Below are 1,030,480 nucleotides of genomic sequence, written 5' to 3' on the forward strand. Positions count from 1 at the left end.
CAGTGCGCGACCCATACAGTCCGGCGTCTATTATATTGCCCTTACAGGGGGGATCATCCCCGCCTTCATGCGTGCTGTTGAGCAGCGATGGATTTTCCACGTCTTCGCATAACTCCCCTGGTAACCTGGCTCGGACTTTAGTTCGGTCCCAACACCAAGACTCCAGCGGTGATAATGGCCGCTTGAATAGTCAACGGATGCCGTCAAGCTCTTCAGACTTTCCACATTACAATCCTCTTGAGCATCTTGTTCAAGCTTCGGCCCCTTCCCAGCTTCCAGACTATAATCCGCTCGAGAACCATGACCAAATTTCAGTCCCTTCCCAGCCTGCAGGGGATACTCCGCGGGATTGTCTTGATCAATCCTCGTTTTCTTCACTGCTTCCAGGTTATAATCCACTTGAGAGCACTAACCAAGCTTTATTCTGCTCCCAGCTCCCAGATCACAATCCACTTGGAAACACTGCCTATGCTTCATTCTCTTCCCAGCTTCCAGACTATAACCCACTTGACAACTTTGTTCAACCTTCTTTCCCTTCTCAGCTTCCGGACTATGATCCACTTGACAACCGACATCTAGCTTCAGCCCCTTCCCAGCTTGCAGACTATAGTTCGCGTGAGCATTTTGTTCAATCTTCAGTGTCTCAGCCGTTTCCAGATTACAATCCACTTGAAAAATTTGTTCAATCTCAAGTCTCCTCACAGTATGAACCCACTGAACACCTTGCTCAATCTTCACGCTCTCAGCTGTTCCCAGATTATAATCTGTTTCATATGCATGCCGCGTTTTAGCAATTCATTTCCCGTATACTCTGAAACTTGAAACTATACGAGCAATCTCTTTCTAATTATACATTCACTCTGCTTGAAGGTGTTTTTCCTTGCCATTACACCTTCGTAAAAGTTGTTTCTTCTGCAAGGACGACGACGCCAACGTCAACACCTTTCCCATCCTCGGAAATAAGCGTTCGAGAGTCTTCCAGGTACTGGTATGATCCGGGTGATAACAGTCCGCCGGGGTCAAGAATTGAGGTTCCACGTATTTGGATGAGGATTAGTCTCCTCGTAGGATTCCCGATATTTGCGCCGCGGGTAAAATGAGTTGCATGGCACTCAACAACCTAGCGTTGCTTCATTAGAAGGAAAGATGGACGACAACACATCATCACTCACTTCATTACCGCCATCAGTCATCGCCTTTTTTAGTTTAGCGATCTGTTCTAGAAAACTTTCGCCAGAGTACCGCCATCCACCGGCACAGGCTGTTTTTGTTACCTTTCCCTCGCTGATAAGGCTCCCCATCTTATCTATAATGGGTCTAAGGGAGAGAGAAAGTGGTTCAGGCATAGCGGATTCAAGTGCTTATGCCATGCACAGTCTGATGAGGACTCTAGAAAAGTAGTTGAGACCGTGGCCTCTCATAATATGTTGTTTGTTTGTTCTTGGTATATCCCGGGAGGGGCAAGGAGGGGTAAGGATGGTTGCATTGGGGCCCGACGCGATTTCCTACGGTTCCCGAAAGCTGCCACTTGCGCAGCTAACGGAGTCATGCGACATTACCGAACCTGACCTAATCGTCTACTAGAGGCACGTGACCCGAGTCCTATATGAGTTGTCTTGATCAGAAAAACTGGCTGTAAATAGGCATATATTGGATGCAGCTACCATAGTCTCTATTGCTGATGACCTACACTCACTTTTAACACTGTCAATCCGTAATGGGTCATCCGTCTTTCAAGGCATCCACTGTAGCCAGTGTGTTACGCAGACCTAATATTCTTGATCAGTCGAAAGCGATCCAGCATAAGCGAGCCATCAATATCTGTCGACTGACGAGCTGCCTGTAACCTCCAGAACGATCAAATCATGTTAAAGAGGAACAGAGACAAAGAACCTGTGTCCGGCAAGAACAAGAGGAATGCAGAGTGCACGTCTCATTCAAGAGAGCTGACGCATAATGATTACACTGTGGGATGGGTCTGCGCGCTGCCAAAGGAGCAAACCGCAGCAACGGCAATGCTAGATCAGATACACTATGATCTACCGAAGCCGCCAACTGATCACAACACATACACTTTAGAATCCATTGGGAGGCACAACATTGTCATAGCCTGCTTACCGAAAGGCAAGTACGGCACTAATTCAGCATCGGCAGTCGCGACCCGGATGGTTGGCACTTTCCCGTCCATCAAGGTCGGCCTTATGGTTGGAATTGGCGGCGGTATCCACCGAAGGTTAGGCTTGGAGATGTAGTGGTTAGTACGCCGGTTGATCAGTTTCCTGGAGTGGTCCAGTGGGATATGGGCAAGGCAGAAGAGGGTGGTAGCTTCAAAAGAACCGGTGCCCTGAATAATCCCCCGAGCGCGCTGCTGACGGCATTGACAAAACTGGAGACCAAACATGACATGTGCGGGTCAAAGATACCTCAATATTTAGACGGCATGGGAAAAGATGGCCAAGACTAGTCGCGAAATACACCAGACCCGATTCACTCAACGATCCTTTGTCCACTTCAGACAGCTCCTCCAACAGACCGAGTCAGCCTCGAGAAGTACGTTAATCTTAATTTTTTTGTACCCCTCCATTCAATGATATTGTACAAAGCCAGTATCCAGAAACATTGTAGTTCTAGAGTTCCCAGGCAATCGGTGCATTTCTTCTATGGCGGGCGATCGATACATTATAGAGAGTCCTCGACCGGTAAACTAGAACAGGAAAATACTCTGGGACAATTGCATGGTTTAGAATCTATTATAGACAAGCCGCGCATGGTGCTGGCTCATTATTCTCCCGCTCAAAGCGTCGGGGTCGGGCAGCGCCAGCGACTGCGCACCCGATGCTCATCAATCGCGTGGCGCTGGAATGCCATTTTATGCAACAAGATCACTTCGCACCAGTTACACTTGAGCGGCTCTTCCTTCAGATGAACGGCATCAAAGTGGCGCGTGACACAGCCAGCATTATGAAACATCGTCTGACGCTATTTGTGCAGGTCTTCATAGCATCCCGGGGCGCTGACGTCCTGCTGGTTTTGGGCAGCGACATCTCGGGTTCTCGAAGACCGATTGTCAAAAAAGAGCGAACCATTCTAGAGACTGGGTATACGACAGTATCCGCATGAAGACGGCCGACGCTCCCTCATGCCCCGACTGAGTGTGAAGTAGTATGACAAGTCATCGTTGTGGTTGCTGGGTGTTGTTTTCGGGCCACTTGCCTCACCCAGATGTGTTTACTGGTACCAAGGGAAGACAAGAAATCGACGCCTAAACAAAGGATATGTCTAAGGTTTGCCAGCTCCCCTTCGTCTGGATGACGGCGGTTCGTAATCCTTGTCGGATGCAGCAGTACGTTCCTCCGCTTGCGCTTCCTGGCGGCGACGCTTTGCCTCATCGTCGGACCTCAATTGCTCAGCCGGAGATGATGATCTCAACTTCCGCTTCCTGATCGGCCGCTTCGACTCAATGCCGCGTAGACCGGGAGCTGACTCTCTTGCCTGGTGAATCCGCTCTGTGCGGTTGAGAAGGTTGACAAGAGTTCCGTAGCTTATGGATAGCTCTTTCCTCTCATACCCGTCGGATAGCTCATCAGGACCAAAATCACTGAGGTTGAGACTAAGACGCCTGCCCTTGTTTGCAGGACGACCATCTTGCGTTCGGAATACCTGGTAAATTCTAGCGCAATCCTTCCGTAGGGCAGATGACCGCTTATCTCAGCTTCAACGACTTGGTCGACTTCCAGGACATCAAATTCCTCGCCTCTTCCTGCACATAAGCAGGACGCCACAAAGATACAGTATACTCTTTCCCATCATATTTGACATTTATGCCAACAACGACCTTTATATTTCCGTTCTGAGTTCATGATATAATCCCAGGCCAACTTCCTTAGGTTCCATTCTGTGAATATGAGACCTCAACAACTACACCAGGATATGCTGCCAAACAATGCTGGAATTGAGCATCCGGTTGGCGTTGTAGGCATATTTTTGTGTCATCTGATTGTCCATCCTCGGACTTATCCGCACGCAGAAGAATCCGTGAAGATCCTCCATTCGTAATTAGCGCTGCATTCGCTGGCAGGCCCTCCTTCGTCTATAATGGTCTGAAGTTGTTTACTTATTTCACCGGCGACGGAGGCCACAAAGAAGTCATGTACCGGACTTGGCATACGAATCTGGAGCTGCTCAGATTCCGGGTCGTAATCCCAGCTAAATACCTTAGCTACAAAAAGTGAAGGGTCGGACTGGAGACAACTTACCGTACTTTGTCGTTGACGCAACTGTGGAGTTCTTCGTCCTTATTAAGTCGAGAAAGTAATTCCGAAAATTGCTCGCGTTGCAACTTAGTACTTGGCGAGTGTGAGACCACTGGACCAGAACCGCTGCGGATGCAGTTGAATATTCTCAAAACACACGCAAACGACTATGTCGTATGCTTGGCGTTCTGCGGTTGGCGGAGGTGTCAAAGGAAACTTGTGCTGTTCTGGGGGCGTGCTCTCATCCGCATTCAAATTGCACGATGCCTGCGAACCCCGATGTGTATGGATGGACACTGGTTTTGCCATGTTGGCCGGGAGTTTTGGCAAGGAAACGAGGGGTGTTTGTTATGCAGCTTCCCGTCTCAAGCAGTTTGCAGTTTTATTCATTCGCCGTCCCAGCCTATCATAGTCGATGGCTATGCGGGAATCGACCCACCGCTTAAGGGCGGTGAGAGCGATTAGTAATAATTATTTACACCTCTAATGCTTGGCTTGACTGAGGGCTTGCCTGGACGTCTGCCCAGGGTTCCCCAAGTCCCCTTTGGCTTCAATGTACCCATTGACCTCAGTGCTCTTCCTCATCTATTTCGTCCTGCCGTACAGCTCCAAATTGCCCGAGAAGCCCTGTTTGCAGCATGAATCTGGCCGCCCGGACCGCAAGCCTGGGCGAGTTTAATATCGTCTTCACATCTCCTCCTCCTTCTAATCCTCCACCTGGCTTCATCAGATACTGTTGGCGTAGGTCTCTGAAAAGTGGGCAGGCGAGAAGAACGTGCCGTACGGTCTGGGTGGCCCTTCCGCAACGGCAGTCTCCGTCTTGGATATCCGGTACCCCTCGTTGATAAAGATAGTATCGGAGCCCTATCTTCCCTGTGCGCATCTGTACGATCACCGTACTGAGGGGTCGAGGAAGGCCTCGGTGTATCCTCAGGACCTGCTTCGTTGGGCTCGGCGTCAGCTCATATACAGTCCGGCCATGGGGGCTTGTTCGCCAGTCTTGTTCCCACTGGTTATTTGCCACCTGCCGAATTCTGGTCTCTACTGCCGAACGAAGGAGTCTCTGTTGGACCGGCCTTGGCGCTGTCGCTGTGGTCATCACTTCCTTCACCCTGCCACGGTGTCCACGGACCTGTCGCAAACCTGTGGCTTCTTTTGCTGCTTTGTCGGCTAACTCATTGCCTTCGATTCCGCAGTGTGACGGTATCCATCGAAAGGAGATGATGAGTCCACCTTCCCTTGCTTTATCTAGGGCCGCTATGACCACCTCTACGAGATATTGTCCAGACCGCCTATCTGGGTTCTGTATGGCGCGCAGGGCTGCCTGGTTGTCAGTGAATACCACCGCCCGACAAATCCGATGCCTTATGATGATGATCAAGGCGAGGAAGATCCCTTGCAGTTCCGCCGCATACACTGTGGTTTCTGACTGTTCACCCATGTAGGTCGCCCGCGCGTCCAGGTATTGCGGGCATACCGCCGCGGCTCCTACTTTGCCGTTGATCCCGCTCCCGTCTGTATACACTGCTACCGCCGTCTGGCTGTGAGCAGCGATGATATCATGCTCTGCTATTGCTTGTTCCGCGCTCTCATCGATGGTCACGTCCGGTGGTGTCCAATATGGTGCCGTGATATATGGTTGGATGCACTCCAGGTTCCCAAAGTTGACCTGTCCCAGTCTCCGGATGGCGAGCTCGTCGATCCTCTGTAGTGGGCTCCACTCCCAGCAGCGCCAGTCCGGCCGAATACGTCCCCGTCCTATTTCCTCACCACCGCGTACGTTCCGTATATGATCTCTGGCTCTGCTGGTCGCAATCCGTAGCAGTGTCTCCAGCATCTGTTTTTCCAACAGCCATTGTATTGGAAGCTGATATGTTTCTATGTTTAGTGCTGCTGCTGCTGTTGTTCTATACGCGCCAGCAATGGCCAACATTGCTCGGGTGTGGATTTTATTAAGACTCCGTAGACGTGTCTGTTGATGCTCGCCGTCGTGCTTGAGGGCGTGCCATGCTGAGCATCCGTAGAGGAGTGCTGGAATGATTACCGATTGGTAGATTCGCAGTAGCTGTATTAGGCCTGCGCCCCAAGTGCTTCCGGCTAGCGTGTTGAGGGTTTTGAGAAATGGCGTTGCTTTCCTTTCGACCTGTTTGACCTGGTCGGAGCGCAGGGTCGAGCGTGATACCCAGGTATGTGGCTGTCTTGGCGGGCTTGATCTCTGCTCCGGCGACTGTCATGGTTTGCGTCTCGTTGAATTTTGCCCTAGCGCGGGTGAAGTGCATGAGCTGGTATTTCGCGGGGGAGGATTTCGACCCATGGGTTCTTGCCCATTCTTCGGCTCTCTGGTGTGCCCGTTCCAGATTTTCACAGTTCTGTTCCGTTGAAGTGCTCCTTGTGAAGAAGTAGACATCGTCGATCCATCCCGATGTTCGTACATCACAGTCAGCCGCGGCCTCCAAGAGGTCCGCGTTGTAAAAGAGATAGAGTATGGGCGAGAGTGGTGAGCCTTGTGGGATTCCGACGGCAACCGTGCACGGTTCGGACTCTATGTCCCCCATTCGTATGGTGGTTGTCCTATTGCCGAGGAAGCTTGCGATCCATGCCACGGTGTCCCGATCAATTCTCCGTTTCCGTAGGTTATGAAGCAGCCGCGTGTGTGATACATGATCGAACGCTCCTGAAACGTCTAGGAACAGGACACTGGCGACATGGGATGGCGTCAATTTCCAGGTCGTGTGTATTCTCTCTAGAAGAACGTGGACGGCCTTCTCCGTCGACACGCCTCTCCGTCCTCCCATGTGCTGTTCGGGTAACAGATTGTACTTCTCGACCACGTAACTCAGCCGCTTCGCCAGGATTGACTCCATTACCTTGCCTAGCGTGTTCAGGAGCGCTACCGGTCGGTATGCCTTCAGTTGCCCGTAGTCGCTCTTCCCGGGTTTCCTGAGCGTCACGGTGACAGATTCTCGAAAGTGTTGGGGACAATAGTGCAGCCGGAGGCACGAATTGTAGAGGTGCTGGAGGGGCTTCGCAATATATGGTGAAATGCGGTGTAGCAGGTGGCTTGGGATGGTGTCCTTTCCCGGCGCCTTTTTACCCGGCATACGTCGGATCGCTTCCGTCACCTCTCGCAGAGTGATCGGCGGTAGATGTATTGTGTGTGGATATTCGTAGCCCTCGATGTCAGTCAGGTCGACATCCGGGGGTGGTGGGAAGAAGGCTTGTTTGAACATCTCCAGCCTTTTAGTTGCATCTGGTTCCAATCCTCTATCCGGCCGTTGGAGTGGCGGTACCAGTGTAGTTCGCGGCCCTCTGCTACGGGCCCATCTTGCTATCCTCCATAGGCCGTCTAGGGAACTCGTCGCCTCTTTGACCCGTTTCCGGTGGTGATTTCTTAGCGTTTTCCTGATGAGTCTAGCTTTGTGGTTCCTTGCGCGACGGTATGCTTCCCAGGCCTCGGGCGTTCGTTCGCGTTGGTACCTCCGTCTCAGGCGTCGGGCGAGCCGCTGCGCCTCTTTGCATTCTCTTGTCCACCCTGGTATCGAGCGCGGGCTGGCTCGCGTTTTGGGAGTGGACTCGTTGGCTGCTACTAGGACGGCACTTACTATAGCCTGGGTGGCGTTGTCGATGTCTTGCTCTGTGGTCAACGTCGTCAATTCGGGCAGATTCTGTATCAGGACGCGGTGGAGCCGTATCTGGTCGGTAAGTTCCCAGTTCCACTTCTCCGGAAATGTGCGCTCGCGGGTTGGCTTTGCCAATACTGTCTCTAGAGGGATGTGGTCCGAATCATGATCCAGGTCATCTCGTGGGAGGCACCGGATGAGACTGTCCTGGAGTCTAGGTGTGGCTAGCGAGAGATCGATCGTCGATTCTGAGTCTCGGGATCGGAAGGTGACGGTTCCTGTTTCGTAAAGGAGGCCTAAGTCGTAATCCTCAATCAGTCGTAGCGTTTCCTCTGCTTCAGGGTCCGCTCTTTGCGCCATCAAGCCACCCCAGTATGGATGATGCAAAGTTGAAGTCTCCCACGACGATCCGTTCTGCCTGTCGCCATCGCTCCATCGCCGTCCGGAGCACCGGGAGGGTACTGTTTGCCGGTTCCATAGAAGGGACAGGGTTGTACACGTTGTGGATGACGATCTCTTCGTCCTCTCCTTCGCCCCAGCGTAACTGTAGCGTGCTCAAGTCGGGGGAATGATGTGTGACTGACCAGCGTCCGGCTTCGATTTCCCGTCTCAAGCCATATGCAACACGGAACGGAAAAATACTCGTGCCGGAGTTGTCAGGCGCCTAGGAAAGTCCCAGGCAGGGCAGGCACCTCTACGCACTGTTGGGGAATCGTACTCCTTACAGAACCGTTTTTGCAAGAGGAAGCTAATGCGCAGAAGAGTGGGTGGAAAATGGAAAATGTTGTCATGGCGGTATAGCGCGCCCATCCTACTCAACGATGCATATGTTGCACCAGTTTCGGGAGACCAGCAAGGTAGTCGGCGAGAAATCGCTCAACCTGGCAGCGATTCATCGACACTTCTTCGATATCCGAAATTGCTTTCCAATTTTTGAAAAGCCCATAGCTAGATCAGTCCATGCGTCGTGGCTCCAAGTGAACTGACTTCTTGGCCACGCCACCACATCGGCCACTTGGTGAACCTGCCTGCTCAGCCGCCAAAAGCCCAGCTAACCTTTGGAACTAATACGGCTAGCGCAATTCAAATGATGACTAACGAATTCAGCATCAACGTTCAACCACTGAGTTCAGCCAACCGTGAAGGCTCGATGAGCAGCGAGCTTATAGGGCAATTACGCGACATGGTTCACCCAGCAATGCACACTCGGGACATCAGCGACATGGTTCAACCACCCGTTCTTTATAGACGGATAGCACAGTCTTGCTCAGAGTGTTGAAATTCGCAAATATCGGAGGCTCTGTTGGAATGTATATGTTCAGAGCGGCAGTGCGCGCTCATTGACCGTGCTGAATACTCAGCTGATAAGGTTCAATCATCCTTGGGTGTACGCATCTCGCATCTACCTCAAAATGCTCAACGACTCTGACGCTGACAACTCCACCAGCAGGCCCGCTCTAAGTGCATAATGTGCTCATGGACATGGTTCAACCATCCCCCTTCCATCAACATTCTACTCACAACCTACCAGTTATTTGGTGTTGACAAATCAGTTCAACCATAAGCTGCTGTACGCGATCCGGTTAGGGCGACGAACACTCACATGAGCGACCTTCTCGAGGAGCAGTGAGTAGCTTTCGCTATTTTCCTATATGCATCCTTCCGGTATACCATTCCACGGACTTCGTTCTCCACTCTGAAGTGGGGAAGAAGCTCATCACATTCTGCATACTGTACAACTAGGCCTTACCGGCTTCCATTCAACAGCTGATCATTGGGGGCTCGTGCGGTTTATCCGACGACATTCGGAATCTCTCATCGTGGTTTTCATACTCTCTCTGGCCTTTATTTGTCGGAAAACTTAAATTGCAGCTGGGTGGTCATAGAAGCATGCTTCATATTGCTTTCGGGGAACCGACTCGGTTCAGGGCTTCTTCGTCCACTGTATGGCGCAGGTCATCGTAACTTGCGTCGACACGAATCTCACCGTGCAACCCATACAGTAGTATTTCCGGCGTGCATTAAGAAATCTTTCCGACTGAGAAAGCAGTCGCCATATTGCCCTCTTGCTCCGTAGGACCGTTCCTTTTGCCTCCTTGCCTAAAATATACTGGCTAACGTAATATGGTCGATACGATGAGGGAAAGCCACAGGATGGAATTTTGGAAACGACCAAGGTTACCCTTCGAAATGTCACCCTGTAGAAGTCTATCTTACCTATGCCTGGAGGACTCGTCCTAGATGGCTTTCGATCGCGAGGATGTGGGGATATGGAAGATCTGGCTTTACATATATATGCGTCCCTTAGTCACAGGTGCTGTGCTCCCGATATCCGGAAAGTAAATTGGCGGGGAGGGTCTTTCTGCCGCATCTAAGTCAGCGGCGAGATGTTTCCATGTTATTGACAATATAATAAGAAATTGTCATTAAGAAGATCCAGTAGAATGTGACAAGTCTACCACAGGTATCAAGACCTTGTGCCAGTGGCATTGACAGATCATGAGACAGTTATGGAAGGAAGAAATTTGAGGATGAGAAATACAGACTTGAAGGAAGCGTGCAAACAGTCTCTCAGGCTAGGGAGGGTCCGACGAGAGATCAGTCATTCACCCATGGATAGAAAACGCGTAAACGGTGAAATATGTGAAGACGTAGATGGGTCACGCTGGAATAAAAGAGATGGCAACTAGTGGGAAAGGGTCCATATAGACAAAAGAGACAGACGCATGCATGGTCAATACATGACATGACATACATGGTAACTTTATGTGACCACAGATTACCAACATTATATTTCCACTTGGTCGTCTCGTTTTGTCAGATATGTTATGTGGCTGTGCAAAGGTACATATCGTCAGAGACGGAGTTCGTAAGGTAATGTATTTGAACGCAAAGCGGAAACAGCTATCTAGCAACGAGTCGAGCCTAGCTGGTGGCCACGCATCTCTTCTTGCCCTACTACGTCGGCACAAAATATGCATAACTCTTACAGAAATGATCACTTTTGATTTTCCCACTGTTAATACTACGCATGCGTCTGGCATGTTGTTCATATCAGGAGAGACAAGAGATCCTGGATCCTGTAGCCCGTTTATGCATTACTATACCCGGAAGCAGTATTAATAAGATGTTGTGATATCGGACTCTTGGAAGCAAAAATTTTGGATGTAAGCAAAATCAATGCCTGTATAACAATGAGGATACGATATACTAAAGTAACCTGTACACAAGTCTAGCAACGCTTATGATACATGTCTAAGCAGTCTCGACCTCGTCGACCACCGTACTCGCGGCTGAATTTGCAACCAACGTTTCCTAAGGGAAGCTGTGGATCGGTCCGGAAAACGCCTCTGAAAGACATGCGCTATTCCTTCAACACGCCCTGCATTCCTCATTAGATCTTTCAGTAACTGATCCTCTTTCTGGCTGTAAGTTCTAGTCTTCTGAGCCGAGATATGGGTACTTGTAGAATGCTGACGGATCTTCGCTGCGTGGTCTCTTGCTTTGGCTCGCGTTAATGGCCTAGCTGATGCTAGACCTGGCTCTATCTCGCTTCCGCTTGCGCACACGCCAGGCGAGTTTTGGGTAGTCGCAGACAGTTCCGCAAACGCTGATAATTTATCTCTTGTCAATCGTCGCAGCGGCTCTTGGATCAGTGGATTTTGAGGTGACGATGTGGGAAAAATGAGAGCGTTGCCGGTCTCAGAAACATTGTCGCCGTGAGAATTAGTACTGTCCGGGGCTGGACCTGCAGACAACATTTAAGATGGCGAATCGATCCCGCGCCTCTCTGCCAAAGAGCTGCTTGTCAACTGTTCTCTGAGGTCACACTCATCGAGGTGTTGGTGCTTGTCTTCTGGCCAGACTAAGTTAGTGGTAGATATATCCAGGATCCGCGGGTCGATTACGGTAGCGCTGGGAACAGAACTGATTGCTGCGGGGCAAGGACTATCAGTGACATCCATAACCTCAGTTAAGGCCGAGTGGATACTGTCATCATCTGGACTTCTACAAAGCGTTTTATTAAAGTACTCGAAGTGAGTGACCGCTTGAGAGTCCAGATCCTTGGGGCACTCTTCACTTTCATGCTCTGCCTCGGCGGAGGGAGGGAGCATGGCCAGGGATTGTTTTGTGGGCGGTTCCCATAGAATTATTTTCAGGTCCTTTCTATTAGTATGTGAGAGCGACGAAGAATTCTTCTGTTGCTTCCAAGGACGTCTGCGCTGCTTTGGTGAGTTCCCGTCCACGACAGATTCCTCGTCAATTTCAGAAGAAGATCGCTTCTTCAGAGTCTTCTCAGATGGCACGCAAATTGCTTTGTTATAATGGTGTACGTCACGCAGGTGTCGCCGGTAATGCTGCTCATCAGTAGAGACGTGGCTACAAAGAGGGTCAGAGCACTTTGACGGCCACGACTTTTCGTTGATATGATCATCCAGGTGCTTCCTCAGGTTTGTGCTTCTATCAAACGCTGTCATCCTGCGGGCAGCGCTTTTTCCGTTATCCCACATGCAGTCAATACAATATCCGGCACGGATGATAGTATTGCGATACACTATCACTTCGTAATGCTGACTAGTCATTGAGGGGAGATGGCTCGCACAATGCTCTTCGAACTCAGGGCTCCTCCCATTATAGAAGGCGAAGCACTCCCAACAATACTTGACGTGATTGGGAGGAATTTGCTTAGTACGAGACACTTCTCCTCGAACACAACTATGGATGTGGTTGCTCCTCTCGGCCTTTTGAAGCCTGTAAAAGGTCAGTAGAGGACATTTATATGATATCAGCAGGCGGGCTCACGTCTCCAGATATTTACCACAACTTTTCACCGGGCATCGGCCCTCGACGGGCTCCTCTCCCGGACGGTACACCACGTCAAAGTCGCGGAGGCATTGAGTGTATAAATCTTTCACCACAACGACCTTTTCATCAAACGAAAGAGACTCCTTTGACGACATAACGGCCGCCAAGCGGCCTAATTCAGGCATGAGATTGCATTGAGCTTGCTTCTCCGCAGTTTGCTGAGTATGTTCTGGGCGTTCTCGGCCTCGCGTCAAAATTTTCCAGTCACGTTGACTCCGGACCCATTCCGTTTGATACCGCTGAAGCGCCTTGGCATAGATCTTTCTCTTGAGGACGTTGTACTCGTACTTCAGGCGTTTAGTATCCTCGTCATACTTAGCATTCTGAATTTCCGTTGCTTTGGCGACCAGATGCGGGTCCGCATTGATCTTCTGTTCCTCTTCTATAGGCAGCTGGCGTGGGAGGCCATGTTCATGAAATTGGCCGTAGCCCTGAAAATATTCAATGTGAGTGTGGTCGGCGAGTCTACCTCTCAAAGCATTGAACACATCCACACCAGAACAGCTGGCGAGATAGTCATTTCCATAAACAGACTTAGACTGGTGTGTCAGGATCTGGGCGACATGAGCGGAGGAGTACTTGTCTGCGCAAGATGTTAGCCAACTTTGAAGACACCTCAGACGGGAAAGAAGACCGACTCCTAACAGCCTTCCCCAATGCGCGACGCATTGCATGAACCGTGGCAGTCACAAAATAACCGGCATTTGCGAGGATTTTCCTAAAATCTTTTTGATACTTTTCTTTCGTTAACGGGTCTTCACTGACCCCGCCTGCCGTGGCGCCTCTAATAATGCATCGATCTTCAGCTTCTTTGTTCCATCTGAGAACCAGCTCGTCCTCCCCCTCCGGTATCCTTTGCTCAAAGACTTCTTCAGGAGATGAAAACCCATAGAGAGCATCATCGGCAAGGGCAAGAGCTAGGAGATACAGTGCCCCTGAATAGATGGGTTCATCACAGTCCCAAATGGCAGTGCCGAACCTAGTAATATCTATATCAGTATTCCAAGCAGATTCAGGGAACAAAAAGACCAAAGGTGGGCGGTAATCTGCATACACCGTATTTTCGGGATCTTTGTTGTTTTTAACGAACTGTTGGTCAAGCCGCCATCCAATCCTCCAGGGAGCATTCTCAGCACGAAATAATACGAGCTCAATATTCTGACTAGCGTTAGCATTTGAGAAGTGGACTAAGGCATGATAGAGCCCTTACTTTGTAACGGAGCCCTCGTCCATCATCCTTTTTTTTTGTGGATGCAGGTGTGAAAGAGGACACCCGAGAACCTGTGCATAAAAACTGGAGAGTAATAAAATGAAACTCAACGCGATACCGCCCCGATATAAAAAAGGGGTCATCAATAGTCCAGAGAACAACGATGGCGCGCTCGAAATCCCTCAGCTGGAAATTGTACTTTGGCTTTGTGATCGTTGACAGGAATTTTTTTTCAACCAAGTCACGGTCAATCCACTGTCACAATCAGAAACACTCTTTGAGAGCATAAAGAACACTTACTCGGTAGAGTTCGTCTCGATCATTACGAGCAATCTCATTTCCGGTCACAATGTAGAAGCCCGGGACGAATTCTTGAGCCCGGTTCAAAACAGTGTCCCTGGTCGGTATTCCATCAGGAGCAAGTCTGCCTTGCGTACCTTGAATGAGCCAGCGGAAAAACTGTTTGAGCTCTTGTATTGTAGGAGCTGGGTGCCCATCCCCAACTTCATATCCTTCAGGCACCTTCTTTTGCTGGATAAGATACCTGATGATTAAATGAGACCTGGACGGCATACACCCTAGGAATTAGTGACTTACTCCTCGTACTTACGCACTCGTTCTCGATATCTGTTTTTCGTCTCCCCTGATGCTCTACCCCTACTTCGTTCAGCATCTTCCTGTTCATGGGCATTTGCATCATATCCCCTCTGTTGACGAAGCTTGCATTCAGCCTGCCGTCTCTTTTCACGCTGCAAAGCCTTCCATGAATCAGAGCGTGCGACCATTGTCAGGAGAAGTCGAAGCGACACTGGTATAGGAATCAGGGAAGAAAATATAGTAGATGATGCATGGAAGACGGCATGTAGAAGTAAGAAACATCAAGGCGTATGAATTGTTCATATTTATAGTCAGGGCGAAGTACATTTTAGACACACTGTTAGTGGTAGGGACCCACATCCACTTTGCCCAAGTCCGACTGGAGAGCATCTTCTAGTAATATGTAGTACACGGTGACCAAAAGATGACAATCAACACTTGTCTTTGTGATGCCCTCAGGAAAGTTATGGGTTGTTGCCATATAGACTAGGGAGCTTTAGTCTACTCAGTTTTAAAGACCTCTAGTAGTCACGTGAGTGCCAAAGTGGAGTGAGCAGGAGCCGCTCACCTGATGAGTCAGTGAGCCTACAAGGGTAATCCGGGGACTGCCGGAGTACTTTGTGCGTGCTCAGTGAGCAATCAGTGAGTGTTCTGTAGCACTCACGGAGCGCTCACGTGCGGCCCTCATAAAAGCGGCGGCACCCATATCAGGCAATCGGATAGGACTTGCAGAAAAACAGTTCACTTATGCACAAATGACCCTGCTCATCATTCTTTTCGGCTTGTCAGCATTTGTTTTTCTTTTAGTAAAAGATAAATCCACTGTCTGATCACTATCTGGAAGCTAACATATTGCGATTGTATTATTAGGCTTCTCGGCGGCATCTTTTGCATCGATGAGGTGACGTCCAGCCCTCTCAACAACTATATTGCCTCTCAAGCTGGTACTTGGGGGCACTCTCCTTCGTATGCCCCTACCCCCGGTGACTTCGGCCGTGAACGTACGCCATCTGAATATAGCCTCTCGCCCACCCATCAGTTTGGTGAACGTTCCACGCCCCTGCCTCAATCTCAACCTAGTAGACTGCGCTTCCTTGACGATCTTGAATCGGATAATGGGGCAACAGACGATGATCACCCGACTTATATACCATATGTGATTGAGTGGAGGGTGACTCTTAACCACCGGGTCCTGGCAAAGGATACAGAACAAGATTTGGTTTCAAGACCCAGTTCATACTGGCGGCAGATTAAACAGAAGGCTGAACGTGTGCTGCGTCAGAAAGTAAACCATAATCAGCGTGTGAAGCCAGACGATACTTCTGTTGTGGTTTCTGTAAACGGCCGCTCACAGCGTGATCTTACAAAACACTTCGAGAAGACAAATATTGACTGGACAGCCATAAATAGGCAGATCTTCATGTGGCAGAATCTGCTTCATCAGTGCGACAAAAAACTCGGGATTTCTATCTCTATTAACTATATGGAGGACAACAGCCCCCCGACGAGAAGAACTAACAAAAGAGGAAGCTCCTCAGCAACCAACAGGATGCTCCGTGAACGGGATGATCGAATTGATGCTGAAGATTCCTCTCGACAACCTTCAGTTTGGCGAGATGTATATCAGAAAATGCGATGCCCTGGACCACCCTGCCACCATGAGGGGCAGTACTGCTGGCAGGATCCGGAGGGAAAGAAGCACTACAAACTCAGGACCCATCATTTGACAGCCCTTGTCAAATATGTGGAGCAAGGTGGCATTATCGAGTCACATGATGATATTCCTGACAATGTACGTGAACAGCTGTATGCTGAAGAGCGTCAGCGACTGTCAAAACAAAATAAATCCACCAATGGCTCGACTGGGTCAATGCCGCCGCAGATAAACATCAATGTCCTTCCGGCGCAGTCATCTCAACCATCGATCTCTTCTTGGGGTGCTGAAGCAAATCCAAGTACCGCCCAGGGTGAAATAGTTGATATTCCCGGATTACTTGATCAAGCAGTGGAAGAATATACTGATTGGCATCTGTCACGAGTGAGCGCTGAGACCTTCAAAGCAAATATCAAGAAAGCACGTGATGTAGCACTGGACAACTGTCTCGACCTCAAACAAATCCATGGTGAAAACCCAGAGTTCTTTGTCAAACAGGGGGTGAAGATTGGTGCCGCGCGCAAGTTCGTTAGCGACATCAGCCTCTGGCTCAAGCACCGGGAGCAAAATAAGGAGAGTGGGAACCACTAGTGATGGGTGTATGTCGAGGCTGCCATAGTCGCTATATAGAGAAGTCGCCTACAGTGGCATTCATTTTATTAGTTTCTGTCAAAAAACATGTAACATTTCAATCATTGGTCCAGTACGGCGGTAAACTTTCGGACTGAGCAATCAATTCCACACGTTCTTTTAAAACATTTATATCAGTAAAAATAAGCGAGGTGTCCAGGCTTTTATAGACGTCGTTGACCTCTTAGGCTTGCTTCTGCCAAGGTTGGCTGTATCCATGAGGGAGTAAAGAGATCAAAAACAGAATTGCCCGAGTGGGACTGACAAGTCCTAAAGTCGGATGTTGGAAGGATCTGGGGAATTGACCCAGTTTTGGAACCGATAAGGATGCCATGTGATTAATATGAACACGGACGAGCACTGCGTGGCTAGACGTTGCTTAAGTGCTTCCTCAGGTCAGATAACGTGACTTGCTTTGACACACCCGTCTTGCCGTTAGAACTTTATATCGGATCGGTACGGGTTATTTGTGAGGCACAAACCGCCGTGACCCGGGATTAGTCAGTTCCTTGACCACCTGCTTCAAGACCGCCACAGTAAATTTGGGGTTTTTGATAAGAATATCATTCAGACTGTCCTGGTTTAAAAGATACTGGACATGGGTCGAGACGATCTCCACAATCTCGTCACGCAGCTTATTCTCATGAGGCGGGGTAGAGCGCCATATCTCTTGGGCGACGTCGGGGAAATTTTCCGTTCTCCAATTTGATTTTGCCCATTTCACAATTCGGGTTGTTGCAAGTTCACGGAGAGGAAACATCCCGAACTTATCGGCGGCTAAATTTACTCGAAGATGATTGCGAGCTATTTCATCCGATGCTGAATCAATAGAATCACTTGTTTGACCGTAGTTTTGGGTATAACAGAATGACAGAACGCAGGCTATAGTATCGCCATCGTCGGGTATGTCGACTTGTGATAATTCCGCTTCCTTAAAACGACTGTCAGAAGTACGACCATGACTGCAACAACCAAGTCCAGAACTCCACTAACCCGGAATCCACCCTTTAGAGCAGCATCAAAGAAGGGTGACTGAGAGCAAATGATAGCACGGTGGCCTTTAAATTTGCGTCCTGGACAAGATATTGTCATGTCTGCATACTTGTCTTCGTCAAGAAGACGCTTCATCACAACTTCAAGATCTGAGAATCCCATAGCGTAATATACGAATAATTATCATGAACCACTGCATGACTTGTGGATGGAAATGCTCCCCAGAGCAGGTCTAAATACCGGGCGCAGAAGTAACTACGCTGCATAGATTACATCATAATGAAGACGACGCGAAAGCCAAATAGTGCTAGGAAAACCTCAATCCAAAGTCAAAGAATCAAGCAATCAGTGGCTACTTCCATTGATATTCTAATGAACAGACGTCTCTCCGAGCCTGAACCAAACATAATCATCGAGTCGGGTTGATCCATTCGGCATCACTTCGCCAGCCTCCATTTCCTCTATATCCCGAAGGATATCATCAATACAATCACCGGCAGCGCTGAGATGAAGGATGCGTCCAATAGCAGCGTGAATTTTGAGAAGCTGAGGAGAAGGCGGATCTATACTTCGATCTGGTGTAAGATAAAGTGTACGAGTCACTGGGAGCCTTTCCATCCGACCCATGCGGTCTGTCTCTACGTAGTTAATTTTGTAGGTGTGGGGTTGGGAGCCAGCCGGCTCAAACGCAATATCAAAACGCAATATCAAAGTTACCAAATAACTTGTGAAGGTCATGAGTCAGGGTCAGCGCATTCATCGGCCGATCGATATCAACCCCATTAATTAGGTGGATAGCGCCGGGGTTGAACATCCTCAAGATCCTATAAGCCATCAGCTTTGAATCTGCCTAAATATCGTCAGCCAGGATAAGATTCAAATCGCCCAGAACATGCGCACTTACAAGTCTCCCCTTCGCCTTCTTCGCTGGTAAGTGACATAAGAGAGTGAGGTATAATATGCGCGACTTCCAAAAATGCCATATTATCACGTTCCTCAAGCAATGACTTGCCATCATCATCCTTCAAATTAGGCCCATCCCGCTTATATCGTCTCTGGCCTTCTTGGGCTTCGAATTTCCGATTAATGGCACATCGGTGGCGGTCACGTATAAGACAGGCTTGTCGCAAATTTGAGACACGTTGAGGAGTGCCAATGGTGGCTTCCGGAGTCCTAGAATGGGAAAGAGCCGGGGTGGGTTGGGGAGTTTTTACTGCCAACGCTTTTACTGGGAAGAGTAAGTGACTTGTATCAGGTGTAGCGCCTGGAAACTTACATGGTAAGAAGTTGTCCACCAAGTACTTGGCGAAAACAACAAGACAGTCACGTAATGCATTTGTCTCTTCAGCTGACCAGACACAAAATCTGTCAATGTGGGATAAGATTTGCTCTAGACCAGTCCCTTCCGTCTCACCGAGCAGCTCTTGCTGAATAAAAGTGAAGAAGAGGTCCAGAAACTCATCCTTTTCAAAAACCTCATTATTCATAAGTTTAATGAGTGTCACTGGTTCATAGCCGATATCGCTCGCCTGACAAGGCTCAAGGTGCAGAATGATTTTATCAAAAACTCGATTCAAGGGTTGAGACGAAGGAACGATAACCCCTTCCAGAGATGAACGGTGCCGGTGAGGTCGATGTGGTCGCTCCATTGAAGCTGGAAAAGTATTCAGGCAGCTTGCCTGTCGAGCATAACACCATCACATCATTATTGGTCGCTCCGATGATAATGCTGCTGGTACAGTCAGGTGAAGTTAAACCAGGTTGTGGTGTTGAGATTCGGAACCGGAATAATTTATTCCCGCATGTCCCAAATTGGCTTAAGAGTTGATGATGTGGACGAGAGGCCTGAGCGTTGGCTCAATTGCCTGACTATCGCCACAGGAGACTTGATATTGCAAATGTTTTGCCTCACCCTATCGTCGTCTTAGATGTTAATAGCTGCATCTTAGAAGCGATCATGTTTGCACTCCCAAGCGAGCCAAATTTCTCCTGAATAAAACCGAACGAAGCTACTGCCTGTATCCCATTCTCGGTAGTCTGCTGTCTCACTTGGCATTAGCAACGCCCAACGCCTAAGCCCGTCGATACCAGCAGCGTGACCATGTAAGGGTCGCAACATGAGGGGCAAGGGTCTTTGCCTATCCCTCAAGCCACCAGAATTCGCAAGAAGTCTATAGGTCTATTTCCATGCATTGCTGCCCAGAATTGACTCCCAATTTATAGTATTTTTTGGACTCGAAAGGCCAGCCCTGATGCATTCATAATGTGGGGTTTGGTTATATTTGCGCCACATGCTCTCCACAGCTTACCACCCAGACCTACATTCACTCTCCCATCATTTCTCTGGCAATATAATCATACCCGTCTATCAGCGAGATGGCCTCTGTCACACCCGAGGATGTTGCAGTGCTACCTGTACCTCCGCGTCTGGACGAAGACGCACACCACCTGGCATGGGAGGACTGGGCGAGAAGAGCCCCAGGACAGAAGCTCACCACGGAGAAGGAGGGATACGCCCTCATCATCGCGGCCGAGGTAGTCCGAAGCGTGGAAAAGGGCCACTTCAAACCAGAAAACTCCCGCAAAGCTTATGAAGTCATGGTCCTTACTGCGCACCGTGAGTCCGATCTCAATCCGAGGGCCAAAAATCACAAGAGCTCGGCTACCGGCGTGTTCCAGCAAATTGAAAGATTCCATGAGCGGAGTCCACTCAACCCTCCTAGCGTCCGGAAAGTGCCACTCACGGTTGAGCAGCGCATGGATGTGGCGACAGCTGCTGGGTTCTTCCTTAGGCAGCTCGCACATAGTCATAACTGGCATAAGATGAAGATACATGACGCGGCGTACGAGGTGCAGAAGTTCCATCGCAAGGATATGCACCGCTACGCGGATCCCGAGATCACCAGGGAGGTTGTCTGCTTGAGTGGTGCTTTGTTTCCCGGGCAAGCATCAATGATCGATAACGCGGTATACTCAGATGAAGAGAGGGTCAAGCTCCGTTGCCCGAATTCGAGTCGCTCCAGTTGTAAGGTCGGCGGCTGCGATGATGACACTCCCGCGGCGTCCGACTGGGTACCGTGTGAGGAGCGAGGGGTGCCAAGACTTCATATACCCATGGACGTTCCGCCTATAGACCAGACACCAAAGGATTCCATGCCAAAGGATGCACGCGACAAATGGGATCGCGCGATACAGACGGGGAGTACAGGTGTTGTGACTGCGATTATGGGAATGGGAGGAGGGGCGGTTCTGGGTGCGGCCACGTCGGGAGGGGTTACTGTCGTGCCGTCAGGTACGGCCCTAGCTCTTTCATTCAATCTACTTCATCCTGCAGGCCAGGTCGGTGCCTTGATAGGGCTTGGGGTTGTTGGTACGTGCTGGACATGGCATTATTTTACCAGTAATGATTAGGGTAACTTTCAGTAGACGCAGTAGGACTCTAGCATGTATGCCTAAAAGGAGAGATTGGCGTTCATTACGGCATGGAAGGGCTGACTGTAGCGAGGTGGCTGTACTTAGAATAAGAAAATTGATTTTGTTGCTTCTGAGCAACTCCGGGACCACCCCCCAACCCCCGGCCGGAAGGGGGAAGAAGGACAGCTATTCGTATTCTCAAGAGCCTTTGGAGAAATCCAGCTGTGGCATCCTCATTAGTCGCTTGCTATTCTCAAGCGGCCTAGTGGGTAGGAAATATAAATAATGTATAACGAGACGTTTTGTCCAAAGTACATGTGCTCACTATGTTGTATCATGATTATTCTCCGTCTGTTTCGATCGATCGAATGCAGAGAGGGTCCTCCGCTTTTGCCAATGGTGAGAGCCAAATGATAACCATGATATTCGCATCACAATTTTTCGATTGTCAGACCAGAGTTTCGAAAATGTCCTTCTGCACTTTGTTCCCTTCTGCCCACAGTATCCACGCACCATTCAAGGAAAGTATCGAATCCTTGTTCGGGATTGTCTGCGTAGGCTTGCCGATGACGTTTTATGAAGGCCTTTAGCTCAGCAAAGAGCTCCTCAATCGGATTCAAATCGGGCGAATACGGAGGCAAATACACCAGCTTGACTCCTGCTTGCGAGCACATTTGCTCTATTTTCTCGGAGTGATGAAAAGCAGCGTTGTCCATGACAAGAACAGACTTGGGCTCTGGCCATCTTCCACAATGATGAAGCAGCTCTTCAATAAAATCTTCAAAGATGGAGGCGTCAGTTGAGCCTTGGAAGACCCGTGATAAGACAACCCCATCTTGAGCGTAGGCTGGAAGAATCTGATACCGATGATCACGATGGAATTGGGCCACCTGGGAGGGCGCTATGCCAAGAGGAGACCAGCTTGTTCTTCTGAAGCCTATCCTTTTATCACATCCAGATTCATCCACATAAACAAGATGATAGGAACAGAAATCAGAAATAAAATGAAAGTACTCATCCCGCAACTCTGGATTTCGCTGTCTTGCCTTCTGCTTTGCAGTCTTCTTCGACCAGCCTTTATATTTAAGAGCACGACTAATGCTGGAGTTTGTCACTTGCACTTGGAACTCGTCCCATATGAAAAGTACCATCTCGTCAAGGTACAGATATGGCTTTTCAAGTAAATGATCACAAAGAGCCTGAATCATAACTGGCGTGAGATTCCGTGGACGTCCTCTTCTGTTGGGAGGCGCCTTCACGCTGCCAAATAGGCGCATGTTGGAGCGAAGCCGTCTGATCGTACGCTCATTGCAGCCAGCAGCCTCTGCCATCTGGGGGACAGTAAGTTCATTGCTGACAATCATATCATGGATAAATGCTAAGGTCGATGCAGCAAGGTTAGGCGCCATCTCCGTCGCCGCATAAGGATGATCGACCGGGTTCTGCGGGAAGATCATCCGGCGAGGCTTGGGAAATATTAAGCTATGTGTATACATAGTACAAGGTACTGTAAACTATGCTGGTTAGAGATACTTTCATAAAATACAATACAGAGATGTTGCAATAGTGGTCTTCGGAAGAATAACAAAAGTAGTTTAGCTGATCTTGGCACTGGGGTACAGAAAACAATCGAAGAGTATAAGACCCGGGCGCCATTTTTGCAATCAAGTGTACATAGAGCCGGTAGCGGTAGCGTAGTGGTAAGCGCTCCGAGGCAGCCTCTAGAGAAGTAGGATTGGTGACCCTGCTTTTTTGGAGGTTATGGGTTCGATTCCCGTCGCTGGCACAACATTTACCACCACAATGGAAGATCACTTCCCACAATGGTATCAAGGCCACTCCCTTATCGCAAGGTGGTGGGGAAGTTGGAACAATCACAGGCCTGTAAGGCGAGGCTCTAAATTCGCCCTCATGTAATGGAACAAAATGTAACTAGACACACAAGGATTAGCTATAGTCGATACCTGCATATCGCCCAAGGCGAGGGGTCAGCGTATGAGTACTACTACTACTACTACTACTAAGTGTACATAGAGGTCGCAGGACTCTATGATCGACAGTGGCGACCATTGTTGATATCAGTTGAACGTTGAATATCTGAAAGGCGGGTGATTGTGTGCCGAGCGGGAGCTAACTACGGACCGATGGCGGCCCCACCCGAGGGCAGCGACCCTGAATGGCCTCCCACAAACACGCAAGGGGCGAGCACCGAAATAATCACCGGGGATTTCTCACCACCATCCGAATTTAGAAGGGTTACGAGGCAATATAAACGACGTAAAGATGGAACCACAGCGAAAGAAATTACTCGAGGACCACTCTTTGAGTTCTCAGGAAGTGGAGACGGAAGATCAACATGCGCGGGTGAAATCCTGCGGGTGATCACAGACCTGAGGGAGACCATAACACAGCAAAACGAAACCATACAAAAAATAGCAAGCGACCTAACTGAAATCGAGGCTGATCAACAGCACCTAAAAAGCCAGAATGCGGAACTGCAGGAGGAAGCGCAGGCCCTAAGAGCAAAACTCAACACGCTGCTGGGAACAGGACCAACCAGATCATGGGCGGAGGTGGCAGCCCGCGAACCCCTGCAAGGACCCAATGTGGCCCCTAAACCGCCCAAGAAAGAACTCAACTGCGTCCGTATCAGCACACGACGAACCCCTGACGATGACGAAGATGGAAACGACCGCTTCGGAACATACCTCCCAACAGACATGGCCAATGCAAAAATTAGATCAGCCCTGCTGAGCACGGACCCCACCAAAGACGCACAAGTAGCAGGAATCGGCACCACAAAGACAGGATATGTAATTAGGTTCAGGGACACTCAATCAGCTGAAAAGGCTCAGAACAATACCGAATGGCTGCAAGAACTAGGCAACGACACTAAGTTGGTAAGACCTCGGTTTGGCGTGGTCGTCCACCGCACACCAACCGAAGACTTCGACCTCGAAGGAAATAAGAAACTTGGGATAGACAAGCTCATGGAGGAAAACGACCTCAGCAGCAAAGGATTCCAAATTGAGGACATTGCATGGCTGAAGAAGAAGGACCACCCTCTGGGGACATCAGCGTCGCTGGGTATATGGCTAAACACGCCCGAAGCAGCAGAATATCTCATTGCCAATGGACTACTAGTAGGCCAGAGGTACATCGGGAGTGTGGAACCATACCGGATTGACCGGAAAAGATGCCATCGCTGTCAACGATTCAGCCATCTAGCCTGGGCCTGCAAACAACAGGCAAGGTGCGGATACTGTGCTCAGCAACATGAATACCGTAACTGCCCTCGAGAAATGAGACCAAGGTGCTTGGGCTGTGATGAAGAACATCCCACCGGAGACCGGAGGTGCCAATCGCCTAATCTCACCTTACCACAATGAGATCCACGAATCTCCGTCTACTACAGTTGAACATCATGAAATCCAGGGCTGGTATGGAGGCCCTTATTAATGATCACCAAACCCAGAATCTCGATGTACTCCTAATCCAAGAGCCGCCAGTCACTGCGTACCGCACCCATGTGAACGACAGCGCGTGGCGACTCTATCGGCCGACATACACCGATGATTCAGCAAGACTCCGCAGCCTTCTCTACATAAACAGGAGGATCTCAACTGCGTCACATCGTCAGATTCTCTGCGATCATCCAGATGTTACCGCGGTCAAGATATGGACTCCTACGGTGCAATACCTCCTGTTCTCAGTGTACATCCAACCTGTGGCAATATACCAACCAGCAGATGTGACCACTGCCCAACTGATACTGGAAGAGATCCAGTCCAGCATCCAACAACACTCCATAGGCATAGACAAGGTGACAAAGCTCATTATCTCTGGAGACTTCAACCGCCATCACCCAGCATGGAGCCATCAACCAGTCCACCACACCTTCGCAGAACATGCAGAAGAGCTGATCAACTTCTTCCAAATGCACGAGCTCCAATGGTGCCTACCCCAAGGCACGCCAACCTTTTGGTCTATGAGCGACCCAGGAAAAGCGTCAATTCTAGACCTCACAGTGACTAACGACCCGGCGAGACTCATCAAATGCCACCTCTACCACGACCACTATGGGTCAGACCACCGCGGAACGCTCTCTGAATGGAACCTACAGCCAGAACGCAATGTAGGCCGAAAACCAAAGAGAGCTTATGATAAGGCCGACTGGGCGAAGATCGGCCAAAGAATACTGGAAGTGATGGGACCACTACCCAAGATCCATTCAACGGCAGACATTGACAGAGCAGTCGAAAGGCTCGTTGAGTCTACTTCTATAATCATTAACCAAGATGTTCCAGCACAAAAGCCATCACCCTACGCAAAGCGATGGTTTACCTCAGAGCTTAAAACCCAGCAGATTGAGGTAAACCGGGCGCGGAGACGATGGCAGGACAGCTGCGCAACCCTGGGCATTACCCACCTAACAACTGCGGCTCTCTTCCAGGACATGCGACAGAAACGCCGGGAATGGACCAGGACTGTGGAAAAGGCCAAGACCACACATTGGAAACAATTCCTGGATGAGGCCAAGGAAGGACAGCTGTGGAAGGCGGCGACATACATGCGACCAAGGGAATCCTACGCAAGTATCCCATCTCTGAAAGTGGGCGAGGAGGAACTCTCCGACAATGAAGACAAAGCCAAGGCATTCCGAGAAGCCTTTTTTTCCTAAGATGGCGGAACCGGAAGAAGGAAACATAGCGCCTGCTCCAGCGGAGATACTTTGGGAACCAATCACTAAAGAAGAGATCTACCGATCCCTTAAGGCCGCTAAAGGAACCACCGCCCCGGGGGAAGACGGGATACCCACCCTAGTTTGGAAACATCTATGGAAATACCTCCAGACAGCAATCACCCACATCTTCGCCAAATCGGTGGAACTCGCGTACTATCCAAGACGGTGGAAGCAAGCGCGGATAGTGGTACTGCGGAAGCCGGGTAAGCCGGACTACACAGTACCCGGGGCCTATCGCCCCATCTCATTACTAAATACTCTGGGCAAAGTACTGGAGGCCGTCATGGCCCAGAGGCTGTCATTTTGGGCAGAGACCTATAAATTGCTTCCAGAGACGCAATTCAGAGGCAGACCAGGACACAACACAGAGGAAGCACTCCTAGTGCTCACAAATGCAGTCGACCGAGCATGGTCACGATCAAAAGTGGTCACGCTCGTTGCGTTTGACCTTAAGGGGGCCTTCAACGGAGTTAACAAAACAAGCCTTGACACCCGCCTGCGGGCTAAAGGTATCCCAACGACAGCCAGGCTCTGGATTCGCAGCTTTATGGAAGACCGGCACGCCAGCATCAACTTCGATGACTTCCAAACAGAGGTCACCCTGCTCGAGAATGCAGGACTCGCACAAGGATCACCACTCTCCCCAATCCTCTTCGGATTCTTCAATTCCGATTTGGTGGATCAGCCAGTGGACTACCATGGCGGAGCGTCGGCGTTCATCGACGACTATTTTCGATGGCGAGTAGGCACTTCTGCGAAGGAGAATCTTAAGACGATCCAAGAAGAGGACATCCCCCGGATTAAGGCATGGGCCCGGCGAACTGGCTCCTCTTTCGCCGCGGAGAAGACTGAATTAATCCACCTGACAAGATCTAGAAAGGAACAGGCGACAGGACAAATCATCATGAATGGGAAGGTCATTAAACCCAGCGACTCAGCAAAGCTTCTGGGCGTCATCTTCGACAAAGAGTTGCGATGGAAAGAACATGTACAGCAAGCAATTAAACAAGCCACCAAAGTCAACATTGCACTCGGTGGACTACGACATCTCCGCCCAGAACAGATGAGACAGCTTTATCAAGCATGTGTGACACCAGTGGTAGACTACGCGTCCACGGTTTGGCATAACCCGCTTAGGGATAGAACCCACCTAAGGCTGCTGGGAACGGTCCAACGGACCGCGTTGCTCCGCGTCCTCTCAGCATTCAGGACGGTCTCAACCCCAGCGCTCGAAGTAGAATCCTACATGCTGCCAACCCGCCTTCGTCTTAAACAGCGAGGCCAGATTGTGACCGCCAGTCTCAGCATGCTACCAGAAAGCCACCCAGTGCATGGCGTAATAAAACGAGCGAGAACACGCAGCACTCATATAGGAACGGGCTCTCGGTTCCCTCTAGCAGAAACCATGCGCACGATGGACCTTGCCCGGCTACGAGCCCTGGAAAAGATTAACCCCACGCCCCTGGCACCATGGCGAACCCCAGCTTTTACTGAAATCGACATCGAACCGGACAGAGAGAAGGCAAAAGAAAATACCGCCGCCAGGCAGAAGGCAGCCGGTGTCACAGTGTTCTCTGATGCATCAGGCCAACAGAACCATCTGGGGGCCGCAGCAGTGGCCCTTGACCAAGATGGAAACATTATCCAGTCCCGGCAGATCTGCGTTGGCTCAATGGAACATTGGTCAGTGTACGCTGCAGAGCTCATGGCAATATACTACGCTATTAGTTTGGTCTATCAGATCTCACAGAAGAAGCAAGAAGCCCTAGGCACCGGCCGTGAGCCAGCAACTATCCTGACGGACAGCATGTCCGCGCTACAAGCAATAGCAAATTCATGGAATAAGTCGGGGCAGCGCATCATCCAGGCCATCCTCCAATCAGCCAGGGAATTGAACACACGTGGGATTCCCCTCCGTCTCCAATGGGTCCCGGGCCACTGCGATGATCCGGGAAATGACACAGCAGACCGCCTTGCCAAAGAAGCAGTTGGCCCTGACAAGCTGCACCCTTTCCAGCACCTTCTATCACGGGAGAAAGGATACATCCGCCGCAAAATCCGGGAAGAATGGGGACAAGAATGGAGAGCGTCTAAGAAAGGAGGGCACCTCCGCCAGATTGACGCGACTCTACCCTCAATCCGCACGCGGCGGATGTACGGATCGCTACCGCGAAGTCGAGCGTACATACTCACACAACTCCGAACCGGCCACTCGTGGCTGGCGACGCATGGCAAGCGATATGGCCTCCAGGAAAGTGACAAGTGCGAATGTAGAGCGAAAGAAACAGTAGTCCATGTGCTAGTGGATTGCCCGAGACTGAAAGACCTGCGGAACATACTACGGAGGAAAATCGGAAGTGGATTCAACAACATCTCAGATATGCTGGGAGGGAAAATGCAAGGTAAAGAAGGTAGGTTAAACGAGGCCGAGCATGACGGTAGCATCCTAGGTGCTGTACTGGACTTTGCGGAGGCATCTGAGAGGTTTCGAAGCCGCGGGCCAGAGAGGCCGCAGAACAGAACAACAGGCACTTAGGCCACCATAGGCCAAGACGAGGCTCTAAATTCGTCGGGATGTAGTGGCTAACTGTAATTAAACAACGATAGAGATAACCTTAGTGGATATCCTGCATATCGCCTAGGCGAGGGGTCAGGGTATGATTCAAAAAAAAAGTGTACATAGAAGCAGGAGTCTTATGTTGCTTACCAATCGCAGTTGAACAGCGGCTCCCCAAAATGATATTCTACGCCATAATGGTTGTCAACCATCGGTCGCATATATGTCTTCACACCACTTTCATACCAACCCCTGACAGAAATAATCGTTCCCTTATATCTCACCACTAGGTATTTTGAATGCATATTTATATATTCAGATAGCCTAGATTTAGGGCTATCTATTGATAGCAAAATTATTGGAGCAAATCTAGAAATCGGTGATTTTGATAAATCCTCAAAAACCGTAACCATCGGTTCAACCGAATGGTTTCAATTCGGTGCCAAGAGAAATCGAAACTGGTGCGCTTCCATAGGCTAGGAACCATACCCTCACTGCTCCAAGTTCGGTGAGGGTCGGATTCGACTTTAGCAGTTCGGTTTGCAACTCTAACGTGGAGACTAGAGAAGCCCCCTCTGCACGACTAACCCTAGACAGCTACCATCACACTTCGGTTAAGACATAGTCTCGCATAGCCCATAACCACTGCCCCCATCACCAGCGTTGCGCCCGTAAACATCGACAGCGATAAGTATCCATAGTGGCCCAGAAGTTGACCGCCGATGGGTGAGCCGACCAGGACCCTGCATGGGAAAGCGAGTGAGATATGATTTGTCTCCTATGAGGTATATCCACTTACGTTACAGCCAATGAACCTTGCAAGAAGCCGATTGCCTTGCCTTGATTCTGCGGTGTCGCGATTTTCCCTGCGCAGGCGCCCTGCAGACTCAGGATGGCCTTCACGTTTGCGACAATGAGCACTGATGAATCGCTTGCTAACTGACGCAGGGGACAATGGCTGGTTGACAACTTACCCCGGAAGAGAACCCATATGCGATAGACCAGATGACAAGCCCGGTCAGGGAGCGGACTTCAGTCCAGCAGAAGGAGGTAATCCCTGAGGCCAGCAGGACGAAGATCATCACATTGTAGTGGCCTACACGGTCCGCCACGATTCCGGGGATCACGCGACCAAAAAGGGTGGCTGCGTTCATGATGGAGATCATGTAAGAGGAGGTTTGTGCTGACGCGCCATGGCCCGCGGCGTACGACGAGATATAAAAGAAGGGGTTGAACAGGCCCAGGAAGGCGAGGCCGAAGCCAACGCAGATGGAGATAAAAACGGTACTCCGGAGCAACGGGAGGGACGCGTACTCCGGCTTCGGGGTTGGAGAGGCCGAACCGCCTTCTACCGTGGCCTCCAGGGCCGGTCTGGGTTGGGGTTGGGATTGTTTGGGTGGCTCAGTAATTGAAATGCATGCGAATGCCAGGAGAGGCAGCATCGTAAATCCCAGCACACGGACCGTCCAGGGAAACCCGAGGTTTCGCTTGGTCAGGAGCTCCTCAATCATGATCGACCAGACGATTCCGCCCACAGAAGAACCCCCGGTGATCACCCCCAAGGCGAGGCCACGATGGTGTGGCAGATTGCGGGAAACCACCGCGAAAGGCGGCCATGTGACAAAACCCATACTGATGCCCAGAAGCACTGCCTGGGCTAGAAAGATTTGGTAGTATTGGGAGCAGAGAGAAATCATAAAAATCGCCACCAGGACCCCGATCGACCCGGCGATGAGCAGAACCTATGACGAGTCATCGGCATGAAGGATGGTCCAAAATGCAACGGACAGATGATCATTACCTTGGGCCCAAACCTATCAACAAGGACGCCGCAGATGGGCGCAGATACGTACAATAAGAAGATCGAGGCCGACCCAATCCATGGGATGTCGAACTCGCTCATTCCTCGAAGGAGGTGCTCGGTGTAGTATCCTTGGAAGACACCAAAGGCAACGACAAAGCCGACGGTACACAAGAGCGCGCAGGTCCCTCCGATGACCGACAGATAGGCTCTTGCACTGTTGGAAACGGAATTAATTAGTCCAAAAGAGCCATAGAACGGGCCTGCTCCTTTGAAAGAGACCAACTTACCTCACCGGCGGTGCGGCCGGGTTGGATATCGCCACGGTCATCTTGTCAAGCTGTCAAGCAACAAGTGAAATCTTCCCTAACGTTGAGCATGTCCACCATCACTGGAGCAGATCTTCTGTACTTTTACCGTAAACAAATTGACAGGTTGGCGGACCTTCCACGGAGACAGCGTATTCACTGAAGGAACTGAAACACGCCAGTCTGAGCGAGACGAAAATAAATAATGAACAGAGGATTAGATTTAATAAATACATAAAACGCAGCATAGTCTCTTTCAGGTAGCCTCTAAGGGTTCATCCACCAGATGCTAGCCTAAACAGTTCTCGAGGCTGCATACTGGCCCTCGTATTTGACCGGACTTAGCGGGATGATCCCCGAATCCTCCGAGCTGAGACATCATGAGCACTAACTGCACGTCCTGTTCCTGATTGCTGCTAGGAATAATATCTGCATTTGACACTGAACAACGGACTAGCAAGCCGCGCACGCCGCTCCCTAGACTGAACTTACATGGAAACAGCTTCCGAATCATGACCGCTTTACGTGCTCCGCGAACACCCAAGCTCGGTGGATTGGGGCTTATGGGAGATCGTGATGAATGATATGTGAGAGGCTCGCAGAAGATGACAAAATTGAGGGTGTATTCTCACCCTATCTTTTCCTATTAAGAGAGGAAACACAAGAATACAAATTGTCCTCTGAATGTATGGCACATCACCGCGAGAATATATATAGAACAGCGTTGGTCTACCGTGTACTCCACGATGGACCTCCCCAATCACCTCGTTTGTGGTACGGCACGGCTCCTTATCTCTAGGGGTGCGGTGATACAGAGAATATTCAGGACATAGAGATGGGATGGTGGAATCGGAACACATTCTCGGGGTCCCACTCTTTCTTGAGAGCACGTAACCGGGGCAGCTTCCTGGCCGAGTACAACATCTCGTTGCTTTCATCTCCGTGTCCGTAATTGACGTACAGTTGCGGGGGGTTGAATCCCGCTGACTTCAGGAACGCTGCGCGCCACTCTTTGCCGAACTAGTCAACGAGTTGCTGGTTTGCGGGGTCGTTCCAGGCGTAATTGAACAGGCTGCAAATGGTTAGTCAGTGGCCATGTCACGCATGGAGTGAGATATCAGGCAACACGTACAGGTGTGCAGTGATATCGCGCCAAGGGTACGCCGAAGTGTGGTCCGGGATCTTCTGAACCTGATAATTACTGAAATGTTCGATGAAAAATACGCTGCCTCGGAGGTCCGTATTGGTCGTCACGAGGTCTCCGAAGGCCTTGAGGAAGTCGACGTACGTGGCCTTGTCGTATGTGTTGATGGCCCCGCCGAAGATGCTGCGGTTGACTCCTTTTCCGGAGCAGGCGATGGTCGAGTTCCCCTGCGAGCCAAATGTCGCGGCATAGACGAGTTTATTTTCAGGCACCACGCTGATATTTTGTTTGATCAGAGTAGCATTCTGGAGGAGCGGCGCCAGCAACTGTTCGGCCTCGCTCTGCGGGCCGGCGTAAAGCCCACTGACGATGACGGCGAACTGGAAAAGGGAGGGAGGTATAGTATTAGCGCTCTGTCGCCCGCGGTTTGGATCAACGCAACCAGGGTCACCTACTCCGCCGAACAGCTTCTCATTATAGAGGGCTGCAATGATGAACGACAGCTTTGGGGGCATGTTCGGACCGAACAAAGCCAGATAGTCAATGATCGCCCCGGTGTCATTCGTGGAGAAGGCATAGTCCAGATTGACCACTTTTTCCGAGGTCAGATCGGTGACCTGATACACGGCCTCCACCACAATGCCAAAGTTGCCGCCGGCACCCCGCAGGCCCCAAAACAGATTGGAATTCTCCTTCTTGGAGACAGTCACCAGGCTGCCGTTGGCGGTCACCATCTGGACGCTCAGTAATTGATCTGAGATGATGCCATGTGTGCCGCTGAGGCGTCCGACCCCGCCGCCTAACGTGGGGGAGATCATGCCGACACAGGCTCCTGATCCGGTGCCTACTTGATGGTCAGTTTCGCTGGTTCCTTCAGCCCGGGGGTTTTGCGAACGAACTAATCTCCTTTCCCGCATTGAAGACCGGATCGAACACGTCCATGAAGCGCACTCCGCCGCCAACGGTCAGGGTGTTCTTCTTGGCGTCGACCGAGACGTTCCGGAAGGCTGACAAGTCAATCTCCATCCCGTTCTGCAGCTCGGCCAGTTCAGTGTCGAACCCATGCTGGCCGGAGCTGGCAAGGAATGGAATTTTGCAGCGGGTGGCGAACCTGACCTGTGTACTGTCATTGACAATTACTGGACCGAGGGCCAAGGGGAGGAGGGAGGGGGAACCAAAAACTGGACGTACTAGAGCCTACACGTCTGAGACATGGGCTGGTCGGACCGAAACGGCATAGGTGGGAGCCATGTACTTTGTCCAACGGATTGTCTCGCTCTCCCAGCCAGAGCCGTTGGGGAAGAAAATCTGCGAATTCTGAGATAGCCCGATGTTGGCTAGGGATATGTCGCACGAGGGGAACTGGGGCAAGGAAGCGGCTGCAGCAGCAGCTGCACCTGCGACCCAGATCGCCAGTGGGATCAACGTTGCACGTCGCATTATGAAACAGTACAAAGGAGAGGATTGGACAATGCAGTTGAATCTCCGATCCATGAATCATGAAATTTACTGCACGCCTGGGGAGGACGCTTCCAAACAATCGTCTTATATACAAGTTCCCTTGACCCCCAAACACCAAAGAATCAAGTCGATTGGGAGGGCCGATGCAATTGTTGAGCTGAGAGAACTTTAACGGCTTCTTTTCTTCTTCTTCTTCCTCCTCGTATTGACCGCGACACGAGAAGCTGACGTTAGTCCGACAACTGTAGGCAACTTTCGGATGATTAGCATGGAGTCACCACATACTACTCTCGGAAATGGGGGCGGACGCCCTTCCCGGCTCGCCATGAGCTTGAGGGACATCTAGGACTAGATCGATCCATTGGAAGGGAGGTGGCCGCAATCTGACTTGATGGAACCTCATATTCGTCATGCAGCTGACATGTTGTATCAAGTTACTATAGCTCATAATTTTTTTTTCTTTTCTTTTTCTTTTCCTTTTCCTTTTTCTTTTTCTTTTTCTTTTTCTTTTTCTTTTTTTTGTTTGTTTCCCTTTCCAAAAATGAATCAATGTGGTTAGTTCTGATACCCCCTGTTGCGCTCGTATTTCGCTCAGACCGACCCCTGTTCCTGAACACGAAGGTATCCTACACAGTACACGTTTCTACCACCTCTCGGTTGGAGAAAAGGGGGTGCCTAAGAATGCAGACACTGCCAAGGGCCAAGGACGGCTTGCGGAAGCTTGACTTCCTTGTCCGTCTCCAACCAAAGTCTTGTTTTTATTGGCTCAGATCAGTGGCACTGGGCCTGCGCTCCATACTATAATCGGTATATATGTTCGGAACGACGCGAACGCAATTTAGCTCGGGTCCACATTGCTTGATATGATAGGTACCTATTCTGATTCTGTACAGAAATCACCACGGCACAACACGCATCTCCCCCTCCTCATGCTCCCATTGCATGGCGTGATCAAACTTCCCCTCCTCATCGCCCATCAGCTGCACGATACTCTCCGCCCCCGCCTGCGGCTCCTTCCCCCACGCAATGTAATTAGAGAACGCCGTCTTCAGTAACCCTGGGTTCGAGATAAAGAAGCGGATCCGAGGCGCTTTCGCCTCCCCCGCTGCCACCCTCTCATTCTCGCTCACCTGCAGGTGCGCTGTCAGCCCATTCATCCCCACCTTGCTGGCGCCGTACGGCGGGACGCGCGCCATCCGCCGTGGCGACAACACGTTGGTGATGCTCCCCAACCCGGAGGTGACGTTGATGACCTTAGGCGCGGGCGACCGGTGCAACAACGGGGTGAAGGCGTGCGTCACCACGGCCACCGATGTAATATGCACATTCATGTACTCGTTATACGTGGCACGCATCTCCGAGAGGTTCGTGTCCTGATGGCCGAGTCGGACGAAACCTGCGTTGTTGACGAGGACTGCCCTCGCGCGGAGCAACGGTCTTTCGTTAGCCTCGCCTCGTCTCTTGCTCCGTCTGGGCAGGACTTGAAACGAAGGTGGATGGCGTGCTTACCGTCGAGCCGTCCGTACTGCGCCTCCACATGTCTGACTGCGGCGGCGATGTGATCGTCGTTGGTCACGTCCAGCTCCACCAGGTCAATGGCGGCGACCCCGCGGTCACGGAGCTGATGGACCGCCTGCTGGCCCTTCTCGATGTCTCGCGCACAGAGAATGTACGTATTGGACGGATAGCGTACGCCGGCGACTTCAATAACAGCGAAACCAAGACCTTGGTTGGCCCCCGTGACCAGCACGATCTTGTTGGAGCTGTTCGAATCCATGGCCTTGTCGAGGGTTGAGTGGTGTCCCGGGAGCGAAAGTCAGAAAGTTTGGATGGACGGAAGACGAGAGGGATCAAGCCAGGGCTTTTCGATACTGGGTTTTGACCCGTTCTACAATCCATCCGGAGTTAAGCCCGGAGTTCGGACTTTCCTTTCAATGTATGCATGCATGCATGCGATATATTGATTCCTTTTCATATCGTCTGACCTCTAGCAAGGAACAGAGGTGGAGTATGTCGGCGTACTTGATAACTCTTATGCATCGTTGTGGACTGATTTTCGCTGCGTTATTGTAATTCGTCGGATCATGTCACTTTATTTCACCGTGTCTGGCTTGTCCCACGCTTTATTGACTTCTCCCTTGTGCTTAGCGTAGTTAGGGAGTAAGGCTTCCTTGCCGGGGTGTCGTGCCAGCCAATTGAGCGTCTGTCGTCGGAACAGGGTGGCAAAAAAGGCTGTTTGCTTGCTTTTGTCTTGGGCAAGCCCGTCGTTAGACCGAAGTTTGGCGCCAAGTTGTAGCAGTTTCGAATTCACCTGGTTGTCTGTAAAAAAAGTGGGACTTTTAACATTTCCCATGTAGTGAATGTCGCTGCCTGAAGTGGGTTGTGCTCATGGTGGTCGATGATTCGTGCAGCTTTAACTCTGTAAAGGCGTAATGTTGCTTATCTGTCCATTTCCATTGGTTCCCAGTCGCCTCATAGAGAGAACTGGCGATCTGCGCGTAGCGCAAAATGATTGTAATTGCCTTTTCGTCTTAGGGACGGGCCGCGGACCGCGGTTGATGATCCTCGGTTTCAGCTCCATTTCCAAGTTCTTGTGGGGTATACTCGGGAGGGGGACGGTAGGGGGGAGGGGGCAGGGGGAGTTTTCCCGGGTCATCGACTAATGCTTGTGTCGATACGGACAGCCAGCCCACAAAGCCCGTCAGCCCCTTAACCCACACTGAATGGGGGTGGGTCCATTCAACAGGGATTCGCATCCTCCTGCGGTACTTTTGTACCTGCACTTGTGCATGTGCACAGTTAGGATTAAAAAAACTAACCACACTGCAATGATCTGCGGATTACCATTCCGGTATTACTCGGCATAGATCATAATACGAAGGTTACTTGCATTGAAATGGTTAAATGAGTGGACGCTATCCATCTGAGCTGGAATCTGGATCCTAGCTACATACAGTGGATACGATTGGTAGAGAAGCTTTAGGGGAGAGATCCAATCACGGGATGATCAGAACCTCCTGGCGCTCGGTTCGGGCCTTAACCCAATTGTTGAAGCTGCCGATATTGTGCGTTCCCCACTGGCCACTGGTCATCGTAGCGATCTCGGCCGCCGCAGGATCCAACACGGGCGAGATCTGCGGACTCTGCAACGGTTTCATGGGGAAACTGTTGGCCGGGCGCGTGCCCACCAGCACGCTGTATCGGTCAAACGGCAGCTGCTCACCAGGGGCGCGGACCACGCGATGCAGCCCCGACGTCAGCGCCTTGTTGGTCAGGATCTCCAATGCGTTGCCCACGTTGACGATGGCCGTCCCGGGCACCGGTTGCACCCAACGCCAGGCGTCCTCCGCGATGTCCAAGGGCCCCGTCATGGTGCCCGACGTGACGCCCGGGGCACTGGCTGAGGCCAGGAGCTGGAGGCCGCCCAGCCAGGTGAACAAGATGCCGAGGGAGGTGAAGTCTTTATGCGCCGGGAAGCAAAGGTCATCGCGTGGCTGGCCGGGCTGAAGGCCCGGGTAGCGTAGCAGGCGGAGGAAGTCATCCGACGGATCCTGGATGCGGTGCGCGTCGGTGAGGGCGCCGCGCGGCACCTGCAGCCCGACTTCCAGTGCCGCCAGGACAATGTTGGCAATCTTGTTGCCGCTGCGCATGGTCCGCTGGAAGAGCTCCCGGTGCGGGCTGAGCCAGTCCGGGAGATCCACGGTGCTATCACCGTAGCCGAGCATCTCTGTCATGGGAAACTATATCCAACAGTGAGAAACCGTAGAGGAACGGCGGGAAGGGGAAAAGGAACTGCTTACATTGACCGTCTCATTGTACTTGGGTTGCCCGTTCGGCAGGACGTCATAGACTTGGTATCTGCTCCAGGTTAGAGAACTGGCTTGCGAGAGTCGCTGTCAAGCAAGCCCATACCCCTTGCTGTAGACGCCCACTCGGGAATGCTGCTTGTACATTCTTTTCTCCTCCACGCTCATGTTGGGAAGCAATTGTTTCATCAACCGCGCGCAGTCCACCGCGTCTTGCAGGAGCTGAACGCCCTGCTCATCATCGGTGAGATCGAGCTGGAAGAACCCCGGGTCCTTGCAGTTTTCGTAGATGCGACGGAGCTCGTCCTCGTCCCTTTGGAGGAGCTTGGCCAACGAGAGAGTCTCCAGATGGACCGTCTTGACATTGGTAGGAAACGGGGCGGGGAACAGATCACTCATGTCGATGCCCGCAGCCACATACTGGGCATTCGGACTATCGATGTCTTTTCCGTTGACAGTCATGTTGAAAGATGCAATCAGTTTCAATCAGTTAGCACAATCAGGGCGTAAGTGGGACGGGGAAATCTCGTAAGAGGTGGGCACGAAGGTGGCGGAGATGTCGAGAGCACCGCTGATATATTTCACGACCGATGTGTGTGCCAATGTCACATGCCGGATCTGGGCCCACCATACATCCCAAGCACAGGATAGAGTATTCAGTCAAGTCCTCGCTCACTTATCTTCTCCCCGTGACGAGGGGAAGTATCCTATCCCATCGTTCAGTCTCGTCCGCGTCGCTTCTGACAGAGCTAGGAAGCCTGCACCGCAGATACGAGCTGCACCCCTGCTCCTCTGCATATATCTCGCAAACTGCCACTATTCTAGGATAGAGTTGCGACGCTCCTAGGCAGCTGAATTTGGATGCGAATGCAACCCTCCGTTACAGAAAAACACGACCAGGTAACCGCTCCTCTCGCTTAGCGCGCCGGGAGCCCAGATATTTCTGCGTTCTTATTTACCTACACCGGTTGGAGAACGCTAGACAGGGCTCAATGCTCCTAGATTAGTTGATTCACTGCTATCAGAAATCCGGTGTTGCAGATACGAGCTAGATTTCACTTGAGCTTCTTTGATTTTGGAATATGTTTGAAAAGCCGCGCCATCTCGCAGGGATGTCGTGTCCACCATCTGTCACTGACAAATCACGTGCTAGGATCGACAGCAGCTATCCCGTCATCGGACTGCGATGACCCCAACTGCAAGGCCTGGAGTCTCTTTGCTTGTCCCGTGGAGACTTCATCCTTCCGTCGGATCATACTATCGTAACGTGAACACTAGTTTAGGGCGCACTATGTGTGTAGTAGGATTCCTGGAAAAGGCTGGAATTAACAGTCGAAGAGGTGCGGTTCCAGACATCATGTCTAGGTGCAAATCCATATGTATATAAAGGCCCATCAACCACTGGAAGCAGTGGGTCTTCAGAGCTTTAAATTCCTGAGTCAATAACAGATCATCTGCAATATCTATCTTCTTTTTTCCCATCTATCTATCTCAAAGATACCATGTCTTTCCCGCAGGTTGATGTCCCATCGTTACCAGTGGGGAGTGCCTCAACTCAGGATACTTCGCCTGTCTCTGGGCCTTTTAACTCTTCAGACTCTGATCACGACATTGTGAACGGAGGCCAGGCCAACGGTTCACCGTTCACTGAGCCAATTGCAATCTGTGGGCTAGGATTGCGTCTCCCAGGAGGGATCCGGGATGGGGATTCTTTCTGGGATCTCCTGGTCAACGGCCGAGATGCTCGGATGCCCATTCCGGCCAGTCGGTACAACATCTCTGGCTTCGACGGCTCCCTCGACGGCAGAGACCCCATTAAGACTACGCATGGCTACTTTCTGGATGAAGACCTGTCCAGTCTTGATGCTTCTTTCTTTTCCATGACCAAGACAGAGCTCGAGAAATGTGATCCGCAGCAGCGTCAGCTGTTGGAAGTCACTCGAGAGTGTCTCGAAGACGCGGGGGAGACAGACTATCGTGGTCGAAATGTCGGTTGCTATATCGGGAACTTTGGCCACGATTGGATGGAGATAAGCCTTCGGGAACCGCAGCATAGTCGAAGCTATAATGTGCTTGGCTATAGTGACATGATCCTCGCCAATCGAGTATCATATGAATATGACTTGCGAGGGCCGAGGTAGCTTTCCCTCACCTCTTGCCACTCCCGTTTATTGATTATATTTTTTCATTCTTTGTTTCTTTCTTTCCTTGACACCTGCTTCTGTTATACAATCACGCTGACAACCCGCAGTGTGGTAATCAAGACCGCCTGCTCAGCGTCACTCGTCGCCCTCCACGAGGCATGCCGGGCTCTACAGGCGAGGGACATACCAAGCGCAATTGTTGGCGGAACGAGTTTGATTCTAGCTCCGACGCTGACATCCAATTTCTTCGGAGAAGGCATTCTCTCCCCCGAAGCTTCATGCAAGACGTTTGACGAGTCGGCCGACGGTTTTGCTCGAGCGGAGGGCGTCACGGCAATCTATGTCAAACGTCTGGACGATGCCCTCCGGGATGGGAATCCGATCCGCGCGGTCATTCGGGGAACAGGCACCAACAGTGATGGTAAGAGCATGGGAATCATGAGCCCCAGCGCCGAGGCACATGAAGCCCTCATGCGCCAGGTTTATGATCAGGCTGGGTTGAGTCCCCGTGAGACAGCTTTCGTCGAGGTATGTTTCAAGCTTCCAGGAAAAAAGACGGTTGAGTAACGCATCGAAGTGCCACGGCACTGGTACTGCAACAGGCGATCCCATCGAGGCCACTGCAGTAGGCAACGTCTTCAGTGAACGGGGCGTGTATATTGGCTCTGTGAAGCCAAATGTTGGGCACTCTGAAGGCTGTTCCGGCATCACAAGCTTGATCAAAGCAGTTCTTGCCTTGGAGCATAAAACAATCCCGCCAAATATCAAGTTCAGAAACCCCAACCCCAAGAGTAAGTCGACCCCTACTCTACTGATAGTAGTGAGCTGACCCTTCCAAGTTCCATTCGTTGAGAAGAAGCTCGTTGTCCCCATACAACCCACTCCCTTTCCGTTGGACAAGGCAGAAAGGATCAGTGTCAATTCTTTCAGCATCGGCGGCTCTAATGCTCATGTAATTGAACCAGTCACCTCTAGATCATAGCACTAACTGTCACAGGTGATTGTCGAATCAGCGGCTCAACACCTTGCACATGGACATGCTGCCAGGAGGACCAGCCGCGTTGGCCATTCCCCGGCGACTGCAAGCCCGCAGCTTCTTCTCTTTTCAGCCAATACTCAAACATCCCTCTGAGGGCAGATCGATGCGTACAAGTCTTACGCCCGTGACCACCCGGACGCCATTTCCGACATCGCGTATACTTTAGCCGTCCGCCGAGAACGGCTTCCCCACCGGGCATTTGCCATCTGGCAAAATGGCGAGCTCCAAACATCCAGTCTCTCCAAAGCCTCCGCGGTTCCCCCAGCCATTACAATGATCTTCAGTGGCCAAGGGGCCCAGTGGGCAGAGATGGGAAAGAAGCTTATCGAGACAGAGGCGAGCTTCCGGCATGACTTGGCTTCCATGGATAGCATCTTACAGAGTCTCCGCAAACCTCCCTGTTGGTCTATACTTGGTATGTTGACGGGTTGAATTGGGCCAGGCTCCTGGCTAACCGTGACCAACTAGAGGAGCTCCAGAAACCAGCCGAGGACAGCCAGATCAACCGGGCCGAGATGGCCCAACCGCTTTGTACGGCATTGCAAGTGGCGCTCTTCCACCAGCTTAAACGACTCGGTATCAAACCCACTGCAGTTGTCGGTCACTCGAGCGGTGAGATCGCAGCGGCGTACGCCGCCGGGTATATCACGCTCGAGTATGCCCTTGCGGTAGCTTACTATCGCGGATATATCACTAAGAATGCGGATCGTTCCCGTGGTGCCATGGCAGCTGTGAGATTATCGGCTACCGAGGTGCTGCCATTCCTGCGTACTGGTGTGTGCATCGCTTGTGAAAACAGTCCCAGCAGCACGACCATCTCGGGCGATAAGGAAGCCCTGAAGGAGATCCTAGCACGCTTGAAGGAAGAAAAACCGGATGTCTTTGCCCGTCTCCTCAAAGTTGAGATGGCGTACCATTCTCGTGCGTCTGAGACCCTCCTTTTAGTTCTTCGGTCTACTCACATCTTCGCAGATCATATGAAGCCGTTGGGCATAGAATACTTGGAGCTGCTCCGGGCAGAGAACAATTTTGGCATCCCACGTTCTGCAGACAAGGCTCTGTTCCTCTCAAGTGTCATATGCAAACCCATGGTTGACACCGCCTCTTTTGGTCCGGAATACTGGGTTGACAATCTCAACTCCCCCGTCTGATTCCACTCCGCCATAACGAACCTAGAAGCAAGGGGAAGCAGTGTTTTCCTGGAAGTCGGCCCTCACTCGACACTTGCCGGACCCCTCCGCGACATCTGTTCGACCCTATCGAAACCCTGTAATTACACCCCATGCCAGATCTGGCACCAGGATAGCACCGCAACCTTCCTGTCTGCTCTTGGCAGAATGTATCAGGAGGCTGTGCCCCTTGCTGTTAAAGCTCTCTTTCCAGAGGAAAGACGAGCCCTGTGTGGACTGCCCGTCTATCCTTGGGACCACAGCGAATCATACTGGTATGAAAGCCGCCTGTCCAGCGCCTGGCGCCAGCGCCCATTTCCACATCACTCTCTTCTAGGAGAGCGGACGGTCGACTCGCCTGATTTCTCGCCGATATGGCGGAATATGCTTAGTCTGGAAGACGTGACCTGGATTGCAGACCATAAGATCCGCCGGGATGTCGTGTTTCCTCTAGCTGGGTACATTGCGATGGCGGGAGAAGCCATTCGACAGACTACCGGAGTCGACGTGGGCTACCGTCTGCGGGACGTCGAAGCCCGCAAGGCCCTTGTGTTGACCGATTTCAAGGCAACGGAGGTGGTGACTGTATTGCATGCGCACACAGGTGTTCCAGCAGAGGGTCCCTCTTGGTACGACTTCTCAATTGCTTCGTGTCACGGCGGGTCCTGGTTGATCCACTGCACTGGTCAAGTATCGCCACTGGCTGAAACTCTAAGTCTCTCTTGGGAGCCAGAGTCTGCCAGTCAGAGGAGCCTGCCTCGAGAGCTCACGCCCATGAGATTCTACGAAGCCATGGCACGGGTCGGGGTCGTTTTCGGGCCGGAATTCCAGCGTCTCGTGGATATCACTTCCTCCGCGACAGATCCCCTGGCAGAGGCTCGAGTCATGAGCCCCGCGCCGCGAGAGAACAAGAGGCCATTTGCCCTGCACCCTACAGCCATCGACGCATGTATCCAACTACTGATCGTCGCAGCTGCTCGCGGCTTGTGCCGCAACCTTGACCAGCTGGAGGTACCCGTCGTGGTTGGGAATGTCGAGGTGGTCTCCAGAGGCTCGGCCAACCTGAGGGCCCTAGCACAAGACTTCACTCAGGGCGTGGAGTGCGTGACCGAAAACAGCAAGTTAGCCTTGCGGATGTCGGGGCTGCAGCTGGCTCCTCTGGCGGCGGAGGTGGCGGATCAGATTGATGTTCATGCTGGCGCCCGCCTGCAGTGGCTTCCTGATTTCGATTTCGTGGATCACAGCGGCCTCTTCAACAAGCCGCAGCGACCGTCACTGGAGATCGAACTCGAAGAGCAGCTGACTCTGCTCTGTGTGCTTGAATCGATGGACAAGGTGGCTCATATCCCGCCGTGCCACCCACACCTGGCCAAATACCGTGAGTGGCTCGCGCTGCAGGTGCGTATGGCGGAGGCTGGACAGTATACCCTTGTCGAGCATGCCAAGGAATGGGTCGGACTCCCTCGCGTTAAACGGCAGAAACTCATCCAAGACACATACGCGAAGATCCTGGATCTTCCCGGCCGACACGCTTACTCCGTCGGCATTAAGCGCATCTGCGAGCATGCAGACCAAATCTTCACCGGTGAAGCTGACACGTTGGACTTGCTGATGCAAGACGACATCCTCGCCGAGCTGTACGACTCGGTGAGCTTTGGATACGGCGACTTTGTCCGTCTGCTCTCCAGCAACCGACCGAACCTTCGTATCCTCGAAGTCAGCGCAGGCACGGGAGGCACCACCGAGCAAACCCTTCGCGGTCTGGTCGACAGCAGCAGCCTCCCTCCCTACTCTGTCTATACCTTTACCGATGTCTCCGCGGGCTTCTTCCCGCAGGCCAAAGAACGGTTCGCGTACGCGCCCAACATGGAGTTCCGGACCTTCGACATCTCCCAAGACGGTCTCATCCAGGGCTTCGAAGCTGCGTCCTACGACATCATCCTCGCCCCGAATGTCGTGCACGCGACCGCATCCTTGAAGGAAACGCTGTCGAACCTGGAGCCGCTGCTCAAGCCCAATGGATTCATCATCCTGACTGAACTGTGCTCTCTCATCAAGTCGCCCAACTACATCTTTGGCAACTTCGTCGGATGGTGGCTGGGCGAGGCTGATGGCCGCGACTGGGAGCCCTATGTCCAGCCGGAGCAATGGGATGCTGAACTGAAGGCGGCTGGCTTCACCGGTGTCAATGCCGTTGTGCCGGACCAGGATGTGCCTTCCTACCGGCTGGCGGCCACCATCATCTCCCAGCCTGCGCGGAAGGCCGATGTGCCGGAGATTGACCGAGCGGTCACCTTGCTATACCAGAGCGCGGACGCAGACATTGTGGAGCGACTCCAATTGTATCTGCGGGACAGTGGCTGGCAGGTCGACAAGTGCCAGCTGGGGGAAGAGATGCCGCCCAAGGGCCAGGACATCATCGCCAGCGTCAGATTGGAGAGCGACTTCTTTGGTGAAGACCTGTCGCCTGATCGGCTGGCCGCATTCCAGGCCCTGATCCGACACCTGGATGCCGAGAAGGTTTTATGGCTGTGTCCGCGATTCCAGGTGCGGTGCAAAGACCCACAGTCTGCGCAGACGCTGGGCGTCGCTCAAACAGTGCGGACAGAGCTGAACCTCCCGCTATTCACCCTGGAGATCGACACCAACGAGACCCGGTTCGAAGAACTGGTCCACAGGGTCTTGCAGAAAATTCGGACTACCAAAGATGAGGCTAGCCTCCATGCGGACAAGGAGTTTGTGGTCACTGACGGCCAGGTGTGCATTGGCCGCTACCACCCGTTTGACCTGAAGAAGGAACTCCCATCGCGAGCCCTGACCCTGGACTCGGCGGCTGCGTATCTCCTCGTCGGAGGCACGGGTGGTCTGGGTCGATCCATGACCACTTGGATGGTCGAGTATGGGGCCACCGAGTTGATCTTGCTTTCCCGACGAGCCGGCAAGGACAGAGAGAGTCAGAGCCTGTCCCAGGAGCTCGAGCAGATGGGATGCAGCGTCCACTTGGTGGCGGGAAGCGTCGAAAACCCCGAGGATATTGCGCGGTCTATTGCAAGTGCGAAGAAGCCGATCAAGGGCGTGTTCCAGCTGGCCATGGTGCTGCAGGTGAATTTGCCAAATGACCCAAACAATTTCATTTAACTGACATGGCGGTAGGATGCGCCTCTCTTGGAGATGACGTACTCGGATTGGGTCAATGTCAACGGGCCCAAGGTGACAGGGACGTGGAATCTCCATCACGCGTTGAAGGACCAGCCGCTGGATTTCTTCTGGTTGGCCAGCTCCATTTTGACCGCCGTGGACACGCCCGGCCAGGCCAATTACCTCGCCACGGGGACGTTCCTCGAGGCATTCTGCCAATACCGACATTCCCTCGGACTGCCGGCCTCGGTGCTGAACATCTGCCCTGTCGAGGGGGTCGGGTTCGTCGCCGAGAACGCGCACGCCAAAAAGAACATGAAGGCGCAAGGGATCTACACCTTGCGGGAGCGCGAGTTCCTCGACTTTGTGGAGCTCAGTCTCATCGACAGCACTCCGTCCGCTGGTGGGAATACGAGTCCAACAGCCACCCCCCCGGGGCCATGGGTGAACCGATCTCAAGTCGTGATGGGACTACGCTCCGAGCAAGGCCTGGGCGACCCGCACAACCGGGCCAGCTGGCGCCACAATCGACGCATGAGGCTTTACCACAATCGGCGGACGCAGGAGTCGGAGAGCGCAAGAGACGGCAAAAACGGCGCGAAGGCGAGCGCCCTGCAGGCCTTCCTGGAACGTGTGCGCGAGATGGGGGACGAGGGTCTCTTACGCGGGGAGGGGGTGGATTTTCTCGCCTTCGAAGTGGGCAAGAAGATCCACGACTTGATGCTCAAACCGGATGAAGAGGTCGAGATTGGCCGGACGCTGGCGCAGATCGGGCTTGATTCGCTGATGGCGATTGAGTTGCGGCGATGGATCAAGCAGGTGTTTGGACTCACGATGAGCGTGTTAGAGATCATGGGCTCTGGGTCGCTAAAACAGTTGGCCGAGGATCTGGCAGCCAAATATGCCGAGAAGATCCAGCAGTGAGCCGACCATTGTCCTCTGGATGAAGGGATGGTGGATATCATTCGATCCTTGATAACATGAATAGAGAATACTTGTATGCCTCAGAGGGTTCATAGCTATAATTCCTCGACCGGACAGTCCTATCCGTACATTCAGGATGCCGCCCCGTTTAGTAGCCTAAAAGCAGTCTATTAGATATACAGACGCCTGCAGATTGACAGGAAGCATGCGTCTCGTCTTAGGGATTGATGGGCTACTGATGTATACTAAAAACGTCAATTGTGTATAGGTAGGTCCATGTATTGGAGGCTTCGACCCGCGAGCTACCCCTTGAGGCCAAGATAGTCACCGCTGTGACAAACTTCCCCCTCATCACCATTCTCATCATCGATCCAATCACTTCCCCGCGATCCTATTTCTTGGACATGAAACTATATGCGCGCATTCTTCCGGTGTTGATACTTTCGAAGGATAGAGCTCCCCACGAGACGTAGGAGACGTATCGAAGATCAGATACTTGGGAAAGACGGCGTCAGGGCGTCTGGGGCGCTTGTTAACGAAGAGTGAAAGTTCCTGATGACGGCGGTACCATAACGCAAGCGAAATGTCTCGTCCTTGTCGTAGTCTCTTTAGAGCCCGCCTCGTAGTTACGGTGCTGGTCGGTGGTGAACAACTCCGTTTGAATGAGCATAAATATATAGAATCGTCAACCTACCAGGCTGCGACCCTCGCAGCAATTATTCTCCTTCTGCGTTGTTGGCCACAGTGACGGTTGATACTTAACTAAAGGAAATTCAGCTTACTCTCTGATTTATCTCTCCTGCGTTAGTAAAAACAGGCTGACCAGAAATAGAGATGGTTTTCTTTAAGTATTGCCGATGGACCACCCTCGCTGCTTCTCACCGTGGCTCCGATATCTAGGGGAAGCTCAATTGTACAGGAGATACAAATTCAAAACGTAGCAACCCCATGTCCGACGGATACTCCACTAGTTCCAGCGTAAGGGGTGTCCTGATCTTCTAAGAAACAATTAATTTGTTGGGGATAGTCGAAAGGCATCACCTGAGCATATTCAGGGATATGGCGATGTCCGCTGAAGGGCAGGACACGAGAATCCAAGCGCTGGCACCTCTCAGCACCTCTCAACAACTCTAGGAACTCCAAGCACATTAAGCACAAGAACCGAATTAAGGATAGCGCAAAGTGCATGGCGGTACAATTTAGCTTCTGCTGCACCAACAACTAATGAGGTATGTACACACGCTTTCGAATGCTCTCATATATGTCAGGGGGATTAAGTAGGCGCGGAGTCATAGAAACCGCTCGTGAGCAACATCTTCATTACTGTACGGCCATTTTGATTGAAAGAAATAGATATAGGGACAATGCCATTAATTTCTTCAGGCAAATTTAATTGCTCCAAACCTCGAATCTCGTCCTGTAAGCTTTTCTCTGATATGTGCTGGCAGTTTTTACTTTCACCATGATCCGAAAACCTATGAACAGGATGTGAACTATAGAAAAATGCCCCATCGCCGCCGCGATCGTGGTGCCGTAGCTGTCGCTCTACATTTGTTCTAGAGACTCTCTCAGTGAGTATGCTCCTATTTCTTAAGAGAGTGATACCATGGAGGAGGACACTAAAGGCATTGAAAACCGCTGCAAGGAGACATATCCAAGACCGAAAGAAATACAGAACCGCCAGTTCACCAATCAAGCTGCGGGGAGAAATTCCTAGAGATAAGCTGTGTCAGCAAGCGTCGCGCACAAACTCGGTGGTGCCACTGATCGTTGTTACCAACGTGGACGGAAAGCAGGCTAAGCAAGATTCGTGGTGACCACGGCTTGCGAATCTGCTTAAGGCGTAAAACCTCGCCATTGTCTAAATTTTCCCAACTAGGAGTACTCCTTCATGCCCACGTCTGCTGGCAGATTGGGAACCCATTGCAGAAAAGGAGATCAAGACGTTCCTTCGGTAACCCAGCGCGTTGTCAGTAGCGCTAGACAGTAAACGCTTGTTCACTCGGCAAAAGCCCTCACCCAGGCCTATCCGTGGTAGCGGCGACTGCAACTTCGTTGGTAATTGAGAGATATCACAGAGATGCTTACCCACATGATGCTGGCCGTATCTGAACGGACAGGGTGCTCACGGGTGAACGCATGTGCTGTGTCCTTTTTGCTTTGTTTATGTTTACTGTGCCATTTCCCCTTACTACTGTCCTCTCCCTAGTATTACCCTAGATACTGAGGTGTGACTCTGAGATTACCTTCTATAAGAATTTGTCGTAGATTCACGCAACCATTATAGTTGGATGATTCTTTTGATGCTTTGAGGTGCAACCTGTTCAATCATGCGGCTTGTGTTTGTTATTGATCGCGACTGAATGAACTTCTTGAAACACGCTAATTCTAGAACGTAGAGAAGTAAATCAAAGAGGTCCAAATCGTCGTGGGAAAATGAGGCTGCACCAGTCAGCACACCCCGCCTCCCGAACGACAGTAGCTCAACCTATTTACACGGTTCAACCCTAAAGAGACAGTCAAACACATGCTGTGTGGTTCAACATGTTGATCCACGCCCGCAGCATTGTTCAACCGTGACGGACACCCAAAAGTCCGTACCACCTTCCAGGACAAAGCTGCGTGCTTTGCTGTTCGTGCCATGTACGGCTTAGGCTTGGCCTATCTAGCGCCAGCCTCTTGACGACCTCAGAACGATTAGATAAAGATCGCAAGCATGGTTCAACAAGAGAACGAAGCCTCGTCCTACCCGAAAATCGGGGAGACAGTCTCCGATTGGCTGGCAGCCCCACTTGGCATTCGTTGAAGCTCGCTCTTAGAATCGACAATCACGAACCAACAGCCACGTTAAACCAGTTGAACCAGTTGAACCACGTTAAAGCGGCATGTTCAACCCTAAACCATCAAGACTTTCCAACCACGATGAACATTCGCGCAGCTCTTAAGGCTCAGGGTCGCCTGTAGTACAACCAAAAGTACAGGCCGCCTCTTTGCGATGACTGCTTCAGTCAGCTGCAAAGCTCAACCGTGATAGATTATCAAAGATAATCGGCATGGTTCAACACTTTGAAATCAAAACATCAGCTGGCATTGTTCAACCATGATGAACACTCCTCCTAGTCTTAAAGGTCCAGCGTGTTCTACAGCTATCTTCGTAAGGATGATCTTACTACGCCTTGTAGGAATCGCTCTAACTTACAGGGTAAAGAGAAAAGTCAAGGGTGTGTGTTTAACAGACCCTCCTCTAGGTCCAGAGCCAACTGCTAAGATCGGCAAAACAGGCATAACTTTCCATATTTCAATGGTCATCTACTTGCCCTAACTGTAACTTACAAATCATACTAGCGTAATCAGTAAGCGAGCGGGCCACCTCTGTATTTCATGGAAAATGGCCCTTTTTAAGACTTCTATATCTCGCCAAGGCGAATATTATATAGTGTAAGTTAGATATACAGTATCACTAAGTATAAATAGTTCAGAATTTATTTTTTAAAAATTTTACAGGATATTCTTAAATTTACTCAGAGTTTGAAAATAACAGGTGTAAAATGGCCGCCAGATCGTACGTGGTGATAGGAGCTTCGCTACCGTGAGTTCCCGGAACTATGGCGATGACCGTATAGTGGGCAGTTAGGAATGACGGGGCATCGGAAGAGAGGGTAGTGGTATCCTCACCCTTCCCTGGCTTACCTTTGAGATCTGGTACGGTTAGAGAAATGTAATAGACAAAGCGTGGTCTTCTACAACGCCAGATTGACTTCAGCAGTAGTGACCGGGCATATAAATTCTTACATTCCTGATGAGACGAGGAACAGTCAATCATCAGCGTACTTCGTCAGAAATATTCTCTTTGATTAGAGCAGGTTGGACCCTGAAGCGCCACATAGAAGATATTATAAGGCAAATATGGCTGTATATGGCTGTATATGGCTGTATCTTCAGCTGGCAAGCAGATTAACTACCGCATCCATATCCTACACCTTAGAGCATCCTGCCGCCCCCTATTCTTTTTCACCTTAGGAGGTGAGTGACTTCAGAAGGAGAACCATATAATAAGCGACTGATCTATGGTAGAGGTGTCGATATATGCGGGAAAGGAGTGAAACAAACTTCAAGTGCTTTACCCTTGAAGAATGGCAGCTTGCGCAGTTGCATTTATAGAGCCCTGAGCCGTGCCTTGAAGGCGTTTACGTATCCTCCGCGCTAAGAACGATTTGAAACTCTGGTCTCGGGTATAAAATCATGAGATGTCCTTTGTGACGAGGCAATATAATATGCTATATAGCTGACAATTTATCAGACGGAGTCTGGTCGCAGCTTAATTCTATATCCCCCCGCCTACAAGGCTCGTCCTAACCGGGCGTATGTCGATGCTAGTCATTTTACTACTACTCCAAGCCTAGAACCAGCGAAAACCCCTGCATGCTACACACAAGAGACTACAAACCAGTACCAAAGAGCAAACCAATCCCGTGGAATAACTTTCACAATGTCTGGTTTTCTCCATTCCCGCAGGGTACGTAAGGCGAAAAGCAACGCTATGTCCAAGCTTGCGGGTGCGGTTGTCGTCTCTCTTATGGTCGTTCTTCTTCTAGTGTCCGTTGCGTTATGGTTTTGGGGCTGTAAGTGTACAAAACACCAAGTCTAACAAAGTCCCGAAACTCGAGACAAGAGACCGGGAGCCGCCAGTTATGAGGACGAATCACATAGATTCAGCGTTGACTAGCTAAGTGAGTATGGCTATGCGCATGCTCAGACGTACAGTATTTCAAGTTGTTTTATAGTAAGGGATTTTGTTGCTAGATTATTTGCTAGTCCTACACTGATCTAAACCTCAGCGTATACATTTAGTGCCTTCTTCTTCTAGCATACTATTTATCTCTTAATATAGAATCTAGTCAAGGACCACGGTTGCGCACAATTAATAAGGTTACTCTTTTGCTGCAATTACTATAATCATCTGGCTGCAGGCCGCCAACTCGTCACCTTTACGGTCCACTTCAAACTGACAACCTGCGAAGCATTGGCAATGGTAATAAAGGCTCCCGCCTCTCTAACGTAATTCCCGGGCGAGTCGGCCACCCGGGCGAGCCGGCCACCTCTGTACACCATATAAAATGGCACATATCAGGGCTTTGATATCTCAGCCACGCCCATATATGCTATAATATAAGTAAGATATCTAGAATATATCTAGATCAAAGTATCTGAATACTCTTTCACAAGGCCCTAAAATACTATTCCTCTCTCTTATTATCTAAAAAGTTAATATTACCAAAAATACAGCTGTAATTTATGTTACCTGAGTATTTACATATACTAGGAGGCTGTAGCTTATAAGTATAACTTTGTATGATTATACTAATACCTCCTACCTAAACTTAGACCCTGTAGATGCTTGGTTGTTGAGATATTAAAGCCCTGATATGTGCCATTTTATATGGTGTACAGAGGTGGCCGGCTCGCCCGGGTGGCCGACTCGCCTGGGAATTACGTTAATGCTAGTATTTCGGCGATTACGTAATAGGTTCTTGACCTTTCACACATTCTTGTTAGACCAGCTTATATCCACTGTAGCTTTACTGTAAGTGTTAAATAAGGACGAAACTTGCGTTTCAAGAAATACATTTCTAGAAACACTTACATCATACAATTGGCACCAGCCGACTCCTTGCCTGATGCAGAAATCGGGAAAGTAAGCCATCATTGGCTCTCAGCCGTAGGGAGCCTCGGTCGTGGTGATTAGGTTCCGGTAAAAAGTCACGCGTCTGAATCATGATATATGCCCTCAATCAGGAGATCTTCCAAAGACGGCAGCTCGATTAATATCAGATGGCGAAAGAAATCTACTGAATGCTGCAATACCAGGCTCCGGAGCTTTAGGAGTTTGGTCCTGTGCTGGGGACTGTGGCACAATAGATTTGAAAAATTTGCCTTAATCTCCTTAATATTTTGTCCAAATTTGTGAAGGTCCAGAAGATTAAAGTCTGACTAGCTTATGGTGATGCTTCTTATCGCTAGTGCATCTCCTGAGATGAGCAGGGTCTGAGAGTCCATGTTCTCCAAACTAAATGTTGATAGCTGAGGCAGCCTTAATAAGTTTACTTCAACATAGCCAAGATCGCAGTAAAAATCACTGTAGCTGATTATTAGCTTTTAAAGCGCTGGCAGCTCTGGGATAACTATTAGATTTGTAGAGGCTTGGAAAACCTTAAGAGCTTCTAGAAACTGAAACGGGTAAAGCGAGCCAATGTCAGGAAAGAAGCTGAGGCTTCTAGGAAGCATACCACTAGGATCACGGTGCTCACCCAGTTTCGATGTCTCATCGCGCTTATAGGTTGAGTTCCGCTCGCACTCAATCCTGAGGAAGGTTAAACTAATGCAAGAGTGGGCGGCACCGCAGGGGTGATAGGAGATTTAGGCAATCTCACATACAGACACCATTTCAGTTTAGGTATTCTACCCAGTAGACTAAATAACTTATATGGCCCAGACTGCGAACAGCGAAGTATGTGCACGCTTCTGATATGCAGTATCAATAGCCCTAGGATTTCAAATATTCGTCCTGCCCGCAGTTGTTTATAATTCAAGACTGTGGGCTGAATGGGGTGGAAAGTTATCTCTGTATGCTTAAAGAGTAGTCCCAGCACATAAGCCCAAAGAGTCATTGATGTGATGTAGAGTGTCCACATATACTCAAACGAAAGCTATATTATTTAGTTCTGACACGGCGGATTTCGGAGGGTTTGGAGGATTTCCGTATATATTTAAGAGTCGCTCTTAGCAACTCTAAAGGAAGGTTTAGCAGCATCCTATCTATAAGGTATAAGGAGATAGTTATTGAGATAACTGATAGCCAAGGCTCAGGCTTAGCAGGGCATCGACATCAGTGGGAATTTAGCAAGGGATGCCGTATTATTTGCTGCTAAAGGATTAAATAATTATATATTCACTATTACAGTCGAGTAATCACGAACATGTAGTAGAAATCCTACTTCTATTTTGAAATTCTCACAGATTCAACAAACTCTCTAAATAATATTAATTAAAACAAGAAATAAAGCAGTAGAACTAATAATCACTTATAATCATCAGCAGACTCATCATACGAATCATTAATAACCCATTTTCTCTTGAACCAAATTCCACCTTCACCAACTGTGAATCTACTAACACCAACTGCGCCTCTAACTGGATCTGCATCAAGACTAAAGTAAAAACCAACTCTGCATGTAAGATGATTATACACATCACATTCACCCCTAAACTCACTGATATCTTCAACTTCCTTACGCCTCACACGTAAAAACCCCCGCTGACAGTACTTATCCTATGCTAACAACTCTGTCTCCTCCTGACTATGCAATACCACTATTTTATGCTTTAATGTAGTCTCTAGAAAAAGACAATAAACTCCTTCCCAAGTCATAAAATTCATTAAATGTGTTCCCCAGAACATCTCAAGGATATACCTGACTGGGTCTTGCCGAACCATAATAATCTAAACCAACATGCCTCTATCACTGTTTCTGTACATATGGCACTGCATAAATAAGCAAACACATCTTGCTAATATACAAATAAGACACACCTGTCCAAAAGACTGACCACCCTATCCTAACTAATGACTCAGTCCATACCCTTCTGCTTTGAGATAATCAAACCAAGGCACCATGCTGTCTTCACCTAAACACTAATCTCAAACAAACAAATCAAGATTACCTGGTTCCTAACCAGGAGAGTCTAACAGACTGTGAAGAACAGCACTACTAGTAGCGACTGTATTAGTCATCTTCATAACATGAAGACATCTATCGACACTTAAAAAAAACTGTCTAAACATCCTACCCTTAGGGGTAGAGCCCATACTGGCGTTTATATAACGCATCATAAAAACAACAAACAGATTATAACAAAATCTGTTTAAACTAAAGTAACACTGACAACAGCAAACAATGACAGATACTTATACCTGTCATACTATCTACGACACTTATGCTATGAATATCTTCAGACTAGTGTACTGCATTATCTCTAAGTCGGGTTATGGACCTAGGAAGCTAGCCAATCAGCAACAAGGAGTGTGGTGAACGTGTGCTGGTGTCTGGGTTAGAATATCTACTTCTTTGCTGAAGTGTTTATTCAACCAGAGCCACGCAGGAGGGGGGTCACCTCGAAATTGTACTATAGGATTACCTGTCTCTGAGTTCTTGAACTAATTAACAGTGAAGCAGTGGACTTCAACAGGTTTATATCTAGTGATATGAATGCGCATGATTTGCTTCACTTTTCAGCATCTGCTTGTGATTTCATGTTTAGTAATTACTCAGGCTGCTGCTATTAGCAATGTTAGGTTGCCCTGTCATAACTATAGGCATAATCTCCTGCTTTGAGTTTAGCCTGAATATATAACTCTACAGAGTGCCAGCAAAAGGGCTAATTAGTAGGAATCAGCTATTAACGCATGCTAAATAGACAGAAGCGATGATATACTCCCGGGAAGAATGTCATAACTTGTCTTAGGTGAAGAACTTACATTGGCTTAGCCTCTTTGTAGAGGTAGACAAGCAGCGTACCTAAGAATTTCAGTTCTCGTGCGGTTGAATTGAATCAGCCTAGCCTCTAAAAGTAGTGAGCCAGTGGCAGGGAATATCATCCTCATTCGTCCAACTACCATGAATATGGCTTTATGGTGATAAATGCCACCTGATTGAACGTGCAGCAAAACATGTGGAGAGACTTTTAGGAATATATTACTCGTGCTCTCTGATTGTGCAGTCATCTGCATTATCAAACTACTTGTCTCTTCTGTCTAGTCTTAACAGAGTTAATGCTGGTAGGAAAAGCAATAGTGGCTAGTAACATTCCCTGCTCAACTCACGTTGCCTTATGCGTAGCACTCCAGAACATAAATAGTTTAAGGATGGTGCTTCTCCCGCTTCTGTATATTACAAGCTATTTTCCCTATTTAAGCAGAGTCACATTGCACTTCTTAAGCACACCCAGTAATCCTTTCTTGAAGAGGCTTATATCCCAGAGTATTCTACCAGCCTGGACTCTCGATTGTTTCAAATGGCTATGGTTATCAAACGAAGTTTAGAGCTCAAAGCTGCTCTAAGGCACCTCTATCATGCTATCTAGGCAATGTTGATTATCGGTCTATTTTGCAGCGCGATGTCCCTATTTGCCAGATTAAAGATGAAGTATTATATTGGGAAGAAACTCTATGCGGAAGACTGTGAGCATATCCCGCTATTTAGAAGACTACACCCCAGCGGGTACTGTGCAGGGGAATTTCTGATAACCCAAAATCTACCATACACTAACTGTACGTAATTATTAGTATGCCTCGCGGCGGCCTGGGTACAGTCATGTAATTTAAGCATATCAGTGCCAAATACACTGACCTTAAAGACAGGCACTCTGCGCGGGAACGCAGGCCCTAATCCTCTGTAAGCCCCAATCATCAAATTAGTGTAATAGTTGTCTAAGGAATGATGATCTTGAAAGATGCTGTGGATAATATAGGACTAGGAATCCACATCTGGAACTTGGCTAAAACCACGGTTAATACATTCTAGAAGGTTAGCTTCTCTCTGAGAATAATTATGGAATTCTAAGACCCAGCTGAAATATGACTATAAGCTATTCACAGCAGCGGCATGTTTGTTTGTGAGTAGCCTATGCTTAGCTAGGCTCTTGCATTTGATCCTATTTCATTAGTTGATGAGTGCTAAGAGGTGTCTTCATTATTATTTACTAGCAGTGACTATATTCACAGTTAGCGGGTTGGCTGTTCTGACTGCTCTCTTGATTTTCACTTACTAACTAATCTCTAAATCATGGAACGTGTTATTAAAAGGCACATGTATTAACAGAACCGTGATTTTTGTGGCAGTCACTATTCAGAATATTATTTCTGATGTTTGTCTTATTTTTTTGCCAATCCCAATGGTTTATGAGTTACAGATGTCACAGTCCCAGAAACTTAAACTTGCTCTTCTGCTGGCAGTTGTCTGTTTGTACACCTAACTATACCACCAGCAAAATAGCGCTCACTATTAGTTTTAAGGCAGCACATTCATTACAAGTGCGATTCAGCTGCGCGTCACGGTGCCGCTTCTAGGGTCTAACGATCTCACACACGGCCTCGCGCCCGTTGCTCTTCTGGTGTACGGGAATCAATGTTCTAGATTCATTTGTGTCACTGGAGCTAACAGGGAATAGAGGGGTTGAGTTAAACCTCATCATCATAGCTGCTTGTGTTCCGGCGATTAGGCAAATTATTTACTTGTTCAGAGGAGAACCCCGGCCATTTAGAGCAGTAGACTCACTGGCACATCCTTTGCGAAGTAGCCGGCAGAGAGCAGTTGTCCTTAGTGATGGGTCTAACAGGAGGTATTGAGGAGCACATCGAGCCTCATACATGCGCGGTCAAGCTCACTGCCTCTAGCAGAAGCCCTAGCGTGACCGCTTACTATTGAAAGTGGTCGTGGACATAATAGAACGGGCAAATTCGAGTCGGCCGGGGCTGCATTTGCAGAAAAGATTCCCTTTGGGTCCGTTCCCTCGAAGCGAAACAGAAGACATGTGCATTACTCCCCCTCAATCGCCATGGACAATACTATTCTCTCTTGAATAAAGCTTTAGGGCGGGATTTCACGCAAGTCACCAAATTCACAGTACCGCAGGACCATTCGTGGTGCGATGGCCCATCTTACATTCCAGACAGTACTGGAGGTGAGCGATGAAACGATCAAATGCGATCATTTTTCCTAACCTTCCATAGAATGTCCTCACCATGTTGCCTACTGAGTTTGGTCCCGTTACAGTACTGGCCAAAATGGGCTGAGGCTATTATATGTACGGGATCCTCGCTTTTAAGATTGCGAAATGAAGCTACATATTTTCCTTCAAGATATCTTTGCTCAACTGGGTTACAAAACGCTAATCTTGACATAGGTACTTTACAGCTGGACGCAGTACCGGTGCAAATGTTTATACTTCAGGTTTCTTTTCCGCGACCTCATTTGAAGCAGAGCTAAACTGTAACTGGCAAGTCCGCGGAATATCAACTCTCCGTGTATTTTAACGGTATCGTATAAAACCGTAATATGCCGTAATAACGTACGGACATACGTATGGAGCCTGTACGGGCGATCCTCGGCTGCCCAGAAGGTTCCACACAAGCCAAACCACTAACTGGAGTGCTTGGCGGATCTGCCAAACTGTCAACAGTGACTTTGCTGTCCGTGTCCTGCCATCCTGGAATTAAGATGCTTACTACAGACTATGCAGGAGCTTAGTGATACAACACAATGACTCTCCTTGTTATTAATCATAGCTTGTCAGCATCAGGCACCCCACTAGAAGATAAATTCCCATCGGAAAGCTAACGAACAATGCTAGGCTCCCTGGTGACATCCTATGCCTCGAGGTGCCACTCACACCTCTTAACAATTATATTGCTTCCCAAGCTGGCACTTGGGAACCTTCTCCATCGTATTGTCCAAACCCCAGCGACGTCTGCCGCGAATGTATGGCTTCAGAATATAGCTTTTATTCTCCATGGTGAACCCTAATCTGGTCGACTGCGCTTCCTTGACCAAGTCAAATCGGATGGTAGAACAACAGATGATGAACATCTGCCGTCTTATATACCGTGTATAATTAAGTGGAGGGTGACTCAACAACCGGGTCTTGGCCAAGGGTACGGAACAAGACCTTAATTCAGCACCATGTTCATACTGCCAGCAGATTAAGGAGAAGGCTGAACGTGTACTACGCCCAACCGGCGTGTGAAGCCGGATGACACCTCAATCTCGGACCCCTAAAACAAGATCTTAAAGCTCTGGAACTGATTGTGGGCGAAGAAATACTCAAACTGCGATTATTACAGTGTGGAAAACTCCTGGAAATTCGAGATGCCACCAACAAATGCGATTCTCATTCAGCTGTTGAGGAAAGCATCCCAGTCAATCCGTTATTGTTGTTTGCATTAACATCTGTACCTTTAGCAATAAGCAGCTTCGCGACCTCCTCATGGCCACGCAATAAGGTGCGCGATAGTGGAGTCCATCCATCACTATCACCGGCATTGACATCTGCTCCCTTGTCGATAAGCAGTTTTGCTACCTCCTCATGGCCACGTATTGAGGCACGTGATAGTGGAGTCCATCCCTCCTTATCACGGACATTGACATCTACCCCCTTGTCAATAAGCAGCCTTACTACCTCCTCATGGCCCTTTTCTGAAGCATGCGATAGTGGAGTCCATCCATTATTATCACAGATATTGACATCTGCTCCCTTGTCGATAAGCAGTTTTGCAACCTCCTCATGGCCACACAGTGAGGCGCGTGCTAGTGGAGTCCATCCATCATTGTCACGGACATTGACATCTGCTCCCTTGCCAATAAGCAGCTTTGCTACCATCTTATAGCCACACAATAAGGCGCGTGATAGTGGAGTCCATCCATCATTATCACAGATATTGACATCTGCCCCCTTGTCAATAAGCAGCCTTACTACCTCCTCATGGCCCTTTTCTGAAGCATGTGATAGTGGAGTCCATCCATTATTATCACAGATATTGACATCTGCTCCCTTGTCGATAAGCAGTTTTGCAACCTCCTCATGGCCACACAGTGAGGCGCGTGCTAGTGGAGTCCATCCATCATTATCACCGGCATTGACATCTGCTCCCTTGTTGATAAGCAGTTTTGCAACCTCCTCATGGCCCTCATCTGAGGCGCGTGATAGTGGAGTCCATCCATCATTGTGACGGACATTGACATCTGCTCCCTTGCTAATAAGCAGCTTTGCCACCTTCTTATAGCCACACAATAAGGCGCGTGATAGTGGAGTCCATCCATCATTATCACAGATATTGACATCTGCCCCCTTGTCAATAAGCAGTTTTGCAACCTCCTCATGGCCCTCATCTGAGGCGCGTGATAGTGGAGTCCATCCATCATTGTGACGGACATTGACATCTGCTCCCTTGTCAGTAAGTAGCTTTGCTACCTCCTCATGGCCATGTATTAAGGCACGTGATAGTGGAGTCCATCCCTCCTTATCACGGACATTGACATCTGCTCCCTTGTTGATAAGCAGTTTTGCAACCTCCTCATGGCCCTCATCTGAGGCGCGTGATAGTGGAGTCCATCCATCATTGTGACGGACATTGACATCTGCTCCCTTGCTAATAAGCAGCTTTGCCACCTTCTTATGGCCCTTCTCTATGGCGTGTAAGAGCGGAATCCATCCATAATTATTGCTCGCATTGACATCTGCTCCCTTATGAATAAGCAGCTTTGCTACCTTCTCACGGCCCTTCTGTAAGGCCCGTAAGAGTGGAGTCCATCCTTCCTTATCACTGGCATTGACATCTGCTCCCTTGTCAGTAAGTAGCTTTGCTACCTCCTCATGGCCATGTAATTGAGGCACGTGATAGTGGAGTCCATCCCTCCTTATCACAGACATTGACATCTGCTCCCTTGTCGATAAGCAGTTTTGCAACCTCCTCATGGCCCTCGTCTGAGGCGCGTGATAGTGGACTCCATCCATCATTGTCACGGACATTGACATCTGCTCCCTTGCCAATAAGCAGCTTTGCTACCACCTTATGGCCACACAATGAGGCGCGTGATAGTGGAGTCCATCCATCATTATCACAGACATTGACATCTGACCCCTTGTTAATAAGCAGCCTTACTACCTCCTCATGGCCCGTTTCTGAAGCATGCGATAGTGGAGTCCATCCATCATTGTCACGGACATTGACATCTGCTCCCTTGCCAATAAGCAGCTTTGCTACCACCTTATGGCCACGCAATGAGGCGCGTGATAGTGGAGTCCATCCATCATTATCACCGGCATTGACATCTGCTCCATTGCCAATAAGCAGCTCTGCCACCGCCTTGTGCCCGTTCTCTGAGGCCCGTGAAAGTGGTGTTCTGCCCTTCGCATCCATGTCATCAACGGGCGTCTCTGTCTGGAGAAGCAGCTCGACAATGCTTGTTCGACCTTCCTGCGCAGCCCAGGATAGTGGTGTGCGATATGCGTACTGTTTCAAGTCTTTCCTGTGGTTCAGACCCTCTGTAATATCGACTCCATTACGCACACTCAAAGATGCGTTCAGAAGAGCAGCAACGACGTCTTTGTTACTGTTGGCCAAGGCGGCAAATAGCGGATATCCGTATCTCTCCCCAGGAACATGAATGTGCGGATCCTCCTTGAGCCTTGTGCGGATGAGCTCCGGGAATCCTTTGTCTGCTAGAATATAGAAAAGGCTTGCATCCTGACTGTATTCACAGACTTTGAACTTCTCGAAAATATTATTGACACTGATCCAATTAGACACGGGAAAATGGGACAAAAACTCGTCTTGAGGAACTGCTTCCGCCGCAGCGTTGGCGTGATAGAGAACATGCTGACTGGCATACTCCAAAAACAGGTACCTTTTTGAGATCCCCGTTTGCAAGTCAGCTTTGGCCTCTGACAACACGTTACTAATATACGCACGCACTAAGGTATGATTCATGTAGGAGTCACAGCATTGTTTGAGTTTCTCATGGCTTGAGCTCTCCCAATCAAATCCAAGGTCAGGCCACAATTCATGCAAACCCCTTTCTTTGAGGAGAAAGTCTCGGACAGATTCATGGATGAATTGAACTGTTGGCTGCTTAGATTTCGTGATTTCAGCAAGACCCTTTGACGAGCCAATAACACATCTTTTAAACCTGTCAAGGCTGTCAGAGGCATCTGGGACGCTAACATCCGGAATTTGAGCATCGGCCAGATCCTCCAGAGACAAACCAGACCAGAGAGCATGGTAGAACTCTTTCGGTTGCAGGGGCCGTTTTGCAAAGAGAATCCAAAGGATGCAAAGCAGGAGACCCTCTATGTTCTCATTGTCACATCTCAAGATGTCCTTGAACAGTTCGCTCAAATCACTCGGTATTTCCGCGAGTCTCCTTCTCAATGCCAGCCCATTATGTCGATATTCCTTGTTCAGGATATCAATGACTAGGACGACCCACATAAAGACACCAGCAGCTTTCCTGAGGAGTTGGGTCTGCAGATCTTCGAGAAGTACAGGATCTTCGATTTGGAGGCGGTTTGCGACGTAGGTTGCCAGGTCTTCGCCATGACCTGACTGATCCTCCAGTGTAAGTCGGATTCCCCGGTGAATAACTATATATGGATAATGTCGACTGGAGAAACAGATCCGGAGCAGGATGCCTTTATTCATGGATTGTTCTGCCAGCTCTTCAAAGTATTGGACCATGTCCACAACTTGTTGTTCATCACACTCATCAAGAGCATCGACGAAGCACATAAACGAGCGTTGACCAAGGGCTGAAACTGCGCTGCGAAAGAGGTCCTTAAGCACGTCCAAGGAAGGGCATCCATTCTGGCCTTGGGAATTAATGTCAGGATCATCTAGAACTGCCTGAAGATCGGGGTACCCTTCAAGCAGCTGAAGAAGTAATGATCTGTACAGCCCTAGGATAGACTTCTCCAGATATTCTCCTCGAGCGTTGAAGAAAAAGGACGCGGTGATAGCATGCTTGTTGCGGGATTTGCTCCTCATACTCGAGTATGCGAACTTCATGATTGTTGACTTGCCCGCGCCAGGCTTGCCACTGATCCACAAAAAGCCATGATGTCGCGTTAGGTTTTGAGGATCAAGCCATGCTTGGTAGTCAGGGTGACTGAGAAACCATCGACATGTTTTGGCGAGGGCGGTCCTGATAGTTGATTTCCGAGAATCCATTTGCTCGAATCTGAGGGAATTCAGCAAGCGCTGCCGGCGTTCGTGCAATGGAAATTGATCTGGCGTCAAGTGTGAGCAGCAATTACTCTTCCCAGGACTACTAAGCTAACTTACGAGGATTGGGCATCCAGGTCAAGTTTAGATGTGCTTTGGCAACCGGTAGCTCCTCGAGTAATTCCCTAGCATATGCGGCCGCGGTTGCTGCAGCATACCTCTGCCATTCCTTGCTCTTGTGGGAATCCGAGTAGTCGCATATTCCCCGAATTGAGAGACAAGGAAGAATGTCCATTAAACCGGCAGCCTCCATTTCGAAACACATGACATCCAATTTTCGAGCAACGTTGTCCCGGGTAGTGCCACTTCTCATGACTTGGTTCCCTGAGGCGATCGCGCCGTAATGAATCATTATATTGTCTGACGTCCGTCTGCTTCTCAGAACCAGCTTCGACTGGTCGCAGCCCTCACAACCGGCCGTTGTAGACTCATGCTCATACGTCGCGTGGAAAAGTCGATCCGGGGAGCTCGGGCGACGGTATTCAGGGTGTCCATCCAGCTTCAGCCGTAGAATGGATGGGACTCGACTGGGGTTCAGCTCATGTATTGAATGGAGGGCGGACACAGCCGTCCCAAGCGAATGGTGAGGAACCTTAGGGATCGCTGTTGGTTGGAGCTCTCCGTCTCCTATGACTTTCCCAAGGTCATACTGCATCACCCTTGTTCCAACGACAACGTCACCTAAGCGCACATCAGCCTTGCTCAGCACGCCACCACTAATCCCGACCAGCAAGCCCGCGCGGATAGCGGGAAATGTTCGTTTCATATTTGTCATGACGTTCGCTGCGTTGTTCGTTCCATATTAAGCTACTGGCAAGCACGAAATGACGACATTGTGCTGCTTGATTCTCCCAAGTACATAGGTGTTGCTGTCCTCTGCATGCCTGGGTAGGGCTTCGTAGATCTCATCCAACATGGCTCAAGCTGCTGCCATCTCTATGTGCAGCGCGCAGATCCAGGCGATGGTATAATGATCGTGCCGTTGGGTGGATGAACTGTCGTAGTAGACAGTCTTTTGTCGCTTTGGAGTGTGACACAATCTTGTCTCAGTCTCCTCTTCATTCCAAACACCTCTCCCATCCATCTCAGCGAGATTTCGTCGGGCTACAATGGACAGGCACGACCTTACTCCGCGGTATGGGTAGATGCTAGATGGTAGAAACTTGTCTGTCAAAAGGCGATTGTCGCAAGGATATCAGGCCTTATTTGGACCTGGTAGGAAGAGGAGTCGAGATTTCGAATGCGCATCAGGCTGACATCAGGCTGACCATGCATGCACAGCCATTACAAGTTGAGTGCGCAGCCTCTAAACTTCTGAAAAGGAGGCTGGCACGTCAATGTGTTGGCTTCCACAGTAGCTCAAGGGCGCGTAACTCTACCGTATATTTTCTTAAGAAGCTGTCGTTGAGCGAGCTTAGCTATATATACTTCACGTCCCTTCTTCTAATTCTCCTGCAGTATCCGCAGTTGTCTATTTCTCTCACTTCATATAGATATTGTCCAGGGACAGCGCCAACGCGACACCGCTGATTTTCACCCACCCTTTTTTTCTACATCCTTTTATTTATGATCCACCATACGATCCCAACTTGTCCACACCCTATCTAAATGGAGAATTCAACATACTAGAAAAGTTCTATAAATCTTCAGCAACTTGAAAAGAAAAGGATTCTACTCCGGAGAATGGTGAATTTAAGATGCTGCAACAGCATTCAGCCGTATAGCAGGGCGTAGGTACTTTGCAGCATGACGAGGCTGGGCCGCCACGTCAACAGTTTGTTGGCTGATGCAGTGGAGTCGGCCATTGGATCAGTTAACTGCAAGAACCGCCCACATCACCAATGAGATCCAAAGTCAATGGTAGATTAATGCCAAGGTAGTAACTGTCTCTAGGGAGGAAGATTGTTCTTGTTTCAGATGACCTTTTTTTGATTCGCTATTTCGTGTAGCCCTTGATTTCATACATCTACTCCTGCTAAGCACTGTACATCCTAGTGACAAGCTCTTGCTTTTCGAATATACTGTCCTGCTCCTCGTGAAAAGATAGTTGGCTTCTGATGCCGCTGTGCAAGTAGGCGCCATCGAATTTGCCGAAAAGCCTTTTCTACGTATATATACTATAAATAACATGTTCACTACGAAATATATATTGACATCATATCTAATTATGAATGGCCTCAAATATTAGCGCCCTGGTATTAAGGGTTGGAAACAATGTTTGCTTGTGACTGATTGATTGAATGAGGTTTCAACCACCACTGTATGAGGATGATCGACGTGATCTTCCAGGAGGGATCGACATGGCGTGAAGGATGCGCATGTACGCTTGGATACAGGTTATGTAAAATACTCTGCGTCGGCAATAGTCCTTACTATGAAATACAGAAATACATAACAAGTGCTCTTCGGACGCTTTAACAAAAGCGGCTTAGCGTGTTTCATATAAGGGCTCCTGAAAGTAGTCAAGTATATAAACATTTGCACCGGTTATGCATCCGCCTGTACAGGACCGAGCTCTGGACTAGCGCAAAAAAGGGTTGTTGTTGATTCTATTGCGATATAAGAATTGTCGTGCGGTGTGCCGAACGGGAGCTAACCGATGGCGGACCCACCCGCGGGAGGGCCCGAGCCCCATCCCACAAACACCCAGGAAAGCAACACCAGCTTCTCGGTTGAAGACTTCCAGCCCCAAATACCGCTTGAACCGCTCCCTGGATCCCGCAAAAGGACACGGAGCGGAGATACCTTCATAGCATTGGAAACCACTGGCCGGATCACCACTAGGGAAGTGTGGAAGCTCATCGATAGTCTGAAGCTAATAATCCAACATCAAACTGTACTCATCGAAACCACTAAGACCGAGATCGAGGAGGTCAAACATGGTCAGAATATCCTTCGCGATCAGAATGAGAAGCTCCACGAGGAAGTCAGAGCTCTGCGAGCTCAACTCGAAGCCAACCCACCAGTGCCCCAGTCTAGATCATGGGCGGCGGTAGCAGCCGACGGCATCAGCGCCGCCCCCCAGCCGAACCACCGTCCTACCAACAAAACCGAAAACTGTGTCTGAATCAGCACCCAGAGAACATTCGTCGACCCTGCCGACAACGACAATAGCAACGGAAACGCCTTCGGATGCTACCTACAGACAGACACCGCCAACAGTCACATCCGCACCGCGCTCCTCAGCTGCCCCTCCACGCAGGACGCTCAGGTGGCCGGGATCGGCACCACCAAAACAGGCTATGTGATTCGGTTCAAAGACCCAGAGTCAGCTGAGGCGGCGCGCACAAATACCGAGTGGCTAAATGAACTAGGAAACAACACAAAACTGGTAAAGCCGCGGTTCGGCGTCGTCGTGCACCGTACCCCGACGGAGGACTTTGACCTGGAGAACGCGAACGCCGAAGCCATTGAGAAAATTATAGAGGAAAACGACCTAGCAGGACAAGGTCACCAAATTGAAGAGGTAGCATGGCTCAAGAGGAAAGATAAGCCATTGGGCAAGTTCGCTTTGCTTGGTATATGGTTCGACTCCCCAGAGGGAGCGGAACGCATCCTGAACAACGGCCTGCTGGTCGGTCAGCGGTACATCGGCAGTGTAGAACGCCGCGAGATCAAGAAGAAGAGATGCTTCCGGTGCCAACGCTTTGGACACTTGGCCTGGTCGTGCAAAGAAGCACCACGGTGCGGCCATTGTGCGGGCCCACACGAGCGGCAACAATGCCCGCCGGGAGTCCGAGCCAGATGCCTCGACTGTAGCGGCGAACACCCAACCAGCAATCGACAGTGTTCAACCCCCGCGAATTCCAACCCCTCTTAATGTTAGAAACGAATCTTCGCTTGCTACAGTTGAATATCATGAAGTCGGGGCCCGGAATGGAAGCCCTCATCAACGACCACCAGAGCCAGGACTTGGACGTACTCCTAATTCAGGAACTGTCTATCACTAGCTATCAGACACACGTCAACCACAGCGCATGGCGCCTATACCGGCCGACAGTTGCGTCTGACGAAATTCGGCCACGTAGTCTGATCTATGTCAACCGAAAACTCTCAACTTCTTCACACCGACAGATTCGGTGCGACCACCCTGACATCACCGCCATCAAGATCTGGACCCCCGACACCCAGATCCTCCTCTTTTCTGTTTACATCCCTTGTGTCCCGCTGCACGCCCCTGATGAAGCAACGGCAGAACCCACGCTCACGGCAATCCAAAACACCATTTCAGCCGCCCGTTATATCGACCAGAAGCCCACAACCATCATCCTGTCAGGAGATTTCAATCGCCATCACCTAATGTGGGGTGGCAATCACATACAAGCGAGGTTTATTGAGGACGCAAGTGAACTCATCGCCTTCTTCCAAGACCATAACTTACACAGCTGCCTACCTCGAGGCACAGCAACCTTTTGGCCCCTCAACAACCCAGGAAAAAGCACTACCATTGACCAGACTGTGTCGGACCGACCGGACCTACTCATCAGATGCCATCTTTACCACGACAATTATGGCTCAGACCACCGGGCAACATACTCGGAATGGAGCCTCAAAGCCCGCCACGGACCCATCGCCAAGGCGAGGAAAGCATATGAAAGAGCAGATTGGGACAAGATTGGGGCCGAAGTGCTTCTGCAGATGGGCCCATGGAAAGAGATCAAGACGAGACCGGCTCTAGATGAGACAGTAGAAAGGCTCACAGAAATCACAGCATCAGCAGTGGAGAACCACATTCCAAACCGACGACCAACACCCTACTCCAAACGCTGGTTCACGCCAGACCTCAAAGTCCAACAGACCGAGGTCAACCGCTTGCGCAGGAAATGGCAAGAAAGCTGTGCGGAGCATGGGTGAAACCACCCACGCTCAGTGACCCTCTTTGAAGAGATGCAGCAGAAACGTCGAATCTGGACCCATACCATTGAAAAGGCCAAAAAGTCACACTGGAAGCAGTTTCTGGATGGAGCTAGGGAAGGCATGCTCTGGAAAGCTGCTACCTACATGAAACCCCGGGAGACCTGGGGGTCCGTTCCCTCCCTGCAGGTCGGCTGCAACGAGCTAGTAGATAACAAAGACAAGGCGCGTGCGTTCCTGGACACCTTCTTCCCCAAAATGGACGAACCCAACGACGACCCACCAACCCAGGCTCCCCTGGAGCTACCGTGGCCACCGATCACGGAACTAGAAATTGAGAGAGCCCTCAAAGCAGCCAAAAGCTCCACAGCACCGGGCGAGGACGGTTTACCAACCCTGGTGTGGAAGCACCTCTGGAAATTTCTGAATAGGTTTATCGCCGGGATCTTCACAGCATCAGTCAAGCTAGCGTACCACCCTAAGCAATGGCGGAGGGCAAAGATTGTGGTGTTGCGCAAACCGGGGAAACCAGACTACTCGAACCCCGGGGCCTATCGTCCGATCTCGCTCCTCAACACACTCGGTAAACTCCTTGAGGCAGTCGTAGCCCGGCGACTATCATACCTTGCTGAGAAACACAGCCTGCTACCCGATACACAATTTGGTGGGCGGCCAGGCAGAACCACGGAACAAGCCCTGCTCGTTCTTTCCAGCGCGATCGACCGAGCTTGGTATAAATGCAGAGTAGTGACACTCATTGCATTTGATCTGAAAGGAGCCTTCAATGGGGTCAACAAAATCAGCCTCGACGCCCGTCTCCGAGTAAAAGGAATTCCAACCGTCGCTCGAAAATGGATTGCAAGCTTCATGAGCGACCGCTTCGCCAACATAGGGTTTGACAACTTCCGTACTAAGATTGCGCCACTAGACAACGCAGGACTGGCACAGGGCTCACCCCTCTCACCCATCCTGTTCACATTCTTTAACTCTGAGTTGGTAGACCAAGCGGTCACCCCTCATGGTGGCGCATCAGCCTTCATTAATGACTACTTCCGCTGGAGAGTAGGCCCCTCGGCCGAAGATAACTTGGCCAAGATACAATCCGAGGATATCCCCCGCATCAAAGCATGGGCGCGACGGACGGGTTCCCACTTCGCAGCTGAGAAGACGGAGCTCATCCACCTTACCAGGAAACGGAGCCAGCATCTGCAAGGCCAAGTGGTAATGAACGGGGAAACAATCAAACCGTCGCCCACAGCCAAGCTACTGGGTGTAGTCTTCGACCAGGAGTTGCGATGGAAAGAACATGTCCAGCAAGCCATCAAGCATGCCACCAAGGTGTCCATCGCCTTGGCTGGGCTACGACATCTGCGCCCAGAACCGATGCGACAGATCTACCAAGCATGCGTCACACCAGTTGTGGACTATTCGTCAACGGTCTGGCATGATCCTCTACGGGATAAGACCCACCTGCGCCACCTAAACTCCGTGCAAAGAGTTTCCTTGATCCGTATCTTGGCCGCATTCAGGACCGTGGCAACCACAAGCTTAGAGGTGGAAGCACATGTCCTTCCAACGCATCTCCGCCTCCGCTACAGAGCCCAGAAGGTTATTGCAAAACTGCACACTCTACCTCATAGTCATCCCATTCGAAGCGCACTATCACGTGCTCAAAAAAGAAGAAATAATATCGGGACATCCTCTCGCTTTCCACTGGCGGAGGCGCTGAAGACCATGAACTTAGAGAGACTGGACGAACTAGAGACAATTGACCCAAGCCCACTGCCACCGTGGCGAACCGAGCCCCTCACGGAGGTGGAAATTGGATCAGACTGGGAAACGGCCGTGGAGCGAGCCGAAGCCACACGGTCCACGTCGGACATTGTTGTCTATTCAGACGCCTCTGGACGCGAAGGGCACCTAGGTGCGGCCATCGTGGCACTCGACAACGACCTGCAAGTCGTCGAATCCAAACAGGTCTAAGTGGGACCAATGAACCGGTGGTCGAGTCATACAGCAGAGCTCATTGGTATCTTCTATGCTATTAGCATGGTGCTCAAGGTCGCCCGCCAGTTCTCTAATCGCTTTGAGCGCAGCCACAAGATTGCGACAATCCTATGCGATAGTAAATCGGCCTTGCAGGCCACCCAAAACGTAAGGAATAATTCGGGACAACGGATCGTTCACGCAATCCACCAGGCCGCCACAGAGATTCAAGTAGCGGGAATCGCACTCCGCCTGCAATGGGTGCCAGGGCATTGCGACAACCCAGGAAACGACGCTGCGGATTAACTAGCCAAAAACGCTGCATGCCGGGGCAAAACCCATCCCTTCCGCCCGCTGCTCTCCAGGGAGAGTGAGCGCCTCCGCTGTAATATCCTCAATCAATGGGAACAGGAGTGGAAGTCATCCAACAAAGGCGGTCACCTACGGAAAGTCGACGGCACCCTACCAGCAACCCACACGAGGAGGCTATATGGTAGCTTGCCCAGGAACCAGGCGTACTTGTTGACACAGCTACGCACAGGTCACAATTGGTTATCTACCTACGCCAGGACCTTTGGCTTCCGCGAGGACGACAAGTGCGCGTGCGGCGCACAGGAAACAGTCACCCACGTATTGGTAGACTGTCCAAATTTAAGGGATATTCGAAGGAAGTTGCGGAGTGAAGTGGGAGATGCATTTAGCAGCGCCTCGAGTCTGCTGGGAGGCTCAACCAAAGGTAAGAAAGGTAAACCAGACACCGTCTCGCGGGCTAGAACGGTCGCGGCTGGGTGGTCCCGTAATTGAGTTTCGCCTGAAGCATGTGAGAAGATGTATCAGGCATGGTAAGTATGCAATACTTACAGCTGATCGAATGACTCCCGTCTAGACATGCTAGAAGATCCTTTGCTACCGCTGCAGCGGTCGCTGCTGCATACTCCTGCCAAACATCGTTCTTTTCGGCATCTGCCCAATCACTGATTCCTCTTACCACTGCAACCGGTAAGGTATTCATCATTCCCGCTGCTTCCATTTCAATCGCAAGGGCATCGTATTCACGGGCTAATTGATTGCGTATTTCGGCAGACTTTATAACACTGTTCCCGGACAAAATACAGCCATAATGGATAAGAGGCTCGCGTCGCTGCGTAAATGACCCGCAGGTGACATTTGGCGGGGGTACAGGACATTGAGGGAAGCTCGTACTCCTGAACCTATTGAGGTTCGACATGAATCTTGCAGTCGTCTCGGGGGAAGCCCGGAGATTAGTCATTGCGGAGCGTATATGTCTATCGGGCGCATTCTGCCATTGCTTGAGAACGATTTGCTCCGGCTCAATTTTGACCATATCAAATCCAAGAACACCGGAGTTATTATCGGTTGGACTAGCGACCACCACATCACCTAGACGCATATCACGTCCATATCGCGGTATACCCGCACCTATACCAACGAGGATGCCAGTCTTGATGTTCCGCAGGTCACGCTGGATCTCGGAGGCCATATAGCCGGCAACGCCAATTCCAATTTCTCCAGCTGGAAAGAAAGCGATCGCAACATTAGTCCTACCCATCCGCCCAAATCTGTAGCATAGCCGCTGGCCTTCATTCGGAAGCGGACTTTGGTGGTGTTCATCGAGCATGAGGATGGCAGCACTAGCCTCAAAGTGCAAGGGAGCGAACCATGCTACTGTATAGGCTTCTGTAGCTAGACGAAGTGACATTGTTAGAGAAATTGTCGGAATAATGCCATGGAGTGAAAGAGGAACGATCGGTGAGCTGACGTCGGAGCGAGTAAGACACGCTTATAAGCCCAATATTCGCCATGAAATGAATGACGGCGCTATTTTTCTGTTTTCAATCCATCCGCAGAGCCTATTTGTTTAAAAATTACGAAACGCTGCGTGGCATTACCTCGCTTGGGGCGTAGAATAGTCTGCATGCATATATGCTTGCATGTGTTGGCGGAAGTAGCAGCGACCAACGTGTGATGGAGGGGAAACGAGCGTTCTCATCAGCTGAAGGTATTGTGCATAACCTTGTGATTGATCACACGGCCGAAAGTGGCGTAGCATTCCAACCTTTGCGCTTTCTATGATCATCTACTGGCTGGGGATAAGACAGGGATCTTGAGGGAGGCTGACGTATCATCATGCTGCTCTAATATCCCCCAGGGCCAGATTGAGGCCAATGCAGACCAGCAAACAATGATGAAAGGCAACTATTTGAGGCTCAATCGGATAATGATGGATATAAGAGGCCATCGTAGATCATTTCTGACTACTGGAATCACTTAGAAGGGATATTTATCATTCTTCTTTCACCTTGACCATAGAGACAGCCTTCATGCTTATCTTACCATGGAGTCAAACGCAACACACAACTTTAGACGTGTTAAGTCAATTCAGAAGAGAAGTGTCATCAAAGCAAAATTCATTCTTCTAGGTCGTAGACTAGGCGAAGAGGGCTTCATTGAGCGGGTAAAGTCACGTAAACTGTGCTTGGATTAGGTTGATACCACATATAGGAGCAGGATGCAGGCTATGAAAATCCCAACAAATTAGAGTTCGCAACTATCTCATGAATATCTCTCCTGAGCTCCCTCGTGCATCTGGAACAATAGTCAATTGACATTCTTCATCATGGAACGTCAAGCATCGAAGCCATCCGAAGGTCGGCGGCGCCGAACAGTCTTCCGCAAACTTCGCCAAATGTGTGGCGAGCTTGATATGGCAATGGTGGTGGTCTTGAGTGACAGTATGAACCGCCAATGGATTTACAAGTCACATGATTACGTACCAGCTATGAGACAGGCAGAATCCTTGAATTAACGATGTGAATGATGAACTAATAATAAGCAGGCGTTCTCCCATCCGCGGACAAGGACCAACGATGACTTCCTCATTTTGATGTCAAACTGCGAGCCCAGATAGTCTCGTCCTCTACAGACCTCGAGGTAGAAAGAGTGGGTTCATACTCAGGCACTGCAAGTCTTTGGAGAACAGCCAGTTTATGCCATCGCATTTGTTGTCTTGACATGTCCAATCATTGAGATAACGCAAGTCCAGAGGGAGAATGGAGCATCAAACTTCAAACGGTATCTCATTGGTGAATTCTCATAGACATCCGAGTATCTTGAACCAATTGGGCGAGTCGAGTCACTCTACCATTATGCTGCGTTGCTTCTCATTATTACAGGACATCATTAGGATTTCAGTCCTCGTTCTTTATAAAATACACAGTCAGAACCGAAGCTATAGCAAAGTTAAAGTTCATTTCAGAAAAGATTAATCGTTAGCCTTCTCTCGCTGACGACGACGTCTGATATATTTGACGCGTGGCCGACATGCGCTGTTGGGCGAGGGTAGACAATCGTGACTCCTAGCCCGGCCGGGGCGTATGGGGCAAGGCTGTCCTCGTATGAAGCGCTCATGGTAATATGCTCCCCGGGATTTGTGGAATCCGTAGTAGTACAGTCGTCGGATGAGAGAGGAATAAGAGACGACGGATAGGCGGGAAAGCAAATAATGGGGAAATTTGCTTTCTTCTACGAGGAAAAATGAACAACCATCCCTTGACCAATGCATCGCAGCATTACTGCTCGGCTCGTTGAGAATACTGTCCCGATATGGTGAGAAGACGTTGAGCTAGATTTTCTGACCCTTGGCAATTGACTTACTCGTGGAGGTTCAAAATGAAGTCCAAGTGCGGGACTCCTGCTTGCACACTCTCCGGTGCCATAGCTGCACCTGGAATGCGTGGACTACCCAGGTCTATCGATTTTTGACTTCTGGTCTCACCTGGGCCAGATATATCGCTTGCAGTGCCTGTTGAGTTAGCTTGGCAAACTTTATTAACGGCGGTGACCGCGAAGGCTTCGTGAGAAGAACAATCAGACGAATCTTTACTGTGAACAGTTGCACTGCCAGCATTAGCTGTGGTAGGCGTAGGGCGCTGCTCGCCTGAACGAAGTTGGTCTATTAGGCGCTGGCGACTCCTCAATTCGTTCTCAAGGAACGCGGATTTCTCAAGAACTAGACCAAAGCAGGTTAGTATTTAATATCTTGCGGAAGTTTACGTTCTCACCTTCACAGATTAGCTGCTCGGTGTCAAGTAGTTCGTGTAAAGTCATCTCAGTCGCTCTCAGTTCTGCTTCGCAATCGTCTCTGTCTGGCCAAGGAGACAGGAATCGCCAAGGCCGACCAGAGCGAATAAGCTCCAGGTCATCGCCCACGACCTCGACGAGGCTTTCTCCTACTTTAAACTGCGATTCTCCGTCAAAGTGAGGTCCAGCAGAAAGAACGAGTGCTGTCCAGGTGATCGCTGGACCTTGTATCACCTCCGGTGCTTCTGTCGAGAAAAGAGCTGAGAGGCTTCTGTCCAAGCGGACGCTTGCCAAAGTCTCCCCACGGCCAAGCGCAATACTGCCTCCCTGCTGCAGTATAGTTCGATAATTATCCAGAACAGTCATAAATCCAGGCACAAAGATATCGGCACTTTTGAGGGAGCCCAAGCCGAGGTCTGGATGACGAGTGGTGAAGTCAACACTCCTGGCCCGCTCAGGGGTAGGTGGCTCTTGTTGAGCACCTGTGTCGGAAGAAGTCATTAAGATAGCCATTGGCCAGTGAGCGTAGGTCAGTACACCCGCTGAGGCGGAGTGAACGAAGTTCTTGCGGCTTCCTACTGTTGGACGCGCACCCCGGCGTGGAGGGAGTGAACTGAGTGATAGCCTGGAAGGCGGTGAACTAATAATGTCTACCTCTGCGTCTCTTCAGGACCTCACATTTTCGGATCCGTGGTCCTAGAAAAGCTTTAGGCAGATCACAAGCCCGCACTGGCTGCCCCCACGAAAATCAAATGTGTCCCTACCTCAATAAGCTTTGACTCTGCAATTGATATCACGATGCAGTCTTCCGGCCAACCTCCCTTGACACAACAAGGCGCACAAAACTATTTCGTCACTGTACCGAGTGCCGCGACATGGTCGCCAGCTTGATTGGTGCCCATAACACACCACCAGCATGCCAATCCCATCAATGTCCCGATACCACAAACAGCTGCAGCTGCAGCAGGCAGCTATTCCAGTGATCTAGCCACGGGCGGTAAACCCAATGCAACAAGTAGATCACCAACGAACAAGAGCGACTAATAATTGAAAGTCTTAAACAACAAACAATGCAAGAACTGAGGCAGGAATTCCAACAAACAGTGCAGAAGAAGTTAAGGAAGAGCTACAAGCAGCTCAGCAAGAGATACAGGTGTATTTCAAGGGAGAACTACAAGCAGCTCAGCAAGCAATGCAGGCGAAATACAAAAGAGAGCTACAAGCCCATATATCTTCGGGCCGGTTCAGCAGCAACTGGAGGAGCAGCGGAAGCAAGAAATGCTGCAGGAGGTGCATCAGGTCATACGGCAATTCCAGCAACCTGTTCAGCAGCTATTTCAGCAGCTATTTCAGCAGCTAGTTCAGCAGCTAGTTCAGCAGCTAGTTCAGCAAGGAGTCCCGCCACTGGTTCAGCAAAAGATAGCCCATCTCGCTCATCAGGTGCGGATTCTTACGCAACAGACATTCTTGGAGGGAGCTCACCGACGAATCTGGGAACTAGAAGAAGAGATTCAGCAACTTCGCCAAGGAAGTACCCAGTCTGGAAACGCTTCTGTATGATCCAGCGGAAGGGAGCTTTCACCTGGAGGGGCCAATCGCTGCTTGGGGACTGGCAAAGGAAATGTCCCAATAACGTCCATTAACATGTATATTATATAGATTTCCAAGCACATAAATTTTTTTCTGTCTCGCTTAAGCCCAGCAACGTACCAGAGAGTGATTAAGAGTGCCCACCAGCTACACTACACAACAATGCACATATTACACCAGTATCGAGAGACAAGCAAGGTAGTCAGCGACAGATCGTCTAACCTGGCAGCTTTTCATGGACACTTCTTTAACAGCCGAGATTAATTTGCAATTTTTGAAGAGTCCAGAGCTAGATCAGTCCACGACCGCAGTGAACCGACTTCCCGGCCACGGCACTACATTGGCCACTAGATGAACCTGCCTGATCACCCAGAAGCCCAGCTAGTCTCTGGAACTTGTACGGCTGCCGTTTGAATGATAAACTTAGCGGATTCGTCGGCCAACGTTCAACCACTACGGGGTTCAGCCACCCATGAACAGTCAATGAGCAGCGAGCTCTACAAGACAATTCCGCACCGTGATTCAACGAGCATTGAATGCTCGGGCATCAGCGACATAGTTCAACCACCGGTTCTTGATATGGCGATAGCACAGTCTTGCTCGGATTGTTGAAATACCTAGATATCGGAGGCTCCGATTGAATGTGTATAGTTCAGAGCGGCAGGGCCGCTCTCATCGTGCCGAGTACTCAGCCGACGGGGTTTAATCATCCTTAGGTAAGCCTCTTCGCATCGACCTCAAAATGCTCAACTCCTCTGACGCCGACAACTCCACCAGCAGGTTTGCTCTAACTAGATGCCGTGGCCCATGGACATGGTTCAACGATCCTCCTTCCACCAACACGTATGTTCCACTCACATCCTACCTGTTTTTCGCGTTGACACATTGGCTCAACCAATACTCCATAAGCTGTTACGCCCGATGCGGTTAGGACGAAAACTCACATGAGCTACCTTTTCGAGGAGCAGTGAGTAGCTTTCAGTATTTTCCTACGTGCATTCTACGCGTACACCATTCCACAGACTACATTCTCCACTGAAGAGAGGAAGAAGCTCATCGCGTTCAGCGTACTCTACAACTAGGCATTACCGGCTTCCATTCAACAGCCGATTCATTGTGGGCTCGTGCGATTTATCCGACGATGTCCGGAATTTCTCACCGTCGTTTTATACTCTTTCTATTTGACCTTTATTTGTCGAAAAACTTAATTTGCAGCTGGGTGGTCATAGAATCATGCTTCATATTGTTCTCTACATAGTCCAAGCTTCTCTAACATTTGGCACGAATGTACCCCTGCGAGCCATGGTATTCTGGCGTGCATCAAGAAATATTTTTTTCCGACTAGAGAAAGTAGTCGCCATATTGCGCCTCTTGCTCCGTAGGACCGTACATTTGCTCCCTAAACATACTAGCTAACGTAATATGGTCGATACAATGAGGGAAAGCCACAGGATGGAATTTTGGAAACCGATAAGGCTACCCCTTGAAATGCCACCCTGTAGGAGTCTATCTTACCTATGCCTGGAGGACTCGTCCTGGATGGTTTCAATCGCAAGGGTGTGAAGATATGGTAGGCCTAGCTTTACATCTATATGCGTCCCTCAGTCACAGGTGATACTGTAACACGACGATGAGCTCCAGCAAAATTTTGCCGGCGGTGTTGGAGAGCTCGAGCAGTTCGTTTGCTAGCCAGTATCTTTTCGCAGGTGGGCAATATCTTGCATCACGCTGTGCTTGTACAACGGTGGTTCTTGACGTGTCGTTCTTACTGTGCTTGTCGATATCCGGAAAGGTAGGTTGGGGGGAGAGTCTTTCTGTCGCATCAAAGTCAGCGGCGAGATGTTTCCATGGTATTGAGAATATAATAAGAAACTGTCATTAAGAAGCTCACAGTAGAATATTACAAGCCTACCACAGGTATTAAGAGCTCATGTCAGGGGCACTGACAGATGGTAGGACAGTTATGGAAGGCAGAAAGCTAAGGAAGAAATACGGACTCGAAAGAAGCGTGCAAACAGTCTCTCTCAGGCTAGGGAGGATCCGACGAGGGACCGGCCATCCACCACGGATAGAAAAACGCTTGTCTGGTGAAATATGTCACAGGCGTAGATAGATCACGCTGGAATGGAAGAGTAGCAAACTACTCACAGGGGTGCAAGATTGGGCAAAGAGACACGTGTCCATGGTCGATACATGCCATGACATCATAGTAACTTCTGTGACACCAACCTTACCGACGTTATATTACCAACGGGTCGTCTCGTTCTGTCAGGTATGTTATGTGGCGGTGCGGAGGGATGTATCGTCAAAGCCCGGTTCGTAAGGTAATGTATTTGGACGTAAAAGGGAAACAGCTATTCAGCAACGAGTCACGATTACCACCTACTGCCCACGCATCTGTTCTTGCCCTACTCCGTCGGCACAAAATATGCATAACTCTTACAGAAGTAATCACTCTCGACTTTCCGACAGTTGATACTACGCATGCATCCGGCGCACTAGTCAGATCAGAAGAGACAAGGGACTCTGTAGCACGTTTATGCATTACTATATCTGGAAGCGTCATTAGATGATATGATAACGAAGTCCCTTGGAAGCAGAAAGTTGTGGATATAAGCAAAATTTAATCGCTGTATAACAATGAGCATATGATATACTAGCAACGCTATGAAACATGCCTAAGCGGTCTTGGCCTCGTCGACCGCCGTACTCGCGGCTGAATCTGCAACCAACGTTTCCTAAGAGAAGCCGTGGATCGGTCCGGAAAGCGCCTTTGAAAGGCATGTGCTATCTCTTCAACGCACCCTGCATTCCGCATTAGGACTTTCAGTAACTAGTCCTCTTTCTGGCTGTAAGGTCTAGCCTTCCAAGCTGAGATATGGGTACTTGTAGACCGCTGATGAACCTTCGCTGTGTGAGCTCTTGCTTTGGCTCGCGTTAATGGCCCACCTGACGCTAGACCTGGCTCTAGCTTGCTTCCTCTTGTGCACACGCCAGATGAGGTTTGGGTAGTCGCCGGCAGTTCCGCAACCGCTGACAATTTATCTCTCGTTAATTGTCACACCGGCTGTTTTCTTAGTGGGTTTTAAGATGATGATGTGGGAACAATAAGTGCGCTGCCGGTCTCAGGAACATTATCGCCTTGGGATTCCGTACTGTCCAGGGCTGGGTCGGCGCACGACATCTGAGATGGGAAATCAATCCTATGCCTCTCTGCCAAAGAGCTGCTTGCTAACTACTCTCTGGGGTCTAAATAATCATGTTAGTGCTTCTCTTCTGGCCAGGATAAACTAGTGGTAGATATATCTAGGATCCGCGGGTCGATTACAGTAGCGCTGGGAACCGAACTGATTGCTCCATGGCGAGGACTATTAATAACATCCATAACATCAGATAAGGCCAAGTGGATACTGTTGTCATCTGGACTTGTACAAGGCATTTATTCAAAGTGCCCGCAGTGATTAACCGCTTGGTAGGCGAGATCCGTGAGGCGCTCTCCATTCTCATGCGCCGCCTCAGCGGGAAGAGGAAACACGGCCTGGTGTTGTCTTATGGGAGGTTCCCAGAGGATAATCTTCAGATCTTTTAGACTAGCGTGCGGTGATGCTGAGGACTTCTTCTGCTGCTTCCGGGGGCGCCTCTCCCGCTTAGGTGGGTCCTGATCTCCGACACATCCCTCGTCTATGTCAGAGAAAGATCGCTTCTTGCGGGCTTTCTCGGATGGGACGCAAATAGCCTTGTTGTAATGGTGTACATCGTGAAGGTGTTCCCTATAATCTTGTTGATCGGTAGAGATGTGGCTACAGCCAGAGCACTTGGACGGCCATGACTTTTCGCTGATATGCTCTTCCAGGTGATTTCTCAGATCTGTGCTTCTGTTAAAGCTCCTCATCCTAGCCACGGCATTTTTTTTATTGTCCCACAGACATTCGATACAGTATCCTGCACGGACGGTGGTATTGCGAAATACCATCACTTCATAATGTTGGATGGTCATCGACCGTAGGTGGCTTGCACAATGCTCCTCAAAATCAGAGCTCTGGGCATCGTGAAAGGAAAAGCACTCCCAATAATACTTCACTCGCGCAAGAGGAATACCCATCACACGAGATTTCTCCCGTCGAATGTGGGATTGAATATGGCTGCTTCTTTGGGGTCTCTTCAGACTTCAAAGTGTCAGTCACTAGTCCACGCAGAAATGACAGGCTAGGCTTACTCTTGCATGACTTTACCGCATCCATAAGCAGGGCATCGCCCTTCGACAGGCTCCTGTCCAGGAAGATACACCACGTCGTAATCCCTTTGGCAATGTATCACCAAGTCCTCCACGACAGCCCTTTTCGCCTCAAACTCAAGAGGTTCATCGGAAGACATAACAGTCACCAGACGTCCCAGCTCAGGCATAATGTCGCACCAAGTCCTTTTCTCTGCGCTTTGCTCCCCGTATATTGGGCACTCTTTTCCCCTTGTTAATATGAACTGATCCCGCCGCTGTCGAACCCATTCCTTCCGAAACCGTTCTAACTCACGTGCGTAGATCCTTTTTTTCTGGGCCCGATACTGGGCGTTTAAGCGTTCACGATCACCAGGGGTCCCCGCATTATCGATCTCAGCCCTCATTTCGACGAGCAGAGCATCCGACCCAAGTTCAAGTTCCTTCTGTATTGGCAACTTGCGAGGAAGACCTTGTTCATAGAATTACTCGTAGCCTTGGAAGTATTCAATGTGAGTATGATCAGTCTCCTTGCCTCTGGCGGCATTGAGCCCATCAACACTACAAAGGGATGCAACATAACTTTCAGCTGTTACAGACGTCGACTTATGCCCGAGAAGCTGAGAAGCACTCTGTAGCGTATATTTCTCTGCTTGAACTATTAGTCACCATTTCCCATTGGCGTAAACGATGGCCAGGATCAATAACAAACCCTTAACGGACTCTGCTAGATGGCGGCGGTAATCATGAATGGTGGGAGTATTAAGATAGATTTTCCGGAGGATCTGGCGGAAAGCCTCCTAGTATCGTTCCTTCAACAGTAGATCCTCGCTGACTCCTTTCGCTGTTGTGTGTCTGATAATGCATCGATTCAAAGCCTTGTCATTCCATCTGAGCGGAAGCTGATTACATCCAGGAGGGATCACTTGCTCGAAGAAATCGGCGGCAGACGAATAGCCAAAGAGAGCACCATCAGTGATAGCAAGAGCGAGCAGCAAAAGTGCTCCGGCATAAAGGGGCTCATCGCAGTCCCATATTGCAGCGCCGAGTCTGAGGGTCCAACGGTCAGCTTCCAAGATATTAAACGAAGAAAACATAGACGGTCGAACTTGACATACGCTGTATTTTCTGGGTCTACGTTGTTCTTCACCCATGTCTGATCAAGTCGATATCCAATCTTCCAAGGAGCATCGACAGTACGAAACAGGACAAGTTCGATATGCTATACATGTGAGCGTTTGATAGGAGGCCGTAGATATAAGAACACTTACCTTATAACGCAGGCCTCGTTCAGCTCTGTGCTTGAACTTAGGGCAAATCGCGGCCACCCTTGCACCTATGCAAAAGTACAGGAGAGTAGTGAAATGGAATTGTACCCGAAACCTCCCAGACATGAAAATTAGGTCATCATCTGCCCAAAGAGTCCTCATACCCCTTTCAAAATCGCCAGGCTTGACATTATATTTAGGCTTCTTAATTACTTTGATAAACTTCTGTGCCACCAAATCTTTCTCAATCCACTGCCAAAGTCAGACAGCACTGTATTCATCATGGGAAGGTCGGCTCACGCAGTAAAGCTCAGTGGCATCCTGTTCAGGAATGCGCTTTCCAGTTTCGAGTGCAAACCCGGGAACGAATTGTTGGGCTCGGATAAGAGTCGTCTTCATGGTAGGCCGTCCTTCGGGGTCGAGTTTGCCCTTCGTAGAATCAATGTACCATCGAAACAGTTCCTTGAGCTCATCGAGCGTTGGGACTGGATGTTCCTTGCCAACTTTGTAGCCTACAGGCATTCCCTTCTCCTCGACAAGGAAACTATCAAGCTCATCTGAGCTGGTGTAGTTCTAGTATGACAGAGCGCGGATACTCACTTCTCGTACGTGCGCACCCGTTTAAGGTAATCCTCTTTCGTCTCCGGAGATGCTTTACTCCAGCTCCGTTGAGCATCCTTCTCTCGATAGGCTTTCGGATCATAACCTCGCTGTTCGCGACGTTGACGGGCCTGCTCTCTCTTTCTCTCTTCGCGGGCAGCTTTTTGGGCAGCCTTCCAAGCATCGGAAACGCCGGCCATATTGGAAGACGAAAACGGAAAGAAAAGTGGTGACAAAATATAGGGGACGGGACCAGTAAAAGTACGATCAACGCAGGACCAGGAAAGTTGAAATTCCCCCGTTGGCAAGCTTGGGAGAATATCATTTTATACCTGCGTAGCATGGGGGGCCGGGGAAACACAGGGTAATCCTCTGTTAGGTTTGATTGCTTGTGATCCATCAGAGCCTACCCCTGTATTCTGTCGTGAGACTATGTTGAACAAAGACCAGGCTAAGACGTAATCTCCCATGGCCTTTGTGATGCCCTCATGGAAGTGATGGTGGATCTCATAGATCTCCCCAGTTTTAGGATGTATGAGGTTTAGAGAGCACTAAGTCATCACGTGATTTACCACATGGGTGCGAGCCTGAGCTGCTCTGGATTACTCAGGCGGCATGTCGACGGGATCACTGAGTAATCCGGGAGCTGCCGGAGAGGTTGGTGCGTGCTCAGTGTGTGCTCAGTGAGTGTTCGATGAGTGCCCGGAGCGCTCACGGCGGTCTCACGTGAAGCCCTCATAAAAGCGGCGGCACCCGTATCGGGCAATCCAAAGGGAATTGCAGAAAAACAGTTCAGTTATACACTACTGCAGTCCTTTTGCAGTAGTCCTTTTTCTAACCAGGCGGGATACGGAGTGTTTACTCCACTGCCTGTATGCAATTTATTGAGTACTGTTAGTTGGTATTGACGACGAATGGAGAGGAGGAAAATGATGCATTATCTGACTGATTCGACGTGATTATCTCTGACTCGACTCGGAGATTCTGGCCACGTTGCTATACGGAACGCCAGGTGCAACCTCGAAGCTGCTGAGATCCATGCTACAGTAGTATAGTCGGACACGCCGATTAGAGCCCCATCCCTACTTTCTTCAGTTCTTTTTGGGGTCCGGTACGGCCTCTGTCTACTTTAGGGCCCAACTGTCGTCGTACGGCCGCAATGTCCACAAAGAGCCCAAACCAGAACCAGGGATTGCTGCATCGGACTATAATTGATGTTCTATCGATCTATATCTATCTATCCTTCTCCCTTTGTCTCTCTCAAGTGTTGTTTCTACTCTGTCTATCGTTCCTGGCCAGGTAGGACGGCACGGCGCGGGACCCAGCCCTTGCAAAGTAGCCATGCTATATAGTCCCTTGTATAGACACACCTCACCTAAAAAAAAAAAAAAAAAAAAAAAAAAAAAAAAAAAAAAAACCCTTGCGTTTCAAGAGTGTAGAGTCAATCATGTAGCCATTTCTCAAGGAGTATTGCCTATTCCCAGTGTATATGTTGCATCCAGAGCTTTATCTGAGTGGCTGCCATTCCATATGTCAAGATGATCTTGATAGGCGGCCCATGTGTTAATCTCAGCTGCTTCAATCGACGAGCAAAGGCTGTCATCCGTGAAAAATGTATTATCAAAAGTGTGCTCCAACCCTCCCGCGAGAGACCCCCTCAGCATATCAACCGGGTTCGCGGATGATGGAGTAGTTGAGGTTACAGAGTCGGGTGATTGCTGCAGTGTCAATCCCGGGGCAATTCTGCCGCGGTCGTTTGTCTGCTCCTGCTCCGACTTTTCATCCAGGGTGGTCAATATGTCATTCAGTTTCGTGACAAGTGATTTCGTGAGAGTTTCAGCTCGAGCAGCGAAAGGTTCGGTTGCTGCGAAGGCCTCAAATACAGCCAAGGCCTTGAAGATCCACTGGATTGCCCTCCGTGACCGCGAAGAGGACGGGTTCGCTACAACGAATCCAAGAATAGTTACCGTGGCGTTCCACAACGGGTGCAGAATTGCGGGCCAGCCAAAAAAAAGGTCGGAAGACGAGCAGAGGTCGTGGACGATAATTATCATGGTTATGGCGTGCTGGAGCGAACTGCGAGCATGGTGGTCCGTTTGTGGCTGTTGGACGGGAGATGAATTGGAAGGTTGTGGGACGGCTTCTCCCCGCATTTGATGCGGAAGGTACGGCATCGATCGCATGCCCGCGATACTTTCTGTCGTTGTCTGGATGGCAGTGCCGAACTCGGAGCGCGCGGATCAGGACCATGTCGCGCTGGCGCGGTCAGATTGAATGTGTGAAACATTGGAGGCGAGGCCCTTGGACGGATTTTGGGGTGGGACGGTCCCTACGGAGCGAAGACAGAATAACTGGGGAGGATTGTAACATTGTTTGACGGACGTCGGTTGATCAAGTCCGGCCTACCATACTCCCACCTTATAACGACCACCTGGCGGGGTGGTGGTCGCTTGCAGGGGTCGAGACTGCAAACATGGTTGACAGGGTTCAAAGGCACTCTTCTTGTAGACACTACTCCGTATTCCTGCAGACAACTATTACTGCCGACAACTATTCGTGCAGACAGCTATTCCTGCATGCACTATTCCTGCAAGATACGGGCCGGCGGCTCTCGGTCCACTTATTCGAGCATCTGACGGCCCGTCTCCGAGATCGGACGCCCCCTCTCCCACTGTCCGTTTCTTCAGCGCGGCCGTATGCTAGTGTAACACATGTCCGCGGAAAGGCCATGGCTCAGCTCAATGTAAGCACTAATAACATAGGCGAGGTTTAGTGGCGGGCGATCTGCCTCACTGTGCGCACAGTTGCACTAGCAAGATAACTAATATGGGTTGTGAGCAGTGGCCTTTGTTGGCCCCCATGCAGATCTTAGGGCTTATTTGAGGTGTTTAATTCGCGAGCCCCACTGCCTTCACCATGGTGCTGCAACATCTTAACCGCGGCAGACTGCTCCAAATTGACAGGTGGTGGGAAAGACTTTAGGCTTTAGCAGTGTTGCATAAAAGATGTGAGCTTTATAGTCTCTAACAACCTCTCCACCTAGCATACAAGTAAATCAGGCAGGTCTGACGAGACACGCAGCATCTTTGTCCTGCTATTAGAATCTTTCTATAGCAAGCAACAGCAGCAGCTTATCTATGTATAGCAACACAGTGGGAATCAATGAAAAATCATCACCACTATGAGCACCACAGTTAGTTACTGAGCCTCACAAAACTGTACATAATTAATTGCAATATCTCCTCTATCTACTCTGTATAAGATGATACAATCGGGCCGAAAAGTCCGTCATAGATGACCTCTTAAGTACTCCGTCGAGGGGGTCGAAAATAGTAGGATTCGCCCATTACAGTAAGGATTCCAAACCAAAAGTCTACGAATCAGTGAATGGGAGAGATAACACGACCGATCCAGACTCACACCTCATGAACCATGACTACAGCCTCACGACTGGAGGAAACTCGCTCTGCAGGTAATTCGTGCAATTCCGGTCGGAACAAGAGATAAGGATCAAGCTTAATACGTGGACAAGAAGACGCCACCATTCCTTCAAAACGCCAACAGTGGAGAAAGAATTGGAGTAGCAGCATTCATCCAATGAGGTGTTCTGCAGTACTGCCAGTAGTATTCCACATCGCCAGCTATCACCTCTTATCTTGTCAAGGCGCAACTTTACTGCGAGATCACGATAAGTAAGATTCATCATCAAGGGAAACAGCAAAATAGAATTGTCAGCAGCCTCTGGCTGTGATTCAGGCATGTGAGATGTGACAAAGCAAAGGAAATCTGCCAGTGGTATTGCTTCTTCCATCAAACTTCTACAGAGCACAGCGGCTATTTTCCGCGTGCTGCAGAAGGTCACTTATCAAGGCGGATGGGCCTTTGGCAAGGTGGAAATGTGGAATCGAAGCTGGAGCCATACAAGGAATAGCCTCCTGCTTGGCAACATTCAAACGCTAGCTGATTGACTTCTCAGGATCCAGTCCAGAGCCACATGCTCCAATTGTAAGGCGCAGCAGCATTGCGGAATGTTTCGAAAAGCGAGACGGGCACCCCAGGCAGAGAATGTCTTTTCCCGAGTGTATTATCATGTGCTTGTTTCTATTACGCCGAACACATGTACATAGTAGAGAGACCAACGCTGTCTCGATTTGCCGGGCGAGGAAAGTACCGTCGACATCTCATATGCATATTGTGGTTAGCAACTTTGTATTGAGCCAGCTGATGAGAAGAATAACTGTGATCATCGCAAGACATGCACATATTGTGCCCAATTATCGGATGTTCATCTTGTTTATCCTCTGTCGCGTAATCAGGGTGGGATGCGCAAATATGGCAAATATTGCGGTTGGGTCTCTGAGATGCTGCTGCTTGGCGGAAGCAAAAAAAGAAGCTTTTGCGGCATCGGGAGCAGTAAGACGACTACTAGCTTGGTAACTCAAGTGATCCTTTTGCAGTCCAAATTCAATTCAAGGCGACTCGGGGGTTTTCACTATCACGGGCAAGGCGGGGCATGGCGGGACCGGCCCGGGGCCCGTGAGCTTAAGGTCAATTTGCAGTCATTGGACCTACGGTGGCGTATGCTGACCATTTCTATTGTGGCCACACTATCCGGATAGTAATTCGACCGGTTCTGCTCCACCCAGCAGGAACGCTGATAGGTAGAATCTTCTTTTCTCGCATCCAGAAAGTACATTCTGGACAAGTGGACATGCAGGTGCGTCGTTTAATTTTAGATATTGACTGATGGCTAGGGCCTTTTCTAGGGCGTGAGTATAAACCTCTTGCGCTTAATGGGCCGAATAATACTGAACAACATTTTGCGTGGGTAGCTCAGAATCCATTGGAAACTGTATTAATAATCTCCTTTTTCCCGGCCATGTAGCCTGTTTCGTACAATTCTGCCAGCAACACTATCAACAGTCTGATTGATAGCGTCAAAATTCATTCTTTCACTTAGCTTCTAAATGCATATGCGGGAGTAGCATGATAAGTAAAGAAGGTGAAGCTGTGGTGATGCCCCTTTTATTAAGTATCACCAAGAAACTTTACAAAGAGATAAAAGCACCTATGAAAAGTAACTGTTCTTAGACAGGTGTGTGTATAGCGCCTTCTAATTATACAGGCCAGCTGAATCAACTCTTTAACATGTGATGACTTAAATTATACTCAGAAGGTAGTGCCATGGCTTTTACATTTTATATGAAGTCGTGTGAACCATCTTAATTAATCTAGGATTGTTACAAATCTATCTTTATTCCCCTGGGCATAGTCGCAATCATGTCGGTCCTAGCCTTGCATGAACTATTGGTCTTTCTCTACATGATAATGCCTGTTATGGAATGATTATCTCAGGATAAGTTGAATAGCATGGTGTAGGTCTGAATCTCAGACCTGCACTACCAGCTCCAGCACGGTCTTGAGCGCAATCATGACCACGACAGCATTTTGAAACCTTCCACGGCTAATATGAGTAGGGGTTAATTACCGAGTCAGCTCATTTGTTCTACTGAGATCGTTAAGGGTCTGCAGAGAATTGACATCCCAACCTAGAACTGTTTCTGTGTTGCGGTCTCAGCGTCAAACTAGTTTCAGAACGTATCCAATTCAAAAATCTAGGCATAAAGCAGAATCCATAGTCAGTGAGACCAGTGCATTTATCTAGAAGATCTCCCTGGCATCTACAGAACCATCAAACTTGACCACATTGGCAGAGACAGACAGCAGCGGCACGTCACATCAGACCAGCTTGGCAGGTGTTGTAGCCTCCAGCTCCGTTGGACTGTCGTGATAGAGTAGGGAAAAGTTGTCACATTCTTAATTATTAATTAGCCACATGTTTTGCTTGTTCTCTAGATATATTTAATATCTGGGTATAGACCCCCACTCCGCTAGGGGTGCCTGTGAGATAAGGAGACATTCAGGGCATCTCTTCAGAAAAGTCGCTCTTGTGTGTATTAATTAATCAGTTCTAAGGCCCTAGGAACCCGCGGCCTAGAGTTAATATTTGACTTGCCAAATTCAGAGAAGCAGTCATTCAAACATCGTCTTTAATTATCTCTCTTTATGCGCCTAGGCAACATAGCTGCACAGATTTGCACCTTTTCCTGTTTAATCCAGGTTTCCTTGATAAATAGTGCTCATTGATTATTGTTTCCTACAATAAGCTTCTGTGAGTCATAGATATAACTATCAGCCAACTGCGGCATGTCTTTGTTCATGGTATTACTGTTGCCAATCTATACTCATTAATGTTGCTCGTCAATTCAGATACTGTATGATTTAGTTTCGTGGTATGTACTGATAGAGTTGAAGATCAACTAATTATTTGGACTGATGAGGTAAGAAACTTCCGCAATAGCAAAATGCAATCAAGCCACCGTCTCGGTGGTGAAAAATCCAATCGCACCTGCGTCGATTTACACACGCGGGTCCTTCACTGACGACAGCTTTAGAAGGCCGACGAGATTACCAACGCAACCAACCAAGAGCACTGCTACCACATCTGCGTCGTGAGTAGTTGTCTAGAGACGTTGCCAATTAGTCGATGTTCTGCGACCGATTGACGGCCTCCAAGACACGCGTAGCGTCTTTGGCTTCGATAGAGAGATTCATCAAACTCTGATGGCTGCCCACGCGAGTGGGCATTGACATTTTTACAACGTAATTGAACACCTTTGCTAGGTCGTCGATTGTAAGAGTGAGATTCGGAGGTGTCGATGTGTGTATACAACTACCGCCACCCGCTACAACAGCATTCGATTCAGGTGAGATGTCTAGAACATGGCTCATGGCTCGGCGATGGCTGATGAAGGCCAGTCTAGCCAAAAAACCAGCATCTTTGACAACCGTACAAATAAAGTCTGCCACCTTATAAACACAGGACACGGCATTGTCCCACACATAACCCCAATCAACGCCCAAGAACCAATGTTAATATTGAGACTTTCGAGTTTTCAACTTTGTGGCTTCTGCGGAGTTCATTCTTCGACATTTTATGCCTCCTTCGAAGGAGATTTGAAAGCCGAAGTCGTGGCCAACAGGCGAGTGACCTTGGTCAGTAGAAGACCTGGGCCTTTGTCTAGCCCTTGCGACGTGTAACAACACCAGGGGATGGACGTATCTGCGGCCCTGAGGGTCCTTTACAGACTCGTTAGAAGACCCAGTAATTAGGGTAGAGAGCTGGTTCAATGCCGACGCAGCTCCAATAAGATCGTTGAAGTCAACTTTAGGACCTGCAATCTTTGCCATGCCTTCCTTTGTGCAAGTCTGCAAAATGTATGCAAATCCTCTACGGCAGGTTGAATGTCAATGCGTGTGTCTTCATCCATTCCGTCAACCCATACCCTACGCCCTCTTAGCAAAATTATGAATATGAACATATACATGGTTATCTTCCGCCTGCGCCCAGACGACTCATTCTTCATAGCCAGTGGGCTCAAGGGACTCTGTGGAAGCATCGCAGTCTACCTGGGCCGGCACGGAGCAAGAAATTGGTTGTTATCTGTCGCAGTGTGTACGAAGATGCGCGATCGTAGAAGATCATCTACGGCTGCCAATGTTTCGGGTGCCATGTCGATCAGGTAACAGGGAATATCACGTCCCTTGGCGACGTCCGCCGTGCCTTTACTACGGCCTCGTTGCCCGTCATCGGCGTAGTTCAAGGCACAATGGTCCTACGCGACCGCATGTTCTCGACCATGACGCCCGACGAGTTCCGACAGCCATCGCATCAAAGTTTCCGGAGCTTGAAACCTGCGTCACGCGTCGCTCGAGCTATCAACTTCATTGCATTTCATTATCCTCCTATCCAGCGTGAGTAGTTTAGTCGGGCAGCTCGGTCAGGCCCTAGAGGGCCATAATATAGCCAAGATCGGCGGCGTCGACGGTAAATCGAAATTCAAGCTGACGCTCCTCAGGAAGGGCTCATCGGGCGACACGGACCATGCCATTTACTCACTGCCGCCGTGGAGCTGGCGAATCCGGTCCTGATGCGCAGCTTGGGTGTTGTGGAGCCGTTGAAACCGACGCGCCCCCTAAGCAATTACGGAGTTGACTCGCTGGTCGCCGTGGAGTTGAGGAACTGGGTCCCTCAGCAGTTGGAGATTGACATTAGTGTGTTGCAGATTGTGAGTGTTAGGACTCTGACGGCGTTGTGCGAGACGCTTCTGGGCAAGTTGGTGCGGTAGACTCGACTTTACACCCATAGGCCATTAGCCCTGGATGGCTTGGATGGGCCCCCTTGCAGTATGCTTCTTACCTTGCTTGCTTTTAGTCGGGTAGTCCTAGGTTCCATGATCCTTGGGCCATACATGTCTCCGACCTAGGCCACAACCATAGAGTAATGAAAAAATACTCTATAACTCAGTAATATCATTTTTGTTCTGGAGATTGGCTACGTCAATACCAGTAACTTGATTTTCACCTGTTTCGCAGGGTAGCGGCTGGCTGATGGCAATTCCTTGTGCTGCTGTCCTAGTGGATGTATCCTGCAGAGTGCTGGACCGGTAGAGCAGTCATACTGGTTGAATACCTTTTGGTCCTTTGTCATTATAGTCTGGGGGTGAGGCCTATCTCATTGAGCGCTCCAGATGGATGAGGCTAACCTATCAGCCACAGTATGGAAATCACCTTCCCTGCCTCTACTACTATCTTGAGTGATGCCGTGCCTTTTCAACCCACCTAGAAGTCAGTTGTACCATGCTTAGAGTCTTTAAACCCTGAAGCACCATTGCTCTTAGCTTTTAGTTATTATAATAGACCGTCACACCAGTTCTGCAAGTATCTATCTGGTCAGACTTAGCAGAGGTTAATAGGTTAATCCATCTACTAATCAGTTCTTGTTACTATGCTATAATATATACACTTTTGGTCCTAATACTACAGCCTTTACTCAGGAGCATTACTATAGCTTACTAAGTTTTAATAAGTATCTAATATTCGCCCAGCAGTGATAGAAGTACATATATGATAGTTGCAGCTTTAATAGAGGCCTTTAGTCCAACATCGGTCCCTTCAAAGTTAACATTATGGCTCCTCAGTCCTCACTAGGGGTGTCCTGGAGGCTAGAGTTACCTTAAATGAGATTTCTTCTACCGCCAGCTTCTCCTACTATTTCAGGTATTGGAAATTTATTCAGTCCTGCGCTGGAGGCAAATCTTGAAAACGCTTGTCTGGCCTGACGCGTGTTTGACAATAAGCTAGAGACCCTTTGGGGTCTGTTGTAGGGTAAATCTAGCCAGCACTACTACCGAGAGATGACTTCACCGCATGAGGATCCCACTTAGCCAAAGAAACACATAACTTCCTGACCTACCAATCGCTTCATCGCGGGCAGACGGAGTGGTTGAGCCTCAACCAGAGCAGTATCCGACCTTCTTTGGCTCGCAGTCACCTGCACAACCATCATAAAAGACACAAGGATGGGCAGAGTCGGCGCACACATTCTTCAGAGTGGCCGTGTCACCGTAGTTGAGGTTGATGCCAACTACTTCGCCGCCGTTGCGAGCAGTAGTACCCTCAACATAGACATTCCGTTTGCATTGCTTGTCACAGTTACCGCAGGAGCGAGGGACTTTGCCATAGTCTTCGGCATAGAAGTTGATGATCTACAACATTAAGCATTGGTTCAGGGGGAACAAACAATCATCACTCACATTGACAGTACCACAACCGTTGTGCTGGACGATCTTGTCCGAGGCGTGATAGGCACCACCGCCGATGATCCAAGTCTCCTGGCCCGCCTTGTCGTTTTTCTACCCTATCATCAAACCTGACCGAGTAAATATGTATATGTGCCTGCAGACTCACAATGGTGATGGCGTCTTCGCACACATCCTCAAACCAGACGAACTGCAACGTGCATGGACCGTCACAGTGCACCCCCTCAGCCTGGTTGGCGCCGATGATGACGTTCTTCAGAGTAGCACCAGAGTGAAGGTAGAATACGGCATCCTTCCAATCGCCCTCGGACTGGCCTTTACAGGCGCCAGAGCCCCGGTCGTACTTGGCCCACCCAGCGTCGAAGACTTGCCCCGCCGCAACCTCAATCACAGCGCTATTCGAATGATGAGCGGTGGGGGTAGGAACTCCTCCCTCGTAGCCCAGACATGCCAAAGCGACAGGAACAAGAACGGGGAACGCAGCAATGCTTGACCACATAGTGACAGACTGATAATGGGGATCGAATGTCTGGTCTTCGACAAATGTTTGCAGTAGATTCCGAGGCTCTTATAGCCATGAGTACACAAGGATACTACCGAGTTTGAGCAGTCATTGGTGGACCATACTGCACCTCGATATTACTTTAATTTAGGTGCAGTTTATGCTACTGGTCAACAGTGGAATTATAGGGATAGCTGCGAGGCCTTTTCAACAATTTTCCTATCATATCATCCAATCAAAACGGGAATCCTCCTTTCGAAGCAAGTGTTGTCGAACGACAGTGCCTTCGCTTGGCATGAGATAGGCGGATATAGAGATGAACGCTGTAGTCCATGTTGCCAAGCACGGCGTCCGGAGTAATGTTTGCGTCTACTCGTGATCGCTCGCACAAATCACAAATGATCACACTTGCGAGATATACACATTGTCACCGGAGAATATGAGCGGGATGACGGCCAAGGGCTTGGCTGAAACAGGGATGCTCGACACTTCGGCATTTGAATGGCTCTCCCCTATCAACCAGCCCGGTTTCTGCATTTGATTTTAGGCGAATGATTTTCTTCCCCACTCGATGTCTTGTCTGTACTTGCTTATATCTGTATGGTCTGACTGTCGGTGTGTCAACACTGGCGGAGAAATAATCCTCGTTTGTGCTATGACCACACCCTGGCGTGGTTTCCATGTATACCTTGATGGCAGTATCCTCGAGGAGACGTCAAATTGGGACATCGATTGTAAGACTAATATCTGGGATAGCTTTCTTCATCTCAAGCTCATCTGGACTGCGGATTAATTCGTAACACCTCACCTAATGTCTCAAAAAAGTGCCAGGCGCTCCTAGCCTCCCATGTGAAGGTAGACTGGAAGCCCTATAAATGCGCGTGTGGTGGACAAAGGCAAGCTGCACCAAAGCTGAAGTTAGGAGAGACAGTGTCTCCTTACACAGGCGGCGTGTATTCAGTGACAAGCACATTCAGTCAGTGGTGATATTAGGCTCTACAAAGAATGAATCATTTGGGGCTTGTCTGGTCGACAGTACCTATATCTGTATGTGGTGGTGAGGGAGGTATGGATGATTTGCCAAGCCTGTCGGTATATGGACAGATGTAGCATTGTTGGACCTGGCCTAAACGCCTGACTACATAGTGCTAAGGTTGTTTTGGCTTGGCTCTGATTTAGTTTGTGCAAAATGACATGCTCGAAACAACCACGTAACTGGATATGTCATGTGTTCATGACTCGTTCGATTTGCTGTTATCAATTGAAGCGATATATTATCACGCGTCAACTGGACGGTTTTCCACCACGCGACGAAATGTCCTATTTTCACTACTTTCCCTCACTGCCAGCTGAGATTCGCCTGCAGATCTGGAATCTCTCTCTTCCCGCCAGCCGTGTCATTCGCATCACCTGTGATCGTGGCATTAAACCGAACTCCCGACGCTATGCCCGCGGCTTCCGCGCCAACCATCCCAATCCCGTCCAGCTCCAGGTCAACCGAGAAGCACGCGAGGAAGCCCTACGGGAGTTTGTCCCCTACTTCCGTACGGAAGTCTCGCCACATGCCTGCATTTACCTTGCGCCCGAGCGGGACACGGTGCGCCTAGGAGAAGCGGTGCTAGCCTATCTTGGCGAGGCCGAGCGCCACGCTCTTCAACGCATGATCATCGAGGTTAATGATTATTTATTGTTTGAGACGTATGGATTGGAGAGTCTATGGTGCATGCAGAGACTAAAGGAGGTGGACTTGATTGTCTCGCAGACACCGGTGGCTTCGTACCACCGGCGTGATATTGTTGAAGTGATTCGAGATGCTTTTCAGGAGTATGTGAGAAATCACCCACAGTGGCAGATACCTCACGTCAGGATGGTGTCTGCTTTGGGAAAGCAGATGGGCAGTTTTACCATCGATCCTGCAGAAATGGATACCGTACAACCATCGGTCCTTTTCGATGGACATGCGGGATGAATTTCGCGACATGGCATCGACTTGTACAACTGCTTGCAAGGGTAGGCAACAGGTGTCAAATCTTGTACTCTCAAGGCAATCCCTGCAGCATCGAAGCAAGCAGTCGCACACCTGGTGTCAGTCATTAGGGTATAATCTGGATTCCAGACTGGCAGTGTGACATACTGCACTGACAGTCTGTCAGTATTAAGACGTTTTCTCGATATTTAGATATAGTCGGTCATCTTCGCGAATGCTTTTGCATGGCACTCGGAATGTATATAATGGTGCGCCTTGATCATCACTGATCTGAAAAGACATGCAATGCAATGCATATGCTAAATCTACTGCAAGGAGACAATGGTGAATGCATGGACATCGTATCTACAATGAGAGACCCGTCAGGTGAATGATTATACAGCCTCCCAGTCCATCGCATCGACAATAAAATCCCAATCGGCATTCGAGGCGTCAGCTTGTGCCTGAGTATGGTTGCTCTTGTCGAGGTTGGCCACGTGCTGCTGCGCCAGACGACATCCATCCTCCAGGCCGTCAAAGATATCCGCCAACATCCTGTCAAAATCGTAATTCTGCAGCGGCATTGTCGCTTCTCGTCTAGATGACCATATGGACTCTTGTTTTTTTTCTTGCTCCGTCAAATCGGCTGTCTTCCAGCGGTTCCGCAGTTCCTTTGCTTTCCTCAGCTGCTCAAAGACATTTCCTTTTCGAAACACAGAACGTAGAGGACAGTTCTCGTCCTCAAGAGCTTCCAGAACATTCGCATGATATCGATGCGTGCTCCAGACAGAATTTGAGCCAGAGCCTTTGCCGACGGCCGATACGGCGATGCCGAAGACGCCAAGCAAGTGGACCAGCGCCCGTTCCAGAAGCGCATAGTACTCGTGAAAATCTATCTTGAACATGACTTCAGCGTGAGCGACAGCCTCAGGAGAATCAGTGCGGAGTGTCGCGAGACGGTAGCCCTCGGCCAGGAAAGGTAGTTTCCATTTTAAGCGAGCGACGATCTTCATGAAGCGCGACAGTTCTCCGGCGGGAGAGAGCAGCATGCGGCGTCCTGGGGAGGGGGACGCAGGCGCTGGTGGGCCAACTTGGCCTTGTGTTTTGTGCTCGTTGGGTTTAGGAGCCCAGCGGGACTGTAATAAGCTTGACATGATCTACCTGTGGATATTGAGGTGGTGGAAGTTGATGTTTTAGTGATTGACAACAAAACACCTTAAGAGCAGTCAGGCTAGTCCTATTTAGGTAATGCCGTCATGACAGGCTTGACCTCAGGAGGAAAAGGGAAAAGGATCATCATTACTTTCATCAACCAATCTCTGTGGAGATCTATACATAATCAGGCAGATCTATGCATCGACAAATCGAATTCTGCCTTCTACAGCGGGTTTCACAACAGGCAGTGAGTCTGACATGCTGCGTCCTACGATAGTCAGATTCCGGGCTCGCTCAACGCCCAGGGCATGCGAACTACTCTCACAGTCGCCCCCGTACGGATCTTCGCTGTGTCCGAATATATCGAGGAGCAAAGCTGTATCCGTCATGCCCGCTTCCTCGTTAACGATGGTCTCCAGCTGAGGAAGCCAGGTGAATCCGTCGTGGCCCTGCGCGATAAAGGAGGGCATCGCGACGGTATACATACGTCGCGGATCAAGCGGTTCAAGACGACCGTCTGATCTTTCCAGTTGGACGTCAATGATACGGGATCCCTCAGGCCGGTGCCAGCTTGCTACGATCCTTAGTCCGGAGATCTGAAGGAATCGTCCGTCTGTGTGCTTATCGGATACAGAATTCTCTAGCGACTGGCGGATAATCTCACCGGGGAGCTTCTTCACAAGGAGGGCATTCCCAAAGGGACAGATGTCATACGCCGACAGAGAGGCTTTTGTCAGCGTGGGAAGTCAACATACTGATCACATCTCTAACCCGTAAGGGCTCGCAGTCTGGGACTGTGGCTTTTAAGATCTTGTCAAATCGGATCGCGCCGCTGTTGAAGAAGCCCACGTCGGTCCCGTACAAAGCTCGAACCGCGTCTGCCAGCATGTTGCCCAGATTTGTCTCCTCCCTCCGAATCGTAAAGTTGCGCCCGTCGATGGGGACAGCCGAATGCAGTAATGGCTTTTGGACCAGTGTGCCCACTCGTTCATGGATGGTGTCCAGCGTTTTGACAATTTCCAACGGGACCTGTGGCACTGCTATCGCAGCTTGAATATCGGTGTATTGTCGTACTTTGACCGTCAGCTTTGGCAGCGGCGACTACTTGCTCAATCACCCACATTTCACTGTAGAGCCTGTCACAGCACCGTTATCATCTCTCTGGACAATAAGCCGTATCAAGGATAACCCTCTCCAGTCGGTCCCGCTTTTCACCAGTCTGACATCGCCCTCGGCATCAGGGACCAACCCGTTCACTTCGATGTCGGAGACTTTGCGTCCTTGCTCAACGTTCTCCGCTTTGAAGTCGGTATCGCCGGCAAACCGTCGAATCACATCATGATCATGACCGCCAAGCAGCAAGTCAACCCTGCTATCCCCACGGGCGGTTGCATTAGCGACTAGCATATCCTCCGGAACACGCATGTGCGTCAGCGCAATAACCAGGTCACATTTCTCACTGAATCGGAGATAACGGGCCAGACGACGAGCAACCTCCACCGGCGACTCTATCTCGCAGGGTGGGAGATCTTCACAGTTTGAGGGCCAGTCACTGTTCCCAGTCACGAGTCAGCTGCAGTAGCTAACTCAAACACCAGAATGGGAAAACAGCGACATACGTGCCAGCAAGTCCTATAAAGCCCACCCTGAGTCCATTGTCCAGCTGTCGCACGATGTATTCCTGCGCAGACCCAAGAAATCTCTTCGTCGGACCGAGTGGGCGATGAAATGCGTTAGAAAGCAACCAGGGAAACTTCAACCTGCTGGAAAGGTCGATCAGTCGCGCATCGCCAAAGTCAAAGTCTGGCACTCCCGTCAGCAAAAGCAGAGCCGCGGGTGTCGCAACTCGAGGTTCACGGCCCGTACCATGGTTTCCATAACACCCGATATCAACACCCACAAGATCCAGAACCGGACAAATCTGCTCGCCTTTCAAGACACTTGCCTCGAGGGACGGCGAGAAGGCGTCCCCGCTGAAGAGAGTCAGAGTTTGCGCTCTTGGGTTGGACGCTGCGAAGTTGCGTTGCAGTTGCAAAAACCCCGCAAGCAGACCAGCTGGGGGAACGTGATACTGACGATGGTCAGACTGGAGCGTTCCTCGACTGGGATATTGCTCAAACTCACAACGTCATTGAAATGAACGAACTGGACCTCCGCAGAGTGCATTCTGGCGCGGCGTGAAGTTGTGAAGGTTGGCCAGCAGCTGGCGATCTATATCAAAAAGAATCTGAAGTGTCGCCTATATGTTGGCAATCTCACTCAATACGAGATGTGGGGAAGTTTTACTAGGCAGAAGTTCTCTCCCTTGTGAAAAGCCGCCAGCCGAACTCAACACTCTTGAAGTGAAAAAAGTGCTAACCAGAATATATTGAAAGACACAGACTTCATTCCACGTTTTCCATCTGTTGCTGCATGGTTGAGGTCGACATAGAGATAATCATAGTACAAAGTAGGGGGAGTCGTTGCTGGTGTTGATTCTTACTCCGACCCAACACGTCATCTTAGGCGACTCGCAGGGAAGCCCCTGTCGTTTGTCTGTATGTACAGTCAACCATTATTCCATTACAACCTTTGTTCCTTGTCACGCGTGCATGGCCCTGTGTGGCGCTGTGTTCTGCTCTGGGCTCTTGTTTTTGAATCTCTGGAGTGCCTGTGGAAAGTCAGGAAGTCCATGACTGCACCCAAGGTGATAGCGAATGTCTTCCGCGGCGTCTTTAGCTACAATAACTAATGGGACATTTCTTCCTGGAGGACTAGGTCAATGCCGGTTTTGCTCAGGAGCTGACACTAGCGAGGAACACAGAAATGCATGTCCTGGTGAATTGATTATCCTACAGACCATCTAAGTGACATCTAACATGCTGAAGTTATTGAAAAAGTGCCTAAGAGAATTCTCGTTTACGCAACTGACTGTATCGAAAGATTTTCAGATATACATAGACTAGCGTGATGCCGGTCAACTTGAGCAATGAATTAAACACCCCAAAGTTACTGATATTGATATTTCATAACATATTGCCTTATTCTAACGGTAGCTAGAGCCATAAAAATCTATTTTATATGATACCAAATGTTGATTATGTTGATAATTGCACACAGTATTGAGATCTTGCAGCATTGGATGTCATAAACATAGACCTTCACAGTAGATGCAACATCGACCGCGATACCGCTGCCGTGAGGTAGTATCACCACAACTCTCATGATTCTTAATAAGCCATAGCCTCGAAGTCTAGCAGTCATCAAGTATGTCTCTCTTGGGAAACGTTCTGTGGAGTGACATCTGTTTTGTAAAGACCTAGTCCTCGGTATGATCCTGGTATGCGATTAATATATACCACAACATGCCAATCCTCTACCCTCCCTCTAGCAAACGACTCTTTGAAACCACACATTGTCCACTCACTGCAAGATCCCGGAATGCGATAGTGACGCTTACGACCTGTATCCCAAGTTCCGCTGGATCTACAATAAACTCACGGTAGCAGAACTTTAGGGAATCGAATGCGGCCCGGACAGGACGAAACCAGACACTGCAATTTTTCCCATGTTCAGCAAGCCCATCAACAACCTTAGCGGGGCTGGCGCGGGGGCTCGGATAATACATACCTTGGATGAGTACTGGCGCAGCTTCGTGCCGGGGCATATGTGGTCTGCCTTGCTGACAGGGGAGCATATCAGCACCGACATAGCGGTGGACGCGGGGAGGGCAGTCTGGTTTGCGCATACGAAGGGAGTGGCCGGTCCGGACAAGACATGGGAGTACTGGGAAGTCAATACGCCCGTCGAGCCTTCGCTAGAGAAATATATCACTGATCTTGTGGAACCACATCTCGCGGGATACACCGGCATGATGAATGTCGAAACGATCGGAGGCAAAATCATCGAGGTGCATCTGCGTTTCTCGCCTCAGTGGCCGAACATGTATGGATCGTGGTTCATTGCTTCTCTTGTGGACCTTTATTGCGGGAAGGGATGGACAGGGCCGTCGGCCTCGAAGATTGCCTCACCAGTTGGGTATAGTGTTCCACTGTGAGATGATGAGAAATATGCTGAGACCGGTACGACTCTCACGGAAAACGCTGTGCGGCGGCTGGAAAGCATGTTCAATGTCGAAAGCATCGTCGAAAGCACCACTATGCAGTATGGTCAGGAGAAGCCATTGGAAAGTACCCCAAGGGCGTCTGGTGGCTTTAGGATTGCTTGGGTCAACGGCTATGACCTTGCGAGGTGCAAGTTGGCCAGGAGTGCGTTGCAGGCATACCTCTATCAGTTGGATGATACAGACAAGGGATACCAGGTACTTTGATTTTCATCTATCCTCGCACCACTGTGAATACAAGTCTATTCCACTGAGTTCCGATAGTTCAAGCCCTACAAGGACTGCCTCTGCCCAGGTGTGGAGCACCTGTATTGATTGCTGCATACATGGCATACTATTATGACTCTGCAACGACGTTGAATCAAATGTCAAGATGCAGAAAACCGCATAGACTTTTTTCCCTCAGATATGAAACAACACCACTATTTACGGGACTATTAATGAAGCATATACACTTTTAGTACAACAGGGTAACCCTGATTACAGCCAGTCAGCCGCAAAACTGGAACGTAGCGTACAACATAACCTCATTAACGACTATTTCTGCGCCGGGATACAATACATCAGATCCCCATGGCCTTCTCTCTCCGTATACGGGATCATGGATATCTTGGTCATCCCGCACAGGGCCTGCGAGACCATGTACTCCAGCTGCTGCGGGACAGGCTTACAGAAGCGCTCGAGTTCCCGGCCATCTTTGACGAGTAGGAGGGTGGGCTTCTCCACCATCGCCGTGTCGGAGATGTCACGGTGTCGCGACATGTTGATCTTGTAGAAGTCGATCATGTCGTCGGCGTCGGCAACGGCAGAGGCCATGTCGTTGTAGGTGGGATCGAGGGAGGCACAGTGGTCGCAGGAATCGCAAAAGTAGAGGATGGCATATTTGTCTCGGTGGAGGATGGCGTGATATTCGCTTAGACTAATGCATGTTTTAGATCAGTTGGCGCTGAGACTGGACGTGAAAGTCTTGCCTGTTGACAGCGACAGACGCCATGGCTGGAGATGGACAGATAGTAGTTGGGAAAGGATCAGTGAGATGGATATAGATTATTATGCGACTGAGGGCCCCTACGAGTTTTGTACCAGCTACCTACATGATGCGGACGCCTTGAGTACGCATATACAAGTGACGATGACGGCTGTACATACGGCGGTGGTCGTCTCGTTGAGATCTCGTTGGTCTGGGAGGGTGGGGTCCGCGGTCTGGCCAGTCCTCAAGGCTATAAAGCAGTGGATTAAGGATGTGTCAGTTGGATTTGGATGACACCAGAGTATCTCTGGTCGTCCTGCGTTTGGCTTCGCATGCGATACGCTGGCGCGGAGAATTCCATCTACGGGGTACAGCACTCATTGGGAGTATTACGAGGCGAACCTGGTTAGAGCAGTGTGCATTACTTCATCTGTAGCTTATTTTCTTATCATTGCCCTTGTACGGAGTGACTGTGATGGTTTAGAGCTGGGAGGTGCGTCGTCATTATGTATGATATGAGAGTGGTGACATCATGCATCGAAAGTGAGCCACCAATGGAGTCCCCGTGGTTGCATATATCTGCCACATAAACCAAGACTTAACGATTTTGATAAAATTGGAAACTTGAATTGCATGATCGACACTTGTTGATCTGTATGTGGTGATGATGACGAAGGCAAGCGCGAATCTGAATAGGTACCAATCTGCCTAATAAACACCAATCTATATGGATTGTCAGGTCTCGAGTGTGTCGATCGCTCGAGAAACGGCACTGGCACACAGAGCCAATCATTCGGAAGTCAGTCTGGTCGAGCCTTGCATAAGTTGAGGCGAACAGCTTCGAAGCCAGGGACTACTGTCTGGTTGACACGGAGACAAGGACTCGAACCAATCATTGCATTTCTGGTATCTTGTTCTATGTACAATTGTGCGCATGATATTAAATAGGAAGTCTATACACAATTATATCTTCAACATCATCATCATACCGGTCAGGTCTACATTGGATGATCAAGTTCAAGCATGGCACATGCGACCCGAGTCGTCAACGGTCCAGTAGTCGCTGCCTACAGCCTTAAGAGCGTAGAAGAAGTAGCTGGGATCCCACTTCTGCTTGATCTTGAGCAGGGGAGAGTAGTTGACGCCGAAGAAGGTGTCCTTCCAGTTGGGTTGGCGGAAATTGGCCTCGTTCTGGTAGCAGCCGCTGCCGGGGGTGACCGCCTCCAACTGGGGCACATACTCGTTCGTCATCTTGTACTGATCCTCCAGCATCTGGGACCAAGGAGCGGTCTCGTTCCAGTGGGTACCGATCTGCATGGTGATGGCAGCATTGCGCAGGGCGGGGAAAATGGCGTTGGAGACATCGCCAGGCTGGGAGACGTTCATACCGACTCCGACGGCGATGACACCGTGCTCGGTGATGTTACGGATGACCGACGCAAAGCCAGCAGCATTGTTGTCGAGCACATCCCGGGGGATCAGACGACCGCCGTACTGGTACTCACCCACGCCGAGGTTACCGTAGGGCAGGGGGCCCATGTACTTGTTGTAGTGGTCATAGTATGAGGCGTACTCGGTATAGGAAACAGTGTAGGGGATGCTCAGGGAATCCAGGACGTTGATGAAGGGCGCCAACAGAGTCTTGACATCGTCCGTCGTCTTGTTGTACGCGGTGATAGGGTTGATGGCAAAGAAGGAGGAAGCGACCTGGTAGATGACGGTGGCACCGGCATCGATCATTTCGGGTAACAGACCGTGGAACTCGGAGATAGCCTCGTAGAACTTGTCTGCGGTCGTCTTGCTGGAGAGGAACTGCAAACCAGCGCCGGCCACCGTGGCGTCGGGGTGCGCCTTGATGGTGGCCGAGATGACCACACCATAGTTGCCGGCACCCCCACCGCTGATAGCCCAGAAGAGGTCGGGGTTTGTGGACCGGTTGGCCGTGACCAGCTTTCCAGCGGCCGTGACCACTTGGAACTCCAAGGCGTTATCGGCTCCCAGTCCGTAGGAGGTGCTGAGGGCGGAGTGTCCACCTCCCTGGATATATCCACCAGCCAGACCGACGGTAGGACATTCACCTCCGACCACCACCAGACCCCTGGCGTGAGCTGCCTCCAGCACCTGGAAGCCCATCACACCAGCGCCCACCTTGAATGCGGGACCTTTGTAGTGAGAGTCGGACCAATCCTTGTATTGGATGTCGTTGAAGTGGTGCATCCAAACAGAAAGAGCACCAGCACCAGACGAGCGAGCAAAGTAACTGCACCTCCCGTTAGCAGTCTCTCGGCCATCCTTGTTCCCTAACCAACTTACTCATGACCAGTGTTGCGAATGACAAAGCGGATGTTGTTCTTGCGGGCGAAGTTAACGGCGGCAATCACATCGTTGCTGGAGGAGACATTGACGGCGTAGTTGACGTAGTTGCCCAGAGTACACGGCTTGGACTGTGCGGTGAAGGGATCACAGCTCTGGTTGGCAAAGTAGGTCTGCATGATGGACGAGGAGGATTCAATGCTGCACACAATCCAGTCAGCTTTCCCTTCCCTTGTTGCGATGGAGCATGCCAGGATAGCGCAGTTCGACATACTGAGTTTGAGGAAGATTCCAGGCATCCCGCAACGCCGCACAGGCGGCCGCATCGTAGGTGGGATCATGGCAGGGCGATCCGATAGGGACGGTAGCGACCAGACGACCACCAACAGTGGAGTTGAGCGCGGCCCACGAGGCAGGAGAGGGCCAGCAGCTGTCACCGGGCAAGCAACGGCACTGCGCACCCTTGGAGCCCTTTGCGGAGGCGAGCGCGACCAAAGTGGCCAACGCCCATGAGGTCTTCATGGTGTCGCGACGGGCGTGTGTGGGGAAGGGAGGAGACGACGGGGAATCGAGAGGAGTATATAGGTTAGGCGGATGGGAAGATTCTCAAGATCGTCGGTTGATCATGCCGATCCTGAGCTTGCTCGATATTTATACCAGATGGTGGAGAGATGGAGGAGGAAGCGCTGATAGGGAGATTATTCTTGTCCAGCTAGCTACCTCGGCATTCTTCCGTAGAGCAACGGGGGTGTTGATGGGACGATGGCCTGAGCTATGTGATCGGACGTATTCTTCGGATTCTCCATTATCACTCTCCCGGTACCTGCACCGCGATGAGAATCCTAGAAACACGGCAAACATCCATGCTTGGGGTGGTGCACGCGCGGCGATGTTTCCCAGGGAGGCCCTAGATGACCGGATTGGGTAATACAACCGAGTCCACCACGGGCAGCGGTGGGGGGGGAAGATCGATAGTCGTCGGGTTGCGATACACTTTTAAATTTGTCCGATCTCGAGTTGCTCCATGGCTTGAAAATGTGACTACAAAACCTGGAAAAGAATATGCTGAAGAGTGGTTGTGTATTATGGATCTCGAGTCTCTTCAACAGTTGATATGCTCGGTGGTCTGCCGAAGTGGATTGGTTTTGTTGCCCACATGGCAGTGACTAGCTATGGAGTCCCACGTGTGTAATCTTCTTCTGCACGAGATGGGTTTCATGCATCTAGACGCGGGCTTTCGCTAGATATGCCCCCTGACAGGCATCCTGCATCCGTCGTCCTGTCAGCCCCTGATAGTGCAAGGATCCAGCAACTTGGCTATGCAGCAGCACTAGTGGCGGGGTCGGAGATACCGGAACTCTCTCAGGAGAGCGAGAAACAGCATCCTCCAAGAAATGAAAAGCATGGTCAGTCAGAGTGGGTATTTCCTTCTTGGTTTCCAGCTATTCCGGCCTGCAATGGCCATACTACTCCGTCCAACATTGGAAAAGTTCTGGTAGTTGACGGAGGGCGACATGCTCAATTTATATAATCAGGTAAACAGGGTGCAGAAGCAAATATTCAGGTAGATTGAGCCTTTGATGACGCGTCCGTCCTTAATTTAATTTCTTTGATTAACGATGTTTTATGTGAAGTCCTTGGGGTAAGCTTATTCGGCAGAGAAGGAAGACCTTCATGATTACAGCCAACCACAAATCCTGAATCATCCTTATCAACAGTTACAAATCGTATGCTCAAGCCTGGCCACACTGATGCTTCCTTCATAATAGAATCGGCCATTGTTTGGTTCGGTCCCACTGGCTGACGGAGCTCCAAGGATATCGAAAAATGAGTCTCGCCAGCCAAAGGAGGCCAGAGTAGGGCTATCCGGGCGCAATGATGGAGCTCAAGTGTCTCCGTCAGCTTCTCCAATGGTACTAGTAATGTGGTTTCCTCAATAGAGTTTCGTATAGAAGCGCATGTCTCATGTCGACTGAACGCCACCGCCAAGCGGCCAGCAAGACTGTGTATGGAATGAAGGGGTACGGCGACACATCCTCACTATGTTACTCCTAGCGAAGATCGTTCTGGAAACAAACACCAGAGAATATCATAAATGGAGTTTTGGTACCGACTGTATCTTATAAATAAGATCTTCACGCATTTCAGTGGAAGCAAGCGGACAGTCGCAGTTGGTGACTAGGGACGGAGTAGGATCCGGAGCAAATATGGAATCTTGAATGACTCGCCAGGACAGTGGAGAATGGAACGTTGGCCCACCATTCCCAAAATCGAGACGCAGTAGAACCACCAATAGAAGAGGACTATGCTGCCAATGTCTCATTCATTCTGCTCTCGCCAATGGATGTCCCTGCAGCGCGTGAGAGTTTGTCCGGTGTATCTTGCTCCGAGTCTAGTATAGCAAGTAATTATACACACTACGGAGTACACTCGACCTTCGTCTCCTCGGTCGCATATCTCGGCATCTGCTCTCTAACCGTGGGGATTGCAACCCGGCAAATGCAACGTTCAGGTCAAGAGTCAGGCGGAATTACGACGGGATAGCTTCCTGACTCTCAAGGTCTGATTGTACTCCACTCCACGGCCATGTCCGCTTCGCCTGCCTCCAGGCCGACCAAATCAGCGACCAAATCAGAGTCTTGACCAATCTATGACTGATAAAAATACCAGAAGAAATGAAGTGTACACTCGGGCCCCTCACACCATGGTCCTTTGAGTCCACCACCCGACTGCACAATGGAGCTTGTTCAAAACCCTATCCACGGCTCGGGCTTCGATCTATTGCCAGGCAGAGTCTTGGAAAACCTTCTACGGATCCCCTTTTTTGCCGTAGCGAGATGCGAGATCCCCATTGACCAGACGAATGCATTTTTTGGCTCCGTCCAGGACTCGCTTTGTCCTTTGGCCATGCTGCGAAGTCTAAACCGTCGGAACCCATTGGAGCTTCCGGTGCCTGGCAGACACTTGGCAGCAAAGGTCAGTCGTTGTCTTTTGTTTCTGCGAGGTGAAGAATATTCTGTGCCATTATTATTAAGCGACGATTCCCCGTGTCGCAATTTCTCTCGGTGTCGCGCTCTACCAAAATGCCCACACCGATCATGATCTGATCGCCTGTGTGGTCCTCTTCTTGATATTGTCTTCGCCCGACAGTCGACTTATATCCCCCCACAGAGTGCAAGGTTCGGTCGATGTCCGCAATGGCCCAGGACTCACAGACCACAGCTGATCTCGGGCCGGCCCTCGTAAGGGGCATCTGGGCCGCAGTGATCATCGCCGTGATCATCGTTGTCCTGCGAGTGTTTGCAAAGGTCAAAATTGGCCAGTTTCGTGTCGACGATGTGTTGATGATTGTGTCGCTGGTATGTTGCAGCCCGGCCCTGGCGGACCCGATCGCATTTACTGATATGTTGGTCGCATAAGATCCTGGTCGTCGTGGCCACCGTTTTCCTCACGCAATGCGTGCAACATGGCTTTGGCAAGAATCTCCTCCTTCTCGTCAAGGAAAAACCGCACGATGTCCAACTCGTCCTGAAGTACATCGCCATCCAAGTGCCGATTGTGACCATCAGCACCACCATCGCCCGCTGCTCCTTCGTTCTCTACCTCCTGGCCATTCTCGGAAACAATAAAAAGTACCAGATCGCGTTATGGACGGTGATGGTGCTGCAGTTCGCCGGCAATGTCGTCTCGGCTGTGCTGCCGCTGAGCATTTGTCGCAATGTGCGCATTCTCTGGGACCCCACGACGAAAACCACCTGTGGGGATGTCCACGCCGTCATCAAGTTTGCCTACTACTCCAACAGTAGGTCTCCATTGCTGTCTCCATGAGTCTATGCTGACGGGTGATAGCCGCAAACTCGGCCTGTGACCTGTTTCTGGCCGTTTTCCCCACCCTCATCTTCTGGAATCTCAACCTGAAGATGCGCATCAAGATCAGTTTGATCATCCTCCTCAGTCTGGGCATTCTGTATGTTGCATCCCCCCCTCCTTTGATCATCATGATACTGACCCGTACAGTGCCATGATCGCCTCTATCATCAAAACCACCAAACTCAACGAGGTCCCCAGCGTCACCAATCTGGGCGCCAGCGGAGCCGTCGAGCTCATCCGCTGGGCCTACGTCGAGAACGCAATCATCATCATCACCTCTTCTGTTCCGTGTATCCGGCCCTTGATCATCTCCTCCGTCCGCAAGTTCTCCAGCCGCGGCTACTCACGCTCCTACGAGCTCACCGGGCCCGCGACCGGCCAGCGACGCACGGGTCATGACGAGACGGCGCAGTCCCGGCGCACCCGTCGCTTCACCAAGAATGGTCCCCCGGATACCGGCAGCATTGAGCGGATCCTGGATCCCGTCAGCAACACGAATACGAGCGTCAGTGGTCGGCGGGATTCGCCGCCGCATCTCGACCAGGGCATCACGAAACAGGTGGAGATTTCCGTCATTTCGAATGATCAGTTAAGTCGAGATCATCCTTGATCGCGGGTCTGCTCTTCTGTGTCTCGGCTAGCCGTGCTGGAGACGGTTGTCATGTTGTTACAGATTTCTTGTATATATCTTCCAGGAGCTAGACGCTTGCCTAGCTTGGTATAATTTTACAATAATGGGAATATGTGCATGAATACGTTCATTTGATAGAATTTAACAGTGGAACCGTACATTGAATAGTCAAGTTTACCGAGTTTGCCATTACATGTTGCTGATATATGTCCGATGCTTCGGAAGTATATATTGCGCAGGAGTACTGAGCACGAACACCCGGACATGCCTCTACAGATGAGCTGCTACAGCTACCTTCAGCAATCCCCAGTAAACGATCCTGGGCTATGGCTGGGCTTCAGGCGAGTCGACGGTCGACTAATGAGGCACAATTATTGTCAGGATAAGCTGCCGGGCAAACTCCGGTAATCCTTCCACCACCATGACCATATTCTTCAGGAACAGTCCCCCACACCTCTGCAGCACCTTGGGCCTCGTTTGTTTCTCGGGGGGGATCCGGGGTCGCGGGGTCGAGAAATGGTAGCTATAAACGCAAATAATCGCATCTGTATTATTAGACGCCATTCTCATTCCATCCCACCATCACAATGTACCACCGCAGTGCATTCGGCCTCGTTCTCGCCAGCATATTATTGCTCAATCCAGTCGCTGGCAAACCGCCTCTAGGCCAAACCCCCCAAATGGGCTGGAATTCATGGAACACCTTCAAGTCCCAGATCAACAGTTCGGTAATCGAGAACACCGTCCAGCTGTTCGAGCACCTCGGCCTCAAAGACGTGGGCTACGAGTATATCCTCCTGGATGAGGGATGGTCCGATTACTCGCGCACCGCAGACGGATACCTTCAGCCCAACCTGACCTCGTTCCCGAACGGCATCAAGCCGCTTATAGACGATAACCACGCAAAGGAGCTGAAGATTGGTTTGTATGGCGATAGCGGGATCCTAACCTGCGGCTTTCGGCCCGGAAGCTGGAGCTACGAGGAGCGGGATGCGCAGACGCTCGCCCGCTGGGGCGTGGATTACTGGAAGTATGACAACTGCGGCGGATTCCAGGCCATGACTGAGCCGCCGCAGGTGCGCTTTGGGATCATGCAAAAGGCGCTGGAGCTGTCTGGGCGGCAGATCTTCTACTCGGTCTGTGAATGGGGCTATCAGTTTCCGTGGCACTGGGGAGGGAGTACGTTCTACCCACCATCCGCAACTTCTGGAAAGTGGCTAAAGAAACGCAGAGATCGGCCATTCCTATCGCATGTCGGGCGACATCACCGCCAAATTCACCAACGAGACCGGCTGCGCCTGCAAGACCGCCTACTGCCTCAACACCGGGTATGCGGGCTGCTCGGTGCTGAGCATCATCCGCAAGATGCGCGAGATCAGCCAGTACCAGACCCCGGGGCACTGGCTGGACATGGACATGCTGGAGATTGGTAACGGTGAGATGACGCTGTACCAGCAGCAGACCCATTTTGCGTTTTGGGCGGCGCTCAAGTCTCCGCTGATTATTGGGGCCGATTTGTCGAAGCTGTCGGACGAGAGCGTGGCAGTTCTGAAGAATAAGGACATTATTGCGGTCAACCAGGACTCGCTGGGCCAGGCGGTGCATTATATCGAGTCTGCGAGCAAAGAGGGAGCATGGCAAGTCTGGGCGGGCCCGGTGAACGGTGGATTCGTGGTTCTTCTGTTGAATGAGAAGAGCTATCCCCAGGCTCTGTCGGTCTCGTTTGCGGATCTGAGATTGGGCCTTGATGGGCCCGTCCAGGTCACCGAACTGTGGTCTCACAAGTCATTGGGGAAGGTGGATGGTTATAAAGGCGTACTGCAGCCCTATCAGACGCTGGTGTTTAGACTACGCTTTTAGTACTGCGAGTAATTCAATTTGAATGCTCTTATCCATTCACATGAGACACATGAGACAGGACTACATAACAGATTGCTTAGCTGATGGAGTCACTCCGAGATGGATTGATTCTGGCAGTTCTGATACTATGCAATAGCAGCCAATTTCCGTACTGTAGTGCATACTATAGTGCATATCTCTGTCAACAATATGGAAGACTGGGGTTCGAGCAACTGCCAGGAATAAAGGCCTGCGAGATCCGAAGCAGATCACTCTCGAAGATTTGAGCCGAGGGATCAAGAATGTGATCGATAATATGCACAATTCCCTGAGGAGCATTAGTGATCGACCTCCTGAGCAAATGTCCAGCCTACCTGGGTAATCGAAATATCCTTCTCTACCACCCTTGCAACTTTATTCAGGAGAAGTTCCCCGTTCTGAACCTCTGCTCCCACATATAGATAGGTTGCAGTCTACCATTCTGTCAGTCAACCCGTATGTCTCCTGAGTCCTGGATGCTGGATCACCTGGAACTGTTGATAAGTCTCATTGAAGCTGGACGACTTCAAGTTCGTGTTGGGAACGTAGTGATGCAGCATGGTATTCCCCAGCCACCATCTCCCTTTCCTATGAAACGTCAGGGACACGCGCATTCACTCAGTCCGGTGGCCATACGGAGTCGACTCAAACGTGTTGAAGTATCTGCCAACATTCTTCTCAAAGGCATCGTTGTTCGGGGCAAAGAAGGTAAATTTCCAGGTGGGATCCGTGTCGAATGCTTCCGAGAAGCCGCCGACTTTGTCTAGGGCTTCTGAGAGTCGGCTCAAATCCGAGCGGGATTTGATGTATTCCAGCAGTGTTGTCGTGTTGGAAGGTTTTGGAGCGATGTAGGGCCGCTCAATATTTCGATAATTAAGAGGATCCTCTGTCGCAGCGAAGACACTGCTGCATGCTGTCAAGCAGGTCACCAAGATGGTAGAGCTTAGCTTCATGTTGGTCCTCTCAGGTCGCGACAATCTTCGCCAGATTGCCACACGCAGGAACAGAGCTCATGTTATCTAATCTCGAGCAAACTCGACATTGGTTTTCGCCCTTCAACGCTGACTGCGGGGCGTCAAGTCCGGGGAATGGAGTTGTTAGAGCGCTCGGCGTAGACGCCGGCCTTGTCCCGGCAGTCATGAAGAACGGTCAGAGAACAAGCTGAACTAGATCTAACTTTGGACTGAGCAGCAGTTTGAACTTTGTCGGAGAATGCGGGGCCAAAAAGTGAAGTCGTTATGTCCCGCAATTCTTCCGATATCAGCGAGAATATTGCGTTGCTTCAGAGAACAAGCCATGTAACAATAAAAAAGTAAATACAAGTACTCTAACAGACCCTGTCCGCGTCACAGAAGATAGCCTGCATCGAAACCATGTGGAAGATATTCCTGAACATCCTCGCCCTAGCAGGCGTCTGTCACTCCATAGTGAGCGACATCCCTAGCGTCTACGGCCCCATTCCTCATGTCGGCGACTTCTCCGGCGTCGACTCAACCAAATATCTCAAGAGACGTCCCGGAGACTTTGTCCATCCGGGTATTTGGCACACACACGAGGACTTGGAGCGCATCCGGACCAACGTCATATCCAAGAAGGACCCTTGGGCCTCGGCCTACGAGAAATTCAGCGCCGACGAATACTCCCAAGCCAACTATCAGATGCAGGGCCCGCACGCTGTAATCTCCCGCGGCAAGATCAGCAACTACACCTCGTTCGCGCATGACGTTCGCGCTGCGTGGCAGAACGCGCTGATGTGGTACATCACCCGGAACCAGTCGCACTGGGATCGGAGTACTACCATTCTCGATGCTTGGGGGAGCAACCTGACCGACATCATCGGGACTGACCGCTCGCTGCTGATCGGGCTCGACGGGGACTTGTTCGTCAACGCAGCGGAGATCATGCGCTGGGAGGGCAATTGGACAGAAGCCGGGGCCAAGTGGCAGGGTGGTTCGGGGTTCAGCAACCAGCTGTACTGGCTGTTCTCGCGGCAATCGGTCGTGGTCGGGCAGGCCAACTACGGGATGGCCAGTATCAAGGCGATGCTCAGCTTTGCCGTCTATCTGAACGATGTCGAACTGTACAACTATGCGATGAATGCTTTTATCCAGGATAACTGCGCTGGTCTGTTTGCGCAGTATCATCCGGAGACGGGGCAATCTGTGGAGGCTGGACGTGATCAAAGTATGTGTCTTCGTCTTTTACCGGAGCGAGTATCCACTGACATACGCAAGGTCACACCATGTCAGGTATTGGCTGGGCTGCGTACGGCGCACGAGTTGGACAGAGCCAGGGCGTCGATCTATACAGCCTGGGCCATAATCTCTTGCTCAAAGCGTCCGAGTACGCAGCCAAGTACAATCTGAACGAGACAGTCGAGTACGATCCCAAGTGGTCCCGTTGTGAAGCGGTCCTTGTCAATGGTCCCTGGGCGACTATCTCTGAACAGAGGCGCGGCGTGACGAACCAGAACCCTATTTGGGACATTTTGTACTACCAGTACGTGGTCAAGAGAAAGGCAAAAGCACCGTGGACTACCAAAGCCAGGGAATTCGAGGGCTTCGAGGGTGCTGTCTCGTCCAACGATCATCCCAGCTGGGGTGGTCTGATCTGGGCATACTAGCTTAAACGATTTGCCAGATTTGTAAACTGAGGTAGAGAGAATCAAATACATATAAGGACATGACTATCTCAATCCTTAAAATATGGTAAATCATCCTGAGAATTCTCTTCACCCGTAAACGAGACAAGGCTGCATCGTTCCACAGGCCGAGATACATATCTTTCGCCGCCAAAAGAGAACGGAGACTCCATAAAGTACGATATGCTGCTCCATAATCATCAGCAGAGAGGAGACATGGCCTGACTATCATTGACTTGTCTGAATGGATTTCGACCTCCATTGTGCCGTCAATGACCGGATTTTCCCCCGGATGATCCCCGGGATGCCATCTACGATTATGGCGAGGGCAGAAGGAGCCAATTGCAGACCCCGACCGTAAGGATTTGCAATTATAGTTATTCCTAGTCAATAAGCCTGCTATATATACTTATACGGACCCCTGCATACATTGTTTAGATGCGATGAATGTCGAAATAGCACACAGCAATGAGACGGTTCACTTTGTTCCTGCTGGCCATCCAGAGCTGGGTGCTCACCACCCTAGCAATCCGGAATCCCATTATCACCGGATGGAACCCTGATCCTTCGATTCTCCGTGTGGGAGGCGAGTATTTCCTCGCAACCTCGTCATTCGAGTACTGGCCTAGCACACCGATCTACAAGTCCAAAGACCTGGCCAACTGGGAGCTCTTCTCCCATGCATTCACCAGACCGGAGCAGCTTCAGCTATACGGAACTCCGACAGGTGCAGGTTAGTATATGCTTGTCATTACATCTTGACCGTCTAATATCAGGTGGACCGGCAGGTGCTTGGGCTCCAACGCTCTCCTACATCAATGGAAAATACTACCTCGCTGCAATGACGCGATGGACATACGACCCAGTCGCCCGAGTGTGGCCACGAGTGATGTGGGTGTCGTCCCGCGACCTCAGGACCTGGTCGGACCCCATCTGGGGTGACCCATGGGGCATTGATCCCTCATTATTCCAGGATCCTGTCTCGCAGAAAGTGTACTTGAACCTGATGGCCCCCAACAACAACAAGGACCGCATTTGGGGAATTTACCAGTGTGAAGTAGATATCGACAGTGGTCGCTGTATCGGAGAGTATCGCTCCATGTGGAATGGCACGCTCCCGCATAACGCCAGTGCTCGTCCTGAAGGCCCAAAGATGTTCAAGCGGGACAAATGGTACTATCTTCTCATTGCAGAGGGCAAGTATCTCCCTATCTCCGAAGCGGCAGACGACTGACAACCGGCCAGGTGGCACAGACGACCTTCACCGTGCCAGTATCGCACGCTCCCTGGCTCCAGAAGGTCCCTGGGAGCCCGCGCCGCACAATCCGATTCTTTTCAATGGAGCGTACGGCTATGATAACCTCACCGTACAATCCACTGGCCATGCGACCATCTTCGAGGCGGCAAATGGCGACAGTTACGTGGTTTACCTCGCGCGGCGCAAGATCAATGGCTCGTCGCCTCTGGGCCGGGAAACCTTCATGTCACCAGTCACCTGGAAAGATGGATGGCCGATGATCAATGGCGGGAATCCAGTCCTTCTCAGTGAATCCTTCGGTGCTTCGCACGACCAGAAACCACCACCACCACGTTTCATCGACACATTTGACCAGAAGACGCTTGATCCCTCCTGGTACACATTGCGGACTCCGTACGCGCCCATCTACGACCTGAAGGACGGTGGCCGAAAGAAGTCTCATGGAATTGTCTTCCGACCGAACGTTTTCGGTCTAAGCGACCGAGACACCCCAGCAGCAATTCTACGAAAACAAAAGTCGCTGAATATGACCTTTAGCGCGCAGTTGCTACCCACGACGTCCGGGCTGGGTTACGGCGAGACTGTCGGGATCAGTGCCTATTTGAGTGAGCTGCAACATCAGGACATTGGAGTGTCGGGCTGTGTGAATAGTACTGGCATGTGCATCTTCACTCAGTTGATGATGAATGGGACAACTGAGGTAATTGGCCTTCGTGATGAGTTGACAAGATAAGAATGCCGCTGACGCACCACAGTATAAGCAGGTCAAGCTGAACTCGACGTCGATTCCATCGGATCTGACACTCCATATCCGCGCAACGCCCCTCTCCTACAAACTTGGATACAGCTTTGGATCAGATGAGACCATCACCTGGCTGGCGTCGCTGTCATCGTCTTGGTTGGCATTCGCTCCATCGGGTTGGTTTGTGTTCGAGGGAGCGAGTTTTGCTTTGTTTGCGACCGGCACTGGACAGCCGTGGCCGCCACATGCGCCAGAAGTAGGGTTTTCGCAAGTCACGGAGACATACTATGACGAGGATATTCCTAATTATGACCAGTGGTCTGTATAAGGCTCATTTGCTACGAGTTAAGGGACGATGGGAACCCTGTGGAGGGGAGATGCGCCAGCGAGTCATGTGATAAAGGCAAATCTCATCAGAAATTCCCACAGGATCCATCAATGTTTACTCTCTACATCCTCATTGAACGAACGAAGAGTTTCTCCATCAATTACCAAACCAACAGGAACCTGTTTATCATTGAATAGTGTTGCTGATGAACTCTAGCCCTGTCAAATCCCTCAAGCAAGTAATCATTTAGAACTGCCTTCAACCGAGTTTGAGATAACTCCGGTGGGGAGTCAATCACACGAACGCTGCGGAGAAATCTCCGGCAATTAATCCGCCAGTAGTGGCACATCACAGCCCTCACAGAACCTTTGCTGGGCTGGATTGAGTCGTCAACTACAGAGCTCTGTAGTATGGACGACACACACGCGCTCGATGGTCCAATCATCAATGATCCATCCCTGGTCTTCCCCACTGCCCTTGCCGGCAAATGGAGAATGGCCGAACGACTACTTTATTGACAAGTGCGGGGAAAGCGTTATGGCATTGTCAGGCGCAAGGACACGAGGCGTCGTTGACTAGTTTAGTGGCAGGTTGATCGTGCTTCGATACCCCATGGGGTTTGAAACTGGTTCCTGCACAACCCGATGGGCGCCAGGAGAACCCAAAAAGAATATTTGATGATCCCCTAGAGGATTTACAGAGTCTCTTTCTCGCCATTCATGACAAGCATCATGAGTTTCCATTGAGACTACGTCCCTCTGTCACAATGTCCCCAAGGCCAACAGCACCCCCGCCGGATCTGGACCAGCTGGACTGCAACAAGGACAAGATCCCTGCATGTCAATCCTGTCGGCGCAAAAAAGCCAAATGCGACCGGGAGCAGCCATGCTCACAATGCGTCCGCTTCAATGTAATCTGTCTATACGAGAACGGCCGCCTGAAACCGGGCCTCCGAGCCGGGGCGGTCGAACAGCTGCAACGTCGGGTGGAGACACTGGAGAACATGTTCATCGGTCAGGGGATTCTGTGGCAAAAGATTTGGGATACAGTCAGCAACTCAGCAGTCGGTGTTGAGCAGAACGACAGAGACTTCGAAAGGATTGGAGTAGATCAAGTCCGTCATCGTGTCAAGGACACTCTACTGCAGCTGGCAGAGGATAATGGAGGGTCCCTTCGTTCGGTAGTCGACAACGTCCCAGAGGACAACATTGAGCGAGACGCCCCTCCAGTGAAACGCAGAAAGCTCGATTCTCAATCCAGCGCGACTGAGCGACCAAGTCCGTCGGGTCATTCTGCGTCGGCTCCTCTCAACGCGCATGACCTGCCCTCTCGAGACGTAATGAACGATCTGGTGGAGTTCTACTTTGCAAATGTCCATCATTGGATACCCATTCTACACGTGAGAAAATTCCGGGAGCAGATACAGACCACCGAAGGTTGGGACAAAGCAATCCACATTTTGCATGCTATCGTGGCGACCTGTATCCGCTTCAGCCATCACCCTGGCGCTGGCACCATCGAGGCTCGTAGGGAAATGGCGGTTGCCAGTCGACAAAAGGTCATACTTAACAGTATGGAGTCCTTCTCGGTCGAGAATTTGCAGGCGCTGGTCATAATTGCCTTCGATACTGTAGGTCATATCGCTAGCTCGCACAACAGGATTCACTGACGCCAATAGATTGGCAGTGGCCGCGGGCCATCGGCGTGGTCGATTGTCGGTAGTATGACTCGCACAGTTGAACAACTTCAGCTCAGTGTAGAAGAGTCGCAGGGTGATCGGGGATCGGGGGAGGGCGAGTTCCTCATTCAGCGCATGGTCTTCCTCAAACCCTCCAAGTTCTGGTGGCAGGCCGAGGAGCGACGGAGGGTATTTTGGACTGTCTTCCTGATGGACCGATTTTGTAGCGTGTCGACGGGATGGAATCTCAGCCTCACCAGTGCCGATGTCAAGCGTCGACTGCCCTGCGAAGGTGCTCTCTGGGAAAAGGAGTACGAAGTGCGCGCACCATTCTTTGGCATCTCCGACAAAAGCACTTTGAGCAGCAGCAGTCCGAATATCGTCGATAATGACCCTGCCAAGGGAGACCCGGAGCAGGATGCGATCGGGGGATTCGCATATTGCATCGAGGCGACCGAGTCACTTACCCTCGTCATTAATTTCTTTCTGCAACACGCCTTGAATCTCCAGAACGCGCAAAAGGCGCAGCTATGGCTGATGAAGTTCAAGGAGCTCGATCTACGCCTCGTGCAATGGAAGCTATTCCTGCCACCGAAATGGCGAACGGCGTCGGTCTTGAATGAGGATGGAGTGATGGATCCGAACCTCACTCTGGCACATATGACCCACAACACCGCGGTTATTCTCCTTCATCAGAGCATTGCATATCCGCCCTCGCACTGGAAACAGTGTCCTGTGAGACTCCCATCCGTTGCCTCTGCGGAAACCTGCATCGAGGCTGCGGCGGAGATTGCCACCATCGGCCAACAATTCCTTGATCATTCACCTATACTCACCAATCCGCAATTCTCGTTCTGCCTTTTTATCGCCGGTCGCATGCTGTTGACACATTCCACATACACCAAAACTGCCATTCCTGATCAATTGGACAGCATTGCCACCAGTCTCTGGGAGATTTCCCGAAGATGGGCTGGCCCGAACACACCTGGCCTGGAAAATCTGGCATCCGTGTTCGCAAAAAGACTACTCAATGCGCGTAGGCATGCGTCTGGTCGGACCAGCCTGGATATCCGGCGAACTGTATATTCGGACTCCACAGAGCGCGCGGACCCAGTGCCGGAGCAGAACTCGGACGGCAACGAGGGGCCTGCCGATTCGCAAGCTCGGACCAATCTTCCACGTGGCTCATTCGACGGCTCAGGTCACTCAGCAAGCCCAAAGCTTCCGACATACGCAGGGGATTGGAGCAATCGTGACCCTATGCAGAATGGGCCATCTCCAAACGGCTCGCTCTATAACGCTCTTAGCCTCGCTTTCCCACCACTTCCTCTCTCGCTGCAGCCACAGTATGCGTCGATATCGGAGGCGCATATGCTCGACCCGGCTCTCCTGCCCAAGGATCATGTCCCCTCTCTGTATCCCGCTCCGCCTGTAGAAACGTTACATGCGCAGCCGCTGTGGGACCCGGTGGCCCAGTCTTATAATGATTGTAATAATAACCCGAATCCTGATTATGCGAGTCGTTTCGTGAACTTACCATCCAGTCCAGGGCATCGAATAAGTCGCTACGGGGATCCGTCCATGAACGGCGAAAACATTCCTCCCAACGGCGAGGTACCGGGCAACATCCGATGAAGTCCAACTCCAGTCGGCTATTTACCACGGCCTACTGGGGTTCAGGATGAGAGATCTAATGCTAAATTCGGTAATGGAAATTTGAACAAAGTCTGTCTTCTAGAGAGCCGACACGTCAGCTACAGAGAGTCGAAGTCGGCCAATCGTCCCGATTATGTATCTATGGCAACGAAGGCACCAAGCCCAACTCAAGCAACATGTTCCCCAGAAGCATAAAATAATAATCCGCATAGACTAGACCGTGGTTGGCCCATCTTCTGGGGGCAAACTCGTAGTTGTTGATTGTGGCACCGGTGAGGATCGTCTCTGCTACTGGCTTCTTGCTCTCAGTGCCATTTACCCCTCTGCCATTCATCCCATTCGTCGCAGCAGACTCGCTCACAGCCAAGAATCCAGGTTCCGGCTTCTCCTCGTGATCGCAGGGCAGGCCATCCTCGTATGTCTCGATACCTCGGTTGGAAGGCTGGACAATGAATTTGAAGGTCGGAGGATTCAGAAACTTGCTCAACGTTCCTTCCACAATGCGCTTGACAGCAACGAGATAATGCTCCGATTCATCGTATTTGCCCTGCGCTCTGAGGGCTTTGTAGATCAAGAGCATCCCGCACGATGCGATCATCGCAGCGGACGTATCTCTCGGCGAGTCACTCGTGACGGGTGCATCAAAGTCCCAGTACGGCACACCATCGCCAGGCAGATTTTTGATGAAGTAATCGGCAAGCTGTCGTGACGTCTGCAGGAACGATGGATCGCCGGTCCACTGGAATGTCTGCACGAACCCGAGGATACCCCACGCCTGCCCCCTGGCCCAGCAACTCTCGTCGCTGTAGCCCTGGTTCGTCAACTTCTCCTTGGGCGTGCACGTCTCTTGGTCGAAGTTCACCACGTGGTATGTGGAGTGGTTGGCCCGTATATGGTGTCTCTGCGTTGTGCGAGCGTGTGCCAGGGCAACGTCATACAGGTGCCGATTGCCCGTCTCCTTGGCAACCCAGAACAGCATATCGAGGTTCAGCATGTTGTCGATGATGACAAGGAAGTCCCTGGAAGGATCTGTGAATGAATACCGCTTCGTCACACAGGTATCCCAGCTGCGGATAGACTGAACCTTGGGACAGAAGCGACTGGCAAGAGTATTCGCTGCTGTCACCAGGCTGCTGAACGCCCTCGCATCCCGGTGTAGCTCCCACGCTTTGATGGCCCAGGGCGCAATCATGAAGCCAAGGTCATGTGTTGTGTTGAGGGTGGCGTTCTGATGCAAGTTGACGGTCCACCACTGGCAGAGGTGTTGCAAAACGAGAGGATGGGGAGTACATGGCTCTGTACTGCTGTTATTCTTGGCCTGGCGCTCAAGTAGCAGGTACAGGGATCCGGGAAAGAAGCCAGACGTCCAGAAGCTCAGGTGTCGATAAACGTATGTGGCTCCATCCTTGCCTGTGTACTCGGGGAAGAAAGTGGGAGGTTCAGCCTAGACGGTGTCAGCATAGTCCTTCCTCTCTTGATATGTGCAAGCACCTTTCCCAAAGCTCGGCTGGCCACATTCCACAATTTTGCCGTCACCGATTCAGAGTAGAGTGCGTGAATCACCCACTGCGGGATACCACTGGACTCCGCACATGTTCCATTCTCTTCGTGTTTCGATTCGCCTCTGAGTCTTTTTGGTGCAGGTTCCTTAACAGAGCAGTCAGTACAATCAAAGTGTTTCTTTCATCATTGAAAGCTGGATCCGAGAAGCATACATCCATAGTGTCGGGTACCTTCGCCAGAGCCTTCAATATCGCAGCCTGTATTCCTACTCGACGTGAACGCTTGAAGTACGAAGGTGAAGGAGATAGGAAATTCTCCTGTGTTTTCAATCTTCCTCCATAGTCTACCCTGGTAAAGTCATCATGACAAACCATGTAAGACCGAAATACGTAAACAGGAATGCAGCATCGTTCCAGCCCAATTCCCCACGACCCGGATAGCATGCCGACTACTGTTGTCAGTGTTCATCTGGCTCATCAGGTTGGTATGATCGCAGGGCTGCGCGGGCCAGGTACCGGACTTTCTCCGCCAGCATCATCTTTGCGGGCTAAGGAGCGATCCCTCGACGATGCCTGCCCCGCATTAAACAACGTTCGTGACTTTTCAGCAAGACTCCGGAGAGAATAACGGAGCTTCCCCGGTCAAATTCTCTGTGAACCCTGCTGCTGTCCCGATCGATGAACTGAGTTGTCTTCGGGGAACCATTGGGACACCACACCGGGGCCTCCATCACCCCAGATCATTTACCACTCGACTCTTGGTCCGTAGTTCACTGGGTATATAGGATGTCTGCTGCGGATCGACACGAAGTCGCACACCTAGCTCAAGTTCACATCCACTGAGATACACTAAACCACTTGACCAAACATTGACCATGCCTGACATCGAAAGTAAAGCCTCCAAGGCCGAAGAGCAGGAGACAGTCAGTCCTATGAAGCCCTTCCAACATGGAGAGCTGGACCAGGAAACAGCAGCGTACGCGAATTCAACCGCCATTCACGTCGATAAGGCGACTAACCGGCGATTGTTCTGGATGATCAACCGCCGCGTGCTGGTGTGCATGCTTGCCGTATGTCCACAACCACACTGGAGATGGTCAGATCTAACGACTGCAGACGTACTTCTGTCAAGCACTCGACAAGGGCACACTCGGCTTTGCTTCGATTATGGGAATCCAGACAGACGCACACCTCGTCGGAAATGAGTATAGTTGGCTGGGAACGATTCTCTACATTGGTGTGTTGGCAGGGGAGTATCCGACCAATTTTCTCTTGCAGAAGCTGCCTGTGGGCAAATACATTGCGAGCAAGTACGTTTGTTGACCTGATTGGAATGATTACGAGAACTGACTATGCCCCAGTGTGTTCCTTTGGGGTGTTGTGATTGCTGTAAGTGGTTCAGTCAAAGGTCCGTGATGTCGTGGCTTACACTATGCAGTGTAGTGCTGCGGCGACAAACTTTCCTGGTTTAATGGCCGTTCGATTCCTTCTTGGGTATGACATTAGCCTGGTCATAATATGCGCCTGCTGACAAGAGTTAGTGTCTTTGAATCCTGCGTTCAGCCATGCTTCATCCTTATGACATCGATGTGGTACACGAGATCGGAACAGACGATTCTCACCAGTCTGTGGTATTGCAGTATGTTCCCCCCGATCTATAACGCAAGGCTTCACTGACATATTGTAGTGATGGGTGTCCAGCTCATGGTTCGTTCAAATACTCCGGTTGAAGCATCATCTAACAGTAATAGATCGGTGGTCTGCTCGCCTACGGTGTCGAACACTACAGGGGCCACTCCATCAAATCCTGGCAGCTTCTGTTTCTTGTGCTCGGAGTAGCCACCTGTGCCTGGGCTTTGTTCATGGGCTGGTATCTGCCCGACAGTCCGATGAAGGCCAAGTGCTGGAGCGAGGCGGACAAGCGACTGATGGTCGAGCGAGTGCGCGCCAATGAGACTGGTATTCAGAACAGAGTGTTCAAGAAGTACCAAGTGCTTGAGGTGCTCAGAGACCCTGCGATCTGGCTTTATGCTCTATTGCAGATGACCAGCTGCTTGATCATCGGCGGACTAGGTGTCTTCTCCAACATCATCATCAAGAGTTTTGGCTTTACCACTTTGCAGACGCAGCTGCTCAACATCGCACAGGGTGGTGTCACCATTGCTGTGATGGTCGGCGGTGCGTCCCTGGCGACCTGGACCAAACAGACTATTCTTACCATGCATCTGTGGACTATGTAAGTTGTCCTCCCGGGCATTCGAACCAATCTCACTGTGTAGACCCGCCATCATCGGAACGGCCATCATCTTCACTATCCCTCCCACGCCGAAGACCCGTGCTGGGCTACTCATCGCATTCTACTGCACACAGTTCATCCTCGCCGAGGGCAATCTCCTCTTCTCCCTCATCTCCAGAAACGTGGCCGGACAAACCAAGAAGTCTACCGTCCTGGCAGTGACCTTCATCGCCTGGTCCGCCAGCAACGCCGCCGCTCCTCAGGTCCGTCTCTCATCCCCTCCAGAGGGCAGTGACTGACATGCCGAATGTAACAGATCTTTCGGTCCGACGACGCCCCCAGATACCACAAAGGCCTGACTGCCCATTTCTGTCTGTACGCACTCTTCAATATCATCCTCCTGAGCCTGCGGACTGTCCTTATGGCGCGTAATCGGAAGAAGAGAAGCGCTGCGGCCGCAGCCGGCCAGGTTTCGCCGTCTGAGTCCTCAGCAGACGAGAAGATTGAGCACTCTAACGCCTTCTTGGATCTAACGGACAAAGAGAATCCGGATTTTAGGGTACGTTCTCCCACTGCTACGTCATGGGTCTATGGAAGCTAATGTCGTGTAGTATGTTTATTAAAATGGCTTGAGTATGGCCGGCATGGTTGCCTGTTTATTTGAATATCACTCAGCAGGATACAAGTTCTACCGACTTCAAATGTCCATTGATCATCGTGATATATATACTGAATAAACCAAACATTCATACGGCTTCTGCTTCTCAGACCAATAACTCGCCCGCTGACTCATATCGTCAGTGCAAACTTGCTTCGCTTCCGAATAATCGGGCCTTTCCAGTAGAAGATGTACAACGGGACAAGCACAAGCACACCGGCGCATCCAAGCAGAGTACTCGCTCACTGCAGATGGAACCAGTTATAGCGAGAATATACTGTGTCTCTGGTTCAGCTGATCGAATAGCACACTTTATTAATCTTTGGCTGGGACGGCCTATTGCATCATTATAACAGACAGCAGGCCGTGCACCTAATGGATCACTTTGCTTGCAGCGTTAAAGAGGCTGGAAGGCATAGCTCGCATCAAATCAAGTGCATTTACAGATAGTTTAAGATTTTACACTATACTTACGAGGATTGGATATGTAATGTGTTCATGGTTTCCTCTCTTGATCTCATAGAGTGTCAAGCAGAAACAGGCAGTTCAGGAGACAACAGAAGGGATTGATGTGCTCTCAAGACATCCCAGTCGACCGAGTTTGAATTGATTGGCTGCTGGAGTCTGAGGCCTATATAGCTCATGCCTATCATTGTTAGCGTGTTCCATGCATAGCGGGTCGGGAGAGACACGGACGCTACAGATGCTTGTCTGGATGGGGCAGGGAGAAGCCTTTTCTAACCATGATTGGCATGCTTGGCGGACGCGAGGAATGCATCCCTATCTAGCCGTTTAGGCTGTAACCGAGAATTGGCTAGATGTTGCTGATGGTGCGTCCAGTTGGAGGCGTCCACAACTTCTACATCCGCTCAGTTTATCCATCAGGAGCGCCGGAGAGCCAATGATTATCAATATCTGGGTTCCCTCGTCCACGAACAGCAAACAGGCCAGTGCCTGGCGCTCCATTCCTCGAGTTGGTTCTTTGTGGGCGCAGACGACGCACGAAAACGTCCTCCCCTGGCTGATCTCCCGCGCCTTCAATACATAAATGGACCAACGCCTCGAAAGACCAGGGATTCTCTCCGTTTTCCCGTCCAGCGCCCTTCCACCCCTCTTTTGAATCTGCCGTCTTCGAGGCCATGCAGCTCTAGTTCGATTGGGAGGCTCGATGGTATAGGCCCAGGCCAATCGACACCCTGGCATGATAGCGATAATATCCACACCCTTGGGGATTCGCTATTGTCGGCCGCTTTCTGTTAGGATGCTGGGATGCTAATGCAACTGGGCGCTCCTCGCCAATGAGGAGCAGCCAACACAATGCATTGTGATGCGTTATATAAAGCAAAACAAACCTATCAATGACGGTCACTCCTGCTCCTGGCGAGATTCTATTGATTGCTCGAAAATTGACAGGTCACGATGTGTTCGACTGACAGCCCGCAATGTTCCTGTTCCCTAGAGAGCACCAACACATTGCAGTTCATGCAGTGCTTGCGTAACTTTCTTAGACATCATTGTATAACATCCATTGGACCAGTTCATATCGATGCTCACTACAACACCCGACAGTGGGGGGTTTCTCATCATCCAAGGGAACTTCCAGCGGGACAGCTTCCTATGGCAAAAGATTGACTTGCCGGAACTGTTGGACGACTCTCATCACGCGCATGGGAACTGGCCTTCGAATCAGGGATTCTTCTCACAAGGGAGTGAGCTAGAGAACTTCTTGGACACTTCGCCAGACGCCTTTGGAGATCTGAGTCCCGACAGTTCCAGGACGACGGCGAGCTTGCTGCCATTTGAATCTTTTGCACCAGTGGACCGTATGTATCACAGCTCTTTCCGGTGCTCTTCAACAGAACTAAGGAGAGTGGATAGTCAATAATCCAGGCCCGACCACAAGTTCGAATACCTCGATTTTCTCCTTCCTCTCCGAACGTTCGTCCCAGACCAGCCAATCTGCTTGTAGCACTTCGTCGCTGTTCGGAACAGATACACCATGCACTCCGTTAAACGAATTGACACATGCAAATGCCGTGGCACTTCATTATCAAGACTGTTCACTCACGTTTCCAACTGCGACGACTCCGGCCAGTCTTCCTTCGCATCATCCAGTGTCTTTTGACCCGAGACCTTCATCGCCCGAGAATATGACAGCTCCCCCTCCATACCCACCAGAAGAACCAAAAATTGTCGAAGAGCTCTTGGAATTATCTCCTGTTAATTCGAATGCCTCTGATGCGCTGATCCAGTCGGTATCCAAATGCATTCTTTGTGAGGACTACATCGTATGGCTGGAGTCTGAGCTCCCGCGCTGGACGAGAGAAGGATTATGGTGCGAGACGGGTCAGTCCCTGTCCCCTTCTGCGGGAACATCTCGGTACCGAGACCTCGAACCGGCTTACTTTTCTGTCTGTCAGTTGGATGTGCGGATGGGCGATGATGTGATGCCATTCGAAATCGCATGGCATTGATTCGGCTTCATCTGGAGGACACAAAGGCTCGTCAAAGCTGGAAAAATGACTCTCGTCAAGCGACAGTAGCTTCAACCATTGGTCGGGGTGACGCGACTCGAATCATCGATACAATCCTGGAAAGTATCCACGAGGGCTGGAGACATCTGAGTCCCAAACGTCAGTCTGACTTGCGGGCCAAGTTTCACGAACGCAAGAAGTACGGCAAGCGTTGGTTATTACTCGCGGACAGGCTGGGACCGGGGATCTTGTTGCTTTGCTCCACGAAGACGGCCAATCTGGTGTATGTCCTTGCTGTTTGAGACGGGAAGTCCCTTTGCTGATGCCTCTTTGATAAGGAGAAATACGTCGGTCACAGCGAAAATGCTCGAGGACATTGCATCGCAGGTACAAGCGTCGCAGGCGGAAACCATGCGCACCCTGGCCATCATTAATCCACTGGCCCAATGCCTGTTTAGAGACGAAGGCTACTCGGAATATGACAGGGCGGAAATTCTGCGGCAAATCCGAGATGTAGGGTCAGCGACTGTGTGATGTGTGTAAATAGTGGCACGAATAGCAAATGGGTTCTACCAGCATGGATTGTGGATATGTCGGATTTTTTTCCAGTGAAGTATATGCCAGAATAACCAACGTATGCATCGTCTATCTGCGGCATTTTTGGCGAAGAGTAGCCAGTGGACACGGTCCCCTCACCTGAGCACGACTAATATACGTGATATCAGGGCTTCCGCTATGACTTATATTTAAGAGGAATCCACTCTCACATCCCTTTTCACGCAATCATCAAGGATTCCCAGGCAGATGTCGTTCCTCATGGAGAGCTCAGCTGTCGGTCAACCGTCACCTCTCAGCTTCAGTAACACCCTTAATGCTCTTCCGGGTGCAGTAAGGACTCAATTCACAACCCCAGGACTGAAAAGGCTGACACATAACCTAATCTTACGCAGCTCGTCCTATATGCCGCCCTGCACAGTCTGTATAACATCTACCTACATTCTCTCTCTCGCTTCCCCGGCCCCAAACTCTGGCAAACCAGCTACATCTTCCGCCACATTGCCAGCATCAGAGGCACTCTCGACGTATCTATCAAGGCATTCCATACCGAATACGGACCGGTGGTCCGCTATTCACCCGACGAACTCTCCTTCATCTCCGCGGAAGCGTGGAGGGACATCTACGGGTTTCGCGAGAACGCCCTTCCCAAGGACCCATCCTTCTACGGCCTCATCCAGCTCTCTCGGGATAAGAGCCCGAGCATCTTCACAGTCGACCAGGATCATCATCCGCGCGTCCGAAAGGCTCTCTCTTACGCGTTCTCAGAGAAAGCGCTCCACGACCAGGAGCCTTTCGTCAAACACTATGTTGACCTGCTTATCCAGCGACTGCGAGGCATCGCCGACGCAGAGGATAACAGGGTCGATCTTGTGAAGTGGTACAACTTTACCACCTTTGATATTATCGGCGACTTGGCCATTGGTAGATCATTCGACTGCCTCCAGGATTCGGCGTATCATTCATGGGTGGACGCATTCTGGAAGAGCATCAAGATGATAAGCCCCTATGCCAGGGCCATGGCCACATACACGGACGTGCCGCGGCTCCTCAGACTGTTTGCCCCGCGGGCATTGAAGGAAGCCAGACTCAGACGTCTCCAGTACGTCGGTGTCCATATGGAGGAGCGACTGGCGCGGGGCATCCTGCGCGACAAGCCAGACTTTATCTCGTATATACTCCGGAGCAAAGGGACGGCGGACGAGCTGACGGACGGTGAGGTCGAAGCAAACGTCAGCTTCCTGCTCCTAGCCGGGACGGAGACTACCGCGACGGCACTGTCAGGGACAACGTACTACCTGCTCAAAAACCCGGAGGGGCTAAGAAAAGCAACGGCCGAAGTGCGAAGCGCGTACAACAGCGAGGATGAGATCACTTTCGCCACCACCGCCGAGCGCCTCCCCTACATGCAGGCCTGTCTGACAGAGGGGCTGCGCATCTACCCATCTGGCCCCATTGCCGCGCCGCGGCGGACCCCGCGAGGCACAGTGACGTGGATTGCAGGCCATCCGGTGCCGCCGGTGGGGGGGGGTTAGTGTGGGCGTGCATGCATGGACAGCGTCGAATAGTCCGTTGAATTTCCACCGGCAGGCCGACTTCATCCCGGAACGGTGGCTTTCGCCCTCGACAATGGACCCGGCCTCGCCGTTCCGGCGCGATAATCGTGCCGCCTCGCAGCCGTTCAGTGTGGGGCCGCGTAATTGTCTGGGAAAGGCATTCGCGCTGAATGAGATGCAGGTCATTCTGGCACGGATGCTGTGGAATTTTGACATGAAATTGTTACCACAGAGTGACGGGTGGGAGAGGCAGAGGATTTTCACCCTGTGGGATAAGGGACCGTTGATGGTTGAATTGAACGAGGTTCGATCAAGCCTCCACAACCAACTTTTCCTCCAAGTTTGTATGGTAGTTTGTATGGTAGTTCACCAATCACGAAGCCTACAAAGAGCCGTTCATTCAAGTGGACCTGCCCGTAACCTAACAGGATAAGGCTAACTGATTACACATGCTGCGCTGTCCTCACGAGGATTTTCCCCTTGGGGTCAGGCGTGTTGATAGTCTGGAATAGCCAGGTCTTGGGTCTTTCTTCCCCGGTGCGGAACTTCAAGTCATACTTGAAGAGAATCGCCTGCTAATACCATTTTGATCAGATGTGCGGCGAACCATCGCCCGGGACAGGCATGTCGTCCTCCCCCAAACTGCACCTGTGTTTTGCTTGCCGCGGTGAAATAGATGATGTTGTTCGCCTTGGAATCGTTTTGGTGTCGTAGTTTGTAGAACCGAAGTTCGTCAAACTGCTCCGGGTTTGGGTAGATATTCGGGTCGAAGGCGATCGCGTTGCAGGGTGCTAGGGCCAAAGTCCCGGGTTGCAGAACTGTGCCATCGCTGAGGGTGATGCGCTGCACGGCCTTGCGTTGAAACGTAGCTGTGTCAGAGTCAGCCACTGTGTCCTCGGAGACTCTCTATAGAGGTCTTGGAGAAACGACGGGGGATGACCTGTTAGCGGAGTGTCGAATCGCAGCGACTCCTTCATGAAACTATCCAGCTTTTCCAGCTTGCTCATGCTGTCCAACGTCCATTGACCGTCACACGACGCAAGCACATTCTCAATCTCCTCCTTCAAGATGGGAACGTACTCGGGATACGCGATCAGATTCAGTACAATATTGGTGAGTAGTTGACTGGTTCTCCGCACCGAAACGGCTGCAATGGCTAACTGCGCTATGCCTTGATAGCCGTAGTTCTTCTTATCTTCATTTGGAACTAGATCCCATATCCATTCAATGGCATCGTTGGGCTTTGTGTATCCTGGTATCGTTGCCTCATCCTTCTCTCGCTGCTTCACAATCGATCCTACGAGCTGCCTGGCACGAGCGTTGTGCTGGTATACACGCTGGACGTCGGGGATGAGGCGATAGACCAGCGGACGAAGGAAGAGTAGCCTCGTGTGATCCCAAGCAGATCATACTCACACGCAGAGATCTAGTTGAAATATATAGAGAATAGGCTTCACCGAAGTGACAGTGTGCAGTATATTGTATCAGAGCTGGTTTTCTTGTTTCTACTGTGTGTGCGTTGTGTTGTCTGTCACCTGGTCTCCTCCTCTCTTCCCCGGCAATATGGCTTCAAACGGGTGCTTGACTCCCTCGGAGCTCAATGGACAGAGCAATGGCCATATCAACGGGGCCACAAACGGATACTCGAATGGACATATCAGTGGACTCACGAACGGATATGCCGACGGTCATGTCGACGACAGAAATGGCCACGCCAATGGGTATACTGATGGTCATATCGAGGATTACACACGGCATGAAGACCACAAACCTCCAGCTCCAGTTGCCATTTGTGGCATGGGGATGCGACTGCCCGGCGGGATCCGTGACGAACAGTCCTTCTACGAATTTCTCATCAACAAAGGCGACGCTCGCTCTTCTACGCCAAACGACCGGTATAACGTGGATGCATATTACAGCCCCTCATGGGAAGCACGGCACAGTGATCACCAAGCATGGCTACTTTCTCAAGGACACTGACCTGACCCAGTTCGACCCGTCCATGTTCAGCATCACGGCGGCAGAAGCTGAGCAGCTGGACCCGAGTCAACAGGAGAACCAGGAGCACATCAAAGCGATCGTCGATATTCGAGTGGTGATATCCATTTCCGCACCGCTGGACACCAACGCCCCCGAGCTGAGGATCCCTCGTCCGCGGACGTTCATCGGCACTCGGCCGCCGCCGCCGCGAGAGGCAGAGGCGCGCATCAGGGCGTATATCAAGAATATCCTGCCCGGGGCGATTCGGACAGAATCCAAGCCCACGGCGGAGATGTGGGAGCTGGTACTCTGTGTGTCGCAGCAGGCGTATCTGCCGCGCCTATTCGGTGTCAAAGGAAGTGGGCAAAAGGCTGCATTGAGTGGGATCATGGAGAGTCTAGAGAAGTGGAAGGAGGAGCGAGGCAAGGGTTTGCCGGCCCTGTGGATTGTTCATGGCAGTGGGGATACGATGGTAAGTTGAACGTGAGCCCTGCCGTTGTGAAGGAGTCCATATCCAACATCTGATCTGACACAGATCCCCCCGGTGTGTTCGACGGGATTTGTACAGCGGTTGCGGGAGGTGTTACCGAGTATTCCTGCAAGGTTGGACGTGCTACCAGGAGAGCATCTGTTCGATGTCGATATCACTATGGAGGAGGAGTGGGTGACAATGGGAAGAGGCTTTCTGGAGCACTACTGGCCCTGACTGTTGCATATGCAAATGCAGCAATCAGTGCGCATGCGCACTACAATTGTGAGAAAGGAACGTGCTGTTTGAGTCAGGCCATCTCAGAATAGCAAAGATGACACTCTCCGTCCGCATCAATGTCAGTGAACGTTCCCTCAGAATATGCACTCATCCGTACATTAGGAACGAGAATTGCTGCCATCATGGCTGTCTTCAATAGAACACCGCATACAAGGAGCAGCTGTGAGACAAGAAGGTTACTTCTTCACGATAATATAACACCGCTTGACTGGTAGATGCCTTGGATATCCAATTGCATGGCATTTGCCAGCATCTTGGAGATTTTAATATGACTAAGTCGTATGGTCTCCTCAAGCAATGCATCATCCACGCTACTTAGAGTGATTCTGCTGCGACGCAGAGCGAAAGACCGTACTTCGCGGGCTTCTGGCATGTACTCTTCCTTTCAGCCAGCGACAGGCCTGGGATTAACCACCATGCCAACTTGGAAATTCATTTGTCTCTGGAGACAAATAGTAAGCAGTTTGAATATACCAGCGTAAGAGCAGAATACTCTAAAAGAAAGCTGACCAAGAAGCAGCTCACTCCCGTCCCGGTTGACATGGCTTGAGAGCGTCACCTCTCTCTGTCTCTTGGAATGTGCTTGTCCGCTTTGTTACAGCAGATGACAGCCACTGCGGATAGAGAACAATCACGAGGCACCTGACGGACTGATACTAGATTCCGGTCGTTATTCCGTTCGAGGATGATCCCATGCCAACCCTCCGCCTACGCCTAGCACGCTCCTGGTAACAGGGCCACGATGTTATACCGTTGTAGACAGTGTCGTGAGATTTGTCTTTAGCGTCCTACCTTGGCAAGGGGAACATTTCGTCAGGTCGACGATCGTCTGCATACTCTGGGAGACGGCCGGCCAATACTCCGTTAACCTTAAGCCAGTCAGGTGAGGACCATCACGCGCAATTCTCCCAACCGTCGAAGAGGAGGGATCTACTGGTATAAGGGGTCATGAGGCACGGGATATCTACGGAGGAGCGTGGAAATTGGCAAGGGTGCGACACCCCACACTTTTAATGAGCTGACAACGGGGGTCAGCCCCAATCTGGAAATAATCTTCATGATGACGCGGGGCCGTTTCTCCTCCCCCTGTCTTCCTCTTCGGGAGTATGTGGCTAATGACAGGATGGATATGTATATCTCAAACAGAAGAGCCGGTGTAAGAACCGGAATCGACCCGTGGAGTATGAAGGTGGACGTAAGAGTATGGGATGGAAGAGGGTATGGCGGCCAGCTATATAACACGTTAACAAGGCACAGCTGAACGACTACTATCGGAGCAGTTATCCTGAAACAAAAGGAAGATGAAGTTCACTATCTGGTCGAGCTTACTGGCACTGCCAAATGCCCTGGCACACCCTCGCTCCGTCCAGGAACGCAGCAACTTCGCTCATCCAGGACTCCTCCACACAGCCGCCGACTTCTCTAGAATCACGAGCAAGGTCAACAGTAAAGCAGAGCCATGGTTCACCGGATGGAACAAGCTGTCCAGCAGCTCGTACCGATCGCTGAGCTACAACGCCAATCCACAGGCGGTCGTGTACCGCGGCAGCGACGGGACTCACTCGGAGAACTATGCGTCGCTGTATAGGGACATTGCAGCGGCCTATATCACAGCCATCTACTGGAAAGTGACCGGTGACACGGCGTACGCAGACAAAGCAGTCAGCATCCTCGATGCCTGGGCTGCCACCCTAACGGGGATCTCCGGATCGTCGGACAAGTTCCTGGCTGCGGGAATTTACGGCTACGAGATAGCCAATGCGGCGGAGATCATGCGGACATACAACGGCTGGTCTGCGCAGAATATAGCCAAGTTCCAGAACATGATGGTCGAGGTCTTCTATCCACTCAACCACATCTTCCTGGAACAGCACAACGGTGCCGCCATCGACCACTACTGGGCGAACTGGGACCTGTGCAACATCGCCTCGATGATGTCCATCGGGGTACTCACTGATAATCGCACCATGTACGACGAAGCCATAAACTACTTCAAGACCGGGGCTGGAAATGGCCAGATAGAAAAGATGATTTGGAAGCTGTACCAGGTGGACGGACAGACACTGGGACAAGGGCAGGAAGCGGGCCGGGACCAGGGCCATGCGATGCTGGATTTCGCTCTGCTGGGAGTCATTGCCCAGACCGCTTACAACCAAGGCGACGACCTGTTTGGATACTTGGACAATCGTATTCTTGCCGGGTACGTCTCCATGATCTGCCCATGCGCATGCCATACTGATCTGAACAGAGCGGAGTACGTCGCCAAGTACAATCTGGGCAACGATGTGCCCTATACGACCTACACGAACAGCGACGTTGCCCAAACCGTGATCAGCAATGCCAGCCGTGGGGATATCCGGCCCATATGGGAGCTTCTTTACAACCACTACGGAGTGCGGAAGGGGCTGAACGTCAAGTACACCAAGCAATATCGTGACCTGGTCGTGGAAGACGGCGCTGGTGCGGAAGGAGGCGGAGGAAACTATGGACCAAACAGTGGAGGGTACGATCAGCTGGGATTTGGGACTTTGATGTATACTTTGTAGTAATGTGCGGTAAATGCCAGTTAACCCTCCAACACGGGCGCCAATCGCTTCCATAGACTACACCGATCCCATTGGACGGCAGATACTGTCTCCATGGCGGTTGCATTTGTTTGGACTTTCAATCTTTCTCCATCCCCCCATGGCTTCCAGAATGGAGCGCTATCAGCCTTGAGCAGATTCGGGTTCAGTGTTCGTATGAAGCTGATATAGTAGTGCATCACAACTGGAATGATTGGCGTTATATCCCTCATGCTACTGCTGACACTACTGCCATAATTCAGACCGAAGATGGCCTGGAGGTCGAAGGTGTGCGTGACACCAAGCCCGGCAGCAATCCGCGGCGGATCCTGGACATTATAGCGGTAGTTCCACACCTTGTCAGACCCGTGTTCGAAAAATCTGGCCATGTTGTTGGTGATATGGATCCCTGGACATACGATTGTCGCATCGCCAAAGGCGGCCGAGACTGAGGGAAAGTATGCTGCATGTTGCGGAACAGGGTCCATCTTGGGGTATGCATCGTTGATCGTCTGCAATTGCTCGGAGTTTAGGCGAGGATAAAAGCTCCGCAAGAAGACAGAGACCTCGGCCGGACTGGTAGCATTATATGCAAACGAGGACCCTTCATCTGTTATCACTCGCCACCATCAACGGCACCCGTATGAACTTTCCCTTCTCAAAGGAAGCATAGAGCCGATCTCGAACAAGATCCCCGTCTATCACGGGCCAGAACTTTCCCAGTCCGGCCGGATAGCTAATTAAGCCTTGGTCTGGTGCGTTCAAGTTGGCTTTTTGGATTGCAGAGGCATCCACCGCGCGCAAGCACGCGAGCGTCGAGCACCCCACGGCCTGCAGTAAGCGGTTGTAGAGTATCTCAGACTCGGAGATGGTCACTTGAGGGGCCCACCAGGGACTCTCAGGAATGGCGCCCACGAAAAGGCCATCGTTCCGGCCTCCATACGCTGTGAGGTGAAACGAGACTGAACCACCGCCAGCCGATGCCCCGTGTATAACGACATGGTCCGGATTGCCGCCAAACTAGCCTGTTAGAAAGCCAAAGCCATACAATCGACGGTATGCCTTACCTGACGAATATGCCTTTTCACCCACTTTAATGCCTCTCTCTGATCGAGCAAGCCAACGTTTAAATCCCCATGTCGTTGAACTTCCGCGCCCGCTAGGAATCCAAGCGCTCCCACGCGGTAATTGAAGTTGACAAAGACGATATTGTTTCCAGATTCCCGGACGACCTCGGTCCCGTTGTAGTTTGCATTCGAGTTAGTCGCATAGGCACCGCCCTGGATAAACACCCAGACGGGCAGCTTCGAGTGTTCGGTGGCATCGGCCGGCGTAAACACGTTGATAAAGAGACAATCCTCCGCTCTCGTCGATGTGGTGCTCTGGCCCGTTCCAACACAAATGGGGCCGAACTGTAGAGGGTGAGCTCTGGAGCTTATTTGGGGTACATGATATGTTCACCTCCGATGCATCTTGCAGAGTGGAATTATGAACAGGCCCTCGCGAAGCTCGGAAGCGGAGGGTTCCTAGCGGCTGTGCCGCATACCGCATGCCTAGGTACTGGTCTACTCCTGCTGCAAGTCTGACTCCTTGATATCGTGAGTAGCCGAGATCGGCCACGGGTCTGGTTGAGTGAGAAGCAGCATGGCCGATTGATGAGCCGGACAAGACACATAACAAGGTGGATATGATCATATTGGTATTGAATGAATCGCTGATGAGCCAAGCTTCAGCAAGGCCTTTCTCGAAGAATTAATACCCCAGTCATCCCCAGATACCCCGCCTCCTTCTGGATGCTCGGGATATCTCGACCCGAATATATGCACAGCATGCAAGTACCATCCATGATGCATTCTTGAAACCTACGCTAGCCATGGCTTTGGAGGAGCACAGGGATATTAACGAGGACGTCTTGAATCCTATTTACATGCCTCTGATTACTACGCACTAAAGGTAAGGTTATAGACATGCTCATTGGCAAACATAGGCACAAAGTCCGCAGTGTAGTACCAAGTCGGTTTCTTCATCCCATCGTAGATCTTCTTGCCGTTGACCACCAGATCCTCAAAGGTGACGTTAGTGATGTTGCGCTGACTGTCATACCCCAACATGAGCGACGGATTAGCATTGGCACCGTCGTAGTGCAATCCCTTGATATAAACATTGCGGATCCCCCTTCCCGGCGACGTATTGTACTTGGAGTTATACATGACGCGTAGGTTGATTAATTGGCCCTCGCGGAAGTTCTCGACGCGCATCCCATCCACCAACACGTTCTGGATGAGGTTGTCGTCCCCGGCATTGATAGCCAAGCATCCCTGGTACCACATCTGCGGCTCGCGATGGTCGAGCACGTCGATGTTCCTGATAATGACGCCGTCCATCGTCTCGGGGTTGGGTGTATTACCATGTGTTCCGATATTGATGGGGTGGGCATAGTCCGCCCAGAGTACGGCATTCTGGATAGTGAGGTTGCTCGAGTCTCCGGACCAGTTGTTCCGGTGCTGGTAGAGTGCGATATTGTCGTCCGAGTTGCGCATGAACACGCTGTCCACCAGCACGTTGCGGCTGCAGTAGCTGTCGAATCCGTCGGCCCATGCACCGATGGAAAAGGACCGGATCCCGCTTACGGTCACATCGGACGAGACTGCGACACCGATGTTTGTATTGATGAGGACTAGGTCGCGGACTGCAATGCGAGACGCATACTCGATTGTGATAGGGGCTTTGAGCAGCAGTCCTCGGCCGCGGATGCTGGCGTCAGAGATATTGTGGAAGGCTATTGGAAGCGTGATGGTGGCCCCCGAAGCTACATAGACGGTTGTCCCAGGCGGTATGAGGAGTGATTTGTTTGTCGTGATCGCCGTGCTGTTATTGATACCAGGGTGAAAGTAGATGACACCCGGATCCGAGGGGTTAGGCATCTCAGTCTCAATGGGGTTGGTGAGAAGGGTGAGCACGTCCCAGATATCATCGTTGACCTGGATCACCACGTTCTTGGGAGAGTCAAGCGAAAAAGTGACAACGTCTCCGTGCACGTTGGGAACGATGTTGTAGGAGTGCGGACGGACGACAACGGAATGTATGGGGCCATTGTTGGAAGTCAACGATACCTGGACGGAGCCACAGAAATCAAAGTATGCGACGGAAGTGTTGTGCACGATACTCGCTCCGCTGGTGGTATTGGCCTCGCCGACTTGGACAAGGAACGGTTGCACAGTGTACTCTTGTGTCTTCTCAGCATTGGAGCGCACATGAACCGCAAAAGAGTCATATTTGCTAACACCGGGAGGAGTCGGATGTACCACAACAGGTGCTGTACTGTTGCATAACTCTCCAGCGACGACGTTCAAGACTAGGAAAGCCGCTGCAGTGGCTAGCAATACATGCTTAAGCATGGTGACCATCGAGTACGTGTCTGCACTTGATTGCACTCATGGTCCTGGTCTTATCCATATATTTGAAGTTGTAGACTGGTTGGATGCAACGACGAGAACCAGCTTTATCCGGGGCATTTGGCGGTGGAACTGCTGAGTGTCCTTGATGATAGAGGCAAGGAAATAATAGGTTATCCCATCATCTTCCTTAATTGAAGACGCCGGGAAATCTGCGGAGGCTGTGGGGGATGATCATGCGGCATCAAGCATATTTGGGTATACAACGGTGGATATCCCGGCGATTCCCCGGATCCTTCAAACAATGCAAGAAATACTCAATTCGTATCTACGTCATTGACTATGGTTTGTGCAGTTCTTAGATCACATAGACAGTACCGAAAAATGAAAACAGGGACCGCTTCGTCAGCGAAGCAGGCAATGGCATCTCAATGTGGTGCAGAGAGGTGTCCGTGGTATTCAATCATTTCTGCTGCGCCCTCATCACCTCGGCCAAATCTTCAAACGCCGCGCGTCTCTGGTCTATAATTGCATTGAATCTCTCAGCAGGTCCAATACTGCCTATCACGATCTGGTCTTGTCCCGCAACGAGACGTTGGAATGCAAGATCAGCAAAGGTGTCCAGAGGCATGCCCAGCTTGCTGCCAACCTCCTTGCCCATATAGTCGTGTATCTCAGCTATCACAACATTAGCCAATCTCCTTGATCAAGGGTGCTGGGATGGCATACTCTGCACTGGCGGAGGTGAAATCTCAATCACTGCCACGTTGGAATTCCGCAGCTGATCACGGAGAGACAAGGTGAACACGTTCAATGCAGCCTTGGATGCCGAATATGCTGGCAAAGATGCAGCGGGGACGATAGCCACGTTCGATCCGGTGCTATTCGGTCAGATAAGCACGGCTCATGCAGTCATGGACGCTACTCACAAGATGATACTGGTGGGGCTCTGTTTCCCGACAAGGAAGGGTAGAAAGGCATGCGTCAACGCGACCAGACTAAAGTAGTTGACATTCATTTGCTTGCTGAATGGCTCCAAATCGAACTGGCCCCGGTCGTCGAGTTTAAAGGGAAGTTGAATTCCTGCGTTGAGGAAAAGGCAGTCCACGTCGGGGTACGAGTCGATGATCCTGGCCCGTCAGCAGGGCCATATGGCGATAGGTATTACTTACTTAGCTGCAAACTTTGGTATATCCTCGTGCACAGTGATGTCAAACTGCACTGCGCTGGCCAGTTGCTCTCCATGTTTTCGAACAAACTCGTCTAGGCGGTCCTTCCGACGACCAACAGCTGTGACCTTGATCCCAGCTTCGACCAGTCGGTCGGCCATGGCACATCCAATGCCAGAAGTGGCGCCAATGAGCAGGACATGCTTATACGGAAAAGACATGTTTAACCTGTTGTACTGGACCAGAAGTTGAAAGGAAATATGCACACGATGAGAATATATATATGATAATGGTGTTGAGGAAGACTGGACTGTGGGGGGAATGCTTACAGAAGAAGAGAGTAGACCGTCTGAGCACTACCATGACCTCCTTTATATATCCGAAGATCTCTCTCTCTCTCTTCTTGTTCCATCTTTCATCATCTACTGTCTTCTGCTGCCATATGGGAACGTTCCACTTGGCGTCGAAATGCTTGCCCAAAATAGCTTAGCGTGGTTTGGACGCCTGCCATTTCGCCCATTCCCTCATACGTGGACTTTCTGCCTTCGTTACAACAACATGTCTATCTATCTATGATTAATCCTGATGGTCTTTCGCGGTCGTCCTTCAAAGGCCTGCGAGCGCTGTCGGTCTCGGCGCTTAAAGGTATGTTTTCCTCGCGCACGCAGCCCAGATTGTATGTGTAACCGAGACCAGTGTGACTACCGTCCGGATTCATGTACCCCATGCCTTCGTGCAGCGGCGGCCTGCTATGGATATCGGGACCCACAGGCAATCCGTATCGAGGATCAGACGGAGGATGCGCGGCGCAAGGCTCTGCTGAAGTCGAAACCTGCTCGGCTGGCAGAGGCTTCGCTATCAGTCTCCATCGACGCTCGGGCCCGTATGGTGTTCTTCGCCCATTATGTGTCGGTTGGCTCCCGTGGATGGGACTTTCTGATTCGATGGGAGCGTGAGACGGAGGTGGCGCCTCGTTGGTTGAATGTGAGCATTGATGCAGTCAGCCTAGCTCTTCTGGCGCATCACCATGCCTCGGCTCCTTTACTGTCTTTGGCTCGTCAGCGCTATGCCTTGGCTTTGCGCGTGATGAAACAAGCTTTGAACTTTGCCCCGACTGAGATAGATAGCCTGATCGCGGCATCCCTACTATTGGACCTATTCGAGAAGATCACGCACACCGAAGCCAGCGTCATTCAATTCTGGCCGAGCCATGTCAACGGGACCCTCGCTTTGATTCGGAAGATCGGAGTAGGTCATTTTCAAGATCACTATGCTCTACGGATCATGGCACGGTTTCTAACCAACTATATCATCAGCTGCGTGGCCAGCGCGCATGCCCTCTCCAAAGACGTTCTCATACTCCGTGACCATCTCGAGCGTCATTTGGACTTGAAAGACGATCCGAAATGGAAGATCTCGGGGCTGACGATAGAGTATGCCTCTTTCCTCCATGCAGTCCACACTGGCAGATGGTCGCTTCAGGATCGCATGGCCCGCGCACAGGATCTTGACCGGGCCCTTTTAGCGGTCTCCCAGGACATGCCTCCGGACTGGCAGCCGGAACGGCGGATTCTGCAGTACACCTTGCCCCATGTGTATGGCCAGGAAATGGACCTCTATCGTGATCGGCATGTCACTCAGACCTGGAATGTTGTGCGGCAGGTGCGCATCCAACTCAACGAATATCTCCTGGACTGTTATGAGACGTTGAACGCGGTCCACGGAGTTAACCAGCTCGCTGCATCTGAAGCTGCCTTGAGCGATATTGCAGCGCTGTCGCTCGAGGTTTATGCCTCCGTTCCACAATATGCAAGCTATGCCTGCCGATCAAAACGCAGCCAAGGCCAGGCAGATAACACCGATCTCTCCGTTGTCTCGCAGAAGGGCTGCAACAAAGTGCATACGCCGTCTGAGCTCCTCGACTGTTACACTCTTCTGTTTCCGATGTATGTTGCCGCTCGATCCAAGGCTGCCACAGCCGATCAGAGACGGTGGGTCTCGTACATGTTCCGTTATATCAGCGATCACTTTGGCATTCGTAATGCCTTGCTACTGGCACAGTTACTCGATCAGAACAGCGATATTAGTCCTTGGTGCATTTATGCTATGCTAGGGGGATACGGATTCGCCGCTTGAATCTGGCCGCTGAGAAGATTACTACATAATAGCACGTCGACACATTGTGCCGATCCTCGTTCCGCTGTGTAGTTGAGCATCTGCTCTGGAGCTGCTGAATGCACCCAAGTCTATCCGACTGTCCGGAAATCCTACGTCTACGACAGTCAAGCGGAACTCAGAAGGCATGCATATCCAGTGGCTGGCATCTTACAGGAAGTAGGCTACTCGTGCTGCAACAAGTGATTCAAGTATGTCATTGACGGCATGCCTCCACAGCAGCGATCTTGTCTAAATTTATTTCACCTATGAATGGCTGCAGCATTCGGGTTGAATCAACGGGTCTTTCTGATAGGACAATGTCTAATGACGTCGGTGGCATTTCCCGCTCGGTGATGACATTTGATCCCGATTCAGGAATCCGCACTCTACTGCCAGAAACGTGTCGATCATCCCCACCTTTATAAACATCGTGTGAACTGACAGCTCGTGGTTGTCTACATTCATTCCAGGCCACAGTGATCACAATGGCTGCATCAGTTCAAGACACAGGGCAGCCGACGGCTCCTACCCCGCAGAAGAAAAAACCAGCCAAGCTGCGCCAGCGAAAGAATGCACAAGATGAAGCTCATGATGATAAACCAAATGGCACTCCACCAGAAACCAACAATAAACCTGTCGAGACTGAACGACATCAAGGCAGTGAACCAGTCAGCTCGCCCGAACCCGAACCCGAACTCGAGCCAGAACAACCTAAACGACGCGACCGCCGCACGCGTCGACCCCAGCGTGATCCCGACGAACAATCCGAAACTGTGTCTGAAAATGCGGAACAATTTGACCCCTTTACCCATCGTGAACGCCGACGTCGGCCCCGCCGGCGTGACGAGCACCGCATAGTGCCGTTCGGAGCTGAGAGCGTAGGGAGAGAAGTCGGGCGGAGACAGGATGCCAGCGGTCCTCTGGATAACATCAGCAATGTTCAGGGCGCAATTATGGGACAAGATCAACCAAATCCAGCGCAGCCCGAGAAGGAGCAGAAAAAGTCAAAGGATAATACGCTTTCGTTACGGCTAGACCTGAACTTGGAGATCGAGGTACAATTGAAGGCCCGGATTCATGGTGATTTGACGCTGTCTTTACTGTAGGTGTTCTCTTCTGCTGCATTGGGTATGTGCTAACCGGTCATAGGAACTAAGTATGGGGTCGCGGGAGTTGGGTGTTGAGGGTATATGAATATTCGCTATGGTCACTAGAATCAGATACTACCAATTTGATACGGGTATCATCAATCTATATAGCAGAGCTTCATTAATTGTCGTACATCATGAAACCATATCAAACAACCACGCTCAATCCTAGCCAGCCATCCGAATGTCCTCAAGCAGGACCGTAGCGACGATCCGCCTCAAGTATCCTTCTTCACTTGCAGTTTCTTCGGTCTCTTCTTCTCACTCTTGTCGTCCTTCCCTGTCATCTCATCCTCCTCCCCCTTCTGTCCCTCACCCTCAGGCCCATCCCCTCCATCCTGATCCTGCCGATTCGCCAACCAAAACCGAGTAATCATCCCCCCCAGGAAATGCTGATCAATAAACTTCACCAACCCGTACAAAACCCAGCCCCATCCCCAAAGCGACACCCCCATCATACTGGCGACCAACAAAATCGGCGCCGCCAGAAGCAACGACAGCACCGCCCAGAGCAACACCGCAACCGCCGCAAAGAGGAACACACCCGCCAGGAAGACCAGCAGCGGGACCCCACAGCAGACGAGCTGGCAGATGATGAACGAGGACGCGATGGGCCGGTTCAGAATCGCTTCGTACATTTTGGCTTGTCGCGGGGGAGGGAGGACCCAGGCGACCAGCGCCTTGATCCAGTTTTCGAAGCGGTCGAGAACGTTGGGGAAAAGGGAGAACAGCCAGGTCTTGGAGGCGGACCAGATGGATGAGAAGGAGATGTCGGGGGCCGGCTTGTCATATTTGGTGTCGGTGTCGTCGGAGGGATATTCGCCTGGGATGGTCTGGTCGGTGATGTGGTCGGCGGTGCTGTTGACTGTTCCTGAGGCGGTTTTGGTGACGCTGTCGGTGGGTAGGTCTTGGTTTAGGCCGCTGGTTACTGTGTTGAGGGACATTTTGCGGTGATTGCGTCTCAGTTGCTACCTGTAATGGATGCCAGAAGAATGGGAAGTTCGGGTGAATCATATTATCCTGTGAATTCCTGTTCATTGTGATGGTCACTCATTGATGACGTAGTGGGCGTTGCATTTGGCCAGTTGGCATCACGACAAAATCTACCATGGAAAACAACAAAGACATAACATACTATAACCTGATCGGCCGAGGGTTGTCACCATGAATCAAGGGAATCAATCCAGGATCCCCCTTCGCCATAGCAGTCTGATACGCCTCCCGCTGGCTAACCCTCTGCAAATAGCCCAGAATCCCCTCATATCCCGCCAATCTATAAGGGAAGAACAACCGCGCAGTCGTCAACGTGAACACGTTCATGACATCGGCCGCTGTGAACTCCTCCCCCGCCAGCCATGTATGCTTCGCCAGGCGATCGTCCAAGACCCTTAACGCCTGCTCGAAATTGCGGCGTGCGAATCTCGCGCTCGGATCGTCGCGGGAGATCCCCGATCGGAGGACCGTGGAGTACCCCACCAGCGCGGGCTGGAAGTATCCGTTGGCAAAGTGTAAGAAGTACAGGTAATCTGCGTAGTTGTCTGCGGTGGGAGGCACGGTCAATTTCCCCTTCCCGTATTTGGTCAGGATGTACTCGACGATGGCGCCGGATTCGGCGAGGGTGGTGGTGCCGTCTTGGATGACGGGGGCGGCTTGGGTGGGATGTCTGACACGAGTCAGTCGTTTCACTTCGATCGGCTGATTCCGGGAGACCCGTACAACTGCTGCAATTCTGGCGGTGCTAAAAGGGTTTTTGCATCGCGCTGGTAGGTTCTGAGCTCGTAGGGGATGCCCAGTTCCTCGCACAGCCAGACAATGCGCTCGGATTGAGATCGTTGCAGATGATGTACAATGAGCATATTGTATGTAGTCGCTAAGAAATGGTTGAGGAAAAGATGGATTCAGTTAAATTGACTCTGTCAAGGTCCCTTTATACACTGGGAACGGATTTCTAATCTACGGAGTAATGGCCAGATCTGAAACTGCGAAATACCTCGGGACAAGCGATCGTCGCCGTGATCTCGGTAAGCGAGACAAGTTCATACTGTCAATGCCATTATAAGTAAACATAATTGAGGGAGAGAGGTAGACTAGTCTAACGCTAATAACAAAGAATGCTAACACAGCCATGGTAGGCTCCACCCATGCCAGTGGTTCTTGCAACCCTTCCATGTGCCGCTGAAATAGTGCTTCACCAGCACATCGGGTAAAGTGTGATCTTCCCCCTGCGTGACCGCAAATGATCGTTTAGGAAGGATCATCACGTCGCGAATTCGCACCGGGTCCTTCAAGTCGCGTAGGTTTTGTATTTGCTCCTCCGAACAACCCAGGTAATCGAGAATAGTATCGGTCCATACACTCGGCCCCGTCCAGTCCATAACGTTGACCTCAGCATCACCCTCCAAGGCCTGCGCCTGTTTCACAAAGTTGGGCGTTCTCTCCGCAATACGAGTAAGTAGATCTCGGAACATGGGGTGCAAAGCAGTCGATGCCATAGTCCACTGGACGAACTGCGGCGAGCGAGGGAGACCTTTGGTGGTCGCGTCGCCTTCCAGGCCAATAATCACATTCGGCGGACGATGATGCCGGTCTTCCGAACCCATCACAGTCCATGGCAGCGGCTGGACGAGGTGGACATCAAGATCGCTATAGACACCTCCTCGCCCGAACAGGACCAGATAACGGCAAAAGTCCGACTTGAGCACCGCATAGGGAAGTTTCTCAAACGCGGCGGCAAAGGTTCCCGACGCGTCCACCTCGTGTGCCAGCTCGAGGCAGGCCTCCTCACTCCAATACTCGACTTTCCAGCCGGATTGCTGCCACGAGATTACATGATCACTGGGTTCAAACTGCGAGATGGGATGGTCGGGCATCGACAGGAGAAGCTGGTGGACCGTCTGGGGAATGGCAAGCCCCGTCACCGGGTGTGCCTCGGTGACGGCAGACAGGTGAGAGTGGTGGCCATAGTAGCGATAAAGCAGCCCCAGGATGCTGAACACGACGATTGCCTGGATGGCAACGAAAGGCCGCATCGGTGTCGCGCTCCACAGATCCCAATCTTTCGTCCAGATCCAAACAGCCACGAGCAAGTATCTTTATCCTACCGCAGCGGTTCAATCCCAGCCAACCGGATGGGCTGCAAGAGCGGAGATCTTGTGCCAAAATACCTCTCTAGTCGTCCCTGGAGCTCGAGCGCATGATGAACTGGCGTTCCCGTGCTGGTCGATCGGCGGTGGTGGGCCTTTTCTCTCGGATATCGTCTCCTGCAGTGGAATATCCCTAACTGTTGGTCGAATTTCTCTTCAACCACCGAGTTGTGGTTAGAACCGTCAGTGAATTGCAAAGAGGATTCCCGGCATTTTGCACTTTTGCACGGAGCAGAGATTCTCAATCTCCGGAGCACGAGGGAATCACCTGAAACTAGCAGCTTGGCGCGTCTCTAGTCTCGGAGATTGCGGCCGTTTGCAATGTTTTGGCCGATTTGGGAATGGATTGGGTGGTGATGCCACACTAGTCTGTATGAGGGATAGCGTGGCACGTTTTGCCCAGAAAGGAAGGAGCCTAAAATAGATCCTCAGGCCATCACCCGTATCATCCACTACTGTGTACAATGATGACCATGACAATCATCAACCATCCACCCTGTCTTCGATATCGAAAGTTTCATCTCCTAACCAGCAGAGCATCATTTGAAGCGCAATACTGATCCGAACGTACGGGTTACGACTGCAAGCCCCAACTATATGCACGCCATGGCTGCTGCCTGATCCGCGTCTTGGCTTCAGCACGACGGAGTGATGAGATGAGCATCTTGCCTGTGAAATTCTTCATATCGGGTGAGAAATAGCGTATTTGAATGGTCCTCACTCGAATGATTTATTGCAATGACCCATGCTACGGCAAGGAGGAAATTACAGCCAAATCTCGTTATACACCGAAGTTCAGACGCACTGGGGTGTGGGCAGAAGAAAACACAGACTACTTGACGGTCGGGATCAATGACCCCTAGTTTTGCCTGATAGTGCGTTCGTCAGGCTTGACTGTAACTGCTGGATTGTTTCCCTTGCTCTCATTACCTCCCACACGGGCCCATTTTTGTCCCGTATCCAACGTTCATATTTCCCCAGAAGCATCGAGGCGCGAGTCTGACATTCCACATCTCCGTTGTGGAATCGTGCAACGGCTTCCCTTATGTAGCTCTCTGCCTGCACCAGGTCATTTTGCGCGGAAGCCATTGTGGCTAGTATCTGGGTCGCAAATGTGTAGTACTGTGTTAGCATGTTCCACCGGCAAGGACCGTGCAGTCGTGCGCCAGCTCTGCGCCGCAATTCAATGGCGAATGCCAGAACCTTATCGGTTTTCATATCGGCATCGTCTTGAAGAGAATAGTAAGCATAATATGTGAGGTCGTGGAGAATCGAAATCGCTTCGTCTGAGCTGGTGCCCAGGGTCGTCTCTGCTGCTCGAAGGGTTTGGAGGTGGTGGTCGACCAGCATATCGTGGTGCCTCCCATCTTTGATACGCCACTGCTTCATGTAATACACTCGCATGGATAAGACCATCGGATGACGCTCGCCAATGATCGACTGCAAGGTCTGTATGGCTCTTAGATGGCCAATCCGAAGTCCCCATATCGCATCCTCGAAGTCCATTTTTGAGAAAGCATCCAGAAGGAGATACAATGGACTCTGCTCTCCACTATTCAATCGCGCGAGGTCTCTGAAGCGCGTGATGAACAACCTCAGTATCTGCCCGCGTGGTTGGCTAGGTTCGTTTTCGGTCGAGAGATTGATGCCGTGGAGATACCGGCACAAACGCCAGAATCGGACCAGTAAGTGGGGATCCGATGCGTTCCCAACGGCTTCGATGCCTTCTAAAATACACTGCAGCTTCATGATTGCTTCTCTGCGTTGGCCGTGGTTCCGGGAAAGAATGCCTGCACCAAAGCATTGATCGCTTAGGTCTTTCCAGATCGCTCCAAAGTCCTGAGAGCCTTGTGGCGCATAGGTTCTCAGTGGATCGAATTTCCACTTCCGAGACTGGAATACTCCCAGGGCATAGTTATGGACACTCGAAAGCATCTGCTCTTGGAGCAGATAGGCATCGGGGCTCTGAATAACCGGTATGGTTTGCAGATCGTCTCTGTCGCTAAACTTGGTCTCATTTGGAGTCCCTAGCATCCCGCTGCGTGCCTGCCTATCCCCACTGCCTTTTGGCTTGCGCTTGCGATTGCTAGTCCTGGCCCCAGTTGCGTCCCCATTTGATTCGTCTTTTGCGTGGTTTACTTTGTATCCCCATCCCCTGATTCTCCTATCGAACATGTTCTGTCTGTGTCTGATTGGTGCCCAACGCTCCAGAGTGCTTGGAGGGTATAACTTACGAAGCGGAGAATCCATACACTAGCTTCATAATCTCCACGACATCCTCCAATCTTTGCTCATGGCGACAGTATAGCCTCTTGATGGTGGGTCTCATCACGTTCCAGTCGTTTTCTGACGGTCTGGTGTCTGGCAAGCAACCTGATCCCTCCGGAATAGGCGATCTGAGAGGCAAGGTGGAATATATCTGGAATTGGCGTGATCGTGCGGGAGAGCCTGCTGATGGAAATATGGTGCACCAACCAAGAGGTCGCCTTGTCTCGGGATCTAGCAGATGCCTCTAATCAGTGTCACTCCTTGGAATACTCGTGGACGGCATAGCAGTAAGAGCTCGCACCTGAAACTGAGTATTGGCGGTTATGGGCCCGCGTTGAACGCTCGTCCCCATGGGTGTCGGGATGGAAAGACTGCACGATTGCTATTGATTGCATATCTGACTCATGTAGATGAGTTACGTCGCATTGGGATACAGTAAGAAGCAGGTTCGATTCCAACTGGAAGATTTGGAGTATTCCCTCTCTGGGTAGACAGGTTGGCAAACAGCCTATATGTCGAACCACATCACGTTGCAATCTGCAGCCAGCAGCCCAAGGGATCGTTCTCTATTGGACATGATAAAATCGTCGTGCAGATGGGACTAGTCACTGCATATTCCATTGGACTACACCCCACTCAGACCGGCAAATAGTATTCCAGCATCTAGGTGGGCATCTCAAACTATCAGAGGCTCGTCAATACGTCTATCGTCTTTATCGCGCGATATGATCAATCCAAGGTCATTTCCATGCCATCCAGATGCCTCCGTATGTGCCGACTCGAAATATCTGCAACCCTTCCCAACTACAAGTTATGCTGATTGGGTAAACTCCTAAAGTGGCTGTCTGGAAGAAGCCCAATGTATGTGCTAATGGCGCAGAGAGGAATCTGGGGACATCATGAAGACATAACAAGTGGGATGGATTGTATCGATGGTCAATTTCCCTGCACTCACGACCCATGCCGAGCATTCAACAAGCAGTTTTCTGTGCCGCTGCTCGTCTATAAAGACCCCTTCCTCTCCCTGGGCTCAATGGCATTACTCCAAGCCTCTATCAAGTCTTTTCCTTCTACCTGGATAACTGATCAAATTACCTCTACTTCTGCAGCTGCCATCTGCTCAGGAAAGCTATCAAAGCCAACGATTGTCTAAAAGCTCACCCCCAATGTCATCCTCTGACACCATGGACGATAACTCACCTGGCCAAGACAATGCGCACAGCATCTTTACACGCCATGCGGCGGACCTGCAGAAGTCTGCCCAGGCTGTAACGAAGCGGATCTCCGAAGATCCAAGGGTGAACCTGGATTGGTCGTTATCCGCCCAGGTTTTCCCCGAGTCCGTCATCATCATGGCCGCTTGCTCCGTGGCAGGCTCTGATCCACAGCTGGGTGTTGTCCCTCTCTCGATACCGATACCAGGATCGACTGAGACGTGAGTCTTTTCAATACATGTATCATTCTTTCTGTCTGTTCTGTTCTGATTCATTCAACTGTCGTCTTCTTCCAGTCCCTCCGCTATGAGTGCCTTGCTCGATAGCTGTAGCCAGCAAGGGCGGAAAGCTTTTTCGAAAGCAAGCAGCGAGATGACCAGACTGAACTTGCGAGCATCCTCCGCACTTGGTCCGAATGGAATGGTATGGTGATGCTGTTCATGTCCAATGTTGTCTCAGGCTAATCAGCAACTTGATTAGATTACTCGGATTATGCATCTCGTCAAGAGCTCCAAAGCCACCACACACGCCCTGAGAGACGAGATACTTGCACTTAGGGCTATGTCCGTGGAATCCTTGCAGAGTATTCGCGACATCAGTACCTCTTTTGCCAATTGGTCCGAGTTCATTAACCAAATCAGTTTTCATTTCGACCAGTATTTACTCGTCACAAGGTCCGGTCAAGAATCGCCGGTGGATCTGGAGTGGGCCAGGGCCGAAGTCGAGCGCACAAGAAACGATCTCCTCCAAAAGGAGCACGCCCAGAACGAGGCCGGAAAAGTACATGCCCGGGCGCTGGCCGCTGATGCCGACAAGCGCTCTCCAAGCAGGAGATCCTCAGTTGTATGAAAAGGATATACCCCCAGGAAGATAAGAGTATGCTTCGTGTCTGCCTAGCCTATGTCATGGCCTAACTAACCATCGATGCAGGATGGCCTGGAATAAAGAACTGCCTCGCTTATCTCTGGAATGGTGACCGAAAGGAAGAAGACGATATTGACGCTCGGGTCAATAAACACGTGAAAGAAGTCCTTCAAATCCTGGAGCAATCCACGCAGCAACAGAAGCAGCAAAAGGAAGACGCCCAACTCAGAATCGAGATGAGCAGTAAGCACCTGGGTGAAGCTGATAAGAGAGTAGAGGCAGCGCGGCATGAGCATGAGAAAGCCTGCCAGCGCTTGTCATCCCTCCAACCATCCAGGTGGCAAAGAAAAACTTGCATTTGTTGGCAGAGAAGAACCTCAACCTGGTATGTCCTACTAGCAGCCACCCTGGCTGGACGGTATTTGCTGAAACGAAGTATAGCAAGAAATCGACCGGATTCTACGAACGTCGGCAGTTGAGCTGCAAAAACTGAGCGTTCAGGTAGCGAGTTTCGAGATGTGGTTTGAACAGCTATCGATTCTCATAGACAATATTGTCAATGCGCATTTCGGTAGCGTTAGCCGCACGCTGCGCATACATTCTCCTGTGGCGCTCGATGTTGACGCAGATGAGGGCAGGCGATTGAGCAGAGAGGATAAGGAGGTCAGTATGCATGTCCCGTCCACCTTGGTGGTATGTTCGCTGACTAGCAATCGCGCAACCAGCACCTCCTGCACCACCTCTTTCAGATCCAAGGTTATCTCTCGGCAATCGAGGAAATTTCTCGTCTGTACTCGACAATCTCAGAGAAATATATCCAACCTGGCATAGATCACCTGGATTGCCTTGACCGCTCGGATCTTGCTATATACCAGCTCAACCGCAAGAGACTGAGCGAGTGGCACCAAGTAGCCAGTCATGAGATTCATCAGCTGATGATCGAGGTAAAAAAGTTGTCATTCCCTTGAACTAGAACACGGCTGACGACCAGTCCAGGGTACCCAGACGATTCCAGCAAACGTGAACCTACACGTAAGAACCGTTGTTGACAAGGCAATTGAACACCAAGAATTCTGGTTGGCGTAGAGCAGACACGATACGTCTCAGACAAAGGGTAGGAGCTTTGATGGCATCCATTCAACATGGAGCATCCAGCAGGCAGAAGCGGTCAATTTGCAATATAGGTGGAAGGGTTGTCGAACGAATGGGAGGTAACTTCAACAATTCATACTTGATTATGATAACGAGATAGTAAGAGAATGTCAGATTTTTTTTCTTCTTTATGATGTGGTTGTCACTGGCTGGTTCCCTAATAATACTGGGGACCTTATTCGACTATCAGGGACGCATATCAGCTTTACCGGTGAATCAGCAAGGCACAGGAGCCATACACAGCGTCATGGGTTGAGACCCAGTGGTGAACCAGCGCTGTCATAGCTGAAACTTGCGTAATGTGAAGTATAGGTCAATGGCAGTGTTCTCGATGATCAGTCTCAATGAGGTTAATTGGCGGAAGATCGCATGTACGGCCCATTTTGGCCTAATCAGGCCCCCCACAGCTGACAGATCCCCAGCTAATCACTGTGCGTTGAAGGCCATGCTAACTGGCTGTTAGTGAGTGATGCAGATGAGATTGGATATGTTTAGGCGATGATCTTGTCTGTTGCTCGGGAAGGGTCAGGTTAAGTTCATGCATCGCCGTCACTAGCATACTGAAGCTGACGCCTTGGGTTCTACAATCCAAATATAGAACTATTGTATTTTGTAGATCTCGTGTGAGATGGGCGAGATTCGAATATATAAAAGACGCTGCATCTGCTTGTAATACATCCAGAGCATGGACAACCGCCAGTCTAAACAGCCATCAACTTCTCAAGTGACTTTATACCAAAGCTTCAATATGAAGAACGTCTCTCTTGCCACTCTTCTCCTCTCTCTTTCCGGCTCCCTCACAGCAGCCTGGAACGTCACCGCATACGGCAACGCCGACTGCACCGGCTACCTGACCTCCATCGCGGGCGAGCAGGGCTGGGGCTGCTACTGGCTCAGCGGCGTCACCAAGCCCATCCAGGCGATGAGTGTCGAGGATCTTCCTGAGGGATGGAGGTTCATCGCATCGAGTGGCACCGCCTGCGATGCGTTTCACCAGGCCGGTGGCAACGGATGCTACACCCAGAGCCAGGGATTCCAGTCATTTCAGATCATTGGGTCGAGCAGCTGAGTATGTTGAACTATGTGTACCATGCGCCCCTACTGACCGGCACTTAGCTTAGAGATCACGGTTGTATAGGACAATGTCTGTGGGGGTTACATACGGCTTTTCGGCTACGTCCTACTTGAACTATCTCGCGGATCAAATACAATGTTTCGGTGAAGTGGATTTTCATGTATTGAAAATGTCGGGTTCTAGCTGCCAATAGAGTTGAACAGAAACATACCGATATCGAAGGACTGCCAGTTGAATAACTCTGGGCTACCATAACCGCACAATCATGAGAGCAGATGACGAAGGAGTCAGCACCGTGACCCAGAAATAAAGTAGATAATAGGGACCATACACCTGGACATCCTCACAAACCCATCAGGATGCCCGGGCAACCCAAAGCCCCGAGCCGAGCTCGTCGACGACCAAGTCACACTGCACCCCAACCGACTGAGCCATATCCGCCGCTTCAGCCAGGAAGTCCTCGTTTGGCCGACGAGGATTCGTAGCCCAGACACGAAGCGTCACTCGTTCCAGGCTAGGAATGCGTTTCTTCGTCTCGACAATCCGCTGGTCGACCGCAAATACCATCCCGTACGGGTCCCACGTGTAGTTGTCAAACCCAGAGAGATCGTTGCGCATGACTAAGTGCCGTAGCTTTGGGGGCAGGTACTTGTGGAAATCCGCCCAGTTCTCGTTTGAGAACCATCCCAGGAGAAGCGGCATTGGGACTTCGAGCTCTTGAAGCTTCGTGAACTCGCTGAACAGCATCAGGAATGGATCCGTGAGCGTACTGCCGAAGGTATTGTCCTGCTCCCAGGAGAATCCGCCAACGAAGCTTGGGTCAGTATCGAGACCGATGGATAATGTCTCCAGGCGATCCTTCAGCGGCTTCAATGCGTCGGCTAGTTCCTTGCTGTCAAGGAGTGCCAACTTCGAGACCAAGTTGTAGGAGACTCCCAGGTGCAACTTCCTGAGCTTCGGGCAGGCGCTGAGAATCTCCTTGATATCGGCAGCGTCGACGCTTGACCTGGCCAGAACGAGGCTTTCGAGCTCTCTACCCGCCAGCTGATCCTTGTATTTATCGAGCTCAAACGTACTTCTAAGCCACATCTCCACGTGTTTCAGCTTAGGCAGGGCAAACCAGGGGGCGAACTGATCCGTGTTCTCGAGTACGGGAATGGCAGCCACTGCTTCCTCTGCCTCATCGTCAAGCTTCTCCGCTTGGGGAACGTCGCCGCCATATTTGAGCTTCTCCAGCCTGTTGAACCTGGAGATCCCTTCGAACGAAGAGCGCAGCGCAATTTGAAGAAACAGACCAGGGTAGCCACCGACCAGAGTGTACGTATAGTCCAACTCGAGCACTCTCAGGTTATGCAGTTGAAACATCAGAACTGCTGCATACGCATAATAATCCCCCTGGTATAGCAACGCCGCGTAACCTACCGTGTCGAAAAGCCCGATCTGGCTCACGAACTGGATAGCTTTCCTGCTAACAAAGGCAAATCTCGTGGCATGCTGTCGAAAGTCAATATCCAGATCGGGCAGGATCCAGGCCGGTCCGGTGTAAGTGAGCTGGAGGTGCTTGACATACCCTGCACACTGCGGATTGAGGAAGATCTGCTCCAGAAGCAGAAGGACCCGTCGGAGAGGCGTAGATGTGTATGCCCAGAGAATGTCCCTGAAGACGAGGGGTTTTGCCCATTTGCGCAGGTCTTTGGAGACATTTGAGACAGCCAGGTTGTCGGCGGTGTCGAGGTGGTCGAGGATATTCACGAGGCATTCTGGGGGAAGCATGCTCAGCGGGCTGAAATTGTCAGCTGCATTCTCAGGGTTGTTAGCAGAAGCTACTGACCCCTCCTGCATATCCATCTTGTGATTTTCGAAGGTCTTGGAAGGAGCTTGACGGGTTAAGTTAGTATGAAAATCGACAGTATTGGTAGGGGAGACGGTGAAGTGTTGATCAAGTGAGAGTAAACTGTTTGAAGCTAAAAGGGCATTCTTATATACCGTCCACCACTAAAGTGTCTCAAAATTCTCTTGATTGTCTGTTAACATGAGGAGACATTCACCGCGACAGGACATTGTCCATGAGACATCAACCTTTGTCTTTCAGACACCAACCCGCTTTGTCTTCCGCACTCAGGAGGGCCCTACCACGGGACTGGGACGGTCTGAGACGTCTCTCTTTTTCATTCCAGACATGAAACAATTGGCCTTAGAGAAAGAAAGACTACTGGGAAAGTCCCTTATGCTTTGAAAAGAATGGTATGGTACTGGGTTGGAGACTGTGGTCTGGTCCCCTCGACGGAAATCCCCAGGTATATACACGTCGACCAGCTGTGCAGTCGCGAAAATCTCATATCGCTGCAGGATTGGTCTTAGTCAATGATCAGGATGCTTCTCGATGAGGAGTCTCATAGCTGAGAGCAGAGAGACGCACTTGACTCACGATCTAATTACAACCCGGGCCCAGAGAGAATACTGTGCTGAGGACTTTAATGTCCGTTGCAGAGTGCATAGTTTTATTAATCTAAGCCATCTTCAAACTAGTTATTCTCAAATAATGCAGCAATCTCCTCCTTGTAGAGCTCCAGACTCGGTATCCGTGCCACACTGCCCTTGATCGTCCGAATGAAGGGCCTGTCTCTACTGGCGACGATCAAACGTTCAAAACTCAGCTTCACGCACTCATGGCAGTTCTCGTTGACCTTGTCAAGATAGGGCTGTAGGCTTTCGAACATCGCCTGACGACCAGCGGCAGATGCCACCTCGGTTTCATCGTGCAGCTCCACCAGAAGCACCGGGAGTGGCCGTCCATGGCCCCCGATCAGCGCCGCTTTCACCTTCGGATGCTGTTCGATCTCCCGCTCCAGCGACGCAGCATAAAGCCCATCCGCATGGCTGAGAGGAATATAGTCATCCACGCGGCCGACAATCTTCCACAGCCCTTTCCGTGTGGGATGCTCAACCCACAGGTCCTTCGTCTCGAATCGGTCTTGGTCCGGATAAAGGAGGAAGATCTGCTGCATTCTACATTCGGGCACACGCACAAAAACAAGCTCGTGGAGGGCTCCGGAACGCGGCTCAAAGACAGCGCCGGATTGTTTCTGGAATTCGAGGTAATCCCAGTCCTTGTCATCCCGGCGGAACTTGGTGAAATAGCCGCCTGCTTCGGTGCTTCCGATGGCGGGCACGAGCTGGACGTGAGGAGCGAGAAGGTCGCCGGACATTCGTGAGAGGGGAGCTCCGCCGTAACTGACCAACTTGAGGCTTCTCAATGCAGAGAGGGCTCGGTCGTTGAGGCACATCTCGTCGATGAGAGCGGGTGTGAGGAGGGCGCTGTCAACCCGCCCGTATTTGAAGATATCGACGACGGTGTCGGCGGAAGGAGGCGCAGGCGGGCCGACAACGAGGGTTCCGTGAGCATATGTCGGCATCGAGAGAACCATCATCATTCCGACCAGCTTTGTAGGGTCAGCTAGAGAAACAAGTGGTTCCAGAGGTGGTTACACACATGCAAAGATGGTAGAGGCGTGTACCAACGTCTCCCGGGAGCGTGGTGCAGCAAGAACTCATCAATGTCCGGCAGAGAGGCGGCCACGTCCAGGGCAGCCATCATCTCGTGAGTGTAGGTAATGGGTTTGGGAAACCCTATCTGTGTCAGTTCATAATACTTGCCAAGGTACATCCCGATCAACTAACCAGTGGTGCCAGACGTATGAGCCACCAGCCAAGGATCCTTCTTTCCTTCTCCCCATGACCTGGGATATACGAAAGGTTCAGCAGGAGTCTCTTGTAGGAGACTGTCAAGTTCAGGAGCTGCAATCTGTTGGATATGGGGCGCATCCTCCAGAATGATCCCGACTGCCTGCGCCAAACTGGCCGGCCTGATATAAACCTTACACTGTGTCTTCTTCAGGATCAAACGCTGCGCTGCTGGGGTAATCAGCGGCGATGGGAGCACCATCTGCAGGAATCAGCGAGGAACAACTGTCATTCCCAGCATACTCACCACTTTCTGCAACTTTCCAGCCGCAGCCGCAAGAATGGGATACCGAAGGTCCTTAGGGCCGGCATAGGCGAAGGATTGGAACGGCTCGTCGGATTCCGGGAGATTTTGCCGCAACCAGTGCACCGCATGGTTGACCGCGTTGTTGAACTCTGCAAATGTGATCTCCTTGTATCCTTTAGATAGATCGTTATTATCTACTGGCATCGATACCCAAGAGCTGTCTGGGTCGTTCTTCGCTCGTTCTTCAATCGTCGACACCAAGATGCGCTTGCCATGCTTGATGCCAGGAAGTGGAAATGTAGCTATTCTAGTCATGGTTACTGATCCTGGGAGGAAACTGTCAATTGCTGAGTGACTGGTAAATTTGCAAGTGGGAGTCGATTAAGACACTAGGTATATATATATATATATATATATATATACAGAGCCAGACAGGGATCGACGCGGGGTCGTCCAACTACAGCTGTAAAGAAATGCAGCTAAGACCGGTCATTCGGTCCCACCACGGGTATTCGGATGCTTGATCAGCCTTCCCTGAATTCATCGGAGGATTTATGCTACAGCTTTCATGCTTTGGCATGAATAATAGTTCAGATGACTCTGCCTCTCGTAGCCTTAGGTTGTGCTTGAGACGGGGATTAGCAGGACGGTGCTTGACAGCTGACGCGCGGTCGATATTCTGGTCTACTTACGTTCAACAACCGTTCTAGAACTAACTATGCATGAAGACTCTGTCAGCGTGGAACTAAGGCATACTGAGTAGACCCGACTTACGAGGTAGCCGATTAGATTACTCTGCTTGAATGCCCTCACACTGGCGCTGTTGTTTGTGAAGTGCAGGGGAATTGATGCATGCGGGATTTCCTCAGCCAATAGAAAGGGAAGTTATGCGCAACAGAGGATGGTATGACAAATTATAAGACATTCTTTGCAAAGCTTCTTGGCTTCTGTTATTAATATGGGGCTATACTCTTAAATTGTGCAGAGCCGCCCAGTTCTCCTCTGTGTCCCTGCGTACATCGCCATGTGCACCCAGCGCCCTGTAGCAGCGTTGGCCACTCAAGATTGTCCTCAGTCCATCTTGAAAAGGCCAATACATGCTCATACCATGTAGGATAATAGGCTGCGTATTTCCATTCGAGGATTTCGACCAGTCGTCCGTCTTGAACTATGATGGGCCCAGATTAAGATCGCGACGAGCGAGGGCACATGGTTCGCATCGAGGCATACGTTCCCTCAAATTCTCCAAGGCTCATTGGGAAAACTACTTCCCAGTGGATCGTGAAGGGTGAGGGTTATAGCATCTCAGAGTTCAAGGCCGGGTGGAAAGGTCCATGGGGCTCGCGGTCAGAAAAAAGTAGGACTGGATACAACGGCCATGATCAACATTCTGTATAGCTTCTGATGTGAGTGAAAGTAGCCACTGGCGTACTTCAACTACCTGATCTGCGGTGGCCCTTCTCGGGGATTCTGATAGTGAGGCCAGGCCAGCTTAAGTGTCTGTCTGTGCATCCGTTCGAGAAGAATAAAGTATCGCCTGTTGGCACCGACCCAGTCTCGCAAGACTTGGGAACTGGGAAACTGGTATTTGGGCTATATGCAAGGTACTCCACTGTTGTCATGTCAGCCTTGGACCCTTGTCAGGCCGTTCTTCAAGATTACATCGGACTAATCCACCAGGCAGCCAGTCGGCCCGCACCGTAGAAGAGTTGACATGACTTGAATAAGAGCACTGCTCTTGCAGCTCGGGCGTTGATCCACATGCAAGGTAACCTTTGGATGACTCCTCCGTCATGATGGTAAGTAAAGTTGTAGAACCAAGGGGATAAAGAAGGGTTACTGGAATAGAACGAAGGAGAGCTGCTCTCATCGCCGCCTTTAGACAGTCGAGACAGGACTCTGGTAGTTGATATGTGTGGAATCCAAGGGTGTCTAGGACTCATTCGCTGTTATCTCTCTACTCTGCCTTCGATAGTTTGTGTGCTGGGTGGGTAGTGTCCTTCAAGTTGCACGACAAGGAGAACCCAGGACGACAGAAGTACTACATGTAATGTGCTGCATTAAGTGCAAGTGAAGGACGACTCAAGGCTACATGGCATTTATCGACTCTGAATGCCGATCTCCGATTACACGTGTCAACTTGACATTCCTAAAGTTCCGCGGATCAGCCTAGTTGGGATACTCCAGGCTTTCTCCCCGGCTTCTTTGGGCAAACGAAGTCAGCACGTAATATCGCGTCGAACAGCCTCACTTGGCTCTTGAGATTCCTAACCTTTCCTGCCTAATTCACTCATGTCAATCACCATCATATCCTACACGCTTTGACCAAGGTATCCAGTGGGACAACGCGGTACCCCGCAGATCTATTAAGTAGCCCCTGTCTAGTGCGAGGATAGCGCTGACGCCAGGCTCCCATCAGCACTGCCCCATGGCGAACCCCATTCAAATTCAGACTCTTTCGACTGACTCTTTAGACTCTTCGTCGCTAAATAGACAAGCTGGTCAACAATGACGTCCCCTTTCAGGGTTGTTGAACATATCATCCCCGGACAGCATATCCGGGAGCATCCACATGCCCTAAGAGGACGCCAGGAAACGGCTTTGAAGCTTGCGATCAAGCAGTATATTCCGTGCGATCAAACGGAGCCAATTCTCGAGAATGCAGTGACGATTATCGGAGCACATGGAAATGGATTTCCCAAGGTTACCATCCCGTGCCAGGACTTACAACGTACCTGTTCTAAAGACGGATAGGAGGTATATGAGGGAGGACCTCTACGCCCAACTCAAGAAGCGATCAATTCCAGTGCGCGGCATCTGGATCGCGGATGCCTCCAATCAAGGCGCAAGTGGTGTTCTGAACGAACATGTCCAGGGCGACAACAGTACGCTTCACTTGATGTTATTCCAACCTCCAAGCGGATGGAGAAAACTGACGGCCAGCAGCACCGTGGCATGATCATTCCCGGGATCTGTTGCATATGATCAACCACTTCCGGGACGATATTGCTCGTCCAATCATTGGAGTCGCCCATAGTATGGGATGCACACAGCTGTAAGTGATCTAGTGCGTCACTGATCGTTCGCTGACAACCCGCAGCATCCAGCTATCCATGATTCATCCTCGTCTTTTCTCAACGCTCATCCTCTACGAGCCCATCATCTTCGGGGACCAATTCCAGGGACCAAACCCAGCCATCACGGCAGTTCTCCGGCGCGATATATGGCCCTCGCGAGAAAAGGCCGAAATGCAGCTTCGGAGAGGCTTCGCCAAGTGGGATCCCCGCGTCGTGGACTGCTACCTTCGCTTCGGTCTACGACCTGTGCCAACACGCCTCTACAATCCCGAGAACGACCCCGATATTCCCCCGACTGCCGTCACGCTCACGACCAGCAAGCACCAAGAGGCCTGGACATATACCATTCGCAACCTCGAACCCGAATCAGCGGGGCTGAACGACCTCCTGCTTCCGGACTGGGATCCGGTTCTTGAGCGCTCTGCTCCATTCTCCCGTCCAGAAGCGTGGGCCGCTTTTCGGAATTTGCCCTTTGTTCGACCGAGTGTATTCTGGGTATACGGTGGCCGGAGTTGGCTTGCTCCACCCGCGGCTCAAGAATCCATGGTACGAGCCACCGGCACGGGCATTGGAGGAAGTGGAGGGGTTGCGAAGGGAATGGTGGATCGCACTGTTTCACCGAAAGCAACGCATCTGGTGGTCTTTGAAGAAGTGGGCTGGTGTTCGGAGGTCGCGGCAGCCTGGCTAGAGAAGTGGTTTGCGCGATATCTGCGAGAGGAAGAGTTCTGGCGAACGTACCAGAGCAAAAAGTCGGACCCGGAGATGCTCGGAATTCAGAGAGCCAGTATTCGCGTTGCTAAGGTGGTGGTAGGGCCCCAGGGGGATGTCGCCAAGGCAATGCTGTAATCTGTAGTACTCTATAAGCGGCTCAAGACAATAAGTGTTTCATTCGTCATCAATCAGAGCAACTCAACGAGCTGAATACCGGGGAGTGTTCTCCGCGTTTGGGTTGGCCGATAGCAGACGTGCCTATCTGCATAAGCATAGAATGTCAAGTCAGTTGCCAGTGCTTCCGAGGATGAATGTTCTTGCTGCCCTGACCATAAGATTTACCCGTATATCATCTTGACTCACCCTGAAAGTATGAATAGGTGGTTTGAAGGGGCGAGTCTGCGAATACTTCATTGTCGCTGCACCTACAGATCAACTATACATGGTTCTCACCAATGTTAGTTTGTATTCAACATAGCTATGTACTAATCGCTATAACCGCAACCATCCAGATCCTCAACCCCGCTGCATAAGTCATGACACATCCGGGCATACAACATCAGAGCTTATAGAACAGAAACAGGCTTCCCAGGTGTCAGCCAGCACACCTTATCAAGGATACCCTCCTCCTCAAAGTCCCTGCGGAGCTCCTTTCCGAACTGCGTGAAGTGGCCCCAGGACTCGTAATGCATGGGGACAAGAACATCCGCCTTGACGTCGCGGAGCAACCGCACGCCAGACTTGCCGTCCATGGTGATCTGGCAGGCGCCCTTGCTGGGGTCTGTCTTGTCGACGGGTCCGTAGGCGTTGCCCAAGTTCATGATGGCAGCGAGGACATGGTACTGCTCCCCGACCTTCTTCAGCTCATCAATGTACACGGTGTCCCCGGTGAACCAGATCGCGTTGGGAAGACCATCCCGGCCGCGTCCGAATTCCTCGTTGGTAATGATGAAGCCAGTGCACTCATCTCCAGCAATGTGCTGGGTCGGTGTGGCGATGATCTGGAACTTCTTTCCGGCAATGACGGTGTCGATCTTCTCCCAGGGCTTGAGTCCGTGGACGCCAGGGCGCGGAGACAGGTTCTTGGCTCCGTCCACGGTGGTGAAGACGCGGCGGCCGTCGAGCAGACGGCGACCCAGCTCATCGAGGTTGTCAACGTGGTCTTCGTGGCTGAGTAAAACGGCGTCGATGACGGGGAGTTGATCGAGGCGGAGAGCAGGATCGTCGCTCACTTGCAGCGTTATCGTCTCTGTGACGGGCCAAGAGGAGCCGGCGGGAGAGAAGAAGGGATCAGTGAGCATGTTGACGCCATCGATTTCAAGAACAGCCGTCGCCGTGCCGATGTGGGTGATGTTGAGCTTGGGAGCCATTGTGGAGGATTAATATACATCGGATTGTTAGAGTCTAAAAGGATGTACAATGTCAAGGAAAGTGATGGTGTGGAATTGGGCGCTTTGTTGGCCGGGAGGGGACAATATATATTTGTGCCTCTGTCCGGTAGCAGTCAGAATGGAATTATTCATTCTGACAAATAAAGACATTGTAATTCTTAGAAACGGATGGAGAGAATCCTCCGCCACCATCTGCTGAGCCGTGGTCGTATTCATGAACGAGGATGCAATTCTTAAACGGGATACAATATTCGCCAAGAACAGTGGGGCGAAGGGTCGGAAAAGCTTCTCGTTCAGCCGTTCTGCTCCATGGGATAGACCCACGCATGAGCATCAGTGAGTCTGTTCAAGTGCGAATAATATGCCTGAGAATGCACCTGGGAGCTGCGTGACTCCCCTCAGCGCAGGTCTGGAAGCTCATGAGCCACAGTTGTCCGGCTACCAGCTCTTCTCGCAATGAGCTGTTCGGTATTCTTCGAGTCATCCACATAGAGGAGAAGCTGCATCGGCAAGATACTGTCATGGAAATACGCTGTTTGCCCTCAAGTCGAATAGCCACGGTGTGACATTTCTAGGACCCAATTGGTCACGGAGACCGTTATAGATCACACAGTCTGATTCTAAGTCCGTGGTTAATGTCCGTCCGCGGACGTCTGTGTACTCCGTAGCGCCAAGTCCTTCACTACGGAGTCCGGATATCTTTGGCATTGTAGGGCGGCAGAGTCCCAGTCTGGGTAGATATTCCGCCGTAAGGAAATGTTGTGCTTATTGTGATCAGGAGTGATTATCAGTTGAAGGCCCTATTTACCGAGCTTCATATCTATGTGAATCCTGGTTCTGGCCAATTCCCAGAAATGCGCAAGTCACCACCAGGAGGTTCTCTGGGTTTGGTAAAGTTTACATGCCCGTATTCTCGTCTTCAATCAATCTTAACATGATCTTTCAAAGAGCATGAAAGGTTCAAGAAGGTTCCAGTTCCTGCTGAAAGCGACATGGCGGCAGTTGTGGCCAAAACTGACATTCTCCCCAACCTACTATCATGATCCAAGTCCGCCATTGGACATCCACCATTAGGGAGATGCCTGGACTGTTTAGATGTTAGAGACGCAGAGATTTGAGTTAAGGGTAATACCACAGGTATAGCTGTCCTTCCCGCCTGCCAAAACTATCTATTGATCTCTTGATCCCAATCTATATCATATGGCGGAAACAAAGGTGTAGGCACAACGGCTATATACTTCCATCACTGCTTTCCCGCTGTCTCTCCTATCATATTCATGCTCTCTTCCATCTGGTTGTATTTGCGGAAGCAAAAGTAGAACACGACACCTGTGGCAAACATGACGATGCTGAGAGACACATACTCCACCAGCAGCTTTGGATCAACGGATACAGGCGACAGAGTAATTCCCACCGTGGAACCGATGGTGCAGGTGAGAAGGAAGAGCGCGGAGACGATACTCCGCATCGACCTTGGAGCTTTGGTGTAGGCGTATTCCATCGCTGACAGGCTGGAGAAGAACTCGGAAAGTCCTATGAGTGCGTAGACTGGGATCTGGAGGAAGATGCTAACGTGAGACGGCGGTTGTCGATATATTACTGCATTCTGGCATTAGAAAGTCCTCCGAAATGCCCGAAAAGGGACGTACGTTGTTGGATGATAGCCGCAATGGCAATGGCAAATGCTATGGCGACGAAACCGGTAGTCATGCGACTAATGGGCTTGAAAGGGATATCGAAGCGTCGGAGAGCAGGGTTGATGAGGCGTTCACTGTTTTGTCAGTATTGGACGACGTGGAATGAAGTGAAGCAACATACAATAGAGGGACGGCAATCAAAATGGTCAGAGGGTTGAAGAGGCCCACTATAAACATTAGACAGCGCTCGAATAACAAGCTCAATTGACGACATACTCATATCATGGGGCATCCCGTATGTCTTAAGAGACGACGCCTGACTGACGAGATTGTTGTTGGCCTGGCCATTGCATAACCAGAAAATGGGGCTGCAAAGTCAGCATCATCAGACGAGTCGAAGGAGTGTGAACGTACTATAGCAGACTGGCATGGCGTTAGCAGGGCTACACTAGGTAGGCTTCGGCGGAACTTACAACACCCGGCAGGCAACAAGAGCTCGTTTCAACTCATCCACAAACGTGTCGTCCCAGCATACAGGGCTTCCAGTGGCCTCCATGGTCATAGGTCTTGCTGCATCCATGTTGCCATTGTTCTTCAAGCTAATCCACAGTACCCGAAGAGCTTTGGTAACGGCTGAGCCATGCGGTTGTTGAACCACTACCACCACTTAGTCATTTCTTTAAGACGGGCACCTTCACCTACCATATCTCTTGCGGCCAGCTACGAAGGCCATAATGGCCAATAGCCACAGACAGAGCGGCATCAGGAAAGCTGCCCAGAAGTCCACCTTAAGCTCTAGCCACTACTGTCATCAGCAATGATCTGACAGACCGAGACGTGCACTAACCGAAGCAGGAATGATTGAAAGAGCTCCGATGTTTATGATCCTGGAGTATATAAGTATATAGACACGCCTTGGTAATGCTCGAGACTCACCAGTAATATCGCGCATAGACCGTCTGAACTGTCAAGTTGGGATCGACAATGACCACCTCTCCACTTTGCAGGGTCTTGACTCGTTCCGTGCGCATTGAGTACTGCTCAGCGATTAAAGGGCCAACATTGCTTTTGATACCACCGCATCTGATCCATTAGCATACATGACACCTCTAAAGTTCCTCTGCAAGGCATACCCCAGTCCAATCAGTATCAAGGCAAGCATTAACCCTGGTAAGCCTCCTCCGTGCTCGAGACTGGGAGGTAGCGACGTTATGAACAAAACCAAAACACCGCACACGGAGAGTCTATGCACGGTTAGTCGTCTAGTTGTCTAGTTTATTCATGGAGAGAGTAAAAGGGGACGTACCCCGCCCCTAGGAAGATGGTCTGGAATCGACCTAGATAGCTGTCTGCAACAACAGCCCCGAGAATTGGTGCCAGGTAGCACCAGCCCACGAAGAAGTAACTAATCCCAGTTGCGACTTTTTGGCCCTACTCCTGTCAGCTTATGCAGAGGAGGAACGAGGGTACAATCATACCAATCCAAGGGCGCCGTGGTGAAGTACATCGTCACGACCATGCTGTATGTAATTTTCTATGCCTGTCAGCAAATTCTCCCCAAAGCACTATCGATTGGACTCACGCATTGGCGCTGTGATGGAACGATATGTAAAACGCTCAGCCAACTCCACTCCAGCCACGAGAAAAACATCTAGTGAGATGTCATCGCAGACTCGCCTGAGATTTCTTTTCTCCGGCTCTGCTATCTCCACATGATCACATTCGAATGAATCGGCTGGTTTTACTGTGCAAGAGAGGGCCATGTCTAATATCTTTGCACCGACAGACAATCCTTTTAATGAGTGACCGCTTTAGACACAGGTCTTGGATAGTGGATACATATGCAATATATATAGTCGATGAGATTTACACGAAACAGTACCATGATGGCATTGGATATCTTCGTGGCCCAGGAATGGATTCGCAATCGATGGACGATCTGCGTGCAAGGACAATCTGAGAATCAACGCATTTGTATCTGCCAACCTTGAGTCCATTGCCTTGATCCAACTGTAGATCTTCTGTTACTGTCCACGTAAGTTGTGGCGAGAGTAAGGTTGCGTGTATAATGGCACCGGGCCATTGTCCTATGACGATGGAACATGGATTGAGTGTATAGAACCATTGCCTCATAATGTCCTTTCCCAAGATGCTGTACGCATTGTTGTCCAGATATTGTCGGGATAGAATCCTTGCGTATCCACCGAGATTCTTGCCGCGTATGTTGATATCCATCAACCCACCATTGTCAGCTGCGAATCCGTGCACTGATAGGGGAGAGTCATCCGGCACACTAACTATTCTGTGTAGACAATATATGACGTCAAAGCATCCAAAATAAACAAGAGGACGAGATCCGCCTCCAATTCTAGTAAGGAATGTGGACTGTACAAGGGATGTTTGGACTATCCACGTTTACAAATCCGCATTTCTCTTTCATCGATCGCGTCCACTCTCACATGTGCCATCAATGTCAGTCATCTTGTTTATAGCTTGAACATATTTGAAAGATACACAAAAGCCTCACGATGCTTTTGTGGAAATGTTGCAGCGATATCACGCCAAACTTCAACGCCATCAGGAGCGGGTGAGAAGCTTAGCCCAGCCATGAACTTTGTTCAGAGACATTTAGTCATGGCCGTAGTGAGAAATGCAAATTCCAGGAACAGTGAATTCTTCATTCTCAAGTTCGAAGCATGGGTTTTGAACGTGGCCACCGCAGGCTTACGCGGCGTAGACAGCTACCACGAACAACAAGGATAGAGAAAGTCAGATGCCACTACTCTGGAGACAAATGATGAACGCTTCGCGTCAGTGGGTTTTCAACAGTCATGAAAGAGTGTGAGTAATGAATCGACGTAAATAAATGAAGGCAGTCATCCACCAATGCGCAGTTTCAGACCTGGGATCTCACTTCGCATCTCATAAAGACCGGGATGAAGATATCTACAGACACAGTCAGTTGGAGATATGATGAGTATACAAAGAGAGATCCGTACGCTGCATTCCTATTTTAGCGTCTCTAGCTGGTTGGATCATTCCGCCAGAGGCAGTTGCACAGGTTCAGGTGCTCTAGGACATCAAGCCCAGATGCAATGTTAGCGCATTCCTCAAGTGCGCCAAGCCAGTGATTACGCATTAGTTGTAATTTGGGTCCCTTCCTAGCATTTAATAAGGCGTTTCTCCTGGCTGGCTTGCCGTTGTGATCCTGCGGTCGAGCCTGGGTGCTACCACCTGGAACAGAACGCTTCCCATCCGTTTGGTGCCATCATTCCAGTAGTGTTTGATACTGGGAAAGCCACCGATTCCGATTACAGGGGAGGGTCTTCTGTTGTTCAACAGCTTGACCCAACAGCTTCACCCTAGCTGGTCCATATTTCCCTTGTCTTACCAGCTGTTGTAGATTCAGACAGGCATCAGGCCATACTGTAGCAACCCTATATCGGTCATACAGAAGCTTACTGACTAATCAATCCTATTCATGCCGTTTCTTCGTTGTCGTGAAAATCTAGATGTTAGTGCTAAACCACATACATGTCTATCCTTAAGCCCGCTCTGTGTCGTTCTCTTGAGGGTGTAACATATTTCTGCTTCCACTTGATCTCTCGGATCTCATTTAGATGAGTGTCTTCCGTTGTTCACGAGACGATCTTTATCATGTAAACCCTAATTGTATGCCTTTCTACCTATGCCAATTGACTGTTGGACTTGGAGAGTTACATCTATTGTGGGAGAAGATCACTCCACACTCGCAATATGTCCACTGACATCAATGTCACTGGGTACGAATGGACAGACTCTCCCACAAGACATGGCAAGGACAATACTCTTAATCCATGACCACTCGGAACCAACGGAACCAGATGAATAACCTTGTCCCAGCATAATGGGCGGGGATGACACCACGACTTTCTCTTTGTGGGGCCGAGTCTTAATCACCACAGAAAGAAACCTCATCTCAGCGCGTTCATCCAGTCACAAGAGTTGCAGAGCGTCCATCCGATATATCATTATTTTCGGCCCTAAATGGAAGAAATACTGTCTACGAAGCTGAGAACGACCTATATTATCGTGTCAATGCATTTGCCAATTGCTGATGGCACAGTTACGGTACGCCATAGAGCATCCAAACTGTGACCCATTGACTTCACAGGAGCCAAGGTCGACCTCTCGCGGATCCAAGGATCTTCTATTGATATGATGGCATGATACCGGATAGGGGAATACGATTATCTCAGTATCTCCTCAAGCTTGCTTGCAATTCCAACCGCCATGATGTCAGTATTGCAGCGAGCGTGGTCTCTTTTGATGCAGCGATATAATACTAGCCTATCGATGGTGGCCTCGTCTCACTCGACACCTGCATATTTGATGTGAGATGATTTTCTTCCATAACTACTGTATGATACATTGGACATAATTGTATACCCGTGATATGGTTCCAGTTCGAGTCGGAGCGGACAATGCTCAAGGGAGCTCTGGCCAGCTCCCCATACTCCGGGAAATGGTTCAAACTGTTTCCCGGGAGTGCGAACCACGTCTGGGCATGTCTGCCAGTGCTATCCAGGCCAAAGCCCCGACTATCGATACGTTCTTTGACGCAATCGCGGCGGAACGTTTGAGGCGCATGCCACCAGACGGAAGCCGGCTCGACGCGGCTCTTCGACGTGCATCCAGCCTCGCCTTTGCCGTGGCCTCGTTACGCGATGCGGTTGTTTCTTTTATGGACGGGGCGGACGAAGCCACTAAGTTGGTCTGGGGTGGGCTTCTGCTGACCTTAGAGGTAAGGCACATCCAAGTCTCTCGGACTAAGGCTAAACAATTCCAGATGGGTATCGAGCAGGTGGATATCCTGGATGCCATTTTCAGTCGCTATGGGCGAGTCACGCTCCAGATTTCTCTTTTGCTACAGCAAGAGAGCGTCTTTACAGAGTCAACTTCGCTGCAGAACGAGGTGGCCAAGACCTACGCCAGTTTGCTGCAGCTGGTGCTACACGTTGCCATGGAGTACTCTGACGCCTCGCGCTCTTTGGACTGGTTGATCATGGGCGAACACGTCGATGCAGCTTTTTTTCAGTTCCACAACAGCTGCAACACCAATTGGCGGAAACTGTCAGAGCTGGCCTTATCCAAGAGGACGACGATGGATGTTGCTTCCATCTATCAGTTCCTTGATCTGCAGGATCGTCCACTCCAGATGATTCTCGAAGGACACAACCACTCCCTGGCGGATGGTTCGTTTGCGTGGTTTGACCCGCATCTCACGACATTCGCTCTCAGCAACCGTGAGATGATGGTAATAACGGGCAGTCCAGGGGCGGGAAAAAGTGCGCTGGCGCAATGGACGGTGGAGCGGCTGCAGGTCTCATCCGAGTGTGACATCTGGAACGTCATTCCCTGCTGGGTGCGGGAGGATGTACCTATCACCACGTTGACCCTTACCATCCTCAAAGGCATTCTCCTGCAGATGCTGGACCGATGTGTCAGCTCATGGAAGACCCAAGAGGGTATTCTGGCACCCGTTCAACAGGCTGCGGACATGGCCTCAACTGGTGCTACAGACTCCCAGGTGGAGGACGTGCTCTGGTCCGCCGTGCGGACGGCAACGCAGTCACACATGCACTTCATCATCGTCCTGGACGGCCTTGATCAGATCAAGAATGCCAAAGCCACCATGGCTGGGTTCCTTGCGCGCCTACAAGGTTCCATCTCCGGCACGTCATCGAAGCTGATCATCTTTTCCAGAGAGCTTCCCGCGCAGCAGCAGCTGGGGGAGAGCACTCAACAGCTCTCGCTGAACCCCTCATTGACCCAATCCGACATGCTTGCGGCTGTTACCGACGCTATCAGGTCAGACGGCCAGTTCTACGGGCTAGCGGGCGATCAGATTGACATGATGGCCCAACGCATCGTGGCCCGCGCTAAGGGATGCTTCGTTTGGGCGCAGCTCACTCTCGAATCTATGAAGCACGAGTCGACCTTCAAGGGCATGATGACTGCAATCCAGCAAGCACCAGGCAACGTTAGCGAGCTGATTGGCAACCATCTAAGCACCACGGACATCGCACGGCCTGACATCCGCTGTCTCCTCGCGTGGCTGGTGGCGTCTGAGCGTCCTCTGCGCGCCAAGGAGGTGGAAGAGCTGCTTTCAGTGGACGCGGAGAGTCTCAAGCTAACGCCACGTCCTGCCGGGGCCGAACGGAACATATTCAAACCCCTGGGCCGTCTGGTCATGGTCCGTGATGGGTTCGTGGCATTCCGCCACTCCATGATCCGTGAGAACCTCCGCCAACGAGCCATGTCGGCAGACAGCAACTATTCGGACAACCAGGGATTCCCATTCAACCTTGAGGAGGCGCATTATGATCTCCTTACCCGATCCCTGGCCTGGACCCGTATCTGTGTCAAGGAAGAGGTTGCGATCTCCATGGACAAACTGCCCGTGCAGCAGCGCGACGGTCTCTTCGACGCGTATATCCTCCTGGAATATACTTCGCGCTACTGGTTCGCGCATCTACTCTCGTCCCCGATGACCACCGCCGACCGTGAATTCGCCTTTACGCCGGTCTTCAAGAGCGCCTTGCCCAGTTCAGTTCTCTTCGCGCAGCTGGAGCTGACCGGCCGGGAGTCCCAGTTCACTCGATCCAGCATCCTAGAGCTGTACCGGCTATCGGTCGCGGTGCGCCGTGTAGCTCTGGGTGAGAAATCTCCGGCATTCTTGCAAAGTCTTATCCTCAGCGCTCGTGCGGCCAACCTGGCCAAGGCTAGCTGGGCTCACGATCATCTGTACGAAGCATGGATGCTCAGTCGGTCGCAACTTGGGACGTCCTCTCCGATCTCCATGGAGTTGGAGCAGCTGATGCTGACCGCTCCTCAGCAAGCAGGCCGTAGCGACAAGTTAACGCGCCTGCGCACCGAGGCCCTTCGGGAGATGACCTTATCCCACTGGGAGTCGACGGAGGTCACTTTTACCCGCCGCTTGGAATGTCTCACCAGCTTGGTCACAACCTACCAAAGCAGCAATCAACATGACGAGGCTTACAGCGTTTCGAGACAGTTCTACCGGCAGACACTTGACACGTATGGTAGTCACTCGCCAGAGAGTATGCAGGCGGCGGAATTCATGACCCGTCACTTCCAGATCGCTTCCTCCGACGACCTCGCGCTGGAGATTGCGCGTCTCAAGTACGACAATATGGTTCATTCGATGGACGTCACCGACCAGCGCCGCATCTCCTACTCCTTGTACCTCGCTCAGCTATATGAGAAAAAGCACAAGACCAAGGAGGCAGACGCCATCTTGACCAGGCTCTGGGCCGGGATCTGCTCGCACGATATTGACTCGGAATGGACATGGGAGAAAAAGACAAAAGTCGCCTTTGCGTACTACCAATTCCTTCGCCGTCACGGCCGCCACGAAGAGGCCAAGATGGTCCTCGGCGAGTTATCCTCGGATCTGGAATCGGGCGGCATCCACTCGCAGGCGATGGCAGACCGCGCCACAAGCCTTCGAGCAGAGGCACGCGCGCAGGGCCTCATCGGCATGGAGCGGTCCCTGTCCATGCTCATTTGGAACTACTACCTTGCCAGCGGGGATCAGCACTCGCCCGAGGCCGTCACTCTGGCCGAAGACCTCGCCGACGAACTGATGTCCACCCATACGACGGTTGACAGTCTCGCGGGTCTGTCTCCAGAGGAGCGTATCTACATCCACAGTCTGATGGACAGCATTGCGTCGTCGGGCAGCGGTCGCCATTCCACGTCTGTTCTGAGACTGTGTCACGACCTCTGCACCCTGCATGGCCGCGAGGGACAGTGGAAACAGGGCAGTGACTGCGCCTGGTCAGTCCTGAAGCATGTCTGGCCGGATGTCCACAATCCTACCTCCGAGGCCAAGTTCCGATCGGACCGCGCCCCGTTGATTGCGAATATCGTTCTCGACTACGCGTACTGTCTTTTCCGTCGGCTGGACGTTGCCAATGCCACGACGGTCTATGGAAACGCGTTCAAGGCGTCTATTACCGCGGAGAAAGTGACCGTGCCACATCTCACGGCTGTTGTCAAGACCGTGGTTGAATTTTATGAAACCACATTCCAGTTTTCTAAGGCGCTCGTCCTGCTGCACCAGGTCAGCCAGTTCTTCATTTCCCGTCTGGGCGATTCCGACAAGCATACGATCGACAGCCTGTACAGTGAGGGGGACTTGGCCGCTCGTCTGGACCGGAAGGACGAGGCCGAGGCTGCGTATCGCCATATCTACCGGGTCAGTATCCAGGATGGCAAGGTCGGCTCGACCGGCGTTCGAGCAGCCATTGACCTCCTCGTTATCTACGAACAACGTCAGGACCGCGAGTCCGCTCTCCAGGTTTACCGTCATCTGTGGCCGACTCTGATACGCTTTGACGAAAAGGATGGCTACGACCGTGCATTGCTGGAAGGCCTGCTAGACAGGACCTACCTGGGATACATGAAAGTCTTAACCGCCGGTACTGCGGAGGAGGGCCACGCGGAACGCTACACCGTAGCCTCTCAGTACCTCAACCTGTGCAAGACGATCCACGGGCAGTCGAGCCCAGCGACTCGGGATGCTACTCTCCGGCTGGCGGAGATCTGTGAGCAAAGCGATAGCCATCTCGAAGAGGCACTGGCCCTTTACCGACATGTCCTCCAGACGAAGGAGTGGGTGCCTCCAACGCAGGCCTCCCGGGCCTTGCCTGATATGACGGATCCGACGGCGAAGATGGTCAAGCATAAACTCGCGCAGATCTATCTCCGCAAGAAGAGCACCTCCGACGAGGCTCATGGTTTGTACATGGAAGAGCTTACCCTGTCCAAGCAGCAGCGAGGTCTGTCATCCTCCCCGACAATGTTGTGGCTGCGTGAGGTGGCTCTAGTCTACGCGTTGAAGGACACGATCGAGGCGCGCAACCAGGGAGCAACTCTCTTACGGGATCATGTCAACGAGGTCATCCACGTCACTGCCAGCCGCGAAGCGGTGGTTGAGCGTGCTCACCGGCTGGCCGAGATCTATCTCGAATGCGGATACAAAGATGCGGGCTACGACTTGATCGACGAGCTTCATAAGAAGGTCATTCACGACACCCCCGCCGCACAACGATTGGCTCTGAACGAGTACCGACCTGCGGTCTTTGTTGCCGCGTTCGAGGAGAAGTTCGGCAAGAAGATGACCTATAGCCAGATCCTTGACGCGCTGTCTCAAGAAAGCGGCGTGTACCATGAGTACCAGACGAGTCTCTCCAGGCACGACCTCGTCACCACTCTAGTTGCCGGCCAGAAGCTCCATGTCCTGCAGACCGAGCAGCGACGCACGACGGCAGCCACCAAGACACAGGGCAGCTTGTACGAATACTTTTGCAACTCGCTGTCTGTTTCGTCCAGTTTGCGCTCCAGGGACGTGGTACATCAGTTCTACAACCTCTGTCGTCGAGAGGTACTCAATGCTGACTACAATATCAACATTATTACCGAGACTACCCACATGGTCCGCGACTTGTGCGACAGCTCCCGCTTCCAGGATGCCGCCGAGTTGACCGGCGTGTTCCATTCATTTGTGCACCTGACCGACGGTCTGAACAGCCACGAGGCCATTTTTACCGCCATCAAGCTCTGCCTGTATCTCAACGGTTACCAGACGAGCAAGTGCTCGGACAGCGGCACCGCCAAGCACATGGCGTTCGAATCCCAGATGCTCCTTCAGGAGATCATGGACAGAGCTCGCCATCTAAAGATTGAGTTCTCCGAACTTCCATTCGCTGAACTGAACGATCTGGCCACCGTCTTGGGTGAACATGAGATGTTTGACGATCTCGAGGTATATGATCCTTACCCCTTCTGCCTCCCAGATTACATGCATATGCTAATTGCACCAGGCCATCCTCACCGACCTCTGGACCTCGCGTCTCGTCCAAAAAACATGGTCTTTCAACATGATCGTCTGGATCGGCCGGCGTCTGGTGGAAACCCGTTTCTGCCGCGGGCACACCGACGCGGCAACGCAGCTCGGTAGGGATATTTGCTACAACCTCCGACAGGTCTGGGGCAACTGCGACCCCGTCACGCTGGAGATGACCAAGCTGCTGTCCGGCCTGTACACGGCGTCGGGGAACCACCTGGCGGCCGTGGCGCTGCACGAGACGGCGCTGCACGAGCTCCTCAACGACACCGACATCGACCAGGCGCATGCGGCCGACGCCGCCAGCCAGCATCTGCGGCTGCTCATGCACGCGCAGTCGCGGCTCCGCAAGGAGAGCAGTCAGGCCGTGGACACCAGCGCGTACGACGAGCTGGTGCAGCAGGTTGGCACCAAGTTTGGCGTGAGGCCGGAGGGTCTGCAAGGCGCAGGCGACGATGTGGGAATGTGGCATCGGCCGAGGCGGTTCAGCCTGGATATGGGCGAGGAGCAGATGCATTCGAACCACCTGCGTAGCAGCAGTGGCTCGGCGTTGCTGAATGGGAATGCGGGGGCTAAGCGGATTTCGATTACTGCGTTGTAGGCACTGCGGATCTTGTAATCTTGTAATTTACTCCCCCAGAATGTGTCCGTATGACCTTATCTGTTGAAAAGTGCTGGTATATAGTCGCAATTCACGTGCTTATTGCAACCCTACATACTTGCCCGCTCTACGCAGTGGCTACAGAACCACCAGAATCCATGGACATGGCTTTTCCATCGAGCCAATACCCATTCGAATGAAGACTAATAACCGATAGGAGAGAAGTGTCTTGCGTGTGATGATGTCTGTCAAGGCAACAAACAGTCACGTCACTAGCAAGAGTAGGGCCCACATGAACTACGGACTTTGCGCTATTCCTGTGCGCCATCAACCGGGGATCCCCACTACTAACTCCATATAACCAGACCATAACCCCGAAAATGATACACAGTCAGGAAAATAGGAATATTTAAATGACGGAAATCTCCTACAGAAGGCCACATTCATTCCAGAGAACATCAGCCATCGTCACCGGCACATCCGTAGAAATGGGCTTCCTCTACTCTCAACTTTTCGTCACCCCAGCCTATCCCACCCACTCCTTCAAAGACCAAACCATCATCGTCACCGGCTCCAACGTCGGCCTCGGCCTCGAAGCAGCACGGCACTTCGTCCGGCTCAATGCCGCAACCGTGATCCTCGCTGTGCGCAACCGCCCCGCCGGCGAAGCCGCCAAAGCGTCCATCCAGGCCTCCCATCCCGACTCCGCCACCTCCGTCGAAGTATGGGACTTGGACCTCGCGTCCTACGCGTCCGTCCTCGCCTTCGCCGAGAAAGTCTCCAGTCTCCCCAGACTCGACGTGCTGCTCTGCAACGCCTCCATCTCAACGTCATCCTTCCAGCTAGCCGAGGCCCACGAGCGAACCCTCACCGTCAATGTGATCAGCACCGTTCTGCTGGGTCTTCTCGTCCTCCCGGCCCTCCGCCGAAGCGCAGCGAGGAGGGGAAACAGGTGCAGGCGAAGGTTTGGGGGGAGTTGAGGGAGATTCTGGAGGAAATCAAGCCGGGGGTGACGGACAATGTCTGGTATATCAAAGGTAGTAGGGCTCTGTGGCAGTAATCATAATGATGTATTCTACGCATGTATAACAGATTGAAGTATAAGCGTGTGTAGTAGCTCTGCCTGTAACTGTGTACCTGGGTTTAGCGGACATGAGAGATATAATAATGGGTGTGCTCAACATAGTAAATTGCAATTGACTGTCTAAGGAATGTAAACGAATGTGATCCAAGTTGCGATAACAACAGCGAGCTCAACTGTAACAGCGAGTGACACTATCAGTGGTGAATCCATCGAGGCTGTCCATTGACCAGAGCAGGATTAGATGGCGACAACATCAACCCAGAATCGGGTATCATCCTTCTTATACTTGGGGTCACTCTCAATCTGCTGCCTGATCCACTGAATGGCACTTTTATAAGCTGCTCCGATTAGCCCGTATGTCCACCAGAAGCGAAGACAGAAGACCTACTGTTGATATCATCCGTGTACGGATGTTGCAGCCCAGTAGCTCCATTGCGATGGCCCGCCACCCATTTGTCGAACCCATAGTACTTCTCACTGTCATGGCGGGCCTTGATGTCCTTCTTCAGGTCATGGCTGTACGATGTTAGCTCTTGATCCATTAGGATGGGACGCGGACATACTTCAAGACAGCCCCGTTGGACACCTGACTCTCGGATTGACCCTTGAAATCGCTGGCCGAAGTACGCAGCATCATCCAGTTTTGCTTGAAGATGCCAAAGTTGGTGGCATCACCGCTTTTGCCGTCGCCGTAGACGTAGTCGGTTTTCATGTGGTCACTGGGTCGGGTCAGTTAAGGATGTACAGCATGGAACGACAGCAAGACTTGTACCTTTCTAGCATGGCGATGGCCATGTCCATGGTGTTGCCGCCTGCCCTGAGGATCTCCTGCTTGCGCTGGCCGAGGCCAGAAACGGTGTAGCTACCGCGGTCGGCACAGAGGGCAAGCTGGGCGAGGCCGAAAAGGCTGACGATGGTGGTGAACTTCATTTTGACTGGCAGGGGATCGTGCTTTCGATGTTTCGTTGGTGTGATGGTTTCTGGATCTCCGGAGGATGTTTCTTTGCTGTGATGGGTTCGAGATACCCGGACCTGTTCGTCCTTATATAGACAAGACAGACTGCTCCCGGGGACTCAGAGAGCCCTCGACTCCGGTCCACCCGCTTCATACATGAAGCAATTCCCGTCTCATGCTTGCCATGTCGCCTACCTGACGAAGGACGGCACTCTGGCAAGACCCCGCGGTATGGTGAACTCGGCAGGACGGAGGAGGACGCGCCGATCAGTCAAGGTACCGGCCTGTCGGAAGCGGCCCAGCAACAAATTTCCGAGACATTTCCCCATTTGCCACGGTGTGTCCGTTATCCAACTAACAAGACAAGGAGATTGGGTGGTGAAAGAGTGGCGAAAGCCTCGTTCAGGTGGATACAGCGGGAAGTGGACGTTTCAAGGTGCTTCACTACAGCGTGGCCTAGTTTGTCCTCCGGCAGATCGTCATCAGTCTTGTTTCTAGAAGATAGCAGAGCCTAGCGTAGGAATGAATTAACTTCACTCTAACTACGCCCGACTGCTTGGCATGCTTCTTTGTGAGACCCCTGCGCCTCGGATTATGGTTGAACCCCCATTGACCATTTCCATGATTGTCAACAGTCTCATCATGAAACTGTCGATACTCTGATGCCTGGCATGTTGCCCTCGTTCGGCTGTGTCTGGAATTTTGAGCTTTTGATGTCGATCCTCAAAAGTTGGATCAGCAACATCAGGCCACTTGGAAAACGGCTTGGATGGAATGGGTCCCTCGGCCTTTTCTCTATAGTATCCTAGAAATTCGACAACTGCTATTATCAAGGAGCGCCACAAGACAACAGTTGGCGCAGCCGGTGAACAAAGCAGGCAATGGACCCTCAGTCTGATATTGTCTACAATCCTCCAGGATCAAACATGTGCACTTGAGCATAGTATAGATGCACGAATGAGACCGGTAGTACTTGACAGTCTCTTCAATGTCGGTGAACTCCCACCGGATTCCGGCGGAAAGATGTCTGATGACTTGTTGAGCTCACATCTCACAGTTGCCTCCGGACGATGCAATTGGCGTGGCTGGCAAGCATACCCATGATACATCGACCTTGGGAAGAGAGCGCATTTTCATCTTGATGATCTGAACCTACACAAGCATAGCATCTTCACTGTGGTATCATTCTACATTGATATTATCCAGCTTGGTATCTGGAAGTATTTACTTGGAACCCTAAGGGGTGAACCGTAGCGGCAATGGGAAGGACCTAGACGAACAATGTCTCAACCATCGATTCAGCATTTCCTTTCAAAATCTTCTGATCTGCTTCGTGCTAGCAGACGTAACCCTAGAGGAACCCCTTTGAGTAGGATAAGGAGTTGTGGTGGATATTTGTTGGCTGGATATGGTGCCATGTGGCAATCAGTTGAGTGAAGACTGTAGTAGCTGGGCCAGACTTGATCGAGTTATCAGAACAACTGGTCTTGTCCAGACGGAATCAGCTAGCCAACAGAGGAATATGGTGAGGACAGCTGATATTGCCAACCAGGGAGCCATCTGTAGTCTTCTTTCCAAGATGCACAGAATGAGACAGCTGATACAAAGGCGATGAAGAACTGTCAGGTTGCTTGAGCAAGGAATGCCGATTTGGACAGTGAAAGATATATAAGCTGGTTCTGACAGGTCAGGCCAGACATATATTTCTATACATTGCCGTGCACCTACACCACTCGAATAAGCAATAGGACTCCAGGATCGTAGTTTGATCTAGAAGAAGCCAGCCTTGCAAAAGTTCAGTGCTCGCTGTAATTCAGTAGACCACCTCCGACTTCCATTACCATCTTTCTTGATAATCACTACATGGTGGTTGAATATGCTGCAGCATGGCTGGAGTGAATGCCTGCTGCCTGTGAAGTACCTAGTGTGAAGTACCTAGTGCGAGACATGCATGCAGTAGTGCGTGCAGATAACCTCACAATACCCCAAATAGGCCATGCCACCTCGTATTCGCAATCTGACCCCAGCACCTTAAATTTGGATGACTCACAGTCTGGCTACATAAGCCTTCTGCCTCTCACTCTATTCGAACCACCAGCCATCCATCCGTTTACCAGCATGACCATGTCCACAGACAAATCCGCCAGACACTACATCGAAACAATCTCCACCCGCCCCCAGAAACCCATTGAAATCGTCGACTACGACCCCTCCTGGCCAACCACCTTCGCCTCCATCGCCCAGCGCATCCGATCCGCCCTCGGCGCCACCGCCCTCAGTGTCAGCCACGTCGGCTCAACGAGTGTCCCCGGCCTGCCCGCCAAAGCCATCATCGACGTCGACCTCGTCGTCCCAGACCCCACCGCCGAGGACGAGTATGCCCCGGCCTTGGAGGCCGCCGGGTTCCAGTTCCTCTTCCGCGAGCCGAACTGGTACGAGCATCGCTTCTTTGGGCTGGCGGAGCCATATGCCAATGTGCATGTGTTTGGGCCGGGGGCGGCGGAGCTGAGCCGCCACCAGCGGTTTCGGGAGTGGTTGGTGTCGCATCCGGCAGATCGGGAACTGTATGTGCAGGCGAAGAGGGAGGCTGCGCGGCAGAGCCAGGAGAAGGGGGAGTCGGTGCAGGGGTATAATCTCCGCAAGGAGAGGGTGATTGAGGAGATTATGGTGCGCGCGGGGATCCCGTTGCCTGGGACCGATTAGTTTGGCTTCCAGCCCACTGTTTGATACAGGCAGGCTGTTTAGGCGAGCTACGAGGTTGTGTGGTTTTTCTTCTTGGGCTGGAGACGATGGCATTGACTCTTGTCTCCTCGTTCTCAGGATGACTCCGAACGCTCCGTCTGAGCACTGACGTTCGGCAAAGCTAAATCAACCCGTAGAGAAATCCCAGCTGATCAATCTCGTCCCCGTCCTGCCCGTAGAATCCCACAATCTGCCACCCTGGCGCCGCCGCAAACTCCTTGCAGTCTGACGTCGCCGTCCCCGCACTCACCGTCCGGCCGCTGCTCGTCGTCGCCAGCAGGTAGAAGTTGCGCGTGTGGCCGCGGTACTGCCCCTGGCACAGCTTTGCCTTGGTCCAGTACTCGTTGGCCGCGAGGGGGAGTTCCGAGAGCTGGCCCCCGGTGCCCCCGTGGGTGTAGCTCTTGCCCGAGGCCACGGTGAGGCCGACGCTGTCGAGTCGCTCGGCACCGCGCAGGGAGATCTTGCTTGGCTTGTTTTGGCCGGTGAACGCCGTAGGGAGGGAGTCGAGGTCGTTAAACCAGGTTCTGCTTCTTGTGTTAGCTGGCCGCGTTGGGAGTTTCTGATGTAAAAAATCTGCCTTACCCGTGTGGGCCACCGAAGATGTCACTCTGGCGGAAGGCATTGGACAAGGTCCAGGTGAAGTTGGTCGTGATGGGATTGTGATCGGAGAGGATCGTCCCCTTGTCGCTGAGGAACTTGTTGCTCTCGTAGTTCCAGAAGACGGCCCTGAGGTCGACCGCACGGCTTCCCCGGTAGCTAATTCCCGTCAGCCCTCCTGTCGTGCAGTCACAAACGGCTCGGGGATCGGTTACAAGATCTTATCGACCGTTTCACAGTCACTGGTTGTGCTAGGATTCTGGCAGAGCAAGGCATTGCTCCCCTCGGCCGGCGCGGCTCCCTGGAGAATCAGCTCCACCCACGGGTTGACCATGCCATTCTGCGTCTGGAAGACACGGATATTGTCGCCAGTCCTTGTATACCGTGCATTGGTGTCGCCAAACACCAGCACCGCATTGCCGGCCGAGTTGACCTTGATGTAATCGGCCAGCTGCTGCAGATTGGCGCTGCGAGCCTTGACATCGTCGTCTTTGGATCTGTGCAAGTCAGCTTTGCTACAGAACGGACGAAGGCAGGAAAGAAATACCCGGCGTCCGCGTGGAGATTGTAAAAATCCACGTAGACCCCCTCCTCAACGCGCACCCGCATCGAGGTGAACCCCTTGGGGGTGAGACAGTCGGCCCCCTCGGCATTCGAGCAGGTCGCCCACTTGGTCCGCACAAAGTTGGTGAATTCAAAGTTGGAGAGCGTATTCAAGCCGGAACCGATCCCCGCGCCGCCCGACGTGGGAGTGCGGTAGGGATGGTTGTCGGTTTCGTAGATGTACGCGTGGTAGTTGAAGTCCTGTTGCGTCAGCGAGATCAGGGCGATCGCAGGGACGGACTCACCTCCTGCACATGAATCACGTCGTATCCGTACTCGGCGAATTTCCTGCCAATCTGCCGAGAGTTGTCGGACTTGTCGCCGGGCACGTCGTTGCCGTTCAGGATGGGGGGGAGTCCTGCGACGTTCAAGGCGAGTATGTTGAACTCGCCGGCGGTGGCAGCCAGGGCAGGAATGCCTGCGGCAAGGACAAGAGGAAAGGATCGCATTGCTACTGCCGATTGACGCTGTGCTGGACAGGCAAGCTCAGGTGGTTACTAGCCTGAGAACTTGCAGGTCTGCGCCAATATTTGTACCTCGGCCACCCGGTGAAGACAGGGTAGTGCCAGACGCTAGCAGGCGTAGGGTGAGGCATGTGAGGCCAATTAATTAATCCTGCAGAAGTCGTCGTAACCAATTGGGTTGGGTCTGGGTTAGCAGACTTGGCAGTCATCTTCAGAGGAGTTCCTATACCGTCCACGTGGGGGACTCTGTGGTGGATATCCAGACAAAGGATTCGTGTCTTAAATGCTCGGCTAATCGGACAAGGGATCGCTCCTTGGGCGGATCAATGTCTCACCTTGGTAATGTACATGCCAGCAGGGTACGCTTGGGCTACAGTCGGAAGAATCTGGTCGTGCAGGATCTTCCTTCAATAGAAACGTTTCCGTCCCGATGGTTACGCGGTTTTTCATGTTTCGGAATGAGCAACAGATAAACGGCCTCCAGGTCCCTTTGACAGCGTCCAGCTTTTCGATCCAACGTACTCCGTACCTAGAGTCTAGTACCCTTTAGTGCCCTCTATAGGTCAAATGGCCCCTATAGAGCTGGTCTGATCGAGACCAGGTACAGGAACATGAAAGATATCGTCGAGGGGGCGAGGATACTGCTCTATAATACCTGGCCGACGTCCTTTCTCGGTGATTGATGGACAGGCAGACAAGCTAGAATTATAACTTATGGCTAAAAGATAAATGGGGAGGATAGGAGACAGGGAGGTCTGACGAGAGTTAAGAGCTGAGGCTTTTACTGTCTGAGCCTTTATTTATACATGATATCCATCTGTAATCTATACTTCTGCATATCGGGAGATGATCGAGAGTAGACAGTGTATGGCTTAGGCTAACCTAACCCAGTAGGTTCGGGCCCTCGATATATTAACGCGCTGAGTTTATGAATGACATCTCCTCTGCAGTATCTTGACTGTACCCCGTAGTCAGGATGAAGTCGAGCAGATGCGGGATGACAAGGCTGGGACTTTACTGGCGCCTCGAGGCACCGCTACAACCATGTGCATTGAGTTAGTGGTTACTCCTCCCCTCATCCAGCTGTTAAAACTCTTTAACACTTGCTATTCAATTACTGGACAAACTCTATAAGTTGCCCCGCTCCTGTCCTGGTCGCCGATCATTACGCCCACTTGCCTATCAACGCCATCATCCCAGCTCCCAGGAGTGTACATCCCAGCATATACAGGATCTGCCCCCGCCTCTTCGTCCGACACGGATCAAACAAAAAGTCTCGTGCCAGCAACTCGACCAACCCACTGTATATCAAGATCCCTGCCGATAGCGCGTCGAGCACCCCCTGCACGATCAGGGCCGTCCTCGAGCCGGGGCTGTACGACGTGCGTACACCGAGCCCAATCGCAATGGCAACCGGCGTGGTGAGCCCGTATGCCAGGCAGAGAATCCAAGGCAGCCAGCGGCGTCGGCCGAAATGGAGCGCTGACATGCGAGCTCCGATCCCCAATCCCTCGAAGGACTGGTGGAAGACTAGGACAGGGTAGAGCGCTGCGAACTCGTCGCCGGCCACGCCGAGGTTAAGCCCGATGATGACCGAATGGAAGATGATGCCGAATTCGAGGACCAGGAAGGCGGCGATGTCCTGGCGGAAGGCCCGTTCGGAGGCTACCGAGAGCTCGTCGGCGCGGGGATAGAGATCCTTGCCTCCGGTTGGGGATGACGGTTCCGTCGCTGTCAGTCTGTCGGATGATTCGTGCGGGCTTGAGCATGCGGGCTGGGTGATGAACGTCGCGGTGGCATTCGCTTCTCGCGGGACACTGTACTTCCACTCGACGTACACCTCCGCCCCGACATCCAGGAGAAAGACCAGTATGACGGACGAGAGGACAATTGCGGCGCACCAGGAGTACTCGCCCCAGGCGCCGGACATGCCGATACATGTTCCTGGTCCGATGCTTTGGTAGGCGGGGTCCAGCAGGTGGATGAACGCAGTCGCCACGATGACGCCGGTCCCAAAGTATCGCCCGAACAGGTATACATGATGGGGAATACGCCACTGGGGGAGTCGCTGGGCCACCACCGGGAAGAGGGTAAATACGGTAGACGTGATAAAGATGACGAAGATGGAGGAGATGCGCGCGCCTAGGTGGCCGTTGTACTCATTTTCCGACAACGAGAGGAAGCAGATGACATCCTCTTTGCTGGCGGTGTTGAGGTCAACGTTGGAGGGGTCGAAGGCAGACATGGTTGCATCATCCGCATCGAAGTGCTAGACACTGTTTCCTTTATATGGCGCTGGCACGCTGGGTACCTTGAGGTCGCACTGATTCAGTCTACTGCCAAGGTCCTTCGCCTGGTCGGTGGGACGCGGTGATGGTCGAGAGTAGACACACCTTGTGAGCTACCTCTAGCTCCTGTGGGCAAGACGAGAAAGAAAAGTGTCATCACAAGCGTTAGCCTGTTTTCATGTCTGGGAGGCCGGAGACAGTTGTAGGCTGAGGTCATCCGAGTGAGGGACGTGGTTAGAATCCCACTACAAGTAATGGAACAAGATAGCTGCTGGGATTAATTGACAGTCAAGTACGTTAGCATTTCACCTACTGGAACATATACCCTTCATGCACGTCTAGTTCGTACGGTTCACTATAACCGGGCGCCATCAGTCCATTTCCAAGATGGAACTATTGATCGCAACGTCTGGAATATACGTCAACGCATTGATGTTCGAAATCTCAATGGGGTTCGCAATGTGATCATCCATAAGAGTCACATTCTGAGCTCAATCCTAGTACATCTGGCTGGGGATATAACGCCGTAGATGGAGCCGACACTGTGTGGATTGACCATGTCAAGGTTTCCTTGTTGGTCGCCAGATGATTGCGTCTGGTTAAGAACCGAGTGACCATGTAAGTCTGACCTGAATAGCCCCAATTGTGCTGATCCTGATGTTCACTCACACCTCTGGCTGCTCCCGTAGGCTGGGGCTCGCCAGCTACTCGCAAGTGGAATATCTACTGGCTCACCAACGCTGGCCACAGCTGACATGGGCAAAGGCACAAATGCTCTCATCGAGGGAAAGCACCGCGTCAATTGTCCATAGCAAGAAATCGTGAAAGGCACCGGAAACAGCATTGCTCGGCATCAGTAATATGACATACCTGACGCATCCTCCAAGCACAAACGACTCTCATGTGCCGCATCCCGGAGCGGCCGATTGAGTGTAATCGATCGAACCGGTCGATTGCCGGCGATCGTTCCCGCAGACGCAGGTGGATGCAAGGGAAGAACTCGCCAAAAGTACGACTTGCAGGTGCTTGACTTGACCATTCTTGGCAAGTCGTTACGAAAACGAGGGGATCAGATTACTGACAGCCGGCGGCTAGAGTCGTGGGGATCGTGTCTGCATAAAAAGTACGTCCCCATTATGCAGCGACACAAACTGTACGCTGTAGTTAGTTGAATGCTGACAAATACTGGCTTGATAACTAACTAGTAAACACTAACTACCTAGCTAATGATGATGTAACCCAATCAGACCGGCGTTGTCGAGCGATGCATGATCCTCTAGCTGGATCATGTCTTCGATCACATAGTGAGTGCCCCTTCTCGTATGATTGCTATTTGCTCCTTATCCATGGCTTGGCCTCTAGATGAAGATTCCCGCACATCACCCATGAAGAATCACCGTAAAGCACAGAATAGTCGAGGCATCTGCCAGACTCGACCTGTAGCTGCACCATAAAGCAGTGGTTGCCTCGGGCAATGTGATTGTGAAACCCTTGCCACCACCACCACCACCACCCCCCATTCCCTCGACTGGTCTCGTAGTCTGGTATTCACCAAAGTTCTTTGCATTCGAGATATAAGGTTACAATACGAGAATAGGCTGCAGGATAAGCCACAGGAAGCGCCCCGCGGAGGGCGGGAATTGGGGCCCCGATAATAGTGGCCTTGGACCGTCTCCACCACGATCCACAACAATCATAGATAGTGCTGGACACTCGCACCGACCCCTCGACACTCCCCCCCCCGTGCTCTTGAAGACTGATCAGGGAGATCTCGAGTCAGTCAATCCGCCATCATCGAGCCATGAGCGACTCGCAAAGGGGCCAGGGACAGCCAAAGGGTCTGCCCGCGTGGACGGCGACGCGGACCGCCAAGGAGGGCGCACGAAAGAAGACCCGAACCACCTACTCTTGTCTGAACTGTCACAGACGGAAAGTCAAGGTATCAGAGTCGCAGCACACACGGCCAGATTGCTCGCTGACGGGGTTCGAAGTGTGACAGAGTGAAGCCATGCAGTGCCTGTTGTCTTCGAGGCACGCCGTCCGAGTGCGAATATGGCACCAGCAAGCGAGACCACCATTACATCCAGCAGTCGGCTCTGATCGACAGTCTGATGAAAACATGCGAGGACCTGAAGAAGCAGCTGGCCGAAGCGCGCGCGTTGGCCAATCTTCCGCCGGTAAAGCCGGAGGAGCCATTCTCGGTCTCGTCGCCAGAGGACCACCGCGAGAAGACGGTGGACGAGGAGCGGTCGCAAAACCCGGAGTCTCGAGCTTCTTCCTCGTTGATCAAACAGTCGGCCGACCCGGCAGGTCGATCCTTCGCGCAAACCACCAATACCCCATGCACGACCGATCGGTCGTCTCGATCGCTCAGTGACGACAAGCGCATCCTGACCGACCCCGCGGTCGCGAGCTCGTTTGTGGAAGTGTTCGTCGAGCGTCTCATTGACAATTTCAGCCCACAGCCAGCCTCCGTCTATGGCGGCACGGTTGCCCTGCGCGAGGCATCTCGCATGCGCATTCTGTCGCCGATGCTGTGTACCGCATTCGAGGCTGCCTCCTTGACCTTCGCCGGGCGACGCGAGCAGATCCGCGAGGTGGAAGCCGTCGGACATGCCCGCTACGTCCGGGTGCTCCGACAACTGCAAACCGCCCTGAACGACCCCAAGCAGAACAAGTCGACGGAAGTGATGGTCGTTGTATTACTCTTCACCATCATCGAGGTCCGTGGCGTCAGCCCTTGCCGCATCCGATTCCCACTAACCAGTCGGGCAGGCCTTCAAGCACAGCACCAAAGATTCCCTGCTGAAGCACCAACTCGGCGGACTGCAATTGCTCCAGGCGCGGACCCCGTACCGACATCGGTACGGGATCGATCGGTCGCTGTACGTCGATCTCCGCTTATACTGGGTAGGGTGCGCTCTTCCGCTTTTTTTTTTTTTTTTTTTTTTTTCAGGACACCGTGCTCACTGGCTTAGGTTACCGCGGCGCTCGTCCAGAGCAAACCCACGTTCCTCGCGAGCAAGGAGTGGCTGACCGTCCCGTGGCCGGGCGACGCTCCATCCAAGGACATCCTCCACCGACTGCTGGACATCGCGGTCGACATCCCCGCGTACCTCGGACAGATCGACCGCTTCACCGCGGCCCTCCACAGCGGCACCGTGCCCTCGACCGAGCTCGTCGCGCAGCAGACGGCCCTCTGGGACCGCGCGACGGAACTGCAGTCCCGGCTGAACCGGTGGAAAACCATGTTCGCCGATACCTATCCCCCCGGTCAAGCTTGGGAGGAGCCCACCGCGGACACCGCGACCAGGCCCGAGTCCGACCCGCAGACGACCTTCCCGACATTCCTGTACCGGGACCCGGCGACGATGCGCCTCCGCCCGGCCCCGTTACTCGTCTACCCGGACCTGCTCTCGGCAACCTGCATGACCTTCTACTGGGCGCTGCACCTCATCCTGTCGACGGCCGACAGCGGGCTGGGGAGCGTCCTCGGCCTGCAGGAGCGATACCAGTATGCGTGCAACATCTGCCGCAGCATGAAGTACTACGTCGAGAACACCCCGGGTGGTTTGGTCTCGCGCATCATGTTCGTGCTGCGGACAGCGTTTGATGCGTTTGCGGACGGGATGGTCGAGAAGGCGTTTGTGACCGAGGTGTTTCGGCATATTGCAGACAAGTTTCATTTTTCGGTTTTTGCGAACCAGTGTGCGTCGTTTTCGGTGAGCGGTTAGCGATCTATCATAGCACGTCCATTGCCACATACTGCTAGCTTAGATTTCAGATCATCATCATTCGTCCTGTCCTATGTACGTGGTATATATGTATGTAGGTAAGGTTATTGTACAAAAGTAGCTTTTGTCATATTTGCTCCCGCACGGCCGTGCCTTTCAGCTAGCTCTGAGGCGTGATGTATCCCATCCATCGACTCGCCATCTCCATCTCTGAGACTAGGATGCGTCTGAGCGAGCGGAGTCGACCGCGTCGTGGTGCGGTCATCGGCCGGACCCATTTCTCAGCGCAACTGGCCGAGGTCGGAGGGGCACGAGGCGAGGGGCTATCTTGCCTCGCTCTTGCTCTCCTCTCCCTCAGGGGGTAGAATTTCTCCGAATAGGAGTCGTAGAAATAGGAAAAAAAAAAAAAAAAAAAAAAAAAAAAAAAACCCAGGCTGTTGCAGTTCTTGACCAGTTCTTAACCAGACTCACACCGGCGCCGGGGCAGGCATCTGGATAAACGCCTCCTTGCTGAATTCCATCGCAAGGTCTCCCTCTGCGTAACCATACCCGTACGCCCGGTCTTGCGGGCTGTATCCATGTCCGTACGGATCTCCGACATCCATCGCCGATGCAGACGCGGACTCTGGTGAATCAATGGTAAACCCACCCGTCGGGTCGACCGGCAGCCAATTCGCGGTGAAGCGGGTACTGCCGTCGGGCATTTCAAGAGGCGTGAGTGCGTCTTCGTCGTCGGCGGCGGCACTGGCGCGGTGATTTATCCGGTGGAGAGAAGGCTGGGTCGGGTGGTGGTGAGGACGATGCAGGCGGGGTGGGCGGGGGGAGGAGGAGGAGGAGGAGGAGTCGAGCCTATCGGGCAATTTGTAGAAATGCATGCCCATGTCCATACCCAGGGCCGTGCCAAGCGACGGGTCCCGGTCGCGGTCGCAGTCCCAGTCGTGGTCTTCGTCTTCCTTGCTTGTCGAACTGGTGGCGCTGGGGGTGCAGGGATCTAGCGACGGAGAGGAAGAGTTCCGGTGTGACGAGGGCGATGTGGATGCAAATGACGGTGAAGATGAAGATGAAGATGGGGAGGTGATGCCGGATGGAGTCATGAACAACGCTCGTTGTGTGACATCGTCCGATGTGGAGCGGAGGAAGGATAGCTCGTCGGGGGCCTTTTGCCCGTGGCCGAGCGAGAGATCGGGGAAGGGAGGTCTATTCAGTCAGTTCGAATTCCATCCACTGAGTCAGTCGGACGCGTGCAGACTCACTCTGAGATGAAATCCATGCCCTGAGCAAACATCTCCATCGTCATGTCCATCTCCATCGCCATCGCCATATCCAGGTCCATTCCCATTCCCATTCCCATTCCCATTCCCACCTCAATTGGCGGTGAATGCATTTGCGCCTGCACTATCCCTGTGGCTGCGGTTGCTGCCTTTGCCGAAATTTGCCCGTCTGGCAGGCAATTATCCGAGCTGAGCAACGCGATGTCGTTCTCGCTGCGACCATGAGAAGACAACTCAAAGGCAAGGCGCAAGTCATCCTCGGTCTGTAGTTCCTGTTGCAATGGCGATGCTTGCCCGATCCCCTCGAGGAATTGCCAACTGGTGTAGTCGTAGGCGAGTGAGTCGGCCATGTTGCTTGGTCTGTGGGATGTCGACTGTCCGAGGAGTGTCACAGCATCCCAGTACTGCAGTAGGAGAAACAATAGAAGTAACTGTTATGCCCTCTAGTGGTGTAGAGTATCTTCCAGACGCATAGCATTCAGCAACAGACATAACCCATGCTCGAAGAAGGGACGGGGACACGCCCTTAATAAACCCTGACCAGCCCATCCCCGCAAAAAAAAAAAAAAAACAACATCACAAGCTCAGGAGTATACTCCGTAACAGACACAAAGGATCAATATGGGGAAAATGGGGAAAATCGACCACCAGGAAGCTCCAACTCCAACCAGGCACGAACCACGCTCATCGGCAGCAGCATTGCCCAACTCGGCAAAATAAAATCGAAGCGAGAGCAGTGTAAACTAATCGACAGAATCTACACGGAGCTTCCCAGCTCAACGCCCCAATTACGATCCCGCAATGGAGCACAGGAACTATCACATTGCCAGGTGCATGGAGCAGGACCATTTAACCGAGCTGCCTTTCCCCGGATTTCAGACACGGCCAAACGGCTCGAACCAGAGACAATCAGAAACACGCGTGGGCCGAGTGTAGAGCCAAATCATGCCTCTTCTGGCCTGATCCCGGGTCTGGTGCCTTTGTAGCCCTGCCGCACTAGTACCAACTGGTCAGCTTCTCCGCATCGGTTAATTGGCGCCTTTCGGTTGATTGTTTTTTAACCGAAGCTCACCGATTGCTCGGTCCGGGGTGGCGATTCTAGCCGAGTGTCTGGGGATACCTCCTGTGTTTCTTCATATTCAACCGTGAACAGGGTTTGAATTTTCCGAGATAGAGTTTCCCTCCGGACTACATGGGGTGTGCGGGTGCGGGACGAAGGGTGAAGCTATGACTTGCCAGGTCCATCATTCTAAGTCATTATCCTAGTAATATAGTAATATTGGCAGTAGCAATGACTAGTACGGGTGAACTGTGATCTGTGATATGCGTTCTATTCAATTCTAGAGCATGGTGCGATGCACAGACACAGATAAAGTACATGATGACACCGCAAGTGCCGACGGCAGCTGCAGCGCGGTTCAACAGTCAATATCGACCAGTCAACCGACTCGCCAGAACTAGTGGAGCCTGTGGACACGGCCCCTGCAGATGGCAGCGGACCCAAAATGCTGGGGCGAAGGCAGTCACTGCCGATCAATCCTAGTGCATCTCGCGATGGCGAACTGCGAGGGCGAATTCCCCCGGCAGTCCTCCGTTAGGGCTCCTCCGCGGACGGTGGAGTCCCGGGAACGAAAGTCGGGCTAAATTTAGAGGGCCAACCCAGTACCTTTTCGCGTCCACCGGTACAGTGCCAGAACGGCCTTGCGTCGGTGTCGGATTTCGCTGTGGTTGACCGGCCGGCCCCGCGCCTGTGCAACCGCGCTCCGCATCACTTGGCGGAAATTCCGCTGGTATTCCGTGTTGAGGGTGACGACGCAGGATTCCGTCGCGCGGATCATCACTTCGCACGCGTTGAGGATGCCCTCCCCCGCCTCTTTCTGGAGTCGCTCCACGATCAACAGAAGAAGAAAACTGCCCTGGAGGAGCTGGATGCCAAAGAAATAAGGCATGAAGCTGATATCGGGGTCGTAGCGGAGAATCTGGTGGACCGAGTCGGCCGCATCCAAGGCATGGGAGATGGTCGTGGCAAAGGCAGGGGACGAGGTCCAAAAGTCCTTGTCCTCGATGAGCGAGACGGGATCCCACTTGCCGACCAGGAGAATGTGCAATACATGCACCAGATAGGATGCGTACGCGATGACGGTCTGAGTATGCCATGAGAACGCCTGAGAAAGAGAAGGTTCGACAGGAGGATCGGGGCCGGGTGGACGATAGGTGGTGGCGAGCGGCGCTTCAGGGACCGCCGCGGTCGCTGCAAAAGTGGTCAGACTCGCCTTGTAGATCTCGAGCTGCCGCAGCACCTCGCTGAGATGAGCGTCCCAGCCGTCCTTCCCGTGGAGTCGGGATCCAAGCATGGGATGATTTCGTGCCTGGTTCAGATCGATCAATTCGCCCGTGATGGTCATCAGTGGGAGAAAGAAGCCGAATATCGAATGGTCATGGCAGATAAAGTCCGGGAACACTCGGCGCTTGTTCTTCTCGCCGGAAATGGGGCAATGCGGTCCGTCCGGCTTGGGGCTGTTGCTGTGCACGTTTCCGGCCTGCCACGAGCCCTCGTCCAGCGGTAGCAGCAGGTCTTCACTTTCGGCATCCAGCAATGCCAGTGGGCGATTGTAGCACAGGGCGAGATGGCGGTCCATAATGTACAGCAGCCACCAGGTCCGCCGACGTTCCTCCCGGTGCTCCTCGGTGATAGTCGCATGGGGGTCATGACTATGGTCGCAAACGCAGTTCAAGCTGGGTCGCGTGGGATTCGAGTAATCGAAGAAGGCGCCCGTGTCGACGCCACTCCAGCCGGGCAGCGAGTAGTCAAATGCGGGGCTCGAGCCTTCGGTTTGGCCATCTGCGTTGGGTATCACCTCGATTTCTTGGTTGAGTTTCAATTCTCGGGCGAGAGTGAAAGCAGCGTGCCACCTGGACTGGTCAGTCTCGACGCCTACAGCCGCGAAAAGGTGACAAAACAAACCATCGCATGCTAGCGGCCTTTTGTTCGCTAGAAGAAATTATAGATGCCACATGTATATAGGTAATCACATCATCCAAGGACCCCGCGGGCCCGACTAGACCGCGATCGTCGCCGCTCGATTCAAACGGATGGTGCACGGTGGTGGGAGGACATTCCGGAGCAACCCCAGTGAAGGTCGGGTCACTCGCGTTGGAACCGGCCTGCTCCTTAAAGGACACGTGAATCAACGGTCGGAGTAATCGTATCGTCAAGGCGCACAAGAATTGACAAATCTTCTTGCGCTGCGGCGGGGAAATGGAGAGTGCAAACGCCCGATCGTCCAGGGCAGCAACCCAGAGCATGCTTGCCAGCAGAGCCGGGCTACTCGGCCGCGGGTTCTCCCGGCTCAGGAATGAGGCCTTGCGAAGGACATAACAATGGATATGGTGGCACACGGGGTGCATATGCGTGGAAAAGGCGCTCGTAAAGTACAACTCGAGAAGGTCAAAAACCAGCCTCCGCGGTAGATTCGCCTCGAGAAACGGCATGAGCGGCTGTAATACGGGATACTTCAAGGTTGTAGATGAAATACTGGGGGCCCGAGCCGCGCCAGCAGGCTTCGAACTCTGGACGGTCGGAGCACTGTACCCGGCCAGGTCTGCGCCGTTCCAGATGTCCAGCACCCGGGGCAGCGGACCGTCCCCCCAGGCCCCTCCCCCTAGTACTTCGTAGGAGTCTGGAGATACATGGGCCGCGGACAGCCACTCCTCCGTCACGTTCCCCGTCGGTCCTGGTCTCCGCGCCGGTAAGGATGGATCTGCTTGGGAGCGTCGGTCGTCGATACTATGCGCGGAGACAGTCATCTCGTTCGTCGCCGGCGACCGATGCTGGAAGGACGTGGTCGGCGAGGCATGATTCGGTAATGGTGTTGGCGCCGCATCTGCTGGCACCGCCGCTGGGACTGGAGGCTGCACATTGGGAGCCTTGGGCAGCTTCTCCATCGATCCGCCGTTCGGGACTGTTGCCGTCTGTTTTGACCGTGCAATCCGCCCTCGTTTCCGTCGTTCGCGCGTAAATTCGCAACGGATCTCACTGCGAAGACAGCGCGAACAGGGAAATGCCCGGTCGCATCGTACCCGCCGCGAATGGCATGAGTCACAGGCTATACGATTTCTCCTCCATCGACGCTTTGCGGTGCTGGACGAATCTTCAAGCGTCCCTGCGGTGTTTGTGCTAGTAGGCGGTGCGTCCCCCGGCTGGGCAGGATCCATTTCAGGCCGACATTGAGTAGGATAACGCGAGCGGGGATAGGGTCTGTCTAAGAAAAAAGATAAAGGACAAGGAGTTAGCGGTGGGTCAAAAATGTCCGCGCCGGGAGTCTGGCGGAGCTGATACCGAGGCACAAAAGGCGTGCGGTGGGAGGTTCAAAATCCCTCTTGTCAACAGAAGAGGTTCATGAGAATAGATCTGGATTCTGGTGGTGAAATCGATGCATATCCAGTTTGCGATTCACGAGGCGAAGGTCTCGTCGAAGAGAATTGAAGTTGAACAGAAGGGCCGAGGCCGTGCAGGAACTAAGAGCCCACGACGACGCCCGGCCCGATTGTGGGGGAGACTCCCAAGACAGGGAGCAACTCCGCATCGAATCATCGGCTGACCTCTTTGTTTTTGGCCTGGGATTCTTGGCAATGCGGTCCAAAGTGGAGAAACCGTGTAGTAGCAACGGCCTGGCCAAGGTCAGTTGTTTCAAGGCCAGGTAAGCCTGGAGTATGGAGTATGGAGAATGGAGAAAAAGAACGGATACTCAGAACAAGTGTGCAGTTCTTTGCTGCTGGCACGTGGTTGGCCACTGCATCCTGTCATTTAAGGACTCCTCTCTCCTCGGCTCAACAACGGTCGTCCCCTGTCTCAACTCATGCTCCTGAAGATCTTACGGTACCTAGCGTAGACAATAATTGTTGTCTGCACTGTGTACACCCGACCGATCGGTAGTGGGAAACCTGCGACCGGCAAGAATACCTTGACAAAGCCACGACCAGGACTTCAAACTCAGGTCTTCGTTGAGAACGACAGCTAAAACATCGAGATAGAGAGATAGATAGATGGAAAGAAACTAATCAATTTCATGATCCTACTAATACGCGAAGAGCTTGTTCTAGTCCACCGTCATCGTCCACTCTCACTAGCTCGTTTATATCGATGCAATGCCAGGTCCCTACTCTGAGAGTGATTCAGCATGGGGCGGGGATACCCATTCTTCGCTGCAATAGCCCCCCCTCCTCGTGCGTAGGGCTCATGTATCGCCGCGCCTTGGATATCTCGCAGCTCGGGCACCCATTTTCGTATATACTCTCCATCTGGATCGAACCGTTCGCTCTGAAGGAGTGGATTGAAGATTCGAAAGTACGGCTGAGGATCCACCCCGGTACTCGATCCGAACCCCCACCCGCCATGGTTGGACGCAAAGTCCCCATCAATGAGAGTCTCCATAAAGTATCGCTCGCCACGGCGCCAGTCGAGAAGCAGATCCTTCGACAGAAAAGACGCAACAATCATACGCGTCCGGTTGTGCATCCATTTGTCCTGTTTTGCCTGTCGCATGGCGGCGTCCACTATGGGGAAGCCTGTTTTCCCTTCGCGCCACGCGGTGAACCTGTCCTCCTCATACTCCCATTCCAGATTGGTGAATTCGGGTTTGAAGCATTTGTTCATGCTGCTCATGTGAGATACATTTCGAACAAGGGTGAAACTGGAGCCTTACCAGATGAATGGCCAATGCACAAGGACATGTCTGTAGAATTCTCGCCAGGCCACCTCACCAATCCAGCGAACCAGACCAGGATCCCCATGCTGCAGGGAACCCTTGTTAGCTCTACGCGCGTGCTCGATTGCCGTCCTGGCGCTGAGCAAGCCCGATGCGAAGTATGGACTGAGGATCGAGGTCGTCTGGCCAGACACCATGTTTCGCTCCTCCGCATAGTCCCTCCCTTTCTCTTCCAGGAATGCCTCCAAACGGCGCAGCGCCTCATGTTCGCCTGCCGGATATAGGTGACCAAGGTGCTGCTTTTCCTCCTCCGACAGCTGCTTGTGCTCCGGTGCGGCTGGAACCTCACTCTCGAATAATTCTTTAAAGTACTTTCGCGCATCCCCCGGATTCGATCCCGGCTCCTCCGACACTTCCAGACAGCCGGGATTCTCGTTCAGATAAGCGACCCACGTGCGGTACCAGGGACTATACACTGCGTACTGTTTACCCTGCTGACTGGTCACCTGCCCGGGGGGAACGACGCATGCATCATGGGCGGTCTCGAACTTGATTCCGTTCTTCGCACACAGCCTCACCAGCTTCGCCTCGCGTCGCAACTCGTCCACCTCATATTCGAGGTTTGCGTAGAGATGGTTTGCTCCCCACTGCTGACACAGATCCACGATGCGTTGCGGTATATTTTTGCGGATTTCCTGCGTCTCCATGTACAGGGGGATATCCAGCTCGCTCAGATCGCGCTTTAATTGATGGAGAGTACGCAGGATCAGATCCACCCGGGCCGGACTCAACAGATGAGCCGTCAAATCCTGCGGCGACAGAATATACAACCCGATCAGCGGGATATTACATCCCTTGGCGGTCTCGTATGCCATTCGCAAGGCGCGATTGTCGTAGAGTCGAAGATCAGACTTGAACCAGAACACCACTGCACTGTTGGCCCCGATGGCCCTACGCTGGTCGGCGGTCTCCTCGTAGGCCCGCTGGAGCGTCTCGATCGGTCGTTCCAGCCTTCCATCGTTGTAGGCCTGGCACCGCTCGTTGCTCATTTCCGGCGGATAGAATTCTCGCAGCACGATGCCAAAGTTCTCGGCCTGTTGCGCATTGGGATGCGGACGTGACAGGTCCAGCTTTTCGCGTTTGCTCGGTTGTTGTGTGGTGCCATCATCGCTGCTTGGGATCGCTGCGGTCTTGCGTTTCCGAGGGGCCATTCTACTGCGCAAGTTGAGGACCGATGTGCCTTGTGTTTCTTTAATACTTTGGTTTGGCCGATGATTGCGTCAAGGGTGGATTGGACTCACGATCGATTGGATCTGATCCAATCGATGGGGTCCGATCGTGTCACGATCCCATCCAGGTCAAGATCCATGGCTCGTATGAACTTGATTCCGCGGGTTTTCTGTAGGGACCAACCTATGGCCTACGGGTCGATAGCTTTGGGGTTGCATTGGGTCGTCCTTGCATAGTCGAGGTGTGGCGTCATGCCCAACGCCACTCTTCCGTCCTGTCGGATTATCAGCAATTTTATCCGGAGAGTGGCCTTCAATGTGTTCTGCTCGTGTATTATAGAGGTCGAACGGGCGAAATGATTCTCTTGCGCGTATATCTACTCACTCTACCTGAAAATACATAACCTATTCAGCCATTCCTAACCTCCATTATGTCTATAGACCACTTTGCCATAATGGCACTGCATGTCCACTAGCCATATCTTAATTCTGTTAAAAATGAAATCATGTCCCATTCATTGAATCCACACGTCGAAAACATCTAGCCCATGGACTCCTTCGTGGTGATACGTCTAGGGCAGATCATCCACTCGGTCAAAGGAATTCTATGTCTGCCTTGGAGATCCAGACCTGTCGGTCGCAATTGGCATATCACGATAATTTGATCCTTCAAAGGAAACTACACGAGACCTTGACGGAATAGGAGATGTACTCCGTAGGGCAAAAGATCATCTGGAGTATAGACTTGGCGGGGGAAGTGATGAAGTCAGAGAAACCTTGTGTGCCTACTTCATTCCAACTTCTCCGTGCTGTTCCTAGGGATGAATCCCGCCAAGGGTTACTCCGTACTGACCTCGTAAACGGGCGATTCAATATTCATTAGTCCATTGGGGAAAAGAACCGGACTCAGACGTCCCGATTTCGGCCGGAGCTGTCCCTTGGGTGCGCAGATCCGTTGCCCTTGCATCAACCTATCAGACTGCACGGCTTCCCATATAAAGTTGCAAAGAGACCCCTCTGAACACGGCCTCCTTGTCGAATCTGATCTCGTCTGCGTAAGCGTGCTCGGTGTGGACGGGAATTGAAATACCCCACGGGGGTTGCTTGTCCCACATTGCTTTATTTCCTTGCCCTGTTGACTTAACCGGTGAGGAAAAAGCCGCAGAATGGACGACAAAGTTACCTGCCATATGCCATATATGGGTCACAGTATCTCCAGGGGCCCCAGCTGATCGTCCTGAGACTGAGAATCTATCAAGTTCTCCGGATTGACCATATCTACACAACACCGGCACCCAACATGGGTGCCTCATCCCGATGGCATCCCCGCCGCCAGTCTCAACCGCAACCGCAACCGCAACTGGATCCTCGCATCACTTTCCCAATGACTCCGTCCTTAAGTATAGCCACATCGGACAGACCGAGAAGTATGTCTTCTCGGCTTTTGCCGGCGTGGTCTGGTACAACGCGATCGAGCTCATTGTCCTCTGCCTGACCACCTTCAAACGCTACCGTGGTTGCTACTTCTGGTCCCTCCTCCTCGCTTCCATCAGCCTCACCACATACATCCTCGGTTTCTTTTTCTTCTTCTTTCTCTCCATGTCCGTTACCCCCTATGTCGCCGTCGCCTTCATCGTCCCGAGCTGGTGCGTCATGATCACCGGCCATTCGCTCGTCCTCTGGTCACGTCTACACCTCGTCATGCAGAGACCAAAGGTCCTCCGCGCCATCTTAGTCATGATCATCGTCAACGCCATCACCATGCAAATCCCCATCACCGTGCTACTCTTTGGCGCCGTCTCTGCCCACCCGAAGGTCTTCACCCGGGGATACAACGTAATGGAGCGGATCCAGCTGATTGTCTTCGCGGTACAAGAGTGCATCATCTCCAGCACCTACGTGTACGAGACAATCAAGATGCTCCGCCTGCGGCCTCCGGAAGCGCGGCACCGACGGATGCTATTGCAGCTCCTCGTCATCAATATTGTGATTCTCGTGCTGGATGTTGCCGTCATCGGGACCCAGTATGCGGGCTACTACCCCGTGCAGGTGATGTTCAAGCCCGTGGCGTACAGCATCAAGTTCAAGCTCGAGTATGCGATTCTCGGGCGGTTGATCCAGATCGCCAAGGGGGAGGGCCTCGACCGCGAGCAGGTGTCGTCGAGCGTGCAGGGCTTTCAATCGTGTCTGTCGGATCAGACAGCCACGGTGGGAAACGGGAGTCTGTCTTCCCCGCGACCGCCCCCTGACAGTCCAGGAACGGGTATGTCGTATATCCGTGATGAGGATACATATGCCTCGCTGAGATTCCATGAGAGGCGGACGCTTTGATCGATTTACCTAGGTAGACTTTTGGACTGTAATATATCTGTCCTAGATACCAGAATATGACATAATGTATGATCTATCTTCCTTAAGGTGAGCCGGAATGATGGTATAAGTCTATCTATATATAAACATCCAAAAACAGCATTCGAGCAGGTGAGAGTATGCAGTGAAGAAGTCGAGCTTTGGTCCACTTGGCCTGCCTATAACGTCGTACGCATGTTCTTTCCGAGTCTTGGCTTAAGCCACAATGGGCTACGAACGCTTACCCGTTGCCGTCTTCTGTGCATTATTGGTTGGGAGGATCAGATACGTGTAGCCGTCAATCATCGCATTGGAATGTGAGAATCCTGGAAGTCTGACTGTGGCTACTTACACAGCTTGTGAGGTTCACCGGGAGTGCAATGAAGCTAGAGAAAGTGTCTTCAACTTCGCTCATACCTCTATAGAGGACATACATTGTTGTCTCGATATCCCATCCACTATTGACTGAAGGGCCAGAACCAACAAGAAGAAATGCATTATTCATGCGATCGGTCAGACAGCAAACCCATATCAGCAGTTAGAATTGCATTTGCAGGGTTTCTGTGCAGGTCAATAATGTATCATTAATGTATATTGCTCCTTTGGCCCCGAAGCGCCGGCTCTTTCCCTGGGTATTCCAGAGCACTCAAAGGGACCTCGCAAGCCGCAGATGAACCTATATCAGGCAGTCTCAATGACACATTCGAGCAGGTAGCACCTTCAGACCCCTGTAGATGGTGGTCTGACAGCATTCACCTACTAAGTCACTCTTGAGGTGCTGTCTTCACTGACGCTTTTCTATACTCTCATTCGCATGTAGCTTTCGTCTTTAGGCCTTTAGGCCTTTAGGCCACATATATTCGACGAAAACGGCACACTCAAAGTCGTCTCATGGAACGCATATACTTGGACGGCCCAGACCATTGCCCAAACCGAGGCTGACATACAAGCAGGGATCTCTATTAATATGGCTAGGCGCAGCTTAGTACCCTAATCCTAGTGGAGCTCTGACATCAGTCGCTGAGTGCCAAGAAGTAGCATTTACTAGTGCTCCACGACAGCGACTGCCCACCAATCCTTTGATAAAGGATGTGTTAGTGTCTCACCCTTCTCACTGTGGTTGGTGGTGCCTTAGTTGCTGGCTGGACGCCTTCACAAGGACTTCACAGCGGAGGTGAGAAGTTTTTTCCTTAACATCGATCAGAAGCTGTACAGAGCACAGTCTCACTCAGCCTACACCGCCGTCTAATATTGGAAAATGCCATTGTAAACACGCAAGGATTGTTCATGTCGGAAGTACCAATCCGTTGCAGATGGATCGAGGTGCTGCCCGTAATTAGGAGTACCTTGTGGAAGCCCTAAATGAAAACTGAACGATTGGTGGGAGCCATCCGGGGGCTTCCAGCTCCAATTTCAATGGCCAACCGGAATGATGAATCGATGCTTGTCATGAACACTATCAGGACGGACCGTCAGTGGCTCGAAAGAACTGGCCATGACGGCTATAACCGCTTTGGATGGTGAAACGTTTTGGGGTCCAGACAGCTGTTACTGGACCCTAATGCGTGGAAATAGTGGACCAGGGCTATTGCTTGTCTGCATACTGGATTGTCTCAGTAGTAGCGTGCCTCTTGAGTCGGCACGGCTGATGCTTCTAATTTCATGGTGACATGATTGTGAGCTACGCATACAGCTCTCCGACACTGTGACAATGTGGAAATCGCCGGTTAGGCGCATTGATCCAATCACCCAGTTAGTAGGCGCCGCGATATCAAGCAGCCTCCTGAGGCACCATCTGTTTGCAAGGGAAAGTGAACTCTTGTCTGAGGCTCTTTCGTGGATGATCTTGCCCGCCATCCACTATTATTGGGGAAGTTCACGGGTTCGCAGCGGCTCGAGGGCAACAGTATCAGGGCCATTAGAGCATGCACCTGCATCTGGTGTATCCTTGTGGGCAGCTGCTCTCGCTGTGTCTTCGGCGTCTCTCTATCAAGCAGAATATGGAATAATCGCTTTTTTGGTAAATCACTTCCTCATTCCTGAACTGACGAAGACTCCGAAGCTAACTTTCTCTTGGTATTACAGCCAGCATTCAGTCCGCTGTTGGCTGCAGTGCAAGCATACATCGAACCAGGCGGGATTCAGGCGGGATTAAGAGCTGCATCGGGCCGAGACCGAGTCTGGATCACAGCTTTTATTGCTGTGCTTTGTATAATTACGCTGACCAACTGGGATTTCCAAGTCAGTGCGCTGTCGGGGATCCCAGTGGTGGGACTGCTGGTTATCTACCTCGCCTTGACGCGGCCGACCAAGTGTGGCGAGAGCCCTTCACCCCGTAGACCCATTGCTACTGGGCTTGTCATACGCCCGCTTGCATTCCGTGTGGTGGTCACTCTGTTGGCTGTGCTAGGCGTGGAAATTGCGCTTTTTGGGCCCCCAGGGACCACTATTGTGGGCATCATCCTGACAGGAGTCGCTAAATCATTGATGTGGCATTTCCTCCTGCAAACAGTATGTTCTCCCACCGCTGTTCTGTTATCAACGCTCACTAGTGTCAGGCTGAGCATTGTTCCTGGTCAGTCACGGCGGCCATCGGGACATTTAGCATCGTGGCTACCAGGAATCCATTCATTTTGACCTCGAATGTTCAGGCATTCTCGCATCTCATCGCATCATTACTTGCCCTAGGGCAGGTTATCTCCTTTCTGCCGGATAAGGCGAAATGCAAATCCGCCCTCTGGATATGCATTGCTGTCTATTTAGTCCCATACCTATTCAACAACTACTCCATCCACGTTGCAAAGTCTTCAGTGACACAGTCCTCCACGCATCCGATCGACCTACTCAGACAAGATGCCAAGGCAAATTTTCAAGCCTTGCTCGAAAGACAGTCAACCAGTTATGCCGCTGCCTGTGAGGAATATCGCCGCCGCTACGGCATGGAACCACCGCCCGGCTTTGAGGGTTGGTATAATTTCGCCAAAGCGCATCAATCACCGATCATCGATGACTTCGATGTTATTTACGAGAGAGTATCCCCGTTCTGGAGTATCAGCGGGGTCGAGGTGACTGAAACGATCAGTCGTTTACAAGAGACGCTAAACAGCGATGTATGTGTTTGTACGTTCTCGGCTGCCGAAGCAAGGACGAGTTGCAGCCATCCTCACCGCAGCGTGGATAGAAATATCCAAGGATTCCTTAATGCGGTACTGGCAGATCTGCGTGGCCTTCTCCCTGATATTAGATTTCTTGTCAATCACCTCGATGAGCCCAGGGTTCTGTTACCGCCGTCCTCTGAGAGGCCTGGATCATTGAACATGACGAACTATTCCAGGCGACCGGTCTGGGATACAGTGACCAAACCGTGTTCCTCAGCGGACAGAAAGAAAGTTGACCGACCAAAGGTGCAAACGTTTGGTCTCCCGTTCGTGACCGACCATCACTCAGCAATAGACCTATGCCGCCATCCCGAGTACCGCGACTCACACGGGCTATTGATCAGCCCTACATCATTCCCGTTGATCGAAGGTCTGGTTCCTATACTGGCCACCGGCTCGCTGTCGACGATGGGAGATATCCTGTATCCCAGCCCTGCCTATCTTGAGCCGGAATTCGAATATGTAGCGGCCAAGGATGGCAGCTGGGACTCCAAACACACCAATCTGTACTGGGCGGGCTCAACCACCGGTGCCTTTGCGGTGAAGAATGACTGGCAAAGCTTCCACCGAGAGCGATTTGTCAAGCTAGCACAGAATCTGGGAAACGGCCTCCATTCCTATCTTCGGGAAGGCAAAGGCGTGGTCAACCTCGTGAAATCGTCCTTTCTAAACAGCAGACTATTCGACGTGGCCTTTACCCGGATCCTCCAATGCGAGACACGCTATTGCCGAGACCAACGAGCCCTCTTCCGGATTCGATCCTGGGCCGACAGGGACGAAGCCTTGCGTTCGCGTCTGGTGTTTGACATTGACGGCAATGGTATCAGTGGCCGGTACTACAAACTGCTTGCGTCGAAGTCGGCGCCGCTCAAACAGACACTTCTGCGAGAATGGCACGATGACCGTCTTCTACCGTGGGTTCATTACATTCCCGTCAGCCAGAGCATGACGGAGCTGCCTGAAATGGTCATGTATTTCACCTCTGAAGCTGGGCAGAAATGTGCCCAGGAGATTGCCGAGCAGGGACAGGACTGGTTCTCAAAGGCCATTCGTAAAGAGGATATGACCATATATATGTATCGGGTTTTGCTTGAGCTGGCGAGACTCCAAGATCCAGAGAGGCCAGCAAACAAGAGCTGAACCAGGGCTGACTTGGTTGTCAAGGACACTTGATTCCGTTATTCATATATGCAGCTTGGCTTATATCCCATTGGAAAGAACGTACTTGGATCAAGCAATGAGCCCGAAGCAGGCACATCACATATGCGAGTTTCCCGTTCTGAGTGTGTGGCCTTGGTGGTAGTGCGTGTCCCAAAAGACCCTGGCAACGCTCTACGTCTACAACAGGCAACACGCGAATGGACTCCGGGAGTGAGGGACAGCTTGCGTAAATAGCGTACCCCGTGAAGTATCGTGTCAGTCCGACGACCAATTGTCTTCTAGGGCTCTCCTGAGCTTTCGCTAACAAGTTACATGGCTTCCGTCATTGCCTGATGCATCGACCCACCTAAGACCTGAATCAGCGACTGTGGAGTAGATAACCCTAGTCATTCCCATGTGAAGTAAGCATAGCCTCAATTTAGGCAGAGACCTTGTGAGTGGGGCTCATTGCAGCTGGTTTTGCTGTTATTCTACAGGGCATGTTTCACTCTGTAGTATCCTGCTTAGACCTGAGCTGGCCGCAGACTCGGCTGGATAGGTACAGAGTATGCTGGCAACATTTTGAGCTTCGATCGCTACCACGATTTTTGCTCACAATGTGCTCACTACACTGAGCCGCAATGCTTGAGCAATACTTGCTGCGTCCATGGTGGTATGTTTTTGGTCAACTGTCGGCGAGATGGATACTTTCTAGTTCAAGAACAGATCATAGCTTGACCATAAAATCATAAGAATATGTATCGACACACACAACTCCACCACCGGTGAGCAGCGCGCTCAAAAGTAAGAATAACCGGCCTCAATCATCTCCTTCGCATGCTTGGTCCGCTCATCGAGGTCCTCCTGCGGCAGTCCCAGCACATCATTATCCAGTCCCCGGCTGCTCTCATAGTCACCGCCCCCATTCGGATAAAAGACGCGCGCATACATGGCCTGCGCAAAGCCGTACCGGTCACCCTTTTGCATCCTCTCAATGCCCCTCTGATACCGCACCGCGGTGGGCTCATACTCGATTGTCCAATCCTCCTCCTTATCCCCGGTAATCCTCTTCCAGCTCTCAAACATATCCCTCTGGCTGACTAGAAAGCTCGAGATAAACAGTGGCCGGTTCGCCCAGCCACGCACCGTCGGGCTCGTATCATTCTCATCCTCCGGCAACTCCTTGAACTTCAGGAACGCCGCAACGGCCCTTCCGCACTGCTCCCACGTACTCACATTAATTCGGACCGTTCCCTCATCGTAAAACGTCAGCTTCTTCTGCTGGAAATCAAACCCGAACCACTCCGGCCCCGTCGACAGGCTAAACTCGTACCAGAAGCCACAAACCAGCGCCACCCACGTCGACACCCCAGTGGCTTCGATCTCCGCACAGGCCTGCCGCACCGGCTCGCCCACCAGCATCTCCTTCCGCAGTTTCTCATTCGTGATATCGCAGCCGTAGCAGTTCGGCATCACGTACGGGACCCCCGCTTTCGCCGCGGCCTGGATAAGCTTGCTCTGCGTGTCCTTGGGCGCTGAGACGTTCAGCGTAATGATGAGGAACTGCTGGTGTTGCAGGGCTGCAACCAGAGTCGACTCGTCCTGGTAGTCGACGGTGGCGGTGCGGACGCCCGCAGGGAGGGTGCTTTGGCTGTCTGCGCGCGTGAGCGCGGTTATGGTGTGTTGGCCTGTCTTGAGGAGTTCCTGGGTGATGTATTTGCCTACGGTGCCGCCGGCCTGGTGGTGGTGGTGGTGTTGTTAGTGAGGTTCTCGGAGGAGGATGGAAGCAGACCTACGCCGACGATGGCGACGCGTTCGATGCGGTTGGTGAAGCCAGACGGCTGGTCTCTGGCGTACTTTTGGGCCATGTTGTCAAGGTACTGTATCGGGTGCGATGGGTCTGAATAGCTGGTTCGGGGGGTGTCGTTCTGGGTCATGCTGAAGGCCGGCCATATAGTTTATATGTCTGAGCGCAGGGGCCATAAGACCGTTCGGGAACAGGTCGACTCAGGGAGATAATAGAGAGGAGAGAAAGTAAAACCGATGCCCACAAGCAGCTGTTTGATCTGGCCCGCATCATACCTGCTGGTGTCCTAGTGCTCATTCTCTGGGCAGACCGCGGACATAACGGAGTTAGGGCTGGTCTACGCAATTAATGAATAATGACATTGTCGGTTGATATACGGAGTAGATGGTCATGGTCGGAGGATAAAGCCCGACATACCGATCATCATTTGTCAGGCAGTTGAACGATAATCATTACAATCATTCCTGATGCGACATTGGATTCCAGCGTTGGGTTGTTCGAATAGTCGCATACAAATATCGGCCATGGCAAAGTGATGCCTGAGGCACAATGGACGGTGGAGTAGTATCTGGCTGCCTTAGGCATGACTCTGTTTGAGCAGCCAGAGAACAACCATCAACGTAACAAGGGAATTCAAGACTGACACATTGCTTTCGCTGGGACATGTGGGTAAGAGAATGACATGGCCGTCACTACCGTCAATATTGGTGATTCACTAATATCATCGGCGGTCAAGGCGGATTGCCGTCAAAACGATCTGCTCCACATCGCGCTGCTGCCTGCTGCTTAGTCCTTAGTTGGGGCTATTTCCAATGTTGACTTAAATTCAAGTTGATACCCTGTTCAAGTGCTCCAGAACGGGCAAAAAAGATAACAAGCATGCAATCAATCAAAGTCTTCGTCCGCTGGCGTCCTCTCGCGCCATCCGAGGCCAACACCCCAGAAATCGCCCGGACACAGCACGCGCATCCCACCAGCAACACCTCGGCGCTCTCACTCACCCCACCGCCAGCGCACAAACTATCCCGTCCCTGGAAAAGCGAGTCGGCGTTTACCCGCATCTTCACCGCATCTGACAACAACAAAGCCGTCTTCGAGGCTGTCGTAGCCCCGACCCTCCCCCGCGTCTTGAACGGGCAATCCTGCAACTTCTTCGCCTACGGCCACTCCGGCAGCGGCAAGTCGCACACCATCATCGGGTATGACTTCGAGCACCCCGACGAGTTCGGGCTGTGCCTGTCGGCCGCAAGAGCGCTGTATGAGCATCTCGACCAACGAAATGCCACGGCGGGCATGAACGAGCCCGAGAAAAAATTCCTTCTCGGGCTCCGCATGTACGAACTTCGCAAAAACACGGCATTCGACCTCCTCAACGACAGGTGCAAATGCCACATCCGCGAAGGACCAGACGGCAAAACGCACCTCCGCGGCGAGACGGAGACGCTCGCCGACGGCAAAGTCCGCGTGCGCCCGATCGTCACAAAGGCGTGCTCGAGCTTTGACGAGTTCCACGCGCAGTTGCTGGCGGGGATTGGGCGCCGCGCGACGGGGTCGTCGACGGTGCATGATCAGAGTTCCCGGACGCATGCGGTGTTCGAGGTGGAGATTGTCACGCGGGAGCTCCTGGCTGCGAGGGACGCGGTGGTGGAGCGGCAGTCGGAGCTTGTTCCTGTTGGGAAGCGCGCGACGGATGTCTATCTGGAGGAGAATTTGAAGGGGTTGATCCGGATGCCGGATGGCACGTTTGCGCCCAATCCGGAGTATCAGATCAACCAGGCGGCGATTGATGAGGCCGAGGCGAAGAAGGCGGAGTTCGAGTCGTATGTCCGGAAGGCTGAGGAACACGTGGAGGCTGTCAAACGATCATGTCGCCACACGTGTCTGGGTGGGAAATTCGTCTTTGTGGACTTGGCTGGCTCGGAATACTACCACGACAAGCGCACTGTTTCGACTTGTCGAGCGAAGCAGACGCCGCAGGAGCAGCAGGAAGGGAGGCAGATCAATACCGATCTTCTGTCCTTGAAGGAGGTCATCCGTGCGATGGCCCAGAAGCAGAGTCGCATTCCGTTTCGGTCCTCGCCGCTGACCATGGTCCTGCGTGAGCATTTCTTGACAGGTGAGGGGGATGGCGGGTTTTCGGCGATGATTCTGACGGCATCGCCCTCGTCGGAGCAGTACACGGCGACGATTGACACACTGAAGTATGGAAACCTGATTGGCGTGGCTGGAGAGCATGGCAAGGGACGTAAATAGGGCAGTACAGGCTGACAGGGTCAAATCTACCACAATATATGTGAATTTCAATGAAGGTGTCCGGACTATCGGCCATCGGCGATTGAGACCAGTCACAAGGCTCCAATAGCAACGCTGAGCAGAAATATAGCTAGATCATTATCAGTCGTATGCTATGATACAACAAGAACCTACCAGTTAGTGAAATCTCTGCCTCTTTGCTGGCTCTAAACTCAGTTAAATTTCAAGTCTACCTAGCTAGATACGGCATTGTATTATCCAAAGCAGCTACTCCGTATACTCTGTATTTCCATCTAGTCCGCTTCTAGTTCACTTTCTACTTCTCTTTCTAGCTTTCTTCTAGTTCTCTATATAGTTACAGTGATATTGCAAGCTCGCAGCCAATCAGAGACGTCCGCATCCGAGGAATCGTTAGCGTGGACAGCGTTTGTCCGAAACGAGGATAGCTGTTGGCCTGTGTGCCACGGCCCCTGTGATGATGTGAAACTACTGTGTCCTGTGTCCTGTGTCCTGTGTCCTGTGTATGTGTGTGTGTATGTGTTGTAAAGGAGTGGCCTGACTCCTTGGACGACGCAACCATGGCCACTCGTCCACACCAACCCTCACAGGCAAGCCGCCCCAGTATGGCCGTAACTCGTCCGCGAGAAGGCCGGGAGCGCAAGACCCTGCGGAGGTCAAGATTCGGCTGCCGGAATTGCAAGCTCAGAAAAATCAAGGTGCGTGCGTGCGTGGCTGTCAGCTTGTCCTAGCCGAACTAGTGCTGAGCTGAACGAAGATAGTGCGATGAAAGCAAACCGCAATGCGAGAGATGTAGGTCGTTCGGGGTATTATGCAACTTCATGTCGAATATCCCTGACCTGCAGCCCATCGCTGCGGAGGCAGGCAAGTCATTGGCCGTGGAGGTTCGAGGAAAAGCAGACCTTCGCCCCCCGGTCACCAGCGCTGTCTGGACGTCGGACGGATCCACATTCTACCAATTGAATGCAAAGTGTCAGGATCTCATTACCCTGTATCTTGGTCGGAGCCTCATGGCCCCCACCAACCCGATTGTGAGACAGGTGAATCGCAGCCTCCTGAGCCTAGCCTTCTCCGTAAGTAGATTGCAGTGGCTGCATTGCGTCTGTCACCGTGCGGGCCGGGACTCGGCTAACGGAGCTGCCAGTACCCGTTTTTGATGCATGCCAGTCTGGCCGTGGCATTTATGTATGACCGCCATCTGAATGGCCCGTCAGGCGATCGTGGCAGCCTCGAAGAGTGCTATCATCGGGCGCAAAGCATAGCTCTGCTCAACCAGCGGTTAAGGGACCCAATTGAAGAGAAAGATAAGGATCCCATCTGGGGGACGGCAGCCGCTCTAGGGATCTTGACTTTCTCGTCCCCCGATGCCCGCACGCCGGAAGAATCGTGGCCGCTCAAGTCCTCGGGTCCCTCCGATTTGGGCTGGTTGCGGATGAGCAACGCCAAAATGACCCTGTGGCGCATCGTGAATCCGCTCCGATCCAACAGTCTTTTCCACGTCATGGCGGCAACCTTTGCTGTCATGCACTCACCCTTCCCCGAGAGCGGCATAGACGGGATCCCAAGCGAGTTGGCCGCCGTCTGTCTTCTCAACGATTCGTCCACGGCGATGAACAACCCGTATTTCCATGCCGCCCACGCAGTGTCCCAGATCCTGCTCCTCCCGGATAGCGAGGTCACGATAGGTCAAATCCAAGTCTTCATTCGCTGTATCCATGGCGCGTTCGAAGATTTGCTACAGAAAAGGGACCCAGTCGCACTTCTGCTCCTGTATCTATGGTACCGCAAAGCAGGTCGCAGTGTGTGGTGGGTCGAACTGAGAGCTAGAGTGGAGGGTCCTTCGATTTGCTCGTACCTACAGCTATATCACCACGGCAATGCTGCGGTACATGCATTCCTTCCTGGCGGTGCTCTCGCCGACCGATGGTATTAGCTATTTCCAACGGCTCTGGAAGTTGTAATATGAAGACCTGCAGCAGTGGCTTTTGCAATTCCCGCGGAATCTCCTGGTTGAGCGGATGGCATTACTACTGCCATGGGCAAGACGGCAGCTACAAACATGCCCAGGGATATCATGTACCATACTGACAGGCCTGCCTTATCGGTAGACAGAAGGACCACAAATCATAAGATGGACTATGGCCCATACATTGACATATCCTGGCTTACCCACAATTCAATGCGGGAGAACCTCGGCAACCCCGCGTTCAACCCCATATAAGACAGAGTACAAAGTTATTAACCTGCCCTCCGGATGTTGTAGATCTACCTCTCGGGCCAATGACCTCAGCCAATCAATACTACCCCTCTTGGGGAATCCTACGCTAGACACGTTCATCGGCTCTGGGCTTCTCCACATATGACGATCCCACCTCGATCAAGCTTGTCTGCGGAGAATGGACGCAGGAGTCCGGCATGTTGATCCGCCGAGAGCATTCTTCGTGAGACGAGAGACAGTCTCTGTTCTCGGGGAGGACTTGTCCGAATTCCCTGCAAAACGTCATACTGGCCGGAGAGATGGGCGGGGCAGATAAATGTCCTGGTCTTTCCAGCAGAGGGGACCCAGCCCTGCTCCTGACGAGGAACCAGATGTAGAGATGCGATTCCTAACTTTCTTCGTCCTTGCAGCAGCAGCCTGCGCTGCCGTTCCATATGAAGAGTATATCCTAGCACCAGCCACTCGAGATTTAGTCCCAGAAAGGGTGTATCAAGTCAGCGGCTCCATTTCGGACCCCTCTGCCGTAACCCATGCAGAAGGTGGGAAAGCGACGTTCCATGGCGTCTCATCCGTCACTTATGACTTTGGGCGCAACATCGCCGGCATTGTCTCGGTGGCCGTCAGCCGGGTCTCCTCGCCGGATGCCTTCATCGGCGTCACGTTCTCCGAATCCAGCGCCTGGATCAGCCACGAAGCGTGTGACGCAACTGCCGATGCAGGTCTTGACTCACCCCTGTGGTTTCCCGTCGGACATGGCCCGGGACGATACACCGCAGAGAAGAAACACAATCGCGGAGCCTTTCGATATCTAAATCTCATCACCAACACATCTGCCACTGTTGTTGTTGACAGCGTCCAGGTCAACTTCACGGCCGCTCCGACTCAGAATCTCCGCGCGTACAAAGGTTACTTCCACTGCGACGACGAATTGCTCAACCGCATCTGGTACGCAGGCGCATACACAAACCAGCTGTGCACCATTGATCCTAGCATGGGGAATGCGCTGCCGTTGCTAGGCGCCGTGACCTCCCGCGACAATATCACTCTCCCGGAGACTGTCCCCTGGTGGAGCAACTATACCATCGCCAACGGGAGCAGCGTGCTCACGGACGGAGCGAAGCGGGATCGCCTTGTCTGGCCAGGGGATATGTCTATTGCGCTGGAGAGTGTCGCCGTCAGCACATATGACCTGTACAGTGTGCGCATGGCGTTGGAATCACTCTTTGCAATGCAACAAGCCGACGGCCGTCTTCCATACGCCGGCAAACCCTTCTATGACACCGTCAGCTATACCTACCATCTCCACAGCCTGGTCGGCGTGGCGTACTATTACCGCTTTGCCGAGGACCTGAACTGGCTTGCCGCACACTGGACCCAGTACAAACGCGCCTTGCAATGGTCCCTGTCCAGTATCGACCACACCGGGCTCGCCAACGTCGCCGCCAGCGCCGACTGGCTGCGTTTCGGCATGGGAGGCCACGTACGTCCCGCACCCCACGCCCCCACAAGGATCTTGACTAAACACAAAGCAGAACATCGAAGCAAACTCCATCCTCTACTTCGTCCTCCGGGAATCCCTCCTCCTGGCAACAACCCTCAACGACACCGCCTCCTCCTCGTCCTGGTCCCGCATCGCAAGCACCCTCAAAGCCTCCGCCAACGCCCGACTCTGGGACCCAGCCGTCGGCCTCTACCGCGACAACGAAACCACCACCCTCCACCCACAGGACGGCAACGCCTGGGCCCTCAAAGCCAACATCACCTTGTCCGCAACCCAATCCGCCGCCATCTCCGCCGCCCTCTCGGCCCGCTGGGGGCCCTACGGCGCCCCCGCCCCAGAGGCAGGATCCACCGTCTCCCCCTTCTCCACCGGCTTCGAGCTGCAGGCCCACTTCCTTGCGGGCCAGCCGCAGCGCGCTCTGGATTTGATGCGCCGGCAGTGGGGGTTCATGCTGGACGATCCGCGGATGACCCAATCGACGTTCATCGAGGGGTATAGTACGGATGGGTCGCTGCACTATGCTCCGTATAGGAATGATGCGCGGATCTCGCATGCGCACGGGTGGGCTACGGGCCCGACGGCGGCGTTGATGTTCTATGCGGCCGGACTGCAGATTGCGGGGGCGGGTGGGGAGAGGTGGCTGTTCGCGCCCATGCCGGGGGATTTGCAGGCTGTTGAGGCCGGGTTCGAGACGCGTTTGGGGAGGTTTGCAACGGAGTTCACGAGGGGGGAGGAGGGATATACGAAGCTGGTGTTTACGACGCCGGAGGGGACGAGTGGGGAGGTGAGGCTGGAGGCGGAGGGCGTGCTGGTCTCGGGGAATGGGACGAGGGTTAAGCTTGTTGAGGGGGTTTCGACGGGGTTGCATGGTGGGACTTGGAGGTTGACGAGGGTGTAGTGTATTCTTCATGTGCCTCGATCCCATGCAATCGGACAGGTGTTGGACAGGAATGGATAGAGTCGAGTGTGTGTGTGTGTGTGTGTGTGCTCGTACGGTGCTTATGCCAACAGCAAGAAAAAAAAAATGCATTCCACTTTCGACTCCGCTTGACAGCTTGCAATACCAACCGTGGTCATCGGAAGTAGATAAATGCAATCCTCTCTTGCAGACCTCTGACAGAATATTGGAGACGCGCCAAAACGACGAAGCGGCGCTGGTATGACTTCATATCCCGGCTCTCCATTCCGACAGTGACAGTCTCTGCGATCATCGCAGATTGCCACTGATACCGCCGTCAAGCATATGGGATCTTCAGACTCCATGGCATTCTCCCATATCAAATCAAACACGTGCATGTCAATCACAATAGACTCTCTCGATCCCACCCTCAAATCCTGAATCTGACATTCAGTCCACAAATGACGACCGCAACTCCCAAGTAAACCTCCCTCAAGCTTCCTCCAAACCTCCGACTAACAGGATCAGACCAACGACAAGCACGCTCTACAAGCCCCATCCCACCGAGCAGATGAAAGCCGCGCAGTGGATGGGCACGCGCTTGATCCAGCTCGGCACCGTCGCCAAACCCACCATCACGGACCCCGCGGACGCCATCATCCACATCACCCACTGCACCATCGGCGGCGCAGACCTCCACCTCTACGACGGGGAACTGAGTGACATGCTCGCCCAGGGCGACATCCTCGGCCACGAGGCGATCGGCACCGTCGAGGACGCCGGCGAAGCGGTCCGCAGCATCTCCCCGGGCGACCGCGTCATGATCCTCCCCGTGATCGCCTGCGGACACTGCGAGTTCTGCAAGAGGCAGGAGTTCTCGCTGTGCGACACGACGAATCCCTCGCGCGAGATGGAGAGCGCGTACGGACACCGGGTGGCGGGCATGCTGGGGTTCACACGGCTGTACGGCGGGTATCCCGGAGCGCAGGCGGAGTACGTGCGGGTCCCGCACGCGGATTTCTGCTGCGTCCGGGTGCCGGCGGACATGGACGCGAAGGAGCTGCTGGGGCTGGCGCATGTCACCACCGCTGCGTGGCATGGGTGCGAGCTGGCGGACGTCCAGCCGGGGGATACCGTGGGTGTTTGGGGGTGTGGGCCCGTCGGGCTATCGGTGCAGCGGCTGGCGGTCCTGCGCGGGGCGACGAAGGTGTACGCCGTTGACAAGGACGCGGGTCGCTTGCAGATTGCCGAAGGGTTTGGGATGATTCCGGTGGATGTCGGCGTGCATTCCGAGGTCGGGGACTATATCCTGTCGATGGAGCCCCGAGGGTTGGACTGCGCGGTCGAGGCGAGTGGGTTTCGGAGTACGCAGAAACCGCAGCATGCGGCGATGCGGGCGATTGGGCTGGAGCATGACAGCAGCGATACGGTGTCGGCGATGATCAAGGCGACCAGAAAGGGAGGCCATCTCGCGCTGCTGGGGGATTTCTTCTATCGCACGAATGATTTTCCCATTGGGCCGTTGATGGAAAAGGGATTGACGATCCGGGGCGGGCAGGTCAATTCTCAAAAGGCATTGACCGTCGCAGATATGCGTGTGAACTGATGGACACTGATGAGGTGATATAGTACCATCCCCTTCTCTTGGACATGGTGACGCACGGAAAGTATGATCCGTCGTGGGTGTTTACATACGAAGGTATGTGTCCAGCGTCCATCTGGCTGGTGCTGACAAGACAGATGAATTCGAGAACATCGTCGAACACTATCGCCGGTTCGCACGGCATGAGATTCCTGGAGGGTTGAAGGTGTGTTTGGCGACGGAGTATGGTCGAGGCCATGCTTGATCTCTGTGTGAAGCTATACAGAGTACACGATCGACGGTCTCCTGATTGGCGGTTGATTGTGGAGAACTAAGATCTCCCTGACAGTTGACCGATGACTCATGGTCTGACCTCAGCTGCATTAGTGAACGAGCTAACTAAATAGCTAACTGTATAACTATTTGGAGTTGACATGAACATATCCATAAGGTGGTAAGGATAAGGTACTCTTGCATGCCAACGTGGATGCGTAGTGTTGTTCCCCGCCTGGCCCAATTCATCAACAGTCGGCGGAATAAATAAATCACCCCTCATCCTATCGTCATCCTTCTGCCTTGACATCATCTCATCATCTCTCATCTTCACTTATACACATCAGCTACTCAATTCATATACACAATGTCATTCCCTCCTCCCCCCGTCGACACCATCGACTGGTCCAACGTCGGCTTCAAAGTCCGTGACGGTAAGCTCCCTTTCCCCCCTTCCCCCACCTCAGCTCCCACCAGCTCCCGCCAGCTAACATCACCTAGTAAACGGCCATGTGGAATGCCACTTCTCCCACAGCACGGGGGCCACATGGTCTCCCCCCAAATTTGTCTCCTCCCCCTTCCTCCCCCTCCACGGCATGGCCCCCGGCCTCAACTACGGCCAACAAGCCTACGAAGGCCTCAAAGCCTTCCGCCACCCATCGGGCCAAATCTCCATCTTCCGCCCCGACCGCAACGCCGCGCGCCTCCGCCGCTCCGCAGAGTTCGTCTCCATGCCCCCCGTCCCGGAGGATCTCTTCCTGCAATGCGTCAAGCTCGCCGTCGCCGCCAACGCCGAGTTCGTCCCGCCCCATGAAACCGGCGCCGCGATGTACATCCGCCCCCTGCTCTTCGGGTCGTCCGCGCAGCTGGGCCTCTCCCCGCCAGACGCATATACCTTTGTGGTGTTTGTGATGCCGACCGGCGTCTACCACGGCGTGCATGCCGTCGATGCCCTGATCCTGGAAGACTTTGACCGCGCCGCGCCCCAGGGCACCGGGTCCGCGAAGGTCGGGGGCAACTATGCGCCGGTGCTGCGGCATAGCGCGCGCGCCGCGGCGGAGGGGTTCGGCATCACCCTGCACCTGGATAGTCGGACGCGGTCGGAGATCGATGAGTTCTCGACGTCGGCGTTTATCGGGGTGCGGAGGGATGGAGACAAGGTCACGCTGGTGCAGCCGGACAGTACGAACGTGATTGATTCGGTGACGGCGCGGTCGGTGTGTGAGATTGGGGAGCGGCTGTTTGGCTTCGCGGTCGAGAAGCGACGCATTGGCTACGATGAGATCAAGGAGTTTCACGAGGTGATTGCGGCGGGCACGGCGGCGGCGCTGGTCCCGATCCGGAGTATCACGATGCGGTCGCGCGGGGAGAGGTTTACGTTCGACTGCGGCGCGGATGGGCAAAGTGGGGGCGAGATCTGTATCAAACTGTTGCAGACCCTCAAGGGGATCCAGGCCGGGAAGATCGAGGATCCGTTTGGGTGGAATTGTCTCGTGGATCAGGCCCCGCCGGCGGCATGGCTTGAAGGCGCAACGGGGCATGAGGGTGACACCGAGGGGATCAATGTTCCATAGTATTGTAGCTGTAGCCAATGAATCCCGACGTTGAAATCTTTCATGATTATTCATACATACAAGAAGAGCGTCATCAAAAGTAGAGAAGTCAAATGTAGATACATGACGCAGAAAAGACTGCGATCGAGAAAACTAATTCCGCAGGCTCACCTTGGTCCCATTCCTCGAACACAACGTCAGGGTCAAATTCTCCTCCCACGGGCCCGGATCCCGACTCTCCAGCACCGCAAACTGCTGCGCCAGCCGGACCGTCACATACCCTGCCTCAGTCAGCGCGTACTGCTGTCCCACGCAGATACGCGGGCCCCCGTTGAAAGGAAGATACTCCCATCCCGGGCGAAGGTCCGCCCAGCGCTCCGGCCGGAACTCGTTCGCATCCGGGCCGTAAATGTCCTCGCGGCGGTGCATCGACCACACGCTGTACGTGACGATTCCGCCCTTGGGGACGAACACGGGGGACTGGCCGTCCGGCCCGCCGCCGACGGGGAGGACGGTGTCGGTGATGGCGAAGCGGGCGTTTCCAGGGACGACGGGGTGCAGACGGAGGGCTTGTCAGTGTTAGCATTGTTTTTTAGTTTTTTTATTTTTATTTTTATTTTTTTTTATTTTTTCCCCCCCCTTTCTTTTGGAGATTCGCATCAATCTTGGGGACGGTTACGTACATTCGTTCAAACAATACTTGACATAGGTCAGATTCCGCAGCTGCTCGTACGTGGGCGGCCGGCCGTTCAACGGGGCCACCTCGTCGCGCAGCCTGGCCCAGATGCGCGGGTGCTTGGCCAGCATGAAGAAGAGGTTACTCAGCAGCGAGGCGGTGGTGTCGCGACCCGCCAGAAGGACATTCATGACCTCATCGCGGATCCGGCGGCGGTCGCCCGTCTGCTGCGCCAGGCCATGCAGGAACACGTATCGCGGTTTCTTCTCGCCGTCCCCATCTTCGAGGGTCTTCTCGTCGACGCGCCCGCCCTGCGCCCGCACCTCGAGCGCCTTGTCGACGAACTGCTCCACCAGCGCGTGGCAGACGCGATTGCACCGCTCCACCTTGCGGTCGCGGTAGAAAGCAGCCAGAGGGCCCAGCCGGATGCGCGTGGCGATCGCATGCTGCGCGTAGTTGAATGCGCTGGCGAAGTCGTCCTCGGCGTGCGCGTCGCGGCCGCCGGAGCGGCGCTTCTTCAGGCTCTGCACGCTCTGGCCGAAGAGGAACTCGGTGGCCGAGTCGATGGTGTAGCTGAAGAAGAGGTCCTGGAGGTCGACGGTGCGGCCGTCGTTGGGGATCAACTCCAGCAGATCGGCCATCTGCGCCTCGAAGATGGCGAGGTCGGCCACCTGTTCGCGGACGAAGTTGGGGCGGATCATGGCGCGCGATTGCGCCCAGTGCTCGCCGTCGGTGGTGAAGATGCCATGGCCGAGGAGGGGGCCGAAGGTCTTGTACCGGTGGCCCAGCGCGTAGTCCTTGAACCGGAGTGACAGAATGGTCTTGATGTTCTGGGGGTCGCGGGTGAAGATGATTGTCTGCAGGAGGCGGCGCGTTTGGATGGTGTGGCCGACTGCATCGAAACGGGCCTGCGCGCGCTCAAGGAACTTGTGTTCCTTGACGTTCTGGACCGTGGCATAGATGGTGTCCAACCCGAATAAGGGGTCCTTGGAGGCGAGCCGGGGGGGTGCTTGGCAATTGTGCGCACGGGCAAAGCGATACTGCGTCCATTTGCGGCGGAGGACGCTAAGCGTGTAAACGAAGACGGCGATCGCCCCGGCGACGAGAGAGATGGAGTAATTGGAAGTCATTTTGCGATGGTCGTCGACATTCTTTCTAGACAAGGGGGGGGTAAGGTGATGATGATAAAATAAACGCGGCCCACAATCCGTGACTCACCTTACTCCAACCGGGCCAACAATCCTCCCGATCAGAAAATCAAAAAGCCAGATGTTAATGGGGTGAGACCGATTGATGGCTGCACCGCCAGAAACTCAAGTCTCAAGTTGTGCCTGCATCGGCCCAAAACGAGGCCGAGACGCCGTTATTCATCGGACGGAGGAGTCCTGGATGTCTCTCGCCAGACACTCTATCTACGCCTCTGGGCTTCAGCCAAGAATCGATTGGCCATATTCATGTGTCATCTATCAATCGTAGGTACACTCGACTCTAGACTACTCTGACTCTTCTGACGCAAGATCCATGGGGAGGGATTGCATATCCTGCAGACCTGCACAATCCTTACTTGTACAGAGTCCAAGTTCTTCAATTGGCCCCCATCTCTTGCCGTCACTCCACCCGTGCACGTCCTCTAGGCTACAGATGTGCTCATTTAACGAATGAGGTCCTTGGATGGAGGCTGTGCTGAACCGAGGGGGAGGGGCTGGTGCGCAGTCACCAGATGAATTAAGACAGCCCTCAGTCTAGAAGTAGCTCAGCCTCCGACTATTGGACGCCTGTTCTATCAAGCTTGCGAGAGCGGTTGGCAGTGCAGTGATGGGACTGTCAAGTCGCAGTCACAGGTCAATTGTACAGGGTCATCACCACTATGCCGAAGAGCACCAAGTCGAGCGCAAATCTAAGAACAGCCCCAGTAGTCCCAGTCCGGAAAAAAAAAAAAAAGAAAAAAAGAAAAGAAAAAGAAAGAAAAAATAAAAGGCAACCTCGCCAGCAGACAATGCACGAAATGATTACAAACGAGGCTTGAACGCACGACCTGCTACAGAAAGAAGGGAAGAAAGAAAGAAAAACAGCCAGCCAGACCATCTGCAAGGCCCACATTACTTCTTGCGCGCGGCTCGCAGTTTGCCCACCGTTCCACTGGACATGATATCCCCATGATCCGCACTGCTATGGCTCTCGTTCTCGCTATCACTGTCCTTGTCGCTCTCGCTCTCACTCGAACTGGAGCTGGAGCTGGAGCTGGACTCGCTCTCGTCGGAATCGTCGTCCGATGGAGGCGAGAAGATATTCCGCGGCCGTTTCGGCGCGGCGCTGATCTTTTTCTTGGCTAGCTGTGCCTTCTCCGCGGACTCTTTCTTCTTGTCGACGAGGAGTGTCTTGAGTGTGGCACGGCTGCGACTTCCGTTTATGGGTTGGCCCCAGGATTGCGATGCCGACTGCGAGGGGGCGGGGGACCGCGCGTTACTCTGTGATGAAGGGGTTACACTGCTGCGGCGGAGGAGGTCAGCCTTGCTCTGGGCGGGTTGATCGGTGCCGGTCTGGGTTTCGGCCTCGGCGTCGGTCTCGTCGTCATCCTCGTTTTCGGACTCGGAGTACTCCGAGGATTCGTCAGAGGATGAGGAGGTGGTGGAGGACACGTCGACTGGCGCAGAGGCGGGGGATTTCTTCGTGCCATTAGCCTTGCCCTTGGGGAGGTCACCGCGCTGGATCGTCGTCATAGGAGGCAGCTTAGCGTCTTCGGTGGTGTTCTCTGGTGATTCGCTCGGAGTGCCCTTCGCTTCCTCTTCAGTCGGGCGGGTTTTGGGGGCTGTAGGAGTAGCCGTCGAATCTGGTCCCTTCTTCGCCTCTGTTACCTTCTTAGTTGAGCCTTTGCGTTCAGCTGTCGTAGGAGTAGATGATAGCTCTGCCCCCTTCGTCGCTTCAGTTGCCTTTTTCACGGAACCATTCGGTTCAGCAGCTGGCGTCGACTTCTTGGCACCTTTCGCTTTTGAAGCAGTCTCCGCGCTGGATGTGTTTGCATTGCCGTTGATCTTGGCCGAGTCTGCCTTCTGTTGCTTATCCTGCGAAGAAGTACCCATATCTGCTTCCATTTTAGCAATTTCTTCCCGCTTCGCCCGTAGATCAGCCCGGGCTCGCTCAAGCCTGTCTCTCTCGCTGGAGCGGTTGCGTTTCTCGAGTTTCTGGACCCGGTCCAATTTGGCCAAGAGCTCTTCCAGATTGCGCACGTATGCCGGGTCCTTATTCTGCTCCTTGGCCACCTTAATCATCTCCTCGACTTCTTCCTTGTCCTTGTGATGCTTGGCAAATTTCTGATTCGCTTCGCGCATCAGCTGTTCCACCCGTTCCTGGGGTACACCGGTTGGGAACACCATCTTGCTCGCTGTTGATGACTTCTTTCCGGGCTCAGAACCGGGTGTCGCCTTGCCCTTGGGGTTGGTCTGCGGAGTCGACTTGGGAATCGGCGTCGAGGTGGAAATAACCACGTCCTCTCCTTCGGCAAAAGACACAGAACGCCGTTGTGCCGACTTCTCTGCGGGCGAATCCTTGCGTAAAGCCGAATGTAACTGCTTCACTCGATCCAGAGCAGGAGTTTGCTTCGATGGCGTGGCATCGTTTTCCACCAACGACGCACGGCGGATCGTAGACGCTTTGCTGGAGAAGAGGGGAGTCCCTATCGACGTGGTCGCTTCCTGGGACAACGGGACCATCACCTGCGGTTTGCTAGGGGGGCTCTTTGTGATACCAAGGCCGAGACCGGCTTTTGCAGACTCGGGTTTCTCAGAGACGCTTGGCCGTCGGCCAATTCCAGAGAATGACGGAGCTCTCTCGTGTCTTCGCACCAACGGACTGCTGACGGGTGGCTCGGACAGCGACTGGCTGGGGTTGTTCTCCTTGTCCGACGATCCAGGGCTTCTGGCCTCCAATCGAGGCTCCTTGTTTGGTTGCTCTTCCTCCAAGCTCTTCTTTCTCTTGCGTTGTCGAACCGCGGGCAACCCCCCCTTAGACGAGCTCTCCTTGCTCCCATTCACCACCGGCTCAACCGTCTCCTCAGCCTCAGCCTCAGCAGGCACTTTGTCCAACGCCGCAACATCGCTGTCATTCATCGCAACATCTCCATCGTTGTCCAAATCATTAAATTGTTCTTCTACTTCTTCTTCTTCTTCTTCTTCTTCCTCATCCGACTCGCGCCCCTGCTGAGAGATGTCTGTTTCCACTTCCTCTTCCTCGTCCACCTCGCGTTCTGGCCGAGACGGTGCTTGTCTTGGACTCAGGGGCGATTCCGATCCGATGCGCTCACGTTCCGTTCGATTCGACGTGGGAAAGTCCGGTTCGGCGACAAACTGTGATATTGACCGAGTGGCCGGCACGTGCTTGGAGACGGAGCCGCGTTTTGCGGGGGATGTCTGCGTCTTGGGCGTTGGGGCCCATTGCCGTTCCGGTGAAGGCGACTCCCCCAGCTCCTGGCTCTCCATGCGCTTGTGTTGTGGTGTCGCCGCAACAACTACACCCTTGGGATCCTGCGAGTCGTTCTCATGGACGGGCGACTCCCCCCACCGCGGAGGCGACATGGGGATCTCCTCTTGTTCCACGGAGGAGACCGGCACGTCCCTGCGACGCTCGCGATCGTCCACGGTAGCTGCAAGTGTACGCCCCCCGTTTACCTGGGCACTGGGAGTATCGCGTTCTGAAAACGACTGAGACTCCTCAGCAATAGTAGGGATCTTGCGCAAATTCGCCTGCACTGCCTCCTTCTTGATCTTCATCTGGCGCTCAAACTCCTGCGCCGCGGCATCCCAGTCCTGCGAGACAGAGGGGAACCGGACAGGCGCATATGGCGCTGGTTTCTGAATCACACGAACTGTACCGCGCTGGTCGGCGCCATCGGTGCGGGCCCGGCCGTTATCCACAAACACATCGGCGACGGTCAACTCGGCATCGAGATCGTCGGAGTCGTGCTCGTCGTCGACAAGTTTCTTAATCTCCAGGGGCCTAGTCACAATACCCGTAAGCGCTGCTCGACAATACCAAACCTCCTCCAGATTCAATCTCGTAGGACGGATGGGACTCACTCAGCGTTCGGCCGTAGCTTCGTCCACTTCTCCCGGATCATGCCTGCCAATCCACCCATCGTCACCTCCTCGGGGTTCTCCAGGACCAGCAGGAAGGAAGCCGGCTTCCCCGCTGCCTGTCCAGAGTTCTGGCCCGAAGCATCTCGATCACGGTCACCCAGGAATGAGCGGATCGAAAAGGACGACGAGGACTGGGTCTGTTCGCGGGGGTAGACCTTGACCGTGAGACGTAGGAAAACCATTCCGGAGAACAGTTATATGTAAATAAAGTCGCTATGCGAAAGTATCACGGAGTATCATAATATTGCGAGCACGGCTGTAAATCAGGTACTGGTGGGTTCTCCAGATAGCGGACAGTCGAAAAAGGCGATGGGAAGAATTTCCGTCGGTGTTGTAGAGCGCGAAAATGGCGGACGAAATTTCTCAATAGCTGGATCAAAGAATGTGTAGCAGGCAGGCTAACACAATGGAGAGATCAGTTGATATTCAACGTTGAGGAATGAGCAAGACAAAAGGATGGTGTCTGGTGAAGATACAGCAACGTGAGAAAGCGACATGGAGAAAGCGCGGTGACCCACGCGACTGAACACTTTAAAAAAGTAACTGCTCAGGTTGGTTCCACCATCTGCGCCAGCCACCAAAATTTACCGGGGATTTAACTACAGGATCATCCTCAACAGAAATGTGACAGATGTCGAGTTCTGTAGAGACGGATTTCGTGTCGTGACTGATCCTACTCTGTACTTAGGTACTGTGCAGATTTTCTGTCCATCATTTGTCAGTAGTTTGTGACATGTCTCCGTGCAAACAAACCGCAGGCGGGGCTGCCGCTATGCCCAAATAGAGTATGCAATCATCATGAACGATCACGATTTATATGTCCAGTAAAGATCTAAGTATATATATACCGTATTTCAATAATCATGCAAAAGACCTAGCCTACTCAACCGGAGTAAAATATCGTTTGAACCGGTCGATCTTCGTCAAACGCAACTCCACAATAACCGAGTGGCAGCTCATCAAAAGGCTAGGAAACCGAACGGTCCAAAAATTCAGGTATCCCTCTGGCAAGCCCCCAATATGTGCCTTGAGATGTGCCGGCATGTCGTTGTAATGATTGCGCTTGTTACGTAGCGCCCGCAGGAGATCCAACATCTTCGAGCCCGTGTACTTGCGCTGCTTGCCGAGGTTGTCCTTGAAATCCTTAGGCAGCAGACGTAGGAAATCCATCTCAGGGCCCATCACACGGCAAGCCACGGATTCGAGACACAAAAGAGCGTCCGAAGGAGGGTCCCGTGGCTCAAATTCAAAATGATCCGATACGTCGCAGAGGAAGCTGAGACGGTCGGACGGGTTCCAGAAAAAGGGATGCATCAGAACAGCACTGGCGTCGGGTCTGGGGAAGAGGTCAGTAAATAAGCGAAAGGCTAGAGAGGAGCAGAGAGGAGCTAACCGTTTGCGAGGGTCAAGAGACAACATGGATCGGATCAGGTCATCTGCCTCAAAGGCGTAATCGCCTAGGCGCTGAAGTTCGTCCAGGTTGAAGTTGCCCTTGACGATATTCGCCTCCCGCATGAACTTCCCGTTCTTATCAAAGGGATGACTCCCCCGTGTCAACACGTAATAGAATACGCAGCCCAGGGAGAAGATGTCGATAGCACGAGTGGCTCGTCTGTTGGTTTGCGGATCCACTACTGCTGGCTCAGAAGACTCGGTATGCTGAGACTCGCCCCCTTGGATGGCCGAACGGTTGTCGTCGTCAACCAGTAATTCTGGAGCTCGCCAGCCAGACGTACCTGCGGCATGCGCCGTAGTTGCTCGGAACGAGCTCTGGTTATCGTCAAGCTTCTTGCATAGACCAAAGTCAGAGATGAGCAGCCGCAAAGAGCGCGAGCCTGTGCGTCCTCGAGGCATAGCCACAAGAATATTTTGCGGCTTCAAGTCTCGGTGCACAATCTTGAGTGAATGCAAGTACCGAACACCGGCGATGATCTGACGCAGGATATCGGGCATATCCAAGCCACCCTGAACCAGTTGGGGGTAGTCACCCGGACGTTCAATCAAATCCTGGAGAGACGCAGGGCATAGTTCCAGAGCAATATAAAGGAAGCCAGCCGCTTGCTCGCGACAGAAATAGCGAATTACGTTGTTATGGTCGTCACTCTCCTGCAACAGTCCAACTTCATGAGAGGCGATATCGTAAAACTCAACCAACATGCGTTTGACCGCAACATCCCGACCATCGAAGGATCCACGGTACACGACGGTTCCGTGGCTACCATGGCCCAGAACAACGTCACTGAATACCCTGAGACGACCAATTTGAAGAACACCGTCCATTTCAATAATATCGTTTGATACGGTCCGCACTAACTGGAGGTCGGGTTCCAGACGGGACTGAGGCTGCAGGTTGTTCACTTGGTCCACGACTCGGTCCGCCTGATCCTTTGATTCTCCTTCCGAATCAGGCTTCTTCCCACGTCGGTGGTTCTTTCCGCCCCGCCTACCTCGACGGGCCTTTTTCTTGGGCTTCTCAGGCGAAGCGGCCTGGTCCAGTTCCTCGACATCGTCGTCACTGTCAGGGCCGCGGGAGGGTTCGCGAATTTTCACGCGAGGGGTGGAATCGGGGCCAACGGCACTCCTGTCTCGTTTCGGTTTCGGGGTTGCATCGCCTTCTTGTTGCTCTTCGGGTACTGTGACCTCGACGGTGAGATTCGATATCGGCCTGCTAGGACTCGAATCACGCTTGAAATGAGTGCTTTCGACAACAGGAGTGGAGGGAGTCGACAATGGTGGCTGAGCATAGGACGCGATGATATTCTTGACGTCCAGTTTCTGTTTGGCGAGTTCCTGTATGTTGTGGGAATTGAAGTAGATGAAGGCACCAAAGAACAATAGTAGGATGGTCACGAAGATATCAACCGCGTTGTCCCAGCCCTTTCGGATAATTGTACTGTGCCGCAGCGCCGGTGGTAGCGCCAGTTCGGAGGGGCTTCGCATTAACTCGCGTGGAGTATCATTGGCTAGCTCTAGGGGCGATGGCCCGGAGATACTAGGGGTATTGCGGACAACCCTGGGGCCATTCAGCGAGTGAACTCCAGCCAGCGCATCACGCTGCTGACTGGTTGGCAAGCTGGTCAAAGGCTGGCCATGCCGCAGGTAGTCTTTCTCGTAACACTGGGCCATTTTGGCGCGTCCTGTCACGAGAGGGTAAGTTTCCTCGGACATTGCAAACCATCCGCCCGCTGAAGTGCAATCAACAAACACTCTCGCGTCTCTGTCATCCAACGAGCCGTAATCCGGATCAGGTGGCTGCAGGGGTTGCGATAGAAGCACAAGCGGAGTGGCGGCTTCGGGTGATTCGACGTTGATGGGGCGGGCGACATCGAAAACACGAACCACAGGAGACGAGAAGCGCTGGGTGTAACGAGGACGATCCATTCGGGAGTGATCAAATCCCAACACCACGCCATCATGCATGCTGTAAATATGGCTCTGGTCCATCGTCCGAAAGTACTGGCTCTGAAGATCCATGTCGCGGTTGTTGGCCGTCCATTCGGAGTACTTCAACGTGCAGATCGGATCACCGGTCTCAGTGTTTTGTATCGCAACCGCATACTCGACACGACCAAGCACCAGGGTGCCGGAAGGTGTATCACACTCCTCCGCTTCCAAGTCAAACCCGTCGACCTTGCGGCACCCGTGCCCAGAGGTGATAGGACCTCTGGAGCTGAAAACCTGTAGGATATTACCCGTCCGCGCATCCACGGTATATAAAGTTGTCTCCTTCCGGGCCGTATAGGTAACGGCGGGGTCTGTCCCTGAGTAGGGAGTCTGTTCCACCAATTCCTTGACGGTCAACCCCAGCTTCTGCAGCCCCGCATCCGGGCCGGGACTATATATATATAGATTACCATCTTGACTCGGCTCGACAATCCAAAGAAAATCATCTTCGGGCTGAGCCCGATCGAAGCTCGACCGGTTGGCTCGATGGTAGATGCTCTCGACCATGGGGCTGCTTGGGACCTCCAGGGCCCAGCGAGCTGCGCCGGTCCTGCGATCGCGTGCGTGAATGGAACCGTCGACGGTCGCCAGTAGGACAAAGTCCTCAACCTCCCAATCCTGCAGAGACCGCGCGTGAAGCTGCGGTGCCAGGCCGGCAGACGAACTGCTGGCCTGGGCAGGACGGGCTCGAACGGCGCGGCCGGGGCCCGCCAGAGCCATGGTTGCTAGGGCGCTCGCATCGTTGGATTTCACGTTTATTGTGGGAAGAGGGTGATGGTCGAAAGAACGCTGTGTCGGAGAGAGAGGAACGGACAAGGTCGAAGGGAGGTCATCATGTTCCTGCAGCTGCTGCGGAGCAACAAGAATAGGGAGCAGAAGTAGGGCGACGCTGGCGGGGAGGGTCGTACGGGCGCCAGGCAGCCGCCACCGCATGGTGAAAAGCTACAACGTCGGCAAAACGATGAGGCTTTGCAGGTAATCAATCGCTGTAGGATGAAGATGGGGGTTTCATCAGGCTCTTCTTAAGGAGAAAGGGAGAAGATTCACGACGGGATGGCGAGAAGCCCGGCCGGTGAACGAAGTTTGGAACTGTGTGGTTCGGACGGACAGTGCGGAGGGGGGCGCCGTGGTACTAAAACGGGACGCTGTAGGCGTCCAGGAACCAATAGTGATGCGATACTAGTGGGTGGAGGGGAACAAAGGACGATCTGGCCTCGATGGAGGAGACTGGAGATCAACTATAGATCTTTACTTTCCTTGTAGTTGAGCAACCGAGCCGATTGGCATGGGAAGAAAGAGGAGAAATATATGAAATATATGGCAGGCGATGTACCGAGCAGGAATGAACGGAAGAGTTGGGAAAATCGCGAGTGTGCGAAGTCAAACCATAAAAGACCCGTAGCGAGGATTCAAGGAGAAGGAATGAAATCGACTAGGGGGGAGTTAGGGGCACTAAAGAACTGAAATAACGCGAGGCAGACCAAAATAATAGGCCATTTCACACCAAGAATTCGCAATAATATATTCCGCAGCTCGATTATGGAGTACGGAGGACGGGAGTGCATTAGTCTACTACTCCGTACTCCGTGTTTCTTGTGACAGCCATGGAAGGCGACCGAAAAGGCTGAGTCGTGTGTCAGAGCGAGTCTCGACTGGCGCCAACCAACGGAGAATTGTCGCACTGCCTCCGCATCGTACACAATAGTACATCGCCCACTGTCAATTTGCGCAGAGTACCGGATCACGCCCCACAGACAGACATGCTCAAAGCAACATCTACTACCGAGTATTCATGGCATGCTCAAGCCTGTCTCAAATATACTTTCTGTCCAATAGCTGCACACTCTGCAAGGTAGATGGGAAGACAAGATGCCTTGTGAGAGCAGCCTAGCGGGAGACGGAGACTCGGGAGAATCCAGGTTACATTACGCAGTACGAGATACATCCATTCCTTTCCAGGTGTGGGTGGGGCAATCCCTTTATACTCAATGCTTATTGATTGGAAAATGAAACACCGCGCCTCGTTGGTAATGATACAGTACTGAAGTTCTTTGAGACAGAATCAGCCGAGATCATTTCACATAAAATTCTCTTCAATCGCAATTTCGGAGGCGGAAGGGTATTCATTTATTTTTGCCGGGATAGCCTGAATAGGTGTAGCAACCTTTTTGTTCGAGATAGGAGATCTTCATCATCAGTAAGGAAGTTCCATCATCGCATCAGTCAGTTAATCTGGCGGGAAGTCTTTCAAGATGAGCGGAAGATAATGGATATTTATAAGAGCCAAGCACATATACTGGGCAATGCAAACATTGTATTTGTCACTCACACAATGCTAAGATAGTCAGAAAAGCCATGATCAACAAGAGTTGACGATGTCGAAATTCCTCGCTCCTCCGGACGCCTCAACTCCTAGCACAGAGAAGCCTAAATCGGAGTCAAACAAGTCCCCCTAGAATACAAATAGCAACATGCACCCGTAGCACAAAAGAACGCGGATTGGAGGAGGATGCGGGTCCATGTGATCTCCTCCACAGGATACCAATCATTCGCAAGTATATACAGATCAGGATTGCGCGCCATTGAAGCGGATTGTTGGACGGTCTTATCTCCCGTACACCATCCAGGTCACTGCTGCGATCCAACCGCTGAGGAAGACCACAGTCACAATTCCTGCACCAGCACGATCACCCGTTGTGACTGGCTGCGGTTGAGGGGCGGCTTGCTCCGACCCTGTGCCCGCGCTCGCGTTACTCTTGCTCGTACCTCCAGTGTCTACGGTCAACGGCGCCTGAGCCTGCATCCTATGCGCAATCATCGAGGACGAAAAGACGCTCAAAGCGCTCATCTGCTCCTCTAATGAACTCGTCCCATCAAAGGTATCCTGATGCCAACGCCGCCCGCAGAGAGTGCGATTCTGACCGCCAGAACACTGTTTGGCTGCCGCAAGTGCCGACTGCTGGATCCTTGGGACAACCTCGGACGACGTATACGGGACAATGGTGGTCATAAAAGTTAACCAGGACGAAAGGAAGCCCTTGAAACAGTCCTGGTTGCGATCACACTTCATGTTCGGCTCACAGGCAATTTCAGACATGACCATGCCATTTTGAAAGGGAAAAAACCGCTGGAACGTGGTGTTCAGTAAGCCATCCAGACCCTTCTTCCATTTGTCGCCTCCATTCGTCTATGTCTTTTGTCAGTTCGGCTCCTCATTTTGCACCATAACACGGTCTCGACGTAGAGAGTTCGGAACGTACGAAATTATACATATAAGCAGCACCACTGATATAGGTGCCATAGTTGTAGGTCCATTGAAGGTCTCCATGGTCTGTGCATCCAGTCTCAGGCGACGTGGTATCGGCGATGGTCCAGTCCGACTCCTTGAGCAGCGGGGTTGTCGCAGACCAATCCCATATCCTCTCCGCCCACTGCGAGTATGTCTCGTTGTTGGTATACCGCGCGAGCCGCGCCGCAAGCTGGAAGAGACCGCCATTCGAGATGGCGTTCTTGGTTCGGTAGCCGTCCTGGTAGGTAGAGATCTGCCAGCGTAGGCCACCGTGGCAGGTCGACGTGTCCCAGCGCGGCACCTGAGTGTTGAACACACCCTGCGCAAGCGACACCCACGACGGCTGGCCATCTTCCTCGGGGAAGTTGAGCTCCGCCGCAGTCATAGCGGCCAACCCCCAGAACACCTGGTCGTCATTGCCGAGGTAGTTACTGTAGTTCGAAGGGAAGTAATCGTTGTTGCCCTTCTGCCAGAGCATACCCTGAGTGGTGACTTCGTTGTACGATGTGTCACCGGTCCAGAACCAGTACTGAATCAAAGTCATGAACATGGCGCCGCCCTCCCACCACGTATCTGGCAATTTCCCAGGAATCTGGCCGGTCTGGTTGCCAGTGTAGTTACTCATCATGTTGTAGGCTGTTGTCGCAGCCGCATCCTTGATCGATTCTGCGATCCATCCATTGAATTAGCAATTGCGACACAGATGATCATACCCAAGTCAGGACGCCAATGAGGCGGGTACACATACGAACATCATTGATGTCCAGCTCAAGCGCGGTGACAGCCCCTTGGCCGGCAAGGACGACGGTCACCAAGCTCGTCCACGTCCGACTCGATAGTTTCATTGTCGGAGACCCGAGAGGATTAGAATCCAGCAAGAGACTGAACGGATCGGAGCATCGAAGCGAGGTCAACAGGAGCGCATGAGGCGCCGGCAAGCGAGCGCAAAATCGCGAGACGAGCGGGTCGGGCGAAGACTGGAAGTACTAGGTAGGACCAAGTACTAAAGAGTAGTTTGCGACGTCACTGCGGAGCCAAATTTACCCAAAATAAAAATATAAAAAGAAAAGGGAGAAAGATCGGCGACCGAGGAAAGACGAGGCGAGGCGATTTTAAGACACAAGGGATGCAGGGCGGACAAACGAGTACGAAGGACCAATCCTCACAGTAGTTGACAAAGCAGAAGTTGGAAGAAAAAGATGGAGGAGGAAAAAGAGAAGTGAGCGCAGGTGGTCAGCGGATAGTTGAGTTGAAGGGACTAATTATTGGTTACGTTAGTCTGTTAGTTATTATGATTGTCAGTGTCAACACGAAGACGGGTAAAATGTAAATCAGATGTTTCGTTCGCTGAATGCAGGGAATCCACTGCGACATCACCCTCGGGTAGCAGCTAGAGTAAGGTAGTAAGAGGTAGCGTCAACTTTGGCAATTGCAAAGCCAGGATGGACAGGATAATGAAACCCTATTCGGTGCGAAGTAAGGATGGCGCTGGAAATCAAAATGAAAGTGGTACCCCATCCACCTGCGTATTAGACAGTTATCTATCTACAAATCCAGATGGACAGAAAAGAGGGTCGAGACAAGCCTCGGGGACTCAGGGCCTTGGTCCTCTTGGTCCTTTTGCAGAGCAAATCCCCACTCGAAGCAAAGATCATACCCGCATTCGGACTGTCCGGGTCAGGGACAGTCGCAGTGACACGCCTTGGTACTGCAAAAAGAACGCGCAATGTGCCCCAGAAGCCTGTTCCTCCAGGCTCTCACTGGCTCCAATGGTCCAACATCCGAAGGGTTGTGGAACCTGAAATCGCCTTGGCTACTACTACAGTGTACAAAATAGGTAAGTAATCCTCCTGCTTCAAATACTCTCGGGAGCACCACAATTGTGGAGATTCATGCGTCAAGCATCAAGTAAACGGTTGAATAGAAACTCTAGGATATTCTATTGCTCATCATGGCCATCAAGTGCGGAGTCGAAGCGTCCTGCGTCAGAACTCTCAGATTCCCCCGCTAAAAATAGCAGCAGCTGACCACCAAGATCTTGGCCCTGTTGCTTAAATCGCCCAGCCATTTGACATGTGTGCCCTGTATTTCTATCCGTAGAAGCCTAGACGCCATGTGAATACGTTCGGATTGGGCCACCAACTTGGGATGATGCAATCAAATAACTTACAAAATGATAATGAATGACACATTCAGCGCGTCTGCTGTTCTACTGGAAAAAAAAAAATAGCATGTGCGTCGCTGGATATGCACCTAGTTGGTCTGAAAACTCACTGTCTCCTCAAGTACATAAACCAGCAAGCTGGTCCAGAAAGGTACAGCGACCTACGGAATATATGTTTACGCATCTCCTTTGGGTTGACGGTATACAAGAAGGTCTACTTGAGAATATTGACTCACACCTACTGCTCAGAACCGGAGATATTCAATATGTTATCATCATTCGCGCTGTATCATAAACCCTATACTGAAGACACGCTATTTTCGCCCATTCTTCACATACGCTCGCGTTTGCGAGGAGCAGCCCGGATGATGTTGTCGACACGCAGGAGAAGCTGTAGACGGACATAGTTAGCTAAGCGTTTGTGCAAAAGCAAATCGACGACCATGCTTACCTCTGCGGCTTCTGATGCCGAAGAAACAACTGCCCTCTTTAGCTTGTAGCTCTCCACAACACCCAACTCCCGCATATCAGCAATACCACCGCCAGGGGTAAGCAAATCCAGACCAGAACTGGTCATGCCGTTGTTGATGGCCTGGCGGAGTCTTGTAACCAGGTCGCTGGAGTCCAGACCGGCATTGTCGGCCAAGATAGTGGGCAATTGCCGAAGAGCGTAGGAGAATGCGTCCACAGCCAGTTGCTTCTTGCCGGTAGTGTTCTGAGCCGCCTGCTCAACGGCCTTGGACATCACCATCTCAGCACAGCCACCGCCCAGTGTGACCCGGGGATCCTTGACAGTCTGAGAGAGAACAGCCAGAGCATCGTGGAGGGATCGTTCTGCCTCGTCGAGAAGCTGCTCGGTGGCACCGCGCAGTACAATAGTGCATGCCTGACCGGCAGCCACGCCCGAGAACTTGATGAGGGTATCCTCGCCGATGATGACCTCCTCAATAACATCACAATGGCCAAGCTTGACCTGTTCGGGGTGATCGAAGGTTGAAGCAATCTCACCACCAGTGACCAGGGCAAGACGCTCAATTCCGTCAAAGTCGGCATGCTCGATGGACATGATGCCGGCCTCGGTGAACAACTGCTCGGGCCAGTTGTAGATGAGTTGACGGTTGACGAAGCAGTTGATGCCGTGGGATTTGATCCGCTCAACCTTGGCTCTCATCTTTTCGCGCTCCGCCTTCTCCAGCTCGGCTAGTTTGCCCGTTGACTCGACCTTGACCCGTGCACCGAAGATCTTGACCTTGTCAGTGTCCATGGCGGTGTTGGCCACCAGGATCTTGGCATTCTCCAAGCGCTTAGGCTGGTTCACACCGATCTTCTTGTCAAGGATGAAGCCTTCGTCCAAGTACGAGTCGCTGAGCTTGCCGCCGGCCTTCTTTATGATCTGGATGTGACTGAGGTCGGTTGAGCCCTTCAACCGGAGAACTGCATCACAAGCGAGAGCAGCGAAGTGTTCGCGGTCCTGAGCCAGAACCTTGGAGCTAAGGGTCGTCCGAGCGATAGCGTGCAGATCTTTCCGGAAAGCCTCCATATCCTTGCTTCGATCGACAGCAGCCTTCTCAAGGGCCTCCAGAGCGGCCTTGCTGGCTATCCGGTAGCCCTCGATGATTGTCTGAGGATGAATCTTGCGGTTCACGAGCTTCTCTGCCTCACGCAGCAACTCCGCTGCCAACACCGTCACGGATGTCGTTCCGTCACCGACTTCGTCATCCTGGACTTTGGAGATGTTCACCAGCACCTTGGCCGCGGCGTTATCGAGGGCAATAGACTTGAGGATCGTAGCACCGTCATTTGTTACAAGGATGTCACCGGTCGACCTATTTTAACCCGAGAGTTAGTTCTGGCAAACTCGTTTTCCAACAACCCCCGCATTCCCAGAAAACCACCCCACGTACGCTGACTGAAGGATCTTGTCCATTCCCTTAGGACCTAATGTGCTTTTCACCAAGTCACCAACAGCGATGGCACCGACAAAGGCGGACAGACGGGCATTCTCTCCCTTTTCCTCGACGACATCGTCGGCAAAGATCTGCGTGGGATTGGCGAAGGACGCCTGGAGGTGGTCAGCATTTTGTCATTTAAGAAATTAATATAGGAGACAACAAACCATGATGGATAGTATATAGTAAGAAGGTAGCTACCGGCAGGAGGAAGGCAGGCAGCTCAGGGGGGAATAGTGGTTCGAAATCACTGACGAGGATTCAATAATAATGCGGGACGTCCAGAAAAGTTCGCGATGTGGCCCGAGCTCAGGCTATAGCTACAGACCGCCCGCCCAAGGAGTTTCTCTTGACGATCACATTCGATTCACTTCAAGCGCGCCCCTCGCTGTACCCTCTTAAAAGAAACTTTCATTTTTATAATTCACAATGGCAGATACTGGTGAACAAGCGAAACTTGCAGTGAATAAACGTCCTCATGCTGCCATTGAGGACGAAGAGGATGGTGCGTTGTACTCTCCTCAAGCATCAACGGATTCAGACTGAAAACAGGAGACTGATCTAGGCTTTCAGGAAATGGATCGTCCTCAGACGATGACTTTGGTCCTGCTCTACCATCCGCCGATGCGCCGAAGAAAAAGCGACGCAAGCTACCGTTCGAGAAGGTCTACGTGAATGCGCTACCCGCCTCTCCGCGGTACTCGAAATCGCTTATGCACAAAGAGCAGCTATCCTTCGTTACGATGACTCCCTACACAGACTTTCTTATCACGTCATCAATGGACGGTATCGTGAAGTTTTGGAAGAAAATGGCCGTCGGAGTCGAGTTCGTTAAGGAATTCCGAGCGCATCCTGCGGAGATTAAGAGCGTCAGCGTTAGTGCCGACGGGAGGAGTTTTGCGACGGCTGGTGCGGACAAGACGATCAAGATCTTTGACGTTATCACTTTTGGTAGGCTGGGTCCCCTGCTGTTGATTTGGTTATGCCAGCTAATCGGCTGCCCAGATTTGCTGGCCATGCTCTCCTTGGACTTCACACCGCGCTGTGTCTGCTGGGTACACCCTCGTGGCGCATCCCTCCCATTGCTAGCCGTGACAGACGAAGATAGTCCGATGATACAGGTCTTTGATGGTCGTGGAGAGCACACCACTCCCTTAAACACCGTCAAGTCGATCCACCGCAGCCCCGTGGCAGCCATTGCCTTCAACAACGCATACGACTGTGTCATTTCAGCTGACCGGTCCGGAATGGTCGAGTACTGGCGCGCGAGCGACGGCTCGTATGAGAAACCAGATAATGTATTCGAACTCAAATCCTCCACGAACCTCTTCGAATTCAAGAAATCCAAGTCGGCACCCGCGTCCATTACAATATCACCATCAGGCGAGCAATTTGCAACTGTCTCGTTTCCCGACCGGCAGGTCCGAGTCTTCGACTTCGCGACGGGCAAGCTCTACCGGAAATACGATGAATCCATTACTACTATCACCGAAATGCAGCAAGCCGGCACAGCCCTCTACCCACTCGATGAGGTGGAATTCGGCCGCCGCCTCGCCATTGAACGTGAACTCGAGAATCCCATCACCCAGCCCAAAATCAACGTCATCTTCGACGAGTCAGGCCACTTCGTGCTCTACGGCTCCCTTTACGGCGCCAAGTGCATCAACACCTACACCAACCGCGTGGTCCGCGTCTACGCAAAGGACGAACCCTTCCGCCCCCTCAACCTGGCCCTGTATCAGGGCCAACCACAAAAGAAAGGCGTCATGACAGTTTCCATGGCCGCAAGCGCCAACCCCCTCCTGCAGGAATCTGAAGAACGAGACCCCATCCTCGTCTCGACAGGCTTCGCAAAGATCCGCTTTTACCTCTTCACCAACGAAACCGAAATCTCCAAATCCAGCCGGGACGTGCAGAACGAACGGCCCACGCACGCCGACGCCCGCGAGACAACCGCCAAAAAGGCCGCCGAGACGGGCACCTCTGCCATCCTCCACACCACCATGGGGGACATCCACCTGCGACTTTTCCCGCAGGCGGCGCCCAAGGCTGTTGAGAATTTCGTCACCCATGCGCGTAATGGATACTACAACAATACTATCTTCCACCGGGTAATCCGCAAATTCATGATCCAGGGCGGTGATCCGCTCGGGGACGGGACGGGCGGCGAGTCTATCTGGGGTGGAGAGTTCGAGGATGAGTTTTCAAGCCTGAAGCATGACAAGCCGTATACACTCTCCATGGCGAATGCGGGACCCAACACCAACGGCAGTCAATTCTTCATCACGACGGAGAAGACACCTTGGCTGGACGGTAAACATACTATTTTTGGACGTGCGGTGCAGGGGTTGGACGTCATACACAAGATCGAAAACACCAAGACGTACAAAGAGAAGCCGGAGCAGGACATTAAGATCGTGAGCATTACTGTGACTTGAGCGAGAGCGGTCAACAATCCTCTCTTTTGAACACTTCGTATCGGCTGCTGTATAATCTGAAGCCATCTATTTGCATGTAAATTACCCCCCGCGTATCTAGCAAGAGCTAAGAATGATGTTTTCTTCCAGATTTTGAAACAGCAAGATTAGCTTAGAGACCCATTGTAGAAAAGTCCGCTCGGCCTTGGAGCAGGACTTGACGGAGAGTCTGTATCCTGTTGCGTCTAACAGGAGAGAGCCAAGGAATGCCCTAGCTAGACAATGCAAGCCAACTAGAATCCCAAGCTCGGGGAGCGCCACGCGAGAGAAATCAAAGGTCCTATATCTCGCAAAAGATAGAACAGAGAAAGGGAGCCAAGAAGGCTGCACAACGTATTGACAAATATCGTACCACACCATGGAGTATGCGCATAAATTCGACAGCGAGGGGAAACATTTGCAAGAATTTCAAAAAGATGGACACATAAACGCCGGATATATGCAAGCTGGAGGTGTTGGTCATACCACTCAGTATCGAAACACGAAACAAATCCAGGGAGGTAAGAGCTCGCAACCGCGCTGAGCTGGCCAATGAACCTTCGCATCGTGCGACTCAAGAGTCTGTCAATATTCCCAGAAATGACAAACAGCTGGCCGCAAATCATCGAGTAACCTCCCGAATCTCGACGTCGTCGTCCGCCGACTGTGGTGTCTTTGCTAAACGTGACGACGGGTGGCCAGACCGCGATTTGGGGGGTACGACCTCCGTTCGCGAACTGCTGGCAATTGAATCGGAGTTTGGGTAACTTGACCGGGGCGGGGGTGCAAGACCGCCCAAGGTCGACGAGAATTGGCCAGGTTGGCCGGGACCTGGACTCTGGTCACGTACGCGACTGGCGAAGAATCCGCTCTCCGTGCCACTGCCGCTGCCGCCGACGCCATGATAGAGATTCGGATATTTCGCATCATGGCGTTTCTTAAGCCATGTGGCTACCGCGGCAATGATACTGAATGCGATGACGAGGACAATAACCATGATGACCCATTGGTAGTGGCCGTCCCACCTGCGACAATGCTGTCAGCAACGGGATTTCGAAGTAGTCGGGGCGCAATCCTGCAGTATGCTTACCAGGTCTGGGGTTTGGCCTCTTTGGCCTGGGCCTGGGCGTTTGAGCTTGAGGTAGATGTGCTTGCCGCAGCACCTGATGTGACTGTTGTCGTGGCCGCTCCAGAATTGCCTCCAGAATTGCAATAGTTAGTGTACCATGCCTGCAACAACTGTCTATCGGATTCGCTGGTACAGGACGAGTCGCAGGTCCCATCAGGGGAGGTTTTCAGCTGAGATAGCAGAGACGACTGGCAGAAGCAAGAGACATGGACTGCGTGTGTGTCCTCCGGACTAGCCAGGCAGCTGTCCGCAGCCTGTTGAAGCTGCGTGCATGACAGTCCACATTCTGGAAACGAAGCGGAAGCGGCGGAAGGTAAAATAGTATCGGTGCTCGCGAGAACAATGGTCGTGAGGAAGAAGACGATTGTCAACGGGTAGAATAGTCGACAGCTTGGCTTGAGAACAGCATTGTTGGCGGTCCAGGCCAACAGCCCAGATGCCATGACGACGCAGGTTGAGACTCCGGTGGAGACCGTCGGTGGAAAGCTCACAGGAATAAACGGCCCACCATCATACGAAAAGGCGAGGAAAAGAGGATGAAAGGCGACGGAGGGACAGGATAGTTAAATGTTCAAAGACGAAGAGGATCAAAGGAATGACAAGTAATAGCCGATTAGATGAGATCGAAAGAATGCGTCAATCAGATGAGATAACGGATGATCAACGAGGGACGGATTGGGCAAGGAAAGGAAACGAGAGAGAAGAGGAGCAGAAAGACAGATAAGACAAATACAAGGAAGAAACAAATTTGGAACAGGGTGCAGGGCCCAGCAGCAGAGTATTTTGCCTGACTCGTTAATAATTATGAAATCCAGGCACAGACAATCGATTATGGAGACAGCACGGAGTAAATTAAAAAGACCGCGTGGGTAACTAAATGGTGGAATCAATAATCGTCAAATAGGCAGGAGGAAAAAGGCGTCTCCGCAAGCGGCCGGAGCCAACATTGAAGACTAGGCACACATGACGACCTTAGTTCTTGTCTAGCGGATGAGTCAATGCAATTGATTCGACTGAATGCTCAAATCCTGGTTGACAACGGCCAATGTATCCTTGGATCTAAATTGGTCTTCCAAGTTGATCCAATTTCCCCAGGGTCAGGCACTGAGGCACTCCAGGCGACTAGCCTTGAGGCACACAGAAGAGTTTATCCACTTTTCTGTCACCTTGGGGTTACACTTGACGCTTTGTAGTAGCATGTCGATTCAAATGGCTGTGTCCGGTTGCGGCACAATCTCATTACAGTGTCAACACGAGTTGTCTGTCGATTAGGTAGAAGAAACTTCGAACCTTGGCTCATAGTCATACAATGTGAGTTGGATGTTGTGCTCCCTGCGTGTACAGTACTTCTGTACTCCATTCTGCGTAGGCTAAAAAAAGCAAATGCAACGTTCTGTACTACTAGAATTCCCACTATTGTCTTCGCCGATGTTCTTGGCGTGATCTGTTCGATCAGACTCAAACAACTCCCACCATGGAGCTTGATGGAGATTGAGCTTCTGAGCTATCATGAGATCAGTCACGGTGACTTCATATCCAGATAGAAAATACTCGCTTCTCGTGGCCTCTGACAGAGCCTGCATTGTTAGAAGGGGAAAGGATCCGCGGAATGGATCGACAGCGCAAGCGGTCCGGATTTGAGAACCGTGAGAGCTTCGATGGTCGACCTAGCCAGACCGCCAGGGGGAAGAATGTCAGCCGGAATATCGATCTTGAAGAAGCTGGATTGAATCTTCGATTCTTGAAGAATTAATTCTTATTTTGACATCAAACCCGTGGCGTTTCTTTGGTGATGATCTTGATGCGATCCCATAATTGCCGCTGTCGTCATTCCAGCTGAGAAGTTTGTTCACCAAAGACCTGAAAGACTATGCCACAAACAGACGTGCATTAGCTATGCTTTCCCGGTCCTCAGATTGGTTGAGATATGTTTTCTGGACTACTCCGAATGTTTGAGAGCTTGGAATATTGTTGTGTCCCAGCCCTCTGCACCGATATGGGGATTGCAGTTCAAGGGAGACCCGATCGGCAATCGTTCTAAGATTTGCCCTTTCAGTCTATATCCGCCCATCATCTGTGTACTTGTAAGATGATGATGATTAAAGCCGGAGTTGACGGATTTTGCGACATCTTAGCCCCGTCAACGCTGACCGATTTGAGTCATCAGTCGCAACACCTTTTTTCCGGTACAAAGTATATATATCATAAATAAGCTATCACTCCAATAAAGAAAGACAATCGAAGGATCGATCGCAATAGTAAAAGTCAGAAACACCCGATACGATGGCAGCACCTCAGACCTGGCTCATCACTGGCGCCTCATCCGGCTTCGGGGTCGTCCTCGCAGAAGCCGTGCTAAAAGCCGGTCATCGAGTTGTCGCGACCGCTCGAAACCCTACCAAGGCAGCGCAGACTTATCCCCAGATCGAGTCTTTAGGCGGGACGTGGTTGCAGCTTGATGTGACACGACCAGACACAAAGGAAACAGTCGAGGACGCCATCCGGAAGCAAGGACGCATTGACGTCGTTGTCAATAACGCAGGCTATGCTTTGCTCGGGAGCGTGGAGGATATGAGGTATGCCCTGTCATGACTCGCCTGAACTTGGAGTGGAGTGCATCAGCATTATCTGACGATTGCAGCGAGGAGGAGATCCACCAACAAATCAACACCAACGTTTACGGGCCTATGCGGGTTATCAAAGCCGCTCTCCCATTCATGCGTGCCCAGAAGTCCGGTACGATTGTCAACATAAGTAGTATCGCAGGATTACAGGCTCAGCCTTCCTGCTCACTCTACGCCGCCAGCAAGTTCGCTCTGGAGGGTACGTTCAGAAGGAAGTCCGAAATGAATCCTCGACTGACAATCAGCAGGTTTCTCAGAGTCTCTTTCGAAAGAAGTCGCCCCATTCAATATCCGAGTTCTAATTGTGGAGCCTGGTGCCTTTCGGACGAACTTCCTATCGGCCTATGCCACCCCAGCCGCTGGACTGAACCCGGCGTACGAAGGCACGACCATCGACCAGGTACTACAACTCTTTCAGAGCCGCAACGGGAAACAGGAAGGGGATCCGGTCAAGGCAGTTGAGCGGATCATTGATGTAGTGCAGGGAACAGGTGTAGGTGCTGGCAAGACCAGTTGTCTCCGCTTGCCGTTGGGACGAGACTGCATCGCACGAGCCAAGACCAAGCTGGAGGAAGTGAGAAAGAATCTGGATGAGATGGAGGATATTGCCTGCAGTACTGATATGTGAATGTCAATAATATAGATTGGAGACAAAAGAGTTTCTTCGGGAGTTCACTGTGCAATAAAAGCGAGTAGTGCCCGTTTGTGCTACCCAGCATGTTTCGAGGATGAAAGAAATTCATCGAATATGCTCTCACCACTGAAGACCAGTCTAAAGTTCCCATGCAACTCGTTTCCACATAACGAGTGACGCATTGGTTCATCGGGAATGAACACGATCATTGCAAGTCATCAAGACGGACAATATGACCGCCAATAAGGCCATAGTCCAATAGTAACAAGTTGTTACCGGTGTCGTCGACGCCATTATGTCCTCAACGCGTGATAATGACTTCATTCAGACGTTGCATGCGATATAGAAGTCTTACGACGGCCTGTCAGGGAGGGAACAATATCACCTACCCATCCACAGCAGAGTCCAGAATCTTCATTGTAAAGCCGTGCCAATGTCCAAAGCGATCGAATTCAATGTCTTCAAAGGCTCCGAGAGCGGAGACGTCATCCCTGACACGATTAGACGCACAATCCAGCCCTCGGAAGTCTTCGTTGAGATCTCCCACGCAGGCCTCTGCGGAACGGACCGGCTATTCAAGCACAAGGGTATTGCCCTGGGCCACGAGGGCGCAGGCACCGTCCGTGACGTCGGGAGCGCAGTGACTACCTTCAAGGTCGGCGACAAGGTTGGGTTTGGATGGGTGCGCAAGGTGTGTGGTCATTGCGACTTCTGCGTTAGCGGTATGTACTTTTACTTGCCTCTACACCCTTACGATCGATGGTAATGTTATGATGCAAGGCCACGATCAGTATTGCCAGCAGCGCGAGCAGTATGGCAAGGGGAACACCGAAATCGGGGCATTCGCTACCCACGCCGTCTGGCACGAGAGCATGCTGGTCAAGCTTCCGCATGATCTGGAGCCTGAGTATGCTGCTCCGCTGATGTGCGGCGGAGCGACAGTCTGGTGTGCTTTGACATGCTACGATATCAAGCCTGGGGAGCGAGTTGGGATCCAGGGGATCGGGGGACTAGGGCATATGGCGATTCAGTTTGCGTCGAAGCTAGGATGTGATGTGGTTGTGTTCTCGAGCTCCGCCGCAAAGAAAGACGAGGCGAAGGGCCTTGGAGCGAACGAGTTCCATACACTTGAGAACGGTGCTGTGGGAGATGCTGTGCGGCCGGTAAAGCATCTTCTCTGGTGTGGAAATGAGCCGCCTGATTTTTCCAAGTTGGTGCCTCCATCCTTGAGTGCAGGAGACTGTAACTTACCTCTGTTCCAGAGTATTTCCGCTCATGTCTCCTGACAGTACGATCTATCTACTGACAGTGAGCATGCAACAACCCCCGCTGCCAGTCATGCCGCTTATCTCGAACGGCATTCGGGTTCAAGGATCCGCGGTAGCGTCGCGTGTCTCTGTCCGAAAGATGCTGCGGTTTGTGTCAGTGCACAGAATCCGGCCCATTATCATGACTTGGCCGATGACCAAGGATGGAATCCAAGCTGCATTCCAGATCCTGGAGCAGGGCAAGATGCGGTATCGGGGAGTTATTGTTGGCCAGAGACATTTGATGGGGAAGCCGGCTGTAGAGAAAATGGGATGATAGTATGAAATCAAGGATAGGTTTGATGACGATGATTCTGTATCTCTGCCGTGCCCGCGCTGGTTGAAGACCGTAGAGTGTATGTAGAGTAAGACGGTACTTAGCAGAGAGTTGGATTTGCGCGGCCCGCCCCGTCGCCCACTAACTCCTAATCCGCCAGAAATTATCATCACACCACCTCATCTGAAGGTACCGAATTGTCAACATCCACACAATTGATGGAATACCCAACATGACTGATCCAACACCGTCCTGTCTCCTAACTAACTCCACAGACACCATGCCTCCGAATCGCGTCTCGAACCTCTCCCCCAATCTCCTGAACGGCATCTTCGCCTCCCTCAGCCAACCGTCCCGCCGCTGGTCCCTCCTCCGCACCCTCCAAAGCGACAACCCCCGTGACATCAACGGCGAACTCCGCGGCACAGCATCCTTCCATCCTCTGCGGCACAGCTCCGCGGCGTCCGACCACCGTGATGTAGTCTACCGCGAGGAGGGCGAGCTACCGAAAACATTCGGGCCGGGACTACGCTGGACGAAGAAGTACATCTGGCGGCAGGGGGAGAACGGGGGGATAAGTGTTTGGTTTGTGAAGGTGAAGCCGACTGCCAAACAGCCGGAGGCCCAGGAAGAGGAGGATGAGGCGGATTACCTGTTTCACAATTTTGATTTCGAAGGGCAGGGGCAGGACGAAGCGGAGACGGTGGACGCGAAGGAGTCGACGTTTGTCACGCCACCCGTGCCGCCGCTCGTTCCTTCAGAAGAGGATACGGCTGTGATTATGGCAAGGGGGGACCATCTGTGCATCAATGATATGTACCGGACTGCGTATGCGTTCCGGGTACGGCCTGAGTCTGGGGAAGTTGTGAGCTGGTCGAGTCGGCATGTTGTCAAGGGGCCGAAGAAGGATCAGGATATTGTAAATTTTTATCAGATGGAGGGCTGAGGACGCCGAGGGCGGAAATTACGCCCGCATACAGAGCGATATATTCTACGCGTATACCCAAGTCTGTGTTCTTTCTACATCAAGCCGAGGCCACTTGCCACTAGCCCCATGACGATTTGTCTGATATGGTTCCAGAGATACCCCAAAGATGCAAGGATGGATAGTTGGCACATGCGACGTTTCCCTCAACTACCAGATGCCATTCGTCAGCCTCAACTAAGGAAGTTGTATATCTCATTGGTATTCATCGATCATCAGCAACCATATCACGTTCACAGCGTGTAAATGAAATCCGGCCGCTTATCTCCAAGAAGCTCGATTTGACTGCGATCCAGTCCCTGAATCCAATGGTCCCTATCTCCGCGCAGACGCTTACGATTCTCGAGTCTGAGGAGCAGATACTGCACCAGGGAACCACCAAACTGGAACAGGACTAGATACGCCAGCACGGTACCATGGCCAGGGTAGAAGTTGGGCGCGTCCTTGCCTCGGTAGATGTTGGAGGATACAATTCCGTTGAGATTACCCCAGCCAATGACGATACCAAGAGTTACACCTCGTTTGTACACACCTAGTTCATGCTGTTAGATGTTGCAATATTCATGAACCTGGGGATGCTCACCTTCAGTGTTGTTGCTGGCCCAGGAAATGGTATTCGAAATGGCAGGATAAATGCCCATGGCTCCAAGGAATGTTCCTGCATACCGTGCTCCGGCTGTTTTGCAGCCGAGGAGCATTGCAAAACCAGTAATGCCAACGAGTGAGACGAGGATGTTGCAAATACCACGTTGGCGCGTGCGGTCAGCGATGAAACCTACTGTAACAGTCACAATGGCCGCTGCTGCGTATGGTGGAACACTGAGCAGCTGGGCCTTGATGGAAGTGTACCCTGTTCTAGTTAGTCGATTCACTCGATGAAGATGCACCGTAACATACCCTAGACTCTGTTAGCATGTGGCATCACGAATTGACCAAGCAAACTCACCAGCTGGTTGATGATGGTCGGCACGAAAAGCGAGAATGCATACAAGGATCCATCAGCCCCCATGTAAATGATAGCGCTAACATAGGTCTTCCAGTCTTTCAGGCTAGCCCAGAAATAGGACATCTTGAACTGCTCATGCTCCGCACTAGACTGTTGGTCCTCCGCAAGGCGGCGCAGAACACGCTTACGGTCCACCTCAGACAGGAAGGTCGCCTCATCGGGAAAGTCATGGACCATCCAAAGCGACAGGACGCCAATTACGATGGTAGCCAGACCCTCGAGGATGAAAATCCACGACCAGCCTGGCCTGCCGCCAACTCCATCCATCTGAGCAATGGCAGCAGCGAGAAGACCTCCGAAAGACCCAGCGAGCGCAGCCGCAGAGAAAAAGATGGCCATGCGTACACCGAATTCTGTTCGCTTGTACCAGCAGGAGAGGAAGTAGCCGACCCCTGGGAAGAGACCGGCCTCGGTGAGTCCCAGAAACCATCTGACCTGCTGATTGTTAATATCATATCGGATGACAACAGACATAGGAGCCTGATCGATGAAGGAGCTGTAGGAAGCCACGCACCGCCATCAATCCAGACCAGTTATGCACAACACCCATCAACGTCATGCATAGGCCCTAGATTCCATTAGCTCGAACTTGCTGCATGTACAAGTAGCATCTACCCATCCGAACATGATAGCAGGTATGAACCTGCTCGGTCTCCATCTCTTGAGCAGGACATTGGTGATCGGCTCGAAGACTGAGTACGAGATGAAGAAAATGGTCAAGCTGTCGTTATATTGGTCATTGGTCATATTGAGATCCTTCTGCAGACCCGCGAGCTTTGCATTTCCGATATTCGTACTTTGGAGAGTCAGCATAGCGCATCGCGTTCAAGTGAGAAGGAAATACCGGTCTAAAAATGAAATCAAGTACAACAAGCTGAGCCATGGGATCAATCTGATGTCGAGCTTGCGCACGAGTGCGCGATCCTAGGGCCCGGTCAGCCAAAAGTAGTCATTTCAAATATTAAAGTGATCTTACTATCTTAGCTCGTTCCTCCGGACTGAGCCCTTCATCAGGATCTTCAAAGAGGTCGAGCTTTGATTTTGGGGCGAATTCATGCGACACAGAACCCTTCTCCGCATCGGATTCTCGGGGTACCTGGTCAACAAACGCTTTTTCATCCGTAGGATGTGACATGATGATATCTTGCCGGTGATCACGGCAGTACAGGTATCTACCTAGGAGTAAAGTAGGGGGAATAGGGATGGGAGACAAAAACTATAGACAGGAGAAGAGACAGGACAAGATATGGGGAATAGGCGAGGTAATGAAAGGGAATCGAGTTTCCGATTTCAACTACTGATCTCCAGGAGCTCTTTTATACCGCGTGGAATAAGCAAGGTCTCTCCCCCCCTACATACGACATTGACAAGGATTATCATCCCAGAGGGGTTCTGGCTGAGCTGCGATGGATGGCAATTGGCGAGACGCCATCGTTTCCACAAATTCCCCGACAAGTCTCCTCTCAATGGCAAGTGTGGACGATCAACCAGGAATTCTCCTTCTAATTGATAAGCAAGAAGCACACGTCTCATACTAGAGGAGTGCCAAGTGCGGGCCCCCATCCCTCGTTTCCGGAAGCGGGAGGCTTAGCGTGGGATGGTCAAAACCCCGCGGGGCATCCCCAAGTTTGTCGGCCCACTCAAGCCTTGGACTGGACCAATTCCGTCGCCATATATATATACATGGTGGTGTTGTAGATATGGGTTGATGCACTGAATGACTACAGACTTGAGGAAAATATGAACGGCCTCGTCGCGGCAACCTATTTTCCAACAACTTAAAGGCACCGATGGCCAAAGCATGGCTAGCAGAAATCGCACAAAGTCGAAGTTGGAGACAAAGTGGAGGAATATGTAGTCCTTTTCCTTAAGTCCGAAGAAAAGAATGTTCTTGGCTCCTTGCCGCGCGGGATTCTGCTGAGACATGGTGGCTTGACCGCAAATACGAAGTGCAATCTATGCTAGCCTTTATTGCCCAGATGTCAACCGAATTCTTTGAAACTGGGCGTCCTCGGCTCGGGACTTAAGAGAGGGGATCATGATGGGTCCCGCCACTAGTTAGTTACTGGATGATGATGAATAATGAATGAAAATGAGAGATGTTTCCAGAACCTGTTTAGAAAATACCAACGCCTAGACCAACCGCCAATCCGATTCTCAACACCATGGTGACTAGCCTTCACTCTGCCGCCTTTTTAAGAAACTTGGTGCTGCATCTTTCGAAGCTTGGATGGCCTTGAAAAAGATCATACGCTGCTGCTGCCATTTTGACTGAATAGAAACGAACATAGATATCTCCCACCACCGGTCCTTCCTCCACGCTTTCAATATAGTTGTAGTAGGCAGACCGCTTCAGTACGCGGTGAATCTCCTCCCTCAGTGACCTCCGAAGATGGCTGATTACCAGACACCGGGTGTAGCCCTGATGAAAGATGAATTGGCTCATCTGGAACGTCATGGGGTAAGTCGGAGTGTTCACGAGGAAAACGCTGGCCACACAGAAGCCCAAAGGTAGCCCTTCCTTCGATTTTTGAACAAAGTCTAGTGCGTCCTTCTCGAGCACAAACACAACGATAGCAGTGTTATACCCAGTGATAGGGCTTGTGTTGCAGAGAGAAGCTGCGTAGATCTCGCCTGGAACGGATGGCAGTACCTGGTTCAGATTCACGTTCGACGCGAGCCTCTCGATGCGGACAGTGCGAAAGACATTTGACTCCCGTCCATCGGGGATGTATCGGAGCCCGTACTGGAATATCCAGAGATCCGAGATGGGCTGCCGAGAAAGGAGGTTCGGACGATAAGAGAAGGCAGCGGCCTCTTCTTGCTGACTCTCAAATATACTACATCCCTTTATGGCCCAGTGGATATTGCCATCCCAGGGACCGGTGTTCATTCCTGGTGGGTAAGGCTTCGGGATGTCAGAATCCTTGCGTACACGAGCAATGATCAGAGGTTTCTGGGAAAGAGGTGTCAGAAGCAGCACAACCAGCTATTTCGTTAACGCTGCTCACCCGCTCAGGCTCTAACACCGGAATCATCAGGTCCTCTATGCCGGCATCAAGCAGGTCATCGGAGTCCGTACGTTGCAGCGACACCTTTCTCAACTGATTCAGATCGGCGGCAGCAAGATGGAGCCGTTTCTGAGGCGTCCTAGGTTGCAAAGTCGGGACTCTAATATCGTCCAAGTGACTGTCCAGGATGTTGGAGCATTTTCGTGGATTGAGTACGACTACTGCGGTCTTTTCGAAATAGACAGGTGAGATAGAGAAGCTCTTAGGGGAGACATTTTCAGAGGCAGTGTTGTCATTGTCCTCTGCGCTAGTGTTGTTTACACCAGGCTGAGTTTCCTTGTTCGCCGGAGAGCAGAAGGGTTTTGAAGCTTGAGAGGCTTGAGCCATTGCCAGAACTACGGCATCTAGATGACGAAAGAGAATGAATAGGCAAAGCAGAAGAGAAAAAAGAACTATAAGAGAGACGATGGAACTGGTGGTGAGTGTAACACATCCTTCCATTTTGGGAAAGAATTAAGTGGAAATCTGCAGCGGATATGAAAACAGAATATAGAGTAGACTTCTCCGGAATGTTCACTTCTCACTTATAAGCGAATTCTTGAGAAGAGATTGTGATTATATATGAGAAAGTCGTCAAGGCGTCTATTACGGCCTTTACCCAAGATGTTGCAGAATGTGCATCAATCCGAAAGCTCCTATATGTGAGGCTGAGGTTAGTATAAGCGGAAGAACGTGGAGTGTCTAGTGAGTCGTTTTGGAGGCGAGACATTGAAATTATGAGTGACAAAGACAGCATATACCCCTCTGTTAAGACACTATCTTATAAATGTCTCAGTGAGTTGTTAATGTAGGCAATGTCTCGGTGATCTGAATTTGACTTACGCTTGCTTAGGAGGTCCACTGGAAATATGATGCTGATATATGAACCCTGTGAGAAGTACTTGACTGGAACCGAGGTGCAAAACGGCTCTATGGTGAGCTGCGTGGTAGAGTGGATGAGAAAAGAGAAGAATAGAGCAAACTACAAATACCTTGATATCTAGCACTTATACTGAGTTGGTGGGCTAATGATGAGCTGATTGAGATACAGTGCCCTATATGTCCAGGAAGCAGTTACAACGTTGGTAAATGCTCAGTGCAATGCCTTAACTATCTTTGTTACTCTCCAAAGCTGAGCGTTTCCACCAGATATTGGGGACTACCTTACTAAACCGGAGAGATGGTGTCAGCAGCACAGAGAAGGCATGAAGACACAAGTGATGAACACCAATCCATTGTCCTTCGGCAACACAGTGACTGAGATCTTGATCTATCAGGCTTAGAACATCTACGGTATGAGTGTGATCTGGCAGTATGTGCATTGTCTCATTAAATATGTTCTGATATACGCAATGTCTGAAACTGAGAAACAGCTCATCCTCTCTTGAAACCCATCACATCCGACATTCTGGCCGAATGCCAGACAATGTCTTGCTGTTTGCTAGCTGCGTATGTTGTGCCAGATTGGATGAAACAGCGTGTTTCCGAGAGTAGGTCATGCTTCAAATGCAAAGTTAATGATAAACATGTCAGGACCAGGGACACTCTCATCGAGTAGATCTATCGCTTGTGTTGGGGCCGCGGAACCCAAAAATATCTTTTGAATGTGGGGCCTCAAAAAATGTCATCGCAAGTCAACACTCCCACTGGCAATAATAAACCAACTACAATGAAGAAAACAATATTAGAAATAGTCAAAGACTGTGATAAGTAAACTTTCCTACCCTATATTAATTAGATTACTACTAACAACGCCAGTTTCCCCTACAACCAACCCGGCGAAACAGCCGCCTACGAACAACAAATCTCCAAACTATGGAAATTCTTCCTCCCCAACGACCGCAGGCCCCACGGCTACCTCGTGGAGTCTGTCGTTGAACGCATGCCCTGGACAGAAGATTTCCATGTGCTTCCGGCCCCGCACAAGGAAATCCATCTCCTTCCACAAGACCATGCGCGGGAGCAAGAAACCTGGACAGAGCGCTGCGAGCGCAGCCTCGATGCCCTTATCGCGCTCGCCAGAGCAAGAGGAGTCTTCCCCAGACTGGGCAAGCCACGCGATGAGCGGTTTCCCATTATCGGGGCCCAGTTCCCCGTAAGTATCGAGCGCTCGGCTATATCCCTGTTTGGGATTGTGGGGCGCGGAGTGCACATGACTGTGTACACGAGGACGAAATACGGGTTGAAGATCTGGGTGCCACAGCGGAATCCGAAAAAGTCGACGTATCCGGGGATGCTGGATAATGCTGTCGCGGGGGGTGTTGCGGCGGGCGAGAGGCCGATGGACTGTTTGATCCGCGAGGCGGAGGAGGAGGCAGGGATGGAAGAGAGCATGGTCCGGAAGGCGCATGCTGTCGGCACGGTGACGTGGTTCAATATCAGTGATGACCGGGCGGGTGGCGAGCCAGGGCTAATGAATCCTGGTTTGCTGTACGTTTACGATCTGGAGGTTGGCCCTGAAGTAGTCCTCAACCCGGTGGATGAGGAGGATGTTTGTGCGTTTCATCTAATGGATGTGCGAGAGGTGCTTGATGCGATGGCAGAGGGAAAATTCAAGCCCGCGAGTGCGAGTGTCATGGTGGACTTTCTTGTCCGACATGGCTTGATTACAGCGGAGGACGACGATGATTACCCAGAGATTGTTTCAAGGTTGCATAGATTGCTACCGTTTGCTACAAGTCCTACTGCTGGGAGGACATGACTCTTTCTCAAAGTAACTCAGCAAAGATACTTTTCCATGTGTGATGGTCAATCTCCACAAAATTAGACGCTCATGACTGTCTCAATTGTTTTTTTCCTAGACTTGGTTCAAATTTGTGGAATTAAGGGCCTCGGGCTATCCCAAAAATTCTCCTTGCGCCAGGGAACTCCAGGGCAAGTCTTCATCCCAGCAACGCTGCATGAGGGTACGAGCATTTTGAATCTGCAAAAAAAGTGTTAATTATTGCGCTTAATCGAAATTCTTCAACCACGTACCTGCTTCAAGCCTGTCTTCTCCAAGTTCTTGACTCTCTGCATTATATCGGCCTGTTGTTGTAGATCTCGGGTTTCACACCCAGCGGTAAAAAGTGGAAACAAAGCTCCGACTTCGGCCGATCCACCGGATTCTAGTTGCCCCAGTGCTTTAAATAAACCGTCCAGAGCCTCTAACACGGGAGCGGATGCTGTTGGACTGCAGAGCACGCGACGATGAAGGTGAACCAGCCCAGCGTACCGGAATGATCGATCGATCGCTAACATGTCCGCAGACACGGGTTCCTGGTGATGCCGGCTGTTGATCCGTGCCATATTATCGGCTACCTGAAAATCTGCAAGTAATGATTCGGCCTCAACAACGACTTCCGGCGAAGGCCTCTGGTCAGGACCAACACTAATCATATTACCAACGCGGGTTCTCTCGCACTGGTGAACTAGTTTGGCCAAGCGCGACAGTAACAATGCAGTCTTTGGTGTGTAGCCGGTAAAGCAGTCGATGAAGAAATCGTCGTTTGCCGGAGCGGAAGAGCATGCACTAACAATCGATTGGTACAGAAACAAAGGAGGCTCAATGTCTTGGCAGGAGAGAGATCCCATGACATCAATATATTCCAGCCAGCGTGAAAGAAAGGATCCGACTCGATTCCCAGGATATGCCATTTGCACTCCGCGTGCAAGGTAGAGGTCGCGAGCAAGCTTCAAGTGGCTCTGCCAAGGAATTGGAACTTCAAATGTGCTTGGGGAAATAATCTTCAAAGATAAGAGCATAATGGCGGCAGCAAGATGATTGTCGGTGATGTTCTGGTCCGGGTCCTCAAGTGCTATGCGCAGGGTCGGAAAGACATTGCTGACCCAGTGTGCTATCCGGTTGGCAGGTTCAGGGTGGTTCAAATACCTGGCTCGGTGGCTGGCGGAATAGGCTAGCATCAGGTTTAAGATATTGGAATCCCCAATTGCCACTATCTATTGTCAGCCATATCACAAATAATGAGATTGCAAGCAGCGTACTTGACGGTAAAACAGTTATGAAGGGGTTGTCCCCACAATCATGCGCAACCAGCATCTTGGCTGTATGGTCGAGAAAATGATGAAAGTACATCAAGTTGATCGGTTTTTCTACCAAGGCCAAAGGCAATGGTGACAGGTGCCGAGGAATGTTGATGGGAACCGGGGACGCATAATACCCGCATCCAACACTAGTTGCAAGTCCATGGCCGGCAGATGCTGATTCGAAAGTAGTCCGGGTCTGGCGTTCTGGATTGATCAGGTCTAAAGCGTAATTGATGTCGACAGCCGAATGATCGTCCATTTGATTCAAATCCAAGTCGGGACGGCCATGGTCGAGGCCGTAATTATCAGTCACACTAGTCAAGTAGGCAGACCACTTTCGTTCCGAGGATGAAATTTCGGAAGGTTGGTATATATTACGCTGACAAATTCCTTCAGCATCACGTTGCAAGCTGTATATGTAGTCTTCAGAGGCAATGGGGCCATTCATGACCTTGGTAAAATAGGTGTCTGTAGGAGCGGAGCCGGGAGTTTTTGTGGTAGTCTCAGTTCGTACTGCACTGAGAGAATCTTTATCAACAGTATCTGGGTGTGTGCATGCGAATCGGTGGCGCGGAAAAGGTATCCCTGCCTGTCGGCTGTTGTCATCGGTGTCAAAGGGAAAATACTTATGCGATCCACTTGAGACTGAATTTCGCTCTCCTCGGCTCCCCGTCTGACGCGGATGCACTACCAAAGAACGCACGTAGGGATCGGTCTCCATGGCGGATTCCCGTAGGTAAGAGAGCGATGATGATAGAATGGAGGACTGTGGGAAGTTTAGCATAGCAGGAGACCCGATATTCAAGCTTGCATCTGGGTAGGCAACGTCTCCAGAACCGTGAAGGGCTGGGAACGTGAAGGGCGAAAGCGTCTCCTGTGGCGTTGCCATCATTTGCGGCGTCGTATCGGGCCGTGAGTTGATCGAATCGGTCATTTGTGATGACGTTGCTACAGAAGTTCTATAGCTCATATATGGGAAGCTATTGCCCAAATGATCTGAATAAGCAGAAGAGGTCAAAATTTCAAGGCCATTCTCAAGCTCCCTGGAGCACGATGTCTTCGCTACCAGAGATGATCCACAAGCGGTGGCCCAAATTGTGTTGTGTGGAGCCAACTCCTGTGGACTGCCCTCTCCTTGACCTGATTCAAGGGGATCTACCTGTGCGAGATCTGAAGGCAGCACAGCCAAAGAGACAAGATGAGCAGAGTGACCACTAGACTGAGAACTTGGGGAGCTAACGGAGGACTTCCGCCTTGTTCTACCCTCCCAATTCAGCCTGATACTGTAGTCACAACTCTCATTCTGACGGCGGCAGTTGAGACAAGATGGCTTCTCTTCGTCACTAAATCCGTTGTCAGATGGAGAATTCTGATGATGTGGAGCAGAGGAAAAGTAGCAGGAAACAGAAACATACCATTTGACTTTCCGTGCCTTACAAGGCCTAGGTACCTATTCATTAGGCAAGTGACAAAACAAAAGACTTGGTGAGATTGAAACTGCTTACCAACAACCCTTCCGGGATCTTCGTTTTGGCTCAGGTGCACCGGGCCTTCTAGGACGAGGCATTGCACTTCAAGCGCGATTTGAGTGATTCGGCTGAGTGCACAGATCCGACATAAAATAGCAGTAGCGACTGGATGAATCGATAACTCGTACTCTGTAAAGTATGGCCGCCATACGGACGCGGTAAGACTTCAAGACACCTGGAGAATGACAATCGGTGACTTTTTCCGTCGTGGGGATCTTTTTGTCCAGCTGGATAGGTAGCGATAATCTATAAGACACCCGCGCCTGGTGTTCGTACTCATCGAGCCGTGGACTTTGATAGACGAACTGACGCTGTTATACCACAGTCAGCCAAGCTTGACAAGGCGTGCAGTGGGTAGGGGAAGCACCGGTTGGCGACACTGAGTAGATTGCTGGAAGGAGAGAACAAAGAGAAGAGATGAAACTGAGGCAAGGAAAAGCGGAGAAGTTGGACAAACGGAGAATAATGAACGGTAGATAGAGATGCAGAATCATAGATAAACCCAAAATAATCAACCCCCTTCGCCATTGCTCGTTGGACACTTCTGTTATCGGCACTTTCGATCAATCGTGTCCCGCTTTGCGGGTTTCAAATGTGGAGAAAACGATAACCAGAGCTGATAATGGCTGAACTAGACTGTTAACTGCTAAGCTGACCCAGAGCAACTTGATTCACGGCCATGCCATTAGCCAGCATCTCCGGGCAACAACGGCTAGTGATCAATCCGGTTAGCGGCGGTGCCGGTCGGATGCCTGGGGACAATGGTTCTGATGACGCAGGTCGATCTGGTTAGCGTCATCAGCTTTTATTCTGCTGACACTCTGCCAAACGAGTACCTTACCTTCAAGGGGGTAACCATCTTCAATTTATAGAATTTGGTTCTGAAACGTAAATTTTTTAAACATGGCCGTCGCCGTGGTTGCGAAACATCCTGTCCAACGGATGTCCAGCCCTTCCCGGGGATTCTCTGCCTTGGTACATGTGAGCTTGTGCCCGTTTGGATGTTGTTCCCTTGGGTGATTGTTCCATGGCTGATGTTGCGCAAGTTATTCGGTTTAGCCAGCTTTATCGGCTCGTTCAAATTGTGGGTGACTCGAAGTTTCCTTTATATCTTGCATGATGATGATAGGGATCTGTATCTGGAATGGTTATTGGACTAACTTAATACCTCAGTATGCACGAGAATCCTAATCGCGCGTAAGCTTTTCCATTGCCACGGGCTCGGAATTCCCGCATATTAATACCTCGATTGCTCGGCAGTAACGAAGCCTATGGTTGGCACTTTCAGTATCTAACCGTTATCGGTCTTGCCTTATCGACTCTCACTTTTGCTGTCGCGCTGTTGGCCGATCTGACCCTGTCCGCCCGGCTGTTCCTCGTTAAGAACCTCTTGTCGATATGTAGTGCTCCGATGGAGGTGCTTATTAGTGTTCTATACTGGGGTCTTCGCATGGTGGGTAGTCGAGCACCCGTATACCCACAGTACTGCTCCTGACGAAGAATATAAGATCGACGAGCGCTTGGTGGTACCGGACTGGGCTTATATTCCAATGCACGCTGGCAAGTCCTCAGGCTGGTCTCTTCTTCAGATGTATCCCTGAGCTAATATCATATCGTTCTGCAGATATTGGTTTTCACGCCGTACCAGCCATTGTGTTATTGATCGATCTCCTACTTCTTTCCCCTCCATGGACAATCAGTATCGTACCCGCCCTTGGCCTATCAAGCGCAATCGCGTTAGGTTACTGGGTTTGGATCGAGCGATGCTACAAGTACAACGGATGGTGCGCTGGATCCTTGTCTCGGTCATGAGCAGTCGGTGACTAAAAATGGCAGGTACCCGTATCCGATCTTCGAGCAGGTGCCCTTCGAAGGCCGCGTCGGTCTTTTCGTGATGAGCGCCGTTGTCATGGCGCTGAGCACTGCAACCCTAAAATGGCTTTACGGTCGTGTCAATGGCTTCGGGACAGCCTCAAAACCCAAGGTTCGTCCTGGTGCTCTGAAACAGAACGGCGCTTTGAAGCATAATTGAGGTCTTTAAACGCTAAGATGCCGTCTGCGCTGTTTGCCGGACCTCGATATACGACGGCTTGGAATAGACGTCAGATTTCCTTTTTGAATATTCAGTTGTATCTAGATTCTTCTCCCGGAAGCTCTCTGAAGATTGCTCCACTAAAGCGCGTATATACAGACGTCTAGGTAGACGTTTGCAGCCTAGATTATATATTATTAGAAGAGGTCCATTAATGTATATGAGTGATTTCATCCGACAATGGGAGTATCAACAAGCAGTTCCAGGATATAGCTCGTAAAGTTTCTCATCAAAGATGCCCACTCATCACCGAGATGTTCATCGTTTAGAGCATATGTGGTACAAGATACTGCGATAAAGAATTGAGGAATCGGGGAATGGCCTGGATGCGGTCGCTAGAGCAGTTATCGGTGAATTTTTTGTAGGTTGAATATACGCCGTACGATTTGATCCAGCATCCTAGTAATCATGTAGTCTCCCATAAGACATGGCTGTTTTCTAGTATTTTCCATTCTCCTTCTACAGTAAACATTTGAATGTCTGAGCCAACGATCCATCAGTGACCTCACTGTCGGAAGGTTATGTGCGCCAACCTGCTTACATAAACAGACATACCTTCTTCCGCCTGTTCACTGCACCTTTTCAACCGTCAAGAAGTGTTCGCAACCATAACACTCCATAAATCCAAAAATCTTAACATGCACCTCACTTTGATGAACGGCACACTGCGTACGGCGGCCCTCAGTGGCCGGTTTGCCCTGGCCTCTCCCTCCCCTTTGCCCACCGCCACGCCGTTATTCCAATGCTGCCAGAAGATGTCACTCAGAACACAGGCTCGGCCAGTCAGCACATCAACCACACGCATCCTTTTAAAGCCATCGCTTCGTCCTCAGACAAGCTCTATGTGCCTGTCTCCCATTTTCCGCAAAACTGCTTTTCGCCTTAATTCGACCGCCGCAAACGCATCCCGCGCCGAAGTCCCCAAACTCGATTGGAATTCATTCTTCAAACTGCGCGCATCTCGCCGCAGATACACCCTTGCCTCGTCGATAATTGCCTCGATGGCCAGTACAATTATCGGAGTACAAATTCTTTCGGAGCAAGATCTCGAGTCCCTCGGGGCGCAGGTGATGGGCTTGGACCCCTTCGTTGTCCTGGGATTGGCGACCGCTACCTGCGGTGCGGTGGGCTGGCTCGCGGGTCCCTTTTTGGGCAATGCCATCTGGAGGCTGGTCTATCGCAAATATAAGCCAGCTTTCTTAATGGTGAGTTCTTGATGTGATATGTCTCCATGAGACTCTTGCCGGTTTTGTTCGGTGCTAACAAATGGACAGAGAGAGAAGGAGTTCTTTGACAGAATCAAGCGGTTCCGTGTCGATCCCTCGTCTAACTCGATTGCCAATCCAGTGCCGGATTACTATGGTGAGAAGATTGGTAGTGTTCAAGGTTACCGGCAGTGGTTGAAGGATCAGAGGGCCTACAACCGCAAGAGACGCAGTTTCATCATCTAATTCTATAAATCAACTCTAGCATGTTCCTTTTCTTTGACATGGCAGTTTCATTGGATTCCAATCTCTGGGCGTACTTCTCATCTAGGCTCCTTTATCTGTGCGTGGAGTTGTCTACATCAGTCTTTCAGCGATCGGCATGAGTTTCTCTTCCACGTTGATCTGCTTCCTCTACAGAGGCTACTTATCGGCAATAGCATTCCACCTCTGTCCTGTAAAGTTTACGCTCTTGAATTTCATATCTGCTTTCTAAAAGAAACCCCGGTCTTGATCAATATAAGGCTCGTTCACGAAACCCAGATTAATTAGGACCAGCAGGCAGCATCTGTTCACAACTTAGATGACTCCTTTGCAGCTTTTGCTGGCGGGTCGATGCTCGCCTCCGACCACCACGGATAGTTGGCTGGCCCATCATGCTCGAGAGTTGCCTTGAAGTTTGGCTTGCGCTTCTCGAAAAAGGCTGAAACGCCTTCTCTTTGGTCCCTGTCCAACGATGAGCATGGAGATTCAAATACGACGGCTGCTACTTACCTAGCCCCAAACATATGGTACAAGATCCCCGACTCGAGCAAATGCGCTTCTTCGGGGGATTCAGGCCCGCGCCACATCAATGCCCGATTCAACGCAGAAGCCATCGGGCTGACGTTCTCGGCTATTTCGGCAGCCAACTCTAGAGCTCGTGGAAGGACCTGGGTCCCCTCCGGTAGAGTCTCCGCAAACAATCCATCAAAGTGCTTTGAGTTGGGCGGGTAGACACCCCCTGTTGAGACAAGGAACATAGCACGAGAATATCCGATCAGACGGGGGAGGAAGTACGAAGAGCAAGACTCCATGGTGATTCCTCTTCGGGCAAAGACGAAGCCATACTTACTCGATTCATGGGCGATCCTGCCTCTCTTTAGTTCCCGCTGCTTCAACGACCCAAAAGAAATGCGCTTACCTTATAGCTGCCGGAAGAATCATGGTCATGCCAACTCCAACCGCAGAACCCTGCACAGCAGCAATCGTAGGCTTTCGACATCTATGGATCGCCAGAGCGACTCGGCCACCACTAACGGCGCAGATCAACTAATGAATCTTCCATTTCAACAGCAGAGAACCAACCTATCCCGATGATCCGCTGTCCTCTCTCGTTCTCGCCCGCCGCCAAACCCAATCTCCAAGTCCGCGCCGGCGCAGAAGGTCTTCCCCGCACCGGTCAGCACGACTACTTTTACGCGTTCGTCGAGGTCGAACATGCCAAAGACGCGTTCCAGATCCTCTGCCATGGCCAGTGTGAAGGCATTGTGCTTGTCTGGACGGTTCAAAGTGACGATCACGACTGGGGTTACGGTAGGGGAGCCGGCTGGGTGGTGAGACACCTTAATGTGGGTTGTCTGGAGACTTTCGTACGACGTTGGAATGGCAACTGGGGGGGGATTGGGATACATTTTGGGAGTATTATATTGATGATGCAATTAAGTGATTGAGCTGCGCGGCGAAGGTTTCCTCAATTTACTGCATACTCGATTTTATATGCACTGAATCCTCCGGCCCAGATCGGTAATTGAGAACTGGCTTGATATTCTAATCTTGACATGAGATTCTGATGATGTTATCCCCAAGTAAGGAATGGATAAAATCGAGTATGCACTGAGTTCTCTGGCCCCGATCGGTAATCGAGAGCTAGCTTGATATTATAATCTTGACATGAGATTCTGATGATGTTATCCCAAGTAAGGGATGGACGAGCTGCCTCGGTTGTCCGGCTGTGATAAATATAACGTTCACTAGGTTACCCCGCAAGGAATGCGGAGAAACGGGTCTCGGCTTGACGATCCAAGATCTAGATAGTCTCTTGACGATTTATGCCGTTTTCCTTATATTCGATGACATGTCACATGCTTCCTTAAAGGTATAGAGAAGTTCTAATGACAATTCTTACTAACATCATCTAGTATGGTTGGAAAGGGCAAAGCGATCCAGCAGCAGCCATCAGATCCACAATGGTAAGAGCTGATTACCAAGGCATCACGGCTGGCCCAGCCATTGCGTAAACCAGCTGACAGCAGCAATCTTTCCACGAGTCATCGCCTCACGCTCCCCGGTCTTGTTACTGTCACCGCGAGTAAAACAGCCATGCTCCACTCCGGGATAATGTTGATAATCGAACGGCACACCGAGCTTCGAAAGCGTGTCAAACGTATGTCGCTTGAGCTCGGCAGTATAGACCGAATCATGTTCCGGGGCAAGAATCTGCACTGGAACTGCAATCTCGTCGATATCCTTCTTTGTCAGAAGCGACGGATGCCCAACCGTGATGCAGTCAACAAGCGGAGGCTGGTGTTCTTGTGCGCCTAGGCGGAAAGCAGCCCATCCTCCGTAGCAGAACCCTGCAACGCCCACTTTCTTGTACCTCTCCCGCAAAGCTCTAGCACAGTCGAAGAGCTCCGGTTCTCGTATCTCCCTGGAATTCCTCCCCAAGAAACCGCGGACATCGAGCCTCTCCCACTCGCCCTTGAGAATCAGCTCCATCGGCAAGACTTCGCCGCCGAAGAAATCGGGGATGTAGACGGTTGCGTTGGCCTCACAGGCATAGTGATCTGCTAGCAAGCGCACATTTGGGAAGGTCCAGCCCAGAAGATCGTGGATGATGATGATGGCGACGTCCGGGTTGTCCCCAACTATGTAGACGTCGTTCTTGGCGAGCTTTGCGGTTCTCCCTGAGGGAGAACCTGCCCATTCGAATCCTTTCAGACAACAAGATGAGACGGACATACCTTCTGATATCACTTTTGTTCGGTTTGGGGGAAGCATACAAGTTGAGTTGGCCTATTGTGCAAGAATAGGATGGGTAAGCAGCTTAGGTGGGGGCTAAATGTAATCAATAAGCGAGTAAAGTGGCCATTGTAAGAAACTGGCCGCCTCATCGTGTATTGCATATAAAATAGCACCTTTTCAGGACCTCAGTATCTCAACCAGCGATAGAGATTTATCTTCAATAGTTAGATCAAGATAATATACACTGCTACCTATAAAATACTATAAGACTAGATCATATTATAAAGTTTTGGACACTCTCTTAGCATTGCGTTATTGACATAGTGAGGTTCTGACAAGTGCCATTTTATATGCGATAAATGAGGTGGCCATTGGCTTACAATGGCCACTTAGTGATTACGTTAATGTTAAGTGCTGCCTGCGAACGACAAGGTACCTAAATATCAAACGACAGGATAAGTTCGGATACTTAAAATCTTACAAGGCAGTACCTAGGCGATCTCGCCTCAATCTGTTTCAGTTGAGCATGTTTCCCAGTTTCTCATTCAACTTGCTAGTGATGTTGGCATAAACTTATGATTGATGACATTGATATGTAATTGCAATGTCTCAAGGGCAGAGTCCTCCGAATCGTTTATTAGGCGATGCTTCTGTATTTCAATAGCTACTAGCTATAACAATGATACTGAGATTGGACAAATAATTGTCGCAAAGCAGCTGAGTCAACTGGCAAAGCGTCGGTCACTGTGAAGCAGCAGCCCCTGACCGTCCGTGAACCAGATTGGTTGCGGGGTCCCGAAATGTCATCGTCGAGAACTTGGGCCCATGGCTTGGGCAATCCACATCCACACAACCAATCAATCCAACATAAACAGTGGAAGTTAGAACCTCTTGGCTTTTCAACCTGCACTATGAATTGCCCCATATGTGGGTGATCCTTTACCCTGTTAGGCTCAAGGGTCTCAGGGTATTTGTGTATCCAATTTCTCCTGCTCCTGTGACAAGGTGGAAACCTGTCTGACCTCGTGTTCTCCAGATAAGGTCACTTTCCTTCAACAACCCCCTCCTCTTATCATGTGTGTGACGAGATGTACCTGTTTAACAAAAATCAGAGGCGGCTCCTAGTCTATTTCGCGGTTTTCTATGTCCTTCTCTTTATCTTTTGCCATTTCAACTCCGCGCGCGACCCTGGTTCATACTTTTTCCGACCAGAGGAAGGCTATCGGCCGCAATACAGCGTCAGGAGAATTCTGGAGTCGCGGCACTTCATATCACGGTTCAACCAGTCAACCCCCCAACCGAAACAGTCCCTTCAAAATGTCACTTCGGGAGGACGCGATCCAACAATTTGTGCGGGGATCGTTACCGTAAAGCGTCCTATACAGCAAAATCTCGATACGGCCGTTGGCTCGCTACTCGATGGTTTATCGCGGGAGCAGCGCGCAAATATCGTGGTTCATGTGCTCTTTGCGCTCAGTAATCCTTACGATCATCCAGATTATCCGCAACCATGGGCCTCAAATGTCATCGATCGCATCCTCACGTACAAAAACTCGGGCGCTGATGTGTCCCAAATGGAACGATGGGAGAGGGAGAATATGATAAAGGACAAATCTCTTATCGATTATCAGCTCTCTCTCAAATCCTGTTATGAAGGCACGAAGGCGCCTTGGATTTTGCTGCTAGAAGACGACGTGGTGGCACAAAGGGAGTGGTACCGTCATACCATGAGAAGTCTGGGGACAATCAAGCACTGGAGGTCGCACGGGAAGATCAAGGACTGGCTATACCTGCGTCTCTTTTACACAGAAAAATTCCTAGGTTGGAATACGGAGGAATGGCCCACTTATCTTATCTCAAGCCTTGCGGTTATCTCACTCGTGGCACTGGCAGGTGTCTGTGCGCGGCGACGTTTACGGCCTATGCAAGGGATATTGACGAACCCCTTCCTTGCGGTAGTTTGTCTGCTGTGTGTTCCTTTACTTATCGCCTTATATTTCCTGGCAGGCCGTGTGACAGTGCAGCCCATGCGGCCCGGCGTCCATCTCATGAACAGCCACGGATGTTGCTCACAAGCACTTCTATTTCCTCGAGAGAAAGCTCCCTTGCTGATGGACCATTTAGAGAAACTGCAAAAGACAAGACCAGAGCCTGTGGACAGTGCCATTGAGATTTTGGCCGACCAAGAAGGGTTGGACCGTTGGACTATGTCGCCGTCGCAAATGCAACATGTTGGTGCAGCTTCGTACAAGGAAAATCGCAAGTCGTATGAGCTGGATGGGCCTTATTCCGTCAAAGGCGCTCACGGCGTGTGGAGTATGAGCTTCGAAAAGGCGTATCGGCCGCCTTTTGATCCAGACGCTTTTTGAATAAAGCCGAAATTCCTCGACCCTGTCATCAGTGTGGTTGAGTCAGGTTGACACTGACACAAGCTTTTCCGTATGTAATTTGGCGTATACCTGTCGGGAAGGAAATTTTCACATGCCTGCAACGGCGAGAGAAGATTTAGTAGGGCCTGACTACTTGGTAAAAGCCTTAGCGAATGCTCAGTATCATTTTTTAGCAGTGACTGAAATGGACTCCAGGACCAGGAAAAGTAGTTTGGCTGCGGGACAAGAGGGCAGGATTATCACTCCTCGCCAGTGAGGTGACAGATAACATATTAGGGGAGGCCGCTCAAAAATTCGACCACTGCGTGTATAGTTGAAAGAAGGTCACGAGTACTCCGTTAAGTTATAGGAAGCGGCAGATCTCATCATCTTCATTGGTAATACCCAACAAGGTACGTAGCCGTTCAATCTGCGGGCACGATATATATAATATAAGTACCATACTACTAAGGCTGTTAGTACACAGTCTGGACGTCCTTTTTAACTTAGTGGTAATACGTACCTAGTTGATATAACCCAGAGCTAAATAACGCCACACACCGTACTGAAAGCGGCATGGAAAACTTATAACCTTTAAATGGAGCTTCAAAAACAGTTAAATGAGTAAACACAGAGGGAGTAACACTGAACTCATTAACGACAGTTCAGCAAGGGAGTGAGGTCCCCCATGCACCTCAGGTGGAGAGCGAAATGCCGGACCATGGCAGAAACTGAGGGCTGGTTGGTTTCTAGATACAGAGTATATTGCGATGCCTCAGGATATGACGATCTGATTGGCTGAGAAATGTACGCTTCGGCGATGTGCTTAGCGAATTTGAGTGATTGGAATGCCTATGAATTGGTTTGTATAGTAAATCAGATGATATTGAATCCTGCTTTAGATCGAACAACCCTGGGTAGTTCTTTCGAAATCTAATTGAGTTAATATGTGATGGAGTGGAACAAGTCTTGGGTCAGACTCGCAGCCACATTGTCTTCAATTATGGCCCTCAAATGGCGACCTCCTAAGATACTACGGAGCAGGAAGGATCTTAATGATATTCTCAATTTCAAATATCAGAATTTTTTTTGGCATATCGTAGTGGCAAAGTGGTGTATATAGCTCTCGCGTGTACAGCACTGCAAGAGAAATAGGAAGAATGGAAGATCAATCACTGGTGTGAATAACATAGATAATGCGACTTTTTATGATTTGACATGGCATTAACTGTTCCTTGTATAATTAATGCCCAAGTGGAGCTGCTAGAAAACTGGCTTGGGGATAAGGAGTCATGGGTGAGTGTTACTGTGTTAGTGTTAGAGAGGTGAGCAAAATCACCACAGACGGCTGAAGGATTCACCTTATAGGCATGAGTAAATCACCTTACTCACCCAGCTCACCCTTTTAAAGCGGCAATTACTAAAAGATGAAAGGAAAGAGTCCTTATGATTTACATGATATTACAGTATTATCTACCTAGGTGCCTATATAGAAGGATAAGCGCAACTTATGCATGCATTGATCTATGCCATGCAGCCTATGCTAGAAGAGCATCACGGAGCTAAAATTCAAAATACCAATCACAGTCAATACTGGTAATATGTTTATGTGCCTATGATAGTGTAGGAGAGACAATCTAAAGTATTGCATTGCAGTTAATCTGATGCAGTTATTCTTAACCCTGACCTATAGATATGCTTAGGTACCTATACTTGGCATGTTGCCACCGCCTTCGTAAGCCCCCAAGCAGTTCAAAGTAATGAATGATTATCTCCAGCTGAGCATAAGTATTACCCAGTCCGGAAGAATGGCAAGGTCCCCCATACATGTGGGATATTTTTAAAGTGCATGGGACTGGGGAATGCTCTTACAATATCCAGAGTATGTGGTATGTCAAATAGTTTCAATACTGTGTGTTTACCGCTAGCCTGATTAGGAGTCCAAATAGATTCTCGCGACCAGTAATAGTCCCAAGAGGGATAGGAGTACTGTACCTAATATTTTCTGTGGATCCTACCTAAAATGAAACTATTAAATAATACAGAGCCTATAGATGTACTCTGTATAATCACATCTACAGTGATCTTTCTTTATGAGGGGTCATGATGTTCAATAGTGAGATATCTAAAGTTTGAATTGTACGAATCATATACTTTACCATTAATGTTCTTTAAGTTTCCATATCCAATCTAGTCCTGTATCTGTCGTGAACAAATGAAGCATAGGTAATTGTAAGCATGATATTCCATTGAGGCTTTGACGCCCTCAGCCCCAGCTGGACTACGTATTATTCGACGCTCACCCTCCACCATTCGTATATCCCAGTCTTACCCGTATCGACCCATGTAGTACGACAGCATTAGGTTGCATACATGCCATATTCGTAGCAACAGTTTCATACCAAGGTGGACAAGGCTGCAGATCCCGTCTTCTTAAAGCTGACCATTCCTGCCCCGCATCTCAAACCAGAGTGCGTAGATACAAATGTCACCATGTCAGCAGTTGCAGCACATTCCAACTCAGATTGATTATTGTCAGGGTTATCCCAGTCTCAGCTATGATGATATCAATTCAAGCTTTCGACTTAAATAACTTGCAGGAAGGGCGAAGTTTAGTTTGATTGCGTCAAGTCCTCGACTCTACGCGGTCGATCTTCCAGCATCTCGAGAAATTTCCTTCTCAGCTTCGCTCTGCTAGATCCGTCTGCTTACTACTTCAAACCAGAATGGAAGATTCATCACTAGGAGCAGATCCAACTAAAACACCTGTTGTCCCTGCACCTGCCGGGCAGCAGTCGAACTTCGACAATCCGGCCAGCCATGCAAATGATTACTATATCATCGCAGGCATCTGTACTGCGTTGATGACATTTCTTGTTTTTGTGAGGCTGTATATCCGGTTCTTGGTTACTCGTACACCATGGTGGGATGACTGTAAGGCTCTCTCAACTGGAATATGGGATGATTTGCTGATATTGTATAGTGACTGCTGTGCTTGCGCTGGTATGAATGAGAAACAACAACCTTTCCCCACAGTCTGCAGCTCACAGGTGTACGACTCAGCTCTTTCAATCCGCATACACTGGAGTAGTCATGAAAGGTTATTTATTTAAAATCTCTATCACCAGTGGCAACATCAATCCTAACATGGATATTTAACAGAGGGATCCCTCGGGCTCGGGCGACATGCTTGGGACGTCACGCTGGCCAAGTTCGCCGAATTCGATAAAGTGAGTCGACTAGACTGGAGCAAAGAACTACGGTCCATCAAGCTGACGAGCCATAGTATGCGAGACCCCTCACCGCGCCGGCGATCTACTTCACGAAGCTGACCCTGCTCCTGCTATACCTGCGCCTCTTCTTGCTGAATCGTCCCGTGAAGTTCGGTATTTGGGGAGGTATCGTGTTCTGCACAATATACTACACCGCTGCGTTCTTTCTCAACCTCTTCTTAAGAGATCTGCATGCGCTCTCGAAGTTGGCGTACAGCGTAGGTGTTTTCAGTGTTGTCAGCGACGTATACATCATCACACTTCCGTTGCTGGCTATTGTGCAGCTGCGCCTGAGCAGGGCCAAGAAGTGGCGCGTTGCTGCTGTATTCCTCACTGGACTTTTGTGAGTTCCATCCTCGTCTCATGATAAATTGGCTAAGTTAATTGTCGCATAGAAGTGTGGTGATGAGTTTTCTGGGCTGCATATTCCGCTTCCAAGTCAACGTCATGGACATTACTTACTCCCTCCTGCCGATCTACATTGTCAAGTACATATCCCTCCCCCCTGCCCCTTAACTTCTCACCTATCCTAACCCTGCCATTCAAAACCAGCACCGTGGAAGTCGACATCGGCATAATATGCACCTGCCTCCCTCTCCTCGGCGCACTTTTCAAAGAAAATACGAAGGAATCTCGGCAACCGACCGGCTTCCGATCCATCCACAACCATCTCCCGTCCTCACGCTCGCGATTTCCACGCAGCGTGGATAGGAAACATCAGAATCACAACTCTGATAATATCGAGCTTATTCCGCAAACCTCTGCCGCAGGCGTGGTTCCAGAGACTTATCCTGTGTCACCGCCGTCTAGTTCACCAAATGCGATTTGGCGCATAACCACGATTGAACAGAAGTGGGTGGAGTCTTCCGTGCCGCAGCAATGAATCAGCGGGTCCACACCTGTACTATCCTATCTTATTTGTACGAAAGTCTTATATAATTGGAATTCTCCCAGGACTACTCCGTACACACCTATATCATGACAACTGACAAGTGTCCTTGGCTTTTTACTAGGTGATTCGTACAGGGCTCATGAAAACGGCGTAGTAACTAAGTCTATGGTGTTGTAATTCATTCGGATCATCACTCATGAATGGTCGAAAGGCGCAAAATGGCTCCCATTATCCCATATCCCATAGTCTGTTTTGCGATTCCAAGAGAGCGGTCCGAACACGTCGTGGCTCTTACTGCTCAGATCCCTCTAGGGAATCTCATCTTTGCGAGGACTGGCCAATGAAAGAGATGTCCGGAATAATGTCCGTTCTCTACGGGTCAAAGGAACATAATGAGTCGAGGCGAAATTAAGTAGCCTAAGAAGCAGGGCGCACCTGTTTAAAGCTGTCGAACGCATTTATGGCGTCTGATAAAGTCAGCCACATAACCAAGAAGTCTAACAGCCACGTAGAGTGTATCAGGTCATATGTAAGTCAACGCATTCAGGCTAGTAAGTATTATTCCCCGAGGGTTCAGAAAAGGCTATCTAAGCCCATGCAGGCGTAAGCAATTAATATGCCTAGTAGTGGCAGTGTATGTGTCCTAATATACACGCTGTTGGACATTCTTGGAGATAGTGGATACCAGCAGATGAACATAGAAAAAGATGATGTTGTAGCCCTTCTACACTATAGTCTATACATCGAGATCTGCTGTACGGAAAACGGATAATATTAGCCATCCGATGTGGGGCACCGAATCAGCGTTTCTCCCTTGGCTTCTTCAGTACTGAACAATGATATAGGTATGGCCATAGCAGGTCCGGTTATACGCGTAAGAAGGGTTTCAAATCATGGTTATGAACTTATGCGCTTATGCTTCATATTCGGATCACCCCCTATCCTGTAGTAGCAGTTCCTTTTATAAGATGATTGCAGATCGCCTTCGACTCCCTTGGCAGGATTCAATTTGGTTTCCTTGTCATTCGTAGGCGGTTTATTATATTTCTCATCTTCCTTTCTCTTTAACCGGCCTTGACTAAGAGCATTTTCTCATTTTTGATAGCGACTGCATCGAGTTCTGATTGCAACTGTCTTCTATACCTTCCCTCATCCGTTTTTCTACGACCTACGCCCTAATTTCATGGAAATGGAAGATCTGGAGAAGCACCGATCGTCCAGCTTTTCTCCAAACGAGGATGCAAACAAATCCACACCATTACTCCATGAGGACCATACATCTGCTCACGGAGCAGTGAGCTTGTGGGACAGCGAGACCAAGCGCTTCCCAGAAACAAACCTCTCTCGTGGGATTGTCGGATGGGACGGGCAAAATGACCCTGCGAACCCCCAGAATTTCTCTGCAGGCCAAAAATGGGGTCTACTCGCCCTCATGAGCTCTATCACCTTTCTTTCACCACTTGCGTCGAGCATGTTCGCCCCCGCCGCTAGCTATGTGGCTGTTGACCTCGGAGTCACGAATGAGACGCTACTTTCCTTCAGTGTTACAATCTTCCTATTAGGTTACACGGTGAGAATCCGTCCCATTTACATCTGGTTGAGGAGCACACAGAATAGGAGGCCTAACGAGAAAGTCATAGTTTGGTCCCCTGATCCTCGCACCCTTGAGCGAGATTTATGGCCGAAGAATAGTGCTCAGCTTCGCCAACTGGTTTTTCGTCGTTTGGCTAGTCGGATGCGCCCTGGCTCCCAACATTGAGTCTCTCATTGTGTTTCGATTTTTATGCGGAATAGGAGGCTGCGGCTGCATTACCCTCGGGGCAGGTCTCATTGCTGATCTGTTCCCCGTCGAGCAACGCGGGATGGCAACATCTATCTGGAGCTTGGGTCCGCTGGTCGGCCCTGTCGCCGGGCCTATCTGTGCTGGTTTTATAGGTGAATCAATCGGCTGGCGCTGGATCTTCTGGATTCTACTGATTGCAAGTGGAGCCATCTCATTCGGAATCGAGTGTCTGAACCGTGAGACGTGTGCTCCCGTGCTTATACGGTGGAAGACAGCCAAACTGGCCAAAGAGCTGGGTCGTACAGATTTGCGCAGTGCATACGAACCTGACGGCCAAGGCGTATCAGTGGCGTCAACCCTGAAGCTGGGCCTTATGCGACCTTTGCAGCTATTCTTCAAGTCGCCCATCGTGTTTCTGCTTTCGATCTACATGTCTCTCACCTACGGCCTCTTATATCTCTTCTTCACCACCATACCCTCGGTTTTCCAAAAGCAATACGGGTTCAGTACGGGACTCTCTGGACTCGCCTACCTAGGCATTGGCATTGGTTTCTTCGTCGGCCTCGCGCTCATCGCTTTCACGAACGACAGGATCTTGATGAAATTGACAGCGAAGAACGGAGGCAAGTCCGAGCCTGAGATGCGCTTACCCACCATGATCTTCTTTTCCTGCTTCTTGCCTGTGAGCTTCTTCTGGTACGGATGGTCGGCAGCCAAGAAGGCGCATTGGATCGTGCCTATAATCGGCATGTGCCCTTTCGGCATCTCGTTGATGGGCTTGTTCATGCCAATTCAGACGTATGTCATCGATTGCTATCCTGCTTATGCGGCTTCCGCGAATGCCATCTTGACTGCTACACGATCATTGGTGGTTGCGTTGGTGCCCCTTGCCGGGCCTAGTATGTTTAACAGTCTGGGCCTGGGCTGGGGAAATTCGTTGCTGGGATTCCTTGCTCTGGCTTTTGTGCCGATCCCCATCCTCTTCACCAGATATGGCAAGGCTATTCGAGAGAAGTTTCCGGTCAATTTCGATGGGAAAAAAGCTTAAGGGGGGATTAACTAATGCTTGCTGGCTCTTCGGATTGACTGCTGAGTTGTATAAATATGTACAGGGAGGACACGAGTGGCTGGTTTGGTTTTCTGTTCTGAATTTCAGAAATCGCATATAGAGAAATACATAGTTCCGTGTTCAAATCACTGTCAGAAAAACTAATGCTAGATCCGAAACGGAGGTAGTCAAAAAGTTGTCATGCACAAGTGCTTTATGTGTGCATAACTTTATTTATTATTTGGTGGCCTAACGGACCCAGTAATCTAGGTTCATATAAAGTCCGTAACCGCGCTCCCCTGTGAGTCCTATTTTCTTAGCATACGCTCAAGATGTCCTTAAACTCTCCAGGCGATCATAATGGTATCAACCCGCCATAACGCATCATTATCTTCGTCAGAGAAGAAACGTCTCCGAGACAGGAGAGCGCAAGAGAATCTTCGAAGAAAACGAGAAAACCATATCAAATACCTCGAAGAACGGGTGCAATTTTGTGAGAGGCATCATGGAGCTTCATCAATGCAGCAGCTGCTTACGGCTGTCGATAGCCTTCGCTGGGAGAATGAGTTGCTGCGAGCTCGGCAGGACCGATTGCGGAACATGATTGTGTCCTGGGATGCAGATGAGATTGGAGTAGTCTCATCGGTGACATCCCAGCAACCGCGACGGTTAGAGAATGCAGGACTTGACATCAACCCAAAAACTGGATGTCTGTGTGATCAGGAGAAAAAGGGATTAGCAGTGACTCCAAGTGTAACTGCCAATGTTGGAATACCAGATCTTGGTGCTCAGAATGAGATCTTCACTCGAACGACAGGACTGACTCTGGAGTATGCTGGGACTGGCCCAGGATTTGGTCATCTGAACGGCGTACCAAATGTTGCAGCTGCTGGACCAAACATACTCCCTTCTATTCAACTGCCCGAATTGCCTCATTCTTCCGCTACCCAGACTCTGCCTAGCACTGTTCCCACTTGGTGTTTGGTTCCAATGAACGAGTACGGGCATGATCCGTCCTTGGTGCCAGCCACATCGCCTTGGTTCACTCGTCCCGACCTCATCATTGCGTGTCCTCCCGTCCCAGACCCATTGGACCTCCTCCACGGGACTCGGCGCAACTACTTGGCCAACGAGATCCACTGTGCAATTCGGCGGCGAGCGATCCGCGATGCGGAGTGTCTTGCACTGGGCTGGCTGACCTATGTCTACAGTAAATGGCGCGTCTCTCCTAACCCGGCGACATTTACACGCCTGGCACCTTTCCAACAACCACTCATGACGCAGATCCAGCAGGGTCACCCGATAACATTGGATTTGATAATTTGGCAGCAGCTAAGGGTCAATATCATCAGAAATTGGACCAAGTACGACTTCGCCGAACTCACGGGTTATCTGGGCTGTTGTGCCAAAGTGCGTTGGCCGTGGGGTAAGGATATGCTGGAGCGTGATGCGGATAATAATCTGCAGATTCGTCAAGAGTTCTTCGAAGTGTTTACCCATGAGAGCGGATGGGGCTTGACGTCGGAGTTTATTGACAAATACCCGAAGCTGATGGAGGGGCTGGATGTCGAGGCTTTACGATTTCGGATGATTCTTCCTAGCAAGGCAGAGTTATCAGTTGTGCCACATTGGGATTCCAGAGTTGAGTACTCTTGCGAGCAAGAGCTGGAAGTTCAACCTGATCACTCTGTGCATATCTAGAACTCAAGTCCAATCAATGGCAACTTCACCGTTAGTGACGAACAAGTCAGTCGCTTGTCAAAGGGCTCTTAACGTCTCATTGATCAGAGTAATAAATTTCAAGCCTCTTGAGCATTATGTCCTCCCTCTCATAATCTCTCGTAATGAGCACGGCCCTGCTGTCAAAAGGGCTCGATATGTGGTTTCTTTTGATAGAAGTCTTAAACAAGCCGTCCAAATAGGTCGTGACAAGTAATTATAGCGAAGAGGAATGTCAATTCCGTCTTCTTAATGGCAAACCAAGAGCTTGATCTGAGGTCGAGTGAGAACAACCTGTCTGTGATGCTCAACTCTTTTCCAGAGTATATCTGGGTCCCTTGGGTGGGTATAGCGAGAATTTACCACGGTCTCGGTCTGTTGCAAGCACATCAGCATGTTGTGTCGTCGTCTGCAGCTTCCTACTGAATGAGCTAGTAGTCATAGTTCTTAAGTGTGAGAAGCAGCTCTCAAGACAAATACAAATCATCTACCACTCAGCCTTGAGGTTTGACTTTCTTCTCATTGATTACCTGTCTCCTCTCAACATGCTTTGCTTTCTGCATACTACTTCCTCATTTTGCCGTATTCCAGTCATTACAGGATTTTAGCTTGGACTTTTATTGCTTGCCAGCTTCCTGCTGACTGAACTTAGACCCGCTGCCTCCTGGTGTTCCCAGGGCGATTAAGAGGGAGCAATTCTCACAATCCAAAAACAAGACATTTCTGCACAACTCGTTAAAGTCTCAAAACTTCGTTTCAAATCTTGCCTAGCTTACTCCTCATTCTCATCTCCATTTCCTCTATTTTCAGCTTATCTCTATCACTTCATCTCCAGTTTACAGACTAATCCTTTCTCATCTTCCCACAATGGGAGAGACAGACGAGGCAGTTGGCGAGCTGCAGACATTTATGCGGCTTTTAGGTTGTCCACAAGTCGCAAGACGTAAATGATGTCAAGGAGTGTTATCAGAGTATTTCCTTTCTTGAAGGGTGCCGAATCTTTCCCCTGAGATAAGAACAAACCCTGCCGCTCACTCAATGTTTCCTGTACGTTGATTCTAGTACCCTAAGTGGTATGATTGGCGGATTACGAACGAATCATGAGACGCATAACTGCAAAATAAAGATGGCAGCTGTGAGGGAATCTGTTCAAAGTAGAAATAAGGAGTTCAGGAAGCACACTCTGATATTCTTCGTGTATCTGTGACCTCAAACGTTCAGCATGGGCCTCGTCAATGAATTGAGGCAAATGAAGCCGCTGTTGAGATTGCGCAAATCCATAGTCCGGGCTGTAATGTCGAGAGTGCATACTTTCCTACTTGCGATGAGCGAGCTAAACGAGCGGATACGCTTCGCAAAGATCGATGCATGAAGTAATTTCGCAAAGTGGTGCTCTGGGTCGGAAAATTTGCTTTCCAGATGGGCAAGATGCCACTACAGTACCCACCCATGCCTTCGTGGCTTTCAGAACCGTCAGCACCTCACCTATGCTTCGAATTGCAAACTGGTACGCGCAAATTAAGAGAAGCCGGCTACATTTGCGCCCATTAGAAAGAGACTCGGATGAGCCAACGGTTGTGACGCCGCGGCATCAACCAACGAGTAATTCGCCCGTAGGAAAAGCAGTATTCCTTGCTAGAAGCTCCCAAAGGTACGTGTTTGAAGGAACCTTGTCCTCTCTCATCCATGATGATCTGTGTCACTCACTCTGTATATGTGCGAGCCAGTTACTAGGACCTTCTCGATGGCTAGTCAATTACTGCCATTGGCCGTAATAGTGCAGCAGGCAATATTATCCCAAGGTCTGGCCATAAACTCTCGGAGATAGCCCAGAGAGCAACTGTCGACTGGCCCCAGTTGGGAGGATGGAAAGGCTCTTTCCCCAAATGTCTCTCCTCTGTGGAAGACGGAGGATCTTGCTGCTTGTTTCAGAGTCGCTTTGCTCCCAAGCATACCTGGAAGATGATTGTCGTGGCCTGCCACCAGAATATTCCAGCTAGGCCCCGGATCAAAAGGGGATGAGCCAGAAACCCCTGCTGCCCCCGGGACTTACCCCACCATGCGGAGCTACAACTGAACTCAGAGGATCGCTTTCTTTCCACCATCCTTTGACGACATATGGATAGGCAGCATTTAGTAGTTCAGTTTAGCAAACGTACAAACTAACTTAGCCGTCGCACCTGGCACGACGCCATTCCAAGCTGAATGCAGTCCCAAGGTGCCCTGACTTCCCTTTCGTTCAACATCACTTCTGGTAGTGCAAGACCAGGCTTTGGGCCCGAGTGAGAGCCGGGTGAAGCGTTATCTCCAGTTTAGTGTGGTTGTGGCAGAGGCCATGTACGCGGTCACTCTAGGCAAAGTGCGAGGACTCTTTAGGGCCGGTTTTAGTGATGGCCTCACGCTCGGAGATGTGACACTCTATGTGGGGAGGTGCATGACTATGAGACTACGAATGACCAGAAAATCGCGGGGAAGAGAACCCACGCGCAGGAAAGAGATTTCAGCAGTGGGTCGAAGAAGCAGCCAGTGCTAGCCACAAAAGCGACCCGAGGTCCTTTGGCCCGTCCGTGTAGTAGCCCTCTAGGGCTTGGAGCCAAGCAAGTGTAGTAGAGGAGCTGTACTGAGTACTCGGTAGTTCGTAGTTGCTGAGAGCCCGTCAACCTGAGGAAGATAGAAAAGGGATTGAGTGCAAGAACAGCTCGATTGACAAGGAGGAGCAAAGATGACGCCAACGGACGCCAAGCCAGTAGATGCCTTAATTCCGCCGTTGAGGGGAAAACCGCAAAGGGCAAAGGGCAAGATTGAAAGCGGTCATGCCAGCGAAAAAGAAAAAAAAAGTAATCACCAGACCCCTGCACGAAATTCTAACCTTTGCCACGGCTTTAATATCGTCATTTTAATCTTCAACTTTTCTTCCTTGTTAAAGGAGTCCATCTTTCGTCTGAAGCACTCAATCCAAGCCCTCAACAACGGATAAAAGCCTTCTTGCTTCCCCTTGGTCTCCGAGGACGGACCGCCTGCGCTAAATTCCGCAGAGCTCCCCATCACTGTGGCTCGCTGCTTGTTCCCAACCACGATCGCAAATCGGTAATCCCAATCACAATGACCGGTCGAAACGTTTCTCACGGCCGTGGAGGCGCAGGTAAGAGACCTGATTGATTGTCTGCCCTGCAGCGCACTTATCCTTCCCAGTTGAGCTAACCTTGAACCCCCTCACCAGGAAACATCTACTCCACCGCAAACCCCACCTCAGCAAAGGATCTCATCACCCCGACAATCAAACAAGATACCTTCACAACCGGTCGCGGCGGCTCAGGAAACATGGTCCAGTATGATCCCGAGCGTCCAGAGATCGCACGCGAGCTGCAGGACGTAGAATCGCCGCCGCAGCGGGTGGAGGAAGCCCCGCACCATACGGGACGGGGTAGGTTCTGCCTTTTCTTTTCGTCCCCGCGTTGATGGCATAGGTGATCTGACGGGTAATTATTCTAGGTGGTGTTGCGAATGCGTACGTTCCGACTCCCGAGGAAGAGAAGAAGGTCCGCGAGCAGGAAGAGGAAAATCTGCAACGGGTTCGGACCGCATCGAGGGATCGATTGAAGGATGTCAAGCTGGCCAGTGAGAAGCGCGCTGGCTCATCATCTCCGCGGTGATATATTATTTATAAGATTATTCCTGAAGTTTTCACAGTTTTGGATTCAACGTGGGAGGTGGGATGCTGTCAAGAGCTGGCCTCCCAGAACGCCCAGCGAACCTGCCTCGTACTTGGGGGAAATGAAAAGTGCTGCTGGCGGTGCTTGACGTCCCACCTGAGTTACTGGGAACTGCATTTGGGCAGGGTTGTCCTGAAATTTGAATCCTGCTCGGGTGGCATATTTTTGCTCTTCCTGTTTGGTCGTCGTTTTCTTCACTTCTCTTCTTTCTCCATCTTTTTCACTTCTGACTTGTAATCTGATAATACCCTTGGTCTGAAAATCAAAATTTGAATGACAAAGCGCAGTTTTTCTGGATTGTGTTGTCCCAGGACTGGATGGATTCACTCTAGCTGCTTTACCTTGGTAATTTGGTGGGGTTTTGGATGGTCTTTTCCTGCCTATATATATATATAGCCTGAGACTATCTCAGCATTAATGCATACCGGAGGAGCTAGTACGAGCTCCAATAGAACCTCGAATACTTATCAATATAGGTATCATATACTTCGTTTCTTTTTTCGCACTATTTACCGATCAGAATCAGAAAAGCTTCCACATAACTCTCTATGAATTTCTTTGCTAGACCTAGTAGCTGCTCATATCGTGTATATGTTGAGGATGCAATTAAACCAGTATCGGCTGGTATCTATGTAAACGACATACGGCCGCGATCAGTCTTCCTTGTTCTTAAGGCACTGGTATCACGAGGGACGCAACCTAAGCACAAGGCATCAGGTGCAAAATATGTCGAGCAATTCCCTATGGTCTATGGAATGACCCGATGACACCACAATAGTCGCAAAGTGTCGACTTTGAGTGGCGCGACTGAGAGCTTGGCCCCTGAACTCTCATCACTATGTGGGTTTTGTCGTCGAAATTGCCAGCAAGAATGGGCTTCGACGGCGTAGGTCTGGGCATGTTACATTGTCTTTAGACACCAACTAGGACCGAGGTGACGGCGATCGTCATGTGCACAACAGAGTCCTTGCTGCAGTCAAGTTGGTGCAATATAACAGCCGGTAGCGTCCAATACCCAACTAATGGATTGTCGCCATTGAGAGTCCAGCAGTTGACCAACTTGTTGGATGATTCGTGCACCCCAATCACCCATCCACCAGCGGCTTCTCATAAAATGGAGGACCACGGCATAATGAGCCAGGATGACCAGGGCGAACGGATGTCGCTCATGCACTAGGTCCATGAACCTCGGCGGAATGTGGTGCATCCACTGGAACGCCACGATTGAAGCTTCCCTGCCTTGCGCAAGCTTTTCTAGAGACTGCCCCAACTGTCTGATTGTTGCTTCAAACATCTCCCTTTCGTGCTTCGGGTTCCGGTTGACGAGCTGTGAGTTCGTCATCGATAGGGACATGATTGCGAGCCGCGAAGTGTCGGGCATCTTGGGGCCCCCTTCGTCCTCCTCAAGTAACGGCTTCAACTCGCCACTCTTAACTTGGTCGGCGATCTGGACCAGAACATTCATGGAGTTCCTTGCAACTTGGAAAGCTACACAAATATCATCCAGCGCCGTGTTTGTCTGGCCCTGTCCGGCAATCAGAGGAAAGGCCAGCGAGGATATGGTCGTGAGACTGCATAAAGCAAAGGCTGCATCGCAGTTTGAATGGTCGATATTTGTGAATCTCTTTCTGAAGCCTGACAGAGCCAGGTCTTTATGGGCCTCCGCCGTTTTAATATATCGTTCGTACATGCTTCCTCCGGTTGAGGAAGCCAGATGCAATGCGGACAGCGCGAGAATACCATGCATTAGGGCCGGGTGCCGCATAGCCTCACGTGGAATGACAGTCTGCCAGATGCTCTCAACATTGCTGCTATGAGACAATGAACGATATGTCTTAGTACACCACTGCATCATCAACTCCAGATCGTGGACGTTGAGGTTGTCTTTGGCACCGTTTGGACCAGTGGGACTCATCTGACTCTGCGACTGAGCGACGCAAGTCAAAACAGAGATAGATGGTAATGTTTTCATTGACGACCGGTTCTGTGTCGATGTAGAGCGTGAATATTTCCAGGACGGCATATAGTGGCATAATATATGCCGCTTCATGCAATGAGAACATCGGGGATGCTCTTTCCCACACTGTCCGAGTCAGTTAAAACTGAGCAAAGACCAATAAAGACGAGGAATCAAGATGAATTAGGTCCATAAACAAAGGAAGATAAAACCCCGGTCCGGACAGACACATTTTCCAATGCACCGAGGCTCTCAGCGTCCCTGTCATTGTCATGTACACGATGTTGTCGACAAGAATAGAAACACCATTGGTCTTGGAAGTCGGAGTCAACAACGCCATGACGCATCGCACATACCTTGACCCGTCGGCTCCTGCATTGAATACAGCCATGACCCCGGTGCAGAGAGTTCCTAGCACTTATTGTCGGAGGCATCGCGCAAGCCAGCTCTGTCGTCTGAACCACTCACACTTCTCTAATGATCGAGGCTCCAGAGTTCAATATAATTTTCCGGTGAATCGATTGCCTCCACAATTGTCTTGTGACCGAAGACCGTCAGGGATGTCCACGAATCTACCCATCAACGCCTCAGAGGCACCGGTGCTGAGGTCTGGTATTTAATCTATTTTGATTTCTTAGCCAAAAGCACGAGTTAGACCCTGTCAACAGGCTAACGAACGGATTTTCAGTTCAGTGGGTCTGAGATCGATCGCCGTCTCAACAGTTACCAAAAGTGATACTCCCCCGCGACGCTCTGGGTGACAGAATAAGTAAATGCTTCCCTACACCGTACAAGTCACTTCACCGGCTGCGGTCGGATTTTTCGGGCCCTGGATGGACAGATACATGCATCATGCACTCAATACTGAGTCCTGGCAGAGGTTGACATTTACCGTTGCAGGGCGAGTCACCACATTGACCGTACTAGGAAAGAGGTGGACAACTCCTGAATGGAAGGAGTTGGTTAGAAATCTCAGGAACCTACTCCGTACATCCCCCTTTGACACCTTTGACTGACAACATTACAGATCTGTGTCCACAAGAACCCTTGCTGGCAACAACGGATAAGACACAACAGAAATAATGCAGTCGATTCCCGCGAAAGCTGAATTGCAGATCGGACTGAACTATTAAACAATAATTATCGAATATATCGATCACCGGAGCAGGATATCTTGTGTCGCCAATCGGCTACCTCCGATTTGCCCCTTAAAACGATTCCTCGAAGACCTACAAATTTCCCTCGTCCATTTGTTCACACATTATCTAATCATGATACGCATGATGCCTCTCCTACTAGTTAACGCGACTATCGACTCGTATATCATTGGATGATCGTCACATAGATCCCTATTCCTCGTCATGCCTTCTTCGGACAATCCAGCTGCAACTCCACTCGTTCGTTGTTCCACTGGCCGCACCTAGAACCCCAAGTATACCACCAATCCGGCGGGCTCTCCACTTTGGCGCTATCCTTATCGGAGCTTGGAGCCAAACTTGCTTTAACCCTTTCGGGTAATTAGTACTCTTGGTCTGCGTGATCTACTCTGTACCATCATTGGATCATCGTTTTTAGTGCATTGAGCCTCTGACTTGTTCGCGTACGGCGGGGTGCGAATTTGTGAATTTGTCCATTTAAACAAATGCAACACTGTCAGTATGGTGTCGCAATCCTTACTGATTCGCCTGTTCAGTGCTGAGTATGCTCACGTCTAAGCGAGCTAACCTTGACTATGTCAGGAACTACTGATTCGCATACGACCAAGATTAGACATGGTGGATTATTAGTCCGTATGCAGAGTCCATTCCGCAACATCAACGCACGCCTTTAGCTTCAGAAACGCTCCGCACCCCTGTTCGACCACCTTCCAGAAAGCGCACGCAACGGCTTTTGAGCCATGAAGTATGATGAAAGCCTCAGACGTTCCACCGCTGTTTATCCGTTTATATCATCTTGAAATCCATATGGAAGGTCTCGCGCCAATAAGGCCAGCAACTACCAACTTGAATGAATATAGTGTCTCCATCAATGGTTTCACGCACGACCACCATATCCCTGCCATTCTTGATCTGTTGTGACCAATACTGAGTTGTTCGTGACAACTAAAACTGCAAGGCCACCTAAGTTTGGATCTTACCAACCTTGAAATTTGGTCGCATTCGCCGAAGGGAAAAGCGACGGTCTTCTATGCACTGTCTGTGGCGCCATGTAGTGTCCAAGTTGCGACGACAATTGGTGATATCTTCCTACAGCTGTCGTGTTCGCCTGGCTCCTCCTGAGACATTTTTCAGGAGGACAAAGGACAGTTTCCGTTTTCCGGTCGACAGGCACATGCCTGTACTCGTTGCTCAGTCTCAGACCCTTGCGAGCAGTATTTGACAATCTCTCTATTCCCAGAAGGAGCATCGCCGGCCAGACCAGTTACTATCTGTAGTAAGAATGATCCTGACCAAGTATGCGTCTGAGAAATACGGTGTCGTGCGGGATTTGCTTTTTGACTAATACGGGCTCTTGAGACTATTGTTGACTAAACCCCTTTCGAGGTTTGTTTCCTTGAAAGAGATAATGGGCGCAACAGGACAAGAGAGTGAAAAAGGCCTTGTTGAGGCATCTGTCTGCCAATGAACGCCGATCTCACACAAAAAACAACCTAATCATGGACTAAGTTTCTAGTTAAGGTTGAATAGACTTATCGTTAGTGCTCGCCTCACAATCATATATTCAAGCAAACGAGCGATTTTGACCCCAGAGGCATATATTATGCGCGAAAGTTAACAACAGAATTTCAAACGGCGCATGTGTCATCGCCATTTTTCTGGATCACTTGTGACTCTCGCTGCACGGATTTTCTGATATAACGTCGTTTTCGTTTCCAGCCTTCTAAATTGGTGGCCCTCTAGGAAAAGCGATGACCTAACTTGCCCTGAACTCCTTCTGACCCAGCCCGCTTCATTGAGAACCTTCGACTTCCGTTTCATCGGTTGTCATTGAGGTCAGGGCAAGAAGAGTCTTCGCGAGTTGCCGCTCTTCGCAAGAAGGATTGCAAGAGCTGTGGTGATAAGATACAAATGAAATGTCTTGTGTGGTGAGCATCGAGCCTTAAACTCAGAACAGGTAAACCTAAAAGCAGATGTCTCTTTTGACCTTGATTGCTGAGAACTTAACCATGCTGACAATTGAGCTGAGCAAATCTTAGCAAATAACCGATATAACCTCTCGGTCAAAGAGTCACCGGTTTATTCGAAAGGTCATAGGCCTCCTTGACACGAGCATAGCAGAAGTCCCGGTTTTCGTCCAGGCTGTGCTTCGAGTAGTGGTCAGTTAGAGCGCCAATAAGCTCGGAAGGCGACCATATTTAGTCGAGGCTGCACAGGGACTTGAGCTCGGCCAATTCTTGTACTCAGCCTTGGAGGTTGAGGTCTATGAAACCTGGTACTTGGGAGTCAACATCTGTCAGAGATATATCAACAGACTCCTTTCTCGTCGTCACAACCGTGGGTATGGGAAATGTCAACCCGCCACGAATCCTTGTCGTCGATTACAAATTGACCGTTTACATTGTAGTCATGTTGCCGATGCCTTTCCTTGTAGGCGGGCCATAGTTGTCGGCATGCCTTGCCCGTTATTCTATGACATTCCAATAAGATGCACTCCCGGTATTTGACTCTCTGAACCTAGGCACCACCAACTCGACCAGTGACCAAGGCCAGCAATGCTTGGTATAATTAATCTCACTGGAAGGGGGAGGGAGACTATGACCGGAGGTTTAGCGTTGGGCTGGTACTGCCCTGATTAACGAGTCGTTGGGCTAGACTCGTATTGCGCTCATGTGCCGAGACCTCCTACATCTCCTCGACGCACTCGCCGACCACAGAAGCGTGGAGCAGATGGGCCGACAAGACGTCGAGTTTCTCATCCTAAAGGCTGCCAGGGGCAGACTATTGGTCAATACTGATTTTGGCAAATGAGAAACTTCTTGACGCACATTGCGTTCGACTCAATAATGTGTACGTCATCGTGGCATCCACTTAAGTTCTGTCGAGAGCTGGAAATACTTCATATGGTGATGTCTCTGTGAATGGTCACTGGAAAGATGAAACGCATTGCTTCTCTCAGGTCAGGGCTTGCTTTTTTGAAGTGGTTAACTGCAAATAAACTGCTATCTAGCAGCCACTGATAATAGGAGCTGCCTAAGACCATGATGGGATGTTTCCTTGGGAAGGGACTACTCTTCAGGGTATATGGCCTGAGGCCGCCATGTCTCAAGTCCAGCATAGGACGAATATGAGCAGAATTCCAGGAGCCGGTTGATTGTTCCCATTATATAGGTAATACTCAAGAAACATACATAGCAGGGTACCTAGGTAGTAGCCAAATTGATTAGATATGTTACCACTTTCTATATCCTCTAATCACTGCGGCACTCTCCACCACAGCTGCTTATCAATTAGCATTTCGCATAGTGGAATTCTAGTACTTTCATCGTGCTCAAAGCTAGACTCCTAGATATCTGCTGCTAGAGATCCATGACAAAGAAGAACAAAGTGGGCAATGTGATCTTGGATTACACCATGAGACATGAACATCCTATGTGAATGGAGATATCACCAGCCTATAGCTAGCCATCGGAAACAGTCACTTGCAGCATCTAGTAACACTCTCAAATACAAAGGAGGAAGATCTTCATGATCCGTATTTCTTGTACGGGATTTGCTATATTCTAACGCAAGCTCGCCTTTCTAAAAGAGTGTCTTGTATGGCCGCATGATATCACATTGATGGGTATTCATCCGCTGATGATCTGACCTAAAAAGGACAGGTGCATCTTGGGCCGCAAAGAAGATGCCAGCAGTCTATCTTGCAGCCAGACGTCGGGCTTGATGGTCTTAGAGTATTGGAATAATAATATTCTCCGACAGCACATTGGCTCGGAATTGATGGATATCTGCTTGCCATCATGATTCTCTTTTGCATAGGAACAGGGAGGTGATGATGAAAACGACCATACAAGTTACGATCGGCGGCAGGCTAACCCGATGCGGACATGACTGGTCCTTTCTGCATCGTGGTATCTAGGATGCTAAATCCGTACTCTGGAGATAGTCACAGATAGACAATGCTGAAACTGCCGCTCTCGTTATTTCTCTGTTCCTCAATTCGTACAAAAGACCGAGTTGCCCGACCCAGCTGGGAGGACCACCAGTCAACGTTGGACAGCAGACGGGAGGATAGTTAGCCGGTCGGTCTTGTCAGTTGGATTGGTGATCCGACACTCCACTTCTCGCAGAATGCAGCAGTTGGGCGTAAACTCTTGCCAAATCATCCTGTCCCCTCGCTATATTTCTGATTTCAGCGGGCCCCACAACCTGGATGATGGTAGTCTGCCCTTGGGTGCGTCGACAACGAAGTGTGCATTGGTGAAAAGGAAAATAGCGGTTTCATTTTTCCCAAAAAGCTTTCAATAAGGGGAAGAAGACAAATCAGGACAGTGTTAGATATTAGATGAATGATGAGCGGAAAAAGTGATACGTCAACTGTTGCTTGGAATATGGAGACGGCTATGTGAAGCTGATAAATGGAATATTAACCTGAGGAATGAGGAGGGAACCCGACCGTCTGGGTCGAGGTTCCTGCGCCGGGCTGATCACCTCCTGATCCGTGTTGCTCATATTAATCATAGGTAGTCTAAGCTACTTTGACTCCGTATGTACTCTTCCGTACTGACCACTGACAAGAGTCCGGCATGTCTTGGTTGGAATTCAGATAAACTCACCTTTGGTCAATTAAGCTCACGTCATCAAGAGCAGAATATTACAATCGCCCTCCATTAAAGTGAGAAGCAAATTCAAGACAAGGAAAACGTGGTAAAGCACGAGCGCAACCTTCCAGTCTAGATCTCCCATACCCGTGACCTTCTCTCTTTCCCCTCCACCGTCCGTTTTTGGTCTCTCCTCACTCCCCAACTTCTTTCACCCCGCCATATCCTACGATCGTCCTTTCGTTGTGATCTTTCGACTTCTTGCATCGATCCTCATTAGTCCCCATTCAAGGTTAGCGGTTGACGGACCGGATTGTTGTTTCTGAAGCTCATACATCTTCTAGTGGATCAGCCTTGAACCGTGTCGGCGAACCCTTGGTCCTCAAGCGATCCGTGGGAGGCTCAGCGAATCTCCCGCACTTTGACAGCTTCTCACTACGGCTCACCCGAATCGATCGCCTTCTGCGTCCGTTGGAAGCTCTCAGCTGCGTTGCGCCAATTCCGAGCTGGCTGATTGTGTCTCTGGCTATATTCAACAGTATTGCGGATCGGAAGAGCTATTCAGTCCTGGGGCTTTCGAGCTGGATTTGCAACTTGAATCACCTCACTGAACACTACCCTCGTCATTTCCGAATATTTTCCGTTCAGAATTTGCCACTGCCGCTTTTTCTACCGTCTCAAACTACACCTCGCGCTCGCAGAAACTACACCTCTGCGACCGTCGAGACATTTTTGCAACACCGGCTCTACCACAAACATCCGGTTGAAATTCTACAGTCGAAGCCCCGACGACAATAGAATCTTTGTCGGCTTTGTGCGATATTTATATATATTTTACAAATCCTGTAGGACACCTCGCTTTGCGACGTCAGTCCGTTGCCTCACGCGCTGGTCGTGCTGAAGTGCAATTTCACCGTCCTCATTCCGATCGCGGAGGCATCACCCCTCATTGCGGCCTACAGTCGATGCTTCAACTGTGACGTTGAACTCCCGCTTCGTCGCATGTCACATATATATCTGTCCTCTTTTTCCGCTTGACGCAGCGCTCTATAACTTACGAGAAATAACATCTTTCTCTTCTCTTCATACCTGGTGTCGTCCTCGGTTCCTTGAGTTCACGAACCATGTACGCCGTTGAGGAGAGGTCCCATCCAGTCCCGCCGCCACCACCTCCTCTCTCTATGGATCGCATTCCTCCTCCGTCCTCTGCATATCCGACCCCAGGTTCAGCCGGTCCGATGCGATCTGCGGACCACCTTGCCCCGGTTTCGACCATCCACGAGGGCCGCATCTGGTCTCTCCAGGTGGTGCAACAGCCTATTCGAGCTCGCATGTGTGGCTTTGGCGATAAGGTCAGTAGAAAAGTTTCGGACGGTTCATTTTATCCTCAGAAGGTGTCTCTGACTGCTCCATCAGGATCGAAGACCAATCACGCCTCCTCCCTGCATCCGCTTGATTGTCAGAGATGCACAGACTGAAAAAGAGATCGATATCAAGTAGGTCGACGTTTGCACCTTTCTATGCGACGTCAGCTTGCTAACTTGCATACTCCAGTGAGATCGATACGTCCTTTTATGTCCTCACGGTCGATCTGTGGAATGCAGATGGGACCAGCGAAGTGAACCTTGTCAAACACTCAGCCACGTCGCCATCAATATCGACGGCAATGTCCTCATCATACCCGCCACCTCCGCAAAATCTTTCTCCTACTTATCCCGCCTTCACACAGAACCCGTACGGCCAGCCTGTCGGATACCCGCAGATGAACAATTATTACGGGGGAAATGCTCAGTTGGCCTACCAATATGGGACCAATCCACAGGCTTCCTACTATCCGCCCTATTACGCTGGAGGTCAGATGCCCCCGGCTGGCATGTCGCCTGCGCAACAGCCAGTTCCGGCGGGGCCCGGTGGCATGTTCACACGCAATCTTATCGGAAGTCTCAGCGCCAGCGCCTTTAGACTCACTGATCCCGATAACAAGATTGGAGTATGGTTCATTTTGCAAGACTTGAGTGTGCGAACCGAGGGAACTTTCCGGTGAGCATCCATCTTCTCTAGCCATCTGTGCTTATGATTGTCCTAACTAATCGGGAACATAGTCTGAAAATGAGTTTCGTCAACGTCGGCACACAGTCTGGCGACTCCACAAACAACACGCCTGTGATCAATCACGGTTCTGCCCCGGTTCTCGCTTCCGTCTTCTCCGAGCCGTTCCAAGTCTTCTCCGCTAAGAAGTTCCCCGGCGTCATCGAGAGCACGCAGCTAAGCAAGTGTTTTGCCCTTCAAGGCATCAAGATACCTATTCGTAAAGACGGTGTCAAGGGTCCTCGGGGGCGTGGTGGTGACGGTGATGATGACGCTGATGATTATGAATAGCGGATGACAGCGTAAGCTTGCTGAAGTCATTCCTTTGCTAAACTGCGCAACAAGTGAGTCCTTTGAGATTGCTACTGGCATTAACGGGGTAAAATTTGGGTTCCTTATGCGGTGTTCTCGGAAGAATTTGCTTGTCAAACAGGATGGGTTTGTATTGCTATATCGGCTGGTGGCGAGGGATTAAATTGCTTGTTTTCTTTTTCTTGTGTTCTAATTCCCTTTCTTTGCTTTTATGACGCTTCTTTGAAAGAACACGATAACTCTGAAAGTGCGTTATATCCTGGATTGGTTGTCTCCATGCACATATCAGGCTAGGTGAATAAGACCAAATCAGTCCGATCTCACACCACAGTACTATGAAACAACCATGAACCTGACAAATCTAAGAATCCATAGATTGAAGTTTCGCTTTATTGCTGGTATACTCGCCGTAGGCCTGGAGCTCACGCTGGTGATCGCGTGTAACTTTGTACTTGGTTGTCTCACTCTGAGGGTATATATATCCGCAGAAGACATAGAAACACCCCGGATTCAAATCCCTAAGGAAAGCAGGTGCTGATTGGACCACATATTGTAGTAAGGAAGGGGACCTGCCGGGCGATCAGCGACTGGAGTTCAGTTAAAGGGCATTTTGAGTTCAACGAAGCTATGAGCTGCATGAACTGCTGCCATGCATTGCGACATGGACCAGCTGTTTCCCTTTAGAGTTAGATCCTTCTTTCGGCCTTCTCCGGACAAGTCATTGTCAATAGGACGGAGGGACCCCGTGAGGTAAGATGATATTTCACATATTTCATAATGGCTGTGGGTTTGAGATCCGATGCCGCAATGATGATGCCATGGGTAAGTCCGACGTGCCCGCATATTTGCGTTCGCTGAGAATATGCAGATATGTTCGCAACGTTGCTCAAGGAGGTAGATAAAATTGGATGGACGCGAAGCGACGCATTCGATTGTCGGTTCTCCGTTTATAGAAACGTTTGCAGGTCATTGAGACCGCCAGGCGGCACTGCCTGAGAGCACAGGGCACTCATACATGCATTGTCGCTTTCTGGGATCGAAGACTCAAAGGACGAGATTCCATGGGCCTTAACTTTAGCCGACTGGTTCGGGTGCTCGAGGCTCACAGATCACCATGACATTTCAAGATATTTGTGCTTGAATCATGACTCAACAACAACTCTGCCGAACCGACACGAGCATTTTACATCCGAATGTGGTCATGATGATGAGGTTGGTCTAATGTAGCCAGACCAATCTACTCAACGGAGGCAAGCGGATATAAACACTACCTTAGCAGCCACCGCACCTGTATCCCCTTGCTCACTATACCTTATACCAGCGCGCTTCTTCAGTCTTAATCGCTTGTACAGGAAGACAGCCACCTATCCGGCCATGAGGCTAATGCTACTCTCCTTCCTCGCTGCATTAACAGCAGCAGAGAACCAAACCGCCGGTATCCCCTTCCAGGTCAGAGCCAGCGCCCCCGGGACACCCGTCGACAATCGCATGATGACCGCGTCCAATCTCACCTTTTTCCTGAACGGCCAAACAGCCTCTACCTGTCCTCTGTCGTCGGGCTGTCCACCAGGTAACCGTACCGTCCTCAATGGCGATGCTAGCTCTTTGGTACGTCTCTTACTCCAGATACCTGCCCAGGAAGCCGACGACAACCCAAGCTCCATACTGACCACGTTGACGCCGACAGAACGTCGTCGTCCCCGGCGGCCAGCGAATCTACGTCACCGGCGATGGTTCCGTCCACTTCACCCCGGGTCACTCGCCCTCTATCCCTCCCGGCGCGTCTACGGGTCCCTTCTCCCAGGCCGGCGGGGCCTGGCATTTCAAAGGCATGGGGGCGCGTGACTTCGTGGCTTGTCCCGTGCCGATCAATAGGTGGAGGGTGTTTGCGGCATTGCAAAATGCGACTGTGCCGGGGGTTAATGTCACTGCATGTGTGCCGTTCGTGGCGACGGTTATCCCGTTCATGTCGTCGCAGCCTGCTGCGTACCAGTATACTTGATCCTTTTGGTAGGGGTTCTGTAGTGGAGTGAATGGTGGCGCTGCAATCCAGTTGTTTTCATAGCGTTAGGTGCGATAGAATCAAGACATGTATGAGTGTAATAGAGTGATATATAATAATAAATTTATGCCATAGGGTATCTGTGTTCGGGTCTATGATGAATCTATGTTAGTTGGTCCATATCCGCACAGCTTTGTCCTTTCCTCCACTGCCCACTCTCTGTCCGTCTGGACTCCAGTCAACGGCGAAGACTTCGTCTTTATGTCCCGGCAGGTCCATGGCGAGTTTGCCTGTGCGGACATTCCAGACCTTCAACGTGGTGTCCTTTGACGATGACACGAGCAGGCGAGAATCGGCGGAGAAGCAGCACTGATATACAGCGCCTACATGGCCCCGGAGAGTAGTGATGAATCTAGATGGCCTGGTTAGCCGCTGAATGATGGTGAAACATCCGATCTCACGACTTACTTTCCGTCCCGTCCATTCCAAAGCTTCACATGATTGTCGAAACCCGCAGAGGCAATATAGGCCATGTCTGGAGAGAACGTGACATGGTTCACCTCCTTCTGGTGACCTAGCAGCCGCGCGATAGGTTTGGTAGAGTTTTCGGGGTCCCAGAGATACATAGTGAAATCGTCACTGGCCGATACCAGCTTCTCGACGATCTTATTGTTGACCATGGCGGCTTGTTCAAAGCGCTTCTTCGCTACAGCCACCTTCTCCGTGTCCGATCCTGGAACCTTGCCGGTGTGGTCATGGTAAGCTGTTCGGAGAGCAAAGTCTGTTGACAACGCCAGGTGATTCACGCGATGCGCGTGGGCTGATAATGTCTGAAGCAGGGAACCGTTCTGTGCGTTCCAGATCTTGATCGTTCTATCGTGGGAAGAAGTGTAAATCTTCCCTGTCCCACCCCAGCGTACGCAGGTGACCGAGCCCTTGTGTCCCGTGAGGACAGTGTCAATCCTTTTTCCAACCACATCCCATATGCGGACCGTCGAGTCTTTCGAAGCGGACGCTAATCGAGGCCTGCCAATTTCCTGCGTATGATAAGGCTCCCACGCCAGACTGGTAATCCACTTTGCATGGCCCTTAAGTGGTCCTCCTAAAGCTGTTCCTTTTGCCGCGTCCCACAGTCGCACAGTGTTATCCATACTTCCAGTTGCGATCATTGCTCCGTTGGGCGAGTAGGACACAGCCAAAACCCAGCTGGTGTGGCCCTTAAGCGTATGCTTGGGAGTTCCTGTGTCACAATCCCAGATCCGCGCTGTCGAGTCACCGCTTCCCGAGACCATGGTAGACGAAGAAACTGGGGAGAAGGATGTCGCAAGAATCGCCTCTCCGTGTCCGGCGATCGAAGCGGAGCATCGCGAAACAGCTTTAACCCGGAAAACGGCCTGCGGCGTGAAATAAAGGTGAATGGTATCTTCAGTAGTCTTCAGACCTGGCTTTAGCAAGGAGTGATACAGGTCTGCCTGAATATCGATCGTTTGGCCATCTTTGTCGTCGGACTGGTAGGTGAATCGATATGGTACACGTTCGTCATCGTCCTAGATTCAACGTACAGAGCTTTAGTTTCGAGATTCTTTCGCAGTAGATTATCGCTGCGTACCTACATTGCCTTGTAGTGTATTCAAAAGAGTCTCAAGATTCTTAATGTTGGCATCAGCCACCGGAACGGAGACTGAAGGCCCAGTTGCTGACCCGGTTGCTTGATCAAAGAATTGCACTCGGACGCTTCCCAGGTTGTCCGGTATGCTCTCGACTTCCTGCTGAAGTCGTGTCTTTTCGGCAGTCTCCAGCTTTTGGCGCTTGCTCGGAGGGGGGACAAGAGTCGCCATCTTGTCAAAAAGGAATTATTAGTAGCAATTTGTATGGTTATTGTCTTGAGCAACAAGACCGACCCTCGAAGAGAAAAAAAATTCATCGAGATCCGTTATCGCGGGGAGTGGATATCTGCGCTAAACCGGATATGGATAACTTCCCTTATCGTATACAACAGTAGTTGTTCGAAGTACACAATCCGCCATTCTCCTCTTCCACCTCTTGTGCTCGCATTTCTGATGATAGTCTTCTGTTGGTTGTTAATTCTGCGAGGATTATGAGATCATTGTCCTGTGTTTCCTCCTTTGGAGATGCTAGTTCTTTTACAGCTCTTACCTCTAGACAGGATAGCGACCGACCCCGGACAGCAAGGCCAGCCACAACTGCTACAAGTATTGCATCTCAGGACATCATATGTGCAATCAGCGAGTCTAGAGGAGTATCATCAACTGTTGGGCTTGCATTCGTCAATCTTTCAACAGCCGAAACAGTGTTATGCCAGATCTGTGACAGTCAGACCTATGCCAAAACGGTCACCAAAATCGCTGTTTTTGAACCCACAGAGATCCTGTTCATGAGCTCTGCCAGAGAATCCAAACTCTTCTACATCATCCAGGAAAACATTCCAGATACTGCTTACACGTTCCTCGACCGCAGGTATTGGTCAGAGAAGGCTGGCCACGAACATGTGGATCGCCTGGCGTTTCCGCAAGATGTTGAAACAATCAAAATCACTCTTGGAGGAAACTACTTTGCATCGTGCTGCTTGGCTGCTGTAAGACTTGTATTGATAAATACTAAGTGCCATGACTCTGATTCCAGAAGGTGCTAAAGTACATCGAACTCGAGCTTAACCGGGTATTTACATCACATTCTCTGCGAATCAGATTTGAACCTTCTCAAGGCTCCATGTCAATGGACTTGTCAACCATAGTCTCACTTGAATTGATTCAGAATCTTCAGAATGCAAAATCGGAGGATAGCCTCCTTGGCCTACTCAATGAAACTTTGACTCCAATGGGTGCCAGGCTCCTTAGGGCCAACATTTTGCAGCCATGTACAGAGAAGTCGAAGTTGTTGGCAAGATACGACGCCGTCGAAGATCTTTCAACCAAAGAGGATATGTTTATCTCTGTCAGACAAGGTCCGTTCCAGTTTGATCTGATCTGCTCGAAAAAAAACACTAATCTCATGAGGGCGTCATAGCCCTGAAAGGCTTCATCGATGCAGACAAAGTTTTGACGTCTGTCAGTTCCCTTGCTCTATATTGCAGATACTAGGCAATGGCTGACATCGCAGCTCATCCTCGCTCCCACAAAACGCACCTTTCAATACGTGGAGCAATCAGGTAACAACGTCATCATGCTCAAAACGTATGTATCATCAATCAACTCAATATATAAAGCACTTGCGACAGCTCAGAGTAGCCTTCTCATGACTATACGAGAGGTATACCCTGGCCCAATATATACTGTCTGCTGACCCACTGACGCCTGCCAGTTATGTGGTCCAGCAGGCCACAGAGCAATAGAACAGCTTATTGAAGAGACATTGAATGAACATGTAACGTACCAGACCAAGCCACTTGATCTTAGAAATCAGCGTATATACTGCGTCAGGGTATCTTTACTCTCGCTGCGGTCCGTATATCATTGACAGAAGCTAACGACCACCTCGCTGCAGGCCGGAGTCAATAGTCTCCTCGATGTCGCACGGCAGACATATAAAGAAGCAAATGTAGATGCCGCGGACCTTGTGGCCAAAGTATCAGGTACATTACAATGGCTCTATTTTCTTCTGGTCGATATTAATTACCTGTCCTTACGCAGAATCGCACAACCTCACTCTAGACCTCAAGTTGGATTCGGCTCGTCAGTATTATATCAGTGTGTCCGCTTCGGAGGTAAAAACTCTCTCAGGAATCTTCATCAACATATACCGCAGGAAAAATCGCATAGAATGCCAGACCCTTGACCTCGTCAAGCTGAACCAGAAGATTATGGACGCGCATAATGAGGTCATCAACATGAGTGATCAAACGATTCAAAGCCTTATCAACGATGTCTGCTCGGAAATATCCGTCCTTTTCAAAGTGAGCGAAGCTATAGCCATGCTCGATATGCTTGCTGCCTTTGCGGAGCTCGCCACTTGCAACGAATACATCCGGCCTGAATTGACGGATGTCCTTGCCATCAAATCTGGACGACACCCAATTCGTGAAAAGATCCATACGAAGAAGTTCATCCCCAATGACGCTTATGCAACGCAGCAATCGCGTTTCCAGATAATCACTGGCTCGAACATGAGCGGAAAATCCACTTATATCCGCTCACTTGCACTGATGACCATCATGGCCCAGATTGGCTGTTTCGTCCCAGCAGAATATGCATCCTTTCCGGTAATGCACCAGCTCTTCGCTCGGGTCTCTACATCCGACGATCTCGAGGCTAATGTCTCAACCTTCGCCGCGGAAATGCGCGAAATGGCGTTTATCCTCCGTAATATCGAGCCGCGGAGCATTGTGATTGTAGACGAACTCGGCCGGGGCACAAGTACTACTGATGGCCTTGCGATCGCCATCGCCATTGCTGAAGCTCTCATCGAAAGCCACGCCCTCGTCTGGTTCGTTACGCATTTCCGTGACTTGGCTTTGATCCTGGCGGAGCGCAACGGCGTGGTCAGTCTCCATCTGGCCGCGGAAATATCGCCGGACATATCTCAGATGGTTATGCTTTACAAGATCGCAGAAGGACCAGACACAACGCAATTCTACGGCCTTGCGGTGGCAAAGCTCGTGGATCTGCCGCCAGGTGTGCTTGAACGTGCTCAGACGGTATCGGAGAAGTTGAACAGGATAGCACAACGCCGGCATAGCAGGTCCAAGGCGCTCATGCTATCACGTAAACGTAACCTACTTCTTTCGTTGAGAGAGCAGCTCTTACAAGCGCGCAACGGAACATTGGAAGGGGACGCTCTTCGAGAATGGCTGAAGGAATTGCAGGACAATTTTGTACTGCGTATGGCCGCCATCGAGGATGAGACCGCTGAGATGAACAATGAAGAAGTCGATTATGATTCAAATACTGCTCCGGCCGAAAGTGCGCAAGATAACTTTGGACAACTGTCTTCCTAGGAGTGTGCTGAATGTGCCTCGGGGGATGAACCACAAGCTGACATTCTGATCTCATCGGCTCCTGGGGAGTCGGTAGCAGATCCCTCTTCACCGGAAATGTCTCACGATGAGACCTCAGCGCACTAATGATGGCTCTGATCAGACACGGGCACAGCGAAACTAATTATATGACAGGTAGCCACGTTGCATGTTGAGTTCTGTATCATATATAGCCGCATAGCATTTCACATATCTTACTTGGCAAACTCGTGAAGGCAACAATGAGATTCGTAAGGTCTAGCTTCCATTGCTCTAGTTCCTATGTAAGGCTCCTTCTTATTTGACAGAACACTGCATACCTATCAAAATTACCTCTAACACAATATGTAATCGCCTGAATACGAATCTCAGACATCGACATAGACAAGCATTCTACCCAAAATGGAATAGTGTCTGCTTGCCTTTTTTGCCTTTGCCTTTTTTCCCTCCAGCTGACGACGACTCCCCGTGTTCATCCTCAGGCCCGTTCACAGACGCGGAACCACTTCCGGTGGACGATGCCCAAGCATTGACAGGTGGGGGCTGTCGGTCATCCCATCGAACTGTCCCGCGAGTGAGGCCCGCCATAAGCACGTTCGGCTTCGGCGCTGCGGGGAGAGCCGGGAATGCCTCGGAGTCATTTGTATTCTGCACGGTGCGGGAGGGGGTAGGTGCGGGACGGGAAGATGGGTTGATGGCGCTGGCCATGGTTCGAGCAGGAGTAGGGGCCACTGTGGCCCAGGGTGAACTTGTTGTGGTCGCTCTAGGCGCAGAGCGGGCTGTAGAGGAAGAGAGAGGCGGGAAGGGGTTGGTGGATGAGGATGAGGATGTCGAGACGATAGAGCCACTTCTGCCAACAACGGAGCGGGAAGATTGTGCTGTCGATGACTTGAGCCGGAGGACACGCTTTCCGCCGACACCGCTTCCATTTACTGTGCCGGATGACATGCCTGGGATTTGGCCTCCTGGGCCTGGTAGAGCGGGGTAGTCTTCATTGATCGCGCGCCAATCGTTCCAGGCCTTCAGCAAGGCGTTGCGCTTGGATTCATCCTCGTAAATTTCCGCGAGCTCCTTGATAAGCTTTCCGAGTTCAGTACTAGAGGTATCGAATAAGGAGAAGAAAGCATCGATGAGCCCGGTGGGTGAAAGTGCCGACGTGCGGTATTGAGAGACTTTGGAACGAAAGTCTGCCAGCTTGCTTGCGTCGTTCCGGAGGAGGTTGGAGGCACGTTCAATCACAGCAGCGTGCCGCAGACGGCGAGCTTGATCCTGCGGAGTGGCAGGCCCAGACGGAGCCCCGACATTGAGAGCCTCCATTTCCGCAACTGGCGGGCCGGCGGGAGGTGTTCGAACCGGTGTTGCAGCGCCAGACCTGGCTGGCGCGCGAACAGTCTGAGTATCATTGCGAGTGAGCTGGCCGCCAAAGCTGCGGGTAGAAACAGACTGTGCGCTCTGAATAGCCATCTGTCGCTGATAAGCTATCTCATCTCTCCTTAATGGCTGAGTGCTTGATACTGGCAGGGGTTCCGCATTCGGATCACGGCCGCGACCAGCACCACGGCGTTGTCTCTGGGACTGATAAGGTGCTCTCAGGTCAAAGTCTGATAGATCTACCGTCCGCGCGTCTCGTCTCGCATCCTTAGAGAGTCCGTTGGGGTGGCACTCCAGCTGGTGGGCTTTCAGGTCCATCTGTGACTCAAAAACGACGAATTTCTTCTCTAGACACTCTTTGTCCAGGCAGAGGAAATGATCCTTCTGAAAATGATCCTCAAGGGCGTTGTAATCAATGTAGTACTGCTGCTGCCGACTCCCCGAACGGCGGTCGCATATGTGGCATCTCTCATGACGGTCACGACAGTGGGCGTAGAGTTCGTCATCGCCGTAGAATCTCTTGCGGCAGAATCCACATTCGGGATGTCCTTTGAAACCACTTTGATCCAAGGCACCTGGCACATCATCGCCGTACTTCTCGTGTTTGCGCAACTCTGCCATAGTGAAAAGTTCATGCTCATGCGTGAAGACCTTCTTGTTCCTAGTGCAAAGATCGCTGAATAATCATTAGCAGCTCTTCTATCACTCAACGCGCGCAACAACTGAGTACATACCACATCACTTTGCCATGCTTGCTCTTGACGTGACGATGCAGGTCAGGCCAACCCAAGCAAGCCACATCACAACTCCTGTCAGGGCAGTTGTACCGCAGCAGTAATACAGTGTCCTCGAAAATGTCATTATTCTCGTACTTGATTCCCAGATTATCATCTTTCTGAGAGAAATCCGCATCCGTGAAATCCTCATATCGTTTTGCCGGATCGTCCGTGAAAATTACATAGCTGGACTCGGTCTGGCCAGAAAACACACACGTTAGTGGACACTGGAGTGGAACATTCAGCCCATATGACGAAACGTACCCTGCAATGCGCACAAGCCTTGTTCTTATACAATGCTCGCAGTCTCAAAGCACAGATGTGACAAGTCCGGTGATTGCACGGCGAAACCGAGCTGTGTGCGACGTTTGACGCACAAATGAAGCAGATCTCGCCATCGTCCGCATCGTCTGTCTCCGCTGCAGCTACCTGCCTCCCTTCACCTTCTTCCGCCATTGGAGCGCCCTGCGAGGGTGTTTCCGCATTAGCCTCCGGCGTTACGTTCTCATCAGCGGCTTGACCTGGGTTGGCACCGCGATTCTGCTTATCGCGTCCCCCGCCTCCGCGTCTGTGTCCCTGACCGCGGGATCGTGGACCCCTCCCAGCGCCATCAGACGGACGCTGTGTGCCTTCTGTCTGTCCTGTTTGATGAGAGAAGCCTCCTCGGCCGCGTCGTCGGTTACCACCACGGTTCTGGCCTTGTGATGGGGTCGCTCGGGGCTGCTCGTTTTCAGACATGACAACAGCTGGCCAAAATGTTATTAAGGATCTTGGGGTGCGAAGGATGGGGCAATGCCCAAGAGGCAAACGTAGATTTTGAAGGGCTCAGCTATCCACTTTGAATGCGCGACGAACGATTATCTGGGGCGTTATGCGGAAGATTCTTTTGAATGCAGGCTGTCTGTACTCTGCGGTGGGGGTGGGCAAAAAGTTGTGGTCACTGCTTAGTTATCACCAAGCTTCTGGGAATATAACAGTACACACAAAGTGACTAGCTGATCCCTCGTTGACAAACCTTTCCAAGTCAACTGGCAGATTCGTCGAGAGTAAAATTTAATATCTCCCTGTATACAGTGTGCTTAGAGCATATTATATTATTTTCCAGCCGGCAATAATTTTTTGGTCCACTGTCATGGTGGCCAATGGGTTGATTGACGGACAGATACGGAAAACAAATATTGAATGACTCATGATGATTCGTCCTATGAAGCTATAGAAAGCCATCGACTATCAATTTCTAACAGACATCCTCCGTCAAGTACTGTGTTGCGGAGGCAGTGCCAACTCCCCCTGGAGAAACATATGAAAACGAGCATGGGCAGTCAAATCGCCAATGAGAGTAAGTATAAAAATTGAAATTGAACGGTAGCGCCTGGAATCCAATGCGATATGGTGGAGAGATAAAGAAGCAGGATATGAAAAGAAAACAAATGCTCAGTATGCTGGTGATGGGTAGCAATGGCCAGGCTGCAGTTGAAGCGGAAAATATCGTCGTGTATCGGTCGTATAAATGAATGACTATTCGTCCGGGCTGTACAGATTCTGATTGAGGATCTTGGTCATCGTGAACATGTGTATGCGATCTTGTTTGAAAACAGCGCGCATGGCGTCGTCGCAACGAATATGACGTCGGTCGTTTGGATCTTGTAAATTGTGTTCACGAATATATTGCCAGAGTCTCTTTACCGTTTGAGGACGGGAAAGCTGCTTAATGATTAGTAGAAGTGCCAGGTATCAGATAAAGCAGGATCGCTGTGTGAGGAATAGCGTACCGTAGTCTCGCCGTCCAGCAGTGCTGAAAGCGCTGGAGACAGGTTCAACGGTTTCTGTCTAGTTGTCAGTCGAGACTTGCATTCTAGAGAAAGTGCTGGAAACTCACGTGAAAACCGCCAGATCGGTTCACTTCCTTCTTTGTTTCAGAACCAGAGTCAAGATCCGAATCGTCCTCCGCTTTGACTTTCTTGGAGGTTTTGGCCTTCGCCTTCTTCTTCACTGGTGCTGACCTACGAGCACTGGCACCTCTAGTCGGTCGAGCCCGCATGTTCTCCTCTGCTTGCAATTTGGCAGCATAGAGGGCATCTGCGTCGATATCGTGGTCCGGCTTCTTCTTCTTTGCCGGGGGGGTCTTTCTTGGTGGATCGGACTGGTCGTCGCTCTCCGCTTGACGCTTCTGAGGGGACGAGGACGGAGCAGGAGGTGAGGGCTCTGCAGGTGTTACTGAATCATGGTTCTGTAGTTGACCGTTGGAAGTAGGGGCGGTCGATGATGCAGCCGCATCAGAAGACCCTCCAATGCCGCTTTGTTCCGCAAATATATCGAACCTTTTCATGATAAGCTGCTTAATCGCAGCCTGTGATAACAACGCGCGTTAGCGGAAACTCTGCAGTGCCTAGGGTGGTCTGATATTGAGAGGAACGATTTGCGACAAGAGTCGAGAACGGCGTTACGGACCTTCTGAGGAGTGAGATCATAGCCAACCACTTCCTGAAGGCCTTTGCGAATGCGCTTCTCGGAAATGGTATTCAAGTCGCTCTTTGCAAGAATTGAATCTATGACCTCTGTGTATCGGGCCTCAACGTCGGGGGATACTATCGCGCAAGGCATGATGTCAGTAAATACCGAGTTCGGAGCTTATACAAAATACAGAATGGTGATCGTACGCGACATGTCGTCCAAGAGCTTCAATTTCTTATTTTCCACAGATGCAGAGCTGGAGAAGTTCAAATTGACGTTGGAGAAATCGCTACAGATCACAAGTAAAGTGTTGATGAGAGTGGAGTGAGACCTATGGGTATCGCGATGGTGATAGTTGCGCTCGTCCAGATCTTAGCGGTCACTCACTTGGCGCTTAAGATCGGCGGGGCATAAGAGACGTAGATAGGTACCTATATTTAGGGAGACAGGACGGATGAGAAGACGCATATAAGTCATTTAGAAACAAAGACAGGATGAAGACAGTTCGCACCACAACAAACAGGGTATTCAACCTGCAGTAGCAAAGAAGTCCGGGATGATGCGTCGGTGTTGTTGCTCTTTCCCAGTAATAGTAGTGGCAGTACCTTAGGGAAGCGTGGAGTATTGACGAATCTTAGGGTAGTTACCAGTTTACCATACTTCCCTCACCCATCGATGTATGTACCTTACGAAAATACATGTATCAAATACCACCACGGTCTAGAACTATGCCGAATGAGGAAATCATGGATGAACGCCCAGCCTGAGCCCAGCTGGGGTTAAAGATGAGGTAAGCGTGCACGTGACTCATGAAAAAGGTGCTGAGTCAGCACAGCGCACACAGAAGCGGCTGCGCTTGGGATTTGCTCTTTTTGCCCTAAAATCGAAGGCCAGCCTAAACGGGATTGACCAGCAGAAAATTAGACAAGACCTCATCCTCGATATTCCCACCTCCCCATCGCCTTCGCTCCACCGTCCCCCCGGTCACGAACAGCCATGGCGCCCAGTTTTGATACTTTGTCTGAGCAGGACCTCCACGAAGAGGAGGAGGAGGAGATTGACTTCTCTGGTGAGTGCGACTGTTTTGGGTGGACGTTTGCTCGCTTTGTTGCCCCTCATGGCTAACACGGCTCTTTCTCCGACATTAGATCTCAAGGCGCAATATGAAGTGAAGCTCGAAGAGGGTTTGGATACATTCGTTGTGATCGATGGACTCCCGGTTGTGCCCGAGGAAAGCAGACAAAAGCTCATCAAGTTCTTGTTGAGGAAACTCAACACGGTGGGCCACACGTCTGAAGATGCGGTCTTTATGCCTCTTAACGACAAGAACATGTCCGAAGGGTATGTAAAGGTGGAAGAACACGGAGTTCCAGTTCGGGTAATTGACCTTTTACTTCTTACAGATATGCATTCGTCGAGTTCGAGACCCCCGAACAAGCTGTCGCCGCAGTCAAGCAGCTGCACGGCACTCCCCTTGACAAAAAGCACACCCTTCTCGTGAACAAATTAATGGATATCGAACGCTACGGTCGCGAAGGGCGCATTGACGAAGAGTACAAGCCCCCCGCCATCGAGCCTTTCAAGGAGAAGGAGCATCTCCGCTCGTGGCTTGCGGACCCCAACGCGCGTGATCAGTTTGCCCTTTACCGTGGAGACAAGGTTGGCGTTTTCTGGAACAACAAGAACCATCCGCCCGAGAATGTCGTCGACCGTGCGCACTGGACGCAGCTTTTTGTCCAGTGGTCTCCCAAGGGGACTTACCTCGCATCCGTTCATCCTCAAGGTGTTCAGCTCTGGGGTGGTCCCGCTTTCTCGAAACAGAAGCAATTCCCCCATCCTTTCGTCCAGCTCATCGAGTTCTCGCCCGGTGAGAGCTATCTGACGACCTGGTCCGCGCGCCCCATTCAGGTTGAAGAGGGCCAGTCTATTTTGACTTACGAGGAGGAAGGGAAGAACATTATCGTGTGGGATATTGCGACTGGAAAGCCTCTACGTTCCTTCGTCTCTCACGATCTCACTGCTGGTCCTGCGGGAGACGCCGAGCCCAAGAAGAAGGTGCAGTGGCCTGCATTCAAGTGGTCCGCCGATGAAAAATACGTCGCTCGCATGCTACAACACCAGTCCATTTCGATCTACGAGCTTCCACGAATGAACTTGCTCGGAAAGACATCGGTGAAGATTGACGGCGTCATGGACTTTGAGTGGTCACCCGCAACTGTGACTCGGGAGGGCGTCAAACAATACGAACAGTTGCTCTGCTTCTGGACTCCTGAAATCGGCAGCAGCCCCGCTAGAGTCGCCATGATGAGCGTGCCATCAAAGGAAATTGTACGAACACGTAATTTGTTCAATGTTTCCGACGTCAAGCTTCACTGGCAGTCCCAGGGTTTGTATGTCTGCGTGAAGGTGGATCGACACTCGAAATCGAAGAAGTCTATGGCCACCAACCTCGAGATTTTCCGGGTACGCGAGAAGGGTGTTCCTGTTGAGGTTGTTGACAGTCTTAAGGATACTGTGATCAATTTCGCTTGGGAGCCCAATGGCAATCGGTTCGTTCTCATCACAACCGGCGAGGCTGTCGCTGGTGCTGCTGTCGCACCCAAGACCGCCGTGTCGTTCTTTGCCCCTGAGAAGAAGGGCGGAGCAATCGGTAACTTCAAGCTTATCCGCACCATCGAGAAGAAGAACAGCAACGCGATCTACTGGTCGCCTAAGGGTCGCTTCGTTGTCGTTGCTACCGTTCACTCCCAGACCAGCTTTGACATGGACTTCTGGGACATGGACTTTGAGGGAGAGAAGCCCGAAGCCGAGAAGGACTTTGCCGCCAACCTTCAATTGATGAAGACCACTGAACACTACGGTGTGACGGATATCGACTGGGATCCTACCGGTCGTTATGTCGTCAGCAGTGCCAGCGTGTGGACACACCAGGTAAGAAGCCTTTTGCCATCTTTTTTATCGATATTTTTAGCATTGCTAACTTACTTTTTAGTTGGAAAACGGCTGGAACCTGCACACTTTCGCTGGTCAGACCCTCTCCGAAAACCCCACAGACAAGTTCAAGCAATTCCTCTGGCGCCCTCGCCCACCCACTCTTCTCAGCAAGGAGGAGCAGAAACAAGTGCGCAAGAACCTTCGAGAATACTCCAAGGAGTTCGACGAGGAGGACAGATACGCCGTCGATATTGCCAATACAGCCGTTGTCGAGAAGCGCAAGCGGGTTCTCAACGAGTGGATTGCCTGGATCCGCCGGGAGAAGGAGCTCCTTGCCGAAGAGAAAGACGCTTACGGTCTCCCCGAGGAGGCCGACGACCCCAAGTTGGCCAAGGACGCCGCTGCAACCACACAAGAGCAAGGCGAGACTGTTGTGGAGGAGATTGTCGAAGAGATCATCGAGGAAAGCGAGGAGGTTATCGGTTAATTGGTGTTCTTTTTTCGTCTCTAATGCTGTCCTCTATCTACCCTTTTTCTTTTCACTCTTCTCTGTCGACATCTTCGCCAATTTCTCTCCCAACATATCGGGATTTCTGTTTTTCTCTCCGCCTTAAGCCTCTCCCCACGATAAATTTGGCTTGGTTTCAGTCCAGGAGGGTCTGGAACGTTCAAAAAGTGAATAGATATAAGTGCTATCTCCTCCAGCTGGGAATTTATGTACGCGATGTTGGTAGTACGAGAGATGACAAATGCATGAGCCAGCGGATCTTTGCAGAGCCGTACATAGATATAGGTTTCACATCTTCACTATCATACTAAATTTATAAAAACTATGAGCCCAACAAAAGCATTCTGATACTGGTCTCTCAACCGCCCATCATACAATTCCTCAACACCACTGGTCGCCGTAGCCGTCGCGCTCCCACTCGCACTCGCACTGGTCCCAGTGGCAGAACCCGCCGTCTCCGGCCCAGAATATGTACTCGTCGGCTGCACATTCACCCTGAAGAAAGCATTTTGGTTTCCAACCACGTTCCCCGCAGGCGAGTACTCACACACCACATACCAGCCCTGCGCCCTCGTATACCGACCCTCTTTGTTTTTCGCATCATTCCCATTTTGATACCCGCAATTGAACGCCGCGCATCCGACTTCCCTCGTCGCCCTCCACACCAACTGCGTGAAGTGCCCCGTTTCCTCGCTGAATCCTGTCGGTAACTTGTAATCGTATTTCTGGCCCTCGTCGCCCCAGGCCGCGACGGCGGCTGCCGGATCCTGGTAGCCAAAGGCGAGGTTCTCGCCGTATGGACCACCCTTGTTTATTAGTTCGGTTGCTACATGTACTTGCTATCGGATAAGGAGAGCGTGGCTCACTGAGTGCTTCCATTTACATCCCTCTGCCCAGCGTTTGGCGTATTTTGTTAATGTCTCGTTCCAGGTTAGGTGGCTTGCGTTGTGCTCTCGGCGATAGGCGTTACTGGTTGAGAGAACTGTATCTTTGAATATCTCGAGGGAAGTGTAGGAAGCTGGATGGGGGATTGTGGGTGTTACTGTGACTATGACCGTGGTTCCGGCTGTGTTGCTCGCGTGTATACTGGGGAGTAGTTGGAGCCACAGAAAGATGGAGACAGCGAGCAGCAGATAGGTGGTAGGGATCATTTTGTTGAGTCTTCGATTGATTTTTGTACGTCGTCTTTGGATTCATCTGCTCTTCTTTGGGGATATTTGACAGTTATCGGTGCGAGACACAGATTCAGTACAAGTGCTGTGCTCTGCTCATGTCGCATCAGCGAGCAAGTATATGACAATTGAAATGAGACAAATGCAAAGCCAGATAATTAATTTCTGTGGTCCATGTTTATCTGTGATTCTGTACGGCGAGAGAAGAGTCGGAAAGTGTACTGGATGGCTCAGAGACAAGACGTGTATTCAAACAACAATAACTCCAGTACACTACGGCGAGACACAGTGAGAAACATGATGTTTTACCCAGGATGTCTGTCTCCAGGCAGCATCTTCTTTTTATAGGATGAAAATAAGCCAGCGTGCAGTGGTGGAAGTGTGTGGCTGAGACCGGTTGCGCTATGTATCAACAGCCGCTCATTGACGTCAGTTCGACTGGTGGAAGTCGGCATCAAATCAAGACAAGTTCAACTTCTCCAGAGATGCCTTCTGGATGATGCTAGTATTTGAAGATTGAGTTCCTCAGAACAAACCTAAAGTTTTAAGTTGCAGGCGGTCGTATCAATTCAAGCTCCTTCTTTCCAAGGTGGATAATTACCATCCGTCCCATCCGTTGATTGATGATGACTGTATAACCTAGTGGGTATTCTAGCCTGTCTATCCGATATCATCATATATACTAGTCATACTGAATAATCACATAATGTTACACCCAATCCCGTACATAGCGCGTTCCACGTCACGTTTCACCTGAAACCAGTCCGCTCGTCGTTCAGCGAACTCGTAGACTTCTTCAACCCTCCATATACCGTAGAACCGATCCGCATCAGCAATGATAGTCGCCAGTTCCTTAGCGTCAGATGAATCGATCAGATAGATCTGTGCTAGTTCCCGGAAGGCTTTGAAGTAAAGGAGAAGATCGTTGTTCTTTAAGCTTTGGATGAACTTAAAGTAGTGGTTCATATCGCTAGTATACAGTCAATAAAGAGCAAGCACGACCTATAAATAACCTGGGTAGTCTCACCTTATAAGCTTCAAGGACCCTTCGATGCTGATCCTCTGACGCTTCAAATGCTTACACAACGCTGTGAAAAGTCTTAAACCGACCTCCTGGTTGAAGACATCTAGCGTGCTCTTGTCGGTGCTCCCTACCAACATCTGTGTATGTGACGAAACGACGTCAACCACAGCCGCGGCCGCCTCACTGACAGCTACATCCATGGTCTTTCGGTATGGATCCGTAGAGGCATCGGGGTTGAAGTCAGTAGCCTGCTGTCTGGTCGCGAGGATATAATCTACTTCCTCCATGAGGACATCGATACCTTTGTTCAATCCGGCAGCGACACGTTCGTCCAGGATCTGCTCGAATTTCTTCTTTTCCTTCACGGCAGGATCGAGAAAATCATTGCGATCGGTGATCTTGGCCCCAACAAGCTCTTGCTCGTAGAAGACATCCATCATTTGCAATATAAGGTCACCAACATTCACGAGCTCCAAGAAGGTAACTAGAGGCTCAACCCCTGCTTGGTCGCGCTCGCCTTGTTCACGAGGTCTATAGTTGGATAGATGGTCGACTGCTTTGTTGAAACCAACAATAAGGTGCTGATGTCCCAAAATTCGTAAGAGCGAAACGAAAATTGCCTCACATTGCTGTTTGGCCGCCGCTCCAGTCTCACCTCCTATCTTCACAAATTGGGCGGCACGGTCGAGGCTGGACTTGGCCGAGTGAATTAGGCTAAGAGCGATTTCGATACTAAACAGAGACCGGATGCCCTCCAACTTTGATTTCATGACGGCCGCCTTAGCTGCAAGTTCTGTGGTAGGAGGGGCCTCAACCGTAGGGGTAAGAGCAGGGGATGCAATAGTGGAAAACCTGTTCGGGCTCTTGAGCGCCGAGGACGGTTCGCTACCGATGGACTCATGATCGGATTTCGTTTCGCTTGACTTGGAGCTCGAAAAGCTGGGGAGAATGTTGACAGGCGCCATAATCACTTTTTTAAACGAAGTCAAAAAGTCACGCTTGTCAGCCTGTCGATTGACATTGGACATCAGAAATGATTCAGTCGAAGCAGCCTGCTCTGACAGTTGCCTATCCCACTCATCCACTACAGCTGCAGACTTTTTCCGGAAGTGGTCGAGCTCTTCTGCAAGGTACAAGTCAATGTGAGGCTCGTATACTTTCGCCACGATATGGCGCAAAAACTCGTCAAGCGTGTCGGTTGTGTTCTGGATTGGTAAAAGTGCTTCAGACAAGTTCAGACACTGCGCAAATGTCCCCGAGACGGCGATAAGATATGACTCAACATTTGAACGATGCAACTCGTCGAAGATAGCGGTCAAGAACGGATATAGCACGTCTTGTGCAACCTTTTCAACAAAAGTTGGTCCAACAGTCATGCTGGGGGGAAAGGCGCGGTTGATTATCGAGACTTCCTCATTGTAAGCCACACTCAGCCTGGTGAAGAACGCCTGGGTATGTTCGAGTTTGACCCGTTGGTTCAAGCCGTCAATACAGTCCGCTACCCTGCCCAAATCAGATTTCTGAGCTATCAAGTGGTTATGGTTGACGAAGAATTCTATAGCGGAATCTCCGCCATTCAGAGTGAAGAGAATATGAGCGTATCTGCGCATCGCGCCGTCAATATCTTCACTCTCGTAACCTTGTCTAAATTCTTTCATAGCAGCTGTTTCGAACATTGATATGGCAGATTGTAGGCGCGCGTTCCTTTCCCGCCAACCTTCGGTTGTATCGCACTTAGCGAATAGCCGCAATTGAGATAGGATTTGCGCTTGATGCTCAGGGTCCGGATATTTCCTGAATAGTAGATTATCTGGGGAGGGCCCAGATGTAACGATGTCGTCGTAGAACGGCGCCAATGCAGCATGGACCTTTCCATACTCAACGCGTGCTTCTCCACGCACTGATCTCACTTGCTTTAATGCGCCCAATACAGGGTCCTTCTCCAGCTCGTGAACCTCTTCGGAAGGAACAGAGGTGGAGAGTTTAATCTGATCAAATCCATCCGATATTGTATTCAAACTGATCGCTGGGCCTTGTTCACTAAATGGTTGTCCGATTTGCTCCGCAACCTGTTGCTGCTCGACAGACTCCACACTCGCGATCGTCCCAAAAGTCTCTTCAATATGTTTCCGAGCTTCAGACTCATTCCAGCATCCCATGCGTTTCAGTTTTTGCACCCATCTTGTATCATCGTAGGCCATTTCGCGCAGGAGTTTCGAAGACCGCGCTGCACGGATCAGATCGGCAGGCGAAAGGTAATCGAGAATGGAGGACATGATCTCTGAAGGTGGTCAAATTTGTTAGTATAACTAGATATACTACCGGCAACATGGGCCACTTGATCAGTTCAGCATACCTGCTGGAAGGGCAGCCCGGGAGATCTCCTCCATTGAGGCCATCTTGAGTGAAGCCAGGACGTCTCTGCGCGGTTTCCCGCCAGCTTTCGGCCCATTCCTCGCGTTCGCCATCTTGTTGTCTCGGGTTAAACATCGGGAGTAAAGATTTTGAGACGTCCCGATGATAGCTTTGAAAGCTCGGGGGCGCGGAGTCACCCAGTGCTGTTGAGCTGCTAGCGAAATACTGCGGTGGCAGGATGGGTATGGAAGAGATCCAATGTTGAGCAGAGAGGCTACCTATTCAAACACACATGCAGACATTGTTAATTAAATCCCCCAAGGTCCAACAGAATGGACCGTGGTGCTGATCGATAATATGTGTTTGCGGCTGAAGGCTGGCTGCCAAAGGACCCTGTGGCCTTGGCCACTATAAGTTCACCTGTCGAGTTCCCCGGAAAATCCACACGACAGATCGGTGCCGCCCCAACCAACAATACCCAGGAAGTTACCAGAATGATGCCACCGTACACAACCTCCTCTGACGATAACTATCTCTGGCTAAGAACAGAAAGTTTAGGCGATATGGCAATCCAGTGACCAGCCTTTTCACTGAAACTCTGACAAGGCTCATCTTGGCTTCCGAGGATGGAGGGAAGATATATTTTACAACATCAGAGCTATTCCAGCACTGTAGATGAAGTCCGAAGAGAGTACCCTAGAACCCTGCAAGATCATACATGGAAAATCTGGCATCGATCAGAAAGGATCCGCCTGTAAGTTTCTAAGAAGTAAATATAGAATGAATTTCAAAGTATCTCGTAGATGCTATAGATACACTCGGCAAGCAGGTGTACTATGAGCTGTGTCAGGACGGTCTGTACTGCACCTGGCTCTTGGGGATCGTACGCAATCCTGCTTAGCACTCGCTATTCCACTCTGTCGCCCATGTCATCTTTCCTCGAAAGGCAGACAGCTATTTTGGCTGCCCCATCAGCTAGAAGTTACAGGTTAGAGAGTACCTCATCTTCTGCCAACAAGGAATGAGTGCTCCTGTTTGTCTTCTATAATCTATCCTCGATGAAACTCCTTCAACAGCCGGTTCTCCATGTGGAAGCCCGCGTCAAGAGCAACAGAGACGGCATCATTGTCCGCACAGATCTGGTACTTCACTTCCCGTACTTCTCATCAACTTGTCGAGGTTCTAAGTCAGAGTAATACAGATTAGGGATGAGATCACACAGTGGTTGATTGACAATTTCGTTGTCCTATCCCTGGGGCAGGAGATAAAATCCTTCGGTATGTCTAGAGCAAGAAAAAGCAACAGCGTCTGATACCAGCGTAGAGGGTCTGAAGGAGCCACATGCACAGGCACTAGAGTCGATACTCATCACTGAGTGTACCGGGGGTGATCTTGAGTCCGGAGCATACCGTCTTCAAAACGTCCAGCTAGATGTCCAAGCCTATCAACTTCGCACACACCTTGATCAAGAGAGAAGCCACCATATCTTGCACGACGAGGAGTTAGTGGATAATGTGGAAGATCTCGGAACGACCAAAGTACTGATATTACCAAGCACGGAATTGGATGGGCTTTGGGAGTCGTATGTGATTTTCTTTTCATGCAGCATAGGCAACAAACTAACGAATATGAGCAGTCTGCAGTACGACCAACCTCTACAGTCAACACTGCTCCGCGCCATAACTCGAATGGGTGGGTAATCTTCACTGATACTGCATTATTAGGAACGTCATGTAACTGTCTCATAGTGTCCTTCTCTGCTCGGAAGCTTGATAAATGGACGATCAATTGGAATAGGCTAATCCTCCTTTGGGGTCCCCCGGGAACAGGGAAAACGAGTCTGTGGTACGTCAAATAGAGAATCAAGTTATGATCGTTAACTGACAGGATCAGCCGTGGCCTGTCCCAGAAGCTTGCCATACGCCTCGGAAAGCATTACCCACAGAGTAAGCTGGTTGAGATCAACGCTCACTCTCTCGGAAGCAAGTATTTCGGTGAAAGTGGTAAATTGGTCAGCAAAGCGTTCGAGAGCATTGAGCTACTACTTGAAGAGGAGGAAGATTCTTTTGTCTGCGTGTTTGTAGACGAAATCGAAACGCTGGCAGCCCGAAGGGAACGCGCTTTGAGTAGCAAAGAGCCGTTTGATGCTGTTCGAGCAGTAAATGCCTTGCTCACAGGACTTGACAGGCTGAAGCACCATCACAATGTGATCGTGATCTGTACAAGCAATTTGGTGACAGCCTTGGTAAGTGTATCAAGCAAAGCCCTGTCGAGGGATTTACTGAAGAGCGTCCAGGACCAGGCCTTCCTCGATCGCGTCGATATCAAGCAGTTCGTACCTCATTTATCAAATAAAACCATTTATGGGATCTACAAAGAATGCCTGGAAGAACTAAGCTGGCGAGGCATTATCGAGGGCGCCTCGTTTGACGTTTTTCAAGTCAAACCGGAAGATCCACAGACGGCCTTGCAATATGTGGAGCAGCCTGCAAGGTTCCTGATGCTACCAATGTTTGAAGAAATGCTTCTCAACTATCAGATCTTCCCGAACGCCATACCCAAGCAGCTAGCGGATGCCGCTTCCGCCAGTGTGGTGAGCAACAGATCCCGAGTTGAAGACATCACGGCAGGTGCCTAATAACACATTTCATAGGGGCTGAGCGGCCGTACTATAAGAAGATTGCCCGCTCTATCTTTGGTGCTTCATTGCAGCAGCAGCCAATGTGATATTCGAGCCGCGCTTCAAGCATTGCGAAGGTGCATAACGTCGGAGATCCAGGCCAAGACTGAGGCCATGTGACGAACCGCACACTTCCATACTACTCCGTACGGCAAACTACGGGACCGGAGGGTGGTCAGATAGTCTCGAGCCACCAACTGACTGCAATTTAACGTGAAACGTATTATTCAGATGCTGTAATTGTGGTATTGTAGATTATTTCTGCTAGGGAGGAGAAGGGCCGACTGTGTTTGTTGCTAAATGGCTATGGTATTGCTCTCTTGATCACTGAAATTTGTTGTTCCGAAAATTCGCGGTTTTCACCGAAGCCAGCTAGAGCCGGGGCGACAGCCAATCAGCGCGAGGGTTTAGCCAATTCCAAACCCAAGAGAAACTTGACGGTTCGACAACCTCAACTTCACCTCCAAAAGCACATCCTCCTGTGCGCTGAGTCTATTCCAACCCCCCTCCCCTCCCCTCTCCACCGTCTGTGGCTATTGTGCCTTCCTCCTATCCTATTGTTCGGAGGGTTCCAATCACCGTCAGTATGCTGGCACGTACTGTTTTGCGCAGCGTGCCCTCCCGGGGTATCGCCCGCCAGTCGTTGAGCAAGACCACTACGGTACGCATTATCCTGACACCTCGCGCCCATTAAGCGGAGTCGAGAGGCCAATCGCTTGAGAAACGAGCTTGGAGGTCTCAAGACGCATTGTTTGCTAACAACCAACCCAGCGTGCGTCTTCCTCGACAGCCGGTACCGAAGCCGCCAGTTCTCCCTTCCACCTCACACTTACTGCATCTGTCGCAACCGCTGCCGCCATCGGATCCGCCGCGTGGTACTACAGCGTCTATGGAAAGGAAGCTTTTGCCATGACACCCGCCGAGGAGGGGTGAGTGAACCGATCGCGATCAATTGGACGAATGCCATCTTACTGGCCTTTTCCGTTGCTCCGATACCGAGTGTCAATATTCGACTGCAGGTTGGCGTGGAGGCTGACACATGAGATTATAGATTGCATCCTACCCAGTACCCCTGGGAGCACGCCAAGTGGAATAAGACCTTCGATCACGCCGCGTGAGTTTGCCCTGACTTGGAACCACTTTTCGCTTCTAGTTCAAGCCGAGAACGGTTTACTCATTTCATATTCTCCAGTCTCCGCCGTGGTTTCCAGGTCTACCGTGAGGTCTGCGCCAGCTGCCACTCTCTTACCCGTGTGCCCTGGCGTTCGTTTGTTGGTGTCATGCACACTGTCGACGAGATGAAGGCCTTCGCCGAGGAACACGAATACGATACCGAGCCCAACGACCAAGGCGAGATCGAGAAGCGCCCCGGAAAGCTCTCTGACTACATTCCCCCTCCCTACAAGAACGAGGAGGCCGCTCGTGCCGCTAACGGTGGTGCTCTGCCCCCTGATCTCAGCTTGATCGTCAAGGGTCGTCACGGTGGCTGCAATTACATCTTCAGTCTTCTGACCGGTTACCCCGACGAGCCCCCTGCTGGTGCTCAGGTCGCCGAGGGCATGAACTTCAACCCTTACTTCCCCGGCACCGGTACGTTTTCGTTACCATACTTGATCTTAGTCTCGACTAATCCGCATCTTAGGTATTGCCATGGCCCGTGTCCTGTTCGATGGTGTCGTTGAGTACGAGGATGGCACCCCTGCCACCACCTCCCAGATGGCCAAGGATGTCACCGAGTTCCTCAACTGGGCTGCCGAGCCTGAGATGGATGACCGCAAGAAGATGGGTGCCAAGGCCCTCGTCATCCTGACCGGCCTGTTTGCCCTTTCTGTCTGGGTCAAGCGCTACAAGTGGGCCCCCATCAAGACGAGAAAGATCGTGTACAGCCCACCCGTTCCCCGGCGCTAGATGCTGCAGTGGACATGTATGAAATCCCAAAAGTGAAGGCATAGATGGCGAAATGGCGAGCCCAGAAAACGTCCGGTTCGGGCCGTCGGCAGTCCTTCATACGTCGGTTTACTTGTCTACGCTTCTACTGCATGTTTGTTTGTTACAAGTTACTCAGGACTCCTGTATCTGTACCCTAGATATTTCTTCCCCTTTTGAAAATCTCGTTCGAAGATCCAAAGATGTCAATTCATTTTCCTTTGTCACATTAGAGCCTCTTTTCGTGCGCTTTGCGAGATTCAATTTCTGCGATATATAACCAGCGCAGTATCCATCCGAGTTTAGATCTACCCTGTGGGCACGGATGGCTTCGTGAACGGGTCAAGATGTATGTACTAGTCCATGAATCTTCTCTCGTCTATCAATTGCTATATACGAAGTTGAATTAAATGACCAACCTGATGGACAGCGTAGTCCTGTTGTTTATGAGCACGTATCTTCCATAGTTCGCTCTCCATCACCAAATATGGGTGCGAAAAAGTAGTCGTACGTAGTCCACATTACATTGAACAATAGATTCGACCCTTGCACAAGCCACGGCGGACTGCGACCATCAGGACCAGCCAGCAGTTTCGAAAGTGATATGATAGTAATGAGAGCAGGTACCCATAATGCAACGAATATGGCTTTGCCGAACATCTGGCGCACGGTCGTGATACGGTACGGCTGGAACTGCGAGAGGTACCTACGATAGGGAAGCGGGAGGTTATGTTCGGCTGCACCGGTGTTGATCAGATCGAGGTAGCGAGCAGACGGCTGGGCGTAACAAGATTTAGGACGCCTGTATGGAGGGGGGAGCTTGCGATCTTTGCTAGTCAGATGAGAAGGATCTGGATCCTCGCTCGGAGATAGAAGAGTGTGAGCTTTGAAGGGCTTCGTTTCAGGATGTTCGGGTATTGGATCGGTCGGACTTTGGGATTTCGGGAGGGGATAGCAATCCACCACGATGTCCTTGTATCCGCCCCCACCACCCTCCGTTGCGATTATCTTGGCGTAATCGGTGATAGTCACTTCATACACAACTCCGACAAGAGGCATAGATGCAGAGCCTTCCGATAGGAGGGCGACTTGCTCAAACGTATCTGCGTCCGCCGGGCTTTCGACGGTTCCAATTTCTCCTGCCTCTGCCTCCTTCGATAGGTGCGCACGGCGCCGGGTTGCTGCAAAACATGGCTCAACGTATGGAATCCCGGGCATGTCGAAGGTCAGTTGCAAGCTGGGAACGACGACATTGATCTGAGACAGAGGCCTGATCCCTCGCTTGCCTAGGAAGGTCTTCGCACACAAGTTCGAGCCATAGGCGAGGTATAGAACGGTCTTCTCGGGAGGTACAGTATCCTCGATCCGGTGACTTGTGACCTTCTCAGCGAGGTGTTCGTCTCGGTCAAGTGACTGATCCGCGATGGATTGTCGGCGTCTCTGAACGGTGGTCTTGGGAGGATGGCAATCGGTCTCTCGGGAAGAGATATCCTCGGGGCGAGCTGGGCTGACAAGTTCCCATAATCGCCGGAATGTTTGAAGGGCATTGAACTTGGAGGGTGAAGTAGCCCCAGGGTCTGCTTCCCCGTCCGAAGTAGGAAACTGTACGGTCATTTTCGCCAACCAATAATGCGGTAGGACAGCCTCGCTTCTGTGGTCAGTTAGCTTATTGCGTCAGTTCATTTCACGATTGCGACAGCGAGTGAGGCCTTTTAAAGGTCTTAGTTTACTCATGCTACGACGCCCAGTTAGGCCAATCCCTGCTGAGCAATCAAGCGACAGGGGTCAGAATGGGAAAGAACTATCGGCATCCGGAGAAACCGGAAAGACTATGCTCGGCACGGAGTGGCCAACTCTCCATCGGAGGGTTCATCGTTCCATCAACCACTAGAATCAAGGCAACAGAAGCACGAAGCTGGGGCAGAAATTCTTGACACGTTTGAGTTGGCAATGGCACCTCGCTAAGCTTTCTATGACACAGTACATATAATCTTTCCCTTGGTCTGATTGCTTTCCATCAACTTATGCGCATCGATAATTTGCTCCATCGGAAAGACCTTCTCCACAAACACCTTGAAACTTCCATCCTTGAACTTGGGTAAAGCATGCTCTACAAGGGTATTGCGTAGCTTCTTTTGGTATTGTTCGTCTCTGCTCCTCAGAGTGCTGCCCTCAAATCGGAGCCTCTTGCGAAGAAATGGGGCAATGTTTACACCTTCAGGTAGCTTCACACCGCCCATAACAGCAAGATTGACAATGCGACCGTCTTTCGCAGCAGCATCCAGATTTCCTTGGAAGTAAGTGGCGCCAATGAAATCGACAATGATGTTTACGCCCTCTCCGTTAGTGGCTTTCTGGATTTCAGCGGACCAGTCCTGGGTATGATAATTGAATCCAGCAGTCGCACCGAGCTTCTTGACGCAGAAGTCTATCTTTTCATCGGAGCCAGCGGTTACATAGATTGCCTTGGCTCCGTCTGCCTTTGCAAGCTGGATACCAGCGATAGAGACTGACGATGCGCCTGCATGCCACAGGACAGACTGGCCCGGCTTGTACTCACCAACAAGATAGAGTGCCTGAGTCGCTGTGATCCAAGTCTATTAATAGCGTAGAAGTCAGATTGAGCCGCTCAACAAGGCCGGGATCGTATAGAAGTCACCTCTGGAATCCCCGCAGCTTCCTCCCAAGATAATTCCGCAGGCTTGTGAATGAGCATGTTAGTAGATACTGCAATGTATTGAGCATAAGCCCCTGTGCGTCGAATTGTCAGCTGTGGTAAGACAAATAGCAGTTTTCGTAAGCTGACCTCCATAAGCCAGGCCGAAGACCTCATCTCCAACTTTGAAGTCCCTGTTGGCGTCTGGTCCCAGGTTCTCGATAGTCCCTGAGAATTCCACTCCCATGGTTTCCGGCGCCTGAGGCGGAAGCGGATATTGGCCCTCACGCTGAAGAAGATCCATCCGGTTCAATCCGAATGCTTTGATCTTCACCAGCGCCTGATTGCCACTAATAGGCGGAACCGGGATGTCATCAATATAGAGGGCATCAGCAGGACCTGTGCCGCCTTTCACAGCTAAACTTCTGTCAATAGCAGCTTCTAGACCAAAATCAAAGCAGACAAGACGAAGACTGACCGACTGCTTTCATTGTCCTTGTTCCCGCCATTGCTCGCATCAGTGGTACCAAGCGAGCGTATATTTAGCTGAAATCTGGATTTCGAGAATTCAAATGAGCCGTCTTGACTTAGAAAACTAGCGTCGGGCTACAATATAGGCACAAGTGACGTCTTTCAAGCTCCATGAGCAATGAATGACCTTATGAAGCTCCGCAACTACATTGATTGATAAGCATGCACCACTGTCGTCATTGGTCAGGTGCGTCGTCAAACAGAGAAGCTCGTGGCCTTACTGTGAGTCTCCATGAGAGTGGGGTCTATTGGTCAGGTTGGCAGTACAAGGCAGATTACTTAACCGACACGGACACCCATCAAAACCCACATCTTAAGTATGTTTCGGATGTCCAACAGCCGAGGATGTTTCCATTTTCGGCTCTGGCATCATGACAATGGTACACAGATATTTTAGTCAGCCTCAGCGGCTCAAGTTCAGCCGACACTCCAAGCACTTCCTTGAGCTTTTTGGAGCAGTTGGAATATTCCAGATATCTGCTCCATGACTTCTATACACCCCTCTGCTCGCTTCCGAGCTTCAGGCACTGAGTGGATCATATAAAGATATCAAATAAGTGGGACTGGACAATGTCTTTCTTTGCAAACCGTAGTTGTCGGACGCGTTCCTGTTCCTTCCAAGGCATAAACAAGCCAATTTGCTGATTCTTGCTTACTGCGAGTTCGTTGATGGCGCTGTTGCTAGTGGCTTTTGGGCGGATTGGCGTCGAAGCAGATCTCCCAATACCTTTGTGCCTGAGGGTTTTCCCTCTTATCTTCACACATCATGAGTGTCTGCTTGCTTCTCAAAAGCTTGGTCTATGAGAAATCTTAAACCAGCAAGCCCGCTCTTCTGAAGTCTTTCGTCTATCCCAAAGCAAGGAATATGTCTAGGGCAGTAGGGATGAAGACTCAGGGTAAGGCTATGTTTTTGGAAAGGCCGACGCTATATCTTGTTGACATGACGGATAGTCAACCGCAGGTTGTTTAATGTGGGTGAGATGTGACTCGGACTTTCTGTACCTGAAGACCTCAAGTTAAGCTGATTGCCAGGCTTACGCCTCTGTAGCTCCACTTACCTGGTGTACACAATAATCTGGATCCAAGGAAAACAAATGTGTATATTGGCCAAAGAAAAGAACTTCAAGGCCATGCGAGAAACCAGAGGAAATGGTCATTCAAAGGGCTCATTCTGGCCAAGCGCGTGCAACGCTCCTCAAGAGTCAGACCCATCATGTGACGGGACATACCTCATTCTCCTTCATCCATTCACTCTTATTCTACCTGTAATGAATTGACATCGAGAATTGGATTCGGGCATCAAAGTCATGCCTAGAGCTACAAAATGCCTCCCTCATCCCTACAGGCAGTTCTCACAGACGAACAACTGGCTGACTTTACCGAATTGGCGACAAGGTTAGAGCGCATTTTCACCGGGGAGGCAAAGGATAAGGAATCTCTGTCAGTTTCCGACTCAAGCAGGATGTATTCTGATGAGCTGACGTCGTGCAGTGTTCCTAGTTACTTGATCGACGCTTTTCTACGCATGGAAACGCCTGTCCGCGCACAGCATCTTCAGAAGGTCGTTGACGTTTTACATAGATACGAAGCAGATATAGTGCAAACGTTGAACACCACCTCTGTGCGTTGTCTAGCATATTTACTTCTCAATTTGGACGTCGAGTCGGAGCAGGAAAATGGGCTGAATCTCTTACTTGTCGGTTTGCCTATGCCTTTGAGTCAGCGAGGAGCACGATGAAGCTAATCTCTGCAGGACGAATCAACCTATATTGTCGGGGCAAAAAGGAAAGAGTCTGAAGTGACACTGCTTCGTTTTCGAAATCAGCTGCAGCTCGTTCAACGCAAGCTGATTCAGACTCTATTCGGCTTATTCATAGACGAAAAGCGAAACAAGCACACCCGACGACTGGTCTGTTATCCCTGTCTGTTTGCTTAAGCATGTATTGAAATCTTTTCAGGCGGGCAAATTTCTCGTGGAAATATGGCCTGGAACTAAGGATGCTAGAAATCCGCCTCTTGAGATCCAGGATGAAGATATAACTCAGTAAGCAAAAAAGTCGTCATGTACTCTTGGCTTTTCTAACTCCTAGGACTCCGCAGACTTATCTCGATTATATTAAACGAAAATGATGCCGTGGTCAGATTCTTCGCGGGGGTCTTTATGCAGACACTTCACCTTTCGCCGAAAGACGTCGAGCGGCTCCGTCATGCGCGCGACTGTAAATTGCTGGATATGCTTTCCAGGAGCATGATCGTTTTCCCAGAGGAACCGATCAAGTTCTTCCATCATTACGACTGCGAAGTGCGGCGTGTACAGCCGGAACCTGGGACATGCACTATTCTTGTGCCACCTTGCGACCTTGTCCTATCGGGCAATGGCGAGAATAGGCCATTAGCACAGGGATCCGAGGTACTCGGCGTAGTCAGTCCGGAGTCTTTGATATTCGTACTCGCTGTAACTCGCCCATCCGGGGAGCTCTACCAATTCATCGATATCTCGATGCGCTCTACTCTTGAGTCTCTGCGCACATCCAGGCAATACACAGGTGGCGGAATGTCCCGCTTGATTTTACAATTTGATGTTGATGATTCACTCTCAGTTAACGGGAAGAGACAAATATCAGGAGGATCGACCCTTAGTTTATCATCGCGTCATGATCTGACGGATTTGCATACGGCGATTGAGCCGAATGGCAAGCAGATGAAAAGGCAAAGCACAGATTTGAGCACGCTGACCCGGGTGTCATCTTCCATTATAATATCGCTTGATACTAATGATGATGATGATGATGATGATGCCAGCGGGCCATTTGACCATAGCCAGGCTCGATTTGAAAATGAAGAGCAAAGCCTCGTGTATTGCCTTCGATCGAATGGGAATCTGCCTGAAAGTAAGTCCTGTGAATCACAAACGACGTCCGGCACCCATGACCGTACCGTCTTGTCTCAACAATTTGAATCAGCGCGTGGAATCATGGGAGATAACCTCCAGGGCTTTCGTCCGTTTAGTTTTAACCATAATGTTCCGAACCAGCAAGGTTGTGAGTGGCCATCGTTGGCATTTGAACGGAAGTCACCAGGACGAAATATGATAGAAGAAGGTGGAAATCCTCTAACTCTGAAGGTGCATTCTGATAACTCAGCCGAGAACCAGCACAGAGGACTTTTTGATTGCGCCCTCTCAGAGACCAACACTGGCTCATGGAAGAAGAGTCCGCCGCATGTCCATACTAGTCGTTCTCAGGTGCCTGAAGAAAGCGATGCTGGCTGGCTACCCTCGCGAACAAGTAGACCGCGTCCCAGAAGGCACCCGCAGAAGAGAGGATTAACAAGTAGTAAAAGGGCTAGAGGCAACATGCCTGACACCCAGGAATCCCCCATCTTTCCGATGCGGCATTCTACAAGGAAGATCTACGCTCATGCCAGAACCTCTGTCGACTGGGATGAAGATCTACGGCCGAGCGATGAGCCTGAAAAGCTCGAAAGTCAGAAAAGTATTGGGGTCACATCCATTTCGTCTCCTTTCCCCGGAGAGAACTTTATTTTTGGTCAGACTTCCAGTACAGGGACGAAAAGAAAGTCGAAGCGCAAGACATCGTTCTGCAAGCGCCGAAAGACCTCCAGAAAGACGGGTAGGGACACCGGAAAGGGCCGGCATGAGATTGAAGAAAGTGGTTTGGGCCAAGAATCAGATCTGAAAGGTACGGTGGATGCAACCTACATGCCTGAGGTGAACGCTCAGAGCGAGACTTCAAAAGGAAGTCACACCAAGGCGGACAGAGCGTCTATGGATGACAGTGATGAAGAGTGCCCTCCCCGACAGCTTGAAAGTCTTACCGACGAGGCACCGGAGGCTGCACTGGTTGCAGTCATGGAAGTATCAGGGGTCGAGCAAAGTGTTGCATTCCTGATGGATCAGGCACAGGAGATAGGCTGCCCGCTTATTTTCGAGTCGTCCAGGGGTACAGGCGATCAACATGCAAGCCAAAGGTCCAATCCGCAGATTCAGATGCCAAGTTCGAACTATGAAGGAGATATTATTTCCTATCCTGACTTCGAAGAGGGTGAGCTTGGAGGTAGAGGAGCAGTCGTGGGTAAGAAGTTGGCTTCTGCCTTTCATCCTGATTGCACTTTTTACCTCCAGGGAGAGGAGAAGGAGGATGATAACACTATCCGTGACGGAGTCACTGGCTCAGTAGACAAAGAAGATGATGAAAGCCACGCAATGAGCGCTTCGGCATTACAGCATAATGATTTTGAAACGCGTGCGGTCAAGGTACAGTCCCAGGCGGCCATGGGGTCTCGGACGAACCGAACAACACATCTCTCTCCAGATTCTGCACAAGCAGTGGCAGAGAAACAAACTAGCCGAGAATATCCTGGGAGTATACAGCAGATTTCATCAACGAGGCTAACAAGAAGGAAAAGTAGGGTTGTCCAGACAGAGAAAAACAATGCATCGCGGAAGAAGAAAGCACAGACAAAGCCCTCAACGGTGGCCAGCAGTGAAAAAGAAAACCAGGCTGATGAGATTGAATGCCAATCCCAGGAAATTTGTGGTCTAGGGCAAAGGAAGCCCGGCTTATATGCTCTGAAGAAGCCAGGCCACGGAAATCGCAGAGCACAGACTTCGACTAGAGAAAGGGAAAGGGTCACGTCTGGTTACCACAGTCTCAAGTTGATCCACCGGATACAGAAACCCGAAGAAGGAAATTCATCAGATTCAGACAACCCGAAGATACTCTCTCGTACTAAGACCATTCCGAGGCTGACTCCCAGGAAGGCCATAGTTGACAACAATGGGAGTCCCCGGCTGGTCTCACGACACATTGCTGGATCCCAATGCTCTACCCACGCAAACCTCAACTTTACGCAAAGATCTGGAAAATTGATGCGCGCAGGAATGAATTTGGTTTCGCAAAGATCTAGCGAATCTGGATACGAGGCGGATTTTGATGAGCAACTAGAACAGATTCCGCTTGAGACACATGAGATCTCTTCATTTCGTACGAAGATGGATGCTCATCGCGATAAATATGTTCACAGAAATTGCGAAACAGCAACCCACGAGGAACTTTCTGAAAATCCTGTGACTGGTTGCAGAGAAGGGTTGGTCGCGTCAAAAGTCGTAACCGCATCAGGAAAGGAGTTTATGATGCGCTTTTCAACGAAGCCGCCCAAAAAGTCCCCAAGAAGGTTGGATAGGTCAAATGCAGAAGGCGATGGACCGACACAGCTCTCTTCCAAGGAAGAAGGGTGCTTCATAGATTCCAGCTGTGACCCAACTGAAATGAGTCCAAGAAGCGAGGAGTTGCCTCGTCAGGCTGACTTAGTATCATCATTGCAGTCACTGTATGAGAGCGCCCATGATATGCTCCTGATTACGAACGAGGTATGTCAATGCCATTATACAATTCATTATGACTGTGTATTGCTAATGCAGCGCAAAGCACCTATTGCACGGACTTGATAAGGAAAGGGCGGCTATCAACACATTCCTGAACTCATACCGCCAGCAATACAACCGAGTGCTAGACCAACTTGTTACGAGGCAGGAAGAGCGGATCAGGCTATGTAAACAGCATATGAAAGCGATCAAAAGCCATCACTCAGCTCTTTGTCAGGAGTTGATCCATCGACTTCAGGAACATGAGCAGCGTTTACTGAAGGATCTCAGTGAGGAGGATTGATGGCTTAGCGTTGAAAAGATTCTAAAGGACTCATGATTAATCACACACGCAGCTCGCATAATGATGGCAACATCGCAGGGACCATGGTTGGGATCAAAGCGATGGGAGGGTCACATCATTGGACCTTAGTAGACGTCGTCGGTTCAGATCAATAATGTTCTGAGCACCATGTGCTACGTATAGTAGCGGTGTTCCGTGTGATATGGTATTGCAGGAAGACAGATATGTGATGAGCAGTACGGAGAACTTGAATGGTCGTCCTTTGGTTGTATCCAGCTACCTACCAGAGCAAAAGCGAGTGTGAAGGAGAAGAATGCATCAAATGTCCAAGAGCGCAGGTATCCCTTGACTCATTGAAATCACGTGCATGGGCGATCGGTGGCCGAAGTCGCAGCAGGACATTCAAGCAAGGGCACCAAAGACGTGGAAATTTTTGAGTCATAGTGAAATTCGGGGATTAAGCTGGTCTTCAAAAATCGTGGCGGGATCTTTTTCTTTCAATTCACCTCTCAAATAACCTACAGGCGACTCGGTCTGCTCCATCCCTCTATCCCCTTCCATTTACCCCTCTCTTAATTACCATTATCATTCTCACTTGAGACGCTTAATTTACCCCGCCGCCCGCCATGTCTGTGAGTCGAAGTCCCGCCCAAGCTTGTCGTCTCCTATGTAACGAGGAAGCTCATTCAAGCTTTATAGTTCTTCATCGAAAACCCTAATGTAGGGAACAGTGACCACCTCGAAGATTCGCGGAGTATGTCCCTTTTTGCCCCGATCTCCTCGACCTTCATTGACGAGCTTTCTTGCAAATGAATAGTTCGAGGATATAACCCCCTCACACCTCCTAACCTCCTCCAACATGAAATCGCCATGACAGAGAAGTCCAGGCAAACGGTACTGGAAGCTCGTCGAGAGGCTGTTGCGATTGTCCATGGCACAGATACCGACAAGCAGCGTTTGCTGGTTGTTATCGGGCCATGCTCGATTCACGACCCCGACATGGCGCTCGAATACTGCGATTGGCTTCTGAAAATGAAGGAGAAATACAATGACGAATTGCTGATTGTGATGCGCGCCTATCTCGAGAAGCCCCGCACAACAGTTGGATGGAAGGGTCTCATCAACGATCCCGATATCGACAACAGCTTCAAGATCAACAAGGGTTTGCGCACCTCGCGTCAGCTTTTTGTCGATTTGACCAACAAGGGCATGCCTATCGCCAGTGAGATGCTGGATACAATTTCTCCTCAGTTCCTTGCCGATTGTCTCTCTGTCGGTGCGGTTGGGGCGCGGACAACCGAGTCGCAGGTCCACCGTGAATTGGCCTCCGGTCTTTCTTTTCCCGTCGGTTTCAAGAATGGTACGGATGGCTCGTTAGACGTTGCCGTGGACGCCATTGGATCCGTCAAGCACCCTCATCACTTCCTTTCCGTTACAAAGCCTGGTGTGGTCTCCATTGTTGGCACCGTGGGCAATCCCGACTGTTTCGTCATCCTTCGCGGTGGAAAGAAGGGCCCCAACTACGACGCTCAGAGCATCGCCGAAGCCAAGGCTAAGTTGACCTCTAAAGGTCTGCCTCCTCGTCTCATGGTCGACTGCAGCCATGGAAACTCGCAGAAGAACCACAAAAATCAACCCAAGGTTGCTGCCGTTTTGGCCGAGCAGATTGCCGCGGGAGAGACCGCTATCATGGGTGTCATGATCGAAAGCAATATTAATGAGGGTAAGCCGCAGTTCACATAGTGTGAGACATGAACTCCAGTTGACCAACTGGCCATTTAGGTAACCAAAAGGTTCCTCCTGAGGGCAAGGCGGGTCTCAAGTACGGTGTCAGTATCACAGACGCTTGCATCAATTGGGAGGACTCGGAAATTGTCCTCGAAACCCTCGCACAGGCCGTCCGTTCCCGGAGAGAAAAGCTTGCTGTCAACGGAGCTTCTCAATAAACTTATGACCTTCTGCCTATCATCTTTTCTCGTTGGCCCTCATTGGCCCTTTCAACAAAAGCATTAGATACATCGATGCGGGCGATGCTCGATGAAAATAGCGTTGTCCACGAAGTCTTTTTCTGGTTTACATACTTGAGCTATTTAATCCAATGGCGCTATGAAGCCTTCCTTTTTCCTTGTCCCTTCTGGAATACACTGAACGCTAGGTACCTCCAGAGAGCTTCTGCTTCCGGTCTCGGCTACCTGCCATTCAAATCTTGATAGTGTGCGTTAGACCACAGAGGCTCCAGTGATCCTTGACCTTCGAATCCTCTACGGGTTAGAGTACAGGAGTGTCAATTTTCTTGACTTTCTATCTGCTATCACTACTATCAGCTTAGAGGGGTCATTTGTGCATAAGGCACTTCCAAGCCCGATTGATGAGGATCAACTGGTGCTATCCACTGAATACCAGGAAAGCCAACATGCTCATGCAACCGGGCCATCATGATGTAGTAATCAAAGTTCATTGAATCAGAGTGCTCGCAACGTCATCTGGTCTTTCATAGCCCATTGGATCGGTTCAGAAACGTCGGACCCCGACCATTCGGATGCCGATTATTGTCCGCTACCTGATTGGGATCAGGGAGGGCGCTGATGCAGCAAGCCCCAGGCTTGGGATTAATATAGGATATCACGCACATTGTCAGTATCCCTCCTTGTTAGTGGCGGAGTTTTTGTTATATACATATACATATATATATATTCATATGGCCGTAAAGGGTTAAATGCAGAATCCTGGCGCAGGCGCATTCCATTACTGTATGACATAAACGATTAGATGTCCCTCCCATACCCTAACATCTTGCGTTCGACGAGGGTTCAGATACAGATACATCTTAGGGGTCGCTTGCTTGGATCCCTCCTTCCCTTTCCTGCACCAAACCCCCTCCTCTCCCAACCCAAATTGGGGAAGCGAAGTAGAGACGACATTGATCAAGATGTACTCTAGGAGCGTTCGCTTGTTGAGTTACGAAGGCCTTGTTGCTAACATACTCTTGGACTTTATCAGGTAATTCAAAGTATTAGTGCTAACTAGGACTGAAGACAAGTGATATGGACGGGTATAATAGATTATAGACCAAATACATGCGCCACGCTGTGTTGCTTCCATGAAAAACCGAAATCAATCCACGCTGAACGCTCTTCCGTATTTACTCCTCAAGCACAAGCACCATCTACCCAGGTACATTCGCGCTGGCCCAGCTCGGGGATCTTGAAATCCACGATGCACGCAGCGAAGGATGGGCGGCGTGCAGCAGCGCCGGGAAGCGCTGGGGGTAGTATAGTGTTCGTAGGCACGTATCCCTCATGTAAGAACCGCGGTAATGGACAAATGGCAGACTGCTGACCACCAAAGTCCTCCCGAGAATCAGATAATTTGCGCTTGCTCGAGGATTCTGAAGATAACAACCAGGAGTCGGATCTGTCCACCCATTGAGCCGAGGCGATATTGCCATCTGCAGCAATGGTTACTGACTTGCAAGGGATGCTGAAACTCTGCTGATTGCTTGAGCTGAATGTGTCGATATCAATGATGTTTGTTTCACCGTTAGCACCAAAGGCCCAGACTCGCGCACCTCCAAAAGCAGACTGAAGAGCCAGTTCGGCCACGTTTTCCATGCGAGCAATCTCCTTGCCATAGATCTTGAACGGCCACATCATCACTGTTGGTCGCCAGCTGACACTGAGAAGGAACTCCCAGTCGCCGCTCTGGTCTTGCACGAGACTGTCCCGTCGCTTTGCTGACCGCGAATTGTCGAGGAAAAAGTCCCTTGCTAGATCACTATCTCCCATGACACCGTCTCCTTGTCTCTCACGCTCTTTTCGGATGACGTTGTACACATCCACAGGTACTGAGTATAGTACAATCCGGTCGCCATACGCAGCGACCACGCGCAATCCCCAGTCCAGGTTCCATCCTGAAGCAAAGACTGTAGGGGCCAGATCATCCTTAGAAACATTTAAGCAATCCTTCCCAAACGGTGGCACACAGACAAGTGCCTGTGTTAAGCTGGTCGGTCCACCGATAGGCGCGTCAGAGCCGATACAGAGTAGACCTGTGCGGGGCTCAATGAACAGGATATGCAATCCATCGTTGATTGGGATAGCTCGATAATGGTGACAATGGGTTGCCCTAACAATACTCAGACTGTCGTTGTTTGATGGAGTCCATCGAGTAAGGGATTGTACGTCAGTCAGAAGGTGAAGCTGACAAGGGGCACGCATTTCCCCGTACGACACTTTGTGGCACTCGCAGCCCGGCATCCCAGGTCCAGCCAGTGATGAGATGAGCCTCATTTCCATGGGTGTTTCCGGGCGATTGGGAAGGAAGTGTAGTATTTCCGATGGTTGCGACATGGGAAACCGCTTTCTCCGATTCTCTCTTGTCTTTTCGTCAACCCAATGCAGCTCGATGCTAGTACCGGAGCCAAAAGCAACGCATCGACGGCCTGGACAGATCGACACGCTCCGGGGAGGATCTTCTGGGGAGCATATATCGCGAAAATAGTGGATAAATGAGGGATCCAAGAGTTGCATGACTTCTGATTGCGCAGAGGAACGTTCACTTGATGCATTCAAGTCACAAACAAATCCCAAACGGTCACGCAGCAATGCCGCAATCACAATCCTCGGAGTGCTGGTGTCGATGCTAGCTGATATTACCTCGACAGGACAAATGATGCTGGTAACAGGAGCAATATCCAAATCTGTTAAAGCGTCCATTGTTGTAAAAACATCGCTTCCAGATTTCCGGTAGAGTAGGTGGTACACGTATATCATGCGGCCGGAGGTAACGAGAAGATAGTTGGCACACTTGCTAACATGGAACCTCGATGTGGCCAGAGGTCTCGAATCAGGGTTCATGACACTGCCAGCAACTGAATGGGGCGCAGAAGCCCCGTGCTTCGCGAGAGACTGCCCCTGAGAAAGTCGAGAGAAATCAACGACCCCCGTTGTCAAAAAGCCAGCTCTTTCCACATTAGACTTGCTACCAGACAAGGTACATTCAGTCGCAAATCTCCTGCTCATTCTCCACACCAGACTCTGCTCGCTTGCAGAAGGATCAACTCGGTAATTGTGGCAGTCCTGTTTCCAGGCGTCCCACCACCCTGCCCGCTTCAGCATGCTCTCCAGCAAGTTCTTATCGAGACTGGCACGCATCCATTGAGAACATGTTCGCCGAGCATTGTCAAAATCTCGCGGATTAAGTAAGTAAAATATTTGCAGCAGAACCTCTGGCGGCGTAATGTTTGCTGCAGGTCGGGAGAGCATTGTTGACATCATTTTTTGCGCAAGATCAGAACTACCTTGGAAGCGTGTGAGAGATCAATCCTTCTGATTCTGATCCGAGCACAAGACGTGCGATTACTGCGATGTCGTGCTGGACCCCCGGACTGACTTCTAACAGTGTCGGATTTGGAGTCGTCTGCAGAGCTTTGGTTGATTGCAATCAATTGCTGATACCAGTTGTTAAGAATTACGTATCAAGCGAGGCTTTACAGCTGTCGCATCTGAGAGGCAATCAGCACAAGTGCCCTACGAGTGCAAGAGGGCGTCTTTACAAAAGGCTGGACGTAGGAAGCTCGGTACCTTTTCCACTTAGGCTAACTTGCCACAACCGCCCTATCTCAAGTTTTTCAGCAAGCGTTGACCTTCCAGCAGGTGGCAACAGGTCGAAGTTGTCAACGCGACTGAAGAGCTGTGAAAATTGAACAGGCAGGCTAAAGCTCTAAACAATTGCGAACAGGCTGGTTGTCGAGCAGAAGAAGTTTAGATAAGACTTGTGTATAAGAGGCAAATCCAAAATATCTGCATAAACGCGCTAGATAAGATTTCTATTGTTCGCCTCCGAGGACCATGGATGGGCATAAATATTCCCGAGGGAACCGTTCTGACGTCGGCGACAGGTCTCCAAACACCAACAAGCAATAGACATATTGCGTGTCTAGATAGTCACCGTAGTAGAGAGACAACCTTGTTTGAAATGCTGGAGAAGTGGAGTACCGAGTGTGGATAACCCGGATAGTGGAGCCAGTCAGCCCATGATTACCAGGCCATGGCGAGAACGGGCAACTACAATTTTGGCATAAACCAGTCGTGAACCCGAGGTTGCATCGCTCATCCCAGGAAAGCGTTTGATGAATCATGGAAGAGCTGTCTGGGGCGAATCAGCACAGTACTCGGCAAACCCCAAAACTCAGATAGTCGGGAAGGCCAACTGGAAGGCTAGGGCGGTCCTGGGCGGGTCTCGTAGAAGGCGAAAAATAGATCAACTTAGCTCATTCATCACTTCCTAATAATCTGCGTCGCTGTACCTGCACGCATCTAATCCGAATTTCCTGCAAATCTCCTCTAATCAGCTTACCTGACTGGCAAAAAATAATTGATGGAAAGAACTCCGTACCATCTTGATTGAGTCGTGAACGGCGATGATTTGCTGGTATGCTTCCGATGAGCGAATAACTTGGTTCAGGGGCCACAAATCAACCTCGAGATGGCAAATCAATGCCTGACCATCCCAGCGATCAAAGTGCGAGAATTACCCGAGGACACTGCAGCGTAAACTTGGACGGACGTAAGTATGCACATCGGGAGGGTATGAGGCTAGTTGAAGTCAAGACAATAATGGTCCAGAACAAGGCCGTCTAGACCATCCCGACACCTGGAGCCATTGTTGATCACTTGATCGCATTTGGCATATTCTAGAACAGAGTCATTATATCCCCATATCACAGTCACACTGTATCGACAGGAGGTTGGAAACTGTATTGCCTATGATGGCCTGATATTGTGCATGCTGCAGCGATGGTTCTGGAATTTCACACGGCTTGTCCACGTGCTCTCCCTCAACGGCTGGGACTTTAGGCATTGCGTCTATCTATTGTATACAAAATCGGCCAAGATAGGTACAATATTTTGTAGATATGCGAGAGTGGAACTCAACTCCATTCATTCAGCCATTCAATAAGCCAATAATCATGTTTTTTGCATTATCAAACTGAATAATGCTCTCATCGATTATGCATAACGCTTTGGAAGAATCAAACCATTCTATTCATACCCTGGTTTACCCGCTGCGCAGAAAGGCACCTTAGATCAATGGAAGATTCCACTAGTAGAAGCCGAAGGAATGCGACAATTGCCCATAGTTCACTTTCTGCATTGCCTAGAATTCTCCTAAAATAGTCAGAAGCCATGTCTCAGTTCGCTATACCTATGAGTGCGCGACGTTAGCGTCAAACTCAAAGCGAGTGCCTCTCTGAGGTATAATCAAAAATATTATACCGTATCTGTTCATTTGGGGTGTGGACAGTCAGACTTCATCTGAGGGCTTCAAGTTGCTCGCCGTCATTCCACCGAATGAGTAGGTACATGTGGCAGTGTAGAATCCTCCTACACCATGGCTTCGAGTAGTAATGTTACATCTAGCCTAGAAGACTATTCTGGAAACTTCTGATGGAGGAGTAACAGACAGCGAGATAGACCTCAACTGAAATGGTCTAAGAGCCAGCATATATGAAAAAATAAAAGCAAGTGATAAGAGCATGTGGTTAACACGAACAAGCAATAACTAGTACAGTACAGTTGTCTAGATAGTGTGCGTAGAGAGTGGATCGCTGCAGTCAGAACACTTAGATTGAAGAAACTGGAAAAGCAACATCAAAGCATGAGTCTTGCATAAAGCATGATAACAAATAGCCACCAGAAATCATTAGAGTGTCCATAATCTCACAGAAAGGTATCGCGGTCATTCACCATGAATTCATGAAGGTTGAAACAAAATCGGGAAAGAGCTGGGATGATGAGGTGAACATTACATATGATATAGCGTCTATAAGTGCAAGAAAAGAAGCGAAGCTGTGCATTTTGGCTCCTCAGATGAGTCGATGGAAGCCCAGTCGAGCCCGGAAGGTTCGACAGTGCTGACCGGGTTAGACTGCGGAACCATTGCCGTTACGTGTCTCATGCGCGTCAAAAGCCCCCTGATATTCACGAGTAGCAGAATGTCCTGGAAGCCACGCATCATCCAGAGGTAAAATGAGACTCGGATTGACATACTTCTTCAATCTCAGGCCAAGTTGTTGTCCGCCGATCTGTATGGGAAGAGCGTCACGCTCAAGTCCAGAAGGAGGCGAGAAGGTCGACGATGGGGAAGGCGAGATATCTCCGCCACCAGGACGATTACGGTCGATGCTCTTCAATGCAATGAACTTCATTAGGGGTTCGTAGTGCTGCGCAAAAAAATAGCTGAACCAGAGAGTCGCCCCAAGAAGGGGTACAAGCAGCAACGACCGAGTTATCGCTCTGCGCAGAGCGAGTACGCCGATAACGGCTAGCTGGAAGACAATCAAGCCCAAAAACACTCGACTGCAGATCATCGGCCAAGCTCGTCCGGTAGAGTGTTGCTGGTGATCCATAGCGTACAGTAGCTGGTATTTATAAATGAATTTGCCGATAGTAAAGTAGACCAGCCCGAAAAGACAGATCAGCCAGGAGCTTGGGAAAACACTATATACCACGCAAATAATCAAAATAAGGATTGTCTGCGGAATGGAATATCCATAGCTGAACGTTGGGGGGGTTTGCAGCTCAGCATAATCGCGCGGTGTTTTGGCACTGAGGAATAAGAAGGGATATAATGCAACGCTTCCGAACTCCAGAAGTCGGAAGGGAAATAGTCCCAGACCCTGTAGAATGATTAAGTTGATGTAGAAAGGAGCGAAAGACTCGAGCGACTTGGCCAAAGCAAATGCGATGGCGGTTGCATCCTTGAAAGCGTCTCGAAGCGTTTCCCAAAACTGGTAGAATGTTGTCGCTGTACCGAAAACAGTGAAGATTAGGAAGAGGTTGAAGAATGAGAAGAAGAAATTCTTCGATATCACAGAGAGTTCGATATCGCCCCGCGACACCATACCCTGCTGGTTCGAGAGCCCTGTATTATGGTCAGTTTATCAGGCACTCACCGCCAAGAAAAAAGTAAACATACAATTGTATAGGTAAGGGACAGCAACCGTCAATAGCGAGAGGACCAAGGTTGGAAGACCTGTCTGCACCAGCGAACTTAAAATAGGGTTTCGAGCCAGGGCCTCAGCAAGCTGAGGAAACACCTTATGCAAAGTCTCGAGTTCCAGCAAATAAGCGACGGGAATCAAAAGCACCGACCAGAAAACAGTCAGGAAACTAATAACCCCTGTAATGAACCATGACTGCATCATCCGTCTGGGGCGAGAAACATAGGTGTTCTTCCAAACAACGTCCGCTGGGGCTGGTGCCAGCCTTGCGAACAATTGCATGGGATGCGGATCAAGAATCGCTTGAACGACCATCTGAGATGAAGCGATAGATTCCATTGTCACGAACGCCATTTCCGTGGGTGGATATTCCTTTTCACGAGCAGCCTGGATCTTCTCGTCTATCCTTCGAAGTTTCTCCTCGTAGTAATCAATCGCGTCGACGTTCCTGTATCTCAACTTCAGCGGCCCGTACCAAAGTCGGATGGTTGGTCGCCTCTGGACATGTTCAGAAATATGTGCCCTCCCACTTTCAGAAAGAAGCTGTGTGTGCTCGCTATCCCCATCCGACAACAGACTGGAACCTCGAGGTTGCTGGCGCGTCAAAGAAATCGAGTTTTCGGAGTGTTTTGGTCGTTTGTACCCCAAATGTTTGGTCCAGGCCCATTCTAACTTTCGCAAGATCTTTAAGCGTTCATCGATCAGATGATCAAGCTCGCGCCAGTCGCGGCACAAAGTGACACTCTCCACGTTTCCAACACGCAACCCTTCCATGAATTCCTTGATCTTCTCTTCAGATGCCAATTCCTTGGGTATGCCTGAAAGACGGATAGTGCGATCCGTTGTACTGGTCTGACTGCCAAGATAGTATTGTCGGATGCTGATGATCTTGTTCGTCTCCTGAAGAAGCATGTATATCGCCAGACCGCTGAAGATATACGTGAAGACCACATACATCCATAAATAGTTCGGGTCCGAGATCAACTTCTTTTTTCCGTCCTTCCCGTCATCGCCATCGTCATGATCCCAATCCGGCATCCCATATTTGCCGGTATACTTGAAATGAACTGGGCCAATAATAATGACGGCGAACACGAAGACAATACTAAGAAACCGGATTGCGAATTTGAAGAACGAGAGGAACTATCCCGGTGGTTTTCTGTTAGCCATAAACATCATGGACTCAAAACCAGTAGCGAACTTACGACGAACGCATCCAGCCCCGCAGAATTGAGTACTTGTTCGTCCGTTATCCGAAACAGAACAGGCATCCAGCCAAAGAAGGTGTCAGGGAGTTCGGGCAAGTGAAAAGCAGCGCAGCGCTGTCGCCTCCGCGCAGCATACAGCTCCCTCCACTTCGGTCGTAAGATCTATTCGCGATGCTCTATTAGGAAGTAACTTGGACGCAAGGATCAGTTCAACATACACAGAATGACATGAACGCGCTGAGCCCTAGCACCAGACTTATCACAAGCTGCGTGTATGTATCCCGCTGGTTCTTCGTCTGATCTGTCCATCTCCGCCCATGGTCCCCGGTCTCAACAGCTGTTGCTGCCGCGACCGTTCCCAGAGCCGTCACGGCGGACTCTGTGAGAGACATGGCTCTCGAGATGCACCAAGCGTGTGCTGAATGTATGTCTCAATGGTGGCGTTCACGTATGCATCCGGCACGTGGTTGTGTCCCAACGGAAGTGGTTTGGGCAAACGAGAACTGACGTCAGGGGTGGAGTTTCGTATAGAACACGATGTTGCGGTTTGGCTAGGGATGCAATCGCTCTGCAGAGAAATGGTGCTGGTAAAGAAACACTGAGGAGTAGTCGCCTGCGTCTTAGCTGCCGTATCGAGGATCTCTGAGATTTTGAATCACGTTGGGCTTCTTTAAGCTCAAACAAAGCCATCGCCAAAGTTGTACTAGTCGGGAGGATGAGTTGTGCAGGCTACTTAGTCAGCAGATGGTGTTCGTAACCACGTAACTACTATGCACACAAATAGTGCACAACTTCCATGAATGAGATAAACGTATGGGACTGAGAGTATCTTCTATGGTATACGGATATCATAACTTTATCTACTTTAAATATGCAAACGGTATATCCAATCCTCTTCAACAAATCATCAATATCAAAGCTTCTCTCACAAAATTCCATGTCTGGAGGCGTCATAATATAGGTCAAGTAAGCAACCTGCCGACCATGACTGAGTGGGACACTATAGCAGAATTGCATCAGCTTTCTCGTATGGAAGTACAGCAAGTAGGGTAAGCATCTTACAGAGTCTGCACAGTGAGCCCCATTCTTGTTTGTAAGCTCTGTGAGGCCCTTCCATGGACTCTCTCTCAGCGCGCGCTTGCAACCCTCTAGGCGTCGAGTCACTTGCTGATACGCCTCCGTCCGTTCCTCTGCTGTCTTCCGGCGCTCAAGATCAAAGTGCAGGAAAGCACGAAGGAAGAATCCCCGCTGCCAGACCCATTCGGGTCCTTGGTGGTAGTTCCTACCCTTGGCAGTCGCGAAATTGTCCGAGTCTTCCGAGTTGTTGTAATTTGGATTATAGTTGAGATCGGATGGATCCAAAGTAGCGACACCGATGGGGCCGACAATGACAGAGTCTGCGAGAGCCAGAGCTCCCAACGCTTTTGACGGCGTAAAAAGGTCTGGAGACACGGTCATGGCAATGGGGAAATTGGCGCGGAGCTGATAGTCCTCATATGGCTTGCCGGATTTGTATAGATCCTTGTAGATACCCCGGCGATTGACTACGCTGGGGTCAACATCATACTGACCATCTTCCTCGGGGCTTTCTGGGACATAGTAACAGCGTTCAAAGTTCTGCTTGATCTTCGCCGCCCATTCCTTGAAAGTAATGGACCTCCCTTCCGCAATGTCAACCTTATCGTGTGGGTAGAGCCCGCGCTCATGCAAGCGGGCGACCCAAGTCAAAGCGCTATAAAGCAGCCCGGTGATCTCGATTGCGGCACCATCGCGAGGCGTACCAGGCACGCCCTTGTTTCCCGCCTTTCCGCTTTCTCCCATCTTGTCTTGCCACGTACCGCAGTTGTGTTGACTACCACCGAAGATTATTCCCGTCTCCCAGTCGACTTTGACATCGATCTGAAAGCCTTCCGGCTTCATTTGCATGTCGAGATCGGGCCCAGCGTTGTACTCTCGGAATGACAATCCATGCGCGTGTCGTTGGAGCACTTCTTGAATAACCTCCGAAATAGTCGAATGCTTTGAATATGCCCTAGGGTCATCATACGCAAACCAGGTATCGTCATAAGGCACAAAACGTCTGGCAACCGTCTCGTTCAAGATCTCAATGCCGTTGGGTGCCATCTTGGTGTAGTCTTGGATGGCCTGGAGGAAGAACCACACGGAATCCCGGGAGTTGTACCGGGGTAACTTCCCACTACTTAGGAGATTCGGGATCATGCCGTGTTTGAGCACGCTGGCAAATGCTAGGATATGCTCCTTGGCGTCATCAAAACGGCCGGTGCAAAGAAAGAGGCCACGAAGGGATATGAAGATGTCACGGCCCCAGCATCTCGCCCAATCCACTGCAAAATGCGGAAGACCAGCTGCAAGGCTGGGGACAGTCTTTGTAGGCCAAAGAGATGCGGATTTCACAAGGCCAGTTACCTGCACACTAACCATGCCCAATTGATGGATGAACTCCTGTCCCTGCCGAACATCGGGCCCCAGCAGCTGAATGCCACGCTTCCAAGCAGCATTGTATGCTACCTGGATAATGATACCGAAGTACCTCGGTAACAGAAAGCTTGGTAAATCACGGACTGCCTGAAACTTCTCGTGCAACCATTTAGCAGGCTTCTCCAGTGCAGTGTATCCTTCCTTCTTTGCGGCTCTCTCCATGCGCCCGACGATGAAATCTAGGGCCCAGTGGCCGTGACGGAGATGGTCGCAAAGTGGATGGCCTAGTGCGTTGTACTTGATGATATCTTCCAAGACGCTCCACCATCCCTGAAGACCAGCGTAGACCAACGGTCCATGGTTGGGGACGTTGTAAACCCCGTCCTGGCCACCGCTCAAATCCCTTTCTTCCGCGTCACAGCGGTAAAGGACGAAATTGAGATCGACCAGACTAAGCTCTGCAAAAGCTTCGTCTACTCCCTCAGTGATGTTATTCTCCAAACCTGCTGCATGCTCAGCCTTGGCGATGGATGTCTCAAAGAGTGCGATAGATCCTGGAGCGAACGTATCGAGAACTGAAATAACGGTATCATCGCCTTGCTGTTCGGCCTTTGTGCCTTCGAATTTCCGAATTCGACTAGGCAGTCCTCGCAGGTGATCTTTGTCCGATAGGATTACTGCTCTCATGCTATCGCTTGCGTCTACTTCCAGGTTCCACGTTCCGATGTGCTTGGCCTGCGTTCCAACGAGATGAGTGGGCGCAAGAACCGCATTAGTACTATGTCCTGGGAAAGCAGTGTGAGCGATCAGGAAAATTCCTCTGCGCGTTTTGGGATGCACTCTGTGAACGGTGATGTATTCTCCGTCATGGTGGATATGCGTTTCATCATATCCCTCCACTCCCATCATCGCGTGAAGTTCATTCAACAGCTTCTTGACACCCCCAATTCCGCCTCTTTCGCAGTCATGACGAACCTCGGCCGATTGCGAGAACTCCGAAAAGTATAGCCGCTTTTCGTGAACAAGGTCCACGAGTTTGGGATATATCTCGTCATAGCCCATGACGCTTCCGACGGCAGAGGCGCACATCGAAACCAGAGCAGCATTGGGCAACGTGTCTCTTGCATCACGTTTCTGTGCTGGTGTTTCGTTGTCATGTGTACAATCCATGAAAAGTGCTTGAACAGGACAGGGACGAATATGAGAAATCTTTTCCTGGTTTTGGTTGACCCCGGCGGAGGCAATTGCATGACTGCTTCCCGCTGACGGCAGCTCAACATCGAAACTGCCTATGGGGTGCCCGCCATGACGATGGACCAACCGACTTAGCTCGCCAGTACTCCAGGCTTGCATAGCCTCACGAATCAAAGCATTTATACCAAGCCGCTTAACGAAGATGTAGTCCGCTTCTTCGGACCCCGTAAAGAGCTCGGCAAAGACTGTAAGATTTGGTCGGACTTTACGCGCCTCGTCCAACAGATATTCTGCAACTGCCAGTGGCGTTGAGTGGCAGTTATCGATCCGGAAGCCGGAGAAGTGTTTGGCCATAAGGCGGGTGTACTTGGCCATATAGTCCCAAAGGAAAGGATTATCCTCAGGAGATGAGCCATATCTGAGCTTGACACAATCGCCCCAAACAATGACTTCACGACGCAAATAGGCTTTTGATTCAGGACCAGCATTATCACGCATAGCATCCGCATTCCAGATCCAGCCGTTGTTCACAAGGGCTAGTGCTTTGGGACTATGCTTCTTTGTGATATCATTGAGAGGTAACCTGGTAAAGTAAGTTTCAATCAAAGGATTTTCGTCCGTGACAGGCCCAAGTTTCGGACCGTGATCGTCAATCCTGATGTACTTGATTCGGTTAAACAGTTGATTCATGATTTCAGAGACGTCTGCATTGTACTCCTCGTAGAATGGCACATTGACCTCATCCAGTATAGTTACCAGCGCCTTCTCAATCGAGGCAATATCGGAGTTTGAAGAGTCATACTTCCCGAACATAGCAGTCAAGACCAGAGACCCGAATTCAGGGTCAAGCGCTCTGCCGAACCGTCCCAAAACCTGCTTGATTGTGGGAATGGCATGTTGACGTATGAGATCTGCCTGCTGCTTCAGAGGCCTATCTTTGAATCCGCTGATATCCACTTCCGCATATTTCTTGGACGCGGAGTGTTTCAATTCAGAAGCTTTCCAGTTCTCTAGGATATGCCCAGCGTTTGCTGTGACATCAATGACATAGTACTCCCAGAGACGGATGCCACTGATTACCTTCTCTTGTAGTGCGGTCATGACAGCTAGCAAGTCATTCACGGTCTTAAATTCAGTGGGCAACCCTAGTTCCTCAAGGTCCCGACCGAACTTCAATAGGGCGGTATCCAATTCTAAAGCTGCCTCAAGCCATGGTGCAGTCTCCACGCTATAACCAGCCTCAGGATGCTCCTCGAGCCACTTGCTATTATGAGCAGTGTGATTCCACACAACATCGGTCAGTGACAAAAGTCCATATTCCTTCTCCATTTTCGAGATCATTTGCGCAACATCTACCTCACCGTTGGGAAAAGCACCGTCATCGAACTGCAACTGGTCAAAGATACTGTATGGAGAATTTGAAGCTCCGCGTTTCATCAACGGTGTAAAATGCACCATGTTGTAGTTGCGCTGGCTGATACCATTCAAGTGTCTGTCCCAATCCGTGGGATATTTGCCCATAAATTTCGACAACACGGAGAATATAGAGAGCGCATTGAGAGGCAAATCTTTACCACGAAGGGTCAACCTAGGTGCGACATCGACGTAGTAATCAGGTGTTCTTGCTGGTTCAGGGGTCGGAACAGGGTCGACAGAGAATTGAGGTAGGGGTGTGAATGTGGTATAGAACACAAAGGATCCAGAACAGGTAACAGGAACATCTAATTGAATATTCTTGTTGAAATCTGGCTCCAATCTGCGACTTAATTAGGCATATGACGGGCTTCTCTTCGGGTCAGGGCTTCTTCTGACCTGAAGCTCCGAAATGCCGAGCGATCAAATGGCTTGCCAGCCTCAGGAATGTTCACCCATAGTGTTCCTTCCCTGCAAATGGAACTGCTTCCCTCGATCACGAAACGCAATAGATATGCAGGATCACTGGGCGGTGGGAGATATATGTATCCCCCAGGCACATCTGGAGAGCCATCATCTTTCAAAGGGAGCAAGTAAACCTGCTGCGGAGAGGCCATTACTTCTGACAGTAACTTCGAGATCGTATTTGCTGATCCCGAATACCCTAACAGAACAGTCGCTCCGTGGGGTAGCCTCCGATGTTGGCCTGCCGAGAGTTGTCGGAGTACCGATCTGGTTTGATGAGCCGAGATAAGCCACCGAGGAACACCGCAAACAGATTAATAGCAACGAGCAAATCGAAAGAGATACAAGTAGGAAGTCAATTGGGGGAGAAAGGATGGGTGCAGCTTATCAACGATTCCACGGATGTGCCTGAAATCTGAAAGTCACCCAAGCCCCGCGGGGGACCGTGTGACATCATGCATCCAGCCATTCCCTGGCAGCGGGGGGAAATAATTCAAGCCACAGGGTTGGGTCTGGAACGAAACAACTCGATCCACGGACCTCCTCGAAGTAGAACTCACTCCCTAGATACTTGTTTAGGATTGTTAATGAACCAGGACTCTATGCGATTATGTCATGATAATAGTAATAATAATGATAATAATAATATGAAGCAAGTGATTGAGATTTCCAGTCTTAACAGTCGAGAAATGGAGTCGAAGGTGACTAGAATTGAACTGTATTGCTTTCTACGCTCAACTTCAATCTGTTCTATGCGCTGAAATTAGACAGTGACAAATCATTTACCAGATGAAACAATGAATGCCCCCAAGGAAACGATATTGTTTTTCCATGTCCCCAAAGCAGGCTATCATAACCTGGCCATGACAGCCTGACTGGCGCCACCACCTTTAACTCCATCCACTCCGTCAGGTACAGAACTCGGTTTGCTGTCACAAGGAAGAGAAGCATGAGCACAAAATAAAAAGACATGACATCGGGTCCTAGGTATTTACCGCTCAATATAAGATGGAATAGACTCAACAGACATGGAGCCCTCAAGAATGCCTACCACCAGGTTAGTAATTGCGAACGAATAATGCAGCACAGAAAGGAGAGGGGCTCATACGATAAACTGCAGTGAACAAAGGAAACTCGTCCTCAAGACCTTGCTTTTTCAGAAACTTGTTCACCTCAACGGCGGTCAAAGTACCCTGAAGCTTCTGGCCATTGAGCTCCGTTTCCTCGATTTTGTCGATGGGCTGCTTCCTCTCAATGCTAAGTTTGGCGCAGCGGAAATTACGCCCACCGCTGCAGCTTGTGATCAAATCGGCAACACCTGCGCTCTCCTCGGTGAAAGTTCTCGTGTCGATAGTGGCACCAAAGAATTTTTCACCGAACTTGACCATTTCAAGAAGGCCAACTCGCATGATTGCAGCTTTGGCGTTGTCACCCCAGCCCATGCCATCAACCCATCCCGCAGCGAGAGCAACAATGTTTTTCAAAGCCCCCCCCAGAGAGACTCCTGCAACGTCACTCACTACCCTAATGTGGAAATAGGGGCGATGGAAGAGGGTCTTCAGGACAGTGTGGTCAATTGGCGGATATTCGGACGGTAGTGGCTGCAGTTTAACCTGCGAAAGCTGGCCAGAGACATCCTTGTGCTCAAAGTGAACTACATCCACAGTGGATGCAGAGGGGGATCGATTCGGAGACGGGGCCTTAGAATCCAGGTGTGGGGGATCATAAGCGATGCTCGACTCGCACCACTTCTCCTGGGCAACCTCATTGGCGATGTTCGCACCAGAAAGCGCGCCGCAGTAGATTCCTAGGGTCTTGCCGATAGTTTCGGAAAACAGACTGACGCCCTCCTCGGTCACGTCGACGCCCTTGATACAGGAAATACCGCGGGCATAGGGTAAAATTTTGCCCTTGATTTGTTCACAGGTCTTGTTGATGAATTGGTGAGGGAGATTGAAGATGAGGATGGTGCTGTCTTTCACAGCATCCACCACAGACGGGTTGGCGTGGATGTTCTCAGGAAGGGCAATTCCGGGTAGGTACTTGACATTTTCATGTGTCTTATTGATTATCTCGGTCAGATTCTGGGGACCCTGACACAAGGGCGAAGATGGGTCGTAGTGCCGGGAATTCTTGGGAATCTCGACCTTCTCCTCGAATACCCACATTTCAACATCTCTCTCGAAGAGGGAGTCGTTGCTGGCGGTATTCTCAGCGACAATCTTAGCGATAGCAGTACCCCTATTCAAGAAGATGGAGTCAGCTTCCAGTTTCGCATTCGAGCTGCAACCAGCAGTCATAAGCATACCAGTTCCCTGAGCCAACTACGGCCACCTTGTGCTTCCGGAGGTGCGGTGATAGGGAGCCCATCTTGGATGCTTCGACCGTATTGTTGAATGTGAATCTGATACTGCTCCCAGACATGAACCGAGCAGAACTGAGAGTTAGCGGTTTAAAAGCCCTTGAACTGATCGACAGAGGCGAAATTTTTCTTATGATTCGAGTGGTTAGGAACTGAGAAGCCGGGGACCGAGGCAAGACAGCAGTGGCACGAGACTCAGGAAAGCAGGTCCGACAAGATAAAAGGCGTGCTGGAGACAGCATCCAAGGACCTCTGCAGGCGAATGGCAAATCTTTCAATCAGAGACCTTGTGGTGGCTCTCTGATGTAAGACCGAAATGGACAAGGGCGGGTTTGGTGCCCGTGAATGTGGATCTTCTTGTCCCGATTCCGAGTCGGCGGCTAGGGTGCTAAGGGAAATCGAAATTTCGCAAGTCGATAGTGTTCAATTTTTCGGTCGGCATGAAAAGTACTTTACTATCTATGTAGCCGTACGTCTCGTTGGTTGGCTAAGCCAGTAGTGATTATCTGTTAGGGGCACACCAAAGCAGACGGAGGAGGTTTATCCGGACTACTAGACTGGGGACTACTTGAGGTCGCACTCAAAGGGGGAAAATCACGCACTGTTGAGGTAATCATTTGGGCGGTGAATGAGGGGCTTATCGAGAACGTCGGGGTTATATACACTAGTCCACAACAGGATTAGCAGGGAGAAAATAATTCCAGCTGCGATGACCGTCGACACCCAGCTTTTTCATAGTTTGCTTGGTACTCTTCGGTACACAATCCTCTTGCTTTCAACATGGTAAGATTCTTGTCCCCCCCAGTTGACATGTTCTAATAGGTATGCTACCTCAAGGCTCCCATCCGCCCGAACAAGAAGTCAACCGCCGCCACCAACAAACTCTCTGGCGGAAAAGGTGCCGTTCCATCCACCAAGTCGGCTTATTTTGAAGACGACTTTCGCACAACGAAAAGAGATAAGCGTATAATCAAGCATGCCAGCTTCGTATCAAAGATTGAGAAAAGCTCCCAAAAGACCCCCAAACGGCGTCGCGCATCAAAGAAGCTCGTTGCCAATCTCGAGTCGCTTGCCGATGCCTTGCCTGAAACAGAAACGGAGAAAAATGATTCCAGCAGTCAAGTGAACATCATCAAGCAGAAAACTTTGCAGCATAAGCCAGGTGCGATGAAACGCAGACAGAAGCTAGAGAAGGTGGAACGGGATCGCTTCGCAAAGAACATGGCTCAGATGGCGACAATTCAGACGAATGTGCAACCCGTTGCAGAGACTCAAAATGAAGCCAGCTCCATTTCGAATCGGTGGGCAGCATTGCGAAATTTTATCTCACAGACAATGGAGCAGCAGCCCGCTTTCAAGGCGAAGCCATGAGCGCACGTTAAATACCTCGATATTCTACAGAAGGGTGTTTGGCTAATTACATCTGTCGTGTTCTGTACAGATGAGAACCTCGACCGACCTCCACCCGAAACTGTGACCTATTCTGATCATAGAGGCCATGCCCTATAAGACCGGGATCGAGCTGTTCGAGGACGCCTTTTCATCGCCCAGTCGGTGGAAGTGCTGCTTTGTCGAACCGGGCGTCGCTCAGGTTCCATGGGATGTGCTCATAAAGTAAAGCTCATATCCACACTAGAAATAGCTCAGGGCGATGTCTCTTAAGCCTTGAATCGCCGAAGCCTCGCCCTTGAGACTCAGTGCTGGGCAGCACCCTGGGATTCTGCTGGATCTTGAATCAGTGCGTCGGCTGCATTTCTAGCCAACCTTGAACATATTTGTCATTACACGCAATGACAAATGGCACTACGAGATAGTGTCGAGAATACTTCTGAAATAATAGAAATGATTCGTCTAGCTACTGGGGTTCTTTTCCTCCTGACACAGTTTAGAATATGTGGCTTCACCTTCGCTTTGACCACCGGATCATGTGTAGGAACCTTTCCTTTTCCTTCTTGGACTCATCTGTGCTGCCTTTCACTGCCTTTTCAGACTTGCATGGAGCCATCTTCTTGGGTAGAGTGACCAGCTGTGACGGCCCGTCGGATACCGTCGGCCGATATATCACTCACGTGCTGCGGGGAAAGCTATCAATCCCCATCATCTTATCAGCGTCATCCTCGCTGCTTCGCCAGATTTCAAGGGCTAAACTTGCGTTGGCCTTCGATACACTTACCTACTTTGGAATCCTTCCTGAGATCTATTTAAATATTCTGGTGCCTGGTGATGCTGCGACTACCGATCCGCGCTCATGGCCTTAAATGTGCTTCAAGAGCACATCACAGTTCACTGCTCCGTTATCGGCATGTAGCTATCTGCCAGACTTGTTGGGCAAATCGCGGGTTTACATCTACTGCTAAATCCTTTCCCACTTACTCTGAGTTTAATAGATCGGATTTTACAAACCAGCCCTGGTCTAGCATCTATGAAGCTGGGTTACCAACCGCTGGCCCTCTGGGGTCCACTCCAGCGTTTGGAGCTCCTCGCATAACACCCAAGACCTTGAAACAATATTTAGATCAGTTTGTGGTTGGACAAGATCGAGCAAAGAAAATTCTCAGTGTCGCTGTATTCAACCATTACCAGCGAGTGCAAGAGCTTCAGCGAAGGGAGGAAGAGAAGGCGGAATTGCTAGCAAGGCAAGCCCGGAGAGAAGCATTGGAGCATCATCCTGCAGAGGGTAAGCCTTATGTCCCTTGGAATTCTTCTCAAAGTACGCTAAACATTGAAAAGACGAGTTTCCAGGACAGCAACGCACCGTTCATTTACCCACTAGTCCCAAGTCGACGACGTCCAATGAAGCACTTCTTAGCGATTCGTCTCCACTTCAATTGGAGAAATCCAACATCCTCCTACTGGGACCATCGGGGGTGGGCAAGACACTGATGGCCAAAACGCTTGCAAGAGTTCTCTCGGTTCCATTCAGCATATCTGACTGTACGCCGTTCACGCAGGCAGGATATATCGGAGAGGACGCCGAGGTATGTGTTCACCGGCTCCTCGCGGCTGCGAACTACGACGTGGAGCAGGCCGAGCGGGGGATTATCGTGCTGGATGAAGTGGACAAAATAGCGGCCGCAAAAGTCAGTCATGGGAAAGATGTCAGTGGGGAAGGAGTGCAGCAGGCACTGCTTAAAATAATCGAGGGCACAACAGTCCAAGTTCAAGCGAAGCAGGAGAGAAATGCTCACAGAACAAGTGGCACCCCGAGCTCATATCCATCAAACAACCCTTTCGGAAATTCGCCGTTCTCGCAATCTCCTACAGGCAACGCCCCCCAGAAAGGGGAAATATACAATGTGCGCACTGATAACATTCTGTTTATATTCTCAGGTGCATTTGTGGGGCTTCATAAGGTCATCATGGACCGCATATCACACGGGTCAATGGGATTCGGCCAACCTGTCCGCTCACAGTCGAGTCCAACCCATCGACCCGGAGATCCGCTCGCCACTACACCCAACCAGCCTGTTCCCATCTTACCGGGATCCGAAGAGGAAGCTCTGTACAAGAAACACCTGCCATTCTTCACAGCAGCTTCACCCACATCACCAGACGGTGAACCACCCTATTTCAACGCCCTGGACCTCCTCAACCCCACAGATCTGCAAAACTACGGCTTCATTCCAGAATTAATAGGCCGTATCCCGGTCACTGCTGCACTATCAGCCCTCTCTCAACCCTTACTTGTCCGGATTCTAACAGAACCCCGAAACTCACTGCTTGCGCAATACACCACTCTCTTCTCCCTCTCGGGCATCGAGCTTCGCTTCACAACCCCGGCCCTGCACAAGGTCGCTGCCAATGCCTTTGCAATGGGAACTGGGGCACGCGCCCTCCGCACGGAGATGGAAAATATTCTAAGCGATGCCATGTTCGAGACACCTGGTTCAAGTGTCAAGTTTGTGCTCATTACGGAGGCTGTAGCAGATCGTAAGGAGAGACCGATATACCTTTCCCGAGGCCAGGGTGGCCGTTTTCATTCCTTGATTGCAGCCGAGGAGAGCAAGTGGGAGGAGAAGGTGCGGAGGGAGAAAGGCGAGAAAGAGAAGAGAACAAAGGGTCAAGGGTCTGAGAATCAACCTAGTATTGCCAGTTTTCGAGAGTACCGGACTCGTGCAGCAGGATTTTAGGCGGGATATGCTGTGTGACGTGACGGTCGTCTAAGCGAGTTCTGATTATATATTCGACGGCGCCACGCGATGGAACTGACCAGGCAAACTTCAAGCAGCGAGCGGTTTGGGTTTTTATGTTAATTACGTACGGCGTTCAGAGAATTCTGGAATCTAGCGAAGTATAGGGATCTTGCCTCTCCTCATTGTTTTTCTGAGCACTGGCCATTGTTCTGTTGGCTTTCAATGTAAAACATTGGTACTACATGGGTATCTGAACCAAAGGGCAAAGAAAAAAAAATAAAAAAAAAAACCCACAAAAACACAAAAAATAGGGGACTATGAAACAGTTTGTCTAGGCATAGAGCAAAAGTAGAGCTTTTTCAGTTCATTGGTATGGTTGAGGGTATTTCAGCCTCGAAGGACCGTGAGAAAACTCGCCAGCCCTCGAAACATCCAACCCATCGGCTGAAGGACCATTCGCTCCAGGTGTCCGCGGAGTATAGGCAGGGTTGTGGTTCTGGGACTTCGCCTCCGATGACAGACCTGGTTTCCCTAGCCTAGGCTTCACTTTGTCCCAGTACGTCTTGTATTCCACCTTGAAGGTCTTCATAAAGTCTTTTGCGCCATATCTGATCTCAATATGTTGCCAGGCTTCCCATCTCGGTAGAGGTTTCACTGCCGTGAGCATGACGAACCGCCTGAACCTGTGGTTGTTGACTATTGCCCAACCGGCAAAGAACTCTCCAAGGTGGTCCGCATTCCTTTGCTCCTGCGTGAGACCTTTATGTATATCCGCATCATCATCTTCGGTGGGAGACCCATAGAGTGGGATGGCGTCGAGTGAAATCACAGGATCTTCGTTGTGCTCACCACTGGCGCCGCTGAGATTATTTCCACTTGTCCGTTCTGTGCTTGCCACACGACTGTTCAACTGAAGGATTAGAGCATACATGCTCAACCATCTGAGCTATCGGGTTAGAAGGGAGAAAGCGACAAGGCTACAGAAGGAGCTTACATTCCCTGCCTGAATGGATCCTTCGATTCAGATTGCTTCAGGAGCCAGTCCAGGATATTTGGACGGAACATGATCTTCCAACTCCCTGGAAATTTCTGCTTTATCCAATCCTTTAACCACGCCAGGATGATGAGTGTGGCATCTGGGTCCCTAAGCATGAAGTCTTCTGTGATGAGGATGACACCACCATGAGGGAATAGGCGTTGGAAATACGTGGGGTGGTCAGCGTATTGTAGTGGCGTTCTTAAAGAAAGGCTCCAGAAGCTGACATTTCGATGGATCAGGTCCTTGATGAAAGGGAGGGCATGGTAATTCATAAAGCTTTCATGAGCCTTCACTGAGTCAGCGCAGCTGTTGGATTATTAGTAAATGGTACTTCCTGACTGACCAAGACAACCCCTTTGTGTATAGTGCGTGCAAATCTCTCCCAATCTTCCGGAAGGCGGTTTGAATAAGTCACAGCATTGTGCCTTCTCAGAAACTCATGCATAACTTCGTACTCTTCCTGCACTACTTCGGACCCGGCAGGAAACATCAAATAAAATACTTGAGCTTTCGTAGGTTTCTCAGCATCGTTCACAGTCGCCAGGAGATCATAAGTAACACCAAATTGTTCTTTGAAGACCGCATCCAGATCAAGAATATTCTCAGACGGCTGCGACGGCGATTTAACATTGCCTGCAATAGACTGAGCCATACTCGCGTCGTGCCTGCCGAGGCGAGGAAACCCAGGGGCTGCCTCTGGCGCTGTTCGAGCCTCAGAGGTTATAGGTGAAGTCTCGGTTGCTGCTTGCGGAGTTCTGTGTTTCGGCAATGGAACCTGCGATGTTGATAATAGTTCGCCGGTTTGTTGTGCGGGGTCCTGTACAGCTACATTCACAAGCTCTAATTCTCGCAAAGTGTTTTGGGGTGCCGCGTGCAAATTGTCTGCGCCAGAGTGTTGAGTTGATAATTCTGGGGTTACACTAGTTGTGTTTGTTGAGCCTAAGTGATTTGCTGCATCGGACGGTTTTGCCACGTCTGGCGCCGCAGATGCTTTTGGTAGCAAGACATCGCTATCCCTCGATATATGAATGGGATGGTTGGACATGTCATTGACAGGTCTCGCGGCTTCCGGAGCAGAAACATCAGGAACGCCCACAGAACGTGGCCGAGTAGCCAAAGCCCCGGTGGGAGTAGCTCTGCTTGGAGGATCTGAGGTATTTATGAGCGCGAAGGGTACTGGCTTGCGCGACCCAGCATGAAGCCGTTTCCTTTCACGCCGAGCAGTGATGGTGTCAAACCCTCGCAACTGGCTTCGGACTGCGACATTTAGGAAAACGTCCTCAGAGGTTCTAAAATGGGCAGAATCTGCATTGAGAAACGCAAAGTCTGACGACTTCGGGGAATAGGCAAGTAACACGTTCGACATTCTGCTGTCTGGAGCTGGATATGATATGGCCACAAGCTCATTGCGACGAAGTTCTTCCCCAATTCTGTAGATGCTCGGCTCTGTATCATCGAACCCTTCTAACCAAGCATCGGAGTACTTATGATTGTTTCTCTGATCCCGATCAGCAACAAGCGTTTCAACGGGAGTAAACAGAACCAGACCGCAAAGCAGAAGAAGGTAAATTTGAAAGAGTGTTCAGAGGAGCGAATGGGAAGAAAAGTCGGAAAAAATTGACTTACCGTGTTCTCACATAGGACATTATACTCTTCCAGGTTACACGTATGTTGAAACCAGATATTGATTCGGCTGCCCCTTTTGGTAGACATGAGCCTGCTTCGACTCTCAGGACTCAGACCGCATAGCCTGGCCGAACCGATTTCCTTCTTTTCAAGGCCGTAATAAAGATAGACAAGGAGCTCACCCGGGTTCCAGAAGTACTGTTGTTGGCTCTTGACGATGTAGGCGCCCGGTTTTGGTTCCCTTGTTGGAAGCTTGCGTATCGGATAGTCTTCGAGTTCCTGGCGATGGATTGGGGGGATGGTATCGGGTTTCACACTGTCATGGCTTGCACACCAGCTATCTTGCAGTGGACGGGCCGGTATCCATGTATCCGCACCGCACGCTGGTCTGTATGTGTCTGGGATGCTGTCATTCGGCTTGTATGACCCATCCTGTACGCGTTTCGGTGAACTCAGGGCCCAATCCTCCCGAGTTTGGCTAATCTGGCCTTGAGTCTCATTATCCGAATCAAGGTCCATTGGCGAACTAACATCTTGCGATTGTGGATCCAAAGCACTGTCACTGATTCCATGTGACCCGTTGACGTTATTCGTGGCTAGTCTCCCCCAAGTAACCGACTTAGGAGAGCTCACATTATATAGGCCTAGGTTCACCAGACTTGCATTGGATTGCTTCGATGAATTAAGGTCGTGCGATCCAGCCTTTACGCTACTCAAGTCACTCTCATTTGGCGAGCTAACGTCATAAGTACCTAGCTTCGCCGACCTTGAGTCATCCCGCGTGGGTGAAACCACCTTATGAGATCCGAGCCTTGCGGTATTGGCGTCATTCTCCGTGCTAGGCCGGTTGACGCTGTACAGCCCTGTCTTTGTCGCGGTGAGCCCAGTCCTGGCTGGCCAGTCAGATGGTCGAATGAGTTGCAGCTTGTTCACATCAGGAGGTGGCTCATAAGTTTTCGCCTTCTCGTACTTCCATCTCGTCGACAAATTGAACAGCTTTGGCGTCTCAGAACTGTTCATCCTTTTCGGGCGCGTGGGAGCCGGAGCAGTTCCAAATAAAACAGGTGGAGGTGGTCTTTTTGGAAGTTGCTGAGTTTGTAGTTGCGCACTTCCTGTGCTGGCGTTCGTTCGGGGAGTTTGTCCGGATGAAGCCTTTGATCTGTCGACTTCGATATCATTGAAACCAGTATCACCAGGAATTCTTGGGTCAGGCACGTTATTACTCGAAGGACTCTCCGCAGCAGGATGACTTTGCGGGGCTCCGTCAAGACCCAGGCGTCTCCTCTTTGCGGCTCTCCTTTGCTTCCTGTCATGTTTCGCCCTCTCAAGGGCAGCTAGATGATTTTCAAAACTGACAAGATCGAATGCCGGACGCTTCCCTTCAGCAATTGAGTTTTTCTTCTTATTCCAGTCGATCAATGTCTGTTCATTGCAAAAGGATTCGGGCGGTTCCCATGTGCATCTTTCAATAGGGTAATTGGCCCACTTCACCAAGTATTTGATACCATCGTCAAATTCGAGCTCAGCCAAGATAGTTTCAACTTCATACTCAGACTCCTGCTCACTGGGTGCAGTTGACGTAATCGAGATATCATCATCGTCGCTCATGTCGACATCAGGCTGAAATGGTCTTTCCTATCTGAGCATACAGAAGCGAGTTATGGAAATCTAGAGCGATGGCAATAAGACTAGAAGGGCCCAAAAGAATCGATATTAAGATGATCTGATAAAGGATGGCCGTAGTTCAATCCTGGTGAGAAGATGTCACGGAGAAGTTATAGAGTCTACCATGATGTTCTGAAGTCTCATGGGCTGTAAAGTATTTGGTCTTTTGGGTGTTTCAGACCATTAAGTAGAGAATCGAGCGGGAAAGAGAGGTTCGACCGAGAATACAACGGAAAATGCCACCGAGCACATCAGAGAAGGACCCTTTTTCTGAGTGGCTTCTTAAAGGACTTTTCTTTCTGTTCAACAGATGAGAAACCTTCAACCTCATTGCATCTTCTGCTGCAGATCAACGCAAACAACCTATGCAGCCTAGGTAGAGATAGTGGTCACGTGATATATTACTAGTCCCGAACAGGCAGCGTCAACTCGGCACCGCAACAAGCACGGGAAGCAGGAGGGAGACAAGGACGCTTTCATCCCCAGAGGCATCAGGATAACTCCTATCCTTCTTTCCACTTTGCTCTGTTTTCCCCTGTGAGTGTTACTTTTTCTCTGTGGCCTATTTTGCCTCTAGGCTGTTTATCGATTCTAGAACTGACCGTCTTACGCCCCCAGGGCTTTAATTTGGTCCCACTATCCCTTAGAGTTCCTCCAACCTCCAGTCGGCCACGTCGAATCTCCTCAGAATCTCCTTGTAGAGCGTCCTAGCTCACATACTACTTACCAACCATGGCTAACGATGAATATGATGTGAGTGACTCGTTTATCCATCGCTATCTGCTCCAAGATTTCCATTTCACTAATCTGAGCATCTGGGATAGTTTCTCTTCAAGGGTAATGTTGCCACTTTCCCCGCGCACTCGCCGCAAGTTTCATGTTTTCAGCAGCCTACTCCCCTCAAAAGAGCTCGTAACTAATCTGCGATGACCGTTTTAACAGTCGTCCTTATTGGCGATTCCGGCGTTGGCAAGTCCAACCTTCTGAGTCGATTCACCCGCAACGAGTTCAACCTAGACTCCAAGTCTACCATTGGTGTCGAGTTCGCAACCCGCTCAATCCAGGTGGACTCTAAGACAATCAAGGCGCAGATCTGGGATACTGCCGGTCAGGAACGCTACCGTGCCATTACATCTGCCTATTACCGTGGCGCCGTCGGTGCCCTTCTTGTGTACGATATCAGCAAACACCAGACCTACGACAATGTCAACCGCTGGTTGAAGGAACTCCGTGATCACGCCGACTCCAACATCGTCATCATGCTTGTCGGGAACAAGAGTGATTTGAGACACCTTCGCGCCGTGCCAACAGATGAGGCTAAGCAATTTGCGAGTACGTTTGTTGTCCAGGCAGCTCCTCAGGGATTGATTTACTGACATCTGCTCGGAACACAATAGGCGAGAACAACCTCTCTTTCATCGAAACATCTGCGCTTGACGCAAGCAATGTTGAGCTTGCTTTTCAAAACATCCTCACAGGTTCGCTCCCTCTATTCATGACCCCTTGTCCCACTGGACTCACATGTTGCTAGAAATTTACCGCATCGTCTCCAGCAAGGCTTTGGATAATGGTGACTCCGGACAAGCCCCCCTCAGCAGCGGCCGCACGATTGAAGTCAGCAAGGCTCCGGATACTGAGTCGAAGCAAGGCTGCTGTTAAAAATCGCTGAATTTGCTGCTGTAAAGGAAGCCACGCCTGTCGGAACGACTTTTTACTCTGCAATGTGATAATTGAATGGTCTTGATCTTTCTTTTTGTCTGTTACTTAGCCTCCACGGATATGATACACAAGAGGAATGTTGGGAATGGCAATTCAGGGACATGGGCACTGTAGGCGATCATTACTCCCAGGACATTATTTTGTCGACTTCTTCTATCCCCCCCTTTTTTTGTCCTTATTCGCCCTAACTACGAAATTGACTCTTCCTTCTTCTGGTCACTTTCCCTTTTCTGCCCTTGTCTTTCACGGCTGTTTTTCGTTAGATTCCTCATCCCTTCCCGTTCGCTTGTCCTTGGCATGACAATGATGGTCGCTTTGAAGGTTGTGCTGGTCACAGGCGTCGATGAGGATGGGTGGGTTGTATGCAATCATTGGTCAGGCGATATGGATTCAAATGGTCATTGCAACGTTACCTCACAATTCTCTACTATTGTTTTCACCAAATATTGATTATCGGGGCATTTTGAACCGTAATCACAACGTGACTTTCGTTGCGACTGCGAGCCTTCAGCTGTTGGCTAGAGCTAAACTGTAAATTAGCATCGACATGCTGTGGACCTAGGCTCCACCTTCCTAAACTGTGGAGCGACCCACGCGACGCCCAGTAAGCTATGGACAACACTGAAATTCCCCGATGACCGCTTCTGCCCTGGCCTTGTTTAATCAGATTACACCACGGAGTACTCCGTACCTCTCATGTAGTTTATTGCCATGGCAATCATAGCAGTCCAATAGTCACCACTGAAGCTTATCATCGTCTGCAAAAAAAGACGATTTTCACTTCAAGCTTCAACCCCGATCCCGACACTAGCTAGGCCCTTGACCAAGACAGGATTCTAGTCCATAGCGGACTCCCCACCTGCGCATTGCTGATTCGTGCGCATAAGTCTGACTAGTCCGCTTGAGTTTCATGACACTTCTGGCTTATCTAGAGCGAGGTTGGCGTGTTCGTTTCTCTTCTCAGGGGTGGTGTAAGCGAGTCGGTCAGAGGATGGGAAAGTCCAGACTCGATGTTTGTCTCCAGATGCGGTTAGCCTCGGCGGCAGGTGCTACTGTAATGTTGGGCACACAGGTGTTAGATATTTTGCGAGGCTAGGATATTATTACTAAGGACACATGACTTGAAGGGAAGATCGCACGTGTCTACATGAATCTGCGATGGTTTAGGTTCATAAATTACTAGCATTGTCAGACATTCTCAGCTCCGAACCGCTTCATAGATTGACACCTCGAATAGAGAGCACCTGATATATGAAAACCCTCAACTGCTTCAACTCTCCAGTCTCTATAATGTTATACATGACGTAGTCTAAATAGAACTAAGGGCACACGATCCCCAGTTCCCGATCTGCTATAGCAGCCCTAAACTCCTCAATGTCATCACCGCGCTCATTCATCACCCACTGAAGAGTATCTCCGAATGTCTCTCCATTATCGCGGAACCAATCGCCCAAGGACCGTATGAAGGCTTCAACTTGCTCCTTCATGGGCGCATGTTCGCGCAACCAGAGGACCTGCCCGGGGTCAAGCTTCATCATGTCCTGGACTACGTAATAATGGGGAATTTCGTCTCCCCATCCTTCGAAGCCAGGATCGTGAAAGAAGTCATTGCGAAATCTCGATCTATACTTTGCTGGCGATTCCGTGATACTTGTAGGATGAGCGGAATAGAAGTAATGGTTGACTGTGTGGTCGGCCTTGTCCGGCCATTCGGGTAGTCCTGCAGGGGTACTCGTTCTCGGGTAGTTCAGATGAATATCAAATGACAGCTGGTGATTGCTCTCAGGATACCGCTTGCGGAACTTCCGCTGTATAGTCCCGTTGCTGGGACAGATGTGATTTTGCACGATGTCGGTGATGATCAGCCGAATATCCTCAACCTCTGCCAATTCGACTGTAGACCAGTTGTGCAGAAGTTGTGCACGCTCAGAGATGACATGCCGAAGTTTACGCGAGAAACGGTCGAAGTTGGAAGTATGGAAAGCGCGATGATATAGCCAAAGGCGATAAATAGCACGGCGCAACCGAAACCGTTCATCGTCAGTCAGGGAACGCCGATTCTCGAAGTCGACCTTCCATTTCTTGACCGGGTAGATCGCCTCCCATTTCCGTGCGACGAGTCCGACCTGCACTACCTGTCGGAGAAGCGACTCGGACATGGGAACTCGGCGGGGGATGTGTGCTGGTTGACTTGCATTATGTGTTACGAGCTGGATGATCTCATCTAGAGGCCCAAACTCGAATTCCGCGACATCAATAAGAATTTGCAGCTTGTGGGACTGGTTGAAGACACGGCGAAGCCTTCGGCAGGTCGATGCAAGATTGAGAACGTCGGAAACGCTCTCGCAAGAACGAAATATATGGAGCAAGAGCTCCGTCGCCAGGCGATCCATCGGTAGGGTGTATATTCTGTTATCAAGTAATATGTCAGCACAGCGGATGGGAACAGCAGCGTGTAATGTCAGAGCTACCTACTAGAAAACTTCTTAATAGTTACGGACACGGTATGTTTGAAGACCGGAGAAGCGTCAACCTTGACAGCGTCGTGATATCAATGAGTCAACGCCGCCGCCGTCGCAAATAAGGGTATCTAGTTAGGTGCAAACCCCGCCGTTGGGGCTGACAGAAGAGGAAGCGATCTGATATAGAGCAAGCATACTGAAGAATATCGTAGGTGATGCAAAACGAGTATCCCACAGCTGCGAACAGCTGGATGGCAAATGTGCCGCCATGGTGGACGGAGAAAGTTGGAGTCGGAGTGTCCCTCCAGGATGTCCAACCCCGGTTTATAAGTAACTATACACCCCGCTTATCTAATCTCCGCCCCTTGCTTTACTAAAACTCCTTGTTGGGTCGATATGGTCTCAAGTACGGAGCCAATTATGGCTTTAGATGTTCTTGTTTCCATAAAGAAACCCCCTTTTTTGGTAATTAAATCCGTTCAATTCTCTAACGGGCAACAAAACAAGTTTGTAGCATACAATGTCCCATATCTTGCCTGAAATTTGGGATTGCAGCCACAGCCTTGAAGAGCATATGAAACTTTTAAATTATACTTCACACCTAGACGCCGTAGAATGGATCGAAACAATGTACCCTCGCATCACATGTACATCCCCTCAGGATATCAAGTCTAATGCTGGTGGAAGAAAAGAGACAGAAACGACAAGTGGACCGAATCGGAATCATGATGACCATAAGAGCTGTTTAAGAAAAGAGGCTCTTATTGTCGAGAGGACCTGGCTTCCTCTCGCCTTCTGCCAAACCCAACGTAGAGCGCTTCGAAATCAAATTGGTTTGAACATCCCGACGTTTCGCGTACCGCGCAGCCTTGCTCAAACGGATCTCACTACGGACCTGGTTGGGGCTCACATACTCCTTGTTCTCGTAGATGACAGGGCCACCGAAACTGCCTTCAAGGATGACAATTGGCGTAAGGACGAAACGAGGTCCAATCTCAACGAGGGAGATCTCAGGTTCAGCATTCTTGCCCTTGGGCGCGGGCTTGCTGTTCTCCTCGTCCTTTTTGGCTCCACCTTCGGACTCTCTAATCTCATAGACGCGAATCCAAATCTTGCCATCCACACCGAAGACACCGATGACACGGTCAATAAAAGGCTTCATGCCCTTGACACCACGCTTGGGCACACAAAAAACTCCACGCAGCATTTCCCTGATCAATCCGCGGTACTCGTTTCCTGGGCTGCTCATCACCGGACCCTGCTCGTCAAACGACCGATCGAAAACGACAATGCCACGGCCACCCTTCAAACAGTTACCACTAAATCCAGTGTTCAATTCGCCCATCGTGTGCAGGTTTGTGACGTGAAACTTGATCGTAGGTCCATTGGGAGGACGAGCCAGCCACAGATACAAATCTTGACCGCGCTTACGTGCTTCGAGGAAGAAAATGACGTTGCATGAGTGGAGGTCTGCGAGGGAGTTCAAGAGTAGATTGTAACCGGCCGTCTTCTTTTTCGTATCTAATTTGCTTTCTTTGTGCGTGTGAGGGAGCAAAGCGCAGAGATCGGAGAGCAAGTGCCGGTGGCTAGAATCGCTCGTCAGTGTCTGAAAAGTAAGTCCGAGTTCGCGAAATCCCTCAACATACCGATATGTCACACCTCTTGAGGTCAACATAAGAACACGAGTCTTGGGCATGAATCCAGCGGCCAGCTGCTTCTTGGCCGATTCCGCAGTATGCTCATCTTCGTCTTCGTCGCTGTCGCTTGTATCATCGGCTCCAGCGAGGAGATCTTCCATCTCCACGTCTACCTCATCCTGATCTTCGGCAATTTGCCGAGGCTTCTTCTTAGTCACTGTCTTGTAAACGGCAGCCATTATTATTGTAATAGAATATTTCGGCTGAACTTTTTCGATTCCTGACTGTCGCAGAGAAAAGCTCCACAAGGGTACCAAAAATATGCAGGCAGAATATTTTTTATAATTCACCGCCTTTGGAGTATAAGGTCACGTGAACTATCCACGCCTACAAATTCTTGGCATCCCCATATCGAGAGGTCTTGATATATTCCCAAATGTCTTGCTCGATTAGTACTATGTCTCTCTTCTGACACAGGCTGGAACGACTACTGCTACCAATCGCCAAGTTTATTTCCTCAAGCAGCATTGTTGATGAGACATACACGCTCGTAAAAGCAGATATTCCCCGTTCTCTGAACGTTTTATTTTCAAAATGACTCCAGTGCCCTGTCCAGATCAGAAAAGCCTTCCTGTCCCACTTTCATGCCTGCAACCCGGTTCGCGAAGTGTACTTTCTTCTCGAGATCCCAATTTCCCTGGCAGAGCCAAGCATATAACATTCCAGCTATGAATGTATCACCAGCTCCGATAGTACTTGCATTGATCAGTATTTCTATCAAAAGCCTTCAAAATATGGACTTACTCAACAACCTTAAGGTCTGGTGCTGCGTACGCAGGACTTTGAAACAGTTCACCGGTTTTAGTATCTAGAGCTACAGCTCCTTCGTCTCCCCATGTACAACACAGGAAAGACCTGATGAAGTATAATCAGTCGACCACAGCGCCCCATGGATAAGGCCTAAGGACTGTCTTACGCGTTGGTTGTCATCGGCTGTTGCTTTTGAAGGCATTCTTCGGCTGATGCATAGCCTTGACCCTGGACGCAGTTTAGCAGACTGTATCTGAGAGACTCCATGACGGCCGCAGTATGCAGTCATACCTGAGCCCAGCTCTTCGAGTAGAAAACCACGTCTGCCTCAATCGCAAGCTCCTGGAGACCGTGCCGTGCAGGTTTCTCTACTTCGACGCTGATCTGGATTGAAGGATAGCATCGGCGTAGATAACGCATGCATGCCAATGTCACCTCTGGTATCCGACCCTACAATTTGAACATGAGTATCCTGTATGCTTTACAGAAAATGAAAGTCGCAGACCTCAAAGTGAAACCAGGTAGCAGTGGAGCCAATCTTATCTGCAATTGCTGTAAATTCCTCAATAGTCATTTCCGGAAGCTCATTGTAGTTAACAATCGTCCTGCTTCCGGACGCTTGACTTTTAATGATATAACTCGATGCCGGTTCACTGAATTGTTCACGATAGATGCAATGCCCGAGTTGAACTCCAGGTCCAAAGCTTGCCAGGATCTGCTGCGATGCAACGGATGCCTTCGCGGGCAGAACTGCGACAAGGTTCAGCGAGACCTTTGAGGTTGTCTGGCTGTGTGCTATCAATTGCTGCAGCACCTCCAGGGTGTTCGGACAGTTTCCTCCGCGGCGATGAGAGATACGAGAAGCACGCAACTTCTCGTCTTCTCCCGGGTAGTGAGGAGCTCTGCGTTGATGGTAAGCTCTTATTGGTTTGTCAAGAAGATGCGGGGGACGAGTTTCCAACCAACGTTAAGATTGTGTCAGCATAGCATGCACCTACTGTGACCAGCGACATGTTCCCAGACTTTAATAAATAAAGAACTCGATGTTTAATACTCCCAACCGGCAGTAAGGAGACTGCAGTTACGGACGTGTGGTAAGAATGAGACTTTGGGGAGAGGTTGTTGATTCGCATATTAGTCATGCCCCACAGGCGACATCAGTGTCGACGACATTGACAGTATGGCAGCTTGCTGCGATAAAATATGCTACATCCGGGTTTCTAAGTACTAAGTATCTGCGAATATACCATTTCATAACGTTTTGCCGCAGCCTCATGGTCAAGGCAGTACATAAAAAAAGTACGAAGTAGTCAAAGGACTTCAAATAACAAGCTACGCGACATCAAGATACAAAGCCAAGAACTAAGAGTTGTGCAAGATATTGTCTCCCTCTTGCCTATTCCCAACAATCATCGCCTGAATGACCTTTACTGTCAGTGAACATTCGAGGGAAACGCCGATGATCAGGCTGCTCACGAGATATCCTCAACGTGATGACGAGAGAATTTTCCTGGCCATTACATGTCAGAGGAGGGTTACATGCGCCATCAGATCGAGATGTACTTACAGATTGCATGGAGCTACCGCAGTTGGGCTCTTAGTCTTCGTCATTCGAGTTTTGAGCCGGCTGGTTAGGTTGGCCGCTCGGTGCGGACGTAGTATTTGGGAAATTTTCTCTTTTGAGACGGCCGACCTCCAAGCTTTCACTCTGTCAGCAATCTCAGGTCACGAAGGATGTTTACAGAGAGGGTAGAATCTGTCTATCAGAGCGAATGAACTCTCGGAAGGGAGGATGAGTCAAGGTGAGATATTCACCCAATTTAGAATACAGACTTACCGAGCGCCATTCCAAGAAATGTTAGGCTTCATTGGTCTGAGGGTTTCAGCAACCTGGTGCCAGATCTTCTCCGAGATCGTCTGATCCAGTTCCTTCAGAACGGCGACAAGCAAGGCGATCCTAAGTTCGTTGGTCCAAAATTTGGAAGGTTGTGGGGTGGGGGTTTCTGGGGACTGCAACTCCTGATCACTGAACGCAACAGATGCGTGTGTTTGGGGCAACTCAGAACCATCTGCAGCAGCTGAGGTACTTTGGGCGGGGGCAGATGACTGAGTCTTTGGCTTTTTTGCGCCGCGCTTTCTGCCAGGCGCCATCTTCTGCCGGTGACTGGCGCTGTCATCTTCGCCTTCTAGGCCCTTTCTCTTAGCAGATACCATTTTTTATATTGGCGATTGGTAATATTCAGTCAATCAAAATAAGTTGTTGTGAACGATCGAAGATCTGCTATGATATGATAGTTGAGTCTTTGAAAGAGAGAGAAGCAGAAGACGCCCATCTTAGTTTAAATAACCAGCGCCGAGAGAAATGCATGAATATTTTCCATGTGTGCTGTATAGTATGGCACTTCACCAGCCCTATTTCCATGCGCAGTCGCACTGCTGGCATCAGTATATCTTTTGGCCTGAGTTCATCACTGGCCCATGACCATGGTGCGATTCACTGAGGCCCAGTCAGCCCACTCCAAACATTGCATCCCCCTCTTTCCTCCTCTTTGCTCAGGCAGAAATAATGATATAGAGAGATAGTAGGCAGCATATCATAGACCATCTCTTACGGAGCTCTTCTCCCTGTTTTACTGATCCATGTCTCTCGTCACATCAAACTAGCATCTCATGACCCTAGAAGCGGTGTCAACTGATGTCATCCGGGAACACATCACTGAGAGAAAACACATAATATTGCACTTACAGTTCTAAGATCCTATCTTTTGACAAGAGTTCCCTCTCTTCAAATTATCTTCTGCTGGGGCATTGTTGCATGTCGACTACACTAGAACCACCTAGCTGGCAAGGTATCTAGACAACGATTTCTTGTTCGTAGAAGTAACACTGCAGTGCAAATTCAAGAATGCATCAAAGCAATAAAGTAGAAGTAGTGAGATATGAACTTCAGCGATGATAAACTATTTTATAAGTCGGAATATATTTCCTCCGTCTAGCCCTAACATCATGACGAAGATGTATTCATTCCAGTGAATCCTGACTGCTTTTTGAGAATTTAATCCCTGTACTCTCATTGTGAACTATTTATCAATATCATATTTTAGAAGCACGGCATGTAAAAGACTGGCATATTTGCCCTTTCGTGCTCCCCCAACGCAGGTTTGGGAGGATGAGATAGACAGGTGAAGGGCTTGACTCGCATCAATTATCAAATGAACTTAAATTGAATTAATGTAAAACAGAAAATATAGTCTCGAAATATCCCTCGAGATGTACAAACAGAGTACCATTATTCGCAACAAATGCATCGCTAACATTCTATACAAGCATCGACACGCAAAGGCTTCACATTTAAAATCTGGTATGTACAGGCCCATGATTAATTTCGACCCGGGTCATCTGGGGAAAATTGCGCTGACGGTTGTTTTTATTTCGCGGCTTAAAAGACCTTCCACCAGTATTCTTAGTCCTGAGAGTCTGATCCCAGCCTCGCTCTTGCTGTCCACGAGGAAAGTCACGTCCGCGTGACGGTATTTGAGGAGAGCTGCGAGGATGGGTGTACGGACCAGCCGTGGAGGTTGCTTCGTGGGAGCACCGAGGACGGCGTGCAGGGTGTACATTTGGATCGTATTCCGAACTCGTGTGATGTTGATATTGTACGCCGCTGCTCTGTGTGTGGCGACCAATGCTGGAAGGCTGAGAGTTCGGTGTAATAACTTCCGGCATGACTCTCTCTGTCTGTTGAGGACAGCGCCTCGATTGCATGCTGGGGGATTGCTCGCTCGCGGGCGGCGTAAGCTCGCTTCGTAGCGTAACCTCTCGGACGACCAGTACATCCTTATCTTCTGGACTGTTCACGGCTCCGGACATCATAGGAAGAATTTCGTCTGTCATTTCTCGCAATTCGGCATGGCGCTGGCGATCACGCAAGATAGCTGCAGCCTCTTTGTTGAGTCCCTGAAGCGGTTTCTGTAGTTTGGCCGCACCTATTAGTCCTCGATCGTGGAGTCCATTGAATGATTATCGTACCTCAAAGCGTGCACTGTAATCTCCACACATCACTTTGGAGACACGTTTGAAGTCGGGAGAGGTCATGTTCATTTGCTCGAACACTGCCATTAGCATCACCTTGTCCTTCCAATCGTCCCACCTTATGCGAGAGGCAGGCATTGTTTAACGTTGCCGGTCAAGGCTCGACAAGGCTTCAGGTAGAGCGGCCTTTAAGAGACAGAAAGGAGATTGGAGATCGGAGCGACGTTAATTGAATGGATGAACCTGAGGTTTCAACGGAAGTATAGAAGATAACAGCGGCCCAAGTACTTATAATCTGTCCAAAAGGAGCTTGATGGCCATCACACGCCTTAAGACGCGCACGCGTGTCTATACCACAGTCGAAGATGTCATAATAAAAAGCAATCCAAGATGCAGGATTAGCTCAAGACTGATTAAATTAGTGGAGCCGGAGCTGCAGGAACCATGTGTCGTCGTTGCCATAGTCTACAGCTCCTGGAGGACTAGAATGAATGGCTGTCCTGACAGCGAGGTAGATTTTGTGCTACCAACTGGAAACTAAACCGTACTCAGTGAGTCTATTTGCCTGAATCGCTCTGTCAACGTGTGCAATGGATAATTTTCCTGTTGTGAAATTCTGAAGAGATTCCAACCTAACCTACAGACTCTGAGCTGTCATATTGATAACCATTGTGGGGACCAAGCGGGCATGACAGGTCTATCCTGACTTCCTTGCAACACATGCACCAGCTGCCACCATCCTTCATTATGTCTGAAGCCATTGGCGACGGTCCCATGACTGCTAAAAAGTCCTGTGGGTTCTGCAAGTTGGGCTGCGCATCCACCTTTGTCTTGGAAATAGTATGCCGCGATCACAAAGAATTCTGTCCTGTTTGGACATATACCAACTCTTTTGAATGCAATTCAGAAATATTGGAATGATTTTGTGTCAGTAGCATGGGACCTGACCAAAATGGTAAATAATCTCAGAATGGGAGGTAAAATTCTCTCCGATGTTTATGCAGAGAAATATATCCTTCAATGCCATGTGGTTAATTTCATCGACGAGTAACCAGATTCATGATTGAGAGTTTTATTTGCGGGGAGATTCTCGCTTGATCGACATCAAGACATAGCTATAGTCGCCAACTACTCCCAGGGTATCAATTCGGCTAGAATGTCAAAGAATCAACCCACCTGCTTTGTTTATTGCTTCGTCCACTCATGCCTGATCAGCTTCTTTGTTGTTGTAAGGAGCCGTTGTGGCGGACACCAACAGCATTTCTTCTGTTGGTCTAAGTTCAATACCAGAGGCTTATATATCCAGCGTCTGTGCAAGAGAGTGCATGTTCCCCCGTCACTCTCAATATCCCAAATTCCCAAGCACAACTTGACCTTCTATTGCAGGCTTTCTGCTCGGTACCTCTCTCATCAGGAAACCATTCACTCCCAAGTCAGCCATGTCGACCGTTAGACGGAGCAAGGCAATGCCAACCGATAGCCCTACTGCCAAGTTTCTCTACACAATTATCAAGCAATTGGACTTGAAATCCGTGAGTCGGCCATTCTTCCTTTGGCACTCCCAGGAGTGTGGACTGCAGCTAACAATGTGTCTCCACAGATTGACTGGAATCTTGTTGCATCGCAGCTTGAGATATCCAACGGCCACGCTGCTCGGATGCGTTATTCTCGCTTTAGGCAGCAAATGGAAGGAATCTCATCTACACCGCGCGCCTCTCGCCCCAGGAAGACTCCCACGAAGACTGGCAAAGGATTTGCCAGCAAAGCCGATATGCTGAAGGACAAGGGCTCCCCTAAGCCGCCAGTGAAGCAAGAAAATGCGGGCCCTGCGTACGAATCAAACCCTTACATCAAGGTTGACCCATACGGTCATGAAGTCCAGAATCTAGCAGACATTCCTCATGTTTCGACTCAAGTGATGCATCCGCAGCCCATCCAGCCGCAGATAGTTCCGTATACTCCACTCACCGCGGCTCCGGGAACATTGACCATGTATGCGCCTGTTCCTGCTTTCCCACCCTCAACGCCTGTGACCTTTCATCAGCAGGCTGGTCCAAGCACATGGGCTCCTATCAAAACCGAGCCTGAGCATGAACCCGAGCTGGAAGCCGGAGGCAAAGCGAATGACGTTCTGGTGAAAGTTGAACTGCCCCAGAAGGAACAGTAGGAGAGTATTCGATAAGGCTGGAGGAGAGCAGATGAGCGGATTCGTGACGAAGAAAACCATCAGTATGACTTATGGTGAGGCGTTAAGATGCTCGGCTTATGTTTGTTTGATACTTGATGTGTGAAATGGACATATTTCCTGACAGAAATGGCGTTGCAATTGTCTTCTTTGGCCCGATTTTTCCAATGACGGTAGACTAGCGAATTTACTTCTTTTGAAGCTTGAAGCCATGCACCCTGACTGTCCTGTCATCAGGACTCTTCAAGATTCTGTTTGGGCTCCGGAGCCATATCAGAACCGTGTGTCTTACCATTTCTTCCAACAGACATGACCGGAATGAAGGATAGAGACAGTCTACTGTCCCTACGATTGACTTGATGTGAATATTGATTTACTGGGACTCCGGGCTTTACTTCACTCAATTCCTTCGCATTATCCATATCTCAATCCAAGCATAGTTGGACTTTGTTCTGTGTTGCAGTAGCGATCAATCACCCTCTACATCTCGGCGTACTAATATCAATAACGTGGTGTGTATGTGTTTCCTTTTCTTTCTCTTCTTCATTCTAGCTATCACTCCCTATCACGATCTTCTCATTTGTGATCTCATTTTGTTCTCATCCTCATCACACTTTGCCTTGTCTCTACGTCATCTCGTTCAACTTTCCCTTCAGGCACTTCTACTACCTGAAGATTCTGTTGCCTTTCTCAAAGACGTGCGTAAAAGTTCTTAGTACTTTATTTCGCTGAAAATGTCCGCCAACCCCGAGACCAACGGTGGGGACATCAGTAGTGCCGATGCCCATTTCATCATTGAATGCCTCAAAAATCTCAACGGATCTAAGCAGGTCAGTCAACAGAGTTCCTCACGTTTTTATCCTCTACAGAGATGCAATACCCCTAACAACACACCAGGTCGACATCGGTAAAGTTGCCACTGTCTTTAAGTACAGCAATGTGCTGTCAGCCCGCAACCGTCTTCGCAACCTGAGCAAGCGCTATGGATTTCCAAACCTGGAGTGCAGATTTCCCTCTACCCCTACTAAGGCCGGCAAAGCTGGTGCTATTGTCGAGGCTGCCAAGGATGATACTGCGGGCGATGATCCTTCTTCTTCCGGCGAGACTGTCCAGTCCACTCCTTCCAAGCCCGCTCGCAAGCCTGCTGGACGCAAGGGAGCCAAGGTCAACTCAAAGCCGATTCCCGCCACGGGCCCGGTGAGCGCCGATGGCTCTACCTCTCCTTCAAAAAAGCGCGGTCCAAGAGGCAAGGGCAAGCTAGCTGTTGCCCAAGAGGCCGCCGTCATGGAGTCTGTTGAGATTCCAGTCAAGAAGGACAATGGAAACGTGAAGATGGAGGATGGTGGGGCTATCAAAGTTGAAGCTTAAAGACCTGCAGAGAACCTTGCTACTGTAAGTTGTCTCGCCGTCTTCTTATATACAGTAACACCATGACTGATAGTGTAGGTATGAACCTGGCACACTCTTCCACCTTTCGGATCTCCGTGACGAACACCTTAGGGCTTAGGATGGAAACAGCCATTGCTTCGACTGTTAGAATTTAGGAACCTGGAGGATACGAGCAATAAGCTGAGAGAACGATGGTTTGATTTGAGCTTTGATATTTCCTTTTGCGGTACTATCTCCCCACGGAGATGTTCTAAGCATTGAATTTGTTTGGAACTCGTCATTAGGTTTAAGAATAGGTACCATCATATTAGGAAACAATGACAGTTCATTGATGACTGTTTGATAGCATGTGGAGAATTTGTAAAAAGCCCATTCAAGACCTATCGCTAGTCACTACACTCGAGAGGGAGACATCACAAAGACGTGAGTCCAACTTGAAAGCAATAGACTCTTCTGACTATACATCCCCTACTTCAATACTATTTCCCATAGCATAGCAACACTTGGGAAGCAAGTCGTCTTGTTTCCTGACTGTTTCAGGAGCTCAGACTAAGTGACCTGGCCTACTTCACTCATTCACTCATCTCCGGCATCAACCCCCGAAGCCCTGTGTGAGTGTCGATCTGCCTCTCACAACACCTCTCACTCACTTCTGTCTTCCAATACCCTAGGTCATCACTCGCTCTAGCTTCTCGCTCTATTAATTCTCTTTACAGATTCCTCCTCTTGAACTTTCACATCTTTCTTCTATACAATCTGAAATCGAACACCATACCTACACCTACCCTCCAAACACCAACCCATCGGACCCAACAATCAAAATGGCACCCGCAAACCCCGACGAAACAGTCAAATTCCTCTTAAGCTGTATCCGCTACTCAAACAGCGGCAAGGTAAGCCCAGTTCCCCTCACCCCGGTACCCCAACCTCCTAACCAGACCCTAGGTCGACTTCAACGAAGTCGCCAAAGCATGCAACATCGTCAGCAGAGGAGCTGCGTACGTGACAACCACTTCCCAAACAGTTCACACCCCCAGAACTAACCATCCATCAGCGCAAAACGCTACGAACGCTTGCTCAAGGCCTACATTGAATCAGCGAACACTGGCGCAACTGCCAAGGCTGGTCCTCCTAAGAAGTCCAAAGCAAAGGGGGCAGGCGAGAGTTCGGGTTCGAGTTCACCCGCGAAGCGTAAGCCTGCAGGGGAGAGTAGTAAGGGCAGAGCCAAGAAAGCACGGATGTTGAAGGAGGGGGTCCTTGAGAGCGCACACAGAATGATTGAGCAGAGATTGAGTCCTGTGAAGGAGGAAGAGGGGTCCGATGCCGAAGAGGAGAAGGCTCAAGGCGCTAACGCTGATGCGACTGCTGTCGATGATGAGACGCTGTTGGGCCAATTTTGAACCTCCAAGGGCGACGGTCATGATGTGACCAAGGAGACTGAGGAGATAGCTTGACTCTCTGATTTTGCGCCACGGGTTGCTGTTGCAGAATGATACGCGATTTGGAGGCTGGACATTTGACTTCTTCCATTGGCCTCTCGAATTAGTTGATTTACAAGTCGGTATTTTGCATCAAGTCCTATGTCATGGTGCAAGCGGTTCTCATAGAGATCACCGAGGAAATACAAAGGACTACTTATGCTTTCAGATGTTCTACGCCGAGTTGAAAGGTCCCGTGTCATATCTTTAAGCGTATCATTTGCACAAGGGGTATCTAAAACACAAATCGAACTTCAAAACCCAGCATCACAAGATTGCGACTACTGCAGATGACACCCGTAACACGTCAAAGTATCGACTTGGAAACAAAGCCCAGGTGGCATCAAAATGTGAAAACCAAGGGTATCATTAAGTGTTCAGATACATGCAGGCGAATTAACATCGCGTTGGCGCAAACCGACTCAGAATAGGACAAGCCCGTCGGCGTATTTATATGTCTGCCATCACAGACTCGAGGATCTTGCGTTTGTATTGGGACAGCGACCGCTCCCGTTTCTGCATCTGTGCTCGTAATTTCATGTAACGTTGTTTCCATGTCATTTCAGACGCGGTGCTTTCTGCACCATCGACTTCGTAATCCGCATCGGTCATACTGTCAAGTTCAATAACGCTGTTGTCCATATCCTCCGTCATCCGTGACGATCCCTCAGGTTTACTGACATCTGTAGTCGAAATGCCGGTATCACTGTAGACGACCTTTGTGGAGAACTGAGAATCGTGTCTGTATTCATGGGAAATTGTATAGGTGAGATTGGGCGACGTCCTATCGGCCGCCATCGACGGACCTTCCCCAGCAGCTACGGGAACTCTCTCAACATTCACCGTCATGGAGCTCAAGACGGGGTTGGTAAAGCCAAAATGCGCTCCAAGCCCGAGGTAAAGAGCTGACGCAAGGGCCGACAACCCCGAGGGAAGTCGCATGTAGTTAGCACTCAAGCGCCTCAGGATGGAGAATGCCAAGGCGCGAGCCTCCTCAGCGCTCAGAGGTACTGCTCTGCCTGTGAGCTTCGCGCGGAGTAGCTCGTCTGAGAGGACACGGGCGACATCGTCAAGGCTAATGTCCAAGGTCGCGTTGTTACCAGACAGAGAATTGGTATTCGTATGCGGCATGACGTTTTGTACAGTACTCCCGCCGAAAAAGTCACTTGAATGAGCGCTAGAGCCGTTCCGATGACTAGGTTCCACCTTAAGGGATGCAGACGGAGTACTCATTCCATTGACCATTAGCGTCGGTGGTGTGGCAAGGCGGACAGGTCCGCCCAGGTGTTGTGGAACTTGTAGCTGAAGCTTGTTTGGTCTGGCAGTCGCATGAGGAAAAGGAGTGGGCGACTGTTGATACTGGGAGTCTGCGCGAGTTGTAGAATTCCGCTCTACCACCATAGCAGGCGAAGATCTTGACCCCGGACCCTGACTTGGCCTGGAATCAGTCCGACTAGGATTCACGGGAAACGTGGAGAATGGACCAGAGACAACGCCTCTCTGCGGAGGCCTACCCCGAGTCTTCCCTGTGATCGAAGCATTGCTGTTCGGCCAGGCAGAAGAAACCGCTGGACCATGCCGCCTCCGAGATCGCGACTTTTCACCAGAGGACGGATCGATCGCCGAGCGTGGTTCTGCCGTTGGCAGAAGAACTTCTGATGGATGATGCCCTCGTGGAATTATCGCTGACTGTGGATATCCAGCAGGCGATGCGTCTCGCTCTAGAGGTCTCCACCGAAGCTCTTGGCCTTGCTGGTTGTCGGTAGATCCATCAGCTGGGAATGACGATGCAGCGGTCATCCATGGATCGTTGTCAGGGAAAGCACTAAATGGGATGGCGCTCTGCGGAAATGTTGCAGACTGATCTGTAAATGAACCCGCCTGCAACACCCCCACGGACGTATCTAGCTGAGGTCGTTTCGTTGGCTTCTCGTTAGCTTGCTCCCTTTCATCGGCCCGTTTGCGCCCACGTTTCGGTTTCCACTCAGGGACAAGCGCACGCAAGGCAAGGTCTTCTTCTAGCGGTACGCCGTCGCGAGTGTCACTGACCGCGGCATTAGAGGCCGGAAGCTGGGTGTAGTACGGATGAGGATGGCCAAGGCAGTATTCGAAAAAGGCGTCTACATGCATTGCGCGCATCCAACGCTATAAATATTAGCATCTTCGGGATATCTTTGGCCGAGCGCAACTTAACGAACCTTGAGTCGTACCGCATATTGCTGAACCTTTTGCGTACTTTGCTTCTTCTCCGCCGAAGGGGGTTCTACGCCTAGTTCAATCGCCAACTGAATCCAAGTTTTCAGCTCCTTATTGTCCAGCTTCCGAATAAGCTCCCAGAGGGTGAAGATGCTGAAGCTTTTGCCATCGCTTCTAGGCGGAGACCGGAAAGTCTTTCGCAGCTCGGTGGTGTCTGTGGACATTGGAACGTTTGGGTTACAGTAAAGAATGAACGACACATAAGCATCGTCAATGGTTTCATCTCTAATATCGCGAGAGGGCAAGCCCCGCGAGACTGCCTGATCCATTGGTTCCCGAGCCTGCCTCTGGCGAACAGTATCATAAACTGGAGGAGACATCGATGGTCCAGAGCGCGTAGCTGACGTGGCAGGCGCAACTGGTCGTAAACCAGTAGGGGAAGATTGCAGACTGCGAGGGGTCGCTTTGCGATGTAGGGGAGGAGACTTTGACGCCCCTAACCGACTGCGGGCGCTCCCTAACGAAGAGCCACTCTGTAATCCTGGCTCCAACGTAGACGAGTATCTCGCATACTGCTGGATAACCGCCGGAGTTCCTCCAATATCATTCGGTTCCGACTGTGGTATCACACTGGTGAAAGAGCTTTCCATTGCAGGTAATGAACAAATCGAGACGAACAAAAACAAGGACTGGTTGGTTCCGAATTCTGAACGGTTGAAGGGGATCTGAGTATGAATAGAGAGTCCGGAGTCATTTGCAATGGTAGTAGATCCACCAAAAATGCCAAAGCTCAAATGCGAATAATTGGGCGCTAAATGCTATGAGGTCGAATGTTGTAGGTCAGGGACCAGCCCAGATCGAGCGCATAAAATATGCCTTATATGTCAACAAAGAGTGAACAATTTACAGATATATAGTCAGCATTGATATCGATGAGGTGAAGATTTCAAGTCTGGACATGTAAACGCCATCATCCCGACCTGGAACTGGGGGGAAGAGGAGAGATGGAGTGGCTGGACGATTCACGCCTTAAAAAGAGAGGCCGCTGACTGTTTCTATTTCGGGATCCTGATTGTTACTTGTCTTGGACTAGCATGGCGGCCTCGGGGCGGGGGAGTGGGTGCCTGGGCCTTTTGGCTGCTGTCACATGCACCACTAGACCACATTTGACCTCTGATGGCCTCAGGCATTCAGAATGTGCGGATTTTCTCTTATCGATAAACCTCTGTAAGGGCGATAATCGAACGGCAACACCAACTGACCTCATCGTTTCCTCTCCGTCCTCTCAGCCCTCCTGAGGCATTCCTAGTTAGTCGTTCTCATTCAATTATCGCTCATTCAGTTATCTCCACTGCTAAAGTTCAGTCCACTAACGCATGATGCTAGCCCCTGCGTGCTCAGTGGTATCTGAACTTCCAGTGCTGAGGAACTGACAGGCAGGTGGGCCATGTTTTATCTGCTGTTGTCCCAACCTTCTATCTGAAGTTAGGGCGAATCCTTACTCTACGCAATCATGTCTTCCTCAATGCGCTCATCCCGTCAGAGGATATCGAGCTTGTCCCGTCCTATTCGCACTAGTCGTACCCGAGTGCAATCATATCTTGAAGATAGTAGTTCAGATGATCGACTGGATGAAGACACAGACTCTGATCAGGAACGATCTAGACGAATGTCGCTTTCGCTGCGTCCACGCAGTTCAAACAGAGCCCCCGTTTCTTATCGCGAGGAATCTACAGATGATGACTTTGAGCGATCTTCTAACGAGGACCATTCAGCGGTCGCACCCGTTGAAGCTCCAACTCGATACACCTATCCGTTTCCCCAATCTGCTGGTAATGGCACATCTTCCCGGCCCAAACGCAATCGTACGGTCAAAACCAGGTCCCAGACTAGCAAGTCCAAAAGGCCCCCTGCCAAGAACCGCCTGGAATTGGGTAGGCCTCTCAACAAGCGTCCAAAAGTTCAGGCAGATGACATGCTCCCAATCGGCTCTGGAGTCATCCCACCCTGGCACACCCTTCCGTACCACATATTGTTTGACATCTTCTTTCGGGCATCGTTTCCATTGATGGATGAGAAGACAACAACCAGAAACAGTTCGACGCAATGGCTTGTGAGTGTTGCCTTGTTGTGTCGCGCTTTTCATGAGCCAGCATTGTCAGCCCTCTACCATTCTCCGCCTCTGATACCTATCAAATGCCATGCTCTGCTCAACCTGCTATGTCAGCCACAGGAGACACTTTCAACCAATTATAGAAATAAGATACAAGAGTTGCACATCGACGTGGAGATCCTGTTGCTCCACAAAAGCGGACCAACGCTCGGTTATTTTGATCTTCCTAAGCTTATCGAAAAGACACCTCAAGTAAAGAAAGTGCGGCTGTATCACAAAGATGACTTCATTGTGGGTCTCGCACCATGGCAGATACAACGATCTAAATGGGTCTATCCGGAGAGTCTATTCGAATCGATCAATACGAGCTTGATACACCTGCGCAGCTGGGATTGGAACAGCCGGTTTATGGAAGCGAAGCAACTCATTCCCTTCCTCCTCGGCAAACATCATGACCAGGCGTTCCGGGGCTTGCGCGAGTTACGACTGTTGCATGTCGCTTCAGAAGATATTGATCACGATGGAAGTGCAGAGCCATCCAACGAGCGGGAAGTGATTCTCGCTACCGCGATTAAGGAGCTCCCATATCTGCGTCGTCTGGAATTTTCCGAGTGCTCGATTGTCAACGAGCATCTTCTCCTCAATATGCCCTCGGCACTTACGTCCCTCACTATCAACAACTGCGATGAAGTGACCACCTCGAACCTCAGTGCATTTCTCGCTGCTCATGGGCAGCATCTCCGGGAACTCAACCTTAATCACAACAGGCATTTAAGTATGTCATTTGTTGTAGGACTAGCGGAGTATTGCCAGGTTCTTGAAAGGTTCAAGATGGACATATCTATGCATGACTGGTCCAGTTATCACGATGTGGAACCACATTTCCGCGAGTTGCTTGGTCCCTCTGAGGTGCCAACCTGGCCCTCCACATTGCAAGAGATTGAGCTGATACAATTGCGAAAATGGGATGATATGACAGCTGAGGTATTTTTTACGTCTCTTATCGATTCCGCAAGGGAACTTCGAAATTTACGCCGTTTAATTATCAGCGCCATCTTGAAGATTGGATGGCGTGACCGCGCAACTTTTAGAGAGAAATGGATTGGAAGGATGGAGAGGGTGTTCTTACGAAGAAGTCCTCCTCCGAACCCTGATCTTCGCAGCCTCCGTAAGGGAACCCCTCAGCTTGAACTGAACGATGCTGCCACCCAGTCTGAAACACACCATAGCGGCCTGTCGACGCCGTCCAAGCGCAAAAGCGCACGCCTTGCGAAACGTAAGCATTCAGAAACCGAAGATAATATGGAATTGAGCGCACCAGACCGAGCATCTGATGGTGGCGATGGAGACCTCTTTATCCAAGGCATGTGCGATATTGTCATGGTCAGAATTGACAATTTGCGCCCGACTGAACTACAGTTCAATGAACAAGATTTCCTTGATGATGAGCTTAGTGGTGACGAAGACTGGAATGGTAATGACTTTGACGCTACTGCGGCAGGGCATGCATGGTAATATGAACGTCTTCGGGTTCTTTGCCTTTCGTCTCTACGTTATTTCCGCTTTGTTCCGGTGCTGGATGGTCTCTTTTTCGCGCAAGTTCTGATACATGTGCCTGATTGGTTGACGGTTGCGCCTTCAGCACTTTATTCTACAAGTTTGAGCGCCGTAAGGTGGCGTTCTTGGCAAGGTGTTGGGCTACAGGATTAAAGATGGTTATTATCATGGTCAACGGTATGGGCGCATTAAGTGGCATACCCTGGTGTATCATGTTTCTGAATTTCTTTTCTCTAAAATGACTGTTCCGCATACTGGGGATATTCTCCAGTGAGAAACCACGCCAGCCCCTCCTTTGCGAAGCTATCTCTGAGGTGGTGGTAGAAGTACCCTACAGCATCACCTGGTCAAACAATTCATAATCTCATGTACAGTGCCTTGGACTCGTCATCTTATTAACAATGTGCGCAGACTCCGCCGCGACTATTTCGAACCGTGTTAGGTAGGCGCAACCGGTCTGCGGAACCATGCATGAACTCACTTCTCAATCAGTGGAAAACGAATTCGCCATTGATATTTTCAATACGCTCAGACAGATTCACGTCAGCATCTTGGAATTCGCCGTCCTGATTTGCCAACTGAGCCCGGAGGACGGGAACCTGGCCACCTCCTTCGATGGCGAAGTGAACATCCTGGGCAGAATGAGAGAAGTCGACACCGTCCCATTGAAAGTGACCTGCATCGATAAGTCATCTGGCACTCTGTATCTGGATCATTTATAGAAGGCGGAAGTACCGTTGTCGTTTCCGAGGCAGGTGTTTAGGTCAATCGAGGCGTCCTGCAAATCACCATCGGCGTTACGGAGTCGAGCAACGAGTCTGTGGCCATCCTCGATACGGATGTCTTCAGCGGTGAGGTGGAAGCTCATTTTGAATGTAAAGATAGTCAAGAATGTCTCTTGGGGGGAGATGGCACTGATTGATCTGGAATGAAGATGAGTATCTGTACTCTTTCGCGGGGAACAGCTTTACATTTATACCATCGCCGTCCTGAGATGTGGGCCCTTGCCCATACAGTTTATAGCATGATGGATCAGCTAACCACCTGGCCTTGCCCTATTTGTTCCCATATCGCGCAATTTTACAGAGTAGACTCTAGTGGGTAGCGCTGTGGCAGTTGCGACATTGAGCAGCGAACAGCGTCCCTGGCTCTGTGCGGACATATCCCCTTTTGGCTTCGAGCTGCGAGAATCTTAGGCAACAATATTTCACCAGCCACGATTGTACTGCAGCATGCAGTCACCGCCATATTGGAGCTGGGGGTTGACTCCACTTTGTGTGCTGCTATCGAGGCGCTTGGCGGCCACTTGAGAGGTGGACCCTGAGGGGCATTCAATCTGTCTTATTCTGACCCCGCTCTTCTGACTTGTCCCTTCGAAAATCACTAGGTGAGGCAGGAGGTACGGATAGTCCCATCATGATAAGATGCTGTATGCATGTCGTGTATGAGGCTATGCTGTTGTAGTTCGCTATCCGCTGTCGCACATTGTCATGTCGACTGTTGCGCGCAGCAAATCAAAACAGGATGAGGAGGCGGGTGTAGGTAACGTTTACAGGGCTGATGTAACTGTTAATTATTGGCTCCACAACGGATTATATCCGACTTACAGGGATAAAGGACGCAGCGGTGGGGGAAGGAATGGTAATATTGCTCCTTCCATGTGCCAGTCACTGAAGCAAATGGTCAACTCCGAAACATGCCCAGGGAAATGAGGGGTACGGAGGGGTTGATAAGGGATGAACAATACTCTCGACGATATCTTTGGGTACCTCTGCATTCGATCTTCTGCATCACTTTATCGGCGCTATGTAACGGTGTTGTTCGTCCGCTCATGGTCTAGAGACAGGGTGAGATATCGCTGGATATCCAAATCATCGAGAAAGAGAGAGAGAGAGAGCAGGAAGACTAAGAATTACCAATATCCAGACATTTGTCGTAACATGTTGCTGGTGACTCGAGAGACCCGAGGTCTCCGAAGTCGATCCAAGACATGAATCCAAAAAGCAATGTATTGCAAGACTTTGTGCTGTGGTGAAACTGACAAGGTATCACTATATGGTTTTCGAATGAGCAGGTAGGTCCAAGTCTGCTGATTATTCGGACAGATTCCTCTGAGCAAACACAGTCGACTCTCAATGTTGCCTTTTGTTAATCCTTCACAGATATAAGGCGATTCTTTATCCCTTACCCGGGATGGTTTCCTATCTAACTGAAAAGATGCACATTCATCACCTCAATATTTCCACTGCTGAAATCTGCAACCCGCCATGCGCCTTTCATGTCAATCGTAGGCATGATAGAAACAGGCTCCATAGATTGCCTCCAAAGTCAACACGTCCATAACCTTGGGCGTTCTGCGGAGAAGCTATCCTCAGAGTTGCCGGTCATGGTAAGAGATGCAGCATGGTCATAGTACAATCACCTTTTGTTATAAAGAGTCGTTACTCACTGACGTAAACTTGCTGATCGCATACTCTCAAATTACCAAGTCCTTGCAGATCACTCGGGCCATACTGCTTCTCAAGTCACATCATTGGCGACGACATTCATGACAATCTTGAGTGGCAGAAGCTGCTCGTTATTACTGCCCGTTCAGTGTGCAGCTCAGCTTTTCGCTTGCTCCATTGTATTCGCTTCCAGGCGTCAGGGAAGCCCGACCTCAATGATGATCAAGTCTTGTTGTGCTCTGATAAGAGAGTCGCTCTCGATGATGCTGGTAAATGAGTCACAACTAAAGTGTTATCTTTGTTTCACACATAGATAACACAGGCGGAAGTGGTTGTTGGGCTTTCGTGATAGGCACGAAGCAAGGGTAGATACATGTGTATCTCGGCGCTTTCGCTCTAAGGCCGCATATGCTGGATTTCATAGAACTTGTCGGATGCCGTCATGTCATTGTTTGAGCACACCGTCTTCGCTCTTATTTCAAACCCTGTTGAATGCATGCAGTGACGCAGTCTACGGAGGGTCGTAGGCATCAGGAAGCCTTGCGTCGTGATCTGAGAATCCTAGATGAGATCCATGCTGAGCTTTGAAGAGATAGCTTGAAGAAACAACGGCGTTGAGACTGATCTACCCTCGAATCTGTGCCAGCCACTTTTGTAGCTACTCCTTGCAGCCTCGGCCATGGGCTTCCAGAAAGTAGAAGGGGCTGCAATTTTCAGGGCCAATCACTACGGGAAACACGACGGAAAATATATCGGCGATCAGAAACTCTAGGATGTATTGAAAGCTTAATGATGCTTCAGCCCGACGGTTATTAGTCAACTTAGATGCATCTCATGCAATATCATGCAATGCGCGTTTCTGTGCATGGTTCATGCATTAAGCTCATTCTATAGTCATGAGGCTAACCAACCCACGCTGCTACACAGGACCATCTCTCAGCGGGAGTCTCATCGATAATGCAGTTGTAATACTCACTGAACATTGTCAGTAGCATTATTTAGGAAACGTGGTTGGCGTCCTGCTGGTATCTTGGCGCCTTCTGGATGATCGAGATGCTTTTCAGAATGAAAGTTCGCTACATATCCTTGGTAATCGCCCGACTTCTTGGTCGCTTTTCCATTCTTCAACCACCCTGTTGATTTCCTTTCTGAAGTTGTTGAAGTAGGACCCCAAGCGTCAATATGTTTATCACATGGTAGATTGTAGGCATTCTTGTCGCTGTGACCGTGGTGCGGGCTGCCTGGGTTATCATTTATCGATTGTTCTTCCGTCCTTTGGCAAAGGTTCTAGGACCTTTTCTCGGAGTGTTCTCCTTTTACTCATTGTGGTACAACGCACACAGAGAAAACTCTGTTCAGAGAGGGAGAAGCTCCATCAAAATATGGCAATTCAAATCCCCTCATCATGGACGATATCTTTCTATTGACCAGTCTTAGGCCCAGGAGTACGCATCAATACTAGGACGTGGTCCACCTCAAAGACATACCTAGGAGACCTTGACAAGATCCAGTATTTTGGATCTCGGTTCGGCAAAAGCCCGTCTTTCTACGTGTGCCCTTGATTTAGATAATTACAAGTTGACTATTCCCGATAACGACGTCCATCAGGTCAGACGAGCAGCTTTAAACCTTTCTTTTCGCGCACAGATAGTCTTCGTGCTAGAAAAGTCGTACAAGGTCAGGACAGAAGTTGATGAATCGGGTGCGATTGGCGTTCGAGTCTACGGGGAATATTGACCTGCATTATGGATTTCGAGCAGTTCCCCTTGACGTTCTCATCAACTATGCGTTCGATATTTATAATGACTCTTGGGCAAGGAGAACTTGGGCGTTGAGATACCCTAGATGCTTCGTGACATAGGCCCTACATTGTCGTTCTTCCAGGGATTTTCTTCCATGCGAGACCTGGCTATTCAGAGTCCGTTCTGGCTCGCCAGGTTGATGAGCAAGTCACCGTCAAGAATGACGATGGATCGCGAGGTAAGAAACACCTGCTCATAATCCATTTTGGTCTGTGGTATGGTTTGATTCTCATTGTACTCCGTGTTGCAAGCACCAGATCTCGAAAGTCAAAGGAGCCGTGGAAAGAGGTGATGAAGTCTCACGAAAGACAATCTTCCACTAACTCCTTCGACCAGCAGACACGGAAGGATACAAAGTGCCAACTGCCGAGCAACTCAGTGACAATGCCTATGTCCTTGTTGCCGCCGTTGCTGATAAAGCAGGTAACGAATGACAATTGCAGCATATAATGTCGTCACCAATCTGGGTTGGCACGTTTCATTCTACTCACAGTACAGGCAAATATGAAGAGCTCTGTAGACGATGCCCTCGGTTCATATTCAAGTCCTCTTAGAAAGATAGGTATCTCGAGATCTCAAAAAGCCACTGGCTGAATCAACCACATCTAGAGCGCTGGAATACAAATTGTTGTGTTTTTTTGGGATGTATGATGAGAAGTAGTTCTTGTATAATAATCATTCTCTGGCTTTCCTCGACGTCTTCAGATCGTCACGTTGCCGAAATACTCGACCGAGGGTGACATAGAGCTCTGCATATGTGAGTCTACACCATGTCAGTGTGACAATAATCACGATCCAAATACAATTGAAGTCAATACGCACTGCATCCCAACACATTGCTGTGTGTCCTTGCCAAACGAGAAGAGATTCTTTTCGAGGGCGCTTGTGTGGTAGGGTCTCACCAGCGTGCCGGATCAAGCTTCGCTGTGTTCAGAAAATGGCCCTCCTTTCGATGCACTATCCAGGAGCTCATACTAACAGTAGTCTACATGAATCAGTATCACCAACCAAGAAAAGGATACACCTGTTATCCCCCCTTTGGGACATGGTAGCCATGGACCTCAGCACCCGGCCCGGGAACGGTTCGTAAACGACATCGAAGCACAATCTGGTTGTGTACGTGGAAATCTTATAGTACGGTGAGATATGCTTACTGAACCCCTTTTAAATCCGGTGGAGGCTCTACCTGCTTGAATAAGGCCCGTGTGTGCTGTTTGAGCTGAACAATAGCTACTTAGCCCCGGTTCCGCTTCAGGTCCTTGCTAGCCACAGCCCACAGCTACAGCAACACAGATAAACAGCCCAGCTCTTTCAGACTCGTCTCTCCTCTTCTTCTCACTACGCCATCATTCTCTTACTCTACGTATCCCACTTCATCGACCAGCCCTCCAACGAAGCCTTACTTTGATTTAGCCACAACCACACTTTACAATCAACATATTCTCTTGAATCTCCAAAAAATCTAACATCATGCCTATGACCTGGGACCACGAGGCTGATGCCAAGGTGCGCCTCAGTTTAACACGCTCAATCAACACTAATGCTGACAGGAACAGCTTCTCCTCAGAATCCTCACCACCAGTAACATCAAGCTCGACTACGAAGACCTTGCCAAACATATGGGACCCGGTCAGTACCCACATAAATCAAATAACTACGAGCACTATCAAGAAGCAGAACTTGTTGACACAAATGAACACAGATTGCACTATATTTGCTATCCAGCGCAGACTCCAACGTCTCAGAACGGATCCTAGGGCTGGCAGCGCTACCAACGGGGATTCCTCTACTCCTCCTACTCCGGAGAAACGCAAACGCGGCTGCGCAAAGAAGGACGCCAACGGTGATGGCGCAGAGAAGGACAAGGCCAGCCCTAAGAAAGCTAAGAAGGCTAAGAAATAGGAGAACGGATCTGCTGTCGACAGCGCTTGAGCTTGGCTGATTTGCTATTATGTATCAGTTCTCTGATGGTCAGGGCTTCTTTCTTGCCTCTGGTTGTTGCGTTGTGTTCTAGTTTTGTAGCTGGATATGGGGGGTGGACACGGGCTTAACGCGGTTCCTGTGGTACTAGTCTCTTAGGGCAGCCGTTATGAAATACAGCTTGGGTTTAATTGAGTCATTAAATTCAGCTACTGCGTCTCTGTTGCCGGCCTTGGACGTAGGCAACATTATATAGGCGCATCTGCTTGTCTGTAAACGCAGCTGGACTGTCCCCTCATAGCTGAGTTCCATGTCAGGGTCCTTTGCATTCACTGATGCAGTGCTTTAAGGACAACCCGTGTATCACCTTATGCGATAATAATCATAGAATGGATTGCGTGCTTGTCACAACCTTAGATACAGGAAGAATAAGTAGACCCTGCTGCCCTCGCAATTTCCAAACCTGCGGCCAACTCCCAAGCAACGAAAACCATGAACCATGTCGCCCAACGGCATCAAATCAAGCATAATTCATCGTGTCCATGTCTTCCATTTTCACACCCGCCTCATCGGGCAGGAACTCAGAAGCAGAGCTCTCGGGATCATCTTCTCCCTGCTCGTCGTCCTCGTAGTTAACCATACCAGCAGGAAGAACGCTCGCCTTGCGGGAACGCTTAGTAGGAGTGGTTAGAATACCAAAGACGGCTTCATCAGATTCCTCGGTCTTTACGAAGCCACTTTGGACCTGAACCTGGTTTCCTGAAAGAGTGGGATGGAGCGGCTTCTTCTTAGTAGGCGTGTCAATCTCGTCCTCAGCGGCTTCCATCTTGACTAGACTGGTTTCATTCTCCTTGTTTTTAAGAGGGGTGATGTTTTCGTTATCATCAGCAGAAGTACCGGCTTTTCCACTGCGCTTCCGCTTGGAACCGGGGGTCTCAACGGGAGTAGCGGTCTTTTTGGCCTTCTTAGGGGTGGAGGTGTCGCTGCCGCCAATGGTGAAACCACCGCTGCCAGACGCCTTTACAATTTGGCGCATTTTGACGAGACGTTCTCTGATGGCACGGGGGGTAGGCTTATCATTATCATCAGTGCCAGCTGCTTAGCGTTAGTGATTATCATATAGAATATTCGGAATACGTGACTCGAATGGGGAACTTACGCCAAGCTGCAGCAACCTTGTTTGTATCAACGGAAAGGTCATGGGTTTCGAGGATCTTCAGCAAGAGCTGGGTTTGAGTCCTGGTGTCAGTCTTGAGTCTCATAGTGAGGAGAGTGTACTCACTAGCTGATCATTCTCGGGAGTCCAGCGCATAGGCATCGTGGAGTTATGAGTGATACGTAGGGTGTTCAGATATGGTGATTAACGGAGTGGAAGAAGAGCACAAAGTAGATAGCTGGAGAGTATGGCCAAGAGTAGAAGTGGGTAGAGAGAAAGCTGAGAGGAGTAGTGAAAGTAGATGTCAAGGAAGGTCGAGGTAAGAAGAGTAAAGAAGATGAAGAGGTGACAGAATGTGTTGCAGAGTACCAAGAGGACAACAAGAGGACAAGAAGAGGAAGCAGGTCTCAACCTTCCACTTCTCTGTTAGTGTGACTCTATAGTTCTGGCAGTGAATATCCACGGATCCAAGTACAAGATCACCCACACCTCACTGGTGTTGTTGTAATTCCCTCATCTAAATCCCTCGGACGGTGACAGACTGTGGGAACATCTCACACCTCTCCCACCTATTCTGTATGCCAGAGTTGTCATCTTCGACAACCTGCTGTATCCCAAACGTGTCACTTATACTGATGGTTTAACCTCATCCATCTGTCACTTTTGTTTTTTACAGCAGATAAGCGGTGTAGGGATACAATCCAGCCCAAGTCCTCAAATCTACAAGTCAATGTCAGAATCCTTCCAACTCTGCATCATCAGTGTCCAGGATGTTCCTGCATCTTTGTCTGTTAGATGGATCTATCAACTGTCTAAGTATCTAGCATGGATGATGGCGTTGGATTATCTGCATCAGATGTCTAGTGCTTTCTTCCTGCTCGTATGTTTGGCCAATTGTTGGGATCGCCATTGGTTTAAGTTCAAGGATGTGTTGCCAATGCGCAATCACAAAGTCTCAAGAACTACAATATCCAGTGCGGATTGTGGCAGTTTTGTCCTTTTTCTTGTGGGTTTAAAGATTGCATGTATAAATCTCTGTCAATTACTCTGTTCCCCTCCTTACTACCTGTTTGGTGCTCTGATCATTCATGTCTCCTTGTACCTGTACTCGACCTTGACATTCACAGACTTCTCCAGTCTGCATCTTTGGTACAACTTGGTATTTTGACAGAGATATCCAGTATTTCTGTGTTGTAATTATGTCCTTTTCTCTAATCTACCAGTCAATACACATATAAATCAGAGTCAAGTCTGTGGTTGGCTACTTGAGCTTTAGGTCTCTTTTGTGATTCCTACCACCACATACTACTATCTTCAGAAACACACTTCTCTCCAAATCCATATAAATGTCCCTGAGCTACATTGATGCCATCTACTTCACCTAAATCAAGCAGTTTGCATCACGATTTCTTCCAACCAACACTTAAGTACAAGTACCGCTACCAGTCCCCGAATCTCCTCCAAAAATCCACAAAATGGTCAATTGGAAAGCCAGCGAGTCTACCGACCGTCTGATCGCGGTGCTTATCGCAGCTCATCCAGGCCTTAAGGTTCCCTTCCCTTCCCCCCCCCAAAACACAAAATACCAGGCTCACTTCCCCTAGCTCGAATACCAAGCAATGGCCACCCTCTTCGGCCAGGGAGCCACCTACGACGCCATCGAAGGCCGCTTCCGCCGCTACCGCAAAATGGCCGACGATGTCAAAGCCGACGCGCTGAGCAGGGGCATCACCGAGTTACCGCGGGGGCGGAACGGCACCACAAGCAGCACCAGCAGCAGCCTCACGCCTCGGACCCCGCGCGGACCACGCGGCGGCATCACCAAACCTTCGTCTTCTACTGGGAAAAGTAGGAAGAGCACTGTTAGCCAGGTGCTCTCGACGCCGACTAAAAGGGGCCAAGGAAGAGGCGGTAGCAACAACAGCAACAACGCCAGCGGCATGTCGTTCATGGAGGCGATCTTCCTCGATGGTGGGCTCTCCGAGGAAGACAAGAAGGTGAAAAGCGAGGCTGCTGAGATACTGACAGGGCTGGTGGGAAATTCAGCCGTCGTGTATGATCTGACGAGTGCCAGTACGCCCACTGCGTCGTCTGCTTCAATTACCTCCATGAAGATGGAGGATGCCGCGGAGAGTTTCTCGTCGGCGTTTGGCGATGCTGTCAAACAGGAAGGTCGGGGGATCGGTCATGTTACTGGCGGGGATATCGACGTGCCTGCTATTGAACATGATGGGTTCGATATGGCGGGTTTGTACTTTCACGGTCATGGGGGGTACGGCATGGATGATATCTATGGCGGGGCTGCGTGAATACTGACGGATAGTTAGTGGCCAGGGCGGTCCATCTGTGTCCAACGTCAGGTAGCAGGGGGGAAAAAGGGGGAATACGAGCTGGATTGATAAATGGGGCTAGAAATTGTACTGTGCGTGATGAGGGTACATTAGGTGGGCGGAAGCAGGGAAAGATGTGACATATCACAACAAGAGGAGGCATACATAAGTGGCCGTGGAGGTGCATCGTACTTTTGCCGTTTTGTGCATGCATTTGCCTAAAGAAAAGTCCGGTCCTTAATCTGGTGTTTCAGGTCTGTCCTTGGTAGTACTTGTCTTCCATTAAGAAAATTGGACCTAGCCCTAAGCCCTATTCCCAATCAAGATCATGCCGTAAGGAGAGTACTATAAAGGAGAACAAGCGTAGACAAACACGGAGCCGCGCGTGTGAGATCCAGAAACTTAGAACGGTCGAATGCAGTATTAGGACAAGGGTGGCTTGTTCGTGCAAAATAGCAGGCTTTTCCTGTAATTATGCATATAGAGCGTGGCAAGTAAACAAAGGCAAAAGGCGAGACAAATCTGTATCCAAGCCAAATGAAATTCAGTGCTACATCTTAGCCCCCTTTGTAGCACGTAGCTCTGAGATATACAGAACATGATTGCTGAGAGCCAGAATTTCGCCGTTCTCCGCCAAGATCTGAAGGTTAACATCGTAGCGGCCATTGGACACCATGTGCGAATTCGACCGGATCATCACCCACTGTGTGGACGGGTCGGGCCGTTGCTTGAACTCCACGGAAATGCAGAGCGTGGATAGTGCGTAGTGGTTGTAGAAGCCTGGTTGGTGGGTTGCGGCAGGCTGAAGCGGCTGTTTGAGTCAATTGGTCAGCTTTCAGAACGGGGTGGTAGATTCCGTGTGGGCTTACCATATCAGATAGCAAGGCTAGATGTAGACAGTCGGAGATCTTCGACCCGTCCCGGAAGGATATCCAGACCTCGCGGTTATGTCCTCCCAGTCGATGACCCCAGAGCCCGTTTGCCGACCTCGGCGCTAACCAGTGCAGTTTCCGTGTGACGGGAGTCGAATCAACTACTGGGTCATCGATTGTGACGCACTCAGTCTCACGCGGAGGAACAGGGATCCTCAAAGCAGGGTCGCTTGCCTGTGACAGACCTCTTTCCTTGGATAAATCACCGTATGTGAAGATTCCGACCGTAGCCGGAAGTTCCGGCTTCTTCCACAGCGCAGCAGAAGAGCGTACCAGTTCCACATTGACCACACACTGCCGTTTGGAAACACGCAAGAATTTGCAGGTGATCGAGACCGGACCAGGAGGAACCATGCTGAGAAACTGCACAAATGCATGCACAGGGTCGGGAAACCGTCCATCGCCGAGCTCCGTAACGATAAACTTTTTCGCGACGGACAGCATCAACGCGTGCAGGAAACCTCCTAGTACGGAGCTGCTCTAGTCAGCTTCTGGGCTGCTGAGATCGTTCATCACGGCACAAGTCCGCTAAACGTACTGCTGGGTAGTCCATTCCTGGGATATACTGGCCAGGAACCGTTGGGGGGTTTCTTCATCCTGAGAGACGGCAGACACCGCTTCCAGAAATGGGGAGGAAGAAGGACTTGATTCCATCGTACAAGCAACACAACGACCGCCGAGAAGCGGGGGAGATCCAGTGACTAGGGGTGTCTCCAGGTATGTATGGCAGGAGCACTCTGAGACTCAGAGTAAATCGAGTATTGGTGCAGTGATCACCCCCTCCAAACTCCAGCTTTTGAAGACCAGAACTGCAAGGCAAGTTTGAGCGTCCGCCTTTTCTCAGTCTACCAATATTAGTTCGAGGAATTGTTGCGCTGGAAATAACCGACATAGGTGTATAGACAGGGGTCTATTGAACACCGATTCATCAAGGAAGATGGATTGGCTAATCAAAGAGACTCTGCTAGCGCCAAGGACATCAAGTTTGATGCCTAGACAAAATAGCATCGAACCCCTCGATGACCTTAAGGTAGAAGTTGTGTCCTGTGGACGAACCAGATCTGCGCACAGAAAGGGGATTGCATCGAACGGATCGCAGCCGAGGTAGTATTTTAGCCGTACTCCGTGACGGCTCCGTATCGATTGACAATCGCTGGGCCTAGACAGAGTCCTAAGGATGTATTCAGGGGCATGAAAGTTTGCGAACGAAATAGATACAAATCCTCAGGCGATCAAGTTGAGGAATTGTACGTATCTATGCCAAAGACATTCCGATCCGGAGTGGATAGAGATCTGATAACCATGAATGATGACAATGACGATATCAATGAGATAATGATGGGTCTTGCTACTGTTACTGTTAGTCAACGGATCCAAAATTCGGTGACTGATTCTCGGTCTGAATCAATCAATCAATCAATCAGTCAGTCAGTCAGTCACCTCAAGGCGCATGGCTGTCGTACGATCGGATGCCCAATTCCAAGGCCGAGAGTTCTCCCCAATGGATCATAAGATCATCCCGCAGCTTTGCTTTTATGCACGGAGTTGCCTTGTCCTGAAACCTTGCTCATCTTTCGACTTTTGCCCAACGATTAATTGATAGAACTTAGAGGACATTCATTGCATTTATTCTCTTCTAATTGTCGGCGTGTACTCACTCAACGGGCATCACGTGTTTCTGGGACGCGAAGACGCGGTGCCACGCGGAAATCCCGACAACAAGTATTTCCAATAATATGGGTGTCGATAACTATTATTATTAGATGCTTGGCCGGAAAATTTGCAGGAGGCAAATACTACCGAGCACTACTAGTCTAGGTAGTGGCCCGTACTCTAAACGAGATACATGAGGTTACGGAGGATTCTACGGAGTACCTGCGAGAATTTTCCCAGTTTGCGGTGACCCCGATCGCTCGGCTCTTCCGCCCGGACTCCGTATATCCTCGCCTCTCGCCTTTATTATCCTCTTGATTCCTCCTTTTCTCCTTTTTTTTTTCCCTTTTTCCCTCTTGTACTTTGATCGGGCAGCTGGGCTGGAGTCAACAGGAAGAAGTGTGGGTGAGGAAGGCTACATCACAGACAAAATGATGCTCAGCCCTGCCCCCCAGCATCGGTCGGGCCTCACACCGCAATCCCCGTTCCACCACGATCTGCACAATCACCACCACCAGCACCACCACAACCCCTCAGCCTCGACCTCCAAACCGCCCTCCATGGTCGTTCCCTCGACACAAATACAGGAACCTGCTCAATTACCCACTCCCAATCAGTCGGGGCCGACTACAATGCCGACTGACGAAGATGGCAACGATGGCTTGCCACAGGACTTTTCCGGTCGGGGGAAGCGCCTGACACTCGAAGAGCAAAAGTCTCTCTTCCGCCTTTGCGAGCAGTACATGAACCGCTACGACGCACACGAGTACCCCAAGAGCTTCTGGATGAAAATATCCGAGTTGCTCCTCAAATCCACCGGTCGGAAGTACTCCTGGCAGTCCTGTCGGCGACGGATGCAGCAGTACGTTGAGAAACGAAAGACCTATTGGGCAGCATTCGACGCCGATAAAACCCTTCCCGATCTGGGCGACATGGACGAAGACCTGGCCTCCGACATCGACGACTGGATGGGACGGTGCGAGCTACGGCTCCAGAACGAGGAGAAAGAGCGCAGGGACAAGGCGCAGAAGACCGAGCTGGAGCAGGCGGAACTCGCGCGCGCCCTCAAGCTGCAACGGACGTTCGAATGGGCGAAGAATCTGCCTCCACCGGAGGAAATGGAGCGCCAGCCGACCCACTGGGGAATGCCTCCGCATCGATTCGTCACAATGAACGGCCGATTGCTTCAGGGTCTGGATCTCGCGTTCCATCTGTCCAAGGTCCGGCCAGATGAGAGCCGACAGTTGGCGCTCGACGCTGTCCTGCTCCACGGCCAGTTCGGCTACCCATCAGCAGCAGCACACGACCAGAAACCGAAACCGGATCCCTCGGGCCCTTGCCTTGGGATATTTAACCCCGGCAACAGGAAGCGACCGTTTGATGCCATCGACGGCGCTGCCTCGGAGCGACCCGCGCGCCAGCCCCGTATGGATCTTGACCCGCATACCCAGTCCCAGTCCCAGCCCCAGCCCCCGACCCAGGCTCAGCCTGCTTCCGGCGATAAACCCTCCGAGAAGAGAGAAACTCCCGCTGCGATGCTGGCGAGGAAGAACGTGGACCGCATTGTCAACCACCTCTGGCTGCAGTTTGCCAAGGGCATCGCGCCGTACTACGAGGAGCATAGGGACCAGCCACAGACAAACAAGCAGTTCGGACTGGTTCTGTACGATCTCTACCGGGATCTGGGCCGGGCTTTCACGAAGGCTGTCAACCGACTCGTGGATTTGGAATGGGATTCCGAGTGTGAATCCGCATCGCAGTATTGAGTTTTTCTTTCTTTTCTTCTCAGGCTCCATTTGGTTTGTGGGACATGTTTATGTTGATGTGTTCTGACTTTTTTCTTTCCTCCCTGCACACCTTTTTTTTTGGTTTGTTGTTCTCTCTCAGTGCTTCATCTATTTGAATCTTCTCATGCGCACCAGATTGGCTAGAGATACCCATTGCATGACTGTCCTGTTCAGCGTCTCTCATGATGATCCATGTCTATTCTGTTTCACATCGTTTCATTCTTGCATTACATCATACCAATAGACAGGCGGAGTTTTTGCAATCGATGACTACGTATCTATCTACCATTTTTTCTAGGCTTCAGGATGAGCCGGGGGTAACGCTCTTCGTCTCAATCTCATTTTTACACTAAACAACGTATTTGTTTGCACCTTAAGAACTACACGGGGCGCAGGCGCTGCAATCTTGCCACTACATATGAACCACTACAGATCGGACATGAAGACCTTCGACAGGCAAAAGGCGAGTATATGGACCACTGCAAAGTCATAGATATCTGCCTCCGCGGCCTTTGTCTTAACGTTTCCGTTCTCCACCGTCTCGGCCTTGATTCCAACATCCCTGACGTGTAAGCCCTCGCGAACCTCTCCGATTAGGTGGCCCAGCTTCTAGTGGCCGGGCTTGGTATGCCATGGCTCTGGTCCGTTCTTGCTAGAAATCCCCTCCACTTCTTCGAGGGTCTTGCCACAGGTCTCCGGGTAGCTTCAGGATATGGTTAGTGATGGTGCCGTGCTGGAATGGTCTCCAAAGACCAGACTTCCGCTGCGTAGGCCCTGGCAACGGGTGCCAGGCTCAGGTCATAGATAATGATCAGGAGGTATGAGAATTAATCACGGTGTGGGTGATGGATTCTGTTACCTGGAGTAGAACATTCAAATTGCCGTCTACGCCTCCTTCGACATATGTTCCCGAAGTTAAGCCTTTGCAGGCGAAGAAGTGGCAGGCAGCCATTCCTAGTGGTCTCCAGATGGGCAGCCTACGATGACCGAGATGAAGAGAGGGAATACCAAAACACACACACACACACAGAGAGAGAGAGAGAGAGAGAGAGAGAGAGAGAGAGAGAGAGAGAGAGCTCAAACACGGCCAGCCATCAGCTTCTCAAAACAGGACACACCAGACTGGATAGTAGTATCAACTAATCACCACAGACAGGCAAACGAGTAGAATCTCTGTGACTGATCCAGTCGGAGATGGAACCAGCTATGATGGAGCCGAAAACCGGCCCTGCGAGAGGAGCAGAGTTCAAAGCACCTTGGCGAACTCCAAGGAGATGTCAAAGAATTCGACATACCGCTTGGTTCACATCCCAGACCATGTCGTTCTCTCGTTGGGAAAGACTGTCCAGGCACACACGAGAGGTAAGCACACTGCACAATTCGCCCACCGGAATTCTCCATCTTTGGAGATATGCTTGACGACACCTCTTGGCTCGAAACGCCTTGGTCTGGTCTTGTCACCTACAATAGCTGTGTGATGAGGATATCTACTGCAACCTTGGCCATCCCTGAAGCATTAGAGTAGTGACTGTAGCGCCAAGCCGCGTAGGTAGCAGACAAATAAGGTCTGGGGTGGCTTGGGGGGCCCCAGCCTATCGTAATCTCACCCTGTTCGACAAGAGCATTCCACTGAACGGCGCATTCCTGTGTGGAGAGCCGAAAGCTACACCTTTTGGGGGCAAATCCGAGGGTAATGGCATTTACCTCGAGGGTTAGCGCTGTTCTGCTGCTGGCCTAATTCCTCAATCATCTTCCTTGGCCAAGGAGCTCTAGCAACCATCCATCAGAGGTATTGCTGGCGTAATATGATTTCGATTGTTGAGAGATAATGTTGGCTTTTAGCGGGTAGAGGTGAAACATGGGCAGGCTGGGCATTCCTAGAGTACAGAAGAACGGTTAATCTGCTCCTTTAGTTCACGGGTCGTCAAGGTGATCAAGCTTACACTCTTCAATGCTCTTCCTCTGAGGAAACAATCATGTCACTGCCAAGGAGTAAGAGATTGCTGATTGGGCCGTCGTTGACTGTTGAACGGGATCCTGACCACAACAAGCGGTCTACGCTAAGCCCAGTCATGTATTCTGCTGTGTTTGTTCTGATGAAAAAACATGTGAGTTTTTATCCCAAGGCAGACAGTAATGAAGAATTTGACATAATGCCATTTACAATCTCAGAAAAGACCTATATAGCATGGAAGATCTTCTCTGGGGTCAGGGGTTCCTACCGCGGAGGCAAGGAGAAGCGAGTAGGTAGTAGAAATATATATTACCATAATTTTTATGCTAACCCGGACAGCAGCGAGGATTTAACTTGTATCTCTGCAACCACTAGACCTTGGACATTTATACAGTATCAATATCGAATCATCATTCAGTAGTGATATCTAATTGTCATCGAGTATCAACTTCGAATCCTCACCTAGTATTGGTATTGATACCCCTTCTAGATCGCATTCTGTATCAAAACGAGACGAGAATTCGATGTTGATACTCGATGACAATTAGATACCCTGCTATTCAAGAATTCAACGCTGTCACTAAATCAAATTTGTATAAAACGAGGGTATTCACAGCTCCTTTAACTCCACCCACTCCTTATACAACACATACACGCGGGTCATATACAGATAGGTCACAGGAATTCTCAATGGCATAGTCTGATCCATTGGTCTACAATTTCCTCCATATCGTGTGCGATTCCCCATTGAGAGGTGAGGCAGCGGAACAGCTTTTGCATGGAGTTCATCTCATACAACAAATTCCGAACCGCACCCATACCTGCTGGTGAGTCCGTTAGACCTTGTTCAACGAAGCGCCGAGTCTCGGATGTACTCGACGGCCTGACACTGTCGCTTCCGAGGTTAAGGTCAGAAATCGAGAGAAGAGCATCCTGCCATACAATTGTCCGCGGAAGGTGGATGGTTGCCACGCCTGCTAGCGAAAAGACCACATAGATCGTTGCCGCTGCAAAGAGAGAGCTCGGCATGTGGATTACATGGGCCCGGCCCCTGGGTAGTTGCTCAATAATATCCTGGATGGCAACAGCGTGCAACAAGGCGCGGCGAGCGTCTTCCGTGTTCACCCACTTTACCATGTCGAATCCGGGCCTCAGTGTCCGAGATCCTCCAGACACTTGTTGGGAAATATTGTAGCGTGAGCAAACGTGCCTACATAGCACAGTTGAATTGATCATGGTGTCGAGACAGATGGTATGCCAGCGTAACAGAACCTCGAGTCGTTCCGGCGCGGACAGGTGGATGCTCATGTTGATAGTTTCATGGACCTGAGCCAAAGCCCTTCGTACGTCAGGACGGCCAGGAGCACCAACGGTTGCGACGTCGCTTTCATCCGAATCTGAGACAAGAGACTGCAGGCCTTCTAAGACTACACGAAGCGCAAAGGGGGAAAATTGATAGTCGAGGGGGCGAAGACTGCCAATTGGAGGAAATAGAGAGCGAAACACCAGCCGAAATGATGGCTGTTCGGTCTTTTGAGAACGCACGTGGGCCAACCATTCGTCAGGGTTACTGGCATCAAATGCAGTCTCACTGCTAGGGAGAACAAGCGGATTGGCGACATGTCGTGTAGAGGCCCCGTCGCCCGACATTTGCGCCACAAGGCCATCTAGGATGTGATATGCGAGCAAAGCACGCTGCTGTATTTCTCTTGCAGCCCATACCCGCCATTGGTGGTCTTTTTCGGCATGAGAAGCACTGGGAAAGGGAAGTTGATTCACAGAGAAGGGTTCGGTGTCAAACATGCCACAGTGCCTTGCCCAGAAAAAGCCAAGCGGACGGAAGACCTGGCTTGTTGTCCGTATCACGCGATTCTAGAAACGATGCCAACATGTTAGGGGTTGATTAGCGAAATCACCTGGCAGAATAATAACCCACTTTTGATAATGCACCATAGATCTGCCCCAGAAGAGCGGTGACGAGCAGCTGGACGCCTTTGCAAGCATCGTAGGGTCCGCGGTGTGTGATTAATGACTGCCACTGGGACGAGTCAGTAATTGGGCTGTGGATGTGGCAAAGTATTGCACACTTACCGAAGTAGCAACAGCAGTATGAGCCAGTCGCCATAAGGCCTCACCCTGTAAACAAGGCTTAGCGCAGTCTAAGAGATAAGAACAGGGCGTCATGTTACCTTTGCGACAGAATCTTTCGGCCCGAGATACAAAGAGCCAAGCGCCATGGCGTTGAGCAGAAGAGGATGCGTGCACTCGCGAAAGACAAAGGTCGCCCGGTGCAAGATCGGAAAGGTGGGAATGAACCTCACAAAAAACATATGCAGACATTCATCGAGAAAGACAGATGTGATTGAGGTCGCCTTGATGGCCGCTGTCACACTCGAGGACTGTAGAACAATTAGGTCTTCTGCGAATACGAGAAAATACTGTCAGGATGCTTACTGAGCTGGTCACCATTTCCGTCACATCCCTAACAGCTTGATGACTACCACCTGAGGGAATCGCGCCTATTGAGGAACTCCGATCGTCGAAGGAGTTGGGAGAACCGAAATTGATGGTGCTGACGTCCTGTACCACGGGAGGAAATGGAAGTGTTCCCAGGGGCATCTGCCAATGCTCCGTCGTATCCGAAGACATGATGCTATGGAACAGATTCTCCGAGTCAGGCCATATCAAGGAGAAGTCGAGATCTGAGGCAGCCTGCTGGAACCCAGGCTGCTGCCCGGACGGAGAGGTGTTCCATGTGTGACTAGGAGCAGGGTTTAACGCCGCATTGTCTGTTACAGCTCTTGTGGAATCCCAAGTATGGGCGTCTGAGGCAGTAGTCTGGGGAGGAAGATGTATAGCAGTGTCCCCTTGGGTCACTTTGATTGTGGGAGTTGAGCTTGTTGCCCTAGTATGTAGCTTTTCATGACGAGTAAGAGCATCTTGGCGGGCGAATGGTCGACGACACTCTTTGCACACGAACGGCTTAGACCCGGTATCTTTTACATCAAACAGTCAGCTGTTCAGGCCTTTAAGTACGCAGAGAAGTGAACAATGTCAATCGAGTAATTGAGTTATGTGTGACCAGGCAAGGCGGAGATGTTATCTTACGGCAACGTTCATGCCTCTATTTACTGACACAATTAGCGGAGTCCCCACAAGGATGTGAGAAGGGAGCGTAACTACCCTCAGATGCTCGGCCTTGGAGAAGGCCTTATGACAAACTCGGCACACTAAGCTCTTCATGCCTGTTGCTGTGGTGGGCACGACTAAGGGTGTGGGTGATAATGATGACCTTTAGTTGATAATGCTGGTGATAAAGTCACATTATCGTGATCAGCCAAAACCGGCGTCTAAATGAATGGATGAAGATGGGGAGTCGGGTTGGGGGGGGGGAGCGAAGAGCGACCTCGGACTTGTGGGGGTGTACATTATACTTGTGGGGACATGTGGCAATAGAGTTCTAATGTGTGTGTATAAGAGCAACTTTGAGGTCACACTCCGTCACGCCTCAGGCAGGAATTCGAGCCCGATAAAATAAGCAGAAGCCTCAAACAATTGCATTCTCGAAGTAAATGTTGCAACAACTCTCCAAGGATCTGGTTGTGATGACCTGCACGGCGACCACATCTACACGATTGTTTCATTAGTCGTCATCTCACATTCTCACAGTTGTCCACTTCACTCATTTTGTGTCTCTTGTGCTATACGAAAGTCCGTAGCATCATCCCGGTTTGTGAACAATCTTAAATTGATGACTTAAGCATCGGCTCAAAGTTCGGCAAGCGACCTTCAGCTTTGGGAGGTCAGGTACAGAGAAGCAGTGCCTAGGGAAAACTCAATCACGCCGAGGATGCCCTGGAGAGCCAAGATTCGCCTCACAAACTCAAACGGGTATCGGCAAATATGCTTGTCAGCTTAGCTGCCTCTTTGGGGCTCAGCAGCAAGCTAGCTAATCGTTTATTTGTAAGCCTCATCTCATGCAGAATATCCTCACGGTCATGATGCAAACTGGACTTGATTAACTGTTCGAGGGCATTCGTTAGTATCTGGATTTGCGAGCTGTGCGACGTGAAATCAGGTCAATCTTCGAACCTGTCGGCTGAAGGACACCACACCATGACTGCTATGGGTCCTCCTAGTTGGGGTCAAATGTCTGAGCACGGTTCGTCCAATGAATGGAGTCGGCCTATCCAGCAAATGGCCGTCTCGACACCGGGACTGTCAATTATCGGCTTTCTTACTCGACCGTCTTGACGATGTGCCATGGGGAGCCCTCCGCAATCCACGTCTTCTACTCCATAAAGGGTGTCCCAACTGGGCCGGTCTCTGGTGAAAAAATGGAATTACCCCGGAGCGCAAATCAGAATGCTAGGCGATAGGTCGCTTTCACTGTTAACACGACTCGTGGAGATTCCCAACATTCTTTCGGCTAGAAATTGTCACTCTATATGGCACTAGCATGGTTTGATATTAGTCATCCTAATGATTCCTCATCCTTCTTCTCCCCTAGTGCCCTCCCTTCTCCTTGTGTCCCAACTGTTTAACAAGACAAAGTCACCGGCAAGGCTATTAAACAACTAAAACAAATCTATTGGTCTCTCTCAGAGTCTTTGCAGCGAAGCAAAGGTTCCTTTTGAGGAATGAATGCATCTATGGAACTCCGGCCGCACCGAGCGGACGGTGATATTTTGGAGACGCCTGTGCCTGCAAAGGCCGATATCAATCTCGTGGAGAGCATAGAGACTGGCATCCCTTCCAAACATGCCGATATAGTGGCCTCCCGTCTCTCCAGGTCTCATAGGGACTTCCTGATGGAGCATCACGGCACACTGGATCTCGACCCTATTCCAAGCATGGATCTTGCAGACCCTTATAATTGGCCCGCATGGAAGGTCTGTAACCTCAACAGTATTATGATAAATGGAGGATGTACCCCCTGGTGGCCTATACTAACCATCGACTATTACACTCTTAGAAAATGGCGAACCTGATCCTGGTGGCTTTTCACGCATGCATGGGAACGTTTGCTGCGAGCGGAATCATTCCAGGCTACAGCATGTATGCTCCCTCATGATACTGCTTAAAGCCGCCCAATGAAGGTCCAGTTGCTGATGAGGCATTTCAACAGCATTGCGGAGGACTTTGGCGTCTCTATCAACAAAGCGAGTTACCTTACCTCTCTTCAGATCGCGATCCTGGGCGGAGCACCATTGTTCTGGAAACCCTTGTCTCAACGCTACGGACGACGCCCCATCTTTTTGCTGTCATTAATGTGCAGCTGTGTCTGTAACATAGGATGTGCCAAAAGCACCAATTATGCATCAGTCGCTGCCTGTCGAGCCTTACAAGCGTTTTTCATTTCCCCGGCTTCCGGTAAGTCTTGTGTAGACGCAGATGAGGAAGGTTCTCGGCTGACTACTGTGACAGCCATCGGAAGTGCTATTGTGATGGAAACAACTTTCAAGAAGGATCGCGCCAAATACATGGGAATCTGGACTCTAATGGTCACAGTTGGCATTCCTTGCGGTCCATTCATCTTCGGCTTCGTGGCGCACCGTGCTGGTTACGTGTGGATTTACTGGGTGCTGGCAATGGTTAGTTGGACGCATCGACCACACAGCTCACCAGCGGCTATTGACCTTCATCACAGATCAATGGCGGTCAGTTCATTCTGTACCTCTTCTTCGGGCCAGAAACCCGCTACATCGGCGGCGACGAAAACCCGAAAGAGCCCGCCTGGAAACGAGAGTACCTTTCTTTGCGACGAATCGATCTAACTCCTTTTATGTGGTATGAGTTTGTCAAGCCTTTGACGATGGTCATGCAACCATGCATTGCCATACCCGCAGCGGCCTATGCCATGGTCTTTTGTCTAAGCAATGTCTTGGCCACAGTTGAGGTACCAACGCTTTTGGAACGCAGGTGGGGGCTCAACCCAGAACAGCTGGGACTACAGTTCCTTGGTCCTATTATTGGATCAGTACTGGGAGAGCAACTTGGTGGCAGGATGTCCGATCTATGGATGAGACAGCGAGAGCGCAAGACTCGTAAGAGGCCTGAGCCGGAATACCGCCTGTGGCTCAGCTATATTGGGTACTTCCTATCCATTGTCGGCCTCATTGTCTTCCTTGTATGTACCCAATTGTCCGGGAACCGCTGGGAGGTTGCTCCTATCATCGGCATCGCCATTGGCGCCGCTGGCAACCAGGTCGTGACCACAGTGCTCATTACGTTCGCTGTCGACTGTTATCCCGAAGAAGCCGGAAGCGTTGGCGTTTTCATCACGTTTGTTCGGCAGATTTGGGGATTTCTCGGGCCGTTCTGGTAAGTTGCCCCTGAAATAGTCTGTTGTGCAAGGGCTGATGTCGATACAGGTTTCCGGCTATGTTCGAGAATGTCGGAGTTGCTGCCAGTGCTGGGGTCGGCTGTGCACTGATTGTAGGAGCCAGTGTCGTCCCAACGATCATCGTTCACTGGCAAGGCAAGAAATGGCGTCCCAGCCAGTGAGCAAGGACTTGCATGAACTTTCCCGACCCCAAAAATGCTTCACTTCGAGAGGAGATAAGTAGGATTTATTAGAGCGGAACAGATGACAAGACGGGTATCTGTTAGGGTCGAACATGGCGAATAGAAAAAAAATGATTAGAGGAGTAATTGGAGACAACAACCATCAAAGAAATTCACCGAAAAGATGCGGAAGACCATGTATCCCATCAAAACAGTTTACATACTCCCACAGGGTCTCAGCTTAGCAGGCACCCTCTCGCCTCTCCCGAGCGACAGGCCGACATCAGACCATCGGGGAAGTCCAGTCAGACCACGTCTAGTCCTCTCTTCACGGCTGCCCGACGCCGGTTCAGCAGGTCGGGATTCTTGTCACTTACTCAAGCTCAACTTTATCTACAGAGTACAAGAAGACAAAGAGCATGTTGAAGCGACAATCATTTCTCGATGTCCGAAAGCGGGCGCAAATTTTCTACGCCATAATCGCGAAGCTTAACCACTTCTTCCACCGAACTATGAGAATAATATTGTTGATACCTCAGGGCTCAGGCACACAACGCCGCAATATGCCTACTACGGAGTATATGGAGTAAACAGCATGTATAATGTTCCCCCCCGGGGTATCCACAAGACGGACAAGCTCAACTCCGCGCGGGATAAACATATATCCACATGGATTGCCCGAGATCATCTGAAAAACAAAAATTGCCGATGTGGGTTATTTCCACTTGAATGGTGACTCAGAGCAGTCTCAGGAAGCTCGGCCCGGTATGCGCAAATGAAATAATCTGACAATGAGAACTTAAACTATTCTATGTCTTCAAGTCGGCGACGATTGGTGTTCTGTTTAATAGTTACCATGCTCGGCTTTTAGCGGTGGGTGTGTGAATGTGGGTAATGAATCGATGGACGCGTGGTGTGTGGAGACAAGTAGCTCGTTAATGGCCTGAGCGCGTGGGGATTCGTAGCAGGCATTTTGCCAAAAGGTCTACATCGCATCGTGATGATACGCATAGTAAATACGCACATGATGCACCAAGCATTTTCCAATTCTCCACAGGACTTTAATTGATGCTGTTGGCCTTTGGCTCAGCTTCTGGGGATTATTTGATGCGGGTAGTATGTACAATCCTTCCGGTCATCGACGATTCTATCGGACACATTCTCCGAATCATTGCTGGTGTTCGATCTTCGTGATCAGTGTTCCGACATGAGGGAGTAGTTCGACAGCGAACTCATCACCCGCCGTCAAGAACTCCTTGGGGTTCTTGGCCGCTCCGACACCGGGAGGAGTACCGGTCAGGATAATGGTACCGGCCGGCAAAGTTGTTCCCTGGGACAGGAAGCTGACGAGTTGAGGGACGCTGAAGATCAAATCACTATTGGAGCACGGGTCAGCGTGAGAACAAGCAAGTGGATTCGTAGATTGATGTTTCCATACGTCAGAGGGCAGTCCTGCATGACCCGGCCGTTCTTCACGCCGCGAATGTGAAGCTTGCTGGCGTCTGGGATAAGAGCCGAGGAGACTAGGACAGGTCCTTGTACCAGGGGCGGTCAGCGCAGCGGTTCCCGGTGATTTGAATGACGGAATAGCTTACCAATGGGGCATGAGGTATCGAAGCCCTTGGAGAAAGACCACTGGCTTTGGTTCATCTGTGATGTCCGGCTGGAAACATCATTGGCGGCGGTGTAACCAAGAACGTAGTCCAGGGCCTCTGCCTCGCTGACATCCTTCGCATCACGGCCAATGACAATGACCATTTCAGATTCGTAATCGCCCGTGTTGTCGACCTGTGTGATCTTGGGGAGAATAGTCGGTGCCGGCCATGGGTCCGCAAGCGCGGTGGACGGCTTCAGAAAGAGTGTCGGTACATTGGGAATAGTCAGCTTCATCTCTGCAGCGTGCGAGACATACTAATGGACAAAGAATTCGCAAATGATCAGCACCCAGTTGCATCCAGGGCAAGAGTTTGCGAGACTCACGTTCAGCCCAATGCATCGAATGGATCCAATCTCGGTCTGCGATAGAGGAGAAAGGATCCGCTCAATTGTCTCCGTCGCGTTGGTCCTCTGGCCTGGGTTGAGAACAGATGTGCCAGTGAATGGCCGTACAGAGACATCCTTGCCCTGGTAGACAGCCAAACCAACATCCACCTGCGGATCTACCGGCTCACCGATCAGGATCTTAGAAGGGTTGGATCTGGGAACAAAGCGCACAAGGCCTATATGGTGTTAGCATGATTACGCTGTCGAAATCTCAAGATGCGTGGATAGGACGTACGCGAAAAGGTGGAGGCAATCTTAGACATAGTCTCGATGGAGGAAAAGAAGCTAGACGGACTTATTGGAATATCAAGAATGATTTCAGAAAGGAGTACGGCTCAGTTTTCCTTATGAAGCCCCATCTCGGGACATTTCTACCCCAGCACCGGTGCGGAAGCATTATCGCTCAGGACTCGGAGTCGTGCCGATAACAGCGCAGGGCGGGGATGTTGGAGGAGGGGCCCCTTCAGCAAAGTGGGAGATGGGATTTCGGGAGCAAAGGAATTGCCGTTAAGAACTCTAAACTTAGCTGCAAAGGTCAAAAGTTCCTTTTTATCGCACTGAATGAGTTCGGATATCGCAATGTATTTGGATCACTTTCAACACTTGAGTCCACCAGGTCCCAGAGATCCCCACGTTAAATTGTGGGGATGCACCACTCCCGAGGGGAAAATGCGGATACAACTGCTGCGGTAGACACAAACATCCGTGGCTATCTCCGAGTATTGAAGATCTCCCTTGGTTTAAAGAGCTGGGAAGTCGCTGCTCGTGAAATGACACCAGCCTCGTTATACTAGATCGAATCTCATTTTGCGTCAACCGTCACAATGGCCACGCCGAAGGGACCTTTCCGTCTTGTTACTGTCAACACTGCTCCCGAAAGAGCCAGGCGTCTCATCGGACGTGTTGTCGATACCCTCAAGGATCGATATACCATCATTCATGTGGACAACTGCGAGAGTGAGAGGGCCTTGTTGCCGATAATAACCAGGGTAGCAGAGTGCTGACTGTATCATCAATGCAGAAATCGAGGAGGTTGCTCCTAAGGTGAAGGCGCATATGCCTGACGTTCTGGTATGCCATTTATCATGCATCTCATTATTCTCATTGCTCCAAATTCTCAAATATAAATCCTTCCTTCACTGCATTTTCCTAATCCTGCGATTGTAGAGCTGACGTGTGTCCGGCTATAGTTCAGCGCCTCCATGTGGACTGCCGAGGAAGCCCGCCAGATCCACGAGATCGCCAGAGAAATCAAGCCTGATATCAGGCTACATGCCATTCCCACCGGTCTCCAAGTCGAACGGGGCCCCGATGCCATTGTCGAGTATCTGTGCGAGAAGGTGCCACCACTTCTGGATGCCTAAGCCACGGATTCCGGGCTCCTTTTTCGACAGTCGACCATTTGAAACCAGCGCCATCGACCATGATTATGTCTGTTCTTGTATATATTTTCTGTAAACAAACTACAGCGAGATGAGTGAGCGCTAGACTTTGTATCTCTTGCAGTACTTAGCATTCAAAAGCTACGGTACCTGGACGACAGTTTTGTTCTATAAAGCCTGGGGGCCCATTGTTTCCTGTGGCTCGTGTAGTATAATCAATACAACTTATAGTGGACTTCATTATAATAGTAGGTACAGAGGTATGCTAATAGCCTATTTTTGCGTCCTTTCCACTAGCTGCCAGACGTCCTCAACGAAACACCGAGAGAAGGGAAAGGCACATAAAGCCAAGCTATGAACAAATTGTCGAAACGGGAATCAATAATTGACAAGACAATAGAGATGCTGCAGCATTAAAAAGCCAGAGAGTGCACAGGTTCCTTTGAAATGGCATCTGTATTGCTATGATCTGATGCAAGATGATATGGAGTAACTAGCAATTCATTCTGAAAGGAAAATCCTCCTGCCCGATTCCAATAGGTCTCGTCTGGTCAACACCACATCACAATCACCAGGCCGGTTGGGGGCGGCTGATAAGACGACTGTATTGGAAAGAAAGGGCTAGGAGACCTTGATACGTTGGCGTATCACAAAAGTCCATCTTGACCTCCTCGTCCTCTCTCCCGGCTTCAAAGTGTCGGGATAGCGCTACGCGAGCGGGTATTGGGCCTCCGGGGGAAGGGGGGGATATTTTTCACTCAGTAACCCGAGTCTCAACCTTGATCATTCGTTGACTGGGTCTGACCCAGACAAGAATGACCAGCATAATATGCTAGTCTTTAGCCGCTCGTTGTTTCGTAAGGGTGATAAGCTCTTGTTTAGTACATAGTCACATATAGCTAAGTTCATTCCATGTGCTGGCGAATTCCAACAGGAGTCTCTGCAAGGCGATTCTCCATCGTTCAGCATCATGCCAACAAGGGTGAAAATTTCTCCCTGCAGCGTCTCCTGGTATCTCAAAGATTGATAGACAGGCACATGAAGCGAAGCGGAGTAACGGTCGTAGTATTTTTATATGGTCTGATTGACAAACAAGTTCTTTTCATGCTCCTTTGCGTCATCATTATCAAGCTCTTCATGGTTCTCGGGTAGCGTTGCGGCTTTGAGACCTTCGGGCTTCGGTCCCTTGTAGTCCAGGAGAGAGCAGGGTGCGTGACCTGGTCAAAGGGGTGCAACATTGGCATTCTGCCAGACAATCAGCCCATAATGTCCGTAGTGCCTCTCAGGGCCCACGAAGATGTTGTTGAGATCTAAGTCCTTGTGCCACAGAACAGCCGCTTGACAGTCGTCAGGCGGCAGGATTTGACCGAGAGCCTTTACAACGTCGTGACACGCCGAAAGCTTGAGAGCACAATCAGGTTGATACCCCACAGGACAAACAATTCCTTCAGTTGGAGGGGCCGCCTTGCGTCCTGAATGGCCTCCATCTCCCGACGCTGGCATGTATTCTTGTGCAGTGCTCCCTGAGTTAAATCAATTACTCAACTCAGAGTACGCAGTAGGAGAAAAAATGCAGAAATTACGAGGGCTGCTGTCCAAACAGAGCTCTCCTCTTCCATCATCAAAAGATCAACGGTCAGGTGTAGGTGAGGACCCAGCGTTGACAAGTAGCATGCGAGTCCAGAGCCATGCGCTTAATCCTACTCGGGATATTGTCAAGATAGTACAGAGAACCAATGACTCAAGGGAGGTCATCGAACTGAACAATGGCCTGGATAAGATTTATATCCCTCTATTGGACATTGCTCAATTGTGGCTAGATGCGTGCAAGAGAAGAGCCAAGCACGTTCTCCACACTGAAGTGCTCTGCCCGCTAATCAAAATCTTCACAATTATCTCGGAAACACATAGCACGAAGTACATAGCGCATCACCATCTTCGTTCTGTTGCCTTTTCTGGAATGATCCGAAGTTATAGGCTTAGTCATCGATTTTCTTGGACTCCGCGGTCTACGAAGACTGGGCCCCGTCTTCATCTATACAAATCTTCCATATTCATGAACATTCCGCAATGTCGTTCGCAAGGGTACAAACGAGGGTTGCGTCCAGCATCCGAGCGTTCTCAACATCTCGTGTGCTTGGGTCAGAGCTCTCGTATCAGGTTTTCGGCCCAGAAAAGGAACAAGCCACCCGAAATCCTATTGTCTTCTTGCATGGTCTCTTCGGCTCGAAACAGAACAACAGAAGTATTAGCAAGTAAGTCAAAGGCCCTGACGACCAGACTCTTACAGATTCCATAGTCAACTGACTGACTGACCTCCCAGAGTTCTTGCACGTGACCTCAAACGGCAGGTCTTCACTCTGGTCAGTCTCTCAGTGCATCTTAACTGTGGACGACGAAATCGCTCATGGACTTCAGGATTTGCGGAATCATGGCCACTCTTTCCATCACCACGAACATAACTATTCCGTCATGGCCAAAGACGTGGAGAAATTCATCCATCAGCACGATCTGGCCAAGTGTGTCCTGATTGGCCATTCCATGTATGTTTCCATTTTCTAGGGCTAACAGAAAGGCCGGACCGTACTTAACCCTTCCTGCAAACAGGGGAGCAAAAACTGCAATGACAGTTGCTTTGCAATCGTCAGATCTAGTTTCGGCTCTCATACCTGTCGACAATGCTCCTGTCAATGCTCCGTTGAAGAGTGACTTCGGAAAGTATGTGCGAGGCATGCAAGAGGTCGAGGCGCAAGGAGTCACCAAGCAGTCGGATGCCGACAAGATCCTTAAAGAATATGAGGAGGTAAGTTTCTCCCTCTTGTGCTCAGACTGGGTCTTGGGTCAAAGCAGTAAAAGCAGTAAAACTCACACCAATTGCACAGTCCCTCCCCATCCGTCAATTTCTCTTGACCAACCTAGTTCGCGCGGAAGATGGTCAGAAGATGAAATTCCGTATCCCTTTATCGGTGCTGGGACCGGCTATTCCTGCTATGGCTGACTTCCCCTTCCTCGAACCGGGCTCCGTCACTTATGATGGGCCGACGCTCTTCGTCAGAGGCACGAAGAGCAAGTATGTCAGCGATGACACGGTTCCTGTGATCAAGAAGTTATTCCCCAATGCTGAGATAGCGGATGTTGAGGCAGGTCATTGGCTGATCTCGGAGAACCCCGAGGCTTTCAGGCAAGGTATGTATAAAATTAACCTTATTGGCCTATCAAGTTTGTTGACTAAGGATATTCCAGCTGTTGTGAAGTTCTTGCAAGATCTGCCGTAGAGTATCTAGTCTGCATATCGAGGTAGAAGGACGGCGTCTGTGTGCATACGTATACGTTTGTCCATTCTGTATCACTTTCAGAGTGATCAATGAAGATCTATTCATAGACACTTGTATGAAAAGGAATAGACAAAGAAGGAAAGAAATGATACAAGTAATAGTGATGTGACTCCGTACAGCAAGACAGGGCAAAGAGGTATCTCGATGATAATCCAACGCGTGTAACAAAGTAATCGTGAGGATCGTGATTGCTGGACCAGTAAATGCTTGAAGACGACGCTGAACTTAAAAAAAAGGAATCAAGACTAGTCTATGGTGATGGGACCCTCCGTGATCAACCTGCGTTTTTTCTTCTTCTTGGTCTTTCTCTTGTTCTCCGAAGGTGATGCAACTTCATTGTCCAACGTATGAGCTGGTGAAGAGAATATCATGGGAGACTCGTTTCTAGAACCAGATGACCTCTCATTTTCATTGTCGGATAGAGTTGGAGGGCGTGGTCGTTTCTTCTTTCTTTTCTTCTCGCGCAATGCCAACGCAGGATTGGTCTCGGTCATCTCAACAAAGTTCGTGTGTGGGGCGGCATCTGATCCCGAAGGGCTCTGTTCTCGCTTGAGTGATTGCATCCCACTGGCTGGGAGACAATCTAGCGCCTGTACTATGGATTTATGGGTTTCCAAAGAATCCTTGAGTGTATTAATCTGCTCTGACAAAACCCGATGATTGACCGGCACAGATTCCTCTAAGCAGCGGAACCGATCATCGAGCGATTGCAAATCCTTTTTATTTAGGGTGATTTCACTCATCACGACTTTCATCTGGTTGAGGCCACTGGATAAGTTTTGGACCTGGTCTTTCAATTCGCGGAAGGATTCATTCAACTCAATTCTGTTTTGACCATCGGCAACCTCTTTGCCTTTTTTATCTGGCAAAGCACGTACCTCCTCTAGCTGTTCCGTGAGAGCAGAGACCTGATGAGCAACCTTTCCAAAAAGGTCCCTGAGATGGGTTATTTCTGCTGAACGCTGGCCGACGTCGTCTTGAAGGCAATTTACCAAAGCCTTCTGACTATTTTGGGTCTGGACGAGCTGCTCAATGGTCTTTTTCAGGGATGATATTTCTTTCTCAGCTTGATTTTTCAAGGTTGTGATCTGCTCTGTCAATTGGCCTGCAGAGGGGTACATCTCTTGCATGGCAACAACCATGTTCTTTACGACCATTTCAGTGGAGAGGTGGTTGTAACGTGTCTCCAGGGAATGGAGGCCAACGCGCACACTCTCGAGTAGGCGATTAGAACTTTTCAGTGCCGCATCGACTGTGTTGATTTTCACGTCTACCGTGTGAATTTGCTGAAGGGCTGCTGCGGGGTTCCACTGGCTCATTTTCTGTATATTTTCAGCGAGACGGCTGCAGGTCTCTTTCAATGACTGTATCTCAGCTTTATCCACGGCTATTGCACGGTCCGACTGGATTTTCTGTATTTCTCCTGCGAGGCGGCTGTAGCTGTCTTTCAATGACTGTATCTCAGCTTGATCTACAGCTCCTGAACGGTCCGACTGGAATTTTTGTATTTCTCCTGCGAGGCGGCTGTAGCTGTCTTTCAATGACTGTATCTCAGCTTGTCCTACAGCTCCTGCACGGTCCAACTGGCTTATTCTCCGTGTTTCGTCAGCAAGGCGGCTGTAGTTGTCTTTCAATGATTGTATGTCGGCTTTGTCGACGGTTGATTTCTTAATCTCCTCCATTTCTGCGAAATGAAATTCGTCTTTCATCGCCTGAAGGCTTTGCAATTGCTGGAGTTGTTCTGATAGATTCTGGACTGTCGACCGCAAGGATGAGTCAGGTCTGGGAATCATGGCTAAATTGTCTTCGACATTCTTTAAACGCAACTCAATTTTAGATGCGTCAATTGGAACTGTTGCTGGACCCTCCGGCGGGATTACATGGACCTTTTCTATTGGGGCCAGGCGCTCGTGGATTTCCTTGAATTTTTTCTCAAAAGTAGCAGAATTATCGTTGCTGGCATCGAGACGTTTCCGTTGCGCATCGATAATTTCATTTACTCTTCCGAGAGAACCCGAATATTCCTCCTGTGCCCTTTGCAAAGAGCTCAGCTTGGCATCCAAGGCAATCGTGATCCTTTTCAACTCCTCAACTTCTGTTGAAAAGTGTTTCAGTATGGTTTCCTGAGAGGCAAATTGAGCAATATCTGAACTCAATTTATCAACACGTTCCTTATTCTCTTTTTCGTATCTCATCTGAGTGTTGATGGAAGTCGCATAGTTGTCGGAAGTCTTCTCGAGTAGGACGACACGATCTTGAAGCATCTTCATCTTGGTCTCTAGCAACTGATATTTCTCACGACTTGCACCTGATTCTGAATCTCCTGCTCGCTTCTTGAGTGCCCGAATTTCATCCTGTAGTTTGTTTATCTTCTGGTCCGAATCAGAATGGTTGCGCAGAAGCAAAGGCACCCATTTGGTCGTGAGAGAATTTTCTAGTTGTCGATAGTGTGCTTGGTGTCTAGAGATAGTCTCATCCATTCGTGTCAACTCAGAATCTTCATCCTTGCGAGCTTGCTGGAAAAATGCTGTGGTTGATGGGAAGTTTGGCGCAGCTTTTGCCTTTCGCAACAGACCCTCTGTCATGTCCTTCTTCTTCAGCAACTTATCCTTTTCGACTTCTCGAGCAGCTGTGTCAACAGCAGCTTTAATCAATTCTGAGAGCGTGCGAATGAATTGATCTCCAGGAGCCTCATCTTGCCTGTCAATAGGCGGAGGATTGTTCGGTGACCGTGCCCCTAACTTATAACCATTAGGAGAACCCCATATGCCAGCATCTAGAGATGCTGTCCTAGCTGGCGCTGGCCTGTTTCGACTGACGAGGCGAGGATCGCGTGAGGTGGGGGTATTTGGATTGTCGACATCCATCTTGTCTGCCATACATTCAGAGGGCTAACCTATGAGAGTGCCCGTCTCTAGTCATGTGTAGCCCGCACCTGATGGCAATTAGAGGCGAGAATGTAGCTTGTGCGCAACTGTATCTCACAAAACTTAATTCTCTCATCGCGCCCTCAACTAGGCAGGGATAAGGACGTCGACGCGTTGTAAAGCGTGTAGAAGGCAAGTTTGGCTGACTCTGTGGGGAAATTTGGACCTCACAGATTATTTTCGCTGGATAAATGAGCGAACAGTGAATCTTCTCTCCGTAAACAGAAATTCGTTGCCCAGCAAGGATGGACAAAGACCAGCTCATTAGACAGGTCACAATATTCTGCCGGGCGGTAGGCGGGGCGGCTTACCAAATTGTGCCTTTCTGCCCCAAATAGCTCTTTTATCTACATTCGCAAACTGAGAAGCTAGGATTGCGCTTTTTCGGTTGGTATCAGTGGCAGTACAGAAGAGATCCAGCTGAACTACGAATCAATATGGCCGTGGTAAGTGACCTTGCCAGAGCTCAAATCCCTTTAATATAACTGATTTATTTCACAGCCTATCTCAACCGTCGCGGAGACGAAGGAGCTCCGTGGTCTGAATCTCATTGCTGCTCATTCGCATATCAGGGGACTTGGCGTCGATGCGGACTCGCTTCAACCTAGAACATCCTCTCAGGGCCTTGTAGGCCAGGAAAAGGCAAGGAAGGCGGCCGCGGTTATATTGCAAATGGTCAAGGAGGGCAAAATCGCTGGTCGCGCAGTTCTCATCGCTGGCCCTCCCAGCACAGGAAAGACAGCCATTGCCATGGGCATGGCCCAGTCTCTTGGATCCGACGTCCCTTTCACAATGCTTGCAGCCTCTGAGATCTTCTCTATGGAGATGTCAAAGACCGAAGCACTCACACAAGCCTTCCGGAAGTCCATTGGTGTCAGAATCAAGGAGGAAAGCGAGATTATCGAGGGTGAAGTCGTGGAAATCCAAGTTGATCGCAGCGTTACTGGAGTGAGTGCAGACTCTTGAAATCTCTCTGGAAGTGCGGTTGCTAACCGGTGTAGGGAAACAAACAAGGGAAACTTACGATCAAGACTACCGATATGGAGACGATCTACGATATGGGGACCAAAATGATTGACTCAATGACAAAGGAGCGTGTGATGGCCGGAGATGTTATTTCTATCGACAAGTCATCGGGAAAGATCACGAAGCTTGGACGTTCCTATGCTCGTTCTCGGGATTATGATGCGATGGGCGCTGATACCAAGTTCGTCCAATGCCCTGAAGGAGAGCTTCAGGTCCGCAAGGAAATTGTTCATACCGTCAGTCTCCATGAGATTGATGTCATCAACTCACGGACACAAGGGTTTTTGGCCCTTTTCTCTGGTGACACTGGGGAAATCAGAAGCGAGGTCAGAGATCAGATCAATACTAAGGTGGCTGAATGGAAGGAAGAGGGAAAGGCGGAAATCATTCCTGGTGTTTTGTTCATTGACGAAGTGCACATGCTCGATATTGAATGTTTTTCCTACATCAACCGCGCGCTGGAGGCGGAGCTTGCACCCATTGTTATCATGGCCAGCAACCGTGGTCAAGCGCGGATCCGCGGAACCACATACACCTCTCCCCATGGACTACCGCTTGACTTCCTCGATCGTGTTGTCATTGTCAGCACGCAGCCTTATTCTGGCGATGAAATCCGGCAAATCCTTGCGATTCGAGCTCAGGAAGAAGAGATCGACCTCTCGCCGGACGCTTTGGCTCTCTTGACGAAGATTGGCCAGGAATCGAATCTGCGATATGCTAGCAATATCATCACTACCTCTCACCTCCTTAGTCAGAAGCGAAAGGCCAAAGAAGTTAGCATTGACGATGTACAGCGCAGCTACCGCTTGTTCTACGACCCTGCCAGGAGTGTCAAGTTCGTCAATGCGTATGAACAACGGTTCATAGGGGATCAAGGCGCTGTGAACTTTTCAGCTCCTGCAAATGGAGATGCCATGGAAATCTCATAAGGCCTTGTTGGTCGTATTGCTCCGTGAAGAAGATTGCACCAAAAATATAGGTAATACGACATGGCAATGTGGTGCTGCTTCTGAGAGCGCTTCTCTTACTCTCAATCCTCTGTTTACCTTTGATCCTTTTTTTTACACATCTTATGATGTACGATAAGGCTGGCGCTTCTTCGAGCTCATGTGCATGGTTGTTTGGTATTTGGGCTTCGAACTGGGAATAAAAGAATATTTACTTCAATGATAATCATGACGTTGATATGCCCTCTCAGAGGAGTATCTCGACTCCTAGATTGCACATAGACATTCGTTTTTAGGATTAAAACCGAGCTATTATCATAGGAAAGTGGTCTCGCTTGTCCAGTCTCCTGTATCGCCGACTTTTCGAAATTCGACGCCGTCGCCGAAATAGCCAGCACTTTTCCAAGACTCCATTGTTTGGCTGTCATATGGGCCATGCTCGACACCGCCGTCTCGAGCGTCAGACCACCGAAATTGCCACATTGCAGGCTCTTCTTCAGCACTGGTGGGAGCAGCGGACTCCGAGGGAGGATCAACCCAGTCCTCGCCTGTTTCTTGACGATACTGTCTTGTGAGCATCTCACGCTCTATGTCATAAATATCCGTTTGTCCCCGTGTCATGAGGATATCCGCCGCGCCGGTGATGGTCTCTATCGCTTGCTTTCGAGAAGCCTCGTTGGGGTCGTCTTCCGTCATTTCGGCATCTTCTACTTGGGTGCCGTTTTGCTTCGAGCGGTTCTTTTTCTTCTTGGCCTGCCATTTTGGTTTCTTTGGAGCCCCTTTGCCTATCCTTGCCAAAGCCTCTAGAGCTGTTTCTCCCCGTTGCAGGTGAGTTATTAAAGTCTTCAGTGCATCGGCCGTAAGAATACTGTCATTCAATCGATCTCTCTCCTTTCTCTCAGCCTCTCTTTTCTCTGCTGCCTCTTTGGCGCGCCGTATATCCTTTTTCGATACTCCCTCAAGCCAAGAATCGTAAATCTCGTCGGGATCTGCCGCTTTTCGTATATAATTTCCCTGATCATCAAATTTACCCTCTTCCTGCTCGGCCCGCATATTAAATGCATCTAGCAGTGGCGCATGCTTCTTTTTAGCTCCAGCACCTAATTCCTCGTCCATGCCCTCATCGAGCCTCGCACGATCTTCGTCTGCAACATCGCTCTCGCTTTCCACCTCGTCCTCCTCGACTGTGTCCCCTGTTGCGTTCAGATCCGCACGCAATGTCACTCCACCTTTCGATGAAGCTACCTGACCCTCAATCTCATCATCTCGCAAGAAACGCACTGTTTTCTTGTTCTTCCTCAGTGCCTCATCAGCATCTATTTCTTCGGCGCCGAAATCTTCCTGGAGCTCTGCGAACATGTCGTCATCTTCAGCGTCGTGTTTCGCGCGACTCCTCTTAGCCTTGGCCTCGATGCGCGCGCTGAATCCTTCATTTTCACTATCCGAATCGTAACCATCCAGGTTCACGGCCTTGCGGCGCACTTGTTGTCCGCGACGACCGATCTCGTCTGCGTCTAATACCGGGTCCTCGTCGAGCGCGTCCGGTGCAAGATTGGAGGGATTCCGCAAATCGAAGCGTGGCTTCTTGTGTTCGGAAGGGCCGTTCGGATCGTCTTCATCGTGGTGGTGTGTGCGTGTGAAGTCTTCACCTGCCCGCTTTGGGCGCGGTTGAGAGGATATCATTTTTGATGGAAACGATGATGAGGAGCAAAACTACTTGGGATTGAAGAGATGAATCAATAAATCTGTGGCAGTTAAGCATCCCAGAAGCTCAGAAATAACGGAAGTTAAGCTTATGAGCTTGATAAGAGCTGCGGCTTGATGCTGGTTTCCTGTCTTTTCTGGGGTCGGCTCGGAAAATCATTGCGGAGGCATTTGCGTCACTGTTGGTCCAACGATAAGAAACAGCTGCTGTAGCTTCCATCTCCAACGGTCAACAGTGGGGGATCACTGATCCGAGCTACAAATTTCTGTCATACTTGCTTTGCTATCTTTAAAAGAACGACTTGGATATACTTTGAATAGAGCCAAGTATTCAAATCTCCTCAACACCAACTTCTTGAACTTTCCCTACTGGCAACCCTCTCAATGGTAAGCTCACGTTCAGCTCAACTTTAAGCTACGAGTTTCACAAGACCTAACAACCTCAGTTTCGCCCTGGCTACTGGGACGACGACCCGATGGACGGAGTCCTAGGGTCCTCCATGCTCCGCCATGGAGCCACTATACGTCGCTTCGATGAATATTACCGCTGTTACCCCGTCGCAATGTTGCCTGGTCCAGAGCGAGAAAACGTCAACCATGGCGGCAAGGTGATCATGCCTCCCAGTGCTCTAGACAAATTAACTAGGTTACATATCACATATCCCATGCTATTCGAGTTACATAATGGCGCAAAAGAGAGGATGACGCATGCTGGTGTTCTGGAATTCATTGCTGAGGAGGGGAAAATTTATCTGCCATTCTGGGTTAGACAGTCCATGTCCTCTTTTGATTATATCGGTACAGCCATCACTGACATTGTCTGGTCTCTCCATAGCTCATGCAAACTCTCCTCCTCGAGCCTGGTGACCTCGTTCAGGTTAAATCAACCGATCTCCCTCCCGGCCAATTCATTAAACTTCAAGCCCAGTCAACCTCTTTCCTTGACATCAGCGATCCAAAAGCAGTGTTAGAAAACGCTTTTCGGAATTTCTCCTGTCTCACGAAGGGCGATGTCTTCACTTTTGCTTATAACGACCAGGTCTACGAAATGGCGGTTCTTGAGACCAAGCCATCGAACAATACCAACGCCGTCTCTGTCCTGGAGACTGATCTGGAGGTTGATTTTGCACCGCCGGTGGGGTATGAAGAAATCCAACGCCCAAGTGGCACCAGCACACCCCTCAGTGGGGTAAGCGGTAAGCTCCCCTCTGGGGGTTTACTTCATCCGCACGGGACAATGGCTCAAGCGATCAACTATGCGGCCATTGCTCCAGAGTCCACCGACGCCGCTACAGGTGCAAAAGCAGTATCATCAAATTTTCTTCTTGGAGGGCAGCGCTTGAATGCGAAGAAGGGTAGTAAAGCCCCGACTCCGAAGCCTTCAACCCCGGTGCCAGGAGCTACTAATCCTCAGCATCCGCCGCCAGCTAGACGCACCAATGGACCGCAGCCACTCAGGCTTCCACCCAACCAGCTATTTTTTGGATATGCAATCAAGCCTGTGAAGAAGCGTGGGGAGGACGGACAGGCCATCGAAAAGCCGCGCTTCCAGGGAACCGGACAGACATTACGAGGAAAGAAGAGAGAGCCAGGAAACTCCGCTACACCGACATCGGGAAGTGATGCGGAAAATCACAAGGGCAAAGAACGCAACCAGAAGTCTCACGGGAGTGGGCGAACCCTTGGCGGTACCAAGCGCTGATTTTCAGGTTGATCACTCTCACAAATCAATGCTTTAACGACTTCCGTATTCATTTCTTCCTTCAAGGCGGCAAGAAATTTAAGTCGAGACGGCTTCACATCAAGCATACCAAAGGTGGCCGGCGTTTAATAGGGATCGTTTTCTTTCTTCAGCTCTGTTCCATTCTAGACTATGGACAGCCATCATTACTCGATTTTCCCTCGTAACTCTCCACCATCAAAGACAGTCACCATGAGTGGTGTCTCTTCACTGTAATGGCTGGCTGCTGTAATTCGCACTCTCACGAGACCGGGTGGAGCTTGCCGAGGCCCAACGATGTCACCCGCAGCCATCTCTCTGGCGAGAGCTGCTGTTCTTAATCAAGGCGACTCTCTACTTCTCAGAACACCGATAACCTCTTGCTCGGCTTCACCTGTGTAATCCTGGTTAGCGGGGACATCGTGGCGTTCCGATACTGGTGTTGGCGACTTGTAAGATTGTATTTAGTGGAGCTTTCGCGTCAGCTTTTAGTGTGGCTTGACACACTGACACTAAGAACACTGCTTCACAGAATTGTCACCCGAATCTCCTCAAGTACCAAATTCTTTTCCAGTGACCAAAAGGACGGCCAGGTGTCTGCCTCCTTTTTTCGAAGGCTGTCGCATAGATACCGTCGGAGCCGAGCAAACCTCCCTCGCTGCGACTTGCACAATCACAATGACTTCAAAAGTCCAGGAGAATCCGCTGGCCCCTTTTGTCAAACTTTCTGCATCTATCTACCTCCAAGACCCTGTTGAAGCAGTTGGTTACTCTGGGAAGCAACCCAGAGTCATAGTTCTTGCTTTTTGGATGAACGCTTCCTCACGCGCACTAGTCAAGTATGTCGTCGAGTATAGACGCCTGGCACCCTCGGCCAGAATAGTCTTCATTCTCAGTTCCTCAAACGATTTCATGCTTCGCGCTTCGCAGAAGGCGCAGCATGCCCGTCTCGCTCCAGCTGTTGAGGCCATCCAGGCCTCCGACCGTCCTGAAGGTCCAGTGTTTCTGCACATGTTCTCAAATGGGGGCGTCGCTTCGACAACCCATCTCCTTACAGCGTACCTGAAAGCAACAGGAAAACCGCTGCGTGTGTCATCGATGATCATAGATAGCGCGCCTGGAATCGCGACAATCTCCTCTGGTCTCAAGGCGTTTTCGTTCGTGCTGCCCAAGATGTGGCCTTTGCGCTATTTGAGTAAATTCTTGCTGTTTGTCCTCCTGGCAGTGGGGTATCTGGTACTAAGACTCACCCGGACTCCTGATGCTGTGAGCCGTGCTCGAAATGCGATAAACGATCATGGCCTGGTCCGTGGATTGAGTCAGAATAATAGCCCGGCACGTTGCTACATCTACTCCGATGCGGATGAGCTAGTTTACTGGAGAGATGTCGAACAACATGCCGCGGACGCGCAGACCAAAGGTTGGGTGGTTCAGTGCGAAAAGTTCCTCGGGTCACTCCATGTCTGCCATATGAGGTCGGATCCTGAACGGTACTGGAACATTGTGAAGACATATCTTGAGGAACCTACATCCAAATGAATGGTTGATTGTGGCAGGACTTACGTCCTTGTGATTCAAACAAGGCCCAATCCCCTCTGCGTTACCCCACAACCGTAAGAGATTCCCAAGATTACCGAGCGTCTGCGGTTAGTTTGAAGTCGCCTTCGTCTAATCTGGCACAATCGGCTCTAGTTCTAATGTATAATAACTACACCACTTCGCTCCGAGGTGACAGCCCATTCCCAGTCCAGAAAGCCGATCGAACCATGGCTTCCAGCAAGAACCACGGATCAAAAGTCGATATCAACCTTCGTGTCTCTGCCTCGCTCACTTTTCTTCACATTCTGGTAAAACTTCCTATTGGTCACCCTTTATGACTTCACTCCTCCTACAGCATTATCGAGGCAAACGGAGCAGGGTTCCGCCAACTTATCCCATCAGAACCTATGTCTGGACGACAAGCTCTTTGAGAAGCATCGGCTCCCTCTAGATCATTGCTCAGGCTGACGATGGTCAATTAAACCGCTCAAGGCAAACATCATACTACAATCACAATGACTCTGAACTCTGTCAACACGTCATGAACCTAGTGTGTCCGATCAGTTTCTCTCCATTCTTCACGCATGGAATCTCCACACTCGTTGAGAAGAAGTCAGTCTTGAGAATTGGTTGTGGTGGTGACCTCCTGAAGGCCGACTTGACAAGAAAAAGGAATTTATAGACAACTTGGCAGGTGTGTCCGCAACTAACCGGAGATAGTGTCAGACAGGATCCAAATCATCTCAACGCAACGTGTACTAATAGGGTCTATGTGGCAGTGAGATTTCAAATCATCCAGCAGCATGTTTCAGAGTGCACCCAGGCAGGAGCCCTTCATAGTCATTCCAAAAATTCAGGACTCCAAGTTTCTACTGCCTGGATTTGGTTTGCCGCTTGATTATGCACCGATGGAGCCGAACATCTATGGTGTCCAGAATCGGAGCCTGTTTCCAACAAGTGTGGATGATCGGGATATAGCAAAAGGGGATGTCGAGTAAGGCGCAAACCAGCCTGACAAGCTGGATTCAGCACTTGCTACGAACAATTCTGACTGAGCGCAGTCAACCTGTTTTGACCCTCCGTGAAATAGGGATGGTAAGGGTGATGGAGCGCATCACAGATATGCCTGATTGGCATAAGAAGGTAAGCTTGCTCCATCTTTGACTCGGTTGAATCGCGTCCTGTTTGCCATCCTGCGATGCCTCAATTCGGCACCGCCGGTTTTTTTTTTTTTTTTTTTTTTTTTTTTATTCAACGCGACTGACATCTTGACAGGTATTCAATCATGACGTTACTGAAACATGGAAGAAAGAAGCAATGGCGGGCCCGGAAGATATCTCAAAGAGCATGGCCGACTGGATTATCGACGAGCTTCGATTCAAAGCGGTCATCTACGAGCATACCAACGTCGTCACGTTGTATAACGGCGACGTTTCCAAGTCAGACCACAATGTTCCGGAATCATTCCGGACTCAATTCTGCCAAGCAATCAAAGTTCTTGAAGACGTGCCACCGGGCTTGAAATTCTATAACCCGGGGAGTGACTATGTGCAACGCGACCTTGCCCCGATTGCATTGTTTCCTCTTGTGTATGGGCGGACTCGTATTCTCAAGGATCGAATCATTGGACTGGATGATGCATTGGACAGCATGGGCCAAGGGGAGGTGATCCCTGTCCCTCCGGAAACAATCACGCGCGAAGACATAGCATGGAGAGTCGCTGCTCACGCTGACATTGAGGCAAAGCCTTTCAGTCGCAGGTTCCAGATTCTCCCATTTGACCTCGAGTTGAAGGACGACGGCAGGTGGCACATTATCAGTTATATCAACAACCTACATCCAGTGCGTCACCGCAACATATACAAGCTGATCGAGGACGTGTTCAACATGACAATCCCTCAATGGAATGCGTCCCTGACTCCGCTCAAGGATATGCTTCACTCCCGTGCACGGCTTGAGTACAAAAAGGCCCAGTACCATCCTATTGCAAAAGAGGTCGAGGAACAATCGCCTCAGCCAAAACCCAGCGAGGCGGAAGTAGATTATCAAGATAGACTTAATTCATGGAGGATGGAGCACTGGGAAGCCGTCCAACCCGATGCTGGGAGATTCATTCCCTGGGCTGTACCACCCTGGATGATGTGCTTTCTGCCAGCGGATCTTCCGACCCCGGTTCGAATTGAGCAGGGGGTTGAACTGAACAGAGATTATGGGAAACGGGGGCTACAAATGATTTGTAGAATCACCAGTTACGATCTGACGCCTGAACATCCGTATACTGAGACGGGCTATCACTGCGAAGGGCAGATGGTGAGATTCTTTCGCAATTGCACATCCAGTGCCTCTCTTTTACTGATCGTCACCGTAGAATGAGCATGTGGCCGCGACAATGGCCTACGTCTTCCATATCGACAACGTGGAAGTTCCGTCGCTGGAATTCCGGCAAATCTCCGAATCCGCCAGCCTGGCCGAGGTCGAACACGACCCCGACGACACAATCTGGCTGAAACAAGTCTACGGCCTGGAAGACGGAGAACCTATTGTCCAAACTGTCGGCAGGATCAGAACGCCCGTCGGCCGAGTTATCATTGTGCCGGCAACCATCCAGCACCGTGTGAACCACTGCGAGTTGATTGACAAAACCAGGCCTGGGTCCGTTAAGGTGCTCTCCCTATTCCTAGTCGATCCCAACATTCGTATCATTTCGACGGCCAATGTCCCGCCCCAGAGACTGGATTGGTCCTTTGACGATATCGATCCCCAGGAACTGGAAGGGCTGGATCAAATGCTGCAACAGCTCACCGTTCGGTTCTCGGAAAGGAAGGACAGTCTACCAATCTCTCTGAACGAGGCTAGGAAACTCCATGACGAAGTTTTTTGGGAGAGGTTTCAGTTCACCAAGTATGAGCAGGTTGCCTTTGAATCAAACGTAGTCATTCTTTGATGCTGGCCGCTGTGTCCTGCGCTGCTCATTAACAGAATGATATTTCTATCTACCATGTTGCCTTCTCAATCGAATTGCAGACCAAGACCCCAGTTCCAGAAAATCACACATCGAAGACAAAAGGCTCATTTGAAAAAAATCCACATTTCTAGTTTTAGTCCGTTCAAAAGACCATATCTATCTAAATGCTATGATAACAGTAGCTGATGCAAAGAAAATCGCCGTGCGCTATGCAAGCAAACTACATGTACGCGGCAGATGAGTACATAACCAAATGACCTTGAGCGCCAAACGACCGACACAACACTTTTCTCGGACGTCAAACATCATATACATGAAACTTTTCCTTTTTGGACAAAGCCTATACCAATGCCGTGCAACATGGTTTCAGCAAAAAAGGCTCATTACTAGGTTCCCTTCCACTCCGGGAACTCATCATCGAGCTTCAGGCGAGCAGTTACGTTCATACTCATCAATTCCTGAATGAGAAGCTTGGCCGCGTAGGGGATCGTCATCTTCACGACGCTCCGAGACGACTTGCACCGCTGACACCAGTTCAGATAGCCCATGAAGCCGCACTGCTCGCAGACGTCAATCTCATGGCGATCGGAGGAGATCATGAGACGCTCGAGAAGCAGTTGGCTGGTTCCGTAGGCGATAAGACAATCACGTTCCATCTCTCCAAGACGGAGACCACCGTCTCGAGAACGACCTTCTGTGGGCTGACGGGTCAAAATTGCGCGAGGTCCTCGCGCACGCGAGTGCATCTTGTCTTGCACCATGTGCTTGAGCTTCTGGTAGTAGATGGGACCGGTGAAGACGTAGAATGGAAGAGCTTCGCCGGTGATGCCGGACGTGAGATAGTCTTTTCCTCCATAACTGAAGCCGTGGTCGATCAGAACCCGCGAGGCCTCCTCCACGGGGGTGCCGCCGAAGCAGGTTCCGTAACCGTGGTGACCGGCAAGCACACCGGCTTTTCCAGCAACGAGTTCCAGCATTTTTCCGACTGTCATACGGGAGGGGAAACCGTGCGGGTTCATGATAATGTCGGGATTGATACCGGAATCTGTAAACGGCATATCTACCTGGTCGGCGATGATACCAACGACACCCTTCTGACCGTGACGAGAGGAGAATTTATCACCTACTTCCGGTCGACGGGTCTGGCGAACAAGAACCTTGACCAGTTGGTTCTCGTTCTCCTGTACGGAATACATGACCTTGTCAATGTATGCGGGGTCATGAAGCTTGTAAGTCATGGGCGTCGGTGTATACTGAACTGGTCGGCCAGCATCGGAGCCGATTCCCGACAGGTTGGATTGCTCGGGTGTGCTCTTGTTGATATAGACCTCGCCAGCATTCACCTGCTCACCGACAGCAGCCAGACCATCCGCTTCAAGTAATGCATGCTTTCTGATGGGTGCACCATTCTCGTACGTTGGGGGATTGAGTCTGTCCTTTGTACCGTTCGAATAACTCTTCAGATTGGTCACGTACTTCCGGAACACTTGGCAACGACCGAAGCCACGATCGACGGAACCCTTGTTCAAAACTAGGGCATCTTCAATATCGTAACCGGAATAACTCATGACCGCCACCATGGCATTCTGACCGGCGGGAAGTTGATCATACTTGACCAGTTCAATTGTGCGTGATTTAACCATGGGTTTCTGTGGGTACACCATGAGGTAAAGGATAGAATCGATACGAAGGAACTGATTTGATGCAATGGCTCCAATAGCTTGTTTACCCATCGCACACTGATATGTGTTACGGGGCGATTGGTTGTGGTGCGGGTACGGGATCAAACCAGCGACAGCTCCAAGCACCGTAAAGGGCTCGATCTCCAAATGTGTCGTGGTATCTGTGATGTCCTTTTCATAAAGAGCAATCAAGGAGTCGTTCTCCTCGTTGACATCAAGGTATTCGACCAACCCCTGAGCCAAGAAATCATCGAACTGCATCGTGCCATCACGCAGTTTCTCCAAGTGGTGGTCTTTGACGAGGGACCTGCCATTTTCCACAACGATGAGAGGTCTGCAAATCCGTCCATCGTCAGTGGCGATATGTACTGCACACTGGTGATGGTTGATGTAAATGCTGACAAACTCCGAGATACGACCCATGCGCCGTAATCTGCGAAAAGCGTTGAGGAAATACTTAGGACGACGAGTGAGTGCTATCGGCGTTCCGTTGATGGAAATTGTGTAACTGCCGGGGATGTATAACTGTTTACCACCCAAGGCCATTATGTCTTCAGCTCCGAGCATAAAAACAAGGTTCTTGATTGGACCTTCCTCATCATTCGTCGTGATATGGGTCATGAGCGCCAAGTTCTTTACCAAACCACAGGCTTCACCTTCAGGGGTGTCTGCTGGGCAAAGCATACCAAATTGAGACGGCTGCAGAGCTCTGGGGCCACTGACTTTTCTGGTCTTTTCGAACTGACTGCTGATACGGGTCATCATACCCAACGCGGCGATGTAGCTAAGCCGACTCAGAACGTGGGTAACACCAGCACGCTCCATGCGGAAACGCTTCAAACTCCAGTTACCCGTCGAGATGGCACGGTTCATGCCCTGAGTGATATGGTTGCTGTGCATACTCATGACAGTCCACGCATCGAATTGTTCAGCACGGTTGCGCTTATTCAACACTTTATCGATGTTCATCTTTATGTCGAAGCAGAATTTCTTGAACAGATCTTCGAAAAGAAGAGCAAGAAGCTGCCCAGCCAATTCGAGACGTTTGTTTCCTAGGTAGTCACGATCATCAACCAGGGAGGGGTCATTCTTGGCCATCAGAACTCGACGCGCCATGTGAGCGACGTATACCGCCTTTGGTCGGAAGTTCATATTCTTGACTTCAATGTGGGAAATGATTACAGAGGCGATAGCCTCAACGGCTTCTTGAATGTGAGTTCGGCGATACGATGACTGTTTCCGGTTGATCTTAATCCGCGCACCGATCCAGTCCAACGCTTGCTGTTGAGTGTAGATTCCCAATTTTATGCTTTCTTCGAAGTTGATGGCAAAGTCATCCTGGTAGAGACTGTCGACACCGGCAACTAGGAGCAGCATCTCCTGCTCCGTGTGTATACCCATGGCTCTCAAAAGGATAACGATGGGGATGTCTTCGCTGAGCACGTTGTGCTTCACGTAGAGCTTGTCCTTCTTGAGGATAATATAACTCTTGGATTTACGCTCGTTGGACGAACTGCAGCAACAGGTCAGATAAGCGGAAAACCGGCATGCAATGCGCCGACATTACAAAGAGCAACTTACCTCGTGACGGACGCCTGAACAATTTCCTTCTTCGGGTCGGTTTCGACGATGATTCTGTTCTTGCTCAACTGCTCCTGGACAAGGATGACCTTCTCTGTACCGTTGACAATAAAGTATCCCCCAGGGTCCAGAGGACATTCGTTCAACACCGTCATCTCTGAGGGAGTCTTATTAGCCAACACACACTTTGAGCTTCGAAGCATGATTGGCATTCTGCCAATCGACACGCCTTTCCGAGTAACCCTTTGACGTCCACGAATGTACTCAAAATTTACCAGAATGGGGGCCGCATAGGTTGTATCACGGAGGCGGCACTCGTGCGGCGAAACGTCCGACGGGGTAGCATCGGGGGTTACATCCTGGGGCTCATCCGCACGACACGGCGAGCCGACGTAGATATCTGTAAATTTGATATAAAAGGTATGATCGATATCGCTACGGATAGTAGAGCTGGACTCGACGATCTTCTTCAGTTGCACCTCGATAAAGTAGTTGTATGAGTCAATGTGCTGCTTCACCAATCCCTTCACTTTCAGGAAAGCCGGCAACAAGTTCCATTTATCCTTGGCGGTATTGATTGGGTCCGTAAGTGATTTGTTATAGTAGAAAGGTTCGAGAAGGGCGTCGAAGGGATCTCTATAACGGTAGGTCGGTCCTGAAGGCTCATCCGCACGATCATCCTGCTCAACGTCCTCCGCGGCCGGCGCTGAGTTTGTAGGTGGTTTGGACTGAATAGAACGTCTTCTCTTGCTAGAAGCGTCAGTAGACCCTTTCCTAGAAGGAGCTGCAGACTGTTCGCATCAGATATAAGTCGTTAGCACGAACAAGGATACTGAAACGATTTGTGCGGAGAAACTTTTGCCATACCTCTGACGGCTGCGCAGATCGCGCCTGGCTGGCCGCAGCGGGCTGGGGCCTCCGACGAGGAGGCATTGACACTGTAGAGATACAAGATGCTGCGATATGGTTGTGGTGAATGACAAATCTAGAAAGGAAAAGACTATTGAGGAAATATCATGGTGTCTCGGAAATGTTTGCTGGGCAATTTCTTATCGTCGAGGGGAAGATCTGAAATCCGCATTAGAAATTCCATGCAGAGCGGAGGGGAGGGTTATGTAAGCAGAGCACCCATCCACATAAAGTTAGCCTAAGGCAGAGACTTGGTGCTAACCAGATATGGCTGGATATTCGGCTCCAACAGTGGCTCTCTTAACTATATGTTCCATTATGGCCCTTACATCCCATCTCCTACAAAACGACTGTGATGGCAACATTGAGCGATTCAAGATGACTCGACTTTTGCCTTTCTGGATTTACAACGGAGACCTGTAATGGAGAATACCTTCAATTTGTAGAGGACATGCAATTTGTCTATTACTACCCTAACCATTGGACCACCCGAAACAATGCGAGACCTGGCTATCGTGGCTGAACTCTGGGGGAAAGAAAGGTTCCATCGAATGGTCTCAGTGAGAATACAAAAGTGAGAGCACAGCTTAAGGATGCCTTTCAGAAATGCTACAGTAGAGCTGCAGAGGGGCATGAAATTGTATGCGGTGAGAGAAAACGAGCCTACACAGCTTCAAGGGTTGTTCTTCTCGTGCTGTGTTGAGACCCTTTGAAGCGACACCGCTGGTTGGAGTTAGTTTTATGCACTATCAATAGACTAGCTGATGGTAAGCTTACCGAAGTCCTCGAGAGATCTTTGTTTCACGCTTCGGCTAAAGCTTTTACCATTCATGAGATTGTCAAAGCCCGTAGAGCCCTGCAGCAGGTAATAAAGACCACCCATGATGCAGAAAACACCAAACGAGAAGACCCAGATACGAACCACAGCAACAATCGAGGTTTGGCCACCGACGAACCAACCAAATATGCAGAAAAACGTAGCGACAAGATCGACAACTAGAATGGCTCCTGTCAATTGCCAAGAAGGAATTGATGACCAGAATGGCCCGTTCGCGCGGGTGATGAAAATGAGCCAATTCTCGGTCAGTGATATCTCGAGGAACAGAACCTCGTCGCGTTCTCCGAAATTCTGGATGATGCCACCTTCTTCGCCACTGTTCATGATAGTGGTAAGCGCAACCCACGTCCCTGCGGCAAGTACAAGACCAAGAAGAATAGACATGCCCCATAGCTTGGGGAGGTTCCACTTCACAGGGGTCTTGGAGTACGGGGCGTTATCGTAGGCAATGGCAAGTGTGGCAATGTCAGCAAAGATGGCGATGAAAACAACGAGCTGTAGGTTGAGACTTTCATTCAGGATTGCAATCCACAAGCCCAGAAAGATCTCGAGGTGCAACGACAAGGCTATCCGATACACCACATATGCATACATGCGGTGGAATATCTGACGTGAAGTTTTCAGTGCATCAATTATGGCAGACAGGCCGGGAGCAAGGAAGACAATATCAGCAGCAGAGCGCGCCGCATCAGAGGATCCTTCAACGGCAATACCAGTGTCAGCTCTCTTGAGCGAAGGAGCATCGTTGACGCCGTCACCCGTCATTGCGACAAGGTATCCACGTTGCTGTAGAATCTCCACAACATTGTATTTATGCTGCGGGAAAACCTCCGCGAAACCGTCGGCAGCTTCGACAAAGTCATACACCTCTGATCCAGGCATTGTTCCTCCACCTCCAAGACCGAGCCGCTCCGCATTATACACATTGGTGCCGAGCCCAAGTTGACGCGAAGTCTCCCGAGCAATTCCCACCGCATCACCGGTTAGCATCTTGATCGAGAGCCCCAGGCTCTTCGCCTCACTAATGGTTTTCGCAGTGTCGTGCCGTGGAGGGTCGGAGCATGGCATGATACCGAGGATCTCCCAACTGCCCTGATCGCGTCTGCGAGCAACTCCAAGTGAACGGAAACCGCGAGTTGCAAATTCAGCGACTTTGTTCTTGTATGCAGTATCAATCTCTTCTGGAATGGGATGGTCCTCCTCGACGGTCTTGAGAACGAACAGAGGCGCGCCTTTGACACACGTCATTCGGCGACCTTGGGGAGACTGCACTACGGCCGTGACTTTCTTTGAGACAGGATCAAATGGATGGAATTCCAGCACCTTGTATTTTGTAAGCGCCGCTTTTGCGCGTGGATAATGTCGGAGTGCCTTGAAAAATGCTTTGTCAATGGCATCCATGCCCTTCTTCTTCCTCGAGGCGGCCAAGCAAGCAGTCAACATGAGGTCGTCCGGTTCAACCCCAGCAACAGTGTACGGCTCCGACAATGAAAGCTTATTTTTTGTCAGCGTGCCGGTCTTGTCAGAGCACAGGATCTCAACACCAGCCAAAGACTCAATCGCCGATAATCTTTGCACGATGGCCTGTTTCTTAGCTAGGTACGCAGCACCTACCGCCATTGTGGTTGTGACAACGGCAGGGAGACCGACAGGTACACCGATGATCGTAATGGCCAAGGTGAACTCGAGTATCGTGGTGATTCCATTTGAGCGGTAGAAGGACGAAACCCACACAACAAGCAAGGTTATGATGACCAGGACAAGGAGAACGGCGCCGATACCATTGAGGACTTCGGTGAAGTGACCTGAGCCAGAGGATGCAGCATTTACCAATGCGGCAGCCTGTCCGACGAAGGTATAGTCACCAGTCGCCGTAACAACAATTATTGCTCGACCACGCTTGACGGCAGACGAGGCGTAACAGGTATCTCCTTTGTGTTTGTCAACTGCCAGAGATTCACCAGTGATCGAAGACTGGTCCACCTGAATAAGGTTGGCCGACACTATCCGGCCGTCGGCTGGTACGATTGTGCCCTTCTAGAGTCAGCAGAGCTTATCCTTCATCTGAAGTTGGAGCTTTGGTGGTACGTTACCTCCTCGATTCTGACTATATCTCCAGGCACGATCTCCGAGGCGTCAATTTCATTGAACTCTCCTTCGCGGCAGACGATTGCTTGGAGAGCAAGTGTTTTCTTAAGCTCATCGACAATGGACCCGGCCTGAAATTCCTGAATAAAGCCCACAGATGCGTTGAGCAAAAGAAGCGCACATATGACACCGAAATCCACCCAATCTCGAAGCCCGGCGGCCAAGACAGCAGCACCCTGTGCTCACAGATTCAGTCGTCATTTAAGAGATGAACATAAGTCGCATGATGGTTTCATACCTCCATTACAAATTGGACAGGTCCAACGAAGAATGACAAAAATTTGAGCAGAAGGTTTTCCTTTTCTTCCTTCATCCGATTGTGGCCGTACTTTCTCCGTCGATGCTGAGCCTCGATTTCGCTGAGACCTTTTTCTGGGTCTGTCTGTAGCATCTCATCGGAAACTCGACGAGTAATGACACCTGTGTCAATGGCTATATCATCATCCCCGTCGACGTCACCATCCACTGTTTGGAGATCGTCAATGAGAGCGTCCATGTTCTCCTCTTCGGCAGGTTCACCATCGTCCTCGTCTGTAGGGATCGGCTGCTTCTCATTGCTGGCTACAAGAGGACTCTTGGTGTTCACACCACTTAGTCTCCGAACAGGTACTGTGTTTTCCTGGTTCAGAAGGGCCCCAAGAGGGTCCCTGCCGAACTGGCCAACCATTGTGAAAGATAATAGAGTAGGAAAAGGTAGACAGATTGAGGCGTATAACGTATAGAAGTATACAATATGACTCATAGAACGATCAACAACAGGCCATTAAGAACAATCTGTGAAAGGCAGTAGAAGCAGATGTTGACGGAGTCACCCAACCGAGTAAGGTCATCGAGAGATTGATATCGGAAGGCGCAAACAGCACAATCAGGGAAGGGACCAACCTTAAGCAATGAAAGGGCCTCATCATCTCCTTCTTCGCAACATTCAGTCAAAGGAGATAGCAAGCGAGGGTTTAGAGAGATGGCTGATGCAGGAAAGGATGGAGAAGATAAATTGACTGAGTGTCAGGTGTTTCATTACCTCCTCCTCATGGAGACCCCATATAGCCACCTGGTTTTTGTGACCAGTATTCAAGTACACCCTACGCTAAACCTTCATCATTTTTTGGAGCTCCACATAGACACGGTGCCTCCATTGATGATCTGGGTGGAAATATAGGTTCATCCTCCGTCTGGAAGCAGAATACTCTGTGGTCTGTTTCACCAGTTGCGAAGTCAAGTTCGCAGGCACCCCTGACTGAAGCATGATAGAAAACACATCTAAGAGAGCACCAGCAATGCTTATCAACAAAAATCCACACTTGAAAACGAAGGGAAGACTGCTCTATTCCCTTCTCGTGTATTGAAGCCGTCGCCATTTAAATCGACAGACTTTCGACGCACTCTCCGGTGCTGGTGTCGACTGCAGTAAAAGGACTCATGTTACTGCCAGATACCCCATGAATAGAGAACCCTTTGTAGTCATCGCCAGCGACGGATCATAGAAAGGGAGGTACAACCCGATGAAAAAGCCTTCATGGATCACGTCGAGATTCGAGAAATAGTACTGGCGCCTTCATCCCGCCAATTGGAGATCCTCCTCAACTAACCTTTGCTTACATAACTGGGTTTCTGTTGTGGACGTCATTGCGGCCCCAGCGCACACAGCTGCGTCTGATGAATCTATATCAGAGAAGTTTCACGGCCGGCAAATAAATTCGAATAATGAGATTTTTGGAGAGAAGTACATGCTTCTCTTAGAGCCAAGTTACAACAAAATTAACCACGCAAAATATCCACTCCCGCAAATTTGCACTCCATGAGAACGCAATCCCAGTGGCTTCGGCGAGCTCAGCTCACCTTCACTTGATGATCATCATTATTAGCGTATATTCAAAGAAATTTCTCTGAATAAACTGGAGTCCTAATTCTTAGGTCATAGTACTGGCCGTTGCTTATCCTTGGCTCGGCACCATGAATCGAGAGATTCCAGGGTTCTACTATGGTATGTGAATGTTCTCTCAAAGGTTATGTCTGCTAGCTGGGGCTCTTGACTGGAACTCTCGTTGATGCAAACAGATCCCGACAAGAAGAAGTATTTCAAAATCCAGGCTAGCCATAAAGCCCCCGCAGGAGCACAGTACTCAAAAGATGCAGTCAAGAGGAAACGGGTAGAGCACGAGGTTGTAGACTTGGTCTTAAGCTTCCAAATGGACCACGGAACTGACTATTTGCTAGAAACGTCAGAGGAAAGTCCAGCTCACCAGGAGACTGGCAAAGGAGAAAATCAGAAGGTCACCGTTCGTGCGAAGTCCCCTTCTCGGAGTTGAGCGAGAGATTGGAGCGCAGCCGATATCAAAACCCTTGCGACAAGAGCAACAAGGTCTCACGTATGCTAGCCAAATCAGTCGAAAACAGCTGCACCGATTTGAACCGTGGCCAAGTGATTATACCATTAAGCACGTGCTACGCAACAACAGCTCTGGAATCCTTATTGCCAGTGAGTTCGAGCCCCGGCCTCGTATCTTCGTTCCCGGCGCTGACTGCTTCCAAAGGTGGCCACCGTGGTGGTGAATCTTCGGTCTCGTAAGTTTGATGCTGCCATAGTACTGTATGACGCTTTCCTCTTCATTGACACATCCATCAGAGTATGCTTTCCAGATACCGACCAAGAGATATGGACATATAATCGGACGATGGAGCGAGTGCTCTTCCGAGAGCCGTACAGAGTATGTGTTTATATCGCTCTTCCCAACCGATTCAGTGATGTGAAACACATGCTTATACGCCATCGTACAATCTCAGCTTTCTTCTATCTCCTTGAGCCATACCGGATACTTGCTGTAAGTCCATATAGAACCCACCAAGGGATCAATCAGCTAACAAGATTAGAGCCACGATGGATAGTGGCCCAAATGGCGACTCGTTCCTTGCCCCTCGCATGTTGCCTGACCTTGGTGAAGGCGGCGATTATCGCTGGCCTGCTTTCTGTACGTACATGTGCCCTGTTGGCAGTGTTTGGGGAGCGAACGTTGATTGACGTTCATCCCAAACTAGTCGCCCATCCAATTCGCATTCGTACTGAGTCATCCTTGTGGTGCTCGTCACCATGTCCAGAGGGAGACAAAGCACTCTTCGCGATTGGCACTTCCGATGGTCTGTATACCCTAGAAGGATTGGGAAGTTTTTGGACTCTATCCAGGAAGCCGTTCGCCAACGATGTCTCCAACGGAAAGACAAATTTCCATCGACGTGCAGATTCCTCTCACGCACTTGTTACTAGCGTTGAATGGCTGTCTTCGACTGTCATTGCTGCTGGTCTGAAAGACTCAACCGTCTTCCTTCACGATCTCCGCAGCGGGGGAACTGCAACGCGTCTACAACACCCCCATGCAATCACTAAGATCAGGAATCTTGATTCTTATCGAATCGTTGTGGCAGGGATAAACTCGGTACGCACTTCGGCCATGTCCTTGTCTTTGCATCGAAAGAATGACGATTCCACTTTCCTCCCATTTCAAAAAGAAAGCAAGCTAATAAATATTTATATATATAGCTTCAAATGTACGACATCCGGTACGCACCTAACGGTCTACAACACAATCCGAGACCCAATCATCCCCGTCACACTTCGACTCGGCCATATCTCTCTTTTTTCGACTACTCACCGGAAGTCATCCCGGATTTTGATATCAGTCCTGAACTTGGGCTTCTGGCCAGCGGTGAGGTCACTAACCATTTTGAGCTCAGGCGAGCCTACTAATCCTGCGTCGATAGCTTCCGACGAGCGCAAGGTTCAATTGTTTTCCCTTCGGACTGGAGAGCAAGTCTCTTCCCCTCTAACGAAATACCAATATGCAAATCCTATATCGTCGCTACGGTTCGAATCGGGTGATGGATCCCCGTATGGGCCTCTGACCCCCACTCTCCTGGTCTGCTCTAGTGCTACAGTTGACGAGTGGGTTTGGTAGGTAGATTCTCCGGATATTGGCATTCCATGACGGGCATTACAAGCCTAGAACTAGGTCCTGTATATTTTGAGTCATCGCATTATCATGAGTTATGATGTAACATCACTTCTATGAATATAAACCAGCCATTGTGACACTAATGAATGGACCAGTCCTAGTCGATTGACAGGCTTTTAATCCAATCCACCTGCTAGCCATTCCCCAACTTCCACTCCGATCCCTTTGGCCATTTCCCCAATCCAATCGCCGGAGACATTAACACACCATTTCTCACCAGCATCAGAAGTCGTATTACCGCTGCCCGAACCCCCAACACTCGCCCCCATGCGACTAGAGCTATCCCGACCCGCTGCCGGCACGACCAGCCGCAGACGCCGGAGAGTAGCCAACTCCGCGTATATCGCATCAGCTACAGCCGTCATACGGATGGGGTTCGCAGGGGGATTCGGATCGATAGCGTGGTAGATAGCTATTAATCGCTCCAGGGGAAACGGACGGGCAGTGAGGATAGTAGACGGGCCGGTGATACCAGGGGCGCCGCCGGAGGTAGTAGCGGAGGTGGTCGCGAAGGCGGACTCGAGCGTGGACTTTGTGATGCGCGTCTTCTGCCTCTTGCCCTTCTTGCCGGGGGTGGAGGGGTCTTGGCCGGCTGTTCTGGCGTCTTCGGCTTGCGCCTGGGAGAGGAGTTTCAGGCGTCGTCTGTGATGGGCGCGCTTGTTGCGTGCCGATAGCGAGGACGAGGAGAATTTGGAGAAGAAGATTGTGTCGAGGCGTTGCGGGGTGTGTGAGGCGAGGTAGGCGGAGGTGAGGATTAAAGTAGGGAAGTAGGGGAGGGAAGGGAGCGGGGAGGGGGCAGACGCTGCAGTCAGCGAGGGTTTGAGGAGGCTGGAGCCGGCACCGTTGGTAGTGGGTGCTGAGTCCTCGGTGACGATGTGGTGTACCAGCGCAGCTTCGCCTTGCTGGCGAAACAGCGCGCGGTTCTTGACCAGCAGCCGGGAGAAGTCCCATTCGTTGCCTCCCGGGGCTGTCTCACCGGTGACGATTGGCGAGACGAACTGCGGCCAGAGTTTCTCGCATATCGACCGGAAGGTAGGTATCGAGCTGGCCGTAGGCCCGACCAGCGAGTCATAGACGGCAGATACGAAATGGGGGTATAGCTTCGCAGCGGTTTCCTGAGGGAGTCCGTAGACGGGCGGTGATTCGGAGTTCAGGATGATGGTAGTTGCCTCTTTGCGCGTGTATGGAGGGAAGTTGATATGCGGAACAGCGGCAGACTGCAAGAAGAGAGGACGCGGTGTCGAGCTGAGGATCAAAACGACACATAGTGAGGGGATCTGGCAACACCAAGAGAATCGAGTTAACAATCATTGTCCACAACACTTCTTAATTCTCTTATAAAACAAGCGGCTTACCACCTCCCCAAGCCTGGCCAGAGCAGCAAGAAGCGTCTGCGGCGCCTCCCGCTGCCTATCGATCTCATCTAGCACAAGCACAAACTTCTCTGTCTTCTTCCCGGCATTCGGAGCGAGGCACTCGGCAAGTAGCACCGCGAGTGTACTAACATGCTCGCACCGGCCCTTTCCGAACTTCTCCCACTCATCCTTGAGCCCCAGTGCCTCCAGCGTCGCCCAAAGAATCTTCGTCAGCAGATGACGACCCGTAATACACTCTGTGCTCCGAACAATGGCGTGCGGCACCGCAAGGGCGGAGAGGACGGCGCGGACGATAGTTGACTTGCATGTTGCGGAGATACCGTGGACGACAACAGTAGACGGACTAGATATCCCAGGCTAGGAGGCAATGTTAGTCCTAGATGCAATATGTATCCCATTACTTGGCGTGGACAACAAGCTCAACGTGACTGTAACAAACGTACTCCAAGAAGACAGGCGAGCTGCCTGGTCTGGACCTCACGACACGGCCATCGCTGGCTGATTGACCGGAGATTATCCGCGCAGAGCATAGGGGTAATGGAAGACAAGTGAGAGTTGCCTACGCTCCAAGCTCTGAAGCTAAGCAATGAGGTGTATCCCGTACGTAAATGATGTGGTTATGTACCACCCTGCTTCGTTGGATTAATTGATTGGGAAGACACACGCGGAAGCCTTTCACATGCCAAGTCACGTGGATCTCCGTACCGTTTATATGTACGGAGTAGATGTGAGAGACAACTCGAATTGGTGTCTTGACTACAAGTTTGCACATGGGAAATCGTGGATTGCAGAGAGTAAGTCACTTAAAAGTATGGGTACATCTATTCTACCGAATGTGCTATTGTGACAATCATGGAAGAAAACGGCAGCAATCAGAGATAAGACAACAAAAAAACCTGAACTGGCAGAACACATAGAGGAAGGTGCTTGGGCCTTATTTCCTTGCTGAGAAAACGAAGCCAGCTCAGGGACCAGTCTCAAGTCAAATCCAATGACTGCCTTGCCCGCGTGGTCGGAGTAGCCAGGCTCCTTAACCAGCAGCACTACCAAATCTCGATTGATGGTCCATATCACAAGCGAAACGAAGAAAAAATGCCAAAAAAAGACAGATCTGGAATGGAAAGAGCTAAAAGCACATGTGGAGTTCGTAAAAGATGCTGTATGCATGTGACGCAAGATTGCAGTAGCAGAGGCCAATATGCAGGATAGTGTTGCAAAAAGTACAGGGCATAATAATAATGCACGCGTGTGCATTGTCATCAACTGCATCATATCATCATAAAATAGCACAAAACGCAGATGGATTGCATGGAGGTTAAAAATCTTGCTGTGGTATCAAAAGCCATGTTCCCCTAGTTGACCTTGGGTTAAGGTGGCCGTAAGTTCATCAAGATCGTAGCATCATCTCAATATGAGTACATGTGCCCAGCAAGAGCTGACGACCCGGGAGACAGCGTAGCAATTAGAAGTAAGCGTACAGCTGGCTCTGAGCTCCGATATTGCCGTTCGGTTGCTGAGCAGCAGGGGCATAAATGCCGGAAGAGTTATCGCTAGCACCGCCAGATGTGGTGTTGGAAACAGAGCCGGAGCCAGAAGCGGGCATGAAGTTCTGACTTCCAAATTGGGGTCCGACAGTGGGAGCAGGAAATGAGTTGTGTTGATACAAGAATGGCTTCTGTGGTCCTTGCAAAGGACCCGGAAGCTGGGCAGAATTCATCTCGTTCGGCGTGACCTGTCCGCTTGTCGCGGCACTTCCCCTACCGGAGCCTTCGGATGCCATCATTTTGCCGGCGATGCGGCGGCCATGAGGAGTCTGCCGGATGGAAGGCAGGATTGGGCGAATAGCGTCGACGATACGAGCTCTGGTTTCTGGGTCTGCGAAGTCCATAGCAGTCTGGACAACGTAATTGGCGAAGGAGTCGCGAAGCATCTTCTCAAGCTCAGTTCCTGCCAGCATTTCATCGATCATTTGGCGTCTCATCTGGAACTCGGCGGTACGCAGGCACTTCTCGATCACATTGGAGCTGAACTTTTGCTTCGACAGAGCTGGGATATTGCCACGGAAAGCTTGGCAGAGAGGCTCTGTGAAATGAGGCTCCGCAAGATCCAAGATGTATTGCACAACGTAGTTACCAAATGGATCCTGGACCAATGCGAAAGCATTGGCCGTAATTTGAGCGATCAAACGAGCTCTCTGCTCGCCAGAGGCGTGGTCAATGCAGCGCTGCAGGACACAGCATCCGTGTCGATGGGTGCCGACAACCACACAATTGGCGCCAACGGCGTCATAGATGAACTGTGCGTCTTCGGCAGAAAGACGGTTGAGACACTTCTGGATGACATGGTTGCCATTCAGGTCCTGAACCAGCTCCACAACATGATCACGTAGAGCTTGGATGACCGTCTGGATTTGTTCGGGGGTTGAGATGAATTCAATCATCTTCTGCAAAGCTCTAGTGCCATGCTGGTTCAAGGCTATTTTCACAAGTTGGTTGGCAGCGTTATTAATTAGAGCGGTTCGCTGCTCGTCATTAGAGAACTCAAGCAGTTTCTGGCACAGGTAGTTGCCGAATGGATCTGTTGGGACAATGTTAGAAGACAAATGTTTCTCCAGATGCAAGTGGGGTAAGTTTTACGAACCAGTCATTAGCTCAACAACGTGCATATTAGTTTCGTCGAATATGAGTTGAACATGTTCAGGGTTACGTTCCTCCAGCTTTCTCTGCAGATACCTACAGCCATGCTGATCTTTGCAAAGGGTGTACAGCTCGCCCCGATAATGCTCCAGCGGAAAATTGGTGAAGCGAGACAGTTGGTTAGAGTCTCCGTCACCGCTTCTGCGAGCAGCAACGCCTTTGGCTTGACCTTCTGCCAGTCGATAGTTACCGTAAGGAGGATAAGCACCGTAGGGGGCGGTGGGGCTGAAGTTCTGGAGTTGGCCATTGACCTGGACAGGGTTTCCCATGTATGTTTGGATTCCATAGCCGTAGAAAGGCGCTGGGAACGCAGTCATCGCAGTCGGAGTAACCGTATTTTGGGTTACTGCGGCAGCAGTAAGCTGTGGTCCAAAAGGAGGAGCACTAGCCTGCAAGGTCGTCTGCTGAGTCAGGGAATTCTGAGGCTTGGGCTCATCATGTTGCACGGCGTCCTTCTGCTGAGTGCCAATGGAATTGGCTGGAAGTCTGCCCAGGCTGGTGTTATGTTGCTGAAAACTCTCAGCATGCGCCTTGGGGGGCGTAATCGCAGGGTTGAATCCGTCTCCCTTGATAGTGGGAACGTCGTTCGTGGAGTAAGACGTCTGGAGCGAAGTTGGACGACTTGAGACAGCTGGACCTATATTTCCGTGGCCTCCCTCCTGGCTGTGTAAGAGGGTTGCTTCCAGGGAGTGTCTCGCAATGTGACGAGCAGGGTTGGACGCTTGAGCGTGGCTCTCGCTAGTAGAGTTTCCGAGCTGATCAAGACGGAACATGTTCAGGGCGTTCTGAGGCATGCTCTGATGGGAGGAGCGATGGCGGCTGTGTGAGTTCCAAGTCTCTGGGTTAGGAGTACGCGAATTTGCTAGATCCAACGCGTCCGAGTTTGCAGACAGCTGCGGATAATAATCAGCAAAGTCGACCAGATACAAAATGACAAAGAAAAATGGTATCCACGGGGTGAGAGCGGGATCAGAGGAAGGAACATTGTGTGGAGAAAGAGCATGTACCGACAACCCATGCACACGATAATTCACTGGAAACTTACCAAGCCAGAATCGCTCCTGCGTGACAGTGTAGGAAACTTGTCGTCGGGGTCTGTCAGTTTGAGGTAGCTCTTGATGTCAGGGGTAGGAATTCGATCCTCCTCTGTCACAGTGGCTCTGTCGTCCTCGTTTTGGAACAAGTACTTCGCAGCAGAGAAGGAGTCCAGGCCTGAGGTGTTGCTGAACGCAGCAATATTAGGACGAATCTGTGATCCTAGACCAGTGGAGGGCATTGAATAGCGGTGAATCCTGGGGTAGAAGAAGTCAGTCAGCTACCCCAGATTTAACAATCATGCAGGAGGCCGTGAACCAATGAGCGTTTGTGAGGAATGGCAAGCGAAAGGACGCTAAGCCAGCAAAATAGATGAATGCAGGCCTTTTGCCAGATCTTGTGGGGAACCCCAGAAGAGCTTAATCAAAGCAAGCTTTGTCAAAGCAACCCAGCAGCAGCAAAGCGAGATGTGTGAAAGAAGGGGGAATCAGCTACTTACGAAGGTCCAGGACGAAAGGGAGAAGTAGTTTCTTGAGCAAAATCCTCCTTTTCGGAATTTCTACGAGATCCAGGAACCGAATGGACAGAAAAACGATTGGTAGGTGTGTGAGCAGAGCTATGTGTTGTTTGACTTGGCGGAGATGTAACTTGAGAAGGTGCGAAGACGTTGAAGAAGCCGGGAGAGGAGGTCACGCTAGAGGTAGAGAAGCGAGTTGGGCGAGTGAATGCACCAGCAAAGCCTCTTTCACGGTACTCTGGGGGGGTAGTAGGCTCGCTGACGGGTCCCGACAGCCCAGCTTTGGCCAAGTCCCTGGCCAGCTGATCCATCTCCTGCTTCTCTTTCTCGTGCTGCATATCCAGCAGCTTCATATCTTCTTCGAACCTTCTCCTCTGCTCCCGCATATACTCTATATGTTGACGTTTCTTCTCGAACTGGAACAGAGTCAGAACCACAAAGGAGCAAGCACTGATTTCAAAATGACATCATTCCCAAAGGTGTGGAGGTCATGCGCGGGATACAATCGGCCTGGTCAATCGAGGTCGGGTGAATGAAAAATAGTAACCAACAGTGAATGACTACAGTAGCGGGAGGGGCGCGCGTAGGGCACGTTCAATAGGGGGATGCAGAACAGACAATAGCATAGCGCATGGATGGAAAGCAAACACTACAGGGCAACTCAATTCATATCGAAAGGTCGGTTGCAAGGCTGACCAAACTGGGCAAAATACAATAGCCTATTGATATGGGAAGCTTACCGATGAGAGCAAATCTAGTGGATCGGCGACTTGAGAAGGGCCTCCGACTTGGTTCAAGTAGCTCCACGAAGAGAGCTTACTTGAGTCCGTGGTAAATCGTCGTTGGAGGTTGGCGCGCACATCGCCTGACGACCGCGGGAAGGCCGAAACGAAACTCGTATGGCCCGGAGAGAGCGAGTTATAGCCAGGGAACGCGGACTCGGAGGGGGGAGACCGTGGGGAAGGGAAGCGCAGCTCATCGAGGCGTTCACTCAGCCCATTCTTGAAGGCCATCTTGGGCAGGATAGGACAGGATTCGCGCACTAATTCCATTCAGGGGTTGAGACAGGTTAGAGCACAAGTCATATTCTGGCATTTTCGGGTGACGCGAGAGATTTAAGGAAGCAATAACAACAACTGGTACCGATGCCATCTAAGCAAACAACGGCATTGGGCATAACCACCAGGAAACCAGCGAGGGAGACATCGGTTGGCGGTGTGCTTCCTCGGACAGCAGTGTGCAAAGTAAGGAGTTTCAGAGGGGCAAGAGGGGTTACTTCGGCGGAGCAAATCTTCGGGGAAAAAGGCCACAACTTACAGACAATGAACGCCTCGAGAGCCTAAATCTCAGTATGGGGAGGAGCTTCCGTCGACAGTCGTCTGATAGAGCAGGGGGGGAAGCGATCGTTTTGTCGCTTTCAGGCAGTGAGTTGGATTCCCAACGACGTGGTCCTAAAGGGTGCGGAGATCTCGATCAGTGGTGCTTTGAATCACAAGGCGGGTATTGGCATTCTTACAGCTGCTTTATCCGTACTCGCTCGAAGAACCGAGCGGCCGGAGGCGACGAGGATGAAACGAATGAACAATATAAAAAGAGAGTATATCCAAAACCACAATGACGAAGGGAAAATAGATGTTATACAGATGATTTGAAGTGGAGGAAAAGGGCAGAGAGGAAACAGTAAGCCAGAATGGGCGGGAAATGGGAGGGGAACTAACTATTAGAGACAAGCGGGCGGCTGGGACTTCCAGAGCGGGGAGTTTCGAATACTCATCCAAGTCAGAACAGAACCGATTCGACTTGAAAACCCGATTCTTTGAGGGGATTTCATATCTACCATTATTACTTATTAACTTTGATATATGCTGATCTGTGCCTGTTGATTTGGTTTGATGTAGACGCAAAATAATCTCCAAAGGTATCTTCGAGCTCTTCGGCGCAATTGTCAAGAATGATAACGCAGCAGGTCATCGCCATCAAGTCTACTACTAGCATACTTAGTTGGAGCTGCATATCCCTTGGGGTCTGTGAGCTGGAACATCCTAGCTCTTCTTATTTTTTGGGAGATTCGTATGGAGCAGTGCCTCAAGGCGTGTTCGTGATCATCCCTCTCTTGGCCGACAGGGGAAGTTGATGACTTTTCCATCGCCAATTCGCCATGCAATTAATTAACGGAGATCCTCAGCCTTTTCAAAGCCCAAGACCAAGCAAGCACGGTGATGAGGTGTCATCTCTGTTGATGACAAGCCTCGTTGCGACAATGATTATCTTTCTGACGGATCCAAAATGTATGACTCCTGGACGGCCCTTGATTGGACCTTGCTTTGCTGCTCCCTGCGTGGATTCTGAGGCTACTGCACGCCTTTGTTGGGGTGTGATGGTAGGCTTGGTAGCTCTCTCTAGGGGCTGAACTGGGCTTACTGCGGCTTGTAAGATTGGTCCTTATCTTTCTTCATCATCGGCCACTTTGAAACGACCGGCACCAGCTCAGACAAACATGCTCTGTAGCTTTGATCAGCTGCGAATGCTGAGAGTATTTGATCAGTACTCTGTAGACAGGCTCGTGCAAGGGGTCTTCTCCCAGCTGAGTTGTGCTTGTCAGGAGCGTGGGCCCCTGCACGTCTTCGTCTGCATTGAGCGGAGACATTTAATTCTTCCACAGATGTGACAGCAGATCACATCTAATCAGTGTAGGTTGTGATCACACTTGAATTATTCCGTCAGAAGAAAGGCCTGACAAATACAAGGGTATCAAAGGAACATAAGAAAATGGTACAAGGTTCAGGTACAATCGAAAAATACTGCCATTACGGTCTTGACTTTAATAGACGGACCAAGAACAATTTTCCATTATAGATATAGTTCAGGCAATTCGGATTAATAGGTTACTACTTCTTCGAAGTTCTTCCTCCTAGACAAGGCAATCAACTTCTTTTCTTTTCATTGACACTACAAGTACGGAGTAGTAGCAAGTCATCTGTGGTATTCCACAAAGTACCTATTATTCAAATAAGCGCAGCACAACCACACAGGACGTATATGTGGTTTGCCACGCGTGTCTGAATGGTTCGCGACATTGGAGCTGGGTTACCTAACTTTCCCCAGGTACTAGACCCATAGTATCCTCTCTTTGGGCGTTTTTTTCCCCTTTTTCTGACTTGGGTGTGTTTTGTTTTTATTTGTAATCGAGGGAGCAATTGGGAGGTTCCAGGGTTCACTGTCGGATAGCGTGAGCGCTACCCACGATCCTGGTTCCAGAATCACGACGTACGCCCTACTTCGAGAATCCAGGGGATATTATCGGCCTAGTACCACGGATCAACCGATTCTGCGGTCAACAAACATCGGTTGATTGCTGGTCCAAAAATAAGAATACTACTAGAAGATGCCTGGGTCAGGTACCTATGGAGAGTGCTGCATTCTTCGTCCTTAGAGACTTAGGCCCTTATTAGCCTGACTGGTGCAGCACAGGAAAGGCGGTGTACAAATAAGAACTATCCGTAGACAAATCATCGTTTGTTGCAGATCCCAATGGGCGTGCAGGTGAGCCGAAGAGCCCCTTGATTGGAAGGGCTTGAAGGTGTGTGTCGCATGGGAATCCCTCTTCACTGCGGAAATTTTGAGAATTACCTATTGTAAGTAATGGGGGCAAATACTGGCGATCACTGGAGTCCCGGATCTCCTCCGTAGTCCATACTCCTCTTCTGGATATCCGAACTGATGGTGACAACTGGAAATGGTGACAAAAGAGGCGAAGTTCTCTGGACTCTGTGTTAAGATCTCCGTCAGATCTCCATCCTCGATGCCACTTTAATAGACTAGCTGGCGCACAACTACTATTGCGCTACAGGTCAGCTACATATGTTATTGATCTTTAAGACGGATAATCATGTCGAATTAGCGACCAGAACCAGATCATGCGACACTTTGATGCTTGATACTAGATCACTGAATCTTACAATTCCGGCCATGGAAATAGGGAGGGTCAAAGCATGGGCCTGGGCCCTGCGGGCGCTACAGTAGACTCTATCTTACAGACTGCGACACACACCTGAGTTCGTCGCTTCATCTTTTTCCAACCTTCCTCGTTATTGGATGTCTGGATTCTCATCCCATTCCTCAGGTTAGTCAGAACGGGAAGTCATGCGCAGCGCATGGCCTCTCTACAGAGTACATGCCTTAGGAACTCCATACAGAACTTCCCCTCACTGCTTTGAGCGTTATCGCTTATCAGTGGGGCGTTTCATGTTACGTGACTAACCTACCGAGTAACTAGGTACAGGCTTCCACATCAGCCAGACTCTGGAAGTCTCGAGTCGTCCTTGACGCTTTTACCTTCATCGATGCAATTGTGACTTTCTTCTCGACATGAAGGGCAAGCTATCTCTAGTCCATCGACATGTTATGGCTGAACCTCATTCCTGCATTGTTGATGGCAGCTGCTTGAGAACGAGGTCAACTGCGTCTCTCAGTGCCCCACTGATGATACAACTGTCGTTGACTGGTCAGAAACTAAGGCCGCTCTACCCCGACTCTGCTATTTGCTAATCAACAATTTTGGCTCTCTGTGTCATTGTAGTGATCTCCACACTGCTCTGGTCCAATGGCGACTGCGTTATGATCCACCTGTCTGTGCGATTTATGTCCGTCAGGACGGCACTCGCATAATGGAGAAATGCACCGTCCGTTCTCGAGACCAACTTTAATACCGTTGGATACACTTTCAAACGCATATACTCGTCTTGGAAACTTCATCTCGGAGCTCGCACGTGATGAATTTGCCCGCCACGAAGCGGCATGAGCTTCTTTCAACTCATGAGAATAGCATCGAGAGACATGACCTTACCTTACCAATGTCCACCGCACAGTGCATCCGAACTAGAGGACAGCGAGCTCTCGCAGGACACCGGTGGGTTGCCAAGTGGCAAAAATAGTGAAGTTGCGGTCAGCGGAATCTCGCGCCACAAGCTTGACGAACCCCACATAGGCAATCCGGGAAGGGTTGACAAGGCTCAAGACTTCTAGTGTTTTGCTAATGAGATCTTGCGAATTCGGGAGCTCTAGGCCATTGTATACGTTGAATATTTACTGGGTGGTGGTATCCATTGCCCAGCGTTACACACTGATCAAGTCATCAATTGAATTGGCTTTTGCTCCGGTCCACCGTCACGGATGGAGGCAGGCCTTGGAGTGAAGGCCCAAAAAGATCACTTTAGACGCCTTCCAGATTGTTGCCCAACCTCGCTAGTCTTTAAAGTTGACTCATTCTTCAACAGGAGTGGAGATGGCAGCGCTGGCTTGGCTTGAACTAGGTGTCCTTGGTGAACGTTAGCGAGTCTTAAGTCGTAATACCTCTCTTACGGCTGCAAGACGTCAGGAACAGGTGAAATTAGTATGCCACCACAAGTGAGAAAGGAGATGCCGTTTTGAAAACTTCCCAAACCCTAAACTGGCTCCTCCACACACCGAGGACGAACAAAGGACAGTGATCATTCGACCGCCATTTTGCCGTCAGTATTCTCCGAGAAACAACTAGTCTCGAAAGCTCCTGCCAGCTCACTCTGCTTGGGCCGACAGGGCGAACGCTCAGGTCAGGGTGGTGATGTTATGCGGCCAGAACCTGTCGCATGTCTTGGACGTGCATCCTGGAGTTGGGTCGAGAGCTCGTTCCATTGGCTCGTAATGTATAACAGACATTTTGAGCAAGCCAGAAACTGCAACAGCTCAACGGCAATATCAAGTCAAAAGCTACGAGAGTCTGACAGTTGGCCAATGGCAAGTCCTTGATGCAGCCAGCTGTATTTGGGACAGAGTTGCTTCAAGACAAGGCCATACTTCCATAGTGCACTTGGACTGGATGTTCCAGGCTGCATACACACTATACACACTGAGATCTTGCATGGCTGTTCCCAATTGGCTACGCCGCTTGATAGGGTCTCTGTTGTTTGATCTCAAGAGGTCTTTGAGGCAGATGAATGCCCAATCTACAAACAGAATGCATTTGCCCATCTTGGATTCGGGGCTTTCCGTTGACCATATCAGACTGGTGAACGCTCAACCTGCCCTCAGCCGAATTTTCCGTTTTTCCCTGCCCACAGAGTAGCTAGACTCAAGATAGGTCGACAAACCATCGATGATGACTGTGGGAAACTCATCCACCCTTTCCTAAAAAGGCCGTTTACGAAGCTGTGCAGCGGCCGGTCCATTGGTCAATCCAAAGCCCATAAACCCTAGACTGCAAACTGCTGGTCAAGACTTCTGTGCCCTTGTCTAGTCGGATGCGGTGGCATTCCCTCATATCGAGCATATTCCCACATCACAGCTGTTACAATGACGCCAGTCGGATCTGAATAAGAATTTTGCGCTGATACAGCGTCTGCCCTATCCATAGTTTCCCAGCCGATTCTGCAACAGTACTGGTCACAGGTGCAAGGAAACCCGACTCCCAACCTACAGATTGGTGGGCGCGATGAAGTCCGGGGGGCTGTCACTTGTAGCCCCCAGGGCGACCATGAGAGTCCTAAGATTCTTTTTTAACGTTTGCTGGAAGGGGCCACTGGTGGAGGCTTTTCCAGTCGAGGGCGTCGCTAGTCCCTTGACTGGATCAGAAGTCCTCTATTGCCCTTAGGAGGGCGAAGGCTGCATTGCTGTAAATCGTATCATTGGTATAGTTGGGAGTGCTTCTGAGGGTGTGGTTTATAGCGCGGCCTGGGGTGTTCCCCATGGGGCACTCCTTGAGCGATGAATGATCTATCTAGATTCTCGAGATGTATACTTTAGGGGCCTCAATTCCCTCAAATCATAAATGAATGAACGATTTTCGCAAGACGGGAATGGTCCAGACTACGGAGCACTCTTCGCCCGCGAACTCCTGTCTGCTAAGAGAGACCGCTGGACATTCCAGACACCCCTCGCCATCGACAACTAACCCAAGGGAACAATTAAGCTCATCCTATGTAAGTAGGTTGGCAAGAGTGTGACTGGCTCTGAGGTCTTTCAATTCATCGGTCTGTGTGCTCTGAGTGAGACTCGATCCTCTTCTTGACACAAGCCTTGAGAGTTTGGCTGTCCACGAGGATAGTCTAATGTCGAATATCATCTTACTCGGTATTGAAGGACTACATGAACTTCTCCGTGGAGCATCTGGACAATGATTGTACTAACAGCCCATGCAGCGCGCCATACTTCGTATTGGAATTGACTTCAAGATCTCTTGGCTAGCGGTTGGCCTTTGACAGAAGGAGATTGTGAGCTGCCTTGGACGACGAATTCAGCAAGTCCCTGGAAAGACTGCTGATGAAATGCCGTAGAGCAAAGCATTATAGTCCAGAGTCGTTGAAGGACAGTACGTATCCTGCATATCTGATGCAGTCGCGAAGAACTGTTCGCGGAATATGTTGTGCTACTAGATGGGGGCACTTGTCCTCCTCGCGCGCGTAATCGTCTTTGGCACTGCACGACGGGAAGAGGTACTCATGAGCTGCTTTATTTACATTTGGTGCTCCTCAAGTTCTGGAAGATTGGACACTAGCAACAGGGTTAGCCAACCAAGTACATGACATGTCATTCAAGATGTGAGATCTTTACCTCGGGATGCTGCAGATTGACATAGTGGTAGCAGTATTGCCCAAAGATACATTCCTCTGGTGAGCAGTAATAGCAGTCCAACAATCTTCCAGCATGATAACGTGCGCATGCTTGTGGCTCTCTGGCAATTTGAGCTACGCCTTGTTGCCAATGAGCAGTTAGGTGTTGCCAATCGGAGATGTCAGATCCCCAGACATGAAGCTCCCAGAGGTCAGGTTCTTGGAACACCTTCACAGCACCTTTGGCTGTATCTTTGACATTGTCGCTGAAGCCATCATAGATAATCCCCACGATGAATCTTTGAAAGGAGGGCTCTTAGCTTTGGGTACGGCGACCTGTAAGCTGATCTGACGCGAATATCCTGCACTGATAGCTGATTTCAGAATCCGGCTGCCTCGTAGTGGAAAGCACCATCTTGGCCGTCATGAAATTAGCGCCGTATCCTGCGTCTCATCCTTCGAATGCCACAAGGCAAGCTCCGTTGGCTTTCAGTGCATACCTGGGTCTGGTGCGGATCTCTGGTCTGCTTGGGCTTCAAGGCTGAAAAGCCGAAGATCGCAACCAGGCTGGTGAGATGACGTGTAGCCTATCATTAGCCATATGCGTACAAGGTACCCCGTCGACTCTTGAGTGAAGTTGTAGTATCCACGGTAGAAGGGGCTTATGAACTTGTATGCTAGTTACCCTGTAGGCCAGCGGATTGTACGCGGGCCTCACATTCTTATTGAAGCCTCCTGATGAAACCATACCAGAGTTCTGCGGGTACCCAGGAGGAACGCAAATAAGAAATGGTATACCATTGCTGGAAGAGGAGAGACGTAGTTTTCCGAGTTTTTTTGGGAATGAGAGGTGATATATATGTCTACGAAGACTACCTCAACGGCTAGCCAGTCTACAGTGATTAGATTTGAAGCAAGATGGAACAAGAGAAGGTTAGCAAGTTGTTTGCCATGTCGAGCAGCAATTATTTTGAATAATCACTATATACTTTCTGAATCCCCACATGGCATGTCATGGGGATTCTCCATATTCTCCGACTCCAACATTGTCCCCGTGCTTCGGGCCATACCACTCCGAACTTTTTGGTTTCTTAACAAGCTGCCAATCACCCCTGACTCGGCGTTGCTTGAAAATGTTCTCGGCCCTTGGCCGGCTCACTCTCATATGTGGGACGCTGTGACTCACTCTAAGATACGGATGACCCTCCACAACGCTGCGCTGCAGCTCATTGTCCATCCAATCCATGCCATGGCTCCAGCAGCCCCCAGTGGGGGGCGGACCGTGGCCATCTGGTCAGCTGGCTCAATGGACTAGACTCCATCGACTGAGGAAGAATTTTTCTACTTTTACTAGGTCCCTTCTTTGTTGCTTGGATGAGTGTGTGCGATGGTATATATCTCTGCTCCTGACGCGCTCTGCTGGGTTGATTTCTCATCCAACACCATCTCATTCATTCTCAGACAATGAAGCTCATGCAATGGCCCCCGAGATATGTCCTCGCTAGTATCCTCTGCTCGTGCGGAGGGTTACTGTTCGGGTAAGGATGTCACCATGATACACCGTGCTCTTTGAAAAGACTATTGACAAGCTAAACAGGATGGACACTGGCGTCATCGGCCCTGTCACCGTCATGGACAGCTTCGTGTCGAAGTTTGGTAGTCAATCTGCCACCGTCCACGGATTGATAGTCTCATCCATCCTCATTCCAGCAGCTATATCGTCTTTCTTCGCAGGCTACTTAGCAGATAAGCTGGGCAGACCCACAGGAATCAGCATCGGGGCTTTGATATTCGGTATCGGCGCTGCTATCGAAGGTGCAGCAGCCCGACTTGCCATGTTCATTGTCGGGAGGTGCATTGAGGGTATAGGCGAGGGCCTGTACCTGGGTACGCTGGTCGTGTACGTCCAATTCCCTGACCACAAATGATCCACCGTCTTGATTCAATCGCATGGAATTAACTGAAACAGGTACATCTGCGAGATCTCTCCAACGAGCGTAAGAGGCGCATTGGCCACCGGGCCGCAATTGCTCATCACTCTTGGTCTAGTAGTGGGCTTTTTCACCTGCTACGGAACCGCCCGGCTTGAGTCTTCCTTCTCATGGCGCACACCATACCTCATCCTCGCATGTCTCTCCGTCCTCTTCTCAGCCGCCTCATTCCTCTTCCTCGTCCCGTCCCCCCGCTGGCTGACACTCCACGGCCGCCACGAGGAAGCCGCAAGGACGTGGGACCTCCTCGGTGTCGGCCATGCCGAACGCGAGAAGGTGGAAGTCGAACAGACCCGAGAAGCAAGAACCCAGATCCAGATCCTCCCCGCCTGCCCAGCAACTACTCTCACCCCGGACCTTACCCCCCACACCCCCGCCCCGCCGCAAAGACCCCTCAAACTAGCCAGCCACAAGCTCCTCGACATCTTCTCCAAGGACGTCCGCGCCCGCACCGCCCTCGCCGTCTTCCTCATGGGCTTCCAGCAGCTCTCCGGCATCGACGGCGTCCTCTACTACGCCCCGCTCCTCTTCGAACAAGCCGGCCTCACCTCCTCGACCGCCACTTTCTTCGCCTCGGGCGTCTCCGCCCTCGTCATCTTCGCCGTGACCATCCCAGGCCTCCTCTGGGCCGACCGCTGGGGCCGCAGACACAGCATCATCGCCGGCGGCATCGGCCTCAGCACCACCATGTTCCTCATCGGCGCCCTCTACGCCGCCGACGCCGTCCACCCGTCCTCCGGCCCCGGCCGCTGGCTCGTCATCGTCGCCATCTACCTCTTCGCCGTCATCTTCTCCCTCACCTGGGCCATCTGCATCAAAGTCTACGCCGCGGAGATCCAGCCCCAGCGCACCCGCGCCTCGGCCACCAGTCTCGCGCACGGCAGCAACTGGGTCACTAACTTCCTAGTCGCGCTGACCACCCCCATCCTCCTGGCCAAGAGTAGTTTCGGCGCGTACTTTCTCTTCGGCGGGTGTACGCTGCTGACGGCGTTGGTTTGCGCTCTCTTCATGCCGGAGACTAAGGGGAAGTCGCTTGATGAGATCGAGGAGGCGTTCAAGTCCAAGTCGCTGGGCTCGCATTTGGCAAAAGCCATCAGGCCCATCACCCGGTCGTCGAATTGATGGCTCCTTTTGCTTCGGTTATACTCGAAGAGAATCGTGGGACGAGAACAGAAGGCCGAGGCATGGCTACTCACGTACCGTACAACCTAAGAATGCGAAGCAACTGTGAAGTAGTGAAGATTGGCACAGGCTAATTCAAATCAACAATTACTGAGTTAAAAATCGAGACTGGCTAATGACTAGGACATACGGGCACTCTCATCTCTTCTGGAGTCTTCCATCCTGTACACTCCACTCCATCTTCAGGTTCTAAATTATGTTGGGGCTCTGTGCACTAGATTGTGGGCATGGCTAGGGACCGGCGGGAAATATACAAGGGTAAAGTCGGGTATGCTATGCAAATCGAATAAAATTCTGGAGAACTGGTGAATGTAGGAAAAGGGAGTAATGAGTGAGATGGACAATGTGCAGGAATGAAGGGCCATTAAGACTTGGAGGTCAAGAAGTCCACCGCCTGAAATTAGAGAAGAGTCAATTCAGCGTCGTTTGCAACCTGAAAGAGTCGTTGTACTCACCTTGTCAATGTTGTAGTCGAACTTCTCTAATGCAGCGAGCGATTCATCGCGGGGAAACCCCATACCCGTGAGCCGTTGAAGGATTTGGTCGTCTTCCACAGAGTCAGCCTGAAGGGCCCATCCGGGCGGTTTGCCATCCCCAGACGCCGCAGGTTGCGTTGCCCCATTGGTACCTGTGGAGGCGCCTTGAGCATTGTCCAGAGGCGCGAAGAGGGCCTCCCAGTCGTGCGCCGCTGGTTGCGAGTTGGAAGCTGCCGGTGATACGGCGGTACCTTGATTTGAGGCGTTCACCTGTTGTTCAAAGCTGAAGAAATCAGAGTGGTTGGCATGCTCAGTGCTTCCACCGAGTACCCCCATCTTCTGCTGTGAAGGCGCGTCGAAAGAGAAGTCGAAATCTGCAGTATTCTTATTGTCAAACGGCTCAGTCTCGGCGTCATCATCGTCTTCCGCTTCTTTCGCGGGGGCAAGCTCCATTCCAGCAAAAGCAGCCTCAAAATCGGGAGCACTAGGCTTGGTCGCGGCCAAAGCAGGTGCAGCGCCGGGGGCATCCCGCTGCGGCTCTCCGCCAACCATCGGGGCACCAGTGCCTGCTTCTACTGAATGAGGTGCATCCGGAGCGCGTGTGGGATCTTCACGCTTTGGCAAAAGGCCGTTGAATTCAGGTGGCATACCGCCAGATGCCTCCTTCTCTGCGCTCTCATCATATTTTGGTGGGCTTTTCTGGGCCTCAGTGGAAGGAGGCTGACTAGGAGTTATAGACCCTGGAGCAGGAAACGCTTCCAACTGAGATGGCTCAATCGGGTCCGTCTTAGACGTTTGCTGTTCTTGGGGTGGAACAGTCGGTGTGAAATTGTCATCGAAACCCAAGGGTGCCTCGCTATCAGAGCTGTCGTCGTCATCGTCATCATCGGCGAGCTCACGGATCGGCGGGAACTCGGAGAGCGCAGCAGGAGCTGTACCATTAGGCTTGGTTGCTCCAGCACCCTGTTTCATAGCAGCAAAAGCTTCTTCAAAATCATTCGCGTTCTGAGACCGTGACCTCTGATGTGCTGGACCGCCAAACAGCTCATCGAAGCTGGGGTCCTTTGCGGCTGTCTGGTTCTCGTTGGCAGTAGCCGAAGTGTCTGCTCTTGCTGTTTCCCCAGAGACGACTGGAACTTCGGGGAAGCGCTTAGACTCTTCGAACTCCTCGAAGGGAGACCGTACTTCCCCGTGTTCTGGACTCGCAGAGGGAATTTCGGTGGCACCTGCTGGGGCTGGAGTCCCTACAGTTGATGACTCAGGACCACCAAATCTGCTACCTGGCGGAGATGGCTTGGTAGATGAGGTCACAGATTGTGTCTCGGCTAAGGGAAGAACGTTAGGGGTGAACTGCCGAGACTGCGGGGGTTCAGGCACGGTCCCAACCGAAGGTGGCGGTGATACAGAGGGGGTTGGTACCCCGGATGTAACAGGAGAGTGGAGCGAAGCCTGCCGAGAGTCGGCGCGGAATGAAGTGGGAGGTGGGGGTGTAGCAGTGGTCGGAGGAGCAAAGGCAGTGCCAAAGAGGCTGTCAAAAGCACGTTGCTGTTCGCTCGAAACCTGGGGGGACGCTCCCTGCCCGTCGCTTGATGCTGTGGTAGTCCGCCTGAAGAATGGGTTGTTGTTTTGACTGGCCGTGGACAGAGCAGGGCTTGCGAGCGCGGGTGCAGCGCTTTCGTCGGATCCTTGAGGTTGTTCCTTCGAGAGCGTGTCCATCTCCTCCTGGATTTTGTCGCGTTCACCTTCCACTGTAGCTAATTGCTTCTTGTTGATCGCGACAAGGCCTTTTTGCTGCCGAGCGTCAGAGCGCGCTTTCTCGAGGGCAGGCTTAAGCTGGGCGACAGCAGCATTAGCTTGGCGAATTTTCTCTTTCAAGTTCGCATTCTCCTGTTGGTCGGCGGTCAAAGCAGCAGAAACTTGGTTATATTGAGTCTGCAAATCTTGCCTACTGCCCTCGATCAACGCATATTCTTGTTGCAACCTCTTAGTCTCCGCCTTAGAGGCGTTCAGTCGCTCCTCAAGAGCTTTGAAATTTTTGACCTCCTGTTCATACATCGCTCTGGCTTGCGCTAAGCGAGTCTCAAAGTCACGCTTTTGCTGAGATGTCTGAGACAGCTCGTGCTCCGCAGAAGTGCGCTTCGTCTGAACGTTTTGCATCTCCTTGGCGAGCGAGCCTATTTGGTTGGATAGATTTGCCAGCTCGGCCGTTTCCTGTGTGAGTTTACTGGATTCCTCAGGGTCGTTGTCACCTAGAAGGTCATCCGATGGAGGCGGTGGTGAACGGACTGGTGGCGGGGCACCGGCTGAAGCGCCAGTTATTTGAGGCTGGAGACTCTGACCAAATGAGGAAGTCGGAATGAAAGGCTTAAAAGTCGTCGAGTTGGCTGGAGGTGACGCTCTGGAGGTGGGTGAACCCGGCGTCTGGAACGGCGTGTTGGAACCTCCTGTGGACTGGGGTACTTGTGAAGGTGCTGCAGGTGCGGGAGGAGCAGAAAATGCGTCAAGACCGAAGAGGTCATCCGCAGCAGACCGGACACTTGGGGGAGGCGGCGGCACTGCCTGCGCCGTGGTAGGACGCCGCATACTAGGAGGAACCAAAGCGGGAGGAAGCGTCTGCGGCAAGGGCTCCTTTCCTGTACGCTGTGAACGAACCAGATACATTGCGACCGCAAATTCGTCCTTCGTCAATTGCCCGTCAGCGTCAATATCCGCGAGATCCCAAATCTGAGCTAGGACTTCTTCAGGCAATTGAGCTTTCATGAAGAATCCTACGGCCTGGTCACCAGTGATGACGCCCAACTTCGCAGTATCAATCGTTCCAAATATGGTATCGAATTGTGCCTTCTCTGCTGGCGTGATAAGCCAATCTCCGCCCGTCGACTGCGCAGTGAGCGGTGTTCCGAACTGGGACCTATTCAGAGGGCTTTGAGTCCGCTGGGGTCCGGTGAACTGTCGCGGAATGGCAGGGACTGGAGGAACGTCGAGGGCGGGTCGGGACCCCACGGAGGTTCGCACCGGGCCCCTTCGTGCTGCCGCCTCATACAAGCCAGGAGGTAAAGTCTGAGGGATGCCCCTCATGGCGCCCGACTTGTAGGAGGTCAAGAGGTGCATAGCGATGATGAATTCTGTGGCATCGAGGGCGCCTCGTTGCTTCGTGTCTGCTAGGTTCCAAATGCGGCCAAGAATCTCGTTTGGTAACCGTGCGCGTTCAAAGATTTGCTTAGCGATGTCGCCTGTAATGCAAGCATTATTAGCCTCAAAGCTACATACTTCCTCGTTTTGCGGGATGCATGCCTGAGATAACCCCGCTCCTCGACACATCAGACTTCTCAAATAGCGCTGTGAATTTATTGACGTCTTCCGGGTTGAGTGGAGGGACTCGAATTGGCCCACTAACTGGTGGTGGGCTGGTCGCACCAGCGGAGCGAGAGGTGGGAGATGTAGGTTCAATAATGACGCCTTCAAACTTAGGCAGCGGCCCAGCTAGAGAGAGAATTCAACATCAGCGCTATTTTCCCTTCTCCCTACCATAGCAAGAAGATCTTCAGGATGCACTCACGTTGCAAGGCTAGCTCCTCTGTAGGTGCGCGACCAGCCTGGGCGTGTCCAATGAGACGCAAAACGACACCAAAGCCAGATGGGGTCAAGAGCCCCCTGTTCTCCTTATCTGCGATCTGCCATATCTACACATTGTCGGTGACCAGTCAGCCAGACATGCGCCGGAAGACACGATCCATGCAAGGCAACTCACCAGTCCGAGTGTCTCCGGTGCAAGCTTGGTCTTCTCGAAGAAAGGAACGGCAACCTCGCCGGTGATGACACCGAGGTTGGTGGTATCAGCAGCCTGAAAGAGCTGGTAAAACACCCGTTTCTCTTCGGGTGTCAAATTGAGATTTGGATGGCGTTGTGCTAGATGGTTGAGACACTCTGTCAGTCCCACTGCGCTTGGAGAAGTTGCTGTTCGATCGGGGGGTCGGTCATTCTCCTCAGGAGTTCACCTAACCACAGCGTGATCTACCATTGCTGGTGGGGACGCTTACCGCTGTCAGCCATGATTGTAGCTCAGGAGGAGTGCGCCTCCTCTTTCCTTCGGCCAAATTTCGCGGATACTCGTCGAATTGTGGCTTATGAGGTGGTAGAGCGGAATGCTGTGGACTAGAGTGAAGATGATGCCACGAGCATAGATCGTCAAACTGTAAGGGGAATGAATGGGGAACGGAGTAGACGGAATGACGAAATGGAGGGGGATGCGGACTTATACCGATTGCTAGATTATAATAAGAGAAAAAGATCTCGTGGAAAGTAGGAAGAGAGGAGGGAACAATAGTCTCGAGGACAAGCAGGCAACCAAGAAATGGAGCTTCGTTCTTGGGAGGAGAGAGATGAGACTAAGGTACGGAGTACAGTAAGTAGTTAGGTTGAGTGGAGGTGAGGGAGGGAGAGATGATGTCCTCCTTAGCTTAGCTTCCCTTCGGCTTCCGGGGGAGTAACCCAACCATAGCACAAGGTCCCTGAACAGCGTACTCTGGATCCACCATTATTCTCTATACCTTCTTCACCTTTTATCAATAATCCCGGAAAAAAAGAGGTTTACTGCCATGGCATACTATTGTCTGCTTGTTTTCTCTTCTTGGTCACTTCTTGTTCCCGCTGTCTCCCTCTCCGTAATTATAACCTTCTTAATCATCGCTGTTGACAAACCTCCAGTGGATCTTTTTTTCTCCCCCTAAAGTAAAGATAATTACAATTCCGTATTTTCAGGTGCTGTTTATATGAACGAGCGGGTAAAATTTCATCGCTGCTTCGGGATATTAAAAATATATCAGACAAAGAAAAACATAGTCTGTGAGCTAAGCCAATCTTCTTCTCCTATGTATTTGCATGCAACATGAGTCGCGCAGGTCCATGGTATATCACCTTGGCAAACGCCTGTCCCCAATACAACAGCACAGAAACGGCCAGAAGCAGCCTCTGCATCAAATCGGACGGCCAAACTCTACAGCCATTCTTCGGAATCCTGCCGAGTGATGACGTCCGTCTAGTACTCGGCCTCGACTTCCTCATCCATCGAGTCGGCGGCGACCTCCTCGTAATCACGCTCGAGGGCAGCCAGGTCCTCACGGGCCTCGGAGAATTCACCTTCCTCCATACCCTCACCAACGTACCAGTGGACGAAGGCACGCTTGGAGTACATGAGGTCGAACTTGTGGTCGAGAGCAGACCAGGCCTCGGCGATGGCCGTGGTGTTGGACAGCATGCAGCTATAGTTGCCGTTAGTTCACTCACTATTTTCATGCTCCATTTGTTTGGTGAGAAAAAGAAAACAGGAATGAAACTTACACAGCACGGTCGAGCTTGGCCAGGTCACCACCGGGAACCTGCTGAGGAGGCTGGTAGCAAATACCGATCTTGAAACCAGTAGGGCACCAGTCAACGAACTGGATGGTGCGCTTGGTCTTGAGGGTAGCAACAGCGGCGTGGGTCTCCTTGGGCACAACATCACCACGGTAGAGCAGGCAGGTGGCCATGTACTTGCCGTTGCGGGGGTCACACTTGACCATCTGGTTGTTGGGCTCAAAGCAAGCAGAGGTGATCTCGTTGACAGAGTTGGCCTCGTGGGAAGCCTTGGCAGCAGAGATGACGGGAGCGTAGGCGACCAGGGGGAAGTGGATACGGGGGTAGGGGACCAGGTTGGTCTGGAATTCGTTCAGATCGACGTTGAGGGAACCATCGAAACGCAGGGAGGCGGTGATGGAGGAAACAACCTGAGCGATCAGGCGGTTCAGGTTCTCGTAGCTGGGGCGCTCAATGCCGAGGTTGCGGCGGCAAATGTCGTAGATGGCCTCGTTGTCGACCATGAAGCTGCAGTCGGAGTGCTCCAGGGTGGTGTGAGTGGTCAGGATGGAGTTGTAGGGCTCAACAACGGAGGTGGCGTTCTGGGGAGCAGGGTAGACGCAGAATTCCAGCTTCGACTTCTTGCCATAGTCCACAGAGAGACGCTCCATCAGCAGAGCACCGAAACCGGAACCGGTACCACCACCGAAAGAGTGGAAGACCAGGAATCCCTGGAGACCAGCGCAGTTGTCGGCAACCCTGCGGACCTTGTCGAGAACCTGGTCGATCATCTCCTTTCCAACGGTGTAGTGACCACGAGCATAGTTGTTAGAGGCATCCTCCTTGCCCGTGATCATGTTCTCGGGGTGGAAAAGGCTACGGTAGGTGCCGGTGCGGACCTCATCGACCACATTGGGCTCGAGATCACAGTAGATGGTACGGGGAACATATTTGCCCTGGCCTTTACGTTGTCAGATCATAAGGTCGTAAGTAGGAGAACGAGTGCAAACAGCAAGCGTACCAGTTTCAGAGAAGAAAGTGCTGAATCCGTGGTCGGGGTCGGCCTTCTTGCGCTCCTCGGTCAAGTAACCATCGGGCTGGGTAACAGCAAAAAAATGTCAGTCAATCTACGCGTCAATTCGAAGAGATAACATCCAGTCGACGTACCTGAATGCCGTGCTCCAAGCAGTAGAGCTAGAATTAAACCAAAGTTAGCCCACCCTCCAATGTCCAATCATCCACGTATGTTTCATCCTCCATTCCCATATGTGAAATATCACTCGGTGAACTGATGGTCAATGCATACCTCCCAGCAAGAGTTGGCGATCTGGCAACCAGCCTGACCGACTGTATCGAGGGAGAAAACATTAGTAACACAACCCGGAGAAAAACAAACAACACGTCAAACGAAGACGATAGAAGGGAGACAAACCGTTCAAACTGATGACTTCTCTCATTTTGTTGAATTCGATTGACTAAATTCCGTTCACAAAGGATAAATTAAGAAAGGTGGGTGGAGGAGGGAGGAATGAAGGACGAAAAAAACCCAAGACGATCTGCTGTATGGGTGTTTCAGGGGTTAGTAAACGGACACCACAAAACATAGAATGTGGTGGGCAGGACAGCACACAACATTGAAGAGGGGGAGAAAGGGAGAACACTAACCCTGGGGTTCGAGAGGTAATTGAAGAAATCTGGAGAAGGTGGAAGGGGGAGAAAGTCGAGGTCTAAGAATGATCAATTCAGACGAAGACAGACCAGACCTGTTCAATTTGTTGTGGACACTCCTTTGGGATGGGCTTCAATAGGTAATGCGCTGTCACCCCCCAAGCTGGCGTTCTTGTTCGTTGTTGATCCGTCGGTTGGGTCGCGTTGGGATCCGCCGGCTGTGATTGGCTGCTGGAGACCCGTGACCGCCAGATGCCCGAGTCTCGCTCGCAGTCCCGTGATGAAGATCAACAATGCTTATTCAGCGCTGATAAGAGTCACGTGAGCGCGTGACGGCATACATGTGCATTGAGCGTTAATATCCAGCCCACTGCCTCAACTCGATATATTTCATCAAAAATCGCTTCGATAGAAGGTATGTTGTCTGTCAATCTTCCTTGGCATTTTGATAGTATTGCTGTAGTATCTGTCAATTCATTGATGCGGTGTCACCATTTGCTGCGGGAGTTCCCAAACTGGCAATGGAAACCCAAGCAATGAATAGCTCTGCATATGATATAGAATGTATTCGAGATTTGGCATCCTTGCTCCATGCTGTAATCTGCTCTTCCAATTGTATCCCTAGACGAGTTTTAATTTATTCAGAGACATATGCTAACAGCTTGTTTAGATCTACTCTATCTCATATCAAGCCCAACATGACCATATAGACCACTTTTACAGCCACCAATACATCAGAGTGGAGGACAATAGTATTCTCAAAATGAAGAACTTTAACCCCCTTGTTCTTCTCTCTCTCATCCCCCTCGTCGTTGCCAACGTCGAGAAAACCATCTTCGTCGCCCCGCAGCCATCACATATCCCCTCAACAGATTCCACCCTCGACGACCTAGGCCTCGAGCGACTCTCCCCCTCATATCCAACCCTACGAACCTTCATCAACGCCTCATTTCCTACCCCAGACTCCCCAGGAACAGATTCTTGGTTCTTTCTCGAAAACCTGACGCCAGGCCAACGCTACGAAGTCCGGATATGCTATCTGGCAACTGTACGCCGCCTCCCTTCCCATTGCAATCAACACTAACACTATTAAGCAACCCACATCCTTCACACTGGACACATTCACCCTCTCCAGCACAATGGAAGACCCATCTCTCCTCTCCTCGATCAGCCTCTACTCCTCAGCCCGTCTTGCAGCGCTCGACTCTTCAACCTCATCCTCAAACCCCCTCGTCCGCAACGGCAAACACCACCCACCGCCCTCGTCCAGGGATCCAGCACCAACCTCCGACTCGGTGTTGTTCTTGCGGATTCGCGCTGCGGCGGATTACTTCTCGCTTGACAGGGCGCTCATGGAACATGTGCCCCCTGTACTGGTGGATGTGATCCTCGATCCGTTCCTGTGGAATGTTTTCCCGCGGTCTCTGGTGCCGACGGCGGGGTATCTGTGTGTTGTGGGGATGGTGGCTGTCTTGCTTGCGAGGTGGGTAATGGGGGCGTTTGGGGCGATGGTAGAGCGGGAGGTTGGCGAGAGTACGACTGTTGACGGTGATGAAAAGAAGACGCGGTAGGTAGGGGCTATTTGGTTGACCTGCATGGCTCTGATCACCAGTATTGTATAATATGCTACTCTAGGCCTAGGGAAGATAATCTTGATATAGTCAACGTTACAGCTACCCCCCTTGGTACATCATAATTGACAATATGGCGTTGGCTTTAATTACAGTTGGAATTGATGACTTTACAGTAGTAGATTGTATTATGGGACACGTATAACTGGACAGAGCAAAACATGTAAAAACGTTAAATCACAGACATCAGGGGGAATAAAGTGCATTGACAAAATTGGGTCTTGAAACAACATGAAAATTATTAGGCACATGTATGGTTGTAGATCATTCCCAAATATCTCGCCTCGAACCAAAAGTCTACTGCTGGAAATATGTCATAAGTGTATCCGTCGTATCCACAAATCGTGTCACAACAATCCTCGTGAGTGGATTTGAGCATAAGCTAATTCGGCGGGTTGGGCTTGGTACATCTGCCACTTTAGTCTTCAAAGAAGTGCAGAACCGCCCGAATACCCCTGGAACCCAGCCCATGCGGTGGGTATGCGATGTAGAGAGGTTCTTCATGAGCCCCCAGTTTGGCCCTGAATTCACTCTTGCGCACGAGATGGAATTGCTTGGCCAGAGTCTCATAGGTGTGCTGGAGCATCTTGATCTTGGCTCCGTGCAGGTTATGGCCGGGCGTCAGTGTGGCAGTTGCACCGGCTCCGAAAGTAAGTGACTTGGTGCCGGCCCTGGCAGCTGTTTGGATGGCATGAGTCACGATGTACTCAATGACCCCGTTGGGAGAGCCTGGAAAGTCGAAGCTATACTTGACCTGCATGCCGAAATGAGGAGACAGCATGGCCAAGGCAACAAAGGCACAGATGGTGCCCGACTTGTCCACAGCGTAGAAGTACCAACGGTGCTCCGAATCACGCCAAGGATGGATCTCCGACAGATGCACCTGAGTGCCCTTACGATTCGCCAGCCAATCCTGGATCCGTGCATCAATCTTCTCCCGGACGTCGTCGGGGACCATCTCGCCGTACTTCATCTCGACGATCTTGATACCCTCGTTCTCCGCGCGCCGAATCTTCCGTGCAATTTCGCCATCAGACGCGGCCTGGTTGCGGGACGGATCCACACGCTCCTCAGCAATGCAGGACAAGCTGCGCCATCCGAGCTTGTCGCCCAGAATACTTTCAACTTCTGGGGAGCAAAGAAGCCAGATAGGTTTGTACTTGGTCTCACGTCGCATCCACTGCAGGAACTGCGTGATGATGCGGTTGTACTGCGAGGGATCACATAAAGGGTTGCCGGGAATCACTGCATAGTTGTTACTGCTGGGGACGTATGAGACGGCGGCCCCGGTGGCCATGTCTCGCCAAATCTTGAAACGCTCATCGCCCCACGAGGTGGACGTGGCATCTCCATAGTTGGCGATCAGGTGCTCCAATGGCTGCAACTCGCTTTCGTCCTTCGCGAGTGATCCGCGTCCCTCCCGTTGCCACGGTGGCTCAATCGTGGACGATTCGGGATGACGAAGCAGCAAAGCCGGGGGCTTAGGCGGGAAACTCTTGGGGTCCCGGTGGAAGAGCGACGCGAGACGAATGTTGCCCAATTTGAGAAGAAGCATCAGCAACCGCTCCAGGCCAACACCGGCTCCAGCGTGCGGAGGAGCGCCCCAGCGAAAGCCCTCCAAGTAATCCTCCATCGTGTCCGGATTGATGCCCGAGCGCCGCATGCTCTCCTCCAGCATCCGCGGGTCGTGAATACGCTGCCCGCCAGAGACAATCTCCTGGCCTCGAATAAAGATATCAAAGGAGTTGGTGAAGCGCGGGTCTTCGGGATCGGGCATTGCGTAAAACGGACGAGCTGCGACCGGAAACTTGTCAAGAATGTAGTAATCGGTCCCATACTTCTCCTTGACAAGCTCACCCAACCGTATCTCGTCTCGGGTATGCAGGTCATCGTCTTCCGGCAGTGGGTTGCCATCCTCATCACGCCATCCGGACTCGTTGAGCATCTTGATGCCATCCGAAAATCGGATGATGGGTGTCTCTTCGAGCCACACAACGTCCTCCGAGGGGAACTGATGCTTGACAATCTCGATCTCGCGGCGGTAGCGGCCATAGACCCCCTTCAGCATGTTCTTGATCACGGCATCCAAAACGTCCAACATCTCGTGATAATGCTCCTCGATCGCCATCTCGATATCGAGACCCGTGTACTCGGTCAGATGGCGGTGAGTGTTGGAGTTCTCGGCCCGAAACACAGCACCGATCTCGTACACTCGCTCAAAGTCGGCTGCAATAGCCATCTGCTTGGCGAGCTGGGGACTCTGGGCCAAGAAAGCATCGCGACCGAAATAGTTCACTTGGAAGACACTGGCACCGGACTCGGTGGCAGAGCCTTGCAGCTTGGGGGTGTGGATCTCTATGAAGCCTTGCTCGTCAAGGGAAGATCGGAAGATATTGCAGAGCGCAGACTGAAGGCGGAAGATGGATTGCGACGTTGGAGTGCGCAAGTCCAAGATACGGTTGTTCAGCCGTGTACGGTCCGGTAAGTGACTGCGGCGGCCTTCGACCTTGTCTTCCTCTGCGGTGCGAATTTCGGCCTCGTAGACGCTAAAGGGAACCGGTTCCTCGCGGTGGACGACCAGGTGAATCTGTTCGACATCAAGCTCGACGTCATGAATAGAGCAGCCCAGCACTGGCACCTGGGGCGTTTGGACGATGCCGCGCACGCGCACGATGGAACCCAGGCGTAGATGTTCGGCCCACTGAACCATCGCAATGGATTTGGCCCCAGGTTTCTCGTGAAGGACCCCTTGGAAGGTAGTGAGACGCTGACGGAAGACGAGGAAGACTAGCCTCGCGCTCATCCGGCGTATAATGTGCAGGCGGGCTGTGAAGAAGACTTCCTGGCCGACACTGCTCGAAGAGATATCCTCCAGACGAATCCGAGGTTCTCGCGGACGGCTAGTGGACTGGAGCAAGGGCAGCTCTCCATAGCGGGCCTTCATTTCGGCTGTCTCTTCGCGAGCCGCCTGCGCGATCTCTTCCTTATGACGCCGCTCGGAGTCATCCGATTGTTGTTCCTCGCTGAGTCGACTGCGCTGTTTTCGACGCTGTTCGCGAGCCAAGCGCTTCTGCTGGTTTCTGCTCAGCGAACCCGACCCCGAATCGTCGGAGCCATCGTCAGAGGAGGAAACATAATCGCGATCGCGTAAGAAGCTACTGAAGATGCTGCGACGCGGCGAGGACCCATTAGATAGGTTTGATTTGCTCGAATCGTCATCGGCTTTGGGCCTGATCTTAGACAAAGCACGTTTGATCGACATGGTGACGGATGAGAGACCACCTAGATTGTCACTGGACGTGTACAGTTAGGCAGGTGGCCAGTTTTCATCATCCGAGACCGGTTTTTTGGTTTCTAGAATGAGAAGAATCTGAAGAACCAGAAGGGAAACCTCGTACCAAAAAAAAAAAGGAGTACGACGGGAGAGTAAATATATATATTGTAAGATGTAAGAGTAAGCCTTCGACCCTCAGTAAGGTTAGCTCGAGGAAGTAATCGGAATAGAAAGGAACACGAGTGACTAGGCCCAAGGAGAATATTTACCTTATGTATCAGTTGCTTGGATGCATGGGGATGGAAGAAGAATATGATGATGATGATGGTGATGATGACTTCCTGACGAAGAGCGATCGACAGTCTAGATAAAATCCTAAGGAAGGGCCTAGAGAGGTACTAGACAAGTAATTCTGTTAATATGCCGAGGAATTCAGGAGGATGTTAGGTAATTTCGAAGGTTTCTCACTAAGCAAGCAATTGATAGAGAGCACAACCAAGAAACGACGATCTCAGAACAAGAAGACTGGAAAAAACGCTGGTGGTGATGTCATCGCCGGAGGAAATGTGACGCAGTTTGTCAGCCTTAACAGAGGGGCAGATAGACACTTTCCCAGCCCCATAGCTGTAGTTAGTAATATTACTGTCTTATTATCAATCAGATACCGTGTTTTTTATCGATTTACTCTTTATTTGATAAGATCATACCACTCAATTGTCAGGTAGCTAGGTTTTTTAATGCAATTGAGAATGCTTTGCTACGGATATAACCCACCCTTCCATCTACGTAACTGCAGAGTCGCCCGCTAGAAGTACATCCCGTTGTACTCCGTCCTCCGTACATCGGCCGGCACCAAAGGAGCGAGATCCGAGGAGTAAAAATTTCGATCAATCGACCCTATTTTAGGACACACTAGGGGGAAGCAAACTAGGCATTCCCTGATATCATTGAACCTTGTGAAAGCCCATTTCTTTCACGTACCAACGTACTAAATAATGTACTCCGTATGGTACCTTGATCTCCCTCGTCATCCGACACTTTCTGGATGTCTTGGCTGGCGTCTTGTCCACTCTGAACATCGTACCGATTTCTTCCTTCAATTCCCAACCCCCATGATCCCTCGGTTCACTTCATCCATATCCAATCTCCAACATTCACGTTCTCCTCCTGTTTATTATTAGGTTTCGGGTCTTCGAGATACTGATTTAGTTAATCGTCCCCTTGGAGCTAAATCCCTGCGGGACTTTTCGCTTCCCGCGTATGCATCTAGACTCGTGACGGTCATCGTTGTACTAGATCAACGTCCATGGCCTCTCATGCCCCTCCTCGATGGTGGCTCTACATCCAGGCCGTCTTTTGGCGGTTCCTGATGCGAATAGGAATGTTCTTTCACAACTTACCGGCTCCCCGTCCTCCCCGTCCAGCCTTTGTCCGATCCGTTCGTTCCGGCAACTCGCAGATCCGTCTACATTTCTACTGCCCACCTGACTACCAAAAAATTCGGAGAGAGGGCCGCCGGCTACCCGTAGTGATTAACTTTCACGGAGGCGGGTTCACACTGGGATGTCCCACCGACGACTCCCGCTGGGCTCAATGCATCCTGGAGGATGTCGGAGCAGTGGTAGTCAGTGTCGGGTACCGTCGAAGTCCGGAGCATCCGTTCCCCGCTGCTGTAGATGATGGTGTGGAAGCACTGCAATATCTGGCCGCCCATGCCACCGAACTGGGCTTGGATGTGACCCGAATTGCTCTGAGTGGTTTCTCAGCGGGCGGCAACCTCGCTGTCACTGTGCCTCTACGGCTGCGAAGCTTGATGGCCAAGGAGCAGCATGGTCCCCCACTCGATCGGGCGAATTCGACGCAACAGCTTCTTGATACGTCGGGCGATATTAGCATCGTCGCTCTCTTCTGCTGGTACCCGATCCTGGACTTTGAGGAGTCGCGTGCTTTCCGCCGCGCGGCGAGCATCATGCCAGAACAGACGCTTCCGAAGTTCCTGACCGATCTATTCGATAACTCCTACCTGCCGAATCATGAACACCGTCGCTCGCCCTACGCATCCCCTGTCCGAGCGACAGACGAGATACTGGCCGACGCTTTACCCCACGATATCTTTCTGTACATCTGCGAATGGGACATGCTGATGAACGAGGGCCAGCTGTTCATGCGGCGACTGAAGGATTCCGGCAAACACGCTCGGGCTATGATGATTGAAAAAGCCCGACATGCCTGGGACAAGTCCCCGAATCCCTTCCGAGATCAAGCCAAGGTCAATGTTCTCTACCGCGATGCCTGCGCGGACATGAAAGCGATTTTTGACAGATAGATCTCGCGATACAGAATCAGTATCTTCATGTGCCATACTTCTTTCTTTCTTTCCTGTCCTTTACCCACCCTTATCTGAGCGTTTTTGTCCATCATTATACGGAACCATTGGAGGGGAAATGCGCTACTCCTGGCACTGGCCCGAATCTATCGGTTTAAGGCGTTATAGATGTAAACTATACTCCAGCAGTAACACGAGCAAATGACTATCTAAAAATGACAACATGTGACCCTTATCAATTATATAGTGTCTAACAATCAGAACCAAGAAGGTAAACAACCTCGAAAGTACCGTGTTTTGTAGATCCCAACATCAGCACTCCTTCCCGCCAATCATAATCTCCATCCTCAGCAACCTTAATATTCATGTCCAATTCCATGTCCCTGTCCATGGTAATATCGTCATTTCCTGTTGACATGTTTCTCATCCCCAGAGTCGAAGCTTATGGCTGCAGGTCTGGTATCAGGTATCGGATGCAGGCATGCAGGTATGCTATGACATCATTCTTGAATGTCACAGGTATCTCCTGTTCGTACCTCTGCACCGAGGTCCACGATACGAGGCTTCGCTAACATTCAATACTCATGGCCTTCCAAGTGTTGGTTGACTCGACTGTAGAGAATGAATCAGGTTTCTAGATACAGAGGGAATATAAGGTGGAGGTAATGTAGCAATTGCATCCTTGAGGTTGTTGCCATGTGCATACAGGTGAGTGTCTACAGGTTTACTGGTCTACTGATATACAGGATACTGGCATTGGTTCTATAAATTTTCCAATGTTTTGTATTCCGTTTAGATAGTTGTCACTACATTCACATCATAGCACCATTATCGAGTCAAAATGCCATCGTACTAAACATCAAGGGACAAAACATGGCTGATATCCGAACGAGATATAAAACGAGATCACACCCATACGCCACGCTAAACAGCCATGCATGATGGTGAAGAATTGGATTAAATCACTTTTTCTGCTTTTTTCGGATCAAACTCGTCCAGACGCGGCCAAGATGCAAGAAATGATAAAGACGCTGTGGGGTATTGAGCATGAATAGAAAAATCGAACAAGGGTTTTTGGTTCAGAGTATTCAGTCGTCTTCGTCGGTCTCAGTGACGTCGCTCAGGTCTCCTTCGGATTCGCTCCCGTCGAGGTCACTGTCCGAATCGCCCTCGTCCTGGTCGTCCACGCCAGGGATACCACGCCAGTGGACGTAATCATCCTCCAGCCAACGGCGGCTGCGAGGTAGCTGGTATGGGTCAAAGGGAAAATAGGCATCAAGCTGATAACCCAGGTCATCGCCGGCACGAGTTTCTCGCTCGACATGGCTGAAGCGCGGGTCTGCCATGGCTGAGATGCTCCGGAACGAGGAGACGCGCAGTCTTTTGTTCGTCTCGAGAATGCTGAACACGTACATGAAGTTGAGGTGCTGAGCCATACGGGCGAATTCAGACACAATCGCCGGCGAGCATACTTTGAGGGGGTTCAGTTTGGAATGGATTGCTTGGTGAAGGACCTCCTTGACCGAGGGAGGGAACGTGATGTCTTCTGGCTCCAGTTCATCAATTTGTTCAGGGGTATCGCCCTCCATCGCTGCGGTCGTCAGGTCTCGCCAGCGGAAGCAGAAGATATACAGCAATGCCTGTGCCGTGGAGTAGAAAGGACCGTAGCGGCGAAGATCAGGGCCTCGACAGGTGGCTTCATAGTCAAGACGGAGGTTGTTCAGATGGGTGCCTAAGAGGTCAAAGACATCTCTTACAACCTCGCCAGAGATGTGCGCACCACGGGCAACGAAGCTAGCGAGGTAGGCTGCTGCGGACTGCCGTAGGATTCCAGGTTGCATCTTATTGAAGATGAGCTGAACACAGGTTGCGGCAAATCGATCCACCAGAATAGGCGACGACTGGGAGAAGTGGAAGAGGAGGAATTGAGAGTGGCGGGAGCGATAGGTCGGAAGGATAATACTTTGGAAATGGCTCAGAAGTAAATCCAGTGCATTCTCCTTGTCATCCAAAGTGCCCGTGGTGAAAGGCGGGGCGTAGTATTCAAACAGCGAATCGATCATGCCATCCAATTTGAGTATGTTGTCTTTGATGGCCTTGACTCGCCGGGACTCCACGTCTAGGGAATCATCGCTAGCGACGGATGCATTGTCGTCAACTTCATTCTCGTCATCCTCCAACATCGTGGCTTCAGGCGAGACTGCGTGGAGAACATCCTCGCCCACTTCGTCCTCGATGTCTTCCATATCTACCTGAATCTGGACATCGATCTTCACGACTTTCTCCGTGATGAGAGCTAGAATGTCGGCTTGAAGCTCAGGGGCGTAACTAATGACCTTTAGAAGATTCCGCGTGTACGCAATGTTGGCCTTTGCGGAATCCGTATCGAAGGGAAACTGCATAGACAAGATGGGGGATAGGGTCCCACTACCAGAAGGAATCAACTGCATCACATGACGTAGAGCCATATGAGTTCTGCTATAGATCTCTGCAGCTTGGACTGGGGCGTAGCCAGGTAGCTTGCCCGTCCCCTTTGGGATCTCCCCGAAATTGTTGGCCAACATCTTCAAGACCGCCCCGAGATAGCTTCCCTGGGCTGCCGCAAGGTTACCTAGAAATCGAATGTACAACTTGATATACGACTCATCCCGCCCGAGCCATTCACTGTGCAGGACTGCATTGACCAAGCCGTTGCAATTGCGATCCAGCGACGCAACATTGGACAGAAGACCCATGAGATGATGCTTCAATGTAGTGTGCGTTGGTAAATCTTCGGGAGGCAAGCCATCTTCGTCCAGACGGCGAGGATCTGCCGAGAAAATCTCTTTGATACGATCGTAGGCTTCACTATCCGTTCCAGAGACATGCCGCTGGATAGCTCTGCGCACTTCTTCACGAACCACGGCGGCGCTCTTTTCCGTACTCACAGCCATTTCTTTCTCTTGACCACTCCAAGACGCTTCTCTCATTTCCACATCCTTATCAAATTGAACCCGAACCCGCTTCCTTGGACTGGGCGTGCCATCGCTGCCATCGGAAGCGACCGAGGACGAGGGTGACAGCGAAAGATCCATGTCGGCCAACTTGTGTTTAGCCCCGGCAGCTGCCGCGCTGTTCGTCTTGGAATTTTTCAATATCGGCACTGGCGAGGGGTTGGCCAGCATTTTGGGAGGGTTGACTGATTTGATCGCCCCGGTAGGGTTGCACGCAGTGGTGGCGAAGGAGACCATGACAGTCTCGATTTTATCGGGAAGAAGGTTGGGGTGAGGTTAGTCGACGCGAATCCGAGCGTCGTGTCATTTGTTGCTCTCGTTCTCGAAGACAAGAGAACGGAAGGGTCTTAGTGGGAGTCTTCTGACTCCTGAGAATTATTCAGGATGATAATGCCGATGAAAAATCCAGAGCATACGACACGGCCAGTGCCTGTTGACACCGTGGTCCCCTTCAGAGTGCTACTGAAATTGATAATAGGCGCGCTGGGAGAGAACTGACGCCGAAGGCAGCTTCATATGTCTGCCGGATGAATAGCAATCTAAGGTGATGTAGTAAAGACTGCTATATGTGGACAGGTAATGAAGATTGAGAGCCGCCCTGAAGAGCGAAGACGAGAACGGTTGTAACCAGCGGAGAATTGTACACTGGAAATTTTTCATTCTGTGGGGCGGTGTGGAGTCTTGGGCCCCTTTGACTCGTGACCGCGCGTGACCACGCGTGACCCAAGCTTCTTTGTCGCGCAAACCTACGTTTCTCCGATTTAGGTAACATGTCATTATCGACTCGTAAGAATATGCAGTAACACCATTGACACCTGTGCACCGATCGAGGAGCAGATTACCTATAATAATTTCTAGGACTACACAAGGATGTCATGGAAATGGTAGCAGAAATGGATTGCAACAGAACTGCATCGTTCATCACATATCATGTTTGTAGCAGATCCACAATCTGTACGGAAACAAGTGACTGCAGTGAGGTTGATAATATTTACATACAACGCAAATAGATGAAAACCAACTCATGGTATATAGCGGGCAAAACAAGAAAGGGTTGAAACCAATGAACGGAAACACATGGCACACGTAACGATTGAATAAAGTAGGTCGTAACACAGTCGGAGTTGACAGGGAAGGGAATTCCAGTTCTCCTTCTTCGGTTCGAATTGCGCCGAGTTGAGGATATCACAAACGATGGTGCAGATCGAAGCAAAACTCGACAATCTCAAAGCCAAGACCCAGTGGCTACCGGCCCGAGATGATCGTCGAAGATGCTCCCATAGAGTTCCTCTATCTCGACAAGATAGTCGTTCGCTGTAAATTTCCTCAATCCTTTGTTGAGCAAGATCATCTCCTCCTCGTCAAGCACGCGATTAGCGCCACTATTGAACTCCTCTGCCACTTCGTTGACCTGCTCCAACTCCTTTCCGAACGGATGGGGCTCCGATTTGAAAAAATCTTGGGTCGTTCGGATGGAGGGGCTGCTGCGCATGGAGTTCAATGGTGGCGGGGACAACCGTGACAAGGAACGCTGGCGAGCCAACTCTTGGTGGGACCGTTTCGTATGCGATAGAGCACGTTTGGGAACCAAGGGTGCATCTGTCGACGAGGTGGTCGAGGTTGACGACCGAGGATGGCTAGTCACTGTTGCGGATCGCTTCGGGAAATATGACGACAATGGGTTCGGCTCAACCGGTGAATCGTCTGGAGTTGTGATGGGAGAGCCAAAGCTTCTCTGAGAGAAAGACAGCTCGGAGTCGTCGGGAGACTGCAGTGAAGAAGAAGATGACGAGACAGCCGAGTGAAGGTCGGGCGCATTGTAGGCCAACATGTTCGTTGTAGAGATTAACTCGACTGGTCCAGAGATCTTTCCCCGCTTAATAGTCCCCGCAGTGAACTTGACCTGACCTTCGCGATAGGGCATTGGCGCAGAGACCTCGGGACGCTTGTGGCGCTTGGTGAAGGCTCGAGTTAGGGTCGACATTGTGGGTTGCAATTGGATAGAAACCTGCTCAGTGTTGTAATCGAATCGGCAACGGACGCTTGTCGCAATAATGAGTATAGATCAGTCGTAGTAGAAATTTCGTTCCCGTAATCAAATATCCTTGTCGCTGGTACTCAAGCAGGCCTTCTTAATTCTATAGGACTTCTATACGCTATAGCTGCGCACGTCAAATTGGCTTCGAAAGAATGCGTGGCTGACGTTGGCGATCGCAGGTGGGGTGTCAAGGAAGGAATGGAAGTCGATCGACGGAATGTCCGCTATCAGATATGAGTGGTAGAAGCTGGTCGCTTCAAGTTTTCTCGTCTATGCTCTTCAAGAGAGACGAGAGCGAACTTAGAGACCGGATGTCCTCGTATCTATTTGCACAGCAAAAGAAAATGGGATGGTTGGATCTCTCGCCTCCAGAGTCAGACCGTTTCAAGTGACTCAAGGGGGGTCACAAGAATGCTGCAGCCAGACCGTACAGTGTACAGTGAAAGTCAGAGGCGGACAACCAGGACGCGCCACTGAGAGATTTGCAAAAAGGAAGGGAAATTCCACAGATACCAAGATCTAGGGAAAATAGAAAAATGATCATCAATGGATCAGAAAAAGAAGAGAATAACATAACATGAACATATATGAAGAAGGATAGTCCCCCAGGGAGGAGTGGTCAGAAAGGAGAGAGGAGGGAGGGAATGGAGGAGGAAGTGAAGGAGAAAAGGGAAATCCCTGAGGGAGACCCAAATGCCAGCGGAGGCGAGTGAACAAAGTATGGGATAGAATGAATGGTTCTGGCCTGTTCGGTCGGAGGATCCAGTCCAGTGACGACTCCAGCCAGTGTACGAAGGCCCAAAAAAGAGTCCCTCCAGGCTCTCCGGCTTGTCCGCCTCAGGATTGGTCGTCCAGACTCTCAGGCTGTTCCTTACGGTGGATCTTCTCTTCAAAAGGTCCAGAGCCCACAATACAAACCGTGGAGGCAAGTATGTACGTGCCTTGCCTATAGCCAACAGCCACTGCGCCAACTGTCAGAGTACCCAGCGATTACCCGTAGCCTCGACGCAGTTTGTTCGATGAGTTTTCTTGACAGCTGGCTGAAGACTAGCGAAAGAAAAGGAAATGTTTGCCTTGCGTTTTCCCAGTGCAGTATTTTGTTCTTTTGGTTCTTCCTGTTCTTCCTATGGCGAGATCAGCACGAACGGTGGTTCTCACGGTGTGTGGTACCATGGAACCCGGGCTTCCAGATTCTCAGGATCGTTTAAATCATTCGATTCTAATTTTCCATCTACCTCGTCTACAAGTAAAAGTGAAATGAAGATTGATATTATTTCTCCGCTGCTCCGACGGATCGGCTCTACGAGTCAGGCTGTGATTTCTCGAATCATCGGCGGTTTCGACGCGCTAAATCGCACACTACAATTTGATGTGTCCAAGATAGCAGTGGATCGATCTTTGTCTACTACATTTGCTACGCCGTCACATTTTCATTATGATGCTACATGAAGGATCACATTCCCGATGGCAAAAGATCAGGTTTCTCAACTGCAGGAGAGTGATACATTGAATGCCACCTCTTATGATGACACAGTACTTCGGCCCTGGTAGTAACATTCCTATTTCCCCTCAGGAGACACCAAATGCCTAATAGCTGTCTGCATTATCGGTTGCGACAGATTGTATGTTCCTTACATGGTTGTTGTTCTTCCTGTGACAACGAAGCGGCCGGTAACATCGTATGGTCGAATCACAGATACTACAGTGCCTTAGTCTGCCGGCCTAGTCAAAAAGGTCAAGCAACGGTGTTGGCCTGGCGCCAGGAACCACCACACGACAGCCTATAAGAAAGGCCATGTGCCTCCCCCTCAACCGCTGACCAGTCAACATGAAACAACCCTGACGGATGACTTGTCTCATGCTGATAACTCTATACTCAACTGTGACCTATGACATCTGACTGATGGCGTCCTGCAGTTCTTCGAGGCTATGGCTTCTTTCACAGCCTTAAGCTTCTGCAGTTTGACCCTTACAGAATTGGGTGGCACAGAATCAGAGTCATCTGTGGGAATCACTCATCCAAGGCCCTCATCTCGGCGACCAGGCGGATTTAAACAATGGGTCAATCGGTCGTGGTGGGTCTGCCCCACTGTGGGAGAAAACTTAGCAGAGCGCCCCTTGGCTCAAGGATTTGGGGCTTTGGACCTCAGTCAGTGCGCTGTACTCCATAGATAGGCACTTGCATGACTATGGGTGCTGTTTTCGTGCACCAGGCTTAACATCAAGGCAGAATTTATGTAGACTGAGGCTACCTGGAGCATCTTGGATAACAGAAAAGTGCCTAGAGTAAGATGTGGACGAGGAAGAAGAATGATGGCCTCGTTCCTTGCATGTGATACATGCAGGCTTTGATTTCTGAGGCCGGTACTTGTTCTCGCATTCGCATGTGGCTGGCAGACCAAACTAGTCAGTCCCATACGCTGATGGTTCGCTTCCCTTACAGAAAGAGGCATGTACATCGTCAACTAAATGTAACCCTTCGGTCCTTCAGTCACACAAGACGGTCTGATAAAGGAAAATCAAATGGTTAGGTATTCGTGGGAAGCGCTTTTTCCATTGACCGTTCCTACATGGACATGATAAGCTCGACAGCAGGATTCGTTGCATCAGATGGAATCATCTGAACAACCCCGACACCGCCGCCCGTCCAGTCTACACATTTTAAATCATCCCAATGTCTAAGTAACGATATTCCTGAGTCCGAGAGGCCAAGGGAAAGGAGTATGATGAACTTTGTAGCCTGTCAACTTTGCGGCTGACCAGAGAGCCAAGCAGTTCCAACGCATGAAAAATTCCATACGTAGCCAGCCAGTTCGGTATGTCACACACACATCATATTTCATGAAGAAGCATGTAGATCACGGTAGTTAGGGCGCAGAGGATCTCTGGGTACTCCGTACTCCGTAGACTTCCAGGTAATTGCTGTGTTTTTACCAGTTGGTGCCTATCGTAATCGCCGAGCACTCACCACATCTAAAGCACTCACCTCTTCCGCCCGGCAGAAAAAAAGTGACCGGCCAAAAAAAGAATTCGGATCAAGAAGAACGTCGCAGACCCTACTCGCAAAACATAGTCGTATCACTGCGCTTCTCTTTTAGAGGCTTATTGGCTTATTCAAGATGAGGGCCAAACGCTCCAAGAAGTATCGCAAGCTGATGCATCAGTATGAGATGGCATTTGGCTTCCGCGAACCATATCAAGTCTTAGGTATTCCACCTTCACAAGAGCACATGGCTGTGTTGAAATGGTGTCTAATACTAACATTCGAACCTCTCCAGTTGACTCAAATTTCCTCCGCGCCGTTCATACATTCAAAATGGAACTGATTCCTGCACTTGAACGTACACTCCAAGGAAAAGTCAAACCATGTATGTCGTCGAAATTAGTCTGACCACGTACAATGGACCGACGAGCTAACATACCAATTAATAGTATTGACGAAATGCTCCCTGGCGGCGATCATGGCATCTCAACCTATCAACCCAAAGACCAACAACCCCTACCGCCCAACTCATCTCCCTCCACCCACGATCCTCCCATTACGACACTGCTCGCACAACGAAGACTCAACTCCCATCGACGAAGTGGAATGCTTGCTTTCATTACTGTCGCCTTCTAAAGAAGTCAAGCGGAATAAAGAGCACTATACTCTCGCGACTGCAGACCCACCTGCCCCTGCCAAGGCCGACTCCGGCGATGGGAAGAAGAGAAAGCGAGGGGCTGATGAGGGACGGGATGCGCTGCAACGGGCGCAGAAGTTGCGTATTGGGGCACGATCAATCCCTGGTGTACCGATTGTTTACGTGAAACGGTCTGTTATGATTCTCGAGCCAATGAGCACGCCATCTGAAGAAGTACGAGACGGAGTTGAAAACAGAAAGTTCCGGGTGGGTTTGAATGATGAAGCAGTGTTAGGCAAAAGAAAGCGGACCGAGGACGGTGAGGAGAAAAAGAAGAAGCGAGGGCCGAAGAAGCCCAAAGGCCCTAATCCCTTGAGTGTGAAGAAACCGAAGAAGAAACCAGCAGAAACGGCCAGTGGACCGAAACAGGAGAAGCGGAAGGAACAGAAATTAGACGAGGCGCCGGACAGGACAAACGATGACGGCGAATCAGGCGCACCCAAGCCGAAGAGAAGACGGCGCCACCATAAGAGTTCCAAAGGGGATGGAAATGACGACCACGCCGGTGAACCCTCAAATGGGGCAGATGCTGCAACGGCTTCGAACGAATAACTGTTCCTCAATCAGTATGAGGCAGATCTATATTCATTGGTAAGGCGTTTGGTTGGCTAGTGCGCTTAAAAGTACCGTCCTCAAGCTATGTATATTCCGAATTTAGACAATGTGATATCCGTCAGTCTCATTGACTTGTAGACGTGACTCGTCCAGCGTATATGTACAGACATGTAGTGTTACACTGAGTAGAATGAGTGACACCACTCAAAAGAAGAGAAGAGAGAACAAGACCACGAACGCCGCCTAGCACCGAACCAATACAACAACTCCATCATGCAAAACAGCCCCATCCACCTTCTCAACCATCAAACCTCCAACTGGTCAGTGGAACCCCCTACTGCTGCTTCGATTCCCCATTGAGCGAAATACCCTGCTCAAGAGCCCTCTCCTCAGCCCAGATCTTCTCAATCCGCTTCCGGTTATCCCGAGCCTGGTCCCGGTTCTTCTTTGCGCGCTGGTAGCGCTCCGCAGCGAGGCACTTGTTAACGTCGCGCTTGATATCGTTGCAATTGCCCAGGGCTTTGTGAAGGAATCCGCGAGCGTGACATTCGTCGAGAGCGGTCATAATCTCCTCGCAATCTGTTGATACCGTTAGTATACTGACATCCATCAGGTTAGTGGGTTGGCGTACTGGCATTGTAGGGGGTGTGTAGGTGGGAATGCATTTTGTGTGGATACGTGTAGCTTTATTAGAATTATGATTGATTGCGACGGACAAAGTACTTTTTTCAATAACTGTTTTGAACCTGTCCTCGAGCAGTAATAGAGTCTCGGCCTCTAAGAAATATCCGAAAGCGATGCCGAGCGGTGAGAGCCATGAGAGGGGATTCTGCCGAGCGGGGAGAATAGTCGACCACAAAAAAAAGTAAAAGCGAGAGAAAAAGTCTGGTGATGCATCTATCGTTGAGTAGGAAGCGACATAGCCTTTTGGGGTAAGGTTTTTCATTAATTGATCTGAAGTTGCAGTCTACTGGTCAGCTGCTGCGAGGATTTTTCTTGGACGTGCCTCAAATCTTACGCCTGACTGGCTTAACAGTCGCTGCCTCCACCAAACATCACGGAAAATACGATTGATTGAGGAAAACACTTTACGATGTCTTCTATGATCACTACGACCGCTTGGGTGCGGCGGGGAGTCGCTGCCCAATTCCCTACCAAATATGAGATTGACGAGGAGGAAATGAACCGGATATCCAAGCTCGCTCGGATGCAGCTCGAAGAGGCCCAGGGTGATCTGGAGGCTGCCAGGGAAGGAAAGGACCAGGACGGCGAGACCATGGAGGAGGATCAGAAGGAGGAAGCCCAAGACGCGATGGAGGACGATTCCGAGGAAAAGAAGGGAAAGACAAGTTTCAATGAGTAGGTGCTAAGCTTAGTGTCGCGATCTTCATATAGACAAGGCTAACACTGCATCTCGCTTTGCTTAGTGATGAAGATTTGAAAGAATACGACCTTGATCACTACGACAGTGATGAGGTCGATGAGGATGGAGAGAAGATCACCATGTTCGGAAACGTCAAGTCGCTAGCGTACCACCAACCCAACGAGGAAGATCCATACCTTGTGATACCGGAAGAAGAAGAGGATGAAGAGAGAGAGGAGTTGCAGATCCTTCCCACCGACAACTTGCTTCTTGCAGGTAAGGTCGAGGATGAGGTGGCCCATCTTGAAGTCTACGTCTACGAGGACCAGGAGGCGAACCTTTACGTGCACCACGACATTATGCTGCCCGCCATCCCTCTGTGCCTTGAATGGCTGGATTTCCCTGTTGGCGCACACACGGATGACCGGACTACCGGCAATTTCGTGGCCGTAGGAACCATGGAGCCCGACATTGAGGTCTGGGACCTGGACATTGTCGACTGCATGTACCCAAACGCCATCCTGGGTCAGGGCGGTGCGGAGCTCGAGGGAGACATGAAGAAGGCTAAAAAGTCCAAGAAGAAGACCAAGGCGAATGACGAGTTCCACGTCGACTCCGTGCTCGCCTTGGCTGCAAACCGCCAACACCGCAATCTGCTTGCATCTGCATCCGCTGATCGTACCGTAAAACTCTGGGACCTCAACACCGCCAAGTGCGCCAAATCTTACACCCATCATACGGACAAGGTGTGCTCGCTGGACTGGCACCCTAAGGAAGCTACCGTTCTCCTCACCGGTAGTTACGATCGTACCGTGGTGGCGGCAGACATGAGAGCTCCCGACGCGAAAGCGCGGTGGGGAGTGGATGCCGACGTCGAGAATGTGCGGTGGGATATTCACGACCCAAACTTCTTCTATGTCACCACAGATGCCGGTATGGTCTACCGCTACGATGTTCGAAACATCCCTGCAACGCCAAAGGAATCGAAACCGGTCTGGACCCTGCAGGCGCATGACACCTCTGTGTCATCCTTTGACATCAACCCTGCCATTCCTGGCTTCCTCGTAACCGGATCAACGGATAAGCAAGTCAAGCTATGGAACGTCGAGAATGGCCGGCCTAGCATGGTCGTCTCGCGTAAGATGGACGTTGGTAAGGTGTTTTCGACCACCTTCGCTCCTGACAACGAGGTTGGCTTCCGGTTGGCGGTAGCTGGCAGCAAGGGAACCGTCCAGATCTGGGACACCTCGACCAACGGAGCCGTTCGTAGAGCTTTTGTGTCTCGCATGCCCGCCCTGGAAGGCGAGGTCAAGGAGCGCACAATCGGAGTGCAAGCCGACGATGATGAATCGGATGATGATGCCGCAGGGGAGGAGATCGGTGCTCAGCAAGGTGGAGATGGCTGGGAATCGATGGACGAGGACTAGAGGGTATGACAGAGTTGGGAAATTCTATTTTGGAAGACAAAAAGTTATATCATGGGTACTCGAGCATGGAATGATTGCTTTTCTTATGTTGATACACCTCACACATTTGTTGTTATAACATATTCAAGATACCCGGTCGGATGCATTGACCGATTGATTGTGACTTTCAAGCAAGCTACAGTTACTCGTAATTCTTTATGAGGCTGGCTGGGGTTTAGGGCCATCCCCTGGCATGATGCATAACTTTGAGATCCTTTATAAATCCAAAAATCGAGCATTATAATATCTCTCATCCTCGATGGTCTAACGGTCATGATTTCCGCTTGTCACTCAACAGAGAACGAGCGCGGGAGACCAGGGTTCGACTCCCTGTCGGGGAGGATACATTTTTTCTCCATCTTTCAAGGTTAAAGCTTGGACTGGTTCTATCCGTATAACAATGCTGCCTTTTTCTTTTTTCATAGGTTTGAAGAAAGAAACATGGCTAAGCGACATGTTGGGCAGTAGTAACTTGCCCTTGGACGATCAACTTTGGCACTTAGTCAAGTCCTGTGTATACAGTCGAATTCCGTGGTTCTGCCACCATGTATAACTGCCTAACCGTTATCTGAATGTGTCCCCAGATTATAATAACATCTCTGACATAGAGCACTTGAGGTAGTCCAGGTTGGAAACATCCGATGACAACACGGCATAGTAGAATCACGTCGATACAGCTCGAGAGCCTCCCTATGGAGAATGAGACTGTGGATTTTCCCCTGAGCAAGCAAGGAGTTTCGGACGATGGTTTCATAGAGCTCTTCGCTTCTCCTGGGCAGATATGGAAGTCGGATGTGACGTGACAAAGGCATCCTATAGACAAGAACAGCCACGGTAATGTGTTTACTAGTCCTAGTTGACTTCAGCATTGCGCTCATCCGCCGCTACAAGTCTTGATCAGATGTTCTAGTGCTGTAGACTTCATGTAATGGGAGAACTATTGCGTGAGGCCTTGAACTAGGCATGCACTGGCCGTGTTTTGCCGTTGACGGAAAATCACTCAGGGGCAAAGAGGCCCGGACAGTGCCAGACATGGATTTACCTCCTACGGTGCTGGACCCATGGAAGGATTCGGATCAGAATCCTCTTAAGCTCGGACTAACTGTCCACGTGTCGAAGACTTTACACATTCTCGAATATGGTTGCCTATGGAAGATACGATATTTAACTATATATCGGGAACAAAATAAAGCTAGCCATAGCCGGGATACAAAGCCATCATAGCTCGCCATGACATACTCTAAGGATATTTGTTGAACTGACATGGCCTCGAAGGCACAGCGTGTCGAGTGAAGTTGGTTAGGCAGGGGAAAGGGGATTAGATACCTAAAAATGTTCGTCCCATTATTCTGAAATGCTAGCAGATGGAATCAGAATCAAAAATAGAAAATAATTCTCCCCGACAGGGAGTCGAACCCTGGTCTCCCGCGCTCGTTCTCTGTTGAGTGACAAGCGGAAATCATGACCGTTAGACCATCGAGGATATTTATTGACCAGGATTTCGAAATCTAATACTATCAAATTTGTGGCAGTTTACACGAAATAGTTGCCTCTTGCGGACGTGGCACAAGCAACTGCGATGCCGTTGGCCATTTCCGTGCCAAAGACTCGAAGAAACCATTGCCTGTATATAACAGAGTATTGTATCATGACTCGACTGATTGTTCAGCCCAGTGTGTCAACGACCTTGGAGCATATCATTATTAACATATTGTAATGATAGTAGAAAGGACCAAAAAGAAAGACCAAAAAAGCAGTCAGAGAGATGTGACATTAGAATATGATACAGCCAAGGGACTAATCCGCAATGAAATTTCGTCAAACACGAAGGCAATCGACTGTTGAGGTATCAAAAATCTATCATTCATTTCATAAAGGGTATCAAGGCTCAAAAGACCGTGGTAGCATCCGGGGGCATTAGAGAGCAATATCAAAGACCTCGAACCGTGGGAAAGGATGGCGGATTGGAATTCGTTGAATCGACCAAAAGGTGCAATCAATTCTCTCAAATGGATAATCATGGGCATTTGAAGGATTTCCGGGTATCCGATATGCCTAATCGTAATGAAGATGGAACCAAGTTGGCCGTCGGACTCAAGTCCAGGCAGTGGACGGCTGATAGAGGATTCCTCCCATGGGACTTCTTATCCTTAGAGAGGCTCAAAGTCATATTCGTGACCGGAGGGAGGAACTGGGGCCAGGTAGCTGAATGCTGAAAGAATCTCCGAAGCGGCTGTCTCAACGCTCTCTCTTCTTACAGGCACCGACAACAACGCTAATGTCATCCATCTTCCCTAGGTTATTGTCAATAACATGGAACGTGACGGTATGGCTAAAGGAACCTACCCCCTTCGATGGCCAAGCCCTCCTCAATAGCTTTTTCCATATATGGGCTCTCTGCGAATGGATCCTGAGCAATAGCTAGCGCAGCTTTGAGGAGCTCTCTGGCTACGAATACCATACGTCTATCTGCCAGATGAGCTGGTGTTGCCCAGTCGATATCTTTCTCTTCGAGATGTCCTCCGTCCCATTTCTTGAGGCTGTCGAGCGTGATCGTCACGACCTCATGTTCCCAAAGATTATCGAGGACTCCATCAGACACAGCCAGCACAAGGTCATCCACCTCAAGCTGGACCTCAGAAAGTACTGCATCCTTGCGTGGAGTATCCACACTATTTGTACCTAGTTGCATGGGGCAGTCAAACCAGTGCCATTGTTCGGTGGTTCGAAACAGGACCTTTTCCTCACTCGGACGTATAACAAGAACTTTACAATCTCCCAAGTTCGTCACGTAGAGTAGGGGCTTTGCATTCTCTGCGTTGTCGCCAGTGAAGTGTAAAAGCGCAGTCACCGTCGTTGTGGTGCCCAGCCATTCATTCGGTGAGGTCGTCGCGCGGATAGTCTCCTCGTAGGCCCGTTGTAGGTATTCGATCGGATCTAATTTTGAGGTTCTGTCGACTTCTCGTTCGGCCTCCAGGGCCCAGAAGTGAAGCAGCAATCGAGACCACAGCCTGGTTTGATCAAGGACGATATCAGTGATTAAATCTCAGCGGCGCAGATAGGACGCTGATGTCGTGCACTTACGCAGCATGGCCCCTTTCTTTGGTAGCCCACGCCCCCACGCCATCATTTACCCCGATAAAATTGTCCGCAACGAGCACTGCATCGTCACCATTGTTCAGGCCGCGGACCAGTTCACCCCCGACGGATAATCTCTTATCCTGACTCTGGTAGTGGGTTGTCAAGGGGTCGGAGAATGAGGACGACGGCGGAGACAGGAAGGGTGGGGGAAACGGGCGCGAGGGCCGTTTGGCGCAGAGAGCGTATCCTGTCTGGAAGCAGAATGGAGACTTCGAATGTGGATGACGATCGGGAACCGGGGTGGTGATGCCGTAGGAAGGCAAGACGGCGGCTCGATACTGCCGCACAGGCGTTCTGGGTCGGATTAGCCTCCTAGAGCTTGTTGTACGCGCTGCGGTCCACTGTGGGCTGCGTATCATCAATAATATCGTGGTTACTGTATCCTGAGTCACCATGCCCGCGTGAAATGAGATGTGCACTATCTCAGCGCACTGAGATTGCCTCGCGGTTGGGGGAGAGCGCTTCCTCTCTTTTACTTTATCACTGATCCAGACTTATGGTGAGATTAGAGTTGGTAAGGCGGACGGAGATTGCTGGCTCACTATGGCTTGAGCGCAGCCAAACACCCACCGGAGACGAATGATTACAGCAGACAATATGTAGCAGAACTTCCTCCGAGGGCCAGTCATCGCTTGAGTTTGATTGCATGGATTTCATATTTGACTAATACGATAGATACATCTCTATGACCTCGGATTTGCCCCTTGAGGCCCTCAGTCATCCATCCCTGCAAGTGACCTTCCATCGTGTCAAGAGTAATAAAAGAGAAGAAAGGAGAAATAGAAAGAACGGCCTGCCAGCTCAACTGGACCTGCCAAGTTAACTCAGTACCTTCACGCGAGTCGAGTGCCCGTGGCGGCGGCCTGGCGCTGCTTGCCCACTAATTCTTCGAACAGTTGCATGGCGCGGTGCAGCTCCGCGACGAGCTCATAGTGAGCAACTTCGCGACCGACCATCGCCAGCCCTTCAAAGAAGGCTCTCGCCAGGCTGCCGCATCTGGGGCCGAAGTCCTGCTCGCCAGCACGCTCATAGCGCTTGGCCTGCGCGATGCACAAGATGCGCTCAGAGCAAGGGCAGGGCAGCACGACGTCCATTGTGCAGTCTGTCGCGCAACTGCAAGATGAACGGCAGATGCATTTCTTCTCTTTGACGAAATCAAGAAGGCGGCGTCTGCTGTCGTCACGTCTCATGTCTCCGACGCTCCTGCCCTCGAGCTTCGCTAAGGTCGCCTGACGGTTGTCGAGGACGTTCTCGCGCTGCCAAATCTCTGGCTGAATTGAATCGCGGTCGATAAAAGGAAGTTCAATCGCTGGAAAGTCTTCGGTAGCCGAGACCTGCGGCATGATAGTCAGGTACTTCTCCGACATCGCGGTGATGGTTTCAACGCCTGGCATCTGATACAGGTAAACGAGACCTCTCCACTTGAGAACGAACGGATGAGTCTCGTCGGAGACAATCTTTAAGGTGGATGTACGATAACCGATAAGATCGTGCGCAGAGAAGCCGGTGATGGCAAGCTTGTCGGTAGCATTGCGAATGATCGAATCCTGGTGCTGTTTAACAAGGTCGTAATCAAGGCCACTGCAAATTTCTGGGGCATCCAGGATATCCTTGAATGTTATGAATATGTCGCGGAGATGACTAGTTTCAGGAAGGGTGAACGTTTCCTTAACGAGCATGCGGCGCAGGTTAAGGTCGAAGTGACTACAGAGCTCAACGTTGGCGATCTCCATAACCAGTCTCGCATACAGAGAATAATAAAGCTTTTCGGTGACATCGATGAGTTCAACAAGAGACTCTGTTTTCACAGCCGCTTCGGCGTCCCTGAGGCGAGCCAGAAAATCGCCAGGAGTGTCGTCTAACTGTGGAAGGAGAGCCGCGATCAGTTTTCCGTGCTGATGTACAGAGTTTACTGGAAGGTCTCAGTGTTTATTCTACTTACCTCTACACCATACATCCTGACCGCCCAAGCAAAGATCTTGGCAATGGTGTAAACCTTGGAAAAGATGCTGATGGCACTGCCGATTCTCTCTGCAGTCGTCCCGCCGCAAGGATTGTCAAGAAGCTGCTCACGGGAAGCGAAAGAACGCCATTCAGATGATCCTATGGTATAAGGAAGAGTGGGGATCTCGTTGGGTGGCATCTGCTGACTCTATGTTAGTTTCTTTTCCCTCGCTCTGTTTGGCAAACTACCAGCTAAGGATGTTGCGTCCACTCACAGCTGAAGCGTAAGAAGTTTCGGTACTGTCTGAACCACGCACGCGAGAAACTCTGACAGTGCTACTGACAGTGCTATAAGCACGCATGTCATAAACTTCAGCACTGTCCAGAGCACGCATCGTGGGAGGTTCGAACTTTCTGTTTTTCTTTTCCAGCACCTCTTGGGAGTACTTGTAGAAGCCGTCCTTGTGTTCACCGATTTTGAAATCATCATCCAAAGCAGGTTGTTTACCCTTCGACTCGGATGAGCGTCTGCGGAATACCTTCTGCAGGGCAGACTGCCAGGAGTGAGAGCTAGAGCTTGATCTACGCATGGCTGGTAGAGAGCACTGGTTTGTCAATGAAATTGCGGGTTAGCAGGCAAGCCGCGTGGTTGAGCACTGAGCCAAGTGCGGCTGGGTATGTGATGAGAACTGGACAGGGATGGTGAGTGGTGTTGATGTGTTGAGTGATGTGCTTTGCTTCTGGTTAGTGAATGTTGTCCTTGAGCACCTGGTGCATCAATCCCACCTCACTGTGAAAGACATGCTGAGTGCCTATACCTATCATCAGAGATGATCATATAAAGCTTTCTTACACCAGACAACCTTAGGAACCCACTTATTAAGCTACGGAGAATAAACAGTCATGATAATGCTTCACAGCAAAGCGGAGGAATCGATATATGCGAACATTACTGACCAGTAAAGCCTTGTATAGCCACTTCTATCCAGAAAATCTGCAAGACATATAGCTAGCATCAGTATAATTACTCTTCCAGTAGTGATAAGAGACTATAAGACTACCATCATAAATAAAACTAGACAGGATCAAACTGTGATTCATGAGGCAAAGAAAGATGAACAATGCGCAGAAGAGTATCATAGTCTATTAACAACAGAGGATGGTTTCATACAAGGGCTATGAAAGAAGAGGGTCAACCTCAATAGCTGAATTCTGTGTAACGAAGGCATAGGGTAGGATAACTTCTGCAATCTTCCAGATGGCTTTGTTAGCCCTGTCGACATACTCCGACGATATACACGCACACTCTCTGAAGGAAAGAGACTGGAGGGAAGAATCATTAGCATGGTCAGAGTTTCGAGAAGAAGGGCCAACTTCTGGAAAGGGTGTAGCCGCGCGAGAGAAAACTTACTTGCAGGTTTGATAGATTTCTGACCCATTCAAAGCCCTCGTCAGACGGTCTGGCTGGCAACTGCTTAACTTTTTGCTCATCTATTGGAGGGCTAAGTAAATCGTGGCAATTCTCCAGCCAGAGAACTTCGAGCGTCGCACCAGGTGCCAGTCTCTGCCTTTTTATCACTGCACCGTTTTGATCCTTTTCAACACCCCCGAGCCAATTCAAAAAACTCCGGCTGTGCACCACGGCAGGTCCTCAACTTCAAGACTCTCAGCCTAGGATTCCTCTCCACAAGCATCGCCAACTGCCATGGCGTGATGCCTGATCGTTCCAATATCAGAGTCTCAAGGCCAGTGACCCCTATGTCCTTGGGGTTCCCTATGCCCGCTAGTAAGTTCCAAGCAGTGCTACCTGGCGCAGGATAGTACCAAGCAGTTGGCCTCATCGGCCCGTCGCGGATATGTGGATGCTCGAAACGCAGTGCCAGATAGCGCAGCGTGTGTCTACATCTGGTTCCGAGCGCTTTTGCCCCGTTGACATCAAGATCGTAGGCCATGAACTCGAGCTTGACCAATGAAGGCCCGTATCGGTCCACCAGTCGCGCAAGAACTTTGTTCTGTGCCTGTACCGTCTGCTCCTGAGCGTCTTGTGGGCTTATGTCCCCCCTTTTTTGCAGTTTACATTTAGCATGCGGCTCCCGGTCAAACTCTTGTTGTGCATAGATGCCTGGTTGGATCACGGAAATGGTATAGTCACTCTTGGAACCATCATTCTCACTGGACGATGAAAGTTGATCGGGAGTAGCCCAGCCTGCCTGAAGTAGAGATATCATGGAGTGGACTCGCTTTTCGAACACTCCGACGCGAAGACGTCTGAGGCAAAGGGTGTGAGACTTGAAATTCGCGCGAGACGTTTCTCCAAAGGCAAGGAGAGACTCAAAAGGTAGGTACGCCAGGATGGAGAGAAGTACTTCCAATGGTAGGAAACTGATCTTATCCGACATATTTAACCGGAGTATCCTCGATCCCATCAACGAACAAGCTTAGATTCCGTGTAGCTATGACCGTCCCAACTTTAGCAGGTTCGTTGTTTGCTCCTTCAGCAGCGAGCGATGTAAAGGCAACGCCTTGAAGCACCGAATAGTAACTCCAAGAGATGTTAGTTAGACGTAACGACGAAGAGCAAGAGCATCCAATTGCCATGTAAACAAGGGCAAGTTCAGCGTGAACAACCTGAGGACTTTCAACATCGATAAGCCGTCCCGCAAAATGACAATGCCTCGACCAAAAGGAAAATATACACAAATGTCTGCGACTTTATCAGAGGGTTTCCCTGGAGGAACCTGATCGTGGCGTCAGACGCAGTAAGGTGGAAGTTATGCCAGTGGAGGCCTCGGGTCAGGATCAAGAGCTTCTATCTTTGGCTTATAATCAGGGTAGAAAAGATGGTAGCTGGTGAGCGATTTCAATGACCTGAGTGAGCAAAGTTTGGGAACTTCTTAAATATCGTAAGTGAGCAGAAGGTAACCAAGTTGTATCGATGTGCATTGCTCCTGTTGCTTGCAACGCAATTGCAGCGGAAACTCCCCAACCTTTTCACTCAACTGCCCCTTTCCTATATCTGGAGTATTATGGTTCTCCTGCCTTATTTTTTTTATCAACATCCAAGCCTGATGATATGTTCTCTGAGGAATCCTCGAATTTGAGGTGGTCCAGGAATGTGCCTATAAGACAAAGAATGATGACAGTCTGTACAAAGCAGCAACGGAACAATGTGCATTAGGCGAGGCAACCAAGGCCATGAAAGTCGACTTCGGTCTAAAAAATGCTTCGAATCTCAATTTTGGCTCTCTCTCTCTCTCTCTCATTTACGAGATTAAGTGGTATAGCTGGCGAAACAACATGACCGCTCTTCCACTGGCTGCGTATTTTCTCACATGGAAAAGGACGTACAACTGCAGAAAGCGGAGAACAGAACAGGCAAATGCCAATGATACTCTTGTATGCCTGTCTAGCACAGCACTGCGCATGCTGTTTGCACTTGGGATACGTTTGGGTGCTTATTGACCCATTGCGACGAGATGTCGAAGAGAATGCAAGAGCAATGAACGACTGTCAACTTGGTCGAATAGAATTGAGGGAAGCACCTGAATCCTATGTTCCATTTTCGATTTGGATTTCTTTTTCTTTCCCTAGAAAGGAATTCTCGAGACATGGTTTTACGTTTTTGATTCTGCCACGAAGTCTGAAAACCCAGGTATGGCAGGCCATTTGCTGCGCAGAAATGCGGCACAGCAATCGAAACCCTTTGTCCGCAGAGACTAACTAGGATCGTGGTCAGAGCCACTATAATGGCGACAAAGAACATACAAGCGTGGTGAGCCTTCTCCAATGGACAAGTCGCTCGGTATTGCTGTGGCTTGTGACAGATAGCTGAATCATGCATCAGCGCGTTTGTGTTCTTCCATCAGCGACCAACCAATGATACCAAGACACCAGATTGCACTGCATGCCCGGTGCGACTCCGACCCAGGCTGTTGGTTCCATATACCCGAACGATACATTTAGCATCCTGCGACTTGCTTGGTGACACGACCAAGGGGATGTGAGTCGTCATTGGGGGGATATTCATAACATCCAGATCAAATGATTATAGCTGCCAGGGTGCTGCTCTCGAGGCTACTGCCTGACATCCGCTAGTCTACTGGTCGCAAATCACAATTGGGAAACTTAGCAGTGAATCAGGCATCTGCTAGTTGAATCTGCAAGTCCGTCGCTTTTTCTGGTGGTATCCGATTGAGCAGTTTGGTATTTTCGTGACCGAACAATTTCGCCCCGGCAGTGCCATACCTGCAATAAGGACGTTGTCACACGTGTTGGCTGTGATTCAAGAGGCTCGCATCTACCCTAAGGAAGCAAGGACGACAGAGACCAACAAGTGGCAGGGGCCCGAAAAAGATTCATAAGTCTCAATAGGGAACCCAAGATAGCGGTGAAGTCTCTCGATACGAAGAACCCAGGATGATGATCAGTCTTCATCATTGCCAAGTGGATATCCACCCCGTGCAGATTGACAGATGCAGCTGCAAAGAGGAAAAAGCAATTACACCTGAAACCCCGGCAAGAATGCTATCAAATCTTTTGAGACACGTCAAACCCTCAAGACACCCCCTTGCCTTTTGCTGAAACGGCCAAATAATCGTACGATAAGCTGCTCTGTGTATCTGATAAAAATTGTATGTGCACTTTGCTTGTTCAGCTTCAAATGCGTCGTACTGCCTTCGAGCCTTAATATACAACAAGAAACACGATTGACCGCTCTATCCATGAACCCTGAACGTGCGACCACTGGCCGTCTTTCGCTCCCGCTCCTCATTTTCAGGTCGAGCTCTGTTGAGGACTGTTATTGTCAGCAACAATCTAGACCACGGTACCCAATGCGACTCACCTTGGAGGAAGTCTGCTGTCCTTTTACGCATTCTAGTGTGGATATACGCCTATACAGAGTCAGTGATTTGGAGAAGAGAAACAATGATATCATTGAAGCCTACCTTGGACGCCTTGATGTGGTAATGGAAATAGTCACGGAAGGTTTGGATGTGAGAGATATTTTCGTAGCGTCGTTGAGGAGTCAGGTGTCGAGGGAAAAGGACTGTGAGCTGTCAATCAAGGCTCGCAGCATATGCAACGAGGTTTGCTTACCGAAAGTGACATAACTCATTTTACCGTCCCCAGCTGTCTGCAGACCAGGTACCCCCTGAAGTTCCAGGGGAGGGTCGCTGCGGAAGAGCACTTGCGGCGCATTCTGCAACGTCACCACTCGTCTTCTCGCGTCGACAAACTCCTGTAAGAAGACCTTGCCAAAGATACGATCCGTCTCTTCGCGGAAAACAGTGCTAAAGATCACTGTGACACGGTCATGACTGGCCTTGATGTAGATTGCTTCCTCTTCCCGGTAATGAATTGCCATCAACTCCCCACCTTCCTTGACTCCTTGGGGTGCGGACTCCGACGTATACCTGGATGCCTCTTCTGACAACTTCGCAAATTCGTCGAATGCCCTTTCGAACGGAGCAGCCATGGCGTTACGCTTCAGCAACGCAAGTCGCATGATGAGCTCGTCTCGAGCTTCCTGTTCTGCGGGCAGATTCTCCAAGTCAATCTGTACCGAGAAGTCATAGCCAGGCTCTGGTGTGACGATATAAGGACCATATTCTCTTTCCAATACCTCTTGGGCACCGTATTGAACTAGTTCTTTGAAGCATTTCACGTGGATGGAGATAAGGATCTTGGTCTTCGATTCCGGTGTCGACAGGTGGAACGTCACTCCGTCAAAGTCGGAGACAACTTGGTCAATTGAAACAGGCGCACCTCTATTGCAACCAGCAGAAAAGCCAATTAGTTAGCTGACATCGTAAAATGACGGGACCTGGGTAGACCAAAGGAGGCGGGGAAGGGACAGCTATACCCGGAGAACCGCTCCGTCAGGAGGTTCTGAATAAGGACGTTCTGATAATCAAGCAAAAGCATGACGACAGACCGTGTACCACAGCTCAGTCAATTTCGATAGCAAAGATAGTACCTGTCAGGCACCTGTAAATAGTCGACCAAGTTAGGGAGTTGGGTGGATTTGGGTGCCTTGGGGGGGAATGACGGCAGGCGGTGGGGATTTGTCCGGGGTGGTCGCTCTCGCCGCCCGTAGTTTTTTTCTGGCGCATTTTGGCCTATCGATAGCAGACAGTTTCGGAGCTCTTAAATTTTCCTTGCTATCGACTTGGGCATTCCAACGATGGTGAAGTCATATTTGTATGTGCAGCTTGTTCGACACACTCATGCATTGTGGAATCTTGAACGCAAGGGGCTAATTTTAACAGGAAATTCGAGCATTCGAGTACGTTCGGGCTCGTTGCCTCGGGTTCGTCGAATGCGATTTGGACCCGAGACGATGATCTCACTGGTACTGTGCGTCGCACAGGTGCTGGAAGGGCCATTGTCGGTGCCGGTGAGGAGGTTCTCTGCTGGGATGTCAAAAAAGGCGACTTACTTGGACGGTGGCGTGACACATCCTGCAAGGCGCAGGTGACTGTGATCACTCAGAGTAAGGCCGATGAGGACGTTTTCGCTGTCGGGTAGGTCTTCCTCCCTTATCAGAGATGGGACAATTACCTTCTTGGTGCTTACATCCAGAATTGGTTTTATTTAGGTACGATGATGGAAGTATTCGTATCTGGGACTCGAGAACAGAGACAGTGATCATTTCGTTCAACGGCCACAAATCGGCCGTCACTCAGCTCGCCTTCGATGCTGCCGGTGTGCGCGTCGCTAGCGGCTCGAAGGACACAGATATCATCGTGTGGGACTTGCTAGCGGAAGTTGGACTTTTCAAGCTGCGTGGACACACCGACCAAGTCACTTCGCTCCATTTTCTCAACCTGTCTTCCGAATTGCTACACGCCGCTGGACTGAGCGAACACGCGGGATTTCTGCTCACTACCGGCAAGGACTCCTTAATCAAGATCTGGGATCTGTCTACGCAGCACTGTATCGAGACACATGTGGCCCAATCGAACGGCGAGTGCTGGAGCTTGGGCCTCTCCCCCGACCAAAGCGGCTGCATCACTGCAGGAAACGATGGAGAACTCAAGGTTTGGTCGATTGATGAAAGCGCTATGCTCGAGATCTCGCGAGAGAAAGTTGGTTCTGAAGGGCGCAAAATTCTGACAGACAGAGGGACGTTTTATCGGAACGGCAAGGATCGAACGATTGGTATCAGCTTTCACCCGCGTGCTGACTATATCGGGTTCCACGGCTCGGAGAAGGCAATAGAAATTTGGCGCATTCGTTCAGCGACGGAGGTACAGAAGAGCTTGGCCAGGAAGCGTAAGAGAAGAAAGGAGAAAGAAGCCCAGCGGGAAGGGGCGGTGGCAGAAGTTGATAATGAGAAGGTCGACGATGTTTCGTCTGCGCCGGTCACTGAAGTCTTTGTTCCTCACGTCATTGTTCGCACTGGCGGCAAGGTCCGTTCCTTCGACTGGATTCGAACAAAAACTACGGGCAACCTCCAGCTTCTGGCTTCGACTACGAACAACCAGCTGGAATCGTACAGCGTCACCACTGCGAATAAAAAGAAGGATGATGATGGCTCCGACTACAATCGCAACCTGGCTGTTGACATCCCGGGTCACCGTACCGACATCAGATCTATTGCCCTGAGTTCCGACGACCGAATGCTGGCTTCTGCCTCCAACGGCAGCTTGAAGATTTGGAACGTTCGTACGCAGAGCTGTCTGCGTACATTGGAATGCGGCTATTCCCTGTGCTCTGCCTTTCTCCCTGGTGACAAGATCGTTGTAGTCGGTAATAAGAACGGCGAACTGGAAGTTTTTGACATTGCATCCTCGACTCTGCTGGATACGATCAAGGCGCACGATGGACCAGTCTGGTCTCTGCACGTCCATCCCGATGGCAAATCGATGGTCAGTGGTAGTGCTGACAAGTCCGCGAAGTTCTGGAACTTCCAGGTTGTCCAGGAAGAAATACCCGGCACCAAACGAACTACACCACGCCTCAAACTGGTACATACAAGAACCCTCAAAGTTGCGGATGACATTCTCAGTCTCCGCTTCTCACCTGACGCTCGGTTGCTTGCAGTCGCCCTCTTAGACAACACCGTCAAGGTCTTCTTCACCGACTCTCTAAAGCTCTTCCTCAATCTTTACGGCCACAAGCTTCCTGTCCTCAATATGGACATTTCCTATGACAGCAAGCTCATTGTTACTTGTTCCGCGGACAAGACAGTCCGACTATGGGGTCTGGACTTTGGTGATTGCCACAAAGCATTCCTCGCCCATGAGGACAGTATCATGGCTGTCGCTTTCGTTCCAACCAACAAGGAGGGCAACGGCCACAACTTCTTCAGCGCGAGCAAGGACCGTGTCATCAAGTACTGGGATGGTGACAAATTTGAGCACATCCAGAAACTCCAAGGCCATCACGGTGAAATTTGGGCTCTGACTGTCAGCCATTCCGGCGAATTCATCGTCAGCGCTAGCCATGACAAGAGCATTCGTATTTGGCAACAGACAGATGAACAGCTCTTCCTGGAAGAAGAGCGCGAGAAAGAGCTCGAAGAGATGTACGATAACACTCTGACAGCGTCTCTAGAGCAGGACGAGGATGCAGACGGCGAGAAGGCCGAGGCAGTCGATGCTGGGAAGCAGACCACTGAAACGCTCATGGCCGGTGAAAAGATCATGGAAGCTCTAGATTTGGGCATGGCAGACCTCGAGGTGATGCGGCAATGGCGCGCCGTCAAAGCCAGCCAGCCAAACGCGGCGCCACCGGCTCGCAACCCTCTCTACATGGCACTGGGTAACATCTCAGCCGAGCAACATGTGCTTAGTGTGGTCCAGAAGGTCCCTGCTGCTGCATTGCAGGATGCTTTGCTCGTTCTGCCGTTCTCCAAAGTCCCTGCGCTTTTCACTTTCCTCAATATATGGGCCAACCGGGCCTGGAATATCCCTCTCACGTGCCGTGTTCTGTTCTTCATGCTGAAGACGCACCATCGTCAGATTATTGCCAGTAAGATGATGCGACCTATGCTGGATAGTATCCGGTCAACTCTGCGTCGAGTCCTTACCCGTCAAAAGGACGAGATGGGGTTCAACCTTTCTGCCTTGCAGATCATAGGCCAGCAAGTGCGGGAAGCAAGCACCAAGGACTACGTCGATGAGGAAACGTGGGAGCAGGAGCACCCACAGGTGGCGGGTACAGGCAAGAAGCGGGCATTTGTCCAAATTGCTTCTTAGGGCTTGATCTACGAGCATGTATTTTTTTTATCGGTGCATATATGGCGTTGCGATTCTTTACACGATGTTGGCTGAGGTCGGCTACGAAAGTTCTATATCCTTGGAGTTTCGAGAAGGGCAAAAAGTTGGTCTGTTAATAGAGTATCTTGATTTCTAGATATATATATTCCGAGCCTGCACGATGAAGGAATTCAATCTCAAAATATCAATCGCACAAGTGCAGAAGTTGAGGCATTCGCAACTGAGCGAAAGACTAGTCTAACCTATCACTTCAAGCAGTCAGCACGATCCATTCACAGAGGCAGTACTGAAATGGCAAAAGCAATGCCACCAGGGTCCAAAACCTCGTACCGCATGCCTCCAGGAACAAGAAAGACACAAGCGAAGCAACAAGGTGTAAATCATCAACCGGAACTCCACTCAGCAGAACCATTATAAGCACCGACGACAAGGGAGACCCCAATTTTGAAATGGTAATCTCCTCCAGCCATACCTCTTCCGGCTCTTCCTAAAAGTATCGGTTCAAGAAAATGTTCTCATCATATAGGAGGAGGTCGTGATTGGGCTTTTGTTTGCTTTTCGAGCTTGTTCTTGTTCCTGGGGGGGTTCGGTTAGAGTTGGGTGGGATAAGGATAATTGCATACCAGAGTTAGTAGTAAGTTGATCTGTGACTCAAGTCATTGGAATGAAAGCTGTAGGCATTGTACAGCTTTGTTGGCTGTCAAAAGTGAAGCTTGATAGCTACAAGGAAGAAGAAAAAAGTGGAAGAAATTGTTGTTGGCCGGAAAATTCAAGTGCCAAGCATTGCTGTGTGGAGAATATCTGATCACGTGATTAACATCAACTTCATATCCACTTGAGAGAGATATTGGAAAAAGTGCAACTATTACAGTTTGAAAGCTACATGGTTGGATAGTGGCATTAACTCTACCGTCGCGCTGGAGTGGGTGAAAGATTAATTGATGTTCATCGTCGATTGAAGTCTATATCAACAATTTTAGAGCATGGAGTCGTTTATCGTGGGGATCATCACATCATACAGTTCATCAAATCAATACGTGCGATTGACTCATGAGTTCTGCTTCATCATTCCGCAGTTCGAACAAGTCCACCATTCAGTTTCCATGAATGTGCCGCATGTTTGACAGATCCAGCCCAAGGGTCGCTTGGCGATACTGCTGTCAAGGGCAGCGAGAGTTTCCACGGCCCTAGTTCGGTTCTTGAAGATAGTCTGACTGGCAGATTGGCTTATCGGGCGCTTCTTCTTATTGTGATTGTCTGTTCTGCAAGATCCTGTGGCCGGAGGTCCAGATAATGATCTAGTAGCTGAGGGTCTTGGGCGTTCCGAGGCACAAGCATCACAGCACAGAAAGTTGGCTGGGTTCTCAAGAGTGCAGGTGGGACATGTCCAAGGTTGTTCGTAAGAGGCATTGTCATAGGTGAGATCAATTGGGTCCTGAGGCTCAGCCGAGCTAGTAGACCTGGTGTTTTCTAGGACAGGAGGAGGGGAAGGAGCTGACCGAGGCCCGGCAGGAATCTCCTGGGAAGGAGGAATGTAAGAAGGCCCATATCTCTCCCTTTCTTCTTCCTGTATCAAATCAATGTAAGCTTCCATGATAGCCCGTTCGTTTGCGTCATCTTCTTCGGCTTTGGTGCGAAACCCATTCCTGGAGGCTTCCTCTGCAAGCTCAACGCTGTTGTCTGCACCGGAGGCACAGCCTTTGGTCACGTCGATACGCCTCTGCGCAGCATCAGCAATGACTCTGCGCATATCTGTTCCCCGTAGTACCGGGGCACCGCCAAGGCGCTGCCCTGATCCTGCTGCAAGGGTCCGTCTCCGCTCTGCAGCCGCTCTAGCTACGCGGCGCGCCTCGTCTATTGGCATGCTCCGACCACCCAAGCGTTTGCCCTGGGAGAGGAAACCCTCTCCGGTGTAGCCTTTCATGACTAGCTCTTCATGCTCATCACGTAGCTGGTTCCATAAGGCGTGAAATTGTTGATTATGTGGTCCATGTACAATATGACAGAGTCTGGATATGTCAATCAATGAGCTTTCTGAAATCTGAGCATCAACTTACTCATGCAGCATCGTATCAACTACCTGCTCCAAAGGTAGGAATTGACGCTCGTCGGAGGGGTACCGTAAACGGAGACATATTTTCTGGCCTGCGTTGATATTCAAGCCCAAGAGATTTCGTTGCTGTGGGTAGAATTCACACAGTGTCCCTACTCTCCAAGCCCTCTGACGCATAATCGGTTTAACTAGGGAAGCAATTTTCCGGAGCATCAGCAAAGCCTCTGCTTCTCTGGGACGGTGTTTGTCATGTTGGTACTCAGACACCAGCGGATCTAGTTCGCGCATCTTGAAGCCTTGAACAAACCGAGTCGAGTTGAAGAGGATCTGAGGATGAGATCGAAAAAGCAGGACGTGAAGGAGACACTGCTTGAGAACTCAAGCTCTTTCAAAGAGCATATATGCCTGGTGACAATGAATCCGTATACCTCTCTCTGTCCAAGCGGATGAGAAATATCTATCAGCCGCGGGCGTACAAGCCTGTCCAAAATGGCAGCGTGAGTTCCCCAGTCTCAAAGAGATATCAAAGAAAAAAAGATTTTCGCGACATTCTATGTGAGCCAGTAACTTGGGGAGAGTGTGATTATGCCGAAGGGCCCTGTCACTTCATTCTTTTGGATTGATAATCAACAGAAGTGATTAGAATTAATGCTGCCTTCGACCATAGTCACGTGCAAGGTTCACTCCCTTCTCTGAACCCAAGAAGTGGATGTTAGGCATCACAGAATCAAGTGAGGTCTGTAAGACGACTCCTGAAGATACAGATGACCAACCAAGGGTTGAGAAGTTGTGGCAGTTTGATGCATAAAGCAGCTACGTAGATGTACTACAGAGGAGGCTAGTACAGATACTGACTAGTGTACAAGAAGTCATGATCAAAAAACGTAGGTGGGGATCAGTTATAAGTACTGTACTCCATAGTCTGCGACATTTCACAGTGAACCACTTAATAACATGAATCTAGTTGTTCTCTGGCACAAATAGCAGCTTCCATATTAAGTACTTCTGCGACTCGTAGCTACAGTTGACAGCCTTATCCTTATCCTGTGCTGTGGAGTATATCGTGCTCATGTGACTGGTTGATATACTATTACATCTGCTGCACTTATCAGTGGAACTTTTTCGCTTTTTATCAACCTCTGTGGCATCAAGCATTTCGCTTCTGATTTCAACTTCCAATCAAGATGACAAGCGATGACCAGTTCTTCTTCGATTATGTGAGTCACTGTCTCTAAACTATTGCAAGTCAAAAGGCTTACAAGATGCTTCAACCTCCAGCTTGCGTCGATTCCGCATGACGTAAGAAGATACTCGCTCGAGGTCGCAGATTCTATCGACCGCCAAGTCGATCACATCGCGACAGTGGTTCGTGATACACTCTCACATCAATCATGGCTCCCTCCTGCGATCCGACCTTCACCCAAGACATATTCAAGCTTCCATGCGCCGCGGTCGCAGTCTTTCACTGATCGCGCGTATGACTGGATGATCCGAAATCGAGCATGGAGCGCTGCTTTAATCGCATTTTTTGGCACAACCAGCGTTCTGTATTTTGGGAGTAGCAAGCTGCATGGACGCCGGCGGAAGGCAAGGAGAGCTGGAAATGGTGCTCGAAAGGAAATAGTTGGTATGTTACCGAGATGGGAAACTTGTACGGGTTGTCCATAAGGGCTAATTACTTTGTCAGTTGTCGCCGGGTCTCCCCATGAACCTATGACCAGAGCGATTGCCACTGATTTGGAGCGCCGAGGGTACATTGTGTTTGTTACTGTCACATCAGCCCAAGAGGAACAGCTGGTTCGGTCGGAAAACCGAATGGATATCAGAGCCCTTTGGCTTGATCTCACAACAGTGAGCCTGTATTCCGCATCCCAGAGGACGAACTATTACTGACCTTGTTAAAGACTCCTTCGCCTTCCGAGATTCATCCCTCTCTGCGTGACATACATTCCCTCATTACACAACCGCAATGGCCGATGCCCGGCGTACCTCCCCATACCTGCCAGCTAAGCGGTCTTATCCTGATTCCGTCTCCCATTTATACAACGGGCCCGGTTGCCACTATTCCACCGTCAACCTGGGCCGATACCATCAATACTCGACTCCTTTCTCCTATACTGACCACTCAGATCTTCCTGCCTCTTCTTACACTTCGCAACACCAATAGTACTATTCTCGTCCTCTATCCCTCTATATCATCGTCACTTTCAGCTCCATTTGCCGGTCCTGAAGTTACTACTGCCCGCGCTTTGTCGGGGTTCGCGACGTCTCTACGGACCGAGTTGCGGCTCTTGCAGCATAAAAATATTGACGTTGTGGAGCTGAAGCTTGGCAACATCGACCTCGGGCCCCAGTTCCGTGATGCGCAAAGTCATGTCACTGGGACTGAGGTCCTCGCGTGGAGCGCGCAGCAACGGTCTCTCTATGGGCCGCAGTACCTTTCGAGTATCGAACAGCGGCCCGTGGCATCTGCAGGACCCCGTACGGTGCGAGGCTCACCTGCCAGAACGCTACACTATGCGATTTTGGATGCGCTGGAGCCAGCATCGAAAGATATTTTCGGAAGAAAAGTGCCTAAGAAACGCGTCATATACGCTGGACGGGGCGCGAGGTCATATAGCATCATTGGCGAGTGGGTTCCCGCCGGTCTGGTAGGATGGATGATGGGCCTCCGAGGCGGGCATCCTACAGCGTCGGACAGTGCCAGCAATAGCAGCAGTGAGACTGGCTGGGAAAAAGTCAATGAGGCGCGGTAATTTTCTTGCCGTATTCTTGGTTATAATTTGGATACTGATCCCTGCTGACATGCCTTGGTCTATTAAATCACATCTCCTCTCTGTTCTGGACGCAACGGGATATCTCATGAAAAGAAATACTCAATGGCACTTCAATTAAGATTGTATATCGCAGCGTGCACAAATACATGCTCATTAATATTATGTAATATCCTATATACACACACCTCATAATCGCCCGACTAAACTCCAACATACCGCATCTCCGGAACGTCCTCCTTGTCGTAGACCGACCTCTTGATCTTTCCATGGGTGAGCCTCCGCCTCAACCAAATGGCAGCCCACGAGAGAATGAAAATGACCAGGATGGCTGCAAAGATCCCAAAGCAGTAACCCGTCACGCGACCACTATGCTCGCCGTCCGGACCCGGATCCAAGAACGAGTAGGTGTAGAACCCCTCAGTGTGGTAGGTCAAGTACGCGAGCGCGACATACAGCAGGAGAATCAGCACCAGGACCGGAAACGCCAGAAGCGAATGCGGGTTCGTGGTGGGGAGGATGATTTCCAGCAGGGCCCAGAGGGAGTTGAGGCCGTGCTGCGAGATCTACAATCATTCATAGCGTTAGCGACACTGGACACTCACTTTGCGACACTTTTTTTTTTTGAGTCTTCAAACATGGACAGCATACATTCGACCAAGCCTGAAAAGTCCGCGTATACCACGGCGGCTCAAACAGAATCGCCCAGAATACGATCGTCACGAGAAACGGGAAGGTGGTGATGGTGGTGTAGAAAATGGCATGCAGGGCGCGCAGCGCACGAGGCAGTCTGTCGAAGAGCACGGAGCGCCCTGTGCGTGCGTAACATGCGGTATGGATCGCCGCGACGAGATAATAGAAGCCCAGACCCCAGTACGTGAGCCAGGTGAAGTAGCTGAAGCTCTGGCCAATCGCGTCGGAGTCGCCGTGGGTGCCGTTCCAGCCCCAGATGAAAAAGATGGTGACGAAGATGTAGAGGGCGATGAGGGCGCGGAGGAGAGCGAAGGGGAGAGGAGGGAGGAGCCAGGAGGTTTCGTAGCAGTGGCGGGAGTCGAGGGAGGAGTCGACGCCGAAGGAGGGTTTGGATAGCTTCATGTTGGCGACGGCGGCGACAGTAGCAGTGGTGCGCGCATGGGGATGGGATGTTGCGCCGGGGGGGAGAGGTGGGAAAGGAGTGGACGAAGAGTTTATTTAACGGTCATTCTGGAGTTTATTCAAAGAACACTTCCGCTAGGGAGGCTCAGACTTCGGAGGCTGAACTAAAAAATTGTTCGTCGTTTCTAGTGTTGTCGCCATGCCAATGTTTTTGTCAGGTGCCTTGGGAACAGCCCGTCTACGAAAGTACTGTACGTATTGTACGTAAGTCTACACTGTGGATACGTGGTTTGAACCTAACCGAAGGCTGGTGGAGACCAGAACTTGACTCTTTTAAGCGTACTCCGTAGAGACTCCATACGCTGCCTCGGGTGTGATCCGACTGTGGTTTATTGGTCTGGACGAGGGAGGCCTGATTCCGTCCCATGAACACCTCCATTGATGGAGAGAGACAGTGCATGCCCTATTCACTCCCTGAGCAGTTTGGGCCCTCTACTGAGAGTCCATAATTATCTTACTATTGATGCCCGAATAGAGAGTGAGTAGGATCTATTATTCGCCATACGCACCACAGCCTCACAGGATAGCGAAATTGAAGTTGTTAAGCTAAGCCCAGGCATTATTCCTCCTTTTTAGAGGTGGCAGGATAAGTTTCACTTTGTCCTAACACTGTACACAGTAACTTTAGGAATACAACAGACATTCAATAATCACTATAAATAGTGCAAGCTTGTTATGCTGAGGTATGCTATTAGAAATTACTAAACTGTACAGAGATATTTACGTCTGGCAGTTCAGCGCTTCACCAAGTTCTCAAGTTATCTTTCAGACTCTGGCATATTCTCAGGTCTCGTTGAATTAAGTTTGATTAGACTGATGCAAGCCACTCTATATTATATGTATACTTGAGAGGCAGGCGAGGTCTGCAATCAATATACTCCAGCACTGCCACTGGGGCGCCTGTTAACCTCTGAATGCGCTTCGCCTCCATCATTTTGCTTCTCTTGGAGTAAGACGCCAACTCCCGAGGAGAAAACAGGGAGGGAGGGAGGGTGATGATTTGATGAGAGCTGCCTCATCAAGCACACAATCAAGCTTCCATGGAGAATGATGGCCAACTGGGAGGAGGACATTTCCACCTACCCAAATACCTAGTGAACAGGCATGATTTTACCTAAGACTGCGTTGATGCCCATTCTTCTGGCTCAACGACGATAGACACCAAATATCAATCTGTATCTCCACAGTTTAACACGATGGCTACGATTACTCCGTAAGATTACCGAGTAGTCTATTACCATTCATCTTCAGGTCGTCCAGGAAGAGGGCCTTTCTCAGAGAGGTCGAGAGGCAGCGTCGCACCGAAGATCCTGTGATGCTAGCTATGATTATACCCATCGGCCGTAATAATGCTTAGGGCTCTACAATTGCCGGAATTGATATCGGCATAGCGTTCGGTGCCCCAATGCGAAACGCCGAAGATCGGACAACCACATCCAAGCCGAATCAGGTTTGCATCCCTGTCTGAGTGTGACAGACAGCATAGAGAAGGAGTCTCCTCTCGCCCGTTTCTGGCCAGTGTGGAGAGATATTGGTACGTGCATGAAAAGGCAACTCAGTCGAGTCTCCAGAAAGAGAGGCAATCATGGACGTACAGGTCCGGATGTGACTACCGATTCTTCTCAGTGAAAAGAGATATAAATCGTCATTCAGATGGGTAAAGTGAATGCAAGCATCAACCGGAGGGCATCCGCCATCAGACCTGAACTCAGGCTCCTCAAGAAAAGCCGCCTGCCGGAATGTGGGCACTCGCACGTTCCAGAGTCCTCGGAAGTCCACGTCCATCTTCACAGGAGCCCTTCATTGTCCCGGGCATACAGGAGAGCCGAGTGATGTTCGACACCCGGCCAAAGGGCCTTAGACGTCCTTACAAAGTAAGGTGGAAACAACTTCAGAGTCATGTAGCTGTTCTCACAACTACGGAATCCGAGACACGCATACTAGCCGAGCAGGTTTGCAGGGCCCGTACCTCGGTAAAAGGGGTTGTGCAGTGAATGAAATAGGTTTTGCTACATCTATCTCTATACCAAAACAAGTTACCCTCCCGTCTAGAACATGCGAATTTGGCATAATTACAACAGGCTGTTACTTGGCGATCTCCACACCATTAGTCGCACCTAGGGGTACAAATGTCAGCCTTTGTGATCCACCAAGAAAGTAATCAGACTTACCAAGAGCCTTCTTAATGTCACCATAGATGGCAAACTGCCCAGCAGTAAGACCACCAATCATGAAGAGACGAGTCGGAAGACCAGCAAAGGAACCACGAAAACCAAGCTCACCCGCAATCTTGATGAGACGGGAGACGGTGCTCTCCCCAGGGAGACCCTTGGTCTTGTTGATCTTGGAGAGCATAGTATCAGCTGGCTGAGAGATGATGGCAGCAGCAAAACCAGCAATGAGACCAGATCCCAAGTTAACACCAGTCTGGGCGCTATTTGACAGCTTAGACTTGTCAAGACGAGCAAAAACAGCCTCAGCAACCTTTTCATAGACCACAAATTTAGTCACTGTGTAGGGCACCCTATATCATGTCAGTCAGTCAGTCAGTCTATTGCGATATCTCTAAGTAGTTGAACCAACGTACTGCTTCAGTAGAATAGGACCAAAACCACGGTAGAAAGCACCAACGCCCTCGTGCTTGAGGATCTTGCCGAAACCGCTAAATAGGCCATTGGCAAAACCGGGCTCAGAGACAAGACGGATACGTGTAGCCTCCAGAGGGCAGAGAGCGATCGAGGCAAAGAACTCAGCACAAGCAGCCGAGACAGAATAAACAGCGGTACGGTTCTGACGGGCCGTTTCAAGCCCAAGGACGTTGATGGATTGCTGCTTGAAAAACTCATAACCACCAAATTTAAAGGCGCCCTGCATAAAGTAACCAGCAAACGTCGGGCCAATACCCGTCAAGAGAGCACCAGCGCCCTCATTTTGGATAACCTGACGGAAACCACCAATCATACCACGGTTGTAGGTCTTTGGGTCGAGTTGGATCCTGGTTTTGACACTGTAGGAGGGTTAGCAAGTCATGCACTTATTAAATTTTGGAGCTGAACCTAAATGGACAGCATACACGTCAACCGGAGTGAAGGCACCATGAGTAACAGAACAGCAGACGGCACCAGCAAAAGCGAACCGCGAGTAAAGGCCAAGGCCCTCGACCTTGCTCTCAGGGGCGGTCGGCGCTATAGCAGCAGGAGACGCAGCCATTGCGGTGTTGATATATGCACGCAACACGAAGGATTGGGGTTGGAAAAGGAACAGGTGTTACTGATCTGGAAATTGGGAAAAAGTTTGAGAGAAAGATGCATTCTGACAGACTAGCAGCCAGCCCCCACGTGTTTTGAGGTGACCAGCGTTTTCTTCGGTGTTTTTCTGCTTCCTTTCAGCGTTTTACGCTTGTATTTAAGACATTGGACGCGCTAGTGAGTATAGAGATCTTACAAGACGGGTGGAGGGGCCGCCGGATATGCGGTGCCTGCGAGGTCTCAAAAAGCTGCGCAAGGTCTTGAATGGAGATCACGAATTATCTAAAGACTCGATGAGCTCCTCAGGTACCACATAGTGTACCAACACCCATGCCTCCTAACCGCCCTATATGAGATACGTTATTTCTAACCCGGATCTATCCTACACCTTGACCACTTTGATGCCCATAATCCCCCTAGTGACCCCCTTGCCCTTGCGTACTGGATACGGCCGGAAGCTTCTCCCCCTTATCAGCGTGATATCTGTTATACCATAAGTCCGTAAGAGCCGGCACCGAAACTGGACAGAGCGAGAAGGGTAGAGTATCAAGTACTGTTATACCTCCGATCCTATAGTTAAATGTAGCTTTCAACTCAGTTCACACCCGCCCGATGGTCCTTGAAATCGTATCAACTGAAGAAATAAATACCCTGGACTGTAGGTACATCAAGCCCTCGATTTGGCCCCTGATCCAACATCTCATCCTCCACTCTTAGCACCGGGTTCCTTGAAAAGATGCTCACAATCAACAGGTGCGCGTCCGTGACCGCCTCGGCATCCTTTGGTCCATACCGCTCCTTCTGCAACTTGACCGTGATCAAAGGGTTCTTGTTAGGGTTATGGCTCATCTCCAAGGTGATATCATAAGGCGATCCTGCCCGCGGCGTGCACGGATCAATAATCTTCGCCTCACCACATGGCGTGCACCGCGCTCGACCATGAAGCGAGCAATAGAACGGCCCAGATCACCAGCAAGACCAATTATCAGGTACTTCTTGTTGTCGACGAATGTCTGATCTATCTCCATCGAACGAATACGGCTGGGGATGATCTGGCCTGACTTCCAGTCGACAACCGCATTGATCTTGGGACCTCGTTTCAAAGACACTATCTCATTACCCTTGAGTACAGACCCATTGTGATCGTTACTGACCTTGTTTGCTACCGTGACAGCGTCAACCAGACACTGAGTCGCGTTTCGAATGCTTTCTGCGGATGTCAGTGTAGCAACGTTCTGGAACAAATAGTCAAGTCGGCGAATAGAACAGCTACACGGAAGACATCTCTCTAGTCTTTGGTTCAGGCTTGCCGGACCCTTTCCGGGAGCCAAATCATAAGATACTGAAGCGTGTAGCACCAGCTTCTGGCAACGGTTGCGCTGCGTCTCTTTTTCGCGCAGTTGAATCTAGCGAATACCGCCTAATTTTGGAGCGGCCTTGGTGGATGTGAAGATGAGTGGGATACCAGCTGTTGCTGCTCGATGGCTTAGAGCCTTTGATATGGGGCATGGAAAGCTCAAAGATAAGTACGGATGAACCTGCGGTGAGGTCTGATAGCAGAGTCTGTGCGAGGAAGTCTCATGAGATGCCTGGAAGCACGGACTATTCAGATCCGCCTGGTTTGTGATGGTAACAAGCCGGTGGAAAGGGACTTGAACACAAGTCTCGGAGAGAGCGACCACCGTGCCGTCTATTCCAGCAACCCTGTCCTGAATTAGATAGAAGTAGCCCAGCTGGCCAATTCCGAGAGCTTTTGCAAGAGAGTACTCCGTCTCCGCCTGGACCGTCACAAAGGTCTCTTCAACAGCTAGGGGAACAAAGCGCTCCCCATGAAACCCGAAGAAAGACTCGTTGTTGCTGTTGTCGTCGTAGCCAAGGGCCCAAGCCTCCTCCGGATCCTGGTTAACTAGGATGGGATGGCGGCCAGAGTGCAGACGATTGTTTCTGCCGACATCTGGCTTGAGATGTGAGTGGCAGTGCACTTCCACTCTTAGCTAGAAACATCAATCATGTTGATTGAGGTAATACAATACGGTGTGCCCAAGGTGCGTGGACTGGATTTCCTTTGAATACACATATTCATCCCCTGATCTATACTATTCTATTCTATCTTGCCGCTGCTTAGCCGACCAGCCTATGGAGGAGCTCGACTCTTTATCTATATAAACTTCTTAATTTGGTGTGTTTATTGCTGAGATTTCCGACAGACTAAAACAGCCCTATCAGCGGACACATCGGGATTGTTCGCTCCATGGGGCAATAATATCATTAGTATACTCGCCTCCACAAGCATGTACTATGGGCCCAACAGACCGAAACGCCGAAGAACGCCGAACGGACTCGCAAAGTGTGCCTCGGGGGAGCACGCCGGCAGTTTCCCGCTTGCTACTGCGTCACCTGGGTCGTTCAGTCGGCGTGAGCATAACGTAATGAGGTAGCGGCCAATGGCGCTCATAGTAAGACACGGGCCTTCGATAAAGATTCTGGTGGACCTTCACCTACACTGAGTGCAGAGTCGCATTCCTTGGTACCTGTTCAGGTCATCAAGACCCGGAAGGACACCACTGAGAATGGAGTCGGTTGATACTGTGGCTCCTGTGCTTCCAACAACTCAGCGTACTGTGATCATAGAAGCTGGAGATCGGGTGCGCGTCCGAGACGATATGCCTTTGCCTACGCTTGAGAAACACCAGTTCTTGATCCGAACGGAGGCCGTGGTAATCAATCCTAGCGACACCAAAACGCGTGGCCCCTGCGTGACTCCTGGTGGTGCTAGGTCCTGATTATACCGCAACCGTCGTCGCTTGTAGGCCAGAGGTCACAGAGGTCAAGGTTGGTGACAGGGTGTGTGGAGCTCAGCATGCCATGAACGCCAACACACCTCATCGTGGATCATTCGGAGAACACGACATTTCTAGTATGATTATCAAGGAAGATGCTGCTAGTTCAAGTCCGTGACTATGTCACTATGGAGTAAGGAAGGATATGTGGAGGGATATGTTGGCAGAGTGAGTTATACTACGGTGTTCATACATAGCTGTTGAGAGATATGTCCTTGGAAGTGGTTGTCGAGTATACTCTGCGGTTCTCTTTTTATTCACTCCTTTCCTCAGGATCTGAGGATCCTGATCCTTCTGACAGATACGCCAATAGCCGTGAACTGAGAGAAGTGTTTTTCTGTAATAATACTGCTAAACTGTTCAGTTCTAAATCAGACCCTTACCCTATACCAAATTTCTGGAATCCTGGTCTCAATAACTTCCCGAGTTTTCTCATTCAACCACAAAACTACTCATTCTGACACACGGAGTGGTTTCTTATGGTTGAGTGCTTGTTCTCAGTCACTAGATTAGCTGTAAATAAATAAAGAGGGTAATGAAAAAAAAATGTTTTGTAAATGTCCAATTGAAGTGTGCTGGAAATGAAAACCATGACTTCTAGACTTTCGACTGAACCTCTTAAAGCTTAGGCCTTATGGTATACCAGGGGACATGGGGAGGCTGAGGAGATAAAGCTTTGGCTAAGATCAGAATCCCATGTTCAAGGTTTGCCTGCCCTACGATGATCTCCTATTTCTGTTGATACTTATGTTGACTCCTAGGGGAAGAAGGACTACAATTAGGGCTGGAGTACATACTAAAGGATCTAGGCTAAAGGGTAACGGCGGAAGAGAGTGGCAAAGCCCTAGCGATCACAGAGCACTGAGATGATGGAAGGTGTCTGGCCCTGTGGAGCCTGGACTGTCTGTTGTATTCCTAATATTATAGGTAAATAGAAAAATTATAGATCCTTCTACCCTATTAGGCCAAAGTGAAATCTATCCTGCCACCCATGAGATTATGCCAGAAGTATGTTGATACGATAGGCCAAAATATGACCTATTACAATATACGGCTAATATCGATGCTAGTTTATATTATCCTAACGGATATATTCTGGTGTTTCTACTGTACGATTATTGAAGTCTTGAAGACTAGAAGATCAAGGCCGGAGTTGAAGTAACTATACGAGTACAACTAGTGAATACTACACACTCAATAGGAAAACTCGAGTCTATTTAGACAACATCTGGCAGGACTAAGTCAGGAATTACACCAATAAGAAGTCAATAGTCATTATTGCAACGCTGCACTTGATAAATGTCTCAGGTGGTAATAAAAGGCAGCAGACTTATTATGGGGTACCCCATTTAAATAGCTTCAGAGCACAACAATAACCATAACAAAGTCCATTTCAATCTGGCAGTAGAGTCTTGATAGAACCAAGGCGCCTATGATTCAAGATCCTAATTCTGTGTTTTGGAGCGAAGAATTGTTGGTCTCGGTCGGTTATACCCATGGCACAGGGGCTCGGGCGATGATTCAAAAAGAGTTATATATAGAGACAACTTCCCCACTTTCGGGTCTCGAGTCACGACGAACCAGACTACGAGACTGTCTATCCTTGGTAAGGCCAAGGCCTGAACATCGACCCTGTGGTATGATTTGCCGATGGGAAGTTTCAAGAGACATCAAAAGGGATGATCATCGTATGTTGGGAAGAATTCGACTGTTGTTCTGGAAGCTTGGTAGTCTAGATCACCATCTCAATTTAAAAAAAATAGTTGTTCGCGTACTGACTTCAGAGACATAGTCTCTCTTGGGATTCAACGAATGGATTGATGTAATCGTGATGGCCATATTAGATGCAAAGCCATGTACTCCGTAATGCAGCCCCTGACTCTAGCAGTAAGAACATGACGGTTATTCCATGCTTGTCATGTAAATAATGTAAGTGTATGTGTTTTCTCTTCAGACATTTTCTGGCTTGGCAATCTGAATGGTACGCTCAGTGTGGGTATTGAGCCAAGACAATTTGAAATCTGATTACGTACAGAACAGCATACAGTCCGGAAACGCGTCGAATACAAGCATCGCTCCGCGTGGAGAATGCCCAGACTGACTGTCAGTTTTTCCCTTTTAAACCCACTCTGCTACCGCCCCTCGTTTCGTTTAGTGATCGTCAGGGCGTCGAGTTGAATGGTCGAAATATCCCATGGGTTGTGTTTGGGACCCATCGAGGTATCATCTAAGTACACAATAGTTAGCTTGTTAGGTTCCCTACGACTACTCTGTACCTAGGAAGCCTATTCCCTCTCCCTCCTCGACGTCCGCCATCAATCATCTGGCTAGACATCCCAGTCGCTTTCTCGGAGTCGCGATGCTTGATCATCGCTGCTCTTCTTGATTTGTGGCACATTTCAACTCTTTGATCTCTTTCATTGTTTTTGTTTATTTTCTGGACTTCATCTTCAATTTTCCAACTACCCTGTCATTCATTGAACCTTCACAGGAATTAGTATCACCATCCAACTAAGCCTGGTCTGCTGCGCTCCTTTCACTGTACTCGTCATCCTCACAGGATCGCCCTTCCTTTTTATCTCCTGTAATTCTTCCTCCTCTCTCATTTTATTATATGCTCCCGCATCTCTTCCTTTCTTCTTGGTCTTAGGGCCCTTTTCACAGTTTTATGCGCGCCTCATCTAACCTTCGATTTCGACAGAGAACCCTCACCAATGCGAAAAGTTGCATTCACGAAGTATTACAGCGACTCCGGATAGATGAACTGAATGGAACATATTCCTCTATACAGAAGAATATCTCCTTATCTCGGATTCCAACGCCTTGAAGCCCTTGTCCTCAACCATGGCCTCCCGGCCGCAGTTTGGTGAAACCCGCTCCCAATCTTACGATGCCCTCCGGAGCCCCTCGCCGCGCATTGAACATTTTGACGGCGAAATTCCTCCTGCGCTCTCCCCTCTTGATGCATTCGCTGCTCAGGGTCGGCTTCTGGCCCGGCAATTAGAAGAGTCGAAACGGGGAGAAAGGCGCATGAGCAGATTGCCCCCTTCCAGCGTCGCACGATCTTTGTCACAAGGTCGACCAGGCTACTTTCGGGCCCCATCATCCGGCGATTCTCACAACTCTCAAGGTGGAAGAGGCGGGGAACTTGCAAGACGTCCTACTCAGAAGAACAATCCGGAGGTTGAGGAGCCGAAGTTTCGTCCACAGTCCGAGCACCCTCGCATTAGTGCTGTTTCGTTTCTTGCCAGCGAGGATGGCTTCGCCGAGGATGACGAAGAGGCCACGCCGACTGAAGGACCTCCGTCGCTTTCTACAGAACCAGATACTTTTGGAGTCCCGCGTGCTGAATCTCCTGACGAAGATATGTCTACGGGCAGTGCGCCGGAGGCGCCTCCACGGTTCTATGCTTCCGGTCCCTCCAGCCCTGTCTCCTCTGTTGGCCTTGCCATCGCTGCGCCATCTCGCAATTCATCGACTGATTCTGCTTCTCGACTCAATGTCCCACGCAGCCTGGCACCGCCTCCTTCTCCTCTGTCACGGCCATCCACCAGCTCCAGAACCACGCAGCCGGAAAGTTCCGATGACGACTATAGCAGCTCGAACGCAGGGTCGACCTTTTCAAAACCGCGTAAGCTATCGTCCTGCAGCGCCATGTCGCTGCCGTACTCGCCAATGTCGGCCAATCCCCGCTCACACCCTCGGTCCCCATCCTTGAGTTCGGAGACGTCAAATACTACGGGCTATCTTCCCCGACCGTCGTTCAACTTCTCGCGTCCCTTGAGTAGGTCCAGCACATCCCTTTCTGCGCCAGTCAGCATTGGTGGTATGGACCAAACGAACCAACCGAGCACGATGCATCGCCAGCATAAGCCTAGTCCCATTATTGTGCCTACACAATCGGACCTAGCCAACCATGCGCATGAGGAGCCGTCGTCCGCAGTGTCTTCATATATCTACACCAAGTATTCACTTCCTCGGGGTCGCAAGGTCTCCAGAGACTCTGTTGTGTTCTCCGGTCTGCAGACTCCAAACTTTGAGTGGAAAGAGCCGCTATTCGAAAGCCCACCTCCTGCCAGTACGGAAGCGCATCTGAGGCCCTCTCGGACCCCATCTCCGCCGCCCTCAGGACATGAGTCAGTATACTCACAGTCCATGTATTCACAAAGGGCGCATTCAATGTGCGGTACTCCAACAACAACCGGACCGACGCCTTCGGCGAACGAACCCGGCCTGCGCTCTCAGGGGGCTGAGGCCACGCCTGAACCTGAAGTTGACCAGGTAGAGCCTCCATCTGTTGAGAAACAGAAGGCGGTGGCGCCTCCACCAGGATTGACAACTTCGAACAAAGAAGATAAGGAGGATACGACTTCTTCTGCGGACTCCGCCTCTACGATTCGACCGCAGACGGGCAGGGCAGCCTCATCATCTGGTATAATCACCGCAGAAGAACATGTGGCCAAGGGGATTGAATGCCACGAGAAAGGATCTCTAAAAGAATCTACTTATCATCTGCGGATTGCTGCCAAGCAAAATCACCCCACTGGGATGCTTCTCTATGCTCTGGCATGCCGCCATGGCTGGGGTATGCGACCAAACCAACGAGAAGGCGTGCAATGGCTCCGTAAAGCCGTCGATTGTGTGGGACTCGAGCTGATGGACGATTCGAATGGCACTATACCTCAGCGAGCAAAGGAGATGCAAAAGGCCTATCGTGCGCAGTTTGCCCTCAGTATCTACGAGCTTGGCGTGAGCCATCTGAACGGATGGGGTATCGAACAGGACAAATCTCTGGCTTTGCGCTGCTTCGAGATTGCAGGTCAGTGGGGTGATGCGGACGCTCTAGCAGAGGCTGGATTTTGCTACGCTGAAGGTATCGGCTGCAAGAAGGACATGAAGAAAGCGGCCAAGTTCTATCGCCAGGCGGAAGCGAAGGGGATCAGCATGGTTGGGAACAGCTGGTAAGCCGGGATCGGACACTAGATAGATCGATCGATGATACTAATGCGCACTCATAGGATTTACAAGGACAAGTACAAGTCGGATGACGAATCCGCCCCTCGTTCGCGTGGCCGAGGTCGACAGGGTGGAACGCCTGAGAAGAACGCCCGCAGCAAGTCCCGAACTCGCAGTCTTTTCCATCGCAAAAAGTCTCTAGCAGCTGAAGCTTGAACATTGTGCACTTGTCGTTGCCCACCATTTGTCAGGAATCAGAAAAGCCTTTGCTATCACTCCTTGTGCATTTTCTCTCTATCTTCTTCACACCCCTCGTTCTTCTGTTTATTTTCGCGCTTTGCCCTATTCGACTATTGCAGCTCAGCAACAAGATACACTACCACCACTCTGAGTTGAAGCCTATTCTTGAATTCGTGCGAATGTACATCTAGAGCTAATGCTCGTGATGCTTATCACTTTGTTCACTTTTATCTTTCTGCCTTTCCCTTCTTTTTCTTGTTCCTTTTCTTTCTTTCTTTTTTCCCCCCACTTCATCAACCATCTCTTCCATTCTCCTGTTCATTATTGAGGTTCGAGCAGTATTTTTGTCCGCTGCCTCAGTCGACTCTGGCGCGGGTGCTGCGAGATCTGCCAATGACCATTTGGCTGCTTTGTGAGCTTTGCCTCTGGCTTTCTTGGATACCCATAATTTCTAATCACTGTGTGATGCTGTTCCCTTCCATCACCTTTTTTTTTCTCCATCTATTTCTATCTTTCTTCCAACAATTCGTGCCTTTCTCTTTCTTTATTCTTTATTCTTCCTTCTTCTCTCAGCTGGCGATGTATATTCTGGCACAGTTTATACCTGATGATCCTCATGATACTCAATTGAAATGTTTCGCAGTACAGGTGCCTTGGCCGCCCAGTTCTGGAACGTCTTGCGACATTTTGAACAGTGTAGCGACTTGATTTATATCTTTCAACAGTTATCAACTAAGCTATATAAGCGCAGGATAGGCTGGAATCGCGGAAGGCGATGTAGCGCCTTGGTTTTATCTCCTCGTACGGTCACACAGCAGTTTTGATTGGCATCTTTGCCCTCGTACTCAAGGCTGTCCTTTCCGAGCCATTTAATAGAACTGGACTGCTAGAATGCTGGAAACAGAGAGAGCTGTAGGTGATTGGCGACTTTTGGATGACTCGAAACCCCCGTCATCAGCAGGGGCATCCTACCTTAGGTAGGTTGATCGTTTAAGTACTGTGTAGATCATCGTCTCAGGTGTGGCTAATGCAATTATTTTTTATCTTTTAGTATGTAACAAACCTTCAGGATTATGGCGCCATAGCCCTTACTAACATGAAACTGACGGTCTGAGGTAGTCAGAGTAGTTGGTCTGCGATTTGGGACTGTCGATCGATCTCACGAGTCGGAGCCTTTCACGTCGAATCAGCATCGCCTTTGCGATGACTGATGGTTGCTCTATATCACAAAATTCTGAAACTCTTAATTGGCGAGTTTGAGTCTCCAACCGAAAGTTTATAACCAAGGAAGATGACTCGTATCCAGGATGGCGCACGGAGGAATCACCTAAAGCGGCCATTCCCGCCTGTAACCCCAGGTCACGCACTCGCGCTATCTCCTCGCTTCCGCTGGTGGTTGGCTAGTTCGACCTCCCTGGCTTCTGCGCCCCCGCGAATCTAACCAAAATACTTGTCTCTTGTGGTTGCTTCTGTCTTGACTGCTCTTTTTGGGCCCATTGCATCCATTCTTCCATGTTTCCCATCATTCCAGCCCACTGGGCTCCACTTCTCCTCTCTACCCCGGCCTTCCAGTCCAATCAGTTCCTGAGACTTTCTCTCCCCAGGTAAGTCAGGATCGACCATGGGGAAATTGGACTGTTTTTACGAGAGGTAGCATTGGATCCTCCCATCCACCAACATCCGGCCTTGCATCCAGGGTACGGCGAATACCAGAGCAGTACCCTCTAATCCCGGCCAGCCTGCAGCAGTACAAGTCGCCCCCTCGTTTAGACTCAGCACTATCAACCGCATCCAATCCAATCAAATCCAGACTGCTATGCTGCGAACCAACCCAGGATTATGCTTCCTGGGAATGAGCCCTGGAAAATCAGCCATCTTGGACGCCGCTCAGCCTCGGCTGGATTGGGAATATGCCTCTCAAAGCTAAACGCAAACCATGATGCATCACCTATAAACTGCTGTTCATCAGCCTGATCGTGGCCATGGCTCTGTCTCATGCTTGCTTATCCCTCATCCGCCGAGGTCATCTCATTTTATCTACGAGGTTTCCCGTAACGGTTCTCGCCACGCTGCTTGTCTAGTATCCATCTTTCTTCTAGTCTCTCGCACCTTGGGTCCTGGCGTCCAAATCCCAGTCACTTAGCTCCCCCTCCCCCCCCCTTTTTTTCTCCACAAGATCCAAAATTAAGCAGTCGGGAAGGGCAAATGTTTCTGTGCAAGTCTCCGGATATTGGTCAGATTTCATCTCCGTCAGGTAAAAAAGATCCGCGGTGCTTGAATCTGGCTCCTTTGTATTTTTCTACATGTGATAGAACCTCGCCCCTCCGTGGGCATAGATATAGCACTTGACAGGTCCCTAGGGGTTGGGTGGTCCGTCGTCTGGATTCTGGACTTTGACCATCCATCCTCACTACTTTTTCGCCTTCCCCTTCGGTGGACGAACTAAAATAGGTAGATCCTCTCTTTGAAGCAATTTTTTAGACCCCTTTCGTTTACCTGTGTTCCTATTGTCTGCAATAATTCTTAACGGCCTTGCTTTGTTTTTAATGCATGACTCGGTATATCATTAACCATAACGTTGTTCTGGCTCTGAACTCATGCTAATCATTTGAACAGTGTATGCACTATTAAACGACTGACTCGTTCGACCACTTCTACATACTGACGCGCCGAGGATAGACCGTTTGTGCCACACGCCATCCCGGTCCTACGTCAGAGCGTCGGACAGACTACAAAAAGCACAAAGCGATCCAAAATGGCCGGCGACAAGCCAGAAGTCTCCGAAATTGGGTTTGTGGAAGGCCCGTCTTCCAAACCGAGCTTTGGGAGACGTGTGCTCAACCACTACAAGCGATGGTGGTGGGTTCATATCATCGCGATCATTGTGGTCGTCCTGGTGGTGACCCTTCCCTTGTATGTTCTCCTCTGCGTGATAAACCCAAAAAAAAAAAAAAAAAAAGACACGGAGCTGACAAGACAATAGGGTGTATGTTGGCTATCCAAACATCGCACAAGGCGACATCAATGATTCCACATTGGAAATCAAGGAGATGATCATCTCCGACCCCAAGCCGGATTCGTTCTACTTGGACCAGACACAGGTCATCGGCTCGCACAGCATGTTCCATCCGACGATCTATGCCTTCGATGCTGCTGTCAGCTTGCTGGGCGCTGCAACGTTCGCAACCGTCAAGGTTCCACAGGTGAAAGCCAATGACGGCACTGTAGTCCATATCAGCCAGACCCTGGACCTGAGCGATGTGGGTGCCTTTGGAGGATTTGCTACAGCGGTCATGCAGAATGAGGAGATTAAATTAAACATCTATGGCAAGCCCGACCTGAAGCAGGGCGGCCTGCCTAAAATCGATGTGACGTACAACAAGACTGTTACTATGAAGGGTGAGTGATCAGGGCTCGGTCAGACTCATGGCGTTCGGACACAGCTGATTATGCAAACTCTAGCTCTCAACAAGCTCGAAGGTTTCGCCATTACGGAAATGCATGCCTTGTCTGGTAAGTCGGCGAATGGCGCCAATTTTGGTGGAACCGTGTATATCCCCAACCCATCTCCGATGACCATCAGCATGGTATGTTGCTTTCTGTCCTGAATTGTAGCGTCGACTGATTGACCTAGGGTAATGTCACTCTCGACCTCTCTTGCGAAGGAACCTCCATTGGTACCTCATACCTAAACGACCTGAAGCTGGTTCCTGGCAACAACACCCTGCCGATGACAACCGCCGTCAAACTGTCGGCAATTGCACCATTCTTCGACAAGTACCCCAACGGTCTCCCTGTGTCGATCTCGGGAAGCTCGACCAACTCGAGTGTCTACAACGGCCAAGCCATCCCGTACTTTAGCGAGGCCCTGGCCTCGAACACACTTGAAGTGACCTTGGACCTTGCTAAGTTGCTAACCTAATCGATTTGTGACGATGTTGAGAGATATCCCTGCCGGTGGATAGATATACCACTGGGCTTTTCTTTTCACTTCTTGCCTTACGAGGCTCATGTACAATCCAGTGTTGATACATATATGCTAATGTGATGACGATTGGATGGATTCATTCCACTTACTGTTGCACATCTTCTTTCTTGACTCATTTTGTTGACCATGTGGTAGTGATCGCCGACAGAGACAGACTCAAATATATATGATGCCTTATCTTCCCGTGCTGTTCCGTGACCTACCATCACTTCGGAGATTGACTCCGACGGGAGGTTTTTGTAGCCAGCTTTGGACCAATCAAGTGAACCGTGAGAGCAAAGGAGATAGGACCTCGACATATCAAAATAGGCCAAATTACTGGTGATTGTTCCAAAGACAAATGCAATTAGCTGCGGATAATCCATGGTTGTGCCTGAGACGATAAGGCGTCTGGTCAGGTGACTCCACCGCCAGAAGTATTCAACCACAGGCTGGACCTTCTCTTCTATTCTACATAGATAAGACTCATAAGGGCGCCACATCGTCTATCGGCATCGTTCGGACGCTTTCCGTTGAGAGATTCGAGAAATCCGAGAAATCATCCATGCGACGATCTTATCAGTAGTGCCAATGCAATGAATTCTCCGATGTTTCTCCAATCTCCAGCACTTATCGCTGATGGATAACGGCTGCCTCTTGGCAAAGAAGCCAATTACTCACAGAATGGAGAGCTGTTATCCTGGTTCCTGCATCGAGGTTAAGTTCCAGAACTCCTCTTTGCAGATAAATGCCCCATGCCAAGCAGAATTTGGAGTCGATCCCACATGGCCTTTGAAATGACTCCAATCGATATTGATTCTCATTACGAGATCTCAGCAGTATCGCAACGATACCTCCTTATCATGGCAATCGTGAGCTGGGACAATGTCTTAGTTTATGGTTTGTCGTGCCGTCGACGGCTAAATGATGACGAGATAACTATTTAAGGATGGATGCCCTACGATACTTTGTTGATACCGTTGCCTGGCGTGTACAGCGATTTCACTCCCTCGAAAGCAGAGCAGTTCGCCTCGTCAGATCGCAAAGATGACCAAACTCAGCTTCAAAATCATCACACTCGCGGCTATGATAGCCGTTGGGAATGCCTCTCCGTTTGTCTACCCCCGAGCAACCAGCCCAAACAGTACATATGTCTTCACCAACTCGCATGGCTTGAACTTCACCCAGATGAACACGACGCTCCCTAATGTCACCATCCTCGCAACCGGCGGTACCATTGCCGGCTCCAGCAACGACAACACCGCCACAACAGGCTACACGGCCGGCGCGATCGGCATCCAGCAGCTCATGGATGCCGTCCCTGAGATGCTAGACGTTGCTAACGTGGCCGGCATCCAGGTCGCCAATGTCGGCAGCCCCGACGTGACGTCTTCCCTTCTGCTCCACATGGCCAGGACCATCAACGAGGTCGTCTGCGACGACCCCACCATGAGCGGCGCCGTCATCACGCACGGCACCGACACGCTCGAGGAGACGGCCTTCTTCCTCGACGCTACAGTCAACTGCGGCAAGCCCATCGTCGTCGTCGGCGCCATGCGGCCCGCAACCGCCATCTCCGCCGACGGCCCGTTCAACCTCCTCCAGGCCGTGACCGTCGCCGCGCACCCCACTGCGCGCAACCGTGGTGCGCTGGTCGTCATGAACGACCGCATTGTGTCCGCGTACTACGTCTCCAAGACAAACGCCAACACCATGGACACCTTCAAGGCCGTCGAGATGGGCAACCTCGGCGCCATCATCTCCAACAAGCCGTACTTCTTTTACCCGCCCGTCATGCCCACCGGTAAGACCACTTTCGACGTGCGCAACGTCGCCTCCATCCCCAGAGTCGACATCCTCTACTCGTACCAGGATATGCAAAACGATACGCTCTACGACGCCGTCGACAACGGCGCGAAAGGCATCGTCGTAAGTCCAGCCCCTTTCTAAAGCCCTCACCGGATCAACCGCTGAAATTGAACCTAATCCAGATCGCCGGCTCCGGCGCAGGAAGCGTCTCAAGTGGCTACTACGATGCCATCGACGACATCGCATCCACGCACTCCCTCCCTGTCGTCCTCAGCACTCGCACCGGCAACGGCGAAGTCGCCATCACAGACAGCGAGACCACAATTGAGAGCGGCTTCCTGAACCCGCAGAAAGCGCGCATCCTGCTCGGTCTGCTGCTTGCTGAGGATAAGGGATTCAAGGAGATCAAAGAGGCGTTCGCGAAGAACGGGGTTGCTTGATTATGTCCTTCCTTGTTTTGGGTGGCATTTGTGGTTTTCATAGACTTCTTAGACAAGTTTTCATAGCCACGGCTATGGCTCATAGAAATAAGTTTATAGACTCATCGCTTTTAATAATACGCTAGATGATCACGTCAGATACCCCCCCTTATGGAGCAAAGGTGACGTCCAATCAGACCTGGAATGAGTGTTTCTCAAATATACTAGAGGTGGTGTAGTTTATCACGCCATATCTGTGCAGATATCCTCATTGTACGGTGCACACCGTACCTTCGCGGGTGGACAATCAGCCGCCTGGGCGCTGTTGGTCATAGGTCATACCCTCCAGAGTACTAGGATACTTCATATTGCGCTAGTCGTCAGGATCGGGGTCAGGATCAGATCTATCTGCTGCTGCTGGAGATAAGACTCCGACGAGACGAATAAGATGGGAGGGCCGTAATCGCATGGACGATCGACGCACGGATGAATTCTGACCGTCTACTTTTGTTATCGGCTAACTGCCCACCTATGGACAGGGATTGTTGACCGTATAAATAAATAGGAAGGGATATCAACTTAATAATTTTTATATCGGAATGAACTTCAACTCTTGCTACGTGGCAATATAAAACAGACGATGCCTCCCGTTTTTCCCCTCCGCCAGTTTTCAATTCCTCGCTGATGTTGCACACACGAACGTCCAAACCGCCTCCGACTGAGTTGGATATCCCACGATCACATATCATGCAAGGTCTTATACCCTGTCTCGATCAGGCTACGAGGTCCTCTTGCATCACCTCCGATGTGCCAATAAAATAGACCGCCCAGTTTTGTCTTTGTCGCAAATTTGGCCTTTTGTTGCACCGTCTCCGGGGTGTCGTATGTGACAAACCCACCGTCGCCGCCAACACACCAGGCAGCGCCGGACTTTTCATCGTAATACTCTTTTGCACCGGGCCGCGGTAGGTCGCAGTAGTCAAAGACACCATCCTCCCCTCCACAACCACTGTAACGCTGACCGATGTGATTACTGCCTAGGAACGAGCGACCATACGCTGGGATCCCGAGTAGAATCTTCTTGGGGTTGACGCCTTGCGCGATGACATACGCGATGGCCGACTGACACGAGATGCCCCCCGTTGGGTCTCGAGATGGGCTATACAGCTGTGCCTGGTGTCCTGTTTCGCTGGTCCACGGCCCGGAGAAATCATACGCCATGATGTTGATCAGGTCGACATAGTTCTGTGCCTTGCACAGATCTATATTTCGCAGGGCCCACTCACCAGCTGGAAGGCAGGTGGCCAGCACATACCGCGGTGAGGGTAGGACTTCACGCAACCGCGCGAGAAGACGGACATAATCTGAACCCTCGGCGGGGGTTGAAGGGTGCTCCCAATCGACTGCAAGTCGTCAGCATCAACCTAAGCAGCTCGAACGTACGGTACTACATACTATCAATCCCATCGAGTCCAAACTCATCTACGAGTCCCTTCGCGGTCCGTACAAAGGTCTCCAGACTGCTTTGACTTCCCGCTACAGCAGCAAAATTCTCACTTCCCTTGCCTCCTCCTCCGACTGAGAGAATAACCTTCAGCTTCGAATATTGTGTTTTGAGTTGTGTGAATGCCCGGAGGCAGCCATTAGTGCCGTCGACGGGCATCTGAGAGTCAGCCCATTCATCGCTCAACTGCACAACCAATCTGTCAGCGGGGTAAGAACAAATGATGGACAGAAGAGGGAAATAATAAAGGGCAGCAGAAAAAAAAATATCAAGTCCGGGTTGGGAATTCACATAAACTGTGCCGTCTTCTTTGACCCTAAAAGAAAGAAAGACATGATTGTTAACATTTGTATCTACCTAGACCAGGCGATTAATCGCTTCGGCTGTGTGTATGACTAGTACCAAGCAAATGCATAAAAGATATGAGATATAAATCCCAATCTCAAGGACGAGGGAGGCTGTTTCCGATAGATCCTCCAATTCGCATAGTAGGCAGCGTTCATGAAGAACGGGACTTCATACGAGCTGCTGAAATTGTTGGATCGTTGTGCCGCCTTACGACGCCAGTGGGGGAAGATGGATCCGGAGAACATGATGCGAGGAAGCTCGGCAGGATTCCGCCGAATCTGTAGGTATTCTCGCAAATCGACGAAGAGGCTGAAAAGGATTTCACAGGAACAGAGAAACCCATTCAAAGTGAGGCTGAATATTTGCAACTGAGGAAGTAAGAAGCAGCTGCCAAAACTGTTGACAGTGTCACGTGTGGAAGGTCCTTTTTTGGGTCTGACCTGTTTCTTTTTTACGGGGTTAGAACTCCATCAGAGTCATGTTACTCCTACCACACACATTACGTTGAACAAATAATGCTAATGGATGACAGGGACGGAGAAACCCCTCGACGCAGTGGCCGAAAAGGCACCCAATGGGCAGCGCGCCTCCATGGCAGTGAAAACCCAAGCATCCAAAATCGCTTGCTTGATCCATCCTGGTATGTTCGAGGCCGATCCAAAGAGCTTTGACTGTCAGAGAGCTATTGCGAAGCACGACACTCGACACTTACGGACATTTACGCTGCGGGATATAGGTAGCCGGCAACATAGCGACCCTCACCTCCACACTTCCCTCATTTAATCTCCTTCGGTCGCAAACATTAATTTCAACAGGAGACTCAAAGACATGCGTCAATGCGGCGAGAGTGTGCAGAAAAGGGTTAGAAGACTGAGTTGATCCATCGAATCAGCAACTCAGGCAACAGGGAAATCCTCATCGTGACCCGGTTTAGTGAGGATCCAAACGCCCCGGATGATCATGTCTAGCCCCGCCTTTTTAGATCCGGGTCCAATGGCTCCCTGAGAGATCAAAGCTTAGTGGAGCGATTTATCATTGGGTATCCCGAAAGCTTCGTCAATTTCTGCTGGATTCAGCTCCGCAGAACTGGGATGACTCGTTTTGGCTTCTCCTGGTGAAAACCTCACCACAGGTATTGCATTATTATATTCTACTGGTGGCAATACCCATTGTCTAGAGCACGAGACTCAGCTGGCCTCATTTGTGGACCCCGGGGATATTTTCGCTCTCAGTACTGCTAATCCTAGCTTGGTAGGGGAAGACTGTGCATCATGTTCATGGGCCGTACTTCTAAATTTGGAGGTACTCGAGCTTGTGGCTTTGGGCAAGGTAACTGAGTATCAGACCATGTGAAAGATGTCAATTCTGTTCCCATCTGTCCTTGGCTCCCATAAGCCGCCTCCGTTTGCTTTTTGCTCCTTCTGGCTGCTCAGGGGCGATAACAAGCCTCAAACTAGTGATCTGATTCTCGGGCGACTCACAAACCATCAGCACAACCAGAAGCCATCCTTGTTATTGGATATAAACAGATATTGGAGCCCAGTGACGGAACTTATACTGATAGAAAGGCCATGTATTATATTCTCAAGATGCTTGCAAGAAGAAGAGATGGCGGAGCAAATTTGGCAGTGTGTTCTGTGGGGGCCACTCCATGATACTTTGTCAGCAGACTGCCAGGCGACACCCTCATTGAAGAGAAGAGCCGAGATGATTGATTGATCTTGGAACTAGTAAGGAAAGGAGATTCTACATGTGTCCTGAAGCGACTGAGGTTGAGACGTAGAAGGTTCCTGTCTTCTCCTAGGACCAACCAATTAATAAGGTTGCAATGGCCGAGGTACTGTATTTCTGGCCGGATATAGCACAGACTTTTGGGTAAATGATTACCCCTTGTGCCCTACATATGAGCCTTGTAGATACCCATCATGACTTCGCACTTACCATATACAGGGGGAAATTGTCTCCCACGGGACAATTGTGGGTTATCAGTTATCCATTGGCTGTTTCTCCTCCTCAGAACGGGGTAGAGGTCAACAGTGTCTTTGTTTCACAGCGAAAACCACGAGACTATACCATACAGTGTTACATTGTTGATGCATCAGCATAGCAAAGATGAATAGACTATTATTGTTCTTGACTTGAGGTTAGTCAACTCATGTCCGTCGCGAGTTTGGCCCGACTTTAGTAATATAATTTGCCACCGCCTTCTGTATTAGTACTAGTTAGTTTTATGCCTCAGGCATTAAAGTTCTCTGTAATCTGATTATCCTTGACTACCTTAGCTATTTCACTTCTACAACTACTGAATTCTACCAACTCATCTCCCGTACGGTCATTTTGACGACCACCACAGGACTTAACGTCAAGTTGACTATCAAGACTGGACAGTCATATTAGGAGCAGGATTTCTTGAACGCATACCGTGGCCAACGAGCCTGGTGAAACCCGCCGAATACTTATTGGATTTCATATCATCCGAGCTATAATCCACCATGACAGCAGACGTCAAATCGGCTGCGGCACGGATTCTATCCACCGATAGCTCCCGAGATCCGAGCTTCAACAACTTTTCCTTCACTCCCTTCCTCCGCAAAAGCTTCGGTTTTGGACTCGCGAGCGATGTACCCGTCTGCAAAGCCTACAGTGAAGGGCATTGCCCCTTAGGACCGGCCTGCCCAGATCGGCATCCCACACCCTCGCGGGTAACAACGTCAACAACAACAGCGTCCGGGCTGGCGCCTTCTACAACCCATGGCTCTCTAGTCTGCAAACACTTCCTCAAGGGGCTTTGCAAGAAAGGTCTCAAGTGCGAATATCTTCATGAATACAACCTCCGCCGCATGCCGGAGTGCCAGTCCTTCTCGCGATCAGGCTACTGTCCCAACGGCGATGATTGTCTATACCAGCACGTGCGCGAACAAGCGCGATTGCCGCCCTGCGAGAACTACGATCAGGGCTTCTGCGAGCTGGGCCCCTTGTGCTCCAAGCGACATGTTCGGCGGCGGCTTTGCAAATACTACTTAGCGGGATTCTGTCCGGAGGGTAAAGCGTGTCCCGATGCTCATCCGCGCTGGTCAGAGAATCTCCCAAAACCTACGATGAGAGTTGAAAAGACCGAGGAGGAATTGGAGCGCGAAAGGGCTCTCATCCGAGAGGAGCAGGAGAGAGAGAAGGAAAGGGAACGAGAATGGAGGAGCGAGCGTGGCCGTGGAGGTGGGTTCATGCGTGGCCGATATCGAGGACGTGGACGGGGGTAGAATCAGGCTGCCCGTATCAGGCATGGGGGGTTTATGTACGGCTCTTATGGAAGTTTGGCTGGTTTCACATAGTTTAGAAGCTTTTACAGGTCGCTAAGATACCCATTTGAAGTTATAAAAGATGTTTAATGACAAATGTGCTCATGGTGTCAATGTAGGAGAGTTTCTGAAGGGATGTTGTGCCCTCTTCTGCCCGGATGTGGTAGGTTAAAACCACCACCGTAGGAAAATAATACCGGAAGCTTTTTCGCGTTTGTTTTAGCATGGTTGACTTCTTCGAGTACGGACAAGGGAGATCAAAAGTTTAATGTATGACATCATGACTAGCTGGACGACGATTAATTGCAACATGATCTCATGTCTTTCCGCTTATCATCAGCTTCATGATCGGCATCCTTGATAAAGCCTTATTGAGGAATCATTCAGCAATGCACTCGGGAAGACGAACCGCTCGAAGATTCCTAAGAATCGGGGCATCTGTCAGGTGTTTTTGCTCCAGATTAATCCTCAGCAAATCTTTGTCAGAAATGCGTAAGAATCATCTAATGAGCACCATGTCTAGGGCCAGTTTCTGATTGGCCCTTGAACTCCATGGTGGGTCGCGGAATGACAAGACCGGATTGCTGATCGACAGCGGAGCATGAGAGAGGTCCTGGAATGGTGCAATCGACGAATCAGCATGGCTTTCTTTTCAACGAGGAGGACTTGTGTAATAGATTACACATGCAGCAGTGAAGGATGGCATAATCCAGAATCTCCCAAAATCTTAATGAGGGGCACTAGAACTGGAGGGTAGCTTAACAGGAGTCGAGAGTTTCCTCCGTTCGCATATATATAGAGAGAGAAGGAGAGCATCTGCAAAGACCCCTGTGATCCTTCAACAGACAAGTCTCTACTTCTACGAATCTGTCCTCTAGTATCCTGTTCGCTTTGGACACTTCCAATCAGTCACAATGGCTCCCAAGGTCGCTATCGTCTTTGTCGGTGACCCTCTTCTTGAACTTTGACACTCAGCGTTCGCTAATCGGTCAACTGCGCAGTACTCCATGTACGGCCACATCCTGAAGCTGGCTGAAGCCGAGAAGAGGGGTATTGAGTCAGCTGGTGGCCAGGCCGACATCTACCAGTATGTCTTTGATCTTCGGGCTATACTCTAGTCGTTCAGTGATTGACCAGTACTTGTGCTTAGGATCGCTGAGACTCTTTCCGATGACATCCTCGCGAAGATGCACGCTCCTCCTAAGTCGTCTTACCCCGTCGTCCAAGTCGACACTCTGAAGGACTACGACGCCATCCTTTTCGGTATCCCCACTCGCTACGGTAACTTCCCCGCTCAGTGGAAGACCTTCTGGGACAGGACCGGTGGTATCTGGGCCTCTGGCGGCTACTGGGGCAAGTACGCCGGTCTCTTTGTTTCCACCGGTACCCTTGGTGGTGGCCAGGAGTCGACTGCCATTGCCGCCATGAGCACCCTCGCCCACCACGGCTTCATCTACGTCCCTCTCGGCTACAAGACCGTCTTCCCTATGCTCGCCAACCTGGAGGAGATCCACGGCGGTAGCGCTTGGGGTGCTGGTACTTTTGCTGTAAGCTATCTTTCCCCCTCGTTCGTCGATTAAGCGAGGCTTGTGGCTGACTCCTGTCATCTAGGGTGCCGACGGCTCCCGCCAGCCCACTCAGCTGGAGCTCTCCATCGCTGAGGCCCAGGGTAAGGCGTTCTACGAGACCGTCGCCAAGGTCAACTTCGCGTGACTACATGGTGGCGAGGAAGTAAAGCCTGCAGCGGCAGCACAGCAAGCCACGACTGAGGCCACTCCCAAGCCTGCACAGAGCGGACAGGGGAATGGACAAGGCACACAAGGGGCGAAGAAAGAGAAGAGCAAGGAGGGACCTTGTGGTCTTCCCAAGTGCACTATCTCGTAGTTACTTTCGATATATACCCTTTTGTTCTTGGTCATGTTGACTGGTTCTTCTTTGTTGCGAATGGCGTCATCGGATATGAGAGGTCAAAATCTGCAATAAATATATGGATGTATCTAGTTATGTTAAAAGAAGGATCCATATACACACATTAATGGATTTACGAAGATCAACTCGGGCAGCTTGTCATTGGAATATTTGAAGAGATCAGTTGACAAGTTTATGTGAAGCTTATCAAGTTACTTGGATCAGATTGTCAATGCAGATAGTACCACAACACATGTCTTGCCAAGACCTGAAGAATAAAAGGGAAAAGAGAAGAAGACAAAAAGAAGAGCAACAGGGGAGAAGAGGAATCGTTGAATATCAGCAACAGTGTAGTGTGGTTACCAGCAGATACCAGATGTAACCTCAATACCATAATTACTTCAGAACTCTGGCTTGCAATGTGGCTGCAGTGTAACACACTGGTAACACCGTGACGGGCGATGACGATAGAGCTCCGTTGCCTTTTGCCCGCCTTTGGATAAGCACCTCCACTGGAGCTCTCACACCTCACTCAATCGTCTCCGTTGAGCGAAAACCAGTCCGACAACAACCTAATTCTTCGCAGTCCTTTCCGGCACGAGCTTATGAGATCATACTACCCCCAACAACCATCCCAACACGCCGACCGACTTCTCTTCCAAACATGGCGGCTGCGCGGCCGATCATCCTCAGATTTGAGAGCCGCAACGGCCAGTTTCGCCTCAGTGTCAGCCCGCAAGAGCAGTTTCCTTTCCTAAAGGAGAAGGTAGGTCATATAATATATGGCCAGCGTAGCATAGAGATCACAGTTGCTTACTCTCTATCTTTGGCAGATCCTGGAGAACCTCCCCAAAGACGTTGAACCTTCCTCGCTCGTGCTGTCCAACAAACCCATCGGCACTGGCGGTCAGGAAAGACAGTTGAAGGATCTCACTGGGGTCTCGATTGAGCGGGTTGGTTTGAAGTGAGTATTCAGCGGTGGTGTACTTGGCTTTGGCTGACGACTGTTGACTCAAAAGGCATGGGGACAAGCTCTTCATTGGCTACCAGGATAAGCAAGCATCGCAGGCTGCTCCAGCCCAGAAGCATGTCACGGCAGATGTATCACGGCGGCTAAACGGAGCACCAGTGCCAGAAACCGAGACTGTCGCATTTCACCCTCCCACCTCCCCATCGGCGACGATCAAGAATCCCTGGGAAGTTGTGCAACAATCGCCGCTGGACGATATGCTGGACAAGAAGGACGGGAAAATATATCGTCCCCGTGATCCGAAGATGTGTAAACACGGCCCCAAAGGCATGTGTGACTACTGCATGCCGCTCGAGCCTTACGACCCCAAGTATCTCGCAGAGAAGAAGATCAAGCACCTATCGTTTCACTCATACATGCGGAAGGTCAATGCAAGCACCAACAAAGCCGAGCTGAAGAGCTCGTTTATGCCACCTCTTACTGAGCCTTACTACCGAGTACGGCGCGATTGTCCCTCTGGCCATCCGCCGTGGCCTGAAGGGATTTGTACCAAGTGTCAGCCGAGTGCGATTAGCCTACAGCCTCAGGAGTTCCGCATGGTCGACCACGTGGAATTCGCTTCGCCCGATCTGATCAACTCACTGCTTGACTTTTGGCGGAAATCGGGTGCTCAGAGGCTGGGTTTCCTGTACGGCACGTATGAAGAATATACCGAGGTACCTCTGGGTATTAAGGCGGTGGTACAGGCAATCTATGAACCGCCACAGGTGGATGAAATAGACGGGATAACGCTTCACGAATGGCCGAATGAGAAAGAGGTGGATGAAGTAGCTCGTCAATGTGGACTAGAGAAAGTCGGCGTCATCTTCACGGATCTGCTCGATGCGGGGCGCGGAGACGGTTCGGTGGTATGCAAGCGACATATCGACTCGTACTACCTATCGTCACTGGAAATTGCCTTCGCATCTCGGATGCAGGCAAAGCATCCTAAACCGACAAAGTGGAGTCGGACCGGCCGTTTTGGCTCGAACTTTGTGACGTGCGTCCTCAGCGGCGACGAAGAAGGGGCCATCACTGTCAGCTCATATCAAGCCTCTATCTCTGCTGTTGAGATGGTGAGGGCGGATATTATTGAACCATCTGCCGAGCCCTCTGTCATGCTGGTGCAGTCGGAAGATGAAGACACGGATAACAAATCGCGGTATATCCCCGAGGTTTTCTACCGGAAGATCAACGAGTACGGCGTGAGTGCTCAGCAAAATGCCAAACCCAGCTTTCCGGTCGAGTACCTACTGGTCACCCTGACCCATGGCTTCCCTACTGAGGCGTCTCCTATATTTCCTGCGAGCACTTTTCCGATTGAGAACCGGGAAGTCATCGGCGAGAGTCAGGAGTTACGCCATGTCGCGAAGAAGCTGGTATCCCACGGTGATCCTGACAAGGCAATTCGAGAAGTATCAGATTTCCATCTTCTGTGCTTTCTGCATTCGCTATCCATGTTCAGCAAGGTAAGTGTGGCTGGTAAGAGATTGCTCAAAGAGCTTGGGTCTGACTTCACAACGCTTTGTCACTGTTTCCTAACATTTGAACCCCCAGGAGGAAGAAGCACTGCTGTGCCGCGTCGCGACGACCCATGATCCCACAGAGGGGCTGAAGCTGCTAAACACCCCCGGCTGGGCGACCCTGGTTACTGTTCTTCAGGAAAGTGGTGAGCGCCCCCCTAAGCGCCCCTGGCTAAACCCGGCCGATCCTCCACGCCCATTGTCCCAACAAGGGAAACGTCATCTTCCCTCAAGACCTGAATCTCCCAAGTCAGAGAGTGAACAGCTTGCTAAGAGGTTCAAGGGAGCTAGCCTAGAGTGACCGCTCGACAGCTCGATAATCTCCAGCGCCGCCACACTGGATCTGAACCCTCTGTTTTCTGGCCAATGATCGCCCCCCAAGAAACAGCCTTTTGGCTCATGTCCAGCGGCGAGGAGGATATCAATACAACATCCTTTGCCTGCCACTGCCCCCTTCCTCCTTTACTCAACCTTCAACCATTGCCGCCTTCTCCACGCTCCGTCCCAAACCCTCTGTCAGCTCATGCGTATATGACTCCACCAAGCATCTCTCGCGCCTTCAGCGTTTAAAGACGTATCTACATCTATAGCCCTGCACATCATCGCCATTCACTCCGGCCTTATTGGTTAAGAAGGCTTGGTTTTAGCCTCTGGTGAAGACAAAATGGTTTCTCGTTCTCGGGAGTTAAGGTCTAGATAGAGAGCAACCAATATACTGCATCTTCACATTTGAGAACCCATTACCCCTCGTGTAAAGGTAGAAGGAGGTTAGAGCTGCGAATCATTTACTATATATGGCAAGCAATACACAGGAAAAGCTTGATGAGAGAGTCGTTTTCCAAGCATAAGCAGCCAAAATGTGGCCGAAGACGTCTAAAAGCGAGTCTGGAATACATTCGGCAGGGGAATATCGCCAGATAAACAACCAATTGTGACTTGTGAATCGAAAGGTGAACCACCACATTCTTTTCTCAAATACATAATCATCCCAAACCATAAATTTCATTTGATCATCAAGCATTCGCGGGCGAAGAGGGTCGTTCAAGTGCATGAAAGGGGTAAGGTAAATCAGGGATGTTGATAGAACCAAGGGGTCAAGAGGACAAAGAATTCCAACGCTTGCATGAGCTGGACCATTCGGGGTGAAGAAAACAAGAGTGACGAGACAGTGACATCGAAAATAGGGTAAAGGCGGGATACTAGGTAGCATACTGCAATAGTGCATTACACGTTCTGTACAATGATAACGAGGCCGGTAAGCACCCAGCCACTCCGTCCAGGATGCTCAATCATGTGAAATCAACACTCTGTTGTCTTTCTTGCCGAGCTCGAGCTCTTTCCGCTCGTCTTCGCCGGCGATTGTTTGCATAGTCGCCACTCGCATCTGTGCCGGTAAATGTGCCCGGGGACCCGATGCTGCCGTAGGGCAAGCTGGAGGGTACAGGGGGAGGTGGGGGAGAAAAGTGACTCGAGGGCGGGACAAATGATGGGGGAGGAGCAGCGCCCAAAGGAGCAGCAGAACCGGCTGCAGCCACGGCCGCCTGCTGTTCACGTTGGATTTGTTCCTGCTGCTGGCGCTCGAGTTCCTCCACCCGGCGCCATCGATCGTAGCCACCTTCGTTTCCCGATAAAGAACTCGCACTTCCGGCGCGACGACGTGAGTTTCTCCTCTCCCTTCGTCGTGCTTCACGACTGGCGGCGGCTTCTTCTTCGGTCAGTCTCCTCAGAGTGACGTGCCGTCCGTCATTGTGCATCTTCACTTTGACTGACACAGGCGGAGATTCTACATGGTCGTCCCGCTGTCTACTTGTACTGCGCTGACGGCGATGGCTGGACGAGGCATCCATGGCCGTCGCTCCGGCTGCCAGACCAGGGACCACCTCCGGCAGTTCATGTCGAGACTGGACGGGAGTTGGCATCTCTGAGATTGGCTCTTGATGAATTGGAGGGGCAGGAGGGGCCCCGGAATATGGCACGTCCCCGGGTCCAGGTGTCGCGGCGCCGGCAGATATAGCGGATTCGCCATGCAGAGGCCCACGTGGTGGGCGGGTCATGTCAGTCGATGAGAGGTCGGTAGCGGTGTATGAATCGGCCCTTCTATGCTTTCGTGGGTAGAAACCGTCTCCTGTATATCGCCGCTTACTGTTTGCTCGAGCGATTCTCTCCTCTTCTATATCATGACGGCGCATCTCTTCCACACGCCGTTGCTCGTCATCTTTATTCCGACGTTTAAAGAGACCCCGAAGAGCTGCGAAAGCTCCGGCACCGAACAAGGCGTTACGAACTCCATGAGACGGCTGTGGCTCTGGCTCTGTCAGATATGTTGTATTGTAATAATAAGATGATCCTGGACTTTGTGGTCGACTGGGGGGTCTGCTTGGGGGTCTGCTTGGTGGCCGATTGAGAGGAGTCTGATAGCTTGGTTCTGGCCGTCGTCCGTCCTCCAACCTACTCATTGTGGCTTCTGTCATACTGTCAGTTCGTGTATGCGCCCGACTATAGCGACCGGATTCCGTATCACTATCTCGATCGCGCCTTCTGTCGAATAATCGTTTAACGAGAAGCGCACCACCACCGATAGCTCCTAGTTTGAGAAGCTTGTTTCCCCAGCCACCACGGCGTGACTCCTCATCGGAATACTTGTCTTCCGAATAAGACATCTGGGAGTCTTCGTGACGTTCTTTCGGACGTGAACGGCGTCGGAAGAGCTCAGCCAGACCCGCTCCTGCCGCTCCTGCCGCGGCCATGCGGCCAAAGCTGCTATGACGTCGATCTTCCACGCCTGAAGGGCCTGAAACGTAGCTGTGCCGAGCGTCATATTCAGTTCCTGTCGGATATCCCTCAGAATCGTACAGGTACGAGAGAACGAAGAATGTTGCCAGAAGTGCGAAAACAGCTATTGAGTATAAGATGAACAAGGATTTCGGGGAACCGTAGAGTGTGAGTCCAAGGGGAATTTGCACGACGCCTAAGATCGCAAGAGCACGACCAATCCACCGATGGATCTATGGCAAATTAGCTGAATGGTGCCAGGGTATAAAAAGACAATGTCTTTATTCGTCGCAACTCACAACTAGCTTCAACGGGACATGGTATCTTTTCCGCTTACTCTCAATTCTGTGCACGAGATACCCCCATAACACCTGGAAAATGACCATGACGTAGATCGCTAGCCCTATGCCATGATGTGGGTTCGTGAGACTTCTCTCAGGCCCAACTGCGAACCATCCGAGAACAAAGACCACGGTGCTCAGCAAGAGTGTCAGAACCTGGAACCAGACATGAAGTTTAAAAGCCCAGAAAGGGCTCCATCGCGAATAATATCGTATGATTAGGACGGATATGGGCACCAGACCGAGGAACACAATTGTTGCAATGACACCGTGAGCGATTATCAAGGTGCGGTACTGGGGCATATCTCGGAACCGGTTCCCCATGCCTGGAATGTATGTCAGAAAAAGTTTGACGTTCACCCAAAGTATGCGACTCCACTTACCGTTGTATCGCATAGTCTCAAAGTTCACACCCATCAAGTTGGGCAGAAGAAACGTATCGCGACCCGAGTCCCATGTTCCATCTCCGACATGCAATGTATTGGAGGCATACGTGCTGCTCCCTGGAGGCGTGAGGTCCGAATTTGACGACATGATTTCCGTATGCAACCCCCTTCGCAACAGCGACCTGCGAGACAAGCGAATGCGGGAGCCACCAAGGAGATCTATCTAGATCCCCCACTCCGAAGAATGCACCATGCGCTTGAAGGAAACACAATAGAAGCGTGATAGACGGTCGGCTGTGCCTGTCAATTAGCTCACCAGACCCAAAATGGAAGAATTTTAAGCTTCTGAAATGTTGCGGACGGAGTATTTACTTGTGTATACTCGTGAGGCTGGCGGTGGAGAGGATCGAAGCGGGGACAAGACGATAGACTGAAAAGGCTGGAAGAAATACCAAATATGGTGTCAGACAAAACATCAAAAGTGGAAACATGCAAGATAAATGATCTTACCTGAATCAGCGACAATGAAGCAATACTGGCAATAATAATCATCAGCCTTTGGAAGGGAGTAGATGGCTGGCTACTTGGGAGAGTAAGCGTTCGATCAGCGTAACAACTATTTGCCAAATCAGGTTTAGTGTGCCAACTCATATCCCGAGCAACCAGCCGCTGACTCAGTGAAGCTTATCTACACCGCCTGCTGTTTATGGACTTGCCTTGTGCCTAGGTGAACTTGTGATCCTTATCAGCTGGACCCGTGCGTATTGTAGCAGCGTAGGTTGGCGCTGGTCCTCAGTCCTTTAATCCTCATTGCCTTTTAATCTGTTCGCAACTCAACGTCATTCTGATCTGTCCTTTCTATGATTCTTTTCCACGCAAGTCAAACTGTAGAGATATGTCTTCTCAGCTTGAGATCTTCGTGAGGGCTCTCTCGCGGTGAGTATCGATTATCTTTGGTACTACTGACATGTGCTGATAAGCCCTTCATAGCCTGTTAGGATGGATATAGTATGTGACTGCGTGCTTCCAAGTCAATCTGGGGCAGGCATATCTCCTGAGAGGCTTCTATTTCAAATACTGCTGGTTGCTGACCTTATGGCTAAGTATGTTCTGCTGGTCGGCATCCTTTTATCCGCAGCCTATCAGTAATTTTCGACGACGTTCAACTGTCGGGCTGGCCATTGACTTTCCCACAATCAACGTCCTGGGCTTCGTCTGCTATACAGCATATACATCTGCCTTTCTTTACTCTCCTGTGATTCGGCGGCAATACGCTGCCCGTCACCCTTCGGATGAGGAGTCGACAGTGCGCTTCAACGACTTTGCCTTTGCCTTGCATGCTGTCATCCTCAGCACGTTAGTTTACACACAATTTTGGCCTAAGATCTGGGGCTTCAAAGTCTCCCGCTTCCAGACCGTTAGTAAGCCGGTTCTTGGCCTCTTCTGGGGCTCCAATGCAGCAATAGGTATAGTAGTTTGCATTGTGTTGGTTAAAAGCCCTGACCGAGGATACGATCCATCCACCTGGGCATGGATCGACGTGGTAAGTGGTTTGGAGGATTGAAAAAGAAATATAGAGGATAATTTGTCGATTCTGACTCCACATTCTAGATTTACGCTCTTTCGTACGTGAAGTTGATCATCACCATTGTGAAGTACGTCCCTCAGGCGTGGGTCAATTATAAAAGAAAGTCCACAGAGGGGTGGAGTATCTCCCAGATACTTTTCGACTTGACTGGTGGGGTCTTTTCTCTTCTGCAACTAGTTTTGGACTCTTCATTTCAGAGCGACTGGAGTGGTATTACCGGAAACCCTGTGAAGTTCTTATTGTCAAACGTGACCATTCTGTTTGATTTGGTCTTTGTTGTGCAGCACTATATCCTCTACAGAGACTCCATGGAAGGCAAGATCGATCGCCATCCAGACCTCGTCACCCCCCTATTGTCGGACCCAAGAGGTGCTAGCGCTTGACCATTCTCTACTTGATATATCTCTTCATACTATGCTCCTTTCGACAATGGCTCGACCGTAATCACTTCCTTTGAACCTGCTTGGACTCATCTGCACCACGAGCATATGTAGTCTCCTTCTGGTCAGCGTAATCAAGAGAATTCTACGGGAAGACAATCTCGTAAGGCCTCCTAGCTGCCGAACTCCAACCTCAGCCGGGCAGGAGGGAAAGAGTCAGCTATCTCAAAGAGGGCAAGACAGCAGTGAACCGGCCAGCATGATCAAAGACAAGCACTGCTTTGGAGGCTTGTTGATACATCATGACCCTTGTTTTGCTGACACCGCTCTTTTTACAGCCACCCGGCGGGCTTTTCTGGGGCCGTCCCGTATTTCCATTTTTATCCATTCTTTCTGCACAATATTTTCTCGGGAGGATAAGCACTGAGATTAACACAGTGGGGTTGCATTGAAACCAGCGTTCGCTTGATGGGGCCATCACAGTGAATATGACCGCCATCTGCAGGTAAGACAGGAACCGAGAGGATGTAAGACCAAGGTAAGTGTATCCAGTCCAGTGACTCCAGTCACCAAGGTGCGGGGGCCCTTATCAAGGAGAATTGCCATGCATGGTTGTGGCTTAACCACAGTGAGAAAAGTATATTTCTTTTATCTTCTCCTAGTTGTGGTGCAGTTATGCTCATTGTCCACACCGCACGGAACCATGCATACCTAGGGATAGGTCCGAAGGTGGTAAAAACCAAGTCACGTGACTCGCTGGTGGTGGCCCAAACAGGAGTCTAAAGAGGCTCTAAGCCTCTCTGATCGGCCTGGATCGACCAGGCAAAGGACCTCTTCCCCTTTGTGGAAGCCGATATCCTCTGTCAGCGAAAAAAGGGTCGTTTGTTTGGTAGGTGGTCTGTGACTAATTATAACTTCCAACATGTGGACCAAGTAAGCCTTTCCGGCGTAGTTAAGACAATTGCCATGCCAATTGCTGATTGTAGAGCATTCCCGCACCTCAGCCCTACCAGACATCCAATGATGACCCCTGATTGCCAGAACCACTCTGACCCCTCTCAAACTCGGTAGATAACTGGGAGTCCGTGTTGTCAACCATAGGTAGATCTCTCGAGCTGTGATGCCTCTGGTTCGGCCGTCGATGCAAATAGTCTAACCAGGTTGAACCAACTAATCAGCACAAACAGCAACCCCAGTGTTCGAACCTGATTCTGCTGTTATTGGCTCTTGCGCCAAGCCTCGTATGCATCTAACTATATGCAGCCAAGTCCAAGCCCACAAGAAGGCTCGGGAGCCACAGGTACCGAACAGCGAACAACCGGTATGGGGTATGTGTCTCAGCACAGCATCAAACCAACAGACTTCTGTCTCGGTCACTAGTTCATGATGTTGATCTCCGAGCGTAAATCTACCCCGACGCTATCTGGAGTTTCAAGTTTGAGCTTACCTGGCCTTCTCACATAGTTTCAACGTGCTGTGTGAATGGAAGAGATACAATAGGAAGAACCCAGAAATAGGCATATTCGCACGTCGACAACCAATGGAATCGACTCCAATGGCATCAACCAGTCCTTTGCAGGTTGAAGAGTAGTGCACGGACATTGTGAAGAGTTAACAGCTGCTAATTCAGTCAACTCTGGTCAGCGTGCCGAACCATAACATAGCCACGTCTGACGTTAAGCAATACCGTTCGGCTCTAATGAAGAACGCATTTCTGGGTAGATCATTAGTCAAGGGAAAAAGAAAAGAAAATTAGGCCTCATACTGACTCGACTCATCAAGCACGGAAACATTCCGCTTCAATAATGATGGATCGCATCGCAGGAACTATTTAACTGCAAGATCTCATGAGCAACCTTTGCTTGGAAGACAAGAATTGAATTGACATCGATTGATCCTGTGGGTTTTCCTTGAACAAATCAAGGATCAACTACAGCATTTTATCCTGTGACCCGTGACAACAATGACCTTATTCACTACGAACCACCAAACCGCCTTCGCCATGTCTTCGCACCAGTATACCTTCCCAGGCATGCATGATGTCCCCGAGACCTATCCATACCACATGAGCCAAGTAGATAGCGAGGAAGACATGGACAGCCTCTACCTGTCAAGTGCGCCAGAGCCCTCATACACACGCCTCGACTTCGAGCCGACCATACCAGCCATGCCAACGAGCCAAGCCTACAACACCACCATGCGCGCACCCATGAGCGGATCCTACCTCCCCTACAGCGATCAATGGACCTCCCAAGTCCCCCCAACGGCAGCAGCGGCACCTACAACAACACTATACCACCCCACCGACATCTACCCATCCTCAACAATGACATACAACCCGCAAAGAACAGCCCCCACTGCCCTCAACCCCAACCCGCAAACCTACTTCTACCCGGACCCTTCAACAAACACCAACCTCGACCTCGACCTGAAACTACCCTCCTCAGACCTCGACACCAAAGACCTAACCAACTATGGCATCCCCAACCCCGACGGCTCCTGGAGCTGCGCCTACCCAGGATGCACCTCGACTGCGACGTTCCATCGTGGCTGCGACCTCCGGAAACACTTCAATCGGCACCGGAAGCATCTGTTCTGTCGGCACGAGGGCTGTCCGCAGGCTGTTACGGGCGGGTTCTCGAGCAAGAAGGACCGCTCCCGGCACGAGGCGAAGCATAACCCCGGGGTTGTGTGTGAGTGGCCGGACTGCGGGAGGGTATTTAGCCGGGTAGACAACATGAAGGATCATGTGCGGCGGATTCATAAGAGGGGGGAGGTTTACTCTTGACTTTGACTGATCCTTAGAGAATGTATGTATGTATGCATTTATGGCGGGTCTGGGTTGGTATTAGCGGCGGATGTCATTGCGTGGGAGTTTTAGACAATTGTTGCTGTTCCTGGCTGTTGTATTCGATAGACGAGCAGCGTATTTTGATTTGTTAAAATTGAATCAGGTTATATTGGCTGTATCATATCTTCGCAAATATGAACAGCTCGATTCCATTGATTTCAGGCCAAGATCAAGACGCCGAAGCTTCCAAAAGAAGAAACAATGTATGTATAGGCTAAAGTGCAGCTCAGACAATAGAAAAAGAAACACTCAACGCCGGCTATCGCAATCCCAAGGCAAGTCCCCTTTCCGGACACCACGCTGTACCCTATAGCGATGGAAAGATATATGCTAATACAAAACGAATGGCAGCATACAACGAACGCGAACGCAATTTTAAGAATATGGTATCATGTAAGGTACGACAAACAGGAACTCGGGAAAGGAATTCGTCAATGCATATGCAGGTTACACGAATGGGCGGTCGATCCTATGTGGTGATGCGACGGGAGAAGGGGTTTCGACGGCCGGAATACTGAAGGCGATTAATCATGAAGTATAATGCAGCGCATGAGCTACTGAGCTGTGGTCCGGCGGCGTCGACCTCGCGTGCTGCCCTCGGGCCTTTGAGATAGCACGCGTCTGAGCTCGGGATCGTCCTTGCTCTTATCAACATGGTGAACTCGCACGTGTCTAGATTCAGTCAGGACCTGAAGGACGGTCAAGAACAGTAGAAGCTCACCTCTGAAGGTTATCCGGCCGGGGGTATTTATGTTGCTGATCCGGACAGAAAGGGCATACATAACCTGGCGAGTTATGGACAAGGCCATGTCGAATCATCTCATTCTTGCGTTTGAACCCTTTGCCGCCAACTCCTCGAGCACACCCTTCGACTGGACAAAAGTGTGGTCGATCCTGTGAATGGACATTTGCATGAGAGCTGCGGGAAAAAATAAAAATGAGCCCATTTCTGTCAATACAACGGGGGTCATCTTGGCTTACTTAAGCAAATACTGGGTCTGAAAAGGTGGCGCAGTACACCCTGGATGCCGGCATTTAAACGTGCCTGGGGGAACCGGTGCGGTGGGCGGCGGGCCTGGATTGAAAGGCGCCCGTTCGCCCGTCGGCGTCTGATCAGTGGGAGTGGGATAGTTGGTTGCCGGACTTTTGGCCGCCGATGGCGAAGGTTCATAATGTGGCGTTGTGAGATAAGTGATGTCGGATCGTGTATGCCTCCACTGCGATTGTTGCTGTGATGCTGGAGAGGACACGGCGGACATCCCCTTGGAGCTCGCAGGGGAAAGATGTGAGTAAGGACTAGGGGGAACCTGTGGCGGAGCAAACTGTCCGGGGCGTTGATGATCCCACGCTGATTCATTCCTCGGTATTGAAGGAGGGGATGTCGAGACTGGAGGAAGAGAATAAGGCCCCGAGATCTCAGCCAAAGCAGTCTGTATCGACGGCAGGCTATGCTGTTGGTGGTTCTCTGGCGATTTGGCAGTTGCTAATGGAGGAGACGTCTGGAGTGCCGGAAGCAAGGCTTGGACTGGTCCATCCGAAGGTGATATTGCAAACTTTTTTAGGGGTGAAAGAACGGGAGACTTGCGTTCGGCGGTGAAATTTGGGGCACCGGGCGGATGAGACTCTTTTGGAGATGTTACGTCGACTTTGATGCTGATTGGTTCGGCCTGTGACACAGGCGGTTCCAACAAGTCCTTGATCGATTGGAGCGGCGATGCGCTCTTGAGAGTCTGAGGTGATACCAAATTCTCGGGTGGTTCGGACGACAAGAGTTGGAGAGCTCTCTCCGCCACTGACGAAGCCGGTTCCTGAAATTTCGCATCTTCCCTTGGTTGAGGGTCAATTTTCGTCTTTTGCAGACTTGATTGATCCTCTAACCAGGGATCCCGAAGGCGCCGATGTTCTAACTCGTAGTTGGCAATATCCGGGCGATTCGGATCTAGATGAGAGATCAGTACCGAGTCGCCCTCAGCTGTTTCGGGCTTGGATGTCGGCGACAGCTTACGGGGAAAGTCCGAAGACGTTCCCTCATCTCCAGAGTATTTAGCAGTAACATCTGATTTAGAGAGCGAATCTTGGGTTAGAAACGGGGGCAGCTGCTCGTCGGGCTTATAATTGGGTTTCTGAACCTCTAGCCCTGGAGTGAGCCGGTCGTCATCTGGTTCGTATGTGTCGGTCATGGAGGCGGGCTTTGAAGGGGCATTAGGAAGCCCCTTCCTGATGGGATTCCGCGTCTATGAGTGTCTTTGCCTCCAATCTACGTCTCTGTACCTGGCTTGAGGGAAAAAGTTGATCTCAAGCTCACTTTCCCGCGACTGAGCGGAGCAGGTGAAGAGGGAATCAAAGCACATAAGACAACAGTGCTTCTTCAGAGGAATATCTATTGACATCGTTAGTACATACGACTGACAGAAAGAGGAAAGCATGTTAAACAACAGCTTATGAATGAAACATTGAGCGGGTAGCTAATTCAGCTGTTTGCGCAGAGCCAGTACGCTTTCTGGGGAGAAATCTCCGCAGTAAATCATCGTCCATTTAAGAGTCTAAACCAGACCTGAACTGATTTTGAGACTTTTGCAAGAGGACTACCGTTGACTAGCCAGAGAGCAAAAGAAGGGCGCAATTTGCGTTATGGAGCAGTTCATCAATGGTGGCGCCAATCCACGCTCCATTCCCCCGGAAGGGTAGAATGCGGGAAAAACCGAAGCAAGTCAAGGTTGGGCTCACCTTAAGGTATTGGGAAGACCTTGTGGCTTGAAGCCTACCGGTGATTGCAGATGGGACCGATGATGGTTGCACGAGCCGGTCACTTGCAGTGAGGCTCAGAAGAAGGCCGAATCGCACAGTCAATGGCGCAGATCGAATTGATATACCAGGCGCATCGGCTGGCTGGGAGTGCCAGGGCAAAAATACCGAAGATGTAGACGAATGAAATGCGCAGGAGGATGATGACAGAACTGTTATGTTGGGAAGGAGGAGACAAACAAGAAGTTCACAGGGCGCAAAAAAGTTCCAGAATCTTAGAAAAGCGGAGTCGCCAATGGGGGTAATAGTTGGGAGTGTTATAATAACGGCCGTGGAGCTGTGGACATGTGCTGGTGGTGACAACGCTGCAGTAGCGGCTTTCGTTGCAATAAGAACAGGTGCGGTAGCAGTAGTCGAGGTACTTCGCAGGGAGCAAAGCAACGTAGAAGCAGAATACAGGTTGGGAAGGGTAATAAGAGTGCGAATTATAACAACAATGATAGCAGTAGCCAAGTCGTGCGTGGCCAGAGGAAGAAAGATCAAATCAGAAAATACTAAGGATAATAAATAATGATCAATAATAGGAATAGTTATCCAGACTATGGGCCTTCCAGATGATGAGGCTACTGCCTCTGAGCTAGTTAGCTCGAGCGGGAAGAGGTGACGCTGGCTTGGCGGAACGGTTGAAAAGGGTTTAGAGTGAGGAATAATGGAGGAGAAATGAACAGAGAGAGGATCAGAGAGGAGAGAAGGTTTAAGCGGTCAAAGGTAGATCCATGGACCGGTATTACTTCCACAGACACCGATAGAGAGATAGATGGTGAGGAGGAGGAGGAGATTGATGAGGATGATAACCACGACAATTTTTATGATGGGGATGAAGACGAAGAATTGCAGGAAATTTGCTGTCTAAATTATCGCAAACACTTTGAACCACGAATGCTTGGGCAAAATTCGCCCAATATTCACTCTCTCTCCAGATTTGTAAAATGTTGTCGGATTCTCAATCATTCAAGGGAGAAGGAGAAGGCAAAAGGATGAGATGCGAAAAGATAGGAGAGAAGATCATCCTTGAGAAGGGGAAAGAAAGAGAAAAAGGTCGACGTCCTGACACTCACAGAGTGCTGGGTTTACAGTCTCCAGACGCGCCACAGACAGGCAAAGCAAAGTGGGGTTTGAGGCAGAGGACGGAATACAGTACGACTATTCCTTTATGGCGCAAGTATGGAATTCAAATTAGATGAATTTTAGTAGGGAGGGAGGGAGCAAGGTAGCGCTTGTCCACTGTCCAGTCATCTATGATAATCGACAGCAAAGTATGGCCATCAGTCATCATTATAATGCCGCCTGATATTATTTGGAGGAAAACAATGCAACCGTCCAGCACGGACAGTAGTGGCATTAACTACGGAGGACGGAGTATACTATGTTCCTTGTTAACGAGATTGTCTGAGTCCTTGTTTTATCCAGGTAAAAAGTGTGGGATTCATCATTTTATGGACATCCTCAGATACACTGACTTGTGACAAAAAAGGCGGTCGTGATCTGATCCTCAAGGAGCTGACGCCTGGACCTAGGCAGCTCTATTTCACAGTTGCACCTAGCACCGGGTTCTAAGGACCACGAGCCTCTTCCGGCCCAGCCGCACCATTCAACCAAACAACCTCCACGTTCGGGCCATTTGAGGCTCTCTGCAGAAACGCCTGTGTATGATTGGTCGGCTAACGAAGGCAAAAAGAGGAGGCTGAAGTTGCTCATCTGCACCGAACCGGCGTAGAAAGTCTATGAATCCCAATTACGTGTGCGTGAATGGTATTTAAGAAGTAGTCCTTCTCTTAGTGTTGATCTGATCGGTCTTGTGATGTGCATGGCTCCCATGATGAACCAAAGACCGTCGAAAGAGTATCAAACTCTCCGGATTCTCCAAAACTTTGAACTCCGGAAGCTCTGACCACAAAGGTCAGCCTGCTGCGATCTGCCCTCATTCCCCTCACGATTACGAATTATGGGCTCGTACTAAAACGAAGAATTCCAGGGTGACTCTCGACTTCCCGATTGGTGCCTAAGGCGACAAGGCTGTACGCCTTGCATTGATTAGGTAGTTTTTGTGCCTTAAGGCTTGTTTCTTGCATTAAACACTGACCGTATATTCTTTGGTAATATTAGCTCTACAGCTTACAGGAAGAGAAAGCATCATGAGGATTCCAAGAATATTGAGTTGTAAACAGAATAAACTTTGGTGGTTAGTAGCAATTTCAAGTAGACTGATCCCCAGCATGAAAGAAGTCTCCAAATTCAGGACATATGCTACCCAATAAAAGTACAACGGGGACTTGGTGACTTGCCCACCTACGGAGAAAATGAGGCTGGAAAGTCGCCGACACCAATCCGCCCATGAGTAGACGCCGGATGATATTTCCGCCACAAGCGCCTCGACGCCGGATACGACCTATACGAGACAGTCCGAGGTTTCGGGGTTTGCGATGTCGGAGACTCGAAGTTCAGTGTTTCATCTTTCTAACCAGATAGAATGAAAGATCCAGAAGATGACAGTGGGTAGGTAGATATTTAATCATTGGTTTTGCATTCGCCTGTGCTGACCTGGCAGGCTGGCAGCATAGCCATCAGTATCAGATCAGCATCAGCGTCCAAGTGGATTCCTGAGTGCAGCATATCCATGCAAGCGAATGTAACACAAATCACGGAGCAGGGTATTTCCGGAGTCCGAGCTGAACTGATCGACAGCTGTTTTCTGCAGAATTTTTGGCCGTACTGATTGGTTCTGAGCCACTTTCCCCCTCCCGTGTGCTCCACTTTACTTATTGCCTGAGGCCCAACGCACTAGAAGTCCTCCCTAGGCAGCTTAGGTATGAGACCAGATGTGACAACCAGCCTAGGGAGTGGCGACAAGCTTATCTCGTATTCCTCCCTTTCATTCCAAATACGACTTTTGACCGAAGAGTCTAAGTAGTCTAGTGTATTAACAGGTTCGTGTCCATTGTCCGACTCAACTGATTTACGTTAGTACTACCCATCTCCTGTGCACAATCTTGCCTACCTGACACCTTGGCTCTAGCCCTGGTCAGACAACCCTTACAATCCCACGCCTCGTGCACTAACCCTACTAGGGTCCCATTGCATGATTGGCTTGATAGTATTTCCCCCGTCTGATCTTCATTTGGCATAATCCATTAAGCGCTCGAGTCTCGATCATTCTCAACGAAGGCAGATTTATAATCATACCATGATTGATACCTAGCCGGTAAGCGGATCTATCCATTTAACCAAGTCAAGCCAATAGAGCGGGCCGCCCCGATTGACCCGCCTGGTTCATTCCCATCCCAGTTGAGAAGTAGATATGAGGCATCAACTTTTTATTCCGGGATTACTAGAGGTAGACATGAAGTTCTTGCACTGCAAGGTCTCACAAAATAGTCACCGCATTGCGCAGGCCAATCCTATGGAGGGTAACACACCGGTTTGGTTTCCCAGCTGCAACGTGAGCGATTCTAACCTGGGCATACGGCATGGCATCTGTTAGTTCTCTGGAGTATAACAGTAGTGATGATGATGGCTGTATAGCTTGGTTAGCTATATAACACTCCTATAGTACTAGTGAAAATATCTGTCAGGATCAGTCCAGTTTTGCTGTGCTTTATTTATATCTTTAACTTGAATTCAATATGCTCTCCATCTGGTGGTCCTGTCACCCTTGTTCACAGACGCTAGGAGTACTCAGAAATCAACCTTGTCACCGGAACACAGTCTTTGCAAATGGACTGGTATTACCTTGCATAGTCCCACAGCCCACCGGTTGTAGGCAGCACAAACAAAAGCCCCCCGGAGCCGCACCCAATTATCACCGCAAGCAGACGGTGGCTTGATCCGAGGGGCTTGATTGGAAGACTGCCTGGTACTTTGGTGCTTTTGTTCCGGTTTCTCCCTTTCGTGCGTTGTTAGATGTCCGTGCTTACTGCTCGTTTATACAGCAGAACTGGTCGATGGAGTTTATAGATTCCGTTGGGAAGTGGTCTGGGCCGATGACGTTGACACCGCCAGCTGGCAGTGTGAGTTTCTAGCTGTACGGAAACAAACACTTGATGCTTTAGCCGACACATACATGCTAGTTACGGACGGATGTTTGTACGTATTATCGTACTACAGCAGATGATACTACAGCTTCCCCTTCTGGCGCACCTGCTCCTGCACCTTCTTGACCCGTTCCCACGCCTCTAAGGCAAAGGGTCCGGTCTTCTGCGCGTATTCTTGCGCACGCGCACTGCTGGCTTGGCGCAGAGCATACCGCGCCGCGATTCCCTGCATGATCACCGAGCTCCTCCACGAGAAGAACGCATCCCCCCAAGGGATATCCGGCGTGGGGTCCCACCCGGCGACCTCGCGGTACCACCGCAAGCAGTCCTCGCGTCTCGGCAAGCCTGGCACCACCCCAGGCTGGAACTGCTCTGTCTTGTGGTCCGTCCCGTCAAGGAAGTAAGGACTAGTGAGGTTACAAAAGTCGGATAGGGGGTGGCCGACCGTCGCCATCTCCCAGTCCAGAATGCCGATGACGCGCGGCTCTGTCTTGTGGAAGATCATGTTGTCAATCTTGTAGTCGCCGTGCACGAGGGTGCCTCTGTCGAGTGGCTGGGTAGCCTTATTGGAGAAGAAGCGCACCATGTCCATGAAGTGGGGCAGTTCGCCAACGGGCTTCTTGGTCTCGACGTCGACGGCCTGCGCCTGCGCATTGGACACGGCGGTAAAGGTCGCGATCTGGCGGTCGTAGTAGCCGGACGGCTTGCCAAATCGCTCCAGGCCGACAGACTTGGGGACAACCCGATGGAACTTGGCTAATGTGCGAACTGCATCGCGCCATCTGCGGCACTTAGTATCTGTCTGTCCTAAAGTAGAGGGTTAGACGTACAGTGCGGTTCGCTCTTCCGCGCTTACGCCGGGGATGGCAGGATCTGTGAATATCCGGCCGTCCAGGAACTCCATGATGTAGAACGGGGTGCCGATCACATTGCTATCCTCGCATAGACAGTATGCTTTGGGAACAGGGACGTCGGTCTTCTCTAATGCGTGGATGATCTTGTATTCTCGTTCGACTTGGTGCGCCGTTTTGGACAGGAGCTTGCCCGGAGGTTTCTTTCGTAGGACATATTGTTGTTTGTCGGAGCCGGTAATTAGGTACGTGGGATTGGATTGCCCGAAGCCAAACTGTTGAAGTCAACATCTCAACTAAGGGAAGACAGAGATATCAAGGACGTACTTGTTTCACATCAATTGGCGTCTTGATGATAGGCACGTTCTGATCGAGGTATCGCTCCAGCGACGGGATATCAATCGGTTGGCGGACAGCTCCAGCCATGACGCCAACTGCCAAACAATACAAGGGTAGGTAGTCGATTTAGAGATCCCTGCTCCCCAGCGTCAAGTCGGATAGGTGTAGAAAAACCGGAGGAGCCTGGGGACAGAAATAGCCCCGGTAATGAAAAAGCAGGACATGCTCCAGGTCAGCTCCAGAGCTGCGGACCGAGGCAAAACAGTCCAATTGGCAGCAACCCCATCTCTCTGGCCCGAGCTTGGACTTGCGGGGCGTCGGAGCTCGGTCTTTTGAAGTTATGCCTGAGGCTGAGATCTAGCGCAAAGTTAGCAAACATGCCAAGTCAATTAAACAGCGCGGTGCGCGTACACCGCCAGACGCGTCTAACCAACACATGCATCTTCCTACTGGGTCAATTAGCAACACTTCTGGATAAGTACACCGCGATTTCCCTCTCTTCCATACATCTCACAATCTCAACCCAAGTTATGACAAAGGAGACCACACCGCCGCCTCAACAGTCCAAAGCTCCTACCCACGAACCTCCCTCTCTCCCCGCCTCTCCCCTCGCCAAACGAACAAAACCCGACTCAAATAACACAGCCAACAGCAACAAGATGACCACCGGCACAGCACCCGCCGTCACCTCCATCTCTCAGCCCCTCCCTCCCCTGCTCGTCAAGAAGCTCACCGAGTCCGCCCAAGCACCTACCCGCGGGTCCGCCTTCGCTGCAGGCTACGACCTCTACAGCGCAAAGGAGACCGTCATCCCGGCCAAGGGTAAAGCCCTGGTTGACACTGGGCTTGCGATTGCTGTGCCGGAAGGGACATGTATGCCCCCCTTCTCCCCGTACTTTTTGTGGAGCGTGTATGCTAACCAGTTAACGAACAGACGGCCGCGTTGCCCCCCGGAGTGGTCTTGCCTCGAAGCACTTCATTGATACCGGGGCGGGCGTCATTGACGCTGATTACCGGGGTGAAGTGAAGGTTCTGTTGTTTAATTTCTCGGATGTCGATTTTACAGTTAAGGTGGGGGATCGGATTGCGCAGCTTGTGCTTGAACGGGTGAGGCTTTTTTTGTGTGTCATTCTGGGTGTGTTGATGCTGACGGTATCTAGATCTATACGCCCGACGTGATGGTTGTGGAGGAGTTGGAGGAGAGTGTCCGTGGAGCGGGCGGATTTGGAAGCACGGGTGTTTAAGATAAACGAACAGGGATTATTTACGATATGGATAGACATGATGACTACTGAAAAAAATAATATGACAGGTTTCTCTCATAACACGTTCTATTCATGGGTTACGTCTATAGGGGAATAATACGTCTATACGGAGTAGTACCTCTAAATCATACACTTGACTATTGAAGCCCCTCAGGCAGATCTTCCTTTTTCCATTCCTGCGCCTGGAACTCCACATCCGGCTCCCGCAGGAACCGCCCGTTTCGCACAACCCTCACCTCGGCGGCTTTCGTCCGCCGCAAGTACTCCCTCTTCTGCTTCTCCTCCTCACTCAAGCCCGGTTCAGTCTCTTCCGCAGACGCAGCGGCCCGGAGCTCCGCATCGCGCGCTTCCAGGGTCCTTTCCAAGACACTGTGCATGCTCGCCAGAACCTTCACGGTGGCCTTGGCAAGCGGTAGATCAGTGGCTTTGACGTCATCCGGGGAAACCCACGATTTAGTCGAGCGGAGGGTGGAGTCGGCGGCGAACACAGCCTCGCGGAGCCGGGCGACCGTCAGGGCTGCGAACATGTCGCCTGTTCCGCTGAAGAAGCAGTCGAGGGCGGGGACGTCAACGCGGAAGAGCCGAGGGGAGCCGTCGGATTTGATGGTGGAGCCGATAACGGTTAGGCTGTCGGTGGTCGCTTCTGGGGATGACGAGAACAGGGAGATGCGGACAGAGGTGATGATGACATGGGGGATGGAGTAGGTGGCGTGGATGGCAGTGATGGCCTCGGCGAGGGTGCTGAGGGAGGTGATCTTGATTCCGGAGAGGACTCTGAGGGTGATGTGGTTAACGAAGGGTGTTCCGGACTACAGGCATGGCTGCATGCTTACTCGGCTTCGAATTGGTTGGGGAGAATCAGATCAGCGTGGTGGATGATCTTTTTATATTCGGGCACTACATCATCGTTGACATATAGCCGGCCCTGGTCGCCCATAACAGGGTCTAGGACTGTGCTCCGTTCACCGTTAGCGGGCAGCTCGACGAGGATAGGATTGCGCATACCCCAAAAGAATGAGCCAGGATTTGACTCGGCCTTGCGCTGCAGATCTAAGCCGATAGCCCCTATTGCCTCTACTGCCGCAGCACTGGGGGCATAACCCGACAACATGACATCAAAATCCGTGAGATGGCTCTGGCAGAGACCCTCATATAGGTCTCTAATCTCTTGAGCTGTTGACCGTGTGCCTTTAAACTGCCTGTAGCCAGTGTGGTTGCCTGTTGAATGTTAGTTGACTCAACCTGACGGCGGATATTGGGTTGATTACTGAAATGGACAGTATTCAGGGCGGCAACATCGCACCCTAACAACTGCATGACCAGCGTAGCGATTTTGTTGCCAACATATCTGATGTCATTAGTCGCCGCTCAACTCATATTGCCACGGGTGCACGATATGGATGACGAGAGGTCTATATCCTAGTGCATTTGGACGGGTACAGTGACAGCAGAAAGTACGTACCCGTAGACAACCTGGCTCTCCTCGTCAGTCCTTGTACTCCACCCATGGTCCCATCAACCAAAGCTGGATCGACGTGGGCGAAGAGACTTACATGACTCGCAATGGCGAGTACCCTTGTTTCAGGTACTAAGCTGTCGGAGGACATGGTATTGCAAGTACGGGGATATAGGACGCTAATCTTTCAATGTATAGGAAGAGAGTCGATCGTGAAAAAAACTGTAATGTTCCGTGATCATATGCCGCTCATGATAGTCTGAGTCGAGTTAACTACTGCAATTGCATCTGATACAATGAATCAATGTTACAATGACTACTTAGTTATCTGTCCGGAGGATGACAAAATTGGATGGAAGAGGAGGGAATTTTCGGGCGGCATGATTGGCCAATCAAGGCTCGGCTTGATTTCCTTCACTGCCCATGTACCCCGATGTACCTCCACAGTAAATGGCCAGCGCAATGGTACTGACGGGTACTTGATCCTGGTTTTCCGCTTTCTACTCCGTAAGTCAGGGGTCAATTGCACACTTTGGTCGCTTTTCTGTATGAAGGAGTACTCTGTAGATAACTCATCTAGTCTTATGTCCTCGTTCCTACGAAGCTTGGTTGCACCTTAAAGAGCTTTGCCTGCTTTGCGATCGTCGCACGTTGGAGTCTAGACTCTGGATATATACTCCGGTACTCCCGTAGATCACTGACCATTGCCAATGGCCATGGGGCATGGACAGGCCCTAGCTCTATGGATGCTCCGAAGATACGGAGTAAGATGTTCCCCTTTCTTCTCTTCTAGTGTCGACTTCTGTGGAAGAGATAGTCGGACCTCTGCAGACAAGAGATCCACTCGTCCAGGTTCTACTCGTGGCCAGACCGTTCCTTGGTCCGTTAATGGCTGCTAAATTTATACTCAGTGCCATAGTGCCCAGTTTAAGGCAGCTGTCTCAATAGACTGACGCCAAAAGCACTGATTTTGAAGGGCGGTCGGTAGCACCAGAAGCCCTAGGCTGAATAGTCCAAAGTTAAACTCTGTAAGTCACACAGCGATTCTCGTTGTTGTGGCAGGTTGTCTGTCTCCTGAAGGTTTCGTACTCTTCCTTGCTTTATGTCAGACAGACACCCTATTCTTTCTCTCTTTTTTCCTGTCTGTCAACAGAGGCTGGACCATGTTTCTCTTATGCCTCCGCCGGGGCAGTCTCTATTCTTCTGCTGTCCTTTCTTGATTGATGATCTGGGTGGTTTCTTTGTTCTTTTCCACTAAGAGTCGCTCATTTTCAAAGTCGTTGATGATATACCAACCCCAAGCAACGACTCCAGAGACCATGATTACTACTGGCCTCTGACACACTCTCCCTTATCGCCTTGAGGTCAATTCCGATCCATTGTGGGCAATGTCATTCATTCAATTCTCTGCCAAAATGAAATCATTCTCTCATTTTAGTCCATATTGGCCAAGCAGACCGTCGCAGTGGGGTGAAACTATGGGGCCTGATGTCTGCAGTACCTCACAACATCACCAGTCCGGCAACCCGAAAACGACTTCCCGATTGTCGACCTTGATCACGCTTCTGATGGTACTGCTTCTGTCGTCGGTGGTTTCTGCGGCTGCCATTCCAGATGACTCTCCCCCACTAGCTCATGGTGCGTTCCTATCGCGAACGGAGGCGTTTCCGGGCGATCATCTGGATAGTGGGCAAGCCCGATACGGCAAAACCTGGGTCATCGAGAGCAGTCTAGCCGACGAAGCAGCCACGCTACCCATCCTCGTTGCCCCGGAGGAGGTCGTTGAGGAGCATACTTCATCGCACCTGCACGCTCGCTCCTACCCCGGCTCCGACTCGCTGCCGACACCCTTCGACACCAATCTCTCCAACAACTTCACAGCCGAGAGCTGCCCCCAGTTCTTCAACGACTTCCTCTCCAACTCAACGGTCACCTCCTGCTATCCCATCTCGCTCCTCCTCCACGACTCCACCTCCTTCTTCCACACTCTCACCTCCGCAACCGCCACCTCGCACGTCCTCGACCTCTCCTGCGCCGCCTCCGTCGACACCTGCGCCTCCATCTTCAACCGACTTGCCACCGACCTGCTGAAAGCCGACGCCTGTGGTAAAGACTACGAGCTCGGAAACCCGCTCGTCGCAAGCGCCTACACAGGCTTCATCACCTACGAGCCCGTCTACCGCGCCGCCTGCCTCAAGAACCCCGACACAAAAGATTATTGTTTCGTCGACGCAGCTACCAACGCCTCCTCCCCGCAGAACCTCGACACCTACTCCATCCCCGCCGGGTACACCACCGACGAAGCCCCCTGGCCCACCTGCAACGAGTGCCTGCAAGCCAGCATGGATATCTTCAGCCGCTGGGCGCAGGTCGACGGCCAGCCGCTCACGACGTCCTATCTCCCCTCTGCTTTGGCGCTGAACCGGCACTGCGGCGATAACTTTGCGAATGTGAACATCACTGTGGGCGAGAAAGCGAAAACGACATCGGGGGCTTGGAAACCGGCCGCGGTTGATTGGCGGCTGGTTGGGTGGACGGTGGCGCTGAGTCTTGGGACGTCGCTGCTGTGATTTTCATCGTTGTAATGCCTGTCGCTGTTATTGTATAATTCGCTTCCCCTCCTTACATATTTGGCGTCTGTCGTTTCTTTGCTCTTCTTCAGGTCACGGTTGTATGGATAACGACAGCGAGTGTGAATTTGGCATGTTGTACTTCCTTGGAATGTTCACCTTACTGTCAGATTTATATAGGTTTAATGTAATCATAACACCTACGTGCTTTGTGCCTTAACAATTTTGATTGTTGGAATCAAGGAACATGTTCATTATGCTGCGTAGTATCCCAAGTATCGACACTGAATTGAATAACTTCATCAAATATCATACCGCCATGTCATTGAATGCCGTATCGCCTAGAACAATACACATGAGGTGGAACCCACCTCCCCATCCACATGAAAGAGAAAGAAAAAAAAAAAAAAAAAATAAAGAGAAAATGATATCCAAGAATTGTATAACCAAATAGATATATTCACTGTCGTTATATGTAATATAGACGGGAACATTGTAGTCGTGTTGTCAAGATGTTTAGGTGAGTTCAGCTTCGCCTTGAGGCGTTGCCGGTGGCAATTCCAATGAGAGATTGCGGCGCCCCCGGGCTCGACCCTGTCCCTGATACAGGACTTTGCGCTGCATCCCTCTCGCGTCGGACTCGGAAGTATGCCAGTTTATTGAAGCGGCTAAGTTGGGCCCAGAAGTGTCGGCCGGCGGGGTGAGCAGCTATTCGATCTAGAAGATCGGCGGTTGCTTCACGAACCGTTTGATCAGGATGGAAAAGACCCATGCTGATGTAGAACAGCCCGGCTTGGCTTTCTGGCGTCACCGTCAGCAGCTGGCATATGCCTGCGTAGTCCTTGACAGCTTTGGAAAAGGCAAGGTAAATAGCTCCAGCGTCAGCATGAGATAGCCGCAAAGTGCGCAGTCGATCATGGTGATGGTGCAGGTCAGGTTTCTGGATTGGTCTTGCGGGGTAGTACATGGCCGCGATGTCCTGTATAAACGAGTAGTAGGACCGTGTCGTGCGCCAGCCTTCGATTCGCGACACAGAGGCGATCAATTCTCGCTGCTTCGTTGCCTCGTCGGGCCACACATAGCCATGGCCACGTAGCGTTGTGGGGTCCAGGGGGTCGGCTTGGACGCCACTCGGGCTCTCCGGAGATAGCTCCTCGTTCGGCCCGATGATGTAGAGATTCGACGCTCCGTACACGGTCTCCTCAAACGCAGCCGCGACGCGCGTAAATTTGGTAATGTATGCGCGCCATTTTGCACGAATCGCATTCTCTCCGTGACGGTTCGTGATACTCCGTTGAACGTCTTCCATGAAGGCGTTGTCGCCGGTGGGATCCGGATGGGCACTCGGCGTGTAGTTTTGGAGGAAAGAGCTCTGTTGAAAATACAGTAGACCCTCCGTAACCGGGGCGGGCTCGATGTGGCTGCTGATTTTCATCCTGCCGGTGGGAAGGTCGCACAGGAGGTCCCACCATTCGGGATGATTTGCGAACGTGGGATTAGTTACTCCAGCGATAAACCCAGGAACTTTCAGCAGATCATCGATCTTCGTCAAGTCGGTATAGGGAAAGGCATGCCTCGTGAAGCCACGCAAGATCCCACCGGATGCAAGAGCGCACGCAGCCAGAACTGCCTCTGCTACTTCGCCCGAGGGCCGATTGTGGCCCAAGAAGATCACCCGTTTCTGGGTGAGCATGGCGTTGACAAGAACGATGATCGGGTGCGTATAGGAACCGTTGGTGGTCAAGTGCGGGTGAAGCGGAAAGGCCTGAGGCGCTGTGGCATGAACAGTAGAGAACGTCTGGATGAGCTTGATGAGAGAGAAGTCTCCCACAATCTCAGGCCATATAACAGTTGGCACTTTGACAGGGATGGGAATGTCATTGTAAATGACTCGCGATTCGAACTCGTGGGTGTCGCGGGGAAGCGCATACCGAGGGGCGGGCTTTTTGGGTGATGGTGGGGAATCTTCCACAGGCTCTCCCTCCTCGATCAGTCGCTGCTGGATCATCTGCTCGAATTTTTCGATGAACATGTCCTTCGCATTACTAGCCTGCAGAATCTGTCGTTCTAGGAGCGAAAGCTTGGGCATCAATGACAGATCCATCTCATTGACGGCGTTGTACAGCGTCGCTAGAGTCTCGGGGTACGGCGACTTGAAATAGTCCTCCAGCGCCAGTAATAGCAAGGGCTATGACACCAATGGTATAAGCACATGGTCATCTCAATCGAAGCTGGGGTGAAATTACCTTGTAGATATGAAGGAATGAATGACGTGTACAGATGGCCATCGCCTTGACGACCGCACCTCTGCAGTTGAAATTAGTTCAGTGGTTGATGAGGCTGTAGAGCAGGAGAACGAACCGTCTGACTGTGTTATCTTGCTTCGTATTCACAAGATTAAGCACGTACATCAACGGTGGCCCCTCACCACCATCGTCTTCCTCGTCGCTGCTCTCTTCCGTGAGAGCATCAGTATCTTCGTCCTGGCTCTCATCGTTTGGGTTCTGCTCTGCCCTTGCCCTCTTCCGCCGTTTTTTCTTTGCTGTCGTTGAGTCCTCATCCTCCCCCTCCGCACTGGTGTCTTTGTGTAAGAAAAAAATGGTCCAGTCCTGGCTCCGTACATGTGTCTGGTCTGGCAGCATCAATTCCGCGAGCATGCTCTCATCTCCGCTAATGGGCGCCGGGTACTGATGTTCCATGATCGGACCCCGGTCAATGTGGAAAGACGCGACAAGGATGTACTCGACATGGCGCTCCGATGAGTCTAAAGGGTATTGTGACTTGCATCGTCGGGGTCTGGAGGCACGAGGAGCAGCGAGATGATCTCCGGAGGGCCGACGCAAAGATCTTGAGCTGCTGGGAGATCTGTTCTTGATGACCGATGGGGATGGAGACAATCGGGGCAGTCCATTGGACTTCGAGGGATTCAATACGGAAGGAAATGAATGTGCAGCATCGTCGGATGGTCGGAACGGAAGAGTGGTAGCCATTTTCGTAGCGAGGAAGAATAAGCAATGGGAGGATAAGAGATATGGGGTAGGACTGCTCCTAGCAGAGAAATGGGTATAATCACCGCATATCTCGCATCAATGGACATTACAGAGTCCTGAGTAAGTAGGATGCCATGGTCAATCTGCTAGCTAGTCAGTTTGTGACCGATCGGAAGCTTAGTCGATCGTCGTTCGTCCGTTCATTTTCAGGGGTTTCACTTGTGTAGTCGATCTGAAGGGAAAAGGGGACGCCTCAACCCATCGGACCAAACCACCACGTACCAACCATCTCCACAGCGGGGAAAGTCGACGGGAAGCAGTGCCAGAACCAGATCAAATCCCATCGTGAGGTCGCAACAATACTCCGTTGCGCCCTTGCATGACAGGAAATTATTCTAAGACCACTTCAACCACACCCGGTGTGATTCGCGAATCGACCATGCAGGTACACACTGATCCGACGTGTGTTTTAGACTCACAATCTCCCACTGTCTAGTCCCGCAAAACGACCACTTTCACCCTCAGCACATGCTACGTTTGTAAGTGTGATTCCGATCTTTTTGCCAGATTGTACAGACGGGGAAACTGTTTGTTAAGATTGCTTTACAGAGTACTGATAGATGATTGCTAATGCGATCGTGAACTGGGGCTGGTCCGCATTCAATTATAAAGGAAACTCGCTAAACCGACGATAGTATCTGTCTATCTGCGCTACAACTTGAGCGCTACGTAGTTCTATCCAATAACTTCTTCCCTCGTGGCAATCCCAAAGGAGAAAATCCAGTCCTTTTCAACTCAGAAGAGCGTACCACCGTACCGGGAATATCTCCGAATCGCTAGGGCATTCGCGCGTTTGTTGTCACAGTCAGAGGGCCCTGCTGGAGGTGGCAGAGGTCTGGAACCTGCCCTTATCAGATAATGCGCATCCTTTTTTTCTGGAGACCAAACTCCTTCGTCCAGTTCCCATGTTCGCAAACAGATTGTGCGGGTTCTCAGATGGGCTTGTCAAACCCACTTGTCCACCAGAACATACGCGTTCGACTTGTGCAGATATCCACCAGCGATACATAGCAGTATGCAGAATTGCCGGGGAAAGCAAAGTAAACCGACCAGATGGCTGTCAATTAATACTCCTCCCAGACCTGTTCGGACTTCAGGATGAGCGCTATTTGGAGCATGATTTTCCGTCCCTCATGATGCGGGTATCATCTAATTCATATTCCGGAGGCCTCGATTCGTTGCGGTCGACCTGAGCGTGGCCGTTGCCTCCTCTTTGGCTATGAAGACCATCCCCATGCGGATTTATTCTGTTCCAAGCCCAGCTTTCGCATGCCGGCCTTGGACATCTCACAACTTCGTCCCATTCATAGACGAAGCAAAGAATAGATCATCGTAAGGATGTACGAGAATCCCAAGGAAACCCAACCCATGGAAACACTTGTTATCTGTCTGCTGTAGGATTCAGCATCAATTGGAGGATCAAAATCCCCGCAGACCCGCACGTGCTGAGGAGCGGGCCGACTATATGCCGTCATCCATGTGCTGTTTTGTTTGTTTGTCTGGTCTGATGCATGGTTACGGTATCGCCTTGTAGACCCAGATAACCTCAGGGTCCAGTGCAAAGTGAACTGGTACTACTTACTTTTGCTACTGGCGAAACTCTGGAGTGGAGTTTACGAAGAATACCAATGAACATTGAAAATATCTAGATCAGAATTCACCAAGATATCATACCATGGTGTGCTGCTTCCCCTCATCGCAGCAGCTGATAGACAGAATCATATCCGGCTGACCAAGAGTAATATTGCAGGTCTCAAATACACCTTTCCGCCCATCGCCCTTATCCTTTGGATCTCCTCGAGCTTCTCCCTTTCGTCGACCATCCACACCAAACTCGCCGCCCACACAGATCCGTCCCAGCACACCAGGAACTACAGGAAGCTCTCCGGGGCGAGGATTTACTCCAGTACAGTCACCAAGCAAGTTAAACCAGACATATACTGTCGCAGATGACGATGGGTCCTCTCCGAAGAGCAATGACCGAATCCCACAACCCAGGTTTACCAGGCAGGTACCGTCCTCGCCAACCAAGGGGGCAGACACCCCCGATGATTCCTCCTCTATCATGGAAGCAAATACTACCAACATGATGGCTGCTTCGAGCGATGCAGCTGCCAGATTGGCCCCTGCACAGCTGAGAGAGATTCGCGAGGCTTTCCAAGTCCTTGACAGGGACAACGATGGGTCGGTCAACAAGGACGATGTAGCTGATGTACTTGTGAATATCGGTAAGTCAATGGCCTTCTCTGTTGTTCAAAGAAATTCGACTTACCCGAGTTATAATTCAGGCCAGGATGCGTCGATAATATCGCAATTCTTCCCTCCAGGAAGCGATCAGACGATCAATTTCCCTACATTTCTGAATATTTTGTCAAGTCTCCTTGCGCCGCTTTCATCTCGGCAGGAACTGATGAATGCCTTGGCTGCTTTTGACGACGATGATAGCGGACAGATTGATGTTGCAGAGCTTCGCGATACCCTCTTACACACAGCGTCGGAGGATGGACAATTACCCCTGACGGAGAAGGATATTAACGAGGTATTGAGTGGATTTACCGGACGCAGAGTATTTAGTAGCAAAGCCGGGAAACTGTCTACAGGAGGGAAGAGAGGGGAGGTCTTTCGGTATCAGGAATTTATTGACAGTGCCATAGGAGGATCAGCAAGTGGGCGCAGAGATCCTGATACTGTCGCGAGATAGAACTTTTTGGTCGCTGTGATTTTGGACCTGGCGTTTTGGACGGCGAGCTTGTGTTTGACATATGAGATATGTACCTCTTATACTGTATACTTAAACCTCGGCTCTGGAGGCCATGCAACGACGTATGTTCCTGCTAATCACATCCAGAGGCAAGTACCTAGTATTCGAGACATCCATGGGTTGCTCCTCCACATGACGGTTCTGTTGGCGGGCCGACGGGATGTGTACAAGAACCCAACATAATCCATCACAACCAACATCTGCTATCTTTTTTTTCCTTTTCTAGACGAGGCCTTGGAATATAAATACAGAGGTAATCTCCAAGTCGAAACATAAATAATATTCTATTGGTGGCGCGTCGCGTGTCTCCGCATTCCTCGATCGGGAAAAAGCCCGCCACGCCCAGAGATGCATATTGGGTGCGGATCGTCCGAACCTGCATCTAACTACGTTTCTTATCCCCGGATACACTACTAGATTCTCGGCACTAATACCTGCTTATTTCTTTCTTCTATCCTTTTTCTGGCTGCTGTCTTCATCGCCAGGAAGATGGTCACTTCCTGCGATCGTCTCAGCAGAGATTTGTGCTAAAAACAAACCCCTCTTCCATAGTCGCACAGGACCAGCCATGTCCCAGCCAACACAAGCCCAGCTGGATCTCGCCGCTCTTGTTGGCTCTTCTTCGCCCCGGACAATGCGAGCTTTACGGAAGATCCAATCGCATCAGATTCTTTCGTCGAAAACTTCTGCGTTTAGCGGTCCAACATCGCATCTTTCCACAGCGCGCTCGTCCGTCAACGCCGAGGCGCAACAGGCACATTTGGATTCCCCTGTTCGGCTGCGGCACCGGCGAGCTAGGTCAAATAGTGACGCTGGCTCTGGAGAACGACCCATCTTGCAGGCTCAGAAACGATCGGGAAGGAAGACAGGTTCTGGGTTTGGGATCAAGAGATCCGTCTTGGAGACCCTGTTACGGGATGGGCCGCAGAATGGGGACGTCGAGGATGCACTGAAGGAGCTGAGATACCTTGTTCTGTCGACACGGGTGGAAGCAGACGGTGATGGCATGGTATGTGGACGTTGCAATAGCGCCGTGACCTCTAGGCGGAGAATGGGCCTGCCATGCTAACATGTCTATCCTAGTCGACATATCGCGTTTACCTATGGCTCACACTACTTAATATCCCTCCCCTGCCAACCGACGAATACCTCTCACTCATTCATCGTGGTCGTTCGCCGGCCTATACCAAGATCCGCAACGACACATTTCGGACCTTAGCAACCGACCCCTTGTTCAAGCGACGTGTCACTGAAGCCAGCCTGATCCGACTACTCAACGCCACAGCATGGAAGATTCACGATGCGAAGGCCAAAAAGCGATCAAAATCGCGCCTATCGACGTCCCGCAGGCGGGAAATGGAACTTTTGATCAACACACCACCGAGCATCGCAGAAGAGGAGCCAACAGACGACCATGCCAACTTCACGGCAACACCCAGCAGTGAAGCCATAACCAGCGAGTCGGCGATCTATGTGCAGGGCATGAACGTTCTCTGCGCGCCCTTTCTCTACGTGGCACGCAGCGAAGTCGAGGCCTTTGCATTGTTCCACTATTTCATGACCAGTGAATGCCCAGGCTATATCCGTGGTGCCATGGACGGCGTCCACCGGGGTCTGCGGCTGGTCGATCGATGCCTCGAGATTGTCGAGCCGAAGCTCGCTGCCTATCTCTTCTCCAAGGGGATGCAAGCAGAGCTCTACGCCTTCCCATCTGTTCTGACACTGTGCGCCTGCACGCCCCCACTGCCTGAGGTGCTCCACCTGTGGGATTTCTTGTTCGCATATGGCCCACATCTGAATATTCTATGCATCGTTGCGCAGCTGATCCGGATGAGGGATACCATTCTCGATAGTCCAAGGTATGCTTTCTTTTTTCTTTTTCTTTCTTTTTTTCCGGCGTGAGCAATATCAACAAGTCACATATCACATCGCTAAGCATGGACAAATTGAATCTGACCAATCACATAGCCCAAACAAGATTCTTCGGTCCTTCCCGCCACTAGATGCAAAGGAAATCATTGCCCTGACCGTCCTTATTGTGCGGAAGATTCCTGATGCTCTCTATGCGGAGCTCATCGATCATGCTAAGTAGGCCTGTTGAGTCGTATGGCCCATGTAACATATCAGGTAACATGTATTATCTACAGCTTGCATATTGCCTTTCTTTTTTCGTCACCCGATTGGGTTTTGATGTTTTCCCTGTTGCTTTGTCGTGTTGTGGCTACCTGAGGGCTTTCTGCCTTCGGCTAGCGCTTGTCATACCACAATGGGCTGTTACTGTTATACTGAACGATTAATGAGGCAAGGAAAAGAGACGCGAAGATGCATTGTATGGAACGGGACGAAATGCATGTGCACGTACTGTTAAACCAGAACGATTGATGAATGATGACTTTACTGTTAATTAGTCTCGGCAATGAACTTTTGACATTCGCAAATGCGACAACCCATCTCACCTCCTCTATGTGTTCCCCGACGCCCAGCAGCAATGGCATGCTAAGATTTCAAATGGAAAGCAACCATACAGGAAAGCAGACCCAACCCATTCCACTCAGCGGACAAAAACAAAGAAAACACGCAAGTATACATACGCTCAACACCCAGATGCTATGCATTAGATCAAATCGCCACCGCCGTCTTGTTTCCCAGCCCGGACCCATTCACTACAAGCGGCTGGCATCTATCCCTTTCCGTCACCCTCTGCGGCCCACTACTCTTCCTGTCCACCGTCCCCGGCGCAGGGGTTATATCGTTCTCAACCGACTTCCTCTCAGGCTGGTTGGGTCTATTTGGTAGGTAATACCCATCCCTCGCCGGATAACCCTGGCTCTGACCCGAAGGAAAATACCCACTCCGATCAATCTTAACCCTGATCTTCGCGCCAAGAAAAAACGCCGTGTTGTAGAGCGAGATGGCGCGCTTTGCCTCGTCAGCCGAGCGGAAAGTAACGCGCGCGAAGCCCTTGCAGCGACCTGTGTCCGGGTTTAATGGCATCTCGCACTGCTCGATTGTGCCGGCATCTTGGAGGAAGAGGGTCAGGTCGTGCGGGGTGGTTGTTGGGCTAAGGTTTTGGATGAAGATTGTGCGGCGGGGGCTGAAGCGAGGATTTTGTTGGGTTTGGTCGCTGCTTGAGGGTTTGCGTGGGTGGAAGGTGGTTCTTGGTCGGGGGTTGGTGTTGCTGTTGTTGCCGTTGGTGTTGGTGAAGGAGTGGCCGGGGTGAGGAAGGTGTAGCGGAGGAATAGGGTATGTGGGGAGCATGGCGAAGGCGAGAGTGTCGCAGAAAGAGTGGGCCAGGGATGGTGAGTGGGGGATGCTCGGCAGTTGGTCGGTGAAGATGGGGATGAAGGGTTGGAGATAGGGGGGTGGAGGAGGGGGCATGGCCACTGGGTTGATGACTGGTGCATACTCTGGGCCCTGGCCCTGGTAAGCTGGGGCTGGCGCTGCAGCTGGAGTCATTGAGACGAGGGGGGTGCTGTTCTCATCAGTTGGATTACACTAACCATCAAGGAAGGGAACGCACTCTGGGGAGATTGGTGAAGGAGGGATGGCCAAGTTCTGCGCAACTCGAGGGGGAGTCGAGTAGCCTGCCACATATGCCGGGGGAATCACACAGCTGGGGCTTTTTGTGGGACCGGCAACAGGCCTTGTAGGTGAGCTCGTTCGAGCCAGAGTGACGACGAGACTCTGTCCATCCCATCCGTTGGTGGAGAGTCTATCTGAGCATTCGGTTAGCCGTCAATCCCTCTTCATACTCGGTCTCACGTACGGTATGTGCGCCATGCTTCATCTTCGTTCTTCACGATGATTTGCCCCAAACCAGTTGGAAACCCGTGCTGGTCGTCGTATACGACCGCCTGTCGGATATGCAGGGCTGTCTGGCGTACCATGTCTTTGAGCTCTTGCCAGCGGCAGTGGGCTGGGATCTGCTTTTTCAGTAAGACATGCCATCTGGCTGAACTGGGAGGTTTGATCAGTGCTTACGCCCTGCAGAAATAGAACGAACTCTTCATCTGAAGCTCGAGCTCGAGCTCGTCCTCTGTCGCGCGAAGGCATGATGATAGTTGAGTTTGGCCAGGTCACGGATCTAGAGTGATTGAATGTTCCGGATGTGTCTTTCTCCAAGTACGAAAGTCAAGTCAAGTCCTTGAATTTAGGCAACCTGCCCCTCTATATGCAGCGAAACGCGGATAGTCAGCCTGGGTCACTGCCCGAAAAAGCAACGGTCTGAAAAACTGGAAAGAGTCAGCATGCGTGTCTGACAGTCGACACTCGGTCAACAACTAACCAACAACTAATCAAGGTAGCAAGATAATCAGGATCAGTGATTCCTACCTGAAGGCCTGACTGTTCCTTCACGTCAGGGGTACTGGTGGCAAAGTTGGACCTGATGGGTACCTGATGGCTGTAGAGGACAAATGGGGTTGTGACAGGATATAACTTGAATCCCTAGCTTTCTTGACAATGAAAGAAAGAAAATAGAAGATCAAGAGGGAGCGAATGCGAAATCAGGTCGTTTTATTCTCTGCAAGTTTTTAGGGAGATGATCGTACCAGATATGAAACCAATGATGGAGAGACGGCGATAGTGACAATAGTAGACAGGATGAGATCTGGCATCAACAGCCACCAGTTCGTCTACTCGTCTAGTGTGGAGTGAAATTGGTGACTTGCCGGTCCACAGATGGGATGTATCAATTTCTTGTTGGAGGAAATCGAGCCCGTCGGTTCTGCACAGAGCAATGAGTGGAGCGTTCCAGAGAGAAGAAGATATGTCATGCATCGATCAACTATGACAGATCGGATAGAAGATACGGAGAACAATTCTCGAAACAAAGGAGCACTTTTCATGAAGGTTCCTTTGGTCCTAGATATTTTATGTGGTGTAGAGATGGTGGTCTAAGTTGTCTTACATAGTCCGACTGAGATGAAACCAAAAGTGGTCAAAGTATGCTGGGAGCGACGCAGTAGTCACTGTCACTCAGTCACTGTATATCTACGACGAGGACATAGCGCTTGGCATCTCCAGGTTACACCGCCAGATCTGGAGGAAGAGAAAAGAATGGCTACTGGTTAGAGAAGACGAGGCGGTCCGTCACCTGCATTTCGTTCGACTGATTCAGGAGGAAAGATGGTTGAGAATGGGCAGGTATTCTTCGTTCGGGTGCCAGTCCATCTTTCTTCGATGAGTATCCCTCGACCCAACGCGAAAAGATGACGATGGTGACGAGTTTTGCAGACTAGAGATCCTCTAGAGATTCAAATCTGTCCGTGTATGTGGGTTTCTCCAAAAATAGGCATGATCACTATGGCCTTGTCAGCCATGACCAAGGACGAATGATGCGTCGGTAATCAGGCGATTAACAATAATGAACTGTCCGACCACCGAAGGATTGCTCTGGAGCCATCCCTTGATTCGGTCCAATTTAGCCTTTCAAGAGAATCCATCCATCATTCGAGGCCCTTCCGAGATCTGTCAGGGATCACCCGTGGACCGCCTTGGTGCATATGAGCCATCAACCACCGCCTCGCCACAGTCACCGGTACGATTTCTTTGCTTTTGCCAGTCTGTCATTCGTCCACATCCGACTAGCAAAAGAATGTCACACAATACGCAGAGACACCTTCAACAGACAGAAAACAAAGAACGCTGGTCCTCGAAAACCGGAGTTGAGGGGGAAAGGGAAACAGGCCCCCTCTCCGCTCCCAAAGAAAAGATCTGACTAAGACTAAGGGGCGCTGAAGCTGTGCAGGATGCATAGATGTCAATATGGCTCAGCTGAGATAATGATACCTGAGCCGTCAGAGACTTTGAATTCCCGATCCCGATGCCGTTCCGCGAGAATTTCCTTGACATGGTGGATATCTTAGCTTGCATTATTCGACGATTAGACACCGATGGAATAGGAACAAACGACTTAACCTTTCAATGACATGAGCTTATTGTTGTTGTCATGATATCATCTCCATGTAGACGTGCTTATGATTTAGAGGTACGTTCTCTGCAGATTTTAGCCTGTTCGTGGTGCCCAAGTTGTCGCCTTTGAGCCTCTAAGCATGTCTAGTTTCTGTTTTAGTCATCCAGACTCTTTTAGAGATCGAGTAGATTTGTTAAGCGTATATTGTCATTGTAAGAATATGCCTTGATTTACTTTCTATGATTCTTACTGTCATTTGTGTGTGCTGTGTACTAGTAGATAGGAATCTGATCTTCAACTTTCACGACAGAGAGCCTCCATGTCTTACAGTAACTTCTGAACATAAAATACAATAGTCATGCAGATCAATCAATAGACACCCCCTGCTGTTAATCTAATATTTCGCTGGATAATTGCGACACCCCTTGAGATTGGTTTTCGCAATGCCACCGATCCAAAATAACTTATTGCCGATCATTGTGACAAGTGGACATAGCATATATCACTGCACGCTACGGAGTGTGTTCACAATCTTGCAGACTCGTCACGATCTGGAAATGGGATGTCTGTGGGATCTTCCAGAAAGTCTTGCTGCTGTTCCTTCGTCATCCACCACAAGAACAATGGAGTGATCCACTCGAATACCCTAGAAAACACCGCGCCCATGTCATGGGCCGGCATCCAGCCTCTAACAGCCGCCTGGTGAGCGGCTTCCACTTTCTTTCGCTGAATGTCTTCGAAGAAGCGGAAGCTGGCCTTGGGGTCATCTACCCCGTACCGCGAGAGGACCTCGGCGAATTTGATCGCATCTTCGAGCGCATGACCGATGCTCTCGCCTTTTGGAGGCATCTAGTGCAGAGTGCGTCAGTATGACAGTTTCTCACGTGGGAAATAACCATTACGTACCGCATGGGCAGCGTCTCCCAGAAGTAGCACCCGATCTGTGGCCCACTGCCCGTTCGGCGGGAGCAGGTAGATCGGATAAAACGTCCAGTCCTCCACAGCCTCGATGAATTTCTCAGCGTCAGGAATAGCCGACTGCTGTGTGATCCTCCTCCCTTCCTTCCGGACCATCTCCTGGTCCTTCTCCAGCAACTTCCACCCTTCGCGGGACCCTTGCTCCTCCGTCCGCATCAGCACAACCACGTAGACGAGCTCCCGAGCATGGTCGCAGAAGGTCGTCATGACAGACCCATACCGCGACATCAGCAGCGCTGTGTCCTTGAAAAAAGGCTTGCCGGTCTCCCCAAGCACACCCTTCGCCTCGACAAAGCCATACGCCGCCGCTACCCCAGAGTACGTGGGCTTCCGATCCGGCTGTATATGTAACCACCGCACAGCAGAATGGATCCCATCGCAGCCCAGCACCATATCCCCCGTGGCGCTCGTGCCATCCTCAAAGTAGACGCTCACTGCAGTCGCACCGGGGCGCTCCTCGACCCTCACCAGCTTCTTGCCATACTCGATCTTCACGGCCGGTAGCCGCGCAATCACCCGCAGCATCGCTTGCAGGAGATCGTACCGCATCACCCGCCAGCCCTTGTACCCGCCAAACCCGGTCCCCTCGGGACCAGTATAGTCGATCGTCCCGACCTCCTTGCCCGTCCGCAGGGACAGAATCTGGATGGTGTCGACCTCGCAGCCGGCCTTCGCCTGCTTTAACTCGTCCAAGACGCCGAGCATGTCCAGACATCGGAGGGCCTTCGGGGTGAGATTTACCGGCCCGCCGAGGGTGCTGGGGACGCTGCGAAGCTCGTAGACTGTGATAGTCAGGTTACTTTGAGATGGGAAGATCGCCTTTGAGATGGCGATGGCGGACGCAAGGCCGCACATGCCCCCGCCGACGATGATGATGCTTTTCCCCATTGCACCATATCCGTACTTTGGACTCTGTATTCATTCGGGTATTATTTCGTGTGGCGTATGGCCATGTCAAGGGAAACTGGCCCGCCTTATCTTTATACTTTGACCCGAAAAAGATGTTAGTAACTTACAGGAATAGGAATGCGAACACGAGGACTAAAGAACAGTGCCCACGCCACAGCCGCTTACTCGTCCACTGCCTTTGCTGTGGCGCTCATCTCAATAGAATCAATACGACAGAGCTGACCTGCTGAAGTCTGCCTAATTAATGTGCGCAACAACATTTCCAAGAATAGATAGGCCCCAAGCTTGTTTGAGCTTAGTAAAATAGAACTCTTCAACACAATCATCAGACAGGAGCGGTCCGAACAGCGCCGAGGGTGAAATCGAGCAGTCGTCACACCATTTATCCAGATCTCAATGAACCGAAGATGAGTGCGAACTTGCGACTTGATATGGCCGCACCATCCACTAAAGAACTACAGTTTGTAAAGTGTATTTCCGTAGGGTTCAGACCCGCTGATCAGCGCCTTATCCTAATTAACAATCAATAGTCGAATCTTCACCCCACAGGCCCACCACATGGGCTGATGCCGGGGCTAAAAGGGGCTCCCTCGTTTCCCTGTCTGTGTCTTACACTGTTGACTGATATCCTAGGCAGAAGCATAAATCAGTAGGGAAGAAAGACGGTAGAACAAAAACAGGAAATTCTCGAGACGGCCCGTTGTAAAATGCTGTAGCGTGCGACCCAAAGTTGAAATGCAGGTCACGGGGATCGACAGCAAGGGGGAGGGGGGAGGCGTAGCTGGAGATAAGCCCCCTCTGCGGAGTACAATAGTAGTATCCCCCATCTAACAGGGGAAGATCCTAGTGGAGTACCCCCGTGGACAGTCTTCCTCTGGAGTTGGAAATTGGAATGAATGAGGGGTGCCTGGAGAACTCTGTATGGCATGTTGCACAGAGCTTCTACTGTATTCCTCCCTCATCCTGATGCCTTTCGTTCCCCGCTTGTAAATGTGAGGGGCAGGGACTCTGCAGAGTGTTCTGCTTGAAGAACAGACGAACCAAGAGCGCGTCGTTCTGAAATGGGGAGGTCGAGTTCCAACAAGGGAGTAGGGAATGAGGAGTATCCATCGACACATTACTTGATGATTGGTACCGAACGTTGGATAGCTGATGATTTACATTATGATAGACATGGAGGGCATGACGCTATCTAGACTGGGGAATTTATTGGCTCATCTGCTTGTATGCTTATTGGCGGGTTGTAGTCCGCACTAGCTAAAGTAGCCTCCTAATAAAACACAGAGAGGGGAATAAAGTGTACAGTAACATGAAGGAAGCCTTCTGGGTATTATGATGATGACAACACGTCGCTAAGCTCAGACTGAACAAGAGGAAAACTCCAGTGGCCATACAAAGGAAATAGGAATAGTACACAGGGTACATTACGATCCATCAATTCGGTGTCGCTAGCTGGACTCCTTCAATCTCTGCCATCGTCTTCATGCTTGTCACGTTTCGGATTGGCTGCGTAGGTAGAGCTGACAAGCTGGAGCCAACACGACGTCGCCAATGTCTCGATGTCAACACATATGGCATATCATCTTGTGAACCATATCGTCAAAAGGATGTATCGTCGGAGTGCTCCGAGTACCGTACAACCAATGCATGATGACAATGAGGTGAGTAATTTTTTTCATGCGATGAGGCGGGTACCTTTGGGGAAGCGATCGAAGGAGTGCGAGAAAGTCCGCGACTCGATATTATGCAAAGGATCAACCGTCCAATGTATTCCAATAATATCGTCGAGCGAAAGGCGAATAGAAGAGGCATCAGGAAAACCACGTCAAAGCTCCGTTTATAGGTAAACAGCGAAAGAGTTCTGTTCCTTATGACGCGACCAGGTTGTTCTTTTCGACTCCATATCATGTAACATTTCCCGCATTTCATGATCCGTTGTCAGAGGCGGACTCAGCGGATGAAACCGACCATGGATGCACAGCGACTGCAGTAGTATGAATTCATACCGAAACGAACGATGCCTGGGGTAGATTCGTTTTCGAGGCTCATAGAGCGCTGGCACCTCGAGCAACGGACGATATCGAACTTCGTTGAGGTAGGTCCGGGTTCGGCTGAGGGCGAGGTAACAGTCTTGGCGCCGCTGGAGGGTTGATGTTGAACCTGGACAGAGGGCGAACTCATTGTCACTATCCAGAAAATCGGAGTTCGTGGCAACCAGAGGAAGAGTTGTGCCCGAAATGTTCGACCGACTAATTCGTGAAAATCAGGCCCAGACTTTTGGGCGCTTGGTAGAGTCGAGAAAACGGAGTCAGAGTCGATGCGTTGGTAGATAGATTAAGTGGTGGAGAAACCGAGAATAAGCTCCAGTCCAAAGCAAGATTTGCAGAAGGAATCCACTATATATGTCGAGTAGTGCCCGTAGTCAACTATGTATTTCAGTGAACCCTTGAGCAAACATGATCTGCTGGTGTTGAGAGAAATAGAAAGGGAGGAAGAAAGGTATGCGACTTCAGGTGTGGATAGATATACAAGACGTTGGTCAGTGGGGAGACAGCGGGACAGCAGAAGTCAGGTATCTCCAGGTATAAATTATTTATTATCGGTAGCGTACCGCTAGGGATTCGATGCCAAGGGAACCGCCCCGTAGATTGCTGTCTAAAGGGTCAGATCGGTCCACTTTCCGGATTTTCTTTCTGTCTTTTTTCTTTTATCTGCCTTCCTTGGTTTTCTTCCAGCTAGTGCTAGTAGAAGAGGAGGGCGCAGACAATTTCGACTATGAAAGAAAGGGGAAAAAAGTGCAGCAATCAATCCCCAATTGGGTCAATGATATAGTACAGAGTAAAGTGGTCTGCAATGAAATGTAGCTTCGGTTTCAAACGGTGTCCATGAGATCAATAAACCTGCTTTGGAGGTCTGAAGGATTAACCCTCTTGATATGAACAGTGATGGTTGTGGATTGAAATGATGATATGGATATCAGGGCATGATAATAGTGAGCATCATGATGCAGTAGGTAAATAATATGTAGTACAAAATTCCTGCTCTGAGTGAAGAGTGTGGATGGAGGTTGATAAGTATGAACTGTGGAGGGCAGACTAGCAGATTCTAGATTAAGGCTGATATTGCTTGATGATTCTTTAATGATTGAAGAAAATTACGGCGGTGACTTGATACATCAGGATACACAACTACCACGCCACTCTCGATAGAACCATGCATATTAATATTAATATTGCCATCATACCATCATTATTATTGTCATCGAGTGCTATGATCGATTAACTCGACTTAGGCTGCCCTGAAACTTGTTGTCGCATCGCGGAATGAGAGCGTTTGTTGACTGGCTGGTAGCTCCTCGCCAATGAAAACGCCCAAACTACCTACTTTAGGTGTTTAGGTACAGAGATGGCATCGGAACCAATCCCTTTCTGGATCGTTCCATGTGCCTTCACATTTCTTTACAAAAGTTGTTCCGCACAAACCCCCAATAGAAATCTTCCATGGATCTCCGAGGCTCGACGGTCATGTCGTCATGACCTGGCTTGACCAGGTTTATTGATTAAAACTCCTTTTTTTCCTCGTCAGCCGTTGACTTCAAATCGATGGTCCCATTTCCGAGTGACTCCAGCTATTGACAATACTGTAGAGTGCAGGAAAATTCAGACTACTAAATGCTCAAAAAGGCCTAGTGACTATACGGACGGAGTACGAAGTAGAAAGCAAACTATTGACCTTTAGCAGTACTATTTGAGACAAGTTCCACCGGGGCACGAAGGAGCGCCAAAGATCATGATAATAATCGTTTCCAGATCTCAATTCTCACATGTAATATCTCGAACTAAGGCTACGGAGCAGATACGGAGTGTGGCTGTCTATGGCTTGTAAGTGGCTCGTTTAGTAGATCATGTACCTTCGGGGCTGGAGGATGCTGATGTTCCATGGCTCGGACTACCCTTGATGTCCATCTGGTATAATTGGTTGAAGGGTGGGAATTATTTTCCAGACTTGCAAACATGACGGTTCGGATATTTCTTTCTATGCACAGTAGGTGACTTTTGACTCGTAATTTGGCTAATTTGGCTCTGGAGATTCGTATGAAACTTAACGTTCTCTTTGTGGCTGGGGTATAAAGGTCAGCAACATGTACGGAGTAGCCGATACCAGGTGCTCTGCTACTCGCTACTGAGAAAAGACCAGTAAATATTGGCGGCTACTTATGCTGCATTGCTTTTGAATCCTTGGGCTTCAAAGTACCCCCACTCCGGGCGTTTCAGAAACTCGTCTGACATGAGCTGAATACTCGCTGGAGCAGCGAGTCTGGGTCGCTGTCAGCCCGTCAGTGGCTGATCATCACTGTCTATCATTTCTCATGAGTGACGGGAGCTACTTTCGAGGCTCATATCATATTATTTCTAAATCCATCTGTAAATATGTCTCGGAGATGTCCATGTGTCCAATCTTGTGCTGTTCTGTGTCTCGGCAGGATTACCAGTGCTCCGTAGTCCAGTACTTTAGTCCAGTTGGACTCACTCCGACTACTTGGCCTTTGTGTCCCTAACAGCGTCAAGGGTATGGTGAATATTTACTTCCCAGCTGTTAGAAAATGATTCTTCAGTTTTCCAAAGTTCAGGTAGACTATTTCCGAAATCTTTGACTTAGCGTCCCACTTCGCTTGGCTAATTGGAGTTAGGACTGCGACCAGCGCTGAAACTAGTTGAACTACAGGGGCCTGAGCAGACAAGAGAGGAGACGTTCATGAGTTTGAATTTGGGTTGAGAAGTAAAAAATCTATCGATAGTAGTAGTACAGGGAGACGCTTGATTAAGAGCATTGATTTTACAGACTACAGAAAGTATAGATGAAGAGTGTCCGGGATAGCATAGTCGAGACTACGTATGCGGCAATTTAGAGAACTAAACCCTCTGTTGAGTGATTTTCTCTCATCTATCCGATTTCCGAGAGATCCATGCTAACAATGTGGCAATCGGGCAACATACAACACAATCTCGATGTAATGCGTGCTATAACTGCTGGCTCGAAAGGGCCAGTAATATTTTCGATGCCTGCTTAGACATGCCTCGTCTCTCATCTTGCGACATCTCACGACATCTCACGAATCCGATCATGAGTCAGTGCCGATAATCATCCAGCTGCCTAGCCATCTTGTGATGGTGTATACAATCGGCATCTCGAACAAATCCTCCCAACTATGGAGAGCATTGTTTTTTTGCAGGATACCCGAGTCCGGCTCTTCCGTCCAGCCGCACCTGCGTCTACGTCCGTCACTAGATCAACTTGAGAACGGGCCGCTTTCTTGTGTATACATTTGAAGCGGTCGAACTTCCAAGTACAGCCAACTCTCTACAGAAGATTCCGCTGAAATCGACAGTCCGCACATAAATTAAGGCTGTCCGGAGTAACTGTAAGATTTCCATCTGCAGCATCTGCAAGGCGTCGTAATAGTGTAACATTGAGAAGGCCGTCCCTTTTGCAGTAGGGCGGCATGTAGGGGGGCGAAATGTGAATTGATTCGATACTTTGAAAGTTCACAACACACATATCTAGACCATAACTGGAAACCATTATGGCCGGGATGGTGCGTGCTCAATGGTCTTGAATTCGAGGAAGTGATGTCGCTTTGCATGATTTTACCCATCTAATTGTCGGACTCTTTCGTATCTGGAAGCCAACGTGAGATACAATGCTGCCACTGTGACATCATCTCACATGTTGTGATTGATTGCGTTGGCTGTGGACAAACCACCCTTATTCGCGGTTCTCAACACGCATTCAGGGACAGTTTATGGTTATAGATAGGCCGGATAGACAAGAGAGCATTACTGTTCAGCCTTGAGAGTGTTTTACTTGGTTTTCAGCTTCATCCGATATCATCCTCTTCTCTTATCAGCGGGCCAGTTGGGTATGGTTTCCCCTGGAATCATTCCGACGTCATGGAAACATTCAGAACAGCAGCCCACCATCGAGAGTGCTACCTCGAATCACCCAACCACAGACTCGTATTGGAGCTTCTTTCCCCTTCGATCGCAACATCACCTAGGTAGCACACTACTGCGAGCTCACAGTTCGAACTACTTGAAAATAGACCCTGCTGCAAGCCGTCTGCTTGATCCGTCCTCGGTGGATAACTCAGGGCCAACTAACCACCTGTCCCGCTACTGTACCTACCCCGCCAGAGCGCACTGTTGACCGAAAATCTACCAACAACTCGCCCGTGCTCCCCTCTTCACACGCACGTCACAAACAAAGTTGCAAAACCTTCTTGAGAGGGTGCAGCATATCCTTGTCCTACGAGCCTTGCGCATTTGTTCAAGCGACGAACCTTCCACCATGACCGGCACATCCCCGAATCTCTACAGCCTTCCCAACACCGACGCTTTGGCCCCGCACTTGAGGGCCTATGTGCTCCGGTGTCAGAACTCCGCCATCAATCGCCATAACACGTTCCGTGTCGCTGTATCAGGCGGTTCTCTACCAGCAGTTCTTGCCAAGGCTCTTCTTGCACCTTCAAACGGTTCTCCCGAGGACACTGTGCGGTTCGACAAATGGGACGTTTTCTTCGCCGACGAACGTGCTGTCCCTCTTGACCACCCTGATAGCAACTACCGCCTGCTCAAGGATGAGCTTCTAAGCAAGATCCCCGCCGAAATGGGCACTCCTAAAGTGCATCCCATCGACGCCGACCATGTCAACGATGATACGCAGGAGCTTGCCGACCTGTATCAGGAGGAATTGATGCGCTCGTTCGCGGCCAAGGACAGCGTCAAGCTACCTGTCTTTGATCTTATTCTTTTGGGTTGTGGTCCCGACGGTCACACCTGCAGTCTCTTTCCCGGCCATAAACTGTTGCGAGAGAAGGATGCCTGGGTGGCCGCGGAGACAAACTCTCCCAAGCCCCCACCGAAGCGCATAACTCTCACATTGCCTGTCGTCACACATGCCGTTAGTATTGCTTTCGTCGCCACTGGAGCGGGAAAGAAGGAGATCCTAAAGCAGATTTTCGATGCGGAGGAGGGACGGGAACTGCCCTCGGCGCTCGTCAACCAAGGTGCTGGGGAAAAAGTGAGCTGGTTCACCGATCATGCTGCCGTTGATGGGGTCTCCTTCCCCAGACGTGGAAGCTTGTAGGCTGTTGTGTGCTTATGAAATGACGTTATGTTCTATTTGCTATTTTTGCTTTTGAGAACAGTCAGGGGCGAAAAGTACCTCCACCTTTTACACAAGTCTTCTAGGTTTCCTGGCTGGCGTTACGGCCGAGAAATTGGATTAGTGCAGGGACAGTGACTTTGAACTGAGATTAGTTTTATAATGTGTTCGTTCTCGATACAATATGAGTTCGTCGAATGGTTCTTTGCTTCATCTAGAAGTTAAGAGTGACAGAAAAGGCTGCATAGACGGCGGTGAGGGTCGTGAAATGCATAGGTGAAGAACATCGAATGTTTTATGAATGATTGTATACGGAGCCTTTATCGTCATCAAATGGAAATTAAAACCATCCGTCCAGGAGAATGTCCATAAGCCTCAAGCATCAGTATTTTGATAGTCGGACAAAATACTCCATGCGACTCGTGGAGATCGTCTCCGCCAAGCTTCATTGTTAGTGTTTACAGATCGTCACCACACGGAGCTGCGCCACTCCTGATCTACCTCACCTCCTAAGCCTTATACATATCCAGCTCAGAACCCAGATATACACATCTTGATCCCTCCACCTGAGTAGTGATGGATATGATCTAAACCAACCGCAACCATGCCAATCCCCACGCGCTCCCTTTCCCTCCGCGGACAAAGTAAACAGGTTAGTGTTGCGAATCAGAACAAACCCCCTGTCCAACCAGCTACACAGTCAGTCCAACTCCGTTTTCATTCCCGCGAATCTACGTGGCTATTTTCTAGAATATCTTACTCACTATCACCAAGTCGACCGCAGGACGCACAGCAGCGAGCAAGATCCCACCAGAGGAGGGCGATGGCGATGGGTCCGCAGACTCACACTCAAGCACAAGCGCGAGCACAAGCGCAAGCACAAGCACAACCGATCGCAGGAAGAGCCTCCTCCCTCAGCGCAGTATCCCCAGTGGGGATCGAGATCGAGATCGAGATGGTGCTGCCCCGGTGCGCCAGCAGCAGCAATTGGAGACACGGTTACAGCGGGGAAGTCGGATCTTGACGAAGACGCCGGGAGCACAGAAGAAGCAGGAAGAGGGCGTTTCGGTGTCCAGCACAGCAGTGCCAGCCACAGCTACGCTGGCGAATACTCGACGACAAAGTTTGATACGACCTAGCCCGTTGAAAACGGGGACAGCTACAGCTACAGCTACAGGCGCAGGCACAAGGACGGGAACGAATCCGGGCGGGAGGGCTGCTACAACGCCGAAGAGCGCGACGTTCAGCGTGCAAGGATTGTCGACCTTTCCGATGAAAAGGGATGGGGTTGCGTCAATGTCCCCGAAGAGAACGGAGATGCCGCCGCCGGCGCGGCCGACTCGGTCGGCGTCGATGAGACAGCCTTTGAAAGCTGGTACTGGTACTGGTACTGGTACTGGTACTGGTGCTGGTGCGGGTGCGGGTTCCGGGACCCCGGCGACTGGGGTTAGGCATGTGCGGCACCGGAGCCAGATTGTGGCGCCGTCGTCGAGCCAGGGTCAGGTTTCCAGGAGGAGCGACTCGGAATCTTCTGGGTCGACGCCTATGACGACCCCCGGGTTGGCGGCTGGGACGAGACCGAGCGGGCAGTTTACAACGTATCAGCAGCAGTTTTCGCCGAGGAAGGTAGTGAGACCCGCAGCTTCATCGGTTGCCAGCGCGTCCGCGCATGGGGAGGATTCACTGATCCCGACGTCGTGGCCAGAGATCGCGGCGCTTCAGACGGAATTACTACAGTTGAGCTTGCTACATTCGTCGTCACTACAGCAGATGGCAGCACTGGAGGCCGAGTCGGAGGAACAGCTACAGACCAAGTATGACGCGGTCGCGAAGACGTATCGCGCGATGGTCGGGGAAGAAAAGAAGCGCCAGCGGTTGCTGAATGGACAAGCCTTGAATCGCTGGCTAGAGAATGCCAGCGAACATGGTGGTCGCCCGAACTTCGCCGCGCAGATCCAGGCCTTTTCGCAGCTCGTGCAGGAAGTGTGTGATTTGACCGACAGTCTCGAAGGGAAGTATACGATGCTTGTCCAGAAATTCGAGGAATGGTTCCGGAAAGTGCAAGCGATCGAGAGCATGCGACTTCATCGACAGCAGGGAGATGCAAACCACGTGGTTTTCATTGACCCGCTCGATCGCGTATGGAAGGACGAGGTGCACGTCATGATTGTGAAGCTTGAACAGGGCTTGAGGCAGCTTCAGAGTCTGGATATTACGGACTACGACGGACCAGAGCCAGCGCTAGCTGATGCTGCACTTGTGCGCACAGCTAAGGGACTCGACGTGATGATCGCTTCGATGGTGGACGAGTTGAAAGTGATACGTAGGTTCGAAGCGCAAATTGTAAGGTCGGAGAGGCAGTGGGTTAGTCAGTCAGCTCGCAGCCAAATTGGCTGCAACCCACCCACAAGATGCGAGGGATGCGAGGGACGCGAGGCCTGGAATGTGGAGAACTGCACTGTTGAGGTCATAGACGATTCTATTTGGATTTTTCTGATGGATCGACCATGGAACTCACTGAATATGTGAGAATTAAGGCTCGACGTTCAGTAGCCAGCACTGTACCTAGCACCTCCGCCGCAGCTGTCTACTGGCAAAGGTCTGAAATCTAACTATGGCTCATACGTAGGATGCTAAACAGCACACCAGTCGCTGGGGAAGGGTTAGAAACGAGAGAAGACGGGGAAACAGCGACCAGCGAGAGAAACCAAGTCAAAGAAAAGCTGTCTAGAGCAGGCCCACAGACAGAAGTCTCGGCAAAGGGGCTTCACAATGACACCTTGAACGCATCCAGAAATGCTGTCTGTCTGTCGGTACAACAAAGTGCCATGGCCAGGGACGGTAAAACCAGTTCGGTTTCTCGTATGATCCATGATCCCAACCAATCCGCATTCCCAACACTGCTCAATTGTTCTTTTCCTTTTCCCTCTCTCTGCCATTCTTTCCTTAGCCCGCCAACGGTTCTCGACGGGATCCATGAAAATCCTAATCAGAGCAATGGGTCGCGGGTAGATATTCGGGCTAGTATTCCTTGATTTGAACGAATCGCCTCAGTCCAGGAAAGTAGTCCTCTTTTTTTGGTCGATCATGCACTCTACTACCTTGGGTTTTACCCAACCAAGCAAGTCTCTGAATTCGGACGGTAGAGGGGCCGCCTAAGAGGCACCGAAAGTCTTGAAAGTTGCGATTGTTCTCCATAAAAATGATAGCAATCAGCCAGTGAAACCTGAATTGTACGGTGCGGAAAACAGGACTTTGCAGTGTCCGGGATTCTGCCAGGGTAATTCTTAGACCTGTTTTGTGTCTACGATCACCTTTTCGATCAGGATTTTCTGTAGAATGGACGCCGACGAGTAGATGAAATGATGAGCATGGGATGACTGTTGTCACGAAGATCTCCAAGGTGCTGGAAAGGTATCGTCATTATTATGATTGACAAAGTTAAGATGTAGAAGCTGGGGAAACGAGGATAACCACTGAGACAGTCTCACAAGGAAGCGTAAACATCCTTTAGGCAGTCAGCAAGCTAAAGTATCTTCCCTAGTACTATTTATCTACTCTGTACTACCTATATATGAGACAGAGTAGCAGACAGCCTCAATAGGACACAGACCTCTAGATTCCGGAATTTCCTGCAATCTGCTGGCCATTCAGAGCGTTTCAATCCGCATTAGAGAACGTTGACGGGCGGGTCTGGTTCGACTAAGCGGTGGGGTCCCTGTCAGCTTGAACATCATCGTCGGGTCCTACTCAGGGTGGGTGCTCCATCTCAAAGAATCTCCTGCTGAAGAATTAGACTAAAGTGAGACGACGGGATCCTTTTGCAGATAGTGAAAGAGAAAGGCAACAGCAAAAAGAGGAACTAATTCTTGCCGAGACAGTGTTTAAGCAGTGATTGGCAAGTACTCCGTAAAACGCTATACATACCTTAGTATTTACCGTAGAGGTGGTCCCCAAAAGAAGAATGGATCCAGCGACAGTCCGGAGTACAACCTAGAAGTACCTAGCAGAGATGCTTCGGCAACCAATAAATACATGGAGAAAAGTAAGTTCGGTGGATTTCTGAGTCTGGACCTGGAGCGGATGGATGGATCTATCTGGCTTAAACAGTCGATCAAGCCTTAAGCCCCCTCTTTCGGTCCTTTTCGTGTGTTCTTCTCTCGGTTTCTATCTATTCCACCTGCCCTCTTTCACTCGCCTCGACTTTTCTCCTTCGCTCTCATTCCCCAACCCACCCTTATCGACTCGATCTACTGAGATTAGCTTCATCGGATCTTGCTTCTGCATTGATCTCTTCCCCGGATCTTCTTCCTTATTGTTTTCTTACAGTACTTGCTTCATCTCTCTATCGACCACATTCCTTCCTGGCCAACTTTCTATCGCCGGGACTGACGTCACTTTTCCCCCAACAGAATCCGACGGCACAGCAAGAAGAAGCGGAAGCTCTGATCGCCGGGTCGAGATGGTCCACACGCCAGGAGACTAGAAAACCGCCCTTCCGTTTAGATTGAGTATCTGGCCTTAGCTTCTGCGTCGCGTCAACCATGAAGGACTCACTGTATTATCGCATCTGGCGCCGGGAGTCGGGGTACACTTCACCCTCGAAGAGTATTCGTGGCATATATGGCTCCAAGGAATGGATTGACGATTTGGATATTGTAAATGAACTGGGAGGCCACACGGGCTGCGTCAATGCGTTATGGTATGTGCTAACTGCGAGACCACTAACCTAACCATGGACTTTCTCTGATGAGGTTTCTTGTGTCCGGCAATAGTTGGTCGCGGTCTGGTCAGCTGTTGGCTTCAGGTTCTGACGATCTGCATCTCAACATCTATTCGTACCAGCCGGAATCCTCGTCCGCACCGTTTACGCTCAACACCACCGTTTACACCGGCCACAAGGCGAACATTTTCTCCGCCAAGTTCATGCCCCATTCGAATGATCGCACGCTGGTGACTTGCGCCGGTGATTCTCAAGTGCGCGTCTTCGACATCGAGTATTCCGCAGGTAACAGCAATGTCGCCGCCACGTCTGCCTTTTCTGCGTCAGCCCGGAGCCGTCGCTTCAACAATTTCTTTAGCAATGCGCGCTACTTGAATGAAAGAAATACCAATTGCAGAGTCTATCGGAGCCACGCGGATCGGGTCAAAAGGATTGTCACCGAGTCGTCTCCGTACCTCTTCCTCACGTGTTCGGAGGATGGCGAGGTGCGTCAGTGGGATTTGCGCCAGCCCTCTTCGGCCTATCCGCAGCCGCGCGGAGGACAGGGCTTCATGGCGTATCGGCCGGGTCTGGAGCATGACGATTCGAATGTGCCTCCTCCACTGATATCGTATAAACGGTACCATCTGGACCTCAACACCATCTCGTGCCCGTCGAGTCAACCGCATTACATCGCGCTGGGCGGCGCCCATTTGCATTGCTTCCTGCACGACCGGCGAATGCTTGGACGGGATCTTCTTGCGGAAAAGGGCCATCCAGGGGGTCTTTCCGACAGCGGTAGCCACCACGATGATGAACTCATGGGACAGGCGACGAGATGTGTTCGGAGATTTGCCCCCGACGGTAAGAGACGAATGCGCCCACGGGATAATGGCCATATTACCGCCTGTAAGATCAGCGACGCCAACCCGAACGAGATGGTCGTCAGCTGGTCCGGAGACCATATATACAGTTTTGATCTAGTTCGGAGTCCGGATGCGAACGACCCGGCGTCAGCGGCTCAGAGATCCGTGCATGGCAGTCCTTGTTCACGTAGGCGCCGAAACTCAAAGAACAGAAAGCGTAAACGGCAAAAGGGAGCTTCGCTGTCGTCACAGTCTAGCGGCAATCGCCATCAGTCGCGTCGGCGCTCGGCGGAACACGATGACAGCGGTGAGCTAGCCTTCAGAGTCCGCTATGGCAATGGAGAGATGGAGGATATCCCGTTCCCTTCGCTATCCGAAACAGTGTCGAGCGCTCCGCCAAATGTGTTGGAGCAGGCGCAGTATTCGGTTCTGAACGAGGCACAGCGGCTGAGCATGCGGATCGCCAAAGGACTTGTCCAGCTCCGCAAGGCTCTCTTCTCCTTGGAAGCATCTGTGCGCGAAGCCACCGAGGCCGCAGGCCCATCTGACCTGACGCCGTACACTGCCTCATTTTCTACTGTGCTGACACTCGCGGCGGAGCATTTGCCGCGAATGGGAGAAGTCATGCGGACATGGAGATATCCTCTCGATCCGAGTCCCGAGGTTGTGAGCTTTCAGCAGTCTCTTCGTCGTAATCGGGAATCTGCCTGGAGATTTGTCCAAGCTGCGGGAACACTTGCACGGTTCCTGGGAGGTGAGATCCAAAGTCTGCCCGAAATTGAAGATTCGACGATGAACCTATTCCAGCAGATAGTACCTGCACCTGGTGAAAACAACGTGATTGACACAAAAGAGCAATTTGGCTATGACTTCATCAAAACCATCTTGCTCTTCTTTGAAGGAGGAAGGGCTGCTGTATTGGCTGGGTTCAAGAGCAATCCTTTCCACAGGCGTAATCTGGCGCGGTATCCGATTCCCGAAACAGCTGATGACAGTGATATTGAATCAGTCCTGATTCCTTACCTTCAAAGCTTGGCAGGGGACTATCCGGTGGTGAATGTCGATGCCTCGAGATTTGAACATGACAGCACTCGCACACTGTTTCCGACGCAACATGCTGCAGTTGCCGCCTTTGCAAATGCCTTGCAATTGCCACTGGAGGATTTGGGACATACTGCAGCCAGGGTTAATGGCGATGGTGGGACATCACATCAAGTTCGGTCTCTTGACCGGGCTTCGGCAACTAGGTTCTGGGTTCTCAGGGTAGGTCGAGGCATCTTGATGGAGACGGGTACGGGAGTCAACTACGCCTTTGTAAACCGGGCTTTTGGTGGGCTACGCACGGAAATCGAAGATAACTCGGACAGTGCGTTTCCGCAAGAGAGATTACAAGAGGATATTGACGGCAGCGTTGAGGAGGAGCCAATCCAAGACGTGAACCTTGTGACTTTGGGTACCTCTTTGAATGGAGACTCACGAACCTCCAACGCGAGAGAACGGCGGACGAGCCCCACTAACGGCAGGTCGGGCGTTGAAGATGGGGACTCCATTGAGCACGGTGATGCAGCGGTTGTGAGTGAGGATGGCTCCGATGTGGCAACAGAAGACGAAGGCGAAGATGAAGAAGAGGACGAGAACGAAGAGGAGGACGAGGATGAAGGAGGCTTCGACATGGAACTTGATTCTTCGGACGAGGAGGAAGATGAGGACGAAGCCGAGGAGCACCTCATCAACAGATATGGTTTTCGACGAACGCGAAGAGAGGATGTCGAACTGGACGTACCATGTTCCTCCCATACTAAAGTCTATCGGGGGCATTGCAATATCAAAACGGTCAAAGACGTCAATTACTTTGGGCTGAATGATGAGTACGTCGTAAGCGGCAGTGACTCGGGCCATATATTCATCTGGGATCGGAAAACAACGAACCTGGTCAACATACTCGAGGCAGATAGCGAGGTTGTCAACGTTGTGCAAGGTATGTCCATTCTGACCACATATACGACATTAGCTCATACTTGTTTCTTAAGGACACCCGTACGAACCGACCATCGCCGCTTCTGGGATCGACAACACCATCAAGATCTTCTCACCCGATCGCCATGCACAGGACAATGCACGCCGTGGTATCAACATCCTAGACCCCGATAACCCAGCTAATACGCTTGGTTCAAATGTTGCCAGTATTGGCGGCCTCAAAAGTTGCAAACGCATCCATGATAGCTACCGGATCATGAGCCAGAACGACGTCGATCGTCAAGGAGGCATGAGTGAGGCGTACATCACGGTAAGTCATGGGCTCCTTCGTTCTTGGGATTTTATCCTTCCTTCATATTCTGACTCCGGAATCTTCAGAGGAGTATGCTGGCTCGGTTAGCCGCTACATTACGGCAAAGACAGACTACTGGGGGTACACTGGTTGACGGGGCGGGCGAGGGTGCGACCATCGTTCTGGACGAAAATTGCACTGTAAGCACTTGGTTGATTCTTGGCATTCTCCCTGGCATGAAGACTAAAAATATTCTGTGCAGGTGATGTGAGTCCGCCTCACTGGATTATCTCGAAGCGTGGTCAACTGGCCATGCGTACGGTTTTTCGACGTTATTATAGACCTAAGTTGCCAACAGTACGTATTAAGAGTATATACACCATTTTCTTCGGACTCTTGGCAGCGTATTGTAATGAGTAGCCCTTGGACATGGTGTAATCGGTCGACAGAACAGACGCAATTGCTGCGTGTATGATTGTAAATGCTCTACCTCATCCATAGTCCATATACCGCTAGAATTGTGGTGCGACCTGGCCGGTTATGTGCTGTGTTTGTGATCTGCTTGTTAGCAAGCATCAGCGGTATCTTTATCTTCACGTGATGATAAAGATACCCCACGTTAGAAAAAAATTGAGACATAGATCATAATGGGTCGAAGACTTTCGTGAAGCAATGACAAACTATTGCCATTCCTGAATATACGTGTATAGCATCTAATGTTTCTCTTTGTCATCATTGATTTATTGGTCTCCCCCAGAGAATTTTCCGAGTACACTTACTGAAATATACCTTCATAGTCCGGAACACAGCATCTACCTCACATATAAAAAGGAACGATTGTGAATTTCATATAGCAGCAGCGCTCAATTCCAGATAGCTGAATATACCGTCTGATAGCTGCTCGTTGCTCGCAAATAATCGAACATAAACATGGACACAGACACAAATCTACTCCTCCGCGAACGCTCCGAAGTAACTGCCCAGCTGTACTCAGACCCACACAATCCGCACAGATACCTCGCCCGAGGCCGGATACACGAGCGCCTGGGTTTCTCGGATCTTGCATCGGCAGATGCGTACCGGGCGCTGTCATTGCTGGAATCCGTTGTTGATCCGGATGGGTGCGAGTTTCAGGCTAGGCGGCGGGTGGATAGTCAGCACGAGGATCAGGAGGATGAGGATGAGGAGGGGGAGTTTGAGGAGATATCGCAGGAGGAATACGACGGTATGATCGGGAGCATTTACGGGTTGCTTGTGAGGAACTTGGTTCGGTGTGGGTGTTATCGGGATGCGTATGAGTTCTGTGTGCGTGGGCTGGCGTTGTTGGAAGATGGGGATAGGAGTGTGGTTGCGGAGAATGAGATTGCTGGGTTGAAAGAGCAGCTGAGAATACTGAAGAAGGTGTATGCTGCGAAGCATGGACGGAAAGAAGGCGAAGAGGAGGAGGAGGTTGTGGTGGACGCAAGCGTGCTGAATGCGCAGGGCTACGCGAGGCGGGTGCTTTACCCGTGGAACACGCATGAGCCTGACCGCAAGGTGCCCGAGACGCTAAACTTGCTGAACGAGAGGCTGAAGGATGTTGCGCCCAAATGCGAGGTTAGGGCCGTTGCTCTGCCCGCGTTGCATGGCACGACTACTGCCCCCGCCTCGTCTGACCAGAGTCCAGCAGAGGTCTCCGTTCAACTGGGCCTGTTCGCAAAGGAAGACATCGCTCCCGGCGAGATTCTGCTGCGCGAGTCGTCGCTGCTAACAGCCACCAACCGCCTCCACGATGATCTCTGCGACGCCTGCAACGCTCCCTTGCCGGAGCTCTCGTCCGCAGAACCCCCCGTCGCGTGCGACGGCTGCGCCGACACCATCTTCTGCAGCCAGAAATGTCATGACACAGCCCAAACCATCTACCACGGCGCCGTCTGCGGCCTCATGGACAATCTCGAGTCGATCGGCAAGGATATCCCCGATCCGAAGGACAAGGCCGATTACCTGTACCTGCTACTCCTTGGCCGGGCGATCGCCATGGCCGCCACGCAGGATATGCATCCGCTCGATCTCCCAGAGGTGAAATACATCTGGGGTGACTTCCACGACCTCGACATCAACAACCCTTCAAACTCGGACGACCCCACCGCCACCCTCCCCTTCTCCTTTCAGCTCAACATCCTCCAGCCGATGCGCATCCTCGAGGAAATGGAACTGGACCCGTACGCCAACCTCGCCCGCTACGATACCTGGGTGCTCAACACGCTGTATGCCAAATTCCGGGGCACAGCGTCAGGCCGCCTCTCCACCTGGGACGGCGGGCCAGAGCTCTGCGCCGTGCACCCGCTCTGGTGTCTAGCGAACCACTCGTGTGACCCCAACGTGCGCTGGGAATGGGGCGGCGAGATTACGTTCCGGGCGCGGACGGAGGCCGAGCGAGCGGTGTGGAAGGGGGAGGGAGCGCCTGTGCGACGGAGCGGCGAGGGGATCAAGGCCGATGAAGAGATCCTGAACCACTACTGTGATATTGGGCTTGATGTGAAGGAGCGGAGGGAGTGGGCTAGGGGCGCGCTTGGGGGGTTGTGTCAGTGTGAGAGGTGTGTGTGGGAGGCTGCTACAGCGTAGATGGTTAGACGTGGTGTATAGAATGGTTGCGGCAGCGATACAGCATGTGAGATACCCGATAGATGACTGAATGATCATGTGAATCCTACAGAAACTTGATATACAAGACCCAACAGGCAGGACTGGGATTGGGTATAGCAGTTTGTTATGAATTCACAGCCTAGAAATATAGATACACCTTCAAAGCCTTTGCCCGCCCATGTTGTCCAGTAATTTAGACCATTAAAACCTGCTGAGTCACTGTGCAATGTCCAAGAACCGAGGCCATAATTTCAATGAGCTTTTCTCTTGTTACAAATAGTCGGAGGCGCGGCCCCGACGAGGCGGAGTCCTAGATAAAGACCGGCGCCTGTTGGAGTCGCGATGTGGAGGCGAGCGAGATGCCGAAGCAGAGCTCGAATTCCTTCTGCGCCTCTGTTCACGTGCATACCGCGGAGGGGGACTGGGGGATCGCGACAAAGAATCACCACGGGGACGGCGACCAGGAGGAGGACGTTGAGGGGACACACTTCTTTCGGCACGCCGACGAGGAGGAGAAAGAGACTGCGAAGAGTAGCGTCTACCACGCGCCCTTGCATCCACAGCTCGGAGTGGTGGGGTAACAGAGCGTGACAGTGACCTGGAGTAAGATCGATCTCTCCGGCTGTAAGAGGTTCGCCTTCTTGGCGGCGTGACGGATCGCGAAGGAGAGCGAGAGTCGTAAGATTTGCCACGGACACGTCTAGGTGGCGTACGAGAGACTGACGACCTTCTTCGGCCAGCTGGCGAGCGTGAGCGACTATAGGACACTGAGCGCCGACGAGACTTTGGAACTGGAGATCTCGATCGACTGTAGCTTGGGGTATAACTTCTTCCTCGAGAAGATCCAGACACTGATCTTGAGTAAGACCTTCCACGGCTAATAGAACGACGCCGGCCGCGGCTTCGTGAAGGAGATCGTGAATACGAATATGATCGCGAGCGAGACCGAGAAGAACCTGTGCATGTGGAGCAGGTCGAATGCGAACTGACAGACTCCGAGTCCGACTCTGCGTCACGTGCAGGCAGGGCAGGAACAGTCGGTTTGGGAAGATTCTTCAAGTGTTCCCGCATGTCTTCCGTCAGAATACCAAAGCCAATGCTCGTGAAGTAATTGATGGAAAAGCGGGTGTTGCGAGGGTTGTCCAGGGGGAAAAGTCCCTCGAAGCTGGGTCGCAAAATTTCATCCCTCATGCGCTCCTGCAACTTCGCAAGGCCAAGATGTTCTCCTAGATCCTGGAACAAGATTTTGATAAAGATACGACTGCTAGAGGTCGTCTCGTCTTCATTAAGGTGAATGACAGACATGACATGCCAGCCGATGGCGTCTGTACTCAGCATATGGCCAAAGAAACGGGCTATATTGCGTAAACGATTAGTTTCGTATCGATGGATTGTATCGTAATACTTGGCGAAGGCGGCTTCAAAAAGATCAGACCATAAACGGTTTATTTTCGCAAATCGCTCTCCAATCAAGCCGTAGAATTTCGAGTATGTTCGCTCCTGGGAACAACATTCGATGATCATCGAGGGGAGTTCTGGCTCCAGGCCAGGCGGCAACGAGATCTTCATAAGTTTGTGACAACATTCTTCAAAGTCGATACTGGACATAATAGTCAAGTAGATTGTTCGCCGGAGATTGACGAGATCTGTATTGCTCTGATCCTTGATTTCCATCTGTCGTTCCTCCTCTTCCTCATCAGAACTCTCGTCCGTTTCGTCCTCATCTTCTTCATCATCATCGCTACCCTCGCCAAGGATTTCAGCCTTGAGCTTCTTGTACGCCTCTTCATGCTCCTCCCACTGAGGATCATATTTGAAGACATTGAGGCCATCCTGAGTATCAATTTCATCGTCCAGACCGATACGATGTGTGATCTGATCTTCCTCCTCAACTAGGTCGAGTTCGTCCTTGATCGCGGGGTTGTCCTTGTATCTGTCCTTGCGAACCTGGAACAGGACCTCGATCATGTATTGAACTCGTTTATCGATGTCGGCCTCGTGCAAGATATTCCTGAACTGATCAAAGACAGCCAGAGCGATGGGAGGGCTCATTTCTTCCAAGTGCTGACCAACTTCCCTGGTCAGACCGACGGCAATCTCCACACTATCATCTGTAGGTTTATGTAGCAGAAGAAGGAGAATCTGGGCGGCAAGCATCTCGTGAGCGACTTGCTGGTTACACAGATGCGCAATGAATGTGGTGGATGAGATGCAGACGGCCTTATCGTTTCGCTTGAATGCTTTTCGGAATTGGACAATTAACCTATTGAGCAGCAACTCGCCGACTTGAGGCAACTTGGTATTGACAATGGCCGCCATCGCCGCGTAGATCGGGGTAAATGGTAAACTCGCCGCTTGCGCCTTCATGATGCTCCTGCAGAACAAACCTCGGCCACGCACCAGGTTCTCCCCGAAGAGCTCGGGAACGATAAACTTGATGTTGGACACGTTGACTTTGTTGATGAGACCGTTGATGGACTTCTTCAGAGCTTCCCATGCCATACGCTGGTATTCTTTGCTGTTCTTATCCGTGATCTGGGCCTGCAGCGCGCGCAATCGAGCTGGTGGTATGTATGTGCCCCCGGATCGCATATTCAACAATTTTTCATACTCAGCTTTGGCGGCAGCTTGTTTCTCCTCCTCCGTCATGGGCTTCCGAGCAGCTTCCCGCTTCTCATGCTGACGAAGGCGTTCGGCCAGCTGTCGCTCTCTTTCGACCGCACGTTCGGGATCGATTCGTGGCGCATCGCCATTTTCCTTCAGCGAGTCACCAGGTGGCGACCGACGGCGACGAGGGGAAGGCGACCGAGATGGAGGAGAGCGTTTTCGCGAAACTGAGGGCTGTGGAGAGTAAGAGGTGCCTGGAGGAGGTGTAGGCACGCGAACGGCGGATTGCAACACGACAGAATCAGTCATTGTTGCACTGTGTCTGAATCTACAACCCTGGAGTTCTCGAATAGGTATCAACTCCAGAGCTTGAGATGCAGTATGTGATCCAACAAAGTTCTAACAGTCGGGAACGTGAGGCGGCGAAGGGAGAAAGCTTTAGCGTCCAATAACATCACGTGACCTCGGAGGAGCCAAGCTGGCCTGGACTGATCATGGGCAGTATCAGAGGAGACATTTCGTCGTGCACTTCCTGCGTTCTGTTAGGAGGGAATTAACCTGATTCGAGCATCCATTATGGTGAGTCTTCAATTCCTCCTCGGCCATACTCCGCTTTTACTGACTGAATCTGATCGCAGCTGGGCCAACTCGTGGGATCCGCCATGCTCTTGGTCGCTACCGCGATCTTTCTCTATTATACGGCTTGGACTCTCCTTATGGTGCTTAATCCACGCCCTCTTGACGACCACACCTGACACGAAAACTAACTATCAAATAGCCATTCGTTGACACCGGACACCCTCTTCACGACCTCTTTCCTCCTCGCGTATGGGCTATCCGCATACCCGTCATTCTGACACTACTGGGCTCGGCCGTGGTTGGTACCTTTATTGGGTTGGTAATGATCAATAGCAACAGAAAGAAAGCTGCCAAAGCGGCTGCTGCGAAAAAGAAGACCTGAATATTGCCGAGAAGAGGTGGCATACAAAGGATCGGTGCACCAAAGCATTGTCTGCCGGAGTGTGCAAGGAAGCTTCCCCTTGATTTTATTTAATAAACTTGTATCAATATTATTTAAATCCTTTTGACTTTCGCTTTGCCCCTATTGAGTTAGAGAGAGGAATCCGTCATATTATCTCATCATGAAGATGCTGATGTTTGTCAATGACGAACCCATAGGTCATCGGCAGGCACGCAAGTCTACGGGTATGATGTGTCATAGTGAAATGGCACGTTGAGGAAGAATTCCCTGGACGATGACAAGCATAGATTTGATATGACTGGCAGGAATCATGTCTCAGGCATCGCTTGAACCTCCTCCACCAATGACACCTTGGGGCCTTACAGATCATGGCTATGCACAAGTGACCCCGTGACAGGTCAACGAACACCTGACGCCTCACATTAAGTCGAAGAGACTGGCGATTACCTCCTGAGGCAACCGTGGATACGTGGAATGTTCGATCCAAGTTTCCACATCCAGTTGATGATGGTGATGGTCATGACCTGCCACCTTTTCCTATGAGGACAACCCTTCAGGCAAATCACGTGTCGTATGCTGACCCCGTGTTTCGGTCGAGCGTTGTTTGCAAGGTTTGTCTTACCCCTCATGCGGGATGGGGATGGTTAATTGTAATGTCGTTACCAGCAAAGATACGGTACCTCGTGCCAGATATATAGTCATAGGCATTCATGTTCCAAGATCAGCTGTCGAGAAGCTGCGAGGGATCCTGTAGCTTTGAAGTATAGGTCCTGCGTGGATACCTTATCATATCAAGAATTAGTACATATAAATGATAGAGGAGACCTGGTTTATGAGGGGTGCCAACTTAAAGTACCTCCTGATAAGGAAATCAGTCCTGGAACTATGGACTGATACCTACTAGCTGCTTCCAGATAACGGGTAAACTTTGGTTTAATTACGTATGAGCAGTCAGCCTACCATGGAGGGATGCCATCTACCTATGCTCCTGACCTGCATGGATTCCCCCTCCCCCTCTCTCGAACCGTTTACTGCTCTATATCTCTTTTCAAACAACTATCTGAAATCTTTCCTGAGTCCTAGTTTTGGAACAGTCATACGAGACTGTAGCTCAGAGATACTGGAAATATTTACTGGGTTGGAGGCTTGGATGACAGAAGAAAGTCTGGCATCCGAGTCATACTGAATCCCGCATCTACAAGGCGTATCCCAAGGGTACACTTCCCCAGTTACGCTGGCTCGCGCGACAGCTCCGCACTCGAACAGAGAGAGTGCAGTAACTTAGTCTCTCCTTCCTCTGGAGATTTTGTCACTTCAATCAACAAACAATAGTATGTTTAATGAGAGCCCGCAACTGCTCTTGCGATGACTCATGCTGACGCGTTCTGTACACAAGGTTCCACGCAGTCTTTAGATAGGCTCCCAACTCATCGATTGTCTTTACCAATCAACATCATTGTTTGAACACCCGTTCTCAGACTTATTAGAGGTCTTGAGGGCGGTCTCCTTAGCGAGGTTCTCTGTTGCCTCCTTTTGAGGCACTCCTTTCAGTTGAATGCCCCCGGCAGCCTCAGACGACTTATTTCGCCAACAGGGCCGGGATTCAGGCGATCTCAGCCCCCTTCCTCCAGAATTCACCCGACCAAGTCCCGAAAACAATGATAATATTGGAAAAACGAAGAAGAAGGGTAAAAACGGCAAAGGAGGTAAAGGGGCCAAAGCGGTAGCCAAGTCTCCGCCTGATGACCTGTATGCATGAAAATCACTCCTCTTCAGGCTATAAGTGTCCATAAACTGACAAAGTCTGTCCTTGATGCCACAGGATTGACACTTCGCCGCCTGTGCTACCTGAGCCGGCGTCTTATTCGGATCCTCCGTCGGGTCCGCCTAGTGATCCAGTTGCCTCGGCCATTCCAGACGCTTTTGGGTCTCTTATGGGAACTGCAGAGAATGATCTTGCCGTCCGTACGGGAACATGGGCAAAATCAATTCCATATGGAAAAAGTCCTCCAAATGATGGCATCAATGGGGAGCTCGCAGGCGGGTCTCCCCTTAGCTTCCCTACGCACCTAGATAAAGGTGGTTTCAGTCAACCGTCGTCAACCTCTCCCCCTCCTCGAAGGAGACCACTGAGCTACGGCAATGGATACCTGAGCAGCAATTTGTCCAGACAGCAATCCGTAGACAGGCAGAAGAGCCATTCTCTGAGTGGCCCGTACGACGGTCATATTCCCCTGCCTCATCTGCCGCAACCTCACTTTTACGGTGCTCCAGATATTGATCTCCCTCCATTTACTGGTTCACACCGTCCAGCTGGAGACGAAGGTTACTCATTTTGTTGCTTTGACACTTTGTCCGGTCCAGCATTCAAATCCTCCAAAATGGGTGGCACCGTAATGCTTGTTGGCACTGACGGGGCCCTGGACGTTCTTGCAATCGAAGATCGCAAAACGCGTTTAGTGGGAAAGCTCAGTGGGCTCAGGGGCCGGGTGATAGAGGCAAAGATCCTAGCCTCTACCTCATCGAATGATCCGTTCATTTCGTCTAGACCACACGTCGCCATCATAATACATGGACCCTGTGCCTCATGTGAAGATGAATGCCGGATATCTTCTGCTGGTTCGGAAACAAATGAGATACCACCTAGTCAGACCGGAAGGCTTCCGCCGGGTGAAAAGCGTGTTAGCAAGGATGAGCCGAAACTGTACCAAACCAGAGTCGAGATTTATTCTCTCAGGAGCGGTGATCAGATCGCGACACTCTTCACCACGAAACCTACTCCATGCTTTGAGAACATTCCCGGATTGCCTGCTCTGGCCCCATCCCCTATTGGGAATCTTAAGCTGCTCGTCAGCGGGAATTATATAGTGTTGGCGTCCGGTGTCAGTGGGGAGGTGTATGTATACGGCTTAAACCCTTTCTCACAGTCATGTGCATATCAGTGCTTGGGTAAAACTTGGACAAGTGTACAGACACGAGAGGCTCGGCGATACTCCACATCATCCAGTTCCACTGATCCGGATGCATCTCGCAACGACTCCCCACATGGTTCAGCCGTTTCAGATTACCCTGTGGTGGCGCTTAGAGGACGATGGCTAGCAATAGTGCCACCATCCTCAACTTATAGAGCCTCTATTTGTGGAAGGGTGCCCGCCTCACTTATTCAAGGCAAAGCTTTTGGGCTCGAGACGCGTAGTCCTCCAGCCAAACCGCCAGTCACCTCCGCAACGGACGTTGGCGAAGGTGAGAGCCTCTTTGACAAAGTAGCAAGGGGTGTCACACAAGAGCTGGTACGTGGCGCCCGCTGGATGGGTGACCAAGGGCTTCAAGCTTGGAACAGTTACTGGAATAAAGACCAGTCTCAGAACACGTCCTCGCGCCGATCTCCAAATTTTATGGATTTGCCGCAACAAGGATACAGTCTCTTCCCTCCAACACACGCCCAGGAAACTCAAACTACTTCCTCTACAGAACCCGATTTTGTCTCAATCCTGGATTTGAGACGATTGGATGATGGCGGCGAGGCAAAGAATGCTATTCTCAATCCCATCGTTACCTTCCAGGCCCCTAATGGATGTAGCTTCTTGTCATTCTCCCCTAATGGTTTGATGTTGCTCACGGCGAGCAAGAAGGGGGATGTACAGTACGTTTGGGACTTGATGCAAGCCAGGCATTGCCGGGCAGGGGTCTTCTTTTCCGAGGACTCCACACCGCCATCAGCCAATGTGCGACAAGTTGCGCGGTTTGCACGTCTTACTACGTCTTCTATTGTCGACGTGATCTGGTCCCCGCCATCCGGGGATCGCCTGGCAGTGATAACCCGCAAGGGCACAGTGCACGTTTTTGACCTTCCTCGCAGTGCTTTCCAGTGGCCTCCGTTCCGGCGAGCTCGTCCCCAACCCCACAAGTCACAAGCCAACAATTCCCCCACGGACGAAGCGACTGACAGAGGGGCTGTGACGAATCCGCTATCCGCCGCTTTCAAACTCGTTGGTGGGAAAACACAGCCTATCCTGGCTGCAGTTAGAGGTCGCACTCCTTCCGCTAGCTCTGCATTTCCTGCAGTCAGTGCGTTCGCAATGCCCTCCGCAGCTGGAGTGCGAAGCGGAAGGGCGGTTGCTGCTGGCCTGAGCAAATCCATGGGTGCAGCAACTGGTACAGTCAATACTCTCCGGCACGCTGGTGAAAATAGACTGCATCTTTCCGGTCTCGCCCGTGACCCAGCCGCGTCCCGCGTTGTCTGGATTTCGAACAAAGGGCTGTCTTTCCTGGGTGTGGTAGACAATGGATTCTTCCGGCTGTACCGGGTCAAAAGATCCATGTCTTCTCACAGGAATCGCCAACTGCAGTCGGTTATTGGAAACAAGGAAATTGAGTACAAGTTGCCTGCAAACCTTCAGATTCCATGCGGTCCACTGCTGATTGGGACATTCGCCCATGAACACACTGTGTCTGCCATCTTAACTCTGCCGTCTTTAAACTCGCGGCCCCACAATACCTCAAAGATCAGATGCCAGCCCCTGTCCCAGGCCGAGATCGAGACGAACGCACCTTACCAGCCCTTCCACACCGACCACCGGGTCAATCTCTTCGTTTTCTCGAATGAAAACGAAGTATGTGATCCGTTGACGGGTGGCCCGGGCGGTCAGTGGATATTTGGCGACTCCATCTCGCTGACCAAGCTCCATGTTCGGCCATTCAGCGCCGGCAGCGGCACCGGGGACGAGGACGATATCGTGCATGAACAACACCACGGCTACGGGGGAGAAATGGAGAACCTTATCAGTCTGGGCAACAGCACCGGCAACGTTGAAGAGGTTGTTATCACCACTCGCAGGAAGAAGAGACATTCCACGGCAGTCTCCGCTACTCCTGGTGCTAGTGTTGACGACGGATTCTTCGAAGACGACTGTGAGGTGCTGGATTTTGCTCGGGATCGGGTTTGAGATTCAACTTCAAACCTTTCTGTGCTATTGCGAAGCACGCTGTGCTTTTTCCCCCCTTGCGCGTCCGAGAAGACATATTTCTAGACTTTGATATAATTTTTGGCGTTTGGTTTCGATGTGGCGCTCATGCCTATTCATAGATATCCATATGAGCAGAGCAGCACGAGATAATCTGGCGGTTTCGATGTCATTGGAGTTTATTACACAGTGGGTCTTGTGTTTGGTTGGTTCTTCTGGCTTTACGATACCTTTCTTGGATTCTACGACGCTCACTTTGGTTCTGGATGTTTGCTGTGTGCTTGATACTCTTGCAACTACATACTAAATACCCAAACACTGTACCTCTTTACTGAGATTTGATAGACAGAATGAAATCTATGGAATGATTGCTTTTTCATGCACGTGCTGAGAGGCCCTGGGGTAAGCTGCGACTATCACCTAAGTAATGTCCTTCTCAAGGAATATGAGTTGCCTCCTCCATCTCCTCCTCCCACCATTTGCGAAACTCGATCAACCGCTGTGTCCGCACGCGAGCCATTTCCCTCCCCGTCTGCGTTTTCATCATCCCCTCCAACCGCTCCAGCTTGTCCTGAAAGTGAGCTATAGCGTTATTCATATCCCACGGTTCTTCAGGACTAAGATACTTCCTTCCCTGCGCGCCCAGGAACGTAAAACACCGCCCAATCCCCACTGCCCCTAATGCATCCAACCGGTCCGCATCCTGCACCACCGCCAGCTCCACATACCCTTCCTCGTCTATCAACCTCCGCACCGTCGCAGGATCTTTAACCTCCTTCGAGTACGACACATGCGTCACGATGGTCTGCACCCTCGCCGCGAGCGCCACGTCCGCTCCGTGCGCTAATAGCGCCTGCTCCACCATCCGGCCCGGATCAACCGCCGCCTGCTGCTGCTGCTGCTCTCCAGCTGCGGATGTGGCCGCGGCGACCTGCGTCAGATACTTCCTGTCCCCGATGTCATGGAGCAAGGCAGCGAGTTTGACGACATCCTCGTCGTAGGTGATGTCCGGGTGCAAGAGCTGTTCTTTCTCGAGGATTGTGCGGGCTAATGTGACGACGCGGTGGACGTGGGCTGGGTTGTGGGAGGGATCGTGGGCTGACATGCAGGACGTCACGAAGGCGGCCATGGTGGTGTAGAGGTGGTGGAGTTCTGTTGGGGGAGCCATTCTGTTTCTCTCGCAGCCTCGCTTTGCCTTGGTTGAGGTGGGTGTGGTATAAGAAGAGGAAGGCGTCTTCTGCTGGGGCTTATGTGACTGGGGCGGGGTCAGGCTGTGGGCAGTTGGTTATTAGAAATGAGGAGATATTAGTCGTGTGTTTCTCTTTACCCATTCATGATGTGATTTACGCGTTTAAGCGGGGAGTTGACGCGCAGCTTATCAGTCAGCCTTATCGGGCTCCAGTGGATCTTTTACCCCATCCAAATCTCCGCGGTCTATGGAGTAGATCTCTCGCCATTCATCGTTGGCATCTACTTGATACATGCAGGCATGCACTCTGCGACTCGCATAATGTCAAGAAAGCGTCGATTCAAAGGAGAGGAAATGTCAGACATTAGTGTGGAGAGACGCCGGAGACCTTGGGAGAGATCACAAACGGTTCCTGAGCTGCAAAGTGTTACGAACAAATTCCAAACTCCTTCAATGGCGTTCAGAGCTTATGGTGCCTAGGTGGATGATGACGGGGACGGTGGGTCAACTTGAACAGACCTCGCTGGGTTGAACGTCTGTTGACAATCGCCCTTGGTCTCTAGACAGTCGAACAAGGCAACACCCCCCATGTTGATGTCGACGCTCATACTGTGATTCGCAGTAGACTGTCCATGAGTCAAGAGTCAGTATTAAGCATCTTCGAATTGGTATCTCAAATTGGTTCGAAAGTACTACACATGAAAGGCAACTATGGCACAGTATTAGGTGGCATCCTTATTAGTACTCCAATGAGAATGGAGAAAAATAAAATCAATCGACCCATGTCCCGTAACCCTATTAACTCCCGTCTCGAGATTCATTACCGTCTGGGACGCAGTCGTAGCCAAGAGGCGTATTCTGTAAAGAACAAGACATCATTTACAGAGCCCAAGCAGCAAGAACGAAGCCAAGGAGACCAGCGGCAGAGACACCGAGCTGCATCTGGCTAACAACAGCAGCGTTGGGAGTCGAGGTGGCGGTAGAGCTGCTGGTAGCAGTGCCGGAGCCAGAGGCGGTGGAGTCGGAGCCTGCAGATTGTCCAATTAGCTTTGGCATCCTCGACAAGTTTCAGAAATGACCAAATAGAACCAGCGACATACCAGAAGTGCCAGTCTCAGAGCTGCTGGAACCAGTGCCGGTGGTGGTCGCGGTGTTGGAGCTGACACCAGTCTTGGCGGAACCAGCATTCGTCATGGTCGCGGGGAAGAAGTGGCTGCTGTAGCAGCTGTTCTGGCAAGCGGCATACTTGTCGGTGTCGCTAGGAGTGCCAGAACCCTGAGGGCACGCAGCAACACAGCTGATGGTGTCGTTGGCTTGCTGGTCGCTAGGGCAGGGAACGTTGTAGCATCCAGCAACACAGCAAATATCATTAGAACCGCCTAAATGCAATTACAAGGTTAGCTTTATGAGACGGATAGTTCAAGAAAAGATAGAAATACGAACATTTGGCGGCGCAGGAGGCCTCGGGACTCAGGCTGGTGGTGGTGGAGGGCGCGCTCTCAGTGGTAGACTGGGCAGTAGCCAGGACCAAGAGAGAGGAGACGGCGATGATGTTGAACTTCATTTTGATTGTGATTGACTGTAGAGATTCAGAAGCGACAGACTTGAGATCTCACTGCAAGAAAGAGAGAAGGTTGCTGCTACAAACGAGAGACTGGTGTTTGTTGATGAGGAGGAAGAAGAAGAAGGGAAAACAGAAGTAGTTGGGGGAGAGGAGTAATAAAGTAAGACCAGTGACAGTGATAGAAGATACCCTCAGGCCATGAAACCTTCCTGGGAAGGGCTCTTTGTGACCTGTGGATATTGGACACTAATGATTCCAAGTCTTGTCGCTCCCAGGTTTCTTGTTGTTACGCGTTCTCATTAGTAGGGTTTCAGTCTTTCCTGCCTGTAAGTTAATACTTATTTTGAGTTTTAGAACTATCCCGAGTGCTCTAATTATCCACTGACAACGTTAGTAAGGCTTCATGCTGTAACTCCCCAACTAGCTCAGCTCTGTGGACGATTGTGGTTGGACAGAGCTGTTGAAGAATTGGAGAAAATCAGGTTGTTGTCTTTTAGTCTGGATTATTCCAGCAACATCGGCCGTACGAAACACAACGTACAACAACAATACATGATAACAACCTATGGTAAAGAGGAGCCGATCATCGCCACCGACTGCTATTTCCGAAGCAAGCCACCTTGTTTTGGCTGATATGGTGACACTCAATAATAGTGACACTCAATAATAGTGCAAAGTTACCTAGTAGTGGTCATACTAATGATACTCGACCGATTAATTACAGAGGCGTTCATTCAGTGTAACCATATTTTTTGCGAATTCCTCCATCAGGTACCTGTATGTCTTCAATCTTCAGCTGAAAAGTGAAGGCCCTTGCTGATTATTATTAGTAAAATAGAAGATCAGAGACATGAGGAGATTGTGGCTGTGGAATCTGGGGTCGGGATTCAAAAAAAAAATATGTGCCTAAAATAACCAGATCCTTAGTGTGGCCCTGTCCGCCTCTAGCCTGAAGTCATTTGACTCGGACCAGGTTTCAAATCTGACTTCTGTGCCTGTGGTCTCTGATTGAAATGGAATTGTGAGGTAAATATGGGGCCTGCCTTTGTTGATCCTGGACACTGCTTCTATCAGTGGCCTTAGTTTTTCACCACGACAATTGAGGATCATGAAACCTGGTGTGAACAGAGTGACTGTTGCCTTGGATGAGGTATCTCGAATCTTCCTCGTTCGACCTCATCGCAAGACCCAAGTGGAGCTGCTAAGTTCGTTTCCATGACTCCTCTCCACCAGTAACACTAAGCCCAGAAACAAAGGACGTGCGCGGCTGATTCAATCCAGGCGAGGAAATGCATGTGCAAACAGGACAAAATCCAGAGTGTATCTCAATTAGTCTCACGTGATGTCGCGATACCGTGTCGCGTCCCTTCATCACCAAACAATGAGCCTTAGAATCCTACGAGGGGCTATTTGGTTAAGATCAATTGAGTCGCGACATGTCAGTCTCTGGTGACGACTTTGATGATTATTTTGATGATGAGATTGACGACGTTATCGTTCCTGGAACATCCGATACAGTTGAGTCAGTCCAGACGAACAACCGTCCAGCAAAGCGTCGGCGCTTTGACGCTGGTGTTTTTGACGATGCAGGCAAGCTACCGCGACCTGATTCTCGCTTACAATCTGGATCTGATACCTCTTTGACCTAGAATCCGATATCTCCATAAGTCAGGGCAACGAGGAGGACGAATTTCAATCGCCCGACCGACTGTCTGGTAACGCTGTTCAATTCGAGGATGTCGAGAGAACCTCCAAGTACAACGTCTTTATACCAAAATGCAAGAACGTCCAGGAGAATATCTTCGTCACGCAACTGACCCAGCCGCCTTCGCCCCCGGAGATGATTCGTGGCCCTCGATGGAAGAAGCCTGGCCCCGAACCTCTTGCGCCCGAACCTGCAACGACCAGAGTAGGCGCTAATCATCAATCGGATCAGTATCATGATGAAGATAAAGAAATGGAGGCTGCTATTGCAGCATCATTGCGCTCATTTGAGGAAGAGAATGGGGGAGATGTCCCCTCCACTGCATCCGGGTCTACGCCGGCACGGACTGCTGCCGCACCGTGCGCCGCACCGAAAGGGACTGCAGCGGACGTGCCATTCGATCTTGATGATATACCAGATGACGCCTTCGATTCGGACCTATCCTTGTCGCCGCCCAGATCGACATCTCAAGCGACACGCGGACCACCTGTTCAATCTCAATTTAGAACCAATCGCCCACTTGGCCTACGGCAATCCACGTTATTCGACATGGCTGCACGAAATCCTGACATTTCCTCGCAGCGAGGAGAGCAAATATTCTCGCCACCGGAGAAAAGCGAACCTCCTACTCATCACAAACTCAACGAAGAGGCTCTAAACACATGGGTCTACCCCACTAATTTGGGGAAGACAAGAGATTACCAATTCAACATCGCACAGCGAGGTCTTTTCCATAATCTGCTGGTTGCGCTTCCTACTGGTCTTGGAAAAACGTTCATCGCTGCGACCATTATGCTCAATTGGTATCGATGGACAAAGAGTGCTCAAATCATCTTCGTAGCACCGACAAAGCCCCTGGTAGCTCAGCAGATTTCTGCTTGCTTTCAGGTGGCCGGCATCCCGCGATCAGAGACGACCATGCTGACAGGTGAAGCTGCACCAGGCATTCGCGCGGAGGAATGGAAAAGCAAACGTGTTTTCTTCATGACCCCTCAAACCCTCGTCAATGATCTCAAGTCAGGAATAGCCGACCCGAAACGTATCGTCCTGCTCGTTGTTGACGAAGCTCATCGTGCTACTGGCGGCTATGCATACGTGGAAGTGGTCAAGTTCCTCAAGCGGTATAACAAGAGCTTCCGGGTCCTCGCCCTTACTGCAACTCCAGGTTCCACTGTGGAATCGGTGCAAGCCATCATTGATGACCTGGGTATTGCCAAGGTGGAGATTCGCACCGAGCAGTCTCTTGACATACGGGAGTATGTACATGCTCGCGACACCGAGGTGCAAACGTTCCAGAATTCCGACGAAATGGTGCTGTGCATGGAACTTTTCACAAGGACTCTGCAGCCGCTTGTCGACCAACTTCGTAACCTTAACGCCTACTGGGGAAGGGATCCTATGGCTCTCACCGCGTTCGGTCTCACCAAGGCCCGTCAGCAATGGATGGGTTCAGATGCTGGGAGGAATGCGAACCTTGCCCTGAAGGGCAAAGTCAACGCAATTTTTACCGTCCTCGCGAGTTTGGCCCATGCCATCGATCTCTTGAAATATCACGGTATCACGCCATTTTATCGACACCTTTTACACTTTCAGTCTAACACTGATGGCCAAAAGGGGGGTAAATATCAACGCCAGATTGTACAGGACGAAAGCTTCAAGAAACTCATGAACCATCTCCAGCCTTGGACTAAGAACCCAGATTTCATCGGCCATCCGAAGTTAGAATACCTCAAACAGGTCGTACTCAATCACTTCATGGATCGTGGAGAAGGGACGGCAGCCAATGGAGACCAAAGTCAGTCTGCGACACGAATCATGATATTTGTACATTTCCGTGATAGCGCTGAGGAAGTGGTCAGAGTTCTAAAGCGGCACGAGCCTTTGATTCGACCCCACGTGTTTGTAGGGCAGAGCAGTGCGAAAGGATCAGAGGGAATGGATCAAAAGACACAGTTAAGCATTGTGCAGAAGTTCAAGAAAGGCACATATAATACTATCGTCGCGACCTCGATAGGTGAAGAAGGTCTCGATATTGGCGAGGTCGATCTCATTGTCTGCTATGACTCTTCGGCGTCGCCCATTCGCATGCTCCAGCGCATGGGACGTACTGGCCGTAAGAGAGCTGGTAATATTGTGCTGCTTCTGATGCAGGGTAAAGAAGAGGAGTCTTATATTAAGGCCAAAGACAATTATGAGAAAATGCAGCAGATGATAGCCAGCGGTACTCGTTTCACCTTTCATGACGACAAATCCCCTCGCATTTTGCCCCCAGGAGTTCGTCCTGTGGCTGAGAAAAGGCAAATCGATATTCCGGTGGAGAATACGCAGGCTGATTTACCAGAGCCCAGAAGGAGAGCAAGGCCCCCAAAAAGGCCGCCGAAGAAGTTCCATATGCCAGATGACGTCGAGACTGGTTTTGCAAAGGCGTCCAGTCTAACTGGGAAAGTGACGAAGAAAGCAGAAACTAAGAGAGCCGTCCGCAAACCGACTCCAGAGCCTGTGGAGGTTCCCGCCCTGGAAGAAGTTCTCCTTACGCCAAGACAGCAACAGGATCTTGAGCGACGCTATTGTCATATTGCAGGCACAAGTCCAGAGTTCATCCGGAACCCACGTGTTGACGCCTACCCTCGCCTGCAATCTGTTCCTAGGCCGACAAAAGCTGTTAAACATGGTTCCTTGACCTCCCGCATGATTGGTACTCTCCAAAAAATGGGTAAGGTCAGTGTTGATTGTGAAAGCCGATATAGGAAAGTGTTGGCTCTGGATTCAAGCAAGGAGATTGTGGACTCAGTTCTGTCTCGCGACCCGTGGCCCCCAGCGAAGAACAGTGGAAGGCTGGGGGAAAAAACACACGCCTTCAAAAGGCCGTCGGCCACTCCGCGGCCAAACAATGTACATGTGCGGGAGGACGAGAATGAGGACAATTGCACTCCCGAACTGGTGTCTCCAGAGAAATTGATGTCATCTTTTCTGGAGCCTCATACCGAAAGACCCCCCTATTCATCACAAAGAAGCCAAGATGCTTTTGAACTTGATTTCCCTGATGTTGAGACACTTCTCAATCGTAGCGCAGAGCGGCATGTTTCTCGCAAACGGAACAGATTTGTTCTCGATGACGACAGTGACGAATAACATTTTGGGTCAACAATGGGCATTTTTGGATATTTGAGCTTGGCTTTTGGAACATTATCAATCTCTAGATACCCAAAATCGCATAGCAATAGATGAGTTTTGAGTCTCTTCATTGCTTTTAAGGGCAGTATGTTCACGGGAGCGTTCCTCAAGCTCAGGGGGGGGGGGGAGCCTAAATGCCACCCCCACTTTCTCCCCGCGCACGCACCTTAGTCGGCCAAGTCAAGAGGAACGTCCAGTTTCACGTAGAGCTTCACCAATACAACACTAATCCAACTCCTCACACCATGGCAGACATCCAATTTGACAGTGCGCTGTAAGTACCTAATACCAAGCAATCGTTTACATACCTCATATTCCATATCTTGGGCCCTCAGAACGAGGACCCGGACAGCGGAGTGTCACCACAGCTCGGAGTCAACAACAACATCAACAGCTCAAGCTAACCATAACAACCAATCTCTAGCGATCTTCTTCGGCGTCTCAACCCCCGTGACACGAAACAGAACCTGCAGGCCATTACGTCGATCGTCCCAGACCTGACTGAAGACCTCCTATCCTCCGTCGACCAGCCTCTAGAGATCCGCCGCTGCCCGAAGACCAACCGCGATTACCTGCTCTGCGATTACAACCGGGACGGGGACAGCTACCGCTCGCCCTGGAGCAATGAGTTTGATCCGCCACTGGAGGATGGCACGGTTCCCAGCGAGCGGGTGAGGAAGCTCGAGGTTGCGGCCAACGAGGCCTTCGATGTGTATCGGGAGCTGTACTATGAGGGCGGCGTGGGCAGCGTTTACTTCTGGGATTTGGATGATGGGTTTGCGGGCGTTATCCTCCTGAAGAAAGGTGGGCTTTGTTACGCTATGTCTTGTGAGGTGCGGGCTTTGCTAATAGGCATGGCGAATAGGTGTCACACCCGGAGCGAAGAGCTCAGGAGAGTGGGACAGCATTCATGTCTTCGAGGCGACTGATAGGGCGCGCATGTCTCATTACAAGCTAACGAGCACGGTCATCCTGCACTTGGCGAACGAGAATGAGGCCCTTGGCGAGATGGATCTCAGCGGCAATATGACCCGGCAGATGGAGGTTGATCTTCCTGTGGAATCGGATGCGAGCCATGTCGCCAATGTCGGTAGGCTCGTTGAGGATATGGAGTTGAAGATGCGGAACTTGTTGCGTATGTGTCACATCTGTGAAGATTTGTTCTGTCTTGACACGTCACATGCTAATATGACTTGCGACGGCAGAGGAGGTCTACTTTGGCAAGGCCAAGGATGTGGTGGGTGAGCTTCGAAGTAAGCCACTTCTCTGTCACGGTAGAACCAAGGCAATGGATGCTGACAAGAATACAGGCCTCGCACCGCTTTCGGAAACCAATAAAGAGAAGGCTGCACACCTGGAGATGATTAGATCCATGCAGCGGTAATGCATCGGCCAGCTATTACTCGCTGGATTCTGCGAATCAGCATCTGTACTTTGCTTGCCGTTACCTTGAGCATGCCTATGTTCTTACTCCTCATTTCGCATCATCAAAGCTTCTGTCATACGTGTCAAGACCGGTAATTGCTGGCAAAGGCCAGATTAGATAGGTCTCGTCTCTTCTGAACCTCCGCCGACTCATCTCGTTCACAACAGCATCCGGGAACTGATAATTGCTTCAATTCAAAGTGTGGGTATCATATAACTATCCTAGTTGCCCCGATAAGATGTAGCTTGACTTGTAGACCTAAAACTTGAGCGCGCTGAGATAGGTTGAGTAGTCGGCCCCTCGAAATGTTCAGGGCCTCTCAATCGACCTCCATCTTATTTATGTCCATCTTCTGTCTTCACCCCCGCAGCTGAGGAATCGCCAAGTTGTTCCACAAACTGCCTCGCTGCCGCCCATAGCTCAGCTTCCTTATCCTTCCCTACAGTGTCCTTCCTGCTATTCAGCCAGCTGACATCCAACGGGTTCGAAACAACCGTTCCCCCTACGCCAGCGCCTGGTAAATCACCGGTCCTCGAGGCCGACTCCGGCGCTAGGATAGCAGCTTCCTCCAGGGCGTATACCTGGCGACGTAACCTGACATCAATGGAGGAAAGGAGCGCGAAGTACTGCGATGTTGCTTCTTTGAACCGTGCTTTATGCGACTCAAGGGAAGTGTCCTCGGGGGAGTCACCCGTTCTGGCGTTTGTGAGGGCTTGGATCGCGAGACCAGCCGAGTGTATCAGTTTTGCAACATCCTGCGGGCAATCAGCGTCCGCTAGCTAATTGACGACCTTGACGACTGCGCAAGCTTGTTTGCGTCTGTCTTGATAGTGGCACGGAACTACCTCCTTACCTTGTCCACCTCGTTCAACTGCCGGATTCGGTCCGCTGAAGTAAATACTTGGTCTGGTTGTGCAGAGCTCTTGCCCTCAGTCATCTCTTTGACATTTGAGGGATTTCACCCGGAAATCTATTTCATTGAAACCCACTTGATGATGAAGTCAAAGCAAGAGTAACTGGAGCTATGTCATCACGTGCAGTGATGCCAGGCAGCGATGGATCTGATTATATAAGCCAGCTCACAGCGCTAACCCAAGTCAGTCCTAGCTCGATATCAGAAACGTGACTTTGCAAGCCTCCCGATTTACTGAACCATCCAAAATCAAATCACTTTGGCATCTTATCCTCGCTATTCGTTCAGAACGCAGCGAAGCCAAAAAAAGACGTGACAGTCAGTATCTGGACATCTAGCGTCGCGCCATGTCTGCGCCAGGCGGGGCTCCGAGCCCTGCACCTCGAAGTGCAAGCATCGGCCCCGGTGGTGGTGGTATGTCTATGCCTCCCCAGCAGCCCATGGGAAATACCACTCCAGTGGGAGCACCGACTCCGGGTCCTCCACCGCCGCCACCGAGTGGTGCGATGTCGCAGCAGAATTTGAACCAAATAGTGAGTACTGAAGATCTTGATGCATAAGTTTCGTGGGTTTTGCGCAGACTATCTCTCATGTGTTGGTGTTTTTCGTCGTTTATGAGCGGCTTGTTTTGGCTGTGTTGCGCTTGAACAAGCATGTGTTCGTTTTGAGACACCGCTGCGGCCGTTCATGTGCCTTGCAGACGAAGTCTGTAATGGTTCGGTGCTCATTTAGCGGCTTGGTTACATCATGTATGGAGCTTTTCTTTACTGCGTTGCTAATGATATCTAGGTCATTGATTACCTGGCCAAGAAAGGATACAGCCGTACTGAAGCCATGCTGCGCATGGAATCAGCTAACCAAGAAATCGATGGTCGTCCTTTGCCTCCTCTTGGCGAGGATGCACGTCCCAAATATAGAATGGGGTTCGGTGAGTATCACTATAAAGCATATTATTAGTGATATACTAATGCGGCATACATCTAGATATACTGAAGGCCTGGGTCGAAGACAATCTAGATCTGTACAAGGTAGGCTACTTTGTCATCATTAACACGGGCAATGCTTATCTTTGGACAGCCCGAACTTAGGCGCGTTCTGTGGCCGCTCTTTGTCTATTCTTTCCTCAACATGGTGACATCCTTTTACCCTCAAGAGGCCAAACAGTTCTTTGATATCAACAAGAACCTGTTCCTTCCTGAGCACACAGACGATATCCGTAAACTCGAGCCCATCAGTCTTCCTGAGCATGTTCAGGACAACGCCACGGCCAAACTCTACCGGAATAACAAGTATCGCTTAGTACTCAGCAACCCAGCATTTTCAAACCTTATGCAGTTTCTCGAAAACAAGTCGAAAGAGGGAGGCTCTGTTATGTCCGCTATTCTGAGCAGCTACTGCACCATCATTACCAAAGAGCGTGCGTCAGACGATCGTTTCAGCTTTGCTGCTATGTTAGGCCAAGCTGGAGCAGGGCAGACATTTCCCGCTGAAGACGAAGGTATTCCCGGTCACCATCCTGGATCGGCCTACACCGGCGACAATCCGGCAATGGCTGGAACATTACCCCGGCTCCGGCTGGGCAAGCTTCCTATGGAATCAACGCTTGAGACCGACGTACGAGGAGAATTAGCAGACGAAGACGTGAAGAACCCTCCGGCACCAGGCCACAACAGTCTCGTGCAGGAGTTTGACCAGATGATCAAAAAGGAAGAAGATGAAGAAGCGCCCAGTCGTGCCGATATTCCATACCCTCCCTCGACTGCTCGCGATGTGGCTCTGGAAGTTCAAAAGGTAAAAGAGAATCGTGATCGGTTCAGGATTGAGGGCCGGACGGGAGGTGTTGGTCCTGCAGTCAGTGTTTGCATGTTCACATTCCACAACACTTATGACGGGTGCGTAATGACCGTTTCTGTGACTGGAAGTTTTTATTAATGAAGTGAACAGAATCAATTGCCTGGATTTCTCCGACGATAATATGCTCGTTGCAGCTGGTATGCAGGAGTCGTATATTCGTGTTTGGAGCATGGATGGCAAGAAAATCCAAACAACCTACGACAACGTGGATGATGCGCCCCCGTCGAACTCTCGTCGTTTAATTGGGCATTCTGGTCCAGTTTATGCAGTTGCATTTGCGCCTTCTGCCACACGCTCAGAGGGCGCTGTCGCGCCGACCAACGCCCGTTGGCTGCTCTCTTCGTCTGCAGACAAGACCATCCGACTCTGGTCTCTTGATCTATGGCAGTGCATGGTTGTCTACAAGGGCCATGATCAGCCTGTTTGGGATCTTCAGTGGGGCCCTTTTGGTCACTACTTTGTTTCTGGCGGACATGACAAGACAGCTCGTCTCTGGGTTACCGACCATATTCGTCAGCAGCGCATTTTCGTCGGCCATGACCAGGACGTGGACTGCGTCTGCTTTCACCCGAATTCCGCCTACGTCTTCACTGGCAGCTCCGACCATACGGTCCGCATGTGGGCGGTCACCACAGGTAACGCTGTACGAATGTTCACTGGTCACACCGGCAATATCACAGCCTTGGCTTGCAGCAGAGACGGCAAACTTCTCGCATCCGCAGACGATCAAGGATCCATCCTCTTGTGGGATCTGGCACCAGGGAGACTGTTGAAGCGCATGCGCGGTCATGGAAAAGGAGGCATCTGGTCCCTAAGCTGGAGCGTTGAGTCGACTGTCCTGGTCTCTGGCGGCGCCGACGGCACTGTCCGTGTGTGGGACGTCACCGGCCCAGCCCAAGATCCATCCCAGGGTCGTGTCGTCGGAGACGGCGGAGCCGGCACAAAGGTCGATGGTGGCAATCCCTCGGCCGCTTCAACCCAACCCTCGACCTCGGTTGCTCCGGGAATGGGCAAGAAGAAAGGAAAGGATGTCGTCGTGACTCCTGACCAGATCAGCGCCTTCCCAACGAAGAAGAGCCCGGTCTACAAAGTCAAGTTCACCAACATGAATCTGATCATTGCCGGCGGGGCTTATCTTCCTTGACGAGAAATTGTGTGTTTCGTTACGTTGCAAAAAGTGGCGCCAGATACCCGTATTGTATTTTGATCTGTCTTCCCTTGCATTTCCCATTTGCTCACTGGACCATCATGAGGCTTGGTGGCTTGATATTTGGCGGCGTCGTGGGAGGAGGCATCGGTGTTACGTTGGCAATAGTAGAAAGAAAGTCCCCGGTTTTCCTCTGTCCAATAATGGTTTAATCAAATGGCGTTTGTTAAGTCTACAGCCGATGGCAATCCTTGCAACATTAGGGGAAAAAAAAAGGATATCTGCGCTACTCTACGGCTTGTGCAAATGTCCCGCGCTGCTGCCACCATGCAAAGCACTAAAGGAAGCACCAGCACCCGCCCCCTTCTGCATGGCAGCGGAAGCCCGCATATCAGCCACCTTTGGCGGAAGCACCAGAGCGCTCCGATCATTCCGCTTATAGAAGTCCACCAAGATCTGGGCCGTCTTCGCTGGCATATCCTCTTGAATGAAATGGCCCGCTTCGGGGAGGACCTGGAGTTGATATTTCCCTGCAGAACATACTGTCAGCTGTAGAACGCGGCCAACAGCCAGCGAGAAGCCTAAAACAAACCTTGCATCTGGCCGATCATCAACTCCTTATCCAGTCGATCTGTGCCGGCCAGCAGGAGGAGTTTACCGCCGCGCGCCTCCAGGAACTTCCGACTGAGGCCGATGAACCAGTCTTCCCAGAAGGGCTTCGTGGCGGAGAGGTTGGTTCGCCAGACCCATGGTTTTGCGGGGTCTGACGGCGTTTCTTCTTTGTATAGGAGGGATGGGACGGAGACTCTGGCAGAGGCTCTGTTTCGGATTGTTCGGGAGCGTGTGCTACAGCGATATGTTAGCTTCTAGTCAATATTTGTTTCAGCAATGTTGAGGGAGAGAGATTGGTTGACGTACTGCCACTCGACGCCCGATGTCAACGAGGGGAATCTAGAAGGACGCGTAGAGAGATATTTCTCCATGCTTTGGAGGGCATCCATGGCCGATCCTGTGTCGCTTATCATCAGTAAAAAGAAAAATCCTCGAAATTGACAGGCCCAACATACCCTCGACAACATCCAGCACCGCATAAGCCAAGACTTTGTTGCCGAGCTCCCCCTTCTTCGCAACATCAGTGATCACCGCACCCCCAAGACTATGCCCCACAAGAACCAGGTCAGGAAGCTCCTCCCAGCCCATTTCCGCCTGGGTCTTGCGAGCTACGTAGACCAGGTCTTGGTTGAGCGTCTCAAGACTAAGATCTAGTTCGGCGGCGCCTCCATCCGTCCGTTGCACCGAGGTGCGGCCGTGATCGCGTGCGTCTAGTGACAAAATCCCTGCTTTGGGCAGGATCTTGCGGATTTCTTCTGCACAGGTTGCGAATGAGAGTCCTGAAGAACCAGCGCCATGGTGCATGACGAAGAGTGGACCCGAGTCCGTGGGTGGCGTGAGATAGACATGGTGGATGATGCGGAGAGTGTCGGTTTCGCGGGTTAGAAAGAGCTCTTTAGCAAAGAAGTCTGACCAGCTCAGAGAGGAGGAGTCGGAGGATCTGGATGTCATTAGCAGGATTCTCAAAACATTTTAATGAGTCTGTGGGGTTAGCTGGTGAATGCATTATGCACCAGGATGCATATGCATCTGCAGTATAACCGTGCAAACGTACCCCTGACTAGCTCTAGCAAACAGCTGCCTGCTCGGCGAAGGAATCACAGTTCCTGTAGATGAGACTGAAGAAGAGTCCTCATCATGACTGCTTTCCGCGGGGTGGTTCATTGACGAAGACTCGGATAGAAGAGGGGCTTCGGGCGGCAACTTGGCCAGCTTTGATTTGGCAAAAGCCTTGTGAAGATCGCTCATGAGCAGTCAATGTCTATGGCTATGGTCTGATTATAATGCTTCTTTATCGCTGTCAGAGCAAATGCGTTTCAGGGAGCGAAGTTCAGTTGGCCATCTATCCGGAGATGGCGTTGTGATAATGTGGGGTTGGTCCAACCTGAACAGGGTGTTCTGAAAACTGGACTAGATATAGCGGATAACGGGAGAGATAGGGCTGACGTCTACAATGGTCGTTTATATAGTTGACTCAATTTTTTATCTTAGTATCGAATCTTTGTGTATCTGCAAAGCAGATGTTTGATGAATGTGGTGTTGTGCTTGTTATAGTAGGTGGGCAGTCTAGGCGGGTGGGTGAGTAAGCACCATTTGCTACTATAACTAATTGGTATACACCATCACCTTCACGTAGACGAGGATGGTCGCTTTCATCGTGTCCGGCACGATAACACGACCATTTATAAAGTCAATCCAATCAATTCTACTTGTTCAATCCGGCCGTGGTACAGTGGTGCGAGATTGTGGCCCGGTTATCATCTTTGTGTTGGTGCGTAGGTCACAATACAAAGTACAGTATATATCTATGGATGATTGTAGCAATGGCATTTTTGCATATGGTACACCATTTCTCCGCCATTTTTGCTGCAAAAGTAGAGAGGTAAGACAATCACATATATCAGGCCGGAGGCGGGCTTCTTTGTACAGGAGGGCTTCACCATTGTAGATGGCTTTCGCAAGGAGTTCACTCATGCTCTGCCCACAGGCGCCTCGCCAGAGCACCTCTTCCTTGCAGGTGGGCGGTGGATGATGATCTTCGCTCTGCATCGGTCAGTGAGAATGGGTCGTTAATTACGCAGTTGCAGAGTATCCGTGTCGCCTCATTCAGGGCGAGAGGGCTGGTGTCTGTGTTGACTGTGGTAGCTCCATCATATAACTGGAAAGACATGATGGAACACAGGACAAAACGCAAACAAGACTGATTATGCAGGAAAAGGCGCTATATGAATGTCGATTTCGGAGGTGATACCGTCTTCAGGGCTGATGTTACACCTCGTGGCCTAAAGTTCTGCATACTGGTTGATGAAGTACATTTGAGATGGCGATGAGAGCTTGGGGGGATGGGAAGGTCTTCAAGAGGCGTGTTTCCTGGTTATCTGTGTTAAAGCTGCCCAAGTAGATGGTTCGGTGGTCTCCCCAAAGCGGGAGGGACTTATTGAAACAATAGCCAACAGAAGCCGTACAATTAAGACCATCTCCAGCTGTGTAGCCAAGCGAATCCAAACATAATGCCTCTATAGGTGCCTCAGGCACTATTGCTGTAATGAGTAATCGATATCACGTGTCTGGAGGATTGTCGATGACCTCACTGCGTCTGCAAATTTGGGATCTGCGGGAGCTGTGGCAATGGATCATTAATGAATGCGTCTGTCTACCGCCAAGGAGGGGAGATCCCGATGATCAGCTGGTCTCACAGCTCCATTTCCGGCGGCAAACATGGGTTTATCTACTCCCAGCTCCTGTTCGGTATTACAAGCTCGACCTAATGAACCACTGTCTGCTGCGTTCGCCATGACGTCAATTTCACCTGGCTTAGTATCAGTAGCAGGTACCCCTCTATTGTAATTATATATTGCCTATAATCTACCTATTTATTCTTAGTCAAGTCCAATTTATTATTCTTTGCGTGATATCTCTGACAGAATAGTCATAAGGACTCAACTGACATCTATTACCGAAGTCCTACCTATGACCTAGACCGCGCAGAGCTCAATGGTTTCACTGTGGCGCAGGAGCGGTGACTCGGAGCGAGAGGAGCAAGGCCGTGATGGAGATGATAGATCCAGAGGACAGTATCAAGAAGCAGATGAACGGACACGGCTTTTACCCAGAGAAAACCATGGATATCTGAGTCCCGATGATCCTGCAGTAAGTTGCCGATGCTGAAGATAGCAAACCTCCTGCGTTCGTGTTTCTCTAACATGCTTTTACTATCAGGTATCCCCTTACAATCTGTGGAGTGTCAGGGCTCTCAGAGCCTTTTCCTCGTTCTGTCTCGCGGTCAGTTTCGTCTGGTGGACCTTCCTGCTCGTCTCCATCTTCGTCAGCCCTCCGATGATGCACAGCCGTGGCTCTGGCTTTTTCAGCTTCGCATATACCACACTCACCGTCGGCTACCTCGTTATCGCGCTGCTATTCTTTACAATCCCATCAAAGGCCATGACCATATCCGGCATAGTGTTGGCCGTCTTCCTCTTCGTGGATATGTGCATTATCCTCGGTGTACCTCAGCTGCGCGTCGAAGAGGGCTGGGTTGGTATCGCCTCGGTCGTCTGGGCCACCCTGATATCCATTTTCAACGTCCTTCAAAACCGGACCGTTGCTTGGGGCAAGAGGGAGGAAGAGGAACGCCTTACCGGACGAGAGGAAACCCGGCGGTCCCTCCGGGAATGGATCGCTGTGCTTATCGACACGATCTTCATGGTTGTATTTGCGATAGTTTCCATCCTCTTCACTGCAACTCTGATCATCCGCGCCCGCGATGCCTCCCTCCCCGCCCCGGGACAAAAGTACCTCGTCCACGGTGAGAAGTACCAAGTCCACCTCGCCTGTGTCGGTCCCCTGAACGGCACCGCCGACGGCAACGGAAAGAAACCGCCCACTGTGCTCCTCGAAGGCGGCGAAGGCCCAGTCGAGCACTCCCTGCAACCCTTCATCGATGACGTCTACAAACAAGGCCTGATCGACCGCTACTGCTACTGGGACCGACCAGGATACGCTTGGTCCGACAATGCCCCCTCCCCACACTCCGCCGGCATGGCAGCTGATGCTCTCTCCGAAGCCCTCGCGCTCGCCGGCGAGGAAGGACCCTGGATCCTGGTTTCCTCCGGCATCGGCTCCATCTACAGCCGCATCTTCTCCAGCCGCCACCTCCTCGAAACACAGGGCATCATGCTCATCGATGCCATGCACGAGGACTACCTCGGCCAAGTGGGCAACGCCGGCCGCGGCTTCCTGCTCTGGCTCCGCGGGGTCCTCTCCCCGCTAGGCCTGGACCGCCTCTTCGGCGCCTTGTTCAAGGGCCGCACACGCGAGGACCGCGTCTACGGCCGCAGCGCGTACCAGACGGACAAATTCCTCAAGGCCAAGTTGCAGGAAAACCTTGTCGCCGAGTCCATGACTGCCTCCGAGATCCAGACGGCGCGCCATGTCCAGATGCCCGATACGCCACTTGTCGTCGTAAGTTCCGGGATTGAGGTCCGCAGGAGCGACAAATGGGCCAAGACACAGGAGGATCTGACGAAGATCACGAAGAATTTGAAGGAGTGGGATATCGTCAAGGGTGCGCCCCACGAGGTGTGGAAGACCACTGAAGGTCGACAGGTGCTGGGAAAGAGACTCAAGGAAATGGTAAAAGGCGAGTGATGATACACAGTTCTGGGATGATTACTATTCTCCATTTCGGGTTGTCTATCAATTTGTAATGTATCTAAATTGTCTTACGATTGTGATGTCCTCATGTTTGTCCTTCTATATGCGGTCCATCTTTCTTTGGATATCTGTGTCTTCTCTCGGGGATCTACCATTTCATGTAATTACTACCTAAGTTATGATGACAAAAGCAATTAGTAAGGTAAATCGTCCTGTCTGATCATTGCAGTCACTCTCGTGACGATCATCAAGCGCACTGGTATGGTGCACGCATAGACAACGGAGAAAAGCCTCTCAAATCAGAAAGACACTAGCTGTAAAACTATTACAAGTAGGTAAACTATTACGACTAGGTATACACTCAATGGAGCTCTCGAACCGTGATCTACAAAAATCAGCCATCATTTCTGGAGTGCAGCGGACTGCGGATCTTCCTCATCCAAATAAGGGCGGTCTTCATGAAGGCTGGACAGATTCTGAAAGCCCATACCAGCAAGGAATCGTAGGAGGAACGCAAAGACACAGATGAATATCGATGCAATGGTCACGAAGATTGGATGCCGCATACCAACAATGAATGGCTGGACGATCTCTAGGCATAAGGTCGGCACAAAGAGGCGTAATTCGAAAAGACGCGTATACCCATCCATTGGAGTATGGGGAGAGGGTACATTTTGTTCCGAATTTGCAGCACGTTTCTGATAGGCGGATAAAACAGTTTCCACATGCACCATGTATGAAACTTGAACTTGTGGCGAGGTGCACTGCGAGCTGTGTAGAGGCTGGTATAGGGTCAATGTTATCGGAGTAGAACTGCGTAGCTTCTGCCAGTGGGGAACCAATCTTGAGGGACGTGACAGCAAACCGGCTAGATGCTTCAAAAATGTGTCCTCTTTGGATCTGCTAGACGAGGCTCCATAATTGGTGCTCAGTGACTGCAAGAATGCAGCTCGAGACTCAGGCGAAAGGATAGCGCGAAGCAGTGGTAATCTATCACTGGTGGGTATTGGGGCTGGAAATGGCTTGTCCGGATCCCCTAATAGAACACGATACGCATTCTCAACACCGCCATGGGCGAATCTCTGCTGATCATGAGGCTTATGAGGGCTCGAATCGATCCATGTCTCTCTTGGAACAATCGAGGAAACTTTCTGTTCGGATGGGAAATATTCCACACAGCGAGAATGTGGCTGAGGCCATTTTCGAGACTGGGGAAGACTGGTGTACTGTGATGGCGTGGGATGCTTGTGCTCCGGTGAGATTGTACTTGCTCGTGGTTGTGCGTGGCCAGAAAGCTTGAAACCCTCTCCCGCAGCATCAGCGATGAAAGGAGGCTTCGGTGGCCTTGGTGGTCTCCGATTACTCTCATCTTCATTCGTCAAGCGCGGAGCTTGGACGTTCTCTGAGCTGCAATCGGGCCAGGTGATCGAGGTGATGTTACACTGATGCAATGAGAGGGCGCTTTTTCTGTTTCTTTCCTGGTATAGGTGTGCGGGCGAAAGCTGCTTTACCTGTCCGCTTTCAGACGCCGGACTATTAGTTGGATTCGTGGGCAAGGGCTCGTCCAAGATGAAGTGCTTATCAGGCTGCCGGCTAGACTGCACTGTTGGAATAGTAGATTTTGCGTTCGTATTTCGGTCATTCCGAACTCCGTCGAGCTCGCACACTGGAGACGGATCTGAACTGCTCGGGTAATCGCCGAACAAACTGCAAATGTCGTCCTCCGATTCCGTGAGCTTGGTCTTGGTTCGAGATTTTGAAGGAGTGAACGGTGCATTCTCTAGCAGATGCTCCTCCAGCGTGAACTGCAATGTATGTGAAGGGCTGAACTGTCGGTGCGATGTAATATGGTCCATTCTCAACTATTGTAGGTACCTAAAAATGGGCAACGGCAGAAAAAAGATCTGTGAAGCTTGTCAATTAGCTATAATGAATCGAGGAGAACTTGGAGAATAATAAGATTGCGGGCCAAGTAAGGAAGTTTAGATAGGTTCCGAATCCAATTCGGGAAGGCATGATCCAATCCACACAACAATCTCCTGAGGGTTAGGTCTCTATCCTTCACAGAGTAGGGCACATGGTAGGGTAAGGTGCAAGTATTGTTGAGAGAACCTTGCCGGAGAATTGTTATAATTCTACAAGTTCAGAATTGCAATCGCGAGTGGTTATGTACATCAGGTATCTATTTCAGGACGGCTTGCAGGGTCTCCAGAACCTGTGACAACATTAGCAATTGAGTATAGCCTCGTGCTAGCGCGTTCGTGGTTGACCTACCTCGAGCTCAATCTTAGCCTCAGCAATGTCCTGCTCACTGCCACTACCATTGGCAATCTTCTGGGCCTCGGCGATCTGGGATTTGACAGCCTGTAATTGAAAGATTGGGTCAAAAAAGTATATCAAGACATTTTCTTCGTTTCCACAACTTACATCGGCGCTGAAGTCCTCGAGGGGGTAGGCCTCCACGGCGTTGATGCTCAGAGCAGAGTCAGGCTGAACGACGGCGAAACCACCAGAAACTGAAGAACGCAGACTCGTTAGTGCGATGCTATAGGAAGCAATGCGACATCTTCGTGGTCCCACGATATCGCAGCGCAAAGCTCAGCGGGGTTGTCCGGACGTACGGAAGAACTTCTTGTTGGCACCACTCTCCTCAACGATCTCAACAAGACCAGGCTTCAGCTGCTCAATGGAAGGAACGTGGTTGGCGAGGACACCCATTTCTCCGGACTCGGCGGGGATGTTGACCTGGACACTGTAGGGGGAGGTCATCAGTACGCATTCAAGCCATCTTCAGAATTGCCGATCGTGAACGAGGGAGGAGTTGGTCGTCACGTACACGTCGGCCGACTTGAAGATAGTCTGTTGCAAAGTTCTCATATTAGTTTCCAACCTATTAAGACGAAAAGGGTGCGTTCAGTTATCTCGGATCTTACCTGGTGAGGAAGGGCCAGAGAAAGCTTGATCTTGTCCGACACAGCCTCAGCGTAACCTCTGCGCTGGAGAGGAACGCGGAGAGCAGAGGGACGAGCCCTGAGAGCAGAGCGAGCGAAACGAAGAGAGCTCATCGTGCAATGGATGGAAGGGAGAATGTGGTGATGGTATCTCTCTTGAACCTGGGTCAAAGTTGAAAGGTCGAAGTCCGACTGCCGGTTGTTCCCTAGCGGCTCTTCTAGTCACGTGATAAACGCGGACCCAACGCCCGAGAATTCAACACTGATATTAGCAAGTAGTTGAACCACGAGATTGTTTTTTATGTACGAGGTCTTATCTATCAATTGGAGACACAAGAGTCTTTCCTCTATATGAAAGATTAATATCCCTCGCCTATTACTGGGGACTCCATCACGCATTGTGACTACATCGACTGCTAAGCTTTCGTACATTTCGGTCAGCAGTGTCAGTCTCAAGGCGATCGGCAGATACTTTTAAAAGAACATCAATGGCAGTTGCTCTACTGATGAATACATTGATCCTGGAAACGTACTCAGTACAACATTTAAGTGCAGATGTCTCAAGCACCGACAAAGCAAAGTCGCGTGATGGGCAGCCTACATGCCGTTTTAGCCCTCGTAACAGATATCCCACCTTACGTCAATGTATTTGAGCTTGTTGAGCACCCGAGTATTGGTGGCTTGCTCTACCACCCTCCTGGAAGAAGCAAGCAAACGATGTCTGGCATCACTATCATCACCATGAGAAGCGTATATACTAAGTTACTGGGATTCGTCTTAGTAATCCGGTCACGGGACATCGTTCACTCTTACGAGGCGCTAGTACTCCATCTTGAAAATCGATAGTTGCTCCATACAGATGTCAAAACTGAAACGGCATATAGACAAGCGGCCTCACAGCATGTAGAGGGGCAATCTGAATGTGAACGGCAGGGTGCTGTTGTGAGCATAAGGTAGACACTTGGCGCTGCCGCAGTTGGCTGGACGGAATGGACCAATGACGCTAGCCGCTGGAGCAGTAAGCGAAATCCCACACAAATCCTTCCCAGCGGAACCCTAGCCGGAATCTTTGGGGGGTCTCTAGCCTTCTGCTCAGTCGAAGGACATCTTCAATCCGCCAACTCATCGTCAACCCGTTTCTTGTTGCGACACATCCCGTCAAGATGGCCAGTACGTTACCTGAGCTCCGGCATTTTGATATTCTCAAAACGATTTATACCAGCACAATGTCACCCGGATTTCACGGAAGTCGCTGACGGTCATTTTCACTTTAACAGAGTCCAAGAACGCGTCCCAGCACCACCGCAGCCAGAAGGCTCACCGTAACGGGTTCGTACAGTCCTCAGCAATTTGAATCGAAATATTTTGGTTGGAAGGGGGAAGATTTCGTTGCAGTGGTTGTATTGACATCACCGGGGTTGGTCCTGAATGGCTTGCGACCAGCTGTCAACATACCTACCAACCACATGTCGAAGGAGGGAAAGACAGTTCGCTGATATTTTCCGTTTGATTTCAACAGTATCAAGAAGCCTAAGACTCACCGTTACCCTTCCCTCAAGGGTGTTGACCCCAAGTTCCGCCGCAACCACAGACACGCCCTTCACGGCACCATGAAGGCTCTGGTACGTTGGCCTTGCTGCTGCTTAGGTCGAAAGCAGCCGGATGTCGGAGGACATGGCTAACTATTCCTACAGAAGGAGCGCAAGGAGGGCAAGCGGGAGGTCGCATAAATTGATTCATCGAAATAAATGGGAAGCGATTCGAGTTGGTTTAATGTGCGATGACACAGCGTCATGTTGGAAGAGCCTGGCTGGGTTTCCGCACGACGGTTTGTTAAATAAAACAAAAATGGATTCAATTCCACGACTTGGCCATCATGGGTGCCGGGAGCATTATTTCGATTCTGCGATAGGTCATGCTTTCTTGCCGACTTGAATCTGACCTTGCTTTTTTTATCAGGAACGATATGCGGTCACCCCGTCGTTCATTCAGGCATATGTGTGTACAGCTTCGTGTCTTTTCCATGCGCGTTTGCTGAAGGATTTTTAACGTGCCGAGAAGAGATCTCATGCCCTCCTATTACCAAACACCCTTTCCCTTTCTCTCCCGTGGCGAGAGGGTGCATGGATGGAGGGCTACATACTTGTAAGCAAGATAGTCTGAATACCAATATGAATGGATCTCCTTTGTTTTGCGAGCTCCATGCGCTTCGTTCAAAAGGACCTGCTTCAAGAGCTCATCGAGCCAACCGTTTTTAGATCTACACCCTCCAAACAATAAGCCTCTTATCAAACCCACCACTAATAAGCCACTCCTCTTTCACCACCTTGCCATCTCGCTGCACCTGAACCCAACCAGCCCAGATAGCCCGTACTTTCGACCCAACCTGATGCCCATCTTTCAACGTCGCCGTCACCTTCCCTGTCCTCGCCTCAACCCCCCGAATCACCCCATCATCCCCATTCACCCACACTCCCGAACCATCGGGCCGCCAAACCACCTGCGGAGTGGAGTAGACCGTCTGCGGCGCAAAGGTATTAGCCTGGATCATGATGGCCGCATCTTCGCGGTTCTGAAGCGCAAGCGCCTCAAAGGCCTGCGTGGCTTGTGTCTCTGGCTGCGCGGACGTACCGCCCATGGACGGGGTGGGCTCCGACGGCCCCTGGTTCGGGAATAGCAGGCGCACGATGATGACTTTCATGTGCGGGAGGGTCGAGGCCGCGACGGCTATGAGGCCGGGATCGTGCGGGCTCAGAGCTAGGCATGAAGGAGAGAAGGCGACCCAGGCGTTAGAGTGAGGGGCTAGGTTCTGCTTGCCGAGGAGCTTGCACTCGGTGGGAGCCTCGGTAGGCGTCGACGGCGGGACGGCGTAGTAGAAGAGATAGGTCGAGTCGCGGCGCGAGGCGAGCAGGACGAGTTCCTTTGTATCTGGGTGGCGGACGAAGAGGATCGATTCTGGGTTGGTGAGCAGGTTGATGGAGGTGATGGGCTCCTTGAGCTCCACCGGGGCAGGATCTCCTGCTCTGCTGGGAATACGGAGACGGTAGAGTAGGATCTTGGAGTCCCAGCCAGCGGTAGCGACCCATACGGCGTTGGACGCAGTTTCGCCTGGCTGTTCGTCTTCATATGCGATCACCTTGACTGCATATTTGGCATGATCTTTACGGCGCGACAGAATCTCAGCTCCCCGTTGGAGAAGGAGCTGGCCGGACATATTGGTCATCAGGACGTATTTGCCATTCTGAATCGTCGCGTACGATAGCACCGGGGAGTCGGAGTGTCCAGCAAACGAAGTGACAACGTCGTTGCCTTTGTCTGCCTTGAAAAGGTGCACTTGTCTATCTGCGTCCGTAGCGACAATGTAATGTGACGCGCCCTCTTGATTCTCCTCCTGGCTAGGATTCTGCCATGGTTCTACCGAACATGCTAGGAGATTGGCAGAGGATGGCGTTTGGATGACATTCGGTGTTGAAGGTGCTGGGTCGTGTCAGCAAACATAAATATGTATGCAACATCGAGGCTGCAAGGGAGTGAGGGACGATTGTTGGCTAACCTGGAACAGTCCAGACGTTTTCCTCTTCACTTTGACCGTATCGCTCGAATTTTACGCTCTCATCAAATACTTGTTTCTCCTGAAGGACCCCTTCGATGGTCCACTCGTTCTTGTCGGTCTTCCCACTCAGCTGCCCCGCATCAGCAGGAAGTCCCGCTTCTCGGATGAATACATTCAGGGTCTCTGTATAATTATTCGAACGAAGGAAGCGGGCTACTAGAACACTAGCCAGTTGTGTTGTTGTCGTCATCCCGCCAGTCTGGTGCCTAGCGATTTGAGATATTGACACAGGAAGCCGAACGATGTCAAATCGCTGAGAGTTCCGCTCCTCGGCGATATCAGTTCTTCCTAATACAAACAAGGAACATTATATTGAATTTTCAACAGCTTCATTGCTTAGATTTATTCGTCAATTGTTATAGTACAGATTGAATAGAGTTTGAATAATATCGAAAGTTCGGATGAAATCAGCTATGCAATGGTATCAGGCCATCCCTAGATCTTTGGAGCAAGAATGAAACAAAACAGTAGCAGTGTCCAAAATTTGTTGCTTGATGCAAGAGCTGCCTATCTTTAGCCAAACATGTCCTCTGCCCTCCGTCGAGGACCGCCCCGCCCTTCTATCTTATCAGAGAATAACTCTTTGCCGGCATTGGAATTGTACTTGGAAGGGAACAGCTCCCGGACAGATGAGCCTCGGCCCTTGATTGACATGCCATTGGCAGCACCTCGAATTGAGATACCCTGGTCTTGGCCAGCTGCCCCGCGAATGCTGACCCCGGTTTGATCCTCCGAATCCGGAAACAACTCGATGTTCTTATTGCGCGACGAGTTCTGGTCCCGAGCGCCATCCGCCCGGGGCACAGAGATTCTCCTCGAGAACAGATCTGCAGTCTCATCCGCGGCATCGATCGCATCTGAGCGGCGATGATTGCTTTGTTTGCTTGGAAAAAGCTCTTTCTTGAGGTAACTTGACGCTGGCTTGTTTGGAAAGAGCTCGCGGGCATTGGAGTCACTGTCGCTAGTACGAGAGGGGAAAAGCTCTTTGCCTTCGTTGCGACGGATAAGCTGTGGCGAGCGCTCCCGGAAGCGACTTCGCGTGCCGCGTTCCTCTTGTTCTAGACGACCACTCTCGGCCAGGGTATCGCGACCTGGAGAGGCGCTCCGATTCCGAAGGCGGCCAGATAAACGACCTTCGTCAGGGAATAGTTCCCGCTGGCCTCTCCGTGTTCGTCCGTTGCGACCTCTCTCTGAGTCTGAATAGTCGGTGCTAGCACGCGGGCCTTCGTCGTCGTACATATTGGCACTGAAGTTGTCGTCCGCGTCACGGTCTCTCCGCCGTCTAAGCTCCCGGCCGTCAAACCGTCTTCGTTGATAGTCGCCATCGCTTGAGCCTTGGCCACCTTGACGACGTCTTTCTGCGAGTTCTCGTCGTAGTTTCTCCCGGGGGTCGTGTTCTGGGTGCATGAGATAGAATCGACTGGCTTCGTATGCGCGGGGCTTTTTGCGATCGGTCTTCACAGCGGACCTCACTTGAAGCACGGATTCGGGGTGGGTTGACAATGCCTTGGCGGACCGTAAGCGCAAAGGCGGAAATGAGGATGTATCTTCCTCTTCGCTGGCCTGTGTGAAAGCTGCCAGAGCTTGTAGACCAACTTCGGGAGATGAGTAGATGATATTTGCAGACGTGTCGTCAATCCACTCGATGCGGGAAGGGGTCTCGCCGGAGAAGTAATCCGTCGCGAATTGTTTGATGTTATCTGTAGTTAAATCATCAACGCCTCGTATGTGAACTTTCTCGTACTGCGCTTCAGCCGTTGTGGGATCGACCAAGCCGTCTTGAGTAGTAACTGTTGTCGTCGCGGGTTCCTAAGGAAGGTTGAGACACGTTAGTTATAAGGGAAAGGCAAGCAGACAAAATGGGGCTATTGTCGCTCACTATTTCAATTGATTCCGGCTCTGGGAGCGGCCCGAGGTCAATATCCATGTCGATATCCATAGAGGCGTCCATGGCGATGGAAGTTAAGTGAGCACCGTTTGTCGGGTCAGGCTGTGTCATGCTGGCAACCTCCATGACGGAGGAGACAAGATACGTGGGCAAAAAAGAAAAGAAAAGAAAATCGGCAGACACGTAGGGTCGAATAAACACTGATGGTAGAGACAATCAATTGAGGGGCCGTGAAAAACGTGGAGTCGATAAATATTCAGCGAACTGAATCTGCAGCGAGTCCAACTGCAAGATGAAGTTACTTTGATTGCCCAGCTGGGAAAGGCGTCGGGCGGAGTAGAGCTCCAACTCCGCCACATCTCACCCCATATAGGGACACTGGAAGGTGATGGGCTTCAATTGAATGATGACATGTAGCAAATTTTACTTGCAAATATTCAGTTTGACTTCAATGAGCAATCAGATACAGACTACCTTTTGTCGGTGAAACTGAGAGCATACATGGAATCGCATTCGCCTCACAACATGCTGCCAGGACTTGATGGGCCCATTCAAGAGGCGTCAATGCCTCAGTCTTTGCTCACGATTAGAGTCTCAAGTCAACTCTGCCGGCTTCGCTCTACAACTTTCGTCCGAGCACAGATGCGAACAGCAGCAGCGGGTTACCGTTGCTTCGGGACTTGTCGAGATGGTGTCTGACTCGAATCTCCGTCGCATCTTTCCTGAAACATTATTTTAATGCTGCAGAGTAACCAGGGGCATTATAGCGGACATTCCTTGAGTTTATGAAACAATACTGTGTTCTTGGGCCTCAGGTCTATAGCAAGATAACTTGCTTGTGCCCGTCATGACTCTGAGGCTACCTCCATCTTTGGATACGGCTATGGCAACTACGGGGAATTAGCCCCATCTTTTCCGTCGGCTCGCCCCAGATCTGGGGCGTTATCTACCTGCAGTCAATGGGATCAAAGCCTTGATCAATCACGGATAGCAACTACCGTCAATCCACTAAGCCGCCCATCAACTTGCCTTTCGTATGATACACTACAGAGTACTTGGTGATCATGAAGGGAAACGCGGTCATAGTGGGTGGCATAGTCGGGGTAGTGTAAGTATGTAAGCCTTGAGCCTTGATAGCTCACACCCAAGAGCCAATTGCTGCACATTTTGTAGATTCCAGATCCCCAGTGTTTGCAAAGAACACCAGTGTGGGACCGGACAACTAACAAGCTGCATACTTTCGGCTTCCCCCGCTCAAACATCGTCCTTCCCCCCACTGCCTCAATTAGGCTATTCTCCAACGCTCATCCTCTGGTAAGCCTTTGATTCAGGCTCTAATCCAGTCCGATGGACGAATAATGTGGATACACGGCGTGATCCCGCTTCTATATGCTCCAAAGAATAGTGTAGGTTGGTTGCTGTCAACTGGTCCCCCCCGCCTCCACCTCCGCCTCCACAGGGCTTTTTCCGAGGACATAACGCGATTAATTGCAGCCATATATCACGCCGGAAAGGCTCTCTTGCAGCGCCAACATGATGACAGGGTCATGGACCGCTGCTATGGAGATGATGTGGACCTCGCGTTCCACATTTACAGATGATGCTCTGGCCAATCTGGATTCTGACCGAAGATGCAGTGGAAGTGGCTAGCTTTCCATATGAGTGAGCTGTACCCCGAAATAAACGTGTTTCTTTCTGGACTCGCTCTTACTTTAGTTTTGAAGACAATAGCGGACGTTATTATCGACCTGTCATTGCTAGCCCACTGTATCAATAATGCTTTACGCTGAAGGTGATAAGCTCATCTACCGATTTGATGACCACATTCTTTGGATCCAGCCATGGAGCGAGAATGCTTTTCGTATAAGAGCCACGAAGCTGGCGTCTATGCCCTCTGAAGATTGGGCACTCTCCGCAAAACCGAGCACACAGCAGCCGATTATTGAAACCCCCGCTGGCAAAGAGGCCCGCATTTCCAATGGTAAGATCAAGGCAGTTGTCTCCCAGCGAGGCAAGATCACAATCTACAACTCGAACGGTAAAAAGCTTCTGGAAGAGTATGCCCGTCATCGTCGTGATCCAATGGACCCGAAATGCAGCGCTCTCGAGATTGAAGCGCGTGAGCTGCGACCAATTCTGGGAGGGGACTACCATCTGACGCTGCGATTGGAGTCGCTAGACCCGAAGGAGAAGATCTACGGTATGGGCCAGTATCAGCAGCCTTATCTGAATCTCAAGGGAGCCGACTTGGAGTTGGGACACCGGAATTCCCAAGCTAGTGTTCCGTTTGCTCTGTCCTCCCTTGGCTATGGCCTATTGTGGAACAATCCCGGGATCGGACGAGCCGTACTCGGAACAAACATCATGAGCTTTGAGGCATATTCGACCAAAGTCCTCGACTACTGGATCGTTGCGGGGGATACGCCGGCGGAGATCGAAGAAGGATATTGCAAAGTGACAGGTTATGTCCCGATGATGCCAGAGTATGGTCTTGGATTCTGGCAGTGCAAGCTCCGCTATTGGAACCAGGAGCAGTTGCTCAACGTGGCTCGAGAGTACAAACGACGCAATGTTCCTTTGGATGTTATTGTAGTTGACTTCTTCCACTGGAAGCACCAAGGAGAGTGGAGTTTTGATCCTGAATTCTGGCCGGATCCAGGTGGGTCTATTTCGGCCACATGATATGCATGGGTGATTGCTAATAGGGCTGCGACCACAGATGCGATGGTGAAAGAACTCAAGGAGATGAATGTGGAGCTCATGGTCTCTATCTGGCCTACGGTCGAGAACCTCTCCGAGAACTACCCGGAGATGCTCGAACGCGGTCTGCTGATTAGACATGACCGCGGCCTTCGAGTAGCTATGCAATGTGATGGCGACGTCACACATTTTGACGCGACGAACCCCGAGGCTCGCAAATACATCTGGGAAAAGGCGAAGAAAAACTACTACGACAAAGGGATCAAGATCTTCTGGCTTGACGAAGCCGAGCCTGAATACTCGATCTATGACTTTGATATTTACCGTTACCAGGCTGGCAGCAACCTACAGATCGGTAACATCTTCCCCCGGGAATATGCGCGGGCCTTCTACGAAGGCATGGAGGCCGAGGGACAGAAGAACATCGTGAACCTGCTCCGGTGCGCCTGGGCCGGCAGCCAAAAGTACGGTGCTCTCGTCTGGAGCGGCGACATCGCGTCGTCGTGGGGTTCCTTCCGCAATCAGCTAGCTGCGGGCTTGAACATGGGCCTCGCAGGAATCCCGTGGTGGACGACGGATATCGGGGGCTTTCACGGGGGCAACCCTGCTGATCCTGCGTTCCGGGAACTCTTCACACGGTGGTTCCAATGGGGTACGTTCTGTCCCGTGATGCGTCTGCACGGTGACCGGGAGCCCAAGCCTGAAGGCCAGCCGACTGCTCCGGGCGCCGACAATGAGATCTGGTCGTATGGCGAGGAGGTGTATGAGATCTGCAAGAAATACATCGACATTCGAGAGGAGCTGCGGAACTACACCAGGAGTCTGATGAAAGAGGCGCATGAGAAGGGCACGCCGGTCATTCGCACTCTATTCTATGAGTTCCCCGAGGACAAGAAGTCCTGGGAGGTTGAGACGCAATATCTGTTTGGGTCCAAGTATCTTGTTGCGCCAGTCCTTGAGGCCGGACAGCGAAAGATCACGGTGTATCTGCCTGAAGGAGCTTTATGGAAGCTATGGGGGGAGGAAACGGAGCGCCCTGGAGGGCAAGATGTTGAGGTTGCATGTCCCATTGAGACGATGCCGGTCTTTGTCAGGGTATAGGCAGTAACATATACCAGCCATTTGGAACCTTATTATAACAAGAAATTTAGTCTGTCGGAATTATCTCGCTATAACAAGGCTCCCGGTGATTAGTATTACTACAGGTTCCAAGCTATTTATTAGGCGTCTACAGGAGATAGTCCCACCCATGACCTCCGGAGCTCATCAGATTTGGACTTTGAGATTGCATTCAGTCAGGAATAATCACCCCTTGCTTGGGTCCCGCCTTATTTGTCTTCTTTTGTCAATTAACTGCCGACCATTCGGGCTGACGTCGGCGAGCTCAACGTGCGAAGTCCACAGAATCACCAGCACGTCGGTTAACAGAAGCGAATAACTCAAATTAGTCACGAAAATCCAACAGAACGGGAGCTGAGCAAGGAGCAGAAACGAGGAATTTGTCTTTTTGTCTGAGACAGAGCCATAGTCTGGATGATCCAGAAACTTCAACATCTGGCTATGAGCCTTTGTGTGTACTGTATGATAATGTACAGAAACAAAGGAGTCCGCGGCTCCCGTCGGCCATCAATCTCCCGGCTCGGACCACTAGGCTCGCCTTCTTGAATTATCCCTATACAAGGGCTACTTTTCATACAATTATAAAACTCCCAGCACCTCAGACGATTGAGACTCCCACAGCGGCTCCTTTCCCCCGTGCCTCGGTGGGTTTCCTGGTAAACGTATGGTCTTGCGACAGCTGTCATCACTCCAACGCTACCCCAATACTTTGTCTTGTTGACGTATATCCCACCCGATCTCGGGCGAACATGGCACCAAGAAAGGATTTCGAAGACAAGGCTACGGTTCCAATACAGCCAGTTCCAGGAAAACGGGGCTATGAGTTTGGGGGCCCGTATGTTGTTTACTGTATTCGCATGCTTGAAACCCGGAATTGACTTTTCACTAGTCTCGGCGCGTTTGTATTCATTTTTGGTCTCTCAACTCTTATCTACTGCCTCACCTTCCTGTGTAACGATGTGTCAGGCTGTCCTGTTCCGTCGCTGCTGAATCCATCGACATTGTCCCTAGACAAGCTGAAGGAGGAGGCTGGCTGGCCACAAGAAGGCCTCAAAGCGTTCTTTGACGTTCGGGTGACCGTGTGGGTGCTGAGTTATTACGTACTCAGTCTGGTTCTGTACGTATTTCTACCAGGTGAGGTGGTGGAGGGCACGGAATTGGCCTGCAAGGGAAGGCTTCGCTACAAGTTCAATGGTACGAAACTGGGAGCTGTCTTCTACGTGGTGTCGACTGACGGATTATAGCCCTTCCTTCCGCCATTCTGATCCTCGGTGGTTTAGCCCTGGGCACATACATGCACGGTGCTGACTTCGTCGTATGGACTTTTCTCTGGGATAACTACGTGCAGATCATTACGGCAAACTTGATAATTTGCGTAGTCCTCGCCATCTTTGTGTATGCGAGAAGTTTCTCCATCCCTGCACCTGGTCAACCCAACCCGGAGCTGAGAGAATTGGCACCAGGTGGTCACTCTGGAAATGCTCTGTATGATTTTTTCATTGGTCGGGAGCTTAATCCTCGGGTGCAGTTGCCCATTCCCTTTGTTGATGAGGCCTCACGAACGATCGATATCAATGTGTGGTGCGAAATGAGGCCAGGTCTGCTTGGGTGGATCATACTGAACCTGTCCAATATTGCCCGCCAATACAGGACGTACGGCTACATTACCAATTCCATCGTGCTCTCTACCGTATTCCAAACCTTCTATGTTCTGGATGCGCTGTATATGGAGCCGGCCGTGCTAACCACGATGGATGTGATTATGGACGGATTCGGTTACATGCTCTCTTTTGGACACCTGGTATGGGTACCGTTCATCTACAATATCCAAACCAGGTACCTTGCGGTTTTCCCGTTGGAATTGCGCTTGAGGGAAATCCTTCTGATCTTGGCTGTTACTGGCGCGGGGTACGCCATTTTCCGCGGTGCCAACAATCAGAAGAACCGATTCCGCAGGGACCCAAGCGACCCACGCATGATGCATATCAAGTACATCCAGACGTCTAGTGGCTCGAAGCTAATGATTTCTGGCTGGTGGGGACTGGCACGCCATATCAATTATTTGGGCGATTGGCTGATGTCATGGTCATATTCCTTGCCCACCGGGATTGCTGGCTACACCATCATTGAAAGCATCAATAGCAGTGGCGACATGCAGAAGCAGGCCATACAGACTCCCGAAGTACGCGGATGGGGAATGATTTTTACCTATTTCTTCTTGGTTTATTTCGGTGCCCTGCTCATTCACCGGGAGGGACGTGATGAAGAAAAGTGCAAGAGCAAATATGGCACTGACTGGGAGCGCTATACGTCTATTGTTCGCAGCCGCATTATTCCTGGTATTTACTAGTGCGTTTGCCTACAATTCTGTATATAGAACTGGTACAGACGGACTCGACAATCCAGGGTTACTGTTAGATTTACGATATCATGATAAAGTTTGTCAGAGTAAGTCACCAGATGACACTACTTCTATGGAGGGTTTCGAATGTATGGGACAGCATGCAGCATCAGCTGGGCTCTTGCCTGGATCGGGTGGCTTCATGATGCTTCCGCATTCATCGCGGCGTTACGACTATACAGCACCAGGAATCCAAGTTTAAGTGCCAAGTTCATTTACTGGCCAACGTGAGGATAGCATCACGCTGTTGTAACGAACTCTGTCTCCCTTGCCCGCGAACAGGGAACCAAACCGAGAAGATTGGCGGAAAAGGTGTCTGTTGCAGTACAATCAGGTCGTTGATGGCCGTCAACTTGTGCAGTACTGCACCCTGCTCCCTGGGACTGGCAGTTTGGAATGGCTGGATGCAGGACTCAATAGTTTGCGCAATTTCTGCCTATGTAAGAGACCTGTCCATGTCTACCTTTCCCGGGATTACTGGAAACCAGCCTCCCCCGGCACGACGATTCGTAAAAATAAGGACGACACAGAGATCCCCTTGCCTCATGCTGTTGGGATACTTCCAGCCCCGTCCGGAGCGCATTCTCTAGTTGTAAAAGGGGCTCCATGCTGCAATGATACACAAGGCAAAATCCAGCTGTAAACTGGCGAGGTTGGCAATGATTCCAGCCAAGGCGGGCTTGTTATGGCCGGTTTCCGTGCTGACCATTTCGGCCACCGAAGCTCCTTCAAACTGATTTGTGATAACCCACGACGGCCACCACCATTTACGCCTACGCTACTCTCCTCTGCGAGGATCCAACCTCCTGCAATGATGGTGAACAAAGCTCTTATGCAGCCGCGGTTGCTATTGCTAGTGGAATTGCCCATGTAGTAGCCATTATGATCCTTGGACCAATGGAGCGACTTGTAAAGAAGCATTTACAAGCTGGCCTGCGAATCTGGATTGTGTGCCGGGCCACCAGTGTAACGTGCCTTGTTGTTGGAGGTAGTCAATTTCACCAATCTTAAGATTGTTGGCTGACCATGGCTGGCCATAGCAGTATCCGTCCGTAGTCTACCCATCGCGGTGTCAGGACGCATTTTCGAGGGCCTTGCATCGGATAACCTGCTTCATTTCAACCTTAACACCATCTATGTTTCTCTAACCTTGCCATCCTCAGTCTCTGGTCAAAAAGCCTCGCAGCTTATGGCGACTTCACTCGGGCTATATATGCTTGGGACGGCTGTTAGTCCTGTTGCAGTGAGCCTCTTTCAGAGCTATACAGCAAGTTTCGCTGCAGCCTTGGCCATCTTTGGCATAACACTGGCATACCTGGTTATTTATATCGATATACCAGCTCCGCAGGCTATGCCTCAGGTGGAAACATATTCATCAAAAATTCTTTCAGGCGTTGGTATCCTGCTCTCCCCACTTCGATCATTCCTTGACCATCCCCATGCCATCCCCTACGGACTGTCCCTGCTGCTTTATACCGCTGTCCAGGCCCATCTCTTCCCGGCAATCATGGTATTTGCCTCAATCCGGCTGCATTTTAGTGCGTTTCAAAATGGCCTGCTTGTGTCCATTGCTGCTGCGTGTGCCAGTGTGTCTCTTTTCCTTAAAGTATTCATCATGCCCCGCGTGCGATGGCTAAGGCTGAACTCAGAGAGGCCTACAGACAGCACTGCTATACTCGCAGCACTAGTCATACAGATGCATGCTCTCATCGGCATCACACAAGTACGGAATGCTGGTCAACTATACCTAGCTGTCTCCGTTGCAGCCGCAGGGCTAGCTCTGCCAGCGTTCTTCAAGGGCCATTTTGTTTCACTCACGCCAGATGCATCGCGAGCGATCTCGGCATTGACTTTTATGGAGAATCTTGGAGGTTTAGTGTCGCCATTCGTACTTGGAAGCTGGCAGTCTTTTGCTCCAGGACCTTCTGTATTTATCTTTGCGGTTGCGGTACTGGGGGTAAGCCTAGGGTTGTTTCTTTGGGGAGAAGTACTTCGCTTCATTACACCAACTGCACAACAGAGCGATGATTGATTTGTCCGTTCGCCACTGTCTGTCGGCTTATAAATACCGGGCTCCAGGCATATTATGGTTCGGTCTCGCAGTAATTCGTATTAGATATACAAAGGTTTCCAAGGAGCATTAAATTAGAAAATATCCCCCAGCATGGACTGTCTCATGCCTGGCATCCCTCCAAAAGCCACCAAACCATGCACCAAAACAAATCCCATTGACCCACCGCATAAAACGCATCATCGACAACCGGCAAATACTTCCAGCCTGATACGCCAGCCCCTCAGACCCAGGACCGATGATTTGTGGTGGAAATTGGTGTGCAGGTGGTGGATGGCTTGCCTGACGAGGACTAAAATCTCATCACAAACTGCCAGAAGCTGGCACCAGTTCTACCAGTCTCCGGTCGTGGGGGTTTCATCATGGTGGTAAAGTGTTATATTACGCCGATCGGTTGAAGAGGGTGTAGGCAGTGGAGGTGTCATGAGAGGATTCTGAAGTTGGATACACTGGATCTGTGGCATACACAGGTATTTCAGGGGAAGGGGCGCGCTGATGGAGAAGTCTAAGCAAACTAGTGCATGCATATCCTTATCCAGTTAGGAAGTGTTGGTCGAGTCATCCTTTAATAACAGGATCAAAGCCACAAGGGTCAAACTTGACAGACAACGTGTGCGAAGATATCTTCCCAAGGATTGCGGCTTATTCCGAGAATCAAGGAGAATCAAAAAAGTTATGGGATATCCAATGGACAATCCAATGATATCTATCCTATGCAGGTCCCAGCGCCTACTCTGTACTCTCAACTGAGCCTTCAAGCCCCATTGCTTGTCATGCCATAAGCTGCCATAAGCTGCTTCCCTGCCACTCAGTTTAGCAGTCGAACCCCACATTATGCCGAAAAGCCCATTACATGACGCCATCACCGCATCTGTACTCCGTATCCCCGCCACGGGGTTAGGGCCCCCTGTATCGCCTTGAAGGATGCCAGAGTCTCATGCTTTGGTACTATTCTGGTGCATCCCGATACCATATTCGGGCTAGTGATTGGTTGCTCCCCACATGAGGCGACAAGCCCATTGCAAGGCTCACAAGGCTCAATCACCGCTTGTGGACCGGGTCCACAGGGTTACGGCCCCCAATATTGCGAACGGCACATAGGAGGAAACCTTTAGCACATTACAGATGGCTGGAGACCTGTGGAAATATTAAAGCGACTCGCAGTATGGAAGGGGAATGGAAGGTGCTAGCAAAAACAGTCCTGATCATGGCGCATCTACTCTTCTTTACGGTCTTGAATCTGTTTCTGTCTCTTCTATCATCCATGGTCACAGGAGCAGCTGCCTCTGCTACGCGATCCACGACCCATTCGAGAAATATAGACTTTGACGCGGCTGGATGGCATCCGTCCATAGCAGAACGAGATGATGCCCCGAAAGTCCCGTTACGAATCCTCCCTCTGGGCGCATCAATCACCTGGGGATACCTATCCTCAACCGGAAATGGATATCGCAAGCCTCTACGTGACAAACTCCGCTTCGAAGGCTGGGAAGTCGACATGGTCGGCAGTAAATCCAACGGTGACATGAGAGACAATGTATGTATCTCCCCCTCATCCCCCTTCCCAACAGCAGATAGACAGACATTTAACATATACACATGCGGGGGTGGGGAAAAAAAATAGGACGTAGAAGCCCACAGCGGCGACGTGATAACCCAAGTCCACACAGCTGCCACCAACTCTCTCGTCTACAAACCGAACGTTGTGCTCATCAACGCCGGCACCAACGACTGCGATCGCAACATCGACCCAGCGAACGCGGGCGCGCGCATGCGATCCTTAATCGAAACCCTCATCCATGCCCCCGATATGGCCCGCACGCTGATCGTCCTGTCAACCCTGATTCCCTCCGGTTCCACATCCGTCGAAGCCAACAGGCCCTCTGTCAATGCACAATACCGAGCACTGGTCTCGAACATGCGAGCCGGGCAGAATGTCTCCATCGTGCTGGCAGATATGGATCCCCCGGCCCCGAGTCCCGGGAATAACTGGATCAAGTACCCCGATAGCTACGCCGATAACAAGCACCCCAATGACTACGGGTACTCCCAGATGGCGGACATCTGGTACAATGCGATCTACGACGCCGCGAAAGCGGGACTCATCGTCGAGCCGGCGGACCTCAGTATCTCACCCCCGGGGACCTGCGATAAGGAGTACGGGAGCGGAGTCTACGCGGGCGGGTTCACGCAGCAAGGGACTGGTGAAGATGACGGGATCTATCGACACGACAGCGAGTATAGCGGGGCATTGTTCAGTGTGCGCGCCGGAAAGGGAGCCCTCGATCCCTACCGAGATGATGACGAGCTGTTCTTTTTCTTCGGCAGGCTTTATACGAGGGAGTATGATGACTTGATCATCTTCCAGAAGGATACTGAATCTGGGGCGGTAACGTTTGTTCCTTACACGAATCATGTTCACACTGAAAAGAAGGAGTTTACCAAGGGGGGTTCATTCTCGACTCATAATAACTGTAACCCTGGAGGTGTGCATTTTATTGATGTGAATGGTGAGCCCTGTGGTCTGTCCGCGGAGGAAGGATTAGCTGGGACTGATTTCTTGGTCGCCACATTATAGGTGACGGGCTTGACGATTACATCTGCATTGCCTTGGATGGGACTACCTACGCAAGCATCAACAATGGAGACGGGGATGCTGGCAGGAACAAGCCTCCATCCTTCACCGATATCGGACTCTGGAAGAGTTCGGAAGGACACGATCAGGCGCATGTGCGTCTTGCTGACATCGACGGCGATGGCCGCGCCGACTACTGTGTGTTGGCGGATAACGGCGACATCACATGCTGGCGGAACGGATGGATCGAAGACGTCCCGGCATACTGGCAGCCGCTGGGCAAGCGCTTCACCGGCAAAGGCATGGGTGACCCCCGCGGCGTGCGGTTCGAAGATATAAACGGCGATGGGCGCGACGACTGGATGTGGGTTGACGATGATGGCGCGACAACAACCTACACAAACTCCCGGAGCTGCATCAAAGGAGAGGTTGGTGACGGATTGAACGTCGTCTGGCGCCAGGGGTTCTACCAAGATGCGAATTCTGGCCCGACACATCCCGGGATGGGAGGGTTATTCGGGACATCCGGATTACGGGATCAGGTGTACTTTGCTAGGATATATGGAGAGGCGGCGGATTTTGGAGAGCTCGGGAGACAGGACTATGTGTTCATCGAGAAGGATACTTCTGACAAAAATCTTGGGCCGATGTATCGCATTCATGTGTGGAAGAGCAAGGGGGCGGGAGGGGCTAAGATCAAAGGTATGTGAGTGTGTGCGAAGAAAGTTCTTATATAAAAGACTTAATTGCTAATCGACGCAGCCGACGGAGACAGGTATTGTAATATGATGGGCCACAACAACGGGATGATGGACTACGTGTGGATCCATTCAACCGGCCGTATGCGCCTCTATCCGAATCGCGGCCTGGTTGAAGTACCCACGGACGGGTCAAGCTTCTGGGGAGGCAATCAGATCATCTTCGACCCGACCAAGGAGCAAATTGGCACCAAACTTGACCGGCGCGATCTGCATCTCGCGGACTGGGATGGCGACGGAGCCTGCGATATCATTTGGACCGACCCCGACAATCAGAACAAGGTCCAAGTGTGGCGGAACATGATCAAAGAAACCGGGCGGTTTAACTGGGAGTACCATAGTAGTGCCGCAACCCAGCTCTACTGCCCCGAGCACCGAGGCCTTGGTTTCTTTGACCGTCCGGTCCATTTTGCGGACGTTTCTGGGAACGGCAAGGCCGATTACCTGTGCGTTGAGAAGGACGGCCGCACCTGGGGCTGGGTTAATGGGGACGATGGATGGGAGTACATTGATCAATTCAAGTCCTCCGAGCAGAAGGACAGGGCCAATCTCCACTGGGCCGACGTGAACGGCGACGGAAAGGCAGACATGATCTGGACCGACAAGTTCTCGGGAGACGGGTCGGTCTGGTATAACCTTGGCCGCCGGGATATCAAGGGATCCCGATACGAATGGGGACCGCAAGGCCCCAGGTACCAAGGGGCTGTGGAAGGCTCGTGCACTTATTTCCCTGATCTCGACGGGGATGGCCGTGCCGACATGCATAGCATTTGGGATTCCATCAACAACACCGCGCAGACATGGTACAACCAATGTGCCATCAAAGATCACACAGGCGATGACGGCCCAATCACTGACCCCAATCTACCTGTATCTCCTGCCAGCATCGACGTCGTCCCTCACTAGGGCCGAGGTGCAGACGATCCTAGAAGGAATGCAAGATGCGGCTGATCCGCAGGAGTCTAATGGGACGTATTGCTCTAGTTGCTCTAGTAGTAGTAGCAATAGCAATGCGGCGGCATTGATTACTTGAAATAAACATAAAAGGGTTGGCCAATTCGATATGCCGCCACCTGGTTCGCGTTTCGTTACCAGGAATGTGGATGATAGGTGTCCAGTTGTTGTTCCAGAGATTTGAGCCTGCATTCGTCCAACGCGCAGTAGGGATTGAGTCATCACCTTTTGTCGATAAGAATACACAGTGGGACTGAAGGACTGAAACCTGTCCATCACACACCAGGAGAGCGCTGCTGATAGAGGACATGTCAGCAGATAGGGTTGAGCAGTGTCACTACTCACTAGGCACGTAGTATCAAGCTTCAGGCAGTTCAAGTCAGCTTCAGTTGAGCCGGGAGACGAGGTGTGAAGAAATCAGCATGAACGAAGACTAGGGAAAACATACAAAAGCTGGGATTCACTACTAACCAGCCAGGATATAACTAATCCCTATTTGAAGATTAGCTAACCTCTATATTTATTAACTTACCTTATTTACTTGTCCTGATAATCATGGCCTCTAGAAGCCTATAACTATAGACTGAAAGTATGCAAATGCAGACTTGGTTTTTGATTGCTTTCGAGACTTAACAATAGCGTCCTGGCCCATGATACTGACAGAATGAATACTGCTCCCCTCAATTATACCAGAATACAGAGGATATTAATAGACTTGGCATTACCCTCGAGATGATCTCGTCTGTGAACCTCCACAAGAAAGAGGAAAACTGCGCATGAAAGGCTGCTCCGGTCTAATATGTATTGCGCACGCCCTGCAACGCATATTGGATGGCTTTATTTCCCGAGGCCCCTAGATGCGCACCAAGACAGGTAGTCAGCCTTTTTTGGTTGGGGTTGTATATGCATCCCGTCGGAAAGCCAGAGCTTAGACCAGCTGGCTAACACCATTCGGGAGTCTCATTCTCATGTAAACTGGTGAGAACTTACACCGTCGGTTGCACGACTACTACTCTCGCCGGACCAGGTACCAGGGGTAAAAACATTGGTTACGGCGGAGAGCCCATGAACCCCGGAGATATACAGACCTGGAGCGAGAGGCTATCTTAATAAAACTGCTGCAGAAGGCTTCATGGAACAGCCGCTGTCCTGGCCCTCGGCATTTCCAGTCTTCCAGTGTCACCGATTCTACAGGACAAAAGACTTGGTGAGGTACAACCCGGCGGCCGGCGCCCTTCAAAATGTTTGCCGTGAAGACAATCAGGTCAAGAATCATGGTCAACAGATCGAACTCGCTACTCCATCGAACAGGTGATCTCCCCTACGACAATGCTGACGGCCATTTGTGTTTTTCTCAGGGGAAGGTAACCAGGTCAGGCTCCATGGACAAAGGATTGAATTGCAAGACATTGGATCAACGCCCAGTCGGCCCTATTAGCTCTGACAGCTGGGTCCTGCTGCCACGCTGTCGCAGATTTGGTTTACTTTAGCTCTGGGCCCAAGACTGTTCTGTATTTCTTCCGAGGATCAGACTCAAGCAACCACCAGTCTAGAACCCAGTCTGACGAAACGAGCAGACTGGTCTCGCACCGTCGGAGGTTGATCTGTCTGTAACTGAGATGTTCAAAAAAAAAAAAAAAAAAAGGCGGACAAATCACTTGGTTCTCACCAAGCTGTTCGTTTCCCCTATTTCTATCTTATATATGTTAGTTCGGAAAACATGTTCTTAACGGGATGCTCACCAACTCCTAGCCACACAACATGAATGCATTATCACAAGGCAGATGTGACGCGCAGAGCCTAAGGATTTAGCAGTTACTACGCAGTAATTAACATAATTCTTGGGTCAGCCGCCCATCCCATCCGCTCGACGTGTTCGAACGTTTGGAGCCATCCAAAAACCAAAGCAATATGTTTTCATTAGATCTAGATAGTACGCTAGATAGTACGGTGTGAGGGCAGCTAGTCCTAGTATACCCTATATTGAAGTAATTTGAAGTAATTAGAACACTTCAGTGGCGCGCGTTCTGGGGCTTGAGCTTCTAAATGTACAGGCACGGAACCAGCAGATGCCCTTTATATAGTTGTGCTGCTGTATATGGACATAAGCTACTACCACTGCTTCAACATATGAGTGTTGGCCTGTTAAACTAAGTATCAATTTACTTAAGTAGATACCTCAATACTACCTTGCATGCCATGGATTACATCCTTAACAGGATTATATCACATGATCCATGATATGGATCTCATCGCCAAGAACGCCACGTGGGGATCCAGGGCCAGATCAAATGCATGGGTGGAGAAATTCGATGCCACGAGGCGAAAATGCGTTGCGTCGGAGAGTACTTGGCAATGAGGTCTCTATTTACATTGGCTATGGTTGCGGGGATGTGGCCGTCTTGTTCTCCCGTAGCGATTGAGACATGTACTCTGTCATAAAACAGATCAAGAACAACAGATTATGCTGCACAGAAGAGTTCAAGATAACCAGCGAGGCCCGAATCAGTGATGCTAGACTCGTCAGAGGCGCCTGCAGGAGAACGGGTGGTCTTCCTGAGCAGATTCTGACGAGGGCCGTGGTTCGCTCATTATTTTCGTTGTCTTCTCGCGACAGGCGTGGTGCTCTCGAGGCCACGCGCAGCATGGAGTGAAGACTCTCAATAATCGTACTAAGGCGATTATGGTTAGAAATAGAGAGGGAAAAATGTCGAGCGTTCTTAACGGTTGCTTCAACATCTCCTAACATGAGCGTGGGGGCAGTGAGAGGTATTTAATTAATAAATCAAATCCAGTAAATATATGACATCGACCTATCAATTATACGTGTACTTGGATTTATCCCTCTTAATGATTATATGTTCGGGTATATGATGAAATCCTATGGGTTGTGTTTTTAATATATATATTCCCACACCCGACAACACATGAGCTCTCTCCACTGAAGAATTGGACTTAGCCCAAACTTGCTCCAGACCTTGGTGTGGTTATGGCCATGTCTCACTACCTAAGAATCGACTATCTGACCAGAGACATTGTCGTTGACGTCTGAAATCACAGTTGCCAACAAAAAGTTGTATCGTCATGGCGCAAAAGCTCGAGTTCACTTCGACCGAGCAAATTTATCTTCTCGCCATGATAAGTGACATCAACCACGAATACATCAACAACAGGCAAGGTGGCCGAGTGGTTAAGGCGTCAGTTTTGAATTTGAGCAAACTCAATAGCTGATTCCCTAGGGATCGTCGGTTCGAATCCGGCCCTTGTCGTTTCTTTTTTTCCCTTTTTTTTTAATCCGATTTCAATCTGGAACTTGAATTATGGTTAGAAAGATGGCTGAGTAATTTCTTTGATTCTGATTGGGTGATGTAAATGAAACGGGCTCTGTCGAAAGTGGAGTCCAGTCTTAGGGAGGACGACTCAATACCTGGGTGTTTTCCAAGTAGGATATCATCTCTTGCCCTCATTTCTCTTGAGAGTCGCGTTCTCGCGCGGTTTATCATTTTCCAAATTCCCAGCTCTTTTACCTACTCCATGTAAATGGTAACTCCCGCTGTGTCAATCATTGGATCGTGCCCTTGAGTATTTTACCTTGTTTGAGTCCCGTAAGTATGTACCCTACTGCAGTAGTGTTTAGTACAACCACGCAATAACTAAGCTCTTTGCCGGTGTATATCATCCAGGCATTCTATTACCTGACAAGCTAAGCTCAATAGTCCGCAATTGCAGCATGGTGGCCGAGTAACGCCTGCTCTTGGTTTCTGCCATGTTGATTAAAGATAGATGATCTATATATGGCCGAAAGTATCCTATAGCACTAACAAATCCTCCTACAGATTCCGTTAGACAGGGCCATCTGCCTTGAATTCTGAATTCCACTAGACCTTGCTACACAATTGCCTCTGTAAGCTGTACTTAAAGTGTGGCCTCTTCGTCCACCCTGACTTTCGCTGATGCATAAGATACGTCTGCTCTCACTATAGTTGTCTGCAGGCCCAGTAGCTTTACCCTTCGAAGCTCAACCATCGAATCATGGCAGAGGCACCATGCCCACAAACTGATCAGTCCCTTCCACAGGACTCAACCAGCTTACACGTCCGCAGGTGAATATTTCCGCTTCAGGCTTCCTCTGATTCAGAACACCAATATCATCGAATATCCCAGCCCGGAGGATGGTCGTCTGATCAAGAACGCCATCAGAATTCATTCTCAGCCCGTAGAGCGGTGTGCCTAGGCGATCTCATCAGATACCGTCTTTCCAATTCCAAAAGGGGGGGTTGGGGGGGGGGGTAGGATAGGACTGGATTGGACACACCGCAATCTCCGCAGAAATAGTTCTTGATATGTCTTCCGCTGTCCGCTATCTTGGGCAGTTCTTTCGGGCTCCCGGTTATTTTCAGGTCGGTCCGTTTGACGACCAAATTGTATGAGTAGAGAGAGCCGGTGAGCTTCCGGCAGTCACGGCAGTGGCAGAGTCCCTAAACGGCAGAGCAGGGGAAATATTAGATTAGGTCAATCACAACGAGCTGACACAATTTGTTGGAGCTGGAGATAGACCAACCGACGTCATGGGTTGGCCGCTATATTCAATGCGGACATTTCCGCAGAAACAGCCGCCAGTAGCGGTAGTCGGAGTAGCCATTTGAGCAGGAAATGTCTGATATATGAACCTGTGATGCCTGAGAAGGTCTTCGTGAGGAAAATTTCACACTTTTCTACTACTCAGCCTGAGCGAACATTTATCTACTGGGAGCGTAAGCTGTACTTGGACTCTTACCCGAGCGACCCAATAGTATGACTGTAATCGCCGGCATCGTTGACCCCAACATGTGATTGTTGAGAATAGTAAGCATTGTAGTCAACAATTGCTATGCAGGAAATAATTACTACTTCCAACTTGTCCCAAGTTCTTGCGGATATTTTTGGTTATTGTTTTGTTGTATTCAGGATAGGGCAGCCTCGGTGTCATGCTGGGCTTAGGGTTATGGTACTGCGGCAGATGTATACAGGGGCAGCGAGGCAGAAATGTATTAGATTTTGTGCATCTACCATCATGCATAATAATAATGCCATCATCCTGGAGTAAGAAATCTATTTTTAGACAATGATTTAGTCTGACTACCTGATTATAGAGTAGCGTTCTTTGGTTATGAGCTAACAAACCGTGCGAGTATCTCCAGAGGGGAACTTTTCGACAGCCACCATGGCATATGATCCCTTTGTATCATTAATCTATTGCCTTTGAATGTAAGTAATAAACCGACAGCAAGCTTAAGGGGCATTAATGAATTGAAGAACATTGGGTTAGCTGACCAATCAGTTGAACAATTCCTGCTCCTCCGTGCCCGACTAGAGGCATCTATGAACGACTTGGCCATCAACTGTGTATTCTGCATTACAACGGCATTATAGACGACTGTGTTGTGGCTCTGAGGGCTGGAATTCGACCGAGATTGATGAGTTATATGCTGTTAGGACGATTACCTATGAAACTGCGTCGGCCATCAATGCCGAATCCGGTCTTGTAATCTAGGACAGTTACTCTTGTGCTGATCGGTCAAGCAGAAAAATCTGGAATCGTCTGTGCTGTATCCAGGGTGTAATTGGAAAATGTTGCTTGAATGGAATTCAACTGCTGGGGAAGTTGTATGTGATCTGACGATAGATGCGCGGAGAGCGGACCACGAGGATTGTCGTAGAAAGATTTTATGTTGCCTAGGAGAGCCATTGCAGCGTCACTGGTCTGTCCTTGAATGATATACCCCAGCTGATATCATACAAAAGTGCTGGGAATATGACTCCGTGGGTTTATGACAGATATAGGCTGGGAAGTTGATGGTGATGAAGTCGTCGATTTCAGTCTCCTGAGCATTTCAGTTCTTTCTGGATGTCTCGCCTTTCATTGAAAGGGCCAGCTAGCCATTTCAGTCTCATTGACGCCTGGTCTAATAGCGAACAAGGTTAAAGCCCCCAGGGCACGTCTTGTAACGGATCACAGCCTTGTGTCTGCGACACTCCTGGCACTCGCAGTTGCATCTTTGCTCGTGTCCACTTTGTCCACTGCAAGAGGCCCCACTGCATTGGCCTCTTCCGTCTGCCTCTCTACCAGGTCATCTTTCCCAGGCCAATAGCAAACCATAACAGTCAACGCGGCAGCCCCAAGCACACCAGCTATCAACCAAAAGGCGTTCAAGTACCCGTCTATGGTAACCTGCCTCACCCCCTGTACATTCGCGCGGCTCCTATCCATCAAAGCATTCGCCCCGGCCAGAATGACGCTCGCACCCACCTGGTAGGCGGTATTGAACAGCGCACCCGCAACCGCATGGTTCCCCGCTTCGACCTCGCGGAGAAGAATACTTTGAGTCGGCACAAGAGCGACGGGACTGCCGATCACAAAGATGATGGCTGCAACGATGGAATACCAGTATCCCTCCCCGTGGTGGGTACCGCCGGCCCGATCCGGGGTCCAGCAAATGCCCAGGCGACAGCACCAGCGGCGGTGATGGCTAGCCCGGCCACGAGGATGTTCTTCTCCCCTGCGAGTCGTATGAGGGGGGTAGCAAAAACTCCGCTTGCGATAGCGGCAAAGGCAGCGGGCTATGTGTGGGTCAGGCACGAGCACCAAATCTGAGAGAGAGAATGGAATGGAGGCAGACATACCAGAAAATACACGGCGGTTAGGATTGTAGAGTAACCAAGGAGATTGACACAGAGTTGGGTGGAGATGAAGAACCACGTACTAAAGCTCCCTCCAAAGGCGAAAATGGCAACCAGCATCACGAGAAAGGGGCCAGACTTCCACAGGTAACTGGAGATAGCTGGGTTGGAAACCTTGGCCTCCACCCAGAGGAAGACAAAAAGGAGACAAACTCCCAGGATAATCCCCGTCAGCATTGCAGCGGATGTCCAACCCCTGCGCGAGCTGTCATTGAGGCCGTAGACCAGTAATGCTACACCAGCGGTAAAGACAACGGTACCGGGTATATCAATAGGCATGTCCTTTCTCTTTGCAAACCGTGGCAGAAATAAACAGGCCAGTATTGTTGAAAGGCCTGTGAGGATCAGACACAGCCAGAAGATTGATCTCCAGCCTGCTGCTGAAGCTATAAAGAGTCAGTCGAGACGATCAAACCTCTACACACACTAGGCCGACGCAGACACATACATGCCAGATGAGAACCGACGACAGTGCCGATAGTCGACCCAAGAGGGCCACATGCAGTGTAGATGGCCAATGCTTTGTTGCGGGACTCCGGATCTGGGAATGTATTGCTGAGGATTGCGAGTCCATTCGGGGCCTCAAGAACGATGAGGTATCAGAATCATATCCGTTCGGCCCTGCTGGAATTCACTTACAGTCAACCCAGCACCGACTCCGGAAATGGCACGACCGGCCAGCAAGGCACCTTTGTTTGGTGCGGTCGTGTTGATAACGTTGGATATGGTGAGAGTAGCTGTGCCGGCAATGAATATCTTTTCCAGCCCGAACCTCTGTCCCAGTTGTCCAGCAATCAGAAGGAACGCTGCAAAAGTGATGTTGTATACAATCAAAACCCAATTGATATCTTCACTCGCGAATCCAAGAGCCTGCTGGATATTCGGAAGGGCAAAGAGTACCGAGGAAAGTTGAAAGAGATCCAAGAAGTTGACCACTGTGGTTGTCAGCAGAACACAGTTCAAATGCACCGAAGGGCTAACATGCTCGCCCGGTTGATATGGGGGAAGCCTTGATTTTTTGTTGGACGTCATCCTAGCCACCTCCTGAACAGACAAGAAAACCGCCACGCAAACTTAGGAGCAGGAGAGGCCCGCAGAAAAGCAATTTCCTTCTTAAAAGGTTCCCTAAACTCTCGGAGAATATTGTCTTGACATCTGACGGGGACTAGGGACGAACCACGAATAGTGCTGAGTCTACTCCCGGTTAACGGCTAATATGCCTACACTACTAGTCGATCAGACAGATCATTTTTGGAGGATCATCCAGATGCTGCTTGCGGAGGCAACCTTTCCGGGTCACGCCAGGTTGCTTTCTGATCTCTACTCCTTGCACAACGTCGAGCAGCGTGAACCGACGGGTCCCGACATCCTGGTAGAGGCTCTCAACGACGGCTGATCGTCATTTATGTGGCGTACATCCATATGGAAAGGTACATATGCGTACTCGGCCATGTGTCGCCAATCAATTGCATTTGGACAAGCCATGTCTACTAGCACCATGCACGGATTGCCTGTTAGGGACCAATGTACGCTGGAGATGGCTGCCTGAAAGGCTGCGACATAAGCCCCTGGTTAATCAATGCTACATGCCTTGTTCTTACCACTGTCCGAGGCTTGTCGGATTGGCGAAAACCGGTGATGGGAATGGTTATTGTAAGTGGAAAGAAGCAACTAAAATAGCCCACCCCACACTGAACGGGGGCATTAACACTCCTTGAGTCCATTCTTAATGTACGACTATAGTCTGATTATGAGAATTACCCTTGTTTTACTATGATCAGAGATCGCTAACACTAGTCAACTTGCCCATGTCCCCTCTCAGAGTGCTGGAGGCTGGAGCATCGATACGAGGGAACTTCGAGGGAACTTCGAGGGAACTTAACGGACCAGCATTGCAGCTTTATTCTAAAGATTCAATCTATACAAATGATTCTTTCAAGTCCTCGGAGTACGGAATATGCTGGTTTCAAAGAACACTGATTGTCGCAAACAAGGTCTTGTTAGATTATTTAACTATCTATGAGGTAGCACATGCTCCGCCATCACTTTGCCCACGTTGCATGGTATTCAGCCACTGATGCAGCCGGGCCATGGTAAGCGCCAAACCACCAGGGTACAGTCTGTTAGTAGCCAAGGTGCCTTGGCCGGTGGGTACATGAGGCGCTCAATGCATTTGGAGTTTCACTCGTCCATCAAAGAGACCAATGTCTCCTATCACTCATAGTGGTTTCACTGGAACAAGGGTGTCACATTTTACCTTGCTGGGCCGGAAAGCGCGAAAAGCGCTACTGTGTCGCCCAGGTGCCTCAGGGTAGACGTATCCCTGGAGCTACGTGTGGTTGGTCTCCGGTTTGATCTCCAAAGGCTAACCAAACCTTCCCAAGATACACATCAGTTGAGTCGAATGTCGATGGATACTCTCAGTTTAGATGCAATGTTAGGAGTCTCTCCCCCAATAGCCAGTCAGACTGCGGACTCTCAGGACCAGCCAGAGGATAATACCGTTTGCACCAGAGCTCAGGGAAAAAGCTCATGCAAGCTTCGAGCAGCCTGTGATGGGTGTCACGCAGCCAAAACACGATGTACAGGAGGGACTCCGTGCGCTCGGTGTTACAGAGAGTAAGGTAATCCCCCAGCCAATCATGAAACAAGGTCTAACCCTGGGCGGGCGCCAGCGATCTTCGATGTCACTATAGCTACAAAGCAAAAGTCGGGAAACCAAAGGGCAGTAGGAACAAGAAAACGATTGAACGGTTGCGGCGCATGAGAGAAGCCAAAAAAAGAATCCATGAAGCCCAGGGAGCAGCGCCCACACCGCCGGCCACATCCAACCCAACTACAGCAGGTTCGAGTTCGGATGCAAGACCTCATTTACTTCAGATCCCATCTGAATCGGGTGATATTAGTACCCCGACCAGTTCATTTGAGCCCGCGATAGAAGACCTTTTCCTTTCTAATGAATACCTTCTTGGGCTCGACAACCACTGGCCATTGACTACCGCACAAAGCCCTTCTCGCACTGTATGTCTCTTCCAAAGTGTTTGTTGTATGTTGCCACTAATGGGGCTCGAAGGATCAGGACAATGTTCAACTGCCCTTGAGTGCCATAGCTCCCCAGTTGGAAAACGATAATACTAAGCAGGATGCTAGACCAACCATCGAAAAATTGTCTTGTGAGGAGGGGCGTCATGAAAATCTCTCTCGACCTAGCACAACCCCTTCTGAGTCGAGTCTCGCATCCCTACCATTGGATTCCCATGTTTTGCCAGTAAACCAGGAAGTCGGGGCACAAGGCATCACGAACTCGACGTTGCTGAAATCCTGTGTATATGACGATTCTCTCTGCGGCATCACGTCCTGCACCCGTTCGCCCTGTGCCTGTTTCTCCACCGTAACCAACGACCTCTGTAGCCTGCGAACTGCACCGAGGAGCGCTGATCAATCTAGATCGATTGATACTTTACTGATACACTCGCGACGCATCCTTTCGTCTATCCGACACCTCCTAAAGTGTCGTTCTTGCACAGCAGACACTCAGGCGATGATGGTTCTCTCCCGCTTGCTGGAATGGAGTCGCTCCTCCCTGTCTGCTCAAGGAGTGTGCGCAGAAGTGCGTCTGGGCAGATGCTGTGCTTCCGTAGAGATTGGTACCTTCATAGCAACAATGATCATTCAGAAACACTTGGCAGATATCAAGCAGACTGTGGAGGAGCTCAAGAAGAGGGTGGACGAGATGCCGCGGGGAAATCTGGATGCGGCTTATCTGACCCTGCAAGTGAAGGGCTTTGAGGTTGAGCTGAACGGACTAGCTGGGAGAATACCAAATGACAGTGTTATATTGGTTCGTTAGTATATATCTGAAGTGCAGAAGTTGACAACGAGGAGTTTGCTAGTGGCATCACGGACTGAATGAGTCATGTATCCCTCTGCGATGTGCTTGTTCAGTGCGCAAATACACAAAGGAGAGCAAAACTGTCAGCGTGGTCATCACGTGTAACCAATGGATCTACTGTTTCTATGGAAGTAAGCTAGAAAAGGACTGTCTTGGAGAGCATCATTCATCACTCATGATCGTTCATGCACTTATAAGTGGAATGTAGCCATGATGTCTGCATATCGAAAACCTGAAACTCGCCCAAGAGTGTCTAACATGCCACTGGCTCGCGCCTTATGGAACAGGCTAAGTTAGCAAGACTCCGCAGGCTGCCTTGGTGTCAAGAAAAGCCTCGCATCCAAAATAGGCACCCATGTGTTCTTGACATTTTGTACCCGCCTAAACTTGCATCCCGTTACTGGAATGCTACGCTGCACCTAGGTCTGTGGCATGCCTATCAGCATAACAATCTACCGGATGTTCGTCAACGCTAAGCGTTACTGGGTTTCGGAACAATGTAATTGATGGGAGTGATCTTCGGCTCTTAAATTCGATCAGGAGGGCTATTTAGATGATCTGTCACTTGGCGACACGTACATTGGTCTAGACTGGGTACCTTCGCAGTGTACTCCCGACTTGATTCATTATTGGCCTCTTGTTTCAAGCGTGGCCACCAGAGAAACAATTCCAAATAACTGAGGAAAGAGAGAGTAGCAAGCATTGATCATCGCCTCTGTTTCTGTATTTGCAACCTGCTAGGTGCCTTCCTCAAATTTTTGACCACCCTCTTCCTGGCTTTGGTTCTACTCGCCGCTTACCTCTCAATGAGATATTATGCTAAACTCCTTTCTAAAGGTTAGAGGATCTCCGTCCTGGCTGGCCGGTCTTAAATGTCTATCGTTTCTTAGACCTGATGCGCGACACGCTTCTCGCCAACTTGCTTAGCTTCTTGATCAATGTCCTTCAGACTTTTCTTCCAGTACATCCATCTCCAGTGACTGAACCCCAAGGGAGACTTTGCCTAGCTCTGACTCGACAAGTATGGCACCGCCTCGCCCAAGATCATCCAAACCGTCATGCCTTAATCAATTTGAGAGCCGGACTATCTTGTGCCTCGCTTCCTGCATCTAAGAGTACACACAACCAGCAGGAAGTCAGCAACCGTAAGGTCTTCCATCCTGCGATTGGGATTGGCGTAACTGGAGCCATCAAGGCTACCAAAGCGGCCGCACGGTCTCCAAAGCATCATTCATCGTTGGGCAGTCATTGAACCAGTAGCCCCGTCATGTCAGCAACAAGAATGGCATATCTTCCCAGACGACGCCAGCGGTGGTTCTGGCGATTTCAATATCCTGGTAGTTCTGCTTTCCGGACCTCTTCAACGGACCTAACTCCAATAACCCTAACTCCAACATGCTTGACAGCTGGGACAGCCACTAGGCTAGTTGTTCCAGACATGACACAGTAGGTCGAATACGTTGAATTCCACAGATCAAATCCTTGCTTGTGATCAGGCATTTATCAGTGCAAAAGGTCAGGATCTGCTATCATTGTGCAGACGGCATTGCCTTGAAATACTCTTCACAGTCCCTGTTCTTAGGGCAAGCGGAGATAAAGCGGAACCGGGGCGGACTCGGCTTCGACTTTCCGGATTTGGCAAAGCTAGCCCGAACCTCTATCCTGTTCAACCCATCGCCATCATCCATCCATCCATCCACTCTTTCCTTTTCATCTCAATTACCATGTGATGCTCAGCATGGAAGTTGTGAATCGCTGAAGTTGATGGCCAGAATGCCTGTATTTCTCTGTCTCCATGACAAAGTTCATGATTCTGTCTGAGGGGCGGCGCAAAAGGCCGACAATGTCATGTACGCTCTGTCGAAGACGCAAAATCTGATGTAGTCGAGAGAGACTATGTAGCAATTGTCTGTGATCCAGAAACAGCTTGCGTCCACGAGGATCAAGGTCCTCCGCCTCGATCTCCTGGACAAGGTCTTACAGTCGAACGGGAGAAGTCGATGCAAATTGGCAGTGCATCAAATGCCAGTTTGTCAACTCCACCAAGCCTTACTGAGTTCGGTGTCAGTCGATACATCGAATGTATCGATGCTTACCAGCGAGCAGGCTAGTCAAGGTGCCGAGATCGCACGGTTGAAACTAAGGATCCGACAACTTGAGGATCAACTAGCCCAAGCAAGTGCCGGCCCATGAACCAGTCGTCTCATGGTTCAGATCCTGACTCGGATATCGAAACAATGAGCTCTTGTTTGGGTAAATGCTTCATATCCATCGCAAGAGAGGCGCATCGGGTCACCCAGTGCACATTCCCCACAATGTGAGCCTCAAGAAACGCTTGTGGCCAAAGCCATTGGGTCGTCAGCGGTGTCCTGTCTGGTTAGTGCACACACTCTTCTATTTTTTTATTGCCCCGTCCCTGGATCACGCAGAATTAAACTGCAATAAGGCTCGTGACAACTTTAGTATACTTGAAACTTACCTGCGCGACGAATCATCTCAGGCCTGGATAGGTATCAAGAAATGCAAAGACCTGGCTTGGTGCATCAAAGTTGCACGAGCACCTGTGTGACTGTTACTGTCGACGTCCACACTGCCTCCTAAAGAGGTAGCTGACACGCTCGCTGATAATTACCCCAGAACGACGGAATCTATCAACCGAATCCTGCACGTTCCCCCTTCCGCGGGGAGTATGAGACACTCTGGATATCGGATGAAAGGCCCGACACAACCTCCCTGATGCAGGTTAAACTTGTGCTTGCCCTCGGCGCTGTCACTTACAATGACCGGTTCTCGTTACGGGCCTCGGCCATTCAGTGGGTCTACGAAGCCCAGCTTTGAATCTGGGATCCAAAGTACGAGTTAAAGCTGAACATTCAATCTCTCCAGGCCAACGGCCGGCGCTCTGTTGCGGAAAACGATCTACATGGGCCTTCCCAGGGATTCTGGCCGCCTACCCCAGATGACGACCTTGGCAATAGAAATGCGTCGACGACTCTGGAACATCATTCTCGGGTTCAATCTGCAGATGACTCTGACCTCTTGTACTCCTCCTTTTTTCTCTCAACGACTTTGACAGGCCCCTCCTGGCAACTTTGACGATGAGCAGTTCGAGCCTCACGATGCAGATTCGAGACCTGAAGGACACAACCAAGGTCTCTATGGCAGTGACACTCTGCAGAACCTTTCCTTACCGCCTTGCTGTGGTTACGGTTCTAAACAATTTAACCACCCTGGAACATATGAGGAGACTCTCCGGCTCGATGCAGACCTGCGAGAGGCGTATCGCATGCTAGCACAGACCCTGTGAGAATAAACAACTTCTGGCGAGGGACCCTGATTTAGGCTGTGGATCTCCTCATGCAGCACTATTCTTCTGCTCTGCGCATTCTGTTCTTCGGCCCGGCACGGCACGGGACCGCCTGATTTTTCCACAAAAGACGGTTTTCGAGTCGTCGCTTAGACTGGCGAGCGGCGCGCCCATCGCCATCGTTGATGACCGGTTTTCTTGCTCGCGACAGAGGTCCCCACAGCAATGATCTGCCGCGACTCGTCGCCCGCAGCTATGCACCCAGTCACAGGAGGACGATGGCTTCTGTCCTGCTCCACTACGGCCAGACCTTCTTTCGGTGGTGGAGGACGCAAGGGCATGGTGCTTGAGGGCCATCAAGGCCGGCGAGACCAATGTCAAAGGCTACTTGCACATATGCATATAATAAGTACATCAAAATTGACCCCTCTTCATTCAAATTGATCATCTACTAGGAATTTTTGGTGTGGGAACAAGGACTGGTATTCGGAAGTAATACGCACCTGGTATGAGGTTATGGCTAGCTAGTCCTGAATGAAAGGCATAGAAACAGCTGTTTTTAGGGGGTCATCATCGCACCTCAACTAGAGTAGTTGATAACCCAGGGACAGTTTTCCCACAGGACGTCCTGATAGAGTCCTGGCGAATGATTGGTGAATATGCAACGCACCCTGTCTGTCTATGGCCAAAGCCGAGGATAAACAGAAGCTGCTTTCGGCTGGACGCTAATTCAGGGGCAAACATCATATCTTCCCCTATGCTCAGCATCCCCTCGAAAATTGCAAACATCAAGTGCACTTCATCCAGACTTGCCAGTGATCTCGAAGGCCCGCATGTCGATGCCGTAATACCATCCTGCGAGTCATATTCCACGCCTGCTCATCTTTTCGGAGCAAATAGAATTCGTCTGTCCAGTTCGCCGAGAGGTAATGCACTACATCGTCAAGCCACAATCAATTTCGATTTTCGGCAGCTCCGATTCAGCCGCAGGGTTCCGCTTGATATCATCACATGTGGGAGAAGCGTTGGACACCAATGCTGGCTGATGCGTCGTTTGCCGCCAGCTTCGACTAATACGCACCCGTACGTTCTGTATTTACCAGGAATACCATTTAGTCAAGCCTCACAATATTGATTCCTGAGTACGGGGTACTCCTACGGAGCACCTTACGCTGAAATAGAGGGTAGGTTACCCCAAAGTACCTCCTTTGGTACCCGTACGTACCTCTATTTCAATGGCGTCGACAGGCAGTACGGAGTACTCCGTACTTGATCTCCCAACCGAGAATTTCAACGGCTGGTATGTGACGGCCCCACGTGGCAAGCGCCAGCACCAGCGTACCTAAGCATAAGCGTCCCAAAAAAAAAAAACAAAAAAAAAGGCGCCCCCCCCTTGGACCTGGGCCTGAACGGATGAGAACGCCTCAGGCATAAGCGGTTTGTGCTATGACCTCAGCCAGGGCCGGCATGTATGGCTGATCTGGACGGTGATTAGCCCGCACGGAGGCCACTATCGATCTGCGAATGTTAATCCCCGCGGACAGGCTGCGTCTCTGACAAATACTTGGAATGGTGGGAGCTGAGCATGAAAAAATACCCTGGCCTCGCTGATTATATCCCAATCCAGAAACTCGGTCTGATTGCCAAGCGGGGATTGCAGTGGCTGCGCACGAAAGGGGTGGTGACTGACTTAGCGATACTGCAGTGTATTTGTGGAGCTGAATATCTATTGATTAGCAGATGATGAGCTAACTGGAAAGTATTATAAGCGATGTACGGAGTATAGATGGTATGCTTATTAGCATTCAAGGGATCCTCTGTCCATTGGGGTATTACTGGGTACTGTACTTTGAGGAGGTAAGGTAAGGTAAGGTAAGGATACTGTAAAATATTGATTACAGACGATCCATAAGCGGGTACTCTAACCCCATCTAGCAAGTAGATTACTTTGAGATGATTTCTTCCAGTCAATACTTGCATTACAGGGTCGACCTTTAAAGCCAACAATTACACTGAGCAGGAATACACCAGTGCATTACCATAGACTGTACCTAAGCAGTTATGCAAAGCACAAACATGCATAACACTGGTTCAGATCCTTGTCAATATTCCAATTTTGTTACTCCCCCAGGATTAAAGGAATATTGCACCCACTAGATTCAAGAACAACAGCTCTAATAAGGCATATGCATGGTCTTAATAAGCATTGATAGCTGATCCTGCGAGGCTGCCATATGTCTCACTCATTAGCATTCAAACATAATTCTATGTACTGTTTAAAGCATACATCAAAACACATGACTTCCTCCTGTAAAAAAAGACATGATATTACTCCATACATGAGTACAACTAATTTCACAATCCCATTCAGAGATACCAAACAGCCCCACAGCCCGTATGATTACCTGGTCACGACAGAGGCAACAACCATGGGCCTCTTCACCCGGCCGTTTCAGGTAAACGGCCAACCAACGGTTTTCTTGACTCTGTCTGGACCCTCCAAAGCAAGCGGGACCATTGGAGAACCCCGGCTCTCGGCTCAGGAACGGTTCCGTGGCAGAAAATGGGTTCGGGGGGGGGAACTCCAAGGAGTTGGTGTGCTTTTTCTTGATCGGGAATACTGATACTGCCAACGTCGACGGAATGAGATGGTCGTTTAAGACCAAGTTAGTACTCCTGCCGTCAAGCTCCACTCGGATAGAATAAATGCACAAGACAAGACAAGCGATCTCGCTTATCGAGACAAGCACCCTCCCCTTCACGACGCCACAGTTTACTCCGTAGAAACAGGCATCGGGAAAAACCCTCTAGCTCCAAAGTAAATCGATTAATGATCACCAGGACGGGCGTTTCAAGTTTTCTCGCGGCAGTTATTTTTAGTTGTCATTGTTCACCACCACGATCGAGACGATAATGGCATTGTCGATTGCTTCAAGCTTCAACAACATGGACTAGTCCCTGGACATCCTGGCTCTCTTTTGTTTCAGCAAGCGATCAAGTGTTAGCACCAAGGGCGCGAGGGCCAGGTATCTTCCTAGGTCTCCTCCTACGTCACGCCGCGCCAACCAATCGACTACCAAGAAAATTCCAAATTCTCTTTTGTCCAGATTCGCCAGCCTTGCTGATCCCCTCCAGTCCACTCAAGCCACCTGTGTGTTTACCTACTATCTACAGCTGCAGAACCCTTGTCTTTGATCTGAGTCCTCGTCGTTTTGACATTCTGACCCTTATCGTCGACCAGGCTGCGTCGGATCTCACTTGTCGAAGACGGAGCCTGCTGCTGACGCAGGACAAGACAACCACCGAGTCAGTAAGCCCCACTCGAGTGGATCGCAGAGTCGTTAGGAATGTTGACGAGGGAGGACACACTAAGTACACCTGCACTGTTGGGAGAACTGCTCAGTACACTGCACCCTTAGTGTTGCTCCCTGCTACTATCGGAATCACTATCGCTATCTTGTTACATTTGTATCTTGGCTGCGGAGTAGAAGCGGGTGAATTATGCCTTGTCGGGAGGACGATGGAGTATGGCCCAGCCATCCCACCCGTCTTGTCTCGTCTCGTCTCAGCTTGAACCAACCTGCCCTGCAGGGAGACAGACCTACTTGCCTATTTGCACTTGCATCGGCGGTGGCGACTCGGACGTAGTAGCGATCGTGGCTGACTGAGGTGTCGACCGACCGAGCTACGTACATTTCCCAGAACGGACCTACCAGATGCCTATACCCAGTAGGTACTGTGTACTCCTGGCAGTAGACAACGATAGGCGAGTCCAGCTCATCACTAACCACCCTACACGGCATCGTAGACAGATAGCCTGGTATACATTCGGACAACCGCTGGGAGCACCTAGAGTAGTAACCGTGAAGAACGGTACACCCAAGCCTACAGCCTGCGCTTCAAGCCAACAGCCTCTCAGGGTATACAAAACCCGAGCAACCTCGAACCTTAGCGGCTTCTGCACGCGAGACAAAACGGAAGAGAAAAAGCCAATCTACCACCCTCACCGGCCGAGTCCAGCACTCCAGCAGTCTCCACTAGCATACTCATCGTCTGACCCAACCCCATCCCGGCTCGAGCTCTGGCTCTCAAGGACTGGACTGGGAGTTTACCTTTGGTCCGAGGTCTCCTACCCCAGCCTATCAGATCAGAAAAAGAACGAAAGTAACAAGAGAGTAACAGGGGTAAGAAAGTAACAGGGGCGCGCTAATTGCATGAGACCGTCTTTTTGATGCCCCAGCTCGTGAGCTCCTCCACTCAAAGGATAGGCTCTGGGGGGTTGCTGGAAGTGATTGCAGAGATTTGTCTGTCGATGGTCGATGGTCGATGGTTGATGGTTGAGGGTTGATAGTTTCTACCTGTCGATTCTGGCTAGGGTGTTGATTGCATGCATATGTTTTCTTTTCTTTTTTCTTCCTTTTCTATTGTCTGTCTGTCTGTCTGTGATCCAACTGGGTGGAATGTACCCAAGGCAAGTAGCAAGTAGCAAGTACCAGGACGTAGGCTCGTAACGAGTGCGACTGCGAGCGCCAGTTCTTGGCTGAATCCGTGATTGCCGTGTTCCCTCCCCCCCTTGCATGATCCTCGTGAGAGTGTATATGTGCTGTGTGGCGATTTCACCCTGACAGCCAGCCACAGTCTCGTCCTTGCGTTGTGGGTGTGGATTACAAGCAGATCTTGTCTCAGCGAGGGAATTCTCGAATTCGAATCCAAAGCTGACGGAAGGTACGTTACGGTCACGACAGTAGAAATAGACATTATGATTTTACGGTCACGACAGTAGAAATAGACATTATGATTCATTTGTTCCTTTGGTAATCATCAACAACAATGGGGGTATTATCAAGTCCAAATATGCTCCAGTAGTAGTAGTAGTAACTTCAAAGCCCCCCTTTTGCCTGTTCGCAGAGGATGAACACACTCGTGCTGTTCTTTAGGCTGGAGGCTCGCGTATCCCGCGCGGCGCTCTCATCCCAGAATTTGTACACCGTAAGACAAAGGAAATAGCAGACAGTAAGGAAATTTAAAGACAGACAGAGGTCGGGTCATATATACAGAGGACTGCCTGACACACACACACGCAAAAAAAAAAGGAAAAAAAAAGAGGCTCATCCGGTCGTTTCAAGACATCATTTAATTAAGCAGATTGTCGAGACCCATTCGCGCATCTCGTTGGGGCTGCTGCTCCGATCTGCAAGGCTCTGGCGGTGCCCAGGTCGGTGTTGATGATGCGGTCGGATGGCTCCAAGGCTGCTGATCGGGGACCCAGCGTGGCTTCGATGCCACATCGGAGAACGGTTCCACGGTCTTGAGACTGGAGTATGCATGATGGCTCACGTATCCATCCTCGGATGCGTGACTTGGTCTGCGAAGGTCGACCGGGAGCGGGAGCATCTGCGGCGATGCAACGGTCCTAGGGGAGGCTGAAGAAACAGAGTTGTGGTCGGAGACCATCGAGGGAGGAGAGACATCTGAGAAGGAGGGCGAGGTCAAGGGCGTCTCGACGGGGCGGTTCAAAGCCGGAAGAGTGTAGATGGGACTCAACTGCCGGGGGCAGTCGACCGAGGCGGCAGAGGATTCTCGTCGTGTCTGAATGCTCGAATTCGTCCAGGATGTGAGAGGTCTGTTGTGGGATAGGGAGAAGCGGGGCCGGTCGATGGGGCTGCCGAGGGCCGTCGAGGCGCGCGGGTATGGGGCTTCGACTCGGCCTTGGAAAGTGCGGGATGGGCTCGTGGTAGTGGCCGAGAGACCTCTTCTCTTGCGGTTCATGCTGCCATTCCACCAGTTCTTGACTGCATTGTCGCTGCGGTTGCCCAGTCGTCGAGCGATCTCCGCCCATCGCTTGCCCATCTCGTTGACCATGCGCTCGATCATCAAGCCCTCTTCGGTGGAGATGGGCTCCCGATTCAACGAGGGCTTCAGGTTCTGGTGGAATCGCTCCCGGCATTGCTTGGGAGACCGGTAGTGCATGTGTTGTGAAATGCGCACCCAGTTGTTGGGGCCTTGCTCGCGGACCAACTGAAGGAGCAACTGATCCTCCTCAGGGACCCAAGGTCCTCGACGATGAGTTGGAGCCATGTCGTTTTCGAGGGGGGTCAAATAGAGTCTGGCCTTGGTCGAGTAAAAGATAAACGCGAGACAGTTGAGTATAATTATAAAAGCAGAATAGAGCTTGGGGCTAGTTTGGTAATATAGTTGGGATGTGGGCGGAAAGGGTTGGCTCAAGGCTGGCTGGGCTTGGACTTAAACCCGAATAAGTGGGGAGCAGACCGGTTTAGCGTTGCAGACAGCGGAAGGAGACTGACAAAACGGAGTCAGCAGTTGATTGGTGTCGATTGTAAGTCAAGTGAGAATTGGTAGTCGATTCGAACAGCGAGGCAGAGGTTGTTAGTTATATGAGGATGGGACACCAGGACGGATGGATGAGAACAGCGATGATCATGGCAGGAGACGGAGATGGTGAAGGACTTATTTATTCTCTCACGACGAACCAGAGTAGCAGTCCAGTCCAGTCCAGTCCAGTCCAGGGAGATGGGTCAAAAAGAAAAATGGAAATGGCTACAGACTACAGTAGCACTAGGTCGTACTGCTCCACACATCAAGCACGCTATAGGAGAAGATCTGATCCAAGATCTCGGAGCTGACAGTTGTCGGAATAATAATGTGATTTTCTTTTTGGGAATTTTATTTGGTTTTTTTCCCATTGACTAAATACCGATTAAGTATTATTCAGATAGGTATTTCCTTCCGTGTATTATTACAGATCTGTATTTGGTCTGTCTGTAAGATACCATGTATGACAGTTGTACAGTGGTAACCACCGACAAGCGAGCCTCAGAAGGGAGGCTGCTGGTTTAGGATTCCATATTTCAATGAATAGTCATCTTGGTATTTATTCATTGCTCTACTGATCTCAACAAGAGCCTTTGACATACTCTTCACCTGAATGTTTAGATAAAGTATACATTGACATAAAATAAATTCTGTCATGACAATGATCCCACATGACGGTGGGGCAGACAGAGAGAGAAGTATGTGGATGCTTTTTGCGCAGTATCCTTTTTGGGAAGTCCAGGGGACCAGACCCATCAGTCTGACAGGGGGCGCCAAAACCCAAAACCAGCCAGGGAACAAAAACCAGAGAGACGAATAGTGGTGGCAAAAGAAAAAAAGAAAAAAAAAAAAATAAAATAAAAAAAAATAAAAAATAAAAGAAAAACAAAATTAGAATTAAAAATGAAGATGAAAAGGAAACGGAAAGGAAAATGCAACGCTGAAAGCGATCAGCTGCAAGCTTGCAGTTGCAGCAGCCTGGGCGTTCCAGATCGTGGGGGAATCCCATTGTGGTCTCCCACAGGCTCGGTATTGCAGCAGGGATCTTGTCGCTGTCAGAAATGCTGTGTGATCGAGTGGTCTCTTTCATTTCTCTGCGATATAGCCCTCATTCAGTTACTTTGCCGGTATCATACAGAAAAGAGTAGGAAGACCATAGGGATGCCAGGTAATGCAGACAACCCTCACCTACCCAGGGTGATGGGGTGCAGGATTATTCCAAAGCGACAGACCTCGTGTATCCAGCAATCTATCTACAACCCACAGCGAATATTACTGGTTCCGGGCTCTTCTGGTTCAGGGGGATCCAAGTCGATCCCTGGGCGTTCGATAATTGTAGGAACAATTTGGAAGCATATTGATACTTGATAGATCAAGTGAATCTGAATGTCAAATTGCGACGGTGCTCCACAGCAATATGGAGAGGAAAGAAGATTAACAGACAGATATTCATCGCAATTGTTATCCTCGATTCCATTATCAGTTCAATTTATCCCTGGTGTAAAAAACACAAATACTACTCTCATCCAGGTAGTGTAACTATCGAACCACCCATTGAAGACGATGGGTGGTCTATGCTCTTCAGAGTTCAGGCCCTGGCAGATAAACGGGAGCGGCAGAAACGGTCTCCTATGGGGTCTGACCGAATGAATCCGCGCCAAGGAGTCATCGCGGGCTCGGAATTAGGGCTTGCTTTGGTTTAAAAATGCTGTGCTAAAAAGGCAGTACTGCGCACGGAGTAGACAAAATCATTTCCATACCAGAGCATGAATTCAACCCTATCAAGTGAACTCAATGACGATGGACAGTATTGTAGACAGGAGGTTACAGAAAAGTAAAAGAGAGGTGCTCTGGCTCTACAGACAAATGATCAACCAGGATCCTTCCATTATTAGTTCCCTTCATTGAGTAGTTACTAGTTAGGAACACAGACTCAAATGTATCTGAAGAATTGCACCCAATGAAAGAACTATTGTTGATCAGTACTGCTAAAAGAGCAAGAAACAAATAAAAGAAAATAAAATAAAAATAAAGTAATAAAAACACAAGAGCTGCTTGTTCTCTATCCCCATGCATATACTCTACTTATGTTGTACTGGGGCAGCCTCAGCCAGCCATGTCCACCCCTCGGCCATTTCGTGTCATCATTGGCTCCGAAGCCAATCCTGATCTCTCCACTCTTCCGTGGGCCGTTACCCAGACATGAAGATGAACCGTTTAGTGGAGAATCATGATTGGCGTCTCTGCATCTAGCGTCTTCTTGGAATTTGGAATCTTTTGACTTTGAGATTAACCAAGCCTGGTTGCGATCGCCATGGATCTTGCTCGTACGCAGCCTCGAATCGGGCGCAGCTCCCTGCTTGTCGGCGCCACCACTGACAGGCATGATGTCCATATTCATAACTATCATGTCCATACTTACTACTTTGTACATACCTAGTTACCTAGTGCTCCATGATTGCTTACACACTTGCTAGATGGGTTCTTAGATCATAATACCGCATCCGATCAGTCCATTGCAAGTAATGACAACAACACATCCAGCAAACATCCATCATAATAATTATATCTTGGGAGTGGGGCGCTATGAGATGTCCTATTTCATGGAATCCTAGCTGAACCAGGATGGATGAACACACAGCTCACGACAGCCCCGATAAGATCAGCCGCAATGGTGTCTCCACGAAAAGATTCTGAGTCACGTTTCGCTGTAGGGACCAAACCCGGATTGCGGGTGTCAACTCGCCTCATTCGAGAAGGCGAATAGAAGATTGACAGGTCTCATCTCATCCCCTTTTCTGTGAAAAATGTTCCTCAGATCTGTTTTCCCATTCCAGGCTAGCATCGTGGGAGAATGTTGTATGGTACACATGATAGATCGAGTGAAGTCATGGCGAAAGAAGCAAGCATGGCATGGAATGGCTGATCGAGGTACGAGGTCTTTTTTAGGATAGAGACAGGGCGTTGACCCTGACTCGCAGCCTCCAATCTGCTGAGCCACGCGTCGTTTTCATGCAGCCACAATACCGACTATCTACTCAAATCCATGCCTACTAGCGAACACATCGGGGAATCCGGGTTCCACTTATAGCCTCATCTCCTCATCAATGCAAGAAAAGGTGCCGCCCATTCAAGCAAAAGTCGGCTCGTTGATTCAATGGTGCGCCGTTTATTGACGTCCGTCCATTCCCTCATCCGCCATCATAGCGGACGACTGGAGACCAAATTTGACAATAGTCTCAAAAGGAGAGAAAAGTTAAAATATTTGAGAATGTGGAAGTGTCAAACCTAGCGATCAATATTGATTGACATGTTTACTTTTTCTTTGATCAGCGCTTAGCCGCCACGCGAGGGCATTGGGCGCCCCATTTCCGTCGGAGAATTTGGCTGGTGATATCGATTCGTGCCCACGACGGCAGGGATTGATCGATCAATCAGTTCGAGGTTCTGAGGCTGGTGGTGGACTATTTGCCCTCTCGAACCATGGAACCAATGCAATGGCACGGCACTAATAAGCTTTATGAACGATCAACTATGCTGATCATCCTGATTCCAGTTTTCAGGTGTGCCTATTCATAAGCATTTTCCTATCTCGAATAGAGGGCCATTATTGGTACGCTTCTAATATCAGGTCAGCATGATGTTGTTGGTCTGGAAATAGATGCATCGGTCATGTTCGGCTGTACACAATAGATATTCTCAGTCTGCACGGGGCAAGATACGATCTGAGAGCATACTATTTAAAGCTGAGTGTATGATGTCGAGACTAGAGCGTCTACCTACAGACAGCCTGCAAGTATTCGACTTTACCATATGCACCTCTTGAAAGACAGCCCGCCCTCTACTCCCCGTAAAGCCGTTAGGAACCGAAGCATGCCCTGCAATCAGAATAACCATAACTCTCAGGAGTCGTAGGTACCTAGGTATGTGGGCGGCATGACATTACCATCCGTCTTTAGAATACAATACAGGGGAACTAACAAATACAAGTACAATCGTAATACGCTAGTCCAATCCGAGGAATAGAAGCACGAACCCCTGAAGCTCATAATCATGACATGACGAACTCTCGCCAAACAAAGTCTCTGATTGGTAGACTGATTTTAAGGTATTTGTCATTGTGGGGCTACCCCTCTAAGCTTGTTTCAGGAAATGATAGGCGGGCCAACCCACGGTCTCGTTGGTCTGCAAGTCTCATCAATGGGGTTTCACTGTCTGGTGACTGCCATGACCTTGGACGAACTATTATCTGCAAGCCTTAGCAGAGGCAGAGAAGGGATATGTCCAGCAAATCATTATCAGATCTTTTCAATACAGTGGTCGAGGTATGTGTCATTCTATAGTCGACAGTGCTAGTAGCAACGAATAGCCGAACATCTCCAGCTCAGGTACTGTCGGTGCATGTCCGCAACGACAGACCACCAGTAAGCAATGAGCAATGCTCGGTCCTGGCTCGGACTCACCCCCGAGGCGTTGTCTACGACGATGATCGAACTATAAGCACTGGTGTGTCTAACTGCCAGTCAGGCTGGTGCATCATGGTAGATAGGCAGCGAGAAAAGCCATGTGGACGGGTAGCCGCGATCCACCCTCGTGGTACAGTGCGACCGCAACAGACACATATGCCTACCATACAATGCATTTGATAGTTCTGGAGGTGTAACAATAGGAATAATGCTGAGTCGGCGGGGAATCCACTGACCATATTAGACCAGTGATGGATAAATTGATAAAGCAGGGAGAGGAGACGCGATACGAGATGACCTGTCATATCGACATTAATCGGTGTTTTATATAGATATTGATTATATTAACATTATATACCCTGTAGTTAATCTACTCCGTACTATGTCGACTATCAGGCTAGCAGCACCAACGACCAGTGCTGACTGACGAGTGACAATGCGCGACTATTGATTCTTGATGGAATCCATAATCACTCTGTCCTAGTCACTGCGGTAGTAGTGGTGCGGCGTACCCTTAGCCTGGGTACCAGCGAGAGACGCGGCAGGTATTTGAGATTGATCCTGTACTACTGTGTATACTAGTCGGCCTCCTTAGCCCCAACGCAGGGATAACCCCCTGTCAGTTGCGTTACGATTTCGCGAGGATGCCCCAGGCAGCAATTTTAGATCCGAGGTTTTGTCACAGACAACGGGGGTCTCAAACAATACAATTCGACAATTTGAACTCGAGGCTTCCAATGTATCGACCCCTTCTGCAAGATATCAACAGTAGATTCCAAATATCCAGCGCGATACGGACAAGGCAAGTTATAAAGTAACTGACAAATAAGTATCCCTGTGAAGTTTATATATGGAACACCTCAAGAGTAAGGTACTTCGTGGGAACAGTACAATACGGAATACAATACAATACTCGTACTGCCATGACCAAAAGAGTAACTGGATTTACGAAGTAGGCAAAAGCTCTAGTAGAACACCCTTGTTCCAAGAGTGGAGCGAACGGCCCTCTCGCATCCGCCGCTGTTTCCTGACTGTCGGGCCTCCAGCTTGCAAATGCGAACCTCAGGGGGTCCGAGCACCCCAACTGTCGGCGGCAGTCCGCTGTCAGTCCAGACTTGTCCAGTCCAGTCCTGTCTTGTCCTGTCCGGTACTCCACAACGACAACCAGAACAAGTGAAACCTGGCCGGAAATACGGACTTTCGGAGGCCTTAGGGGAGCACTTCTGGGGCCGACAGGGCTTGCGTGATCGCCGCGGAGACTCGCTACGGACCTACCAAGTCTGGTATGGAGCAATATAAAATGGAGTCTCCGTACGAGGGAGGAGATTTTGTCGTCGACAAGGATTGGAGTGTTCTGAGTTTTCAATAGACTTGGCATTGAAGACTGTCTCGACATGTCATGTTGTTAAATCTGAGACAATTGACAGAAGAGGTAAAAGAAGCTGTGCGATTCTCAGTTCTCAACACATTTGACATGAGTCAGCAAACCACCTACATTCTGCAGGTACCTGAGGATAACGCCGGAGATGTCATGAAGTGATCATTCACTTACACCACGTAACCATTGATGATCATTGCACAGATCTTACAAATCATGCTGTGCAATGGCAGAGGAGCAATTGGCGGGCTATTGGAGCGCCTATACAGTGTACGAGTAGTGGGTATACGGAGTACTCCACAGGGATGTCCATGGGGGGTGTTAATCCATGCATGTCTGTATGTTTAGTATGAAGGTATCAGGCCGTGTTAGGTCAAGGTTCAACGGGGATGATCGAGATTACTGTATCTGTATCTACAATCTCACTTGGACACTCAATCAGAACAAGCGGAATGATTGATCTCTGGATGATGACGTAGGAATGTTCATTAAGGCATGCCGTAGGTCAACCATGTCATTACTAAACAAGCTAGTTGGAGTAACTAGTAATTACTCTAGTCTCAAACTGTTAAGACAGGGGCCCAATACACGGTAACAAACAAGACAAACATTGCTCGGGCTCCATGTCAGAGAATTGTACCCGCTCGGGGACCATCGCGGCCATGTGGTTCCCGATACGCCCAAGCGCCGACACGGGACGAGCTCGAATTTCCCCTTTGGGAGTGGACGTAACATCCATCACGAACTACAGCGTACACTACATCCTTTCGCTCGCAGTGCTACCAATCCTGCGCCAATTATTAACTCTCCCAGAGAGCCCCTCCTCCTTGTGTCTGGGGATTGTAAAACTCGTGTGTGTCGGCGTCTGTAGCTATCCTGGGTCATCTTGAGCCAGGTTACAGGGCTTTGGAGATCAAAAAAGGTCATCGGGAAGGGGCAGGCCTTTGCATTTCCTAAGATTCCAAATCCTCCTGCGTACTTGGTGTGATGAGGTTGTGCCTGCTTGTTCGACCTGCTCCTCTCGTCTCTTCGCCGTGGGGTGCGGGGCGGACGGCATGACCGTTCTCGTAATCATCGTGGTCACGATGACCAGTTGCTCGCTTCTCGTCCGGGACCCCGGTGGTACATCCGTGCTGGCATCAGACTTGGGGTTGATATCGCCAATGGTACGGAGTAGAGACTCAATTGTTGCCACCCGTGGTGGGATGCGTGCTTTGGCTAGGATTGGCGGAAATGCAATGTGATGTGATGGCACTATTGAGTATCTCGATGCTGCATCACCTCAGCTTCAGTTGACTCGTCGTATCTGACAAATTGTTCTCTTAGGCATTGTCCCATGATTCATGACACCATACTGACTACGAGGATGCACTTAGGGACCTCGACTGGTCCTGACCCGGAATGGTCCATGGTCGAGGCTGGTTCTACCATTCCTCCCTCCGCACCCAGAATCTCTGAACCAGCTATCTCAGCCGAATGAACGGATTTCCCGCTGTCAGTGCGGTTCTCCTCGGCGCCTCAACGGTGTACCACAATTATGATGGACGTTTGCCGCAGGAGATCAGAACGACCATGATCATACGTACATTACTCCATGTAGTACCGTAACATACAGCATGTACATTGGACGAGCTGTTGGATTTCAGCGACCCATACCCCATACGCTAATCCAAAATCGACCAGACTTACCGAACAGGTTTCTGAACTTCTGATTATGCCCAGTGAAGGCAAGTCAGTGGATCAACCTTGAATCTGGCCCAACCAGCCTGAGCCAATGGTTCATCCAGCCAAGAGACCGAATCGAACACCGTCCAAACTCAATCTGAGTCCCGGCGCCCAGGAACTAGTCTTAACTCAGACAGCAAAATGTCGGTAAAAGTCTGGTTAATTCCCCCAGCATGCAAGTCAATGCAAGCAAATAGCAACAAAACTAGCACTGCAGCCTTCTGCTAGCTTGGTACTACATGTCCTACTACATACAAATAGAGGTCAGACATAAAATCACAGGGGTTCGACGGGCTACCCTGGGCCGGGCAATCGGGGACTATGAAGGGGATCACTTCATCTTAATACCATCAACTCTGGCACTGCCTCTGACTCCTTCAGACATAGTCACCTTGTGTTAATCCTGGTATGGTATAAGTAGTATGTGGTATCACCATTGTCCTCTCTCGGCTAGCACTAACACTACTGGCGACGATGGAGGGAAGCCCTAGAGGATCGACATTGTCAACTAACAGTTGCACTACTATGAATAGATAAATGTCAAAGGTCGCCACGAACCATAAAAGGATGAAATGGATCCGCGTCCTGCACTATCATCCCAAAACACACTCTCGTCGGAGGCCAGGATGCTATACCATCCCTTTTGTCTTTGCAGTAGGGAATGAATATCTAGTCTGGGTCCAGACTGCCTCCAGATCTAATATTGCTGGATACTATTACCAAGTAGGAGTGCTGACTACTGTACTCCATACTCTGTATAGTCCACCTATTCGGGGCGTAACACCAACAGAAGCAGGATCAAGAGAGCCAGTTTGTCAGACCCCATGATCCAGGTTTAACCGCGCATTCTAATGAGCTCTGCGCTCGACAGTATAATAGCATGACAGTGTAGGTCAAGCTCCCCCTAATCCATTAGTCCTAGGGCATGCTTACGCTCGCTGAAGTAGGAGCCATGCCTAATCCAGGAATATGACAATAGGGAATACTCTCCCAAACATGCTTCCAAGACTGAAGAATTGCAGAAGTTCATCAGTTCGTTCTATTTAGTAGAAGCAGACATATATCAACTCCTATACAGAATTGGCACATACGACCATAGGGTGTGGAAAACAGGGCTTCCCGTCCGCTCAGCCGTACTTAAGCCACACGCCGGCCGGTTAGTAGTTGGGTGGGTGACCACCAGCGAATCCCGGCTGTTGTATGTTTTTTATCCCTTTTGCTGGGATGGAGTTGTCCAGAGCAGAAACAAAAATAGCTATGAGTTGCTCAGAATGACTAGAAACCATTGAAAAGGTCGGACCGGTAACGGTAAACCAAGTGGATACTGAGCACGAACATACACAAAGTCTGGTGATGGTTCGGGCATCCTTCGAATCCTCATGAGATTCATTGGTCATTTTGCATGATGGTTGTCTGGACGCCGAAGATGGCTGATATATATATTTTCACCGCACAGCGTCCTCGCCCTCTTATCGTTTCTTGCTTCTCTGTTGGACCTCGCCTCTACTTTGCCGCTGCAAAGGCTTCTACATTATACATTCTGGTCACTATGGCACGCATGTGGTCGCAATATCTTTCCACAGCGCCTCGATTATGCGCCAGAGATGCCGAGGTCCAGGCCCGTCTTGCCGAAGCCCTTACCAGTAGGTTGTATCTTTCAATCTTATCGATTATCATCTGCTCTTGCACCGAACGCTTGTTGAAGAAACGATTGAGGGATTCCGTAGACGAGGTACAGAGATATTCCACCAAGCAGGACATCTTTGAATGTGCACTGGATTAGACAGCCGGAAAGGTCTGAGGACATCATCTTACATCATCTTCAGCTAGGCAAACGGATCTTCGTAGCTACAACGCCGGGGTTGCTGTAGTTGTACCATTTCAGATCCCACCGGGCGGCTGGTATACGCCGGATATAACCAAGAATGGAAGGTCCCGCTGCCTTTGCGACGCGCTCATGGCCTTTTGTTCTAATGCCCTCCTAGAATCTGCACTACGAGACGTCATATTACTATCTAGTGACAGAAAAGAGAAATAATCAAATATAAAGATCACAGGATGACCAGAGCTGTCTGTCAGGCACCCGAAAAGAAGAAAAGCAAAGAGCAAGCATCAATCTGATAGTATCCCTAGGGAGAAGAGTCACATTCCGCCCAAAGTCTGGAAGCTGACAAGCTAAAGTATGCCGACCGCTTCTGCATCAGCTCCGAATGAGTGCCAGACTCGATTATTCGGCCATGGTTGAAGACACAGATCATGCCCGCCTTTTGCACCGTACTGAGACGATGTGCCACGGCAATCGTCGTGCGGCCGTGAGCGGCGGTATCCAGAGCAGCTTGCACGAGCTTTTCAGACTCTAAATCGAGAGCGGAAGTGGCCTCGTCCAGCAAAAGGATTCTAGGGTTGCGGAGCAAGGCTCGAGCTATTGCAAGACGTTGTTTCTGCCCACCTGATAGCATGTTGCCCTTACTACCCACGAGAGTATCAAAACCGTTTGGCAGACTGACGATGAAATCGTAGATGTTTGCGTTCTTGCAGCATCGCACCATTTCGTCGTCCGAAATATCGTCTCAGTCCGTACCCAGCATAATATTCTTAGCCACCATTGGGTCATTCTGCTGCGTTTGCCGGTATTGGATGATACCAGCGATGAATAATCTCGGAAATACCTCATGAGGGAGGCCAGACAAGCAGGCCTTGGTCATGAGGGTGATCGCATTGGATGCAATGGCTCTGGCTGTTGATTCAATCAGTTCCTTGGAGGGACGCTCGGAGCCCGGTTGCCGATAGAACATTTGCTGCCGAAATACATCAGGTTTGTCGATATATAGAAGCAAGAGATCATGATTGTAAATTACCTCCAGCGTAGTTGACCGCGTCAAGGAAGGAGGTCCACCTGGCCACTGGTGGAGCGAGACCTACGGGTCAGCTCGCCACGCCTCGATTTGTGCGTGGATGACCTCTGGTCACTTGCATCATGAAAACGAGGGCCAGAGCCCTGCGGGAGCTCTTCCAGGGCAAACATCAATGGGGACGGTTCTCCAAGAAGAATCAGCCCCAGTCTTCCTTTAACCTTTCTGTCTCTCCATCTCAAAAATCCTCAAACATAGCCGACGTTGAGCGCCCAATGGAATCGGTCAACGAGCCCGTTATTGATTGCCGGGAGCTCCCCGAGGCCAAGGGGGAAAGGCGTCGTTTCCAGAGGAGCTTTCGACTGTGGATCGGCTGCCTTCAGGATATGTTTCTCTAGCTGCCGCATTACCCTGTGCACTTGGACGTGATGGATCAGGGACTCCGGCAGATGACAATTGCAGGTCACGCGCTACCTTTTCTATCATAGGTGCCTCTTCGTGACAGAGTCAGCGTGCAATCATCTGTATTGTCCATCCGACATCGACTACATGGTAGTCCATTCTGTACTGCATCGCTTTTGATTTTGCGCTGGCTGCATCGTCTGCATGCCTTGGCTGCACGGAGTCGTGATTCTTCAGGCTTGGCTGTATGGCCAGCGGTGTTGGTGTTAGTATTCGTAGACATGGGAGTGTCTGAGAAGGGGAAGAGAACTTCTTAATATTGCAACTTTTGTGCGGGGTGAGTTGATATAGTAGTAAACTGGGGCATCTAGGGTAACGAGATTGAGTGATTCAGTAGAAGCCAATTGAACCACAACAGTTACAAGACTTTGGGGAATAGATTGTCATGGGTGGACATTGTGAAAGCCAAAGAGGATTGCAAAGATTGGATGATATTGGTGGCAAAGGCACCTACATATAGCCGTGGTAACATGCAAGCCCATGTCTACTAGGTAAGACCTCGTAGTGGTCTTCACTCAAAAAAAAAAAAAAAAAAAAAAAACAACCACAAAAGACTCAGAATTATGCAGCCGTGGGGACACTGGGGCTGCAGAGATAGAAACGGGGGAAGTAGTAATGAGGCTGCAGCCGCGGCAGTCTTGTGTATACGCCCGGCAAATGGATGATTGAACCTACTTTGCCGCTCATTAGAAAGGATCTGCAGGATGATTTCATTGGATTCCGCGATGGAATTCTTACTCACGTTGACCGCATGACCAATTCAGACAAGGGCTGGCTGAAAGGTTGGCAAGATGATAGCCCGATGTTCGAAATCCTTTGTTCATCGTAGAAGAAAATCTGCAGTTCTGTACACCCTTGAGATAACTACTCGGTTTATATTTGATCGCTAGTTAGACCTTTCTAATAGGGACTGACTATCGGGAACACCTCACTTTGGCAATCGATACCCCCCCCTGGCTCTCAAAGAACTCATTAGCGTCTCTGAACACCCGTGTCAAGTCCTCTCCAAGCCATTCCGTCAGTAGAAGCTTCTGGGTATGTTCCACCTCTCGGAGAATGGGACCGGAAACCTGCGATTGTTGTCAATATTAGGGATCAAGGAGAGCACCGTTGTCACGGTGCCAAATGGAACGCCATACTATGTAGCAAGATCCCTTTTCTGCAGGGTTCACGGCCAGCGTCAGCACGACTGTGGCTACACCTTCAGTCGTATTGATTGGAAGGCCTTTCGCTTGCCACGCCTCGGAAAATCCGCCTGCCATGGCCGTGGGAGTAACAAACGGAGCAACCGCGTTGACTCGAATGTCGTACTGGCTCGCAACCAGCTGCGACCCCCGCAGCATCCCCGTCACCGCGTGCTTCGAAGTGATATACCCTGATACACCGGTGCCACCAAAGTAGCCCGAAATCGAACTCACAAGGACCACTGCGCCGCGCGATCCATCTGGGTAGCATGGTTGGTTCCCCTTCATACTAAAGATAGCATGGCGGAGGCAGTTCATGGTTCCCTTCACATTTATATCAATGACTTTGCAAAACTCGTGCGACTCTTCCAGGTTTCCATGTTCGTCGATCTGATCCATGTCCAACACCGGCGTTCTCTCCATGACTCCCGCGTTGGCGATTACCAGTTCTATTGAACCGAACCGCTCCTTAGCGGACTGGAAGAGTGCCGTGACCTAATCCCACTTCACAATGTTCGTTGCGACGAACTGCACTCGTCCCTTGCACGAACCAGGAAGATCCACGATCATTGTCTCCACTATGGGCCGTGTGTGTTCCAAATCGGCCACTACGACATTCGCGCCATGTTCCAGTAGTAGTTTTGCGATGGCGGTGCCAATCCCCCCGGCGCCACCGGTCAGGACAGCAGTTTTGCCGGTGAGGTTTCCGAGGAGCAAGGGATCGAGCGTGATGTCGTGCATGGCTCATTTGGAAAAAAAGAAAAGAAGAGTTGTTGGCAGGCCAAATATGTGGCACGCCGTATGAAAGGAGCCTATATAGCTACAGTCGTGCAGCCTTTGCCTATAAACCCATCCTCTCCTCGAAGTCTCCATCGGAATTCATGCATGTGCGCACCCATATAGCCGAAACACTGCTGCGTCGGAGATGACGGTCATTTAGGGATCATATTTGGAGCAATCATCTACTGATGCCCATTGTAATGATACGCTTAACACGTAACACTTTCAATTGCACAGTACTTGTAGTCCTATTTTCGAGCAATAGCTCACATATGACGTCGTTTCTACCATGCAATCGATACGTCCTAGCCAGGGCCGACTGATTCAAATCGCCCAGAGCCTCTGCAGCTGCCCAGCCGTCCAGTTGGTCTCCCTTGTATAGAAGAAATGTAATATTGATGTCAGTCCTGCAGTAGCATACCCAGCGACCGCGCAGACTGTGTTCCCAGTAGGAAACCTACGGTCTTCCTCTACCGATCTCCAAATCCACAATGCTGGGATGGAAGCCAGCCCAACCAAGGAGTTGTTCATTGCGGCGACAAGTCCCAGTGTCCTCGCAGAAGGGGCGTTACATGTCACCCACGCCGTCGAGGGTGCAAGACTGGGCAAGGCACCGTATGAGGCGACGATGCGACATCCATATCGGAGCCAGTAAGCCTCCGCTGGAAATAGGCGGCTAGCAAGAAATCCGGTACCTGTAAGCACCCCTGCGAGACCGACATGGAGCCCACGAGCGTTGAATCGGTCCGCAGACCAGGCTAAGAGAATCGAGATGACAAATCCAACCGCCTACGGGGGAGCAGTCATCAGCTGGGCCTCAATGGACGTATACCCCAGGCCCTGAACTATATAGCCGGATTGAAGTAGACCGAAGGGCTCGCCACGATACTGTTTGTAATCTAATATTCCTTGTTAGTGATGATGACTCTCGAATGGTTCTACTACCAGAAGCTGTGGACAACATGCATAAGCTAGGTAAGAAAGGAGCACCCGCAGGCTGCACAAAGTCTTGCAGACTTCTCCCCCAGACGCCCGATCCCGGTTGGGTACGCCTTCATCCTGCTCCAGTCTCTCAATCGCAAAGCGGTGCTCCGAAAGCGTTAGCCACTTCGCCGTGGATGGGTAGTTAGGCAAAACCCCAAAAACACCAAAGGAGCGATGAGGACTGTTGATCCTCCTTCAATGATGAACAGCCAGCGAAACTCCTCGAGCCCGCCTTTTCCGTTTAAGAACGCCACACCGCAGACGATGCAGCCTCCAAAGGCCCCGGCAAGCGTCGCGCGGTTGCGAGAATGAAGGCAATGCGGATGGAACGCTCTTCCTGTCGGTACCAGAAGGTGATGAGGCAGACCATTCCAGGGAAGATTTCCCGCCTCGAGTACTCCGATCACCACACGTAGCACCATGACCGTGAACCTGTTATCCACCCTCGCAAAGCCAAGGGTCACTGCACCCCAACAAAGCATTAGCGTCCCCAGCCAGTATGCGGGGCGAGCATAGCGTTTTAGAATCCAGTTGGAGGGCACGTCGAACAGCGCATATGCTACAGCAAACTGTGTCAGGGTGATTGAATAGCCGGTGTCGGTCATTCCGGTTTGTTCACCGGTTTCAGCGTCCAGGACCTTAGCATTTCCGATGTTGGAGCAATCCAGGTGGTTCAACAGGTAGATCAATGCGCACAAGGGAAGCAGACGCCAGCCAAGTTTGCGAAGGAGTTGTTGATGGCGGATTGGGATGGTTTCTGCATCGGGAGTCCCTGGGATGTGTTTCGTCGATTGATTTCTCCTCCATGTTTGTCGACTTACCAAAGCGCGGCGCGTCGAGAAGAGCGCCAAAACTGGGGAATGGCTTGATGCTCTGATACGCTGCTCGGGGGTCCCAGCATTCTCTGTCGTAGGTGTCCATAGTACCAGTACCCTAGTACATCTGGAGTACAAGGGATTGATTACTTCAAAGTTAATTAATCCCACCGATCCAGTTGACCTTGTAAGCGTCCGTGGCTGTATGAGCAAACACTCATGCATGTTTCCGTCTAAGCTAGTTCAATGAGGGCAGCTGAGTGAAACTGACCCATCATCCTTCACCCGAAAGAAGGCATGGCGCCAGTCTGGGAGGGGTGGATGTTGCCGTAATAAGTCTAGGAAGGATGTTATACAAAATAATAAGGTATTTCTAGAACCGGCAGATAAGCTAATAGAACTTTTAAAGTAGTTATACTCTATAACCATATATACTTCAGTTGCTGTTGTGCTATTGGGATAACTGGCTGTATGGAAGCATACAGCCAACCCACCCCTGGAGGCGCGCCTAGACTCGCCCAGAAATTTACCATGAGAGAGCTGACTTGGAAATAGATACTACGGAGAGAGTAAAGGATAAAGCATAGGAATAGTGCCAAACATAATGCAGGCCGCTTTTTGGTCAAAGGGTGAGGCCGAGTCACACGTTCGGCTAGCTATTCACAACGTTGGGTACTGCACTCTCCAAGACAGGTTTGAGAGACAAAAAAAAAAAAAAAAGAACCTTTCACTTCTTGCCCTCAAACTTTCCTGATGCAACCGGAGCAGCATACCCTGTAAATTCCCCTGTTTCCTGCAGAATGAGCGGAATTTCGTCCTCCGCCAAGGAGGCAAAGGTCCTCTTCTCCCGCGGCTCCCAACCCAGCTTCCGGAGTCGATTAGCACGATGACGTGCGTTGGATCCGATCACAAGACCCGAATACTTGCCAAACAGATCGTTGTAGAGCTCAGTAGGGATGGTCTTGGGCGTCGGATCGGCCACCTTGCCTGCCTTGTACAGGATGCGACCAATCTCCGCAGCACACTGTCCCCAGGAGAGCTCCTCGCCGTTCTCGCAGAAGAAGTAAGGGTTCTCGGCAACCTCCTCGCACGAGGTCTGTTCCAGCCAGTGTAGGAGAGTTAGGTAACCGCGAGCGAGATCCTTCACATGCACCTGATTCCAGACAGCGAGGCCGTCACCGACCATCCCGGGATAGCCATGTTTAATCGAGTACCGCACCAGAGTCGGCAGCTGGATAGAAAGGCGCTTCTCGCGTGTGCTGACACCGTAAATAACTGGCGGAATCATGATCGCAAACTTGGCATGCGACGAGAGCTCTTTCCGCGCATTCACAATCGCCAGGTCAATCTCCCGGTGGGCTGCGGAGTCCGGCAGCGCGTCGATAGAGCTCGGCGTCTCGTCGTCAAAAACACAATCGCTCCTGTAAGACCCCTCAGCGTTATCACCGATGAGACTGGCACCACTGGTGTGGATGTAGATGGTTCGCTGCCCGCGCTGGGTGCGTTGTCGGACCCCTTCCAGAATGGCCTGGACCGAGGGCAGGTCGTCGGCGGTGGCGGAGTGGATTACGATGTCGCTGGCGGCTGTTTGCTGCACAATCACATCTTTGTCACTCAGTGAGCCGAGGATAGTCTGGACGCCGAGCTCGTGAAATGCCGGACGGGCTGCGTCTCTGCGCACAAGAGTGGTGATCTCATAGTTCTTTTCCTTGAGTAGGAGGTCGAGCACCTCTCCACCGATCAGGCCAGGGCCGACTAGGAAGACAGCCAGCATAGCGAGAACTTGCGGTGTTTTAGCTTTGATTAACCAGCGTGATGGTGTTGTCAAGCGTATTGTTTCTTGATCATTGCTTGGTCTATGTGTGTGTCTGCGGTGGTTTTATTCTATCTCAGGGGCTCTGTTTAGGGTTGTTCGGCTATATGGTTTACTAATGCAATCATCCTCTGTGGTGGAAACAACCCTCCGGGATACCATGGAAGCTTTGGGAACTCTCCGAAGTCGAGGACGATGGGACGGATTTGCAATTGAAACTCTCCGAAGTCTATGATGGGTATGATGCTAATATTTCTGGAGTTCAACAATGTCTGGAACTGGTCAGATTGGATAATGCAGACTGATCAAGTTGGCTACCATTACATGCATGTCATGGCGTGTGCAGAGCCCATCACTTAGTTATGGATTATCAACTGTCCAAAACGAATAACGGCGGCCAAGGGAAGGAAGTTCTCCCCCTACGACAGCGAGATATAAATCGACTTCACCTCTGTCCACGCCTCTAGGCCCCTAGGATTTTACTGGGGCTTTGTGTTATCCGCTGGAAGGTTCTCTACGGCAAGCGATTGGGACAACCCCCCCCCCCAAAGTAGTTTTCGTACTGTCAGGGTGCTAGCTAACTCAGATGCTGCCCAACCCAACCTGCAATGTGGGTTTGGATGAATCCTGACCTAACGTAGGTATAGGTGACTTATTAGGTTTATATAACTAGTAGAATTGTAGATTCTCTTGATAATATAGGTATAGTGGGTACCTATGACCTAACCTACATAGGCGTTAGGGTGGGTTTTTCTATGAACCTACACTATAGGTTGACCCAATGCCATGCAGGTTGGGTTGGAACCTATGTGGGTTGACCTAAACCCAACCCACAACCACTCTATGGCTGACTGGACTACATCAGAACAGATCAGGTTTGGTCAACCCCACGCTCCTCAATAAGGATTGCTCAGAGAGATGTAACAGAGGACTTACTCGTATAGAGATAAAGTACTTGCCTTGGACAGCTCAAGGTCAATGGAAGGACGGCCCGACGGGGCGTCCCATCGTTTATGCATCGATGTACTGATGGAGAGGTCGGGAGGTTTCAGATTGTATGATATGATTCACATTGCACATGGGCGGAAATAGGAGTAGTGGACACACTTCAAATAGAGTTCTTGTGTAAGAAGGTGGAGGTCGCTGCTTGGGAGATGTCTACCTCGGCGGGTTATGCCTAGGTAGGCTGCAGGATGCGAGCTAGGCTATACTGAATGGTAGGTGAGATTCCGGAGAACGAGCAAGATGCATGTATCTACATCATCAGAACGAACCACCTGGTTCTTCTCAAGCTCTCTAACTAGCAACATTGATACCATTGCGTGCACTTGGGGCGAGAGAAATGTGGGTTCTGCCCTGCCAAATCATTTGGGTATGTTGCGGATGTTGTTGCAGCCTATTTCTATGGCTGGCTGTAATTTCTAGAATCCAAATCGTATTTGACGGTAGAGCAAAAGGGAGAAACTTGGGTCTGAGAAATAAATTCGTTGGACACGTTAATCTCGCTCCTCTTAACCTCGATACCGAAATGGCATCATAAGGTAGACTACAGGAAGACAGCAAGCATTATCTAGTTCTGTGAGGGGGGGAGCTTCCGAATTTCCTTCCCCCACACAAACCATGCCTGTCTCTGAATTTCTTCTGCCGTCATGGCTGGAATCCTGATGGCGTGCAGATCGTCGCATCTGACATATTCCTCTTCCGTGGCCAAAGTGTTTGTTTGCGCGGTCGGGAAGAACGAAGTAGGAGCCTCATATTCGAAAACCGCCACAAATTTCCCTTTTGAAACCACCTTCTCCTCGGTGGAAAATCCCAATGCCCCAAAATCGATTCCTGGTGGGCACGCAGTCCAGGTGTGTGGTACGCCGGCCCCTATCAACACCAAGGTATGAGGTGGAAGTACGTAGAATTCGCCCCCAAGCTCGGCGACTGCCACCCCCTCCATGACCATGATCTTCTCAACGATATATCAATGGCCTTTGCCTGCAGGGTCTGGCGCCATATGCACATGGCGCGGCATTCTCGTCTCTGTGTCGAAAGGTAATAATCCTTGAGGTCCAGCAAAACAAGGAGTAGACGGGTCATTGACATGGCCTCCGCTGAAGGTTTGGAGTCGGCCCGGAATGCCCCAAGCCGGAGGGAAGGCGTCTCTGGTGGCGGCTCCGGCGCCGTGCACTATACGGATTCCATTGGGGAGCAGGAATCCGAATTCGACAGACGACATGCCGGGATGGCGAACTCTTGGATTGTTGGGGAAATTTACCAAGTAACAATGGCCGGTTGGTATGTCTCGGTACAGATGGTGACGAAGATTGACCGTCTTATACCAGAAAAGTACTCCAACGCCAAATAGCCGCGGGAGCGTGGCTTGATTTGCTGATGGCGTTGGCTGCGCAACACCCACGGAAAGGAAGACAAGAATGTGCTAAGCTACTGAATGGATGCTGGATGTGAGAGCTTGATCAAAAGATATTGCTAGATATCTCTGGACTAGCTGTGGCGTACGATAGAGCGCGTAGAACTTCAAAAACAAGTGTTTCGTGCCTGCTACCTAGCATAAGGGACATTTTGGGTTGGCTTCAACAGGAAGCAACCCAACCAGAACGTCCCAACTACCACAGGGCTCAACCTCATTCTCTCAAAACGGTACAGATCCACCAAGCCTGGTGAAACCCATCCGGCCTGCAAATTACCAAGAGTGGCACTTTTAATGTTCTGGTACTCTTGTAAGCCATACTTGCTGCCTTCTCTCCCCAGTCCACTCTCTCTGACGCCGCCGAAAGGCGACTCGGCAGCGCTGATTACACAGATAGTTTAAGCATCTAGATTCTCATGCATGAAGTAGAATTTTGGTGGATTGGGGTTGGGGGGGGGGGATTAAATTACCAGATTACCAGGAGGCTATGACAATATAGATGACTGGAGGCTTTCTCTCTGATAATCTTGAACATCGTCTTGGCCAAGTAGAACTCCATTTGGTTGCCCCATCATTGAGAAGTGTAAGTTATAGCGATTGACTAGTGGACTGTAATCACATGTGGAAAGAATCCAACCGGCTCATGGATGAGAACCCCGAGGTCACGCAGTACCGATATCGCCCTGGAGTTTGCCTGCTAATACCGCAGCCGGCGTGAGCGAGGTCTGATATGATTTGAACTTGCGAGATGGAACACGGGCTTGGAACATCTCCTCCAGCTCGGCAAAGCTGCGGCCCCTAGTCTCTGGGAGGCAGAAAAACAGATAGAAGCACAGGGGGACAGAGGGAGCAAAGAAAACAAACACAATTTTCCCACCCAGATTAGCTTTCTCTGAGTTAATCAGGATCGGCATGAGTTGGTACACCACCGTGGATGATATTGTCGTGGTCACCATGTTGAGGGCGTAGGTCTTCTGGCGCAGAGCAGGGCTTGGGATTTCACCTCCAATAGCGTATGCACATGCGCCCAGAGTCGCTTGGTACTGCAACCAGGTTTTCAGTAGTCAGTCTCGGCAGATTGAAATGCGGTTTCTGGGAGAGAAGTCTTACCAGGAAGCCCCAAACAGTCATGAGTGCCACGGTGACTTTGAGTGCGGTGGGAGTATTCAGGATGCTGATGCCACCGATGACGGGTAACATGGTTGTCATCATGAGGCAGCCGCCCACCATGAGTCGGCGCCGGCCAACACGCTCAATCAAGGCCCATGAGCACATATTGCCAATGACCTGGATTGCATATGATTGCTGAGCAATGGCAACAGGGTGATTCACTCCCGCCAGCGCATAGTAGTAGCTACAACTGAATTAGTCAACGGCAACGAAGAAGGTTGGGTATTGTCCATCCTACGCGAGATAGCCAGCAATGAAGTTGACTCCAATCAGCTGCTGCGCCAGGTAGGTCATGACAACGATTGTTGTCCTTCGTAGATTGGGCTGCTGGAAGCACTCGATCCAAGAGTGATTTCCACTTGCATTCTCCTTCTCGACCACAATGGCTGCCAAGGTGTGATCAAGGGCGGGTCCGCCGTCGAAATGCAGACCGTTAAATCGTTGAAACGCCTTTCGGGCTTCGTCACGACGGTCCTTTATGAGGAACCAGGTTGGCGACTCGGGGAGAATTGTCCCTGCCGCTAAGAAGACAATACCTGGTGGAATGATCTGACAGATTAGTGGGACTCGCCATGCATCTGCATCAGACCGAAAGGTCGACCCGTAGACCGTCAAGGAGGCCAGCCATTGCCCGCCAACTATCATTGTGTTCTTTGCCCGTGATGGTCGGCAGTGAGCTATGCATCACCGAAATGCTGTCAACAAGAGCGTACTCACAATGAGCGCAAGGCAGATTCCCCTCAATGAGCTCGGTGCCAGCTCTGATACAAAGACTGGTGCTACAGAATGGCCAATCCCAAACCCCAGGGTTGCGACAAGTTTCCCACCAAAAAGCATCAAGATGCTTGTAGCATAGTATTGGACCATAACACCAGCGCAACAGATAATACTGCCAATCATCATGGCCTTTTTCCGACCATAGGCATCGGACAGGAAGCCTGTGATGATTGCAGCACAGAACACCCCAACAGACAATGCACCATTGAGAATCTGCTGATCCCGAGCGCTCAGAACCCAAGTTCCATTGACCTGGTGTCCGAATCGTATCATCTGTACCCCGCAATATACTTTCCCGTCTTTTGCCAGGGGGGGGAACCCTAAAGTGCCGAGTTCCTTACCCGATTACGCCGCATATTTTATCCAAAACTGATGATGGCTGGACGGACGGACACTTGGGGTCTCAAGGGACGTATAATCAAAAGGTAGAGAGGGCCAAGGCGTTCTTGGGAGACAGCTCGGCATTTGAGAAGGCAACAATCTCTAGGCAAAGAATAACGAATAATCGGCTCAGCTAAGGACACTATGCAGTGATAGGTCGGACTTCGAGGATGCCACTTTTTAGGCTTCACTGAGACAATTGTTAGTCTGATGTACATTATAGCACTAGACCCGCGAGATATCCATATTGAACTCCAGCCTCGTCCGCATCTGACGGTAGTGTATGACTAAAGATCTATTAGCGAACTAGAATATGGGATCAGGTTGTGGAGGTCGGTCCATTGTTAGTAGAATCCATAAATGTTGTCACCCCCAGCATGGTGGTTAATGACTCGGGGTGAGAAAAGACGTGTATTGCAGCACCATTCGGGCCGCGGGTTAATGGTTCAAGAGACAATATCTGCCCATAGTCATTGTTGTTATAGGAGCCACTGTCTTGAGTCAAAGTATAACCCAGGCGGCTGTATGGGGTCACGGTGAACGGCTATTTGCTCCGCCAGCGGCCCCATCGATAGACATATCTGCGGCCAAAGTTTTCAAGATGACCGTGCCAATGAGTATGGCTTCCCAAATTTGACGCAAATTGAGCTCAGCTCCATTTCGTGGTAGGGTGCTTATCAATAGTTGCCTGACGGCATCTCCGGACCTATTATGGAATCTGCCAAGGTTCGTTTCTTGCCGTCAACTTCACCCGAGGTCTCACAACAGGGATGGTTGTTGGAGTCCATCGATAGACTCTATAACTTAAGTAGATGGAGGCCTGATCACTCCTACCAGATTTGTTCAGACTGAATCCTCATACCGCCGCTCGGTGTAGCAGTAGCTGCCTCCAAGTGATGTCAACGCCTCAATCAGCGCAGGCTGGCATGCAGACCAGCAGCATCAGCGTTAGAATCAGTGACAAGTCGGAGTTCCATGGCATTGTCTCGGCACTCGGGGTAGCCCATTTTCTTGGTGTTCAGTTCGCAAGGATTCCCGCTCGCTTCCGCCAGGCTGAGCTGGTGCACCCGCTGGTCATGATGGTAGTGTTGATGCAACCAAGTATGGACCAATCTCTCCGCAACCACCTGATAACTCGCGCGAGTCCCGGCAGCACCTCTTCGTTGGTGCACCGGCCGCGAATCCGAAGCAGTCCGAGTTTGATTGCCTGCGCTTGAATATCTACACGCCTCGGGTGGTGATTTCATCTGAAGAGAAAGTCCCTGTTCTTGTATGGATTCATGGAGGTGGATGGGCAATCGAAAACGGTAACGCTGACTTTTGTGAGTCCATAGCCTGTTCGCTATGTTACCGCCAGTTCTCGACTAATGGAGGGCGTTAGCTGGCGATTTCTTGGTGCGGCATTCAGTTGAGAACAAAAAGCCCATCGTGTTTGTCTCCATCAACTATCGGTTAGGGCTCTTGGGCTTTCTATCCTCGTCAGAGCTCTCGGAAGAGGCAGCTCAGTATGGAGAAGTTGGGTGGGCGAATCAGGGTCTCCACGACCAACGTCTTGCACTTCTGTGGGTTCGTCAGCTGTTTCATGAGGTCCACCACGCGATGCAGTTCCCCATGCTGACCATCATCTACAGGTCCGAAATCACATCCACCTTTTTGGCGGTGATGGCTCCAACGTAACAATTGCCGGAGAGTCGGCTGGGGCGTGGTCAGTCCTCGCTCATCTGCGATCAGACCAGCCACTTTTTCAGCGCGCCATCATACAATCGGCCCCATCCTGGACCATGATTCTGCCCGAAGAGGCCCAGTTGAAGTTCAATAAGCTCCTGCAGTGGGCCGGAGTCCCTCAGGGTGCAACTGCCGATGAGAAGATCGCCGCTTTACGGTCGGTTTCAGCCGAGCAGTTAATCGCATGGAACGATCTGTTAATGTCTCCAATTTGGGACCCTAAATGGTTCGTTGGCCATAGCTCGCCCACGTCACCACTGGACAGCGCAGAGCCCTTTCCCAACTGGGTACAGGGAATAGTCGTTGGAACCATGCGAGATGAGTTGTCCATCTTTGGGCTCGAAAGGTTTTGGCAAACGAAAGCAATGGTTAAGAGCAGCCTGAATCATTCTCTATCGCTCCCTAGCGATCCTGACTTCAGCACTGAGGTTCTGAACGAATACGGCATCCTGGAAGCTGGTTCCGACACGGAAGCAGTGCGTGGATTTATCAGGGTCGCCACAGATGCTTGCTTTTCCCGCTTGCCTTACAATCTCGCCAGGGCCTGTGATAGCCCTGACTCACCATACCTGTATGTCTACCGCTTTGATCAGGTTGACGAAGAACGCAACAGTCCCCTCCGAGGAAAAGCCTTTCATGTGCTCGACAACACGTACCTGTGTCGCTATCCCGCGGTAGCTGGTCCTGCAGCACCACGGTCCTGTCAAGCCACTGCCGACGCCTTCTCCCGGATGATATTGTGCCATACATACGGCGAGGCTCCATGGGAGCCATACAATATCAGGAGGCTTCAGAATGTGTTTGATGGAACGGACACGAGACTTGAGGAAGTGCGCCTTGATGACCAGTGCTGGAGGAAGTTCCTGACCACAGAGGAGAGAGTGAGCATATTCGGGAGGTTGTTTGCTGCGCTCATGAATAATGGACCGAAGCACTGAGTGCATGGTCTTAGTAATAACAAGCTCTTTAGTGGACTAATAGCCAATTGGTGATTAACTGAGTGATCAAAAGGAGTACGTGTCCATCCAATACATAAACCCTCCGTTGTGCTGAACACTATCTAGTATAACATAATAGAATAATCTAGATAACCTAGGAGATAGTAATAATAATAATACTGATTTCTATAATTTATACTGGAATAATTATCATAACCATGGTTGATTATAACCAGAAGGCCGCCGCTTGCACTTGAGTTCATCTTCATACATGGTGTATCTGTCTACTTATCCTGAAGTATAATGCGACAGCCGTTTTCATGTGATGTACGGCAATCTCCTTGACTCAGTAGAAGGACGACTCATATGGGAAGGAGTAGGTCGCGATAGACAACGTTGAGCGTTGGCTTGTCGTTCTCGCAAGGGTTCCGGAGGATGCAGATGTCAGCTCCACGCCGGACACGAGACAGGCTAGTGTAGAGCTGGCCATGTGCAAATACTGGCATGGTAAGGTCGAGCATGACATGGTCTAGTGTCAGGCCCTGGCAACTGTTGAAAGTTTGTGGCATATGCTAGTTGGAGTGGGAACTGGTGACGCTGGACAGTCCAATTGGCACGATGCGGTTGGGACTCGAAGGTGACATGAGGGAGGCAGAAGATCTGCGTCTCTTTACCAGTAGTTGAAGAGCTTAGTAGCTAGTTCTGTTATAGGAGATGCACCTGGACAACATTAGCAAGTCAGTCCACCACCTGCACCCTCACATTCTTGACTAGGTCCTTTTCTGGAGAGGTTGTGCATCATGCTCGCGGCGCAGCTAATTTCAAGAGAGAGATAATGTGGTGGGACACCTGGCTCATGCAACATGCTATGAAGATCAGCTTCTGCACTGGTTGGTAGGTGGAAGCTGGATTTATCTATTTCCTTAATTATATTGTGACTGTAGTAAACAGCTTCCTTCTAGTTAGTATACTCAGTAGACATTAGCAGAGGAGGAGACTTTACTAGCAGGCCCTGACAGGGAGTTGAACAGCATTTAATGAAACACATCTACCTACGAAGTAAAGGAGCTTAGGAACACTTAGCAGATAGCATTAGGGGAGTGAGCAAGGGAGTTATTAAGGAATAGGCACCTTGCAGCATCATTTATGTCTTTAAGATGCTGTAGATGCCGCACTAGCATTGTGGACTTAAATAGCAGCACACCATCACTGAGCTGGTCCACCCAAGTGGTGTAAGCCACATTCCCTGCAGACTGGATGGGAATGGCCAGACGCAGGATGTTGAAGTGGCTCCAGCGATGATTGATGGACAATATGATGCAGAGCCGAAATACTCTGATTAGGCTCCAAAGTCCCCAGACTGAACCATAGTTGGAGCCCGATCAAGCCGCAAACAGCGACTTCATTCCCTTAGCGGGTAATGCTTCTCATTTTTCATCATGATTAAAGCTCCCTGCGAAGTAATAATATCATAAGACTTTAGCATGATCCCACCTTGCTGTACACGCCCGATTCTAGACTTCCTCACACCGTAACCCAGAGACTTCAGCTGTTATCTAGACAACTGCTTGCAGCCTGCCAGATATGTCAGTCGACATACAAGGCTGATGATTGTGGCAAATAGCAAGTTTGAAAATTTTTTTCATGAAGACTGGATATAAAAGACTATTCAAGGACACTCACCTACAAACCTCTACTTGGCTTATTCTTCATGCTGACCTTGCTATCATATAATCCATGAGAATTAGTTTGACTAAGGCTATTCCACAAGTGTCATATGCTGCTCTGAGCTTCATTCTTAATCTACCCCTCAGCGAATGTGATTTCTCCGCGGCTCCATCAAGTAGCCGGTTCTTTGTTCTTTGACGCCAAGGTGCGAGATCCCGGGATCTTCAACATAACAATGCCTTGGATCAAGAAGCTTTGCCACCCAATATATCACATACTTCCTATTATGTACCTGCCACAGTTCGTTCGTGTAACGCCAGTTTCTCGCGATTCGAATAGCTCTGATTTTTTTGAGACCGGGCCGGACGCTTGGTCTGATACGCTCGCCGGTATTGGTCCTTTAATTCTTCTCATTGGAGAGCGTAATACGAAGCAACTGCTTCGGGATATCAGAGGATTCCATACCATTTACAATCTCGCTGTAGCTCCTCTGGGGCTTCTGTCAGTCCTCACAAGCCTTATCAGAGTATGCGGGAGTCAGAAACTTAAAGCTTACATTGGATACGAATTGGAGGCAAGAACTTCAGCTGCGATAGAAATGACACGGATTAATTGCCGTGGAGTCCATGCAGAAGTAGTCGATGGATATATTGTTCGCTCAACAAGCTCTGAACCATCGAGTCAGGCTATCGCCATTTCACTTCTCGAGGGAGGAACATTTGCATCAGTACATGAGGCCATCGCTCAGATCAAAATGTGCTATGACTTTGAGGAACAGAAAAAAACAGCAGAAAATTGAGCCCGAAACAGCAAAGGTGGGTTGGTGTCTACATATTATTTCCCAACAAACGAATGTAAAGACGGCTTCTTTATTGCTGGACGCTATTGAAGATGCACTTGGTCTCGCCACTTCAGAAAAATCCCCCGATATTAAGGAGTTCAGGACCAGTTTTATGGAATGCTTCTCTTGTCCATCAAATTCCCGTCCGCCGAATCTTGACGCTACTTTCCTCTGCACCTTTGATGCCGTCTCTGAATTCTGCACGAGCACACCACCATCTAAATGGTTAGTTATCAGTATCGGTACTACAATGCTCCTCTCGATCCTTGCTATCCAATTCACTGCCCTTTGGCTGCAGGGATGGCGTTCGGCAGGGTGGATTGTGATGTTTTCAGGCTATGTTGGAATAGTGCTCGGTATCATTTGTGCAGGACTTCTAATTCACGGATCTTGCGTATTCCTGCAAATGGGAAGTAGGAATGCCCTAAGAAAGGAGTTATGGAGAGACGGTCTCCTCATAGCAGTCAAGAACGTTGACTCCATGGACACCCGTGGCAGCAACCTCATGCTTGGGCAGTATCACACGCAAAACTTCGAGGCTGCTTTTCTTCGTGACCTTGACATGAAACAACATATCGCAGCATGGGTTGTTGCAGTTGAATTGTCTTTTGCCTTTATCGCTCATTATCTTGGGTTACGTTCATGCAAGTGGTGGGTTTCCGTCGGTGAACTGGGTGTTTGCCTCACTGCGGCCTTTGCACGATCGTTGACTAAGGACCGTCAGCAGAGATATCGTGTGGTCGAAAAGAGATTGGATAAGCGCTGTACCTCTACCGGAGTGATCAAGTGTCAACAAGGGGGTAAAATAAACCCATCCAACCAAAGCAATAACGCACTTGATATTCGAGTATATTCTCCGAGCCTTTTTACAGGTCAACCAATGTCTGCTGAAAACATCTCTTGGTATGCAGCAAAACTATGTCACCAGGATTACCACACGACAGCAACACAGATTCTCAAAATCACTGGCATGTTAATAAAATCCACGAAGATGGCCGGGCAACTGGGCCACAGAGCAATGATTGTGTCATTTTTGGGCGGCATCTTGGTAACCGAGGGTTTGGCATACCCCAACGTCCGCATGTGTGCAGGATTTCGAGCAACAGTATCCCAGCTTGCAGCACATACATGCTTGCTAGTTCGGTTGATCCTTAGACAACCTCAGTGGATGACAATGCATCCTGAATTCGGAAATGGCCGAGTTCCACTTGGAAGCGTTTACATACCACCAATAAATTCCATCGTGGATTGGTGGGCGATGTCAGAAGACCGCAATGATGCGTTAGACCTTCAGAAGAACTTACTGTGGTCCTTTACCTTGGTCAATCTGGCATTCTATCCATCGCTCTTGCGGAACCACGGCGACGACATCCAGCTTATGGATGCCATTAATGCCGCGCATCAGGGTATCGATATGGAAGCAGAAATGATAGCAAAACATTTGGTTACGTTTGTAGATGAAAGTTTGGAGGGATGAGCTTCTTCCTGTGTGGATCTACGACATTATGAAGCAACCTCCAAAGTGTCGCCTTACGGAATCAAATGCTTTGCAGATACTTGGATGCGGAAGCAATTTGCTTGCATATACTCATTGCTCTTAGACTCCTGCAGGGCAATTTGCAGTCAATTTCACTTCTATTGGCTATCAACCGAGGCATTTGGCTGTACTTCTTAAAGCTGCTCGTCTAAAGGCTCAGAGGCAGGCCTATTTGCTAACGCAGTAACACTATTATCACTTGTCTTCATAGAAGACTCTATAGCTATTTCAGCAAGCTCTGGAGTGCCAGGAGAGTTGTTGACAACCTTAAAAGCCATAGTCGCTTTTACAACCTGCATCTCCACCTTCAGTCAAAATCGTGTTCTGAAAACTAATAGTCTAGTCTATGATATTAGGTAGACTGGTCGTGGGTTAGGTTTGGGTCAACCCATACAATAGAAAACCCGCCCCAAAACACATGCGGGTTGGGTTTGGGCAGCCTATATCATATAGGCTGATATTGAAGTGTGTTTAGCTAATTTTAGAATAACTGTAGCTCTATTGGATAGCAATTAGTAACAATGCATAATGGGACCAGACTGCTAGCATGCGAACATCATACTTAGTTCAGCTGAACTTGAGGAGAAGAAGGTGAAGAGGGTGAAGACAAGGCAGTAAGAGCGCTAAAGCTACACCTAACAAATCAGAAAAATGGGGTGAGCAAAAAACATACAACAGCCGGGATTCGCTGGTGGTCACCCACCCAACTACTAACCGGCCGGCGTGTGGCTTAAGTACGGCTGAGCGGACGGGAAGCCCTGTTTTCCACACCCTATGGTCGTATGTGCTTATACAAGGGTCAACCAGGTTTCATGTTCCATTCAGCAAATGTGACTGGGTTAGCTTCTCACTGCCGAGCCACTTGCCTGACTTCCCTCACGCAACCAGCTTGTGTTACCTTGCTGTGCCATTACTCTAAATATCGGTGCCTAATATAGCCACCAAAAAAAGTTGTCGTCTGGACAGACTGTCAACATGAGTTTACTACGAGCTTTCCGTAGAGGGCCGTACTCTGCTACTGTAGCTTAGTACTTGCTCCACTGCATGATTGGTCGGCTGCATCAAGAGGCTTTATCTACTCCATGCTAAAACGTTCCTGAAAAGAGGCTCAAAAGGTTCTTCATCGCCTTCAGAAATAGCACTACAACAGCTAGTAAGACGCTATGAGACGACTTCTCCATACCGAGTAGCTTGCCAGCTCGTGTCTCAGCTCCAGCCACTACGGCCCGTTCCGTCCGTGTATGAAGCTTTTATATCCGTCCCTCCTGTACCAAGAGATCCTACCTGGGTAGATACGGCCGCGACTGAGGGAAAGTAGTAAGTTATACTGCTGCCTCAGCTGTCGAACGTCATTTCGCTTACTCTAATTTATGATCTAAGGGAGTATGAAAAGCAAATAGAATCGGGTTGCCTTACTACTACTCGAGGTAAGTAAAGGTTTACTTTCTAAGCTCTTAAAACCTTTTGAATAGCTATCATAGTATGTATCACTAGAATAGCTATAACTACCCTAACCATCATAATAGAGCTCTTTATAATTATGTTTCAAGAGAGAGCAGCCTAATACTTATATACTTCCTTATCAGCTAAGTCCCCAAGGGATGAAAGAGAAGAAGACTAATCTGTGGGTAGCTTGCTCTATATCTACTATTACTATATCAGTTATAGTGATGATCCTATATAGCTTGATAGCTGGAGGTATCTAAGCCTTTCCAGGTGATATTGGGGTTTATTCTTAACTGAAGCCATATATGTTGGCTGCAGTGTGACTAGGGAGCACTTTTCTTTAGGAGCTTCTCTTATCTCACTGTTGGGCAGAGGTATACCTAGAACTGCCATTGCTGGGCTGCCTTCGTGTTTGACGACATCATAGACACTCAGTGCCATGCTTCCAATAAATTAGGCAACGATGGCACAATTTCATGCTTGGCACTAGTGTACGATGCTTGTGCATCTGCTCATGGTAAGCCCATGGCCTTTGATCGACCTTGACCCGGTGCTTAGTTGCCTTGGCCTTTTCAATCGATTCTGATTTCAACTGGCCATAGCACCATGTTGTCAGCGGCACGGCGCGGCTATAGTGCCCCCAAAGGACCAAATAATACGGAGTAGTGTCAGGCACCTGGGTTTGGAGTTGTTAGAGCTAAGGTTCGAACCTGCTAAGGTAAGAGTATATTGTGGGTCTTCGAGACTAGTCCAGTGCATAGCTCGAATCACTTAACAGAGACTTTGTCTGTTCACCACTTTCGCAATCTAGGCCAGGTTTCGCCTGATATCGAGTAGTATCATGCATAGTGACTCGGGGAAAAGTGGCTAAAATGCCATCTGCCACAGAGGCAAGCCCTTCGGAGGAAACGGAACTCGTAGACCTAGTTAATTTGACACAGGAACTATATCCCAATCAAGGATTCCGAAATTTTGAGTCAACGAGCGACGCCCTTCTGGGCAGCTGCTCTCCATCGGTTGATATTCGGTACACGTGCCAGCTCTCTGTTGTGGACAAGCTGCATGAAATCTACTCGCTTGTTACTAGTGGCCACTACGGTAAGCTTGGGTATGTATACATATATATTTGACCCGCCCTTCCTTTCCGCCGTATCTGTTCGTGGTCAACCAACTCCATCGCCACGACGGGGGAACCAAACCAACAAAATCTTGACCACCACCTTTATCCGGGTCAGCTTGTTCTTTCCTTTCTTTTTCCCTTTTTGATTAGGCAGTCATGTCCGGAAAGGCACTTGATAACAGAACCTGCCCGCTGCAAATTCCCGGCTTCTGTGATATTCCCATCGATGTGGAGCTTCCACAGGACCAATTTGCAGCGGGGATCAATGTTTGGCGAGGTACGATCCTTACTGCGAAGGAGCTAGCCATGCTAGATTTGATTAATATAATTACTGAAAGACCAAACTAGTATGTGCGGATATTTTAGCAGGAAGAAATTGCTCGCTGGTGAAAAGATGCGCTGTTATCCTTGTTGCTGATTAATGGCCTAATGTGGAGCTGGTGCTTGAAAGAGTTGCAGGATAAGGCAAGAGAGTTTACAAAGCGAGGGCATATGCGAGTATTCAACACTGGCAGTGGTGTCTGTAAATCTGATATGGCGATCTCAGCGACAACACAGGCACAGATATGAGACGCCATGGAGTTCTTAACCAAGGACGTGGCAGAGAGGAGACAACGCCACAATGCTTGGAAGTCACTAGTCTTAAATCTCGTTGACCCATCTCTGTTTCCCCTTGTCTATGGGAGAATAAGGGTGTTGGCCGGGGGACAGCCTTGTGGAATAGACTAAGGTTTCTGGTTGTTACGCCTTCAAGACGGCCAAATCGCACCAGAGCGACCGCCGTTTGCTCACGAAGGGGCTTGGGAACACCTGAGACTGGACTGCATCTGGTCAACCAGATTTTAGTGGCTGCCTTGTGAAGTGGAATTTAATGGGCCGCCTGAGTCTACTGATGTTCAAATTACTTCTTATATCAATACTCTCCAACCCACGAACCGGAATATGTATTTGGTGATCGAGGATGTTCTTGCCAGCAGTATTGAGCAGTGGAATGAGATACTGATATGTGTAAAATGGACTGAACGGCCTGGATACAGAACCTCTTGCGAACCCCAGCCTCGTGAGCCGATCCGGATTCGAACATACGGGGTGGACTGGAAAATGAAATTCCCGGAATGGGTAAAGAAGCTCCTAGAGCAGTCCAAGGAAGACCAGCTATCTGCTGAGCAATACGGTGAGATGTGCGCCTAAGTAGAGGAATATCTGCGGCAACCTGAGTCCGAGGATAAGGTATATTAGTGTCTAGTTCATATGCAGAAGATTCCGGAAGACTGGAAAACACAATGGGGATTACAGCGCACTGCATTGACTAAGTATGCTTGTATGTTCTTCTCTGAGTACTTGGACCTGGGAACTGCCTATTCTTATGAGGACTGGAAGTTAGGAAGGACTGGTGAGGCCATAATTAGCCCTGCTGATTAGGAATATTGGGGCTAGATGTTTGAAATGGGACAGTTCCTTCTGTCTCACCCCTGGCTGAAACCTCACCGCTGGGCCTTTGAGCTAAAAGGCCAAAAGGATGATGACCATTGATTCTACACAGTTGCTCTGTAGGATGAGTTTTGAGAAAATGGCCTTTAGGTTGTGGTCCAGGTGCACAGTATTAAGCTAGAGCTGGATATGCCATCCTTTTCTAGCAAGGACTGGCATACTGAAGGAAATGTAAATGAGCATATAGTTACCAATGCTATCTACGCGTTTGATTTGGATAATATTATGGAGCCGCTGGTTTCATTCTGGCAGCGACTCTTGCTTAACAGTGACCGATATGTTTATGACAAAATTGGCGCGGGTGACGACCCTGATGATGATGAAAGTGATTTCAAGGCCGTGGAGTTTAGTGACCCTGAGGACGCCTTACTCTTTGAGCCAGATCCTGAAGAGAAGTATGCGTGCTGGGATGTCAAGTATATTAGAAGGCTTTTTGGATTTGAAACAATCCAGCATGCTCCGGCCTGGCAGGAGCTAGGAAAAGCGAGAATGCCTCCCGGTCGCTTGATTTCTTTCCCCAATGCCTTTCAGTACCGCATGGGTCCGTTAGAGCTTCAGGATAAGACTAAGCCGGGACACTGTCGTTTCCTGACTCTCAGTCTTGTCGATCCTATGTACCGCATTTGCTCGACGCGAAATGTCCCCCCACAACAACCAGACTGGATTGATGGCTCAGAACCGCATATGGATCTAAAGGAAGCTCTGAAGCTGAAAGAAGAATTAATGAACGTACATGTCCGCAAGGACGAGGCTACCTTCGAGCTTGCTGGAAACATTGTATTCACGGGATTTCAATGATTGTACCGGTTCAACTTGTCATAAGTGCCGAATACATTACTAGTCAAAGGAATCATTACAGAGAAGGTCTCCTGTGGAATCCAGGAATAAAAGCGTATTACGTAAAAATCCCTGAAAAATCGACGACAAGCACAGACCATGACTCCAACAGGAATCACAGTCCGTGATAAATCCGACAAACGAGCTTGGGCCATCGTTGGAGTAGTGGTCATAGCATAACCAATGAGACTGTCTTATGATACGGAGTGGATGTTGAGCACGGCCCAAAGCTCTAGACTGATGTAAACCCCGTATTCTACTGATTCTCCACATCTCCACATTTCGCCCGCCGGTCCTCAGGGTCCTCAGGAGCAACACTCTCTTTTCGGGTAGGACCCCGAACCCCACCGCCGGGACGATCATTTTCTTAATTCAATGGTTTCGGACGACGCCACAATTACAGGGGAAAAATAAGCTTACTCCGCTCGAAGATCGCTTAAATTAGGTTCCTGGCTACTTGAGACCCTTGAAACCTTCCAAGAACGATAAAATACAGGAATTATAGTGCCATAGGGATTAGTGCCATAGGAGTATGTAGCTTCCAGCCACAACGCAACAGCGGCAATTTATTACGCGCTACTCTAGATCTTAAATGACTATGGTTTCCAACTATTAGAAACTTGGATGAGAAGAATAAATTCAGAAAAAAGCGCTGTCCTCACCCAAGGGCCAGGCTACAACAAGTTTGCAGGCTTTGTATGTCTTTAGTGTATCATACCTATTGGTGTGTGTATTACAGCCCTAACACTAATATTAGCAAGCCACATGCTAAGAATCCCCGGAATTACCAAGAGAGGCCAAATAATAAGAAATGTTGCTCTGAACTAACCAAAGTGGTACCGTACCCATAACCTAACCTGCATGGGTTTAGGGGCGGTTTTTTTGCTGCAGGTTGACTTAAACCCAACCCACAACCAGTCTAAAAGGAAATATTGGTTAAACAATGAGGAGGCCCTCATATCTAAGCTGGCAATAAATGGAGTCTAGCTCTAGCCATTATAGAATCACACTTGTCACCCACTTTTTGCCAACTTACCCTGCTTACCTGTAGTGTCGATAGCATTACTTAGCTTCCCTTTAATTATTATACTTACCCTATGGACTATGGTTCAGTGTCTCTCACCTGTAAAGCAGTAGGCCTCAGAGATGTATATAACTTCTAGCCATATATGAATACTGACTTAAGTACAGCTGAGCGGACGGGAAGCCCTGTTTTCCACACCCTATGGTCGTAGGTGCTGGATTCCTCCAGGCAGTGCATGTTACTCTCGTGTGTACATTGATCTCCTGTGTCGACATTCGGAGGCACCCTTCGTAGTATGAGTTCTCTAACTGGTTATAGAGAAATAAGCCAGTGCCTGCTATCCCTGAGTTATGTCTCATATGGCTCACAGTTCATAGGAAGACTCCTAAGCTGACTGTTCTGGCTAGACACAGGCAAGTACACTGTGCGGAGTACCGACCTGCTTACTGCTAGCGACTGTATGACTATGGTAGCCAGCATTTACCAGGATCAGCTGCTGCGTTGTCGTCTGCAAGTCCAGAAAGCTGGCTGCTAATGATAGAACAGCATAGCCCTTTAGTTCAGCTTTCAGATGTGGACAAGGCCGCATTGGCCATCTCTGGCGGGATATGTGCCCGTTGTGCTATGCAGACTGCAGTCCTTTTGGGCTGCTTGGATTCACTGGTATTCCCTATGGCCGAAATGGCAAGATACATGACACCAGTCTACACAGGTTCAAATCGAAGGGGGTCGACATATTCGTTGGTCTAAGCATCCTCCTGCTGAGGTGTCCTGCTGCAAGGTCTATCTATACCCCTGTTTATTAATAACAGCCAACTATGCCTTACAGGATCTGATCAACCCCTGGAGCAGATCATCATTCTCTTTAAAAACCTTCCCAAACTTGGCCAGATCTTCCGCCTTGATCGCCCGCCGAACACTGGCCGCTTTGGAGAGATTCCCCGCCGTGCGCCCTGTCCCTGCAAACAAGATATTCAATAGATCCATCGGCGCGGACTTTGGGTCCGCGATGAGGTCGTAGCCCACCATAGCCAAACTGGCAGTTACATCTGCCAACAGGGCCGCATCGGTGATCCAAGCGATCCCTGTGACGGGCCCAACAATCTCGCCAGCAAAAGGGAGAATGAGCAGGACCGCCGAGATGATCGTGATGATGAGGTTTCTTTTCTCTTTTTCCTCCTTTTCCTTTTCCTGCTCGCCGACTTCCTTCACCGTTGCCATGCTTTCGACGGCCTGGAGGAGCATAAAGACCGGAGTGGAAAGGGCCTCCACCGCGTCGGCTTCGTCTCCGTCCCAGAGGAAGAAGGAGAGATCGGCCCATGTCGACACAACGTCGCGCTGGAGAGCTTGGAACCGGGGCAACGCATTTGCAATTGAGTCTTTGGGGTTGGAGATAGTGAAGTCGGCCTTGGCGTGGGGCATATTTTGGTTTACCTGTTTGATACTGTGGCAGACGATCCCGCCGGTGCGAGGGTTTGGCGTGCAGAGTTTGTCTTCATTGACGACGTCCGAAACCTCCACCTAGTCCCGCTGGATGCCGTATTTGGATTGCAATTCGTCGTAGAATCCTTGCTCGTCGACGAAGGTATACTTGACGGTCCATGAATCGCTGACAAGCGGGATAAAGCATGATCTGGGTTTAGACCACCCCCCATTGATCGCCTGAGAGTATTGGACGTATTTACCGTTATCTGCGATAACCTTATTGATGACCTCTGGCACCATGCCGCGGAGATATTTGACGTAGTAGCCGAATTTTTCGTCATAGCCGTTGTTGACGTCCGTGTAGTTCCGCAGGGCGGTGTTGAGTGTGTCCATCAGAACCTGCATGGCGTACATGGGCATGCAGAGCTCGGGGATGTCTGTGGCTGCCTGGAGAGCTTCCCACGAAGAGAAGTGAAGACTGAGATCGCAGAGGTCCGGGGTGTCTTCTAACGCGCAATCGGGGCTGTCGTCGTCATCCTCGTCGCAGGACGGAACTTCACCTTCTGTACTGGCGCAGGCATCGGGGCAATAGCCGTGCTGACAGGCAAATTTGCACAAGCCGGCGTCGTCGCCGTCGCCTTGGTAGAATGCGGTGAAGGTGCTATTGGCCGCAGGGGGCTGATGGAGAGCGCCAGTGCCGGTGCAGGTGCACGCGTATGAGCAAAGCCCCGCCAGGTCGCCCTGGCCGGTGCCTGCCGTGCATGCGGACGGCAGGAAAGGCGAGACCGTGGGCTCCGTGAGGGGCACCTCCACCGGGCCACAGGCTTCAGGTGGACAGTATCCGTAGTTACAAGCGAAGCTGCAGAGACCGATGTAACTGGATCCTTCACCTGCAATTGGATATCCTTTCATGCCTGTGGCCTTGGGTTTGACTCTGGGCGCACCCATTTTGGTACACACACAGGCTCCAATGGGGCAGTAGCCATACTGACAGGTGAACTTGCACAGCCCCTGGAAGTTGCCTGGTGCTGTGCCCTCAATGCAGGCCTGCTCGTCGATAGCAAGCTTGGGGGAAACAGCGGAGATGCTGGGGCCCTCTGCACTGCCAACAACGGCATTCCAGTTGGCGTAGCCGTCTGTGCAGCTCGTGGTAATGGCAGCACTGCTGAATTTGGCAATAGTACTTCCTGCGCGCGAAATGGAGATCTTCACATCGCCATAGAAAGTACCATACCCAACGCTGCCGTGGTACACACCCACGCCTCCGTCCGGGATATCCTGCCAGGTAGCAGGAATAGACACGCCCCCGACAGTGACGGTAACAGTGGCCATGGAGGTCAGCAGTGCTGAATAGAAGATCTTATCCTGGACAACCTCTGCAGGCCGAAACTCATATTGCAATTGACTGGCCGTGATGGCTGCGGTACCACCATCGTTGCATTCTGAAGAAGGATTCGGGCGGTACCAGCCCACCACTCCTTCTTTCGTGATAGATGCCTTCCCATTCTTATAGATGTCGATGTAGTAGGGCAAGAAGAGACGCCAGCCATCGTGTGGCATGCCGTGTGCATAGTTGACAGGCGCCTCGCCCACACTAAACGCCTCATATTTATCAATGTTGTACAGGGGCCCGATGTAATGCGATTCCCCATAATCGTTCCAGCTGATGATCTGGACGAAATCGGGTTGCACCACCATAACCTCTTCCCAGCGGTCTCGCCAGAGGTCGTCGCCTAGATATTCAATTGATTAACATCACTGCTTCATTTCTCTGTTTGTTTTGCTCTCCGGGAGACATTACCTCGCCATAAACAATTCTTTTCATATCCGGGAAGGTTCGTGTAGAACCATGGGGAGACTGGCATCATATACTCCTTGCCTCCAGCCTGTCCCAGATAGTCGAGGTAGGATGCATCAACGTACGTATCCATGTCTTGATTGTCCCACGGCCAGGCTGCCCAACTGAAGAGCCCATCTGGGGTGCCCAGCTTCAGAGCCTCCTTAGCCCCAAGGGAGGACCATGAGGGAATGAAGAAGCATCCAGTCTCTGCTTTGATGTCTTTCCAGTCCGCTGCGTTCCCAGGACCCTCGAAGGTCGACACAAACGGCTTTCCTTTGTAGGTATAATACGCAGACGACGATTTGAACTCGTTAATGATCGTGATCACAGTGGCTTTGTCAAAAGGGCCAGCACCCACATAATCAAAAGAGAGAAAGAGTTGGAATCCATTTGCTTCTGCCACTGCAAAGGCTGACTTTAGTGGTTTTAGATCTTTGAGAGACGCGGCAAAGTTCAGAGCAAAAGCATCCAGATGTGCCTCTTTGGCCGCCATTATATGGTACGCCCATTCTAGTTCGATCCAATCACGGGCATTTTCAACCTGAGCGTTGTTAGAGCTGCATATCCCGTGAATACGACAGGTTCGATTCCTACCATGAAATGCGCGAAGACCCCCTTACTCTTCTTTGGTGTTGAGACCTTCAAGTCGGAGAGCATCATCTTTGACGTGGTTCGAAGGAACGTCTGATTCAGCTGTCCGCTGGGACCAGCCCCCTCGGGCGGTACAGAAAGGTCCGTATATCCATGATGTATGGAAGAGTTTGTTTGACGTTGATGGAGGTGGACATGGTGCAAATGGGCGCGAGACCCCAAGACAAGCCCTACAAGGGCAGCTTGTACGAGTAAGCCCAACATTGCCGCTTTCGGCGAAACTCAAATGACAACAAAGAAAGATTGATAACGAAGGTCTGAAATGAACGTGATGGCCATTGGCCTGTAGGGGTAAGAGAATGACGCAGGCCAGGAAGTGCCCTTTTGCTAAAACAATATACGCTCGCTCAGACATCCATGGCAAGAGCCACCTTCTTATAGCGTCACAATCTGTTCCGACATTCTAAGACTAGAGTATACTGAAGACGTAACAGAATCTTGTACCAGCATGCTATTACTTATCAAAGATGACCCCATCTACACATTCGGACTTCACCTATAGCCCCAATCCCTGCCATCGCCTGTTGCCAGTTGAGGTCCGGAGGTTTACAGGGGTCTGGAGTCGCTCGACCAGGACAGGCTAACAGGGTGGCTATAGGAAATTTCTGCGAGACTATCATCTAGTGCTAGCACAAATTTCCGAGCTGGTGTTATCCAAGCTCTGGTCTTTTCGGCCTCTCCGGGTAATCGGCCAAACTGACATCTGTTGACCTACAGAGCTCCTGAGCTAAGAAGGGTTTCTAGCGAGTCGAGGTGATCAGGCAGCAGATGTTCAACCGCATCTGATATGAGGACGAGCTTTTTACTGGTGGCGGTTGGGAATTATGCCCCCACCGTTTCAGGAACCGCAGTGATTGAGTCACCTTTTGACAGAAGAGCAATATAGGTTACCGTGCAACTGAGAGACCGAATATCCGGTGAACTTTTACAAGCAAGATTGAGCGGAAATTAGCTTCGAATTAGGAAAAGGCAGCACTCAATGGGGTTACATTCGGCGCCGGTGCTGCCAGCCGGCTCGAAAACTATGTCCATCCGTCGTAGAAACTAGGGCACCAGACAAGCTCTGGCCGTGGCCGTGTACACAACCCAGGATAGCCAAGGCTCTTAGCATTGTCGACTTAATGGGAACAAACCAGGAAGGATGAAGAGTGGCCGAGGAAAACAAGACTACTAGCAAGCCAAGAGAAGCTAATCCCAACTGTGCGTTAGTGAAGCTTAATCCAGCGCATCCGCAGCGTCCGATTATTGCTCAAGTCTCAGATTAATATTAAGAACAAGGGGCTTTAGTCTCCAGAATGGGCTTGGACTCGTCTACTGGCCTCGATTTCGCGCAGCTATTGACGCGAAGCAAATTTTGGCTAGAGTTCTTCCCACTAGTGAGTAGTCCTAGTGGTTTGGAGCTATCCGCTTGCTCCGGCCCTACGAGATTAGTATGTTAGTATGTCATCTGCGAAGTACGGGGTCCTGTTTTGGCTTAGGACTTTATAGCCTCGTTCTTGGCAATGTCTCAGTGCATGAGCCATGGAATCTCCGTCGGAACGGACCGAGCATATCCCTTTTCTTGCTGCATTCATTCCTTGGGAGGAGTGATAGTGTTGTTTGCGAACCCCACATGCACTTTTCCAAATGGTCGAACGCTAGGATGGTCTCTACTTCGTTGGAGAATAGGAAATTATCCGAACAAGGGATCTGGCTGTATTGAACGATCCATGGAGCATACCCAGGGATCTTAGTTCGTCTGAACCTCAGTATCTCTCGCCAAACTGTTCTCGTGACCTAATGCGATGGTCTCTGGCTTTGTAGCAACAGCGTTGGTCCATCAGTGACTAGTAAGACTATTGAAGTATGGCCTGTCTGATATCAAGCGTGGTATATAACGAGGTCTATGCTGCGAGATCCGGACACTTCCCCGGCGTTGTCCTTCCGAGTCTTCATCATTCATTGCAGTCATTCTAACTTCATGAGTGGAAACGTCCGGATACAGTCATGAAATACCTTTTTTTTCTTTCTCCTCTTGTCTCTTCTCTTTCTGAGCAAGGCCGTTGTGGCCCTCGAAGCATCCGCAGCCGCTCTACTTTTACCAAGCCTACCTGGTCGAATTCAAGACAAGGGATCGCAAACGGCGAAAAATTGCAAAAACATGCGCAAAGACTGATGCTCCCTGCACATACCCAGAATTTGTGAGCCATATTTTGACCCGAGATTCATGGAACAAATACTTCAAAAGGCAAAGATTCAAAAGTATCAGGACAATCATCAAGACTGCCGATCCGACCGATGTCATAAGTACATCTCGAAGTCTAAGGGAGAAGGGGTGTAAACCTATATATGATTTCTCGCAACTCCTCGAGGGCACAGCCAAACTATCAGAATTTGGGCCTATCTTTGAAAAGATCGATGGGCTGATCAGGGATTGGCTAGGTTTTGACAAGGTCGCGGAGCACAGAAAGCCTATGGCAGACGCGCTAGATCTCATCCAGAAACATCGCATCGCCGGCAACATGAAATTCTTTATCGCGGAGCTCAAGAAAGAGTTAGGGATCGAGAAGCTTGCACTTCAAAATCCGAAGCCCATGACCCCTGATGGTTTGCCATATGACGCCTACGATACAGAAAAGACAGTCGATCAACTGAGAAAGTCGGCGGAAAACGAGGCCGATCCAGAGAAGAAGGCAAAGATCGAGGCGCAAGCCGACGGTCTCGCAGCCAATATACAGGAGCTTGTTATAAAGATGCGTTCGCCAGATTATAAAGAAAAGGTTAAGGATGATGTAAAACTTGCCAAGTTCAAGAGGCACCAGGCTGCGATTTTCCGAGCGAAGAACACCTTGAAACTATTGCAAAAAATAGAAAAAGGTGGAAAATGCTGAGAGTCTGGATGGCAATAGATCGGTGCGACTGTCCCAGTGGTTACATGTATATAGGAACTTTTCATTGTTTCTTCTCAAGAGTAGAAAGTGTCGACAGATCCGACAAAATATCTGGAAGGCTTTATGGATTGGCGACTCACGTGCCAAGGCGTGGTTTTCCTCATTCTTTTCTCCTTCGTCTCTCACTCCTCTCTTTGTATCCCAACCCACATCTCATCAAAATGCTGCTACCATCACAAAATCAACAAGTTGAGCAAATCTCTGATGGTGGGACTAACATCTCGGATCCGAGCTCAGCCTGCAATTATCTTGTGATTACAGATTTTATTTGTGGACGAGCGAAATGTAATTTAATTACAGACAGTTACGGCTTTCCCCCTGTTGCTTGCCTAGGTTGCCTCGTCAGGCTCCACCCGAAGAGAATATTAATTTCCAGGTGTCCTCATGGCCCCCTTATCAACCGTCGCGTCTTACATTTTGATAGATTTTTGTTGAGTCGCCCCTCCAAGTCTTTTCTCTCACTTGCCCTCAGTGAAGTCATCTGCATGCATGCATGATGAGTGATGAGGTTGAGTTTAACAAATACAGGGGATGGACTCTTGATGGTGCCAGGATTCAACGGCGTTCCCTTCGATGCCGAAATATCAGACAGAGGGTTTGCAGGCTCTGACCTATGCGGCTGGTTTCCGTCGCCTTTCACCGTACGCGAACTGGAGATGCTGAGACTGATAAATTCCTTGACTGATCGACCAGGCTGGGAGGAGTTGGTCTTTGATGCTTCGACCATGCAGACTTGGCGAAGCGAGGCCATGGCGCAATTTCCATTGATCAGCCCCAAGACATGGGACTGGTGCGAGGCTGAGCTGCGTGACAAAGCGCAGCGATGGCAGGAGACTGGTCTAATCATGGTTCTAAACGCTGCCAGTGGCGTGTGTAAATCAGACACCATCATTCCTCCTTCAGTGGCCATGGAGATCCAGGGTTTCGTCAATTCCGCCTTGAAGGAAAGTGACGGGCAGATGGACTGGGCACCAGCTTCAAACCAGCAGGTTTGGAACCTGATTGACCCCTCACTGTACCCCCTGGTTCGCGAACGCACAAGAGTACTGGTCAGTAGCGGCAGTGTTCCGCTTGAGAAGACGCTGGACGCTTATGGGCAAGGAGAGGCACCGCCGCCGCTCCATGAAGACAGACACGACTGGGAAGTTGAAAAGTACATCTACTCACTGCGCTATCAATGGCTGCCTTGCGAGGTTGAATTCTGTGGGCCGGCTGGATCAACAGACGTGCGGATTACTTCCTACGTCAACAATCTTCACCCGCGTGAGCAGCGGCCATTCTACAGGGTGTTGGAAAGTGTAATATCCAAAACCATTGAGCCATGGAACCAGGCTCTGATTAGACTAGCGTTCGCCGGGCCCCTTTGGGCCGGCCGGGAACCCATGCGTATCCGCACATTCGGGGTTGAGTGGGATAACCGTTATCCTCAATGGGCCGAGGATCTTCCGACCACGCTGGACGTCGATAAGTCAACTGAAGATTATCCGCGGGCGCTCGCTCGGCTCAAGGAGTACCTTTCTTTGCCAGAGTATGGGCTGAAGGTGCAATGGTCCTATAATTCAACACGTGAAATCCCTGCAGACTGGGAGGCAACATTATCCTTGCGTGAAGTTGTGAATATCAAATACAGTCGCATGTTTCGGTTCCAGCACTCCGAGCCTGGCACCACCTATTCCTACGAAGACTGGAAGGCAGGTCGAACGGCCCACGCAATTGTCGGTCGTCGGGATTACCACAACGTTGACTGATTATCGGAACTTTGGCAGAAAAGCCACGAAATCAAGGATCCGATGGTCCATAATGAGATATTGAGAGCAAAAGACGAGGTCGATCATCAATTTCAGACCGTGAAACTCCAGGACGAGTTCCGCGAAAAGGGGCTGCAGATTATTGTCAAGCTGGGGGGCATTGAGCTCGCTCCTGATAATCCGTCCTTCTTGGGCGAGGATTGGCACGTGGACGGCCTGGCGAATGAACATATAGCGGGGGTAGCCTTGTATTGCTTTGATCTTGGAAACGTGGCGAATCCCCGAATCTCCTTCGCTCATGAGATTTCCATGGATGCCGATGATTTTTCGTTTAGTTATTTTAACTGGGACATTCCGTATCTGGAAAGGCTGTTCGGTGTTCAGAATGAGAAACCATCGTTTCAAGAACTCGGATCTGTGTCCATACGTCAAGGGGGTCTGATCGCTTTTCCAAACTGTATATACCACCGCCTTGAATCATTTGAATTGGTGGACAAAGCTCGACCTGGACGCTGTCGCTTTTTGACTCTGTGGCTCGTTGATCCTTACTACCGCATCCGTTCCACGCGAAATGTGCCCCCCCAGCGTCTCGATTGGTGGGAACAGGAAGCCCGATCCCATCTATCATCAGCCCATCCACTTCCCCAAGAATTGGCGGATCAGATCATTACGGAGGCTGGTCTGTGGCTTATGAACTTACCAGAGGCCCAGCACCACCGGCGTGAGCGAGCCAAGGAGGAGGCATTGGCTTATGAGAAGATCAGGAGTCAGATTGAGCGTAACACTATATGCCTTTTGAAGCAATGATACTACCTGGACTACCTTAGCCAATAACGAGACATCCTGAATAGAAAGATTGGGAGCCTGTGCACACATGCACATATATAGTCCTTTCCATTTAGTATCAGTGAGAAGAGTCACTGACCTGCGCAAAGTACAGTCATCTGCTGTGGGAGAGAGGCTAGGAGATCCAATAACTTCTGCTCATGGACACAGTAGCTGTCAGAGTCAAACTTTCACAGGCTCTCATTCTAAGCCCGGTCTACTTCCAAGTATCATTTATATCAACAACCTATACAGACTTGCAGTTTCTTTATTACCTATACTCTGGTAGATAAGCTCAGTGTCAACATAATACACCGGTCATCCAGGTCTCATCTACATGGAGGAAAATAAGTAGTAAGCCTACTGCTAGCATAAGGCTCCAAAGATTACTCAGAATCACTCTTCTATTCCTATCCACGTATAGAATTAGTAGGGTGTGTACTGCATTCTCCTTCATTACGATCTTAAAGCATGATGTATGCTAACAAGCAACGTGTATGAAGAGATCAGTCAATAACCCTCTGGTAGGTTTCCATCAGGACGCCCTGGTAATGCCTAGTGAAATAGAAATAGATATACAACTGTTGCGCTGGCGATTATAGTCGAGTTAGCAGAGGATACCTTAAGCTGCATTCAGCCGGAGTCAAACACCCTGGATGCATGAGGCTCGAAATGATTGATTTCTACATACTGTAGGGATGAAAATTGCATTTCATAGTCGGATACGGAATCTTGCACTGCTACCGCAGAGAAGCGAGATGGCCAACCCGAGCTGCTTGCGCAGCAATGTCATGGAGATTCATTGCTAGAAAAGATCCAACGCCAGTATGCACACCACGGATCACCGGAAATTCCCACGCAAAAGCAAGACAGAAAGAGACACAGTAGATCCGAGGAGACCAGGATACCCAGGTTTCACACCTCTAGGTCACAGAAATCACCAATATAAACGCGCATAGGGGCTACATATGACAGGGAATTAACAATAAAAGACGGAAACAGAACGCTCAAGGGGTATATTCCAATGCGTACATCATAACCAGATATCACCTTCTTCGCCATTTACCCATCGTTTCCAGACTTGATCATAAGCATTCTCTAAATCACGAACCCAGCGTTTGGTATCAAACAGACGGCTCCCCATTCTCTCCTCAAACAGCATCCGGCGGAGGTCGAATAGCCGGCCGCTCGCTCGACCGCCACACCCGGGGTTGTACCGGAGACTGAGGCAAAGGCGGATGGCCTTGTCCTCATAGTCTTCGTCAGATACTGCCGTCAACTCATCACGGGCCTTGCGGCCAGCGTCAGAGTCAGGCAGCGCGCTGCTAAGGATGCTGCTCGCCATTCGAGAACACATTTTGTACTTGTAGCGGGGATATGTGAGCAGTGGTGTGCCACTCCACAAGACGTCTGTCGCAGTCGTGTGTGCATTACACTCTGGCGTATCTAGGAACAAGTCCAGGATTTTCGCCCGAGAGATGTGAGCGTTCTTCGGAGCCACATCCGTAAAAATGATCCGGGATGCTGTCTCTCGGCCAGCCCACGCGATGGCTGTCTCCCGAAGGTTCTGTTCACCCAAGTCCGGGAAGCGAAGCAGCCACAGAACCGCGTTGGGAATGCGCGCCAGTATACGAAGCCATGTACGGAACGTTGTTGGCTCAATCTGAATGAAAAGGCTTAGCATACTCTAATCACACATCATCATAAGGACAATACTCACCTTGTACAATTGGTTGAAATTACCGAGGATGATCGTGTCATCGCTGAGATTTGGGAACAGCTCTTTCCGCATTCGCCATCGCCGCTCCTGCTCCTGCTCCCAGGTGATGCGCGCATCTTTCGCGTCGGGAGCGCTTTGCCGATGGTCGCAACAGAAGAATGTATCGCGAGTATAGACAATCTTCTCGCCATACACCCAGTCTTCAAGCTCCTCGCCGTGATCCTGCTCCAAGAGTCGATCCTCAATACGGGCGTTACGCCTTCCGGGACCTAGCGTATCGACAGGGATGGAGATCTCATCTGCAAGAATATAATCACACCACTCAGCGCCCAGTGTCCCTGCAAATCCCATAAAAGACATATGTATTGGGGCAGGTCGTGCGGCAAACACCTCGTTACGCGCTCCCCGTGTGTAGCCGTTGAGATTGACAAGGATGTGGATCCCATCGTCGACGATCTGCTTCACAAGTCTCTCGATGGGCCAACAGCTGGCGTCGTGGAACACGGGTGCTTCCTTCTCGATCTGCTGACGATGCACGGATTTGTCGCTTGCAGTGGTCGCGTAGCAGTACGCCTTAACCCTGGACGGGTTGTGCAACCCAAAGACAGATTGCATTAAATGGGCGAGAGGGTGATTGTTAAAGTCCGACGAAACATACCCAACCTTCAGATATGGATTTGGAGGCGGCGGCGGTGGGTACACCGTAGCTGGAAGCCACGGAGAACGTAGGGTCGAGCACGAGATTCGAAGCCCATTCCTTTGAGAAATCTGACGGATCTGTTTCGCAGAAAGCGGACAGGTAAATGTGTGAAAGGGGAGAACAGTTGGTGCATTGGGCACTGTGAGCCCCGATGGGAGTTGCGGCCGTTGATATTTGGTTAGCGGGTATTCCTTGCCGTAGATATAGCGGTCCTGGTACCACTGCCAGGTGATCGAACGATTTGCACGCTCGATCAATTTGACGATCCGCGAACCCTCCCACCTTTGTCCAGCCCAAGACTGTAGTATGGTGGCCAAAGACCCGCAGGCGGAGCGGCGACTCTCCAATGCCGGAGCGATCTGAACGCACAGTTGCTCTATCGTGTTAGGTGACAGTAGACCAAGACCCCACGACTCCCCCTCCTTGAGCTGTCGATTTACTATATCAACGACGCGCTGTATCCAGCCAGAGCCGGTTTCGCTCGTAGATGCATCACGGAGCATCCCTTGCTCAGTGACATGCCATCGGTCGCGGAAACCATACCCATTGGCAATACCTCCACGTCCGACCCAGTTGCAGACGGAATTCAAGGCATTTGCCAGTCCGCATACTGCTTCAGCGAATTCAGGGTTCACTTTGACGGCACGTTTGTAGTAGGTAATCGCATCGTTGACTCGGCCTGCATCTTTGACGGCGTTTGCCAGATTGGCCAAGGCAATATCAAAGTTACCATCACACTGAACCGCTTGCTCGTACATGCGGATGGCCGCCTGGAGCTGCCCGATGTCTTTAAGAAGGCTACCCAGATTGGTATAAAGATGTGCGTGTCGCGAATCGAGATGCAATCCGTAGTTGTAATATGCTAGCGCCAGTGAAATCCCACTTCCGGGTACCACTCCAGGAACCTCAGGGTGTTGTGCTTCCCCGCTTGAACGAGGGAGGCTCTTGCCGGCAGCATTGTTCTGGATTCCAGCAAGCAAGATTCCAACGTTATTGGCAGTGGAGGGACTCGGTTGAAGGGACAGGGAGAGGTAATAGAGTGCCAAGATGTCTCGAACGCCAGGAGATTTCTTAGGAATGCCCGAACCGGAAATATTGGACATGCCGTCTTGATAGATCTTGGCCAAGGAAAGCAGTGAGTTGCTCGTGGTCGACAAGGCGGCTTTTCTTGCAAGGCCTTCGGCCACAAACTTGATGCCGGGGGGAGTTCCGCAAGGTGCGAAGACTAACTTCGAAGTCTGCAAGGCCTTATCAGGATAAAGAAGAATGATTTCCTGGCTCTCGTGAGAGTTCAAGGGCGAGTAAGCCTGATGAGAACCCTGGGAGAAGGCAGTATATATCTGTTTAATCAAACTTTGAATGCCATGGCGTCGTCTCCCGGCCGCAATCAAGACAGCATCCTCGAAGGCCGCCGCAGCACCCGCATTGTCGCCCAGTGCGTAGAGCATGTTGCCCTTCGCATGAACGAGCGCAAGCATTCTGCCATTGTCACAACCTGGTATAGCGTAGCCGCTGGAGCCAAAGCCAACAGCGCTAGCTTCAGATGGCTTCTGGTTACCGGTCAGCGAGCGGCCGAAGTCATCGTCGTAGTCGAACGATGCCTTCTCATAAGATCCGACACTTGAAGCGCCGCTGTCCGCATCACTCTCGGTTTCGCTCGCATGTTCATCCGTGGCAAAACAATCGCCATTCTTGGGAAAGCGTAGGGAATTCTGTACATAATCGATGATGTTCACGGCTTCTTTACCACGCTGGCTGCTACAAAGGAGACCGATGAGATGCTCCACAGCTTCGAAGAAACTGGGACGGAGCTTCACAGCACGAAGCCAATGTTGCATCGCCTCCTCGCGACGATCAAGCGCAAGCAGCGTTGCTGCGAGATTTGATATCGCCTCCACATGCCTGAATGTAGTCAGCACATATACACAACAACCTGGGTAGCCTGTACTTACGTTGCGTCCCTTGCAATAATCCTGGAATACCACCTCATAGCCTTGGGATAGTCTCCAAGTCCATAGGCAAGACAACCGCCAAGCAGCATCCCATCAATCCACTCCCAACCACTCTCCATGCAGAGATGCGAGAGCATTTCGAGAGCGGACATGGCATTTGCTGTGGTCGAATTCTCACCCGTTGCAGAAAAAGAGAGACGGGGAGCCGGTCCTGGAACTGTAACTCTGCCAGTATGGCGCAATCTGTCTAGCATTTGTGAATCCGATGTTGCATACTGTTGGAATTGACCCATAGAAGGACGACGACTATGCTGGAAAGTAGCTGTGGTATCCACTGGCCTTGAATACCCAAGAATATTAGTCTTCTGATGGCGTCCATCATAATGGCTTGAGGGGTAGCTATTATGCCGATGAAATTCGGGACTATTCGACTGAGAGAAATCCAAGCCTGGCTGTCGTGGAGGTTTAGGATATATGCTCGGTTTCAAGCGCAGGGGCTGCCCATCACTCCCTGCCTGGGAGATGCTGTTTCGACGGGCTTGATGGATGGACGCGAGGAGATCAACATATACACCATGCGCCCATGATAGTATCTTCTCCTTGAATTCGACATTTGCAGCGCGTGAGTGAGCAGATGGAAAAGCGCCGGGCAACCCCGGCCCGTTGGACGCAGGCAGCACGGAGAAGGATTCTCCGCCTTGATTTGTTGAAAATCCAGTGCTAGGATTAGTACGAATGTGCAATGGGAGAACGCGGTGGTTCAGTGAAGAATCCAAAGATTTCTGTTCGGAATGACGGGGAGGAAAGTTGCCTTTCACTGCAGTACCGTGGCTGAGGATCCCTGGAGGTGCGGTGCTCCAACCGCCCGCCTCACCATGGCTGCCTGGAAGGGCCGTATTTGCGTTATTGAATGACTGCTGTGCTGCATCGAAAAAGGGGAGACCGGTCTGATTCAAATGGTTGAAACGCGTATCTCGAAATGCTGCTGGACGGTATGGAATGTAGACACCGTCAGGCCAGTAGGGGCCATACGGGCCGCTACCCGCCGACGCTGTTGGCCCGAGACAAGGCTGGAGCGTTGCTGGTAAGACAGTAGGCACATAGGCCCCATTCTGTACGTAGAACCTCTGCTGCGCTGATTGCATGGGTAGTGATTGATTGAGCATCGAGTCAGCCCCAGGAATATAATTCAGAGAGCGAACCCAGCCCGTCCCATTCACATCCGTTACCATGTCTCCCGGGGCTATGTTGCCTCGACTCGCATCGTTCTTGAAAACAGGAGGAAAGACCACATGTTTAGCTGCTGAGGACTGGTCGAGCGACGCTTGTTGCCAGTTGTCCGAAACAAACCCCGTCTGAGGAGGGACAAGGTGGCCAGAATCCAGAGGTGAGACTAGTATGTGTTTCGTAGCCGGCGGCTGAATCGTAGTATCTCCGGGGGTTCCATCATAGCCCGCTGCTAGGGTTCCATTCGGTGTCTTCCTCCTAAGCGCATGTTCAGCGGCATGTTTGGGACTGGGCTGCGGACTGGCGGTATCATGAAGTCCGAACCGTTGGACGGGATGCGGGTACTGTAATCGGGTCCGCGAGAACGACTGGGAGTGATCCTTATTGATATCACTGCCAGGAAGTGACGGGGCAAAGGATGTGGAATTAGAGTCGTAAGGTGGAGTAGCAGTGTCGGCGGTGTAGTAGGGGTGGAGGTGGTGATGCGGTTGTACCGACGGGAAGGATGCCACCGAAGGCAACATGGTTACCTCGACTTATATCGAAGAGCGGGGAAAGTGTAGAAGAAAGCAACGATAGACAAAAAATGTAGTTGGGAGGAATCTGAGCGGTAGAGACGGAAAGGTGACAGTCGCAGAGGTTGAGAGCGGTCACAAAAAGTTGACACACGCACGTTCACTCCTGTTGGATTGATCAACTAGCAACCTCCTTGAAACGTTTCCGACACCTCATCCTGGGCGTAAGCCGGCTCACTTGAACACTCAGCAAAGACCCCCACTGTTTGGCTTCGAGATCGACATGAAAGCTGTTGGTAGGCAATGACGATGATCTGATATATCGTGCAGGGCGGCCAAGAAGCGTGGAGGAATGATCAGAGGGAAAGGATGTCTGATTCGAGGCTAGCATTCACAAGGAATAGTCGCTTGGGTCCAACGGACAGATAGGAAGGCGAATAGATATCGGATGTGGCTAGGTGCTATTTGGCCGTGAAGACCAAACGCAAGGGAGGAAAGGGACTCAAAAAGAGTCACAGTCCTAGTCAGCTTCCCGAGAGCACCCACACTGACGCAGGTGTCCGTGAGACGCGATCGACACCGACTGGAGAAAGGACAAGCTGTGAATAATCTTGGCAATAATGCTGAGTCGGCGCGAAAGAATTGTGATAGGGAGGAAAATTAAAAGGGATGAAAAGAGATAAGAGACAAGTCCGCGGTAGTAGCCGAAGGTTGAATGCCAACTAAATGAGGATGAAAAAACCAGAAGCCTTATTGTCAGAGATGAGCGTTAATATCCGGCGGTGTGCGTCGTCCTCCCCCCTCTATTCTCTCGATAAGATTTATTGACGGGCGCAACTTTTGCCAATCGAGAAGCGGAAGCAGGGGAAGAGCGGGCGGGCGCGGAGGCGAGGATTCAACGGCTGGCGGACAGATGATGTCGAGAGAGCACGGAGTACGGAGAAGGTTGAAGGGGTGGGAAGAAGAGGATTTTGAAACCAGGAAGAACGAAAAGTCCGGGGTAAGCAAAGGAAAGAAAGAGGAGGGACAAAGGGACAGGAACCACGTCCGTCAAATGCGCGCAGATCCAAAAGAAGCGAAGGACAAAGAAAAGTGCGAAAGAACCTTAAAGACGCAGGAGGATAATCATCGACTCAGGTAGTTAACTATGGAGATGGCGATGATAGTCTACTGGAGTCTGGAGTCCACTAGTACGATGGAGCTACTGTTACTAAGGAGTATCAGAATCAGGATCGCTTTATTATGGACCCAGAACTAGGGCGGAGCTTCAAACGAATGCAGTGACTCCCGGCCTGGAGAATAAGGTACCTTATCTAATATAATAGTACGGAGTACGTAATTGATGCGTCCTTGTATCTGTGGCCGGTGACCACTCTATCGTCACCTTAGCAATCTCCCTGTTGGAACTACATCGGTACTTGTGTCTAAAAATGACTTATCACCATGATCAAGTCACAGAGGAGTCTAGGTGTCTGGAAAGGGTGGATGGTGATGCTGTGATATGGCAAATGGGGCAGCGGAAGTGGAGCCAATGGCAGAGGGGATTCCTGAGTTGGGAGATGATGAGCTTTACTAGGTACTTAGGCGCTGCCTTATATTCCGTACATGTGCACGAATGGCAGTCTTCCTAACCCCATTTCATACATGGATATGATATCTTGTTTCTAATAGACATAGTATTATTGTCTCCTTCTGTCTCATGACAATATCTTCAGTGTCAGAGGTACCTACGTAATAATCTACCTGAAAAGGGATGGAAAAAAGAGCGACAAAAATGAAGGCATCGCCAGTGGATCCACCTTTCTGCGATCCAACGGCCTTTGAGCACTAGACAGAGACAGTCCCGCACTGCCCAGCCGACCCCCGGCCAAGTGGCGCCCGCTGGGATCAAGCCTTGGGAGGATTCTGTTGGCCCGTTGGTCAGCGGAAGGGCGATCTGGCACTTTCTGTGGGCTCACAGTGGAGACAGAAAAAGCTGATGGTTGCAACCCAGCCTCTGCTTGACGCTTGTGCTGTAGATTCACCATCACTACTGTGCTGGCATGTGGTATGTAGATGGGTAACTAGTTAGGTGCATGATGGTGGGTGAGTCATCATCTCGACTCTGGAGAGTGTAGATCTCGTTGATAATTTATATGCCAAGTGGCCAGAAGAAAGGAGGGAGCAGAAACATGAGACGAGGCTAAGATTCCAGCGGCTGATGGTGCCTCATCTGGCTGGTCTCCTCCCTGCAGCCACAAACCGCACAAACCGCATCCAGAGGCTGAGAGATGCACATGCCATTGCCGTAGCAAGTCAAATAATGAGACATACGATGACCTTCCAAGGAGTATGGGGGATCAGCACTGTTACCATTTCACCAATGACGGCTGACATCTAACTATCTAGTTGGCATAATTCTTTTATTCTCTTCATTCTCTTTTTACATTTTATTCTTTTCCATTTTATTTTTTGAGCACAATCCCTGCGATATATTACCCAGTTGTAATTGCCGCATTTTCCCAGCTCATTACTGGCGATCATACAGGTGTACAATGAATAGTATAAGAACAATGATAATAGATTATGATCAATGGGAACCGTGTGTACGCACCGCATGCTGTGATTTCGCTTGGAGGACAAAAAAAAACCAATTTCCGACCCTGTCCACCGGTCCAACTCAAAATCGCATACCAGGTGGAGCGGCTGCAGCTCCATCCCATGTTCCTAAATTGTCCACTATCCAATAGTCGAAGGTTGCGTATGGCTGTGAAATCTCACCTGCCTTGAATCTTTGATTAGGGTAAATCAAAAAGACAAACGGAAAAATGACCAAAACTGCCCAGAGCAGGATCTATCTCAAAAGGATGGAACATCCCCCCGCTGGCAGCAACAGTGGCAGACCAACAATGTCACAAGTATCGACGATCAGACCAATCGGCAACCTCAGCTGCATCGATATGATAAAAATGGAAAAGACTACTGAAGTTACCATTGCACGAGCCTTAAGGTTCTACAAGTCATGCTCATCGTCATCTTGTCAATTCCATAATTTCTTTGATCCTTCACCGTTGCTCTTCCAGAATCCAGAGAAATATGCATCGACCCCACTGCTACATTCCCATCCACCCCTGGAATGTCACTTGCAAGCTGAAGGATCCGTTCAGACTTTTGTGTAACTGCTTGGCATTATATATTTCTCAGCTCTAGATGGACCGCACACGCGCCATACTGTCGATGCTGTGCTCCTGTAAGGCGACAATCGCATCTCGATTATCACAGCCTATGACGGTAAGAGTCTTCGTTGGGAAGCACATTGGTTGCAATCGACACTTCTCCATCCCAGAAGTGCGAAGAGTAGACAGGGATCTATGCATCTCGATGCGCAGCCATTGTCTCTACAGCGATCGTCCCGACGTACTACGTAGCTCTTCGGGGATAGAGGGAGATCAAGAACCACAACCTAATTGGTGTAAACGGTTTATGACACCAGACAACTAATGGCCGTTCATCATATTCGGTCTTGTCAGAAACAAACTCTGGGAATCTCGTATCTACTATTTCAAGGACTAACAAAGAGAAGGAACAAATCGAAACAAAGCATACAGTGTATTGCAATTTATGATCTAACCAAAAACTACGTGCCAGGTACGAACCCGGATCTACGGCAGTGATGTCGACCCAAAAGATGGACCACTGTACCCACGGAGAGAAGCAAGCTCCCCACCAAGGATACCGCGGTGAGTAGAGGGTCAAGTGTTGATCTTCTTTGCGTAAAATAAGCCTATACCACGTTGCGTGAGTTCAATCCAGGCCCGAAAGCGGGAAAGAACGGTAAGAGCCAGAGTGTTGCAAAGGTCATCTGAAGGGACGCGACATCATGATCCCGCTCGCATTTGGGAAAGCAAGCAAACCACGAGAAGCATAGGACAGGAATGGAGGGAAGGGACGGAATGCCTAGCGAAGAAGCATAGGATTTCTTGAGACAATCATAATTGGGAATCTTAGGTCATAACTCGTAAAAAGTTGTCCAGGGGAATGATCATATTTTCTGTAACTAGCATGTCGTTACAAACCGAATTGACGACCGCCGCACTTATAGATCATTTATTCCTCAGGAACTAATTTCATCATTAGTTCAACTTCAACTAGCAGTGTACTCAACACGACTTACCATCGATCTCACCAGCCTTGATGTCGTCAGAGACATCCTTAGGGCTGCGGCCATCGACCTGGCAACCGACGGAGAAAGCAGTACCGAGGATCTCAAGGACGGTGCCACGGAGCTCCTTGGCGAGAGAGCGGTGACGCATCTTGCGAGCAATCTCAACGATCTCATCGAAGGGAATGGACTTGTTGTGCTTGATGTTCTTCTCCTTCTTGCGGTCACGAGGAGGCTCCTTGAGGGCCTTAATGACCAGAGAGGAAGCGGAAGGCACGACAGAGACCGTGGCCTGACGGTTCTGGATGGTGAGCTTGACAGTCACACGGAGACCCTTCTATAAGGTCGCACAAAAATCATATTAGCGATCCGGTACTCTTCATCTTTTGACTCCTTTTGAGTTCTTACCCAGTCACCAGTGCTCTTGGCAATATCTTCACCAATCTTCTTGGGGGACAGACCGAGAGGACCAATCTTGGGAGCCAGAGCGGACTGGGCTCCGACCTCACCACCAGTCACTCTCAGGTGACTATGTTACGGTTAGCTCTGTCGCTCCGGAATTTTGCGACGCGAAGACAAGATGAACTTACATGATCTTCACCTCATTGGGATCGAACTTGGGAGCTGCCCAATGGGTGTTATGTTAGTCGCCATTATCGTTGAAGCCAAGGAGATGATACTTACGCATGGCGAGTGCGAAAGGTCGTCAATCGTCCTTGGAGTGTTGGTCGGGGCGGATGGTACGAAGAAGCAAATTTAGAAGTTCACAAAATTTCCTTAAGAAGTTGAGGACATTTTAGCTTGGCCCGCACCTCCGGCTAAGCGAAACCTCGAACGGGGAAAGCTCCTAGGGCTAACCCCACCGTAATCACATGACTTCTACCATTACTTATAAGGTGTTCATGCAATCGCGATCTTTCCAGATGCTGTATGTAGATATCCTTGTCGATACCATCTATTGCTATTGGAATGAGCACCATTGACTTACGCACTTCCTGTATTGTGGGTAAAGAGCAGGAAAATAAAAAACCAAGACAAATCATCGCTAAAGATACAAGTGACCCGAGGACCGACGTCTAACCGCCCTTTTTCTCTCGCTATGGTCATCACCTCGTCATGTCTAGGTAGTTCCGGAAACCGCAAGTCTAGATTGGTGGGTTAGCCTCATTCATGACATTTGTAAAACATTTACGGATAACATACTTCATCAAATGGTCCATGAACGTCTGCAACGAGACATCATCAGTGAAGATAGTCTGCGACGTCACGCCTCCACCGTAACCTCCTGTCGTATGTGTAGTAGAGGGGTTCAACTTGGACAAGAGGAAACGCGCTTGAGATCCGCCGGCGTCACAAACGATGAAACGAGGCAGTGGGAAACGATCAGCGATCAATTCCTATTCATGGAGTTAGCTTGTGCCTCGTATTATAACTGCAGTAGATGGACCAACCCTAGCATCTTCCTTAGGCTGCTCCAAGAGAGCCTTCAGGTTTTCATAACCTTCCTGATCCTGATAGCCTGCTTTCCTCCATTCCGCAATGGTCTCTCCATGGAAAATTAGGATATGGAAGAAAGTGTCGAGAAGAAGGATGTGAGTGGGCTGGATTGAAGCCGAGTCGAGAAGAACAGGCTGGCTTCCCTCATGTTCCAGAGAATACGAATCCAGCGTGGGCTGAATCATTACAAGGGCGTCGCCAACATCTTCATGGTTGAGGACGTGTCTGTAAAAAGCTGTCTCGTCAGGCGAGTTGTTGAACACCTGCAAGAACTGGCTGCGACGGAGGTGGAACATGAATTGGGGATAAAGCGTAAAGTTCTTTTCCAGACGGAACGAGGTAGGGTCATCCTTCCGGTAGTCTGCGAAGCGAGAGCAGAGTCTGATGAGCATACGATCAACCCATCTGATAACGTCTGGTCCGTCATCGACATCTGCCTTGTAGACAGCAATACGTGCCATCAGCACAGCAGCAGCCTCCTGATCAAAGGACTGTGCGAGAGTCGGGTCCCCAGCCGGACCACTCAAGGGGCGTGCAACAGTTGTGACTCGGAGATGATAATGACCAGAAGCATGCTGGTAGTAGGTCAAGAATTGCATCATACCCCGCTGAGGGCCTGGTTGCACGGCTGCAGGACCGCCCTGGTTGGCGATCTCGAAGTACACGCCGTAACTTGAGGATGGATCAATGCCGCACATTTTCCAGGCACAGGTGTTGCCAATACCACACTCTGTTTCTCCGACCGAACTTGACTTTTTGTTCAGAGAAACTGCATGACCGATAAGTCCGGTGACCTTGAGCTCCTTTGTAGTCAGGACTTCAAGGGAGGCGTTGAAACCCATCAAGAGGTTATCGTTGGCGTCTTTATCGAAAACCCGAACAAACGACTGCTTGAACTGTGACGATGTGAAGCTATCTGTAAGGAGCATATGACCTCCAGTGAAGTTGGCCAGGTTCTTCATTTCTAGAAGACCGACTTGGTCAAGGCAGCCGGCAAAAATGTCAACAACATGTCCGTTGTTAGCGGCGCGCTTGGCCAGGGCGTCGTAGAACTAAATTGATCAGCATGGGAACAACCCGTATGAGACGACGAAATGACGCCTACCTTGACAGCCTTCTTATAGTACTTAATATTATCCCGGTCGATATCGTGGTGGGAACGCATTGGCTCCTTCAGCTCAGGTCCAACGACGTGACCGGGGCCTTCAGTAGCGGGACCGCTGGTGAAAACCATGATGCGACCACCAGCGTTCTGGAAGGATGTCTCGAGCAGGCCAACAGCAACACTCAGAGCCACACCAGTGCATCTGAGGGGTCGCTTGTCATTGGCAACGGGCCAAGGATCACGCTGCAGCTGTTCAAGGACATTGGTGATCTGGAACTCGGCTTGCTGAACAGGTAGCAGGAAGCGCGCAGCGGGACCAACAGGCGGGCGAGTTGGCTGCTGCGGCATGTTGGGGCGAGGTCCTGCGGCGAGGAGTCCGAGCATCTCCTGGACCTGCTTCGCCGCATACTCCTTGCTGCCTCTGAAAACGTACGATTTCGCACATTCAGTATATCCAAGCTCGTGAACTTGGGCCTATACTCTTGAGGTTAATAGGTCATCCGAAACCAAAGAAATGTAATTCAGTTCGTACCATTGTGCCATAAGTAATCAATCCAACCAGAGCATTCGGCGGTAGCAAAGACAAGCTCAGAATCAGAGTATCCTTCAAAGCCTTCAGACTGTCTTCCTCCTGACAAGTATCGACGACGTAGACAAAGATAGGGGGAGCGGGAGCGGGGCGCGCCAATTGGTATTCGATCGTCGTGCTCTGAGGATGCAGTTCCGGGGGTATCGCATTCTCAGTGATGTCCTTATAGTGAGGGGGAAGGGGATTGCGCATGAGGCAGAAAGGGCAAATCCAGATCCGGGCCCGAACATCGACGTTGCTGTCCTTCGTCAGTCACGCGCTGCAAGCTCAGAGCCGACAGGGGCGTAGGTCATACGCATAGGGGTTCAGGACAGCCCGACAGGGTGCTTTGCAAGTTACCGGCTCATATTGTAGTAACGGCGAATCGGGCTTCTCCTTCAGGGGAGTGTAAACAGCGGCAATAGGGACAACGAGTCGGGACGCTTCCTGTATGCGAACGTGAATGAGTATGGAGGGGCATAGACGCGAAGCACTCCCAGTAAACCTACCATGCGAGTGCTAGGAAAAGTGTTCCAGCTGAGCCTGATGCCATCACGGTCTTCGACATCGCTCCATTGATCCTTCAAAGCTTCGTAGTCCATCGTGCGGTGATGGGGGGGATAGGAGGGGGTGTTTATCGATTGAGCCCAAAACTGCGGACCAAACAAGGAACTCTATGATCACTTTAACTATATAGTGAGAACAAATTTCTGTAGCATAATCTTATGTTCAAGTGACCGATGCCAAATGCTTTTGTCCGGGATTTAGATGTGGATCTGGGGTTGTATGTTGTGTGAAGCTGGTCCTGTTGGCATGAGGCCAGGTTGCAGCATCCTTGGTTGCTGCCGACAACCGTAGCGCCCACTAGCGCTCCGCCTTCGCTGCTTTAAATACTTCCAAACTGCCCGCTTCCCGCAACTTTTTTCTTTTTCCTTCTTCTCATCAACAACCGCCGATAACATATATCAACAGCTTCTGTCTCTTGTCATGATGAAGCTGTTTTCGCGTCGCGCGAAGACTGACCCTACCCGACGCTGGGCACCTAGCTTTGAAAGGTCGTTCCGATCCTTTGCGATAATCTGGGAATCAGCTGTGGTTACAATTGACCTCGTACAATTTGCTCTTTTAGAGACCTAAGCTATATACAGTAATATTACGGAAATCCCAGCTCAGAGTACTTCAGTGGTTTGATACTTGGCATTCTCAACATATATTCCCGATATTGCGTCCTGCAATTCCCATAACCAAAACGCCTAGTGAGAAAAAAGAATCTGGCCACAAAGATAGAAAAGCATAGCTTCGTCAAACCGTCTCTGCAACTCATGCGTCCTTAGGAGGCTTCCCCATTTGTTTCAGGAGATAGCTGCGCTTGAAGTAGGTGTTCGGATGGACTATGGTGTCCAAATCTGTCTGACCCCAAGTACCATCTTCTTTGACTCGCTTGATATCTGCTTTGTGCGCCCATTCAAAGACCCTGTTGCAGGCAATATGATAGCGTGTCTTTTCAACATCCTCGCGCACGCCTCGTAGAACGTCCTTGTCATGAACACCTGTGGACTGAAGTAGTCCGATGAGATTATCGACGGAGAAGTGACGGTAGGGGCATCCATGAGTCTGGCCAACTCCGGGGTTGGAGTCGTTGAGGATCTTTTGGCAAGAGTAAGGAGGGTATCCCCGACCTCTTCGGTTCACGTCACCGCCGACGTCACCGTAAGCGTGGCGGATATTGTATTTGTACCGAGAATTAAACTCGTCATCCGTGAAGCCTTTGAAAGACTGTCGCCAGAAAATGATACACTCTTCAAGAGAAAGGCCAATTCCTTTCAGGAAGAGCGTATATTGAAGTCGACCGAAGTGCTTCAAGTGGTTGTTCTTGCGCAACGTCATGTGTAGGCTCCGCATGCAGAGAGGGAAGTGCTGTGAAAGGCGATCGATGTTACTGGCAGTAATTGGTGCTCCTTCAACAAACCCTTCGCCTTCAGAGTATACTGATTCTGCGCTACCGAAGTTCTTCGACAGGTGATTCAGGATTGGCGTAAGACGATCATCCTCATCCAATCGTGGCAGAGCGCGGCTCGTGAGCTGGCAGTGGTCAGCTAACCCGTAACACCCACAGTGTAGAAAAGATTCTTACCTCGAGGGCGCGCTCCAATCGTGCCGTGAATTCAGCTATGATCATACTCAATTGTTCTCTGCCAGGCACATACGCTTTCCCCTTGGACAGGAGCACAGCTCTCCTTTCCACAAGCTCGGGAACTCGCTCCCAGTCCACTTTATACCAAGTCTCCTCATCAACACGCCGCAGACCGGGTGTTGCGCTCACCAATTTCTCAGCAACCTCGCGTCTCTCCTCATCACTCACAGGTTCCCAATCCAGATTTAAGGACTCAATAAAGGCACGTTTCTCTCGTGAGTCGTCTTGCTGAAACCGAAATCTGAACAGCATTGTCTCCGCCCGCACGAAGCGTCGGCGGAGGTCCTCGGTTGCCGAAAACGCAAGGCGAAGGATGAAGTGGGAATAATGATCTTTCTGGCGTTCATTCTTTAAACGCTGATCTAATGCACCGGAGGAAGAGGATGTATTGGAGGAAAGTGGGAGATATTTCTGCAGCAGAGGAGTGATATGCGCCGATGTCTCTGCAGCCGACTTGTTTCGGTAGGAACAGGCTTCGATTTCGGCCAAAACTGGGCAAAACTATGAGCGGATGAACGCATCACATTAACAGAAATCACCCATTCATACCCTTGAGTCTATCGATGGCCCATTGCTCAAACTGCTCGAGTGTGATTTCTGCGGTTGGCGGAATATCGTAGAAATTCAGACGGTGCGGGTAATCTTGCTGCTTGTATACTGGCGATGCGAACTGCTTTTTCTTGTGGTCCAAGGTCGCTCTCCTCTTTGGATCAATTCTCTGGAAATCTTGCCGAATCATTTTGACTTGCAGTCCGGTATGACATACGAATCTATAGCGCGATTATTGTGTTCAAATGGTAGTCTGTAAAATACTATCGAGACTCCAATCGACCACTTTCACGAGCATCACGCGAGACGCGCTCGACACGCGTTCATCACTAATAGCACGTGACTTTCCGTTCGCCGTTTCCAAAGTTTTAGCAGCCTCAGGCCTCCATTTTCGACAGCCGAGGAACACTTGGATCCGTCCAAAAAGTCCCGGTAGCTTCAAAATACGGGGTTTGCCCCGTGTGGACTCGGGCTGTGGAGTCGTTAGCACTAAATGGTTGCTCATGCACGCGGATGGACTTGGAAGTACGTATCAATACATGCATGTGAAAAAGAGTATACTGTGAAAACAACATCGCATGTTCGGTCCATCGCGACTATACACCTGATATAACTGTAAGTATCCTCCAAAGTCTGGCGTACAAGTAACCTTTGCTGCCACCAAGGGTCGTATAGACTGATCGGACTCCCCTCCGATCTCCGCTCACCGATTTCCTAATCAAGAAGACGGTGCTAAACCTAACGGAATTCGTCTCAAGCTCTGCGCGGAGTGCCGGAGTTAATTTCGAACACCTCTGCAGTTTCAGTGTTTTGATCGACAGGTCATATCTATATGATTCCCGACAGTTACGGTCTCCTCTGTCAGTCTCCGGCTCAAGTACCTTATCTTCAGATAATCGATTCGACTCTGTACATCGCTTGATAGCTGAAGTCTCAACCTCCCTTAGTTATTAATTGATCACATCCAGCAGCATTGCGACTGAGGACCAAAGAATCTAAGAAGCTGTCGGAACGCTGGGCGACTCATTAATTATCCCCTTCAAAGAGCGTTTCAGATCAACACAAGGGTCAGGAAAGGGATGAACTCAATCACTCGGCAGCTTAAAAAGGCTGCGCGTATCATCCTCATTGGTGCGCCTGGTGTAGGGAAGGGAACTCAGACAGAAAGGCTCCTTGCACGATATCCAGAGCTATCCTCAATCAGCTCAGGGGACCTGTTGCGCGAAAATGTGCGGAAGAAGACCCCGTTAGGTAAATCAGATCGATGCTATTGAGTCGCAGAAGCACATGTCTCTAACCGTCTTGTCCGCTCAAAGGTATCAAAGCAGAGGCCGCAATGCAGGCTGGAAACCTCGTTCCCGACTCCATGATCCTCGAGCTCATCTCCTCCGAATTCAGGTCCAAGGGCTGGCTCCCTGTGACAGCGCCTCTCGCAACAGCCACATCAAATCACACATCTCGCCCGTCCACACCGCTATCGCCCTCCGCCTCTTTCATTCTCGACGGATTTCCTCGGACCGCCGCCCAAGCACTGAGTTTGGACACCATTGTCCCCGTAAATTTTGTCGTTCACCTTGTCACACCACCATCCGTCATTCTCTCGCGAATCGCATCGCGCTGGGTCCACGAACCATCCGGGAGAGTATACAATACCGATTTCAACGTCCCCAAAGTCCCCGGCAAGGACGACGTGACAGGGGAGCCTCTGACACAAAGGCAGGACGACTCGGTTGATACATGGAAACAGCGGCTGCACAAGTTTGAAGAGACCAGCAAGGCTTTGCTGCAGTATTATGAGCGGAAGGGCTGCCTGTGGCGTGTGGAAGGCGACTCTAGCGATGAGATTAGCCCAAAGCTCTTTGCAGAGATTGAGCGGAGATTCTGTTGAGACTTGCCAGTTGGACATATTGCTGTTGAACTTTAAGCGGTATCATATGCTATTGGTTGGCGAGACACGGGCAAGACCTATGATCACGGTTTTGGTTGTTATGAATTGGGTATCTTCTACATGAGTCATTATCTTATGAACTCGATGATCAGGACTAAATGTTTGATTCAATGCAAACACAGGCTGTAAACACAGGCTCATCTACGCGACAGATATAAAGTCCTAATCTATCAAATCCCATGATGAAACTTATGGACACGAAGCTTAATACATGAAAGGCAAAGCGTAACGTAGTGACAGCAGGTTGTAGACATCAAAACCATCCTGAATTCATATTCCTGTCATTGCCTTATTTCTTGATTTCAACCCCGGGCTGCGCAGCCTCCTCCAGTCCCATACGCGTCTTGTACTCTCTGGGACTCTCCCACTTTGTCTTGTTGCGACGATAGTCTTTCCACAGCCCAACGCCCCTCAACTTCGCCCACCACTCTGCCTTCTTATACTTACGCTCCATGGCCTCACCACCGAACTCCGCACCTATTTTCGCTTCATATACAGTCGCGAGCCCCCGCTTCAGCATCTCATATGACACGTCCCGACGACGAAAGGGCGGAAAGTCTAGAAGCCTGCGCACGTACACACTGGCAACCGCACGCTGATACTGGTCTGGACGATGGATGTAGGCACGGACTCGACGGCCGAAGAGATACGAGGTCAGCCACTGGTGTGCTTCACGGGCGAACGGCTGTTCGGGACGGCCGAAATGTGCGAGCTCGGGGGCGTCGATGCCAGCTAGACGAATGTGGACCTGAATTTTAGAATGAGATATAGTTCGTAAGGCTCTTTGGCAAGAGACGACAGCAGTCATAAAACTGGGGCCAAACGCACCGTCTTATCTCTCAATTCCTTCTTCGACGTCGGAATCTTCTTCCATGGCAGCCAACCCCACCCCGCAAGTCTTCCGCCAGGTGTGTGATATATCCGAAAGTTATCTCCATCGCCAACACTCGTGACCTGGCCCAGCAGACTCCTGCGACGGAAATACGATGGCGTGATGCTCACTGCGTCGGGGAACCGGCGCAGATAGCGGCGATGGATGTAGAATGCGCCCAGGAAACCGCTCGTCAAAATCAGGGTCGGGATGATTGTTCTTGCTTCTGTAAAGGCAGCCCAGTCTATCGCTGTTACCGAGGACTCCCAGTCCTTCTTTTTCGAAGTGGTGGTCGAGCTCGCTGCAGCTTGTCTTTCATCGTCTTCGGATGAGCTTTTCCTGCTTTGTTGCTGGGCCTGCGTGTCGGAAGCCCATGGCGGCCATCGCATGACGGCTCATAATCTCGCTCCTGCTTGTTTGAAGGTTTCGAGATTGCGAATAATTGGCCAGAGGAACTGGCAATGAGAAGCTCGAGATAATGGGGAGAAAGCGCAGTTGGTAATTAGTACTGTTTATGGGAAGGCTTGGGCGGTCAGAACTAAATATATATCCTGCTGTCCGAGGGATTATACTTTGCGGGCAGACTGAGAGAGCCATGTCGACCACGGTGCCTGTGTCTCGAACAATATCAAAATTATATTCTGCCTTTAAGATTCATTGATGATGTCTTCTGCTACAAACATGCAATACAGCTGATTTAAATATAGGAGTCGCCTGTATACCCTATAGATATCCGACTCTCGCGAGCTATTCCCTGACACATGTTGGTCTCTATATAACCATCAGATTTTGTACTACGCAGTTCTATCCTGGATATACACCTGGTATAGTTCATACTATATATATCATGGCTGCCTCTCAGAATGTACAAGAGGCTTAAAAATTTTTGAGGAAAGCCCGCGAATATACAACCCAAGCGCCTGAAAGAAGAAACAGATATGAGGTCGACAGGAGAATAGTCGTCGCTAAACAAGAAAATTAAGGCGACTGGGTCAGAACTTCTATTTGAGAGTCGCAGGAAGGCTCGTCTTGGCCTTGGACGCAGCGGCGTCAACGGCCTTTCGAAGTTTTTCTTGCCTGATCTTGCGCAGGTATGCGAAGAGAAGAACAAACATAAGTTCCATTCTCTCCTTGGTCATCATCAGGAGACCTTGTACCAAAAGGCCCTTGGTAATTTGAGGTCCAATGCCCTTGAACAAGGAGAGAGCTCCTTCTTTTTCAATGATATAACGCATGACTTCGCCAAAGGTCTTGAAGGGCTTCCCGCCGCGACCTGGAGGGGGCCTAGACTGAAGACCAACCTTCGCAACAATTAATGGCTGAGTTGCGATGGTGGCAAGGGCCTTTGAAAGTGCACCAAGGACTGCGATACCAGTTAGTCTTCAAGCGGCGACCACAGTTGAATAACGTGGCGCAACTTACGGAAAGCTTCCCAAGGTTTGAGACTGTTCTTCCCTGGAAAAATTATGTCCTTCAGGCGCTGATAGGCCCCGTACGTGATTGCTGGGTTGACGACGAGGATCAGACTGGCCTTGAGACCTCTCCACAAACCAGTCCAGCCATCCTCGCTGTTGACAACCTCTCTACCAGTTTCAATCAGGCCTTTCTTCTCCCCCTTTGGTTGTGTTTGTTGTCTTGTTGTGATGACCGCGACCGGAATAGTAAAGATCTGAGCAACAGCACCCGCGACAGCACCCAGACTCAGCTCGACAGCGGTGCCAGGAGGCTTCGGCACCCGGTCAGATGCCATATAGAGGGAGCGAACGACGCTGTACCAGTAGAAGTAGGCGAAGTTGGTAGATGCAACACCGATCAAGGACCCAACGATTCCCGAATATAGACCCTCAATTCCTTCACTCTCCACAATTTTGTTGATGGCATCCAAAGTCGATTCATAGTGCATCGTTCCATCCGATCCATCGGTTTTGTCGCTCTTCACCTGCACCTGCAGTCTCGTCTTGACTCTGCCCGTCAAATCATCCATGCGTCAGCTTCGTAACCTTACGGTTCTGCAACTATAAGAGAGATGACATACATATCTAGGGGATATACGATTGCATTTGCGAGAACTGCGCCAGTTGCACCTGCAACAGCACTTCCCCAGGGGGAAAGACGCATGGCTTTGGATTGGCCTGTCATTGTCCGTGACGAGATAGATTGTGCCCGGTATTTTGATTCTTCAAGAGAGGTTGAGGGAGTGAGGAGTGAAATAATATCAAAAGAATAGGTCTAATCGATCCGCTAATCAGTTAGAGGCTGGGTGAAGGAATAATTGGCAAAAAGAGAGGGAGTATTCTGAGTGGGGTGGAAAGGCGACAATTACTCGCAACGCCGTTAGCCTTCAGTATGCAGATGGAAGCGAACACACTGCACGCATATCAGTCTAAGTGTAAAAAGAAAATGAAGCAAGACTGTACTGTAGAGAAGAAACAAGTAGGTATCAAACTACCCCGTTCTAACAGTACAGTCGTAGTACGGAAGTGCCCAGCACCTCGGTGGACTGTGCATGACGAAAAGAGCCGAGGTATCTTTGGCTGCTCGCAGTATCCAGCGTGAGTGTCCGGTATCCGCTGCGGTCTGTGTCTGCCGCCTTCACCGCCCGCAGCATTCCCGTTCCTCCCCGCCGACCCATACACTATCGATCTATCTCTGGAGAGGTACTCCGTGTATTATTGACTTGGTGGGCTGCCACAATAGTTTCATAGTTTCTAAGTGAGATGCTTCGGCGGCATCATTACTATCAACGTCATAAATTCGACTGCAAGAGCAAATCAATATCCAAATATTAGCTGGCAAGATCCATTTGTTTTCTCTCGGGGATCGGCGAGGTCATCGCATTCTCCTATCCTGATTCCACCTGTTATCAAATAACTACTCGGAACCCGTCATACAACACATTGCGGGACGGTGTTGACCTCGGATGTCACGCTCGGAGATCTCCCTGCGACCCCTCGGACCGGTCACAAGCAGTATCAACCGTCTCTCTCTCTTCGCATTCTGATAGGTGGCTTCTGTTTGCGGATCTCTTCCTTATGCCTTGCGGAAGCTCGTTGCAAGCTTGACAGGGCGTGACGCGCAGTAGGTCTGGCTACACCAATACAAACGCTCACCGAACGGTTGTCACCCCTCGTGGGGCAGGATGTCTAGACCCCACACCTCTTCGCAAAAGACTTTAATTGCTCATGCTCTGGTAGATAATTTCCACTTTCGACTTAACCAGCAAGCAGCCCTCGACTGACCAGTGAGTAGAAAGCTGAACGAGATGTATCTGCAGCTACTTCTCAAAGGCAAGCCTTGGAGGCTGCCATTGACGTCGCTGAGCATTATATGAAAGCTCTGTCTCTGGCAGCAACCACTAACGACAAGCAGTCGTTGGATGCGAAATGCAAGGAATGGCTCTCCAGAGCAGAGAAAATCAAAGAAGCCAAGGATTGGCGATCCGCAATCCGGGTCCATGCGAGACATGCAGCAGAACTAGAGGCACCGGTGTCTACACGCACACTCACAACTCGTGAAGAGATAATCCTTCTAGAAGGGGCCAAGTTGAATGGCTTTATCTTTCCGCCATGGGCAGGGCCTCCGAGTCTAGAAGAGTTCGAACCTAGTGAGGGAGGACAATCATTTATGTACGTTCATCCAGTGCTTACTAAAAGTATTGGAAGTGACTGCTAACACAGGCTAGTGACAAGCCTGACCTCCATCTTTCTGACAAACAGAAGGACATATTTGATGGTTGGAAGCGGCCTTCAGAGCTGTTGGCGCACGCCGGCGGGGACACATTGATGATGTCCGTACCAGAGAAAACCGATCTTGTGCAAGATGTCTTGACAGACTGCTCCGTTGTCGCCAGCCTCTGCGCTACAACCTCGCGATCGGAACGTGGCCTTGACAAGGTAAACCACTCCGACTGTTGATGAATCGTGTCAAACTCTGACATGAAAGTAGCACTATCTCCCTGTAGTTTATCCCTGCGAGTATGACACAGGTCGTCCCAAGCCTGCGCCTTCGGGGCGATACGTTCTTCGATTTTATTTCAATGGATGCTTCAGGAAGGTGGTCATCGATGACCGCTTGCCATCGTCGAAAACCTCAAGGTCACTTTACGTTGTTGATAGAAATAACCCCAATTTTCTGTGGCCGGCGCTTGTGGAAAAGGCGTACCTAAAGCTAAGAGGAGGCTATGACTTTCCCGGGAGCAATTCGGGAACAGACCTGTGGGTACTGACAGGTTGGATACCTGAACAAGTCTTCCTACATCATGAGGATGTGACCAGCGATCAAATTTGGCGGCGTCTCTTTAGATCCTTTCAATATGGCGATGTCTTATTGACTATCGGCACTGGGAAATTAACCGAGAAAGAAGAGGAAGAACTGGGCTTGGTCAGTGAGCATGACTATGCGGTCCTTGATATGAAAGAGTTCAATGGCCGTCGGCAAATGTTAGTGAAGAACCCATGGGCTGGAGTCCACACGGCTAGTGGAAGGACGGAGAATTCCCTCGAGTCACACGCGCCACATGATCGATCGTCACTTTCTCCTGGGACGTTTTGGATGGACTGCGAAATGGTCTTCCAGAACTTTGAAAACCTCTACCTGAATTGGAACCCCAGCCTCTTCAAATACCGCCAAGATATACATTTTACATGGGACCTCACGGCGGGAAAGGGGGTTCCGGGCTGCTTTGTGAAGAATCCCCAGTTTGCAGTAACCTCTGAAACGGGAGGTACTGTCTGGCTGCTCCTCGGCAAGCATTTCAAAACGCGTGATCGACTCGACTATTCTTCATCTGAGGACTCCCAGGCTGGGTTTATTAGCATTTACGTATTCAATGCGGATGGTAAGCGGGTTTGTCTTAGTGATGGTGCGCTTCATCGAGGTCCCTACGTCGACTCACCCAACACCCTGATGAGACTGGAAATGCTTCCGAGAACAACTTATACGGCAGTTGTCTCTGAAGAGTCGCTGCCTGCTTTGAGTCAGAATTTCACACTATCCGCTCTCTCAATCTCCCCTGTGCATATCGCGCCGTCACAGAATAAATATACCTGTGTGAATAAGGTCCAGGGTTCCTGGATGCCTTCGACGGCTGGCGGCAATGCAGAATCAGCTCGATACCCATCAAATCCGCAGTTCACATTGACGCTATCGAATGCCACCGATATTTCGATTTTGTTGGAATCGTCCGACACCGAACTTGCAATACATGCCAAGTTGTTCTTTTCAAACGGAAAGCGCGTGACTAGAGTTCGCAACCGCGACATTATCACTGATAGCGGCGACTATCGTCGTGGAGCGGCTCTTGCTGAAAAGAAACACCTGGATAAGGGTGTGTACACGATCGTTTGCTCTACATTCGCTCCCGACCAACTTGGACGATTCACACTCTGGGTCTCATCTATGGTTCCATGCGAGCTAAAGCCCCTTTCGTCCGAAGCAGCGGGACGGCGAGCAGTGCTATCAGATATTGGTGTCTTGCCACCAGGAAGAGACAGGATGCTGGCGCCTTTGCAGGTCCCGCGACTTACCCGAATCAAGCTTATTGCGCGCAGTCGCCGTTCTATGATCGGGAGTCATCCCGTTGGCCCTTCACCAGTGCTGATGACAGTTGAATTGGGCCAAGGCCCCTACAAGGAGGTTCTGGCGACTTCAGAAGACGGCGATCATAGCGATGCGATATCTGGAGTACGTATTGAAGACTTCGACCTGCATCCTTGCCTTGAAGACAGCCGTGGTGTGTGGATTGTCCTGGAAAGGATTGGAGGTCCTGGAGGCCAGGTAGAAGATCACTTTGAGGTAGAAGCCTTGGCCGAAGAGCGAGTTGAAATCGGAGAATGGTTTGTCGAAGATGCTTAAGAATAGATTTGGCAGCGGATTCTACCTTTGGACTTGCTGAGTGGGAGAGTGAGACTTCTGCGCAGTGCCGGGCGATAGTATAAGTAACGCGACACGAGGATAATCACTCGAAGATTATTTAGTTGATCTGTATAATATATCATTCTCTCCAGTTGTAGATGGAAAAACTCGTCAATAAACATTCGTCCGTTTACAGTTACTCCGTACTCCGTAGTGGTACCTAAATTCCAAGGCTCGGTACGGTGGCCGATAACATGTAAAATTGGAGCTTCAACGTCATCCCCGCTTTGTTCATACGTCCCGCTCCTCCACCGCAACAATCCCCGATTTCGCCATATTTTTGCAGCTGTTGTTATAATCAACTCATATCCATGACGAGCAATATTCCCGCTAGCCTCAAGTCTGCGGACATTGGGCGTTTCGCGGCGAGGGCGGCCCAAATTGAGCGGGTGAAGCCCGTCGTTGCCTACTGGTGTAAGTGCCATGAGATTTTACCCTCAAGATACCAACGCTGACGCATGCTCTTCTCCGAATGCAGGTAACTACTGGATAGCCAATCAAATAATCGAGAGGGGATTACACAAGTCGGACCATGAAGTTGAGCAATACGCGATGGATTTGATGGAGAAGCTGGAACAAGTACGTCGAGCGCTGGAATCCGCTGGAGCGATTTCATAGTTCACCTGAATGTTGACATGCTATGGTCCAAAGTTCAGAAATGAGAATTCGGATAATGATACAGTGATTGATGCAGTCGCGGCGAATGCCTACGTGGAGCAGTTCGGCTTGGAGGTCTTTAACCGGGCGGATACAACCATGAGGGCCAACAAAGTGACTAGGTGAGTAGTGATGGACGAACCTCAGGGTTGGATTACGATTGACACATTGCAGGCAAACTGCAGACACTTTCCAGGCTGCCGCTACTTTTCTTGAATTGTGTCAAATTTGGAACCCCCTCGAACCCGAAATTGCTGCGAAAATCAAATTTGCCAAGTACCATGCACTGAGAATTGTGAAGGCGATCAAGGCCGGAGAGGATCCTAACGCAACAAATCCAGTCATCAAGGAAGACCACCAGGCGGAAGGGCCGGCAGTAACGGTGGAGGATCTCGAGGCACAACCTGGTGCAGCTCTTGCGTCGCAAACGCGGCAACCAACTGTGGAGGAGGTCCCTGATGAATCGGAGCATGCGGCAAGAGCTATGGTACAGCAGTCATTGATGGACGACTCCTTGCACCCGTCGAGATCCTCATCTGCTACTCGGCCGCAGCGTACAGGTGATGCATTTAGCATACCCGATGTGCCAACAAGCGCCCCACGGACACCTGCTCCAGAAACAGGTCATGCTGCCGAGCAAGGATCGACCTTAGAACTTCCTTCAGCTCCAGCGACTATTGCCTCTTCGTCAATCCCGAATCTCCCAGACAAATCTGCAAGCCTGGGCGCTCACCATCCCGCTGATCCCAACTCTAATTCGTTCCATTCCTTTCCTCCACCTGCCAACCTTCCAAGTCCTCCAGCTGCATTCAACCAGCCCAGCCATTTCTATAATCAACCCAAGCCAAGCGCCTGGGCTCCTTCACCACCTGCACAACCCCATACAGAACCGGCACCAGTGGTTTCGCGGCCGGTCCAGCAGCCAGCATCAGCGGCTGTACCCACAGTCTCGGCTTCAAGTCAAAGCAATTCGCAGGGGATAGATGAAGAGGCCATTGCCCTAGCGCAAAAGCATGCCCGTTGGGCCGTGTCCGCCCTGACATTTGATGACGTTGACACAGCGATCAAAGAACTCAGAAACTCGTTGAAATATCTGGGGGCAGAGTAAATGAAGTCAAACGACAAATGTCTGCTGTTGTGCTTTTGCGCTGAGTAACCTTTTGAAAGAAATTTCAGGACACAGATCGAGCTGTTCAGCGTGGTCAACTTATGTCTCTTTTTCTGTAAGCTTTTACGATATATCATGATGACCATGATGCTACATAGCTCTGATAAGTCATTCTGATCAAACACTTCAATAAGTGGTAGAAACCCACCAGTTCATTCTTCCAGTCTAATCTTGCTTAACAATGCGCGGTATCTAAACAATAGAAGAAACTCATAAGTTGCGAAAGGCATTTTGGCATACGAAGTATTGTAGAAAAGCATAGCTGAATATCTTGCTTGCATTAGAACTTATCTTCTGTGTAAATACACAAGCCTACAAATATCAGTTCTGGTGAATACTTCAAATTCATAAAGAGACTTTGGGTCTTAGACAGACGACTAAGACAGCCCAACACATGAACCACGAAATCACTGCTCACTCCACATTCACAAGTTTGCTGAAACATCTCAGGCCTTTATTCACAGGGTCACCTTGCCTCAATCTTCCTGAGCAGGAATGCATCCCACGCTCTCGTTCAAAACTCAACCCATCGCCTGCTCGAAAGCTTAACGGATCACCAATAATACATAGAACACACATTATGGCCTCTAAAACGAGAAGCCAGCAAACTAGTTCCCTCGGTCATACCGAGAAAAATACCATGGAAGAAGCTCTAGACGATGGAGTTCTGCGGCTCAGCATGCGATACCGCGATTTTACATTGTTTCTCGACTTGAAAGACCAATATCACAAGGAGCTCCTAACGCGGCTTACCGAACACACCGAACAATTGGAATTCGACTGGGGAATGTTGGAGCAATCTAGACAGGAGCGGATGTCTTGTGCTGAGAGCTTTTTGGGCCGGTATGGGATGCTGTATTGGGGTAACGAGGTGAACAGAGAGAAGTTTCTTATGGAGGATTCTCGAGCGGATCCGGCTTCTCCTTGTATCTATCCGGAGAGGAAAAAGGAGTGAGTGTTCAGTTAATTAGTGTTAGTCTGCCGCTGTTTGAGCTGTGTTGACGCTGTGGTAGGATAGGGCGCGTGATTGAGATGCTGCTGCAGAAGAAGGCTCGGAGCTTCCTCAAAGCTAATCTGGTCAGTGCGATGATTGAGCTCTTTTTGGTTGTGTGATCTGATATGATGGCTGACAGGAAGGACAACGCAGACTCCCCAAACCCCGAGAGATGCGCCTGCTCAAACGTTGTCTTCTTCGAGCCTCGTTTTTACCAATGGACTGGCAGGAAGTTTATCGTCGATGGGTAGAAAACATAACAACCAGCTAGGGAAAAGAAGGGCCCCCGATGATCTCGAAGTCTCGCCATCACGGCTCGGAGGTGCAGATGTCAGGGCCATTAGGCCATTTAGCTCTATCAGTGATACCGCGGACAACACCACGAGAACACAGGATCTGGTCGGCCTGAACGAGGCGTCAAGAAACATAAACCGTGCTGAATACTCAGGAATCCTGACAAAGGACTCAGTAATAGCCATCCAGTCACGAATCACCCCTTCAGACACAGCGCAGATGCCCGAAGATGCTCTAGAACAGCAAACAAAGTTCCTGGTATCCGCGTCAAATCAGCCGAACATGGCGCCTGTTTGGGTCCCCTTCCAGATCTTTCAATCTGCAGCATCCTTCTTAACGCACATGGCAGAGGAATGCAACATCCACGAATGGGACCCTAGCGCTCAACTGAGCAAGGAGATCTCCAAGTGGGACAGCAGCCCTCCCGCATCGCAAGCAGTTGTGGCGGCGTCCGTCAAGTTCGAGTGGTCTGAGTTTTTCATAAGGGTACGCCAGGGCAGGGATGACGACTGGGAATTTGTCATGCAGGAACTTCGCAATTCATGGAGAGCCAAAGGCAAGGATGGAAGTGAGGCTGGAAACCAGCGACTCCACATCCGTGTCATGCTTCATGTTGTCTCCTGAGCTACTCGCTGAGTCTAATGCTGCAGGATCTATGCTGAAGAACCTATTGTGAGAGAAAGAGAGCATAGGTGGAGTTCGCGCCATGATACAGCTATGCCAAGTAGTGAGGTACATGATCCATACCAAACATTTACCGGAATTGAAAGTATACTGAAAAGGAAATTGGTTGAGAAGAACGAGTACGCCAGAGTTTCAGCCATTCATTCGACCACAGTTGAGACGGCGTTCATGGCATGACCAGCTTCAAAGGAGGCCATGCGTCATGATCGGGCTAAGTATGCAAAACGCTTGGACATACTTTGTAGGTTCGTTCCTTTTGCAATGCTTGACGGGAGATGAGGGAAATAACAGAACTCTAGAGTGAGACATGCCCGCCTTGTTGCATTAGGCGATATTCATTGTGGGATTTGGATCGCCCTAGCAGTGGCTTGAGCATGACGCGGAAATAGCGATAATAGACGGCCTTAATCATAGACCTTCTGGGCTCCTAGGTTTTGAAGCCTACCTTAGACATGTCTAAGCAAGCTTTTGATAATCTCAGCAGTGGCTTTTGATTCGCCAACATGTGCTTAAGTACTCAAGAGTCAAGACTCATTGAAGTCTACCACATTTTTATGATGAACCAATTCAGAGGGGCCCAGAATAACTGCTACTAGTACTTCGCATGCCCCATCTTAAGCTGTTCAATATGGACAGTAGTACAGAGTATAAACGGATAAACGTTGATCAACCATTTCATATCCCGAAGCGATCAGCTTCGTCTTGAAAGCTTGGCCCCAGGCTCGGGCTTCAACTTTTCCACTGTCCAACAGGGATTATGTTGCGCAATCTGATCGTTCCTGGAAGTGTCCCTCGGTTTCTCACCCTGATCATGACCAACAATCCCAAACCCGCCGCTATTTTCCTTGCACCCCTTGTGCCTCTTGCGCTATCACTGCTCTTTCGGGCTTGTGGCTTCGTACCTCCTGGTCGCAAGCCCACTTAGGTGCGGAACTATGATCAGACGGTGTCCCTGAAGAGCGGAGGGTGTCCCACACAACGTGCTTGGCAGGGGAAGAGATAATCAATCAATTTCCGGGTTCCCGGTAGTGACCAAGCAGATATTGGCTATGCTGAACAGCGGATATCCCCACTATCCTGGCGAAATTTCTAGACGTAGCGCTAACGGAGTTTGCTCGGGTGGGAAAATGCGAAAGGGCCCCCCGTTTTTCGTTGATTCAACACTCCATCATCTTGTTTTTCGTTCGCGAGAGAAATCTCTCTCACAAACGAAGATGGCCTTCATACTCGATCTGCAACTGGACAAAAGGAAGGAGAGTCAGCAAGCCGGACCGCATAGGATGGTAGTGGTGGGATACTGGAGGTCTACTAAGTTCAAACAAGGCGATCACTGGGTCCTTGGGTTTGGTTCGGGTCATACCGTAGACTGGTTAAGTCAAGCCAGTTCCAAAGTAGAGGCAGCTGGATGGGATGCCGTCATCTTACTGATCTCATTTCATTTTCTTCTGTCGAGGCGATCGACCAGACGATCGCGCCCCTTAACAAGAGCGGAAGGAGAAAAGATAAATCACCAATTCATTAATAACATAATCTTAAGCGAAAGAATGAAAGTTGTAAGCGTAATGCAACAATTCATCAAGAGTACATTGGAGGAGGATGTTTCAGAGGCTGAGGGGCGTTAGGTTTGACTCTATTGAAGCTGATACGCTCCGGCTCATCAAAGCGTCCCTTAGTCCCAAAACGATTGCCCCCAAGTGACCATCTTGAGTCGCCCTCGTGTCTGAACGTTGGCATCTCCTTTTTCCTTTCCTCTTCTGCTTTTCTTTCCTGGGACTATCAAGAAATCGACCAGGAAAAAAAAATTCCATTTAGATTTGTCAACACAGTCGTGGTAGCGGGCTGATACTAATCTCGTCTTTAATCATTTGCCTTCTATTCACCCCTCCCCCTTTTTCTGAGTATTACCCCCGCATTATTTTGGTCTGTAGAACTCGAGTGCGGGGCGTCGACCAACTTGACTGAACACGTTTCACTTGAGTTGACTCTGGTTTACAATCGGAGGAAAGCGAGCAGAAGTATTATCGAAGCGCGTGTCTAAACTATCGTCTCATACGATCATGGCGAGCGACCAAGGGAAAAAGCCTGCTGTGCTCATCGTCGGAGGATTAGGTATGCGCGATGCGATCTCCGTTCTTGTGCGAGGAAAAGGGGGAAATGGAAGGATCACTAACACATGACTCGTAAAACAATCTAGGATTCATCGGTCGTCATTTAGCTCTGTATATCCATGAAAACAACCTCGCTTCGGAGGTCCGACTTGTGGACAAGGTACTCCCACAGCTGGCCTGGTTGGCACCAGAGTTCGAGGAGGCATGTTCGAAAGATAAATTCGTTCAAGCAGACGCTAGTCGGGAACGTGAGTAACTACTTCATCGCAAGTTTCGGTCCGAAACTGGTGCTGACGGTCGTCTGATACGAATGTATAGAGCACTTCCCGCGGATATTCGACCGTGCAAACGGGGAACAATTCGACTATGTGATCAACTGCGGTGGTGAGACACGACACTCTCAGCCAGATGATGTCTACGAACTACGGAGTTACAATCTTACGGTGGCACTGGGTCGCGAAGTGGCTCGTCGAGGCATCCGTTCCTTCGTCGAGTGCTCGACCGCTCATGTCTACAAGCCTGGCTCTTCCCCTCGGAAAGAAAACGACAAGCTCGAGCCCTGGCATCGACTTGCCAAATGGAAGTTGAAGGCTTCGGATGAGCTGAAGAAGATTCCTGGCCTTAATTACTGTCTGTTACGACTTCCACACGTTTACGGTGAATACGACTCGGGTTATTTCGCGATGGGCATCTGCCTAGCCCGGGTACACCTGGATATGGAAACGGATTTGGAACTGCTTTACACCAAGAACCTGAAGATTAACACGCTCTACGTAAAAGACGCAGCCAGCGCTCTGTGGAAGGCGGCCGAATGGAGGGCGTCAACCACTGACGAACCCGCCCAGATCGCTTTCAACGTCGTCGACCACGGCGACACTCGCCAGGAACATGTCGCGGAGGCTTTGTCCACGGTCTTTGGGCTCAAAACTTCCTTCCTCGGATCGTTGGCATCTCAACTCGCCAAGTTGAACCTTGACGATGTTGTCGATGACATGAATGAGGTGAGTCTACAAGGCTGGGCAGAGCTGCTGGAGAAAAAGGGCATCACACGTCCCGGGCCAATCAGCCCGTTCCTCGAGAAAGATGTCATCAAGGATCAGGATATGTCGATTGATGGCACCTTGTTCGAAAAAACCACCGGATGGAAACCTACACGCGAACGCTTTGATGCAGAGGGAGTCCGCGCCATGGTTGATAGCTACAAACGTATGGGCTGGTGGCCATAAAGCCCATAGCTGTGTTTTCAAGCAATTTGCCCAACCAAGAAAAGCATCGCCGGCCTGCCGTCCCGAACATGCACCGCCCGTCATCGACACTTTTTCTCTTCTCGCCACCACCCGGTGACCCTTGCATTCTACCCTGGAAAAGAGCGTCCCGCATCACACGCCATCCCGTCAGGATTCCCTGGTTGAACTCACCCACAAACGACGGACTGACTATCTTCTTCTCTGTAATCTAACTTTCGTCTTCTACTCTTCTTATCCTCAACCTCGGGCTCCACCACTGTCAGCACCGGTATGTTCCTGATATCCTCTGCGTATCCATCTGCATACTTCATCACTTTCCTTACTTCAGAGAGTGCTGCGTCGTCTTCTTCTGCTCATGACCCTGATGAACATGTAGACTTGGGTGTACATAACATAACATATGCACTTTGACTTACTGCACTGAAATATCCTGCCTGCTTCTTTACTGTACATTTCTGCTACTTTTCGTTGTCGAAGATGGCCAACATGTCTCTTACCGTTGATGCTCACATTGAACTCGGACCGCATAACTAGATGAAATGTATAATAATGTTACTTTGTCCCCTTTGTGTTCCATGCATAGTACAAATCTTCCAGGACTTTTGTGACATTGGATTGTAGTCTTAGGAAATGGCTTAATTGCTCTTTGAGAGTCTAGGCTAGTGATTTTGACGAGCATGTATATTGTAGGTTGTTGTGATATCATCGTCGACTGTATACTCTATTTTTCTTGAACGATACCAGTCTGCTGGAACCAACTCACCCAGCGGAGAAACAGTTTACCAGCCTCTGAAAGCAGACGCATTCGAAGAACAAAAGCAGAGATTCTAATCAAGAAGAAAAGCGTTGAATGGACCCAAGCTGTTTCATCTAATGCCCGACCCCACACTGGCTGAGTGAGCAGGTCAATAGACAGGGCTTCCCAAGCAAGCATTGTGATAAAACAAAATGGAGCGTATGCTACGGATTCTTCCGTCTAGTCGCTATAAAGAATGCTGAGACGTTAAAAGTAATTCATGAGGTCGACGTTCATCTAAAACTCCCAATTTTCGTCGACTGACTTAATGGCCCATTCGAACTTCTCCCTCAAGGACTTGGAGAAGAACTTCTCGATAGGCACATTGAACTTCTTGCTGAAGACGACCGTGAGACGAGGATCAATGTAATTCTAGCAAACGTCAGTCGATACTCCGGCGCATCTCATGATCATGGGGTAGAGGGTGGGTGACTCACGATTTTGGAAGTTCCCAAAGCGACTTCCTTGTTATCTTCCTTGTCCTGAGCTTGGAGCTCCATGGTCTCAATGCGCTGTTCCAGCTTCGTGATTGCTGCTTCAAGCTTTTCGACACTGGGGCTCTTGCCCTCAACTTCGACTTTGCCTGTCTTATTTTCTCTCATGAATTTATTCTCCATTTCCTTGACCGCCTCGAGGCGGTGTTCGAGCTCGCTGGCCTTCATTTCCTTCTCCCCTTCGGCGGCAAGCTTCTCATTCTCCTTCTCAAACTTCTTCTTAATCTTCTGTCGCTGTTCTTCGAGTAGGAAGGCTTGATGTTCCTTCACCCATTCCATACTAATGTCTTCGTCCATCTCGAAGAACTTGGCGCCCTTCTTCTTCTTCAGACTAGGGTCCAAGTCAAGCATCTGTTGCTTCAATCGCCATCTCTGGTAACGGAGCCCCTTGATCTGATCACGATCTTGAGGTTAGCAATCATTCATTAGTAACATCTCAGAGGACAGACTTACACGCTCGCTCATCTTTTCCATCTGGTTGGCATGTGATGCGGTAACAGTTCGCTTGTGATTGCAGAGGATGGCTACTCTGCGGTTTGCGTCGTTGTATGCCTTGACCTTCTCTGCAACACTACCCGTTGCCTTCATGTCCTTAAGGAGCGTGGCCATAGTGTACGAAGCGTTGTACGTACGGAACACCTTGGCAGTTAAGCCCGGCATGTAATTCGAAAGGTGTTTGTTCAGGGCAGAAGTCTTGAAAAAGTTAGCATCTTAATTATCATCATCATCACGAAAAGACCGAGCTGAGCACACACCGTTAATCTATCGAAAATCTCATCTCCCTCCTTCTTGGGGGGTTTCTTAAAAATTTTCAAATTCTTGAAAACCTGGGGATCGACCTCGACTTCGTCATAAAATCGAATACTATCCTTACCCAGGAAATCAAAGATAACTTTGTTTGGAGGCTTGAGAGTGACGTTCTCATATTTCAGAGAGCAGCAACCGACAGTTTCAGCTTCGTCCTCACCCTTCTCATTGCCTGCACGAAGAGCAAACTGGTCAATGAGATAGACAGCTGTTGCCTTCTGCCGCTCAACCATCAGCTCGTGTTTCAAGGCCTTTTGATAATCCTTGCGAATGCGATCAATGTGCTTCTTGAGTTCGCGTGCCTTCTCAAATTTTTTGTAGTCGCTCAGGCCCTTCACGTCAGAGTTGGCAGCAAGCATCACATACTTGTAATTGCCGTTGATGTTCTCCTGCCACATAGCAAGCCATGTTCCTTCTTGATCGTGCTTGACTTCCTTCCAGCGATGACCTTCAGGTGGCGGAGGAACAGGGGCATCTTTTCCGATGTTGATGGTGATCTGCTCCGGCTGGACTCGTGCTTTCACACGACCAGTTTTTGGGTGTTCACCACGGCCACGGAACAGGGCCGGCGGTTCAACTCGGAAGTTGCCGACCTTCTGCTTGCGACCATCCCAGAGGCAGTACATATATGGCGCTTCGGCAGCATCTTTCTCAGCCTTAAGACGCTTCTTCTCAGCCGGAGGAAGATTCTTCTTCTCAATTCGTTTGGCGTCGTAGTAATCAAAGATCGGTCGGAAATCACATTTAGAGAACTCCTTGATCTCGATTTTGTTGCCCTTTGGATCCTTCGCTCCACCTGTCTTTTCCAAGACCTCTTTGAAATCCATAAAGAAGTTCTTCTGGAAGGTTGGGTTTTCCACATGTTGAGTCGCATTCAGCATGCTACCGAAAAAGCCCGCCACTTCTTCGGCTTCGGGGTGAAGAGTGACCGGAACACCGTCGTACTTCATCTTAACATCGCTTGGTAGAGGTTCGTAGGGAGGAGGGAAAACAACGCCGTTGTGTTCGAGGGTCGTCCACTTGATTGTCCCGTCACCTTTGGTCGGATCCTCCCACCATCTGTACTCTTCCTCTTCTTCTTCACCTTCCTCAGCTTCAGTGCTTTCTTCCTTCTTGACAGGTGTCGCCTTCGTTTTCCCGTTCCTAGCAGAAGCTGCCGGCTCTGCATTGGCTTGTTTGGTTGTCTTCTTGACTGCCGGTTTCTTCTCATCGACAGGTTCACTCTTCACACCATTAACCTGTTTCTTTTTGCTGGCAGCTGTCGCCTTTGCAGCCTGTGATGCGTCGCTCTTCCGGCTGGCCTTAGCGTCCTTTTCTGCCTTCTGCTGAATTTTCTTCTTCTGGGCTACGAGCTTTCGCTCGATTGGGACATCGGAGTCAGATTCCTCGGCACCGAGAGCGGTTTCGGAAGCCTTGGGAAGCTTTCTTCCATTGAGAGCTAGGGGAACATCTTCGTCGGTCTCAGGATCTTCGTGCTTCACGGACGTGCGACGGCGCTTGCTCTGTCGAACGGTCAGACGCTGAAACCAAAAAGCGACAAAAGCGTCGCAACCTAGGGGAAACGAGGGAGACGGCGTAAAGAGGTTCGGCGTACCAAGGGCTGATCTTCGTCCTCGCTGCTCTCTGGCTCCGCATAGGATTTCCGTTCGCCGACACTTGTCCGCGCCTTCCTCTTGCCTGCAACACCGGTATTGGCATCCGTAGCATCCTGCATATCAATATCTCCCGCACTCTTGACAGGCCCAAAGCGAAGAGAAACGCCAGGCTCGACATGACCGTTAGTCTCAGGCGTATCCTCCATTTTTACGTCTGTAGAGGTAGCTGACATCCCATGAAAGGTCAGATTGAGTTGAATATAGGCATAAGAGTGGGAAATTTGAGGAATCAGAACAAATGTGAGAAATGAGAGGAGATAGGGTGGTGCGAAGGGTTGGGAAGATTCAACACCATGTGACGCCACAGTGAAGACAACTCACCCGCGGAACGACCATTTGCTCTGACGAGTGGTGTATCATCTTCTGAGGAGCTCATGATTGCGATTCGCTGAGTAGAAAATTGCTGGCTTGAGGATTGAAGATGCAGGTGAACACGGAGTGGAGATGCGCAGAGACTCGACACTGGTTGTCTGCCAAGTCTGAAGAACAGAGACGGCGCTTGACTAAATGATGAGGCCAATGAGACCTTGAATGATGAATATGCGAAGAATGAAAGGATGCTGAGGGAGAGATTAGTATACAATGTCAATGAATTGAGAGGAAAGAGAAGCCCGAGAAGCGCAACAAGGAGGGAAACACGAGAAAAGGTTGAGGAGAAGAGAGAGCGAAGGCCGAGAAGGAATGGAATGGAACCTAGAAAAACGATGGTCATTTGGGGGGGCCTGAGGCCGCTGCCAATAGGTATGCTTCTCACGTTTCTCCGGACCAGTGACCACTCGTGTTGGGAGTGTAGATTGATGCCTGAGGTTACGAACGTCACGGGACTCTCCGTCAGAAAACCCACACAGTGCCTTGATGCCTGTCTGCCTGAATGCCTTTCACAGGGAACTTGGGGGCTTGAGTATATCACGTGACCTACGCTCTCTGTGTGTGTTGCGCTTTAGGCCTGTCTGACAGCCCGCAGAGTTACCATTGTAGGTTTAGTGCAGCTAGATTCCCGTCCTCCCGGCTGTCGGAAGAACGAACAGAAACAGGAGTCGAACCTCAAAAGTGAACGACTTCTCTTCCCGCTGTAGCATAGGTCTCTCACCACCCGTCTTCGATTGACCTCGCGGCACTCCCTCCGCTCTTTATTTCGTCCAGGTCAATATCACTTAACGTCCGCCATGTTTTCTCGTGCTGTTCGTCCGGCCGTTCGGGCTGGCAGTGCCACTCTTACCCGGTGAGTTCCTCTTCCGGACGTCCATTATCCGACCGTACAAACGCGCCCCTCCCTGCCCCAACGTCAATCGATCATCTAGTCAGGTGTATCAATGTAGCGATGGAATTGGGACCAAATTTGCGTTCATGAAATCGGTGGATACGAGATGCTGATCTTTTTGGAAGCACTGCGCCCCCCAACGCCGCCAACTTCGCGACTCTGCGTGAAATCGAGGGCCGTTTGAAGTCCATCAAGAACATCGAGAAGATCACCAACACGATGAAGATCGTTGCGTCTACTCGTCTTACCCGCGCCCAGAAGGCTATGGACGACTCCCGTGTCTACGGTCAGACCTCCAACAAGGTCTTCGAGAACGCCGAAACCAAGCCCCTCGAGGACAAGAAGACCCTGCTCGTCGTTGCTAGCTCCGACAAGGGTCTTTGCGGCGGTATCCACTCCGGTCTCAGCAAGGCTACACGTCGTATACTCCAGGAAAACCCCAACGCTGACGTGGTCATCCTCGGAGAGAAGGCCAAGGCTCAGCTGTCCAGATCCAACGCCGACGCCATCGTCATGAGCTTCGCCAACGTCTGCAAGGACATCCCTACTTTTGCTGATGCTCAGGTCATTGCCGACCAGATCGCTCAGTTGCCCACCGACTATGCTAGTGTTAAGATTATCTACAACAAGTTCATCAACGCTCAGAGTTACGAACCCAGCACCGTTGAGGCCTACTCCGAGGAGGCTATCACCAAGTCCGGTCAGTAACTCCGTGAAGTCTTTCACAGAAATTGTAGTGCTGACTTTGCTCAACTAGCCAACCTTGCCACCTTCGAGGTTGAGGACTCTGTCCTGGCCAACCTCCGTGAGTATGCTCTTGCCAACAGCCTGTACTGGGCTATGGCTGAAGGCCACGCTTGTGAGATTTCGGTAAGCTCTTGATATCTAGTAAGAAATACAAACTACCGCTAACACATTGTCAGGCTCGTCGTAACGCCATGGAGGCAAGTATCTCCTCAATTCGAGTAATAATATCGGGTTGACAACTAACTTGAATCACTGTATAGAACGCTTCGAAGAACGCTGGTGAAATGATCAACAAGTAATTACACCCCTTGCTAAGACCTCGAATTTAGAGCTGACAGCTTCTTAGGTTCCAGATCCTGTACAACCGTCAGCGTCAAGCCGCCATTACCGGTGAACTGGTCGAGATTATCACTGGTGCCACTGCCAGTGAGGACATGTAAAAGCTTTTATAAAGCTTTTGTGGGAAGGAGTCGCCATATGTGTAGACTTACTCATCAATACCTAGACTCTATATCCGCCTGTAAAATCAGTCTCAATCCAGCTTTTCTATGTGCATTCTGATATCATTCTAACACATAGTTGCTAATGCAACTATTATTATCATGATTAAGGTATTCTATGTTGGATATTGCTGCTGACTCACACTTTTCCACTTCTATATGAACATTCTTTTACGTGCTCTACATGAGATGAATATTGACTGGACTGTCTCAGGTCTTCTAAGTTCTCATACCATGAACATTCCTTACATACTCATGCCAAACGAAATTCCTGACTTAAGGTGTTGTTGTACTTCCTTGTTCAGACTAGAGGAACCTCCGTCGTTCAATTCACAATTCTCTTCGTTTGCTGTGTTCAATTCTCCACGATACCATCTATCCTTTTTCAAAATCTATTCCTGACTAGTAGACTCCAGCAATAGGTATTCTGGCGTGTTTCTTGACTTTGAAACCATTTCAACTCTGAAGGATAGTGTGCGTATCAAGGACCTCTTTCCCTAGAAAACCCAAAAGTTGTGTTGTTTGTTCTTTGTTATTGATTCATCCCCGGTCAATTTCAACTCTTGTTGGTCTGACAATCTGTCATATCATTCCTAAACTGAATAAGGTGTGACTTGATTGTCCTGTTATGAACGACGGATGAGGATCGACACCTGAGCCCACAATGTCTCACCTTACCATTGCGAACTGCTATGAGATTTTGGGCATCAATTCTGATGCAACCATCAAGGACATCAATACAGCTTACAAGAAACTTGCTCTCAAGCATCACCCAGACAAGACAGGTGGTGAGGAGAGCTCTCATATCGAATTCCAGAAGGTACAAGCCCCGGAGCAAGATACCGAGGACTCGAAACCAATCATGCTAACCAAATCCGACCATCAGATTCAGCAGGCTGTGGAAATACTTCGCGACCCGGTCCGCCGCAAGAACCATGATCTGGAACTCTTCAAGCTGGGAAGGATATCCGTGCATGGAACTAATTTCCCGCATGCAGGTGGCTCCCACTGGTCGGCTTCCGCGTTCAAGAGATACGATGAGAACAGTCGCTACATGTACAGCTACGAGCAAAGTGTACATGTGAGCCCTCAGAAGCAGGAATCTAAAGAGGATATGGAATGGGTTGAGCAGATGCTCAAGGCGGAAGAGGAATTCAGACGGAACCTTGCCAGGCAGCAGGAAGTGGAACAGATGCGTGCTCAGATGGAAGCCGAGAGGGTAGGACAAGAGGAGGACTGCAAGCTTCAAAGTACATGGGAAGACCATCCGTCTGAACACCTCGAACAGGATGCTCATACCGAGGATGTTCTCGAAGAAGAATCTGACTATTTCGAGTTTTACACCGAGAGTATTAACCGGAAGGAGCAAGACATCTGGGATAAATGTGCACAAAGGGCTCCCCGGTCTAGGGACTATAGGGAGGAAGAATATTACCAGGAAATGTACCAGAAGGGTGAGAAACAGCCAGAGCTTTATGAGGAGGATGAGGACCAAGAGATCGACGAGGAGGACGACGAAGAGCAACAAGACATCCATGGGGAGGAAGTTGAGGACCAACCAGAGCTCTATGAAGGCGTCGATTGCGAAGAAAAGGTGTCCAAAGTGGATACTGTAGATCTACAAGAGCTTTACGAAGAGGACGGCCATGACTTCGACGATTCTTCCCTGTGCCCTGACAATCAGCTCTCCGAGTATATTCCGTCTGTCTGTGGGTCCGACTTGGACTACGCTACTGCACGAAGCAGCGGCTCTGAATTCAATCCTCGCTTTCATATGGAGAGCATCCGCGCGGCTTGTGCCGACCTGTACGACAATAAGTCGACTAGTCTGGAAGAGGCCCAGAAAGCAGACGACGATACAGCCACATTCTACGAAGTCAGCGAGGCAGACTCATCCCACAAATTCTACAGTACCAATCCCTACCTTTCCGAGACTGAGAGTGTGAACGAAGCTGTGCACAACGACGTGGACGAACAAGTGTCTGAGGGAGTCGACAACGACGACAGTGTCAATCGGTCAAGCCTCCATGATCTCCTATCTCCCTTCGTTCCATACCTGCGAAAGAAGCTTGATGATCCCAATGGTCGCTACACTGAGGAGGACCTTCGTGTTGAACTTCAAGGTATTGTTATGGAGACCTTCTGCGGCTGGCTCGAAAACATCCGTCTTACGGTTCCTGATGCAGAGATTCCGAGAACTGGCAACGATCCACAGCAGTGCCTCCATCTTGGATCCTGGGTCAAGCAATTTGAGCGTCCGACATGTGAAATTTGTCATCGCTGGATGCCGATTTACACTCTCATGTGCCCTGGTTGTGGCATCCAGGCCTGTGTGGGTTGTAAGTTTCAGTATGAGAAGGAGTGAGGCTTCTCCTCCCTTCCAACACTCTGCTAATTTCTCTGGGTATGTTGCGCTCCACTTGGATCACGGTTGGATTCTCTTGTTGATCGTCTGTGCTGACCATCCTAGACAAGTGGATGCGCTCCTCTGTCACTTGGAGTATGGCTATCGATGGTTTGGCATCATCATTAGGGACCTCTTGTTGAGGAGCAAGAGAGTCGAGTGCTTGCAGGACCGCAGTATCGAGTGCAAAGATCAGCTGTTACAATTTTTTAAATGTACTTAGTTGGCCGCTCGAACTCTTCAAGACCAATTGGGCCGATAACGTATTCTGCATTCATCAAAAAACTAGGCTCCCGCAATATAAACTTTGCTAATATTATCAATTCCATCAAGGACGGTCGCAAAGACTTCATTAAACGAAGACCCGTCAAGTCTGTTTCGCTTCAACATCATGAACCTCCACCGGCGCAGTATTGGTCAACCGCGCCAGAGCCTCATCGAGACCAATCTCCCGGGAGATCTCCGCCTGACGCTCATAGTCGGAGATAGCTGTGCCTTCAGAGCCGAAGATAACATCCATTTCCTCTGTAATCTCGTTAGAAGACCCGAAATTCGACGATTACAGGATCAAGAAGCTTACCAAGAGACAACTGCTTTGTCTCAGGGACCATGAAGGCAATGAAACCAGCCCCAAGGAAGGTGATTATGCCGAAGAAGATGTACGTCCCGTATCTGATGTTCTGGAGCATATCGGGCGTGACCTGACCGACGATGAAGTTGTTCATCCAGTCTGGCGCGAAAAAAAAGTCTGTGTCAGAGTCGAGATATGATGCCAAGGAGAAATAAAGCACTTACTCGCCGAAGCACCCAGCGCGGTGCCCTTTGCCCGAACACTGAGCGGCCAAATCTCAGCAATGATGATCCAGGCGCATGGTCCTTGGGTTTATGGTTAGTAGTTGAATCTTCCTCGGAGGTGGGAAGCCGCTTACCCCATGAGTAACCGAAGTGGATGACAAACAGCCAGACCATAGAGACGGCGGCCCATCCAGCAGCTTTGTGCGTGTCCCATTGGTTTTCGTTCTGGCCGAATATAGCCGCGATGACGAAGTGGCAGGCTGCCATTCCGATGGCGCCGACGACCAAGACGGGCTTGCGTCCGAGTCTATCGATCCAAATCACAGCCGGGATCTGTGACGGGTGAGTGCTTTCCCCTTTTCAAAAAAGGGGTAAAGTGGAGATTACGGCTTACCGTTGCGATGAACATGACGATACCGACCACGCCGGTGGCAAGGAGCGAGGTGGTGTTGCTGCTCATACCGAGCTGATTGAAGATCGAGGGCGCGTAATATAGCACTGCGTTTATTCCCGTCCATTGCTATATCCGTTGGTTAGGCGCTAGGCTCACTCGAGCAGGGTTCATTCATATGCTTACCTGGAAAGTCATGGTGACTATGAAAGTTAGCAGGCGAAGTTTTGTAACAGCTGGCCGTGCGACTTACCTGTAGCTACCATGACACGCCTGAACATCGGCCAACTAGTGAAGAGGCTAGCAAATCCCGCAGCCTCCAGCTTGATATAGCTCCAAGTGTTGGTTCGTTCCAGGTGAGGAAATTTCTCCTTCTCGGTCCGCTTCTCGAAAAGACTCTGGGCTTTGATCTCGAGGAACTCGAGTTGCAGAAGTGGATCATCGGCAGGCAGGCCACGCAGACTCGTGAGGACCTTTTTGGCTTCGTCTTCTCGGTCATGGTGAATAAGCCAACGTGGTGAAAATGGCATAAAGATCATGCCTGCTCCAAGAATAACGGCCGGCACCAGCTGTAAGGCAAGTGGTAGGAGCCATGCGGCGTCTTTCTGAGTTGGGCCTGTGCCACCAATATGATTTGTGCCGTAGTTGATCCTATGCTCGTCAGGGAAGAAAGTCATTGGTAGAAGATATGAACCTACCAGAAAGAAACCTGCGGAAATATCAATTAATGCCTGTGTCTTGACAAGGACAACGAAGGATCGATCATCAGACTTACCATGATTCCGAAGGTGATGGCAAGTTGCTGCAGTGCGACCAGAGAACCTCTGACTTCCGGTGGTGCGATCTGTTGCGCATTAGGTCAGATCACTGTTATCGACAGGGTTCCGCCCATACCTCAGCATTGTACATGGGGACACTCATGGAGAGACTGGGAGGCCGCATTGTTAGCACCTGCGATTGAACGTACTTCTTCCTCTTGAGAAATATGCATACCTTCCTACTCCCATACCAGTGATAAAACGGCCACCGAGGATGTGCGATGAATTCCCACCCTTGGTTGCGGCCGTTGTCTGAATCACAACGCCAATGCAGAAGATAGCGACATTCGCTAAGATGGTATACTTGCGGGAGATCCTCTCGCATAGGAGACCAGAGTATAATGCACCGAACCAAGCACCAAGTTCAAGAATAGCTATAACAGGTCTTTAGTTAATCGTTGTAGCAAGCATAGAGAAACCTCCGTCGTACCGGTCAACCAGCCCTTCTTCGTCTGATTGGTAACAGCGTCGCCCATCTTGTCGAGACCATGTCAGTGATAGTCAGGTTGACAATAGGAAGGATACCCGTACATGCTTTTCGAATGAGTACATCGTCACTGTGATGAACATCAGTATGGCATATTATCCTGAATATGGCAATTCAGCGACTCACAGACGCCAGAGAAAACACCCTGTTTGACGAAAGATAGAGCGTCAGCTTTGCCTACAAATCTCTTGTATCTGATCTTCCCGACTCACCTGGTTATAACCATACAAAAGGCTTTTGCACAATCAGCCCAACCTGCGGAATCAGAAGTAAAATAAGGAATGGACGTACCCTCCCAAGCAAGCAAACATGGCGATTCCGAAGACCTTCCGATTCTGAACCAATCCTGCCATGCCAGAGGAGCCCTTGAGAGCAGCTTTGCGCATCTGCGCTGCAGCGTCCATCGCTGCTGACGAATCGGCGACACCACCCATGATCGTTGCAATCGTCTCTCTCTTCACAAGGCGTATCGGACGATAGAAAGGATAAAAAGCAGTAACCAACAACGGAAAGTTGACAGGGTAAGAAGGGAGTATTCATACCCCAATACCGCCATCATTTTGGCTATATTATTCACCCGCCTCGTGGACAGCAACTAATCTTGCATGTCTCCCCATGTGCTCCTTTCCAATAATGACTGGATGTGGCGTTGCCTAGCCAAAGTCGGGATAAAAGCGCACGGGGCGAGACTTTGCGGAGTCCGGGGCTTAACGTATTTCAGGCACTGGAGTGGTGATCCCTGAGAATTACGAGACAACACATGAGCTCTTGACAGGATGCTGCTGCCAATAGTCTGCTGCGGACAAAAGACGGGGTGAGTTCCGGCTGAATGTCCGGATAAAACGCAAGAATAAAGCCTGAATAGGATTGATCAAAGTGTGGCATGACAAATGTAACCTGGGGTAAGGTCGAATTAGACTTGACAGCATAAGAGTTTACGGCCAAAGCTTGGGTAGCAGGGAGTGGAAAAGCCACCCGGGACGCCTAGCCACCCTTCTCACGAACAAAGCCGTTCCGGCATTCTTGATTTCATAGATGCCGTGGCGCACGACGAAAATAAGAACCGAGTGGTGGGTGTTATAACAACTATGCAGCATTTGCAGACTACCCTTAAAGGTAATCGGGAACATCAAGAGTAAGCATTCAACTCGTGTCCCGATCTTTAAAATAAAAAGCTTGAGTGCTAAGAGACAAACATTAGGTCACTGAAAAGGCTAATATACACTCTGTCGCGGAATCATTATTCGTCAATCCAATGCAATCAAAACCATATCCATCTATATGAAACCACAAAACGCCGTTGCCACAGAAAAGTGCAATAGAAGACATTACAGTGTAGGCGCCCTCTTGAGCCCAACACAGTATCGCACAAACAAAGTATCAATAAAATGTCCGTGCCGAATTCCAGGTGGTCGTTGCCTTTCAAACTCATCAATGGCATCCTGGACTCTGAAGCCCAATCGTTCGATGAGGTAGCTGACAATTAAGAAGCCTGTTCGATTGAACCCATAGTGACAGTGCACTCCAACCACAGGCCTGGGACCGTCAGGGTTACCGGACATTTTCATCTTTTCGGAGATCTCGTTCTGAAGCCGATCTACCAAAGCAATAAAATCCCGAACCTCGTCAGCTGTCGGCGGAATCTTCGATACTGTGGGGTGCTTCTGATAATGGATGCCTCCCTTTTCGAGGGAAGCCGGATTATATACCGGGTTCTCGTAGCTGATATCAATGACCGCGTAAATTTGGTCGCGGTACTTCTGCGAGAAAAGCACAGGATTGTGCTCTTCATCGACCTCTCTCAGCATCTTGAGCGCGACAAAGGTACCCGCAATTCGTTGAGATACAGGTGTGACTTTCTTCCATTTGGCGAGGTTTTTAACATCCCACTTGCCAGAGGTGTTCATGTACTGCAACTGCCATCCAAGACTCAGGCGTTCGTCAATGTGTTGCGAGAGGAAATCTTGGATGATGCCTGCCAAAGTGCGATATGTGGCACGATCGTAAAGAAGAGCATGAGAAGCTGGCGCAGGAAGAATGACTGTCTTGACAGCACGCTTCTTTTCACACGAGGCACGACAATCATCGATTATTGTCTTCTCACTCGTTTGTGCTTCGAGACCATATTCCTCTTCATGTGCAAAACGATCATACGCCGCTGAAACTGTATCATGAGTTTCGGACGCATCGGGTATAATGGCGCTTCCATCAGCCCCTACATCTGCATGGGGTCCAACTTCACCGAAGAATTTGAGAAGCTTTCGGAGTTCCGCAGGCTTAGTTACCGCATCAGACTCACCCGCAACAAGGAGGACAGATGTCTTGACACCAGCCCAGACTTCTTCTCCTGGAATACCTCCGATCGCCTTGCCGTCCTTATTATAGGTAGGGAGAGTTCCCCAGGCCATACGCCTCCAAACAGGAGTTTTGCTTTGTTTGTTGTAGCGCATCTGAAGCTCCCTTGTATCGGGGTCTGCATCGGTGCCGACTAATCGGTTCACACTTGCACTGTGAAGCCCGCCACGTCGGTCCCAATAGCGCCACATATCAAAAATACTTTCTGGAATTCTGAGAAGGCGACGGTATGACGCGACTTCATCAGGGGTTGGAGGGGATGCGCGAGGAGAGATAGCGACCAGTCCCAAAATATGTTCTTTCAGCTCTGACCCAATCGACGACGCGGATGATGCCAACAAAGCGGAAAGAGAGCAACCCATGCTATGTCCAATCAGAACCACCTTCTGGCCCGCCTCCCGGTCGCGATGTTGTTCAATAGCTGTGAACAGTAGTTCCGCCAACGCTTCGACTGTATAAGCATCCCAGTCCGTGGGAGCAAATGTCGATAGTCCGCACCCAGGCAGGTCAATCCCAAAACACGGACCAACGTTAGCTAAACTCGTTAGTAAAAAACTGAACTGAGCCAGCGAGCCGCCCAAGCCGTGTACAAAAACCAGCAATGGTATTGGTGTAGGCTTGGTTGGAAGTTTGTCCATATGTGGATGTGGACTGAAGAATGTTCTGATCGATGGATATGTGGCGATGGATGTCGAATAAGAGTGGTAGGAGGAACGCTTCTTCAAAATACCTGGATCTGTGGCGAGAGCTTGATGTATCGTCAGCAGGGAAATACCGTAAATAGTGAGTGAGAAACAAACCGTCCGCCGACTGCTCGTGATGTTTGTGCGTCACCTTTTCTTGAGGCAAAGCAGCGTCCGTGCCGTTACGGAGTGAGCCACTGCTGTCATAATCTTCCTCTTCAGAAGAAGTGGTAGTCTCCGGCGACGTTTTCGAGTCGTGAATCTGGATTCCACGGCGGAAACGCTTACGGCCAGAGGACCGCTTGGAGCCCTTGCGCCGCAGTAATGAAGAAAGGAAACCGCACCCCGCCATCGCGATGATACAAGTGGTCACGAAAGCAACATTTCCCCAATTCAATGATCCATCCTGATCAAGAATTTGAAAGTTGCGGGTCAAAGAAAGGAGGGCGGTGGGATTCGAGAAAACAGCGGAGGCGGACTTCCAGAGCTGTAAAGCAGCGCCAGTATTCGAAAGACCCGGGTGAGTGGGAGGCAAGGACAAAGAAGCACAGATAGAGCTCATTGCGAATGAGAAGTGCATGACAGATATAAATATACCTTGGGTCAGAAGCGCTGGTGATCGGGCCCAGATGCGAGAGTCCAGAGATCCCTCTGCCCTTGGGGGCTCATGCGGTCATTCACCGACCTTCGAAGGCCCACTGTTACTCAGCACCAGCTACAAAGCCGATCAGAACGGGGCTCCAAGCTAATCGGAAAGACGTGGGTGTATTCTGGAATGCGATTTGGACGTCAAGAAGACGAGTATGGATCCTCCTTGGCGAATAGCCACTTGATGGGTCAATATTGAGGCGACAGATCGACCAGAAAGGTTACAGTGGAGCAGGAAGGATGGAACCGATCTATGTGCCTTGAAGGTTGCAAGCAGAACCATGAGGCAAGGAAGTGGAGAGCCCCGGCGTTACCCCAAAGTAGGGGCGTTTGAATAATTGACCAATAATCACCCAAATTCCAACACGTTGACCTTTGAAGTGTTCTTAGACGCACCCGGCACTGGAAGGATATGACAACTCCACTGTTTGAGCCAAGGCGACATGGATTGCCCCAAGGTCCTGAACTATGCTTGCCGTCAACTTGGTATTTCGGACTTCGGAGCGGGTTTGCGAACAAAGAGCGCCGGACTGATTTAAGGTATTTGGTAGATAGTTCAGCGTGTCATACATCGAATCTTATAAGCCTTTTGAGAGCACTAGAAATCCTGCATAGAGTGTCAGGAGTGTCAGGATAGGACCGCTGGCGCAGATTGACACATAATATCGAGACAGCATTGATTTGACAGAGGACAAACTTTTGCGACAAAAAATTGCAACATACCTCAACAAGGATGGAAAGAACCCGACGCAGGCATAAACATTTGTTTCTTGATCGCGAGATGGACAATCCAGACTCCTCTGCTTGTCCGGATTGTCGAGAATTCAATGTTTGGAATAATGGCTGCCAATGTGTCACCCAAAGTACAAAAGTACAAGAAATGTTTAGCCTGTCAAGAGGATCAGGACGAGCACATGTGGCGGTCAGAAAGGCGGCGGATGAATCATCCACTCTTCGCCCACTCATGGCATCAGTCTGCAGCGCGTGGCGGCACTAGTGGACTAGCAGCGATAATAGTGCTTTGAGTTTCCCCTTAATCCTCTAGGCTGGATCGTCTATCTACATTGGAGGTAGAAAACATGCTCTTGAATCGCGATCATGATTTGGTCGATATACCAGGTGTCAGAGAGCACGAGCTCAGATGATGAGACACCTCGGGAGAGCAGGAGAAACTAACATGGCCTGTGACCTGACTCGTACCATTTCAGAATACATACCTGGACGATTTGGCTTGTTGGGAGCATCATCAATGGCTGGAGCATTACAGTGGACTTTCGTCGATCTTCAAAATGATTTCTCAATTCAGATTATTTTTGAAAGTTCAATGTTCCAAAACAAAATACGTCAACATAGAGAGCACCTAGAACAAATCCGTCATTGCACCATGAGAGGCATCCCCAACCAGCCTTGCATACTTGGCGAGTACACCACGTGTGACATGAGGCACTGGGGGCTTCCACTCTTTCAGTCGCTGCTGGATTTCCTCATCTGAGACATGCATGTTTATCGTGTTGGTTTCCGCATCAATGGTGATCACATCGTCATCGCGAACAATGGCAATGGGCCCTCCGACCGCAGCTTCTGGGACGATATGACCCACGATGAATCCATGACTAGCCCCTGAATATCTTCCATCTGTGATTAGGGCCACATTGTTGAGCTTAGCTCCCATCAGCGCCGCGCTCGCTTTGAGCTGCTCCGGCATGCCTGGCCCACCCTTGGGTCCTTCGTAGCGGACGATGAGCACTAAGTTTTCGCCTCGAGGAATCTTGCCTTGGGTCAGAGCATCGTTGAGCTGATATTCTTTATCGAAAACACGTGCTTTGCCTGTGAACTTGGTGCCCTCCTTGCCAGTGATCTTGGCCACCGCTCCGCCAGGCGCCAGGTTCCCGCGTAGAATCTGCAGGTGGCCAGTCGTCTTGATTGGGTTGTCCAGGGGCCGGATGATGACTTGGTCCTGAGGTAGAGATGGGAAAGATGCAACATTCTCAGCCAAGGTCTTGCCGGTGACCGTCGGGATGTCACCGTCAAGAAGTCCCGCCGCGATCAGCAACTTCTGCACGGACGGGATCCCTCCGATATCGTACAGGTCTGCCATGTAGTACTTCCCACTGGGGGCCAAGTCAGCAATGAAAGGGATCTTGTTGCTGACCCGTTGGACATCATCTAGGGTCAGGTTCACATCCGCCGTCCGAGCCATGGCAAGGAAATGCAAGACACCATTGGTACTTCCTCCCAGAGCCATCGTCATGACGAGGGCATTCTCGAAGGAGCGCTTGGTCAAAAGATCCCGAGGCCTAATGTTCTTCTCCATACAGGTCTTGATGGCTTCTGCCGCTTTAACACATTCTCGCATCTTCGATGGAGACGAGGCAGGCGTTGACGATGACCCTGGTAGGGACAGGCCCATAGACTCAATCGCCGTGGCCATTGTGTTTGCAGTAAACATGCCTCCACATGCACCCGCACTGGGACAAGCATGTCTCTCAATGTCATCCATAATCTCGTCCTTGCTTTTACTGGTGTCACCCCCATCGTCCGGTTGACGCAAAGTATCATAAGCATAGGCACCAGCCGCTTCAAAGCAAGTCGACACGTTGACCCGCTTCCGCAGCAGGTTCGAGTATCCAACCTGAATTGTTCCACCGTAAATCATAAGCGAAGGCCGATTGTGTCTGGCCATACCCATTACTACTCCAGGCATATTCTTGTCGCACCCAGGAATTGCAATGCATGCATCATGATACTGCGCGCAAGTCACAGTCTCGACGCTGTCTGCAATGATCTCACGCGTCTGGAGAGAAAATCTCATGCCTGGGAATACACGTCAGGAATATCTCACGCAGAGAGTAGCAATGCTCCTCAAGCCCTGAATACGCTCACCCTCACTACCCATTGAAATGGCATCTGAAACTCCAATGGTATTATACTGCCAACCGATCATACCCTGATCTGTAACGGCCTTCTTCACGGTCTTGCCCAAGTCCAGCAGATGCATATTACAAGGATTTCCCTCCCACCAGACACTGGCAATTCCTACCTGTGGGCTCTTAGCCATCGCTTCGCGATCCGGGATCCCCGCTGCAAAAAGCATAGCCTATTCAGTCATACAAGAGCAGATTGTCAGCCCCCACATCTCATAGACAGCTCAATGAGGGTAACAAACCCGAGCACCAGGAAAGTCATGGCCCCGAGTGATATAAGAAGAATATCTGTTCAGCGCAGTGGTGCCATCTTCATGCTTTGCGTCGTCAGGAAGAGTGGGGAAGTTGATATACTTGGCTTCGCCGTGGGTGTTGGACGACGCGGAGGTAGAGGAGTCCATGGTCCGTTAGGGGGGCTTTGTATGAGTCAAGTACTCAGTCGATAGAGAACTGTGGGAAAAGAGAGTGTATGGAGTATATAACTTGTCTAGAAAAGTAGGCCCATGGCAAGCATACAGAAACCAAGTATGATGTGCGGCCCAAATCCGAGTTACCGGCGTCCACTTGTACCCCTCAAGCTGAAGAGATCGGAGTTGGATACTCTCTCCGCTGGTGGGGTCGGCCAACAGTCCGGTGCGGGGTGGAATCAGTCAATCATCTGCAGCAGATTTAGAATCATCACCCAACTGCCTTTACCTAGCTTCGGTTGATTGCCATAAATTCGAGAACTGTAATCTGTTAGTTTGAGGGTGCATACTCCGTAAGTTGGCCCGGTAGGTCAATCAGAAGACACACTACATAGCAATAGCATGCCCCAAACTTCAGCTACACGTCTCGTCTTTCAACAATAAATTGCGTATAAACGTTGTGGGACAGTACAGACAGATCCCTGCACTGGGCTTGGGCAAAATGAAATATTTCTGGGTATCTGTCAATGAGAAATGGGGTCTCTAAACTAATACTCAAGGACGGGATGATCATGCACGCTTCCTGTTAGGTAGCCGATAGTCAAAGATAGTATATCCAGTGTAGCCTGTGAGCCACCACAAAGCTCACAAATGAACTGAAAAGAGTCTATGGTATGTGTTAGGCAGATTCGTTGACTTCCTCGTCCAATTCGGCCTCCTCTTCATCCTTGTCTACTTTAGACCACTGGTCAGAATGGTCCAATGCCTCGTCCTGACCGACTTCATGCGAGGCACTTAATTCCTCGGCAAGGGTTTTTGGTCCTTGGCCAGATACGGGACCTTGAGTTACTGCATTCTCATCCATAGCGAACCCCACAATTTTTCCGGAGGTTGTGGACGGTCGAACTTCTTCAAGGACGTCGCCATTCCATGGCTTGCACTTTTTTACGATCTCGCCGCAACGTAAACAAATCCAGCCTTCGCCTTCCTCTCCTTCCACCTTCTGCACAAGGCAAACGAAGCAGTATATGCAGCCACACGGGACCGTTTCGTAAGGGTTTGTGATGTCTGTCTGTGCAGACCCGACGATACCCCCGGCCGACGCTGTAATGATATCGTTTTCCGAAGTAGAGGCAGGATTTTGGTCTTTGTAGCATATAGCACATGTTCGCTCTGGAAGGAACGCCAATTCTCCCCGCTTCTCTACTTCCACTTCATCGTCATCCCTTGATCTGATGGCAGATATTGCTTTCCGCCATGCTCTGGACAACCACCGCCGCCACCTACTGATTCCAACAAGAGGCAACAGGAAGAGAAGAAATTCGGTGAAGGCGTGCCATACGAGTTGTCGATTGAGGTATTCAAAAGACACCTCGCGAGCAGACTGAGCTGATGGAGGGGTAAGGCGTATGCGAAGGATTCGGTCGACTAGTGTCCGGTATCGGCCGTTCACTAGGAAGACGAGGAATGAAACGAAAGCTGCGATTGAGTGTGTGGTGGAGACTAAACCTGTGAGCCGAGCCAGCATTCGAACATCCCGCGATGGCTGCTTCAGTTAGCACAAGTCCATATAAGTTCCAACAAAAAATGTTCCAGATAATACCTCTTCATAACCGCCTTCTTGGCTGATCAACCATGACTCCCATTTCTCCCAGGCGTAGCGACCACCAACTGTGAGTAAGCCATATAGGCTCTTTTGCCATTTTGTGGGGGTAGAATGGACGGGCCCTTTGCTGCGACTATCGACGTATCGCAGTCCCTGGAGGGCAGCACCGTAGGAGGCATTATGATCCCATATAGAAAGTTTGAACAGGATTGCACGGAGGGCGAATTGGATTTCGTGAGACCAGTCTTCCCGTAATTGGGGCTAGCACAACATCAAGACAGACAATTAGTGATACTGAGATAGGCGACTGGAATTGCAGCGACATTAGGCCATACCCCGAAGTACTTCAAAGCATTTCCAACCTGCCCCTTAAGCAGCCCCAGCAACTCTTCATCGAGGAGCTCGGCATCCACTTGACCAACACGGAAAGCAGGTCTGCTTCCTTCTCGCCCCTTGATGGAGTTCCATAACGTGACACCGGACTGCGGGATTCTGTTCAAGGGGTACGGAAGTCGGTTGAGCGCCGGATGGTTCAGTGGTGATGCACGCTGCTGTTCCGCCAGCCGTTTGCGAGCTTCAGCCTCGCGCAAGCGGCGGCGTTCTAAGACTCGTTCCTGAGCGGCGGCAAAGTTTGTTGAGCTCATCGTACTATCATTGTGTGTGTATTCTAGGAAGAAATAGAAAGAAAACAGTGACAAGTCAAGTCCCGTAGATTAAGGTGGGTACGTACGGAGTAGTCGATGCGTCGGTCGGTTCCCCAGACGGGCATTGGACGTGCCGAGGTTGAAGCAACGCACGTGACTTCATCGGTCAGACCATTGGTTCCAGTTTGCTAGTTACAACCGTGACCTTAACAAGAGACACACTCTGCCATGGAGCCAATACTGTTGGCAGTATGTTCTTTATCACATGAACCTGCGTAATGATTCTTTTTTCTTGGGATGCTTGAAGATCTCGGCTGCTAACCTGAATTGATACTGTATATATTAGCGAGACTCTCTCACTCCAAAGAAGCATTAAACTTCACTTCTCGCCTACTTCTACTTCCCCCTTGGTCGATATGCCACCAGATTTTATTAGGTTGTAGAGTTCTCCCCTCAGCCACGGACGTTCAACGCAGGTGGAATAGGTAGATTCTGATGCCTACCAGATTAACAGTGATAAACAGTCCAAAAATGTGGAAAGTGCTGGAGCTTATACAGATTCTTTATGCTCTTCTCAATTTCTCAAACGACAGATCCGAACAGGACCAATTATTGTCCGGCACTTCTATGCCGCTGCTGCTCAAGACAGACCAAAAGGTACGTAAACCCATTCACCGGTCATGAATCACACATCTCATTGACATTGAGAGTCTCATAGCCTTGAAAATTCTAAATAAACAGATGCTTATGACCTGACACAGGATCGTAAGAACGAGTTCCATAGATTCACTACAAGCCTACGTAGAGACTAGGGATTGAATCAAGATGTATATCGTAAGGAGGCAGTCGATTGAATCTTTCTAAATAGCTTGCTCGGAGTATGAAAATCTCCGTGACAATTCCTTCTACTGCCATTTTTATAATTAGTTCCTGAAAGGGAGCAGTCGGACTGGGAGAAGCAATAACACCTCGGCTTACCCTAGGCTCTACAAGGCACAAGACCATACTACCTTACCACCAAAAATTGGGAGTTTGACTCACAGTATCTAGTGTAATGGACTTCAATTCCTGCTGTTCTTGCTCTCCAAGGCTCCAAGATATCCATGGTTATGTACTTCGTAAGTATACCTTGTAGTTCGTTGCTGCATCCTCTGAGGGACAACCATTTAAGCACGTGCTGGCTTTTTGCCCCGATATGAGTCTCCCGCTTGAACATGCCAGCCCAGGCTAAGTCACGCTAAGCCTTTGACCCCGGCCATCGATTGTCCAATGATAAGTACTACTCCATTTCGGCCCCGCCCAGCAGATCCACTTGCGTGTCTTGACTGTGAATTAGCACCGAGTATCCTGATCTGTAACCATGTCAATCAAGCATGTCCCATGTCCACCACTTCGGGAGTAACAAGAGTGATCTTTTATCAACAATCACCTTATTATGATTAGTAAATAGCCGTCACTGCATTCTCATTTTTGCCTGTCGAATCAGAGGAGCTCTACTGGCCGCGTGGTTCCGTCAACTTGATCGTTGGCACCCTCTATTCTCTGGTTTTTCAGTAGCTTGTCATCTCTGGCCTTGTGGCGTTTGACTTAATACGTGCTGACCACGCGTGGTAGTTCACTGATTTCTTTGCTCACATATAAAGCTGCCAGACCGTCTCAATATCGAGATCTTCTCCCTGTTGATCATTGTCTCCTTAGTCTTCTCGCCGCACATAGCAAACAGGCCTTCAAGATGAAGCCTTCCGTCGCGACTTTGCTTGCCACTGTCTCTCTGGTCTATGCTCAGACTGCTACTGAGAAGGAGCCTTCGCTGTCTGCGATAGAATCTGCAGCAGCCTCCATCCAGCCTTACTCTCCCGTTTCGAACGTTGAGGGTGTTGCATTTAATCGCTTCTTCCAAGTGTGGCTTGAGAATATTGTATGTGATCACCTTACCAATCAGAGAATCTTGTTCAAAGCTGACCTCAGAAGGATTACGAGGATGCTGCGGCGGATGAGAACATGAAATGGCTGGCCTCGCAAGGGATCCTGCTGTAAGACCTCATATCGGCCATCTGCTCACGATTTGAACTTCGAACTAATTTACTCCACAGCACCAATTTCTATGCAGTCACGCATCCTTCAGAGCCAAACTACTGCGCTGCTGTTGGAGGCGACACATTTGGCATGGACAATGACAACTTTAACCAGATTCCTGCCAATGTTTCTACTGTCGCTGATCTCCTGGACACCAAAAACATTGCTTGGGGAGAGTATCAGGAGCACTTACCTTATCCCGGATTCCAAGGTTTCAACTATTCCAACCAGGAGACTTATGTCAATGACTATGTGCGCAAGCATAACCCACTGGTCTTGTATGACTCTGTCACCAAGAACAGCACTCGTTTGCGCCAGATCAAGAACTTTACCAGCTTCGAGGACGACCTGGCCAACAAGAAACTTCCTCAATGGGCATTTATCACTCCAAACATGACCAACGACGCTCATGACACCAACATTACTTTCGGAGCCAAATGGGAGCGAAGCTGGATTGCGCCCTTGCTCAACAACTCATACTTCATGAATGATACCCTAATCCTACTTACCTTTGATGAGGATGGCACTTATTCCAAGAGCAACAAGATCTTCAGTGTTCTTCTCGGTGGTGCCATTCCCGATGAGCTGAAGGGTACTCAGGACGATACGTTCTATACCCACTACTCAGTGATTGCGTCCGTGTCCGCGAACTGGGGCCTTCCTTCGTTGGGAAGGTGGGATTGTGGTGCGAACATTCTTGAGATTGTGGCAAACAAGACGGGATATGTCAACTACGACGTTGACACAACCAATCTCCGCCTCAACGAGACCTACCCCGGTCCCATGTCAGCGGGCGAATACTCGAAATACTCCCCTGTCTGGCCGAATGCCTTGACCCGTGGTGACTGCTCTGCTGGCCATGGCATTTTGGACATTGTCAAGGAGACCTACGCCAACACGGAGCCAACATACAACTATTCGAGCCCCTTCCCATATGACACTGCGAGCAACTACAACACCAAGGTGACTGCCACCAAAAAGAATGTCACCGGTACACATAGAAGTTCTTCTTCCTCCTCTCCGTCAGCTAGCTCCAACGCCGCTGTTTCTGCTGTCGCTCCTGCAGCCGGTGTCTCTGGTCTCCTCTTGGGACTCGCTCTAAACCTGCTTTAAATGTCCAATGACGTGTTTCCAGTGGATTCATAATCTGGATGAATATTGGAATGAGAACGTAAGCAGATCAATGGCCTAGCATACGTGATTCTGACCATAGAAACGAAGCTCTGTACATTATAGCTTGATGATGATCAAGAATAAAAGGATGCAAACTCCAGCTCTAGGCTTTTATATCGTAACCGTCAGTTCTGTCCTGGCGTTTCTTTGGTTCCTAGAATACCTATTGTTCGAGATTCTGGATCAAAATAGTTTTGATACAGTCCTTTAATTATACATATACATCATTAAGATTAGATGAATCTACCGGACATGTGCTTCAAGCTCCGCATCTTGTGGAGATCCATGAGTACCATCACCAGAGCGACTTTCCGAGTCCATCATCAGTGAATTTTCCGAACAAGCCCTTCGCGCTTCATTTCTTGGAAGTTCAGAACATCATCGTCACCAGGACGACGTTGAGACTCTATCTTCACCTTATCCTCTGGCCCACCAGACCCCTGGAACTGCCCTGCCTTTGAGATTCTGTTGCGGAATGCAGATCAGTTCATTGAACAAATAACGGAGGTTCACACTAGTAGAGCCCTTGTCTTACCTGCCACGGTCATCCCGACTGCCACCCTCATCTTCGGGAATGGGTTTACGATCGCTGCTGGAAGCGCCAGCTTCTCTGCCAATCTTGATGCCGGTATCCCCGAACTTCCTGTCGACCATTGCGTTCACACCAGACTCGACGGCTATAGAGAGGTTAGCCTCATGACTAATCAAGCATGCCTTGCAAAGCTAGAGGACATACTGGAATCGCTCTTACGACCAAGACCCTGCTTTGCCTGGTATGTGTTCAGATCATTCTCTGCCTCGTGGGCGATTTTTAGATTGTTGTCGTGATCAGACATTCTGGCTAATTTCTGTTGTATGGTATGTGAGAGATATAGAGTTGATATATAGATAGAGTAGGCGTGTGCTGCTGATGTTGCCAATGGTCAGTTCCAGCATGAATACCTGGGATCTGATGTCGTCCGGCATCAGGGACCTTGGACAGCATTGCATCATAATACATCATGTCAATGTCACAAAATCCGCTGCCGAGAAGAGCGCGCAGCTTCTTCTGGTGGTTATTGTCCTCATGGTACACCAATTTCTTGAGTGAGCGGTAACATGACCCAGGTATCTGGCCCACTTCTTTCGAGTAAGGTACTCTTGCAGTTTTGTGTTGGAACCTGGCCGTCAGACAACTGAAGGGTCGTCTGTTTATTTGGGGATGACTTCATAGTTTATCTGGGTACTCGGGCTATCAGCCCTAACCTCAGCTTTCAATTACGGTTTAGCGTAGAGGGTCGAAACCTAGGGCTGGAGCGGGACGGAAGAATGATACTCCCAAGGTTCCCGCTTTGGAGTTGCGGGGACTGGTTAAAGTAGAAAGTCGAAACATTGTACAAAAAGACAGCTTCGTGGTTGGATAACTCCGAGGTTTTAGCTTTCTTTCAGTTGTTTTTCTTTTCGTTCATCGCGCACTCCTGCATCATTTCGGAAGCGGTAGATTGAAGTACTTCACCAGTCTTGAACATATGGCAAACTAGGTGCTCGTATTTCCTGTCCTGATCTTCGAAGTCAATAACTGCTTTACTCCATCATCGCCAACTATGGCCGAGGTAGTTGAATTACCTGGCGAATCCAATCCGCTGAACCCTCAGAACCTCCTTCATGCGCTTGCACTCGCAGCCAGCTCGACGCAGCAGCAGGTGCAAACCGGTACCAAGCAACTGCAACACTGGGAAAAGCATGAGAGTTATTTCACTCTACTTCAGGTATGTCGGTACTTTCCTGGTCCGCTTTCTGCACTTCCTTTTCTATGGTCTCCGTCTTGCATGTTGACCAAGTACTTCCTCCCAGGATGTATTCCTAGATCAATCGTTGCCCGTCGAAGTCCGTTACCTGTCCATCATCCAGTTAAAGAATGGTATCGATAAGTACTGGCGGAAGACTGCGACAAAGTAGGTCTAGGGTCACTGATGCAGATACGTCGAGCCGACAACTGACATTTTCAAAGTGCCATCAAAAGAGAAGAGAAAGAGAGGATAAAGGTGAGGGCTGTACAAGCTGGGGTAGTCGAACCTGCACCTCTACTTGCCCTTCACAATGCTTTCATGATCGCCAAGATCATGCGCTACGAATTCCCGCAAGACTGGTGAGTGCTCTCTGTTGTCCTCGAAGGAGGTCTGTATTTCTGATGTCTATCAAGGCCAGATGGAATCTCAGCAATCATTGCCTACCTTCGCTCTTCAACACAGCCCGGCGCAAACCCGTTGCAATTACCGCGGACGCTCACAATACTACTGCAAATAATCAAGGAATTGTCAACGGCTAGACTACAGAGAACGCGTGCGAACCTTCAGTCAGTGGCGCCCGAGATCTTCCACCTTTTGGTCAACATTTACGTGGAGAAGGTGAACAAATGGACGGTGATCCTAGAGCAGGGCGGCGTCGATGAGGCGGCATTACTTGGTGAGGCCGAGCAAAGCCTTGTTTGTCTCAAGGTTCTGCGGCGTCTGATCATTGCGGGATTCGAGCACCCCAACCGTGATAAAGAGGCTCAGGACTTCTGGCTCCTGAGCCATACACATTTCAGTCGGTTTTTTGCTATTGTCAATGGCTCCGTGCCTTTATCAGAGCAAGTTCAGAGGTCAATAGAGAAACATTTGCTCAAGTTGTCGAAACTTCATGTCGAGATGGCAAAGGAACGGCCTGCTGCATTCGCCTTGCTGCCGGACAGCATTCCCCTTGTTCAATCTTACTGGACCCTTGTTGTCAAACTCGGAGAAAATTACAGCCAGCTGGGAGAGGATGGTGACTCGGACAACAAGACACTTATGGAAAAGGTGGGCCTCAGAGCCCTTCTCTTGATCAGGGCCTGTTCCAAGATGGCATTCAATCCCGCTCAGACGTTCAAGTATCAGACTCCACAAGACAAAGAGGAGAAACAACGGTCAATTGAACAAATAAAGTCTGATATTTTCACCCATGAATTCGTTGTTAGTGTGATGGAGCTTTTGGTTACTCAGTTTTTCCGCTTCCGGAAAGCTGACTTCCAAGAATGGGAGGCTGAGCCGGAGGAGTGGGAAAGAAAGGAGGAGGATATTGCTGAAGCCTGGGAATTCTCCATCCGATCGTGCTCTGAGAAGCTATTCCTCGACCTGGTCATCCACTTCAAAGACTTACTGATTCCCCGGCTGTTAAACGTCTTCTTCTCATTTGCAAGTAAGTTCAAGTTACCAAGGACATCTACCAACACTATTGACCATTTCCCCTCCAGGTCCCGAGAAGCGTGACGTACTGCTCAAAGACTCGTTATATTCCGCCATCGGGCTGGCTTCCGCAAGCTTAGAGCAGCAGTTGGACTTCAACAGCTTTCTGGAGACGGCCCTTGTCCAAGAAGTTCAAATCCAGGAGCACGGTTACAATGTACTTAGGAGAAGGATTGCCATCGTCCTTGGACAATGGGTACCAGTGAAGCCAGATGAACTCAACAGGAATGCTATCTACCAGATCTTCCAGCATCTTTTAGGGAAACAGGATCCCTTGAATGACCTGGTTGTCCGCATCACGGCTGGTAGACAGCTTAAGAACGTCTTGGATCCATTTGAATTCTCTCCTGCCGTGTTCATGCCCTATGCTCAGTCCATTCTTCAGGATTTGATGTCTCTCATCCAGGAGGTCGAGCTTCCTGAAACTAAGATGGGACTTTTAGAAAGCGTCCGTGTCTTGGTAGTAAAAATGGAGCATCATGTATGCACCCCCTTGCCGACCCAGCTCAACAAGTCTGCTAACCCTCGTTTAGATTGCGCCATTCTCGGACCAGATATTAGCTTTACTGCCTCCTTTGTGGGAGCAATCCGGCGAGGAGCATCTCATGAAACAGGCCATTCTAACTTTAATCTCGTCACTCATACATTCTTTGAAGCAGGACTCGATTAAGTATCATTCTCTCGTCTTGCCCTTGATCAGCAATTCGGTAGAACCAGGCTCTGTAAGACGCCCTCGTTTCTGGCTCTTGACCTCAAGCAACTAACCAAGGATAGGAAACCCTGGTATATCTCCTTGATGAGGCCTTAGAACTCTGGTCTGCTATCCTCACTCAAACACCTGCACCGGCGTCTCCTGAGCTTCTTGCGCTCATCCCCGCGTTATATCCTATATTCGAGGCCGCCACGGACAGTGTCCCACAGGCCCTCCAAATCGCAGAGTCATATATCTATCTCGCCCCTCAGGAGGTTCTTAGTGACCGAATCCGACTTCCCCTTCTCGTCTCATTCGAAACCCTCCTACAATCCACTACCCGGCAACGCATTGGCGTTGTCCCTCGCCTTGTCGAGCTCATGATCCGCGGCGCTGAAGCGGTTGACGGAGGCAGCGAAAATACGTACAACGTCATCACGCGCTCCCTCATTGACAGCTCATTTCTGCAATCTCTCTTGGAAGGTCTCCATTCCGCTTACGAAGCTAGTCAGACGACCGGGCCGCGCCGGAAACCAACATCGGTCTACGGCGTCGTGGAAACGGATTACTATTCTGTCCTCGCACGTTTAGCACTAGCATATCCTAAGAACCTTGTCTCTGCCGTCTCTGCCGCCACGCAGACCCCGGAAGAACAGGTTCTTTCCTGGCTTCTCACGGAATGGTTTCTGCATTACGACAACATCGGCAGCGTAACTCAGAAGAAACTGCATGCGCTCGCCCTGACGCAGCTTCTCGCCTTGAACGGCCCCGATACCCAGCCACCCACATACATCCTCAACCACCTGCAATCATACATGAACATATGGACGGATATCGTTACGGAACTTGCGGAAGGTACTGAGGGTGATCCCAACGACCCCCGCAGCGGCGATTATCTCATTTACTGGAACAACGCGCCGAACGCCAAGTACGATGGGCCTGAGCCGCCAGAGAACGAACGCCGACGACATTGGGAAACCTCAGACGTGATCCATAAAATCAACATCCGGGACTTTGTGCGCCAGCACTTGCATTCCCTCATCGTGGGGTGCGGTGGTGAGCAGCGGTTCCAGGAAGAGTGGCTCCTCAATGTAGATCGTGAAGTGGTGGCCGCATTTGCCGCTTTGGGATTGTTTTAGTGATTTTTTTTCCCGGACATTCTTGTCACATAGTTCAGAATACCCTATAGATGAATATGATTGATGAGATGATACCAAGAATCTTTTTGCACTTGAATTAACCTGAGGGGCAAAGAGCCATAAGTGGTAAAGACAATCTACAGGAAACGACTCCTCGATTGATTGCTTAGACGCTCTTTTGATAAGACATACCATTCCTTCACCGTTAGGAAGTTAATTTCCTCGCGTGAATGTTGTCAGTTCCTGAGGCTGACGGCAGAGCCCCAATTAGGAATGAGGGCAGAAAAAAAAGGCTCTTTCAATGGTCTACTCCATACATGTGCTAATTTATCAGTCACTGAAGCTTGAAAGGTCCGGACCGTTCATGCTGAAATATATAAGAACCTAGACTGATAGGATTCATGTCCAGACATCTTTTTAGCCTAGTGGTCTTATATTTCGATAGCTCATGTATCTGGACCAGCTTGGCGGAGATTTTCTTAGTCTGGTGCATAGTTGAATACGTGACAGTATTGTAAACTTTGTAAATTTGATTGCATGAAAGCTGTCCGCTGGTAATCTGAATACATACATCACCACGTGCTCATCTGCATCCGTCCAACAACATTCTTCAGAATGGTCAATCTCGTCCTTTTATCAGAATATCAAGCAACTCTATCTAGGGTTTCTGCGACTTCTCCGGATGCAGCAAAGCTGCGGGCTACAGCCCACGCTGATGTAAACAGACGTCATGAAGGCCTCGAAGGATGTTTGGCAACATCATTGCCGATATGAGCCCTCTTTCCTCGGGGCTCGGAAATGCAGCTAGTTGGCTTTCCAATTGCTCCGGTTAATACTGAACTTGTCGTATGTTGATGAGTTGTTCTTGAAGAGGACAACTGCGAATGTGTCTAATGTGCAAGACAGTTTCTGCATTGAGCTCGCTTTAAGGATACTCCTTCCATTGTTCACGAACCCTGGACTGGCCACTGATCCAGGACAAACGTAGAGTGCAAATCACTCGCTGAATTCCAGTACTTCGTTCAGATCATCCTCTCGTCACATAACACACACTCGTTTCGTGTGAGAATAATTTGTCCCACTTTTTGAGCATCATCTGAGGCCTATTCCGGAAGATTTCTCTCATAGGGTTCTGCCCACCAATGATACAGGCTTGTACGTAGGATGTCCGGTATCCTGACAGTCCAAGACTGGCACAAAGTCTTTGTCTCTCCCCAGTTGTGAAGCCATTACCCATCGTTATTGTTATACTGTCAATTTTGTATTCGGATGCATTCCGTTTCCGGCTATCCCGCTTTCAACATCTAGTATCATCTGGCATTCAGGCAACCCCATATTCATGCAATTTGCAGCCGGCTTGCATGACCTGGCTGTTGCACAATCTGCACCTTTCTGGTGAGAACGATCAGCTTCACTGGAAGCTGTGACTCCCATCTGCATGCGGTCGACAGACAACCAGTGCTTTCAGCAAAGGTTTACTTAAAGCAGGGCGCTTCCATTCCTCAAGCACATCTTCTCGTCAACAGCTATTCTCTTTCCCCAGCCCCTCTTTTTATTACAGTGAAGAATTGTTCGTTTCAAAAAAAATGATATTCAAATTCTCGCAGAAGGCGCTCGTGGCGCTATACCTCGTTGTTGGCCTGGCCGAGGCCGTGCCTTCTAAATCGTGAGTTTTCATAGCAAATGCTGGATAAGATTTGCTGACTGTAAATCTAGGCGCGTTGTGTCAAGAGCTTCCACATTCGACTACAACGGCATCGTCCGCGGTGTCAACATTGGTGGCTGGCTTGTACTTGAGCCATGGATTACGCCTTCGATCTTTGACAACGCTGGAGATGCTGCTGTTGACGAGTGGACGTTGACCGCTACTCTAGGACAGGATCAAGCCAAGGCTGTTCTATCTCAACATTGGTCGACTTTCATTACTCAGGATGACTTCCAGCAGATCGCCCAAGCGGGTATGAATCATGTCCGCATCCCCATTGGATACTGGGCGGTGAGTTCTCTTCCTGATGAGCCGTACGTGGACGGCCAGCTGGAATATCTCGACAATGCAATCTCCTGGGCCAGGGAGGCTGGCCTGAAGGTTGTGATTGATCTTCATGGTGGTAAGTGGCGAAGAAATGTTGTTGCAAGTCGCATGCGAAGCTCATATGTCCCCCGAAACAGCCCCAGGATCCCAGAATGGCTTTGACAACAGCGGACGCAAGGGACCTATTGCCTGGCAGCAGGGCGATACCGTCTCACAAACCGTAGACGCCTTCCGAGCTCTGGCTGAGCGTTATTTGCCACAAAGTGACGTAGTCACGGCTATTGAAGCTCTTAACGAACCCAACATCCCAGGCGGAGTCAGTGAGGCTGGGTTGAGAGATTACTACAACCAGATTGCGGATGTTGTGCGCCAAATTGATCCAGGCACTTCTGTTTTCCTGAGCGATGGCTTTTTGTCGACGGAATCTTGGAACGGATTCAAGACGGGTGAGGATGTGGTCATGGATACACACCACTATGAGATGTTTGATAACTACCTGATCAGCCTGGATATCGACGGCCACGTGAAGTCTGCATGCGACTTCGGCAAGCAGATTGAAGGGTCGGATAAACCAGTTGTCGTTGGAGAATGGTCAGGTGCTGTCACAGACTGCACGAAGCACCTGAATGGCAAGGGTGTCTCCACGCGATATCAAGGAGAGTACGCCAACAACGTGAAGTACGGTGATTGCGCAAACACAACTCAGGGCTCGGTGGCAGATCTTTCCGACCAGGAGAGGACTGATACTCGACGATTCATCGAGGCCCAGCTCGATGCCTATGAAGGAAAAAATGGCTGGCTATTCTGGACTTGGAAGACCGAAGGGGCGCCCGGATGGGATATGCAGGACTTGCTTGCTAACGGTGTCTTCCCCAGCCCTCTGACGGACAGGCAGTTTCCGAACCAATGTGCCTAAGCCCTGGAACGTTCTTATGCTTTGAATAGTCACCCCTATCGTTAGTCTATCTTAATAATGCAGTTGTCAAGATTTCCAACCCGAAAATCTTTTGTCGGCGAAGTGGCGATATCTGATTTATAATGTACTGCAGGCAGTAGAGTGAGTAGACTGGATGCTTCAGAGTATGTTTCTATTTTGATATAATGGATCCGTTAGGAGCCTTAAGGAGGTCATTGTACATCCAAAATTGATCTCAGCTGCTGTATCACTTCATATTTTTCTCAACATTATTATTCTCTGTGCCTATCAAGTTTACATCACATTTGGCTGATCTGTAAGCTCCCGAGGCACATGGAATGAGAGCCACAGGCATTCAATGATCGCTGCACTGCCCAAAGACTCTCATCACTGACACAGTATGAGTACAGCAGAATACTAAAGTTCTAGAGAAACCATGTCCAGTTGGCAGAATTTCGGGAACCATAGCTGTCGACTTTTTGACAGAACTTTATTCCTCTCTGACTTCCCGGAGCATAAACAATATCAATCGACAGGTCGATCCTCACTTTTGCCAAGCGACAGAACTCATTCAAGTCAAATGACATTCTCCCTCACAATTGGCCGCCATATGCCCATCATGAGCGAGGTGAAACATTGCCCGATAGTACTTTGATCCAGGTAAGACTCGGCCCATCCACATCATGCCATACTCGCTCCGAGGTTATTGCTAAGTATAGTCTAGCCACCCACTACGGAGCGCCGTTTACGGGACCGGAGCACACCAATATGGGGCTTTCTCCAGAAAGCAACGAAAATTTTTTTTCCTTCTCTTTCCGTTCTAGTAGTAAGGGATCGCACGGCATCGTCTAAACTGTCTAGCCATTGTCTGTAATATCGTTTGTTTTTGCCATTTGCGTATGGACTATTGTATTAAATACGGCTGGCTTTGAGTCATAAGTCTGAATTTGAGCTGAAATTGCCCCTATTCTATAGATCCTACTCCGTGGATGCCTCGCGTATCATGATTTTCATAGTGGATATCTATATGACGATTGTGTTATCGATGTTTCCACAGAACTGTGGACGAAATAGAGGACAATCATCTGTGTGATCGACGATTTGAAACATAGCACGCAATTAATATCGATCTCTTGATGGATTCGAATGAAGGGAAGCTGCCCAACATAGCTTCTGAGGAAATAGATCCCGGCTGGAGATGGTAGTGATTACTCCTAATCCTGCAGGCGTATGCAGTTGTACGCTCGGCCATTCTTTCGGCTCCGACTCGAGACATGCATGCATTGCCGGCTCGGAATTCATCGGGTCATCTGACTACGCTCTTAATGATGATGGTGGCGGCCTGCAGTTTCGGGATTAGGCATTGGATATGACCTCAGGCGAACTGTTGATGGCGTCTCTACGGAGTAGAAATTGACAGTGTCTATAGAATCAGATGCAGCATATTCTTTGTATTGCTATGGTAGGTATCCTGAGGGGTTAGAATGGCATTTAACTGCAGTGTATGCATTTACAGCAGCCATTCAGCTGATCGGAAATCATAATCACTAAATTAAAGGGCCCACGGCAACACGTGTTCCGGTCTTAAGCTCAGATAGATACTAGCACCATGATGCCAGCTATTTCCTAGCTCCCTTCATGATAAAAATTGAAAAATTGATCATACCACTACAAACCCACTTCCGGCAACTGCCCAAGTGTCCGCTCCAATGCAGGATTGAGCAAGTGGGTTCTATCATCGGCTAGAGATGATAGGCCTATTCTATTTCCCTGAGCCGTTCTCCGTCCTAGCCTGTTTTTCAATATTCTCCTCTGGTGAAATGATGTGATCAATTGCAGAACGGTTTCCGAAGCCCGTGTGGAGTGCTCTCGGAATATGGAAGGATCATGACGGTCAGAGAATCAGGACCAGAGCTCGAGCCATGTCATTTGCGCATGACACTCTGCTGCCTCGCGGTAATTTATCCTGGGGCTCTTGTATAAAGAGAAGACAGTATCTCATATCTACGGGTCGATTCATCCTTTGATTTTCAATCCAGATCTATCCGTCTTCTACTACGGAGCAAGCCCCATAACACTAACATCCTATCGTCTTAACCAGAGCTCTGACCATACCGCTTCGTCTGATCACATTCTCACGTATCTCTGGAGAAGTCCGATAGCAACAGCATCACATATAGCAATCATGCAGGCGTCTGAAGGAAGGAGAAAGATGGAGGCTCTCCTTGAGGGTGGCCGCCCTGTAAAGCACGTGAGCCGAAAGGCCTTGTATACCAGACTCGAAGCTCGCATCACCTACCTCAAAGACTTTCTCGACTTCAATTCCAGTAAGCCATCTCCTCTCGCCAAAGTAAAGTCCGCATGGTCCAAGCTAATAGGTGCATAGGTGATATCGAAGCTTTAACCACAGGCTCCAAGTACATCAAGGCTCTGATCCCTGCCGTCGTCAACATTGTCTACAAAAAGCTCCTGGAACAAGACATCACCGCTCGTGCCTTCATCACAAGAAATACCGCCGATGAGACCACAAACGTAGACGACTGGTACACCGAGGACAGCCCACAGATCAAGCGACGAAAGATGTTCCTGCGGTGGTACCTGACCAAGCTCTGTTCCGATCCGACTGAGATGGAGTTCTGGCGGTATTTGAACAAAGTCGGGTGAGTCCCTCCACTTTCCATGCATCGCCCTGTACCAAGCTGGAAAGAACAACCACTAACCCTCAATTAGAGTGATGCATTCCGGCCAAGAACGACGACTTCCCCTCAACATCGAATACATCCACATCGGCGTCATGCTTGGGTTCATCCAGGACGTCTTCACTGAGGCCCTCATGTCCCACCCCACCCTCTCCCTTCAACGCAAAGTCGCTCTCGTCCGCGCCATCGGCAAGATCATCTGGATCCAAAACGACCTCTTCGCCAAATGGCGTGTCCGCGACGGAGAAGAGTACGCCGACGAGATGTCCGAGATCATCCTTGACGACAAGGAAGGCTATATCGGCGAGAAGAAGATTCTCGGGGACAGCAGCCCATCAGCGAGCTCCAGCGATGATGACCGCTCCAGTATCGCGAGCAGTGTGGCTCCATCTGCCGCATCTGCGTGTCCATTTTCGGATATGGCGAGGCCGTCCTCCGAGACAAAGATCTGGGCTGGACGGTGATCACGATGCTGATTCATGCTTGTTTTGCATTTGTGCTTCTGGATAGAATATAAAAACGCATAGACGGCGTGGTGGAGGTTTATATACACGACTGCTTTCCCGTTAATGTCCGATATTGTTGCATGCGCGGTGTTGGGGTTTTATTCATTTTGTGATATACAGTTTGATATCCACCTGAAAAGGCAGCACTCCACTTCTGTTAATGAAAGACAATCAGTGACCCTATACTTCTCTAGTCAATCAAAATGATTTTCAACTACTCCGAACAAGCTTCCTTCGCTTTACGACTACTCTGGCTGATTCACTGGGAGCCAAGCTGTCTCAACGAGGACGACACTACAATCTGAATAAAAGAGGTGGGAATTCTTTTATCCAGATTCCTTCCGTTAACCATTCCACCATCATGTGTCCCGGAAGCACTGAGGAAAGACCTTATGTTAGAAAGTACAGGAGGAAGTGGTTAATGACAACCTGGTTGTGCCAGTGACAGCGCTCCAACGATCTGTGGTGGCGCAGACTAACAGCATGGAACAAGCGCCAGGCACTTCGACTGAGTGCTTACATATTTCCCTAGTCTGAATTTAATAGCTTTGTGACCTATACCTAAGTATAGTAATATATAATATCCCTATTATATAGGTAGCGATTCGAACCATTCGAAATACTTAGTATATAGCGATTCCAAATCCCTACTACATAAAATAAACCCTACTATATGATGATGTAAACTTCTACTAGATAGCATTTGATTATTTAATACACCTAAGGGAAGAGAAACTGCAATCTAAAAACACTTTGGTGCCTATTACTGGCAGAAAACCATGAAAGTCTGTTTATCCCCATGACCCAAATACGTTAATTCGTGTTTTGTCCCAATGGCTCGCCGTAGGTGCTAGTCGAGTAGGCTTAAGAGCCTCATTAAACAGACATCACCTGCATAGTTAGCTTTCTATCTTCCTGCTACTTCCTCTGTCATCTGATTGCTCCACTTATTACATGAGACACATTAACTATCCTAACTCAGCAGGCATGAAATCCATAGACAAATAATGATGTTAAATAAAGCAGCACAGGTGGTGCGGGCTGTTCATCCCTTCACTCTCTGTGGTTTGCAGAATTGGCTTATACCCTGTCTTCCCTTCTCAACACCCTGAGATCTATCTGGCCCTTTGACATTGATAGATGAAGTTAGATATACCATGGCCCTTACAGAGTAGACTCAGACCACCGTTTTTCTCTTTCCTTTTCTTTTTACACTGTGATTGACACCCGACTTCAGGCTATGGAGCCCTTCTTAGGCTCTCAGCCAAGAGGAATCTCAAGAGAAGGTTGAGAACTTGTGATGCAGGCGATGAAACCTAAACCTCAGGTCAGCCTACTGTCAAAGAGCTTCGGACGTAAGCGCTTGTCTACCCTGATGCAGATATGAGATAAGCCATAGGTGCTCCTTCAAATTTCATACTCACATTCTACAGTGTGATGTCCATTCCTGCACACACAATTCCTGTGGATTATAGATTTATGTGACCTATCTCCATCTCCCTTGATCTGCTAACAGTTTCCTCTGATTCTCCAGGCAGCAGCGCAAGTGCAACTGGTCTGCCAGGGAGGTTGTACTCCATACCTGAGGTGGGAACTCCAGATCCTTGCTACGCTCAATTGTGACCTGCTTCACCATTAGATCTGTGTTGTTTCATATAAACATCAAAAGCCATCCTATAGTCTACACGCAGTCCTTAGCAGGGAGATAAGGATTTCTAAAATAAAATAAAAAAAACAAAAATCTCATTAGTTGCTCTTCTTAATGCTTGACCAGTAATAATCATATCAAGCACAGAACACTCTCAGTCTCATCATCCACTAAGTGCTGTTGCCATCTGGCAGGGGGCCTGCATGTTGGATAATCAAATTGAGTATGATGATCCTCTATCCCTGCATGCTGTTGTATGGTGGATTGAAACTTGGGGCACCTTCTCTATGCCTCTTTCTTTATTAGGTATGGGAGGGAGAAATTATGTCGCTTTACTCAAAAGTCTGATAACCCTACTTCTATGCAATCTATGCAATCCCCTAGCTATATAGGCGATCCCTAATTCTCCAGGTCATATAAAACAGCTGCACGTGCTTCAGGTAATAGCCCTGCTTTTGGCCGTCTATTTCCACCAGTTTCAGTGCCAAACGTCCTCATTTTGGTGGAATGTCTGGATAATTTGAACCCCAATTGTATAGAGTGGATACCCAGTTAGGATGAGTTCAAGAATCGAAGCTTTATTAGCAGAAATGTAATGCCGTTCTAATCTCCATCAAAGTTAGGGCCCTTATTCAGAAGGGTTAATTAACTTCACTAACAAGATTGCTGTAGAAGCAATTAAGCCGGAGGTTATCTTCTGCATCAGCCAAAAATACAGGACAATAATACCCAGCCGAAGTACACCCCCTTCGGAGTATGTGTCAAGTAAATGCCACGATTCCGATCCCCAAATCAGGCCTTCAGGCTTCTGACCATTCGAAATCATCTCCATTCATTTCCCAAGGTTGGGCAGCGATCAAGCAACCACAGTCGTTCCGGTACTAGTCTATCAAGCTGGTCTACGGGCTTGACGATCCCAAGATCTGGCAGCGAATGCCAACAGTGAATCCCTGCTTATGAGGATGTCCTGCTCGAGGTTTGTGGGATGGCGCCCAACATTGAGAAGTCTAACTCAATTCGGTCTGTAGCGATCTGATTGAGGTCCTGATCACGCTTCCAGCCGTTTAACTGCGCTTGCTGATTTTGTCTGACGATCTCGATGTGTTGCATGACAATGGCGGTGGAGGGGGATCGTCAGGAGGAAGCTTGACATAACCCTCCGTCTAGTCTCCAAATATCGATCGTAATATTGTTTTGTGGGGTCAGATCTATTGTGATGCAGGCCTGCACAGGTGTTCCACGGGGTTCGACCCATCCTCTCGCCTCACTCTTGAGCTGTTGCGATGGCTCCGAGGATCCAACTTCCAGCACAACTGAGACGTTCGCTGTTATTTCCGGAGACCATACCACGTCAGGCTCTTTAACCCAGTCACCCAGCCTGATTCTTGGTGAAGACATCGAGATGAAATCGTCTGAAACACCCATTCGAATCAACTGTGCATCAATCATGCCTCTCATGATGTAACAACCATGTAAGGTAGCCAGTGTCAAGTACTAATATCCGTGACTAGCTCACCCACACCGCTTCCGGGCCACTGAGCTAAGAAGGTCATCCGAACGATGTACTACTGATCAGCTCAAGGTAAAGTAGTGTCTGTAGGGTTATCCCTCCAATTACCGCCAAGATTCTTATTTTGTGGGGCTTTTAAGCTTAGGTACTTAGCATGTGTCTAAGCTGATTGGCTACCTTTACACTATATATTCCAAAGGCAAAAGTCAGTGTACTTTACTCCGTAGTAGTGTCTTTTGTATTGTATTCTGTCTGATTGGCTTAAGGAAATGCTTATGGGGCGCGGAATACCCGCTAAATGATTCAGATCTACTCCGTATGCCCTGACAATATCGCATGACATTTGCCTCTGGATGAAATCAGGGTGGTTGCCTGGGTTAATAGACACAAGGACATGGTTTTATAATTATGAGAGTATTATAAGAGATAGTCTGAGTAATTCATTGTTATGTGCATCTTAAGAGTAATAATGTTATGTGACATGTCATTTATGCAGCTACATAGTGTGATCCTCCTCTAGGCATGGCATCTTCATATACCACTGCCTTCTTGATGTCATGTCCTGACAAAACCTCTGTGTTTCTAATTTTCTACGGGAAAACTTACTGTCCATATAAAGCCATATTTTAATGAGTGTATACTGGTAGTTCAGTGATTTGTTTATGTTTTAGCTAATCCCTGAGGCCTCTCAAAAAGTTGCCTCTCTGGCAAACACCGCGCAGCGCGTGCCACACTATCTCTTCAACTAAAGCTCATCCAGATTTCCACCGGACTACATCCAGAACGAGTGTAAGGAGCAAATCTATATGGTGTAATTAAAAACTAACGTCCCAATGAGAAATTACTAGTAGTGATCCAAAATCAAGACTGCCCAGACATGCTGACGCGCTTACAAAAGAAGATACTGCTCTGCCTCAAGCCATGACTCGCACGCACGCATCTGCCATGCTAGATATATATGATACCAGATACGGTTAACGGGGCTTGTCCGGCTTAGGGGGCTCACTTCAACCAAGGAATTGACTCTCTCGATCGCCCTCTCGATTTTATCGACCCTCACGATTGACTCTCTTGATTGCATGGTAAGAGCTGGGTCATGACTGCACATTCGTCTTGCGCATCAGAAGAAGAAGGTGGAAAGCTGGCAAAACCGCAGGATGTCTAGGCGCAAGGATAGAACGAGAGAGTAAGGGAAGGCAAGCTGAAGAAGACCAAAAGCGCAAGAAGAAGGATGGAGGCAAGAAAGAAAAGAGAAGGGGTGAACTGTTGACGAAGAGGCTCTAACTGCTCAACTTTATAAAAGAAACACACTTAAAGTTAGGCAGTCGAGCTCTCCCCAGCCTACCACTCTACTGCAATACCGTACCCATCAAGTTTTACCCTAGTATCGCAGCACTAAAAGCACCTCCGTAGATATCATCACTTTAGATTGCCCCCGCCTGTCACCTTGCAGCCAGTGGCCTCCACAGCCCCGTCGTTTACCAGACTGGGTTCAGAATAACTCCACTCGATGGGAGATGGAGATGGTTATGCTTGCGGATTGGAAAAAAGGGCGGCTTTATAGGCTCCTGAGGGCTCTCAACGCCACGACATCGAATTGCAAATCTGTGGCGGCCACAGGGCTTCTGACAGAATCGCCATGTACACAAGATCTAGATAATATTGCACACATTCCATTCTTGACTCGCTCCTCAGGGACCTATGCCTGCAGCAGAGAATAACCGCATTCAGCAGTCAGCACCAAACTGTAGACTAGATCTTAGGAAGTAGATTGTAGTAGATTATATAAGTAGGGCGTAGAGTAGGACATATATAATAGAGTAGATTGCACGACGTAGGCTGTCGGACGTAGGCTGTAGAGTATAGAAAAGATTGTAGAGTAGATCATAGGACCTAGACTATATAGAATGTAGTAATGTAGTTTGTAGGGTACAAGTATATGGCATGGAGTAGATCATTGGACATAGAGTAGGATGTAGACTATAGTATATAAGGAGACATCATTCATCAATTCATACCTCATACCCAAAGTAGGTACTAGGTACATAGTATTTAGGTACCAAGTTGTGCTCCACTGCCCATTAATAAGTGCCTGCATCATGCTGTCAGTCACTGGTTTAGAAGAGTTTAAAGAGTGAAATCAGCGGAAGTTCAGAGGTTTTGTTAAGGATTCTAGTTTCTATTCCCTTACCAGACTTGCTTTCTCAGGAGCCAGGAGACTCAGGACTCAGGAATGCATACCTAGTAAGGGCCAGAAGTCACTCTCAACTCTAAAGTACGAAGTACCCATAAATAATAAAAGGGCGAAGGCCTGCCAGTCCTGCATTCTGATTAACATCAAGGGATAAGCACCTTTTATCTCTACTCTACAGTCTACAGAGAACCTCCTTCTCTATAGATGTAACTGTATATCTGCAAGTCCAAAACACATGACCATTTCCAAGCTCTCAAAATTCAGACTCAGACTAGCAGCGGACGATGTCACTCAAGTTTGAAGTCTGATTCTATGCTCAATGTCATACTCAAGTATATGTGTCAACTCATGTTAATAGTTGAATTAATTAATATTTTAATTCTTATAGCACTAATTTGAACAAGAAATTACCGCTAGGTAAAAGATTGCATTGAATGTTATTATTATCTTTAGGGTCGTTTGCTGCTGGCATTTTGTCCTCAGTTAGTGACCCTTCTTACTACCACCTCGATTTGGACTCAGGTACCTCTTAACCTTAAGGATGTGCAAATTAGCAGGCCAGTTCGAAGCGGTTCGGATGAAGGAGACGAGATCCAAATTAACAATCAAGTAATAGCTTGTTCAAAGTGATCTATTGGCCTAAGATAAAGTCAAACTGAGATACAGGTCCGATGTTGAAGACGATAAATCACATAGCATTGAAAAAGGAATAAGAAAACATCATTAGTAAAGCAAGACTCGCTGTAGGAGCCCGGATGATATGCGCCGCTGCATTTCGATTTCGGGCCATGGCTGGCAAAGTCGACGGAGTCGAATGGGCTTGTAGAACCTGTTCTCGTCGTAGAACAAAGAAAGGTGTATCGTACCCCCGAAGGCCCCGAACCAGCAAGTGGCTGTCGAAAGGGATATCAACATCAGGGCAGCGAGATCTAGTAATATCGAACGAAAAGAGGAGACGATGTCGTAAAACAGACAAACCAGCGCAGGTAATCGTGTAGCATTGTGAACACATAAGAGCGAAGGCAAGGCAATCGTAAGGCGTAGTCAATAGGATCGCACCGGAAATCGATGCACTATAAGTAGAAGTCGTCAAGCTTCTTCAACCACAGTTATGCGCATCTTGGGCAAGAATCAGTGCTTCCTGTGCTGCTGTGCAGCGCACTGTTGTCTCGCCAAAGACCCTGTAATAGAGTCGGAGAGCAACAGGAGTCTTTTGAATGCTTTCTGAGCTGAAAGGGCGCTGGTTTGTGGGTTGGTCTCCATATCCTTGATGCACGTAATGAGTTGGTGATGGGCAACATTGACCTCTTTTGCCATTCTATGTTCTTTCAACGAAACACCAGATGCTGCTGTCTTTAAGGTTGTCTTTTACAACCTCTATCTCCTTTCTCATTTTTTGTTCTGTCGAACTACATCAACTGTTCAATCCTCAATGACTAATGATTTAAGCACACTTATCTTATTTCATGTTGATGCACCTTGTGCTCTATCTACTGTTTGAAAGTTGAACTACAATCAGCAAACTATGAATCCCAGAAGAAATTGAAGCGGACCCTCTATGTCATACTATAACAGATAATGGAAATAATCTATTTCTACTTGTTCCCTTCACCTTGTATCCTGGCCAGTGTGTTAAATTTTACGGGAGAGAGTATGGGCCGTGGAATCCAGTTTCAGTGAGGCTAACTAATAGAGTGTTGTGGTAGTTATGCAACAGTATAGTCAGAATCGTTCATTCTTATGTGTATCCCAAGAGTAGTGTAGTACATGTTACTAACAACTACATGATGTGCTCATGCGCTTGGGTCAGAAGACCGTGAAGTGGTGGGAAGATTGCAACAAGAGTTGGCCATGATCTCAAGTCGGGCAAGGAGGCTTTACAGACCACGCACTGAGATGCTAAGCCTCAGCTGCGCGCTTTCTCTCAACAGGAACGCTATACGGGAGTACCACTTCTAATAATTCACCGTCACCTAAGACTACGGAGTAGTCAATATCCGTCCTCTCGAAGCGCCTAGACATTGTCCTTAAAAGTGACTTACAGAAACCTTAGGTAAAGAACTAATGACTGCTTCTTTTTGTCCAATGAGATTTCTTATGATCCTCACTACTGCATGTGCAACAGGCCTTAATCATCGTTGATGCAGGTCCGGCAAATTTTCAAGGCAATTCTGTCAGCTGCTCGCGCACCACCCTCGCCAATCAGATAGGAGCATCTGCGCCGCCACTAGGTACAAGCTTGATATTACCCCTCCAGCACCTTGGATTCTCTGCACATCTGCAACTGACCAACAGTCAACGGCTTCATATAGAGAGGTATATATTTGTATTCCTTTAAATGGGCTGTATGGGTGGCTCTCGCGTATCTATGGCAATGGTGACAATGGCTTAATGCTTCATTTACAGCGTAGGGCTGCCAAGCTGGGCTACTCTCGTTCGGCTTGACTCCACGGGGTGGAGGACAAATAGATATGTACCCCTCAGCTACAGAGTGCTGCAGTGTCGGTTTCTGTTCCCCCACCTTACTACCGAACCATCCCCCACCTCACTACCGAACCAACCTTGAGCTCTCGTCTCTCCCATTGGAACAACTACTTCCCCTGTTGGAGAAAATCGCCTCCATAAGATACAATTCCCGAGAGACACTCCCGATTCAAGAGGGCCAGCTTCCACAACACACTCCCTTTTTCGTTCTCGTCGAGTCCTTCCTTTTCGCCTTGTACATACTCCTCGATAATACTTTGTAGTTCTCTCTTGTTATAATTTCAGCGTTGGATACCCCTGCCGAAGAGATCGTCAATATGGCCGCAAACGGTGCTAAAGCTGATTCTGGCGTCATCCCCCTCATCATCAATAACGAGTCGATCGTGACGGAGAATGTTTTCGATATCCATGCGCCCGCTACCGGGCAAGTGTTGCATCAATGCGCCGCCGCCTCGGTCGACCATGCCAACCGTGCCGTAGCAGCCGCGAAGGCTGCTTTCCCTGCGTGGAGCAGGATGAAGCCCTACGACCGCAGAGACGTCCTTATGAAAGCCGCCGATATCATGTTCGCTAGAAGTGAAGAGTTGATTAAATATCAGATGGAGGAGACGGGCGCCGGGAGGATGTTCGCGGAGAAGACGTGTCTTTTGGGAGCTGGATTCCTCAAGGACTTTGCTGCTAGAATCCCGTCGATTGAAGGCTCCGTACCTTCTGTCACTCAGGACGGTGAGTGCGCAATGGTATTCAAGGAGCCGTATGGGGTGGTCTTGGGAATTGCACCTTGGTAAGATACACTATTTCGAGTCTGCTTTTGCGACGTCGTCTTCGCATAGAAATTGACCATTTGATTTTGGTAGGAACGCTCCGTTCATTCTTGGAGTTCGTGCTGTCGCGCTTCCGCTAGCTGCCGGTAACACCGCCATCCTCAAAGGCTCAGAGCTGGCTCCCAAATGTTTCTGGGCAATTGGTGACATTTTTCGGGAAGCTGGTCTTCCCGCCGGATGCTTGAATGTCCTGTACCACAGAACTGCTGATGCGGCTGAGGTGACCACTGCTCTAATTGCCCATCCTGCCGTGCGCAAGGTGAACTTCACCGGAAGCACTCAAGTTGGTTCTATCATCGCTGCGACGGCCGGGAAGTATACCAAGCCTGTGCTCCTCGAGTTGGGAGGCAAGGCGTCAGCTATTGTTTTGGACGACGCGAACCTGGAGAAGGCTGCGTTCTGCTGCGCTCTTGGATCGTTTATGCATGTGAGTATTGGTTCGTTGACGCCCTGGGATGCGTTCAGAAGGCTGACTTAAAACCAGTCCGGCCAGATCTGCATGTCCACGGAGCGCATTGTCGTACAGCGCGCAATCGCAGACAAATTCCGTCAGCTGCTGGCTGAGAATGCAGAAAAGCTCTTCGGAAAAGCTGCGCCAGCACCGGTGCTGGTAACCTCGGCAGCTGTCAAGAAGAATAAGACGCTCGTTGCTGATGCGCTCTCCAAGGGCGCCAGCGTCCTCTTCGGCGATGCAAACGCCACAGAGTCATCTGATCACAGCCTACGGCCCGTGATTGTGGACAACGTCACCAAGGATATGGACCTCTACTCCACAGAATCATTCGGTCCAACAGTATCTCTCATTGTAGTGGATACTGAGGAAGACGCTATTGCGCTGGCCAACGACACAGAATACGGCCTTACATCGGCAGTCTTCACTGACAACTTGTTCCGAGGTCTTCGTGTGGCCAAGCAGATCGAGGCCGGGTAAGTCTTTTTTTCCTCTCAGCTTTTGCAGTTAGCTTTGGTGGCCCTGTCAGAACCACAGTAAAGTTGCTGACATCGCTGTGCCACTTAGTGCCGTCCATATCAATTCCCTGACTGTCCATGACGAACCCACCTTGCCCCACGGTGGATGGAAGAGCAGTGGCTTTGGTCGCTTCGGAGGCGGCACTGCGGCCTTTGACGAGTGGTTGCAAACCAAGACAGTCACCTGGACGCAATGATTGCTTTTTTTCATGTCTATCATTCATGGACGAGTATCGTAGACCCTGAGACATTTCCAACTTCATTGATGATCATGGCACGATCTTCTGGTAGCCGGCTCTTTTATATTCGGTAGTAACTCGCAAGTTCTACCATCTTGCGCAGTACTTGGTAATAAAGCATAATTTGATTCCCCTCTATCCTAGGCTGTCGAGCCAGAGTTGGATTGCAGTAAACTTCTTGCTCCGCGTCAGGTTGAGCCTCAAGTCGACCCTCGTCGAAATCGTAGGGCTGAACAGCGTACAGCATAAGCCATTCAAAGACACAAGGACAAGATACGGTCGGCATATTCCTACACATTCAACGGTTTATGTGTCACTTTTAGATGCATCATTTTCTAGCAGGTGACATGCAGCTCGCAAGTCTGCAATGCTCCATGTATGTAGTTCAGGCCTCATCGGCTATTTCAGCTTCGTGATTGGGTCAATCCAGAACTCTGTTTTAAGGGGCCAGCCGGGGACGAAAGGGACACACTGACACCCTGCGCTTGGACCGGCGCCAACTGGGAATTATCATTTCCTTTTTGCAGGACGCCTAGGCAGCAGCCAGCATGACTGGAGGGGATGTGGCTATCTATGTTGTACAGACATTGTAGGAAGGTTCTTCACTTACAGGTAAGACGAGTTGCAGGGGTTTATCTGAGCCTTGTTTTGTACCCTGAACACGCCCTTTTCAGCTTGACTGTGATGGGCCAATAATGGCCGGCACAGCCGATATACGCTGTTCCGCCTCAGATCGCCTCAACATGCGCGATTTCTAGATATCTCCTCAGCGGGAAAGCGGTGTGGGTGGGTTAGTCACGGATATAGCGGAGATGCAGTGGCTCCGAATGCTCCACCGGCATGTCGAAAACCAGAAAGGAGCGACCGGGAGACCCGCGACCATCCTCGTTCAGGGACATGCATGGGATGACTTCATCGAAACGATCATCGTTGGATCGACCATAATGAGCTGTTATCGTTTATCAATTGAGTTGTCCATTTCTACCAGTGTTGGACAATCAATCTCCAAATCCACCGTCGTAGATGTAAGCTCCAGCTCGTGGAATCTTCCGTTTGTTTGTCCTCCGTACCACAGAGCATGGCTTACCTGACCCGGGTGGAGGCACATTTCCCATAAACTATTGGCCAGAATCCAGGGGTATTAATAGTCCCTATTTTGATTAATTGTTGACCTCTGCCTGTCTCACTCAAGGTCGCTTGAAGTGTATTTTTTCGTTAGTCCTGCAGCCTTGTGGCGTATGTCTCATTTAGGATCTCACACACCTGGAAGCCAGGCACTCGTCAGCATCGTCACCCTGCCAAGGAAGGATTAAGCTAGATCCTTTTGTACAGGGGCAAATCGGATAATATCCGAAGTTTTGTTGAAGCAGGAGATATCGAGACAAGGTATCCAAGGAGTATCTAAGGGAGTATCTACTCTGTACAGGAGTCAATATGATGTTGAGGGGCTGACAAGTTGTGGAAATGGAGTGGACATACGAAGTACGAAGTACTGTCTGTGTGTCGGAAGATTGTTCTGTACCTCTCTTACGGGGTACGGAGTAAACATTGGAATTCGACACGTTCATCATCGGCGATTCATCGGATGTTTTCAACACCCAGGCTCCTGACACTCAGCCTTTTGATGTGTATCCAGGCTCCCGTACTGTTCCATCGCCATCGTCCGTACTCTTGAAGGGCCGAACCATGGCAACATCCTACAGAGTACGGAGTACCTATTTGTAGAATTGATCTTCTGCCAGCGTTCCCTATCCCCCACGAGAGGGTGGGTCATGGTGATACTAAGTCCATATTACAGTTCAGTGTGGCACCGTTGACTCGTAGTCCTATTTGCCAATCAGTCTGTCGCAACAATCACAATGGCCATGCTGATCTTTCTATCTGTCGATACTATCCAAAATAACAGTGTCACCGTCCAGAAAACATGCACAAAATTGTGAGAGACCTTGGAGAAAAAATTTCAGTCAACCTCATGGTCAATGGCTATGATTGATGGCCAAAATGCAATTTACTTGCAGGCCGAGACTCACAATCCTTAAGGATCAGGGACCCTAGAGGCCTACAGCAGCTAACAATTGAACTAAAACATCTCATCTTTTAGTTCCACCAGTCAAACGGCTCAGAGGGGGATACGAGGGCTTCTTAATTCTTCCCGCCCTATTTGTCAGGGTCTCATTTTTCCATTCTTGCTGAGTGTTCCATCATTCCAGCGGTGGCCAGCATCACAACAGGAGGAGCTCGAGAGTTTTCTTTCCCCTTAAAGGTCATTATTTATTTATATGGAGCATGTCGTGACACATACTCCATATTCGACATTGGCATGCTCATTCGACCCACATCCGTAGTATGACCCCCAGATCCGCCCATGATGCCTGAAAATGTTCCGTTGAACTGGGCTGAGGCTATTTACTGGCTAGGGTAAATGACTGAATGCTAGGGCCGAGGGCCCCTCCTCTCATCATCCTTCACTCCTTCAAGGAGAAACAGTCTCAGGCTTAGCTCGAAATGATGCTAGCCCATTACTCTTCAATTCTAATTTGAATCCTTGTCTCCCTTGCCCTTCTCTCTCTTTTCTTTCTTTCTCTCTTCATCCCAAACTCTTTGCGTCGTTTATTACCTACGACAGCAGCCACTCTTTTGAACTCCAGTCATTCATTTCAAAATCTTACGAGATTCTTAAGAACCAGTCGCTCTTTTTGCCTAGCCTATTCGCCTAATCCTCAAGGAAGACAAAAATGCGTTTCGTCACCGTTGCTATCTCTGCCCTTGTGGCCATGGCTTCCGCCTACACTCAGCCCGACTACTCTAAGCCTCCTCAGGGCAATGCCATCCTGAAGCCCGGTCTGAACGAGCAGGTTCCTGTCGGCAAGCCCTACACCATTACGTGGGATCCCACCACTGAGGGCCCCGTCTCTCTGGTCCTCCTGCGCGGCCCCAGCACCAATGTCGTTCCCCTCTCCACCATCGTTGAGTCGATCCCCAACACGGGCTCATACTCCTGGACTCCCAGCACCGACCTCGAGAACGACGTCACCCACTATGGTCTCCTGCTTGTCGTTGAGGGTACTGGTCAGTACCAGTGGTCAACTCAGTTCGGCATCTCCAACCCCGGGAAGGCTGCCGACACTCCTGCTGCCAGCGTGACCGCGACCACCTCCGCCACTTCCGAGGTTGAGACCCCCGCTGCTTCTTCTCCCGCTGACTCCAATGTCACCCTCGTCACCACCGAGACGACTACTTGGTGCCCAGAGTCCACTGCCAAGCCCACCTCGATCCCCGTCATCGTTCCCACCGGCGCTCCTTCCATCCCCTCTGGCTCGCCTACTCCTTCTGCCTACCCCAGCAGCACTTTGATCAGCAAGACCTACAGCCCTAGCGGCCCCTCTGGCACGAGCCCGACTCCTATCCTCTTCACTGGTGCAGCAGACCGCACCGCTGTCAGCGTCGGTGCTGTTGCCGCTGGTGTTCTCGCCGTCCTCGCTTTCTAAGTTCCTCCCCCCAAGGGGTCAAAGTCCGTTCATGACCTGTAAATTCTTCGGTGGACATAATAATTCTTGACTCTCGAGGTGCCGAGCTTCGCTTTTACTTCGTCCGTGTTTCAGCATAGCCTGGAATATACTTTTCGTCTTTTCTTTATATTTGAGCCTGTCATTGTAATGCGAGTCGGCGCGGATATTGTTAGACAGGATATCTAATGAGATATGGTAAAATTGAGCGCAGAGACCGGGTCACCTCGCCTCCACTAGATCTAAGACTCAGTGGTCATCTTCACGCTGATACGACCCACGCCATCGTACATTGTTCCAATCCTGCATACGTGACAGGTCACGCAGAATCTAACATCTGTCTTTAGTACGAGTAGTCTCAAGAAATACTTAAGATCTCAATATCCGCAAACCCATAGTACTCCTATGTATGGACGGGGATCCTCCGCACCCACCCATAACAACCCCCTATCATTAATCACGTGATAGATAACCCGATAAGCAATTTTCTCCAGCCCATGCACGGGAGCACCATCACGATCTCCAAAACAAACCTCTTTGCAATCTCAACATCTGTGCTGCTGGCAGTACACGTCCACCTCCAACATTGCCACAATTCCAGTTCCATCTGCAGGAACAGAAAATCTAAGATGGCGCAGGGCCCCCTAAAGAAAACCAAGCCGAGCACGGCAAAGCGGTACGTGATTGTCGGCCACCCACAACCACAACCACACCGCAGCTTACTGATGATATGCGAGTTAAGGCCGACAGCCCTAGCTCCCAAGCGAGGACCGCGACAGATTGCGCCCAAGAAGGCAACGCTGATTAAGCAGCAGAAGATTACGAAGGTTGGTTGTGGCTATCACTCTGGACAGATGCTTGAGGGGTGGTGCCGGCTGACAGCTAGTAGAAGCTTACGGCTGGGTTGACGGCGAAGACGGAGAGGACTTTGGCGCAGAGGGCGGGACATCTTGAGTTGCTTGCTGGAGGAAAGAAAGATAAGAAGGCGGAGAAGGAGAAGGGGAAGGAAAAGGGTGGGAAGAAGAATTGAATTGTGGTCGATTCAGATAGAGATAATGATACGATTAATGAAGTATAGATACCCTGTCTATTGGTGATGACTATGTGGGTAAACGATCATCATAGAATATATGTATATATCACGAATCTATGTAAGGGGGAAAAAAAAATCAATATGTACAAAATGATAGAATCATCACTCATAGAGAGGCAAAGCCAAAAAAAAAATAAAATAAAATAAAAAAAAAAAAATAAATAAATAAATAAATAAAAATAAATATAAAAACGCTTCATGGGTATCGTTATCAAAACTCCAATTCCAATCCATCAACAGTCTTGTTCAAGCAAGGGTTTGTTTTTCTTAGTCTCTGGTGAATCGACCCTAAATCTTCGAGACGCGGTTCGGAACACCGGCTTGCTCAATGAGTTCGCGGCCCCGTTCCATCCAGCGCTTGAATCCATCTTCGCTCGGATCCAAGGGGAAGTCGTCCCACACCGCATTTTCCGAATCAGCGTAAGTGGACCAGACGCCCTTGGGCACATCGGCGGTCGACCACGAAGGAAGCTTAGCCTGCACACAGGTGTAGTAGACATAGAGAATTCGGCAAAGCAGCTCGACTCGGTCCTCATAATGCTGCTTCGAAGGGTCGGGTTCGCGGCCGCCGTCTCCGAGGCGCTTCCACCAGGACACTCGCCACCGGAGAGACAGAAGGATATGTCCGAGTTGATTCAGGAAACGCAGGTGTGTCTCTTGAGAGATTTGTTTCCATTTGATGTTGTAAAAGTCCCGTTCCAGCTTCCGGAACCCTTCGACCTCCAGCATGCGGCAGACAATCCGCGACAGCTGCGCCGCTAGCAGAATCTCGCGTTGATCTTCGTGGTTGTGGATGTCCATGGGCCGTTCTTGGCCTCCACCTTGTAGTGGAACGAAGCTGTAGCTGGCACGACTAGGCATGTTGTTCCATTGTGAGAGTAGTGACTAGAATTGAAGTCAGTCAAGGATACAGGGATAAGAATGGCTTAGCACTTACGTAGATATTGTTCATCGGATCGCAATCTCTGACACAGCTCAGCCAATTCTTGGACTTGTCCTTCGACTCCACAATTCGACGGTCGATGAATTCGAGAAAGGTGGATCGTGAGTTACCATTGTACTCGCTCAATGATTTCAAGAACTTGTACGTCTCTGCTAAGTCCAAAACGTACAGCGATCCCCATGCTTGGCTGGCACGGATGTTGAACCGTCCTTGCCGCTCGCTCAAGAGCGTCAAAAGGTCATTCAGGACAAATTTGGATGGGATTTCCATCCGGACTCGACCAGAGCGGTCCACGGTTGGGTGATTGACGGCTCGTTGAGCTGATTGTGGTTAGTCAAGTGTATGTTACGATCAAAATCGTCAACTACGTACAGATATAATTGCATGTTCCATATTCGACAATGTTCGCAAAACAGGCACGCGCACATGGCTGCTCGTGTAGGGTAGGTCGACAAGCATCGCATGGGGAGCTTCCATCACACTGCAATCATCAGCTTTCTGTGATATTGAGACCAAAACAAGCCCGACGCAGGTAAACCAACCTTCCGTTTGTTCAAGCGGCACTGAACACAAGTATCCTTATTCTTCCTCCGCAATCCAGCATTGGCCCTGCCAACCATGCTCAAAGGACCCTTGCGGCGGGCTCCCCGAGGCGGCGATACAAAATCAGCGGAGGCAATGGAGCCACCTTGGCCGTCCTCCTGGACAATCTGCAGTGGTTTCGGCAAACTCTGGTCAATGCTAACGTTCGAGGTACGCTGCTTGCGCTTTCTGACGGTAGCCACCGATTGCAAAGCAAGTGCCTGAGGCCGGCCAGAGGCTCGTTGCGCAGCGGTCGACGAAGCCCTCGATCTGCTAGGAGCAGTCATAAAGAAAGACTCTTGGGGGTTTTCGCTGACTACGAATGCAGTGGCACCCTGCAGCGGCCGTGAGGTTGCAGACGAAGACTCCTTCTTCTGCGCATCCTTCCAAGCACCATCGTCTTCCAGTTGTCGTTCTGCAAACGCCGGCACATCATCACTTAAGCCCGAGTAGGAGCAGTCGTAAACTCCTGAAAGATCACCAGAAACAGAAGAGCTCTCTGACTTGTACTGAAATGCATCCTGAAGTCTTCTGTCATCTTTAGGTAAGGAGTGGTCTTGACAATCTGTTGTTAATGAGGCAGGCGAAGTTAGGTTCGTAGGCAGTTGGGATTCAAGGCTTTCAAGCCAGCGCGATTCGAGCGGGCGCAAAGAGCCCTGGAAGCTGCGAGGCTGATTGATAATCTGGATTTGTACCTGTGGTCTCATCTGAGGAACGGAGATGGGTGCTTGCGCCGACGTATTCGCATCAAGATTGACAGGAGGCTCCGCCCAAGGATCACCGGCGAACTGAAACGCTTGAGAAAGATTCTGGAATGTCAGGTACTGCTCCGGCTGGACCTCCGGAAACCCCTGTCCGTTGGAGAGCTCCCCTCCATCGTCGACGATCACTGTGTTGTTAGAGGTCGGGTCTTTCGCGTAAGGTAAGGCCATAGGCGCGTCCACGGGCAGTCCAGCCGCCATGGGGTTGATGAGCTGGAAGTGCGGCCATGTTTCATCAACGTGAAAGTTATCATCGGTCGAGGAGGGCAAGGTTCTGGGGCTCACGGTCCCGCTGATGGTGCCCTCGATTGCGGCATCCACGGCGCTTAACTTCTCGGGCGAGATGAGACCTGGGTTGCTGCAAGCAAGTGAAAGATCCATCAGCTACTTCTATTGCAACCATCGCGACGGAATAGGAGATTTTGTGCTAACCTGGGGTCGGAATTATGCCCAAAGACAGAGGCGCTGGGCTGATCGTCGGCCAGTGAACCATGTAGAACACCTAAATCCACGACTTCTGCTTCATCCTGATTCGAGTCTGGGCTAGTATCCCACTCGAATTGCTGGTCGTAGCCGCCGTGCTCCCACGAAGCGATCGAAAAAGCGGTATCGGATTGCCAATTGTCGAGTATTTTGGGGTCAATGCCCGCAGCTGTGCCAGCAGTCCCGCAGTCCATACAGGGATATACGAAACCGAAGTGGAGAAAGGGAAACGTCAATGACCTCTCGAGTTAACAGTAACTCAAGAGGGATGTGACTTTCTATCCGTCAAAAGATTGTCGGGTTGCAATTGACGAAGCGGGAAGACTTGACTCTTCCCACTGGTGCAACTGACGCGCGAATGGAGATGAGGATGGAGCAGAGTATCTCCAGATCGCCTGGAGACCCAGCGGAGACAGTCGAGACGATGATACAAGAGCGACTGAAGAGCGAGAGCAGGGATTGATGACAATACTAATAAGAATAAGAATGGTCTGGTGGTGAGGACAGAAATGTGATACAGTCAGTGTGTTGGACCGGGTTGGTTGAATTGATAGTGTTTCCCCACCAAAGATTTTGCGGCGATCGGCCTCCGATGTGAAGCTTACAGCGGGACAGGCTCACTAATAATACGATGGCGTGCTTTGATAAGCTAGCATTGGATGGCCTGTTTCTCTGGTTCTGTGGCAGCGTGTCACTGGAATAAAGGGGATACAGGATGGAGTGTCGCTACTATACATGAGAAGGCAGAGGGGTTACGACGACTTGTTTTAATCCTTCGATTTATAGCCCAAGTCAGCCGGAATCGATTCTGGAAACCTACGGCGTCCAGGATGACTCCAATGTCGAGTACGGAAAAGACGGATCAATGCTGTGTAAGATGGTGCACTATTATTATTATTATTATTATCCTTTCTGCCTTGTCTTGAAAAAAAGTCAAGGGGCGGAGGGATTGGACCACTGAAGGACAAGAGGGTTTGAGAACCTGGGCGGGCACGAGGTGGATGAACTCTGTGATGGTGGTCAGTTTTGCCCGGCAGACTCGCCTCAAGCGGTGATGCTCATTCGCCAATTTCTCAGCATAGTTTCTTGTTTTTTTTTTTTTTTTTTTTTTTTTTTTTTTTTTTTTTGTTTTGTTTTGTTTTTTTGGTTCTCTACCGCACAGTCAACCAAACCCAAATGATCAGTTAAACAATGGGTGAACTCGCTGAGGGGCATTATTATCTACACCAGTGTGTCAAAATCCAGGGCACACTGAGCCACAAACCTAAGTAAGTCCAATCTTCCTTGGTTCCAACTCTGATACTCTCACGCATGGAGCGGATTACGCGACATAATCGTCTCATCAAAACCTAATACCAACAAGGGTTGCCCGATAGCCTTTCCCTCTTGCTTTTTTGTCTCTGGTGCAGGTTTAGTCCTGGTTCTGGTACATATGTCTGGTTCGTGGTTACGTTGATATGAACCATGCTTATGCATCTTCTGGAAGTTGTCTTCCTAATGATTGTATTTTCCATCACGGAGCAGCTTTCCACAAGCTCAGTCCATACTGCGCGTACTACCTATTAAATGGAGGCATCCAAGAGCAAGGCTTTTATAATGAGGACCTCTACAGAATTGCCTTTTGACTCTACTTCATCCATGGATCCAGATGCGACGCTGTCTTTTGAACTCTACTTTCACAGTAACTAATGTATAGACCGGAGATCCTAGATGTGCATAAAGAGCCGTCAATCTACTATTAGTGCACTGGAACCTTATATATATCTACAATCAAAAATATGGCCGTCCTTGCCTCTATCAATCCTTCAAGGGTGACAACCTCATGATCGACTGAGTCAGACAAAACTTCACTTTCGAGTCTTGAACATGAGCAGCTGACCATTTCTTTTCTTTTACTAATGATTTGTAGCGGAGTATCCGAAGGGAACAATTTTCCTCTGCACTGCAATTTGTCTGGCTTCACCGCAGCCTCTTTTCGGTTGCCGTGAGGCTGCGTCATGTCATGTTCTGTACAGTATATTACCTTCTCGCGCGCCCTTAGTATCAGCAAATACCGACAATACTAATGTATAGTACATGCCATGACATTCTTTCATTACAAAAATGACCGATATGGGCTATGAGGTTGTCATAGGCACAACTTCCGGACCCCCGCAGAGCAAAACAGCTTCACCGTAACCACATTGGAGGTTCCCCGGTATGTTTTCGGTAGTCGGGATAAGTTGAGAAGACTCTCCAGGGCGGTTTCTAACGAGCGCAATGTCTCTTATAAATACTATATCCTCCAGTGTCAAGTTGGAGGTGCCGTAGAAACGATAACCATCATATCTGGCCGTGGGGGGTCGTTCAACACTTCTCCGCATCACACCCAGCCAAAAGGACGCCGTTTCAGCAAACTGAATCAAGGGCAACTGCTCCGCAAGATTTTTCAGCGCTCAAGGTACTGTGGGCAATCAGCATGCATATATTGGTAAGTTACCCTGCCCTTTTTCTGTATCACCGTGCGCAATACCCATTGGCGCATGGAGATTGGCGAGTCCCCAAAAGAAACGAAACACAATACTCATGTGATCCCTTTTCTCAGGTTGTCAATGACGACGGTCCGCCCTCGCGGCGCCTGTCTCCATACATCCGCCCATTCGTCGATGCCCTCCAGGCCGCCGGCCATCAAGTCTCCGTCGCAATCCCAGCGAGATCTCGGTCTTGGATCGGCAAAGCACACATCATCGAAGCCGCGCTAGAAGCGACCTATGTGCCCCCAGACGCCTTCCAGGAAGACGGAACATGGGACGAGGCGTACGAGACCCCCGACGAGGACGAGTCGAAACTCGAATGGGTCGTCATCACCAATGGTACACCCGCCAGCTGCACCCAACTAGGCCTATTCAACCTTTTCGCCGACCGAGGCCCCATCGACCTTGTGATCTCGGGCCCTAACCACGGCCGCAACGCTTCAACGATCTACAACCTCTCTTCAGGGACCGTCGGCGGCGCCCTGGAAGCCGCTATCTGCGGGAAGCGCGGTATTGCCATCTCCTTCGGCAGCAAGGACGAGCAGCCAATCGAGGTCATCCGCGCCGCGGCCCGGCTTGCCGTGCGCGTCGTCAACCACCTGTACCAGAACTGGGACGAGCGTGTCGAGCTGTACAATCTGAACGTGCCGATGCGCGCGGACGTGGAAACCAGACCAGTCCTCTATACTCGAACTCTACCCTACTACTGGCCGAAAGGCTGTCTGTACGCCGAAGTGACCCAGGCCAACGGTCATTCCGCGCCGGGCTTGACGAACGGAAACTCGAACCACTCAGACGAAACTGACGCGAAACTGTGTAATGGCACGACTACAAAAGCCGTGAATGGGTTCGGTGGCTCACACCTCAAGAAACGTAATTTCGCCTGGTCGGCGGAATTGTCTGAGATGAAGAAAGCTCTGCAGGCAAGCGAGAAGGGGACTGATGCGCATACAGTTCTGAATGGAAGTACTAGGTTAGCATCCTCGATCATCTTCCGTCCACGGGACGGTACATCTCGTCTGCAGGAAGCTGACTGTCCAATACAGCGTTACTCCCCTTACCGCAAACTTCTCGCATGTTTCTGGTCTGGATGGACCCTTGGAGCTTGATGATTGATTGAGTTATGAATACCAAAAGTTAGATGACAGATAGATAGATACCCACAAAGGTTCTTTTTTTTTCTTTTTGCAATATCACGAGTTGAAGTTTGCCTGAATCCTGCTGAAGAATTAGTAGACGTCGGTCCCCTTAGACCTCGACATTAAAGAAATCTGATGGTTAATCTACCTTGGTTTTTGCTTAGTTGCTTCAACCAGCGGTATTCAGCACAAGGCAGGAGTCACCGTGTTGATACTCGTCTGTTAGTCTGCAAAACTGTACATTAACAGATACTCGATATACGCAACTACACTGCATGTAGTCAGAGTTACCTCGCACAGACAGAGAAGATGTTCTCATTGCAACTACCAACAATACAACAGCTAACTAAGCAAAGAAAAAAAATACAAGATGAGCTCGTCTTAGCTTCGCCGTGATGGCTACTAGACTCCAGCACCACGGTGAGGTGCGAGCTCGTCGCTGGAGGCCTGCCATCGGTTCCTCGAGGATCCAGATGAACAGGCACCTACTGGCCAGGTAGGATTTTGAAGACCCCTCATTTCCCACAGGTTGTAAGTTTGACCCCCAGAAGCCTCCGATTAGTATCCGGAACTCGGCGGAATCCAAAGTGGTTTGCTTGCTGTGTTGATGAGTAGGTTAGACTCTGAGGATTACCCCTATAGGCTGTAACTCCCGTAGGAGGGCCACTCTCTGTCCTGAAGATGAGAGAGAGCAAGTCAGCAAGGAGAGTCATCGCAAGAGCGACTTGAAAACACAAAAGGGAAGCTCACTGGCAGGTCAAAGAAGACAGAGCATCGAGAATGGGAAAGTCTTAGTCGGGTTGCCCGAGTGACTGTCGACGTTAGCAAGACGGGAGAAGAAAGCTAAGAACGAAGACATGAGTGGAAAGACGCGTACCTGTACCCAGGTTTCTCCTCGAGCAGTGCCGTATGGTTGTATCCCACCATTGGACGTCTCCGTTTAAATGGTTGCAAGTACAGCTGGGCCAGGCTGATTGCCGGGATAGCACAAGCCTCCATAACAACACATTCTCGGGGGAAGAACTTGCCCTTTTCTTCGAGCAGTGCCGTATGACTTTGTCCCACCAGTGGACGTCTCCAGCGGCTGCAGTTTACAACTGACGCTGTAGGGACTGCTGGGAATCAACAAGTCTTCATAGCAACACATTCAAGAAGGAAAGGCCGATGATGGCAACAAGGACAAACTCAGCAGAGGTGGACTTGTAATAGGCTTGCGCCTGTGAAGAAGAAGAGAAGAAGAAGAAGGGAAGGAGGGGAAAGGGGGGAAGAAGAGGTATAAATAGTCGAGGTGCAGTGGCTGGCTCGCTTACAGTCTGGAAAGTATTCACTGAATTCATTCACTATGAAGCGTATATGTACTTGAAATTCCGGTTCGCTTCAGGCAGAAACTCCTGACTCTCTGGCTCGGTGACTCAGAGCAGCGTTAATATGTACTTTATAGTGAATATCTACAGAAAATGAATACTTTTAATTGATTCTATAGTAGAGTCTTGCAGTCTTGACATTTCAGGAAGGCCCGGATATACAATGATAACTGTCCTGGTCGAAGAGTCATGCCCTGTCCAGCAACGATACTCTCTGATTCTATTCCCATCCATGGTAGAATAGCCAGTGACTCTGCAAAGTCTACCGCAGCAATGCGTTTTTGTCTTCGAAGTGATGGCTGGTTGAAGTGGCAGAGTCAAGAGTGATATTCACTTGCCGTACCCACGTCGGATGTATGACTGTGAATAGAACACAACAGGTTCCTGCCCCTTCTTTTTCGTTCTCTTAAAAATTATCTTCAAGGACTGGGTAGCATTTACTGGATCAAAAGAGGCTGGTGACTCGGAAAATAGAATATCAGAAGTAGAAACGGCTCAAGGAATAGAGTGTTCTTCGATCCCAGATATCGTGCCTCAGGCACCAATATATGATGCTGTTCCTTCCGAATATCTTCCTTTATGAGATACAGACCCCGAGCTACAAAATAGCTAGTAGATTATACACTGTACTGGTTTCAACGCATAGGGTAGCTTACATTGTCATCCGCCACAAGAGTGTCTCCAAGGGCCACATAAGTGCAGCGAAAGCAACTGGCACCGTACATAGAGTCAAATGGACCGCGCTCTGGGGAAAAAATCATAACTGTCAAATTGAGAGAGTATCCAGCCATCTCTACAATCCGTATACTAATTCAACATAGGAACATACAACCCAGCGGCTAAGGCTAAGCGTTGATACCACGAAGAATTTCCGTTTGAACGACTTCCCCAGAGTCCCCTGATGTTAGAAGAAATCAGTATCCTCGCATTCTGCTTTAAACACCAAGATTTATAAGTAGCCTTCAACGAGTACCTTTTGAGGGAGTTGGATGTTAACGTGCTGCTCTTATACTGCTACAATCCTCGACTTTTCCTTCTACCGCACTTCGAAATACCTTGTGCGTTTGCACCTCGCACGACTTCTGTGGTGTATAAGACTGCTCGGAGCGCCTGCTTCCGCGATTGAGAGAGGATTCAGAATACAGGTGGCTTGAATGAACCGAGGAAACGCACAGGTGTAACCCATCGTCTTCTGATGGATACCATTTCCAAGGCAACAAGAGGTTCTCGTGACCTCAGAGCACAGATATCCAGAGGCATGATGATAGTTATCGCCGGTTCACTTGGGGTAATCATGGAGTTGACACTGGTAGACAATAAATTGAGAGCAAGGTTCATAGTCAACTGAACCAAGCTAGGATAAATTTATGACAAATAGCTATACTGGATGAGACTGTCTCCAACCCCGGGAAGTGTGCTGCAAAGAAGTTCTGCTCCTGAATATCAAGCGTGGTTCAATTGAGAGGACTTGGTATAGCGGATAACGATATGGACATATTGAATCACACATGAAATGCGAAGCGGCATATTAGTAATATGAATCGAAACAGCGGACGCTCAACTAGAGCGCTCTTGCAGCTTCTCCTGCACCACTCTCAACGACCGACGCCTGTTCAACTCGCATCTTGCCCTTACCGGGACCCCGTTCACCAACACCCATTCTCCGAGCCACATAACGCTGTGCAACAACTCCTATCGCCAATGCTAAAGATTCTTCAAGCCATTCTGCCACCCATTCGCGGGGATCGACACCTCCGCTGGCAACAATCTCAGCAATATCCTCAGGGACGGTCGTGCGTGGTGCCTTGGCGTCCTCGACGCTGGGATCTGCGGTAGCCGGAGCCTCAGCATCCAGCCAATCGATCCATTTCCGGGGAATAGTCTGGGAGATAGTATGGAAGGCAATGCCGTGGATGGGGTCATGAAGGTAAAGGGCGAATGCTACCTCCTCTTCCGTCGCCTCGGGAACGTCAACCACCCCAGGAGGGGTGGCCATCTCCGTCGTCGGGCCAGCCTGGAAAAGTTCCGTTGACGAAGTTTGGCTGATGGCTTGAATAGCTAGGAAAATGTCGCTGCTTCGGACCGGATTGGATTCGCTCAAGTCTTGAGTTGCTTGTTTCGCAGCTGCTTCAACCCCGCCCCTCGAGGCAAAATACTCGGTAGCATATGATTCTGCGCTTGCCCGAGCAAGCTTGGTGGCCTCCACAGTGCCTCGGACGGCCGCAATACTGCGAGGAGTTCCAGGTGTGACAGTGCGCCACCATGGGCCATCTTGCCAGCCTGCGGTGGAAAATGAGGTTCCAAGGTCAAGTCCGCGTTTCGGGGCGGATTCTTGACCGCGTTGGATGACGAGAAGGTCTCCACCTTCGACCTGTGCCATTACGCGCGAAAAAACAGAGTAAACGATAGGGTCGATAGCGGGGTATCCGGAGATATCGTGAGTGACATGTATTTGGAGCCGTTCATGGGAGGAAATTGGAGGCGCAATGGTGTGAAGCAGAGATGTAAATGTAGGCAGGGCCTTGTTCTTGAGCTCGCCACCTAGAGAGTATTATTAGCACGAATCAAATGAAAAAACTAACATTGCCCACTCACCTAGGTCTCTGAGAACTCCAACGTTCCCTCGCACTTGCTGCGCCCACTTTTGGGCCTCCTCATTCTGCTGAATCTCCTTGACTGCAGCTTCCGCTTGCTTCATAGCAGCAGTGGCCGTTGCAAAAATACCTCCCCACCATCCTCCACCTCCACTGGCTGGTGCCTCCTGCTCCTTTGGCTTCTCTTGCTCTGACGGTTGTGTAGTTGTAGCCTTGTTTCCAGAAGGGGCTGACCGAACACTCTCCCCAGACTTACGAGGGGCCGATTTGTCTTCGCTAGAGCGAGGTGTAGCTACTGCTGCTGGCTTAGGTGATTTGGTGGCTGGTCTAGGCTCGTTCGTTGACAGTCGTGGAGTGCCGGGCCCACTGTTTGGGCGCTGCGAAGCTAGATTGTCCAGCTCAGCCAGAATATCATCTTCGGACTGTGCGGTAGTGGATGCAGCTATCGGCTTTGATGGTCGCTTCTCTGTCGTCGAGTCGATGCCGAGATCGTCGAATTGGGCGAGGAGCTCATCGTTCGTAGGCTTCGTGCCTTTTGGAGGCATTGTCCGTGTTCTGTATGTATCTGCAACGTGAGAATGCCGAGATAGCTATCAGGAGACGAGTGGATGATCGGAGCTTATGGGGGGCAATTAATGTTAGGGCGGTGGGGAACCTGATGACCTGCGCCAAGGAGCGTTAGCGTTCTACTCCGTACGGAGCACGGAGTAAGGAGTACGAACTATGAAATTTTCAAAGCCTCTTTCCATGGAGCATTGTCAAATGCAACTTTTTGATTCGAGATTACAAGAAGAATGGCCGAGCAATGATAAAGTCACTGTCTGAGGCTTATAAGACGACCAAAAATTGACATTTTGAACAATACTATTCACTGAACACAATTTTAGGCTCGGCAGAGTCTTTAAATATATACTTCATCTCACGCTTCAAATAGGCTCTCTCTCGGATTGGTCACACATTTTAGCAGCCTGTCTCATTCCACCTAAAGGCACTGTCTTTACCTTCGTTATATTAGGTCAATGGATAATGCTTGTTAAAGCCTCTACGCCGTACGAAAAGGCGCAATCCACTTCGCGATGTCTTGCGAAAGTCAACCACCGCCGATGGGAATGAGACATGTGAGTTGAGAAATCGGGGTAGCAGTTAATCTGACTAGAGAGTCTTCAAAATGAAAGCTTTTGGAAATTCTGAGCTCGTTATCCATATTTCGTGTCACAGCTCTCGGCATGAGAATACTTCAGCATCTGTAGGTTGCGTCGGAGGATTCCCGACGAGTCAACCTGTCTGAAGTGATCGAAATGTGGCAGTTAGAGACTATAGAACAACAGCTCTGAGTCAGACACTCCCGCTCTAACCTCGTACACGGAGTCTTACTCAAGACAGTCGATTGCATTGCGACAATTTGCGGCTTTGCCCAAGGGTACTTACTATGTGCAATGATTTCAATCACATCATTCCCCGCGGCGGGGCCCTTCCAAAGGATTGACCTGTGGGGTCATCCGATACTTAAATAGTGTGGTTCCCCATTTTCAGACCGCGCGAACTCGCTGATTATTGAATGTATGTCAAGGAAACGTTCAGGGCTCGGAAGTTGAAGGTTGTGCGAAACCAATTGCATTCATCTTTCCATTTCATCCTCTAAGGTAGGTCTACCGCATCGGATTTGTTATATGATGACTCACTGAGTACTACATAGACCTTTCGAAAGGGGATTGAAGTCACTTGCTGCTTGAGTTTATTGAAGTCTGGCCACGTTATTGACTTCGACAATCTCGCCATGCGTCTTCCATACGTCTCTGACCCCCCCCCTACCAGCACTCCCGAAGAGGCGGAGATCCTTGCTCGTGTCAAAGCCAGACGTGCCCCTGGGGACCTCTTACCACTTGATCGTGCACTTCTGCACTCGTTTCCTGTGGCAGATGGATGGAATTCATTCATTGGGGCAATACGAACAAAAACTACCTTGTCCACGATAATCAAGGAACTTATCATTTGCCGCGTGGCTGTTCTGAACGGAGCCTGGTTTGAATGGGAACAACACGCACCTTTATTGGAAGAAGGTGGACTTGGTGACGAGGGAATGCGTGTGGTTCGTGACATTCATGCAGATATTTCACTGAATATTGAAGAAAAGGCCCTGAGTCCGGCTGAAGGAGCTGTTCTAAAGTACACGGACGCCATGACAAAGACAGTCACTGTTCCCGACGAAGTGTTCCAGGAGCTGAAGGGATTTTTCAATGAGAGGGAAATTGTCGAGATAACGACAACAGTGGCAGCGTACAATTGTGTCAGCCGATTTCTTGTCGCCTTGAATGTTGGGGAGAAGAACCCTTAAGTGTCAAATATGCTTTTGCATCCACTCAAAGTGCTCCAAAGCATCGCCCATCCACTTACACTATACTACGCCCCTGAGCACTTGGTTATGCTTTTTGGGCTTCAACAATTCCTTACTACCCGGAAAAGCAGGTGAGGAGATATTTATCCGGAAGTAAAACGTACTAGTCTCAACTGAATAGACTTTGCATCATCTTTGCGCGCCTGTTACTGAGACGTTTACCGGGTTTTCTATCAGGAACGCTGATTCTATATATGACTTGTCACTTAGTGCAATGCCTCAGAGAAATAGGTTGCAAGTAGGTGTCATAGGATGATCGCGATGTGTTTGTCTGAAACTAACGATAGATTGGCCATCTCGCCAAACAACCGGAGAATTTCTACCACAACCCATTCTCTTCATTGTTCGTAGACGTCGAATAGAGCAATATAAGCTAATGATGAACGGGCTGTAGTCATGGCGTAGAATAATCGATTCATTTAAATAGTATGACTGACCTAGGAACATGGACGACAATTGCGATATACGGCATAGATCCATGCTTATTCCCCCCCCAACCTGAAAATAGTCACTTAGTCTTTATGCTATCTTCCCTACGGTATCTTTGGAGGTTCCTCGTCTAGGAACGGATTTTATCATGGCCAGAGGCAAATGATGTCAAGCAACAGACCGTACAGCTCAGTACGGACAAAAATACCGACTCTATGCCTTAGGTAGATCGACCCAATGATGAAAGGAACAGGAAAGAATAATGGGACAACATCAATAATCTGAATATCAAACCAGAATCAAACATCAATATAAAGCCTGCATTACCTGCTCGAGTTATCTAGATCTTAATTTTATGGGAGCATAGTTCGCATTGAACACAGAGTGGTACATTGGGTACCCAGGTAGGTGCCTCTCCTTGGGATGTAGGTAGGTAGCATGGTAAGGTACTATTGTATGGTAATGTAATACTTGAATCTACTACTGAAAGTGCACCACCTTAAATGCTAACCATTGGCTATCAGATCAACCCAAGCGCCTGGCCGTTCACTTCCGGATTGGCCCAGTCGCACACTTTTGCGGATAAAGTGGGCCTTCTGTATGGTAAAGCAGGTACACAGCCAAAATACCTACTTACCTACTTTACTTTGAGATTAACAACACCTTTTTCGGGCTCTACAGACAGACTCTTCTTGGATTCATTCACTACTACATGCCCGTCATCTTCTACATATCCCCTCCCCAAGTGTCCGAGTACTTTCGGCTCATTCATTAACTGATGTATGGTGTCCAGTGCTGCTAGCTTTTCTTTCCCTCTACCTTTTTTTTCCCATCCCTTCGCCTTTCTCCTTTTCTTTACATTGAACCATAGTAAAATCTCCTACTACACACTGCATGCCAGCTTCCAAGAGCAGTTTCTTGAAAATCGCTACAATCTGCTCCCAGAATCTTGAATATCTTCGAATCTTCACATTATTCTTTACATTCAATTATTTCTCCAGATCAAGCGTGCCTTGCAGACTGCCCTCTGCGCTTACTTTGGCCTCCACTGTTGCTGAACTATCTACGTACTTCCTACCTATTATCCCTGTCAGACACTCGCAACAAGGCAGCCCTTTCGTCAAAGCAGTCCATCGCTGTTGAGACTTTTTGGCTTGCTGAATCTGCGCTCGAATAATCTATTCAGAATAATCTCCATTAATCTGAATTGCTCTGACAGACTGTTTCTGTGTTCTTAAGGTATGTATGTGGCTGTCATGCGTTCCATACCACTCTTCAAGATTTATCCGTCAGAGCCTGCAATGTCCCATCATCCATTTAGCAGTTGTCCATCATCTCAAACCATTAATTTCCGGACAGTCTCCCAAGTTTTTTTTTTTTCTGCTTCTCATAACACTCTCTCTTCTCTTCTTAGCTTCATATACTGTGGCGGCTCCCTGGATCGCACAGCAGTCCCGAAGTACTGTTGGCGTCTTGGCATTTCCCAAGCGAACATTTTCCTTTTCGGAGTGCATTTGGCTAACATTGAATGTTTAGGAACCGAATTTGGGAAAAGAATTCAATTCTCTGTTTCTCGGTTTTCATCAAACTGCCATACCTATCTACTTCAGATTTGTTCATTCCTCTGGAGTATTCTTCACAGAGCAGGTATGGCCCCTGTCGCCCAGAGCGATATCGAGATCAACCATACCTCGGACATGGCCAGCCAGGCCTCGTCTCTTCGCCGACAATTCTCCGAGCCACTCTCTGCTCAGTCGACATCAACCCAAACATCTCAATCGCCCTCTTCATTGACCCATAAGTCCAAATGCTACTTGTGTGGGGAATATTTCAATACCTCTAAGTCACCAAACGATGATTCTTCTACTCTCAAAGAGCACATTGCTGCCGCTCACCCGCATAGTGCCAAGAGATACTCCCTTAGTGCCGCAAAGGAACATACCTCAAATGGGCGACTAAACACCGATCACGAGCTCACTGAAGATGCTGGAGTATCTGGAGTTGATGATGTCGAAGCTGAAGTCACAGGTGACGCTGAAGAGAGCGAAGTAGTTCGAACATATGACGCCGGCCCTGACGGCGAGCTCGACGAAGCGATATCTGGTCTTTCTACTCCCATTCGACCTGATGGTTTCTCACGTGGACAGACTTCTATCATTGAGCAGCGTGTTTATAAACTTTGGAATATTAACGATGTCTCCAAGTTCTCGGAGGACTTTGAGGAAAGACTCGACGACATCGAAAACACGTGGGATACAATATTTCGTAACCCCAAGCGTGGCACGAAGCGCGATGCGTCTGACCTACCAGAGCGCTTCAATCCTTACAAAAAGTCAAAAGTCGCGAAAGGAGAATTTCTCGAAATTACCCCCCTTGAGAACATCTTATCCCAGCTCCGTGATCCGGAGTATCGCTCTGTTGACGAACTCTACGCGATCACTGAGAATGTACATCTTACTTTGAAGACATGGCAAGATGAATATCTCGCCATCGACAAGCTCTATAGGCTTGCAACTCGACAGCAAAGCAAGCCTAGTGCGGACCCGAGGAAGTTAGAGGACCCCACTGTTTTCGAGGGTCAAAGGGAAGCAATGCTGTACGGTTATAAATATGACCCCAAAGCTCCGGGCGGCGTCCAAGATCCCTTCGATCAGGGCGGCTTCATGCCGACTGCCGCTCAGACCGCCAAAATCAGAGCCAAGGGCGACCCCAACCCTGATGGATGGCCGATAATCCACAAATTTGGTATTCCGTACGTGCCAATGTTACCGAAACCACCAGCCCAATCAACCGTCGCAAAGAACACGCGCCGGCGTAAAGCAGCGGAATTGGAAGCAGCTAGCCAAGAACTCGAGACTGATGACACTTTCTTCGGGACACCTGTACCCGCTGAGGATAAAGACGACTCCGTGCCATCAGCGAAGCGGCGAACTCGCCAACGCCGTACGGCGCTTGAGGTGGAGCAAACACAAGATAATACACCCGTTCCCTCTGCCCCCACTTCTCCTGCTCCTACATCCGCTGCTACCCGGGGCGTTGGTCGCGGTCGAGGTCGAGGCCGGGGACGAGGTGCTGCGCGCGCTCCTTCTCGGGCCGTTTCGGAAACTCCACAGCCAGCGGCCAACGCAGCTCCAGCTCGAGGCCGCGGCCGGGAGACCAAAGTCGTGGCCTCAGTGTCGCATCCTGTACCGTTGCAGGCCCGGCCTTCATCCAACTCCGGGACGTTGTCTCAACTGGCGCCGATCGAGCCGGCGCGTAACGGAGCCCAAGCGACTGTCTCTCCTGCAGTCACTCCGGCGAGAAGCGCGGAAGGCAATGAATCCCTGGACCCTGCTGAGCTGGCTCGGCGAGAAAAGATCGCTAATGCCAAGAACCCCCGGCGCACGGAGGCCATGCTCAACCACTGGGCCCGGTTCAACCGGGAGGGCCGAATCCGTAAACCTAAGCGATCCAAGTCCCAGGTTGCGGCGGATCGCGCGGCAGAGGCCGCTAGGAAGGCGGCAGAGGCCCAGAAACCCGCGATCAAGAAATCCAAGTCCCGCACCCCCGGCCCTATGAACTCGCAAGTAGACGGGCCTATTGCCCCCGCACCGGCTGTGCAGCCTGTGTCGCTTTCTCTGCCCTCTGGTCCCCCGGGACTGGCGCCTATGCCTACAGTCCGGTCGATGGCTTCTCCATATGCGCCCATAGACCCTCGAGGCGTCGCATCGTTTCCCCCAGGTCCCCCGGGACCGTTTCAGCAGCCTCCTGCCCCGGTGCCTTACCGTACCCCGTACCCAGGTTACTACAGCCCATACGGGGCGTCGACGGCTGGATTGCCACCACCAGGTCCCGCGCGACCCGCATGAGCAGGCATATTCTTGTCGCTCCCTGCCGCTTTTACTTCATGCTTCATCCCGCGCTCAGGATAGGCAATCCACCCCTTCCTCCTCGTTGTATGATGGATTTGCCTTCTATCCTTCTGAATAAATACTGCAATTGGAAAGAAACGATGGGTGATTGGGCCGAAGGGGTTTGGTGCCGTCTAATCCTCTGCAGTTCGGCACTTTTTTTTCTTTTCTTTTTTATTTATCTGTATTATCTACAACTCTTATGGTGAAACTCAGATGAGTGAACTGCACCTGTCATTGTTCAACATTTCCATTTGAAAACACATTGAATGTCCATCATGTTATATTTGAGCAAAGGTGCGAGGAATCTGGTTGAACAATGTACATGCTGTTGATCTGCTAGTTCTTACACTACTAGCCGCGCTGGTCGGCAGGCTCTGTACGAATAATGTATTGGGAACAACCTGCCCTTTGATTTTGACTTTGAGGGGGGCAAAGGTCGTCGTTCTGCATAGGGTACCTTTCCGCCTAATGCCAAGTTAATGAATGTTTTGTTCCATGTGCTCGTTGTCAAAGTCACTACATACCAAAACTGTGAATGAATGAGTTTGACGGGACAGTAATCAGTCCATATTTAGACAGCTACTGAATGGGATTGTGTCATATTCTTTATCCAGTCTTAGAACATGCATCGTTTCCTATCCGACCGTTCAAACTAAAGTCACGTGATAAAACAGCATTCAAGACCAGTTACTTCACGTGACTCCATGATTCCAACTTCGCATTCAGTGAGATCTCAACTTAAAGCCAACGCGTTGATGGTATCGTGGTCTTCTTCCACACCTCCACTACACAACCGATACCAAGAGATATCGAATTTCAGTTTCGTTGAAACTTGAGACTTTTGGCATATATCTTTCACAATGGGTAAAAAGAGACGTGGCCCAACACTTGAAGAGCTGCTGGCTCGGCCGTGGTGTTATTACTGTGAGCGTGATTTTGACGACCTCAAAATCCTTATATCACATCAGAAGGCGAAGCATTTTAAATGCGACAGATGTAGCCGGAGGCTCAACACCGCAGGAGGTGAGTCAGTACAGCACATGTAGCGCGCTCTGATGATAATCTTTTCGCTCACTGATTGCAAACAGGCTTGTCTGTGCATATGAGTCAGGTGCACAAAGAGCAGCTTACCGCCGTCGATAATGCGCTTCCCAATCGCTCGAGTCTTGACGTTGAAATCTTCGGCATGGAAGGTGTTCCCGATGATGTCATCCAATCTCACAACCAGCGTGTGATCGCTCAATTTCAGCAAGCAGAGGCGGAGCGGCAGGCCGTGACGGGGAACCCACCGCCAGGAGCGGGGTCTGGCGGCCAACCGTCGAAGAGGCCCAAACTTGAAGACGTGTCCGACTTGAAGAAGCGTTTAGCTGAGCACAAGGCTAGAAAGGCGGAGATCGCTGCCGGCGGAAGCAGCGGAGAGGCGACTCCTGTTGGTGCCGGGCAGACACAGGCTCCAGCCCCGGCTGGATATGTAAGTTTTCTTGTTTCGATTCCATGCATCCTGCAGCATCCTGACACTAACTCGTCGTGTTCTTGTAGGCCCACTCTCCTCAGACTGCAGCCGCCGCGACCCCACAATTTACATATCCTGCACCCTATGCAGGAACCGGCTCTCCATTTCCCCAGGCGGCAAGCCCCGTGTATCCAAATTTCTCACCAGGTGCACAAGCACAGTACCCTATTCAGCATACACCTACTGGATACACTCCGCAAGCTACCCCACCCTATGGGACAACGCCGCCTCCTTTTCCGCTACCACCGCATCAACAAGCTTCCCCCTCACACACAGTCCCTCAAACTGCGCCGGCATTCCCACAACGTTCTGGTAGCTTGCCGGCCGCACCTAGCCTCCCACAGCGCCCCGCTTTCCAACCCCCGCCAGTTAATGCCTATCAAATGCAACAAATACACATGGGCCACCCTCTTCCGAATGCTGGAGTGCATACTGCTGTTCCGGATGGCGGAAGGGCACCAGGAGCGGAAGCTGCATCGATATCATCTTCAGTCAATGACCTTGTCTCTGGGGCAGCGAATGAAGCTGACCAGGCCACGGCCAAAGCTGCAGCTAGTGCAGGTGCAACCACTGAAGAGAAGCCGTCGAAGAAGGACAAGGGCAAACCGACACGCTTGGTATACTCTGATAATGAAACCAGTCCGGAGGAAAAGATGGCTAGATTGTCAAGGTACGCATTTGTTCCTGACCGCAGAGGAGAAACGACACTTGAAGAGCTCCCTGCTGCTGTAGTAGTGGGGACTATCCGGGAGTCAGACAAGATTTTCGATTCTGCACAGTGACTCGCATGATGATTGGAGCGGCGACTGTGAGCCGACTGACTATTTGCGAAACGAACATACCCTTTCGGAGACTCACACACGCACACACCGTTTTCGTTCAGAATCCCTTCGCAGCTTTCCGGTCAGACGTCTGGACAGAGGTACGAATCACAGATTTCAGCTAAGTTCGATGCATATCAAGTTCTAGCTTCATCTTATCTATCTCCATCCTCTTGTTATGTCTTCCTACTCCCCTAATATCTCAGTACCATGGCAACGTCAAGTGCAAAAAGGAAGGAACTATGCTTGAAACTGAACAGGGGCTGCTACAATACTCATCCATCCTTTCGCCGTCATGGTGCGGGTGGACTCTTCTTAGCAAACAGCAACGACATACAATGAACGACCGAAGAGTATCGATAGAGTGCTGGTGAGTTTGGTTGTCAACCTTCACCGAGCAAGGCTGATATAACTGGCTACCGTGGGAAGTTGTTCGTCCGAACTTGATGAGTTTAGTGTTCTTGCCACGTGAGTCAATTTGGAGATGGGAGTGTCAAGTGAATGCCGCTGTAAGTTCTCTAGCATAAAGGTAGGCAACGAATCAACGATGCTTTGGACTCAAAAATGACGTTCCTATGACATCCCTTCTCAGTTGATATTCTCTCTCAAATGATTGTCTTGCTCCACCATTTGTAGAGTAAGAGTCCCGTAGCATAAGGCACGCGACACTGTGCATCCCTAACTCAAAATCCCCACCTCAAATCCTCGAGGCCCTCTTCTCCCGAAACGCCAACCCAAAAACCACAAGCCCATACGTCGCCAGAACACTCAGCGCCAGAGGCACGGGCTTCCCCCTCGTTTTGATAACGCGGGGCACAGAACTACCCCCCAACACCGCCGACGCCAACAACCCGATCTCCTCGCCGTAGGGCTGTCCGTCGCGCAAACGCAGGAAACTGTACAGATATAGCGCGCCGACTGAGAGACCCGCCGCGATGGAGGGGATGGAGCCCGTACGCGTGTAGCCGATGATTCCGCCCACCGAGGTGAGGAAGGACAGCGCAGCGGCGGAGTTCGTGGGACTAGGGAGGGAGGATTGCGACTGTTTTGCTGTTAGGTGCTGCCGCTGCCTAGTATGTTGGCAGTAGGGTGCGTACCATGTTGACAGTTAGGCCGAAAATGGACTGATTAGTGCAGGATTTGGACAGATGAATACGTAAGGATGTCAGTCGACGGAGGTACTGAACGTCAGGTTGGTGATAGATGGAGAAGCTTAGTTCGATGGTCATATCTAAATTAGTGGTGTCATTGGTGGGGAACAGTACGGAGTACGGATGTGGATCGTGCCGAGCGGGTGGCCATATTACTAATCGGAATGGAGTCGAGCTTCTAGCTAGGGTCAGGCCACCCTTGTGGACAGGAGATAAGACGGGCGTACGGAGTACCCCTAGTCCCATTTGATAGATGACATAGATCAAATACATGCGTGCAATCATCGCCCACAAGCTTTTAAAACACAAATCGTAACAAACCATGAATCTTGATATCGTAATTGCAAGTGAACGCCTGATGAATGGCGGAACCCGGATGTGAAAGTGGTCTAATGCTGTTCTAACTTCTCGCAACGAATTCGCTGGGAGGTCATTACTCATTCAGGTCGAGTCGTCCGTGCGATTGATATGTTGTCGGAGTGAAGATGACAAAGGTGCAGTGAGACGTCAATAGTTCAATCCTCCGCAGCCTCTGTTTCATCTACCCAAAAGACAGGAACCGCACTCAAGGCAGCAAAGAAAGCCAGAAGCCACCAAGGGAGGATGACGTAGCCCTTGTTAACGCCATAGGAAAATGCCGCACCGATAAGTGCAGGTCCCGCTGCTCTTCCGAGTGCATTGACACTCGTGGCGACCCCATTCAGAGTCCCCAACACGCTGAGACTGGCTGCGGAGTTAGTCAGGAGGATGGTGCAGCAGGGAAAGCTGAAGATACTGCATATCAGCTTGCTGAGCATGAGCATGAACACAACAAAACTCCGGATCGATGCCGGTACGAGTGCAGTGAAGGGTGTCATGAGGTAGAGGACAGGGGAGGCGATGGCAGTGGCTTTGGTGCAGTTGAGGACACCAAATCGCTTGGCCGCTACTGGGAAGATGAAGAACTGAACGAACATGCCAATGATACCGATCAAGGTGTAGTATATACCAATTGTTTGGGAGTCTGTGCAGAAATTGTCAAGACAGAGGCTTGAGAAAAAGAGAGAGTGTGTGAGAGATACTTACCAACACCGAACCCGCCGATGAATTTGAACGGCAACCGCACTTCGGGATTCCCGTCCAATCTCTGGATCGGCATATGCAGGAAAACTGGAAGCAGGGAGTCAAACGCCATGTTATGCATCGCCATCATGGCATAGACGAGAAGAACCAATGTGGATTGCGGCGAAAAGACGTCCTTCCAGCTCGGTCGTGTAGCAGTCGTGCTCTTTGTGGACCGGTGCTTTCCCAGCAGCGCAGTCCTTTCATCATCCTCCTGCGTCTCGGAGTTGGACGTATTCTTTCTGCGAGAGCTGCAGGAACCTGTCAACATTTGACCCAGCCGCAAGCCTACATCGCGGTGATGCTTTTTGGCTGCCAGAGTTTCCTGTCCGCCATTAGCGCATAGACTCACTAACTTCCTGTAGCTTGAATCACACTTACATGCAAAAAGAGCCACCCCGTCGTAATTCCAATAACGAACAGAAAAGCCGACGCCAGATTAGGCAACAGAAACGGATAGGCCTTGAAAAGCTTCCAATTCCCGAAAGTCTCCGGATGCTTCACTGCCGGGCGCGCCAGGGAACCGCCAAAGGCCGGCCCAAAGATACTCCCTATAGTCCAAACCAGTGGCATAATGCTGAATGCACGCGGCTGCAACTCCTTCTCTGGAACCATCTCCGCCACCATGGTGCGGATGATCCCGACGTTCCCGTTCATAAGACCCAGCAGCGCACGAGAAGCGATTAGCATCGCCAGAGACTTTGACAGGCCGAACATGAGCGAGAAAATCATGGTGAAGGTCAAGCCGCACAGGATGATGGGCTTGCGACCGACGGTGTCCGAGATTGTTCCCCAGGTTACAGCCATGACAGCCTGGCAGCTGGATGACGCGGCCGAGCTGATTCCGACCCATTTCGCAATTTCATTTTTTGGGACGCCAATGTCCTCGATCATTTCGGGCTGCGGGTGAACGGTGGTTAGCTGGGTTGCCGAGAGTCATCAGGCGAGCTGTTTGCATACGAGATATGGTAATGCGGAAGTGAAAACAACTGTTCAGCACGGGGAAAGAGTTCAGTATAGGCTGAAGTCCGAAGTTCGCTGGTTTGTATCCCAATGTTGCACTCGGAAGTGAACTTGGACGTACCTGGCTCCGCAAATCTACATATTGCTGGTTCAAGAGGTCAATTTGCAGATACAAATTTATTCTCTATTGACAATACTTACATAGAATCAGTAGCTGCCGCACTGGCAGTCTGGGAGATTTCTCGTGCATCTGGAAGCTGTGATAGAGATCCAGTCAACAGCCTAGCAAGCAGGACTATCAGCTATTGTACAGATCGACAAGAGGCAAGTAACCGAGGGAAAGCGAGCCTTTCGTCAAAGTCATGGAAAAGAAGTAACCCGGGGTCTATCGATTGAAGTACCAAACCAGTCAAGCACAAGAGAAGAGATTCAAAGAAACAGAACTGGAGATGGAGAAAAACAACGGTCGAGCCTGTGCACTGCACTGTTTTGAGTTTCTAGTTCGGATCGATTATTGTCGAAGGCCTCACCTTTTTACCTTTGTCAGCATCACGAGTGGGGGGATGCGGATCCTACAAAAATCAGAGTCGAATGAGATCAATTTTGCTTTTGAAGGACAGATTGCTTGTCGGCCTGGCCCGCTGCACCGCTGATGGATGGATGCATCGGATCCCCACAACATACGGAGTATGGAGTAGACAACGGAGGAGTAGCGGTTGATAACGAAGAATAATAATGATAAATCCCATCGGTGATTCGGAGTTTGACCGCTTTTAACTGCACTGCACCTACAAATGCATGCACCAGGTCAGTTGCTCCCCGATTATGACTCAGTTACTCTTCTTCTGTCGATCGGAACTCTATGATAGGTCCTGCTGTGGATTTCGCGGAGTCACACATGCGAACCTTTCCCGGTCTGTGCTTATGTCGCATATACTGTGTACATGGGCTTTGGATACAAAAGCAGCATAGGCATGAATTTAGGGGTTATTCAACACAATTCTCGGATAAGATATGGCCAAACATTTTATAGAAATCAACAAAATCATATACTCCGTACCGCATATATGAATCCTTGGCGGATAGGTTTGTCCAAGGCTGAAACCCGCAGCGGAACTTCAGTTCAGTGGCCACAGACGTTGTGTACAACTTTTTAGATCGGTCGACCTGCCTGTAAACGTGAAAAAAAGTGCCACAGTCTCTATACGAAGTTGAGCAACCGAAATTCCAAAACTCATTGCAGCAGGTCCGTGGCATCCTCGATTCGCTCACGGATAATATCACGCCATTTCTGTACATCATAGCGTTAGCAAAGACGAACAAGCAAGATGGTGCAAAAAGTACGAAAAGTGAAAATGACTAACCTTTGCATTTTTCAGATCTCCTGCATCCAGACTTTCCACCAATCCAGGATATGTCGCGCCAGCGTATCCAGTCCAGATACCAGGCGCAAACACTACGTGCTTGTACCAATTTCTCCCGTCCAAGCCAGGCTGGTACAGGAACTTGCGCTCAAAGGCCTTGTACTTGTCATTGACCCCCCGGATCAAGAAGTACAGTCTCACCTTCTTCCACCAGAGCCACCATGGAAGATTCTCGTCCAGCTGTGAGGTCAGCTCTGCGGCTTCGGCGTCGAATTTCGCAGCGACTTTCTGAAGCCGTGCGATTGCTTTGTCAAGTGGCTCAAGGTTGAAGGATGAATGACCAGGTAGCTGCTCCGCCGCCGGCCGAATTTGATCCAAGTATGTGCTAAGGCCCACAGCATAGTCCGTAGCGTTAAAGGCAAGCACAGGAGTCTCCACCAATTTAGCCGCAGCCAGAGCCCAAATCTTAGTGCATGCTTCGTGGTACAGCCAACCAGGGTCACCGAATCGATCCATCCAGTCGAAACTATCATAGTTCGAGTGATAGTGATATACAGGGTCCTTGGGACCATGGCTGAACCCCAGATCGTAACTGGGGATGCCTGCAAAATCTTGGAACGCAGTAAAGTCGCTACCACTTCCCATGGTATCAATTTGGCCATCCCAGGTATCCCGCACTGTCTGGCCTTCCAGTGTCTGGTTGGGAGACTGGACCAATCCAGTCACTTCGTAGATGACATTGTAGAGAAGCGGACTAGCCGTGGGGCGCAAGTTGGTCCCAGCCGCGGCGACATCAACATTAAGGTAAGCAACCGTAGTCTTCGACAACCACGGAAGCATCTCCTCAACCCACTCAGTAGACCCAAGCAATCCGTACTCTTCGCCATCCCAGCTAGCAAAGACAATAGTGCGCAGTGGCTTCCATCCTGCCTTCAGAGCCTCACCGAAACTGCGAATGACTTCGTTGAGCACGGCGGATCCACTGTTCGGATCCCCAGCTCCACCAGCAATCCAGGCGTCACGATGATTGCCCAGGATCACGACTTCATCCGGAATAGCGCCCTTGATGGTACCGATGACATTCCATAGCGGAGTGGTGATATACTCCTGTTCATTGTACAAATTGATGACAACATCATCTGGAGAAGGCCCAATGTTATATTCTACACCCTTCGATCCGAGCTTCCCACCTTGCCACCGTTTGTTGAACTCAGATGCCTTCGGACCATGTCCATTGAGCGCTCTTAGGAAAGGGAGCACTTCCTGATAAGAGATGGGTAGGGAAGGAATAGACGGGATTGAGTTATGGGGATCTTGTCTTTCGCAGCCGGGCTTCGACGGATAACCGGGAGTCGTAGGATCACCGGGAGCGATGCCTTACCGCAGAATGGTCAGTATCCGTCAAGGCTTGAGGACCGAAGGTGAAAGAAGACATACTTAGAAATTGCGCACTTCCTCTCTGTACGGCGCTGGGGTTCCGAGCAGGTCCCTCAGGGTACGGCTTGTAACCATTGTCCTCCGTGATATCTCCATCTTCCTGGGGATCATCATACAATATCACGCCGACCATACCCAACTCCTGTGCCCGCTTCACTTTCAGCCCACGAAAGATGCGACCATACTTTGCAATAGCAATTTTGCCCGCCAAACTGACATTGGCATCGACTAGGTCCTGATAATCATCGTACGTCCCAAAATTGACATAGACGAAAGGAGCGGTAACGTTTCCGCTGGCAGAGTAACCGTGGAAAGTAGGCACGCGATCGGGAAGGCCGCTCGTGTGATCCTCTTTAAGGACGTCCTCTTCAAGTGAAGCCTCAAAGGTGACATCGGTTTTATCCCCGTCCTTCTTCAGCAGAGCCAAACGATGATCTACAGGATAGTTGAGGTAGACATCATAAGCGACGATTTCCGTGTCCATTACACCGAAATCTTGCCACTTCTCACGGGTCCAGAGGGCTTGACTGAGGTTTTTGCCTGCTAGGTGCGGACCTGCCGTGTAATAACTGCTCCATTCACGAGCTTTCGCGGCTGACGGTGTGCTCTGAAGAACAGCCTGCAGCTGCTCATACGTGAGGCCGGGGCTGTTGGGCCATGACGGGTATGGGAACGGGCTGGCACCAGGGAGATACGACCAGAGAGAGCCGTGCTCGCGGGGCAGGATAGGAAACGGAATTAAGAACAGAATCAAACCGATGAAAAGAATCAGGATCAAGGAGAAACTGCATGCCCGTCGCAAGGCATGATGGGGGTATCGATATCGCTGCGGAGCGACATTCACGACAAGGAGCGGAGTAGTCTCTGAGGGAGCCATGGCTTTCTCCCTCATCTTGTGATTGAGAGCTCAAAAGTTCAAACACAGTAGCTGTAGGAATCAGAATGTGTTCGACATACAGCACTACTAGTTTAGGTAGGTGCCATGGCAGTTGGGTAGAAGCATGAGTCGATCCTTCTAAGATGAGGGGAAGAGAGGAGTTACAAATCAAAGGTGGATACCTCTCCACTGGAGCTATCAACATGTAATTGTGGGTCCGAAATGCTTCTACGGAGTACTCCGTACTCTTAGTGGATTTGGAGAGCCTTATCGACCTTCCTAAACAAACAGACCTTCCTAAACAAGGACAGATGATAACAAAAGGCGTCAAAGTGACACCATTTCTTTGGCTCATGTAATATCGTCAAGCCGTCAAATGGGCCCGTCCGTATGTTCCATCCAGCCGAGAATCACATTAAGAATACATCGCAACATGAGCCGCTCTCTCCCACGCGGATACCATTCGATATGCCATTCGTCACAAACAACAAGCAAGAGCAACAATGGTATCGAGCCAAAAAATCCATTAATATACAGTCGCTAATAAGTATGTGATATGAGAAGATCGATATTGTTTGGGTATTACGCCTTTAGACAATAATATCATCAGCATTCTCCGATTCAGCCGGGATCGGGACCACATCGTTCGGGGCGAAGTTCAGCTTTTCGCCAATCTCAATGCTCTCTCGTAGGATTTGTCGTGCCGAGTCAACATCCACTCCCATATCTTCTTTGACAAGCCTGACGGCCAATTCAGGTACGAGGACTGCCTGGGCATAGATCACAGGTCCAGCTGTCTTGACGATGTGGTCCTCAGCTGCCAAACGGCGGAGTTTGCGAGAGAAACGCGCCGTAAGAGCTTGTAACCTGTCAAGAGAGTGGGTTAATAATTGGACAGCGTTTGAAGGTGAGGAGGGAAAGTAGGTGACTGTACATCTTGTTGGCCCCTCGAGTCCCGTAATAACCGCAACAGATCGTCTCTAGGGCGTCTCCAGCGAGTGTTAGGCGGAAGTTCTTTGCCTTTCCTGATTTCAACATAGTATCAAGAACATTCCTGTAGTATGAGTTGCCTTCAGGTACCAAGATACTCTCCAGATCGTCGAAATGACACTTGATGCGCTCATCGAAAGTATCCCAATCAATGTCTGGATAGCCTCTCTCTTTCCATTCTTTCTCCGCCGTCTCCTTTTGATGCGACTCGCAGAATTGCTGTTGCTCGCGAATCCGCTGTTTTGGTTGCGCCCGAAACTTCCTCAGAGCATCTGAATCGACAGCCTTCTTGCACCAGGGACACAACGATTGTTTCAACTCCGTATTTTCCGAGTCGTCCATGTCAGAGAGAAAGACATCCTCCATCTGCGAGAATTCTTCCAGCAAGTTTTCTGGCACTGAACTGAGAGACGTGCCACTTGAACAGTCGTCGTCGGAATCAAAGAAGTGAGATATTTGTGCGGATGATGCGAATCCAGAGGAGCTAGATATCGTATCGTTAGGAATGGAAGCAGAGGCAATAAACTCGGGCTTCGTGCGATTTCCAGACGATGAAGGCAGAAGGTCGTCGATATCCGGGGGGACCATAAAGCTTGGAGCCCTGTCAACAGCTTCCTTTCTGGACCTAGTTTTGGTTTTCTGTGAGCTACTACCCGTTTTTGACTCTGAAGCACTGGAGGAAGGCGATGATTTCGACTGGGAGGGAGCGGTCGTAGAGCCTTGCGCCTTCCACAAAGAGCCATCGCTTTTCTTTCCAGCGTAACCCTGTTTGCGCTTCTTCTGGCTTTGTGACCAGCCAAATACGTAGTCTTCCTTCTCGGCATCGGCCTGAGCTGTGTGGGCCATTTCATCGGCATTCCTCTTGCGTCTCAACGTAGGAGACTCTGAGCCGCGTAAGTCTTTCCTCCCGCGCTGTGGCCTCCTCCTTTCACCTACTGCGCTGTCAAAGTACTCAAAACCAGGCAAAATCTCATTCTCGTGGTCCTCAAGAGAACTGACCGGAGAACTGGCGGGTTCAGCGGTTATGTCCTCATTGTCCACTATCTGCTTATCCCCATCCACCTCGAAACTCTCAACAACCTGGGTGCTTTCTTCCTTCGCTGATTCCTCAACTCCCTTTCCAGGGCGCTTAGCATTTGGGTGAAGAGATCGCCCTGCGTAATTATTCTTGGTCAGATATACCTTCGAGAAGCTCGAATTCGGTTTAGATGTAGGAGTGACCATGTTGATAGTCAGGTCGGAATTGCGCAATAGGAGCTAGAAGACAAATACAGCCAGTCGTAAAGGCCACCTGCGCCTCAACAGCAGCAAGGCTGTCCACGTCAATGTAAAGACAGGTATACAGCGACGGTTATTGCGTCCAGCGCGTTGGTGCTACCCGTTGCATGAACCCCGCGGAGGTTCTCCAATTAAAAAGAGTGATTTTCTGAACGGATCAAATTATTGCTCAGCTTCCAGTCACTTTGTATTTGGGATAAAGAATCTTCAGCAATAGAGAGAGGAAGGCAGATAATCCGACCGTTGTATTGAATTTGGGAACCAAAGCGGAACGCGTCCATGTCGTGACACGCTTACAATCTGTTATCACAGAGCTTTCTCCACTTTGCCTGATCCCTTGGCGATCGAGGGGAAGCAACTAGAATATGAGCACAATTCACAGTATACTTCAACTCAAGAGCAAGCTGCCGGAGCGGTCCGAATCCAAGCCTAATGGTGATGTGAAAACATGCTGATCACTTGTTTAGTTCTAAATATACAAAGTAACAGATCGTAGACTAACCCACGGTGTTATACGCTAACTTCCAGCAAGTAATATGAGTGGCCTGACAGTTTTTGATACAGGCGATGTCTTTGAACAAAGTCTATATCAAGTCTTTGAAAGTAAGGAGGCTGAAATAAGTAACAGACATAAGGAGGCAGCAAATGTAAAAAACCAGAATAGAATGATCACACGGCATTCACTCGTTATTACATCAGTCGTTATGTAGAGGAGCTGATGGAAGTGGAACAAGTGAGGGAAGCTCTATACACATTCGCAGGAGTACTATATAATCCCGCACAAAACCAAGTGATAAATCACTCGAAGGTCATCGAGATCTCACCCTCTTCGCCGTGGCCGAAGTCGTGGTCAGCCCAGGCATTGGGCTCCAGAGCCATAGCGCCAAGCGCGCTGGCACCGACACTAGTGGGCATCGTCACAGATGATCGTAAAGCTGGTCTCGTCGGACATAAATCATAAGAAGCTGGTTCAAAAGAAGAATGAGAACGTTGCGGAGGGTTATCGTAGGAAGTATCAAAAGCCATATGGATCTGCTCCTGGCGGGGTGGTGGAGATTGCGTCTTTTGAGAGGCCGAGTGGCCCCTGGAATTTTCATCGGGTGTCTGAGGAACGGATGGGGTAGCGCGTCCATCCTTAGGAGCTCTATGCTCTGACGGTGTAGCAGCAGCTGGTGATTGAGTTGACGGTGAATTGAGATCTAGCTTCATGGGTGGGAGCGTAGACTCGAGCTGCTTGACCTCAATCATCTCTGAGGCGAGTTCTGCCCTGATCGCATCGATATCGAAAAGGACGGCTCCGGTTCCGTTGCTGTCAGTGGATTCACGCGGAAACGAGTCATTGCGTTTCACGTCATATGTTTCCCATCCCTTTTTCTCAGCTAACTTGCCACGCTTGAACAGTCCAAACCGCTTTTTCTCAGGTTGAGCTTCTGCGGCTTTACGAGCCTCATCAATTTCGCGGATCAACTCTCGTTGCCGCTCGCCATGATTCTCCGGGTCTGGGTCTTCGATTTCAGCAAACTCCTCGCTGAGAACCTCCCACCCGACTTCCTTGAGTAGCCGTGGAATAGCGGCACGATAGTCCATGTGGCCATTGACTAGGTTAGTGACATCATGGTTCTCCAGGCCAGGAATCCCTTCTACCGGAGCAATACCAGCCACACGCATAATACCGCCGCTTGTGGCCCGGAAGAGGTATCCCAGAATCCAGTCATTGGAAGAGTACCCGTTCACAAAGCGGCCAGAGACAACGCTGCGTGCCTTGATGAATTCGTCCTTGTTTGCCACGAGTGGAGCCCCGAAGAGGTAGACATTTTGGACCAGGCCGCTAGCGCCCTTATCTGCGAGCTCTTTCAGACACGAGAAAATGACTCTAGCCCCAAGCGAGAAACCTAGTAGAGTGACAGGTCTCTTGCCCAAGTTATGATCCATCAACGAGTCTGCCAAAATCAGCCCTGCCGCGTTGGCTCGAGCTAGGGAGACATTCCAAGGATTATCGATCAAGTATGACAACTTAGTGAGAACAAGAGGTAGCTGCAGGGATGCCATTAAAGCCATAAGGACAGTGCTTCCTAAAACCTGTTGCAGACCCTGAGTCAAGGCCTATAGGTAATAGTGTCAGCTCCATCACAGCAAAAGCCACACCGAGTCAGGAGACGCTTACCTCTGTTGCTAGAATGTTGATGGTGGCACCCATACTTTGGAGCATCTCCGGCTCCCATAGGACTGAATAAATGTCGCCCATAATAGGATCAACTGTACTGAATGGCAAGCGGACATCATCGACTTTGCCAGTCATCCAGCCTGAAATCGCAACAATCAAGTTGACCCTCTTGTTGTTGTGGAGAGGACGATACTCAAAAGTCTGAACTGCCCCAGTGCGTCTGTGTGAAGCCCTTAGGCCGATAGTACTTCCTGTCAAGGTAGCGCCAGAAGCGATCAAGGCTGTGCCACCGGCTCCCCCTAAGAAAGCGCTAGTCCCAGAAATCCCAACGGTTGTGAAGCCCGCTGCAAGACCAGCGCCGATGACCGGGGCCAGCAAACCAGCGGAGAGCCCGATGATCAAACCCCCTCCAACAGTGGCCAGACCCATGACCATATATTTCCGCTTCAGCGCCATCTTCCTGCGCTTCTCCATGTGTTCAGACTCATCCCAAGTCTCTTTCTCCGCGGCTTCTTGCATCTCGAGAGCATCAATGACACGCTTCTCAAAGCGGGCAATTTGCAACCAGGACACTTCCATAGACTGGCCGACCCTTTCCAGCAAAGATCGGGATCGGGCATCGTACACCGAATCCGAGATAAGAACGAGAAATAGGTCGCAGAGGACCGTCCAACGAAGGTCAATGTCAATCTTTGCTGAAGTAGGCATCTGTGACGGGGTCCGCACTTCCGGTAAGTCGTCATCTCCGTGTGTTTCGTAAGGTGGAGGGGGAGTTGATTCGGAAGTAAGCTCAGATTCGGTGGAAAAGCTTGCCCGGCTGTTCCCCTTCAAGCCGCGAGACGCACTCGAAGACATGGATGCCTGTGGAGAGTCCAGCTCCTCCGCCATTGGATTTTTGACCCGAGCATTTTGCATCAATGGTCGAACAAGATCCGCAGGCTGAACGCCGTGCTCAGCCAATTGTTCAATCATGATTTGCTCCGCAGGATCAATCTCCATGTGAGTATAAATCCTTCCCATGACAGTCTGACCCCATTTCCTCATGGCGTCGGCCGCTTTCTGTTTCGCCTTGCGAGAAGCCTTAGTCGTTGGTAGCTTTTCCAAGTCCTGGGTCATCTGGTAGATCACCAGCCGCGTCACTCCGACATAAGCGATCCTTTGACTCTCGGTCAGAAGATCTTTTGTAGCCTGTAGTTGACTGAGCGGGTCGCGCAGCTCTTCTCCTTCTACTCCTACAGAGTTGCCGGCAGTTTCCTTGAAGAGATAGCTGGTGTCCTGATCCAAACTTGTCGCGGACTGCGCGTCTTCGTCGAGTTGTACTCGAGTATATCCCTTTCCAGCGCCACCCAGGCCCTGATAAACTGCGTCGTCGCCCTCTTCTTTGGCGCCACGAGCAATCAATCGCCCATAATCGTCGTAGACGTCGAATTCGCCTAGGGCGGGCATGTCTTTCCATTCGCCGTCGCTTTCATCATCGCTTTCCGAATCGACTGCTTTGTTTTCGCTCAGTCGCTGGTGCGACCATTCCGACGGCTTGAGGCTTGAATGCCTCTTGTGTGTCGAGGATGACTGATGGACAGAATCTTGGATATCTAAACTAGAGTAGGCCGGTGGGGGAGTGCTTTGCTTGTCGTTCTCAGAGGAAACATCGTGGGAAGCGGCGCGCTTATCGTTCTCTGAGGGGATAGTCTCACTCTTAGGCGACGGTAACCTCGTCTCTTTAACATCGTGGAACCTTTCGTCCTCCTCGGGCCGTTCGTCTTCTAACTGACATGGAGCCTTGGAGCGGACTGGGATCGGAAGTCCAAAGTCATCTAACTCATCTGCCACATCCGCATTCGCTTTGTTATCTCCCAGGGTTGGGTTCACCCCAGGCTTCGTCCCTTGCGGCGTCTTCACTTCCACCTCTCCATTCCCTCTGTTGTCCGTCTGATCAATATTCGAAAGAGTAGGTGTAGCCGATGGCTGTGTATCCCGCGCAGCTTGAGAACCAGATCGCAAAGGGTCAGCGGAAGAGTCGACAGAATGGTCAATGGGGGTGCTTGAGGGTGAGGTCATTCTTCATGGATATTTCGTGCCAAAGCGGGCTCGCCGGTTTCCTAGACTCGCCGAAGGTGAAGCCTCCTGTGTATTCCAACTCGAACCACGCAGTATTACCCATCCGTGAAAGAGGAGCATTCAGTGATGACAATCATTGGAGGTCGAAAATGTCGCGTGAACAGGGAGGGAGGTTCAAGGCCACGAGACCTAAGATATTGAGGGGGCGGGAGGTCTCAATAACAGAAGCTCTGACCTAAAAGCGAAAATGGCGGGTTAGGCAGCAACAACAAGGGAGGGAGGAAATCAAGATCGCACACTCATACTCCTCTCCCTGCTGTTCTGTTGTGGAGACGAACGATTGCGGAATTGTGTTGAGAGACCGACTGCGACCAGGGGGTAGTGGTTCCGTTATGGGGTCATCCGAATGTGGCAATTGGAGTGCTCATTGGAGAGTCGAATCACGTGTCAATCCCAAAGCCCTCAATGCCCTTGAAAATCAAGCACTAAATAGACTCCAATTATATATGGACCGGCAGAATTCATACTGTTGAAATCAGTATAAGTCATGCTTATCGGACTGGGGGACTATATTACCTGATCTTAATTTGTGAGCAAGACTGAGGAAGAAGAATACAATCTATGGATAGGAAAGTTAGTAAATGCTATGCCTCAATCGTATTACAGGGTGTTGGTTCTGTTGAGATATCTACTTAATTAATGATTTATAAAGGTGAAGTTCACTATGGTTATTATGCTTTACTCATGCCCTAAAACCTCCCCTCACATACCTTATGAATGTAGGTTAATAAAGACATTACGGGGTAATGTATAGCTTCAAATAGGTGTCTTATAATAACCATATTCAGATCATGCTCAGGCACCCAGGCATGAAGTATATTACATTAATTGCCATTTTATTAGCTGCGCCACTTCGACCTGGGCGACTTAAAAGGAGGTAATATAACTATGACAAAGCCATTCTGTCCAGATGAAAAGTCTTATTGTAGAAGACTTTATGCTCCATGAGAAAAGAGTTAAAAGCTCACAGGATTTAGTGTACTCTTTCTGATATCATGGTTATCCAATGTCTCAAGTGTAAATATGGACTCTAACAGAAAGTATGCCTCTTAGCAGAGGCAATCACGAGTATGCTTGGGGCATATAAGAGTAGAGTACCATGTACCCTGGAAGATGCATGCCTATACGGGACACTCTTGGCTGTATTCGAAATGAAGGGGGCATGCTCGCATTCGTCCCTCCTTGAGTCTCAAAGGGCCCAGAAACAAAAATGGCCTATGAGAAATGGCGAAGCTGGAGAGAAAAGGAAGGGGAAGGAAAGGGAATATGCGCGAGAATAAGGGCGAGAGAAAATCAAGGTAACAATCCGGCCAACAATGCAGCAAACTGGATCAAAGATATATAGACACTAAGGAAACAGCGAGCAGCCAGTCAATGGCATATACCACGGCCAGAAGGGTGGTTCACACCAGGGTTAGTAACGCAAAGAGTGCATATCAAAGGGTGAAAACGCCTGAGGCCAAAAACTTTAACTTTGAGATTGCGGAAGTAGTACGATACAAGTTCTGTCAGAAAAATGGACGCAGACTTCGGCAGATTCCTCCAGCAGATTTCTTTGCATTAGTTGCATCATTCGAGAAAGATGAGTCAAACACCGCAGCCGAAACGGCGATCATCGAACAACGGAAGCCAAAGAACATTCAGAGTTAAATTACCTACTATTTGACGTATATTGTCATGGATAGCCGCACGGGATTAGTCGAAGCCGGCATAGGTTATATGCTACACTGAGATAGGGTTGAAAGGATGTGGACACTTATCACATTAGTACTGACTAGATTACTCCATTCAACGATGACACATTTTGCAAGCAGCCCAAAATGGCCACACCTGAGGTTATTAAGCATCCAGCTAATATAGTACTTGAATCTTGAAAACCTTTAGAGAAACAACATGTGGGAACAATGAAGTGGTGGCAATATAAAGTGAAATGCAATTAGCAAGTCAAAACGAGGCATAAGACTAAGCCACTCTTCCTAACTGTGTGCCAGTTACAAGACAAGCAAGGACCATCTAGTGTTGATAAAATGATGATGATGGTACAACAGTAGGATGCTCTTTCGTGTAAGTGTTTGGTCTCCCCATGGAAATGTTGCCAGCGACTTCTCAGAGGCAGACAATCGCTTCGTGCAGATTAAGGTACTCCTCCGCCATCATGTCTCCCCAGAGTTCCTCTGAGATTCTTTCTTCATGAAAACTGCATCCGCCGAGGAATAGCCTGAAGGCTGAGTCGATATATACGTGAGAATTGTCCGAACAATACCCCGACCAGCTGGTTCGGCACATTTACTTTCGGCACAACAACAGAAACAGCTTCAATAGCAACAGGGCAATTTGTTAAAGCTATACCAGCATTGTAGATATTGTTTCGCAGCCTGACGTGCAAGTACAAGAGATGATTATTATTCTCAGAAGGCCGCTAGTTGGTAGAAGCCACTGCTGAGGACCTTCTGAACCCCTACCAAATCGCTGCAGACTATGCATGCTGTGGCTTCCCTGTTGTGGCTTCCCTGCTGTGTTGACCCTACTGTCATTATCCCTACTAGCTGGAGATCGTTGTCTACACACCTTTATGGCTGTGGGCTTTGATATATAACACAGTTATCCGTTGAAGTTCAACTATCAGAACATCAAATTCCAAGAATCCGGTCATACATCGAAACAAGGTTGCACGCGACCAAGCCAACTACCCCGAATAGCTAGTCACCTAACCCCAGCAGGATCCCTTGTCTTATCCACCCTGATAAAGCATCAATCAGCAACTGCTCAACCACATACCCCAATCAATATCCCACCAACAGAGCCGAAAGATCAAGAAGTGAACTCACATCCTTCCCGTAGGAGGAACATCAACCGCTACTTTGGTCGTGCTACCCTTATCAAACACCGCCTCAGAGGGATATTTGCTCTTGTCAAACTGTGCACCGGTCGTGTTCTGCTCGGGGTCATTGAGAGCCTCGTTGATGCTATCGTTCTGGCGTCTGGCTTTGTCTAGGAGAGCCTCTGGGGACGAGACCGCTCAGTGGTTGTCCTTGGATATAGGATGGGGAACTCACGCGTAGAGGGTTCTTTGCGGGATAGGTCAGACATATTTGATGTCTTCGTGAAATATACAGCGTATTTGTGCGATGCTTACATTGGTACCTCTCGAGAGGGTTATGTAGACTACACTGTTAAGATCTTTGGCATCGTGATCAGACAGCGGCGAAAGGCAGCAAGAGTTTACGCCATTACACGTCATAAGATAAATCAGATAGTTAACGAGAATACAACTTTTGCAATGATCAATGGATCAATTGATCAAAGCATATCTAAAAAGATCACTGCATTTGCCTTCGACTGCTATCTCATCCTGCCATGCTAATTCACACTGCTGGCCGTAATTGATACGGGCCAAGAGAGCAGGGTATACAACGAGATACCAAATTACTAAGCCTCTAATATAGTTATTCCTTCACTGGTCCCGTCTGGTTCGGAGTCGAATATAATGCCGGGGTTGGCCACTGGAGATGTATGGAAGAAACTAGCCCACCAATCTGGATGCTCTGACTTCTTCAATGGCACCCACAGGCCCCGTAAGAATCTAAGCGAGGGGGCGCTATACTCCAAAGCCGGCACTATTCTGAAGTCTGAAGGGTCTAATTTCGCTTCATCCCCAACAAGGCCCAATGACGGCTGGCAGCTCCACGATGTTTGAAATGGGTCCCAACAGTGATTTGTTGATCCCTTACCTCAGATATTCAGGGGTGGGTGTTGTATGGCATGCTAAAATCGGATACAGCTCTATACCGGAGATTCCGAGTTCACCGATGGTCCGAGAGGGTCAACTGGGATGGAATAAATTCCCGTACCGAAGTTACGCCGGCATAGGGTTCTTTATTCAATGACTACCTGAGTCTGTCTACGCGTCACTCGTCTTCGTTTCTTCTTTTCAGAAAAGTGATTGTCTGGATTTCACTTTATGATGGTCGGTGGAGTGATGGCCCCGTCATATATAACTATATGAACAGTTCTGGTCTTTTAATGAGATAACTAACAAGAGGTGCGGATGGATGGTGTCGATCAGGACAACGACCTCAGGGAGCGTTTTGACTTGACGAGACACGCCCTGCATGGCAGAGTTCAGACTGGGAGAATGCGACCAAATTCTCAAAGGCCAGGTAAAGTGGGTGCGCCAATTATACTCCCATCTGGAAGCCAGCCGTCCAATTCCATCCCCGTGCTACGATGTAATGGCGGTTGATCTTGGTTGCTTTCCGAAGGTAAGCTTGGATGCTGTGCCACGTACCCATACTGAGATTGCAGAATGGGCGGCTGATATTCCGGATACTGGTAGCTGAGAGATGTGGGCGCATGACTTTGGTCGACATGCCACATATGGTTCATGGCCACTGGAGCTCCATAGGCACCACCCATGTTGGAATACGGAGGACGTTGTGGAATGCCTGCATCACCAACGAGTGGCTCTGTAGAACAGTTTGGGTTCACCGGACAGGGGTGCTGAAGAGTATGGGCTGGCACTTGCATCTGAATCGATTGGCCCACCTCCATTTGAGATGCAAAGCTACTTTCCCGCTGGGCTTGACGCTGCTGCAACCGATCATACCAGTTTCGAGATTTGACGGCCAGAACATAGTACCATCGGCTGGGGATCTTGTACTTCTGGCCACCGCTTGCCTCGGTGAGTCTCCTTGCGATTGCGTCCAGGTACATCTCAACCTTGACGGACTCCGGCGTCACAAATTTTCCCAAACCACCTGAGATTACAGTGAAGTATATCTTCAAAAGAGACATCAACGCCACACCCACACGTGTGTACGCCAAGTTCGGAAGCTTTCGCATGAGTTCATTGTCGCAACTGAGGAAGAAATTGAGCATCTCGTGAGCTGTATGCATCCACTTGATCGTTATATCTACGCGGATGGCGCTCAGAGGGTTACTGGCGCGTTGGTTCCGGCGGTCACCTTCCGGCCTTGGAAGTGTGTAATATTCCTGTTTAATCGCATCAGGATCTCGGTAGCCTTCTCCGATTGCCAGTTCATATACGGCAAGATTGGTATAATGGTACTCCAAGCTCATTGGCACTGAAAGGGGCAAGAGTGAGCTAGCTTCTTTCAAGACATTGCCGGGAGAAAAGTGTACCTGTGAGCATATCCGCTGGTGTATTCTTCTTCCAATTCAGCATTCGATTGTCAAACCACCTCAATACAGCCTGAACGCGGGATTCTGTCAACGGCGCGGTAGAACTTGTGTCATCGAGGCCGAAGGAAGCCATAGCCTCATCAACTATTCTCTGGAGTTCGAACCAGGTGGCCATATGTCGATCTATGGCATTTGGCGATTTTTCTAGATGTTTGACACATTCGCTCATCCAATCGTTGAACAGGAGCAGATTCGGTCGACGTGTCTTCATTGCGACACTGTTTCAAAAGATCAGCAGCTTGCCTCTCCGCCGGGCTCTTTTCGATCCTTACGTAGAAGCCAGATGGTAACACTCCAATATCGCTCTGGCTTGTTCTGCCATCTGTTCGTCATACGCATTCCGCTTGTCTTTCTTCCCGCCTGCTTTTGGAGATACTCTACGCTTAGAGGCCAAACCAATTTCCAAAGCCATGGTAGCTGCAATGTGCGTGTACTGAAAGTGCTGCAATTTCATTGGAGAGTCGGGCGGATAGTAGAAGACCGTCATGAGCACCAATGCCTGGACTAATTCTAAGGATTTCTCGCCCTGAATGAAGAATCGTTCAGCATAGAGCCGAACGAGCTCTCGATTAAGAACGGCTGCGACGGTCGCATCTACGGCGATAGCGGCAGCGGCAATGATGGAAAGAAAGAGTACAGGCTTAGAATGACGCAGGTGCGAGGCAGTAGTCTCGGGAGGCAGCACGACAACGGGAGCGAAGGCCATCAAATCTCTGATGAAGAATGCCACCAGCTCATTGGCGTATTCCAAGGGAATCACGCCCCGGTCGATAACGTCATCTCCTATTGGCATTTCAGGGGAGTTATCGCTGAACCCAGGGGTGAAGGAGGGAATGGAGACCGAGCTGCTCTCGACAACAGTGGGATATGACGACAGTGGGACACCACCATACGACTGGTCTGTATGCCTGGTTGATGTTGAGACACTGCTGGGTGCCTCAGGGATTGAAGATAGGTGATCTTTGGATTCGACGCCCGAATCATGTTCCGGCGATTCGTCGTGGTCGCTATCCACGCTTTCTCCACTGCTGTCGTCTGCATGTAGACGGTCTTTCAATAGTGAACGCATCTGCCGCATTTCCCTCTCCAATTGAGCAACTCTGGAATCAGTTCGCTTTCGTGGCCGCCGCCTTTGGGGTGCGACAAAGATACAGACCCTTCCGGTCTTTGTGCATCGCTGGCATTGGTTCGCTGTGGTTGGGTCAGGTATACAACGCACTTTGAGGCCTCTGCATGATTCGCAGGAACGATTCAATTGCTGCGGCGGAGCGGTTTGCTGTGAATGACCACCATCCGTGGGCATCACGTCGGAGCTAGCTGACATTGTTCCCTGAATGCACCACCACGGTTGTATCAGAAGGTCGAATTCAGGTCAGACTACCAGAAACTGTAGTGAACGAGAAACGAGACCACTAGATACAAGAAATGATAGAGGCCGCTGATGATGAGCTCGGGTCAGTCAGGCCGAACCCCATATCTAGACCAATGTATTGGTGCTGATAGTGGACAAGCAATCGTGGCACGCAAACGAACCACGCAATTCAACTCAGTAAGAATGCTTTGATCCTTACGCCAAAAATGGCATGACGAAATATGATTTTGAATCTGTTTTCAAGAGAGTAAAAGAAATTAGTCAGACTCCGGATGTTCCTGAATGCTTCTGTTTCAAGCGCCCAGAAAGAACTTTTGGGTTCAATTCGACGCACAAAGACGGAAAAATCCCAATTGGTTGGCCTCCCCGTTCGTAGGTCGTCTTGGTGAAATCCTGCCCATTATGGACGGACCAAACAGACAGCAAGCCTCAATCATGTGAGTGAGACTTTCAGCCACAGGCCGAGAAGTTAGGTAGTTTGACAACTTCTCCTTTTCTCTGATTCATCAATCTAATTTGACTAAGGTAAGGTAGTTATGGATGGGTTGGGTTACGAGTAACCTGCCCACTCCGACCGGCATCTCACTTTGGGGTTTGGTGCTGCCGCACCTGGCTGGCACAGAAGTGGGGATTACCTAGGCAATCAAGACCTTGGAACTTTTGAAGGTTGGAAATTGGATCCGTATCCAACGAGCTTGAGATTAAGAATAAGCTTCTTGAAAAGTATCAAAAGCGGGATTGAAATAGGGACATTTAAGATCGGTCCACTTGCTTGCAGGAACCTTCTCAGTTATGCCTATGTGGTTGTAGACTTGCTCTTCTTCCTTCTCTTATTGAGATGGACATATCCCAAGGTTCTCTCTACTCCGTAAACACGCATCGAAAAAAGGGCAAGAAAGACCCTTGCCAGAATGCCAAAACCTGACGAATCAATACTTTTATATCCCCGCAACGCTCAATCTAAACCTTCTCCGTGGCCAATCAAGAATTTACTAGTTTAGACGGGCCCACATCAATACGATTACCGTGTCTGGTAAGTACTCCCCAAAATTTGAATGGATGGATGAGATCATCCCTGCTTGCACGACTTCTCCCCAGGATTCGTGATAAATCAAGGCATACCTAGTAACTTACGTACTCATTCCCAAGTTAGGGGGCTTAACAATGTCTTTGAATGTATTGGTGCGCCAGTAAAACTCTTCCGGTCGTAATAAATGTGCAACGGCGACAATTTCGAATGGCCTTCAGGCAGAAACAGAATCCCCTTAACTCTGGATGTGATCGGAGTATGAGCACAAAGAATTATTTATCTATTGCGGGAGTTAGAGACTCGACTGCAATTATTGAAGTGCAGCTTCTCCATGTGGCCATGACACTAGGAACGGGGAGCTTCCCAGAGATGGGTCGATGCGTCTGCTTATCTGTGCACTACCAGAACTTCGGACTAAGTAGTCCAAAAGGTTCTCGTAGCCTTATCAGCGGTTATCCAATGTAAATGGTTTGCATACTACGAATGTTGGACGTGCCATGAGAGATAGCTGGCATACGGAGACAAGAGTAGGAACTTGGGTTCAGTCTTAAGTTGAATTGGAAATCAACCCGACATGGCCAAGTTACTTCATGAAATTTGGGCCTGTCATAGAATTGCCCACCTCTTATAGAGGCCTTTAAAAGATGCCTGTCATTTTGCTTTGAAACTGTGTTGGCAAAAAACATATACCTGATTTCTCTTCCAAATGCAAGCGGGTGTCAGTGAAGTAATCCAGACTATTAGGTCTATCACTGCTACTATCAGGGAAGGCTCAGTGGACGAGCACGAAACGCAAACTATTGCTATAGGCTTGTGATGAATTGAGAATTACTTACGGAACACCATTAGAGACTTCTTCAGGGTTCCTAGTGTCTATGAATTTTAAGCATCCTGTATCTCAGGAAGGAAGCTGACGTAGGCCAGAGCGACCAAACAATGACCTTTCGCTTGGATGTTGACATGAAGCTGTTCGACGCTGTCGCTGAACAACCATCTAAAGATGATGACAGCCATTCCAACGTGGATCAGCTTGGACCTGCTCTAGTCCGTATGTGATATTCAGCAGTATTTTTTAGCCCCTGGTGGGCATATTTGATACTTGGCAGCACGTGTCATGAGACTTCTAGCAACCAAGGATGTATCCAAGCAGGTTAACGCTGGACTGTTTCGCTGGCAGTAGGCTAGGAGTCGGAGACTTCTTCTGTCAGCTGAGGTTATGCACATGTAAGTGCAGTCACATGGATTGAACCGGAAACCTCTGATAATGGTCATAGCACGCATTACCAGATGATCCTTTCCAGATTGCCTGACTGATTGAAGGAGAAAGGCTGGAGACCCCCTACTGAGAATGATGATGACTTCTTTCAATTCTTCATGAACACCCCGAGTCATGACATTTTAAGCACTCGCTAAGCGCACCAGACTGCCAAGAACCATTCACAAAAATATGATGCTTTTTGCTTGCCGGGGGGGCCACGGTTTGTTTGAGTTCTTCCCACTTGAACGAAAATTGCGGCTACAACAGCCATCTGACGTTGTCCTGATTGATGTAGGCGGTGCCCAGGGAAGAGACCTTAGACAAAGAGTTTCCACGCTTCCGGGAAAAGCTTGTCCTGCAACATTTGCCCAATGTCATCAAAGTAACTAAAAGATCTACATCCGGGAATCCACATCGAAGAGCATGATCTCCGCGGAAAAAGCCTGTCAAGGGTGCAAGGGCATTCTTACTTAGGTCAGACTCGATAACCGGCCAAACAAGCAAGTCGTGCAGGTACTGGCCAAACTCCGCGAAGTTTTGACAGAGGACTCGCTTCTGCCTATTGACCAGAATGTAGAGTCTATTAGCAACGTGCCCTAGCTAAATGCGATGCCTGACTTTAGCATGTTGGTCTCGTTCACAGCCGCAGATAGGACAAAGACGCGATTCAGAGCGTTGCTGAACAGAGCAGGTTTTGGATCAGTCAAGGCTTGTATGTCGCCTGGAGCTGTCACGGATAACGTTATTGGAGGCTAGAATTAGGCTAGAGTCAGGCCAAAGGCTTGATTCGCGCGTCCTTTGTATGATAATTCAATCCTACAAGTAATGTGTAACTGGCGCATCAGCCACAGAAAGACACAAAAGCCCCCCCCCCACGGTGGCTTTGTTCTCTTCTGATGACCAGAAAGCTTTTTTTTGTGGCTTAATCTCAATTGTCTGGATCTTTTCTCCTTTCAATTTAGTTGTGGACCTGGTGATGCCTTGTGCCCCACAGGCGCAGGCAGAACAATTTTTTTTCTTTAGCACAAGATGATGAAATATTTGTGTACCCCCTTAGGAACCCAAAATCATAACATAGTCAATATGAACCCAGAATCAAAGACAAAATAGAAGAGCTAATGTCGGCTTCGAATAACGCGAAATGCAACGCACTATATCAACAATGCTAGCAAGATTCTGTACTTGGTCCAAGGCGGACCAGATATGGATTTAGGGGACATGTATGACGCGGCCCCCTTCGAAACATCGAATCGGATCGCGAATCGCACAGAAACTAGTCCACTCTACATTGCATTTTGGAATGAATTGCCGCGTATTACTAGTATGATGATACGAACAGTAGGCCTGTATATTGCGCGATTCTAGCCATAATGTCCAGTTGCTGGACTCCCCTAAGGAACATACGTAAGCCTGTGCCGGAGGTTACGCCAGATTGTGTGGGGGAAGAACAGGAGTAAAAAGCAGAGAGGATGTGGCTGTAATAGTGTAAATTGTTACTGTGTTGTCCTGTGGTCAGAACACTAGGTATGGTCCAAGCATAGAGAGGTAGAACGGGTACAGAGTACGGAGAAGAGCAACAAGTTATCACAAGTCCTTTAAGATACCCGTTCATAAGCTATGACAATCACATTAACCTCACCTAACAAGGTCTCAGATTTCAAGGTCAACCGCCAGTGAAGGATCGATTGGCCCTGCCTCCTGCCAAGGCGCGGCAGGGCTGGCACTTGGGAAGTTGGAACTAGGAAGAGCAGAGATTGGAATTCTTATGGAGACCGTCACCACATCAATAAATAGAAACTGGGCCATGAATTCTGTGGTAAGTGGGCACGCGACTGGTGCATGATGGGCGACGTAAGACCCGAGTAGATATTCTTTAGGTTTCGTTAAGTTTTAAATTACTCGTCATCGAGTTAATCCAAATCTCTCAACGCCCCATTGAGGTTGAGATACCAGACTACCTATCTCCATTGCCAATTGGCACTTTCATTCCCTGATTCTTTTTGCATGTCTCATCCTTCTTATCATCACTACAGAAGTCTTATTTCTGATGCGCTCCTTTCTGTAATAGTCCGTACTATTTAACCACGCTGTTCGAGACTCCAGGCGATCCATATCCGTTTCCTACCTCACTCCTGATATCAATCCCCGACGCAATCGTCATTGTCGACCATCTACATTCCGCCCTTTTCCGTATCACAGTCTAACACCATCGTCGACTGAAATTATTTGTTCCACACTATCCCTGTACATCGCCTATGAGTATGCTGTCCTCCAGGTATTAAAACCGATTCAGACGGCCCATGATCCTTACATGCGCAATGCACCTATTTTCGACGGCTTTCCTTCTCTATCTCCATGGATTTCTTCTCGCGCTGGTGGCTTTGGGTAGCGCCGACTCCGATGTCGATTTCATGAGTGTTAGAGCCAAGTTTCTAAAGGATTACAGTGGGAAAGGAGGTGAGCCGGGAGAGAAATATTTCAGTAAGTGACAATTCATGAAGTCTTCCGTGGCGCTTGCTTTTTTCCCACCTGGATACGCGTATATCTCTTTTTTGGCATAGCACTAACGCATCATTAGTGGAATCTAAGTATGTCTTGAATTGCACAGAAATCTGTTCAAAAATTGCTGACTGACCTCGCAGCTTCCATTATCACTATGACGGACGGTGAGCTAGTCTCCAGTCCTCCGACGTGAACGCTCATCTGATAATCCCACAGATTCGCCGAGGAACCCCTCCCTGAGGAAGACACAATACCACATTTAGCAGCACTCATTCAGACATATCTGTCGACTATGGCGGATCTGGGTGCGGAGACTTGGATAATGCATGGAACTCTTCTGGCTTGGTGGTGGAACCAGAAGGTTGGGAGCCCGGTGCCATGGTTTATAAACAGGCAACGTGTGAACTTAACAAACACTAATTCGCGCCCAGATCTTCCCATGGGACAACGACCTCGACGTCCAGGTAACCGAGCCGACAATACACTTCCTTGCTGAATATTACAACATGACCGAGCACCATTTCGAACTTCCAGGAGTGGACGGCGGGCGAAACTACCTTCTCGAAATTAACCCGCAATATGTGGTTCGAACTACTGAGGATGCAGCGAACGTTATTGACGCGAGATGGATCGACACCTCCTCAGGACTTTTCATCGATATAACTGCAGTCCGCAAGGATGACGAATTGAGAAAGAAGGGCCAGCAAGGCGCTCTCATGTGCAAGGATGGCCATAGATTTGACGTAAGCGGCCGCGGTACAAGGGTAACACGAGATGGTTACTTACCGCTTTCTAGGAGACCGATATCTTCCCACTTCGGAATAGTTACTTTGAAGACTTTCCTGTCAAAGTACCCTACAAGTACACTGATCTCCTTGTGGAAGAATATGGCTCCAAGGCATTGACTACTGTTGATTTTCAGGGGTGCGTACACAAATCCTCGCTGTTGGTTCCTTGACTGACTTGCCGTTTAGTCACCATTTCAACGAAGACACCAAAATCTGGGAACAAACTAAGTTAGTACTAATCCTGACTGGGCCTTCCGATATAGCTGGCTAATATCTCAATTGCCAGAGAGAAACGAGGACTTTCACGGCAGCGAAGATCCATCACTCTCCCCAAGCGGACCACGCCGCTACCCTATCGTTTAAAATAAGCTCACCGGAAGCTCGAAAACGAACATACCATCTCGCAATCATGTATTTCATTTCCACTTGGTTTACGATAACGACCACTCTACCCCTCCGTTTTCATATCTCCCGGTTGCATAATCTGGCGTTCCATTCCTCTTTTAAAGATATTCGGTACACAATTGTGTGCTTTTGCACTATATGTACCATACCCTGGTTGAATATATATTTCTCTCTCTCTCTTTTTCCTTTTCTTTTTTTTCTTACTTTCCTCCCCCTTTCTTTTGGGGGACTTGACACTCGTACTGACGCCCCTTGAAAGTCTTCCATGAACATTTTCTCGAGCCATTATCGTCTTCAGGGGACGCAGCCGATATCACTGTTATTTCTTAATGTGTATAGCACTGAACCGCATGCTATGTATATATTAGATTGGCTGTATATATGGGACAATATAGAGCACGCGACATTCGAATATCACTGTGGTCGTATCCTCCATCGCAGACCTCACATGAGAAACAAGATCAATGCGACGAGTGGTTACCGGAAGGATTGACACGACTGAAACTCGCTCCGCTGAACCTAATTCGTGGAGTACAAGAATTTATTACCGGACGAAAAACATTCGGTATTTTCCGAAAGATCGCCCCGTCTAAGTCACGGTGACTCATAAGTTCATAACATTGAAGCTGAGATACCCTGAAGTTTTTTTCCACGTGCCTGAAAATTGCTAGGGTGGCAGCAGCTGATTTGCGTAACGTGTCCGAATGTTTTATGGGAAGTCATCTGATAACTTTACAGCGATGACTGTGCTAATCCTAAGGTTGTTTCCTTTATCTGATCCGATGGCAGTGCAGTTTGAGTTTCGTATAGGTATCAACTATCGAATGCCTTCGCTTTGACTGTGGGTGGGCTTGACTGTGACGTCAGCGTATCAGGGTGCTTTAGAGCAATCTCAGGCACCAACATCACTACGTAGTAAAGTCATACTGTGTAGTAAACTTTTTTTTGGGCTTCAGGTGGACAGGATCGTATCTTTTTTTTCAGAATACACCCAATTATCCTTCAGGGGTCCACGGGCTGTCGAAGGATGTCTTACATGCATCGGTATTAATAATGTTACAAAATTGGCAGCCACTGACAGGCCCAGGAACCATCGATGAGGGGCCTGGACTACGCCTCAGGCAGCCAATAACCGAGCATCGTGTGTCCCCACTATGAGTCGATGACCGAAGATCCAACTCAAAAGAAAAAGCCAAAATACCAAAGAAGATTTATATGACGATGAGGGCTCAGGATCGCGATCAAGTTATGGCTATGGTTTGCTTTCCTCAGTCTTTATATTTTCAATATCCGGATAATCATCCATCGTCCACACTGCTGGGAATGTAGCCCGGGTCTCAGCCATTCCCCATCGTTCGTCATGTCATTCCCGCCCATCGACCCCATGTCATCTGCAAGTCAGCCTCTCTCATCTCCGTCTTCGTCAAGTAACCCCTCTGGATATATTAAAAGCACCTCCGTCGACCATGCAGCCAACCCTGGTACTCACACCGCACATGACCCGCCCAGCATTCGTAGCTGTGTGACTTGTCGAAGAAGAAAGGTCCGCTGTAATAAGAGGACCCCGTGTTCCAATTGTGTCAAGGCCGGTATCGAATGTGTCTTTCCTCCACCTGGGAGGGCTCCTCGCAAGTCGAAACGACCTCATGATGCGGAACTTTTATCCCGTTTGAGACGTCTTGAGGGAGTCATTGAGCACCTCAGCGGGAAGAAGTCCGGGGCTGTAGAGCCATTGTTCACTGTATCTTCGCCCTCACAACAGGAACCTGGATCTGCGTCTCCGCAGGAAGGTAGACAGACGACACCTCAGACGCAGGGTGTCCAGGCTGGGAAATGCCCGTTTGTCCTAGACTCCGATCCGAAGGCTGTTAAGCCACGAAACCTGGAACATGACTTTGGACGGCTAGTCATCGACGAGGGACGCAGTCGATATGTTAGCAACCGGTTGTGGGCGAGTCTTGGGGATGAGGTCAGTGTTTTTCGCTTCAATCCGCAAGCTTTTGTGCTAATGCTTATGGCAACAGATAGAGGAGCTGCAAGACATTTTGGACCCTTCATCGTCAGAAGAGGAAGATCATCCTTCGCCTGGATCCTCGTCGACTCTGTCCACTAATCACGACGGATTCCTCTTCGGATACTACTCTCTTTCTCATTCACTTCGCAGTTATCATCCTCCGCCTCCCAAAGTTCCAGTGCTGTGGGACATCTACCTGGATAACGTTGCGCCGCTTATACCTATGTTTCATAAGCCCACCGTACGAAAACTTCTTACGGATGCAGCTCAGAATCCGAACTTCCTGGACAAGAATTCCGAAGCCTTGGTCCTTTCAGTCTACTATGTTACTATAGTCAGCATGTCGCCTGAACAATGCTTCTCCATTCTGGGCGATGATCGTGATACAGCGGTAACCCGATACCGGTTCGCAGTCGAGCAGGCATTGTCCAAAGCCGGTCTTCTCAATACGCAGAGCCTGATGCTGTTGCAAGCTGCTGTACTCTTTCTGATTGGTGTGCGGCGTGAGGATGACACTAAATTTGTCTGGACCATGACAGCGGTGGTTCTGCGCCTGGCTCAAGGTATCGGCCTGCATCGTGACGGAACAAACTTTGGCTTGAAGCCCTTTGAAACTGAGATGCGTCGGCGACTGTGGTGGCATATTTGCTTGCTGGATATCAAGTCAGCCGAAGAGCATGGTACTGATGCACAAATTCAGGATAGGATGTTTGATACTCGCCTTCCGCTGAATATCAACGACGATGATATCACACTCGATATGCAGGAGCCACCCGAGGAGCGTGTAGGGTTCACCGAAATGACCTTTTGCTTGGTTCGTTGCGAGATTACTGCCGCACTCAAAAGGATCAGTTCCATGTGTCCTACCAACCTTCCCCATCCCGAGAACACACAACAACCCGCGGACTCTTGTGCAAAATTGATTCAGGAGGTCAACAAACGGATTGAGGAGCGATATACCCAACACTGTGACATGAACGTGCCAGTACAATGGGTCTGCGCCACTGTTGCTCGTCTGATTTTGGCCAAGCTTTGGCTCATAGTTCATCATCCTATGACTCGAAAAGATCCGGCGGCTGGCAATTTGACCATAGCGTCTCGTGAGACTTTGTTTGTCACCTCGGTCGAGATTGCAGAGTTTACTCGGCTGCTGGGTCGAGATCAGACCACTGCCAAATGGAGCTGGCTTTTTGTGACAAATATGCAATGGCATTTGATTGCCTTTGTGCTGTCAGAGCTTTGTGTTCGCCCGCTCAGCCCACTCACTGATCGTGCATGGCAGGTGGTGAGTTCATTGTATGAAACATGGGGCTTAACTGCAAAACATAGGAAGGGAATGCTCTGGCGGCCGCTTTCCCGGTTAATGAAGCGGGTGGCTGCCTTCCGAGAGCAGCAGCAGCAGCAGCAACAACAACAACAACAACAGGGCTTACAGAACACTTCCGATCCCAGCTCTGCTCCGAGCCTATTCACACCTTATCACCCTGGTGTCTGGCAGAGTGCTGTCCAGCCTTACCTGGCTGGTGGTGTCCCTCAAATTCGAGACCTTTCGGTCCCAGGGAGTGTTCAGCCCGCGAGCCAGCCTATCGCTGGGCCGACTTTCGATGCCGAAATCGTGCCCGAGCTCTTTCCCAATGTCACCTGGCCGGCACTGCCGGATTCTCAAAGCATGAGCGCAAAAGACCCATTGAGTACAGCCGCACCGATCGAGATATCAGAAAATTTCCTGGGTCCTACCACGACAAGCCAAGATCCTGCCCTTCAACAAAACTGGGAAGCGTGGGATCAAGTGATGCGCGACTTTCAGATGGATGTTCAAGAAGCGCAAACAAGCCATCCACTAGGCAATATTTCGGACTGGCTTGCTTGATCAGCGTGTTACGTCGAATCTCGTTAATCTACTCGCCCCAGCTCCCTACTCTTCGGCCCTGGAGGCCAACACAGTCTTACTCAGGGACGCATTCGACTTTTCCTTGATGGATAAAGCATCTTCCTCTGCGCCCTTTAATATGAAGATCTCAGCTCTCTTACGGCCATGAAATTTCTCTCCTCTCAACGACTCAGTATGAACTCTCAACTCCCATGATGAACGACGTACGACTTGGCTGGCCCACATCTTATACTCTGTTACAAACAGGGGTGTGGTTCTCGAAGCAATTGACAGCACGCCCTCTGGCCCAGGGATATGAACCTTTGTGCGAACTCAGTTTCTCACAACGTACCTGACCGTTGAGCGGTCTGAATTTGTATATTATAATACATAGTGTATAGTATAGGTGTATACATATATGACAAGATTGTGATAATATTCTTACAAATGTCAACGTAGACATGTGCTTTCTAATACAATCCACACTCCGAGTAAGTCAACACTGATACTCTTCGTATCCAGAGTATACCCATCTTCACGTGACGTTGAACACAAGCCAAACAGGCTACGTAATCAACCGCGGGTGGAGCACACAGGTATGACCTTAGTATGTCCTCTATCGGGTTGTGTACACAGTAGCTTCATCCGCACTTTGTCAACTGGACATTCGACAGCGAAACTTCCACTCCAAGTCACGCCGCATCATTCTCTCAACTCGTCCCGAACGGCCCCAGTTCATTCCTGATACAATAGACCAGCATGCCTCCCAAACGAATACAGACCCCCAGCTCCTCCTCCCTCTCCTCCGGCCCAGCAGTCCTATCCTCTAATTCCTCTGTATTCCAAATCGCCCACCATGTATGGCAGCAGTACCTCACCACAACGCCGCAGCGCACCATGATGCTTGACGCCTTCATGGTGTTTTTGTTGTTTGTCGGCGCTGTGCAATTCCTCTATTGCGTATTGGCTGGAAACTACGTGAGACCTGTTCCCCGTTCCGTTGGCAGCATTACAAATTGAGATAGGATGTTGACGAGTGATGGTTCCATAGCCCTTCAATGCTTTCCTGAGCGGGTTCTGTGCCGCGGTTGGCCAGTTCGTGCTTACGGCTAGTTTGCGCATGCAGACGAGTAGCGAGCTGAAGGGGGTAAACAGTAAGCCCAGTTCCAAGGGGAAGAATGCGCGATTTGCGGCGGTGGAAGGCGGGGAGCAGCAGGGTGCGGTGTCTCATGAAAGGTGAGTTCTGGTTTTGTTTATTTTATATGCTAGTTGGATGCTAGGAATATGAGAGGTGAGAATTTACTGACTGATTGGTTTGCTGCTGGTAGGGCGTTTGCCGATTACATCTTCGGGAGTCTGATTCTGCACTTTTTCTGTATCAATTTCATCAATTGAATGCGGGCTGTTAACAGGTGAAAAGATATTCGGTGGAGTCAGAAGGATGGCGGTAGTTCATGTTGTCGGCTTGCGAGACAGGAGGGCGTGGTCTTCGCTTCTTCTGGGCCTACGCGGTACTTTGTGAGCTTCAACGGGATAAATCATGAGACTGTACTTTGTTGGCCTTGGCCATTTATACTGCATTGTCGAGATAAAAGTGCTACTGATGGCTGGATACCCAATAGCTGCACCAGAATGGCATCACATTCAATCTACGGAGAGAGTCCAGAGCCCGCTCGTGTATGAACTCCTCTAAATTTGTACATCGGGTATATGTCTATGCTTGAACATGATCCTAAAATGCTCGTCCGGGTCTCCTTTTGATCTGTGGCTTCTTGACCACGGTTCCTCCTCCACTTGCTCCATTGGTCCCGTTTCTCGTGGTCGAAGATGCAGTGACACCACCAATTCTTCGTGCGCCGGTAACAGCAGGACGTCGTACAACGGATCCCGCCTCTACTTCCTTCTTTCGTCTGGAGGGATCGTTGCGCTCCTGCTCTCGTAACTTCTCGGCCGCGGCACGCTCGCGGTCGGCGGCCATTTGGGTCTCGATCTCCATCCGTCGATTGAATTCCTGTTCGGTGACGCGACGTTCTCGTTGGGAATAGCCCTTCTCCTTGACGGAGTAGAACACACCTCCAAGTTCGGCGAGCCACTAAATTCTCAAGGTTAGACTCTGTTGCTTCACTGTTTCAGATGAAGATGGTTCGGCTTACGTGTGGGTCCACTGCAGTCACAGTCGACATATACTCCTTGCTTGTCAAGATCAATTCGTGGTAGACCACGTATTCTGGCACATAACCTAGGCCATACAGAGCGCTTGTGGGGTGGAGCTGCATGCTCACGCTTGTCCTGAGGTTGATGAACTCGCCGATACCCTTAACCTTGGCCGCTTGGTGGTAGAAGCCGGAGCAGATGCACTTGCGGATCACGTCCCAGTCTGTCCCACAGCTTACCAGTCGCATCTTCTGAACTGTCATAATATCATGGAGTTGCTCGCGGACCTCCTTGGCCCGTCGCAGAGCCTTGGGGTGAAGGAAGTGTTTCATACACCATCCATCGGAATAACCGTTGGATTTCCATTGTGTGTAAACGTGAAGAAGAGTCAAGTGGTCAGACTCCGGAACGAAAAATTTCTCGCGCGCCGCGTCTGACTCTTCCTGTCGCTCCTTTGGGCGATAGAAGACACTAGGAACCGACAGCATGGAAACAATCGTCAGCATCTCCTCGCTGCACCCGTATTCCTCAGAAGCCGTAATGAGCAGCTTAGCGAGCGGAGGGTCCATGGGAAACGGAGTCATAGCACGACCTAGGGGAGTCAGATCGCCCAGGTTATCCAACGCGCCCAATGACCAGAGCTCGAAAAGTGATGTCGAAATGGTCTCCTGTGGCGGTGGGTCCATGAAATCAAAATCCAAAAGATCCTTCACTCCAAGTGATTTGAGAAGCAAAACAGTGTTTGAAAGACTCGTTCGCTGAATTTCCGGTATCGTTTGAATATATAGTTCGTTTTTGTAGGCCGACTCGGTATACAAACGGTACGCCTTTCCAGGCCCTGTTCGACCTGCTCGGCCAGAACGTTGATTCGCATTGGCTTGAGAGATAGGGGTGATCTGAAGCGTGTCCATACCCATGCGTGGATTGTACACTTTCAGCTTTGAGTATCCTGAATCAACGACAAACATGATCCCATCAACAGTCAAGCTTGTTTCGGCGATATTCGTGGCAACAATGACTTTTCGGACGCCAGGAGGGGCCCGTTCAAAAATCTTCGCCTGCTGCTCTGCTGGCATCTGACTGTATATCGGTAATATGCTAAGCTTCGGAGGATCATTAAGCATCTTCAGCCGCTCGTCGATCAACTCGCACGTTACTTCAATATCTTCCTGACCTGTCATGAAGACAAGTATGTCCCCCGGCCCCTGCGAGACATGAATTGCCAAGACCTGCTTGACCGCACTGTCGACGTAGTCCTCGCACGGAGTACGGGAGAAGTGGAGGTCCACCGGGAACGTTCGTCCAGGGATGATAAACTCGGGGGCACCACCAAAGAATCGAGAAAAGCGTTCTGAATTCATGGTGGCTGAGGTGACGATCAGCTTCAGATCCCTTCGACGCGCCAATACCTTCTTCAAAAGGCCCATCAGAACATCGGTATTTAAAGCTCTTTCGTGTGCTTCATCCATGATGATGCAAGAATACTTGTCCAGATCCGGCTGAACCAGCGATTCTCGCAGAAGGACACCGTCAGTCATATACTTGATGACTGTATCCTTGCTGGTGCAATCCTCAAATCGAATGGCATAACCAACTTCGGCGCCAAGATCCACTTCCATCTCTTCGCTCACACGTTTCGCAACGCTCATAGCAGCCACTCGTCTAGGTTGCGTACAGCCAATTATGCCGTATTTTGAGTACCCATCCTCATGAAGAAATTGTGTCAGTTGGGTCGTTTTCCCAGATCCTGTCTCACCAACCACCACAATCACTTGATTGTCTCGTATGACTCGTAATAATTCCTCTCGTACGGCGAATGCAGGCAGATATTCCCTTTGTTCGCGAAGCGTCTTGCTCTTGCTGAAAGAGCTTTGTCCGCCTTCATCCTTTTTCAGGTGCTGGGCAAACTTGTTCCCACTTCTATAAGTATCCTCTACCGGCATGGCAACAGCGCTGTCGCCCTCATCTTCCTTGACACCCATGATATTGCCCAGCGCCGTGCCTGCCATTGTTGTTGCCTCTTGCGCTTGTTTTTGACGCTCTCGTTGCTGACGCCGCTCTCGGACTACCTTGCTCCCTTTACGGCTGAACACCGCCATATCGCTCTGCGGATCGCGGACGGCTGAGATAGGCTCCAGTTGCTTGGTAAAAATCGTGCGCCCGTCCAGGAACGGCGGTCGCAGATCGTGGACCAGGAGATGGACTCGAGTACCCTCTTCATCTTCTGGCAGAAAGTCGCCTTCAAAATCGCGTCTCTGCGCGACTCCAGACGTGAGCATCCGGTTGGTTTCCCAGTTGTCGATGTCTTTGCGCTTCGCATCGCGCAGGTGTGGTGGAAGGTTAGAGCTCTTCAGCCTTTTGGCTGGAGGCATTCCGTCAGACGCCATGGTGATATAACAGCTCGTGAAACTCGAACAAGTCCTTCCACCGGAGTCAAAAATAATATTTCAAATGAACGACAACAATGAGTGGCACAGGAATGGCCACCGGGCGCTTGTTTCGAGCCAGGTGCTAGGCAAGGTGTAGAAGTTACTGATAAACTGCAGAGTGTGTTATCGCCGATGGGGCAAACAGTGCAAACAACTTGCCTATCCATGTCACGTGTTTTGATCTATGGAGGACTACAGAAGGTCATGAGATTGATATACAATGACAACCTTTCTGCAAGTTCAATTAGAGATTAAGACTAGATAGTGAAAATAGAGTGAGTCTAGACTAGAATTTGGTTCAAAGTGTAGCCTGACCGTCCTTCGTAGACGCAGCTTCAGGAGACAGTTAGTCTGCGTATCTCCGCGTGGCGGAAATCGAGCACCACGCCCCGCAGCGCATTTTGAGCTTTGCAACAACAGAGTGACAGCATCGGATATCAGAAAATGGCCAGTCAGGCTCAAATAAACCCCAAGAAGCAACAGGGTACGCCGATGAGTTCTCATTTCATTTCCATGCAGTCACGAAGGCTAATCTGAAGCAGAGCTTCAGCTCCAATATACGAACTTCAAGAATACACTCACACAGATGGCGCAAAAAATTGGTGATATCGAGCAGGAAGCAGAGGAGCATAAGTACATTTTGCTTCCATTTTAAACTGCTGGCAGCACTGACCTATACTAGACTTGTCATTGAGACACTCGAACCCCTTCCCGAGGACCGCAAGTGCTTCCGAATGGTAAACGGAGTTTTGGTCGAGCGAACAGTCAAGGATGTGCTTCCTGCACTCAAGACAAACTCAGATGGTCTGAAACAGGTGCTCGACGAACTTGTGAAGCAATATCAGAGCAAACAATCTGAATTGGACGATTGGAAGGTTAGTTTGTCAATGCCAGGGGTTCATGTTAATAGTATAGATGATTGACTTTTTTTTTCCGCAATAGAAAAAGAACAACATCCAGGTCGTACAACCATGAATCAAAGCACGATTTCCTCTTTTCTTGCGATGGCAGCCAGCAATACCCCTCCACTCCTATTCAATCCTTCTAGCGGTGTTGGTATCCATGATCTACTTTCGCTACCATGAGTGGGAATCGGAATCGAAAAGGCGTTGACGGGCTTCTCGAGGTGACTGCATTTTGAGCGTATCCGAGCCATCTACCTTATGAATCGACTGGGCTTATACTTTATCATCCTCTCAAAGGAAGAGGCGGATTATTGCTTGCCATATCGGTTCGCTATCTGTCACGTACGACGGAGCTCTTACAGCTCTGCATCCTCCTGTGCCTAGAAACCAGGTACAGCGGGGATAAGACGTATATCACATTACTTCGGTGTTCTGGTACGAGGAGGGAACCACATCGTACCTAATAGTTGTGGACATAATGGACTTCAAGTCAAACCCTTGGTGCAAACTTCAGTTAATTGTGCCCCTTTGCCCCGTCAAAAACCCTTTCGATTCAATTATTTAGAAATAATAGGTAGCATCTTGGATATAAAACTCGCATGCCTTGAGACAGTGTTTACCGTAGAGGAGCACGAGTGAATATGGTTTATCTGCTGCTGGTACCCAAGCTGACAAATACATGCGTTCAACTCGAGTTTCTCGAACGTAATGCAGACTGCTCATGTGCAGCCTCATCCCAGGTGGAAACCTGGCTGTCCAACACATTTGTGAAGATATGATGCCCGGTACTTTTGTCATGTTCATGAGCAGAGTCCACGCCTTGCGATATTCGTCGTCCTATGCATCAATTTCTCCTACTATCATGTTGTCATTGATGCCTGATACCTCCTCCTGGTCTGACGTCCGAACGACTCTGTGATGAATCCTGGTTCAAGTCAAATTCTTCAGGCTGGACCTTGGCTGCTGACAGGCAACATGTGTGTGCCTGAAATGTAGAGCGCTCAGAACATAGCCTCACCAATGAGTTGTACTCGCACTACTGTCACTCCAAAGCAGATATCACACTATCCATTACACATCTGAGGATCATGACAGTATGCCAGTCATTCTTTGGATCCAGCAAACAACAGTTTTTCTGGACCATCATTGCCATCGCTGTCATGCTATAAATGCCACAGATACGGATAGTCACGTGCATTTCCGTACAATACATATAGTGTGGAGTATGGTCGACAAATCTCGCGGCATCACGAGGCCATCGTCGTAATTTATGGTAATCGCATCGTAAACGGACACCTGAGACTAGGTAGCTATGAGTTCCCTCCTTGGGGTCCCTGCACTTTGTGTCTCAGCTCGTCAACCGCCCATCTCTCATTCGAGTCATCAGGCGAATCAATCCACCGGTTCGAAGTGACTGGGTAGTTCATCAAAGTTCGCTCAACTCTGTTTGAAAGAGTGTCTTCAATATTTAATATTCTGATTCCCACAATCTCATTGGCGTTGTTCAGCGACCAGTGAGAGCTCCCCTGGTCTGCCCACACATTCCTGGTTCGCCAATTGACATTTGCGCGCATCGCATCCGTCTCCAGTCAGAATCCTGAAATATCTACTGGACAAGCTCAGCTCCTAAGTGGACGAAACAGACGAAATACGACTGGCCGGGACCATTCAAGTGAAATAGAAGCTCCCGTTCGTTCGAAGGTATCTAGTCTCTTCCCCCGATTCCCGTGGATCGTTCATCTGCCTCTGCGCAACGTGCCACTATCAATTTGACCCACCACTGTTGCATTGGTTGCTACGCACGGAAGACCCGCGTCACTGTGTGTTCTCCGGGTTTCCAGGTCTCCCGCGTTGGAGCATCCCGCATACCTGATTGACGTTACCACTGCACCACTCCTCTTTGCAGTTCTGTAAGGCGGTCCGTCCACGACACGCGAAAGGTGGCAGGGAATAAAATTAGCATTTTTATCGTTCTGAATTTTTGGACTAACTTATCCTTGCGACTGGCAACAAATCAGATTTGGTTGATCGAGTCACTATCTTACCTGTCGCTTCTTTCCTCGAATAACAGATTTCACGCCTTGATTATACCGTCAGGATTATACCGTCAGGGTAGAAGGTATACCAGAAACAATTGCTTGTACCCGCATTCCTGACATTTGTGCCTCTACGTTCGGGCTTCCGTGAAGCGAATCGCTGCCCAGCCAGGCACTACTCTATTTTTGCCTTTTGACGCGGGTGTATCATCACGCTTAGGTTCGATAACCCCCGAGGCACGCATCTCTGACGTGGTCTGCCAACAGAGCAAATAAACGACTTCTTATCACACACCTTATCCAGTATCCGCTGCGGGTATACCTATAGCTAAAAATCATGTCGGCCTCTCCCTCGAAAGAGCCTGAGGTGGAACAGGAAGCGCAATCAGGCGAAGACCAAGAACACATGGATAAGGACCAGGAACAAACACAGAACCAGGGAGAATTCGAGGTGAAGGAGCAAGATCGATGGCTCCCGATTGCGAATGGTTAGTTGCGTTCCCTTGCAGCTTCTCTTGTCCTCCTGATTTGCTCGTACCTTACATCCAACTGCTGGCCAACAGCCGTCTGCCCTACTTCATTTTACCGTACCCTGCGTCCATCCATTTACAATACCCCAACCTGCCTCCCTAACCAACAATCATCGCACTGTGGAAACCCTCATTTGCCTGCGGTTCGAGTGTAGCTCTACATGCGAAGCGCTTTTCTTATCTTGCGGCGATACAATTTTCGTCAGATACCTATTGTGCGTTGTCGTTCTTTTTGCGCCGCTCCAAGCTTTTACGCAATTTATCTTCCGCAATTTTGGAGAAATGATGGGTGAACAGCTACATGTGCTAACATCTACCGTCAAGTGGCCCGTATCATGAAGTTGGCCTTGCCAGAGAACGCGAAGATCGCCAAAGAAGCTAAGGAGTGCATGCAAGAGTGTGTCAGCGAGTTCATCTCGTTTATCACCAGTGAGGGTGAGTGTTACCGCATCTGGCTGCCGGTACCTGTCCTATTTCACTAACATACCATTGCGCCTTTATTCTCACAGCCTCCGAAAAGTGCCAGCAAGAGAAACGCAAGACGGTAAATGGGGAGGATATCCTGTTCGCTATGACTTCACTTGGCTTCGAAAATTACGCGGAAGCGCTCAAGATCTACTTGTCAAAGTATCGCGAGGTAAGACTTTGTACAACATGCTATGGCTGCCTGTCTCCCCACCAACGGTTGGTGGTTTGGTGGGTGTATTATCATATGCTAAGTACTCCTCCAGACTCAGTCCGCCCGTGGCGAACACCAGAATAGGCCAACGAGCAGCGGCTACAATGCTGGAGGGCCCGTGGGCGGATCCAACACGCAAGGTGGACGACCTGGTGCATCGGCTTCCGGCGGCTTTCCTGAAACAACAGATAACACAAACAATATCATAAACCCCGGTCTGGACCCCTCCGAACAGGACAGTTCAGCCTATGGCTACCCTTCGATGGTCGGCCAGCCTCATAATGGAGCAGGAGGCGACTCGTACTGAATGCATCATGTGTGACAGAGTCCCCCGCGCAAGACTCTCACACACTCCAAATCCTGCGCTGTCAGAATGGGAGTATACTCTCGAAGACTGGACGGTGCTACCCTTGTTTCGGGGTCGAGTCTGCCATGGAACAGAGTCTCGATTCATTTGTGGGGATGCTACTAAGGTTCTTTGATTGTTACTCTCTGCGCAACATTTTATGACATGGTACGAAACATTGGGCTATTCATGAGGTTTAATCGACAGAGAGGTAAACAGGACCAGTTCGGATGCGCTTTTCAATACTTTATTTCTATCCCTTTGATCATTGGTGTGTTATGCTGTTTTATCCGCGGCCTCCCTGTTTTCTTTTCTGCTATATGATCCTTCCAGCGACGGTGTTTGTACACTTTCATAGTAAATGTGTCGTGTGGAAACCATTTCACTTTCGTGCTTACAGCACAGCCATCTCTCGGATTTCGTTGTTTAATTATGGGAGGGCAGTTGGTCGCGAAAATACGGAATCATCATATGTACCCATATATGCCACTTGTTGGTGATTTGTGACTTATGAGTATATCTTGGATGATATGGTGGGCCAAGTAGTTAATAGAAAGAAAGAGGTGGGACTTCGACGTCCTTGAAGAATTCCCGGATTTTGATATTGGCGCCTATGTGGATGTCTCGAATCGATTATGTCAGATGAGTTGCTAACTTTCTGGACATATGGTCAGGAGACTGTCGAGCATGCGTTTTTCTTCGTGCATTGGTAGATCTAAGACAGAGTGGAAGTCCACTGTGGAGAGACTATTTCCATATGAAGATACGTTCGTTGTACAGAATTCGAGGACATCAAATCAGAATCCCAATTATCAGTCGTGATATAACGTTCATCGGGTAGGTGCTTATTTGAAAGAGATCATCCAAGCGGCGCTAGCCGTGCATCCATCCTCCGTCCTGGAGAAGATCTGACATCGGTGTCTCCTGCCAGTAGATCTGCCGCCATTCATCCTCCAGCTCCGGAAGCCCATCCATGCTCATCGGCAGCACAGGCTGATCCGGATCGGTAAAGGAGAACAGCTGGCGCCAGTCCAGAAATTCCCTAGGCTGATCCATCGGATCGACAGTTGCCAGGTTCGTGGATGGGATCCAGCTGTCGAAGGTTAGGTTCTGGTGCGGGGAGACAGCGGTCTGTGGTAGAGACGTGGAGTCCGGGGTGGGGGAATCGTAGGAGGGGAGGAGCCGATCTGGCTGTGGGGGTTGTACAGGTGCGTCGGCCGAAGAGTGTTGATGCTGGTTCTTGTTTTGGTCCAGGGCCTGGGCCTGGGGTTGGTCCTGTGTGCTGCTGAAGGGTCTGGATCTTTCGCTTGTTGCTAAGCGCAGATCCTTTTGCAGACGTTTCGAATCTTCGAAGAGGCGTAGAATAGTGGTGGCGTGCGACCAGTACTTGGCTAGTTCGCGGAGTGAGCAGGAGGCGGAGTCGAAGCGGCGCAGGGCGTTAATGGCTAGGACAGGGTTTGAGAATCGCAGCTCGACACGAACTTGGATCATCGCCGTGAAGAGAGTATGGACGCCGGAATACCATAGGTACTTGAGGCGATCGTTTAAGCGGAGTTCTTCGAAGATAGATGTGATGACACCGGCGGCAGCGCTGCAGATCTCTGCGTCATGCGGGCCGTAGTCGTCCGAATATGCCGATGCCCGAGGATGAGGCCGGTGGAGAAGGATGAGGAAATTGTTGTAGGTCAAGTGAAGCATGGCGGACCAAGGATCCATATCCGAGGCACGCAGCCGCAGATGGTCTGGAAGCCTCAAAGACCAGTTCGCAAGAGCTTCATCTGCTTCCTGCAATGCGGCTTTGCGACGCTCCGAACTGACTCGCAGTCCGAATCGCTCACGCACGATATAAGATATCATTGTGCAAAGCTCTGAAAAATGAATGACATAGTCCGTCTGGACACGGGCCCCGCAGCCTTCAAAATCAGAGGCTGTCAGCGGAGAGACATCGGAATCTTCGAGGTTTCTGGCGCACAGAGAGATTAGAGCAGGCATTGAGACTCAAATCCGTGCTAGCACACTTACATGGCTTGAGGTCGACCATACGAGAGGGAGACCATAACATCGAGCTGAACCAGGATGTACCATAGCCTTCTCCACATCCGGCGATCCCGGGGAGCGAACCTGCTCGAGACTGGATTTCGATGCATGCCGAGGCCAGTCGCGATTCGAGCAGCAACGCCGACCCAGTAGTGAGCATTGGCAGAAACATCATCGTCGGGGCTGTCTGAATGCCAGGTCAAGAGCAGCGCAGCTTGCACCAAGGTATCACGGTTTCGCTCGATGCGGTTGTCAAAGAGCCACTTCGCGCGACGGAAGAAAATGGCCTTCAAAGCATCCCGCTCCTCTTTTGGATGCGTGACATGGCATCCAACTAATAGAATGGCTTGCAAAAGCAGGATAGGTGGAGGATCAGAGGGGTCTCTATTGCGATACTGACTCATGAACTGATCCTCTTCAACAATGGGATATCCCGGGTTCACGTGGGTGAAGTATGCCTGGACAAGCTCGTCGACGAGGGCCGGCTCCGGTAGAGTCAGGGCGTCTACGAGAAGCTGGTCATGTCCGGTTTTCAACTGTCGCCGTGGTATCTCACTTCCCGCAAAGTGATATACATCGTCATCTTTATCGCGCTGTTGACGTATCAAGAAGGACATGTTCGACAGCTCGTGTCCAACATAGATTGCTCGCACGCCCCGCTGAATTTCCCTAGGACCTGACCCTTCTTCATCGTCAATGAGCTTCACCAGTCGCTTCTCAAAGTCGGCATGCGCATCTTGTTCGGCGAAACGGTCCGAAGCGGGCGGAAGATGGCATTCCTGTGCTTGTGGAGACGTTTGACTATAACTATTGCTGTGGAGATGCTGTGCCTTGGACTGGACATTTGGAGCGACGCTCGCTGGAGGAGCTGCTGCTTCTGGCTGAACTCCGCGAAAAGCAGTTGTGAAAGCGGTTGGTTCGCTGATGGTAGATGGAGGAGACGCTTCAGGGACATGCTCGGAGGTGGACGGCGGCCGACAACGAATGGGAACGGGATTTAGAATGGAGCGCACCGCAAGGCGCTTCTTCTTCTCATGGATGCGGCAGTCTGTTTTCCCTGAGGAGCGGCAGTTGGAGCAGGGCAGGCCAACGATACGTGCGTCACACCGGACTTTGCGCCGGTGGCAGTGGACGCAGGCTGCAGAGCCTAAGCCAAAGGAAAATCAGTATCAATATCGACAGGTACATTATGGAAACAACTGTAGTCAACAGAGGTATTGTCTACCTGACTTGCGCTTGGTCACACCATTGCCGGTGGGTGAAAGGCTGTTTTTTTGCGCTGTGGATGACATAGCAACAGCATCGAGGCAGATTCAAGGACCGTAGACTTTCTTCCTCATCATGTGAAGCCGCGAGAGGTCCAAAATTGGGAAATTGATTCAGGAACCCAACATAATCCAGGCAATCGGAAAGGAGCAGAAGTGAGAGATAGGGAAATAGGGAACTGCCCAGGATTAGCGATAAAGACCGATAATGGATGAAAGTGGGGAAAGTTGCGTCTGGGGAGGGTCACGTGGAGGTGCGGAGACGGCGCAGTCGGAGGAAATTTGATAATGGAAATGTGTGAGACCAGAATGGCATTGGACAGTGAGCTCAATGTGCGTTTTCGAGGTCGCAAAGAGGTCTTGCTGGTTGAAGACGGCGAGAGAAGGATACCATGAAGTACAGTAAAGCACTCTAGCAGCAGTTTTCCGACGGCAAAGTTGTTATCAGTTGGGGTCTGTGAGCGCTCTTAAGGAGCTGTCCAGATCTTCAAGCCAGGAGACTCGAAAGGTCGAATAGATTGATTCGCAGCTTGCTTCACACCCGTTGTCTTGAGCTTGAAGCAGGAATTCGTCTCCCTGTCAAAGATATGATCTTTTGAACAGAGACTCTGGCTTAAACAGACCTTGTACTCTCTAGGATTGCTGTAAATGTGTCTACAACGTAGCTACCCAAACACAAACCGTTTCCAGTTGTCTGCCAATCGTTGGACCCCCTCCTGCAAAGACCAGCCACGGAGCTCACATATCTGCCGAGCAACTTCCTCGAGCAAGTCGTCCATCTGCTGTCCAGCAGTGTGAAGGTCACTCTCAATAAGCACTCTGTCCTCCGGCAAAGCTTTGACAACTGCAATGACTTTCTGAGACGATGGCCCGCTGAAATTGATGACATTGGAAAAGGAGAAGTACACGTCTGAGGGATTTGAAGGGTTCAGAAATTGCTTCAATTGCTCCACAGGACCTGAATACGAATGCATACAGATCCGGGGTGGGTATGGGAGAGGTGAACCTTCGCGCTTTAGTGACTTTTGCACTTGCTCGTCTTCCGCGTCGCTCTCTGCGTGAGCCCCTTCAACGCTAAGACGTCTTCGTCTCTCCCGTCGCGATGGTACTCTGCGCTCATGGCCGGACCATAGCTCCTTGAAAACATCGAACACCGCTCCATGTGCTTGGACACTGTGTACTGAGACTGGTCGTCGAAGTTCTCCGGCGAGGCGAAGCTGGGCCTTCAGAATAGCCTTTTGGTGTTCCATATGCACCCTGTAAGGTGAGAGTTTCCGGCCTTCACGAGATCCGGGTGTTATATGCGCATTACGATTCTCAGCCTCCTGCTGGGTCCAGGCCTTTGGAAGTCTGAAAGCACGATCAAGGCCGACCTCGCCAACCAGAGCATTGGGAAAAGATAGTAGCCGTTCGCGTGTTTCGGAGATGAATTGCGAGAGAGGCTTGGGATCAGGTAGAGAAGAAACGAAGTCTTCATCTTCTGGAGCTGGTGTTAAGACTTTATGATAATGTGTCTTCTTGCTCTCCAGATCTGAGGCGCCCTGGGTTATATCTGATGATGACTTCTGATCGTCGATGATTTGGTGTGAAAACCATGGATGCCATCCGAAGGATGGCAGTACGCGATCCGTCTCGGCGTCCTGAACAGTCAATTTTGCATTGTTAAGGTCTTTAGCTATCTGAAATACGAGGTCCTGATCTTCCGCTCTTGTGGCCATGACTGTGAGCGTCGCTGCTTTCATCCCTGGAATATCAGATATTGACGACATGGCGTCCGTGGGGTGGCAATGGGCATCGTAGACACCAAGTTCCCAAGGAAAATCGGGGACCTTGTCATGATCATATTCAGGCATGTTCCTCCCGTCCCATATGTGTTGATCTCGTGGTAGTATGATAGAGATCGTTTTCGGCCCTTGAGGGTGACAACTGAATGCTGTGATGTAATAGTACCGAAAAGATACTGGAAATACCGATACCATAACAGTAATTACTGTTATGCCTGGGGCTTCAGTGACCAACATTGACCACTCGTGTATTAGCTGTATCAGCATCACATGCTTTTACTCCGCACTCTTCTGCTGTCAAGGAAGCTCTGATAACAACCCAGGCAGTACTTTTAAGCTCCATTGCCATCGTAGACTCTCATGATGTTGTAGCTTTTTCTCTCTGCAATATGATGGATTTACCCTTCTATCCCCGTCTAAGTCATTCACTATCTTTGACTCCCGTACTCAACCTTCTCTGCGTTTAGTCTTCATGTCAATCACGTGCTCCACCCTGTTGACAGTACCTTTTTTGGCACTGGTTTCGTTACCTCTGGTCTTCTCAGCATATATCACCATCTGTCTCTCCATACTGACTCTGTTTTTACGACTCTTGGTCCTTTACGTTGAGCTATGTTTTGCTATAGTCTCAAACTACTTTGTGGTTCCGACATCAAGCAAGTCTTCATTGCTGAGTTTTGCCTCTGAACCGACCACCCCGGCCGCCTCTCCCACGCCCAAGAGGAGGTCCATTGATCATGGCGTCACAGTAATATTGCCTCACACTAGCAGCCATCGCCAAATAGCGCCCTTTTCTCGTGTGCGTACTCGTCCGGCACCGGCTCGACGGCGAAATAGTTCGATTTCTTCAACCGGGCGCCCCGACGGCGACCACGCCCGGCCTGCCGGTAAGGAAGAGTTGCGCAGGAATGGGGTTACTACTCCTCCATCTGCTCTCTTGACTCTCCTCAGCGGAGACGAAGACCGGGACTTCGAAGGTGTGGGCGGCTGGCGCTGCCCACCATCCGCAAGGTCGCAGGGCCATGTTTCCAGATCCGCATCGTCCTCGTCAAAGGCCAGCTTAAGCGACGAGGCAGATGAGCGGGCCTGGCTCTCCATCAATGATCGCCTAGAGCTCCCCTCACAGCCCTTCCCTCTACGGAGCCACCCCGAAACAGCAGACATTCTACCCTGGAGACACAGCCAGGCCGCTTCTTGTAGCCCCGATGGCCGCAGGCAGCGCCATCACCACCGATCAGCAACCACGTCCCTGATCCCAAGTCAAACTCGCCGAGCTCCTACATCTCCGTCAGCATCTCGGTCAAACAGGTCAGCCGGCTCTGGGGCCCGCTCCCGAGGCCTCTCTCCGCGGCCACGGTCTCAGGACGCATCGTCTCTTTCAACATATTCTGATTTCTTCCATGCAATGGCCAGTGCGCCGCAGGCTCATTCTCAATTGCACCTATCCAATTCATCCGAGGTCCCGGGTGGTTACTTTGCTTTTCGCCCGGGCAATGGAGCGAATAGCAGCGGGAGTGCAGTCTCAACAGGCACCACCACGCCGGTCGAGGATCGATCCAGCACAACGTCCCGTAATATGGGAAGATTCATGGCCCATTATCCTGCGGGCGTGAGATATCGTAGACGAAGTGTATCGGGGGCCAATCTTGGATCGCAATTACCCAATGCTTCTTTGAGTATCGACCGACCCTTTTGACTGATTGATTGTTGATTCTAAAATTTCAACCAAAGCGTCTTGGGTAGCTTTGCATACTAGCGATTGGATTTCCAAACTGAATTGTGACGATCATGCATCTGCAACTGATGGGTTCTCGCGACTGACGCTACTTTTATTATGTCTTATGAACTATCCTCTAATCATACACTCCGTTTATCCAACCCATCTTGACGCAGAATTTGCCAAGTTTATCTACAAACAAGTAGATAATAATTACTGTAAGGGAAAAGGTATATCGCTCGTAAACAGTGCATCTCTTGCGTCACGTCCGACTCCGAGCCCTTTCCCTTTGGCTCACCTCTTCCATTTCCTCCAATACCACCTTGTTGAATTCCTCCCATCCATCAAGGTATATATGATGACCCGACCCCTTGATAATTACCACCTTAGCTGAGCCATTATCCGCCTCACGCTCTTCTGGTGAAGCATTCTGGAGCACCCGCCGTTTCTCCTCTTCGATCTTGGCCTTGGCTGCGAGGCCTCCCGCCGCATCCATCCAGTCGTGGTCTCCATACATGAAAACAATGGGTATACCGGTCTCGCGCTTACCTGGGGCTGAAGAAGCCTGAGTTGCCGAGTCAGAAGGCGGTTGCGAGGGAGAGGGGTCCGTGACGTTCGCAGGCTCCCCACTGGGGTTGGAAGGCGGAATGATCTGCCGTCCGACGTTCTGTATGCGCCGAATCAGAGGGCTACGCGCGAAAGCTCCCGGAGCTAGGATATATGCAAGAGCATACTCTCCACTACCGCGTTGACTAAAAATGGAATAGGAGTAGTCGTGTAGAGCTTTCGCTTCGTTGGCGGGTAAATGGGAGAATCGCCGAGAGGTCCAGCCAGATACGATGCGGGGCCCGAGAGGGCCCGCCCACCGGACCAGACTGAAGGGAGAGATGTTGGCTTCCCACAGGTAGGCAAACCATTTGGGAATGCTGCGGCGGGCCGGTCGGCTTTCCGGTGGTGCCGCTGCGTTACCGTAGCCTTTCAGCAGGACGTTGTTGTCGCCTTTCTGGGCAACTTCCGGTGGGACAGACAACGATGACTGTGCGATAGTTTGCTGATCCTGGGTGAACTCCTGGGCTAAGGTGGACTCGGATGGTTCGGGCATATCCGCAGAGACAGCATAAGGATCTTCGGGGATCCCCACCGGAGAGGCAAGGATCAGCTTGTTCAAACGGCCTGGGTATTTCAAGGCGTAAGCGACTCCCATATACCCTCCCATGCTGTGGCCAAGCAGCGTGAAGCGTTCGATCTTGCGCTTCACGCGCCATTCCTCCAATGCATCAACGAACCAATCTTCCGCCTCCTTGATAGCATCCTCTCGGTTCTTAGCCTTGATGCGGAACGGTGGTCGGGTGCTGCGGCCCATGCCCAACATGTCTAACGCGTGCAGCTGCCACCCTTTTAGCCGGCTCAGAGGTTCGAAATTCTTGTAGAAGAAGCCCAGCCCCGCACCATATCCGTGAAGCATGACTAAATGTTGGTCCACTTCCTCACCAACTCTCTCCACGGAGAACTCATTTAGAGCCCTGTCCTTACCGCTCAACTCAACCATGCTGGAGCGCCATCGTCTTGGTCCGTACGGATCGTCGGTGGAATGGGCTGATACTTCGCTTTGCTGGCTGAGATCGGCGGACTGCAGACTTTGAGCCACACCATCGCGTTGAGTGGTGGTCTTTCCAGTCTGCAGATGTGTAGGAGGTTCATGCTGGAGATAGGGTAAGAAAGAGAGGACTTTATGCTCTGCTGCCGCAGCTGGCAAACTAGCCCACTGGAACCAGATCTCAGTGACTTGTGCAATAACCTTGGTTATCATCTCCCGAGTTCAGGAACCTACCCATTGACTGAAGCCTTCTCTGTAGCCTAGTGGAAACCACGAGGAGCGCGCTGCAGCTGTGTTAGCCCCTCGGGCCGCATATGGCGTGCTCTCTTGCTGAGAGACATACGGACCATGGTGGGCTCGACCTCGATCATGAAGGTCGTCCTTAGACGAACTGAGTGATTCCGATGTCATTGAGGACGTACAGCGTAGGTGAATTGCGGGATGTGGCGAAGCAAGGAGACGGGGCGGTTCAAATGACGTCCAGGGTCGGGACACCTGGGAAGAAAGTGAAGGAAGTCGCACGGCAGACAGCTTGTCGCGATGTAGTCCAGAGTGACAGAGACGGTATCCCTGCCACTCTCACAAAGGAGACAAGAAGAATATTTTATAGGAAAGGGGCGCAGAGGTCATCAATCCGTCAGCAATGGAAATAAGAAGGCCAGGTGGGCGTTTTGCAGCGGTCAGAAACGAAGCCAAAGACCGCTTATCCCCGAAGCCCAACAGGCAGCCGAAATGATAACGAAATTGGTGGAATCAGGACCGTTTAGAGTTTCAACGACGCTAGAATTATTTTTAGGGTATCATAAGTCGTGGAAATGCGATGAGTTGAAACGAGATGAGATTGATTGAATTGGGGAAAAATTGTTGAATTTGTTACAGTAGATCGCTGAGGGACGTTGAGTGGAGACGATGATGACGATGATCCGGCTGATTTTCTTCTCTCTTTTTCGTGGAGCTGGTGATACTGGAGTTGATGAGCCGGAAACATTATTATCAACCTTATCGACTTACTTCTTTGGCTTCTTTGTCCAAACTCATGCAATGAAATCGCGTCTGGCCGCAAAGGCCGTGCAGCCCCTCTAGAAGTCTACAATATCCTTCTCTACTTGCAAAGGGGTCTTCTCCTGTTGATCCTTCTCCCCTCCCTCCACAGCGTCATGGCGGCACAAACCCGGAGCCTGGATCAGCTTGTCAAGGGTTCTCCAGCTCCTGGAAGTCTTCCAGAGTCCTTATCCAGACCTTCTGGTCAATTGAACACCCTTCAGCCGCCGTTTTCTCAAGATGCCTCGGATCCCTCCTCCCCACCCCGTTCATCGACCCCGGATCTGCTCTCGACGTTGCCCTCATCCCCTCCTCAAATCTACCTGAACCTCCTCATTCTCGAAAGTTCTCTGCGAGCCCAGTATCTGGCGCTGCGGGAACGCCGACGGCAGAATACCTTTTTCCTGCTCCTGCTAGCTGCTTGGATTGCTTACTTTGCTTACGCGCTCTTCCTTCGTCCGCGGGAAGATGGCAGCGGGGTGGGCGGCTCCATTTACTGGATGGTCGAAATGGGGGAAAAGGTCGCACTTCTAGGAGGAATCGTTACTGCGTTGTTAGTCTGGGGAACAGGACAGTGGGAACGGGGAGTGCGATGGCCACGGCGCTGGCTCGCCGTCGCCAACCGCGGCCTACGCACCATGAACACCAAGATCGTCATCATCCGGGGCCCCTGGTGGCAGGAACTGCTGTCCTACCTTTCCTTTCTCTTCCCATTCACCTTACCTTTCTTCCCTGCTCCAACCGGGAATTTCCACTACATCGAGCGCCCGTCGTCGGACAAGCGTGGTAGTCGGCAGCACTACCAGCAGTACTACAACAACGTCGACAGCGAATCGGGCCTTGTGGAGGAAGATCTCAGCCCCGGAGGTGATTACATCCGTCTCCTTCTTCTCCCCAAATCCTTCTCGCCCGAATTCCGCGAGAACTGGGATGATTACCGAACCGAGTTCTGGGAAAAGGAGAACGAGCGACGCGCTCAGCTGCGCCAGAAGTTGCGCCAGAAGGAGCGCCAACTCGCTCGACAAGAAGGTGGCTGGTTCTGGTGGCTAGGGCTCGGGTTGGGCTGGAAGGCCTCGCAACGCCGACGACTCGTCGCCGCAACCCTCAAGTCCAGCGACGGAGACAAACATCGTCATCACCACCATCATCTCTCTAGCATCTCCAAACACGCGCACGACCTCAAATCCCCCACGCGACGTGGCCCGCGTTCAGAGTCTCATTCCCGCACCCCATCCCGTAGTACGACGCCAGTGGACATCGATGATCGTCCGCCATCTCGCTCTTCAGCCAGCAGCCGTCCTCGCCGGGGAAGCACAACCCCATCTTCGACTGCCTCGGAACAGAGCATGCAGCTACGGAAAAAGAAGGGCACGAAATCACTTTCTCGCGGGCTGTCGCCTTTGACCCAAGCGCAGATCAGGGAGGGCATCTACAATACGTCGTCGCTCTCGTCCGACGATTCGTTCCTGGGCGAGAGTCGCGAGACCACACAGTCGCGCGAAGCTAGTCCCTCGGTGTAGTTTGGAAGCATCCCCATTTTCATCATATACCCTAATCAGAACCATCGCATGCATTGTATGGATTTCGTGTCGATGTATCTACGAACGGATTCTCACATTCTCGTCAATACATGGATTTGTTCTCCACCATGTCTGGTGTAAAGCGACTGCTCGATCTTCCAATGTACAAGCAGAAAATAGATCTAGAATCACGGAGCAATCTGCTCAACTTCAATTCAATAAGCATGAAACCTTATGCCAGGGGTTATGCATTGAGAGACGTTATTTTCAAAAACGGACAGACTACTGTGTCACTTGCATACAAAAAAGGTAGAAAAGAAAAAAAAACTCCGATACGCCATACAGAGTCTCCGGCGCGATTCAAGATATTGGACTGAAAACCCGTCAACCGTACCCGAAACACTAATCTACTACTAGTATGCAATGATCATTGGATCTAAATCCTGTAAACTGTCTCATCGTCTTCGAGGAACCTGTGTGTGCAAAAGAATGTTAGTCAGGCTTGACGATCAAGCTAAAACACTTGTCGGATGACTTACATCAACTCGTTTCTTTCGTTCATGGCTTTCAATGCCTCGATTGCCTCAGCGCGCTGGAAGACATGGCCTGCTCCGAGCGAGGGAGATTCCCGCACAGCGGTATTAACTGCTCCAATGAGCTCCTCGACATCGGCGGTGTCGCCGTGAGTGAAGAGCCGTGTGCCCATGAGCGGGCCTAGGGCCTGACGGAACATGGTCAAGCGCGCAGGTTGGATTGGCTGGGACGAAGAAGTAGAACTCATTGCGTTTTGTGACTGTGAATCATCGGTCTGAGACTGAATGAGCTGCGATGCCGGTTGCGAAGAAGCAACGGACATCCGAGATTGACTATCTGTCTGCGTCTGCGTGCGGCTTGTCTGGCTTGAACGTAGTCGCTGGCCTCGAGGGCTAGCAGAGTACAAACCGTCCCCGTCTTCCGACACGACGTCTCCGTCAGCATCCATCTCGTCCCCGTTTGTGGAACGCGTAGCTGCTGAACGTGTTCGCATTGTTCCAACTCGTCTGCTCGACCGTGGCGTGGCGGTTGTATTTGCAGGAGTATTATCATCCTCGGAGTCCGATTCGCTCGATTCAGAGTCTTCGTCGAACGTCGTGACCTTTCTCCTCTTGCGGCGTTCATCCTCAAGAACTTCCTTAAACATAGCAAAGCGCAGAATAGATTCGGCAACCTTCGCATCTCGCTCCTCGACTCGGTTCGATAAGCGAGCCTTTGCGTGTGCGGTAGACAAACGAATTAATGTCTCCAGCGTACGTGCAGTTATAGGAGACGTTCGACGCTGGTTGCCCGAGAGCTCGTCATTTCTCAAAGCCGAGTACGTCGCAACAATATGGTCGGCAGCACCCTTTGTCAAAACCGGCTTAATTCTCGATTTAGAGTATTGAATGTACTTCTTGATGAAGGGAATACTCAGAATTTCAATGCCCTTGCCCTTGCGGCTCGAGTTGGCCATTCCGGCATGGAGCATAACGTTGAACTTTTCGTACACCTCCGTCGGCTGGTTGGAGTCCTGGTTATCTTCAAGCCCAACGCCCAAGGTTTGATTGAGGTCTTCCCGAACCGGGGCACCTTCCTCGGTTCCAGGTTGACGGTAACGGTGCATGCGCAAGACGTGTTCCGAAACCATTCTATCTCTAGCATCTTCAATATCGTCCGTCACAACAAAAAGCAAATCGAAACGTGAGAGAAGTGAATCAGGAAGCGCGATGTTCTTGTGAGGGTCTTTATGAGGGTCATATTGTCCGTAGATAGGATTAGCGGCTGCCAATACACTGCAACGAGCGTTCAAGCTTGTGTGGATGCCAGCTTTGGCAATGGTGACCGTCTGCTGTTCCATTACCTCGTGAATAGCCACTCGATCCACATCACTCATCTTGTCGAACTCATCAATACAGACAACACCGCGGTCACCCAGGACCATCGCACCGGCCTCCAAACGACGCTCTCCAGTCTCCTTATCAGAGGTGACAGCGGCTGTCAGACCGACTCCCGAAGAGCCCCGACCTGTGGTTGCAATTGCGAGAGGCGCTGTATTCAAGACGAAACGAAGGAGTTGCGATTTGGCGGTTGAGGGATCACCGACCATGAGGATATTGATATCACCACGCAAATGTGTGCCGTTGTCGAGATTCTTCTCCATTCCACCCAAGAGCATCAGCAAGATCGCTTTTTTGATATAATCATGTCCGTATATGCTAGGTGCAAGGGAGTTTGCCAGCAATTCAAATACGTTCTTCTTCTTGGCCACTTTGTTGATGTTTCGAATGTCGGTGTCCGTGATAGTAGCTTGTGCAATGCCTCCACCAGACTTTGAAGATAGTTGAATGATATTGTTGGCCATGACGACCGTGCGAAAAGTCGAAGACCCAGAGCTGGCATTTCGATTTCCCAAAGAGCGGTAAATTCCTACCAGCTGAATCCGGTCTCCCGGTTTGGCACTGTCCACCAGATCATCGTCCAAGATCACGTCGACACTCCGAGGAAGCTGGCCTGCAGGCGCTCTCTCAGGCATTTCTTGGATAGAAATGGTTTGGTGATCCAGGTATGTCGAGTATCCGTACTCTGTGATCAACTAAAAAGACGAAAACAAAACTATCAGCGATACCGGTCCAGTACAGGCTCTTCCTTCGATCGCATACCGGATTCTTCTCGTCATCTTCTTGGGGATAGACATTCATGTTGGTTATTCCGGTCGTTGTCATTGTTTGATCTCTATACCGCCTCGCAACGAATCTATCTTTCCGCTCGTTGTAGTGCACACTTTGGATGATTTTGGGGCGAACCAGAGAGCATTTTGTGACAATACCCTCGAGTGAGATCATTCGGTTCAAGTGAGTAGATCCCAGAGTTCTCGGGTTACAAGAGAATTCTCCGAAAGCACCAACGTAGGCACAGTAGTAATTCTGAATTTCATCAGCAAAGACGCCGCATGATCAGAAATCTTCATCAGACTGTACATACCACATCGTCAGCTGTTTCCCTTGAAGGTCGGTTCGGCAATGTCTTGATGACCTCCTTCAAAGCCCTGTCGAAAGCCAAAGAGTAATCGAATGGAGAGGTAAGAAGGCTAGAGAAAGCATCAGCCCACAATAATCTTAGCAATACTGCAACCGTGCTGGACTCACCCGTCTGCCAATTCGCGGTTGTGAGCTCTGATCTCATCGATGCTGACCTGTGCGCCTATTAGTTTTCGTGCCAACCTTGTAAAACGTATATAGCATACTGTCAAGCGACGCAGTCCCCGGTTCAGCATCAACACAATATCGGCTCGGTAGCTGTTCGCTCGTCAGAATCATCATGTCTCAGCAAGGGAGGGTACTTGTGAACCACAGACCTCCGCGCGCGGGCATCGCCTGTTAGAACCTCTAAGTCAGATAATTACTTCACGAAGCCTGTATGTTGGAAACTTACTTGGATCAAGAAATTCGACTGCAGCTCTCACTCGATCTTGACCGGCCTCATCGCGGAGTTGAACCCCATCCATGACGAAGGAAACCCTCGACTTGCGTATTTATGTGACAAAGGTGATCAATTAAGTGTTCAAAGTCTTAAGGAACAGGGTTTAATTCGCCGGCCTTCAGTCCAGTCTCATAGAAGGACGATAATGGGGATGTTCAATTTGTACCTAGAATGGTTGTTAGCGGAGGGATCTTTCTTCACGAAACACGACACCCAAATCGGGTATAATTGGAACGCGTGCCTTCCAGTTTTGACGCGTCACGGAATGGTCGCTTAATGACTCAGCAAAGTATAATGTCACGTGTTAATTTTCGAGACGTTCTACTTCGCATGGTAGCCCAACATGATTACAGTCATTATCAGTCACCCATGTTATACAATCGTCTTAAAAAGTGGATATAATATATATCTATAGGTAGTAATATACAATTATGGATTCTGATATACAAGATTGACCAAAACGGGATAAATGAGAAAAGATCCTATGCATCATGCGCCATACCGTTGTTGTGGTGCTCCTGCTCTGGCTGGCCTTGATGCTCGGTAGGCGGTTCTTGTTGTTGCCGTCCGTCTGCTGATTTTGGCGCATCTTCGTCTGGGTTTGCCAAATCGTCTATCAAGGAAGATATGTCTGTTTCGTCGACTTCATCCGCTGAAGCGCGGTGTTCATTGTCCAGCAATGCTTCGCTCGCCTCTAGCAGAGCGCGTCTGGATCCAAGGAGCGCTTCTGCCTCGATATCGAACTGGTCCTGCGGATCTATGCTCTTGGCGTTCGGCGCGGACACCTCTTCAGGGGATAATCCCGCCTCGACAGCAGGAGCGTTTGGGGCATCTGGTGCTTCGTCATCAGTCACATCTGGCTGAGGCCGGGCGCTGGCCGATGCGTTTTCCTCTTGGTCTGCTTCCATCGCTGGCCGCTCAACAGCTGTTGGAGATCTCGGTTTGCCACCAACACCAAGGATGCCACCGGTCCACACGAAATGATCACGATCTCCAGAGTCTCCCTTCTTGTCACCTTGCTCCTGACGACGCCGAAGTAACACACCTTGGAACTTCTCACGAAGGTACGGCATGTCCGCAATGGCTGCAATAGTTTTAGGTGCAACTTTGAAGAGAGTCCCGACCTCTAATCCTCCGTCATAGATACTCCTCTCCCGGAATGCTTGTAATGCGGACGCCAGATAGACCATGGAGACATACGTAGGTTGCATGAAGTCAGGCTGAATTTTGCTCCAGTAGCGTCGGGATTCTTTGCCGAGCATGTTAGGAGGTTTCGCACGTCTCGGGTTCTCCATAACATCAATGGTCGAAGGTACGCCAGGTGGTCTCACTCCATAACCCCGACGAAGATTATTCCATCCAGGAAAGTTAGGCATGAACTTGCGCTCAAAGACCGTGAACGCCTCAACCTGGTCAGAAGGCTTATCGGAAGAAGCCATCATCTGCACGTATGTGGACCAATTGAAAGTTGTCAGAGGAAATCCAGCTTTCTGCACTTCTGCTACGACTTGGGGTATCCTCCAGGTCTCGTTCCGGTACGCCAATGATCGCATGTACAGAGAGAGGGGTCGCGACAGGAGGAATCGACATGCCGGCAAGATTGACGGCGGCTTTAAAGCAAGTATGTCCGGCTTGTCCGAGCTCAGAAGAACATCCTTGTGGGAGTTGACAGGGCTTGGTATTGGATAATCTGGTTGCTCAGTTTCTTCAGCTCGTAGCAAGCGATCAGCCAGCCATTCATCCAGGTCAGGCTGAGTAGCCATCTTGACGACACGGGGAAAAGTAATTTGCCAACACTCTTCAACTTTTTTATACTGCTCTGACTTCAAATAAGTCAGCATCAGTGCAGAAACGAGACGGAGGGGCGCCACATCATAGGCGGGCCGCTCAGAAGTGGAGGATTTTCTGTCGCGGAGGAATTGATCGAAGAGTTCTTTAACCCTGTGGAAAACTCCCCGAGTGCCATATGCCGTGATGAGGTATTCATAGTACATAGCAGGGAAGGCTTGGGTGATTGGTAGTCTGCCCGCGCCAGGCAATGGTTCTTTTGACGCCATATTGGCTTTGTCAAAGTCGGCGATTGTTTCTGCAAGGAATCTTTCCGCGTTCTCTAACCGAACGTTGGCACCACTACCTGCCCGCCCACCAGTTTTGATAAGTTCCAGATCACGTTGCAGCTGATTTCTGAGAACGAGAAGCCGTGATGTGAATCCAGGACGCTTGAAACGTTCTTTGATCTCGCGAAAGATGATGTGAACCATGTCTCGGTTCCGGTCTTTCACATAGCCGTACAAGATGATTGCATAGTGAAATTCTGTTGCGTACATGTGATTGCTTCGATGAAGTGTTCTGAGGATTCGGCGCGCGGGATCGGTCTGCCCTCGCAGTACCAAGCTGAGCATGAGAGCTGCATATGTCATGGCATCAGGTTGCACTCCAGCAGAATCCATGCGGGAACGTATTCTTGAAATAGACTCTAAGTCCATGCGAAATGCATAGTTCCAAAGAAGCACATTCCACATCCTCACTCGAGACCCTTTGACATCCAGACCAAGGCAGGTCTCAGCAACACTCTCAGCTTTTTCAAGTTCCCGATTGTTACAATAGGCCTCAACGATTGTATCCAGTAATGGCGTAGTGATCCGCACAGGGCTTCTCTTCGCTAATTCGAGCAACTGACGGACAGTGTCTATATCCCCTCTATTTGCACAAAGTCCCATCAACGCTCCGAAAGTATGAGAGTTAGGCTGGACACCCTCCTCCAGCATTTTGTCAAAGGTAGCGAAGGCTCCTCCAAAGTCATCTGCATTGGCATACGCAGTGAGGAGGATGTTCCAACACACAGTGTTCTGTGTCAGACCGAACTCCTTTGATACTCTCTCGAATTGGCGACGCGTCGCCGTTACATCGCCAAGCCTGGCATGGACGTAAAGGAGCGGAGTCAAAAGCCTTCGACTCGAGGGCTTCCCGTGATGCTTCACAAGCTGTTCAAAAACGCTGTTTGTGTTTTCCACATCTCCGGCTCTTGAAAATGCAATGAGCGCGTTTTTGTATGCGTCAATGGATGGCTGGCCGTGGAAACGGGCATATTCACCCAGGAAATAATGTATCCCAGTTGTGATCTCGAAACGAGCCAGACACCGCAAAAATGCGCCCAGAAGGTCCGCTGGAGGCACTTCCTGTTCCATCTGCCAACGAAGATTACGGTACACCACAATTGACTTCGTAAATGTAGAGCGAACGTCGGAGGACTGGAGAGCCCGAATCAGGCGGAAATAATGCTGCGCCGTGAGAAACCCCAGTAGATTGTACTCCTTTAATAGAAGAAGGATATTTTCTGTCGATACGTCCGCCGCGATTCGGGAATTGGAAAAAGCATAGTCCAGGAGAAAGTGGACAAGCCCACTCCAGGACATCGAGGTCTCCTGACTCCGTAATACCTCAGCGAGATCGAAAAGCTTCGTGGGAAGGTTAGAGTCATTCAGCTCAGAAGCGACTGCATTGAGCAACACCTTCTCCGAGGATGGCGGCCGCGCATTCCAGAACTTCTCAGCAGAGTCCCAATCTGCTTTATTGACAAAATGCGAAAAAGCGAAAGCCCAACAAAGAACATCGCCGCCACCGCCTTTCGCGTCCTTGCAAATTCTGATTATCTCATCGGGCTTCCCGACAGCCAAGTAAGACTTTGCCAGGTGCAGATAATCTTCGGGGGAACGGTCACGAGGATAGATTCTCCGAAAGACCCACTGAGCCCGTAGATTGTTACGGAGCAGTGTTGACCTACTCAAGTGAGCCAAGAAAGCCGGAGTCACATCTTTCGGCCGGCGAGCTGTCTCATAAAGGTCCCAAGCCCTGTCATAGTCTCCATAGACACCCGGTTTACTTTGATTGAGAATTGACCGAAGTTCTTCCTTGGCTCGAAATCGTTCGAGCTGATCCGCCCTCTTCGCATCAAGATCCACCACAGGTTTATCTGGAATGACGGGCTTGTACAGGCTCGCAGCCACCGATGTGTAAGCCCTAGTGAGAGCAGGTATCGGCTTCTTTTTCCGCCGTACGGCAAGTCTCCGGGATGGGCGTAACAAGAGTGATGCAGCAAATTCCTGGGTACGTGGAGGATACAGGAAATCGAGAACAGGGGTCCATGTATCGGCAGTTGCTGACCTCGCCCTCCAAGAGACAGAGATAAGCGAATCCTGGCGGTCTGATGTTGTGGAGGCCGAGTGTGACAAATGTACAGTGTCCGCACTTGTCCCATTGCTCTGCGCGAAATGAGGATACCAAGATCTCCGACTCCGAAGTGCCCCTTTGGAATCCCGGAAGAAACGCCGACCTGCGTTCTCAAGGCATCCGGCAGCCCGTTCCAGCATTACCCTGAAAAGTCGCGGTCCCAAACCCTGAAATCACCGATTCTCAACTGCAGAGCGTAACATATCTGAATCAAGCCCTTCAAAAAGCAAGCCGAGAGAACGACAAGTCAGCCGATGTGTCGAGTCTTCGCAAAGCTCACAGCTGACGACCGAATCTAGATTGATTGAACGATGCAGAAAGGTCACGAAATTGCCACCGGCGATGCTCCGGAGCCAGGAAAAAAAGAAAAACGACTCTATATTGGTAAATTCAATCAGTACTGTTATAACAAGACGCAGTTTCAGGGTATTCTGTGGGTGACGTTAGGTGATGCTTGCAGTAGACGAAATTTTGACGGGTCGGGCAAATGAGCTTGGACGATGCAGCAAAAGAAGTTCCCGCAAATTGACCCGGTCATTCGTTTGGCCGAGATCTGACGATGCCCGCCTACCCACCCGCACTCTAGACTATCCATATTGATTCCAAGCGACCACGGATTCCGACCACCTCTCTATTTTTGTGGTGGCCTGCTCTCAGTTAATATGGAAATTACGGATTTCGTTTTCAGAGAGAGAGAGGACGTCCTCCTCGCCGGAGATTACAACGCTTACCGGGCACACACAACACGCAGGTTGCACAAACTTCGCAAGAAGCTCGGTCAGACTACTCCTAAAGGTCGTAAATATACTGCCAAACCTCCTGTCAGTGCAGAGGATATTAGCAACAATGTGGCGTATGTTTCCCCCGATATGCTTGGGTGTGGCTAAAGAAATAATACCGAAACATACTGACGGATCTGTCCCCAAGATATGTACATGTCCTTCTTCTCAGCTCTGAGCGAGCTTGGGCACAAGCAATGCACATGAAATCCACACATTCAGCCGACCCCTCGGCCAAAGGAATTGCGGGTTCGGCCAAGCGTCATATTATGTCTCGTTTGAATAAGGCATCCGGCTACTCTCAGCAGTTGGTCCTTCTGTTAGAGGATCAAGCAACTTCCGGTGCTTCTGATACCGACATCCTTGAAGCCCATGCTTACCTTGCTTCACTCCTCGGAGCCCTATATTTGGAGAAGCGGAAATGGGAACAATGCATTCAGAGCTATGCTGTCTCGAGGATTATATATACGACTCTTGGCCGAGAGGATAGAAAAGATGTATTCCGGGATCTTCTCACTGGCACTATTGATCCCAGTATCAGATACGCAGCCTATCAGATGAAGCTTCCCCGATCAAGGCCTCTGTCGTCTTTAGCGATCCAGTACTTCCCATCCGATGCAAACATCAGGTCGAAAGTGGAAAGAGTGGATCCCGATTGTCTCAAGGAGAATATTGCAGGGACGAGAAAGACTGCCGACGGAGAGATCCAGCAGCTACCTGAGAGTATCACTTGGAGGTCGCGTACTGTTGCTCTGGAAGATGCCACAATCTCACAGGCTCTTGCTTCTGCAGCTGCGGCAGAGTCGCGTCTCAAGTCTTGGCTTGCGGATGTGGAAGGGGAGTCGGCTTCATCAAAAGATAAAGCTGCCGCCTATGACAGTGTTATTATTGCCAGCCAGGACGCAGTCGATGCTACTAAGACCGCCATTGATGATTTAGCTAATGAAGGGGTGGAGCCAAGCGATAAGAGGATGCAAAGCTTGCAAATCACTCGTACCGCGGTCAACTATGCCTTGGTGGGATGGAGAATTGGACGTAACCGGGTTCTGTGCGGTACTAACGACGGCATGATCTTTGAAACTGACAAAGCCGAGTGCCTCAAGAGGGGAAAGGGCGCAAGTCGAGAGGAGTCGACTGGGAAGAAGTTGACAAGGCTACGCGAAAAGGTTGTGCTATATGACTCTATTCTGCAGAGCATCGAGTTCATCCTGGAGTTGCCTGGTGTCGCTGCAGACACCACCTTTGTGCAAGAGCTGGAAGCGAAACGCTGCTACTTCCGTGCTTTGAGGTACGAATATCCAGTTTTGCTGGCCATTACAATTCAGGCTAACTGACTATGAAACAGATGTTTGTCTATCGCGCGGTCTCATTGCTACCTTGGAAACTCGAAGAACGCTCTTGCACTCTACTCGCAAGCGATGCAGCTGACCGCTCAATCGACAGTGTCTGACCAGTCGTCTCAACTGTCAAACGAGCCATTGAGGCTGGATGTCTCGCGCAGCCAGGTTCAAACTCTCGGGTCGATTTTGCAAGGTCTTGTCGCACAGTACCGGGGTCTCGTCACTTTGGAAAAGATGGCAGCCGAAGGTCCTCAGACAGGAAATCAACGCCCGGTGATAGAACGCCTGCACGAGTATTCCGGTGATAAAGTGGATTTGAGTAACCTTGTCCCCTATCCGCCTCAAATGCAACCCATTCCGGTCAAGCCACTGTTCCTCGATGTGGCATGGAATTACATCGACTATCCTCGAGAAGGTGCACACACTCAGGAAGAGACCCAACCCCCCAAGGGAACAGGAACAGACGAGAAGAAGGGAGGACGACGTGGCTGGTTTGGGTTTGGACGCTGATATAAGGGCTCACCTGTTGCATGTCATGTTCTTACTTTGGCACTTGATCATTAGTGCTTAATAGAAAGCCTACATATCACTTGCGCAGTCATCACTGCTATGAGAGTATTTGAAATGATGTAATACATGCAGCGACCAATGCTGGGATGAGATGCTATCATGAAAGTCGATAAAATCTGCTGTATGAAGTTACAATGTTACTTTTAACGCTTCGCTATGCATTATTGCCCAAAGGAATTACAGGATAACCCTGAGGTTCTGGGCTGGTGCCGTAGTGTCTTTGAAGTAGTCTCATATAAAAGAGAAGCGATCTGATGGACACGTGCCCCGGAAGCATAACAGCCGAAACAGCTGTCAAATTCTCGAATACGCTGGGCACCTGACACGATGACTCGAGCACAGTCCCCGGATACTCCTTCTGCAAGGGCGAAGAAGTCCTATCTCAGTGCTATCGCATGACTCTCGATTGGACGAAACTCCGGCTGTACTACCCGACTAAATAGATATGGCAAGCTTCTACGGTAAGCCTTGCACCTGAATTATTCTTGTGGTTAGGGGTGTGTCATACAGTACCTACTTACTGTCGGATGTTCGTCAAGTCAATCTACGTTCATGGCAATTTTGGATAATGGTTAAGCTTCTTGAACTGCCCTATCTTTGTCAAGTCTATTGATCTCCAGTTACTCGCTACATAGATAAGCTTTGCCAATTTGAGGTGAATTTCAACACAACCATTTGTACTGTTATTGTCAACTTACTATGGGTATCTGTGGCACGTGCTCTAGCCCGTTATGTCAACTCTAAGGGCGCAAAAAGGCCCATCCCATTTCAAGACAGCAAGATCTTCACTTTCAAACTTGCGATGTGAACGTACATGCGAAGTTGCAAATACCAAACAAGCACGGCCAAGGCAATACCTAGTTGTACCAGACTTCCACAGTTCATAGGCCTACCTTTGGCTTATTTCAGTAGTCGTTGCAGGACCTCCTTACATACTACTGTACGTACAGAGTACTTAGTTCTGTACAGATACTCAGAATAATACCTCTGCGCCATGCCAGTCTTGGTCTGATGGGCATTGTGCTATTGGATCCCTTAAAACCCACTGTCTTGGCGTGATGCGCACAAGGGAATGGGAACTTTTGGTCTTCCGGTCACACAGACATCGTATTTTACAGAGTATGATTGGTTTGCGGATCATATAACAATCTCAGGGGTAAAACACAAAGAAAAGTAAATTGACAAAGCATGGTGGTTTGGATCCCGACACCTTCGCTTTGGACGCGACCTTTTATCAATCAGGGCTGTACTCCATTAGGTCCTTTTTGTAATTTTGATATTTTCAGTCCCTTCTAGGTAGCCTACTCCATACCAAGATATCGTACTCGTTTGAGGGAAACTGCATATCTGGTCACTTAGGCCTCGCCGTATCGGGAACATCCTATCCGCGGCGTCTAATTTCCCTAGCATAAAAGAAATTGGGAATTCTTTTCCCCTCCGCGGATTTATTAATAATTACTCCGTATTTATGAGAACTACGTCTCCCTGAATTTTTGAGTTTGAAGTCAATCTCCCTCCTCCATCTTCCCTTTATCGCTCGCTATTCGACATGGCCAACGTCAACGGGAGCTTTGTCTCCCCTTCGGCTGATGCCACAATCTCTCCTCAGCTCTTCTACAACGTTGACTCTCTCTCCGCAGTTCTCAATGGTTTCACTTTCTGGAAGGCTCTAGCGACTCTGTTCTTCGCAGCTGTTATCTATGACCAGTGTAAGCAGGCCCCGACCCGCCTCTATTGCGACGAGACCGGCACATGAATTTTTTGAGCAAAATGACTGATTATCTCTGAATACAGTGCGATACTTTTATCTCAAGGGCTCCCTTGTTGGGCCAACCTTCAAATTGCCTTTCATGGGACCTTTCCTCCAGTCTGTGAACCCCAAGTTTCACGAATACAAGGCGAAATGGGACAGCGGCGAGTTGAGCTGCGTTTCCGTCTTTCACAAGTAAGAAATCTCCCTGAACGGGAAATAACATTTTCCTCTGTTTCCTGGGTTTGTTCCTGACGGCTTCGCCTTGTAGGTTCGTCGTCATTGCGTCCACTCGCGACATGTCGCGCAAGATCTTCAATTCGCCAGCTTACGTCAAGCCTTGCGTGGTAGACATTGCGCACAAGCTCCTGGGCCCGGACAACTGGGTGTTTTTGGATGGCAAGGAGCACGTTGAATTCCGAAAGGGATTGAACGGTCTCTTCACCCGCTCGGCTCTGTCTTCCTATCTCCCCGTTATGGAAGAATGTTATAACAAGTACTACAAGTATTTCCTGGAGAAGTCCAAGGCCAACGATTACAAGCCCGAGCCTTGGATGCCCGAGTTCCGTGAGCTGATGTGTGCCGTCTCTTGCCGTACCTTCGTCGGCCACTATATGACTGATGCGGCCATCAAGAAGATTGCGGATGACTACTACATGATTACAGCCGCTTTGGAGCTGGTCAACTTCCCTTTCATCCTCCCTTTCACCAAGGCTTGGTACGGAAAGAAGGCGTCGGATATGGTTCTTGAAGAATTCTCCAACTGTGCTGCCAAGAGCAAGGCTCATATGGCTGCTGGTGGAGAGATCACCTGTATCATGGACGCATGGGTCAAGGCTCAACAGGATTCTGCCAAGTACAACGAGAAGATTGCCAAGGGACTCCCTGTGGAAGACTCCGAGAAGCCTTCTCACTTGCTCCGTGAGTTTACCGACTACGAGATCGCCCAGACTGTTTTCACTTTGTTGTTCGCCTCGCAAGACGCCACCAGTGCGGCTTGCACTTGGTTGTTCCAACTCGTGGCTGATCGTCCCGACGTACTTGAGAAGATCCGAGAAGAGAACTTGCGAGTGCGCAACGGCAATATCAATGCTCCTCTCACTATGGATCTACTTGACGAGATGAAGTACACACGTGCTGTTGTCAGGGAGACTCTGCGTTACCGCCCGCCCGTTATCATGGTTCCCTACTTGGTCAAGAAGGATTTCCCAATTACGGACTCTATCACCGTCTCGAAGGGTTCCATGATCATACCATCGGTGTGGCCTGCAACCCATGACCCTGAGGCATACCCTAATCCCGACTCTTTCGACCCGGACCGCTGGATCACCGGCGATGCCGAGAAGCAAGCCAAGAACTTTTTGGTTTTCGGCACCGGCCCCCACTACTGCCTGGGTCAAACATATGCTCAGCTGAACCTGATTGCAATGATCGGAAAGGCCAGTCTAGAAATGGATTGGGAGCACGCTCCCACCCCCAAATCTGAGGACATCAAGGTGTTTGCCACGATCTTCCCAGAGGTATGATATTCATACACTTTTCTGTCTACTATGCACTCTAACTCGGTTTTAGGACGATTGCCACCTCACATTCCGTCCCCGTGCTTGATCTCTCTCATCACCCACGTGGTCTAGCCTTGATGTCTTGGTCGACGCCGTCAGCATCACTGCATTCACTGGCATTCTGCGAAGCATGAACGGCCGATCGATGATCATCCGGCATGTGTGTCTATCCTGGAGATAGAGTGACGAGGACATCTTTTTTCCATTCGAATGTTCTATTAATCCATACAAAAGTCACTGGGTCTATCAAATTGCGGAAGAATGCCGGAAATGGAGACGTTTGGCATTCTTCTTGACGAACCATGCTTATCCCAGGGCTCAAAGAGTCCCGAAGGTATATGATATGACACGATTCATGCGGAATCGTCTGTTTCAGTCAGAGGGCTGAAGCAATGGCATCTTTAGATTATGCTACTTAGTAATATTAATTATCCAGATTCTCCATCCTTGTCATGTTTGGTTTCGAGCACACTTGTCCTCAAGGCGCATTTGGTTGTAAATAGATTTTCCTACATATGTATGAGTTTTTTTGCCAATGCTGATTGTCTCTTCAAGAGTATGTATTGTTTCAGTAGCAAGTCAAGCATGATTGGGCGTCATGGACCAGAAGCTGTGCGGTGAGCTTCCTGCGACAGCCATTGATCGTCTTAATCTGAAGCAAGTACACAAGTACCTTAGTCTTCAATGTTAAGTTTAACATACTATTTTAGGACTGCTGCCAGCTTGAATGTTCATCATCCCACATTTCGTCGTATGTACACTTTACATTGGTGTCAGTAGCTTTGGGTGGTGGTTATGCTGACAGTACGGAGTATATATACGTTCAGTTGCATTGTAAACCTGTATTCAATACGGCCGACGGCGATAACATAAAGGAATCATAGGACTCCTGCCACAAAGGCAGCAAGCAAGAAACTAATCAAACACTAGAAACCAAGTCCAAACGCGGTTCAACATCCTACTGCAACCATTCATTGAGCTGACCAAGATTCTAGGTCTGAAGTGGTAGGCGGTGATATTGCGGAAGATTGACATCACCACCAAGCCCGGTGCCCGAGAGCCGAGCTACATCAATTGAATAGATTCATCTCGCACATCCGGACATCTATCCGTGTGAGTCAGCTTGAGAAATTGATTGTCCGTTCGGTAAGCTTATATTTATTCTTTGCGATTTCATTTCGAGATATGCAAGAATCACTAAGCGTGAAACCCTCGCAGTGAACCTCTCTGACCAGCGCGCGGAGAACCATCGCTAACAGGCGATCTCGAGACAATCGATCACTACAATCATGGCCTCGGTACTTTCAATTCGGCGACCCATCGCCGCTCTCGCAGCACGTACTGCAAAGACAACCTCCCAGAAAGCTATCCCCCACGCCGCCGTAACGGCCCTTTTATCCTCAACGGCCAGCCCCCGAAGCTATTTCACAGCGCCGAGGCCTCAAACCGCAAGGCTCGCGCTCGCATCGAGCAATATCAAACAGCATCTCTCACATCAACAGCAGACCATCCGCCGCATTAACGACTACACAACTAAGCCACTCCGAAGCTGGAAGTTCGAAGACGTATGCTCTGTCTTCCCCCTACCCCAGCAGCTGTTGCATCAGCAGACTCGACGCTAATAGCTAACTTCTCCAGATCAACGCCGCCCTCCCATCCGACCCTGCTGGACCCCCATCACCCCCTGCAAACCCGCAAGGGAAACTCATCCTTATTGACGTCCGCGAGCCAGCCGAACTCACCTCCACCGGAATCATCCCCACCGCCGTAGCCGTCCCGCTTGCCTCACAGCCCGATGCGCTCTTTCTGACGCCGGACGAGTTCGAGACACGCTTTGGGTTCCCCAAGCCTGGAATCGAGGAAGAGGGAGATATCATTTTCTACTGCAAGGCGGGTGTGAGGGCGAAGACGGCGGCGCAGTTGGCGGTGCAGGCGGGGTATAACCCGGACAGAATTGGTGTGTATGAGGGGAGTTGGTTGGATTGGGCTGATAAGGGGGGCCGAGTGGAGAAGTGGGAGGGGCCCAAACATGAGTAGGGCATACTATGTAGTAGGAGACTGTAGCGATGTTGATGTACTTGGGTTACCCTGTTAAGATAATGTATATAGGAGTGCTGATGAGCTGTTTACCAAACTGCGACTGACTACTGACTGATGCTGTTGCAGTGTAGGCCTAGGAGGGAATGTCTGTCTACGTTTTAGAAATATGCCCTATGCACTTATTGATACTATGGGATAAGATACATAAACCAAGGGGAATTCATTCAGAAAGAAAATATCATTATAGCAGAACATGACAAGATACTGGCCACATCAACTCATGTCATATACAGGCATATATCGCTTTTGGGCAATCAAAGCCATCGTCATTCTCGATGCAAGTCTAGCACTTTGACTTTTTGTTCTTCCTGCGGAGATCATTGCGCTTCGTTGATGAGAGAAAAGCCTCTCCAGACCGAGGGAGGCAAATGCTAATTGTCCACAAGCCCAAGTAGTCTCCCTTGAAGAACCATCACGGAACTCGCTACCTACAATGGTACCGTCTGTGCCGTAGTTGCCATCACACCATGTCTGATAATGTCAAGCAATCGGGAGCATGTGGGATTGTGAGCTTCCAGCAGGAGACTGTCACAACTGGGACGAATTGATCAAGGAATGTCGAACACCGGCTTGAGCTTCTTAATAAGAGCCCATTCCTCCATAGATACGTCCGAACGGTAGAACTCCTTGAGGGTGTCGATACTGGCACGGGAGATGTGCGAGTAGAGGGTGTCCTTCTCTTCTAGTTGACGGCCGTACATAGGCTGGTTGGCTCCTTCGATCTTGACGGCGACGGAAGGTTGGCCCTTCTTGCAAACCTGGATCGGCTTGTGGTCACGTTCGATAGACACACTGTATGGACTTGGTTAGCAATAGGGACGTCAAAATTAGGTCCAAAGTAAACTTACACTCTGCCGAGATCGATGATCTCCTTAGCACCCGTAGTGGGGTTGGTCTTCACAGCAGAAATTGGCGTGTGCATTCGCAAGCTGCCTTCAATAACATCTAGACCAATGACGATGGGGTCTTTCTTGTTGAAAACCGCAACGGGCCTTAGCACACAAGGGAAGACAGCAAGCAGCTTGCTCTCTTCCTTTCTCTTCTCGGTCAACTCTGCCATGTGCTTGGTGAAGTCATCAAACAGGTGGTAGATAATGTCGGCCGTGAAGATCTTAACGCCAACTTCCTCTGCGTATGCAGCCGCTTCCTTGTCCACCTTGACGTCAAAGCAAAGCATGACAGCGTACTCCTTCGCCTTTTCCAACATGGTACCACACATCATCACATCACGCTTGTAGACAGGACCGATGGAAATGTTGGCGACGGGGATCTTGGAGACACGGAGGAACTCGAGCAGAGCCTCGAGAGAACCAAGGGTAGAAGCCTGGACACTGACACCACGTTGGTCACGGGAAACCTTGCTCAGCAGGTTCTCCAGATCGGACATGACTTCTTCCTCAATATCCTCCTCGTCGTCATCAGGTCCAACAACCATCAACCGCGAACCGGCAATGGCATGCTCGAGGTCGTTGGCAGCGATCTTGACACCAAGTGCGGCCTTGACCTCCTTGTTGTGAACATACTGCGACTTGAGACGGAGTTCCTTAAGGGGAGCTGGTGTCAGCAATGCTCGAATGTTCGTTGCTATGGGGCCGTTTAGACCGCAGAGCACGATTCGATCACCCTCACGGAGAATACCGTTCGAAAGCACAACGTCAATGGTTGTGCCAAGGCCCTCAATGACCTTGACCTCGAGAACAGTACACTCAACTTCGGACAGGTACATGAGCGAGTTGGTCATACGCTCCTGAGTCAGGGTGGTCAACAGCTTCAACATGTCGGGAATACCCTCACCGGTGTGGGCGGAAGTGGGAACCAGGGAGACATTGCGGGCCATGGACTTGTTCTCATAGTAGAGCTCGGCGTTGAAACCTTGCTCGGCGAAGAGAAGTTTTGTGTGTTCAAGGCGGGTGCGGAATTCGTTCTGAACACCCTTGCTCTGCATGGCCAAACTGTCCTGAAAGCCGTTGTTGTCGATCTTCTTCCAGCCATAAAGACGGTCAATCTTGTTCAGGGCCACAATGAAAGGAGTCTTGCGCTCCCGAAGCAATCTCATGGACTCCAAAGTCTGAGGCTCGAGACCATGCATGATATCGACAACCAGAATGGCGATGTTACAGAGAGATGAACCTCTCGAACGCAAGTTGGAGAAAGACTCGTGACCCGGAGTATCAATCACCAGCAAACCGGGAATCTTGAATTCGAACTTGCCATCCTTATTCACCACAGCGGTCTTCTGGCGCAAAGCGTCCACGGGGAAGTATGTAGCACCAATCTGCTGGGTGATACCACCAGCTTCGCCCTCTTGCACGTTGGTCTGTCGAATCTTGTCCAATAGCTTGGTTTTACCCGTATCGACGTGGCCAAGGATACAGCAAATAGGAGAACGCAGATTGTCCTTCGAACGAGCGGCCAATGCTTCCTCATGCTGTTTCTTCCTCCGCTCGGCAGCTTCGGCCTTTCTTTGAGCGATAGCCTTCTGCGCGGCAGACTTCTCCTCATCTTCTGACTCGGATTCCGAATCGTCCTCTGAGTCATCCTCGGATTCGGACTCGTGCACCTCGGCCTTCTGTTGGGGCGCAGCTGCGGGCTTGGCCACGCCGTTTGTGGCTGGTTTCTCTCCCTCGTCCTCAGAAGGAGCATCCCAGCTGTCCTTCACTTCTTCTTCGGCCTCAGCAGCCTTCTCCCAATCATCCACTTCGCTCTCCTCGTCACCAGCAGCAGCGGCGGCAGCAGCAGCCTCAGCCTCAGCTTTAGCCTTCTTCTCTTCTTCCTCCTTTCTGCGTCGCTCCTCCTCAGCCTCACGTTGAGCGCGAGCGCGGGCAGCAGCAGCTTCGAGGTCTTCCTCCTGCTTCTTGAGACCCTTTCGCTTCCTGTTGTCGTATACGGGCTTCTTCTTCTCAATTCCCGGCTCCTCGAGACCAGCAACCTTACCAACGCCGGCTGCAAGCATCTGCTTCAAGCGAAGTTCATTGCGCTCCTTAGCTTCCTTCTGGGCCTTGGTGAGAAGTTTTCCCTCCCTTCGGAGCTGCTCCTTCTTTTCCCTCTCCTTCTCCTTCCTCCGCTGGCGAGCTTCTTCCCTCTTCTTCTCTTCCTCGGCTTCGCGGCGCAGTCTCTCCTCCTCCGCTGCCTTTTCTTCAGCTAAACGTCGCTCCTCCTCTTCACGTTGTCTCCGGAGAGCCTCCTGTTGCCTCTGAATAGCGGCAAGATGGGCGGGGAGCTTCTTCTTCTTGCCAGGCGCCTCAGGAGCGGCAGCAGGAGGTGTGGGAGCAGCAGCGGCGGCGGGTGCTGCCTGTTCTTTCTTCTCAGCCTTGGCAGGCTCGGCCTTGGGCTCGGGAGCAGTCGCCTTCTTCTTTAAGGCCTAAAACAGATATTCTAGATCAGCAACTGGACTCACACGATTTGTAGGGGCAAATAGTGCACCAGACACAACACATACCTGCTCCCTCTTACGCTGCTTCTCTCTCTCCTTCTTTTCCCTCTCCTTCTCCTTCTTAGTCTTCACGCGGATCTCGCCATCGCCTTCAACTGAAGCCGGGGCCGGAGGTGTAGCCTTCGCAGGCTTCTGCTTCTTCTTTCCCGCGAAAACGTCCTCCTGGTCGACTGTACCTTCCTCAGGCTGTTTGCTGGAGAAATCAACATCTCCATTTGCCTGCTCTGTCGCATCCTCGCCCTCGACGAAATCGTTGACCGGCTTGCCCTTCTTTGCCTTCTTGTTCTTGTTCTTCCTCAGGGCAGCGAGGAGACCGCCACCCATGTCATCCTCTTCGGGAGCGGCGTCCGCAGGAGTCGCGTCCTTAGGCTGCTCACTGACGGGGGCGATACTTTCTCCCAGCTCGGCCTCCCAGTCGTCATCCTGCTTTCTGTTTCCCTTCTTCTTTGGCGCCATTTTTTAAGTTGCAATGATAGGAGCGATCGGTGTAGTGAATGAAATGAATCGATAAAATCACCTAAAATCCTAAAAAAAAGTCAATATAATGGCGGTTTTCTTTGTTGTTGCAATGATCGTAATCGAGCAGTGGCGGGCACACGAACAATATCGATGTCTCTCTCCGAGCAGCGATCCGCGGCAACCGATTGAATCTGACCAAGAGGAGCGGCGGCGAAAGAAGATGGCCGGCCAGAAAATCTCCTCAACGATAGAAATGAAAAAGAGAGACGGTGATACAGAGAACCACTTTTATCCCCCCTCTTCTGGTGGTTGATAACACTGGAGCGGCGGTCGGTGCTCTTGGAGAAATAATAAGAATTTTGGGTTGGTTTGGTGGGGACTCTTGTTATGCGAGCCGAATCGCCGCCAGTTGGTGGCACGACATAGCGCCATTACTCGCCACTATCGATGACAGCCCAGCAGAGCAATACTTCTACTGAGTCTTAGGAGTTAAGAGTCCCTTTTGTTCAAGACTAATACATCTCACCTACTCAGGGCTTTTAAAGGTACTCTGTTGAATCTATCTATGCTCTCCATGTATCGATTTATGAGAATACTTTCATTCCTACTAATACACAAGAGACGATTAGCGCTCTCTTCCCAACAATTCAAGAAAGATCATAGCTGGATGCACTGAATATGCTGCCTCTTATCATGTTCAGAACTCCACGTGAACGGCCTTCTCCAACCATCTCATGACCTTTTCGACTTGGTCAGGGGATTCTCCCAGCAGATTGTTGGACAGCTCAGTGAATAGCTCCAGAGTGGCTTGAGCAGTGCCGTTTTCTGGAAAGGCTGCGTCTTCAAAGCCCTGAGTCGTCAACATTTTTGTTAGATATTTCGGACCACGCATCACGAGGCGACTCAGTATATCGCCATCGATGTGCATGTGTGAGGGCTGGGGCTCTGCAATGCCATTCGTCGCAGGGTTGCGCCTTCGTTTCCTTTTGGGCGTGAAAGGGCATAGTATTGGATCTCTAATACAGAGATTCTGAAGTAGACGTAGTAAGCGCCACTCTTTCTCATCTAGGATTAGAAAGCGGTAGGCTATCCCATTCATAGCGGTGCCATAGTACACCTGGGATGAGCGAGAGAATGGGGATGGTTTAGATCCTGAACTAAGCTTCATCACAGATGAGGGAAGATGTGCTTCACACAGAGCAACCGGCATCATCTTGTCGTTGTCTGTGATACCATTCTCTGAAAGTATGCTGACTCGACCGCCTCGGCTAGTGGTGACCGTCAAATTAAACTCACCACCAATGTGAATATGAGAGAGTCCATCATGCTTCTGACGATCGTAAGCATGGAGCAGCAATTTGTCTTCGGAGGATTTGAGCACCATCAGCGACTCCCTCGATGTCGACATGTATACATAAGGTTCATGGCAGCTTAAGGAAATCGCTGGGGAAAGCATTGGGTACCTCGCTGCTCGAACACGACGTGTCTGTGACAGCTTGGGCTCCAATGGTACGATCTCATGACCCGTCGAGACCATCAATGTGAAATCACCGTATGGAGCAATCGCATAAACAGGACTCTCAAATTTATGGATATATTTCACGGAGCATTCAATCCTCGAGGAGTCGGACGAGCTGCGGGACGCTTGGAGAAAAATGACTCGTCCCCGTTCTTGCTGCTGTTTTCTAGCTGTTCCGATGACAATAAAGTGGTATTCTTCATCGCCTTTCTTAGGTGTCCATTCCAGGATACAGCTAATCTTCTCTCCAGCCGCTCCGTGAGGTCTCCACGCCGAGTAACCGTCTTCAGAGACGTCAACGGCCTTGGAGACCCCGTGTTGCGTATCCGGCTCCACGAACTCAATGAAAGGCCGAGTCAGTCTTCTGATAGGATCAGACTCGGTGTCGAGTTCCGCCCGAGTGTACGCGACAATCAGGCTTCTCAGATAGTTAGAATAAGCTAACTTGCTTGCGCTTCCTGGTAGATCAATCCTTCGAGGAACCGTCTTCGCTGCGTGATCAAGTGTGCATATCAAGAGCTGACCGTCGGCGATGCAGAACAAGGTGTCGGCTTCGCCATCGATGTTTGGATCAATGGTCTTTGCCATGGCGAAACTGTGGACGTTGCCTGGATGATACGCAGGCTACAAAATGTCAGGAGAAGCAGTGGAAATTGAAAATGGGAATGTAGTCTTACGTTATTTTGATCGGTGACCCATATCCTCTGCAAGTGAAGGTTAGGGTCTATTACGCCGTCTTTCCGTGGGCACGACGCCTGCCAGAACCCATGTCCACAGGTCAACAAAGCGAACTGTCCTCTACTTTGTATCTTGACAGAAGTATTCCCAATTCGTCGTGGGCTCGCTGGTTTGACCTCTACAAAGGGAGAATACGCCTATTAGTGAAGCTCTGAGATTCAATGTCAGGTTCAACGTACCAATTGCACATTTTGTGTTACCATGGCCTAACGTCATTTCAAAGGGGGCAAAAATGCCGCTTCTTAACCCACAGAGTATTGTGTACTTCTGGGAAGGTCCATCGGTGTCAATGGCGACTACAGCAAGACTTTCGATTGCTTTCGATAGGTCGTCCCCGTTTTCCACGTCAATGGAAACTTCAGACAGGAGCATGGTTGAGTCTTCAAAGCTGTAGATCAAAACTTTCCCATTGCCAGTGCCAACAAATATGAGAGTAAAGGTGCCCAAGACCTCAATGAGAATGGAGACAGGTTCATGGGGTAATCGTAAAGGCTGACCAATCTCAGATAAGTGAAGCTGGTCTTGGCCAATGTTGATACTCTTGAGAGAGAGGTGCATCTCGTGTCGTGTTCGCACAGCAGACGCAATTAATGATGCCGAGCTGTGGACTGCAGCAACAGCAACACTTTGGTCAGAGCCAAACTCGAAGCGAGCCCTCATAGTGGACTTAGTGGTTGTGCCGAGAAGAATCGCCTTCTCAGTGATTTGGACGAGGACGCCGGAGCTTGTGCACCCGGCTGCCAGGGTCTGGGTACTAAAGTCTAACCCAGAATCTGCTTCGTCTATAGCACACATCTCTTCCCCGAAGTCTGCAGACAGATACAGAAGAATAGAAGAGACAGGATCGGAGATCAATAAGTAAACACCTCCGTTTATGTCATCCGACATTGTCCAAATATCCCTCGTGCTTGACAAATCTTCAAGGGAGACAACCAAGCCAATCTGTGCCTCCAAGCCATGCCGAAGTTCGAATATTGCACCTCGCCCATAGGAGGACGCGGAGCACACGAATAATCGGTCTCTAGCTGTGTCTGAGGATGATGAATCCTGGCCAGAGCTTACAATAACGGAATCCGTCACTGGGGACCAGTTGATGAATTTTTGGACACATCGAGGTTGATCACGAGCCTTCTGAACAAAAAGCCCGCCGTCTCCTGTGGTCCCAGCGGCCAAAAGTAGATCTCCACCTTCATGACCAATATCGAGAATATCAAATGCAGCGTCGACGTCGCAGCAGAGTTGTCCCAGATGTGCTTGATTTTCCAGTTCACCTTCGTTGCCGATCCCCAGATAAAACACCCTACCGTCCTCACGGCAAAGGTAAATGTCGTCGTGTCGTTGGTTATATGACCAATTGCGCAATGGTCTTGCCCAACGTGTCCACAGGGGTGCTTTTTTAGCTTCGCGATCAGGCACAGGAAGAGGATATCGACTGGGCTGTCTTCGTGGGTCAAGCCTATTCTTGTAGACAGCCATTGAAGTCGTTGTGATTAGCATAAAGGAGGATGTCTTGGTCAACGGAATCAACATCGTGGGTAACGTGTCTTCAGGAGGAAGAAACCTCTTTGTAATTCTCGGAGACGCTTGTCGTATCGTCTCGTCTGCGTGCCATTCATAGCAGATAGCTTGCGTCACTTGATTCTGTGAGACCAAGAGCAGCAGGATGATTTTATCACCATCTTCGGCTTTCGGGTACAAGAACTCCATGAACAGGATGTCGCCTTCTACCCGGAAGAAGCGTTCCTATAGAAGTGTTTCTGCGGTAAGAATCCGGGATGAATATCGAGTGCTGCATTGAGGTGCATACCTCTGTGATCGGATCCAGGTGACTCGAAGCCATCTGTGCCTGGAGAACAGGCGGCTTCTTCAACATGAATACTCCAAAATAATCGGCTGAAGCACTGACTGCTACCGCACGGGACCTTTTCAATCCATTAGACGGGTGGTTGCAAATATGGAGATGAGACTTACCGTGGCTCCACCGCGATGTTCCGGCCAAATCTCTCAAATGTACTGACATCATTTGGTAAAGGTCGGTGATGGTGAATGAAGTGGCCGCTCGTTGACGAAAAATAAAGGAAGACTAGTTCTCTCGATGCAAGACTGAGGACCATTATCTGTGGTGGGAGTTCTTGCCGCGATCCAGGATCCGTGACAGCTGCTTTACTGGCTGCCAGCTTCATCTGGGCCTCCCAAGGTAATTCTGTGCTCACATTGATGACTTTCGCTGCCATGATGTAGGCATCGAAGTCAGATTCTGAATTGACGTCTTCCAAGTGGATACCTGACAGCGCTTCTTTGATTTGTATGTGCCTTTCGCCAACAAAGACAACATCATTTTGGTGCTTGCTTCTCAAGCGCGCTGGTAGAATCAATTGGATGATGGGGCTGGAGACTAGGGTCTGGGAGAGCAACCCAACCACGGGTTTCGTAGTTGATGGTCCTTCTTGCTCTATATCCATTGGACCCATATCCTGTCGCTTGCCAGAAGCATCAAAACCTCGATCAGACAGTGGAGGGGACATGGCGACTCGACAAAATCTCCAGCGACAATGATGCTGGTAATGGTAAGAAGGTGAATGAAAGACTGTCAAGGAAAGCTAGGTCTTGCACAGAGTTTAGAAGTCAAGCAGTTGCCTTTGTTCACGAGCCAGAGTAGTCTCAATACCTGGTCCCATTTTGAGTCGGCTAGGGGAGCTTGGAGCAGTCGCAGTATGGCAATTTCGCAACTTCTGGAGTAAGCAAATAACTTTGGTCATAGAGCAGAATAATCATCGCCAAGCAGCAGCCCAAATAGATTATTCTATCTGAGCAACAAGTCAGTAAGACTTCGGCCAGGTGAGGGGGGGCAATAAGCGACGGGAAAGACACTTACTGTATAGAAAAACTATATGTGATGTGCAATAACACCCCTCTGCTTTTACTTTCAGATCCTAAGTCAGAACAATGAAACCGACCAGGAAAGAAAGATTGATGAACGCCTTTTGAAGGGACTGCAACTGTGACTCAGATGATCTTGCAGCAATTCAATTGCCACTACTAACTTGCCGAAGAATACTCCGTAGTCAGTATCCTATTCTATGCCCCTCCTTGTAGTTGCACCACTATTGTGGCTTGTACGGAGGAAGCCGGCGTCTCTGCTCCTTCCACAGCTAAGCCACAGTCCAACTCGTGATAGCATAGACCGAAACCAATACCTTGTATCCTTAGATGGGAGATCTAATAGGAGATTCACGGTCCCGCTCTCGTCAGAGCTTAGCAATAGGTAACTGTTCCCTTTCCTCCTTTGGGCGGTGGATGGTTCAATCAAATCACGGGACATCCCATGATGGCGGCCTGAGGCCGATCGGCTTGCCATTTCTGGCTGTGCGCATCAACTTAAGGAAACTCGGAGCTACATTGATTACTGCCTTCAGATGCGCGCTCGGTGCCGTTCATCACCCTATAAACGGATCGCTGGTGTTGTCCAGGGATTACCAAAGTAAATATCCTCGCTTATGACAATGTTTCGTTTCCAATTCAGGAGGCTCATCTTTACTGCGTAATACCCAGCCTGTCTTAAACCTTGCAGACAGCACGCAACGCACGAAGTGCAGTTCTTATCTTGGCAGGCATTTGATGCCACAACCTTATCTCGATCTGTTAAGAGATGAGATTTTGTGTCTTCTATTAAGGAGCGAGCTTTCATCCGTCCATTTGCCAAAATGGATGACTCTTCCACTACGCAGCCAGAAGGAAACCTGGACGAAAAACAAGAGGTACCTAGAAGCGATCCTATAGGAAAGTTGTTGGATTCAGACAGTGAGAATATCGCTCGGCCAAAGAAAGAGGAAGCAATTCGAAAAGCATGCGATTTACGTGATCTAGATGCTCTCGTCTCGTATGCGACCTCTGAGGGCGGTCTCTTGAATGATGACCTCAGGCGATTAGCCTGTAAGTTTCTAAAGAACGGATATAAAATGTCTTACTAACATCAGACTAGGGCCCATTTTTCTTCGAAGCGACAGAGATGTACAAGATTCAAATTTCGCATCTTGGGAAGACCTGCCTTCGCATGGAGATGAAGACCAGGTCCAACTGGACGTAAACCGGTCGTTTGTGTACTATCCTCAATGTACAACTCTCAGGACCTGCAAAATCTCGCTATCATTGGCTGAACATATTCATAGGCCCTGAGGATGAACTGTTACTGAAGAAGGACGAATTGTCAATTCTCATCAGGAGAGTACTTCGGGAATACCCGATGCTTTCTTACTTCCAGGGGTACCATGATATCGCGCAAGTACTACTTCTGGTACTTGGTGAAAAGGAGGCAGCCCCAGCTGTGACCAATATCTCCTTGTTCCGAATTAGGGACTATATGCTGCCGTCTCTCTCCCCTGCGCTGAAGCATTTGCAGCTTATCCCGGCGATTATCGAGAAAGCTGATCCGGCCTTGCGGGAGCACCTCGGAGGCATAAAACCATTCTTTGCCCTTGCAGCAACACTCACATTGTATGCCCATGATATACAGGAGTACAGCGACATTGCACGGCTGTTTGACTTCCTCTTGGCTACGGAGCCTGTTGTTTCTATCTACCTCTTCGCAGCGATCATACTCTCACGCAAGAAAGAGCTGCTGGAGATTCCTGCCGACGAACCTGAGATGTTACACTTTACTCTTTCAAAATTACCACAGCCTCTAGATCTGGATAGCCTCATATCGAGCGCTATGCGACTATTCAATGATTACCCACCTGAGTCTTTGCCTTTCAGGGCTTGGAAGAGGATCTCTCAGCATAGTGTGCTCAAATCTTCCCGGGCCCCTTTCAATAAGCAAACCAGAGACGAAGCGATACGACTCCTCGAGAAACAAGTACGACAACTGCATAACGAGGAACTAAGAGACAAGGCCCTCGCCTTCTTGTGGCATCACAGGACGACGGTCGGGTCGGTGACAGTCGCCATCTTCATCGGAGTCATGTCTATCTGGATCCGAAAGAAAGGGTTCGATACGCCCCTATGGTCGTATTTCGCTGAATTGAAAACGAGTTTTCGGAAGTGGCTTCCTATGATTTCGATGTGAATGCGCTTCCACTATGGTGCCAACGAGATACAATAAATGTGAAGAGACATGAAGACCTCAATACTATGAAAATGTGCGAGTATGTACAATAATTCTGCCTGAATTCAATCTTGTCAAAAGGCCATTTCTACCGTTCTACATCAGAGACTAGGATGCAGAGTGTCGGAGTTTAGCAAACTTCGAATACGTAGGTGTCTCCACAGTAGCCAGTGGCTGGTGTGTGGCTTTAATCAACAAGCGCCCTGACAGCTGATGTGTACTCTAATTTCCTGCACCTCTCCATTCGTGATCAACACCAGCTCATTACAAGAACAGGAAGCCACTATGGCAAACCGGGGTTACGATGTGGTTGTAGATGTCGACGCTGAGGTAAAATTTGATTTCAATACTCATACCTTTGTGCGAACATGGTGCCTAAAGTTGCTATAGGGCGACCTCGGTCATACTGACCTCCAGGAAGACCTCGAATTCCACCCATCCAGTAAGGCGATTCGCAAGGAACTCTACTTTCCCACCTTTCAAGCACTGACTGCTATGTCTCCAATCGACAGACTTTGAAAACGATCCCCGAAGCGCAAAAGTCCAGCAAGACTCCACTCCTTTTCTCGGTGCAGGCACCTCACGCGGCCGCGACAGATCCCCCGGCGGCACACCCTCCAAACACGCCTGGTGGTCTATCCACTACTACTCGCAGTTCTTCGACGTCGATACAAACGAAGTGCTACGGCGATGCGTGTCGGCGTTGTACCCACGCACCAACTTCCTCGATGTCCTAGAAGGTAACGCGGACCTGTACGGTCCGTTCTGGATCGCAACAACCGTAGTCGTCATCCTCTTCCTGACCGGCACAATCTCGCAATGGCTCTCGAACAACAACAGCAAGCATTTTGCATACGATTTCACACTTCTTTCGGGTGCTGCGGGGTTGGTTTATGGGTACACGGGCGTCATCCCCATCGCTTTGTGGGGTGCGTTGCGCTGGTTTGGTAGCTCCACCGCGGACTTGATCGAATGCTGGGCATTGTACGGTTATTCGAATCTGGTTTGGATCGCTGTGGCGCTAGTGAGCTGGAGCCCTCTCACGGCGCTCAACTGGGCTCTTGTGGGTGTTGGCTTCGGCTGGACAGTCTTCTTCCTGCTGAGGAACTTGTACCCTGTTCTGAGTGCTACGGATGCTAAGACGAGCAAGATCCTCTTGATCATGGTTATTGTTCTTCATGCGGGTTTTGCGATTGCTATCAAGATCTTGTTCTTTGCGTAAGTCGAGCTGTTTTGGATTAGCTGCCCATTTACTAACGAGGTGCAGACATGCTAGTCCCGTTTCCAAGAAGAACAAGGACCACGATGATGATGACCATGACGACAAGCGACGGATGTTCTGATGTGAGAGGGCCGAATGTGTTCGGTTTACAACGTTTGCCCGGTGTCTTCTGAGGCGCGATGTTGGCTCAGGCAGCACAACGTCATTCTCCCAATGTTAATCTGCACCTCTGTCTCTGCATGGTTTCTCTTTTTAACGCAAATGTATTCGTATTTCCCGTGGCATAGGATCGAGAGCAAAATTGAATTTTACAGATGTTCGATTGCGCAACTTCTTTCGAGAGGGGTCAACTAAAATATGTGACTTCGGCTATAATGTTTCATCATTCCAACGCCTTTTAAAACCTCCCATGTAGCAATCACGTCATAGCTCCGAGCATCTCTTTCCCCCAGCAACGCGGAAAAACCGTAACAAGATAGAAATCGTTTACTTGAGCTTCTTCTTGGGGCGCAGCTGGTTGCTGTGACCGCACTTCTTCTTACGGCAGTTGGTGGCACGGGGAGGAAGACGGGCCTATACAGGGATCGAGTTAGTAAAGAATTCCAAAGCGAGCGTCCCCAGTAACGGGTTACATGTTGGGTCGAGCGATCGGGACAAAGACGTACGTAGCACTTGCGGCAGATGGACTTCTCGCAGTTGTACTTGGAAGCGAGAGCCTTGAGGGAGGGTTCAATAATACCACCACGCAGACGGAGGACCAGGTGGAGGGTGGACTCCTAAACATGTGCAAAAGCATCCGGTCAGCCGAACACATCCTTCTCAATAACTGTAAATCCTCCATAACAATCCACACATCTCCTGGCGCAGACGGTCCTGCCCGAGGATCCGGAAACCAAGTCCAGCAATCCAGCGAACAACTTGCATCTCCCGAAAATACCCCATGCGCATAAACGAAACGAAACCAATCGTCGTCCGTCAGAGATTCGCGTACCTTCTGAATGTTGTAGTCGCTCAGGGTGCGGCCATCCTCAAGCTGCTTACCAGCGAAGATCAGGCGCTGCTGGTCAGGGGGGATACCCTCCTTGTCCTGGATCTTGGCCTTGACGTTGTCGATGGTGTCGCTCGACTCAACGTCGAGGGTAATGGTCTTACCCGTCAGGGTCTTGACGAAACTATTGTTCGAAACTTGTCAGTCATGGCTTTTCCGGAGGTTCCGCGTATATCGTGTCGATGAATGGGATGAGGTTGGACAAATGGGCACTGGGTTAATCCGAACGGCTCAGGAAGACCTACATCTGCACTGTAAAATTGCAGAAAAAAGGTTCTGTTAGCTCGTAATCCATACACCAAATATATCGCGTAGGAGAACATGATGCTGTACGTACTGGCTGCGATTTTTCGTTGTTGCTGGCTGACGATCGCTGTATACTCGTTCGTAGGAGGCGATGTCAATTTGAGGATTTCTCGCTTAGCCTGGGTGGACCGACGCCATGTTACCCTAAGCCCTAATGGCTATTTTTGTTATCACCTCTAGTCGCCGCTGGTTGGTAGGTGTCACTTTCCCGTTTCGGATTATCTCCGCATTTCCATACATCGAACATCTAATTGCATACCCGGAACCTCTCTACGTTGCTGGATGCTCATCGAATGTTCAGACAGACAGAAATTTGTCGTAGTTTGACTCCATGACATTCTTTTTTTGGGAAAATACTTCCTATTTCGGCTAAGTTCCTGAGGGTCGAATGAGCGTAATTTTTAACTGGGAAATGCTATCTACCATATCTTGAGTTAGGACTCGTCGCTCAAACCAGACATATCCTCATCCTCCATGGCTTCCAAATCTTCTGTGCCCGCTTCATCAGTCACGTCCATTTCCGTAGGATCTCCATGGTGCTCAATCCTCCTCTTATCGTCCAACCACCGAGAGATTTTGGTCTCAGTCTGAGACACAGCTCTAACGAGTGTAGACAAAGACACACCTGCTACTTTAGCAGCGATCTCGTAAAAGGACCTTGCCATCTCTGGCAGTTCGGACTCGGTTCGGTAACGTGGATACGATGTCCCCGGGCGAGCCACGTTGGCCTTAGGATCAGAAATAGCTTTTCTTGGTCTCAGTTGGCTAGTGACTGTTTCCAGCATTGCATGCATAGCTTCATCATCCCCTTCTGTGGGGTCGCTAACAGTCTGGCCGTCCGAGCCCATCGGACCAACCGGGAAGAACTCTGCTAACGGGTTCGACACTTCAGGGGATCAGCGTTCGTCAAACCTCGTAGGACGGAGTTGCAAGGTCACTTTACCTCTGCTGTGATCGAGCCAACTAGTCTCATACCAGTCCATGTATTCATCTAATTGGGCCGGAGTCATGTCGAAGACGTCTTTCTCAGTGACGAGTATCTCATTCCCCTTTCCGATCCTGCCCCCAGCCGTTTCTCGTCTGTCGAAGTGCCTTTGAACTTGTCCCCAAAGCTTCCAGTCAAGCACCTGTGCGCTGGGTTCCCGTGTGGATACGGGATACCTCTTGATGTCGTCAAATGGAAAGAATAACTTTGTAGAAATGACAATAAGCGTGATAAGCTGCACTTCAGGCAAGTGAAGTGGCCGACTTCTACCGGGGACGGTCGTTGGAAACTCAAATCTGAAGCCCACGAGACTTTGTAGCCTTTTAACAGCGGGATATACATCGACTGCATGCGGGTTAGAAAATTGCGAAATAAGGAAATATCAATCATGAACAGTTCGCACCTGGGAGCGCGAGACGTTTGATATAGCGATATAACACGGCCGGTGTGTTCAATGACGGGAATTGAACACCAAACTTATGGTGATACAAGAGCGATAGCTCCAGGGTCGCTTTGTGAAGATGCTCAGCCTTTATTAATCTCTATCCGAGGGTCAGTACTGACACGGTCGGCATCATGAAGATAGAGGCTTACAGTAGTCTCCAAAAGAGCGATGTACTCCTGGGGTAATTTATCCCTCATCTCCCGTGGGATTAATCTCAGGATCCTGATGAAAGGAAAATCTTCTCGCATAAGCATCCTGGAAAAGAGTCTCAGTCAAACGTTCATTCCCGTTCTCATGAACTGTAAAAGAAGATTTACCGATGAAATTCTCCAATGGTGACTGGGAGCCTCATCAGCAGGCAGCCCAAATAACACAGCCCGATTGTGTCAATTAGTCTGGGCCATTGAGCCGCTCTCCCACTGAGTTTGAATGCTCCCTCGGGCTCATCAAGCGTCGTGGCAGGCTGGGAACTAAAGAGTTCTGGTTCTCTATCATCTTCAGCAGGGTCGCGAAGTCGCTCCGACAGGCTTTCCAAACGAAGAGCCCAAAGATCTCGGACCACGACCTGAAACAACCAGTTAGAGACTATTATCAAGCATGATGGCTGGGTGAAGCATAGCATAGGTAGTTTCACTTACCTCAAGCTCCGCTGGAAAACCTCGACCTTGAACCAAGGCGTGGCATTGTTTCCACAGAATCAATTGATAAACCTGCAAAAAAAGCGTGTATGCTTGTCGACCACGATACGCTGTCACACCATTAATAGAGGTACAATCTTCTCAGAGATGATTATCGGATGCTCACTCTTATGGCCCTTTTCAGCCACAGCCTTCTTTACACGACTAGTCTTGCCCTGAGTGCCGAAATCCTCGGGATCTTCCTCCACTTGTAAACCCTGCAGAAAAAAATGAAACCATCAGAACTTAGAAAGCTTTCGCGTGATGGGTTGAAGAAGGCGGGGTTGGGCTGATTTGGCCGTACCTCCTGCTGATGACCCCGCCTGCAAAACCAGAGACCGTTGTCTAGATAATATCGAGTCTCACGGCACCCGTCCTGCCCACAGACCCCTCGGGTGGTGTACTCCATCCAGGGCGGCTGTGTTCATTCTTGAATGGTCTGGTGGGTTGGAAGAGTAAGAGGGAGAGATTCTCAGGGCGTGGTTCGGTCCATCGGTGCTTATACCAGAAAAGATTTTCTGATACCTCATGTCTTGGTCAACTGGTAAGAACAGGTTTATTTGGACAACCCAGAATTATCTGAGAAATTTTCTGATTAAGAATGTTCGCCCTAGAACTCTCAGATACAAAGGACAGTACTTGAAACCCGTAAAGGAGAAATTACAGAGCTACGCGTATGACAATCGCTGTCCTAATTAGGCTTGTAAATTTTTTGATCGTCAAACTATCGTAAGAGCAGGACCGCTTCCTGGCAGAGGGCACTTGATGCTGTCAACTTTAAGCAATTCCTTTCGCTGGTGCAGCGTACATCCAAGGCTATATTGGCGGACATAAGTCGAGCAACAGACATGCCGTAAATCGCCCAAAACGTCGCATCATCCATGAACTAAAGGACATACACATAAAACAGGAGACCCTTGGAGACACAATGGCCGACGGAGCAAGAAGAGGTCCATAAGTGTCGGGATCATTTATTTGGGAGCCTCCTTGACATCCATGCAGGCCTGCTCGCCCATGGCAGTGAGGATGGTGACGTCTAGGGTAGTCCGTGTTAGTATATCAATTCACGTCCCAAGGCGCAATGCTGGGTACTTACTGCAGTCCTTGCCCTCCTCATTGAACATCTTCTGGATTCTCTCACCAACCTCACCCTCGGGGAGCTTGACGTCGTCCTTGGTGTTACCGGCCTCGTCCATGAGGGAGAGGAAACCGTCGTCGGTGACATCAAGCTGCGAAGCATATCAGTGAGACATCTGGAGGTGAGATTGACATGGCTTTGGCAGGTCGACTTACGAGCTGGTATTCACGACGGGTGACGTTGGGAACGTCCATGTTGTGGGTGGAGGGAGAAAGATCTTCCAGCTTCTTGCCGGTGAAGATATCGAGGGCAACGATGTGAACCTTGGCGTGACCGTGCTTGCCAGTCTTGGAGGTAGACATATCAACGATCTTGCAGGGACGACCCTTGATGACAACGTGACCGTTCTTTCTCAGAGCGGAGCACTGCATGGGGTAGGTCGCAGACGCACCAGCGTCGGCGGACTCGAAGGTCTCATGCTGAAAAGAACAAATGTCAGTTGATAGTGCCCAGCCTGAATAAGATGACAGTTGAAGACAGTTGTAGCTTGGTCGCTCGATGGTTGAGGTATGAAGCAGAAGAGGGGACATGTGCATGGATGCGGGGCAGCCTGAGAGTAGAAACGCAGCAAAGTACACAGTGAATCAACCAAGTCATACCTCGTCAGCCATGGTGAAAGTGTATAAGGGTGATTGAGAATGGAGGATTAATGAGAGTAGAACAGGACGAAACCTGATTTGTTTTTCTTTTAAGATAGAGGGGGGATAGGAGAGAAGGAAGGGAAGAGGAAAAAGTTTCTTCGAGAGGGTTTAGAGGAGACGGTGGAGGAACGGGCGAAAAGAAATCGACAAATCGCCTGCGAAAAAAATGGCAGTTTTGTTGTGGCGGGGGTTTCTTGTGTCGCTAGTCCCTAAAGCGGTTTGGCCTCAGACACGCTGCACTTGTGGTCTCTGGTCGCAGCCGTAGCATCTCGACCTGCCCATAAACAGCTGGTGATAGGAAGCCTGATAACAAAGGGTGGAGTATGTTGTGCATGACAGTCCTCTAATTCTGGCGAGACGGCTGAGATATGCCTCTATGTCTACAAGCTGTCTTTCTTGAATAGCCTGAGTTGCTGGGAATATCACAAAATCAATTGCATTGCATGCCACCAGTGTGGAGAGCTTGCCAGGCATAGATCTATAAACTCCACAGACAACCTTTGCTCGACTTCAATGAGGGCTGTGAGCTTCTCAATATCCGCACGCTCTTCTGTGCCTGCTTCCCAAGATGTGGCTTGATCGCATATCAGGTCACTCCACCCCCTCCTGTGTCCCTCTCGATAGTCGCAGCAATTCACCTGCACCCCGAAGATCTTCTTCCCTCCTCTCGCCTGCTCCACCGAACAACCGTCCAAGTCCGAACCGGCAAGGCTCCTCGTTATCCGTTCTGCTGACACCAAGTGACTCAACCACCTCTCTGCCGGCAACCGCACGCGGAGTCAATGGTTCGGTTCTCAAACAAGGCGCTGCAAGGTCCCGTCCTTCTGATGTAGCTGATCCGCTCGAGGTGCTGAAGGACATTATTGGAAAGCAGAAGGCTGACGTAGAGACAAATGAGTGTCTGAAGGCGTCAGCCCCGGAAGCAAAGCCATTACACTTGGTTGAGACCATAGACTTCGGAGACCTTAGCCTTGAGGAGTTCGTATCTCAGGTAGGCGAGCCACGGAGAGCTACCTCTGCCGATGTTAGTGCACAAACGCTCCAGCAATTTGAGAAGGAAAGAGATAAGTACCAGGAACTACATGCTGCCATCACAAGCTGTGATGATGTCTCAAAATCTGTTGAGGTGTATCTGAATGACTTCCAAAGTGAACTTGGTGCTGTTTCGGCTGAGATAGAGACTCTCCAGACTCGGTCTGTACAGTTGAATGCGATGCTGGAAAACCGGCGCAAAGTAGAGCAACTTCTTGGACCTGCTGTTGAGGAAATCAGTATCTCGCCGAGAGCTGTTCGAATGATTGCCGAGGGACCCATTGACGAGAATTGGGTCAAGGCCCTGAATGAGATCGAAGCACGTATGACGAGTATAGAAGCCAAGGTTTCTGGTAGCAGTAGCACAAAGGCAATTGAAGATGTGCGACCGCTTCTGAATGATATCAAGAACAAAGTCAGTATCATTTCTATTGGCCCAAACTTTGAGTCCGTGCTGACGAGAGTGGCAGGCAGTGGAAAGGATCCGGGACTACCTAGTGTCCCAGATCAGAGCATTGCGTTCTCCGAACATCAATGCTCAAATCATCCAGCAGCAGCGCTTGGTCAAGTTTAAGGACCTGTACAGTTACATCTCGCGAGCTCATCCTCAGCTTACGGGAGAGATTACGCAGGCATACATTAACACTATGCGCTGGTACTATCTCTCTCATTTCAGTCGCTATCTGCAGGCCCTTGAAAAGATCAAAGTCTATCCGAGTGATCGGAACGATATACTTGGAGGAGACCCTTCCGCGCCGAAGACAGGTTCGTCATTCTTGTCCAGTTGCTCTTCTCTGCAGTCAAGGCTTATGTTTCATAGGGCATATCATCTCCTCGGGTCGCTCTGGGTCCGCTGCGCATGACCCGTTTTCGCTGGGGAGACGTATTGACATACTTCGGACTAGTAACCACATGGCGTTGTCAGCATATCTCGCTGAAGAGGACAATGCGTTCCATGGAATCGAAGTCCCTTTCAGAAACTTTAACCTGGCTTTGGTGGACAATATATCGGCTGAATATTCTTTCATGACAGAGATGTTTTCCACTTTGTCCTTTCACCAGATTTCTCGGAAGGCCGTCGAGATATTCGAACCTGTTTTCGCTCTGGGGCAAGGTCTCACAAAGCAATTGATCGAGAACTCGACAGACTCATTGGGGGTGTTGATCTGTGTACGACTGAACCAGCAAGCGGCATTCGAACTGCAGCGGCGGAAAGTGCCTGTTGCCGATTCCTACATCAACGGAATCAACATGCAGCTTTGGCCCCGATTCCAAGTTATCATGGACCTTCACCGGGAGTCCCTGAAACGAGTGGCGTCCAACACCGGTCGGAGTGCTGTTTCTGCCCTGTCATTAGCTGGAGGCGATGACTTGACCCAATCTTCAGCACCTCACTTTCTCACACAGCGGTTTGGTCAACTCCTGCACGGGATATTAGTGCTGAGCAGCGATGCTGGGGATGACGAACCTGTTGCGAACAGTCTGAAGCGATTGGTCGCCGAATTTGATGGCTTGTTGACCAAACTTAGTCGCAGCGGGGGTGACGCAAAGAGAAGGGAGAAATTTCTGTTCAATAATTATTCTTTGGTGTTGACCATCATCAGTGTAAGCCGAATCATCCACTCCGGAATGTGTCTGATCTCTGACAGGGAGCACAGGATACCCATGGCAAATTAGCAACCGAACAGAAACAGGTATGCAGCTTCCCAGCATGGATTTGGATTACGCTGACTCCTATAGCACCTGGACGAAATGCTCAAGAACGTTGGAAAACGAGGCTAGCTGTTGCTGAGTGTGAATTACGCATGGTTATATAGTGTGGGTTGTACGATATCCTCATAGCGAAACAGCATATTGTACATGCATAATTCTATAAGACCTGACCGTTGACCAGCAACTACACATTGATGGCATACATGCCATGAATGCCTGTTAAGCGACAACATAGAGCGTAGCTAATAAGTAAGTCATCGTAGAGTGTACTTAGAGTTTCCCTGTAACTCCAGGAGGGCCGCGGGAGCAGTGGTGTGTTATCGCGGCCTTATCGGCCATCGGCCTCAATCCCGATTCCACTTCGGTTATTGCGTCCCAGGCCATCATTTAGCTCTCAATTTCCTGAAAGTCGGAAAATATTGCCTCTGCACATACCTTGAAACCAGAATCACGGTTTCGCTACAGCCACAGCGATGGCTACCCGCGCTTGCATCGCTCTATCGCGGCCATTCTTCGCACGACGCAACTTCTCAAGCACACGGGCGTCCAGCGCAGACGTCACACATGCAGTAAGTCCCTCCCTAGGACTTGCATACAGCTCAGTGACAAATACTCATTGATGACAAGGTGATTGGAGCTGGCGTTGTCGGTCTTGCGATCGCACGCCAATTGGCCTTGAGACAGGGTACCTCGACTATTCTCTTGGAGCGGCATGATGCAGTGGGGACTGAGACGAGCAGTCGCAATTCCGAGGTGATTTGAATTCTTGTCGTATTTCTACGCATATGGCCTAACGCGATCGTTGAATTGTCAGGTAATCCATGCGGGGATCTACTACGGGACCGACTCCCTCAAAGCCAAACTCTGCATCCGCGGCAAACAGATGATGTACGACCTCTGCGCAAAACGAGGCATCCCCCACCGCAACACGAAGAAATGGATCGTCGCGCAGAACGAAGAGCAATGGGCTGCCGCGCTGGGCACACACAAGCTCGCGCAGACCCTCGGCGTACCCACCCGGCTCGTCGGCCACGAGGAGGCCCAGCGGCGGGAACCGGAGGTGCAAGCTCTCGCCGGGATCGTGGAGAGCGACACGACGGGCATCGTTGACAGCCACGCGCTCATGACATACCTGCAGGGCGACTTCGAGGACCGCGGCGGGGACTGCGCGTTCCTGACGAACGTGACGGGGATCGAGGCGCTGGATGGTGGCCGGGCCGGGTACAGAATCACGGCTGTGTCGGCGGACGGGGCCGAGACCTCCATCACGGCGGAGACGCTCATCAACAGCGCAGGAAACGGGGCTTGCGCGATCAACAACATGGTCCTGCCGCGGGAGCGGCACCGCACCCCGTTCTACGCCAAGGGCACGTACTTCTCGTACTCGGCTTCGTTTCCCAGGACTTCCGTACTGGTTTATCCGGCTACGCTGCCGGGCCATGGGGGGCTGGGGACGCATTTGACGCTGGACCTGGGGGGTCGGATCCGCTTCGGACCGGACGTCGAGTGGGTGGATGATCCGACGGATCTGAAGCCCAGTCCCGCGAGGCTGCAGCAGGCCTTGCCGGAGATCAAGGCGTACCTGCCGCGTGTTGCCCCGGAAGCCATCAGCCTGGATTACTGCGGCATCCGGCCGAAGCTGGGCCGCGGCGGCGCCGTCAACACGGGCAAGGGGTTCCAGGATTTTGTTATTCAGGAGGAGGAGGGATTTCCGGGCTTCATCAACCTGCTAGGGATCGAGAGTCCGGGGTTGACGAGCTCGCTCGCCATTGCGGAGATGGTCGAGGGGCTTCTCTATAGGTGAAGAGTGTGGTTCGAAACTGGTGTTTTTTTTTAGCGTTGATTGGTACTATACCCGTTGCACATATTACTTTTAGATACATATGGTACGATGGATAGATATACAGTTACTTTAGACTCATACACTACTGCAGACCGTATGAAGATACGGACTGTCCAAGACTTATCGTATCAAACACTCGCTCAATGCTGGAGAATACATTTCCACCTCTCATATCGTCATCAGCGCGCATATAAACAAATCTCTCGCCATAAACCAAGCATCAAGCCTACCCCCCGTCGTGGCCCCATCCCTGGTTCCTGACGTCAAGGATGTGGACCGGACCAGGGTGGAGATAGTTATTCCTTAGGGTAGGTAAAATGGCTCACTGTAAAGATTAACTTTAATCTTGATTCATCGGTCGATCTGTACGACTTGGATTATCGATCATCCGGTGCAATGGGATCTCACCATTGATAGGGTTACATCATGGATAACGTGTCGCTCAGTCTAAAGGGATATATTCCTCATGTGGGAGATTGCCACGGGGTTCGCGTTTCAAATATTCCATGTTGGCGGTTGTATATCTAGGTAAAATTTTTTGTGCAGGCATCTCTACATCTGTCGATCGTTTAGTAGTGTCAGTGTAAAACGCTGACTTGATTCATTTCGTTTCATTTCATTAGCTTGCCCGTGGCATCTACTCTCTCTTCTCTGATTGAGTAATGCGGAATGGCTGAAGTGCACGGTCGTCGAGACCTCAGGGTCCAGAAGAAGACACAATCGCATTCACATTCCCAAGCCTCAACTTCCACTCCTTCACACCATCGACGCCAAATGGCCAACGTGCACGCCGGCTCTCACAAATTCAATCGCTGCTGGGACTGGATCGTCGTCGGCGGCAACTGCCACTACGCCAAAAACCGGTCCACCTTCACCTCCTACCGCCGTTCACCAGGGAAGATCGGCCGGTCGCGAGTCCTGGGCATTGGCACGGTCAAGCTACAGGTCCAGCGTGGCCCTCATGATCCCCGGCCGAACAAACTTGTCCTGGACGATGTGTGGCATATGCCTGATGCGCGGTGCAACGGACTGAGTGTCTCCAAGTATACCGAGACCAATCAACCATTGTCGGTTGAGTCCAAGGGCGCGCATGTTGAGGCGAAGAGTGATAGGGACGGGGAGGCATTGTGGTTCGGACATCCCTATTGTGGGTGTTCAAGGGTGGTGTTGACCGGTGATCCAAAGGGAGATTCGTATCTCCGTGATGGGCAAATGCACACGCTGAGCGTCATTGCCTCACCAGAGGAGCTGAACAAGCTGCGGAGTCGCGTTCGGCAATGGTGATGGGCTTGTTTCGCCCTCGTAGGGCCCTGTAAATAACGAAATAGTATAGGCGTACAGATGCCGTCCAATCGCTGGGATCATGAATTCAAAAAAGGCTTCCTCATACATCATCTCAGAGGTCATTAATCACGAAGAAGCGATTCGTATCAATGGTCATCAAAGCATAACCATAACATATGACTTCAATAAATCTTGAAGTTAACAAAGGCGCTGTCATTAACCAAAGCTGGTGAATAAGGGGCAGCAACGCAAGTCGTCCAGCGTCTGGAGGCGGACAGAACCGTGGAGTCATGTCGAGGACAAATGTCACATAAAGCCGACGAATAAAACTCGTAAGAACCTAGCATCAAAGATGCAGGCATAGCCGGAGTGATCTATAACTATATTGTTCCCCAATCAGACATGCAGAGTCAATTATTAGCCCTTGAAATCGGGGTCCATAAGACCTTATTCAATATCCATGAGGACATCACTCATTATGTGAAGGACGTGAGAGAACTTTCGGACGCTCCATTTCCCAGAGTCCTTCAGGAGCCCCGCGTAGTCGAGTAGTATGCGCCGCGCAGATTGATAGCCTCCTTGCACTGGTATTCCGCGAAGGTACAGTGTACCGCCATTACGAATGAAATTGACTGCTGAATTGTCCGACGCGGTGAATGCATGGTTACCGCGAGGTTCCATAAAGCTGGTGAAACCCTCTCGCCCGACTTGCTGCCAGTCAACGTCGTCCAGGAGTTCCACGGAAATGCATCCGGCAGTGGTCTCTGGCGGACGTGGTGCCATGAATGTATACAACCCCAGCACAAGCGCCGCAGTGAAGAGTGCGAGCATCGAGTGGAACATGGTATGATCTGATGCTTTGCGGTTGATCATGGCTTTGTATATTTGGGCTGCGTGGAGACACGACCTTCGGGCCGCTGGTGTCTGAGACCATATGGCGATATCATCGAGGGCTTTCCGGGCTGGCAGAGGACCTGACCGACCCGCAGCCAGTTCGAATATCTGGATGTCCGCAGTGAGTGTCATGCACATATTGTGCCACATGACCACAGCATTCGGATTAAGTCGCTCCAGGGCTTCCCTGTATTTATCAGCTATTTGCAGCTGCAGTGTTGGCAGACATCTTGCACGGCCGTCCATAGCGTAGGTATGGCATGGCGCGAACGGGTAATTTGCTCGGTTGGATAATAGACGGTGATAAGCCTCACAGAGCCGGAGTTGAACCATTGCCAACACCCCGTGCATGCACAGACCGTCGACTGAGTTATCCAGCGCAGGAAGGTCGACATTTTCTGATGGAGCAACCACGGTCGGCATCAAGATTCGCTTGCCCATGCTAATAAGCTGCATCCAATGCATGGCAGTTTTCGCGTCGAAGATTGCTCCGTCACACGGTAAAATAAACTGTATTGCATCTGGCACGATGATGGGGCTCGTTGACAAGAAGGATGAGTACCAGGAGTCGAGTAGCAGAAGTCCAATGATAAGTCTGCGCAGTCAGTCAGCAGGAGCCGGGCTTTTCTATCCACAGTCGATATACGCGCCTCTTCACAGACTCCACTTTACTCCATGCTTTCCACCTTGCATTGACATCGGGAATTGCCTCATAGAGACTCATGTCGAGAATTTGTCCTTCTGTTGCAGCGAATAACCCATGTCTTTGCGCAATCTGATAGCTGTTAGCATTTATCGCTTCCACATAATGAGACAGATGAGGATTAGGCCTACAGTCATAAGGTTGATATACAGCATTTGGCTTTTAGCAATGTGCTCCTTTTCCTGCGGCCAAATCAGCACGATTCAGCTGGCCCAGGGGCGGGAGCTCTTACCCCAGTCATTGCAGCCAAATTGAGGAAAAGAAAAGCCGCGGCAAAGGTAGACACCGTACCAACAGGGTTCTCACTTCCTGCTGCGCATTTGGCCAATTCGTCGGTGATTCTGTCAAGGACCAACTAGCAAACACAGGAACTCAGCAACATCGCTTGACAATCAGACAACTGGACTCACGTCGAAATTCTTGGAGACAAACGATGTTGTTCCTTTCGTACCCAGAATGATCATACCAATCATACACATGACGTAGAGCACTGGTGAGCGAGTCCTCTTTGCAGAGAATGTAGGGATATGGACGAACGGTACTAGCGGCTGGAAATTGCGAAGGTACAAGTCGAGTGCCATGTCCAGGATTTCAGCTGGAGGAAAGGCTTGTGGAGAGCCAAAAGGTGCCTCAGACATGCGTGGAGCGTTTGAAGCATCATTTGACGTGCTGCGTCGAGCCTGGCCAAAGGTGGCCAGAAGATTCTGCCTGCACTCCTCGTCTAATCCATACCTCGAATCCCCTAATAGTCCAGACGGACCGTTGAAGGGTTGCCCCGAATACACTCCAAGGATATTGTCCAGGGAGCATGAGGCTACATCCCGCCACAAGGTGTTCATCAAGCGGCCGGTGTTATTCGTTGGGGTGAGCCAGTACCGCTGTACTTTGGCAAATCTCTCACTGGGAATGTTGCTCGGAGATTGGATGCTCGGATTCTCAACCGGATGACCATTCTGCCGCGCTCTAGGCGACGCTGGTGCCTGATCATCCACAAGACTCACACTGGCGTCGCGCATGAGGTCTATCGGACTAGGATTTGAGGTGGTGTCGGCCCGGGGTTCCAGCCAAAATTGGAGGATGTCATTTGGCACTGGGACGAATACGGGCGCTCTGAACGGGGACGGTTCGGCTGCGCTGACATCACCCCACCCGAGGTAGGCCTGCTGGTGATCCATCACCATGGGATTGAGCTGGGTTTGAGTCCGAGCCTGGTGAGCAGATATGTCCGCCAGGCAATCAAGAGAGGATGACGGTAGCCTGTCCGGTGTTGTAAGGGAGATTTCGCGCGGTATAAACTGCACGGTCTGTGCCTGCTGTGCGTCTACCGGGTTGGTGCTCGGGTTGATGCTCGGGATGAACTGGCCGTTGCCGTTGACATGAGAGTGCTGTTGGTCATACGCATGAGTAGTTGAAGTATGATGCTGGTCAGTCTTCACTACCCCGTTGGTGGCGCTTGACGACGCGGCATTATGACCTTTTGCATGGCGACTCAACACATCACTGTAGTGCAATCATTAGCACCGTCACTTTCCTGAGCAGGTACTGCCGTATATCAAGCGCAGATTCGACACGTTCATGACCCACCTTCGAGAGAATCGTTTATGGCAGATGTTACATTCGTAAGGCTTTTCCTTGGTGTCTGTACACAGAGCCATTAGAATAGATTGATTGTCTCAATTCTGATAAATCTACTAACGAGACCGTTCGTGACGCTTGAAATGCTCCGTCTTCTTGAATCGACGGTCACAGATGTTACACTTCTTCAAAACCATGATGGTTCTCGCGGGGAAGGTGGCGGCCGCGAGGGGGATAAATAAGGATGGACTTGAGGGCCTAAGAGTAAAGCTACATTATCAAAAACTGATGGAAGGTGGGAGATTGCAGACGGATGGAAGCAGGAAACTCTCCGAGTGCAACCAACATCCCCGAAGTTTAAGGATCCTTCAGGTGCCTTAAGATCCTTAGGTAATGGCTGACGGGTGAGGGGGATTGCTCTGTGATTTGTTGCATTGTCCCGGTTCTGCCTCAACTTATGACCAATCCGGTTAGTTGGTGTTGCTGTTTTATGTCCACTGATGGTCTAGCTGCAGTATTCTCAGTTCTGGCTTTTGCGCATTCCTCTCTCAGTCAAGGACGATCTTCATCTTGCGATCAAACTATTTTTTTTTCTCTTTTTCCCACACGGATGATTGATGTGATGCGTTGTTGCTATTCTTCCATGTCGTAGAACACCCGAATGCGAAAGCGAAATCATCTCATTGGCGCTGATTCCTGCCCCATGGGGTATTTGGTCTGATGCCTTACAATCGATTTAGAACTTACAATCATGGCGTAGCTTCGGGAGCATAACAATTATGCTTCTTATGTGTCGTTATGATTTGTGGTGAGGCGCGAGTGGGGTTGCTTGGTGAACAGCAGTCGTGGAGACTTCAGTTCCTGTACATCGACCGTCTTCGTGTTGGTTATCAGCCATCTTCTTTTGGCGCACAGGACGAGTATCCAGCATTCATGAAAGCTGAATTGGATAACGGAATTATCAGATTTCTAGCTTCGCCGCAAATTCATCAACCTGGTCGGTTTAGCAGAGCTTCCGGTAATTCAGAGGAGGCGGGAAAGGCGTTCTCCATGCAGGGTAATATGACTTCATCAGGCCTAACAAAGGTGACGACAGTGCTACCATCAGCGACCCAACATGATTATGGCGAATGTGAACTATCAAGTTCTCGAACGCGTAGAAACCTGCGATGGAGAGCCCAAGGACCTTGGAGTGAAACTGCCCATGCTGGGGAACCAGCCGCACTGATAGATGTGTGAGTAGCCTGCTGCCGTCTCTCTTACCTGCGTGGGAACAATGTCTCTTTTAAAGTCTCGCGAAGGAAAGGACCAAACGAACTAGAGCGATATACATGTGCCAGTTATATCGTACTATACTCTGTATACGAATGTGGGGCTACATCAGCGCAGTTGCCGAAGCTTACCCCACGATGAGATTGATGTGTGGAGGGTCTGATACAGGTTGCTCGGCTGCTATCGATGGACATCTAGACAGTCGGTTGATCAAACTGATACGGAGTAAGTCAGAATTTATAACTACGGTGGAGTCTCGAAAGGACTGGCCATCTGTGAATATTCCAAGTTCTCCATACTCATGGGTGATTCGATGGATGCTTGGCATACAGCTAATAAAGAAGAATCCTGATTATAAGCGATTACATTTTCATCTTTTTTATCTCAAGAAGAAGATAAATTTCTCTTCAGACTTAAAGATCGTTGGCATCTTCTTTGTGCTGAGTTCCTTCCTCTTGCTTATGGAAAGCAGTAGTTCGACTGCAGCTTGGGAGCCTCAGGCCAGCAAGGTGCCCAGCCGAGATGTGAGGGTCTTCTGCCGATGCGGGTCCCGAGTCGGAAGGGAACTTGCAGACATTACAGGATCATTACCGATCCCACTTGGATCTTTCGTAGGTAGAGCAGGCAAAAGAAGTCTTTTATCTGACAACAAACAGAAAGGATTCCCTGCTTTGACTTCATTTGTATCTACGGGAATTTAAGAAGAGATAATCATCCCTTCAGAGCCCCAGTTGAAGACACCGTCGCTCCCGCAGATGGGATGAAGCCTTTCCCACAGATGGAGAGCACTCCCATTGATACCTGTAAATTCCCGTTTCCCGCTGTACGCAGTCGGTAGGATCGGGGGTGAGGCCGGCTTCGGAAGGCGGCAAAACAGTACTAACTGTTAGTATTCTAGTACTGACAAGGCGGATAATCGCTTTGTCGGTAGATTTGGCGTCATCTGCTAGCCGATGCTTTACTCCCTCTCTACGTCTCTTCTCCAATGGAAGCTCCATAATCCTCAGGTAATCAGTTACTATGCCTACTTACGGAACATACCGAGCAGCTTCCCCAGCTGCCCCCCCAGAGCCGGCGGCGTTTCTTTTTCGTTGTCGGCTTCTGTTCTTCCCCGTCTCTTCTCTTATTTCTCATCCCTCTCTTCCTTAAAGTTCTATCCTTTCCTCAGTTTGACTCATTTGAATGAGCAACTGATCCAGGTCCGACCATGTCGCGACCTCTCCCAGCGGTGTTCCGCCCCATCTTGGGGCGGCGGAATTTCTCAGTCTCCGCCAACAAGAGAGCCATCAATAAAGTATGCGCGTCTGCTCAGGAAGCCATCAAGGACATGAAGGGTTCGTCTACTGTGCTGTGCGGTGGGTTTGGTTTCTCCGGTGTCGCCAATACCCTGATCAATGCTGTGCGTGATCGTCCCGATATCAAGGATCTGACTGTCGTCTCCAACAATGCTGGAATGCCTGGTGCTGGTTTGGGTATGTTATCTGCCATCAGGTGAAGCAATTGGCTAGGGAAATGATGGCGCTGACATCTTTCAGGCCAACTCCTCGAGTCTGGTCAGATTACCAAAATGATTGCTTCGTTCATCGGTGAAAACAAGGTCTTTGAAAAGATGTACCTGAACGGCGACCTCGCTCTGGAACTTACCCCTCAAGGCACTATTGCTGAGAAGTGTGCGGCTGGTGCAGCTGGTATCCCCGCTTTCTACACCCCCGCAGCTTATGGAACCATTGGTAGGTTAGATCGGGATTTACGGCTTCAAATTCGCAGCTGACGATAGCAGTCCAAACGGGTGAACTGCCCGTCCGTTACAACAAAGATGGCACCGTCAAGGAATACTCGAAACCCAAGGAAGTCCGGCAATTCAACGGCAAGAACTACCTTCTGGAAGAATCCATTTTCGGCGACTACGCTTTGATCCGTGTCCACAAGGCCGACAAACTCGGTAACTGCCAGTTCCGCAAGGCCATGAACAACTTCAACGAGGCCATGGCTAAGAACGCCAAGTACACCATCGTCGAGGCCGACCACATTGTCGAGGTTGGCGAGTTGTCTCCCGAGGAAATCCATCTGCAAGGCATCTACGTCAACAAGGTTATTCAGAGCACGGAAAAGACCATGATCGAAAAGCTCACCTTCGCCAAGGATCCCAGCGAGATGCTCCAGGCTGGTATGCAGGCTTCTAGCATTCTGATACTATAGCTCCGTGCTAACTGCTCCAGGATCTGGTGAGGCTACCGCTCGCCGCGAACGCATCGTCAAGCGCGCCGCCAAGGAACTCAAGGACGGCATGTACGTCAACCTCGGTATCGGTATCCCCCTGATCACCCCCGCCTACCTCCCCGAAGGCGTCGAAGTTGTCCTTCAGGCCGAGAATGGGATCCTCGGTCTGGGTCCCTACCCCAAGCCCGGCGAGGAGGATCCCGACCTGATCAACCCGGGCAAGGAAACCGTCACCCTGAGCTCCGGCGCCTCCGTCTTCGGCTCCCACGAGAGTTTCGGTATGATCCGCGCTGGCCGCATCGATCTCACCATGCTCGGTGCCCTGCAGGTTAGCCAGTACGGTGATCTGGCGAACTTTATGCTCCCTGGTAAGGTCAAGGGTGTCGGCGGCGCCATGGACCTCGTCGCCAATCCCGAGAAGACCAAGGTGGTTGTCACCATGGAACACACCGATAAGAAGGGCAACCCTAAGATCTTGCCCGAGTGCACCTTCCCCCTCACCGGTCCTCGCTGTGTCTGGAAGATCATCACCGACCTGGCGGTCTTTGATGTCAGCCCAACCGAAGGTCTGACCCTAGCCGAGACCGCCGAGGGCGTGACCGTCGACGAGATCCGCAGCAAGACTGCCGCTCCGTTCAAGGTCGCTGAGAACCTGGGAACGTTTTAAATGATGCATGCACGATTTCATTACTTGTAATTTAGAACTTACATCTGTAGAGTTGAATGTCAGGATACCGGTCTCGATCTAGTGCATGTGTAGTATGACCAGCTGTCAAAAGATAACGGTGCATGAAGGTATATAGACTGGTACTGTGGAGATCTCTCCTATAAACTAAAAAAGGTGTCCGGACCATGGACTCCTTCCATCCCTACGAGATCTCCAACTTTTGCCTGAAGAGAACTAACTGGACCCCGTCCTAGATGGTGTATGCAGGGCCATCAATAGCCTCGACAATAGCATACTATTCGGATTTACGAAGCGAGGATTTCGATTTGGGCCGCCGTAACAAGACCACTGACCATATACCGCCATCGTCTGTGCCTTGGCATCATCGCGATACACCAAGTATGATCTGGTATCTCCCTAGTGACAGTGTCTATGAAGAACCGGTTCCACCCAACTGTCGGCCTTTCTGATTACTGATCCGGATTCCAGAATACTCACAACACTGCGTATCTGTAGTCCACGCCTTCCCTATCCTCGCCTCTTCACTTCTTGCTCTTCTTCTTGAAAGGCCATTGGCGCATGGAAATGAAAGACCTGTAATGCCAACCAGAGCCGGTTTTTTATTTATTCATTTTTTTATGGCTCAAATAAGAAGATAGGAAGCTATCCGTGACAGTTTTCATTACGTTTGGGGACGCCGCCAAACAGCAAGTTAGACCGAAGACCCTTGATGCTGTCATGTACGGAGTAGGTAGCAAGAACAACTTGCATCAAGGATATTAGTGTACTGATGTTAATGTTCTCTTATTGTTTGTCATGCGGTTGCTCAATGCCTATTAGCAGGCATCTTCCTTGTCGCCCAAACCTGGATGAATGACAGGCATGTCAAATACGCAAGATGATGATAAGTAAATATTCATTGATATCATTCAACAGAAAGATGGAGAAGAAGGAAATAACCCCAGACTGATGCCATCATCACAGCGCAAAGTGAAATTGGCTGCTCCTCAACACCATCATGAGGGATTGAGGGATGTGTGGAAAACAACACGGGCCAAATGACCGAGTGACCTGGTGCCAAGCATTGTATGTTGTGAGTGAGAATAGTATGAGTGACTTGATTCTGACTATCTTCGCTAGCTAAGAGAGAGAAATGAAGATATTTACGTGAGCCATCGAGGCGAGATGTCTAGGCACTAAGCCTATTCAGGAAATGTAGGCGAGAGAGTGGTATTCACATATGTCTTTGTGCATTCTCCCGTAGTTGATCTGATTGGGCCGCATTGAACAGTTTGCCCAACTGCTCAGTACTAATGCTTATACTGATGGATTTGATGGAAATGCCTGAAACACTGTATTGTTTATTATAGATAGATGATAGGTAGGATATATATACTAGCTATAGAACTACTACTAAGAACTTCTCCCTGTGCCTTAGTAAGCTATATTTATAGTATTTACATCCTATTCTATGACAGTTACCCCCCTATCTCTAATTTTTAAGTTTATTATTAGATAAGAAAATTTATTTAATTAAATTAGATGTCTGTGATTAATTAGATCCCTTTAATATAGGTATATAGAATAGTATAGTATCTCTAAGATTAGGGATAGGGATAGTAGTAGTAGTAACCTGTATTATAGTATTAATAATATACTCTTACCTAGTAATTATCTACTATAATACCTCTAACTTTATCTTAAGTTCCCTAATCTATTACTTTAATATAATAACTTCCTTAACTTTTACCTGTATAGCCTGTTTATATTTTTACTTAATCTTTATTATCTCTTCTCTATATAAGGAGTTGCTATTATATATTATCTCTTAGAGATAAAGTACCTCTAATTTAGTATACTCTAGCTAATTAGAAGGCATTAGGGGTAGTTAAGTTTAGGTATTATAGAATTTAGGGTAATTAAATTACTATAGCCTAACCCTCTAGTTCTTAATATTAGATGCTAATAACTTTTCTAGTAAGATAAGTTCCTCTTTTATAGTATGTTTAAAGATAATAGTAAAGTAAGGCTTATATATCTTTCTATTCTAGTTCTAGTAGTATAAGTAATATTTTCTTACCTTTAGTAGTTGTTAGGTAAGTAGAAGAATATTATTATTAGAAAGAATCTTTAGATCTAGTTTATCATCTGTAGGCTCTGTTATCTTTATTAAACTTTACTATCTTTCTTCTACTTTAATAGTTACCTTAGTATAGATAAGATTAATACTAGATTCTTAGCCTGCGGTGCTAGAGAGAAGTATTCTTAGGTTATTAAATTAAATATCTATCTCTATAGCTAAAGGGGGAATGCAGAGCTAATTATACTAAGTAATAAGCTATCTAAACTAAATCTAAAATCTTTTATTTAAGTTTAATTTATGATATTCCGCTGCAAGGGATTCTAATCTTTTAATCTTTTATTCTATATTCTCTTAAATATCTATACTAAAGGGCTTAGGGGTCTATAGGAGTTCTGTAAATATAGTTCTATCTAAAGTTATCTCTATACTATATTTTAAGGCTACCTCTAACTTTTCCTTTCCCTTTAAAGTAGCCATTTATCCCTGTGTTAATAATAAAATAATAACTAATTACTAGGAAATAAGGAATAAATAGAGTAGGTTAATAATACTTAATATATAATACTTTAAGATAAATCTTAATAGTATAGAAGTTTAGAGATAAGGTAAGAGTAATTAAGCTATAGGTGCACTGTAAGTTAGGGGGTGATAATCTTAGAAATTTATAAATAATAGTAAAAGATTTCTATTTACTAGTAAATACTAGGCTAGGGTTAAATAGGGTATTAATCTACCTATAGATTAATAATTCTACCCTTCTATATTAAGGTCTCTTCTAGTTTAATAGGTATAGCTTCTAGTAGATTCTGTTACTCCCTAGCTTCCTTTATTAAATATTTAGCTTCTTATTATCTATCTAGGAGTTATTACTATAGCTCTTTTACTTCTTTTATAGCATTACTAGATCTGGTAATAAAGTATTTATAATAGTTAATATAATAGTATTTTACTTAGAGCTTTATAATAAGATTTTCTAGAACTATTAAGTACTTATAATATATAAGCTTCTTTAATAGAAAGGGCCCTCTCTAGTATAGATCTAACTTCCTACCCTTATCTTTCTTAAGTATAGTATCCTATAATAGAACTAGATCTCCTTTAGTAAGGTGTGTTAATATAAGTAGTAGAAGCATTACCCTTAACTTAGTTATTAAATCTTAGGCTTCTTATATATATACTACCTTACTTTTAATTACTAACTATAAATTTATCTCTATCCTAACTTCTATTCCTTCTAGATTAATAAGGTCCTCTATCCTTAGTATACCTACATGCCTTAGAGAGAATCTAAATAGAATCTTAGCTAGGGAAAATCTATGGTCCTTAATATAGTATATATTAATTACCTTAATTACTAATAGTAAATTACTATTCTAATCTAGGAGTTATAAGGAATCTAGAGAGCTAATTATCCTTAATTAGCCTATAATTATATAGACTATCTATTCTATAAAACTAACAGACTATAGGGCTGTGATAGGGGTGGTTATATACTTAACCCTATTATTTTTTAAATAGGTAGTAAATCCTTCTCTAGTAAAGTACCTTTTATTATTTATATAGAGGTATTATAGTAATCTAAAATATTTTCCTATATTATATTTAAGGAAATAGACTAATACTTATATAGTGGCTGTAGTTATAGTGTGTGTAAATATATATTTTAAAAAATAATCTACTCCTACTAAAATGTACCTAGCTCCTATCTAGGATGTTAGTATAATTAGTTTAATATAGTCTATAGTAAATAATTATAACAGCTCTAGGGAGATTACTATCCTAGGGTCTCCCTTTAGAGATTTAAGACTAACTACTTAATATTATAGATAACTCCTATAGTACTCTACTAAGGTCTAGTAATAGTATAGCTAGTAGTATTAACTAATTACTTACCCTAGGGAAATCCTTACTATAAAATATCTATATATATTATAAAGTAGATATAAGACTCCTTAGAGCTAAGATTATAGTATATATTACAACTATTTCCTATTAGCTTTATAATATACTAAGAGATATTCTCCCTTAATATTAATTAGGCTGAATTACTTGTTAATCCTTTCTTTTAGAAGTTCTTTAACTATCTACTTATACTAGGTATCCTATAGATATAGTAGGTATAATTCTTTATAGGTTTCCTTAGGAGTTATACTAGGCTATAGTTAATAATCTTCTATATTTATAAATAAAAGTAATAGGAAGCCATCCTCTTTAGTTCCTAGGGTAGTTAATTTCTAGTAAGGAATCTAGGATAGTCTATTAACTACTACTTAAAGCTTTCCTAGTATATAAATATAGTTAACTTAGTATTCCTATAGTTAGTAATACTATTAAGCTAATTAATCTATTATTTCTAAATACTCTCTTATAATAGACTTAACTGCAGTATAATTAATATAAATAATAACTAGATAAGGTAATCCTAATATAAGCTATCTTATTTCCTTTAAACCCCTAAAGACTGCTAGTACTTCCTTTTCTATTATAGTATAATAGGTTTTAGGGTCTAAAAGTATAAAGGATAGATATATTACTAAGACTTTATATAGATGAGTTTTTTATAATAATTTAGTTCTAACTAGATATTTTATTATCTAGAAGAGTACTCTACCTAGGCTCTTATTAGAAGTATTAGTGCTAAGGTAATATTATAACTTAAGATCTTCTCTAGAGAGCTTCACCTCTAGAAGATATCTCTTTAATATCTAGAACACTTTCTATTATTCCTTACCCTATTTAAATAACTTAAGTTACTTAGTCTTACCCTTCTCTATATATTTAAGAGCCTTCTTAAGGATAGCTATATAATCTACCCTCTCTAGGATATATACCTTTAAGAATAGTAGTAAATAAATAAACCTTATTAATTCTTCTTTATTTATTAGTTCTAGCTATACCTAGAGTACTTTAAGTTTCATTATAGATAGCTGAAGTCTATTATAGGTATATTAGTAACTAAGAATTTTAATTTTATTAGTAAAGAAAATACTCTTAGTAGGATTAAGAGTTAATCCTACCTAAGCTAGTCAGGGGAAGTAATGCTAGTATAAGAAAGAAACTATATTATTTATATTCTTAGTTATAGTAGTATTATTATCTATAAAGTATTTAAAACCTACTCCTGGAAGTAATATAAGTATAGCTTTAGATAATAGTTTAGGTATTACTCCTATTACTAGATTCTTTAGTTTAGAGTAAGTCTCTAGAGCTTCTATAAGCCCCTATCCTATATATAAATAATAGAATTAGCCTAGGATTAAGTTAAACTTTATTTTAAATAAATACTTAATAGCTAGCAGTACTGCCTAATATCTATTAGCTATATTTACTTTAAAGAACACCTTCTATTACTTTTTTAAGAGATTTATAATAACTAGCTCTATTCTCTATAGTAGATAATTTATCTTTATAATAGCTATATTTATTAGTATAAAATTATATATTATTTATAGTTTTCCTAAGGTCTTCCTTAGGAACTTAGTACATGCACTCTATAGAGATATATACTTAATAATAATACCTATATTAACTATCTTTAGTAAGTTCTCTACTTACTAATTTTTTTCCTCTTTTATATAGAGTAGGAGTTTTGCTACTTGTAGAATAGCCTATAAATAAATAAGGATTTAATATTTAATAAGTCTTATAGCTAGTATATTAGTAACCCTTTTAATAAAAAGATCCTTCTAAGTATAAAGTAGATCTACTACTACTAGCTACTCCTTCTTAGTAACTAGTAGTCCTAATAATTAGGTATTTTCCTTTATCTAAGCTTATGCCTAGTTATAATCTATTATTATAGCCCACTAGTACTCCTGAGGTCTTAAAGTTATTAAGAACCTTAGGTATCCTATATTCTCTATCTTATCTTTAATATCTCTAAGGTCTATAGTTATTAAGAGGGATATTTAGTTAGGTAAAGGATATAAATAGGTAGGTATTAGTGCTATAGTATCTAATACTTAGATAGTATTCTATATATTATTTTTATATATTATTTCTGTTTCTGTGTTTTTAGGGAGTAGATTTAATATATACTATTCCTTTCCTTATTAATAACAGGTGCTCTTATTATAGTACCTTCTTTACTAGATCTATTAATAACCTATAGCCTCTATAGAGGGTGATATAGGTACTACTACTAGTTTCCCTAATTATAGTCTAAGGAGTTAGCCTTATAGTAGTCCTCTTCTATTACTTCCTAGATAACTTAGAATAGCTTATGCTCGCCTTCTGTATTAGTACTTAATTTATCTTAGTCTAAGGCCTAAAGATAATAATTTAAAGTATATAGAGAAATAATAGGCTTGTAGTTTTTAATTTTAACTTATTTAATTACTTAACTCTAGACCTTAGCTCTTTTTATCTCTTCTATAATAACAGCCTATTAAGTCCTTATAACTTCCTTTATTCTATCTAACCCTTTAATAGTATATATTCTATATTTATAATTTCCTAATAATCTAACAGATAATATCCAGTAGTAACCTAGTAGGATAGAGTATCCTAGATCCCTATCTATAACTATTACTATAATAATTTAGGTAACCCCTTTAATAGTTAACTATAACCAGACTATAGCACTTAATTAGAAGTTATAGCCTATTACTACCTAATAATAAATATCTACTAGAATAATTCTTACTTTTAAGGCACTAATAATATATCTAGTAACTAAATTATTCTCTAATCCCCTATCTACCAGCACTGCCTTACATATTATAGCCTATAACTTATTATTAATAATTATAGCTTATACATCTATAGTAGTATAGAAGAGTTCTATTAAACTAGGATTCTATAGTTAGAAATAATTATTATATACTTTATTCCACTAGTCCAGCTACTTAAGATAATAAATTCTTACTCTCTTTAGAGTCTTTTTTATCTTATTAGCAGGATTTAGCCTTATAAGTTTTATAAATTCTATATAGGCTATTAATACTATATTAAGGAGTTCTGCAAGACTTAGTTCCACTCTTATATTATTTATTATATTCTTTAAATTAAGTAGATTCCTATCTAATCCCTTTAGGTGTCTCTTTTTCTTTAGGTTCTTAGTCTTCCCTATATTCAGTGTCTTGAGTTGACTATTGCTTATGGTATTTACCCTGGCCTACTTACTACTGTTACAACACCAGCACAGCCGCGCTAGTGCTAGGTGGATGTGACAGGCAGAAACCTAAGGATTAATGATCACTAGTCAATCCTGGAGTGATCAGGGCATGATCTGGAGAAATGCTTAATCTAGATGGGTTCCCACAGAAATACAGTTTAGTAGTTGCTTACTAAATGTGTTTCCCTATAAATCATTATCATGTGATGTGGTAGATGGGTATATAAGATTAATAATAGGAGGGTATCACAATCATCTACTATCCTACTAATATACCATCTATCACCACTACCACCTGGAGGAACTATGGGATATAAGGATGCTCATTCATGTTGTATCTAGCACTCTTAGTGTTAGTTCCTCATATTTAATATTAATTATTTACTTAAGTACAAGATCACTAGTCTAATTCATCAGCTACTCTATACTATTAAGTATATATACTTAATAGGCCTTGCTTCTATCTCTACTATTATTATTCTTATATTACCTTTAGTTATCTTTGACCCTTAGTCAGGTCATTATATCACTGTGTTATCAGGCTATCTAGTTAATAGGCCTTAGGTAAGTATCAGATATAGTCCAGGGACTATATTACCCCGTTCCCAAAGTAGTAGACTAGCAGAGAACAGCAGAGATGGATCCCAGGGTGTGACAACTACCTATATCTTTATCTCTAGTAGTGTAGACTCACTACAGTTCCACTAGCACATTACTTAATTATAGGATGTAGATATCTATTAGGGATAGGGAGCTGAGAAGCACTATATTAACTCTATTAATAGTATTTTATTTAGCTACTTCTTCACTTTTGCTATCTACAAACTAGATATATATAATATTATTTAATTCTACTCCTATAATAGCTACTGAAGTTATACTAGTAGTTAAGTCTACTTAATATCTAGACTCTAGTCTAAATACTCCCCCTTAAGGCTAAATTAGTCTATTTATCTCTAAAGTACTATGATTTATCTAAGGCTATTTATATCATCCCTATAACTAAAGTTAACCCTGGCCTTAACCCATAGTTTCTTATCTAATCTATTATTATTCCTCTATAGGTAATAGAGGATTTATACAGATTAGTGTAATATAGCTTATTTACCTATACTTAAAATATACTCTTTATCTTATATTCTGCTACTACTGCTGTTGCTAACTTATAAATAACTATTAAAACTAACCCTAGGATAGATTAATCCTTAAAAGCTATTTAGTAAGAGTCCTAATTAGTTAGCTTTAATTATTAAGGGTGTCTGTAAATATCTTATCTTAGGATCTAGATATAGTTACCTCCTTAATAATAGTTACCTTATCTTTATATACTCTTGCTATATAAATTAGTTCTTTAATTTTAACTATCTTAGATATTATTTTCTAAGCTTATATATAAGTATTCAGAACTTTTTATATTATAAGATTTAATAGTCCCTAGGTAAATATTAAACTAATAGATTAACCCTAATTATCTAGAATAGATATTATAAGCTCTTAGACTTTATTAATATACCCCCTTAGACTTTTTATTCCCTACTATAACTCTGAAAGCCTTATAATAGCATCCTATATCTAATTACTTAGCTCTTATTCTAGGAATCTTACTTAAAGATATTAGGCTAATTTCTCCTAGTCCTTCCTCTCTATCTTAGGTAAGATATAGCTAAATCTAAGAGTAGCTTCTCTTAGGCCTATAAAAAGTATAGTAGCTATTACCTATTTCTTTTCCTTAGGGTCTAAGCTTATATTAGCCTATATAAACTAATACTAGTTAATATAAAGATCTATATCTTCCCCAGGTTTACCTAAGAAGGTAGGTTAGTTTAATATTATAATATAGAAATAATTTATAGTTAGCTGTAAAGGTTTCTTCTTAACTATAGATAATAATAGATTACCTAATTTACTATATATAGAGATATATAATAAGGTTTAGAATACTCTAACTACCTCTTATAGCTAATTAAGTAGAGTATTATTAGGTGTACCTTCCCTAATCTATTCTAGTTACTGGTAGAAGGAATAGGTATATTCTAGGGCTAATCCTAAAATAGAAGGTAGGTAATATAATACTGCCTAAGACTTACTAATATTACTCTTAGGAGCTAACTACACAGGCTACTACCCTAAGTAGATAAATAAAAATAGGTCTATCTTAGTAATTACTAAGGTACTTTATACTTCCTAGCCTTTCTTATAAAGAATATAGGAGATGAATCTAATAATTCTAATTAAAGGAAAGAAAATCTAAAATAGAATAAGTTTAAAGAGGAAATCTACTAAGTTAACTCTCTGTGAATCTAGCCCCTAGTTACTCTAAGGATTTATAGCTACTTAATACTCACACTCACAGGACTAATATAGAAATAATAATAAAGGAAATATAGGATTTATTTAGGCCTAGCACTGGTTATTAAATAATGCTTATACTAATAAATTTAATAGAAATACCTAAAACACTGTATTATTTATTATAGATAGATAATAGGTAGGATATATATACTAGCTATAGAACCACTACTGAGAACTTCTCCCCATGCCTTAGTAAGCTGTGTTTACAGCGTTTGCACCCTGTTCCATGACAGTACCTAGGACCAGTAGGACCAGTAGGACCGGCAGAAAATGGTGCATATCTTAAGGTTGTATCCACTTGTAGCATATCGGCCTTGAACATCACCTCTTGAGGCAGATACACGACTAAGGTGCCTCTCCGCCCGCCCCCTTTCAAGGCGGACTTGCTGGAAGGATTTCCATACCTGGGTTGAGTGAAAGGATAGTTGAATTGAACCTTGTCATGGTCAATTCGGCTCCATGGTTCATTGTGCCGAAAGACTCAGTCCCAATACAGCGATGGCAAGCATTGCCGATTTTGACAACACTGATGGAAGTCAGCGTCAAGGATTCTCGTATTCAGCCATCTTCTGTATCCTTTCATTATATCTAACGGAATTATTTTCGGAAGAGGGAGCAGTTGGGTGGAGTGCACTGCAGCGCTGTCACTCTGCAGGTCGTATTTGTGCAACTGTAGCTCAGGTCCTGTCGACCATAAGACTGCGGTTACAACCTCTCCCATTAAGCCAAGATGCTTGCAGCTCAAATCGCATGGTCATCAGCAGTCGATCACGGGGTAAGACGTTCTCGGCGCTTGAATGTCAATTCATCTGAATATGAACTAACCCCTGTTCAAGGTTACATCACAAAAGTACTGTATTGTACATCCTCCCTGCTTCTGCAAAGCAAGGGCATGGCATGATTTCTGCAGTACCACATTGGGGTTGCCCCTCGTCACTTATGAAGAACATGCACCTCAAACCGGCAACCTGAAGCGATTGAGATTTTCCAGCATCTTCGTCGAGAACTCAGCGAGCCTCCTTGCCCTGCCATGACCCCTCAAGCGGCCGCTCTGCAGCAACGACACTTCGAGGCCAAGCTAGCCATCTAAACAGTGGAACATTCTCGCCATTATCCGATGTCCAGACCATACTATGTCTCAGCCACGCGGGGGGACCGAAATATTCTTGCTTGAGGCAGCTGAACAGCAGCAGAAGAGACGCCCCCAATCCTGATGCCCCCGCCTGTGCCATGGGCAAGCTATAAATACGGCTCAATCACTCGCGGTCATGACTCTAATCCAACTACTACAGCATAGCAACAGACTACCTTCGTCATGCAGACCAGGCCCCTTTCGATAAACGCCATCTGGCATCTCGTTCTTCCGCTGCTGGCTACCTCGGCCACAGCAGCTCCATACCAAACCCGCATCCTCGCCACGGGGACTACCTTTAATGCTCCAGACCCCTACGGCCCCTGGTCCTTGACTCCCTCTGCCAACAAACCCGGTCCAGATCTGGCCTACATCAAAACCAGCAACACCGGCACCGGCAAGGTGGAAGTCCACCTCGCCTCCAGGGCCTCCAACTACCAGACCCGCACGCTGGAGGTGGGCACGACTTTCTTTCCCGAAGACAATGGCGTCTGGCAGCTGATTGATGCCGACGGTGATGGCCGTGATGACCTCGTGTACATCAAGACCCGCAACACAGGCACCGGCCGAGTGGAGGTGCACATTGCCACGGCGGCGTCCAACTTCCAGACCCGCATCAAGGACGTCGGCACGACTTTCTTGCCCGAAGACAACGGGACCTGGCAGATGGCCGACTTTGACGGCGATGGCATCCTCGACCTGATCTACATCAAGACTCGCAATACCGGAACCGGACGGGTAGAGGTGCATGTCGCCTCTGGCGCATCGAACTACCAGACTCGCATCCAGGAAGTCGGCACGACCTTCTACCCCGAGGACAACGGAGTGTGGCAGATGATTGATTTCAACAGAGATGGGAAGCTGGACCTGGTGTATATCAAGACCCGGAACACGGGGACCGGCCGTGTGGAGGTCCATGTTGCGTCCGGGGCGTCAACATACAAGACCCGTGTCCAGGAGGTCGGCACCACGTTCTATCCCGAGGACAATGGGTTCTGGCAGCTGATTGATTTCAACAAGGATGGGGTGCTGGATTTGGCGTATGTCAAGACGCAGAATACGGGGACCGGTCGGATTGAGGTTCACGTTGCAAATGGCAGAAACTGAGCCCTGGCCCTGTATCTAGGTACACCACAACCTCTACATCGTCAAGCACCGCCAGTCAAAGTCATATCACTTTCATCCCCGTAAACTAAACACCTGTACAAAATTGCCCATCGAGAACAACTCGAACGCCCCGCCCTGCCCTCCACAACCACAATCTCCACCCAGCACCAACCCTAAGACTCCCTGCACCACTGCCACAGATACTGCAAGGCCGTCACCCCAATAATCCACCTATACGCTGCGTAGCCACCTCATGAGCGCTAGACGGAATTGTATTCGGGGATAGTCCTGCGCATCAGCTAACATTGAGTCATGTGCAGGATGGGTTGGCATGGCATGGCGGGGGGTCTTAGAAATAGATATGCCTGGTAATCCCCTTGTACCCTAGAGCATCAACATCAAGCATCAAGCGACAGCATCACCGCATACATAGTACCTACCCGGAGTGAATACTGCCTGACCCTGCAGAATGTCCACCACAGCAACATCAACCTCGTCATCAACCAAAACACCCTCATCACCCCAGAGATTCATTTCCTTGGTGAAAGCGGGCAAAAGACGAGGCTGTTGTGATGTTGACGGGTATCCGGGAGCCGGGGCTGGAGATGGATAAGTGTCGGGCTGGGCTGAGGGATGTGTGTGTGTGGTAAGGGATGGGAGTCGGGTGGTCACAAGGTTGGCTGGGGTGATGCGGACGGTTAAGAAAAAGGGGGGGGTTGCAGGGGATGGGGATTAGGATTGTGAAGCCCGTGGGTAGGTATGTGCAGCTGTTGCCTGTTGCGTAAAGTGAGTTGGGATGCTGGGCTGGTTCTGCGTGGTGTCTCTTGTTCAAGTCTGCTTTGTATGTCGCAGTGATTCCCTTCTTCATGCTTATTCGTGGTGAACTCGGATGTGGAATCATAGCTGGAGTCGATTATGTGCCCCTGATATTCCTGTTGATGATGCACGTTCCCCACTGAGAACTACCAGAGAAATTGTCGCTGAAAAGCTACCGAGGGCGCTCCACTCCAGAGGCTTGGTCCCGGGGGAGTACCGGCGTGCAAGGACTGCGTATCTCTAAACGGGATAAGCTCCAACGACGACGGTCTATACATGAATCCCGTTGCCGTGGAAGATTTTCTCAGCTCGTTGGATGGATTGTAGCTGTTCTCCCATGCGACATGCTGGTTCATGTTCTTACCGTGGATCGTTTGAGTGGACCTCTGTCCCTCTTTGCGTGTGCTTGGATCTTGCTCAGAGTGAGGTACAGGCTGTTCCTCGGTTTGCTGACTCTCAGGCGCTCCTGGACTAATTTCGTCAGCTTCGACTTCTGATTGCGCAGAAGCGTCGGTCCGTCTCGATGACGAGAACATAGGCGGGCCAGCCACACTTGTTCCTGCGAAACAGTCTTGCTGCCACTTTCGAAGATCACAGGCTGTTCGCAATGGATATCGTCTCCAATATTGTGCATCGTTCTTCCCAGATCGCAGAAAGGGTGACTGGTTCCGTTCAAGAGCAATCGATAACTGCTCGTCGGTCATGTGAGCCAGCAATCTCAACAGTATCTGTTCCGTCTCATGCAGACGATGTTCGAGCGCTTCAATATATCCCTTTGCGGGTCCTCTGCCTTGGTGAGACTTTAACAGCTGCATTCAGGCTTGGAAACGAACCGTTTGAGCTGCTCAGGCCAGTCACACTGCCTGTGTGATTGGAGGCATTGAGTACATATCGGTCTTTTCAATCAGCAAGCCTGCCTTATAATCATTAGGACAGCTTACTTGTTGCCGCTGCACTTCAGTTCGGTCAACGTAAATGATACCATTGAACGCAGAGGCACTCACTTTCTGCTTCCGGGACCGGCACGAATTACAGGCAACCGTAATCCGGGATGGTTTCGAGCCTCTGCTGCTTTTACTGGTAGACATGTCCACTAGAGTCTATCTGCTGATCTGGTGATCAATGAAGAAGCCGATCTCTTGACTGAATAAATGATGATGCTCTTCCATCCTAATCGGGACAAGTGCGGGATTATCTGCAGGCTAAAGGTTTAACCGACAGTTCTCTTCACCAACCACCAGCAGCTGGTAACCCAGTAATACAATGAGAGCATCATCATCTCTGGGAAATGTAACTGCAAGGATGAAACTTCAGGCTCATTACGCTCATCTCTTTCGACCAAGAACTACCCTGTTTATGAAAGGCATGACATCGGTATATATAGAGGACGGGGCCCGATTGGCTCCTCAGCACTCCCATCCATATGAACTTATTTAGCAGAGAATAAAAGCAAATGGCATCTACAGTTCCAATTACCTACCGTGTTGCGTCCATTCCAGGAGATGGTATTGGGCCAGAAGTCGTTGAAGCGACGATCCAGGTCGTTAGGAAGCTCTGCCAAAAGTTCCAAACATTCGACATCGACTTCACTCACATCCCATGGGGCACGGAATACTACAAGGCACATGGTCGGTATGCATCGGAAGACTGTCTGGATACACTGCGACAGTTTGATGCAGTGCTATTCGGCGCTGTAGGCGCTCCAGGTAAGATTGTCCTGAGCGATCGACTCGGGCCAACCAGCAACTGACCTGGTTAGATGTTCCTGACCACATCTCTCTCTGGGGTCTTTTGTTGGCCATCCGAGGACCTTTGCAGTTGTACGCCAATGTCCGCCCGGTACGCACCTTCCCTGGCACAAAATGTCCGCTTAATACAGCGACAAAGGGCATCGACTGGGTTCTCGTGCGCGAAAACTCAGAGGGCGAATATTCTGGCCAGGGCGGCCGCAGTCACGTCGGCCAGCCGTGGGAAGCTGCGACGGAGGTTGCCATATTCACACGGGTTGGGATCGAGAGGATCATGAGATTTGCATTCGAAACAGCACGCTCCAGACCTCGTCGTCACCTGACAGTCGTCACGAAAAGCAACTCGATGCGCAATGGCATGGTCCTGTGGGATCAAGTGGCTGCAGAGGTTGCCAGGGAATTTCCTGATGTCACTTGGGACAAGATGCTTGTGGATGCCATGACGATTCGCATGGTGGGCAAGCCCGACTCCCTGGACACTATCGTCGGCACCAACTTGCACATGGATATTCTGTCAGACTTGGCCGCCGCGCTGGCCGGATCAATTGGAGTTGCTCCCTCTAGCAATCTAGACCCAACAAGGAAGAATCCGTCCTTGTTTGAGCCCGTGCATGGAAGCGCTTTCGACATCACTGGCAAGGGAGTGGCCAATCCTGTAGCGACGTTCTGGTCGGCGGCAGAGATGCTTTCTTGGCTAGGCGAGAAGGACGCTGCAAAACAATTGATGGGATGCGTTGAAAGGGTGTGTGCTGCTGGCGTCCTGACTCCAGATCTTGGAGGGACCGCGAATACTCAAGGGGTAGTCGACGCGGTATGCGCAGAAATTGAGCGCTTGGTTTTGCAACATGATTGATTTTATCAAGATATAGAATGATTGACTTTACATCCTTCTTTTCGATAATGTTCAAGTGTTACACCGATGCATACGCTCGACCACGAGTCATTGGCAGTAGCTCTCGTCACCCGCGTCACGCGCCGATTTCACTTGATCTCCCCAGAGAAAGTGAGATCTCCCTTATTTCTCTTTATCGCACTTGATTTCATGGTCTTCCATTTTCATTGTTGTAGTTTTACCGTTCGAGTTGTCGGCTGTTAGCGGTTGGCGCCGGGTATCTTGTCCGAACGACGTCAACCTCCGACGATAAACGGCATTGACGGCATTTTCTTCCCTTTGGGCCATCGGATTCTTCGCAATAGCCGTTATATGACCGCTGTCTCTCGTTCGGATTGGCCCTTGAAGCTGGCCCACGGTATCGCAATGTGTTCATGCTACCGTGATGGGTCAAATAGCAGCCCTCCGCCGCTTGCATAAATACCGTCGTTATGCTGAGGTCCGGACTAGGATAGACTGACCCTTTAAACTCAAGACAGCAGATCTACGTTCACCATGGCTCCATCCCAGATAGACGAGGGTCTCCAACAGACTGCCATTACAAGTGATGCAACCTATGTCAAGTCTGTCTCCAGGTCAACACCATCTCGATTCTCCTCCCTGTCCGTGCCGCCCGTCGATGAGCCGTTCACACTTCAAGCCGAATATCTCAGTGACGGTCACCCTGACAAAGTCAATCTAGGCATTGGCGTGTATCGCACAGAGGATGGTGATCCATGGCCTCTGAGCGTGGTGGAACAGGCCGAGGCGCAGCTCTTCCATGCGAACAACGTCGCCAGGCACGAGTACCTGACCATCCAGGGCGACGTCAAATTTCTAGCTCTAGCACGCGACCTCGTCTTTGGGTTTGGAGAGTCCCCAAGTAACGAGCAAGTCGCAGCGCAAGACCGGATCGCCTCGATTCAGACGATCTCGGGGACAGGCGCAAACCGACTCGGCGCGGATTTTCTCGCGCGCACCATCAAGCCTTCCTGCGTTTGGATTCCGGATCCCACCTGGGCCAACCACTACACGATTTGGGAGCTCGTCGGTGTCGAGGTCCGGACGTATCCGTACTATGACCATAAGGGAAATTGCTTCGATTATGAGCGCACAACGCGGCTGCTCTCCGCGCAAGCAAAGAAGGGCGACGTCGTGATTCTTCACGCCTGCGCACATAATCCCACTGGCGCTGATCCCAGCAAGGAGCAGTGGCGGAAGCTCGCCGTGCTCTGCCAGCAAAAAGGCCTGGTGCCCTTTTTTGACCTGGCGTACCAGGGGTTCGCATCGGGAAGTCTCGACGAAGACGCATGGGCCATCAGGCACTTCATGAACTGCAAGCCCGAATTGGAGTTCTGTGTTGCGCAGTCGTTCTCGAAGAATTTCGGTCTCTATGGGCAGCGCACTGGCGCACTGCATGTGGTCACGAGTTCGAGCTCGGGGACTTTGCCGCAGGTTGTGTTGGCCAATCTTTCTCATCTCGTTCGTGGAGAGTATTCCATGGCTCCCCGAGGCGGGTCCGAGATTGTACGGACCGTCCTCAGCGATGAGGGGTTGAGACAGCAATGGTATGAAGATTTGAAGCACATGAGCGGGCGGATCAAGCAGATGCGCCAGGCATTATATGACGAGTTGATCCGACTGGGCACACCAGGCACATGGAACCACGTTCTGGAACAGGTAGGCCTTATTTCGGCCTGAGACTAGGTTTGAATTTTACTTGCTGACATCCCTAGATTGGCATGTTCACGTACACCGGCCTGACGGAGCCCCAGGTGCTCGAGATCCGACGACGACATCACATCTACATGATGAAGTCGGGACGAATCTCCATGGCTGGCTGTAAGTGCCCTCTACCCTGGGGAAAATCTTAACACTGACAGTCTCGATAGTGAACAGCAAAAATGTCCGCTATGTCGCCAGGGCGATTGACGATATTGTACGAACAGTGGCATGACCTTCTTTCACCTTCGACGGCTATCTTCCTTTTGATACCTGTATATATGTATTTCTGGGGGTATATATACTTTGACCTTTGGTAAGATAGAACCATGTGATTAGTTCGAAGTAATGCATGTGCAGCATGTTTCTTTTGGAGACCTGGGTTCTATACTTTTAATCCTCCCAGATGAGGTCCTGGTTGACAAACAATGCACGTTGATGAAGACACGACAACCCACCCATTGGGGAAGGCCCACCCTTGCCTTGCAATGGGCCCTCGAGAATGCAAAGGATTACAATAAACATGTCTGTTCATGGACACAGACACCCTGTAGCTCTCGGATGGGTAGGCGCACGTACGTACGTACAAGAATCGAACGATCGCGCGATGACTAAGCAAACGTTGATGGGGGAGAAAGAACTCAGAAGAAGCTAAACAGCCTAAACTGGCGAGGAAGAGCAGTCAAGCTCTGCTTGCCAATCACCTGAGCAGCATCGTAGTCGGTCCTGAACTGCTGGTCCAGGCAAAGTCTATCCAGGACTGGTCAAGGCACCATGTCCTCAAGATGGACTCTTCGGATCTCACCTCTGGTCCAGCGGAGATTGGTTCCCTGACAGCGCACTCGAACGAAGAGAGTCAGTTCGTTGGTAGTTCCAGCGGCGTCTTTTTCATCAACACCGTTCGACGTGCATTCTCCAAGGACGTGGATTTGTCCAAAATAAGCTTACCTCTGCCGGAAGACACGCTTGTGGGTAGCGATGAGTCGCATGCTGAGCGGTCCCCGTCTGCTGTCCGCTCTCCGTCCATGTCTGAGCCGTCTGCCTCTCTTTCTAAGTGGCAGTATGATTCGCAAATCGCTCATGAGCTCGGCAAGGTGCCGCCACTGGACATGGCGAGGGAGCTTATGATGGTCTACTTCAAAGTGTGGCATCCCCTGTTTCCGTTTCTGCATGGCCCCAGCTTCCTGCGGGCGATGGAGTTGCTTTACTCAGACTCGCACGGAACTGAGGGCCAGAATTATGGGAATATCCCGTCTACATCTACGTCTACGTCTACGTCTATGGACCACCGGAACGCGTGCTGGACGACGATCTTTCAGTGCGTGTTCAACCTCGCAAGCCATCTGCGGCCCGATCTGTCCCTTCCGCCGGAATCCCGAATCAAATCCCCGGGAAGCATGCATTCTCTGCTTGCTATTCTAACGCGGAGGCAGGATCTCCCGTCCCTGCAGGCTCTTCTCGCGGCCCAGTTGTACCTGGTGGCCAAGATGTCTCTTCGGACGGCGTCAACGGTAGGCGGTTGTATTCTCCGGTCTATGCTGCACGCTGGTCTCCATCGATGCCCGTTTCGCTACAAGGAGCTCTCAACACACGACCGGCAGTTGCGCAAAAGGATTTTCTGGTGTGCGTATGCTATCGACCGGTACTTGAGCCAGGCTCTGGGCTTGCCTCTTGGTATACAGGATTCGGACGTTGATGTCTGCGCTCCAGGAGCCCACGAGGTGCATTCGCCGGGTCTGCACAAGGTTCAGGGCACGAGTGAGGGCTCTACGCCACGTTTTGTGGCAGGCAGTCCTGGAAAGGGCACTCCGGCTTCATCGACACCCGCACAGATTGAGCTCACCAGCCCCCAGCAACCCCAACAACACCGACACTCCAGCGGCTTCGTAGACCCAGGAGAACACGAACAACATCAGAGAGAGATAGTGTTCATGAGCTACGTCGAATCCGGCAAGCTAACCGGCCGCGCGCTAGAGCTATTCCACAAGTCCATCCTCGTGCGCTCCGTCCGCCGCAGCTCCGTCCTCATCCTCGTCACAGATGTGCACAAATGGTGGAACAGCCTCCCCACCACCCTCCAAGGCACCCCGGCCAGCACCGGCGACTCCATATACCAAGGACCGCAGGATGACGACCCCTTCCACTTCGGTCCCTTCTTCACAATCCTCTACCACCACCTCATCCTCCTCATCAACCGTCCCTCACTCTCTCTACCCCCCTCAACCCCTGAGTTCAACTCCGGCCTGCAAACCTGTATCGGCGCTGCAAGAGGCATCCTCTCCGCCCTCCGCGCCCAGATCGACGCAAAACAGGCCCTCTTCTGGCCAGGCTTTCTCTCCGCAGCCTGGATGGCAGGCCTGGTCCTCGCCTTTGCCTGCCAGCTTGGACAGTACGTCTGGTCTAAGGTTCTCTGTAAGTTCCCCGCATGTCCAACCCCCCCCCCCCCCAAAAAAAAAAAAAAAGAAAAAAAGAAAAAGAAAGAAAAGAAAATGAACTAAGATCGTTTCCACCAGCGAAATAAACGACTGCCTCGCCTTTCTCCGCATAATGTCCACGCACTGGGACACAGCCAAACATTGCCATCGAGCGCTGAGCCTCCTCGCGGAGAACATCCGCCACTCTTTTACCTCTTCACAGCAACCTCGAACCTCGCCCTCGGACCCGAGCATCAACCCCTCATGCGAGGAACCCGCAATCGCAAACCCAACCAAGAGACGGAAACTCTCCTCCTGTGATTCCTTGGTTCCTCTCCCGAGCGCCAGTGCCAGTGCCAGTGCGGAGGCAATGGCCGGCCAAGGTCAAGGCCCGCTGAATGCACACGAGTCGGGAAACGGGCCAGTGGAGCTCAACATGACCACTGAAACTACGGAGATGGAGTACCTTAATCTCCCTGATTTTGACATGAACACGGTGGACTTGCTTCAAGCAGCGAACTTTGACTATCTACTTGATATGTTCGGGCAGCAGTATCCAAGTTTTTGATATCTACCCATCCTCTGTTTCAGACAATGTGACTTGTACTGTAGGTACACATATTACAATACTACTCTTACGATGTGAGAGCCAAAATCCCGCGAGGAAGTCATAAGTCTATATTACACTCGTGTCAAATAAGAGAGATACGAGGGTAGCCATGTAATCGGGATAGGAAGAGAAAAGACGTCACAACTTCCTCCCTTTAACAGCAACTTAAAAACCCATACTGTCCGAACAAACGTTTCCTCCGACCCGAGCTCGGGTGGAAATCCAATTTGCCTTTGCCATCTGCTGAAATGAAACAAGACCGACTCCTGCAGCAGCCATTGCCGGCTCTCTGACAAGACAGACAAAGCATGGGTAGCCAGGGGATCCGGCAAAACAGCATGTCGAATCGCACCACAGGCACGTGACACCACCAGCAAAAAAAAACTTTTTGAAACAGGAGGGATATCAGGACCGGGAGGGGAAAAAAAAAGAAAAGGTAAAAAAAAGTTCGAAAGTAACAAAGAAATAGGAGGTGTAGAAGTAGAAGGAGGTTCGTTAATTCGAGAAAAGAGGAAGGTAGGTCATCAAAAATAGACGTGAATCAAAATCTCAGAGTTGGGAGGACCAGCTCAGCATCAGATACCAAGGTACGTAGTCTACGACTTGTTCTCTTCCGTAGCAGTCTCAGCGGCATCCTCCTTGGGCTTGGCAGACTCAGCAGGAGCCTCGCCCTCACCCTTGTTCTTCATGTACTCGTCGTAAACGCTAAGGGCCTCGTCGACCTTGGCGCGAAGGGCTTCTTCATCCTCAAGACTAAAGAGAAGACATTAGCAATGCACTTGGACGAAACTGACTTGGAAAAGAGAAACTTACAGGCCAAGCAATTCATTGTTGTCCATCTCCAGAAGCATACCAGTGATCTTGCCAGCCAGCTCGGGCTGCTGAGCTTGAATCTTGGGGTACAGAGCCTCACCCAGCATCTGCTTCTGTTGAGGAGGGGGGACAGCGCTGAGAGTCTGGGCAGTGAGACCACCAGTGGCGGGAACCTCCTCGCGACCGGCGGCAGGAGGAGCAGCGGCTGGCTGACCGCGACCACCCTGGGGACGAGGGCCTCCCTGGACGGGGGCGCCACCACGGCCCTGCCCGTAACCGGGACCACGAATACCCTGACCCATGGGCATTCCAGGCACCTGACCACGGCCACCAGCACCGCGTCCGAACTGTACCTGAGCCATCTGAGGGTAACCCATACCGTTAGGAATGCCACCGGGGCCCTGCATGGCGCCCATGGGAATACCTTGGAAGTTGGGAGGAATCTGCTGGTTAGGGCCCATGCCACGTCCACCCTGCTGACCAGGGAAGGGACCGGGGTACTGGCCGGGGCGTCCGCCAGGGATGCCCATCACCATACCGGGCTGGGGAGCAAAAGGCATGCCGCCGCGCTGACCAGCAGGGATGAAGCCCTGCTGACCGGGACCGTAGAAGACAGCGGGCTGCATGTACTGCATTTAAAGTTAGCAACTGTGCTCCATTTTACGAGCCAACATTTAATGATCCGAAAATCAGGGATACATACCGGCTGGGGCATTCCAGCGGCAGCGGCGGCCTGCTGCTGACGGATGGTGTTGCGAGCCTGAATGCTGGCCTCGAGCTGGCTTCTGCGGACATCCTTGCGCTGGGCAAGAGCCACATACAGAGGCTTGCCGTTGACCATTCTCTGGTTCATTTCGGTGACGGCCTTGGAGGCCTCATCGGGGCTGCTGAAGCAGACGAAACCGAAGCCCTTGCTCTTTCCAAGAATCTTCTTCTCTGTCTTCTTGGGCTCCTCCTCGGACTCCTTGGGCTTCTCCTCGGTCTTCTCCTCACCCTCCTTCTCGTTCTCCTTGTTCGACTCCTTCTCTTTCTCCTTCTCGGACTCGGAGGTCTCGCCGGTAGTGACGGTGTCACGCATGACCTTCGCGGAGGTGATGGTGCCGAAGGGGCTGAAGAGCTCGCGCAGCTTTTCGTCATCAACGTCATCAGTGAGGTTCTTCACGTAGAGATTGACACCCTGGTACTTGGAGGCCTTCTCCAAGCGAGCGGCCTCGTACTGCTTGCGGAGCTCCTCCTCACGTTCGTGCTTCTTCTGGGCACGGCCAACGTAGAGCTTTTGGCCCTTGATCTCCTTGTCGTTCATCTCGTCGACGGCGGCCTGCGCGCTATCGTGGGTGGAGAAGTTGACGAAGCCGAAACCACGGCTCTTACCCTCCTGGTCGCGGCTCAGAGTGGCGGAGGTGATCTCACCGAACTTCTCGAACATCTTGCGGAACTCCTCATCGGTGACTTCCTGGTCAATGTTCTTGATGTAGACGTTGGTGAAGTTGGCCTTCATCTCCTCAAACTTGCTCTGACGGTCCTTCTTGGAGATGTGGTGGCCGACGAAGACCTTCTTGTCGTTCAGCAGCATGCCGTTGACATGCTTGATCGCATTGTTGGCGGCCTCGGCAGTCTCGTAGTGAACGAAACCATATCCCTTGGAGTTACCAAACTCATCCTGAGCGACCTTGCAGCTCAGAATGTTTCCGAAGGCGGCAAAAGTGTCGTGGAGAGCCTTGTTGTCGATCGCAGCGTCCAGGTTCTTGATGAAGACGTTGCCCTGGCCAGTCTTGCGCAGAGCGGGGTCACGCTGGGACCACATGATACGGCAGGGCTTGCCCTTGATCAGGGTGTAGTTCAGATCCTCGAGGGCGCGCTCGCCATCGGCAGTGTTATTGTAGTTAACGTAGGCATATCCGAGAGAGCGTCTGGTAACGGCGTCACGGCAGACACGGATGGAGGCAACCTGGCCAATGGAGGAGAAGAGCTCGTAGAGCATAGCCTCGGTGACGGAGGGGTCGAGTTCACCGACATAGAGGGAAGCAGAGTGGGGCTGGCTGGCGCTGGGAGTAGTGGAGGGAGAGGCGCTCTCAACGGCGGTCACCTCAGGAGCGCTGGTGGCAGCGGCGTTGGTGGCCTCGGGGGTGCCGTTGACAGTGTTGTCAGCGGCGGGGGTGGTAGAGACTTCGGCAGACATTTTGGTTTTCTTTTTCTAGAGCAGATAAAGAAGACTGTTAGCGAGCAGTAACACTGGGATGTGATCAGGCCAGAAGTGTGAAGAAAAGAGACGAAGGATAATGGAGGCGAAAAGCTTGGAAGCTCTCGGCTTCGGCCTGAACCTATCAATCGACGATGACAGGAACAACGTCAAGCTTTGAAATTCAAACAGGGACAATAGCACGAGGCCAGTCCAAGTGTTATCATCAAGCACATGGGTGCGCGCTTTATGTGCGCTGGAATAGCAGAGTACAGTGACTTGCGTCAAGCAACCGACAAATATCACAAGCTCGTAAAAGGCCAAAGATGTAAACGCAACACACAGTCAAAACGTACAGTGTATATGAAATCGTCTAGCGAGATCGAGAGGTGATTAATGGAGACGGACGAGGTGAAGTGATGCGATCACGAGGGATGAAGAAAAGGCGGCGGACGAAGAAATTCTTCCACACACACAGAGATAGATACACCGCACAGTTCGAGATGGGTGGAAAAGAGTTTGACGTGAGATAGTCAACCTTTTTTTTATGCGATTTTCCGGGTTTTTTTTGGGAGTTTTTTATTTTCTCTCTTTCGACAGATTCGAAAAAAAGAAAGTAAAGACCTTTTTTTTAAGGGAAGAAGAAGAAGAAGAAGAAGAAGAGTTGCTGGTGATGACAGCAGAAAAGGTGAAAATGAGAGAGGAGGGGAGAAAAGAGGGAAAAAGGGAAAGAGCGAAAGACAGAGGGCAAAAAAAAGTGGATTATTGACGAACCTCTCTTTTTTTTTTTCTTTGAATTTTGTCGTTGAATTTTTTTTTCCTTCTGGAAAATTCAAGGGTGGTACGTCACGCTAGTCTATTTACGGTAATCTATCCTCGCCGCTCCAAGGGCCCGGCGTGAGCGGCAACTATGGTAGGAGACGACCATGTATAAAACCACAGAGACAAAGGAGTTAGGTTGAAGCATGTCCCATGAGTGTAAAAAGAGTGAAAGCTGTTATTGACATCAAATGGGAGGAGCGCATCGACAAAGAGATCGAACCCGAGCACCCAAGAGGCAACGGAAGCCCATCAATAACACAACAAAAGATAATGACGCCTAAGCTATGCAACCCAGAACATTAATGTCTGATATTCTCAAGCACGCCTCTATGGCAAAATAAGTAGTGGCAATAATCAGCCAACCATATCATTGCAAAAATGTCCAAACTCAGCTTAGGTCAAAGCCAGCCCCCGAATTGATGGCATAAAGCAGCTTTTCCCGCAGAACCTTAGCATTTGTATACCGTGGCAGCTTGAGCAGGTTCACGCAGGTACTAGTGCTGGGCAATCGATCCTGGTCTTCACTGGAGTCGCGGATGCTGAATCGCGGGTTGAGATGGCTAAACCCTAGCAATGGTGCTCGAGGGGTCGACGTCACGAATCGCAGCACTTTCTGCCGCTCCTCGTTGGACATCTCCTCCATGACCTGCCAGAACAGCTTGACGGTTGGATGCTCTTCCTTGTCATCGCCAATGGTATACACCCCTCCGTAGAGCGTGTTGCGTCTCAAATCAGCAACGTCTATATCTCCAGACTCCCCACTGACCAAGGTTTGCAACTCGGATTGATTGAACATCGATAGCCAAGACGGCTGAATGATGTGCCCCAGGCCTTGCAGGAATGCATTTGTCTGCAATGCCGGCTGTACCTGCAGACGATACCGAGCAATGTAAGAGATATAAACGAGGCGATTCTGATTGGTCACTGGAATGTCAGATCCGTTGCTTTTCAGATCTTGGGTGACGGTGCGAGTGCCTCCGTTTGGAAGTGGTATGGTGTCTGTGACCGTAAAGTTCAACGCAAAATCTTCCACGTCCCCGGTGTAATTTTTGAGTTGCAGCTGTAGAGAAGCAGAGATTTAGCACATTGCCACATCATTAAAAATAAAGGGGATCAATCCACTGACCAATCCTTGGTACAACCCCTGGTCAAGATCCTTCAGGTCGTTGAGATTTGCGCGATAGGCTGTTTCCCTCTGTGCTGATCCTGCGCCACCGGTCAAGGCCCATTTCAGGAGGAAGAAGGGCGCAAAGTTCACATCGACCAGTATTCCCTCGTACAAGCACTTTCCGATAATGCGGCCTAGAAACTCATACCGTCTAAGTAGATCCCGAACTTGCTCATTCCATTCAGGGCTGTTCTCAACAAACCCGAGTTGCCGCAGAACTTCTCGTCTTTGCTCAACAGCGGCAGGGTTAGGGTAGAGCAAGTGTTGATCGTTTTCCTCGAATAGCTTTGGCTCGCTTCCGGACTTGAAAGCCTCATTGGTAACACTAGTAAGGAATTCTTTGGTAACACCCCCGCCGTCGATTCCGGCCTCCACGGTGTTGAACTTGTCGATGAAGCTGATCTGAATCGGCTCCTTCAAACCTTCGCCCAGCTCGTAGAATTGGTCGAATGCGTCTTCAAATACGCTCTCCCGCCGGATATTTGCATGATGACGACTCAAGATATCCTGCGCTGCGGGCCGGCCATCGATCATGCGACCCATGGACGCCTGAGCCACAGACATCCGCCATGCATCCGGGTCTATATATCCCTGTCTTCGGCGCATCTGATCCCGGTAGATGAATTCTCGAAAAATTTGTACTCGGGTGGCGAAGGGAATAAAGAAAGGCATGTTCCTTAGGATCTCCAGCCTAGGAGCGACAGCTTCAAGCTGCTTCCTGCGAGCAGCCTGTTGCTGGCGCCGCCTGAGTGCCTCGATACGGCGAGTCTGCTGTGCACGACCGGTCCCGATAAGATTCAGAGGCTCGTATTCGTCATCTCTCATCCAATCATCCTGACTCTCCTCCTCGTCCTCATCTTGGAGTTGGTGCCGATTCTCCTCTTCCGCTACAACGGCCGGTATGAAGCCTTCCATGTCGAAGCGGTTGGTCATCAACCAATGTCCATCAGGAAGGAACTTGCGTCGCGAATCGCGCTCATGAATCATTCTCAGAAGTCCTGTTACGAGTCCCTTGAAGTAGTCAAGCGGAATTCCAGTAACACCTGGGAGGCCCTTCTCTTTGTTGCGCATCTCAAGGTCCTTGACACTGGTGATGGCATCAGACGACGAGACAGCACCAGTGAAGTAGCTTTGAATTCCTCCGGCCGTCTGAGGCGCCTCGCGTTCATTTAGGTCCGCCGAATTCCAGTAGAGTGTGAATGCGAGGTTCTTGAGAAATACAGTCATGTCTTTGATGTCCTTCAAAGGCAGTGCGCTCTCCTTGGTCCACGAAACTCTCGAGTTTGATGAAGCCGTGAAGGAGGATTGGCTGGAGAAAAATTCTTCGTCGTCCATCACTTTTAGAACAAAGGTATAGAGCTCCAAGAAGAGCAGGATAATCGTCCATTCCTCGTCTCTCTCGGCTTGGGTCATTGACAGCCCGGATTCCCTAGACTCATCGGCCGGTTTCAATAAGGGAAGCACTTTGGTGGAGTCTTGGCTGATCTTGTCAAAGATCCTGCTAGATCGAGACGCATGCCAAAAGTATTTGATTGCTGGAATCCGAGAACCTGGATGACCTGCCTTTTGATCCCCGGATGTAGCCGACCCTAAGTATAGCCACATACGAATGTCGTCTCCCCGGCGGGGAAACACTCTCAGGAGGGTGAGGGCATAGGTTGCCAGAATCTTTGCCTCTTTGGACGCATCCGACTCGGAGTTGGCCAGGTCACCTTGGGAGAGACGTGTTGACTGGAGTTGCGACAGAAGTCCTGTAATCTTACTTTGATTGACAAGGCTAGAAATTTGTTCCTTGACAAAGGGGTGCAACGGTGTCTCCTCCGTGACATCATCGTCGATCATGTCATCTGCCTCGAGTCGCCGTGAGAGATGCACGGCCGTGGAATTTAAGAGTTCAGATACGATCTTCACGAAGTCCGGTTCCACTGCTTGCTGTCCAGCCTGGGTCCCATTTGCATATTGGTGAAAGTAGATGATGTATGCAAGGAGCCAGAGGCGTGCATCCAGATCCGTGACACTTTGAGGACGTTCTCGAAATCGGGACTGCAAAGGCCCCAAGGCAGAAAGCAACAATTTGTAATTTATGTTACCTGCTAATTGATCGAGCGTTCCAAGATACGCTGACAAGTCTGGGATAGTGAGGTAACTCCTAGCGAACCACTCATAAGCAGTGAGAGTCTCAGACGTGATGGGTCGCAACAAAGCGAGGACGCTCTGAGCAAGGTTCTCCTGAGATACATGACATCGTTGGGACAACGATTCTATGTTCCTTGTGATCGTTGCCATAACAGAATAATAGTCTTCAGCTAGCCGTGCCATCTGTTTGGGAATCAAGTTTGTAAGGAAGACCAGCAGCCCGACTAGATGAGGAACCGCAAAATCAGGCACGATAGGAGACAAAGCTGAGCGTAATACCCGCAGTGTCGTCTTCGCAAGACGGCAGAGTGGAGTCGTCCATTCGCCCTCGGTCGCTATCGTAGGTACCTCATGCAGGGTGATCTGAAAGGCATTGGCATAATACACCAGACGGACAATGTCACTGGTATTCCATGGTTCCACAAACTGCATGAGAAGTCGTAACTGTGAAAGGCACTCGGCCGCTGTTGCATATCTTAGAGATGGCTCCAAGAAATCGTCAGGCGTCCTAGTCTTATGTTCAAAAGGCAGAGACGATCCTGTCCTTTGCCTCTCAGCAGTATCCCATTCTGTGCGCCACGTACTGTGAGTGAGCTTCCTGCTCCGGTAGCCCCGCCATGTTCGCTGGATCTTCCGTGTTGCTCCCAAACGCTCTCTTTCCTGCTGCCTCAGTAGCCGCTCCTGTTGTGCGATGGCAAGGGTATTCTGTGCGCTCGGTCCCTGAGGAAGATGTCGCCCGGAAGGGTAGGCAGCGAAAGGATTTGTATTACGACCTCCGAGATTGACCTGCCGCGGACGGCGAGAGTTTCCGGTGAAAGACTGGAACATAACTGTTATCGTCTTGCAGGTTCCAGATTCTGGCTAACAAGTCCTGGTCGTCCACGGTTTGCGAGGTCACTGCAGTTGATGGATTTCAAAACGAAGTAGCCCCATGCTTTTGACGAACGATGCTGGGATTGTTTGGGAAAATATGGTGAGAGAGATGGAGATGGCTTGGGCCTATGACATATACAGCTCGGCGGACCGTCGTGTTAGGGACACGCACTATGTGCCTGATCTGGAGCTCAATCAGCACTGCCAAGGCGGGCAAGATCTAAATGCCACGCATCAGAACAAGGCCGAAAGCTACCTCGGGAGATTGATATGTTATCAAATCAGTTTCTAGATTGAAATAAGTAACGCTTCCTTAGCCTACTGTGCATGTATTGAGTATCAATTCCTGAGTACTTGTTGATTGTGGGGTGATTGTAAAATCTAGCTGGTATAACAATGAACCATGGACATGTCTTGTAAGATGCCAAAAACCAAATTGCGCCGTTTAACGAAGTAAACACCAGGGGAAATGCTGAATCGTCCACTGCAGTAGCCACCATTCACATAGCTGGTGATGATATCCTGAAATACTGCGGACTCGGCCGCGACGCATCAAGCACCAACACTCATACTGTACATATAATACACTCGTAGATCGGAGATCGGGGATGTATCGGACTTGGGGACGTCGACAACGCGGGGATTCGTAGCCGGTCAACCATCATCTTCCTCCAATCTGCCTCACTTAAACCGATTGAAAGATATAATATGACTCGACACCTCAGTCCGAGCTCATTGCCGGGACGCTGTCTCACTCGCTGCTGATTCTTGCTCGAGTCTTTCCTGCTCCAGCACCTCTTGTCCGTTATCCGAAGCCCACATGTCAAGATAGTCCTTCGCACCAAACGCTCGCTCGACGATAACCGTTCTGCCGTTCTTCTCGATCTCTCTCGTGTACTTGCCCTTTGTCGGAGCCATGCGTTTCGTCACAAACGGCGTGAGCTGGTTTGGAGATGTTATCTCAAGTACTAGAAGTCATATATGTATGGCTAATGTTAAGCAACGCACCTTGAAATCGGCCAAGTTTTCAGGGACAACATATGTGCGGACTTTCTTCCAATCAATCACATAAGAACCGTTCTTCGCGAAGTAACCCATTGATCCAGTCCGGTTTCCCTTGTAGTAACCGCCATTGACCTGCTTGGTGGTCAGGCGCAATCGCGCCATCATCGGTTGCGAAGGCTTGAACATTGCCATTGTGTGAGATGCGGCGCTGCAGTAGTGCGATAAATGCAGCCGTCGAGGATGTGGCCGTTGTTGGGGTTGTGAAAAGGTCGTGCAAGCCGGGCGGCACTACTTAGCTCCGCCGCGCCGAGAACTTTTTTTCCGCTGTCGCAAGATCTTTTAAAAATTATTTTTATGGAGTTGACCAGTGCTGTACTCCGCACTCGTTGTTTGAGACTGAGTAGCCACATTTTCAGTCTCTCATATTTACTTTTTGACTTTGGTCTTGATCGGGTTTCTAGATTTTCTAGATTACACGATGCCTCGCAGACAAACTCAGTTGCGGGGTCCAAAGGACAAGGACCCGTCTTCCAAAAAACCGGCACCCAAAAAGAACACTGGGAAAAAAGCACTGAATGCGCTGTCAATCGCAGAAAGCCAAGTAACCGATAAATTAGGAGTAAGGCGCAACCGCTTAGGCAAGATCCATGACCCTTCCAAGCGCAAACGGAACCCCAACCGTGATATGGACGACTCGGATGGCCCTGATAACAAACGGCGTCGATTTGGGGGTGATGATGAATCAGAACTGAGCAGTAATGCCGGCAGTGACGGGGAAGGACACAGATGGAGATTGGGCCAAGTTGACAGCGATGACGACGAAGAGTTGGACAGTGACGAGGCCTTGGGCACAAGCGACGAAGAACGCTTTGAGGGCTTTACGTTTCGCGGAAGCTCGACAACCAATGCCGGGTCGAAACCGAAACCAAAGAAATCCAAACGCGTGCGCGAAATCAACCTAGACGAGGATGTCGAGGAATCAGAGGAGGAAGACGAAGATATGGACGAAGATGACGATCTTGGAGAGGATGCCATCGATCTTACTACTGCCTGGGATCTGAATACAGCTGAGGAGGAGAAGGAAAAGGCAGCCGCATCTAAAAAGAAGCAGGCTGAACCGGATGAGTCGGAGGAATATGACTCGGATAGCGAAGAGAACGACGATGGATCTGACGAGGAAAGCGGGCTATCAATGTCAGGTGACGAGGCTGAAGTAGATGAGCATGGTCTTTCGAAACTACAGAGCTTCGTCAATGCCTTGGAGCCAGAATCTACGAACAAGCCATCTCGGAGAGCAGGAGGCGCGCAAGAGCACGCGAAGCCTACGGAATACGGACTGACCTCGTCACGAAAGCTTACTGTTGCCGACCTCTTGCCCTCCATCACCGACTCCCGTCTAAAGAGCTCATTAAAACATGTTGACGCGACCCCGTCTTCTCACAAGCAGTCATCTGGAATACCTGGTAAACTGGATGCGCCCCTGGCAAAACGTCAACAAGATCGGCTGGACCGAGCAGCAGCATACGAAAAGAGCAAAGAGACATTGAACCGCTGGCTCGAGACTGTCAAGGCTAATCGACGAGCGGAACACCTGATGTTCCCTCTACCTGACCCCGATGCCCAGCAAATACATCGAATCGGCCCTACGAAGCCGCAGACGGATCTCGAAGCTACGATTCACAATATCCTGGTTGAAAGTGGTCTTGCGGATCCGAGCGGCAAATCCACTGAGGAGCAGGTTCAGGAATTTGAGGAGCTTCAGGCACGAAAGTTGCCTATTGAGGAAATCAGAGCTCGTCGAGCAGAGTTGCGCAAGCAACGAGATTTGCTCTTCCGTGAAGAAGTACGGGCCAAGCGAATCAAGAAGATCAAAAGCAAGTCGTATCGCCGTGTGCATCGCAAGGAGCGCGAGCGTCTACAGCAGCAGGAAAGACAAGCTCTTCTGGAAGCTGGCGTGGACTTGGAGGAGGAAGATCGAGAGATGAATGAGCGCCGCCGAGCTGAGGCTAGAATGGGCGCCAAACTCAAGGATAGCAAGTGGGCAAAGAGCCTCAAACAGACTGGCCGTACCGCTTGGGACGAGGACGCTCGACGCGGTGCAGCAGAGCAGGCCCTGAAGGAAGAAGAGCTGCGGAGGAGAATTGAAGGGAAGAGTGTTTCCCGAGCGGATGAGGATTACCTGGGTTCCTCCAGTTCAGAGTCGGAAGACGAAGATCCTTGGGCAGAAGATGCAGGCTCGGATGCTGAGAAGCAGAAACTACGCAAGAAACTTGAGGGGCTGGAGAGGGATGATGTGGATGCCTCAGAGATAACTGGTCCACATGCAAAACTTTTCTCCATGAAATTCATGCAGAACGCAGAGGCTGCACGCAAAGCCGAGAATGATGCTGAAATTCGACGACTCAACCGAGAACTCCGCGGCGAAGAAGAGTCGCAGTCTGAAGCAGAGTCTGAGGTTGGTCGGCGTAAATTCGGTCAGTCTCAGGATGACAAATCTGGCAAGGACATGAAACAAAAATCGTTGCCCAGGACTGAGTTTGAAGAGGCGCCAGGTTCCGATGATGAGGCCGACGCCGCGCCTGATCAAGAGGTCGGCATTGTCGTCAATCAGTTTAACAAGAAGAAATCATCTGAGCGCTCGGGAAAGCCCCAGAGTGCGCGGCCATCTGGTGGCGCACCTGAGCAAAAGGCGACTACTATAGAAGAGGAGAATCCTTGGCTAGTGACAAAACGAAACAACCGTCGCGCAACAGCGGATGATTCACAGCAGATCATCGATGCCACTCTTGGCGCCGAGACAGTCGAGGCTCCTAAGAAACAGAAGGATAAGCCGATTGTCAGCTCTACATTAGGCCAAGCCGAGGACGACAATGGCAGCGATGACGAGGAGAGTGTGCCAGTCCTGCTCAAGAATCATGATCTTGTGAAGAGAGCGTTCGCTGGAGATGAGGTAGTCCAAGAGTTCGAGCAAGACAAGCTCGAAACCATCGAAGAGGAGGGTGACAAGGTCATCGACGAGACCCTTCCTGGATGGGGCAGCTGGACCGGTCAAGGAGTCAGCAAGAGGGAGCAAAGGCGACAGAAGAAGGTCCTGACCAAGGTTGAAGGTGTCAAGCCTGAGAACCGAAAGGATGCAAAGCTTTCTCGGGTCATTATCAACGAGAAACGCATCAGGAAGGTAAGCAATTCCTATTTCCACCGATTCAAGAGTGATCGAATACTGACCTCTTTTAGAACACCAAGTATATGGCGACTCAACTTCCTCATCCTTTCGAGACCAAGGCACAGTACGAAAGATCATTGCGCCTCCCCATTGGCCCTGAATGGTCTACCAAGGAGACATTGCAAAACGCAACCAAGCCTCGCGTGATGATCAAACAGGGCATCATCAAGCCGATGGAGAAGCCCATGATTTAAAGCATCTCCTTTCGGGCCCTATAGATTTGTGTTTTATAGTTGTGATACTCCTGCTCCGTTAGGTGCTATGACGCGCTAGATTGTGTCACAATACCAACGTGTCAAAAGTTGGGCTAATGAACGGCGTTCCTGGAGCATATTGGAACAAATATATCGAACTTCCACAATCATCTGTATCTGTACTTTCTGCAAAATAGCAGATCGTCATAGTCTGCATGATAGTTTTTGCATGCGCAATCAGAGGTGTAGTCTTGTAGAGGGAGGTAGATGATCAGGTCGGGTGAGCGATGTCGGGGTTGCTGTAGGACAGGCAGCACGAGCTTACTTCCCCAGCAATTGCAACCTCAACCTTTGGTGTATCCTTCCCTTTGCTTTCTGGTGACAGAATCCCCAACGAAGCAGCCATGCGGCCTCAACGATCGTTGCAAACCTGCAAACTACCCGATGACAAGTACATGAAGTTTTTTCGCCTGACTGATTACGCCATTAGCCAGGAGGTTGTCCGTGCGCCGACTACTCAATATGGTGGAATGTGCGGATAACCTTTGATCCAACTATGCATCTGTCCTAGCACTCACGAAATCTTTGACGATCAATATGTACTCCAAACCCTCCGTGTTTCCGGTCCATACAAGTCCTCTCCTGTGTGGCTTACGTTGGCGTATGGATCTGCCCGCAAGATTGGACTATTCAGCTGCCTGCTCTGCTCCACACCCTATTTGCCCAGAATGGATTCGAGCGACAGTCACAACTTCCATCATCGATCATTCTATCCTCCTTTCATCGATTGCATCACACGATTGAATCATTTGCATCCTGTAAGTAAGTCATTCATCTCTCATACCAGTCTGCGAGTCTGCGGAGAAAGATCTGCGGCTGGATGCTAGCAACCGTTAGTCAGGATTGTTTGGTACACGGATCACCATAAAGCATTCCAGTGCCCTCGTTCCTGCATTGCTTTGCCCTTCAGAGCCCACCACACATACTGCTAATCGCACACATTGAGTCCAATCAATTGACTGACAGTCTGTTTAGATCTACATCCGCGTCACCTTCCGCTGTCTGTCCACTTGACAAAGCTTGGGTTATCCAGTAACCCTTCACGGGGAATAGCCTACTTCGGTCTGGTGAGATTCTCGCTTGCCGTGACTGGAATCTGAGCTTTTGATATTTGTGAGCAATGTTTTCCTTTATCTGGCCCTTCTGGGCCTCGTCCGTCTTTCTGTTTCTTTCGCGACTCTCACCTCGAGTGTTCGGCCTATCCCCAGAGGAAATGTTTTGGAAGTACACGTTATGTGCCACGAATCGGGTTGAATACACTCAATCCTCCATCACTCTCTTTCGTCTCATTGCAAGCAATAATCCTATTCCCACTCCTTTACTTCCACTTGACATCTAAACTCTCATTCTGCTTTCTGTGCATTCGCTCCTTTGAGGCTCCAGAGCGGCGCTCTACGGCCTGGTTCACCTGGGACAAAGGGACACAGGGTTTATTCAATTATTTCCTTACAACAATATATCAGTATACGTAACTTTTTGTATCATTGTGTTGCGCTTCTTTGAGGTCTTGAGACAACTGGTCCTTCGATATCTGTCGCCACGGGCACGCCAGGAGAATGGTCGCGGCAAGCATGTGGCTCTCTACAGTCATGCTGACCTGGCTTTTAGCATCAGAGACAGTACAATCCCTACCTCTGTCGGCCGAGCCGACCAGTACCGTCGAGTTCAGGACCCAATATCCTCCCACGACGCAGGAGGCTAGATTGCGAGTACCCGAGGCACGCGCAGTAAGATCATGGATGTCCCGCTTGTGACTGTCACTTACCCTCAAATAGTTCTATCCGACGAGTTTGGAACGTGAGGGGCGCTCCGCAGAGCAGCCCTTTCCTACTGACTTGAATTTGGGCCATCTATTGGACCCGTTGCTGCATCCTCAAGGCGGTTCTGAACCTGGTGTGCTGGACTTGTTATTATCGGGCTTGCAGCCGCCAACTCAACCTGTTCCCACTAAGCATCTGACGACGAATCCCTCAGTTGTAACTTCATCTTCGCCCTCAAAAGCCTCAACCTCAAAAGATACACTGCCACTAATCAGTAGCCCGCCGGTGGTGTCAACTGCCAGCTCAAGCTCGACTACAGCCAACGAAGAATCGACAAGTCAGAATACTGGCTCGGCTAGGCCAGACTATTCATCACCAGACGGTACCTTGTCCAGCTCTTTGGAACCAGGTTAGTCTGAGATTGCAGATGCACCTAAGCTTGATTTCTGACTCTATTTTCAGCGGGTAAGACTTCGTCTTCTGTTGAAAGCCAGACGACAAGTTCCGCAACGTCAGGCGACCCAGCTCAGCAGAATCAGTCATCCACCAAGCCAGTAACAGGTAAGTTGTCCATCCACAACACCACTCACTGAATGGTTGACTGATGAGGTGTGAGTAGCTGCCGCTACCAACATGGCGAATGGCCAAGACGTCTTTGTACCAGTGTCGACTGGTCCAATTCCCAAGACGATTGGCTCGAGGAACGATCATCCCGTACCTAAGAATGGAATTGTAAGCTTCCTGAAGCCTGTTGTTCTGATGGCATTGTCTGATCCGTACAGGTCAACACGGACACTCCTGTTGAGACGAACAAGTTCTATTGTGGGCTCTTCTTAGGAACGCAAACCAACAATACGTTTACGCACCCCTACAGCGTTGCCTGGGTGAAAGGAGGTGGAACGTCACAGAGCTATGGCATGGCGATCTCCCATGTCGAGAGTAACATAGTCGCGCATGGCCCGGTCAATACAGCAATTCCTGGTAGCCCCATATCATATTATGTCAATCCGATCGGCATCCATTCCGTTATTCTTTCAGCAAGTGAACTGGGGCCATCTACCGTACTCACCACTGAAAATCCGCTTCCCTTCTCGGCAAACGCGGTTCTACGACCTTCCGCTAGCTCATCTCAGAGCATCACCATTCCTGTAGTGCAGGGTATGGGATTTGTGACTGGCATTTACAGCAACTTGCAACCCAAGATCCAGAGTGGCGTCTTCTTCACCAAAATGGTGACTGCTGGATCCCCACGTACTGGTATATTCAAATACAGCCTATCCCTCAAAGATGGAACATCATGGCTTCTCTACGCAACCCCTGACGATGGGTCTGATCCGCAGCTACAATTGGCGTCAAACAGCGAGATCATTGGGCCGGCGGGCTGGTCGGGCACGATCCAGGTGGCCAAGAACCCGGCTGGCGCATCTGGTGAGAAGTTCTACGATAACTCTTCAGGTGTTTATGCTGTCGAGGGCGCGGTCATGGGTTCAGTATCTGAGAGCACTGGAACATACAGCTTGATGTGGGCTAAGGCAGGAAAGGATGCGCAAAACACGCCGCTGCTGATGTTTGCTCTCCCACACCACATGGAGTCGTTCGACGCCAGTACCCAAAGCCGAGCGACGAATATCACGCTTAGAACCACCACCAAAGGCCAGGCGACCGCGGTCATTGGGGAATACTGGACAATGGTCGAGCCCGAGCTCCCCATTTCCATGGGTTTTGCCCCATGGTCGGTATCGGGAGGCAGCATTGACAAGATATCGCCCGCTGCGCAACAGGTCATCCTGGCTGCAGCTCCCACAGAGCTTCAACAAGATATGGATGCTCAGACCAATCTCAATAGCATGTATTTCAGCGGCAAGGCCCTGAGCAAGTTTGCCACTCTATTGTACACGGTTGACAAACTGGGGGGTAACAGCACTCTTGCGGCCGAGGGACTTGCGCGGTTGAAGCAGTCCTTTGCCCGTTTCATTGACAACAGGCAACAGTTTCCCCTTGTCTACGACAATGTCTGGAAAGGAGTGGTATCCTCTGCTAGCTATGCCACTGGTGACGTGGGGGCTGATTTTGGGAATACGCTGTACAACGACCATCATTTCCACTACGGGTACTTCATCCATGCTGCCGCAATCATAGGATCCATGGATCCGCAATGGCTGGAAACCAGCAAAGATTGGGTCAATATGCTTGTCCGTGACGCTGGAAACTCAGCCGGAAACGATCCACTCTTTCCGTTCTCGCGCGGGTTCGACTGGTTTCATGGCCATTCTTGGGCAAAGGGTCTTTTCGAGTCCTTTGACGGCAAAGACGAGGAGTCCACGTCGGAAGATGCGATGTTCGCGTACGCTCTGAAGATGTGGGGAAAGACTATTGGGGATGTTAGTATGGAGGCGCGAGGCAACTTGATGCTGGGCATTTTGCGCCGAAGCATGCGGAACTACTTTTTGATGGAGAGCAACAACAAGAACCACCCGGCGAACTTCATTGCCAATAAGGTTACGGGCATTGTACGTCAAGCATTGTCACCGTATGTCTTGTGGGGTTGATCACTAACTGACAATCTCTTGCAGTTGTTCGAAAACAAGGTCGACCACACTACTTACTTTGGCAACAACCTGGAGTATATTCAGGGGTATGGACTTTTGAGCCCTTCATTGTCATTGACGCTATCAAGATCTGCATTGCTGATTTTTGACGCAGGATCCATATGCTACCCATCCTCCCGTGTTCTGCGTTCACTCGCAGCAAGCAGTTTGTGAAGGAGGAATGGGATGCCATGTTTGCAAGCAACGGCCCAGACCCAGCCGAGAACGTGGTAGGTGGATGGAAGGGCGTACTGTACGCCAATCTCGCCCTGGTGGACCCAGCCGCTTCGTGGAACTTTTTCACACAGCCAAACTTCGACTACAGCTGGATTGACGGAGGAGCAAGCCGGACGTGGTACCTTGCCTATGCAGCAGGTGAGTTCATTATCGATTGAGCGTATACCGAGGGGTTTTGCTAATATGAGTAGGACTCGGTGCTGCGCCATCCTAACTTGTCCGCAACTTTGGTGGTTTATGTCGCTTGACACTGACCTACGCGGAGTATATGCGTGGATCTTATTGCGAAGGAATTCGTTGTATCTTATGACTTATTTAGTGGTCGCATGAACGCTCTCTGCGCACATGTATCTATGGACTATTTGAGAGTAGGATGTTCGAGGATATTCATAGACTAGCGTGGTAATTCAACATAACAGATTAGTCTTGGTGCGTCCCACAGTGGCTTGGGCCCCTGTATCAGATGTCAGCCTCTCAATCCGCGAGCTTCTTACTCTGCACAAACTGGTAGACATAAGGCGTGGCTGAACAGGTCACTGTTGGTTTTGCACCTGTTAACTCCACCATCCAGTGGCTTGCAAGGGTGGTGACGGAACGAGTGAACCGAACTAATCTGGGGCAGTCGCGCAAGTCTCCAGATCATAGCACAGCGCATGATAAAGTAATTCGTTGAGAAAATGGGCAAGTAAAAGGCTGCGCTTAGGATGAATGAGTTGTCAAGCCACATGAGCATTGCGCAGTGCAGATTGGATTGTTGGCATGAGGTGCATCAATCATTAATCATCGGACAAGCGCTGACTTCCACATACAACCCACTGATCATCATCGTCAGTTCATCATGTTGTTCCACTATCACAGTGGCACCAGTGGCATGAACGACTAAGATAGTCCGGGCGCTATGATCGCTTACCTTACTTTTCCTGGTGGGTCTAATTGTGGCAGTGCATCTTGGCGCAATTTTGTCCTTGGAGAGTCCGTGGATGGACTGACTCGTCCTCCCGTGGCTCTAAGATGAATGGAGGGAGAAGTTTCAGGTTGAGAAGCGTTTGCTAGATTTACTCTGCATGCATAGACTCTTTACGATTGGTATTGGATGGTCTCTCAGAAGAATGAATGCTTTAAGTCTATACTGCTCCGTAGGCTAGCTTGTTGATGTCCAACTGCAATAAGTCAAGCTAGTGGCTGGAGCTTTTGCAGACGCCCCACTGTAAAGCATCACTTTGGCGCCAACTTCATCATTCATCGTCGACATCATCATTGCATACCCTGGAGTATGTTTCTGTCTGATATATGGATGGAAGATCATCAACTTGATATACTTTTGGTGATTCTACAATTGAGGCCCATGTTTCCGGGTCAGTCGATGATCAACACCATCCACGCTCGTATATAGCTCCGTCCTCTAAAGAGGCATTGCTGCCAGCGCCAATTTTCCAATCCTGTGCATCATCTGGGCAATCAAGATCTTCTGAGTACCCTGCCGAGACTATTCGCTTCAGGAATAGCCCCGCGTCCTGTTCAAGGCTAAGCTCAGAGCTCAGCTTAAACTCCCTGCTCCTTTTGAGGAACAAAGCATCAGCTTTTGAGGCTGTGCAGTTCGGATTCGGCTCACTGGAGCTACTCTGCTTTATTCCATCCCCCGGATTGAAAGCTCAACTGACAGAACAATTCCCTCGTCCTTTGAGAGACTTCTACCTGCGTCTCCGCACAAACACGTCCCTCCGCGAATCCCGTAGTCAAGGTACGTACGTGGCTGGCTGCTCACAGTTCCCCGTGCCTCTCTAGTGTATCTACTTAGTTTTCTCGCACTCTTCCTCTGACCTCCTGTCTCCAATTAAGCAGAATATCTGAGTTGAGTTTAGCCCATGGTCATCTCGATTGGTTCGCGCGAGCATTAATCTAGGTAATATCCCTCCCACCCACATTCTCCAGCGAAACGTGGGCATTCCCCTCTGCGGCATCTTGGTTTCGCCAATCCTCCCTGCCAACCAAGAGCTAAGACTACCTAACTTTTGCAATTTCACCCGGGTTCCAGATTTTTTCTCTTGTCGGGTCCCAGGATTCCAGACAAGGACCGACTAGCAAATTCAAATTCAATCCGAGACTAACCTGCTAGTCTAGTATCCTATTATCCTACATATTTCAGGATTAACCCACTTTTCCCCTCTGGTCCTATCGCCGTTCCCTTGGTCGTTTCCCGCGCCACTGTCGCATCCCAATGTGTAGGTGCCACACCTTCATCATCTCCATCACCACCACTGCTACTGCTACTGCTACTACGCAGGGAGTATTACAGTTTTTCCTTTCTCTCTAAACTTCCCGCTTGTGACCTTCTATTCTTCATCCCTTCGATTTCCTTCCTTTACATACGGAGTATCTTCCGTCTATTCCGTCTATTCCGTACATTTCTTTTTTCCATTTTCCAAGTCTCTCCTTGTCCTCTTTCACCTATCAAGCTGTCATTCTTTTCATTCTTGACCAATCATTCCGCGGAGAATAGTGAGACGAATCTCGTAAGAACCTGGCTAATCGGATCTGTCGAGTCTGATACAGCAGCAGCAAGGAATTTCCGTTCAGCCTTCCGCAGGCACTCGTGGGGTCCCAAAAAAAGCAGTATGACCGGCTTCTCTTCTTCTCCAAACGGGGCTGGAGAGCCCAGTGAGCGGGATGCTTTGATCAATGATATCCCCCGCATCAATTCAGGCATGAGCCAACATCGGCGCCACAAACGTGGACCACGCTGGCTGAACATCCCAGCGCAGGTCATGCACTTGACCTGGGAGACCCTCGTGCGGGATTACGTCAACGTGCTGCTCGTGTTTGTGCCTCTTGGTATCATCTCCGGTGCGCTTCACTGGGACAGCACGGTTGTCTTCTCGTTGAACTTCCTGGCGATCATCCCATTGGCGTCGCTGCTGAGCTTTGCGACTGAGGAACTGGCGGCTACTATGGGACAGGCGTTGGGGGGACTGATGAATGCTACATTCGGGAACGCGGTCGAGCTGATTGTGGGTTTATCCGTTCGAGTCGTTTCGTGTTTAACGATAGCTGACTTGGAGGACAATGGTAGGTCAGCATCATCGCTTTGAAGGACAACCAGATCCGTGTCGTCCAGGCAAGCATGCTGGGCAGTATCCTGTCGAACATCCTGCTTGTGCTCGGATGCTGTTTCTTCATTGGTGGGCTCCGGTTTTCCGAGCAGACTTTCAACAGTACTGTCGCGTCCACCATGTCGTCCATGATGACGGTTGCCTCTGCTTCGTTGATCATTCCGGCCACCCTCTACGCCTCTCTGTCACCATCCCACTCCAAAACTACGACGGATAACAATATCCTGATTCTTTCGCACGGTACCGCCATCATTCTCCTGGTTTTATACGTCATGTACCTGTACTTCCAGCTCAAGACGCACACAAAGCTGTTTGAGGAGGTTCAAGACGCACTGGGACCCGATACAGAGAACCAGGCGGACCATGAAGAAGAGGAGGAGGAGGAGGAGCATCATATTCTGAGCCCATTGGCCGCCACCATTGCTCTGGTTGTCGTCACGATTCTTGTCGCCATCTGTGCCGACTACCTGGTTGGAAGCATCGACAGCATCGTGGAGAAGACCAGCATGAGCCGGACTTTCATCGGTCTCATCTTGATCCCCATTGTTGGAAATGCTGCAGAGCATGTCACCGCCGTCGTCGTCGCCTGGAAAGGAAAGATGGATCTGGCTATCGGTGTAGCCGTCGGCAGTAGCTTGCAGATCGCATTGTTCGTGACACCGTTCCTTGTCATCATGGGCTGGATCCTAAACGTTGAGATGACTCTCAACTTCCACATCTTTGAAACTGTCGCCTTCTTTATCTCCAGCTTGGTTGTGACCTTCCTCATCCAAGATGGCAAGTCGAATTATCTCGAGGGTGGACTTTGCTTGGGAATGTAAGTTGTCCGCTCTCCTCTCGATCCATGAGCCAGTTTCTAATTTTCCGCGCCATAGGTATCTGATCCTAGCCCTTGCGTTCTACGTCTACCCAGATGATCCTACTGGCGATGCTCTTATTGCCAATTGAGTGACCAAGTCGCTCTGCCAACTTTTCAGACCGGGAATCAGTATAGATGTCCTTGGTTTGGGCCGCGCGCTCTCTGACTTTGTGCCAAGCTACTCTTTTTCCTATTGCCCTAAGTGGGTAACTACTGCTGGTCGGGGCAATTTGTATTTTTTTTTAATGCGGTGTTCTTCTTGTGGTGTACTTGGGATGGCAAAACTGACTGGGCTGGCCTGGGTGCCACCGTTTTTATGTGAACCGCTACATTCTAAACCGTATTTTAGCCACAACTGGCCGCAAACGCTCTTGTAGAACTGTTGGCCGTATCTGAAATAATGATGAATGACTTCATGCTGGAATTGGGGAGTCTTGGCGTCGATGACTAAGCAGCAGTGGAGAGGAAAATCATTCTTTGCGGCTCCGACGAAGCCAAGGACGGAGGAGGGCAATTGAACACTCACTCTCCAAATTACAAACTGTCGATTTCAGGCATCGAGGAGAATCAACATGCCGCCTCGTATCAATCTTTTCACAGTAGGCAAAGCCTTGCCTGGCTTCCGCCCATCCAGCTCATGCGCCGTCAGCTCGCGTTTCAGTATCAACCGAACTCACGCCGCTTCGACCGTCCAAGCACAGAGACGATGGAACTCTTCGAAATCAGAAAAGAAAGACGATCTGGATGGATTAAAGGGGCCTACGGAAGATCCGCTGCCCCACGTCAGCGAGGAGGCCGCACAGATGGACAAGATCCTGCACGGTGGAAAGTACGAGGCTGCTGCCAGCCCAGAGTTGGAGCAGGGAACTCCCGTCGCTGAGGTAGGTTCCTCCCTCCTATCGATACTGTTCGTCGCGGTGCTAATGGTACTGTGAGTGTAGATCCTGCAGCGCGATAAAGACGCCCTGAAGCACATGCCCAAGGTGATGCAAGACCAGCTGAAACGATCGTCTGGCAACCGGTCCTTCTCGACCTTCACGCGCCGCTACCAGCCTGACCTACAGGAGCAGGAAGTGACGGACCCCTCGGTGGCTGTTGTCGCCAATATGATCAACCAGGTGAACCAGGAAGTCGCGGAGCTGCACCCTGGACTGAAGTTTCCCGCGCCCGAGAGTCTTCCCAAGACGGAGAATTTCCGCGAGAGATATGATCCGCTGCTGGAGCAGTTTACGAAATTGCTTATGCGGGACGGGAAGTTGAGCAAGGCCCAGAAGGTTTGTACATCGCTCGAAATTCGACAGGTGGCCGGTGCTAATCTAGTTGATGTTCAGAACATGTCCTTCATCCTTGACCACCTTCGAACTGCCCCTCCCCCCCAACCGCACCCGAAGCGCCGTCTCCTCCCTGGTCCTCCTAGCCCTCAACTCCCTTTGAACCCCGTCCTCTACCTCACCTTGATTGTCGACTCGGTCGCACCTCTGATTAAGATCCGTCAGCAGAAGGGTATTGCCGGCGGAGGTGCCGCCGTGCAGATACCCGTTCCTTTGATGCAGAGACAGCGGCGGCGGACGGCGATCAGATGGATCATCGATGCCTCTGACAAGCGGCGGGACAGCAGTTTCGCTCAGCGAGTTGCTCACGAGCTGGTCGCTGTTGCGGAAGGTCGTAGTGGAGTGTGGGATCGGAGGGAAGCGGTGCATAAGCTTGGTGTCGCTGGTCGTTCGAATCTTGGTCTGGTCACTCAGCGCAGGTAATAAGTGATGTCTATTCATTCATGCATTGTATTTTAGGCAATCAGCAATTGTAAATTATCTTTTTCTTCGTCTCATATTGTGACTGTGGATGACTAAAATCCTCGCTATCCCCAATTCAGACAACTTCTGAGTCTTGCTGCAAGGCACCCCCTGGCAGCCTAAACGTAGTCGTTATTCTATGTACTATCGACCAGCATTATCCTCACAATTTCTTCATTTGGCCTTCTCATCTTTACAAAGTGATGCTCGCACACCACAAACGGACTCCAACGCCCCAATCCTTCAACCTCCATGCCGCTTTGTCCTTCGTCCAACGAGGCAACCACTCATATCACCCGCACAGCAGCTCTGCGGGGACCCGCCCCAGCCCAGACGCCGCAGTCCAGCTCCCAGCTCCAGTTCACCTACCACTAACGACGTATTATCAATAGGTCGAGTCGCAACTTCGGAGTCTGTTCTTTTTTTTTCCCAAAATTCTTTGCCAGTCGAAACCGTGCCGTCGAATGCTGTTGGGCGCACCGTGGCACGCATCGCATCTGCGACTGGTGCCTACGAACAAGAACTCGAACACGACGGCCACGATCAAAGCTTCGAGCTCGAAGAGTTCCACACCCGCAATCGCTACCCGCTTGTAACACGCGAACGCACTAGCTCCAACCATTTTGTTTCCCTCGAGTCGGACTCGCACGAACAAGTACAGGAGAGCGAGAAATACACGCCGCCGGGTGAAAAGAGCGGTCAAGACCACAGAGCGAACAACCCCAGGGTCCGCTTTTGGGCAGAGGCTCTCCGGCGTCGACAATCCCCAAAAGAAAGTGCACGGGGACAAAGGACAGCAAAGATGAAGTTCTCGCACAGTATTCAGTTCAATGCGGTGCCGGATTGGAGTGCTTACTACATTGCGTATAGTAATTTGAAGAAATTGTGAGTTGTTGCACTCTAGTATATTGCTCCAGCTAATGCTAATGCGTACAGGATATATTCTCTCGAGCAGCAAGCTCGGAAAGCAAACGGACAGGCACAGTCAGATGTCGAGTCCGCACCGCTATTAAGCGAGACACCTACGCCCGAGGCGGTGTTCCGGCGGGCTCTGAACGCGGAGCTCGAGAAGATATGCAGTTTCTACGAAGTCAAGGAGTCCGAAATACTCAAGGAGGTGGAGGATGTTGTTCGCGATACGGAGGAGTACTCGTCCAAGACGGACGGGGCTGACGTGGACCCCATGAGTGACGCTATGATCAAGTCGCGGAGGATGAGCTCAAACTCACGCCCGCGCACGAGCGGCTCGTACCGCGATTATGCGGAGGAGGAGACAGAAGATGACGATGATGCAGCGGATAGCGATGACGAGCATCACCCGCCGACCGGGCAGGGAGGGGTTCCGTCATCGGGTCGGTCGCGCTCGGACCTGAGCGATTCGAGATTCATGGCTGACTCGAGGATTTTGGGGTTTGATCGACGAGGGAGCGGCGGACATGATGAGCATTGCAAAGATCCAGGGTTTTTGGAATTGTACAACGAGGGCTTGTCGCTGCGGCAGCGGGCCGTGAATGCCTATGTCTCGCTGTGCGGGCTCAAGTCGTACATCCAGCTGAACAAGACCGGGTTCTCCAAGGCGTTGAAGAAGTTCGACAAGATCCTCGACTGCAATTTGCGGCGCGAGTACATGAGCTCCACCGTTTCTCCAGCGTATCCGTTTACAGATTCGACCATGAAGAAGATCGATGACGTGATCGGCCGGGTCGAGCAGCTCTACGCGGACTTGATTACGGGTGGCGACCTGGCGCTGGCCAAGCGGGAGCTGCGGTTGCATCTCAGAGAGCACGTTGTCTGGGAGCGTAATACAGTCTGGCGAGAGATGATCGGTATCGAGCGCAAGGCCCAGGCTGCGAATGTTGGCATTCGTCGGACACTGCTGGGAATGGATGAGGACCCAGCCACCGCACGACGACAGGGCGATGAGCAGGAGGCTGCTGCCAAAGAGATCAAGACGCCGTTTGGTCGCTATAGCGTGCCCGAGTGGCTCTGCAGCTTGAGTTTCGGGACTCTGATCGTCATCCTGGCGGTGTTTATCATCTTGCTCTATGCTCCGATTATGGATAAACCGGAGCAGCAGAACTGTTTGGCCATGCTTGTGTTTGTCAGTCTGTTATGGGCCACGGAGGTTATTCCCCTCTTTGTGACGTCCCTCTTGATACCCTTCCTGGTTGTCATGTTGCGCATTATGAAGTCTGCGGACAAGCCTTACCACCGTCTGGGCCCGAAGGACGCCACTGGCGCGGCTTTCAGTGCGATGTGGACGCCGGTGATCATGCTCCTACTGGGCGGCTTCACCATCGCCGCTGCGTTGTCCAAGTACGACATTGCTCGGCGGATGGCCATGTATGTGCTGAGCAGAGCCGGATCCAATCCCAAAGTAGTTCTGCTGACGAACATGTTTGTGAGCATGTTCCTTAGTATGTGGATCAGCAATGTGGCCTCGCCTGTCCTTTGCTACTCCATTATTCAAGTAGGTCTCCTTTTCCAGGAAAGGATTTTTTTTTGTCTTGGAACATGCTAACCTCTCAGCCCCTACTGCGTAATCTTCCTCCTGATTCCAACTTTGCCAAGGCCCTCGTGCTGGGTATTGCGCTGGCTGCTAATGTTGGAGGCGCCGCGTCGCCGATAGCGTCGCCCCAGAATATCATTGCGCTGCAGAACATGTACCCGAGTATCAGCTGGGGAACCTGGTTCTTTATTTCTCTGCCAGTCTGCATCATTTCGATTCTTTTGATTTGGCTGCTCTTACTGGCAACGTTCAAACCCGGCCGGGACACGACCATTGTGCCGATTAGACCGGTCAAGGACCAATTCTCGGGAGTGCAGTACTTTGTCACGATTGTGACGCTGTCCACCATCGGGCTGTGGTGTGTCAGCCATCAGCTCGAGCACGTCTTTGGGGATATGGGGGTGATCGCCATCATCCCGATGGTGCTGTTCTTTGGCACGGGGATCCTGAACAAGGAAGACTTCAACAACTTCTTGTGGACGATCATCATCCTCGCGGCTGGGGGTCTGTGTCTTGGCAAAGCTGTGACCTCGTCCGGGCTGCTGCACACGATCGCCAAGGCGATCACGGCGCGCGTCGACCACTTCAATCTGTACGGAGTTCTGCTCGTGTTTTCGGCGCTGATCCTGGTCATGGCGACATTTATCTCGCATACGGTTGCAGCACTGATCATGCTGCCGCTAGTGCGCCAGATTGGCGTGGGCATGGACGACCCGCATCCGAACCTTCTGGTGATGGCAAGTGCATTGATGTGTTCGGTGGCTATGGCGTTGCCGACCAGCGGGTTTCCCAATATGAGTAGGCCCTTGTAACCTCCTCCCTCAGTTGATAATGTTAGCTAACATGTACAGCTGCTATCATGACCGAGGTCCCGCAGACGGGTCAACGGTACCTCCACGTGCGACATTTCTTCACTCGCGGTATCCCCGCCAGTTTGATGTCGTGGGCGGTGATTGTGACGATTGGGTATGGATTGATGTATATTGCGGGGTTGTAGGAAGTTCAGATGGTATGCATACAGATAGTTTAGAGTCATTTACACGGTTGCTTCTTGGATAGTCAGTGGTCATGTAATGTCATTAGTCATGAGTGCCATGTGGTATAGAAGCTAAGCTAACTGCACGCAGCTGAATATATGGATAGGATAGAAACATAACAGCTCCAGCGAAGCAAATCAACCAAGTCAAGTCAAGACGAGACAATACCATACATCACAGTCTAGTTTTGCGTCGGCAACTACTTAGAGGAAATGAAGAAAACGAGAAGAAATCAGTTCCTAGACACATGTTAGCACCCACACTTTATCATACCATCAGGGTAAGGGAAAAGGCGAAAAAAGACATACAATAATCCCAGCGTCAAATCACCATGAATCTTCGCCTTGAGCTGCACCTCAATATCCAGATTCAGATCCAGCCTTAGCCGCAACTGCTCGTCTCGGCCCCCATCCTCTTTCTCCCCTTTGTTTCCACCCAGCAGCCCGCCCACGGCTTTGCCCGCTGACCCCGTCACACCGTTCACCGCGTTGCCTGCGGTATTCTGGACGAGATCACCGACCTGGTTCACACCACCGAGCCCGCCCAATGGGCCGCCGTCCTGTTGCTGTTGTTGTTGTTGCATCTGGGGACGCTGGCGACGGCGGCGGGGCTTCTCCATTGCGGTGTTGTTGTCCATTTCCGGGCGGGGGATGCTTTCTGTGTCTGAGTCGGGGCGGTATCTCTGCGGTTGAGGCTTTCTTCTGCGGGGGCGGGGTTGTTCTTGTTGTGGTTGTGGTTGTTCTGGCTCCTGGTCTTCTTCTGTGGCTTCGCCGTTGGCGCTGACGTCGTGGGTATCTCGTTGAGGCCGAGGATCTTCCTTGGTGTTGTCGGGAGGATTCTCTTCGTTTTCTTCTTGTTGCTCTGGCTCTGCTGGTTCAGGTTCAGGCTGAGGCTTAGACTCCTGCTGCTGCTGCTGTTTCTTCTTTCCTAGCTTTGGAGGCTTCTTTGTCGGGGTCTGGGTATCTGTCTTAGGTGTTGGAGGGGCACCCTCTTCTGTCTGGGTTGGGTTCGGAGTCGGACTTGAGGGACGGCTGTTGTTTTCCTGATCGGACATGGTGGAAGAAAGAAAAAGAGACTAGAATGATGGGAAGATGGAGGGGGCAACAGTGTTTATACTCTTGGTCTTGCCTTGGTCTAGGAGTCGTTTATATGGAAGAGATGATTGGGACAGTGGATAACTGTGGGAAACCGGGCAGTCCGCCTCGTACGTCAGTTGCTGGACATGACAGGTAGAGAGACTGGGTTCGGCGTCATCTTGGCCGGAGGTAGATTGGATACTATCCTACATTACACACATACACACATACACGCCATCTGGATACAGAGGATAAACAAGTGATGGTTCAGTATGACGTCTGGGTGGCAGGGGCTGTACGACATAGCGTACTCCATACTCGTTACTCCAGTCCAAGTCCAAGCTAGTCATAGTGGCTGGAGTAGCGCCAGATGTCAGGGATGGATAAAGTCAAGCGAATCAATAGCGAGCCGCTCGGAGAATTTTGGCACGAGATAGCGTGGCTGCCGGCTCCACTTGGTGCTATCATTTTTATATTAGGGAGGGAAAAACGAAGTGTATAATGACGCCATCCGACGTCAGGATACATCAACTGTGGTGCAGAGGTACGTATCCTAGGTATACCTCTGTTACCATAGAGAGAAATTGACGGAAAACTTAGTCATGAATATTCTTGAACCAACAGTACAAATTGAATGGTACCGAGCACACGAAGATTCTTCTGCGGTCATAGCACGTTTGACCTTTCCTGGTCCATGGATACATCAATACAAGCGGATGGGTATACAGAAGAGTGGGCGGATCCCTCTCATATCACATTAAAGAACTGTCACGGAACAGGGTGCAAACGCTGTAAACACGGCTTACTAAGGCACGGGGAGAAGTTCTCAATAGTGGTTCCATAGCTGGTACATGTATCCTATCCATCATCCATCCATAATCAACAATACAATGTTTCGGGCGTTTCCATCAAATCCGTCAGTATAATCATCAGTACCTATGACCTGTACCAGTCAGTCATAATTATACTGAGTCTGTAGTATCCAATGATGTTTTGAACCCGACAGGATAATAATGCCGTAACGTCATGCGCGGCACATCCAAGGGCCCGGCTCCATCGCGTAGGTGGCTTCTCCGCTCCGATCAAGTATCGCCGCCTTATCCTTATGATGATGATGACGACGATGTGTGGTGTAGGCTTGTCTATGCGTAGACTGGTTTGTTAGAGTTAACATACGGCTTTGCTTCTTTCTTTTAACTGTTGATTAAGTCATTCGATTCTGCTTTTTATTCTGTTTCCACCTTGACTTTCTTGATTGTGACTATATACTTGACAGTAACTATATACCTCTCCAGCCTCGAAAATATACAAGATGGCCACCGCAGAGAAAACAAAAGAACAGCAAAAAGAGCCCATCCTCCAGCAAGACGATTATTCAGATGACTACTCGGACGACTACTCCGACGAAGACTACGAAACCGATGACTACGAGGTCTCCGGTGATGAAGCAGAAGCAGAGGATCCCAAGAATCAGGTGAAACATCGTCAGCGCCAACAACAACAACAACGAAGCAGACAACCAGACGCCGTAGAAGAAGCAGATGACGAGGACTACTCCGACGAAGATGACTATTACTCTGATGAATACGATGACGAGGATGAAGACTACGACAACCAAGTCGCCTCTGGCAAGGCAATGCAGCCATACCAACCTGCCGGCGGCAACCAGTCCCTCTCTCAGAACGGATCAATGAACGTGATACCGCAGGAGAAGCAGGGGTCGAGTCTGGACGACGAAGAAGGGATGAAGCTCAAGTTGGAGCTGAATCTCGAGATCGAGGTCGAGCTCAAGGCTCATATCCACGGTGATCTGACTCTGGCTTTGATGTATGTTACTCCCTTGTTGCCACCTGACATTCCGTTCACCCGCTCAATTCGAATAGGAGTTGACCCTCGATGCAGTGCATAATGTTCTTGCCTGGCAGCCATACTGCCCTGTCATCCTCACGAGCCATGATGATTCGTCACGATTGAACAGCTTTATCTTGTCATGTTGTCAATAGAGTCTGGTTACCCTTTTATATACTCAGCGTGATCCTTGTGTTGAACTGGTGTCACTGGATGTTTGGGATATCTTAGCGTATGCGTCAATTTAATAAAGTATGGGATTGCAACATCTTCCAGAGTCATGCTTGTCAAGTACAGACGTAGGACGGGCGATCACTGGAATCAATAATCCTCTGTCTATGGATATAATGATTGCTTCGTCAGCTCGAATACCACAGAAGGAATTTAAGAAGATTAAATGTTCACACATGAAGCTATACTACGGTTCGAGTCTTGAGATATACCTCAGACGCTCATAGCTCACGTGATATATATTGGGATCGCATCATGCAACAGCTGTCAACATCAATTAACCAGACATCTATCGCAACCGGACTCTCTGAAGCTTGTTAACGGTGCAACCTGTGCAGATATCCGACCTGATCTGGGTAAGTGCTACACATGGTGAATCAACAGCAGTTAATCTCAGCCGAGGCACGTGGCTGATCACCTCTTGGGGATACAAGATAAGGAGTCACCCATCAACACTCGACATCTCATCCACCGCGCTCAGTTTGGGAGAGACGACATGGCAACCAATGCAAATGCACCCACCAAATCCTTCATCATCAAGCATATGAACACCAGCCATGCCGACTCGCTCTCTCTCTACCTACGCGCCTACTGCGGCGTCTCCGCCCACTTTGCCCATCCCGCCATCCTTCAAGACATCTCCCACTCGGACCTCCTCATCACCGCAAAGGGAACTCGCTACAGCGTTCCCATTAACCCACCCATGACCTCCCTTGCCGAAACCCGCGCCCGCGTCGTCGCCATGCACAAGGACTCTCTGCAGCGCCTCGGCCTCTCCGACATTACCATCGCCGAGTACCGGCCCCCGCAGGGGCTCCAGGTCGTCTCGCTAGTCCTGGTGGTCGCTACGCTGGTGGTGTTTGGTCGGCGGAGCAATTTCCTGCCGGGGAGTGCGTTCTACGAGACGGTGGGCTTAGACCGGTATCCGGTGTTTACGCGGTTCTGCTACGATGTTGCACCGGTGGTGGTTGGCTTATTGCTAGGCTCGCATTTGGTGGAGGCGACGCTGTTGGCGGTTAAGAGGTTGAGGCCGCATGGGGTGCGGTTTGCGTCTGGGTTGTGGGTTGTGTGGATTGTGTCGAATTTCGTGGAAGGGTTTCCGGCGTGGCGGCGGTTTGATGAGATGGTGAGGGAGGAGCGGATGAAGAGGGAGCGGATGAGGGATTAATCGATACCACCATAGTGCACTCGATGTTATCGTAGGTTATCATCATTCGACCATAATTCATTCTCTCCTACGGAGGAGATCTCTACAGAGTAGTACTTGTTTCTGGCGGGTGGAGCAGTGGTGTATCACGTGACAACCCCTTTGGGCTAGCGCGCACTTTGGGGTAGGGCAAGAATCGACAAGCGAGCCAAGAGCCAGTGAGCCACACTGCGAAATTCCCGAGCGTCGACGACCAGCAACATCAACTCCACGACAACCCAACGACCCTTGCCCGCTGCGTTCCTGGTGAAGGGCTGCAGAGTTAGAGGTGAGTTTCAACCTGTTGCTTGCTTGCATCCTGTCTTTCAATTTCTTCCGGCTTCGGTCGTCGGTGCATCGTGAACATTCGTCGGTGATTTGCGGTCAAATTGAGTCGGAAAAGGGCGACAACCAGGAGACAACGGATTCATCAAGGAATCAAGGACAGCGATCTTGATTTGTTTTATTTTTATCCTACCGCTTGCTTGGTTGACGACTGCTGGTTACGACTGGTTGGTTGGACACTGTTTCGTGTGACGACACCTTTGCGAAGCACTCGATATCAGGACTTGGGACTTCGACGAAACGAACGGAAGAAATTGAAGGCAGACACAGGAGACGAATTGCCTGGCTGACTGGATACGATAGTTCCCTACATCAACCGCAAACATGGGTATCTCACGCGACTCCCGCCACAAGCGTTCGGCCACCGGTGCGAAGAGGGCCACCTACCGCAAGAAGAGGTATGACCCCCGAGTCATCCTTTTTCTGACATCTCTGACAATACCGCAGGGCGTTCGAGAAGGGTCGCCAGCCTGCCAACACCCGTATTGGTGCTAAGAGAATCCACCTGGTCCGCACCCGTGGTGGTAACCGCAAGTTCCGTGCCCTCCGTCTCGAGTCGGGCAACTTCTCGTGGGGTTCCGAGGGCATCTCCCGCAAGACCCGTGTCATCGTTGTGGCCTACCACCCCTCCAACAACGAACTGGTCCGCACCAACACCCTGACCAAGTCCGCCGTCGTTCAGATTGATGCCGCTCCCTTCAGACAATGGTACGAGGCTCACTACGGCCAGCCCATCGGCCGGAGACGCCAGCAGAAGACCGCCGAGACCACCACCGAGAAGAAGAGCAACAGCGTCGTGAAGAAGCAGGCTGCTCGCTTCGCCGACCACGGCAAGGTTGAGCCCGCCATCGAGAAGCAGTTTGAGTCCGGTCGTCTGTACGCCGTCATCGCCTCCCGCCCTGGCCAGAGCGGTCGTGTCGACGGTTACATCCTGGAGGGTGAGGAGCTGGCTTTCTACCAGCGTGCTATCCGCAAGTAAAAGGAAAAATTTATTTGGGGTATTGCGCTTGCGTGTCGTGTAAAAGGGTGGTTTCGGAGTTTCAGCAATGTTTTCCAGAAAATATCATGATCTGGGCATCGGCATATGCAATGTCTGTAGAGCTCTGAGCTGTCAATCAATGGGATGATCCTTACGTTTTTCTTTTTTTCTTTTTCTTTTTCCAAAGAGTTGATGGTCAGTCCAGTAGAACTTCTTTTCCATCTGACGTACACCGACCAGGGCCAGGCGACCGGAATCATCAACTCGACTCCGCCCGTGCGTGCACTTGGAAACTACAACAACCATATTCAACTTTCTACACTCCTCAACTATCCACTGACGACAGTCATGGGCAACAAAACAATAAAAACCCGCCTCCTCTTGATATCAGACACCCACAACACGTCCCCTCACCCGCCTCCCTCCCCGCACCCCTACCGGCACCCCCTCCCAGAAGCGCACATCCTCATCCACTCCGGCGACCTCACAACAATCGGTAGCTACCAAGAACATGCAACCACCGTAGCAACCCTCAAATGCCACCCCGCAGAGCTCAAACTCATCATCGCCGGCAATCATGACATCACCCTCGACGAGGCTTACTACGCCGCCCTCCCTCCAAGCAGTTTCAAAACCCGTTCCGGACGCGAGGATCCGGCCGCCATAAAACAACTCTATTGCGGTCCCGAAGCGTACGACGCAGGGATACGCTACTTGGACGAGGGCGTGCACTGTTTTAGCCTGAGCACAGGGGCGGAGTTGAGGGTGTTTGCGTCGCCGTATACGCCTGCATTTTGCAGCTGGGCGTTTGCGTATCCCCGGGGCAGGGATAGATTTAATCCCCTGCCCGAGGACACTACAGCTTCTTCGGCTTTAAGTTCTGCCGGCGCGGATGCCCCGGACGGGGTGGTGCCCGACTTCCCATCAGTGGATATCATGATCACGCATGGTCCGCCGGCCGGGGTGCTTGATACCGTCGTTCACGGCGGGAGTGTAGGCTGCGAGGGGTTGTTTGCTGCTGTGAAGCGGGCGCGGCCGCGGGTGCATGTCTTTGGGCATATCCACGAGGGGTATGGTGCGCTGCGAGGGGAGTGGGGGCCAGATATGACGCTGGGAGGGACGAAGGTGGTGTGCGATCCCGACAAGGTACGCGAGGAGCGCGGGGCGTATGTGGATGTTAGCGCGGACTCCGGGTGTCCGCTACGGTTCGGGGAGGAAACGCTGTTTGTCAATGCCAGTGTGCTGAATGAGCGGTATAAGGCAGTGAATGCGCCGTGGGTGGTGGACTTGGATTTACCGGTTTCTTCCTGACCTACGTATATCTACGGGTACAGTTGTTTTTCTAAAGCAGCCAAGAAAAAATCCATGATTTGCTAAAATTGCAGAGGTATCTAGGGAAGGTATCAATCATGACAATAAAAAAAATAAAAATAAAAAATAAAAAAGACGAAAACAAGTATATCCATGTAGAAAAGGTAGAAAGAATGATCTCAGCTGCGTCAAAGAACGCTCAATGCATGTTTAGCTGCTCATGTGCAGATGCATATAACTGACAGGCGTAAATGAGAGGAGGAATGTCTAGACATTATGATAGGGATTGATTATTCTTCACGAAGAACGCCGTTCGTCTCGGGTCGGATCTCCAAACGACTGGTCTTGCGACCCACTCCCTTGAAAAGGCTCAACCTTTTCATCACAGAGTCGCGGACGCCTCCGCTGTGAGACTGGCTATATGAATGGCCGCCGGGGGATCCGACCTGACTGCGGTCAGAAGACCGCACCGAGTGGTTGTCTCTGACAGAAGTGGCTTTGGCCACCCCGCCCCCCTTGATGCTGGAAATAGAATCGTCCCCAGACGGCCCGTGGTGTTGGGACCCGCTCCGACTGCGGTTGTCCTGCGAGCGTGAACCGCTTCTCGATAGCTGTTCTTGTACGTCTTCCGTAGAGGCTGCAATGGATGAGCCGTGCTTGTGGACCATTTCCCCAAAGAAGCTCCGGCGTTTTGTATGGGTCGTCCCGGACTGAGCGGTGGTTCGACTGTAGATTGTTGCAGTATCATCGTCATGGTCTTTCCCCTCCGTCTTCATGTCAATCACGGTGGCTACTGACCCGTTTGGTGCGTGGTTCGCTCGTTTGAAAGGGTTCATAATGCTGATCCGTTGGCTGACGGATGGTTTCTCCGAAGGCTTGCGAACGTGGTTGCGGGGACTGATAGAGCGCGACTGCGACTGCTTTTGCCGGTTTTCTGCGGAAACCGGAGACTGCCGTTGAGTTGCCGGGCTCTCGGCCACCACAGGATTGAGAGAGACGAGTTCCGGGGCAAAAGCTTCCTCGAATTGACGCATGAGTTCGGCTTGTGTGGCCTGGTGCGCCGGTCGGGCATACAACGCAAGAGCATGCTTAATGGCCAAGGCATGGTCCATGAGGGCCACGGCCAGAGCATTCTTCATTGGGTCGGTCGACTCCTCCACCTTTTCAGTGTCGTCTTCGTCAACTTCCGCCAGGAATTGACGGTAGAGGGCCACGCAGCTGGCCGAAGGAGAGTTGAGGTCAAGTAGCTGCTGCAGCGCCTCTGTCAGACTGGACAGGCCCTGATCCTCGCCTGAGGCAGCTCGTCGCTCAAGCAACGACAGTTCCTGCGTTTTACGCCACGTTCGCTCGACAGCCGTCTGCAGCGGCGACAACGCAACCTCCTCCACGGCGACAATCTCACTCCGGCGGAGAATGTTCGGGAAGGGCTCGGCGGTCGTAAAGATCGTCTTTTCAACCCATTGCTCTCGCACATCCGTGCCCTGGACGTGTCTCTTCAACGTCGAGGAGAACTGAGACGGTTCCGAGATCAAAAGATGATCCCTGACAGCCAGTGGAATTCTCGACCGTTGGTAGACCGGATGCGTCATGTCCCGGTGCGCGCTGACAGAGGTGATCTGCAAAAATTGACCCTCGTAGTCTTGCACCTCGCCAGAAGAGACAATCTGCGCCGCAGGATGCTCTCGCTGCATCCGGTCAACAAAGCTAGCCATTCTTTCATTTGGCGCACCCTCAAAGATAAATTGCTTGTCCCTCAAGGTAGGGGGGAACCCAAGCCCCTTGTAGACCACACGGAAATAGCGAGGGAACTGCTTCTCTTCCTTGGCTATGGATTCGTGGATCTTGGCCATCGAGCTTTGCGCGCGCGAAAGCTTGGCAAAATCCATCACCGTGTGCTCGTACTGCTCCGCGAGCTCTTTGTAGCAGACAAGCGCATGCGCCCAGGCCGTGCCGTCCTCGAAATGCTGGATGATGGCAAAGTACAGCGATTCCTTGCGCTCGAAAGCCGTCTGCTCAGGGAAGGGAGGGTCAAGGACCTCTGGAACCACTCGCTTCGGGTCCCAATCGTAAAGATCGGCGTGGAACTGGAGGGCAAGACCGGCTTCGGTAAAGTTGCCCGCCGCCGCTTGTACGTTCGCTAATTCATGCACATAACGAATGAAGATGTCTTCCCGGCCCATATCCTTCATATATTCCATCAACCTCAATGTATGCATACTTCCGGCCATCGAGCCGCTCTGCGATGCAACAAACAGATCCAAAAGCTCGTCGACGGTCGCGATGAGACCTTTGACGGCATCGGAAAGGTCCTCGTCCAAGGAAGTGCAGCCCTCAAAGTATTCGAGGAGTTCGCTGACGAACAGCTTCTGGATAATGCTCTCGTTCATCTTCTTTGTTTTGAAGAGATGGTCGAGGCTGGATATGATTTCCGTCTCGACGATGGAAAGCTCTTGGTTCAGGCCCCATTCGCTCAGAATCATGGTCCGTAGGATTTCCACTGCGACATGCCGTAATCCCTCGTGTACACTGAGGCAGAGTCCGATGATCGGTGCCACGAGGCCAGGCACATATTGAACCTGGTAACCGCCGAGCTTGCGCAGCCCATACAGTTCCCGGTCCTCATCTGTCGTTTCCCAACCGATGGCCTCCCAGCTGGAGCGCAGCAGCTCGGCTCCCTGCTCACGCACGTCGCCTGCGATCTTCCAAACGGCCCTTCGTTTCTGCTCGGGGAATGTTTCCAAGGCCAGTGCATCACTGGACACAACCTTGAGCAAAGTCATGAAGAAGCTCTCCCACAACCTCGTATCAAAGCTTTCCGCGTCATCCGGCGCGGGCAAAAACTTGCTAGTCAGTAATGTAGCGAGGAATTCCAGGCTCTTTACGGTAGCTCGGTGATTGTACACATGCACACTGAACCAACTCTCAGGGTATGCTTCGCAGTTCAGAATGGAATTGTGAACCTCTAACGCTTGCGAAATAAACGTCGCAAGCTCGGGGCCCTTGAGCGACGGCTTCTTCGGCTTGGGGATCGTTGCCGTGGCAGCCATAATCGCCGACAATTCGACCAGTGCCTCATCGAATTTCTGGCTGGTTTTCGAGGCCTTGACCTGGAACGGGAACGACTTGCTGAAGAGAAGAGACAGATAGCTAGTCTCCTCCACGCCATCCGGTATGATTGAATAGTATGACGAGACGATCTGAGGCATGAAGCCATACAAGAACGGATCTGGCTGCTTCAGAAGCTGGGCGACGATCGCGCAACTCAACCGAACCTGATCGCGATATTGGTCGGTGACGGATCCGGTGGCTCCCCAGTACGGTTCCAGCCAGCCAATGCAACTGGAGATCAGAGTCCGTCGTTCTGGTCCGGATTCGAATATCTCCAGCTGCGTGTAGTGCTGGATCAGGACCAACTTGTACAGTATCAGAAGACCTTTGACGTCGCTGCAAGAGTCCATAAAGCTGAGCGCAATCATGATGATCTCGTCTTTGCTAATGACTTTGGATAGCCCCGGCAGCCACGTGTGGAAATGCTGCACTACAAGCGTCTTGCTGCCCACCATTGCCGGTGACGGATTCCTCATGAGGACTTCCAGAGATTTGAAGATGGTGTGCAGATCCCGGTTGAAAGTGGACTGCCCCCGAGTGATACCGATGCCTTCCTCCTTGGCCTTTTGCTGCTGCCTGGCATTGATGATGAACTTGAGGACATGTCGGCCGACCTTGAATGTGGCACGCAGGCTCCGTGACTGTTGCACATCGGCACTAGCCTGAAGGAGGCGGAGATAGCTTCGCATCAGACAGGGGGTAGCGAAGGGGAAATTGAATTGGTTGTCCGCATAGTGGTCAACCAGCGGGCCAAGGTTGAACCGTCGGTCATGGACGATGCCAAGAACGGTCACAAGATTGTTGAATATCAGATCTTCGTACTCCTCATTTCCGGCATTTTCCACCAGGATTCCAAATAGCGCATCAAACACACTGCTCAGCTGCTTGACGATCTCAATCTCAGGCACAAACAGAACCCTCTTCAAGGTATCCAAGATCTCATCTACCGGCCGGTCCTTCCAATGCAGCAAGCTCAGGATGACCTGGTCCTGCGAGTATTCAGTGCTGCACAGGTACGTCTCCAGGCGCAGGGTGGCCAGCGGCCCGGTAATCGCTTCATCCTTGGCCGATTCGTTCTTGCCGAGAGAGCTCCATGGGAGGGACAGGTAGGCACCCTTGCCATTTTCAATGCTGGACGTGTGCTTGTCGTACGCATGCAGCAGCAGAGAGTGAGGACCGTCGCGGATGAACGCCTGATTGTCCCACAATGGCATCCATGCCAGGGCGAAAGGAAATTCGGGAGCATCCGCAATGCTCATAATCAAATGAGCGCCTGGTATGTCCTCCGTAGGCACGTTCAGACAGATCGTCTGGTTCCAGGGCGTGCCACGTTCCGTAATTGTAGTGCGCCAGGCGGTGTGTGCTACGTTGTTGGACGAGGGGAAAATGCATTTCTCAACTCGGGCTCCAGAGGCCGCCCGCACCTCGAGGGTCAATTGCAGGTTGCGAAGCCCCGTACTTGTCGGTACCGGGAGTTGGCCTGCCTGGGGATGTGACAAAAGAGCTTCAGGGGGGAAGGTGGCATGAGAAATGGTCACATAAATGTCGGACCGAGGTTTCGATGGCGCTTGGGAGAAGCCGATCCGCTTTGTTTGGATCACGTTGTGCATAATGGTTGGGTTCTTTCGGACCAGGGCGTCAGAATCCGAGTCCACGAATGGATACATGTGTAAATGTATGCGAGCCGCGCGCTCAGATCTGACGTATTTCCCGCTGGGGCTTGGGAGCAGCGTGCGTACCAAGTCGTCAAACCCATCCACATGGCCCTCGCCCTCTTCAAGCCACGAGGAGGGAGACCAGATGTTGACAATCTGCTCGGCGTCTTTCTCTTGCCGCAGGATCTGCGATACTTCCAGCAGACCGACTCCAAGAGTGCGCAGCGTCGTAGACGACTTTGAAGATTGCGTATCACCTCGGTCTTTAGTACTGGAAGCACTCTCCGAAGATTGGGGCGGCCCTGCGGAGCTTTCCTTTGCTGGCTCGGCGCTCTGAAGGCCCCGCGGCTTGGTGCTCCAGATCATACTGCGGCGAGTTCTGAGGCTACCCTTGCCTGGATGGCCCGCGGAAGTTGGCGATTTCGCAGCCGAGGAACTACCCCGAGAAACTGAGGGTCTGGATTGGAGAGGGGCGCCTACGGTCGGCGTCTCCGGCACACGAACCTCAACAACAAGGTATAGCTTCGGGCCGTTGGCCGATCCATCCCCAAGGTCCGTGGCGCACAAATCAGTAAAGAGAGTTTTCAACTTGCTGCTCTGGCCCATGCTGGAGAAGGACTCGGGGGACGGAATATCTAGCAGGTACGTCTCTGATAAGGCCTTGGGGGCGCCACCATCGGTTTGGGAGCAGAGATGCACCGCGAGAGTGACGGGACCTGGGGAGTTGCCGGAGACAGCATTGACCTCGAGGAGGAGATGGTGCAGCGATGCAGTATCAGAGTGCTGGGTGGGACTCTCGTCCAACATGCTCATTTCGGACTGAAGCTTGGTCAATTGAACAGCCGAATCCTCACCCGTCAATAATCGGCCTCTCTGCGCCGGGTCCCGCACGATCACCTCCCCTCCCAGCATCTTGTTACCGCGGACAAGCTTCCAGACAACTTCCTGGCGTAATGCCTCCTTCTCATATGCTGTCAACACATCATGCAACAGCTGCCGCCGCGCAAAGTCCAATTCTCGGACCAGGTTGTACATCTCTTCCACCACGTCATATTGACGCGCCAATAACAATTCATGGAGATTCGTCGAATGCCATTCGCGCAGACATGAGGCGATCTCGTCGACCAGCGGTTCCGACAACGAGGTAGGAGTCTCGTCACCAATCTTGAGCATTGGAACCGGGGCAGCTGGCTTGGGCGCATTTGGATCACGAGGGGTCAGCGTCACCGGCGTCACCGGCGTATGAGGATGCGAAGGTGTCTGAATGATGTGGTTGATGGAGGCCGGACTTGGCTGACCATCCTCGAGCCTCTGGATAAAGATCTGCGAGGGTTTGCCCTTCTTGGCAATGATGACATTGGATACCTCACCGGCCAGATGCTCATCATCCTGCGAGTAAGCGACGCTACTTCTGGTGTCCGTCACCGGATCATCATCTGCTCCTCGGTCGACACTCAATCGATCGCCATTGGTCAGCGCTTTGTGCCCGTCGCCATCGCCGAGCACTTCCCGAATCTCAACACAATTGCGAGGGAAAATGCCGGAGAAAACCCTCGCTTCCAGAGTTTGGCCCTTGGTGCTCGTCAGACCCGCCAGGATCGACGGCGGCGCGACCAGGTACCCACGACACCATTCTCCGTTGACGCCCCCCTGCTCGATTATGTACAGTTCATCGCCAAGCTCTAGCGGCAGGTCGGCCGCTGTCGACGGCTGGAAAGGATAGATAGCAACGGCGAAGGCAATCCGAGGCAGAGGCCGCCAGGGCATATCTGCTATGAAGGGAGCGACACAGGGCAAGCCCCGCAGTGGTTTTCAACGGCCGTTCGAGAAACGAGGGGCAGTGCGCCAATCGATGGAGGCGAGCAACGGATCGGTATCTGAGAGTGTGATACGTAATCTTCCCGATCGAAGGAATGAGGAGGGGTCGCTACATGCGAGTAGTCACCTCTAGGCATATGTCTCGACGGTTAACGAGGTGTGGAATGTGCGGTTCCTCGGAACAGCAAACACGTTGGATACCAGAATATGTGTGTGATCGACACAGGCTTTTCGTAGACGTATGAGAATTTAAGGAGTGCTAATCTGCCCAATCTGAGGACTGGAGGGACATCAGGTAACGGAAGATGTCAGTGTGCGTCGTTAAATCAAAAAAGAGTGTCAGTGACAGGGGATCATGGTCTCGATGGCTGGAGCCAGGAGGAGCGCAACAAGAAACCTAAAATTGTAAACAATTTCCGTATCAGCATTGGAAATGCAAAAACGCTCAGCTCAGTCTGCTTGCTTTTCTCTTCATCTTTTCCTTTTCCCCTCTCCTTTGAGTTTAAATTTCTCCGCCTTGGCCCCCTTGATAGCGGTGGATGCATTAATATTGCACTGTGGAGAACAGCACAAGTTCCCCTTGCCAGAGAAATGTGGAGAAAATCGCCGTTCAAAGGGGGGGGGAAGAGAGGAGTGAAGGAGATGGCGGGGTGCTTACCAATTAAGAGAATGGCAGGAAACGGCAGAAAGAGTTCACTAATAGAATGAAGAGAGAGGGAGATGGTAAAAGGGAGAAAGGTTGGTCAAGAGGCGATCACGATGGAGAGAAAGATTGAAGCTACGAAAAAGGGACCCGACTGCACCAGGTCCAGGCACCCAGGCAGGAAACTGGCTGATCGTTCACACTGGACGGGCCTGAACACAAACCTACTCGATACTACAGGACTGCTATCTACTAGTTTGGAGGCTGGATTCTGGATTCTGGATTCTTCGAGTTTGAAGGCTAATTTCATTCATCGGTATTACTGATTGCATTACAACTATCACAGTTTATTGATGCTTGATGTTTTTTCTGTCCTCGAATCACGGGTCGAGTTTGAGCATGTACTCTCCACCCCAGTCTCTATATTTCTCCCCTCGATCGCGATTGAGAGAATGACACGATCAAGCCATGCGTCTCTAGCACGTTCTTCTAGATAATCTACGATATTACATCTGCTGCGCCCTGTATGATGGATCTCGGACTCTGGTTTTGTTACTCGTCATGCCACCAATGGATGAAAACAAGCCATTTGCTCCAACCATGGCGCCGTATCGGCCCCTGAACCAGACCCGATTGCACCGAGAAATGTATCTACAAAGTGGATACATCACTATCTAGATATCGATTCTGAGTACAACTATATTAAGATGATCGCCTCTTGATACGGAACTTGATGCGCGCTTCCCTTCTGCCGACCAGTGATCAAACAGTAGCGCTGATCGTCAAACGATACCCGGGGCTTGGGTGCGGTCCAGGACTTATTCTGAAACACGATCGACTTGGGCAACGAACATGTTCCAGGTCTTGACGATGATGGGCTTATCACCATAGATTTCTCTCCCCTGGAAGTATTGCTTCAAATGTTAAGATATTTACCTATTGGCATTTGCGTCGGTCTGCGTAGTACTTGATCTCTGAAGATTTGCTGAAAACCGCGCTCTAGAAACATGGACCTGGGCAGATATATTGTGTACAGAGTATATGCCAGTGGAGACTACCCAGCTAGATAGAGAAGAGTGAACCATTGGAAGGTAACATAGCTCATTGGCGAACGCTCTCAGTCAGTGGACTGGAACTTGAGTGACGAATGTTTGTCTCTCCAATACTCCAACTACTCTGTACACCACGTCTCTAGCTACAGTCTGCAAAGCTGGTCACAGGTGTGCATTTTCCGGCCGTCATTCTGCCACTCCGACTCTCCTACCCACGCTCCACCACGTTAATTTAGCCAAGTCTTGATTCCAAACTGGTGGACGTCTTTCCGAACGTTTAATTCTCACATATATATATATATTCAGTTTCAGCCTTGCAAGGGTCCTCGAGAAAAAAAAAAAATGCCCGTCTGTCTTTCCTAAGCATGTACCTTCAGGCTCTCATTCTTTGGCGTGGAAGAAATCCTCCAGGCATCAAGTCTGGATGCGTCCAGTTTATCACTCGCAGATAACCTCACAATGACGCACAGGTTGTCTGACAGAGAATACGATAAGCCTCTGATGTGCGCGGAGGGCTTGGAAAAGGAACTAAATACTATACACCGTTAAGGAACTAGAAGACAGCTACATATTAAGCGTGCCGCTTGCCAAATGAGCTGAACTTGCAATCTGAGTCGTCCCAGGGGAGGACCCGGAGGAATTTCCCTAGGCATTTACGGGTACGTGTTGCCCTCTTCGCACACCTGCTTGAAAACCTCCTCTGTGTGCTGCACCACCTTGTCCACCGCGCCTTGCATCCTCGTCCTCTGTATTTTCTTGTTTGGCGGAAAAACCTCACCGTCCCAATTCAACCAGTAGCAACCACTCCCCTTCGTCCCATCACTGCCAGCAGCGATATCCCCTTCGCTCCCCTCTCCCTCAGCTTTCGAAGGGAACCTTCCACTTGTCGCCGCAAACAAATGCCTCTCCCCGCTCTCATGAAGAGGGACCATAAAGGGCCGTAACAGCGGCGTCAGTACAGCCGACAGCACTCGTCCAGCTGGCAGTTCACGCATCACGCCCGTGGCCACTCCAGAGGGGTATGCATGGACAAAGGAGGTATGCGGGTGTCGCTCTGCCATACTTTCCAGGAAGAAGTTACCCATCAGGCTGGCGTGCCAACCGCATTTTTGCAGGGTAAAGGTGTGCTTCAGACTAAGGTCAGAGAAGTCGAGGGTGCCAGCGCCGCCGGCGCGGACGGAGACCATTGGGTCTAGAACAGAGACTACTCGTGATAGTCTGGCACCGGCGTCGACAGAGGGATCTTGAGCGGCTGCGCTCAACCGAGGAAGCAGATTGGTGATGAATCGCATCCGGGCGTAGTAGTGCAGCACGAATTTTCGGTCCAGCCCTTCGGCCGTCTCGTCCCGGCCTTTCAGCGTCAAATACCCGGGAGTCATGAAAAGCAGGTTGATCGATTTTTCTCTTGATGCGAGCTCAGCGCATACGCTGTCGACATTTTTGAGAAGGGATATGTCGGCTTGGAGAAAGGTTGGCTGCGCGGAGGGGTTGATTCTTTTGATGGAGGCAATGGCAGTATCGGCTGCGGACTGGCTGCGGCCAACGAGGTAGATCTTGGGCGATGTGGTGTAACGGGTGAAGGCGAGGGCCGTTGAGAGGGCGATACCAGAGGTACCGCCGACTGGAGGGTATTAGCGGCTTGAGGGCTTCTTCCGAAAGAGGAATATCTGCAGCAATTGTTCCATCGTAGAGGGGAGAATAATGTAGAAGGCGAACATACCAAACACCGCGACGGGACCTGAGGCTAGCGATGTGAGAGCCGCATTGTGGGCTTGGACGGCTTGAAGGGCTACCATTGTTGCTTCGACCTCTGGCAGATCAGTAGGATGTAGGGCATACGCTGTGGGTCTAATATTCCAGCTGTACTTTGGGAAATAAGACGAGGTCAGCAACGAGAAAGTCGGTGGACTGCAGACAAATATGACGAGTTTCACTTACTACTGCACGTCGATCTTCCAGCCAAAAACCAGCTCAAACCAACTGTGCTGTCCAGATCATAAGCAGTAAAGTAGGCAAATTAAAGATCTTTCACTCGACGATCCCGATAGATGAAAGAGGCGATTTACCTGATGTGAATGGTCGAGATGGATGGCTGACGAGACATATGCAGTGGCTGACGTGAACCACAAGCGATGGTTGATGGGGGGGGGGGGGGGGGGAAATCATCACAAACAAAAACAGCGTTCAGTCAGCCAAATCCGGAGCAAAGGAAGCCGTACACTAGGCGACATGCTGCTTTTATCTATTAATGAAGCTCCCTTGTAGCATTCTCTGCTACTGAAAGTTGACAGCGACAGTGCATCCTGACGACCCGTGTTCTACCCTCCCAACGTCAGTGCTACTTTTACTACAGTCCATAGTTTTTGGGTGACCATCCTCCTTGGAGCCGTCGACTGGGAGTCCGAGAGTGCAGAGGACAGCATCCACCATGTCTAGTCTGGAGGTGAGGGAAGCAGAGGTTCACAAGTTGGCCTAACAGCCAACAGAGCAGGCATTCATTCAGCGGCTGGACAGAACAGCTATGCTGCGGAGCCTGGATCGATACTAGACTCAATGGTGAACACTTTAACGCTTGTGCTTGCTGCTAGGCCATGCTCCCTCATGAACCAGAACGGCGATTTTGAACATTGGCATCTCCACGTTACCTCTTGAAGAAGGAAGGAGAATAGCTCGTTGTTGACAGAGGCACTGCGCAACGGAGGCATGATCAGCCCTTCTCGCCTCTTCTTCGTTTTCCTCTGGGCGCGGTAATAGAGCAGCCAAAACTACCTAGTTCTATTAGCATGAAAGTTCCCAGTCTGTGGATAGATTAAGTATGTCCTTCTCCAGCTCACCGAGCCGTATCTCTCTGCCTGCGCCAGGCTCGCACTCAGCGTCTCCCCCAGAACCTCGCTCCACGTGCTCTAGGAGAGGTACTATGACGATGAGTCTGTACAAGGATTGACTACTAACGCTCCTAAAAGACTGTTCGCTGACCCCTAAATAATAATATACCTACTTTGGATTGGGGTGGAGCTTTGTGAACGCATCTCTCGGACTGGTACATACCTCTGGAAGTGACAGACGGACGGCCAGTTCCGTCTGGGCAACGGCAGTGACAGCAGAAAGACAAGGATATCGCGCTCCAAACCTGACAGCATACTGCAAACTGCAGCTCTGGTGCGATTAAGCAGGCCAATTCTCAAGCAGACAGGATAGCAGAGGCAGGAGGTCATTCTCAATACGGCAGTGAGACTGCAGATTGCAAATCAACTGGGAGTCTGGGTTGAGGCCATCTTGTGATTAGGCATGATGATAATCACATTGAGGGCTGGCGCACTGGCATATATCGACTCATTGGACAGCCAGTGACAGTAGTTACAAGTACAGTATCAACATATATTAGCCTGACTGAAGACAATCCATCGAACGCTGTATCCATATACGCCATAGTTCTATAGTCGTCACTGTCAATGCTTCATAATTCCTCCCTGAGCCCGGAATAACGCATAACATGGAGACAGGCTGAGAAGCAATACAACAGAAGGATAAGGGGGAAAAATGCTACCGGTTGAACATGGCAATGACATCTTCCTTCCGCCATTCCAGATCAAGTTGCCCCTCGTAGACTGCATCCAACACGTGCCGCGTTCGATCATACGCTTCCTCGTACCGCCGTTCGCACGCTCGAAGCACTTTCAAGACCAGGCTGCGACTTAGCCCCGGGTCGTCTGCATCCCCAAAGTGTTTGTCCACTCGTTTCTTCAACAATTCAATCCCGCGCCGAATCTCTTTGCTGTCATACATCGCCAACACCTTCTTGGCAACAGACCGGGAGTGGCTGGGACGGCTGGCAATGTCCGCGGGGTTCCCGCCCCCAGCCATCAGGCCTTCAGCCGCATCGATAAACTCCAGCAGCTTACCTAGTGGTCGCTGGATCACCAGGTCCAGGTACAGCTTTAGGTGTTCCTCGTAGTCTTGCTGCGCTCGATCGCGCCATCGCTCCAGGACAGGGAGGCCGCGCACATCCACTTCTTCAATGTAGTGGTTCATATTCTCAATAAGAAGGATATGGTAATTCAGCACCTCCTTGTCCTCGGGGTCGCCCGCACTAGCAGCCACTCCGGTCGGCGCCTCCTTTGCAATAAATTTCAGAGACTCCCACATAGCTCGGTTGATCCGATCATAAGCGTCATTGACACTGACCCGAATGTCAAAGAACTCCTGGTTGGGCTGAGAGAGCATATTCTCAACCGCCGCAGAGAAGTTGGGGAAGACGCGAATGAACGAGATGACCCCCTTGCGCTTGTTGACCTTGACCTTGGTGTCCTCGATTCCCCGGATTTGTTCGTCAACGAAGCGGTTAAACAGGCCATTCAGTCGGGAATGCAGCTTCTGCAGGCAGCGAATAATGAACTCTTGGTTGGTGTCATCAAAGTCCGACATGGCCTTTTCCAGCGCAGATAAAATTCCAATTCCTTGCCTATGTCCGTGTTAGCTTTCATATCGCGAGAATCATTATAAAGTTCATGTGGCCTACAGAGGATCCGGTTGGATGGCCCAATCCACAAGGTTTTGCATGTCCGTCGACCAGAACGAGTAGAGCTCGTCCATAATTTGGTCCACCTTTCTAGCCATGCCCCGATCAGGATCATGCGGCTGCCTGGCGCTGAAATCAGGAAGTGGTCGCTCATCGGGATTGCCAGAGGCCACGAAGTCGGAAAACTCGGTGTTACTCAAGGAGCTCAGGTGAAAGAAATGAACGATAAAGTTCTGCTCTTCAGATATCATCTTCAGGGTTTCCTGAAGTGTGCCGGCAAAGACTTCGCAGGGCTCCAGTCTCCCATGCCGCTTCTCACCCGGCGTAAGCCGCAGACCAGCTGCGGCCCTGATGGTTTTGCCTCGTCGCACCGTCAACTTACGTGCTGCCATTGTAATGCCTTCGCTTTCCTTTTCTTTCTCCTGGTGGGTGAAGAGGAGCTCCTGTTCTTCCCCACTAGGTTTCCTGCCGGCTCTCTTCCACGCCAAGTTGTTGTCCCGGAATTCGTTCTGATAAGGCAGTTTGGCTTGTTGTTCGTAGAGACTGATCAGTCCATGCCACTCAGATCCGCTGACCTCTCTGGCGAAAAGCATCAAAGCGTTGTACATCCATAACTCCTGACGGAAATACGCTCGAGCTTCGCTGTCCAGCTTGAGAGGATCCTTGGGGCCATTTGCTGCAGCATCCACCCTCTTCTGTTCAGCCACTTTATAGGCAATAGCCATGAACTGCCGAAGTCGTTGCAGGAACATTCGAGACTGTGCTCGGTATTCTTCCTTCTTCTCTCTGATGGCGCGCATCTGCCCTATTTCCGTGTCGGCATACACCCCCACGCTCCCTTGCTCCCCAGCAGCATCTCCCAACCGTTTTTTATTCTGCCATATATCGGGATCAATCATCAGCATGGCTTTATATAGCGTTGATAGAGCCGCCTCGGTCTCTCTCAACCCATCTGGATTACTGAGCGATGACTCTCTGAGAGGCTGCAAGTCAACGGCAGAGATAGAGAGCGTCTTCAGAAGATTTTGAAGCTCATTATGAAGCAACTTCTGGTTGGCGGTCTGTACCTGCAAACCTTGAGATTGTGTCTCGATATACGACACATCTTCGTGCAATGTCTGTGCCATTCGATTAGAAGGTGGAAGAGACAAGATTCCCGGCGAAAAACTTACGTTGAGTTCATGGGAGTAAAGAGTTAGTAGGCCGTCCAGCTCTTCGCACTCTTCAATGGTCTTGTCAATCAACCTTGCCAGTTGGTCTACTTTGCCTTCCTGTTGTTCGAGGTTACCAAGCCAGCTTGTGGCCTCGACGCGCCCAATCTCACGACGAATGTCTGCCTCGAGATCCTCAATCTTCTTGTCATCGCTCAAACGTCCATTCCAGCCAAGGTCAGTCAAAATATCATCAAAGTCTGCGCCCCGTCCTTCCAGGATATTCGATTCAATCCCCAGAGCCTGACAATACTTTATAGTGTTGTCTTCTCGACGCCTACGACGGCCATTCGGCGAAGGAGAAACGGACCTTGATCTTTCATCTGCAACGGTCTTGACTTCGTCTCTGGCGGTAGCCCTAGCTTCGTCTCGAGATCCAACAACGGTTACTGCAGTTCCAGTCGCCGGAGGTTGTGTAACCTCGACCGTTGGAGGCTCCAACGCGGTAGGAGCCACAGGAGAGGGCGCTTCTTTAATTGGAGACGGAATGGCAGGCGGCGTCTCTTTGTTGTCGGGTGTGCCAGACGCAGCCGCAGGTTTGACCTCGGTTCCAACTCGAAGCGAGGGTGCGGGAACGACGCCGGTGATCCCGTCCGGTTCATCTGACATACTTTGCTGTTTTTTCGCTGCGGCCAGTAGTCTCTCACCAGCACCACCGGGTCGGGGCTTGAATGCGCCGTAGGCAGTGGCGGCTTTGCGAAACGCACCCGCAATGTCTCTGCTTGGTTTCTTCTTGATCATCGGGCCCAGCCCCGGGCGGTGCGCTTCTGAATCTTCTTCAACCGGCTTGGAGGATTCGGGAGAGCTGGCCGGTGGCGGGCTCGGTGATCTCTCGCGTGGTGGTTCGCTCGGTTCAGCTGCGGGTGGAGGAGTCACGGATCGTGTTGTTTCCGGAGGCGCAGCGGCCACAGACGGTGTAGGCACATTGTTACTTCTCGAAGAAGCTGGCCTTAGTGCAGGTGGTATGTCAGGAGGCTGCATCTTGACGGGGCCGGCAGGTTTATCAATAATCTGAGGCTCCACCTGCGTCTCTGGAAGTGACAGATTTTCCCTGCTCTCGCCCACAGTCTTATTTGCTTCCATGCTGCTTGCCGGGGTCTGCATAACATCCAGGTTCTCGGCAGACCCAGACACAGCTGTGCTAGGACGGGCGTCCTTATCGTGTCCAACCTCGTGTAGACTCGAGCTTAAGTCCTCAGTCCGAGGCACAGGGCTGGGGTCTAGGACAGCTTTTCCATCCTGTAGGAAGGGTGACGGTCGAGGGTCTGACCCAAGATCTGCTTGACTGCTTGGTGTATGTGATACTGGCTTAGCAGCAGCCAGACTATCAGTAACCTCTTTGGTTCTTGGTTCCGGCGGCGGTAGCACGGGTGCCTTGGGCAGACGTTCGTTTGACCGCGGAGGAGGTTCACCTCGTGGGTCAGGGGAAACTGCTCCCAGCGGTTGGGAAGTTTGGCCCAACGGCGAAGGAGCGGCCACTCGTCCTGACTGGCTTGTGGACGGCCTTTGCATCTGATCTCGACTTCTTTGCGCTCGTAGAGCCTGCTCTTCAGAGGGCTGTCGTTTGAACTCACGGGGAATATCGCGCGGGCCATCGCGGCTGGGCGCGCGACCGGTGTATGGCGACTGAGGCCGGCTGCCCTGCGAGGAGGGGGAGCGGGTGGCAGGTCCTTGCCCCATGCCTCGCGAGCCCGGAGGAGCAGGAGAAGGGCTTCCAACGAGCAGTTGTCTCTCGCGATCATCGAACCCAATGAGGTTCGGCACTTTTCCGCCGGTGTATTTCCGATAGATCTTGACGAGACTGCCGATGAAAAAATCCTTTTCCTTGGAGCTCCTAGCATGCCAGTAGTACGGTTTTCCCACAGTAACTACAAAGCCAACAGTGGCAGCCCATTGCTTATGTTGTTGTTCCAGTGGCGTTGACGGAACAAACCCGGTATATGATTGAATTGAGGACAAATCATCGAGCATCCATGTCTTCCCGATAGAAAATGTGCCATCGTTATTCTCTCGAGCTTTATGCATGCGCACCCTTCCTGATCTCCTAACAGCAACGATAATAACCCGAGGTTTCTTGTTCTCAGGAGGTGAATTGGGAGGGGCAGGGGTCGACGGATGCGCGGCGTCTTCCGTAATGCGAACATGGGTTATGTACGATTCGACCACTGTTCCCGTAGAGATTGTCAGTCTAAAATGTCCAGAACATCAATTTCAGGAGAAATTCCAATGTCTCGGCGCAAGGTTATTGCTTTCGGAGTACAGGAAAGCAGCAGACGGGAAATAACCCACGATGTCCCTTCTCAATCGCCGTAGTCCGCTCCAACAACCAGGTTGGAGCGCAAGTGATAGGTGCAAAGAAATGCATACGTACAAGAGCCATCACTGTCCTTCTTCGAGAAACAACTTTGAATGATTCGTCTCTTTTCGTCTTCGAACTTCTCCGCCCGTGACATTGTTGCCTCGCCGGGCCCAGTGAAACCGCCATTGCGACCATCGCCCATTCGGCGTGGCTCTCGATGTGGTGGGACGTCGTTAGGTGCAGGCACCCGAGACCGATCACGACTGCTCATGGCTGTTCTTTGCGCCTTCAGAACTTCGATCACTCGTGGGTATGATCTGAGGATTAGACGAACATGGTCGGAGAATCAGGGGCGTATAACTCGGAAATGACGCGCCCTATAGGAGAAAAAAAACCAGACTAGAGAAGCCAAGAGGCTTGTGATGCGATACAGACCATTGAAGTCAACCGAGGGACCTGGTCGCAAGTGCAAGCTAGCTTGATGAGAGTGCGGTCGATTATACAGGCACGGAGGAGCACAGCAGCGAATTAGCTCATCAGCCACTGGTGGTTGGGTCACTTACGGACGCTAGTCCTTTGGAATGGGCGGAGAGCTGTCGCTCAAGTATACTAAGTGGATGATTACGTCCGGCTGTTTTCTGTGAATAAAGAGTTCGATTTTGATTTATTACTGTTTTTAACGTTGTCTTTCCCAAAAATAACAATAAATTATTATCAGCCCCGTTGTCATGGTTTGCTTTAGCACTTACAGAGGTCCATGTTGTATTTTGGTCATCCATCCTCAGTATACATCATGTCACGGGGAGCCACGTGAGCTGACCTCTGGGCAAGACAGAAAAGGATAGCCAATGACCACACTGTCTCTATTGACCGCCTTTCTTGCCGTTTTTCTGCCCAATTTTTTTTGAATCTTTTTTATCCTCCAAGCGAAGATTAAAAACACTGGGTCGAGTTGTCTGTTATCTGAGTTGAGGCGAAGCAATTTGAAGCTTTGGTCAACATGGCGGCACAGAAAGTGAAGAAGGCGTCTTCCAAGGCAACTGTGGAGAAGTCGAAGGTAATATGGTTTTCTACTCGCAAGCATGTATTCTGACCTGGTGCACTGACGAGACTCTGATTCAATAGGCCAAAACTGTCGCTCCTCCACCAGAGTTAGTTGCGTCGGTTGCCGCTTTCTTATCTCAATTTGGCTTCAAAAGTACAAGCGAGGCTCTTTCCAAGGAGCAGTCTAAAAAGGCAATTGCCAAGGTCGACTCGAAGGAAGTCCCTTCACTGCTGGACATCTTCCGGAGCTGGCAGGACCGGAAGAGTGAGAGCAGCTCTGACAGCGAAAGCAGCTCGAGCAGCAGTGAGGATGAGTCTAGTGACTCTGATGTAGAGATGAATGATGCGCCGAAAATGCAAAAGAAACAGTCTAGAGAATCCTCTCCTTCCTCGTCTTCCTCATCCTCTTCCTCTTCCAGTTCCAGCTCTGACAGCGATGCCGATGATGAAGAGGATGACGATGCCGCCCCCGCGCCTGCTCCAGCGCCGAAGACCACCGGCACCAAGCGCAAGGCTGAATCCAGCTCATCTGAATCGTCTTCGGAATCAGAATCCGAGGACGAAGCACCGAAGGCCAAAAAGGCTAAGCTCTCGACGAAGTCCGATTCATCCTCATCTTCCGAGTCGTCGGATTCTGAGGACGAGGAATCCGACTCCTCCGACAGTGAGAGCAGTGCTTCATCCTCCGATTCCGACTCTGATTCCGGCTCCGACTCCGACTCCTCTGACAGTGAGAGCGTTTCATCGTCTGATTCCAGCTCAGACTCCGATTCCGACTCCGAATCCGAGAAGGAACCCGCCAAGAAGGCTGCTAAGAAGATCCTGAAGACTGCTGCCAAGACACCCTTGCCTGAATCAAGCTCCAGCTCGTCCAGCGACTCTGATTCATCCTCCTCCGACGAGTCCTCCGATGAGTCTTCGTCAGATGAGGATCAGAATACCAATAGCCGCAGCTCCTCGTCTTCTCAGAACTCATCCGGCAGCAGCAAAACTGTTCAGCCCTCCGATTCCGATGCGAAGGAGCCCATAAACAAGACTACAAAGAAGGCTCAAGAGACCAGTTCGTCCAGCGCCAGTCCGGCTCCCGGAAATGGCCCAGCGACGAAGAAGAAGCACACTGGAGCTCGTCCCACACCCCTGGCGCAACTTAGTGAGTTGCCACACAACCACCCCTCGAACGCATACGTCCCATATGCCTACGCCGAGAAGGCTTGGAAGGATCTGTCTGTCACTCGTGGCAAGGGCTTCACAAAAGAAAAGAACAAGAAGAAGCGTGGCTCCTACCGCGGTGGCCCCATTGACATCTCCGGAGGGAAGTCTTTCAAGTTCGAGGACTAAGACAACTTCTGCTGTGTCAAAAAGCGTGCATTAGAATTGTAGACGAGACTTGCGCGTTATTTTCATATCGTTCGTGGCTTTATGTTTCTTTTCCAGTAGTTTCTGTTCTAGACGAGACTAGATCGACAAGTAATCTTGGGATTCTGTCATACATTTCATGTTTCTTTGACAAGCAGGGCGCTAATGGAGCGGGAGAAAAAAAAAAATTTTCTTCGTTTTTATTTTTATTCTTTCTAAATTTATTGGCAATGTGCATTATTTTTTTGAGAATCCTGTTTTTGAGGAGTAATTTCTCTATCATACCTCATCGTTCTCACATAACCCGAAAGCGGATTGCCGATTGAGACGGAGTCACGACACTCACGTAACCATATCCGACCGTCTCCAAGCACCCGGTGGCCCTGACGGCTGCCATCGTCTATCCCAACCAGTGTTCTTCTCATGTTCAATATCAGAGGGTCCAATCCGCGCAAAGGGCTGCTGAGTCCTCAGCTTAGACGCACTGGTTGAATCCCGACGTTCGTAGCCCGAAAGCTCTACGATCCTGTCTGCTTGAGTCGCCGGATGAGTCAAGTCTGCGCTCAAGCCGAAATAATCTCGATACCAAGCTTGGGCGGGGCCCGTCAAATCATCTGACGAGGCGAAGTCGAGTCGCATCACCCCGTCAACGATGCCGGTGTAAATGGTTGACGACGAGGGCGACGGGGAGGACATTGTGTAGATCGGTCCACGATATTGACGATCTACGCGCGAGCGTGTTGCTTTCGAGTTCCAGCGGACAGAGGAGGAGGTTGTAAGGAAGATTGAGAAATCTTTGCGCGGATAGGTGACAGTGTCTTGGAACCCGTTGAGGTATGGAGTGGAGCCGTTCGAAGACCGGCGAAGATCATTTGGAGAAGGAATCTGAGTGTCCTTGTGTCTGTATGCGCTTTGCATGCGAAGGTCGTAGATCTTGACCACGGCGTCCCCGCCTGCTCCTGCTAGGAAACGATCCTGGCCGAATGGATGTATGCAGTAAATGGGATTCGTGTCGATTGTGTCTCGGTAGGTATACTCGAACGGTTGGTGCGAGCGTAGATCGTGAAGTCTAGTTTGGAGAATTAGAAGAGATGTAAATAACCGAGCAACGTAAGGTAGAAAGGTACCTGATGCAGCGATCACCCCAGGCAGCAAGAAACACTTGTCCGGAGGATTCTGCCGTGGATTGAGCAGTAAGAGGCGCGATTGCGCTCACATTGGCCTTTCGACGTAAGCCGATACTTTCCCCGATATCCAGGGAGGTCACACTGATCTCGCGGCTAACTGATAGTCGTTCGTTCGATATCGTGGCGATAGTCAGGGCATTCTCCTGGCGTCCAGTTCCATACGCAATACACTCCGGTGACAGAAACTTAGAATACTTGTTACGGGCCGTGCCGTCTGGAGTGATCTTGCAATGCGCAAACGGCTCAACTTCGGGTTCTCCCGTTGTCGTCTGATAGAACACAATGGACCCATTGTTCAAATGAGCCGCCAAAATAGGCTCGTCACCTCCGCTTAAGTCTGTACGCTCAAGTCCATGGCCGTTAGTCATGAAACGTTGGTAGTATTTGTGAGACGCCGAGTCCGGCGAAATGGCAACATGACATAGGTCACCGTTTAGGCGACCAAATATGATGTGCTCGTCGCCTGACTTTCTGGTATGATGTTCTTGTTTGAGGAGATGTACACCACAAATGTCATGGTAGCTGCTGATCTTCGTCTTCACATCGTTAAACATGAACCACGTCTCTCCGCCGTTATACGTGGGCTGCCGAATGCGCAAAACTAACTCATCTGCAGCGCCCCAGACGAGCACCTCCTTTCTTTCCGACCAGGAACCACCCGGCCAAGATTCATATGAATCAATCGAGGGTCGATACCCATGTGTAGGATTGTCCTGCCGTGTGCCCCGATGGGATCCAACCTTCACCGCATCTCGTGGGGGGAGGACGAAACGACAAAGCAGTCCGAGTCTGTCCAATGCTCGGGCACGCGCCGTGAGCGCCTGAGTTGCATCCTTCCAAAAGGGAGGCGTCTCAACAAAGGGGAATCTGTTCTTGAAATGTGCATGGAATACCCGCCAATCTTCAGCAGCGATGACCTTGTGCAGGCGTTGACAGGTCTGAGCGAGGGCGGCCAATGAGCTGGCAGACGGAAGATATGTTGCTATCACGTATATTATGTCCGACGGTAAATCGGACAGCAGCATTTCGAAGTCGATCTCAGCGCAGTCTTTCTATGAAAATCAAGGAATGTATGTAGAGGACGTAAGGAATGATGTTGATCCTTCAGAGATTTTTAGCACATCTTGCTCATAGAGGATTCCGGATGTTTGAGATATTAGCCGAAAAAAGCATACTTATAGTGTGTATTGAACCGTCGTCAAAGAAAATTGCCTATATACTGTTAAAGGATGTCTCATCATTATGTTTCCATAGCGATCAAAGCATTCTGTAGATTTGAGTAGGGCTGTCAAGGCCCATCAGTCACCGCGGCGATATCATATGTTGAGGAGTCATGGCTTGACTCATGCAGCAACACTTGTTATTTAGAAGAAAATCAGATAAGTCATGGAAGCATATGATCCCCAGTTGTGTTTATGAACGGTAAAAGTGTTTGTAGCTCTTCAACATTCAACCCAAGCCTGACGTAACGGCCTGAGAAAATCAGTATTATAACATTGTGTGCCTCCTTATGTCATCACCGGTTCCTTTGTCTGCTTGGTATTGATTCCTTATCGCCTTATCAGTGTGCCTTATCTCTGTGTGCTTATGCGGGGGGTTGTTGGAGTACTCCAACGGTTCAAACCTGATGTTCGTAATTTCATATCTTTTGAATCCACTCCTTAGTATCTATTACTAAAAATCTAAGACAACGTTCACTGAGTCACATTGCCGCTGCACCGCTCGAGTCTCTCTTCGCCGTTTTGGAATTTTGATTCTTTGGTAGCAGAGTCCTCCCATGCGGGGTTTCGTATATGGAATCCTCATACGGTAGGTCCACCCTGTTATGGCAGCCCCTACCGTCCAACTAATTCCTACGGACTGGAGTCAACTGATACAGGTATATAGGTGTATAAGTGTCTGCGGATAAGTTGTTTATGAGCTTTTCTTGCCGCCACTTTGGTTGATGCGGCATCTTGAGGACCCTAAGTAACCTGAGTTGGCTTGTTACTTCGACCCAACCCGCGAAGATGGTGGTCTCCATATACACGTCACTTTCAATTGTGATTTTGCTACTTTTCGTAGCATACAAAGCAATTGTGTATCCAGTCTTTCTATCGCCGCTCGCAAAGATACCGAATGCACATTGGTCAGCCCCCGTCTCACCTGCTTGGATACTCTGGAAGCGTTTTCGAAGTCAGAATAATAGTACAATTCATGCGGCTCATGAAAGACTTGGGCCTATTGTGCGATTGGGCCCATCAGAAATCTCGATAAATTGCGTTGAAGGAGGTATCAAGACGGTGTATAGCGGAGGCTTTGAGAAGCATGAGTGGTATCCTCGGGTCTTCGGATCGTTTGGGTAAGGGACCCCAGGAGGGAGCAAGATGAAACTGCTGACTGAAGCACGACATTTGCGTAGAACTGTCAGCATGTTTACCATGACTGGAAGCAAAGATCACTCGGTTCGCAAGAGGATGTTATCCAACATCTACAGCAAGTCGTTTCTGCAGTCGTCACCTCATATGCGTCTTATCTCGAGGACTATAGTATATGACCGTCTTCTACCAATTCTATACGATGCAGCGACTTCAAGTAGACCTGTCGATGTTCATGACCTCAACCAGGGACTGACAATGGACTTCGTATCAGCATATCTATACGGCGTCACAAATGGCACCAATTTCCTCCAGGACGCGCCTTATAGGCAAAGGATGCTCCATTTATACCAGAGCAGGAAGCCATTTGAGTTCTATCACCAGGAAGTTCCTAATCTCCTTTCTTGGACAAAGTCTTTGGGTATCCGCTTGATACCAAGATATTGCGATCAGGCCAACGAGATCCTTGACTCTTGGGGGCTGGGACTGTGTGATAAAGCAGAGGAGTCGCTAAAGTCAAACAGACTTGAGGATGAGCCGGCCGTCTATAAACACCTTAAGCAGATGATATTAAAGCACCTGCCCGAAAACAAGAATGACGTGGAATACGCACGGATCCTCGAGCAGCAGCGGCTTGATATTGCCTGCGAGATGTACGACCACCTGACGGCGGGTCATGAAACCAGCGCCGTCGCTCTTACATATCTCCTTTGGGAACTCTCGAAGCGCCCTGAATTACAGGACGCACTTCGGGCGGAGCTCTCCACCCTTGAGCCGATGGTTATCTTCCCTCGGCCGTCCGAATCTGCGGAGTTGCCTCCGGCAAAATCGATTGACTCCTTGCCGCTGCTTGAAGCAATAGTCACGGAGACACTGCGCCTCCATGCTCCAATTCCAGGAATCCAGCCTCGAGTCACGCCGTATCCGTCTTGCACTTTGGCGGGATACAACAACATCCCTCCTAAGACTAGGGTCAATGCGCAAGCTTATTCCCTTCACCGCAATCCCGAGGTGTTCCCAGATCCTGAGACTTGGGAACCTAAGCGGTGGCTGAAAGACGTCAATACTCCTTCTGAGTTGGAAGAGAGAAGGCGCTGGTTCTGGGCTTTTGGGAGTGGGGGAAGAATGTGTGTAGGCAGTAACTTGGCCTTGCAAGGTAAGGGAGCATTTAGGTCACACCAAAGCCTCAAACTGACGTGACTGCAGAAATGAAATTAGTGGTGGCTGCTGTTTACACTAATTTCAAGACTTCCATCGTCAGTGACGATAACATGGAAGCGATTGATGCATATACCGTGAAGCCAACAGGAGAGAGCCTGATCCTCCGATTTGAACTAGTTGAGTAGTCGATAGCGTCAAGTCGAATGTGCAAGGCAATAATGTGTTTGGCCATGTTATTATACAACTAACCTCCTAGAATCACATGTTCATGCCCGGCATCGAGTTGAAATCGTAGAGCTTCATACAATGGCATGTCTTAAGAAATCCCCTGCATGATCACCCACTATCCAACTTGGTATTATTCCTGTTTCGACCTTTGAACTTGTGAAGCATATGGCGAAGCCCAACGGAATACATTTGATGTCGTTTCACAAGTGAAGTTCTGCTGTGCTCTTATACCGCTATTATACAGCCATCTTAGGTTGTGTTGTGAAAGGTTCAAGTTGAAGGGTGAAAAGAATACGGCAGTATGAAGTGTGGAATCATGGGACCTGGTGACAACAAGGTATATGAATTGGTAGATTAATGTACAGATACATATACAAACTCCCACACCCCCTGACATAAAAGCGCAGCCTTAAGTTGTCATTGCCGTAAATCAAGACCCGAACTCCGATGATAATGTTTTAACTTCTCCATCAAGCACAACTGTCTATAACCCAGTGTTCCCCAGACCTCTGTTACTCTGTCAAGCAACCGGTGACGAAATCGAGCCGGGGTCCAGAGGCGCTGCGATTTTTGCGACAGTGAGTGTAACATTACAATTGTTGGAACGAGCTGGTTTATCCAAGGCGACCCTCCTTCTTCTTAGGACCGACGACCTTAGGATACATTCTCATAAGGTGGTAGTTGATGGTGTTCTTCTTGTTGCCCTTGGGTTTCTGCATGAGAAGACTCGTCGTTAGCACTGAACGTTGAACAAGATGGAGACCGAAGTAGAGATAACAGAAATATGGTTAACGTACCGGTCCATCCATGCACTGTCTCAATTGTTGCTCCAAAGCTGCGCAGCCCTCCACAGAGCCTCCAGAGGATGCCCAGCAGCCTATCATGCGACAGTTAGCTCTTGAAGTGCAAAGTTCAATTGCGGATGATCGGCAAGGAAGGATCATGAAGCTCCATGAAAGTCACGCCAGTTGCCATAAATAAGTTGATGGGGGACATACTCAGCATAGAAGACATGATCGTCACGCAGGGATTCTGCTCATGTTGATTCGGACGCCGAACCCGCAGATGAGGGATGGTCTGCAGGCGGACGGGGTTGAGGCGAGTCGAGACGCCCTTGGGAGGCATTTTGGCAGTCAAATCGAGACAATACTTTCTCAGACTGTTGCACTCTAGGAGCCAAAAAGTAAGAGCAGCAGCGTAGTTTGAGTCCTCAGCCCAGAACCCTTCACCCTCACAAGCGTCAAGAAACTGTCGGGAAACTTTCAGAGGCGCCAAGACTTTCGGTGGCTGCGGCGGAATGGCTGACATAAACAGTGCCAGAGTCAACTTAACGTAATCCACGGCCGAGCGGCAAATACAACCAAAGTGCAAATTTTCCCCACAACCACCAAAATATTCAACTCGACCATTTTTAACGCGCCATTTTCTTTACTTTTATATATAAATATGCCTCTATCTAAGGAAGCCTATATATAGATAGCTATTACTGCATAGAAACAGCAAAAAGTTAAGTTAAAACTAAAGGCTGCCTAGATATTTAGTGTCCCTAAATCCTCCCTTTACAAGCAGCTATCTAGAGTCAAACCATAAACAGAAACACATGTAAATAGCTATAAATTAATAGCTACTAAAGAAGAGACTCTTATTAAGCAACTATTAGATGCAGATAAGCAAGGCTTCTTAATTTAGCCAGAATTCCTGCGTGGAATAGCATAGATTTTACTCTATAAACATACACAAGATTCAACAGCAGTCCTTGGAGTAAACTAGGCTTATTCCTTTATAAAATATCGCCCTAAACTATATACAAGATATAATCAAAGGATTACATACTAGAGGGTAAAATAGGAGGATCCTAAGGTTATCAGACAGTAGTTTAAGACTGTATATAAAGCTATTCAAGAATACAGCATATATAAAGATAATATCTGGAACTTTAATAAAACTAGCTTTGTAATAGGACTCTGTATAATATCTAAGGTTATTACTATAGTAGAATACAGTAAGAGACCTTATATAGTTATCTAAGAGAACTATAAATAGGTTACAATCATTAAATATATCAGTTCTAAAGGGACTTCTATACCACCAGTGGTTATCTTGAAGGGAAAAGAACACTAGGCTACTTAGTATTAAGAACCTAAGCTTCTTTAAGACTAGTTAATTATAACTAGTCAGAATGGCTAGACAACAGATAAGATTAGCCTCTACTGGTTAAAAGTTGTGTTTAAGCCTTATTCTAGATAATTTTTAACTAGTGCAAAGCGGTTGCTTATCCTTGATAGCCATTCTAGCTATTTAATACTAGAATTTAATACATTCTGCAAGGAGAATGCAATTATCTATCTCTGTATGCTATTACATACTTCTCATCTTCTCTAACCCCTAAATATTAGGGTTTTCAGGCTGCTTAAACACTCATACAGAAAACTAGTAGAAGGAATAATAGTTACTGGAAATAACTATATTAATAAGGAAGATTTCCTACATCTATATCTACCAGCATAAGATAAGGTATTTAACTAAGCAAATATATATAATAGCTTTATAGGAGCTGGTCTAAAGCCATTAAATAAAGAGCAGGTCCTTGGAAAGATTACTTTTTAACTTTATACACTAACACCACCACTTACTAAAGGCTCTATCTCTTCTGCCTTTCAGACTTAGAATCCTTACTAGCTTAATCATAAGGTCCATACTATACAGAGAAGCATCTAAAAACAGAAGCTATCTAGCAGTCTAATAGCTTATATTTAGCATCTGGAAAAGGCCGCATAGATAATAATAAATATAAATCTTCTTCTCCAAGAAGAAATTAAGGTCCTACGTGCTAAAAATGAGCGGAAGGTAAAGAAAAGGGTAAGAAGGCGTGCTATAGTAGGGAATGATGTCCTTTTATCTGTATAAGAAGGCTAAAATCACATTCAGCAGCTTAATACAGAGGTTAATAGCTAGATTAATGAGCCTACACCTATGTCTCATCAGCGCGCTCCGCCAACCTGTAGTGGATGTTAGACTATTAGACATACTAGAAGAAGTTATCCTAATAAATAGCTATCTATTTAACTAGTAGATAGTCTAATTAATGACACTAGTGGTTAAAAAACTTCAATGATAGGATGATTTGCGGCAAAAATTCGCACTTTAGTCGTATTCACCGCTCGGCCGTGGATTACGTTAATTAGTTAACTTGACTATATGAAAGGATAAGCCCACGAGCTTCTGCATTGCAGAACTTCTTATGTCCAGTTGTGTTGAAGGGTTCGTTGTGCTTTTTGATTCTTTATAGATATGAGCATAAGACATACAACTATATTCAGAAACACTGCGTCGTCAATACGACCCGCGAGACAGATTCACAGAGCTTTCTCTACGACGAGCCGGAGGCAAAATGCGGGCTCTCAGACGAATGCAAGCAGTGATGCTTCATATTCACGGGTTAACTCGGAAGAAGAAAGCGCCATGCAGAGAAGGTTATCCGAGATGACTGAACAAGCTATGCTAGAAGGTGGCCGGTCAGCACAAAGGAACATAGAGCAGGCGGGGTTCTCGGAAGATCTCAAGAAGCGGCTGCAGGAACGAATAGCGGCAACTACGTTCAAAAACGAATATGCTGCAGCTCATTCAATCGTCAACATGCCGGTAATTTGATACAAAGCGCAGTTCATGCTACAGACTTTGGCTGACCAATTGAAGGAAAGTGCAGGTCAAGGTACTCGAGACATCGCCGGCGCTGCTCCGTGGACAGGGACTGAAAGTCTCCACGACGCCACCCTACGCATGTTAGATAGCTCAAAGAAGCCAATGCGGGTCCCTTACAAGATTCCTCAGCCTGCTCCGGTTGACATGCGCATTAGTCCCAAACCTTCAAAGTCCCCGGGACTCCGAATCGCCGATGCGAAAGAGCGCAGCGCCACCTATACCATGAGTCAAAGGCCCGGGATATCGGAAGACGAGCGTGAAGCCTTACGAAGGGAGATGAGCGAGAGATTCACTGCTGGTGCACGGCCGATGCCGATGACCCTACAAGGATTATCATCTCTTGCAAACGAACGGATAGAGGATGCAATTGCACGTGGACAGTTCAACAATATCAAGCGAGGCAAAGGCGTCAACGTCCAGTCAGATCACAATGCAAATAGCGCGTTCATCGACACCACCGAATATTTTATGAACAAGATCATACAGAAGCAGGAGATTGTACCACCATGGATCGAGAAGCAACAGGAGTTAACGAGGGAGGTTGATAGATTCCGACAACGTTTGAGGGTTGAGTGGAGACGACATGCAGCAAGGCTAATTGCTAGCGAGGGAGGGTCTCTAGAAGCTCAAATGAAACGTGCTCAGGCTTATGCGGCAGCCGAAGCGCGACTGGCGGAGAGAACTAAGATTGAGCAAGCGTTTCGGGATACGAAAGGCACTGCATCGTCTACACCAGCGGATGAAACGACGAAGACCGAAACAACCTCAAACTCCGATGAGAATCAGCTACCGCACCTTTCGCCCCTGCGTGATTTACAGTACCTCTCAACCGAGCGTTCGTATCATGAGCTTCAAATCAAGCACCTTAATGCCTTGACTCGCTCGTACAACCTTCAAGCACCACCCGTCGCCCAGAAGCCGTATCTCAATCTGGAACGGGAACTAAATAATTGCTATGCAGATGTCGCACCAAGTTTAGCTGAGGAGATCAAACGCCGAGCTACTGAACGAGCTAGCCCTCATGTGCCGACAGCAAAGTCAAGCACCAATAAGGTACTTAGTACCTTCAGTACTACTCAGACTTCCCGTGTCTACGATGAAGACGCTTCCAAAGGCTACGGATTCAAGGATCTCTGGCGTGACCTGTTCTCAAAGAAGAGCGAAAGGTAAGCCAGGTATACATATTGTCTGAGATATGCTATGTACGACATGAGTGGAATACACCCTGGACTGGATTCATCGTTCATTTTTATTGATTCTGGCCGGGTGATGAGACATTCTCACTCAGTATATTGATAAGCTTGATATTTCTTCTAAGAATACTGCCAAGGGAGAATGTGCTGCGCACAAGTCTAGGAAACTCTGAAGAGCAAATGAATAATGATAACAAGTCATATCACATGAGGAAATATTGAAAGCTCAAGGTCGCCGCCGTCTTTCGAGCCACGACACCAGAATTGCAGGAAGCTGTTTCTCTATGACCCCGTTCGACACGTTCGGGGATTCTTCCACCGCTGCACGACGGGCGTCCCGCAAGTCAAGCCAGAGTAGGGTTACTGCCTTTACAGAGTAGAAAAGACCAACACAACCCACAGCTATCCAGAGAACCTCCAATATCTGAAACTTGGCGCTCTTAGGTGCAAAGACGAAACGAATGAGGGTCCAAATGTGGACTTGCAGGATGGCGATGACCAAAGAAACTGCGAGCGCCATTGTTGCGATTCCAGCGCGTGTGGCGAATCGTCTTGTTTGCTCTTGGCGTCTTGCGATGTCCGGTTGCCAACTGGAACCGGAGGATGCTGTATGCCTTCGGACGAAGATTGGCAGATATATAGCGACCATAAACATGGACGAGAGGACAGACACAGCGACAATCAAACTGACCCGAGAAAGATGGAAAGGCGGGCCGCTGTCTGGCGCGGCTCTTTTCGACATTTGGTGATGCTCATTGTTGCCCGGCGAGAATGACTCGATAGCTGATAACGCTCTTCTTTTCAGAGGAATTATGAAGTTATGCCATGGAATCTTAGGCCAACCCCCGATTGGCCATGCAGCCTGTGCCAGGTCGGAATCTCCGAAAGGGAGACGGGAGATGAGCTCTACATCACCAATCCAGATCTCATTGATTCCGTTTCCTTTTTCATAGAAGTGGTCTGATTTGACACCGTGGATCGCGGAGACTTTGTTCCCCATAGTGGCAGGAAGCGAATGGGAGTACGAGTGTAGGATGTAAAGAAGCCAGTGCAACTAACGCTCAGGAGGCCCCGTTGCCAACGAATGGTTCGACTGATTCCATTGCAGAGAGGATGCATGTTTATGTCTGCAGCCAAGAGATAGATCTCCTCAAAGCAAGAATCACCAGGCAGTACATCGTTGTTTCCTAATTGAGTAATGCTTTAAGCATCACAGCAATTGTGGCCTCAGGCAAGAACAGAAGCCTTTTGACCAGGAATTATAACCTGATATGGATTAGCTGCTGTGACTCAGATGGCTAAGCCCAGCCAATTAACGTCAGAGTTCTCTGGAAACAATTGTGGTACATTGGATCTGATGCGCAAGGCAAAAAGGCAAAATACCTAGATAGATAGCTGCAGATACTATCTTTTGAACGGCGACTCTTCGGTAAAAGTGACTGGCTACCTGTAATTAGCATAGTCCCGTTGCCCGATCATCACTAGAGAGTGCCTTCATGGCCAACGATAGGATGTGATGGCGTGCCCTTTGTGCATGCCGGCGCGTATTTGCACCAACCGCCGTCGTCGGTTGCGTCGTCTCAAAAGTGTCACAATCTTCTTCAAACCTTCTACCAGTAAACCCTGCAGGTTTCCCAGGCTCGCTCTTTGGTTTTCACAATGTCACATCCAATAAGTGGGAATATATCCACAACCCCCCCTCTCATTCAAGGATGTGTGCCATTTTGTCTGTTTCTGTAAGGGATTTGCGGGCTCATTCGCAATCACTCGATATGTATACTGATCATACTTAATTACTTGTTTTCTGGCGGATACGAAAGATGATGCTCTTGTTAATGTTGCTTCTTTTCACTCTTTGTGATATTGCTACTGCTGGTTCAGTATCCGTTGAAGATCTGACCTTGAACCTCGACCTGGATCGTCGAGGTATCGCTTTGTCCACGGAACCTCCCGTGGATCAGTCCCTACTGGCAATTCAGATAGGAGGCATTGTTGGGGCATACGTGATCTTCGTTGCAATACTCTTGACTCTGTTGCTCTTCGTGGGACGGCGACTACGAAGAGCGGTACAAGCATCGAACTACACTTTACAGGTTGAGATGATGAAACCTAGCAAACAAGCAGTTAGCATGGATCCTAGTCCGGTCACTCCAGTCTCAGCTCGTCTTCCAAGCCCAATTGCACAAAACGGCTTCAACAGGTCCTGGGGCAGCTTGGCTAAGGGTCCAAGACCCCATGTCTCCGGCAATGGCAGCGCTGCTACCATTGATGAGTCTGTGGTTGCTATCGATCGGCAGAGGGCTCAAGAGGAAATGGAAATGCTCTATGCGGCAGTGATGGAGCACGACGCACAGCGGGCGGCCGGGATAGATACCTCGAAGCAAGAGTGGGAAGTTCAATCGCCAGGCAGTGTGCACACCAATCCATTCACAGATCGTTCCTCGCGGACATCAGAAAGGCCCTCGATCTCACAGACGAAGCTCCCCCTGAGCCCAAAGAGCTCGAGGCTATCGAGGATATCGTCGCTGTCCCTGTTCAATTCGAACTCGCGTCCACAGTCAAAAGGGGGCAAGATTCGTTCTCCTCGGCTGCCTCTACGCAATCTGGCCATTTCCTCACCTGTGGGCTCTCCTGATTTAACCGCGCCGCACTCTTATGGAGAGGACCAGATGCCATTGACCCCTCGCCTTTACAACCCGGCTCCTCCGCCAGCACCCCCAATAACAATCAGTCAGGCATCGAGTGAAGTGTCTCTAGGGAAGGCCCCTGGACGAGCTCCTGCCCCAGCTCCACTGAGTCTATCTACAGCGAGCCACGGCTCGTCTTCCCTCCCATTCCGTGACGCATTTCCATTGCAGAGTGCTCCTCCAACCAAGACGACGGTCATAGAACGTCCTATAAAACCACTAAACGGTCCTCGGACGGGGTTGCCGACACCCTACAGTCCATATATGCCTTTCACCCCTGTTACTCCCCTCACACCCAGCCGTATCGTGACCAAGCGACAGCGCAAGCGAGAGACTAAGGAGAATGGCTTGCGGGTCTTGAACGAAGATGATATAGTCAAGGACGACGGGGATATGTGGGGATACTGATCGAATTGCCCGGTTCGAGCCTATTTTGTTCGTGTTTTTTGGCGTAATCTTGTGGCAGCTCGATATCCATTTCGGACTGCCATGGGGATTAGATAGGTTTACCGCACTGAGATGGCCTCTGGTGTTTTTGCTTTGGTTATCTGCGCTTTATCAATTGGGAGGTAGTCTGATTAAATGGAAGAAGTTTGTATTTGCATATTTGCATGTTTACGTCAGGTATATTCATGTGATTTCTAGCAGTCGGTATCATATTTCACATGTAGACGGATGTAAGAGTGAACGTGACTGTGCACAAATGAAAATACTCTTTATACGTCCATGCTCATCATAGAGCTTATGCACTAAATATGTATGAAACAACAAGAATCGAGTCATCGCAATTATCATGTCACACTTACAATCAACGCAGGTATTCGGCCCCGGCGTCTCTGCAAAGTCCGAGCTGAGCCAAGGCTTGACTTCCGTCATCTGTTCTGGATAACGCGAGAAACGCCGACCGGTTGCGGACTTAAGACTTTGGATCCCACCCAAACGCGGGCCACAGGGAGCGCAAATCGCCTATAATGAACTGTCTTGCGTATGCTTTGCTCGATTATTTTGTGTTGTAATCAAAGCAGATTATCTTTAAAGTCTATTTATTTATTGAAGCAAGTCGGAAACGTGGATGACTGTTGCTCTGCTTTAAGTCAGGCTGACTCTCGCCTCGTATCAGTAATCCTCTCTTCACACTCTGTGATCTTCTTCGGGTGCTACTAGAATTTTATCCTAGTCAGCCTACTTCATCGACATCTTCTCGTTATGCCGCTGACTATCCTCTCCCAAGCGCAGCTCCGCTCGCTGCTGCTGTCCCTAAACCGGGATGAGGTGTCCTCACTACAGCAAAGCCTCGCCCAGGCCCTACTAGACTATTCAACCGGAAGCCAGGAACAGGGTTGTGCCGCTACTTACCAACCTCTACGGACCGCTATCACCCGGCAGAATGGCTGCACGACACTGTTTATGCCCGCCAGTACCGGCCGAACGATCGGCATGAAGATGATCTCTCTACAAGACGGGGGTGCTGCAGGGTGTGCTGTGGAAGGAGCTTTTGAAATTCCCGAGGGAACAAAGACTGCTTCAAGGTCGCGGTCGGCAGGCCCAAGGAGCTCCATGACGTCCCTGTCGTCTGAAATGAGTGATCTGTCTATATCATCACAGGAAGAAGGATCGTCGAGTTCATCTAGCAGCCGATCGCTCAGGTCTGACACTGTGAATCGACAATCGGTTGGCTCGAGCTCCAGCTCGGGCATCTCCAAGACACTCGGTGCATGGCCCGGAGCCGGTACTCGAGACACCTCGCCGCAGGGCACTGTGACGTTGCTGGACGCCGACAGTATGCCATTCGGGCTGATCAATGCTCATGAACTCACACCGTTCCGGACGGCTCTGGCCACGATGATGATTTTCAACAAGCGCAAGAGAGTGCGCACTGTAGTGGTTTTCGGGGCGGGTAAGCAGGCTTACTGGCACATTCGGTTGGCTCTCACGTTGCGTGCGGCGGATATTAAGCGGGTCGTTATCGTCAATCGGTCGTTTGAGCGGGCAGCCATGCTTCTCAAAGATATATACTCGACTGAAAACTCCAGCTGGCGCGGTGATGTGAAATTCTCCGCTGTCAGTACTGATTTCGGCGAGTACGACCGTATCATCCAGGATGCCATCCATAAATCGGACGCAATCTTTTGCTGTACTCCGTCCATCGAGCCACTTTTTCCCGCCGAGCTTCTCACCTCCCGCGAAGGTCGCCAAAAGGGCCGATTCATCAGCGCCATTGGGTCGTACAGACCTCATATGGCCGAGCTGCATCCAGACATTCTGCGCGACGAGGTGAACGCGCACCATTCCGGTCGACATTTCCACAAACACATCAAACGTAGTGGAGTCGTGGTAGTCGACAGTCTCGAAGCTGCTCTGAAGGAGGCCGGAGAATTGATCCAGGCGGGGATCAAGCCGAACCAGGTTGTCGAGCTGGGAGAGCTGCTGATGGTACGGGACGCTTCGCGAAAGGACAACAACCAGGACGTGGAAGACACCAAGAGTCTGCGCGAGTGGGTTGAACGAGGCAATGTCATCTACAAGAGCGTCGGCATGGGCTTGATGGACTTGGTGACCGGAGGCGACCTCATCCAGATGGCTCGGACAAGAAATTTGGGAACCAGCGTGGAGGACTTTTAGACTCTGATGATGATCAAATGTCGACTCTTGACTGTATTTTACTGGACCAGTTTGGCTTTTATTTTCTTTTTATACCCTTTAATCAATTGACTATGGCTGCAAGCATCTGCGGACGAGCTCTGCCACATAGTATGACCTCAGGGAAAGCTCATCAATCACTTCTGACTCCTGAGACTGACAGTAGCACGACCAATACAATATTCATTACCCAAACTAAACACTAAGTAAGACCAAATGAATGCAATGATTCTGATGATCTGAATTCTTGTATATGATGGCGGGGTTCCCCTCCGTCTAACATTTCCTGTGGACGATAAGATCGATAACGAGCGGGTCCCCTTCGTCATCGATGAGCGGCAAGGAAAATCATCCCACTTGCACTGTGGGATTGCCATCGGCTCATGTATCCGCCCTTGTCTCCATACTTCAATCTACTCTTTCAGCTCATGTTTGCCTGATTCTCTGAGCCTTGTGTCTTTCTGTCTTTCCCTTCTCCAAACAATAGACCGTCCGCCCTCACCATGCGTAACACTATCTGCCGTTTGCCCAACGGCCAAAGCTACACGGTGACCCCCGTTTTTGGCGGTGTCAACTTCAAGTCCAATGACATGCACTTGAAAGATTCCATAATCCCTCCCGGCTGGACAATCGTTCTCTATACCAACCAAAACACTGATCAGCCGGCGCAGGACTCTGTGCCTCCGGAAGAAGAGCGCGGTCGCTCTCGGTACACACAGGGAGAGGCAGAGGAGAAGACACGCACCACTCGCTTCACCACACCAACATTGAACGATGACTGTTTCTACATTTCGTTTATCGTCAATCCGCCCAGTACTGACTTCAAACCTCCCGTCTCTCCGACTCGTCAGATTGCGATGATGATCTGGGTGAGCCTTTACTGGTACTTCCACGAGCCCGAGCCAGACCTCCACTTGCAGACGGACGCTGCTTCTCAGACACCGCTCACAGGCAAACCGAAGGGAGAATGGCGCATCCATCTCAAGAGAGAGGGGATCTTCAAGGGACGCAACCTGCTGCAGAAGCTGGAACGCATGGGGCTCATTGCATCGGAGGAATCTTCCGTGGGGCTTGAGCCGAGCGAGACGCAAGAATCCGGGGCCTGGTCACGCATGTTCGTGAGCCGACGCAGCTTCTGGCAGATTGACCCCCGTATTTTTGTCTTCACGCTGGTTCCTGCGAACCCACTGCATTCTGCTCCGTCATCGCCTTTCATTTCTCCCAGATTTGCATCACCATCGCGTGAGAGCCCGATACCAACCGAGTCGCCAGCTTCCCCCACAGGGAAGGACTTTCCACTTCACATGCCCAACGAGGGCCCGTTTGCTTCTAGCAGCCACCTTCCGACATACTTTCCGCCGCCACCAACTCAGTACACGTTCACAAACGGACTGCGGCACCCTGTCAGACCGAAGCCGCCCCATCAGGGAGAGGTGTTCTACATCCGATTCATTCCCAGCGTCGGGCAGTACCTGTCATTCCGCGTGCCGATTCTATCCTCATCCGCGACGCCAAGCCGGGGCCATGGTCATAGTCACTCGACGAGCAGCATTGAGGTGCCGCCTCAGACAACACCGTCTGACCTAGACCTGCTGCACAAGTGGATGAATGACCCGCGCGTGAGTGCAGCTTGGGGAGAGGGAGGTCCAAAAGAAAAACAAGAGAAATTCCTTCGCAATAATCTTACCAGCCGTCATAGCTTTCCCGTTATTGGATGCTGGGACGGCAAGCCGTTTGGGTACTTTGAAATCTACTGGGTCAAGGAGGATCGCTTGGGAGCGCTTATCGGAGGAGCGGACAATTATGACCGGGGGATTCACTTACTGGTGGGAGAACAGGAATACCGTGGATCTCACCGGGTTGCCATCTGGCTCAGTGCATTGGTCCATTACTGCTGGCTTGCCGATCCGCGGACGCAGACAGTCATGCTGGAGCCACGGGTGGACAATGAGAAGTAAGCCTCATCCCGATTTCTTGGGCTGCAAGAGTTTTGCTGACACGCAACAGGATCATTCAATATCTTCAAAATGCGGGTTTTTACAAAGAAGGAGAAGTTACGTTCCCCCACAAGCAGTCAGCTTTGATGAAGATCAAACGTGACTCTTGGGAAAGCCCTGTTCTATAGACAGCCCTGGGCTTGTCCTTTGGCTTTGTTCGTCACTTTTCATTTTTTTTTTTTGGTCTTTGTATATACCCCGGGATCATACAGCATCTTTGGCATGGCGTGGGCCTGTTTGCTTTAGGTTGCATCACACATACGCCTTCGCTTCATGCATAGAGAGATTGCAACGTCAGTGAATGCTAAAATCATCCACATTCACTTGACGTTGATGGTTAGGAAAATTCTACAGCATATAAGCCCGCTCTTCTCTTCCAATCTGATCATATACTATGGCTCATTCACTTATATAGAGCAAGACGGCCCATTCAGACTATTCGCCATGTGAGGTAAATTTGGCTTCTTCTTCATATTTAGCCAACCATCCTTCATCAATTCTTCTTCCACTGCCACCAAAATCTTCATTAAGAAATGATCTATTTGGCACAATCAAGTAGCATCTAGTACAAGGCCATCCCTTCGGTAATGCTTCCTTTTCCTTGCTGCATTCTGGCCTGGAACATATGGGCTGCGTCTGGTATGCCGTTTGATTCGAAGGCTCCTCCGTGTTCGCATTGCTGACGTCTCGCCAGGCCAACGTTCCAGCACGTTATGTTGCTGTTACTGCAACAGCAGCCCGCCCCTTCCCTGGAGTTCTGATGCTATTGATACTGCCTGTTCTCAACCTTGCTCAGGGCTGCATCCGCGTCAACGCCCTGTGTCCCTTCGAGGCTTTACTGTCCATACGGCGGCTTCTAGAAGGCAGACGGTATGATCAAATCCATCGTCCAGATCCTCTCCACTGTTGTCATTGAGTCTGGTTGGTCGGAGTCTCCCTTGGCCAAGATACTAAAGACAAACTCGGCATATCCACCTGCCAGACGATTTTGTCCGTGAGTGGCCGCTTTCCTGGTGATATGTGTTCCTATTAAGCGCTGTAGCTGACAGCTAGTTAGTCGGAAAATGAGTTTCTCCCGAATCAGGGTCCCACGCGAAGCCTACCGGTTCAGCGCGGCAATGCTCGTGCATGACCGAAGCATGAAGCTTCCCATCTCTGCGGCTTTTGGGCTGGTTACTGGGGCGCTTCCTATGACAATCTACTTCCACAGGCGTTTTGGTTGCCCTCAAAACGCCCCCAGGGAGATCTGATGCGGTGGAACAAGATCAACTTTTGAGGTACAGCGCTCAGCTGCAGGTTCCCCAAAATCGGCGACCCCAGAATCAGCGCTATATACTTCGCAAACACTTAATTTTCGATGGACAGAATTGGGTCAAGCAGCTCTTTGTACGCTGTACCAATGGTCGTGGGGTGAATCCACCGAACAATCCTAGACAATTGTCGCTGGGTTCCTAACGAACTATCAGCTCAAAACGTCGCCCTCAGCTGAGCCCGAGTCGGTCTGTCATTTCGGGTACTCGAATATATACTCATTCCTAGTGACGAAATACTCCTGAAGAGGCCTCGAACGTCACACCATATCTACCGCCTACCGACAAAAACAGAAAGGGAATATAATTTGCCATTGTTGCTTGAACCCTTGGTGACTAGGATCGATACTTTTGGTCCTATCCAAAACGTCAGGCCTCGGCTCCTACAAAAATGGCTTTGATCCATTCGCAAAGTACAACAAGTTATATCGGCACTGAAAGAAACCTACAGGACGATCCAAACTTTGCTCCTGTTCCTTGCATACAAATAATCGTCATACCAGCAGACGGCATCAGGTCATGCTTTTAGCACGATCAACGACGTGGTTAATGACCTTGCAGTCAGCATCGAGGAAGCTCGGTTACAGTTCGTTCTCGACCGTGACAATATCATTGTCCGTTGCCATGCGCTCAGCACTGGATAACCAACTTGCTTTGCACAAGGGCAAAGTATGTGGGATTTCTTTTCCCCTGTTTGATGGGATGGTGTCGAGATTTGAGTAAACTCTCCTTTGGTCTGTCTATGTTGCGGACTCCCAATCTCTTCATCCATTGATGCTTGGCCCACCGAGTCCGACCTGTAGCTCAGATCTGCATTGGTACCAACCTGCGCATGAGATATCCGCTGGCGTCGCTAATAACTGCCGACTGTCTGCCTCTTTCAGAACCTATCTGTGCTCTCCCTTTCTGGTTTTGTTTCGAACAGAGACCTCAGACAGTCTGCTTGAGATGTCTGGGGTACATACACAATGGATAGACAGCAGTTACCGGCCAAGGGTGCGGTTGGGCTTAATGAACTTGAGGCTCGGACAGCTGGAGCTCCTCCAAATCATGCGCTCAGGGTGCAGGCACTTTCGTCGCTGCGTGGCTGCTCCGGAGTATACTGTGGATCGTCAAGGCGAGCCTTTTTGTGCAAAGTGTGTCTGGAATAATAAGGCTGCTTCATGTTTGTACTATATTGACAAGAATTTGTGGATGGGATTCCCGTTTCGACACGTACGAGCGTCCTTCCCTTTAACGATATTCGTACACAGCTAACCAGGATAGGCCGGTTCTCGAGAAAGGAGGCTTGCTCGCAGCCACCGAAGAGGGGGATCCTGTCCTTGACTGGCCTCTTTGCCGACGATGAAGTTATCGAGTCAAAGCCGATGCCCTCGAAAGCCCCCTCGCAAAGGTACCGCGGAGTCCTCGCCTGGAGGTTCCAGTCCAGCTACCGCCGACGTGATTGGAGAGGGTTTGACGAACTTCTCCCCTCCTCCGTTCCCCCTGAAGACGACTACCTCTTCCCAGGGTAGCCATAATACCTTTGGACTTCCTCGCTTTGGTTACTTCTTTACTCCCGAGGAGCCAGAGAGAGTCCATGCAGTCATTGAGTGTAAGGCCATGGCCATAACTCGTAAGAGAGAGCTATGCCAGCGGACACCAAATATCTTTCCCTTTCGACTATCTTGACAGTAACTGATTCGAGATTGAACGCGGGACGTCAGCCTCTTCCTGGACGAAGTTAACGACAAGGCTTTGGAGGCTATAGCTGCGACTTAAATCATTCCCACCAGAGACTGTCCCTAAAGTGCAGCGACAATGTCAAACGTTGCCCAGCTACTTATGCTGCGTACCGCAAAACATATCAGTGCGACAAATAAAACAGATGCTATCCATATGACAACAGCAAAGATCCAGTGATCCATGGCCGTTGGCCTTTACAAATCATACTCGCTGAAAATCGTTCGTTTCCTAGGAAGCTCTCCTCTCAGCGAGTCTCACGCTCATTGCATCTTAAGCTTCTCTCCTGTTTATCCTACTACCTGAGCCTCCTTCTCCCCAGCAACTTCTCTTGCTTATCGAATTACATCAAGATCTATCGGGTAAGCCGCCAATTCTTCATCTTTCGTCTGTTATTTCTTATGGAATCCCCTGTCCATACTCTATATCCTTAATCATCAGACTGGCTAATGTTGAAACAGCAATCATGCCTCACTGCATGAATTGTAGTGCCCCTTTACCGGATGATGTGCAACTCATCAATATTGCTTTTCATGATACCACCACTGATCCAAACCTCGACCGTGATCTGTACTGGGCCTCTCCCATCAGAATACCAAAGCGAGGACGAACTACCTAAGCTAGGCAGTCCATACCTGTTGGAAATAAGTAAACCTTCACCAGTTGTCGGCCCGAGTACTTGGTGGTACTCGCTGATGGCCATTATATTCGTGCCTTTGAGAGGCTTCACCAAACCCCAACCTTGCTCAGCAGCGGGTACAATCCTCCGATGAGCCAAATCCAGATGTCGCTATTCTCTCGGATCCGCCGGAATGGTCTGCATGCTGTCATGCTCACGGAGCAACACCGACTGCGTGAGAGTATGGCACAGTTGGTCAGTTCGGTCTTCTGCAATAGCGAGTTGCGGACAAGTCGCGCCACCTGCAGCTTACCTGGCGGGTGTGGCCTTATATAAGGCCCCCTAGGCACAGGCAAAACTTACTGGGCGGTTTTACTATTATTATTGTATCTGCTATTTCCCCCTCGGAAGGAACAATCCGAGTGAAAATTTGCTATCTACGTCAACACAGATTTTAAACATATTATGCATGAAATGGGGTTGTGAGAATCGATGTTCTACAGTCGTAAATATTGTACAGGTATCTAAGCAAGAGAATTATCATTCAGCCCATCATTCAAGTCCTCTCAATTCGTACTCCTTGACAGTCCAGTATGCCGACGGGTTACGGCGCGGAGATTCCCAAAAGGGAGGACGTCTCCGATCCTCTTAGTGCCCGTGAAGAGCATGCAGAGGCGATCAATGCCACATCCCCAGCCACCGGTAGAAGGGAGCCCCCACTCCAACGCTTCAAGGTAGCTCTCATCTATCTCCGCTGGCTCGTCTGTGCCCTTGGTGTAGCGGACTTGATCCTCGAATTTCCGTCTTTGTTCAAAGGGAGAGTTCTCCTCTTCGTAGGTGTTGACGATCTCCCGCCCGTCGATGAAGAGCTCTGCGCGCGCCGCAACACGCTGCTGATTGGCCGGGTGAATGAAGGACTTTGACAGCGGGGAGAGACACTCTGGAGGGTTGATGATAAAGGTTGGGTTGATGCATTCGGGTTCAAGGTAGGTGCCGCACAGCTCGTCCAGGAGACGAGGGAGAGTAGGTTCCTTGGGAATAGGAAGGGAAAGGTCTCTGAACAGCTGGCTGACTTGGTCTAGGGCATCTGGTGTGGTGAGGTCAGGGAGTCTGCGGCCAATCTTGCCTTCAATGCCGGTGGTAAAGTCTACTCGACGGAAGGGAGCTGAGAAGTCGACTTCTGGGGGTTTCAGACTGGCGTTCTTGTTGAACTCCTGAATATGAGCCGCCATGCCTGATAGGAGGTTCTCTGTGATGGACATCAAATCTTCGAGGTTGGCGTATGCATGGTAGAATTCACATGTTGTAAATTCCGGGTTATGCGTTTTGTCCAGTCCTGTCGCAGCATATCAGTCACTCATGTCCATGTCGATCCAACGATCAAGTATCTGTCCTGACTTACCTTCATTCCGAAATGAAGGGCCAATCTCGAACACTTTGTCGAATCCTCCGACCACTAAGCGCTTCAGCCATAGCTCCGGCGCGATTCTCAAGGATAGTTGCCTATCGGGAAATTCGGTAGCAGAAGTTTGAAACGGACGGGCAATCGCTCCGCCAGCTATCGAGCCAATGATGGGAGTGCTGACTTCCATAAACGATCTGTCGAGGAAGAATTGGCGCAGAAACTGAATAATAGCTGATCGCGCTCGGATGATATCTGCCGCCTTCTGGTCGGCAAGGAACTGGACATGGCGTGGGTAGGGAGATGTCTCATGCTCTTCGGCGTCGACAGGCACATCGTGCAGGCAGGGCGCCAGGAGTCGAGGAAGCTCGGTTGCAAGAACAGTGAGTTCCCCAGTTCCTGTGCGGTGAGGGTTACCAGTTACGGCTATGGAAAATCGTTCAGTCTCGGGTAGTGATACGGGGGACGGCTATATGTCACAACATACAGAAAGTATCGCCGCGGCGAAGGAGACGGTAAAATCTCTTGAAAGCATCGGGAGCTACTCCGTCCAGCTTGCGAATGTTGCACATAACCTGGACTTTGTGCCCATCCTGGAAGATATCGAAGAATATCAACTTGCTCCCGGCCAGTCTATAGGCACGTATTCTTCCTACAAATCTAAGTACAGAGGACAACCGAGTAGGGCCAGAACAGCGGCAACCTACCATTAACAACGACAGTGTCATCTTCTACTGTTTGATTGCTGGTAAGGTGGCTATATCGCTCACGGAACGTCGCACAACTCAGCGACCGGTTGTCACTTGGGAGACGGGGATATGGATCAGCACAGGCATTTTTGACCTCCTCAAGCCGGTGTCTGAATGCTTTATCCGAGGAGGCTGCGCTGCTGCTATGCCTTGTACGTATAGATGATGATGAGACCGGTTTGATTGCTCCAAGTAAACTATCTGCTAAGCGAAGAGTACGGTGGTTACTGGAAGTAAACGGCAGTCCTGCACTGATACATTGCTCGTATTAGCTTATCAATCCAAGCAATATAACTTCTCCTCAGACGACACAAGAATATGAATTGGGCTTTAAATCAGGTAAAAGAAATGACTCCGGTGCGATCAAGTGCTTGAAACAAGCATCATCTGCAGCGGTTCTGGAAAGGAATGTGTCTCTCATCATTCAATTGATGGGTAGTAGTCAAGAAAAGAAGAAAATAAGCTTCTTACCTAAATCGAGAACTCCTCAAGCACAGTTGTGAAGCCCACCGGGGGCAAATTGAGTGCATATTAAATGGAAAAGCTACAGTCACATCACGTTAAAGATGGGGAAAGAGAAAAAAAAAGAAATTGCACTGGACATGGGAAAGTCAATGAATTTATGGAAGGCGGTGGGAAAAGACGGGCTTAGCTCGCCGGCTCATAGCAGCAGCAACTCCGTCTGGGCCGCAATATCGTACATAATCTATCTCATCAGAATCAATTTGAGCTACCATTCATCACCAGACCCAGTTTCCTATTAGTCAGTACAGAGGCTTGCTTTCTGATCAGACAGTTATTGTTATTGACGAATACTAACCGCTTCACAGATACCTGATCTCATAACTCAATCAAACTCCATAAAATACCATCACCATGTCTTTCCTCTTCGGCGGTCCCCCCAAGATGTCCTCGGCAGAGAAGATTGCTGCCGCAGAGACGGAAGTCGAGATGGTTTCCGATATGTTCAACCGGTAAGACGCGCCAGTCTTCTTTTTTCCCTATGCCAGTGTCGGAGCCAGTACCATGGCCTACTTTCATCCGCTTTTGATTACCCAGCTAAGTCATACTCAATCTTAGTCTCACCGAGTCTTGCCAGAAGAAGTGCATTCCCAACGACTACCGGGAAGGCGACTTGAACAAGGGCGAATCAGTCTGCCTCGACCGCTGCGTCTCCAAGTTCTTTGAGGTCAACATCAAGGTCAGCGAGAAGATGCAGGGTGAGGCGGCCCAGAAACAGGGCGCTCCTGGATTCGGCATGTAAGGAAGATACAAAGACTTTACTCGCTAGTCTTGTTTGGAAGGGCATTTTGCACGCATCGACTGATATGTTTGGAACCGATGATCTTACAACCTTTTCCTGTGTTCGCTTCCATCGGTGAGGTCATACTTTCATGCTGGGCGTGGATTCTCTCAACGTTTGTCTTTGCTTGCGATCGAATGGATTCAGGATGATATCCCATGCTGAGTTCGCCTTAAAGACTCTTACTCAATAGGATACGAGATATCACTCGGTTCTGGCAGGTTTGCCCTATCATGGGAGCAATCTTGGGGGATACTCGAGCATTACTGTTTTCGTCTCCGAGTCGTGCCGTTTGCAATGCGTCCGATATGGACACCGAGCCTCTATTCACACTATGTACACTAGAATTGGTATATAAAAATACAGGGATATCACGCTTAACACGAAAGACAGGAAAGGATCGAAACATGTCATCTAGAAGACAATCCAAGAAATCTTCCCAACAGCGACAACCATGAATTGTTTTGTTTCTCTTCCTCGTTCTTTATCAATCCTTTCATTCTTGTTTCAAGCTCCACCACATGCCGCTCGAATTCTCCGAGGCCGCTCTCCACATCCTCGACTTTTGACTCGAGGATGTCGAGCTCATAATCCAGCTTAGCTCCCATCATCTCGACGCGCTTCATGGTATCAACAAGGTAGTTGTGCTCCTCCGTCAGCAACTCACTGGAGCGTTCCCTCATTTGCTGGTATTTCTCAACCTGGTCTAGGTAGATCGAGTTGATGTTCTCCTGTGACTCATAGAGCTTCCGGTTCAATTCATCCACCGAGTTCACTTGTTTTTCCACCCAAGGGACTGTGTGATGGCTCAGCTCCTCAATTTTGGAACTAAATATTCGTACATCAGAGGCCAGCGTATCCTCAAGCGCAACGGCTTGCTCTAGAGTGGCATCTGGCTTAGGCTGCAATGCTTCTCGGCCGCCCAGGCTCTCCCAGCCAAGTACGACGTCTTCAACAATACTGAAGGACAGGTGGCGAGGCCAACCATTGCTTCTACGTTCGGAGTCATCTGTCGTGGAGGATTCTATGAAACTCTGTGGTCGGCGCAATAGCATCAGATCGACTCGAGAGAGTTCGTCCTGACTAACAGATGCATCGGTCGATCGTGTCCTGGATCGCCCTAGATCAGACTCGTCCTCTTCCAGCTGACTTGTCGAGGTTTTTCGTGCTGATTCAGTCTTCTCATTATCACGCGGAGAATCAACAGTGATTTTCGGAGGTTCCAATTCGGAGACTGTCGGGCCACTAGTACTCGCTGGTTGCTCTGCCTTTACTGCGTGAAACCGTGCCTGGTCTTGAGGCTCAGAAATACTTTCCTGATCCGTCAGGTGAGCATCAGCCTGTGTTTTTAGCACAGGCATCTCCGCATCGCTTTCAATCGCTGGCATGTAAGCCGCATCACCCATCAACTCCGCCCCGTCTTTCGTCGACTTGTGGTGCTGAGATCGAAGGCTTGGCAGTCCAACTGCTTCTTTGAACCTTCCAAATCCGATTCGTGCGTCCGACACCTTGCCACTAACACCCCTTCGAACCATGCGACTGAGGTTCTGATCCTTTTCGTCCGGTGCCGCCCCCGTGTCTGGCTGCCTCCACGGACGGTCTGAGCCTTGCAAGGATCGGTCACCAGCCAGATCTTCGTATGAATGGCGTTTCCTACTTGTCCAAACATAGTTGCCCTGTTCATCCCTGTTGAACATCATGTCCGCAGCAGGCTGATCATGAGCGAAGCCATCACCAAGCCCACTCTTACGTGGCTTCCCTCTCCACAGCCACTTTGCTCTCTCACCCGTAACTAGCGATGCGAAATCGTCCAGCTCCAGGGTCTCAATATCGGCGATGCCACCTTTTTCACGTCCCCGTACCATACCCATGACCATCTCACCCCCATGTCCGCTCAATTCAGCCATCGTTGACTTGACAGCATCCGTCCAGCCTTCTGCATTCGCCGCCTTGGCAGTTACACGGTGAAGCCGATCGAGCGTTTGACGGTCCAGTCTGCGTGTCCGTTCCATCTTCTGTGACTTTTGAAAGCTCTCGATTGCCCTCTTAAGACTGCGTATATCGAAGGCGTCTTTTCCTACCGGGGCACCGAAGGCATGAAGCCGATTTCGAGCTCCCATGAATGTGCCCAGCAACGCCGCTACAGTTGTCGGCCCTAATACGCCGTCACTTGGTTCGATGTTGTATAGATCAATCCCAAACTCGGTCCACCAATCATTGATCGCAGTCTCGGTAACATCGCAGAGCAGCCCATCCACGTATTCAGGTGCCAAGAGACCAAACATTGACAGCGCAATCTGGCATTGTTTGACGAGCTCCATTACAGCAGAATACACAGGTACTCGCTCGCTCGTTCGATAGAGTTGATAAAACTTTGCCACGGTCGCAGGTGAAGGAGGTTGTAGCTTTAGGCCGGCCCGGCCGGCGCAGGAGAGCCGTTTCAGGTTCTCATTGACGATAAAATCTTCCTTGTGTCGGAGTATGTCACCGTCGGGGACTGGGATGACCGTCAGCGCAGACGGAAACGAGCTCAGGTCAGTTACCATGACAGTGCCCAGAGGTGTATTTTTCGTTCGTGCTTGACATTGCGTGACGGCGTTGAAGTACAGTTTCAAACGCGGAGACCAGGAGCTTTCGTCAGTTGGGACGCTGAGGACTCCCACCAAGACCTTGTGCGAAGGATCGCCCGTATAAGTTGTAATCACAAATGTGGGGTGTACCCTTGAACAAGCCCATTGCTCAACAATGTATATCTCGTAACCCTCCAGGATGAGGCGTCGATGCAGCACAACTGTTGCAGGATCTTCCTCCAGATATCGAAGGGCCACAGGATCAGTGAATACAAGTTTCTGATGACCGTGCAACGGTGATGCCTCCATGGGTCCGTTCGTATGCGAGCAGGGATTAGAATCACGTTGGATTGCCACAGGAGGCGCAGCCTGTGCGCTGGTAACAGCCGGTGGCATTCTGTCAGCGTGGTATTATCGCATTAGTGGTAACGACTGTGGCATATCCAGAGCTGCTTGCTGGTGTCTTCAGATTGATCGTCGATTTGACGTGTTTAAAGTATTGAGACCAAGCTCAGAAATGAGGGGATGAAATGTTGACCCTCCTGGGGTCTCCTAGCTTTGTTGGCCGCGTAAGGAAGGAGCTTGACATATCCGGAAAAAAAACTAAGTATCTGTAATCTCAAACAGGAGTAGAACTTTTATTAATTTGCCGTAACATCGTCACAAGTAGGAGCTCAAATGTGGAGTTGGGAAAGAGAGTTGCAAGAAAAACAGTTGACTGGAACAGCGACGTCACAGTATTCTGGAAGCGGTGAGTGGGTGGAGGGTGAGAGTGCCCCTGATACCAGCGCTAAGTCTACCTTGCTATGGAGTACGGAGTTCCTCCGTACCAACATAATAAATCTGGGGAATCCGGTTGGCCTTTTTATACTCCAGGCTAATGGAAAAGGATGAGTACTGCTATCTTGTTTCAAACGTGAGGAAACATAGCACCTAGTCTGAGAGGCCCAGCGAGCGACGTCTTCAATGTCGAGACCACAACAGTTTCAAGTGTATTGAAAATATCCCCAAGAATTCCCGCACTTGATCCTTACACTAAGAGACCACTCTATTTCGATTCTACAGGGACCAATATCAACCGATATCGGCAAATCTCTTCTCCACCGACCTCCACAAGGGAAGCAAACAGCGATGAAAAGACCGATATTTCGAGCATCCGACAAGCAGAATGACTCAAAAACTGACACCAAGACTTAGGATGTCAGGGCAACTTTTTTTCAAAAATTCCCAGCCGATCCGAAGACCAACTGAAGCGGTCAACAGGTAGTTTTCAACTAGCAAAAACACGGTCTCGGATGTCTCCTCACTGACACGTGTAAAACCCGTGCACCAGGATGGAGAAGAAAAGAAGAAAAAAATTCAAAGTCAAGGGGGAGCTGCCAGGTTATATACCTTTGCCAAGGCCCACTACTTGCGCTAGCGTAAGCGAGGCTTTCCCCTTGGGTGGCAGCGGTTATGATTGGCAGTGATACTTTCCTTACTACGGGATCAAGCATTTTACGTAAGCAATCGAATATTCGCGGCCTTCTGTTAAAGAGGTACGAGGGAAGGCATTACAATAAGCGTAGAGCGAGGCCTTTGCGACATAAGGCCCGAATATAGACTCCAAGGGATGATCAGAATTTGGAGGAGCGAGCCTTTCTGCCTATAAAGTACTGGTGCACGGAGTATTGTTCGAAGTTGTCTTTGCTACCTAGGTGCGCATTAAAGTGGACTACGTACTACCACTCCACATGGGGGCTTTTTGCAACAGCTCTTCGGAGTACCAGTATTAGTCGGAATAGGAAATGCTCTAAGCCATCTATTGTTTCAACATGAGTTGGAGACTGCTCCGAATTACTTGGATTAACAGTATCACTTTCATATTCCAGTTGGTTCACAAAGTACTTCATGAAACCCCGCAGCATCATACCGTGACCATACTCCTAGTTATTGAATGATACCCGCGAAGAGGGGTAACAAAGCATTATTGGAGAACACGTGATGTCCCATGTCCCATGTCGTAATGGAACTGTCGGTCGCCGATAGCTTATCGAACCTACCTCACCATAACCTGACTTGTCGGTCCTGATTCTTTAATCTACTCTTTCAGAGACTCTCATTACATCAACCAAAGTCATCGGCTGGGCACTATCCGAGTCACCCATATGGCTATCGCCGTCGTCGTACTAGAATAGCGGAAATCACCCTACTCCGCTTTCAAGCGCCATATCCCAGTCACCCCAGAGCCGTCATGGATCTTGTTCGGAAGGAGCATGAACGGCTCACTAAGAGGCTGAAGGCTTCTCAAAATATTAAAAATGTGCAAGACACAATAGATCTAATTCAAGCAGCGCGAGACACAATCGCCTCTGGTTCGTGCCTCTTCGTCCGTCGGTCGGCGGCCATTTGGTCGTTTAGCAGTGTTTATTGACTGATCGTTGTATAGATCCAGGCCAAGCATCCATGACTCTAGCAAAGCTCCAAAATTCAGTTAAGTCATCATTCGACGCAATCAATGACAACCTCAAGGAACACCACAGCGCTCTGAACAAGTACAGCAAAGCACTAGATAAGGTCTTGTCTCCGAGTCATTTCTACATATTTGGTGCTCTCGAAACTGACACTGTGGCAGCTCTTCAAAGATAAGCCACTTCCGAGCACCGAGCATGATGCTCTATCTTCTAGAGAGCATCTCATCAACCGCGCAATCGCGATGCACCTGTTACGAGAGGGACAGTTCTCTGTAGCCGCAACCTTCCTTTCCGAAATAGCCGAAAAGAAAGCTTCGACGCGAGAGAACGATATGGATACGGATGGCCCAGACGCCGCTAAGAGTCTTCTCGATATCGACGATGTTCCTTCGGACGAAGTTCGCAAACAATTCGCAACCATGTATCACATACTACATGAGATGAAGGAGAACAATAACTTGCTTCCGGCTATACAATGGTCAAGGGAAAACAAAGAATCTCTGGAGGCACGAGGCAGTAACCTTGAATTCGAACTGTGCCGGTTACAGTTCGTCTGGCTCTTTCATGGCGGACAAGGCCCTGCTGTCGCTGGCCCACAGGCTGCATTGGAGTACGCCCGGCGCGAATTCCATGTTTTTCTCCCCAGGTACTTGGTGGAAATTCAGCAGCTGATGGGGGCAATGGCGTTTTCTCCAAACCTCCAAGAGTCGCCTTATCGGAATATTTTCGACAATCCGTCGGCATGGTCTGATGTGGCGCAATCTTTCACTCGGGAGTTCTGCTCACTGCTGGGTTTGTCTGCGGATTCGCCCCTATACATTGCCGCTACTGCCGGTGCGATTGCGCTACCCACTCTGTTGAAATTGCAGACAATTATGAAAGCAAAGAGGACAGAGTGGACCACGCAAAACGAACTTCCGGTAAGTCGAGTCACAGCTGTCCGGTTCATCCTATCATGTCCAGGGATCTATAGTTGACATACTTTATAGGTCGAGATTCCACTTCCACCCTCTTACCTATTCCATTCGATCTTTGTCTGTCCGGTCTCCAAGGAACAGTCTACAGACGAGAATCCCCCGATGATGATGCCTTGTGGTCATGTTATTGCAGAAGAGTCGTTGAAACGACTTTGCAAGGGCACAAGATTCAAATGTCCTTATTGTCCCAATGAGAGCCATCCGCGAGAGGCAAGGAAGGTCTTCCTATGAAGAATAGGGGACCATCCAACATCCACCTGGACGAAAAAGTCGGCATGACAGAGAATGTGGATGGGTCTTAGGAATCCGGATGTCTTTGGTCCTCGTCTGCTTGTCAACCATGTAAGTATGGTGAAGGTGGCGTTTTCGGTGTCAAGGTCATGAGCGCATGCGGGAAATTTTTTATGTGTATGACCTCCAGATAATCCCAGCTTGGTTAAGTCTACTGCAAGCCCTTGCGTATCGATTCCTAGGAAGCCGAAGACATTTCTTCAAGATATACCCCACATATGGGTGTGTATTATCAAACCTTGGTTTTGAGAGCACATAGTCACCGGAAGATGGTTATTGGTTTCGCCCGTTGGCCACCCTCGATCTATTAGAAAAATTCATCTAACCCTGGATAATGCCTGCTCTTAAGGAGGATGTAGTTCTTTTAACCAAGGACTCCAATGAAAGCCCGAGGCGATCCGAGTGCCCACCCCCCTTTACCCTTTTCTGACATTTAATTGGAGGGCTAGAATCCCGTGACTGCGCGATCATTTGGCGATGCAGTCGAAACCACTTTACGCGTGCAATACCGGTCTTTACGCGCCCACAGTTCGTCCCTCAAACTGGCTCATTTGTGATAGATGCAACAAAGAAAGGATCCAACAAGGTTGACGGGTGTCTTTAGAGTTGTAGCTGTCTGAATTACTCAGCATAGCAGAGAATATATAAGAGAAACCAGTTTCCAAGATGGTTTGGTTTCTGGAGTTTGTGCTCTGTTTATCAGCTGTTCCGACATCATCAGTGTCACCCCCTTGATCGTCGTACTTACAGACGCAGGTACAGATACAAGCATGCTGTCATCTGTCCCACTATTGACCGAATATTTGCAGGTTTACGGAGTACTCCATCAACCCCTGAGACCCTGTCATTTCTCTCACCTCGATTGACTTGCTCAGTGCCCTTGAAGATGTTGACCCAACAGCACAGCAGGAGCAGTCAAAACATGCTTTCCATCAAACGACCATCCCAGAGTCCCGCCGACAGCTCGTCCTCGCGATATCGCATTGGAAAAGCGACAGCGTCCCAGAGAGTGAGGAACCCTGTCCGCGACTCTCCAAGTACTCCATCGCGACGAGTCGAAAGACGCCAAAGAACAGGCACTTCCCCTACCAAGAGGTAAGACTATTCTCCTTTTATCACGGGAGGTTGAAAGCTAACAACCCAGCTCGCCAAGTACTTCAATTGTAACCATCTCCGTCGGCCCCGAGGCTCGCCTCTTCGCCGCCCACGAAGCAACCCTCTGCATATCCCCCTTCTTCGCAGCCGCCTGCTGCCGAGCGCAAGCGCAATCGCCATCACCAGACTCCCCTAACAAGCGCATCAGCATCTCCTTACCCGACGAACAGCCCGAGATCCTATCCTGCATCCTCGAATACCTCTACAAGGGTGACTACACCCCCCGAGCCATCTACAACCGGCACCGCGAGACATGGGAACTGGAGAACACCGGCCCTGACACAAATGGCCAAACCACCAACGCGACTATTTTCCACCATGCAACTGGCTCGGTGATCCTGAGGGATACAGCCGTTTAGTAAGTCTGATTGTCAGTCCGCGAGACAACCCACCATCGGAGGACTAACAGCTGCTCAAACAGCTGCGCCGCGCAAAAGTACGGCCTCGAACCCCTGAAGCGCCTTGCCTTGCGGAAACAAGGCCTCCACTCCGGCATCCAGTGCAGCACCATCCTGAGCAGCGCCCGCTACGCCTACGCCAACACGCCAGACGACGAGTCCAAGCTGCGCGCTCACTATCTGGCCCTGATTATCCGGTGCCGATCAACGTTTAAGCGGAGCGGGACTATGCAGATGGAGATGGAGAAGGGTGGGAAGTTATTCTTTGACTTATTTGTCGCGATGTGTAATCATATGGTGTGTATTGTCCTTTCGGACGGCTTTTGTATGAATGGAGCTGACTTTTGTCTTTTGCTTAGGATGATCTCGCCATTGCTAAGTCTTCTCTTGCCTAGTTCGCATTCTGATGTCTGTCGACTTATTATTCCGTTTCAATCCAGACCGGTCGTGGCGCCTTTCCACCATACCCTTCCCTATTTTTTACTTCCTGCAGTAGTGTATAGTAACCTTGTTTCATGTCTCTTCTATCAAAAGCGGGACTTTTCTCTCACTGGATCAATACATTCTAATCCATACATGCAAAGTTTTCGGAGTATGGGGTGTCAAAGCATCGATGCTCTTGTTCATAGTCTCACGTGCAAGTCATATAAGATGATGTAGGCTTCTGTGTAAGCTGCCTTCCGCTGATGTGTGTCAATTACCGAACAATCCGGTTTGACCTACGCGACAGGCTGGAAGTCCAGCCTAGTACATATTACCTCTTCCTTGAGGTAGACATTCTATCGTCGGTATAAAATAAGCTAGTTGAAGATGATAGCCTGCTCTGTCGCATCTGATGGCTATTCATGCTTCATAAAGGATATCATGGAGAATTAGGCTGTGTATAAACAGCTCAGGGCTTTTCTTTGGCGGCTGGCCCTTGGACGTCGTGAGATTCAGATCCTGTTGGGCGGCCTCCAATTTCGTGTCTGACCTGGCTCTGACTCAAGCTCACCTTAAAGTCGTACTCTTGGATGGTAGTGGAGGTCCTAGACGCCAGTTCCTGGAAAGGCGGTACCTCCTTTGCTCAACACAACCATGCCTCGCTCCCGGGCAATGTAACCCTTCATAAGTCCCTAGCAATAGTCAATTAGTCTGCGATCGCTATCTGATAAATAAGAATAGCATACCTTGTATATGAGGTTAGATAGTAGGCATTCAACCTCATCAATGTCTACGCGAGACCTGTCATCCGCATGTGTGCCAATCCTTAGCGCTGCTGCGAACTCAGCAACAGGAACACGAGTTCGGCGGATGGGAGGCTGGCCATCCTTGGATTCTTCGAACCCTCCAGCAATAAAAACCTTCCGGAATAAATTTCGCAGAGCAATATCCCGTCCTCTTTCCAATGGCAGATAGATGCGTCTCTTCACGAATTCCTCTTCTCCGGCGAACATGGCTGTGTCAAATCCAACCAAATCCCCCTTTCGTATGCAATCGCACAAGGGGCGGAATAGTTTTTCCAATCTGGGAAAGGGCGCAAGAAGTTTCTGGGATGGTAGAGTATGGGTTGTCACAAGGTGGCAGGGGACAAGATAGGTGAGGATCAGCCTGCTGACATTAGTGGGGATATAGAGACATGCACTAAGAGTTCACTGACTCTCGATTTTTGAATGCGCCCTTGTGGCACATGTTCCACGCATATGCTAAGTGTTCTTCCGCCTGCGGAAGGTCATCAGAGTAAGGCTCGTATACTAACGGAGATTTGCTCGTGATCTTCTTACCTCCCGGTAGTTCTCATCTAGAAAGTGAATGACACCAACATAGTACTTGAAGGTGACTATGTGGGACTTGGGGAAAGCTTCCAGCTCAGGAAGATCGGCGGATGAAGCGCTCAGAGCGCGAAGGAGGTTCTTGGAGAGTCCGACTGAGTTGAGCTAGGTTTGTCAGACCACGTTCAGAAACGGATTGGGCTTCAATCGTACTTTGAAGTATGTCTTGAACAGAAGATTCGTGGTGTTGTAGATACCCCATTTCCGGGATTCTTCAATTGGTGCCCTTCAATCTTACTCAGTAATTTGCGAAAAGGAGTGTCAAGGGCCAGTACGACTACACACCTGTCGCTCAAACAAAGAGTAAACATCCGATTGATGATCCGGGCAGCCTCCTCGAGCTTCGCGCTCTTCTCAAAATCCGCCGCAACATCATCTTGGAGCTGGTCACCAAAAGCCATGGCTCCTTTAGACGAAATCTCAGTATCTGCTTTAATCGCAAACACCCTCAAGTATTTCCCCACCACATAGAGACAGGGGACCGTCCATGCTTGAAGCCCGAAATTCGTGTAGCCTCTGATGAGAGTATTTGCCACATTTTTCCAAGCATCAAAGACCTTGGCCCAGCTGGCTGACGGGTTGTACTCCTCAAACTTGACGATCTCTCCTACGGCCTTCCAATACGCTGCGAAGATGTCAACCCAGCCGTTCTGCTCTTGCTTTGGGAGCTTCACGCCGTTCGCTTGAAAAAGTGAATAGCGCAGATCTGCCGAAATATGGTCGGAGTCAGAGAAGTTGTAGAATGACAGCAAGCGATCGGGGCTTTGGGAGGTTGCGATGGGAGTAAGAGCTGCTGCCAAACGAGGACCAGACCCATTTTGCTGGCCTTCCTTGAAGTCTGTAAAGACAGACGCCATGGCAGACTGTGTGCTGTAACCAGAGTCCTAGATTATCGTGTCGAAGCGTCAGTGCTTTACAATGATAAAAGTATCTTCACCAAACAACCCGAACAATCTATGGAGCTAGGGCTCTGGTGTCATCATCCATATTTCCTGCCTTCTCCATTGACGGTCGCGAACGTGATTGGGGGGAAGGTGGGGAACAACAGCGTGCTGCCGCGGATTCCTGAGGCCCTTATCAGCCGCTGTGGCTGAGCATCCATTTTTGGTATAGCGTCGGAGTCAAGCCCCATCTTCCTGGTCGCTTAGGCGAAGGGCGGCAGCCCTAACTCAACAAGTTTCACAAATCCTCATTTTCGACCAGACCAGCCGGCACACCTATCTCGACAGTCAACCACAACAGAGTCGACAAAAGTGAGCATCACCCTCGTTATCCACCTTTTTGTTGTTTGCATTCGATACTAACCGGATTTCCAGATGGGTGAGTGAATTTTTCCCCTCGATAACTCGCACAATTTCCCCGTCGGATCGATTGCAATGGTTTCCTGCGAACGTCGAACGACAGAAGAACGACACTTGAAATAGGCCCTGGGCGACAATGGCAATGGAGGACACACCGATAACGAGAGAACTGCGCAAGGTGTTTTGAAAATACGGAATGAGACTGTCATTGAAAAAGGAGGTCGAGCTAGATTGCGGTCGCACATTGTCGAAAATTTTCAAGATCCAGATCTGAACACACGCGCCATCGACGATGACGTTCGCACGGGAATCAATGCAACGATCGAAGACGCTTTTCTATTCGAATCGGATATACTTGAACGAACAGTCACTGACGGGTGTGTCTCACAGGGCGTCTCACCGAGTACCAGGTCATCGGGCGTCACCTGCCCACCGAGGCTAACCCCACGCCCAAGCTGTACCGCATGCGCATCTTCGCGCCCAACCCCGTTGTGGCCAAGTCGCGCTTCTGGTACTTCTTGACCCAGCTCCGTAAGGTCAAGAAGGCCAACGGTGAGATCGTCAGCCTCAACGTGGTATGTCTACTATGGGAAAGGATTGTTCGGTCAAGATGAGGTCGACTGACTATGTATCGTTTTCTTGCTTGCTAGATCCACGAGAAGCGCCCTCTCAAGGTCAAGAACTTCGGTATCTGGCTCCGCTACGACTCTCGCTCCGGTACCCACAACATGTACAAGGAGTTCCGTGAGATGAGCCGGACCGAGGCTGTTGAGGCCCTCTACCAGGACATGGCTGCTCGTCACCGTGCCCGCTTTGGCTCCATCCATGTATGTTGAAGCGCGTTGAAGAGCACAAGTTTCACAGAGATCTAATGAATCACATGCAGATCCTCAAGGTTGTCGAGATCGAGAAGGCCGACACCATCCGCCGCCCCTACATCAAGCAGCTCCTCCAGAAGAACCTCAAGTTCCCTCTTCCCCACCGCTCCGCCAAGCCTGCTGGCAAGAAGGTCTTTGCCTACTCGAGACCCTCTACCTTCGCTTAGATATGACGTTTTGGGTTATGGGAGATGGAGTGTGCGGATCAATGACTATGTTATGGCCATAGCATGCAAGAAGGACACGGATCACGCGGAGAACAAGGCGTGTATCTACCGCCCAGAAGATGGGACGGATGTTTTTGATGTCTCTTTAGTCCTCTGCAGCGACCCTTGCAAGTTATTTATCAAAAAAATTACCGGGGTTCTTTTCTTTTCTAATACCATGGTTCTATCTGAGAGGTAGTCCGCGTAGAATCCCCGCATGCAATAAGCTATACTACAGGCAGAGTGAGACCAGAGAAAGGCTCGGCAATTGAGTGACTGATGGTACAACTACACAATGTCCCCGACACCATGACACATGTGGTAACGGTCGGGTTATTCTGTGGGGGTCCAGCTTCACTTCCGTCGGATATCGCGAGACCATCAACACAGTTCACAAGGCTACAGACTGTTATATAGCGTCCAGCAAGGTCATGTCTCTGTAAAAACCAACCACGACTATAGCATCTTCATGGCACAAAATACTCAGACTGACATAACGTGGCATTCGAAGAGGTCCTTCAGTTTAAAAACCCCGATTGATTAGTCATGGACACAAATACCTTACCGTCAGGAACGGGTATTGCGTCATACGGACCAGTTAGTAAGACGGACAGTTTGGGATCCGAACAGCGAGAACCACTCCGTACCTACTAACTCCGTCGGTACTCTCTATCCACCAAGTACTAAGTTTAAACATCCGCCCGCTCCGATCTTGTGTGTCTTCTGGTTCGGGATTTCCCTCAATTGACCACCAGCCTGTGTCAATTACATACACCATGTTTGCGCGTCAATCTCTTCGCGTTGCTCAGCCCTTGAAGCAGGTAAAAAACACAGCTCCGAACATTTTCGGGTCTTTGTTTAAGGATCGGAAGAAGGACACCCGCTGACTGACGCGCACGCAGGGCTTCCGTAAATACTCCACGGAAGCGCCCTCCAAGGGCAAGTCTTCTCTCGCTCCTATCTACCTCGGCGTCGGCCTCATTGGTCTTGGTGTAGGATTGTACCGGTACAACTCTGCCAGCGCGGAGGCTCCCCCTGCCGAGCGCCCGAAGGTTTTTACCGGCGGTGACCAGGGTTGGGTTGATCTCAAGCTGGCTCAGATCGAGAATCTCAGCCCCAACACCAAGAGGCTGCGTTTTGAGTTTCCTGACAAGGAGGCTGTCTCTGGTCTTCACGTCGCATGTGGGTAGACACTTTTCCTGGAGGTGCTGGGCTGTCTCATAGCTGACTTTTTTTTGTCGCCGTCTAGCTGCCCTGTTGACCAAGTTCAAGCCCCAAGGCGCCGAGAAGCCTGTCATCCGTCCCTACACACCCGTGAGCGATGAAGGTACGCGCTCCTGTTCCGGTATATACCCGCAGTAGATTGACTCCATTTCCGCAGAGCAACCCGGCTACCTCGACCTCGTCGTCAAGGTCTACCCCAACGGCCCCATGTCCGAGCACTTGCACAGCATGAACGTCGACCAACGCCTGGAGTTCAAAGGACCTATCCCCAAATACCCCTGGGAGGCCAACAAGCACAAGCATATCTGCCTGATCGCCGGTGGTACTGGTATCACCCCCATGTACCAGCTGGCTCGCAAGATCTTCAAGGACCCCGAGGACCAGACCAAGGTCACCCTTGTCTTCGGCAACGTCCGTGAGGAGGACATTCTCCTGAAGAAGGAGCTGGAGGAGCTGGAGAACACCTACCCCCGCCGCTTCCGGGCCTTCTACTTGCTGGACCACCCTCCCAAGGAGTGGACCGGCGGCAAGGGCTACATCACCAAGGAGCTCCTGAAGACCGTCCTCCCCGAGCCCAAGGAGGAGAACATCAAGATCTTTGTCTGTGGACCTCCCGGCATGTACAAGTCCATCAGCGGACCCAAGGTCAGCCCCACGGACCAGGGTGAGCTGACCGGGATCCTTGCGGAGCTGGGATACAGCAAGGACCAAGTGTTCAAGTTCTAAGCCTGCGCTTAGCGTGTGTACAAAGGCATGTTTTGACCGCATTTAATAGTCTTGTGTTAGAAGTACCCTGTCTCGAATGGGGTGTTAGAACTCGAATATCAACGATCAATGTCAACATTATCCATGCTGGACGCCGGGTAATTCCGCAGGTCAACAAGTCTTCCTGCTATCAAGAACCGTAGGACTGTATTGATGGACTTCCAGGCAACGCTGTAGCATACGGAGTAGATAAAGCCAGTAGAGATTCTACTGTGGAAGCTCGATTTCTCCACAACCCTTTTGCGCAACAGCACGACCAGGTAGGTACCGTGCCATGGCAGGATAACTAAACATTAAGTGCGTCGCATCGCCCCCAAAAGCCCAAAGCCAACAGCCCTGTGCGCTATTCTTGAACATTAACAGGATGAACTACGCTACCTAATGGAGTGACGAACATAAATGGAATCCAGAGCGGCCCCACGCGCTGCTGCGATATATATATCCTGCGGCAGGGCTTCCATCCGCAGTCCGCAACCATTACCCGCATCACATAATTATGCTCAATTTACTGGACATGTTATGGAAGAACCCTATCGTGTCATGCGATCATCGCTGCTAAGGGCAAGAATGTGACACAAAATGTGAATCTACTCCGAAAAAACGAGAGGGACTTACTACCTGCAGAAACAACCCCGCTTCTTCAGAGTCCATGGCGCGTAGGCCCACGAAGCGGTCAGTGGCGTGTCGCGCAAGGCATTCTGCAAGTGAGTGATTACAGGTAGTGCAAGAGTGGATTGGGTCTTGTCTTCAGAGAGCCGGAGCGGTGTCGACGTTTTAGCGCTTGGAATACAGAGTACTCCGTAGATAGGCATGGAGTCAGGAAGCGCCATGACTCTGTTGTTATTTGGTACAGAGCAGGGGGAATCCATCCTCCTGGAGGATTAATCTGCGAGCTGGTCTTCTGCTTGGAAGCTTCCGGCTGCAGTAGGCTGCAACTGGTAATTAGCGCGCCCGGTGCGGTGGAGAAGTAGAAAAGACAATAATGGGGGAGATGTTATCACCAGTTGGTGATTGATCGAATGCCTGTATTTTGGACTTGGAGCTTAGGAAAGTGGGAAGTGGAATGCCGAGTGGCAGGGAGGTTGGCTTACGGCAGAACTCCAAATGAATTGCTGTTAAGGAAAAACGGGCGCATAACAGGCTGGTTTGTATGGGCTGAAGATAAAAAGATCCTGAAGCCCAGTTGGGTTCAAGGGGGAAGCCTGCAGGAGTAGTCTACTGCTAGTTTAGTTACAGCAGTTACAGCATCATGCAACCATGTTTAGGAATGGCCCCTAGTTCGGGCAAAGCTCTGGCTTGCAACACCAGCAATTGGGATTTAGGCGCCCGGAGCCAGGTTTACCAAGGTTTAGCAAGTACAAGAACCGCCCAAGCCTGAGCTTAGGGAAGGGGGAAGGCAAGCCCGAAGGTGAGAGGACCCTGGATCATAAGCACAGTAGATACCTACAGTAGGTACCGTAGGTACGCCGTGGGAGCCCCCAGGCCAGGGGCTTCGGGTTCAGGGGCTGGGGCTGGGGCTTGCACAGGAGCAGAAGCACCCATGGCCTACCTGCCTACTCTACCTACTCTAAGCATTAAGCACTGTCTCTCGGGCCACCACCAAAACAAAGGAGCTGAACTGCTCAAGCTGATCAAGCTGAGTGACGATGGACTCTTGACTTCCTCTCCCCCTAATCCTAAAGCAGCGACCACTGGGCCCAGCGCTGCCCACGGCCACTATTTAGGGCGCTGTGCTCCCGCTTCCCACCGCGCCCAACCCCGCCAGTTTCGAAAATTTATTTTCTCCTCTCCATCCTTCTCTCTCTTCCCACACCAGCTACAGCCACACCTACAGCTTCAGCTACCAATCAATAATATCTTCAACTCCCTGGGGGTTGTTTATTTTTTTTCTTATCATGTCGCGCAAGGATGATGCTAAAGCCCATGACGGCCAAGTCACTGTCAATGTGGATGACTTTACTAGAACCCGTGAAAGTGTAAGTTCTCCTCTTGTGTTTCTTCAGAAGTGGTTTTGCGAAGATGCAGCTGCACCCCCTCCCCCCCGAGAATTGGTGGTGGTTTCAGTGTACCACCGGCCGCCCACCCCAGCCAGCACATGCCCACCCCGACCGACGCGTCAAGTAAACAAACCACCTGCGCGCACTCCATCTCGATATACTTACCTATGGACTACCGACGCATTGAGCGCAGGGTAGAATAACTTGTCACTTGCCCTTGACTTGATTTTATTCCTCCTTAATGTTTTCTTTGTCATGCTGTTCCATTTCTGTTACTTTGGCCTGCTCATTCATGTTCGGCAATGGCTTGGTGTTTTGGCTTTCCCGGCCTTCCGCCGGGCGCCCCTATCCTCATTCTCCCGGGCTCTAGCGCGTACCTAAGCCTGGTCACATACCATATTGCTTCTCCTCAAGAGTGTTTACTCATCCTTGTAACCATCGCCCCACTAATATTGTATCTTCCCTCAGGTTCTCGTCAGCTTGTCGAATCTGCAGGCGGCCGTCTCTGATTTGACTCGCGCCTATATCAACCACACCAACACTGTGCTCAATCCTAGTCTCTCTACGCTGGACTTGGGCCACGCCAGCAACATCACTGCTGCGCTTTTGGAGAATGGATTGCTGGGTGCACGCTCCAGCAGCCCTGGCGCCAAGTCCGAAGTTGGCGAGAAGAAGAAGCGCAAGCGCGCTCCTCCGGACCCGAACGCACCCAAGCGTGCCCTGACTCCTTACTTCCTGTACATGCAACATAACCGCCCCATCATTGCGCAGGAATTGGGCCCCAGCGCGAGGCCCAAGGATGTCTCCGACGAGGGCACTCGTCGCTGGGCTGAGATGCCCGAGGCGCAGAAAGAGGTATGCCTATGATCCCTTACGACCCGATTCGGTAGTACCTAACTAACACTATCGGCAGGTCTGGAAGAAGCTGTATGCTGATAATCTGGCCGTCTACAAGGAAAAGGTCAAGGCCTACAAGGCCGGTAAGCCTTGGACTGAGGATGACAACACCAAGGCGGCCAGCCAGCTCCAGCAGGACATTGCTGGCGCATCGGCCTCGGGTGGCGAAGAGTCCGACGAGCAGGAGCAGGAGGAAGAAGCGGATGAGGACGAGGAGACGGAAGAGTCCTCTCCGGAGCCGGTAAAGGAGCCCACTCCGCCCCGGAACAACAAGCGCCGCCGCAGCGAGGTGAAGACCCCCTCCAAGAGGAATGAATCCCCCGAGAAGAAGAAGCGCACGTCGGCGCGCAAGGGCAATGAAAAGGACAAGGAGGAGGAGCCACCCGCTTCGACTCGCAAGGCTGCTGCTGCCGGCGCCGACGCCAGCGCCAAGCGCTCCAAGAAGAAGCGCAAGAGCGAGGTGGGCGGGGATGAGTGAAATTGGGAACAGCTCTTTGGATTGTTCATAGTTGTCGTGCGCGTATACGGTGCTTGAATGGATATACAGTTTGGCTTGTGCATCTCCTGGTTGATAGTTCTGTTGCCATGTCACTTGAATTCCAAAAAAGTTCAACAACTGTTTGTACTCAGCTAGGATATTCCATGGATGTTGACTCCTGGAGGAGCAGTTGTAGAGGAAGTCTTCGCGCCCGATCCTGTTGACTCCAGCGTTGTCGCGCGCGCAAGTCTCATCAGGGAGAGAAGAAGGATATACGCTACAATAGATCATGCATGATTCCTTCCAGCCAGGTTAGCAGGACTAGCAGAACGGGGGCGAAAGCTAAACGAGTCAAAGCAGTCACACTAATGTCTGTTGGTCATTGGTGTAAAAGATCAAGTCCTCTTCCCCGTCGTCTGAGGCAAGGAGAATTGCCTTGCGTGTTAGTAACGAAATGACGGCCCACTGCCATAGGCCGAACAGCCGTTATCGCAGTCTTATCTCCATCCCCACTCGGCTTCTCTCTCATTTCTCGGTCGCCCTTTGACTGTTGTTGGGAGTCTGGGGTCTGGACTGGACTGGACTGGATGCTTTAAATCCCCTCAAGTGCCCCTCTTTTGGACTGTTTCTGTTTCTAAAGATTCTGATCTCCCTTGGTCTCTGGTAATCCCCCCTCCCTCGTCGCCTGCACTTGGCTGCGGCGGTTGTGATTCACAGCCAAGACATCTCCTACCTAGTCCTAGTCCTAGTCCTACTCTGCAACCCCGCCCCGACTGGCTCCTGCACCTGTTACCATGCACCTAATTCCCAAGGAGGTACGTGACAGGGACCTGCTACCGACGACATACATCCACATCCACATCCACAGTAAAGTCAGCACTAACCATTTTGCACCCGCAGCTGGACAAGCTCGTCATCTCGCAATTGGGATTTCTCGCCCAGCGTCGTCTTGCGCGCGGTGTGCGGCTCAATCATGCAGAGGCAGCGGTATGGATTTCCCTCTTTTCTCATTGCGCGATCCACTTAGGAGGCTTATCGAGGCTAATTCCCGTCCAGGCTCTCATCTCGTCGAATCTGCAAGAGGTATCTTCCCCACATCCGAGCTGGAAGCTGGATATCATGGTGCTTACTCGCAGCAGCTGATTCGCGATGGCCACTACTCGGTGGCCGATCTCATGTCCATCGGCAAAACTATGCTCGGCCGTCGCCATGTTCTTCCCTCCGTCGTACATACTCTCGTCGAGCTCCAAGTCGAAGGAACGTTCCCCACCGGCACATACCTCGTGACCGTCCACCATCCCATCAGCAGCGATGACGGCGACCTAGAGAAAGCGTTGTACGGCAGCTTCCTCCCCATTCCACCGGCGGATACGTTCCCAGATCCGAACCCGGACGACTACCTCCCGGAGAAGATGCCAGGTGCTGTCCTGCCAGTGAAGAACGAACGGATTACTCTGAACGATGGCCGCAAGCGCATCCGACTGAAGGTGATGAGCAAGGGCGATCGCCCAATCCAGGTTCGTTCGTTGCCTTTCCACAGACATACGCGCAACAAGGTTTTTGACTGCGAATAGGTCGGATCCCACTATCACTTCATCGAGACCAACCCTCAGCTTCATTTTGACCGTCTGCGGGCCTACGGATACCGGCTCGATATCCCCGCGGGGACTTCGGTACGATTCGAACCCGGTGACACCAAGACGGTCACGCTGGTCGAGATTGCAGGCAATCGCATTATCAAGGGCGGCAACTCCATTGCTTCGGGCAAGGTTGATATCAGTCGAGCCGAGGAGATCCTGCAGCGCTTGCAGGTCGAGGGTTTCGCTCACGTTCCTGAACCCGCGCCGACCGCGGACAGTGCGCTGATCGCGCCTTTCACAATGGACCGCGAAGCTTATGCGCGGATGTTTGGACCCACCACCGGGGACCTGGTCCGATTGGGGTTGACCAACCTTTGGGTGCGGGTGGAAAAGGACTGTACGGTTTATGGAGATGAGTGCGCGTTCGGCGGCGGCAAGACCCTTCGCGAGGGCATGGGCCAGTCCTCGGAGAGGTCCGCAACCGAATGTCTGGACACCGTCATTACGAATGCGCTGATCATCGACTGGAGCGGAATCTACAAGGCTGACATCGGTATCAAGAATGGGCTGATCTCGGCTATCGGCAAGGCTGGCAATCCCGATATGATGGACGGCGTGCATCCGGACATGATCGTGGGCTCGTCGACCGATGTCATTGCTGGAGAAAACAAGATCGTGACGGCCGGTGGATTTGATACCCACATTCACTTTATCTGCCCTCAGCAGGTGGACGAAGCGCTTGCTTCTGGCATCACCACATTTTTGGGCGGAGGGACCGGTCCGTCGACGGGCACGAACGCGACGACCTGCACGCCGGGACCCACGCTCATGCGCCAGATGATCCAGGCGTGCGACGGTCTCCCGATCAACGTGGGGATCACCGGCAAGGGTAATGACAGCGGTGGCAAGAGTATTGAGGAGCAGATTCGTGCCGGAGCGGCCGGCTTGAAGTTGCACGAGGACTGGGGGTCAACCCCGGCTGCGATCGACACCTGCCTGGACATGTGCGACAAATTCGACGTTCAATGCATGATCCATACGGACACACTGAATGAATCCGGCTTCGTGGAGCAGACCGTCAAATCGTTCAAGAACCGCACCATCCACACCTACCACACGGAGGGGGCCGGGGGTGGCCACGCACCCGATATCATCTCCGTCGTGGAGCACCCCAACGTGCTGCCCAGTAGCACCAACCCAACGCGTCCTTTTACCATGAACACCCTGGACGAACACCTGGACATGCTGATGGTCTGTCATCATCTGTCCAAGAACATCCCCGAGGATGTCGCCTTCGCCGAGTCCCGGATCCGCGCCGAGACCATCGCCGCCGAGGACGTCCTGCACGACCTCGGCGCCATCAGCATGATGTCCTCGGATTCGCAGGCCATGGGCCGCTGCGGCGAGGTGATCCTGCGCACCTGGAACACCGCGCACAAGAACAAGGCACAGCGTGGGCCCCTCAAGGAGGACGAGGGCACCGGCGCGGACAACTTCCGCGTCAAACGCTACATCAGCAAGTATACCATCAACCCGGCCATCGCGCAGGGCATGTCGCACCTGATCGGAAGCGTCGAGGTCGGCAAGCTCGCCGACCTGGTCATCTGGCACCCTAGCACCTTTGGCACCAAGCCCGCCCAGGTCCTGAAAAGCGGCATGATCGTCGCCTCGCAGATGGTACCCTCCCCACCCCCCACGCCTGTGTCTTGTAGACCTCTTTACTAACGAGTCGAGCACAGGGCGACCCCAACGGTTCCATCCCCACCATCGAGCCCGTTGTCATGCGTCGGCAGTTCGGCGTAAGCCCCCCCCCCTTCTCCTCCCTTCTTCCTTTCCATCATTAAGACCCATGACTACAAGTTCAGGCCTTCGTCCCAAGTACCTCCATTATGTGGGTCTCCCAGGCCTCCATCGACGACGGCATCGTCCAGTCCTACGGCCTCAAGAAACGCATCGAGGCTGTCAGGAACTGCCGCAATATCGGCAAGAAGGACATGAAGTTTAATGATGTCATGCCCAAGATGCGTGTTGATCCGGAGAGCTACGTCGTCGAGGCGGACGGGGTGCTCTGCGACGCGGAGCCGGCGGAGGCGTTGCCCTTGACGCAGGATTACTTCGTTTACTAGGTGCGTGCGCTTGCAACTTGCACTTGCAAGTTGCATTGGGTTGGGGGGGTTTATATACCACTGTTTGTTTAGCATCAGCGTTTGAGTGATACCGATCCATAATGATGATTCACGCCGTATTATAGTCACATATTTCTTATCAGTTGTCAACACTGCTATGTTATATACATATATATCATTTCAAATGACTACAGTTCAGTCTCCTCCATGCTGTGATTATCCCCCGCCGAAACAAGCCCCATACAAGCCCACGCGTCGTAGCTATCCGCCCGCGCAGCGAGATATGCCGCGCGTCGCGCACGAGACGAGCTGGATCTGCCCAACGTCCGGGGTCGTCCCGGTGCTCCCTCCGAGGAGAGCGGTATATCGACGCCGACGTCGAAGGGGCCATCCTGCTGGAGCGGGCCGAGCGTTTGTTCCTGCGAGGCGAATGCGGACGAGGAGATGGAGAGGGTGGCTGTTACTTGGCTGTTGGGCATATCATCTTCGTTATCATCATCGTGGTCGTGAGCGAACTGCATATTGTCTTGCGTCCGTGTGCGTGTTTCATCCCCTGTTTCAGAGCTGCCCCTGTTCGGTAGGTGGAATCCATCTTCTTCCGGTGTGGGCCAGGAGGATGGGAGGGCGCCCAGTTCTATCTCCGGGTGGTGGGATCCCTCTGCACGAAGGAAGTGCCAGGCGCGACGGATCTCGTTGCGTTTTGCTTTGGCCGCTTCCGGGGTGGATGTGGGGATTGGGAGGGGTTGGGGGGAGGCTTTCTTCACTTTGAGGTCTATGGTGGCGTCAGGGACAGTTTCACGGGAGGAGAGGGTAGTCGTTGGACGACGGCGTGCCTGGACTTCAGGCTCGCCGGCATTAGGCATGACAGTAGGGCTGCCGTCGATGCTAGCGTCCACGCTGATGAATTGCTGTGTTGACTGGGTTGAGTCATCCTCGTAGCGGGCTCTTTTCCTGGACTGCAATTCCTCGTCGTTGGCGATAGTGTCGCGCATGTACTGGTCGTGGACAAATTCGTGTCCAGAACACAGATGACCGAACAAGTTGCGCATGGATACATCTTCGTCCCATTCCAGGGCATCAACGGTGCAGGGATAGACGTCCCTGGGTTTAAACGCGGAAACCAGTTCGCATAGTTCTTCGTAGGAGGAATGGCGTGAGTATGGGAAATACTAGATTTGTCAGCTGAGACAGCCTAAATTCTGAAACAAGGACTCATACTATAGTCTTCGGCAGACGATTCCCTGACGTGTCTCGTAGCGCTGATACTTTTACATCGTCCGACCACATCTCCTTGTCGGATCGACCACGACCAAGGATGTGCACGAGCTCCTGTAGTGGTATGTCGGAAACATCCTTCATGCCATAACTGTCCAGTGGAAGCGCTTTGTTCCTTGACTTGAAAGCTTCGGTTAAGTCCTTTCTCATCTGTGACAGCGTTTCAGGGTCGCCGATCTGCTCCAGACACAGGCTCTCCAGTTGCTCCAGCGACGACTGATCGGGAAGTTCAAGCTCGTGGGTCTGATAAAGATCGCCACCACCTCCTCCTGCTCCGATCTCAGGGACCCTTGTGCCGTCCTCCAATCGTCCGACAATAGGCATGATGTAGACAGTCCGCTTTGAGCGAACCGCAGAGCAGTGTACTCCAGGCTCGCAGCTATGCACGCGAGAGCTTTCATCTTCGGTCAAGGCACCGGGCACAAATCGGTTTCCAAGCTCGAAACCACAAAGAGCAGGTGCCTCGCTAATAGCTCTTCGCGAGTTCGAGATAAGTGACCTATATAGGCCGATCTGGTATCGATCAATATGGACCTGCAGGGTTAGCGAAAAGCGTTTATCGATCTGTGTGCCGTCACACACCTTGGTGTTCAGGAAAGCGGAAAGCGCTATCCAGACGTCTTCGTAGCCAAACGTCCATGCTCGAAAGTAGAAGATGGTCTCCTTTGGGTACGCTTCGACCTTTTGTAGAAGCTCTCTCAGCCCCTCGGCTTTCGACGGAAAGCTCCGACAAACATGATTAATGCTAGCGAATGTGGTGTCGAGATATATCTTGTCCAGCTTCTTGCTTCCTAGGGTGTATGGGATGAGGACCGGATGCCGGACAAGGCTGTTGACCCACCAACGCTCAGCTATTGTCTCTATCAGTATGGAGACAAAAAAAAAGGTCAAGAATCGTACCGCGAATATCACCAGTGTAGAGCACTGCCTTGCCGTCACCTTCGATCAGGAACATCACTGCACCAGCGCAGTGGTTCGCGTCGAGGAGGGTGACTCTAATCGACAATAATGGTGTCAACTCAATTTCAGTTGGCGTGTCCAAGGGAATCGGCCGCTGTGAATGTGAGTTGACGGCAAATTGGAGTAAAAAGTTGAGGGACACTCACCAGAAGCTTGGTCAAGTGCTTGTAGTGCAGCCGGCGGGACTCCAGTATCCCCTTGCTGAAGTTCATCCGGTGGGGATACTTTTCAATGCGCAAGAGCAGTTCTCGAGTTGCAGCAGAGCAGTAGATAAAAGGAGCCCGGAAGGACTCGAGGCCCTGTAGATGATCACTGTGTACATGGCTAAGAAAACATGCCAGTGGAGGCGGCCGTTCGGGGTTCTTTCGAAAGTAGTCAACTACCATTATGTTCAGCTCAGTATCCTGGAGACACTGACAGAGATGATCATGATATTAGCTCACTTTGTATGTAAGGAAACTCTGTAGAGACGTTAGCTAACCTGCTATGAGCCTTTGTGCGTAGTGGCCATACCTTGTATTATCCCGTCGAAAGTCGACATTTGGTGTTGCCGAAAGGTATTGTTATTGCAGTTACGAGAAACATGACCAAAGAGAAAATCTTACAACAGGTCCTGCAATGATGACCAGTGCTATCTGATACAGAGCAGATGGTCGTGAAGGAAGAGATAGTTGACAGTTATTATCACGTGACTTCATCCACAAAGTGCCCTTTTTGTTCTCAGGATGTTGCCTTCAATCTTCATCGTATTCGCTCAATTTAGACTCTTCTACCTCAATTGAGACAGGGGAATATGCACAGCTAGGAAGCCTCGCCTTCGCACGGTAAAGACCGTCGGGTCGGATGCTAGTTTAGTGAACGCTGGTTTGTACAACACAAGCCTCAGCACCAGCTCCATCCTACGTTGATCATCCTCCTAACAATGCTGTACTGATAACTCGAACATCTGCCAACCAGGACCCTACATGGGTAGCGGCAGTAAGCCCAAAGGAATAAGTCTGACCCATCGACCAAGTGGCCATGCAGATACAACATGGTGAGGCGAGTGGATGATAGACCCGCTCGCCAACACAGTCAAGCCCAAGAAAAGATAGACCACAGCTCCTTCCTCAGGGTGATTGGGGATAGAATCATTAACAAGACTAGACTGGTCCTTTTTTTATGGTTTCTGCGCCGTCACTAGACCGATCTATCAAGGTTTGCAGCAATAATGACGCTGATTTATGACGGAAAAAAGTGCCCTCGTTGGCCCTCGTCGTTGTTCTCCTCTCCTCCGAACTCCACGCAGGTTTCCCTTTTCCTTCTGATGCGCTGGTCAATGGTATGCGTGTCAGCAGACAAAGAGTCGTATCATCATAGTTATTTGTTACTATTTGTTGTCATCGTCGCTGAGGGGGTCAAAAAATAATTATCATTCAATGAATAAAAGAAGAATAATGATAATGATAATAATAATAATAATAATCGCCGAACGACAGATATAAAAAAGTTTGCTCTCTGCCTCCCCTTCCCCGTTCTTTCTTCTCTTGTTTCAAACTCTCTCCATCAGATCAATTCCATTCTCCTGATTTGCTAGGGCAATCAAAGGATGATGCATTCCTCCTGTTAGAAACCCGGCTGATCTAGACTCGAGGCCTGGACCGTACTTGAAGCCAAGGCTTCTCTACGGGCTCAGGATCCTTTCCCAGTATCATCACGAGTTCTCCCTTTTGAGTACTCGCGTTGATATCCCAACGAGACAGGATACACGACGGAAAAAGTCAACAGAAAGACCATTATACTGGTGGTCTTACCCCGACATCAGCATCATCGCCATCGTCACCATTAACTATCCGTTGTTGAGATTTGTTACGATAACGACCCCAAATAGTATCAACTCCACACTCGACCCGAGGGACGATCTATATCAGCTCTACCTTATTATCGACTATTGTTTACAAACTTCCCCTTTTTCTTTGTCTATTTTCTACCGGTCTCAGACCTGAATCCGCCTTCATTTGCAGTTCTCCTGTCCGCACTGCGTATCCCCTCGGCGCATTCCCCGATGCATACTAACATCCGTGCATATTGCTCCCCTTGCTGATCTCTTCTCCTTGCAACTTGCAATACTTTATGAAGCGTGAGCTCAGAACATTTTTCAGCCCATTCACTATCCTTTACAATCCACCTCCCAACTCCTCCGACTCCTTAATCATTTACCTTGTCCATCTTGTTTCCATCTGAAACTGTTGTTATCAGATCTGGGATTGCCTCCTCATCTGGTTGCTCACCGCTCCTCTTATCTCCGCACTGTGTAGTTGGGGTTCTTATATGTTCAACCTGACGGACTATCTTACCCCAGAATCTTAGCTACCTCAACATCAAACATACTGCAGCCTCATCGACCATGCATAAACCTTCTCTAGCTCAAATTGTGCACAGCGCAATTTTTCCACGCCCCCGTACGAGTGATCCGGCTACTTTCTCAGCTCACATCACTCGCAATCTTGTCCCAGAAGTCCGCATAGAGACTTCGACTTTCTATGGGTCACTGGACAGCATCGAAGCCCAATATCCGGGTCTTGACTATTCCTATGGCCCCCACCGCATGAGACTGAGCCGATTCCCATGGCATCGAAAGCTATTCAAGGTCTTTGACGAACTTGGCCTGACGGAAGCCGAAATCTCATCGCTCTGTAGATGGGAGGGAACGAAATCTGCGCGCGAACGGTACGAGAAGGAGGAGGGCATCAAGGTGCGAGACACAACTGCCGAAGCCATCCGACCGGCAACGCCGTCCCCGCAACCCTCTGTTGAGATTCATTTCAACGGCAGCTCAGATCCGGTCAGGGAACCTGAGGTGAAGGTAGACGAACCGTTTGAGGATGTCATCAACACTGGCCACACCGTTGACAACCGTGGAGTTGACCGTTTGCCGCAAGTACAGAAGGTGGACGAGGACTCCAGCGACGAGGAGATGGAAAGCTGTGGCGTGGAATTGAACCATCGTCTGCTGGCGGCTACTGCAGCCCGAGAGCAAGGCGCTAATGTCCCACTCGACGAGGACTGGGAGCTGTGGCTGAAGGAGGCCGGGGAGCGCGGAAGTTACGCAGACCTGATCAATGCCATCAGAACGGGCCAGCCGTTGAACTTTTTGTCCCACATGGCTACTCCATTGGCCCAGTTGCGTCGGACAGACATCACACAAGTCCCACCATCACTCCCTGAACGTTTCATGACTCCAGCACCCCCCAGGGTGCTTTCTTCAAATATTGGCATTCAGCGCCCTCCCAACCCTCCTCCGGGAACTGCACGATAAGGAAAGGCAGCTCACTGGTCTTTCCTTTGTTCTCTCCTCATTTGCGTTACAGACATTGCTAGCGGGCTGGTTTCGGTCTTTGTGGTGCATTTACGGCGCTTTCGCAGTTGTGTCTTTCGTCTCATCATCATCGGGCGTTCGTAATAATCCCCTTTCCTGCTGTTGATAGATCGTTCTGTTTTTCTTCGTCATCACCTCCAATACTCTTTCAATACCCCTCAAGTTTTTGTCTATCTGCGAATTTTTGTTCCAGCGTCGCAAAAATACGGGCTCTTTTCTAATCTGCCAATGGTGTGAATAATTCCAGTTAAATTCTGAACCGGACACTGGGGCAGCAAATGCGGTAGAATGTTAATCCAGATTTGATAATATAATTGAAGGCAATCGCTTTTTCTTTCCAACTGGTTTAAATAACGCTGGTCGTGCAAAGGGGAAAAGATCAAAAATTCCATATTGGTTATCTGGAGTCTGCTTGGAGCTACCTTCAGCTATCTCCGTGTCTTAGCTCCCCCGCAGTCTTTCAACAGCGACATCATCCCCAGAGCCATAGTACCCTGAACACTTTCATGGACTATTGCCATGGAAAAGGGTTTATGATACTGGCATAGACAAATGCTGTGATTATGCTTTCAGCTACCTAGCTGATAATCTTCAATCCAATGACTTTGACAATTGCAGTCCCGCACCCTGTTCTTCACAGCTTCGACTCATCATGATCAGGGCCATATTCTACAGCAAATTCGACACCCAAGAGGGTAATAAAATAGTCAATTGACCCCATCACCACGATCCAAGAAAGACTGACTGTTCCAGGCCCCAAGGTGGTCCACCAAGTCCCCGACGGAGCCATCGTACCCTCGGCGACTGCGCCCTCGCAGCCTCTCTTCCTGACGTTTTCCGACATCTCCTTCTTTGTGATTCCCCGGCAAGAGCTCTGCGGCAATCTGATTCAGGTGTGCACAAATGGATACCGGATATTGGGCTACCCGATCTGCATGAAATCGCCCCGGTATGACCGCAATGAGTTCATCTTCAACTTCTGCCTGGTTCTGGCCGAGGAGGAGGACTTCAGCTCGTACAAAAGTGTGGTGCAGAAGCTTGCCGATCTGATGCATGGGCTGGAAGAACAGAATGGATTCTTGTCTAGGGATCATTCGAAAAGTGGAGAGGGGAAGGTATACAGTTTGTGCGAGACATTGATGGAGGATTTGAACAACTACTGCGAGTGCATGATTCCGATAGGTACATTGCCTTCTTCGCGAGGCTGAGGGAGGCCTGATCGCTGACGATCCATGCAGATGAATTGAACACGCTGAATATCAAGCTGTTCCCCGTATACCCTGCTCCCCCTCAGGTGCGAGCCTGGCAGGTTCCTCTCTTCACAGTCCGGTACCAGGCGTTTATGGATGAGAATTGGGATCTGACCATGCAACGGGTACGCCTTTAACAGATGCGACCTGTAGAGAAAAGCTAACGCATGATAGATCGTGCCTCATATCAATGGCGTCAACAGCATCCGCATCATCTCCATCCTCGCAGACACCGACTTCTCCCTCACCTGCCGCGCGATCCGCCATCTCCTCTACTACGGCTGCCTATTCCTGCTAGACATCTTCTCCTTCTCAGCAATATACGCGCCCACCGCCCAATTCAGCTCTACCATCGCCTGTGACGAAGGAATGCAGCGCGAATGCGCCCGCTACGTCAATACGCTCTTCGCTCCGTCCCTCATCCACGGAAGCGCCAGTGCCGCCACTGCACCGTCCGCCTCGACTTCTGCACTGTCACCCGCCGCCCACGGCCTGACAAACGCCCACGTTTCCGGCATCCCAGGCAACCTCGTCGGCCTCTCCAAGCACGACCCAGACTCTGTGTGGCCCCCGGTAGGCGACTACCGCGACCGCCGAAGCACAAGCCGAACACCTAGTCCAAGCTCGAGCTACCGCTCCAGTACCACAACACCCTCCAACTCGACCATCCTCCCAGACGATCACGACCCCACGCAGCCCCCACCTCCCCCGGAAGTGGTCGATGGCGTGGGCATCGTCGAGCTCTACGCAAGCCTCAAGCAGGGACAGAGCGTGCGGCAATGGTACGCCCAGAACAGCCGCAAGCTCGCCTACATCGACATCCGGCGCTTTATCACGTTCGGCATCATCAAAGGTTTCCTATACCGGGTCCACAAGTACGCCTACGCGACGGGCCAGCCCGCACCGCAGCTGAAGTCCTCCCATCATTACCATAACTCGCAATCGCAGCCGCCATCGGGACCCTCGTCCAGAGGACCGGGCACAGGGACGAACAGTCCCTATGCGTCGAGTGTGGGCGATGACGCGGCTCCGATTGCCCAGCAGCAGCAGCAGCAGCAACAGCATCATTATCGCCAGCACCCTGGACAGCGTGGGGATGACGCGAGGGAGCATGCAACGTCTGTACATAGCGGGAGCCGCTCCGCGGTCGTCTTTGATGACGAGGACGAAGAGGAGATCGTAGATAACAAGACGCTGTCTAAATACCTGGACGGCATGCATTGTTTTGATCAGATTTGTACTGAGCTGGAGATCAGTGAGAAGGACCTAACAGCGGCGCTGAAGAAATACCCAGGGGAGGTCTTGATTATACACCGATGACATTCTGTATGCTACGAGAATAATTGACATAATTGATACCCGTTTCCGAGGATCTGAACGCTACAGCGATCGAGAGGAAACGCAGATGTAGATTATTCCACCAGGGAAATAATTTCATTAGTCATTCGTCTAGCCGCCAGCAAAAAGCCCAAACTAAGCCACAGCTGCCGGTGCGTTGCCAAGTCTCCTCAGGGGACAGCGACACTGGGCAGTCGCTGACATTGGCGAGGGTTGTTTCGGCCTTGACGCAGGAGATCGTAAACCAGCGCTATCAAGCGCAAAAAAAAAGAGAAAAAGGAAACCAGGACTCATTCCCAAGTCCCCTCCCAACGCCGTCATTGTACAGGGGTATGTGGTGATTACACAAAAGGAAAGGAAAGAGAAGAATAAAGGAAAAGAAAAAGCCAACCGACCACAGCAAGGACCGAGCACAGAAGTACAGGTCTGCCGGCACGATTTGGGTAAAATCGGCCGGTAGACCTACTCCTGCTCCTCGTCCCAGCCTTCGAGCTCGGCCTTCTCATATTCAGCCATGACGGCCGGGTCGAAAATAGTCTCGCCCTTGCCGGGGACCGAAGTCTTCGAGTCCTTGAAGATGGGCCCGATGCACTCCTCCCAGCGCTTGCGCCGGTCCATGAGGGTCCGAGCCACGTCGCCAATGGCAGGCCTACTCACACCTGCACCGCTGGCGACGTGGCTGCCACCGCCGGCGCCACCAGGCCGGTGCTTGGCCTGGGAGCCTTTCTTGCTCTTACCCAGAGTGCGAGTGCGCTTGAGATAAGCTTGCTGAACCTGGGAGTCAAGGTCGTCGTGAATGGTGGTGTATTCCTGGTAGGCCATGCGTTCACGAGCGATTTCTAGGAGCCGCGCCTTGCGGGCATTGTTGGTAACCATTTGCTTTTTGAGTTCGCTCTGGAGCAGACGCAAACGTTGTGCAATATCATCGTCGTAATGGGCATCGTAATCCGGGTTGTCATCCTCGCCAAGGAAGCCAATGTGGCGGAGCTCTGCTTTGAGACGCTCGTCAAGCTGAGCATGGTCGAGCTTGGCTGCGGGGACCTTGAAGCCGCTAGGAGAAGCATCGGGGAAAGAAGTCGCGGACGGAAGTGGCTTGGTGTCTGATTCACCAGCTGGCTGATCGATATCCATGGAATCTCCGTTGAAGAAGTTACTGGTGGAAGGCTCTCCATTGGCAGCGCCGGTCGTGGAGTTCTCGTCGGGATCTGCACGGTGTTCATAGCGAAGAAGGGAATAGAGACGGCTGACCAAGGGTCCGACCGAGACCTTGTCGGTTTCCACAGTCTCGTCAGTGACCTGATCGATGCTGCCGCGTCCCTGGTTCAGAGGAAGACGTTCGCGATCGCCGTTGGCTTGATCCACGTTCATCAGTCCATCCTCTTCGGCCCAAATCTCGGTGTAGTGCTTCTTGCCGCGAGGAGGCATGATAAAAGGAGTAGTGCGATCACCCTGGTTGATTGTAAGCAAGCATGAAGCTGCCTTCCGGTAAAACAATGAAACTAACCTTCTCTTTCAAGAACGCAATGTCCTCCTCGGTCAGGGGACGCACGTAAGGTTCGATGTAAGAGAGAAAAGTGTTGGCGCTGACTTGATTAGTAGGTTTGGCGTTGCTGAAATCTTTGTCTGGAGGAACGCCAGCCATCATGTGGCTTAGATCACTCTTTGGGAAACGGTTGACGCAATAGATCTCCTTCTTCTCCTCATCTGTCATATCAGGAGTGACTTCACGAATGTGGTAGATGGTAGGATCATCGAATTTGAGCGGGTTCGGACCAAACACTTGAATTTGAGGAATGGCCGGAGCGGGTTCAGGCTGGTGCTCATCACTGTCATCCTCGGAAGGAGACTCGGCAGTAACGGAAGCTTCACCAGCAGTAGCAGTGTATTTGGGAGATGTCATAGACGAGGGACAGGTAGGGGAGGTGACTTCAGACGCCATATTCTTCGACTTCTTGGAGGCTGGGGAAGCGGCTAGGTTTGGCTCGTTAGCTGGATCCATGTTTGGAGCTGAACTCTAAAGCAGGATGAAAGGTACAGAGATGGAGATGGAATTACAAGGGAGAAGGGGAAGTTGGAGGAGTTTGTGCTGTTATGAAAGGAAAAGTCCAGTGAGAGAGGTTGGCAGGGACGGTGTCCTCATGTGAATGTCACAAAAATAAGGCATAATAAAACGTACCTCCTTCGACCTTTGTCTCAGCGCCATCCTGACGGGCGATGTCATGAGCACCATGTGCCAACGGACGGTCCTCCTTTGTGCTTCCTCCACGCTCCCTACGCTTCTTCAGTTTTCCTCCCTTGGAGGCTCTGATAGGTTCCTCTTCGTCATCGTCGATATCGCGCTTCACCTTGGATGCAGTCTCGCGGTCGTATGTTTCCTGGTCTTCAACAACCTCTTTGCGTTTCTGCGAGAGCTCTCTAATACCAGCATCGCAGGCATCAACACGAGCCTCTGCTAGCTGACTGAGAGTCTTGAGGTGTTCCATCAACGACTCGAGAGACTTAGAATCCGGGATAGGGCCAACCCCGCTCATACGGTCGAGGATTTCGCCATACTGGATAGTGCCCGGAATGAGCAGCTTCGAAACGTCGACGTCGAGGTAACTGGCCTGCGCGGATGTTGCACCAGCACTGAAGCTTGAATTGGGGGTGGTATTGCGGCTTCGCGAGGGACGGACTTCGCGGCCTTTGCCTTTGCCTTTGTTTGCACCCGGCATTTTGAAACAGTTTAAGGTACGTGATGTTAAGGAAGGATTTAGGTGAGAAATCGAGAGGACAAAAGTGATGGTGCAAGGGAAGGGAATCAGAGGCACAACTCGTCACTAAGGTAGTAATATCTTGCTCAAAGACCAAGTGGTCCAGAGCTTGATAAGTGCTTGATGACTACCTGCCCGCTAGAGCATACTAGATGCAAGATTTGCAGACGGAATTGTTGAGGAGAGTGTGCGTGGTGTTGGTGGGATGTTTACAAGAGCTGATCGTTATCGCAGTGTTGATAGAGATGGATGCACGTGACTCCCCTCACGTGAAGATACGGGCTTCAATTCATTCCGTTTTTGGGTGATAAGAGTCATCGGTTTCTACTATATTCATGTTACGGGGACTTGATTATCCTTCCTTGGTAGCTGAGAGTGATAGGACATGGTCAACGGTCTTGAGTCTTGTCTTGAAGTGGAGATGTGGACTAATCTATCATCTCTCAAGAGTGCTCCGTCCTGATCTTTCCTTGCAGGGGCTCCACTTGTCGATCAGCGTGGGATGAGCACAGACAGCTTGCGTAGGAACAGACCGGATGACGGATATAACTGAAGATTCTGCTGATGATACCGTGGCAGACCGTATCATCTGTAGGCACAACATACTGTGAACCTCTCTGTCAAATTCCTTCCATCTTGTTCGAAATCGGTTTCTCTACGTGTGGCCCAATCCCCGCAAACGTCATCAAAGTCTGACCGCAAACGGCATTTCTCATCTTTGATCAATGAGCTGAATCAGAATTTGCACGCTGGCAACAGTGAAGAAGAAAAGGGAAAGAAAAAAGTTTAGGCAAAAGGACAAGGTCGGTACGATGGGTCTTTTGCTCAAACGGTACCTGAGTACTCCGTAGAAAATCTTAATGGGATGATCGTCGATTTTGGGTACTATAATATTTATCTATCATCTGCAACTATTGAGAACAACCTTTGGCCCTTTCCCTCCCCCCTTTAGATACATCTCTGTATTCTACTCTGCATTTTCCTGATTGAAAAAGCTATGCATATGCATTACAACCTCTTGGCATATTATTAATTGTGCGAAATGTTGTCTTCTACTCGATCCTGACCTTTTATATTCTTCGACGCCATTCATTGATCCCGAGTGGCAGCGGTGTGGTATACCACAAGCATGTGTATGACCCCTCATCTTCATCTTCGGATTGTGCACTGAGTTTCTTTTCCTTTGCAATATTGTCTATACCTCTGGTATAGCCATGCGCTTTGTACAGTGGTCTGTTGTTGGAAATTAAACTGACCGTGTTTGAGCATCATAGCCGCCCAATCGCTAACCACGGCTCCGATTTTTTTCGAAGGATCTGGGAGAGTAACGAATGCAACTCGAGCACTCAATGTATGTTTCACCAGTGGTACAGGTCAATTATGAGTCAACGTCAGCAAATGGGTTGCCCGCTTACATTGCGGCTACCAACAGGACACCGATAGCCTCTCTGTAGTGCTTGACGGGACAATCCAGACGCTATCTACTCAAAATGCACCAGACAAGGGCCCAGTCAGAGGACTACTCTTTGTCCCTACCCTTAACTCTCAGGATCCATGCACCAATGCCACAGCATCGCTTGTGCCGTCCAACTCGACTCGCCATAGCCATGTCGCTCCGTTGAACTTCCCCAACATTGGCTTAGCGCCGTGGGTATCTATCGAATGTACGCAGTCATTTCTCAATGCGTCGCAACAACAAGGCGTGAAAGCACTGATCTTTTTTCTACCTTCTACAAACGACTCAAAGCCGCCTGCCCCGGAGGATTCTATCTGGGATCTGGGTGATGATGGAGCATGGAAGAGACAGAACAACTATCCAGTCTATGCGATCCCCGGTCCTGCTGGAGAGACACTCATGCAGCAGCTGTCGTGGTACTCTGATAATGCGACGTTGGTCGGCTTTGACACGGATAGCAATCTAAATGAGTCTTCTGCCCTGGCTCAGGATCAACATGGTATCGTTCGATTGTTTGCTCTCATAGATTATGGTAAGACGACCCATAGTTCACAAGAAATAATACAGATATGCGGGATCCGTTCAGCTGACTTTGCTCTGTCTCTTCTGCAGCGGAGGATCGTCGAAATATGCCCAGTCTCTGGGGGTTCATCCTGGCGATTTTGGGAATGGTACTGGTTCTCAGTATCATCATCCTACTATGTTATCAATTCGTGCAGAAGAGACGCCGACTAGCCCTCGAACGTCGTATCTCTGCCGGCGAGACGGATACTGAAAATTTTGGGCTACATCATATCAGGGTTTCGCGGGAAGTTCTTGATCAGATCCCCACATACGTTTATTCCGCTGTCAACATTCCCTCAAAAGTATCTTTGAGAAGCAGCCCTAGTCAAACCCAGATCACACTGGCAAGAGCCGATGATGCAAGCTCGATACGATCTGTTGACCCCAAAGAGCCTCGTCTAGTCTACAAGGAGACAGAAATGCAAGCAAGCAGTTCCACCATCAGACTACCGGAAACTGCAATTACGTGTCAGAGCAGTCGACCTCCCTCCGCGCGAGAGTGCAGCGACTCTGCCAGCAGGTCACAGCCCACTTGTGCAATCTGTCTTGATGACTTTGTCTCGGGAATAACGATCGTACGGGAACTTCCATGCGGCCATATCTTTCATCCGAGTTGCATCGACGTTTCGCTTACGCAGATAAGCAGTCTTTGCCCGCTGTGTAAGAAAAGCGTTCTACCGGCAGAATACTATACAACGCCTGCGGACGATATGGGAGTTCATCGGGATTATGTCGTGACTGAGCATTGATTGCCAGATTCTACTCGGTTGGGGATATATTGTACGGTGTTGCAGTGGGATGATACCCTTGGTTTATGGGAATACTTTAGGTTGATTTAGGTCTTGCTCATCATATAGATAATATTGCATACAGATGAACCAAACCTATCCAAAGCGTCTCTGGCCCGAGAAAGTCATTCACCCCATTGTTCGAGGTGCGGTATGGGACATCGAGGCGCGTCACGCTTAATCTCGAATGAGTCTGGGCCTGTCCTCCCTAGCAGATAAAAATGTCACGCTCGTAGAATCCGTCCCTGTAGCTCGTATTCTCGCGTTACCTGCTGGAGGGCCCTTCCGCGGGCATCCTGAATGCAACTGTTCAGTGCGTCTCAATCCCAAACGCAGGCTATCGATCTCGCTAGATTCTTCTGCCAATCTACAAATATCGACATCAGCATTATCCAGACCCAAAAAAAGGAAGAGGCAAGAAACCTACCAAGCAAACTTGTCATGCTTCCCCTTAACCCTCACATCGAGCACCTCTTCATGGAAAGTTCCTTCCCTCCTCGCCCTCTTCAACCTCTTCACCTCATGCTCCTCCAGCCGTCTCCCCACAATACCCTCCAACTCCTTCCGACTAATCTTCTCCCTCGCCTTGGTCTCCTTGTTCGCTTTGATACGCGGCTTGAATCGCGCCTGCATGCGAACCCGCAGCGTCGTCTCAAAACCAAGACTACTCGCGTCGCCGCGCACCTCGATCACGCGCCCGCTCGCCTTGCTGCTCGACGACGCCTCCCGCACACACACAAACGCCTCCTTGTCGCCTCCGCCCGTCTGCAGCGCAAACGTACCAGGGATATCGGTCGAGGGGAGCGCAAGGAACGATTCGTAGTGCGAGATGGCGGACGCGGACGCACTCAGGATCCCGTACGTATCGCAGCTTAGGTATCTGTCCCAACAATTTGTCAGCATCCGTTCCCTCGTTCTTTGGGGAATCGTCGTAGACAGGAATGCATACTTTCCATGATGCCCCTTAAAGCTCAACGACTCCGTCCCAGCCACCCTCGTCGCAACCCACACCTGCCGCACATCATGCGGCTCCGCCGTCGCCGCATCGCCCTCTATCAGATTCTCCAGCTCGCTGGCAAACACCTTCCCGTTCGCATCGCTTGCGATACACGTTGGCGGATCGGATGGCAGGACGAGCACTACGGGTCCTGCGATGTCTGACGGCGTGTCAGCTGACACCCAGCTCTGGTCTTCGGCGCTGTCTTCGAGGTGCTGCGATTCCTCGGCGGGGGTCCTTGCGGTTGTGCCTGAGTCGGCACCGAATTTGGATTCTGTGGCGGCGATTTCGCGGTGCTTGCGCTTTTTGGGCTTGTCGCCTTTGAAGGTTAATGGTTTGACCATTTTTTATTTTCGCTTATTGTTTCGGATCGGATGAGGGACGGGTTTGGAGGTATGAGCGGGAGTTAGAGTGTTGGAGGATTACGGAGTATTGGAGGTGGTGCGGAGTGGAATGCAGTCTTTTACCACAACATTAAGGCTTTTACTTTCCAGCGTTCGATTCTAGTTTTACAAATTATGAATTACCTATTACAACACGTTAAGTGGAACAAGTCAATTGGCATCGAAATCTAATGAATTGTGTAAGAAATATCGCGCTGTTGTACTGGTATCCCAGATGCAGATACGTCACTGCTACCTTGGGAACTGATGGCACCAATAAGTCACACCATCCCTCAAGGTCCTCGCTCCCCTACAGGTATAACTAGACAACCCTCCCATAAGCGAGGACCAGGATTTGCAAGCATTTGAGATAGATAACTCTCTTTCTATCATTCAAGAAATAATGTCATCGCACATATCATAAATCATTACATGAAGTATGTTCAAAAATATCAGTTCTGATCCAGCCCATACTTTTGTCTGACCCCAGCCCAAGTCTATCCAATCAAACATCTAGTCGAAGACAATCGCGGCCTTGATGGCAGACTTGTTTCTCATCGACTCCAGGCACTGTTCCCACTCTTCGATCTTGAAGACCTTGTTCACGATGCCGTTGACCTTGACCTTGCCCGTGTCCAGGTAGTCGATGGCAGCAGGGAACTTGTACACCTCGGAGAAACTACCGACAATGTTGATCTCGTCACCAACTAACGTGCTTGTTAGCAAGCACTCAGCAGAAGCAAGGGGAAGAAGAACTCACAGATCTTGGCAGGGGGCCATGAGACACGGTCCTTGTTGGCGTACACACCGTACACGACGAGCTTACCGCCGCGACGGACATAGTTGATGGAGTCGTTGAGGATGTTGAGGTTACCAGTGGCTTCGACGACGATGTCAAAGCCATACGGGTTGTCCGACTTGAGCTTCTCGAACTGAGCGGAGGGGTCCTTGCGGGACAAGGCGACGTATTCGTCACCGGCACCGAGGTTCTTGGCCAGGTCCATCTTGAGACCCTCAGGAGCAACAACAGTAACCTTGCATCCACCGTTCAGACGGAGCATCTGAGCAAGGATCTACACATAGTCAGTTCCCGTGATGTCACAACTACCAGACCTGAAACCACATACCAGACCAGTGGGGCCAGCACCGAACAGCAGAACGGAAGAGCCCATCTTGGGAGCAATCTTGTCCAGACCGTGGGCGGCGCAGGAAGCAGGCTCGAGGAGAGTGGCGTCGACATCGGAGAGGTTCTTGATCTTAAAGACTCTCTTGGCTAGAGTGCGATATGGTTAGTTGCATGATACTGTGGTTGGGTCACGGCTATACAACATACCAGGGTAGGCACAGTACTCGGCAAAACCACCGTTCATGGTGACACCGTGAGCCTCAAAGTGCTCGCAGAACAGCTCATCACCGCGACGGCAGTAGAAGCACTCACCGCAGAGCTCAGAGTTATCGGCAACAACCCGTTCACCGATCTCGAAGCCTTTGACCTTGGATCCGACGGCAGCGACAATACCAACAGTCTCATGGCCTGCAGTTGTTAGTCTCGAACCACCGCAATTGTTGACGAACATCAGGCATACCAGGAACCAGGGGGAACTTGGCAATGAATTCACCCTCGTGGATGTGCAGATCGGTACCGCAGACACCGCAAGCCTTGACCTTGATCTAAACATGCATTATTGGTCAGCCATCCGATCCTGACGTGTGCAGAGTAACGATTGGGGCGACAACATACCAAAACATCGTTCTCACGGAGGGTGGGCAGAGGGACTTGGACAACGCTGTGGACCTCAGGCTTCTCATATCTGAGAGCCTTCATGGTCTGAGGAAGATTGGAACCCATTGTGATTGATGTGAGGTGGGATGAAGCCTTGCGATCTATAACCCCCGGCAGTCAATATCAGATAGGCAAGACTCGATGAAGAGGACAGACGAAGTAAGTTAAACTCACCAAGAAAGGATAAGGGAAGCAGGGAAGAAAGCGACGAGGTTGAATTTGAAGAGGAAGATATTGAGAGAATGAGGAAGAAAAGAGAAGACGAGAGGAGGAAAGACAAGCCTACTTATTATTTCAAGGGACCCGAATCCCAAACAGTGAAGGAGGGGAATCGAGGGGGAACAGCAAAGGCTAACCTCAGGCATGCATTTTCCGGTGCCAATGAGGTCAGGCTGTCCATCTTTTCCTCCATTCACCAATCTACGGAGTATCAGACCAGGGCAGGCCAAGCACCAAACTGTACTCTGTATCGGAATCAGCCATCGACGGAAGTTGGCGCTAGACTCGGGACACTATGCTCCATCCCAGTGGGTAGCCCCGAGTCCCCTGTCAGGTGATGTCCTTGTGCCTCCAACCCGGATCCCCGAAGCTACTGGCAAAAAAAAGGTAACTAAAGTCAATGGTTTCTAATTATTCACGCTGGTGGTAATCTTTATTTACACATTAAACAATTCAATTTCTGTCCATGATATCAATTGACTTGACACCAGGCAGTGACCAACGTATACACAGTACACAGTACACTGCACCGTGTACTGTGTAAGTTACTCCGTACTGGTGGACCATTCCCAGATTACCTACGGAGTACTCCGTACACACCGTCAGTTTTCCCAATACAATATCTACAGCAAGTGGATAAAAGACTTCACTTGGGGAGATAGAGCTCCGTATTAGGTCTTGACCCTTGGGATTTAACTAGACACTGATCCACCACATCCAATATTCAAATCTCCCCCCAAACCTACAAAAGCACAAACAGTGGAAATCAATTCCTTGGTGGCAGACCTCCCGTATCCGCAATGACGTTCCTCCCCCACAGACTCTCCTAGAATGTCCCCGTTTTGGCCCCGCGATGACCTCGTCATAGGCAAACAGGGTTGATTGTCACTGATAGAGCGCATATTGTTGTTCCTGACTAGATAGAAAATAAACAATGACAACAACAACAAAAATAATATGGCGGTATGATTCACCTGCACGACACCTGTACATTTCGCATGTCCAATCTCTACCCTTCCCCCCAGGAATCTTGACTTCCTACCCATGTATTCCATACGTCCACAAAACATATCGTACACCGCTTCTCCACAACATCCGTCTACTGCACAGTTCTTCTGCAGTACTATACTGTCGGTGGGATGCTGATAACTTACCGACAGCGACAATAATGCACCGCATACCCGAAAGTCAATGGCTCGGCTGCTCGCTCGCTAGTGTCCCATGACCTGAGAACAGATCGAATCCCTACACCGATTGAGCATGCATACAGAGTAGATGACCTGGATCTTCGCTTGTCGGACATACCGACTGTCAACGGTGAGATTTTCGGGTCTAGAACTTCTCTAACCCCACGTTAACCTGGGGGCGCTCAATAATGAGACCGCTAGACGCGTCTCAGCTTTTTCCTGATGACCCTCTCTTTGCTTTTCCTGGAGTCCCGTATCATGTGACAGACTAGACCTTGAGACAGGTATGAAGAGACAGACCGAAAGGTTAATCAGAGATATACCGGCAGGACACATGAAGTGACATCCCTCGACTAACAATGGCATTAACAAGGACTCATGATCAGCTCCTTTACAGGGTTACCTGCCCCCGAGGTGTACAAAGTATCTACTTGGAGTTTCTCACAATATATTCAATCACTTCAGTCCAAACCCTTCGCTGTTCCCCACCGCTTCCCAGAGCATCCGCTCCAATTTTTCCCGCGTGGGATATCGATACAGGCCTAGCGTGTTGAAACACGTTCGTGCGATCGGATACCGCGACGCATCGTCTCCGAGGCACGCCAGCCGGATCGTAAGACTTGTCGCCCCCATGGCCGGTATCCGGTCACTGCCTGTAATGAACGAAAGAATCTTCCTCTGCGCCTGGGGATCGGTATTCTCGAAGAATTCCCAGAACCACCGAACAACTGGAATGTTCTCCGGCCGGGGATGAGACCAATTGTCGTATGTCGCAACCGCTCGAAGCGACGCGACGTCCAGCGCTTCGTCCGAGCCGCGAACAAGCAACTCGATTTCCTCGGGTCGGAACAGCGAGAGCGCGTTGCCGCCACACACAGTAAAGAACCCTCTTTTGAAAGGCTCAAATTGTCGAGTGACTGCTGTGTCTAGCATGTAGTGAACATACAAATCCACGAATTCCCGTCGATTCGCATTGGTGACCGGTCTCGTTTCGCCTCCAGGGCAGAGAGGCACCGCAACAGCCTCACCATAACGATCGACGTGGGCCACAAAGTCATAACAGAATGTATCGGCAACATCTCCATCAAACTCCAAAAGAGCCCGGAGTCCTTTGGCAAGTGCAGGCCGGTACTCTGCCAGGTCATCCAAAGTACATCTGTAGTTCGACCGGGCACTTGAAGGTTGCGGCCCGCTGGTCTGCGGAGCAGCTGCCAACAGCTTTTTGAAGGCAAACGGCGGAAGAGCAATGTCTAGGATCGTTGAATTATAGATAGCCAGTCCAAGAAGCACACCAACCAAGAAAAATTGCTCAGATGATTCGAAGCAGTAGGGATTGAAATAGCAGAATCGGGAATCCTCGTCATACAGAAAGAGTCCTGTATCAATCAGCTCGAGCTCTCTGTTTTGGCGTGCAACGCCGTCGACATACCGTGATGAGGGTCAAAAATTTCCCGAACAAGCAGAAGAAACCACTCTTTGCGAAGTCCTCCCGCATCAACACCCTCTTCGCCAACAAACTCAATGCGGAGGCCCTTTTTTATCTCTTCTTGGTTAGAACCCACCACTTCGCTGACACTTCGAAGACTGTCGTCAACCAGACAATCTCGCCGGACCTTCAATACGAGATACTGACTTATCGCCTTTCGACTCAGTATACTATTGAAGAATGCCTCCCGAGCTTTGACTTCCATCTGGCGACGAGCGTCATGCTCCATTATATGTATTTTCGCCCAGATACTGAGGAAGTAAGGATATTGACAAAACGAGAACTTGGCCATTTTTGACTCCCAGGCTTCGAAATCCGCCACAAGATCAGAATAATCCAGCAGTGTATTGTAGAAGGCACTGATCGGGACCTTATGTCCTCGGCGATTTGCCGCAGCTCTATTTGCCAAGGAGCCTGCTTCCTGGCCAAATGCTGCATCTGGCTTCCGAGCAGCACTCGTATTGTTTGCTGTGAATAGCAGAGACATCACTCTTGCTGCCGCCCGGATCTGCCAATCATCTCCGTACACCACGGGCTTAATCCGCTTGTCTTTCGCTGGCTTGCTGGGGCCTCTACCATTAATTGCAGCGTGCAGTTCCGCAGGAGTATTCCCAGCTGCACTACTGAAGCTGGGTACTAGACTGTTATCATTTTCGATGGCCTCGCTGCGTTTCCGTCCTTGCTGCCGGCTAAGACGGTAAGTCACGAAGCTGCCCACCAGGTCCACTAATCTTTCAAACTGTCCAGTAGGAAGGCGTGAAAACCAGGAGACGAGATAGTGATGGCAATCGTTGGGCAAGTGTGCCATTAAGCCCAGTATGCGCTTGACGATGCCAAAATGATGGCCTGGAGGTCCACTGCAAGGCGCAGAAGGTCCCAATTGTTCTTTGGGGGAAGGTCTAGCATCACGGAGCGGTATCCTCTCACGACTCTCCTTTGGATGGGATGGCCGCCTGCCACCTTGGGATTGGGTGAGATTGACATGTGGCGAGGAAGGGCTTGAGGGGTATATCAATGGATTAACGAGGAGTATCAGAAGAAACCGTATCTCTTCTGGTTTGTGTAGTGGTCGTCGTGGCCGCTTGACCAGATTTTCCGTAGCTTTGAGAAAGGTCCGGTGAAGATGTAGACGTGATTCTGTAATATCTCTCTCAATCGCGCGCATGTCCACAGAGTCCCATAGCTTGCTCCACCCGTGACCTTCTTGGCCGCGCTCATCAACCGGCCTCATGGCTGTCCAGCGCTCGACCCATGACGAACCAGCCGTCATGATCAGATGATACCACTCTGCCAATTGGGACCAATTGATCCGCGGGCTCCTAGAAGTAACTGCTTTGGAAGGATTTGAAATTTTCCCTTTCGAATGTGAATGGCCGAGGCCATAGTTTGGGTCCCCGTCATTCATCCACCAAGAAGAATTTTCGGCTAGGTCTCCAATCAAAAGGGTCTTTGCGTCGATCTCAAAAGCTGGATGCGCATGAGAGAGCGCCTCATTGCTCTCCATCTTCGGTTTTGGGGCGCTATGATCAGGACTGGCGTTCTCGGCCAGTAAGGGAGGCTGTGCTGTACTAAAGGACGCATTCAAACTGTCGCAGCCTTTGAATGAAGCTAGTATGTACTCTTCTAGGGGCTTGAAGATGTAAGGGTGACTGGGTCGGTCCTTGATGTCCCGTTCAGACGGCATTCCTACTTGGCGGGGCAAGCGTTCGTCTTTGGGTGGAACCTGCACGTCCGAGTTGTTGCGACTACGTAGCCGAGGACTCCTAACGTCCGCATGTGGCGCCAAGGAGCTGGCCGTAGGCTTCAAAGGATTTGAGGCGCCGTTGAACCAATTGGGTTTCCCAGGTTTACTGGACGCAGACGAACTGCGCGCTCGAGCATCCACACGCGGTTCAGACAGTAGACCGGAGCCATGGTCATGAGTATGCGCACGATTTTCATCCTGACCCATAACCAAGGGCTTTTCAGATCGATTACCTGGTGTGAGGCCGTGAGGCATAGGCGCGTCTAGAAGCCGTCGCAAATAAGATGAAACGCAATTATCGATTATTGACCGTGTCCGTTCGACGGAGAGAGGAACCGCTGGTTCTGCAAGTTAGCCCAGATCAACTGTAAGAGCTTCCAGGTTAGCACCTTTTCTTGGTATGGACAGACCAGTCATCCCATCCTTCCCTGAGATGCCTTGACCCCCTGAATCCTTCGAAGTGTACGGTTCCAGATCATTTACAGTCAAACACTCCGTGCACCGAAAAACCTTTAAACCCCGCGGCCAGCGAACAGTAGAGTTGCATGTCATGCATTTCCCTGTTGAGGTCGACTCTCCACCCGGCAACGGGCGTGAGGAGCCTTTTCTGGGGCTACTAGAAAGAACATCGGGCAGATGCGTCACCTCAATGTCGTCATCGTCGGAGTCAGAGTCTATGAAACCCGGGTTCGGGTTGCGTCTCCTGCCGCCAAAGGAGGACGGAAACGGGTGACTGATCGAACGAGAATGACCTCGATGGTGGGGAGGCGAGGTCGCCGGGTTGCCGGTCATCGTCGGCAGGATCGGCACATCGTGATGGATGTGGCGCTGTGCACTCCTCTCTGCTGAAGAAGAGAGAAGGGCGGCGTTGGGATAGACAGTTGAGGAGTTCAGAGTCGGGGGAAGAGGCTGGTTATACGCGGACCGCGACGGCATAAGGGCGCATTAGCTTGTGTATATCTGGAGACTGTCTGAGCCGGAACAACTCCAGGCGTGAAATGATTGCTTCGTATGAAGTAGTCTAGAAGCAGATGCAGGTTAATTCTAATAGGCCTGGTAAAACTAGGTACTGCACAAGTGTCGTCTGATCAATGGGAGTATGTGCAAGAATCACAAAGATGCTTCTTATAGATAGAAAGGAGACAACGTAGGTACTAGGTAGATAGGAGATGAAGGAGGTTTAAACTGGGTCGGATCCTGCCGAAACAAACCTGGAACAGATCGACTGAACCAAGTGACCTCAGGAACCAAAAAGGGAACCGAAAGAAGAAGCCGCAATTGATGCAACACTAATGATGTGATAACGTAATCGGTAAGCGAGCGGATCACGCAACCGAGCGGATCACCATACCATAGAATTTGGCCGCGGCCGAAATTGGAGGCTATTTTGAACCCCTAAAACATGATTTTATTACTAAATCTAGTTATTCTTGCGCTGCGGACATTGCAATCGCCTATGGCCTAGAATATGGCAGTCACTGCAGCGTGGGGGTGCCCGTTGAGGGCGTTGTTCTGTATCTACTACCTGCTCTGGAGGGATAGTTGGGATAGCTTCAGCAGCCTGATCCCTGCGTTGAATGATCTCCTGCCCTTCCTGGATAGATAATCCCACTGCAGTTTCTATCTGCCGCCTAGATCGCTTCTGCTTTTGAAGGTGCTTTTCATGTGCAGCACGTAGATCATGATTTTCCTTTGCAAGAAGGGCAGCGTTATTCATTGCCATCTCACACCCCTTGATAATCTGACCTAGCACAGCCTTTGTAGGGGTAGGAGGGCTGTATGTACGCTCCCTAAGTAGCTTCTTAAGCGTAGTTTCCTGCTTCTTCAGCTGCTTGAGATTGTAAGGTGTTTTTGGGACAGAATTAGTTGATCGGCTGCCTGGTGGTGTAGGTGTTCTAAGCTGGATATTAAGCTGACTGAGCACCCGATCTGGATTCAGTGGTATTAATCCAGTTGCTGAAAAGCCACTTTTAATATTATCTGCTGAAAAGATTGCCGTACGAGCTTGTGGATAGGCCTCAAGGAAATCAAACTTGTCAATATGGTTGAAACCAAGCCGCATCTTATCCTCAATCAAGCGGCCATACGCACGCTTAAGAGGAGAGAAACAGCCAACATCTAGAGGCTGGAGGAGATGTGATGAATGTGCAGGCATGCAGATTGGAATGATATCATTCTCAGTGCAGATTTGATCAAACTGTGGTGTTAGATGGCTCCCATGGCCATCAAGAATTAATAGTCGATATCTACCAGTTGTACGACTGGTAGTAGCAGGAATAAAGACTTTTTGAAGCCATCGTAATCCAATCTGATCAGTCGTCCATCCATTCTCACTGACCTCGATCCGCCAGTCTGCTGGTAAGGCTGTATCTTGATACCAGCCCTCAATATGGACCTTTCCCTTGAAGATAATGCATGGTGGAAGCACCCAGCCAGTAGAGTTAATACACTCTATAGAGGTAACCCATTCGCGGTTCCCTGGCTGGATAAGGAAGGGCCGACTAAGCATCTCAGCTCTTGTAACTACCTTAGCAGTAGCTACTAAGCCCATTGCAAAGCCAGTTTCATCAAAGTTGTAGATATCTTCCAGTGTAATCCCATGCTGCATTATTGTGATCTGGACACGATTGAACCATTCCAGGATAATCTTTGGGTCTTCACATTTAGCACGCTGGTGGTTATAGCGCCTAGAGAATCGGGTTTTGATCTCATCATGCCGATTAATGAAGTTATATACCCATTTCTCTCCAACAGTCTGGGTAGGAGTTGAACCACGCTGCGCAAGCAGGATATTCGCCATTTCTCGTACATGGGACGGTCGGGGAGCCGCTCCACGTTGATCCATAGATAGAATCCATCTAATAAGTGAATCCTCTTCATTCTGAGTCATTTTATGGCCATTTGCGCGTAATTCAGCTCGAAAAGTATGCCCCTTTAGGCGCCGCTGGAGGGTAGTATAAGGCACATTATAGACACGCGCAGCTTCACGAATATTGAGAATTTCCTTATTTTTCAAAGCTGATACTGCAAGTAGGACCCTTCCCTCCTGCTCAACTGAATTTTTTGAGTTTATACGCGCTTTTGGTGGCATAGTGGCTGGCTGAGCACTGCAGCTTTTGAAATAGAAGTCAAAACACGTTTGGTGATCCGCTCGGTTGCGTGATCCGCTCGCTTACCGATTACGTTAGTTGGGTGATTGATGAGTAAGAGGGCGATTAGTCAGGGGCAGTGAGAGAAAGCGGTTAATACCTTATTAATGCACCTTGAGCTGCTTTGAGGCTAGAAGTGTGAGCTTCAGACCACAGGGAGCCAGTATCAACAAATATGCAGTTTCCAAAGATCTCTAAAACCACCAAAGATAGTAATAGGCATTTTGGAAGTCCGAGAAAGAAACCGGGATGAAAGAAAATATCAACTGACGATGTCTTACCAACTCTGGCGGCAGCCTAATGGACCATGGTTATGGGGTTTGACCCGCGCCTTAGGCGCTGGTCTTGGATGTGACGCTCGGATGTCACGAACTGCTGCTATTTTGGGCGCTGGAGCTCTAACTAGTCTCACAGTCTCTGACGACTTGTGCTAAGTAGTATCTAAGTTAACCAAAGACCATGTTCCAGGTAGCTGCAACGTCAGCATTTCCGAACGTCTTCCACTTGCGGCTAATCAGCGTCAAATTGATAATTTACAACGCCGGCAGGGGATGTCAATTACAACAAGTTGGAAATTGACCTTGGGTCTACATTTAGCCTACCAGTGCACTACAAGTTGCAGGAAGCGTCCTGAACAAAGAAAAGAGTCGTCGTACTTCGTTAAGGGAATCATAGAAAGAAACAGAGAGAAAAAGGTTTTTGCTAACATCCGATCCGAAAGATCTGTTGCATTAGGCTCGCACCCTGATGATTCAATGACAAAGTCATAGAAGCGAGTTTTCGCCGGATTAAACACATCCTCGAAGAGAGAGATTTTCCATAACCACCGACCCCCATGAACACCCAATTTTCTACATCTAACGGTATCTCCAGTAGCTCTGGGTGTTGTGGATCTTCCAGGTGTGACGGCGGCCAGCACGGGTGTTGTTGTAGCGGTGACCCTTGTTGATACCACGGGACTTCTTGCCGGTGGCAGTGAGACCACGGCTCTCGCGGTGCTGTACAGAAAATGTTAGCAAGAGCGTCGCAAATCTCCCAGAATCGCGCCGAGTTGCACGAGCGCTGTAGACGAACCTTGTGGACAGCGTTGCAGATCCAGTTGATGCGGGGATCGCGGCGAATAGCCTTGTGTTGGGGGTCAACGAGGATGACCTCGTAGTACTTGTAGGTGGAGTCCTGGTTGATCCAGTAGGAGTTCAGGACACGCAAGTTGGCGCAGCGACGACCGACACGCTCCTCAGCGGTGGCACGCAGAGCACGCTGATACTTGAGCTGGTTAACACCCATGTTTGTGGGCTTGCCTGAAGACGAAACCATAGTTAGTCCCAACTTCTCCCACATTGAGAAAGATCCTGAATGCGCAACATACCGTAGGTGGCACCCTTGGGCACAGGCCTCTTGCGGCCACCACGTCTCACACGGACACGGTAGATAACATAGCCCTGCTTGGCCTTGTAGCCGAGACGACGAGCCTTGTCGGGGCGAGAAGGACGGGAAGCACGGTGGATAGCGTTCAGTTGACGGAGCTATATTGATGCACTCTCAGCAAAGTTCAACGAGTGTATAGCAAGACAACACAAGCCCAAATATAACTTGTCTTGTGTGCCACATCCACATCATCCGCCGGCGGGAAAGAAAAGCAAGATTTGTGACGAAATTTGCGATCTTCGAAGCCGAGCCCAGCAACACCCAGAATCAAAAAAAAATCTCTTTTTTCGAGGGTATCCTATGGCAAAGCAAACGAGGTTTTTTTCACCTCCCGGCGGGATGTCAAATGTTCGAAATTGAGGGGGGGATTCTCACCTCCCAGCAACGGACACGCAGCAGGAAGCGAATCACGTCGGACTGCTTCTTCTTTTGGATCTCTTCCACGTACTTGAGGGCACCCATCTGGAATCAATCAGCTTTGATGAATCGGACAATTGCGAATGAATGAATCGGATTATTGGAATTAATTCAAGCCAATTCTATCGCAATTTTAGGGACGCGAAAACGCACCTTGTCGGCGTGGCAGGTCGTCGGTTGTCGTCGATGTCGCTCTGGAAAGATTGAAGGGAAAGATGATCTCTTTTGCGAGGTGTTGTGTGTGGGACGCTAGCAAATTAGGCGAGCGCGAGGCAAACCGCATCCACCAACCAGCTTTATCGCTAAACCCTTACCGATGCCTAAGGTGTCAATATCGGACCAGAAGTCCTCCTTTTCCTTAAGGCCACAAGGCAACAACAGTTGGGTGCAGTTTGGGCACGTGCCACATCACTGCCATCACTGCCTAGGAGTGTACGGAGCAGAGGCGAAGTGTATCAGTGTGCTTGAACAATTTCATTCCTTGTCTAAATGTCGAGTTCAATCTTATTACCAGTGGTAAAAAAATTTCAATATTCTTAAATTCTCTGTTTCGCAAGGAAAAGGAAAACGAAAAGTTTCTCAACTGTCCCAACCCTGCAAACCATCACGACTGCACCAAAGTCATTCGGAGCTATCATTGTGGCACCGTATACATAACAGGACAGTAATATGGCAATGAATGTGAGATGGCACGCAAGAAGCAACTGTAAGTAAGGTCGTGGAAGGAAGCGACGAAGAGAACAAAGCGCAAGTGCTGATGTACAGCTGCTTGAGTGTAGTCGGAAATGTAATCAGAGAAAGCCATCAATTCATGAGTTGAGGTCTATTAGGTATCGGCATAGAGACAGATCGTAAATCTTTTTAGCAGATCCGTCACGCAATTTTTCTAGAGTGTTGGAAGGAAATGAGAAAAACAGACGAGAGAGGTTGGAAAGAAACGACTGAAGAATTGGGATTCACCGAATAAAGAACATTTTCGAAAATAGGTGAAAACCCAACAGGAACATGGAGACGGAGAAGAAATGTATAGTGTGCATATCATTTCACCGACTCAACAGCGATCATGGTGTACAAGAAACAGTAATACCTTGAGTCAAGGGTACGATGGTTTTTCGTTCAAGATCCAAGTGACAAACCCTGGAACCGGGTGGTCCAGTCATTTGGCGCATTATGAACTCGAGACGGACCACTGCCCACGCCTGGGCTATGCGCGGCATAGTCGACATAGCTGGTGTCTAAGGTCCCACCATAAGCGTTTGGTGGGTATGGGGAGAAGGGATCGGCACTGGGTGCAAGTTCACCAAGGCCGGATTCAGGCTGTCGGGCACCATGGGGAAAAGACTGATAAGGATCTATGTAGGTGCTGCGGAGGGGGCCAATCTTATTGCCCACCGTGTCTCTGCCAACATCCATACCGTCTCGAGCTGCGCCGTACACTCGGCCGTCGGCATTTGCAACACCTCCCGGAGGTGGCAAGCCAGCAGTTGGCGGAGTCACAAAGGATGCTGGATTGATTGCTGACATCCAGATCCTGGTCTTGTAGATCTTGAAGAGATCAGTCACAAGAGAGTTGAAGTTGATGTACGAATCCGCAAAGTAATAGAAAGTGAGTTTCTTCCAATCCCTGTTGTCGCAATTAGTACCATGAATTCGATGGCCCGAACGTACTCCTTACATTTGAAATTCGGCATCAAGAATCTCCATGTTGAGTCTGTGCTCGGCAACTTTCTGCTGACAAACACGCTTCGCTTTCGCTTCGTTGCCCTCTTTGTCGCGGAGCGTCAGGATCTCGTGGTTCTGCGCAAGTCTCTTGATGAGTTTAGGCTTGATATCTCCTGCTAAATCCTGCACACCATGCGGACCATGAGGACCCATGCCACCGATAGTGCTTCTTCCACTCAAGGCTGGAACACTCCCAGTCACGTTCGCAGTTCCGTTCTGGCCTTGCCGAGAGAACATCATCAGCCATTTGTAGTGTTCCTCTGCATACTGCTGTTTCAGCTCCCGGGCTCTCTGCAAGGATACATTTGCATGCTGGATAGTGCCTAAATCCGTGCCACGATCCGCTTCAACAATAACCAAGTCACCGGGTTTCACCTGCAAGCCAGTGTCTTCTTGGATGTAGAAAACGTCAGCACGGTGGCACTTAAAAGTCACGATATACAGAAGCTGATTCTGATGGCCATGTGCAAGACCAGACTGATGGCGGCCGTAAGCGTTTGGCATCGTATAAGCCTGGTGAAGCGAAGTAGGAACTGCAGAGGGTCCTTCGGCAACACGAAGAGCTTGGTCGCGAGCAAAGTAGGATTCTGCAAATTGACGAGCTCGTAAATATTCCATTTCCATTTCATGTTCCTCGGGACGAGAAGCCATATGCAGACGGTGATACTCACGATTCTGGCTTTGGGCATTTGAAAGGGAACTATCACTGATATTCGCAAGGTGGTCTTCCCGATCTCCCATTCCAGCCCGGGAAGTGGTCGCTACTTGAGAGTCGCCAGAAACAGAAGCGTGCCGAATGGGAATATCTGCAAACGAGTGTCGCCTGCTCTGAGGAATATCGGCGAGGCTGCCAAATCCAAGAGAAGTCTGCCAATTCGCCTTACGAATACTTTCCAGCGCACGGTTCTCAAGAGGGTTGAGAGTGGAAGGCAGCTGCTTCTCGAGGTTACCCGAATGCTCGGAAAACCTTCTACGCAGGCTGCTGTGAATGTTGCTATAACCGGTCATGTCGCCCACTTCGTCGAGATCCTCCACAGCAAGATCTGTTTCCTCGGGGACGGTACCGCGAATTCGATGGAGGTTGCGCAAGTTGCTACCAACTGCATACCCACTGGCAGTGGAAGCAGAGGACATGGCGCGATCTCTAAGTCTGTTATCCAATTGACCTGCAGCCTGACGCAGAATTGCATTCTCCCGTGAGAGTTGCTCAATTGTGCGGGCCTGGTTCGCCGAATAAGCGTTGAGACTACCGTCGGAACTGTTACCGCTACCGCCATCGTCATCATCCTCACAAACCCGACCAAGAGTGGCAGGGTCATGACCGAGTTCTCCAAGGAGGCTTGGCCGAGACGATCGGTGTTGCAGCGCGGAGTATTGTCCAGCATTCCGAACACGCCCACCTGAAAACGGTGCCGCCGACTTATTGGCCATCGTGTTCAAGTACTCTGGATCCATCTGCCCCACAGAGTAAGACTGCGAGCGATAGGTCTTTGGGGTGGGGTGAAGCGGGATAGAGAACGGTATCGCCGACTCTCCAGATGTAGTGCGGGCAGTGGGACTCAACAACTCATCCGAAAAATAGTTGTTAGCAGCAGACGCATTAGACATCGTAGGCGACGGGACAATCTCTGAGAGTCGGGGTGGCGGCTCTTTTCTGGATTCAGAATTCCAAATGCCTGTGCCCCATGTGAACGAACTGTTTCCGACGTGGTTCCAGTTCATCGGGCTGCTCAATCCAGGACTTGTCCCTGAAGGCCAGCCGGTGTGGTCGGTTGCGGGACTGGTCGGGTTAGAGGCACCAGTGCCTGAAATCAAGGAACCAGTAGTCAAAGACACCTTTCTCGGCATATTAAGAGGAATCTCGTTCAGCCATGAAGTACGGCGAGTAGGTTTTGGTGCAGAAACAGCTGCAGATGTCGACTGCAGATGCGAGTGGTCTACGTCGTCATCTGAGGATGCCAGAGCTTCCGAATCGGGAGTCGAGCGACGGACTCCAGGATGGGTTTTTTCAAGCCTGACTGACGCATTGGACACTGCTGGTGGGTCGGCAGGTTTGGATTCCTGCGTGGACTTTTCAGACGATGTGGCCATATTGTCTTGTAAGCTCACCCGTATCTCAAACCGTAGATTGTGAGAAAGGTTGAATCACTGGTGACAGTGCAGTCGTGACTGAGACTCTAGGGATTGAAACAAGCAGGTCAGCAGGAGCCAACTAAAAAAAGCTAGCAAGTAGACGAGATGAGTAGGAGCCCAAGGTCAGTTATCCAGAACGAAGCCCTAACCAAACACTTCGGGCCGGACAGCAACATCAGATACAAATAAGGAAGTCCAAACCAAGGGGTTGAGTGAAATACATGCACCGAGGCTTTGTGACGTATGAGGACGGGGTGAGGTCTTTCAGGTGCAATGTAGAAGATATTGACTTACTGAATCTGATAATGATGATGCTTGGATGCAGTCAGAGACGGAGAGAAGTGATTTTGATTCCCAACGCCACTCTGTGTGCAGCGCTGAGCAGTAAAGCAGCACAAGGTATTCACTAGCAGAAGATATGAACCAGACCAACTCTTGTATGGTCAACTTTAAGAAATAAAACAAATAAGAGGATAAGCCCTATTGACTCTGCAAATGAGCTGAAGGAGCGTTGGCTCTGAGAAGGAGCTTCGGTGACCTTAGCAGAATATGAGCTTGTTGCATGATAAGTTAGTTCAAAGATGCACCAGTTGAAGCGTCAAATGAAAATGAGATGAAGCACGCATAGCATGAAGATAATGTTCAGGTCAGATACGCAAAGAATGGCAGGGTAATAGCAGACAGACGCATGGGATAATGTCTATACTGAGCCACACGAAGGGAAGTAGATTGAGGTGGCGATTATTGAAAGCTATGGAAGGTTCAACGCCAAAGGACCTCTCAGCCGGGGCTCAATGATATGGACTATTCAGCCCAAATCGAGAAACAGCCAATGAGATCTGGGTCCAAGGGTCTGTGGCAATTTTTGGCACCAGTCGGCCCAAGGAACAGTACGATGATGGTAGCTTTCCACCCAATGACCACTTTCAAGGATAAGAAGTAGAAAAAAAGGGGGGGAAGGGTTCGGCTTGCTTTTACACCCGTATGCCTCACTGCGGTCGACGTGATCGACCACTTAATTGCGACACACTGAAGATGGGATGCAGTAAATCGCGGTTGGAGCTCTGCCAGGCGAAGATGCAGACGCCCCAGGAGAGGCCACGATACAGAGAATCATGCCGCATGAAAACTGATGGGGTTTTTTTGTGGGGATTGCGGGGTGTAAAATGGGGTATAAAGTATGACACTGAGAGTCAACACATACCGTAGAAGTAAACAATTTACAATTCCCCCTTTAAACGTAGAAACCTTTATGGACGTGGGTATCACTGGCACTTCTCAACGAATACAAAAGGCAGATTAATTTCGTGAACAAGTCTGTGTGAGCGTTTCCGAGGTATGAGCAAGCTTCCGACATATCAAGATGTCAGAGACTTACCAGTCTAGAGTAAAAAAGACTCCTTTATTTTCTATCCAAACCCAAACGAAGCCAATCCCTCAACGATGAAAGAACGTTGTGGTCCGTAATCGAACTGAAATAAACAAGGCGACGAAAGAAGCTACCAGGCTTCCGGTCTGAATGAGCAGAGAAGTTTGCAGCGAAGGCGTTGCGCGAAGATGGAGTCTCAGTTGTAGATCGTCCTTCAACGCTTGCCTAGAAACAGTGGGCTCTTTTCTCTTTCTGATAATTTCGTTATTTTTTTTTTTTGGACACTTTTTGGTCGGGCAGAAATTTGTCCACAGAATCTATAAAGTAGTAGGATCGAAATCGCGACAGGGTCGATGTCGCACTTGGCGCAGTATTGGATATTAAAGATGTGGTGCGAGGGTGGTAGCGTGACCTCGGATGACGTTGTGGAAGCACTCTTGACGCCTGAATTGTGGGCAGATCTGCTTAGGAGCAGCGCATCTTGGAAGGAATGAAGTGTGAGGACTGCGATCGCCTATTGATGAAGCTATTTCCGTAACGATTAGATAGGATATAAACAATAGGTGGTTACGAAAAGAAGAGTGGTGATCTTACTGCTTTGGCGCGGAGGGGAATGCGTTAAGGCGGAGTGGAAAAGTGGCGCAGGTATCGTGAGGACGGGGTTTGTGGTGAACAGTCGGAAATGTAGCTGAGTAAAGGTTGATTCGACCGGTGTAGTCGATCTAGAATGCGGTAGTCGATGCAGGGGATTGAAGGTTACGTTGTTCGGTGTCCCAGATTGGAGGGGATATTAATGGAGGGAGGAAGAATGAGACCGACATAGGACATAGGATGTACGGAGTAGAGGAAGGACCGAGGAAAGGAGAAGAAGATATGAAAAGAACACGGGCGAAGAGACAGACAAGGAAGAAGAATCGAAAGAAAAGAGGAGTAAGGTTGTACACCCCAGTCAAGTTGCAGGTCTAAGGGAGGTACTAAGTCATCCAAAAGTAGAAGAACCTAAGGGAAGGTAACTTAATGTAAGTAGACTAATGAAACTCAGGCCACTTTTGGGCTTTTTTGGGTTTGGGGGTGACAAGAGGACTAGATCGAGCCACGGGTCGGGGCACCGAGAAGTGGCGCAGAGATTGATCTTTTGTCTGGAGAAACTCATTAAGTACGGCTCTTCTACTTTGCAATAAATCGGGGCTACCTTATATGGGTCCGTCAATAGAGTCTCTATTTCCGAGCTAAGCCGATGAAGACTGTATTGTTTCTTTGTTACTGAAGATGATTTTTTGATATCTATAATATCCACCCTGGACTCAATCTGGATACTCCATAATCGGATTTATATGCTGAAGAGGAAGATGGCCGATGGATTACCTTTCCTATTCGAATTAGCCTCCTGACAAGAGAGATCAGGTAAGATTACAGTGAACAGACCGACTCGCCAATGACTGCAATCATATTGCTAATATTAATAAAGTTCCTATATCTAGTACGATCATGATATTCTCTCCTGTTGCCGAACTGACCAACTGTTGGTTGATCGCAAGGTGATCGCACTAGTCAGTTGTTGAGTAGGTACGGAGTACCCTAGCAGTATAACAGTGACAGGAGCTGGAAAATGGGCAACCACTGGATGGCATTCTCTCAAGCGGGTCCTTGGCGGGTCTCTGGAGGTCAAGCTGACGATCGTCCGGGGGTACGAAGTTGCAAGTGGCGCATTGGGATTTGAGAGGAAGACGATCCAGTCGCCCTTTGACTTGGTCTTAAATGACTCTCGAGTTTAAAATATGTGTGGCCTTTAACTTCCTAACCTGTCTGTCATTCTTGTGCCTGATGTAGACGATGTTCTTACAACAGCCACATGCGAGTGAAGAGCAGGGTTGACACCTAGTCTTTTGTGCCTTTCCCTTTACGAAAGAAGATTCTAGATCCGACAACAATACATTTTACTCCGTTATTACTCGACCCAAACAGCTAATACTGTCGTTTATGTCAAGAACTCAAGGGTTGGAAGCATGAATAGTGCATTGGGCTAATTTCGAGCAATGCGGAGACAGCTGCTAGCCTGACCGATAAAAATTGTGCTTAGGTCACGTTCATTTTATTTCCTCCCGAGACTGTCAAAGTTATATCAATGTCGACCAATTGCATTAAGGGCAGTGTAAATTGATATACCTTCTACGAGGGACAAGGGACCAGAAATGTACTGGGATTGAGAGTTTCTACCTTCATTCCATCTTTCCACGCATGTGGGGTTGGAAAACATGTACTGAGGTAGTACCTTACATATATGGAAGGCTGGGTAGAATCAGGTACTCCGTAATTCTGTTATTTTCTCTAGTAGAGACTAAAGTGTTGCAGAGATGGTTTCCTCAACGCGATTAGATACTTGTCAACGTCATTCTACCTGGTTACACTCGGACCTCCATTTAGCTGGTTCCATGAAGCAAACATCTCTTTACAATGCGGAGTGGAGCAACTCTGAGACAACTGGCACAACACAAAATCTCCTCATTCCTCGACAAAATGGGCACAAAGCCTTCATCTTATATCCGAAGACAAACTACATCCGTCAATTCTCGCGTCCACCACTACTGCAGGCCATTTGTCGACATTGTTGTGCGTGAGAGCAGTGGCCATCGGCTTCTTTTACTGTTGAGCCCAAGTTCTTGAGTATTTTGACGCCGATTTGTCGGTGGTGCTGCACTGCGGCCCACTTGCCCACTTGCCCCCTCTTATGCTACAGCCTTTCAACCTACAGGATGGTCTGTTGAAATCAATTGCGGAGAGAGCTTCCCGCGCATTGGACCCATCCAGCCATCATCCAGGGCCGTACTCCATATACACTACAGTACTCAGCCAGACCGTAATGAGTGCGCCTTCATCTCTGAATCTCTAAAAATGCCTGCTTCTTGGCCATGTTCTTGTCCTTACCTAGCCCGTGTCAACTGACTGCTGTCAGATACTAGTACCTGACCAAATTGCCAATCATTGGTGGTAACAATTAGCTCCTATTCAATGTAAGCATCATAGGGTAGTAAAATAAATCTCTGATACGATGGAAAGCAACCAGACTCAGCTTTTATCCGTGGTTACAAGCTACTGAGGCCCCTTCCTCGCCCCCTCGTTGACGGTGGCCAAGGATACGCTGTAATGGGGCTCAACACCGCCCACGGATCAACGCCGTGACGTTGATTGTCGCGTTTGGTCTACTGAACATAGCGTGCGCACCTACCTTTTCTTTTTCTCCTACCGAGGCATATGGTAGTCTAAATCTGGTAGTGCTTTGGGGAGCGGATGATAGGAATTGAACATTTATCGTCATCGTCACGACACCGAGTCAACCTGAGGATGCAAGAGAGAGCCATGTTATTAACGTCAGGGCACACAAATTTGGCATCCATCACGTAGGTACGAAAAGGCCATCTAACAGCTGACAACTCCAACCCGAAACCTACATCTCCAGCAGCGAATTGCGGCTCACCCCAAGTCCCCTTCGCCAGGTCAGGCAGGCGTACTTTGCTCTCAGTGTCAAGCACCAATTGTCTGTCCAAATGTGGCATGGCGCTACTTATGATCTGGGATGGGAGACTGGAACCTTGGTCCACCCGCTCCGGCCGAAACTACACTGTGCTACATTCCATGAAAAGTTTAGGTTATACTGTCTCTTGGATGAAAAGATTAGCTCCATCAAGTTCACAGTACTTTTGTGTTTTGGAGCAACCCCGCTGATAATTGTTGCTAGGCATGAACTATCCTAGGGTGGATTACCATGGCGCGGAACATCCCTTAGGTATGCATGTTGCTCTCGGTTAACGTGAAGCTTACCCCAATAGATTTTTAGCACAGTGAAGACAAGTACAGGCTCCAGAGCCAGGTGGCGACTATGGCTATATATGACGAGTCGGTTCCTAGTCTACATTTTATCCGTTCCATCCAACTGCTAGACACTCGGTGCGGCACAGTAGACCGAAACTATATACATTCCTTCTGTTTGGTCTGCATCTAGGTGGCTTTCAAAGGGTAGCTGGTAACTACCTATGAGCAAATGGATAGGCATTATATTCGATGACCAAACGTCCTGATATGGAAGACCTACACGTTAAGTGCTTTAAAGCATCACCTGACGACGCATCACCTGATAGGTAGTACCCACTCGACGTCCACTGTCTAGACCCCCTCGATCTACGTGCCTCTGGGCTTTCACGCAGAGAAAATTACTTTGAGGTTATGACGCGAAGGTTATCACATCATTTCAAACTTGGGTTGATTGGCCACAGTGCTCATGGTAAATATATCCATTTCCAAGCTTCGAACCCTGAAGACTTACCTTGGCTGCATGATAGTCAAGAACTAGTGGTCGAATGTCAAATGCTCTCAAGCCACTTACATAGATCTTTGATATATCATTGATGTATATCTTTGTATTGTACAGGCTGCCCGGGAGAGGCAGTTGTGGATCACCAACCCAGTGGGAAGGAATGCTTTCTCAACACAAACAATGAACGTTGACAGCTGGAATAAACGACCGTTACACCGGAAACCTTGAAGAAGCATAAACAGGGACCAGTGGCCCCTACGGTGCCGTGTCCAAGGTCCCTTTGCCTCCCGTAGAAGCTGTAGCCTGAGGGCCCTTCTGCTGACGTAACTTCTCCTCAAACTTGGCGAATTCATGCATGGAGATTTCCTCTTCCTCATCCAAGACTTGCTCAACTCCCTGGACCTCCTCGATCTGTTCAGGACAAAGAAGTTAGTGCGAACCAAACATGGTAAAAGGATGAAACATACGTAGTGCATCAGCATCGACTCAATGCCATTCTTCAACGTCACAGTGCTCGAGTCGCAAGTACGGCACGCACCACGTAGCTTCAACTTCACAATGCCGTTCTCGAAGCCCCGGAGCTCAATATCACCACCGTCCTCCTGAATCGCAGGCCGGATTCTCGTTTCCAGAAGTTCCTTGATCATGCTAACAACCTCGTCATCCTCCTCGCTAAAGCTGAGAGATTCCTGCTCACCGCTCTCCTGCGCATGTTCTCCTGTCTTCTCTACCGTATTGACAATCGCCTCTCCGGATGTCACAGCCTGCGTGATAAGGCTGAAGACCTCGGGCTTGATGTGTGCCCAGTTGGCATCGCTGGATTTATTCACGGTAATGAAGTCCGGACCATAGAACACTGAAGTTACGCCATCAACGTTGAACAGGTTCGCTGCTAGCGGGGAAGGATGAGGGGGCGCAAGGGTCGATCGAGGAGAAAGATACTCAAGGAAAGACGTTGGGAACCCCTCTGGGAGGACGCGGTGATTGGGAATGAATTTCAATGCCTGAAGGAGAGTTTATCATTAGTGGTCCACATACAGATGATCGACCATGACAATCGGGACGCTTAACTCACATCAGGATTTGGAGTGTTTTCGGTCTGGATAAAAATTGTCCGCCTCGTAACAGGCAACGGTCCGTTCACCCGGGCTTGGGCAGCAGGCCGCTGATGAGGGCGCAAAGTGGGCCGGCGACGAGTCCCAGAGGCGGTGATGGCAGGTAACCTGGCAGAGTTATGGATGCTATTGTATGATCCGAGTGCTGGTCGGATGCCTTGCGACTGGATGGTGGCAGATTGCGGCGAGAATCGACTGTCTAGAAGAGCCCTTCTGAGCAATGTTGTCGATGTGCGGCTGACAGACATGTTTTGAGAAACTTCCGTAATACCCGAAAATGACTTGCGAGAAAGAATACTCCTATGCTGGAAAAGAAGAAATGATAATTGTTGTCCGGAGTTGGATCCTATTTTCCCGCATCCCAGTTTCAATCAAGCTCTGACGCAATCCTACCTTAGGTCACATGACTGCAAGGAATTCTGTCAAACTCCGGTCAATGACAAATCAGGCATAACTTGATTAAATTAGAAGAAACAGTCCAATAGGACATTAGACAATCTGGAATGCTTCATACCTCTCTGGTGAGTCTTCGCATGTAAAATATTACTCCGTATACTACTTAATATACGTCGTTACCCTATAATCTGAGTTGTATTTACGTCGTCCACAAATATTGCATCCACTTATGAATGGAGCACCACCCATTATGGTCACTCCATATACAACTGCGAATGTTAAGAGATAGTAGATGAGTCCACCACTTAAGCTCATTGAGGATCATAAACTTTCTGTCTCTGCCGGTAATCCTGAAGATGACTGTTTACTTGTCTACAGTATTCAATCATCGGCAGGATACTCCGTAGTAATATTAGATTTGGGCCAATTCGCAATTAGTGGTGAGGAATCATGTGATCTGCGTCATTGAATGATCCCTGAATGCTGAGGCATCTACGATTTTTAATTCCACAGAGATGGTGTAGAACCTCAATGTTTTTTTGAAGATATCTCCACCATCTTTCACTATCCGCCTGTTAATGCGTTTGCTGTAGCTCAAAAGTACTTAATCATTGTCCTCTGCCATCCTATTGTAGCTGCAAGAGCTACAAACCATGCTTGACGAAGTTTGATCGCAGCTCAGCTGGCTCGCAGTTTCAAGCTGGCAAAAGATGCCGGGAACTTGCGAGGTTTGCGTTTCGGAGCCCTCGAAGTATAAATGCCCTACCTGTGGGCTTTTGAGGTAAGCTTTCCTCCGTTGCCTCAATACCTACACTTGTTTTAACCCGCTGTTCACAGTTGCTCGCTCGCCTGCACTCAGTCCCATAAGATCTATTGCGCACCCAAACCCCAGGGGCCGGAGCCCAAAAGCGCGACAGATACCACCCAAACCACGCCTAACGTCCACGGCGAGCAGGAAGTCACCGAGAGCTCGAACGCACTAGCAAATCGAAATGCATACAGCGTGGAAGCACTAGCGTCCTCCCCACAAGTCAAAGACCTACTTGCTCAGAGTCCTCAGCTTCGTGATTGCCTGCGCGATATCTACAAGATTACTTTGGAAGAGGAGTGGATAGAACAGGGACCTCCTGGTCGATCACGACCGTACCATAGAGGACGTGGAGGTTACCGCAATCGAGGCTCGTGGACCCGAGAGAAGGGTTTCAACCGAGGATTGGGTAAGCTTAGGAAATTGAGAGAGAGGTGTGAAGGAGGATCGGAGACCGGAAAGCACGCAGAGGCGTTTATGAATTTTATGGCTTTGGTCAACGGTGAGAACCAGCACCAGCAACCCGCATGAAATTCCATTATCTGCAAGGAGTGAAGAGACATTGGTACTTCATGGCTTGGAAGATCGCATTTGCAAACACAGCTATATTGCTGCACTATCGAAATATCACGATAGTGAACTGTCCTTGGCGAGCGATTATGACCAGGGGAGGATGGCAATCTTGAGCGTCAATGGGCAATGTATAAAAGATGCCTCCCTGTAGCTTGAGTAGATATATTTTTTGGTGTTCCTGCTATCGGCTGAAACACAAACCTACTTGAACAGCCTTAGATTTACGCTCACATTTGTGCAATGTAGAATGTCTTACAAGGACAAGACATGAAGAGGCGATGCCCCTCGTTTTGCTTCTGGCCCCATCTTCGCCGCCTGATACCAATTAAAGGTCCGCTCGCAGTGTTCCCACCGCTATTCAGGCTATGCCTTGGACCGCAGCAGAATGCGGGGACTGTGATAGCTGGAGAGGAGCTGACCAGCCAAAACACGATCAAATTTGATGCCAAACAGCTCGAATCACAGGCGAGTCCAGGTATTCGGTCGAACGCAATCCATTGGTCGCTTTTGAAAATGCGTGTGATTTAATCGGCCTCGAAACGACAATGATCAACCCTGTCACTCAAAAATGAGCTTGGGGCATATGAAACCGAGCTCCCAATGGTGATTGAATGGTTAGGTGCATCTGTTTGACGCCTGGCCACAGTGGAGCCCGAATCAGGCTGCGTGACGGGATTCTCAACTCCTTGCCCCAGATCTTATCCTCGTGATCGGCATTTCGTGGACCGAGTCTCTCAATTGTCTCTCAAACATTTCGTAGTACGTATTGCACAATACTTCCCAGGTCAGGGTATTATTTGTGTTTCAGAACTCTGCGCGCCACTGGCTCTATGACTGAGAGGCGGTTCCCAAGGCGAGACCACTGCCAGGTGGGAAGAGGAGTCAGCTCCACTCTGTAGTGTCAATGCAGCTGTCTTTGCCCTGTGGATATGAGCAGAACAAATCCGGGCCAATCCATGATTTTTGAGCTGTTAGCCAACGTCCTTAGTTTGGATTTAGGTCAATATATCATCCACTATATCACCAGAACCACTACCAGTCTCAACACTAGGGGTCATACCATTCCTTGGAACGAATGAAGTGGGAGGTGTCTGAGCGGCGGTGCTGTTATCTAACTACTTAGCTCATTGAGCTACATTTAGCTACCTAGGCAGCTTACTCCCCGAAGTACGCCTTCTAATGGTTCTAAACCTAAAGGAGGTTGCTGTCGGGGCGTTGGTGTCCCTTCTTTAAGCGGATAACCTAGTATACAGTTTGCTCCCAACTCTTGCGAGATATAACTGTCTCGTCACGGGACATCAATTGTAGGCATGACAGTCTCTATAGCTGAGTAGAAGATGGTCTTGAATTCAAGTGGTGCACATCTCTCTGCTGAACAACGAATGGTGTACAGATCTGGATGTCTCGGTCCAAGCGTAGGCTGACTCCTTTTCTGATTCGGAAAGGCCATAAGCCATCTCAAGTGCTGTGTCTCTCTTGTACCACTATGTAGACGACTATTGCTCCGATTCGCCCGGGATCCTCCATCCATCTTCAGCCGTGAACCATAAGATTCTATTACCGTCCTGTTGTCTCTTTTCTATGGTCTTCTCATCAGCGTCCTATTCTTGTGAGTATCAAAGCTCTGGCCCTCATTTATCCAATCCTGGAGCGACATAGTGGAGGCTTCGGTCTGCCTCTACAGCTTGAAGATCCCGCCGCCTTTTCTTTTTCGGCGAAAATCGTGGAGCCCGGATCCGATCTGGCTCTAGCTGCGTATTCTGCTTTTATTATATTTTTAAGACCGAGTGAATCAACATGTCTCCTTCTCAGTTCTATTAAAATTACTCATATACGGAGTACTTACCTATTTATCGCCTATGTGTTGAGCGTCTGGCGACCCACCTCAGCCTTCAACATTTGTGTGATCTTCCTCTTCTTTGTTCCCATCCATTCTTCCGCCTTTGCGGGCTGTGCAAAACCGCCTTTGATCTGATCCGCAAGGGCAAACTAAGTACATTCGTATTGTGTTCTTCAAATTGAGGACGCTCATGTGAGATTATTCTGAAAGTTCTTCCGACAATACGACGGGGTTTACTAATTTTGTCTCTTTATCAGTGCGATTCGTATTCGATCATCGATCACTCCATCCGCGGCAAGAGAGAATAAGAATACCGACAGAGACAGTGACTCAAGACTATTCAGAGGAATCAATCAACCAGTATCGACCGCAATTCTACTCAAGCGACAATGGATGAGCTGTCGTGCCTACATCAGTCACTCGCCTAGCAATATCGGATTTGCGCTATCGCCCATTGGCGTCTCCGCTCGCCTTTCACTCGCCGCGATCGTCGAAACTTTTGCACCAAAACGACCCTAAGATGACCTTCGAGCAACAGCGACGAGAGCGGTCCTCTAGCGACAGAGCTCAGCCTGCACCCTTCCCGCAGAGACCAGGTCTCCCCGGCAGAACAACTTCCGCACCAGCCGGATGTCTGTATAAACTCGATTCCTCCAGAATGGCAGCGGACACTCGGAGTAAGGTTGAGAGCCCTCTCATAGAGGAGGAGGAACATGTTCTCTCAAGGAGTGACACCTCCTTATTGCCGATACGTGACGGTAACGGGGTTAGTTCTGTCCATGGGCATTGCATTCTAACGGAGGTTGTAGTAAACGGCTAACCACTGATTTCCGCTATAGATATCTCAGAAGCCGAACTTCCCACACCTTACGATCGCCGTTGTTGGCCAAGAGAAAGCCGGCAAATCTACGTTCATTCGGAGCGCTCTAGACATGAAGAACCCGCTATCCTCACGATCGACAACAAAGAAGATGTCATTAGACGGCACTGTTTACCTGGTTCGATTCGTGGAGATTTCGACCAAAGAAATAACAGTCGGAAGCAATGGAGAGCTCGCGTGGCCTCGGATTGGCAACGATGTCACTTCGCCAAAGGTTATTGACGGAGTGCTCGTGCTTCACGATGTGACCCAACCCGAGAGCCTCTCAGAGCTGACTGGCCTACTTGGTATGTTTCACGGAGTACTTGCGCTTGCTTCAGATTCCCACTTCCTCTAGAAAAGTATATGGTGCTAATGGCTCGTTCGCTCAGACACTTTGTCCGCATCATCCTTGCCGTTTATTCTAATTGCAAGTAAATGTGATGTTCGAAGACACGATAGATTCCTTGAGCCTGTTTTGAGCAATTACGAGATTCATCGGATGTCCCCCGAATCTCCACAATCACAAAAGGCGTACATTGCCAAGCTTCTGCGATTTGTTGTTAGCAAAAAAAATGGTGAGTGTCAATCAGGCGGATGGCGACGTTGCCGTCCAGCCCTATGACTCCATGCCCAACAGATTCACTACACTCAAACGGCAAAAGTTTCCCCCTATACCCCTATTATTCCGCCATTTTGATTGGAGTTTCCTGGGCGTTTCGCAACAAAACATGGGACGAGCAAACAGCCAACCCCTTTTGGGCTGGTTGTTGTCGCGCTAATTCGCGGCACGGCCTGAGTTAGCGTTCGCTCACCCTTTTGCCGTTTCGAAAAGAAACCGAACCTTTATTTTTTTGTCTCCTGGTGGAAACCTACCTAAATCTCACAGCTGCGGCGCTCTGCGAGCCAGGTCTTAATTTGAATGCTAACTGGGATCCTCAGAATTCACCGATCATTCCCCCAGCCAGTCCGAACAGGGAACCTCTGGCGACGCCCCGTACCGGCCGGGCTCTCAAGACCGCCGCCATACCCGGGCCAACTCCGAAACACCTACAGCCTTCTTCAACGGAGCCGCGGGCGGCTCAAACTCCACCAGTGTATTTGAATCAGGAGTCGATGGGTACGGCGACGACCTGTATCCCGTCGACCGGACCGACTCATCCAACCTGGCTTCCAATTCGCACAGTCCCAGATATGCCCGGAGCAACTCGTTTCCGGTGCGACCGCACACCCCCCCTTCCGGAGCCACGTTGAACTTGCACAGGCAATCAGCGTCAGGGGAGTCATCTCCAGCCAAGGACCGCAATCGCCAGCATCGGCTTCATTCTGCTTGGCGAAACAGTGGCGGATCGGATGCCTTTAATAGCTTCTTGGAGACGGAAGATGAGATTGACGTGTCATGTAGCGCCCCGTCAAGTCCTGGTGGCAGCAGTAAGGACAAATCAACAAGCGATGGAAGTTCGAATGAAACCGGCTACACCTTTGACGAGTTAGTTGATCGGCTTGTGGCGCAGCCAATGTCGAAGCAGGACTCGAAGTTCTCATCGATCTTCTTGTGCTTGTATCGCAAGTTTGCAGCACCCGCCAGTCTACTCAATGCGCTAATACATCGTTTTGAACGAAATGAGAAGAACATCACTGACCAGCTGGCACGCATTGCCGATCAGTTGAGACTGCTCAACGTGATGGCACAGTGGGTATCGGAGTACCCCGGTGACTTGGCGTATCCAAAGACGCGGAAGCGGATCCTGGATTTCGTATCAACATTGGAAAAGAGTCATTTCTACATGTTTGCTGCAAAGGAGATCGGATCGTATCTCGAAGTGAACACGGAAGATGACGATGTTGGGTGGCCATTCAAAGACGGTGACGTGGAGGAATTCGAAGACCAGGAAGCCCTCTACGTCAATTCGGGCTGGAGCTCTCCATCTATGTTTCTGGGAGGGCCTACCTCGGGAGAAGATGAGGGCGAGGAAGAGGAGGAGGATCCCATCTACAACATGAGCGCTCTGGATCTGAGCGAAGGCCCGCCAGAGCAGAGCACAAGACTCTCTGGTACTTCTACGGTGGACAAGCCCGGCACGATCTCAAGCCAATCGTTCATGAGCTTGTGCATTGACGCTGCACAAAGAGAGTCTGAACGCCTGGAGCTGACACCTACCGTGCCACTAACCAAAATCCAATGGCGACAGTTCATGGAGATACCCGATGAAGATTTTGCACGCGAGTTAACACGAATTGACTGGATCATGTTCAACTCGTTTCGACCTCGGGACCTTGTACGCCATGTCAGCATCTCAGGCCCAGACAAGGATAAGATTCAGAGCTTGAAGCATGTCAATCGCATGATCAAGCAATTCAACCATGTCGCGTTTTTCGTGGCTAGTATGATCCTTCTTCGGGACAAGCCGAAGCACCGGGCAAGGGCCCTGGAGAAGTTTATGAACATTGCACAGGTAAGAATTAATCGTGAACAAGGCAAAGGAGATATCTAACTTTAATTAAAGAAACTGCGGCGGCTGAATAACTACAACTCTCTGGGTGCCCTAATTGCCGGCATCAATGGCACTCCAGTACATCGGCTGTCTCAGACGCGGGATCTGGTCCCAGTCCAAGTACAGAAGGACTTCATGAGGCTTGTGATCCTCATGGGGACACAGAAGAGCCATTTTGCATATCGCTTAGCCTGGGATAATTCATTCTCGGAGCGAATTCCGTTTCTCCCACTACATCGCCGTGATTTGGTGTCGGCCGAGGAAGGGAATAAAACCTTTGTCGGAGACAACCGATCCCGGATTAACTGGAAGAAATTCGAGGTGATGGGAGAAGTCGTTCTGGGCATCCAGCGCAGCCAGAAGACCCCGTATGCTCATATTCATCGGTATGATGATGTCCAGCGGTTGATACTGGATATCAAGCTTTCCGGAGATGAAGAGGTTCGTGTCGGACCATCAGACGGCGGTTCAATCTGCTAATGAGAGTAGGATTTGTATGCACGTAGTGTACAGGTTGAACCATCCACGGGCATCGACACAGGACGCAAGAAATTCGGCTGGCTGCGGTCCTGACCGAATTAAGCACATCCTCAGAAATGACTTCGACCGCTATGACCTGCCAACCGCCCCTACCTTCTAGCTAGGAGCACGACTCATGCATCACTACAAATAATTTCTATATCCCCTACACCCTGATGTGACATGCCCTCTGATGATTGACTGATGAGATGGTCAAATGACGGTTCAAGTGGTGGTAACCACTTGGTGTACATATATCCAACATACATAGCTAAATAATTAACTTAATCCTCCATGTGGTGCCTTTTCAACTTTTCTCTGCATGTCGTTACATTTACGTGCTCGCTATGGAGTACACTTATAGTATTTCCGTAAAGCCGCCAACAAAATCACGTGATAATACTCGCAGTTTGAAATACCACCACTCTACTCTGTAGATCTAGATCGAACTATCTGATCATCAGTCTGTCACTTTCCTGCACCTCACCACCTAACACTCCCACGTGCTCATACAAACCAGGCTCAAGGGAAAAAACAAAGAAGATGACAGCCCACCTCCGCTCCACCTACCGCGCCATCCTCCGCGAACTCCCCCGTCGCACGCTCTCCAACCCAACGCCCCTGCAGCAACGCATCCGCGAAGCCTTCCGCACAGGCACAGGCACAAGCGAGCAATCAGCAGATCCACACTTCGAGCAGCGCATACAAGAAGCCGAGCAGATGGCACAGTATGCGCGTGCGCAGAGGACGTATGCAGCTCTTGTGGAGCGGTATAACCCCGGGATGACGATGACGGAGAAGGAGAAGATTCGGTTGACTGCTAGACGGGTGGGATTTGATTTGCCAATCGTGGAGGAGGGGGGGAAGGAGTGAACCACTGTCTCTGTTGTTGTGCGAGTGGATGGTATGGGTTAGGATGAAGGGAAATCGGGCTACGATGGGATAGATTTGGTTTGGGTATATGGAGGAAGTGCGGAGATGGCATAGAGACCGATTTGATTGTATTATAGCATTACTGGAGTTACGGCATGACATGACCTGTACAGGACTATGGCTGGCATATATTCAATTGCATCCATCTGGGTTCTTATCTCTCGTGCAATTGGAGCAGGTTAGCGGCGGATGCATCGTGCCAGCATGTCTAGTCATGCGTCTGTGTTCTGACACCGACGAGCCGCGCGGAGCCTTGCCTGGTCTATCGATCCAAAAGATTGATGTTCGGCCAGGCCGACGGGTAGGGCCTGAGTCCTGGCGGGAGGGGTGCGCCATCGCAGAGCGCGTATAGCAGCTTGTCAATACGGCAGTGAAGGATTCCTACCTTAGCCGGTTGTCAACTGGACTCTCTCCATCTGTCTCATGAGCGTAGAGCTGCTTTCTTCCTCCTCGATTCCGACGGCCACTTCAATCGCGGTCTTGGGCCGGTTCTTGTTCAACCCGTCCAGGAGCATACACGCTTTGCAGATCTTCTGGCTTGAGATGTATCCGCAGCGCTCGCAATTGCCCATTGTTTGACTCTTGATCGCTCTCGGGTTATTCACCTTGCCGCTCTTTCTCCTGGGGGCAACCGGGAGCTTGATCTCGGTCTCTCTCAACTGAGCGGCGTCATCTTCTGCAAGCTTCTTCTCCATCTCCGCTATTTCGCCACCGCTCGATCGACCGTTTTGACTACCACAGCCACCCGCCGATTCATCGTCCTCTGCAGTAGCAGTAGCAACACTAGTGCCGCCGCACTTCTTCCCGCTCGAACTAACCTCGAACGGCACCAGCGCAGCCATGTCCTCTCCGCTCTTGACAATATCCAAGATCGAGCTGGGGCGGATTTTCTCCAGGTCTTTGATCAGCGTCCGGGCGCTGCCTCTGAACGCTTCAGGCGAGTAGATACACTCGGTACTGAAATAATCAAGCTTCTTGTGGTGCGCGTATAGCACGATCTCCTTTTCGTACGCATACTTGAGCGGCTTGCTGCGCTTGATATCCGACGCCGCCGAGTCCGTCACGATACTAGTGCCCCGCGACAGACGCGGCAGATCTCCTCGCAGTAGATTCATCATCACCGTCTCTGCTACATCGTCTGCGTTATGTCCCGTGACAACATGCTTGATGCCTAGTCGCGCAGCGCCCCGGTCGAGCGCTTGTCGCCGGAACACCCCGCAGTAGGTGCAGTTGCCCTTCTTCCCGACTTGCTCGACGACCTGATCCATTGTCCAACCGTATAACTCGCTATACCCGACGATTTCCAGCGGCATATCGTACTGGACCGCGTTGCGCTTGACCGTCTCCAGACTATCGTCGCGATAGCCCTTGATACCCTCGTCAATGGAGAGCAGACATAATTCTAGACCGTAGTTGTAGCGCTCATTGAGAGTTTTGAGGACTGACGCAAGCACAGTACTATCTTTGCCCCCACTGGCGCCGATGGCGACCCGTTCGCCGGGGTAAAAGAGGGAGGAGGAGGTTATTGTCTCGTGTACTTCAGTCTCAAAAACTTCGAGGAAGCAGGCGCGGCATAGCTTGTGCCGGTTCTTGGGACGGATAATAACAGCTCTGGCTTCCTTGCAGTTGAAACACAGCGTTGGAGGCATTTTGGTGGAAGATATTGAGGGAAAAGACCGAATGAGGAGATTAAGAATTTCTGAACCCCGCGATAATAATTTATCACTATTGATTGATTGATTGATAGACCTTTGATAGGCTTGTTTGTTCCGTTTGCATTACGCTTTGTCAGCGGGAGAGAGCTCAATAACTACAAGAAAACACAGTCTGACTTCACAAACAGCTGCAGTAGTCATAAGATTTGTCTATTATACAGCATTACAATAATCTATAATCATAGGCAGGTATCATATTACAGTACAATATCCCATCTCTCTCTCCGATTGTGTGTCGTCCCACTCATCGCGCGATTAAAACTTCCGGCGCAGCAGGTTCGTGATCATTTCGCGGCCGGTGACTCTCGTCGTGGCCCACAGGGTAGGGAAGTCAAGGGTGCTGGTGAAAGTATCGGCGTAACCGAAGAAAAGCATGGGAGGGATCCAACCACGGGCGTACTCGAGGGCAAAGCAGGACTGCTCCATCTTGTATTGCTTGACCTCGCCGCGGCGGAGGTGGTGGACGGTGCCAGGGGGGTAGACCTCAGGCTCAAAAGTGCCAGGAACGAAAGCGACCTGAGTTCCCTGAAGGATGTTGAAGTAGTCATCGGCGGTGTGGCGGCCGGTGTGGCCCTCGGTGCCAATCGCGGTGCCTAGTTTATATTAGTACAACTTGGAAGGGGGAAAGGAGAAGTGAGAGGGGAAGTACCGAAGATGATCAAGTATTCGGTGATACCTAAATCATGATTAGTAGGAACTTTTGGCAAAGACCGGCCAGCTGGGAGCTATTGAACAAACTTACTGGCATGAATGATGTACATGGCACCCATAGCACCACCAGCATTGTTGAAAATCCATTCCTCGTTCTTGTTCAGGTGGTTACCGGGAATCTTCTGGTCCAGCTCGGCGACAATGAAGTCGACCATCGCACGGGTGTCGTTGCCATGAGCCTGAATAGCGCGCTGGGAGAGATCGTGCAGGTGTTCGGGATTGAAGATGTAGAATTGCTCAAGACGAGCATCGAGGTAGCTGTACAGTGCAGCGAAGATGGCCACGAAGACCGCGAGGAAACCGAATTTGCGCACGGAGAAGCAGCAGCAACCGCAGGAATTCTTGCGGGTGGAATTTGATTGTGGGGAGGAGGATTTAGAGGGCATTGTGGAGGTCGTCGTGTAGAATTAAAGATCAAGCCAATCGAGAGACTAAAATTGACAATTGAAACAATTGACAGAATCCGGGGACGAAAAGAGGCTTAACAAGAGGAGTAATAATAGGGATGATTAGACTAGGCAGAAAAAAAAGGAACGCTGGAGTCCGCGGCGCCCGCGTATATTTTGAGTCTACACCGTACACAGTAAGTAAATCGTTGGTTAGTTGAATGAGTTCCCCTGGCATCGGGTTCTGTTTGTTTTCCTCTCTTATTGGCTTGGAGGCTGGAGCATCTCAGGCCACTACGGATAGAAATATCAAAAAGCGATTTTAGATTATCAGTTCAACATCTGCTGTCGATTGAGCATCACCATAACAACCTTTCAGTATGAAGCCAAGTTGCCATTGTTGATGTTGGCAGCGGAATCCGTTGAGAGTTGAGCCTGGTCTGTTATGTCAGCAAAGCCAGTTGCCGTTCCAGGTTATGAAACTCCAGTGATTTCTCTCAATCCTATGAGAATCCAAGTCACTGTATGCATTCTAACAGAGTGCATATAGATCAGTATTTTTCTGACCGAACATACTCTTTCTCTTCATATGGTTACAATGAATAGGAGTGCATCTGTACCTGGGACAATACTTCAGAACAGAAGCGGGAAAGACCTAGGCAACGCCCAGTTGCAAGAGGATTATCAATGACGACAAATGTAGCTTCTGCAGCTGCATAGATGTATTTCGGATGTCGGAACCTGAAAATATGAGCCCTCTATCATGATGGTGAAAGGACTGCCTAGAGTTCTTCCGTGATTCCGGTCAACTATGCTCCATTCATAGTGCCGTCCCCAGCTAGGTGCTCTACATCAATCAATAGGATGAAACCGCCGGTTGTATATGGGTCTATTAACTCGAAACGTCTCCTGAGGGTCAACACTACCAGAAATACCGGACAATAAAGAGTGGGTAGCAGGAAAAACTCCGACAGACTGTGGATCTCCCCAGAGATGAAACGGGCATATTTTCGTCCACGTTTGGAATTCAAGCTGCTAGTTGTTACCGCGCAGGTCAACCACAACATCACCAATTTCTTGAATCGTGCAGACCTGATTCCTCGGTCTCACCAAGCATTAGCATCGCTCGGTGACGAGAGGTTATATACTCCATATACTCCGGGAATTTTGAGTGCAGGATGCGGGGGCCACATACGTATGTCAATCTATTTCCCATGCAGCCATATCTTCACCCACAATGCTTCTTGGCCGAACCCAATGTGATTTCCACCAATATCCTCACTGCTACCGGAGACAATTCTCATTTTGGTCGATCATTTCGTGTCTTCGTCGTCTCGGGTTGTTTTATTCATCGGGGATTGTCCGGCTAAAATGGACCATTCCGCGACCTTGAGAGCCACATGTGGGGAGCAGCCAGTGTGGGTGTCTCAAGTTGAAGCTTAGGTATAGATTGATCCACCAGTCAATGGGATACCCAGTCCACTGAATGAGTCTTGAAGATGGAGGGTGATGATCACCGCATCAAAGAGGTTAAGCGTCGAAGAATCTGGCCATGGGTACTCTGTACAGGACAAAGGCCCAAATTGGGATTCCCCCGGGGCGGGTTCAGGAGAGGCAATTCAGGAAACTATAAGAGTCGGAGGCCAATTCGGTGTGCCGTTCTGTCAGTCAACAGATCATACTCCAAGAACTTGAACCATTATTCAGAATGAAGCTTAGCCTCTCTGTCGCCCTCTCGCTCGCCGCATCGACTGCCCAGGCAGCCACCCAGTTCTGTGACCAATGGGGCTCGGTCACCGAGGGCAACTACATTCTTTACAACAATCTTTGGGGTCAGGCCCAGGCCACGTCCGGCTCCCAGTGCACCACGTTCGAATCTCTTTCGGGCAACACGATCGTCTGGAACACCAAGTGGTCTTGGTCCGGTGGCCAGGGCCAGGTGAAGAGTTTCGCCAATGCCGCTCTGCAGTTCACCCCCAAGAAACTGAGCAGCGTCAAGAGCATTGACTCGACTTGGAAGTGGAAGTAAGGCAGTCCTTACAGATTCTCCGTGGATGCGAAGCTGACGATAACAGCTATTCTGGCTCCAACATTGTCGCCGATGTTGCCTACGACATGTTCCTCAGCACGTCCCCCGGCGGCGACCACAACTACGAGATCATGGTCTGGCTAGGTGCTTTGGGCGGCGCTGGTCCCATTTCCTCGACGGGCTCGCCCATCGCCACGCCCACCGTCGCTGGCATCAAGTTTAACCTGTACCTCGGCCCGAACGGCTCGATGCAGGTGTACAGCTTCGTGGCCCAGTCGACCACGAATAGCTTCTCCGGCGACATGCGCGACTTCTTTACGTACCTGGAAAGCAACCAAGGTCTGTCCAGCGACCTGTACCTGGTCGACGTGCAGGCCGGTACCGAGCCCTTCAGCGGAAGCAATGCCGTTTTCACGGTATCCGACTACTCTGTCAGTGTCGCCTAAGCGTTCTATGAAAGGCAGCGTCTAGTTTTTGTGTATCTAGTTAGGTTATCCAGTCTGTTTATCGATCAATTTGTTGGAAAAACACAAAAATCCAAAACAAGTAAGTTTTACTACGCGCCCTCGTTTCAAGCAACGGCTGCGACATAAGGCGTCTGCATGTTCCTCCGTAAAGTCTAGCGTCGACACACTCGTTTCAGATGCAGGCAGTCCTCAAAATAAGTATGTCCCATGTGCCCCATTTTCAGCTCCCAAGTTGCAAGCCAGCGGTTCTAAATCGCCTTCTTTATCACTCGACCCAATCGCTCCTTCGAAGCATGTTGGACATCAACCTCTTCCAAGAATAACGGTATCCACAGTATCAAATTGACACATTATGGACCAGGATTCATTTGTATATATAGTAATCGACCCACGCCGCACGCGCGAAACAAGACAGAAGAACATGTGCTTAAGCGCCCATGACCAACCCTGCGTCGGGCGCTTGTGGACACTTACCCACTATAGTACCCGTTCATGAACGACAGATATCTGCAGGAAGGAACGTTAATAGTAGCAGGAGAGTAGCCAGGTCAATTCATTGGTTACTAGATTAGTACTCGTGCTCCGGAATTGAAGTTGCAGATAGAGTCTTGCCCTGTTCCTTGTGAGCGGCCTTTGCGTCGTAAATCGTGGGGGGTCAGGGCCACAGATGCAATTAGGGGGAGGGGAATGTAGGGAACCAAAGCAGGTACTTTCCTGCTAGACA

The 1,030,480-nt window shown here is 50.2% G+C and overlaps 373 protein-coding genes and 8 non-coding genes across 381 annotated transcripts; 201 read left to right on the forward strand and 180 right to left on the reverse strand.

Annotated features, from left to right (window-relative positions):
- Positions 1–1,865: 1,865 nt before the first annotated feature.
- On the forward strand, positions 1,866–2,464 carry AFUA_1G00850 (uncharacterized protein; the record flags this gene model as incomplete). Its single annotated transcript, XM_744744.1, has 2 exons — positions 1,866–2,233; positions 2,260–2,464. The coding sequence occupies 2 exons, from the start codon at positions 1,866–1,868 to the stop codon at positions 2,462–2,464; spliced, it is 573 nt and encodes a 190-aa protein (XP_749837.1).
- Positions 2,465–4,821: 2,357 nt separating this feature from the next.
- Positions 4,822–8,233, reverse strand: AFUA_1G00880 (uncharacterized protein; the record flags this gene model as incomplete). The annotated part of the gene is made up of 2 exons (XM_077803770.1): positions 4,822–6,263; positions 6,298–8,233. The coding sequence occupies 2 exons, from the start codon at positions 8,231–8,233 to the stop codon at positions 4,822–4,824; spliced, it is 3,378 nt and encodes a 1,125-aa protein (XP_077659943.1).
- Positions 8,234–11,634: 3,401 nt separating this feature from the next.
- Positions 11,635–14,734, reverse strand: AFUA_1G00890 (uncharacterized protein; the record flags this gene model as incomplete). The annotated part of the gene is made up of 6 exons (XM_744746.2): positions 11,635–12,625; positions 12,677–13,322; positions 13,378–13,728; positions 13,928–14,204; positions 14,250–14,493; positions 14,547–14,734. 6 exons carry the CDS (start codon positions 14,732–14,734, stop codon positions 11,635–11,637), a joined length of 2,697 nt encoding a protein of 898 aa, XP_749839.2.
- A 567-nt stretch (positions 14,735–15,301) lies between these two features.
- AFUA_1G00910 (uncharacterized protein) lies at positions 15,302–16,791 on the forward strand (the record flags this gene model as incomplete). The annotated part of the gene is made up of 2 exons (XM_744748.1): positions 15,302–15,330; positions 15,417–16,791. The coding sequence occupies 2 exons, from the start codon at positions 15,302–15,304 to the stop codon at positions 16,789–16,791; spliced, it is 1,404 nt and encodes a 467-aa protein (XP_749841.1).
- Positions 16,792–18,192: 1,401 nt separating this feature from the next.
- On the reverse strand, positions 18,193–19,472 carry AFUA_1G00920 (HNH endonuclease signature motif containing protein; the record flags this gene model as incomplete). Its single annotated transcript, XM_744749.2, has 4 exons — positions 18,193–18,455; positions 18,541–18,669; positions 18,728–19,051; positions 19,100–19,472. 4 exons carry the CDS (start codon positions 19,470–19,472, stop codon positions 18,193–18,195), a joined length of 1,089 nt encoding a protein of 362 aa, XP_749842.2.
- Positions 19,473–20,199: 727 nt separating this feature from the next.
- AFUA_1G00930 (uncharacterized protein) lies at positions 20,200–21,234 on the forward strand (the record flags this gene model as incomplete). The annotated part of the gene is made up of 1 exon (XM_744750.1): positions 20,200–21,234. The coding sequence occupies one exon, from the start codon at positions 20,200–20,202 to the stop codon at positions 21,232–21,234; it is 1,035 nt and encodes a 344-aa protein (XP_749843.1).
- A 434-nt stretch (positions 21,235–21,668) lies between these two features.
- AFUA_1G00940 (uncharacterized protein) lies at positions 21,669–22,733 on the reverse strand (the record flags this gene model as incomplete). The annotated part of the gene is made up of 1 exon (XM_077803771.1): positions 21,669–22,733. The coding sequence occupies one exon, from the start codon at positions 22,731–22,733 to the stop codon at positions 21,669–21,671; it is 1,065 nt and encodes a 354-aa protein (XP_077659944.1).
- A 648-nt stretch (positions 22,734–23,381) lies between these two features.
- AFUA_1G00950 (uncharacterized protein) lies at positions 23,382–24,424 on the forward strand (the record flags this gene model as incomplete). Its single annotated transcript, XM_744752.1, has 2 exons — positions 23,382–24,324; positions 24,390–24,424. 2 exons carry the CDS (start codon positions 23,382–23,384, stop codon positions 24,422–24,424), a joined length of 978 nt encoding a protein of 325 aa, XP_749845.1.
- A 198-nt stretch (positions 24,425–24,622) lies between these two features.
- On the forward strand, positions 24,623–28,517 carry AFUA_1G00960 (uncharacterized protein; the record flags this gene model as incomplete). Its single annotated transcript, XM_077803772.1, has 2 exons — positions 24,623–25,849; positions 25,881–28,517. The coding sequence occupies 2 exons, from the start codon at positions 24,623–24,625 to the stop codon at positions 28,515–28,517; spliced, it is 3,864 nt and encodes a 1,287-aa protein (XP_077659945.1).
- Positions 28,518–28,969: 452 nt separating this feature from the next.
- AFUA_1G00970 (putative MFS monocarboxylate transporter) lies at positions 28,970–30,670 on the reverse strand (the record flags this gene model as incomplete). Its single annotated transcript, XM_744754.1, has 6 exons — positions 28,970–29,014; positions 29,146–29,281; positions 29,338–29,435; positions 29,513–30,280; positions 30,340–30,556; positions 30,630–30,670. The coding sequence occupies 6 exons, from the start codon at positions 30,668–30,670 to the stop codon at positions 28,970–28,972; spliced, it is 1,305 nt and encodes a 434-aa protein (XP_749847.1).
- A 799-nt stretch (positions 30,671–31,469) lies between these two features.
- Positions 31,470–33,231, reverse strand: AFUA_1G00980 (FAD-linked oxidoreductase; the record flags this gene model as incomplete). Its single annotated transcript, XM_744755.1, has 5 exons — positions 31,470–31,571; positions 31,677–31,719; positions 31,780–32,662; positions 32,691–32,914; positions 32,993–33,231. The coding sequence occupies 5 exons, from the start codon at positions 33,229–33,231 to the stop codon at positions 31,470–31,472; spliced, it is 1,491 nt and encodes a 496-aa protein (XP_749848.1).
- A 917-nt stretch (positions 33,232–34,148) lies between these two features.
- Positions 34,149–35,029, reverse strand: atsC (SDR family oxidoreductase; the record flags this gene model as incomplete). Its single annotated transcript, XM_744756.1, has 2 exons — positions 34,149–34,666; positions 34,762–35,029. 2 exons carry the CDS (start codon positions 35,027–35,029, stop codon positions 34,149–34,151), a joined length of 786 nt encoding a protein of 261 aa, XP_749849.1.
- Positions 35,030–36,248: 1,219 nt separating this feature from the next.
- On the reverse strand, positions 36,249–37,520 carry AFUA_1G01000 (2-oxoglutarate-dependent dioxygenase; the record flags this gene model as incomplete). The annotated part of the gene is made up of 3 exons (XM_744757.1): positions 36,249–36,992; positions 37,053–37,110; positions 37,165–37,520. 3 exons carry the CDS (start codon positions 37,518–37,520, stop codon positions 36,249–36,251), a joined length of 1,158 nt encoding a protein of 385 aa, XP_749850.1.
- Positions 37,521–38,560: 1,040 nt separating this feature from the next.
- On the forward strand, positions 38,561–45,472 carry fgnA (polyketide synthase fgnA; the record flags this gene model as incomplete). Its single annotated transcript, XM_744758.1, is given in 8 exon segments — positions 38,561–39,195; positions 39,310–39,730; positions 39,750–39,993; positions 40,042–40,154; positions 40,341–40,656; positions 40,710–41,386; positions 41,531–44,512; positions 44,564–45,472. 8 exon segments carry the CDS (start codon positions 38,561–38,563, stop codon positions 45,470–45,472), a joined length of 6,297 nt encoding a protein of 2,098 aa, XP_749851.1.
- Positions 45,473–57,418: 11,946 nt separating this feature from the next.
- Positions 57,419–62,082, reverse strand: AFUA_1G01020 (Pfs, NACHT and Ankyrin domain protein; the record flags this gene model as incomplete). The annotated part of the gene is made up of 3 exons (XM_744759.1): positions 57,419–58,890; positions 58,922–61,312; positions 61,368–62,082. The coding sequence occupies 3 exons, from the start codon at positions 62,080–62,082 to the stop codon at positions 57,419–57,421; spliced, it is 4,578 nt and encodes a 1,525-aa protein (XP_749852.1).
- A 1,824-nt stretch (positions 62,083–63,906) lies between these two features.
- AFUA_1G01030 (uncharacterized protein) lies at positions 63,907–68,673 on the forward strand (the record flags this gene model as incomplete). Its single annotated transcript, XM_077803773.1, has 7 exons — positions 63,907–64,342; positions 64,457–64,892; positions 64,933–65,128; positions 65,157–66,144; positions 66,178–68,096; positions 68,253–68,378; positions 68,458–68,673. 7 exons carry the CDS (start codon positions 63,907–63,909, stop codon positions 68,671–68,673), a joined length of 4,317 nt encoding a protein of 1,438 aa, XP_077659946.1.
- Positions 68,674–68,916: 243 nt separating this feature from the next.
- On the reverse strand, positions 68,917–69,867 carry AFUA_1G01040 (5'-methylthioadenosine/S-adenosylhomocysteine nucleosidase family protein; the record flags this gene model as incomplete). Its single annotated transcript, XM_744761.2, has 1 exon — positions 68,917–69,867. The coding sequence occupies one exon, from the start codon at positions 69,865–69,867 to the stop codon at positions 68,917–68,919; it is 951 nt and encodes a 316-aa protein (XP_749854.2).
- A 1,951-nt stretch (positions 69,868–71,818) lies between these two features.
- AFUA_1G01050 (uncharacterized protein) lies at positions 71,819–72,761 on the reverse strand (the record flags this gene model as incomplete). The annotated part of the gene is made up of 2 exons (XM_744762.1): positions 71,819–72,177; positions 72,230–72,761. 2 exons carry the CDS (start codon positions 72,759–72,761, stop codon positions 71,819–71,821), a joined length of 891 nt encoding a protein of 296 aa, XP_749855.1.
- Positions 72,762–77,277: 4,516 nt separating this feature from the next.
- AFUA_1G01070 (uncharacterized protein) lies at positions 77,278–77,811 on the reverse strand (the record flags this gene model as incomplete). Its single annotated transcript, XM_744764.1, has 3 exons — positions 77,278–77,608; positions 77,654–77,705; positions 77,775–77,811. 3 exons carry the CDS (start codon positions 77,809–77,811, stop codon positions 77,278–77,280), a joined length of 420 nt encoding a protein of 139 aa, XP_749857.1.
- A 128-nt stretch (positions 77,812–77,939) lies between these two features.
- AFUA_1G01080 (uncharacterized protein) lies at positions 77,940–78,458 on the reverse strand (the record flags this gene model as incomplete). Its single annotated transcript, XM_744765.1, has 2 exons — positions 77,940–77,997; positions 78,055–78,458. The coding sequence occupies 2 exons, from the start codon at positions 78,456–78,458 to the stop codon at positions 77,940–77,942; spliced, it is 462 nt and encodes a 153-aa protein (XP_749858.1).
- Positions 78,459–78,973: 515 nt separating this feature from the next.
- Positions 78,974–80,119, reverse strand: AFUA_1G01090 (uncharacterized protein; the record flags this gene model as incomplete). Its single annotated transcript, XM_744766.1, has 5 exons — positions 78,974–79,207; positions 79,323–79,462; positions 79,484–79,571; positions 79,620–79,881; positions 79,920–80,119. 5 exons carry the CDS (start codon positions 80,117–80,119, stop codon positions 78,974–78,976), a joined length of 924 nt encoding a protein of 307 aa, XP_749859.1.
- Positions 80,120–81,379: 1,260 nt separating this feature from the next.
- Positions 81,380–82,102, reverse strand: AFUA_1G01100 (putative transcription factor; the record flags this gene model as incomplete). The annotated part of the gene is made up of 1 exon (XM_744767.1): positions 81,380–82,102. One exon carries the CDS (start codon positions 82,100–82,102, stop codon positions 81,380–81,382), a length of 723 nt encoding a protein of 240 aa, XP_749860.1.
- Positions 82,103–87,293: 5,191 nt separating this feature from the next.
- On the forward strand, positions 87,294–88,108 carry AFUA_1G01110 (beta-ketoacyl reductase; the record flags this gene model as incomplete). Its single annotated transcript, XM_744768.1, has 3 exons — positions 87,294–87,435; positions 87,510–87,734; positions 87,843–88,108. The coding sequence occupies 3 exons, from the start codon at positions 87,294–87,296 to the stop codon at positions 88,106–88,108; spliced, it is 633 nt and encodes a 210-aa protein (XP_749861.1).
- A 944-nt stretch (positions 88,109–89,052) lies between these two features.
- On the reverse strand, positions 89,053–90,152 carry plyF (pectate lyase). Its single transcript, XM_744769.2, has 3 exons — positions 89,730–90,152; positions 89,576–89,674; positions 89,053–89,527 (listed from the first exon to the last, which is right to left on the reverse strand). Exons 1-3 carry the CDS (start codon positions 90,078–90,080, stop codon positions 89,273–89,275), a joined length of 705 nt encoding a protein of 234 aa, XP_749862.1. The 5' UTR covers positions 90,081–90,152; the 3' UTR covers positions 89,053–89,272.
- Positions 90,153–91,272: 1,120 nt separating this feature from the next.
- Positions 91,273–92,052, forward strand: AFUA_1G01130 (2EXR domain-containing protein; the record flags this gene model as incomplete). The annotated part of the gene is made up of 1 exon (XM_744770.2): positions 91,273–92,052. One exon carries the CDS (start codon positions 91,273–91,275, stop codon positions 92,050–92,052), a length of 780 nt encoding a protein of 259 aa, XP_749863.2.
- Positions 92,053–92,444: 392 nt separating this feature from the next.
- On the reverse strand, positions 92,445–93,203 carry AFUA_1G01140 (uncharacterized protein; the record flags this gene model as incomplete). Its single annotated transcript, XM_744771.1, has 1 exon — positions 92,445–93,203. The coding sequence occupies one exon, from the start codon at positions 93,201–93,203 to the stop codon at positions 92,445–92,447; it is 759 nt and encodes a 252-aa protein (XP_749864.1).
- Positions 93,204–93,398: 195 nt separating this feature from the next.
- On the reverse strand, positions 93,399–95,370 carry AFUA_1G01160 (bifunctional metallophosphatase/5'-nucleotidase; the record flags this gene model as incomplete). Its single annotated transcript, XM_744772.2, is given in 6 exon segments — positions 93,399–93,931; positions 93,960–94,277; positions 94,326–94,756; positions 94,824–95,007; positions 95,071–95,275; positions 95,281–95,370. Coding segments are annotated over 6 exon segments (1,761 nt in total).
- A 1,381-nt stretch (positions 95,371–96,751) lies between these two features.
- AFUA_1G01170 (uncharacterized protein) lies at positions 96,752–97,649 on the forward strand (the record flags this gene model as incomplete). The annotated part of the gene is given in 2 exon segments (XM_077803774.1): positions 96,752–97,236; positions 97,250–97,649. 2 exon segments carry the CDS (start codon positions 96,752–96,754, stop codon positions 97,647–97,649), a joined length of 885 nt encoding a protein of 294 aa, XP_077659947.1.
- Positions 97,650–97,843: 194 nt separating this feature from the next.
- AFUA_1G01175 (thioredoxin family protein) lies at positions 97,844–98,640 on the reverse strand (the record flags this gene model as incomplete). Its single annotated transcript, XM_001481641.2, has 3 exons — positions 98,379–98,640; positions 98,296–98,302; positions 97,844–98,225 (listed from the first exon to the last, which is right to left on the reverse strand). The coding sequence occupies exons 2-3, from the start codon at positions 98,298–98,300 to the stop codon at positions 97,844–97,846; spliced, it is 387 nt and encodes a 128-aa protein (XP_001481691.1). The 5' UTR covers positions 98,301–98,302; positions 98,379–98,640.
- A 271-nt stretch (positions 98,641–98,911) lies between these two features.
- On the reverse strand, positions 98,912–102,408 carry AFUA_1G01180 (putative isoamyl alcohol oxidase). The gene is made up of 4 exons (XM_001481642.2): positions 101,942–102,408; positions 100,864–101,854; positions 100,590–100,790; positions 98,912–100,536 (listed from the first exon to the last, which is right to left on the reverse strand). The coding sequence occupies exons 2-4, from the start codon at positions 101,109–101,111 to the stop codon at positions 99,294–99,296; spliced, it is 1,692 nt and encodes a 563-aa protein (XP_001481692.1). The 5' UTR covers positions 101,112–101,854; positions 101,942–102,408; the 3' UTR covers positions 98,912–99,293.
- A 7-nt stretch (positions 102,409–102,415) lies between these two features.
- On the forward strand, positions 102,416–105,214 carry AFUA_1G01190 (uncharacterized protein). The gene is made up of 4 exons (XM_744776.2): positions 102,416–103,948; positions 104,010–104,391; positions 104,439–104,556; positions 104,607–105,214. The coding sequence occupies exons 1-4, from the start codon at positions 103,778–103,780 to the stop codon at positions 105,067–105,069; spliced, it is 1,134 nt and encodes a 377-aa protein (XP_749869.2). The 5' UTR covers positions 102,416–103,777; the 3' UTR covers positions 105,070–105,214.
- Positions 105,215–105,677: 463 nt separating this feature from the next.
- On the forward strand, positions 105,678–106,950 carry AFUA_1G01200 (glycoside hydrolase family 27 protein; the record flags this gene model as incomplete). Its single annotated transcript, XM_744777.1, has 2 exons — positions 105,678–106,269; positions 106,322–106,950. 2 exons carry the CDS (start codon positions 105,678–105,680, stop codon positions 106,948–106,950), a joined length of 1,221 nt encoding a protein of 406 aa, XP_749870.1.
- A 467-nt stretch (positions 106,951–107,417) lies between these two features.
- AFUA_1G01210 (uncharacterized protein) lies at positions 107,418–107,921 on the reverse strand (the record flags this gene model as incomplete). Its single annotated transcript, XM_744778.1, has 2 exons — positions 107,418–107,556; positions 107,605–107,921. The coding sequence occupies 2 exons, from the start codon at positions 107,919–107,921 to the stop codon at positions 107,418–107,420; spliced, it is 456 nt and encodes a 151-aa protein (XP_749871.1).
- Positions 107,922–108,341: 420 nt separating this feature from the next.
- Positions 108,342–109,591, forward strand: AFUA_1G01220 (uncharacterized protein; the record flags this gene model as incomplete). The annotated part of the gene is made up of 2 exons (XM_744779.1): positions 108,342–109,152; positions 109,203–109,591. The coding sequence occupies 2 exons, from the start codon at positions 108,342–108,344 to the stop codon at positions 109,589–109,591; spliced, it is 1,200 nt and encodes a 399-aa protein (XP_749872.1).
- Positions 109,592–110,077: 486 nt separating this feature from the next.
- AFUA_1G01230 (beta-xylosidase) lies at positions 110,078–111,937 on the forward strand (the record flags this gene model as incomplete). The annotated part of the gene is made up of 4 exons (XM_744780.1): positions 110,078–110,342; positions 110,386–110,688; positions 110,855–111,567; positions 111,623–111,937. 4 exons carry the CDS (start codon positions 110,078–110,080, stop codon positions 111,935–111,937), a joined length of 1,596 nt encoding a protein of 531 aa, XP_749873.1.
- A 766-nt stretch (positions 111,938–112,703) lies between these two features.
- Positions 112,704–115,250, forward strand: AFUA_1G01240 (uncharacterized protein; the record flags this gene model as incomplete). The annotated part of the gene is made up of 3 exons (XM_077803775.1): positions 112,704–113,567; positions 113,616–115,104; positions 115,165–115,250. The coding sequence occupies 3 exons, from the start codon at positions 112,704–112,706 to the stop codon at positions 115,248–115,250; spliced, it is 2,439 nt and encodes an 812-aa protein (XP_077659948.1).
- Positions 115,251–115,410: 160 nt separating this feature from the next.
- AFUA_1G01250 (glycoside hydrolase family 88 protein) lies at positions 115,411–117,217 on the reverse strand (the record flags this gene model as incomplete). Its single annotated transcript, XM_744782.1, has 3 exons — positions 115,411–116,715; positions 116,763–116,918; positions 116,987–117,217. The coding sequence occupies 3 exons, from the start codon at positions 117,215–117,217 to the stop codon at positions 115,411–115,413; spliced, it is 1,692 nt and encodes a 563-aa protein (XP_749875.1).
- A 355-nt stretch (positions 117,218–117,572) lies between these two features.
- Positions 117,573–119,610, forward strand: AFUA_1G01260 (putative MFS transporter; the record flags this gene model as incomplete). Its single annotated transcript, XM_744783.3, has 9 exons — positions 117,573–117,843; positions 117,890–118,083; positions 118,135–118,162; positions 118,212–118,267; positions 118,315–118,412; positions 118,461–118,480; positions 118,525–119,009; positions 119,053–119,272; positions 119,326–119,610. The coding sequence occupies exons 1-9, from the start codon at positions 117,649–117,651 to the stop codon at positions 119,608–119,610; spliced, it is 1,581 nt and encodes a 526-aa protein (XP_749876.2). The 5' UTR covers positions 117,573–117,648.
- A 1,820-nt stretch (positions 119,611–121,430) lies between these two features.
- Positions 121,431–122,705, forward strand: AFUA_1G01265 (uncharacterized protein). Its single transcript, XM_001481643.2, has 3 exons — positions 121,431–121,490; positions 121,546–122,424; positions 122,480–122,705. Exons 2-3 carry the CDS (start codon positions 122,132–122,134, stop codon positions 122,673–122,675), a joined length of 489 nt encoding a protein of 162 aa, XP_001481693.1. The 5' UTR covers positions 121,431–121,490; positions 121,546–122,131; the 3' UTR covers positions 122,676–122,705.
- Positions 122,706–122,945: 240 nt separating this feature from the next.
- AFUA_1G01270 (cytochrome P450) lies at positions 122,946–124,685 on the forward strand (the record flags this gene model as incomplete). Its single annotated transcript, XM_744784.1, has 3 exons — positions 122,946–123,029; positions 123,092–124,226; positions 124,255–124,685. The coding sequence occupies 3 exons, from the start codon at positions 122,946–122,948 to the stop codon at positions 124,683–124,685; spliced, it is 1,650 nt and encodes a 549-aa protein (XP_749877.1).
- Positions 124,686–124,695: 10 nt separating this feature from the next.
- On the reverse strand, positions 124,696–125,989 carry AFUA_1G01290 (cytochrome P450; the record flags this gene model as incomplete). The annotated part of the gene is given in 4 exon segments (XM_077803776.1): positions 124,696–124,827; positions 124,835–125,156; positions 125,222–125,638; positions 125,859–125,989. Coding segments are annotated over 4 exon segments (1,002 nt in total).
- On the forward strand, positions 125,853–126,938 carry AFUA_1G01280 (putative polyketide synthase; the record flags this gene model as incomplete). The annotated part of the gene is made up of 2 exons (XM_744786.1): positions 125,853–126,704; positions 126,768–126,938. 2 exons carry the CDS (start codon positions 125,853–125,855, stop codon positions 126,936–126,938), a joined length of 1,023 nt encoding a protein of 340 aa, XP_749879.1.
- Positions 126,939–128,302: 1,364 nt separating this feature from the next.
- Positions 128,303–129,557, forward strand: AFUA_1G01300 (putative GPI anchored protein; the record flags this gene model as incomplete). The annotated part of the gene is made up of 2 exons (XM_744787.2): positions 128,303–129,201; positions 129,250–129,557. The coding sequence occupies 2 exons, from the start codon at positions 128,303–128,305 to the stop codon at positions 129,545–129,547; spliced, it is 1,197 nt and encodes a 398-aa protein (XP_749880.1). The 3' UTR covers positions 129,548–129,557.
- Positions 129,558–129,567: 10 nt separating this feature from the next.
- AFUA_1G01310 (putative carboxylesterase) lies at positions 129,568–131,260 on the reverse strand (the record flags this gene model as incomplete). Its single annotated transcript, XM_744788.1, has 4 exons — positions 129,568–130,077; positions 130,193–130,585; positions 130,633–130,977; positions 131,027–131,260. 4 exons carry the CDS (start codon positions 131,258–131,260, stop codon positions 129,568–129,570), a joined length of 1,482 nt encoding a protein of 493 aa, XP_749881.1.
- A 245-nt stretch (positions 131,261–131,505) lies between these two features.
- AFUA_1G01320 (putative endo-polygalacturonase) lies at positions 131,506–132,972 on the reverse strand (the record flags this gene model as incomplete). The annotated part of the gene is made up of 1 exon (XM_744789.1): positions 131,506–132,972. The coding sequence occupies one exon, from the start codon at positions 132,970–132,972 to the stop codon at positions 131,506–131,508; it is 1,467 nt and encodes a 488-aa protein (XP_749882.1).
- Positions 132,973–133,258: 286 nt separating this feature from the next.
- On the reverse strand, positions 133,259–134,546 carry AFUA_1G01330 (oxidoreductase, short-chain dehydrogenase/reductase family). Its single transcript, XM_744790.2, has 5 exons — positions 134,459–134,546; positions 134,133–134,365; positions 133,890–134,090; positions 133,690–133,841; positions 133,259–133,638 (listed from the first exon to the last, which is right to left on the reverse strand). The coding sequence occupies exons 2-5, from the start codon at positions 134,348–134,350 to the stop codon at positions 133,424–133,426; spliced, it is 786 nt and encodes a 261-aa protein (XP_749883.1). The 5' UTR covers positions 134,351–134,365; positions 134,459–134,546; the 3' UTR covers positions 133,259–133,423.
- A 168-nt stretch (positions 134,547–134,714) lies between these two features.
- On the forward strand, positions 134,715–136,265 carry AFUA_1G01340 (Zn(II)2Cys6 transcription factor domain-containing protein; the record flags this gene model as incomplete). Its single annotated transcript, XM_744791.1, has 2 exons — positions 134,715–134,774; positions 134,826–136,265. The coding sequence occupies 2 exons, from the start codon at positions 134,715–134,717 to the stop codon at positions 136,263–136,265; spliced, it is 1,500 nt and encodes a 499-aa protein (XP_749884.1).
- Positions 136,266–136,771: 506 nt separating this feature from the next.
- Positions 136,772–137,458, forward strand: AFUA_1G01350 (uncharacterized protein; the record flags this gene model as incomplete). Its single annotated transcript, XM_744792.3, has 1 exon — positions 136,772–137,458. The coding sequence occupies one exon, from the start codon at positions 136,772–136,774 to the stop codon at positions 137,390–137,392; it is 621 nt and encodes a 206-aa protein (XP_749885.2). The 3' UTR covers positions 137,393–137,458.
- A 194-nt stretch (positions 137,459–137,652) lies between these two features.
- On the reverse strand, positions 137,653–138,378 carry AFUA_1G01360 (seipin co-factor family protein; the record flags this gene model as incomplete). Its single annotated transcript, XM_744793.1, has 1 exon — positions 137,653–138,378. One exon carries the CDS (start codon positions 138,376–138,378, stop codon positions 137,653–137,655), a length of 726 nt encoding a protein of 241 aa, XP_749886.1.
- A 190-nt stretch (positions 138,379–138,568) lies between these two features.
- AFUA_1G01370 (glutathione S-transferase family protein) lies at positions 138,569–139,290 on the reverse strand (the record flags this gene model as incomplete). The annotated part of the gene is made up of 2 exons (XM_744794.1): positions 138,569–139,097; positions 139,151–139,290. The coding sequence occupies 2 exons, from the start codon at positions 139,288–139,290 to the stop codon at positions 138,569–138,571; spliced, it is 669 nt and encodes a 222-aa protein (XP_749887.1).
- Positions 139,291–139,548: 258 nt separating this feature from the next.
- On the reverse strand, positions 139,549–140,463 carry och4 (putative alpha-1,6-mannosyltransferase subunit (Hoc1); the record flags this gene model as incomplete). The annotated part of the gene is made up of 1 exon (XM_744795.1): positions 139,549–140,463. The coding sequence occupies one exon, from the start codon at positions 140,461–140,463 to the stop codon at positions 139,549–139,551; it is 915 nt and encodes a 304-aa protein (XP_749888.1).
- Positions 140,464–141,426: 963 nt separating this feature from the next.
- On the reverse strand, positions 141,427–142,611 carry AFUA_1G01390 (uncharacterized protein; the record flags this gene model as incomplete). Its single annotated transcript, XM_744796.1, has 1 exon — positions 141,427–142,611. The coding sequence occupies one exon, from the start codon at positions 142,609–142,611 to the stop codon at positions 141,427–141,429; it is 1,185 nt and encodes a 394-aa protein (XP_749889.1).
- A 281-nt stretch (positions 142,612–142,892) lies between these two features.
- Positions 142,893–143,093, forward strand: AFUA_1G01400 (uncharacterized protein; the record flags this gene model as incomplete). The annotated part of the gene is made up of 1 exon (XM_744797.1): positions 142,893–143,093. The coding sequence occupies one exon, from the start codon at positions 142,893–142,895 to the stop codon at positions 143,091–143,093; it is 201 nt and encodes a 66-aa protein (XP_749890.1).
- Positions 143,094–144,011: 918 nt separating this feature from the next.
- AFUA_1G01410 (uncharacterized protein) lies at positions 144,012–145,891 on the forward strand (the record flags this gene model as incomplete). Its single annotated transcript, XM_744798.1, has 6 exons — positions 144,012–144,280; positions 144,356–144,482; positions 144,540–144,902; positions 145,007–145,312; positions 145,365–145,586; positions 145,634–145,891. The coding sequence occupies 6 exons, from the start codon at positions 144,012–144,014 to the stop codon at positions 145,889–145,891; spliced, it is 1,545 nt and encodes a 514-aa protein (XP_749891.1).
- Positions 145,892–147,504: 1,613 nt separating this feature from the next.
- On the reverse strand, positions 147,505–148,998 carry AFUA_1G01420 (F-box protein; the record flags this gene model as incomplete). Its single annotated transcript, XM_744799.1, has 1 exon — positions 147,505–148,998. One exon carries the CDS (start codon positions 148,996–148,998, stop codon positions 147,505–147,507), a length of 1,494 nt encoding a protein of 497 aa, XP_749892.1.
- Positions 148,999–149,600: 602 nt separating this feature from the next.
- On the reverse strand, positions 149,601–151,479 carry AFUA_1G01430 (putative AMP-binding enzyme). The gene is made up of 4 exons (XM_744800.3): positions 151,142–151,479; positions 150,832–151,096; positions 150,644–150,780; positions 149,601–150,593 (listed from the first exon to the last, which is right to left on the reverse strand). Exons 1-4 carry the CDS (start codon positions 151,454–151,456, stop codon positions 149,676–149,678), a joined length of 1,635 nt encoding a protein of 544 aa, XP_749893.2. The 5' UTR covers positions 151,457–151,479; the 3' UTR covers positions 149,601–149,675.
- Positions 151,480–152,350: 871 nt separating this feature from the next.
- On the forward strand, positions 152,351–152,586 carry AFUA_1G01440 (uncharacterized protein; the record flags this gene model as incomplete). Its single annotated transcript, XM_744801.1, has 2 exons — positions 152,351–152,498; positions 152,540–152,586. The coding sequence occupies 2 exons, from the start codon at positions 152,351–152,353 to the stop codon at positions 152,584–152,586; spliced, it is 195 nt and encodes a 64-aa protein (XP_749894.1).
- Positions 152,587–153,649: 1,063 nt separating this feature from the next.
- On the forward strand, positions 153,650–155,064 carry AFUA_1G01450 (putative toxin biosynthesis protein; the record flags this gene model as incomplete). Its single annotated transcript, XM_744802.1, has 4 exons — positions 153,650–153,844; positions 153,888–154,026; positions 154,088–154,196; positions 154,242–155,064. 4 exons carry the CDS (start codon positions 153,650–153,652, stop codon positions 155,062–155,064), a joined length of 1,266 nt encoding a protein of 421 aa, XP_749895.1.
- A 313-nt stretch (positions 155,065–155,377) lies between these two features.
- Positions 155,378–156,840, reverse strand: AFUA_1G01460 (MBL fold metallo-hydrolase). The gene has a single exon (XM_744803.2). The coding sequence runs from the start codon at positions 156,297–156,299 to the stop codon at positions 155,496–155,498; it is 804 nt and encodes a 267-aa protein (XP_749896.1). The 5' UTR covers positions 156,300–156,840; the 3' UTR covers positions 155,378–155,495.
- Positions 156,841–157,563: 723 nt separating this feature from the next.
- On the reverse strand, positions 157,564–161,365 carry AFUA_1G01480 (putative POT peptide transporter; the record flags this gene model as incomplete). Its single annotated transcript, XM_744804.2, has 13 exons — positions 160,957–161,365; positions 159,540–160,903; positions 159,436–159,491; positions 159,264–159,388; positions 159,091–159,201; positions 158,894–159,040; positions 158,805–158,844; positions 158,660–158,759; positions 158,431–158,614; positions 158,234–158,325; positions 158,139–158,184; positions 157,970–158,091; positions 157,564–157,919 (listed from the first exon to the last, which is right to left on the reverse strand). The coding sequence occupies exons 2-13, from the start codon at positions 159,718–159,720 to the stop codon at positions 157,564–157,566; spliced, it is 1,560 nt and encodes a 519-aa protein (XP_749897.1). The 5' UTR covers positions 159,721–160,903; positions 160,957–161,365.
- Positions 161,366–161,411: 46 nt separating this feature from the next.
- On the forward strand, positions 161,412–168,586 carry AFUA_1G01490 (ATP-binding protein). The gene is made up of 3 exons (XM_744806.2): positions 161,412–162,740; positions 162,786–167,789; positions 167,848–168,586. The coding sequence occupies exons 1-3, from the start codon at positions 162,393–162,395 to the stop codon at positions 168,469–168,471; spliced, it is 5,976 nt and encodes a 1,991-aa protein (XP_749899.2). The 5' UTR covers positions 161,412–162,392; the 3' UTR covers positions 168,472–168,586.
- A 125-nt stretch (positions 168,587–168,711) lies between these two features.
- On the forward strand, positions 168,712–169,451 carry AFUA_1G01500 (putative short-chain dehydrogenase/reductase family protein; the record flags this gene model as incomplete). Its single annotated transcript, XM_744807.2, has 1 exon — positions 168,712–169,451. The coding sequence occupies exon 1, from the start codon at positions 168,885–168,887 to the stop codon at positions 169,449–169,451; it is 567 nt and encodes a 188-aa protein (XP_749900.1). The 5' UTR covers positions 168,712–168,884.
- Positions 169,452–169,641: 190 nt separating this feature from the next.
- AFUA_1G01520 (glycoside hydrolase family 134 protein) lies at positions 169,642–171,495 on the reverse strand. Its single transcript, XM_744808.3, has 4 exons — positions 170,328–171,495; positions 170,119–170,274; positions 169,944–170,071; positions 169,642–169,893 (listed from the first exon to the last, which is right to left on the reverse strand). The coding sequence occupies exons 1-4, from the start codon at positions 170,483–170,485 to the stop codon at positions 169,793–169,795; spliced, it is 543 nt and encodes a 180-aa protein (XP_749901.2). The 5' UTR covers positions 170,486–171,495; the 3' UTR covers positions 169,642–169,792.
- A 190-nt stretch (positions 171,496–171,685) lies between these two features.
- Positions 171,686–173,213, forward strand: AFUA_1G01530 (GrpB family protein; the record flags this gene model as incomplete). Its single annotated transcript, XM_744810.2, has 1 exon — positions 171,686–173,213. The coding sequence occupies exon 1, from the start codon at positions 172,410–172,412 to the stop codon at positions 173,211–173,213; it is 804 nt and encodes a 267-aa protein (XP_749903.2). The 5' UTR covers positions 171,686–172,409.
- A 160-nt stretch (positions 173,214–173,373) lies between these two features.
- AFUA_1G01540 (endonuclease/exonuclease/phosphatase family protein) lies at positions 173,374–174,901 on the reverse strand (the record flags this gene model as incomplete). Its single annotated transcript, XM_744811.1, has 5 exons — positions 173,374–173,776; positions 173,835–174,008; positions 174,065–174,346; positions 174,397–174,653; positions 174,698–174,901. The coding sequence occupies 5 exons, from the start codon at positions 174,899–174,901 to the stop codon at positions 173,374–173,376; spliced, it is 1,320 nt and encodes a 439-aa protein (XP_749904.1).
- Positions 174,902–175,522: 621 nt separating this feature from the next.
- On the reverse strand, positions 175,523–178,355 carry zrfA (high-affinity Zn(2+) transporter ZRT1). The gene is made up of 2 exons (XM_744812.2): positions 177,310–178,355; positions 175,523–177,227 (listed from the first exon to the last, which is right to left on the reverse strand). Exon 2 carries the CDS (start codon positions 177,159–177,161, stop codon positions 176,082–176,084), a length of 1,080 nt encoding a protein of 359 aa, XP_749905.1. The 5' UTR covers positions 177,162–177,227; positions 177,310–178,355; the 3' UTR covers positions 175,523–176,081.
- Positions 178,356–178,739: 384 nt separating this feature from the next.
- On the forward strand, positions 178,740–181,021 carry AFUA_1G01560 (uncharacterized protein). The gene is made up of 3 exons (XM_077803777.1): positions 178,740–179,927; positions 179,980–180,114; positions 180,183–181,021. The coding sequence occupies exons 1-3, from the start codon at positions 179,316–179,318 to the stop codon at positions 180,936–180,938; spliced, it is 1,503 nt and encodes a 500-aa protein (XP_077659950.1). The 5' UTR covers positions 178,740–179,315; the 3' UTR covers positions 180,939–181,021.
- AFUA_1G01570 (uncharacterized protein) lies at positions 181,022–183,119 on the reverse strand. Its single transcript, XM_744814.2, has 2 exons — positions 182,192–183,119; positions 181,022–182,135 (listed from the first exon to the last, which is right to left on the reverse strand). The coding sequence occupies exons 1-2, from the start codon at positions 182,557–182,559 to the stop codon at positions 181,406–181,408; spliced, it is 1,098 nt and encodes a 365-aa protein (XP_749907.1). The 5' UTR covers positions 182,560–183,119; the 3' UTR covers positions 181,022–181,405.
- A 578-nt stretch (positions 183,120–183,697) lies between these two features.
- On the forward strand, positions 183,698–183,853 carry AFUA_1G01580 (uncharacterized protein; the record flags this gene model as incomplete). Its single annotated transcript, XM_744815.1, has 1 exon — positions 183,698–183,853. One exon carries the CDS (start codon positions 183,698–183,700, stop codon positions 183,851–183,853), a length of 156 nt encoding a protein of 51 aa, XP_749908.1.
- Positions 183,854–183,855: 2 nt separating this feature from the next.
- Positions 183,856–186,769, reverse strand: AFUA_1G01590 (Zn(II)2Cys6 transcription factor; the record flags this gene model as incomplete). The annotated part of the gene is made up of 3 exons (XM_744816.2): positions 186,549–186,769; positions 185,175–186,467; positions 183,856–185,122 (listed from the first exon to the last, which is right to left on the reverse strand). The coding sequence occupies exons 2-3, from the start codon at positions 186,422–186,424 to the stop codon at positions 183,856–183,858; spliced, it is 2,517 nt and encodes an 838-aa protein (XP_749909.1). The 5' UTR covers positions 186,425–186,467; positions 186,549–186,769.
- A 550-nt stretch (positions 186,770–187,319) lies between these two features.
- Positions 187,320–189,447, reverse strand: AFUA_1G01600 (deoxyribodipyrimidine photo-lyase PHR1; the record flags this gene model as incomplete). Its single annotated transcript, XM_744817.2, has 3 exons — positions 189,219–189,447; positions 187,915–189,157; positions 187,320–187,866 (listed from the first exon to the last, which is right to left on the reverse strand). The coding sequence occupies exons 2-3, from the start codon at positions 189,126–189,128 to the stop codon at positions 187,320–187,322; spliced, it is 1,761 nt and encodes a 586-aa protein (XP_749910.1). The 5' UTR covers positions 189,129–189,157; positions 189,219–189,447.
- Positions 189,448–190,463: 1,016 nt separating this feature from the next.
- Positions 190,464–191,477, forward strand: AFUA_1G01610 (uncharacterized protein; the record flags this gene model as incomplete). Its single annotated transcript, XM_744818.1, has 1 exon — positions 190,464–191,477. One exon carries the CDS (start codon positions 190,464–190,466, stop codon positions 191,475–191,477), a length of 1,014 nt encoding a protein of 337 aa, XP_749911.1.
- Positions 191,478–192,857: 1,380 nt separating this feature from the next.
- Positions 192,858–195,793, forward strand: AFUA_1G01620 (glycosyltransferase family 90 protein; the record flags this gene model as incomplete). Its single annotated transcript, XM_744819.1, has 3 exons — positions 192,858–193,015; positions 193,592–194,006; positions 194,048–195,793. 3 exons carry the CDS (start codon positions 192,858–192,860, stop codon positions 195,791–195,793), a joined length of 2,319 nt encoding a protein of 772 aa, XP_749912.1.
- Positions 195,794–196,591: 798 nt separating this feature from the next.
- On the reverse strand, positions 196,592–197,730 carry AFUA_1G01630 (aromatic alcohol reductase; the record flags this gene model as incomplete). Its single annotated transcript, XM_744820.1, has 2 exons — positions 196,592–197,530; positions 197,590–197,730. 2 exons carry the CDS (start codon positions 197,728–197,730, stop codon positions 196,592–196,594), a joined length of 1,080 nt encoding a protein of 359 aa, XP_749913.1.
- Positions 197,731–198,479: 749 nt separating this feature from the next.
- AFUA_1G01640 (kinesin family protein) lies at positions 198,480–199,853 on the forward strand (the record flags this gene model as incomplete). The annotated part of the gene is made up of 1 exon (XM_744821.1): positions 198,480–199,853. The coding sequence occupies one exon, from the start codon at positions 198,480–198,482 to the stop codon at positions 199,851–199,853; it is 1,374 nt and encodes a 457-aa protein (XP_749914.1).
- Positions 199,854–200,431: 578 nt separating this feature from the next.
- Positions 200,432–201,804, forward strand: AFUA_1G01650 (Zn(II)2Cys6 transcription factor domain-containing protein; the record flags this gene model as incomplete). The annotated part of the gene is made up of 3 exons (XM_744822.1): positions 200,432–200,569; positions 200,633–200,944; positions 201,016–201,804. The coding sequence occupies 3 exons, from the start codon at positions 200,432–200,434 to the stop codon at positions 201,802–201,804; spliced, it is 1,239 nt and encodes a 412-aa protein (XP_749915.1).
- Positions 201,805–202,405: 601 nt separating this feature from the next.
- Positions 202,406–204,488, forward strand: AFUA_1G01660 (putative alpha-L-rhamnosidase A; the record flags this gene model as incomplete). Its single annotated transcript, XM_744823.1, has 2 exons — positions 202,406–203,569; positions 203,622–204,488. The coding sequence occupies 2 exons, from the start codon at positions 202,406–202,408 to the stop codon at positions 204,486–204,488; spliced, it is 2,031 nt and encodes a 676-aa protein (XP_749916.1).
- A 52-nt stretch (positions 204,489–204,540) lies between these two features.
- AFUA_1G01670 (putative formaldehyde dehydrogenase) lies at positions 204,541–206,094 on the forward strand (the record flags this gene model as incomplete). Its single annotated transcript, XM_744824.1, has 2 exons — positions 204,541–204,747; positions 204,901–206,094. The coding sequence occupies 2 exons, from the start codon at positions 204,541–204,543 to the stop codon at positions 206,092–206,094; spliced, it is 1,401 nt and encodes a 466-aa protein (XP_749917.1).
- Positions 206,095–206,710: 616 nt separating this feature from the next.
- Positions 206,711–207,917, forward strand: AFUA_1G01680 (branched-chain amino acid aminotransferase; the record flags this gene model as incomplete). Its single annotated transcript, XM_744825.1, has 2 exons — positions 206,711–206,777; positions 206,845–207,917. 2 exons carry the CDS (start codon positions 206,711–206,713, stop codon positions 207,915–207,917), a joined length of 1,140 nt encoding a protein of 379 aa, XP_749918.1.
- Positions 207,918–207,936: 19 nt separating this feature from the next.
- Positions 207,937–210,498, reverse strand: AFUA_1G01690 (cytochrome P450). The gene is made up of 3 exons (XM_744826.2): positions 209,791–210,498; positions 208,580–209,727; positions 207,937–208,465 (listed from the first exon to the last, which is right to left on the reverse strand). Exons 2-3 carry the CDS (start codon positions 209,700–209,702, stop codon positions 208,050–208,052), a joined length of 1,539 nt encoding a protein of 512 aa, XP_749919.1. The 5' UTR covers positions 209,703–209,727; positions 209,791–210,498; the 3' UTR covers positions 207,937–208,049.
- A 173-nt stretch (positions 210,499–210,671) lies between these two features.
- AFUA_1G01700 (uncharacterized protein) lies at positions 210,672–213,886 on the reverse strand (the record flags this gene model as incomplete). The annotated part of the gene is made up of 2 exons (XM_744827.1): positions 210,672–213,564; positions 213,645–213,886. The coding sequence occupies 2 exons, from the start codon at positions 213,884–213,886 to the stop codon at positions 210,672–210,674; spliced, it is 3,135 nt and encodes a 1,044-aa protein (XP_749920.1).
- Positions 213,887–214,160: 274 nt separating this feature from the next.
- On the forward strand, positions 214,161–214,436 carry AFUA_1G01710 (uncharacterized protein; the record flags this gene model as incomplete). Its single annotated transcript, XM_744828.1, has 2 exons — positions 214,161–214,186; positions 214,310–214,436. The coding sequence occupies 2 exons, from the start codon at positions 214,161–214,163 to the stop codon at positions 214,434–214,436; spliced, it is 153 nt and encodes a 50-aa protein (XP_749921.1).
- A 147-nt stretch (positions 214,437–214,583) lies between these two features.
- Positions 214,584–218,081, reverse strand: ireA (bifunctional endoribonuclease/protein kinase IRE1; the record flags this gene model as incomplete). The annotated part of the gene is made up of 1 exon (XM_744829.1): positions 214,584–218,081. One exon carries the CDS (start codon positions 218,079–218,081, stop codon positions 214,584–214,586), a length of 3,498 nt encoding a protein of 1,165 aa, XP_749922.1.
- A 1,365-nt stretch (positions 218,082–219,446) lies between these two features.
- AFUA_1G01730 (glycoside hydrolase family 76 protein) lies at positions 219,447–221,639 on the reverse strand. The gene is made up of 3 exons (XM_744830.2): positions 221,186–221,639; positions 220,409–221,103; positions 219,447–220,335 (listed from the first exon to the last, which is right to left on the reverse strand). The coding sequence occupies exons 1-3, from the start codon at positions 221,280–221,282 to the stop codon at positions 219,754–219,756; spliced, it is 1,374 nt and encodes a 457-aa protein (XP_749923.1). The 5' UTR covers positions 221,283–221,639; the 3' UTR covers positions 219,447–219,753.
- A 1,150-nt stretch (positions 221,640–222,789) lies between these two features.
- Positions 222,790–224,835, reverse strand: AFUA_1G01740 (chaperonin-containing T-complex subunit CCT2). Its single transcript, XM_077803778.1, has 4 exons — positions 224,718–224,835; positions 224,506–224,663; positions 223,053–224,427; positions 222,790–222,992 (listed from the first exon to the last, which is right to left on the reverse strand). Exons 1-4 carry the CDS (start codon positions 224,718–224,720, stop codon positions 222,933–222,935), a joined length of 1,596 nt encoding a protein of 531 aa, XP_077659951.1. The 5' UTR covers positions 224,721–224,835; the 3' UTR covers positions 222,790–222,932.
- Positions 224,836–224,979: 144 nt separating this feature from the next.
- On the forward strand, positions 224,980–226,988 carry cyp10 (WD40 repeat domain-containing peptidylprolyl isomerase; the record flags this gene model as incomplete). Its single annotated transcript, XM_744832.1, has 3 exons — positions 224,980–225,055; positions 225,124–225,501; positions 225,556–226,988. The coding sequence occupies 3 exons, from the start codon at positions 224,980–224,982 to the stop codon at positions 226,986–226,988; spliced, it is 1,887 nt and encodes a 628-aa protein (XP_749925.1).
- A 640-nt stretch (positions 226,989–227,628) lies between these two features.
- Positions 227,629–229,263, reverse strand: AFUA_1G01760 (uncharacterized protein; the record flags this gene model as incomplete). The annotated part of the gene is made up of 2 exons (XM_744833.2): positions 228,097–229,263; positions 227,629–228,031 (listed from the first exon to the last, which is right to left on the reverse strand). The coding sequence occupies exons 1-2, from the start codon at positions 228,576–228,578 to the stop codon at positions 227,629–227,631; spliced, it is 885 nt and encodes a 294-aa protein (XP_749926.1). The 5' UTR covers positions 228,579–229,263.
- A 1,155-nt stretch (positions 229,264–230,418) lies between these two features.
- AFUA_1G01770 (putative short chain oxidoreductase/dehydrogenase) lies at positions 230,419–231,387 on the forward strand (the record flags this gene model as incomplete). Its single annotated transcript, XM_744834.1, has 3 exons — positions 230,419–230,711; positions 230,777–230,958; positions 231,008–231,387. 3 exons carry the CDS (start codon positions 230,419–230,421, stop codon positions 231,385–231,387), a joined length of 855 nt encoding a protein of 284 aa, XP_749927.1.
- Positions 231,388–231,826: 439 nt separating this feature from the next.
- Positions 231,827–232,977, forward strand: AFUA_1G01780 (NAD(P)-dependent alcohol dehydrogenase; the record flags this gene model as incomplete). Its single annotated transcript, XM_744835.1, has 3 exons — positions 231,827–232,115; positions 232,174–232,635; positions 232,703–232,977. 3 exons carry the CDS (start codon positions 231,827–231,829, stop codon positions 232,975–232,977), a joined length of 1,026 nt encoding a protein of 341 aa, XP_749928.1.
- Positions 232,978–233,257: 280 nt separating this feature from the next.
- Positions 233,258–233,923, forward strand: AFUA_1G01790 (uncharacterized protein; the record flags this gene model as incomplete). Its single annotated transcript, XM_744836.1, has 1 exon — positions 233,258–233,923. One exon carries the CDS (start codon positions 233,258–233,260, stop codon positions 233,921–233,923), a length of 666 nt encoding a protein of 221 aa, XP_749929.1.
- A 272-nt stretch (positions 233,924–234,195) lies between these two features.
- On the reverse strand, positions 234,196–236,492 carry AFUA_1G01812 (allantoate permease family MFS transporter; the record flags this gene model as incomplete). Its single annotated transcript, XM_744837.3, has 7 exons — positions 235,945–236,492; positions 235,813–235,892; positions 235,584–235,764; positions 235,483–235,536; positions 234,909–235,403; positions 234,546–234,813; positions 234,196–234,494 (listed from the first exon to the last, which is right to left on the reverse strand). The coding sequence occupies exons 1-7, from the start codon at positions 236,101–236,103 to the stop codon at positions 234,196–234,198; spliced, it is 1,536 nt and encodes a 511-aa protein (XP_749930.2). The 5' UTR covers positions 236,104–236,492.
- Positions 236,493–237,076: 584 nt separating this feature from the next.
- AFUA_1G01820 (uncharacterized protein) lies at positions 237,077–238,836 on the reverse strand. Its single transcript, XM_744839.2, has 2 exons — positions 237,980–238,836; positions 237,077–237,924 (listed from the first exon to the last, which is right to left on the reverse strand). The coding sequence occupies exons 1-2, from the start codon at positions 238,478–238,480 to the stop codon at positions 237,148–237,150; spliced, it is 1,278 nt and encodes a 425-aa protein (XP_749932.1). The 5' UTR covers positions 238,481–238,836; the 3' UTR covers positions 237,077–237,147.
- An 822-nt stretch (positions 238,837–239,658) lies between these two features.
- On the forward strand, positions 239,659–240,719 carry AFUA_1G01830 (putative thiamine pyrophosphokinase; the record flags this gene model as incomplete). Its single annotated transcript, XM_744840.3, has 2 exons — positions 239,659–239,728; positions 239,777–240,719. The coding sequence occupies exons 1-2, from the start codon at positions 239,688–239,690 to the stop codon at positions 240,717–240,719; spliced, it is 984 nt and encodes a 327-aa protein (XP_749933.2). The 5' UTR covers positions 239,659–239,687.
- A 135-nt stretch (positions 240,720–240,854) lies between these two features.
- AFUA_1G01850 (Zn(II)2Cys6 transcription factor) lies at positions 240,855–244,171 on the reverse strand (the record flags this gene model as incomplete). The annotated part of the gene is made up of 6 exons (XM_744842.3): positions 243,941–244,171; positions 243,550–243,884; positions 243,460–243,486; positions 242,003–243,387; positions 240,995–241,953; positions 240,855–240,941 (listed from the first exon to the last, which is right to left on the reverse strand). The coding sequence occupies exons 2-6, from the start codon at positions 243,609–243,611 to the stop codon at positions 240,855–240,857; spliced, it is 2,520 nt and encodes an 839-aa protein (XP_749935.2). The 5' UTR covers positions 243,612–243,884; positions 243,941–244,171.
- Positions 244,172–244,373: 202 nt separating this feature from the next.
- Positions 244,374–245,911, forward strand: AFUA_1G01860 (androgen-induced gene 1 family protein). Its single transcript, XM_077803779.1, has 7 exons — positions 244,374–244,554; positions 244,620–244,657; positions 244,747–244,770; positions 244,834–245,026; positions 245,082–245,133; positions 245,198–245,357; positions 245,410–245,911. Exons 1-7 carry the CDS (start codon positions 244,477–244,479, stop codon positions 245,603–245,605), a joined length of 741 nt encoding a protein of 246 aa, XP_077659952.1. The 5' UTR covers positions 244,374–244,476; the 3' UTR covers positions 245,606–245,911.
- Positions 245,912–246,031: 120 nt separating this feature from the next.
- On the forward strand, positions 246,032–247,116 carry pam17 (presequence translocated-associated motor subunit PAM17; the record flags this gene model as incomplete). The annotated part of the gene is made up of 2 exons (XM_744844.2): positions 246,032–246,870; positions 246,940–247,116. Exons 1-2 carry the CDS (start codon positions 246,304–246,306, stop codon positions 247,114–247,116), a joined length of 744 nt encoding a protein of 247 aa, XP_749937.1. The 5' UTR covers positions 246,032–246,303.
- Positions 247,117–247,442: 326 nt separating this feature from the next.
- AFUA_1G01890 (enoyl-CoA hydratase/isomerase family protein) lies at positions 247,443–248,815 on the reverse strand (the record flags this gene model as incomplete). Its single annotated transcript, XM_744845.2, has 4 exons — positions 248,218–248,815; positions 248,054–248,164; positions 247,645–248,001; positions 247,443–247,596 (listed from the first exon to the last, which is right to left on the reverse strand). Exons 1-4 carry the CDS (start codon positions 248,541–248,543, stop codon positions 247,443–247,445), a joined length of 948 nt encoding a protein of 315 aa, XP_749938.1. The 5' UTR covers positions 248,544–248,815.
- Positions 248,816–248,846: 31 nt separating this feature from the next.
- Positions 248,847–249,870, reverse strand: AFUA_1G01900 (dienelactone hydrolase family protein; the record flags this gene model as incomplete). The annotated part of the gene is made up of 1 exon (XM_744847.2): positions 248,847–249,870. One exon carries the CDS (start codon positions 249,868–249,870, stop codon positions 249,124–249,126), a length of 747 nt encoding a protein of 248 aa, XP_749940.1. The 3' UTR covers positions 248,847–249,123.
- A 1,091-nt stretch (positions 249,871–250,961) lies between these two features.
- On the forward strand, positions 250,962–252,242 carry AFUA_1G01910 (uncharacterized protein; the record flags this gene model as incomplete). Its single annotated transcript, XM_744848.1, has 1 exon — positions 250,962–252,242. The coding sequence occupies one exon, from the start codon at positions 250,962–250,964 to the stop codon at positions 252,240–252,242; it is 1,281 nt and encodes a 426-aa protein (XP_749941.1).
- A 2,394-nt stretch (positions 252,243–254,636) lies between these two features.
- On the forward strand, positions 254,637–256,462 carry AFUA_1G01920 (uncharacterized protein). The gene is made up of 6 exons (XM_077803780.1): positions 254,637–255,176; positions 255,226–255,342; positions 255,405–255,472; positions 255,529–255,857; positions 255,910–256,002; positions 256,067–256,462. The coding sequence occupies exons 2-6, from the start codon at positions 255,252–255,254 to the stop codon at positions 256,395–256,397; spliced, it is 912 nt and encodes a 303-aa protein (XP_077659953.1). The 5' UTR covers positions 254,637–255,176; positions 255,226–255,251; the 3' UTR covers positions 256,398–256,462.
- Positions 256,463–257,254: 792 nt separating this feature from the next.
- Positions 257,255–259,431, forward strand: AFUA_1G01930 (MFS transporter). Its single transcript, XM_744850.2, has 2 exons — positions 257,255–257,976; positions 258,047–259,431. The coding sequence occupies exons 1-2, from the start codon at positions 257,590–257,592 to the stop codon at positions 259,235–259,237; spliced, it is 1,578 nt and encodes a 525-aa protein (XP_749943.2). The 5' UTR covers positions 257,255–257,589; the 3' UTR covers positions 259,238–259,431.
- A 95-nt stretch (positions 259,432–259,526) lies between these two features.
- AFUA_1G01940 (DUF3425 domain-containing protein) lies at positions 259,527–261,464 on the forward strand. Its single transcript, XM_077803781.1, has 2 exons — positions 259,527–259,730; positions 259,786–261,464. The coding sequence occupies exon 2, from the start codon at positions 259,838–259,840 to the stop codon at positions 260,936–260,938; it is 1,101 nt and encodes a 366-aa protein (XP_077659954.1). The 5' UTR covers positions 259,527–259,730; positions 259,786–259,837; the 3' UTR covers positions 260,939–261,464.
- A 2,263-nt stretch (positions 261,465–263,727) lies between these two features.
- Positions 263,728–264,609, forward strand: AFUA_1G01950 (DUF3602 domain-containing protein; the record flags this gene model as incomplete). The annotated part of the gene is made up of 3 exons (XM_744852.2): positions 263,728–264,098; positions 264,177–264,380; positions 264,449–264,609. The coding sequence occupies exons 1-3, from the start codon at positions 264,059–264,061 to the stop codon at positions 264,607–264,609; spliced, it is 405 nt and encodes a 134-aa protein (XP_749945.1). The 5' UTR covers positions 263,728–264,058.
- A 591-nt stretch (positions 264,610–265,200) lies between these two features.
- AFUA_1G01960 (Zn(II)2Cys6 transcription factor) lies at positions 265,201–269,657 on the reverse strand. The gene is made up of 3 exons (XM_744853.2): positions 267,305–269,657; positions 266,983–267,247; positions 265,201–266,752 (listed from the first exon to the last, which is right to left on the reverse strand). The coding sequence occupies exons 2-3, from the start codon at positions 267,058–267,060 to the stop codon at positions 265,646–265,648; spliced, it is 1,185 nt and encodes a 394-aa protein (XP_749946.2). The 5' UTR covers positions 267,061–267,247; positions 267,305–269,657; the 3' UTR covers positions 265,201–265,645.
- Positions 269,658–271,306: 1,649 nt separating this feature from the next.
- Positions 271,307–275,166, forward strand: velB (velvet factor family protein). Its single transcript, XM_744854.2, has 4 exons — positions 271,307–273,736; positions 273,801–273,880; positions 273,939–274,424; positions 274,487–275,166. The coding sequence occupies exons 1-4, from the start codon at positions 273,509–273,511 to the stop codon at positions 274,761–274,763; spliced, it is 1,071 nt and encodes a 356-aa protein (XP_749947.1). The 5' UTR covers positions 271,307–273,508; the 3' UTR covers positions 274,764–275,166.
- Positions 275,167–275,540: 374 nt separating this feature from the next.
- Positions 275,541–276,786, forward strand: AFUA_1G01980 (putative IgE binding protein; the record flags this gene model as incomplete). Its single annotated transcript, XM_744855.2, has 3 exons — positions 275,541–275,606; positions 275,653–276,392; positions 276,472–276,786. The coding sequence occupies exons 2-3, from the start codon at positions 276,159–276,161 to the stop codon at positions 276,784–276,786; spliced, it is 549 nt and encodes a 182-aa protein (XP_749948.2). The 5' UTR covers positions 275,541–275,606; positions 275,653–276,158.
- Positions 276,787–276,790: 4 nt separating this feature from the next.
- On the reverse strand, positions 276,791–278,683 carry rsa4 (WD40 repeat domain-containing protein). The gene is made up of 3 exons (XM_744856.2): positions 278,400–278,683; positions 277,255–278,333; positions 276,791–277,198 (listed from the first exon to the last, which is right to left on the reverse strand). The coding sequence occupies exons 1-3, from the start codon at positions 278,622–278,624 to the stop codon at positions 276,955–276,957; spliced, it is 1,548 nt and encodes a 515-aa protein (XP_749949.1). The 5' UTR covers positions 278,625–278,683; the 3' UTR covers positions 276,791–276,954.
- Positions 278,684–278,854: 171 nt separating this feature from the next.
- AFUA_1G02000 (MutS family protein MSH4) lies at positions 278,855–281,740 on the forward strand (the record flags this gene model as incomplete). The annotated part of the gene is made up of 7 exons (XM_077803782.1): positions 278,855–279,382; positions 279,433–279,751; positions 279,814–279,854; positions 279,907–280,056; positions 280,108–280,227; positions 280,291–280,378; positions 280,437–281,740. The coding sequence occupies exons 1-7, from the start codon at positions 278,885–278,887 to the stop codon at positions 281,738–281,740; spliced, it is 2,520 nt and encodes an 839-aa protein (XP_077659955.1). The 5' UTR covers positions 278,855–278,884.
- A 246-nt stretch (positions 281,741–281,986) lies between these two features.
- On the reverse strand, positions 281,987–285,027 carry AFUA_1G02010 (E3 ubiquitin-protein ligase HEL2). The gene is made up of 3 exons (XM_744858.2): positions 284,170–285,027; positions 283,864–284,102; positions 281,987–283,805 (listed from the first exon to the last, which is right to left on the reverse strand). Exons 1-3 carry the CDS (start codon positions 284,641–284,643, stop codon positions 282,152–282,154), a joined length of 2,367 nt encoding a protein of 788 aa, XP_749951.1. The 5' UTR covers positions 284,644–285,027; the 3' UTR covers positions 281,987–282,151.
- A 30-nt stretch (positions 285,028–285,057) lies between these two features.
- On the reverse strand, positions 285,058–287,009 carry AFUA_1G02020 (SWIB/MDM2 domain protein). The gene is made up of 6 exons (XM_744859.3): positions 286,871–287,009; positions 286,566–286,790; positions 286,357–286,493; positions 285,785–286,255; positions 285,678–285,731; positions 285,058–285,609 (listed from the first exon to the last, which is right to left on the reverse strand). Exons 2-6 carry the CDS (start codon positions 286,570–286,572, stop codon positions 285,424–285,426), a joined length of 855 nt encoding a protein of 284 aa, XP_749952.3. The 5' UTR covers positions 286,573–286,790; positions 286,871–287,009; the 3' UTR covers positions 285,058–285,423.
- EifCb (translation initiation factor eIF3 core subunit b) lies at positions 287,010–289,780 on the forward strand (the record flags this gene model as incomplete). The annotated part of the gene is made up of 4 exons (XM_744860.2): positions 287,010–287,428; positions 287,508–287,700; positions 287,763–289,290; positions 289,352–289,780. The coding sequence occupies exons 1-4, from the start codon at positions 287,356–287,358 to the stop codon at positions 289,778–289,780; spliced, it is 2,223 nt and encodes a 740-aa protein (XP_749953.1). The 5' UTR covers positions 287,010–287,355.
- A 323-nt stretch (positions 289,781–290,103) lies between these two features.
- On the reverse strand, positions 290,104–290,952 carry AFUA_1G02040 (putative extracellular SCP domain protein Pry1; the record flags this gene model as incomplete). The annotated part of the gene is made up of 2 exons (XM_744861.1): positions 290,104–290,607; positions 290,668–290,952. The coding sequence occupies 2 exons, from the start codon at positions 290,950–290,952 to the stop codon at positions 290,104–290,106; spliced, it is 789 nt and encodes a 262-aa protein (XP_749954.1).
- A 384-nt stretch (positions 290,953–291,336) lies between these two features.
- AFUA_1G02050 (exocyst complex component Sec10 family protein) lies at positions 291,337–294,780 on the reverse strand. Its single transcript, XM_744862.3, has 3 exons — positions 294,354–294,780; positions 292,001–294,278; positions 291,337–291,943 (listed from the first exon to the last, which is right to left on the reverse strand). Exons 1-3 carry the CDS (start codon positions 294,463–294,465, stop codon positions 291,673–291,675), a joined length of 2,661 nt encoding a protein of 886 aa, XP_749955.2. The 5' UTR covers positions 294,466–294,780; the 3' UTR covers positions 291,337–291,672.
- Positions 294,781–295,410: 630 nt separating this feature from the next.
- AFUA_1G02060 (putative pachytene checkpoint component Pch2) lies at positions 295,411–297,152 on the forward strand (the record flags this gene model as incomplete). Its single annotated transcript, XM_744863.2, has 8 exons — positions 295,411–295,494; positions 295,554–295,629; positions 295,676–295,934; positions 295,989–296,044; positions 296,101–296,197; positions 296,246–296,597; positions 296,649–296,945; positions 297,006–297,152. The coding sequence occupies 8 exons, from the start codon at positions 295,411–295,413 to the stop codon at positions 297,150–297,152; spliced, it is 1,368 nt and encodes a 455-aa protein (XP_749956.2).
- A 466-nt stretch (positions 297,153–297,618) lies between these two features.
- Positions 297,619–298,940, forward strand: AFUA_1G02070 (ubiquinol--cytochrome-c reductase catalytic subunit CYT1; the record flags this gene model as incomplete). Its single annotated transcript, XM_744864.1, has 5 exons — positions 297,619–297,693; positions 297,804–297,961; positions 298,084–298,146; positions 298,225–298,622; positions 298,675–298,940. The coding sequence occupies 5 exons, from the start codon at positions 297,619–297,621 to the stop codon at positions 298,938–298,940; spliced, it is 960 nt and encodes a 319-aa protein (XP_749957.1).
- A 462-nt stretch (positions 298,941–299,402) lies between these two features.
- AFUA_1G02080 (uncharacterized protein) lies at positions 299,403–300,572 on the reverse strand (the record flags this gene model as incomplete). The annotated part of the gene is made up of 1 exon (XM_744865.1): positions 299,403–300,572. The coding sequence occupies one exon, from the start codon at positions 300,570–300,572 to the stop codon at positions 299,403–299,405; it is 1,170 nt and encodes a 389-aa protein (XP_749958.1).
- Positions 300,573–300,863: 291 nt separating this feature from the next.
- Positions 300,864–302,287, reverse strand: AFUA_1G02090 (NAD(P)H-quinone oxidoreductase). Its single transcript, XM_077803783.1, has 4 exons — positions 302,093–302,287; positions 301,765–302,031; positions 301,618–301,709; positions 300,864–301,555 (listed from the first exon to the last, which is right to left on the reverse strand). The coding sequence occupies exons 1-4, from the start codon at positions 302,130–302,132 to the stop codon at positions 300,929–300,931; spliced, it is 1,026 nt and encodes a 341-aa protein (XP_077659956.1). The 5' UTR covers positions 302,133–302,287; the 3' UTR covers positions 300,864–300,928.
- A 1,182-nt stretch (positions 302,288–303,469) lies between these two features.
- Positions 303,470–307,835, forward strand: AFUA_1G02100 (uncharacterized protein; the record flags this gene model as incomplete). The annotated part of the gene is made up of 3 exons (XM_744867.1): positions 303,470–303,585; positions 304,288–307,537; positions 307,596–307,835. 3 exons carry the CDS (start codon positions 303,470–303,472, stop codon positions 307,833–307,835), a joined length of 3,606 nt encoding a protein of 1,201 aa, XP_749960.1.
- A 626-nt stretch (positions 307,836–308,461) lies between these two features.
- Positions 308,462–309,781, forward strand: AFUA_1G02110 (3-deoxy-7-phosphoheptulonate synthase; the record flags this gene model as incomplete). Its single annotated transcript, XM_744868.2, has 4 exons — positions 308,462–308,467; positions 308,535–308,589; positions 308,653–309,558; positions 309,618–309,781. The coding sequence occupies 4 exons, from the start codon at positions 308,462–308,464 to the stop codon at positions 309,779–309,781; spliced, it is 1,131 nt and encodes a 376-aa protein (XP_749961.2).
- Positions 309,782–310,984: 1,203 nt separating this feature from the next.
- Positions 310,985–313,111, reverse strand: AFUA_1G02120 (F-box protein; the record flags this gene model as incomplete). The annotated part of the gene is made up of 1 exon (XM_744869.1): positions 310,985–313,111. The coding sequence occupies one exon, from the start codon at positions 313,109–313,111 to the stop codon at positions 310,985–310,987; it is 2,127 nt and encodes a 708-aa protein (XP_749962.1).
- A 2,648-nt stretch (positions 313,112–315,759) lies between these two features.
- AFUA_1G02130 (putative DUF221 domain protein) lies at positions 315,760–318,439 on the reverse strand (the record flags this gene model as incomplete). The annotated part of the gene is made up of 4 exons (XM_744870.1): positions 315,760–316,760; positions 316,815–317,982; positions 318,045–318,209; positions 318,266–318,439. The coding sequence occupies 4 exons, from the start codon at positions 318,437–318,439 to the stop codon at positions 315,760–315,762; spliced, it is 2,508 nt and encodes an 835-aa protein (XP_749963.1).
- A 376-nt stretch (positions 318,440–318,815) lies between these two features.
- Positions 318,816–323,710, reverse strand: AFUA_1G02140 (putative glycogen debranching enzyme Gdb1; the record flags this gene model as incomplete). The annotated part of the gene is made up of 2 exons (XM_744871.1): positions 318,816–323,436; positions 323,493–323,710. The coding sequence occupies 2 exons, from the start codon at positions 323,708–323,710 to the stop codon at positions 318,816–318,818; spliced, it is 4,839 nt and encodes a 1,612-aa protein (XP_749964.1).
- Positions 323,711–324,252: 542 nt separating this feature from the next.
- AFUA_1G02150 (glycerol-3-phosphate dehydrogenase family protein) lies at positions 324,253–326,162 on the reverse strand (the record flags this gene model as incomplete). The annotated part of the gene is made up of 4 exons (XM_744872.2): positions 324,253–324,487; positions 324,554–324,605; positions 324,667–325,799; positions 325,867–326,162. 4 exons carry the CDS (start codon positions 326,160–326,162, stop codon positions 324,409–324,411), a joined length of 1,560 nt encoding a protein of 519 aa, XP_749965.2. The 3' UTR covers positions 324,253–324,408.
- Positions 326,163–326,236: 74 nt separating this feature from the next.
- On the forward strand, positions 326,237–327,291 carry AFUA_1G02160 (FAM207/SLX9 family protein; the record flags this gene model as incomplete). Its single annotated transcript, XM_744873.1, has 2 exons — positions 326,237–326,389; positions 326,743–327,291. 2 exons carry the CDS (start codon positions 326,237–326,239, stop codon positions 327,289–327,291), a joined length of 702 nt encoding a protein of 233 aa, XP_749966.1.
- A 554-nt stretch (positions 327,292–327,845) lies between these two features.
- Positions 327,846–330,050, forward strand: AFUA_1G02170 (putative ATP-dependent Clp protease; the record flags this gene model as incomplete). Its single annotated transcript, XM_744874.1, has 3 exons — positions 327,846–328,072; positions 328,308–328,597; positions 328,651–330,050. 3 exons carry the CDS (start codon positions 327,846–327,848, stop codon positions 330,048–330,050), a joined length of 1,917 nt encoding a protein of 638 aa, XP_749967.1.
- A 267-nt stretch (positions 330,051–330,317) lies between these two features.
- Positions 330,318–334,752, reverse strand: AFUA_1G02180 (uncharacterized protein). Its single transcript, XM_077803784.1, has 4 exons — positions 332,719–334,752; positions 331,436–332,590; positions 331,048–331,379; positions 330,318–330,994 (listed from the first exon to the last, which is right to left on the reverse strand). Exons 1-4 carry the CDS (start codon positions 334,324–334,326, stop codon positions 330,418–330,420), a joined length of 3,672 nt encoding a protein of 1,223 aa, XP_077659957.1. The 5' UTR covers positions 334,327–334,752; the 3' UTR covers positions 330,318–330,417.
- A 77-nt stretch (positions 334,753–334,829) lies between these two features.
- Positions 334,830–336,757, forward strand: rab11 (Rab family GTPase). Its single transcript, XM_744876.2, has 6 exons — positions 334,830–334,920; positions 335,002–335,136; positions 335,208–335,220; positions 335,326–335,715; positions 335,781–335,861; positions 335,915–336,757. The coding sequence occupies exons 2-6, from the start codon at positions 335,116–335,118 to the stop codon at positions 336,040–336,042; spliced, it is 633 nt and encodes a 210-aa protein (XP_749969.2). The 5' UTR covers positions 334,830–334,920; positions 335,002–335,115; the 3' UTR covers positions 336,043–336,757.
- A 431-nt stretch (positions 336,758–337,188) lies between these two features.
- AFUA_1G02200 (F-box protein) lies at positions 337,189–338,861 on the reverse strand. The gene is made up of 2 exons (XM_744877.2): positions 338,578–338,861; positions 337,189–338,511 (listed from the first exon to the last, which is right to left on the reverse strand). Exon 2 carries the CDS (start codon positions 338,493–338,495, stop codon positions 337,422–337,424), a length of 1,074 nt encoding a protein of 357 aa, XP_749970.1. The 5' UTR covers positions 338,496–338,511; positions 338,578–338,861; the 3' UTR covers positions 337,189–337,421.
- A 93-nt stretch (positions 338,862–338,954) lies between these two features.
- AFUA_1G02210 (ribosome biogenesis protein BRX1) lies at positions 338,955–340,503 on the reverse strand. Its single transcript, XM_077803785.1, has 2 exons — positions 340,211–340,503; positions 338,955–340,150 (listed from the first exon to the last, which is right to left on the reverse strand). The coding sequence occupies exons 1-2, from the start codon at positions 340,438–340,440 to the stop codon at positions 339,310–339,312; spliced, it is 1,071 nt and encodes a 356-aa protein (XP_077659958.1). The 5' UTR covers positions 340,441–340,503; the 3' UTR covers positions 338,955–339,309.
- Positions 340,504–341,429: 926 nt separating this feature from the next.
- On the forward strand, positions 341,430–341,998 carry AFUA_1G02220 (uncharacterized protein; the record flags this gene model as incomplete). The annotated part of the gene is made up of 2 exons (XM_744879.1): positions 341,430–341,565; positions 341,823–341,998. 2 exons carry the CDS (start codon positions 341,430–341,432, stop codon positions 341,996–341,998), a joined length of 312 nt encoding a protein of 103 aa, XP_749972.1.
- Positions 341,999–342,223: 225 nt separating this feature from the next.
- On the reverse strand, positions 342,224–343,928 carry AFUA_1G02230 (uncharacterized protein). The gene is made up of 5 exons (XM_744880.2): positions 343,758–343,928; positions 342,849–343,687; positions 342,579–342,711; positions 342,488–342,521; positions 342,224–342,427 (listed from the first exon to the last, which is right to left on the reverse strand). The coding sequence occupies exons 2-3, from the start codon at positions 343,223–343,225 to the stop codon at positions 342,609–342,611; spliced, it is 480 nt and encodes a 159-aa protein (XP_749973.1). The 5' UTR covers positions 343,226–343,687; positions 343,758–343,928; the 3' UTR covers positions 342,224–342,427; positions 342,488–342,521; positions 342,579–342,608.
- A 434-nt stretch (positions 343,929–344,362) lies between these two features.
- On the reverse strand, positions 344,363–345,181 carry AFUA_1G02240 (uncharacterized protein; the record flags this gene model as incomplete). Its single annotated transcript, XM_744881.1, has 2 exons — positions 344,363–344,980; positions 345,041–345,181. The coding sequence occupies 2 exons, from the start codon at positions 345,179–345,181 to the stop codon at positions 344,363–344,365; spliced, it is 759 nt and encodes a 252-aa protein (XP_749974.1).
- Positions 345,182–346,482: 1,301 nt separating this feature from the next.
- AFUA_1G02250 (uncharacterized protein) lies at positions 346,483–347,210 on the forward strand (the record flags this gene model as incomplete). Its single annotated transcript, XM_744882.1, has 2 exons — positions 346,483–346,575; positions 346,644–347,210. 2 exons carry the CDS (start codon positions 346,483–346,485, stop codon positions 347,208–347,210), a joined length of 660 nt encoding a protein of 219 aa, XP_749975.1.
- A 752-nt stretch (positions 347,211–347,962) lies between these two features.
- AFUA_1G02255 (uncharacterized protein) lies at positions 347,963–348,596 on the forward strand (the record flags this gene model as incomplete). Its single annotated transcript, XM_001481644.1, has 2 exons — positions 347,963–348,058; positions 348,126–348,596. The coding sequence occupies 2 exons, from the start codon at positions 347,963–347,965 to the stop codon at positions 348,594–348,596; spliced, it is 567 nt and encodes a 188-aa protein (XP_001481694.1).
- An 842-nt stretch (positions 348,597–349,438) lies between these two features.
- Positions 349,439–350,017, forward strand: AFUA_1G02260 (uncharacterized protein; the record flags this gene model as incomplete). Its single annotated transcript, XM_001481645.1, has 3 exons — positions 349,439–349,510; positions 349,563–349,615; positions 349,672–350,017. 3 exons carry the CDS (start codon positions 349,439–349,441, stop codon positions 350,015–350,017), a joined length of 471 nt encoding a protein of 156 aa, XP_001481695.1.
- A 68-nt stretch (positions 350,018–350,085) lies between these two features.
- abp2 (putative ARS binding protein Abp2) lies at positions 350,086–353,293 on the reverse strand. Its single transcript, XM_744884.2, has 2 exons — positions 352,294–353,293; positions 350,086–352,240 (listed from the first exon to the last, which is right to left on the reverse strand). Exons 1-2 carry the CDS (start codon positions 352,939–352,941, stop codon positions 350,546–350,548), a joined length of 2,343 nt encoding a protein of 780 aa, XP_749977.1. The 5' UTR covers positions 352,942–353,293; the 3' UTR covers positions 350,086–350,545.
- Positions 353,294–353,804: 511 nt separating this feature from the next.
- Positions 353,805–355,919, forward strand: AFUA_1G02280 (uncharacterized protein; the record flags this gene model as incomplete). Its single annotated transcript, XM_744885.1, has 1 exon — positions 353,805–355,919. One exon carries the CDS (start codon positions 353,805–353,807, stop codon positions 355,917–355,919), a length of 2,115 nt encoding a protein of 704 aa, XP_749978.1.
- A 243-nt stretch (positions 355,920–356,162) lies between these two features.
- Positions 356,163–356,829, reverse strand: AFUA_1G02290 (CVNH domain-containing protein; the record flags this gene model as incomplete). Its single annotated transcript, XM_744886.2, has 2 exons — positions 356,163–356,637; positions 356,697–356,829. 2 exons carry the CDS (start codon positions 356,827–356,829, stop codon positions 356,450–356,452), a joined length of 321 nt encoding a protein of 106 aa, XP_749979.1. The 3' UTR covers positions 356,163–356,449.
- A 4,857-nt stretch (positions 356,830–361,686) lies between these two features.
- AFUA_1G02300 (uncharacterized protein) lies at positions 361,687–362,112 on the forward strand (the record flags this gene model as incomplete). The annotated part of the gene is made up of 2 exons (XM_744887.1): positions 361,687–361,839; positions 361,936–362,112. 2 exons carry the CDS (start codon positions 361,687–361,689, stop codon positions 362,110–362,112), a joined length of 330 nt encoding a protein of 109 aa, XP_749980.1.
- A 313-nt stretch (positions 362,113–362,425) lies between these two features.
- On the reverse strand, positions 362,426–363,906 carry AFUA_1G02310 (uncharacterized protein). The gene is made up of 3 exons (XM_744888.2): positions 363,413–363,906; positions 363,290–363,356; positions 362,426–363,225 (listed from the first exon to the last, which is right to left on the reverse strand). Exons 1-3 carry the CDS (start codon positions 363,446–363,448, stop codon positions 362,651–362,653), a joined length of 678 nt encoding a protein of 225 aa, XP_749981.2. The 5' UTR covers positions 363,449–363,906; the 3' UTR covers positions 362,426–362,650.
- An 855-nt stretch (positions 363,907–364,761) lies between these two features.
- Positions 364,762–365,595, forward strand: AFUA_1G02320 (uncharacterized protein; the record flags this gene model as incomplete). The annotated part of the gene is made up of 2 exons (XM_744889.2): positions 364,762–364,836; positions 364,891–365,595. 2 exons carry the CDS (start codon positions 364,762–364,764, stop codon positions 365,593–365,595), a joined length of 780 nt encoding a protein of 259 aa, XP_749982.2.
- A 571-nt stretch (positions 365,596–366,166) lies between these two features.
- Positions 366,167–367,947, reverse strand: AFUA_1G02330 (thioesterase family protein; the record flags this gene model as incomplete). The annotated part of the gene is made up of 3 exons (XM_744890.3): positions 367,087–367,947; positions 366,486–367,023; positions 366,167–366,427 (listed from the first exon to the last, which is right to left on the reverse strand). The coding sequence occupies exons 1-3, from the start codon at positions 367,200–367,202 to the stop codon at positions 366,167–366,169; spliced, it is 915 nt and encodes a 304-aa protein (XP_749983.2). The 5' UTR covers positions 367,203–367,947.
- Positions 367,948–368,632: 685 nt separating this feature from the next.
- On the forward strand, positions 368,633–369,967 carry AFUA_1G02340 (uncharacterized protein; the record flags this gene model as incomplete). The annotated part of the gene is made up of 1 exon (XM_744891.1): positions 368,633–369,967. The coding sequence occupies one exon, from the start codon at positions 368,633–368,635 to the stop codon at positions 369,965–369,967; it is 1,335 nt and encodes a 444-aa protein (XP_749984.1).
- Positions 369,968–372,417: 2,450 nt separating this feature from the next.
- AFUA_1G02360 (uncharacterized protein) lies at positions 372,418–375,330 on the reverse strand. Its single transcript, XM_077803787.1, has 7 exons — positions 375,126–375,330; positions 375,051–375,066; positions 374,397–374,938; positions 374,132–374,341; positions 374,034–374,078; positions 373,879–373,980; positions 372,418–373,814 (listed from the first exon to the last, which is right to left on the reverse strand). Exons 1-7 carry the CDS (start codon positions 375,183–375,185, stop codon positions 372,630–372,632), a joined length of 2,160 nt encoding a protein of 719 aa, XP_077659960.1. The 5' UTR covers positions 375,186–375,330; the 3' UTR covers positions 372,418–372,629.
- Positions 375,331–376,086: 756 nt separating this feature from the next.
- AFUA_1G02350 (uncharacterized protein) lies at positions 376,087–378,662 on the forward strand. Its single transcript, XM_077803786.1, has 5 exons — positions 376,087–376,834; positions 376,918–377,000; positions 377,071–377,536; positions 377,593–378,266; positions 378,317–378,662. The coding sequence occupies exons 1-5, from the start codon at positions 376,583–376,585 to the stop codon at positions 378,447–378,449; spliced, it is 1,608 nt and encodes a 535-aa protein (XP_077659959.1). The 5' UTR covers positions 376,087–376,582; the 3' UTR covers positions 378,450–378,662.
- An 862-nt stretch (positions 378,663–379,524) lies between these two features.
- On the reverse strand, positions 379,525–380,957 carry AFUA_1G02370 (fumarylacetoacetate hydrolase family protein). The gene is made up of 5 exons (XM_077803788.1): positions 380,728–380,957; positions 380,430–380,668; positions 380,045–380,360; positions 379,888–379,984; positions 379,525–379,825 (listed from the first exon to the last, which is right to left on the reverse strand). The coding sequence occupies exons 1-5, from the start codon at positions 380,753–380,755 to the stop codon at positions 379,618–379,620; spliced, it is 888 nt and encodes a 295-aa protein (XP_077659961.1). The 5' UTR covers positions 380,756–380,957; the 3' UTR covers positions 379,525–379,617.
- A 148-nt stretch (positions 380,958–381,105) lies between these two features.
- Positions 381,106–382,034, forward strand: AFUA_1G02380 (uncharacterized protein). Its single transcript, XM_744895.2, has 3 exons — positions 381,106–381,449; positions 381,514–381,563; positions 381,683–382,034. The coding sequence occupies exons 1-3, from the start codon at positions 381,317–381,319 to the stop codon at positions 381,854–381,856; spliced, it is 357 nt and encodes a 118-aa protein (XP_749988.1). The 5' UTR covers positions 381,106–381,316; the 3' UTR covers positions 381,857–382,034.
- Positions 382,035–383,192: 1,158 nt separating this feature from the next.
- On the forward strand, positions 383,193–385,149 carry AFUA_1G02390 (uncharacterized protein; the record flags this gene model as incomplete). Its single annotated transcript, XM_077803789.1, has 5 exons — positions 383,193–384,129; positions 384,198–384,417; positions 384,482–384,677; positions 384,757–385,060; positions 385,118–385,149. The coding sequence occupies exons 1-5, from the start codon at positions 383,376–383,378 to the stop codon at positions 385,147–385,149; spliced, it is 1,506 nt and encodes a 501-aa protein (XP_077659962.1). The 5' UTR covers positions 383,193–383,375.
- Positions 385,150–385,454: 305 nt separating this feature from the next.
- Positions 385,455–388,088, reverse strand: AFUA_1G02400 (uncharacterized protein; the record flags this gene model as incomplete). The annotated part of the gene is made up of 1 exon (XM_744897.2): positions 385,455–388,088. One exon carries the CDS (start codon positions 388,086–388,088, stop codon positions 385,455–385,457), a length of 2,634 nt encoding a protein of 877 aa, XP_749990.2.
- Positions 388,089–388,496: 408 nt separating this feature from the next.
- On the forward strand, positions 388,497–390,091 carry rvb2 (RuvB family ATP-dependent DNA helicase reptin; the record flags this gene model as incomplete). Its single annotated transcript, XM_744898.2, has 3 exons — positions 388,497–388,582; positions 388,638–389,084; positions 389,138–390,091. The coding sequence occupies exons 1-3, from the start codon at positions 388,574–388,576 to the stop codon at positions 390,089–390,091; spliced, it is 1,410 nt and encodes a 469-aa protein (XP_749991.1). The 5' UTR covers positions 388,497–388,573.
- Positions 390,092–390,424: 333 nt separating this feature from the next.
- On the reverse strand, positions 390,425–391,792 carry AFUA_1G02420 (GYF domain-containing protein; the record flags this gene model as incomplete). The annotated part of the gene is made up of 1 exon (XM_744899.1): positions 390,425–391,792. One exon carries the CDS (start codon positions 391,790–391,792, stop codon positions 390,425–390,427), a length of 1,368 nt encoding a protein of 455 aa, XP_749992.1.
- A 187-nt stretch (positions 391,793–391,979) lies between these two features.
- AFUA_1G02430 (polyubiquitin-binding protein UFD1) lies at positions 391,980–394,161 on the forward strand. Its single transcript, XM_744900.2, has 4 exons — positions 391,980–392,200; positions 392,260–392,577; positions 392,649–393,985; positions 394,066–394,161. Exons 1-3 carry the CDS (start codon positions 392,198–392,200, stop codon positions 393,513–393,515), a joined length of 1,188 nt encoding a protein of 395 aa, XP_749993.2. The 5' UTR covers positions 391,980–392,197; the 3' UTR covers positions 393,516–393,985; positions 394,066–394,161.
- A 50-nt stretch (positions 394,162–394,211) lies between these two features.
- AFUA_1G02440 (TMEM53 family protein) lies at positions 394,212–395,072 on the forward strand (the record flags this gene model as incomplete). The annotated part of the gene is made up of 1 exon (XM_744901.1): positions 394,212–395,072. One exon carries the CDS (start codon positions 394,212–394,214, stop codon positions 395,070–395,072), a length of 861 nt encoding a protein of 286 aa, XP_749994.1.
- A 987-nt stretch (positions 395,073–396,059) lies between these two features.
- Positions 396,060–398,016, forward strand: AFUA_1G02450 (DUF4246 domain-containing protein; the record flags this gene model as incomplete). The annotated part of the gene is made up of 3 exons (XM_744902.1): positions 396,060–396,215; positions 396,348–397,382; positions 397,441–398,016. The coding sequence occupies 3 exons, from the start codon at positions 396,060–396,062 to the stop codon at positions 398,014–398,016; spliced, it is 1,767 nt and encodes a 588-aa protein (XP_749995.1).
- Positions 398,017–398,317: 301 nt separating this feature from the next.
- Positions 398,318–402,233, reverse strand: AFUA_1G02460 (DNA-directed RNA polymerase III core subunit RET1; the record flags this gene model as incomplete). The annotated part of the gene is made up of 3 exons (XM_077803790.1): positions 398,318–401,232; positions 401,301–402,091; positions 402,168–402,233. The coding sequence occupies 3 exons, from the start codon at positions 402,231–402,233 to the stop codon at positions 398,424–398,426; spliced, it is 3,666 nt and encodes a 1,221-aa protein (XP_077659963.1). The 3' UTR covers positions 398,318–398,423.
- Positions 402,234–402,567: 334 nt separating this feature from the next.
- AFUA_1G02480 (plasma-membrane proton-efflux P-type ATPase) lies at positions 402,568–406,740 on the reverse strand. The gene is made up of 4 exons (XM_744904.2): positions 405,434–406,740; positions 405,141–405,371; positions 402,987–405,081; positions 402,568–402,932 (listed from the first exon to the last, which is right to left on the reverse strand). The coding sequence occupies exons 1-4, from the start codon at positions 405,935–405,937 to the stop codon at positions 402,883–402,885; spliced, it is 2,880 nt and encodes a 959-aa protein (XP_749997.1). The 5' UTR covers positions 405,938–406,740; the 3' UTR covers positions 402,568–402,882.
- An 89-nt stretch (positions 406,741–406,829) lies between these two features.
- On the forward strand, positions 406,830–409,241 carry AFUA_1G02490 (uncharacterized protein). Its single transcript, XM_077803791.1, has 10 exons — positions 406,830–407,179; positions 407,254–407,357; positions 407,413–407,674; positions 407,730–407,760; positions 407,822–407,903; positions 407,980–408,017; positions 408,067–408,164; positions 408,232–408,626; positions 408,731–408,896; positions 408,952–409,241. The coding sequence occupies exons 1-10, from the start codon at positions 407,149–407,151 to the stop codon at positions 409,143–409,145; spliced, it is 1,401 nt and encodes a 466-aa protein (XP_077659964.1). The 5' UTR covers positions 406,830–407,148; the 3' UTR covers positions 409,146–409,241.
- A 77-nt stretch (positions 409,242–409,318) lies between these two features.
- On the reverse strand, positions 409,319–411,210 carry AFUA_1G02500 (origin of replication complex subunit 5 family protein; the record flags this gene model as incomplete). Its single annotated transcript, XM_744907.3, has 3 exons — positions 411,022–411,210; positions 410,558–410,935; positions 409,319–410,479 (listed from the first exon to the last, which is right to left on the reverse strand). The coding sequence occupies exons 1-3, from the start codon at positions 411,106–411,108 to the stop codon at positions 409,319–409,321; spliced, it is 1,626 nt and encodes a 541-aa protein (XP_750000.2). The 5' UTR covers positions 411,109–411,210.
- Positions 411,211–411,351: 141 nt separating this feature from the next.
- On the reverse strand, positions 411,352–422,353 carry AFUA_1G02510 (uncharacterized protein). Its single transcript, XM_077803792.1, has 6 exons — positions 416,343–422,353; positions 415,567–416,277; positions 414,809–415,242; positions 414,320–414,566; positions 413,219–414,167; positions 411,352–413,155 (listed from the first exon to the last, which is right to left on the reverse strand). The coding sequence occupies exons 2-6, from the start codon at positions 415,876–415,878 to the stop codon at positions 412,041–412,043; spliced, it is 3,057 nt and encodes a 1,018-aa protein (XP_077659965.1). The 5' UTR covers positions 415,879–416,277; positions 416,343–422,353; the 3' UTR covers positions 411,352–412,040.
- Positions 422,354–422,608: 255 nt separating this feature from the next.
- On the forward strand, positions 422,609–422,957 carry AFUA_1G02520 (uncharacterized protein; the record flags this gene model as incomplete). The annotated part of the gene is made up of 2 exons (XM_744909.1): positions 422,609–422,750; positions 422,848–422,957. The coding sequence occupies 2 exons, from the start codon at positions 422,609–422,611 to the stop codon at positions 422,955–422,957; spliced, it is 252 nt and encodes an 83-aa protein (XP_750002.1).
- Positions 422,958–423,341: 384 nt separating this feature from the next.
- Positions 423,342–425,525, forward strand: AFUA_1G02530 (putative MFS sugar transporter; the record flags this gene model as incomplete). Its single annotated transcript, XM_744910.2, has 3 exons — positions 423,342–423,950; positions 424,010–424,312; positions 424,382–425,525. The coding sequence occupies exons 1-3, from the start codon at positions 423,877–423,879 to the stop codon at positions 425,523–425,525; spliced, it is 1,521 nt and encodes a 506-aa protein (XP_750003.2). The 5' UTR covers positions 423,342–423,876.
- Positions 425,526–425,949: 424 nt separating this feature from the next.
- On the reverse strand, positions 425,950–430,543 carry AFUA_1G02540 (EF hand domain protein; the record flags this gene model as incomplete). Its single annotated transcript, XM_744911.2, has 6 exons — positions 430,102–430,543; positions 429,813–429,970; positions 429,621–429,744; positions 429,356–429,544; positions 426,041–429,294; positions 425,950–425,979 (listed from the first exon to the last, which is right to left on the reverse strand). Exons 1-6 carry the CDS (start codon positions 430,112–430,114, stop codon positions 425,950–425,952), a joined length of 3,768 nt encoding a protein of 1,255 aa, XP_750004.2. The 5' UTR covers positions 430,115–430,543.
- A 107-nt stretch (positions 430,544–430,650) lies between these two features.
- Positions 430,651–433,223, reverse strand: AFUA_1G02550 (tubulin alpha chain). The gene is made up of 7 exons (XM_744912.2): positions 433,061–433,223; positions 432,828–432,951; positions 432,702–432,742; positions 432,563–432,589; positions 432,417–432,492; positions 431,402–432,356; positions 430,651–431,322 (listed from the first exon to the last, which is right to left on the reverse strand). Exons 2-7 carry the CDS (start codon positions 432,850–432,852, stop codon positions 431,100–431,102), a joined length of 1,347 nt encoding a protein of 448 aa, XP_750005.1. The 5' UTR covers positions 432,853–432,951; positions 433,061–433,223; the 3' UTR covers positions 430,651–431,099.
- A 106-nt stretch (positions 433,224–433,329) lies between these two features.
- AFUA_1G02560 (uncharacterized protein) lies at positions 433,330–434,634 on the forward strand (the record flags this gene model as incomplete). The annotated part of the gene is made up of 3 exons (XM_744913.2): positions 433,330–433,478; positions 433,734–434,111; positions 434,158–434,634. The coding sequence occupies exons 2-3, from the start codon at positions 433,827–433,829 to the stop codon at positions 434,632–434,634; spliced, it is 762 nt and encodes a 253-aa protein (XP_750006.1). The 5' UTR covers positions 433,330–433,478; positions 433,734–433,826.
- A 478-nt stretch (positions 434,635–435,112) lies between these two features.
- erdS (aspartyl-tRNA synthetase, cytoplasmic) lies at positions 435,113–438,457 on the reverse strand (the record flags this gene model as incomplete). Its single annotated transcript, XM_744914.2, has 3 exons — positions 438,238–438,457; positions 438,093–438,154; positions 435,113–437,987 (listed from the first exon to the last, which is right to left on the reverse strand). Exon 3 carries the CDS (start codon positions 437,954–437,956, stop codon positions 435,113–435,115), a length of 2,844 nt encoding a protein of 947 aa, XP_750007.1. The 5' UTR covers positions 437,957–437,987; positions 438,093–438,154; positions 438,238–438,457.
- A 208-nt stretch (positions 438,458–438,665) lies between these two features.
- erdH (alpha/beta hydrolase) lies at positions 438,666–440,578 on the forward strand. The gene has a single exon (XM_744915.2). It carries the CDS (start codon positions 439,275–439,277, stop codon positions 440,292–440,294), a length of 1,020 nt encoding a protein of 339 aa, XP_750008.1. The 5' UTR covers positions 438,666–439,274; the 3' UTR covers positions 440,295–440,578.
- Positions 440,579–440,870: 292 nt separating this feature from the next.
- Positions 440,871–443,926, reverse strand: AFUA_1G02590 (rDNA-binding RNA polymerase I transcriptional factor). Its single transcript, XM_744916.2, has one exon. The coding sequence runs from the start codon at positions 443,522–443,524 to the stop codon at positions 441,383–441,385; it is 2,142 nt and encodes a 713-aa protein (XP_750009.1). The 5' UTR covers positions 443,525–443,926; the 3' UTR covers positions 440,871–441,382.
- Positions 443,927–444,070: 144 nt separating this feature from the next.
- On the reverse strand, positions 444,071–447,089 carry AFUA_1G02600 (uncharacterized protein). The gene has a single exon (XM_077803793.1). It carries the CDS (start codon positions 445,269–445,271, stop codon positions 444,513–444,515), a length of 759 nt encoding a protein of 252 aa, XP_077659901.1. The 5' UTR covers positions 445,272–447,089; the 3' UTR covers positions 444,071–444,512.
- Positions 447,090–448,346: 1,257 nt separating this feature from the next.
- Positions 448,347–449,707, forward strand: AFUA_1G02610 (rRNA-binding ribosome biosynthesis protein UTP23). The gene is made up of 3 exons (XM_744918.3): positions 448,347–448,532; positions 448,604–448,693; positions 448,758–449,707. The coding sequence occupies exons 1-3, from the start codon at positions 448,445–448,447 to the stop codon at positions 449,555–449,557; spliced, it is 978 nt and encodes a 325-aa protein (XP_750011.2). The 5' UTR covers positions 448,347–448,444; the 3' UTR covers positions 449,558–449,707.
- A 187-nt stretch (positions 449,708–449,894) lies between these two features.
- Positions 449,895–450,506, reverse strand: AFUA_1G02620 (COX assembly mitochondrial protein; the record flags this gene model as incomplete). The annotated part of the gene is made up of 2 exons (XM_744919.1): positions 449,895–450,139; positions 450,284–450,506. 2 exons carry the CDS (start codon positions 450,504–450,506, stop codon positions 449,895–449,897), a joined length of 468 nt encoding a protein of 155 aa, XP_750012.1.
- Positions 450,507–450,653: 147 nt separating this feature from the next.
- On the forward strand, positions 450,654–452,526 carry AFUA_1G02630 (rRNA-processing protein PWP1; the record flags this gene model as incomplete). Its single annotated transcript, XM_744920.2, has 2 exons — positions 450,654–450,919; positions 450,988–452,526. 2 exons carry the CDS (start codon positions 450,654–450,656, stop codon positions 452,348–452,350), a joined length of 1,629 nt encoding a protein of 542 aa, XP_750013.1. The 3' UTR covers positions 452,351–452,526.
- Positions 452,527–452,642: 116 nt separating this feature from the next.
- Positions 452,643–452,730, forward strand: tD(GUC)1. Its single transcript is given in 2 exon segments — positions 452,643–452,679; positions 452,696–452,730. It is a non-coding gene (tRNA).
- Positions 452,731–453,784: 1,054 nt separating this feature from the next.
- Positions 453,785–453,872, reverse strand: tD(GUC)3. The gene is given in 2 exon segments: positions 453,785–453,819; positions 453,836–453,872. It is a non-coding gene (tRNA).
- Positions 453,873–454,721: 849 nt separating this feature from the next.
- On the reverse strand, positions 454,722–455,925 carry AFUA_1G02640 (PP2C family serine/threonine-protein phosphatase; the record flags this gene model as incomplete). Its single annotated transcript, XM_744921.1, has 2 exons — positions 454,722–455,400; positions 455,474–455,925. The coding sequence occupies 2 exons, from the start codon at positions 455,923–455,925 to the stop codon at positions 454,722–454,724; spliced, it is 1,131 nt and encodes a 376-aa protein (XP_750014.1).
- Positions 455,926–456,363: 438 nt separating this feature from the next.
- AFUA_1G02650 (uncharacterized protein) lies at positions 456,364–458,064 on the reverse strand (the record flags this gene model as incomplete). Its single annotated transcript, XM_744922.1, has 3 exons — positions 456,364–457,392; positions 457,473–457,676; positions 457,750–458,064. The coding sequence occupies 3 exons, from the start codon at positions 458,062–458,064 to the stop codon at positions 456,364–456,366; spliced, it is 1,548 nt and encodes a 515-aa protein (XP_750015.1).
- Positions 458,065–458,650: 586 nt separating this feature from the next.
- Positions 458,651–459,980, reverse strand: AFUA_1G02660 (F-box protein; the record flags this gene model as incomplete). Its single annotated transcript, XM_744923.3, has 3 exons — positions 459,078–459,980; positions 458,886–459,052; positions 458,651–458,797 (listed from the first exon to the last, which is right to left on the reverse strand). The coding sequence occupies exons 1-3, from the start codon at positions 459,898–459,900 to the stop codon at positions 458,651–458,653; spliced, it is 1,137 nt and encodes a 378-aa protein (XP_750016.3). The 5' UTR covers positions 459,901–459,980.
- Positions 459,981–461,419: 1,439 nt separating this feature from the next.
- Positions 461,420–463,399, reverse strand: AFUA_1G02670 (actin-related protein 2/3 complex subunit 2; the record flags this gene model as incomplete). Its single annotated transcript, XM_744924.2, has 5 exons — positions 461,420–462,269; positions 462,318–462,366; positions 462,421–462,521; positions 462,572–463,242; positions 463,338–463,399. 5 exons carry the CDS (start codon positions 463,397–463,399, stop codon positions 462,190–462,192), a joined length of 963 nt encoding a protein of 320 aa, XP_750017.1. The 3' UTR covers positions 461,420–462,189.
- A 259-nt stretch (positions 463,400–463,658) lies between these two features.
- Positions 463,659–467,451, forward strand: AFUA_1G02680 (snoRNA-binding rRNA-processing protein DIP2; the record flags this gene model as incomplete). The annotated part of the gene is made up of 3 exons (XM_077803794.1): positions 463,659–463,675; positions 463,744–463,998; positions 464,073–467,451. The coding sequence occupies 3 exons, from the start codon at positions 463,659–463,661 to the stop codon at positions 466,675–466,677; spliced, it is 2,877 nt and encodes a 958-aa protein (XP_077659966.1). The 3' UTR covers positions 466,678–467,451.
- On the forward strand, positions 467,095–467,224 carry AFUA_1G02685. Its single transcript, XR_013344458.1, has one exon. It is a non-coding gene; the product is annotated as an uncharacterized ncRNA (small nucleolar RNA).
- A 33-nt stretch (positions 467,452–467,484) lies between the features above and the next one.
- AFUA_1G02700 (metalloendopeptidase WSS1) lies at positions 467,485–469,518 on the reverse strand. The gene is made up of 2 exons (XM_744927.2): positions 468,756–469,518; positions 467,485–468,707 (listed from the first exon to the last, which is right to left on the reverse strand). Exons 1-2 carry the CDS (start codon positions 469,037–469,039, stop codon positions 467,747–467,749), a joined length of 1,245 nt encoding a protein of 414 aa, XP_750020.1. The 5' UTR covers positions 469,040–469,518; the 3' UTR covers positions 467,485–467,746.
- A 121-nt stretch (positions 469,519–469,639) lies between these two features.
- AFUA_1G02710 (DUF1776 domain-containing protein) lies at positions 469,640–471,507 on the forward strand (the record flags this gene model as incomplete). The annotated part of the gene is made up of 4 exons (XM_744928.2): positions 469,640–469,968; positions 470,030–470,378; positions 470,439–470,602; positions 470,656–471,507. The coding sequence occupies exons 1-4, from the start codon at positions 469,936–469,938 to the stop codon at positions 471,505–471,507; spliced, it is 1,398 nt and encodes a 465-aa protein (XP_750021.1). The 5' UTR covers positions 469,640–469,935.
- A 221-nt stretch (positions 471,508–471,728) lies between these two features.
- Positions 471,729–472,836, reverse strand: AFUA_1G02720 (uncharacterized protein; the record flags this gene model as incomplete). The annotated part of the gene is made up of 2 exons (XM_744929.2): positions 472,177–472,836; positions 471,729–472,091 (listed from the first exon to the last, which is right to left on the reverse strand). The coding sequence occupies exons 1-2, from the start codon at positions 472,618–472,620 to the stop codon at positions 471,729–471,731; spliced, it is 807 nt and encodes a 268-aa protein (XP_750022.1). The 5' UTR covers positions 472,621–472,836.
- An 842-nt stretch (positions 472,837–473,678) lies between these two features.
- AFUA_1G02730 (uncharacterized protein) lies at positions 473,679–476,201 on the reverse strand. Its single transcript, XM_077803795.1, has 4 exons — positions 475,754–476,201; positions 475,268–475,687; positions 474,852–475,204; positions 473,679–474,797 (listed from the first exon to the last, which is right to left on the reverse strand). The coding sequence occupies exons 1-4, from the start codon at positions 475,888–475,890 to the stop codon at positions 474,766–474,768; spliced, it is 942 nt and encodes a 313-aa protein (XP_077659967.1). The 5' UTR covers positions 475,891–476,201; the 3' UTR covers positions 473,679–474,765.
- Positions 476,202–476,558: 357 nt separating this feature from the next.
- AFUA_1G02740 (putative polyketide synthase) lies at positions 476,559–478,005 on the reverse strand (the record flags this gene model as incomplete). The annotated part of the gene is made up of 4 exons (XM_744931.1): positions 476,559–476,803; positions 476,857–477,334; positions 477,467–477,882; positions 477,957–478,005. The coding sequence occupies 4 exons, from the start codon at positions 478,003–478,005 to the stop codon at positions 476,559–476,561; spliced, it is 1,188 nt and encodes a 395-aa protein (XP_750024.1).
- Positions 478,006–478,219: 214 nt separating this feature from the next.
- On the forward strand, positions 478,220–479,544 carry AFUA_1G02750 (uncharacterized protein; the record flags this gene model as incomplete). Its single annotated transcript, XM_744932.2, has 3 exons — positions 478,220–478,362; positions 478,468–478,673; positions 478,705–479,544. 3 exons carry the CDS (start codon positions 478,220–478,222, stop codon positions 478,884–478,886), a joined length of 531 nt encoding a protein of 176 aa, XP_750025.1. The 3' UTR covers positions 478,887–479,544.
- Positions 479,545–479,655: 111 nt separating this feature from the next.
- On the forward strand, positions 479,656–485,363 carry AFUA_1G02760 (tetratricopeptide repeat protein). Its single transcript, XM_744933.2, has 3 exons — positions 479,656–481,352; positions 481,470–483,729; positions 483,787–485,363. Exons 2-3 carry the CDS (start codon positions 481,613–481,615, stop codon positions 483,938–483,940), a joined length of 2,271 nt encoding a protein of 756 aa, XP_750026.1. The 5' UTR covers positions 479,656–481,352; positions 481,470–481,612; the 3' UTR covers positions 483,941–485,363.
- A 1,356-nt stretch (positions 485,364–486,719) lies between these two features.
- Positions 486,720–487,886, forward strand: AFUA_1G02770 (DUF3712 domain-containing protein; the record flags this gene model as incomplete). The annotated part of the gene is made up of 4 exons (XM_744934.2): positions 486,720–486,877; positions 486,948–487,363; positions 487,427–487,551; positions 487,599–487,886. 4 exons carry the CDS (start codon positions 486,720–486,722, stop codon positions 487,884–487,886), a joined length of 987 nt encoding a protein of 328 aa, XP_750027.2.
- A 532-nt stretch (positions 487,887–488,418) lies between these two features.
- On the forward strand, positions 488,419–490,336 carry AFUA_1G02780 (asparaginase ahrA). Its single transcript, XM_744935.2, has 2 exons — positions 488,419–489,860; positions 489,923–490,336. Exons 1-2 carry the CDS (start codon positions 488,979–488,981, stop codon positions 490,178–490,180), a joined length of 1,140 nt encoding a protein of 379 aa, XP_750028.1. The 5' UTR covers positions 488,419–488,978; the 3' UTR covers positions 490,181–490,336.
- Positions 490,337–490,473: 137 nt separating this feature from the next.
- Positions 490,474–494,123, reverse strand: AFUA_1G02800 (glycoside hydrolase family 18 protein). The gene is made up of 5 exons (XM_744936.3): positions 492,728–494,123; positions 492,066–492,676; positions 491,955–491,979; positions 491,615–491,849; positions 490,474–491,562 (listed from the first exon to the last, which is right to left on the reverse strand). Exons 2-5 carry the CDS (start codon positions 492,254–492,256, stop codon positions 490,898–490,900), a joined length of 1,116 nt encoding a protein of 371 aa, XP_750029.2. The 5' UTR covers positions 492,257–492,676; positions 492,728–494,123; the 3' UTR covers positions 490,474–490,897.
- Positions 494,124–494,313: 190 nt separating this feature from the next.
- On the forward strand, positions 494,314–495,412 carry yth1 (cleavage polyadenylation factor RNA-binding subunit YTH1). Its single transcript, XM_744938.2, has one exon. The coding sequence runs from the start codon at positions 494,504–494,506 to the stop codon at positions 495,266–495,268; it is 765 nt and encodes a 254-aa protein (XP_750031.1). The 5' UTR covers positions 494,314–494,503; the 3' UTR covers positions 495,269–495,412.
- Positions 495,413–495,899: 487 nt separating this feature from the next.
- Positions 495,900–497,463, forward strand: pst2 (putative NADH-quinone oxidoreductase Pst2). Its single transcript, XM_744939.2, has 4 exons — positions 495,900–496,248; positions 496,309–496,394; positions 496,458–496,854; positions 496,919–497,463. Exons 1-4 carry the CDS (start codon positions 496,222–496,224, stop codon positions 497,018–497,020), a joined length of 612 nt encoding a protein of 203 aa, XP_750032.1. The 5' UTR covers positions 495,900–496,221; the 3' UTR covers positions 497,021–497,463.
- Positions 497,464–497,729: 266 nt separating this feature from the next.
- npl4 (nuclear protein localization protein 4) lies at positions 497,730–500,527 on the forward strand. The gene is made up of 4 exons (XM_744940.2): positions 497,730–497,981; positions 498,049–498,179; positions 498,235–499,693; positions 499,782–500,527. Exons 1-4 carry the CDS (start codon positions 497,880–497,882, stop codon positions 500,046–500,048), a joined length of 1,959 nt encoding a protein of 652 aa, XP_750033.1. The 5' UTR covers positions 497,730–497,879; the 3' UTR covers positions 500,049–500,527.
- Positions 500,528–500,540: 13 nt separating this feature from the next.
- Positions 500,541–503,845, reverse strand: AFUA_1G02840 (uncharacterized protein). Its single transcript, XM_744941.2, has 4 exons — positions 503,757–503,845; positions 503,244–503,685; positions 502,819–503,186; positions 500,541–502,752 (listed from the first exon to the last, which is right to left on the reverse strand). The coding sequence occupies exons 2-4, from the start codon at positions 503,392–503,394 to the stop codon at positions 501,037–501,039; spliced, it is 2,235 nt and encodes a 744-aa protein (XP_750034.2). The 5' UTR covers positions 503,395–503,685; positions 503,757–503,845; the 3' UTR covers positions 500,541–501,036.
- A 390-nt stretch (positions 503,846–504,235) lies between these two features.
- Positions 504,236–505,378, forward strand: AFUA_1G02850 (putative L-cystine transporter). Its single transcript, XM_744942.2, has 3 exons — positions 504,236–504,254; positions 504,351–504,789; positions 504,858–505,378. Exons 2-3 carry the CDS (start codon positions 504,352–504,354, stop codon positions 505,215–505,217), a joined length of 798 nt encoding a protein of 265 aa, XP_750035.1. The 5' UTR covers positions 504,236–504,254; position 504,351; the 3' UTR covers positions 505,218–505,378.
- A 1,155-nt stretch (positions 505,379–506,533) lies between these two features.
- On the forward strand, positions 506,534–508,007 carry AFUA_1G02860 (putative C2H2 transcription factor). The gene has a single exon (XM_744943.2). The coding sequence runs from the start codon at positions 507,178–507,180 to the stop codon at positions 508,000–508,002; it is 825 nt and encodes a 274-aa protein (XP_750036.1). The 5' UTR covers positions 506,534–507,177; the 3' UTR covers positions 508,003–508,007.
- Positions 508,008–508,066: 59 nt separating this feature from the next.
- Positions 508,067–512,038, reverse strand: AFUA_1G02870 (uncharacterized protein). Its single transcript, XM_744944.2, has 4 exons — positions 510,793–512,038; positions 509,047–510,445; positions 508,787–508,984; positions 508,067–508,737 (listed from the first exon to the last, which is right to left on the reverse strand). The coding sequence occupies exons 2-4, from the start codon at positions 510,243–510,245 to the stop codon at positions 508,620–508,622; spliced, it is 1,515 nt and encodes a 504-aa protein (XP_750037.2). The 5' UTR covers positions 510,246–510,445; positions 510,793–512,038; the 3' UTR covers positions 508,067–508,619.
- A 2,596-nt stretch (positions 512,039–514,634) lies between these two features.
- Positions 514,635–516,347, reverse strand: AFUA_1G02880 (phosphotransferase family protein). Its single transcript, XM_744945.2, has 3 exons — positions 516,080–516,347; positions 515,732–516,027; positions 514,635–515,683 (listed from the first exon to the last, which is right to left on the reverse strand). Exons 1-3 carry the CDS (start codon positions 516,176–516,178, stop codon positions 514,984–514,986), a joined length of 1,095 nt encoding a protein of 364 aa, XP_750038.1. The 5' UTR covers positions 516,179–516,347; the 3' UTR covers positions 514,635–514,983.
- A 121-nt stretch (positions 516,348–516,468) lies between these two features.
- Positions 516,469–517,335, forward strand: AFUA_1G02890 (dUTP diphosphatase; the record flags this gene model as incomplete). Its single annotated transcript, XM_744946.1, has 3 exons — positions 516,469–516,964; positions 517,026–517,198; positions 517,252–517,335. 3 exons carry the CDS (start codon positions 516,469–516,471, stop codon positions 517,333–517,335), a joined length of 753 nt encoding a protein of 250 aa, XP_750039.1.
- Positions 517,336–517,493: 158 nt separating this feature from the next.
- On the reverse strand, positions 517,494–519,487 carry AFUA_1G02900 (pyridoxal kinase; the record flags this gene model as incomplete). The annotated part of the gene is made up of 4 exons (XM_744947.2): positions 518,910–519,487; positions 518,625–518,829; positions 518,190–518,574; positions 517,494–518,130 (listed from the first exon to the last, which is right to left on the reverse strand). The coding sequence occupies exons 2-4, from the start codon at positions 518,671–518,673 to the stop codon at positions 517,494–517,496; spliced, it is 1,071 nt and encodes a 356-aa protein (XP_750040.1). The 5' UTR covers positions 518,674–518,829; positions 518,910–519,487.
- A 713-nt stretch (positions 519,488–520,200) lies between these two features.
- On the forward strand, positions 520,201–521,382 carry AFUA_1G02910 (uncharacterized protein; the record flags this gene model as incomplete). The annotated part of the gene is made up of 1 exon (XM_744948.2): positions 520,201–521,382. The coding sequence occupies one exon, from the start codon at positions 520,201–520,203 to the stop codon at positions 521,380–521,382; it is 1,182 nt and encodes a 393-aa protein (XP_750041.2).
- Positions 521,383–521,586: 204 nt separating this feature from the next.
- On the reverse strand, positions 521,587–524,659 carry AFUA_1G02920 (AFI1/MesA family protein). The gene is made up of 3 exons (XM_077803796.1): positions 523,744–524,659; positions 523,629–523,689; positions 521,587–523,570 (listed from the first exon to the last, which is right to left on the reverse strand). Exons 1-3 carry the CDS (start codon positions 524,370–524,372, stop codon positions 521,909–521,911), a joined length of 2,352 nt encoding a protein of 783 aa, XP_077659968.1. The 5' UTR covers positions 524,373–524,659; the 3' UTR covers positions 521,587–521,908.
- A 1,281-nt stretch (positions 524,660–525,940) lies between these two features.
- AFUA_1G02930 (uncharacterized protein) lies at positions 525,941–527,314 on the forward strand. Its single transcript, XM_077803797.1, has 3 exons — positions 525,941–526,110; positions 526,183–526,660; positions 526,721–527,314. Exons 1-3 carry the CDS (start codon positions 526,108–526,110, stop codon positions 527,131–527,133), a joined length of 894 nt encoding a protein of 297 aa, XP_077659969.1. The 5' UTR covers positions 525,941–526,107; the 3' UTR covers positions 527,134–527,314.
- Positions 527,315–527,342: 28 nt separating this feature from the next.
- AFUA_1G02940 (TBC domain-containing protein) lies at positions 527,343–529,285 on the forward strand (the record flags this gene model as incomplete). The annotated part of the gene is made up of 3 exons (XM_744951.2): positions 527,343–528,202; positions 528,277–529,052; positions 529,162–529,285. The coding sequence occupies exons 1-3, from the start codon at positions 527,762–527,764 to the stop codon at positions 529,283–529,285; spliced, it is 1,341 nt and encodes a 446-aa protein (XP_750044.1). The 5' UTR covers positions 527,343–527,761.
- A 527-nt stretch (positions 529,286–529,812) lies between these two features.
- On the reverse strand, positions 529,813–531,246 carry AFUA_1G02950 (RNA-binding protein; the record flags this gene model as incomplete). The annotated part of the gene is made up of 4 exons (XM_744952.2): positions 529,813–530,665; positions 530,714–530,909; positions 530,960–531,116; positions 531,175–531,246. 4 exons carry the CDS (start codon positions 531,244–531,246, stop codon positions 529,813–529,815), a joined length of 1,278 nt encoding a protein of 425 aa, XP_750045.2.
- Positions 531,247–531,402: 156 nt separating this feature from the next.
- Positions 531,403–533,144, reverse strand: AFUA_1G02960 (uncharacterized protein). The gene is made up of 2 exons (XM_077803798.1): positions 531,526–533,144; positions 531,403–531,417 (listed from the first exon to the last, which is right to left on the reverse strand). Exon 1 carries the CDS (start codon positions 531,970–531,972, stop codon positions 531,709–531,711), a length of 264 nt encoding a protein of 87 aa, XP_077659970.1. The 5' UTR covers positions 531,973–533,144; the 3' UTR covers positions 531,403–531,417; positions 531,526–531,708.
- Positions 533,145–533,277: 133 nt separating this feature from the next.
- AFUA_1G02970 (FAD-dependent oxidoreductase) lies at positions 533,278–536,125 on the reverse strand. The gene is made up of 3 exons (XM_744954.2): positions 535,218–536,125; positions 534,014–535,070; positions 533,278–533,956 (listed from the first exon to the last, which is right to left on the reverse strand). Exons 2-3 carry the CDS (start codon positions 534,971–534,973, stop codon positions 533,633–533,635), a joined length of 1,284 nt encoding a protein of 427 aa, XP_750047.1. The 5' UTR covers positions 534,974–535,070; positions 535,218–536,125; the 3' UTR covers positions 533,278–533,632.
- A 2,137-nt stretch (positions 536,126–538,262) lies between these two features.
- On the forward strand, positions 538,263–542,573 carry AFUA_1G02980 (6-phosphogluconolactonase). The gene has a single exon (XM_077803799.1). The coding sequence runs from the start codon at positions 541,343–541,345 to the stop codon at positions 542,138–542,140; it is 798 nt and encodes a 265-aa protein (XP_077659885.1). The 5' UTR covers positions 538,263–541,342; the 3' UTR covers positions 542,141–542,573.
- Positions 542,574–542,762: 189 nt separating this feature from the next.
- AFUA_1G02985 (uncharacterized protein) lies at positions 542,763–544,687 on the forward strand (the record flags this gene model as incomplete). Its single annotated transcript, XM_001481647.1, has 2 exons — positions 542,763–542,810; positions 542,909–544,687. The coding sequence occupies 2 exons, from the start codon at positions 542,763–542,765 to the stop codon at positions 544,685–544,687; spliced, it is 1,827 nt and encodes a 608-aa protein (XP_001481697.1).
- A 1,776-nt stretch (positions 544,688–546,463) lies between these two features.
- AFUA_1G02990 (WD repeat-containing protein) lies at positions 546,464–550,388 on the forward strand. The gene is made up of 5 exons (XM_744956.2): positions 546,464–546,486; positions 546,571–546,860; positions 546,934–549,704; positions 549,757–550,013; positions 550,082–550,388. The coding sequence occupies exons 2-5, from the start codon at positions 546,703–546,705 to the stop codon at positions 550,259–550,261; spliced, it is 3,366 nt and encodes a 1,121-aa protein (XP_750049.1). The 5' UTR covers positions 546,464–546,486; positions 546,571–546,702; the 3' UTR covers positions 550,262–550,388.
- Positions 550,389–550,650: 262 nt separating this feature from the next.
- On the forward strand, positions 550,651–552,599 carry AFUA_1G03000 (putative MYND domain protein; the record flags this gene model as incomplete). The annotated part of the gene is made up of 1 exon (XM_744957.2): positions 550,651–552,599. Exon 1 carries the CDS (start codon positions 550,926–550,928, stop codon positions 552,597–552,599), a length of 1,674 nt encoding a protein of 557 aa, XP_750050.1. The 5' UTR covers positions 550,651–550,925.
- Positions 552,600–552,890: 291 nt separating this feature from the next.
- cwc22 (pre-mRNA-splicing factor CWC22) lies at positions 552,891–555,536 on the reverse strand (the record flags this gene model as incomplete). Its single annotated transcript, XM_744958.1, has 1 exon — positions 552,891–555,536. The coding sequence occupies one exon, from the start codon at positions 555,534–555,536 to the stop codon at positions 552,891–552,893; it is 2,646 nt and encodes an 881-aa protein (XP_750051.1).
- Positions 555,537–555,889: 353 nt separating this feature from the next.
- AFUA_1G03020 (dolichol phosphate-mannose biosynthesis regulatory protein) lies at positions 555,890–556,188 on the forward strand (the record flags this gene model as incomplete). Its single annotated transcript, XM_744959.1, has 2 exons — positions 555,890–555,946; positions 556,006–556,188. 2 exons carry the CDS (start codon positions 555,890–555,892, stop codon positions 556,186–556,188), a joined length of 240 nt encoding a protein of 79 aa, XP_750052.1.
- A 935-nt stretch (positions 556,189–557,123) lies between these two features.
- Positions 557,124–561,155, forward strand: AFUA_1G03030 (uncharacterized protein; the record flags this gene model as incomplete). Its single annotated transcript, XM_744960.2, has 3 exons — positions 557,124–557,540; positions 557,606–557,958; positions 558,032–561,155. The coding sequence occupies exons 2-3, from the start codon at positions 557,765–557,767 to the stop codon at positions 561,153–561,155; spliced, it is 3,318 nt and encodes a 1,105-aa protein (XP_750053.1). The 5' UTR covers positions 557,124–557,540; positions 557,606–557,764.
- Positions 561,156–561,609: 454 nt separating this feature from the next.
- Positions 561,610–562,341, reverse strand: AFUA_1G03035 (HD domain-containing protein; the record flags this gene model as incomplete). Its single annotated transcript, XM_001481648.1, has 1 exon — positions 561,610–562,341. One exon carries the CDS (start codon positions 562,339–562,341, stop codon positions 561,610–561,612), a length of 732 nt encoding a protein of 243 aa, XP_001481698.1.
- Positions 562,342–563,220: 879 nt separating this feature from the next.
- Positions 563,221–564,044, reverse strand: AFUA_1G03040 (uncharacterized protein). Its single transcript, XM_001481649.2, has 3 exons — positions 563,806–564,044; positions 563,463–563,741; positions 563,221–563,390 (listed from the first exon to the last, which is right to left on the reverse strand). The coding sequence occupies exons 1-3, from the start codon at positions 563,924–563,926 to the stop codon at positions 563,242–563,244; spliced, it is 549 nt and encodes a 182-aa protein (XP_001481699.1). The 5' UTR covers positions 563,927–564,044; the 3' UTR covers positions 563,221–563,241.
- Positions 564,045–565,362: 1,318 nt separating this feature from the next.
- Positions 565,363–568,763, forward strand: mph1 (3'-5' DNA helicase; the record flags this gene model as incomplete). Its single annotated transcript, XM_744962.1, has 2 exons — positions 565,363–565,480; positions 565,576–568,763. The coding sequence occupies 2 exons, from the start codon at positions 565,363–565,365 to the stop codon at positions 568,761–568,763; spliced, it is 3,306 nt and encodes a 1,101-aa protein (XP_750055.1).
- A 176-nt stretch (positions 568,764–568,939) lies between these two features.
- Positions 568,940–570,189, forward strand: cap2 (F-actin-capping protein subunit beta; the record flags this gene model as incomplete). Its single annotated transcript, XM_744963.1, has 4 exons — positions 568,940–569,079; positions 569,230–569,609; positions 569,671–569,940; positions 570,011–570,189. The coding sequence occupies 4 exons, from the start codon at positions 568,940–568,942 to the stop codon at positions 570,187–570,189; spliced, it is 969 nt and encodes a 322-aa protein (XP_750056.1).
- Positions 570,190–571,386: 1,197 nt separating this feature from the next.
- AFUA_1G03070 (putative transcription initiation factor TFIID subunit) lies at positions 571,387–574,142 on the forward strand (the record flags this gene model as incomplete). Its single annotated transcript, XM_744964.2, has 5 exons — positions 571,387–571,677; positions 571,934–572,072; positions 572,129–572,172; positions 572,222–573,036; positions 573,089–574,142. Exons 1-5 carry the CDS (start codon positions 571,492–571,494, stop codon positions 574,140–574,142), a joined length of 2,238 nt encoding a protein of 745 aa, XP_750057.1. The 5' UTR covers positions 571,387–571,491.
- A 294-nt stretch (positions 574,143–574,436) lies between these two features.
- ppe1 (putative ribosomal protein/carboxylic ester hydrolase (Ppe1)) lies at positions 574,437–576,286 on the reverse strand (the record flags this gene model as incomplete). Its single annotated transcript, XM_744965.2, has 5 exons — positions 575,812–576,286; positions 575,213–575,697; positions 575,064–575,154; positions 574,738–574,991; positions 574,437–574,675 (listed from the first exon to the last, which is right to left on the reverse strand). Exons 1-5 carry the CDS (start codon positions 576,003–576,005, stop codon positions 574,437–574,439), a joined length of 1,263 nt encoding a protein of 420 aa, XP_750058.1. The 5' UTR covers positions 576,006–576,286.
- Positions 576,287–576,536: 250 nt separating this feature from the next.
- AFUA_1G03090 (DUF2417 domain-containing protein) lies at positions 576,537–579,688 on the forward strand. The gene is made up of 2 exons (XM_744966.2): positions 576,537–577,907; positions 577,977–579,688. The coding sequence occupies exons 1-2, from the start codon at positions 577,752–577,754 to the stop codon at positions 579,402–579,404; spliced, it is 1,584 nt and encodes a 527-aa protein (XP_750059.1). The 5' UTR covers positions 576,537–577,751; the 3' UTR covers positions 579,405–579,688.
- A 906-nt stretch (positions 579,689–580,594) lies between these two features.
- On the reverse strand, positions 580,595–582,530 carry AFUA_1G03100 (F1F0 ATP synthase subunit delta). Its single transcript, XM_744967.2, has 6 exons — positions 582,344–582,530; positions 582,247–582,269; positions 582,032–582,162; positions 581,838–581,926; positions 581,685–581,774; positions 580,595–581,625 (listed from the first exon to the last, which is right to left on the reverse strand). The coding sequence occupies exons 1-6, from the start codon at positions 582,473–582,475 to the stop codon at positions 581,593–581,595; spliced, it is 498 nt and encodes a 165-aa protein (XP_750060.1). The 5' UTR covers positions 582,476–582,530; the 3' UTR covers positions 580,595–581,592.
- A 530-nt stretch (positions 582,531–583,060) lies between these two features.
- Positions 583,061–584,091, forward strand: AFUA_1G03110 (60S ribosomal protein eL29; the record flags this gene model as incomplete). The annotated part of the gene is made up of 4 exons (XM_744968.2): positions 583,061–583,531; positions 583,639–583,690; positions 583,881–583,983; positions 584,056–584,091. The coding sequence occupies exons 1-4, from the start codon at positions 583,525–583,527 to the stop codon at positions 584,089–584,091; spliced, it is 198 nt and encodes a 65-aa protein (XP_750061.1). The 5' UTR covers positions 583,061–583,524.
- A 530-nt stretch (positions 584,092–584,621) lies between these two features.
- On the reverse strand, positions 584,622–586,218 carry AFUA_1G03120 (uncharacterized protein; the record flags this gene model as incomplete). The annotated part of the gene is made up of 2 exons (XM_744969.2): positions 585,915–586,218; positions 584,622–585,838 (listed from the first exon to the last, which is right to left on the reverse strand). The coding sequence occupies exons 1-2, from the start codon at positions 586,162–586,164 to the stop codon at positions 584,622–584,624; spliced, it is 1,467 nt and encodes a 488-aa protein (XP_750062.1). The 5' UTR covers positions 586,165–586,218.
- Positions 586,219–586,287: 69 nt separating this feature from the next.
- On the reverse strand, positions 586,288–588,150 carry AFUA_1G03130 (NCBP3 domain-containing protein). Its single transcript, XM_744970.2, has 2 exons — positions 587,854–588,150; positions 586,288–587,783 (listed from the first exon to the last, which is right to left on the reverse strand). Exons 1-2 carry the CDS (start codon positions 587,986–587,988, stop codon positions 586,488–586,490), a joined length of 1,431 nt encoding a protein of 476 aa, XP_750063.1. The 5' UTR covers positions 587,989–588,150; the 3' UTR covers positions 586,288–586,487.
- Positions 588,151–588,240: 90 nt separating this feature from the next.
- AFUA_1G03140 (putative glycosyl hydrolase) lies at positions 588,241–591,808 on the forward strand. The gene is made up of 3 exons (XM_744971.2): positions 588,241–589,524; positions 589,587–590,521; positions 590,582–591,808. The coding sequence occupies exons 2-3, from the start codon at positions 589,639–589,641 to the stop codon at positions 591,661–591,663; spliced, it is 1,965 nt and encodes a 654-aa protein (XP_750064.1). The 5' UTR covers positions 588,241–589,524; positions 589,587–589,638; the 3' UTR covers positions 591,664–591,808.
- A 201-nt stretch (positions 591,809–592,009) lies between these two features.
- erg24 (c-14 sterol reductase) lies at positions 592,010–594,168 on the forward strand. The gene is made up of 3 exons (XM_744972.2): positions 592,010–592,516; positions 592,571–592,875; positions 592,926–594,168. Exons 1-3 carry the CDS (start codon positions 592,431–592,433, stop codon positions 594,029–594,031), a joined length of 1,497 nt encoding a protein of 498 aa, XP_750065.1. The 5' UTR covers positions 592,010–592,430; the 3' UTR covers positions 594,032–594,168.
- Positions 594,169–594,880: 712 nt separating this feature from the next.
- On the forward strand, positions 594,881–596,846 carry AFUA_1G03160 (uncharacterized protein). Its single transcript, XM_744973.2, has one exon. The coding sequence runs from the start codon at positions 595,272–595,274 to the stop codon at positions 596,112–596,114; it is 843 nt and encodes a 280-aa protein (XP_750066.2). The 5' UTR covers positions 594,881–595,271; the 3' UTR covers positions 596,115–596,846.
- Positions 596,847–596,899: 53 nt separating this feature from the next.
- AFUA_1G03170 (putative esterase) lies at positions 596,900–600,998 on the forward strand. Its single transcript, XM_744974.2, has 4 exons — positions 596,900–597,690; positions 597,778–598,663; positions 598,732–599,430; positions 599,491–600,998. The coding sequence occupies exons 1-4, from the start codon at positions 597,319–597,321 to the stop codon at positions 600,390–600,392; spliced, it is 2,859 nt and encodes a 952-aa protein (XP_750067.2). The 5' UTR covers positions 596,900–597,318; the 3' UTR covers positions 600,393–600,998.
- Positions 600,999–603,612: 2,614 nt separating this feature from the next.
- tS(UGA)1 lies at positions 603,613–603,709 on the forward strand. Its single transcript is given in 2 exon segments — positions 603,613–603,649; positions 603,666–603,709. It is a non-coding gene (tRNA).
- A 462-nt stretch (positions 603,710–604,171) lies between these two features.
- AFUA_1G03180 (GFA family protein) lies at positions 604,172–605,177 on the reverse strand. The gene is made up of 3 exons (XM_077803800.1): positions 605,002–605,177; positions 604,756–604,918; positions 604,172–604,670 (listed from the first exon to the last, which is right to left on the reverse strand). The coding sequence occupies exons 1-3, from the start codon at positions 605,080–605,082 to the stop codon at positions 604,471–604,473; spliced, it is 444 nt and encodes a 147-aa protein (XP_077659971.1). The 5' UTR covers positions 605,083–605,177; the 3' UTR covers positions 604,172–604,470.
- Positions 605,178–606,432: 1,255 nt separating this feature from the next.
- On the reverse strand, positions 606,433–608,192 carry mfsC (MFS transporter; the record flags this gene model as incomplete). Its single annotated transcript, XM_744976.1, is given in 5 exon segments — positions 606,433–606,848; positions 606,866–607,040; positions 607,104–607,537; positions 607,603–607,741; positions 607,800–608,192. 5 exon segments carry the CDS (start codon positions 608,190–608,192, stop codon positions 606,433–606,435), a joined length of 1,557 nt encoding a protein of 518 aa, XP_750069.1.
- A 699-nt stretch (positions 608,193–608,891) lies between these two features.
- AFUA_1G03195 (Zn(II)2Cys6 transcription factor domain-containing protein) lies at positions 608,892–611,133 on the forward strand. Its single transcript, XM_077803801.1, has 3 exons — positions 608,892–609,779; positions 609,836–610,181; positions 610,234–611,133. The coding sequence occupies exons 1-3, from the start codon at positions 609,565–609,567 to the stop codon at positions 611,008–611,010; spliced, it is 1,338 nt and encodes a 445-aa protein (XP_077659972.1). The 5' UTR covers positions 608,892–609,564; the 3' UTR covers positions 611,011–611,133.
- A 6,727-nt stretch (positions 611,134–617,860) lies between these two features.
- Positions 617,861–618,786, forward strand: AFUA_1G03190 (uncharacterized protein; the record flags this gene model as incomplete). Its single annotated transcript, XM_744977.3, has 2 exons — positions 617,861–618,003; positions 618,168–618,786. The coding sequence occupies 2 exons, from the start codon at positions 617,861–617,863 to the stop codon at positions 618,553–618,555; spliced, it is 531 nt and encodes a 176-aa protein (XP_750070.2). The 3' UTR covers positions 618,556–618,786.
- A 351-nt stretch (positions 618,787–619,137) lies between these two features.
- On the reverse strand, positions 619,138–620,843 carry flbD (putative MYB family conidiophore development protein FlbD). Its single transcript, XM_744978.2, has one exon. It carries the CDS (start codon positions 620,435–620,437, stop codon positions 619,493–619,495), a length of 945 nt encoding a protein of 314 aa, XP_750071.1. The 5' UTR covers positions 620,438–620,843; the 3' UTR covers positions 619,138–619,492.
- An 8,507-nt stretch (positions 620,844–629,350) lies between these two features.
- On the forward strand, positions 629,351–629,466 carry AFUA_1G03215. The gene has a single exon (XR_013344459.1). It is a non-coding gene; the product is annotated as a ribosomal RNA (ribosomal RNA).
- Positions 629,467–629,663: 197 nt separating this feature from the next.
- On the forward strand, positions 629,664–630,132 carry AFUA_1G03220 (uncharacterized protein; the record flags this gene model as incomplete). The annotated part of the gene is made up of 2 exons (XM_744979.1): positions 629,664–629,904; positions 630,110–630,132. The coding sequence occupies 2 exons, from the start codon at positions 629,664–629,666 to the stop codon at positions 630,130–630,132; spliced, it is 264 nt and encodes an 87-aa protein (XP_750072.1).
- A 258-nt stretch (positions 630,133–630,390) lies between these two features.
- Positions 630,391–630,810, reverse strand: AFUA_1G03230 (putative ABC multidrug transporter; the record flags this gene model as incomplete). Its single annotated transcript, XM_744980.2, has 1 exon — positions 630,391–630,810. One exon carries the CDS (start codon positions 630,808–630,810, stop codon positions 630,391–630,393), a length of 420 nt encoding a protein of 139 aa, XP_750073.2.
- A 173-nt stretch (positions 630,811–630,983) lies between these two features.
- On the forward strand, positions 630,984–631,220 carry AFUA_1G03240 (uncharacterized protein; the record flags this gene model as incomplete). The annotated part of the gene is made up of 2 exons (XM_744981.1): positions 630,984–631,076; positions 631,131–631,220. The coding sequence occupies 2 exons, from the start codon at positions 630,984–630,986 to the stop codon at positions 631,218–631,220; spliced, it is 183 nt and encodes a 60-aa protein (XP_750074.1).
- A 1,185-nt stretch (positions 631,221–632,405) lies between these two features.
- Positions 632,406–633,500, reverse strand: AFUA_1G03250 (SDR family NAD(P)-dependent oxidoreductase; the record flags this gene model as incomplete). The annotated part of the gene is made up of 2 exons (XM_744982.2): positions 632,406–633,236; positions 633,270–633,500. The coding sequence occupies 2 exons, from the start codon at positions 633,498–633,500 to the stop codon at positions 632,664–632,666; spliced, it is 804 nt and encodes a 267-aa protein (XP_750075.1). The 3' UTR covers positions 632,406–632,663.
- Positions 633,501–633,717: 217 nt separating this feature from the next.
- Positions 633,718–635,729, reverse strand: AFUA_1G03260 (putative tartrate MFS transporter; the record flags this gene model as incomplete). The annotated part of the gene is made up of 5 exons (XM_744983.2): positions 634,688–635,729; positions 634,485–634,490; positions 634,001–634,328; positions 633,810–633,881; positions 633,718–633,761 (listed from the first exon to the last, which is right to left on the reverse strand). Exons 1-5 carry the CDS (start codon positions 635,561–635,563, stop codon positions 633,718–633,720), a joined length of 1,326 nt encoding a protein of 441 aa, XP_750076.1. The 5' UTR covers positions 635,564–635,729.
- A 3,310-nt stretch (positions 635,730–639,039) lies between these two features.
- AFUA_1G03270 (uncharacterized protein) lies at positions 639,040–639,504 on the forward strand (the record flags this gene model as incomplete). The annotated part of the gene is made up of 2 exons (XM_744984.1): positions 639,040–639,191; positions 639,228–639,504. 2 exons carry the CDS (start codon positions 639,040–639,042, stop codon positions 639,502–639,504), a joined length of 429 nt encoding a protein of 142 aa, XP_750077.1.
- A 627-nt stretch (positions 639,505–640,131) lies between these two features.
- AFUA_1G03280 (putative MFS alpha-glucoside transporter) lies at positions 640,132–641,382 on the reverse strand (the record flags this gene model as incomplete). The annotated part of the gene is made up of 3 exons (XM_744985.2): positions 640,132–640,610; positions 640,678–640,921; positions 640,976–641,382. 3 exons carry the CDS (start codon positions 641,380–641,382, stop codon positions 640,230–640,232), a joined length of 1,032 nt encoding a protein of 343 aa, XP_750078.1. The 3' UTR covers positions 640,132–640,229.
- A 32-nt stretch (positions 641,383–641,414) lies between these two features.
- AFUA_1G03290 (Myo-inositol transporter 1) lies at positions 641,415–641,787 on the reverse strand (the record flags this gene model as incomplete). The annotated part of the gene is made up of 2 exons (XM_744986.1): positions 641,415–641,432; positions 641,455–641,787. The coding sequence occupies 2 exons, from the start codon at positions 641,785–641,787 to the stop codon at positions 641,415–641,417; spliced, it is 351 nt and encodes a 116-aa protein (XP_750079.1).
- Positions 641,788–642,496: 709 nt separating this feature from the next.
- Positions 642,497–644,612, forward strand: AFUA_1G03300 (uncharacterized protein; the record flags this gene model as incomplete). Its single annotated transcript, XM_077803802.1, has 7 exons — positions 642,497–642,512; positions 642,549–642,621; positions 642,743–642,977; positions 642,998–643,217; positions 643,277–643,461; positions 643,527–644,521; positions 644,573–644,612. The coding sequence occupies 7 exons, from the start codon at positions 642,497–642,499 to the stop codon at positions 644,610–644,612; spliced, it is 1,764 nt and encodes a 587-aa protein (XP_077659973.1).
- Positions 644,613–644,920: 308 nt separating this feature from the next.
- AFUA_1G03310 (uncharacterized protein) lies at positions 644,921–645,202 on the reverse strand (the record flags this gene model as incomplete). Its single annotated transcript, XM_744988.1, has 2 exons — positions 644,921–645,087; positions 645,148–645,202. The coding sequence occupies 2 exons, from the start codon at positions 645,200–645,202 to the stop codon at positions 644,921–644,923; spliced, it is 222 nt and encodes a 73-aa protein (XP_750081.1).
- A 1,068-nt stretch (positions 645,203–646,270) lies between these two features.
- Positions 646,271–648,544, forward strand: AFUA_1G03320 (uncharacterized protein; the record flags this gene model as incomplete). Its single annotated transcript, XM_744989.2, has 2 exons — positions 646,271–647,867; positions 647,940–648,544. The coding sequence occupies exons 1-2, from the start codon at positions 646,868–646,870 to the stop codon at positions 648,542–648,544; spliced, it is 1,605 nt and encodes a 534-aa protein (XP_750082.2). The 5' UTR covers positions 646,271–646,867.
- A 726-nt stretch (positions 648,545–649,270) lies between these two features.
- AFUA_1G03336 lies at positions 649,271–649,386 on the reverse strand. Its single transcript, XR_013344460.1, has one exon. It is a non-coding gene; the product is annotated as a ribosomal RNA (ribosomal RNA).
- Positions 649,387–655,063: 5,677 nt separating this feature from the next.
- On the reverse strand, positions 655,064–659,262 carry AFUA_1G03352 (glycoside hydrolase family 71 protein). The gene is made up of 4 exons (XM_001481650.2): positions 658,382–659,262; positions 657,749–658,328; positions 656,104–657,680; positions 655,064–655,956 (listed from the first exon to the last, which is right to left on the reverse strand). The coding sequence occupies exons 1-4, from the start codon at positions 658,640–658,642 to the stop codon at positions 655,339–655,341; spliced, it is 3,036 nt and encodes a 1,011-aa protein (XP_001481700.1). The 5' UTR covers positions 658,643–659,262; the 3' UTR covers positions 655,064–655,338.
- A 1,162-nt stretch (positions 659,263–660,424) lies between these two features.
- On the forward strand, positions 660,425–661,308 carry AFUA_1G03360 (uncharacterized protein; the record flags this gene model as incomplete). Its single annotated transcript, XM_744993.2, has 2 exons — positions 660,425–660,618; positions 660,666–661,308. The coding sequence occupies 2 exons, from the start codon at positions 660,425–660,427 to the stop codon at positions 661,306–661,308; spliced, it is 837 nt and encodes a 278-aa protein (XP_750086.2).
- A 602-nt stretch (positions 661,309–661,910) lies between these two features.
- AFUA_1G03370 (DUF4246 domain-containing protein) lies at positions 661,911–663,923 on the forward strand (the record flags this gene model as incomplete). The annotated part of the gene is made up of 2 exons (XM_744994.1): positions 661,911–663,083; positions 663,135–663,923. The coding sequence occupies 2 exons, from the start codon at positions 661,911–661,913 to the stop codon at positions 663,921–663,923; spliced, it is 1,962 nt and encodes a 653-aa protein (XP_750087.1).
- A 562-nt stretch (positions 663,924–664,485) lies between these two features.
- AFUA_1G03380 (uncharacterized protein) lies at positions 664,486–672,684 on the reverse strand. The gene is made up of 4 exons (XM_077803803.1): positions 672,676–672,684; positions 668,314–671,744; positions 665,662–668,263; positions 664,486–665,604 (listed from the first exon to the last, which is right to left on the reverse strand). Exons 2-4 carry the CDS (start codon positions 670,062–670,064, stop codon positions 664,975–664,977), a joined length of 4,983 nt encoding a protein of 1,660 aa, XP_077659974.1. The 5' UTR covers positions 670,065–671,744; positions 672,676–672,684; the 3' UTR covers positions 664,486–664,974.
- A 914-nt stretch (positions 672,685–673,598) lies between these two features.
- Positions 673,599–675,026, reverse strand: AFUA_1G03390 (60S ribosomal protein uL11). The gene is made up of 5 exons (XM_077803804.1): positions 674,881–675,026; positions 674,787–674,820; positions 674,605–674,725; positions 674,209–674,533; positions 673,599–674,155 (listed from the first exon to the last, which is right to left on the reverse strand). Exons 1-5 carry the CDS (start codon positions 674,882–674,884, stop codon positions 674,142–674,144), a joined length of 498 nt encoding a protein of 165 aa, XP_077659975.1. The 5' UTR covers positions 674,885–675,026; the 3' UTR covers positions 673,599–674,141.
- Positions 675,027–675,091: 65 nt separating this feature from the next.
- Positions 675,092–678,201, reverse strand: sec23 (GTPase-activating protein SEC23). Its single transcript, XM_744997.3, has 7 exons — positions 677,876–678,201; positions 677,683–677,813; positions 677,331–677,625; positions 676,799–677,272; positions 675,648–676,745; positions 675,400–675,593; positions 675,092–675,341 (listed from the first exon to the last, which is right to left on the reverse strand). The coding sequence occupies exons 1-7, from the start codon at positions 677,966–677,968 to the stop codon at positions 675,317–675,319; spliced, it is 2,310 nt and encodes a 769-aa protein (XP_750090.3). The 5' UTR covers positions 677,969–678,201; the 3' UTR covers positions 675,092–675,316.
- A 106-nt stretch (positions 678,202–678,307) lies between these two features.
- On the forward strand, positions 678,308–678,471 carry AFUA_1G03405. Its single transcript, XR_013344461.1, has one exon. It is a non-coding gene; the product is annotated as an uncharacterized ncRNA (small nucleolar RNA).
- On the reverse strand, positions 678,316–680,401 carry AFUA_1G03410 (DNA primase subunit PRI2). The gene is made up of 3 exons (XM_744998.3): positions 680,110–680,401; positions 679,501–680,051; positions 678,316–679,448 (listed from the first exon to the last, which is right to left on the reverse strand). Exons 1-3 carry the CDS (start codon positions 680,297–680,299, stop codon positions 678,687–678,689), a joined length of 1,503 nt encoding a protein of 500 aa, XP_750091.2. The 5' UTR covers positions 680,300–680,401; the 3' UTR covers positions 678,316–678,686.
- Positions 680,402–680,559: 158 nt separating this feature from the next.
- On the forward strand, positions 680,560–681,997 carry AFUA_1G03420 (adenylate kinase ADK2; the record flags this gene model as incomplete). The annotated part of the gene is made up of 2 exons (XM_744999.2): positions 680,560–681,360; positions 681,426–681,997. The coding sequence occupies exons 1-2, from the start codon at positions 681,189–681,191 to the stop codon at positions 681,995–681,997; spliced, it is 744 nt and encodes a 247-aa protein (XP_750092.1). The 5' UTR covers positions 680,560–681,188.
- Positions 681,998–682,346: 349 nt separating this feature from the next.
- lcl3 (thermonuclease family protein) lies at positions 682,347–683,317 on the reverse strand (the record flags this gene model as incomplete). The annotated part of the gene is made up of 2 exons (XM_745000.1): positions 682,347–682,805; positions 682,886–683,317. 2 exons carry the CDS (start codon positions 683,315–683,317, stop codon positions 682,347–682,349), a joined length of 891 nt encoding a protein of 296 aa, XP_750093.1.
- A 378-nt stretch (positions 683,318–683,695) lies between these two features.
- Positions 683,696–685,424, reverse strand: AFUA_1G03440 (putative peroxisomal carrier protein). The gene is made up of 4 exons (XM_745001.2): positions 685,346–685,424; positions 684,964–685,295; positions 684,351–684,892; positions 683,696–684,291 (listed from the first exon to the last, which is right to left on the reverse strand). The coding sequence occupies exons 2-4, from the start codon at positions 685,065–685,067 to the stop codon at positions 683,930–683,932; spliced, it is 1,008 nt and encodes a 335-aa protein (XP_750094.1). The 5' UTR covers positions 685,068–685,295; positions 685,346–685,424; the 3' UTR covers positions 683,696–683,929.
- A 148-nt stretch (positions 685,425–685,572) lies between these two features.
- Positions 685,573–688,973, forward strand: AFUA_1G03450 (calpain-like protease PalBory). Its single transcript, XM_745002.2, has 4 exons — positions 685,573–686,118; positions 686,178–686,554; positions 686,611–686,821; positions 686,874–688,973. Exons 1-4 carry the CDS (start codon positions 686,068–686,070, stop codon positions 688,779–688,781), a joined length of 2,547 nt encoding a protein of 848 aa, XP_750095.2. The 5' UTR covers positions 685,573–686,067; the 3' UTR covers positions 688,782–688,973.
- Positions 688,974–689,049: 76 nt separating this feature from the next.
- On the forward strand, positions 689,050–690,895 carry AFUA_1G03460 (uncharacterized protein). Its single transcript, XM_745003.2, has 4 exons — positions 689,050–689,255; positions 689,320–689,420; positions 689,493–689,620; positions 689,673–690,895. Exons 1-4 carry the CDS (start codon positions 689,153–689,155, stop codon positions 690,604–690,606), a joined length of 1,266 nt encoding a protein of 421 aa, XP_750096.2. The 5' UTR covers positions 689,050–689,152; the 3' UTR covers positions 690,607–690,895.
- A 411-nt stretch (positions 690,896–691,306) lies between these two features.
- Positions 691,307–691,788, forward strand: AFUA_1G03470 (uncharacterized protein; the record flags this gene model as incomplete). Its single annotated transcript, XM_745004.2, has 1 exon — positions 691,307–691,788. The coding sequence occupies one exon, from the start codon at positions 691,307–691,309 to the stop codon at positions 691,619–691,621; it is 315 nt and encodes a 104-aa protein (XP_750097.1). The 3' UTR covers positions 691,622–691,788.
- A 115-nt stretch (positions 691,789–691,903) lies between these two features.
- On the forward strand, positions 691,904–692,755 carry AFUA_1G03480 (uncharacterized protein; the record flags this gene model as incomplete). The annotated part of the gene is made up of 1 exon (XM_745005.2): positions 691,904–692,755. The coding sequence occupies one exon, from the start codon at positions 691,904–691,906 to the stop codon at positions 692,576–692,578; it is 675 nt and encodes a 224-aa protein (XP_750098.1). The 3' UTR covers positions 692,579–692,755.
- A 162-nt stretch (positions 692,756–692,917) lies between these two features.
- Positions 692,918–695,972, forward strand: AFUA_1G03490 (NAD-dependent epimerase/dehydratase family protein; the record flags this gene model as incomplete). The annotated part of the gene is made up of 3 exons (XM_745006.3): positions 692,918–694,747; positions 694,833–694,994; positions 695,065–695,972. Exons 1-3 carry the CDS (start codon positions 694,696–694,698, stop codon positions 695,970–695,972), a joined length of 1,122 nt encoding a protein of 373 aa, XP_750099.2. The 5' UTR covers positions 692,918–694,695.
- A 1,054-nt stretch (positions 695,973–697,026) lies between these two features.
- AFUA_1G03500 (DNA topoisomerase 1) lies at positions 697,027–700,657 on the reverse strand (the record flags this gene model as incomplete). Its single annotated transcript, XM_745007.2, has 6 exons — positions 700,067–700,657; positions 699,685–699,911; positions 698,039–699,592; positions 697,737–697,976; positions 697,227–697,676; positions 697,027–697,161 (listed from the first exon to the last, which is right to left on the reverse strand). The coding sequence occupies exons 1-6, from the start codon at positions 700,455–700,457 to the stop codon at positions 697,027–697,029; spliced, it is 2,997 nt and encodes a 998-aa protein (XP_750100.1). The 5' UTR covers positions 700,458–700,657.
- A 106-nt stretch (positions 700,658–700,763) lies between these two features.
- On the forward strand, positions 700,764–702,634 carry AFUA_1G03510 (F1F0 ATP synthase subunit gamma). The gene is made up of 7 exons (XM_745008.3): positions 700,764–700,967; positions 701,132–701,706; positions 701,764–701,876; positions 701,930–701,950; positions 702,014–702,048; positions 702,100–702,364; positions 702,468–702,634. Exons 1-6 carry the CDS (start codon positions 700,912–700,914, stop codon positions 702,191–702,193), a joined length of 894 nt encoding a protein of 297 aa, XP_750101.2. The 5' UTR covers positions 700,764–700,911; the 3' UTR covers positions 702,194–702,364; positions 702,468–702,634.
- A 283-nt stretch (positions 702,635–702,917) lies between these two features.
- On the forward strand, positions 702,918–704,657 carry AFUA_1G03520 (uncharacterized protein; the record flags this gene model as incomplete). Its single annotated transcript, XM_077803805.1, has 2 exons — positions 702,918–704,376; positions 704,440–704,657. The coding sequence occupies 2 exons, from the start codon at positions 702,918–702,920 to the stop codon at positions 704,616–704,618; spliced, it is 1,638 nt and encodes a 545-aa protein (XP_077659976.1). The 3' UTR covers positions 704,619–704,657.
- A 270-nt stretch (positions 704,658–704,927) lies between these two features.
- Positions 704,928–708,264, reverse strand: AFUA_1G03530 (sugar porter family MFS transporter). Its single transcript, XM_077803806.1, has 16 exons — positions 707,440–708,264; positions 707,361–707,382; positions 707,275–707,293; positions 707,193–707,218; positions 707,092–707,137; positions 706,837–707,035; positions 706,738–706,771; positions 706,619–706,687; positions 706,542–706,552; positions 706,097–706,494; positions 706,030–706,046; positions 705,847–705,972; positions 705,587–705,785; positions 705,453–705,533; positions 705,238–705,387; positions 704,928–705,182 (listed from the first exon to the last, which is right to left on the reverse strand). The coding sequence occupies exons 1-16, from the start codon at positions 707,580–707,582 to the stop codon at positions 705,025–705,027; spliced, it is 1,698 nt and encodes a 565-aa protein (XP_077659977.1). The 5' UTR covers positions 707,583–708,264; the 3' UTR covers positions 704,928–705,024.
- A 58-nt stretch (positions 708,265–708,322) lies between these two features.
- Positions 708,323–711,716, reverse strand: dspB (RNA 5'-triphosphatase domain-containing protein). Its single transcript, XM_745011.2, has 3 exons — positions 711,558–711,716; positions 710,304–711,441; positions 708,323–710,251 (listed from the first exon to the last, which is right to left on the reverse strand). Exons 2-3 carry the CDS (start codon positions 710,764–710,766, stop codon positions 708,477–708,479), a joined length of 2,238 nt encoding a protein of 745 aa, XP_750104.1. The 5' UTR covers positions 710,767–711,441; positions 711,558–711,716; the 3' UTR covers positions 708,323–708,476.
- Positions 711,717–712,051: 335 nt separating this feature from the next.
- Positions 712,052–714,357, reverse strand: ilv3B (putative mitochondrial dihydroxy acid dehydratase). The gene is made up of 3 exons (XM_745012.2): positions 714,001–714,357; positions 713,718–713,931; positions 712,052–713,648 (listed from the first exon to the last, which is right to left on the reverse strand). The coding sequence occupies exons 1-3, from the start codon at positions 714,157–714,159 to the stop codon at positions 712,195–712,197; spliced, it is 1,827 nt and encodes a 608-aa protein (XP_750105.2). The 5' UTR covers positions 714,160–714,357; the 3' UTR covers positions 712,052–712,194.
- Positions 714,358–714,439: 82 nt separating this feature from the next.
- pex2 (pex2/pex10/pex12 family protein) lies at positions 714,440–716,513 on the reverse strand. Its single transcript, XM_745013.2, has 3 exons — positions 716,107–716,513; positions 715,769–716,032; positions 714,440–715,711 (listed from the first exon to the last, which is right to left on the reverse strand). Exons 1-3 carry the CDS (start codon positions 716,413–716,415, stop codon positions 714,845–714,847), a joined length of 1,440 nt encoding a protein of 479 aa, XP_750106.1. The 5' UTR covers positions 716,416–716,513; the 3' UTR covers positions 714,440–714,844.
- A 1,449-nt stretch (positions 716,514–717,962) lies between these two features.
- AFUA_1G03570 (acid phosphatase PHOa) lies at positions 717,963–719,764 on the forward strand. Its single transcript, XM_745014.2, has 3 exons — positions 717,963–718,333; positions 718,384–718,448; positions 718,509–719,764. The coding sequence occupies exons 1-3, from the start codon at positions 718,148–718,150 to the stop codon at positions 719,602–719,604; spliced, it is 1,347 nt and encodes a 448-aa protein (XP_750107.1). The 5' UTR covers positions 717,963–718,147; the 3' UTR covers positions 719,605–719,764.
- A 99-nt stretch (positions 719,765–719,863) lies between these two features.
- Positions 719,864–720,875, reverse strand: AFUA_1G03580 (uncharacterized protein; the record flags this gene model as incomplete). The annotated part of the gene is made up of 5 exons (XM_745015.2): positions 719,864–720,129; positions 720,200–720,341; positions 720,401–720,568; positions 720,607–720,637; positions 720,768–720,875. The coding sequence occupies 5 exons, from the start codon at positions 720,873–720,875 to the stop codon at positions 719,988–719,990; spliced, it is 591 nt and encodes a 196-aa protein (XP_750108.1). The 3' UTR covers positions 719,864–719,987.
- A 28-nt stretch (positions 720,876–720,903) lies between these two features.
- AFUA_1G03590 (putative importin 11) lies at positions 720,904–725,219 on the forward strand. Its single transcript, XM_745016.2, has 7 exons — positions 720,904–721,412; positions 721,498–721,598; positions 721,655–721,792; positions 721,847–722,862; positions 722,918–723,390; positions 723,443–723,631; positions 723,684–725,219. The coding sequence occupies exons 1-7, from the start codon at positions 721,248–721,250 to the stop codon at positions 724,737–724,739; spliced, it is 3,138 nt and encodes a 1,045-aa protein (XP_750109.1). The 5' UTR covers positions 720,904–721,247; the 3' UTR covers positions 724,740–725,219.
- A 1,106-nt stretch (positions 725,220–726,325) lies between these two features.
- Positions 726,326–727,687, forward strand: exg1 (glucan 1,3-beta-glucosidase; the record flags this gene model as incomplete). The annotated part of the gene is made up of 3 exons (XM_745017.1): positions 726,326–726,405; positions 726,456–726,847; positions 726,909–727,687. 3 exons carry the CDS (start codon positions 726,326–726,328, stop codon positions 727,685–727,687), a joined length of 1,251 nt encoding a protein of 416 aa, XP_750110.1.
- A 161-nt stretch (positions 727,688–727,848) lies between these two features.
- AFUA_1G03610 (protoglobin family protein) lies at positions 727,849–731,553 on the forward strand. The gene is made up of 4 exons (XM_745018.2): positions 727,849–728,347; positions 728,412–730,014; positions 730,074–730,347; positions 730,418–731,553. Exons 2-4 carry the CDS (start codon positions 729,873–729,875, stop codon positions 730,848–730,850), a joined length of 849 nt encoding a protein of 282 aa, XP_750111.1. The 5' UTR covers positions 727,849–728,347; positions 728,412–729,872; the 3' UTR covers positions 730,851–731,553.
- A 5,307-nt stretch (positions 731,554–736,860) lies between these two features.
- AFUA_1G03620 (aldehyde dehydrogenase) lies at positions 736,861–740,718 on the forward strand (the record flags this gene model as incomplete). The annotated part of the gene is made up of 6 exons (XM_745019.2): positions 736,861–738,297; positions 738,392–738,475; positions 738,557–739,512; positions 739,586–739,979; positions 740,037–740,479; positions 740,571–740,718. The coding sequence occupies exons 3-6, from the start codon at positions 739,046–739,048 to the stop codon at positions 740,716–740,718; spliced, it is 1,452 nt and encodes a 483-aa protein (XP_750112.1). The 5' UTR covers positions 736,861–738,297; positions 738,392–738,475; positions 738,557–739,045.
- A 2,777-nt stretch (positions 740,719–743,495) lies between these two features.
- Positions 743,496–744,248, forward strand: AFUA_1G03630 (GPI anchored serine-threonine rich protein; the record flags this gene model as incomplete). The annotated part of the gene is made up of 1 exon (XM_745020.1): positions 743,496–744,248. One exon carries the CDS (start codon positions 743,496–743,498, stop codon positions 744,246–744,248), a length of 753 nt encoding a protein of 250 aa, XP_750113.1.
- Positions 744,249–744,747: 499 nt separating this feature from the next.
- Positions 744,748–745,483, forward strand: AFUA_1G03640 (DUF2462 domain-containing protein). The gene is made up of 3 exons (XM_745021.2): positions 744,748–744,942; positions 745,009–745,093; positions 745,156–745,483. Exons 1-3 carry the CDS (start codon positions 744,764–744,766, stop codon positions 745,294–745,296), a joined length of 405 nt encoding a protein of 134 aa, XP_750114.2. The 5' UTR covers positions 744,748–744,763; the 3' UTR covers positions 745,297–745,483.
- Positions 745,484–745,506: 23 nt separating this feature from the next.
- AFUA_1G03650 (Zn(II)2Cys6 transcription factor domain-containing protein) lies at positions 745,507–749,238 on the reverse strand. Its single transcript, XM_077803807.1, has 5 exons — positions 748,078–749,238; positions 746,845–748,003; positions 746,675–746,783; positions 746,297–746,622; positions 745,507–746,244 (listed from the first exon to the last, which is right to left on the reverse strand). The coding sequence occupies exons 1-5, from the start codon at positions 748,320–748,322 to the stop codon at positions 745,648–745,650; spliced, it is 2,436 nt and encodes an 811-aa protein (XP_077659978.1). The 5' UTR covers positions 748,323–749,238; the 3' UTR covers positions 745,507–745,647.
- Positions 749,239–749,809: 571 nt separating this feature from the next.
- On the forward strand, positions 749,810–751,858 carry AFUA_1G03660 (5'/3'-nucleotidase SurE). The gene is made up of 4 exons (XM_077803808.1): positions 749,810–750,142; positions 750,202–750,598; positions 750,713–751,614; positions 751,688–751,858. The coding sequence occupies exons 2-4, from the start codon at positions 750,587–750,589 to the stop codon at positions 751,755–751,757; spliced, it is 984 nt and encodes a 327-aa protein (XP_077659979.1). The 5' UTR covers positions 749,810–750,142; positions 750,202–750,586; the 3' UTR covers positions 751,758–751,858.
- Positions 751,859–752,175: 317 nt separating this feature from the next.
- Positions 752,176–752,592, forward strand: AFUA_1G03670 (uncharacterized protein; the record flags this gene model as incomplete). The annotated part of the gene is made up of 2 exons (XM_745024.1): positions 752,176–752,276; positions 752,439–752,592. 2 exons carry the CDS (start codon positions 752,176–752,178, stop codon positions 752,590–752,592), a joined length of 255 nt encoding a protein of 84 aa, XP_750117.1.
- A 1,641-nt stretch (positions 752,593–754,233) lies between these two features.
- On the reverse strand, positions 754,234–756,368 carry AFUA_1G03680 (DUF5427 domain-containing protein MTC1). Its single transcript, XM_745025.2, has 2 exons — positions 755,740–756,368; positions 754,234–755,685 (listed from the first exon to the last, which is right to left on the reverse strand). The coding sequence occupies exons 1-2, from the start codon at positions 756,281–756,283 to the stop codon at positions 754,706–754,708; spliced, it is 1,524 nt and encodes a 507-aa protein (XP_750118.1). The 5' UTR covers positions 756,284–756,368; the 3' UTR covers positions 754,234–754,705.
- Positions 756,369–756,494: 126 nt separating this feature from the next.
- Positions 756,495–758,571, forward strand: AFUA_1G03690 (carboxymuconolactone decarboxylase family protein). Its single transcript, XM_745026.2, has 2 exons — positions 756,495–757,381; positions 757,435–758,571. Exon 2 carries the CDS (start codon positions 757,516–757,518, stop codon positions 758,071–758,073), a length of 558 nt encoding a protein of 185 aa, XP_750119.1. The 5' UTR covers positions 756,495–757,381; positions 757,435–757,515; the 3' UTR covers positions 758,074–758,571.
- Positions 758,572–759,177: 606 nt separating this feature from the next.
- Positions 759,178–762,645, forward strand: AFUA_1G03700 (uncharacterized protein). The gene is made up of 2 exons (XM_745027.2): positions 759,178–759,801; positions 760,099–762,645. The coding sequence occupies exon 2, from the start codon at positions 760,212–760,214 to the stop codon at positions 762,408–762,410; it is 2,199 nt and encodes a 732-aa protein (XP_750120.2). The 5' UTR covers positions 759,178–759,801; positions 760,099–760,211; the 3' UTR covers positions 762,411–762,645.
- Positions 762,646–763,315: 670 nt separating this feature from the next.
- AFUA_1G03710 (putative C2H2 finger domain protein) lies at positions 763,316–764,750 on the forward strand (the record flags this gene model as incomplete). Its single annotated transcript, XM_745028.1, has 3 exons — positions 763,316–763,478; positions 763,544–763,926; positions 763,995–764,750. 3 exons carry the CDS (start codon positions 763,316–763,318, stop codon positions 764,748–764,750), a joined length of 1,302 nt encoding a protein of 433 aa, XP_750121.1.
- A 736-nt stretch (positions 764,751–765,486) lies between these two features.
- AFUA_1G03720 (TMEM14 family protein) lies at positions 765,487–766,018 on the reverse strand (the record flags this gene model as incomplete). The annotated part of the gene is made up of 2 exons (XM_745029.1): positions 765,487–765,831; positions 765,887–766,018. 2 exons carry the CDS (start codon positions 766,016–766,018, stop codon positions 765,487–765,489), a joined length of 477 nt encoding a protein of 158 aa, XP_750122.1.
- A 437-nt stretch (positions 766,019–766,455) lies between these two features.
- Positions 766,456–767,935, reverse strand: AFUA_1G03730 (MFS transporter; the record flags this gene model as incomplete). The annotated part of the gene is made up of 3 exons (XM_745030.1): positions 766,456–766,943; positions 767,006–767,366; positions 767,423–767,935. The coding sequence occupies 3 exons, from the start codon at positions 767,933–767,935 to the stop codon at positions 766,456–766,458; spliced, it is 1,362 nt and encodes a 453-aa protein (XP_750123.1).
- A 1,303-nt stretch (positions 767,936–769,238) lies between these two features.
- On the reverse strand, positions 769,239–771,697 carry AFUA_1G03740 (M28 family metallopeptidase; the record flags this gene model as incomplete). The annotated part of the gene is made up of 3 exons (XM_745031.2): positions 769,239–769,295; positions 769,369–770,744; positions 770,806–771,697. 3 exons carry the CDS (start codon positions 771,695–771,697, stop codon positions 769,239–769,241), a joined length of 2,325 nt encoding a protein of 774 aa, XP_750124.2.
- Positions 771,698–771,996: 299 nt separating this feature from the next.
- AFUA_1G03750 (RTC4 family protein) lies at positions 771,997–774,469 on the reverse strand. The gene is made up of 3 exons (XM_745032.2): positions 774,453–774,469; positions 772,617–774,401; positions 771,997–772,549 (listed from the first exon to the last, which is right to left on the reverse strand). The coding sequence occupies exons 2-3, from the start codon at positions 773,894–773,896 to the stop codon at positions 772,273–772,275; spliced, it is 1,557 nt and encodes a 518-aa protein (XP_750125.1). The 5' UTR covers positions 773,897–774,401; positions 774,453–774,469; the 3' UTR covers positions 771,997–772,272.
- Positions 774,322–778,490, reverse strand: AFUA_1G03760 (TMCO4 family protein). The gene is made up of 3 exons (XM_745033.2): positions 778,470–778,490; positions 776,115–778,407; positions 774,322–776,053 (listed from the first exon to the last, which is right to left on the reverse strand). Exons 2-3 carry the CDS (start codon positions 778,170–778,172, stop codon positions 774,749–774,751), a joined length of 3,363 nt encoding a protein of 1,120 aa, XP_750126.1. The 5' UTR covers positions 778,173–778,407; positions 778,470–778,490; the 3' UTR covers positions 774,322–774,748.
- Positions 778,491–782,242: 3,752 nt separating this feature from the next.
- Positions 782,243–785,134, reverse strand: AFUA_1G03775 (uncharacterized protein). The gene is made up of 3 exons (XM_745034.2): positions 783,707–785,134; positions 783,375–783,652; positions 782,243–783,316 (listed from the first exon to the last, which is right to left on the reverse strand). The coding sequence occupies exons 1-3, from the start codon at positions 784,756–784,758 to the stop codon at positions 782,382–782,384; spliced, it is 2,265 nt and encodes a 754-aa protein (XP_750127.2). The 5' UTR covers positions 784,759–785,134; the 3' UTR covers positions 782,243–782,381.
- A 3,866-nt stretch (positions 785,135–789,000) lies between these two features.
- AFUA_1G03790 (uncharacterized protein) lies at positions 789,001–791,382 on the forward strand. The gene is made up of 8 exons (XM_077803809.1): positions 789,001–789,575; positions 789,673–789,682; positions 789,737–789,760; positions 789,813–789,957; positions 790,028–790,339; positions 790,393–790,520; positions 790,571–790,612; positions 790,671–791,382. Exons 1-8 carry the CDS (start codon positions 789,395–789,397, stop codon positions 790,750–790,752), a joined length of 924 nt encoding a protein of 307 aa, XP_077659980.1. The 5' UTR covers positions 789,001–789,394; the 3' UTR covers positions 790,753–791,382.
- A 77-nt stretch (positions 791,383–791,459) lies between these two features.
- AFUA_1G03800 (putative C6 transcription factor) lies at positions 791,460–795,117 on the forward strand. Its single transcript, XM_745037.2, has 2 exons — positions 791,460–792,758; positions 792,814–795,117. The coding sequence occupies exons 1-2, from the start codon at positions 792,150–792,152 to the stop codon at positions 794,671–794,673; spliced, it is 2,469 nt and encodes an 822-aa protein (XP_750130.1). The 5' UTR covers positions 791,460–792,149; the 3' UTR covers positions 794,674–795,117.
- Positions 795,118–795,261: 144 nt separating this feature from the next.
- On the forward strand, positions 795,262–796,068 carry AFUA_1G03810 (putative oligosaccharyl transferase subunit Dad1; the record flags this gene model as incomplete). Its single annotated transcript, XM_745038.2, has 4 exons — positions 795,262–795,364; positions 795,427–795,651; positions 795,725–795,909; positions 796,002–796,068. Exons 1-4 carry the CDS (start codon positions 795,272–795,274, stop codon positions 796,066–796,068), a joined length of 570 nt encoding a protein of 189 aa, XP_750131.1. The 5' UTR covers positions 795,262–795,271.
- Positions 796,069–796,405: 337 nt separating this feature from the next.
- AFUA_1G03820 (putative mRNA splicing factor RNA helicase (Prp16)) lies at positions 796,406–799,214 on the reverse strand (the record flags this gene model as incomplete). Its single annotated transcript, XM_745039.1, has 2 exons — positions 796,406–796,765; positions 796,827–799,214. 2 exons carry the CDS (start codon positions 799,212–799,214, stop codon positions 796,406–796,408), a joined length of 2,748 nt encoding a protein of 915 aa, XP_750132.1.
- A 399-nt stretch (positions 799,215–799,613) lies between these two features.
- Positions 799,614–801,386, forward strand: AFUA_1G03830 (putative prefoldin subunit 2). Its single transcript, XM_745040.2, has 4 exons — positions 799,614–799,740; positions 799,799–799,889; positions 799,939–800,131; positions 800,199–801,386. The coding sequence occupies exons 1-4, from the start codon at positions 799,701–799,703 to the stop codon at positions 800,229–800,231; spliced, it is 357 nt and encodes a 118-aa protein (XP_750133.1). The 5' UTR covers positions 799,614–799,700; the 3' UTR covers positions 800,232–801,386.
- Positions 801,387–801,521: 135 nt separating this feature from the next.
- AFUA_1G03840 (nuclear transcription factor Y subunit beta) lies at positions 801,522–803,713 on the forward strand (the record flags this gene model as incomplete). Its single annotated transcript, XM_077803810.1, has 5 exons — positions 801,522–801,862; positions 802,180–802,685; positions 803,052–803,162; positions 803,237–803,364; positions 803,459–803,713. Exons 2-5 carry the CDS (start codon positions 802,535–802,537, stop codon positions 803,711–803,713), a joined length of 645 nt encoding a protein of 214 aa, XP_077659981.1. The 5' UTR covers positions 801,522–801,862; positions 802,180–802,534.
- Positions 803,714–804,625: 912 nt separating this feature from the next.
- amdR (Zn(II)2Cys6 transcription factor) lies at positions 804,626–807,205 on the reverse strand (the record flags this gene model as incomplete). Its single annotated transcript, XM_745042.2, has 3 exons — positions 807,015–807,205; positions 805,775–806,936; positions 804,626–805,715 (listed from the first exon to the last, which is right to left on the reverse strand). Exons 1-3 carry the CDS (start codon positions 807,079–807,081, stop codon positions 804,626–804,628), a joined length of 2,319 nt encoding a protein of 772 aa, XP_750135.1. The 5' UTR covers positions 807,082–807,205.
- Positions 807,206–807,358: 153 nt separating this feature from the next.
- AFUA_1G03870 (TatD family hydrolase) lies at positions 807,359–809,105 on the reverse strand (the record flags this gene model as incomplete). The annotated part of the gene is made up of 1 exon (XM_745044.2): positions 807,359–809,105. One exon carries the CDS (start codon positions 809,103–809,105, stop codon positions 807,720–807,722), a length of 1,386 nt encoding a protein of 461 aa, XP_750137.1. The 3' UTR covers positions 807,359–807,719.
- A 205-nt stretch (positions 809,106–809,310) lies between these two features.
- On the forward strand, positions 809,311–810,534 carry AFUA_1G03880 (uncharacterized protein; the record flags this gene model as incomplete). The annotated part of the gene is made up of 1 exon (XM_745045.1): positions 809,311–810,534. One exon carries the CDS (start codon positions 809,311–809,313, stop codon positions 810,532–810,534), a length of 1,224 nt encoding a protein of 407 aa, XP_750138.1.
- Positions 810,535–810,817: 283 nt separating this feature from the next.
- Positions 810,818–812,563, reverse strand: AFUA_1G03890 (putative alpha/beta hydrolase; the record flags this gene model as incomplete). The annotated part of the gene is made up of 2 exons (XM_745046.1): positions 810,818–812,365; positions 812,387–812,563. 2 exons carry the CDS (start codon positions 812,561–812,563, stop codon positions 810,818–810,820), a joined length of 1,725 nt encoding a protein of 574 aa, XP_750139.1.
- Positions 812,564–813,309: 746 nt separating this feature from the next.
- On the forward strand, positions 813,310–814,713 carry AFUA_1G03910 (Spo7-like protein; the record flags this gene model as incomplete). Its single annotated transcript, XM_745048.2, has 1 exon — positions 813,310–814,713. The coding sequence occupies one exon, from the start codon at positions 813,310–813,312 to the stop codon at positions 814,711–814,713; it is 1,404 nt and encodes a 467-aa protein (XP_750141.2).
- A 436-nt stretch (positions 814,714–815,149) lies between these two features.
- Positions 815,150–818,233, reverse strand: AFUA_1G03920 (MCM DNA helicase complex subunit MCM3; the record flags this gene model as incomplete). Its single annotated transcript, XM_745049.2, has 8 exons — positions 815,150–815,186; positions 815,253–817,321; positions 817,389–817,652; positions 817,711–817,816; positions 817,875–817,921; positions 817,973–818,024; positions 818,084–818,114; positions 818,161–818,233. 8 exons carry the CDS (start codon positions 818,231–818,233, stop codon positions 815,150–815,152), a joined length of 2,679 nt encoding a protein of 892 aa, XP_750142.2.
- A 457-nt stretch (positions 818,234–818,690) lies between these two features.
- Positions 818,691–822,578, reverse strand: AFUA_1G03930 (putative translation regulator (Cya5); the record flags this gene model as incomplete). The annotated part of the gene is made up of 1 exon (XM_745050.1): positions 818,691–822,578. The coding sequence occupies one exon, from the start codon at positions 822,576–822,578 to the stop codon at positions 818,691–818,693; it is 3,888 nt and encodes a 1,295-aa protein (XP_750143.1).
- A 171-nt stretch (positions 822,579–822,749) lies between these two features.
- AFUA_1G03940 (signal recognition particle subunit SRP68) lies at positions 822,750–825,323 on the forward strand (the record flags this gene model as incomplete). Its single annotated transcript, XM_745051.2, has 4 exons — positions 822,750–822,880; positions 823,127–823,291; positions 823,366–824,505; positions 824,563–825,323. 4 exons carry the CDS (start codon positions 822,750–822,752, stop codon positions 825,065–825,067), a joined length of 1,941 nt encoding a protein of 646 aa, XP_750144.1. The 3' UTR covers positions 825,068–825,323.
- Positions 825,324–826,301: 978 nt separating this feature from the next.
- erg5 (C-22 sterol desaturase erg5) lies at positions 826,302–829,034 on the forward strand. The gene is made up of 4 exons (XM_745052.2): positions 826,302–826,836; positions 826,922–827,072; positions 827,149–828,397; positions 828,450–829,034. Exons 1-4 carry the CDS (start codon positions 826,677–826,679, stop codon positions 828,483–828,485), a joined length of 1,596 nt encoding a protein of 531 aa, XP_750145.2. The 5' UTR covers positions 826,302–826,676; the 3' UTR covers positions 828,486–829,034.
- A 431-nt stretch (positions 829,035–829,465) lies between these two features.
- Positions 829,466–830,593, forward strand: AFUA_1G03960 (rhodanese-like domain-containing protein). Its single transcript, XM_745053.2, has 3 exons — positions 829,466–829,585; positions 829,658–830,004; positions 830,078–830,593. The coding sequence occupies exons 2-3, from the start codon at positions 829,729–829,731 to the stop codon at positions 830,474–830,476; spliced, it is 675 nt and encodes a 224-aa protein (XP_750146.1). The 5' UTR covers positions 829,466–829,585; positions 829,658–829,728; the 3' UTR covers positions 830,477–830,593.
- Positions 830,594–830,681: 88 nt separating this feature from the next.
- On the reverse strand, positions 830,682–834,793 carry AFUA_1G03970 (putative mitochondrial translation initiation factor IF-2). Its single transcript, XM_745054.2, has 4 exons — positions 834,575–834,793; positions 833,979–834,497; positions 831,388–833,900; positions 830,682–831,331 (listed from the first exon to the last, which is right to left on the reverse strand). Exons 2-4 carry the CDS (start codon positions 834,426–834,428, stop codon positions 831,088–831,090), a joined length of 3,207 nt encoding a protein of 1,068 aa, XP_750147.1. The 5' UTR covers positions 834,429–834,497; positions 834,575–834,793; the 3' UTR covers positions 830,682–831,087.
- Positions 834,794–834,952: 159 nt separating this feature from the next.
- On the reverse strand, positions 834,953–839,968 carry thtA. Its single transcript, XM_001481651.2, has 6 exons — positions 839,564–839,968; positions 838,660–839,495; positions 838,496–838,610; positions 836,868–838,431; positions 836,628–836,806; positions 834,953–836,574 (listed from the first exon to the last, which is right to left on the reverse strand). The coding sequence occupies exons 2-6, from the start codon at positions 839,211–839,213 to the stop codon at positions 835,129–835,131; spliced, it is 3,858 nt and encodes a 1,285-aa protein (XP_001481701.1). The 5' UTR covers positions 839,214–839,495; positions 839,564–839,968; the 3' UTR covers positions 834,953–835,128.
- Positions 839,969–840,041: 73 nt separating this feature from the next.
- Positions 840,042–841,913, forward strand: AFUA_1G04010 (TBC domain-containing protein). Its single transcript, XM_745057.2, has 3 exons — positions 840,042–840,621; positions 840,671–840,802; positions 840,858–841,913. Exons 1-3 carry the CDS (start codon positions 840,393–840,395, stop codon positions 841,751–841,753), a joined length of 1,257 nt encoding a protein of 418 aa, XP_750150.1. The 5' UTR covers positions 840,042–840,392; the 3' UTR covers positions 841,754–841,913.
- Positions 841,914–842,023: 110 nt separating this feature from the next.
- On the forward strand, positions 842,024–843,316 carry AFUA_1G04020 (Yip1 family protein). The gene is made up of 4 exons (XM_745058.2): positions 842,024–842,122; positions 842,183–842,234; positions 842,305–843,010; positions 843,060–843,316. Exons 1-4 carry the CDS (start codon positions 842,078–842,080, stop codon positions 843,133–843,135), a joined length of 879 nt encoding a protein of 292 aa, XP_750151.1. The 5' UTR covers positions 842,024–842,077; the 3' UTR covers positions 843,136–843,316.
- Position 843,317: 1 nt separating this feature from the next.
- ubiA (ubiquitin-60S ribosomal protein L40) lies at positions 843,318–844,460 on the reverse strand. The gene is made up of 5 exons (XM_001481652.2): positions 844,400–844,460; positions 844,308–844,314; positions 844,006–844,186; positions 843,680–843,790; positions 843,318–843,587 (listed from the first exon to the last, which is right to left on the reverse strand). Coding segments are annotated over exons 1-5 (387 nt in total). The 5' UTR covers positions 844,401–844,460; the 3' UTR covers positions 843,318–843,500.
- Positions 844,461–844,681: 221 nt separating this feature from the next.
- Positions 844,682–846,920, reverse strand: AFUA_1G04062 (TFIIB-type zinc finger domain-containing protein). The gene is made up of 8 exons (XM_077803811.1): positions 846,780–846,920; positions 846,603–846,693; positions 846,437–846,546; positions 846,116–846,363; positions 845,948–846,053; positions 845,757–845,895; positions 845,312–845,698; positions 844,682–845,254 (listed from the first exon to the last, which is right to left on the reverse strand). The coding sequence occupies exons 1-8, from the start codon at positions 846,882–846,884 to the stop codon at positions 844,803–844,805; spliced, it is 1,638 nt and encodes a 545-aa protein (XP_077659982.1). The 5' UTR covers positions 846,885–846,920; the 3' UTR covers positions 844,682–844,802.
- A 238-nt stretch (positions 846,921–847,158) lies between these two features.
- AFUA_1G04070 (Eukaryotic translation initiation factor eIF-5A) lies at positions 847,159–848,405 on the reverse strand. Its single transcript, XM_745063.2, has 4 exons — positions 848,213–848,405; positions 847,769–848,032; positions 847,572–847,704; positions 847,159–847,511 (listed from the first exon to the last, which is right to left on the reverse strand). Exons 1-4 carry the CDS (start codon positions 848,222–848,224, stop codon positions 847,447–847,449), a joined length of 474 nt encoding a protein of 157 aa, XP_750156.2. The 5' UTR covers positions 848,225–848,405; the 3' UTR covers positions 847,159–847,446.
- Positions 848,406–848,450: 45 nt separating this feature from the next.
- AFUA_1G04080 (putative GARP complex subunit (Sac2)) lies at positions 848,451–851,227 on the forward strand. The gene is made up of 5 exons (XM_745064.3): positions 848,451–849,701; positions 849,757–850,051; positions 850,107–850,891; positions 850,945–850,980; positions 851,027–851,227. The coding sequence occupies exons 1-5, from the start codon at positions 848,823–848,825 to the stop codon at positions 851,066–851,068; spliced, it is 2,037 nt and encodes a 678-aa protein (XP_750157.2). The 5' UTR covers positions 848,451–848,822; the 3' UTR covers positions 851,069–851,227.
- Positions 851,228–851,270: 43 nt separating this feature from the next.
- AFUA_1G04090 (NAD(P)/FAD-dependent oxidoreductase) lies at positions 851,271–852,992 on the forward strand. Its single transcript, XM_745065.3, has 3 exons — positions 851,271–851,568; positions 851,627–851,752; positions 851,814–852,992. The coding sequence occupies exons 1-3, from the start codon at positions 851,473–851,475 to the stop codon at positions 852,801–852,803; spliced, it is 1,212 nt and encodes a 403-aa protein (XP_750158.2). The 5' UTR covers positions 851,271–851,472; the 3' UTR covers positions 852,804–852,992.
- A 519-nt stretch (positions 852,993–853,511) lies between these two features.
- AFUA_1G04100 (uncharacterized protein) lies at positions 853,512–854,126 on the forward strand (the record flags this gene model as incomplete). The annotated part of the gene is made up of 1 exon (XM_745066.1): positions 853,512–854,126. One exon carries the CDS (start codon positions 853,512–853,514, stop codon positions 854,124–854,126), a length of 615 nt encoding a protein of 204 aa, XP_750159.1.
- Positions 854,127–854,573: 447 nt separating this feature from the next.
- On the reverse strand, positions 854,574–858,830 carry AFUA_1G04110 (FTFMHR domain-containing protein; the record flags this gene model as incomplete). Its single annotated transcript, XM_077803812.1, has 7 exons — positions 857,420–858,830; positions 857,308–857,362; positions 856,134–857,223; positions 855,956–856,078; positions 855,855–855,905; positions 855,671–855,795; positions 854,574–855,615 (listed from the first exon to the last, which is right to left on the reverse strand). Exons 1-7 carry the CDS (start codon positions 857,493–857,495, stop codon positions 854,574–854,576), a joined length of 2,562 nt encoding a protein of 853 aa, XP_077659983.1. The 5' UTR covers positions 857,496–858,830.
- A 720-nt stretch (positions 858,831–859,550) lies between these two features.
- Positions 859,551–861,541, forward strand: AFUA_1G04120 (3-oxoacid CoA-transferase). Its single transcript, XM_745068.2, has 4 exons — positions 859,551–860,042; positions 860,106–860,300; positions 860,351–860,737; positions 860,790–861,541. Exons 1-4 carry the CDS (start codon positions 859,778–859,780, stop codon positions 861,455–861,457), a joined length of 1,515 nt encoding a protein of 504 aa, XP_750161.1. The 5' UTR covers positions 859,551–859,777; the 3' UTR covers positions 861,458–861,541.
- A 9,780-nt stretch (positions 861,542–871,321) lies between these two features.
- On the forward strand, positions 871,322–873,247 carry AFUA_1G04130 (FG-GAP repeat domain-containing protein; the record flags this gene model as incomplete). Its single annotated transcript, XM_745069.3, has 2 exons — positions 871,322–871,783; positions 871,845–873,247. Exon 2 carries the CDS (start codon positions 872,324–872,326, stop codon positions 873,245–873,247), a length of 924 nt encoding a protein of 307 aa, XP_750162.2. The 5' UTR covers positions 871,322–871,783; positions 871,845–872,323.
- A 440-nt stretch (positions 873,248–873,687) lies between these two features.
- On the reverse strand, positions 873,688–875,151 carry AFUA_1G04140 (Zn(II)2Cys6 transcription factor domain-containing protein; the record flags this gene model as incomplete). Its single annotated transcript, XM_077803813.1, has 4 exons — positions 873,688–874,849; positions 874,897–874,959; positions 875,005–875,018; positions 875,068–875,151. 4 exons carry the CDS (start codon positions 875,149–875,151, stop codon positions 874,210–874,212), a joined length of 801 nt encoding a protein of 266 aa, XP_077659984.1. The 3' UTR covers positions 873,688–874,209.
- A 365-nt stretch (positions 875,152–875,516) lies between these two features.
- AFUA_1G04150 (isocitrate/isopropylmalate dehydrogenase family protein) lies at positions 875,517–876,664 on the forward strand (the record flags this gene model as incomplete). Its single annotated transcript, XM_745071.1, has 2 exons — positions 875,517–875,769; positions 875,823–876,664. 2 exons carry the CDS (start codon positions 875,517–875,519, stop codon positions 876,662–876,664), a joined length of 1,095 nt encoding a protein of 364 aa, XP_750164.1.
- Positions 876,665–877,198: 534 nt separating this feature from the next.
- On the forward strand, positions 877,199–878,639 carry AFUA_1G04160 (putative aspartate aminotransferase; the record flags this gene model as incomplete). Its single annotated transcript, XM_745072.1, has 3 exons — positions 877,199–878,362; positions 878,419–878,524; positions 878,575–878,639. The coding sequence occupies 3 exons, from the start codon at positions 877,199–877,201 to the stop codon at positions 878,637–878,639; spliced, it is 1,335 nt and encodes a 444-aa protein (XP_750165.1).
- A 550-nt stretch (positions 878,640–879,189) lies between these two features.
- On the forward strand, positions 879,190–881,386 carry AFUA_1G04170 (transcription factor domain-containing protein; the record flags this gene model as incomplete). The annotated part of the gene is made up of 2 exons (XM_745073.1): positions 879,190–880,831; positions 880,974–881,386. 2 exons carry the CDS (start codon positions 879,190–879,192, stop codon positions 881,384–881,386), a joined length of 2,055 nt encoding a protein of 684 aa, XP_750166.1.
- A 638-nt stretch (positions 881,387–882,024) lies between these two features.
- Positions 882,025–885,081, reverse strand: pab1 (polyadenylate-binding protein; the record flags this gene model as incomplete). The annotated part of the gene is made up of 4 exons (XM_745074.2): positions 884,777–885,081; positions 882,945–884,435; positions 882,242–882,870; positions 882,025–882,181 (listed from the first exon to the last, which is right to left on the reverse strand). Exons 2-4 carry the CDS (start codon positions 884,418–884,420, stop codon positions 882,025–882,027), a joined length of 2,262 nt encoding a protein of 753 aa, XP_750167.1. The 5' UTR covers positions 884,421–884,435; positions 884,777–885,081.
- A 133-nt stretch (positions 885,082–885,214) lies between these two features.
- Positions 885,215–889,374, reverse strand: AFUA_1G04210 (HECT-type E3 ubiquitin-protein ligase; the record flags this gene model as incomplete). The annotated part of the gene is made up of 2 exons (XM_745075.2): positions 885,215–886,302; positions 886,369–889,374. 2 exons carry the CDS (start codon positions 889,372–889,374, stop codon positions 885,631–885,633), a joined length of 3,678 nt encoding a protein of 1,225 aa, XP_750168.1. The 3' UTR covers positions 885,215–885,630.
- Positions 889,375–889,477: 103 nt separating this feature from the next.
- AFUA_1G04220 (uncharacterized protein) lies at positions 889,478–890,013 on the forward strand (the record flags this gene model as incomplete). Its single annotated transcript, XM_745076.1, has 2 exons — positions 889,478–889,691; positions 889,841–890,013. The coding sequence occupies 2 exons, from the start codon at positions 889,478–889,480 to the stop codon at positions 890,011–890,013; spliced, it is 387 nt and encodes a 128-aa protein (XP_750169.1).
- Positions 890,014–890,151: 138 nt separating this feature from the next.
- Positions 890,152–890,706, reverse strand: AFUA_1G04230 (mitochondrial 54S ribosomal protein mL41; the record flags this gene model as incomplete). The annotated part of the gene is made up of 2 exons (XM_745077.2): positions 890,428–890,706; positions 890,152–890,361 (listed from the first exon to the last, which is right to left on the reverse strand). The coding sequence occupies exons 1-2, from the start codon at positions 890,614–890,616 to the stop codon at positions 890,152–890,154; spliced, it is 399 nt and encodes a 132-aa protein (XP_750170.1). The 5' UTR covers positions 890,617–890,706.
- A 47-nt stretch (positions 890,707–890,753) lies between these two features.
- AFUA_1G04240 (UTP14 family protein) lies at positions 890,754–894,025 on the forward strand. Its single transcript, XM_745078.2, has 2 exons — positions 890,754–893,602; positions 893,659–894,025. The coding sequence occupies exons 1-2, from the start codon at positions 890,903–890,905 to the stop codon at positions 893,839–893,841; spliced, it is 2,883 nt and encodes a 960-aa protein (XP_750171.1). The 5' UTR covers positions 890,754–890,902; the 3' UTR covers positions 893,842–894,025.
- Positions 894,026–894,245: 220 nt separating this feature from the next.
- Positions 894,246–894,833, forward strand: AFUA_1G04250 (uncharacterized protein; the record flags this gene model as incomplete). Its single annotated transcript, XM_745079.1, has 3 exons — positions 894,246–894,373; positions 894,413–894,659; positions 894,780–894,833. The coding sequence occupies 3 exons, from the start codon at positions 894,246–894,248 to the stop codon at positions 894,831–894,833; spliced, it is 429 nt and encodes a 142-aa protein (XP_750172.1).
- Positions 894,834–895,134: 301 nt separating this feature from the next.
- Positions 895,135–899,046, forward strand: ENGL1 (glucan endo-1,3-beta-D-glucosidase; the record flags this gene model as incomplete). Its single annotated transcript, XM_077803814.1, has 9 exons — positions 895,135–895,150; positions 895,329–895,537; positions 895,677–896,070; positions 896,124–896,222; positions 896,281–896,393; positions 896,444–898,171; positions 898,235–898,296; positions 898,365–898,624; positions 898,678–899,046. 9 exons carry the CDS (start codon positions 895,135–895,137, stop codon positions 898,698–898,700), a joined length of 2,904 nt encoding a protein of 967 aa, XP_077659985.1. The 3' UTR covers positions 898,701–899,046.
- Positions 899,047–900,607: 1,561 nt separating this feature from the next.
- Positions 900,608–902,544, forward strand: vcxA (calcium/proton exchanger; the record flags this gene model as incomplete). The annotated part of the gene is made up of 4 exons (XM_745081.2): positions 900,608–900,708; positions 901,040–901,494; positions 901,557–902,413; positions 902,472–902,544. The coding sequence occupies exons 1-4, from the start codon at positions 900,705–900,707 to the stop codon at positions 902,542–902,544; spliced, it is 1,389 nt and encodes a 462-aa protein (XP_750174.2). The 5' UTR covers positions 900,608–900,704.
- A 483-nt stretch (positions 902,545–903,027) lies between these two features.
- Positions 903,028–904,209, forward strand: AFUA_1G04280 (mitochondrial 37S ribosomal protein uS7m; the record flags this gene model as incomplete). Its single annotated transcript, XM_745082.2, has 3 exons — positions 903,028–903,336; positions 903,397–903,729; positions 903,787–904,209. 3 exons carry the CDS (start codon positions 903,028–903,030, stop codon positions 904,207–904,209), a joined length of 1,065 nt encoding a protein of 354 aa, XP_750175.2.
- Positions 904,210–904,387: 178 nt separating this feature from the next.
- On the forward strand, positions 904,388–907,754 carry AFUA_1G04290 (putative plasma membrane phosphate transporter Pho87; the record flags this gene model as incomplete). The annotated part of the gene is made up of 4 exons (XM_745083.1): positions 904,388–905,133; positions 905,185–906,718; positions 906,778–907,555; positions 907,609–907,754. 4 exons carry the CDS (start codon positions 904,388–904,390, stop codon positions 907,752–907,754), a joined length of 3,204 nt encoding a protein of 1,067 aa, XP_750176.1.
- Positions 907,755–908,044: 290 nt separating this feature from the next.
- Positions 908,045–908,848, reverse strand: AFUA_1G04300 (uncharacterized protein; the record flags this gene model as incomplete). The annotated part of the gene is made up of 1 exon (XM_745084.1): positions 908,045–908,848. The coding sequence occupies one exon, from the start codon at positions 908,846–908,848 to the stop codon at positions 908,045–908,047; it is 804 nt and encodes a 267-aa protein (XP_750177.1).
- A 1,048-nt stretch (positions 908,849–909,896) lies between these two features.
- AFUA_1G04310 (uncharacterized protein) lies at positions 909,897–910,779 on the forward strand (the record flags this gene model as incomplete). Its single annotated transcript, XM_745085.1, has 2 exons — positions 909,897–910,002; positions 910,166–910,779. The coding sequence occupies 2 exons, from the start codon at positions 909,897–909,899 to the stop codon at positions 910,777–910,779; spliced, it is 720 nt and encodes a 239-aa protein (XP_750178.1).
- Positions 910,780–911,445: 666 nt separating this feature from the next.
- Positions 911,446–912,117, forward strand: AFUA_1G04315 (DUF2470 domain-containing protein; the record flags this gene model as incomplete). The annotated part of the gene is made up of 1 exon (XM_745086.1): positions 911,446–912,117. One exon carries the CDS (start codon positions 911,446–911,448, stop codon positions 912,115–912,117), a length of 672 nt encoding a protein of 223 aa, XP_750179.1.
- A 255-nt stretch (positions 912,118–912,372) lies between these two features.
- Positions 912,373–913,459, forward strand: AFUA_1G04320 (40S ribosomal protein eS8; the record flags this gene model as incomplete). The annotated part of the gene is made up of 2 exons (XM_745087.2): positions 912,373–912,878; positions 912,928–913,459. The coding sequence occupies exons 1-2, from the start codon at positions 912,805–912,807 to the stop codon at positions 913,457–913,459; spliced, it is 606 nt and encodes a 201-aa protein (XP_750180.1). The 5' UTR covers positions 912,373–912,804.
- Positions 913,460–913,651: 192 nt separating this feature from the next.
- AFUA_1G04330 (metallophosphatase domain-containing protein) lies at positions 913,652–914,770 on the forward strand (the record flags this gene model as incomplete). The annotated part of the gene is made up of 1 exon (XM_745088.1): positions 913,652–914,770. One exon carries the CDS (start codon positions 913,652–913,654, stop codon positions 914,768–914,770), a length of 1,119 nt encoding a protein of 372 aa, XP_750181.1.
- A 46-nt stretch (positions 914,771–914,816) lies between these two features.
- On the reverse strand, positions 914,817–922,149 carry AFUA_1G04340 (guanine nucleotide exchange factor DCK1). Its single transcript, XM_745089.2, has 2 exons — positions 922,010–922,149; positions 914,817–921,748 (listed from the first exon to the last, which is right to left on the reverse strand). Exon 2 carries the CDS (start codon positions 921,298–921,300, stop codon positions 915,061–915,063), a length of 6,240 nt encoding a protein of 2,079 aa, XP_750182.1. The 5' UTR covers positions 921,301–921,748; positions 922,010–922,149; the 3' UTR covers positions 914,817–915,060.
- Positions 922,150–923,699: 1,550 nt separating this feature from the next.
- On the reverse strand, positions 923,700–925,128 carry AFUA_1G04350 (uncharacterized protein; the record flags this gene model as incomplete). The annotated part of the gene is made up of 3 exons (XM_745090.2): positions 924,985–925,128; positions 924,767–924,906; positions 923,700–924,667 (listed from the first exon to the last, which is right to left on the reverse strand). Exons 2-3 carry the CDS (start codon positions 924,840–924,842, stop codon positions 923,700–923,702), a joined length of 1,044 nt encoding a protein of 347 aa, XP_750183.1. The 5' UTR covers positions 924,843–924,906; positions 924,985–925,128.
- A 1,161-nt stretch (positions 925,129–926,289) lies between these two features.
- AFUA_1G04360 (GTP-Rho binding exocyst subunit SEC3) lies at positions 926,290–931,628 on the reverse strand. The gene is made up of 4 exons (XM_745091.3): positions 931,148–931,628; positions 928,738–930,941; positions 927,566–928,683; positions 926,290–927,508 (listed from the first exon to the last, which is right to left on the reverse strand). Exons 1-4 carry the CDS (start codon positions 931,344–931,346, stop codon positions 926,590–926,592), a joined length of 4,440 nt encoding a protein of 1,479 aa, XP_750184.2. The 5' UTR covers positions 931,347–931,628; the 3' UTR covers positions 926,290–926,589.
- Positions 931,629–932,002: 374 nt separating this feature from the next.
- AFUA_1G04370 (nucleolar and coiled-body phosphoprotein 1 family protein) lies at positions 932,003–933,653 on the forward strand. The gene is made up of 2 exons (XM_745092.2): positions 932,003–932,132; positions 932,201–933,653. The coding sequence occupies exons 1-2, from the start codon at positions 932,076–932,078 to the stop codon at positions 933,455–933,457; spliced, it is 1,314 nt and encodes a 437-aa protein (XP_750185.1). The 5' UTR covers positions 932,003–932,075; the 3' UTR covers positions 933,458–933,653.
- Positions 933,654–933,657: 4 nt separating this feature from the next.
- AFUA_1G04380 (F-box/WD repeat-containing protein) lies at positions 933,658–936,161 on the reverse strand. The gene is made up of 2 exons (XM_745093.2): positions 934,603–936,161; positions 933,658–934,544 (listed from the first exon to the last, which is right to left on the reverse strand). Exons 1-2 carry the CDS (start codon positions 935,685–935,687, stop codon positions 933,818–933,820), a joined length of 1,812 nt encoding a protein of 603 aa, XP_750186.1. The 5' UTR covers positions 935,688–936,161; the 3' UTR covers positions 933,658–933,817.
- Positions 936,162–936,254: 93 nt separating this feature from the next.
- AFUA_1G04390 (cytochrome P450) lies at positions 936,255–938,555 on the forward strand. The gene is made up of 4 exons (XM_745094.3): positions 936,255–936,471; positions 936,550–937,003; positions 937,064–938,175; positions 938,226–938,555. Exons 2-4 carry the CDS (start codon positions 936,672–936,674, stop codon positions 938,363–938,365), a joined length of 1,584 nt encoding a protein of 527 aa, XP_750187.2. The 5' UTR covers positions 936,255–936,471; positions 936,550–936,671; the 3' UTR covers positions 938,366–938,555.
- A 175-nt stretch (positions 938,556–938,730) lies between these two features.
- Positions 938,731–939,674, reverse strand: AFUA_1G04400 (mitochondrial 37S ribosomal protein mS37). Its single transcript, XM_745095.2, has 3 exons — positions 939,407–939,674; positions 939,206–939,285; positions 938,731–939,121 (listed from the first exon to the last, which is right to left on the reverse strand). Exons 1-3 carry the CDS (start codon positions 939,531–939,533, stop codon positions 939,023–939,025), a joined length of 306 nt encoding a protein of 101 aa, XP_750188.1. The 5' UTR covers positions 939,534–939,674; the 3' UTR covers positions 938,731–939,022.
- A 2,025-nt stretch (positions 939,675–941,699) lies between these two features.
- Positions 941,700–943,280, forward strand: AFUA_1G04410 (DnaJ family domain-containing protein; the record flags this gene model as incomplete). The annotated part of the gene is made up of 2 exons (XM_745096.1): positions 941,700–942,050; positions 942,072–943,280. 2 exons carry the CDS (start codon positions 941,700–941,702, stop codon positions 943,278–943,280), a joined length of 1,560 nt encoding a protein of 519 aa, XP_750189.1.
- A 249-nt stretch (positions 943,281–943,529) lies between these two features.
- Positions 943,530–944,303, reverse strand: AFUA_1G04420 (uncharacterized protein; the record flags this gene model as incomplete). The annotated part of the gene is made up of 1 exon (XM_745097.1): positions 943,530–944,303. One exon carries the CDS (start codon positions 944,301–944,303, stop codon positions 943,530–943,532), a length of 774 nt encoding a protein of 257 aa, XP_750190.1.
- Positions 944,304–945,123: 820 nt separating this feature from the next.
- On the forward strand, positions 945,124–946,783 carry AFUA_1G04430 (uncharacterized protein; the record flags this gene model as incomplete). Its single annotated transcript, XM_745098.2, has 1 exon — positions 945,124–946,783. The coding sequence occupies one exon, from the start codon at positions 945,124–945,126 to the stop codon at positions 946,396–946,398; it is 1,275 nt and encodes a 424-aa protein (XP_750191.1). The 3' UTR covers positions 946,399–946,783.
- A 2-nt stretch (positions 946,784–946,785) lies between these two features.
- AFUA_1G04440 (putative proline utilization protein PrnX-like) lies at positions 946,786–948,893 on the forward strand. The gene has a single exon (XM_745099.2). It carries the CDS (start codon positions 947,197–947,199, stop codon positions 948,610–948,612), a length of 1,416 nt encoding a protein of 471 aa, XP_750192.1. The 5' UTR covers positions 946,786–947,196; the 3' UTR covers positions 948,613–948,893.
- A 73-nt stretch (positions 948,894–948,966) lies between these two features.
- sidL (GNAT family N-acetyltransferase) lies at positions 948,967–951,142 on the forward strand. The gene is made up of 2 exons (XM_745100.2): positions 948,967–950,584; positions 950,638–951,142. Exons 1-2 carry the CDS (start codon positions 949,134–949,136, stop codon positions 950,753–950,755), a joined length of 1,569 nt encoding a protein of 522 aa, XP_750193.2. The 5' UTR covers positions 948,967–949,133; the 3' UTR covers positions 950,756–951,142.
- A 1,763-nt stretch (positions 951,143–952,905) lies between these two features.
- On the forward strand, positions 952,906–953,451 carry AFUA_1G04455 (uncharacterized protein; the record flags this gene model as incomplete). Its single annotated transcript, XM_001481654.1, has 2 exons — positions 952,906–953,041; positions 953,204–953,451. 2 exons carry the CDS (start codon positions 952,906–952,908, stop codon positions 953,449–953,451), a joined length of 384 nt encoding a protein of 127 aa, XP_001481704.1.
- A 547-nt stretch (positions 953,452–953,998) lies between these two features.
- On the reverse strand, positions 953,999–956,997 carry AFUA_1G04460 (uncharacterized protein). Its single transcript, XM_077803815.1, has 5 exons — positions 956,901–956,997; positions 956,388–956,680; positions 956,168–956,332; positions 955,681–956,106; positions 953,999–955,614 (listed from the first exon to the last, which is right to left on the reverse strand). Exons 1-5 carry the CDS (start codon positions 956,957–956,959, stop codon positions 954,845–954,847), a joined length of 1,713 nt encoding a protein of 570 aa, XP_077659986.1. The 5' UTR covers positions 956,960–956,997; the 3' UTR covers positions 953,999–954,844.
- A 122-nt stretch (positions 956,998–957,119) lies between these two features.
- On the forward strand, positions 957,120–957,693 carry tim10 (Tim10/DDP family zinc finger protein; the record flags this gene model as incomplete). The annotated part of the gene is made up of 3 exons (XM_745102.2): positions 957,120–957,192; positions 957,260–957,403; positions 957,510–957,693. Exons 2-3 carry the CDS (start codon positions 957,306–957,308, stop codon positions 957,691–957,693), a joined length of 282 nt encoding a protein of 93 aa, XP_750195.1. The 5' UTR covers positions 957,120–957,192; positions 957,260–957,305.
- A 449-nt stretch (positions 957,694–958,142) lies between these two features.
- Positions 958,143–960,698, reverse strand: AFUA_1G04480 (putative Sin3 complex subunit (Stb2); the record flags this gene model as incomplete). The annotated part of the gene is made up of 1 exon (XM_745103.1): positions 958,143–960,698. The coding sequence occupies one exon, from the start codon at positions 960,696–960,698 to the stop codon at positions 958,143–958,145; it is 2,556 nt and encodes an 851-aa protein (XP_750196.1).
- A 780-nt stretch (positions 960,699–961,478) lies between these two features.
- Positions 961,479–961,638, forward strand: AFUA_1G04485. The gene has a single exon (XR_013344462.1). It is a non-coding gene; the product is annotated as an uncharacterized ncRNA (small nuclear RNA).
- Positions 961,639–961,875: 237 nt separating this feature from the next.
- On the forward strand, positions 961,876–964,371 carry AFUA_1G04490 (ubiquitin-protein ligase RMD5). Its single transcript, XM_001481655.2, has 4 exons — positions 961,876–962,656; positions 962,731–962,858; positions 962,917–963,675; positions 963,745–964,371. Exons 1-4 carry the CDS (start codon positions 962,536–962,538, stop codon positions 963,961–963,963), a joined length of 1,227 nt encoding a protein of 408 aa, XP_001481705.1. The 5' UTR covers positions 961,876–962,535; the 3' UTR covers positions 963,964–964,371.
- Positions 964,372–964,806: 435 nt separating this feature from the next.
- AFUA_1G04510 (BTB/POZ domain-containing protein) lies at positions 964,807–965,971 on the forward strand (the record flags this gene model as incomplete). Its single annotated transcript, XM_745106.3, has 4 exons — positions 964,807–965,118; positions 965,168–965,536; positions 965,600–965,873; positions 965,936–965,971. The coding sequence occupies exons 1-4, from the start codon at positions 964,910–964,912 to the stop codon at positions 965,969–965,971; spliced, it is 888 nt and encodes a 295-aa protein (XP_750199.2). The 5' UTR covers positions 964,807–964,909.
- A 632-nt stretch (positions 965,972–966,603) lies between these two features.
- Positions 966,604–968,416, reverse strand: csn12. Its single transcript, XM_745107.3, has 6 exons — positions 967,673–968,416; positions 967,541–967,613; positions 967,340–967,492; positions 967,216–967,277; positions 966,746–967,166; positions 966,604–966,691 (listed from the first exon to the last, which is right to left on the reverse strand). The coding sequence occupies exons 1-6, from the start codon at positions 968,242–968,244 to the stop codon at positions 966,605–966,607; spliced, it is 1,368 nt and encodes a 455-aa protein (XP_750200.1). The 5' UTR covers positions 968,245–968,416; the 3' UTR covers position 966,604.
- A 736-nt stretch (positions 968,417–969,152) lies between these two features.
- On the forward strand, positions 969,153–969,733 carry AFUA_1G04530 (60S ribosomal protein eL20; the record flags this gene model as incomplete). Its single annotated transcript, XM_745108.1, has 3 exons — positions 969,153–969,263; positions 969,339–969,515; positions 969,575–969,733. The coding sequence occupies 3 exons, from the start codon at positions 969,153–969,155 to the stop codon at positions 969,731–969,733; spliced, it is 447 nt and encodes a 148-aa protein (XP_750201.1).
- An 815-nt stretch (positions 969,734–970,548) lies between these two features.
- On the forward strand, positions 970,549–971,722 carry mcr1 (cytochrome b5 reductase family protein; the record flags this gene model as incomplete). The annotated part of the gene is made up of 4 exons (XM_745109.1): positions 970,549–970,593; positions 970,675–970,954; positions 971,022–971,099; positions 971,154–971,722. 4 exons carry the CDS (start codon positions 970,549–970,551, stop codon positions 971,720–971,722), a joined length of 972 nt encoding a protein of 323 aa, XP_750202.1.
- Positions 971,723–973,656: 1,934 nt separating this feature from the next.
- On the forward strand, positions 973,657–975,133 carry AFUA_1G04550 (HMG-box domain-containing protein; the record flags this gene model as incomplete). The annotated part of the gene is made up of 3 exons (XM_745110.1): positions 973,657–973,737; positions 974,227–974,613; positions 974,672–975,133. 3 exons carry the CDS (start codon positions 973,657–973,659, stop codon positions 975,131–975,133), a joined length of 930 nt encoding a protein of 309 aa, XP_750203.1.
- Positions 975,134–975,927: 794 nt separating this feature from the next.
- AFUA_1G04560 (urease Ure) lies at positions 975,928–978,839 on the forward strand (the record flags this gene model as incomplete). The annotated part of the gene is made up of 4 exons (XM_745111.1): positions 975,928–976,650; positions 976,708–978,390; positions 978,453–978,512; positions 978,579–978,839. 4 exons carry the CDS (start codon positions 975,928–975,930, stop codon positions 978,837–978,839), a joined length of 2,727 nt encoding a protein of 908 aa, XP_750204.1.
- A 188-nt stretch (positions 978,840–979,027) lies between these two features.
- Positions 979,028–982,369, reverse strand: AFUA_1G04570 (uncharacterized protein; the record flags this gene model as incomplete). Its single annotated transcript, XM_077803816.1, has 7 exons — positions 981,588–982,369; positions 981,518–981,535; positions 981,221–981,453; positions 981,015–981,168; positions 980,697–980,965; positions 980,058–980,648; positions 979,028–980,008 (listed from the first exon to the last, which is right to left on the reverse strand). The coding sequence occupies exons 1-7, from the start codon at positions 981,613–981,615 to the stop codon at positions 979,028–979,030; spliced, it is 2,274 nt and encodes a 757-aa protein (XP_077659987.1). The 5' UTR covers positions 981,616–982,369.
- A 1,091-nt stretch (positions 982,370–983,460) lies between these two features.
- AFUA_1G04575 (uncharacterized protein) lies at positions 983,461–984,372 on the forward strand (the record flags this gene model as incomplete). The annotated part of the gene is made up of 1 exon (XM_745113.1): positions 983,461–984,372. One exon carries the CDS (start codon positions 983,461–983,463, stop codon positions 984,370–984,372), a length of 912 nt encoding a protein of 303 aa, XP_750206.1.
- Positions 984,373–985,084: 712 nt separating this feature from the next.
- On the forward strand, positions 985,085–987,002 carry AFUA_1G04580 (nitrogen permease regulating protein NPR2; the record flags this gene model as incomplete). Its single annotated transcript, XM_745114.1, has 4 exons — positions 985,085–985,127; positions 985,186–985,614; positions 985,671–985,807; positions 985,857–987,002. 4 exons carry the CDS (start codon positions 985,085–985,087, stop codon positions 987,000–987,002), a joined length of 1,755 nt encoding a protein of 584 aa, XP_750207.1.
- A 480-nt stretch (positions 987,003–987,482) lies between these two features.
- Positions 987,483–989,978, reverse strand: AFUA_1G04590 (histone acetyltransferase NGG1; the record flags this gene model as incomplete). Its single annotated transcript, XM_077803817.1, has 3 exons — positions 989,197–989,978; positions 988,525–988,991; positions 987,483–988,469 (listed from the first exon to the last, which is right to left on the reverse strand). The coding sequence occupies exons 1-3, from the start codon at positions 989,732–989,734 to the stop codon at positions 987,483–987,485; spliced, it is 1,992 nt and encodes a 663-aa protein (XP_077659988.1). The 5' UTR covers positions 989,735–989,978.
- A 138-nt stretch (positions 989,979–990,116) lies between these two features.
- Positions 990,117–992,665, forward strand: AFUA_1G04600 (E3 ubiquitin-protein ligase RNF103). The gene is made up of 5 exons (XM_077803818.1): positions 990,117–990,294; positions 990,353–990,906; positions 991,048–991,124; positions 991,206–991,761; positions 991,842–992,665. Exons 2-5 carry the CDS (start codon positions 990,903–990,905, stop codon positions 992,540–992,542), a joined length of 1,338 nt encoding a protein of 445 aa, XP_077659989.1. The 5' UTR covers positions 990,117–990,294; positions 990,353–990,902; the 3' UTR covers positions 992,543–992,665.
- Positions 992,666–992,947: 282 nt separating this feature from the next.
- Positions 992,948–994,326, reverse strand: AFUA_1G04610 (uncharacterized protein; the record flags this gene model as incomplete). Its single annotated transcript, XM_745117.2, has 2 exons — positions 993,009–994,326; position 992,948 (listed from the first exon to the last, which is right to left on the reverse strand). Coding segments are annotated over exons 1-2 (915 nt in total). The 5' UTR covers positions 993,923–994,326.
- Positions 994,327–994,474: 148 nt separating this feature from the next.
- Positions 994,475–995,810, reverse strand: AFUA_1G04620 (zinc-dependent alcohol dehydrogenase family protein; the record flags this gene model as incomplete). The annotated part of the gene is made up of 6 exons (XM_745118.1): positions 994,475–994,668; positions 994,722–995,034; positions 995,089–995,234; positions 995,295–995,495; positions 995,548–995,632; positions 995,703–995,810. The coding sequence occupies 6 exons, from the start codon at positions 995,808–995,810 to the stop codon at positions 994,475–994,477; spliced, it is 1,047 nt and encodes a 348-aa protein (XP_750211.1).
- Positions 995,811–995,986: 176 nt separating this feature from the next.
- Positions 995,987–996,374, forward strand: AFUA_1G04630 (uncharacterized protein; the record flags this gene model as incomplete). Its single annotated transcript, XM_745119.1, has 2 exons — positions 995,987–996,130; positions 996,189–996,374. The coding sequence occupies 2 exons, from the start codon at positions 995,987–995,989 to the stop codon at positions 996,372–996,374; spliced, it is 330 nt and encodes a 109-aa protein (XP_750212.1).
- Positions 996,375–997,606: 1,232 nt separating this feature from the next.
- Positions 997,607–1,001,316, reverse strand: AFUA_1G04640 (HECT-type E3 ubiquitin-protein ligase; the record flags this gene model as incomplete). The annotated part of the gene is made up of 3 exons (XM_745120.1): positions 997,607–998,526; positions 998,580–1,000,718; positions 1,000,770–1,001,316. The coding sequence occupies 3 exons, from the start codon at positions 1,001,314–1,001,316 to the stop codon at positions 997,607–997,609; spliced, it is 3,606 nt and encodes a 1,201-aa protein (XP_750213.1).
- A 484-nt stretch (positions 1,001,317–1,001,800) lies between these two features.
- AFUA_1G04650 (uncharacterized protein) lies at positions 1,001,801–1,003,180 on the reverse strand (the record flags this gene model as incomplete). The annotated part of the gene is made up of 1 exon (XM_077803819.1): positions 1,001,801–1,003,180. One exon carries the CDS (start codon positions 1,003,178–1,003,180, stop codon positions 1,001,801–1,001,803), a length of 1,380 nt encoding a protein of 459 aa, XP_077659990.1.
- Positions 1,003,181–1,003,629: 449 nt separating this feature from the next.
- Positions 1,003,630–1,005,628, reverse strand: AFUA_1G04660 (60S ribosomal protein eL15). The gene is made up of 5 exons (XM_077803820.1): positions 1,005,528–1,005,628; positions 1,005,333–1,005,419; positions 1,004,899–1,005,055; positions 1,004,604–1,004,830; positions 1,003,630–1,004,527 (listed from the first exon to the last, which is right to left on the reverse strand). Exons 2-5 carry the CDS (start codon positions 1,005,417–1,005,419, stop codon positions 1,004,387–1,004,389), a joined length of 612 nt encoding a protein of 203 aa, XP_077659991.1. The 5' UTR covers positions 1,005,528–1,005,628; the 3' UTR covers positions 1,003,630–1,004,386.
- A 201-nt stretch (positions 1,005,629–1,005,829) lies between these two features.
- Positions 1,005,830–1,012,007, reverse strand: AFUA_1G04670 (PSP1 family protein). The gene is made up of 6 exons (XM_745123.2): positions 1,011,193–1,012,007; positions 1,010,608–1,011,124; positions 1,010,434–1,010,546; positions 1,009,524–1,009,783; positions 1,007,050–1,009,273; positions 1,005,830–1,006,998 (listed from the first exon to the last, which is right to left on the reverse strand). The coding sequence occupies exons 5-6, from the start codon at positions 1,009,185–1,009,187 to the stop codon at positions 1,006,491–1,006,493; spliced, it is 2,646 nt and encodes an 881-aa protein (XP_750216.1). The 5' UTR covers positions 1,009,188–1,009,273; positions 1,009,524–1,009,783; positions 1,010,434–1,010,546; positions 1,010,608–1,011,124; positions 1,011,193–1,012,007; the 3' UTR covers positions 1,005,830–1,006,490.
- A 2,898-nt stretch (positions 1,012,008–1,014,905) lies between these two features.
- AFUA_1G04680 (NifU family protein) lies at positions 1,014,906–1,016,422 on the reverse strand. The gene is made up of 3 exons (XM_745124.2): positions 1,015,986–1,016,422; positions 1,015,378–1,015,914; positions 1,014,906–1,015,321 (listed from the first exon to the last, which is right to left on the reverse strand). The coding sequence occupies exons 1-3, from the start codon at positions 1,016,271–1,016,273 to the stop codon at positions 1,015,166–1,015,168; spliced, it is 981 nt and encodes a 326-aa protein (XP_750217.1). The 5' UTR covers positions 1,016,274–1,016,422; the 3' UTR covers positions 1,014,906–1,015,165.
- Positions 1,016,423–1,016,918: 496 nt separating this feature from the next.
- AFUA_1G04690 (zinc finger HIT domain-containing protein) lies at positions 1,016,919–1,019,006 on the forward strand. Its single transcript, XM_745125.2, has 2 exons — positions 1,016,919–1,017,202; positions 1,017,259–1,019,006. The coding sequence occupies exons 1-2, from the start codon at positions 1,017,132–1,017,134 to the stop codon at positions 1,017,758–1,017,760; spliced, it is 573 nt and encodes a 190-aa protein (XP_750218.1). The 5' UTR covers positions 1,016,919–1,017,131; the 3' UTR covers positions 1,017,761–1,019,006.
- Positions 1,019,007–1,020,300: 1,294 nt separating this feature from the next.
- On the forward strand, positions 1,020,301–1,023,817 carry AFUA_1G04700 (putative Ras guanyl-nucleotide exchange factor RasGEF; the record flags this gene model as incomplete). Its single annotated transcript, XM_745126.3, has 6 exons — positions 1,020,301–1,020,408; positions 1,020,482–1,020,809; positions 1,020,894–1,021,079; positions 1,021,444–1,022,957; positions 1,023,009–1,023,437; positions 1,023,486–1,023,817. 6 exons carry the CDS (start codon positions 1,020,301–1,020,303, stop codon positions 1,023,567–1,023,569), a joined length of 2,649 nt encoding a protein of 882 aa, XP_750219.2. The 3' UTR covers positions 1,023,570–1,023,817.
- Positions 1,023,818–1,023,966: 149 nt separating this feature from the next.
- Positions 1,023,967–1,026,123, reverse strand: AFUA_1G04710 (putative PP-loop ATPase superfamily protein). Its single transcript, XM_745127.2, has one exon. The coding sequence runs from the start codon at positions 1,026,095–1,026,097 to the stop codon at positions 1,024,835–1,024,837; it is 1,263 nt and encodes a 420-aa protein (XP_750220.1). The 5' UTR covers positions 1,026,098–1,026,123; the 3' UTR covers positions 1,023,967–1,024,834.
- Positions 1,026,124–1,026,275: 152 nt separating this feature from the next.
- On the reverse strand, positions 1,026,276–1,027,396 carry erg2 (C-8 sterol isomerase ERG2). The gene is made up of 3 exons (XM_745128.2): positions 1,026,906–1,027,396; positions 1,026,813–1,026,839; positions 1,026,276–1,026,756 (listed from the first exon to the last, which is right to left on the reverse strand). Exons 1-3 carry the CDS (start codon positions 1,027,258–1,027,260, stop codon positions 1,026,419–1,026,421), a joined length of 720 nt encoding a protein of 239 aa, XP_750221.1. The 5' UTR covers positions 1,027,261–1,027,396; the 3' UTR covers positions 1,026,276–1,026,418.
- A 134-nt stretch (positions 1,027,397–1,027,530) lies between these two features.
- On the forward strand, positions 1,027,531–1,029,869 carry xgeA (putative endoglucanase). The gene is made up of 2 exons (XM_745129.2): positions 1,027,531–1,029,285; positions 1,029,336–1,029,869. The coding sequence occupies exons 1-2, from the start codon at positions 1,028,969–1,028,971 to the stop codon at positions 1,029,733–1,029,735; spliced, it is 717 nt and encodes a 238-aa protein (XP_750222.1). The 5' UTR covers positions 1,027,531–1,028,968; the 3' UTR covers positions 1,029,736–1,029,869.
- Positions 1,029,870–1,030,480: the final 611 nt, after the last annotated feature.

This window comes from Aspergillus fumigatus, chromosome 1, assembly GCF_000002655.1.
Source record: "Aspergillus fumigatus Af293 chromosome 1, whole genome shotgun sequence".
Taxonomy (NCBI): domain Eukaryota; kingdom Fungi; phylum Ascomycota; class Eurotiomycetes; order Eurotiales; family Aspergillaceae; genus Aspergillus; species Aspergillus fumigatus.

What these genes read in the sequence shown, in the direction of transcription:
- AFUA_1G03590 (XM_745016.2), top strand. Translation starts at nt 721,248, where the DNA reads ATGGCCGAGGTAGTTGAATTACCTGGCGAATCCAATCCGCTGAACCCT. An exon ending in TGGCGGAAGACTGCGACAAA is followed by an intron (nt 721,599 to 721,654) that starts GTAGGTCTAGGG and finishes ACATTTTCAAAG; the next exon opens with TGCCATCAAAAGAGAAGAGA. An exon ending in TAGTAAAAATGGAGCATCAT is followed by an intron (nt 723,391 to 723,442) that starts GTATGCACCCCC and finishes ACCCTCGTTTAG; the next exon opens with ATTGCGCCATTCTCGGACCA.
- AFUA_1G02200 (XM_744877.2), bottom strand. Translation starts at nt 338,495, where the DNA reads ATGGATCGCCTGGCGACGGAGCTCTTGCTCCATATATTTCGTTCTTGC.
- yth1 (XM_744938.2), top strand. Translation starts at nt 494,504, where the DNA reads ATGACAGCAGACGTCAAATCGGCTGCGGCACGGATTCTATCCACCGAT.
- AFUA_1G01180 (XM_001481642.2), bottom strand. Translation starts at nt 101,111, where the DNA reads ATGAAGACCTCATGGGCGTTGGCCACTTTGGTCGCGCTCGCCTCCGCA. An exon ending in TGGAATCTTCCTCAAACTCA is followed by an intron (nt 100,791 to 100,863) that starts GTATGTCGAACT and finishes GATTGTGTGCAG; the next exon opens with CATTGAATCCTCCTCGTCCA. An exon ending in ATTCGCAACACTGGTCATGA is followed by an intron (nt 100,537 to 100,589) that starts GTAAGTTGGTTA and finishes CGGGAGGTGCAG; the next exon opens with TTACTTTGCTCGCTCGTCTG.
- AFUA_1G01520 (XM_744808.3), bottom strand. Translation starts at nt 170,485, where the DNA reads ATGAAGTTCACCACCATCGTCAGCCTTTTCGGCCTCGCCCAGCTTGCC. An exon ending in GCCATCGCCATGCTAGAAAG is followed by an intron (nt 170,275 to 170,327) that starts GTACAAGTCTTG and finishes GACCCGACCCAG; the next exon opens with TGACCACATGAAAACCGACT. An exon ending in TCCAACGGGGCTGTCTTGAA is followed by an intron (nt 170,072 to 170,118) that starts GTATGTCCGCGT and finishes AACATCGTACAG; the next exon opens with CCATGACCTGAAGAAGGACA.
- AFUA_1G03040 (XM_001481649.2), bottom strand. Translation starts at nt 563,926, where the DNA reads ATGAAGTTCAACATCATCGCCGTCTCCTCTCTCTTGGTCCTGGCTACT. An exon ending in GGCCTCCTGCGCCGCCAAAT is followed by an intron (nt 563,742 to 563,805) that starts GTTCGTATTTCT and finishes AATTGCATTTAG; the next exon opens with GCGGTTCTAATGATATTTGC. An exon ending in CTCTGAGACTGGCACTTCTG is followed by an intron (nt 563,391 to 563,462) that starts GTATGTCGCTGG and finishes GACAATCTGCAG; the next exon opens with GCTCCGACTCCACCGCCTCT.
- AFUA_1G02180 (XM_077803784.1), bottom strand. Translation starts at nt 334,326, where the DNA reads ATGAGCGACGATGATGATATCTCGATTACGTCAACTGCACCCAGTGAG. An exon ending in ATGTCCTATGTGAGAACACG is followed by an intron (nt 332,591 to 332,718) that starts GTAAGTCAATTT and finishes GATCGGGATCAG; the next exon opens with AGAAACAATCATAAGTACTC. An exon ending in GATCCATTCAGGCAGGGAAT is followed by an intron (nt 330,995 to 331,047) that starts GTAAGCTCCTTC and finishes CCGATAGCTCAG; the next exon opens with ATGGTTGAGCATGTATGCTC.
- AFUA_1G03380 (XM_077803803.1), bottom strand. Translation starts at nt 670,064, where the DNA reads ATGTTGCCTTCGGTGGCATCCTTCCCGTCGGTACAACCGCATCACCAC. An exon ending in ATTATTGCAAGGGACGCAAC is followed by an intron (nt 668,264 to 668,313) that starts GTAAGTACAGGC and finishes GACTACATTCAG; the next exon opens with GCATGTGGAGGCGATATCAA. An exon ending in ATTTCAACCAATTGTACAAG is followed by an intron (nt 665,605 to 665,661) that starts GTGAGTATTGTC and finishes CTTTTCATTCAG; the next exon opens with ATTGAGCCAACAACGTTCCG.
- AFUA_1G02920 (XM_077803796.1), bottom strand. Translation starts at nt 524,372, where the DNA reads ATGGCTACCACTCTTCCGTTCCGACCATCCGACGATGCTGCACATTCA. An exon ending in CAAGATAACACAGTCAGACG is followed by an intron (nt 523,690 to 523,743) that starts GTTCGTTCTCCT and finishes TTTCAACTGCAG; the next exon opens with AGGTGCGGTCGTCAAGGCGA. An exon ending in CATTCCTTCATATCTACAAG is followed by an intron (nt 523,571 to 523,628) that starts GTAATTTCACCC and finishes TTGGTGTCATAG; the next exon opens with CCCTTGCTATTACTGGCGCT.
- AFUA_1G04390 (XM_745094.3), top strand. Translation starts at nt 936,672, where the DNA reads ATGGTGGTCTCCATATACACGTCACTTTCAATTGTGATTTTGCTACTT. An exon ending in CGGGTCTTCGGATCGTTTGG is followed by an intron (nt 937,004 to 937,063) that starts GTAAGGGACCCC and finishes ACATTTGCGTAG; the next exon opens with AACTGTCAGCATGTTTACCA. An exon ending in CAGTAACTTGGCCTTGCAAG is followed by an intron (nt 938,176 to 938,225) that starts GTAAGGGAGCAT and finishes ACGTGACTGCAG; the next exon opens with AAATGAAATTAGTGGTGGCT.
- AFUA_1G02610 (XM_744918.3), top strand. Translation starts at nt 448,445, where the DNA reads ATGAGGGCCAAACGCTCCAAGAAGTATCGCAAGCTGATGCATCAGTAT. An exon ending in CGAACCATATCAAGTCTTAG is followed by an intron (nt 448,533 to 448,603) that starts GTATTCCACCTT and finishes GAACCTCTCCAG; the next exon opens with TTGACTCAAATTTCCTCCGC. An exon ending in CCAAGGAAAAGTCAAACCAT is followed by an intron (nt 448,694 to 448,757) that starts GTATGTCGTCGA and finishes ACCAATTAATAG; the next exon opens with TATTGACGAAATGCTCCCTG.
- AFUA_1G04680 (XM_745124.2), bottom strand. Translation starts at nt 1,016,273, where the DNA reads ATGTCTGTCAGCCGCACATCGACAACATTGCTCAGAAGGGCTCTTCTA. An exon ending in AAAACACTCCAAATCCTGAT is followed by an intron (nt 1,015,915 to 1,015,985) that starts GTGAGTTAAGCG and finishes ACTCTCCTTCAG; the next exon opens with GCATTGAAATTCATTCCCAA. An exon ending in AGTCGATGCTGATGCACTAC is followed by an intron (nt 1,015,322 to 1,015,377) that starts GTATGTTTCATC and finishes TGTCCTGAACAG; the next exon opens with ATCGAGGAGGTCCAGGGAGT.
- AFUA_1G02020 (XM_744859.3), bottom strand. An exon ending in ATGATCTCACTCCTCAGAAG is followed by an intron (nt 286,256 to 286,356) that starts GTCCGTAACGCC and finishes TTGTTATCACAG; the next exon opens with GCTGCGATTAAGCAGCTTAT. An exon ending in ACCGATCTGGCGGTTTTCAC is followed by an intron (nt 285,732 to 285,784) that starts GTGAGTTTCCAG and finishes ACAACTAGACAG; the next exon opens with AAACCGTTGAACCTGTCTCC.
- AFUA_1G01265 (XM_001481643.2), top strand. Translation starts at nt 122,132, where the DNA reads ATGGCATTGATTCGGCTTCATCTGGAGGACACAAAGGCTCGTCAAAGC. An exon ending in ACGAAGACGGCCAATCTGGT is followed by an intron (nt 122,425 to 122,479) that starts GTATGTCCTTGC and finishes CTCTTTGATAAG; the next exon opens with GAGAAATACGTCGGTCACAG.
- AFUA_1G03090 (XM_744966.2), top strand. Translation starts at nt 577,752, where the DNA reads ATGGTTTCACTGTGGCGCAGGAGCGGTGACTCGGAGCGAGAGGAGCAA. An exon ending in TGAGTCCCGATGATCCTGCA is followed by an intron (nt 577,908 to 577,976) that starts GTAAGTTGCCGA and finishes TTTTACTATCAG; the next exon opens with GTATCCCCTTACAATCTGTG.
- pst2 (XM_744939.2), top strand. Translation starts at nt 496,222, where the DNA reads ATGGCTCCCAAGGTCGCTATCGTCTTT. An exon ending in CCAAGGTCGCTATCGTCTTT is followed by an intron (nt 496,249 to 496,308) that starts GTCGGTGACCCT and finishes TCAACTGCGCAG; the next exon opens with TACTCCATGTACGGCCACAT. An exon ending in GGGGTGCTGGTACTTTTGCT is followed by an intron (nt 496,855 to 496,918) that starts GTAAGCTATCTT and finishes CCTGTCATCTAG; the next exon opens with GGTGCCGACGGCTCCCGCCA.
- AFUA_1G04690 (XM_745125.2), top strand. Translation starts at nt 1,017,132, where the DNA reads ATGCCGGGAACTTGCGAGGTTTGCGTTTCGGAGCCCTCGAAGTATAAA. An exon ending in CCTACCTGTGGGCTTTTGAG is followed by an intron (nt 1,017,203 to 1,017,258) that starts GTAAGCTTTCCT and finishes CGCTGTTCACAG; the next exon opens with TTGCTCGCTCGCCTGCACTC.
- AFUA_1G02970 (XM_744954.2), bottom strand. Translation starts at nt 534,973, where the DNA reads ATGGGGAAAAGCATCATCATCGTCGGCGGGGGCATGTGCGGCCTTGCG. An exon ending in TGGGAGACGCTGCCCATGCG is followed by an intron (nt 533,957 to 534,013) that starts GTACGTAATGGT and finishes ACTCTGCACTAG; the next exon opens with ATGCCTCCAAAAGGCGAGAG.
- AFUA_1G04010 (XM_745057.2), top strand. Translation starts at nt 840,393, where the DNA reads ATGGATGACTCTTCCACTACGCAGCCAGAAGGAAACCTGGACGAAAAA. An exon ending in TGACCTCAGGCGATTAGCCT is followed by an intron (nt 840,622 to 840,670) that starts GTAAGTTTCTAA and finishes ACATCAGACTAG; the next exon opens with GGCCCATTTTTCTTCGAAGC. An exon ending in GTTTGTGTACTATCCTCAAT is followed by an intron (nt 840,803 to 840,857) that starts GTACAACTCTCA and finishes ACATATTCATAG; the next exon opens with GCCCTGAGGATGAACTGTTA.
- AFUA_1G04400 (XM_745095.2), bottom strand. Translation starts at nt 939,533, where the DNA reads ATGCCTCCCAAGGGCGTCTCGACTCGCCTCAACCCCGTCCGCCTGCAG. An exon ending in GATCATGTCTTCTATGCTGA is followed by an intron (nt 939,286 to 939,406) that starts GTATGTCCCCCA and finishes GTCGCATGATAG; the next exon opens with GCTGCTGGGCATCCTCTGGA. An exon ending in GACAGTGCATGGATGGACCG is followed by an intron (nt 939,122 to 939,205) that starts GTACGTTAACCA and finishes CTTCTCATGCAG; the next exon opens with AAACCCAAGGGCAACAAGAA.
- AFUA_1G03530 (XM_077803806.1), bottom strand. Translation starts at nt 707,582, where the DNA reads ATGGGTGGTGTCGCCGATTCGTCAGCAGCGATGGACGCTGCAGCGCAG. An exon ending in GAAGAAGGGCTGGTTGACCG is followed by an intron (nt 707,036 to 707,091) that starts GTACGACGGAGG and finishes GACCTGTTATAG; the next exon opens with CTATTCTTGAACTTGGTGCT. An exon ending in CCACTTCGGTTACTCATGGG is followed by an intron (nt 705,534 to 705,586) that starts GTAAGCGGCTTC and finishes CATAAACCCAAG; the next exon opens with GACCATGCGCCTGGATCATC.
- AFUA_1G02010 (XM_744858.2), bottom strand. Translation starts at nt 284,643, where the DNA reads ATGTCTGAAAACGAGCAGCCCCGAGCGACCCCATCACAAGGCCAGAAC. An exon ending in AGGCTTGTGCGCATTGCAGG is followed by an intron (nt 284,103 to 284,169) that starts GTACGTTTCGTC and finishes TTTTCTGGCCAG; the next exon opens with ACCGAGTCCAGCTATGTAAT. An exon ending in AAGCATGGCAAAGTGATGTG is followed by an intron (nt 283,806 to 283,863) that starts GTATGTACTCAG and finishes ATGATTATTCAG; the next exon opens with CGATCTTTGCACTAGGAACA.
- AFUA_1G02880 (XM_744945.2), bottom strand. Translation starts at nt 516,178, where the DNA reads ATGGCTGGAGCTGTCCGCCAACCGATTGATATCCCGTCGCTGGAGCGA. An exon ending in CGCCAATTGATGTGAAACAA is followed by an intron (nt 516,028 to 516,079) that starts GTACGTCCTTGA and finishes TGACTTCAACAG; the next exon opens with TTTGGCTTCGGGCAATCCAA. An exon ending in GCGGAAGAGCGAACCGCACT is followed by an intron (nt 515,684 to 515,731) that starts GTACGTCTAACC and finishes TAAGTGCCGCAG; the next exon opens with ATGGCGCGATGCAGTTCGCA.
- AFUA_1G04070 (XM_745063.2), bottom strand. An exon ending in CCCGTCGTGAATACCAGCTC is followed by an intron (nt 847,705 to 847,768) that starts GTAAGTCGACCT and finishes TATGCTTCGCAG; the next exon opens with CTTGATGTCACCGACGACGG. An exon ending in TGAGGAGGGCAAGGACTGCA is followed by an intron (nt 847,512 to 847,571) that starts GTAAGTACCCAG and finishes GGACTACCCTAG; the next exon opens with ACGTCACCATCCTCACTGCC.
- AFUA_1G03100 (XM_744967.2), bottom strand. Translation starts at nt 582,475, where the DNA reads ATGAGCTCTCTTCGTTTCGCTCGCTCTGCTCTCAGGGCTCGTCCCTCT. An exon ending in CTCTGGCCCTTCCTCACCAG is followed by an intron (nt 582,270 to 582,343) that starts GTAAGATCCGAG and finishes ACTTTGCAACAG; the next exon opens with ACTATCTTCAAGTCGGCCGA. An exon ending in TCGAGGACTTCAGCGCCGAT is followed by an intron (nt 581,775 to 581,837) that starts GTAAGTTGTGGA and finishes TTTCAATTACAG; the next exon opens with GCTGTCAAATCCCAGATCGC.
- AFUA_1G03170 (XM_744974.2), top strand. Translation starts at nt 597,319, where the DNA reads ATGGAAGGGGAATGGAAGGTGCTAGCAAAAACAGTCCTGATCATGGCG. An exon ending in ACGGTGACATGAGAGACAAT is followed by an intron (nt 597,691 to 597,777) that starts GTATGTATCTCC and finishes GAAAAAAAATAG; the next exon opens with GACGTAGAAGCCCACAGCGG. An exon ending in GGGAGGGGCTAAGATCAAAG is followed by an intron (nt 599,431 to 599,490) that starts GTATGTGAGTGT and finishes TAATCGACGCAG; the next exon opens with CCGACGGAGACAGGTATTGT.
- AFUA_1G03830 (XM_745040.2), top strand. Translation starts at nt 799,701, where the DNA reads ATGGCCAGTCAGGCTCAAATAAACCCCAAGAAGCAACAGG. An exon ending in AAACCCCAAGAAGCAACAGG is followed by an intron (nt 799,741 to 799,798) that starts GTACGCCGATGA and finishes AATCTGAAGCAG; the next exon opens with AGCTTCAGCTCCAATATACG. An exon ending in CAGGAAGCAGAGGAGCATAA is followed by an intron (nt 799,890 to 799,938) that starts GTACATTTTGCT and finishes GACCTATACTAG; the next exon opens with ACTTGTCATTGAGACACTCG.
- sec23 (XM_744997.3), bottom strand. Translation starts at nt 677,968, where the DNA reads ATGGACTACGAAGCTTTGAAGGATCAATGGAGCGATGTCGAAGACCGT. An exon ending in CTTTTCCTAGCACTCGCATG is followed by an intron (nt 677,814 to 677,875) that starts GTAGGTTTACTG and finishes GTTCGCATACAG; the next exon opens with GAAGCGTCCCGACTCGTTGT. An exon ending in TGATTACTTATGGCACAATG is followed by an intron (nt 677,273 to 677,330) that starts GTACGAACTGAA and finishes TCAAGAGTATAG; the next exon opens with GCCCAAGTTCACGAGCTTGG.
- xgeA (XM_745129.2), top strand. Translation starts at nt 1,028,969, where the DNA reads ATGAAGCTTAGCCTCTCTGTCGCCCTCTCGCTCGCCGCATCGACTGCC. An exon ending in GACTCGACTTGGAAGTGGAA is followed by an intron (nt 1,029,286 to 1,029,335) that starts GTAAGGCAGTCC and finishes TGACGATAACAG; the next exon opens with CTATTCTGGCTCCAACATTG.
- AFUA_1G03775 (XM_745034.2), bottom strand. Translation starts at nt 784,758, where the DNA reads ATGTCAGCTAGCTCCGACGTGATGCCCACGGATGGTGGTCATTCACAG. An exon ending in TGTTACCATCTGGCTTCTAC is followed by an intron (nt 783,653 to 783,706) that starts GTAAGGATCGAA and finishes CTTTTGAAACAG; the next exon opens with TGTCGCAATGAAGACACGTC. An exon ending in ACCAGCGGATATGCTCACAG is followed by an intron (nt 783,317 to 783,374) that starts GTACACTTTTCT and finishes TGCCCCTTTCAG; the next exon opens with TGCCAATGAGCTTGGAGTAC.
- AFUA_1G02990 (XM_744956.2), top strand. Translation starts at nt 546,703, where the DNA reads ATGAAGGACTCACTGTATTATCGCATCTGGCGCCGGGAGTCGGGGTAC. An exon ending in GGCTGCGTCAATGCGTTATG is followed by an intron (nt 546,861 to 546,933) that starts GTATGTGCTAAC and finishes GTCCGGCAATAG; the next exon opens with TTGGTCGCGGTCTGGTCAGC. An exon ending in GGTTGTCAACGTTGTGCAAG is followed by an intron (nt 549,705 to 549,756) that starts GTATGTCCATTC and finishes TTGTTTCTTAAG; the next exon opens with GACACCCGTACGAACCGACC.
- AFUA_1G02980 (XM_077803799.1), top strand. Translation starts at nt 541,343, where the DNA reads ATGACCGGCACATCCCCGAATCTCTACAGCCTTCCCAACACCGACGCT.
- AFUA_1G04062 (XM_077803811.1), bottom strand. Translation starts at nt 846,884, where the DNA reads ATGGAGTACACCACCCGAGGGGTCTGTGGGCAGGACGGGTGCCGTGAG. An exon ending in GGCGGGGTCATCAGCAGGAG is followed by an intron (nt 846,694 to 846,779) that starts GTACGGCCAAAT and finishes TTTTTTCTGCAG; the next exon opens with GGTTTACAAGTGGAGGAAGA. An exon ending in TTGGCTCGATCACAGCAGAG is followed by an intron (nt 845,255 to 845,311) that starts GTAAAGTGACCT and finishes GATCCCCTGAAG; the next exon opens with TGTCGAACCCGTTAGCAGAG.
- AFUA_1G01330 (XM_744790.2), bottom strand. Translation starts at nt 134,350, where the DNA reads ATGTCTTTTCCGTATAAGCATGTCCTGCTCATTGGCGCCACTTCTGGC. An exon ending in ATACCAAAGTTTGCAGCTAA is followed by an intron (nt 134,091 to 134,132) that starts GTAAGTAATACC and finishes CTGACGGGCCAG; the next exon opens with GATCATCGACTCGTACCCCG. An exon ending in TTCACCTCCGCCAGTGCAGA is followed by an intron (nt 133,639 to 133,689) that starts GTATGCCATCCC and finishes ATGTTGTGATAG; the next exon opens with CTGAGATACACGACTATATG.
- AFUA_1G03440 (XM_745001.2), bottom strand. Translation starts at nt 685,067, where the DNA reads ATGACAGGCCAATCCAAAGCCATGCGTCTTTCCCCCTGGGGAAGTGCT. An exon ending in ATCGTATATCCCCTAGATAT is followed by an intron (nt 684,893 to 684,963) that starts GTATGTCATCTC and finishes TTTGACGGGCAG; the next exon opens with AGTCAAGACGAGACTGCAGG. An exon ending in CAAACCTTGGGAAGCTTTCC is followed by an intron (nt 684,292 to 684,350) that starts GTAAGTTGCGCC and finishes CTGGTATCGCAG; the next exon opens with TCCTTGGTGCACTTTCAAAG.
- AFUA_1G02380 (XM_744895.2), top strand. Translation starts at nt 381,317, where the DNA reads ATGGCCACGCCGAAGGGACCTTTCCGTCTTGTTACTGTCAACACTGCT. An exon ending in TCATGTGGACAACTGCGAGA is followed by an intron (nt 381,450 to 381,513) that starts GTGAGAGGGCCT and finishes TCATCAATGCAG; the next exon opens with AAATCGAGGAGGTTGCTCCT. An exon ending in CGCATATGCCTGACGTTCTG is followed by an intron (nt 381,564 to 381,682) that starts GTATGCCATTTA and finishes GTCCGGCTATAG; the next exon opens with TTCAGCGCCTCCATGTGGAC.
- AFUA_1G04090 (XM_745065.3), top strand. Translation starts at nt 851,473, where the DNA reads ATGGCTACCCGCGCTTGCATCGCTCTATCGCGGCCATTCTTCGCACGA. An exon ending in GCGCAGACGTCACACATGCA is followed by an intron (nt 851,569 to 851,626) that starts GTAAGTCCCTCC and finishes ATTGATGACAAG; the next exon opens with GTGATTGGAGCTGGCGTTGT. An exon ending in CGAGCAGTCGCAATTCCGAG is followed by an intron (nt 851,753 to 851,813) that starts GTGATTTGAATT and finishes TTGAATTGTCAG; the next exon opens with GTAATCCATGCGGGGATCTA.
- AFUA_1G03610 (XM_745018.2), top strand. Translation starts at nt 729,873, where the DNA reads ATGCAGGCGTCTGAAGGAAGGAGAAAGATGGAGGCTCTCCTTGAGGGT. An exon ending in CTTTCTCGACTTCAATTCCA is followed by an intron (nt 730,015 to 730,073) that starts GTAAGCCATCTC and finishes ATAGGTGCATAG; the next exon opens with GTGATATCGAAGCTTTAACC. An exon ending in CGGTATTTGAACAAAGTCGG is followed by an intron (nt 730,348 to 730,417) that starts GTGAGTCCCTCC and finishes ACCCTCAATTAG; the next exon opens with AGTGATGCATTCCGGCCAAG.
- AFUA_1G01930 (XM_744850.2), top strand. Translation starts at nt 257,590, where the DNA reads ATGGAAATGGAAGATCTGGAGAAGCACCGATCGTCCAGCTTTTCTCCA. An exon ending in TCTTCCTATTAGGTTACACG is followed by an intron (nt 257,977 to 258,046) that starts GTGAGAATCCGT and finishes AGAAAGTCATAG; the next exon opens with TTTGGTCCCCTGATCCTCGC.
- AFUA_1G04600 (XM_077803818.1), top strand. An exon ending in ATGCAACTCGAGCACTCAAT is followed by an intron (nt 991,125 to 991,205) that starts GTATGTTTCACC and finishes GGCTACCAACAG; the next exon opens with GACACCGATAGCCTCTCTGT. An exon ending in GTTTGCTCTCATAGATTATG is followed by an intron (nt 991,762 to 991,841) that starts GTAAGACGACCC and finishes TCTCTTCTGCAG; the next exon opens with CGGAGGATCGTCGAAATATG.
- AFUA_1G01730 (XM_744830.2), bottom strand. Translation starts at nt 221,282, where the DNA reads ATGAAACTATCGAGTCGGACGTGGACGAGCTTGGTGACCGTCGTCCTT. An exon ending in GCTGGACATCAATGATGTTC is followed by an intron (nt 221,104 to 221,185) that starts GTATGTGTACCC and finishes GATGGATCGCAG; the next exon opens with AATCGATCAAGGATGCGGCT. An exon ending in CTGCTTATATGTATAATTTC is followed by an intron (nt 220,336 to 220,408) that starts GTACGTTCCGAA and finishes CAAAAGACATAG; the next exon opens with ACGAATGGAGGCGACAAATG.
- AFUA_1G01940 (XM_077803781.1), top strand. Translation starts at nt 259,838, where the DNA reads ATGATTGTGTCCTGGGATGCAGATGAGATTGGAGTAGTCTCATCGGTG.
- rab11 (XM_744876.2), top strand. Translation starts at nt 335,116, where the DNA reads ATGGCTAACGATGAATATGAT. An exon ending in TGAGGCTAAGCAATTTGCGA is followed by an intron (nt 335,716 to 335,780) that starts GTACGTTTGTTG and finishes GGAACACAATAG; the next exon opens with GCGAGAACAACCTCTCTTTC. An exon ending in TTTTCAAAACATCCTCACAG is followed by an intron (nt 335,862 to 335,914) that starts GTTCGCTCCCTC and finishes ACATGTTGCTAG; the next exon opens with AAATTTACCGCATCGTCTCC.
- AFUA_1G03660 (XM_077803808.1), top strand. An exon ending in GTTCTGAATGGAAGTACTAG is followed by an intron (nt 751,615 to 751,687) that starts GTTAGCATCCTC and finishes TGTCCAATACAG; the next exon opens with CGTTACTCCCCTTACCGCAA.
- AFUA_1G02050 (XM_744862.3), bottom strand. Translation starts at nt 294,465, where the DNA reads ATGGCGAACGCGAGGAATGGGCCGAAAGCTGGCGGGAAACCGCGCAGA. An exon ending in CCGGGCTGCCCTTCCAGCAG is followed by an intron (nt 294,279 to 294,353) that starts GTATGCTGAACT and finishes GACCACCTTCAG; the next exon opens with AGATCATGTCCTCCATTCTC. An exon ending in GGGTCCTTGAAGCTTATAAG is followed by an intron (nt 291,944 to 292,000) that starts GTGAGACTACCC and finishes ACTGTATACTAG; the next exon opens with CGATATGAACCACTACTTTA.
- ilv3B (XM_745012.2), bottom strand. Translation starts at nt 714,159, where the DNA reads ATGGACTCCTCTACCTCCGCGTCGTCCAACACCCACGGCGAAGCCAAG. An exon ending in ATGACTTTCCTGGTGCTCGG is followed by an intron (nt 713,932 to 714,000) that starts GTTTGTTACCCT and finishes ATGACTGAATAG; the next exon opens with GCTATGCTTTTTGCAGCGGG. An exon ending in CATTTCAATGGGTAGTGAGG is followed by an intron (nt 713,649 to 713,717) that starts GTGAGCGTATTC and finishes GTGTATTCCCAG; the next exon opens with GCATGAGATTTTCTCTCCAG.
- AFUA_1G02350 (XM_077803786.1), top strand. Translation starts at nt 376,583, where the DNA reads ATGAATGCATCTATGGAACTCCGGCCGCACCGAGCGGACGGTGATATT. An exon ending in ATCATTCCAGGCTACAGCAT is followed by an intron (nt 377,001 to 377,070) that starts GTATGCTCCCTC and finishes GCATTTCAACAG; the next exon opens with CATTGCGGAGGACTTTGGCG. An exon ending in GGATTTCTCGGGCCGTTCTG is followed by an intron (nt 378,267 to 378,316) that starts GTAAGTTGCCCC and finishes ATGTCGATACAG; the next exon opens with GTTTCCGGCTATGTTCGAGA.
- AFUA_1G04080 (XM_745064.3), top strand. Translation starts at nt 848,823, where the DNA reads ATGTGGCTTGATCGCATATCAGGTCACTCCACCCCCTCCTGTGTCCCT. An exon ending in CCCTTCCGCGCCGAAGACAG is followed by an intron (nt 850,052 to 850,106) that starts GTTCGTCATTCT and finishes TATGTTTCATAG; the next exon opens with GGCATATCATCTCCTCGGGT. An exon ending in TGGTGTTGACCATCATCAGT is followed by an intron (nt 850,892 to 850,944) that starts GTAAGCCGAATC and finishes CAGGGAGCACAG; the next exon opens with GATACCCATGGCAAATTAGC.
- AFUA_1G04710 (XM_745127.2), bottom strand. Translation starts at nt 1,026,097, where the DNA reads ATGCCTCCAACGCTGTGTTTCAACTGCAAGGAAGCCAGAGCTGTTATT.
- erg24 (XM_744972.2), top strand. Translation starts at nt 592,431, where the DNA reads ATGGCACCAAGAAAGGATTTCGAAGACAAGGCTACGGTTCCAATACAG. An exon ending in GGCTATGAGTTTGGGGGCCC is followed by an intron (nt 592,517 to 592,570) that starts GTATGTTGTTTA and finishes ACTTTTCACTAG; the next exon opens with TCTCGGCGCGTTTGTATTCA. An exon ending in GCTTCGCTACAAGTTCAATG is followed by an intron (nt 592,876 to 592,925) that starts GTACGAAACTGG and finishes GACGGATTATAG; the next exon opens with CCCTTCCTTCCGCCATTCTG.
- AFUA_1G02700 (XM_744927.2), bottom strand. Translation starts at nt 469,039, where the DNA reads ATGCGCGAACTAGATCCGCTGGTGTCTGAGTACCAACATGACAAACAC. An exon ending in GTTGATACGATGCTGCATGA is followed by an intron (nt 468,708 to 468,755) that starts GTAAGTTGATGC and finishes TGACATATCCAG; the next exon opens with ACTCTGTCATATTGTACATG.
- AFUA_1G01740 (XM_077803778.1), bottom strand. An exon ending in GACAAGATCCTTCAGTCAGC is followed by an intron (nt 224,428 to 224,505) that starts GTACGTGGGGTG and finishes GGGTTAAAATAG; the next exon opens with GTCGACCGGTGACATCCTTG. An exon ending in CGGCATCAGAAGCCGCAGAG is followed by an intron (nt 222,993 to 223,052) that starts GTAAGCATGGTC and finishes GTCCGTCTACAG; the next exon opens with CTTCTCCTGCGTGTCGACAA.
- AFUA_1G02760 (XM_744933.2), top strand. Translation starts at nt 481,613, where the DNA reads ATGGCCTCCCGGCCGCAGTTTGGTGAAACCCGCTCCCAATCTTACGAT. An exon ending in AGCATGGTTGGGAACAGCTG is followed by an intron (nt 483,730 to 483,786) that starts GTAAGCCGGGAT and finishes GCGCACTCATAG; the next exon opens with GATTTACAAGGACAAGTACA.
- AFUA_1G01490 (XM_744806.2), top strand. Translation starts at nt 162,393, where the DNA reads ATGGTTCCAGTTCGAGTCGGAGCGGACAATGCTCAAGGGAGCTCTGGC. An exon ending in GGCTTCTGCTGACCTTAGAG is followed by an intron (nt 162,741 to 162,785) that starts GTAAGGCACATC and finishes AAACAATTCCAG; the next exon opens with ATGGGTATCGAGCAGGTGGA. An exon ending in AGATGTTTGACGATCTCGAG is followed by an intron (nt 167,790 to 167,847) that starts GTATATGATCCT and finishes TAATTGCACCAG; the next exon opens with GCCATCCTCACCGACCTCTG.
- AFUA_1G02930 (XM_077803797.1), top strand. An exon ending in TGATGTACTTGTGAATATCG is followed by an intron (nt 526,661 to 526,720) that starts GTAAGTCAATGG and finishes GTTATAATTCAG; the next exon opens with GCCAGGATGCGTCGATAATA.
- AFUA_1G03390 (XM_077803804.1), bottom strand. An exon ending in CCCAATGAGGTGAAGATCAT is followed by an intron (nt 674,726 to 674,786) that starts GTAAGTTCATCT and finishes ACCGTAACATAG; the next exon opens with TCACCTGAGAGTGACTGGTG. An exon ending in CCAAGAGCACTGGTGACTGG is followed by an intron (nt 674,534 to 674,604) that starts GTAAGAACTCAA and finishes GCGACCTTATAG; the next exon opens with AAGGGTCTCCGTGTGACTGT.
- AFUA_1G02800 (XM_744936.3), bottom strand. Translation starts at nt 492,256, where the DNA reads ATGTTCTCCGGATCCATCTTCCCCCACTGGCGTCGTAAGGCGGCACAA. An exon ending in AAGAAGACGGCACAGTTTAT is followed by an intron (nt 491,850 to 491,954) that starts GTGAATTCCCAA and finishes TTGGTTGTGCAG; the next exon opens with TTGAGCGATGAATGGGCTGA. An exon ending in TGGACTCGATGGGATTGATA is followed by an intron (nt 491,563 to 491,614) that starts GTATGTAGTACC and finishes GACGACTTGCAG; the next exon opens with TCGATTGGGAGCACCCTTCA.
- AFUA_1G03690 (XM_745026.2), top strand. Translation starts at nt 757,516, where the DNA reads ATGCGTCTTCCATACGTCTCTGACCCCCCCCCTACCAGCACTCCCGAA.
- AFUA_1G02370 (XM_077803788.1), bottom strand. Translation starts at nt 380,755, where the DNA reads ATGTCTAAGATTGCCTCCACCTTTTCGC. An exon ending in GATTGCCTCCACCTTTTCGC is followed by an intron (nt 380,669 to 380,727) that starts GTACGTCCTATC and finishes AACACCATATAG; the next exon opens with GCCTTGTGCGCTTTGTTCCC. An exon ending in ATGCAGGACTGCCCTCTGAC is followed by an intron (nt 379,826 to 379,887) that starts GTATGGAAACAT and finishes GTGCTCCAATAG; the next exon opens with TGATTTGATCTTCAGCGTCC.
- AFUA_1G02960 (XM_077803798.1), bottom strand. Translation starts at nt 531,972, where the DNA reads ATGCATGACATATCTTCTTCTCTCTGGAACGCTCCACTCATTGCTCTG.
- csn12 (XM_745107.3), bottom strand. Translation starts at nt 968,244, where the DNA reads ATGGCGTCTGTCTTTACAGACTTCAAGGAAGGCCAGCAAAATGGGTCT. An exon ending in GGCGCATTCAAAAATCGAGA is followed by an intron (nt 967,167 to 967,215) that starts GTCAGTGAACTC and finishes TAATGTCAGCAG; the next exon opens with GCTGATCCTCACCTATCTTG. An exon ending in TATCTAACCTCATATACAAG is followed by an intron (nt 966,692 to 966,745) that starts GTATGCTATTCT and finishes GACTATTGCTAG; the next exon opens with GGACTTATGAAGGGTTACAT.
- AFUA_1G01430 (XM_744800.3), bottom strand. Translation starts at nt 151,456, where the DNA reads ATGACTAGAATAGCTACATTTCCACTTCCTGGCATCAAGCATGGCAAG. An exon ending in TCATACGTCTGGCACCACTG is followed by an intron (nt 150,781 to 150,831) that starts GTTAGTTGATCG and finishes TGACACAGATAG; the next exon opens with GGTTTCCCAAACCCATTACC. An exon ending in CGCCTCTACCATCTTTGCAT is followed by an intron (nt 150,594 to 150,643) that starts GTGTGTAACCAC and finishes GACCCTACAAAG; the next exon opens with CTGGTCGGAATGATGATGGT.
- AFUA_1G01860 (XM_077803779.1), top strand. Translation starts at nt 244,477, where the DNA reads ATGGCCGTCGCCGTGGTTGCGAAACATCCTGTCCAACGGATGTCCAGC. An exon ending in TTATATTCCAATGCACGCTG is followed by an intron (nt 245,134 to 245,197) that starts GCAAGTCCTCAG and finishes ATCGTTCTGCAG; the next exon opens with ATATTGGTTTTCACGCCGTA. An exon ending in TGCTACAAGTACAACGGATG is followed by an intron (nt 245,358 to 245,409) that starts GTGCGCTGGATC and finishes TAAAAATGGCAG; the next exon opens with GTACCCGTATCCGATCTTCG.
- npl4 (XM_744940.2), top strand. Translation starts at nt 497,880, where the DNA reads ATGGCGGCTGCGCGGCCGATCATCCTCAGATTTGAGAGCCGCAACGGC. An exon ending in TTCCTTTCCTAAAGGAGAAG is followed by an intron (nt 497,982 to 498,048) that starts GTAGGTCATATA and finishes TATCTTTGGCAG; the next exon opens with ATCCTGGAGAACCTCCCCAA. An exon ending in ATTGAGCGGGTTGGTTTGAA is followed by an intron (nt 498,180 to 498,234) that starts GTGAGTATTCAG and finishes TTGACTCAAAAG; the next exon opens with GCATGGGGACAAGCTCTTCA.
- flbD (XM_744978.2), bottom strand. Translation starts at nt 620,437, where the DNA reads ATGGCTCCAACTCATCGTCGAGGACCTTGGGTCCCTGAGGAGGATCAG.
- AFUA_1G03180 (XM_077803800.1), bottom strand. Translation starts at nt 605,082, where the DNA reads ATGGCTACTCCGACTACCGCTACTGGCGGCTGTTTCTGCGGAAATGTC. An exon ending in GCGGCCAACCCATGACGTCG is followed by an intron (nt 604,919 to 605,001) that starts GTTGGTCTATCT and finishes TCTGCCGTTTAG; the next exon opens with GGACTCTGCCACTGCCGTGA. An exon ending in CTATTTCTGCGGAGATTGCG is followed by an intron (nt 604,671 to 604,755) that starts GTGTGTCCAATC and finishes GAGATCGCCTAG; the next exon opens with GCACACCGCTCTACGGGCTG.
- AFUA_1G03640 (XM_745021.2), top strand. Translation starts at nt 744,764, where the DNA reads ATGCACGGGAGCACCATCACGATCTCCAAAACAAACCTCTTTGCAATC. An exon ending in AAGCCGAGCACGGCAAAGCG is followed by an intron (nt 744,943 to 745,008) that starts GTACGTGATTGT and finishes ATGCGAGTTAAG; the next exon opens with GCCGACAGCCCTAGCTCCCA. An exon ending in AGCAGCAGAAGATTACGAAG is followed by an intron (nt 745,094 to 745,155) that starts GTTGGTTGTGGC and finishes GACAGCTAGTAG; the next exon opens with AAGCTTACGGCTGGGTTGAC.
- AFUA_1G01960 (XM_744853.2), bottom strand. Translation starts at nt 267,060, where the DNA reads ATGCCTCCGACAATAAGTGCTAGGAACTCTCTGCACCGGGGTCATGGC. An exon ending in GCAGGAGCCGACGGGTCAAG is followed by an intron (nt 266,753 to 266,982) that starts GTATGTGCGATG and finishes TGACTCGGACAG; the next exon opens with TGTGGGAAAGAGCATCCCCG.
- AFUA_1G02600 (XM_077803793.1), bottom strand. Translation starts at nt 445,271, where the DNA reads ATGTCGACCCTAACTCGAGCCTTCACCAAGCGCCACAAGCGTCCCGAG.
- AFUA_1G03140 (XM_744971.2), top strand. Translation starts at nt 589,639, where the DNA reads ATGCTTTACGCTGAAGGTGATAAGCTCATCTACCGATTTGATGACCAC. An exon ending in TGAATTCTGGCCGGATCCAG is followed by an intron (nt 590,522 to 590,581) that starts GTGGGTCTATTT and finishes CTGCGACCACAG; the next exon opens with ATGCGATGGTGAAAGAACTC.
- AFUA_1G04490 (XM_001481655.2), top strand. Translation starts at nt 962,536, where the DNA reads ATGGATCTTGTTCGGAAGGAGCATGAACGGCTCACTAAGAGGCTGAAG. An exon ending in ACAGCAAAGCACTAGATAAG is followed by an intron (nt 962,859 to 962,916) that starts GTCTTGTCTCCG and finishes ACACTGTGGCAG; the next exon opens with CTCTTCAAAGATAAGCCACT. An exon ending in CCACGCAAAACGAACTTCCG is followed by an intron (nt 963,676 to 963,744) that starts GTAAGTCGAGTC and finishes CATACTTTATAG; the next exon opens with GTCGAGATTCCACTTCCACC.
- AFUA_1G02360 (XM_077803787.1), bottom strand. Translation starts at nt 375,185, where the DNA reads ATGAAGAGCTTAGTGTGCCGAGTTTGTCATAAGGCCTTCTCCAAGGCC. An exon ending in CGAAAGATTCTGTCGCAAAG is followed by an intron (nt 374,079 to 374,131) that starts GTAACATGACGC and finishes CCTTGTTTACAG; the next exon opens with GGTGAGGCCTTATGGCGACT. An exon ending in ATACTGCTGTTGCTACTTCG is followed by an intron (nt 373,981 to 374,033) that starts GTAAGTGTGCAA and finishes GACTCGTCCCAG; the next exon opens with TGGCAGTCATTAATCACACA.
- AFUA_1G04460 (XM_077803815.1), bottom strand. Translation starts at nt 956,959, where the DNA reads ATGCACTCAATTTGCCCCCGGTGGGCTTCACAACTGTGCTTGAGGAGT. An exon ending in TTGAGGAGTTCTCGATTTAG is followed by an intron (nt 956,681 to 956,900) that starts GTAAGAAGCTTA and finishes GCAATGTATCAG; the next exon opens with TGCAGGACTGCCGTTTACTT. An exon ending in TCGCCGCGGCGATACTTTCT is followed by an intron (nt 956,107 to 956,167) that starts GTATGTTGTGAC and finishes GATTTTCCATAG; the next exon opens with CCGTAACTGGTAACCCTCAC.
- AFUA_1G03960 (XM_745053.2), top strand. Translation starts at nt 829,729, where the DNA reads ATGGCCTCGGTACTTTCAATTCGGCGACCCATCGCCGCTCTCGCAGCA. An exon ending in GAAGCTGGAAGTTCGAAGAC is followed by an intron (nt 830,005 to 830,077) that starts GTATGCTCTGTC and finishes TAACTTCTCCAG; the next exon opens with ATCAACGCCGCCCTCCCATC.
- AFUA_1G03700 (XM_745027.2), top strand. Translation starts at nt 760,212, where the DNA reads ATGGCCCCTGTCGCCCAGAGCGATATCGAGATCAACCATACCTCGGAC.
- AFUA_1G04440 (XM_745099.2), top strand. Translation starts at nt 947,197, where the DNA reads ATGCCGCTGACTATCCTCTCCCAAGCGCAGCTCCGCTCGCTGCTGCTG.
- sidL (XM_745100.2), top strand. Translation starts at nt 949,134, where the DNA reads ATGCGTAACACTATCTGCCGTTTGCCCAACGGCCAAAGCTACACGGTG. An exon ending in CCACGGGTGGACAATGAGAA is followed by an intron (nt 950,585 to 950,637) that starts GTAAGCCTCATC and finishes GACACGCAACAG; the next exon opens with GATCATTCAATATCTTCAAA.
- AFUA_1G04670 (XM_745123.2), bottom strand. Translation starts at nt 1,009,187, where the DNA reads ATGGCCACATCGTCTGAAAAGTCCACGCAGGAATCCAAACCTGCCGAC. An exon ending in CTTGATGCCGAATTTCAAAT is followed by an intron (nt 1,006,999 to 1,007,049) that starts GTAAGGAGTACG and finishes TTGCGACAACAG; the next exon opens with GGATTGGAAGAAACTCACTT.
- ubiA (XM_001481652.2), bottom strand. An exon ending in GCGACTACAACATTCAGAAG is followed by an intron (nt 843,791 to 844,005) that starts GTACGCGAATCT and finishes GCACATGTTTAG; the next exon opens with GAGTCCACCCTCCACCTGGT. An exon ending in CCATCTGCCGCAAGTGCTAC is followed by an intron (nt 843,588 to 843,679) that starts GTACGTCTTTGT and finishes ATCCCTGTATAG; the next exon opens with GCCCGTCTTCCTCCCCGTGC.
- AFUA_1G02840 (XM_744941.2), bottom strand. Translation starts at nt 503,394, where the DNA reads ATGTCGTCAAATTCGGACCTCACGCCTCCAGGGAGCAGCACGTATGCC. An exon ending in TGAGACTATGCGATACAACG is followed by an intron (nt 503,187 to 503,243) that starts GTAAGTGGAGTC and finishes CATACATTCCAG; the next exon opens with GCATGGGGAACCGGTTCCGA. An exon ending in ATGTCCCGTTGAAGCTAGTT is followed by an intron (nt 502,753 to 502,818) that starts GTGAGTTGCGAC and finishes AATTTGCCATAG; the next exon opens with ATCCATCGGTGGATTGGTCG.
- AFUA_1G03130 (XM_744970.2), bottom strand. Translation starts at nt 587,988, where the DNA reads ATGGAGGTTGCCAGCATGACACAGCCTGACCCGACAAACGGTGCTCAC. An exon ending in AGCCGGAATCAATTGAAATA is followed by an intron (nt 587,784 to 587,853) that starts GTGAGCGACAAT and finishes AACCTTCCTTAG; the next exon opens with GAACCCGCGACGACAACAGT.
- AFUA_1G03160 (XM_744973.2), top strand. Translation starts at nt 595,272, where the DNA reads ATGGCGACTTCACTCGGGCTATATATGCTTGGGACGGCTGTTAGTCCT.
- AFUA_1G03460 (XM_745003.2), top strand. Translation starts at nt 689,153, where the DNA reads ATGACGAGCAATATTCCCGCTAGCCTCAAGTCTGCGGACATTGGGCGT. An exon ending in TGATGGAGAAGCTGGAACAA is followed by an intron (nt 689,421 to 689,492) that starts GTACGTCGAGCG and finishes TATGGTCCAAAG; the next exon opens with TTCAGAAATGAGAATTCGGA. An exon ending in AGGGCCAACAAAGTGACTAG is followed by an intron (nt 689,621 to 689,672) that starts GTGAGTAGTGAT and finishes GACACATTGCAG; the next exon opens with GCAAACTGCAGACACTTTCC.
- AFUA_1G04360 (XM_745091.3), bottom strand. Translation starts at nt 931,346, where the DNA reads ATGAGCAGTCGTGATCGGTCTCGGGTGCCTGCACCTAACGACGTCCCA. An exon ending in GAAGGACAGTGATGGCTCTT is followed by an intron (nt 930,942 to 931,147) that starts GTACGTATGCAT and finishes CTACGGGAACAG; the next exon opens with TGGTCGAATCGTACATAACC. An exon ending in GCCATCCAACCGGATCCTCT is followed by an intron (nt 927,509 to 927,565) that starts GTAGGCCACATG and finishes ACACGGACATAG; the next exon opens with GCAAGGAATTGGAATTTTAT.
- plyF (XM_744769.2), bottom strand. Translation starts at nt 90,080, where the DNA reads ATGTGGTCAAGCATTGCTGCGTTCCCCGTTCTTGTTCCTGTCGCTTTG. An exon ending in GCGAAGACGCCATCACCATT is followed by an intron (nt 89,675 to 89,729) that starts GTGAGTCTGCAG and finishes ATGATAGGGTAG; the next exon opens with AAAAACGACAAGGCGGGCCA. An exon ending in ACGGTTGTGGTACTGTCAAT is followed by an intron (nt 89,528 to 89,575) that starts GTGAGTGATGAT and finishes TTAATGTTGTAG; the next exon opens with ATCATCAACTTCTATGCCGA.
- AFUA_1G02430 (XM_744900.2), top strand. An exon ending in AAATTTATCTGCCATTCTGG is followed by an intron (nt 392,578 to 392,648) that starts GTTAGACAGTCC and finishes GTCTCTCCATAG; the next exon opens with CTCATGCAAACTCTCCTCCT.
- AFUA_1G03680 (XM_745025.2), bottom strand. Translation starts at nt 756,283, where the DNA reads ATGCCTCCAAAAGGCACGAAGCCTACGAACGATGAGCTCCTCGCCCAA. An exon ending in TGGAGTTCTCAGAGACCTAG is followed by an intron (nt 755,686 to 755,739) that starts GTGAGTGGGCAA and finishes AATACTCTCTAG; the next exon opens with GTGGCGAGCTCAAGAACAAG.
- AFUA_1G03970 (XM_745054.2), bottom strand. Translation starts at nt 834,428, where the DNA reads ATGGCGCCAAAGAAGAAGGGAAACAGAAAGCAGGATGACGACTGGGAG. An exon ending in AGCAGCGTAAGAGGGAGCAG is followed by an intron (nt 833,901 to 833,978) that starts GTATGTGTTGTG and finishes TATCTGTTTTAG; the next exon opens with GCCTTAAAGAAGAAGGCGAC. An exon ending in ATCATCGATCTCGGCAGAGT is followed by an intron (nt 831,332 to 831,387) that starts GTAAGTTTACTT and finishes AAGTCCATACAG; the next exon opens with TGTGTCTATCGAACGTGACC.
- AFUA_1G02730 (XM_077803795.1), bottom strand. Translation starts at nt 475,890, where the DNA reads ATGGCTGCGTCTCCTGCTGCTATAGCGCCGACCGCCCCTGAGAGCAAG. An exon ending in GGTCCTATTCTACTGAAGCA is followed by an intron (nt 475,205 to 475,267) that starts GTACGTTGGTTC and finishes GACATGATATAG; the next exon opens with GGTGCCCTACACAGTGACTA. An exon ending in TGACATTAAGAAGGCTCTTG is followed by an intron (nt 474,798 to 474,851) that starts GTAAGTCTGATT and finishes TTGTACCCCTAG; the next exon opens with GTGCGACTAATGGTGTGGAG.
- AFUA_1G02230 (XM_744880.2), bottom strand. Translation starts at nt 343,225, where the DNA reads ATGGTATCTGCTAAGAGAAAGGGCCTAGAAGGCGAAGATGACAGCGCC. An exon ending in ATTTCTTGGAATGGCGCTCG is followed by an intron (nt 342,712 to 342,848) that starts GTAAGTCTGTAT and finishes ACAGAGTGAAAG; the next exon opens with CTTGGAGGTCGGCCGTCTCA.
- AFUA_1G01560 (XM_077803777.1), top strand. Translation starts at nt 179,316, where the DNA reads ATGAAAACATGCGAGGACCTGAAGAAGCAGCTGGCCGAAGCGCGCGCG. An exon ending in TACTCTTCACCATCATCGAG is followed by an intron (nt 179,928 to 179,979) that starts GTCCGTGGCGTC and finishes CCAGTCGGGCAG; the next exon opens with GCCTTCAAGCACAGCACCAA. An exon ending in TCGATCTCCGCTTATACTGG is followed by an intron (nt 180,115 to 180,182) that starts GTAGGGTGCGCT and finishes TCACTGGCTTAG; the next exon opens with GTTACCGCGGCGCTCGTCCA.
- AFUA_1G02550 (XM_744912.2), bottom strand. Translation starts at nt 432,852, where the DNA reads ATGAGAGAAGTCATCAGTTTGAACG. An exon ending in AGAAGTCATCAGTTTGAACG is followed by an intron (nt 432,743 to 432,827) that starts GTTTGTCTCCCT and finishes CCCTCGATACAG; the next exon opens with TCGGTCAGGCTGGTTGCCAG. An exon ending in GCTTGGAGCACGGCATTCAG is followed by an intron (nt 432,493 to 432,562) that starts GTACGTCGACTG and finishes GCTGTTACCCAG; the next exon opens with CCCGATGGTTACTTGACCGA.
- AFUA_1G01690 (XM_744826.2), bottom strand. Translation starts at nt 209,702, where the DNA reads ATGACTTCCAATTACTCCATCTCTCTCGTCGCCGGGGCGATCGCCGTC. An exon ending in CAAGTATTGTTTGAACGAAT is followed by an intron (nt 208,466 to 208,579) that starts GTACGTAACCGT and finishes AACACTGACAAG; the next exon opens with CCCTCCGTCTGCACCCCGTC.
- AFUA_1G04240 (XM_745078.2), top strand. Translation starts at nt 890,903, where the DNA reads ATGCCTCGCAGACAAACTCAGTTGCGGGGTCCAAAGGACAAGGACCCG. An exon ending in ACGAGAAACGCATCAGGAAG is followed by an intron (nt 893,603 to 893,658) that starts GTAAGCAATTCC and finishes GACCTCTTTTAG; the next exon opens with AACACCAAGTATATGGCGAC.
- abp2 (XM_744884.2), bottom strand. Translation starts at nt 352,941, where the DNA reads ATGGAAAGCTCTTTCACCAGTGTGATACCACAGTCGGAACCGAATGAT. An exon ending in AATATGCGGTACGACTCAAG is followed by an intron (nt 352,241 to 352,293) that starts GTTCGTTAAGTT and finishes TAATATTTATAG; the next exon opens with CGTTGGATGCGCGCAATGCA.
- AFUA_1G02210 (XM_077803785.1), bottom strand. Translation starts at nt 340,440, where the DNA reads ATGGCTGCCGTTTACAAGACAGTGACTAAGAAGAAGCCTCGGCAAATT. An exon ending in TCAAGAGGTGTGACATATCG is followed by an intron (nt 340,151 to 340,210) that starts GTATGTTGAGGG and finishes GAGCGATTCTAG; the next exon opens with CCACCGGCACTTGCTCTCCG.
- AFUA_1G04660 (XM_077803820.1), bottom strand. Translation starts at nt 1,005,419, where the DNA reads ATGGGTGCCCTCAAGTACGTGGAAGAGATCCAAAAGAAGAAGCAGTCC. An exon ending in GCCCAAGGGTGCCACCTACG is followed by an intron (nt 1,004,831 to 1,004,898) that starts GTATGTTGCGCA and finishes TTTCGTCTTCAG; the next exon opens with GCAAGCCCACAAACATGGGT. An exon ending in TCTGCAACGCTGTCCACAAG is followed by an intron (nt 1,004,528 to 1,004,603) that starts GTTCGTCTACAG and finishes TTTTCTGTACAG; the next exon opens with CACCGCGAGAGCCGTGGTCT.
- AFUA_1G04020 (XM_745058.2), top strand. Translation starts at nt 842,078, where the DNA reads ATGGCAAACCGGGGTTACGATGTGGTTGTAGATGTCGACGCTGAG. An exon ending in TTGTAGATGTCGACGCTGAG is followed by an intron (nt 842,123 to 842,182) that starts GTAAAATTTGAT and finishes AAGTTGCTATAG; the next exon opens with GGCGACCTCGGTCATACTGA. An exon ending in ATCAAGATCTTGTTCTTTGC is followed by an intron (nt 843,011 to 843,059) that starts GTAAGTCGAGCT and finishes AACGAGGTGCAG; the next exon opens with ACATGCTAGTCCCGTTTCCA.
- AFUA_1G04380 (XM_745093.2), bottom strand. Translation starts at nt 935,687, where the DNA reads ATGCTGCTGTCCGATTTACCGTCGGACATAATATACGTGATAGCAACA. An exon ending in TGGGGTGATCGCTGCATCAG is followed by an intron (nt 934,545 to 934,602) that starts GTACCTTTCTAC and finishes TCTCCAAACTAG; the next exon opens with ACTTCACGATCTACGCTCGC.
- erdH (XM_744915.2), top strand. Translation starts at nt 439,275, where the DNA reads ATGGCCTCTCATGCCCCTCCTCGATGGTGGCTCTACATCCAGGCCGTC.
- AFUA_1G01190 (XM_744776.2), top strand. Translation starts at nt 103,778, where the DNA reads ATGTCCGCAATGGCCCAGGACTCACAGACCACAGCTGATCTCGGGCCG. An exon ending in TGTTGATGATTGTGTCGCTG is followed by an intron (nt 103,949 to 104,009) that starts GTATGTTGCAGC and finishes TGGTCGCATAAG; the next exon opens with ATCCTGGTCGTCGTGGCCAC. An exon ending in CTCCTCAGTCTGGGCATTCT is followed by an intron (nt 104,557 to 104,606) that starts GTATGTTGCATC and finishes TGACCCGTACAG; the next exon opens with TGCCATGATCGCCTCTATCA.
- rsa4 (XM_744856.2), bottom strand. Translation starts at nt 278,624, where the DNA reads ATGGCGACTCTTGTCCCCCCTCCGAGCAAGCGCCAAAAGCTGGAGACT. An exon ending in TGAATACACTACAAGGCAAT is followed by an intron (nt 278,334 to 278,399) that starts GTAGGTACGCAG and finishes CGTTGAATCTAG; the next exon opens with GACGATGACGAACGTGTACC. An exon ending in TGGAATGGACGGGACGGAAA is followed by an intron (nt 277,199 to 277,254) that starts GTAAGTCGTGAG and finishes CAGGCCATCTAG; the next exon opens with ATTCATCACTACTCTCCGGG.
- erg5 (XM_745052.2), top strand. Translation starts at nt 826,677, where the DNA reads ATGGCCAACGTCAACGGGAGCTTTGTCTCCCCTTCGGCTGATGCCACA. An exon ending in TGCGTTTCCGTCTTTCACAA is followed by an intron (nt 827,073 to 827,148) that starts GTAAGAAATCTC and finishes TTCGCCTTGTAG; the next exon opens with GTTCGTCGTCATTGCGTCCA. An exon ending in TTGCCACGATCTTCCCAGAG is followed by an intron (nt 828,398 to 828,449) that starts GTATGATATTCA and finishes ACTCGGTTTTAG; the next exon opens with GACGATTGCCACCTCACATT.
- AFUA_1G04370 (XM_745092.2), top strand. Translation starts at nt 932,076, where the DNA reads ATGGCGGCACAGAAAGTGAAGAAGGCGTCTTCCAAGGCAACTGTGGAG. An exon ending in CAACTGTGGAGAAGTCGAAG is followed by an intron (nt 932,133 to 932,200) that starts GTAATATGGTTT and finishes CTGATTCAATAG; the next exon opens with GCCAAAACTGTCGCTCCTCC.
- AFUA_1G02090 (XM_077803783.1), bottom strand. Translation starts at nt 302,132, where the DNA reads ATGCGAGCAATGGCGGGAACAAGGACAATGAAAGCAGTCG. An exon ending in AAGGACAATGAAAGCAGTCG is followed by an intron (nt 302,032 to 302,092) that starts GTCAGTCTTCGT and finishes ACAGAAGTTTAG; the next exon opens with CTGTGAAAGGCGGCACAGGT. An exon ending in CTTCGGCCTGGCTTATGGAG is followed by an intron (nt 301,710 to 301,764) that starts GTCAGCTTACGA and finishes TTCGACGCACAG; the next exon opens with GGGCTTATGCTCAATACATT.
- AFUA_1G03510 (XM_745008.3), top strand. Translation starts at nt 700,912, where the DNA reads ATGTTTTCTCGTGCTGTTCGTCCGGCCGTTCGGGCTGGCAGTGCCACT. An exon ending in GGCAGTGCCACTCTTACCCG is followed by an intron (nt 700,968 to 701,131) that starts GTGAGTTCCTCT and finishes TCTTTTTGGAAG; the next exon opens with CACTGCGCCCCCCAACGCCG. An exon ending in CTCGTCGTAACGCCATGGAG is followed by an intron (nt 701,951 to 702,013) that starts GCAAGTATCTCC and finishes ATCACTGTATAG; the next exon opens with AACGCTTCGAAGAACGCTGG.
- AFUA_1G02510 (XM_077803792.1), bottom strand. Translation starts at nt 415,878, where the DNA reads ATGGAATTAGTGCGCGAATCCTGTCCTATCCTGCCCAAGATGGCCTTC. An exon ending in CACTAGATTTGCTCTCATCG is followed by an intron (nt 415,243 to 415,566) that starts GTAAGCTTCCCA and finishes ACTCTGTTCCAG; the next exon opens with TTCGAGAAGAAACGTCAACA. An exon ending in GCAGGAGCGATTCTGGCTTG is followed by an intron (nt 414,168 to 414,319) that starts GTAAGTTTCCAG and finishes TATTATCCGCAG; the next exon opens with CTGTCTGCAAACTCGGACGC.
- erg2 (XM_745128.2), bottom strand. Translation starts at nt 1,027,260, where the DNA reads ATGCCCTCTAAATCCTCCTCCCCACAATCAAATTCCACCCGCAAGAAT. An exon ending in CATGTACATCATTCATGCCA is followed by an intron (nt 1,026,840 to 1,026,905) that starts GTAAGTTTGTTC and finishes ATCATGATTTAG; the next exon opens with GTATCACCGAATACTTGATC. An exon ending in CGAATACTTGATCATCTTCG is followed by an intron (nt 1,026,757 to 1,026,812) that starts GTACTTCCCCTC and finishes AATATAAACTAG; the next exon opens with GCACCGCGATTGGCACCGAG.
- thtA (XM_001481651.2), bottom strand. Translation starts at nt 839,213, where the DNA reads ATGTCCCCTCCACTGTCTGATCGAGGTTTTGATGCTTCTGGCAAGCGA. An exon ending in ACCTGGATCCGATCACAGAG is followed by an intron (nt 838,432 to 838,495) that starts GTATGCACCTCA and finishes ACACTTCTATAG; the next exon opens with GAACGCTTCTTCCGGGTAGA. An exon ending in GGGTCACCGATCAAAATAAC is followed by an intron (nt 836,575 to 836,627) that starts GTAAGACTACAT and finishes GACATTTTGTAG; the next exon opens with CCTGCGTATCATCCAGGCAA.
- AFUA_1G03800 (XM_745037.2), top strand. Translation starts at nt 792,150, where the DNA reads ATGTCATTCCCGCCCATCGACCCCATGTCATCTGCAAGTCAGCCTCTC. An exon ending in GGGCGAGTCTTGGGGATGAG is followed by an intron (nt 792,759 to 792,813) that starts GTCAGTGTTTTT and finishes TTATGGCAACAG; the next exon opens with ATAGAGGAGCTGCAAGACAT.
- AFUA_1G02780 (XM_744935.2), top strand. Translation starts at nt 488,979, where the DNA reads ATGACCAAACTCAGCTTCAAAATCATCACACTCGCGGCTATGATAGCC. An exon ending in ACGGCGCGAAAGGCATCGTC is followed by an intron (nt 489,861 to 489,922) that starts GTAAGTCCAGCC and finishes AACCTAATCCAG; the next exon opens with ATCGCCGGCTCCGGCGCAGG.
- dspB (XM_745011.2), bottom strand. Translation starts at nt 710,766, where the DNA reads ATGCACTTCTCATTCGCAATGAGCTCTATCTGTGCTTCTTTGTCCTTG. An exon ending in TCACGAGCAGTCGGCGGACG is followed by an intron (nt 710,252 to 710,303) that starts GTTTGTTTCTCA and finishes CGATACATCAAG; the next exon opens with CTCTCGCCACAGATCCAGGT.
- AFUA_1G02860 (XM_744943.2), top strand. Translation starts at nt 507,178, where the DNA reads ATGACCTTATTCACTACGAACCACCAAACCGCCTTCGCCATGTCTTCG.
- AFUA_1G02590 (XM_744916.2), bottom strand. Translation starts at nt 443,524, where the DNA reads ATGGTCTCCTTCGCCACCACTGCGTGCAACCCTACCGGGGCGATCAAA.
- AFUA_1G04340 (XM_745089.2), bottom strand. Translation starts at nt 921,300, where the DNA reads ATGCCCTGGCGGCCTCTGCCTCGGATTGCCTTCGCCGTTGCTATCTAT.
- AFUA_1G03650 (XM_077803807.1), bottom strand. Translation starts at nt 748,322, where the DNA reads ATGGACTGCGGGACTGCTGGCACAGCTGCGGGCATTGACCCCAAAATA. An exon ending in TGGAACATGCAATTATATCT is followed by an intron (nt 746,623 to 746,674) that starts GTACGTAGTTGA and finishes AACCACAATCAG; the next exon opens with CTCAACGAGCCGTCAATCAC. An exon ending in ATCCGATGAACAATATCTAC is followed by an intron (nt 746,245 to 746,296) that starts GTAAGTGCTAAG and finishes CTTCAATTCTAG; the next exon opens with TCACTACTCTCACAATGGAA.
- pex2 (XM_745013.2), bottom strand. Translation starts at nt 716,415, where the DNA reads ATGAGCTCAACAAACTTTGCCGCCGCTCAGGAACGAGTCTTAGAACGC. An exon ending in ATGCTTTGAAGTACTTCGGG is followed by an intron (nt 716,033 to 716,106) that starts GTATGGCCTAAT and finishes ATGTTGTGCTAG; the next exon opens with CCCCAATTACGGGAAGACTG. An exon ending in AAGAAGGCGGTTATGAAGAG is followed by an intron (nt 715,712 to 715,768) that starts GTATTATCTGGA and finishes TAACTGAAGCAG; the next exon opens with CCATCGCGGGATGTTCGAAT.
- AFUA_1G03760 (XM_745033.2), bottom strand. Translation starts at nt 778,172, where the DNA reads ATGACCTCACCCTCAAGCACCCCCATTGACCATTCTGTCGACTCTTCC. An exon ending in TCAACATTCTAGCAACAGAG is followed by an intron (nt 776,054 to 776,114) that starts GTAAGCGTCTCC and finishes TATTACCTATAG; the next exon opens with GCCTTGACTCAGGGTCTGCA.
- AFUA_1G03410 (XM_744998.3), bottom strand. Translation starts at nt 680,299, where the DNA reads ATGATTCGGCAAGATTTCCAGAGAATTGATCCAAAGAGGAGAGCGACC. An exon ending in GGCCATCGATAGACTCAAGG is followed by an intron (nt 680,052 to 680,109) that starts GTATGAATGGGT and finishes AGTTTTGCCCAG; the next exon opens with TTTTGGCCGAAATCGAAGCC. An exon ending in GATTGGAGCGCGCCCTCGAG is followed by an intron (nt 679,449 to 679,500) that starts GTAAGAATCTTT and finishes GACCACTGCCAG; the next exon opens with CTCACGAGCCGCGCTCTGCC.
- AFUA_1G03570 (XM_745014.2), top strand. Translation starts at nt 718,148, where the DNA reads ATGAAGCCTTCCGTCGCGACTTTGCTTGCCACTGTCTCTCTGGTCTAT. An exon ending in AAGTGTGGCTTGAGAATATT is followed by an intron (nt 718,334 to 718,383) that starts GTATGTGATCAC and finishes AGCTGACCTCAG; the next exon opens with AAGGATTACGAGGATGCTGC. An exon ending in GCCTCGCAAGGGATCCTGCT is followed by an intron (nt 718,449 to 718,508) that starts GTAAGACCTCAT and finishes TTTACTCCACAG; the next exon opens with CACCAATTTCTATGCAGTCA.
- zrfA (XM_744812.2), bottom strand. Translation starts at nt 177,161, where the DNA reads ATGTCTGCCTTCGACCCCTCCAACGTTGACCTCAACACCGCCAGCAAA.
- AFUA_1G03195 (XM_077803801.1), top strand. Translation starts at nt 609,565, where the DNA reads ATGTCGATGGATACTCTCAGTTTAGATGCAATGTTAGGAGTCTCTCCC. An exon ending in TGCGCTCGGTGTTACAGAGA is followed by an intron (nt 609,780 to 609,835) that starts GTAAGGTAATCC and finishes GGCGGGCGCCAG; the next exon opens with CGATCTTCGATGTCACTATA. An exon ending in CACAAAGCCCTTCTCGCACT is followed by an intron (nt 610,182 to 610,233) that starts GTATGTCTCTTC and finishes TGGGGCTCGAAG; the next exon opens with GATCAGGACAATGTTCAACT.
- AFUA_1G03790 (XM_077803809.1), top strand. Translation starts at nt 789,395, where the DNA reads ATGATCCTTACATGCGCAATGCACCTATTTTCGACGGCTTTCCTTCTC. An exon ending in CATTATCACTATGACGGACG is followed by an intron (nt 789,761 to 789,812) that starts GTGAGCTAGTCT and finishes ATAATCCCACAG; the next exon opens with ATTCGCCGAGGAACCCCTCC. An exon ending in AAAATCTGGGAACAAACTAA is followed by an intron (nt 790,613 to 790,670) that starts GTTAGTACTAAT and finishes CTCAATTGCCAG; the next exon opens with AGAGAAACGAGGACTTTCAC.
- velB (XM_744854.2), top strand. Translation starts at nt 273,509, where the DNA reads ATGTACGCCGTTGAGGAGAGGTCCCATCCAGTCCCGCCGCCACCACCT. An exon ending in TGTGTGGCTTTGGCGATAAG is followed by an intron (nt 273,737 to 273,800) that starts GTCAGTAGAAAA and finishes CTGCTCCATCAG; the next exon opens with GATCGAAGACCAATCACGCC. An exon ending in CGAACCGAGGGAACTTTCCG is followed by an intron (nt 274,425 to 274,486) that starts GTGAGCATCCAT and finishes TCGGGAACATAG; the next exon opens with TCTGAAAATGAGTTTCGTCA.
- AFUA_1G03352 (XM_001481650.2), bottom strand. Translation starts at nt 658,642, where the DNA reads ATGTTGGGCTTACTCGTACAAGCTGCCCTTGTAGGGCTTGTCTTGGGG. An exon ending in AAAGAATTGTTTATGGCGAG is followed by an intron (nt 657,681 to 657,748) that starts GTAATGTCTCCC and finishes TTGAATATCTAG; the next exon opens with GCGACGACCTCTGGCGAGAC. An exon ending in GGACCGTCAAGTATACCTTC is followed by an intron (nt 655,957 to 656,103) that starts GTCGACGAGCAA and finishes AGTATCAAACAG; the next exon opens with GTAAACCAAAATATGCCCCA.
- AFUA_1G01920 (XM_077803780.1), top strand. Translation starts at nt 255,252, where the DNA reads ATGAGAAACAACAACCTTTCCCCACAGTCTGCAGCTCACAGGTGTACG. An exon ending in CACTGGAGTAGTCATGAAAG is followed by an intron (nt 255,343 to 255,404) that starts GTTATTTATTTA and finishes GATATTTAACAG; the next exon opens with AGGGATCCCTCGGGCTCGGG. An exon ending in GTATTCCTCACTGGACTTTT is followed by an intron (nt 255,858 to 255,909) that starts GTGAGTTCCATC and finishes ATTGTCGCATAG; the next exon opens with AAGTGTGGTGATGAGTTTTC.
- AFUA_1G01570 (XM_744814.2), bottom strand. Translation starts at nt 182,559, where the DNA reads ATGGCCGACTCACTCGCCTACGACTACACCAGTTGGCAATTCCTCGAG. An exon ending in GGCATGGATTTCATCTCAGA is followed by an intron (nt 182,136 to 182,191) that starts GTGAGTCTGCAC and finishes CTGACTGAATAG; the next exon opens with ACCTCCCTTCCCCGATCTCT.
- AFUA_1G02310 (XM_744888.2), bottom strand. Translation starts at nt 363,448, where the DNA reads ATGCCTATGCGCTGGACTCCCGAGAATGATCAGCTA. An exon ending in CTCCCGAGAATGATCAGCTA is followed by an intron (nt 363,357 to 363,412) that starts GTGAGTACACTC and finishes ACTCAAACCCAG; the next exon opens with CTCTTGCTGAAGATCCTCGA. An exon ending in CAAGGTTGCTGCAGCTTGGC is followed by an intron (nt 363,226 to 363,289) that starts GTAAGTTCCCCA and finishes AACGCTAAGCAG; the next exon opens with CTGGCACTGATGATAATGAT.
- AFUA_1G04120 (XM_745068.2), top strand. Translation starts at nt 859,778, where the DNA reads ATGTCGCGACCTCTCCCAGCGGTGTTCCGCCCCATCTTGGGGCGGCGG. An exon ending in AATGCCTGGTGCTGGTTTGG is followed by an intron (nt 860,043 to 860,105) that starts GTATGTTATCTG and finishes GACATCTTTCAG; the next exon opens with GCCAACTCCTCGAGTCTGGT. An exon ending in CAGCGAGATGCTCCAGGCTG is followed by an intron (nt 860,738 to 860,789) that starts GTATGCAGGCTT and finishes TAACTGCTCCAG; the next exon opens with GATCTGGTGAGGCTACCGCT.
- AFUA_1G03750 (XM_745032.2), bottom strand. Translation starts at nt 773,896, where the DNA reads ATGGTCACTCCTACATCTAAACCGAATTCGAGCTTCTCGAAGGTATAT. An exon ending in ACTCGAGGGGCCAACAAGAT is followed by an intron (nt 772,550 to 772,616) that starts GTACAGTCACCT and finishes CTCTCTTGACAG; the next exon opens with GTTACAAGCTCTTACGGCGC.
- AFUA_1G02490 (XM_077803791.1), top strand. Translation starts at nt 407,149, where the DNA reads ATGAATCGAGAGATTCCAGGGTTCTACTATG. An exon ending in TTATCGCTGGCCTGCTTTCT is followed by an intron (nt 408,165 to 408,231) that starts GTACGTACATGT and finishes ATCCCAAACTAG; the next exon opens with TCGCCCATCCAATTCGCATT. An exon ending in ACTTGGGCTTCTGGCCAGCG is followed by an intron (nt 408,897 to 408,951) that starts GTGAGGTCACTA and finishes CTGCGTCGATAG; the next exon opens with CTTCCGACGAGCGCAAGGTT.
- AFUA_1G01820 (XM_744839.2), bottom strand. Translation starts at nt 238,480, where the DNA reads ATGGAAGGATGTGTTACACTCACCACCAGTTCCATCGTCTCTCTTATA. An exon ending in CGGTGTTAGAGCCTGAGCGG is followed by an intron (nt 237,925 to 237,979) that starts GTGAGCAGCGTT and finishes CCTCTTTCCCAG; the next exon opens with AAACCTCTGATCATTGCTCG.
- AFUA_1G03450 (XM_745002.2), top strand. Translation starts at nt 686,068, where the DNA reads ATGTCTAGACCCCACACCTCTTCGCAAAAGACTTTAATTGCTCATGCT. An exon ending in GAGGGAGGACAATCATTTAT is followed by an intron (nt 686,555 to 686,610) that starts GTACGTTCATCC and finishes AACACAGGCTAG; the next exon opens with TGACAAGCCTGACCTCCATC. An exon ending in CGGAACGTGGCCTTGACAAG is followed by an intron (nt 686,822 to 686,873) that starts GTAAACCACTCC and finishes ACATGAAAGTAG; the next exon opens with CACTATCTCCCTGTAGTTTA.
- AFUA_1G02480 (XM_744904.2), bottom strand. Translation starts at nt 405,937, where the DNA reads ATGAGTCATATTGTATACTTCTATACGTTATACGCCTCAATCTGTCTA. An exon ending in CTGTCCAATTTGTAATGGAG is followed by an intron (nt 405,372 to 405,433) that starts GTATGAAACCAT and finishes CTGTGAGCACAG; the next exon opens with GGTGCTGCTGTCTTGGCCGC. An exon ending in ATATAGTCAGAATCGAGGAG is followed by an intron (nt 405,082 to 405,140) that starts GTAACGTACCAC and finishes TGACTCTAGAAG; the next exon opens with GGCACAATCGTACCAGCCGA.
- AFUA_1G02870 (XM_744944.2), bottom strand. Translation starts at nt 510,245, where the DNA reads ATGACCGACACATACGAACCAGATGACGACCGGCTCACTCCAGGGCTA. An exon ending in CAGACCCAGTATTTGCTTAA is followed by an intron (nt 508,985 to 509,046) that starts GTAAGCCAAGAT and finishes TTTTTCCCGCAG; the next exon opens with CTCTCATGCAAATGTCCATT. An exon ending in CGGCCGGATAACCTTCAGAG is followed by an intron (nt 508,738 to 508,786) that starts GTGAGCTTCTAC and finishes GACTGAATCTAG; the next exon opens with ACACGTGCGAGTTCACCATG.
- AFUA_1G02850 (XM_744942.2), top strand. Translation starts at nt 504,352, where the DNA reads ATGTTCTGCTGGTCGGCATCCTTTTATCCGCAGCCTATCAGTAATTTT. An exon ending in CCTGGGCATGGATCGACGTG is followed by an intron (nt 504,790 to 504,857) that starts GTAAGTGGTTTG and finishes TCCACATTCTAG; the next exon opens with ATTTACGCTCTTTCGTACGT.
- AFUA_1G01460 (XM_744803.2), bottom strand. Translation starts at nt 156,299, where the DNA reads ATGGCTCCCAAGCTCAACATCACCCACATCGGCACGGCGACGGCTGTT.